The 1,153,433-nt window shown below is 44.7% G+C and overlaps 1 protein-coding gene across 10 annotated transcripts; it reads right to left on the reverse strand.

Annotated features, from left to right (window-relative positions):
* Window positions 1-15,676: 15,676 nt before the first annotated feature.
* Window positions 15,677-682,381, reverse strand: SCAF8 (SR-related CTD associated factor 8). 10 transcript variants are annotated; one of them, XR_011321960.1, is made up of 24 exons: window positions 682,093-682,174; window positions 580,831-580,914; window positions 575,299-575,343; window positions 573,904-574,065; window positions 572,878-573,031; window positions 560,720-560,850; window positions 550,199-550,375; window positions 524,802-524,866; window positions 522,129-522,246; window positions 502,022-502,150; window positions 500,005-500,114; window positions 499,365-499,558; window positions 499,166-499,266; window positions 482,621-482,734; window positions 475,577-475,733; window positions 463,917-464,071; window positions 463,538-463,682; window positions 463,165-463,233; window positions 460,787-460,987; window positions 454,147-455,791; window positions 222,418-222,508; window positions 150,141-150,225; window positions 148,092-148,153; window positions 15,677-15,797 (listed from the first exon to the last, which is right to left on the reverse strand). XR_011321960.1 is itself a non-coding variant. In XM_069769411.1 (22 exons), the coding sequence occupies exons 1-21, from the start codon at window positions 682,120-682,122 to the stop codon at window positions 454,161-454,163; spliced, it is 4,017 nt and encodes a 1,338-aa protein (XP_069625512.1). In that variant the 5' UTR covers window positions 682,123-682,158; the 3' UTR covers window positions 377,951-380,974; window positions 454,147-454,160. The 10 variants fall into 10 exon arrangements, 7 of the variants coding, with proteins under 7 accessions (XP_069625512.1, XP_069625514.1, XP_069625508.1 ...); XR_011321958.1 differs by lacking the exon at window positions 682,093-682,174 and adding an exon at window positions 581,625-581,747; XR_011321959.1 differs by lacking the exons at window positions 15,677-15,797; window positions 682,093-682,174 and adding an exon at window positions 581,625-581,747 and having other exon boundaries at window positions 148,001-148,153.
* Window positions 682,382-1,153,433: the final 471,052 nt, after the last annotated feature.

The following is a 1,153,433-nucleotide window of genomic DNA, read 5'->3' on the forward strand; positions in this document are numbered from 1 at the left end:
ATGTTTCCCTCCACATGCTTTTGCAGGGCAGGGATCGCTTGCCTGCTGAAATAAAAGCGGCTGGGCACATTGTATTGTGGAACTGCCAATGCCATCAATTTACGGAAGCTGTCAGTCTCCACCAGCCTGAATGACAACATTTCAAGGGACAGTAATTTTGCAATGCCAGCATTCAGAGCCTGTGCTCATGGGTGGTTTGCCGAGAATGGCCGCCTTTTCTCCCATGCCTGTGCTACCGATGGCTGTAGACTGGGCTGGGAGTGTGAGGATGACTGGGAACGTGGTGCTGTGGGTGGAATTACACTGGGTCTCTGGACAACGGTGCCAGAGGTTCTTCCATGGCAATCCTGTGAGGAAGCCGAACAAGCTGTGTGTGAGCTGGAGGAAGAGGCTCCAACACGAGCTGAAGAGGTGGTAGGTGCCGCTGTAGGTTGGCCTAGGTCTTCAGTGTGTTTTTGGAACTCCACCGCGTGCTTGGTCTGCACATGTTTCCACATATTTGTGGTATTGAGGTTGCTGACACTTTTCCCTCATTTGATTTTCTGATGACACAGCTTGCATTTGACTAAGCAAATGTCAGCTGCAACTGTGTCAAAAAAGGACCAGGCACTGCAAGTCTTGGGAGCGTGTTATGATGCGGTGGTTTAGGAGCAACATGGAACGAGCTCTGAAGGAGGTGGTACCTGTACTGACCGCAGTTCCTAAGCTCAACACAACACTAGAAGTAGCCGTGGGATGCTCCTAACTCTCCCTAGGCACCTCGTCACAGCCTAAGAGCTAACTACCCCTAAAGATAGAAGCAGGAAAACTATCTTCGCTCAGAGAAAATCCCAAAAGGATAGATTAGCCCCCCACAAATAATGACTGTGAGTGGAGAGGGAAAAGACATACACAGTATGAAACCAGGATGAGCACAGGAGGCCAGTCTAGCTAGATAGGTAGGACAGGATGGAATACTGTGCGGTCAGTATAAAACACTACAAAAATCCACGCAGAGTTTACAAAAATCTCCACACCTGACTAAAGGTGTGGAGGGTAAATCTGTTTCCCAGAGCCTCCAGCAAGACAGAATTAATTCATACTGATAAGCTGGACAAACATAGAAAGCACAGAACGGATAAGTCCACAATCTGTGGACAGAAAATAGCAAGCAAGAACTCAGCTTTGCTGAACTGGTCAGGATAACAGGGAAATCCAAAGAGATGTGAATCCAACCAGGAACCATTTACAAGTGGCACTGGCTGAAGGAAAAGCCAGGCATAAATAGCCGAGCAGAAAAGACGATCAGTGGAAGCAGCTGATGACAGCTAAATCCAAGGAGCAGCCATACCACTTGAAACCACCAGAGGGAGCCCAAGAGCAGAAGTCACAAAAGTGCCACTTACAACCACCGGAGGGAACCCAAGAGCGGAATTCACAACAGTACCCCCCCCCCCTTGAGGAGGGGTCACCGAACCCTCACCAGAGCCCCCAGGCCGATCAGGACGAGCCAAGTGAAAAGCACGAACAAATCGGCGGCATGGACATCGGAGGCAACAACCCAAGAATTATCCTCCTGGCCATAACCCTTCCACTTGACAAGATACTGAAGCCTCCGCCTCAAAAAACGAGAATCCAAAATCTTCTCAACCTCATATTCCAACTCTCCCTCAACCAACACCGGGGCAGGAGGGTCAACCGAGGGAACAACGGGCACCACATATCGCCGCAACAAAGATCTATGGAAAACATTATGAATGGCAAAAGAGGCTGGAAGAGCCAAACGAAAAGACACCGGATTAATAATTTCAGAAATTTTATAAGGACCAATAAACCGGGGCTTAAAATTAGGGGAATAAACCTTCATAGGAACATGACGAGAAGACAACCAAACCAAATCCCCCACACGAAGCCGGGAACCAACACACCGCCGGCGGTTAGCAAAACGTTGAGCCCTTTCCTGAGACAATGTCAAATTGTCCACCACATGAGTCCAAATCTGCTGCAGCCTGTCCACCACAGAATCAACACCAGAACAATCAGAAGGCTCAACCTGCCAAGAAGAAAAACGAGGATGAAAACCAAAATTACAAAGGAAAGGTGAAACCAAAGTAGCCGAACTAGCCCGATTATTAAGGGCAAACTCGGCCAACGGCAAGAAAGACACCCAATCATCCTGATCAGCAGACACAAAGCATCTCAAATAGGTCTCCAAGGTCTGATTAGTTCGCTCAGTTTGGCCATTAGTCTGAGGATGAAACGCTGAAGAAAAAGACAAATCAATGCCCATCCTAGCACAAAAGGCCCGCCAAAACCTAGAGACAAACTGAGAACCTCTGTCAGACACAATATTCTCTGGAATGCCATGCAAACGAACCACATGCTGAAAAAACAATGGAACCAGATCTGAGGAGGAAGGCAACTTAGGCAAAGGTACCAGATGGACCATTTTAGAGAACCGGTCACAAACAACCCAGATAACAGACATCTTCTGGGAAACAGGAAGATCCGAAATAAAATCCATGGAAATATGCGTCCAGGGCCTCTCAGGGACCGGCAAAGGCAAAAGCAACCCACTAGCGCGGGAACAGCAAGGCTTGGCTCGGGCGCAAGTCCCACAGGACTGCACAAAAGCACGCACATCCCGCGACAAGGAAGGCCACCAAAAGGACCTAGCAACCAAATCTCTGGTACTAAAAATCTCAGGATGACCAGCCAACACTGAACAATGAACCTCAGAAATCACCTTACTTGTCCATCCATCAGGAACAAACAGCTTCCCCACAGGACAGCGGTCAGGCCTATAAGCCTGAAATTCCTGAAGCACCCGCCGCAAATCAGGGGAGATGGCAGAAAGAATCACCCCTTCCTTAAGAATGCCAACCGGCTCAAGGACTCCAGGAGAATCAGGCGAAAAACTCCTAGAGAGGGCATCAGCCTTAACATTCTTAGATCCCGGAAGATACGAGACCACAAAATCAAAACGGGAGAAAAACAGGGACCATCGAGCCTGTAAAACACTACAAAAATCCACGCAGAGTTTACAAAAATCTCCACACCTGACTAAAGGTGTGGAAGGTAAATCTGCTTCCCAGAGCTTCCAGCAAGACAGAATTAATTCATACTGATAAGCTGGACAAACATAGAAAGCACAGAATGGATAAGTCCACAATCTGTGGACAGAAAATAACAAGCAAGAACTTAGCTAGGCTGAACTGCTCAGGATAACAGGGAAATCCAAAGAGATGTGAATCCAACCAGGAACCATTTACAAGTGGCACTGGCTGAAGGAAAAGCCAGGCATAAATAGCCGAGCAGAAAAGACGATCAGTGGAAGCAGCTGATGACAGCTAAATCCAAGTAGCAGCCATACCACTTGAAACCACCAGAGGGAGCCCAAGAGCAGAACTCACAAAAGTGCCACTTACAACCACCGGAGGGAGCCCAAGAGCGGAATTCACAACAGGAGCACCCGCTTTGTCTTTTGGAAGAGGCATGCTCCTAATGGGTGCCAAAGAGGAGGCTACAGGCACCGCAGTCTTCCCCCTCCCTCTCCCGGCCGTTCGGGGAATCTCTTCCTCAGAGCTGCTCCCACTACCTTCCTGTACCTCACGCCATAATGGGTCACGGACCTCATCATCTACGCTACCCTCTTCCACCAACTGCTTCTCCTGGGTTGTCTCGGCAGCACAGTACGCACCAGAAAGTGGCACCTGAGTCTCATCATCAGATGTGTACTGAGGTGTGCTGACCGGAGGCACTGGCCCTCCTGCCTCTTCAGATTCAGAGAGACAAAGCTGTTGGGCATCACTGCATACTACTTCTTCCATTTCTGGAATGCTGCTTGGCTGGCCCCCTATTTCCAAGCCAAGAGATTCAGAGAACAGAAGTAGAGATGGCTCCTGTCCTGGGCTCTCTGACTGCCTGGGCAATTTGGCAGGTGGTTGCACTTCAGTGCTCTGTGCCTGAGAGGATGTGGCACTAATTGAAGTTGATGCGTTAGCTGCCATCCATCCGACAACAGCTTCAATTTGTTCGTCCCGCAGTAGCGGGGTACGGCGAGCTCCTACAAAGCTGCGCATGAAGGTCTGTTCCCTGCTAAAACTGGGGGTTAATGAGTCACCGGTGCCCACAGCAGGCACAGAATCCCCACATCCTCTCCCTGCTCCATGAACACGACCACGTGCCTTACTCCCTGCCTTCTTCATCTTGGTAGACTGATAAAGATAGGCAGAAAAGTAGTAAATAAGGGCTTAGTGTGCTTATTCCTGAACAGCTGCTAACAGGTATAAGAAACACTAATTTTATGAAGTGTGGACTACACTTTAGTATGAGCTAATGTGGCCTACACAACTCTAAAGTGGAGTGTTTGGTGAACTTTATAAACTTTTGGTTTGTTTCGCAGAACAGACACTACAGAGTGAGCTGCAGTCACACAGACAGTGCAGACAGCCGTGAATGGCGCTGCAAGGCCAAGAAAAGCTCCTCTATCTAATCCTATATAGTGTTTTTCCACAATCTAGCAGGATACGGATGGAAAGCCACTAATAGGATAAATTTGAAAAAATGTGCAGCAGGCTGCACTAATTGCAATAAAGCACAATAGATTCAGCAGTATGAGGCAGTGACGCACCCTGAGCTGACTACCACCGGCTGTGGCAGCAGAACAGACTACAGAGTGAGCTGCACTCACACACAGACCATGCAGACAGCCGAGAACGGCGTTGCAAGGCAAAGAAAAGCTCCTCTATCTAATCCGATATAGTGTTTTTCCACAATCTAGCAGGATACGGATGGAAAGCCACTGTTACAGAACCCCCAGCACCAAGAATATGTTATGCAGTATATATTATGTATAATAGGTTCCTTGTGAAATGCATCAGTCCACAGGCTGCGCCCCTGGGCAGAGAGGACAAGATATTCTCCTTCTGACCTCCCCCACCTTTGTAATTTCCCCAGTAAATATCAGCAGGCTCCAGCCCCCTGCGGCTATTGTAATGTATGTCTGGCCTGCTTTTTCTATTGGCCTGCCCTGTGTATCTGTGTTATATATTCTGTGTGCTGTTAATAAAGTGAGTTCTTTTAGACTGTAAATACATGGGGTAGCAGTCAGCTTTTATATGCTCTCACGTAACCAAGGAATTCCAGCCAGCGTCCTGCATTCAGAATCCAGCAAAAGCAGAGTGGACCTCCTGAAACACGGGGTGGTACTGAAAGAGGTACCCCAGCTTGGTAGACCCCGTTACACTGGTGGCAGACAGCGGGATACCCCTTCTACAGGAGGAAAGGAATGAATGGAAGACAACTACCAGAAGTTAAAGAGGACTACATTAAAAGATCTGGTGGAAGCCCGAGGGTTAATCGCCAGCAACAAAACAAAAGCGGATTTGATAGCAGCCATTATGGAACACGACAGTGCAGCGTCCCCCAATGTGAACGTGGAGGAGACTGAATTCCAGAGGGAGGTAAAGAACAGACTGGCGTTCTATGGCCCAAACCCTGCAGTAGAGATCATACGAGAGGTGATGGCTGATGTGCGTACTGATCTGAAGGAAAAGATGCTAGCCAAGATGGAGATAGCAGAGCGGACCAAAGTGGAGCTGGCCAAGATGGAGATGGCAGAGTGGAGAGAGGAGAGTCAGCGAGCAGGCGGAGCTCTGGCTTCCGCCCAGGTACCTTCAACAGTAAGCCACAAAAAGATCCAGTATAATGCCTTCCGACAGTTGGGGGAGGCAGAGGAAGAGATTAATGGCTTTCTGCAGGACTTTGAGTGGCAGTGTGCCCTTCATCAAGTGAAGCCGGAGGAACGGGTTCAGATTCTGGCCAGCAAGCTGGCAGGCCGGGCAGCGGACGCCTATCGCACGGTACCTGATGAGGACTGTATGGACTATGAGCGGATCAAAGAAGTGATCTTGGCCTGGTATGCGCTGACACTAGAGGCATACCGCCAAAAGTTCCACGGACTTATAAAACGAGTAACCGATAGCCATGCTGAATGGGCCTGTAAATTACGGCGGTCACTGCTACAGTGGGTACAAGGGAGCCAAGCAACCACTAAGGAGGACGTCCTCCAGCTCTTCTTGTTAGAACGATTCTTTAACGGACTAAACCCCGAGACACAGGAATGGCTTCGGGACAGGCGGCCAATGACTCTTGAGGAAGCCGCTAGTCTGGCCAATGAACATCATGACGCCAGGAGGCCTCAGTTGTCAGGATCAAAGATGGTCACTAGGGGTCCGCCCATGGACCTGGAGGGCCCCAAACCACTGAAGATTGTAGGGGGACCAGCTAGAAACCCGGCCTACCACAGTTCCCCTGGGGCGCGATGCCACACCTGCCGTCAGCTGGGCCACCTGCAAAGACAATGTCCCAAACGGACTCAGCAAACCCAGTAGCCAAAGGCGGGAACAGCTACCTTCCGCTGGGCCGCTGTACACTGCTACCAAGGCGAAGCTGACCCGGCATTGGGGCTACAACTAACCAAGGGGTGGAAGACATGGAGGAAGTGCTGCATGAAGTAGACCCCGTGCAGGCAGCCCGGGCAGATAATCGACAACAGCATCGACAGGTCGTGTGGGTTAATGGGAAACGCATGCAGGAACTAAGAGATTCCGGAGCAACTTTGACCCTTGTGAAGCCTCATTTCGTCCGGGACCAAGAGAAGACGGACCGGAGAGTGGCAGTCCGTGTAGCAGGGGGAGCCATACATCGACTGCCCACTGCCAGGATTCACCTGAACTGGGGAGTTGGGGATGGCCTTGTTGAGGTCGGCTTGATGGAGGATTTGCCTGCAGACGTTTTGCTGGGAAATGACTTGGGTCCCATGTTGTCTGCCTTCTCGGTTGCCCCTCTGGCTGAGACATATCCTGAGACCACCTGGAGACAAGCTCAAGCTGCGGAGGCGGAATCACACTCAGAGGAGGCCCAGGTAAGACATCCCAGCCCTACACGTATTCCCATAGCCAGACACATTTCTTGGGTCACCCCAGATTAATTTAAGAGGGAGTTACTTGAGGATCCTTCATTGGAGGGATATCGTGGGAAGGCACAGGAGGGGAGAGGGGTACTGGAAGGGGAACAGTTTATATGGAAGCAGGGACTCCTCTACCGGATCACAGAGCAGCACCACACAGGGACGAGCCCCACTATAAAATGACATCTGGTAGTTCCCAAGAAGTATAGGCTGGAGTTACTGCGAATCTCTCATGACATACCCTTGGCCGGGCACTTCGGCGTCAGTCGCACCAGGCATCGTCTGACACAAAACTTCTTTTGGCCGGGGGTAACCTATGATGTTCGTCAATACTGCCAGACCTGTGACAGTTGCCAGCACATTGGCAAGAGGGGAGATCGATGCAAGGCCAAATTACGCCCCCTCCCCATTGTGGAGGAACCATTTAGCCGAGTAGCGGTGGATCTGATAGGGCCGTTAGCCAAACCCAGTCCGTCAGGGAAAAGGTATATACTGACAGTGGTAGATTATGCCATACGGTATCCAGAGGCGGTTGCGTTACCTAACATACTGGCAGAGACAGTGGCGGCTGCCCTGCTCCAGGTTTTCTCACGGGTTGGATTTCCCCGGGAGATTATCTCAGACCAGGGTACCCAGTTTACAGCAGAGGTGACCAACCAACTGTGGAAGCTGTGTGGCGTAAAGTTCATTAGAAGCGCCCCGTACCACCCGCAAACCAATGGGTTGTGTGAACGCTTTAATGGGACGTTAAAACAACTCATTGGGACTTTTACCAGGACCTACAGGGACTGGGAGAAATTCTTGCCTCACCTCCTGTTTGCCTATAGAGAGGTGCCCAATGAATCCACGGGGTTCTCCCCATTCCAACTGGTATACGGGAGATGGGTAAGGGGACCCCTAGACTTAGTGCTAGAACACTGGGAAGGGGAGGGCATCATAGAAGGGGTACCTATTGTACCCTATGTGCTGGAATTCCGGGACCGCCTACAGGAGCTGACCCAGGCTGTACGTGGGAATATGCAGGTGGCCCAGCGGCGCCAGCGCGTATGGTACGATCGGGGGGCCAGAGAGCGCACCTTGGAAATAGGGCAGAAGGTCCTGGTGTTAGAGCCCACTAGGCAGAACAAGTTCCAAGCTGCATGGCAGGGGCCCTACCAGGTAGTGGGGAAAATAGCCGACACCACCTATAATGTCGCTGATTGTGACGACCCCAGGGTTATCCGCATGTTCCACGTGAATATGCTGAAGCCCTATCGGGAGCGCTCTGAAGAGGTAGTGGACATCTGTGCACCTTAAGCAGAGGATTTAGCCGGACTTCCCTTGCCTGATGTCTTAGGGGAGAGGACTCATTCTAAAACATGGGACCAGGTACACTGGGGTGAAGACTTAGGTCCTCGGGAGAGACAGCAGGTGGAGGAGTTGTTGAGGCAGCGACAGAGGATGTTTTCGGGGAAACCCGGGTACACTCACCTGGCACAACACAAGGTTGAGACCCAGGATCAGACCCCCCTGTGACAACCCCCCTTCCGCATCCCTGAGTCTGTACGAGAAGGGATGCGACAATAGATACAAGAGATGTTGCGTTTAGGGGTCATTGAAGAGTCAGATAGTCCCTGGGCATCCCCCGTAGTGTTAGTGCCCAAGAAGGATGGGAGTACACGGTTTTGTGTAGACTATCGTAAGCTCAACGAGAAAACAGTGACGGATGCGTATCCCATGCCGCGTGTGGATGACTTGTTAGACCGACTGGCAGGGGCAAAGTATTTGACCACCATCGATCTATGCAAAGGCTACTGGCAGATTCCCCTTAGTCCTGATGCTATTCCCAAGTCAGCATTTGTCACCCCGTTTGGCTTATTCCAGTTTTGAGTTATGCCATTCGGGATGAAGACTGCACCGGCGACCTTCCAGAGGCTGGCTGACCGGCATCTGGATGGTCTCCAGGACTATGCGTGTGCCTACCTGGATGACATCGCCATCTACAGCGCGACATGGGAAGAGCATCTAAGTCACCTAGAGACAGTATTAGACAGGATCCACAAGGCCGGAATCACCCTGAACCCAAACAAGTGTCACGTGGGCAAAGCAGAGGTTCAGTATTTAGGGCATTGGGTGGGAAGTGGGAAACAGAGACCAGAACCAGCCAAGATTGAGGCCATAGCCAAATGGCCCACCCCACGCACTAAAACCCAGGTCATGGCGTTTCTAGGGACAGCGGGGTATTACAGGAAATTCTTTCCCAATTACAGCAGCATGGCCAAGCCCCTCACTGATCTGACCCGTAAGAACCAACCCCGCCAGGTAACCTGGACCCCAGAGTGTGAGGAAGCCTTCCGCCAGCTAAAGGATGCCCTCACCAATACCCCTGTATTGGTCGCACCCAATCCAACTAAACGTTTCCTTGTTCACAGAGATGCTTCTATGTTTGGATTGGGGGCAGTACTAAGCCAAGTCGGGCAGGACGGCCAAGAGCACCCGGTAGCTTACCTGAGTCGGAAACTACTGCCCTGTGAAATCAGCTATGCGGCCATCGAGAAGGAGTGCCTGGCAATAGTATGGGCACTCAAAAAGTTACAACCATATTTGTATGTTCGACAGTTTTCCCTCCTAACAGACCATAATCCCCTAGTCTGGCTTAATCGGGTCTCCGGAGACAATGCCAGATTACTGCGGTGGAGTTTAGCGCTACAACCTCTGGACTTCACCATCCACTACAGACCCGGCAAACAAAACGGTAATGCCGATGGACTAAGTCGACAAACGGAACTTGTACCAACCCCATAAACTTCGGTCATCCCCAAACCGATCCGTTAAGGATCAGACTGTGTATGCCGATCGCGTCGCTGAAAAGGGGAGCCGTGTTACAGAACCCCCAGCACCAAGAATATGTTATGCAGTATATATTATGTATAATAGGTTCCATGTGAAATGCATCAGTCCACAGGCTGCTCCCCTGGGCAGAGAGGACAAGATATTCTCCTTCTGACCTCCCCCACCTTTGTAATTCCCCCAGTAAATATCAGCAGGCTCCGGCCCCCTGCGGCTATTGTAATGTATGTCTGGCCTGCTTTTTCTATTGGCCTGCCCTGTGTATCTGTGTTATATATTCTGTGTGCTGTAAATAAAGTGAGTTCTTTTAGACTGTAAATACGTGGGGTAGCAGTCAGCTTTTATATGCTCTCACGTAACTCACGTAACCAAGCAGTCAGCTTTTATATGCTCTAACGTAACCAAGGAATTCCAGCCAGCGTCCTTCATTCAGAATCCAGCAAAAGCAGAGTGGACCTCCTGAAACACGGGGTGGTACTGAAAGAGGTACCCCAGCTTGGTAGACCCCGTTACAGCCACTAATAGGATAATTTTGAAAAAATGTGCAGCAGGCTGCACTAGTTGCAATAAAGGACAATGGATTGAGCAGTATGAGGCAGGGACGCACCCTGAGCTGACCACAACCGGCTGTGGCTGCGGACAGACTACAGAGTGAGCTTCACTCACACACACAGACCTTGCAGACAGCTGTGAACAGCGCTGCAAGGCAAAAGCAAGGTTCTCACACAGCGGTTGCTAAATTAGCCTGGGTAAAGCACAATGAAGCAAATCGCTATCTCAAAACTGGCCCTCAGTGAGAACACAGCATCCTGTCCCTAACTGAATTCACAGCATAGTGAACCCAAAATGGCGGCGGCGACTTTTATAGGGCATCGTGACATCATTTCAGCAGCCAATCACAGCCATGCCAGTAGTTCAATGCCTACCATGCAGAACAGGATGTGCCCACACTTCTAATCATTCCTCATTGGCTGAATTAAATAAAACCGAGACTTGGCATTATGGGAACTTCCGATTCCGGTATCCAATATACTAAACGTATCGCAAATATCGGCCGATACGCAATACTTGCGGTATCGGAATGCTCAACACTATTGGTCAGTCATTTTTTTTTCCCAAAATACTTTCATAACAGAACACAATCCAACCTCACAGAGAGGGAGACAGGATCCGAATCTGAGGTGGTCATAGACCCAGTTGGGGAAGTAGAAGAGGTGGCTGGCCCATCTTATGATCCGTCATGCTCCATCCCTCCAGGATCCTCGTCATCTGGGCATCCAGCTCCAGCAGCACCTGGCCAAGATGAGGCCCCACCACCAACAGCAGCAGCACAAGCAAGCCAGGATGATCCTGACAACAGCAGCAGCACTACTGTTCCCCTGGAGACCTCATTACAGGCTGCTGTGATGTCACGGCGTGCTCGTCGAAGGAGAGAGCTCCTCCAAAGTAGGAGGAATGTGGATGCTGGGGTCCTGAACTATCTGGCAAGGGTTACTGCGGATGAAGGGGAGGAGAACTATACGAGGAGCCTGGCCCGGTACTTATGACCCCTAGCCAGTGAGGTGAGGCTACGTGTGAGAGGGTGTTTTCAAATCCTTATTGATGCATGCACCCCCCCAAATGACCCATATGAGCTGATGGAGTTTATTGAGAGTTGGCAGCTGTCATCACGTAACGTCCTGCGGCTGCCAAGATCTCAACAGGTGCATGCGCAACAGGGATTTGAAGCACCTCCTCCACGTGAGCCTACTCCTCAACCCCTACCCACACAAAACCCACCATAGCAACCTCAGTACCATATGCCAGACTACCATCAACCTTCCCAATATAGCCACTTGTCCAGACCCAGTGCTGGAGGCTGGTCCCAACCTGGGTTTGGATGACATGGCCATATTGGGGGTGGATATGAGTCAAGCCCATATTTTCCACAACATGAGGGATACAGTCAGATTCCTTATGGCCAATATACAACTGGCCCACATGATCAAAGGCTGAATATTCCTCCGGCCCACACAGCATCCACACAGGGTGAAGGACAATTGGCCCAACAAAGACCACCTGAGCAGGACCCTGAGCTTCCCCCATCACCTCCACCTACTTACAGAAACCTGTAATGTTTTTTGTTTTTTGGGGGGGTTTGTGAGACATAACCATGTGTTATATATGTTTGTGCTGTCATAGCACTTTGTTATGCTGCTCATGTTGTTCAAAAATGTTGCCAAATTGAATTGGCTGAAAAAAACATATTGAAAAAGTATGGATTTGAGTTAAACACAAAAGGCTTTTTCATTAAGTAAAAAATATCATAAAAAGCCAAATTACGTTTGTGGGCCAATCATTCTTACATCACACACATATGTTTTGTTCATAACCATATGTGAATTAATTAAATACAACACACAGAGTTCAGAATATAATTTTTTTGGGGGGTAAACTTTGAATATAGTTAAAAAGTATAAAATCACAAATGAGAAACAGCATAATCTTGCCAGGGAGTCGCACCCTGAGGAGAAACAAAATAATTGGTGAAAACATCCCTAACTTTTATGCCAGAAAGGGGACGGCGCGGAGGAGGGCCATGTGGTGTAGGCCTAATCACATTGCTCAACATGTCTTCAGCAATATCAGCTGAGGAGCAATCATGTATGCAGGTAAAATTGTGCAAAATAACACAGGCTTTTATGACTTCATTGACTGTAGCCTCACTAATCTGAATGGCAGACTGGAGGACATGCCATTTGGCCACCAGAATACCAAAGGCACACTCCACCAGTCTCTGCGCCCTGGAAAGCTACAAATTAAAGACCCTCTGCCGGTGGTCCAGGTTGCGCCGGGGATAAGGCCTCATGACGTGCCTCGTCAGTTGGAACGCCTCATCTCCAACAAGAACAAAAGGCACTGCTTCCGCATTGGAGCCTGGGAGTTATTGTGATGGTGGGAGGTCTAACTGGTTGTCACGTAGCCGCCGACCCATAATGAACAAATTGAAGACCCTAGAGTCTCCAGTTCGGCCATAGGCCCCAATGTCAACAATTATAAACCTGTAGTTACTGTCAACCACAGCTAACAGAACTACAGAGAAAAACTGCTTATAATTGTAGAATTGAGAGCCAGAGTTCGGCGGCTTATGCACCCTGATATGTTTCCCATCCACGGCTCCAATGCAGTTTGGGAAGTCACATGTGTTCTTGAAATCAATGGCTATTTTGAGCCAATCAGCCTCTTTTGGCTCCGGCATCACAAGTTCCTGGAGTTTAGCCCATATTTGACTACAGGTTGACCGCACAATGCCCGAAATTGTCGACCGCCCAATCAGAAACTCCAGGTGTAGTCCCGCATACGACAAGCCAGTGGACAGGAAGCTGAAAGTGAAAAAAAAGGAATATTAGGTAGGCAACAAGAGTTCACACAAAACACGAAGAAGCACAAGTAGATTGCATTTTTTCAAAAACATGATTAACGCTGTAAAATGAAAAATTTACCTAGGGTACTTAACTATAACATTAGACACACTTTTTTGGATCTGCTTGTGCCCTAATGTACCCATATACTTGAAAAAAACTGCTAGAACACAACACATTAAAAAAAGATCATCAACATACAGTATGTGAGGATGTGGAATACATACTGTAAGGTAAGGAGAAGACGTTCCTCTGCGGATATGGCTTTGCACATCCTTGTGTCCTGATAGGTGATACCTGGATGTAATATCTCCAACAATATATCAAAGGTTCTGATGGTCATGCGACAGTACAGATAGAACTTGTCAGGATGTGCCCTCAGAGCTGTATAGAGCCTCTCAAAATGTCCTTTAGTGAGGCGTTGGGTCAAAAGAGGATGCACCCACAATCTTCGTCTCCTCCGCGGATCAACAATCATGGGATATGGCTGCCCAAATCGTCGCGACAAGACCCAATGAAACAACACCCGCTGAGTTGGGGTGAAAGATAGTGGGTCAGACATGGTTTTAAGGTAATACCAACACACCCAAGAGATGCACACCAACTAAATGGCCAGATGGCAGGGTCCCACCTGTTGTAGAGGGCTTAAATAGGGTTGGTGATGATGATTTAAATTAATTTCAGGCCAGAAAACCGTTAAATGTCCATTTTGTGATGTTACGTGTAAAATACGCATTACGGATTACATACGGATCACATACGCAACATTACATGTGCAAAATATGCGGCCACACCTTTGCAACGGATTACCTACGGAACACTATTTCTGGGACATTTCTGCATATTACGTGCGTATTATGGCCGTAAAAAATGGACCGTATTGTCCTACACCTATTGTGACGTCGGCCTGAGTGTAGGACTGCAACTGTTCAGTCCACAACTCCTGAGAAACCAACAGACCTTTTTAGAGCTAATTCTGGTGTCTCCAGATTGCAGTGCTAGGTAGGCAGGGGAGTCTATGTGCGCATATCCACATCAGTGCAAGGCCTGCAGGCACTGTATGTGAGTATATAGCTCTCACTGCATACCTCCAAAAGCTCCATTACTGTCTGCTGCTGCTTATTTAATATATATCTAGCTGCAGTTTTCTTTGGCCTTTTTTTTCTTCACCTGATACCTGCTCCTTTTATTGTAAAGCAATCCATAGCCCCCTTATTTTAACATTTATTTGCTTATTCACGCTGCCTACTACAGCCTAGTTATTGAAATCTAAGAACGTGCAAATCTACCTTTTTTTTCTTTTTGTCCCAGACACCAGATGTGAGTGCGCCAAAAAAAACAAAAAATCTTTTTTTTTTGTGATAGCCAACTTGTTGACACAATTTAGTTATGTTCAAAAAAATCAAGGCCACATTTACATCAGTCTGTTATCTGAGGCTGACGGCTGGTGAATCGGTGGTGGAAAAATCATAGCTTCGCAGGCATAAGTTTCATAGTTCTGTCTGCTAGCCTTGTTCAACTCTTTTTTTATTTTAATTTAAAAAATTCTCCAACCCCCCCCCAAAAAAAAAATAATTATACAGTTTGTTATGTCAGGCTGAGGCCTGGTGTATCTGTGTTTGAAAAATCGTAGCTTTGCAGGCATAAGTTCCATAGTTCTGTCTGCTGGCCTTGTTCCACTTTTTTTTTTTTTATTCTGCAAAACCCCCCAAAAAATGTATACAGTCTGCAGAGGCGTAGCTAGGGTTTTAGTTCAGGGGGGGCGAAGCTTCTGAGTGGCCCCCTAACCAGGTAACCTTGAATACAGCTGGGTGACGCACCCTAAGGCCGGAGTCACACATGCGAGAAACACGTCCGTGTCTCGCATGTGAAATCCAAGCTCTGGCGCCGGCACTCCAGAGCGGAGCGTGCGGCCGCAGAGCAACACATGGAGCCACACGCTCCGCTCCACAGTGCCAGCGCCAGAGCTTGGATTTCACATGCGAGACACGGACGTGTTTCTCGCATGTGTGATCCCGGCCTTATAGTGGATGTAGGAGAACCTCAGCAGATAATCACGCTGTTACTGAAGATAATCTCTACATAAAGACCAACATGGATATTACCGCCATATGGTCAGTGGTAAATACCAGCCCTACAGAACATATAAGAGTTCACAGCAGAGTTACCGATAGTGACTTACCGCTGACGTCCTTTCTGATGGAATCATTCACTTTTCCCGTCTATTCCTGTTGGGTTGAACAATTAATAAAATGTTCACTTCAGTTGCCTATTCCTGGCCTAATGGATATTGATCAGGTGTACACTAAAGAAATAACATATGACACATACAGTCAGATGTAAATTCTCCTAGATCAATCTATGGCTCAGCTCCAAGGGGCTTTATTCAGTCAGGACACAAGGTTATACATCCCCTGTAAGGGGGGCTTGGTTAGCTTTAAAATGGGAGTGATCTGATGCATTCCATTGGTTAGTGGGTTGGGCAATGAGAAAGTCCATGAGAGGATCCATGAGGTCATCAGGGTGGGTTGGTCCATGAGGTCATCAAGGTGGGCATCACTGTGGGTGGATCCATGAGGTCATCAGGGTATCCTCTTGGATACAAGCACATGGCTCTGAAACAGGAAATGGCAGCCATCTTTAGAGTCTTACTTTGATCGAAGAAAGCTTATGTAAGGTTAAACAATACACGTTATGGGTCACTTGTCTCAACCTCTTATGTCTTGAGGTTAATTAAGTATTTGATCTTATGGCTCTCCTCAATATTCCACCTGGCCCAGACCGACATGACAACTCCTCCACCCAGGACTCGGCTGCAGAGAATACAACAAAGACACATTTTACTTCTCATATTCCAGCCATCACCATCTATTCCCAACCTGCACAAACTCGTCATCCTACTGGTACCCCAATACTGAGCCGCTGCTGCCATATGTGTCCCTATTACTGCCCCCGATACCCCAATAATTAGCGGCTGCTGCTGTATGTGTCCCGATTACTCCACCTGATACCCCAATACTGATCCGCTGCTGCCATGTGTCCCTATTACTGCACCTGATACCCCAATACTGAGCCGCTGCTGCAGTATGTGTCCCTACTACTGCCCCTGATACCCCAATACTGAGCCGCTCCTGCCGTATGTGTCCCTATTACTGCCTCTGATACCCCAATACTGAGCCGCTCCTGCTGTATGTATCCCTATTACTGCCCCTGATACCCCAATACTGAGCCGCTGCTGCCGTGTGTGTCCCTATTACTGCACCTGATATCCCAATACTGAGCCGCTGCTGCCGTATGTGTCCCTATTACTGCACCTGATACCCCAATACTGAGCCGCTGCTGCTGTATATGTCCATATTACTGCCCCGATACCCCAATACTGAGCCGCTCCTGCCGTATGTGTCCCTATTACTGCACCTGATACCCCAATACTGAGCCGCTGCTGCCGTATGTGTCCCTATTACTGCACCTGATACCCCAATACTGAGCCCCTGCTGCCATATGTGTCACTATTACTGCACCTGCTGTGTGGTTCTGTGTGCCCTCTAAATTCTAAAGCACCCCTCTATAATATAGTAATGCTGGGCACAAGTGCCCTAGAAAACAGTGCCCATATTTTGTCCCCTAGAAAGTAATATTGCCATGTGTGCTCCTTTGACAGTCACAGTAACCTGAGTTCCCCTATAAGTGCGCACTTTACATTTAATAATATCCCAAGTCTCCCCCTGTACAGATCCCCTATACACAGTATGATGCTCTCTTATACACAGTATAATGCCCCCACACTGTATAGTACCACCCACACAGTATACTGACCCCTTAGTAGCCTCCAAACTGTTTGATGGCTCCAACACTGTGATCCCACACTGTATGGCCCTCTAGATAGCCTCTTTATAGTATAATGCTCAAGATAGTCCTCAATATGGTATAATGCACCAGATAGTCCTCAATATAGTATAATGCACAAGATAGTCCTCAATATAGTATAGTGCACTCCCCATAGGCCTACTGTATATTGTATAATGCACTACCCATAGGCAGACCCTGTAGTATAAGACAGCACCCCTATAGGCAGACCCTGTAGTATAAGGCAGACCCCCCATAGGCAGACCCTGTAGTGTAAGGCAGACCCCCCATAGGCAGGCCCTGTAGCATTAGGCAGACCCCCATAGGCAGACCCTGTAGTATAAAGCAGACCCCCCATAGGCAGACCCTGTAGTATTAGGCAGACCATGTAGTGTTAGGCAGACCCCCATAGGCAGACCCTATAGTATAAGGCAGACCCCCCCACAGGCAGACCCTGTAGTATTAGGCAGACCCCCATAGGCAGACCCTGTAGTATTAGGCAGACCCCCATAGGCAGACCCTGTAGTATTCGGCAGACCCCCCATAGGCAGACCCTGTAGTATTAGGCAGACCCCCCATAGGCAGACCCTGTAGTATTAGGCAGACCCCCTTATAGGCACACCCCTCCATAGGCAGACCCTGTAGTATTAAACAGACCCTGTAGTATTAGGCAGACCCCCCATAGGCAGACCCTGTAGTATAAGGCAGACCTCCCCACAGGCAGACCCTGTAGTATTAGGCAGACTCCCCATAGGCAGACCAGGTAGTATTAGACAGACCCTCATAGGCAGACTCTGTAGTATTCGGCAGACCCTGTAGTATAAGGTAGACCCTGTAGTATTAGGCAGACTCCCCTAGGCAGACCCTGTAGTATTAGGCAGACCCCCCATAGGCAGACCAGGTAGTATTAGGCAGACCCCCCATAGGCAGACCCTGTAGCATTAGGCAAACCCCCCATAGGCAGATTCTGTATTATAAGGCAGCACCCCTTAAAAAAATACTCACCTCTCTTCTTCCTGGTTCCTGCGCTGCTCTGAGCTCCCGCTTGTCTCCTGACAGCAGGCGCCGGGCAGTGACATCATCGTGCCCCCTGTCAGCGTCGCCGACGTCAGACACTGACAGGGGGATGATGGGGGAAGGAGCGCAGCGCTCCTTCCCTCATCATTACAGTCAGCTGTATCAGCTAAATGCCGGTACAACTGACCCTGCGATGACAGGCGGGGGGCCCACTGCTGGCATCGGGCCCCCCCGCCTGCTCAGGGGCCCCACAGCGGCTGGTGGCAGAGCGCCGATACAGTTACCGTAACGTAGCTCCGAGTGGGCCCCCTCTGAGCACTGGGCCCGGGGCGATGGACCCCTCTGCCCCCCGGTAGCTACACTACTGTGGGAAAAATTGGGAGATAAATTCAGAGATATATGTGGGGGACAGATTATGGACAGCCTTGTAGGTCAGTGTTGCTATCTTGAAGTGGATGGATTGTGGAATTGGGAGACAATAAAGAGATTTGCAGAGGAGGGGTAGAGAGGGCAGAAGTGGATTAGTAGGGCAACAGAGTTAAGGGACCATTACACTAAACGACTTACCAATGATCACGACCAGCGATACGACCTGGCCGTGATCATTGGTAAGTCGTTGTGTGGTCGCTGGGGAGCTGTCACACAGACAGCTCTCTCCAGCGACCAACAATCAGGGGAACGACTTCGGCATCGTTTAAACTGTCTTCAACGATGCCAAAGTCCCCGGGTAACCAGGGTAAACATCGGGTTACTAAGTGCAGGGCCGCTTAGTAACCCGATATTTATCCTGGTTACCATTGTAAAAGTAAAAAAAAAAAAACACTACATACTCACATTCCGATGTCTGTCACGTCCCCCGCCGTCAGCTTCCCGCACTGACTGTGTCTGCTTCCCGCACTGACTGTGTCAGCGTCGGCCGTAAAGCAGAGCACAGCGGTGATGTCACCGCTGTGCTCTGCTTTACGGCCGGCGCTGGCAGTCAGTGCAGGGAAGCCGACACCGGGGGACGTGACAGACATCGGAATGTGAGTATGTACTGTTTTTTTTTAACTTTTACAATGGTAACCAGGGTAAATATCGGGTTACTAAGCGCGGCCCTGCGCTTAGTAACCCGATATTTACCCTGGTTACAAGTGAACACATCGCTGGATCGGCGTCACACACGCCGATCCAGCGATGACAGCGGGTGATCAGCGACCAAAAAAAGGTCCTGATCATTCCCCAACGACGAACGATCTCCCAGCAGGGGCCTGATTGTTGGTCGCTGTCACACATAACGAGATCGTTAGCTGGATCGTTGCTACGTCACAAAAAGCATGACGTTGCAACGATATCGTTAACGAAATCGTTATGTGTGAAGGTACCTTTACAGACAGACTGGAGAGGTGTAATGATGTTATGGGTGATGATGAGGTCCTACACCACACATGGAGTAAAGGCCATCTAGGTAACATGGGTAGTTCGGAGGAAGAGGTGTTGGTCACGCTGGGGGTTATGATCCAAGTGAATAAAATGTAACCTTTATTAACCCCTTCCCGACCTTTGACGCCACGTAGGCGTCATGAAAGTCGGTGCCATTCCGACCCATGACGCCTATGCGGCGTCATGGAAAGATCGCGTCCCTGCAGATCGGGTGAAAGGGTTAACTCCCATTTCACCCGATCTGCAGGGACAGGGGGAGTGGTAGTTTAGCCCAGGGGGGGTGGCTTCACCCCCTCGTGGCTACGATCGCTCTGATTGGCTGTTTAAAGTGAAACTGCCAATCAGAGCGATTTGTAATATTTCACCCATTATAACGGGTGAAATATTACAATCCAGCCATGGCCGATGCTGAAATATCATCGGCCATGGCTGGAAATACTAGTGTGCCCCCACCCCACCCCTCCGATCGCCCCCCCAGCCCTCCGATCTGGCCGGTACACTGCTCCGGCTCCCCTCCGTCCAGTGCTCCGCTCCCCCCCGTGCTCTTGTCCGCTCCCCCCGTGCTCCAATCACCCCCCCGTGCTCCAATCACCCCCCCTGCACTCCGATCCACCCCCCCCGGTGCTCCGTTCCACCCCCCCGTGCTCCATTCCAGCCCCCCCGTGCTCCGTTCCACGCCCCCCGTGCTCCGTTCCACCCCTCCCGCACTCCGATTCCCCCCCCCGTGCTCCGATCCCCCCCCCCCCCCGTGGTCCCCCACCACCCCATCATACTTACCGATCCAGCCGGGGTCCCGTCCGTCTTCTCCCTGGGCGCCGCCATCTTCCAAAATGGCGGGCGCATGCGCAGTGCGCCCGCCGAATCTGCCGGCCGGCAGATTCGTTCCAAAGTGCATTTTGATCACTGAGATATAATCTATCTCAGTGATCAAAATAAAAAAAATAATAAATGACCCCCCCCCCTTTGTCACCCCCATAGGTAGGGACAATAAAAAAATAAAGAAATTTTTTTTTTCCACTAATGTTAGAATAGGGTTAGGGTTAGGGTTAGGGGTAGGGTTAGGGGTAGGGTTAGGGTTAGGGCTAGGGGTAGGGTTAGGGTTAGGGGTAGGGTTAGGGTTAGGGCTAGGGGTAGGGTTAGGGCTAGGGGTAGGGGTAGGGTTAGGGGTAGGGGTAGGGTTAGGGCTAGGGTTAGGGTTTCGGTATGTGCACACGTATTCTGGTCCTCTGCGGATTTTTCCGCTGCGGATTTGATAAATCCGCAGTGCTAAACCGCTGCGGATTTATGGCGGATTTACCGCGGTTTTTCTGCGCATTTCACTGCGGTTTTACAACTGCGATTTTCTATTGGAGCAGTTGTAAAACCGCTGCGGAATCCGCACAAAGAAGTGACATGCTGCGGAATGTAAACCGCTGCGTTTCCGTGCAGTTTTTCCGCAGCATGGGCACAGCGATTTTTGTTTCCCATAGGTTTACATTGAACTGTAAACTCATGGGAAACTGCTGCGGATCCGCAGCGTTTTCCGCAGCGTGTGCACATACCTTTAGAATTAGGCTATGTGCACACGGTGCGGATTTGGCTGCGGATTCGCAGCAGTGTTCCATCAGGTTTACAGTACCATGTAAACATATGGAAATCAAATCCGCTGTGCCCATGGTGCAGAAAATACCACGCGGAAACGCTGCGTTGTATTTTCCGCAGCATGTCAATTCTTTGTGCGGATTCCGCAGCGTTTTACACCTGTTCCTCAATAGGAATCCGCAGGTGAAATCCGCACAAAAAACACTGGAAATCCGCGGAAAATCCGCAGGTAAAACGCAGTGCCTTTTACCCGCGGATTTTTCAAAAATGGTGCGAAAATATCTCACACGAATCCGCAACGTGGGCACATAGCCTTAGGGTTAGGGTTGGAATTAGGGTTGTGGTTATGGTTAGGGGTGTGTTGGGGTTAGGGTTGTGGTTAGGGGTGTGTTGCGGTTAGGGTTGTGTTTAGGGTTATGGCTACAGTTGGGATTAGGGTTAGGGGTGTGTTGGGGTTAGTGTTGGAGGTAGAATTGAGGGGTTACCACTGTTTAGGCACATCAGGGGTCTCCAAACGCAACATGGCGCCACCATTGATTCCAGCCAATCTCGTATTCAAAAAGTCAAATGGTGCTCCCTCACTTCCGAGCCCTGACGTGTGCCCAAACAGTGGTTTACCCCCACATATGGGGTACCAGCATACTCAGGACAAACTGCGCAACAATTACTGGGGTCCAATTTCTCCTGTTACCCTTGTGAATCAAAAAAAATGCTTGCTAAAACATAATTTTTGAGGAAAGAAAAATGATTTTTTATTTTCACGGCTCTGCGTTGTAAACGTCTGTGAAGCACTTGGGGGTTCAAAGTGCTCACCACATATCTAGATAAGTTCCTTGGGGGGTCTAGTTTCTAAAATGGGGTCACTTGTGGGGGTTTCTACTGTTTAGGCACACCAGGGGCTCTGCAAACGCAACGTGACACCCGCAGACCATTCCATCAAAGTCTGCATTTCAAAAGTCACTACTTCCCTTCTGAGCCCCGACGTGTGCCCAAACAGTGGTTTACCCCCACTCATGGGGTATCAGCGTACTCAGGAGAAACTGGACAACAACTTTTGGGGTCCAATTTCTCCTGTAACCCTTGGGAAAATAAAAAATTCTGGGCTAAATAATTATTTTTGAGGAAAGAAAACGTATTTATTATTTTCACGGCTCTGCATTATAAACTTCTATGAAGCACTTGGGGGTTCAAAGTGCTCACCACACATCTAGATAAGTTCCTTTGGGGGTCTAGTTTCCAAAATGGGGTCACTTGTGGGGGGTTTCTACTGTTAAGCCACATCAGGGGCTCTGCAAACGCAACGTGACGCCCACAGAGCATTCCATCAAAGTCTGCATTTCAAAACGTCACTACTTCACTTCCGAGCCCCGGCATGTGCCCAAACAGTGATTTACCCCCACATATGGGGTATCAGCGTACTCAGGAGAAACTGGACAACAACTTTTGGGGTCAAATTTCTCCTGTTACCCTTGGGAAAATAAAAAATTGCAGGCTAAAAGATCATTTTTGAGAAAATAATTTTTTATTTTTATTTTCATGGCTCTGCGTTATAAACTTCTGTGAAGCACTTGGGGGTTCAAAGTCCTCACCACACATCTAGATTAGTTCCTTTGGGGGTCTAGTTTCCAAAATGGTGTCATTTCTGGGGGATCTCCAATGTTTAGGCACACAGGGGCTCTCCAAACGTAACATGGTGTCCGCTAATGATTGGAGCTAATTTTCCATTTAAAAAGCCAAATGGCGTGCCATCCCTTCCGAGCCCTGCCGTGCGCCCAAACAGTGGTTTACCCCCACATATTGGGTATCTGCGTACTCAGGACAAACAGGACAACAATATTTGGGGTCCAATTTCTCCTATTATCCTTGGCAAAATAGGAAATTCCAGGCTAAAAAATCATTTTTGAGGAAAGAAAAATTATTTTTTATTTTCATGGCTCTGCGTTATAAACTTCTGTGAAGCACCTGGGGGTTTAAAGTGCTCAATATGCATCTAGATAAGTTCCTTGGGGGGTCTAGTTTCCAAAATGGGGTCACTTGTGGGGGAGCTCCAATGTTTAGGCACACAGGGGCTCTCCAAACGCGACATGGTGTCCGCTAACAATTGGAGCTAATTTTCCATTCAAAAAGTCAAATGGCGCGCCTTCCCTTCCGAGCCCTGCCGAGTGCCCAAACAGTGGTTTACCCCCACATATGAGGTATCGACGTACTCGGGAGAAATTGCCCAACAAATTTTATGATCCATTTTACCCTACTGCCCATGTGAAAATGAAAAAATTGAGGCGAAAAGAATTTTTTTGTGAAAAAAAAGTACTTTTTCATTTTTACAGATCAATTTGTGAAGCACCTGAGGGTTTAAAGTGCTCACTAGGCATCTAAATAAGTTCCTTGGGGGGTCTAGTTTCCAAAATGGGGTCACTTGTGGGGGAGCGCCAATGTTTAGGCACACAGGAGCTCTCCAAACGCGACATGGTGTCCGCTAACGATGGAAATAATTTTTCATTCAAAAAGTCAAATGGCGCTCCTTCCCTTCCGAGCCTTACCATGTGCCCAAACAGTGGTTTACCCCCACATGTGAGGTATTGGTGTACTCAGGAGAAATTGCCCAACACATTTTAGGATCCATTTTATCCTGTTGCCCATGTGAAAATGAAAAAATTGAGGCTAAAAGAATTTTTTTGTGAAAAAAAAGTACTTTTTCATTTTTACGGATTAATTTGTGAAGCACCTGGGGGTTCAAAGTGCTCACTATGCATCTAGATAAGTTCCTTGGGGCGTCTAGTTTCCAAAATGGGGTCACTTGTGGGGGAGCTCCAATTTTTAGGCACACGGGGGCTCTCCAAACGTGACATGGTGTCCGCTAAAGAGTGGAGCCAATTTTTGATTCAAAAAGTCAAATGGCGCTCCTTCCCTTCCAAGCCCTGCCGTGCGCCCAAACAGTGGTTTACCCCCACATATGAGGTATCAGCGTACTCAGGACAATTTGGACAACAACTTTCGTGGTTCAGTTTCTCCTTTTACCATTGGGAAAATAAAAAAATTGTTGCTAAAAGATAATTTTTGTGACTAAAAAGTGAAATGTTCATTTTTTCCTTACATGTTGCTTCTGCTGCTGTGAAGCACCTGAAGGGTTAATAAACTTCTTGAATGTGGTTTTGGGTACCTTGAGGGGTGCAGTTTTTAGAATGGTGTCACTTTTGGGTATTTTCAGCCATATAGACCCCTCAAACTGACTTCAAATGTGAGGTGGTCCCTAAAAAAAATGGTTTTGTAAATTTCGTTGTAAAAATGACAAATCGCTGGTCAAATTTTAACCCTTATAACTTCCTAACAAAAAAACATGTAAAGTAAACATGTGGGAAATGTTATTTATTAACTATTTTGTGTCACATATCTCTCTGGTTTAACAGAATAAAAATTCAAAATGTGAAAATTGCGAAATTTTCGCCAAATTTCCGTTTTTATCACAAATAAACGCAGAATTTATTGACCTAAATTTACGACTAACATGAAGCCCAATATGTCACGAAAAAACAATCTCAGAACCGCTAGGATCCGTTGAAGCGTTCCTGAGTTATTACCTTATAAAGGGACACTGGCCAGAATTGCAAAAAACGGCAAGGTCTTTAAGGTCAAAATAGGCTGGGTCATGAAGGGGTTAATAATTATTTAAAATGGCATTAATTTTTATAAAACTATTATAATTCACGTACACCCAGATGAGGATGTTTTTTGAGTCATTGCTCGATTATATAGTCATACTTGTAAGAGCTGTGACTCACTAAATTCCCGATTGGATCACCTATTAACCCCTTCATGACCCAGCCTATTTTGACCTTAAAGACCTTGCCGTTTTTTGCAATTCTGACCAGTGTCCCTTTATGAGGTAATAACTCAGGAATGCTTCAACGGATCCTAGCGTTTCTGAGATTGTTTTTTCGTGACATATTGGGCTTCATGTTAGTGGTAAATTTAGGTCAATAAATTCTGCGTTTCTTTGTGATAAAAACGGAAATTTGGCAAAAATTTCGCAATTTTCACATTTTGAATTTTTATTCTGTTAAACCAGAGAGTTATGTGACACAAAATAGTTAATAAATAACATTTCCCACATGTATACTTTACATCAGCACAATTTTGGAAACAAAAATTTTTTTTGCTAGGAAGTTATAAGGGTTAAAATTTGACCAGCGATTTCTCATTTTTACAACGAAATTTACAAAACCATTTTTTTTAGGGACCACCTCACATTTGAAGTCAGTTTGAGGGGTCTATATGGCTGAAAATACCAAAAAGTGACACCATTCTAAAAACTGCACCCCTCAAGGTACTCAAAACCACATTCAAGAAGTTTATTAACCCTTCAGGTACTTCACAGCAGCAGAAGCAACATGTAAGGAAAAAATGAACATTTCACTTTTTAGTCACAAAAATTATCTTTTAGCAACAATTTTTTTATTTTCCCAATGGAAAAAGGAGAAACTGAACCACGAAAGTTGTTGTCCAATTTGTCCTGAGTACGCTGATACCTCATATGTGGGGGTAAACCACTGTTTGGGCGCACGACAGGGCTTGGAAGGGAAGGAGCGTCATTTGACTTTTTGAATGAAAAATTGGCTCCACTCTTTAGCGGACACCATGTCACGTTTAGAGAGCCCCCGTGTGCCTAAAAATTGGATCTCCCCCACAAGTGACCCCATTTTGGAAACTAGACGCCCCAAGGAACTTATCTAGATGCATAGTGAGCACTTTGAACCCCCAGGTGCTTCACAAATTGATCCGTAAAAATGAAAAAGTACTTTTTTTTCACAAAAAAATTCTTTTAGCCTCACTTTTTTCATTTTCACATGGGCAACAGGATAAAATGGATCCTAAAATTTGTTGGGCAATTTCTCCTGAGTACACCGATACCCCACATGTGGGGGTAAACCACTTTTTGGGCACATGGTAAGGCTCGGAAGGGAAGGAGCGCCATTTGACTTTTTGAATGAAAAATTATCTCCATCAATAGTGGACACCATGTCACGTTTGGAGAGCCCCTGTGTGCCTAAACATTAGATCTCCCCCACAAGTGACCCCATTTTGGAAACTAGACCCCCCAAGGAACTTATCTAGATGCCTAGTGAGCACTTTAAACCCTCAGGTGCTTCACAAATTGATCTGTAAAAATGAAAAAGTACTTTTTTTTCACAAAAAAATACTTTTCGCCTCAATTTTTTCATATTTACATGGGCAATAGGATAAAATGGATCATAAAATTTGTCGAGCAATTTCTCCCGAGTACGCCGATACCTCATATGTGGGGGTAAACCACTGTTTGGGCACATGGCAGGGCTCGGAAGGGAAGGCGCGCCATTTGACTTTTTGAATGGAAAATTAGCTCCAATTGTTAGCGGACACCATGTCGCGTTTGGAGAGCCCCTGTGTGCCTAAACATTGGAGCTCCCCCACAAGTGACCCCATTTTGGAAACTAGACCCCCAAGGAACTTATCTAGATACATATTGAGCACTTTAAACCCCCAAGTGCTTCACAGAAGTTTATAACGCAGAGCCATGAAAATAAAAAATAATTTTTCTTTCCTCAAAAATGATTTTTTTAGCCTGGAATTTCCTATTTTGCCAAAGGTAATAGGAGAAATTGGAGCCCAAATGTTGTTGTCAAGTTTGTCCTGAGTACGCTGATACCCCATATGTGGGGGTAAACCACTGTTTGGGCGCACGGCAGGGCTCGGAAGGGAAGGCACGCCATTTGGCTTTTTAAATGGAAAATTAGCTCCAATCATTAGCGGACACCATGTCACGTTTGGAGAGCCCCTGTGTGCCTAAACATTGGAGATCCCCCACAAATGACTCCATTTTGGAAACTAGACCTCGAAAGGAACTAATCTAGATGTGTGGTGAGGACTTTGAACCCCCAAGTGCTTAACAGAAGTTTATAACGCAGAGCCATGAAAATAAAAAAAAAAATGATTTTCTCAAAAATGATCTTTTAGCCTGCATTTTTTTATTTTCCCAAGCGTAACAGGAGAAATTTGACCCCAAAAGTTGTTGTCCAGTTTCTCCTGAGTACGTTGATACCTCATATGTAGGGGTAAACCACTGTTTGGGCACATGCCGGGGCTCGGAAGTGAAGTAGTGACGTTTTGAAATGCAGACTTTGATGGAATGCTCTGCGGGCGTCACGTTGCGTTTGCAGAGCCCCTGATGTGGCTAAACAGTAGAAACCCCCCACAAGTGACCCCATTTTAGAAACTAGACCCCCCAAGGAACTTATCTAGATATGTGTTGAGCACTTTGAAGCCCCAAGTGCTTCACAGACGTTTACAACGCAGAGCCGTGAAAATAAAAAATCATTTTTCTTTCCTCAAACATGATGTTTTAGCAAGCATTTTTTTTATTTTCACAAGGGTAACAGGAGAAATTGGACCCCAATAATTGTTGCGCAGTTTGTCCTGAGTACACTGATACACCATATGTGGGGGTAAACCACTGTTTGGGCGCACGTCGGGGCTCGGAAGTGACGGAGCACCATTTGACTTTTTGAATACAAGATTGGCTGGAATCAATGGTGGCGCCATGTTGCGTTTGGAGACCCCTGATGTGCCTAAACAGTGGAAACCCCTCAATTCTACCTCCAATACTAACCACCCCACACCCCTAACCCTAATCCCAACTGTAGCCATAACCCTAATCACAACCCTAACCACAACCCTAATTCCAACCCTAACCCTAAGGCTATGTGCCCACGTTGCGGATTCGTGTGAGATTTTTCAGCATCATTTTTGAAAAATCCGCGGGTAAAAAACACTGCGTTTTACCTGCGGATTTACCGCGGATTTCCACTGTTTTTTGTGCGGATTTCACCTGTTGATTCCTATTGAGGAACATGTGTAAAACGCTGCGGAATCCGCACAAAGAATTGACATGCTGCGGAAAATACAACGTAGCGTTTCCATGCTGTGTTTTCCGCACCATGGCGACAGCGAATTTGGTTTTCCGTAGGTTTACTTGGTACTGTAAACCTGATGGAACTCTGCTGCGAATCCGCAGCGGCCAATCCGCTGCGGATCCGCAGCCAAATCCGCACCGTGTTCACATGGCCTAATTCTAAAGGTATGTGCACACGCTGCGGAAAATGCTGCGGATCCGCAGCAGTTTCCCATGAGTTTACAGTTCAATGTAAACCTATGGGAAACAAAAATCGCTGTACACATGCTGCGGAAAAACTGCACGGAAACGCAGGGGTTTACATTCTGCAGCATGTCACTTCTTTCTGCGGATTCCGCAGCGGTTTTACAACTGCTCCAATAGAAAATCGCAGTTGTAAAACTGCAGTGAAATGCCCAGTGAAAAACCGCGGTAAATTAGTGTTTCCAGCCATGACCGATGATATTGCAGCATCGGCCATGGCTGGATTGTAATATTTCACCAGTTTTAATAGGTGAAATATTACAAATCGCTCTGATTGGCAGTTTTACTTTCAGCAGCCAATCAGAGCGATCGTAGCCACGAGGGGGTGAAGCCACCCCCCCTGGGCTAAACTACCACTCCCCCTGTCCCTGCAGATCGGGTGAAATGGGAGTTAACCCTTCAACCCCATCTGCAGGGACGCAATCTTTCCATGATGCCACATAGGCGTCACAGGTCGGATTGGCACCGACTTTCATGACGCCTACGTGGCGTCAAAGGTCGGGAAGGGGTTAAAAAATATTAAATTAAATATATCCCTGGCCGTTGTCCCTTATGAATTAAAGACCAGGATAAGATATCATCATATTTCATGTACTGAGTCATGAGACTTATCACATACTGTAATGATACAGCATTTTATCTTAATTAACCAGATGTCTATTTTCAACAAGCCATGAGGAAAAAACTGTTATCTATATGTTGACTTTTGAATTTATGTGTTTCTTTCTTGACTCTTCTTGTAGGTTAAAATTGATATTTCTAAATGTATGAATGGCTAATGTTTTGACTCTTACTGTATATCAGCTCCTACAACTTATTGTCTACTATCGTTGCAAGGCAGTTATACAGGGTCATTGAACAATGATGTTTGCTGATGTGTTGATTTCACATTGTCCAGGCGAGCCAGTGTGTTGACTTGCAAAACAGAGGCGGAACAACAATGCAAATAGATTACATAATCAAACAATGCGAGTTGGTACCATGACCAATCTTCCCCTATAACTGTGAATGCTGGCTTGAAGGACATTTGTTAACTATGAAAAGGATAGATATCTCCAAACATCCATACAGCCAAGAGATCCAGCAATCCAAAGAACCAGAGACTCTCTACAGGACAGCAGCCAAGTCATCATGGCTTCATCATGAGCAACACAGATTTGTCATTCTACAGGATGTCAGCTTAGGAGAGCACGCCAGGTTGAAAGAATGAAGATCTGCTCCACATTGACCATCCCTGAACCCTAGATATGTTTGGAGAAAGCCAGGATTGGAACCCACTGGTTGCCTGGCTCCATGGAGATGTTTGGAGAAGCTAGGTTGTGACTCTGCATTCAACTTGCCTCGTACCTCAATGGACGGTCATCTTCCTAACCTTGCCATTACCTCCTCTCTGTGTGCATGCACAGGTGGGGTAGTCAGCCCTGAAAGCTCTGAAGTCACAGCTGCTCTTATCCCTGCAAGTCAGCGGAAGGGTGAGACTCTGTAATTTGCATCATCTTGGGTATTGTACTGGGACAGTTCTATGTGTTATTTGCCTGTTTTGTGGTTCAATAAGGTATTGCCACACTGTTTTACCCTCACCTTGTGTTGTCTGAGTAGCATTATGCCCACAATAATAGGAGAGCGGGAATTCGGTGGGATGATCCCTGGTCCATGCGGTTTTGGCTAGCGGACCAGGGCATTCAGTGAACCGCCATGTCTCCACAGATATATTAATACAGTAAATACCAATAAAAAAAAACCATCAGGGCAAAAGGACAAGAAAAAATTATGATAAAAGAGCCTTTATTGAAGTAAATGGCAATAATATATAAACAAGAATGTCCCCACTAAATAAGATAATGCAAAACCATGACACCATAGAAAAAGAAAAAAATTGGAAAAAATTGGAGGAAAACATAAATAAAATAAATAGGGGTGTCCGCCACAAAATATAATAAAATAAAAAAATAGGAAACAGTGTCCAAATAGGTGCAAAATAATGAATATATATGAATACCTGAATAGTATATATACATAAAGGATATAAATACCACCTATAAACCAGTGCAAATATAAAAAATACCAAATTATAATATCAAGTGTAAAATCAATCCCAATATGCATAATGTGTCATATTAAATACCCCTTTCAGGGGAACATATCAGGCAAAAGCTGTACACTACTCATGTATAGTGTAGTCTGTAAATGAAAAAAGGAAAATGAATGAAGAGTTAATACCTTAATTGTAAAGTGCTGCGGAATATGTTGGCGCTATATAAATAAACATTATTATACCTGATGGTGAATGTGACGGTACCTTTTGGAGCTGCATCCTTCGTTGTTTTTTTTTGGTAGTTACTATTCCGAATGGTTAACCATTCAAAACCTTTAGATGTAGACACTCATATTTTTTGTGTATATTTTTTACATCTCATTTTTATAAATTTTTAATATATTTTTCATTATATTACATGTATTACTTATATTTAATTTATTGTCACATCTTTCTTCTGTGTTATATATTAATATAGTATGTAGAGTGACTCTTTATAATGATCAGCTCTAACTATTTGTTAGTCTCCACTGGGATCTTCTCTGGGGATTTTATTGTACAAAGCATAATCATGTGTCATCAGGCAGAGATAATTGTTAGATAGTATTACAAATTATAATTCACATAAAGTACACTGTGTCAGATACATATAAGGCTGGTATGAAATGTACTGCGGCTATGTAAGTAGTGTAATTCTGCTGTAGCATCAAAACAGAGGCTTTTTAGCACATTACACTCGGAGTCTTTTTGGCACAGTAGAAACAGTCTTTTTGGCCCACAAATGGAAAAGGGATGGCTGCAAAGTAGAAAAACTTTTTAGACACACAACTCATATAGACACAGGGGTAGGATAAAATATTTTTTTCAGTCCACAAATGGGAAAGAGATGGCTGCGAAGTAGAAAAATGTTTCACACACACTACTCACATAAAAACGCTGACTTCAATAATTTTTACACACAGTACTCGTATGCACACAGCAGTACAGTGAAATACCCGTATATACTCGAGTATAAGCCGACCCGAGTATAAGCCGACCCCCCTAAATTTGCCACAAAAAACTGGGAAAACTTAATGACTCGAGTATAAGCCTAGAGTGGAAAATGCAGCAGCTACCGGTAAATTTCAAAAGTAAAAATAGATACCAATAAAAGTAAAATTAATTGAGACATCAGTAGGTTAAGTGTTTATGAATATCTATATTGAATCAGGATCCCCATATAATGCTCCATAAAGTTTGATGGGCCCCATTAGATGCTCCATATTAAAATATGCCCCATATAATGCTGCATAAAGGGTAATAAGGGCCTCATAAGATGCTCCATAGAGATATTTGCCCTATATAGTGCTGCACAAGCGTTATGGCCCCATAAGATGCACCGTACAGTCACTTGCCCCATATAGTGCTGCACAAGCGTTATGGCCCCATACAGATGCTCCGCACAGCCACTTGCCCCATATAGTGCTGCACAAGTGTTATGGCCCCATTATAGTGCTCCGTACAGCCACTTGCCCCATATAATGCTGCACAAGTATGGCCCCATAAGATGCTCTGCACAGTCACTTGCCCCATATAATGCTGCACAAGTATGGCCCAATAAGATGCTCTGCACAGTCACTTGCCCCTTATAGTGCTGCACAAGTATGGCCCCATAAGATGCTCTGCACAGCCACTTGCCCCTTATAATGCTGCACAAGTATGGCCCCATAAGATGCTCTGCACAGCCACTTGCCCCATATAGTGCTGCACAAGTGTTATGGCCCCATACAGATGCTCCGCACAGCCACTTGCCCCATATAGTGCTGCACAAGTGTTATGGCCCCATACAGATGCTCCGCACAGCCACTTGCCCCATTTGCTTTTGCTGCCATAAAAAAAAAATCACATACTCACCTCTCCGTCGCTCAGGACCCCGGCACTTTTACCTGTTCCTCTTGCGGCTCCGTCTTCGGCACTGACGTTCAGCAGAGGGCGCACACTGACTACGTCACCGCGCCCTCTGACCTGAGCATCACTGCTAAAGACAGAGCGACACCCGGACCGAGGAGCAGGTGACTATCGCGCAGCGCAGTGCTCCCCCTCCCCGTATACTTACCTGGTCCTGGCGCTGCGTCCCTGCTTCTTCCCCGGCGCTGCATCTTCTTCCTGTATTGAGTGGGCAGCGTTACCGCTCGTATACAGTAATGAATATGTGGCTCCACCTCTATGGGAGGTGGAGCCGCATATTCATTTCTGTAATGAGCGGTGCCATGTGACCGCTCAATACAGGAAGAGGCTGCAGCGCTGGAAGAAGCAGGGACGTCCAGGGACCACGCCGGGAGCAGGTAAGTATAATTACACAGCCCCCCGCTCCCCCTTTCGTGCCGACCCCCGGGTATGACTTTCAGCCCCAAAAAATGGCCTGAAAATCTCGGCTTATACTTGAGTATATACGGTAATTTCTTTGGTCTACAAATGGCAAAGAGATGGCTGCAGTGGCTTTTGCATAGTATTATCTCAAACATGGTTGCAGTGTACACACAGTGGCTTTTGGCACCGTACTAACACAGACATGGTTGCATAACACTAGAAAAATTTGTTTAGACTCACATCATTTTCACTGACACGGTTGCAGATTCTAAAAACTTTTGGGTACTGAAGTATTTCTCCACTATCTGTGGACTGGGGGTACTCACTTGGCTGGTTGTCGAGTTATAAGCTGGGACACTCGGGGTTAAAAAGTCCATATGGTTTATTTTACACAGCATAAACCTCTCAGGTGCTTGGTAACATGCAGCACCCCGTGCACTGTCCGGTAACCGTTCGGCTTTTCATGGTCCTCGCTGTCACGGTTCCAAGAGTGGATCCACTGGATCGGGGGGGGCCAACCGATCCCGGGTGAGCAGACCAGGTAAAACCACCCCCTATACTGGGAGCATTAGGAGCAGGCCTAGGGGGGGAAGGTATACCGCAATAGCTAGTACCAGGGACCGGCTCATAGAAGACAGAGTAACCAAGACAGCACAGACAGCGCTCAGGGAATTGCACAGGGGTCAGAGAGAAGCAGACCATGCACCAGGTAGTGTGCAGGAGACCACGGCAGAGCAGAGTATGCAGAAGAGCGCCGAGATCTGAGACACAACAGTACAGAGCATGTACCAGAGTGAATCACCAGGCTCTGATGTGAGGGAGAGAGCGCCAGAAATACTGACGCCAGACGCAGAGGAGGAGGGCACTTCCGGGTCAGGACACCTGGAAACAGAACAAAGGAATCCAGCAAGCGTGCGCACGCACGCAGCCTAAGGAGACACACGGCGCAGGCATGGACTGCAGACGCCCTGGGAGGCACACAAGCTCGGGAACACCCGATGCGACCCCATACCACCAGTACAGGAGGACCGAGTAGAGGCTGCAGGATGGCTGGCTGTGGCGGCAGCACTCGCTGAGCCCTGGTGTGCCTAATGCAGCTTAGTGTCCGTTAAGTGTCCATGATGAATGCACATGTTCCCGGATACCTCTTATATCCTAAGAGGCGCCCTCTCCGGAGGTATATCACAGGCCTCTTCATTCTGGCTCACACTAGCCAACACTCAGGCACGGTCTGGAGCCACATACACAGGAAGACTTCTCCCTCTCTGCACCCAGACCATGGAAGTCTCCACATCTCCAGCCACAGTTCCTGTGCCAAACAACAGCCTCCTGTTTTGGAAGTGCATTTGAACAGCAAGACGGATTGCTGTTGAGGGGAGCTAGAGAAAAAAAAAATCTATAAATCTTCAGCATAGAGAGTGTGAGCGAGCTGAATCACAGTGATTCAGTGACTTTGGATTCAGGGAGTTTCCAAGGGAGGAATTGCTGTCTGTTTTTTATTAATACTTTGTATTTATTTTTTATTTATTTTTATTATTTAACTTTTCTGTCTGGTGCAATCCCCATTAGGAAATGTGCTCCACTCTTGTTAATGCCATCCAGTGCACATCTTGCCACATGTATGCAGTCCTTGAGCAGCCGATCGAGGGTGCATACTGCTGTGCGAGATGTGAGCACGTTGTGCATTTGGAAACCCAGATTCTGAATCTAAATGTGCAGCTGGCAACACTGAGATCCATAGACAATATGGAGAGGAGTCTTCTGCTCACTAAGCAGATGCTCAATGGGATAGATGAGGTGGGGGATGGTAGGATGGAGCAGCAGGACGATGAAGTAGCAAGCTGGGTGACAGTTAGAAAGCAGGGTAGAGGGAAGAGTGCCAGGGAGGCTAGTCCTGATCTGGCACACCCCAATAAGTTTGCTAAGTTGGCAGATGAGGGGGGTGCCAGTACAGGGGTAGCACTGCTGCAGCCAGGCATGTCCTCTGAAAGCCGGAGGAGTGACTACTCCAGTAAGTAGGGAAATAGGAGAGCAGGGCAGGCCAGACAGGTGCTGGTAGTGGGGGACTCAATTATTAGGGGAACAGATAGGGCAATCTGTCACAAAGACAGGGATCGTCGAACAGTGTGTTGCCTACCTGGCGCTCGAGTCCGACACATCGCTGATCAGGTGGACAGATTACTGGGAGGGGCTGGTGAGGACCCAGCGGTCATGGTGTACATTGGCACAAATGACAAAGTTAGAGGTAGGTGGAAGGTCCTTAAAGATGATTTCAGGGAATTGGGCTGCAAGCTGAAAGCATGGACCTCCAATGTGGTATTTTCCGAAATACTGCCTGTAGCACGTGCCACGCCAGAGAGGCAACGGGAGATTAGGGAGGTTAATAAGTGGCTCAAGAATTGGTGTAGGAAGGAGGGGTTTGGGTTCCTGCAGAACTGGGCTGACTTCTCAGTTGGCTACAGGCTCTACGCTAGGGATGGGCTGCACCTCAATGGGGAAGATGCAGCTGTGCTGGGGGAGAAAATGGCTAGAAGGTTGGAGGAGTGTTTAAACTAGGGATTGGGGGGAAGGGTAATCAATTTATAGGAGGGGAAGATAGTGCAGACAGAGACCTGGGCACAAATAAGGAAGTTGGGGGTGGCGGTGGCATGGGGGGTGGGGTTAGAACAGTTAATAATTTGAGAAAGAATAGAGGTACAGAGAGGAACATCCAGTGCATGTATACTAATGCCAGAAGCCTCGCCAACAAAATGGACGAATTAGAACTAATGTTGTTGGAGCATAATTATGACATAGTGGGGATATCTGAAACATAGCTGGATGAGAGCCATGACTGGGCTGTTAACTTGCAGGGCTGTAGTCTGTTCAGAAATGACTGAATGGATAGGCGAGGGGTAGGGGTGTGTCTATATGTAAAATAGTCCTTAAAACCCATCTGGCGTGATAATATAGGTGAATTTAATGAAAATGTAGAATCCCTGTGGGTGGAGATAAGGGGAGGGGGAAAAAATAATAAATTACTGATAGGGGTTTGTTATAAATCTCCAAAAATAATGGAAGCAATGAAGAATATCCTCATAAAGCAAATAGATGAAACTGCGACTCAAGGAGAAGTCATTATTATGGGGGACTTCAACTACCCTGAAATAGATTGGGGAACAGAAACCTGCAGTTCCAGCAAAGGTAATTGGTTTTTGACAACTATGAGAGACAATTACCTTTCACAACTGGTTCAGGACCCAACAAGAAGGGGGGCACTGCTAGACCTAATATTAACCAACAGGCCAGACCGCATATCAAATATAAGGGTTGGGGGTCACTTGGGGAATAGCGATCACAAAATAATAAGTTTTCATGTATCCTTTAAAAAGATGTGTAATAGAGGGGTTACAAGGACACTAAACTTCAGGAGGGCAAATTTCCAACGGATGAGAGAGGATCTTGGTACAATTAACTGGGACGATATCCTGAGACACAAAAATAAACAAAGAAAATGGGAGACGTTTATTAGCATCCTGGATAGGACCTGTGCACACTATATACCGTATGGAAGTAAACATACTAGAAATGGGAGGAAACCAATATGGCTAAATAGAACTGTAAGGGGCGCAATAAGTGACAAAAAGAAAGCATTTAGAGAATTAAAGGAAGTAGGTAGTGAGGAGGCATTAAATAAATACAAAAAATTAAATAAATTCTGTAAAAAGCAAATCAAGGCAGCAAAGATTGAGACAGAGAGACTCATTGCCAGAGAGAGTAAAAATAATCCCAAAATATTCTTTAACTGTATAAATAATAAGAAACTAAAAAATGATACCCACGTTCTCCTGTGAGACCTTGCTATACTTTTTATGCCACAATAAAGACTGAACACTACTTTCGGATGGTGAGTGCTCCTTCCTATTTTTCTTTTGTTGCATTGCATATTGGACTCTGTTTTTCATAAGGAGCACCCAAATCCTTAACACTGGCTGAAGAGACGCATGGTATATGGTTTCCACCAAGTATCTCTGATTGAACCGGCTGTGAGTGCGGACTTTTGCTCTTGGTTTTGGTTGTAAAAGATGATAGTGATGGCCCCCTTAAAAATAGTCTGGGTGAAATGGTGGACGAGGATGAGGAAAAAGCCAATATGCTAAATTACTTTTTTTCATCAGTATTTCCAAAAGAAAATCCCATGGCAGACAAAATGACTAGTGATAAAAATTCCCAATTAAATGTCACCTGCTTAACCCAGCAGGAAGTGCGGCGGCGTCTAAAAATCACTAAAATTGACAAATCTCCGGGCCCGGATGGGATACACCCTCAAGTACTGCAGGAATTAAGTACAGTCATTGATAGACCATTATTTTTAATCTTTAAAGACTCCATAATAACAGGGTCTGTACCACAGGACTTGCGTATAGCAAATGTGGTGCCAATATTCAAAAAGGGGACAAAAACTGAACTCAGAAATTATAGGCCAGTAAGCTTAACCTCTACTGTGGGTAAAATCCTGGAGGGCATTCTAAGGGATGCTATACTGTAGTATCTGAAGAGGAATAACCTCATGACCCAGAATCAGCACGGGTTTACTAGGGACCGTTCATGTCAGACTAATTTGATCAGTTTCTATGAAGAGGTAAGTTCCGGATTGGACCCAGGGAACCCAGTGGATGTAGTGTATATGGACTTTTCAAAAGCTTTTGATACGGTGCCACACAAAAGGTTGATACATAAAATGAGAATAATGGGGATAAGGGAAAATATGTATAAGTGGGTTAAGAGCTGGCTCAGGGACAAAGGGTGGTTATTAATGGAGCACACTCGAACTGGGTCGCGGTTAGCAGTGGGGTACCGGTTGTGAATTCTGTTATCGAACTCCCTCCTGTGGTCATGAATGGTACTTCAGCGAGTTCTGTCCATGGACTCCCTCTGGTGGCTGTGAGTGGAGCTGCTGCTTCTGAGGTTCCTTCCACAGGTGACGTAGGTTATTCTTTGACTGGCTGCTCTATTTAACTCCACTCAGATCGTTACTCCATGCCAGCTGTCAATGTTCTTGTACTAGTTCAGTTCGCTCTTGGATCTCTCTGGTGACCTGTCTACTCCAGCAGAAGCTAAGTCCCTGATAGTTATTATTTGTTCATTGTTTCCTTGTCCAGCTTGCTATTATGATTTTGTCGTGCTAGCTGGAAGCTCTGGGATGCAGAGTGGCACCTCTGCACCGTGAGTCGGTGCGGAGGTCTTTTTTGCACACTCTGCGTGGTCTTTTTGTAGTTTTTTGTGCTGACCGCAAAGATACCTTTCCTATTCTCTGCCTGTTTAGTCTGGCCTCCCTTTGCTGAAACCTGTTTCATTTCTGCGTTTGTGACTTTCATCTTTTCTCACAGTCAATATATGTGGGGGGCTGCCTTTTCCTTTGGGGAATTTCTCTGAGGCAAGGTAGGCTTTATTTTCTATCTCTAGGGCTATTTAGCTCTTAGGCTGTGAAGAGGCGTCTAGGGAGAGTCAGGTACGCTCCACGGCTATTTCTAGTTGTTGTGATAGGATTAGGGGTTGCGGTCAGCAGAGTTCCCACTTCCCAGAGCTTGTCCCGTGTGAGGTTAACTATCAGGTCGTTCCGGGTGCTCCTAACCACCAGGTCCATAACAGGTACCACAGGGGTCAGTATTGGGCCCTCTTCTTTTTAACATATTTATTAATGACCTTGTAGGGGGTATTCAGAGTAGAATTTCAATATTTGCAGATGACACTAAACTCTGCAGGGTAATCAATACAGGGGAGGACAATTTTATATTACAGGATGATTTATGTAAACTAGAAGCTTGGGCTGATAAATGGCAAATGAACTTTAATGGGGATAAATGTAAGGTCATGCACTTGGGTAGAAGTAATAAGATGTATAATTATGTGCTTAATTCTAAAACTCTGGGCAAAACCGTCAATGAAAAAGACCTGGGTGTATGGGTGGATGACAAACTCATATTCAGTGGCCAGTGTCAGGCAGCTGCTACAAAGGCAAATAAAATAATGGGATGCATTAAAAGAGGCATAGATGCTCATGAGGAGAACATCATTTTACCTCTATACAAGTCACTAGTTCGACCACACTTAGAATACTGTGCACAGTTCTGGTCTCCGATGTATAAGAAAGACATAGCTGAACTGGAGCGGGTGCAGAGAAGAGCGACCAAGGTTATTAGAGGACTGGGGGGTCTGCAATACCAAGATAGGTTATTACACTTGGGGCTATTTAGTTTGGAAAAAACGAAAACTAAGGGGTGATCTTATTTTAATGTATAAATATATGAGGGGACAGTACAAAGACCTTTCTGATGATCTTTTTAATCATAGACCTGAAACAGGGACAAGGGGGCATCCTCTACGTTTGGAGGAAAAAAGGTTTAAGCATAATAACAGACGCGGATTATTTACTGTAAGAGCAGTGAGACTATGGAACTCTCTGCCGTATGATGTTGTAATGAGTGATTCATTACTTAAATTTAAGAATTGACTGGATACATTTCTGGAAAAGTAAAATGTTACAGGGTATATACACTAGATTTCTTGATAGGGCGTTGATCCAGGGAACTAGTCTGATTGCCGTATGTGGAGTCGGGAAGGAATTTTTTCCCCCAAGGTGGAGCTTACTCTTTGCCACATGGTTTTTTTTTGCCTTCCTCTGGATCAACATGTTAGGGCATGTTAGGTCAGGCTATGGGTTGAACTAGATGGACTTATAGTCTTCCTTCAACCTTAATAACTATGTAACTATGTAACATAAGCTGTAACCACACAATCAGGGGAGGTATATGGGTAGCCAGACCCACCCATCTCTCACAGCTATCCGCAACCCTGACCCTGGTGCACTAAACGATATATTAGTGCTCACGTGCACTAAAGCAAAATACTCCGGAATGCATCGAAGGGTGCAGTCATCTCTGCAGCACACACCTCCCATTGTTGGCGCTTCTTGGCGCTATATAAATAAAAATTATTATTTTTCTTATTGATTATATGGCCATTAGCCTCCTTATTGTACTCACAGTACTATCACAGACATGGGTAGACATAAAGAGTGTTTTTGTAAAATTGTGCACACTCAAAACTTAATACTGTCCCTCACTATAGCTGCATGCTGTTGCTATGTTAAACAGAGCAGAAATAAAAAATAATTGTACCAGAAAGAACAGGTCCAAGTGTAGGAGGAGGAGGTGGATGTGGAGGTTTAGGTGGAAGAGATAAAGGAGGGGTAATCCAAATTTTCTTTTTTGGGGGAGGAGGGGTTCTTCTTCATAATAATAATAATTTTATTGCTAAAGCGCCAACATATTCTGCAGCACTTTACATTTTAGAGGGGACTTGTAGAGACAACATAACAAAGAACACATAGATCAAAACAGATACCAAGAGGATTGAGGGCCCTGATGGCAAGCTTACAATCAATGAGGAAAAAGGGGAGACACGAAAGGTGGATGGTAACAATTGCTTTCCATGTTGGGACCAGCCGTAGATTAAGAATGGGGTGTTCATGTAATGCTGCATGAACCGTTTATTGGCCTGTATATAACACTACAGACACAGAGGGCTATTAAATGCATAAAGCATGTGAGAACATGATGCGAGGAACCTGCTTATGGTAAAAATGTTGAATGGGCAACACAGGGATAGTTAATGATTAATGTGCTGAGGCGGTAGGCCAGTCTGAGCAAACGCATTTTTAGGGCACGCGTAAAACTGCGGATTGGGGATTAATCCTATTAACCTGGGTAATGCATTCCAAAGATTGCTGCAGCACGTGAAAAGTCTTGGAGACGGGAGTGAGAGGTTCTGATTATTGAGGATGTTAACCTCAGGTTATTAGCAGAAATGAGGGCACGGTTCGGGTGGTAGACTGAGATGAGGGAGGAGACACAGGGTGGTGCTGAGCCATGGAGTGCTTTGTGGGTGAGAGTAATAGTTTTGCACTGGATTCTGGAGTGGATGGGTGACCAGTCTAATGACTGGCACAAGGTAGAAGCATCAGTATAACGATTGGTGAGAAATATGATCCTGGCTGCAGCATTCAGGACAGATTGGAGTGGGGAGAGTTTGGTAAGAGGGAGGCTGATTAAGAGAGAGTTACAATAGTCCACACGAGAATGAATAAGAGAAACAGTAAGAGATTTTGCAGAGTCAAAAGTAAGAAAAGATCGAATTCTAGAAATGTTTTTGAGGTGCAGATAACAAGAACGAGCCAGTGATCGGATGTGGGGGGTGAATGAAAGCTCAGAATCAAGTATGACCCCAAGACAGTAGGCATTTTGCTCGGGAGTAACGGTGGAACCACACACGGAAATGGCAATGTCAGGTATAGATAGGTTAGTAGAGGGAGGAAACACAAGGAGTTCAGTTTTTGTCAGGTTCAGTTTCAGATAGAGGGAGGACATGATGATAGAGACAACAGTAAGACAATCACTGGTGTTTTCTTAAAAGGCAGGCGTGATATCAGGAGTAGAGGTGTATAATTGGGTGTCATCAGCATAGAGATGGAACTGGAAACCAAATCTACTGATTGTTTGTCCAATAGGGGCAGTATACAAAGAGAAGAGGGGGGGCCTAGAACCGATCCTTGAGGAACCCCAACAGTAAGGGGAAACAAAGAGGAGGAAGAGCCAGTAAAAGATACAGTGAGGGAGCGGTCACAGAGATAGGAGGAGAACCAGGAGAGAACGGTGTCCTTGAGGCCGATGGAGTGGAGCATAGTGAGGAGGAGTTGGTGATCCACAGTGCTGAATGCTGCAGACAAATCCAAGAGAATTAGCATGGAGTATTGACCATTAGATTTAGTTGTTAGTAGATCATTAGAGACACTAGAAAGGGTACTTTCAGTAGAGTGTGAAGAGCGGAAACCAGATTGTAGAGGGTCGAGAAGAGATAGCGGATAAGATGGGAGTGGACCAGGCGTTCCACTAGTTTAGAGATGAAGGGAAGATTAGAGACATTTCTTGATGTTTTTTTTATATTTTTTAAACAACTAAGAAATAACAAAAATAAAACAAGCAATCTAGAAACAAGAGACAGAGCTCCAATTGGAGGAAGAGACTGACGTGGCGGTATAGATTGAAGATGCAATGGAGGATTATTCCAACACTGTTTTTTGTTGTTTTTTTTGTGCAGTTTGTATTTTTTTTTAAGGTGGGGGGGATTTTTTTAATGGAACTTACTTAAAATAGCATACGATTACCAAACTCAAACTTGCAATCTAAAACCAGGAGGCGTATATCCAAGTGGAGGAAGAGATGGATGTGGCGGTGTAGGTGGAAGAGTCAATGGAAGAGTAATGCAGCACTGCTTTTTTTACTCTTTTTTTACATGGCTTGTATTTTTTTTTTGTCTTTTTTCCAATGTTTTTTTTATTAATAGGGAACTGACTTAAACTCTGAGTGACAGAGCTACTTTTGACCTTAACCCCTTTACAACCATGGAAGTATCCATACGTCCAGGTCGCCTGGTACTTAAAGACTTTGGATATATAGATATGTCAGTGGCTGTGCACGCACGATCAACGCCAGATGTCAGCTGATTCTGAGAGCTGAAACACGGCACTCAGTGCCTGGAGCTGCACTTTAACCACCTAAATGCTGCAAAATCGATAGCAGCATTTAGAGAGCAGGTAGAGAGAGGAAGCTCCTGCATTCCTATGCTTCAAGAGTGATCAGCCAGCAAAAAGTCCCATAGTGGGAAAAGTAAAAAAAAAAAAAAAAAGAGAAAAAATAGTAACAATATAAAAAGATCACAAAATAATATATACGTATATACATTATAGACCAAAAGTTTGGACACTCCTTCTCATTTAAAGATTTTTCTGCATTTTCATGACTATGAAAATTGTACATTCACCTTGAAGGCATCAAAACTATGAATTAACACATGTGAAATTATATACTTAACAGAAAAGTGTGAAACAACTGAAATTATGTCTTATATTCTATGTTCTTCAAAGTAGCCACCTTTTGCTTTGATGACTGCTTTGCACACTCTTGGCATTCTCTTGATGAGCTTCAAGAGGTAGTCACCGGGAATGGTCTTCCAACAATCTTGAAGGAGTTCCCAGAGATGCTTAGCACTTGTTGGCCCTTTTACCTTCACTCTGCGGTCTCGATTGGGTTCAGGAACAAGGGTACCCACAACCAAAATAAAGACTAGTACCAGGTAAAACGCCAGGCAGAGAATAGATATAAAATGCCTTTATTATACTTGATTGGCAATTAAATATATAAATCAAAACATAATTGTGCGCACAAAAGAGACAAAGGGGATTATTTATCAATAAAAAATATATAAAAAGCAATGTTAAATAAAAATGGAATATTGTAACGGACTGACCAAGAAGAATAATATTTGTTTATATAAAGGTAGGAACAACCACAGAAAATAGCCACATAAAAAGATAATTTTATCTCAAAATTCACACATAAGATGACCGAAAAATATATATGAAAAAAATATATATCAAAAAGCCACAATAAAAGTTGAGGAGAATGGTGTGAAAAGAAAATTCCAGAAGTGGTATATGAGAAGCAACTGTCTTGTATATGGTGCTATGTGAAAGAACTGAAAAATTATATATAAAAAATATATCAAGTGTATAAGTGCACGGAGAACAATGTGCAAAATATGCAATATTTAAAAATCATTAAAATAACACGTGGTTATATAAACCATAAAGTGCAAATAAGCAAACAACCGTGTATGCAATGACAGTGCATAAAGCCACAACTACGTCATCTGGCTACAAAGCATATAGAGATGTTAACTTAGCGATCTGCTACAGAGGAAAGTGCAATCACATGTGCAACAATTAGAAAACAACACTGGGCTTTAATCAAGAAACACGTGCTGTGACAGCAGAAATTACACCACAATTGCTCTATGTAAAAGACGCCAACGTGCAGTGTGAAAAATAATATACTAAGAATAAGAAAAGACACACCATGCCTCAAAAAAAGTGGTCACAATGTGTTGTGTGCAGCTACCAATAACAGGCTCCACTGGAGTGGCACACACAGCTATAGACACAATCCAGCAGGTGTCCTACCACAAGGTGCAAATTAATATAGATAATAGAGAGAATGCACCATACCTTATATCCTAAAATACTCAGGGTCAGTCCAGTCCTTTGTAAGAGTGCGCCCCGATGCGCGTTTCGTATCTAAGTCCTTCGTCAGGGGGTGACTCATGAAGCGCCAGAGCGCTGTATATATAGTGTGTCCCCAAACTAGCAACAGCGGCCCGGGTGTGGGCGGCGCATGCGCGGTCCTTTCGCTTCCGGGACCCGCACCATCCGCGTCACGCAGCCGGACGTACGGGGGCAGAGTACCTGACGTCTCCATAGCTACGATGACGCAGCGCGGCCGAATACCCTGACGCCGACCGCGCATGCGCACCACCTAGAGCCGCTTCTAGAATGAGTAGGAGCCAGAACAGGAATGTGACAGCCGCAGCCACTGCAGTACAAAGCGGGTAATAAGCTCTAGACAGGCCAAATATACATCCACCACAGAGCATCCCTATTACACCATACAGGGATGAGTCAGAGGACTCATCTAGTCGCTCATAGTCCAGATCATAATTAACCCTGTCAGTCCACCCTGCATAAAAAAGCAGGTTGTCACACCACAGCACAGTCACATCCAAAAAAAAGGGTTTTTTTTTCCAAAATTACAAAGGGGATTTTATACATAAGAAGACAATGCTAGCAAGAACTGAAATAAACTAGCTAAATGACTATATTATAAAGAATCATATATATAAAGGGGAAGGTTAAAACCAAACCTGCAATAAGTTACAAAAATTGTATATATGTCCATGAGGGAATATGTATCTAAGTATTTATAGGGAGCTAGGTGGCATATATATATATATACCTAGTTTTTATGAAAATTAGTATGTTAAATAAACACACATGGTCTTACAATATATAGGAGAAGAAAAAAGGAGAGAGAAAAAGAACAAAAAACAATCTGTAACATAGGAACAAGCATTATATATTCTACATCCATATGTGGTTATATATATATATAACATGCAATTTTTTCACAGATGAATGGTTTGACTCGAAGTAACGTCCTCTCCTTCAACCGAAGCATTCCCATATAAGCCTTCCAGAACTACACATCCCGTAACAGCAATGGACCAAAAGATGGTACATGCAGGTAAGTAAATCACTAAAAATAAACAAGATATACAGTTAAAATACAATCACATAATCTAGTAAAATTTGGAATGGGGACAACACATAGAATATACAAGATAAAAATAATAAAATACTAAAACAAGTAAAAAAGTAAAAAAGTATAATATAAAACTGATGGTTATTTATATGTAGGGAGCAAAACTCAAGTTTTCATTAAGTCCCTTAGGTGACACTGTGTCCAACAACCAGATCCACTTTGTCTCCATTTTTGCGAGGGGTACACCGATTTCGCCACCACGTTCATTCAATATAATGGTATCTATCCCTGTAAATTTTAGACCAGACGGGTCACAATTATGATGGATCCTGAAATGTTTTGGAAGAGTTTTTACTTCAGATATGTCCTCCGTATCTCTAGCAGCCTGTATACCACGCACGTGTTCACGAATGCGCACCTTAAATTGTCTCGTTGTCATACCCACGTATATTAATGAACATGGGCATACGGCATAATAAATTACAGCTTTGGTACCACTTTTTTTGAGGCATGGTGTGTCTTTTCTTATTCTTAGTATATTATTTTTCACACTGCACGTTGGCGTCTTTTACATAGAGCAATTGTGGTGTAATTTCTGCTGTCACAGCACGTGTTTCTTGATTAAAGCCCAGTGTTGTTTTCTAATTGTTGCACATGTGATTGCACTTTCCTCTGTAGCAGATCGCTAAGTTAACATCTCTATATGCTTTGTAGCCAGATGACGTAGTTGTGGCTTTATGCACTGTCATTGCATACACGGTTGTTTGCTTATTTGCACTTTATGGTTTATATAACCACGTGTTATTTTAATGATTTTTAAATATTGCATATTTTGCACATTGTTCTCCGTGCACTTATACACTTGATATATTTTTTTGTATATAATTTTTCAGTTCTTTCACATAGCACCATATACAAGACAGTTGCTTCTCATATACCACTTCTGGAATTTTCTTTTCACACCATTCTCCTCAACTTTTATTGTGGCTTTTTGATATATATTTTTTTCATATATATTTTTCGGTCATCTTATGTGTGAATTTTGAGATAAAATTATCTTTTTATGTGGCTATTTTCTGTGGTGGTTCCTACCTTTATATAAACAAATATTATTCTTCTTGGTCAGTCCGTTACAATATTCCATTTTTATTTAACAAATAATCCCCTTTGTCTCTTTTGTGCGCACAATTATGTTTTGATTTATATATTTAATTGCCAATCAAGTATAATAAAGGCATTTTATATCTATTCTCTGCCTGGCGTTTTACCTGGTACTAGTCTTTATTTTGGTTGTGGGTACCCTTGTTCTTGAATAGTGGTTTAGTCCACAATTCTTTCTTCCACAGAGCACTGGTCACTTATATTAAATTTCACAGTATATTTCGCCATTATGGCACTGATATAAGTATATAGTGCTGTGGCGTATCTGTGGTTGCGTCTAATTAATTCGATTGGGTTCAGGTCTGGTGACTGTGGAGGCCAGGTCATCTGGCATAGCACCACATCACTCTCCTTCTTGGTCAAATAGCCCTTACACAGCCTGGAGGTGTGTTTGGGGTCATTGTCCTGTTGAAAAATAAATGATGGTCCAACTACACGCAATCCAGATGGAAGAGCATGCCGCTGCAAGATGCTGTGGTAGCCATGCTGGTTCACTACGCCTTCAATTTTGAATAAATCCCCAACAGTGTCACCAGCAAAGCACCCCCACACCATCACAATGATGTAATGATGGCCACTCGTTTTTCTTTACTTAGCTGCTTTTTTCTTGCCATAATACAAATTCTAACAGTCTATTCAGTAGGACTATCAGCTGTGTATCCACCAGACTTCTGCACAACACAACTGATAGTCCCAACCCCATTTATAAGGCAAGAAATCCCACCTATTAAACCTGACAGGGCACAACTGTGAAGTGAAAACCATTCCCGGTGACTACCTCTTGAAGCTCATCAAGAGAATGCCAAGAGTGTGCAAAGCAGTCATCAAAGCAAAAGGTGGCTACTTTGAAGAACCTAGAATACTGTATAAGACATATTTTCAGTTGTTTCACACTTTTTTGTTAAGTATATAATTCCACATGTGTTAATTCATAGTTTTGATGCCTTCAGTGTGAATGTACAATTTCCATAGTCATGAAAATACAGAAAAATCTTTAAATGAGAAGGTGTGTCCAAACTTTTAGTCTATACTGTATAAATATATATATATATATATATATATATATATATATATATATATATATATATATATATATATATATATATATATATATATAGTATGGCTGAAGTGTTCCAGAGGCCAGGAGAGACACTTATGTAGGTAACGTTGACTACAAATTTGGTGGCAGTGGTTTATTTGTTGCATTATGCACTTTATATTTTGACTCAGGTGCAGACCTTATAACCATAGTTATTTGCACATGCAGGTTACTATTGCAATATATAATGCACGATGTACTTTATTTTTACATTGTAGACAATATGTATAGCTGTGCAGAACTTTACAAGGTCTGCCTTTAAAATGTGGTTAGTTGTTTTTCCTCCTACTTTATCATTGTCACTGACCTTTGTTTTCATTCCCAGCCTTTTTTACCTGTTTGAGAAATCCCATTTGTTACAGATTTTAGATATTTTTAAATTTAATTTTGAATAAAAGATTGAATTTTAATTATTTGTCCCTAACACTAATATGGGATGTTGTTTAATATATATATATATTGTAGTGCAGCGGTGTCCACACTGTCCAACTTACAAACAAAAGAAACGATATCCAACGGTCCACAGCCGGGAAACAAGAGAGTCCATAAATGTGTCTGGTTGCCGAGGGCAACCGCACAACCATATTACTTTGCGGGGTGCCAGGAGTTCGCTCCGCTGGCTCTGTGTTCCCTCACACAGGCTGAGCTTTTACAAAGTTGTCTGCTCTACACCCTGCAAACTCCACACTGACACACCCAACCCTCTGCTGCAGGGGTTTTTACCAAAGAAACTGTGGCCGTAGGCAACATGGGAATCCCGGGTCGGGGAGGAAATGGACCGCCCCACTGACTTCCTGTAGTCCATTTAAAAAATAAAAGCCCAAGACCATTACTGACTTTTATTTTGTATTGCAATCACAGCTATGCCTGTGACTGCAATGCACTCCCGCAGCCTCAATATGCTTCTTTGCTCATCCTGTGGGACACATAGCGACACTCGCATATGACCCAGGTCACTGTCTCACAATATATACAGGGTGGGACTGGCCCACCAGAGAACCGGAGAATCCTCCTGTGAGCCCTGGATTCAATTCTGGAGAGTTCATAGTGCAAACATTGCAGTTGCTATGGGGCCCTTCAGTGGGGAGAAAGATGGGCCCTCTGTTAAGTCTCGAGTTCCCGCTTCTGCACAGGGGGAATCTCGAGCCATCTCCGCTGCGGTCTCCCATTCTCATCCAGCTGCAGTGGAGTCTGCTCAGCAAGGACGTCGGTCCCAGCGTCTTGCTCAGTCTCACTCTGTACTGAGAGTTACTGCTGCTTCTTCAGCTTCTGCCATTAAAGCCAGTGCTGGTCAGCAGCGAGCGGACTTCTCTGGGACTAAGTCCTTGTCTGCACACACTGAGCATGCCCAGGGCAAGATCTCCCGTTGGAGATCGAGGGTCATGTGCTCAGGCTCTGCAACACATTCCATTGGTCCTCTTGGCAGGTCTTGGAAGGGCAAAGTTTCTGTGGCCACTTCCTGTGCTGCAACTATATAAACTGCGCATGACCGCACGGTCATGCGCTAGTGTACAATTGTTAATGTGTGTATGTTGTGAGTGCAAGTCGTCCTTGGATACCCCTACCCTATTGAATGTCTGTTCGCGGAAGGTGTATGGTTGCTATCTAGCGCCCGACTTAGCCTACAGCACTAATCACACATTACAGCGTCCAGTTGCTGTGACCGCTAGTACGGCGCCGTGCACTTCCTCTGTGCTTTCCTTACCCAAGCCTGGGTGATTAGTGGCGTTCATCAGTGCGGCACCGCATGCACTCTTGTGCCTTAAAATTGTTATTGAGTTTCCTTACACACCCAGTTGCGGTGTTGTGCCAGCAAGGGTCTAATCGGACTTCAATCCTAGTTGGGATTGAGTTCGCTGACTACTTGCTCGCGCTCTATGTGCGGTACCGCGTTCCTGTGACGCAACAGGATCGCTTCTTTCACGCTGGGTGAAGTTTAACCCACGTGTGTATACTTATGAGTACCGCCATATAGTCCGTCATTACTTGGCAGCAGGTTCCATCTCTGCACGGTGGACCCCGGGCTGCGAACGCACCATACTCTATCTGTCTTATTATTTGGTGCGTTCCGCTAGCCCTAACACCCTCAGAATGAAATCCTCTGGTGGGCCCAATGTTCTTCAGTCTGACACCGAATATATATATTATCCAATAAAGGTACATATATTTGGTATGTATCAACCCGACCTATAAAATTGTTCCACTAGTCACACCAAGGGGTGAACGCCATAAAGAAAAAATGATGCTTTATCATTATACTGCTGAACAAAAAGTGGAATAAAACACGATCAAAAAGTGAATTTAAATAAAATTGGAACCGCTGAAATCATCATCTTGGCCCTCCAAAAAATGAAAAAAGTTATAGCTCTCAGAATAAAGCGATGCAAAAATAATTTTTTCTATAAAAGTTTTTATTGTGTAAAAGCGCCAAAACATAAAAAAAAATATTAAAGGGGTATCACTGTAATCGTACTGACATGAAGAAAAAAGCTGCCTTATCAGTTTTACCACATGCGGAAAGGCATAAAAAATCCAAAAAACAATTCCTGAATTGCTGGTGTTTGTTCCTTCTACCTCCCAAAAATCGGAGTGGAAATAGAAAAAAAGTCATATGTTTGAAAAATGGTACCAATAAAATCATCAATTCGTCCTGCATAAAAAAAAGTCTTCACATGACTCTGTTGGCTGAAGTATGTAAAAAAAATATAGCTTTCAAAATATGGCTATGCTAGTTTTTGCAAAAAAAAGTGTCTTTTAGTGTGTGACAGCTGCCAAACATAAATAAAATAACATAAATCTGGTATTGCTGTAATCGCACCGACCCAAAGAATAAAGTCATCTAATCACTTATACCGCACGAGGAACGGCATCAAAAATTGATAAAACCAATTACTCACCTGCTGTTGATTTGTTCATTCTGTCTTCCAAAGATCACAGTAAGGCTCTGTGCACTATGCTGAGTGCTTTCACTGGGGTTTAAATGTATATCTCTGAAATATGTGATTTAGACGGAACCCTCGGTGGAAGATTCCCTATAATGAGTTAGATGGAGGCACTGTAGATGCTGTCTGACCTGTGACCGATGGTGTCCATCTTTTTAGGCATCCTTAAAGGGACTCTGTCACCTGAATTTGGCGGGACTGGTTTTGGGTCATATGGGCGGAGTTTTCGGGTGTTTGATTCACCCTTTCCTTACCCGCTGGCTGCATGCTGGCTGCAATATTGGATTGAAGTTCATTCTCTTTCCTCCATAGTACATGCCTGCGCAAGGCAATCTTGCCTTATGCAGGCGTGTACTATGGAGGACAGCTAATGAACTTCAAACCAATATTGCAGCCAGCATGCAGCCAGCGGGTAAGGAAAGGGTGAATCAAACACCCGAAAACTCCGCCCATATGACCCAAAACCAGTCCCGCCAAATTCAGGTGACAGGTTCCCTTTAAAAGTGCAATCGGTCACAGTTTGTGCCCTTTCGAAAAGCAGGACACCGCTGAACAGAGGCCAGAAAGAATCCAGAAGTAAGTCTGCTGCCACATTATAAAGACTGGCTCCCTTAGGGGAATCATGTCACTCAGAGATTTAGATGGAAACCCTATAGAAGTGCTCAATGTGGAGCACAGGATAAATGTGATCCCAAACGTTATGTAAAATGTTCCTAGCAAAGGCTTCAAATCAATCAACAACAAAAAGCAAGTCCCCTCTCAGGTCCATCATTTGTCAATGGAAATATAGGGGCTTCCACATTACTGGTAGCACAAAGGCTCTAGAAAACTGCTATGGCTCCTCGACCCATAAAAAGGGAAATCCAGCAAATTTTCTGCTCCCAAATCCAAATGCCCCTTCACTTCTGAGCACTACAATGTGCCTTAACGTCCACAAGTTTGGCATATCTGTAGCGATGAGAGCTCACCTAATGTACAGGTGCACATCTCCAGAAGCACCAACTGGGCACAAAATACTGGTCACTACAACTTACTGGTCACTGCAATGTACTGGTTACCACAATGGCAGTTGGAAATTTTCACTCAGCAACATCCACTGCTGCTTGCTTATGGAAAACACCCATGGAGTCAAAATCATCACTACACCTGTAGATAAATTCCCAAAGGGGTATCATTTAGAAAATGGGGTCACTTGAGGGGGATTCTGCTCTTCTAGCACTTAGGGGCTCTGTACATGGAGTCTGCAATTTATTCTAGGAAAATCTGCCCTCCAGGAGGCAAATAGAGCTCATCTGTCCCTCCCGAGTCTTGCCAATAGGCTAAGGAGTACTGCCCAGCCATATATAAGGTATTTCTATATTCAGCAGAAATTGTAGGACAAATTTACGTGAAAATGTAAACTCTTGGGCTAAAACAAAATTTTGATGGTAAATATGTACCGGTAATTATTTTTTTCTTATCTGCCCAATGGTATAAAATTCACATCTAGATGAATTCATTCAGTGATGTAGATTGTAAAATGGTGTGTATTATGGGGGGTCTGCAGCTCTAGCACCTCAGAGGCTCTGCCACTTCAGGGGCTCTGCCAATGTCACATGACATGGCACCCTCAGACCAGTCCAGCAAAATCTGAACTCCAATATGGCCCTTCATCCCTTCTGAGGTTTGGACTGTACCTTAAAAGCAGTTTTTGACCACATATGGCGTACTCAGAAAAAGTTGCACAAGAAATTTTGGGTTGTGAAAAAAAATTTGGGCTAGAATAACATTTTTATGGGAAAAATCTGAGTTTTTTTTTTATTTTCACAGCTCTCCATTATACACTTCTGTGAAGCACATTTGGGTTCAAGGTGCTCCAGATACATCTAGATAGATTCCTTGAGGGGTCTAGTTTCCAAAATCGAGTTACTTCTGGCTGGTTTCCACTGTATAAGCACGTCAGAAGTTCTCCAAACGCAACAGGACACCTGCAGACCATTCCATCAAAATCTTGTTACTCCTTCCTCTCTGTGCCCTACCGTGTACCCAAATAGTAGTTTTTCACCACATATGGGGCATATGCATACACAGGAGAAATTGCAAAACAAATTTTGGGGTCCATTTTCTCCTGTTACTAGAGATGAGCGAGTAGTGAAATATTCGGACTCGCTATACTCGTACCGAGTATATCTTAATACTCGGATATTCGATACAAGTAGCGAGTCCAATGTTAATCAATGGAAAATGCGAGTAATTGTCTGCTGGACCCTCATTGACACACACACATATATATATAATAATAATCTTTATTTTTATATAGCGCTAACATATTCCGCAGCGCTTTACAGTTTTGCACACATTATCATCACTGTCCCCGATGGGGCTCACAATCTAAATTCCCTATCTGTATGTCTTTGGAATGTATATACAGTATATGTTGTAAGATTGTGGTAGCATCGTACGCAGTGAAGAGGCAGTGACCCACAAAGTTCCAACACTAAAATCTCTTTAATATGTTTCCTCACAGCATTAAAGTCCAATTCACACAACTTCAGTGTATATTATCAGTGTTCAGTTCACACCAGTTCATAGCAATACATATCATATGGCTTTAGATTTGCAGTCCCTAAACAGGCCAGACTTCGCTTGTCAAGTTTCCCTGGGCGACTGCACGCCATATTACAGCCTCCATACACACAGCCTCATATGTTGCAGACATTACACATGCCAGCCTTCCTCTGACTAGTTCTCATGGGTGTCCTGCAGGGCCGGCGTCAGCACCCGGCGTACCGGGGCAAATGCCGGGGCCCTGAACAAATTGGGGGGCCCACTCATGGCCGGGATACCAGAGAGCCCGGGCTGCTCCCCCAGCAGCTTTGCCACTACTTGAGCTCAGCCGTCACTTAAATAAACATGGCCGCGCACAGTGCACTCTGCAGCGATGTCTCTGCTTCTGCTAGTAATGACGCGGCCGGGCGGACACACAAGCAAAGTTAAAGGCACAGTGTCTGCCTGACCGCATCATTAGTAACAGACACAGCTGCAGCGTGCACTGTGGGTGGCCATGTCTGTTTAAGTGACGGCCATCGATCAAGCAGCACTCCCTCCATATCTACATGCCAGAGGAGCCTGATGGGTGAGTGAGGGTTGTGTGTTGTGTCTGTCTGTATGTCTGTGTATGCCTGTATGATGTGCATATCTGTGTATATCAGTGTGTTTGACTGTACATATTTATGTATTTTTGTGAATTTGTCTTCAAATATATGTATGTAAATATCTGCGTATTGTATGTGTATATCTGTGTATTGTATTTGTGTGCATGTCTGCATATTGTATTTGTGTGCATGTCTGCGTATTGCATGTGTATGTCTGCGTATTGTGTGTGTGCATGTCTGCGTATTGTGTGTGTGCGCATGTCTGCGTATTGTGTGTGTGTGCGCATGTCTGCGTATTGTGTGTGTGTGCGCATGTCTGCGTATTGTGTGTGCATGTCTGCGTATTGTGTGTGTGTGTGTGCGCATGTCTGAGTGCTGTGTGTGTGCATGTCTGAGTACTGTATGTGTGTGCAGCATGTCTGCGTACTGTATGTATGTCTGCGTACTGTGTGTGTGTGTGTGTGTGTGTGTGCGCATGTCTGCGTATTGTGTGTGCATGTCTGAGTGCTGCATGTGTGTGTGCATGTCTGAGTACTGTATGTGTGTGCAGCATGTCTGCGTACTGTATGTGTCTGCGTATTGTGTGTGTGTGTATGTCTGCGTATTTGTGTGTGTGTGCGTGTGTGTGTGAGTGCGCATGTCTGCGTACTGTAGATGTGTGTGTATGTCTGCGTATTGTGTGTGTGCATATCTGCCTATGTGAAGGATGAGGGGGAAGGCTAGGCCCTGTGTAATATATCTATATTTCTCCTCCGTATCTGTGCATCATGAATCGTGGTATGTGGGCCCACTGAGACTCTTTTGCCCGGGGCCCACAAAATCCTGGAGCCGGCCCTGGTGTCCTGCATCACTGTATCACAGTCTCTTTACTCACACAGCCGCACACAGCCCAGGATATCCTCCATATAGCAGCTGGGCACCATATCCACCTATTTACAATTGTTACACATGCTAGTCATCTTTCGGGCACAGAACATCCACCTCCAGGCACAGGACTGTCCACATTCGACTCCTTTGGGCACAGGACATCCACCTCCGGGCACAGGACTGTCCATATCCAAGATCAGTACCATGGACAACTTGCATCGCTGTGTACGCTGTGGGTGCCAGGCTATTCAGCTGCCCTTGGTGCTGGTTCCACTGGCCTGTGCCTCCATGCACTTAGCCAGCACTCTGCAGGCCTCTGCTCTGCACACCGTCACACACGACTGACCCTGACATGCACCTCGCACACCTGACACACCCATACCCCTTACTGCAGGGCTGTTAACACATATCTGTGGCCTTCAGCCACATGGAAAACCCGGACTGGAAATCCATGACTCATGCACACCTATGGACTTCATCTGTCTGCATGCACAACCTGGGGGGAACACACAGCGACCCCTACCTGTGACATGAGTCACTGCCTCACATTGAAATCACAGCTACACCTGCAACTGCCATGCACACCTATGGCCTTCATATGCCTCTGTGCGCATTCTGCAGACCACAAACAGCGCCCCTAGCTGTAACAGAGGTCACTGCCTCACAATATATACTGTATATATCTTTATATTTCATAGCGCATTAGGAAGCAGAAAAGCTGGTAATTCAATTTTCGGCTTCTGCATAATCGTTGCAGAACCCGACAGGATATGAGACATTAAACCAGAGCATATTCATTGTATTTTTATATATCCCTCACTAATAATGTTAGTAGTATGTGTGTGTAAAATTTGGGAGCTGTCGGAGTTAAATTAAAGGGTTAATTCATGGGGAAAAAGCTGGCGTGAGCTCCCGCACAATTTTCTCATCCAGAGAGGGAAAACCAGTGACTGAGGGCAGATATTAATAGCCCAGAGAGGGACCATGGTTATTGCCCCTCCCCCCGCCTAAAACCATCTGCCCCCAGCCAGTACATCTTTACTGTATGCTCAATCCAACCGAAGCCCTCGTTTTTCTGTAAAAAAAATCCAAAATAAAAAAGCAAAAATATACCAAACCTGTCCGCTGAACAGTCAAATCCCACGCTGTAAATCCATCTCAAGGGGTTAAATAAATTTACAACCAGGAACACTGCTAATGCGGCAGCTCCCGGCTGTAAAAGACTGGGGAATTAATTAAATGCAGGGAACAGAGATCCGGTGACTAGCAGTGCCGTCACCAAAGCTCCGCCCCCTGGCGGCATAAACTCATATGAACTCTATAGTGTGGGAAAATATTCAGAAACTTTCCCACGCTACAGTATATATATATATATATATATATATATATATATATATATATATATATGTGTGTCAATGACATATATACCGTATATACTCGAGTATAAGCCGAGATTTTCAGCCCAAATTTTGGGGCTGAAAGTGCTCCTCTCGGCTTATACTCGAGTCACGGTAGCGGTGGGGTCGGCGGGTGAGGGCGCTGAGGCATACTTACCTAGTCCCAGCGATCCTCGCGCTGTCCCTGCCGTCCCACGGTCTTCTGTGCTGCAGCTTCTTCCCCTCTTCAGCGGTCACGTGGGACCGCTCATTAGAGAAATGAATAGGCGGCTCCACCTCCCATAGGGGTGGAGCCGCCTATTCATTTCTCTAATCAGCGGTAACGGTGACCGCTGATAGAGAAAGAAGCTGCGGCACCAAAGACAGCTGTGACAGGCAGGGAGCGCCAGGATCGTTGGGACTAGGTAAGTATGTCATATTCACCTGTCCGCGTTCCAGCCGCCGGGCGCCGCTCCATCTTCCCGGCGCCTCCATCTTCCCGGCGTCTCCGCTCTGACTGTGCAGGTCAGAGGGCGCGATGACGCATATAGTGTGCGCGGCGCCCTCTGCCTGATCAGTCAGAGGTGAGTATGTTTTTTTTTTTTACTGCAGCAGCGGCCATGGCACAGATTTATGTGGAGCATCTATGGGGATATATGAACGCTGCAGAGCACTGTATGGGGCACAGCTATGGGGAGATATGAACTCTGCAGAGCACTGTATGGGGCACAGCTATGGGGAGATATGAACGCTGCAGAGCACAATATGGCACAGCCAAGGGGGAATATGAACAGTGCAGAGCACTATATGGGGCACAGCTATGGGGAGATATGAACGGCGCAGAGCACTATATGGCACAGCTATGGGGAAATAATGATCTATTTTTATTTTTGAAATTCACCGGTAGCTGCTGCATTTCCACCCTAGGCTTATACTCGAGTCAATAGGTTTTCCCAGTTTTTTGTGGCAAAATTAGGGGGGTCGGCTTATACTCGGGTCGGCTTATACTCTATATATATATGTATATACCGTATATACTCAACTACTACTTTGGAACCCTCTACCACAACACATCAGACTCTCGCCTACCATCGAACCCTTCAAAAAGAACCTGAAGACCTACCTCTTCCGACAAGCCTACAACCTGCAGTAACCACCGATCGACCAAACCGCTGCATGACCAGCTCTATCCTCACCTACTGTACTCTCACCCATCCCTTGTAGATTGTGAGCCTTCGCAGGCAGGGTCCTCACTCTTCCTGTACCAGTTATGACTTGTATTGTTTAAGATTATTGTACTTGTTTTTATTATGTATACCCCTCCTCACATGTAAAGCGCCATGGAATAAATGGCGCTATAACAATAAATAATAATAATATAGATAAAGAAAAAACTTTTTGTTTCTCCAGTGTTCAGTCCAATGGTAGAGTAAAATATACCTTTTATTTATTCATTAAAAAGTTCCAGATTTCTTCAATTGCAATATTGCATACATTCCAACTGAGTACTGAATCAAGACCGCAATTGTAATATAGGGAAGGAGAGAAAAAAAAAGGGCCCATATGGGTTACTGGGTGTCACAGGTGTGTATAGAAAAGTTTTTTCTTTACATGTGTAGATTTGTCCCAATCCGTTTTCTGTGCGAACTGTAACCACATGTTTGATGTATTCCTGTTTCTTCAAAGCGGTAAGCTGGCTTTGCCAAAAACTCTTTTTTATATATTTTTGTGGGATTTAAAAGCCTTGCTCAAAACCGCTCAAAAACAAATTGCCTTATAATATTTATGTTAAATAACATGGATCTTTCAAACGAGGATCTGGTGGATATTGACAATTACACAGCTAGATTGCATAAATCAGCAGATATTTTTAATGAAGATAATGGAAACACAGCAGAAGGCGAAAATGATCTAAAAACTACTATGAGAAAGCTGGAATCTGCAAAGCATAAGGAGCTCAGGCTCTGGTGGGATCACAACTCTCTTAGGGCAGTCTCACACGTCCAGATAATTCCGGTACCGGAAAAATCGGTACCGGAATTATCCGTGTCTGTGTGCCCGTGCGTTTCTGTGGCACATCGGTGTGGCACACGTGTGCCGCCCGTGTGCCGACTGGGTACCACACGCACCGTGCAGGAGACAGCGCTAGAGATAAGCGCTGTCCGCTGCATCTGGTGCTGAAGCTGCCATTCATATCTTCTCTGCAGCAGCGTTTGCTGTAGAGAAGATATGAATAATCCTTTTTTTTTGTTTCTTGTGTTTAAAATAAAAATCCATGTCCCCACCCCCCTCCCACCCCCTGTGCGCCCACCCGCTGTTATTAAAATACTCACCCGGCTCCCTCACTGGCGCTGCTTCCTGTCCTGGCCGCACCTTCTCCTGTATGAGCGGTCACGTGGGGCCGCTCATTTACAGTAATGAATATGCGGCTCCACCCCTATGGGAGGTGGAGCCGCATATTCATGACTGTAATCGGCGCCCCACGTTACCGCTCATACACGGTCCGGGTCGGGCCACCGTGACATATTCGCTGAGGGAACTGAAGGACCCGGTACCGAGTACCCCATTGCCCTTACGTGGGGGCGATCCAACTTTGGCGTCACGAACAGAATGGACTGAAGCCTGAAAAATCGGGTCATGTGCGCCTAAGAACTGAATTGCTTAAAGACTGTGTATTGCTGGTTACCGCCAAAAATTCCCACCAAAACCGCCGCCATTGCAGCACCATGTGGCGTGCTGGAAGAGTGGGGAGTGTCATCGTGGGCGTAGCATGGAAGAACGGCGCGAAAGTAAAGCCAGCCCCTCACAGATACTACTATGTCCGGGAAATATGCCCATCAACAAAAAAGGTCCGCCTCCTAGCCTGGGATGGTGGAGGACGAAGGAACCGCCCTCCGGAGGAGGAGGAGCAAGAACCGCTGGACGCCAATTGGCAGAACCAGGTTGGCATCATGGCGAGCGGAGGCAGTCCGGAAGAGGGGGAGAACACCCGTCGCTGCTCCAGCCAATGGGAGCCGAGTGGAACCCTGCCAGGATGCGCAAACCAGGAGGCTCTGGGAGCGGAAGTTGACAAGCTGTGCTGGCAGCTCCGGAACCTTTGCCAACGTGCAACCGCCGGCCCTGAGAAGCAACCATGCAGCCAACTGTCCGAGCCCCAGCCTGCGGCTGAGGAGATCGGCACCAGAGACGCCACAGAGGCAGGTAACGACACCGACCCTGCCCCGGTAGCCGAGGGATCCCTGCTAGTGGATGTAGATTCACCCCCACCACCACCACCCAGCCGGGTGTGTAGTCGCTTAGAGTGGGAGAGGCCATGGGAGACTATGAAGACCTCAGACGTTCCGCTGCAGCCCATCAGGCAGAAAGTGGACATCCAGGGAGTGTGGGTGACCTTTAAGTGGACCCGCGCCACCACCAACCTGATCAGGTTCCCTAGGGAGGACCAGCCAGAGGGGGAGAGTATTGCAGTAATCGCCCATGAAGACTACCACCGGCAGCTGTGTCAGCAGGAGGAGTGGGCTAGGAAGAAGGAGCTCTGACGTCAGGCTGATCGTGAGAGGGACCTGCAGGCCAACGCAAAGGCTAGACAGATGGCCGAGGAGGACTGGGGCCCACAGCATTATGGGACTATCGTAACCTTCCACCTGCAGGGAGGTTGGGGCTTTATAAAGGAGCCCGGCCTCGCCCTTGAAGTGTTCGTCAATCGGCGCGATGTGGAGGCGCACCTCATCGAAGGACACCCAGGCCGGGATCTGTACCCGGGTGATCATGTCAGGTACACGCGGCATTGGGGTGACAAGGGGTGGTATGCCCTGCACGTCCGCAAGTACAAACCCGACATCACTGTCTCATCGTACTACTGCTCTTCACCCGAACAGGTGACCCCTGAACCGGTCATCATGTGCTCAGAGTGCACCCAAACTTCAGTAGCATGGAGAACGGTGAGCACACAGACCCCAATCCAGAGTGAGGACACACTCTACATAGTACCCGGTGGTAGCTGATACCCAACAGGACTACCCCCACCGCTACTACCCCCAGAACTCCAATAAACCTCGGAGCCCTGAAAAACTGTACATAGTTTAAAAACAATTCTCTTTTGTTGCTTCAAAACCCGTTCAGGGTTAACATTTAAAGGGATCCCTTTGTTTACCCGGGATCCCTATTGTTTCAAGTTTTGCACAAGTTTTATCATTGTTTCTAAAGAACATTGGAATCATGGACGGTGAATGGTTCACAAACTGTCCTTTGTACGTAGTTTGCACCTTCTTAAAGGTGCTCTCTACTGGTTTTACAAGAAAGAGAAAGACTTTGCGAAGAAACTGTTCCTGATGACGACGTGAAAGTATCTATTGTCTTAAAGTTTATAACTGACTTGTTGATTGTTAGCACTGCCTCAGAAAAGACTTGAGTTTCCCTCTTAAAGGGAATGTTCATGTGTTGCACCTTGCTAAAGGGTAATAACGTCGCCTTAAGAAGCTAGTTAGTATAGAATGTTTTATAGTGTTCAGAATAGGAAATAATTTACATGATGTACTCTAAATAAAAGCGAGGTCTTAGGAAGAAAGATGCAGTAGGCCCGTAGGGGTAGACAGATAGTCCTGCATATGAAGAAGAAAGATAAGGAAAATGTTGATTTGCACTTTAAGGGTTAATGATAGTATACCCTTAGAGGGTAATTGCACTTAGCAGATAGAATACCTGTATGGGTAATTACGTTCCATAGTAAGATAGTAATTGTCTCTTTTCTATCTTGCCTCAAAAGGTAATACGCACAATGTAAATATGTTCTTGTTTGTAACGTTCAAGTGTTCTCACCTCCCATAAAGGGGAAGCACTGTTAAATTAATTTGTTTTAAAGCATTTCAAAAATTTTGCATGTCTTTTGCTAACCTGTAATTGTTGTCTTCTTTTCCCTGCCCCGGAGTGCTGGATTTAACGGGGGGGGAGTGCAGCTCCCCAGAGTCCTGGTCATTGCAGTAATGTCACTCTTCCACCAAAGGTGTTCACCTTACCAGGTATCACAGCCACACACACACTTCACACTCCAGTCCACCAGGGGGAGCTGAGGGTTCTATCCACTAGGCCAATCCTCACACAGGGTAAAACTGGTGGGTTGGTTAAGGAGTTAGGAATAGGAATTAGGAGGGAATACCTGTCAGGCAGACAGAGGGGAAAGGAAGAACATCAGAGGCTCAGTAAGACAGAGAGACACGGAGCTGCGCCTGCAACCCATGCGGCAGCATCCTAAGAATGGACACGAAGAGAATTGTGTTGTAGTGAGTGAGCTACGAAGTCACAGCAAATGGAGAACAAAAACCAGAAGGAGTCCTGTCCTAAGAGAGGCTGCCTCCTTCTGGAGCGCGGGCCGGTGGCTGGAACACCGAGGGAGTAATAGACTCTACGCTTTACTTCAGAGACCGGCAGGGCAGTCAATTCCAAGTTGGCTGTCCGACCTAAACACCTAAGCTGACACGGTGGCAATTGTGGAGGAAGGGCATCTCTAGGGTCCCTATAAAATAGCCTCAGGCCATCACCGTCATACGGGTTTGTCCTATCCATCTGGGGGACAGAGAGAGAGAGAAAGACATAACATCCACAAAAGTTGTGAGGACCTTACCGAGTTGCTCAGCAGGGAGGTACTACAACGCACGAGCGCTAGTAGGAAGGCTACTGATTTCCACCTGGATAAGGGGACTCTGGAATTGCCATCAGACCGGCCGGACTCTGCCTACCCTGTCATCCGGCACTCTGGACTGTGGATGCTGAAGCCTTCAGTAAAGGTAAAGAGACTGCACCCATTGTGTCCTCGTTATTAACCGCGCCTTGCACCATCCACCATCATCATCTACACTTCTGGGAAGCCCTGGAGATATACTTCACCTGTGGGAAGGTATACCATCTAGCTGCCATTCCATCACCCCAGCGGACCCCTAAGCAGCATCAGTCACTCTGACTGAATACCACAGGTGGCGTCACGAACATTACCGTTATATACGAACTCTGCATTTTATTGGGCGCCCCTCATAGGGCCACGGTCCGGGTCGGGCTACCGTGACATCCACGCTGAGGGAACTGAAGGACCCAGTACCTAGTACCCCATTGCCCTTACGTGGGGGCGATCCAATAAGAAATATCCTTTTTCTGCTCAACCAAAAGTAACGTTCTCAACAGTGAGTTCGTCAGATGAAGCTTCAGATACCTCAGTGAGCACAGGTGCTGAAACACGTAATCCTAATGCCAAACCTAATTTGAATAATGGAGATGTGGTCACAATAAGATAAAAAAAATGGAGGAAAAGAGGGGGGCGCAAGCATCGAAGGAGGGGGTTACCAGACATGGGGGAAATATCCCAATTTGGAATCTATCCAGCTATGTGCTTTCCCAAGCCCAGATATCCCTGTTGTCAAAGGGATTTGGCTTCTCCCCTACTAAAGACTTCAGTGTTTACCAAACCATTATGGATATTAACAGGTTTGCATGTAATTTAACTTTAAATGCCACTATATTAAAGATAACAGCATTCTGGAAACTGCAGAGACCAAGCCGAATATGGAACTTTCCTTGGAAGAAGATGAATTACTGATGTTTGAAGAACAGAGGACATTATAAGATTTACATGACTTGGATACGACTGATAAAAAACCTGGGGATCAGTCGGTTAAGTTCCTAACATCGAATATGGATTATTATCCGTTGAAGTCAAGACCAGCAATCCTGGATAAATTTCAAGAGGTTGTTGAATTGGAACTGATTGAACCGAGTAAAAATACAACAACAAAAAAACAAGGATAATTTGAGTAGAAAAGAAAAAATAGCGTTAGATCAATTAGCACAAAATAAAGATCTTCTAATTAAAAATGCGGACAAAGGTGGGGCATTGTGGTGATTAATGCTGACTGTATAAAATCCTAAACCTTAGAGATCTAGGGAATCCGGATGTTTATTTGGAATTAAATGAAAATCCTACTGTGAGATTTAACGGTGAACTTCTAAATTTACTCCAGGAAGGTGTAACAACAGGAGCTTTAAATGAAAATATAACAAAAATATTGCTATTTGGACCACCCTGTCATTCCAGTGTATCATTCCCTACCAAAAATTCATAAAAATATATTTCAATATATTTCCACCTCCTATGAGGCCCATAGTGGCGGGGATTGGTGCACTGGGTGAAAGGCTGGGTGAGTGGTTGGAAGCACATCTCCAGCCACTAGTTTCTTTGACTCCTAGCCATATACGTGGCACGAAGGCAGTGGTTACCATGATGCATGCTTTTAAGTGGGAGGCTGGTTTCACATGGTTTTCGTGTGATGTAATTAGTCTGTATTCCCCACAATGTAGCTCTCAAATGTTTATCCTTCTATCTCAGGAAAATATAGCAGCTATTCGGAGGTTTTATGTGATTTTTTACTTGAAGTAACTAAGGCTACTTTCACAGTAGCGTCTGATTCGGCCCGTCGCATTGCGTCGGGCCGAGATTCCGACGCTAGCGTTTGTTGTGCCGCACAACGGAGGCAGTGGATGCATTTCTCCGGCGCATCCACTGCCCCATTGTGAGGTGCGGGGAGGTAGGGACGGAGTTCCGGCCGCGCATGCGCGGTCGGAAAAAGCGGTCCGTCGGCTGCAAAAAACATTACATTTAACGTTTCTTGCTCCCAGCGGTCCGCCACAACACGGCGCAACCGTCGCAAGACGGTTGCGACATGTGTCAATACGTCGCAATGCGTCAGTAATGTAACTCTATGGGGCAAAAACGCATCCTGCAAACAAGTTTGCAGGATGCGTTTTTCCCCTAAACGACGCATTGCGACGTATTAAAACAAACGCCAGTGTGAAAGTAGCCTAAATTCCTCTTGAGTCATAATTATTGCATGTTTGACAATAGGTATTTTTTGCAGACTAGTGGTGTAAGTATGGGAGCAAAATTCTCCCCTTCACTCTCTAATATTGTAATGGCAACCTGGGAAGAGAATTTTATCTATATATCTTCAAATCTATTCAGAGACAATCTGGTGTGGATGGGAAGATATATAGATGATCTGGAGGATGATGCCCAATCTTTTCTCGAATACCGTATATACTCGAGTACAAGCCGAGATTTTCAGCCCAAATTTTTGGGCTGAAAGTGCCCCTCTCGGCTTATACTCGAGTCAAGGTGGGTGGCAGGGTCGGCGGGTGAGGGCGCTGAGGCATACTTACCTAGTCCCAGCGATCCTGGCGCTCCCCCTGCCGTCCCACGGTCTTCGGTGCTGCAGTTCTTCCTCTATCAGCGGTCACGTGGGACCGCTCATTAGAGAAATGAATAGGCGGCTCCACCTCCCATAGGGGTGGAGCCGCCTATTCATTCCTCTAATCAGCGGTAACGGTGACCGCTGATAGAGGAAGAAGCTGCGGCACCGAAGACAGCTGTGCGGGAGAAGGAGCCGGACGCCGGGACCAGGTAAGTATGTCATTTTACCTGTCCCCGTTCCAGCCGCCGCTCCATCTTCCCGGCGTCTCTGCGCTCTGACTGTTCAGGTCAGAGGGCGCGATGACGCATATAGTGTGCGCGGCGCCCTCTGCCTGATCAGTCAGTGCGGAGAGACGCCGGGACCGGACGCTGTAAGCTGCAAGCAAGAGAGGTGAGTATGTGTTTTTTTTTTTTTTTACTACAGCAGCAGCAGCAATGGCAGAGCTTTCTATGGGGCAATATGAACGGTGCAGAGCACTATATGGGGCACAGCTATGGGGCAATATGAACGGTGCAGAGCACTATATGGGGCACAGCTATGGGGAAATATGAACGGTGCAGAGCACTATATGGGGCACAGCTATAGGGCAATAATGAACGGTGCAGAGCACTATATGGCACAGCTATGAGGAAATATGAACAGTGCAGAGCACTATATGGGGCACAGCTATAAGGCAATAATGAACGGTGCAGAGCACTATATGGCACAGCTATGGGGAAATATGAACGGTGCAGAGCACTATATGGCACAGCTATGGGGAAATATGAACGGTGCAGAGCACTATATGGGGCACAGATATGGGGAAATATGAACGGTGCAGAGCATATATGGCAGAGCTATGGGGAAATATGAACGGTGCAGAGCACTATATGGCAGAGCTATGGGGAAATATGAACGGTGCAGAGCACTATATGGCACAGCTATGGGGAAATATGAACGGTGCAGAGCACTATATGGGGCACAGATATGGGGAAATATGAACGGTGCAGAGCATATATGGCAGAGCTATGGGGAAATATGAACGGTGCAGAGCACTATATGGCAGAGCTATGGGGAAATATGAACGGTGCAGAGCACTATATGGCAGAGCTATGGGGAAATATGAACGGTGCAGAGCACTATATGGGGCACAGCTATGGGGAAATATAAACGGTGCAGAGCAATATATGGGGCACAGCTATAGGGCAATAATGAACGGTGCAGAGCACTATATGGGGCACAGCTATAGGGCAATAATGAACGGTGCAGAGCACTATATGGGGCACAGCTATAGGGCAATAATGAACGGTGCAGAGCACTATATGGGGCACAGCTATGGGGAAATATGAACGGTGCAGAGCACTATATGGCAGAGCTATGGGGAAATATGAACGGCGCAGAGCACTATATGGCAGAGCTATGGGGAAATATGAACGGTACAGAGCACTATATGGCACAGCTATGGGGAAATATGAACGGTGCAGAGCACTATATGGCAGCTATGGGGAAATATGAACAGTGCAGAGCACTATATGGCACAGCTATGGGGAAATATGAACGGTGCAGAGCACTATATGGCAGAGCTATGGGGAAATATGAATGGCGCAGAGCACTATATGGCAGAGCTATGGGGAAATATGAACGGTACAGAGCACTATATGGCACAGCTATGGGGAAATATGAACGGTGCAGAGCACTATATGGCAGCTATGGGGAAATATGAACAGTGCAGAGCACTATATGGCACAGCTATGGGGAAATATGAACGGTGCAGAGCACTATATAGCACAGCTATGGGGCAATAATGAACGGTGCAGAGCACTATATGGCACAGCTATGGGGAAATATGAACAGTGCAGAGCACTATATGGCACAGCTATGGGGAAATAATGAACGGTGCAGAGCACTATATGGCACGGCTATGGGGCAATAATGAACGGTGCAGAGCACTATATGGCACAGCTATGGGGCAATAATGAACGGTGCAGAGCACTATATGGCACAGCTATGGGGAAATAATGAACGGTGCAGCGCACTATATGGCAGAGCTTTCTATGGGGAAATAATGAACGGTGCAGAGCACTATATGGCACAGCTGTGGGGAAATAATGATCTATTTTTATTTTTGAAATTCACCGGTAAATGCTGCATTTCCACCCTAGGCTTATACTCGAGTCAATAAGTTTTCCCAGGTTTTTGTGGCAAAATTAGGGGGGTCGGCTTATACTCGGGTCGGCTTATACTCGAGTATATACGGCATTTAAACAACAATGATTATAATCTCCAATTTACTGGTTTTCCTGAGAAGTCACAGATTGATTTTTTAGATGTCACGTTTGTTGCTAGTATTGAGGAGAACAGGGTATTGGTACTCCCTTACCGAAAGTCAACTGCTTCAAACAGTATACTGGCAGCTACATCTTGCCACCCCCCCAACATGTTATTAGAAAACTACCTGTGGGGGAAACTCATCAGGACTAAACGCAATAGTTCTGATGATTCTATATATACAAGTGAAAATAAAAAAGTTTGCAGCAGATTAGACAACCGTGGTTACCCTAAATGGTGTTTGGAAAGAGCCCATTCAATTGTCAGGAATATTAACAGAGACTCTTTACTTAAACATAAACGTAAGAAAAATAAAACGGATAACAATATTATTACATTCACCACGGGGTACAGTCCACAATTTAACCAGATCACTGATATCATACAGAAGTACATACCTATTTTGCGACAAGATACAATTCTCAGAAACATCTTGGATAATCACATGGTCCGATTTGTGCCAAAAAGAGCAACTACATTAAAAAACCTTTTGTCTCCCAGCTTATTTGTGGATGTAGAACAAGATCAAAGGAAAAACTGGCTTAGTGCTGTTGGAGCAAATGTTGCCAGTAGGGTTGAGCGACTTTTACTTTTATAGGATCGGGTCGGGTTTCACGAAACCCGACTTTTTCAAAAGTCGGTTCGAGTGAAATCGGCCGATCCTATAAAAAAGTCGGGGTCGGCCGAAACACGAAACCCAATGCAGTGCATTGGGTTTCCAATGGTTCCCAGGGTCTGAAGGAGAGGAAACTCTCCTTCAGGCCCTGGGATCCATATTTAAGTGTAAAATAAAGAATTAAAATAAAAAATATTGCTATACTCACCCTCGGATGCGCCCTGGTTCTTACCGGCAGCCTTCCTTCCTAAGAATCAGCGCGTGAAAGACCTTAGATGACGTCGCGGCTTGTGATTGGTCGCGCGACCGCTCGCGCGACCAATCACAAGCCGCGACGTCACCGAAGGTCCTTCAAGCGCTGATTCTTAGGAAGGAAGGCTGCCGGAAAGAAGCAGGGCGCGTCCAAGGGTGAGTATATTCCTATTATGCAAACATATCGGAACTCGGTATCGGAATTCAGAGGATCGCCGACCTCATGGCCGACCCCACACAGGGGTCGGGTTTCATGAAACCCGACTTTGCCAAAAGTCGGCGACTTCTGAAAATGGCCGACCCGTTTCGCTCAACCCTAATTGCCAGTATGCTATAAAGGGTAAAAAATTTGTCTATTTTACAAACAGAAAAGCGTTTCCAATACGCAGTTTTATAAATTGCAATATGGACAATGTTATTTATCTAATTCAGTGCAATATTTGTCAACTTCAATATGTGGGTTGTACCATGAACCCTTTAAAAAAACGCATCCGTAAGCATTTGTCCGATGCGGTTAATTTACCTCCAGCAGGTTTCTCTGCAGTTTCAAGACATTTCACCAATAAGCATAATGGGGATCTAAAATCTTTTTCCTTCAAAGGAATAGAGAAAGTGTCTAAGCCCGCTAAGGGGGGCAATTTACACGAAAAAATCCTAGCAAGGGAAAGTAAGTGGATTTTTATTTACTGGAAACTAGAGTGCCGTGTGGTTTAAATAGCCGCATGGACTTGATAACGCAATATTAAATATAAATTGAGATGCTATAATAGAAGCTCTATAATCACAGTAATTTAATACAAAATAATTCCACTATTATCCCCCTTTTAACATGAATCTTTTTTGTATTCTATAGATATAGTTGATTTTAATTTGCATTTAATGTGGATTTTAAATATTCGTTTTTTCATGTTGCTGAAATCCTTAGGGAAGGATCAATACCGCAAGGGGTTACTGTTGGCTATGGGGTTAACTGGGTTAAATAACATAGTAACATAGTAACATAGTTAGTAAGGCCGAAAAAAGACATTTGTCCATCCAGTTCAGCCTATATTCCATCATAATAAATAAATACCCAGATCTACGTCCTTCTACAGAACCTAATAATTGTATGATACAATATTGTTCTGCTCCAGGAAGACATCCAGGCCTCTCTTGAACACCTCGACTGAGTTCGCCATCACCACCTCCTCAGGCAAGCAATTCCAGATTCTCACTGCCCTAACAGTAAAGAATCCTCTTCTATGTTGGTGGAAAAACCTTCTCTCCTCCAGACGCAAAGAATGCCCCCTTGTGCCCGTCACCTTCCTTGGTATAAACAGATCCTCAGCGAGATATTTGTATTGTCCCCTTATATACTTATACATGGTTATTAGATCGCCCCTCAGTCGTCTTTTTTCTAGACTAAATAATCCTAATTTCGCTAATTTCGCTAAATAAAATCTATTGGAATTTTCTATACACACCTGTGACACCCAGTAACCCATATGGGCCCTTTTTTTTTAAATCTCCCTAAGGCCAGTCTCACACGTCCAGATAATTCCGGTACCGGAAAAATCGGTACCGAAATTATCCGTGTCCGTGTGCTTACGTTGAACATCAGTGTGGCACACGTGCAGCAGCCATGTGCCGCCTGTGTGCCGACTGAGGACCACACGGACCGTGCAGGAGACAGCACTAGAGTTAAGCATCTGGTGCTGAAGCCGCTATTCATTTCTTCTCTCCAGCATTGTTCGCTGGAGAGAAGATATCAAAAATCTTTTTTTTTGTGTTTAAAAAAAAAAGATCCCTGTCCCCAACTCCTCCCACCCCCTGTGTGCCCCCCCGCTGTTAATAAAATACTTACCCGGCTCCCTCGCTGCTTCCTTCTCTCGCTGCAGCTTCTCCTGTATGAGCGGTCACGTGGTGCCGCCTATTACAGTGCTGAATATGCGGCTCCACCTCCCATAGGGGTGGAGCCGCATATTAATCACTGTAATGGGCGGCACCACGTGACCGCTCATACAGGAGAAGCTGCGGCGAGGACAGGAAGCAGCGCCAGAGAGGGAGCCGGGTAAGTATTTTATTAACAGTTTTACAACAACAAAAAAAAGATTTTTCATATCGTCTCTCCAGCGAATGATGCTGGAGATAAGAAATGAATAGCAGCTTCAGCACCACGCTGGGGGGACAGCGCTTACTGTAGCGCTGTCTCCTGCACGGCACATGGACTGTACACGGACAACATCCGTGTGCGGTACGTGTTTTACACGGACACATTGACTTTAATGGGTCCATGTAATACGTGCGCTCCCACGAACACTGACATGTCTCCGTGTTTTCCAAACGGACACACGGTCCGTGAAAACACGCTGACATGTGCAGAGACACATTGATTTTAATGCGTCTACGTGAGTCAGTTTCTCCGGTACGTGAGGAAACTGTCACCTCACGTACCGGAGCCATTGACGTGTGAAACCGGCCTTAGGCCATGTTCACACCATCCTTTTTTCCCTGCTGTTTTTCTGCACTAAAAACCGCAGCTCTTGGCAGAAAACACAGGTGCGTTTTTTGGTGCGTTTTTTGATGCGTTTTTTAGTGCAGTTTCAGTGTGTTTTCTAGGTTTTTTTAGGGTTAAAATGGCTGAAAATACCCTAACCCTACCCCTAACCCTACCCCTAACCATAACCCTACCCCTAACCCTACCCCTACCCCTAACCCTAACCCTACCCCTAACCCTAGTTCTAACTAAGTGGGGGAAAAAAAAAAATTCTTTATTTTATTATTGTGAAAACCTATGGGGGTGATAAAGGGGGGGGGGGCATTTACCTTTTTTTTATTTTGATCACCGTGAGGTTATCACAGTGATCAAAATGTGCCTGGAACGAATCTGCCGGCCGGCAGATTCGGCGGGCGCACTGCGCATGCGCCCGCCATTTTGGAAGATGGCGGCGCCCAGGGAGAAGATGGCCGGACAGACACCGGGAGTCCCGGTAAGTATAAGGGGGGGAGATTAGGGCACGGGGGGGGGGCATCGGAGCACGGGGGGTGGGCATCGGAGCACGGGGGGGCATCGGAGCACGGGGGGGCATCAGAGCATGGGGGAGTGGGATCGGGGCAGCCACACTCCGCCCACGCACTTCCGCCCGCTTCCCCGCACTTCCTGCTGCAGCGGTTCGGCACCACAAACCGCAATAAAACCCGCAGATATATTTTTGATCTGCGGGTTTTACTGCGGGTTTGACCTCACAATGGAGGTCTATGGGTGCAGAACCGCTGCGGCTCCGAAAAAAGAAGTGACATGGTACTTCTTTTTTACCGCAGCTATTCAGCGCGGCTTTTTTTCTGAATTTCAGGATCGTGTGCACAGTGGTTCCTGTTTTCCATAGGGTACATTGTACTGCACCCTGCATGGAAAACAGCTGCAGAACCGCAGCGGAAAAAACGCTGCGGTTCCGCAGAAAAAAACGCACTGTGTGAACATGGCCTAAGGCTGCCGTCAGCAGTATTTGATCAGTATTTTACATCAGTATTTGTAAGCCAAAACCAGGAGTGGGTGATAAATGCAGAAGTGATGCATATGTTTCTATTATACTTTTCTTCTGTTTGGTCCACTCCTGGCATTGGCTTACAAATACTGATGTAAAATACTGACCAAATACTGCTAGTGTGACGGCAGCCTAATACTACATTTGCAGTCTTGATTCAGTACTCATTTGGACCTGGAGGAAGACACATGTGGTGTTGAAACATGTCGTCCATAAGGGATTGAATGTATGCAATATTGTAACTGAAGAAATCTGGAACTTTTTAGTGGATAAATAAAAGATATATTTTTCTCTACCATTGGACTGATCGCTGGAGAAACAAAAAGTTTTTTTCTTTACATGTGTGGATTTGTCCCAATCCATTTTCCGTGCGAACTGTAACCACAGGTTGGATGTATTCCTGTATCTTCAAAGCGGTAAGCTGGCTTTGCCAAAAACTCTTTTTTATATACTGTATTTATTCACCTATATGCTGGGCGGGGGAGATCCAAATATTACGAAGTGAGTAGTGAAATACTCACTATTTTCTGAGTACCGCAAGTACTTCATTACTCGTGGAGTACCGAATACCGATGATAATACTCGATCATCCCTACCTGTTACCCCAATGAAAATAAAAAATTTGGGAATAAAATACAACATTTATGTGAAAAATTTGATTTTTTTAAATTTATTTTCGTGGCTCAATATTATAAACGTCTGTGAAGCACCTGGTGTTTCAAAGTGTTCACAACACATCTAGATAAGTTCCTTGACTGGTCTAGTTTCCAAAATGGTGTCACTTTTGGGGATTCCACTGTTTAGGCCCATCAGGGGAATTCCAAAAACGACATGGCATCCGCTAATTATTCCAACTGATTTTGCATTCAAAAAGTCAAATGGCGCTCCTTCTTTTTCAAGCCCTGCCATGATTTGATTTTTTTTTTCATGCTTCAATATTATAAACTTCTGTGAAGCAACTCACATTCGAAGATGCTTAGCACACATCTAGAAAAGTTCCCTGAGGGGGTCTAGTCTTCAAAATGGTCTCACTTGTGAGGGGTTTCCACTGTTTAGGCACATCAGGGGCTCTACTAATGCGACATGTAATCCCCTAAATATTCCAGCAAATTTTGTAATAAAAAAGTCAACTGGCGCTTATCCCCTTCTGAGGCCTGCCGCGTGCCCAAGCAGTGGCTTTCCCCAATTGCACAACAAATTTTGGGGTCCAGTTTTTCCTATTACCCTTGTAACCCCCCACAAGTAACTGCATTTTGGAAACTACACCCTTCAAGGATTTTATCTAGGGGTATAGTGAGGATTTTAATCCAAAGGTACTACACAGAATTTGATAACATTAGGTCATTACCTTGAATATGCCTTCGTTAGTGTTGGGCGCAAGTTCTCACTTCTAAAGTTGGCATCAAGGTGCTCTGGTATGCACCCAGTATCGCGAGTGCTCGAGTTACCCAATGCAAACTCGAGTAGCAAGCACTTGCACTCAACACAAGTTGTCCTCAGGTGCCATACTGTGCACTTTCTGCAGTGGATGCGAAGTAACTGGAGCCACTCTCTGCCATCCAATCTCACATCTTTTCAACATCTTGTGGCCACACCATTTGTTCACTGGGATTAAGGCCTATGAAAGGATGCATAAAGTACTGTTGCTTGCGTGCACCAGAGGAAGGTGTTGTATTTGGACACATAGCAGGTACAGGACTACCATGTCCTCTCCCTACTGCTGGTACACCACCATCAGCAGCTACATCAGCACCACAATGTCTCCTATTTGATGCTCTCATCATTTTTGGAAGTGGTTTTCTGCACACTACAGGAGACGGTGGAAGAGTAGATTGATTAGAAAACACAAAGCTGTCCTGAAAATGATTTATTTGGCCTACAAATGGCAACAAAATGGCTGATGCCAATTATTTATTTCTCAGACTACTAGAAAACACTCAAAGGTCCTAAAAAATATTTCTTTGGCCTACGAATGGTAACGAGATGACTGATGTCAATTATTATTTGCAACACTAATAGAAAACACGCAGTGGTCCTGAAAAAATATTTATCTGGCCTACAAATGGCCATAAGATAGATTATGCCAATTATTTATTTCTCAGACTGCTAGAAAAAACACAGTAGCCCTAAAAAATGATTATTTCTTTGGCCTTAACATGGCAACGAGATGACTGATGCCAACTATTTATTTGCAACAGTAATAGAAAAAACAGTGGTCCTGTAAAATTATGTCTTCAGCCTACAAACAACAACAAGATGACTGATGCCAATTATTTATTTCGCAAACTTAAAGAAAACACACAGCATTCCTGAAAAAATATTTCTTTGGCCTACAAATGGCAACAAGATGGCTGATGCCAATTATTTTATTGCAACATTAATAGAAAACACACAGTGACCCTGTAAAATTATTTCCTTGGCCAACAAATGGCAATGAGATGGCTGAGGCAAATTATTATTTCTCATACTATTAGAAAACACACAACGGTCCTCAAAAATTATTTCTTTGGCCTACAAATGACAGCGAGATGGCTGGGGCTAATTATTTCCACCTCTAATAGAAAAGACACAACGGTCCTTAAATATTATTTGAGTGGCCTACAAATGGCAAGGAGATGGCTTTTGCAAATTATTTATTTGCAACACTAATAGAAAAACAGGCAGTCCTGAAAATTATTTCTTTGGCCTACAAATGGAAACAAGATGGACGATGCCAATTATTTATTTCCAACACTAGTACAAAAAAAGCAGTCCTGAAAAATTATTTCTTTGGCCTGCAAATGGCAGCAAGATTGCTGATGCTATTAATTTATTTGAAACACTACTAGAAAACACACAGTGGTTTAAAAGGAACACTACTCCCACAGTCGGGGGTGCTTGGCATGGCTGTGATGGCTCTGGAAATATCCACATTCTAAAAGCTTGTTGATTGGGTTTGCCATTACAATAAAGCTTGCTGAAAGATACAGCACAGCAAAACAGAAAACCGGACGTACACTAAAAAGTTTGTGTCGGAGTTTGGTACTGGACACACGTGTTTGGTGCAGGCCTCGAACTTTACTGTTTTGTCTCACTCATTCCTAGAGACAACTAAAAACATTGTAGTCTGTTCTTAAAACCAGACATCAAAATGTCTGAAGATAGCTTTCCCCACATTTAATAAAAAAAAAAAATGTTTAGAATGTGGAAAGTTGTCTGAACTCTCACTGGATGGCAATTATGAGCCTTTTTTAGCAATTTCTTTTTTTTGTAGTTGTATTTAGTGGTAGGTAGAGTTGGTGGAAATCGACCTCCAGGACCTGGTTTTGCAAACACATCAATAACACAGTTCTACAGCCAAATGGGTTCAGAGATGAAAACTGTTGGACAAAGAGTTTGTGATGCTGAAAACGATTATGATGCCTACATTTTCTGATTGGCTTTAATTTTCAAGTTCCAGACGAGGTTGTAATAACTTATGAATAGTGATGGTTGGGATCGGCGGGTTCACCTGAGGTTTTTGTAAAGTTCGAGTACCGCACGAAAACTGCCGGAAAAAGCCCAAGACTGCCGAGTGCAGTGAATAACGCTGGAAGTTAATGAGCGGCCGCGGAAGCAGATGCGGCTGGGAGACAGGCGGACGAGAGGACGTGTCGCTGGACAGGTAAGTATAATTATAATCTTTATTATTCTTAATTTTATGCTTTCTTTTACAGGCCCTGGACCTGAACCGGACCCGAAATGTAACACTGGTTTCCCATGGAAACCCGTGTTCGGGATCTTGTGACTGAACACTATGTGTTCGGTACGGTTCCAGAACCTTACAGTTTGGGTTCGCCCATCCCTATTTATGATACCTTTCTTGCAGGCTTTCTAAAACAGTTGTCTATTATTTCATCATCATTGTTGCATTGTTATTAACTAGCCTATTACATCATCTATTTAGTCTGTTGAGCCTTCAGTATTGTATTGTATCATCTCCGAGTGATTACCATGATCCAGCCCGGGTTTGTTTCTTATTATTTTCTCCTCGGTCTGGTCATGCAGGGGTTAACCTTCTTTGCCTCATTTAGTGTTTTGTGTGGCTATTTCAGTCTGTTGTGGCCTGCAGACCAATGCCAGTGATAGTTCATGCTCCCTAGAGCAGCTGACCCCTTGATACCATGGGTTTTCCTCTGGCCGTGTACTCTGTTCCCATGATTTCTTTTCCTGCCACCTCGCTTTGTCTTAGTGTTCCTTCCCTGTTCTTGGAACTCTTGCTATGTGACCTGGCTTGTCTTCTGACCTGTTTTACTCTCTCTCATCTCTGTTATATCTGCATCCATCTGGCTCTGACTTCTGGCTTGTATTTGGCCATGTGTATTGCTGTATCCTCTGGTACTTCTTGTCCTGATGGTTTCTGAGTCAGCTCATCTGACCACTCTTTCGCCACTTGGTGGCACTTGTACTGCTGCTCAGTGATGTTACGCTGTGTGTGCAACCTCTCTTCCCTCACCAGTATCCCTTGGTGGAGGTTGCGCTATACTGCACTGCAGCAGCTTTACATTATCACTGACCATACATTTAAAGAGGATTTTGCATTTTTTTTCTCTGCTCTGCTTTCTATGGATCCACTCCATACCATGGCGGAACAAATGGACAATTTGATACAAATGATGCAGGATCTGTCTATGGGACAGAGGGCCTTAGATTCGTCTCATAACCACCTACAAAGGGAACTTTCTGACACAGTAAAATCTTTGCAGACTGTCTGTAAGCACTCTAAGGCCGGCTTCACACTTGCGAGTTTTACGGATGTAAGAGCGCAGAAACTACGTCCGTAAAACTCGCAAAAAATACGGCACAATTATTCTCTATGCCCCTGCTCCTATCTGCCGTATTTTACTGATCAGTATTATACGGCTTTCTACGGCCGTACAAAATCGCAGCATGCTGCGTTTGTCACCGCCAATGAAAGTCAATGGAAGCGTGAAAAATACGGATTACACACGGACAAACAGTGTGACTTGCGAGAAATACGCAGCGCTGTTAGAGAGAAAAGCCGGTAATTCAGTGCGGTGTACAGTAAAATCACACTGACAGATTCCAGTCCAATAGGTAGAATAAATGTGTACACATAGAATAGGTATATATATATATATATATATATATATATATATATATATATATATATATATATATATATATATATATATATATATATACAGTGGGGCAAAAAAGTATTTAGTCAGTCAGCAATAGTGCAAGTTCCACCACTTAAAAAGATGAGAGGCGTCTGTAATTTACATCATAGGTAGACCTCAACTATGGGAGACAAACTGTGAAAAAAAAATCCAGAAAATCACATGGTCTGTTTTTTTAACATTTTATTTGCATATTATGGTGGAAAATAAGTATTTGGTCAGAAACAAACAATCAAGATTTCTGGCTCTCACAGACCTGTAACTTCTTCTTTAAGAGTCTCCTCTTTCCTCCACTCATTACCTGTAGTAATGGCACCTGTTTAAACTTGTTATCAGTATAAAAAGACACCTGTGCACACCCTCAAACAGTCTGACTCCAAACTCCACTATGGTGAAGACCAAAGAGCTGTCAAAGGACACCAGAAACAAAATTGTAGCCCTGCACCAGGCTGGGAAGACTGAATTTGCAATAGCCAACCAGCTTGGAGTGAAGAAATCAACAGTGGGAGCAATAATTAGAAAATGGAAGACATACAAGACCACTGATAATCTCCCTCGATCTGGGGCTCCATGCAAAATCCCACCCCGTGGGGTCAGAATGATCACAAGAACGGTGAGCAAAAATCCCAGAACCACGCGGGGGGACCTAGTGAATGAACTGCAGAGAGCTGGGACCAATGTAACAAGGCCTTCCATAAGTAACACACTACGCCACCATGGACTCAGATCCTGCAGTGCCAGACGTGTCCCACTGCTTAAGCCAGTACATGTCCGGGCCCGTCTGAAGTTTGCTAGAGAGCATTTGGATGATCCAGAGGAGTTTTTGGGAGAATGTCCTATGGTCTGATGAAACCAAACTGGAACTGTTTGGTAGAAACACAACTTGTCGTGTTTGGAGGAAAAAGAATACTGAGTTGCATCCATCAAACACCATACCTACTGTAAAGCATGGTGGTGGAAACATCATGCTTTGGGGCTGTTTCTCTGCAAAGGGGCCAGGACGACTGATCCGGGTACATGAAAGAATGAATGGGGCCATGTATCGTGAGATTTTGAATGCAAACCTCCTTCCATCAGCAAGGGCATTGAAGATGAAACGTGGCTGGGTCTTTCAACATGACAATGATCCAAAGCACACCGCCAGGGCAACGAAGGAGTGGCTTCGTAAGAAGCATTTCAAGGTCCTGGAGTGGCCTAGCCAGTCTCCAGATCTCAACCCTATAGAAAACCTTTGGAGGGAGTTGAAAGTCCGTGTTGCCAAGCGAAAAGCCAAAAACATCACTTCTCTAGAGGAGATCTGCATGGAGGAATGGGCCAACATACCAACAACAGTGTGTGGCAACCTTGTGAAGACTTACAGAAAACGTTTGACCTCTGTCATTGCCCACAAAGGATATATTACAAAGTATTGAGATGAAATTTTGTTTCTGACCAAATACTTATTTTCCACCATAATATGCAAATAAAATGTTAAAAAAACAGACAATGTGATTTTCTGGATTTTTTTTTCTCAGTTTGTCTCCCATAGTTGAGGTCTACCTATGATGTAAATTACAGACGCCTCTCATCTTTTTAAGTGGTGGAACTTGCACTATTGCTGACTGACTAAATACTTTTTTGCCCCACTGTATATGTCAGTGAGACACATATATGTATATATATATTAATATTTATTCCAGCGCTATACAGCTTGAAAGCCGGTAATTCAATTACCGGCTTTTTCTTTCTCCTTCCTAAAACCCGACATGATTTGAGACATGGTTTACATACAGTAAACCATGTCTTCTCTCCTTTTTTTTTGCAGATTCCACACTACTAATGTTAGTAGTGTGTATCTGCAAAATTTGGCCGTTCTATCTACTAAATTAAAGGGTTAAATGGCGGAAAAAATTGGCGCACAATTTTCTCCGCCAGAGTAGTAAAGCCAGTGACTGAGGGCAGATATTAATAGCCTGGAGAGGGTCCACGGTTATTGGCCCCCCCTGGCTAAAAACACCTGCCCCCAGCCAACCCAGAAAAGGCACATCTGGAAGATGCGCCTATTCTGGCACTTGGCCACTCTCTTCCCATTCCCGTGTAGCGGTGGGATATGGGGTAATGAAGGGTTAATGCCACCTTGCTATTGTAAGGTGATATTAAGCCTAATTAATAATGGAGAGGCGTCAATTATGACACCTATCCATTATTAATCCAATTGAATGAAAGGGTTAAAAAAAAACACACACACATTATTAAAAATTATTTTTATGAAATAAAAACAAAGGTTGTTGTAATATTTTATTTAACGCCCAATCCAATCACTGAAGACCCTCGTTCTGTAAAAGAAAAAACATAATAAACCAACAATATACTTACCTTCCGCAGATCTGTAAAGTCCAACAATGTAAATCCTTCTGAAGGGGTTAAAACATTTTGCAGCAAGGAGTTCCGCTAATGCAGGCTGCTCCTTGCTGCAAAACCCGGGGAATGAAGCTAAATATAGGTCAATGATCTATATTTAGCTTCATTTGCGGTGAGGCGCCCTCTGCTGGCTGTTCATAGATCGTGGGAACTTACCTAGAAAGCCTGGGAGCTTTCTAAGAAAGTTCCCACGATCTAGGAACAGCCAGCAGAGGGCTCCTCACCGCAAATGAAGCTAAATATAGGTCATTGACCTACTTTACCTTCATTTTCTGGGGTTTTTGCAGCCATGAGCATCATTGCATTAGCAAAGCTCGTGGCTGCAAAATATTTTAACCCCTTCAGATGGATTTACATCGTTGGACGTTACAGATCTGCGGAGGGTAAGGATATTGTTGGTTTATTATGTTTTTTTAACTTACAGAACGAGGGTCTTCAGTGACTGGATTGGGCGTAGAATAAAATACTCCAACAACCATTGTTTTTATTTCATTAAAATAATTTTAAATAATGTGTTTGTGTTTTATTTAACCCTTTACTACAATTGGATTAATAATGGATAGGTGTCATAATTGACGCCTCTCCATTATTAATTAGGCTTAATGTCACCTTACAATAGCAAGGTGGCATTAACCCTTCATTACCCCATATCCCACCGCTACACGGGAATGGGAAGAGAGTGGCCAAGTGCCAGAATAGGCGCATCTTCCAGATGTGCCTTTTCTGGGGTGGCTGGTGGCAGGTGTTTTTAGCCGGGGGGGGGGGCAATAACCATGGACCCTCTCCAGGCTATTAATATCTGCCCTCAGTCACTGGCTTTACTACTCTGGCGGAGAAAATTGTGCGGGAGCCCACGCCAATTTTTTCCGCCATTTAACCCTTTAATTTACTAGCTAGAACGGCCAAATTTTGCAGATACACACTACTGACATTAGTAGTGTGGAATCTGCAAAAAAAAAAGGAGAGAAGACCTGGTTTACTGTATGTAAACCAGGTCTCATATCATGTCGGGTTTTAGGAAGGAGAAAGAAAAAGCCGGTAATTGAATTACCGGCTTTCAAGCTGTATAGCGCTGGAAAAAATATTAATATATATACATATATGTGTCTACTGACATATATATATATATATATATATATATATATATATATATATATATATATATATATATATATATATATATATATAGACAGTATATATATATATATATTTTTCTTTTTGGGACACATGGATCACTTCTATAGCGGTATGTTGGTTTTGCAAGCCTGCGAGAAAACCACGCAGTACGGATGCCATACGGATTACATACGGAGGATGCCATGCGCAAAAAACACTGAAACACCCTGCCTACGGAGGAGCTACGGACCACTATTTTCGGGACTTTTCAGCGTATTACGGCCGTAATATACGGACCGTATTTTCATACGCTGAGTGTGAAGCCGGCCTAATACTGTTGATGTCTCATTGCACTCTCCTGAACCTACGGTCAGACTCCCAGATACCTTCTCTGGGAAAAAGGAGAGGTTCCGTAAGTTTAAAGAGAGTTGCAAGCTGTTGTTTTCTCTTAGACCCCGATCTTCTGGAGATGAGAGTTAGCGCGTGGGGATATTAATTTCCTTATTGCGGGAGGGACCTTAGTCGTGGGCTTTCTCTTTACCTGCTTCTTCCCCTGAATGTGTGCCAGTGGACAGATTCTTTGAGGCCTTAGGACTTATTCTTAATAAGCCTGACTGAGTCAGAGTGGCAGAGCACACAATCATGAGTCTCTTTCAGGGGAAGCTCTCGGCTGAATGGTATTGTTCCAAGTTCTGTCAATGGTCCACTGAGGTATCCTGGGATGACTGCGCTGAGATGTCTGCTCAGGAGTGGATCGTCGGATCACCTGAAGGATGCTCTGGCTCTCCATCCACCACCCAGCTCATTGGAGGAGGCTATGACTCAGACTATCCATATGGGTCGGAGGCTAAGGGGAGAGGTGTTACACAGCTAGAGGTTCCATTACTCCCTGCTAATCCTGTTGTTTTGCCACCGTCTGAACCCATGGAGGTGGGGGCCATCAACCTCAAAGAGAAGAAGAGGAGATGGCGGTGTGAAGGAAAGCTGTGTTTTTACTCTGGAGATCCCAGACATTGGAAAAAGGACTGCCCCACCTGCCCACCAACCTACAAATGGCTGAGTTTGAGTGATTGTCATGGAGGTCACCCAGACTCTCAGGTACCTTTTTCTTCATTTTCAAAAGTACTGTGGAAGTGGAACTTAGTTGTGGGAGTTGCTGCATGCCCACTTCTGCTTTTGTGGACTGCGAGTCGTCCATGAACTTTATTGACTCTAACTTGGTGACCAACTGTAAGTTAGGGACAGTTAGGCTGGAGACTCCTATTCAGATTGTTGCTATTGACAAAACACCACTGGCTAAGAATGTCATCAAGTTTGTCTCAGATGAGTTTCTCCTTAAAGTGGGTTCCTTGCACCAGGAAAGTATTTCATGTTTTGTTCTGGACAATCTGCCTGCGGGACTGGTGTTGGGGTTCTTCTTGTTACAGTTACATAATCGAGTGATAGACTGGGAATCTCGGGACATTGTTAAATGGGGTCCTAATTGTAGTAGAAGTTGCCTTTCTACTGTGTCTGTGTCATCCATCAGTCTGGAGGGTATTCCGGAGTACCTGAAGGACTTTGAGGATGTCTTCTCTGAAAAGGAGGCTGAGGTTCTACCACCACACCGCCCATTCTATTGTGCTGTTGATCTTGTTCCTGTTGCCAAATTTCCCAAGTCCCATCTGTACAATCTCTCCGGCCCCGAGCAGGCTGCTATAAAGGAGTATATCTCTGATAGCCTTCGTAAAGGGCGCATTCGGCCATCTGTTTCCCCCATGGTGGCAGGGTTCTTTTTTGTTAAGAAAAAGGATGGTGGTTTACGCCTTGATTTTAAAGAATTGAACAAAATACTGTAAGCAACACTTATCCCCTCCCACTTATACTTGATTTGTGCAATCAATTGTCAGGAGCCAGGTGGTTCTCTAAGTTGGACCTCAGGGGAGTATATAATCTTATCTGTATGCGGGAGGGGGATGAGTGGAAAACAGCATTTCTCACCTCTAAGGGTTTGTTTGAGAATTTGGTTATTCATAATTTTATTAATCATGTTTTCTCAGATTTTATTGGGCGCTTCATGGCAGTTTATTTGGAAGTTATCCTTATATATTCTTCTGATAAACAGAGTTACATGGATCACCTCCGTGCGGTTCTCCAGTGGCTCAGGGAAAAAGCACTCTTTGCTATAGTGGAGGTGTTCATTCTTTGCTCAAGAATTGTCATTCCTAGGGCTCATTTTGTCTGCTGAGGGGTTCTGTATGGACCCTAGAAAGGTACAGGCTATTTTGGATTGGGTGCATCCCAGTGATCCCAGTGATCTCAAGGTCTTCAGCTTTTTCTGGTTTCTTTAATTACTATTCAAAATTCATCAAGGGGTTTTCTCATTTGGTCAAACCCCTCACTGATTTAACTCGCAAGGGGGCTGATCTCAAAAATTGGTCAGCTCCAGCTTTGGCGGCATTTTCTTTTTTAATAAAACTGTTTCATGTTCGCCCCCGTGCTCATTCAACCTGATTTGTCTAAACCGTTTATTGTGGAGGTGGACGCCTCAGAGGTGGGAGTGGGGGCTGTGTTGTCCAAGGGGCTCACCACATTAACTAATTTAAGACCCTGTGCCTTCTTTTCAAAACATTTGTCCTCTGCTGAAAGGAATTATGATGTGGGTAACCAGGAGTTATTGTCCACTAAATTGGCGTTTGAAGAATGGAGGCATTTTTTGGAGGGGGCTGTCCATCGTATCACTGTCATTACGGATCAGAAGAACCTTACTTGTCCGCCGAACGTTTAACCCTGAGACAGGTGAGGTGGTCACTTTTTTTTTCTCGATTTCAGTTTTCAATCACTTTCAGGCCGGTGTCCAAGAATGTGAAGGCTGATGCTTTATCTCGCAGCCTGTATCCAATATCACCTCCTGAACCTCCTTCCTCCATTCTTCAACATGGAGTCGTGGTGGCTGCAGATTCCTTGGCATTGTAGCGAGAGATTCATGAGGCCCAATCTCTTGCTCCTCTGTCCGTACCTAATAATAAGTTCTTCATGCCTGTCCAGTATTGGTTAAGGGTGTTTCGGGAGTTCCATGACTCGGCTCTGAGTGGGCATCCTGGAATCTCGGACACGCATAAAGCCATCACTAGGCTGTTTTGGTGGCCCTCTTTGGCTTCTGACATCACTGGATTTGTGTCCTCCTGAGAAACTTGTGCCCGCGCAAAAACCTCCGGCCAGGGAATTGGTGCCACTGTCAATTCCAGATAGGCTGTGGACTCATTAAACATGTGGTCCAATTGCTTGGTGTGCCTGTCAGTGTGGTGTCTAATAGAGGGGTGCAATTTGTGTCAAAATTCTGGAGGGCTTTTTGTTAAAGGCTGGGTATCAGTCTGACATTTTCGTCGGCCTATCATCCCGAGACCAATGGTCAGACTGAAAGGACCAATCAGTCCTGGGAACAGATTTTACGGTGTCTTGATATGTCTAGACAGTATGATTGGTGCTCTTCGGTACCCATGGCAGCATTAGCTTTCAATAATCATGTCAATCAATCCACTTGTACTTCCCCGCTCTTTTGCAACTATGGGTTTCACCTCATTTTCGTGAGTTTTCCCAGCTGGAATGGGGGTGCCCAGAGGCTGATTCAGCCTTTCAGCCGTTGGGGGAGGTCTGGAGGGAGGTTCAGAAAAACATTGGGGAGGCTCAGGTCAAGCACAAATTTTTTGTGGATAAACAACGATCGGTGGGGACCGGCTTTCCAGATGGGGGATAAGGTATGGTTATCCACCAAGAATATAAGGTTAAGGATTCCTTCTGCTAAGTTGGGTCCCAAGTTTATTGGTCCTTATGAAATTTTAGAGGTGGTTAATCATGTGACCTTTTGATAGCTCCCGCCTTAGTCGTTGCAGATCCCCAATGTGTTCCATAAGGCGCTTCTGAAGCCATTGGTGTCTTTCTCGGGTGAGTCCCCCTTGCACCCGCCACGTGTTGTCGTGGATGGCGAAACCGAGTATGAGGTGGAACGGGTTGTAAATTCACATATGCTCCACCATTCTCTTCTGTATTTGGTCCATTGGAAGGGTTACGGTCCTGAGGACCGGTCTTGGGTGCCAGCGCATTCGGTCCATGCGGATCGGTTGGTCCGGGCATTTCAATCTCGTTATCCAGGTAAACCTGGGGGTTCGGTGGCCCTCCAATTGAGAGAGGGGTACTGTCATGATCCAGGCCAGGGTTTGTTTCTTGGTATTTTCTCCCCGGTCTTGTCATGTGGGGGTTAACCTTCTTTGCCTCATTTTGGGTTCTGTGTGGCTATTTCAGTCTACTGTGGCCTGCAGATCAATGTCAGCAATAGTTCATGCTCCCAGGCTAGTGCAGCTGACCCCTTGATACCATGTGTTGTCCTCTGCCTGTGCACTCTGTTCCCGTGACTTCCTTTCCTGCCACCACGCTTTGTCTTATTGTTCCCTCCCTGCTCTTGCAACTCATGGTATTTGACCCGGCTTGTCTTCTGACCTCTTTTACTGTCATTCGTCTTGGTTATATCTGCTCCCATCTGACTCTGACTTGTGACTTGTATTTGACCATGTGTATTGCTGTGACCTCTGGTACTTCTTATCCTGACAGTATCTGATTGAGGTGTTACACTGTGTGTGCAACCTCTCTTCCCTCACCAGCATCTCCTGGTGGAGGTTGCACTATACTACACTGCAGCAGCATTAAAGTGACCAATCAAAAAATGCCAACTCAGTTCCGATGATGTAATCCTACATTCCCTACAATTCCTACAATCCTGCATTCCCTACTTTTATAAATGCTCTCTATGTAAGGTGTACAGTTTTAGGATTTCTCAGCTTAGTTTCTTAGCATACTTACATGTTTCTATATGGCTTTTTTCAGCTATGCCTAGTTGTTACATTAACAAAGCACATCATTTTTACTACATTTTTGGAGTCAGGGCTGCCACTAGGAATTTCAGGGCCTCATACCTGCAAAATTTATGGGCCCCGATGAGACTCTGCCCAGGATCCACCCCAGCTCCGCCTACACCCCTCGAACCTTCCACATACCCACCGCCCACTCTTGGAAAAACTGCACTTCTGCACACATTAACAGTTCCATCAAACACCAGATCATAAATTTAGCCTGCAGTTTTTTGTTTTGGCCAAAAGATTCTTTAAGCCACCACCATGACAAGGTAGAATCTTGGTAGAGCTCTAATCTACTTTATCCTACTACAAATTTCTTAAAATATCCTATACTCTTTTTAGGTATATTTGTATTTATTATTCTGTAAGGGAATTAGTCACATATATTTTTTAAAATGACCAATAATATCACATACAAGGGACAAATACATCACACCTTGATCGGACCACATATTACCACCACATAGTGACCGAATACTACCACATGCAAGGGACAAATACTGCCAGACCATGACCACATATTACTTTCACATTGTAATCAAATAATTCCACATGCAAGGAACAAATACCGCCACACCATGACCAGACCACATATTACCAGAATGGATAATGTAACATAAAAAAAACAAATACCATCACACTATGACCAGACCACATATTATCATCATATAGAGACAGAATACTATAATGTTGATCATTAATTTAAAAAAAAAAATACTAAGTGCCATTATACACATAAGCTCTGTATACAGTATACTGTCAGTGTACAGGTAATAAAGTGATCACCAGTGACATTGTATACAGGAGCTCTGTATATACTGTCAGTGTACAGATAATAGAGTGATCACTAGTGACATTATACACAGGAACTCTGTGTATAGTGTCAATGTACAGGTGATACAGTGATTACCAGTGACATAAACAGGAGCAATGTATATAGTGTCAGTGTACAGATATTACAGTGATCACCAATGACCTTATACTGTACATAGGAGCTCTGTATATAGTGTCAGTGTACAGATAATAGAGTGATCACCAGTGATATTATACCCAGGAGCTCTGTATATAGTGTCAGTGTACAGGTAATTCAGTGATCACTAGTGATATTATACACTGGAGCTCTGTATATAGTATACAGTGTATATCATAAGTGTACAGGTAACACACTGACTTACGAATGACATCTCTAGTTGAAGTCCTTCATCTTTCTTTTCTTCTTCATCCTTCTTTTCTTCTTCATCCAGCGCAGACCGCCATCACTTCTTCCAGCCTGTACTTGTCTCTGCGTAAAATAACAGTTATCTTGAGCACCGCTTCCACAGCACATTCCTCACACTTCCCATTCTTCTCCACATCTCAATACAGATGTGCACCCACCATTAATACATAATTAGTTATTATGCAACCCATCATTCCAAATATATATTATAATCCACCACTGTGCAAACACCAACTGTAAATAGCCACTTTCCCCAATTACTAAATATGTAAATTAATTAGCACCAGTACTAGTGATGAGCGAATATACTCATTGCTCACGTTTTCCCGAGCATGCTCGGGTGACCTCCGAGTATTTGTTAGTGTTCGGAGATTAAGTTTTCATCGCCTCAGCTGAATGATTTACAGCTATTGGCCAGGCTAAGTACATGTGGGGGTTGCCTGGTTGCTAGGGAATTCCCACATGTAATCAAGCTGGCTAATAGCTATAAATCATTTAGCTGCCGTGATGAAAACTTAATCTCCGAACACTAACAAATACTCGGAGGTCACCCGAGCAACGAGTACACTCGCTCGTCACTAATCAGTACCCTTTCCCCAATTCAATACCAGTCACTGCATTCTCAACATCCCCCACTATGTACCTTCGGCTCCCCCAATTCATTATATTTACATGCCCCTTCCGCCACAATTAATTATGTCATGTCTTCTCTCACTCCCACCCCCACCCTCTATTCATTATCAACTTCTCTCCTGGATATTCAATACATCATTTACTCTCCCCCACCCTTAATTTATCATTATTTGCTGCCCCACCCCCAATTCATCATCATTTGATGTCCCCCATACCCCAGTCTCAATACATTATTAATTACTCCCCCACCCTCAAATTTCATCATCATTTGCTCTCCCCCAATCCGTAAGTCATCATTTGCTCTCCCTACACTCCACCTTCAATTCATTATTTGCTGTAACTGTCTCACCCTTAATTCATCATTTGCAGACCCTCACCCTCAATTCATCATTTGCAGGAACGCTCGGTCAAGCAGATATTTCCAGTGTACGGGGGTGTCAAAAGAGGCAATTGTCTAATTGCCTTATGCAGAAAGAGACACTGATAACCATGTCCTTTAGTAAGGTCGACTCTCATGTACTAATCATACTACATCAGCCCCTACATTGCGGTGATAGTTGCCCCGTCTCCCCCCTCCCTTCATCATTTGCAGTCCCTCGCCCCCCTCATTTGAACATTTGAAGTCCCCTCCCCCTTCACTTCATCATGTGCAGTCCCCCTCCCTTCATCATTTGCAGTGCCCATCCCCCATCATTTGCAGTGTCCCTCCTCCACTCACTTCATCATTTGCAGTTCCTCTCCCCCTCACTTCATCATGTGCAGTCCCCCTCCCCTAACTTTTTCATTTGCAGTCCCCCTCCCCGTACTCACATCATCATTTGCAGTACTCCTCCTCCCACTAACTTCATCATTTAATAAACCAAAAGAGGGGCCATTGAATACATATGCTCAACCATGAATATAAACAGAAAAACCAAAAGAGAAAGGGCACTACAGCAAATAAAATTCCAATAAAATTCCATAAAGTTTATTAACAAGTAAGAAGCAAAATTATTTAACATATATTTGAAGACTAACAATTTAAAAATGAGAGACGACATCAAAGTGCCACACCAAAGGAGGAGGTATAATAAGAATTGGCATACACATGCAATAGTAGCCTAACCAGTCAAATTGTATACATATATCTTGAAAAAATTCAGTGCAATACTGAGTTGTAATGCATCCAAAGTGTATTAACAATACTAGAGATTATATATGCAAACCATTAAATATACATTCATAGTGAAAAAGTATCATATCTACTGTGATGCAGTGACCCCTGTAACAGGTATGGGGCGCTCATGGTCTCCCCAGTATATGCACGGAGGCGTATTGAGGCTGTGAGAGTGCATGGCAGTTGCATGCATGGAAGTGATTATGTGACAAAGTCCGGCATTGTGGTGAATGGCCGATATATGTGTCGCAGAGGAGGAGACTCTGCGCTGCCAGCCTGAAGCGATGTGGTGTTCTGGGACCTGTAGTCCTATAGTTGCATGTTGTATAATAAGTCATGGGAAGTTTGGCAGGGCTAGTTATGTGAGATGGGTGGGAAAAACTAGCCACACATCCACACTCCCACCCAGGGGAGTGGTTAAGGATATATAATGTGACCAGGGTGTGGGTCATATGATTCCTGTGTGGTTCCACTGGAAGGTCCTGGAGAGCCTGTGTGTTGGGAGGTTCTGGGAGTAGGAGTCCTGAAGAGCACATGGTGGGGCTTTGGACCTGGTGAGCCTGGTTTGTTGGATTTCCTGGGAGGAGTCCTGAATAGCACACTGAAGAACTGTTGGGGAAGCTACCATCCTTCGGTGGGTCTGGACTGACTAGGATATGCCGCACAGGCAAGTTGGTGATCCCTGTGAGGCAGCTTTCCCAGAGGACTGACAAGGAGTCAGCAGGTGGAGCAGGAGCTCCCGTCAGGTACTTAAACAAACTGTTGGTGCTTATGATATGAACTGTGTGGTAACCCACAGCAACTGGTCAAAGGTGGACCAGCGTGTTTAGTTACCGCAGACTAAGGGTCTGAGACGTGATGTGATGTCCCGGTCCAGTGGGTTAAAGAATGGACTACTTGTAAGTCAGTGATATGCAACTTGGCTTACGCTGCGGTTTATGCTGTATAAAATAAACCGGATGGACTGTTTTGTGTTAAAAAAAAACCTGTGCCAGTGTACGTTAATCCCGTGCCAAGCGAGTAATTCCCTACCCGTTAGTAAGTGCAATCTTACATATGGCGTTCGAATGTGGGCAACGTTCCAGGTGGCACGTTCAGAGTTAATTGCTGTGGCACGGCGGGGCCACGAAGATTGCGTCAGGCTGTAACTCGGCGGGGTTACGAAGCTGACAAGCATCTTGCTGTGGATCGGTGGGTCCACGAAGGTGACAAGCGGCTTGCTGTGGATCGGCGGGTCCACGAAGGTGACAAGCGGCTTGCTGTGGATCGGCGGGTCCACGAAGTTTGCGGTGGAGCCCTGCAGAGGCTTGTGGAGCGTAGCTGCAGTTGCAGCAAGAGGAGCCACAGCAGCCGGAGCTGCAGTGGTTTGTCGTTGGCAGCCGGAGGTGCCGGTTATATGTGTCTGCAGCGGGAGCTGTGGCAGTACCAGCAGGAGCTGGTGAAGTGACATAAAAAAGAAAAAAAAAATTTTTTTTCTCTTTCCTCCCAGATCGTGCAGACTCTTAAAGGGCCAGTACAAGCCCAGAGACATAGTGGTGTACTGTGCGAACTGGGGCCTGAGTGCCGTGGGGGAGTCCACGGGGTGTCCCCAGGGAAGGGGTGGTTTCCCTAAAAGAGGAGGTGTCCCTAAAAGTGGGCCGGGACCCAAACGGGGATGGTTGCCAAAAGGGGGTGGAGTCCCAAAAGAGGGGCAGTAACCCAAAGAGGGGTAGGAGCCCAAAAAGAGGTGGAATCTTGGGAAATGGTGGTTTCCCAAAAGGGGGCGGAGCGTCCCAAAGAGGTACCACAGACAAATTAGTACCCAGGGCGAGTAAGTTATATATGTCCGGTATGCGGTGTGAACTATCCACCTGGTGAAAGTTTACGGGGGTGTGCCCTGGGGATGCATGAGATGGAAATGTGCGGACTTATCGATTCTAGGAGCCCCGTGACTCTAGTTAGGGTTGCACCCGAGTGTTTTGAAATGCCTGATAGGAGAGTCAGTGTAACCTGCATCCATGGATACACCAAGGGCTATCCAGTAGCCAGGGTGGTCCTTGAGACGGCCAAGGACAGTGCAATCCATGATGTGGCTATAGTCTCAACCTTACCCTGCCCAGTAATAATTGACCGGGACTCTAGGTTGTTCACAGACTTGTGGGAGAAGGGAGCTTCTTTACAACAGGAGAATGGAGGGCTTTCAGCTAGTGGGGTTGCATACCTTAAAGCATTTATTTCTCCCAAAGTAGTTGGGTCAGACGTCGGGTTGACCAGTGGGGAAGGTGCATCTGCCCAACTTACGGACATGTCACCTGATGAGTACCCCAAGTTGACTTTTGGTGACGTGGTTAATAAAGCCTGTCAAGCTGACACCCGGTTAAAGAGTGACTTGAGGGTTCACCAGGTTGGGGTGTGTGACACAGACTCGAAGGGTGACTGTGACATGACATGGCCAGTAACAAGCGCTACAACTGAGTATGATGTACCGGTATCAGAAATACTGACACAGGGGAACGACAGGGCTCCACAGGGTGAAGACAGGATGGCAGTGACAGCCATGCCAGAAATTGTGACCTGTTTAAGTGGGGACTGTCGGTTCCAGGAAGACCAAATGGGTGGTGGTGACTTCCATTCAGATGATGATGCCAGTGGGATAGAGTGCAGTAAAGCTGACTCAGGTACAAATGGCAAGTCTGCCTCCCGTCGCCGGAGACGTAGAAAAGGCAAAGGGGCTGAACCAGTTGCACCTTGTGAAGATGTGACGGAAGAGGGTGAAGGCTCCAGAAAACCTCGTGCTGAGGACTTGAAGTGTCTGGAGTACTTTAACCCCTTCACCCCGAAGCCTGTTTTCACCTAAGTGACAGGGCCAATTTTTACAATTCTGACCACTGTCACTTTATGAGGTAATAACTCTGAAACGCTTCAACGGATCCTGGTGATTCTGACATTGTTTTCTCGTGACATATTGTACTTCATGATAGTGGTAAAATTTATTTGATATTACCTTCGTTTATTTGTGAAAAAAACGGAAATTTGGCGAAAATTTTGAAAATTTTGCAATTTTCAAACTTTGAATTTTTATACCCTTGCATTAGAGACTCATATCGCACAAATTAGTTAATAAATAACATTTCCCACATGTCTACTTTACATCAGCAACATTTTGGGACCAATTTTTTTTCCCTTAGGGAGTTATAAGGGTTAAAAGTTAAACAGCGATTTCTCATTTTTTCAACAACTTTTATAAAACCATTTTTTGTAGGGACCACATCATATTTGAAGTCACTTTGAGAAGCTTATAGGATTTAAAATACCCAAAAGTGACACCATTCTAAAAACTACACCCCCCGAGGTACTCAAAACCACATTCAAGAAGTTTATTAACCCTTCAGGTGCTTCGCAGGAATTAACGGAATGTGGAAGGAAAAAAACAACATTTAACTTTTTTTTTCCACATAATGATCTTTTAGCAACATTTTTTTTATTTTCACAAGGGTAAAAGAAGAAAATGGACCACGAAAGTTGTTGTGCAATTCCTTCTGAATACACTGATACCCCATATGTGGGAGAAAACCACTGTCTGGGCGCACGGCAGGGCTCGGAAGGGAAGGAGCGCCGTTTGACTATTTCAAACCAAAATTGGCTGGAATTGAGATCGGACACCATGTCCCGTTTGGAGAGCCCCGATGTACCTAAACAGTGGAAAACTGCCACAAGTGACCCCATTTTGGAAACTAGACCCTTCAAGGAACTTATCTTGCTATGTGGTGAGCACTTTGAACCCCCAGGTGCTTCACAGAAGTTTAGAACGTAGAGGCGTGAAAATAAAAATTCACATTTTTTCCCCAAAAATGATCTTTTAACAACAATTTTTTTATCTTCACAAGTGTAAAAGGAGAAAATGGACCACTAAAGTTGTTGACCAATTTATCCTGAATACACTGATACCCCATATGTGGGGGAAAACCACTGTTTGGGCACACGGCAGGACTCGGAAGGGAAGGAGCGCCTTTTGACTTTTACAAACCAAAATTGGCTGGAATTGAGATCGGACACCATGTCCCGTTTGGAGAGCCCCTGATGTGCCTAAACAGTGGAAAACCACCACAAGTGACCCCATTTTGGAAACTAGACCCTTCAAGGAACTTATCTAGCTATGTGGTGAGCACTTTGAACCCCCAGGTGCTTCACAGAAGTTTAGAACGTAGAGGCGTGAAAATAAAAATTCACATTTTTTCCCCAAAAATGATCTTTTAACAACAATTTTTTTATCTTCACAAGTGTAAAAGGAGAAAATGGACCACTAAAGTTGTTGACCAATTTATCCTGAATACACTGATACCCCATATGTGGGGGAAAACCACTGTTTGGGCACACGGCAGGACTCGGAAGGGAAGGAGCGCCTTTTGACTTTTACAAACCAAAATTGGCTGGAATTGAGATCGGACACCATGTCCCGTTTGGAGAGCCCCTGATGTGCCTAAACAGTGGAAAACCGCCACAAGTGACCCCATTTTGGAAACTAGACCCTTCAAGGAACTTATCTAGCTATGTGGTGAGCACTTTGAACCCCCAGGTGCTTCACAGAAGTTTAGAACGTAGAGGCGTGAAAATAAAAATTCACATTTTTTCCCCAAAAATGATCTTTTAACAACAATTTTTTTATCTTCACAAGTGTAAAAGGAGAAAATGGACCACTAAAGTTGTTGACCAATTTATCCTGAATACACTGATACCCCATATGTGGGGGAAAACCACTGTTTGGGCACACGGCAGGACTCGGAAGGGAAGGAGCGCCTTTTGACTTTTACAAACCAAAATTGGCTGGAATTGAGATCGGACACCATGTCCCGTTTGGAGAGCCCCTGATGTGCCTAAACAGTGGAAAACCGCCACAAGTGACCCCATTTTGGAAACTAGACCCTTCAAGGAACTTATCTAGCTATGTGATGAGCACCGTGAACCTCCAAGTGCCTCACCAAAAATTATAAAGATGAGTCGTAAAAAAAAATAGAACACATTTTTTCCACAAAAATGATCTTTAGCAAGGTTTTTTTTGTTTTCCCAAGGGTTATAGGACAAAATAGAAAGAAAAAAATGTTGTGCAATTTTTCACGAGTACGCCGATACCTTATATGTGGGGAAAAACCACTGTTTGTGCGCATGGCAGAGCTCGGAAGGGAAGGAGCACCATTTGGAATGCAGACTTAGATGGATTGGTCTGCAGGCGTCACGTTGCATTTGCAGAGCCTCTGATGTACCTAAACAGTGGAAATCCTCCACAAGTGACCCCATTTTGAAAACTGGACCTCCCAAGGAATTTATTTAGATATGTGGTGAGCACCGTAAACCTCCAAGTGCCTCACTCCACAAGTGACCCCATTTTGAAAACTGGACCTCCCAAGGAATTTATTTAGATATGTGGTGAGCACCGTAAACCTCCAAGTGCCTCACTCCACAAGTGACACCATTTTGAAAACTGGACCTCCCAAGGAATTTATTTAGATATGTGGTGAGCACCGTAAACCTCCAAGTGCCTCACTCCACAAGTGACACCATTTTGAAAACTGGACCTCCCAAGGAATTTATTTAGATATGTGGTGAGCACCGTAAACCTCCAAGTGCCTCACTCCACAAGTGACCCCATTTTGAAAACTGGACCTCCCAAGGAATTTATTTAGATATGTGGTGAGCACCGTAAACCTCCAAGTGCCTCACTCCACAAGTGACACCATTTTGAAAACTGGACCTCCCAAGGAATTTATTTAGATATGTGGTGAGCACCGTAAACCTCCAAGTGCCTCACTCCACAAGTGACCCCATTTTGAAAACTGGACCTCCCAAGGAATTTATTTAGATATGTGGTGAGCACCGTAAACCTCCAAGTGCCTCACTCCACAAGTGACCCCATGTTGGAAACTACACAGTGTGTTGTGTCAACAGGGTATAAACTAATTTTTATTAATTTGTGGACGTGTGGTATGCTTTGAAGCAATCCTTAATGCAAAGGCCAGGTTTCTCAGGGCAGGTTTCACAATGGTAAATTGTGTCCTTTCGGATTCCCCTCTTGGAACATACTCTGCACCGTTTTTGTGATCGTCCTGTCCTCGCTGTTTGGGGAACCTGTCCTGGGAAATGTTGACCTTGGACAATACGGGCACTATCAGATTCAGAAGTACTGGGACCCTCACCTCCCTGAGTGCCAAACATTAGGGCCTTGATGACTACCTCCTGAAACTGAAGGAAGGTCCCCGTATTGCCTGCAGATCGGGACAGCACAAAAGCATTGTACAGTGCCATCTGTACAATGTGCACGGCCAATTTTTTGTACCATACGTAAGCTTTTCGCATGGCACTGTATGGTTGGAGGACCTGATCTGAGAGATCCACACCCCCCATGTACCGATTGTAATCCAGGATACAATCTGGCTTTGGGACTTGTGTTGTGGTCCCACGAACAGTGACAAGGGTGCTGTTGTCACGGTGTATGGTGGTCAGGATAAGGACATCCCCTTTGTCCTTATACTTGACCACCAGCATGTTGTCGCTGCATTTGGCTCTGCTTTCCCCTTTTCTCAGCGTTTGCCCAATTAGCGGCTTAGGGAGGCCTCGCCGATTTTTTTCGCACGGTGCCACATGCAGCTGTACCTCTGGCAGAGAGGGCCTTGAAGAGTGGGATGCTGGTGTAAAAGTTGTCAATATAAAGGTGATAACCCTTATCCAGCAGTGGGTGCAGCAATTCCCACACAATTTTCCCACTCACCCCCAAGATGGGGGGGCATTCAGGGGGGTTAATCTGGGTGTCCTTACCCTCGTAGACCCTAAATCTGTGGGTGTACCCTGAGGTACTCTCGCACAGTTTGTACAGCTTTATTCCATACCTGGACCTCTTACTGGGCAGGTACTGTCGGAATTTTAGCCTCCCTTTGAAATGAACGAGAGATTCATCAATAGCGATGTCCCTCTGGGGTGTGTACGCCTCAGCAAATTTTCTGCTGAAGTGTTCAACCACTGGACGAATTTTATATAGACGATCAAAGTTTGGATCGTCTCGGGGAGGACACTGCGCATTATCACTGAAATGCAAAAATTTTTGGATTGCTTCAAATCGTGTCCTTTTCATGGCCATGCGGAATACCGGTGTACTGTAGAGAATGTCAGTACTCCAGTATTGCCGAAGCTTTGGCTTTTTGATTAGGCCATATGCAGCACAATTCCCCAAAATGTCATCATCTCTGCTGCATTTACGGGGGTCCATCTGGCATAAGATGACGTGGGATTTTGGGTAAAAAATTGTTGGGCATACAGGTTCGTCTGGGCCACCATAATATTTATTATTTCATCACTGAAGAAGAATTTGAAGAAGTCAATTTCAGTGAGGCCAGTCGTGTCAAACTGGATTCCTGTGCTGCTGCTGAAATCCAGAATGACGGGCTGAAAATTTTCCTGGGGTGCAATCCATACGGGATCGATTGCTGCAGGAGTTGCCTGGGTCCTACGGCGCCTTGTTAGGGGTCTTTCCTCACCAGATGAGGAGGAGGAATAGAGGAATGTGGGATCTTCCTCACTGGCTGAATCCGTGTCGGACGCAAGGATGGCGTAAGCCTCCTCTGGTGAATAGCGCCTTGTTGACGAATGGGCCATTTTTTTTTCCCAAACCCTGGGTATGTGTGTGTAAGTGGTGCTTTTACACGTGTAATGTGTGGGGCTTGTGTATAGGGTACTCTTTATTAAAACCAATCAGAGAGAAAAAACAAGTAGTGAGAAAAAATGTAGAAGAAACAAGAAAAAAAGATGAAAAGAAAAATCAATGTAAAAAAATAAGTTTGTATAAAAAAAAAAGTATAAATTTACCCTACGCAACTAAATATTTTTTTTACAAAAGAAAAGCGAACGCAACTAACAGTGTGACGTACGCTCCCCTAATGCACTAGAGATTATCCGGCGATAGCAGATTTTTTTTATGCACAAGACGCTACCTCCCTACCTATAAAACTCAGTACGATTTTTTTTTTTCTAAAAGATGATCGGTCGTCACTAACGCTGTGACGCTGGCTACACCAACACGCTACCACTAAACTACTCTGTACAATTTTTTCTCTAAAAAAAAAAAAGACCGGTCGTCACGAACGCTGTGACACCAGCTAATCTACGTCTAAGACTACACTGTACTAACTACTATTATATTTTTGTAAAAGAAAAAAAAAAAATCGGACGTTGCTTAGACTGCGAAGTCCGTTACACTAACTAGCTAATAAATAAAAGTCCTGTAGCGCAGTCTCTGATCAGCAGCGATACTGATCAAAGAGCTGCGGACACAGGAAGAGCACGAATGCTCTGCGCGGGATGACGCGCACAGGGAAAAAAAGCGCAAAAAAGTGCGCAAAAAATTGAATTGGAGGGGGGTACTTGAACAGGGATGGAGGGACGTCACCAAACACTGACGCCGGCTACGCTACCTTGTTACGTCTAAAACTACACTGTACTAACTACAATTTTTTTTTCAAAAAAAAACAAAAAAACAGACGTCGCTTAGACTGCAATGTCCGCTACACTAACTAAAAAAAAAAAGTCCTGTGGCGCAGTCTCTGATCAGCAGCGATACTGATCAGAGCGCTGCAGACACAGGAAGAGCACGAATGCTCTGCGCGGGACGCCGCGCACAGGAAAAAAAGCGCAAAAAAGTGCGCAAAAAATTTCAATTGGAGGGTGGGGGAGGGAGGGTGTACTGGAACAGGGATGGGGGGATGGGAAAGGGGTGGGAGAGGTGCTGCTGCTGCTGTGATCACAGGAGTCACACAGCAGGCAGATGGCAGCAGAGAGCACACAGCACGGAGCACAAGATGGAGCAGGAGATCAGCAAAGGAGGCAGGAGATGGCAGGGACGATCGCACTGGCCACCAATGGATTCTCTATCTCAGGTGACACAGAGGGGCTTAGACCACCGCTCTGCACGCCAAATCTGAGAGAAAGATGGCGTGCAGGGCGGTGATCGGTATTTTAAATTAACCCCTTTGGCGCTGATTGGCTAGAAGCTATTGTTCAGCCAATCAGCGCCATAGGGGTTAATCAGGTGAGGTGACGTGTGAATCACCCCACCTACTGTGACGGCTGTGATTGGTGCGACGTCACACAGCATCAATCACAGCCTGTCACATGCTTTTTTTTTTTTTTTTAAACTTTATTGTCACATCGCTGTGATTGGCTGGTCAGAATTGACCAGCCAATCACAGCGATCGCTGATGCGGGGGGGGCGGTGCAGGCACCCGGGGCTGCGTGCAGGGATGGTCTGCTGTCAGGGACAGCAGACACCGAAACCCGATCACCGCGCGATGCCGAGCGGTGACCGGAAAATGGCGGCGCCGTACTAGTACTGCGGCTGGCACTAATGCAGTGCCGGCTGCGCAGTACTAGTACGGCGCATGGCGCGAAGGGGTTACAGTCCCAGGGGAACGGGACGAACCTAAGGATGTCACCGCTGAGACCCAGGAGAGGGCTGACGCTGAAAGTGCTGAGTCTGAGGGTGCAGAAGTCGAGGTGGCCACCAAAGGAGTGGGTCCTGAAGTGGATACCCGTTTGAAGCAAGAGGAGCTTAGAGAAAGAGGTGGCGGAGCTCAGAGATCGCCTGGCAGAAAGCCAGTCAATGAATAAAGCAGCCTGGGAGAAGATGGAGCGGCAGGTGTCTATCCTGGCCAAACATCTGAAAGCTGGTGACATTCAGAAGAAGTTAGCTCTGGAAGCGGAACAAGATGGGTGTCTGACAGCAGAAGAGAAAGAGACTTCCTTGCTCAAGTGCATGATAGACGTACCTGAAGACCTGAGAGAGGTATGTGCCAGGGAGTCTATGCATGAAGGGTTTAAGAGAGCTGTGGGGGCCTGTAAGGTGAACTGGACCCCGGAAACAAGTCAGTTAGTGATACTGTCCACAACTGAGGTCACAGCAAAGAGAGTATCCACCCTGAGTGACATGCACTTGAGATATGTGTGCACAAAGTGGATGGCCCAATTGAGGAATGAAGACGCTGCTAGGCGGCTGGAGCTTATGAGGAAAGCTCGGAGTCTTCAGGAAGGGGTAATATAGGTACCAGTCTTTATGGTGAAGAAGGTCATTGGAAGGAGTGGTCAAGCCATGCAAGAGATGGTGGACAAGTCTGGAGTGGTGAGGTTGAGAATACCTGGTGTCCACGAAGACCAGTTACCGTGGGAAAAGGGTATGGTTCCCTTCTTCATGGTAGGAACAGTGGAGAGTCTTAACAAAACGTGGACTCTGCTGGAATATCACATGGTATGGCTGAAGGAAATGGAGCAGTTAAGGGTTGAAGGACGGCGCCTTACAGGACTGCTGCGCCCATTTGATGGAAGATGGCGGCCACTTTCGACCCGAAATGTGGACAAACGAAGGGGTGGGAGTACCCTGTCAGATGAAAGAAGTGGTGTTGCCTCAGCTAACTCAGGACTGAGTGACATAGGTGGGAGACCTTGTAGCCAAAGTGGTGACAAAGGGGCAAACTCTGACCAGACAGCAGCCTCGACTGTAAGTGGGACTCATGACCGCACCAGGCATGGGTGGCAGCCATGGAGAGAAAGGCCAGGCAATGGGGCGCACTTGGAAAGTGTGGTGACTAAAGGTTTGGTAACACAGACAGACTGTGACAAAACGGCCAAAACTCAAGGCCTACGTGTTGACCGCTGGGGGCGGGGTAAACCCAACAAGGGTATGATTATGTGTGATGCTCAAAACCGACTGAGACGGTTCTCTCGACTGGTAGGGCAAGGTAACGTGTGTGACCTGTCTCGAGGCCCCTGGGTTAAGACAAATGTTCAACCCCACAAGTTTGAACAGAGGGGGGGTATGTGATGCAGTGACCCCTGTAACAGGTAGGGGGCGCTGCATGGTCTCCCCAGCATACGCACGGAGGCGTATTGAGGCTGTGAGAGTGCATGGCAGTTGCATGCATGGAAGTGATTATGTGACAAAGTCCGGCATTGTGGTGAATGGCTGATATATGTGTCGCAGAGGAGGAGACTCTGCGCTGCCAGCCTGAAGCGATGTGGTGTTCTGGGACCTGTAGTCCTATAGTTGCATGTTGTATAATAAGTCATGGGAGGTTTGGCAGGGCTAGTTATGTGAGATGGGCGGGACAAACTAGCCACACATCCACACTCCCACCCAGGGGAGTGGTTAAGGATATATAATGTGACCAGGGTGTAGGTCACATGATTCCTGTGTGGTTCCACTGGAAGGTCCTGGAGAGCCTGTGCGTTGGGAGGTTCTGGGAGTAGGACCGGATCCCAGAATAGCACACTGAACCAACTGTGTTGGATTTCCTGGGAGTAGGAGACCTGAAGAGCACATGGTGGGGCTTTGGACCTGGTGAGCCTGGTTTGTTGGATTTCCTGGGAGTAGGAGTCCTGAATAGCACACTGAAGAACTGTTGGGGAAGCTACCATCCTTCGGTGGGTCTGGACTGACTAGGATATGCCGCACAGGCAAGTTGGTGATCCCTGTGAGGCAGCTTTCCCAGAGGACTGACAAGGAGTCAGCAGGTGGAGCAGAAGCTCCTGTCAGGTACTTAAACAAACTGTTGGTGCTTATGATATGGAGTGTGTGGTAACCCACGGCAACTGGTCAAAGGTGGACCAGCGTGTTTAGTTACCGCAGACTAAGGATCTGAGACGTGATGTGATGTCCTGGTCCAGTGGGTTAAAGAATGGACTACTTGTAAGTCAGTGATATGCAACTTGGCTTACGCTGCGGTTTATGCTGTATAAAATAAACCAGATGGACTGTTTTGTGTTCAAAAAACCCATGCGTGTGTACGTTAATCCCGTGCCAAGCGAGTAATCCCCTACCCGTTAGTAAGTGCAATCTTACACTACATATATATCCTTTTAAATGCCAGTAGGAGTCAGCATATATATAATAAAATATAGTAAATGCTCAACTGGCTAGTCCAATCCCAGCGGCGTTACAAGTACATGAAACCGTGCAAAAAAAGTGCATAGTGCAAAAGTAAAGTGCATATTGTGATAATGACAACCACCATATGGCCAAAGTTAGCCAGTATAGTATATAATCCTCCAAGTGGGGGCTACAGGGAGTATACCCATGAGTGAAAGATACCTAATATTAGCCGAGGTCCAGCAAATAAATAGAACAACTCTGAAATTGATGAAAGTTACAAGCCACTAGAACCAACCTGCTACTGGTGTGGAGTGAGGGAGACCCCAACTCCTACTGGCATTTAAAAGGATATATATATAATATATATGCAAATGTGAAGAGAAACAGCCGGGCAGCACTACAGCCGAAGAGTATAGTGGGAACCGCTCACCTGTGTCTTGTAGGCCAATGTATCCGGTCCTGGGTGCAAAGCTCCACTGGAAACAGTCCGCGTATAGGTATCAAGAGGAGAAAGAAATGGAGCGCACTCACTGGATATCCAGTGCAGGTAACTTTATTCAAGCGTAGTAAAAGACATCTTCACGACCGGGGGTGCTGTGCAAAGAGTGCACCTGAAGAGAACCCAGGATGCATTAAAAAGCAGATTAACGGAAAACCAGTGGGTACAATTGAATAAGAAACTGGACACGAGAATGATCCCGATTCAAGCTGACATTAAGTCACGAAAAAGGGATAAATTTATACGGGACAAAAATGATTTCGATAAAGGACAGATCTTTACCTGGAATAAAAACCTAGGTGGGGATAACAAGGGTCTCAACCGCACTGGGCCAAGAAATAGAAACAAAAAATGCAAAACGTTCTCCAAAAGGGACTATTATACCACCGAATCGGACTCCAGTCTTAGTGATGGTGCGGCTGCATCTAATATTTCAGAGATGGACGCGACAACGGAAAGAGATAACATTAGATCTGGTTCCCCTTTAGAAGGAGAACAAGACGAGGAGGAAGGAGGAGGAAGTTACGACCTCCGCCGCAAGAGAAAGAAGGTGTCTTGGAAAGGGAGGAGACAGCATTAATCCTGGAACATAACGTATTAAATTTGACTGAGCACCAGCTGTGTCCCGAACATCTGTCTTTGTTGAACAAGGGCCTATCTTATTGCATTCCTGAGGAATTTAATCTGACTGATTTTAAGATTGATCTTTTTAAGGCCACTCGTAAGATGCATTTATATAAGGCTTTCTCCTCTTATAACCCCGTCCCCGAAGTAAGAATAAGGGAGGGAGAGAGACCAGTGGCAATTGGTCCCCTAGGTTTTCTAGCGGCTACAGAATCACAATCGTTGGCTAACATGAGACAGGATGGAGCCTTACTGTTGAGTTTAACAGAAAATGTATTGGAAGTTCCAAATGTTAGCGCCCCGAAAATAGAACCTTTCATGGGAGGGGTCCCTTCTAAATATATGCCACCCACATCACCAGGCAACGTGGTCGACCTCTTTGAGACACTTGTCATTAAGGATGTAGAGGCCCTGATATATGCAAAAGCTCCTTCCAATTTATCTGACGTTGAACGGCAAGCATTAAGTGAAATCTCTAATTGGTCAGATACAATAATAAGACAGGCCGACAAGGGAGGAAAAATCGTGTTGATTCCCAAAACTATGTATTTGAAAGAGGCTAATAGACAGTTGGCGGATGAGAGTACATATATTAGACTACCGCAAGACCCCACACATAAATATAAGGGGGCATTACAAACTTTCTTAAAACACTCAGTTGAAATAGGTGTCATCTCACAAAATAAAGCGGAGAAGCTCCTGCCGGAGTTCCCCATTAAGCCACATTGGTATTACGTCCCGAAAATACACAAGTCCGAGTCAGACCCCCCCGGACGCCCCATAGTTTCCGGGGTGGGGTCTCTAACTGAACCTTTGTCCAAATATATAGATTGGCTATTACGCCCTATATTGTCTAGCGTGCCATCCTACCTCAAAGATACTGATGCGTTCCTAAAAAGCGTTAAATATTTCCAGTGGCAAACAGGGTTTGCTTTGGCCTCAGTGGACGTAGCTAACCTATACACCAGGATTCCCCACATATTGGGGGTGGACTCTATTAGGTGTATTCTAGAGTCCACGGATCGTACTCAGTCTTTTATTGATTTTGTATGTGATGGCTTACAATTTATTTTGAGTCACAATGCGTTCACGTTTAGGGACTTGTGGTATAAGCAGACAACTGGTACCGCGATGGGGACTCCGGCAGCATGCACTTTCGCTAATTTGTTCTTAGCTCTCTTTGAAGAGAAATACATTTATACCAACCAAAATACATATTCTAAACATATCAAACAATATTGTAGATATGTGGATAATATGTTCTTCATATGGGACGGGACAGAGGAGACCTTCGTCTCCTTTGTAGCGTATTTGAACGACAACACCATGAACATGTCCTTTACATCTGAATATGGGGGAACACGGTTGAACTTTTTGGACGTTACTGTGGAGGCAAAAGATGGGAAGTTGGACACAACACTTTACCGTAAGCCAGTGGCGACGAATTCAGTTCTCCACTATAACAGCTATCATCCGTCACATATTAAACGGTCTTTGCCGTATAGCCAACTCTTACGTGTAGGCAGAGCGAATAGCACACAGGAAGGAACCGATCTCCAGTCTAATGAATTATGTCAGAGATTTGAAAGGACGGGTTATCCAACAAAATTGCTAAATGTGGCCAGAGAAAAGTCTTATACTGAAAAGGTAAAAATAAATACACCAGTGGGAAAACGCTTCAACTTTAGTTTTCAGTTTAGCCCGGTCGATGGGTTTGTACGGAGTGCAATAAGAAGAAATTGGCATATACTTGAAAAAGGCAGGGACCTTACAGATATAGTTAAAAGAGGCCCTTTAAAGGGAACCTGTCACCCCGTTTTTTGAGATTGAGCTATAAATACTGTTAAATAGGGCCTGCGCTGTGTGTTCCTATAGTGTATGTAGTGTACCCCGATTCCCCACCTATGCTGAGATATAACTTACCAAAGTCGCCGTTTTCGCCTGTCAATCAGGCTGGTCAGGTCGGGAGGGCGTGGTGACATCGCTGGTTCTTCCTCAGCTTTACGTTGGTGGCGTAGTGGCGTAATGGTGAACAAGCAGCGCGCGATCTGCGCTGTAATCCCTTGCATCGGTGGGGGCCGCCATCTTCCTGGGGCCGCGCGTGCGCAGATCGAGTGCTCTGCTGCACGGGGCTTCAGGAAAATGGCCGCGGGATGCCGCGCGTGCGCATTAGAGATCGCGGCGGCCATTTTCCCAAAGCCGAGTTTGCATCTCGGCTTTGGGAAAATGGCCGCCGCGATCTCTAATGCGCACGCGCGGCATGCCGCGGCCATTTTCCTGAAGCCCCGTGCAGCAGAGCACTCGATCTGCGCACGCGCGGCCCCAGGAAGATGGCCGCCCCCACCGATGCAAGGGATTACAGCGCAGATCGCGCGCTGCTTGTTCACCATTACGCCACTACGCCACCAACGTAAAGCTGAGGAAGAACCAGCGATGTCACCACGCCCTCCCGACCTGACCAGCCTGATTGACAGGCGAAAACGGCGACTTTGGTAAGTTATATCTCAGCATAGGTGGGGAATCGGGGTACACTACATACACTATAGGAACACACAGCGCAGGCCCTATTTAACAGTATTTATAGCTCAATCTCAAAAAACGGGGTGACAGGTTCCCTTTAATCTCCAACAACGCAGTAAAAATTTAAGAGACATTCTGGTGCATAATAGACTACCCAGCGAGAGAAACAATTGGTTAACTTCGCATGCACCGAAGGGTAACCATCGTTGTGGTCATTGTCCGCACTGTAAATATCACATTACGGGACGTTTTTTGAATATTGGCCCCATTAGACACGAAGTCAGTATGTTCATATCTTGTAAGACAAAATATGTAGTCTACGTGGTATATTGTCCATGCGGACGTTTCTACATCGGAAAAACTATACGATGTTTATATATGCGGTTCCGTGAACACTGCAACACAATCACCACTGGTAAAGGGGTACCACGATTAAGGCCGGCTTCACACTCAGCGTATGAAAATACGGTCCGTATATTACGGCCGTAATACGCTGAAATGTCCCGAAAATAGTGGTCCGTAGCTCCTCCGTAGGCAGGGTGTGTCAGCGTTTTTTGCGCATGGCATCCTCCGTATGTAATCCGTATGGCATCCGTACTGCGTGGTTTTCTCGCAGGCTTGCAAAACCAACATACCGCTATAGAAGTGATCCATGTGTCCCAAAAAGAAAAAAAAATATATATATACTGTGTATATATATATATATATATATATATATATATATATATATATATATATATGTCAGTAGACACATATGTATATATATTAATATTTTTTCCAGCGCTATACAGCTTGAAAGCCGGTAATTCAATTACCGGCTTTTTCCTTCTCCTTCCTAAAACCCGACATGATTTGAGACATGGTTTACATACAGTAAACCATGTCTTCTCTCCATTTTTTTTGCAGATTCCACACTACTAATGTCAGTAGAGTGTATCTGCAAAATTTGGCCGTTCTAGCTCTTAAAATAAAGGGTTAAATGGCGGAAAAAATTGGCGTGGGCTCCCGCGCAATTTTCTCCGCCAGAGTAGTAAAGCCAGTGACTGAGGGCAGATATTAATATAGCCTGGAGAGGGTCCATGGTTATTGGCCCCCCCCCCTGGCTAAAAACATCTGCCCCCAGCCACCCCAGAAAAGGCACATCTGGAAGATGCGCCTATTCTGGCACTTGGCCACTCTCTTCCCATTCCCGTGTAGCGGTGGGATATGGGGTAATGAAGGGTTAATGCCACCTTGCTATTGTAAGGTGACATTAAGCCTAATTAATAATGGAGAGGCGTCAATTATGACACCTATCCATTATTAATCCAATTGTCGTAAAGGGTTAAATAAAACACAAACACATTATTTAAAATTATTTTAATGAAATAAAAACAATGGTTGTTTGAGTATTTTATTCTACGCCCAATCCAGTCACTGAAGACCCTCGTTCTGTGAAAGAAATAACATAATAAACCAACAATATACTTACCCTCCGCAGATCTGTAACGTCCAACGATGTAAATCCTTCTGAAGGGGTTAAAACATTTTGCAGCAAGGAGCTTTGCTAATGCAATGCTACTCCTCGCTGCAAAACCCCGGGGAATGAGTCTAAATATAGATCAATGAGCTATATTTAGCTTCATTTGCGGTGAGGCGCCCTCTGCTGGCTGTTCATAGATCGTGGGAACTTTCCTAGAAAGCCTGGGAGCTTTCTAGGTAATTTCCCACGATCTATGAACATCCAGCAGAGGGCGCCTCACCGCAAATGAAGCTAAATATAGCTCATTGATCTATATTTAGACTCATTCCCCGGGGTTTTGCAGCGAGGAGTAGCATTGCATTAGCAAAGCTCCTTGCTGCAAAATGTTTTAACCCCTTCAGAAGGATTTACATCGTTGGACGTTACAGAACTGCGGAGGGTAAGTATATTGTTGGTTTATTATGTTATTTCTTTCACAGAACGAGGGTCTTCAGTGACTGGATTGGGCGTAGAATAAAATACTCAAACAACCATTGTTTTTATTTCATTAAAATAATTTTAAATAATGTGTTTGTGTTTTATTTAACCCTTTACGACAATTGGATTAATAATGGATAGGTGTCATAATTGACGCCTCTCCATTATTAATTAGGCTTAATGTCACCTTACAATAGCAAGGTGGCATTAACCCTTCATTACCCCATATCCCACCGCTACACGGGAATGGGAAGAGAGTGGCCAAGTGCCAGAATAGGCGCATCTTCCAGATGTGCCTTTTCTGGGGTGGCTGGGGGCAGATGTTTTTAGCCAGGGGGGGCCAATAACCATGGACCCTCTCCAGGCTATTAATATCTGCCCTCAGTCACTGGCTTTACTACTCTGGCGGAGAAAATTGCGCGGGAGCCCACGCCAATTTTTTCCGCCATTTAACCCTTTATTTTAAGAGCTAGAACGGCCAAATTTTGCAGATACACTCTACTGACATTAGTAGTGTGGAATCTGCAAAAAAAATGGAGAGAAGACATGGTTTACTGTATGTAAACCATGTCTCAAATCATGTCGGGTTTTAAGAAGGAGAAAGAAAAAGCCGGTAATTGAATTACCGGCTTTCAAGCTGTATAGCGCTGGAATAAATATTAATATATATACATATATGTGTCTCACTGACATATATATATATATTATATATATATATATATATATATATATATACCTATTCTATGTGTACACATTTATTCTACCTATTCTACTGTAAGCTGTCAGTGTGATTTTACTGTACACCGCACTGAATTGCCGGCTTTTATCTCTAACAGCGCTGCGTATTTCTCGCAAGTCACACTGCTTGTCCGTGTGTAATCCGTATTTTTCACGCTTCCATAGACTTTCATTGGCGTATTTCTTGCGCAATACGGTGACAAACGCAGCATGCTGCGATTTTGTACGGCCGTAGAAAGCCGTATAATACTGATCAGTAAAATACGGCAGATAGGAGCAGGGGCATAGAGAATAATTGTGCCGTATTTTTTGCGAGTTTTACGGACGTAGTTTCTGCGCTCTTACGTCCGTAAAACTCGCAAGTGTGAAGCCGGCCTAATAGATCATGTCCGTGAGGCGCACGGTGGCGACTCAAGTGTGCTTACATTTGCAGGCATAGAAAAGGTTACCCTGCCCATAAGAGGAGGTGACCTGCATAATATGCAATTGAGAAAAGAGGCAAGATGGATCATGCAGACGAATGCCATGGGCCCGTTAGGTTTCAATGATAGGGTCGACATGTCCATTTTCTTATAGTGGTCCCTCCGGTTATTTCCATGTAGCGCAGGTACCTATGTATTAATCTAAACACAATATGTTGCGATTCTATAACTTGTTGCCAGTTAGATGGGTAGGATGGTATTATTTCCTTCTCAAAGTTCGTTATTTCCTGTTAAAGATTTGGTGTGTTTTTTGATGTTTTTAATTTATGTTTTAAGTGACTCGTCACGCAGCGAGGTGTGCTCAGTTTACAATGGGAGGAAGTGGGGGGGGGGGGAGGAGCATGTCTCTTACCTGTCCCTATTTCTCCTGGCGTCTCTGATTACATCCTCACTGACCCGTTGAAGCGCCAGCCAGGCGCGAAACGGCCGTCGTCCAGCATTGCCGCACTCTTTGCACAGCACCCCCGGTCGTGAAGATGTCTTTTACTACGCTTGAATAAAGTTACCTGCACCGGATATCCAGTGAGTGCGCTCCATTTCTTTCTCCTCTTGAGAATATATATATATATATATATATATATATATATATATATATATATATATATATATATATATATATATATATATATATATATATATATATATATATATATATATATATATATATATATATATATAGAGAGAGAGAGAGAGATACTTTTTCACTATGAATGTATATTTAATGGTTTGCATGTATAATCTCTAGTATTTAATACATTTTGGATGCATTACAACTCAATAATGCAATGAATTTGTTCAAGATACCGTATTTTTCGCTTTATATGACGCTCCGGATTATAAGAAGACGCACCCCAAATTTTGAGGAGAAAAATAGGAAAAAACTTTTTTTTTTTTTTTTTTTTTATAAAATGGTGCTCCTTATAATCCATGCGTCTTATCGCTTACCGGGGGGTGGTGGCTGCGGTGAAGCAGGGTTCCAGGGGGTTGGTGCTGGAGGAGGCATGAGTGGAACATTGCTGCAGGACGCAGGCTGGGATGAGGGGGTGTTCTGATGTGCGACATGCTGCTGCGGGTGTCAGATGCTGCCGCTGTGCTCTGTCCCCGGTGTTGCTGTCACCTCGCTCTGTCCCTGGTGCTGCCGGGTGTTGCTGTCACCACGCTCTGTCCCTGGTGCTCCCGAGTGCTGCTGCGGCCGTGCTCTGTCCAAGAAGAATTGTGATGTAATTTCTTGGTCCAACCTCTAACATAACGTACATTGAATAATAATGTTACACACACACGGACACAGACGGATATAGACAGACAGATGATAGATAGATAAATAGATAGATAGATAGATACACCGATCAAAAGTTTAGGGTCACTTAGAAATATAAACTTTAATGCATGTATTAAAAAAATGAAATGCAACACTTAGATATCCCTCAAATACAAAAAATGCCTAAAAATGGGCTACAGACTGATAGAAAAACTCTAGTCTTTTTGATCTAGCTAGTCAATGCCATTCAAACTAATACCCACCTCCACTCAAAAAATGGAGTAGATGCAAATGTGAGCCCATTTTTTTTATGCCTCACAAGGAAAATAGCACCAAAAACAGTTACCCTTATATAAGGTGATGCAATTGTGCTTACGTATAGCAACAGTCTCACTCAGCTGATGTGCAGAAATAAGTGATCTGCCTCATCTTTTGGACACATTCTCCACTGCCATGCTATCATGAACCTCTCCTGATGAACCCGGTTGTGGGGGAAACGCGTCGAGAGTCTGCTTTCTTTATCTGAAGAAAGTAAAGTGAAAGTGAAGGTTTTCCTACAACGGTGTGTACTACTCCCTTCAGAGGAGAGCACAAACAGGCTCTAACCAGAGCAGAAAGAGAAGTGGGAGGCCCCGATGCACAACTGAGCAACAAGACAAGTACATTAGAGTCTGTAGTTTGAGAAATCAATGCCTCCCAGATCCTCAACTGGCAGCTTCATTAAATAGTACACGCAAAACGCCAGTGTCAACATCTACAGAGGAGAGGCGACTCCAGAATTCTGGCCTTCAAGGCAGAATGGCAAAGAAAAAGCCATATATGAGACTGGCTAATAAAAGGAAAAGATTAATATGGGCAAAAGAACACAGACATTGGACAAAGGAAGATTGGAAAAAAGTGTTATGGACAGACAAATCCAAGTTTAGGGTGTTTGGATCACACAGAAGAACATTTGTGAGACATAGAACAACTGAAAATATGCTAGAAGAGTGCCTGGCGCCATCTGTCAAGCATGGTGGAGGTAATGTGATGGTTTGTGTTTGCTTTGGTGCTGGTAAAGTGGGAGATTTCTACAAGGTAAAAGGGATTTTGAATAATGAAGGCTATCACTCCATTTTGCAATGCCATGCCTTGTGGACAGCGCTTGATTGGAACAGGACAATGACCCAAAGCACACCTCCAAATTACGCAAGAAATATTTAGGGAAGAAGCAGGCAGCTGGTATTCTCTCTATAATGAAGTGGCCAGCGCATTCACCAGATCTCAACCCCATTGAGCTGTTTTGGGAGCAGGTTGACCGTATGGTAGGCAAAAAGTGCCCATCAAGCCAAACCAACTTGTGGGAGGGGCTTCTGGAAGCATGGGGTGACATTTCTCCAGATTACCTCAGTAAATTAACTGCTAGAAAGCCAAAGGTCTGCAATGCTGTAATTGCTGCAAAGGGAGCATTCTTTGACAAAAGCAAAGTTTGAAGGAGAAAATTATTATTTCAAATAAAAATCTTTTTTTTGAACCTTGTCAATGTCTGGACTAGATTTTTAATTCATTTGGCAACTCATTTGATTAATAAAAGTATGAGTTTTCATGGAGAACACAAAATTGTCTGGGTGACCCTAAACTTTTGAACGGTAGTGTAGATAGATAGTTAGATAGATAGAAAGATAGATAATAGATTGATAGAAAATAGATAGATGATAGATAGATTGATAGATAATAGATAGATGATAGATAGATAGATGATAGATAGATGATAGATAGATACTGTATATACTCGAGTATAAGCTGAGATTTTCAACCATTTTTTTTTTTTAGGCTGAAAATGCCTCTCTCGGCTTATACTCGAGTCATTGTCCCAGGGGGTCTGCGGGGAAGGGGGAGCGGCAGCTGTCACATCATACTCACCTACTCCCGGTGCGTCTCTGCATGTCCCTGCTTCTCCAGCGCCTGCAGCTCTTCCTCTGTTCAGCGGTCACATGGTACCGCTCATTAAAGTAATATGGACGCGACTCCACTCCCATAAGGGTGGAGTGCATATTCATTACTTTAATGAGCGGTACCAGTGACCGCTGAACATAGGAGCAAGCTGCCGGCGTCAAAGACCATCACATTGGAAAAGCAGGGACCGCGCCGGGAGGGTGAGTATAGCGGGGGAGGGTGAGCATTGCAATAGTCACCTGTCCCCGTTACCACATGCCTTTGTGTCTTCCGCATCCTCTGGCTGTGAAATTGAGGTCAGAGGGCGCGATGACGTGTTTAGTGCGTGCCCTCTGCCTGAACAGTCACTGCAGAGAGCCGGAATACAGAGAGGCACGCGGTGGTGGAAAGGGGACAGGTGAATATCGCAAGTGCCGGAGTCCCTACCTGCTCAGGACAAGATGTGAGTATGTCATTTATTTTATTGCAGCAGCAGCATATGGGGCAAATGTTTCTATAGAGCATCTTATGGGCCATAACCAACCTTTATGCAGGTTTGCATGGGGCAAATGTTTCTATGGAGCATCTTATGGGGCCATACTCAACCTTTGTGCAGCATTATATGTGGCATATTTTTGAATAAAGCATCTTATGGGGCCCATCTTGAATTTTATGGCCCATTATATGGGGCATATTTTATTATGGAGCATCTTATGGGGCCCATCATGAACTTTATGGAGCATTATACGGGGCGTATTTTATATGGAGCATCTTATGGGGCCCATCATGAACTTTATGGAGCATTATATGGGGCTCCTGATTCAATATGGATATTCAAAAACACTTAACCTACTGATGTCTCAATTAATTTTACTTTTATTGGTATCTATTTTTATTTTTGAAATTTACCAGTAGCTGCTGCATTTCCCACCCTAGGCTTATACTCGAGTTTTCCCAGTTTTTTGTGGCAAAATTAAGGGTCTCGGCGTATACTCGGGTCGGCTTATACTCGAGTATATACGGTAGGTAGATAGATAGATGATTGATAGACAGATAACAGGTCGATGATAGATAGATGATACTAAGGCCGATGTTTAGTAATTAACCTAATAAAATGGTACATAAATACAGTAGCTAAATAAAGACACACACACACAAAATCTGCGCGCAATATCTTTATTTAAAAAAAAAAAAGGAAAAAAAAATTACTTGGACTCCCGCGCAATTTTCTTTGCCAGAGAGAGGAACCATTTCATACAATTGGATTAATAATGGATAGGTGTCATAATTGACGCCTCTCCATTATTAATCTGGCTTAGTGTCACCTTACAATAGCAAGGTGGCATTAACCCTTCATTACCCCATATCCCACCGCTGCACGGGAATGGGAAGAGAGTGGCCAAGTGCCAGAATAGGCGCATCTTCCAGATGTGCCTTTTCTGGGGTGGCTGGGGGCAGATGTTTTTAGCCAGGGGGAGGGCAATAACCATGGACCCTCTCCAGGCTATTAATATTTGCCCTCAGTCACTGGCTTTACTCTGGCGGAGAAAATTGCGTGGGAGCCCTCGCCAATTTTTTCAGCCATTTAACCCTTTAATTTAATAGCTAGAGCGCCCAAATTTTGCACATACACACTACTAACATTAGTAGTGTGGAATATGCAAAAAATGGGGATATGAGATAGTTTACTGTATGTAAACCATGTCACATATCATGTCGGGTTTAGGAAGGAGATAGCAAAAGCCGGCAATTGAATTACCGGCTTTAAAGCTATCTCGCGCTGGATGAAATAATATATATACATATATGTGTCTACTGACATATATATATATATATATATATATATATATATATATATATATATATATATATATATATATATATATATATATATATATATATATTGTTACAATTTTTTGAGCACATGGATCCATTGTATGTCCATATGTCGGTTTTGCAAGCCTGTGAGAAAATCTCGCAGTACGGATGCCATACGGATTACATACGGTGGATGCAAAATACGCTGACACACCCTGCCTACGGAGGAGATATGGACCACTATTTTGGGGACTTTTTTGCGTATTTTGGCCATAAATTACGGACCGTATTGTCTTACGCCGAGTGTGACGCCTTCCTTTGACTGACAGGAAACTAATCAGTCTTCCTCCGACAGGATATCGTGAGCTGAGTTGTGTGGCAGCAGACATATAAGCCATTGATAGGTTTTGCCACTCTGTGATCATGTGTGGTGGTGCTGATGGTTTGATACAGGAAGCACACTCCCTGTGTCAAACTCCTTACATGCACGGTCAGTAAGGACCTCCAGCTTGTAAAGAATTAAACATCTGGGATTGCCATAACTGTGATTCTAGCTCTTGCAGTGGTAGCCAGGTTGTATATAATAGCCATTATGCCTGCTCCATCCTTGAGGTGGTGCTGTAAAAAAAATTCACCTTGACGTACATGTGTGTGGGGGATTGGGATGGGAGGAAGTGGGACTTATAATGGACTTAGGAACAGGGGGAGGTGAAGCAAGAAAATAAAGTTTGGGCTATAAACCCTAGCCAGCTCACCAACTCTTGCAGGTAGACGGAACTCTGTTTGGACTTAACGTGGATCAGCAGAAAGGAAAGAAGATGAGTGTTCCAGCTCCTTAAATATTCTTTTAATTTTCAACGATTAAAACATTTAGATAAACAATGTTCGATCAGTGCATATATATCCACTGGGGATTATGTTTATCTACATGTTTTAATCGTTGAAAATTAAAAGAATATTTTAAGGAGGTGGAGGAAGACATTATTGTCGCTTATTATGTCTAAAACAGTCCTTTAGTAGAGTGTACGTACTAATTATGTATAGTGCCACCCTTAGTTACATAGTTTCCTCTTTTATTATGTATTACACCGTCCCTTATTACATACCATCCTATCTAGTTATACATGAGCCAGCCCTTATTATAGAGCTTCCTCTGCTGTTATGTACAGTGCTGTCTCTTACATAGTGCATTCATGTTATTTTTGTTATTCACATTTTTTTTATTACATACAGTTGTGGTCAAAAGTATTGACACCCCTGCAATTCTGTCATATAATACTCAGTTTCTTCCTGAAAATGATTGCAATCACAAATTCTTAGGTATTATTATCTTCATTTAATTTGTCTTCAATGAAAAAACACAAAAAGAATTGTCCTAAAGCCAACTTGGATATAATTCCACACCAAACATAAAAAGGGGGTGGACAAAAGTATTGGTACTGTTAAAAAAAAATCATGTGATGCTTCTCTAATTTGTGTAATTAACAGCACCTGTAACTTACCTGTGGCCCCTAACAGGTGTTGGCAATAAATAAATCACACTTGCAGTCAGTTGACATGGATTAAAGTTGACTCAACCGAAACCCATACTCACCATTTACCCTGACAATGGGACTAATATTATACCATCATGAAAAACCACAGACTCCAGTTCACTTGGACCAGAAACGAAGAAACGACTGCCGCATCGCCCACATTCTCAACATGGCTGATTATTGGGTGTAAACCCTCCTAGATCCTCACTACCGGGACAACTTACAAAGCCTCATAACACCATTGAACCGGGAGCGTATAATGCGGGAGTACCAAGACACACTGGTGCATTCCATCATGTTCTTCATTCCACCCAAGAGTAGTGCTGCTAGTGCTTTACAAAGCAGCTCAGTGTGTTGAGGCAGTGGAGGAAGCTCTGCACAAAGAGGGAGCTGAAGCAGCGCCTCAGCACAAGGCAAGACCAGCATGGCACAAATGTGGCAAAGTTTTGTGTCCCCACCACAAATGTCTACACCATCACAGACGGCTCCAGTCAGCAGGAGGCAACATTTCCGTCAGATGGTGACAGACTACATGTCTTGCCCTCTCAGTGTTCTCCCACATGGCTCTTCCCCCTTCAAGTTTTGGGTCTCTAAGCTGGATACATTGCCAGAGCTTAGCCAGTATGCATTGGAGGTGCTGGCTTGCCCTGCTGCTAGTGTATTATTGGAATGCGTCTTTAGTGCCGCAGGTGATGTACTAACAGACCGTCGCATGCGACTATCCTCCGATAACGTTGACCGGCTTACTTTTCTGAAAATGAACAACCCCGTAATGAAGGACAAAAGGTCCGAAACGCACGTCGGGGTGCGCTATATTGGACGTGGCGATCCTTGAAGGTAATACTCAGCACATATTCCTTTGTTTACAACCCCCCTTTTTTTTGGCACTTTGCAATTTACTTCAATATCGTTATGTGATAGCTTTATTGTGATGTGGCACAAGGCACTTTGGCCCTTATATAAAACACACCTTTTGTGTATACGGTGTTTATATCAGGTTTTTTGCACTGTTGCACATCTTTTTACCTTGCACCTCTGAAGTAATTACCATATGTAAACTGGGTCGTCATTACGTATCAGAGCATATATATTAGCTGGCTCCTAGTCGTATTTTGCGCATGAATTATTGATTAATGGTGTTGCCATCTGTTAAAATAAAAGAATTTTATAATTTCCCCCCTGTATGGTGTTCCTCTGTGGATCTGTTGTCTGGTTGTTTGGGTTGTTTCTCTCTGTTTGGGTAGTACTCACCCATTTTTCACAGAGCACTGATACCACATTTTTATAGTTTTATACTATATATACACACATATTTGTGTGTATGTGTATATATATATATATATATATATATATATATATATACATATATATATATACACACACACACATCTTTTTTATTGTTTTATAATTTTAGGGTGATCTGCATTGTATCTGTGATTTTAATACTTTAAAATGAACAAGGTCTGGATCTCGCAGGAATTTGCCAGTCCTCTTCCAGATTAAATAATTGGTTGGCAACAGTATCCAGGACTCCTGTTGTGTTCATGTTTCTACCACCTGAACTTTAATCCCTGGGCTCCAACACCACCAGTTGCTGCCCAGAAGTGCCGTCTGAACAGTCAACATATGCTCCAGTGTTAATGGGTTTCAGTAACTTCAGCTGATCCCCTGCTGTGTGTCCGGCGATTTCTCCTGCTCCGTCCATATTCACACTACTACAGATATTAAACTTGCTCCAATTAGGCCTCTGGTTACACTCTGTTTTTCCTGTAATCCCTGGGCTCCAACACTGCCAGTTGCTGCTCAGAAGTGCCGTCTGCACAGTCAACCCATGCTCCAGTGTTATTGGGTTTCAGTAACGTCAGCTGATCCCCTGCTGTGTGTCCGGCAATTTCTCCTGCTCCGTCCACATTCACACTACTACAGATATTAAACTTGCTCCAATCAGGCCTCTGGCTACACTGTTCCTCCTGTAATCCCTGGGCTCCAACACCGCTCAGAAGTGCCGCCTGGACAGTCAACACATGCTCCAGTGTTATTGGGTTTCAGTAACGTCAGCTGGTATTGTTAACGTTGTTACTTATGACTGTTGTGTTTGAAACTGTTAAACTGTAAAGCGCTGCGGAATATGTTGGCGCTATATAAATAAAGATTATTATTATTATTATTGCTCCAATTACGTCTCTGCCTCCACTGTTTCTAGTATTTACCCTGGGCTCCAACACGGCCAGTTGCTGCTCAGAAGTGCCGTCTGCACAGTCAACACATGCTACAGTTTTATTGGGGTTCAATAACATCAGCTGATCCCCTGCTGTGTGTCTGGCAATTTCTCCTGCTCCGTCCACATTCACACTACTAAAGATATTAAACTTACTCCAATTAGGCCTCTGGCTACACTCTGTTTCTCCTGTAATCCCTGGGCTCCAACACCGCCAGTTGCTGCTCAGAAGTGCCATCTGCACAGTCAACACATGCTTCAGTGTTATTGGGTTTCAGTAATGTCAGCTGATCCCCTGCTGTGTGTCTGGCAATTTGTCCTGCTCCATTCACATTCACACTACTACAGATTTTTAAACTTGCTCCAATTACGCCTCTGCTTCCACTCTGTTTCTAGTATTTACCCTGGGCTCCAACACCGCAAGTTGCTGCTCAGAAGTTCCGTCTGCACAGTCAACACATGCTCCAGTGTTATTGGGGTTCAGTAACATCAGCTGATCCCCTGCTGTGTGTCTGGCAATTTCTCCTGCTCCGTTTACATTCACACTACTACAGATTTTAAACTTGCTCCAATTACGCCTCTGCCTCCACTTTGTTTCTAGCATTTACCCCGAGCTACAACATCGCCAGTTGCTGCTCAGAAGTGTCTTTGGCACGGGTACTTCCTCCTGCCCAGCCTGATTCCAGCACGCCAGCCGTTTCTGGGTAGTGTCAACGTCACTTTGCCTCCAATACATTGTCCTGTCGGGTTGCGGTCGGGTTAGCCGACTCTATTGTGCCTGCAGTTTAGCTGCTTCCTATGTGGGCTGCGGGATCTGGCAATGAAGGCTGGTTCCGTAGTGCCAGTAGGACAAGTGCCCCCTGTAGGACTGTGGGTTTCGGTAACTCCGGCTGGCTCCCGACTTTGCAACTTTTTTGTCATGTGTACCTTCTGCTGCCTATCTGAGTACCATTAGCTGGTTCTTTGGAAGTCAATCTTGAATAAGTCTCCCTGGGTTCCAGTAACGTCAGCTGGTTCCAGGCAGAGCCTTTGGCTTAGGTGCCTCCTTCTCAGTATCCGAGTTCCACCAACGTCTGCTGGTCCTTGGTAGTGCTTTCTGGCATGGGTACCTCCTGCTTAGTAACCGGGTTCCAGTACCATCAGAAGGTGAAGAGCATGGAAGTAGTGAAACATAAATATCTGACAAAATATAAAAAAGCTTAACATAGTCAATAGCTTTGTAACTCCGAACGTCTTAAAAAAAAAAAATTATTCCTGCTATTCCATTTGATTGGGCTAAACCTCTATGCCTTTAATGTCTCCTCCACCTCCCCCAATACATTCTACATTATTCTTAGTAGTTTTCCTTCATGTAGAATTAACCTAGAAAGAAAGAAAGGGTTTATTTTCATTCCGATATTTGTGTCCCATTGACTTACATTGGTTTTCGGTATCGGAATCGGCGATATCCGATATTTTTAGGGTATCGGTCCGATCCAATCCGATCCAATATTTCCCGATATCGGAAGGTATCGCTCAACACTACACATCACACATTTTTGTAAACCATTTATTATATCTATCTATTTTTTTATTATATGTAGTAGGTGTACATCTTATCTACATAAAGATATCCTAGGCAATAACAAGATTGCAAACACCCTCAAACTGAGCTGCAGCACGGTGGCCAAGACCATACAGCGGTTTAACAAGACAAGTTCGACTCAGAACAGGCCTTGCCATGGCTGACCAAAGAAGTTTAGTGCACATGCTCAGTGTCATATCCAGATGTTATCTTTTCAAAATAGACGTACGAGTGCTGCCAGCATTGCTGCAGAGGTTAAAGGGGTGAGGGGGGTCAGCCTGTCAGTGCTCAGGCCATACGCTGCACACTGCATCAAATGGGTCTACCTGGCTTTCATCCCAGAAGGAAGCTTGTAGTAAGACCGTGGTCACAGTAGTCTATAAAATGGCCAAGTGCTATGCGATAAAACATTGCATAACACTTGGCCCAGTGTTATTCTATAAGGCAGCTCACATTTGCGATTATTTTCTCATGCCAACTCTGCAAGAGAGAGCAATTGCAGCATGCTGCAATTGGCAGCAAGACTCAACTCACACGCACCCATACAAGTCTATGGGTGCATGTGAAACATTGGACTGCTCTCAGATGTCATCCCAGTGTAGTTCGATATACGCTGAGTCAGGTCATGCAGATGACGGAGAAATTACCTTCTCCGTCTCCTATGCACCTGTGCTCTGATTCTCTCCATAGAGAGGATCGAAGCACAGAAGCATGACACTCGGTTCACGCTGGCAGCCAACCAGGAGCCAGGGGTTATTAGTATATCGCATCAGATTCCATATGCTGGTGTGACTCCAGCCTAAAGGTGATGCACAAGAAAGCCCACAAACAGTTTGCTGGAGACAAGCAGACTAAGGACATGGATTACTGGAACCATGTCCTGTGGTCTGATGAGACCAAGATAAACTTATTTGGCTCAATTATGTCTATTGTGTGAGGAGACAACTAGGTGAGGCGTACAAAGACAAATGTGTCTTGCCTACAGTCAAGCATGGTGGTAGGAGTGTCATGGTTTGGGGCTCTATGAGTGCAGATGGCTGTAGAGAGTTACAGCTCATTGAGGGAACCATAAATGCCAATATGAACTCTGGCATACTGAAGCAAAGCATGATCCCCTCCCTTTGTAAACTGGGCTGCAGGGCAGTATTCCACCTTGATAATAACCCCAAACACAACTCCAAGATGACCATTGCCTTTCTAAAGAAACTGAGGGTAAAGGTGCTAGACTGGACAAGTATGTCTCCAGACCTAAACCTTATTAAGCCTCTGAGGGACATCCTCGATGACATCACTGTCAGTCACTGAGTCTGCGCTCACAGCAGTACAGTCACCAGTGGTTCTCAGCCTGGATGGTCGCATCTTGGCACCATCCAGGTTGAAAACTGTATTCCCCTAGACATGGATTACGGCATGATACAGAATGATGGAGAGATGGGGGATGTTACGGAACCCCACCGCACCAAGAATATGTTGTGCAGTTATATGTATGTATAATAGGTTCCAGGTGAGATGCATGTCCCTAATGTATCAGCCCACAGGCTGCGCCCCTGGGCAGAGAGGACAAGATATTCCCCTTTTGACCTTCCCCAACTTTGTAAGTCCCACAGTAAATATCGGCAGGCTCCGGCCACCTGCGGCTATGGTAATGTATGTCTGGCCTGCCGCTTTTCAATTGGCCCGCCCTCTGTATCTGTGTGATATATATTCTGTGTCCTGTGAGTAAAGTGTTGTCATACTGGAAATATCTGGAGACACAGTGATGTTTTATATGCGCCCATGTAACATAGTAACATAGTAACATAGTTAGTAAGGCCGAAAAAAGACATTTGTCCATCCAGTTCAGCCTATATTCCATCATAATAAATCCCCAGATCTACGTCCTTCTACAGAACCTAATAATTGTATGATACAATATTGTTCTGCTCCAGGAAGACATCCAGGCCTCTCTTGAACCCCTCGACTGAGTTCGCCATCACCACCTCCTCAGGCAAGCAATTCCAGATTCTCACTGCCCTAACAGTAAAGAATCCTCTTCTATGTTGGTGGAAAAACCTTCTCTCCTCCAGACGCAAAGAATGCCCCCTTGTGCCCGTCACCTTCCTTGGTATAAACAGATCCTCAGCGAGATATTTGTATTGTCCCCTTATATACTTATACATGGTTATTAGATCGCCCCTCAGTCGTCTTTTTTCTAGACTAAATAATCCTAATTTCGCTAATCTATCTGGGTATTGTAGTTCTCCCATCCCCTTTATTAATTTTGTTGCCCTCCTTTGTACTCTCTCTAGTTCCATTATATCCTTCCTGAGCACCGGTGCCCAAAACTGGACACAGTACTCCATGTGCGGTCTAACTAGGGATTTGTACAGAGGCAGTATAATGCTCTCATCATGTGTATCCAGACCTCTTTTAATGCACCCCATGATCCTGTTTGCCTTGGCAGCTGCTGCCTGGCACTGGCTGCTCCAGGTAAGTTTATCATTAACTAGGATCCCCAAGTCCTTCTCCCTGTCAGATTTACCCAGTGGTTTCCCGTTCAGTGTGTAATGGTGATATTGATTCCCTCTTCCCATGTGTATAACCTTACATTTATCATTGTTAAACCTCATCTGCCACCTTTCAGCCCAAGTTTCCAACTTATCCAGATCCATCTGTAGCAGAATACTATCTTCTCTTGTATTAACTGCTTTACATAGTTTTGTATCATCTGCAAATATCGATATTTTACTGTGTAAACCTTCTACCAGATCATTAATGAATATGTTGAAGAGAACAGGTCCCAATACTGACCCCTGCGGTACCCCAGTAATCAAGGAATTCCAGCCAGCGTCCTTCATTCCGACTCCAGCCAAAGCAGAGTGGACCTCCTGAAACACGGTGTGGTACTGAAAGAGGTAATCCAGCACGGCAGACCCCGTTACACTGGTGGCAGACAGCGGGATGTGATACCCAGTCTACAGGAGGAAAGGAATGAATGGAAAACAACTACCAGAAGTTAAAAAGGACTACATTAAAAGATCTGGTGGAAGCTCGAGGGTTAATCGCCAGCAACAAAACAAAAGCGGATTTGACAGCAGCCATCATGGAACACGACAGTGCATCGTCCCCCAATGTGAACGTGGAGGAGACTGAATTCCAGAGGGAGGTAAAGAACCCTGCAGTAGAGATCATATGAGAGTTGAAGGAAAAGATGGCCGAGCGGACCAGGATAGAGCTAGCCAAGATGGAGTTGGCGGAGCAGACCAAATTGGAGCCGGCCAAGATGGAGAGTCAGGGAGCAGGGGGAGCTCTGGCCTCCACCCAGGTACCTTCAACAGTAAGCCACAAAAAGATCCAGTATAATGCCTTCCGACAGTTGGGGGAGGCAGAGGAAGACATTGATGGCTTTCTGCAAGACTTTGAGCGCCAGTCTGCCCTTCATCAAGTGAAGCTGGAGGAACGGGTTCAGATTCTGGCCAGCAAGCTGACAGGGCGGGCCAATTGAAAAGCGGCAGGCCAGACATACATTACCATAGCCGCAGGTGGCCGAAGCCTGACGATATTTACTGTGGGAATTACAAAGATGGGGAAGGTCAAAAGGGGAATATATTGTCCTCTCTGCCCAGGGGCGCAGCCTGTGGGCTGATGCATTAGGGACATGCATCTGACCTGGAACCTATTATACATACATATAACTGCACAACATGTTCTTGGTGCGGTGGGGTTCCGTAACAGGGGATTTTTTTTTATTTTTGTTTTATTACAGGAGAATGAGGGCTTCGGTGGAATAGGCATTTGGTGAGTATAACTGTGTTTGTTATTTTTAAATAAAAAAGGAAAACTGTGTTTTATTATATTTCTAATAAAGGACTTTATTCTGGCTGTGTCTTTATTTACAATACAACTCATGTTTGCTTCTTGCTTCTCTTTCCCCGGCCTGGTCATGGGGGGTTAAATTTTCCTGCCTCTCTTTGGTTCTTGGATGGCTATCTATTTGTGCCATTTTAGGTAGCCTTTGTCAGTGATAGTTCATGCTTCCAGGCTAGAGCATCTGATCCGTATACCCTTGTGATCCTTCTGCCTCTGACTTCCCGTGTGTGTCTGACCTGTTCCCTATCCCTGACTCAGTGTATGCTTGGCGATTTCCCTACAGTGTATGACTCGGCTTGAACTCTGAACTTCGCCTCCAGTTTTTCTGTCTCTGGTACTGAGTTCCCCGACTGGCTTTCGACCCTCAGGCTTGTACCCCTTGACTCCTCATTCTGTCTCAAGTTTTGGATACCGCACTCCCATCTGGCGCTGACTTTTTGCTCATGTCTGACCTTGTGCTTTGCTGTGATCTCTGGTACTTCATCTCCCTGTTTGTTCCTGACTTCAGCCTGTCTGACTACTCTGCTGCCTCCTGGTGGCGTCCTGCACTTCTGCACCGAAGTGCTACACAGTATGTGCAACCCTTTTTCCTGTAACATCGCACCCTGGTGGTGGCTGAGCGCAACTGCTCCGCAGTTGCATTACATTTTCACTGACCAACTACATTTTAAAGGGGAGTTCGCATTTTTTTTTTCTCTGGTATGGATCCTCTCCATACTTTGGCAAACCAGGTGGCTAATCTTACTCAGATGATGCAGGAATTATATGTGGCGCACAGGGCCTTGATTACTTCCCAGAAGCAGGTGCAGAGAGAGTTGGCTGAAACAGTTAAGTTAACCCAGGGGACTTCCTCTATCAGTAAGTCTGGTGAGGTGATTGACATCTCTCTGCACTCTCCTGAACCTTCGGTGTGACTCAATGACACCTTCTCTAGCGAGTCAGCGGGTGGGGATAATTATATCTTTCTTGAGCGAGGGTCTGCAGTCTTGGGCTTTTTCATTACCCCGACTGCCCCTGAGACAATGTCTGTTAAGTTTTTTGAGGCTCTGGGCCTCATCTATGACAAACCAGACTGAGTCAGATTGGCAGAGGACAGTATTATGGGTCTATCGCAAGGAAAGCTCTCTGCCGAATGGTACTGTTTGGAATTTCGGAGGTGGTTCCCGAAGGTGTCCTGGAACGTCTCAGGTGTCAGTTCCGGAGGGGATTGTTTGATCATTTAAAGGATGCTCTGGCTCTTCATCCTCCTCCCTGCTTTCTGGAAGAGGCCATGACTCATGCCATTCGCATGAATCTGAGGTTGCGGGAGAGAGGAGTCGTACAATGGGACGCTCCTTTCCTTCCGGTTAAACCGGAACGTTCACAACCTGCTGATCCCATGGAAGTAGGGGCCATCACTTTCAAGGAAAGGGATAAGAGACGTCGATGAGAAGGCAAACTTTGTTTATACTGCGGTGCTCCAGGACATTGGAAGAAAGACTGTCCCTCCTGTCCTCCTACTCCCAAGATGTTGGGAAACGCCTTAGTCTAGGTAACTACCGATGAGGTTGCCCAGACATACAGATACCATTTTCCTCATTCCTTAAAGTACTGATAAAAGTGGAACTTGACGTAGAGAACTGCTTTACTCCCACTTTGGCCTTTGTGGATTGTGGGTCATCCATGAACCTGATCGACTCTAAATTGGTGGCCAGCTCTAAGTTAGGGACAGTTAGGTTGGAGACTACTATTAAAATCGTGGCCATTGACTCTACACGACTCACCAAGGGCGGGGTAAATTTCTTATCTAAAGAGTTCACCCTCAAGGTGGGAGCCCTACACCAGGAGCATATTTCATGTTTTGTCTTGGATAATCTCCCTGTTGGCCTGGTGTTGGGGTTTCCTTGGCTGCAACTTCATAACCCGTTGATTGACTGGGGGTCCCGGGATATTGTGAAGTGGGGACCTAATTGTTCTGAAGCTTGTCTTACTACTATGTCTATATCTTCCATCAGTCTGGAGGGTATTCCCGAGTACCTGAAGGACTTTACGAATGTATTTTCTAAAAAAAGAGGCTGAGGTTTTGCCACCACACCCCCCATTTGATTGTACCATTGATCTTGTTCCTGATGTTAAATTGCCCAAGGCCCGTTTGTATAATTTATCTGGCCCCAAGCATACGGCCATGAAGGAATATATCTCTGACAGTCTTCGCAAAGAGCACATTCACCCTTCCATGTCCACTGTGGTGGCTGGGTTCTTTTTCATGAAAAAGAAAGATGGTGGTTTGCACCCATGTCTCGATATCCGAGAGTTGAATAAGATCACTGTGAGAAATACTTACCCTCTCCCATTTATCCCTGATTTATACAACCAACTGTCTGGGGCTAAGTGGTTTTCTAAATTGGATCTTCAGGGGGGATACAATCTGATCCATATACGAGAGGGGGATGAGTGGAAAACTGTGTTTCTCACCTCTGAGGGGCTGTTTGAAAATTTGGTTATGCCTTTTGGGTTGACTAATGCATGAGCTGTTTTTCAAAATTTTATCAACCATGCTTCTTCTGACTTTATTGGGCGCTTTTTGGTAGTGTATATTGATGATATTCTGGTATACTCTGAAGAAACAGGCCCACATAGGTCATCTGTGTGCAGTTCTCCAGAGACTTCGGGATTTTATCACTAATCTTCTTTCTTCTAGTGGTAAAACAGTCATTTGGGTGGTGGTGGACAGATTTAGTAAGCAGGTGCATTTTGTACCTAATGTACCTAATGCAGAGACGTTAGCTAAATGGTTTGTTGAACATGTGGTACAGTTGCATGGTGTGGTTTCTGTCAGGGGAACAGGAGAGTGCAGTTTGTGTCCAAATTCTGGAGGGCCTTTTGTAAAAGGTTGGGTATCTGTTTGACCTTTTCTTCATCATATCATCCTGAGTCTAATGGTCAGACAGAGAGAATCAATCAGTCCTTGGAACAAATCTTGCATTGTTTGACCACTACCCGGCAAGACGATTGGTGTTCCTCTTTGCCTGTGGCTGAACAATCGCATTAATCAGTCCACGGGTACTTCCCCTTTCTTCTGCAATTATGGTTTCATCCTCATTTTGGGGAGTTTTCCAGACTGGATTCAGGGTTCCGTGGGGCTGATCTAGCTGTGCAACGTTTGGGGGAGGTGTGGCAGGAGGTTTAGAGGAATATTGGGGAGGCTCAGCGGAGGTATAAATTCTTTGCTCACAAATAGCGATCTGTGAGGCCAGTATTCCGAGTTGGGGATAAGGCTTGGTTGTCCACCAGGAATATTAAGCTTAAAGTTCCTTCTGCTAAATTGGGGCCCAAGTTCATTGGCCTTCATGAGATTGTGGAGGTGGTCAATCCTGTGGCCTTCCGTTTGCACCATCCCCCATCTTTACGGATTCCCAACGTGTTCCATAAGGCTCTTTTGAAAATCGTTGGGGTCTTCCTCTGGGTAATCTCCATCTCCTCCGCCACCCATTTCGGTGGATGGCCAGAATGAGTATGAGGTAGAAAGGATTGTGAACCTCGCATGGTCCGTCGCTCACTCCAGTATCTGGTCCATTGGAGGAGCTACCGTCTGGAGAACCGGTCCTGGATTCCAGCACGATTGGTCCATGCGGATCGGTTGGTTTGGACCTTTAATGGTCAGTATCCTGGGAAGCCTGGGGGTACGGTGACCCCACCTTGAGAGGAGGGTACTGTCATGATCCAGGTCAGGGTTTGCTTCTTGCTTCTTTCCCCAATCTGGTCATGGAGGGGTTAACTTTTCCTGCCTCTCTTTAGTTTTTGGGTGGCTATTTATTGGTGCTATGTTAGGTAGCTTTTGTCAGAGATAGTTCATGCTTCCAGGCTAGAGCAACTGATCCATATACCCTTGTGATCCGTCAGCCTCTGACTTCCCGTGTGTGTGTCTGACCTTTTCCCTATCCCTTACTCAGTGTACGCTTGGTAATTTCCCTACAGTGTATGACTCGGCTTGAACTCTGAACTCCGCCTCCAGTTTTTGTCTCTGGTGGAGTTTCCCGACTGGCTTGTACCTTGACTCCTCCTTCTGTCCCACATTTTGTCTCTCTGGCTCTGGCTTTTGGCTCGTCTATGACCTCGCGCTTTGCTGTGACCTCTGGTACTTCATCTCTCTGTTTGTTGCTGGCTTCAGCCTGTCTGACTACTCTGCCGCCTCCTGGTGGCATCCTGCACTTCTGCAGCAAAGTGCTACCCAGTAAGTGCAGCCCATTTTCCCGTAATTTCGCCCCCTGGTGTCTGGTGGTGACTGAGAGCAATTGCTTCACAGTTGCATTACAACAATTGTAGGATTAGTAATGGATAGGCGTCTTACAGACATCTCTCCATTACTAAGCCGTGGGCTTGATGTCACCTGACAATACAAAGGTGACATTAATTCCACAAATATTAACCCCACTTGCCACCGCTACAGGGCAAGTGGGAAGAGCCGGGCAAAGCACCAGAATTGGCACATCTAATAGATGTGCCTTTTCTGGGAAGGTGCGGGCTGCTATATTTAGGCTGGGGAGGCCAATATCCATGGCCCCTTACCAGCCTCAGGATACCAGCCCCCAGCTGTCTGCTTTAGCAAGGTTGGTTGTCAAAAATGGGGGGACCCCATGCCGTTTTTTTAAATTATTTATTTTAAAAAACTGAAGCTGACAGCTGGGGGTTGCATCCCCCCAGCTGTGAGTTTTGCCTGGCTGGTTAACAAAAATACAGGGGAACCCTCACCATTTTTTTTTTTTTTAAATATTCATTTACAGCTCAGGAGCTGCTGATGAATACTCCCATCCTTCGCTCCTGCTCTCGCTGTTATTAGCTGCAGCAGGTGTCGGACAATGGGAGCAGTTGTCCCATCAACTGACTCCAGTGACCGGAGGTAAACTATATATCTCCGAACACAGCTGAGCACTCACGCTATCTTTTGACAGCAAGGGAACCGTGGCTCTCTGACCGACGGGGATGATTTCACCTCTAATCAGAAGCGGTGTTTGCCGCGCTGTCATGCACATAACAGTGCAGCAAACACTGGATGTTCAGGCCCCCCATTCAAGTGAGTGGGGTCTGGGTTCGAGTACTGTTCTGGTACCCGAACCCGAACTTTTTGTAACTGTTCGGCCAAACCCGACGGACTCGAACATCTAGGTGTCCGCCCATCTCTAATTACTTTGGTACTGCTGCATGGTATACACTGTCTGATATGAAACTGTTTTGAGCCATCTGAAGAGTGGAAACTAGAGCACCGCAGGACATTTGCGCAGGCAAGACAGTGGCGGCATGGGATGGAACCTGTGACATGACCTCTTGCATCAAACGGACTGGTACTGGCAAGAATGACCTGGAGGTCATGGAGGGAAAGCTACCCACAGTGGCGCACCTATAATGAGACCAGTTGAGCATTTGGCCTCAGGCGGCAGGGAGACAGAGGGTGGCAGCCGCCCAGCAGTCAGATAATGTGAATCCGGCGGCAATACTGTTTGTCAGTGTGAGTCACTGTGTGAGAAGAAGATAACAGAAGAGCTGCTGGGATTCGGGAGGGAGGAGGCTGCCTGACTACTTTCACTTTTAATGTAAACTTCAGTTGGCTCTGTCTCCTCCACCCCCTCCAGCCCCGAAAGTGTGATCGGCAATCTACGGCTCTGAAGCAAGTGACTGCATCTGTATTCATCACATACATGACCTTCAGAAGATAAATGCTCCCTCTCTTCTATTGTCTGTAGTGTTGAGTCCCCATGTTACCTTACACACCATGCCCTCACAGTCTGCACTGGCAGCTTTGTGAAGTGACAGACTGCTCACACAGCACAACACCAGCTCCTGCCCTCAGTGCAACTTCAGGTAACTTTTCAGCTCACATACTGGCTGCTTTATGTAGGGTACAGTGTGGTGTGTGCAGTATACAGTGTATACCATTGATTTGTGTGTGATTACCATATGTCCCTGCAGTGGAATGCCACAGGTCATTTTATCCAAATTTCCGCTATGAATGCATCAGAGAAAGACTGCAGAGACCCGTAGAAACTATTCTCTCACAAAGTGACGCCACACATGGATATTTCACATATAACTCTTTTATTTTTCTTTATAAATAACTTGCTAATATCAACTTCAATTTTTTCTCTTTTGGCTTAATAATTGAGGTCGCAGCTTAAAACCGGCAAAAATTTGCCAACCAATCGGGTGTAGGGAGATTGACTGCCTTCCGGACTCCCGGTGCAGGTATCACCACCACTACCATATCCACCCATTCCGCCGCTGCAACTGAAAAGAAAAACCAAAAACACAAGGGAGGGAGGGAGACAGGTCCGGGTCCAAGTGAGGGGATCCGGAAGGAGCAAGGAGAACGCGCCCACCTCTTTTGAATGGGGCCCCGCCCCACGAGAAAGCCCGGACCCCAGGAGCACAGCGACGTCACCCCGTGGGAGACCAGGTAAGAGCCATGTTAAGGCCCTGCAGTCAGGGGACAGCGGGAATACCACGGTGTCCCACAAAGGCGAGAAGTTTCCAGCAAACCATCTTTATAAACAGATATTGTAAGTGCAGGCTGTGGAGTTATGCACATTTGTACTTTTATAGTAACTTTTCCAACTCATACTTATACCAACATTTTAGATCAAGCAACTAAGGCTGGTTTCACACTTGCATATTTTTTAATCTGTGGGCATGCAGGAAAACCCTGTATGCCCACGGATTCCCATGCACTAAACAAAGTAGATGCTGCAAGCAGTATCAGTTGGCGTATCTTTCATGGATCTGTAGGATCCATAATGTCTGTTCTGTCCGGCTGTTTCCGTGCCCATAGGCACACGTTGTAAATTTTCACATGGTGCTACGGATCCGTGTGGATCCACGGCATTAGGTTACTTTTCACGGAGACCAAAAACGCATCTCGATGCAGATTTGGTCTCCGTGAAAAATACATTTTGCCACAGATCCACACAGATCCAGGACAAAACGGTGACACCTGGATGCCTTGAAAGTCAATGGGGCCGAAAACTGATCCGTGTGCATCAAGTTTGTGACGAAGTCACATGCATAGAAAAATATACAAGTGTGAAACCATATTAAGAGGTAAGAGATTGTGTCTCCAAAAATGTTACCCATAGAAACACCCTTTTTCAGGAGCGGACACAGACAGAAGCGGGCCCTATGCAAAAACAATATAAGGGGTCTTTATAACCTAATAATTCATCATAATGCACAATTCCTCCTGCTTTGGTCATAGACATGGGCCCCTTTGCCTCTTGGGCTGCTGTGCAGCTGCACAGGCAGCATCCATGGTATATCTGCCTCTTTTCATTCCTCTCCATACCTCAATTACACCCTCCTCACACTTCTTCCTCATCAAATCCAGAAGGTTTCAGTGGGATTTGCTAATCTCTAGACATCTGGGAGACCGGGGCGCATCTATCATGAGGCAACCTAAATTGGTTGCCTCAGGCGCCTCCACATGCTGGTAAACAGAGGGCGGCATCCGCAAGGGGCCTACTGGTAGCACGGGCCCCCTGTGGATGCCACTCCCGCTTCTATAGTTTGAATGAATTCTTCCAGATGCTGGACGCCGCTGTCTAACCTCTGTAGCTCAGCACGACGAGGAGCAATAACCTCATCACTGAGCGACCTGTATTGAGCCGTGCAGAGCAGCAGACACACAGAGGAGGCCGGAGCAGCAAGGAGAGAGGCATTTACTTTTTTTTGTAAATCCACGAGTACACTGATGGAAGACTATGGGGATGGGCATGATAATATATGGAGGACTATGGGGTTGCGTTATACTATATGGAGAACTATGGGGGTGCATTATACTATATGTGGCACTATGTGGGTGCATTATACTATATGTGGGACTACAGGGGTGCATTATAGTATATGGAGGGCTATGTGGGTGCATTGTACTATATGGGGGACTATGGGGGTGCATTATGCTATATGGAGAACTATAGGGGTGCAATATACTATATGGGGGACTATGGGTGCATTATACTATGTGGAGGACTATGTGGAGTGCATTATACTATATAGGGGCTATGGGGTGCATTATATTATATGGAGGACTATGAGTCAATGAAAAAAGAATGTAGGGGCTTCAATAGGAGGAGATTTACTTTGTAAGGGTTGCAGAGTTGTGGTTGTGGGATATGTACCTATTTGACCCAGCCAAATATATTTTTTCTTTTGGTGGGGGAACCCAATTAGCACTTCTATTATGGGGCCCCATGATTTCTATGTATACCCCTGTTGCAGGATGCATTGTCCCTTTCACATACACTTCTGCTGCAGGACTGATTGGTCATAACTTGCACAACACATCCAATGCCGCCCCTCGGTACATATGGAGAGCACCCATGGGGCCGTGGGGTACTCGGTACCGTTTCCTGCGGTTCACAGGGGGATGTCATGGTGGCTGACCGGTCCGTGGCCCTCGGGACATCCGTATTAAAGGGAAAGGTCTTTAAGGGGAATGTTCGTGACGCCACCTGTGGTATTCGGTCAGAGTGACCGACGCTGCTTTAAGGGGTCCGCTGGGGTGATGTTATGGCAGCTAGATGGTATACCTTCCCACAGGTGAAGTATGTCCCCAGGGCTTCCCAGTGTGTAGATGGTGGTATGGTGAGAGGCGCAGAGAAGAACGAAGACACAAGGTTGCAGTTTCTTTACCTTTACTGAAGACTTCAAAATCCACAGTCCAGGGCACCAGATCACAGGGCAGGCAGAGTCCGGCCGGTTTGGAGGCAAGTCCAGAGTCCCCTTGCTCACGTGAAAATCAATAGCCTTCCCTTGCGCTGCAGGGTTGTAGTTCCTTACTGCTTAAGGCTTTACATAATGTCCTCACAGATGTAATGCATTTCTCTCTGTCCACCATATAGGATAGGACAAACCCGTATGACTGGTGGCTTGAGGCCGTTTATAGGGACTCTAGCATGCCCCAGTCTCTAAGGGGTGCCACCGTGCCTCCTGGGTGTAGGGCGGACAGGTAACGTGAAATTAGCTGTCTCTGGAGCAAAGCATAAAGGTCCTTACTCCCTCTGTGTTCCGGCTATCGGGCTTCTGTGCCTCAGAAGGAGGCAGCCTGTGTAGGGCTGGTCCCCTTCTGGTATCCTCTCCTTTGCTACAACTTCCTTCACGCTCACTGCCTCACTGCAATACAGTTCTGCCTTCAATGTCTCTTTCTGGGAGCTGCAGCTCTGAAGGCATGCACAGCTCCGTGTCCTTTCTCCTTCGTTCACTGACAGGATCCCACCCCTGTCAGGGACCAACTCACTGAGCTGAGCTCAGCCAGCAACTAACTAACTTTACCTACAGGCGACCAGTTTTACCTATGTGGGAAGTGACCTAATAAATGGGAGCAGGAGCTCCCCCTGGTGGCCTGGAGTGTGAAATGTGTTGCATGTTTGTGATACCTGAATGCAGTTATCCTTCTTTGCCTCCAAACATAGTATCACTCTCCCCGAGAGGAAAGCAATACCACTGCGACAACCAGGACCCTGGGGCTCCGCAAATACAGGCATCCAGCCATGTTTCTCCCGATCAGCGGTTGGTCAGTGGCGCTCGTCTCCTTCCTGCTCCCACATCCCTCGCTCAACCTAATTGGAAGGCCCCTGCTATTAGCTCCGGACAGCCTGTGTGCGGCGCCTGTGATTGGCTAAGAGAATGAGCCGTGGTCTGTTGAGGAAGAAGAGCCATTTTACCAGCTTAGTGCAGTGGCGGCTTGTTGAGGCTCAGACTGCGGGTTGTTGCATGTGGTGTGTGGACGGTGCTGCATGGTGAACATGTCTGACTGGTCAGTGTCAGGCAGCGGCCACATTGGAGCTGCCCAGAATTTTGAAGGTATGTGCCAGAGATAATAGGTTGTCAATCAGTGCTGCCTCCTGTGCTATAAGGATGCAGGACGGTGTCTGCCTACAGGAACACAGCTCTGCAGCCATCATTGTGTGTCTGTATGCTTGTGCCAGGTCTGCCATTGCCATTAATGATCCTTGTTCTGGATTCTTCTGTGTGGTTCTTGTATGTGCAGTGATGGCGCTGACATACTTGTGTTCGGACACCTTTTTTCTATTTCTTTAAATTAAAATGAAAACTATTGTACAAATTTATACAGGATAGATATAAATCTGTATGAATCAGATTAATGTCTACCGATTTTAAAAATTTACTATGGGGGCGCCGCTTTGCAGTTCGCCTCAGGCGGCAGAGAGGCTAGGTTCACCCCTGGCAACCCAAAGCAGGTCTCAAGAAGGGTTTGGCACCAAGGATAGCCCAATGCTTGGCAAGAATTTGTCTTAGGCTGGAGTCACACTAGCGAGTTTTACGAACGTAAGAGCGCAGAAAATACGTCCGGAAAACTCGCCAAACAAACGTCCCAATGCTTCTCTATGTCCCTGCTCCTATCTGCCGTATTTTACTGATCAGTATTATACGGCTTTCTACGGCCGTAGAAAATCGCAGCATGCTGCGTTTGTCACCGTATTGCGCAAATAAAACGTCAATGAAAGCCCCAAAAATACGGATTACACACGGACCAGCAGTGTGACTTGCGAGAAATACGCAGCGCTGTTAGAGAGAAAAGCCGGCAATTCAGTGCGGTGTACAGTAAAATCACACTGACAGCTTACAGAAGAATAGGTAGAATAAATGTGTACACATAGGATAGATATATATATATATATCAGTGAGACACATATGTGTATATATATATTATTACTTCATACAGCGCTAGATAGCTTTAAAGCCGGTAAATCAATTACCGGCTTTTGCTTTCTCCTTCCTAAACCCGACATGATATGAGACATGGTTTACATACAGTAAACCATCTCATATCACCATTTTATTTGCATATTCCACACTACTAATGTTAGTAGTGTGTATGTGCAAAATTTGGCCGTTCTAGCTATTAAATTAAATGGCGGAAAAAATTGGCGTGGGCTCCCGCGCAATTTTCTCCACCAGAGTAGTAAAGCCAGTGACTGAGGGCAGATATTAATAGCCTGGAGAGGGTCCATGGATATTGCCCCCCCCCCCGGCTAAAAACATCTGCCCCCAGCCACCCCAGAAAAGGCACATCTGGAAGATGCGCCTATTCTGGCACTTGGCCACTCTTCCCATTCCTGTGTAGCGGTGGGATATGGGGTAATGAAGGGTTAATGTCACCTTGCTATTGTAAGGTGACATTAAGCCAGATTAATAATGGAGAGGCGTCAATTAGTAACTACCGTATATACTCGAGTATAAGCCGACCCGAGTATAAGCCGACCCCCCTAATTTTGCCACAAAAAAACTGGGAAAACTTATTGACTCGAGTATAAGCCTATGGTGGAAATGCAGCATTTACCGGTGAATTTCAAAAATAAAAATAGATCATTATTTCCCCATAGCTGTGCCATATAGTGCTCTGCACCGTTCATATTGCCCCATATCTGTGCCCCATATATGCTCTGCACCGTTCATATTGCCCCATAGATGCTGCACAGATGCCCCATAGTGCTCTGCACCGTTCATATTGCCCCATAGATGCTGCAGAGATGCCCCATATAGTGCTCTGCAGCGTTCATTGTGCCCCATAGATGCTGCACAGATGCCCCATATAGTGCTCTGCAGCGTTCATTGTGCCCCATAGATGCTGCACAGATGCCCCATATAGTGCTCTGCAGCGTTCATTGTGCCCCATAGATGCTGCACAGATGCCCCATATAGTGCTCTGCAGCGTTCATTGTGCCCCATTGATGCTGCACAGATGCCCCATATAGTGCTCTGCAGCGTTCATTGTGCCCCATAGATGCTGCACAGATGCCCCATATAGTGCTCTGCAGCGTTCATTGTGCCCCATAGATGCTGCACAGATGCCCCATATAGTGCTCTGCAGCGTTCATTGTGCCCCATAGATGCTGCACATAAATCTGTGCCATGGCCGCTGCTGCTGCTGCTGCAATAAAAAAAAAAAAACCACATACTCACCTCTCTTGATTGCAGCTCCCAGCGTCTCGTTCCGGCGTCTCCCCGCTCTGACTGATCAGGCAGAGGGCGCCGCGCACACTATATGCGTCATCGCGCCCTCTGACCTGAACAGTCAGAGCGCAGACGCCGGGAAGATGGAGCGGCGCCCGGCGGCTGGAACGTGGACAGGTAAATATAACATACTCACCTAGTCCCAGCGATCCTCGCGCTGTCCCTGCCTTCCTCCCCGTCTTCTGTGCTGCAGCCTCTTCCTGTCAGCGGTCACCGGCACCGCTGATTAGAGAAATGAATAGGCGGCTCCACCCCTATGGGAGGTGGAGCCGCCTATTCATTTCTGTAATGAGCGGTCCCACGTGACCGCTGAAGAGGGGAAGAAGCTGCAGCACAGAAGACGGGGAGGAAGGCAGGGACAGCGCGAGGATCGCTGGGACTAGGTAAGTATACCTCAGCGCCCTCACCCCCTCACCCGCCGACCCCACCGCTACCGTGACTCAAGTATAAGCCGAGAGGGGCACTTTCAGCCCAAAAATTTGGGCTGAAAATCTCGGCTTATACTCGAGTATATACGGTATGTTACTAATTATGACACCTATCCATTATTAATCCAATACTAGTAAAGGGTTAAAAAAACACACATTATTAAAAATTATTTTAATGAAATAAAAACAAAGCTTGTTGAAATAATTTATTCTTCGCTCAATCCTTCTGAAGACCCTCGCTCTGTAACAAAGTCAAAATAATAAACCAACAATATACATACCTTCCGAAGATCTGTAACGTCCCACGATGTAAATCCATCTGAAGGGGTTAAACTATTTTGCAGCCAGGAGTTCTGCTAATGCAGCGCTGCTCCTTGCTGCAAAACCCCGGAGAATGAAGGTAAAGTAGGTCAATGACCTATATTTACCTTCATTTGCGGTGAGGCGCCCTCTGCTGGCTGTTCCTGGAGCGTGGGAACTTTCCTAGAAAGCTCCCAGGCTCGAGTTCATATGAGGACAACCAGCAGAGGGCGTGCAAATACTGATGAAAAAAAGTCATTTAGCATATTGGCTTTTTCCTCATCCTCATCCACCATTTCACCAAGACTATTTTTAAGGGGGCCAACACTATCATTTTTTAGTTTCTTACTATTTATGTAGTTAAAGAATATTTTGGGATTATTTTTACTCTCTCTGGCAATGAGTCTCTCTGTCTCAATCTTTGCTGCCTTGATTTGCTTTTTACAGAATTTATTTAATTTTTTGTATTTATTTAATGCCTCCTCACTATCTACTTCCTTTAATTCTCTAAATGCTTTCTTTTTGTCACTTATTGCGCCCCTTACAGTTCTATTTAGCCATATTGTTTTCCTCCTATTTCTAGTATGTTTATTGTTATGACCTGGTGGTCAGGACAATAATGGACCTGGTGGATAAGGGCACACGGAATGACCTGATAGTTACTGATAATATAGGACGAGCTTTGGGACGTGGGAACTCTGCTGATCGCAATCCCTAATCATATCAACCACACTAGAAATAGCCGTGGATTGCTCCTAACGCTCCCTATGCAACTCGGCACAGCCTAAGGAACTAGCTAGCCCTAAAGATAGAAAAATAAAGCCTACCTTGCCTCAGAGAAATTCCCCAAAGGAAAAGGCAGCCCCCCACATATAATGACTGTGAGTAAAGATGAAAATACAAACACAGAGATGAAATAGATTAAGCAAAGTGAGGCCCGACTTACTGAACAGACTGAGGATAGTAAAGGTAGCTTTGCGGTCAGCACAAAAACCTACAAAAAGACCACGCAGAGGGCGCAAAAAGACCCTCCGCACCGACTCACGGTGCGGAGGCGCTCCCTCTGCGTCCCAGAGCTTCCAGCAAGCAAGAACAATCAAAATAGCAAGCTGGACAGAAAAATAGCAAAAACATGCAGTCACTTAGCTTCTGCTGGGAAGACAGGTCACAAGAACGATCCAGGAGTGAACTAGACTAATACTGGAACATTGACAGGTGGCATGGAGCAAAGATCTAAGTGGAGTTAAATAGAGAAGCCAGCTAACGAATTAACCTCGTCACCTGTGGAAGGAAACTCAGAAGCAGCAGCTCCACTCACAGCCACCAGAGGAAGCCCATGGACAGAACCAGCCGAAGTACCATTCATGACCACAGGAGGGAGCCCGACAACAGAATTCCCAACAGTTTATTCCCATACGGTATATACTGTGCACAGGTCCTATCCAGGATGCTAATAAATGTCTCCCATTTTCTTTGTGTATTTTTGTGTCTCAGGATATCGTCCCAGTTAAAAGATCCTCTCTCATCCGTTGGAAATTTGCCCTCCTGAAGTTTAGTGTCCTTGTAACCCCTCTATTACACATCTTTTTAAAGGATACATGAAAACTTATTATTTTGTGATCGCTATTTCCCAAGTGACCCCCAACCCTTATATTTGATATGCGATCTGGCCTGTTGGTTAATATTAGATCTAGCAGTGCCCCCCTTGTTGGGTCCTGAACCAGTTGTGAAAGGTAATTGTCTCTCATAGTTGTCAAAAACCGATTACCTTTGCTGGAACAGCAGGTTTCTGTTCCCCAATCTATTTCAGGGTAGTTGAAGTCCCCCATAATAATGACTTCCCCTTGAGTTGCAGCTTCATCTATATGCTTTACGAGGATATTCTCCATTGCTTCCATTATTTTTGGAGATTTATAACAAACCCCTATCAGTAATTTATTATTTTTCCCCCGTCCCCTTATCCCCACCCACAGGGATTCTACATTTTCATTAAATTCACCTATATTATCACGCAGGATGGGTTTTAAGGACGATTTTACATATAGACACACCCCACCCCCTCGCTTATCTGTACGGTAATTTCTGAACAGGCTATAGCCCTGCAAGTTAACAGCCCAGTCATGGCTCTAATCCAGCCATGTTTCAGATATCCCCACCATGTCATAATTATGCTCCAACAACATTAGTTCTAATTCGTCCATTTTGTTGGCGAGGCTTCTGGCATTAGTATACATGCACTTGATGTTCCTCTCTGTACCTCTATTCTTTCTTAAATTATTAACTGTTCTAACCCCACCCCCCATGCCACCGCCACCCCCAACTTCCTTATTTGTGCCCAGGTCTCTGTCTGCACTATCTTCCCCTCCTATAAATTGAATACCCTCCCCCCCAATTCCTAGTTTAAACACTCCTCCAACATTCTAGCCATTTTCTCCCCCAGCACAACTGCACCTTCCCCATTGAGATGCAGCCCGTCCCTAGCATAGAGCCTGTAGCCAACTGAGAAGTCGGCCCAGTTCTGCAGGAACCCAAACCCCTCCTTCCTACACCAATTCTTGAGCCACTTATTAACCTCCCTAATCTCCCGTTGCCTCTCTGGCGTGGCACGTGGTACAGGCAGTATTTCGGAAAATACCACGTTGGAGGTCCTTGGTTTCAGCTTGCAGCCTAAATCCCTGAAATCATCTTTAAGGACAAATTAGCTGGAAACGTCTCTGGTAACCCAGGTCAAGGGCAGAGCCCTTATTATTAGAAGTGCTGCAGGGGTGCGGAGTTCAGGAGGAGTGCAGTGGTGGTGTCAGATCTAGGAGGTTCCTACCGGCAAAGTCATAGAAATGAGGTGCCTTATCCAGGTGCTGGCTGGGGCTCAGGAGAATACGCCAGGAAGGGAAGGTGTGCTGTCACACTCTAGAGAGGATCCCAACCACATTTGTAGAAACCATTAGGGAGTAGTAGGATGGCCGACGATTGCATCGCAATGCTCGGACTGGCAGGCGGCTCTCCTGACCCAAGTGTGACAGCTGCAGAGAAATATATGCTATCACGCTCGGGTCAGGAGGGCTGACGACCAGTATGAGCATTGCAATGCAATTGTCGTCCGTGTTATACGACCACCTGACTGCGTCCTTAAGCTTTTGTATTTCTATTGCTTCCCTAGGAAAATGTAAATATGTTCTCCCTTTAAAAGGATTCTGTCATCAGATTTTTGTAACTAAATCTGACAACAGCATGATGTAGGGGAAGAGACCTTGATTCCAGCGATGTGTCACTGCAGCTGCTTGCTGCAGTTTTAATAAAATCATTGTCTATCTGCTGCAGCTCTACTACCTAGAAATAGAAAAAATAGGAAAAAAATAGTCATATGGATTGGCCATTACATTTTACATTTAACAAACTGTTAAAATGTTTGTGAAATGTAAAACAATTAAAAGAATTAAGCCCATCTGTGAAAGCAGCGCTAACGTGTTATTTTCTTTATATGGACTATTTATAGAGATGCACTTTACAAGAAAACAATGTCAGTTACCATATTGCTTGAATACTCCTAAACAATGGTTTCTAGAATCCAAATTCTGTTGTTTTCCCAAGAAGATGAGGTAAGTAATATGCTTAAATGTTAGTATTTTCTTAGATTTTCAGTTTTAGTGTCTACACTTAGATGTATATTTAATTTCCACACTGAGATGCTTCACAATTTGTTCCTTGTTTTTAGTCCACCTTTATAAGCATGCCATCCACTGCGCAATGTCATCTGCACATGCACCAGAAGCATAATATAAGGGCTTATTCTGATTATATCAAAAGGCCAAAATTACAAAGAGATCTAATATATATAAAGCTGAATGTGTGTATATGTGTGTATGTCCGGGATTGGCATCTGCACCGTCGCAGCTACAGCCACAAAATTTTGCACAGTCACGTCTGGACCCCAAGAGCGTCATAGGCTATGTTGTGAGGCAAAATTTTAACCCCGCGTGTTCCAATTCACCAAACAATTTTGCCCCTATCTACATAATGGGGAAAAATTGAAAGGAAAAGTGTTGGAGGCAAATTGACAGCTGCCAGATGTGAACAAGGGGGACGTAAAGAGTGAGAGCGATGGCGCCAAAGAGTATATACCATACAGTTGCTAAGGTGGGGCCCCGAATACTCACCACACACGGGGATATGAACACACACTACCACGTGCTTGAACACATATCACCCTCAGCACACATTTCACCACACATACACCAACCTCGCCACATAAAAGTCAAAACACAAAAGTCACCGCTCAAAGCTCGCCACGCGCAAAACTCGCCACATGCAAAACTAGGCTCACGCAAAACTTGCACACGCGGAAAAATTGCCACATGCACAAAAGTTGCAACACATGCAAAAGTTGCCTCACACAAAACTTGCACATACTCAAAACGAACCACACAACTCGCCATGCGCAAAACTCGCCATGCGCAAAACTTGCTGCACACAACTTGCTACACTAACCGGCATACACCCACGAGTACTAAGAGAACTAAGTAATGTAATAGATAAACCATTATTTCTTATTTTTAGTGACTCTATAGCGACAGGGTCTGTTCCGCAGGACTGGCGCATAGCAAATGTGGTGCCAATATTCAAAAAGGGCTCTAAAAGTGAACCTGGAAATTATAGGCCAGTAAGTCTAACCTCTATTGTTGGTAAAATATTTGAAGGGTTTCTGAGGGATGTTATTCTGGATTATCTCAATGAGAATAACTGTTTAACTCCATATCAGCATGGGTTTATGAGAAATCGCTCCTGTCAAACCAATCTAATCAGTTTTTATGAAGAGGTAAGCTATAGACTGGACCACGGTGAGTCATTGGACGTGGTATATCTCGATTTTTCCAAAGCGTTTGATACCGTGCCGCACAAGAGGTTGGTACACAAAATGAGAATGCTTGGTCTGGGGGAAAATGTGTGTAAATGGGTTAGTAACTGGCTTAGTGATAGAAAGCAGAGGGTGGTTATAAATGGTATAGTCTCTAACTGGGTCGCTGTGACCAGTGGGGTACCGCAGGGGTCAGTATTGGGACCTGTTCTCTTCAACATATTCATTAATGATCTGGTAGAAGGTTTACACAGTAAAATATCGATATTTGCAGATGATACAAAACTATGTAAAGCAGTTAATACAAGAGAAGATAGTATTCTGCTACAGATGGATCTGGATAAGTTGGAAACTTGGGCTGAAAGGTGGCAGATGAGGTTTAACAATGATAAATGTAAGGTTATACACATGGGAAGAGGGAATCAATATCACCATTACACACTGAACGGGAAACCACTGGGTAAATCTGACAGGGAGAAGGACTTGGGGATCCTAGTTAATGATAAACTTACCTGGAGCAGCCAGTGCCAGGCAGCAGCTGCCAAGGCAAACAGGATCATGGGGTGCATTAAAAGAGGTCTGGATACACATGATGAGAGCATTATACTGCCTCTGTACAAATCCCTAGTTAGACCGCACATGGAGTACTGTGTCCAGTTTTGGGCACCGGTGCTCAGGAAGGATATAATGGAACTAGAGAGAGTACAAAGGAGGGCAACAAAATTAATAAAGGGGATGGGAGAACTACAATACCCAGATTAGCGAAATTAGGATTATTTAGTCTAGAAAAAAGACGACTGAGGGGCGATCTAATAACCATGTATAAGTATATAAGGGGACAATACAAATATCTCGCTGAGGATCTGTTTATACCAAGGAAGGTGACGGGCACAAGGGGGCATTCTTTGCGTCTGGAGGAGAGAAGGTTTTTCCACCAACATAGAAGAGGATTCTTTACTGTTAGGGCAGTGAGAATCTGGAATTGCTTGCCTGAGGAGGTGGTGATGGCGAACTCAGTCGAGGGGTTCAAGAGAGGCCTGGATGTCTTCCTGGAGCAGAACAATATTGTATCATACAATTATTAGGTTCTGTAGAAGGACATAGATCTGGGTATTTATTATGATGGAATACAGGCTGAACTGGATGGACAAATGTCTTTTTTCGGCCTTACTAACTATGTTACTATGTTACTATGTTACTATGTAACCTGTCACATGCAACTCGACACAAAAAGTTGCTACACGCATGTCGCCATACAAAACTCATCTCATAAAACTTGACACATGAAACTCGCCCTAAAACACACACAAGTCTGGTATTATCCTTCAAAAATTAAAATCTGATTAATAAGCAGACAAACTACAAGAGCAACCACTGTACCATATAGGAAATACGTCAGCTGTCAGTCACATGACCTGTCTATTATGTGTATGTGTGAGCTAATATATACTGCCAGGGGGAGGGCTTCCTGTTGGCTGGGGAATTATCAGGCTGCCAATTTAGCTTACAAATACTGAGGTAAAAATACTGAGCAAATAATGTGTGAACGAGGCCTAATACAGGAGGAGATGACACACAGATATATACTATATACAGGAAGAGATGACACAGGTATATACTATATAAAGGGGAGATGACACACACATATATACTATATACAGGGGTGATGACACTGGTATATACTATATACAGGGGAGATGACATACAGGTACATACTATATACAGGGGAGATGACAGACAGGTATATACTATATACAGGAGGAGATGACATACAGGTATATACTATATGCAGGAGGAGAAGACAGGTATATACTATATACAGGGGAGATGACATACAGGTATATACTATATACAGGGGAGATGACACACGTATATACTATATACAAGAGGAGATGACACATATATATACAGGAGAAGATGACACAGGTATATACTATATACAGGAGGAGATGATACACAGGTATATACTATATACAGGAGGAGATGACTTACAGGTATATACTATATAAAAGAGGAGATGACACATAGGTATATAGAGGAGGCGATGACACCAGGTATATACTATATACAGGGGAGATGACATACAGGTATATACTATATACAGGAGATGATATACAGGTATATACTATATATAGGAGGAGATGACATACAGGTATATAGAATATACAGAAGAGATGACATACAGGTATATACTATATACAGGGGAGATGACATACAGGTATATACTGAGGGGAAAATGAGAGGTGTTAGGTGAAAATGAGGGGTGTGAGTGCAAAATGAGAGGAGTGATGGAAAATAGTGGAGTGATCGGAAAATGACAGATGTGAGGTCGAAATGACAAGTGTTAGGGGGGGAATGAGAGGAGTGAGGGGGAAAATGAGAGGAGTGAGGGGGAAAATGAGAGGAGTGAGGGGGAAAATGAGAGGCATGATGGGAAAATAAGAGAAGAGAGGTGCTATAACTAACCACAGATATTTACTATGCCCAGGCAACGCCGGGCTCTTCAGCTAGTTGTAAATAAAAAAGCATATTTGAAATGTACTTGTTATTAAAATACCTTGTATTGTTATTAAAATGTTCATTTTTAATTTATTAAACATTTATTGTTTTCTTCTAGGCAAGACATGCTATGCTTACAAGGTCTTTTGTATAGAGCTTGTAAGCGCTACTCTGAAGTTAGCTGGATGACTGGATCCAAGCAGTTTCAGGGCCACTGAGCTCCTCCAATGAGGCCAAAGCAATGCTGCCTCCGATTACGCACTGAAGAACACACAGTGCTATAATCGTGCTGCCTGTTTACACCTTCAATCGAGAAGGAGCGCACTGACCCCCTGCATGCATGAGGCTGGCAGCGATATACTCATGAAAAAAGATGAAAAGACCTTTATAGCCATTCATAATGTTTATTATGTGTCAGAGGGGCTTCTGGACCACTCAGGCACCAGTGCCTGGATGTCACTGCTGACTTTGCACCCCCTATTGGACTCAAAAACTCTGCATTTGGAACAAACTCACTGATAGGTTCCCATAACAGTGAATCCGTCACCCCCCTCAGGTGTTTGTAACTAAAGGAGCCACCTTATGTCGCACAAATGCTGCATTCTGACAAGGTGGCTCTTTTAGTTATGCTCCCTGCACATGCTGAAATAAACGCTTATAAAATGTGCCCCCTCATACCGTGAAATGGCCCCGGGGGCAGGTCTTTCCCCCCTAATCAGATGCAGCACAGCCGTCACTCCGGGCCTGTGCCCGCCGGGTGCCGCCTCCTTTTCCCTCATTAGTGTCCCTGGCGCCTGCGCTATAAGTTCAAAGGGCAGTGCAACTGCGCATGTCTGGAAAAATACAGCGCAGGCGCCGGGAACGCTAATGAAGCAAGAGGAGGCGGCACCCGGCGCACACAGGCCCTGAGTGACGGCTGTGCTGCGTCTGATTAGGGGGAAAGACCCGCCCCCTGGACAAATTTACGGTATGAGGGGGCACATTTTATAAGCGTTTATTTCAGCATGTGCGGGGAGCATAACTAAAAGAGCCACCTTGTCAGAATGCAGCATTAGTGCTGCACAAGGTGGCTCTTTTAGTTACAAACGCCTGAGGGGGGGGGGGGTGACAGGTTCCCTTTAAGGAGGGTTTCTAGGGCAAGTTTAAAATGATGCAGGAACAGAGTGTAATATACATAATATTACCATTTGCTTTTTGTTAGACTCCCTGCTTCATTTTAAAAATGCATGGAGAACCTCTTTAACTTATTTGGCAGCCAGTTAAGTACTGTGATGCATAAAGGCTGTAGAAGCTAAGCAGATAAAGATTTTTAATGGAACTATACTGCAAAAAAATTGCCAACTAAAATTATATGCAGTTAGGTAAAAGAAAGTAGGCTCCAAAGGAGTCTATCACTCTTTGTTTTTTTGCAACTGAGTATAAACCCAGACAAATGCAATCTGATAAATAAAAATCGAATTGCACTCTGCCTAATGTTATTTTATGAGTCCCTGCTCATTTGTGATTTTTTTTCTCTGCTCAGATCGGACTGAGAAAAAAAAATTGCAGAAAGCTGCAATTGTCCTCATATATCGGATGAGATACACCAATGCAAGTAAATGGGTGCAAGAAAAAAAAAATAAAAAAAATCACACAGCACATGGACCATGCGTGTGCTGTCTGATTCTTAAGCACCTATATCCTAGGAAATCCAACATTTCATCAGACAAACACAGTAAAATCACAGTTTGACAAGTCAGACTAGAATAGAAATAATAGATATATACATAGAATAGAAATATGTGAGTGACATGTAAAATTAACACAGTGCTTGTATAGTTTACTGTACATGTATTTAATTACTAAATCAGTAAATTACAGAAAAAAATTGCATGGGGTCCCCCAAAGAAGCTGACGTGAAACGCGCGTTGTGGTCTTTCACCCTCCAGCACCTGGTAATATCTGCACATATTTATGAGCTTTGCTGCTCTCTGGGACCTTAGTATGCACTTTGACAGGGACCATGGCAGGCTGGCTACACTTTGTATATTGGACTGATGTAGTGCCTTCCATTACTTTGGGAATTTTCCCATTCAGGCTGTAAACTGTGTATTTGTCTATTGTTGTCACTACTAATATCTCTTATTTTATCTCTGTACCTGACCTTTGTCCCTGTATACATAGCACATTTACCTATGGGTGTCCCCTATTACCAGAAGACGATTGATTTGCTATATTCCTACTATTACTATATACCTGTATTTGTGGGGATTACATTATACATATCCCTGGTGCTGTGATAACTCACTGTTACTTCTCTTTGTTTTTATTGATATTTTATGAGTATGCACTTTTGTTAATTCCATCTATCTATATATATAATTGTCTAAGGGTTTTTCCGTCTGTCTGTCTGTCTGTCTGTCCTGGAAATCCCGGCTCTCTGATTGGTCGAGGCCGCCAGGCCTCGACCAATCAGAGACCGGCACAGCATCGACGTAGAAATCCCGCGTCTCTGACCAATCAGCGACGAGCACAGCGACGATGATGTCATAAAGGACGTAGATATCCCGCGTCTCTGGTCGAGGCCTCGACCAATCAGCAACGAGCACAACGACGATGATGTCAAAATGGTTGCCATGGCGACGATGTCATAAAGGTCGCCTCGACCAATCAGCGACGGGCACAATCTGCCGCGAATTCTGGAATCATCATTGTCCATATACTACTGGGACATGCATATTCTAGAATACCCGATGCGTTAGGCCTCAACCAATCAGCGACGGGCACAGCAACGATGATGTCATAAAGGACATGACATCCCGCATTTCTGATTCAGCGACGGGCACAGTATCGACGTAGATGTCATAATGGTTGCCATGGTGACGATGATATTATAAAGGTTGCCTCGACCAATCAGCGACGGGCACAGTCTGCCGCGAATTCTGGAATCTACTACGGAGACATGCATATTCTAGAATACCCGATCCGTCTAAGGGTTTTTCTGCCTGTCTGTCTGTCTGTCCTGGAAATCCCACGTCTGATTGGTCGAAGCCGCCAGGCCTCGACCAATGAGCGACGGGCACAGCATGGCGACGATGATGTCATAAAGGTTGCCTCGACCAATCAGCGACGGGCACAGTCTGCCGCGAATTCGCCTCGACCAAGCAGCGACGGGCACAGTATCGACGTAGATGTCATAATGGTTGCCATGGCGACGATGATGTCATAAAGGTTGCCTCGACCAATCAGCGACGGGCACAGTCTGCCGCGAATTCTGGAATCATCATTGTCCATATACTACGGGGACATGCATATTCTAGAATACCCGATGCGTTAGAATCGGGCCACAATCTAGTAAATCTATAATTCTATAATTTTAACCAGTATAACGGCGCCAACCTGACAGTGTCTGTAGGTTACTCAGTTATTGTTTTGTTCAGTACGGTATCACAATTTTTTAACTCTTTAAAAAAAAAAATGTCAACGCACAAAATAACCAAAACATGATTTTTATAAGTATTTTATTATCAACACAGAAGAATCAGATAAATGAGCAAGATCAAGTGGCTATTACATAGAATACAGGAATACATTATTTGGTGCATTTCTATCCGTGCTATAGTTAGTCTATAATTGAGAGTAAAAGGTCTCGTAACAGTACGAAGTGGTTCTTTTCTTGGTTCTATTACATTGTATAAAAAGCTTGTATTTGCCCGATTCATGATCAACACTAAATAACTCCCCCGAGGAGCTGCAGATTGTGCTCCTATGGATATAACATGTACTAGCTATTGAACCCGTTCTACGCCCGGGTGGCGAGCATTTATATTGGTATATGGTCTCCATCCTGGTATGTGCTGCTCCATCCTGCGTCCCCATCCTGTCATGTGCTGCTGCCATCCTGCGCCCCCGTTCTGTCATGTGCTGCTCCCATCCTGCGCCTCCATTCTGACATGTGCTGCACCCATCCTGCGTCCCCATCCTGTCATGTGCTGCACCCATCCTGTGTCCCCATCCTGTCATTTGCTGCTCCCATCCTGCGCCCCCTGTTGTGAATTCTGTGGCAGAGTTCACTCCTGTGGTCACAAGTGGTACTTCGGCTGATTCTCTCTGGGAGCTTCCGTTTGTGGAGGAAAGTGGTACTGCGGCTTCTGAGTTTCCTCCCTCAGGTGATCTGGTGAGGTCGTTAGGTGCTTCTCTACTTAACTCCACCTAATGCTTTGATCCATGCTTCCTGTCAATGTTCCAGTGTTGGACTTGTTTTTCCCTGGATCATTCCTGTGGCCTGCTGCTCTGCATAGCTAAGTTCTTCTTTGCTATTTGTTTGCTATTTTTTCTGTCCAGCTTGTCTATTTGTTTTGCTGGAAGCTCTGGGACGCAAAGGGTGTACCTCCGTGCCGTTAGTTCGGTACGGAGGGTCTTTTTGCCCCCTTTGCGTGGTTTTCTTTAGGGTTTTGTGTAGACCGCAAAGTTATCTTTCCTATCCTCGCTCTGTTAAGAAAGTCGGGCCTCACTTTGCTGAATCTATTTCATCCCTACGTTTGTCTTTTCATCTTAACTCACAGTCATTATATGTGGGGGGCTGCCTTTTCCTTTGGGGTATTTCTCTGAGGCAAGGTAGGCTTATTTTTCTATCTTCAGGCTAGTTAGTTTCTCAGGCTGTGCCGAGTTGCATAGGCAGAGTTAGGCGCAATCCACGGCTGCCTCTAGTGTTGTTTGGAGAGGATTAGGGATTGCGGTCTGCAGAGTTTCCACGTCTCAGAGCTCGTTCTATTATTTTGGGTTATTGTCAGATCACTGTATGTGCTCTGACCGCTATGTCCATTGTGATACTGAATTGCCTATCATAACAGCCCCCATCCTGTCATGTGTTGCTCCCATCCTGCGCCCCCGTTCTGTAATGTGCTGCTCCCATCCTGCGTCCCCATTCTGTTATGTGCTGCCCTATTCTGTCATGTGCTGCTCCCATCCTGCACCCCCGTTCTGTCATGTGCTGCTCCCATCCTGCGCCACCGTTCTGTCATGTGCTGCTCCCATCCTGCACCCCCGTTCTGTCATGTGCTGCTCCCATCCTGCGCCACCGTTCTGTCATGTGCTGCCCTATTCTGTCATGTGCTGCTCCCATCCTGTGCCCTCGTTCTGTCATGTGCTGCTCCCATCCTGCGCCACCGTTCTTTAATTTGCTGCTCCTATCCATATGCCCCATACGCTGCTCCATAAAGGTTTATGGCCCCCATAAAATGCTCCATAGTATATGCCCCGTACACTGCTCCATAAAGGTTTATGGCCCCATAAGATGCTCCATAGTATATGCCCCCCGTACACTGCTCCATTATGGTTGAGGCCCCCTTAACATGCTCCTTTCTATATGCCCCGTACACTGCTCCATTATGGTTGATGGCCCCCTTAACATGCTCCATTCTATATGCCCCCGTACACTGCTCCATTATGGTTAATGGCCCCCTTAACATGCTCCATTCTATATGCCCCCGTACACTGCTCCATTATGTATGATGGCCCCCTTAACATGCTCCATTCTATATGCCCCCGTATGCTGCTGCTGCTGCAATATAAAAAGAAAAAAAAAAAAAAAAACATACTCACCTATCGTCGCTGGGCGCCGAGTGCTGGGGGGCCTGAGCAGGCGGGGACACCGGCGCGCTGTGGGGGTCAGGTGCCGGTATTGCCGCCAGCTCAGGCCCCCCAGCACTTACTATATTCACCTGTCCTCCGTTCCACCGCTGGGCGCCGCCATCTTCCCGGTCTCCTGGCTGTGACTGTTCAGTCAGAGGGCGGCGCCGGTGCGCATTAAGCGCGTCATCGCTCCCTCTGAACTGAAGGTCACAGGCCGAAGGAAAAAGCCAATATGCTAAATGACTTTTTTTCATCAGTATTTACACAAGAAAATCCCATGGCAGACAAAATGTCTAGTGATAAAAATTCCCAATTAAATGTCACCTGCTTAACCCAGCAGGAAGTGCGGCGGCGTCTAAAAATCACTAAAATTGACAAATCTCCGGGCCCGGATGGGATACACCCTCGAGTACTGCAGGAATTAAGTACAGTCATTGATAGACCATTATTTTTAATCTTTAAAGACTCCATAATAACAGGGTCTGTGCCACAGGACTGGCGTATAGCAAATGTGGTGCCAATATTCAAAAAGGGGACAAAAACTGAACTCGGAAATTATAGGCCAGTAAGCTTAACCTCTACTGTGGGTAAAATACTGGAGGGCATTCTAAGGGATGCTATACTGGAGTATCTGAAGAGGAATAACCTCATGACCCAGTATCAGCACGGGTTTACTAGGGACCGTTCATGTCAGACTAATTTGATCAGTTTCTATGAAGAGGTAAGTTCCAGATTGGACCAAGGGAACCCAGTGGATGTAGTGTATATGGACTTTTCAAAAGCTTTTGATACGGTGCCACACAAAAGGTTGATACATAAAATGAGAATAATGGGGATAGGGGAAAATATGTGCAAGTGGGTTGAGAGCTGGCTCAGGGATAGGAACAAAGGGTGGTTATTAATGGAGCACACTCGGACTGGGTAGCGGTTAGAAGTGGGGTACCACAGGGGTCAGTATTGGGCCCTCTTCTTTTTAACATATTTATTAATGACCTTGTAGGGGGCATTCAGAGTAGAATTTCAATATTTGCAGATGACACTAAACTCTGCAGGGTAATCAATACAGAGGAGGACAATTTTATATTACAGGATGATTTATGTAAACTAGAAGCTTGGGCTGATAAATGGCAAATGAGCTTTAATGGGGATAAATGTAAGGTCATGCACTTGGGTAGAAGTAATAAGATGTATAATTATGTGCTTAATTCTAAAACTCTGGGCAAAACCGTCAATGAAAAAGACCTGGGTGTATGGGTGGATGACAAACTTAAATTCAGTGGCCAGTGTCAGGCAGCTGCTACAAAGGCAAATAAAATAATGGGATGCATTAAAAGAGGCATAGATGCTCATGAGGAGAACATAATTTTACCTCTATACAAGTCACTAGTTCGACCACACTTAGAATACTGTGCACAGTTCTGGTCTCCGGTGTTTAAGAAAGACATAGCTGAACTGGAGCGGGTGCAGAGAAGAGCGACCAAGGTTATTAGAGGACTGGGGGGTCTGCAATACCAAGATAGGTTATTACACTTGGGGCTATTTAGTTTGGAAAAACGAAGACTAAGGGGTGATCTTATTTTAATGTATAAATATATGAGGGGACAGTACAAAGACCTTTCTGATGATCTTTTTAATCATAGACCTGAAACAGGGACAAGGGGGCGTCCTCTGCGGTTGGAGGAAAAAAGGTTTAAGCATAATAACAGACGCGGATTCTTTACTGTAAGAGCAGTGAGACTATGGAACTCTCTGCCGTATGATGTTGTAATGAGTGATTCATTACTTAAATTTAAGAGGGGACTGGATACCTTTCTGGAAAAGTATAATGTTACAGGGTATATACACTAGATTCCTTGATAGGGCGTTGATCCAGGGAACTAGTCTGATTGCCGTATGTGGAGTCGGGAAGGAATTTTTTTTCCCCAATGTGGAGCTTACTCTTTGCACATGGGGTTTTTTTGCCTTCCTCTGGATCAACATGTTAGGTTAGGCTATGGGTTGAACTAGATGGACATATAGTCTTCCTTCAACCTTAATAACTATGTAACTATATGTAACTATGAAGACCGGGAAGATGGCGGCGCTCAGCGGTGGAACGGAGGACAGGTGAATATGGCCGATACTCACCCTCCTGGCGGTCCCTGCTTCTCTGTTGGAGATCGCGGTGTGCGTTCAGTGTGAACGCATACCGCGATCTCCCGGGAGCGTCACTCTGTGAGGCCCAGACTGCGCCGGCGCTGGCGCAGTCTATAAAGGCTTCGGACAGAGTGACGCTCCCAGCGTTATATTATAGATCTCACTCACTGATCAGCATGTCCAGACTGTGTTTAGTGTAAAATTGTGTGAAATTTCAAAATTATTATCCAAAAAGGTGTAATGTTATGTTTTGCACAACAGAATAAAACAAGGCACAGTTTGAAGTAAGCTGCAGTCATTATCTGTATGATCAGGGTAAAATATAGCATAGCATAAAAATGGATTTTTGTAATTTGGCCCTGAAAACAGTACTTGGGTCAATGGCAAAAATTGATTGCCCTGTAGTAAACAGAAACCATATCAACTTGAATGTAAATGTGTGTACATTTATTATAGAAATGATGAAACTAGTGAGGAGGCCTGCAGAATCACAAATGTCTCCGTAGATGTACTTACAATGGGTTCATATCTTCCTGTGGCCTTCTCTGCAATTCACCTTGAAAAAGCAGCAATTGAAACTTTGAAAGCAGATATAAAAATAGAAAAAAAAAATAACAATGTAAAAATAGATCACATACTTCACATTTCTGTATTTCAGAAACTGCATCCCAAAATTTACATTTGGACTATGTTATCTAATATAACTAATACAGAAAACATGCAGCTTATGGTCAGCTCCATTTTATAAAGCCATACTGTAGGGAGCCACTTCACCACAAAAGGAAAGTCAAGAAGTATTCATAACACATGAATTTTTATACTTTTCTCACGCTACACCCACAAACGTAAATTTATTTTACTGAGATTTTATGTGATATTCCATCAAGTAACAAGTATTTGTGAAGTGTAAAGGAAATGATACATGGTTTTCTAATTTTTTTTAAATATAAATCTGAAAATTGTGAAATCTGAAAAATGGCCCGAATTTATTAATTTATTCATAGTATTACTACAGCTGTTCTGTGAAGGCCTCAGAGGTTTCTTTGCGAACATTAGGGATCAAACAGCATCATAAAAAACAAGCAAGAAACCCACCAAGCAGGTCAGGGAATAAGTTACGAAGAAGAGTAAATCAGGGTTAGGTTATTAAAAAAATCCCAGCTCTGAACATCACATGGAGCACTGTTCCATCCATCATCCAAAAATGGAAGGCACAACTGCAAACCTACCAAGACATGGCCACCCACCTAAACTGACATCCATAGCAAGGAGAGCACTAAATAGAGAAACAGCCAAGAGACCCATGGTCACTCTGGAGGAGCAGCAGATATCCTGAGCTCAGGCGGGAGAATTTGTCCACAGGACAACTAGTAGGGTGCAGTTAGACTGCTGTATTACTCGCACAAGGATCGCATTGCAATCCTTGGACTGGCTGTTCGCTCTTCCGACCTGAGTGTTACACCTGTATAGAAATAAATGTTGTCACGCTCAGGAGAGCTGCCAGCCAGTACAAGCATTGCAATGCGATCCTCCAGGGTGTAATGCGGCAGTCTGACTGCACCCTAAGTTGTGCACTCTAAAAATCTGGCCTTTATGGAAGAGCGGCAAGAAGAAAGCCAGTTTTGAAAACAAGTCATAAGAAGTCCCATTTGCAGTTTACAAAAAGCAATGCAGGGGACATAGCTAGCTAGAAGGTGCTCTGGTCAATGAATCCAAAATAAAACTTATTGGGCTAAATGCAAAATGCTATATTTGATGGAAAACTAACATTGCACACCACCTGCTAGGAAGCGCTGCTCTAAAGCGTACTGGATCCCGATCGCTTACGTGCCCCGACACTCTCCAGATGATGCATAGATAAAGGTGCTTCTGCTTGCAGCATCAAAGAGCAGCCTGGGGCAGCAACATGGAACACCGCCCACCATGCATGAAGCCGGGAACATAACAGTGTTGACAAAGGCAAATGTTTGGGGCATATATAGGGTTTCAATTTCCTTAAGACATTAGAAACTTTTTTTTACTACCTTATTAGAGAAATCCAATTTTTTCTTTTTCTGAACTGATCATTGATTCTCAAAATTCTTAATTCACAGATAAAATCTGTCTTCAGTTAAAACAGATTTTCCAATTACTGAGATAGATGACAGTTGGTGCTCATAAGATTCTATGGAAGACTGTAACTGACGTTTCAGGAGAAGCAGAGAATGTCTGCTCCTCCTGCAATAGAACTTACAAGCACTAACTTATCTTAGAAAAGGGAAAATCTGTTTTCACTAATTACAGTTTTTACCCATTAAATTGAGAGTGAAAAAATCAGTCCAGGAGAAGAAAGAAGCAGACTATTTTCATGTGTATTATTGATTTCTAAAATAAAAATGTAAAGAACAGTAATTCTTTAAGTGCATGAAGCATTAGATGTAAAAATGTGCTCTATGAACCCTTTCATACTCAAAGATAATAGTGTTTTTCCCTTTCTGAATGCTGTCTCTATATAACATCTTGTCAAGGGTATCATAGTTTAACAATTAATTACTTTTCTTTCTCCTGAAAAATGGAAATGCCAACCTTTTCAGTCAATGCCCCCTCCGCAGATGTAATCTTCAAGCTTTACATCAGCCATGCCTTGTATGGCCAGTTTCTGTTCAGTTACCTAGTGAAAACAAAAGAATACTTTAACCCATAAGAATGATACACAAAATATTCATACACTTGGCACTTAGGCTGGCTTCACATTTGCGTTTAAAAACGCCGCGTTTAAACGTGGTGTTTTTTAGGCGAATGCGTTTTTGCATGTTTTAACACAAACGTGGCGTTTTGATGCGTTTACATGCATTTTTTCCTGCATTTGCGTTTTTGAAACGCATAATGAGAAGTGTGTGACAGCTGCCAATCATCAAAATCAACTAGAAAACCCACTATAAACAGAAATACCTAGGGTTAGGGTTAGGATCCCTAGTAACCCAAACTCCAACCCAAACTCCAACCCAAACTCCAACCCAAACTCCAACCCTGACCCGAACCCAAAGTCTAACCCTAACCCTAACACAAACCCTAACACAAACCATAACCCTAACCCAAACTCTAACCCTAACCCAAACTCTAACCCTAACCCAAACACAAACCTTAGGGTTAGGGTTAGGATCCCTTAGGGTTAGGGTTGGGGGGTGGCTTATCAGTGTGTATTCTTGTGTTTTTCTATAAAAACGCATGCAAACGCATGTGCTTAAAAACGCATGCGTTTACATAGACATCAATAAGTTTTTTTGCCGCAAAAAAACGCCGCTAGAAATTACTACGTTGCATTTCTGTAACACAATGCATGCAGAGAAAAAACGCATGCGTCGCCAAAACGTGTCAAAACGCATGCAAAAAAAGCATGCGTTTTTAATGTGAAGTATAGAAAAAAAACGCAAAAAAAAACGCAAATGTGAAACCAGCCTTAATCGTCATTCAGACTTTTTTTTAAAGTCACTTTTCTTTTTTGTCTTGTGGTAGTCATTGCCTTCTTCTGTACCAAATTCCTAAAAAAATGGCTCATGCGGTGCAGTTTATGAATTTTGAACAAGGTAAAAAATGCTCTTGTACAGCACAAGTCGGTAGTGGGTATATGGAGCAGGTTTCACGTTGAGCCCACCTCATATAGATAATGGCTGTGACACTCAGCCAGGACATGCCTCCAACAGCGGCAAGTGGAACGCAGCGGAGCCCGCAATTATTAACTTGTTTAATGTCGCTGTCAAATTTGGCGACCCCGTGGTGAAATCATTGGGCGCCTGTCATCCCAGAGCTCCTTTGAAATCCTACATTACATTTTGCAACAATTCTGTGACAATAGCAGGTTTAAGTTCCCTAAGGGGACTAATAAATAACATAAAAAGTAGAAAAAAAGTCTTACAAATCTGAAAAAAAAAAAAAAAAGTTAGAATCATCCTCTTTTCCTCCATTGAAAAAGCGACAATAAAAAACTAAAAAAATACACGTGGTATCGCTGTGTGCAGTAAATTCCAATTTATCAAAATATAAAAATAATGAACCCAATCAGTAAACATTGCAAACAAAAACATAAAAAAATAAACATCGAAAGAAATTATGTAAGACGTGAACAAAATGTCAAGCTACTTCAAAATATTATCAATGAAAATGTTGTCTCACTCTGCAAAAAATAAACCCTCACTAGTGATGAGGGAGTGTGTTTGTTACTTGAGATTTCTGAGAATGCTCAGGTGTTTTCGGAGTATTTTGGGCGTGCTTGTAGATTATGTTTAAATCCCCTCAGCTGCATGATTTGCAGTCGCTAGACAGCCTGAATACATGTGTAGATTCCCTAACAAACAGGCAATCCCTGCATGTGTTCAGGTTGTCTAGCAGCCGCAAATCATGCAGCTGAGGGGATTCAAACATAATCTCTGAGCACACCGAAATACTCAGAGAACACCCGAGCATGCTCAGAAATTTCGAGTAACAAGCACACTCGCTCATCACTAACCTTTCACACAAATCTCTCAACCAAAAAATTGAAGTGTTAGGGGTCAAGGGAAATGGTGCCACAATCAAAAACATTTTTTACCTTTTTGTTTTTCACTACCAAAATAATTTTAAAAAACTGAACAAGTTTGGTATTGCCATAATGAGGAGAATCATATTGTCTGGTCATTTTTACCACACAATGTATGCCGAATTCCCAAAAAACTGTGTCAGAATTGCTTTTTTTTTGTGTGATTTCACTGCACTAGGAATTTTTTTCTCCTTTTCTAGTACACTAAATGGTAAAATGGTGGTAAAATGAATGGTGTCATTCAAAAGAACAGCTCATCCCACAAAAAACAAGCCCTCAAACAGCTATATTGGCAGAAATATATAAAAGTTATGGCTCTTGGAAGAAGGGGAGGAAAAAAACAGAAAATGGTCTTGGCGTGAAGGGGTTAAAGAGCTGTAAAATGTGTTTTTATGTAAACAGAAAAATAAAAAATGCTATGGCTTTGGGAAAAAAAAAATTCTAAAATGGAATTGGCCATGGCGGGAAGGGGCGAACCTTTTGGCTGTTTTTAAAGGGAACCTGTCACCCCCGGGACATAGATGACCGATTAATATAGGCATATAGGTAACAGAAATGTTACACTAGTCCTACCGTTCATACAAATCATACATTACTCTCCTCCAGCTACATATAGAAACCCTGCTAATCTTATTAACATTCAGTGCATGCCTTCTCCTATTGCTTTCCACTGTGCTCTCTGGAATGCATGGTCTGTGTGTAACAAACTACTTACATTCACGATCTTTTCCTCTAATTCCCTTTAACTTTCTGGCTACTACAGAAACCTGGATCCAGCACTCAGACACCACCGCCGCTGCTGCTCTCTCGTTTGGTGGGTTGAAATTTTCACATACCACCAGACCTGAGAACACACAGGGTGGAGGTGTTGGTTTACTCCTTTCACCAAAATGTGCTTTCCAGGTCATACCCCCGATTCCCTCACTTACATTTCCTTCCTTTGAAGTCCACACCGTCAGACTCTAAGCCCTTCTCCTTGCAGGTGGCGGTTGTTTATCGCCCTCCAGGCTCCTCCCGCCTGTTTCTAGACCACTTTGCCACCTGGCTTACTCACTTTCTATCCGGTGACATCCCCACCCTCATCATTGGAGTCTTTAAAGGGAAGGTGCCACCAGTTTTCTTGTATTTTGTTTTTTTGTGAAATTAAGCCTAAAATAGTAATTAAAATGTATTAATGCAATGTTTGCACTGTTTGCAAACATTTCTATATGAAAAATATTATATATTTTTCTACAAATATACATATTTACCACTAGGGGGAGCATTTTCCGTTTTAGACCTCAAGCAGCTATAGTAAGATTTAACAGCTCTGCCCCAGGGATATTAGACCACCCAAAAGGGGAGGGAAATGGTGATGTCAGCAGTTACTGCTCCAACAGTAAGAATAAAGAGTAGCATCACAGGGCAGCAGCATTTTGTGTGTGACTGCCCTGTGACCTGCTATCACCAGCAGTTACTGCATCAGAGTGCATGTAGCATGCATGTATGTAGCATGCATGTATGTAGCATGCATGTATGTAGCATGCATGTATGTAGCATGCATGTATGTAGCATGCATGTATGTAGCATGCATGTATGTAGCATGCATGTAGCATGCATGTATGTAGCATGCATGTATGTAGCATGCATGTATGTAGCATGCATGTATGTAGCATGCATGTATGTAGCATGCATGCATGTAGCATGCATGCATGTAGCATGCATGTAGCATGCATGTATGTAGCATGCATGTAGCATGCATGTAGCATGCATTTAGCATGCATGTACAGTGAGGCAAAAAAGTATTTAGTCAGTCAGCAATAGTGCAAGCTCCACCACTTAAAAAGATGAGAGGCGTCTGTAATTTACATCATAGGTAGACATCAACTATGGGAGACAAACTGAGAAAAAAAAATCCAGAAAATCACATTGTCTGTTTTTTTAACATTTTATTTGCATATTATGGTGGAAAATAAGTATTTGGTCAGAAACAAAATTTCATCTCAATACTTTGTAATATATCCTTTGTTGGCAATGACAGAGGTCAAACGTTTTCTGTAAGTCTTCACAAGGTTGCCACACACTGTTGTTGGTATGTTGGCCCATTCCTCCATGCAGATCTCCTCTAGAGCAGTGATGTTTTTGGCTTTTCGCTTGGCAACACGGACTTTCAACTCCCTCCAAAGGTTTTCTATGGGGTTGAGATCTGGAGACTGGCTAGGCCACTCCAGGACCTTAAAATGCTTCTTACGAAGCCACTCCTTCGTTGCCCTGGCGGTGTGCTTTGGATCATTGTCATGTTGAAAGACCCAGCCACGTTTCATCTTCAATGCCCTTGCTGATGGAAGGAGGTTTGCACTCAAAATCTCACGATACATGGCCCCATTCATTCTTTCATGTACCCGGATCAGTCGTCCTGGCCCCTTTGCAGAGAAACAGCCCCAAAGCATGATGTTTCCACCACCATGCTTTACAGTAGGTATGGTGTTTGATGGATGCAACTCAGTATTCTTTTTCCTCCAAACACGACAAGTTGTGTTTCTACCAAACAGTTCCAGTTTGGTTTCATCAGACCATAGGACATTCTCCCAAAACTCCTCTGGATCATCCAAATGCTCTCTAGCAAACTTCAGACGGGCCCGGACATGTACTGGCTTAAGCAGTGGGACACGTCTGGCACTGCAGGATCTGAGTCCATGGTGGCGTAGTGTGTTACTTATGGTAGGCCTTGTTACATTGGTCCCAGCTCTCTGAAGTTCATTTACTAGGTCCCCCCGCGTGGTTCTGGGATTTTTGCTCACCGTTCTTGTGATCATTCTGACCCCACGGGGTGGGATTTTGCGTGGAGCCCCAGATCGAGGGAGATTATCAGTGGTCTTGTATGTCTTCCATTTTCTAATTATTGCTCCCACTGTTGATTTCTTCACTCCAAGCTGGTTGGCTATTGCAGATTCAGTCTTCCCAGCCTGGTGCAGGGCTACAATTTTGTTTCTGGTGTCCTTTGACAGCTCTTTGGTCTTCACCATAGTGGAGTTTGGAGTCAGACTGTTTGAGGGTGTGCACAGGTCTCTTTTTATGCTGATAACAAGTTTAAACAGGTGCCATTACTACAGGTAATGAGTGGAGGAAAGAGGAGACTCTTAAAGAAGAAGTTACAGGTCTGTGAGAGCCAGAAATCTTGATTGTTTGTTTCTGACCAAATACTTATTTTCCACCATAATATGCAAAAAAAATGATAAAAAAACAGACAATGTGATTTTCTGGATTTTTTTTTCTCAGTTTGTCTCCCATAGTTGAGGTCTACCTATGATGTAAATTACAGACGTCTCTCATCTTTTTAAGTGGTGGAACTTGCACTATTGCTGACTGACTAAATACTTTTTTGCCCCACTGTATGTAGCATGTATGTAGCATGCATGTAGCATGCATGTATGTAGCATGCATGTAGCATGCATGTAGCATGCATGTAGCATGCATGTAGCATGCATGTATGTAGCATGTATGCATGTATGTAGCATGCATGTATGTAGCACGCATGTATGTAGCACGCATGTATGTAGCACGCATGTATGTAGCACGCATGTATATAGCACGCATGTATGTAGCACGCATGTATGTAGCACGTATGTATGGAGTATATATGGAGTATGTATGGAGTATTTTTTATTTTTCATTCAACACATTAGCCGGATGATGGGACTATTACTGTCCCATAATTGGCTAATGTGTCAATCACTGTCATTGTAGCAGGCATCGTCCGATGGGACTTGTAGTCCCATCGGACGATGCTTGCACACACGCATAGAGCCCCCCCCACGCCGCACAGAGCCCCACCCCACGCCGCACAGAGCCCCCCCCACCGCACAGAGACCCCCCACGCCGCACAGGGACCCCCCCCCCCACGCCGCACAGAGACCCCCCCACGCCGCACAGAGAGGGAGAGCGACACAGGGGGAGAGTGCAGTTCACCGGAGATCACTGGGACTGTGCGCAAGTGGGGAGGCGGAGACAGAGCAGGGGGAAGCACACAGGGCAGCGTGTGAGAGCAGAGGATGTCTGCCCAGAACCTGCAGTGCCTGGAGTACAGAGGAGCAGTCAGTGCTTCTGTCCTGCGATAGAGAGTAAGTGGAGCTCAACAAATAGCACTGGACTATAATAAAATGGCAGCTAGTCACACCTACAGCAGTGAGTTGTGCAGCCCACAGAGGCGTGTCCAGCTCAATGCTAATGCTGCTGCAATGTTACAGATAGGGTCCGAGCCGGTCTATTATCTCCTATGTCCATGGGGTGCCGTAATCTGACACTGATAGTGCCCTGCTACTGCTGCAAAACCAAGATGTCAGCCCCCAGTTCCTTCTTTCTACTCATATAACACACGAAATCTGTTTTACATGCATTCAAATCTGGGTTATAACAGCATGTTATGCTACATTACATTGATTAATTAATGATCTACAAACGCGGTACCTTCCCTTTAACATCCCCATCAATGATCCCCTATCCCAATCTGCCCCTCATCTTCTCTAACTTCTTCATTCAACCTCTCACAGTTTACTAATTCTCCTACGCATGAGGATGGGAATACTCTGGACCTGGTTTTCTCACGTCCCGGATCGCTGCACAACTTTACTAACTCCACTCTCCCACTCTCAGACCACAACCTTCTTTCCTTCTCTGTCAAGAATTGTCTCCTCACCCAGGACACCCCCCACTTACCACACTTATCGGAATACAGGTACCATTAACTTTAGCCCCCATCTCCTCCCTCTCCTGTCCAGACTTAGCATTGTCACACTTCAATATTACACTGAAGAATACCCTGGATGAAGAGGCACCTTCTACACGCAGAAAGACCCGACACAGACAACGGCAGCCCTGGCACACTATGCAAACACGCTTTCTTCAGCGTTGCTCAAGGTGTGCAGAGTGGCAGTGGAGAAAATCTCTTAGCAGAAGACTTCATCCACTATAAGTTCATGCTCAAAACCTATAACTCTGCCCTTTCTCTGGCCAAACAATCCTACTTCACCACCCTCGTCACCTTACTATCCAACAACCCAAAATGACTTTTTGAAACCTTAAACTCCCTCCTGAAACCTAAAGTACAAGCCTTCATCTCCAATCTCAGTGGTGAGGATCTGGCCACTTATTTCCTAGAAAAAAACAACCACATCCATCAGGATATCTCAGCCCAATCTCCTCAGCGCCTGGATCTCCTTTCCCTGCCGCACCTCAAGCTCATTAGACATCTTTGAGCCTGTTTCAGAAGAAGAAGTTTCCAAGCTCCTCACTTCTGCTCGGCCTACAACCTGCAACAGTGACCCCATTCCTTCACCTCTCCTGCAGTCTCTCTCACCAGTGGTCACCACTGACCTGACTAAAATATATAACCTCTCTCTTTCTTCAGGTATCTTTCCCTCCTCATTTAAACATGCCATCATTACCCCTTTACTTAAAAAGCCATCCCTGGACCAGAACTGCACAGCTAACTACAGACCTGTCTCTAACCTTTCCTTCATCTCTAAACTCCTGGAACGCTTGGTCCACTCCCGTCTAATCTGCTATCTCTCGGATAACTCTCTACTCGACCCCTTACAATCTGGTTTCCGCTCTGTACACTCCACTGAAACTGCCCTCACTAAAGTCTAATGATCTAATAACAGCTAAATCCAAAGGTCATTGCTCTCTGCTGATTCTCCTGGATCTATCTGCCGCATTTGATACTGTGGATCACCAGCTCCTTCTCACTATGCTCCGCTCCATAGGCCTCAAGGAGACAGGCCTCTCCTGGTTCTCCTCCTACCTCTCTGACCGCTCCTTCACTGTATCTTTTGACGGCTCCTCTTCCTCTCCTCGTCCCCTTACTATCGGGGTTCCGCAGGGCCCAGTCCTGGGGCCCCTCCTTTTCTCTCTATACACTGCCCATATTGGACAATCAGCAGATGTGGGTTCCAGTACCATCTCTATGCTGACGACACCCAATTATACATTTCTTCCCCTGACATCACCCCCACTCTAATTCAAAATACCAAGCATTGTCTGTCTGCTGTCTCTAACATCATGTCCTCCCTCAATATGAAACTAAATCTCTCCAAAACTGAACTACTTGTGTTTCTCCCTTCTACTAACCTCACTCTACCCAACATCGAAATTACCCTGGAGCGTTCCACCATAACTCCCAAGCAGCATGCCCGCTGTCTTGGGGTCATATTCGACACCGAACTTTCCTTTACTCCCTGTACCGATCACTCACTCGCTCCTGTCACCTGCATCTTAAAAACATCTCCAGAATCCGACCTTTTCTCACCTTTGAAACCGCTAAGACTCTTACCGTCGCTCATATTCATTCTCGTCTGGATTACTGCAACTCTCTTCTGATCGGTCTCTCTCTTTCCAAACTTTCTCCTCTCCACTCCATCTTGAATGCGGCAGCCAGGGTCCTATTTCTGTCCAGCCGCTTCACCGATGCCTCCATCATGTGCCAGTCATTACACTGGCTACCCATTCACTACAGGGTCCAGTATAAACTCATCTCTCTCACCCACAAAGCTCTCCACAGTTCTGCACTGCCTTATATCTCCTCTCTCATTTCTGTCTATCGCCCTACGCGTGCCCTCCATTCTACAAATGACCTAAAACTAACAACCCCCGTAATCCGAACCTCGCACCTCCATCTCCAAGACTTCTCTCGTGCTGTGCCAGCTCTCTGGAATGCACTTCCCCAGACCATCAGACGGATACCTAGCCCCGACCTATTCAAGCACGCTTTAAAAACCCATCTCTTCAAACAACTACTCAACTACTCAGTAAATTAACTTTGTCCTGTTCCCTCCTTCCAAATATTATCTGCATGTGAATCTGCACCCTACTATTCATCTGTCTCCATACCCTCCATGCACATGATAACTGCACTTGATACTTGACTATTGCACTTAAACACACGGGCTGATGACCGGATCATGCAGCTTTATATGAAAATCCCTATTTATTAAAATTGCCAGACCTGAAATAACAAGCACTTTTCACCTATTGTGTCCCCCATTTCCCTGTAGATTGTAAGCTTGCGAGCAGGGACCTCACCCTTAATGTCACTGTTTAAATTATCTTAACTTGTTCTGAATTTTTTGTCTGTACATGTCCCCGCTTAATTGTAAAGTGCTGCTGAATATGTTGGCACTATATAAATAAAAATTATTATTATTATTATTATTATTATTACCTGTATTCCTTATATTAGCGGTCTTGATGCTGAGAAATGTTATATTCTGTCTTGTTGCTAATGACTTCTCCAGTCTTCATTGTAATACTTACCCCCTCCCATCAGCAACGACCCTGGAATCCTGCGCCTGCTCCCTGCACTCCCTCAGAAATACGCACCTCATCCATCCTTCTATGGGCGCAGCACTCAGTGATCTTCTGCTCAGGTGCCGTCAATTTCCACTCTAGTTACATCTGATGTGTGCACCTATAAGGTGCTCTCCGCACTCCCTCCCTGCATAGTCATTGCCATGAACACATGGTTCCAAGCGATGACTGCTCAGAGAGGAAGTGGGGAGATCATATTATCGGCGTGCGCACCAGAGGTCACAGTGACTCGCCGATGCCTGCGCAGGAGATCCCTGAATGCAGTGCCCACAGAAGGGAAGGTGAGGTATGTATTTCTGAGGCAGTGCAGGGCGCAAGTGTGAGATTCCGGGGCCATAACTGATGTGCATGGGAGGGGGATTGTTGTGAATTCTGTGGCAGAGCTCCCTCCTGTGGTCACAAGTGGTACTTCGGCTGATTCTCTCTATGAGCTTCCGTTGGTGGAGGAAAGTGGTACTGCGGCTTCTGAGTTTCCTTCCTCAGGTGTTGTGGTGAAGTCGTTAGGTGCTGCTCTATTTAACTCCACCTAGTGCTTTGATCCTGGCCTCCAGTCAATGTTCTAGTATTGGACTTGCTTCCTCCTGGATCGTTCCTGTGGCCTGCTGCTCTGCATAGCCAAGTTGCTCTTTTGTTATTTTTGTTTGCTGTTTTTTCTGTCCAGCTTGTTTATTTGGTTTTTCTTGCTTGCTGGAAGCTCTGGGACGCAGAGGGTGTACCTCCGTGCCATTAGTCGGTACGGAGGGTCTTTTTGCCCCCTTTGCGTGGTTGTTTGTAGGGTTGTGTGTTGACCGCAAAGTTACCTTTCCTATCCTCGCTCTGTTCAGAAAGTCGGGCCTCACTTTGCTAAATCTATTTCATCTCTACGTTTGTCTTTTCATCTTAACTCACAGTCATATGTGGGGGGCTGCCTTTTCCTTTGGGGTATTTCTCTGAGGCAAGGTAGGCTTATTTTCTATCTTTAGGCTAGCTAGTTTCTCAGGCTGTGCCGAGTTGCATAGGGAGCGTTAGGCGCAATCCACGGCTGCCTCTAGTGTGGTTGGAGAGGATTAGGGATTGCGGTCAGCAGAGTTCCCACGTCTCAGAGCTCATCCTATGTTTTTGGGTTATTGTCAGGTCACTGTATGTGCTCTGACTTCTATGTCCATTGTGGTACTGAATTACCTGATCATAACAGTACTGGAGGCCCAAAGTACTAATGATTCTCAATAGAGGGAAAAAAGAAGTTCTGAGACCATTTTTTTTCTCTGCACTGTGTTTTGCCTTTTTTTTTCCCCCTAGACATTTGGGTGGTTCAGGACACAGGTGTAGCGATGGACATTAAAGGTCTGTCTTCATGTGTGGATCAGCTCACGGCAAGAGTACAAAATATTCAAGCATTTGTGGTTCAGAATTCTATGTTAGAACCAAGAATTCCTATCCCTGATTTGTTTTTTGGAGATAGGACTAAATTTCTGAGTTTCAAAAATAATTGTAAACTATTTCTGGCTTTGAAACGTCGCTCCTCTGGTGACCCAGTTCAACAAGTCAGGATCATTATTTCTTTTTTACGTGGCGACCCTCAAGACTGGGCATTTTCCCTTGCGCCAGGAGATCCTGCATTATGTAATATTGATGCGTTTTTCCTGGCTCTCGGATTGCTGTACGATGAACCTAAATCAGTGGATCAGGCAGAAAAATTTTTTACTGGCTCTGTGTCAGGGTCAGGATGAGATAGAGGTATATTGTCAGAAATTTAGAAAGTGGTCCGTGCTCACTCAGTGGAATGAAGGTGCGCTCGCAGCTATTTTCAGAAAGGGTCTCTGTGAAGCCCTTAAGGATTTCATGGTGGAGGGTGATGTCCCATTTCTGTCTATTTCGTCATCCACCCCTTGTGAGGTCCCAGAATTCTTGTCTGATTACCGGGATGTATTTGATGAGCCCAAGTCCGATACCCTACCTCCGCATAGGGATTGTGATTGTGCTATCGATTTGATTCCTGGTAGTAAATTCCCAAAAGGTCGACTGTTTAATTTATCTGTGCCTGAGCACGCCGCTATGCGGAGTTACGTGAAGGAGTCCTTGGAGAAGGGGCATATTCGCCCGTCTTCGTCGCCATTGGGAGCGGGGTTCTTTTTTGTGGCCAAGAAGGATGGTTCGCTGAGACCTTGTATAGATTACCGCCTTCTAAATAAGATCACGGTTAAATTTCAGTACCCCTTGCCGCTGTTATCTGATTTGTTTGCTCGGATTAAGGGGGCTAGATGGTTCACCAAGATAGATCTTCGTGGTGCATATAATCTTGTGCGTATTAAGCGAGGCGATGAATGGAAAACTGCATTTAATACGCCTGAGGGCCATTTTGAGTACCTAGTAATGCCATTCGGACTTGCCAATGCTCCATCAGTGTTTCAGTCCTTTATGCATGACATCTTCCGAGAGTACCTGGATAAATTCCTGATTGTATACTTGGATGATATTTTGGTCTTCTCGGATGATTGGGAGTCTCATGTGAAGCAGGTCAGAACGGTGTTTCAGGTCCTGCGTGCTAATTCTTTGTTTGTGAAGGGATCAAAGTGTCTCTTTGGTGTTCAGAAGGTTTCATTTTTGGGGTTCATTTTTTCCCCTTCTACTATCGAGATGGACCCTGTTAAGGTCCAGGCCATCCATGATTGGACTCAGCCGACATCTCTAAAAAGTCTGCAATAGTTCCTGGGCTTTGCTAATTTTTATCGTCGCTTCATCTGCAATTTTTCTAGTATTGCTAAACCATTGACCGATTTGACCAAGAAGGGTGCTGATGTGGTCAATTGGTCTTCTGCTGCTGTGGAAGCTTTTCAAGAGTTGAAGCGTCGTTTTTCTTCAGCCCCTGTGTTGTGTCAGCCAGATGTTTCGCTTCCGTTCCAGGTCGAGGTTGATGCTTCTGAGATTGGAGCGGGGGCTGTTTTGTCGCAGAGAAGTTCTGATTGCTCGGTGATGAAACCATGCGCCTTCTTTTCCAGGAAGTTTTCGCCTGCTGAGCGAAATTATGATGTTGGCAATCGAGAGTTGCTGGCCATGAAGTGGGCATTCGAGGAGTGGCGTCATTGGCTTGAGGGAGCTAAACATCGCGTGGTGGTCTTGACTGATCATAAGAACTTGACTTATCTCGAGTCTGCCAAGCGGTTGAATCCTAGACAGGCTCGTTGGTCGCTGTTTTTCGCCCGTTTTGACTTTGTGATTTCGTACCTTCCGGGCTCTAAAAATGTGAAGGCGGATGCCCTGTCTAGGAGTTTTGTGCCCGACTCTCCGGGTTTGTCTGAGCCGGCGGGTATTCTCAAATAGGGAGTAATTGTGTCTGCCATCTCCCCTGATTTGCGGCGGGTGCTGCAAAAATTTCAGGCTAATAAACCTGATCGTTGCCCAGCGGAGAAACTGTTTGTCCCTGATAGGTGGACGAATAAAGTTCTCTGAGGTTCATTGTTCGGTGTTGGCTGGTCATCCTGGAATCTTTGGTACCAGAGAGTTAGTGGCTAGATCCTTTTGGTGGCCATCTCTGTCGCGGGATGTGCGTTCTTTTGTGCAGTCCTGTGGGATTTGTGCTCGGGCTAAGCCCTGCTGTTCTCGTGCCAGTGGGTTGCTTTTGCCCTTGCCGGTCCCGAAGAGACCTTGGACACATCTCTATGGATTTTATTTCAGATCTTCCCGTCTCTCAAAAAATGTCAGTCATTTGGGTGGTTTGTGATTGCTTCTCTAAGATGGTCCATTTGGTACCCTTGTCTAAATTACCTTCCTCCTCTGATTTGGTGCCATTGTTCTTCCAGCATGTGGTTCGTTTACATGGCATTCCAGAGAATATCGTTTCTGACAGAGGTTCCCAGTTTGTTTCGAGGTTTTGGCGAGCCTTTTGTGCAAGGATGGGCATTGACTTGTCTTTTTCCTCGGCTTTCCATCCTCAGACTAATGGCCAGACCGAACGAACCAATCAGACCTTGGAAACATATCTGAGATGCTTTGTTTCTGCTGATCAGGATGACTGGGTGTCCTTTTTGCCTTTGGCTGAGTTCGCCCTTAATAATCGGGCCAGCTCGGCTACCTTGGTTTCGCCGTTTTTCTGCAACTCTGGGTTCCATCCTCGTTTCTCTTCAGGGCAGGTTGAGTCTTCGGACAGTCCTGGTGTGGATACTGTGGTGGACAGGTTGCAGCAGATTTGGACTCATGTAGTGGACAATTTGACCTTGTCCCAGGAGAAGGCTCAACGTTTTGCTAATCGCAGACGCTGTGTGGGTCCCCGACTTAGTGTTGGGGATTTGGTTTGGTTGTCTTCTCGTCATATTCCTATGAAGGTTTCCTCTCCTAAGTTTAAACCTCGTTTCATTGGTCCGTATAGGATTTCTGAGGTTCTTAATCCTGTGTCTTTTCGTTTGACCCTTCCAGATTCTTTTTCCATCCATAACATATTCCATAGGTCATTGTTGCGGAGATACGTGGCACCTATGGTTCCATCTGTTGATCCTCCTGCCCCGGTTTTGGTGGAGGGGGAGTTGGAGTATATTGTGGAGAAGATTTTGGATTCTCGCGTTTCAAGACGGAAACTCCAGTATCTGGTTAAGTGGAAGGGTTATGCTCAGGAAGATAATTCCTGGGTCTTTGCCTCTGATGTCCATGCTCCCGATCTCGTTCGTGCCTTTCATGTGGCTCATCCTGGTCGTCCTGGGGGCTCTGGTGAGGGTTCGGTGACCCCTCCTCAAGGGGGGGGTACTGTTGTGAATTCTGTGGCAGAGCTCCCTCCTGTGGTCACAAGTGGTACTTCGGCTGATTCTCTCTATGAGCTTCCGTTGGTGGAGGAAAGTGGTACTGCGGCTTCTGAGTTTCTTTCCTCAGGTGTTGTGGTGAAGTTGTTAGGTGCTGCTCTATTTAACTCCACCTAGTGCTTTGATCCTGGCCTCCAGTCAATGTTCTAGTATTGGACTTGCTTCCTCCTGGATCGTTCCTGTGGCCTGCTGCTCTGCATAGCTAAGTTGCTCTTTTGTTATTTTTGTTTGCGGTTTTCTCTGTCCAGCTGGTTTATTTGGTTTTTCTTGCTTGCTGGAAGCTCTGGGACGCAGAGGGTGTACCTCCGTGCCGTTAGTCAGTACGGAGGGTCTTTTTGCCCCCTTTGCGTGGTTGTTTGTAGGGTTTTGTGTTGACCGCAAAGTTACCTTTCCTATCCTCGCTCTGTTCAGAAAGTCGGGCCTCACTTTGCTAAATCTATTTCATCTCTACGTTTGTCTTTTCATCTTAACTCACAGTCATTATATGTGGGGGGCTGCCTTTTCCTTTGGGGTATTTCTCTGAGGCAAGGTAGGCTTATTTTCTATCTTCAGGCTAGCTAGTTTCTCAGGCTGTGCCGAGTTGCATAGGGAGCGTTAGGCGCAATCCACGGCTGCCTCTAGTGTGGTTGGAGAGGATTAGGGATTGCGGTCAGCAGAGTTCCCACGTCTCAGAGCTCGTCCTATGTTTTTGGGTTATTGTCAGGTCACTGTATGTGCTCTGACTTCTATGTCCATTGTGGTACTGAATTACCTGTTCATAACAGGGGATAGTATTACATTGAAGACAGGAGGCAGGGATTTCCTCCAGGCACCGCACGTCCCGGAGCCTGGAAGAAATTACCATAAAGAAAGAATATAACATTTCTCAGTAACAAGACCATTAATATAAGGCATACAGGTAGGACTAGAGTAACATTTCTACTACCTGTATGCCCATATTAACCCCTTTGAACAGGTGATATGTGCCCGCAATAGGCGCGGGCGGAATCGCGATCCACCCGCGCCTATTAACTAGTTAAATGCGGTTGTCAAACTCTGACAGCGGCATTTAACAAGCAGTGTCGGTCATCCGGATGGAAATGCGCGCACCGGTGACCCCCATCACATGAACGGGAGTCATCGATGCGTTAGCATTACAATCAGAGGTCTCCTGCAGATCTCTATAGTTGGCAAAACAAAACCATAAACGGCCACATCAGTATAAAGGTGCCCCATGTGGTTGTCTTCAAGATACACCTAGTGGACACTCCTGATAACATACATATCAACAGAAAAAAATAGGAGTAGTACATCCAATTGTATAAAAAGGTATAAATTTATTAATACATCCACATTACATTAACATTACAGACTAGGATCAGGTAGTGATGGCTATCAATGTACTAACACTCCAGGTTATACTATGCTGTAAATAAAGTGCTTAGTGCACGAGGAGGCACAATGGGGGAATATGTTAAGGCTAATGTATTCCAAAGATCATTGTAAATGCGCGCAAAAACAGTGTAGCCTGTTCCACCACCACATTATAGTTGCTTACCCATAGTATAAAAGAGTCCAGACACGTGCCACGCCGACACTGACACGCGTTTCGCCTTTCTCTCTCAATGTGCAGTAGTGTGTCATGCATAAGGCCACATATAAAAATACCAATTCCTCCAGATGTCCGTAATGACGGCGCATGTGTCTGGAAGTACGCACCGGGCGCTACATCACTTCAGGCAGAGTGTACCAACGATGCGTGTCAGCCGGGCCCATCGCCATGACGTTGCTGACACACACGTCACCACGTAGCTCCATGAGCGATGTCCCGGATCGCAGTAATCCACAGCCATGCGCACACCGGACTGGTAAAGAAATAGGAGGAAATACATACGCTAACTAACTAATGGAGAAAGCAGTGTGTAACAACTCTGCTGGCATCATGGCATGGCCTCGCATCTTTCACACTACCTTACCCACTGCTCCAGGTCATGATGTGGTTTCTGTTTCATGCCAGCTCCATGTTCTGTGTCTCTGCTCTCTGCATGCTTCATGGCTGTGTGTATAGGGGGGGCGGCGCCTGAACTCTCTGGTTCTTATAGGAATCAGGTGCATCTGTCTAATCTGTTCCTGACCAATTACCAAGAGGCCTCCAGTATATAGTGCAGCTCCACCCTGTGGTCTGGGCCTGTGCAATGTGTTCGCTCAGTTAGTGTTTAGCTGCTGAGTTTGCCTGGCCTTGCTCTGAGTTTCTCCCTCTCTGGAGGCTTTTCTCTGTGCTATTGCCTTGATCTTGTTGTCCGCCCTCCAGGAGGCAGAATATCCTGGTCCCTGTGTCTTTGTCCCTGTGTCTTGTTCCATTGCCTTGTCTGTACTTGGTCTTATCTCGGTCTCCTTGTTTGTGGCTTCCTTCCCTGCTGTGTCTTTCCTTGTGTTCTCAGTCTGCTTTTGCTCCGCACTCTTGCGGCTCTGCCTGCTCTGTAGCTTTGTGGCTTGATCTCTACTCCGCACTCCTGCGGTTCTGCTCCATTCTACTCTGCTCCGCTCCCGTTGCTGCAGTAATCTTTTGCTGCAGCTTCTCTCCGCAATCCTTGCGGTTCCACTCTGCTTAGCTTCAGCAGTATCTCTTGTTGCAGCTCCTCTCCACATTCCTTGTGGCTCCGCTCTGCTTAGCTTTTATTGCTGTGCTATTCTTGCTGCTCTACCATTCCTATCCGCAGCCTTGCGGTTCTCTTCCTGTGTGAACAGATCCCAACCTGTTCCTTCATTCTCCTTTCCTTCTGGCTTGTTTCCGTACCTGCATCTTCTGTGTGTACAGGTCCCTACCTGTTCCTTCATCACACTCACAATAGGACTGCACTCGGGTGTCATCTGAGTGCAGCCTGATTCATACACCACATCAACCAGTCCTGTGTTTCCTGCCGTCCTAGCCAGTCCTGTGTTTCCTGCCATCCTAGCCAGTCCTGTGTTTCCTGCCATCCTAGCCAGTCCTGTGTTTCCTGCCATCCTAGCCAGTCCTTTGTTTCCTGCCGTGTCTCTGCCAGCCCTGTGTTCTTTGCCGTGTTTCTGCCAGCCCTGTGTTCTCTGCCGTGCCAGCCTATTCGTCTGAGTTCCAGCCGTGCTCTTCTGCCAGTCCTGCCTGATGCCCGCACCAATCCTGGTGTTCCTGTCTCCAAAGTGGGATCAGCAGCCACAGCCAGACACCACCCTGGAGTAGCACCTGGCAGCTGCCTGCTGCACAAGCCTGACCTCACCATCAGAGGCTCCAGTGAAAACTCAGGCAGCTGTCATAGTCACGCCCCTTCCAGGGTAATCTGGTTTGTGGCACAGTGGGGCCACAAACCCCTTGAGCTCACGCCTACCAGTCAGGGCGTGAGCGTGACACAGTGTCTATATAAATTACATTAGTGTACTGAGTGTGAATTTTAAAAAAATTACTTCATAATGAAAAAACAGTTATTAAAGCTGATGATATGCAAGTGCAGATTATGTGTATGAAAGTGTTACCATAAAAAATATATAATAGTGTTAAACATACATAGATATAAATATCAAATATAATAACTTATAACTATAAGCATTATCCATAACAAGTTACATAGTTAACGCCATATGATGGGATGTTGAAGATACCAATTTCATATGATTGGCCCAAATAGGTCTCAATTACTTCACACATCAGGATGGTACAGATACTTGATCACTCAAAAAAACTAAAAAAATAATATAAAAGGTAATTAAAACAAAAAAGACACACAATACAAAAACCGAACACAAAATCGGGGATTAAGATTCATAAATATGAACTGAAGCTTGAAGCTTAACTGCTCATTAAGACCTGCAGGCGTCACGGTATTGAGTACCGCAATCCACCTGCATTCCCTCTGAGCAAGCACATGCTTTGTGTCACCCCCCTTATGCCAGCACGAATCTTATCAATCCCCCAAGCCTGGAAGCCAGCTGGATTGCATTTGTGTTTGAGGCGGAAATGCTTAGGAATCGATTTCAAAGTATTTACATCCTCCACATTGCGAGCGGCCTCAATGTCCCTGATGTGTTCACGAATGTAAATCCGTAATTCGCGTGATGTCAATCCAATATATATAAGACCACACGGACAAACTGCATAGTACACCATATATGTGGTATTGCAGGTAGTATGATCTCGGAGGCCGTCAGACGATGTGAAGGATGTAGCACTCCAGGCAATCTCCACATGAAAAAAACCTGCTCTTGGTGTACCAACCTTGAAGGGATTAAGAGTTTTTGTGACATAGTGGCTCTTCACTACCATGTCTTTCAAGTTATTATTCTTTCTTGCTGTCACAAGGGGGCATGGTGGAAGGCACTTTTTCAAAATGGGATCTGTTTTGAGGATAGACCAATGTTGGTTAAATATTGACCTCATTAAATCCCACCTATGATTATAGGTGGATAGAGATATATATATATATATATTTTCTCCCTCCTTTACATCTCTCCTAGAGACACTTTCTCTCCCCCTGTTCACCAGCAGATCATCCCTCAAAGCCTGTTTTGCTCTCACATATCCCTTTTTAATAATTTGTCTACTGCAACCTTTATCAGAAAATCTCTCCCCAAGATCCACAGCCTGCCTCTCAAAAAGTGTCTCAGTCGTACAGATCCTCGTGGCACAAAGAAATTGTCCAACTGGTATGGATCTGATTGTGGAATGCGGATGTGAAGAGGATGCATGTAAGGGCATTCACAGACGTCTCCTTACGATGCAAATCAGTATGTATCAACCCATCACTCTAAACTCTAAGCTTAACATCCAAAAATGAGATTTCATTGTGATGGTAGACATAAGTGAGATGTATCTTGCAGTCATTGCAATTCAATCCCGCCATAAAAACATGCAAATTAGCAATCGGGCCCTACCAAATAAAAAGCACATCATCAATATACCTAAACCATCCAATAATTTGGGGGGCGGCATGTGCGCCATTCAAAAAAATCTCCCGTTCCTAGTACCCCAGAAATAGAATGGCATAAGATGGAGCACATGCCACTCCCATGGCAGTCCCTTGCTTATGTAGAAAAAATCTGTCTCTAAATGTGAAAAAGTTGTGAGTCAGGATGAACTGCAACAACTCCAACACCAACTCACGCATGTCAGGATCAAGATTACTATTTTCAAGGAAGAATCTGGATGCCCTCAAACCCTCCTCATGGCGGATGCTGGTATTTAATCGTCTCAAGATGTCATTAGTGTCCCTGATATAGGAGGGCAGCATCTTGACCTGGGGGTGTAAATAAAACTCACTGAACTTACAGGTCTATCTCGTCTGTTGAGGATACAACTCAAGGCCTTGATAACATCAGATCAGAGTGCCGCTGAGTCACGCTGCAAGTAAGGTCCACAGCCACAATAGGCACCTTATACCATTACAACTGAATTTCTGGGATTTTAGCCCCTGGATACTACAGGGACACCCTTTCCCTTTTCTTGAGTTCTGCTCCCACACTACATCTGGATTCAGCGACCTATGAGTAAGACCCGGGAGGGGTCGAAACATCAGTAATCTGTGTTGCATATTATTTTTCCAGTGTACATATGTTATCTAATTGATTTTGTGCATATTGAATAAATTGTTAATTTCTGAAAAATATTCCACTAAGGGCGTGCGGTGAATCTTAGCCCACTCTTTGTTTCATTAGTTAGTTAGCGTATGTATTTCCTCCTATTTCTTTACCAGTCCGGTGTGCGCATGTCTGTGGATTACTGCGATCCGGGACATCGCTGATGGCGCTGGGTGGTGACGTGTGCGTGTCAGCAACGTCATGGCAACGGGCCTGGCTGACACACATCGTTGGTACACTCTGCCGGAAGTAATGTAGCGCCCGGTGCGTACTTCCGGACACATGCGCCGTCATTACGGACATCTGGAGGAATTGGTATTTATATGTGGCCTTATGCATGACACACTACTGGACCTTGAGAAAGAAAGGCGAAACGCGCATTGGTGTTGGCGTGGCACGTATCCAGACACCTTTATACTATGGGTAAGCAACTATAATGTGGTGGTGGAACAGGCTACACTGTTTTTGCGCGCATTTACAATGATCTTTGGAATACATTAGTCTTAACATATTCCCCCTTGTGCCTCCCCATGCGCTAAGCACTTTATTTACAACATAGTATAAACTGGAGTGTTAGGACATTGATAGCCATCACTACCTGATCCTAGTCTGTAATGTTAATGTAATGTGTATGTATTAATAAATTTATATCTTTTTATACAATTGGACGTACTCCTATTTTTTTTTGTTGATATGTATGTTATCAGGAGTGTCCACTAGGTGTATCTTGAAGACAACCACATGGGGCACCTTTATACTGATGTGGCCCTTTATGGTATTGTTTTACCAACCATAGAAGTCTGCAGGAGACCTCTGGTTGAAACGCTAACGCATCGATGACCCCCGATCATGTGATGGGGGTCACCGGTGCGCGCATTTCCATCCGGATGGCCAACAGCGCTTGTAATTTGTTGCTGTCAGAGTTTGACAGCCACATTTAACTAGTTGATAGGTGCGGGCGGATTGTGATTCTGCCCGCGCCTATTGTGGGCACATATCAGCTGTCCTAAACAGCTGACATGTCCCGGCTTTGATACGGGCTCACTGCCAGAGCCCACTTCAAAGCGGGGGTTCAGCCATCGGCAGTACTATTCCGTCCGATGGCAGAAAGGGGTTAATATGAGCATACAGGTAATAGAAATGTAACAGCTTTACCTGCATGCCTTATATTAAATGGTCTTGTTGCTGGGAAATGTTATATTCTTTTTTTATGGTAATGATTTCTTCCAGGCTCCGGGGCGTGTAGTGGCTTGAGGAAATCTCTGCCTCCTGTCTTCAATGTAATAGTACCCCCTCCCATGCACATCAGTTATGGCCCCGGAATCCCACACTTGCGCCCTGCACTGTGGCCTTATGCATGACACACTACCGCACCTTGAGAGAGAAAGGCGAAATGTGTGTCGGTGTCGCCGTGGTACGTGTCCTGACTCCTTTATACTATGGGTAAGCAACTATAATGTGGTGGTGGATAGCCATCACTACCTGGTCCTAGTCTGTAATGTTAATGTAATGTGTATGTATTAATAAATTTATATATTTTTATACAATTGGACGTACTACTCCTATTTTTTTCTGTTGACATAGATGTTATGAACTGGTGATTTAGAACCACAATGGACCTGGTGGTTAAGAGCACACAAAATGACCTGAAAGTTACTAATAACATAGGACGAGCTCTGAGACGTGGGAACTCTGCTGACCGCAATCCCTAATCCTATCATACCACACTAGAAGTAGCCGTGGAGCGCTCCTGACCAGACCTAGGCGCCTCGGCACAGCCTGAGAAACTAGCTAGCCCTGAAGATAGAAAAATAAGCCTACCTTGCCTCAGAGAAATTCCCCAAAGGAAAAGGCAGCCCCCCACATATGACTGTGAGTAAAGATGAAAATACAAACACAGAGATGAAATAGATTTTAGCAAAGTGAGGCCCGACTTACTGAATAGACCGAGGATAGGAAAGATAGCTTTGCGGTCAGCACAAAAACCTACAAACAACCACGCAGAGGGCGCAAAAAGACCCTCCGCACCGACTAACGGTACGGAGGTGCTCCCTCTGCGTCCCAGAGCTTCCAGCAAGCAAGACAAACCAATATAGCAAGCTGGACAGAAAAAATAGCAAACAAAAGAAACACAAGCAGAACTTAGCTTATGCAGGGAAGACAGGTCACAAGAACGATCCAGGAGAGAGCAAGACCAATACTGGAACATTGACTGGAGGCAAGGAACAAAGAACTAGGTGGAGTTAAATAGAGCAGCACCTAACGACTTAACCTCGTCACCTGAGGAAGGAAACTCAGAAGCCGCAGCCCCACTCACATCCACCAGATGAAGCCCATGGACAGAACCAGCCGAAGTACCACTCATGACCACAGGAGGGAGCTTGACCACAGAATTCACAACACATAGACCTCTATAGTTGTTGATTCCAGATTGCTGTGAGCACCACCCTGTGATCAGCGCTCATAGCAATGCTGTGATTCAGCTACAAAGGGGTGATCTGAGCATCTCTCCTATCTAGCAGAGCTGATCAGGCTATGCCAGTTCTTCTGGAATAGAAGGAACCCCATTTGACTTTTTGAATGCAAAATTTGCTGGAATAATTAGCTTAGCAGATGCCATGTCGCGTTTGGAGAGCCCCTGATGTGCCTAAACTGTGGAAACACCTCACAAGTGATACCATTTTGGAAACTAGACCTCTCAGGGAACGTATCTAGATTTATGCTGAGCACCTTGAACCCCAGGTGCTTTACAGAAGTTATAACGTAGAGCTGTGAAAATAAAAATCCCATTTTTCTCACAAAAGTTTTCTTCTAGTCCTAAATTTTTTATTTTCCCAAGGTATCAAGAGAAAATAGAGTCCAAAATTTGATGTACAATTTCTCCTGAGGACGCAGATACCCCATATGTGGTGAAAAACTACTAGTTGGGTGCCACGGCAGAGTACAGAAAGGAAGGAGTGAGATTGTGGAACGCAGATTTTGATGCAATTGTCTGCAGATGTCATGTCGCGTTCAGAGAGCCTTTGATGTTCCTAAACAGTGAAAATCCGACCATCAAGGAATGTATCTAGATGTGTGGTGAACAGCTTGAACCCCCAAAGTGCTTAACAGAGGTTTATAACGCAGAGCCGTAAAAGCGCAGATTTTCCTAGAATAGTTTGCGGACTCCATATATATAGCACCTAAATGCTAGAAGAACAAAATTCCCAATCAAGTGACCCCACATTGGAAATTATGCTCGTTTGGGAATTTATCTACAGTTGTAGTAACGATTTTGACTCCATGGATGTTTTCCAGAAACAAGCAGCAGTGAAAATTGCTGTTGTAGTGACCAGTACGTTATGCCGTGTGGACACTAAATGTGGTTTAGTCACACTGCGTGGCTTAGAAGGGAGGGGGCATTTGGATTTGAGAGCTCAGAATTTGCTGAATTTCTTTTGTGGGGCTTTTCCAGAAACTTTGTGCTACCAGTCTCCTCTATATTTCCATTGACCAATAACGGACCTGAGTGGGGACTTATTTTATAGATTAAGTTGAAGGTTTTACTGGGAACATTTTACATAGCCTTTGGGATTATATTTATCCAGCACTCTACTCTGAGCACTTCCATTGGGGTTTCCATCTAAATCACTGAGTGATGTGAACCAGATTAAACCCCCGAAGGATCCATTCACTATAATGAGGCAGCAGAGTTACCTCTGTTAATCGATGTCCTTTTTTTCAGAAATGCACAAAACTGTTGCAGACTGTGTTTTTATGCACTAAAAAGACGGACACCTCTGCATCATAGACCAGACAATGTCCACAGTTTCTCCATCTTCCTCATTATAGGGAATCTACCGTCAAGGGTTCCCAGTATTTCAGAGATTTACACCGAAACCCCAGTTTAAGTGCTCAACACAAAGCGCAGGATAAATGCAAGTCAAGCCTTACTGCAATATTTAGGAGTCAGAATGAACAAATCAACAGCAGGTGAAGAATTGGTTTTATTTATTTTTCACGCCATTCCGCATTTAGTATAATTGATTAGGAGACTTTATTCTTCGGGTCAGTGCGATTACAGCAATACCAGATTTATACTGTTTTTTTATGTTTGGCTGCAGTTACACACTAAAACACTTTTTGCAAAAACTTGTTTTTGCATCGCCATATTTTGAAAGCTGAGACAGTCATGTGAGGTTGTTTGTAGGACGAGTTGATGTTTTTATTGGTACCAATTTTAGACACATGAGATTTTTTGATCACTTTCTATTTCAGTTTTTGGGAGGTAGAATGAACAGAAATCTTTGCTATGCTTTACAAACTGTTAGCACTACTCTGAGCATGACAATGATTGTCCCCTCGAGATGACGTCGCCAGATCGCCAAATCACAGAGCAAAGGAAGCTCTCTCCTTCTGCATGCCTGCTAAATGCTGTGATCAATCTTGATTGCAGTATTTAGGGGGTTAAAGGGGTTAAACGAAGAAAAAGGTGAAAATTAAAACGGGCGAAAAACACCAAAAACTAGACAAAAAGTTTCAAATACAAAAATGAATAATGTGTTATGTTTCTTGAATAGGGTATACAACAAGCTTTCATTTACTTAAAGGGAACTTGTAACTTGGGAAAACACTACCTGCAGATATGGGGTTAATCTTCCTGTAAATAGTGTTACAATGCTTTCTGGCCACCTTACTGAAAGTGTGGCTACCAAGAGAAAAAGTCTTAGTTACTCACCGGTTAACGGTGTTTTTCGGAGTCCATGACAGCACTACGGAGAGAGGGGATCCGCCCTTCAGGAACAGGAAACCTACAGATATATAAGGGTGGCACCTCTCCCACGCATCAGTTGGTTTATAGAGCACAAGAGGACCACCAAGGTTAATAGCATACATAATAAACAATAATACAATAACTAACTATTCACTACCCGTGAATTATATATAAATAAAGGAAGAGGTGTACACCCAGAACTTAAGAAGACGGGAGGGTATGTACAGGTGCTGTCATGGACTCCGAAAAACACCGTTAACCGGTGAGTAACTAAGACTTTATTCGGTCGTCCATGACAGCACTATGGAGAGAATTACAGAGAGTAACTAACTAGGGAGGGACTACAGCTTGCAGCACCCTTACACCAAAAGAGAGGTCAGAAGAGGCACCCAGGTTCAATCTATAATGGTTATAGAAAGTGTTTGGAGAAGACCAAGTAGCAGCCTTACAAATCTGGTCGATCGACACCTCCAATCTTTCCGCCCACGAAGCCGCCATAGCTCTAGTGAAATGCGCTTTAAGACCTTCAGGCGCCGGCTTGCCCTTTGAGATGTATGCCAGCGAGATAGCTAGGTGGATTAGGGAGGCTAAGGTAGATTTCGATGTTCTATGCCCTTTCCTACTACCCTGATAGGACACGAATAAGGCATTATCTAACTTCCAGGGATCAGTTACCGCTAGATACTGCAGGATACATCTTCTTACATCTAAAGTGTGTAACTTCCTTTCCTTATCGTTAGTAGGATTGGGGAGGAAAGGTGGAAGAACTATTTCCTGTGTTCTGTGGAAACTGGACACTACTTTAGGGAGATATGCTGGATCAGGGGATAGTATCACTCCATCATCTCTAAGCTGCATGTAAGGGGGAACCCTGGATAATGCTTGTATGTCACCTATCCTACGCACCGATGTTATGGCCACCAGGAAGGCTACTTTAAGAGATAAATTTTTAATAGAGGCTGAAGTAATTGGCTCAAATGGGGCCTCTGTCATGGCTGAGAGGACTAGGTTCAGGTCCCAAGGCATGACTATTCTTCACAATTGGCCTAGACCGTTTTGTTGCCCTGATGAATCTGCTGACCCAGTGATTCTCAGCAATGTTGCAGCCAAAAAGGGCCCCCAAGGCTGATACCTGCACTTTAAGAGTATTTGGGGATAACCCCATATCTAACCCCCTTTGTAAGAATTCCAAGATCTGGACAATCGGTATTGACTGTCCAGCTGTTGCCCCCGAGTTCTGAAGAAATCTCTTCCAGATTCTGACAGATTTTTGTGGTTATCACTTTCCTGCTTTTTAGCAGCGTGTTAATGAGGGCCGGCGAGAACCCCCTATCTTTTAGCAGCGCCCGCTCAAAATCCACGCCGTCAGATGAAGGCCAACCGCTCGAGGATGGTAGACTGGGTCCTGGGATAGGAGATCCGATCCATGGGTCTTGCCAGACATTCCGGACATCGACATCGCCCTCAGGCATGGAAACCACGTCCTTCTGGGCCAGGAGGGGGCAATTAATATTACTGTGGCCTTGTCTTTCCTGATTTTCCTCACGACCAGAGGAAGTAGAGACAGGGGAGGAAAGGCGTAGGCTAGCCTGAAGTCCCAGTTTATGAGGAGGGTGTCTACTGAGTGACAGGGGATTTTCTCTGGGGTTCAGAGAGCAGAATTGTTCCACTTTCCTGTTTCCTTTTGTGGCAAACAGGTCTATCTCTGGTTGTCCCCACCTTTCCACGATAAGGTCGAAGATGGTGCCGTTCAGGGACCACTCTCCCGGCCTCAATGTGTTGCGACTTAAGAAATCCGCCGTAGTGTTTTCTGCCCCTTTTATGTGTAGAGCCGTCAACGAGAGAAGATGTTGCTCTGCTAGATGAAACAGACGATCTGCTACACACATCAGGGATCTGGAACGAGTCCCGCCTTGGTGATTTATGTATGCCACGGTGACCCGATTGTCCGAGAATACCCGCACGTGGTGGCACTGTAGATAGACAAGGAGTGTTTTAACCGCCTGCTCCACAGCCGTTAACTCCTTTAGATTGGAAGACATCTCCATCTGATCACGATCCCAAAGCCCCTGGACCAATGTATCCCCCATGTGAGCCCCCACCCAGAAGGGCTAGCGTCCGAGGTGACAATACGAGTTATATTATATTCCCAGGGGACCCCTGTGGACAGATTCTCTTGATCTAACCACCACCCGAGGGATACAATAGCGTCTTGGGATAGGGTCAGCAGACTTTCTAGACATCCCCCAAACCTTTTTTGATGTAACAGCACCTCGCCCTGAAGTATCTTTGTATGATACTGAGCCCATCGGACCGCTGGAATACAGGACGAGAGAGAGCCTAACAGAGACATGGCTCTTCATAGGGACATGGTGGGGTTTTTTGAGGCATTCAGCACCTGAAGGTGCAGGCGATTAATTTTTTCTTGAGGCAAACGGCATTCCTGAACCTGGGAATCCAGGGTCAGGCCTAAAAATCGCTGCACCGTCATGGGCTGTAACCGTGATTTTTTAACGTTTAGCATCCATCCCAGACGCTCTCGAGCCGACATCACTTTATGTAACTGTTCCAGACAGTGATCCGCCGTTTTACCTATGATAAGGAGATCGAGATCGTCCAGGTAGGGGATAATTAGAATGTTGGACTCATGCAGGTGTGCCATAACTTCCGCCATTACTTTGGTAAATACCCGAGGGGCGACCGAAATCCCAAAGGGAAGGGCCCTATACTGGAAGTCTTTTACTACCCCATCCAACCGTACCACCACCCTCAGGTATCGTTGGTGACCTGCATAAATAGGGATATGGTAATAGGCATCCTTCAAATCCATAAAGCAGTTTTTAAACAGCAGCTTTATTGCGGTGTTAATAGTTTCCATTTTAAATGGTTGAACGGTCAGAAAATTATTCAGCGCTCTAAGGTTAATGATTGTTCTGAAGGAGCCGTCTGGTTTACTTATTAGGAATAGAGGAGAGTAGAATCCACTACCCTGTTCTCCTTCCGGAACCTCAGATAGGACATTTTTATTGAGCAGATCGTGAACTTCCGCTTCCAGGGCCGCCTGTTCCGCTGGAGAGGATCTGAGAGGGGTGATTCTGAAGAAGTTCTGAGGGAGAGAGGAGAATTCTAGCCGCAGACCCGTAGCTATCAACCCCAAAATCCAATCACTACTGGAGATCTTGGACCAGGCCGGGTAGAAGGCAGATAGTCTACCTCCCACCGGGGCGACTAGTCATTGGGGTGGTTTTTTGATTTCACGGGGTGGCTCCTGACGTCCTCCACCAAACATGAACCCAGTACCGCTCTTCTTTTTATCGTCCCATCTGCTCTGATCTCTGGCTGGTCTCTTCCGAAAAAATCTTTTCCCTGCGAAGGGGCGCCTGTAAGAAGTAGTTGGTAGATTAGGAAACTTCTTCTCATCTCCGGCTTTCTCTAGCAGCTCATCTAGGACTGGCCCAAACAGGTATTCCCCTTCGCATGGGATAGAGCACAGACGAGATCTGGATTGAAGGTCACCCGGCCAACATTTCAGCCATAGGGCCCTGCGCGCTGCGTTCGATAATCCTGCCGCTCTAGCCGCCATTCTTGCCGAATCCGCAGAAGCGTCTGCGAGAAAGGCAGCAGCATTTTGGATTGTTGGCAGGAATTTCAACATGGAATCTCTGGAAACACCTTCTTCCAATTTAGATCCTAGCTGATCCAGCCAGACCATCATTGATCTAGCTGCGCATGTCGCAGCTACAGCAGGTCTCAAGGCACCAGCCGACATCTCCCATGTCCCTTTAAGGAATGAGTCAGCCTTTTTATCTAGAGGATCCTTTAGGGAAGCCATGTCATCAAAGGGGATAGATGATCTCTTAGATGCCTTAGACACCGCCGCATCTAATTTTGGCGCCTTATCCCAGGTGTTCACCATGGGGTCCTCAAAGGGGTATCTTCGTTTAAAGGCCGGTGGAAAAGAGCCTTTTTTCTCTGGCTTCTTCCATTCTCTTTTGATGAGGTTCTGCACCTTGTCATTGAGCGGAAAAGACCTACGTTTTTTAGGGTCTAGACCGCCAAACATTAGGTCCTGCGATGAACGTTCTGGCCTTTCGTCCGCCACCCCCATGGTGGATCTAACTGATTTAATTAGTTTGTCCATTTGGTCCAACGGGAAACAGAAACGGTTAGACTCTTCTTCCAAAGAGGACGCTGAGGAGACAGAGGCGTCTGAATCAATCTCCCTACTTGGGCCAGCGGACGAATCTGAATTTGAGGCGCTAGGCTCCCTTCTTCTCTTGGAAGGCTCTCCCCAGGATAGGGATTTCAGGGAATCCTTCACCGCCTTCCTGATAATCTCCCTAAGATTTGAAGTGAAATCGGGAGACTCCTCCGCCACCTATGGGAGCGGAGAAAAGGCTATGTCACTTATCCGGTGCTACCGCTATACAGTATCCCACTCAACTATTTCCTACCGTCTGTCGCACACACGACTGACAAAGTCTTTTAGGGTAGGCGTCTGGCAAAGGGCAAGCGCATAGCGCGCACTCCTTGTTTTTTGATTTACCAGCGCTCTTTTTCCCCTATGGAAATAAACATAGGAAGAGACTGCATCAGGGTACATTCACAAAGATCTCTTACCCAGGCAGTAGCGGTAGGTACCGGATCACTGGGGGGGGGGGGGGGGGGGAAAATCGGTCCAGATCCTTCTGCCTTGATCTGCGACTGGCCTGATTACTGCGTCCGTGGGTCTTCTGCTGGGGTTTTGCAAGGGTCTCCGAGGATCTGTCCTGCTCCTGCTCCAGCAGACCAACGGCAGCTTACGGCACATCCATAGCTGCAGATGACCATAAGCAGCTCTGCAGCAATCTACTCGGCTATATATAGCCTTCCCCCGCCGGAACATGTGCAGGTGTGTATGGTCAGTAATTAATCTCCCCCCTGCACCGGACCCTGCTCCATCCTCCCCCGCCCTTGAACGTTCCCCCCCTGCCGCTCCCATGACATGCAGGACGCGGCATTTCCAGCCGAAGCCGGCGTCCGACTTCCGGTCCTGGCTCCGCCCCCCCGCCGCATCACTTCCGGAAATGGCTAGAGCGGTCAGAGACACGCCCGGAAGCCGGGGACGGCGTCGCTGGATCCTCCAGCCGCAGGCCGCCATACCAACGCTGTACGCGGCCCCAGCACAGCGGTGATCGCGGCGGAAGCCGGCGCCCGACACCCGGACCCGCCCGGATCCCAAAGGAGTGCGGAGGGGCGTTCCAGGAAGCCTGCGCCGCCTGGATAGGACCAGAGGTAGGGAGACAGGGCACGGGAGAGCGAACGGACCCGGGGTGGGGGGGGGGGGGGAGGAGACATACTCACCTCGCTGACCCCAGAGACAGACCTCTTCCGGACGCTGCTCCGCTCTGCACCGCTCACTGCCGTGGAGCCCTACCCGGGCCCACCGTGGCGCTTCCAGGGACCCGCACTGCCCGAGGTAGGAGACCCCCTCGCTACCTGGGTCGGACAGCCGGCCTGGGTGCTTGATAGGTGACTGAAGACCAATCTGTAGGGAATCCTGTCCTCAAGGAACAGGAAACCAACTGATGCGTGGGAGAGGTGCCGCCCTTATATATCTGTAGGTTTCCTGTTCCTGAAGGGCGGATCCCCTCTCTCCGTAGTGCTGTCATGGGCGACCGAATAAATTAATTTATCTCCTCTCAGGAGCCTCTGCCTTTCAGGCACGGGGAGAGCGTGGAGCAAATACAGTTATCACTCACACCATTGATTGCTACACTGTAAGCGGCGTCTGTAAGCATATCACAGAACTTTGACTGACAGCCAACTCTGCTGTGCATGTGTGCAGAATGGCTGTGAAATGCTGGGATGGGCTTACAGTCACTAATCACAGTATAGTGAAGTATGCTGTGAGCGATGATTGTAGCCGGTCCACATCTGCTGTATCCGCATGACCCTATGACTGAAAGTCGGCAGCTCTCGGAAAGAATTAATTTAGTTCTCACAGTGAATGCAGTTTCAAAAGGGGGTCTGGCAGCATTGTTACTCTATCTGCAGATTGACCCTATAACTGCAGGTAAATCGCATTTTCCAAGATTACAGGTTCCCTTAAATAGTCAGGTGTCCACATACTTTTTTTGCTTGCAGTTGGAGATTCTCGCACAAGTACCACTACTGGTATCACTTGTATCAGTCTTCATGAAAGTTCCATAATAATTGTATCACTTCCACACATGGCATCTTTTTTCTACACCATGCCTGCCAGATCTCACAGACTGTGGTAATTCTTGTGAGAAAACACTGAAACAAAGGCATTCAGTTCTGAATTCTGCCATTTGCCTAAATATAAACATGGTATGCCTATATTCCCAAAGGTATAAATAAACGAGCACTTCAGAACTTTTGGAGAGTCTTGGAGATCGCATGCCTGTTCTGCTACTTTGTTCTCACTGGTGCCAACTGAATCCAGAAACTTTGGAGAGAGACAAAAATGTAAAATTCCATTTTAGGTTCTCCTTGGAATCACCATATTTCCAGTCACCTGTGACAGGTTGTTCTGTGTATAACCCATTTTTGTGACTTAATAATAATAATCTATATTTATATAGCGCCAGCATACTCCGCAGCGCTTTACAAGTCAACAGTTCCTACACAACAGTCATAGATAGCAAAGCTAAAGGTGATACAATAATGAACGCAAAGACAATGACGACCCTGCTCTTCAGAGCTTAGAATCTATAATGAGGTGGGGGTGACCCAAGGTACAGGCGCTTATTTACTCTGATGGAATGGGGAGCAGATAAAGGCTGCATGAGTAAGTCGCCAGCCAGTATTTGTGGTGCTTTTGGGTGCGGTGGAGTTTAATGATGAATTATATTCAGAGAAGTAGAGCATGGACTATCTATAAAAAGAGTTAGATTAGGGAACGTGCTAGGCCACCCTAAACAGACGTGTTTTTAGGGAGCACCTAAAACTGTGTAAGTTGTGCTTAGTCCTAATTTCTTGGGGTAGAGCATTCCAGAGGATTGATGGGAAGTCTTGGAGCTGGGACTTGATTATATTTGATCTTCCTTGCTTGCTTGCACTGCAGCACCTGAAACTATAGCTCTGTAAAAATGCCACTCCATCAATAAAAAGAGCAAGAAAAATAACCTGGATTGGGACCCTCGTCTCCGTGGGTCCCTGGGCTCTGTGCTATGTGCACCTATGACAGATATGCATTTTTGTTTTATTGAATAACAAAGGAAGATTTTTTTGTATGTCTAATTTTGGAATACACAGTACTTATTACAGCTACAACTGCTGAAGTTAGGGAGCATATTTATAGATGTTTCATATTGCATATTACTGTAACTTTACATGTATTTTAGGTTATGTTTTGCAAAAAAGAAAAAAAAGAGCATGAACCGCACATCCCAAAATCATACGTTGATCTAAAGCTGCTAGGCAAAAATTAATATAACTGAATATGAGGTTTTCAGTTTAACATTCTGATCAGACTGTATGAAGCCCACTGCCCCGTCACGGCAAACCTCGTAGTGGGTCCTAACGCCCTAACGGAGCGGAGCCGTGCGGCGCCCACCGCCACAGCGGCCATGCACCAGCAGGGCGGACGGCCTGTTGCCCCACAGCACCCATGCTGCAAGACTGAGTCCCCACGACTCCAGACCGCGCCGCCCCACCAGCATAAAGCCACAGCAACAATGGCCGCCACACAGCACCAACACCAAAATGAAAGGAGCACTTAAACTCACCTTCCTCCAGCTCTTCAGTGAGAGCCAAAATGGGCTAGACCCCTTACTTTGCAGTCTCCTGCTAATTAAAATCACCTGAGCCAAATGGGAGGAGTGCTGGTCCAAGAAGAAGACTAGAACATGCTTTGCAAAAAACAGCCATTGTTGCTGTGGCTTTGTGCTGGTGGGGCGGCGCGGTCTGGAGTCGTGGGGACTCAGTCTTGCAGCATGGTGCTGTGGGGCAACAGGCCGTCCGCCCTGCTGGTGCATGGCCGCTGTGGCGGTGGGCGCCGCACGGCTCCGCTCCGTTAGGGCGTTAGGACCCACTACGAGGTTTGCCGTGACGGGGCAGTGGGCTTCATACAGTCTGATCAGAATGTTAAACTGAAAACCTCATATTCAGTTATATTAATTTTTGCCTAGCAGCTTTAGATCAACGTATGATTTTGGGATGTGCGGTTCATGCTTTTTTTTTTTCATTTTAGGTTATGTGCCTGCTGATAGATGGCTAAAAGTCACTTAAGGGGAATGTCTCATCAGAAAATGACCTATTTTTAAAATCAGGTTTTACTGTCACATGTATTTTTTTTTAATCTTAGCAATTTTTTTTTTAATATCACGATCTGTCATAAAAAGCAAAATGAGAAATCTTGCAATTTTTACATTGGCCACTGGGGATCTAGAACAGTTTGCAGCCGGTTCCTCATTATCAGAGTCAGCAATGACAGGTAACACCTCTATACACAGCTGATAACACAGGATCCACCAGGCACAATGTCATATCGGACCCTGCTCTACCTCCCTACACAACGTCAATTGCTTCAATACAAAAGATAGGCCTGAGTCAGTGTAATGCTACTAATGTACAAGAACCCTATTGGCCAGCCGGAAAATTGTAAGACTTCTCTTTTTTTTTCAATACAGATTGTGATTTTTTTAAAAAGCCAAATAAAAGAAAAAATACATTTAGCACAAAATCTTAGGTTAAACAATAGGTCATTTAATAGGTCATGAAACCAGGGATTCAAGCTTGAGGAGGCTAATTTGCATATTCCAGGTGCCTTCTGGGAAAAGCGAAGAGTCTCCCTAAGCTAGAAGATCGTTGGGTACAGCCGGGACCAGCTGCTTGGAAAGAATCAACAAACCAGGGATTCAAGCTTGAGGAGGCTAATTTGCATATTCCAGGTGCCTTCTGGGAAAAGCGAAGAGTCTCCCTAAGCTAGAAGATCGTTGGGTACAGCCGGGACCAGCTGCTTGGAAAGAATCAACAAACCAGGGATTCAAGCTTGAGGAGGCTAATTTGCATATTCCAGGTGCCTTCTGGGAAAAGCGAAGAGTCTCCCTAAGCTAGAAGATCGTTGGGTACAGCCGGGACCAGCTGCTTGGAAAGAATCACCAAACCAGGGATTCAAGCTTGAGGAGGCTAATTTGCATATTCCAGGTGCCTTCTGGGAAAAGCGAAGAGTCTCCCTAAGCTAGAAGATCGTTGGGTACCGCCGGGACCAGCTGCTTGGAAAGAATCACCAAACCGAATTTTTGCCTGTAGGACATTATTGCAAGAGAGCTTGGCTGAGTAGATTACACAAGAAGGAAAACACACAGCAAGTCAGCAGGATCTAGGAGCAACATGGCAGATGTGACAACCTACATGGTGAGCTGCAGCATGTGCTACATGTTCACAGATCGACCAGAAGAAGAATTAAATTTCACCTGTCAGAAGTGTAGACTAGTGGCCCTTTTAGAAGAAAAGGTGCGGGGTCTGGAAGAAAGAATAGCAACTTTGAAACTCATCAAAGAGAATGAAGACTTTCTAGACAGAACAGAAGCATCTCTACTGGTCACAGAAGGTGAAAAAAGTGTCAGAGAACCTCCAAAAGCAGATGAGTGGAAGCATGTGACCAAAAGAAGCAAGAAGACCATGGAGAAATCACCAACCACACAACTGAAGAACCGATATCAAATCTTTGTAGAGGATGAAGATGGCAAACCTAAGGATGAAGCAATACCAGCAAGCAAAAAAAGAAAAGGGCACACAGCAACAAGCGACAGCAAAAAGTACAGCCAAGAAGCATCGAAGAGTGGTGGTGGTGGGAGACTCACTACTGAGAGGCACAGAAGCAGCCATCTGCAGACCGGACATAACTGCAAGAGAAGTATGCTGCCTTCCAGGTGCGATGATCAAGGATGTGACCGATAGGATACCAAAGCTCTTCAACTCCAAGGACGTCCACCCATTTCTTCTGATACATGTTGGCACCAATGACACGGCAAGGAAGGACCTACCGACAATCTGCAAAGACTTTGAAGAGTTGGGGAAGAAAGTAAAGGAACTGGATGCACAGGTAGTTTTTTCTTCTATCCTTCCAGTAGACGGGCATGGCACCAGGAGATGGAACAGGATCCTTGATGCAAACAACTGGCTAAGACGATGGTGCAGACAACAAGGATTCGGATTCCTGGACCACGGTGTGAATTACTTGTACGATGGACTCCTCGCCAGAGACGGACTACACCTCAACAAACCTGGGAAACACACATTCGCCAGAAGACTCGCTACACTCATCAGGAGGGCGTTAAACTAGAAAAAGAGGGGACGGGAAGAAAAACATTAGACTTGAACAAAGAAGATCCAGGAAAACATACTCAGAAGGGAGGTAAGAACATTTCTAAAACAATCCACAGCGAGGAGATTGGAACAAAACAAAATCCTCTAAACTGCATGCTCGCAAACGCCAGAAGCCTGACAAACAAGATGGAAGAACTAGAAGCAGAAATATCTACAGGTAACTTTGACATAGTGGGAATAACCGAGACATGGTTAGATGAAAGCTATGACTGGGCAGTTAACTTACAGGGTTACAGTCTGTTTAGAAAGGATCGTAAAAATCGGAGAGGAGGAGGGGTTTGTCTCTATGTAAAGTCTTGTCTAAAGTCCACTTTAAGGGAGGATATTAGCGAAGGAAATGAGGATGTCGAGTCCATATGGGTCGAAATTCATGGAGGGAAAAATGGTAACAAAATTCTCATTGGGGTCTGTTACAAACCCCCAAATATAACAGAAACCATGGAAAGTCTACTTCTAAAGCAGATAGATGAAGCTGCAACCCATAATGAGGTCCTGGTTATGGGGGACTTTAACTACCCGGATATTAACTGGGAAACAGAAACCTGTGAAACCCATAAAGGCAACAGGTTTCTGCTAATAACCAAGAAAAATTATCTTTCACAATTGGTGCAGAATCCAACCAGAGGAGCAGCACTTTTAGACCTAATACTATCTAATAGACCTGACAGAATAACAAATCTGCAGGTGGTCGGGCATCTAGGAAATAGCGACCACAATATTGTACAGTTTCACCTGTCTTTCACTAGGGGGACTTGTCAGGGAGTCACAAAAACACTGAACTTTAGGAAGGCAAAGTTTGACCAGCTCAGAGATGCCCTTAATCTGGTAGACTGGGACAATATCCTCAGAAATAAGAATACAGATAATAAATGGGAAATGTTTAAGAACATCCTAAATAGGCAGTGTAAGTGGTTTATACCTTGTGGGAATAAAAGGACTAGAAATAGGAAAAACCCAATGTGGCTAAACAAAGAAGTAAGACAGGCAATTAACAGTAAAAAGAAAGCATTTGCACTACTAAAGCAGGATGGCACCATTGAAGCAAAATACTTTATCTAAAAAACTAATTAAAGCTGCCAAAAAGGAAACAGAGAAGCACATTGCTAAGGAGAGTAAAACTAATCCCAAACTGTTCTTCAACTATATCAATAGTAAAAGAATAAAAACTGAAAATGTAGGCCCCTTAAAATATAGTGAGGAAAGAATGGTTGTAGATGACGAGGAAAAGCTAACATATTAAACACCTTCTTCTCCACGGTATTCACGGTGGAAAATGAAATGCTAGGTGAAATCCCAAGAAACAATGAAAACCCTATATTAAGGGTCACCAATCTAACCCAAGAAGAGGTGCGAAACCGGCTAAATAAGATTAAAATAGATAAATCTCCGGGTCCGGATGGCATACACCCACGAGTACTAAGAGAACTAAGTAATGTAATAGATAAACCATTATTTCTTATTTTTAGGGACTCTATAGCGACAGGGTCTGTTCCGCAGGATTGGCGCATAGCAAATGTGGTGCCAATATTCAAAAAGGGCTCTAAAAGTGAACCTGGAAATTATAGGCCAGTAAGTCTAACCTCTATTGTTGGTAAAATATTTGAAGGGTTTCTGAGGGATGTTATTCTGGATTATCTCAATGAGAATAACTGTTTAACTCCATATCAGCATGGGTTTATGAGAAATCGCTCCTGTCAAACCAATCTAATCAGTTTTTATGAAGAGGTAAGCTATAGGCTGGACCACGGTGAGTCATTGGACGTGGTATATCTCGATTTTTCCAAAGCGTTTGATACCGTGCCGCACAAGAGGTTGGTACACAAAATGAGAATGCTTGGTCTGGGGGAAATTGTGTGTAAATGGGTTAGTAACTGGCTTAGTGATAGAAAGCAGAGGGTGGTTATAAATGGTATAGTCTCTAACTGGGTCGCTGTGACCAGTGGGGTACCGCAGGGGTCAGTATTGGGACCTGTTCTCTTCAACATATTCATTAATGATCTGGTAGAAGGTTTACACAGTAAAATATCGATATTTGCAGATGATACAAAACTATGTAAAGCAGTTAATACAAGAGAAGATAGTATACTGCTACAGATGGATCTGGATAAGTTGGAAACTTGGGCTGAAAGGTGGCAGATGAGGTTTAACAATGATAAATGTAAGGTTATACACATGGGAAGAAGGAATCAATGTCACCATTACACACTGAATGGGAAACCACTGGGTAAATCTGACAGGGAGAAGGACTTGGGGATCCTAGTTAATGATAAACTTACCTGGAGCAGCCAGTGCCAGGCAGCAGCTGCCAAGGCAAACAGGATCATGGGGTGCATTAAAAGAGGTCTGGATACACATGATGAGAGCATTATACTGCCTCTGTACAAATCCCTAGTTAGACCGCACATGGAGTACTGTGTCCAGTTTTGGGCACCGGTGCTCAGGAAGGATATAATGGAACTAGAGAGAGTACAAAGGAGGGCAACAAAATTAATAAAGGGGATGGGAGAACTACAATACCCAGATAGATTAGCGAAATTAGGATTATTTAATCTAGAAAAAAGACGACTGAGGGGCGATCTAATAACCATGTATAAGTATATAAGGGGACAATACAAATATCTCGCTGAGGATCTGTTTATACCAAGGAAGGTGACGGGCACAAGGGGGCATTCTTTGCGTCTGGAGGAGAGAAGGTTTTTCCACCAACATAGAAGAGGATTCTTTACTGTTAGGGCAGTGAGAATCTGGAATTGCTTGCCTGAGGAGGTGGTGATGGCGAACTCAGTCGAGGGGTTCAAGAGAGGCCTGGATGTCTTCCTGGAGCAGAACAATATTGTATCATACAATTAGGTTCTGTAGAAGGACGTAGATCTGGGGATTTATTATGATGGAATATAGGCTGAACTGGATGGACAAATGTCTTTTTTCGGCCTTACTAACTATGTTACTATGTATATTAAAGACATTTAATACAGTATACTCAGGCTTAAGGTTATAATAATAATAATTTTAGAGATGGCAGTTACGTTTATCAGAAAATAACCAAATAACAGCTTGATGAGGGAAGCTGTCTCCTTTGTCACACTGCCATATTGGGACAGAGGATATTTTCAAACTAGTCATTTAGAGGTAAGTGATTATACAGTAAATTGTCAAGGAAAGAAAATGGAGATTGCGTCGTACATGAGTCAGAGCATAGTGCGGAGTGTGGTGCCCACGCATGTGCCAGGAGAAGCAAATGATTCTTTTCAGTCTCGCCTCTCATAGGCACCGGCCCTGTGCTGACTGGCTGCAGCTATTCCACCGTTCCCGGGATTTCAGAATATTCCCCCCCGCTGTGTCTGTAGAGGGTATTTGTGCTGTGTAAGTGGTTCTGAGCTCAGGATCGAGTCCTTGTCCCTTGTGTCGGCCTCCAGGTTCCATCCCATTTCTGATTTACTATCTCACTGAATGAAGCTATTGCTATTTTGCATGATGTTCTGCCATGCATGGCACTGCCGCCCTATAACGAAGGGCAGATAATATTGCAGAGCGATTCAGTGCGCCACAAACATTAGATGGTCAATATAATATTGCTTTCTTTACCCTCTTAGCTTTGCTCTGAGAAGCACGAATACCAGTAATCATGGGATTCAGGTCAGCCATATCATTCTTTCCTGCCCATTATCCTACACATCACACCAAGGAGTTTATTTTTCCATCTGTGACATGGCACTATAAGTGTAATAAACTATATTTGTGATTTAGAAATTATTAATAGTGTTAGTTTTATAAAACGTGCAGTGTACAGATTTTTGCACAGAACTATACGTGGGTGTGAATGTGTGTATGGAAGAATTGGCTCAATTAGCCATTGCTTTACAGCATTACAAATAGCGACATCTAATGGCCAAAAGCTAGTACTGCTGCAAAAAACATGACCCCCCCACCCATGCATTTTTTAAATTCTAGGCTTCATTATTACATTGTCATTACTAATTTCAAAGAGATTACACAAGAATATGTTATTGGTAGTGACACATACTATAATTATTTATTCTTTCCATTTGATTTAAATGATTTTCTTGTTGATCGCAAAAAAATGTGGGACTTGATTGTGCAAAAATAGAAAAAGAATCGTAGGCGTAAATTTATAAGAACATCTTTAAATAGCAAGTTTCTAGCACCTATTAAATCCGATGTTGTTGTAACAAGCCAAGTGATTGTCTGCAGTGGTCACGTACTGTATGCTTGACATCACCTCTGCAGACTGTCAACAACGAGCGTGGGCAGAGGCAGAGAGGCAGCGCTGGACGTGAGGTGGGTGTGTAAAGCGCATTTTATTATTTTTACACTAGGGAAGTCTGGACAGTAAAAAAATAAGTCCTGGAAAATCCCTATAACCCTTTAATTACCAGGACATTTTTCATTCTTGTGATTCCATTTTTTCTTTCCCTTGTTTAAAAAGGAATAGCATTTGTTATTTTTCTGCTGACCTGTCCCACAAAAAACAAGCCCTCCTCTGTACAAGTTGCTGCTTTGAACGAAGAAAAAATCCAATTGCAGTGAAATTGTGCCAAAAAAATGCAATTCCGACATTATTTTTTCAATTTTATTTTACGCCATTCATTATGTGACAGTAATAACTTGGCAACATGATTCTTCACATCCGTATGATAAAGGTGATAGCAAACTTGCACATTTTTTTAATATATTTTCAGGTTGTCGTTTTTTTCATATTGAGCAAAAAAAATATATATTTTCACTCATTTTTATTTATTTGAATTTGGGGTACATTGCTTTTCACTGCATTTTTTGTGAAGTACAGAGGCCAAAACAATGTATTTATGGGAATAATTTTGTTTTTGTTTTTTTGATTTAGGAATATATATATATGTATATATATATATATAATTTTTTTTTTTTTTTTTTTTTTTTTTTTACACATTTGGAAATTTTTTAAAAAACTTTTTTACTTTGTCCCAGGGGGGGGACATCACAGATCAGTGATCTGACAGTTTGCATAGCACTCTGTCAGATCACTGATCTGACATGCAGCACTGCAGGCTTCACAGTGCCTGCTCTGAGCAACATGATTCTTCACATCCGTATGATAAAGGTGATAGCAAACTTGCACATTTTTTTAATATATTTTCAGGTTGTCGTTTTTTTCATATTGAGCAAAAAATATATATATTTTCACTCATTTTTATTTATTTGAATTTGGGGTACATTGCTTTTCACTGCATTTTTTTGTGAAGTACAGAGGCCAAAACAGCAATTCTGGAGTTCCACGGACTGTAGAGTTCTTTATTTTAAATGAGGTAAAAAGGGTGATTATAATTTTCAGATTTTTTTTTCTTTTCCTTTATTCTTAAGTCCCCATAGTAGACTTGGGCTGGCTCTGTGCTCCAAAATTGTGAAGGTGGCCTAGGAGGTAGTCTACATGAACACGCCGCAAAATCAGGCTAGGTTACACAGGTGACGTGTCTTTAAGGCGAGGTACATTGATGGATACATACGCTGTGGAGGTATGTGCCCAATAGTGGTCTCTGTCAGGATGAATGCCGCGGTATCCATCCACTATAGGCACCAATTGTAAAGAAACGTATACAGCAAGGCCCTAGGTATGGTTCTGTACGGCCTACAGCACTGTCCTATGCAGGAAACAGACAGTTCCCAGCGCAGACCGGCCTTACAGAGGCCCAAGAACACCCTTTTGGCCTTTGTCTGGTGAATGGTAACATTACAGTACATTACTGTTAACCTCTAGCAGCCCTCCATGAAGTATATCAATAAGTTACCATGGCAGATGGGAACCATCTACTCTTCTGACCTATGTCCCTTCAGCACATTCACACGTATCACTTGTTTTTCTTGAATTCATCACATCCACTGTCTTTTGTACTATTACCTCTTTTGAAGCATGTTCCCTTTTTCCACAGGGTCTCGTTACTTTCTACGGGATGGGAGAGGTGTGTTCTTCCCTTTTATTACTTACACCAGATTTTTTTCTATTAGGCTGGGATCACACATGCGAGAAATACGTCCGAGTCTCGCATGGTAATACCTGGCATTGCCGCCATCACTCAGGAGCGGAGCATGAGGCTGCATAGCAATACATGGGACCGCACGCTCCGCTCCAGAGAGACGGCGGCAATGCCGGGTATTACCATGCAAGACTCGGATGTATTTCTTGCATGTGTGATCCCGGCCTTACTTACCTTTTTCATTTCTTTTTCACCCTTCTTTCTTTGTCTATTCTTTTTATATTATACAGTTTTGGCCAAAAATATTGACACCCCTGCAATTCTGTCAGATAATACTCAGTTTCTTCCTGAAAATGATTGCAATCACAAATTATTTGGTATTATTATCTTCATTTAATTTGTCTTAACCCTTTTACCCCCAAGGGTGGTTTGCACGTCAATGACCAGGCCAATTTTTACAATTCTGACCACTGTCCCTTTATGAGGTTATAACTCTGGAACGCTTCAACGGATCCTGGTGATTCTGACATTGTTTTCTCCTGACATATTGTACTTCATGATAGTGGTAAAATTTATTTGATAGTACCTGCGTTTATTTGTGAAAAAAACAGAAATTTGGCGAAAATTTAGAAAATTTCGCAATTTTCAAACTTTGAATTTTTATGCAATTAAATCAGAGATCAGAGATATGTCACACAAAATACTTAATAAGTAACATTTCCCACATGTCTACTTTACATCAGCACAATTTTGGAACCAAAATTTTTTTTTGTTAGGGAGTTATAAGGGTTAAAAGTTGACCAGCAATTTCTCATTTTTACAACACCATTTTTTTTTAGGGACCACATCTCATTTGAAGTCATTTTGAGGGGTCTATATGATAGAAAATACCCAAGTGTGACACCATTCTAAAAACTGCACCCCTCACGGTGCTCAAAACCACATTCAAGAAGATTATTAACCCTTCAGGTGTTTCATAGGAATTTTTGGAATATTTAAATAAAAATGAACATTTAACTTTTTTTTTTCACAAAAAATTTACTTCAGCTCCAATTTGTTTTATTTTACCAAGGGTAACAGGAGAAAATGGTCCCTAAAAGTTGTACAATTTGTCCCGAGTACGCCGATACCCCATATGTGGGGGTAAACCACTGTTTGGGCGCATGACAGAGCTTGGAAGCAAAGGAGGGCAATTTGACTATTCAATGCAAAATTGACAGGAATTGAGATGGGACGCCATGTTGCGTTTGGAGAGCCACTGATGTGCCTAAACATTGAAACTCCCCCACAAGTGACACCATTTTGGAAAGTAGACTCCCTAAGGAACTTATCTAGAGGTGTGGTGAGCACTTTGACCCACCAAGTGCTTCACAGAAGTTTATAATGCAGAACATTTTTTCACAAAAATTATATTTTTGCCCCCAATTTTTTATTTTTCCAAGGGTAAGAGAAGAAATTGGACCTCAAAAGTTGTTGTACAATTTGTCCTGAGTACGCTGATACCCCATATGTGGGGGGGGGGAACCACCGTTTGGGCACATGGGAGGGCTCGGAAGGGAAGGAGCGCCATTTGGAATGCAGACTTAGATGGAATGGTCTGCAGGTGTCACATTGCGTTTGCAGAGCCCCTAATGTACCTAAACAGTAGAAACCCCCCACCAGTGACACCATTTGGAAAGTAGACCACCTAAGGAACTCATCTAGATGTGTTGTGAGAGCTTTGAACCCCCAAGTATTTCACTACAGTTTATAACGCACAGCCGTGAAAATAAAAAATCTTTGTTTTCCCACAAAAATTATTTTTTAGCCCCCAGTTTTGTATTTTCCCAAGGGTAACAGGAGAAATTGGAACCCAAAAGTTGTTGTCCTATTTGTCCTGAGTACGCTGATACCCCATATGTTGGGGTAAACCCCTGTTTGGGCACACGGGAGAGCTCGGAAGGGAAGGAGCACTGTTTTACTTTTTCAACGCAGAATTGGCTGGAATTGAGATCGGACGCCATGTTGTGTTTGGAGAGCCCCTGATGTGCCTAAACAGTGGAAACCCCCCAATTATAACTGAAACCCTAATCCAAACACACCCCTAACCCTAATTCCAACGGTAACCCTAACCACACCTCTAACCCTGACACACCCCTAACCCTAATCCCAACCCTATTCCCAACTGTTAATGTAATCTAAACCCTAACCCTAACTTTAGCCCCAACCCTAACTGTAGCCCCAACCCTAGCCCTAACCCTAACCCTAGCCCTAATGGGAAAATGGAAATAAATACATTTTTTTTAGTTTTCCCTTACTAAGGGGGTGATAATAATAATAATAATAATAATCTTTATTTTTATATAGCGCTAACATATTCCGCAGCGCTTTACAGTTTTGCACACATTATCATTACTGTCCCCGATGGGGCTCACAATCTAGAATCCCTATCAGTATGTCTTTGGAATGTGGGAAGAAACCGGAGTGCCCGGAGGAAACCCACGCAAACACGGAGAGAACATACAAACTCTTTGCAGATGTTGTCCTGGGTGGGATTAGAACCCAGGACCCCAGCGCTGCAAGGCTGCTGTGCTAACCACTGCACCACCGTGCTGCCCATATGAAGGGTGATGGGTGATGAAGGGGGGTTTGATTTACTTTTATAGCGAGTTTTTTAGCGGATTTTTATGATTGGCAGCCGTCACACACTGAAAGACGCTTTATATTGCAAAAAATATTTTTTGCATTACCACATTTTGAGAGCTATAATTTTTCCATATTTTGGTCCACAGAGTCATGTGAGGTCTTGTTTTTTGCGGGACGAGTTGACGTTTTTATTGGTAATATTATCGGGCACATGACATTTTTTGATCGCTTTTTATTCTGATTTTTGTGAGGAAGAATGACCAAAAACCAGCTATTCATGAATTTCTTTTGGGGGAGGCGTTTATACCGTTCCGCGTTTGGTAAAATTGATAAAGCAGTTTTATTCTTCGTCGATTACAGCGACACCTCATTTATATCATTTTTTTATGTTTTGGCACTTTTATACGATAAAAACTTTTACAGAAAAAAATAATTATTTTTGCATCGCTTTATTCTCAGGACTATAACTTTTTTATTTTTTTGCTGATGATGCTGTATGGCGTTTCGTTTTTTGCGGGACAAGATGACGTTTTCAGCGGTACCATGGTTATTTATATCTGTCTTTTTGATCGCGTGTTATTCCACTTTTTGTTCGGCGGTATGATAATAAAGCGTTGTTTTTTGCCTCTTTTTTTTTTTTTTTTTTTATTACGGTGTTTACTGAAGGGGTTAACTAGTGGGCTAGTTTTATAGGTTGGGTCGTTACGGACGCGGCGATACTAAATATGTGCACTTTTATTGTTTTTTTTTTTTTTTAGATGAAGAAATGTATTTATGGGAATAATTTTGTTTTTGTTTTTTTTGATTTAGGAATATATATATATGTATATATATATATATATAATTTTTTTTTTTTTTTTTTTACACATTTGGAAATTTTTTAAAAAACTTTTTTACTTTGTCCCAGGGGGGGGACATCACAGATCAGTGATCTGACAGTTTGCATAGCACTCTGTCAGATCACTGATCTGACATGCAGCACTGCAGGCTTCACAGTGCCTGCTCTGAGCAGGCTCTGTGAAGCCACCTCCCTCCCTGCAGGACCCGGATCCGTGGCCATCTTGGATCCGGGCCTGGAGCAGGGAGAGAAGGAGGTAAGACCCTCGCAGCAACGCGATCACATCGCGTTGCTGCGGGGGGCTCAGGGAAACCCGCAGGGAGCCCCCTCCCTGCGCGATGCTTCCCTGTACCGCCGGCACATCGCGATCATCTTTGATCGCGGTGTGCCGGGGGTTAATGTGCCGGGGGCGGTCCGTGACCGCTCCTGGCACATAGTGCCGGATGTCAGCTGCGATAAGGAGCTGACACCCGGCCGCGATCGGCGGCGCTCCCCCCGTGAGCGCTGCCGATCGCTATTACGTACTATATTAAGAAAAAAGGAGCGCACTCAGCTATCTTAGGTTGGTGCTGGCTGTACTTGGGAAAAACCCAACAACAAGTCCAATATAGAAAAATCAGCCGCACTCTTATGGTATATCTTTGCAAAAATGTGATGTATTTATTCACATGTGTTGAGACAAAATTTTCATATATATACACACACAGCAGGGAGTATAAACGAAGTAGTAACGTTTCGACCCTGCCTCGGGTCTTTCTCAAACTGCGTTTTCTAGATAGTGTGAAAAATAAGAAGTGTGGTCCCTTTAAGGGCTCCTATTGTTGTGGTGTCAGGTCTTCCTGCTTCTGTGGGCGTGACACATAAGAGTGCGGCTGATGCTATTACGTACTATCCCGTCCAGGGTCAGATAGGCCCAGGGCACCTCGACGGGATAGTACGTCTAAGGTCACAGAGGGGTTAAAACACAAAAGATAATGAAGCAAAACATTGATCATTTCACACAAAACTCCAAAAATGGGCCAGACAAAAGTATTGGCACCCTCAGCCTAATACTTGGTTGCACAACCTTTAGCCAAAATAACTGCGACCAACCGCTTTCGGTAACCATCAATGAGTTTCTTACAATGCTCTGCTGGAATTTTAGACCATTCTTCTTTGGCAAACTGCTCCAGGTCCCTGATATTTGAAGGGTGCCTTCTCCAAACTGCCATTTTTAGATCTCTCCACAGGTGTTCTATGGGATTCAGGTCTGGACTCATTGCTGGCCACCTTAGAAGTCTCCAGTGCTTACTCTCAAACCATTTTCTAGTGCTTTTTGAAGTTTGTTTTGGGTCATTGTCCTGCTGGAAGACCCATGACCTCTGAGGGAGACCCAGCTTTCTCACACTGGGCCCTACATTATGCTGCAAAATTTGTTGGTAGTCTTCAGACTTCATAATGCCATGCACACGGTCAAGCAGTCCAGTGCCAGAGGCAGCAAAGCAACCCCAAAACATCAGGGAACCTCCACCATGTTTGACTGTAGGGACCGTGTTCTTTTCTTTGAATGCCTCTTTTTTTCTCCTGTAAACTCTATGTTGATGCCTTTGCTCAAAAAGCTCTACTTTTGTGTCATTCGACCAGAGAACATTCTTCAACAACGTTTTAGGCTTTTTCAGGTAAGTTTTGGCAAACTCCAGCCTGGCTTTTTTATGTCTTGGGGTAAGAAGTGGGGTCTTCCTGGGTCTCCTACCATACAGTCCCTTTTCATTCAGATGCTGACGGATAGTACAGGTTGACACTGTTGTACCCTCGGACTGCAGGGCAGCTTGAACTTGTTTGGATGTTAGTCGAGGTTCTTTATCCAACATCTGCACAATCTTGCATTGAAATCTCTCTTCAATTTTTCTTTTCCGTTCACATCTAGGGAGGTTAGCCACAGTGCCATGGCCTTTAAACTTCTTGATGACACTGCACACGGTAGACACAGGAACATTCAGGTCTTTGGAGATGGACTTGTAGCCTTGAGATTGCTCATGCTTCCTCACAATTTGGTTTCTCAAGTCCTCAGACAGTTCTTTGGTCTTCTTTCTTTTCTACATGCTCAATGTGGTACATACAAGCACACAGGACAGAGGTTGAGTCAACTTTAATCCATGTCAGCTGGCTCCAAGTGTGATTTAGTTATTGCCAACACCTGTTAGGTGCCACAGGTAAGTTACAGGTGCTGTTAATTACACAAATTAGAGAAGCATCACATGATTTTTCGAACAGTGCCAATACTTTTGTCTCCCCCCCCCTTTTATGTTTGGTGTAGAATTATATCCAATTTGGCTTTAGGACAAGTCTTTTTGTGTTTTTTTTCATTTAAGACAAATTAACCCCTTTGCGCCATGCGCCGTACTAGTACTGCGCTGCCGGCACTGCATTAGTGCCAGCAGCAGTACTAGTACGGCGCACCGATCACCGCGGTCTCGCGCTGAGCGCCGCGGTGATCGGGTGCGGGTGTCAGCTGTATATGACAGCTGACACCCCGCAGCAATGCCCACGATCGGCGCTATCGCCGATCGCGGGCATTTAACCCCTCTGATGCCGCTGTCAGTAGTGACAGCGGCATAGAGGGGGATCGCGCAGGGACGGGGGCTCCCTGCGCTCTCCCACCGGAGCAACGCAATGAGATCGCGTTGCTCCGGTGACCCGGAAGGAGTCCCCGGATCCAAGATGGCCGCCGGACTCCTTCCGGGTCATGAAGTGACCTGGCTAGCCGGCGCCTGCTGAGAGCAGGCGCTGGAGAGCCAGCTAAGCTGCCTGTCAGATCGTTGATCTGACAGTGTGCTATGCACAGTGTCAGATCAACGATCTGATCTAATACAGAGATGTCCCACCCTGGGACAATGTTAGAAAGTAAAAAAAAAAAAAATAGAATGTGTAAAAAAAAATAAAAAAAAATCCCCAAATAAAAAAAAAAAAAAAAATTTCCCAATAAATCCATTTATTTATGTAAAAAAAAAAAAAAAACAATAAATGTACACATATTTGGTATCGCCGCGTCCGTAACGACCCGCTCTATAAAACTATCCCACTAGTTAACCCCTTCAGTGAACACCGCAAAAAAAAAAAAAAAACAAGGCAAAAAACAACGCTTTATTATCTTACAGGCGAACAAAAAGTGGAATAACACGCGATCAAAACGACGGATATAAATAACCATGGTACCGCTGAAAACGTCATCTTGTCCCGCAAAAAAAAAGCCGCCATACAGCATCATCAGCAGAAAAATAAAAAAGTTATAGCTCTCAGAATAATGCGATGCAAAAAACAATTATTTTTTTATATAAAATAGTTTTTATTGTGTAAAAGCGCCAAAACATAAAAAAAATTACATAAATGAGGTATCGCTGTAATCGTACTGACCCGAAGAATAAAACTGCTTTATCCATTTTACCACACGTGGAACGGTATAAACGCCCCCCCTAAAAGAAATTCAGGAATTGCTGGTTTTTGTTCATTCCGCCTCCCAAAAATCGGAATAAAAAGCGATCAAAAAAGGTCATCTGCCTGAAAATGTTACCAATAAAAACGTCAACTCATCCCGCAAAAAACAAGATCTCACATGACTCTGTGGGCCAAAATATGGATAAATTATAGCTCTCAAAATGTGGTGATGCAAAAACTATTTTTTGCAATAAAAAGCGTCTTTTAGTGTGTGACGGCTGCCAATCATAAAAATCCGCCAAAAAAACGCTATAAAAGTAAATCAAACCCCCCTTCATCACCCCCTTAGTTAGGGAAAAATAATAAAATGTAAAAAAATGTATTTATTTCCATTTTCCCATTAGTGCTAGGGTTAGTGCTAGGGTTAGTGCTAGGGTTAGGGCTAGGGTTAGGGCTAGGGTTAGGGCTAGGGTTAGGGCTAGGGCTAGGGTTAGGGTTGGGGTTAGGGTTTCAGTTATAATTGGGGGTTTCCACTGTTTAGGCACATCAGGGGCTCTCCAAACGCGACATGGCGTCCGATCTCAATTCCAGCCAATTCTGCTTTGAAAAAGTAAAACAGGGCTCCTTCCCTTCCGAGTTCTCCTGTGTGCCCAAACAGTGGTTCCCCCCAACATATGGGGTATCAGCGTTCTCAGGACAAGTTGGACAACAACTTTTGGGGTCCAATTTGTCCTGTTACCCTTGGGAAAATAAAAACATAGGGGATAAAATATCATTTTCGTGGAAAAAAAAATATTTTTTATTTTCACGGCTCTGCGTTATAAACTGTAGTGAAGCACTTGTTGGTTCAAAGCTCTCACAACACATCTAGATAAGTTCCTTGGGGGGTCTAGTTTCCAATATGGGGTTACTTGTGGTGGGTTTCTACTGTTTAGGTACATCAGGGGCTCTGCAAATGCAACATGACACCTGCAGTCCATTCCATCTAAGTCTGCATTTCAAACGGTGCTCCTTCCCTTCCGAGCTCTGCCATGCACTCAAACGGTGGTTCCCCCCCACATGTGGGGTATCATCGTACTCAGGACAAATTGGACAATAACATTTGTGGTCCAATTTCTCCTGTTACCCTTGGGAAAAAAAAAATTGCGGGCTAAAACATCATTTTGTGGAAAGAAAAAATGATTTTTTAATTTTCACAATGCTACATTCTAAACTTTAGTGAAACAATTGGGGGTTAAAAGTGCTCACCACACATCTAGATAAGTTCATTAGGGGGTCTTCTTTCCAAAATGGGGTCACTTGTGGGGGGTTTCCACTGTTAAGGCACGTCAGGGGCTCTCCAAATGCGACATGGCGTCCGATCTCAATTCCAGCCAATTTTGCATTGAAAAGTCAAATGGCACTCCTTCCCTTCTGAGCTCTGCCATGCGCTCAAACAGTGGTTTATCCCCATATATGAAGTATCGACGTACTCAGGACAAATTGCACAACAACTTTTGGGGTACGATTTATCCTTTTACCCTTGGGAAAATAAAAAATTTGGGGCAAAAAGATCATTTTTTGTGAAAATTAATAAAAAATTTTGTTTTACGGCTCTACATTATAAACTTCTGTGAAGCACTTGGAGGTTCAAAGTGCTCACCACACATCTAGATTAGTTCCTTAGGGGGTCTACTTTCCAAAATGGTGTCACCTGTGGGGGTTTCCACTGTTTAGGCACATCAGGGGCTCTCCAATCGTGACATGGGCTCCGATCTCAATTCCAGCAAATCTTGCATTGAAAAGTCAAATAGCGCTCCTTCCCTTCCGAGCTCTGCCATGTGCCCAGACAGTGGTTTACCCCCACATATGGGGTATCGGCGTACTCAGGACAAATTGTACAACGACTTTTGTGGTCCAATTTCTCCTGTTACCCTTGGTAAAATGAAACAAATTGGACCTGAAGTAAAAATTTTGTGAAAAAAAAGTTAAATGTTCAATTTTTTTAAACATTCAAAAAATTCCTGTGAAGCACCTGAAGGGTTAATAAACTTTTTGAATGTGGTTTTGAGTACCTTGAGGGGTGCAGTTTTTAGAATGGTGTCACTTTTGGGCATTTTCTGTCATATAGACCCCTCAAAGTCACTTCAAGTGTGAGGTGGTCCGTATAAAAATGGTTTTGCAAATTTTGTTGCAAAAATGAGAAATCGCTGGTCAACTTTTAACCCTTATAACGTCCTAACAAAAAAAAATTATGTTTCCAAAATTGTGCTGATGTAAAGCAGACATGTGGGAAATGTTGTTTATTAACTATATTATGTGATATAACTCTCTAATTTAAGGGCATAAAAACTAAGAGTTTGAAAATTGCTAAATTTTCATAATTTCCGACAAATTTTTCTTTTTTTCACAAATAAATGCAAGTCATATCGAAGAAGTTTTACCACTATCATGAAGTACAATATGTCACGAGAAAACAATGTCAGAATCACCAGGATCCGTTGAAGCGTTTCAGAGTTATAACCTCATAAAGTGACAGTGGTCAGAATTGTAAAAATTGGCCCTGTCACTTAGGTGAAAACAGGCTTTGGGGTGAAGGGGTTAAATGAAGATAATAATAACAAAGAATTTGTGCTTGCAATCATTTTCAGGAAGAAACGGAGTATTATCTGACAGAATTGCATTGTCAATACTTTTGGCCACATCTGTACCTGCCTTTCTTATCCCAAACAGTTGGTTATAAACAAATGTTCATTGGATATATTATGCATACACAATTGCTTGTAAAACAAATAGACAATTGTGTATAAAGATATACACTACACAGTATATGCAACTTTCATACTTTAGGTAGGTTTATTTATTGTACACTTACTGGATATTTCTAATTTATAGCAGCACTATTTACTATAGTGTAGTAAGGTACAGTGGCCCTATTATTTAGCTTTGATCTTTATTACATAGTAACATAGTTAGTAAGGCCGAAAAAAGACATTTGTCCATCCAGTTCAGCCTATATTCCATCATAATAAATACCCAGATCTACGTCCTTCTACAGAACCTAATAATTGTATGATACAATATTGTTCTGCTCCAGGAAGACATCCAGGCCTCTCTTGAACCCCTCGACTGAGTTCGCCATCACCACCTCCTCAGGCAAGCAATTCCAGATTCTCACTGCCCTAACAGTAAAGAATCCTCTTCTATGTTGGTGGAAAAACCTTCTCTCCTCCAGACGCAAAGAATGCCCCCTTGTGCCAGTCACCTTCCTTGGTATAAACAGATCCTCAGCGAGATATTTGTATTGTCCCCTTATATACTTATACATGGTTATTAGATCGCCCCTCAGTCGTCTTTTTTCTAGACTAAATAATCCTAATTTCGCTAATCTATCTGGGTATTGTAGTTCTCCCATCCTCTTTATTAATTTTGTTGCCCTCCTTTGTACTCTCTCTAGTTCCATTATATCCTTCCTGAGCACCGGTGCCCAAAACTGGACACAGTACTCCATGTGCGGTCTAACTAGGGATTTGTACAGAGGCAGTATAATGCTCTCATCATGTGTATCCAGACCTCTTTTAATGCACCCCATGATCCTGTTTGCCTTGGCAGCTGCTGCCTGGCACTGGCTGCTCCAGGTAAGTTTATCATTAACATTAACATTAACATTACGACACATCTTTTCAGTGCCACATGATCGGGTCCTTTATCGAACATGTTGTAAATTGTCCTGAAGCACAAGCTACATTCTCACATTGGGGCTTTCATATATTTAGCCTCTTCCCTTATCCCGTAGGTTTTGTCACCATTTGCCTGTGAGTATCTCCAGGGAGATAGGAGAAGATTCACATTTAAAGAGTAGCTGAGAACCCAGAGATTTTCATACGTTGGGGGCTCTATATATACCTTACTCCGGATTGCCGTTTTAAAACGTCAATGAGGTATTAAGGTGTTATAATACGTATTTGCGGTCATTAAGGTGTCCCCCAAGGCTCTGTTCTAGGACCCCTACTCTTCTCCATCTATACACTTGGCTTGGGACAACTCATAAAGTCCCATGGATTCCAGTACCACCTCTATGCTGATGACACTCAGATCTACCTCTCTGGCCCAGACGTCACTGCTCTGCTGTCCAGAATCCCAGAGTGCCTATCGGCCATATCCTCCTTTTTCTCCTCTCGCTTCCTCAAACTCAATGTGGACAAATCTGAACTCATAATCTTTCCTCCATCCCATAGATCTTCCTTACCTGACCTATCTATCGCAATCAACGACATCATGCTTTCCCCCGGAAGTCCGCTGCCTCGGAGTAACCTTCGACTCTGCCCTATCCTTCAAACCGCACATCCAAGCTCTTTCCACCTCCTGTCGCCTCCAGCTCAAACATATCTCCAGAATCCATCCTTTCCTCAACCGTCAATCTACTAAAATGCTTGTGCACGCCCTCATCATCTCCCGCCTTGACTACTGCAACATCCTTTTCTGCGGCCTCCCTGCTAACACCCTTGCACCTCTCCAGTCCATTCTTAACTCTTCTGGCCGATTAATTCATCTCTCTCCTCGCTACTCCTCCACTTCCCCCTCTGCAAATCTCTTCACTGGCTCCCATTCCCTCAGTGTATCCAGTTCAAATTACTAATACTGACCTACAAAGCCATCCATAACCTGTCTCCTCCATATATCTCTGAACTAATCTCCCGATATCTTCCCTCATGTGATCTCCAGTCCTCCCAAGACCTCCTTCTCTCCTCCACACTTATTCACTCCTCACCCAACCGCCTCCAAGACTTCTACCGAATATACCCCATCCTCTGGAATGCTTTACCCCAAAACGTCCGACTATCAACCACATTCGGATCCTTCAGACGGAACCTGAAAACCCATCTCTTCAGGAAAGCCTACAGCCTGCACTGACCCCGCTGCCGCCTCATCGCTACCGAAGCTACCGCCTCACCATCACCGGAGCTCCTGCAACCCTCAACCTACTGTCTCCTTCCCCATAATCCTGTAGAATGTAAGCCCGCAAGGGCAGGGTCCTCGCCCTTCTGTATCAGTCTGTTATTGTTAGTTTGTTTACTGTGATATCTGTAACTTGTATGTAACCCCTTCTCATGCAAAGCACCATGGAATCAATGGTGCTATATAAAATAATAATAATAATAATTAAAAAAAATAATAATAATTAAGGTGTCAAATGCAAAACTTTATTGAACATTAAACATGGATTCCATGTCCCAAAATAAAGGAAATTTTCATTTGAAGATTAGTTTACTATGATTTAGAGCTAATATATTTGATACCTATCATTTGCATTTGTGTCAATGTGGCTCTGGTTCTTACTGATAACATATTATGCGGTTTGATGCTTATTTTTGCATAGCTCCAATATGGACTGTATAACCTCAAGCACTTGCAATTTTTTTATGCAACTTCTATGGTTATTTGATTGGATTATGCTTAGCTGTAAAATAAGACTGTTTCCTTCCTGCAACACCCATCAGATGTTTTTCAAATTTCTTTTATCATGTTGATTTTTAATACAATAAAAATTATATGAAATTTTAAATAGTTTTCCTGTAATATATGATTACGCTTATTTTTGGAGTCACTATTAACAGTTAGGTCCCGAAATTTTTGGACAGTGACACAAGTTTAGGCATTTTAGCTGTTTGCCAAAACATATTCAAGATACAGTTACAAGTGCTTCTCGCTAAATGAGAATATCAATAAAAATTTAATTTAGTTCAGTTCATCAATACAAAAAGTGAAACTCATATTATGCAGAGTCATTATAAGCAGAGTGATCCATTTCAAGTGTTTATTTCTGTTAATGTTGATGATTATGGCTTACAGCCAATGAAAACCCAAAAGTCATTATCTCAGTATATTAGAATATTTTATAACACCAGCTTGAAAAATTATTTTAAAATCCGAAATGTTGGCCTACTGAAATGTATGTTCAGTAAATGCTCTCAATAGTGGGGCTCCTTTTGCATTAATTACTGCATCAATGCGGCATGGCATGGAGGTGATCAGTCTGTGGCACTGCTGAGATGTTATAGGAGCCCAGGTTGCTTTGATAGCAGCCTTCAGCTCCTCAGCATTGTTGGTTCTGGTGTCTCATCTTCCTCTTGACAATATCCCATAGATTCTCTATGGGGTTAAGGTCAGGTGAGTTTGCTGGCCAATCAAGCACAGTGATACTGTTGTTTTTAAACCAGATATTGGTATTTTTGGAAGTGTGGACAGTTGCCAAGCCCTGCTGGAGAATGAAATTTCCATCTCCATAAAGCTTGTCAGCAGAGGGAAGCATGAAGTACTCTAAAATTATCTGGTAGACGGCTACGCTGACTTTGGTCTTGATAAAACACAGTGGACCTACACCAGCAGATGACATGGCTCTCCAAACCATTACTGATTGTGGAAACCTCACACTAGACCTCAACTAGCTTAGGCTACATTCACATTTGCGTTGTGCGCCTCTGCGTCGGCGACGCAACGCACAACGCAAATAAAAACGCACCAAAACGCACGCAAAAACGCTGCGTTTTGCGACGCATGCGTCATTTTTTGACGAAATTTGGACGCAAGAAAAATGCAACTTGTTGCGTTTTCTTTGTCCGACGCTTGCGGCAAAAAAGACGCATGCGTCGCACAACGCAACAAACAAAAACGCATGCGTCCCCCATGTTAAATATAGGGGCGCATGACGCATGCGTCACCCGACGCAAACCCGACGCAAACTAGCATAACGCTAGTGTGAACGTAGCCTTAGATTGTGTGCCTCTACACTCTTCCTCCAGACTCTGGGACCTTGATTTCCAAATGAAATGCAAAATTTACTTTCATCTGAAAACAACACCTTGGACCACTGAGCAACAGTCCAGGTTTTTTCTCCTTGGCCCAGGTAAAACACTCCTGGCGTTGTCTATTGGTCATGAGTGGCTTGACACGTAATGCGACACTTGTAACCCATGTCCTGCAAACCTCTGTGTGTGATGGCTCTTGAAGCAATGACTCCAGCAGCAGTCCACTTCTTGTGAATCTCCCAATATTTTTTGATGGCCTTTTCTTAAAGGGAATCTGTCACCCCATTTTAGGCCTATAAGCTAAGGCCACCACCATCAGGTGCTTATCTTCAGCATTCTATAATGCCAGGAAAGGTCAGAGAAGCCCAGCGCCTGCGCACTACAGTACTTTGCACTGCCCTCAACAGGGCAGATAAAGTACGCCTGCGCAGGAGTAGCGACAGGAGGCAAAGAAGAGAAAGACATCGTATGATGATGGAAGGCGCCGGACCCGGACCACGACGCCCATCAGACCGGACCGCATCGGGACTGCCTCTGGGTGAGTATGATCTAACTTGTTTTTCTTATCTTTCAGGTTATATCGGGTACTTATCTGCAGCATTACAGAATGCTGTAGATAAGCCCCTGATGGCGGTGGCCTTAGTTTATAAGCCAAAAATGGGGTGACAGATTCCCTTTAACAATCTTTCAAAGCTGCAGTTATCCCGGTTGCTTGTGCACCTTTTTCTACCACACTTTTTACTTCCACTCAACTTTCTATTAATATGCTTGGATACAGCACTCTGTGAGCAGCCAACATCTTTAGCAATTACCTTTTGTGGCTTACCCTCCTTGTGGAGTGTGTCAATGACTGCCTTCTGGACATTTGTCACGTCAGCAGTCTTCCCCATGATTGTGGAGCCTACTGAAACAGAAAGCAACCTTTTTAAACACTTAGGAAGCCTTTGCAGGTGTTTGCTAATTATTCTAATTTACTAAGATAATGACTTTTGGGTTTTCATTGGCTGTAAGCCATAATCATCAACATTAACCGAATAAACACTTGAAATAGATCTGTTTGTAATGACTATATAATATATGAGTTTCACTTTTTGTATTGAAGAACTGAAATAAATTAAATTTTTGATAATATTCTAATATAGTGAGAAGCACTTGTATATAATCAATGTTGGCTTGAAGTGCAGATTATCAGTTTTAATTTGACAGTATTCACATCCTAATTGAAGTAAGGGTGTGCGCAGACGATTCGGAACTAGCAGTGCTTTGGACACAGCACATGTTCGCTGCATCCAAACCACTGCTGACTATTGAATGCAGGTGAGTCCGATTGTGTTCACTGAACCGTGCAGATGCACCGTGCTAATAGATTGTACGGGTGAAATTTCTCTTGCGGAGACTAGTGCCTCTGCACGAGAAATTGTCATGCTGCAATCTGGAAATATGCACCGCTTGTACGTCTGAGCGTGATCCGATGGCGTCTCTGGACACAAAGAGGACATGGGATTTCTTGATATCAGATCCACTATGCTGTAACATCTGGATGCTGTCGGTTGGACCCTTCAGAAGTACGCATTGTACAACCTGCAGCGTTTACTGTCCGTATGCACATGCCCTCAGGGTTAAGGAATTACAGCTGTTTTTAACCGCTTCATGACCTTTGACATACCCATCTAAAATGGTCGAGCAGAGATTCCCCACTTTTGACATATGGGTACATTATGGCGATCATACACAGCAGAGGAGCTGTGACTGTGCAATTTCCGCCAGTAGTTTGGCTTATGCAATAGCTGAGACCCGGCTCTAACAGCCAGGAGCGGTGCCTGCAGCGCTCACAGCTGTGTAACCCCCTAAATGCCACGACTGATACCGATCGCAACATGTAGGATGTGGGACAGGGAGGGGCCTCCCTCTCTCTTCCAATTGGCGACCTCACAATAACGACCTCAGCAACAGCCAACTACAGCAAGCCTGTTTAGATCATGCCGGGAACATGGTCTAAGACAGGGGTGTCAAACTGCATTCCTCGAGGGCCGCAAACCATGCGTGTTTTCAAGATTTCCTTAGCATTGCACAAGGTGCTGCAATCATTATGTGTGTAAGTGAGTAAATTATCACCTGTGCAGTACAAGGAAATCCTGAAAACATGACCTGTTTGCAGCCCTCGAGGAATGCAGTTTGACACCCCTGGTCTAAGAGGCTTCTGCTAGTGCAGCACTGACAGTTATAATGCATTGCAAAGCTGGTGAATTGCAATGTATTATATTTGCAATCAGACAATAAAAGTTAAAGTTCCATAGAGGGACTAAGTAAAAAAAAACATCAAAATTTTATCAATAAACAGGTATTTTTATGTTAAAATAAAAATATGAAAAAAATACATGTATTTGGTATTGCTGCATTCGGAACAACCCGACTTATAAAACTGTCACACTAGATAACCCTTTCAGTAAACACCGTAAACAATAAAAAAAAGTGCCAAAAAATGTATGCAAAAAAACTCATCATACCTCAGAACAAAAAGTGAAATCAAATGTAATTAAAAAAATGAATGCTGCTGCAGCCAGGCATGTCCTCTGAAAGCCGGAGGAGTGACTGCTCCAGTAAGGAGGGAAATAGGAGAGCAGGGCAGGCCAGACAGGTGCTGGTAGTGGGCGACTCAATTATTAGGGGAACAGATAGGGCAATCTGTCACAAAGACAGGGATCGTCGAACGGTGTGCTGCCTACCTGGCGCTCGAGTCCGACACATCGCTGATCGGGTGGACAGATTATTGGGAGGGGCTGGTGAGGACCCAGCGGTCATGGTGCACATTGGCACTAATGACAAAGTTAGAGGTAGGTGGAAGGTCCTTAAAGATGATTTCAGGGAATTAGGCTGCAAGCTGAAAGCAAGGACCTCCAACGTGGTATTTTCCGAAATACTGCCGGTACCACGTGCCACGCCAGAGAGGCAACGGGAGATTAGGGAGGTTAATAAGTGGCTCAAGAATTGGTGTAGGAAAGAGGGGTTTGGGTTCCTGCAGAACTGGGCCGACTTCTCAGTTGGCTACAGGCTCTACGCTAGGGACGGGCTGCACCTCAATGGGGAGGGTGCAGCTGTGCTGGGGGAGAGAATGGCTAGAAGGTTGGAGGAGTGTTTAAACTAGGAATTGGGGGGGAGGGTATTCATTTTATAGGAGGGGAAGATAGTGCAGACAGAGTCCTGGGCACAAATAAGGAAGTTGGGGGTGGCGGTGGCATGGGGGGTGGGGTCAGAACAGTTAATAATTTAAGAAATAGAAGTACAGAGAGGAACATAAAGTGCATGTATACTAATGCCAGAAGCCTCGCCAACAAAATGGACGAATTAGAACTAATGTTGTTGGAGCATAATTATGACATGGTGGGGATATCAGAAACGTGGCTGGATGAGAGCCATGACTGGGCTGTTAACTTGCAGGGCTATAGCCTGTTCAGAAATGACCGTACAGATAAGCGAGGGGGAGGGGTGTGTCTGTATGTAAAATCATCCTTAAAACCCATCCTGCGCGATAATATAGGTGAATTTAATGAAAATGTAGAATCCCTGTGGGTGGAGATAAGGGGAGGGGGAAAAAATAATAAATTACTGATAGGGGTTTGTTATAAATCTCCAAAAATAATGGAAGCAATGGAGAATATCCTCGTAAAGCAAATAGATGAAGCTGCGACTCAAGGAGAAGTCATTATTATGGGGGACTTCAACTACCCTGAAATAGATTGGGGAACAGAAACCTGCAGTTCCAGCAAAGGTAATCGGTTTTTGACAATTATGAGAGACAATTACCTTTCACAACTGGTTCAGGACCCAACAAGAAGGGGGGCACTGCTAGACCTAATATTAACCAACAGGCCAGACCGCATATCAAATATAAGGGTTGGGGGTTACTTGGGAAATAGCGATCACAAAATAATAAGTTTTCATGTATCCTTTAAAAAGATGTGTAGTAGAGGGGTTACAAGGACACTAAACTTCAGGAGGGCAAATTTCCAAAGGATGAGAGAGGATCTTGGTGCAATTAACTGGGACGATATCCTGAGACACAAAAATACACAGAGAAAATGGGAGACGTTTATTAGCATCCTGGATAGGACCTGTGCACAGTATATACCGTATGGGAATAAACATACTAGAAATAGGAGGAAACCAATATGGCTAAATAGAGCTGTAAGGGGCGCAATAAGGGACAAAAAGAAAGCATTTAGAGAATTAAAGGAAGTAGGTAGTGAGGAGGCATTAAATAAATACAGAAAATTAAATAAATTCTGTAAAAAGCAAATCAAGGCAGCAAAGATTGAGACAGAGAGACTCATTGCCAGAGAGAGTAAAAATAATCCTAAAATATTCTTTAACTACATAAATAGTAAGAAACTAAAAAATGATAGTGTTGGCCCCCTTAAAAATAGTCTGGGTGAGATGGTGGATGAGGATGAGGAAAAAGCCAATATGCTAAATGACTTTTTTTCATCAGTATTTACACAAGAAAATCCCATGGCAGACAAAATGTCTAGTGATAAAAATTCCCAATTAAATGTCACCTGCTTAACCCAGCAGGAAGTGCGGCGTCGTCTAAAAATCACTAAAATTGACAAATCTCCGGGCCCGGATGGGATACACCCTCGAGTACTGCAGGAATTAAGTACAGTCATTGATAGACCATTATTTTTAATATTTAAAGACTCCATAATAACAGGGTCTGTGCCACAGGACTGGCGTATAGCAAATGTGGTGCCAATATTCAAAAAGGGAACAAAAACTGAACTCGGAAACTATAGGCCAGTAAGCTTAACCTCTACTGTGGGTAAAATCCTGGAGGGCATTCTAAGGGACGCTATACTGGAGTATCTGAAGAGGAATAACCTCATGACCCAGTATCAGCACGGGTTTACTAGGGACCGTTCATGTCAGACTAATTTGATCAGTTTCTATGAAGAGGTAAGTTCCGGATTGGACCAAGGGAACCCAGTGGATGTAGTGTATATGGACTTTTCAAAAGCTTTTGATACGGTGCCACACAAAAGGTTGATACATAAAATGAGAATAATGGGGATAGGGGAAAATATGTGCAAGTGGGTTGAGAGCTGGCTCAGGGATAGGAAACAAAGGGTGGTTATTAATGGAGCACACTCAGACAGGGTAGCGGTTAGCAGTGGGGTACCACAGGGGTCAGTATTGGGCCCTCTTCTTTTTAACATATTTATTAATGACCTTGTAGGGGGCCTTCAGAGTAGAATTTCAATATTTGCAGATGACACTAAACTCTGCAGGGTAATCAATACAGAGGAGGACAATTTTATATTACAGGATGATTTATGTAAACTAGAAGCTTGGGCTGATAAATGGCAAATGAGCTTTAATGGGGATAAATGTAAGGTCATGCACTTGGGTAGAAGTAATAAGATGTATACTTATGTGCTTAATTCTAAAACTCTGGGCAAAACCGTCAATGAAAAAGACCTGGGTGTATGGGTGGATGACAAACTTAAATTCAGTGGCCAGTGTCAGGCAGCTGCTACAAAGGCAAATAAAATAATGGGATGCATTAAAAGAGGCATAGATGCTCATGAGGAGAATATAATTTTACCTCTATACAAGTCACTAGTTCGACCACACTTAGAATACTGTGCACAGTTCTGGTCTCCGGTGTATAAGAAAGACATAGCTGAACTGGAGCGGGTGCAGAGAAGAGCGACCAAGGTTATTAGAGGACTGGGGGGTCTGCAATACCAAGATAGGTTATTACACTTGGGGCTATTTAGTTTGGAAAAACGAAGACTAAGGGGTGATCTCATTTTAATGTATAAATATATGAGGGGACAGTACAAAGACCTTTCTGATGATCTTTTTAATCATAGACCTGAAACAGGGACAAGGGGGCATCCTCTGCGGTTGGAGGAAAAAAGGTTTAAGCATAATAACAGACACGGATTCTTTACTGTAAGAGCAGTGAGACTATGGAACTCTCTGCCGTATGATGTTGTAATGAGTGATTCATTACTTAAATTTAAGAGGGGACTGGATACCTTTCTGGAAAAGTATAATGTTACAGGGTATATACACTAGATTCCTTGATAGGGCGTTGATCCAGGGAACTAGTCTGATTGCCGTATGTGGAGTCGGGAAGGAATTTTTTTCCCCAATGTGGAGCTTACTCTTTGCACATGGGGTTTTTTTGCCTTCCTCTGGATCAACATGTTAGGGCATGTTAGGTTAGGCTATGGGTTGAACTAGATGGACATATAGTCTTCCTTCAACCTTAATAACTATGTAACTATGAATGGAAATAAAAACAGAATTGCTGAAAATGTCATCTTGCCCTGCAAAGAATAAGCCGCTATACAGCTCCACCTGCGGAGAAATAAAAAAGCTACAGCTCTCAGAATATATAGTCCTAGCCAGAACAATTTTTTTCAATAAAATTGTTTTTATTGTGTAAAAGCGGCAAAATATTAAAATAATTATATAAATATGCAATCGCTGTAATCATACTGACCCGAAGAATAAAGCTGCCTTATCTATTTATCATATGGTGAACAGCATAAAAAAACAATTCTTGAATTGCTTGTTTTTGCTCATTCTGCCTCCCAAAATTTTGAATAGAAAGCAATCAAACAATGTCATGCGCCCAAAAATGGTACCAACATAAACTCATCCCACAAAAAACAAGCCCACACATGACTCTTGCCAGAAATATTGAAAATTTATACCTCTCAAAATGTGGTTTTGCAAAAACTTGGTTTTGCAAAAAAGCATCTTTTAGTGTGTGACAGCAGCCAAACATTATTATTATACATTTTTTTTACAGCGCCATTTATTTATTTATTTTTACATGTGAAAAAGGGGACAAATATAGACAAATACAAAAAACATGAGCAAAAAACAAGGCACTAAGGCCGGGATCACACATACGTGAGATACGGCCGAGCCTCGCAGGTGAAAACCCAGCTCTGGCGCCAGCACTCCAGAGCGGAGCGTGCGGCCGCACTGCAAAACATGGAGCTGCACGCTCCGCTCCGGAGTGTCGGCACCAGAGCTGGGTTTTCACCTGCGAGACTCGGCCGTATCTCGCTTATGTGTAATCCCGGCCTAATAGGTACAGAAGGAGGGAGGACCCTGCCCGCGAGGGCTCACTGTCTGCAGGTGATGGGTGAGGATACACTAGGAGAGGGTAGAGCTAGTTGTGCAGCGGTTCAGTAGGTTGAGGATCACTGCAGGCTGTAGGCTTGTCGGAAAAGGTGAGTGTTCAGGTTCTTTTGGAAGGTTTCTATGGTAGGCGAGAGTGTAATGTGTTGGGGTAGAGAGTTCCAGAGTATGGGGGAAGCACGGGAGAAGTCTTGGAAGCGGTTGTGGGAAGAAGAGATGAGAGGGGAGTAGAGAATGAGATCTTGTGAGGATAGAAGGTTGCGTGTGGGTAAGTAGCGGGAGACCATGTCACAGATGTATGGAGGAGACAGGTTGTGGATGGCTTTATATGTCATAGTAAGGGCTTTGAACTGGAGTCTCTGGATGATAGGAAGCCAGTAAAGGGCTTGGCATAGAGTAGAGCCTGGGGAATAACGGGGAGACAGGTAGATTAGTTGGGCAGCAAAGTGTAGGATGGATTGGAGCCAGAGTGCTGGAGGGGAGACCAGAGAGTAGGAGGTTACAGTAGTCAAGGCAGGAGATAAGGGCGTGCACTAGTGCTTTTGTGGTTTTGTGGTCAAGGAATGCTCGGATCCGGGAAATATTTTTGAGATTGAGAAGGCAGGAGGAGGCAAGGGCTTGGATATGTGGCTTGAAAGAGAGGGCGGAGTCAAGGATCACCCCGAGGCACCGAGCATGCGGGACTGGGGAAAGTGAGCAGCCATAAAAAACAATATAAATCTGATATCGCTGTAATCGCACTGACCCGGAGAAGAAGTCATCTAATCACTTATACCACATGAGGACTGGCATAAAAAGTAAATAAAATCAATTCTTCACCTGCTGTTGATTTACCGTATATACTCGTGTACAAGCCTAAATTTTCAGCACATTTTTTTGGACTGAAAACATCCCCCTCGGCTTATACACGAGTCATTGTCCAGAAAGCCGTCGGGGGGAGGGGGAAGGACCGGCGGAGCAGCAGCAGTAGCCAGCGGCTGTTGCACATTGACAGCTGCAGCCACTGGCTTTCAGAAAACGTCATACTCACCTACCTCGCTCCGTCGCTGCATCTCCGTTCCTGCTTCTCCATTGTCCCGGCGCTGGCAGCTCATCCTGTGCTGAGCAGTCACGTGGTATCGCTCATTAAGGTAATGAATATGCACGCGTATCCACTCCCATAGGCATGGAGCGCATATTCATTACCTTAATGAGCGGTACCACATGACTGCTCCACACAGGTAAGCTGCCACGTCGGGACAATGGAGATGCAGCGACGGCGCGAGGAGAAGGAGTAGGACAGGGGGAGGCTGAGCCACAACAATGGGATGGGGAGGTAAGCGTGATGCCCCAGGGTCCTGGTTGTCACAGTGGCATTGCTTTCCTCACAGGGAAAGTGATGTCACGCATTGAAGCGATTTAAGATTTCTCTTAACAGGTAATTAGCACATACAACACCGTTCTGACTCCAGGCCAGAGGAGGGAGCTCTACACCCGACTTAAGGGGAGCTGCTCTCTCTGGTCGGGAGGAGTAGTTAGTTGCTAGGTAGTTAGGAAGATTTAGACAGTTGGTGCCAGACAGCAGGCTGGAGCAGTCTGAGGCAGAAGGACAGGTGAGGGGCCGTACAGCCTAAGGTGCTGTAGCTCCTAGATAGCGAGATACAGAAGGAAGAACAGCCTTTAGCTAACGTGCTGAAGAGCAAAGCACAGAGAGTGACAACAAGGGAGAATAGCTGTGACAGGGCTTCCTCCCTGATAAAGCGCAGATACTGGTAACTAGAAGACCGAGGTGGTGTCGTACTCTAGGAGGCACAGCAGAAACCGGTAGGACAGCTAAACTACACGTAACCTGTCTGCCCTAACACCCAAGAGACACAGTGACACATAGAGCCCGGGTCATGATAGAGACACTGTAAAAAGGTTCGAGTCACCTGTCATATGGGTTTGTGTCCCACTTCAATAAAGGACAGAAATAACTGAGAGGACCTTGCTAAGAAGCCATAGGCAGTAAGGAACTACACCACAGTACTAGAAGGAAGGCTTTTAACTCCACCTGGTAAAGCAGAACTCTGAACTCGCTTCCAAGGCGGCCAGACCGTGCCTGTACCTGTGATTTGGTGCCCTGGACTGTGGCTGCCTGCTACCATCAGTAAACCAGGTAAAAAGACTGCACAACTGCGTCCTTCGTTCTTTACTGCATCAACATTAGACTTGAACAAAGAAGACCCAGGAAAACATACTCAGATGGGAGGTAAGAACATTTCTAAAACAATCCACAGCGAGGAGATTGGAACAAAACAAAAATCCTCTAAACTGCATGCTCGCAAACGCCAGAAGCCTGACAAACAAGATGGAAGAACTAGAAGCAGAAATATCTACAGGTAACTTTGACATAGTGGGAATAACCGAGACATGGTTAGATGAAAGCTATGACTGGGCAGTTAACTTACAGGGTTACAGTCTGTTTAGAAAGGATCATAAAAATCGGAGAGGAGGAGGGGTTTGTCTCTATGTAAAATCTTGTCTAAAGTCCACTTCAAGGGAGGATATTAGCGAAGGAAATGAGGATGTCGAGTCCATATGGGTTGAAATTCATGGAGGGAAAAATGGTAACAAAATTCTCATTGGGGTCTGTTACAAACCCCCAAATATAACAGAAACCATGGAAAGTCTACTTCTAAAGCAGATAGATGAAGCTGCAACCCATAATGAGGTCCTGGTTATGGGGGACTTTAACTACCCGGATATTAACTGGGAAACAGAAACCTGTGAAACCCATAAAGGCAACAGGTTTCTGCTAATAACCAAGAAAAATTATCTTTCACAATTGGTGCAGAATCCAACCAGAGGAGCAGCACTTTTAGACCTAATACTATCTAATAGACCTGACAGAATAACAAATCTGCAGGTGGTTGGGCATCTAGGAAATAGCGACCACAATATTGTACAGTTTCACCTGTCTTTCACTAGGGGGACTTGTCAGGGAGTCACAAAAACACTGAACTTTAGGAAGGCAAAGTTTGACCAGCTTAGAGATGCCCTTAATCTGGTAGACTGGGACAATATCCTCAGAAATAAGAATACAGATAATAAATGGGAAATGTTTAAGAACATCCTAAATAGGCAGTGTAAGCGGTTTATACCTTGTGGGAATAAAAGGACTAGAAATAGGAAAAACCCAATGTGGCTAAACAAAGAAGTAAGACAGGCAATTAACAGTAAAAAGAAAGCATTTGCACTACTAAAGCAGGATGGCACCATTGAAGCTCTAAAAAACTATAGGGAGAAAAATACTTTATCTAAAAAACTAATTAAAGCTGCCAAAAAGGAAACAGAAGCACATTGCTAAGGAGAGTAAAACTAATCCCAAACTGTTCTTCAACTATATCAATAGTAAAAGAATAAAAACTGAAAATGTAGGCCCCTTAAAAAATAGTGAGGAAAGAATGGTTGTAGATGACGAGGAAAAAGCTAACATATTAAACACCTTCTTCTCCACGGTATTCACGGTGGAAAATGAAATGCTAGGTGAAATCCCAAGAAACAATGAAAACCCTATATTAAGGGTCACAAATCTAACCCAAGAAGAGGTGCGAAACCGGCTAAATAAGATTAAAATAGATAAATCTCCGGGTCCGGATGGCATACACCCACGAGTACTAAGAGAACTAAGTACTGTAATAGATAAACCATTATTTCTTATTTTTAGGGACTCTATAGCGACAGGGTCTGTTCCGCAGGACTGGCGCATAGCAAATGTGGTGCCAATATTCAAAAAGGGCTCTAAAAGTGAACCTGGAAATTATAGGCCAGTAAGTCTAACCTCTATTGTTGGTAAAATATTTGAAGGGTTTCTGAGGGATGTTAGTCTGGATTATCTCAATGAGAATAACTGTTTAACTCCATATCAGCATGGGTTTATGAGAAATCGCTCCTGTCAAACCAATCTAATCAGTTTTTATGAAGAGGAAAGCTATAGGCTGGACCACGGTGAGTCATTGGACGTGGTATATCTTGATTTTTCCAAAGCGTTTGATACCGTGCCGCACAAGAGGTTGGTACACAAAATTAGAATGCTTGGTCTGGGGGAAAATGTGTGTAAATGGGTTAGTAACTGGCTTAGTGATAGAAAGCAGAGGGTGGTTATAAATGGTATAGTCTCTAACTGGGTCGCTGTGACCAGTGGGGTACCGCAGGGGTCAGTATTGGGACCTGTTCTCTTCAACATATTCATTAATGATCTGGTAGAAGGTTTACACAGTAAAATATCGATATTTGCAGATGATACAAAACTATGTAAAGCAGTTAATACAAGAGAAGATAGTATTCTGCTACAGATGGATCTGGATAAGTTGGAAACTTGGGCTGAAAGGTGGCAGATGAGGTTTAACAATGATAAATGTAAGGTTATACACATGGGAAGAAGGAATGAATGTCACCATTACACACTGAATGGGAAACCACTGGGTAAATCTGACAGGGAGAAGGACTTGGGGATCCTAGTTAATGATAAACTTACCTGGAGCAGCCAGTGCCAGGCAGCAGCTGCCAAGGCAAACAGGATCATGGGGTGCATTAAAAGAGGTCTGGATACACATGATGAGAGCATTATACTGCCTCTGTACAAATCCCTAGTTAGACCGCACATGGAGTACTGTGTCCAGTTTTGGGCACCGGTGCTCAGGAAGGATATAATGGAACTAGAGAGAGAGTACAAAGGAGAGCAACAAAATTAATAAAGGGGATGGGAGAACTACAATACCCAGATAGATTAGCGAAATTAGGATTATTTAGTCTAGAAAAAAGACGACTGAGGGGCGATCTAATAACCATGTATAAGTATATAAGGGGACAATACAAATATCTCGCTGAGGATCTGTTTATACCAAGGAAGGTGACGGGCACAAGGGGGCATTCTTTGCGTCTGGAGGAGAGAAGGTTTTTCCACCAACATAGAAGAGGATTCTTTACTGTTAGGGCAGTGAGAATCTGGAATTGCTTGCCTGAGGAGGTGGTGATGGCGAACTCAGTCGAGGGGTTCAAGAGAGGCCTGGATGTCTTCCTGGAGCAGAACAATATTGTATCATACAATTATTAGGTTCTGTAGAAGGACGTAGATCTGGGGATTTATTATTATGGAATATAAGCTGAACTGGATGGACAAATGTCTTTTTTCGGCCTTACTAACTATGTTACTATGTTACTCACCATCTTCCATCTATTCACCGGGAGCACTGGAGACCTACTTCATCTGTGGGAAGTTATACCATCTGGCTGCCATAACATCACCCCAGAGGACCCCTTTAAGCAGCGTTTGTCACATCTGACTGAATGCCACAGGTGGCGTCACAAACTTTCTTTATTTAAAAAAAAAACCTTTAACCCGTTTCTGACCTTAGACGTACTATCCCGTCGAGGTGCCCTGGGCTTATCTGACCCTCGACGGGATAGTACGTCATATGCGATCGGCAGCGCTCACGGGGGGAGCGCCGCCGATCGCGGCCGGGTGTCAGCTGCTTATCGCAGCTGACATCCGGCACTATGATCGCGATGTGCCGGCGGTGCAGGGAAGCATCGCGCAGGGAGGGGGCTCCCTGCGGGCTTCCCTGAGCCCCCAGCAGCAACGCGATGTGATCGCATTGCTGCAAGGGTCTTACCTCCCTCCCTGCTTGCTCCAGGCCCGGATCCAAGATGGCCGCGGATCCGGGTCCTGCAGGGAGGGAGGTGGCTTCACAGAGCCTGCTCAGAGCAGGCACTGTGAAGCCTGCAGCACTGTAAGTCAGATCAGTGATCTGACAGAGTGCTATGCAAACTGTCAGATCATTAATCTGTGATGTCCCCCCCGGGACAAAAGAAAAAAGAAAAAAATCTCCAAATGTGTAAAAAAAAAAAATTAAAAAAAAAAAATATTACTCCCCATAAATAAATTTCTTCATCTAAAAAAAACAAAAAAACAATAAAAGTACACATATTTAGTATCGCCGCGTCCGTAACGACCCGACCTATAAAACTGACCCACTAGTTAACCCCTTCAGTAAACACCGTAAGAAAAAAAAAAAAAAAAAAAACGAGGCAAAAAACAACGCTTTATTATCATACCGCCGAACAAAAAGTGGAATAACACGCGATCAAAAAGACAGATATAATTAACCATGGTACCGCTGAAAACGTCATCTTGTCCCGCAAAAAATGAGCCACCATACAGCATCATCAGCAAAAAAATAAAAAAGTTATAGTCCTGAGAATAAAGCGATGCAAAAATAATTATTTTTTCTGTAAAATAGTTTTTATCGTATAAAAGCGCCAAAACATAAAAAAATGATATAAATGAGGTGTCGCTGTAATCGTACTGACCCGAAGAATAAAACTGCTTTATCAATTTTACCAAACGCGGAACGGTATAAACGCCTCCCCCAAAAGAAATTCATGAATAGCTGGTTTTTTGTCATTCTTCCTCACAAAAATCGGAATAAAATGCGATCAAAAAATGTCACGTGCCCGAAAATGTTACCAATAAAAACGTCAACTCGTCCCGCAAAAAACAAGACCTCACATGACTGTGGACCAAAATATGGAAAAATTATAGCTCTCAAAATGTTGTAACGCAAAAAATATTTTTTGCAATAAAAAGCGTCTGCCAATCATAAAAATCCGCTAAAAAACTCGCTATAAAAGTAAATCAAACCCCCCTTCATCACCCCCTTAGTTAGGGAAAAATTAAAAAAATGTATTTATTTCCATTTTCCCATTAGGGCTAGGGTTAGGGCTAGGATTAGGGATAGGGATAGGGTTAGGGCTAGGGTTGGGGCTACAGTTAGGGTTAGGGTTTAGATTACATTTACAGTTGGGAATAGGGTTGGGATTAGGGTCAGGGGTGTGTCAGGGTTAGAGGTGTGGTTAGGGTTACCGTTGGAATTAGGGTTAGGGGTGTGTTTGGATTAGGGTTTCAGTTATAATTGGGGGGTTTCCACTGTTTAGGCACATTAGGGGCTCTCCAAACACGACATGGCATCCGATCTCAATTCCAGCCAATTCTGCGTTGAAAAAGTAAAACAGTGCTCCTTCCCTTCCGAGCTCTCCCGTGTGCCCAAACAGGGGTTTACCCCAACATATGGGGTATCATCATACTCAGGACAAATTGGACAACAACTTTTGGGGTCCAATTTCTCCTATTACCCTTGGGAAAATACAAAACTGGGGGCTAAAAAATAATTTTTTGGGGAAAGATTTTTATTTTTATTTTCACGGCTCTGCGTTACAAACTGTAGTGAAACACTTGGGGGTTCAAAGCTCTAACACCACATCTAGATGAGTTCCTTAGGGTGTCTAGTTTCCAAAATGGTGTCACTTGTGGGGGGGTTTCTACTGTTTAGGTACATTAGGGGCTCTGCAAATGCAATGTGACACCTGCAGACCATTCCATCTAAGTCTGCATTCCAAATGGAGCGCCTTCCCTTCCGAGCCCTGCCATGCGCCCAAACAGGGGTTTACCCCAACATATGGGGTATCAGCGTACTCAGGACAAATTGTACAACAACTTTTGGGGTCCATTTTCTCCTGTTACCCTTAGTAAAATAAAACAAATTGGAGCTGAAGTAAATTTTTTGTGAAAAAAAGTTAAATGTTCATTTTTATTTAAACATTCCAAAAATTCCTGTGAAGCACCAGAAGGGTTAAAAAACTTCTTCAATATGGTTTTGAGCACCATGAGGGGTGCATTTTTTAGAATGTTGTCACACTTGGGTATTTTCTATCATATAGACCCCTCAAAATGACTTCAAATGAGATGTGGTCCCTAAAAAAAAAAAAAAAAAAAAAAAAAAATGGTGTTGTGAAAATGAGAAATTGCTGGTCAACTTTTAACCCTTATAACTCCCTAACAAAACAAAATTTTGGTTCCAAAATTGTGCTGATGTAAAGTAGACATGTGAGAAATGTTACTTTAAGTATTTTGTGTGACATATCTCTGATTTAATTGCATAAAAATTCAAAGTTGGTAAATTGCGAAATGTTCATAATTTTCGCCAAATTTCCGTTTTTTTCACAAATAAACGCAGGTACTATCAAAGAAATTTTACCACTATCATGAAGTACAATATGTCACGAGAAAACAATGTCAGAATCACTGGGATCCGTTGAAGCGTTCCAGAGTTATAACCTCATAAAGGGACAGTGGTCAGAATTGTAAAAATTGGCCCGGTCATTAACGTGCAAACCACCCTTGGGGGTAAAGGGGTTAAAGACATTTTCTTTAACATGGGCGCCCAGGGCCACGGGCCGGGTTGCCGCCGTGACACTACCCATTAAGTACCGGACCCAGTACCGAGTACTCCACGGCTCTGGCAGGCGTTCCATTTGCCATGCATACAACGGCCGGGGGAGCCGAGCCATGCATACAACAGGGGGAACCACACATACCAAGTCAGGATGGGAGATCCACACATACCAGGACAGGATGGGGGAGCCACGCATAGCAGGACAGGATGGGGTAGCCACACACCAGGACAGGCCGGGGGAGCTACACATACCAGGACAGGGATGAGGGGACAATGAATACCCAGCTTATGCTCAAGTCAATAAGCTTACCCAGTTTTCTGTGGTAAAATTAGGTGCCTCGGCTTATACTCGGGTCGGCTTATACTCGAGTATATACAGTATTAATTTTGTCTCCCAAAAGTCGCAGTAAGGCTTGGCTCACATTTATCCTGCGCTCTACACAAAGAGCTTGCACTGGGTTTCCATGTAAATTTCAGAAATACATGTTTCAGATGGAACCTCTTTCAGAAGATTCCCCTATAATGAGGCAGATGGATCAACTGTGGATGCCATCTGACCTGTGATCCAGTGCGGTCCGCCTTTTAAGTGTGCACAAAAGCGAGGTCAGGACACAGTTTTATGCACCTTTGAAAAGAAGGACAAAGCTGAAAAGAGGCCAGACAGAGTACAGAGTAAGGCTGCCGTCACACTATCAGTATTTGGTAAGTATTTTACATCAGTATTTGTAGCCAAAATCAGGAGTGGATGATAAATGCAGAAGTGGTGACGTGTTTCTATTAAACTTTTCCTCTAATCGTTCCACTCCTGGTTTTGGCTTACAAATACTGATGTAAAATACTGACCAAATACTGATAGTGTGACGGAAGCCTAATTCTGCTGTCTCATTTTAGTGAATGGATCCCTCAGGGGTTTCATCTGAATCACGTAATTCAGAGATTTAGATGGCAACCCCGATATAAGTAATCAGTGTAGAGCGAAAGATAAATGTGATCCAAAATGTTATGTAAGGCTACGTTCACATTTGCGTTGTTGGGCGACGCAACGCAACCAACAACGCAAAGACACAACACAGCATTTTGCGACGCATGCGTTCTCATAAGACCCTACGGATCAAGACTTTTGGCGCAGGGAAAACGCTACAAGTAGTGTCCTCTGCGCCCTGTCTTGTGCATCTATATGACGCATGCGTCGTAAAACGCAGTACAACGCATACCGGCGCATGTCCATGCGCCCCCCATGTTAAAGATATGTGAATATAGCCTAATATGTTCCCAACAAAAGCTTCAACTCAATCCATAAATAAGCAAGGCCCTGTTCAGGTCAGTCATCTTTCAAGGGAAATATAGTAGATAGATGGAAACTTGGATATTGACTGCGCCACTGTAGAAACCACAATCCCAGTATATGGATAAAGAAATTGGTATTTTCTTCACTATTCTCTCAACGCGTTTCAAAGTTCACATACCACATTTTGATAGCTTCTTATTACCGTATATTATTTTAAGGAGGTGTGGTGCCTGAGTTTTTTCTCTTTACAGCGATTAATGTATGGGTAATTTCAACTTTTAATTTGAGACGGCAGCACTCATCGATCTTCAGTGCAGGTAAAACTTTATTGCAGTAAAATCTTCACGGCTCGGGGGAGCATATACAGCAGAGTGTACAGGTCAAACGACGGCCGTTTCGCGCTGCTCAAGTGCTTCAACAGGTTTTTACTGCAATAAAGTTTTACCTGCACTGAAGATGGGTAAGTGCTGCCGTCTCCTTCCTTACTCGCAGCTGCATTGTGATGTTTTCTCGGTTCAGCACCCGAGATCTAGTGGCCGGCTCATGCTGACAGCCTGTGGGTTCATGAGTTCAGCGTCTTGGTGGTGCGGTCAGCTGTCTCTTGATTGACTGATGCTTGTGTCTCCATGCTGATACCAGCTCCCAATGGCCTCTCTGGAGAAATGTAGATTTTCCTTCTACTGCACTTAAAAGTGGATTTTTGATCTATGGACTTGCAGTTTATGGTAAAAAAAGTGTCTACTGGTGTCGTAATCTGAATATGTACACAAAGGCTTAGGCCGGAGTCACACATGCGAGAAACACGTCCGTGTCTCGCATGTGAACAGCAAGCTCTGGGGCCGCCACTGTGGAGCGGAGAGTGCGGCCGCATAGGAACACATGGAGCCGCACGCTCCGCTCCGAAGTGCCGGCGCCAGAGCTTGGATTTCACATGCGAGACACGGAAGTGTTTCTCGCATGTGTGACTCCGGCCTTAGAATTTTTGACAAATTAGGAAACATTTTGCATCAAATATAATGAAATAAATGTTCTTTGTTTTTGCTGAACGTCCTTGTCTTCTGTAATCATTTTTGTATTTCTGCACTGCGGCTGTAATGTTTCTAATATTATAAGTATTATAAGTTATGACATCGATAAAAGAAGGACGTTATTCCAGACTTACATCAGCCGTGTGATCATGTGTCATCCCTGCCATGTGGACGTCCATTCTCATTCCAGAATTTCCCTTATTTCTTCCCAGAAACAGATATCACCTAATATGGAGGAAGAACACAGTCCTTATTAAGAACGCATCATGTGGCATGACATATGTAAGAATACATATCTAACATCAGGCATAAAATGATTGGTTTTATTATTTTGTTTAAAACAACGTTCCAGCAAGAACATCGCATGGAAAACTGGGAAAACGATCACATCCAACCAAGCACTATTATTCTCTACCTGCTATATTTTCTTTTTGACTATAATAATAAGTACTCCTGTATCGGAGCAGGCAAGTGCTATATGACTGGGCAGTGTGTCACAGCTACATCACAGGAGAATTACAAGGATCACAATGTGACCCCATTCACTTTGCATATGAACTCGAGCGTGGGAATTTTTCTGAATATTTTCTCACGCTCGAGTTTATATGAGGTTATGCCAGCAGTGGGCGCAGCACCGCAAGTCTAGGTAGCTACGTTCCCCTGCTTTCCATTCATTCCCCAGTTTTTACAGTCAGGGGTGGCTGCATTAGCAGGCTCCTGCTTGTAAAATTATTTAACCCCTTCAGATGGATTTACAGTGTGGGACACGACTAACGGCGGAAAGGTATGGGATATTGTTGTTTTTTTAAAGAACGAGGGTCGCCATTTGGATTGAGAGTATAATAAACTATTACAACACCCTGTGTATTTATTTCAACGAAATATTTTTTCCCAAATGTGTGTGTTTTATTAACCATTTACTACTATTGGATTGATAATGGATAGGTGTCTTATTGACACCTCTCCATTATTAACTAGGCTTAATGTCACCTTACAATAGCAAGGTGGCATTAACCCTTTATTACACCATATCCCACCGCACCGTAAATTTCCCATAGATAATCATTAGATGCGGTAAAATCGCATCTAATGATTAGTCACATGCATGGTATTCTGCATGTGTGTGTGTGTGTGTGTGTGTGTTTTATTAACCCTTTCACAAGTATAGGATTAGTAATGGTATCTGATTGACGCCTCTCCATTACTACGCCAGCTAAATGTCACCTTACAAAGGTGACATTGACCCCTTATTATCCCATATCCCACCACTACAGGGGAGTGGGAAGAGAGAGGCTAAGTGCCAGAATTGGCGCATCTTTACAGATGTGCCTTTTCTGGGGTGGCTGGGGGCAGATGTTTTTAGCCGGCGGTGGGGGGGGGGCAATAACCATGGCCACTCTCTAGGCTATTAATATCTGCCCTCAGTCACTGGCTTTCCCACTCTGGCGGAGAAAATTGCGCGGGAGCCCACATCAGATTTCTACGTGATTTAACTCTTTATTTTAACAGCTAGAGCCCCCAAATTTTGCACACACACTCTACTAACATTTTTAGTAAGGAATGTGCAAAAAAAAAAAAAAAAAAAAGATACAAAATGGTTTACTGTATGTAAACCATGTCTTATATCCTGTCGGGCTTGATAAGGAGATAGCAAAAGCCGGCAATTGAATTACCGGCTTTTATGCTAACTAGCGCTGTATGAAATATATATATATATATATATATATATATATATATATATATATTTTTTTCCCCTGTACTATGTGTAGACATTTATTTTATCTATTCTAACCTGTCAGTGTGATTTTACTGTACACCGCGCTGAGTTACCGGCTTTTCTCTAGAACACCGGTGCATATTTCTCGTAAGTCACACTGATGGTCTGTGTGCAATCCGTATTTTTCTCGCCCCCCCATAGACTTGCATTGGTGGATTTTTTTGCGCAATACGCAGACAAACGCATCATGCTGCAATTTTCTACGTCCGTAAAAAACGGCCGAGAAATATACGGCAGATAAGAGCTGCCCCATAGAGAATCATTGGTCCGTGTGCAATGTGTAGTTTTTGCGCTTCTCATACGTCCGTAAAACTCTCTAGTGTGACGCCAGCCTAATAGTGGTAACATTTCTTTGATATAACTTAGGTTTACATTGAAAAAAATGAAAATTTGGCAAAAATTTTGAAAAATTTCACAATTTTCAAAATTTTATTTTTATGTCCCAAAATCAGTTATATTGCACAAAATAGTTAATAAATAACGTTTCCCACATGCCTACATTACATCAGCAGAATTTTTGAAACATAAAAAAAATTAGGAAATTATAAGGGTTAAAATATGACCAGCAATTTCTCATTTTTAGGGTAGGTTTCCACGGTCAGGATTGCATCAGGATTTGAGGCAGGTAAAATCTGTACCAAATCTGCACCTGAGGTCACTGGCAGGTCACCTACGTTTTTGATGCATTTTTACGTGCGTTTTTCATGCGGATTTGTGTGTGTTTTTGTAAGTTAAATAAAGTTATAAAAAAAAAAAAAATTGTGATGTAATTTCTTGTCCAGCCTCTTCATTTACATACTCCATTGAAGAATAATGTTTAGACAGACAGATAGATAGAGCTATAGATAGATACGATAGAGAGATCTATCTATCTATTATCTATCTATCTTTTCTATTATCTATCTATTGTATCCATCTATTGTATCCATCTATTGTATCCATCTATTGTATCCATCTATTGTATCTATTATCTATTTATTGTATTTATCTATCTATCTATTGTATCCATCTATTGTATCCATCTATTGTATCCATCTATTGTATCCATCTATTGTATCTATCTATCTATTGTATCCATCTATCTATTGTATCCATCTATTGTATCCATCTATTGTATCCATCTATTGTATCCATCTATTGTATCCATCTATTGTATCCATCTATCTATTGTATCCATCCATCTATTGTATCCATCTATTGTATCCATCTATTGTATCCATCTATTGTATCCATCTATTGTATCCATCTATTGTATCCATCTATTGTATCCATCTATTGTATCCATCTATTGTATCCATCTATCTATTGTATCCATCTATCTATTGTATCTATTGTATCTATCTATCTATTGTATCTATCTATCTATTGTATCTATCTATCTATTGTATCTATCTATCTATTGTATCCATCTATTGTATCCATCTATTGTATCCATCTATTGTATCCATCTATTGTATCTATCTATTGTATCTATCTATTTTATCTATCTATTGTATCTATTATCTATTTATTGTATTTATCTATCTATCTATTGTATCTATCTATCGTATCTATCTATTGTATCTATCTATCTATTGTATCTATCGTATCTATCTATTGTATCTATTATCTATTTATTGTATTTATCTATCTATCTATTGTATCTATCTATTGTATCTATCTATTGTATCCATCTATTGTATCCATCTATTGTATCCATCTATTGTATCTATTATCTATTTATTGTATCCATCTATTGTATCCATCTATTGTATCCATCTATTGTATCTATCTATCTATTGTATCCATCTATTGTATCTATCTATCTATTGTATCCATCTATTGTATCTATCTATTGTATCTATTATCTATTTATTGTATCTATTATCTATTTATTGTATTTATCTATCTATCTATTGTATCTATCTATCTATCTATTGTATCTATCTATCTATTGTATCCATCTATTGTATCCATCTATTGTATCCATCTATTGTATCCATCTATTGTATCCATCTATTGTATCCATCTATCTATTGTATCTATCTATCTATTGTATCTATTGTATCTATCTATCTATTGTATCTATCTATCTATTGTATCTATCTATCTATTGTATCTATCTATCTATTGTATCTATCTATCTATTGTATCCATCTATTGTATCCATCTATTGTATCCATCTATTGTATCCATCTATTGTATCTATCTATTTTATCTATCTATTGTATCTATTATCTATTTATTGTATTTATCTATCTATCTATTGTATCTATTGTATATATCTATCTATTGTATCTATCTATTGTATCTATTGTATCCATCTATTGTATCCATCTATTGTATCCATCTATTGTATCCATCTATTGTATCCATCTATTGTATCCATCTATTGTATCCATCTATCTATTGTATCCATCTATCTATTGTATCTATTGTATCTATCTATCTATTGTATCTATCTATCTATTGTATCCATCTATTGTATCCATCTATTGTATCCATCTATTGTATCCATCTATTGTATCCATCTATTGTATCCATCTATTGTATCTATCTATTGTATCTATTATCTATTTATTGTATTTATCTATCTATCTATTGTATCTATCTATCGTATCTATCTATTGTATCTATCTATCTATTGTATCTATCTATTGTATCTATCTATTGTATCTATTATCTATTTATTGTATTTATCTATCTATCTATTGTATCTATCTATTGTATCTATCTATTGTATCTATCTATTGTATCTATCTATTGTATCCATCTATTGTATCCATCTATTGTATCCATCTATTGTATCCATCTATTGTATCCATCTATTGTATCCATCTATTGTATCTATTATCTATTTATTGTATTTATCTATCTATCTATTGTATCCATCTATTATATCTATCTATTGTATCTATCTATCTATTGTATCCATATATTGTATCTATCTATTGTATCTATTATCTATTTATTGTATCTATTATCTATTTATTGTATTTATCTATCTATCTATTGTATCTATCTATCTATCTATTGTATCCATCTATTGTATCCATCTATTGTATCCATCTATTGTATCCATCTATTGTATCTATCTATTGTATCCAACTATTGTATCCATCTATTGTATCCATCTATTGTATCCATATATTGTATCTATCTATTGTATCTATTATCTATTTATTGTATTTATCTATCTATTGTATCTATCTATCTATCTATTGTATCTATTGTATCTATCTATTGTATCTATCTATTGTATCCATCTATTGTATCCATCTATTGTATCCATCTATTGTATCCATCTATTGTATCCATCTATTGTATCCATCTATTGTATCCATCTATTGTATCAAATTCAAATTCAAATTCAAATGAGCTTTATTGGCAGGACTAAGTACATGTTAGCATTGCCAAAGCATATGGTAAAAATACGGGGGTGGGGGAGGGGGGGCATATAGAGGTCCAGGGAATATCAAATTCCTTTTAGAGGATAGGGGATGTTTCCAGGGTGGGGTATAGGAGTCCATGACATATCGGGCTCTTTAGTCGGGGGATAGGGATATGTCCAGTGTTGGGGTACGGGAGTCCATGACATATCAGGCTCCTCTTAGTCTGTGGCAGGCACTGACATATTCCGCTGCTACGGCCACTGCACTTTCCTCTTCCCCCAGTATTATCGGCAGTTTCTCTTCCTCCTCCTTGGAGGTGAAATCTGGGAGGAGATCAGACAGCCTCTTGAAGTGAGTGTCCCTCACTGCGGAGTATTTGGGGCACCTCAGCAGGAAGTGGGCCTCATCCTCCACGGCCTCCTGGGGGCACTGCTGGCAGAGTCTGTTCTTTCGAGGCTTGTAGTTCTGTCGGTGCCGCCCGGATTCGATGAGTAGGCTGTGGGCGCTCAGTCTGTACCGGCTCAGGATCTGTCAATCTTTGGGGTTTTCTAGTTTCTCTAGATATGGGGCCAGTTTGTACTCCCTCTGTAGATTCCGGTATATTGTCAGTTTCTGGGATTTGTTTATGTCGTTCCTCCAGATGCTGAGATATTCCTCTTTGACTTTGTGTACCATTTTCTGGATTTCACCTTTTGTCAGGCCATGGAGGTTGATGGCTTGGTCAGACTGGCTTTGGGTACTTTTCCTTGGGAGGCTTCCTGAGGCTTCCTGGTGTAGGAAGGCTTTGTGATGGTAGGAGCTGGGACTGCTACTTTGTAGATGAGCCTTGAATGACAGCGCCTTCTTCTTTATTGCGATGTGTAGTGGGAATCTGCCCAGCTCTGCTCGGCAGGCGCTATTTGATGTGCTCCGATGGACTTGGAGAAGATGCTTGCAGAACTCTAGGTGGAATATTTCTGTCGGCCCAGCGTCCCACTTTGACCAGTTTGGGTATGAGACTGGGCCCCAGACCTCACTACCGTATAGAAGAATTGGGGCAATGATGGAGTCAAAAATTTTTAGCCATACGGTTACTGGTGCCTTGAGGTGGTACAGACGCCTTCTGATGGCATAGAAGGCTTTGGATGCCTTGTCTTTTAGTGACTCTATGGCTTGCTTGAAGCTCCCTGACTGGCTGAGTTCTAGGCCCAGGTAGGTGTACCTGTTGGTTTCAGTAAGTGGACGGTTGTCTATCATAAAGGTAGGATTGCCAGTGGGTTTCTGCTTTCTTTTCTGGAACACCATGATATTAGTTTTGTTTGTTTTTTAGTATCCATCTATCGTATCCATCTATTGTATCCATCTATTGTATCTATCTATTGTATCTATCTATTGTATCTATTATCTATTTATTGTATTTATCTATCTATCTATTGTATCTATCTATTGTATCTATCTATCGTATCCATCTATCGTATCCATCTATCGTATCCATCTATCGTATCCATCTATCGTATCCATCTATCGTATCCATCTATCGTATCCATCTATCGTATCCATCTATCGTATCCATCTATCGTATCCATCTATCGTATCCATCTATCGTATCCATCTATCGTATCCATCTATCGTATCCATCTATCGTATCCATCTATCGTATCCATCTATCGTATCCATCTATCGTATCCATCTATCGTATCCATCTATCGTATCCATCTATCGTATCCATCTATCGTATCCATCTATCGTATCCATCTATCGTATCCATCTATCGTATCCATCTATTGTATCCATCTATTGTATCTATTATCTATTTATTGTATTTATCTATCTATCTATTGTATCCATCTATTGTATCCATCTATTGTATCCATCTATTGTATCCATCTATTGTATCTATTATCTATTTATTGTATTTATCTATCCATCTATTGTATCCATCTATTGTATCCATCTATTGTATCCATCTATTGTATCCATCTATTGTATCTATTATCTATTTATTGTATTTATCTATCTATCTATTGTATCCATCTATTGTATCCATCTATTGTATCCATCTATTGTATCCATCTATTGTATCCATCTATTGTATCCATCTATTGTATCCATCTATTGTATCCATCTATTGTATCCATCTATTGTATCCATCTATTGTATCCATCTATTGTATCTATTATCTATTTATTGTATTTATCTATCTATCTATTGTATCCATCTATTGTATCCATCTATTGTATCCATCTATTGTATCCATCTATTGTATCCATCTATTGTATCCATCTATTGTATCCATCTATTGTATCCATCTATTGTATCCATCTATTGTATCCATCTATTGTATCCATCTATTGTATCCATCTATTGTATCTATTATCTATTTATTGTATTTATCTATCTATCTATTGTATCCATCTATTGTATCCATCTATTGTATCCATTATCTATTTATTGTATTTATCTATCTATCTATTGTATCTATCTATTGTATCTATCTATCTATCGTATCTATCTATCTATCGTATCCATCTATTGTATCCATCTATTGTATCCATCTATTGTATCCATCTATTGTATCCAACTATTGTATCCATCTATTGTATCTATTATCTATTTATTGTATTTATCTATCTATCTATTGTATCTATCTATCTATCTATCTATTGTATCTATCTATCTATCTATTGTATCTATCTATTGTATCCATCTATTGAATCTATTGTATCCATCTATTGTATCCATCTATTGTATCCATCTATTGTATCCATCTATTGTATCCATCTATTGTATCCATCTATTGTATCTATCTATTGTATCTATTATCTATTTATTGTATTTATCTATCTATCTATCTATTGTATCTATCTATCTATTGTATCCATCTATTGTATCCAACTATTGTATCCATCTATTGTATCCATCTATTGTATCCATCCATTGTATCCATCCATTGTATCTATTATCTATTTATTGTATTTATCTATCTATCTATTGTATCTATCTATCTATCGTATCTATCTATCTATTGTATCCATCTATTGTATCCATCTATTGTATCCATCTATTGTATCCATCTATTGTATCCATCTATTGTATCCATCTATTGTATCCATCTATTGTATCCATCTATTGTATCCATCTATTGTATCCATCTATTGTATCCATCTATTGTATCCATCTATTGTATCCATCTATTGTATCCATCTATTGTATCCATCTATTGTATCCATCTATTGTATCTATTATCTATTTATTGTATCTATCTATCTATCTATTGTATCTATCTATCTATCTATTGTATCTATCTATCTATTGTATCTATCTATCTATCTATTGTATCTATCTATCTATTGTATCTATCTATCTATTGTATCCATCTATTGTATCCATCTATTGTATCCATCTATTGTATCCATCTATTGTATCCATCTATTGTATCCATCTATTGTATCCATCTATTGTATCTATTTATTGTATTTATCTATCTATCTATTGTATCTATCTATCTATCTATTGTATCTATCTATCGTATCTATCTATCTATTGTATCCAACTATTGTATCCAACTATTGTATCCAACTATTGTATCCAACTATTGTATCCATCTATTGTATCCATCTATTGTATCCATCTATTGTATCCATCTATTGTATCCATCTATTGTATCCATCTATTGTATCCACCTATTGTATCCATCTATTGTATCCATCTATTGTATCCATCTATTGTATCCATCTATTGTATCCAACTATTGTATCCAACTATTGTATCCAACTATTGTATCCATCTATTGTATCTATTATCTATCTATTGTATCTATCTATCTATTGTATCTATCTATCTATCTATTGTATCTATCTATCTATTGTATCTATCTATCTATCTATTGTATCTATCTATCTATTGTATCCATCTATTGTATCCATCTATTGTATCCATCTATTGTATCCATCTATTGTATCCATCTATTGTATCCATCTATTGTATCCATTATCTATTTATTGTATCTATCTATCTATCTATTGTATCTATCTATTGTATCTATCTATCTATCTATTGTATCTATCTATCTATCTATTGTATCTATCTATCTATCTATTGTATCTATCTATCTATCTATTGTATCTATCTATCTATTGTATCTATCTATCTATCTATCTATTGTATCTATCTATCTATCTATTGTATCTATCTATCTATCTATCGTATCTATCTATCTATTGTATCCATCTATTGTATCCATCTATTGTATCCATCTATTGTATCCATCTATTGTATCCATCTATTGTATCCATCTATTGTATCCATCTATTGTATCCATCTATTGTATCCATCTATTGTATCCATCTATTGTATCCATCTATTGTATCCATCTATTGTATCCATCTATTGTATCCATCTATTGTATCCAACTATTGTATCCATCTATTGTATTCAACTATTGTATCCATCTATTGTATCCATCTATTGTATCCATCTATTGTATCTATCTATTGTATCTATTATCTATTTATTGTATTTATCTATCTATCTATTGTATCTATCTATCTATTGTATCTATCTATCTATTGTATCTATCTATCCATCTATTGTATCCATCTATTGTATCCATCTATTGTATCCAACTATTGTATCCAACTATTGTATCCATCTATTGTATCCATCTATTGTATCCATCTATTGTATCCATCTATTGTATCCATCTATTGTATCCATCTATTGTATCCATCTATTGTATCTATTATCTATTTATTGTATTTATCTATCTATCTATTGTATCTATCTATCTATCTATTGTATCTATCTATCTATCTATTGTATCTATCTATCCATCTATTGTATCCATCTATTGTATCCATCTATTGTATCCAACTATTGTATCCAACTATTGTATCCATCTATTGTATTCAACTATTGTATCCATCTATTGTATCCATCTATTGTATCCATCTATTGTATCCATCTATTGTATCCATCTATTGTATCCATCTATTGTATCCAACTATTGTATCCAACTATTGTATCCAACTATTGTATCCATCTATTGTATCCATCTATTGTATCTATTATCTATCTATTGTATCTATCTATCTATCTATTGTATCTATCTATCTATCTATCTATTGTATCTATCTATCTATTGTATCTATCTATCTATTGTATCTATCTATCTATTGTATCCATCTATTGTATCCATCTATTGTATCCATCTATTGTATCCATCTATTGTATCCATCTATTGTATCCATCTATTGTATCCATCTATTGTATCTATCTATCTATCTATTGTATCTATCTATCTATCTATTGTATCTATCTATCTATCTATCGTATCTATCTATCTATTGTATCCATCTATTGTATCCATCTATTGTATCCATCTATTGTATCCATCTATTGTATCCATCTATTGTATCCATCTATTGTATCCATCTATTGTATCTATCTATTGTATCTATTATCTATTTATTGTATTTATCTATCTATTGTATCTATCTATCTATCTATTGTATCTATCTATCTATCTATTGTATCTATCTATCTATCTATCGTATCTATCTATCTATTGTATCTATCTATCTATCTATTGTATCTATCTATCTATCTATTGTATCTATCTATCCATCTATTGTATCCATCTATTGTATCCATCTATTGTATCCAACTATTGTATCCAACTATTGTATCCATCTATTGTATTCAACTATTGTATCCATCTATTGTATCCATCTATTGTATCCATCTATTGTATCCATCTATTGTATCCATCTATTGTATCCAACTATTGTATCCATCTATTGTATCCATCTATTGTATCCATCTATTGTATCCATCTATTGTATCTATCTATTGTATCTATTATCTATTTATTGTATTTATCTATCTATCTATTGTATCTATCTATCTATTGTATCTATCTATCTATCTATTGTATCTATCTATCTATCTATTGTATCTATCTATCTATTGTATCCATCTATTGTATCCATCTATTGTATCCATCTATTGTATCCATCTATTGTATCCATCTATTGTATCCATCTATTGTATCCATCTATTGTATCCATCTATTGTATCCATCTATTGTATCCATCTATTGTATCCATCTATTGTATCCATCTATTGTATCCATCTATTGTATCCATCTATTGTATCCAACTATTGTATCCATCTATTGTATCCATCTATTGTATCCATCTATTGTATCTATTATCTATCTATTGTATCTATCTATCTATCTATCTATTGTATCTATCTATCTATTGTATCTATCTATCTATTGTATCTATCTATCTATCTATTGTATCTATCTATCTATTGTATCTATCTATCTATTGTATCTATCTATCTATTGTATCTATCTATCTATTGTATCTATCTATCTATTGTATCTATCTATCTATCTATCGTATCTATCTATCTATTGTATCCATCTATTGTATCCATCTATTGTATCCATCTATTGTATCCATCTATTGTATCCATCTATTGTATCCATCTATTGTATCCATCTATTGTATCCATCTATTGTATCCATCTATTGTATCCATCTATTGTATCCATCTATTGTATCCATCTATTGTATCCATCTATTGTATCCATCTATCTATCTATTGTATCTATCTATCTATCTATCTATTGTATCTATCTATCTATCTATTGTATCTATCTATCGTATCTATCTATCTATTGTATCCATCTATTGTATCCATCTATTGTATCCATCTATTGTATCCATCTATTGTATCCATCTATTGTATCCATCTATTGTATCCATCTATTGTATCCATCTATTGTATCTATTATCTATCTATTGTATCTATCTATCTATCTATCTATCTATTGTATCTATCTATCTATTGTATCTATCTATCTATTGTATCTATCTATCTATCTATTGTATCTATCTATCTATTGTATCTATCTATCTATTGTATCTATCTATCTATTGTATCTATCTATCTATTGTATCTATCTATCTATTGTATCTATCTATCTATTGTATCCATCTATTGTATCCATCTATTGTATCCATCTATTGTATCCATCTATTGTATCCATCTATTGTATCCATCTATTGTATCCATCTATTGTATCCATCTATTGTATCCAACTATTGTATCCAACTATTGTATCCAACTATTGTATCCAACTATTGTATCCAACTATTGTATCCATCTATTGTATCTATTATCTATCTATTGTATCTATCTATCTATCTATTGTATCTATCTATTGTATCTATCTATCTATTGTATCTATCTATCTATTGTATCTATCTATCTATTGTATCTATCTATCTATTGTATCCATCTATCTATTGTATCCATCTATTGTATCCATCTATTGTATCCATCTATTGTATCCATCTATTGTATCTATCTATCTATCTATTGTATCTATCTATCTATCTATCTATTGTATCTATCTATCTATCTATTGTATCTATCTATCTATCTATCGTATCTATCTATCTATTGTATCCATCTATTGTATCCATCTATTGTATCCATCTATTGTATCCATCTATTGTATCCATCTATTGTATCCATCTATTGTATCCATCTATTGTATCCATCTATTGTATCCATCTATTGTATCCATCTATCTATCTATTGTATCTATCTATCTATCTATCTATCTATTGTATCTATCTATCTATCTATTGTATCTATCTATCGTATCTATCTATCTATTGTATCCATCTATTGTATCCATCTATTGTATCCATCTATTGTATCCATCTATTGTATCCATCTATTGTATCCATCTATTGTATCCATCTATTGTATCCATCTATTGTATCCATCTATTGTATCCATCTATTGTATCCATCTATTGTATCCATCTATTGTATCCATCTATTGTATCCATCTATTGTATCTATTATCTATTTATTGTATTTATCTATCTATCTATTGTATCTATCTATCTATCTATCGTATCTATCTATCTATTGTATCCATCTATTGTATCTATTATCTATTTATTGTATTCATCTATCTATCTATTGTATCTATCTATCTATCGTATCTATCTATCTATTGTATCCATCTATTGTATCCATCTATTGTATCCATCTATTGTATCCATCTATTGTATCCATCTATTGTATCTATTATCTATTTATTGTATTTATCTATCTATCTATTGTATCTATCTATCTATCTATTGTATCTATCTATCTATCTATTGTATCTATCTATCTATTGTATCTATCTATCTATTGTATCCATCTATTGTATCCATCTATTGTATCCATCTATTGTATCCATCTATTGTATCCATCTATCTATTGTATCTATCTATTGTATCCATCTATTGTATCCATCTATTGTATCCATCTATTGTATCCATCTATTGTATCCATCTATTGTATCCATCTATTGTATCTATTATCTATTTATTGTATTTATCTATCTATCTATTGTATCTATCTATCTATCTATTGTATCTATCTATCTATTGTATCTATCTATCTATCTATTGTATCCATCTATCTATCTATTGTATCCATCTATTGTATCCATCTATTGTATCCATCTATTGTATCCATCTATTGTATCCATCTATTGTATCCATCTATTGTATCCATCTATTGTATCCATCTATTGTATCCATCTATTGTATCCATCTATTGTATCCATCTATTGTATCCATCTATTGTATCTATTATCTATTTATTGTATTTATCTATCTATCTATTGTATCTATCTATCTATTGTATCTATCTATCTATTGTATCTATCTATTGTATCTATCTATCTATCTATTGTATCCATCTATTGTATCCATCTATTGTATCCATCTATTGTATCCATCTATTGTATCCAACTATTGTATCCAACTATTGTATCCATCTATTGTATCCATCTATTGTATCCAACTATTGTATCCATCTATTGTATCCAACTATTGTATCCATCTATTGTATCCATCTATTGTATCCATCTATTGTATCCATCTATTGTATCTATTATCTATTTATTGTATTTATCTATCTATCTATTGTATCTATCTATCTATCTATTGTATCTATCTATCTATCAATTGTATCTATCTATCTATCGTATCTATCTATCTATTGTATCCATCTATTGTATCTATTATCTATTTATTGTATTTATCTATCTATCTATTGTATCTATCTATCTATTGTATCTATCTATCTATCTATTGTATCTATCTATCTATCTATTGTATCTATCTATCTATCGTATCTATCTATCTATTGTATCCATCTATTGTATCCATCTATTGTATCCATCTATTGTATCCATCTATTGTATCCATCTATTGTATCCATCTATTGTATCCATCTATTGTATCCATCTATTGTATCCATCTATTGTATCTATCTATTGTATCTATTATCTATTTATTGTATTTATCTATCTATCTATCTATTGTATCTATCTATCTATCTATCTATTGTATCTATCTATCTATCTATCTATTGTATCTATCTATCTATCGTATCTATCTATCTATTGTATCCATCTATTGTATCCATCTATTGTATCCATCTATTGTATCTATTATCTATTTATTGTATTTATCTATCTATCTATCTATTGTATCTATCTATCTATCTATCTATTGTATCTATCTATCTATCTATTGTATCTATCTATCTATCTATCTATCTATTGTATCTATCTATCTATCTATTGTATCTATCTATCTATCTATTGTATCTATCTATCTATCTATTGTATCTATCTATCTATTGTATCTATCTATCTATTGTATCTATCTATCTATTGTATCCATCTATTGTATCCATCTATTGTATCCATCTATTGTATCTATCTATCTATTGTATCTATCTATTGTATCCATCTATTGTATCCATCTATTGTATCCATCTATTGTATCCATCTATTGTATCCATCTATTGTATCCATCTATTGTATCCATCTATTGTATCCATCTATTGTATCCATCTATTGTATCTATCTATTGTATCTATTATCTATTTATTGTATTTATCTATCTATCTATCTATCTATTGTATCTATCTATCTATCTATTGTATCTATCTATCTATCTATCTATTGTATCTATCTATCGTATCTATCTATCTATTGTATCCATCTATTGTATCCATCTATTGTATCTATCTATTGTATCTATTATCTATTTATTGTATTTATCTATCTATCTATCTATCTATTGTATCTATCTATCTATCTATTGTATCTATCTATCTATTGTATCTATCTATCTATCTATTGTATCTATCTATCTATTGTATCTATCTATCTATCTATTGTATCTATCTATCTATTGTATCTATCTATCTATTGTATCTATCTATCTATTGTATCTATCTATCTATTGTATCCATCTATTGTATCCATCTATTGTATCCATCTATTGTATCCATCTATTGTATCCATCTATTGTATCCATCTATTGTATCCATCTATTGTATCCATCTATTGTATCCATCTATTGTATCCATCTATTGTATCCATCTATTGTATCTATCTATTGTATCCATCTATTGTATCCATCTATTGTATCCATCTATTGTATCCATCTATTGTATCCATCTATTGTATCTATTACCTATTTATTGTATTTATCTATCTATCTATTGTATCTATCTATCTATCTATCTATTGTATCTATCTATCTATTGTATCTATCTATCTATCTATCTATTGTATCCATCTATTGTATCCATCTATTGTATCCATCTATTGTATCCATCTATTGTATCCATCTATTGTATCCATCTATTGTATCCATCTATTGTATCCATCTATTGTATCCATCTATTGTATCCATCTATTGTATCCATCTATTGTATCCATCTATTGTATCCATCTATTGTATCCATCTATTGTATCTATTATCTATTTATTGTATTTATCTATCTATCTATTGTATCTATCTATCTATCTATTGTATCTATCTATCTATTGTATCTATCTATCTATTGTATCTATCTATCTATCTATTGTATCCATCTATTGTATCCATCTATTGTATCCATCTATTGTATCCATCTATTGTATCCATCTATTGTATCCATCTATTGTATCCATCTATTGTATCCATCTATTGTATCCATCTATTGTATCCATCTATTGTATCCATCTATTGTATCCATCTATTGTTTCCAACTATTGTATCCAACTATTGTATCCATCTATTGTATCCATCTATTGTATCCATCTATTGTATCCAACTATTGTATCCAACTATTGTATCCATCTATTGTATCTATTATCTATCTATTGTATCTATCTATCTATCTATTGCATCTATCTATCTATCTATTGTATCTATCTATCTATCTATTGTATCTATCTATCTATCGTATCTATCTATCTATTGTATCCATCTATTGTATCCATCTATTGTATCCATCTATTGTATCCATCTATTGTATCCATCTATTGTATCCATCTATTGTATCCAACTATTGTATCCAACTATTGTATCCATCTATTGTATCCATCTATTGTATCTATCTATTGTATCTATTATCTATTTATTGTATTTATCTATCTATCTATTGTATCTATCTATCTATCTATTGTATCTATCTATCTATCTATTGTATCTATCTATCTATTGTATCTATCTATCTATCTATTGTATCTATCTATCTATTGTATCTATCTATCTATTGTATCTATCTATCTATTGTATCCATCTATTGTATCCATCTATTGTATCCATCTATTGTATCCATCTATTGTATCCATCTATTGTATCCATCTATTGTATCCATCTATTGTATCCATCTATTGTATCTATTATCTATTTATTGTATTTATCTATCTATCTATTGTATCTATCTATCTATCTATCTATTGTATCTATCTATCTATCGTATCCATCTATCGTATCCATCTATCGTATCCATCTATCGTATCCATCTATCGTATCCATCTATCTATTGTATCTATCTATCTATTGTATCTATCTATCTATTGTATCTATCTATCTATTGTATCTATCTATCTATTGTATCTATCTATCTATTGTATCTATCTATCTATTGTATCTATCTATTGTATCCATCTATTGTATCCATCTATTGTATCCATCTATTGTATCCATCTATTGTATCCATCTATTATCTATTTATTGTATTTATCTATCTATCTATTGTATCTATCTATCTATTGTATCTATCTATCGTATCTATCTATCTATTGTATCTATCTATTGTATCCATCTATTGTATCCATCTATTGTATCCATCTATTATCTATTTATTGTATTTATCTATCTATCTATTGTATCTATCTATCTATTGTATCTATCTATCGTATCTATCTATCTATTGTATCTATCTATCTATTGTATCTATCTATTGTATCCATCTATTGTATCCATCTATTGTATCCATCTATTGTATCCATCTATTGTATCCATCTATTGTATCCATCTATTATCTATTTATTGTATTTATCTATCTATCTATTGTATCTATCTATCTATTGTATCTATCTATCTATTGTATCCATCTATTGTATCCATCTATTGTATCCATCTATTGTATCCATCTATTGTATCCATCTATTGTATCCATCTATTGTATCCATCTATTGTATCCATCTATTGTATCCATCTATTGTATCCATCTATTGTATCCATCTATTATCTATTTATTGTATTTATCTATCTATCTATTGTATCTATCTATCTATTGTATCTATCTATCTATTGTATCTATCTATCTATTGTATCTATCTATCTATTGTATCTATCTATCTATTGTATCTATCTATTGTATCCATCTATTGTATCCATCTATTGTATCCATCTATTGTATCCATCTATTGTATCCATCTATTATCTATTTATTGTATTTATCTATCTATCTATTGTATCTATCTATCTATTGTATCTATCTATCTATTGTATCTATCTATCTATTGTATCCATCCATCTATTGTATCCATCTATTGTATCCATCTATTGTATCCATCTATTATCTATTTATTGTATTTATCTATCTATCTATTGTATCTATCTATCTATTGTATCTATCTATCTATTGTATCCATCTATTGTATCCATCTATTGTATCCATCTATTGTATCCATCTATTGTATCCATCTATTGTATCCATCTATTGTATCCATCTATTGTATCCATCTATTGTATCCATCTATTATCTATTTATTGTATTTATCTATCTATCTATTGTATCTATCTATCTATTGTATCTATCTATCTATTGTATCTATCTATCTATTGTATCCATCCATCTATTGTATCCATCTATTGTATCCATCTATTGTATCCATCTATTATCTATTTATTGTATTTATCTATCTATCTATTGTATCTATCTATCTATTGTATCTATCTATCTATTGTATCCATCTATTGTATCCATCTATTGTATCCATCTATTGTATCCATCTATTGTATCCATCTATTGTATCCATCTATTGTATCCATCTATTGTATCCATCTATTGTATCCATCTATTATCTATTTATTGTATTTATCTATCTATCTATTGTATCTATCTATCTATTGTATCTATCTATCTATTGTATCTATCTATCTATTGTATCCATCCATCTATTGTATCCATCTATTGTATCCATCTATTGTATCCATCTATTATCTATTTATTGTATTTATCTATCTATCTATTGTATCTATCTATCTATTGTATCTATCTATCTATTGTATCCATCTATTGTATCCATCTATTGTATCCATCTATTGTATCCATCTATTGTATCCATCTATTGTATCCATCTATTGTATCCATCTATTGTATCCATCTATTGTATCCATCTATTGTATCCATCTATTATCTATTTATTGTATTTATCTATCTATCTATTGTATCTATCTATCTATTGTATCTATCTATCTATTGTATCTATCTATCTATTGTATCCATCCATCTATTGTATCCATCTATTGTATCCATCTATTGTATCCATCTATTATCTATTTATTGTATTTATCTATCTATCTATTGTATCTATCTATCTATTGTATCTATCTATCTATCTATTGTATCCATCTATTGTATCCATCTATTGTATCCATCTATTGTATCCATCTATTGTATCCATCTATTGTATCCATCTATTGTATCCATCTATTGTATCCATCTATTGTATCCATCTATTATCTATTTATTGTATTTATCTATCTATCTATTGTATCTATCTATCTATTGTATCTATCTATCTATTGTATCTATCTATCTATTGTATCCATCCATCTATTGTATCCATCTATTGTATCCATCTATTGTATCCATCTATTATCTATTTATTGTATTTATCTATCTATCTATTGTATCTATCTATCTATTGTATCTATCTATCTATTGTATCCATCTATTGTATCCATCTATTGTATCCATCTATTGTATCCATCTATTGTATCCATCTATTGTATCCATCTATTGTATCCATCTATTGTATCCATCTATTGTATCCATCTATTATCTATTTATTGTATTTATCTATCTATCTATTGTATCTATCTATCTATTGTATCTATCTATCTATTGTATCTATCTATCTATTGTATCCATCCATCTATTGTATCCATCTATTGTATCCATCTATTGTATCCATCTATTATCTATTTATTGTATTTATCTATCTATCTATTGTATCTATCTATCTATTGTATCTATCTATCTATTGTATCCATCTATTGTATCCATCTATTGTATCCATCTATTGTATCCATCTATTGTATCCATCTATTGTATCCATCTATTGTATCCATCTATTGTATCCATCTATTGTATCCATCTATTATCTATTTATTGTATTTATCTATCTATCTATTGTATCTATCTATCTATTGTATCTATCTATCTATTGTATCTATCTATCTATTGTATCCATCCATCTATTGTATCCATCTATTGTATCCATCTATTGTATCCATCTATTATCTATTTATTGTATTTATCTATCTATCTATTGTATCTATCTATCTATTGTATCTATCTATCTATTGTATCCATCTATTGTATCCATCTATTGTATCCATCTATTGTATCCATCTATTGTATCCATCTATTGTATCCATCTATTGTATCCATCCATCTATTGTATCCATCTATTGTATCCATCTATTGTATCCATCTATTATCTATTTATTGTATTTATCTATCTATCTATTGTATCTATCTATCTATTGTATCTATCTATCTATTGTATCCATCTATTGTATCCATCTATTGTATCCATCTATTGTATCCATCTATTGTATCCATCTATTGTATCCATCTATTATCTATTTATTGTATTTATCTATCTATCTATTGTATCTATCTATCTATTGTATCTATCTATCTATTGTATCTATCTATCTATTGTATCCATCCATCTATTGTATCCATCTATTGTATCCATCTATTGTATCCATCTATTATCTATTTATTGTATTTATCTATCTATCTATTGTATCTATCTATCTATTGTATCTATCTATCTATTGTATCCATCCATCTATTGTATCCATCTATTGTATCCATCTATTGTATCCATCTATTATCTATTTATTGTATTTATCTATCTATCTATTGTATCTATCTATCTATCTATTGTATCTATCTATCTATTGTATCCATCTATTGTATCCATCTATTGTATCCATCTATTGTATCCATCTATTGTATCCATCTATTATCTATTTATTGTATTTATCTATCTATCTATTGTATCTATCTATCTATTGTATCTATCTATCTATTGTATCCATCCATCTATTGTATCCATCTATTGTATCCATCTATTGTATCCATCTATTATCTATTTATTGTATTTATCTATCTATCTATTGTATCTATCTATCTATTGTATCTATCTATCTATTGTATCCATCTATTGTATCCATCTATTGTATCCATCTATTGTATCCATCTATTGTATCCATCTATTGTATCCATCTATTGTATCCATCTATTGTATCCATCTATTGTATCCATCTATTATCTATTTATTGTATTTATCTATCTATCTATTGTATCTATCTATCTATTGTATCTATCCATCTATTGTATCCATCCATCTATTGTATCCATCTATTGTATCCATCTATTGTATCCATCTATTGTATCCATCTATTGTATCCATCTATTGTATCCATCTATTGTATCCATCTATTGTATCCATCTATTGTATCCATCTATTGTATCCATCTATTGTATCCATCTATTATCTATTTATTGTATTTATCTATCTATCTATTGTATCTATCTATCTATTGTATCTATCTATCTATTGTATCCATCCATCTATTGTATCCATCTATTGTATCCATCTATTGTATCCATCTATTATCTATTTATTGTATTTATCTATCTATCTATTGTATCTATCTATCTATTGTATCTATCTATCTATTGTATCCATCCATCTATTGTATCCATCTATTGTATCCATCTATTGTATCCATCTATTATCTATTTATTGTATTTATCTATCTATCTATTGTATCTATCTATCTATTGTATCTATCTATCTATTGTATCCATCTATTGTATCCATCTATTATCTATTTATTGTATTTATCTATCTATCTATTGTATCTATCTATCTATTGTATCTATCTATCTATTGTATCCATCCATCTATTGTATCCATCTATTGTATCCATCTATTGTATCCATCTATTATCTATTTATTGTATTTATCTATCTATCTATTGTATCTATCTATCTATTGTATCTATCTATCTATTGTATCCATCCATCTATTGTATCCATCTATTGTATCCATCTATTGTATCCATCTATTATCTATTTATTGTATTTATCTATCTATCTATTGTATCTATCTATCTATTGTATCTATCTATCTATTGTATCCATCCATCTATTGTATCCATCTATTGTATCCATCTATTGTATCCATCTATTATCTATTTATTGTATTTATCTATCTATCTATTGTATCTATCTATCTATTGTATCTATCTATCTATTGTATCTATCTATCTATTGTATCCATCTATTGTATCCATCTATTGTATCCATCTATTGTATCCATCTATTGTATCCATCTATTGTATCCATCTATTGTATCCATCTATTATCTATTTATTGTATTTATCTATCTATCTATTGTATCTATCTATCTATTGTATCTATCTATCTATTGTATCCATCCATCTATTGTATCCATCTATTGTATCCATCTATTGTATCCATCTATTATCTATTTATTGTATTTATCTATCTATCTATTGTATCTATCTATCTATTGTATCTATCTATCGTATCCATCTATTGTATCCATCTATTGTATCCATCTATTGTATCCATCTATTGTATCCATCTATTGTATCCATCTATTGTATCCATCTATTGTATCCATCTATTGTATCCATCTATTGTATCCATCTATTGTATCCATCTATTGTATCCATCTATTGTATCCATCTATTGTATCCATCTATTATCTATTTATTGTATCTATCTATCTATTGTATCTATCTATCTATTGTATCCATCCATCTATTGTATCCATCTATTGTATCCATCTATTGTATCCATCTATTATCTATTTATTGTATTTATCTATCTATCTATTGTATCTATCTATCTATTGTATCTATCTATCGTATCCATCTATTGTATCCATCTATTGTATCCATCTATTGTATCCATCTATTGTATCCATCTATTGTATCCATCTATTGTATCCATCTATTGTATCCATCTATTGTATCCATCTATTATCTATTTATTGTATTTATCTATCTATCTATTGTATCTATCTATCTATTGTATCTATCCATCTATTGTATCCATCCATCTATTGTATCCATCTATTGTATCCATCTATTGTATCCATCTATTGTATCCATCTATTGTATCCATCTATTGTATCCATCTATTGTATCCATCTATTGTATCCATCTATTGTATCCATCTATTGTATCTATCCATCTATTGTATCCATCCATCTATTGTATCCATCCATCTATTGTATCCATCTATTGTATCCATCTATTGTATCCATCTATTGTATCCATCTATTGTATCCATCTATTGTATCCATCTATTATCTATTTATTGTATTTATCTATCTATTGTATCTATCTATCTATCTATTGTATCTATCTATCTATTGTATCTATCTATCTATTGTATCCATCTATTGTATCCATCTATTGTATCCATCTATTGTATCCATCTATTGTATCCATCTATTGTATCCATCTATTGTATCCATCTATTGTATCCATCTATTGTATCCATCTATTGTATCCATCTATTATCTATTTATTGTATCTATCTATCTATTGTATCTATCTATCTATTGTATCTATCTATTGTATCTATCTATCTATCTATTGTATCCATCTATTGTATCCATCTATAGTATCCATCTATTGTATCCATCTATTGTATCCATCTATTGTATCCATCTATTGTATCCATCTATTGTATCCATCTATTGTATCTATCCATCTATTGTATCCATCCATCTATTGTATCTATCCATCTATTGTATCCATCCATCTATTGTATCCATCTATTGTATCCATCTATTGTATCCATCTATTGTATCCATCTATTGTATCCATCTATTGTATCCATCTATTGTATCCATCTATTGTATCCATCTATTATCTATTTATTGTATTTATCTATCTATTGTATCTATCTATCTATCTATTGTATCTATCTATCTATTGTATCTATCTATCTATTGTATCTATCTATCTATTGTATCCATCTATTGTATCCATCTATTGTATCCATCTATTGTATCCATCTATTGTATCCATCTATTGTATCCATCTATTGTATCCATCTATTGTATCCATCTATTGTATCCATCTATTGTATCCATCTATTGTATCCATCCATCTATTGTATCCATCCATCTATTGTATCCATCCATCTATTGTATCCATCCATCTATTGTATCTATCCATCTATTGTATCCATCCATCTATTGTATCCATCTATTGTATCCATCTATTGTATCCATCTATTGTATCCATCTATTGTATCCATCTATTGTATCCATCTATTGTATCCATCTATTGTATCCATCTATTGTATCCATCTATTATCTATTTATTGTATCTATCTATCTATTGTATCTATCTATCTATTGTATCTATCTATCTATTGTATATATCTATCTATTGTATCTATCTATTGTATCTATCTATCTATTGTATCCATCTATTGTATCCATCTATTGTATCCATCTATTGTATCCATCTATTGTATCCATCTATTGTATCCATCTATTGTATCCATCTATTGTATCCATCTATTGTATCCATCTATTGTATCCATCTATTGTATCCATCTATTGTATCCATCTATTGTATCCATCTATTATCTATTTATTGTATCTATCTATCTATTGTATCTATCTATCTATTGTATCCATCTATTGTATCCATCTATTGTATCCATCTATTGTATCCATCTATTGTATCCATCTATTGTATCCATCTATTATCTATTTATTGTATCTATCTATCTATTGTATCTATCTATCTATTGTATCCATCTATTGTATCCATCTATTGTATCCATCTATTATCTATTTATTGTATCTATCTATCTATTGTATCTATCTATCTATTGTATCCATCTATTGTATCCATCTATTGTATCCATCTATTATCTATTTATTGTATCTATCTATCTATCTATTGTATCCATCTATTGTATCCATCTATTGTATCCATCTATTGTATCCATCTATTGTATCCATCTATTGTATCCATCTATTGTATCCATCTATTGTATCCATCTATTGTATCCATCTATTGTATCCATCTATTGTATCCATCTATTGTATCCATCTATTGTATCCATCTATTGTATCCATCTATTGTATCCATCTATTATCTATTTATTGTATCTATCTATCTATTGTATCTATCTATCTATTGTATCTATCTATCTATTGTATCTATCTATCTATTGTATCTATCTATCTATTGTATCTATCTATCTATTGTATCTATCTATCTATTGTATCTATCTATTGTATCTATCTATCTATCTATTGTATCCATCTATTGTATCCATCTATTGTATCCATCTATTGTATCCATCTATTGTATCCATCTATTGTATCCATCTATTGTATCCATCTATTGTATCCATCTATTGTATCCATCTATTGTATCCATCTATTGTATCCATCTATTATCTATTTATTGTATCTATCTATCTATTGTATCTATCTATCTATTGTATCCATCTATTGTATCCATCTATTGTATCCATCTATTGTATCCATCTATTGTATCCATCTATTGTATCCATCTATTGTATCCATCTATTGTATCCATCTATTGTATCCATCTATTGTATCCATCTATTGTATCCATCTTCTATCTATCTATTGTATCTATCTATCTATTGTATCCATCTATTGTATCCATCTATTGTATCCATCTATTGTATCCATCTATTGTATCCATCTATTGTATCCATCTATTGTATCCATCTATTGTATCCATCTATTGTATCCATCTATTATCTATTTATTGTATCTATCTATTTATTGTATCTATCTATCTATTGTATCTATCTATCTATTGTATCTATCTATCTATCTATTGTATCCATCTATTGTATCCATCTATTGTATCCATCTATTGTATCCATCTATTGTATCCATCTATTGTATCCATCTATTGTATCCATCTATTGTATCCATCTATTGTATCCATCTATTATCTATTTATTGTATCTATCTATCTATTGTATCTATCTATCGTATCCATCTATTGTATCCATCTATTGTATCCATCTATTGTATCCATCTATTGTATCCATCTATTGTATCCATCTATTGTATCCATCTATTGTATCCATCTATTGTATCCATCTATTGTATCCATCTATTGTATCCATCTATTGTATCCATCTATTATCTATTTATTGTATCTATCTATCTATTGTATCTATCTATTGTATCTATCTATCTATTGTATCCATCCATCTATTGTATCCATCCATCTATTGTATCCATCCATCTATTGTATCCATCCATCTATTGTATCCATCCATCTATTGTATCCATCCATCTATTGTATCCATCTATTGTATCCATCTATTGTATCCATCTATTGTATCCATCTATTGTATCCATCTATTGTATCCATCTATTGTATCCATCTATTATCTATTTATTGTATCTATCTATCTATTGTATCTATCTATTGTATCCATCTATTGTATCCATCTATTGTATCCATCTATTGTATCCATCTATTGTATCCATCTATTGTATCCATCTATTGTATCCATCTATTGTATCCATCTATTGTATCCATCTATTGTATCAAATTCAAATTCAAATTCAAATGAGCTTTATTGGCAGGACTAAGTACATGTTAGCATTGCCAAAGCATATGGTAAAAATACGGGGGTGGGGGAGGGGGGGCATATAGAGGTCCAGGGAATATCAAATTCCTTTTAGAGGATAGGGGATGTTTCCAGGGTGGGGTATAGGAGTCCATGACATATCGGGCTCTTTAGTCGGGGGATAGGGATATGTCCAGTGTTGGGGTACGGGAGTCCATGACATATCAGGCTCCTCTTAGTCTGTGGCAGGCACTGACATATTCCGCTGCTACGGCCACTGCACTTTCCTCTTCCCCCAGTATTATCGGCAGTTTCTCTTCCTCCTCCTTGGAGGTGAAATCTGGGAGGAGATCAGACAGCCTCTTGAAGTGAGTGTCCCTCACTGCGGAGTATTTGGGGCACCTCAGCAGGAAGTGGGCCTCATCCTCCACGGCCTCCTGGGGGCACTGCTGGCAGAGTCTGTTCTTTCGAGGCTTGTAGTTCTGTCGGTGCCGCCCGGATTCGATGAGTAGGCTGTGGGCGCTCAGTCTGTACCGGCTCAGGATCTGTCAATCTTTGGGGTTTTCTAGTTTCTCTAGATATGGGGCCAGTTTGTACTCCCTCTGTAGATTCCGGTATATTGTCAGTTTCTGGGATTTGTTTATGTCGTTCCTCCAGATGCTGAGATATTCCTCTTTGACTTTGTGTACCATTTTCTGGATTTCACCTTTTGTCAGGCCATGGAGGTTGATGGCTTGGTCAGACTGGCTTTGGGTACTTTTCCTTGGGAGGCTTCCTGAGGCTTCCTGGTGTAGGAAGGCTTTGTGATGGTAGGAGCTGGGACTGCTACTTTGTAGATGAGCCTTGAATGACAGCGCCTTCTTCTTTATTGCGATGTGTAGTGGGAATCTGCCCAGCTCTGCTCGGCAGGCGCTATTTGATGTGCTCCGATGGACTTGGAGAAGATGCTTGCAGAACTCTAGGTGGAATATTTCTGTCGGCCCAGCGTCCCACTTTGACCAGTTTGGGTATGAGACTGGGCCCCAGACCTCACTACCGTATAGAAGAATTGGGGCAATGATGGAGTCAAAAATTTTTAGCCATACGGTTACTGGTGCCTTGAGGTGGTACAGACGCCTTCTGATGGCATAGAAGGCTTTGGATGCCTTGTCTTTTAGTGACTCTATGGCTTGCTTGAAGCTCCCTGACTGGCTGAGTTCTAGGCCCAGGTAGGTGTACCTGTTGGTTTCAGTAAGTGGACGGTTGTCTATCATAAAGGTAGGATTGCCAGTGGGTTTCTGCTTTCTTTTCTGGAACACCATGATATTAGTTTTTTTCTCGTTGATTGGCAGTGCCCATGTGCTGCTGAAGGTCTCTAGGATTTTCAGATGATCTTGGAGGCCTTTCACAGTTGGTGATAACAGCACGAGGTCATCTGCATACAGCAGAAATTTCACCTGGGTGTCATGGAGGGTGAGTCCTGGTGCTGAGGAGGACTCTAGGGCCACTGCCAGCTCGTTGATGTAGATGTTAAAGAGCGTTGGACTGAGGCTGCAGCCCTGTCTCACTCCTCGACTTTGTTGGAAATAGGCTCTCCTCCTTCCGTTGACCTTCACACTGCAACTGTTCTCTGTGTAGGAGCTTCGGATGACATCATATGTTTTGCCTCCTATTCCGCTCCCCAGCAATTTTAGGAATAGTCCTTAGTGCCACACTGAGTCGAAGGCCTTCTTGAAGTCCACAAAACAAGCGTATATCTTCCCGTTCTTTGTATTGTGGACGTGGCTCTTGTTGAGGCTGTGCAGAGTGTAGATGTGGTCAGTGGTGCGGTGGTTTGGCATGAACCCTGCTTGGCTCTTGCTGAGGACGTTGTGCTCGGTGAGGAAGGTGAGGATCCTCTTGTTCAGGATGCAGTTGAAGAGTTTACCCAGGTTGCTGCTGACACATATCCCTCGGTAGTTTGCTGGGTCGTACTTGTCCCCATTTTTGTGTATAGGGGTTATGAGGCCTTGGTTCCAGTTTTTGGGGAAGCAGCCGGCCTGCAGTACAATATTAAATAGTTTTGTTATCGCAGCCTGGATGTCTGGAGGGCTGTATTTCAGCATTTCTGGGAGGATCCCATCTGGACCACTGGCTTTTTTACCTTTTATCTGTGTGATCCTTTCTGTTATTTCTGTCAGTGTGATTGGTGTATCCAGAGGATTTTGGAAATCTTTGAACTTTTCCTCCATATCTTTCAGTTTTTTCACAAGCTCTTTTTGTGCCAGGTTCAGGTCTTCACTTGGGATGTCATTGTAGAGGTCCTTGAAGTACTGGAGCCAGATGTTGCCGCTCTGGATGTGGAGGCTGTTGCTTTTCTGGTTGGATCCAAGGTGATTCCACAGTTCCCAAAATTTGTTGTCTTCAAGGGCATCTTGGAGTTGGAGGAGTTTGGTAGAGATGTCGTTTTGCTTTTTCTTTCTGAGGATGGCTTTGTAATTTCGTTGTACGGTGTGGTAGGCTTCTCTCAGAGTGGGGTTATTGGGGTCTCTGTGTTTTTTATTTGAGGCCATTCTTAGGGCCTTCCGTATGGTCTTGCATTCTTTGTCAAACCAGTTGTTGGGATTTTGTTTACTCGGTCTCTTGTTGATGATTCTTTTCAGGTCAGACATTTCTGCCATGGCATATAGAATGTCGTTAAGGTCTCTTACCGCTAGGTGTACTCCTTCTGGGTTGAGTTCATACACGTTATTATGGAAACATTGGAGCTTCTCCTTGATCTCTGGTCTGTTGATGGCATCTTTGTATTTTGGGGCCGACATCTTGGACCATTTGAAGGATGGTGGCAGGCTAAAGAGGCCGGTCTTTTGCGGGGTTTGTGAGGGTGATTTCTTTGTGGATTTGATGTATAGGAGCAGTTGGTTATGGTCTGACAGATGTGTTTGTGGGGTGACTATAAGGGCGCCAATATTTGTAGGGTCCATATCTGTGATGGCATAGTCTATCACACTGCTGCCCACATGGGAGTTTAGGGTATGTCTTCCCAGTGAGTCTCCCTTGGTGCGGCCATTGAGGATACGAAGTCCAAGGCTTCGGCATAGGTTCAACAGCGTTCTGCCACTTTTATTAACTGTGCAATCATAGCTGTTCCTGTCGGTGTGCACTGGGTTGTCACAGTCGGTATCTGCTCCAAGTATATAGATGTTTCCATCAGTGGTCAGGTAGTCTCTTTCTCTTCCCGTTCTTGCGTTGAGGTCTCCGTAGATGAGAACGTTCCCAAGAGTCTGGAAATGGGCAGCTTCAGTCTTTAGGGTCTCAAAGCTGTCTGGGTTGAAGTATGGAGACTCTGGAGGAGCTACGTACACTGCACAGAGGTCTATCTATCTATTGTATCCATCTATTGTATCCATCTATTGTATCCATCTATTGTATCCATCTATTAATTGTATTTATCTATCTATCTATTGTATCTATCTATTGTATCTATCTATTGTATCTATCTATTGTATCTATCTATCCATCCATCTATAGATAGATATATCGGTAGAGAATAGATAGATAATAGATACGATAGATGACAGATAGATAATAGATACAATAGATAGGTAGATACAATAGATAGATAAATACAATAGATAGATAATAGATGGATAGATAATACCAAGCCCAATGTTTAGTAATCTACTATATAAAGGTGTGTGTGTGTGTGTGTGTGTGTGTGTGTGTGTGTGTGTGTGTGTGTGTGTGTGTGTGTGTGTGTGTGTGTGTGTGTGTGTGTGTGTGTGTGTGTGTGTGTGTGTGTGTGTGTGTGTGTGTGTGTCTCCGGGATTGGCATCTGCACCGTCGCAGCTACAGCCATAAAATTTTGCACAGTCACACGTCTGGACCCTGAGAGCGTCATAGGCTATGTTGTGAGGTGAAATTTTAACTCCGCGCTTTCCAATTCACCAAACTATTTTTCCCCCATCTACATAATGGGGAAAAGTGAAAGGAAAAGTGTTGGAGGCAAATTGACAGCTGCCAGATGTGAACAAGTGGGACTTAAAGAGTGAGAGCGATGGCGCCAAAGAGTATATACCGTACAGTTGCTAAGGTAGGACCCCGACATGGGATACTCACCACACGGGGATATGAACACACACACACAAAATGCGCCACACACTACCACGTGCTTGAACACATATATCACCCTCAGCACACATTTCACCACACATACGCCAACCTCGCCACATAAAAGTCGAAACACAAAAGTCGCCGCTCAAAACTCACCACGCGAAAAACTCGCCACATGCAAAAAATAGGCTCACGCAAAACTCGCCACAAGTGCAAAACTCACCTCATGGAAAACTCGCCACACGCAAAACTTGCATATGCGGAAAAATTGCCATATGCACAAAATTTGCAACACATGCAAAAGTTGCCTCACACAAAACTTGCACATACTCAAAAGGCACCAGACATAAAACTCACCACGCGCAAAACTCGCCATGCGCAAAACTTGCTGCACAGAACTTGCTACACTAACCTGTCACATGCAACTCGACACACAAAAAGTTGCTACACGCATGTTGCCACACAAAACTCACACACAACTTGACAAACGAAACTCGCCCTAAAACACACACAAGTCTGGTATTAGCCTTCAAAAATAAAATTCTGATTAATAAGCAGACAAACTACAAGAGCAACAAATGTACCATATAGGAAATACGGCAGCTGTCAGTCACATGACCTGTCTATTATGTGTATGTGTGAGCTAATATATACTGCCAGGGGGAGGGCTTCCTGTTGGCTAGGGATTTATCAGGCTGCCAATTTATCTTACAAATACTGAGGTAAAAATACTGAGCAAATAACGTGTTAACGAGGTCTAATACAGGAGATCACACAGGTATATACTATATACAGGGGAGATGACACACAGATATATACTATATACAGGAGAGATGACACACAGGTATATACTATATAAAGGAGGAGATGACATACAGGTACATACTATATACAGGAGGAGATGACATACAGGTATATACTATATACAGGAGGAGATGACACACAGGTATATACTATATACAGGAGCAGATTACCTACAGGTATATACTATATACAGGAGGAGATGACATACAGGTATATACTATATATAGGAGGAGATGACATACAGGTATATACTATATATAGGAGGAGATGACATACAGGTATATACAATATACAGGGGAGATGACACAGCAGGTATATACTATATACAGGGGAGATGACATACAGGTATATACTATATACAGGAGGAGATGACATACAGGTATATACTATATATAGGAGGAGATGACATACAGGTATATACTATATATAGGAGGAGATGACATACAGGTATATACTATATACAGGGGAGATGACATACAGGTATATACTATATACAGGAGATGACATACAGGTGTATACTATATATAAGGGAGATTACAAACATGTATATACTGAGGTGAAAATGAGAGGTGTGAGGTGAAAATGAAAAGGTGTGAGTGCAAAATGAGAGGAGTGAGGGAAAATAGTGTAGTGATAGGAAAATGACAGATGTGAGGTCGAAATGACAAGTGTTAGGGGGGAATGAGAGGAGTGAGGGCGAAAATGAGAGATGTGAGGGGAAATATGAGAGGCGTGATGGGAAAATAAGGGAAGTGACGTGCTATAACTAACCACAGATATTTACTTTGCCCAGGCAACGCCGGGCTCTTCAGCTAGTAAACATAATAAAATGTTAAAGAGTTAGGCCGGGATCACACATGCGAGAACCTCGCACGAGTCTCGCCTCAATACCCGGCACTGCCGTCGGCACTCGGGACCAGAGTATGCGACTGCATGTACTTCTATGGAGCTGAATGCTCTGGTCCGAGTGCCGGCAACAGTGTCGAGTAATGAGGCGAGAGACTCGTGTGAGTATCTCGCAAGTATGACCCTGGCCTTAAAACCAATATCTGTTTAATTTAAAAAAAAAAAAAAAATGGTGTGGGCTCCCGCACAAATTTCTGCGCCAGAGAGGGAAAGCCAACGACTGGGGGACTGATGTTAGTAGCCTGGGAAGGGGTTAATACCCATGGATCTTCCCAGGCTATGAATATCAGCCCACAGCTGTATATCTAGCCTTTACTGGCTATAAAAATAGGGGGACCCCCCCCCCCCCCGCAAAAATTATGTGGAGTCCCCCTATAATTTATAGCCAGAAAGGATATGCAGACAGCTGCGGGCTAATATTCATAGCCTAGAGGGGCCATGGATATTGCCCCCTCCCCCGGCTACAAATTCCAGCCCCCAGCCTCCCCAGAAATGGCGCATCTGTAAGATGCGCCAATTCCGGCGCTTAGCCTCTCTCTTCCCACTCCTCTGTAGCAGTGGGATATGGGATAATAAGGGGTTAATGTCACCTTTGTAAGGTGGCATTTAGCTGGCTTAGAAATGGAGAGGCGTCAATCAGATATCTACCATTACTAATCCTATACTTGTGAAAGGGTTAATAAAACACACACACATGCAGAATACTATGCATGTGACTAATCATTAGATGCGCCGCCCGGTGGAGGGGGTGAGGCGGCTCGCTCCAGCCTGGTCTAGAAAAAAGTAAATGAAAACCCTGATATAACTAAGTAAAAAAAGCAAAAATGCATTTAAATAACAGAGTTTTTAGTAATACTGTTTTTTGATTAAAAAAAATAGCACAAAAGCCATCCCACCGTTACCGTGACGAGGTGGGATGGCTTTTGTGCTATTTTTTTGATCAAAAAACAGTATTACTAAAAACTCTGTTATTTAAATGCATTTTTGCTTTTTTTACTTAGTTATATCAGGGTTTTCATTTACTTTTTTCTCTTGTAGGTTTTATGTTTTGTGGCCATTTTTAACATGCGTTTTACCTCTGCATGTATACCAACTTAAGTTAAGCTCAATTTTGTGGGGTTTTTTTGGTCTAGAAACAAGCAGCAATGGATGCTGCTGAGTGAAAATTGCAAACTGCCGTTGTAGTGACCAGTATGCTGTAGTGACGAGTACATTATGCCCAGTTCATGCTTCTGGAGACACGCACCTGTAAATTAGGCGGGCTCTCATCACTACAGAAATGCCAAACATGTGGGCACTAAGTGTTGTTTAGGCACACTGGGGCTCAGAAGGGAGGGGGGCATTTGGATTTGGGAGCTGAGAATTTGCTGAATTTCTTTTGGCAGGTGAGGAGCCATTTCGCTTTTCCAGAGCCTTTGAGCTACCAGTGACGTGGAAGACCCCTATATTTCTGACAGATGACAAATCTGAGTGGGGGCTTTTTTTGTGGATTAAGTGGAAGCTTTTATTGGGAACATTTTACATAACGTTTGTAATCACAGTTATCGGGCTTTCTATGCTGACCACTTACTTTGGGTTTCCATCTAAGGGCTCATCTCCACTTGTGAGGAAAACGGACGAGTGCAATCCGATAAAAAAAAAAAAAAAAAAAATCGGATTGCACTCGGACCAATGTAAATCAATATGTGACACTCCATTTGCGATTTTTTTCCCAGCCGAAATCGGACTGAGAAAAATCTGTCGGCTGAGAAAAAAAAAAAAAAAAAAAAAAAAAAAAAATCGCAGCATGCTGCGTATTGCTGAGATTCTCGGACGAGACTCGCCAATGCAAGTCAATGGGTGCGAGAAAAAAAAACGCACAGCACTCGCACCATGCGAGTGCTGTCCGATTTTTACGCACCCGTGTCCTTAGAAAAGCCGGCAATTCAGCGCAGAGTACAGTAAAATCACACTGACAGGTTAGATGAGAGTAGATATATACACATATATATATATATATATATATATATATATATATATATATATATATATATATATATATATGTCAGGGAGACACATTATATATATATATATATATATATATATATATATATATTTAATGCAGCGCGAGATTGAATTACCAGCTTTAAAGCTATTACCGGCTTTTGCTTTCTCCTTCCTAAACCCGACATGATATGAGATGGTTTACTGTATGTAAACCAGGTCTCATATCACCATTTTTTTTGCATATTCCACACTACTAATGTTAGTAGTGTGTATATGCAAAATTTGGGCGTTCTAGCTATTATATTTAAGGGTTAAATGGCGGAAAAAATTGGCGTGGGCTCCCGCACAATTTTCTCCGCCAGAGTAGTAAAGCCAGTGACTGAGGGCAGATATTAATAGCCTGGAGAGGGTCCATGGTTATTGGCCCCCCCCTGGCTAAAAACACCTGCCCCCAGCCACCCCAGAAAAGGCACATCTGGAAGATGCGCCCATTCTGGCACTTGGCCACTCTCTTCCCATTCCCGTGTAGCGGTGGGATATGGGGTAATGTAGGGTTAATGCCACCTTGCAATTGTAAGGTGACATTAAGCCTAATTAATAATGGAGAGGCGTCAATTATGACACCTATCCATTATTAATCCAATTGAAAGAAAGGGTTAAAAAATACACACATTATTAAAAATTATTTTAATGAAATAAAAACAAAGGCTGTTGTAATTTTTTATTTAACGCCCAATCCACTCAGTGAAGACCCTCGTTCTGTGACAAAAAAATAAATAATAAACCAACAAGATACTTACCTTCCACAGATCTGTAAAGTCCAACGATGTAAATCCTTCTGAAGGGGTTAAAACATTTTGCAGCCAGGAGCTTTGCTAATGCAATGCTACTCCTCGCTGCAAAACCCCGGGGAATGAGTCTAAATATAGATCAATGAGCTATATTTAGCTTCATTTGCGGTGAGGCGCCCTCTGCTGGCTGTTCATAGATCGTGGGAAGTTTCCTTGAAAGCTTTCAAGGTGAGGCGCCCTCTGCTGGCTGTTCATAGATCGTGGGAACTTTCCTTGAAAGCTTTCAAGGAAAGTTCCCACGATCTATGAACAGCCAGCAGAGGGCGCCTCACCGCAAATGAAGCTAAATATAGCTCATTGATCTATATTTAGACTCATTCCCCGGGGTTTTGCAGCGAGGAGTAGCATCGCATTAGCAAAGCTCCTGGCTGCAAAATGTTTTAACCCCTTCAGAAGGATTTACATCGTTGGACTTTACAGATCTGTGGAAGGTAAGTATCTTGTTGGTTTATTATTTTTTTTTTGTCACAGAACGAGGGTCTTCACTGAGTGGATTGGGCGTTAAATAAAAAATTACAACAACCTTTGTTTTTATTTCATTAAAATAATTTTTAATAATGTGTGTGTGTGTATTTTTTAACCCTTTCTTTCAATTGGATTAATAATGGATAGGTGTCATAATTGACGCCTCTCCATTATTAATTAGGCTTAATGTCACCTTACAATTGCAAGGTGGCATTAACCCTTCATTACCCCATATCACACCGCTACACGGGAATGGGAAGAGAGTGGCCAAGTGCCAGAATAGGCGCATCTTCCAGATGTGCCTTTTCTGGGGTGGCTGGGGGCAGGTGTTTTTAGCCAGGGGGGGGGGGGCAATAACCATGGACCCTCTCCAGGCTATTAATATCTGCCCTCAGTCACTGGCTTTACTACTCTGGCGGAGAAAATTGTGCGGGAGCCCACGCCAATTTTTTCCGCCATTTAACCCTTAAATATAATAGCTAGAAAGCCCAAATTTTGCATATACACACACTACTAACATTAGTAGTGTGGAATATGCAAAAAAAAGGGTGATATGAGATGGTTTACTGTATGTAAACCAGGTCTCATATCATGTCGGGTTTGTGAAGGAGAAAGCAAAAGCCGGTAATTGAATTACCAGCTTTAAAGCTATCTCGCGCTGCATTAAATATAAATATATATATATATATATATATATATATATATATATATATACCTATTCTATGTGTATATATCTACTCTAATCTAACCTGTCACTGTGATTTTACTGTACTCTGCGCTGAATTACTGGCTTTTCAAAGGAGACTCGTGCGTAAAAATCGGACAGCAATACGGATGTCATACGGATGTTGCGATAAAAAAAAAAAAAAAAAATTCGCATGACACTCGCATGGCACTCGCAGACGTTACATCAGTTTTTTCTGTCCGTAAATCGGACCGTTTTTTTCTCACACAAGTGGAGATGAGCCCTAAATCTCACAGTGATGTGATTCACATGAGACCCCCGGTGGATCTATTCACTATAGTGAGGCAGCAGAGTTACTCTGGCCTCTGTTCCACAGTTTCCTTCTTTTCAGAAGTGCACAAAACTGGCCAACGGCACTTTTATGCAATTCTAAAAAAAGATGGACACTATCAGATCACAGGTCAGACGACGCCCACAATGCCTCCATCTGCCTCATTATAGTGAACTATATGGTGGCCCGATTCTAACGCATTGGGTATTCTAGAATATGCATGTCCACATAGTATATTGCCCAGCCACGTAGTATATTGCCCAGCCACGTAGTATATTGCCCAGCCACGTAGTATATTGCCCAGCCACGTAGTATACAGCACAGCCACGTAGTATACAGCACAGAGCCACGTAGTATATTGCACAGCCACATAGTATATTGCCCAGTTACGTAGTATATTGCCCAGCCACGTAGTATACAGCACAGAGCCACGTAGTATATTGCACAGCCACGTAGTATATTGCCCAGTTACGTAGTATATTGCCCAGTTACGTAGTATACAGCACAGAGCCACGTAGTATATTGCCCAGCCACGTAGTATATTGGCCAGTCACGTAGTATATTGCCCAGCCACGAATGTCACAGGTTAAAAAATAAACATATACTCACCTTCCGAGGGCCCCTTGTAGTTCGGTCACATGACCATGATGTCATGGCAGGTCCTTCTCGCGCAGGCGCGTAGGACCTGTGATGACGTCGCGGTCACATGACATCACGGCAGGTCGTTCTCGCGCAGGCCCTGTGATGACGTCATGGTCACATGACCGTGACGTCATGGCAGGTCCTTCTTGCGTAGGCGTGCAGGGCCTGTGATGACGTTGCGGTCACATGACCGTGACGTCATGGCAGGTCCTTCTCCCATACCATTCTTGGCACCGGAACCTGCCGGAGGTCGCCGGAGCATCGCGAAAGGTGAGTATATAATGATTTGTTATTTTTTAAATTATTTTTAACATTAGATGTTTTTACTATTGACGCTGCATAGGCAGCATCAATAGTAAAAAGTTGGTGATACAGGGTTTATAGCGGTGGTAACGGAGTGAGTTACCCGCAGCATAACGCGGTCCGTTACCGCTGGCATTAACCCTGTGTGAGCGGTGACTGCGGGGAGTATGGAGTATGGAGCGGGCGCCGACTGCAGGGGAGTAGGGAGGGACTAATCGGACTGTGGTCGTTGCTGATTGGTAGCGGCAGCCATGACAGGTAGCTGGCGAGACCAATCAGCGACTTGGATTCCATGACAGACAGAGGCCGCGACCAATGAATATCCGTGACAGACAGAAAAACAGAAAGACGGAAGTGACCCTTTGACAATTATATAGTAAATGTTCAGCCAGAGGTTCTGTCTGAATCACGTATTTCAGAGATTTACAAAAAACTCCGGTGTAAGGCTATGTGCACCCATTGTGGATTGTGCAATGAGCAAAACAAGGCACACACAAATACAGAGGGATAGAGGACCCTGCCCGCTAGGGCTCACAGTCTACAGGGGATCGGTGAGGATACAGTAGGAGTGTTCCTTGTGCGGAATTGGGGATTAGGCGACTTTATTCTTCGGGTCAATGTGATTACAGCAATACCAGATTTATATGTGGTTTTTATGTTTGGCTGCTGTCACACACTAAAAGACGCTTTTTATTGTAAAAACTACTTTTTGCATCACTACATTTTGAGGGCTATAACTTTTTCTTGTTTCGGCCGACAGTCATGTGAGGGCTTGTTTTTTTTCGGGATTACTTGACGTTTCTATTGGTACCATTTTCAGGCATATGACATTTTTTGATCTCTTTCTATTCCTATTTTTGAGAGACAGAATGAACAAAAACCAGCAATTCAGGAATTGATTTTTTTAATTTTTTTTTTTTAGACCATTCCACATGTGGTAAAATTGGTAAGACAGCTTTATTCTTCGGGTCAGTACGATTACAGCTATACCTCATTTATATTTTTTTTATGTTTTGGCGTGTTTACACAATAAAAACTATTTTATAGAAAAAATAAGTAAGCTGTATGGCGGCTTGTTTTTTGCGGGACAAGATGACATTTTCAGCGGCACCATTTTTATTTATATCCGTCTTTTTGATCATGTTTCATTGCACTTTTTGTTTGCTCTGATGATAAAGCATTGTTTTTTGTCTAATTTTTTTTTCACAGTGTCCACTGAAGAGGTTAACTAGTGGGACAGTTTTATAGAGCGAGTCGTTACGGACGTGGCGATACCAAATATGAGTACTTGTATTGTTTTTTATTTACATAAATAAATGTATTTATTGGTAAAAAAAAAGTTTATTTTTTTCTTAGGGGATTTAAAAAAAAATATTTTTACACATTATATTTTTTAAACTCCATATGGGATATTACTATTTCACAGCAAACCGCTGATCTGACACTCTGCACTGCAGAGTATCAGATCAAGATCTGTCAGGCTCTGAGCAGGCACTCACAAGCCACCTTCCCTGCAGGACCCACGGCCATCTTGTTGTCGGGGGTCTCGCATTGTTCTGATGGAAGCATCCAGGGATCCCCATCCCTGCCCGATGTTTCTCTATGTCGCTGTCACTACTGACAAGCGGCATTAGAGGGGTTAAATGCCCACGATCGGTGATAGCACCTATCATGGGCATAGTTGCAGGATGTCAGCTGTCACATACAGCTGACACCCGCACGCGACCGCCGCGGTTCTCAGCGTGAGGCCGCGCGATTACGGCATCGTACTAGTACTGCGCTAGGTGTGAATGTACCTCCCGCACAGCAGTTAGACTAGTATGGCACATGTTGTGAAGGGGTTAAAGGAATAATCATTCAAAGTTTGAAAATTGCAAACATTTTTTGCATTTTTTCTTCAAATTTCTGATATTTTTTATAAATAAACACAAAACATATCGACCTAAATTTACCATTATCATAAATTCTAATGTGCCACGAAAAAACAAACTAAAAATCACTGGGATTTCTTGAAGCATTCCAGAGGTATTACCAAGTAAAGTGACACTGCTCAGTATTCAAAAATTCGGCCCGGTCACTAAGAGGTTTAATAATACCCAAAAAACAGGGTTGTCATGGGTATATAATATTGATGACCTATTTCTTTGATAGGTCATCAATATCAGAACGGTGGCAGTCTAACATCCAGCAACACCATCAATTTACTTTCAGCAACTGCTGTCAAGAACTGCATACCAGTCATTATTCTTGGCAGAAGCTGCCACAACATTGAATGGAGTGGTCCAGTTGTCATAGGTGTGTCAGGTGTGACAGACAGTCATCCGGGATCCGGCTGTAGAAGGTCTTTGTGATTAGCTCAAGCACCTTTTTGATTTTTGTATCTCTGTTGTGGAGCGATATCTGTTATGACCTGGTGGTCAGGACAATAATGGACCTGGTGGTTAAGAGCACACGGAAAGACCTGATAGTTACTGATAATAAGGACGAGCTCTGGGACGTGGGAACTCTGCTGACCGCAATCCCTAATCCTATGAAACACACTAGAAATAGCCGTGGATTGCGCCTAACGCTCCCTATGCAACTCGGCACAGCCTAAGAAACTAGCTAGCCCTGAAGGAAGAAAAATAAAGCCTACCTTGCCTCAGAGAAATTCCCCAAAGGAAAAGGCAGCCCCCCACATATAATGACTGTGAGAAAAGATGAAAATACAAACACAGAGATGAAATAGATTTAGCAAAGTGAGGCCCGACTTACTGAACAGACCGAGGATAGGAAAGGTTACTTTGTGGTCAGCACAAAAACCTACAAAAAGACCACGCAGAGGGCGCAAAAGACCCTCCGCACCGACTCACGGTGTGGAGGCACTCCCTCTGCGTCCCAGAGCTTCCAGCAAGCAAGACAACAATAGAAATAGCAAGCTGGACAGAAAAATAGCAAACCAAAGAAATACAAGCTGGAACTTAGCTTCTGATGGGAAGACAGGTCACAAGAACGATCCAGGAGTGAACTAGACCAATACTGGAACATTGACAGGTGGCATGGAGCAAAGATCTAAGTGGAGTTAAATAGAGCAGCAGCTAACGAATTAACCTAGTCGCCTGTGAAACTCAGAAACACCCACCAGAGGAAGTCCATGGACAGAACCAGCCAAAGTACCATTCATGACCACAGGAGGGAGCCCGACAACAGAATTCACAACAGATATCCCTCTCCCTTTAGGATCCAACAGTTACCTCCACCTTCTGCTGCTAATTAGATACCCATGCTGAAGGTTTTTATTCATTCCGTGTCTGAAGCATGTTGCTGGTGTTAGCTCTTACATGTCTCTGTCTAGTTGGAAGTACTAACAGTAGGTTAGTTCCCTCTCAGAGGACTCTTGGAGGATTGCTGATGTGACATTTCGGTTGTCTTCTCAAGCTAAGTGTCCCATTGTTTGTCTACCATCTTTGTCTTTAGTTGTAGTGGGGACCGACTAGTTTCTTTTTCAAAAAATTTATTGAATTTCGGGACTGACTAGTTTTAACACAATCCTCTCCTTAACCAGGGCCTATTGCCAGGGTCAGACAGGAATTAGGTTCCTGCTTGGTGATAGGTGCAGAACCTATATAGGGACGGTTAGGGCAGTCAGGGTGATTTTAGTTCTGTCTAGTGATCTCCACTTCCACTTCCCTAGTGTTTTGGCCCCTCTCCCTTTCCCCTTTGTTGTGCACTTAGCCGTCACCCAGCGTGACAACAGTTCCATACAATGTATGCATCAGGCTGCTGGAAGTACCATTAGCCAATCAGGGAGAATGCTGGCCCTACACTGATCTGATATTAATGGCCTATCAATATCATATGACAGTTCAATCAAAACAGAATGCAGCTTATTCTGGATAAACAGAATTTATAGGAGTCAACATTAGCTTGTCGGCAATTCATACAGTTAGGCCATGGTCACACTTGCTAGTGTGATGTGAGAAACTCGCGTGAGTCTCACATCAATACCCGGTACTGCTGCCGGCACTTGGACCGGAGCATGTGGCTGCACAGAAATACATGCAGCCACAAACTCCGGTCCTGAGTGCCGGTGGCAGTGCCGGGACTTGATGCGAGAGACTCACGCGAGTTTCTCACATCACGCTCGCAAGTGTGACCCGGCCTTATATGCATTTTCCTCCGCTCTCGAGTCTTGCCACTCACAGTCATGCAATGATTTATTTAGTCAAGGGGCCCCACAGAAGGAAATCCATGTAAGTAAATATATCCATCCTGGGCAGCTTGTGGTCTCAGCCTCATTCTGTCCACTTATGCCTCACACAACCAAGATATGAAGACAAGCTGTTGTAGATCTGCCACAGGTTTCAGATTTTACATAATAAAGGTTAGCTATACTAATATACCCAATTTATCTAATCTAATATTATACATTCATTTTACCACCTGGGCGTTATAGCCATGCCTGTGCAAATAGATTTACGAAGTTATTGATCAGTCTAATAAAATAGAAATATTGGATTACGGTAAGTAAAAACTTATATAGGCAATCAACCCTTCCACTTAGCATTTAGCTATGCAGATTCATTCATAATGAAAAATGTCCATATGTCCTAGAATGAGTCACACTGAACAAATGGAGATAGGAAAACAAAATGATATTGGACAGCATGTGATAATACCGAGTATAACATAATATGTTCAGAGCAAACGGAAGGTTGCATGGCACAATGTGATGTGTGTATGTGGGAGGATATGTAGGATGCAGTGCTACATTTAAAGAAGGGCAAGACTATGGAAAAAAGGCTCCAATTGTGTATGTGTGGGAGAAGGGAAAGCTACAGGAGAAACTGTAAGGAATGAATAGAAATTAGACAGGATTGAAAGAGTCAGGGTTCAGTAATAAGCTTGCAAACATAATACATATATTTTGTCACTGACACACTTAGGTAAAAAAAAAGGATTATTTTTCGCTCTCTATTCTGCATATACTGGAAATGTACACTATATGTGTGAGCACTCAGGCAAATGCATTCCTCAACACTGAAACTGCAGAACTAAATAGTAAAAATGAGGAAATAACAGGATGGATAGACATGTTAAAGGAGTTGTCTGGTGTAGAATGACTTGTGAATCCTCACATGCGTGGACTGCGCGCTGTGAGGATTCTCTGGTGTCAGCGGCGGGAATGGCAGTCACATCACCACTAGTATGCTATTTGAAAAATCCCAGCTAAAATCCGACTAGACTGTTTCTTGCAGTCTCAATGTAAGTGTATTGTGCGAGCCTGGAAACTGTCTTGTTGGATTCTGGCGAGAAGTATGCAAATTGCATACTTGCAGTCACATGACCGCTGTTCCTGGAGCTAACACAGGGGAATCCTCACAGTCCGCAGTGTGTGCACTGTGTGGAATCTCAAATCTGCAGACACAGAGTGACTGCAGACTTGTTGTATTAGACCAGACAACCCCTATAATAAAATGAAAAAGATGAAAAAAATGGAAACATAATTTTCAAAACATCTCGATTTATTCAGTATTGAGTATGAGTGTCATGTGCAAAAAAATATATATTGTTGGTTTTCCGAGGAATTTTCTGCTGTGCTGAATGCATTTGGGCACAAATCACGAGGAAATGGCCAACCGTTGGTTATGCAACCAAATCAATGTAATGCAGAGCTGTTAGTGTAACTAATAAAAAATTAGAGGTGTATGGGTACTGTACATCATGTCACCCTAAACCATAATCCCAGAATAAAACCAGTGTTTCATTCTTTCATTTTGGCCTCCTCATGGCGTTGCCCACATGGTTTTGTCAAATTTGAAGAATGGGGCATAGTGATCCATTCTTTACTGCAAGTGAAACTAGATGTCACATACGAAGCCTAAGGCATCAATATCTACACAAAACATCAGAAGGTGTTTGCATAACACAGGGCTCTGAGCTAGACTTAAGGTACCGTCACATTTAGCGACGCTGCAGCGATCTAGACAACGATCCCAATCGCTGCAGCGTCGCTGTGTTGTCGCTGGAGAGCTGTCACACAGACAGCTCTCCAGCGACCAACTATGCGAAGTCCCCTGGTAACCAGGGTAAACATCGGGTTACTAAGCGCAGGGCCGCGCTTAGTAACCCGATGTTTACCCTGGTTACCAGTGCTAATGTAAAAAAACAAACAAACACTACATGCTTACATTCCGGTGTCTGTCCCCTGTCGCTGTGCTTTCCTGCACTGACTGAGCGCCGGCCGTAAAGCACAGCGGTGACGTCACCGCTGTAATCTGCTTTACAGCTGGCCGGCGCTGACAGTGCAGGGAAGCAGAACGCCGAGGGATGCGACAGACACCGGAATGTAAGTATGAAGTGTTTTTTTTTTTTTTACATTTACACTGGTAACCAGGGTAAACATCGGGTTACTAAGCGCGGCCTTGCGCTTAGTAACCCAATGTTTACACTGGTTACCAGTGAAGACAGCGCTGAATCAGCGTCACAGACGCCGATTCAGCGATGTCTGCGGGAGATCCAGTGACGAAATAAAGTTCTGGACTTTCTGCTCCGACCAACGATGTCACAGCAGGATCCAGATCGCTGCTGCCTGTCAAACACAACGATATCGCTATCCAGGACGCTGCAACGTCACGGATCACTAGCGATATCGTTGTGAAGTTGGTCAGTGTGAAGGTACCTTTAAAGCTACAGTACTTCCATTTACCTTATGTCACCACTCTCCAAAGCTATCATGGTGCAGAGCAAGACAGCAATGGAGGTCTATCCGGCTTTTGTCTTGGATGCAGTGATAGCCAGAAATTAGTCTGGAAACCAGATCCGCAAACACTGTGAAGAAGCTTTCATAAAGCTATGTGAAAGTGTCCCAAGAGCCCTTTTTTCAAATCAAAAACACGAGGCTGCATGTTGCTCATGCTTTGAGCAACTTGTGAGGCCTAAAGATGTTAGTATGGATTGCAGTATCTCCAGACTTGTCCTCCATCGAGCACAGTTAGGATGATAACTGGAAAAGGAGCTGCCAGCAGCGGGTCTTGATGATTTGCCCAAGTGCATTCAGTGTAGCAGAACATTCCTCAGGCAGCCATTAATAACCTCATTGATAATATGCCAAGGAGTGCAAGTCATTGTATTTCTGCACGTGGTCGCTCATACTCGATATTGAATGAATTGAGATATGGTGAAAATTTAATAATTAACATGTCTATCGATCCTGTGCTTTCTATCGTTTCCTTTTTGGTATTGCAATGTCCATGTTGAGGATTATATAATGATGCTGCATCAATTTAGAACAAACACCCGCAGAAGCAATCCAATTCAACAGAAAAAAAATGGTTATTGCAAAATGAAGTCCCCTTCCTCAGTAAAATCAGTAATGACAGCATATAGCAGAGGTGTCAAACTGCATTCCTCGAGGGCTGCAAACAGGTCATGTTTTCAGGATTTCCTTAGTATTGCACAGGTGATGGAATCATTCTGTGCAGGTGATTAAATTATCACCTGTGCAACACAAGGAAATCCTGAAAACATGACCTGTTTGCAGCCCTCGAGGAATGCAGTTTCACGCCTCTGGCATATAGTACATTTTAGAGCAGCTAGCCTATGGAACACAGCTTATAGACTGACAAACCTTCAGATATTCCCAGGAGCCTTTTTCTCCATTTACAGATCCCCATGCCATTTTAAGGTACAAATATGAGTTATAAATAAGATTAAGCTAGGACCAATAAGTATTTCATTCATTTGCCCGAGTGTCAGGAGATTGTTTGCAGCAGAGACTGTATGACACAGGAGTAAGGACTAGTAAGTAGCTACAGGGACTTATCTGAGGTCTACAGTTATACTGGGGTGTGGTCTGGGGTCTGAAGTTACTTTGAGGTCTGGTGTCGGTGTTCGTTTTGGGGTCTGGTCTGGGGCCTACAATTTCTGTCTGGGCTTGAGTTCATTTTGTGTGATGAAAAGATCACTTGTGCTAATTGTGAATGAGGGGAATTAGGGGAGTTTTTGGACATGACCTCTGCAACTAAGGGGGGCACTAGTTGATTTCACTCTCCAAGCATAGTTACATACCTCCCAACTTTTGAAGTTGGGAAAGAGGGACAAAGTTTGCGGCGCACCGCGGCAAATTTTAGGCCACACCTCTGACCACACCCATTCACTAGTCACACCCATATCCATGTCTCAACCACACCCATTTAGCACTGCTGATCACACTGTTCATAAAGAATAATTATAAAAAAAAAAAATATGGCCACACAGTGCTCCATACTGTATAATGGCCACACAGTGCTCCATACTGTATAATGGCCACACATGATGCTCAATACTGTATAATGACCCCACATGATGCTCAATACTGTATAATGGCCCCACATGATGCTCAATACTGTATAATGACCCCACATGATGCTCCATACTGTATAATGGCCACACATGATGCTCCATACTGTATAATGGCCCCAAGTGATGCTCAATACTGTATAATGGCCCCACATGATGCTCAATACTGTATAATGACCCCACATGATGCTCAATACTGTATAATGGCCCCACATGATGCTCAATACTGTATAATGACCCCACATGATGCTCAATACTGTATAATGGCCCCACATGATGCTCAATACTGTATAATGACCCCACATGATGCTCAATAATGTATAATGGCCACACATGATGCTCCATACTGTATAGTGACCGCACATGATGCTCCATACTGTACAATGACCCCACATGATGCTCCATACTGTATAATGACCGCACATGATGCTCTATACTGTATAATGACCACACATGATGCTCCATACTGTATAATAGCCACACATGATACTCCATACTGTATAATGACTGCACATGATGCTCCATACTGTATAATGGCCACACATGATTCTCCATACTGTATAATGACAGAACATGAGGCTCAATAATACTGTATAATGAGTGTTATGAAAGGCAATTCAGTACCACAATGGACATAGCGGTCAGAGCACATACAGTGATCTGACAATAACCCAAAATCATAGAATGAGCTCTGAGACGTGGGAACTCTGCAGACCGCAATCCCTAATCCTCTCCAAACAACACTAGAGGCAGCCGTCGATTGCGCCTAACTCTGCCTATGCAACTCTGCACAGCCTGAGAAACTAACTAGCCTGAAGATAGAAAATAAGCCTACCTTGCCTCAGAGAAATACCCCAAAGGAAAAGGCAGCCCCCCACATATAATGACTGTGAGTTAAGATGAAAAGACAAACGTAGAGATGAAAGATTCAGCAAAGTGAGGCCCGACTTTCTTAACAGAGCGAGGATAGAAAAGGTAACTTTGCGGTCTACACAAAACCCTAAAGAAAACCACGCAAAGGGGGCAAAAAGACCCTCCGTACCGAACTAACGGCACGGAGGTACACCCTTTGCGTCCCAGAGCTTCCAGCAACAAATTAGACAAGCTGGACAGAAAAAATAGCAAACAAATAGCAAAGAAGAACTTAGCTATGCAGAGCAGCAGGCCACAGGAATGATCCAGGGAAAAGCAAGTCCAACACTGGAACATTGACAGGAAGCCAGGATCAAAGCATTAGGTGGAGTTAAGTAGAGAAGCACCTAACGACCTCACCAGATCACCTGAGGGAGGAAACTCAGAAGCCGCAGTACCACTTCCCTCCACCAACAGAAGCTCACAGAGAGAATCAGCCGAAGTACCACTTGTGACCACAGGAGGGAGCTCTGCCACAGAATTCACAACAAATGACCGCACATGATGCTCCATACTGTGTAATGACCGCACATGATGCTCCATACTGTATAATGGCCACACATGATGCTCCATACAGTATATTGGCCGCACATGATAATGGCCACACATAGCTACTCCTACACACGCGGCTGCGCTCCGTAAACTTTGCATACACGGCTCCGCTCCGTACACACGGCTCCACTCCATACATCTCATACACACACGGCTCCGCTCCGTACACATTCAGCTCCGCTCCATACACCTCATACACGGCTCTTCTCCATACACCTCATATACGGCTCCGCTCCATACACCTCATACACACACGGCTCCGCTCCATACATCTCGTACACACACGGCTCTACTCCGTACACCTCATACACACGCGGCTGTGCTCCGTACACCTCATACACACGCGGCTGTGCTCCGTACACACACGGCAGTGCTCCGTACACCTCGTACACACGCGGCTGCGCTCCGTACACCTCGTACACACGCGGCTGCGCTCCGTACACCTCGTACACACGACTCCACTCCGTACACCTCGTACACACAACTCCGCTACGTACACCTTTCACATGCTGCTCCGCTCACCTCATACACACGACTCCGCTCCGTACACCTTTCACATGCTGCTCCGCTCCGTACACCTCGTACACACGCGGCTGTGCTCCGTACACCTCGTACACACGTGGCTGTGCTCCGTACACCTTGTACACACGCTGCTCTGCTCCGTACACACGCGGCTGCGCTCCGTACACCTCATGCACACGGCTCCGTACACATCGTACACACACGACTCCGCTCCATAGACCTTTCACACGCTGCTCTGATCCATACACCTCGTACACACACGGCTCTGCTACATCCACCCTGTAAACACCTCCTGACCTCACACATACGCTGCCTTACCCTCCTCCGGCGCCATGGCAACCAGCAAAGTCCTGTACACGGAGGTCCTCCTCCCGATCATGTGACCCCTGACTCCTCCCATCCTGTGACCTCATCACAGGTCCTGTGCACAGAGCAGCCATTATGTGGTGTGCTGCTGTGCAGGCCTGGTGCAGGGACTCAGGGAGCTCTCAGCTGACCGGCTGATACACGCACCTCCCAACCAGTGCGGGGCAATTGATGTCCCGCCCGGGATCGCGGGGCTGACTGTCAAAATCAGGACAGTCCCGCTAGATCCGGGACGGTTGGGAGGTATGTAGTTAGGCCAGTCTCACACATCCATATTTTTCCAGTACGTGAAGAAACGGTCCTGGAGCTATCCGTGTCAGTGTGTGCACCTAGGCCATCCGTGTGTCATCCATGTGCTGTCCGTGTTTTGAAACAATTTGTTTCAATTTTAGCCCTATGACTTTAAAGGGACACTGTCACCTGAATTTGGAGGGAACAATCTTCAGCCATGGAGGCGGGGTTTTGGGGTTTTTGATTCACCCTTTCCTTACCCGCTGGCTGCAATATTGGATTGAAGTTCATTCTCTGTCCTCCATAGTACATGCCTGCACAGTGCAATCTTGCCTTGCACAGGCGTGTACTATGGAGGACAGAGAATGAACTTCAATCCAATATTGCAGCCAGCATGCAGCCAGAGGGTAAGGAAAGGGTGAATCAAACACCCGAAAACCCCGCCTCCATGGCTGAAGATTGTTCCCTCCAAATTCAGGTGACAGTGTCCCTTTAAGGCTATGTGCACACGTTGCAGATTATTTGCGGTTTTCTAGCGTTTTTGCGCTATAAAAACCGCAAATAATCTGCATACATTAAGCATCCTATCATTTTTAATGAAATCCGCAATTTCTGTGCATATGATGTGCGTTTTTCCGCATGAAAAACGCATTGCGGAAAAATAATGAACCTGCTCATTAATTTTGCGGGTTTTTTCGCGGTGTTCCCACTGTCTAATGCATTGGGAAATGTCCGTAAAAAAAACGTGTCAATACCGCGCAAAAAAACGCATGCGGATTTCATGCGGAAATCTGCCAGAAATGTCCGGATTTTCACAGGAATTTTCTGCATGAATTCCTGAACGTGTGCACATAGCCTAAAAAAGCACATGGACAGCACACAGACGACATCCGTGTGCGATACGCGTTTACACGCACCCATTGACTATAATGGGTCCGTGTGATCCATGCGTTCCCACGAACACTGACATGTTTTTGCACACGGACTCACGGTCCGTGAAAACACACTGACATCTGCAGAGACACATTCATTTTAATGTGTCTAAGTGTGTCATGAGGAAACTGTCACCCCACGTACCTGAGCCACTGACGTGTGAAACTGGCCTTAAAGGATTAGTCCCCCAAAAAATAAAAAGTACCCTCAGTGATTAGCAAATCATAGTAACATAGTTAGTAAGGCCGAAAAAAAGACATTTGTCCATCCAGTTCAGCCTATATTCCATCATAATAAATCCCCAGATCTACGTCCTTCTACAGAACCTAATAATTGTATGATACAATATTGTTCTGCTCCAGGAAGACATCCAGGCCTCTCTTGAACCCCTCGACTGAGTTCGCCATCACCACCTCCTCAGGCAAGCAATTCCAGATTCTCACTGCCCTAACAGTAAAGAATCCTCTTCTATGTTGGTGGAAAAACCTTCTCTCCTCCAGACGCAAAGAATGCCCCCTTGTGCCCGTCACCTTCCTTGGTATAAACAGATCCTCAGCGAGATATTTGTATTGTCCCCTTATATACTTATACATGGTTATTAGATCGCCCCTCAGTCGTCTTTTTTCTAGACTAAATAATCCTAATTTCGCTAATCTATCTGGGTATTGTAGTTCTCCCATCCCCTTTATTAATTTTGTTGCCCTCCTTTGTACTCTCTCTAGTTCCATTATATCCTTCCTGAGCACCGGTGCCCAAAACTGGACACAGTACTCCATGTGCGGTCTAACTAGGGATTTGTACAGAGGCAGTATAATGCTCTCATCATGTGTATCCAGACCTCTTTTAATGCACCCCATGATCCTGTTTGCCTTGGCAGCTGCTGCCTGGCACTGGCTGCTCCAGGTAAGTTTATCATTAACTAGGATCCCCAAGTCCTTCTCCCTGTCAGATTTACCCAGTGGTTTCCCGTTCAGTGTGTAATGGTGATATTGATTCCCTCTTCCCATGTGTATAACCTTACATTTATCATTGTTAAACCTCATCTGCCACCTTTCAGCCCAAGTTTCCAACTTATCCAGATCCATCTGTAGCAGAATACTATCTTCTCTTGTATTAACTGCTTTACATAGTTTTGTATCATCTGCAAATATCGATATTTTACTGTGTAAACCTTCTACCAGATCATTAATGAATATGTTGAAGAGAACAGGTCCCAATACTGACCCCTGCGGTACCCCACTGGTCACAGCGACCCAGTTAGAGACTATACCATTTATAACCACCCTCTGCTTTCTATCACTAAGCCAGTTACTAACCCATTTACACACATTTTCCCCCAGACCAAGCATTCTCATTTTGTGTACCAACCTCTTGTGCGGCACGGTATCAAACGCTTTGGAAAAATCGAGATATACCACGTCCAATGACTCACCGTGGTCCAGTCTATAGCTTACCTCTTCATAAAAACTGATTAGATTGGTTTGACAGGAGCGATTTCTCATAAACCCATGCTGATATGGAGTTAAACAGTTATTCTCATTGAGATAATCCAGAATAACATCCCTCAGAAACCCTTCAAATATTTTACCAACAATAGAGGTTAGACTTACTGGCCTATAATTTCCAGGTTCACTTTTAGAGCCCTTTTTGAATATTGGCACCACATTTGCTATGCGCCAGTCCTGCGGAACAGACCCTGTCGCTATAGAGTCACTAAAAATAAGAAATAATGGTTTATCTATTACATTACTTAGTTCTCTTAGTACTCGTGGGTGTATGCCATCCGGACCCGGAGATTTATCTATTTTAATCTTATTTAGCCGGTTTCGCACCTCTTCTTGGGTTAGATTGGTGACCCTTAATATAGGGTTTTCATTGTTTCTTGGGATTTCACCTAGCATTTCATTTTCCACCGTGAATACCGTGGAGAAGAAGGTGTTTAATATGTTAGCTTTTTCCTCGTCATCTACAACCATTCTTTCCTCACTATTTTTTAAGGGGCCTACATTTTCAGTTTTTATTCTTTTACTATTGATATAGTTGAAGAACAGTTTGGGATTAGTTTTACTCTCCTTAGCAATGTGCTTCTCTGTTTCCTTTTTGGCAGCTTTAATTAGTTTTTTAGATAAAGTATTTTTCTCCCTATAGTTTTTTAGAGCTTCAATGGTGCCATCCTGCTTTAGTAGTGCAAATGCTTTCTTTTTACTGTTAATTGCCTGTCTTACTTCTTTGTTTAGCCACATTGGGTTTTTCCTATTTCTAGTCCTTTTATTCCCACAAGGTATAAACCGCTTACACTGCCTATTTAGGATGTTCTTAAACATTTCCCATTTATTATCTGTATTCTCATTTCTGAGGATATTGTCCCAGTCTACCAGATTAAGGGCATCTCTAAGCTGTTCAAACTTTGCCTTCCTAAAGTTCAATGTTTTTGTGACTCCCTGACAAGTCCCCCTAGTGAAAGACAGGTGAAACTGCACAATATTGTGGTCGCTATTTCCTAAATGCCCAACCACCTGCAGATTTGTTATTCTGTCAGGTCTATTAGATAGTATTAGGTCTAAAAGTGCTGCTCCTCTGGTTGGATTCTGCACCAATTGTGAAAGATAATTTTTCTTGGTTATTAGCAGAAACCTGTTGCCTTTATGGGTTTCACAGGTTTCTGTTTCCCAGTTAATATCCGGGTAGTTAAAGTCCCCCATAACCAGGACCTCATTATGGGTTGCAGCTTCATCTATCTGCTTTAGAAGTAGAGTTTCCATGCTTTCTGTTATATTTGGGGGTTTGTAACAGACCCCAATGAGAATTTTGTTACCATTTTTCCCTCCATGAATTTCAACCCATATGGACTCGACATCCTCATTCCCTTCGCTAATATCCTCCCTTAAAGTGGACTTTAGACAAGACTTTACATAGAGACAAACCCCTCCTCCTCTCCGATTTTTACGATCCGTTCTAAACAGACTGTAACCCTGTAAGTTAACTGCCCAGTCATAGCTTTCATCTAACCATGTCTCGGTTATTCCCACTATGTCAAAGTTACCTGTAGATATTTCTGCTTCTAGTTCTTCCATCTTGTTTGTCAGGCTTCTGGCGTTTGCGAGCATGCAGTTTAGAGGATTTTGTTTTGTTCCAATCTCCTCACTGTGGATTGTTTTAGAAATGTTCTTACCTCCCTTCTGAGTATGTTTTCCTGGGTCGTCTTTGTTCGAGTCTAATGTTTTTCTTCCCGTCCCCTCTTCTTCTAGTTTAACGCCCTCCTGATGAGTGTAGCGAGTCTTCTGGCGAATGTGTGTTTCCCAGGTTTGTTGAGGTGTAGTCCGTCTCTGGCGAGGAGTCCATCATACCAGTAATTCACACCGTGGTCCAGGAATCCAAATCCTTGTTGTCTGCACCATCGTCTTAGCCAGTTGTTTGCATCAAGGATCCTGTTCCATCTCCTGGTGCCATGCCCGTCTACTGGAAGGATAGAAGAAAAAACTACCTGTGCATCCAGTTCCTTTACTTTCTTCCCCAACTCTTCAAAGTCCTTGCAGATTGTCGGTAGGTCCTTCCTTGCCGTGTCATTGGTGCCAACATGTATCAGAAGAAATGGGTGGATGTCCTTGGAGCTGAAGAGCTTTGGTATCCTATCGGTCACATCCTTAATCATCGCACCTGGAAGGCAGCATACTTCTCTTGCAGTTATGTCCGGTCTGCAGATGGCTGCTTCGGTGCCTCTCAGTAGTGAGTCTCCCACCACCACCACTCTTCGTTGCTTCTTGGCTGTACTTTTTGCTGTCACTTGTTGCTGTGTGCCCTTTTCTTTTTTGCTTGCTGGTATTGCTTCATTCTTAGGTGTGCCATCTTCATCCTCTACAAAGATTTGATATCGGTTCTTCAGTTGTGTGGTTGGTGATTTCTCCATGGTCTTCTTGCTTCTTTTGGTCACATGCTTCCACTCATCTGCTTTTGGAGGTTCTCTGACACTTTTTGCACCTTCTGTGACCAGTAGAGATGCTTCTGTTCTGTCTAGAAAGTCTTCATTCTCTTTGATGAGTTTCAAAGTTGCTATTCTTTCTTCCAGACCCCGCACCTTTTCTTCTAAAAGGGCCACTAGTCTACACTTCTGACAGGTGAAATTGGATTCTTCTTCTGGTCGATCTGTGAACATGTAGCACATGCTGCAGCTCACCATGTAGGTTGTCACATCTGCCATGTTGCTCCTAGATCCTGCTGACTTGCTGTGTGTTTTCCTTCTTGTGTAATCTACTCAGCCAAGCTCTCTTGCAATAATGTCCTACAGGCAAAAATTACGGCGCGCGGTTTGGTGATGCTTTCGAAGCAGCTGGTCCCGGCTGTACCCAACGATCTTCTAGCTTAGGGAGACTTCGCTTCTCCCAGAAGGCACCTGGAATATGCAAATTAGCCTCCTGAAGCTTGAATCCCTGGTTTGGTGATGCTTTCGAAGCAGCTGGTCCCGGCTGTACCCAACGATCTTCTAGCTTAGGGAGACTTCGCTTCTCCCAGAAGGCACCTGGAATATGCAAATTAGCCTCCTGAAGCTTGAATCCCTGGTTTGGTGATGCTTTCGAAGCAGCTGGTCCCGGCTGTACCCAACGATCTTCTAGCTTAGGGAGACTTCGCTTCTCCCAGAAGGCACCTGGAATATGCAAATTAGCCTCCTGAAGCTTGAATCCCTGGTTTACCCTACGCTACTGATAGAGAACTACTTTTTGTGAATAACCCTGTAAGTATGGGTAGCAGTGTTAGAGCCCCTTTTATCCTTATAAAGTAATTGAAGACGATTGCACAGGAACCCTTGCAATCCTTTCTCAGTCTAGCTCCATGTAGAACATTAAATAAGAGGGGTTGTTCAGCTAAGAAAAGGGAAAGTTTTTAACCCCTTAGTGACGGAGCCACAAGTTTGAAATCTAACCAGTGTCACTTTATGTGGTAATAACTCTGGAATGCTTCAACAAATCCCAGTGAATTAAGGTTATGTTTCCACGGGCCAGATTACATCCAGATTAGCTGCGGATTGAACGCTGCATACAGCCGCAGCATTCAAATGTTACAGCGTAGTGGAGGGGATTTTATGAAATCCCGTCTCCACTATGCGTGCGAACTCGCACCCAGCGGCCCTGCATTTACGGACATGTGGTGCGACTTTTTAGAACTCAGCATGTCTGTTTACCTTGCGGCGACGCTCCGTCACCGCAAGGTAAATAACAGGGCCCTATGTATGGGGTGTGGAGATTCCGGATGTGTGCAATGAACGCATCCGGAATCACCACACGTACAGGAGGGGGCGGCGCTTTGGGCGGAGCGGGTTTTCCGCTCAGTCCAAAGCGCCGTCATTACGGACCATGGACACGCACCCTAAGGCTACTTTCACACTTGCGTCGTTTGGCCTCCGTCGCAATGCGTCGTTTTGGAGAAAAAAAACGCATCCTGCAAAGTTGCCCGCAGAATGCGTTTTTTCTCCATAGACTTGTATTACCGACGTATCGCGGCATATGGACACACGTTCCATACGACGTGCACTGGATGCGTCGGTATTTGGCGGACCGTCGTAGCGAAAAAACGTTCAAGGGAACATTTTTTCTTACGTCGGATCCTGCATTTTGATCTGCGCAGGCGCGGCTGGAACTCCACCCCTCCTCCCTGGGACATCATAATGGGCAGCGGATGCGTTGAAACACTGCGTCCGCTGCCCACGTGCAAAAAAACACCACTGTCCGTCGGTACATTGCGCCGACGCTTTGTGACGGCCCCGTGCCAACGGAAGTGTGAAAGAAGCCTATGATTGTTTTTTCGTGACACATTAAAATTTATGATAATGGTAAATTTAGGTTGATATCTTGTGTTTATTAAAAAAAATGTTAGAAATTTGAATGTTTATCCCTTTAAGGCCGGGATCACACATGCGAGAAACACGTCCGTGTCTCGCGTGTGAAATCCAAGCTCTGGCGCCGACACTCCAGAGCGGAGCGTGCGGCCGCATAGCAACACATGGAGCCTCACGCTCCGCTCTGGAGTGACGGCGCCAGAGCTTGGATTTCACATGCGAGACACGGACGTGTTTTTCGCATGTGTGATCCTGGCCTTATCCAGATAGTCACAACACAGCAAAACATTAATAAATAACGTTTCCCTCATGTCTGCTTCACATCAGCACCATTTGTAATATATTATTATCTTAGCATTTTAGGAGGTTTAAAAATGTAGCAGTAATTTTTCATTTTTTCAAGGAAATTTACAAAATTTATTTTTTTAGGGACCTATCCATGTTTGAAGTGACTTTGGGGGTCCTATATATTGGAAAAACCCCAAACGTGATACCATTTTAAAAACAGCACCCACTGATATATTGAAAACTGCTGTCAGGTAGTTTATTAACCTTTCAGATGCTTTTCAGGAATTAATGCAAAGTGGCATGACAGAAATGAAAATGTGTATTTTAACCACCTAAATGTCGCTGACTTCTGAATAGGTTACAACAGCAGTCAGACTCTAAGGCCACTATTTGGTCATGAACTACAATCGCAAACATCAGGACCACACAATCATGATCTGAGGGCACCAATTGGGATAAAGAGGAAGCCCCCACACTCTGTTAACCATTTATATTGATGTAGTCACTATAGACAGCAGTATCTAAGGGGTTAAACAGATATGGACGGTGCCAGTGCAGCGCCCGAGAGTCCTGGTCGTTGCAGTAATGTCGCTCTGCCACTAAAGGGAGTGATGTTATGTCTGATTGCACTAAAGGAGTTCACCTGACCAGGTATCACAGTCACATATTACACTTCACACTCCGGTCACCAGGGGGAGCAAAAGGCACTATGTATTAGGCCACTCCTCACACTGGTAAAACTAGGGGTCGGATAGGAAGTTAGGACAGAATGTAGCCTGGGAGAGCTCCAGGGAGGACCTGCCAGGGGTGGGATCCTGGCAGGGACTTAGCAGAAAGGACAGAATGCTACGGAGTCGCGCCTGCACTACCTTGCGGCGACATCCTAAGAAAGGACAAGAAGAGAAGGATATTGTGGAGAAGTGAGAAACGAGAGCACAAAAGGGATAGAGCCAGTAGAAGTCGTGCCCCGAGAACGGCAACATCCTACTGAGGCGCGTAGCCAGTGGCCGGAACAACGAAGAAGTAACTGACTCAAAACATTACGTCAAATAATGGCAGGACAGTTGATTATAGGTTGGCTGTCTACCATACATCACCTAAGCAGACATAGGGGGCAAGCGTGCAGAGGGGCGTCTCTAGGGTCCCAGAATAGCTCCGAGCCTTCCCATCAAACGCGTCCTATCCAGATAAACTTGGGGGACGGAGAGAGAGAGAGAGAGAACGAGAAAGAACAAGAACAGAAGTTGTGAGGACTATCCCGAATGCTCCGCAGGGAATAACTACAACACACAGGCGCTAGTGGTAGGCACTGATTTCCACCTGCAAAGGGAACTCTGGATGTGCCTTCGGACCGGCCGGTCTCAGACAGCCCTGTTAGCAGTGCTCTGGATTGAGCATCCCGAAGTCTTCAGTAAAAGGTAAAGAGACTGCAACCCTGTGTCCTCGTTATTAACTGCGCCTCACATCATCGCCACCTACACTACTGGGAAGCCCTGGGGACATACTTCACCTGTGGGAAGATATACCATCTAGCTGCCATCACATCACCCCAGTGGACCCCGAGCAGCGTCGGTCACCCTGACCGAATACCACAGGTGGCGTCACGAAACCTTAGCCGACTTTCATCACCCTTTCATTGGACGCCCCTTAACAGGGTCACGTACCGGGTCCAGCCACCGTGACAAGCCTAGAACTGAGACAGAGAGGACCGGTACCGAGTAACCCGAGGCCCTGCGTCTGGGGGCGCTCCACCAACACTGATCGTGGCTGATGCAGCAAGTTGTCAGCTATAGTGCACAGCCGACGGCTGCTGGATTGTCACCTGTATGGGGAGGCTATTCTCTTATATCTGAGGTCAGTTAAAAGACACATTGGTGGTCATTAATTAAATATGCACAGATTACTAACCTATGGAACGGACTGATATAGTTTGTGTCTGGCAGGTGGCAGCCAGATCTACAGGTTCAGGCTCTGGAGACATCGGCGTCCCATTTTCGCAACAGACCAGAGGTGTGTGTTAAGAGGACCGGCTTACTACTCACTTTAAAGAGAATCTGTCAGGGTGATTTGACAAATTAAACTAACAAAATAGCTGTGTAGGTAATAGAACAACAATAAAAAAAATACCTGTTTTGCATTAATGGAGTGTAACAGGGCTGAGAAATCAAGCTTTGAAGCCACATGCAAATGAGTGTGGAAGTGCAATGGAGGCGTGTCAGTGCATTCTGAGCACATCACCAAGCTTACAGTGCACTTCCAGGCCAATTGGCAGGATGCCTCAAAGCTTGATTTCTCTGTGCTGACACATTAGGTTCCTGCAAAACAGGTACCAGAACCTATGCAGTCATAACACAAGTTTCATAAGCAAAGGCATTCTGGCAGTTTCCCTATATTTGACAAACCAGCCCCTTTCTCTGTCAAAGTCAATCTATAGACAGAGAATGGGACTTGCAGAGTTACTGAATTAAGCAGTTAAGTAGCCCAATATACATCCCTGAGGACAGGACTTGTAATGATCCTCCAGCAAAGACAGCATGACTTTAAGGCTATGTGCACACATTGCAGATTATTTGCGGTTTTTTAGTGTTTTGCGCTATAAAACCGCAAATAATCTGCATACATTAAGCATCCCATCATTTATAATGGAATCTGCAATTTCTGTGCACATGAGGTGCGTTTTTTCGCATGAAAAACGCATTGCGGAAAAATAATGAACCTGTTCATTAATTTTGCTTTTTTTTTTGCGGATTTCCCACTGTCTAATGCATTGGGAAAAAACGCGCCAAAAAACGCATGCGGATTTCATGCGGAAATCTGGCAGAAATGTCCGGATTTCCACAGGAATTTTCTGCATGAATTCCTGAACGTGTGCACATAGCCTAAAGGGAGTCTGTCAGCAGGTTTCTGCTACCTCATCTAAGGGTAGCATAATGTAGGCAAAGAGAAGCTGAATCCAAATATGTATCACTGAGTTTACTGGGTGCTGCTGTTCTGACACAAAGAGGGGGTAGGAGTACCAAAAAGGACCGAAAAGTCCATTGCAGGTAAAAAACATAACTTTATTAGAAGTAGTTGACCGGGTCATGTCGATCATGTAAATTTTTATTTTGTATGCACTATATTTTCTTTTGAACAATAAAAAGAAAAGGAAAATCCAGTCCTGTTGAGCCGGACTCCAATTTTTTATATTTTAGTTGATGTGAGGCCAGTGTCTGAGCCCCAGGGGGATGAGCATAGAGCTACTGGGTGAGCTGGAATCAAGTTTCTAGAACACCTTTATTGATACCTTTGGTTAAATACCCTTTACTAATGATTGATGCAATTATGTCTACATTGTGGGATTCATTGGCTTACCTGCCTATGCGCGCCCTTCTGCGTCTGTGCGCCAGGTTCCATGTGTAATTGTCCTACTGTTTTCCCACACATGTTATTTGCACTATTTCTTATAAAGTTGCTAAGTTTTTTACCTGCAATGGACTTTACGGTCGTTTTTGGTCTTCCTACCCGCTCTTTCTCTATATGTTTGACAACTAGTCCGCATTTATGTCCATTATCTATGTTAGCAGAACCTGAGCTATATCCTAGGCATAAACATATATATTGATATTCCTAACATTCTGCAATCATTCAGGAGTTCCTTCTATTAGTGTTCTGACACATAGTTTTTAGATGTAGCATATAGCAGAGCTGAGGAAGCTGCCCCCTCCCACACCAGGCTTTCTACGTACATGGTTTATAGACCGTGAGCTGCCTATCACAGAAGCAGGCGGAGTTGGGTTAGCAAGCACAAGCAATGATAATGTCATAGTGATAAAACCTTTGTTGTAAGAACGCAGCACACAGCTTTAAAAGTGACATATTGATGAATTCTGTGTTTTAACCCCATACCTTATGCTGTCTTCAGATTGCATAGCAGAAACCAGCTGACATATTCTCTTTAATCAGTAGTCTCTCTTGAATGGATACAACTCATTTGTAAATGACATTCGAAGGCATTAAAGGGGTTTTCTGGTCCAAATCGATGAGACCTATGAATCCCCCAGCGTACGCACTATGCGCTATGGGGATCTGCTGGTTTCTGACCCTGAACCAGAGGGTATGTATGCGTTATACACACTCCCGGCAAGGGCTTGTCTAGTGGACGTGGTCTCGCTCCACACATTTGTTTTAAGGGAGGCCATGCCCTGTCTAGTGATGAGCCCATCCAGTGGGTGTGTCCAACTAGAAGGCGTGTCTGACTAGGGGTGTGGCCTCACTCCATACAAGTGTATGAAAGCGAGGCCGCGCCCACTGGTTGGGAGTATAAACACAGAAGAAAAAAAACCCCATTGCATATTTAATATGCCAAAAGTGGGGATACTAAGTAGTATCATCCCACATTCACAATATTTTATTGACTCCGTAATGTAACTATATAAATAGGAGAAAAACTGGAGTAACCAATAAATAAGTAAGAAAGTACAAAATTTATTTAAAAAAAAAAAAAAAAAAAAAAAAAATCAAAGAAAAACACATATAATAAAATTGTCAATCAGGATAAGGACACGGAAGTACATACAGTAGTATACATACAGTAGTACATACAGCACATGGGAGTTCAGAGGTAGTACATCTATCTGATTTACATTTGAATGCTTGTCCATGTGCTAGGTAAGTAGAGCCAAAAATAAGGCACAATAAATAAAGTCCAAGTATTGTATAACAATGCGGGGATCCACAGAAGCAGCGGGAGCTCTATAGCAAGGTTTAAAGCCAAAAAAAAAAAAAAAAAAGGGTCAGGATAAATCAACCTAGATCAATCCCAGCTGAAGATCCGCAGAGTAAAGAGACTGTATCATAAATTAAGGGCAAAACTTACCAGGCCCAGTGCACAACACTACTCAGATGGTAATGAGCCCCAAATGATGGCGGGTGACCCCGACGTACGTTTCGTGTCTATACCAGACACTTCCTCAGGGGGTGTGATGTAAGTGTGAATAGAAGGACCTTATATTGCCATGACAATGGGTCACAGGGAGTATCACATGGTTGTGATCACCCTATGAGAAGCGGTGCTGTCGGCGCGTGTGCAGTGCGTCCCCGCAGGTCCTAGCATCCAGATAAAGCGTCAGGTAAAGACGCCCGACTAAATGCCGGAAGCGGGGGACAACATATAAACAAAGGGAAGGTATCTGAACTTACAAAATGTGCCAGAATATCAAATCATGTTGGTACACAAGGCGGGGTTTTCGGTTGTTTGATTCACCCTTTCCTTACCCGCTGGCTGCATGCTGGCTGCAATATTGGATTGAAGTTCATTCTCTGTCCTCTGTAGTACATGCCTGCACAAAGCAATCTTGCCTTGCGCAGGCGTGTACTATGGAGGACAGAGAATGAACTTCAATCCAATATTGCAGCCAGCATGCATCCAGCGGGTAAGGAAAGGGTGAATCAAACACCCCAAAACCCCGCCTCCATGGCTGAAGATTGTTCCCTCCAAATTCAGGTGACAGTGTCCCTTTAAGTTGGATACTGTGGCCCCCAAGGGCCTTAATGAGTCTTTGAGCTTTGCTTCATTTCTATAAATAATTAGTCTCTTTTCTTTTCCTGATTTATGCTCATATATTCACCCATTGATGGTTCTTTTGTGTGTGGTTTTATTTCTATTGTTTTAACTCTTTCTATGTATTCTCTTTATTTTTAGTTATATTTTTATGTGGTTATTCGTCTCTTTTTTGGACCCTATTATGAACATTCTGCCGTGCAACCCATCACTGAAAAACAAGCGGAGAAATATATTGTGCCATCATTTTATTATATTTATATAGTATACTGTTCTCTCTTTATATCAGAATTTGTATGCCACCTTATTATATTGATATGTATGGATTTTATGTGTACCAACATGATTTGATATTCTGGCACATTTTGTAAGTTCAGATACCTCCCCTTTGTTTATATGCGGCCGTGCGCGCTGTTGTCCCCCGCTTCCGGCATTCAGTCGGGCATCTTTACCTGACGCTTTATCTGGATGCTAGGACCTGCGGGGACGCACTGCACACGCGCCGACAGCACCGCTTCTCATAGGGTGATACAACCATGTGATACACCCTGTGACCCATTGTCATGGCAATATAAGGTCCTTCTATTCACACTTACATCACACCCCCTGAGGAAGTGTCTGGTATAGACACGAAACGTACATCGGGGTCACCCGCCATCATTTGGGGCTCATTACCATCTGAGTAGTGTTGTGCACTGGGCCTGGTAAGTTTTGCCCTTAATTTATGATACAGTCTCTTTACTCTGCGGATCTCCAGCTGGGCTTGATCTATGTTGATTTATCCTGACCCTTTTTTTTTTTTTGCCTTACTTTTGGCTTTAAACCTTGCTATAGAGCTCCCGCTGCTTCTGTGGATCCCCGCATTGTTATACAATACTTGGACTTTATTTATTGTGCCTTATTTTTGGCTCTACTTACCTAGCACATGGACAAGCATTCAAATGTAAATCAGATAGATGTACTACCTCTGAACTCCCATGTACACCGCACTACTGTATGTACTTCCGTGTCCTTGTCCTGATTGACAATTTTATTATATGTGTTTTTCTTTGATTTTTTTTTTTTTTTTTTTTTTTTTAAATAAATTTTGTACTTTCTAACTTATTTATTGGTTACTCCAGTTTTTCTCCTATTTATATGGTTGGGAGTATGTATAACGCATATGTATCCTCCGGTCCAAGGTCAGAAACCGGCGAATCCCTGCAGCGCACAGAGTTACTGCACTACTTATTACATTGGACCGGACAACCCCTTTAAATTAATTTGATACAAAATAACACCTGAAATTGGGCTAATGTGGATACCTTGAAGACTGCAGGAACTGAACTGTCAAGCTCAAGGGGAAAGAAAGACCCAACAGCTCCCCTTTGAGATAACTGTATAATAAAAGAGCATATAAACATTATTGCTTAGGCTAGGTTCGCATTTGCTTTGCAGCCTCCAACGCAGATCTGTCACATTTACCAGAAAACATAATGCAGCACGCTGTGCTAATGTTCTCAGTGAAATAATAGATGCCATGGCGAAATCTTGATGGATACCATTAGAATCAATTATTATTATTTGAATCAATGGGGTGTGTTGGTGGTCACTAGAGACCACCGCGTGACAAGTCCGCAAATGCTAATAGTTATGTGTTTCTGTATCTGGCACATAACAAATGATGCAGATCTGAACCTAGATATATTTCCAAATGTTCACGGTGTCAGTCGTGCAGCGTATGTTATCTATAACGCCCATCCGGCTTCTTTAGGATCTACTCTCTCTTCAGTCCAGGATCGATAACTCCGAGCTTTGCTTCACTTTGCAGCTTCAATTTTCTCGTACTCTATCTAGTTATGACACAATATATTCTTAGCCTGCCACATGTATGTATAGGAAGGATGGCATGTGACAAGATGAAGATAATGTTACCGCATATCCAATGTGAAAATCCTCTTCTGACACGCGCAGGGACAGCCAAAGCCATTAATGATGCACATTTCATTTTAATTGGCACATAAGAATGGAGAAGGACTTGGTGCCGTTCCATCTGTGGTTACAGAAAACTGAAACACAGATGCAATGTGATGTAATGTAGTAAAAAAATCTCCGAACACTTGTTTATTACAGATTAATTCGTTTACAATAGGCTTTTTACACTTCTGCCCGGGTCCTTTTTTGACCATTTGGTGTTTTGCTAAGATGAGCTAGTTTACCAAAACCAGGAAACTTAGCAAAATGATGCTGCATTAACGGCGGATCATCCTATTAACTGTGTGCCTGAGGCCAGTTTCACACGTCAGTGGCTCCGGTACGTGAGGTGTCAGTTTCCTCACGTACTGAAGCCACTGACACACGTAAACACTTAAAAATCAATGCATCTTTTCAGATGTCATTTTTTTTGTGGACCGTGTCTCCATGTGCCAAACACGGAGACATGTCAGTGTTCGTGGGAGCGCACGGATTACACGGACCCATTAAAGTCAATGGGTCCGTGTAAAACACGTACCGCACACGGACATTGTCCGTGTGCAGTCCGTTTTCCGTGCAGGAGACAGCGCTACATTAATCGTGGTCCCCCCCACTGGTGCTGAAGCCGCGATTCATATTTTCCCTGCAGCAGCGTTTGCTGCAGGGAAAATATGAATAATAGTGTTTAAAATGCAGATCCAGGTCCCCCCACCCCCTGTGCGCCCCCCCGCTGTGATTAAAATACTCACCTAGCTTCTGGATCCCTCGCCGCAGCGTCCTCTTCTGGCTGCATCGTCTCCTGTATGCGGTCACGTGGGGCCGCCGATTACAATCATGAATATGCAGCTCCACCTCCTAAAGGGGTGGAGCCGCATATTCAGTACTGTAAATGATCGGCCCCACGTGACCGCATACTGGTGAAGCTGCGGCCAAAAGAGGACGCTGCGGCGAGGGATCCGGAAGATAGGTGAGTATTTTAATCACAGCGGGGGAAGGGGGGGGAGGCAAACGCTGCTGCAGGGAACATATGAATGGGGATTCAGCACGATAAAGTTTAGCGCTGTCTCTGGCACGCTCCGTCTGGTACCCAGTGGGCACACGAGCGGCACACGTGTGCCACACTGATGTACCACGTGGACACACGGACACGGATAACTCCAGTACCGTTTTTGTACGGTACTGGAATTATCTGGACGTGTGAAACCGGCCTTAGACTGGGTTCATATCGTGTTTGCCATTTACCACCTGTAAATAACATGGGAAAACACCTTGTTAAAATGTAACTTTTACTAAATAATTCAATAAAATAGTGGGACAATTGGCAACCAACCCAGACAGGTCATATACTGACCAAAGCATACCAAGCTCATACAGTGAAAACCATGGGTGATTGACTACGCCCTCGGAAGTGAGGTAGGACGCCCAATATGGGAGAGGGCCATTGATGTGCACAGCAGGATGGTGCATCATGGATCTCTCCCCATTTTTCTATAAGATGTAGCGCTTTGCACTGTTTTCAGGAGACACTTATCACTGTAAGATACTCCTGTGGAGGATACACATATTTCTTTTTGTCCCTCAGCACTTTTGCTAGGATGGAGGCAATCTTTCTTGTAGGAATTATATGCCTCCATTTACTCTGGCTTCCCCTATACAAGTAACACTCCCCTAATGACTGTCACGACTCCTTTTTGGAGATCTGATACTGTAGCTCTGTTTCTGCTTTAATTTAAACATGGTTTTTACTTTTGGATCAGCAAGGGTTAATGTCAGTTTCCTTTCTGGCAGCTGCTGTGTTGCTGGTTAGCTGATGTGGTTGGTGACCACTCCCACCATCCTTTAAATAGTCACATGACACATCAGCTGACTGTTGGTAATAGAGTTTTTCTATGAAGACTACCTTAGGAGTGTGGAGCTCTCTGGTGCCAGCAGTTCATCTGCTATGTCTGTGGAGTTCAGTTTCCTGAATCTGTGTCTTCTGCTGTGTGAAGCTTTGCAGCGGTGGCTGGAGCTAAATGTTTTGTTTCCTGTTATGACCTGGTGGTTAAAACGCAACATGGAACGAGCTCTGAGAAGGTGGTATCTCTACTGACCACAGTCCCTAATCCTAACAACACAACTAGAAATAGCCGTGGGATGTTCCTGACACTCCCTAGACACCTCGTCACAGCCTAAGATATAACTACCCCTAAAGAAGGAAATACAAAGCTATCTTGCCTCAGAGAAACCCCCAAAAGGAAAGATAGCTCCCCCACAAATATTGACTGTGAAAGGAGAGAGAAATGACGAACACAGAGATGAAATTAGAATTCAGCAAAGGGGAGGCCAATACTAAACTAGATAGACAGAGAGCAAAGGATACTGTGCGGTCAGTATTAAAAACTACAAAATCCACTCAGAGTTTACAAAAATGAATTGAGTCGGTGTGGAGGGGCAAATCTGCTTTCCCAGAGCTTCCAGCTAGCCTAAATAAGACATAGTGACAAGCTGGACAAAATGCAAAGCAATAGAGTCCAAACAAATGGACAAACAAACTAGCAAAACTTATCTTTTGCAGACAAGGACTGGCCATATGAGAAATCCAAGGGAAGAATCAAATCCAACCAAGAACATTGACAGCAGGCATGGACAAAAGCCCAGGGCAGGTTTTAATAACAAACTCAGGCAAGGCGATTAGTGAAGGCAGCTGCTACAGCTACCTAACGGAGCAGCAGTTCCACTCGAAACCACCAGAGGGAGCCCAAGGGCAGAACTCGCAAACAAACCATTAGCAACCACAGAAGGGAGCTCCAGAACGGAACTCACAACAGTTTCCCTTTTCTTGCCTATCTCGTACCTGTCAATACCCACCTGTGTTTACACCATCTGTAGTGGTGAGGCAAGCGTCTTTGCCAGCCAGTGCACTAGCCAGGATATAATGAGGTGACAGCTAGGGACTAGGCATGTGATGGCAGCAGGGGAAAGGACACGTATAGGGCATTAGGGAAGCTTAGGGATAGGCTTAGTCTGTGTTTAGGAGGTGCCCCATCCCTCGCTCCCTACTGTTAGGGCCTTCCTCTCCCTTTTTCCATCCCGTTGTTGGTGTTTGTTGTGTGGTCCGCTAGACTTACCTGTGTCGCATATGACATTATTACCAACCTGTACTATTTTCCGGTGAACCCATGGCTCAAGCCGAGGCTTTTGCTCACCTGATCGAGACCATCACGGATGAGGTTACCAAGTTGTGTACTCAGGTGGTGCAGCAGTTTCAGCAGGTGTCTGGGTTCTTGGTATCGGCTCATGTCCACGCTCAACCGGAACCCAAAATATCTCTCCCTGACAGGTTCTCTGGAGGGAGAGATACATTTTTGGTCTTTAAAGAAACCTGTAAGTTGCATTTCAGGCTTCGCCCTCATTCCTCAGGGAGTGAGGAACGGCATGTGGGGATTATAGTCTAACTTCTCCTTGGTGATCCCCAATCCTGGGCTTTCTCCCTGCTGAGCGATTCACCATCTTTGCGGTCGGTGGCTGAATTTTTCGAAGCATTGGTGCTGGTATATGGGGATCCTGATGGCATCTCCCTGACTGAGTCTCGACTCTGCAAGATCAAGCAGGGGGGGCTGGCCGGCTGAGGAGTACTGCTCAGAGTTTTGGAGATGGGCCACTGACACTCAGTGGAATGACCCTGCTCGTAGGAGTAATTTCTATCAGGGTCTGTCAGCTAGGCTACAGGATACTCTGATGCAGTATGCTACTCCTTGGTCGTTGGAGGCCGCCATGGCCCTTGCTATCCAAGTGGATAGACGCCTCATGGAGAGACATTCACCCAATCTGCCTCTTGTTCTTCTCTCTAGGGAGGACAACATAGGTCCAGACAGACAAACCCATGCAGGTGGGAGGAGCCTCCTCTCAAACTAGGTTGCCTGCAGTTCACTGCCTGTACAACATCACAACAGCCACATTTCCCCGGTCGTGTGGAGGGAGACGTCAAGGGTGTGCACATTTCCTCCACCTTTTACTTCTCAGTTTATCATTACAGCTAAAGTGGTGGTTGGTGGGAAAGCTGAGATTATGGATGGTGGAGCTGGAGTCAATTTGGTGGAGTCTCACTTTGTTCAGACACATGGTCTGATTAGTAGGACGCTGGCGAGACCCATTTCCATTCATGCGATTGACTCTGTCCCTCTCAGTCAGAGGAGTTTGTCCCATGTCATAGACAATATTAACCTGCGCATATGGACTCTTCATGAAGAGTCCCTGTCGTGCTACGTCTTGGAGGGAATGCAACTCCCATTGTCCTAGGTCTTCCCTGGCTGAAGAGACACAATCCAGTCATACATTGGCGGCTCAGGGAAGTAGTGAGTTGGGACCAGTCTTGTAAAGACTGTTGCCTGGGAGCTAAGGTCTCTGCCTTCCTTCTTGCATCTACCCATCTCTTGCATCTCTGGTGGAGGCAGATAAGGTGCTGCTAGTAGTGATGAGCGAGTATGCTCATTACTCGAGTTTCTCCGAGCAGGTTCGGGTGGTCTCTGAGTATTTTGGCCGGCTCGGAAATTTAGTTTGTCGACGCAGCTGCATGATTTGCGATTGCTAGCAGCTTGAGTACATGTGGGGATTGCCTAACAAACAGCTGTCTAGCAGCTGCAAATCATGCAGCTGTGTCGACAAACTAAATCTCCGAGCATGCCAAAATACTATGAGACCACCCGAGCATGCTCAGAGAAACTCGAGTGACGAGCACACTCGCTCATCACAAGCTATCAGGGAATAGGGGCAGGATTCAACCCTCACCACAAGTAAACCCTGAGTCTCGGGGTCCTCTCAGGAGGAGGGGGTCAGGGGAGGGTGGTGGCTCCCCTGAACGTAGCAAGGATATGAGTTTGGTGACATGGGGGGACACCTCTCTTGTCTGCTCCTCAAGGAAATTATCATCTGTTGGCAAACGTACACATGGAAATAAATGGTTCAGGTCTGGACCTCTGTGAGAATGAGTACATGTGGCCATAGGACCTTCCAGTTGGAGTTACCTCCAGAAATGCAGGTACACAACATATTCCACAGGTCGTTGCTCTGAAGATTTGTTGTGCCTCCGGAGACCACATTATTTCCGTCAATGGGCTGCGTTTGCCTTAAACCTGAGGATCAGGTTATTGCGGTGGTGAAGCCTAGTGTGTTGAGGCATCCTCACCATACGTCATTTCCTGTGTAGTCTGGGGTTAAAGGGCTCTCATTGAAAGGGGGTTACTGTCACGACTCATTTTGAGTCCTGACGGTTCTGGTTCTGCTTTAATTTAAATGTGGCTTTTACTTTTGGGCCAGCAAGGGTTAATGTCAGTTTTCTTGCTGGAAGCTGCTGGTCAGCTGATGTGGATGGTGACCACTCCCACTATCCTTTAACCCCTTCCCGACCCATGACGCCACGTGGGCGTCATGAAAGTCGGTGCCAATCCGACCCATGACGCCTATGTGGCGTCATGGAAAGATCGCGTCCCTGCAGATCGGGTGAAAGGGTTAACTCCCATTTCACCCGATCTGCAGGGACAGGGGGAGTGGTAGTACAGCCCAGGGGGGGGTGGCTTCACCCCCCCATGGCTACGATCGCTCTGATTGGCAGTTTCACTTTCAACAGCCAATCAGAGCGATTTGTAATATTTCACCTATTATAACGGGTGAAATATTACAATCCAGCCATGGCCGATGCTGCAATATCATCGGCCATGGCTGGAAACACTAATGTGCCCTCACCCCACCCCACCGATCGCCCCCCCCCCCCCCAGCCCTCCGATCTGTCCGGTACACTGCCCCGCTCCCCTCCGCCCTGTGCTCCGCTCCCCCCCCGTGCTCCGTTCCACCCCCCCCTGTGCTCCGTTCCACCCCTCCCGCGTTCCGATCCACCCCCCCATGCTCAGATCCCCCCCCCCCCCCCCGTGCTCCTCCCCCCACCCCATCATACTTACTGATCCTGCCGGGGTCCGTCCGTCTTCTCCCTGGGCGCCGCCATCTTCCAAAATGGCGGGCGCATGCGCAGTGCGCCCGCCGAATCTGCCGGCCGGCAGATTCGTTCAAAGTGCATTTTGATCACTGAGATATAACACAGTGATCAAAATAAAAAAAAAATAGTAAATGACCCCCCCCCCCTTTGTCACCCCCATAGGTAGGGACAATAAAAAAATAATAAAATTTTTTTTTCCACTAATGTTAGAATAGGGTTAGGGTTAGAGCTAGGGTTAGGGCTAGGGTTAGGGTTTTGGTATGTGCACACGTATTCTGGTCCTCTGCGGATTTTTCCGCTGCGGATTTGATAAATCCGCAGTGCTAAACCGCTGCGGATTTATGGCGGATTTACCATGTTTTTTTCTGCGCATTTCACTGCGGTTTTACAACTGCGGTTTTCTATTGGAGCAGTTGTAAAACCGCTGCGGAATCCACAGAAAGAAGTGACATGCTGCGGAATGTAAACCGCTGCGTTTCCGTGCAGTTTTTCTGCAGCATGGGTACAGCGATTTTTGTTTCCCATAGGTTTACATTGAACTGTAAACTCATGGGAAACTGCTGCGGATCCGCAGCGTTTTCCGCAGCGTGTGCACATACCTTTAGAATTAGTCTATGTGCACACGGTGCGGATTTGGCTGCGGATCCGCAGCGGATTGGCCGCTGCGGATTCGCAGCAGTGTTCCATCAGGTTTACAGTACCAAGTAAACCTATGGAAAACCAAATCCGCTGTGCCCATGGTGCGGAAAATCCGCAGATGAAATCCGCACAAAAAACACTGGAAATCCGCGGAAAATCCGCAGGTAAAACGCAGTGCCTTTTTACCCGCGGATTTTTCAAAAATGATGCTGAAAAATCTCACACGAATCCGCAACATGGGCACATAGCCTTAGGGTTAGGGTTGGAATTAGGGTTGTGGTTAGGGTTGTGATTAGGGTTATGGCTACAGTTGGGATAAGGGTTAGGGGTGTGGGGGGGTTAGTGTTGGAGGCAGAATTGAGGGGTTTCCACTGTTTAGGCACATCAGGGGTCTCCAAACGCAACATGGCGCCACCATTGATTCCAGCCAATCTTGTATTCAAAAAGTCAAATGGTGCTCCCTCAATTCCGAGCCCTGACGTGTGCCCAAACAGTGGTTTACCCCCACATATGGGGTACCAGCATACTCAGGACAAACTGTGCAACAATTACTGGGGTCTAATTTCTCCTGTTACCCTTGTGAAAATAAAAAAATGCTTGCTAAAACATCATTTTTGAGGAAAGAAAACGTATTTATTATTTTCACGGCTCTGCATTATAAACTTCTATGAAGCACTTGGGGGTTCAAAGTGCTCACCACACATCTAGATAAGTTCCTTTCGGGGTCTAGTTTCCAAAATGGGGTCACTTGTGGGGGGTTTCTACTGTTAAGCCACATCAGGGGCTCTGCAAACGCAACGTGACGCCCGCAGAGCATTCCATCAAAGTCTGCATTTCAAAACGTCACTACTTCACTTCCGAACCCCGGCGTGTGCCCAAACAGTGGTTTAACCCCACATATGGGGTATCAGCGTACTCAGGAGAAACTGGACAACAACTTTTGGGGTGAAATTTCTCCTGTTACCCTTGGGAAAATAAAAAATTGCAGGCTAAAAGATCATTTTTGAGAAAATATTTTTTATTTTCATGGCTCTGCGTTATAAACTTCTGTGAAGCACTTGGGGGTTCAAAGTCCTCACCACACATCTAGATTAGTTCCTTTAGGGGTCTAGTTTCCAAAATGGGGTCATTTGTGGGGGATCTCCAATGTTTAGGCATACAGGGGCTCTCCAAACGTGACATGGTGTCCGCTAATGATTGGAGCTAATTTTCCATTCAAAAAGTCAAATGGCGCACCTTCCCTTCCGAGCCCTGCCGTGTGCCCAAACAGTGGTTTACCCCCACATGTGAGGTATTGGTGTACTCAGGAGAAATTGCCCAACAAATTTTAGGATCCATTTTATCCTGTTGCCCATGTGAAAATGAGAAAATTGAGGCTAAAAGAATTTTTTGGTGAAAAAAAAAAAGTACTTTTTCATTTTTACGGATCAATTTGTGAAGCACCTGGGGGTTTAAAGTGCTCACTATGCATCTAGATAAGTTCCATGGGGGGTCTAGTTTCCAAAATGGGGTCACTTATGGGGGAGCTCCAATTTTTAGGCACACGGGGGCTCTCCAAACGTGACATGGTGTCCGCTAAAGAGTGGAGCCAATTTTTCATTCAAAAAGTCAAATGGCGCTCCTTCCCTTCCAAGCCCTGCCGTGCGCCCAAACAGTGGTTTACCCCAACATATGAGGTATCCGTGTACTCAGGACAAATTGTACAACAACTTTCGTGGTTCAGTTTCTCCTTTTACCATTGGGAAAATAAAAAATTGTTGCTAAAAGATAATTTTTGTGACTAAAAAGTTAAATGTTCATTTTTTTCCTTCCATGTTGCTTCTGCTGCTGTGAAGCACCTGAAGGGTTAATAAACTTCTTGAATGTGGTTTTGAGTACCTTGAGGGGTGCAGTTTTTAGAATGGTGTCACTTTTGGGTATTTTCAGCCATATAGACCCCTCAAACTGACTTCAAATGTGAGGTGGTCCCTAAAAAAAATGGTTTTGTAAATTTCGTTGTAAAAATGAGAAATCGCTGGTCAAATTTTAACCCTTATAACTTCCTAGCAAAAAAAAATTGTTTCCAAAATTGTGCTGATGTAAAGTATACATGTGGGAAATGTTATTTATTAACTATTTTGTGTCACATAACTCTCTGGTTTAAAAGAATAAAAATTCAAAATGTGAAATTTTCAAAATTTTCGCCAAATTTCCGTTTTTATCACAAATAAACGCAGAATTTATTGACCTAAATTTACCACTAACATGAAGCCCAATATGTCACGAAAAAACAATCTCAGAACCGCTAGGATCCGTTGAAGCGTTCCTGAGTTACCTCATAAAGGGACACTGGTCAGAATTGCAAAAAACGGCAAGGTCTTTAAGGTCAAAATAGGCTGGGTCATGAAGGGGTTAAATAGTCACATGATGCTTTAGCTGACTATTGGTAATAGAGTTTTTCTATGAAGACCAGCCTAGGAGTGTGGAGTTCTCTGGTGCCAGCGGTTCATCTGCTATGTCTGTGGAGCTTGGTTTCATAAGTCCATGTCCTCTGCTGTGTGGAGCTTGGCAGCGGTGGAAGGAGCTAAGTTTCTTGTTGCTCTTTTCTTGTCTGTCTCATGCTTGTCACTATCCCCCTGTGTTTACACAATCTGCACTGGTGAGGCTAGTGTCCTTGCCGTCCAGTGCACTAGCCAGGGTGTAGTGAGTTGACAGCTAGGGACTAGGCACGTGACGCAGCAGGGGGAAGGACTCGCATAGGGTGTTAGGGAAGCTTAGGGATAGGCTCAGTCTGTGTTTAGTGGGTGCCCCGTCCCTCACTCCCTACTGTTAGGGCCCTTCTCTCCCTTTTCCTATCCCATTGTTGGTGTTTGTTGTCTCATCCGCTGGATTTTCCTGTGTTGCACATGACAATGACATCTCATTATTGAGAAATAAACGAGATATATTTTTTTCTGGGGTTTACTGTAAGAGCAGAGTTGGGTACTGCTCTAGTTACAGCAGGAGCAAATACTTGGGGCACCACAGGGTAGACAACAAGGAACACTAAATCTGACTACCCCTGAAGTTCCACAGAACTGGACCCCCCTGGGCTCAAATGAGTGAGATCCAAACATTGTACATGCACTAGCATTTATTCATTTTGGTATGTTTCTACTATACGTGGTTAAAGGCATCCTATGCTTTGGTGAGTATATAGATTACACGTGTGAACCTGTCTGGGTTAATTGCCAAATGACCCACTATTTTATTGAATTATTTAGTAAAAGTTAAGTTTTAACAAGGTGTTTTTCCATGCTACTTACAATATGATCCTGAAAAACTAAACACTGTGGGATCTCCTGAGTGCCCCCTCATACAGCTTTATTAAGTTACTAGATGGTGGTCCGATTCTAACGTATCAGGTATTCTAGAATATGTATGTCCATGTAGTATATTGCCCAGCCACGTAGTATATTGCCCAGCCACGTAGTATATTGCCCAGTGACGTAGTATATTGCCCTGTCACGTAGTATATTGCCCAGTCACTTAGTATATTGCACAGCGACATAGTATACAGCACAGAACCACGTAGTATATTGCCCAGCCACGTAGTATATTGGCCAGTCACGTAGTATATTGCCCAGCTACATAGTATATTGCCCAGCCACGTATGTCACAGATTAAAAAATAAAAAATAAACATATACTTACCTTCCGAGGGAGCCCTTGTAGTCATGTCGCCTGTGTGCGGTGCACTCGGCAGCTTCCGGTCCCAGGGTTGGTAGCGCAGGACCCGTGATGACGTCGCAGTCACATGACCGTGACGTCATGGCAGATCCTTCTCGCGCAAGACCTGTGATGAGATCGCAGTTACATGACCGTGACGTCATGGCAGGTCCTTGCCGCATATCATCTTTGCCACCGGAACCTGCCGCTTGCATGGAGCGGTTACCGGAGCGGAGTGTCACGAGGAGCGGGAAAGGCGGCAGAAGGTGAGTATATAATTTTTTATTTTTTCATTATTTTTAACATTAGATCCTTTTACTATTGATGCTGCATAGGCAGCATGAATAGTAAAAACTTGGTCACACAGGGTTAATAGCGGCGGTAACGGAGTGAGTTACCCACGGCATAACGCGGTCCGTTACCGCTGGCATTAACCCTGTGTGAGCGGTGACTGCGGGGAGTATGGAGCGGGCGCCGGGCACTGACTGCAGGGGAGTAGGGAGGGACTAATCGGACTGTGGCCGTCGCTGATTGGTCGCGGCAGCCATGACAGGCAGCTGGCGAGATCAATCAGCTACTTGGATTTCATGACAGACAGAGGCCACGACCAGTGACAGAAGGACAGACAGAAAGACGGAAGTGACCCTTAGACAATTATATAGTAGATAAGCACTGCACACAGTGTCATTTGTGCCTCATTGCCTGTCAGCTAGTCACAGACTTTGATTATAAGCACATCTGTGATTGGCTGTCAGGGGATGATAGTCAAGTGTTATCTGCGCCCCCGAGTCACAGCTTGGAGCAGGAAACTTCAGCAAAAGACGACTGTGGATCAGACTGACAGGATGGTAAGACACAGGGGTGGACATACCGCTGGAGCAGTTGCATCGGGGCCCGAATGTGGGGCCTTTGTAGGCCCCGGGGCCTATTTGTTGGCCTTTACCCGTGCTTTAATCTGAAATACTTACCTCTCCCTGTTCCTCCACAGCTCCAGTGTCCATGACTCTCTGACGTCTCAGGCAGAACGCGCGATAATGTCATTACAATGCACCCTCTGTGCTGAACACTGCAGAGAGTCATAAGGCGCTGAGGAGCAACGGAGCCTGGAGCAGTGGGGGAAAGAGATAAGTATTTCATTATTTTGTTTTTTATATATGGAGCATAATATTGGGTCCATTATACTGTATGGAGCAGTATATGGGGCCCATTACTCTGTATGGAGTCCATTATTCTGTATGGATCATTATATGGGGTCCATTATTCTGTAAGGAGCATTATGGGGTCCATTATTCTGTAAGGAGCATTATATCGGGTCCATTATTATGTGTAGAACATTATATTATATATATTATGAGGCCCATTATTTTGCATGGATGATTATATGGAGGTCATTCTGCACAGAGCAATAAATGGGACCCGTTATTCTGTATGAAGCATTATATGGGACCCATTATTCTGTATGGAGCATTATATGGGGTCCATTACTATGTATGGAGTATGTTATGGGGCCTATTATTCTGTGTGGACCATTATATGGAGCCCATTATTCTTTATAGAGCAATATATGGGGTCTATTATTGTGTATGGTGCAATGTAAGGGTCTCATTATACTGTATTGAGTACTATATGGGGCTCATTATACTGTATGGAACACTATATGGGGCCCATTATACTTTATGGAGCAATATATGGGGCTCATTATATTGTATTAATCACTATATGGTGCACATTATACTGTATGGAGCAATATATGGGGTCCATTATACAGAATGGAGCATTGTATGGGGCCCATAATACTGTACGGAGCACTATATGGTGCCCATAATACTGTACGGAGCACTATATGGTGCCCATAATACTGTATGGCACACTATGTGGTGCCCATAATGCTGTATTCAGCAATATATGGGGCCCATTATACTGTACGGAGCACTATGTGGTGCCCATAATACTGTATGGAGCAATATATAGGGCTCATTATACTGTATGGAGCAATATATATGGGGCCCATTATACTGTATATAGCACTATGTGATGCCCATAATACTGTATGGAGCAATATATGGGGCCCATTATACTGTATGGAGTGCTATGTGGTGCCCATAATTCTGCATGGAGCAATATTTGGGGCCAATTATACTGTATGTAGCACTGTGGTGCCCATGATACTGTATGGAGGACTATATAGGAGTAAATTGACTTTTGTAAAGGGAACACTGCTGAGGACAGTTTCTACTGGAAGGGTACATTTATCAATATCCTGTTTACCTCTAATACTACAGGTACTAAAACCTGAATCCCTTCTGCTGTATGGTATTGTAGAAATTACAATAGATATCACTCATGTAATGTAAGAAGTGAAATCTGGCATTGTACTATACCTATATTTCTCTGCCGTATCTGTGCATCATGAATCATGGTAAGTGTTAAAGGGGCCCACTGAGACTTTCATCTGGGGCCCACGAAAACCTGGAGCCAGTCCTGTGTGTCTCTGCATGTGTGAGTGTGTTTATACATATGTGCATGTGTTTACTCATGTGAGTGTCTGTGTGTATATTTGTGTTTATGTATGTGTGTATGCATTTGTGTGTCTCTGTGTGTAAGGCTAGGTTCAGATTGCGTTAGTGCAATCCGTTTAGCGCCTAGCGCTAGAGGATTGCGCTAACGCAATGTGTTTAAAAGGGGTTGCGTTAAACGTCCCCGCTCTCGCAGATCTCCGATCTGTGAGAGCGGGGAACGGACCTCGGGCGCGCCGCGGACGCTGCAAGCAGCGTCCGCAGCGCGCCACAAAACACCGGCGCATCACTAGCGCGTGCCGAACATGGCACGCGCTAGTGATGCGCGTTCCCATTGCTGTGAATGGGCGCGCTAACGGACGCGTTGCACGGCGTTAATTTCGCCATGCAACGCTGTCCGTTAGCACGGTCCCATTAACGCAATGGGAACCTAGCCTAAGAATGTTTATGCATATGTGTGTGTGTGTTTATGAATGTATGTTTATGTATGTGTGTATATACAAGTGCTTCTCACAAAAATAGATTATAATCAAAAAGTTAATTTATTTCAGTTTTTCAATACAAAAAGGCAGTCATTGACACACTCCACAAGGAGGGTAAGCCACAAAAGGCCATTGCTAAAGAAGCTGGCTGTTCACAGAGTGCAATATCCAAGCATATTAATGGGAAGTTGAGTGGAAGGAAAGTGTGGTAGAAAAAGGTGTTTTCATGTGTTTATGCATGTATACACTGTATGTATGTATATGTATGTATATGTGTGTATATATATATATATATATATATATATATATATATATAATGTGTGTGTGTGTGTGAACATATTTGTTTATGGTTCATGTATGATACTATAATTGTAAAGAATAGGAAAGTCAACCAGGCTCTTTAATAGGAACCAACCACTGGGCTCCCACCCTCCAAAATTTTGATAACGAGGCTTTACAGTCTCATAAAAAATGGAGCAGAGTTGTGCATGCTTAGCCTCTGTCTCTTCATTATCTAAATAGCTGCTGAGCTCTGTGCTCAGCCATTTCCATCAGTTCCATAGACAATGAATAGAGCAAAAATCAAGCATGCGCCCCCCAATGCATTCACGGCTGAGTCCTGTTCTCAGGATTGCTGGGGGTCCCAGTGGTCAGTCCCCCAAAAGTTAGTAAGTTACCCCTTATTATCGGGATTGGGGATGACTTAATTTATTTGGGGAATAACCCTTTATCAGATACCAGATACTACAGATACCAGACATAAAATATAATATATACATGGCTGGGCTCAGCAGAACCAAATCTTAACTCAGTAAAAACATAAAATATATATCTTAGACTAGATGGAGGCCCGATGCTATCACATCGGGAGGGCGGTAATGTCACGATGGGGGCAGGCTTTGCAGCATTGCGAATTTCTCCCCCCATGTGCTCACCCACCTATCCAATCTTTCCCCATGTGCTGAGTTCTCCTGTCTGTGCTCTCTTCTTTGACCTGTCTACCCCATGTGCTATCACCCTGTCTGCAGTCTCTCTCCTTCCTGTGCTGTGTTCTCTCCTCATGTGCTGTCCTGTTTGAGCTGTCTCCCCTGTTGTGAATTCTGTTGTCGGGCTCCCTCCTGTGGTCATGAATGGTACTTCGGCTGGTTCTGTCCATGGACTTCCTCTGGTGGGTGTTTCTGAGTTTCACAGGTGACGAGGTTAATTCATTAGCTGCTGCTCTATTTAACTCCACTTAGATCTTTGCTCCATGCCACCTGTCAATGTTCCAGTATTGGTCTGTTCACTCCTGGATCGTTCTTGTGACCTGTCTTCCCATCAGAAGCTAAGTTCCAGCTTGTATTTCTTTGGTTTGCTATTTTTCTGTCCAGCTTGCTAGTTAATTTGTTGTCTTGCTTGCTGGAAGCTCTGGGACGCAGAGGGAGCGCCTCCGCACCGTGAGTCGGTGCGGAGGGTCTTTTTGCGCCCTCTGCGTGGTCTTTTTGTAGGTTTTTGTGCTGACCGCAAAGTAACCTTTCCTATCCTCGGTCTGTTCAGTAAGTCGGGCCTCACTTTGCTTAATCTATTTCATCTCTGTGTTTGTATTTTCATCTTTACTCAGTAATTATATGTGGGGGGCTGCCTTTTCCTTTGGGGAATTTCTCTGAGGCAAGGTAGGTTTTATTTTTCTATCTTCAGGGCTAGCTAGTTTCTTAGGCTGTGCCGAGTTGCATAGGGAGCGTTAGGCGCAATCCACGGCTATTTCTAGTGTTTGATAGGTTTAGGGATTGCGGTCAGCAGAGTTCCCACGTCCCAGAGCTCGTCCTTATTATCAGTAACTATCAGGTCATTCCGTGTGCTCTTAACCACCAGGTCCATTATTGTCCTGACCACCAGGTCATAACACTCCCCCCTTTGCTGTCTCTCTCACCCCTTTGTGCTTTCTCTCTCCATCTGCTGTCTTTTCCTCTCATGTCATCTCTTCTTTGACCTGTGTACCCCATGTGCTCACCCTCATGTCTGCTCTCTCTCTTCACCACTGTGCTGTCTGTTGTGAATTCTGTGGCAGAGCTCCCTCCTGTGGTCACAAGTGGTACTTCGGCTGATTCTGTCTATGAGCTTCCGTTGGTGGATGTGAGTGGTACTGCGGCTTCTGAGTTTCCTTCCTCAGGTGATGAGGTTAAGTCGTTAGGTGCTGCTCTATTTAACTCCACCTAGTGCTTTGCTCCTGGCCTCCAGTCAATGTTCTAGTATTGGTCTTGCTTCCTCCTGGATCGTTCCTGTGGCCTGTCTGCTCTGCAAAAGCTAAGTTTTGCTTGTGTTATTTTTGTTTGCTATTTTTTCTGTCCAGCTTGCATTATTGGTTTTTCTTGCTTGCTGGAAGCTCTGGGACGCAGAGGGAGCACCTCCGTACCGTTAGTCGGTGCGGAGGGTCTTTTTGCCCCCTCTGCGTGGTTGTTTGTAGGGTTTTGTGTTGACCGCAAACCAATCTTTCCTATCCTCAGTCTGTTCAGTAAGTCGGGCCTCACTTTGCTAAATCTATTTCATCTCTGCGTTTGTATTTTCATCTCAACTCACAGTCATTATATGTGGGGGGCTGCCTTTTCCTTTGTGGTATCTCTCTGAGGCAAGATAGGCTTATTTTTCTATCTTCAGGGCTAGCTAGTTTCTCAGGCTGTGCTCGAGGCGCATAGGTCTGGTCAGGAGCGCTCCACGGCTACCTCTAGTGTGGTTGGATAGGATTAGGGATTGCGGTCAGCAGAGTTCCCACGTCTCAGAGCTCGTCCTATGTTTTTTGGTAATTGTCAGGTCACTTTGTGTGCTCTGAACTTCAATGTCCATTGTGGTTCTGAATTACCTGTTCATAACAGCTGTCTTCTTCCCTCATGTGTTCTTACGTTTGAGCTGTCTCTCCCTTGCGCTCTTCCTGTACAAAGATGGCAGCAGTCAGTGAATCATTCGGCTGATCCTGGCAGCGGCGTGTTCTCGACGGTGTTCCACTGGCGGTACTAAGCAAGAGGCTGCGTACGGCATATACAGTGAGTGTGTGTGTGTTTGTGTGTGTGTGTGTGGTGCGTACGGCGTATACAGTGTTTGTGTGGTGCATATACAGTGTGTGTGGTGCGTTGGTGTTCCGCTGGTGGTACCACGCACTTGGGTGTCCCAATATGGAGGTCGGTGAACTTCCACCGCTTGGAATTCTGGGATCCGTGGACACATCTGGACGGAACAGGATGTGAAGACATTACAAGGTAAGTATATAAATAGATGTATGGGGGCCCAAATAGAACTTTTGCTATGGTGCCCTGTGAACTCTATGTACACCCATGCTTGCAGGGCAGTGATATTGAGGACAATCTGGCCTGTTGCTCAGAGCAAGAGGTTCGGGGGTCCCATGGCCAGATTGTCCCCATAATAAGAGGCATGCTGGGCAAGGAGGGGGGCCCAGATATATTTCTTGCACAAGGACCCCAAGCTGTCAGTGTCCGCCCTGAAGCTCACTATAATGCTCATTAGATAAAATGCTTGATGGGTGTACATTCCAAAATGGGGTCACTTGTGGGAGTTTCCACTGTTTAGGCACAGCAGGGGCTCTGCAAACGCAACATGGCAACAACTCTCAATTCTAGCCAAATTGCATCGTCAATAGTAAAAGGATCTAATTTTAAAAATAATTAAAAAAAATTATATACTCACCTTTCGCCACCTTTCCCGCTCCTCGCGACGCTCCGGTAACCGCTCCATGCAAGCGGCAGGTTCGGTATGTGACATGGACCTGCCATGACGTCACGGTCATGTGACTGCAACGTCATCACGGGTCCTGCGCTACCAACCCTGGGACCGGAAGCTGCCGAGTGCACCGCACACAGGCGACATGACTACAAGGGCTCCCTCGGAAGGTGAGTATATGTTTATTTTTTATTTTTTAACCTGTGACATACGTGGATGGGCAATATACTACGTGACTGGCCAATATACTATGTGGCTCTGTGCTATATACTACGTGGCTGGGCAATATACTACGTGGCTGGGCAATATACTACGTGGCTGGGCAATATACTACGTGGGCATGCATATTCTAGAATACGCGATTAGAATCGGGCCACCATCTAGTACACATATAAGGAACGTTAATGAGGATGTGAAAGAGATTTATTCTAAACTAGCTGAAGAGCCCGGCGTTGCCTGGGCATAGTAAATATCTGTGGTTAGTTATAGCACGTCACTTCTCTTATTTTCCCATCACGCCTCTCATTTTCCCAATCACATCTTTCATTTTCCCCCTCACATCTCTCATTTTCTCCCTCACACCTCTCATTTTCTCCCTCACTCCTCTCATTCCCCCCTAACACTTGTCATTTCAACCTCACATCTGTCATTTTCTGATCACTCCACTATTTTCCCTCACGCCTCTCATTTTCCCAATCACATCTTTAATTTTCCCCCTCACATCTCTCATTTTCTCCCTCACTCCTCTCATTCCCGCCTAACACTTGTCATTTCGACCTCACATCTGTCATTTTCCGATCACTACACTATTTTCCCTCACGCCTCTCATTTTGCACTCACACCTTTTCATTTTCACCTCAGTATATACATGTTTGTCATCTCCCTTATATATAGTATACACCTGTATATCATCTCCTATATATAGTATATACCTGTATGTCATCTCCTCCTGTATATAGTATATACCTGTAGGTAATCTGCTCCTGTATATAGTATGTACCTGTATGTCATATCCTCCTTTATATTGTATATACCTGTGTCATCTCTCCTGTATATAGTATATATCTGTGTGATCTCCTGTATTAGACCTCGTTAACACGTTATTTGCTCAGTATTTTTACCTCAGTATTTGTAAGCTAAATTGGCAGCCTGATAAATCCCCAGCCAACAGGAAGCCCTCCCCCTGGCAGTATATATTAGCTCACACATACACATAATAGACAGGTCATGTGACTGACAGCTGCCGTATTTCCTATATGGTAAATTTGTTGCTCTTGTAGTTTGTCTGCTTATTAATCAGAATTTTATTTTTGAAGGCTAATACCAGACTTGTGTGTGTTTTTAGGGCGAGTTTCGTTTGTCAAGTTGTGTGTGTTGAGTTGTGTGTGGCGACATGCATGTAGCGACTTTTGTGAGATGAGTTGTGTGTGGCAACATGCGTGTAGCAACTTTTTGTGTGTCGAGTTGCATGTGACAGGTTAGTGTAGCAAGTTGTGTGCAGCAAGTTTTGCGCATGGCGAGTTTTGCGCTTGGTGAGTTTTATGTCTGGTGCCTTTTGAGTATGTACAAGTTTTGTGTGAGGCAACTTTTGCATGTGTTGCAAATTTTGTGCACATCGCAATTTTTCCGCATGTGCAAGTTTTGCGTGTGGCGAGTTTTCCATGAGGTGAGTTTTGCACTTGTGGCGAGTTTTGCGTGAGCCTATTTTTTGCATGTGGCGAGTTTTGCGCGTGGTGAGTTTTGAGCGGCGACTTTTGTGTTTCGACTTTTATGTGGTGAGGTTGGCGTATGTGTGGTGAAATGTGTGCTGAGGGTGGTATATGTGTTCAAGCACGTGGTAGTGTGTGGCGCATTTTGTGTGTGTGTGTTCATATCACCGTGTGGTGAGTATCCCATGTCGGGGCCCCACCTTAGCAACTCTACGGTATATACTCTTTGGCGCCATCGCTCTCACTCTTTAAGTTCCCCTTGTTCACATCTGGCAGCTGTCAATTTGCCTCCAACACTTTTCCTTTCACTTTTCCCCATTATGTAGATAGGGGCAAAATTGTTTGGTGAATTGGAACGCACAGGGTTAAAATTTCACCTCACAACGTAGCCTATGACGCTCTCGGGATCCAGACGTGTGACTGTGCAAAACTTTGTGGCTGTAGCTGCGACGATGCAGATGCCAATCCCAGACACACACACACACACACACACACACACACACACACACACACACACACACACACACACACACACACACACACACACACACACACACACACACACACACACACACACACACACACACACACACACACACACACACACATTCAGCTTTATATTGTAGATTGTTGATAGGATACCATTCCTTGAACTGCCACCTGATGGCAGTGTAATAAAAATGCGGATAATCATTTAGGCTATGTTCACACGTTCCTGATTTCCCTCCTTTTTTTTTTCAGGACTAAAAACCGCAGCTCTTGGCAGAAAACGCAGGTCCTTTTTTTTATGCGTTTAGTGCGTTTTTTAATGCAGTTTTCTATGCAGAGTCTGTGTGTTTTCTAGGAAGTTTTTAGGGTTAAAATGGCTGAAAATACCCTAACCCTACCCCTAACCCTAACCCTACCCCTATTCTAACCTTAGTGGAAAAAAAAAAAAATTCTTTATTTTTTTTATTGTCCCTACCTATGGGGGTGACAAAGGGGGGGGGGGGAGAGGGGGGTCATTTACTATTTTTTTTTATTTTGATCACTGAGATAGATTATATCTCGGTGATCAAAATGCACTTTGGAACGAATCTGCCGGCGGGCGCACTGCGCATGCGCCCGCCATTTTGGAAGATGGCGGCGCCCAGGGAGAAGACGGACGGACGGACACCGGGAGGCCGGGTAAGTATAAGGGGGGGAGATGAGGGCACGGGGGGGGGGGGCGTCGGAGCACGGGGGGTGGCATTGGAGCATGGGGGGGTGGGATTGGGGCACGGGGGGGCAGCCACACTGCAGCGGTTCTGCACCACAAACCGCAGAAAACCCGCAGATATTTTTTTCATCTGCGGGTTTTACTGCGGGTTTGACCTCACAATGGAGGTCTATGGGTGCAGAACCGCTGCAGTTCCGCAAAAAGAAGTGACATGGTACTTCTTTTTTACCGCAGCTATTCAGCGCGGCTTTTTTCGGGATTTCCCGCAATGTGGGCACAGCAGTTCCTGTTTTCCATAGGGTACATTGTAATGTACCCTGTATGGAAAACAGCAGCGGACCTGCAGCGGGCAAAATCGCGGCGATTCCACATGAAAAAAAGGATGGTGTGAACATGGCCTAACTGTAGTTCTGAGCAGATTTTGTATAAACTAACAGATAACAGAGGCATATACAGTGGGGCAAAAAAGTATTTAGTCAGTCAGCAATAGTGCAAGTTCCACCACTTAAAAAGATGAGGCATCTGTAATTTACATCATAGGTAGACCTCAACTATGGGAGGCAAACTGAGAAAAAAAAATCCAGAAAATCATATTGTCTGTTTTTTTTAACATTTTTTTTGCATATTATGGTGGAAAATAAGTATTTGGTCAGAAACAAACAATCAAGATTTCTGGCTCTCACAGACCTGTAACTTCTTCTTTAAAAGTCTCCTCTTTCCTCCACTCATTACCTGTAGTAATGGCACCTGTTTAAACTTGTTATCAATATAAAAAGACACCTGTGCACACCCTCAAACAGTCTGACTCAAAACTCCACTATGGTGAAGACCAAAGAGCTGTCAAAGGACACCAGAAACAAAATTGTAGCCCTGCACCAGGCTGGGAAGACTGAATCTGCAATAGCCAACCAGCTTGGAGTGAAGAAATCAACAGTGGGAGCAATAATTAGAAAATGGAAGACATACAAGACCACTGATAATCTCCCTCGATCTGGGGCTCCACGCAAAATCCCACCCCGTGGGGTCAGAATGATCACAAGAACGGTGAGCAAAAATCCCAGAACCACGCGGGGGGACCTAGTGAATGAACTGCAGAGAGCTGGGACCAATGTAACAAGGCCTACCATAAGTAACACACTACGCCACCATGGACTCAGATCCTGCAGTGCCAGACGTGTCCCACTGCTTAAGCCAGTACATGTCCGGGCCCGTCTGAAGTTTGCTAGAGAGCATTTGGATGATCCAGAGGAGTTTTGGGAGAATGTCCTATGGTCTGATGAAAACAAACTGGAACTGTTTGGTAGAAACACAACTTGTCGTGTTTGGAGGAAAAAGAATACTGAGTTGCATCCATCAAACACCATACCTACTGTAAAGCATGGTGGTGGAAACATCATGCTTTGGGGCTGTTTCTCTGCAAAGGGGCCAGGACGACTGATCCGGGTACATGAAAGAATGAATGGGGCCATGTATCGTGAGATTTTGAGTGCAAACCTCCTTCCTTCAGCAAGGGCATTGAAGATGAAACGTGGCTGGGTCTTTCAACATGACCATGATCCAAAGCACACACACACAGGGCAACGAAGGAGTGGCTTCGTAAGAAGCATTTCAAGGTCCTGGAGTGGCCTAGCCAGTCTCCAGATCTCAACCCTATAGAAAACCTTTGGAGGGAGTTGAAAGTCCGTGTTGCCAAGCGAAAAGCCAAAAACATCACTGCTCTAGAGGAGATCTGCATAGAGGAATGGGCCAACATACCAACAACAGTGTGTGGCAACCTTGTGAAGACTTACAGAAAACGTTTGACCTCTGTCATTGCCAACAAAGGATATATTACAAAGTATTGAGATGAAATTTTGTTTCTGACCAAATACTTATTTTCCACCATAATATGCAAATAAAATGTGAAAAAAACAGACAATGTGATTTTCTGGATTTTTTTTTTTCTCAGTTTCTCTCCCATAGTTGAGGTCTACCTATGATGTAAATTACAGACGCCTCTCATCTTTTTAAGTGGTGGAACTTGCACTATTGCTGACTGACTAAATACTTTTTTGCCCCACTGTATATATTTCTTTCCCTCTTCCGTTTATTAAAATAAATGAGTCCACTTGGGTAGATATTTTGTAACGTTCCATCTTTATATACGTAAAATGGCTTTTATGAGAATAATTATATTTTTAAAAAATATATATATATATATAATATATATTATTGATGCCACCTTTGACTGTATTGTACCACGTGTTGTCCGATCATGTACTACCTTATAATTTTTGTGTTTTAATGAATGTTTACTGTGTATAATAAAGACTTGCCTGACTATTTTTAAATGAGGTCTCTAGTTTTTTGATAGGATGATTTAAATAGTGAAGTGGTAGCGTTTTCATAAGCTGTCCAAAAATTACCGCTTTATTTAGTGAGACAAAAGAGGTGTACTGTAGTGTTGGAATGTAAAGGTATAATGTCAAGTATACAGAAGTGAGAAAAACAATCGTTTTTGGGGTTCACAACCGGTTTGCTAATCACAAAATGATGAGGGTAGAAAAACATTTCCCAGCATCAGTAGTACTATCCAGCAAAATCAAACAGTAGGCAGGTGAGTGACTGGCATGGCTGAGCAGTAGCCATGCACCATGGTAGAGAATTAGGATGGGGCAGACAAGGAGATGCTTGGCAGTTTACAGCCAGCAATGGCAGCAGCAGAACAATCTAGCGTTATGAAGCACAATGGGTACCCAGGAGGTGTGTGGTGGGTGTTGTTGTGCAGTAGTTGTGGCAGGAGCAGCACGACAGAGAGTAAAGGCAGAACAGGCAAAGAGATGCTTAGCAGATTGAGGCCAGCAATGGCAGCAGTGTAATATAGTGACACACAGATGGCAGCCAGGAGGTGTGTGGCTGTTGTGGCTCCACTCCAGCAGAATGGTATCAAATTACCGTAAGATGGGGCAAGCAAGGAAATTCGGGCAGTTTACTGCCAGCAAGGCAGTCCTAAGAGAGGATTCACATAAGGCGAGTCCTAGCAATGAGAATTGTCTTATCGTGGTTGCCGGGCACACATGAATTGGCCAATTTATTCTGAGTATTCTCAATTTTTCAGATTTTCTAGTGCTGTAATGCATTCAAATTTCATATATTTCATGTTTGCATGCTACAGAGTGCTACTTTGTTGTCAGTCCTAATAGCAGCAGTACTACAGCATAAATGGGCATGGCCTGACTGAGCAGGAGAACAGACGTGCATCTGAAGAGCTCCTGCCAGAGGAGAAAGAAAAGTCTCCTTTTTACCTCTTTGGAAAAGAGATTTAAACACCTGGAGGTCCCTAACACCACAAAGGACTTTGTGAGAACCCCAGATTCTGAAAATTGAATAATATACTGCCCAGAAACAGGGTACTGGCCTTAGTGGTGAAAACGGCGGGAAGCCCGCCCGCCATATTGTTCTCTGCCTGGAGTGAAGATCTTGGGACCAGGACACAGAGGTATAGTTCGCTCATAGAGTCTACCTCCATAACCCCTGGAGATCACTCACATTGCCCCTGCTGAGCCACGGTAGCGGTGACACCCACTCCGGCGATCGCTGAGCTGCAAGGCGAAGGAGTGCAGCGCGAGAAGAGAGGCGGAGGGATATCATCTGCAGGCGCCGGAGTCTGGGGAGTTTCTGCAGGTGTGCCGCTGATCCGGTGCACAAAGGTACCTGAGACTACTCACCCGGCCCCGGGGAATCCCTCTATCGGCGTCCCAAGTGGCACAGGTTGGGGCTGGTCGCGGCACTACGGAGACCCGGCCGCAGCACTCGGGCGGAGGAACACTCTCACAGGGACCGCGTCACATTATATAGCTCCGGAGACACGGAGAGACACACTGTGGTGCTGGGGAGCGCTGTTTGCTGCGGGGGCCCCCTGGGTCTTGTGATAAGAGGCCGTGCTGCTGGGGTAGAGGTACTCCCCCCGGAAGGATCTCCCCGCAGATAAGAAAAGTGAGACGTGACAGAGTTCTCCTGGAGGGGGGTTGCTAAGGCTCCAGACCTGAGTGCTGGGAAGCCATATATATAACAGTGCTGGTGGGGATTTCTAACTATCTGTCGGTGAGCATCCCACCCCCTTCACTACTAGTTAATACCTGAGGAGTACCCAAAGTCCAAGCGGTCTGTAGATTCCAATCAGCTCCGCTCACACTTAGGGTACCGTCACACAGTGAAATTTTGATCGCTACGACGGCACGATTCGTGACGTTCGAGCGATATATCCGTGACGTTCGAGCGATATCGCAATGTCTGACACGCTCCTGCGATCAGGGACCCCGCTGAGAATCGTGCGTCGTAGCAGATCGTTTGAAACTTTCTTTCGTCGTCTAGTGTCCCGCTGTGGCGGCATGATCGCATGGTGTAACATATATCGTGTACGATGTGCGCATAGTAACCAACGGCTTCTACATCGCACATACGTCATGAAATTATCGCTCCAGCGTCGTACATTGCAAAGTGTGACAGCAGTCTACGACGCTGGAGCGATATTGTTACGACGCTGGAGCGTCACAGATCGTACCGTTGTAGCGATCAAAATTTCACTGTGTGACGGTACCCTTAGAGACCCAAACAATTTAGTGATATTAAAGACTTTTTGTGAATAGAGAAAAATTACAAACTACTCTATCTGGATATGTGGTCTTATGCTGACATCCAGTGGCCGATTCAAGGAACTGCCATCATTTATCAGAATATCTCAAATATCCTTTGAAATCTATAGCTACGATCATAGTATTATATACACAAGATAGAAGTTATGTTTAAAATAACCTAAACCTACCTGAACGGGCGGCGATTTCAGAAGCTAACACCTTTGACACAGAACAATTATAATGGTGAAGACAAGCAAAGAACGCTCTAAAAGTTTAACTCCAGCTCTCTATCAAGAAAAACAAGGAGAGATGGAAAAGTTTCTCAAACACAAAGCATCAACCAAAGTTACTCCTAAGAAGCCCAATCCGAACACTGGCACTGATGACCTGGTTGAGGACTCTGACTCCAGCGAGGAATTGTCCGAAAGTGACTTCCCTCAATCTGACTCAGGAAAGCTCTCCAGATCATTTCTTAAAAAGTCCCTATCTCAGGCCATGAAGCCCTTAATAGCAGAAATTGCAGGTATGAGAGCAGATTTATCACATATAGGGAACAGAGTAGATTCGCTGGAAAATGCTCAACCCACCATCGTTGGCCAGACAAACCTGATGAAGAACCACTTCGAATACCACAGACCTCAAATGAACAATACAGCCTTAGCGCTTGCGGACCAAGAAAATCGAAGCAGGAGAAAGAACATTAGAATTAAAGGCTTGCCCGAGAGTGTATCCCAAGAGATACTAGAGAAAGCTACGAAGGAGATTTTTGCTCTGCTGTTGCCACAGGAAAAATGTGACCAAATCATCATCGAAAGGGTCCACAGGGCGCTGAGACCAAAGCCGAAGTCCACAGACCTACCGAGAGATATCTGTGGATTACTAAGCTATTTAGATACTAACGCCTTAATGATGGCTTCCAGGGATAAAAAATCGCTCTGCTGCGAGGGCTCTTCCATACAGATTTTCCAAGATTTGGCTCCGTCTACTCTGAAGCGCAGAATCCTAAAGCCATTATTAGACATCCTGCGCTCCAAAAAGATCCTCTACAGATGGCTTTTCCCCTTTGGTTTGGCGATTAACGGAGGTGGGAAACAGATTATTGTCAGAAGCCCAAATGATCTCCCCGGTGTTTGGGAGACCCTGGATCTTACCCCTGTAGAGATCCCCTCCTGGCTTCCAATGGATATGGATCCATACTCGCCTCCGCCTTTGAGAGCTATTTCAGGGGAACATGGGGACTGGACTCCAGTCAAGAGAGGGGCCTCCCCTAGGCAGATGAAAGCGGGAAATAAGAAGCCCCCCCCCCCCCCCCATGAACCTTTTACTCTTTACAATGTTGCTTCGTTCTTTATGCAAAATGCATGTGTCTTCGACCGTTATGATTATCTTCAGTAACAGTTTTATAATGTTTTAGGATGTTGCTTAATTATTTTCTATTTTTGGCAGATCGCCACTCGTCCATGAGATGGCACCTACCCTGTCTGCTATGGGAGCACTCCCTAGCCCCCGCCTCTGCAGCAGATGGGCAACTCAGTTGTATATTGATGTTCCCTCTCCTTTTCCCCAGTTGCTATATGTTTTCTTGTTCCTTTGGAATTGGTACAGTTACAGTAATTTTTTAGAATGTTCCGAGCTGTTCCATATACCCAGTCATGGCTAATGGTAATCCCCCGGCCAACATAATTGTGGCCTCATATAATGTTGATCCCCAAATAAAAGAAATCAAATCTTGAGATTTCTACACTCCAAAAAGACAAATATTGCCTTCCTACAAGAAACGCATTTTAAACACAACAGAACCCCGGATATGACTAGATCTTACTTCCCTCATTGGTTTCACAGCACAGGAACATCTGCCTCTAGAGGCGTCAGCATAATTATAGGTAAAAATGTACCCTTCACGTTGAAAGATTCCCTATCCGATCCAGACGGCAGATTTATTATCCTCAAAGGCCTTATTGCTAACACAAAAGTAACTTTTTGCAACCTCTATGCCCCTAATCGGGATCAGGTGGGCTGGTTGTGTAGGACATTGCAAACCCTGAAACTGTTCTCGGAGGGAGTGTTAGTTGTTGGAGGAGACTTTAATCTACCCTTTAATCCGTTTTTAGACACATCGTCTGGGAAATCCCACTTAGCTCAAAAAGCCCTTAAAAAACTACATGTTTCTCTACAATCGTTAAATTTAATTGATACATGGAGGACTCTACATCCCTCTGTTAGGGACTATACATTTTACTCTTCTCCCCACAACACTTATCATAGAATTGATTATCTATTAGCCCCATCGAACTGCCTTCAACTCATTAAATCAGCTAAAATTGACAATATTACTTTGTTTGACCATGCGCCTATTTTCCTAGAAATGACCATCAATTCCCTGCCCAGACGGTCATTAACCTGGTCCCTAAATGAAACCTTGTTAGACTCAGACAAACATATAACCAAATTAGCGAATACCCTTATTTATTTCAGGAAAACTCTGATTCAGGGCCCCCAACCGCTATTTGGGAAACGCACAAGGCGGTTATTAGAGGCGAACTCATAGCTCTGGGCTCATTCGCCAAAAGAGAAAGGTCAAAACAAATAGTCTCTGTTCTACAACAAATAAATACACTTGAGAAAATTCATAAAAAATCCAAAAGTAAAACAATGCAAAACGAACTATTACACTTGCGAGATGAGCTAAAAAACTTGCTAAATATACAGTCTGCAAAAATCTACATGAGAAGCCAACACAAATTCTATTTACATGGCAATAGAGGCAGTAAATTAATGACTTCATTACTTAAAAAACGCAAGGACCAGAGATTTATAAACCGCATCCGATCAGCTGATCAGTCATTTAAACATAAGACCTCCGATATTGCAGAAGAGTTTCGCACTTTTTATGAAGACCTCTATAATCTACCCTCTTTACCGCAAGTTGGGGATCCATCTGAAACTCTCACCAAAATTAAGGATTTTCTTACACCTTTAAAACTACCAAAAATCTCAATAGAAGGACATCATTCATTATTGGCGCCTATTTCTACTAAGGAGATACTAGATACGCTAACATTGATTCCCAATGGGAAGGCCCCAGGCCCTGATGGTTTACCTATTATTTATTATAAAAAATTTAGTAAACAACTCCTACCTCATTTAGTTTCTCTGTTTAATTCACTCTTGGAAGGCCAACCACTACCGAGACAATCATTAGAAGCCTTTATCTCCGTTATCCCTAAAGAGGGCAAGGACCCAGCAGCATGTTCTAACTACAGACCTATTTCCCTTCTTAATTCAGATATTACGCTCTGGGCCAAAATTTTAGCAAATAGGCTGAGTTCTTTTTTTACCTAAGCTTATTCATACAGACCAGGTGGGATTCGTCAGGGGGAGGGAAGGCAAAGATAATTCAACCAAAATTATCCAGTCTATAACTTTTGCTAAGAATAGAGGGATCCCTTTGGTCCTCCTCTCAACAGATGCGGAGAAAGCATTTGACAGGGTGAGCTGGTGCTTTATGGAACAAGCCTTGTTGAAGTTTGGCTTTCCATCGCAATTTATTGACGCGATCTTCTCCCTTTATTCGCAACCTACAGCTAAGGTACGAGTAAATGGCACCCTGTCGGATAGCTCTAGTATTCACAATGGTACGAGGCAGGGATGCCCACTGTCCCCGTCCCTTTTTATTCTGGTTATAGAAACTTTAATTCAAAAAATAAGACAGGACACATCAGTTAGAGGTCTAAAAATTGGCTCAATAGAACTAAAAACTTTGGCTTTTGCCGATTTGCTTTTTTTGATCACTAATCCTTCCCAGGCCTTCCCAGCAATTTTAGACATATTACTACAATTTGGGCATTTATCCAACTTTAAAATTAATACTACAAAATCCGTAGCTCTAAATATTTCTTTCCCCCATACATGTCTGACTGAGTTATACTCACTTTGCCCCTTCTCTTGGGCCACAAATTCCATAAAATATCTTGGTATTGAGATTACAAAGAACCCTAGCCACCTTTTTCAAGCTAACTACTCTGCCCTAATTAAAAAAGTGCAGGACCTGTTAAAATTATATAATTTGCCCACATTATCTTGGATGGGATGTATTAACATTTTCAAGACGTACGTCATGCCAGTTATTTTGTATACATTAAGCATGGTCCCGATTAACATTCCACAAACTTACTTTAGAAACTTAAAATCGTTAGTTTCCAAATTTATCTGGAAACAGAAACCAGCCAGAATCACATATAAATTTCTATCTCGCTCAACTCTTACTGGTGGTTTGAGATTACCTGACCCTGCCCTATATTTCCGAGCAGTCCACATAAATAGATGGCTTAAAATAATAGCTAGCTTTGAGGGAAATAGCAATGACAGTATAGACTTAGTTTTGCTAGGACAGAAAGGAATACCTTGCCTCTGGTCGCTGGCTAAAGCCATCCAGTGAGCTCAGATTGGATGATGTGTCCCTAACAACACTCAAAGTTAGACGCTCCTTAAACAAAGATCTTCCGTCGGAATCCTTCCCCTCTGTTTGCTCCGATTTGCTCCATACCATACTTACTAGACCCAAACTATAGAGACCCTTACGGATTGTGGTCCTCCCTTCCTAAAGAACCCCTGAAAAATTTCTATAATAACAGAATCTTATATAAAGGAACCTGGCCCCCTGATTCCTTGACTCACTCCAAAAACTTTCTACAAATCCAACATTTTAGACGTACGCTTCTTAACTTAAAAAAAAAAAGTTTCCCCATGGTTCCACTTGGTCATGGCTCGACATAATGGCTAAAATACCTCACCCTGAAATGAAGAGCATCTCTCGCGTCTACGCACAACTCAGCTCCGTTAATAACCAAACTAAGCCTACATTTATTCACTCCTGGGAGCTAGAGATGGGAACTGTTTTTACAGAGACGCAAACGTCAAAAATATTAGCTTTTGCACGGGGATTTTCCAGATGCATTTTACTCCAAGAAAATTCATACAAAATTTTGACCAGGTGGCACCTAACTCCAGCCAAATTATTTCATTTGGGTCTGTTAGATGACAGCTCCTATTGGCGATGCCATGACCCATTGGGCCATCACACCCATATTTTCTGGAAATGCCCTAAACTAAAAACGCTTTGGGTAGGGATAGGTAGAACTCTTAAGAAACTTAACTTGATTAAAACCAACCTTTGGGCTTCTGAAGTCCTGCTTTCCTGCCCATCTAATAATTTCTAACCCAAGAAACAGACTTTTACCATTGCTAGTAAGTGCTGCAAAGCACTTAATCACTTTACATTGGAAAGATGCTTCCCCTCCAACCATGTCTGAGTGGTTTTCCAAGGTGGACCAAGTCTCTAGGCTTGAAGAGTTATCCAGTTGGGAAATGAACAATCACGACTTGTATGTGAAAATTCTGGCACCTTGGAAAGAGCTAAAAGCGAGCGGATACACTTAATATAATTTTGCTGCTTAATGTATGCCCCTGGGATTAAGAGTTATGACTGAATGTATTATCATAAACTGTATTTGTTTTCTCGGCTAAGACTTAATGTGGAGTACCAATTCATGTTAAAATTGTTCAATCCCCCCTCCTATTCCCTCTCCCCCACCCTCCCCTCCATTATCCCCCACCCTATACCTACCTGACCCCCTTTCCCACCCAACTTTCTCCCCTACTCTTATGGTTTTCTTGTACCTTTATAATAAGATATTTGTAATGGCTTTCATGTTTATTACTAAATAAAGAATTTATAAAAAGTATTACAGCATAAATTACATGATGACAGGGAGTACATGCCTGGCAGAGTGTGGTCCATCGTGATGGTGGCAGCAGAACAGTGTAGACGTCAGTCAACAGACTGTCAGGCAGGCAGATGGTATGGCCAATATAATCACTGGCTTCAGCTGTTGGTGCTAGAAAGCCTGCACTGATTTGTCTGCCTGATTCATTTTTTTAAATGTTGGATTTTCCACACATGTGACAAACAAACTGGTCTGCTTTGGCGTGACAAATTCACTGATGATAGCATTTAATTTTTCTCTCTAACATGACACTGGTGGCTGGACATTTAAAAAAAACTCCCACAGCAAACTGGGTCACTTCTTGCCACTGGTTCAATTTGTTAACCCACAAATCTAAGGGATCGGTCTGAGAAAGGAAACAGCCTAGGTATGGCTGAATCTGGTTATTCAGACAGTGTCTGTTTTTGCTGCATTGCGCAAAGTTCTTGCAATGGAAGAAAAATACATCTGGTCCATCATGTCAAATATATTATAGGTGTTGCTGCTGCTGTTTCGGCTACTTGTTGCAGCTTTAACGTTAGCAAAGTCGGGGTTTATGTCTGTGCTGCAATGGGGGTCTGCTGGTCAGACGTGCAGCTGTCAGGCGTTTGCTTGGCGAAAGCTATGCAGAGCAGGAAACAAAGCTTTTCCAGGAAAAAAAATCCAATTTGGACTCCTTTTCCAAAGCTGGAAAAAAATCCCTGATTTTACTTTTATAGCAAGTGTCTAAAAGAGTAGCTATCTAATAGACATCACGTTGCTTCAAGTTAAAGTACCATTACAGCTATAATATTTTTTATTGCTGCACTGGAATGGTATCACTAATCCATGTTCCCTGCCTCTAGTTATATACTTTCTAACCACTATCTTTAGCTGTTCCTGGCTCTGCTGTGGTCCTCATCCGCCATTTTGTGATGCAGCTTCCGACTGACCAGAAGTCGGAGCTAATGGTCATAAACTCTGAATGTAGGTCTGTGAGAACCTTCCCTCCGCTCAGACACGTTATTGCCAGCGCTCCCACCTCGCCACCAACGTCTACCTGTACTCCTGCCTATCCTGTGGCTTCGTCGGACCAATATGCGCATGTTTCCCTGACTACATTGCGGCCTCAGCACCGCCTCCATTTTCAAGTGCCATATACGATACCTTAGGAACATTCCTGTGAATCCAGTGCATTTCTATCCAGACAAACCCACCATATTCACCTTTTCCCAAACGGGATGTATAAGTACGACTTATTGAAGTAACATTACACCGCAACATTGTGATCAAATTACCTGTCGCTTATCACCTGCTAAATAATAATATTCACTTGAAGCACAAATTCCCTGTTCTGAGTGCAGTGATTATAGACTTGACTTATCTATGGGATTATTGATTCCGTTCACTGGCACCTTACTCATAAACTCCAGTCGAGTGCTAGCCATTTATTCCTTCCACTATTGAGAGCCTTGCTCTGGACACCCACAGCAGCGCTGATAACAACAAAAGAAAATGATGACTGGTAAGTTTATTATTAGGGCAGGGTGCTTACATTCGTGATACCACTCCAGCAGTAAAATAAAAATGCCGGCGGTGCTTTAACAATATGCCTGTTTTTCTTTTTCTGATGTGGCATGTTCCATAGCCCCCAGGCTGGTGTGGCTTGGGAGACTTTGGGTCAGAATAGAAACAGGTTGCATTGTACAACATTAATTGTACGGAGGAGGTGAAGTGAGCTGAATGCTGACTCCAGCTGATGGTGTCGCTGTCAGAGGCTACATCATCTGGCTGTGATAGTCAATTACACCTTCCGCTTCCTCACTGCTAATGCACTTGCTGGAAATTGCAAAGCAGGCAAAATGTGACTTGTGTTTGGTAATACTACAACTAGTAGATTTGCTGTCAGCATTACCGATGCTGTTATAGCTGCTACTAGGGAGAACCACAATTTTTTTATCAGAGATATTAGTTTCTTTTCTATCACCCTGACAAATCCGTTGGCCATAGCATGTTTAAATTTAGCATATACTTTAGTAGAAAGTGTAAGGTTAAATTTATTTATAAATTTTGTCAACAAAATTCATCAATTTTTAGTTTAACACCTTCACGACATGAGCCACATATATATGGTGCATGTCGTGTCTCCCCCTTTGATGTGGGCTCCAGCTCTGAGCTTGCATCTTTTCTGCCATATGACAGCTGATTTGATTAGCTGTCATGTGCCCCTAACAGCTGCGGGTGGAACTGCGATCCACCCGCGGCTGTTAGCATGTACGTGCTGGAAATGCGTCACAAACCATGGCCATCGGTTCACAAACGCCCAATCTATCAAAATATAAAAATAATTAATAAGATTGGTAAACCGCGTAAACATAAAAAATCCAGAATTACGTTTTTTTGGTCACCACAACATTGCAATAAAATGCAGTAACAGGCGATCGAAACATTGCATCTATCCCAAAATGGTATAGATAATAACATCAGCTCAGCATGCAAAAACTTAACCCTTCACCCAGATCCCAAAAAATGGAGATGCTACGGGTCTTGGAAAATGGCACCTTTTTTTAAAAAAACAAATTTGGGATTTTTTTTCACCACTTAAATGAGCAAGAACCTAGACATGTTTGGTGTCTACAAACTCGTAATGACCTGGAGAATCATAATGGTCAGTTTTAGCATTTGGTGAACATGGTAAAGAAAAAAAAACAATTGTGGAATTGCACTTTTTTGCAATTTCACTGCACTTGGAATTTTTTTCCTGTTTTCCAGTACATTATAAGGTAAAATCAATTGTGTTGTTCAAAAGTACAACTCATCCCGCAAAAAAAACAAGCCCTCACTTTACCATATTGACAAAAAATAAAAAAGCTATGGCTTTGGGAAGAAGGTAAGCAAAAAACAAATGCAAAAACAAAAAAATGGCCTGGTGCTGTATGGGTTAAAATACTCCAACCTTAACCATAAATAAAAAGGTCACTACATAAGTACGCGCAAAAGTAATTTGCGGCAACAACCAGCAGTATCGCTGTTAAATGTGACTAGCCAAGCAATTGCAAAACTTAAAAAAAAATGTAACTAATGAAGTTCAACCAAACTAAAAAGTAAGTTAATGAAATCTAAAATGTTAAGTTGCGAAGTTGCTGCAACAATGACAATATGGTCCTAGAGTGTACAGTATCTAGAGTAAACACTTTAACCAGGTATTCCAAAAATAAAAAGTAACTTTTTTTTAAAAAGGTGAATAAAGTCCACATCCTTTAGAAAAAAGGATGGGACCAGAATCTCATTCGAATCATGTCCGAATAACAAGTACATGCAACAGGTCAATGCACTCAGGTGATGTGTGAACGCATCTAATATTTGACTATTGGAACAACGAAGTGGACTCAACTAATTATTTTAACAATATGCACAGTAACTCACACTAAGGCCGGCATCACACTAAAAATACGGTCTGTAATTTACGGCCGTAATACGCAGAAAAGTCCCCAAAATAGTGGTCCGTATCTCATCCGTAGGCAGGGTGTGTCAGCGTATTTTGTGCATGGCATCCTCCATATGTAATCCGTATGGCATCCGTACTGCGAGATTTTCTCGCAGGCTTGCAAAACTGACATACGGACATACAATGGATCCATGTGCTCCCAAAAACATATGTACTGTGTGTGTATGTATGTATGTATGTATGTACAGTGGGGCAAAAAAGTATTTAGTCAGTCAGCAATAGTGCAAGTTCCACCACTTAAAAAGATGAGAGGCGTCTGTAATTTACATCATAGGTAGACCTCAACTATGGGAGACAAACTGAGAAAAAAAAATCCAGAAAATCACATTGTCTGTTTTTTTAACATTTTATTTGCATATTATGGTGGAAAATAAGTATTTGGTCAGAAACAAAATTTCATCTCAATACTTTGTAATATATCCTTTGTTGGCAATGACAGAGGTCAAACGTTTTCTGTAAGTCTTCACAAGGTTGCCACACACTGTTGTTGGTATGTTGGCCCATTCCTCCATGCAGTTCTCCTCTAGAGCAGTGATGTTTTTGGCTTTTTGCTCAGCAACACGGACTTTCAACTCCCTCCAAAGGTTTTCTATAGGGTTGAGATCTGGAGACTGGCTAGGCCACTCCAGGACCTTGAAATGCTTCTTACGAAGCCACTCCTTCGTTGCCCTGGCGGTGTGCTTTGGATCATTGTCATGTTGAAAGACCCAGCCACGTTTCATCTTCAATGCCCTTGCTGATGGAAGGAGGTTTGCACTCAAAATCTCACGATACATGGCCCCATTCATTCTTTCATTCATGAGCGGTCAGGTGACCGGTCACCTGACCGCTCAGGTGACCGCGACGTCACTGAAAGTCCTTCACTCACCGCATTCTAAGGATCAGAGAGAGACGCTAGCAGCGCTGTGATCCAGGGCCCGTCCGAGGGTGAGTATATCCATGTTTTTTATTTTTATTCTTTATTTTTTACATGAATATGGATCCCAGGGCCTGAAGGAGAGTCTCCTCTCCTCCAGACCCTGGGAACCATCCAGGATTGCTCCCTGCACACGCTGTACCCGGCGTATAAGACGACCCCCGACTTTTGGGACAATTTTTAGGATTTAAAAAGTCATCTTATACGCCGGAAAATACGGTATATATATATATATATATATCTATCATCCAGCGCGAGATAGCTTAAAAGCCGGTAATTCAATTGCCGCCGGCTTTTGCTATCTCCTTCCTAAACCCGACATGATATGAGACATAGTTTACATACAGTAAACCATCTCATATCCCCATTTTTTTTGTATAATCCACACTACTATTAGTAGTGTGTATGTGCAAAATTTGGGCGCTCTAGCTATTAAATTAAAGGGTTAAATGGCGGAAAAATTGGCGTGGGCTCCCGCGCCATTTTCTCCGCCAGAGTGGTAAAGCCAGTGACTGAGGGCAGATATTAATATCCTGGAGAGGGTCCATGGTTATTGCCCCCCCCCCGGCTAAAAACATCTGCCCCCAGCCACCCCAGAAAAGGCACATCTGGAAGATGCGCCTATTCTGGCACTTGGCCACTCTCTTCCCATTCTTGTGTAGCGGTGGGATATGGGGTAATGAAGGGTTAATGTCACCTTGCTATTGTAAGGTGGCATTAAGCCAGATTAATAATGGAGAGGCGTCAATTATGACACCTATCCATTATTAATCCAATAGCATGAAATGGTTAAAAAAACACACAATATTGCAAAGTATTTTAATGAAATAAACACAGGTTGTTGTAATATTTTATTCCACTCTCAATCCACCTGAAGACCCTCGACCTGTAACAAATTAAAAATAATAAACCAGCAATATCTCATACCTTCCGTCGATGTCCCACGATGTAAATCCATCTGAAGGGGTTAAATTTTACAGGCAGGAGCTCAGCTGTAATGCAGCTGTGCTCGTGCCTGTAAAACCCCAGCGAATGAATGGAAAGTAGGTCAATGACCTGTAGTTACCTTCATTCGCGGTGATGCGCCCTCTGCTGGATGTCCTCATATGACCTCGAGCGTGGGAACTTTTCTGAATATTTTCCCAGCCTCAAGGTCATGTGAGGACATCCACCAGAGGGCGCCTCACCGCAACTGAAGGTAACTACAGGTCATTGACCTACTTTCCATTCATTCGCTGGGGTTTTACAGGCACGAGCACAGCTGCATTATAGCAGAGCTCCTGCCTGTAAAATAATTTAACCCCTTCAGATGGATTTACATCGTGGGACATATCGACGGAAGGTATGAGATATTGTTGGTTTATTATTTTTAATTTGTTACAGGTCGAGGGTCTTCAGGTGGATTGAGAGTGGAATAAAATATTACAACAACCTGTGTGTTTATTTCATTAAAAAATTTTGCAATATTGTGTTTTTTTTTTTTTTAACCATTTCATGCTATTGGATTAATAATGGATAGGTGTCATAATTGACGCCTCTCCATTATTAATCTGGCTTAATGTCACCTTACAATAGCAAGGTGACATTAACCCTTCATTACCCCATATCCCACCGCTACACGGGAATGGGAAGAGAGTGGCCAAGTGCCAGAATAGGCGCATCTTCCAGATGTGCCTTTTCTGGGGTGGCTGGGGCAGATGTTTTTAGCCTTGGGGGGTGGAGGCAATAACCATGGACCCTCTCCAGGCTATCAATATCTGCCCTCAGTCACTGGCTTTATTAATCTGGTGGAGAAAATGGCACGGGAGCCCACGCCAATTTTTTCCGCCATTTAACCCTTTAATTTAATAGCTAGACAGCCCAAATTTTGCACATACACACTACTAACATTAGTAGTGTGGAATATGCAAAAAAAAATGGGGATATGAGATGGTTTACTGTATGTAAACCATGTCTCCTATCATGTCGGGTTTAGGAAGGAGATGGCAAAAGCCGGCAATTGAATTACCGAATTACCGTCTTTTAAGCTATCTCGCACTGGATGAAATATTAATATTAAAATATATATATATAATGTGTATATACACACACACACACACACACACACACACACACACACACACACACACACACACACACACACACACACATATATATATATATATATATATATATATATATATATATATATATATATATATATATATATATATATATATAGTCTCACTGATATATACCTATTCTATGTGTACACATTTATTCTACCTATTCTGTTGTAAGCTGTCAGTGTGATTTTACTGTACACCGCACTGAATTGCCGGCTTTTCTCGCTAACACGGCTGCGTATTTCTCGCAAGTCACACTGCTGGTCCGTGTGTAATCCGTATTTTTTGCGCCCCCATAGACTTTCACTGGCGTATTTTTGCGCAATACGGTGACAAACGCAGCATGCTGCGATTTTCTACGGCCGTAGAAGACCGTATAATACGGATCAGTAAAATACGGCTGATAGGAGCTGGGGCATAGAGAAGCATTGTACAGTATGCAATCCGTATTTTCAGCACCTCTCTTACGTCCGTAAAACACGGTAGTGTGACGCCGGCCTCAGGCTGGAGTCACACACAACGTATAACAATATGGTCTGTTTTACACGGACGAGAATAGCAGAAATGTTCCCTGAACAGTGATCCGTATGTCATCCGTGTGCAGGGCGAGGATGCGATTTTCTCGCATGTAAGCATCCATGTGACATCCGTATGGCGAGATTTTCTCGCCGACTTGCAAAATGGACATATAATGGATCCATGGGCTCAAATATTCGTGAAAACATATATACACACACACACACACACACACACACACACACACACACACACACACACACACACACACACACACTATATCTTTATATTTCATACAGAGCTAGATAGCAGAGTAGCCGGTGATTCATTTATCGGCTTTTGCTACATCATTACAGAACCCGACAGGATACGAGACATGGTTTACATACAGTAAACCATTGCATATCCATTAAATTTTTATATGTCCGTCACTAATAATGTTAGTAGTGTGTGTGTGTGTAAAATTTTGGAGCTGTAGGTGTTAGATTAAAGGATTAATTCATGTAAAAAGTAGCGTGGGCTCCCGTGCAATTTTCTCCGCCACAGAGGGAAAGCCAGTGACTGAGGACAGATATAAATAGCCTAGAGAGGGACCATGCCCACCACGGCTAAAAAAAAATCTGCCTCCAGCCACCTCAGAAAAGGTGCACTGAGGCTGCACAGACTCCGGACAAATGTCAGGTCTGGTGACTGTGGCGGCCAGGTCATCTGGCGTAGCACCCCATAACTCTCCTTCTTGGTCAAATAGCCCTTACACAGCCTGGAGGTGTGTTTGGGGTCATTGTCCTGATGAGAAATAAATGATGGTCCAACTAAACGCAAACCGGATGGAATAGCATGCCGCTGCAAGATGCTGTGGTAGCCATGCTGGTTCAGTATGCCTTGAATTTTGAATAAATCCCCAACAGTGTCACCAGCAAAGCACCCCCACACCATCACACCTCCTCCTCCACGCTTCACGGTGGGAAGCAGGCATGTAGAGTCAATGCGTTCACCTTTTCTGAGTTGCACAAAGACACGGTGGTTGGAACCAAAGATCTCAAATGTGGACTCATCAGACCAAAGCACAGATTTCCACTGGTCTAATGTCCATTCCTTGTGTTCTTTAGCCCAAACAAGTCTCTTCTGCTTGTTGCCTGTCCTTAGCAGTGGTTTCCTAGCAGCTATTTTCCCATGAAGGCCTGCTGCACAAAGTCTCCCCTTAACAGTTGTTGTAGAGATGTGTCTGCTGCTAGAACTCTGTGTGGCATTGACCTGGTCTCTAATCTGAGCTGCTATTAACCTGCAATTTCTGAGGCTGGTGACTCGGATAAACTTATCCTCAGAAGCAGAGGTGACTCTTGGTCTTCCTTTTCTGGGGCGGTCCTGATGTGAGCCAGTTTCTTTGTAGCACTTGATGGTTTTTGCCACTGCACTTGGGGACACTTTCAAAGTTTTCCCAATTTTTCGGACTGACTGACCTTCATTTCTTAAAGTAATGATGGCCACTCGTTTTTCTTTCCTTAGCTGCTTTTTTCTTGCCATAATACAAATTCTAACAGTCTATTCAGTAGGACTATCAGCTGTGTATCCACCAGACTTCTGCACAACACAACTGATGGTCCCAACCCCATTTATAAGGCAAGAAATCCCACTTATTAAACCTGACAGGGCACACCTGTGAAGTGAAAACCATTCCCGGTGACTACCTCTTGAAGCTCATCAAGAGAATGCCAAGAGTGTGCAAAGCAGTCATGAAAGCAAAAGGTGGCTACTTTGAAGAACCTAGAATATAAGACCTTTTCAGTTGTTTCACACGTTTTTGTTAAGTATATAATTCCACATGTGTTAATTCATAGTTTTGATGCCTTCAGTGTGAATGTACAATTTTCATAGTCTTTTGGTCTGTACTGTATATACCTATACTGTGTAGACATTTATTTTATCTATTCTATTCTAACCTCAGTGATTTTACATTACACCGCACTGAATTTCCAGCTTTTCTAAAGGACAGCGGTGTGTATTTCTTACAAGTCACACTGATGGTCCATTTGGTGTGCGAGTTTTTCTCGCACCCATAGACTTTCATTGGAGAGTCTCGGCCATAATACGGTGCAAATCATAGAATGCTGTGATTTCTCTCGCACGTATAATACGTCCGAGAAAACAACAGATGATAGGGGCTGCCCTATAGATTAACATTGGTCCGAGTGCTATGTGATTTTTTTTTTTTTTTTTTTTTTTTTTATCGCATAAAGGTACCTTCACACATAACGATATTGTTAACAATATCGTTGCTATTTGTGACGTAGCAACGATATAGTTAATGAAATCGTTATGTGTGACAGCGACCAACGATCAGGCCCCTGCTGGGAAATCGTTGGTTGCTGAAGAAAGTCCAGAACTTTATTTCGTCGCTGGACTCCTGCTGACATCGCTGGATCGGCGTGTGTGACACCGATCCAGCGATGTCTTCACTGGTAACCAGGGTAAACATCGGGTAACTAAGCGCAGGGCTGCGCTTAGTAACCCGATGTTTACCCTGGTTACCATGCTAAAAGTAAAAAAAAACAAACACTAGATACTTACCTACCGCTGTCTGTCCTCCAGCGCTGTGCTCTGCACTCCTCCTATACTGGCTGTGAGTCGGAAAGCAGAGCGGTGACGTCACCTTTCTGCTTTCCGGCTCACAGACAGTACAGGAGGAGAGCAGAGAAGCAGAGCGCAGCGCTGGAGGACAGACAGCGGTAGGTAAGTATCTAGTGTTTTTTTTTTTTTTTACTTTTAGCATGGTAACCAGGGTAAACATCGGGTTACTAAGCGCGGCCCTGCGCTTAGTTACCCGATGTTTACCCTGGTTACCGGCATCGTTGGTCGCTGGAGAGCGGTCTGTGTGACAGCTCTCCAGCGACCAAACAGCGACGCTGCAGCGATTCGGATCGTTGTCGGTATCGCTGCAGCGTCGCTTAATGTGAAGGGGCCTTAACACTCATCCGTATTACGCTCTAGTGTGACTCCAGCCTAAGGCTATGTGCACATTGAGTATTTGCTTGTAGAAATTTCTGCAAAGTTTCTGCATCTCTTGGAAAAACGCTGTGGAAAAAATGCACACTTTTTTTTTGCGTTTTTGCATCTGTTTTTGTACAGCAATGTAAGTTGTTTTTTTTTAGCTAAATAAAGATATTACAAAAAAGTTTTGTGATGTAATTTCTTGGTTGAACAACACCTTTTTCATGCTGATGCAGTGTGACATCAGGGTAATGGGGTTAGGGCTTGGTGTCAGCAGCTGTCATTGACACCTAGCTCTAGGCTTAGTAATGAAAAGGTGTCAGTCCAACACCTTCATCACTAAGCCGATAAGTAAACACAAACACACACATGGTCACCAGCCTGTATAGCCGGTGCGTTAACAGAAGGTACATAGGCTGTAACCAGACAGCTAACAGATGTTTGCTTAGTCTTTACTGGCAAGTTTACAGGGAGACCCCAGAAAACTGTGAGCACAGGCTTTGGCAGATGATACTAGGTCTCCTGTCAGCGGCTCCTGCTATCACTGTTATCAGTGTCAGCAGACGTAGCCTGATGGGAGCCGTAGTCTCACCAGCCCACGCCTGCTGACTTGCGGTAAGCTTTTTACCACAGGTCACCGCTGCAGGTGACAGTCACAGCTGTGGGGTCATGCTGACATCTGACAGCATGATTCCGCAGCGCTCTGACCGATGATCTTAAAGGCCATTGCGTTACCGCCAATAAGAACCACTTTCCCACATTGTCACACAGATGACAGCGTGGGAAACACCATAGGAAGCTGGTAATAATAATAATAATAATCTTTATTTATATAGCGCCAACATATTCCGCAGCGCTTTACAGTTTAACAGTTTCAAACACAAAAGTCATAAGTAACAACGTTAACAATACAACAATTAAAGCAAAATAAGACGACCCTGCTCGTGAGAGCTTACAATCTACAATGAGGAGGGGGAGATGCAAAGTACAGGTGTGTATTTACAATTATGTATTTACAATGATGGTCCAGCCATCTTCAGGGGTTGGGGAATAGATGGGGATAGTGAATGGGCAACACACACACAAACATAACATAACTTTGATTAGTGAACGTGATAGGCCGCTCTGAACAAATGTGTTTTGAGCGAGCGCCTAAAACTATGCAAATTATGGATGGTCCTAATATCTTGGGGTAGAGCATTCTAGAGGATTGGCGCAGCACGGTAGAAGTCTTGGAGTCGGGAGTGGGAGGTACGGATTAGTGCAGAGGTTAATCGAAAGTCATTTGCAGAGCGCAGTGGTCTGTTAGGCTGATAGACAGAAATGAGGGAGGAGATGTAAGGGGGTGCCGCACTGTGGAGAGCTTTGGGGGTGAGAACAAGTACTTTGAATTGTATCCTGTAATGAATGGGTAGCCAGTGTAACGACTGGCGAAGAGCGGACGTGTCCGGGTAACGATTAGCCAGATGGACGACCCTGGCTGCTGCATTAAGGATGGACTGGAGAGGGGAAAGTCGAGTGAGGGGGAGGCCAATTAATAGAGCGTTACAGTAGTCCAGGCGGGAGTGGATCAGGGCGACAGTGAGGGTTTTAGCTGTCTCCATGGTGAGAAAAGGGCGGATTCTAGAGATGTTCTTTAAGTGTAAGCACGAGCGGGCAATAGATTGTATATGGGAGGTGAAGGAGAGATCGGAGTCAAACATAACACCCAGACAGCGCGCCTGCTGCCGGGGTGTTATTATGGTGCCACCCACGGAGAGGGAAATGTCAGATTTAGGGAGGTTAGTAGATGGTGGGAGCAGAAGAAGTTCAGTTTTGGAGAGGTTGAGTTTCAGATAGAGAGCGGACATGATGTTGGAGACTGCGGACAGACAGTCAGTGGCGTTCTGTAGTACAGCGGGGGTAAGGTCAAAACAAAAATACAGCAAATCTGCAAACATTTTTATACCCGCGTTTTTGCTACGAATTTCACTGACACAATTGAAGTCAATGGGTGAAAAACACTGCAGAAACGCACAAAGAACTGACATGCTGCAGAAAAAAATGCACTGCAAATACTTAAGGAAATTTACTGATCACGTGAACAACACTTCAGGATTGTCATTGAATTAGTTTGCATAAGGCTTCCATAACATTTTTGGCCCATTTCTATGCAGAAAAAAATGCTGAAAAAATGCACTGTGTGCATATAGACTGATACAACCAGGGTCGGACTGGCCTGACAGGGTATTGGGGAAATCCCCGGTGGACCCTTGCTGAGGAGAAAGGGGAAAAAATATTTTTTGGACGATAAGACGGCTTTTTTTTTCCTCCAAAAATTTGGAGGGAAATGGGGGGTGCATCTTACAGTCCAGATGTACCTGCTGTGGATGGGGAGGTGGGGGAGCGGCAGAGCAGCGGTTCACAGAAAGCAGAAGCCAGCTGCTGTGGCTAACACCTGTACCTGCTGTTAAAGAGAAATGAATATGCACTGCTCTCCACACCCATGGGAGTGGAGAGCAGTGAATATTCATTTCTCTTTAATAGTGGACACACTTTTAGCCGCAGCGGCTGGGTGATCACGCATGCCCTATACTTAAGGGAATTAATATTAACTGCTCTCCACTCCAATGGAACTGGAGAGCAGTGAATATTCATTCCCTTTAGTAGAAGACACTCATGATCGCCCAGTTGCAGGAAGGCTGTGGCTGAGGTTACTGTGCCCGCTATTAAAGTGAAATGAATATTCACTGCTCCAAATGCCAAGAGTCCCAGGAGCAGTGAGTATTCAGGCAGCTGTCCTCTGCTTGTAAGCAGCGCATGATGTCACTGCCATGTGCTGCTTACAAGCATAAATCAGCTACTGGCATCAGAATAGGATTCTGCGAGGAGCGCAGGGAAGGTAAGTAGAATAGTTTGTTTTTCTGATGGGTGTCATGCATACCAGGATAGTGATGAGTGGGCCACTCATACCAGGAAGGGGATGAGGAGTACCAAAAATCCCAGGATGACCAGCCAACACAGAACAATGGACCTCAGAAATTACCTTACTTGTCCATCTATCAGGAACAAACCGCTTCCCCACAGGACAGCGGTCAGGTTTATCAGCCTGAAACTCCCGAAGCGCCCGCCGCAAATCAGGGGAGATGGCAGACAGAATCACCCCTTCCTTGAGAATGCCAACCGGCTCAAGGACTCCAGGAGAATCCGGCAAAAAACTCCTAGAGAGGGCATCCGCTTTAACATTCTTAGATCCTGGAAGATACGAGACCACAAAATCAAAACGGAAGAAAAACAGGGACCACCGAGCTAGGGTTCAGCCGCTTGGCCGACTCAAGGTAAATCAGATTCTTATGATCGGTCAAGACCACAATGCGGCGCTTGGCTCCCTCAAGCCAATGTCGCCACTCCTCAAATGCCCACTTCATAGCCAACAACTCCCGATTGCCGACATCATAATTGCGTTCCGCAGGCGAAAACTTTCGGGAAAAGAAGGCACATGGCTTCATCAAGGAACCATCAGAATTCCTCTGTGACAAAATGGCCCCTGCCCCAATCTCAGAAGCGTCAACCTCAACCTGAAAGGGAAGAGAAACATCCGGCTGACGCAAGACAGGGGCAGAAGTAAATCGGCGTTTAAGCTCCTGAAAGGCCTCAACAGCCTCAGAGGACCAATTAATCACATCAGCGCCTTTCTTCGTCAAATCGGTCAGGGGTTTAACCACACTAGAGAAGTTGGCAATTAAACGGTGATAAAAAATTAGCAAAGCCCAAAAATTTCTGAAGGCTCTTCACAGATGTGGGTTGAATCCAGTCATGAATGGCTTGGACCTTAACTGGATCTATTTCTATAGACGAAGGAGAAACAATAAACCCCCAAAAAGAGACCTTCTGAACTCCAAAGAGGCACTTAGACCCCTTCACAAATAGAGCATTATCACGAAGGATCTGGAATACCATCCTGACCTGCTTCACATGAGACTCCCAATCATTGGAAAAAATCAAAATATCATCTAAATACACAATCAAGAATTTGTCAAGATAATTGCGGAAAATATCATGCATAAAGGACTGAAATACAGAAGGGGCATTAGAAAGCCCGAAAGGCATCACCAGGTATTCAAAATGGCCTTCGGGCGTATTAAATGCAGTTTTCCATTCGTCACCCTGTTTAATACGAACAAGATTATATGCCCCTCGAAGGTCAATCTTGGTAAACCAACTAGCCCCCTTAATCCGAGCAAACAAATCAGAGAGCAAAGGTAAAGGGTATTGGAATTTGACCGTGATCTTCTTAAGAATAATCAATACAGGGTCTTAAGGAGCCATCCTTCTTGGCAATAAAAAAGAATCCCGCTCCCAATGGTGACGAAGACGGACGAATATGCCCCTTCTCTAAAGAATCCTTAACATAGCTCCGCATGGCGGCATGCTCTGGCACAGACAGATTGAAAAGTCGGCCCTTAGGGAACCTACAGCCAGGAATCAAGTCAATAGCACAATCACAGTCCCTATGTGGAGGAAGGGAACTGGACTTGGGCTCATCGAATACATCCTGGAAATCTGACAAAAAAACAGGAACATCAGAAGAGGGGGAAGAGGAAATTGACATTAAAGGAATGTCACTATGTACCCCTTGACAACGCCAACTAGTCACAGACATTTTTTTCCAATCCAGCACTGGATTGTGTACTTGTAACCATGGAAAACCCAGTACAACAACATCATGTAAATTATGCAACACCAGAAAACGGCAATCTTCCTGATGTGCAGGAGCCATGCACATAGTCAGCTGAGTCCAATACTGAGGTTTATTCTTGGCCAATGGTGTAGCATCAATACCCCTCAAGGGTATGGGACTCTGCCATGGCTGCAAAGAAAAATCACAGCGCCTAGCGAATTCTAAGTCCATTAAGTTCAGAGCAGCGCCTGAATCCACAAATGCCATGACAGAAAAGGATGACAATGAGCAAATCAGGGTCACAGACAGGAGAAACTAAAGGTACCGTCACACTAGACGATATCGCTAGCGGTCCGTGACGTTGCAGCGTCCTCGCTAGCGATATCGTCCAGTGTGACAGGCAGCAGCGATCAGGCCCCTGCTGTGCTGTCGCTGGTCGGGGAAGAAAGTCCAGAACTTTATTTGGTCGCTGGACTCCCCGTAGACATCGCTGAATCGGCGTGTGTGACACCGATTCAGCGATGTCTTCACTGGTAACCAGGGTAAACATCGGGTAACTAAGCGCAGGGCCGCGCTTAGTAACCTGATGTTTACCCTGGTTACCATCCTAAAAGTAAAAAAAAACAAACACTACATACTTACCTACAGCCGTCTGTCCTCCAGCGCTGTGCTCTGCACTCCTCCTGTACTGGCTGTGAGCGTCGGTCAGCCGGAAAGCAGAGCGGTGACATCACCGCTCTGCTTTCCGGCCGCTGTGCTCACACAGACAGTACAGGAGGAGTGCAGAGCACAGCGCTGGAGGACAGACGGCTGTAGGTAAGTATGTAGTGTTTGTTTTTTTTTACTTTTAGGATGGTAACCAGGGTAAACATCGGGTTACTAAGCGCGGCCCTGCGCTTAGTTACCCAATGTTTACCCTGGTTACCGGCATCGTTGGTCGCTGGAGAGCGGTCTGTGTGACAGCTCTCCAGCGACCAAACAGCGACGCTGCAGCGATCCGGATCATTGTCTGTATCGCTGCAGCGTCGCTAAGTGTGACGGTACCTTTAGGCTGCACAGTACTAATGGTAACAGATATAGCGACCCTCTTAATACGCTTAGGGCAATCAGAAATAGCATGAGCAGAATCACCACAGTAAAAACACAGCCCATTCTGATGTCTGTATCCCCTATGTTCCACTCTAGTCAAAATCCTATCACATTGCATGGGCTCAGGACACTGCTCAGAGGACACTGCCATATGGTGCACCACTTTGCGTTCGCACAGGCGCCGATCAATCTGAATGGCCAGAGACATAGATTCGCTCAAACCAACAGGCGTGGGAAACCCCACCATAACATCTTTAAGGGCTTCAGAAAGACCCTTTCTGAAAATTGCTGCCAGAGCGTCCTCATTCCATTTAGTGAGCACAGACCATTTTCTAAATTTCTGGCAGTATAATTCTGCCGCTTCCTGACCCTGACACAGGGCCAATAGTGTTTTCTCAGCATGCTCTACAGAGTTAGGTTCGTCATACAATAATCCGAGCGATTGAAAGAATGCATCTATATTGAGCAATGCCGGATCCCCTGACTCAAGAGAGAATGCCCAGTCCTGAGGGTCGCCACGCAGCAGAGAAATAACTATCTTTACTTGCTGAATGGGGTCACCAGAGGAACGGGGTTTCAGAGCAAAAAACAATTTGCAGTTATTTTTAAAGTTCAAAAACTTAGATCTATCCCCGTAAAACAAATCCGGAGTAGGAATCCTAGGCTCTAAGGCCGGAGTCTGAACAACATAATCTTGAATACTCTGTACTCTTGCAGCAAGCTGATCCACACGAGAAAACAACCCCTGAACATCCATGCCTGCATCCAAATCCTGAATCACCCAGAGATTAAGAGGAAGGAAAAAGACAAAACAAACTAAAGAAAAAAAAATGGCTCAGAACTCTTTTTCTTTTCCTTCTTTTGAGATGCATTCAGCTTATTTTTGGGCCAGTTGTACTGTTATGGTCTGGTGATTAAGGAGCGACATGCGACTAGCTCTGAGCAGGTGGTAACTATACTGACCGCAGTCCCTAAGCTCAACACAACACTAGAAGTAGCCGTGGGATGCTCCTAAGAGCTAACTACCCCTAAAGAAAGAAGCAGGAAAACTATCTTGCCTCAGAGAAAATCCCCAAAGGATAGATTAGCCCCCCAAAAATAATGACTGTGAGAGGAGAAGGAAATGACATACATAGTATGAAACAAGATTTAGCACAGGAGGCCACTTCTAGCTAGATAGAAATAGTACAGGACAGAACGCTGTGCGGTCAGTAAAAAAAAAACTAGAAAAAGTCCACCGCAGAGAAATGCAAAAATCTCCACACCTGACTAAAGGTGTGGAGGGCAAACTCTGCTGCCCAGAGCTTCCAGCTTAGCTGAATAGATCCATACTGATAAGCTGGACAAATAAGCAAAACATAGAAAGTGCTGAACAACAAAGTCCACAACAAGTGAACTGCAAAAGGACAAGCAAGGACTCAGCTTTGCTGAACTGGTCAGAGTGTCAGGAAAATCCTAAGAGCAATGACTCCAGGCTGGAACAATTGACAACTGGAATTGAATGAGGGATAAGGCCAGACTAATATAGCCGAGCCAGAAGACGATCAGTGAAAACAGCTGCTGAAGCTAAATCCAAGAAGCAGCCATACCACTCAAAAAGCACAGGAGGGAGCCCAAGAGCAGAACTCACAAAAATGCTACTTACAACCACCGGAGGGAGCCCAAGAGCGGAATTCACAACAATTTACATTGATTTCTTTTTGCAACCTCTAGTTCTAAAATTACCATCATACATCAGGGATTCTTCACATTTCATTAGTAGTTATGGGGGTAACCCTATCTCCAGGAGAATTTATGGTCACGTGTGATGTAGAATCATTATATTCGAATATCAACCATGACAATGGCATGCAATCCATCCTGTTCTTTCTTGATCAACAATCCAATTCGGACAGAATGCATGCTTTCATTCTTTCATCATAGATTTACTCAATTTTGTGTTGAGACATAATTTCTTTTTATTCGATAGGACTTTCTTCCTCCAAATATCAGGAGTGGCCATGGGGGCGCGATGTGCCCCGGTGCTCGCAAACCTTTTTTTTAGGATGGTGGGAGTCCACAGTCGTGTATGTCTTCAGCTGTTTCCAATATAAGGTACGGCATTGGTCGCGATTAATAGACGACATTTTCTTTATCTGGTCTGGTTCCCCGGTAGAGTGTTTTGCATTTTTGGATCTTCTCAATAATAAACCCTTCAACATCTTTTTGACTCATACCTTCTCATCTGTTTCAGTGAATTTTCTGGATCTCAATGTGAAGTGCCAGGATGGCACATTGTCAACATGTCTATATCGAAAGCCTACAGCCATTAATAGTCTGCTGGAATATCGAAGCTTTCACCCTGGACACAATAAGGGTGTGCCGACTGGCTAATTTCTGAGGGTCAGACGCAATTGTACGGACGACCAGGACTTCCGGAGGGAAGGATGAGATCTAACCTTAAGGTTCAGAAGGAGAAATTATTCCAAAAGATGCATCTCTCGAGCCTTTCAAAGGGCAAATATGCAAACACAAGACTCCTTGTTGATCCCGACTAAGAGAAATTCTGACAACCATACTCGTTTCATCACAAACTATCATACTCAGTGGACACAGGTAAGGAACATCCTGCAGGATCATTGGAGAATTTTAACCACTGATCTGCAGACTTCTCAAGTTGTTAGTGCACGGCCGCTCATCACTGCTAGGAGAGCTCCCACTTTAGGGACATGTTAATGAGGAGCCATTACACGAGGCCTAACATTAGATTGAATCATGGTATTGTTTTGAAAGGCTCATTTCCATGTGGGGATGGCAATATTTGTCAGTATATGCTCCCTACGCGGGACACTTTTTGCAACCCCACTGATCAGACACGGCATAAACTAAGATCTTACATCAATTGTAAAACATCAAATGTCATATATTCCATCATCTGCCCATGTTCTCGTATCTATTTAGGTCAACCCTCACAAGAGCTACGCCATAGGATTCAAGGACACTTTTCCACAATCAACACAGCTGCTGTGGATAGCTGAAAAGGCTACTTACTTACCACGGTGGCATCCCATTATTTGATGGATCATGCAGGGAGCTGTTCCAACACTAGCATTATTGGATTGGAACAGGTCAGGGGATCCCTCAGAGGGGGCTCCTTACATAAGAAATTGTTACAAGCAGAATCCTGTTGGATCTTCTTGAAATCTACAGTTCCAAATGGAATTAATTAAGATTTCCTCTTCACAGGTTTTTTGGGATGAAGTTCACGTTAACGGATCTCCAAAATTTGGTCTGTTATAAGACCACCATGATGACCCGGTACAAGATGGGAGCCACTTTTGGAGTTCTCATGCTCGTAAGAGAAAGCGAGTCTTTTGAGCGATGGACCTGTTTGTATTTATTGGTTTCTCTTGGCACTTTGAACACCTATCACCTGTGAGATGACATCAGATCCTTTGTAGGTTTTCTTTTAAGCCTTGCTCTCTTTAATGAATACAATCTTTCTTATAGTATATTTTCTTTTTTCAAAAATGTGCTTTATTTTTTATCATAATATCCATTTTGTCTATATCACAGTGGTCTATCTGTTCTTATATTATTCATACTCTCTCTAAATAGCTCTTCATGAACCTAATATTTTCATTACAGACCTTACTCACCATAGGCCTGGTCTTTCTAACTATCTGTTTGTCTCCCAGGAGCTGTGCATGCGCGTTGACTACTTTATTCTCTGTCGAATGCGGCCCGCTGATCTTTTGATCGGCGCGTGCGCATTGGACAAGTACTGGCAGAGACATCTGCCCACATCAGATAACAAACCTCAGGTGCTTCCGCTTCCTGTCCTGCTTCAGCCACACACCGGACAACACTCACTACTTATCGGTCAGGTATTTATAGACCTTGTTGATAACTGAGCGCTACTTCCCCTGATGAAGCTGTCTTAGCAACAGCGATACGCATTGGGCTCTCCCTCTACCTAGTCCTGTCTCCCTCACTGGCTTCCCATGATGCATGTTAATCTATTTCAAGAGATGTCTGGCTATCTTTGAACAAATATTGACCTCCTCCTTTTCCGCTGAGCATATTTCTTAAGCTCTAGGTGTGTTTTCCACATAGGTTAATTCTTAAGTGTCATTGGAAGCTTAATTTTTTGGAATCCTTCACATTGGGGGTGTCTTTCAGCATTGTCTGTGCCTGGGTATGTTCTTTATGCACCTTATTGTTTCATTGTTACATTCTGTACTATTTCATGTGATTTCCTGGATGTTCATGCATTTTGTGTAGTGGTATTTTCCGCAGTATTTAGTTGTATGGGAGCAGGATGCATGAGGGAGAATTTATGCATTTGCATTGTTTTTATTGTGGTTTTATTACTGTTATCAATAAAGTTTGCCTGTTTTTGATAATTTCATGGGTGGTGTGCAGATTTTATAGTAACATTTATATTTATGGCCGCGAGCCCTATCAAAGTGTAGGGGAATGAGCCACGCTCAGGACAGTGGCAGGCTGGGCCAGGGAAGCCGGGGAGTTGGGGTCATGTGCACAGCTGGGGACTCTTTTGAAGTGCCTGTTTCTGTGTGTGTGCACATGTGTGTCAGCACGTCTGTGTGTATCTGCACACACGTTTGTGTGCTTACGTTTATGCATGCTTCTGCATGTTTGCGTGTGTCTTTCTGCATGTCTGCGTGCTCTTCCGAAGAGTTATGATTAATTGGGGAAAGATGGGGGAGAAATTTTAGAAGACAGTGTGGAGAGAATGTGTGGACAAGCAGTATAGTGAATGGGGGCGGGAACATAATGGGGAAGTGGAAGGTATGAGGTGAAAGTGTGGAGTGTGCTGCGGATGTGTGAGACTATTGAGGGGAATAATGTGACGAGACAGCATGGGGGAATAAAAGTGTGAGGGGACACAGAACAGAAACTAGGTAGTGTGGGGGGAGGTATAGAGAGGGGTAGTATGGGGGGACAGTGGCACGGCAAGAAAAAACAGTATGCTAAGGAGGGATAGTGTGATAAAGCGGCACAGTATAGAGACTGGGCACTGGGCACATAGAGATTGGGAGAATAGAAAATGTTCTGAATTTTAGAACTCGCCAGGTGTACTAAACGTGTCCAGTTTTCCATCTTTTTGGCACCTTCCACACCAGTCTCCGACTATATATTTCATTATGTCACAATTGCCTTCATCTTAAATGACTCCAATAAAGACTTCATGATTTTATACTGTCGAAGCTGGATCTTTTCTACCCATACGCATATAGAAAAGAGAGGACAGTGTTGACGACAAGTACCATAAGAGGGTTAGAGAGTGGATCAAATTTTTTGCAGGGAGCATTGTGAGAGTAATAGTTTATATAGGGGCTCAATGTAGGGCAGATATTTTTATTTAGGAACATTATAATGACACTGCTATTTTTAAGGGCATCGTGTGGGGATGTGCTGACCTGAGAAGGTGCAGTCTACAGAGACGAACTGTGGGTGAGAAAGGTTATGGCATCTGCACAGTATGGAGACTAAAAGAAATAGAACAACTCTAATCAGAAAAGATGCAAGATACCTAGATATAAATGCTTATTTGTGATACTGCCTGCGTCTTATCAGTATTGTGGTTCCTGTATAGTCTGCAGATTGATGGTGACTGGTAACAACAACTCCCAGTATCTCCGTTTTTATGGACATACCGAGAATTGTAGGTTCATGGTATACAAAGGTATATGGGGTAGACTTGGCATGAAAATTGTTGTACCATGTACTGATGGTGGTTCAGGTGATGCATTTATGTACTGATGTGTGCGTGTCTGCAGATATTTCTGTGTATCTGTAATTATATGTATTTTTGTAAGATGCGTGTATGTAACGACCACAAAGTGTAGGCAGGCACCGCCGCTTGGGATCACCTAACGCATGCTACAGATACATAGAACAAACAACAAGAAAAAAGGATAGCATGCACAAAAAAGGGATCACCATGCCAATAATAACAAAATATCACAGTTTTATTGATACACCACACAAGAACACTACAAAAAAGAGATATAAAAACAATTAAAATTGCACTACACAGTACAAAACAAATAGAACAAAGACCTAAAATAAGGTCTAACCACAGTGTCCCCCAATATGTGTAAGCTGCCTAGTCCATGTATACAAAAGGTATATTAAAGGGGCAACAATACCCTAATACCAAAAGACCCCTATAGAACCCTACAGGGGATAACTTCGGACAAAGTAGAGAATCCTATACTACCTGAGAAAGTGAATCAGGTTTCCAGAAGCAGCGTTTCCTGGCAAAAATGGCAGGATAAAATAACAGATGGCAATGGTAGGGGGTAGACACCGGGCACTAACGCCCAACGCGTGTCGCCAGTAAACTGGCTTCTTCAGGGGCAGTCATGCTAGTGTTAGCGTAGTGTGGTTAAATACCTTAGTGTTGATAAACCGAATGGGATCAGCTGGAGACAGGAGGTGTGCGGGGGATCCACATGTGCCGTATACCCGGAAGTGGCCAGAGACGCCGGCGGCTGCGCAGAGCGGGGACCTCTACAGCAATGCGCCCGCACTGAAGCAGACGCGCACGCGTCGAAACGGCGCGCGCGCAGTCAAAACCAGGCGGGCCCAGTACTGCGGAAGCCACCAAGACCAGAGCCCAGCACACCGGCGCATGCGCAGTAAGCGCAATGAAGTAAAGGTCCACCCGTCCCAAGATGTCCGCCAGTGGCCCAACGCGCATGCACAAACAAACGCCATGGGCCAGAGGCGGACCCCAAAGAGACAGGGCAGGCAAACCTAAGCGATGCGCATAAAGAGGGTGCTGGGAACACCAGGCATAAGGAAACACGAAAAGGGACCATATTAGGATGGCACTCAATAGGGCAACTGGGTAGATGACAACGACATACAGGAAAGCCATAAACAAGCAAAGATTTACATATGTCAAAAGATGTTATCCTAGAAAAAAGGGGGGTAAGATTGAATATAACAGTCATAAAGTGGTGGACATAGTAATGTCCAAATTCCACACACGTGAATTACACTTAATCAGATATCAGCCATGATGTAAGTACATGACTCAAATTATAGAACAATCATAGATACAGGAATATGAATGCATACATGGCCAATAGTTGGTATGGCGTACAGTCGACATGGAACAATCAAATTAAACAGAACTGATCAGATTCCAAAACCTCATTCAATCCCCTTCTTTTTCTAATAATTGTTAGTTATAAACCTATAGTTATGGCTATGTAAAGAAAAACCATGGTTTTTCACGGATAGAAACTAGTTCATCCGTATACTACATTTTAGAACCACAAGGTGTTTCTGGACCTAAACGGAAGGAAAAGTCACGTAAACAAAAATGCACATGACAGGTTATTATATGCTTATAGATCACTACCACAATTATTAAAGTTGTTTGTAATATCCAGTGAAGAGTAGTTCCTCATTTAGTCCATGTGGGGTTAAAGAGTTCAAATTGTGGATCCACTTCGACTCGCATCTCAGACTCCTGACCACATTACCGCCCCGAATGTTTTGTGGGATGGCCTCCAGTCCCATGACCCTCAGTCCCCTTGTCCGTCCACCACGGTACTCCAAAAAATGGGTGGCCACCGATGAGATTCCCATATCTCTCTCACGGTCCCTTGCTGCCGTGGCAATGTTAGATAGGTGTTGCTGCGTTCTTCTTCGCAGCATCTGCGTAGTCTGTCCCACATAGATCTTCTGACACTCGCAAATTAAGGCGTAAACGAGTGAATGGGTCTTGCAATTGAAGAAGGCTTTTTTTGGCGTAATCTGAAAAGGAGGAACAGTTAACGAAAGGCCATCCTGAGCCACCATGAACTGGCACACATTGCAGCCACCACACGGAAAAGTTCCAAAAACTCTCGTTCCTCTATTTAATCTGGATGTAGGGCATGTGTAATGGCTGTGGCAAAGCAGATCTTTAAGATTTTTTGCTCGTCGGGCTATCAATTTGGGAGTGGCCGAAATAAACGGTACCAATTTGGGTTCACTCAGAAGGGTACCCCAGCTACGGTGTAGAAACTTATAAATGTCCTGCCACTGGTTATTAAAGGTGGTCACAATACCCAACGGTGCATTCGACTCACGTGTCTGTCTTTGAAGTAAGTCCGGACCCATTCACTCGTTTACGCCTTAATTTGCGAGTGTCAGAAGATCTATGTGGGACAGACTACGCAGATGCTGCGAAGAACGCAGCAACACCTATCTAACATTGCCACGGCAGCAAGGGACCGTGAGAGAGATAAGGGAATCTCATCGGTGGCCACCCATTTTTTGGAGTACCATGGTGGACGGACAAGGGGACTGAGGGTCATGGGACTGGAGGCCATCCCACAAAACATTCGGGGCGGTAATGTGGTCAGGAGTCTGAGATGCGAGTCGAAGTGGATCCACAATTTGAACTCTTTAACCCCACATGGACTAAATGAGGAACTACTCTTCACTGGATATTACAAACAACTTTAATAATTGTGGTAGTGATCTATAAGCATATAATAACCTGTCATGTGCATTTTTGTTTACGTGACTTTTCCTTCCGTTTAGGTCCAGAAACACCTTGTGGTTCTAAAATGTAGTATACGGATGAACTAGTTTCTATCCGTGAAAAACCATGGTTTTTCTTTACATAGCCATAACTATAGGTTTATAACTAACAATTATTAGAAAAAGAAGGGGATTGAATGAGGTTTTGGAATCTGATCAGTTCTGTTTAATTTGATTGTTCCATGTCGACTGTACGCCATACCAACTATTGGCCATGTATGCATTCATATTCCTGTATCTATGATTGTTCTATAATTTGAGTCATGTACTTACATCATGGCTGATATCTGATTAAGTGTAATTCACGTGTGTGGAATTTGGACATTACTATGTCCACCACTTTATGACTGTTATATTCAATCTTACCCCCCTTTTTTCTAGGATAACATCTTATGACATATGTAAATCTTTGCTTGTTTATGGCTTTCCTGTATGTCGTTGTCATCTACCCAGTTGCCCTATTGAGTGCCATCCTAATATGGTCCCTTTTCGTGTTTTCTTATGCCTGGTGTTCCCAGCACCCTCTTTATGCGTATCGCTTATGTTTGCCTGCCCTGTCTCTTTGGGGTCCGCCTCTGGCCCATGGCGTTTGTTTGTGCATGCGCGTTGGGCCACTGGCGGACATCTTGGGACGGGTGGACCTTTACTTCATTGCGCTTACTGCGCATGCGCCGGTGTGCTGGGCTCTGGTCTTGGTGGCTTCCGCAGTACTGGGCCCGCCTGGTTTTGACCGCGCGCCGTTTTGACGCGTGCGCGTCTGCTTCAGTGCGGGCGCATTGCTGTAGAGGTCCCCGCTCTGCGCAGCCGCCGGCGTCTCTGGCCACTTCCGGGTATACGGCACATGTGGATCCCCCGCACACCTCCTGTCTCCAGCTGATCCCATTCGGTTTATCAACACTAAGGTATTTAACCACACTACGCTAACACTAGCATGACTGCCCCTGAAGAAGCCAGTTTACTGGCGACACGCGTTGGGCGTTAGTGCCCGGTGTCTACCCCCTACCATTGCCATCTGTTATTTTATCCTGCCATTTTTGCCAGGAAACGCTGCTTCTGGAAACCTGATTCACTTTCTCAGGTAGTATAGGATTCTCTACTTTGTCCGAAGTTATCCCCTGTAGGGTTCTATAGGGGTCTTTTGGTATTAGGGTATTGTTGCCCCTTTAATATACCTTTTGTATACATGGACTAGGCAGCTTACACATATTGGGGGACACTGTGGTTAGACCTTATTTTAGGTCTTTGTTCTATTTGTTTTGTACTGTGTAGTGCAATTTTAATTGTTTTTATATCTCTTTTTTGTAGTGTTCTTGTGTGGTGTATCAATAAAACTGTGATATTTTGTTATTATTGGCATGGTGATCCCTTTTTTGTGCATGCTATCCTTTTTTCTTGTTGTTTGTTTTATGCGTGTATGTAACAGTGCATGGTGGTGTGCAAAAACATTCATATGTTTGGGCATATTTGCTAAATCTATAAGGGCTCTTTCACATGTGTTAGGGAATTCCTTTTGCCTTTCCATGTTTAGGAACCGACAAGTGAAATTTGCGCACCTTGACATAGCTGTCGCCTTAGGGATGCAGGAAAGATATATATCCTGGTACCTTGTTAGCCAGTAGATAGAAAAATATTTAGAATTGAGAGTCTTCAGTGGTTGATAGCCATTAAAAAAAAAGGTAACTGAAAAGAGGACAATAAAACATTCACACTCCTTATCTATGAACTGTTCTAATATTTATGTCATGACATATTGTACTTTATGATAGTGGTAACATTTCTTTGATTTGACTTGATTTATTTGGGAAAAAAATGGAATTTTGCCAATTTTTGAACTTTGAATTTTTATGCCCTTAAATCAGAGAGATATGTCACAAAAATTAGTTCATAAATAACATTTCCCACATGTGTACTATACAATTTTGGAACCAAAATATTTTTTGGTCAGGAAGTTATAAGGTTTAAAAGTTGACCTGCGATTTTTCATTTTTTCAATAAAATTTAGGAAACCATTTTTTTTAGGAACCACCTCACACTTGAAGTCACTTTGAGGGGTCTTTATAACAGAAAATACCCAAAAGTGACACCATTCCAAAAATTGCACCCCTCAAGGTACTCAAAACCACATTCAAGAAGTTTATTAACCCTTCGGGTGCTTCACAGGAGCTGAAGCAATGTGGAAGGAAAAAATGAACATTTAACTTTTTAGTCACAAAAATGATCATTCGGCTACAATTTTTTTTATTTTCACAAGTGTAAAAGGAGAAAATGGTCCACAAAAATTGTTGAGCAATTTCTCCTGAATACGCCGATACCCCATATGTGGGGGAAAACCACTGTTTGGGCGCACAGCAGGGCTCGGAAGGGAAGGAGCACCTTTTGACTTTTTGAACGCAAAAAATCGGCTGGAATTGAGAGTGGATGCCATGTTGCGTTTGAAGAGCCCCTGATGTGCCTAAACATTGGAAAACCCCCACAAGTGACCCCATTTTGGAAACTAGACCCTTTATCGAACTTATGTAGCTGTGTGGTGAGCATTTTGAAACCCCCCAGGTGCTTCACAGAAGTTTATAACGTAGAGCAATGAAAAAAAAATCAATTTTTTTCCACAAAAATGATCTTTTAGCCTTAATGTTTTTATTTTCACAAAGGTAACAGGAAAAAATAAACCACTAAAGTTGTTGCACATTTTCTCCTGAATGCGCCGATACCCCATATGTGGGGGAAAACCACTGTTTGTGCGCACGGCAGGGCTCAGAATGGAAGGAGTGCCGTTTTGGATTGCAGACTTTGATGGAATGGTCTGCGGGCGTCCTGTTGCATTTGCAGAGCCCCTGATGTGCATAAACAGTGGAAATCTCCCAAAAGTGACCTCATTTTGGAAACCAGACCTCCCAAGGAATTTATTTAGATATGTGGTAAGCACCGTAAACCTCCAAATGCCTCACAGAAAATTATAACGTTGAGTCATGAAAATAAAAAAATCACATTTTTTCCACAAAAATGATCTTTTAGCCCCAATTTTTTTATTTTCACAAAGGTCACAGGAGAAAATAGACCACTAAAGTTGTTGCACATTTTCTCCTGAGTACGCCGATACCCCATATGTTGGGGAAATCCACTGTGCCCACGGCAGGGCTCAGAATGGAAGGAGTGACATTTTGGATTGCAGACTTTGATGGAATGGTCTGCGGACATCATGTTGCATTTGCAGAGCCCCTGATGTGCCTTAACAGTGGAAATCCTCCACAATTGACCCCATTTTGAAAACAACATCTCTGAAGGAATTTATCTAGAGGCATAGTTTTATAGTAATAACTATAATGCTTTTGGCTTAGTGTATGAATTTATAATGTGGCAGCATGTGTAAGATGTGCTCGGTACATCAGATTATAGATGTGTTGTGTCAAAAGGGTATAAACTAATTTTATTAATTTGCGGACGTGCGGTATGCTTTGAAGCAATCCTTAATGCAAAGGCCAGGATTCTCAGGGCAGGTTTCATAATGGTAAGTTGTGTCCTTTGGAATTCCCCTCATTGTCCTGATTCTGCTCTGAAGCATTACAATGAAACCCTGCAAAGTGCTCTGGATGAAGCTGCTCCTCCTATACATAAAACAACTCAGCACAGATGGCAACAACCGTGGCACACGCTGCAAACACGTTTCCTGCAGCGGTGCTCCAGGTGCGCAGAACGTCTGTGGAGAAAATCTAATCTACCCGAAGATTTCATCCATTATAAGTTCATGCTAAAGACATACAATTCTGCCCTTCACCACTCCAAACAAACCTACTTCAACACCCTCATCACCTCCCTGTCCAATAACCCTAAACGTCTCTTTGACACGTTCCAGTCCCTACTCAACCCAAGAGAGCAGGCCCCAACCACGGATCTCCGTGCTGACGATCTGGCCAATTACTTCAAAGAAAAAATTGACCACATTCGACAGGAAATCATCTCCCAATCTCTTCATACCATGCACTGTCCTCCCTCCCCCACTGCATCTAGTTCACTCTCTGACTTTGAAGCAGTTACAGAAGAAGAAGTAAGCAGGCTCCTTGCATCTTCTCGCCCAACCACTTGCACCAGTGACCCCATTCCGTCACATCTCCTCCAGTCCCTTTCCCCGGCTGTCACCTCTCACCTAACAAAAATATTCAACCTTTCCCTCACTTCCGGTATTTTTCCCTCCTCATTTAAGCATGCCATCATACATCCATTACTTAAAAAACCATCCCTCGATCAAAACTGTGCCACTAATTTATAGACCTGTCTCTAATCTTCCCTTCATCTCTAAACTCCTCGAGCGCCTGGTCCACTCCCGTCTTACCCGCTATCTCTCAGATAACCCTCTTCTCGACCCTCTTCAATCTGGCTTCCGCTCTTTACACTCTACTGAAACTGCCCTCACTAAAGTCTCTAATGACCTACTAACAGCTAAATCTAATGGTCACTACTCCATGCTAATTCTCTTGGATCTCTCTGCAGCATTCGATACTGTGGATCATCAGCTCCTCCTCACTATGCTCCGCTCCATCGGCCTCAAAGACACCGTTCTCTCCTGGTTCTCCTCCTATCTCTCTGACCGATCCTTCACTGTATGTTTTGCTGGTTCCTCCTCCTCTCACCTTCCCCTTACTGTTGGGGTTCCTCAAGGATCAGTCCTAGGCCCCCTCCTCTTCTCGTTGTATACTGCCCCTATTGGACAAACAATCAGTAGATTTGGTTTCCAGTACCATCTCTATGACACCCAATTATGACACCCAATTATACAGCTCTTCTCCTGTTGTCACGCCAATCTTTTTAGAAAACACCAGTGATTGTCTTACCGCTGTCTCTAACATCATGTCCTCCCTCTATCTGAAACTAAACCTGTCAAAAACTGAACTCCTCGTGTTCTCTCCCTCTACTAACCTACCTTTGCCTGACATTGCCATCTCCGTGTGCGGTTCCACCATTACTCCAAAGCAACATGCCCGCTGCCTTGGGGTCATCCTTGATTCTGACCTTTCATTCACCCCCCACATTCGATCACTGGCTCGCTCTTCTTACCTGCATCTCAAAAACATTTCTAGAATTCGCCCTTTTCTTACTTTCGACTCTGCAAAAACTCTTACTGTTTCACTTATTCATTCTCGTCTGGACTATTGTAACTCTCTACTAATCGGCCTCCCTCTTACCAAACTTTCCCCACTCCAATCTGTCCTGAATGCTGCTGCCGGGATCATATTCCTCACCAACCGTTACACCGATGCCTCTACCTTGTGCCAGTCATTACACTGGCTACCCATCCACTCCAGAATCCAGTACAAAACTACTACCCACATCCACAAAGCGCTCCATGGCTCAGCACCACCCTACATCTCCTCTCTGGTCTCAGTCTACCACCCTTCCCGTGCTCTCCGCTCCGCTAATGACCTCAGGTTAGCATCCTCAATAATCAGAACCTCCCACTCCCGTCTCCAAGACTTTACACGTGCTGCGCCGATTCTTTGGAATGAACTACCTAGGTTAATACGATTAATCCCCAATCCCCACAGTTTTAAGCGTACCCTAAAAACTCACTTGTTCAGACTGGCCTACCGCCTCAACTCATTAACCTAACTATCCCTGTGTAGCGCATATATATATATATATATATATATATATATGTTTTTTTTTATATATACATAATCAGGTTCCTCGCATCATGTTCTCATTCACTTATGCAGTTAATAGCCCTCTATGTCTGCACTGCTACATACTTAGGCAGTTAACTGGTTCATGCAGCTTTACATGAACACCCGAGCCTTACACTATGGCCGGTCCGAATAACTAAAGCAATTGTTACCATCCACCTCTCGTGTCTCCCCTTTTCCTCAGTCTGTAAGCTTGCGAGCAGGGCCCTCATTCCTCCTGGTATCTGTTTTGAACTGTATTTCTGTTATGCTGTAATGTCTATTGTCTGTACAAGTCCCCTCTATAATTTGTAAAGCTCTGCAGAATATGTTGGCGCTATATAAATAAAAATTATTATTATTATTGCGCATACTCTGCACCGTTTTTGTGATCGCCCTGTCCTCGCTGCTTGGGGAACCTGTCCTGGGAAATGTTGACCTGGGACAATACAGGCACTATCAGATTCAGAAGTACTGGGGCCCTCACCTCCCCGAGTGCCAAATATTAGGGCCTTGATGACTTCCTCTTGAAATTGAAGGAAGGTCCCCGTATTGCCTGCAGATCGGGACAGCACAAAAGCATTGTACAGTGCCATCTGTACAATGTGCACGGCCAATTTTTTGTACCATACTTTGGCTTTTCGCATGGCACTGTATGGTTGGAGGACCTGATCTGAAAGATCTACACCCCCATGTACCGATTGTAATCCGAGATACAATCTGGCTTTGGGACTTGTGTTGTGGTCCCACGAACAGTGACAAGGGTGCTGTTGTCATGGTATATGGTGGTCAGGATAAGGACATCCCTTTTGTCCTTATACTTGACCACCAGCATGTTGTCGCTGCACTGGGCCCTGCTTTTCCCTTTTCTCAGCATTTGCCCAATTAGCGGCTTAGGCAGGCCTCACTGATTTTTTTCACACGGTGCCACATGCAGCTGTACCTCTGGCAGAGAGGGCATTGAAGAGTGGGATGCTGGTGTAAAAGTTATCAATGTAGAGTTGGTAATCCTTATCCAGCAGTGGGTGCAGCAGTTCACACACAATTTTCCCACTCACCCCCAGGACGGGGAGGCATTCAGGGGGGTTAACTTGGGTGTCCTTCCCCTCGTAGACACTAAATCTGTGGGTGTACCCTGAGGTACTCTCGCACAGTTTGTACAGCTTTATTCTGTACCTGGACCTCTCACTGGGCAGGTATTGTAGGCAATTTTAGCCTCCCTTTGAAATGAACGAGATTCATCAATAGCGATGTCCCTCTGGGGTAAGTACGCCTGAGCAAATTTTCTGCTGAAGTGTTCAACCACTGGCCGAATTTTATATAGACAATCAATGTTCGGATCGTCTTGGGGAGGACACTGCGCATTATCACTATAATGCAAAAATCTTTGGATCCCTTCAAATCGTGTCCTTTTCATGGCCATGCGGAATACCGTTGTACTGTAGAGAATATCAGTACTCCAGTACTGACGAATCTCTGGTTTTTTTATTATGCCCATATGCAGCACAATTCCCCAAAATGTCATCATCTCTGCTGCATTTACGGGGGTCCATCTGGCGTATGATGACGTGGGAATTCGGGTGAAAAATTGTTGGGCATACAGGTTCATCTGGGCCACCATAAGATTTATTATTTCCTCACTGAAAAAGAAATTGAAGAAGTCAATTTCAGTGAGGCCAGTGCAATCCATACGGGATCGATTTGTGCAGGAGTTGCCTGGGTCCTAGGGCGCCTTGTTGGGGGTCCTTCCTCACCAGATGAGGAGGAGGAATAGAGGAATGTGGGATCTTCCTCACTGGCTGAATCCGTGTCGGATGCAAGGATGGTGTAAGCGTCCTCTGGTGAATAGCGCCTTGTTGACAAATGGGCCATTTTTTTTTTTCCCCAAACCCCGGGCATGTGTATGTAAGTGGTGCTTTTACACGTGTAAAGTGTGGGGCTTGCGTATAGGGTACTCTTTATTATAACAAAACAGAGAAAAAAAGAAGTAGAGAAGTAAAATGTAGAAGAAAAAATGTAAAGAAAAATCAGATTTTAAATAAAAGTTTGTATAAAAAAAAAAACAGACGTTCACTACACTAATGCCCTCCCTATAAATTTATCTGACGCAATTTATTTTTTACAAAAGAAAAACGGACGTCACCAACAATGTGACGTACGCTCCCCTAATGCACTGGCTAAAAAGTTAATCGACACAACTAATTCTTTTTTTTACAAAAGAAAAACGGACGTCACCAACAATGTGACGTACGCTCCCCTAATGCACTTTTGATGCAAGAAAAAAAAAAGTTACCTCCCTACCTATAAAACTACTCTGTACTTTTTTTTTCTAAAACCAGATCGGTCGTCACTAATGCTCTGACGCCGGCTGTACTAACACGCTACCACTAAAACTACGCTGTACAATTTTTTTTTTTCTCTAAAAGAAGATCGGTCGTCACTAACGATTTGACGCCGGCTACGCTACCTTGCTATGTCTAAAACTATGCTGTACTAACTATTATTTTTTTCTAAAAAAAAATCGAACGTCCGCTACACTAACTAGCTAAAAAAGAAAAATTCCCGTGGCGCAGTCTCTGATCAGCAGTGATACTGATCAAAGCGCTGCTGACGCAGGAAGAGCACGAATGCTCTGCGCAGGGCGCCACGCACAGGAAAAAAAGTGCAAAAAAATCAATTGGAGGGAGGTGGTGTACTGGAACAGGAAGGGGGGATGGGAAAGGGGACGTCAAACACTGACGCTGGCTACGGTACTTTAATGAGCCTGAAACTATATTGTACTAACTACGATAATTTATTTTTTTTAAATCGGACATCACTTACTGTAGACTGCGAAGTCCGCTACACTAACTAGCTAAAAAATAAAAATTCCCGTGGCGCAGTCTCTGATCAGCAGCGATACTGATCAAAGCGCTGCTGACGCAGGAAGAGCACGAATGCTCTGCGCAGGGCGCCACACACAGGAAAAAAAGTGCAAAAAAGTGCGCAAAAAAATCAATTGGAGGGAGGTGGTGTACTGGAACAGGAAGGGGGGATGGGAAAGGGGACGTCAAACACTGACGCTGGCTACGGTGCTTTAATGAGCCTGAAACTATTGTACTAACTACGATTATTTATTTATTTTTTTTAAATCGGACATCACTTACTGTAGACTGCGAAGTCCGCTACACTAACTAGCTAAAAAATAAAAATTCCCGTGGCGCAGTCTCTGATCAGCAGCGATACTGATCAAAGCGCTGCGCAGAGCGCCGCGCACAGGAAAAAAGGAGCAAAAAAGTGCGCAAAAAAATCAATTGGAGGGAGGAGAGGGAGGGGGTGTACTGGCACAGGGAGGGGGGATGGGAAAAGGGACGTCAAACACTGACACTGGCTACGGTACTTTGCTGAGCCTGAAACTATACTTTATTATTTTTTTCAAAAAAAAAAATCGGACTTCGCTCAGACTGCGAAGTCCGCTACACTAACTAGCTAAAAAAAAAAAAAAATCCTGTGTCGCAGTATCTGATCAGCAGCAATACTGATCAAATCGCTGCGGACACAGGAAGAGCACGAATGCTCTGCGCGGGACGCCGCGAACAGGAAAAAGGTGCAAAAAAGTGCGCAAAAAAATCAATTGGAGGAGAGGGAGGGAAAGGGGTGGGGGAGGTGCTGCTGCCGTGATCACAGGAGTCACACAGCAGGCAGATGGCAGCACAGCACAGATCGCAGATCAGCACTGGAGGGCAGGAGATCGCAGGGACGATCGCACTGGCCACCAATTGAATCTTTTCTCAGGTGACACAGAGGGGCTTAGACCACCGCTCTGCACGCCAAATCTGAGGTAAAGATGGCGTTCAGGGTGGTGATCGCTATTTTAAATTAACCCTTTTGGCGCTGATTGGCTAGAAGCTATTATTCAGGCAATCAGCGCCATAGGGGTTATTCAGGTGAGGTGATGTGGCGATCACCCTACCTACTGTGACAGCTGTGATTGGTGCTATGTCACACAGCACCAATCACAGCCTGTCACATACTTTTTTTTTTTTTACAACTTTATTGGCAGCTTTGCTGTGATTGGCTGGTGAGAGTTCAGCGGATCAGCCCCTCGTGGTGACGTGCCAGGATGGTCTGCTGTTAGAAACAGCTGCCATCCTCACCCGGTCACCGCGTGATGCAGCTTATTGACCAGAAATAGCAGCGCCGTACTAGTACTGCGGTTTGCGGGGTTCCCGCAAAGCGGTACTAGTACGGTGCATGTCAGGAAGGGGTTAAAGAGGAGTCCAGTACACCTGAAGGATTTCACCCTGACTCATAACATTGTATATAATGCACCCGGCATTATACAGTGGGGGAAATAAGTATTTGATACACTGCCGGTTTAGCAATTTTTATTGTAGGTACACTTCACCTGTGAGAGACAGAATCTTAAAAAAATCACTTTGCATGATTTTTACATAATTAATTTGCATTTTATTGCATTAAATAAGTATTTGATACATAGAAAAACAGATCTTAACATTTGGTACAGAAATTTTTGTTTGCTATTGCAGAAGTCAGACGTTTCCTATAGTTCTTGACCAAGTTTGCACACACTGCAGCAGGGATTTTGGCCCATTCCTCCATATAGATGTTGTCCTGATCTTTTAGGTTTCAGCGCTGTTGTTGGGCAACATTGAGTTTCAGCTCCCTCCAAATATTTTCTATTCGGTTTAGGTCTGGAGACTGGCTAGGCCACTCCAGGACCTTGAAATGCTTCTTATGGAGCCATTTCTTAGTGCCCTGGCGGTGTTGCGGGTCATTGTCATGCTGGAAGCCCCAATCACAACCCTTTTACAATGCTCTTACTGACCGAATGAGGTTGTTGCCCAAAATTTTTTAGAAAAATGACTCCATCGATCATCCCTTCAATACGGTGAAGTCATCCAGTCCCCTTTGCAAAAAAGCACCCCCAAAGTATGATTTTTTTTTTCCCCCCAGCCTGCTTCAGGGTTGGAAGTGTGTTATTGGGGCTGTACTTATCACTCTTCTTCCTCCAAACATGGCGAGTGGAGTTAATACGAAAAAGTTCTATTTTGGTCTCATCTGACCACATGAACTTCTCCCATGGCTCCACTGGATCATCCAGATGGTCAATGTCGTTCTTCAAACGGGTCTGGACATGTGCTAGCATGAACTGGGGGACCTTGCATGCCCTGCAGGATTTTAATCCATGACCGCGTAGTGTGTTATGGTAATGTTTGAGACTGTGGTCCTAGCTATCTTCAGGTCATTCTGGGCTGATTTCTGAAATTTCTCAGAATCCTCCTTACCCCAGAAGGTGAGACCTTGCGTATAGCGACAGACAGAGAAAGATTGACAGTCATCTCGTGTTTCTTGCATTTTAACAAAAAAAAAACACTGATATAGTGAAGTGCACATTACAGTTCTTATGCACACTGTATAGTTTGCTAAAAGGCACATGGTTAAGTGAGAGTGGCCAAAAACATGTAATAAAAACCATTTATGGTAGCTGTAGTGTGGGTCCCTAGAGTCAATTCCCCTGGTGGGCCCTAGGCACCTCAGTCCGACCCTGGATACAACAGTTCACTGTATATCACGTGAAACTTTGATTTCAATTCACAGACTGAGACTGTCACTCCTGCTTTCAATCTTGTACATCAGTTCTGAAGTAGTACACCATGGTCACATTAGGCCTTTTTCTATCCCTATCTCGTGAGTGCTCCTACGCCTACACAATCCAGGCATAAAATGGTGTTCCTTGGCCCTATGTTTTAGACTGCTTGTGATAGCCCCCTATTGGCTGTGCTACATTATGTGATCAGATTGCTGCAGGGCATTATGGGAAAGCCCGTGTTACCGTGCATGACGCCTTTAACTGCAGCACGTATCCAATGACCCTGGGAATTTTTTTCTACCATCTTCATAAATTGAGTTGCAGATTGTCTGAATTCACTGGAACCATTGATTTCATGAAATTTTACACTCCTTTGTGGATTGATCTGCTCATCTCTAGCAGCTACCTGGTACTAGCATGATAATTTTCTATCTTTCTGAGAGAGAGCTAACTTGCATGTTTTTTTTCTAATGGAGCATTGCCCATCAGACTCCTTATTCAATTAGTCTCCATAAGAAGAACCAGCTCATCCTCCAAAAGCTCTTATGGTCATCTCACTCTCCCTGTGAAAGCTTGCTCTGCACAGATAAAGGGCAAATATCCCAAAACAGCTAGCTGTTGATTGTTGTCTGACTTGGCAAATACAGCGGGTGGTAAGTATTGAACATGTTACCAATATTCTAAGTAAACGTATTTCTAAAGATGGTATTGACATGAAATTCTCACCAGATATTAGTAAGAACCCATCAAATCAATAAAGGCAAAGAAATCAATCCATAATGTCCATAAATTATGTGTAACAATGAGAAATGACATAGGAAAAAAGTATTAACCCCTTCCCGACCGGTGACACAGCGTATGCGTCATGAAAGTCGGTGTCAATCCGACCTGTAACGCATATGCTGCGTCACAGAATGATTGCGTTCCGGCAGATCGGGTGAAAGGGTTAACTCAAATTTCACCCGACCTGCAGGGACCGGGGGAGTGGTACTTCAGCCCAGGGGAGGTGGCTTTGCCCACACGTGGCTACGATCGCTCTGATTGGCTGTTGAAAGTGAAACAGCCAATCAGAGCAATTTGTAATATTTCACCTATGAAACTTGGTGAAATATTACAATCCAGCCATGGCTGATGCTGCAATATCAGCCATGGCTGGAGACCCCGACCTGCCCCCGCCACCGACTGACAGCGGCGATTTGCCGCCCCTGTCAGTCTATCCTCCCCTCCGTCCTGTCCTCCGCTGCCCTCCTCCCCCCCATCCTTCGCTCCGCCCCCCCACTGTCCGATCCCACCCCCATACTTACCGAGTCCCTGTGTCCCTCCGTCTTCTCCTGTGGATGCAGCCATCTTCCAAAATGGCAGGCGCATGCGCAGTGCGTCCATCGAATCTGCCGGCCGGCAAATTCATTCTAGGTACATTTTGATCACTATGATTCTATCACATTGATCAAAATAAAAAAAAGGAAATAAACCTCCCCTTTATCACCCAGATAGGTAAGGAACATAATAAAATAAAGAATCTATTTATTTTTATTTTTCCACTAGGGTTAGGGTTAGAATTGGGGTTGCAATTAGGGTTAGGGTTGCAATTAAGGTTAGGGTTAAAATTAGGGTTAGGGTTAGTATTAGGGTTAGAATTAGGGTTGGAATCAGGGTTAGGGTTGAAATTAGGGTTAGAATTAAGCTATGTGCACACAGTGCAGATTTGGCATAGGATCCGCAGCAGATTGGCCGCTGTGGATTCATAGCAGTTTTCCATCACGTTTACAGTTCCATGTAAACCTATGGAAAACCAAATCCGCTGTGCTCATGGTGCGGAAAATACCGCTCGGTATTTTTCGCAGCATGTCAATTCTTTGTGTGGATTCCGCAGCACTTTACACCTGTTCCTGTATAGGAATCCGCAGGTGAAATCCACACAAAACACTGGAAATCCGCAGAAAATCCGCAGGTAAAACACAGTGCGTTTTACGTGCGGATTTTTCAAAAACGGTGTGGAAAAATCCACACACAAATCCGCAACATGGGCACATAGCCTTAGGGTTAGGGTTGGAATTAGGGTTGAAATTAGCGTTAAGATTAGGGGTGTGTTGGGGTTAGGGTTGTGATTAGGGTCATGGGTAAAGTTGGGATTAGGGTTAGGGGTGTGTTGGGGTTAGTATTGGAGTTAGAATTGAGGGGATTCCACTGTTTAGGGGGTCTCCAAACGCAACATGGCACCACCATTGATTCCAGCCAATCTTGCATTCAAAAAGTCAAATGGTGCTCCCTCCCTTCCGAGCCCCGACGTGTGCCCAAACAGTGGTTTACCCCTAAATATGGGGTACCAGCATACTCAGGACAAACTGGACAACAACTATTGGGGTCCAATTTCTCCTGTTACCCTTGTAAAAATAAAAAATTGTAGGCTAAAAAATTTTGAGGAAAGAAAAATGATTTTTTTATTTTCACGGCTCTGCTTTATAAACTTCTGTGAAGCACTTGGGGGTTCAAAGTGCTCACCACACATCTAAATAAGTTCCTTGGGGGTCTAGTTTCCAAAATGAGGTCACTTGTGGGGGGTTTCTACTGTTTAGGCACATCAGAGGCTCTGCAAACGCAACGTGATGACCGCAGACCATTCCATCAAAGTCTGCATTTCAAAACATCACTACTTCCCTTCTGAGCCCCGACGTGTGCCCAAACAGTGGTTTACTCCCACATATGGGGTATTAGCGTACTCAGGACAAACTGGACAACAACGTTTGGGGTCCAATTTCTCCTGTTACCCTTGTGAAAATAAAAAATTGCGGGCTAAAAAATAATTTTTGAGGAAAGAAAAATATTTTTTTATTTTCACGGCTCTGAGTTATAAACTTCTGTGAAGCACTTGGAGGTTCAAAGTGCTCACCACACATCTACATTAGTTCCTTTGGAGGTCTAGTTTCCAAAATGGGGTCACTTATGGGGGAGCTCCAATGTTTAGGCACACATGAGCTCTCCAAATGCGACATGGTGTTCGCTAACGATTGGAGCTAATTTTCCATTCAAAAAGTCAAATGGCGCTCCTTCCCTTCCGAGCTCTGCCGTGCGCCCAAACAGTGGTTTGCCCCCACATGTGAGGTATCGGTTTACTAAGGAGAAATTGCCAAACAAATTTTAGGATCCATTTTATCCTGTTGCCCATATGAAAATGAAAAAATTGAGGCTAAAATAAAATTTTTGCGAAAAAAAAGTACTTTTTCATTTTTACGGATCAATTTGTGAAGCACCTGGGGGTTGAAAGTGCTCACTATGCATCTAGATAAGTTCCTTGGGGGGTCTAGTTTCCAAAATGGGGTCACTTATGGGGAGCTCCAATGTTTAGGCACACAGGGGTTCTCCAAACGCGACATGGTGTCCGCTAAAGATTGGAGCTAATTTTTCATTGAAAGTCAAATGGCGCTCCTTCCCTTCCGAGCCCTGTCGTGCGCCCAAACAGTGGTTCCCCTCCCTCCCACATATCGGGTATCGGCGTACTCAGGACAAATTGGACAACAACTATCGGGGTACAGTTTCTCCTTTTACCCTTGGGACTAAAAAGTTAAATGTTCATTTTTTCCTTTCTTGTTGCTTCTTCTGCTGTGAAACACCTGAAGGGTTAATAAACTTCTTGAATGTGTTTTTGAGCACCTTGAGGGGTGTAGTTTTTAGAATGATGTCACTTTTGGGTATTTTCAGCCGTATAGACCCCTCAAACTGACTTCAAATGTGAGGTGGTCCCTAAAAAATGGTTTGTAAATTTTGTTGTAAAAATGAGAAATCGCTGGTCAAATTTTAACCCTTATAAATTCCTAGCAAAAAAAATTTTGTTTCCAAAATAGTGCTGATGTAAAGTAGACAAGTGGGAATTGTTTATTAATTATTTTGTGTCAAATAATTCTCTGGTTTAACAGAATAAAAATCAAAATTTGAAATTTTCAAAATTTTCGCCAAATTTCCGTTTTTTTCACAAATAAATGCAAAAATTATCGACCTAAATTTACCACTAACTTTAAGCCCAATATGTCACGAAAAAATAATCTCAGAATCGCTAGGATCCGATGAAGCGTTCCTGAGTTATATATATATATATATATATATATATTTGTCTAAGGGGTACTTCCGTCTGTTTGTCTCTCTGTCTGCAACTTCCGTAACGGAAATCCCGCGTTGCTGATTGGTCTCGCCAGCTACCTGTCATGGCTGTCGCGACCAATCAGCGACGGGCACAGTCTGATAAGTCCCTCCCTACTCCCCTGCAGTCAGTGTCCGGCGCCCGAATACTCCCCTCCGGTCACCGCACACACAGGGTTAATGCCAGCTGTGACAGACCGCGTTATGCTGCGGGTAATGCACTCCGCTACCGCTGCTATTAACCCTGTGTGTCCCCAATTTTTTACTATTGCTGCTGCCTATGCAGCATCAAGAGTAAAAATATGTAATGTTACAAATAATAAAAAAACAAAAAACCTGCTATACTCACCCTCCGTAGTATGCCGAGCCGCGCACGGCCTCCGCCATCTTCCGTTCCCAGAGATGCATTGCGAAATTACCCAGAAGACTTAGCGGTCTCAGTCATGCCACACTGGAGTGTGATAGAATCATAGAATCTTAGAGCTGCAAGGGACCTCAAGGTCCAACCCCTGAGTACCCGCTGTTTGAAGACTTCCATTGAAGGAGGACCACTTTTCATGGCAGTGTATTCCACTCATTGATGACTCACCCTCACTGTCAAAAGGTTTTTTCTAATATCTAATCTGTATCTTCTCCCTTTCAGTTTCATTCCATTGCTTCTCGTGTTTCCATGTGCAAATGAGAATAATAATCACTCCACACTGTGACGTCATTCAGATATTTGTAGACCGCCATTAAGTCTCCTCTTAGCCTTCTTTTTTGCAAGCTAAACTGTTATGTTTGCTAATGACAGGTGTTATGAAGGATATCCAGAAACACAGTGTGCTTAGCGATCAGAGCGCACACAGTGATCTGACAAATACCCAAAAATACAAGAACGAGCTCTGAGACGTGGAAACTCTGTAGACTGCACACCTGATCCTATCCTAAACACAACTAAAAGCGGCTGTGGATTGCGCCTAACAACTACCTAGGCAACTCGGCACAGCCTAAGAAACTAGCTAGCCTGAAGATAGAAAAATAGGCCTGACTTGCCCCAGAGAAATTCCCCAAAGGAAAAGGCAGCCCCCCACATATAATGACTGTGAGTAAGATGAAAAGACAAAACGTAGGGATGAAATAGATTCAGCAAAGTGGGGCCCGATATTCTAGGACAGAGCGAGGACAGTAAAGCGAACTTTGCAGTCTACAAAAAACCCTAAAGCAAAACCACGCAAAGGGGGCAAAAAAAAACCCACCGTGCCGAACTAACGGCACGGCGGTACACCCTTTGCGTCTCAGAGCTTCCAGCAAAACAAAAGACAAGCTGGACAGAAAAAAAGCAACAAAAAAGCAAAAAGCACTTAGCTATACAGAGCAGCAGGTCACAGGAACAATCAGGAGAAGCTCAGATCCAACACTGAAACATTGACAAGGAGCAAGGATAGCAGCATCAGGCGGAGTTAAGTAATGAAGCAGTTAACGAGCTCACCAGAACACCTGAGGGAGGAAGCTCAGAAGCTGCAGTACCACTTGTGACCACAGGAGTGAATTCAGCCACAGAATTCACAACAGTACCCCCCCCCTGAGGAGGGGTCACCGAACCCTCACCAGAGCCCCCAGGCCGACCAGGATGAGCCGCATGAAAGGCACGAACAAGATCGGAAGCATGAACATCAGAGGCAAAAACCCAGGAATTATCTTCCTGAGCATAACCCTTCCATTTAACCAGATACTGGAGTTTCCGTCTAGAAACACGAGAATCCAAAATCTTCTCCACAATATACTCCAATTCCCCCTCCACCAAAACCGGGGCAGGAGGCTCAACAGATGGAACCATAGGTGCCACGTATCTCCGCAACAACGACCTATGGAATACATGATGTATGGAAAAGGAGTCTGGGAGGGTCAAACGAAAAGACACAGGAGTGAGAACCTCAGAAATCCTATACGGACCAATAAAACGAGGTTTAAATTTAGGAGAGGAAACCTTCATAGGAATATGACGAGAAGATAACCAAACCAGATCCCCAACACGAAGTCGGGGACCCACACGGCGTCTGCGATTAGCGAAAAGTTGAGCTTTCTCCTGGGACAAGATCAAATTGTCCACTACCTGAGTCCAGATCTGCTGCAACCTATCCACCACAGAATCCACACCAGGATAGTCCGAAGACTCAACCTGTCCTGAAGAGAAACGAGGATGGAACCCAGAATTGCAAAAAAAATGGAGAAACCAAGGTAGCCGAGCTGGCCCGATTATTAAGGGCGAACTCAGCCAACGGCAAAAAGGACACCCAATCATCCTGGTCTGCAGAAACAAAACATCTCAGATATGTTTCCAAGGTCTGATTGGTTCGTTCGGTCTGGCCATTAGTCTGAGGATGGAAAGCCGAGGAAAAGGATAGGTCAATGCCCATCCTACCACAAAAGGCTCGCCAAAACCTTGAAACAAACTGGGAACCTCTGTCAGAAACAATATTCTCAGGAATGCCATGCAACCGAACCACATGCTGAAAGAACAAAGGTACCAAATCAGAGGAGGAAGGCAATTTAGCCAAGGGCACCAGATGGACCATTTTAGAAAAGCGATCACAGACCACCCAAATGACTGACATCTTTTGAGAAACGGGAAGGTCAGAAATGAAATCCATCGAAATATGTGTCCAAGGCCTCTTTGGGACCGGCAAGGGCAAAAGCAACCCACTGGCACGAGAACAGCAGGGCTTAGCCCTAGCACAAATCCCACAGGACTGCACAAAAGTACGTACATCCCGTGACAGAGATGGCCACCAGAAGGATCTAGCCACTAACTCTCTGGTACCAAAGATTCCAGGATGACCAGCCAACACCGAACAATGAAGTTCAGAGATAAGTTTATTAGCCCACCTATCAGGGACGAACAGTTTCTCTGCTGGACAACGATCAGGTTTATTCGCCTGAAATTTTTGCAGCACCCGCCGCAAATCAGGGGAGATGGCAGACACAATGACTCCTTCCTTGAGGATACCCGCTGGCTCAGATAAACCTGGAGAGTCGGGCACAAAACTCCTAGACAGAGCATCCGCCTTCACATTTTTAGAGCCCGGAAGGTACGAAATCACAAAGTCGAAGCGGGCAAAAAATAACGACCAACGGGCCTGTCTAGGATTCAAGCGCTTGGCAGACTCGAGATAAGTCAAGTTCTTATGATCAGTCAATACCACCACGCGATGCTTAGCTCCTTCAAGCCAATGACGCCACTCCTCGAATGCCCACTTCATGGCCAGCAACTCTCGATTGCCCACATCATAATTACGCTCAGCGGGCGAAAACTTCCTGGAAAAGAAAGCACATGGTTTCATCACTGAGCAATCAGAACCTCTCTGTGACAAAACCGCCCCTGCTCCAATCTCAGAAGCATCAACCTCGACCTGGAACGGAAGAGAAACATCTGGCTGACACAACACAGGGGCAGAACAAAAACGACGCTTCAACTCCTGAAAAGCTTCCACAGCAGCAGAAGACCAATTAACCAAATCAGCACCCTTCTTGGTCAAATCGGTCAATGGTTTGGCAATGCTAAAAAAATTACAGATGAAGCGACGATAAAAATTAGCAAAGCCCAGGAACTTTTGCAGACTTTTCAGAGATGTCGGCTGAATCCAATCCTGGATGGCTTGGACCTTAACTGGATCCATCTCGATAGTAGAAGGGGTAAAGATGAACCCCAAAAATGAAACTTTCTGCACACCGAAGAGACACTTTGATCCCTTCACAAACAAAGAGTTAGCACGCAGGACCTGAAAAACCATTCTGACCTGCTTCACATGAGACTCCCAATCGTCTGAGAAGATCAAAATGTCATCCAAGTAAGCAATCAGGAATTTATCCAGATACTCACGGAAGATGTCATGCATAAAAGACTGAAACACAGATGGAGCATTGGCAAGTCCGAACGGCATCACTAGATACTCAAAATGACCCTCGGGCGTATTGAATGCAGTTTTCCATTCATCTCCTTGCCTGATTCTCACCAGATTATACGCACCACGAAGATCTATCTTAGTGAACCAACTAGCCCCCTTAATCCGAGCAAACAAGTCAGATAACAATGGCAAGGGATACTGAAATTTAACAGTGATCTTATTAAGAAGGCGGTAATCAATACACGGTCTCAGCGAACCATCCTTCTTGGCTACAAAGAAGAACCCTGCTCCCAGTGGTGATGACGATGGGCGAATATGTCCCTTCTCCAGGGATTCCTTCACATAACTGCGCATAGCGGCGTGTTCGGGCACGGATAAATTAAATAATCGACCTTTAGGGAATTTACTACCAGGAATCAAATTGATAGCACAATCACAATCCCTATGCGGAGGTAGAGCATCGGACTTGGGCTCTTCAAATACATCCTGATAATCAGACAAGAACTCTGGGACCTCAGAAGGGGTGGATGACGAAATCGACAAAAATGGAACATCACCATGTACCCCCTGACAACCCCAGCTGGATACCGACATGGAATTCCAATCCAATACTGGATTATGGGTTTGTAGCCATGGCAACCCCAACACGACCACATCATGCAGATTATGCAACACCAGAAAGCGAATAACTTCCTGATGTGCAGGAGCCATGCACATGGTCAGCCGGGCCCAGTATTGAGGTTTATTCCTGGCCAAAGGTGTAGCATCAATTCCTCTCAATGGAATAGGACACCGCAAAGGCTCCAAGAAAAACCCACAACGTTTAGCATAATCCAAATCCATCAGATTCAGGGCAGCGCCCGAATCCACAAACGCCATGACAGAAAACGACGACAAAGAGCATATCAAGGTAATGGACAGAAGGAATTTGGACTGTACAGCACCAATGACGGCAGACCTAGCGGACAGCTTAGTGCGCTTAGGACAATCAGAAATAGCATGAGTGGAATCACCACAGTAGAAACACAGACCATTCAGACGTCTGTATTCCTGCCGTTCAACTCTAGTCATAGTCCTATCGCACTGCATAGGCTCAGGTTTAACCTCAGGCAGTACCGCCAAATGGTGCACAGATTTACGCTCGCGCAAGCGTCGACCGATCTGAATGGCCAAAGACAAAGACTCATTCAAACCAGCAGGCATAGGAAATCCCACCATGACATCCTTAAGAGCCTCAGAGAGACCCTTTCTGAACAAAGCTGCCAGCGCAGATTCATTCCACTGAGTGAGTACTGACCATTTCCTAAATTTCTGACAATATACTTCTATATCATCCTGACCCTGGCACAAAGCCAGCAAATTTTTCTTAGCCTGATCCACTGAATTAGGCTCATCGTACAGCAATCCGAGCGCCAGGAAAAACTCATCGACACTACTCAATGCAGGGTCTCCTGGCGCAAGAGAAAATGCCCAGTCTTGAGGGTCGCCGCGCAAAAAAGAAATAATAATCAAAACCTGTTGAATAGGATTACCAGAAGAATGAGGTTTCAAGGCCAGAAATAGCTTACAATTATTTTTGAAACGTAGAAACTTAGTTCTATCTCCAAAAAACAAATCAGGAATAGGAATTCTTGGTTCTAACATAGATTTCTGATCAATAGTATCTTGAATTTTTTGTACATTTATAACGAGATTATCCATTGAAGAGCACAGACCCTGAATATCCATGTCCACACCTGTGTCCAGAATCACCCAAATGTCTAGGGGGAAAAAAAAGTGAACACAGAGCAGAAAAAAAAAAAAATGATGTCAGAACTTTTTCTTTCCCTCTATTGAGAATCAATAGTTGGCTCCTTGTACTGTTATGTTTGCTAATGACAGGTGTTATGAAGGCAATCCAGAAACACAGTGTGCTTAGCGATCAGAGCGCACACAGTGATCTGACAAATACCCAAAAATACAAGAACGAGCTCTGAGACGTGGAAACTCTGTAGACTGCACACCTGATCCTATCCTAAACACAACTAAAAGCGGCTGTGGATTGCGCCTAACAACTACCTAGGCAACTCGGCACAGCCTAAGAAACTAGCTAGCCTGAAGATAGAAAAATAGGCCTGACTTGCCCCAGAGAAATTCCCCAAAGGAAAAGGCAGCCCCCCACATATGACTGTGAGTAAGATGAAAAGACAAAACGTAGGGATGAAATAGATTCAGCAAAGTGGGGCCCGATATTCTAGGACAGAGCGAGGACCGTAATGCGAACTTTGCAGTCTACAAAAAACCCTAAAGCAAAACCACGCAAAGGGGGCAAAAAAAACCCACCGTGCCGAACTAGCGGCACGGCGGTACACCCTTTGCGTCTCAGAGCTTCCAGCAAAACAAAAGACAAGCTGGACAGAAAAAAAAGCAACAAAAAAGCAAAAAGCACTTAGCTATACAGAGCAGCAGGTCACAGGAAAAATCAGGAGAAGCTCAGATCCAACACTGAAACATTGACAAGGAGCAAGGATAGCAGCATCAGGCGGAGTTAAGTAATGAAGCAGTTAACGAGCTCACCAGAACACCTGAGGGAGGAAGCTCAGAAGCTGCAGTACCACTTGTGACCACAGGAGTGAATTCAGCCACAGAATTCACAACACTAAACATTTCCAGATCCTTTAACTGTTCTTTGTAGTCCGCTTACCATCCTGGTAGCTCTTATCTGAACTTGCTCCAGTTTTAAAATGTCTTTTTTAAAATGTGGTGCCCAGAACTGGACACATTATTCCAGATGAGGCCTAACTAAGGAGGAGTAGAGGGATGGATAATTATTTCACGTGATCTAGACTTTCTGCTTCTCTTAATATATGCTAGAACTGTGTTTGCCTTTTTTGCTGCTGCATCACACTGTTGACTCATGTGCAGTCTGTGATCTATTAGCATACCCAAGTCTTTTTCACATGTGATGTTGCTTAGTTCTATTTCTCCCATTCTGTAGATGTAATTTTCAGTTTTCTTGCCGAAATGTAGAATCTTGCACTTCTCTGTTAAATACTATTCTTGCCCATTATTTAAGCTAATTATCTAGATACTTCAGAATCCCTTCTCTGTATTCTCTAGTGTTAGCTAGCCTTGTGGTATCCCACTTGAAACACGTTTCCAATTGGATGTTCTTTTCTTTTCAATGTTCTTTTTATTGATTTAAACAGGTTTAAACGTACAATAACAAAGTGTAACAAGATATAACAGGGCAAAGGCCTTGAGTCATACTATACAGACAGGTGGTTAATCATAAATCGTGTATATATAGACTTGAGAGTGGTTAATAATAACGATGGGGAATTACATTCCAGACAGCAACCTCTCAGTGATCAATGTTATCGTAATTCAAAAATTTCGTTAGAAAACATATGGTCTGTAGTTAAGACAATGGTTATAACTTGTCCTAGATGCAGACAAGGAGTATTCCTAAAAGAATACCTAACAATAGAAAAGTAGAGATGACAGGAAAAAGGGGGGGTTAGCGGGTGAAAAGAGAAGAAGGTGGTATAGATTAGGAAGGAAAGGGGGGGGGACACTCCACATCAATCTCGGATGGTCCTCAATTTGAGTCTTCAGATTCTATATATCGGTTAGCTTTATATAGGGTCCATGGACGCCACTGTTCTATAAATTTTGCCCGTGAGTGGTGAACTGAAGCAACTAGTTCAGCCATGCGATATAGTTGATCTATTTTCGCTAATAACTGGGAATGTGAGGGTACGTTCGGTGACTTCCAGTATAACGGAATCAGTAGTTTAGCAGCAGCTATGATATTGCCGATGAGAGTGGATAAGCAGGTATACTCGGACCCTATAGGGAGATTCAGCAGTGCAGTTTCGGGTGTCAGCTTCAGTGTTTTCGTCGCAACTTCCTGAATTGTCTTCTCCACTGATGACCAAAAGATTTTTATCATTGGACATGACCACCACAGATGCATGTAGTCTCCGATCCCCTTCTCACATCTCCAGCACGTGGTTGGGGTATCTGCCCTCCAGGCCCGAATTTGCGTCTGCGATATATACCATCTTGAAATTATTTTGTAGGAGTTTTCCTGAGTTTTCACACATCTTGTAGGACCATGTGAATGTTTATAAATGTGTTGCACTTGAGCCGTGGAAAGCAGATAGCCCAGATCCTTTTCCCAGTTTGTTATGTAAGCTCTTTTTAAACATAGGTTTTCGGTTAAGAGTGAGTGGTATATTGTGGAGAGTATTTTTGAAGGTCTAGATGTTCTAATGCATAAGGTTTCAAAAGGAGTAAGATTTTGCGTGGAGTCTGGGTTATAATGCAGTTGTCTCAGTGAATTTCCAATTGGATGTTCAACCATTTATTACTACTTTTTGAGTACAATCACTAAGCAAATTATGAATCCATCTAACCGTAGACTTGTCAATCCCATATTTGGTCATTTTTTCAATAAGAATATTATGAGATACTTTACAGTATCTAATGTTTTGATGAAGTCTAGATCTACTATACCTACCACATTTCCCAAATTGACCCAGTCAGTGATTCCATCATAGAAGGAGATTAGATTATTCTGGCATGACTTGTTTGCTGCAAACTCATGTTGGCTCTGGTTAATTACAGTATTCTTATACAAGTACTTACATGCTGTTTAATAATTTGATCGAATATCTTTACTGGTATAGAAGTAAGGCTCACTGACCTGTAATTTCCTGACTCCAACTCCTTTCCTTTTTTGATGATAGGGAGAATATTTGCCCTTGTCCAATCTTCTGGGACTTCTCCTGTTTTCCACAGGATTTTTCAAACATTCTGGCTAGTAGTTCTGCAATTTCCTCTGCTAACTCTTTCAGTACCCTAGGATGCTAATTGTGCAAATTGCCACCTATTGGAAGGTAGCAATCCTACAAGTCAATGTTGACCCTTTAACGAGCCTTGTCACATGACTTAGGATAATAGCCAAACCAGAATCTCAATTTGCAGACACTGTGTTTCGAAGTACTGGCCCTCGTCAGTGCAAAGCGGAGATCTGGCTTGGCTGTGTGAGAGGCGACAGACCGTTATCCAAGAAGTATCGTTTCTCCTTGTGGAGATCGACATGCTAAGCATGCCGAGATGAGACTTAAAGCCGCAATGCTCCTCTGGGTAATATGACAAGGCTCGTGAAAGGGTCAACATTGACTTGTAGGATTGCTACCTTCCAGTGGGTGGCACTAGAGTTCTAGCTCTTTTCTCTCTGAAGAGACAATTTGCATAATTAGCATATTACCCAGAGGAGCATTGCCTCCCTGTTGGTAAGAATTAGGTCCAAGATTGCAGATCTTGTTCTCCTATCTTTTGAAAGATAAAGTTGTCAGCAAGAGAAGAATTTTCTAGACCCATTACTTTTGCCTGAGAGAGATTCCTAACAATTATCTGGATGGTTAAAATCTTCCATGATCACTATGTCATTTTTTTTTTAAGAATAGAGACATCTTATGTAAAAAGAGTTCATCCATATCTTCAGTCTTTCCAGGTGGCTTATAGCAAACACCTACAATAGTGTCCTTTCTGTTCTTCTCTTTGAATTCTTACCCAAACAGTTTCTACAGAGCTACAAGTCTTTGAAGCTTGGATGTCTGTGAAAATAGATGTTTTCCTAACATACAATGCAACACCTCCTCCCTTCTTGTTTTGTTTCTAATAAATACGTTGTAGCCTTCAAGGTTTGTATTCCAAGCATGTGTATCATCCCACCAATCTCCAAATCTCTCTTCCAGCTCCAATTCTCCTTGTTTGCTTCCCATGATCTGTGCATTTGTATAGACACATTTTACTTTGTAGCCAGCTTTTCTTGCTCCTCTATTTTCATTCAGTTTGTTGTTTTTGTTTTCCCGTTCCACTTCTAATAGCAGGGTTCTCAAAAGAATTCATTAGTTGCATATTTCTTCCTGGCCGTGTATTTCCCTTAACATACTGCTCAAGTGTAAAGCTCTCCTAAACAGCACAATCGACATAGCCAGTTGTTCACCTGCAGAATCCTGTTCAATCTCCTTGGTCCATGTCCATCCACTGGATGGATGAGAATGGATATGAAGATTACCTTCGCTCCCAGTTCCTTCACTTTCCAGCCTAGGTCTTCAAAGTTTCTGCCTATAGTTTTCAAGTCCTTTCTGGCTGTGTCATTTGTTCCTATGTGTATTAATAGACAGGGCTAATCGTCTTTAGCACTGAGGAATCTTGATACCCTATCAGACACATCTTTGATTTGGACGCACACTTCTCGTGAAGTAATGTCCGGACGGCAGAAAGTGGATTCTATGTAGTGAATCCCCCAAGACCACCACTCTCCTTTCTTCTTTACCACAGCGCTTCTTTTTTTCCCTTTCAAGAGGCTTCTGATTTCTCACTGGGGTGTTCTTTATGGGCAAAGCACTTTTTGGATGTACATTCTCATAGTTGTCCTGCGTGAGAGCCTGGTAGCGGTTCTTCAGCGGTACGGATACTGACTGCCTCCTCATCCTCCTACTTCTTTTGGTCACATGCTTTCAAGTTTTTTTTGTAAGTACATTGAAAGTATCTTCTCTTTGAACATTTTTAATAGATTTTTCTACTCTATCATTATCTTCTGCAGGAACACTGAAAAGTTCTTCTCTTGGAACATTCTGAAGAGATTCTTCTGCTCTGTCAAGGAAATCCTCATCTTTTATGAGCTTCAGTGTAGCTATTCTCTTCTGAAGACTTTGCACCTTTTCTTCTAACAGAGTCACAAGCTTGCATTTTTGGCATGTAAAGTTTGTCTTTTCCTCCGAGAAGTCTGTAAACATATAGGACACATTGCAGCACACCATATGGGTAACCTCCTTCTCCATATAGAACCAAACAAATTTCTGTGGAATCACCATAAAGATTCATGTGTAGTTAGGCGATCCAGCTACATCCAAATATCCTCACACTAGCGGTGATTCCACTCTTCTCAGAATGCACCAGGAATATGCAAATTATCTCCCACAGCTTTCAATTCTTGGTTTGACGATTTCCTTAGGCAGCTCGACCAAGGTATATCCAAATATCCTCAGACTCGCAGCATGTGAACTTGCTCAAGCCATGGCGAGATCAGGAATCACTTGAAGCTACTTGCTTGGGAGCCTGTCCCAAAGCCAAAGTGCAGGAGGTCACAATTGCAGAGACTCTAACGCCAGCCAAGAAGCAACAGTGTTGGGAACTGCTGCACCAGAACCATGACCTATTCTCGGAGTTGCTGAAGCATACATAGGTGGTGGAGCATGACTTGCTAATAGAGCCGCATGTAAAGGCAAACCTCAAGCCCTATAGAATTCCTGAAGCACACCAGGAGATCATTTCAAATCAGGTTAAGAGAATGCTAGGTTTCGGTGTGATAGAGTCAAAAAGTGGATGGTTGAGTCCCATTGTTCTCGAGCCAAAGCTCAATGGTGAGTGTCGGTATTGTAATGACTACCACAGGTTGAACGAGGTATTCAGTTTTGATACGTATCTGAGGCCCTGCGTGGGCAAACTCATTGAGAGACTTGGACTCGTGAGGTACATTATAACCCTCGACCGGACGAAGGGCTATTGGTAGATCCCCATGTCACAGAGTGCCAAGGAGACTGCCTTCTCGAAGCCTGATGGGTGTTTCTAGTACACCAGAATTCCATTCTGACTGCAGGGACCCCCAGCTACCTCCCAGAGGGCTATGGATTGGATCTTGGCTCCACGTAAGTATGCCACAGCCTACCTTGATGACAACAAAAGGTACATGTGATCGTGGATGAGAAAAGCTGGGTTCACCATAAATCTGAAAAAGTGTGCCATAGAAAAGGAAGAGGCCAAGAACTTACACTACGTCATCAGGAGAGGCGAAATCAAGCCACAGTTAAACAAGATCAAGGCAATTCAGAAGTGGCCGCAACCACTTTTCAAGAAGCAAGTGAGGGCGTTTCTTGGAATTTTTGGATATTACAAGTGGTTTATCCCAAGTTTCTGCATAATTTCCATGCCATTAACGGATCTCCTTAAAGGCACAAAGTTGATGATGGTTAAACGAACTACTGACACAGAGATGGCATTTCAAGACCTGAAGCAGGCGCTATGTAAACATCCGGATCTGGTTGCACCAGACTTTACCAAAGAATTTTTGGTCCAGACAGATGCTTCAGTAGTCGGGTTGGGAGACATGCTGTAATAGGAAATAAATGGGGAAGAGCACCCTGTCCTGTATCTGAGCCAACTCTCTGCCTGCTAGAAAAATTATGCCATTGCTGAGGAGTGCTTAGACATAAAATTGGCCGTGGATACACTAAATTATTACCTACTAGACCATATGTATAAGCTAGTGTCAGATCATGCCCCTCTGAGATGGTTAAGAGAAAAAAGGGTAAGAATTAGGCTGCCGTCAAATTAGCAGTATTTGGTCAGTATTGTACATCAGTATTTGTAAGCCAAAACCAGGAGTGGGTGATAAATGCAGAAGTGGTGCATATGTTTCTATTATACTTTTCCTCTAATTTTTCCACTCTGGTTTTGGCTTACAAATACTGATGTGAAATACTGAACAAATACTGCTAGTATGATGGCAGCCTTAGTGATGAGCGAGTATACACGTTGCTCGGGCAGAGGTGGGGGGGGGATATGTGATAGGGTCACTGGCACTGTTAGTGAGGGAAGATATGTGTCATGAAGATTGCTTTCTTCCGTGATCTGAAACCCATACATTTCTCTCTAGCATGCTATGTGCTGAAGGGGTTTACCAGCCATTATAAGGGACTGTAAGTAGGTGAGAGATGGGCGGGATGCCTACTTACCATATCTCCACCTCAAGGGTGTGGCTGGGGCGTTAAATGTTCAGCAACTGCTTTTATTTCTCTGTGCTGTTTTTGGAGAGGGGAGTCTCCAGACGTGGCTCCAGGAAGAGCTGAAGATATAAGGTCCTCTGAGCTGGCAAACCCCTCAGAGATACAAACTTTGCTGTGACTTATCTTTTGTTTTGCCATTATACCAGAAAGACCATGTTTATTTTGTTAAACCCTGTCATGGTTTATGCTGTCCTATAATAAACCAGCAGGTGTCTTATCTAACAAACATTCCTGCGTCTACGTTTGAAAGCAGCTGAGCAAACCCCTTACACTTGCTATGGCTCCTCTCTACCCAGCACACAAAAATCTCCAAGCTCATTATAATACACTCACTCAAAATCTGGGACTCCTTGAAATATTCCTCAAACCTAGTTTCACCCTTATTACTAGTGATGAGTGAGTGTACTCGTTGCTCGGGTGATCTCCGAGTATTTGCTAGTGTTCGGAGATTAAGTTTTCATCACCTCAGCTGAATGATTTACAGCTACAACCCAGGCTGAGTACATGTGGGGGGTTGCCTGGTTGCAAGGGAATCCTCACATGTAATCAAGCTGTCTAGTAGCTGTAAATCATTCAGCTAAGGGTGATGAAAACTTAATCTCCGAACTCTAACAAATACTCGGAGATCACCCGAGCGTGCTCGGGAAAACCAAAGCAACGAGTACACTCGCTCATCACTACTTATTACCCCTCGGCCCACTATAAGGTATCTCATAGTTTTCCCCAGGTAATGAGTCCCTCTTATCTTTTCATTCTTGGGTTGCTGCAGTGATCACTAGATTCCACCACATATTTAACCCCTTCCCGACCTGTGACACAGCGTATGCGTCATGAAAGTCGGTGCCAATCCGACCTGTGACGCATATGCTGTGTCACAGAAAGATCGCGTCCCTGCAGATCGGGTGAAAGGGTTAACTCCCATTTCACCCGATCTGCAGGGACAGGGGGAGTGGTAGTTTAGCCCAGGGGGGGTGGCTTCACCCCCCCGTGGCTACGATCGCTCTGATTGGCTGTTGAAAGTGAAACTGCCAATCAGAGCGATTTGTAATATTTCACCTAAAAAACTGGTGAAATATTACAATCCAGCCATGGCCGATGCTGCAATATCATCGGCCATGGCTGGAAATACTAATGTGCCCCCACCCCACCGATCGCCCCCCGATCTGTGCAGCGCTCCCCTCAGTCCTGTGCTCCGCTCCCCCGTCCTCCTGTCCGCTCCCCCCGTGCTCCAGTCAACCCCCCCGCACTCCGATCACCCCCCCCGCACAGCGATCCCCCCCGTGCTCCGATCACCCCCCCTGCACAGCGATCCCCCACCCCGTGCTCCAATCCACCCGCACGCACACCGATCCTCATCCGTGCTCCGACGCCCCCCATCCCGTGCTCCCACGCCTCCCCCCCGTGCTCCGACGCCCCCCCCCGTGCTCCGACGCCCCCCCGTGCCCTGATCTCCCCCCCCCCCCCCCTTATACTTACCGAGCCTGCCGGTGTCCGTCTTCTTTCCTGGGCGCCGCCATCTTCCAAAATGGCGGGCGCATGTGCAGTGCGCCCGCCGAATCTGCCGGCCGGCAGATTCGTTCCAGAGTGAATTTTGATCACTGAGATAGGTTATATCTCAGTGATCAAAATAAAAAAATAGTAAATGACCCCCCCCCCCCTTTGTCACCCATAGGTAGGGACAATAAAAAAAAATAAAGAATTTTTTTTTTTCACTAAGGTTGGAGTTAGAACTAGGGTTAGGGTTAGGGTTAGGGGTAGGGTTAGGGTTCGGGATGTGCACACGTATTCTGGTCCTCTGCGGATTTTTCCGCAGAGGATTTGATAAATCCGCAGTGCTAAACCGCTGTGGATTTACCGCGGTTTTTCTGCGCATTTCACTGCAGTTTTACAACTGCGATTTTCTATTGGAGCAGTTGTAAAACCGCTGCGGAATCCGCAGAAAGAAGAGACATGCTGCAGAATGTAAACCGCTGCGTTTCCGTGCTGTTTTTCTGCAGCATGTGTACAGCGATTTTTGTTTCCCATAGGTTTACATTGAATTGTAAACTCATGGGAAACTGCTGCGGATCCGCAGCGTTTTCCGCAGCGTGTGCACATACCTTTAGAATTAGACTATGTGCACACGGTGCGGATTTGGCTGCGGATTGGCCGCTGCGGATCCGCAGCAGTGTTCCATCAGGTTTACAGTACCATGTAAACATATGGAAAACCAAATCCGCTGTGCCCATGGTGCGGAAAATACCGCGCGGAAACGCTGTGTTGTATTTTCCGCAGCATGTCAATTCTTTGTGCGGATTCCGCAGCGTTTTACACCTGTTCCTCAATAGGAATCCACAGGTGAAATCCGCACAAAAAACACTGGCAATCCACGGTAAATCCGCAGGTAAAACGCAGTGCCTTTTACCTGCGCATTTTTCAAAAATGGTGCTGAAAAATCTCATACGAATCCGCAACGTTGGCACATAGCCTTAGGGTTAGGGTTGGGTTGGAATTAGGGTTGTGGTTAGGGGTGTGTTGGGGTTAGGGTTGTGATTAGGGTTACGGCTACAGTTGGGATAAGGTTTAGGGGTGTGTTGGAGTTAGAATTGAGGGGTTTCCACTGTTTAGGCACATCAGGGGGTCTCCAAACGCAACATGGCGCCACCATTAATTCCAGCCAATCTTGTATTCAAAAAGTCAAATGGTGCTCCCTCACTTCCGAGCCCCGACGTGTGCCCAAACAGTGGTTTACCCCCACATATAGGGTACCAGCATACTCAGGACAAACAGCGCAACAATTACTGGGGTCCAATTTCTCCTGTTACCCTTGAGAAAATAAAAAATTGCTTGCTAAAACATAATTTTTGAGGAAAGAAAAATGATTTTTTATTTTCACGGCTCTGCGTTGTAAACGTCTGTGAAGCACTTGGGGGTTCAAAGTGCTCAGCACATATCTAGATAAGTTCCTTGGGGGGTCTAGTTTCCAAAATGGGGTCACTTGTGGGGGGTTTCTACTGTTTAGGCACACCAGGGGCTCTGCAAACGCAACGTGACGTCCGCAGACAATTCCATCAAAGTCTGCATTTCAAAAGTCACTACTTCCCTTCTGAGCCCCGACGTGCACCCAAACAGTGGTTTACCCCCACACAAGGGGTATCGGCGTACTCAGGAGAAACTGGACAACAACTTTTGGGGTCCAATTTCTTCTGTAACCCTTGGGAAAATAAAAAATTCTGGGCTAAAAAATTATTTTTGAGGAAAAAAAACGTATTTATTATTTTCACGGCTCTGCGTTATAAGCTTCTGTGAAGCACTTGGGGGTTGAAAGTGCTCACCACATATCTAGATAATTTCATTTCGGGGTCTAGTTTCCGAAATGGGGTGACTTGTGGGGGGTTTCTACTGTTTAGTCACATCAGGGGCTCTGCAAACGCAACGTGACGCCCGTAGAGCATTCCATCAAAGTCTGTATTTCAAAACGTCACTACTTCACTTCCGAGCCCCGGCAAGTGCCCAAATAGTAGTTTACCCCCACATGTGGGGTATCACCGTACTCAGGAGAAACTGGACAACAAATATTGGGGTCAAATTTCTCCTGTTACCCTTGGGAAAATTAAAAAATTCTGGGCTAAAAAATTATTTTTGAGGAAATAAAACGTATTTATTATTTTCACTGCTCTGTGTTATGAACTTCTGTGAAGCACTTGGGGGTTCAAAGTGCTCACCTCACATCTAGATAAGTTCCTTTCGGGGTCTAGTTTCCAAAATGGGGTCACTTGTGGGGGGTTTCTACTGTTTAGCCACATCAGGGGCTCTGCAAACGCAACGTGACGCCTGCAGAGCATTCCATCAAAGTCTGCATTTCAAAACGTCACTACTTCACTTCCGAGCCCCAGCATGTGCCTAAACAGTGGTTTACCCCCACATATGGGGTATCAGCGTACTCAGGAGAAACTGGACAACAACTTTTGGGGTCAAATTTCTCCTGTTACCCTTGGGAAAATAAAAAATTGCGGGCTAAAAAATCATTTTTGAGAAAAGAAATTTTTTATTTTATTTTCATGGCTCTGCGTTATAAACTTCTGTGAAGCACTTGAGGGTTCAAAGTGCTCACCACACATCTAGATTAGTTCCTTTGGGGGTCTAGTATCCAAAATGGGGTCATTTGTGGGGGATCTCCAATGTTTAGGCACATAGGGGCTCTCCAAACGCGACATGGTGTCCGCTAATGATTGGAGCTAATTTTCCATTTAAAAAGCCAAATGGCGTGCCTTCCCTTCTGAGCCCTGCTGTGCGCCCAAACAGTGGTTTACCCCCACATATGGGGTATCTGCGTACTCAGGACAAACTGGACAACAACATTTGTGGTCCAATTTCTCCTATTACCATTGGCAAAATAGGAAATTCCAGGCTAAAAAATCATTTTTGAGAAAAGAAAAATTATTTTTTATTTTCATGGCTCTGCATTATAAACTTCTGTGAAGCACCTGGGGGTTTAAAGTACTCAGTATGCATCTAGATAAGTTCCTTGGGGGGTCTAGTTTCCAAAATGGGGTCACTTGTGGGGGAGCTTCAATGCATAGGCACACAGGGGCTCTCCAAATGCGACATGGTGTCCGCTAACAATTGGAGCTAATTTTCCATTCAAAAAGTCAAAAGGCGCGCCTTCCCTTCCGAGCCCTGCCGTGTGCCCAAACAGTGGTTTACCCCCACATATGAGGTATTGGCGTACTCGGGAGAAATTGCTCAACAAATTTTAGGATCCATTTTATCCTATTGCCCATGTGAAAATAAAAAAATTGAGGCGAAAAGAAATTTTTTGTGAAAAAAAAGTACTTTTTCATTTTACAGATCAATTTGTGAAGCACCTGGGGGTTTAAAGGGCTCACTATGCATCTAGATAAGTTCCTTGGGGCGTCTAGTTTCCAAAATGGGGTCACTTGTGGGGGAGCTCCAATTTTTAGGCACACGGGGGCTCTCCAAACGTGACATGGTGTCCGCTAAAGAGAGCAGCCAATTTTTCATTCAAAAAGTCAAATGGCGCTCCTTCCCTTCCAAGCCCTGCCGTGCGCCCAAACAGTGGTTTACCCCCACATATGAGGTATCAGCGTACTCAGGACAAATTGGACAACAACTTTCGTTGTTCAGTTTCTCCTTTTACCATTGGGAAAATAAAAAAATTGTTGCTGAAAAATCATTTTTGTGACTAAAAAGTTAAATGTTAATTTTTTCCTTCCATGTTGCTTCTGCTGCTGTGAAGCACCTGAAGGGTTAATAAACTTCTTGAATGTGGTTTTGTGCACCTTGAGGGGTGCAGTTTTTAGAATGGTGTCACTTTTGGGTATTTTCAGCCATATAGACCCCTCAAACTGACTTCAAATGTGAGGTGGTCCCTAAAAAAAATGGTTTTGTAAATTTCGTTGTAAAAATGAGAAATCGCTGGTCAAATTTTAACCCTTCCTAGCAAAAAAAAATTTTGTTTCCAAAATTGTGCTGATGTAAAGTAGACGTGTGGGAAATGTTATTTGTTAACTATTTTGTGTCACATAACTCTCTGGTTTAACAGAATAAAATTTCAAAATGTGAAAATTGCGAATTTTCAAAATTTTCGCCAAATTTCCGTTTTTATCACAAATAAACGCAGAATTTATTGACCTAAATTTACCACTAACATGAAGCCCAATATGTCACGAAAAAACAATCTCAGAACCGCTAGGATCCATTGAAGCGTTCCTGAGTTATTACCTCATAAAGGGACACTGGTCAGAATTGCAAAAAACGGCAAGGTCTTTAAGGTCAAAATAGGCTGGGTCATGAAGGGGTTAATTTTGATGATCTTATCCCATTAACAACTTTCCAAGAGAAATTAACCTCCCTTCTAGAGAAATATTCAATCACCTACAACTCAAACATTTCATCTCCACTATACCAAGGAACTCAGCCAGACCTTATACGTTTATGGCATTTGAGCAAAGATGCCATCAGAACCCTGACACTTCTGGCACCATCTCACTGTTCTATTCCCATATAAACTACCCTATGCATAGGAGAAATTTAAAGGGAATTTGTCACCCCCCGGGATGTATGTGACCTATTAATATGGGCATATCAGTAATATAAATGTTACACTAGTCCTACATGTATGCCTTATATTAATGGTCTTGTTGTTGAAAAATGTTATATTCTTTCTTTATGGTAATGATTTCTCCCAGGCTCCGGAGCGTGGAATAAATCTCTGCCTCCTGTCTTCAATGTAATACTACCCCCCCCCCCTCCCATGTACATTTCTTATGGCGAAGGAATCCCATGACTGCACCCTGTACTCCCTCAAAAATCCATACCTCTTCCTCTCTTCTATGGGCACTGCATCCAGGGATCTTTTGCGCAGGCGCCGTTGAGTCATTGGGACCTCAGGCATACGCAACGATAAAGTGCTTTACCCACTCCCTGCCTGCATAGTCACTGTTAGGAGCCATGTGTACATAGTGATGACTATGCAGGGAGGAATTGGGGAGAGTACCTTATCGTTGTGCACGCCGGGGGTCACTGAAGCGAAAGTCGCTAGCGCCGGAGCAGAAGATCCCTGAATGCAGTGCCCATAGAAGGGAGGAAGAGATATGAATTTTTGAGGGAGTGCAGGGTAGGGGATTCTGGGGCCACAACCGACGTGCATGGTAGGGGGTAGTATTACAATGAAGACAGGAGGCAGGGATTTCTTCCAGGCACCGCACGCCCCGGAGCCTGGAAGAAATCATTAGCATACAGAAAGAATATAACATTTCTCAACAACAAGACCACTAATATGAGGCATACAAGTAGGACTAGTTTACCATTTCAATAAACTCTATGCCCAGATTAATAGGTCATATACATCCCGGCGGGTGACAGATGCCCTTAAATATATACTTCCCTTTGAGAAACGAACATTGGACTAACTCTAAGGCTGATTAAACCCCTCCCACTGCTGCTCCTCTTCCTTCAGCTCCGCCTACATCTGCATGCATCCCGCGTACCCTATCTTTAACATTGGGTAAGCAGGTCATGCGGATGTATACGGATGTCTCCGCATCATTTTGATGCTGCGCCAACCTGCGTTCAGACAACATGTTGCAGTCGGTGCAGCATCAAAACGACGCATGCAGACGCATCCGCATACATCTGCATGGCCTACGTACCCAATGTTAAAGATAGGGTACGCAAGACGCATGCCGATGTAGGCGGAGCTGAAGGAAGAGGCGTGGCAGTGGACAGGGCTTAACGGAGGGTCTACGTTGCCCTCCGCAAAGCCCTCGTCTGCAAATGTGAAACTAGCCTTACTGAACCGAAATGGTCCCAAATCTGGACTTGCTCTAGCGGTTGAATTCAAAACATTTTAATGTTTGAAATAAACAACAAGGTGCTGACCAGATTCTACCTGGGGAAGTAGCCAGAGTGGCCCAAGCAATCTCTGGCTACTTCCCCAATTGATTTACAGGCTGCAATTCTATTGTAGACATGTACCACATGTGGTGGTTATGCCCCATAGTCTGTAGACTCTCAATCAGAGTATAATTTCTAATTCTCACAGTTACCAATATTATTCTCAAAAACAATCTTGGGAAGCTCTACTGAATAAGCAAATCCCTAGTATCCTCAAGTATTCCCAGACCATCACCTCTTTTATATTTTTAGTGGCTAAACAAACCATAGCTTTGGCCTCGAAAAAACCAAACCTTGACCTTTTGGAAGTCAAAAGATGACTATCATGGCACGATTAATGAACAATTGACAGCCTTACTCACAAAGTAAACAGGTTTGGCACAGTTTGGCTTCCCTAGGTAGACTACACTAACCATAGCCCTTAAGCCATGCCTCTATTCTGTCTAAACAGCTTGGCCACACCAAACTCTCCAGCTGGAACCTAGTAATCGTAAACCTAAAAGATATCCCTACTCTTTCCTTGTCTCCTTCTCTTATATGCCTGTCTTAGGTCTTTAGGTTTTGTATTAATATTTTGACTTGCATTATAAATGTAATATGGTAAAAATTCTTAATAAAAATGTATTGCTCAAAAATGATCATTTCACTTCAGGATTATATCCCCCAACAGTGCTCACTAAAACCTTTAGTAGTTTAGAAATTCTTTTGTAGCCAATGCCATCAGAAGGGCAACAGTAAGGTCTTGATACAGCACACTTGTTTTACCCACCCATCTTGAGAAGTTTCTTGCTTGACCACTTGGTAATGAGACACCTTTAGGACATCAGTTGAACCAGCTTTTTTACTAAATGGTAGGATTGTTTTCTAATTACTGATAGATTTCAGTTGGTTTCATGTGTTCAATACTTGTTCCCTTTTGTCATTTCTAATGATTATACATAACTTAATTTATGGACATCTATGGTTTTATTTCTTTGCCTGTGTTAATTGGATGGGTTGTTATCGACATCTGGTGAGAATTTCATGTCAATATCACCTTTAGAAATGTATTTACTTAAAAATTGGTGATGTATTCAATACTTATTTCACCTGCTGTATCTCTAGTCATACTTCAAGGTATATTAGATAGTCAAACATAGACTTACAGTGTAGCCATTGAAGTATATGTACCGTTTTACTGTGCTTTTTATTGTGCTCTTTGTAATATATCAATTTGTAGTTTATCAATTATAGTAGTCTGAGAAGTTGATTGTTAAAATGAACGAAAAGCTAAATTTTGTTTAATTAGTTAAAACTAAATATTAATCTGATGTGAAATGAGTATTGGTGTGATATTCATTTAATAATAAATTTCCTTTAAGCCCTGGCAACAACTAATTAAAATTAGTGCTCCTTATAATAGAAAAGCTAGTTGAGATAATTTAATATATCCAAATATAGAGTATTAATAGTGGTTTAGCGAAGAACCCAGAAAAAAAGATGAAAAGTGATAAATTAGTTTGCTTTTTTTCCTTTAAAAAGCCCCATATCTGTGTAGTAGCTGCATATCTTACCAATATAAGCATTTTTAACAACATTTTTGACTGAAAACCCCTTACATTTAAAAAGACAGAGCAGTTGTTGGCACAATCTGTAAAGATTTGACCTTAACAAAAATATAAATTTGTTGATGTATCCAAGTATATGGAGAATAGGGACAGATTCATGTAGGCTCATATTGTGCTTTGCACTTATGTCTGAGGCTCATACGGGGCTTAGGTCTGAGGCCCTGGACACTGAGATTTCGTTGTATGCGCTGACGGGGCCACTGGCTGTAATTATACGGACGGAGTCACTGTGCGCTGAGTTGGTCATAATTTTCAGTCGTATGCGACTATTTGAAGTAGGCAGCTGCACACAGTAGCTCCAACTCCAACATTACAATCACCCCCTCAAAACATATAACTGTTAGGGTAAAATGTTACATGAACATAGCCTAAGCCTGCCGCTGTGCACGTCAGTCTTCAGAAGGGGCTTGCTGGAGGAGGATTCGCCTAATTCATTAAGAGTTGCACACAGCTAATGAATTAGATGCATTTCTCTACTGCTAGTAATGACTGGAGGACATGTCTGGAGTAAGCTACAACACTAAAGTGGTATGACTTTCCATGACTGTCAGGCAGTCCTAGTCATGCCCCATTGCACCCATTCTGCGTCCATATTAGTGTAGCTGGCCGAGACTGGTGCAGTAAGACCAGATGTCACAAAAATGTTGCAAATTATTGAAATGTAAAATACACACATATCTTAATTATCAGGGCCACTGTGTCAGTTGGAGATAGAGCTCTGCAGCAGCATCCTTGGCAGTCATACTGCTACTTTTGCAGGAGACTAGATCTGTTTAGATCTGCATTTCCTGAGCTGGCTAGTTGTGGCTAGTCGTTAATGACAGAGGTACATTTTCTAAAGTTTTCTGTCCAGTTCAGGAAAGCCCATTTAATTGAAGAGAAAAGACAGTTGTAATATATATATTTAAATATATAAATATACCATATATGGGGAATATATACAGGTGTAACTGTAATGTGTCAAGAGCCATACTAACACAAAGAATTCATATTAGCAGTAATGAGATCACAAAGATATAACCAGGCTGTTTATTCAGTAATACATACACAGAAAATGCATTACATGGATTATATACACTGAAGGCTTATAAAAGCAGGATTCATTTCAACAATCTTACAGCAAATATTTACAGGTCAAATGTCAACAAGACTCTTTAGAAATTAAATTTGCTAAATGACATTTTAGTTTTTGAATATTTCTTATATTTAGTCACAACAGACTATTTTACCCAGGAGCATATGCCTGTGCAGGAGGGGAAGGAACGACCGAGCTGACTGAGCAGAGCACATTTCTTTCTCTATACATATTAGTACTAATATTATGATTACCGTGTAAAGTGAATGTCTGCACTCAAACATCCTTTTGCTTTCTTTTTTTTTATTGAAATAGGATTTTTTTTGAGAACCAAAATTAGGGGTTCATTAACTCCTTAATACATAAGTCAAAGCTCTTTTTACGCATTGAGCTTCAAATACATTTTCTAGACGTTAAAGGAAACCTGTCAGGTCAGATAACTCTATTAACGTGCAGTTATAGTTTTAATCAGAGGGTTAATGGCGTTGTGAAGGTGCTTGGCCTCTATTCTGGAAGTGCTGCTCCCTTCAGAAAATAAAGTTTATTTCTCACTGGAGCTGCCGGCTTTCAGTCATTAAGTTGTGCTGGTGCGGCTTCAGTCTTCTCTCACTATACTGTGATCATACCCCGACACATTGACTGATAGCCAGCTCCGTACTTACGTACTGACTGCTGTCACTCACAGTCCAGCGGCATGCTTGCATCCATCGCTGACAGTATGGTGAGCGAGGACTGAAGCGCATTATCAATAAAGCAGCCAGGCACTGTCATAACTCTATTAACCAGCATGTTAATCTACAGTTTAGCAGCGTTACCTGACCTGTCAAATTCCTTAAGTGTCAAATTATGTCTATTTGCAGCTACCACTAAATGGAGTTCTGCCAGTAACTGCACTTGATTTATACATTTAAAGGGTTATTCGAAAAATTGCACTATTTTTAACAAAGCACAGTAAATGCATACTTAATGTTCATATATAGATTAAGCTCAACATATAGTTTCTTGTGACTTTTTTCATCTGTATCTGCCCTTCGGTGCATCCAGTTTCACATAGGACAATGAACAGTCCTATCCTTAGCTGCTAAAACTATATTTTCCAGCGTTACTTGCTTCTCCTCAGTGCTGCACAGTCCTCCCCCCTCTCTTGTGTGGTCATTGAGATAGTCGAATTTCTCTGAGTTATCATCTAGCCAATTTAAGTGTATTAAATAAATTCACCTAGTGCCTCTGTGAACTTTTTGATTTAGTACAGTCCGATGCCCAACCAATTTTATCTTCTGCCATTTACATTCATAAATACATCATTTTCTAGTTTTAGCAAAGCTCAATTCTCCTGCACTCCTCAACAAGGGTAGTGCATAGTTGTCACCTGTTGCTGACATGTTAGTAATGCAAAACTGCAACTGCTGCACTGTTGATGCAAATAGCAGAAGATAATTCTTTGCGATAAGCATCAATAGGGCAGCAGTTGTAATTTAACATAAGTAAACTCTCAGTACAAGAAACAAACAGCTCATCTAATCTCTGCCCCTCTCTACAGAGCCCCATAATGCATTATATCTCACTTCTCATTTCCCAGTATACAGCTCATTCTGCAGCATCTTTACCCTTTCTGTCCCTTCTATATACAACCCATCCTGCAGTATTTGCCTACTTTCTATACCCTTTTTATGCAGGCCATCCTGCAGTACATCACTATTTTTAGCTACCAGCACATAGGTACCCCTTTCCTTCACAGTAGAAGCTAGAACTATATGACAGTTCTCATGGCAACTGGAGAGTAAATGGAGGGGCATTTTTAAGGAGTAGATATGTGGAAAACGGGGCAGATTTAAAATCGGTTATATTGGCACAAATATGTGTACATTATTATAAGACCACATGGTGATTTTGGGAATACACCCTTAAAGGATTATTCTCAGTTTAGCAAGTTATCACAAATCCACTGGATGAGTGATAACTTGCTCATTGCTAGAGGTCAAACTATTGAATCCCCTATGATCCCAAAAAAGAGGATGAGACAAATCTCTTTTAAATGTGATAATGACCACACATGCATTCATTGTTTATGGGACTGCTGTATACAGTCAAGTACAGCACTCCGCTATCTCTGTCAGTCCCATGCTTCTGGCCCATTCCTATCAGTCACTTGCTATCAATTGAAATGTTCCTCTACAGTAGTGCATCTGATACTGTTGCCCCATGGGACCTGAGAGTGCTCTTATCAGACAAAGAGGAAGATGCTTTACACAGGACACTTGTCCTTCAGAAAAGTATCAGACTTAGTAGAATGGATATAAATAGGTACATGAACAGATTATAACAAATAGGTCAGTTTACATTCTTTAGTTTGTACATTTAGAAAAAAACTTCCTAAAGAGTAATCGTTGTTTCAATTTTTTTATTCCTTAAATCAATGGTAAACATGAAAATAAGCAACTTTGTAATATATGTTATCAGAGAAATCTGCTTCTCTTGGATTGTTATTTCACTCTTAATTCATGAGTAGAATCTGTACAATCTGTATTGAGGGAAGACAGATCCTCAATTACAGAGATAAGAGATGACAATTCTATGTAGAGAGAAGCAGATATTGTAATGCAAGTTCTCCATAGAACTTTATCAGCACCATTTGGCATCTATCTAGTAATGAGAAAGTCTGTATTCATTGGAATGAGAATATTGAGAATGCTTTATCAGTCATGGAGGTGAAAAAAGTACATTTCTCTGATACCATGTATTACAATGTATCTTATGATTACATGTACAAGTGTTCTACACAACAGTTACTATTTAAATAATCCTATAAAATGACAAAACAGGCTAATATTCTTATTACACATAGTCCATAATCTTGAAGGAATCACGAGTTTCAAAAAGAAAAAAAAAACAATAATCCTTTGGTATTTGGAGATTTCCAGAAATCAGGCACATTTAGAGAATCCACCGAGATGTCAGATCCTCCTGTATGATGAAATAACATGGACAGGTTCACAAAGATTCTTCAAAGTCCTGGTCACAAATGTTAAAACAGGTGAATGCATTTTATCCTCACTTCAAATGATACTCTTGTAGCTTAGTTAGTAGGATATTTGGATACAAATAATCACATTGTCCTCCAAGTGACTCAGATTTCTCATGACTGGTAACATAAAGGAAGAGAAAGGAGGAAAAAAAATCTAAAAATCAAGAGGGTGTCTGATCGGATGCAGAGAAATGGTTCAGCTGCCGTGAGTAAAAAATATAATTTCAGCGTATGGAGAACAATCATGGAGGGCGGTTCAATGGAAAGCCGTGTTTCTGAAGAACTGCTTCTTTACCATGTGTTAGCATAGTCAAAGGGATTGTCAAGTGTCAGGGGTTATGTAAGGATTCTCCTTGTGGAGAGTGACATAGCGGCCCTGGCATGCCAATGTAAGGAGGCTCATTTGCCATGCCATGCTCCTCTGGGAAATTAAATATGCTAATTGCCTCTTCAGAGAGGAGCAGGACTAGAACTCTACAGCGCCACGGACATGTGAAGAGGCATTTAAACTATATTAGTAGGAATAGAACTTGTGCAAGAGAAACTAATGTCAGAATGAGCCCTATATGTGACTTGATTATGGCCACCCAAGCAATAAAACATGAGTTTCATCTGGCCATCGAACGTGAAAATGTTCAAATCACTTTGATTGTAGCAATTAGTGGCTTGCTGCTGATCCAAAAACTGCATACAATTTGTAATGTTCAAACACTGATAATATATGTCTAGAATTATGTAATCCATTTTGGGATTTATCTTCTCAATTTGCTGTTTCATGTAATATGCCCATTTCATACCCTGTGAACATAATTGTCTTCCCTGAAAAAGATTCTCTATTCTTCAAATTTGAAAAATAAAAATAGAATATCATATCACTTTTTCATCCATAACATAATGGTGACCCGATGCTTAGGCTGACACATTTTGATATTACTACTTCCAAATTAACTGGAGATCGGCATGGAGAATCACATTGTAAATATTCATGTCAATGGAAAACATGCATTTATCCAGACAAACGGAGTACAAGGCTTTGAAAGGAAAATCCCCTTATGGATCTGCCATGTATAATTACCAAGAGATTCTCCTATTTTTATTTTAGCCCAGATGGGATCTATCCTTTTTGTGAGCCAGGCATAGAATAATAATGAACCATGTCAGGCATTTAGCTAACCTTTTATTATATTTAGAGAATATGAGAAGATCTTTAATTTTAACCCAATATGCAGTCATTATGTATGGGAAATATGCTTGATCTAATCAGGACTACACTGGATGCTACAATCCACAATATTGCTTTGGCTGAACGTATTGAGGGGCTTATATGGATTCAAGAAGAATGTGACAAAATGAAGAATCATAACCATGTATGTGCTGCATATAGTTATGTACATTCTATTAGTACATAAATAAGGGGGGTATATTTATATATGTGCATATACCACATCAGATATGACACCACTTTATTACTGATTCAACCGCTGATATCCCCTACTGATTCTAAGATTGAAGGGGATGCAGTGCTGGACTCCTTTAAGGGAGCCTGACACCAGGTTTTTCCATATATAATCTAAATACACCACCATTAAGTTGTCTCCAGCAACCTGCTCATAAGTGCCAGAGAAGGATTACTCACAGTTCATGAATATGGAGGCCTAGTTAGCAGCAGGTTTACTAGTCCTCCAGCAATAAATTACTGCAACTAAAATTGTGATTTTATAAAAAAAATAAACTACAACAAGAAGCCCAGTAACTGACACACCAGAGAAAACAGGGTCTCTATCTGTACATTATACTACCCTCAGATTAGGCAGCAAAAACCTAGTGACAGATTCCCTTTAACCCCTTTCTGACATTAAACGTACTATCCCGTCGAGGTGGGGTGGGCCCGTATGACCACCGACTGGATAGTACGTCATTTGCGATCGGCCGCGCTCACGGGGAGCACGGCCGATTGCGGCCGGGTGTCAGCTGACTATCACAGCTGACATCCGGCACTATGTGCCTGAGCGGTCACGGCCCGCCCCTGGCACATTAACCCCGGAACATTGCAATCAAACAAGATCACAGCGTTCCGGCGGCATAGGGAAGCATCACGCAGGGAGGGGGCTCCCTGCGTGCTTCCCTGAAACCCTCGGAGAATCACGATGTGATCGTGTTTCTCCGAGGATCTCCTACCTCCTTATCCCTGTAGGCCCCGGATGCAAAATGGCCGCGGGGCTGCTTCCGGGTCCTGCAGGGAGGTGGCTTACAAGCACCTGCGCAGAGCGCTCAGACAACTTTTGGGGTCCAATTTATTCTGTTACCCTTGGGAAAATAAAAAATTGGGGGCAAAAATCATTATTGTGAAAAAATATGATTTTTTATTTCTACGGCTCTGCACTATAAATTTCTGTGAAGCACTTGGTGGGTCAAAGTGCTCACCAAACATCTAGATAAGTTCCTTAGGGGGTTTACTTTCCAAAATGGTTTCACTTGGGGGGTTTCAGGCTGTGTGCACACGTTGCGGTTTTTTCGCGGTTTTTCCCGATAAAAACGCTATAAAACCGCATACAATAAGCAACCCATCATTTAGAATGAATTCCGCATGTTTTGTGCACATGATGCGATTTTTTTCCACGAAAAAAAACGCATCGCGGTAAAAACCACAGCATGTTCATTAATTTTGCGTTTTTTTCTTTTTGTGGATTTCCCACTACAAAATGCATTGGGAAGTGTCTGGAAAAACCGCGGCAAAAACGCGTCAAAACCGCGGCAAAAACGCTTCAAAATCGCGGCAAAAACGCATGCGGTTTTCTTGCTGATTTCTTGCAGAAAATGTCCAGTTTTTCTCAGGAATTTTCTGCGAGAAATCCTGAACGTGTGCACATAGCATCAATGTTTAGGGACATCAAGGGCTCTCCAAGTGCGACATGGCGTCCTATCTCAATGCCAGTCAATTTTGCATTGAAAAGTCAAATGGCGCTCCTTCCCTTCCGAGCTCTGCTGTGTGCAACTTTTGGGGTCCAAATTCTCCTGTTACCCTTGGTAAAATAAAACAAATTGGAGCTGAAGTAAATTTTTTGTGAAAAAAAATTAAATGTTCATTTTTTTTAAAACATTCCAAAAATTCCTGTGAAACACCTGAACGGTTACTAATCTTCTTGAATGTGATTTTGAGCTCCTTGACGGGTGCAGTTTTTAGAATGGTGTCACACTTGGGTATGTTCTATCATATAGACCCCTCAAATAGACTTCAAATGTGATGTATTCCCTAAAAAAAATGGTGTTGTAAAAATGAGAAATTGCTGGTCAACTTTTAACCCTTCTAGCTCCCTAACAAAAAAAAATGTTGGTTCCAAAATTGTGCTGATGTAAAGTAGACATGGGGGAAATGTTACTTATTAAGTATTTTGTGTGACATATCTCTGTGATTTAAGGGCATAAAAATTCAAAATTGAAAAATTGCAAAATTTTCGCCAAATTTCCATTTTTTTTTTTTTTTACAAACAAACGCAGGTAATATCAAAAAAATGTTACCACTATCATGAAGTACAATATGTCACAAGGAAACAATGTCAGAATCATCAGGATCCGTTGAAGAGTTCCAGAGTTATAACCTCATAAAGGGACTGTGGTCAGAATTGTAAAAATTGGCCCGGTCATTAACGTGCAAACCACCCTTGGGGGTAAAGGGGTTAATGCGCATCTGTCAGCAGGATTTTGCTAAGTAAGCTACATTATCTTGTTGCCACTGGTATACTGATTAAAATGATACCTGGAGTGAAGAAATCCATCTTGGGGTTCTTGTGTAGTCAGTGTTAGAAGTTTTCAGTTAATGAGATGTCCATGCTCTGGAGCGTGACCGTAGGCAGAGTCTTATCTTCCTGCTCTAAAGGTACCTTCACACATAACGATTTCGTTAACGATATCGTTGCAACGTCACGCTTTTTGTGACGTAGCAACGATCCCGCTAACGATCTCCTTATGTGTGACAGCGACCAACGATCAGGCCCCTGCTGGGAGATCGTTGGTCGTTGGGGAATGATCAGGACATTTTTTTGGTCGCTGATCACCCGCTGTCATTGCTGGATCGGCGTGTGTGACGCCGGTCCAGCGATGTGTTCACTTGTAACCAGGGTAAATATCGGGTTACTAAGTGCAGGGCCGCGCTTAGTAACCCGATATTTACCCTGGTTACTATTGTAAAAGTAAAAAGAAAAACCCCAACATACTCACATTCCGATGTCAGTCACGTACCCCCGTCAGCTTCCCAGCACTGACTGTCAGCGCCGGCCGTAAAGCAGAGCACAGTGGTGACGTCACCGCTGTGCTCTGCTTTACGGCCGGCGCTGACAGTCAGTGCAGGGAAGCCGACGACGGGGGACGTGACAGACATCAGAATGTGAGTATGTAGTGGTTTTTTTTTTTTTTACTTTTACAATGGTAACCAGGATAAATATCGGGTTACTAAGCGCGGCCCTGCACTTAGTAACCCGATGTTTACCCTGGTTACCCGGGGACTTCGGCATCGTTGAAGACAGTTTCAACGATGCCGAAGTCGTTCCCCTGATCGTTGGTCGCTGGAGAGAGCTGTCTGTGTGACAGCTCCCCAGCGACCACACAACGACTTACCAACGATCACGGCCAGGTCGTATCGCTGGTCGTGATCGTTGGTAAGTCGTTTAGTGTAACGGTACCCTAAGCCAGAAATACCAAGGAAAGACCTGACCACAGGTCGCCCCAAGGCACAAACATGTTTCTCATCATAGAGACAGATCGAGAGAGACTGTTTGTGCTAAAGGGTGGCCTGTGGGCAGGTCTTTTCTTGGATTTTCTGGCTTAGAGCAGGAAGATAAGACTCTGCCTACAGTCCTGCCCCAGAGCACGGGTATATCATTAGTTGAAAACTTCTAACACTGATTACACAAGACGGATTTCTTCATCCCAGGTGTCATTTAGAGTCAGTATAACAGCAGCAACATAACAGTGCCTGCGGTTTACATCACAAAATCCTGTGACAGGTTCCCTTTAAGGAAAGATCAACACAAGATTCGAGAGGCCAATATTACTTTCGATTAAATCAGCACAGATAATGGAAATATGGCCTGAGGTAGTTAGTTAGCCTTGATAGGCTTCTGATAAAAATGTTCAATAAATATAAAGAACCAGTTTGTTCCTCATTTACATAATGTTTTTCAGTACGCTATACCTACTCCCATTTTGGCATCTACATTTTATAATGTTACCATAGTGATTTTGCTTAAAACAGGAAAAGACCCATCAGAGTGTGGCTCATAGCAGCCCATTTTGTTAGTTAATGAGGATCGTAACACTTTGACTAAAAATACTTGCCACACAATTAACAGCTTCCAGACTGCCAGGAGACCTTAAACCCTTAACGACCGTCGATACGCCTTTTAACGGCGGCAGTTAAGGGTACTTAAACCACAGCACCGATAATTAACGGCACTGTGGAAAAAATGAATAGCACCCCCCAGAGTCTGTTGCCGGGGGTAGCCGAGACCCCAGAGAACATGATTCGAGGTTTTTTTTTACCGACCCCCGGGTTGCGATCGCCTGTAATTAACAGTTTACCAGCGGTCACAAAAAAAAACCAAAAAACGCGATTTCCCATTTAATTTCTCTGTCCTCCGATGTGATCGCACATCAGAGGGCAGAGAAATGGAGTCCCCGATCGCCCCCCGATACTCACCTGTCTCCCCTGGTGCTCCTCGTGGCTCTCGATGGGCACCGCCATCTTGTTCCGGCCAAAAAATGGCGGGCGCATGCGCAGTACGCCCGCCGGCCGGTACCCCCGGTAGCCGAGACCCCAAAGAATATGATCGGGGTCGGTTTTTATTGACCCCTGTTTTGCGATCGTCGGTAATTAACTGTTTACCGGCAGCCACAAAAAAAAGCGGTGTGTTATTCTCTGTCCTCTGATGTGATCGCACATCAGAGGACAGAGAAATAGGGGGATTCGGGGACCCTGTTATACTTACAGGTGTCCCTGGGTCCTCCTGCGTCCCCTCCTGACCGATGGCTTCTTCATCCGGTAAGAAAATGGCGGGCGCATGCGCAGTGCGACCGCCGTGATCTGCTGGCTGGCAGCTAGAGGAGTTGGGCTAAAGCTAGGGTTAGGGTTAAAGTTAGGGTTAGGGCTAGGGTTAAAGTTAGGGCTAGGGTTTGGGCTAGGGTTAGGGTTGGGGCTAAAGTTAGGGCTAGGGTTGCGGTTAAAGTTAGGGTTAGAGTTGGGATTAGGGTTAGGATTACGGTTGGCATTAGGATTAGGTTTGGGATTAGGGTTAAGGTTAGGGGTTAGGGTTAAGGTTAGGGGTGTATTTCAATTAGGGTTAGGTTTGAGGTTAGGGTTGAGATTAGGATTAGGGATGTGTTGGATTTAGGGTTGTGATTAGGATTATGGATCGGGTTGGGATTAGGGGTGTGTTGGGGTTAGGGTTGGAGTTAGAATTGGGGGATTCCACTTTTAGGGTACATCAGGGGGTCTCCAAATGCCACAGCCAATTTTGCGCTCAAAAAGTCAAATGGTGCTCCCTCCATTCTGAGCTCTGCCGTGCACCCAAACAGTGGTTTACCCCCACATATGGGGCATCAGCGTACTCGGGATAAATTGGACAACAACTTTTGGAGTCCAATTTCTCCAGTTACACTTGTGAAAATAAAACCTTGGGGGCTAAAAACATTTTTTTTGTGGGAAAAAAAATATTTTTTATTTTCACGACTCTATATTATAAATTTCTGTTTCGCACTTGGGCATTTAAAGTTCTCACCACACATCAAAAGTTCCTTGGGGGGTTTAGTTTCCAAAATGGGGTCGTTTAGGTACATTAGGAGCTCTGCAAATGCAACATGACGCCCGCAGACCATCCCATCAAAGTCTGCATTCCAAAATGGCGCTCCTTCTCTTCCAAGCTCTGCCGTGCGCCCAAACAGTGGTCCCCCCCACACATGGGGTATCAGTGTACTCAGGACAAATTGGACAACAACTTTTGGGGTCCAATTTCTCTTGTTACCATTGTGAAAATAAAAATTTGGGGGCTGAAAAATCTTTTTTGTGGAAAAAAAAAATATTTTTTATTTTCACGACTCTGCATTATAAACTTCTTTGAAGCACTTGGGCATTCAAAATTCTCACAACACATCTAGATAAGTTCCTTGGGGGGGTCTAGTTTCCAAAATGGGGTCACTTGTGGGGGGTTTCTACTGTTTAGGTACATCAGGAGCTCTGCAAATGCAACATGACGCCCGCAGACCATCCCATCAAGGTCTGCATTACAAGTGGCGCTTGGATGTGTGCCCGAACAGTCCCCACCCCCCCCCACATATGAGTATCAGCATACTCAGGACAAACTGGTCAACAAATTTTGGGGTCCAATGTCTCCTGTTACCCTTGAGAAAATAAAAAAAATAGCAGGCTGAAAAATCATTTTTGAGGAAAAAAAAGGATTTTTATTTTCATGGCTCTACTTTACAAATTTCTGTGAAGCACTTGGGGGTTCAAAGTGCTCACCACACATCTAGATAAGTTCCTTAATGGGTCTAGTTTCCAAATTGGTGTCACTTGTGGGGGGTTTCCACTGTTTAGGCACTCAGGGGCTCTCCAAACGCGACATGACGTCCGATCTCAATTCCAGCCAATTCTGCATTGAAAAAGTCAAATGACACTCCTTCTCTTCCAAGCTCTAAAGTGCGCCCAAACAGTGGTTTACCCCCACATATGGGGTATCGACGTACTCAGGACAAATTGCACAACAACTTTTTTGGTCTAATTTCTCCTGTTACCCTTGAGAAAATAAAAATTTTGGGGCAAAAAATCATTTTTGTAGAAAAAATGTGATTTTTTATTTTATTTTCACGGCTCTACCTTATAAACTTCTGTGAAGCACTTGGGGGTTCAAAGTGCTTACCACTCAACTAGATAAGTTCCTTAAGGGGTCTAGTTTCCAAAATGGTGTCACTTGTGGAGCGTTTCCACTGTTAAGGCACATCAAGGGCTCTCTAAACGTGACATGGCGTCCGATCTCAATTCCAGCCACTGCATTGAAAAAGTCAAACGGTGGTCCTTCTCTTCCAAGCTCTGCGGTGCGTCCAAACAGTGGTTTTTGGGGTATCGGCGTATTCAGGAGAAATTGCACAACAAAATTTATGGTTAAATTTCTGTTTTTACACTTGTGAAAATAAAAAAAATGGTTCTGAAGTAAAATGTTTGCAAAAAAAGTTAAATGTTCATTTTTTCCTTCCACATTGTTTCAGTTCCCTGTGAAGCACGTAAAGGTTAATAAAATTATTGAATGTGGTTTTGAGCACCTTGAGGGGTGTAGTTTTTAGAATGGTGTCACACTTGGTTATTTTCTATCATATAGACCCCTCAAAATGACTTCAAATGTGATGTGGTCCCTAAAAAAAATGTTGTTGTAAAAATGAGAAATTGCTGGTCAACTTTTAACCCTTAACTCCCTAACAAAAAAAAATTTGTTTCCAAAATTGTGCTGATGTAAAGTAGACATATGGGAAATGTTATTTATTAACTATTTTTTGTGACATATCTCTCTCATTTAAGGGCATAAAAATACAAAGTTTGAAAATTGCAAAATTTAAAAAATTTTCACCATATTTCCGTTTTTTTCATAAATAATCACAAGTAATATTGAAGAAATGTTACCACTAAGATGAAGTACAATATGTCACGAAAAAACAATCTCTGAATCAGCGGGATCTGTCAAAGCGTTCCAGAGTTATAATCTCATAAAGTGACAGTGGTCAGAATTGTAAAAATTGGCCCGGTCATTAAGTACCAAATTGGCTCTGTCACTAAGGGGTTAAACATCCTCCTCTGCAATATTTTCTAAAACATCACTGAGAAGGCACAGACAGTTTATTACCAGTTCTGCCTTCTCAATCGCTGTATATACAGAAGCTAAAGAAGTGCTGTATATGCAGTAAACAGAACAGTTGATGCCAATAAGATGAAAATTAAAATATTACAATATTTAAATGCCTCCCTAAGATCTTCTATGATCATATGGGGGCACAATGTAAAAAAAATAGAAGTAAATAAATTAATAAAATTAACAAGTAAAAAAATAGAGAAAAATGCCACAGGAAATCCAAATTACTATTGCTAACCCACCCCTGTAAAAAAAAAGGTTTCAGATAAATAGATATATTTGTTACAGAATGAGGTACACATTTTTAAAGTGTATTTTAGTTATTCTTCGTGGTCATAAAAAATTGGGAAAATAGACACTAATTACCTTTTATAGTTCCACCAATGTCATCCCCTAAAGAAAATGGAATGAGTTTGTCATAAAAAATGGAACTCTACATATCCTGAAAAAAACCCTCAAAACCTGACCTGAATAGCTGAAAAATAACACATTTTACAGCTCTTTTCCCCATTTACGCCATGGCCATTTTTTCCACCACATTTTCAAAAGTCATAACTCTGATATTTTTCGGTCAATATAGTTGTATGAGGGCGTTTTTTTTTTTTTTTTGTGGAACGCGTGGGGCTTTTGAAATTTCATTTGCAGTGGGCAAAGATTTTAATTCTGGCATTTTTTATCTTATTTTATTTTTGTTGCGTCGTTTACCGATAAGATTTATTCATTTTATATTTTGATAGATCGGACTTTTATAAACACAGCCATACAAAAAATGTGTATTTTTTATTGTTTTTATTTTTGATGGTGCAAAAAGGGGATGATTTTAACTCTTTTTCTTCACCTTTTTCTCGATTTAATCCAGAAAAGGAGACGCCCTCATACAACTATATTGACCGAAAAATATCAGAGTTATGACTTTTGAAAATGTGGTGGAAAAAATGGCCATGGCGTAAATGGGGAAAAGAGCTGTAAAATGTGTTATTTTTCAGCTATTCAGGTCAGGTTTTGAGGGTTTTTTTCAGGATATGTAGAGTTCCATTTTTTATGACAAACTCATTCCATTTTCTTTAGGGGATGACATTGGTGGAACTATAAAAGGTAATTAGTGTCTATTTTCCCAATTTTTTATGACCACGAAGAGATTGTCCGATTGCTTGTGCTATACATAAAAGTGCATCAGGATCGTAATGACAGGCACGGGGGTCATCAGAAGACCCTCAGCTGTCATGACAATCCATCAGCAGGTTCAGCGTGTGAGCCCGCATCAAAGGCTGGAGCAAAAAAAAATCAGTCCAATGGTGATCCAGAAAAGTAGGACGAGTGTCATGCGAGTACAATGCGATTTTTTTTTTTTTTTTTTTTTTTTTTTTTTTTTTTTTTTTTTTTTTTTTTTTTTTTTCACCTAGTATCCGTATGACATGCGTATGCAATGCGTTTTTAACATCAGCTTTTACATACAGTAATCTGTCATTTAAAGCTAGTTTAGAAACGAATTAGGCAATCTTATATAGAGATAGGTAGGATAGATATCCTGTAGATATTTCATGTCACAAGCCCTCTACAAACAATAAGCTAGCATCATTTTAGTGCCTTTCATGTGGCACTAAAGGGTGTATAGCTTTAGTAAACTTATTAAATAATTAAATGAAAAAAAAATGGTGTGGGATCCTAACTAGCTAAGTGAAAGCAGACAGCTGGGGGGAGGGACTGGTGTTATTATTCTGGGAAGGGGTCACTATCCATGGATCTTCCCAGCCTATTTATAACAGCTCAGAGCTGTTTGCTTAGCCTTTACTTGTTGTTAAAAAGGGGGGACACCCCCAAAAAATGGCACGGGGTCCCCCTATTTTGAATAGCCAGTAATGGCTAAGCAGACAGTTGAGAGCTGATATTAATAGGCTGGTAAGGGGCTATGAATATTGGCCCCTTCCTAAACTAATAACACTAGCATTAGATGTGAAAATTCTGGCACTTAGCCTCGGCTCTTCCCGATAGCCTTGGTGTGTTGGTTATAAGGGGTAAAGGTTTTGGGGTTGATGTCTGCTGATATCAAGCTCAGGGGTTAGTAATGGAGAGGAGTCTATAAGACACCCCCATTACTAACCAAGAAGTGAAAAGAAATAAAGTCCTTTAATTGTAAAACGCACTCCCCGATCCTCTTGCACCTATATAGTACCATTAAAAAATAAAATAATCTAAAGCGATCCACCGTAACTCCATAACAAGGAGGTCCCACAACGATCCCCGACTTTGCTACATCTGGAGGATGACCAGTAACCAGTAGAAGCGCCACTACAGCACAAAATGGCTGTCGTCCATCGAACGCCGATGTTTTAAAGTATTGGAATAAAGTTTTTCTAACCGGTGAGTGCGATCTGTTCCTTTCAATTTTTGTATCTATTGTGGCTATTTTCTTTGGAGCGGCACCCCGGCTCACTTACGGCTGTATTTATGCTTGCAGCATCAGTTCATGCAATTACCTGTGCACTGCGTGGACTTCCCCGTTGTGCGGATTACTACTTTGCTGGAGCCATCCGGGGGGATGTGCTGAGCGGTGACATCAGTAATGTGATCACTCAGCATGGCTGCCAGAACACACTGAGAATAGTATGTGAATCCGGCTGCTGTGACGAGCGCTGATGTCATTAAGATTATCGCAGTTCACAGCCGATAAACTGCGGTAACCTTACTGACTTTACCGCTCGCAGCGTGTGAACTTACTGACGGTCAGACCATCGACTGTGAACTGCAATAATCTTACTGACGTCAGCACTCGTCACAGCAGCTGGATTCACAAGTTACACTCAGTGTATTCCAGCGGCCGTGCTGAGCAGTCACGTTACTGCTCAACACAGCCTCCGATGTAGCAGAGTTGGGAATCATCATAGGACCTCTTTATTATGGATTTAAGGCAGACCCCTTTGAATTAGTTTACTTTTTAATGGCATTAAATGGGTAAAAGAATGAGAGAGAATTTTCCCACGCAGCTGTTCCACAAGTGACAGTATGAACTCTGCACTCACAGTGGCGGAAGGATACAGTGTGGAAGGATACCTTCCGTCATTGTATCGTCGGTGCTCCTGGAGAGCGGTCTCATCTGCCGATGTGACAGCACTCTACGGGAGATCGTCATGTGACACTCGTTATTGCATGGATTACTGCGGATCAGGGAGCATATTATTGGTTTATTCTTTTATTTACAGGTGATCGATGGCTTTGGGGATTAGCTGGGTGGTGAGTATGTACTGTATGTTGTATGTTCTTTATGTCTGTATGTTTTTTTTTTTCTTTACACTTGAACACAGTAATCGGATGATGGGACTACTGCTGTCCCATCATCTGGCTACCTGTCACTGTAGCAGGCAATGCCTGCCTACACACAGACCCACACACACACAGATACACACAGTCCCTCAGACACACACAAATACACACAAACACGCGCACACAGCCCCGCACATCTTATCCGCTCAGTCTCCGCCCACACACTCTTCCCCCTCCCGATCTGCAGCGTTTCTCGCAGGCACATCCGCAGCAAATCCACAGATTTTTTTACACCTGCGGATTGGCCTGACACAATGGAAGTTAATGGGTGCAGAAACGCTGCAGATCTGCAAAAAGAATTGACATGTTGGGGAAAAAAAGCTGCGATTCCGTGCGTTTTTTTCCCGCAGCATGTGCACAACAAATGTCAATTTCACATTGACTAACATTGCTTGTGCACTACATTGCGGATTTGATGCAATTCCGCATGTCCAAAAACGCAGCAGAAATACATCAAAATCCGCAACGTGTGTACATAGCCTAAACATATGGAAAATCGGTCTCCCTGTCGAGAGTCGCACAACTGTTCTCCGTATGGTCATCCGTGTGTAATGCATTTGCAATGCGATTTTCTCAAACCTATGTATCCGTATGACATGCATATGGCTTTACATTTCTCACTGCTTTTCCCCACTGAATTTAATGGCTCAATGGGCTGAAATGAGAAAAATGTGTGCGTATTTCTTGCAAATCACACCGATGGTCCGTGTGGTGTCCGAGTTTTTCTGGCACGCATAAACTTGCATTGGCGAGACTAGGGCGATATACGCGTACAATCGCAGCATGCTGCGATTTCACTCGCACGCTGAATATGCCCGAGAGAAAAAATGGTGCTGTGAGCTGCCCCATAGATTAACAGTGGTCCGAGTGCTATGCGATCTTTTCTCGCATAGCACTCTTCCATATTCTATGCTAGTGTGACCCCGGCCTAAGTGTGATTACTGGCCAGTTTGGCTTAAAACCTGGATTATTTATTAAAGAGAACCTGACATGATACATGCTGCCCAATTCACGGGCAGCATATATCAGACTATGGCTGTATGACCTCAGCCAGGTATGTTTCACTCTGAAACACTGTGGTATTTTAGGGAAAAACATACCGTATATACTTGAGTATAAGCCGCCCCAAGTATAAGCCGAGGCACCTAAATTTGCCACGTAAAACTGGGTAAGCTTATTGACTCGAGTATAAGCTGGGTATGCATTGTCCCCTCATCCCTGTCCTGCTATGCGTGGCTCCTCCCGTCACTGTCCTGCTTTACGGGACTCCCACGTCCTGTTATGCATGGCTTCCCCCATTGCTGTCCTGCTATGTGTGGCCCCCCGTCCTGTCCTGGTATGCGTGGCTCAGGGCCGGCGTCAGCACCTGGCGCACCGGGCAAATGCCGGGGCCCTAGAGAGAGAGGGGGGCCCACTCACGCTGTCATAGATACAGCTGGGAGAGCAGAGCAGGAGATAACATGCTCTCTCCGCCCACAAAGTCACTGCTGGCTGCGTTTTCTTAACCCCTATGTGCCAGCTCTGACACAAGCATCTTCTCACTCAGTCAGTGCAGCCAGGCAGGCACACATAGGGGTTAAGAGAAGGCAGCCAGTGTGACATTGTTTGTGGGCGGAAAGAGCACGTTCTATGCTCTGATCTCCGCCCCTGGCTGGCTGCCGTGCTGCTGAAGTTATGAGGCAGATTCAGGAGGAGCTCCTAGTCCTACCAGTGCCTGAGTGAGTGGCACTGCTATATACTACGTGGGCTGCGCTGCTGAATACTACGTGGGTTGCGCTGCTATATACTACGTGGGCTGCTATATACTACGTGGGCTGCGCTGCTATATACTACGTGGGCTGCTATATACTACGTGGGCTGAGCTGCTATATACTACGTGGGCTGTGCTATATACTACATGGGCTGCTATATACTACATGGGCTGCTATATACTACGTGGGCAGTGTTATATACTACATGTCTGTGTTTATATGCGATCATGAATCGGGGTATGTGTTAAAGGGGGGGCCCACTGAGACTCTTTCGCCCGGGGCCCTCAAAAACCTGGAGCCGGCCCTGGCGTGGCTCCCACCCGTCCTGTCTTGGTATGTGTGGCTCCCCCCCCCATCCTGTCCTGGTATGTGTGGCTCCACCCTGTCCTGTCCTGGTATGCATGGCTTCCCCTCCTCCTGTCCTGGTATGCTTGGCTCACCCCAGTCCCATTGTTGTATGCATGGCTTCCCCAGTCCCGTCGTATGCATGGCTCCCTCAGTCCTGTTGTATGCATGGCTCCCGTCGTATGCATGGCTCCCCTTGGTCCCTTCGATGTATACATGGCTCCCCCCCCGTCCCGTTGTTGTATGCGTGGCACCCCTATTGTATGCGTGGCAGCCCTATCGCAGCATCTCGTTCCAGCTTCCAGCAGCTCTTCCTGTGCTAAGCGATCATGTGGCACCGCTCATTAAGGTAATGAATATATGTGCTCCACGCCTATGGGAGTGGAGACGCGTGCATATTCATTACCTTAATGAGCGGTGCCACGTGAACGCTCAGCAAAGAAAGAGCTGCCAACGCCAACGAGATGTTGCGATGGCGTGGAGGGTGAGTATGATGTCTTCTGGAAGCCGGTGGCTGCAACTGTCACTGTGTACTATAAGATAAATTTTCATTTCTCTTTAGCAGCTGCACAGTTACAGCCACAGCCGCCGACTCCTGCCGCTGCTCCCTCACCGGCTTTCTGGACAATGACTCATGTATAAGCCGAGGGGGCTTTTCAGCACAAAAAATGTGCTGAAAAACTCGGCTTATACATGAGTATATATGGTACTCTAAAAGCTGCTGGGGACAGAGCCGTGCTATAGACAATTGAAATAGGTAGGTCCCAAGCAGCTCTGCCCTGTTTGCTGAGCTGGATTGACAGGCCTCTGCCAAGGGCTCATATAGCTAGAGAACTGTCAATCCAGAGCAGCGGAAGGTGAGAAATGACCAGGGACCCGCCTGTCCGAGTAGTCTACATCACGGCTCGGTTCCCAGCCACTTTGAAAGTATGTTTTTCTCTGGGAAAAGAAGTACACTACCTCAATGAAAATTATCTGATTGCACCCACTTGGACTTTAAAAAATGAACTCACTTGGTGCCAAATATTTTGATTGCAAATATCTCTGCAATGGAGAGGTAAAATTAAAAAATAACAAAAATGTTGTGTTCCGCTCTGTAGTCACTATCACTTCAGATCAACATGAAAATTTTGGTGAAAGGTCCTCTCTAACATGAGTTTAAATGTGATTTATCAATTCTTAACACAACCACATCTCCAATTATAAGAGAGTGTTCACACTTATGCAATCACATAATAATAATAATAATAATAATAATAATCACATTATTGTAGTTTGGTTATTTTCATTTTCCCACTCAAATTGATTTCAGTTGCCTCTTCACGGATCTGTACAGATTAGATGTGACATTAAAAGGTGGAAGAAGTGCTGAAATGATTCTTGGAATGATTTTTTTTGACATGACAAAATCGTTGCATGTGTAGGGGTATGTAGACTTTTTACATTGGTTTCTGGCAAAACTGGGCAATGTGATACACAAATACTGTGCAAAGTTGTTACAATTCACTAAGGGTAGGTATTTCATGCTTTTTTTTTGCTAACACGATCATAATTCAGTACGTGGTATTTATCCATACATACTCCTCTTCAGTACACAAAAACATTTAAAATGTATTGGTTGATGGGCCAATTTCATCTGAGATAAGATTGTCTTCAGACATCAGAATCAAATGTTCAAATTTTCTATTCGACAAGACTTGGGTATGTCTAGTTTGACTGTTCAAGGAGTATTGGTCCTAGATTGATTATCAGATAATTGTGATTAACAGAGGCTCACTTAAACATGTACACACCTTACGGACTGTTGCCATTAAAGGATGTTCATGCTGTTGCATGTTACTGTATCTTACGAATGTGGCAACCTAGTAAGGAGCCTGGTGCAGAACCTATTGTTGGTGGCCCTCACAGTTCTGTTTGAAGGAAATGTGAAAGCTACAGCCTATGAGCGGCTGCTAATTGGTTTCAGAGGTCACTTGGCAAGACAATGTCACGGGACAACTGAGAGAAACAGAGGCGACATCGCTAGATCGGTTGTGGTCCAGGAAAAAAGTTTTTGATATTTTATCTGTGACACTGAAGTATTTAAATGTCCAGAAGCTGACAATCCCATTAACAGTCAGAATATTGTCAGTGAAAGTAATTCTAGAATTCTTTACTCGGATTATTCTATATGCAGCTTACATTCCAAAAAAATACACAATGCCTCACAAACAGAAAATGCTAAGGAATAAATCACAAACTTAAAAGTAGTGTTTGGTCAGAAGAGACTGATGAACTATCCCTAGGAAGGTCATCAATATCAGATTGGTGGGGGTCCGACAGCCGTCACCCTAACTGATCAGTTATTTTAACTCTGCTGATGGCCAGATGTAAACACACTGAATGGAGCTGCAACCTGCAGGTTTACTCACTGTATACTAAGTACTGCAGAACAAATCCTAATCTTGGTTGTCCCATCAGAAGAGATTGATGATATCTTTGACATTAGGTCATCCATATCCAATCGAGCTGTTATGTTTCTGTGGCATCTGGATCTAAAATCATTAAAAGTTGATATCTGCAGCTCCATTTAATGGAAAGAGGATGACTCCAATCAGAGATGTCATCACCTATAAGGTATCTGGATGTAAATATTTACCTGTTGCTACTGAATACATTTAATCAGTACTGCGGTTCCTGTATGTTCAGCAATCTGATAATAACTGATAAACTCACAGCATCTCCTTACCATTATTAAGTACATACTGGGAGTTGTAGGTTAATGTGATACAAATCTATATGGCCTTGACATTAATTAAAATTGATTGCTGTACTAAGCTTGGTGATGTAGTCATGTATGCATAGTGGTTCTGATGTATTCCTGTACTGATGGTAGTTTTGGTGATGAATTTATGTACGGATAGTGGTCCTGCTGCTTTACATACTGACGGTGGTTCTAGTACTATTTTATGACTGATGGTGGTTCTAATGAAGTTTTCACATACGGATGATATTCTAGTGCCGTATTCATGTACTATTGATGACTCTGGTGTTCTACAGTTATGTGAAAAAGTTTGGGCACCCCTATTAATCTTAAGCTTACTGTTTTATGAAAATTGTTTTTTTTGCAACAGCTATCTCAGTTTCATTTATCTAATAACTGTTGGACACAGTAATGTTTCTGCCTTGAAATGAGGTTTATTGTACTAACAGAAAATGTGCAATCTGCATTCAAGCAAAATTTGACAGGTGCATAAGTATGGGCACCCCACCAGAAAAGTGACATTAATATTTAGTAGATCCTCCTTTTGCAAAAATAACAGCCTCTAGTCGCTTCCTGTAACTTTTAATGAGTTCCTGGATCTTGGATGAAGGTATTTTTGACCATTCCTCTTTACAAAACAATTCCAGTTCAGTTAAGTTTGATGGTCGCCGAGCATGGACAGCCCTCTTCAAATGATCCCACAGATGTTCAATGATATTCAGGTCTGGGGACTGGGATGGCCATTCCAGAACAGTGTAATTGTTCCTCTGCATGAATGCCTGAGTAGATTTGGAGCGGTGTTTTGGATCATTGTCTTGCTGAAAGATCCATCCCCTGCGTAACTTCAACTTTGTCACTGATTTATGAACATTATTGTCAAGAATCTGCTGATACTGAGAGGAATCCATGCGTCCCTCCACTTTAACAAGATTCCCGGTGCCGGCATTGGCCACACAGCCCCAAAGCATGATGGAACCTCCACCAAATTTTCCAGTGGGTAGCAAGTGTTTTTTCTTGGAATGCTGTGTTTTTTAGCCGCCATGCATAACGCCTTTTTGCATGACCAAAACTCAATCTTGGTTTCATGAGTTCACAGGACCTTCTTCCAAAAAGAAATTGGCTTCTCCAAATGTGCTTTTGCATACCTCAGCCGACTTTGTTTGTGGCGCGTTTGCAGAAATGGCTTCTTTCGCATCACTCTCCCATACAGCTTCTCCTTGTGCAAAGTGCGTTGTATAGTTGACCGATGCACAGTGACACCATCTGCAGCAAGTTGATGCTGCAGCTCTCTGGAGGTGGTCTGAGGATTGTCCTTGACTGATCTCACCATGTTGAATAATCTTGCCAACCATGAGTTTTGTTGCAAACTGTATTTGTCACATGACGGACGCAAAACCATCATAAGTATCCCTTTATGGAAAATGAGGTCTGTGTAGTATCCATTAAGGTACATCTGCAAAATGCTGGACACCTTAAGTGAAACCAAACAGCCCATATTATAGTTAAAGGGAACCTGTCACCCCGTTTTTTGAGATTGAGATATAAATACTGTTAAATAGGGCCTGTGCTGTGCGTTACTATAGTGTATGTAGTGTACCCTGATTCCCCATGTATGCTGAGAAATACATTACCAAAGTCGCCGTTTTCGCCTGTCAATCAGGCTGGTCAGGTCGGATGGGCGTGTTCACAGCGCTCTTTTCTTCCCCAGCTTTCCGTTGGTGGCGTAGTGGTGTGCGCATGTCCAAGGTCCGGATTCCCTGCGCCCACGTGAAGACAGCGCGCGATCTGCGCTGTCATCCCTTTCATCGGTGGGGGCGGCCATCTTCCAGGGGCCGCGCGTGCGCAGATGTAGTGCTCTGCTGCACGGGGCTTCAGGAAAATGGCCGCGGGATGCCGCGTGTGCGCAGAAGAGATCGCGGCGGCCATTTTCCCAAAGCCGAGATGCAAACTCGGCTTTGGGAAAATGGCCGCCGCGATCTCTTCTGCGCACGCGCGGCATCCCGCGGCCATTTTCCTGAAGCCCCGTGCAGCAGAGCACTACATCTGCGCACGCGCGGCCCCAGGAAGATGGCCGCCCCCACCGATGAAAGGGATGACAGCGCAGATCGCGCGCTGTCTTCACGTGGGCGCAGGGAATCCGGACCTTGGACATGCGCACACCACTACGCCACCAACGGAAAGCTGGGGAAGAAAAGAGCGCTGTGAACACGCCCATCCGACCTGACCAGCCTAATTGACAGGCGAAAATGGCGACTTTGGTAATGTATTTCTCAGCATACATGGGGAATCAGGGTACACTACATACACTATAGTAACGCACAGCACAGGCCCTATTTAACAGTATTTATATCTCAATCTCAAAAAACGGGGTGACAGGTTCCCTTTAAGCTATATTAGTATCCATTACTATCTTTGGGTCTGACATTTAAAATATAGGACAGGGATGTTTTTTGTATTTTGAAAATGATCCACAAAAACTGAATGATTATATATATAACTTAACACTGGAGTTCTAGTCCTCTTCCTCTGTGAAGAGACAATTTGCATATATCTAACTTTGAAATTGCACTCCCTGTTGAGCCTTAAAATGCACAAACTTTTCCTTTGCTGGTAATTTTTGGTGAAAAAGGTAACAATTCTAGTGGAAGTAATCGTCAAAGCTTGCTACATGATTGATTGGAAAAAGGGGTGCATTGGGGGTCTTGTTACCTTAGTTTCTGATCAATTCCATTGCTTGGGGGCTGTGGTTGGTTTCATCGGGGGATGCCATCGGCTTCAGATGCCTAGGACACCAAAATACGTTGCACTGGTTCCTATTCTCTTAAAGGCGTAACTCCATTCAATCTATTTACACCTGGCTGCCACCAGAGTTTAAAACAGCTGATTGGTGGTAGTGCCAGGTTCTGGATTTACACTAATCTGATACTGATGTCCTATCTTTCCTATAGATTATCAATATCTTGTGACAACTCCTTTAAGGCCCCCATATACATTAGAGCTGTCCAAACAGTGACCACCTGTGGTTTATGGCAACCTCTCTACTTTGCCTCTGGGAAAGAATGATAGGGCACCTTTTTTTTCCTCAGAGAGGCGGTAAAATGCCTCTAAAGGTGTCGCTCCCCATGGAAAACGTATGAAAGTTCATGTGTATGGGAAGTCAGTGGAGAAAAATGTTGTCTGTCAGGTATCTCATGTGTTAACAAAATGAAAATGTGTGTTGCCTAATCAGCATTACACTGTAAAAACTGCATTAGAGTGACACCTGAAGGCTACTCTGCTTTACAATGCTATTTGAAGGGCTGTAGATGGAGAACATCTAAAAGCCAGGGGGAATATATGCAGTTGAAAGGAAAATGAGTTTGACACCAGTTAGGCCATGCCAGTTCCATAGCCGATTTTTCTAAAAATAAAAAATAATTTTAGGTGGAGACCTTCTGTATAGTCTGCCACCTATACCCACACCTCTATAAGTAGGAACTATTGGATGATGACTAGGAAACTATGGGTACAATGCTTTGGGGGATACCTTACTGCCAATTTACGGCGCATCCCTGAGAAATATTTGCAGAGCGCAGGCATCGATGATGGCACAAATGAGAGGAGGCGGCGCCCGGTGGGATGATGGATGGCTGCGAGGTGCTTGAGTCCTTGACGCAATACAGGTATGGCACGAAATTTATAAAAGTGATTATTTCAGCATTCCAAGGATACTAAACATAAGAGCCACCTTCACAGAATGCAGCCTTAGTGCTGCTGAAGGTGGCTCTTTTACATTAATAGGCCCTTGGGGGGTGACAGGTTCCCTTTGTTTTTACATACTTAAATGATAAAAACCTTGAATAATACACATAATAAAGTATGATGCTAACATAAGTGCCCCGAACACAGTAAGATACCCCCCACAATGAATTCCTTCAGAGTAACCTTCATACACGGTATAACCCTACTGCACCCCCCACCCTCAATCCATCCATCACAGTATGAATCTCCAACTGCAATCCTCACACAGCCCTCCATACAGAACAATGGCCACAAAAAAAGCTAAATACAGCATAATTGGCCCAATATAATACTCCATACAGTATAACGGCCACACAATGTGCTTTATACAGTATAATAAACCCCACATAGTGCTCCATACAGTATAATGGGGCCCTGCATTGCCTTCCATACAGTATAATGGCCCCACATAGTGTTGCATATAGTATAATGGTCCCACATAGTGCCCCATAGTATTTAAAGGGCCCCATATAGTATAATGGCCCCACATAGTGCTCCATACAATATAATGGCCTCCTATAGTTTTTCATGTGGTATATACACGTGGTCAAAATTGTTGGTACCCCTCGTTTAATGACAGAAAAACCCACAATGGTCACAGAAATAAGTTGAATCTGACAAAACTAATAATAAATAAAAAATCTATGACAATGAACAAATGAATGTCAGACATTGATTTTCAATCATGCTTCCACAGTATTAAAAAAAATAAAACTCATGAAATAGGCCTGGACAGAAATCAAGGTAGCCTTAACTTAATATTTTGTTGCACAACCTTTGAGGCAATCCCTGCAATAAAACGATTCCTGTAACTGTCAATGAGACTTCTGCACCTCTTGACAGATATTTTGGCCCACTCAAGAGCAAACTGCTCCAGTTGTCTCGTGGTTGAAGGTTGCCTTTTCCAGACGCCATGTTTCAGCTCTTTCCAAAGATGCTCAATAGCAGAGGTGTCAAACTGCATTCCTCAAGGGCCGCAAACAGGTCATGTTTTCAGGATTTCCTTGTATTGCACAAGGTGCTGGAATCATTCTGTGCAGGTGATTAAATTATCACCTGTGCAATACAAGGAAATCCTGAAAACATGACCTGTTTGCAGCCCTTGAGGAATGCAGTTTGACACCTCTGCTCAATAGGATTTAGATTAGGGCTCATAGAAGGCCACTTCGGAATAGTCCAATGTTTTCCTCTTAGCCATTCTTGGGTGTTTTTAGCTGTATGTTTTGGGTCATTATGCTGTTGCAAGACTCATGACCTGCAACTGAGACCAAGCTTTCTGACACTGGGCAGCACATTTCTCTCCAGAATCCCTTGATAGTCGAGATTTCATTGTACCCTGCACAGATTCTACAACCCCTGGCAAAAATTATGGAATTAACGGCCTTGGAGGATGTTCATTCATTTGTTTAATTTTGTAGAAAAAAGCAGATCACAGACATGGCACAAAATAAAGTCATTTCAAATGGAAACTTTCTGGCTTTAAGAAACACTAAAAGAAATCAAGAACACTTTTTTGTGGTAGTCAGTAATGGTTACCTTTTGTAACCAAGCATAGGGGAAAATGATGGAATCACTCAATTCTGAGTAAAAAATTATGGAATCATGAAAAACAAACAAAAAACACTCCAAAACATCACTAGTAGTTTGTTGCACCACCTCTGGCTTTTATAACAGCTTGCAGTCTCTGAGGCATGGACTTAATGAGTGTCAAACAGTACTCTTCATCAATCTGCCTCCAACTTTCTCTGATTGCGGTTGCCAGATCAGCTTTGCAGGTTGGAGCCTTATCATGGACCATTTTCTTCAACTTCCACCAAAGATTTTCAATTGGATTGAGATCCGGACTATTTACAGGCCATGACATTGACCTTGTGTCTTTTTTCAAGGAATCTTTTCACAATTTTTGCTCTATGGCAGGATGCATTATCATCTTGAAAAATGATTTTATCATCCCCAAACATCCTTTCAATTGATATGAAAAGTGTCCAAAATATCAACATAAACTTGTGCATTTATTGAAGATGTCATGACAGCTATCTCCCCAGTGCCTTTATCTGACATGCAGCCCCATATAACCAATGACTGTGGAAATTTGCATGTTCTCTTCAGGCAGTCATCTTTATAAATCTCATTGGAACGGCACCAAACAAAAGTTCCAGCATCATCACTTTGCCCAATGCAGATGTGTGATTCATCACTGAATATGACTGTCATCCAGTCATCCACAGTCCACGATTGCTTTTCCTTAGCCCATTGTAACCTTGTTTTTTTCTCTTTAGGTGTAAATGATGGCTTTCGTTTAGCTTTTCTGTATGTAAATCCCGTTTCCATAAGGCGGTTTCTTACAGTTCGGTCACAGACGTTGACTCCAGTCTCCACCCATTCGTTCCTCATTTGCTTCGTTGTGCATTTCTTGTTTTGGAGACATATTGCTTGAAGTTTCCAGTCTTGACGCTTTGATGTCTACCAGTATGTTTTTGTTTAACAACCTTCCCATGTTTGTATTTGGTCCAGATTTTAGACACAGCTGACTGTGAACATCTTTTGCAACATTGTGTGATAATTTACCCTCTTTTAAGAGTTTGATAATCCTCTCCTTTTTTCAATTGACATCTCTCGTGTTGGAGCCATGATTCTTGTCAGTCCACTTGATGCAACAGCTCTCCAAGGTGTGATCACTTCTTTTTAGATGCAGGCTAACGAGCAGATCTACGGTAATTTGATGCAGGTCTTATTATTGGGTATGAAAATTTACAGGGTGATTCCATAATTTTTTCCTCAGAAATAAGTGATTCCATCCTTTTTGCCCTATGCCTGGTTAAAAAAAAGTAACCACTACTGACTACCACATTTTTTGTTCTTGATTTCTTTTAGTGTTTCTTAAAGCCAGAAAGTTTGCTATTTGAAAGGACTTTAGTTTTGTGCCATGTCCAAGGCCGTTGATCCCATACTTTTTGCCAGGGGTTGTAGACACCCTGTGCCAGATGCAGCAAAGCAGTCCCAGAACATAACAGAGCTTCCTCCACGTTTCACAGTAGGGACTATATTCTTTTCTTGATATGTTTCGTTTTGCCCTCTGTGAGCAGAAAGCTGATGTGCCTTGCCAAGAAGTTCAATTTTTGTCTAATCTGTCCATAGGACATTCTCCCAGAAGCTTTGTGGCTTGTCTACATGTAGTTTGGGAAATTCCAGTCTGGCTTTTTTATTTTTTTCAACAATGGTGTCCTCATTGGTCGTCTTCCATGAAGTCCATTTTGGCTCAGACAACGAAGGATACTGCAGTCTGACACTGATGTTCTTTGAGAAAAAGTTCACCTTTAATCTGTTTAGAAGATTTTCTGGGCTCTTTTGTTGCCATTCGTATTATCCGTCTCTTTGATTTCTCATCAATTTTCCTCCTGCGGTCACATTCAGGGAGGTTGGCTACAGTCCCATGGATCTTAAATTTCTGAATAATATGTGCAACTGTAGTTACAGGAACATCAAGCTGCTTGGAGATGGTCTTATAACTTTTACCTTTAACATGTTTGTCTATTATTTTCTATCTAATCTCCTGAGACAACTCTTGACTTCGCTTTCTCTGGTCCATGTTGAGTGTGATACACACCATGCCACCAAACAGCACATTGAGTATCTGTAGCCCTATATACAGACCCACTCACTGATTCCAAGATTGTAGACACATGTGATGCTAATTAGTGGACACACCTTGATTTAACATGTCCCTTTTGTCACATTATTTTCAGGTATACCATCATTTCTGTCCAGGCCTATTTCTTGAGTTTTTTTTTTCTTTTTAATTCTGTGCAAGCATGGTTGAAAAGCAATAATAATAATAATAATAATTTTTATTTATATAGCGCCAACATATTCCGCAGCGCTTTACAAATTATAGAGGGGACTTGTACAGACAATAGACATTACAGCATAACAGAAATCACAGTTCAAAATAGATACCAGGAGGAATGAGGGCCCTGCTCGCAAGCTTACAAACTATGAGGAAAAGGGGAGACACGAGAGGTGGATGGTAACAATTGCTTTAGTTATTCGGACCAGCCATAGTGTAAGGCTCGGGTGTTCATGTAAAGCTGCATGAACCAGTTACCGTATATACTCGAGTATAAGCCGACCCGAGTATAAGCCGACCCCCCTAATTTTGCCACAAAAAACTGGGAAAACTTATTGACTCGAGTATAAGCCTAGGGTGGAAATGCAGCATTTACCGGTGAATTTCAAAAATAAAAATAGATCATTATTTCCCCATAGCTGTGCCATATAGTGCTCTGCACCGTTCATATTTCCCCATAGGTGTGAACCATATAGTGCTCTGCACCGTTCATTATGCCCCCTAGCTGTGCCATATACGGTGCTCTGCACCGTTCATTGTGCCCCATAGATGTGCCATATACGGTGCTCTGCACCGTTCACTGTGCCCCATAGCTGTGCCATATACGGTGCTCTGCACCGTTCACTGTGCCCCATAGCTGTGCTGTGCCATATACGGTGCTCTGCACCGTTCACTGTGCCCCATACATAGCTGTGCTGTGCCATATACGGTGCTCTGCACCGTTCACTGTGCCCTATAGCTGTGCTGTGCCATATACGGTGCTCTGCACCGTTCACTGTGCCCCATAGCTGTGCTGTGCCATATACGGTGCTCTGCACCGTTCACTGTGCCCCATAGCTGTGCTGTGCCATATACGGTGCTCTGCACCGTTCACTGTGCCCCATAGCTGTGCTGTGCCATATACGGTGCTCTGCACCGTTCACTGTGCCCCATAGCTGTGCTGTGCCATATACGGTGCTCTGCACCGTTCACTGTGCCCCATAGCTGTGCTGTGCCATATACGGTGCTCTGCACCGTTCACTGTGCCCCATAGCTGTGCTGTGCCATATACGGTGCTCTGCACCGTTCACTGTGCCCCCCCTAGCTGTGCCATATACGGTGCTCTGCACCGTTCACTGTGCCCCCCCTAGCTGTGCCATATACGGTGCTCTGCACCGTTCACTGTGCCCCATAGCTGTGCTGTGCCATATACGGTGCTCTGCACCGTTCACTGTGCCCCATAGCTGTGCTGTGCCATATACAGTGCCCTGCACCGTTCACTGTGCCCCATAGCTGTGCTGTGCCATATACGGTGCTCTGCACCGTTCACTGTGCCCCATAGCTGTGCTGTGCCATATACGGTGCTCTGCACCGTTCACTGTGCCCCATAGCTGTGCTGTGCCATATACGGTGCTCTGCACCGTTCACTGTGCCCCATAGCTGTGCTGTGCCATATACGGTGCCCTGCACCGTTCACTGTGCCCCATAGATGTGCCATATACGGTGCTCTGCACCGTTCACTGTGCCCCATAGCTGTGCTGTGCCATATACGGTGCTCTGCACCGTTCACTGTGCCCCATAGATGTTCCACATAAATCTCTGCCGCCGCCGCTGCTGCTGCCGCTGCCGCAATAAAGAAAAAAAAACACATACTCACCTCCCTTGATTGCAGCTCCCGGCGTCTCGTTCCGGCGCCTCCATCTTCCCGGCGTCTCTGCTCTGACTGATCAGGCAGAGGGCGCCGCGCACACTGTATGCGTCATCGCGCCCTCTGCCTGAACAGTCAGAGAGCAGAGACGCCGGGAAGATGGAGGCGCCGGCCGGGAAGATGGATCGGCGCTCGGCGGCTGGAACGAGGACAGGTGAATATAACATACTCACCTAGTCCTGGCGATCCTCGCGCTGTCCCCTCCTGTCTTCGGTGCTGCAGCTTCTTTCTCTATCAGCGGTCACCGGCACCGCTGATTAGAGAAATGAATAAGCGGCTCCGCCCCTATGGGAGGTGGAGCCGCTTATTCATTTCTGTAATGAGCGGTCCCACGTGACCGCTGAAGAGAGGAAGAAGCTGCAGCGCCGAAGCCCGTGGGACGGCAGGGACAGCGCGAGGATCGCTGGGACTAGGTAAGTATGCCTCAGCGCCCTCACCCCCTCACCCGCCGACCCCACCGCTACCGTGACTCGAGTATAAGCCGAGGGGGGCACTTTCAGCCCAAAAATTTGGGCTGAAAATCTCGGCTTATACTCGAGTATATACGGTAACTAAGTATGTAGCAGTACAGACACAGAGGGCTAATAACTGCATAAAGTGTATGAGAACATGATGCGAGGAACCTGATTGTTTTTTTTTTTTTTTTAAATAGGCCACACAGGGATCTTTAGGTTAATGCATTGAGGCGGTAGGCCAGTCTGAACAAATGAGTTTTTAGGGTACGCTTAAAACTGTGGGGATTGGGGATTAATCGTATTAACCTAGGTAGTGCATTCCAAAGAATCGGCGCAGCACGTGTAAAGTCTTGGAGACGGGAGTGGGAGGTTCTGATTATTGAGGATGCTAACCTGAGGTCATTAGCGGAGCGGAGGGCACGGGTAGGGTGGTAGACTGAGACCAGAGAGGAGATGTAGGGTGGTGCTGAGCCATGGAGTGCTTTGTGGATGAGGGTAGTAGTTTTGTACTGGATTTTGGAGTGGATGGGTAGCCAGTGTAATGACTGGCACAAGGTAGAGGCATCGGTGTAACGGTTGGTGAGGAATATGATCCTGGCAGCAGCATTCAGGACAGATTGGAGCGGGGAAAGTTTGGTAAGAGGGAGGCCGATTAGTAGAGAGTTACAATAGTCCAGACGAGAATGAATAAGTGAAACAGTAAGAGTTTTTGCAGAGTCGAGAGTAAGAAAAGGGCGAATTCTAGAAATGTTTTTGAGATGCAGGTAAGAAGAGCGAGCCAGTGATCGGATGTGGGGGGTGAATGAAAGGTCAGAATCAAGGATGACCCCAAGGCAGCGGGCATGTTGCTTTGGAGTAATGGTGGAACCGCACACGGAGATGGCAATGTCAGGCAAAGGTAGGTTAGTAGAGGGAGAGAACACGAGGAGTTCAGTTTTTGACAGGTTCAGTTTCAAATAGAGGGAGGACATGATGTTAGAGACAGCGGTAAGACAATCACTGGTGTTTTCTAAAAAGGTTGGCGTGATAACAGGAGAAGAAGTGTATAATTGGGTGTCGTCAGCATAGAGATGGTACTGGAACCCAAATCTACTGATTGTTTGTCCAATAGGGGCAGTATACAAAGAGAAGAGGAGGGGGCCTAGGACTGATCCTTGAGAAACCCCAACAGTAAGGGGAAGGTGAGAGGAGGAGGAACCAGCAAAACATACAGTGAAGGATCGGTCAGAGAGATAAGAGGAGAACCAGGAGAGAACGGTGTCCTTGAGGCCGATGGAGCGGAGCATAGGGAGGAGGAGCTGATGATCCACAGTATCGAATGCTGCAGAGAGACTTCATTTGTTCACTGTCATAGATTTTTTATATATTATTACTTTTGTCAGATTAAAGTTATTACTGTGACCATTGTGAGTTTTTCAGTCATTAAATGAGGGGTACCGTATATATTCGAGCATAAGCTGACCCGAGTATAAGCCGAGACCCCCTAATTTTGTCACAAAAAACTGGGAAAACGTAATGACTCGAATGTAAGCCTAAGGTGGAAAATGCAGCAGCTACCGGTAAATGTCAAAAGTAAAAATAGTTGCCAATAAAAGTAAAATTAATTGGGACATCAGCAGGTTAAGTGTTTTTGAATATCCATTTTGAATCAGGAGCCCCATATAATGCTCGATAAAGTTTATGATGGCCCCATAAGATGCTCCATATTAAAATATGCCCCATATAATCCTGCATAAAGGTTAATAATGGCCCCATAAGATGCTCCATAGACACATTTGCCCAATACAATGCTGCACAAATGTTGATTATGGCCCCATAAGATGCTCCATACAGACACTTGCCCCATATAGTGCTGCACAAACGTTGATTATGGCCCCATAAGATGCTCTATACAGACATTTGCCCCATTTGCTGTTGCTGCGATAAAAAAAATCACATACTCACCTCTCCGTCGCTCAGGCCCCCGGCACATTCAATATTCACCTAACTACGTTCCGGCGCCGCTCCATCTTCAGCGTCTTCTGCACTGATGTTCAGGCAGAGGGCACGCACTAACCACATCATCGCGCCCTCTGATCTGAGTGTCACTGCAGAAGACGGAGCGGCGTCGGAACGAGGAGCAGGTGAATATCGTGCAGCGCTGCGCTCCCCCTCCGCGTTATACTCACCTGCTCCTGACGCGGTGCAGTCCCTGCTTCCCCGGCACCGCAGCTTCTTCCTGTATTGAGAGGTCACCGTTACCGCTCATTACAGTAATGAATATGCGGCTCCATCCCTATGGGAGGTGGAACCGCATATTCATTACGGTAATGAGCGGTACCATGTGACCGGCTCAGTACAGGAAGAAGCTGAGGCACCGGGAGAACCAGGGACCTGCAGGGACCGCGCCAGGAGCAGGTGGGTATTATTGGACAGCCCCCGCTCCCCCTCCCCTGCTGACCCCTGGGTTTGACTCTTGTATAAGCCGAGAGGGGGACTTTCAGCCCCCCAAAAATGGGCTGAAAATCTCGGCTTATACTCGAGTATATACGGTGCTAACAATTCTGACCACGTGTGTAAATGTCCCCGCAGTGCTCCATACAGTATAATGGCCTCACATACTGCTTCACACAGTATAATGGCCCCACATAGTGCTCCATACAGTTTAAAGGTCTCCATACAGTATAATGGCCTGACATAGTGCTCTATACAGTATAAAGGGCATCACACAGTGCTCCATACAATATAATGGCCTCATGTAGTGCTCCATACAGTATAATGACCTCACATTAAAAAAATGCTGTATCTTCATGGTGTCTTCAGGTCCTCTGAAGACCTCGGTACAGCGGGCGCGTTGGTATATCATCGCACCCACTGCGCTGAGACATCAGTGGCAGAGAGGGAATGATGGGAGACGGAGCGTCATTGCATTGAACTGTATAGGCATCCAGGATGCCGATATAGTTGAATGTATGATGCTGGGAGAAAAGTCCGTTGTCAGGTAGGCCAAATGTACTCACCCTGCGGGCCAGATTCTGACATATGTGCCCTAGACCATCTGTTGGGGATGTGTCAGGAGTCCTCAATATACACACACAAAAAAGTTGAGAATTATTAATGTTTTTAATTCAATTTAATCTGATCTAAAAGTTCACTAAAGACATGAACAAAACCTGCATACCTATGGCTCATCTAGGCAGACCGATCCAGGCTGTTATAAGATATACAAGCCAATCAACAGCCATAAGCCATCGAAATGCTGATGGAGACTGAACAATCACTGATACAAACATTCTGACTTCTGTGGTATCATTTTATCGGCATCTATAAGTGGCTATGTACTAACAATAATGATTATTTTCCTGCATGCATAAAAATCATCAAACCGAACAAACAAGCATTTTGCTTGTTTGTTGAGTGACTGCTGGTTTAGACAAATCGACTATTGGTTGTCTAAATAGGCCAACAGTCTGCAAAAAGTGATATGGTTCAGCCTCTGACTCAGGCAGTGAGGTGCTGAGGTAGACATATACCTTTAGTTTAATCATATTTTATTGGTTATACATAACAAAACAAACATTTTCATTTTTGGCCACGCAGGGCCTCATTGCATTCAATAACCAGAGAATTATAATACCGCTCTTGTATATCCAAGTTGATCACAGATGCATTAAAGATAATTTATACACTATACTCTTTTCTCTGTATTATGTTAAAGATATATCAAGTAGAAAAAGAGACAAACAACATTAATGAATATCGCTACCTGAGAAGGATATATAAATTCTATTAGATATAAAAGTAGGAAGAGGGAGGAGAAGATCATACAAGAGATAAGACAACCAAAGGGAGGACAGGGTGAAGAGGAGTAAAGGTACCTTCACACATAACGATATTGTTAACGATATCGTTGCTATTTGTGACGTAGCAACAATATCGTTAATGAAATCGTTATGCGTGACAGCGACCAACGATCAGGCCCCTGCTGGGAGATCGTTGGTCGCTGAATAAAGTCCAGAACTTTATTTCGTCGCTGGACTCCTGCTGACATCGCTGGATCGGCGTGTGTGACACCGATCCAGCGATGTCTTCACTGGTAACCAGGGTAAACATCGGGTAACTAAGCGCAGGGCCGCGCTTAGTAACCCGATGTTTACCCTGGATACCATGCTAAAAGTAAAAAAAAAAAAACACTACATACTTACCTAACGCTGTCTGTCCTCCAGCGCTGTGCTCTGCACTCCTCCTGCTCTGGCTGTGAGCCGGAAAGCAGAGCGGTGACGTCACCGCTCTGCTTTCCGGCTCACAGCCAGTACAGGAGGAGAGCAGAGAAGCAGAGCGCAGCGCTGGAGGACAGACAGCGTTAGGTAAGTATCTAGTGGTTTTTTTTTTTTAACTTTTAGCATGGTAACCAGGGTAAACATTGGGTTACTAAGCGCGGCCCTGCGCTTAGTTACCCGATGTTTACCCTGGTTACCGGGGACCTCGGGATAGTTGGTCGCTGGAGAGCTGTCTGTGTGACAGCTCTCCAGCGACCAAACAGCGACGCTGCAGCGATCCAGATCGTTGTCGGTATCGCTGCAGCGTCGCTTAATGTGAAGGGGCCTTAAGGGGGGTGTGTGGAAATTTTTAGTCCATACTTTCCCTATTCGGAAGGATAAATTAAACAAGTGTCTAGGAGGGGTGACCTAAATCAATTATTTCCCAGTATTGTGAAGTCTTTTCTCTTCAGGAAAATAAGGAAAAGAATTTGGGTGAGTTCCAAAAGCGAATTCAGGGTTGCCACAACCGAACAAACTTTATATTGTTCCTCGTTGCTTCTGCTGATAGATCTTCCATATGACAAATATGAAATTTTGTCCTGCCATTCTGACATAGATGGAGTGACTGATGTCCGCCAGTGTCTGGGTATTATTGTACGTGCTGCCGCCAAGCAGAATCTCAAAAGACTACGTTTCTGTGTACCTACAGGGTCAGGGAGCATAGCTTAAGGTACCGTCACACTTGACGATATCGCTAGCGATCCGTGACGTTGCAGCGTCCTCGCTAGCGATATCGTCCAGTGTGACAGGCAGCAGCGATCAGGCCCCTGCTGGGAGATCGCTGGTCGGGGAAGAAAGTCCAGAACTTTATTTCGTCGCTGGACTCCCCGTAGACATCGCTGAATCGGCGTGTGTGACACCGATTCAGCGATGTCTTTGCTGGTAACCAGGGTAAACATCGGGTAACTAAGCGCAGGGCCGCGCTTAGTAACCCGATGTTTACCCTGGTTACCATCCTAAAAGTAAAAAAACAAACAGTACATACTTACCTACAGCCGTCTGTCCTCCAGCGCTGTGCTCTGCTCTCCTCCTGCTCTGGCTGTGAGCGTCGGTCAGCCGGAAAGCAGAGCGGTGACGTCACCGCTCTGCTTTCTGGCTGCCCGGCGCTCACAGCCAGACCAGAGAAGCAGAGCGCCGAGGACAGACAGCGGTAGGTAAGTATGTAGCGTTTGTTTTTTTACTTTTTAGGATGGTAACCAGGGTAAACATCGGGTTACTAAGCGCGGCCCTGCGCTTAGTTACCCGATGTTTACCCTGGTTACCGGGGACCTCGGGATCGTTGGTCGCTGGAGAGCTGTCTGTGTGACAGCTCTCCAGCGACCAAACAGCGACGCTGCAGCGATCCGGATCGTTGTCGGTATCGCTGCAGCGTCGCTATGTGTGACGGTACCTTAAGAGGGCAATCTGGGGGGAGGGAGTGATTCTTTCCTCTGAGATCTTACAATATGCGTTAAATACCCCATCCCAAAAAGGTCTGATTTGGTCACAATCCCACCAAATGTGCAACATCGTGCCCCTCTCTGTTCCACATTGCCAACACACATCCGGCACCGAAGGGAAGATCACATGTAGCTTTGTTGGGACCCGATACCATCTTGTCAAGATCTTGTAATTCCTCTCCTGAACATACTCGGCCCCCGACATCTTGTGCGTAAACAAAAATGCTTTCTGTATATCCCCCTCCGAAAAGGTAGTATCCAGTTCGGTTTGCATGCACTAATCCAGGATCCACTGAACAGAGTGAATGGCTTAATAGTCGACATACAAAGGAAATCAAATGGGAGGAAGGAGAGCTCTGAAGGAATAGGTTCTCAAATGGTGTTGGTGACACTGGTAAGGAGTGTCGTCCCCCCTTCTTCAAGATTTATAAACGATTTCAACTGTTTCTATTCTAGCTAAGAGAGTTTTTCAGTAGGAAAATTATTTTGAAGTTCTGAGAAGGGAGGAACATCAGGTCCCTTCAAAATATGACTAATGCGAATATCGTCATAACTACTCCAACAGAGGAATTTTTCCTTCATACAACCCGGCGGAAATTCAGAATTTAAAGGGAACCTGTCACCCTTAAAATCGAAGTTTAGCTAAGCCCACCGGCATCAGGGGCTTGTATACAGCATTCTGTAATGCTGTAGATAAGCCCCCGATGTATCCTGAAAGATGAGAAAAAAGTTAGATTATACTCACCTGGGCGGGCGGTCCGATGGGCGTCGCGGTCCGGGGCCTCCCATCTTCATAGGATGACGTCTTCTTGTCTTCACGCTGCGGCTCCGGCGTAGACGTACCTTGTCTGCCCTGTTGAGGGCAAAGCAAAGTACTGCAGTGCGCAGGCGTCAAGCCTCTCTGACCTTTCCGGCGCCTACGCACTGCAGTACTTTGCTCTGCCCTCAACAGGGCAAACAAGGTACGTCTGCACCGGAGCTGCAGCGTGAAGACAAGAAGAGGACGTCATCCTATGAAGATGGGAGGCCCCGGACCGGGACGCCCATCGGACCGGACCGCAGCGGGACCGCCCCTGGGTGAGTATAATCTAACCTCTTTTTCTCATCTTTTAGGATACATCGGGGGCTTATCTACAGCATTCCAGAATGCTGGAATGGATCAATACCGGTTTTTACGTACCGGTAATAGGATTTTACAGAGTCCATGACAGCACCCCTACGAGAGAGGGGATGCGCCCACCTTCCGGACAGGAACCTACAGGATTTAAAGGGGCGGTCCCCCTCATCACTCCAGTTTGTGTTTCAGAGCATAAGGGACACCGCCATTGAGTTAGTACATAAACATATATACTTAAACATTACTAAATACCATCAGCTTCTAAAGAGTGATTTTTAAAAAGCACACTTTCCCAAAAGGGTGCAGAAACCAGTGAATAACTGCAGAAGGGAATGTGCGGGTGCTGTCGTGGACTCTGTAAAATCCTATTACCGGTACGTAAAAACCGGTTTTCCTATCACCACGACAGCACCCCTACGAGAGATTTTCAAAGATCAATCACCTGGGAGGGACTACAGCACAAAGTACTGTACGGCCAAAAACTAAATTGGCCTCTGAGGATAAGTCAAGCCGATAATGTCTAAAAAAGGTGGAAGGAGATGACCACGTTGCCGCCTTACATATTACGTCTATGGAGACGTCCGCTCTTTCCGACCAGGATGAGGCCATGGCTCGAGTGGATCAAGAAGACCAAATAAGAAGATTCTGTAACCAATATCCCCACCATGCTCACACCCCAAGTGGGGGAGCCACCCAGGGAGATATTAAATACCAATCACAAAACGGACACTCCTCAAATTAGCAGCAAAAAGGAAACAATGGAGTTAAAGTCCATGAATAAATATTTATTATTTACAAAAATGGCAACCATAACCAAAGACATACAAAAATCATAATTCAAATAGACATTACATATAAATGAAAAGGAGGGGGAATAGTAGCATAAGATGGAACTAGACACAGTGTGGGTAATCCTGATACCAAGTTCTATACTCATAAGGTGCGTAGTGCAACAAAGTAAAAGGGCAAAGGACCAAATAATGTAAAGCTTCCCTACATATCTATACTGCTGGCTGTATATAAATCTAACTAGCCCTGCGCACAGGCTAAATGACCATTAAATCCGGTCAGTATACCAAAGCCAAAGAGGGGAAAAACCGCCAATAATAGGCCCATATTGATCCTTACCCAAGTACTGGTAACCAGGATACCCCACACGGTGGCCCCAACGCGCGTTTCGCGTCAGCTTCATCAGGGGGCAGTGTTGCTACTGTCCGAAGTGTGCCTTATAAATGTGCTCAAATCTGATGTGATCTGTTCCACCTGGTGTGGCGCATGTCGCCGCTCGTCCGACCGGGAATTACATCCCGGGCGGCATCCAAGATGGCGCCGCGGCCAGTTCCGTCGCACTGACGTCACTGAGCCGCACACGTCATCAAACGGCGCCGCCCACAATGCCCCGGACCACAGACGTCAGTCGACATGCGCACAGTGGAGCTGTGCTGCTGCATAGAAGGTGATGTAGTTACATGGGGGCGGAATTAGCAACCAGATGAAGAGCAGGAGCCGAAAATGCCTCCGTTAAAGAAGGAAGAAAGAATTAACCCTTGAGCAATAATACCCACTCCTACGTGCCCAATGACAGTGATCGATATAATACTATTATTGTTAAAAAATACAAAATACAAAGATCCCTTAGTAGAATCATGGGCCTATGAAAAGCGCTTAATTAAAAAAGTGAAAATTAACCCCTTCATGACCCAGCCTATTTTGACCTTAAAGACCTTGCCGTTTTTTGCAATTCTGACCAGTGTCCCTTTATGAGGTAATAACTCAGGAACGCTTCAACGGATCCTAGCGGTTCTGAGATTGTTTTTTCGTGACATATTGGGCTTCATGTTAGTGGTAAATTTAAGTCAATAAATTCTGCGTTTATTTGTGATAAAAACGGAAATTTGGCGAAAATTTTGAAAATTTCGCAATTTTCACATTTTGAATTGTTATTCTGTTAAACCAGAGAGATATGTGACACAAAATAGTTAATAAATAACATTTCCCACATGTTTACTTTACATCAGCACAATTTTTGAAACAAAATTTTTTTTTGTTAGGAAGTTATAAGGGTTAAAATTTGACCAGCGATTTGTCATTTTTACAACGAAATTTACAAAACCATTTTTTTTAGGGACCACCTCACATTTGAAGTCAGTTTGAGGGGTCTATATGGCTGAAAATACCCAAAAGTGACCCCATTCTAAAAACTGCACCCCTCAAGGTACTCAAAACCACATTCAAGAAGTTTATTAACCCTTCAGGTGCTTCACAGCAGCAGAAGCAACATGGAAGGAAAAAATGAACATTTAACTTTTTAGTCACAAAAATTATCTTTTAGAAACAATATTTTTATTTTCCCAATGGTAAAAGGAGAAACTGAACCACGAAAGTTGTTGTCCAATTTGTCCTGAGTACGCTGATACCTCATATGTGGGGGTAAACCACTGTTTGGGCGCACGGCAGGGCTTGGAAGGTAAGGAGCGCCATTTGAGTTTTTGAATCAAAAATTGGCTCCACTCTTTAGCGGACACCATGTCACGTTTGGAGAGCCCCCGTGTGCCTAAAAATTGGAGCTCCCCCACAAGTGACCCCATTTTGGAAACTAGACGCCCCAAGGAACTTATCTAGATGCATAGTGAGCACTTAGAACCCCCAGGTGCTTCACAAATTGATCCGTAAAAACGAAAAAGTACTTTTTTTCACAAAAAAATTATTTTAGCCTCAATTTTTTCATTTTTACATGGGCAACAGGATAAAATGGATCCTAAAATGTGTTGGGCAATTTCTCCTGAGAACACCAATACCTCACATGTGGGGGTAAACCACTGTTTGGGCACATGGTAAGGCTCGGAAGGGAAGGAGCGCCATTTGACTTTTTGAATGAAAAATTATTTCCATCGTTAGCGGACACCATGTCGCGTTTGGATAGCTCCTGTGTGCCTAAACATTGGCGCTCCCCCACAAGTGACCCCATTTTGGAAACTAGACCCCCCAAGGAACTTATTTAGATGCCTAGTGAGCACTTTAAACCCTCAGGTGCTTCACAAATTGATCTGTAAAAATGAAAAAGTACTTTTTTTTCACAAAAAAAATTCTTTTTGCCTCAATTTTTTCATTTTCACATGGGCAGTAGGATAAAATGGATCATAAAATTTGTTGGGCAATTTCTCCCGAGTACGCCAATACCTCATATGTGGGGGTAAACCACTGTTTGGGCACTCGGCAGGGCTCGGAAGGGAAGGCGCGCCATTTGACTTTTTGAATGGAAAATTAGCTCCAATTGTTAGCGGACACTATGTCGCGTTTGGAGAGCCCCTGTGTGCCTAAACATTGGAGCTCCCCCACAAGTGACCCCATTTTGGAAACTAGACCCCCCAAGGAACTTATCTAGATGCATATTGAGCACTTTAAACCCCCAGGTGCTTCACAGAAGTTTATAACGCAGAGCCATGAAAATAAAAAATAATTTTTCTTTCCTCAAAAATGATTTTTTAGCCTGGAATTTCCTATTTTGCCAAGGATAATAGGAGAAATTGGACCCCAAATATTGTTGTCCAGTTTGTCCTGAGTACGCTGATACCCCATATGTGGGGGTAAACCACTGTTTGGGCGCATGGCAGGGCTCGGAAGGGATGGCACGCCATTTGGCTTTTTAAATGGAAAATTAGCTCCAATCATTAGCGGACACCACGTCACGTTTGGAGAGCCCCTGTGTGCCTAAACATTGGAGATCCCCCAGAAATGACCCAATTTTGGAAACTAGACCCCCAAAGGAACTAATCTAGATGTGTGGTGAGGACTTTGAACCCCCAAGTGCTTCACAGAAGTTTGTAACGCAGAGCCATGAAAATAAAAAAAAAAAATTATTTTCTCAAAAATGATCTTTTAGCCTGCAATTTTTTATTTTCCCAAGGGTAACAGGAGAAATTTGACCCCAAAAGTTGTTGTCCAGTTTCTCCTGAGTACGCTGATACCCCATATGTGGGGGTAAATCACTGTTTGGGCACATGCCGGGGCTCGGAAGTGAAGTAGTGACGTTTTGAAATGCAGACTTTGATGGAATGCTCTGTGGGCGTCACGTTGCGTTTGCAGAGTCCCTGATGTGGCTTAACAGTAGAAACCCCCCACAAGTGACCCCATTTTGGAAACTAGACCCCCAAAGGAACTTATCTAGATGTGTGGTGAGCACTTTGAACTCCCAAGTGCTTCATAGAAGTTTATAATGCAGAGCCGTGAAAATAATAAATACGTTTTCTTTCCTCAAAAATAATTATTTAGCCCAGAATTTTTTACTTTCCCAAGGGTTACAGGAGAAATTGGACCCCAATAGTTGTTGTCCAGTTTCTCCTGAGTACGCTGATACCCCATATGTGGGGGTAAACCACTGTTTGGGCACATGCCGAGGCTCGGAAGTGAAGTAGTGACGTTTTGAAATGCAGACTTTGATGGAATGCTCTGCGGGCGTCACGTTGCGTTTGCAGAGCCCCTGATGTGGCTTAACAGTAGAAACCCCCCACAAGTGACCCCATTTTGGAAACTAGACCCCGAAAGGAACTTATCTAGATGTGTGGTGAGCACTTTGAACCCCCAAGTGCTTCATAGAAGTTTATAATGCAGAGCCGTGAAAATAATAAATACGTTTTCTTTCCTCAAAAATAATTATTTAGCCCAGAATTTTTTAATTTTCCCAAGGGTAACAGGAGAAATTTGACCCCAATATTTGTTGTCCAGTTTCTCCTGAGTACGGTGATACCCCATATGTGGGGGTAAACTACTGTTTGGGCACACGTCGGGGCTCAGAAGGGAAGTAGTGACTTTTGAAATGCAGACTTTGATGGAATGGTCTGCGGGCGTCACATTGCGTTTGCAGAGCCCCTGGTGTGCCTAAACAGTAGAAACCCCCCACAAGTGACCCCATTTTAGAAACTAGACCCCCCAAGGAACTTATCTAGATATGTGGTGAGCACTTTAAACCCCCAAGTGCTTCACAGACGTTTACAACGCAGAGCCGTGAAAATAAAAAATCATTTTTCTTTCCTCAAAAATTATATTTTAGCAAGCATTTTTTTAGATTCACATGGGTAACAGGAGAAATTGGACCCTAGTAATTGTTGCGCAGTTTGTCCTGAGTATGCTGGTACCCCATATGTGGGGGTAAACCACTGTTTGGGCACACGTCAGGGCTCGGAAGTGAGGGAGCACCATTTGACTTTTTGAATACGAGATTGGCTGGAATCAATGGTGGCGCCATGTTGCGTTTGGAGACCCCTGATGTGCCTAAACAGTGGTAACCCCTCAATTCTAACTCCAACACACCCCTAACCCTAATCCCAACTGTAGCCATAACCCTAATCACAACCCAAACCCCAACACACCCCTAACCCTACCCACAACCCTAATTCCAACCCTAACCCTAAGGATATGTGCCCACGTTGCGGATTCGTGTGAGATTTTTCAGCACCATTTTTGAAAAATCCGCGGGTAAAAGGCACTGCGTTTTACCTGCGGATTTTCCGCGGATTTCCAGTGTTTTTTTGTGCGGATTTCACCTGCGGATTCCTATTGAGGAACAGGTGTAAAACGCTGCGGAATCCGCACATAGAATTGACATGCTGCGGAAAATACAACGCAGCGTTTCCGCGCTGTATTTTCTGCACCATGGGCACAGCGGATTTGGTTTTTCATATGTTTACATGGTACTGTAAACCTGATGGAACACTGCTGCGAATCCGCAGCGGCCAATCCGCAGCCAAATCCGCACCGTGTGCACATAGCCTAATTCTAGGTATGTGCACACGCTGCAGAAAACGCTGCGGATCCGCAGCAGTTTCCCATGAGCTTACAGTTCAATGTAAACCTACGGGAAACAAAAATCGCTGTACACATGCTGCGGAAAAACTGCACGGAAACGCAGCGGTTTACATTCCGCAGCATGTCACTTCTTTGTGCGGATTCCCCAGCGGTTTTACAACTGCTCCAATAGAAAATCGCAATTGTAAAAACGCAGTGAAATGCGCAGAAAAAAACGCGGTAAATTCGCCATAAATCCGCAGCGGTTTAGCACTGCGGATTTATCAAATCCGCAGCGGAAAAATCCGCAGAGGACCAGAATACGTGTGCACATACCGAAACCCTAACCCTAGCCCTAATCCTACCCCTACCCCTAACCCTAGCCCTAACCCTACCCCTATTCTAACATTAGTGGAAAAAAAATTTCTTAATTTTTTTATTGTCCCTACCTATGGGGGTGACAAAGGGGGGGGGGGGGTCATTTATTATTTTTTTTATTTTGATCACTGAGATATAATCTATCTCAGTGATCAAAATGCACTTTGGAATGAATCTGCCGGCCGGCAGATTCGGCGGGCGCACTGCGCATGCGCCCGCCATTTTGGAAGATGGCAGCGCCCAGGGAGAAGACGGACGGGACCCTGGCAGGATCGGTAAGTATGATGGGGTGGGGGGGAACACGGGGGGGGGGGGAACACGGGGGGGGGGGGATCGGAGCACGGGGGGGAATCGGAGCGCGGCAGGCGTGGAACGGAGCACGGGGGGCGTGGAACGGAGCACGGGGGGGTGGAATGGAGCACGGGGGGGTGGATCGGAGTGCAGGGGGGGTGATTGGAGCACGGGGGGTGATTGGAGAACGGGGGGAGCGGACAAGAGCACGGGGGGTAGCGGAGCACTGGACGGAGGGGAGCCGGAGCAGTGTACCGGCCAGATCGGGGGGCTGGGGGGGCGATCGGTGGGGTGGGGGCACATTAGTATTTCCAGCCATGGCCGATGATATTGCAGCATCGGCCATGGCTGGATTGTAATATTTCACCAGTTATAATAGGTGAAATATTACAAATCGCTCTGATTGGCAGTTTCACTTTCAACAGCCAATCAGAGCGATCGTAGCCACGAGGGGGTGAAGCCACCCCCCCTGGGCTAAACTACCACTCCCCCTGTCCCTGCAGATCGGGTGAAATGGGAGTTAACCCTTTCACCCGATCTGCAGGGACGCGATCTTTCCATGACGCCACATAGGCGTCATGGGTCGGATTGGCACCGACTTTCATGACGCCTACGTGGCGTCATGGGTCGGGAAGGGGTTAAAAGTGCTGTGAATGATGAATAAAAATATTAGGTGACATGAAAAAATACAATATGTGACATGTAATTCATACCATATATAATACTTCACACAATATTGAAGACATCCAGCATAATAATGTTTACAATATGATAAATAGTAATGAAAAAACAGAAAATACATTGGAAGTGAACATGAAAATGAGAAAATACATATAATGATCCATTATTCCATAGGTGCCGTGAGTTCAAGGGCATCAGGGGAGACAGGTTCGAAATGTCCAAGGACGAACCAAGATAACTTCGTTGAGGCAACAAGAGCTCCACTTAATGGCACACCAAATTGTATGGTAAGTATGAATAAATGAAAACTAAAAGAGGTCAGAAGAAAAAATTAAAAAATTAACCAAAGACAAAACACAACACCAAATAATTAGAAACGTATAACAAACCGGAGACAAATGTTATAAAAAGGAACTAAAGCTAAGCTGTTCATTGAGGCCCGCTGGAGCAAGTGTGTGCAGCACTGCAATCCAGCGGCATTCTCGTTGAGCCAGTTTTTGTTTGGCATCGCCACCTCTTATGCCTGTATGAATCTTCTCAATTCCCCAAACTTTGAGATCCCTGGGATTACAATTATGGTATCTCCGAAAGTGTTTCGGAATTGGTTTCAAGTTCTCAATGTCCTCCACCTCTCTGGCTGCCTTAATATCGCGTACGTGTTCACGTACACAAACACATAACTCCCTTGATGTTAATCCGATATATGAGTTTACATGTGCAGATCGCATAATAAACGACAAAAGTCGTGCTGCATGTGATATGTTCTTTGATCCTAAACTCACGTATACCATCAGATGAGGTGAAGGTGGTGGATCTAACCATATTCCTACAAGCCAGGCACTCCCCACACGGGAAGAAACCATTTTTTTGTTTCCCTGCTCTAAAAGGATCGTGGGTTTTTGCCACGTAGTGACTATGTACTAGTATGTCTTTGATATTATTGCTTCTACGTGCTGTCATGAGAGGTCGTGCCGATAGGCAATTTCTGAGTAAAGGATCGGTTGTTAGGATGGTCCAGTGTTTATCAAATACTCGCCTCATCTCTTCCCATCTGTGGTTGAAAGTGGATATAAACCTAGGTTGATTCTCCCATGCCATTACCTTGGTCTTATCTCTTTCCACCAAAAGATCATTTCTGCGTGTGTGTTTAGCTCGTACATACCCCCTCTTTATTGTTCGTCTGCTGTATCAACATTGACAAAAACGCTCCCCAAGGTCCACGGCCTGCCTCTCAAATGAAGTCAGAGGCACAGATCCTTCGAGCCCGAAGGAACTGTCCAATGGGAATGGCTCTTATCGTGGAAGGATGATGGGACGAGGAAGAGTGAAGAAGTGCGAGTGGAGTGGGCCCTGATGCCATCTGGTGGTGTCTGGCCTTTAGCAGTATAAGCAAGATATATGGCATCTCTTATCCATCTGGCGATAGACGCTTTAGTTACACTCGCCCCTTTCCTTGGATTCTGAAAGGAAACAAACAGAGCCCTACTCTGCCTCCATGGTTCTGTCTTGTGTAGGTACTCCAATAGAGTTCTTCTAACATCTAACATGTGATATTTCTGCTCGTCAGCTGAATTCGGATTGTCACAGAAAGATGGTAAAATTATTTCTTGACTTCTATGAAATTTTGAAGCTACTTTTGGTAGGTATGCTGGATCTGGTTTTAATACTACCCTATCCTGAAAGACCATTAACCCCTTCATGACCCAGCCTATTTTGACCTTAAAGACCTTGCCGTTTTTTGCAATTCTGACCAGTGTCCCTTTATGAGGTAATAACTCAGGAACGCTTCAACGGATCCTAGCGGTTCTGAGATTGTTTTTTCGTGACATATTGGGCTTCATGTTGGTGGTAAACTTAGGTGAATAAATTCTGCGTTTATTTGTGATAAAAACGGAAATTTGGCGAAAATTTTGAAAATTTCGCAATTTTCACATTTTGAATTGTTATTCTGTTAAACCAGAGAGATATGTGACACAAAATAGTTAATAAATAACATTTCCCACATGTTTACTTTACATCAGCACAATTTTGGAAACAAAATTTTTTTTTGTTAGGAAGTTATAAGGGTTAAAATTTGACCAGCGATTTCTCATTTTTACAACGAAATTTACAAAACCATTTTTTTTAGGGACCACCTCACATTTGAAGTCAGTTTGAGGGGTCTATATGGCTGAAAATACCCAAAAGTGACACCATTCTAAAAACTGCACCCCTCAAGGTACTCAAAACCACATTCAAGAAGTTTATTAACCCTTCAGGTGCTTCACAGCAGCAGAAGCAACAAGGAAGGAAAAAATGAACATTTAACTTTTTAGTCACAAAAATTATCTTTTAGCAACAATTTTTTTATTTTCCCAATGGTAAAAGGAGAAACTGAACCACGAAAGTTGTTGTCCAATTTGTCCTGAGTACGCTGATACCTCATATGTGGGGGTAAACCACTGTTTGGGCGCACGGCAGGGCTTGGAAGGGAAGGAACGCCATTTGACTTTTTGAATCAAAAATTGGCTCCACTCTTTAGCGGACACCATGTCACGTTTGGAGAGCACCCGTGTGTTTAAAAATTGGAGCTCCCCCACAAGTGACCCCATTTTGGAAACTAGACGCCCCAAGGAACTTATCTAGATGCATAGTGAGCACTTTGAACCCCCAGGTGCTTCACAAATTGATCCGTAAAAATGAAAAAGTACTTTTTTTTCACAAAAAAATTCTTTTAGCCTCAATTTTTTCATTTTCACATGGGCAACAGGATAAAATGGATCCTAAAATGTGTTGGGCAATTTCTCCTGAGTACACCAATACCTCACATGTGGGGGTAAACCACTGTTTGGGCACATGGTAAGGCTCGGAAGGGAAGGAGCGCCATTTGACTTTTTGAATGAAAAATTATTTCCATCGTTAGCGGACACCATGTCGCGTTTGGATAGCTCCTGTGTGCCTAAACATTGGCGCTCCCCCACAAGTGACCCCATTTTGGAAACTAGACCCCCCAAGGAACTTATTTAGATGCCTAGTGAGCACTTTAAACCCTCAGATGCTTCACAAATTGATCTGTAAAAATGAAAAAGTACTTTTTTTTCACAAAAAAAATTCTTTTCGCCTCAATTTTTTCATTTTCACATGGGCAGTAGGATAAAATGGATCATAAAATTTGTTGGGCAATTTCTCCCGAGTACGCCGATACCTCATATGTGGGGGTAAACCACTGTTTGGGCACTCGGCAGGGCTCGGAAGGGAAGGCGCGCCATTTGACTTTTTGAATGGAAAATTAGCTCCAATTGTTAGCGGACACCATGTCGCGTTTGGAGAGCCCCTGTGTGCCTAAACATTGGAGCTCCCCCACAAGTGACCCCATTTTGGAAACTAGACCCCCCAAGGAACTTATCTAGATGCATATTGAGCACTTTAAACCCCCAGGTGCTTCACAGAAGTTTATAACGCAGAGCCATGAAAATAAAAAATAATTTTTCTTTCCTCAAAAATGATTTTTTAGCCTGGAATTTCCTATTTTGCCAAGGATAATAGGAGAAATTGGACCCCAAATATTGTTGTCCAGTTTGTCCTGAGTACGCTGATACCCCATATGTGGGGGTAAACCACTGTTTGGGCGCACGGCAGGGCTCGGAAGGGATGGCATGCCATTTGGCTTTTTAAATGGAAAATTAGCTCCAATCATTAGCGGACACCATGTCACGTTTGGAGAGCCCCTGTGTGCCTAAACATTGGAGATCCCCCACAAATGACCCAATTTTGGAAACTAGACCCCCAAAGGAACTAATCTAGATGTGTGGTGAGGACTTTGAACCCCCAAGTGCTTCACAGAAGTTTATAACGCAGAGCCATGAAAATAAAAAAAAATTATTTTCTCAAAAATGATCTTTTAGCCTGCAATTTTTTATTTTCCCAAGGGTAACAGGAGAAATTTGACCCCAAAAGTTGTTGTCCAGTTTCTCCTGAGTACGCTGATACCCCATGTGTGGGGGTAAATCACTGTTTGGGCACATGCCGGGGCTCGGAAGTGAAGTAGTGACGTTTTGAAATGCAGACTTTGATGGAATGCTCTGTGGGCGTCACGTTGCGTTTGCAGAGCCCCTGATGTGGCTTAACAGTAGAAACCCCCCACAAGTGACCCCATTTTGGAAACTAGACCCCCAAAGGAACTTATCTAGATGTGTGGTGAGCACTTTGAACCCCCAAGTGCTTCATAGAAGTTTATAATGCAGAGCCGTGAAAATAATAAATACGTTTTCTTTCCTCAAAAATAATTATTTAGCCCAGAATTTTTTATTTTCCCAAGGGTAACAGGAGAAATTGGACCCCAATAGTTGTTGTCCAGTTTCTCCTGAGTACGCTGATACCCCATGTGTGGGGGTAAACCACTGTTTGGGCACACGTCGGGGCTCAGAAGGGAAGTAGTGACTTTTGAAATGCAGACTTTGATGGAATGGTCTGCGGGCGTCACATTGCGTTTGCAGAGCCCCTGGTGTGCCTAAACAGTAGAAACCCCCCACAAGTGACCCCATTTTAGAAACTAGACCCCCCAAGGAACTTATCTAGATATGTGGTGAGCACTTTGAACCCCCAAGTGCTTCACAGACGTTTACAACGCAGAGCCGTGAAAATAATAAATCATTTTTCTTTCCTCAAAAATGATGTTTTAGCAAGCATTTTTTTAGATTCACAAGGTAAACAGGAGAAATTGGACCCCAGTAATTGTTGCGCAGTTTATCCTGAGTACACTGATACCCCATATGTGGGGGTAAACCACTGTTTGGGCACACTTCAGGGCTCGGAAGTGAGGGAGCACCATTTGACTTTTTGAATACGAGATTGGCTGGAATCAATGGTGGCGCCATGTTGCGTTTGGAGACCCCCTGATGTGCCTAAACAGTGGTAACCCCTCAATTCTAACTCCAAAACTAACCCCCCCACACCCCTAACCCTAATCCCAACTGTAGCCATAACCCTAATCCTACAACCCTAACCACAACCCTAATTCCAACCCTAACCCTAAGGCTATGTGCCCACGTTGCGGATTCGTGTGAGATATTTCCGCACCATTTTTGAAAAATCCGCGGGTAAAAGGCACTGCGTTTTACCTGCGGATTTTCCGCGGATTTCCAGTGTTTTTTGTGCGGATTTCACCTGCGGATTCCTATTGAGGAACAGGTGTAAAAAGCCGCGGAATCCGCACAAAGAATTGACATGCTGCGGAAAATACAACGCAGCGTTTCCGCGCGGTATTTTCCGCACCATGGGCACAGCGGATTTGGTTTTTCATATGTTTACATGGTACTGTAAACCTGATGGAATACTGCTGCGAATCCGCAGCGGCCAATCCGCAGCCAAATCCGCACCGTGTGAACATAGCCTAATTCTAAAGGTATGTGCACACGCTGCGGAAAACGCTGCAGATCCGCAGCAGTTTCCCATGAGTTTACAGTTCAATGTAAACCTACGGGAAAAACAAAAATCGCTGTACACATGCTGCGGAAAAACTGCACGGAAACGCAGCGGTTTACATTCCGCAGCATGTCACTTCTTTGTGCGGATTCCGCAGCGGTTTTACAACTGCTCAAATAGAAAATCGCAATTGTAAAACCGCAGTGAAATGCGCAGAAAAAAACGCGGTAAATCCGCCATAAATCCGCAGCGGTTTAGCACTGCGGATTTATCAAATCCGCAGCGGAAAAATCCGCAGAGGACCAGAATACGTGTGCACATACCGAAACCCTAACCCTACCCCTAACCCTACCCCTAACCCTAGCCCTAGCCCTAACCCTACCCCTAACCCTACCCCTATTCTAACATTAGTGGAAAAAAAAATTTTTCTTTATTTTTTTATTGTCCCTACCTATGGGGGTGACAAAGGGGGGGGGTCATGTATTATTTTTTTTTATTTTGATCACTGAGATAGATTATATCTCAGTGATCAAAATGCACTTTGGAACGAATCTGCCGGCCGGCAGATTCGGCGGGCGCACTGCGCATGCGCCCACCATTTTGGAAGATGGCGGCGCCCAGGGAGAAGACGGACGGGACCCCGGCTGGATCGGTAAGTATGATGGGGTGGGGGGGGGGACCACAGGGGGGGGGGGATCGGAGCACGGGGGGGGTGGGGATCGGAGCACAGGGGGGGATCGGAGCGCGGCAGGCGTGGAACGGAGCACGGGGGGTGTGGAACGGAGCACGGGGGGGCTGGAACGGAGCATGGGGGGGTGGAACGGAGCACGGGGGGGTGGATCTGAATGCAGGGGGGGGTGATTGGAGCACGGGGGGGTGATTGGAGCACGGGGGGAGCGGACAAGAGCACGGGGGGGAGCGGAGCACTGGATGGAGAGGAGCCGGAGCAGTGTACCGGCCAGATCGGGGGGCTGGGGGGGCGATCGGTGGGGTGGGGTGGGGGCACACTAGTATTTCCAGCCATGGCCGATGATATTGCAGCATCAGCCATGGCTGGATTGTAATATTTCACCCGTTATAATGGGTGAAATATTACAAATCGCTCTGATTGGCAGTTTCACTTTCAACAGCCAATCAGAGCGATCGTAGCCACGAGGGGGTGAAGCCACCCCCCCCTGGGCTAAACTACCACTCCCCCTGTCCCTGCAGATCGGGTGAAATGGGAGTTAACCCTTTCACCCGATCTGCAGGGACGCGATCTTTCTGTGACACAGCAATATGCGTCACAGGTCGGATTGGCACCGACTTTCATGACGCATACGCTGTGTCACAGGTCGGGAAGGGGTTAAATAAGGAGGATCTATCGATAATGCTTGTAAATCACTCACTCTCCTAGCAGAGGTCAGGGCTACTAGGAAGGCTGTTTTTAAAGTTAAATTTTTAATGGAGACAATCTAATGGCTCACAAGGGGGGTTCTGTTAAGGCGTCTAAAACCAAATTTAAATCCCATGGAGGTAATCTAGGAATATACACTGGGTTACTACGTTCAGTGGCCCTAATAAATCGGGAAACCCATCTATTTCCCGCCACATCGCTGTTATATAATGCCCCCAAAGCTGATACTTGGACTCTAAGGGTATTTACCGCCAAGCCCAATTCTCGGCCCTTCTGTAACAACTCCAGAATAGCCGGAATTGGAACCCTGCCTGAAAAGGGATTTTGGTAGAAGGCAAGGAACTTTTTCCAAGTTTTAGCATAAATCTTAGTAGTAACCTCTTTTCGGCTATTTAAAATGGTAGCTATCAGAGCCTCTGAAAACCCTCTTCTCCTCAATAATTCCCTCTCAAATTCTACGCCGTCAGATGCAGGGATTCCACATTGGGGTGACTGAACGGACCCTGAGAAAGAAGCTCCGGACTGACCGGCAGTACTAAGGGGTCGGTCACAGACATTGCCCTGAGTAACGAGAACCATGCCCTCCTGGGCCAAAAGGGGGCAATCAGGATCACTCTCGACCTCTCCTCCCTGATCTTCCTGAGGACTATAGGAATCAGACACATTGGAGGGAGCGCATATGCCAGAGGGAAATCCCAGTGTATTTGAAGGGAGTCTATTACACAGGGCTTGTCCGCCACCCGAAGAGAAGCAAACTTCCTGGTTTGCCTGTTCTCTCTCGTTGCAAATAGGTCTATAACGGGCAACCCCCATAGGTCTACTATCTGTTTGAACACCCGTCGATTTAGAACTCATTCTCCCTGACATAGAGAATGACGACTGAGGTAATCTGCCTCTGTGTAGAGCTCTCCCCGAATGTGAACGGCTGACAGAGAGCGAAAGTGAGCTTCGGCTATGCTGAGTATGTCCGTGGTGGTGTTCATTAGAGATCTTGACCTTGTACCTCCTTGATGGTTGAGATACGCCACTACTGTTGTGTTGTCTGACTGGACTCTTACATGTGAATCCTGCAGAGATGGTAGCAACCTGAGTAGGGCCTTTTTTACTGCCGTAAGCTCCTTCCAATTCGAGGACTCTTGAGCCTCTAAGAGAGACCATTGCCCTTGAGCCCAAACATCTCCTATATGAGCTCCCCATCCTATCGGACTGGCATCGGTTGTAACCGTGTTGTCTGGTACTATACTCCAGCGTACTCCTTTTTCTAAATGTCCCCTGTTTAACCACCATCTCAGACTGCGTAGAGTGGCGGTGGACAGCCTGAGTCTTCTGCCTAATTGCACTTGAAGACTCCTCTCTGTATCCAAGACCTGGGCCTGCAAAACTCGAGTGTGGAATTGAGCCCACTGGACGGCTGGAATGCAAGATGTTAGGGATCCCAGAAAGGACATAGCATCTCTCAAAGTCAGATCTGGCCTTTTTGTTACCGTACTGACTTTGTGCACAATCCTCTGCTTTTTCTCTTCCGGAAGGAAACATAGTTGCTCTACCGAATCTAGCAGAATACCCAGGAAAGTCTGAGTCGTTGATGGTTCCAATCTTGATTTTTCCATATTGACTATCCAACCCAAGTCCTGTAAGGAAGATATTACATGATTTAGGCGACTCCTACACTGAAAAAACGAATTTCCCACTACCAGGAAGTCATCCAAGTAGGGTATAATTAACGTATCATGTTCTCTGACATAGGCCATTACTTCCGCAATGACCTTAGTAAACACCCTCGGCGCCATAGATAGACCAAATGGCATTGCAGTAAACTGAAAGTGTCTGACCTGTTCGTTTAAGCGCACCGCCATTCTGAGGAATTGTTGATGATCCTGGTGAATGGGCAGATGGTAATACGCATCTTTTAAATCCACGACTGTCATATAACATCTGGGAAAAAGAAGTTTAGTCGCCGTTGTAATAGATTCCATTTTAAAGGCATGGTATTTTAGATGTTTGTTCAATCTCCGTAAATTTATGATGGTTCGAAAGGATCCATCTGGTTTGGAGATTAAAAATAAAGGGGAATAGAACCCTTTCCCCTGCTGATGTTTTGGAACCTCCACTATAAGTTCCTTCCATCTTCACATTTGAACCTCTTTTTCAAGGGCCTTTTGTTGGTCTAAGGAATCGGGGGCAGTCAAGATATAGAAATCAGAAGGTTTTTCCCGGAATTCTAATTTTAACCCTGAATTAATTATACCTAGAACCCAATTGCTCGAAGTTATTTTAGCCCACTGAGCATAGAAATATTTTAACCTGCCCCCTACTGGAAGATCTTTATTAACGATAATTTCTTCTTCTTCTTGAGGAAGATGATGAGGCATTAAAGTCCGAACCTTTCTTTTTCAGGTCTGTTGGTTCCCAGTCTCGGTTGTGGTAAGGTCTTCAGTATTGGAAGCGTCTCCTGAAGGTATTAACAAAAACAATGTAGAAAATAGAAGTGCGCACAATCAGCCTGTTACACCAATTTCACCTCCCTATAGCTGTAAAGCGTGCTTCAGCCACTCCGGACTATGGGTGCTCATTCAGAGGAAAAAAAACTGTCTCAAATTTTAAAAGGCATGAAGGAAAAGAAGAGCACTTCTTGGGTCCTTCTCCATTGTTTCTCCCTGCCATGTCCTGGTATTTTACTGTCTCCTGAAGGTATTCCTAAAGGTAGGAGTGAATACTTTAGGAAAACCCTTTTTCCTATCCTCAGCCTTAGCTAGGATGTCATCCAATACCGGGTCAAACAGGTACTCACCCCTACACGGTATTGTCACAGTTTAGCTCTCGCCTGGGTATCCCCTTTCCAGGTCTTAAGCCATAGGGCTCGGCGAGCAGCGTTTGAGAGACCTGCTGATCTTGCTGCTAATTTTAAAGAATCCACCGATGCATCCGCTAAATACGCCACCCCTTCCCGTATTTGCGATAGGGAGTTCAGCATCTTGTCTCTGGGCACCTTGGATTTCAGCTGTTCCTCCAGCTGGGATATCCACACCATGACGGATCTAGCCATACACATACTAGAGATCGCCGGTTTGAATGCCCCCGCAGATGATTCCCACACCTTCTTCAAAAACATGTCCGCTTTCCTATCCGACGGATCTTTCAGAAGGCCTACGTCCTCCAGTGGCAAAGCACCGGCTTTAGATGTAGAAGCCACCGCTGCGTCCACTTTTGGGACTTTCATCCATTCTGCCAGATCATTGTCGTCAAAGGGATATCTTCTTTTGGCTGATGACGGCAGGAAACCTTTATCCTGTTTATCCTATTCCCGTTTTATAAGGGTCTTAACTGTATCCACAACCGGGAATGCCTTATGACTCCTCTGGCACAAGCCCGCAAACATTATGTCCTGTGCGGTTCCTTGTTCTCTGCAACACCCATGCTTGCTCGGACTCCTTTAACTAATATATCCATGTTGTCCACCGAGAAACAAGGCCTTCCCTCTTCATCTGAGGAGGATGGAGATGAGGAGCGGGAACATTCACCTTCTTGCAGGGACAGACTAGATCCTGGAGATATGTCCCTGCCCGACCTTTCCTGGCGGCTGCCTCTAAGGGAATAGCTTATTTCTTCCCTGATGACCGCTCTAAAGGTACCGTCACACATAGCGACGCTGCAGCGATACCGACAACGATCCGGATCGCTGCAGCGTCGCTGTTTGGTCGCTGGAGAGCTGTCACACAGACAGCTCTCCAGCGACCAACGATCCCGAGGTCCCCGGTAACCAGGGTAAACATCGGGTAACTAAGCGCAGGGCCGCGCTTAGTAACCCGATGTTTACCCTGGTTACCATCCTAAAAAGTAAAAAAAACAAACGCTACATACTTACCTACAGCCGTCTGTCCTCGGCGCTCTGCTTCTCTGGTCTGGCTGTGACGTCACCGCTCTGCATTCCGGCTGACCGACGCTCACAGCCAGTACAGGAGGAGAGCAGAGCGCAGCGCTGGAGGACAGACGGCTGTAGGTAAGTATGTAGTGTTTGTTTTTTTACTTTTAGGATGGTAACCAGGGTAAACATCGGGTTACTAAGCGCGGCCCTGCGCTTAGTTACCCGATGTTTACCCTGGTTACCAGCGAAGACATCGCTGAATCGGTGTCACACACGCCGATTCAGCGATGTCTACGGGGAGTCCAGCGACGAAATAAAGTTCTGGACTTTCTTCCCCGACCAGCGATCTCCCAGCAGGGGCCTGATCGCTGCTGCCTGTCACACTGGATGATATCGCTAGCGAGGACGCTGCAACGTCACGGATCGCTAGCGATATCGTCTAGTGTGACAGTACCTTTAGGTCTGATGACCTAAGGGGAGCTTCCTCTTCTAAGGTCTGACAGATGCAAGCCTGACAAAGCCTTTTAGTATAACTGTCAGGCAAAGGAGTCATGCATAATGCACATTGCTTGTACTTAGATTTAGCTGTTTTTTCCCCTAAAACAAAGCACAAAACAAAAGACCATATCAGCACCAGGTGTATAGTTAACACTCACCATAAGGCTGATTCTGTGAATACCAGTTCTGGAAGAGTAGGATCCAATTGTGACGCTGGGGAGCTCGCACGCTGCTGCCCCCGTACCACGCTGCTGCTGCTTCTTGAGCGGCCGCTACCACTCTTGCTGCGCTGCTCCGTTCCCTCTCCATGATTGTGCTCGGCGTCCCCTACTGAGGACATTGCTGCATGGTTCATTCCATAGCCGCCACTCTTTTTACAACGTTGCAGCGCTCCTCCCCCGGCTTACCCCGGAAGTGTAAGAACTACTTCCGGGTTCACCAGCGCCGGTGAGAACGCTGCACCGCGCTTAACTGCGGACCAGGACGGCACTGCCCGACTCCTGGGACGCGCTCCGCATGGCCAGACGAGGGGGGGTCTGCATGCAGGACACCCCCGACGCTGCTTCCGAGCCCCCGATTCTGCCGTTCTTAAAAGACACCGCGCAGAGGCATGGAGGACCCGGGTGAGATTGATGATCCTGGTAATCATTCCTGCAGGCTCTTGCCGTCCGGACAGGAACCCAAACTGGAGTGATGAGGGGGACCGCCCCTTTAAATCCTGTAGGTTCCTGTCCGGAAGGTGGGCGGATCCCCTCTCTCGTAGGGGTGCTTTCGTGGCGATAGGAAAAAAGGACTTTTAATCGGAAAGGAGCTGGAATAATCTTCACATTTCTTACGTCTTCAGCTGTTGCTACGTCTGGGTCAGGACGGGTTTACGTGCTCCTGTGGTCTGTTGCTGAGCTGACTGGGCCTTTGGCCCCCGTATTTTTCTATTGATATATAATAAAAGATCCTCTGCATATAGGGAAGTTTTATACTAAATGTGGCCCATGGATATATCGTCCACACTGGGATTGTTCCTAATTGCGATTGCCAAGTGCTCCATCACTATTACATATATTAAACGGGACAGAAGGCATCCTTGCCTTGTCCCGTTGTGAATTGCAAATGGATTAGAAAGAGTGTCATTAGCTCTTACACGGGCAGATGGACGTGTGTATAAAGCCATTATTTTATCAAGGAAACCCTGTCCGAGGCCTTATCTGTTTAAGAACAGCATTCATAAAACCCTAGTGTACATGGTCGAATGCCTTCTCCTCATCCACAGACAGCAAACCCAGTGATTTTGATGAAGACAAGGCATTTTCTGCAAGTCATAGTTTTATTTACATTATCTCGGACTTCTCTTCCCTGTACAAATCCCAATTGATTAGTGTGAATTATTGGAGGGAGAAGGGGTGTTAACCTGTAGGCCAGCAATTTAGAGACAAGTTTGATGTCAATATTTAATAGGGATATTGGCCGGTAGTTGGAGACCTTCCCTGGTTTTGGGATCACTGTTATGTGTGCTTCTAGGGTTTGTGGGTCAAAGAGGGGTGTTGACAGAGACAGCATTATACACTTTAGTGAGGATTGGAGTAATTTGCTCTCTGAATGATTTATAGAACAGTGGGGTAAAACCGTCCGGTCCAGGACTTTACCTGGGGGGATGTTTTTAATAGCGGAGTTGATTTCACTGTGTCACCTATATATTTATCATTGCAGTCCTGCAGAATCTCAGGGTCTAAGTCTGAGATATTCTCCTGAATGTTGTGAAGTTTAGCATAGTATGATTCCATTATTCCCAGAAATTCCACAGGATTACATGTTTCCCTTCCTCCCTGCTGCTGTAATCTGGGGATATAAGAAGTTTGGTTGCGCGGATGAAGGAGACGCGATAAAGTGCTACTATATTTATCAGCATGATTATATAAGACCCTCTTAAAACGATTTTTGTATTTCAGATATTTTTCATCCACTATGGATCTAAGTTCCTCTCTACATTTAGTCAATTCTACCAAGGTGGTTGGAGACAGATTATATTTATGTCTCATTTCCAGTGTACATACCATATTTTTCGCTTTGTGAGACGCACTTTTTCCCCCCAAAATTGGGAAAATAGGGGTGCGTCTTACAATGTGGATATACTTTATCTGTGCTGCCGTTGCGGGTGTCCGGTGCTTGCCGCCGCACTCTGTCCCTGGGGCTGCCGGGTGCTCCCACCGCGCTCTGTCCCCCGATGCTTGCCCCGTCGCGCTCTGTCTCCTGAGATTTCAGTGCCGAGATCTCCATCTGAGCATGTGCTGCCTCCCGGCGGTCATTTTTCCAGAAGGAATCCACCGCCCACGCACAGGAAAGCATGGATGGAACGGCAGAGCCCCACACGCAGCACGGGACAAAGCGTGGCGGCGGCAACCATTGGGCGATAGAGCACGGCGGCAGCACCCTGGACAGAGCACGGTGGCAGCAGCACCAGGGACAGAGCGCGGTGACAGCAACACCCGGCAGCACCAGGGACAGAGCGCGGCAGCACCAGCACCAGGGACAGAGCGAGGTGACAGCAACACCAGGGGCAGAGCACAGCGGCAGCATCGGACAACCGCAGCGGCATGCCGCACATCAGAACACCACCTCATCCCAGCCTGCGTCCTGCAGCAACGTTCCACTCCTGCCTCCTCCAGCAGCAACTCTGGGACCCCGTTTTACCGCAGCCACCAGCCCCTGGTAAGCGATAAGATGTATGGATTATAAGAAGCACCATTTTAATTAAAAAAAAAAAAGTTTTTTTCCTATTTTTCTCCTCAAAATTTGGGGTGAGTCTTATAATCTGGAGTGTGTTATACAGCGAAAAATAAGGTATCTGTTGAGATTTTAAGAGCTTTTTCTTTTTTGAGACGAGCGCAAGGACACACTTGAGAGCTTCCCACTGTAAGGGTAAAGATGTGGGATCGGAAGAATGTGTTTATAAAAAAAGCCCAATTGACTCCTTAAGATTAGAGGTACAGACAGAATCCCTGAGTAAATTATCGTTGAGCCTCCATGTCCAAGTACAGTTTGGGCTATCTGGAGGATGAATGGTTAACTTAACAGGCGCATGATCCGACCATATAATGTTGCCTATGGCAAGTCGAGGTTGCCAAGCGAGTGCTCGATGACTAATTAAGAAGAAATCAATTCGACTATAAGATTTGTGAGGATTTTAATAAAAAGTATAATCTCTACCTTGTGGATTTATCATACGCCAGACGTCTGCTAATTGCATGTAGTATAGCCTTTTTTTCACAGCTGATCTTTGTCTGGAGGGAACGTCACTCTGCAACCACATACCTTTAACCGCTGTTGGACTAAAATTCTTTAAGCCAAAAACTATTTTGCCCAACCTCTTCAAACATCCCCATGATTGGTTTGGTGGAGGATACATATACAATTTCATTTTTTTCCCCCAAAACATTTGCATACCAAATAGTGCCATTAAAAAAGACAACTTATTCTTCCAAAATAAAACCCTCATACAGCTACATTGACGTAAATATATATTTAGCAGTATATATATAGCACAAGGCATGTATGCAAACTTGTTGGCCCAAATTGAGCCAGTTGACAATTTATAGATCTCCATAAGAAATCAAAAAGAAAATGTAAAAAATAATTTTAAGAAAAGATTCTCCAAAATTATTATGCTGAGAATATTAAAACAGATATAACAAGAGGGCTGACAGGTCCTAATAAAATGTGTAATTTACAGATTGCACACTCCCTTTAACCCCTTTCTGACATATGACGTACTATCCCGTCAAGGTGGGGTGGGCCCGTATGACCACCGACGGGATAGTACGACATCCGGCACTATGTGCCAGGACCGGTCACGTACCGCCCCCGGCACATTAACCCCCGGCACACCGCGATCAAACATGATCGCGGTGTGCCGGCGGTATAGGGAAGCATCGCGCAGGGAGGGGGCTCCCTGCGGGCTTCCCTGGGACCCCAGCAGCAACGCGATGTGATCGCGTTGCTCCGAGGGTCTCCAACCTCGCTGCAGGCCCCGGATCCAAGATGGCCGCGGCATCCGGGTCCTGCAGGGAGGGAGGTGGCTCACCAAGTGCCTGCTCAGAGCAGGCGCTTGGTAAGCCTACAGTGCTCTAAGTCAGATCGCTGATATGACACGAGTGCTGTGTAAACTGTCAGATTAGCGATCTGTGATGTCCCCCCTGGGACAAAGAAAAAAAAAATTTCCAAATGTGTAAAAAAAAAAAAAAAAAATCCTAAATAATGAAAAAAATAAAAATATTATTCCCATAAATACATTTCTTTATCTAAATAAAAAAAAAACAATAAAAGTACACATATTTAGTATCGCCGCGTCCGTAACGACCCAACCTATAAAACTGTCCCACTAGTTAACCCCTTCAGTAAACACCGTAAGAAAAAAAAAAAGCGAGGCAAAAAACAACGCTGTATTATCATACCGCCGAAGAAAAAGTGGAATAACACGCGATGAAAAAGACAGATATAAATAACCATGGTACCGCTGAAAACGTCATCTTGTCCCGCAAAAAACGAGCCACAATACAGCATCATCAGCAAAAAAATAAAAAAGTTATAGTCCTCAGAATAAAAATAATTATTTTTTCTATAATAGTTTTTATCGTATAAAAGCGCCAAAACATAAAAAAAGGTATAAATGAGGTATCGCTGTAATCGTACTGACCCGAAGAATAAAACTGCTTTATCAATTTTACCAAACGTGGAACGGTATAAACGCCTCCCCAAAAGAAATTCATGAATAGCTGGTTTTTGGTCATTCTGCCTCACAAAAATAGGAATAAAAAGTGATCAAAAAATGTCACATGCCCGAAAATGTTACCAATAAAAACTTCAACTCGTCCCGCAAAAAACAAGACCTCACATGACTCTGTGGACTCAAATATAGAAAAATTATAGCTCTCAAAATATGGTAATGCAAAAATTTTTTTGCAATAAAAAGCGTCTTTCAGTGTGTGACGGCTGCCAATCATAAAAATCCGCTATAAAAGTCAATCAAACCCCCCTTCATCACCCCCTTAGTTAGGGAAAATTTAAAAAAATGTATTTATTTCCATTTTCCCATTAGGACTGGGTTAGGGCTGGGGTTAAGGCTACAGTTAGGGTTGGGGCTAAAGTTACGGTTAGGGTTTAGATTACATTTACGGTTGGGAATAGGGTTGGGATTAGGGTTAGGGGTGTGTCTGGGTTAGAGGTGTGGTTAGGGTTACTGTTGGGATTAGGGTTAGGGGTGTGTTTGGATTAGGGTTTCAGTTATAATTGGGGGGTTTCCACTGTTTAGGCACATCAGGGACTCTCCAAACGCGACATGGCGTCCAATCTCAGTTCCAGCCAATTCTGCGTTGAAAAAGTAAAACAGTGCTCCTTCCCTTCCGAGTTCTCCCGTGTGCCCAAACAGGGGTTTACCCCAACATATAGGTTATCAGCGTACTCAAGACAAATTGGACAACAACTTTTGGCGTCCAATTTCTCCTGTTACCCTTGGTAAAATACAAAACTGGGGGCTAAAAAATAATTTTTGGGGAAAGTTTTTATTTTTTATTTTCACGCTATGCGTTATAAACTGTAGTGAAACACTTGGGGGCTCAAAGTTCTCACAACACATCTAGATAAGCTCCTTGGGGGGGGTCTAGTTTCCAATATGGAGTCACTTGTGGGGGGTTTCTACTGTTTAGGTACATTAGGGGCTCTGCAATGTGACGCCTGCAGACCAATCCATCTAAGTCTGCATTCCAAATGATGCTCCTTCCCTTCCAAGCTCTGCCATGCTTCCAACCACGGGAAGGGCAGCATCCCAAAAGGGAAAACCACCTATGCCAAAACATGGTATCCATCCACAGACAGCTGTTTCAGGGTATTTGCCCCTCATCATAGTCAGTTTCCTACTCCACACTGATGAGGGGCAAATACCCACAGCATATGCTGTGTCACAGAATGATCACGTCCTTGCAGGCCGGGTGAAAGGGTTAACTCCAACTTCACCCGACCTACAGGGACAGGGGGAGTGGTACTTCAGCCCAGGGGTTGTGGCTTCACCCCCCCCGTGGCTACGATCGCTCTGATTGGCTGTTGAAAGTGAAACTGCCAATCAGAGTGATCTGTAATATTTCACCTATGAAAACTGGTGAAATATTACAATCCAGCCATGGCCGATGCTGCAATAGCATCGGCCATGGCTGGAGACCCCAATCTGGCCCCCCCACGACTAATGGCGGCGATCTGCAGCCGATATCAGTGTCCCCTACCCCTCCGTCCTGTCCTAAGTGCCTTCCTCTCCCCTCCGCCCCTCCCCCGTCCTCCCCTCTGCCCCCCCGCTGTCCGATCGCACCCCCCCATACTTACCTAGTCCCGGTGTCCCCGGTCTTCTCGCATGGGCGCCGCCATCTTGGAAAATGGCGGGCGCATGCGCAGTACGCCTGCCGAATCTGCCGGCCGGCAGATTCGTTCGCTGTACATTTTGATCGCTGTGATAGGTTCTATCACAGCGATTAAAATAAAAAAAATAGTAAATAAACCCCCTCCCCTTTATCCCCCCATAGGTAGGGAAAAATAATAAAATACAGAAAATATATTTATTTTTGTTTTTCCGTTAGGGTTAGGGATTGGGTTAGGGGTAGGGATTGGGTTGCACTTAGGGATTGGGTTGCACTTAAGGATTGGGTTGCACTTAGGGATTGGGTTGCACTTAGGGATTGGGTTGGAATTAGGCTATGTGCACATTGTGCGGATTTGGCTGCGGATCCGCAGCGGATTGGTCGCCGCGGATTCGTAGCAATTTTCCATTACGTTTACAGTACCACGTAAACCTATGGAAAACCAAATCCGCTGTGCCCATGGTGCGGAAAGTACAGCGCGGAAACGCTGCAATGTATTTTCTGCAGCATGTCAATTCTTTGTGCGGATTCCGCAGCGTTTTACAACTGCTCCATAATAGCAATCCGCAGGTGAAATCCACACAAAAAACACTGGAAATCCGCGGTAAATCCGCAGGTAAAGCGCAGTGAGTTTTACCTGCAGATTTTTCAAAAACGGTGCGGAAAAATCCCTACACAAATCCGCAACGTGGGCACATAGCCTTAGGGTTAGGGTTGGAATTAGAGTTAGGGTTGGAATTAGGGTTAAGACTGGGGTTAGGGTTGGGATTAGGGTTAGAAGTGTGTTGGGGTTAGTGTTGGAGTTAGAATTGAGGGGTTTCCACTGTTTAGGCACATCAGGGGGTCTCCAAACGCGACATGGCGCCACCATTGATTCCAGCCAATCTTGCGTTGAAAAAGTCAAATGGTGCTCCCTCCCTTCCGAACCCCGACGTGTGCCCAAACAGTGGTTTACCCCCACATATGGGGTACTAGCGTACTCAGGAGAAACTGGACAACAACTTTTGGGGTCCAATTTCTCCTGTAACCCTTGGGAAAATAAAAAAAAATTGCGGGCTAAAAAATTATTTTTGAGGAAAGAACAATTATTTTTTATTTTCACGGCTCTGCGTTATACATTTCTGTGAAGCACTTAGTGCTCACCACACATCTAGATAAGTTCCTTTGGGGGTCTAGTTTTCAAAATGGGGTCACTTCTGGGGGGTTTCTACTGTTTAGGCACAACAGGGGCTCTGCAAACGCAACGTGACGTCCGCAGAGCATTCCAACAAAGTCTGCATTTCAAAACGTCACTACTTCACTTCCGAGCCACGGCATGTGCCCAAACAGTGGTTTACCCCCACATATGGGGTACCAGCGGACTCAGGAGAAACTGGACAACAACTCTTTGGGTCAAATTTCTCCTGTTACCCTTGGGAAAATAAAAAATTGCGGGCTAAAAAATCATTTTTGAGAAAAGAAAAATTATTTTTTATTTTCATGGCTCTGCGTTATAAACTTCTGTGAAGCACTTGGGGTTCAAAGTGCTCACCACACATCTAGATAAGTTCCTTGGGGGGTCTAGTTTCCAAAATAGGGTCACTTATGGGGGAGCTCCAATGTTTAGGCACACAGGGGCTCTCCAAACGCGACATGGTGTCCGCTAACGATTGGAGCTAATTTTCCATTCAAAAAGTAAAATGGCGCGCCTTCCCTTCCGAGCCTTGCCGTGTGCCCAAACAGTGGTTTACCCCCACATATGAGGTATCAGCTGTTGTGAATTCTGCCTTTGGGCTCCCTCCGGTGGTTGTAGGTGGTAATGCAGTTGTCCCTGGGTTGCAGTCCTGGTCAGGTGTATCTGCTGATTGCAGTTCTGACTGGGGTATTTAGTTGTGCAGGATTCATTAGTCCTTGCCCGTTGTCCATGGTTGTTGGGAGGTGTTGGACCTCTGTCTGGTTCCTCCTGCCTTGCTGCCAAATCAGCAAGATAAGTGTCTGGTTTTGTTTCTGTGGCACACATGCTGTGTGCTTTATAATTCAGTGCTATTCATTTGTTTTTTCTTGTCCAGCTTAGATTGTGTCAGTATTTAGTCAGTCTAGTTGGATTCTCAGGAGTTGCAGATATACGTTCCACGTCTTTAGTTAGATGGTGGAATTTTTGTATTATCTGCTGTGGATATTTTTGGAAGGGTTTTAATACTGACCGCTTAGTATTCTGTCCTATCCTTTCCTATTTAGCTAGAGTGGCCTCTTTTGCTAAATCCTGTTTTCTGCCTGCGTGTCTTTGCTCTCCTACTCACAGTCAATATTCGTGGGGGGCTGCCTATCCTTTGGGGTTCTGCTCTGAGGCAAGGTAGAATTCCTATTTCCATCTATAGGGGTATTTAGTCCTCCGGCTGTGTCGAGGTGTCTAGGGTTTGTTAGGCACACCCCACGGCTACTTCTAGTTGCGGTGTTAGTTCAGGATTTGCGGTCAGTACAGTTACCACCTACTCCAGAGAAAGTTTCATGCGGCTCCAAGGTCACCGGATCATAACAATCAGCGTACTCAGGACAAATTGGACAACAACTTTCGTGGTTCAGTTTCTCCTTTTACCATTGGGAACATAAAAAAATTGTTGCTAAAATATCATTTTTGTGACTAAAAAGTTAAATGTTCATTTTTTCCTTACATGTTGCTTCTGCTGCTGTGAAGCACCTGAAGCGTTAATAAACTTCTTGAATGTGGTTTTGAGTACCTTGAGGGGTGCAGTTTTTAGAATGGTGTCACTTTTGGGTATTTTCAGCCATATAGACCCCTCAAACTGACTTCAAATGTGAGGTGGTTCCTAAAAAAAATGGTTTTGTAAATTTCGTTGTAAAAATGAGAAATCACTGGTCAAATTTTAACCCTTATAACTTCCTAGCAAAAAAAATGTTGTTTCCAAAATTGCGCTGATGTAAAGTAGACATGTGGGTAAGGTTATTTATTAACTATTTTGTGTCACATAACTCTCTGGTTTAACAGAATAAAAATTCAAAATGTGAAAATTGCAAAATTTATTGACCTAAATTTACCACTAACATGAAGCCCAATATACGAAAAAACAATCTCAGAACCGCTAGGATCCGTTGAAGCGTTCCTCGAATTATTACCTCATAAAGGGACACTGGTCAGATTTGCAAAAAACGGCCAGGTCATTAAGGCCAAAATATGCTGGGTCATGAAGGGGTTAAATATATTTATTACTTCTATGGTCCCAATTAAAATGTAAACAGTTGAAAAGTTGATAGATGTATACGCAATGCCAAATTGCTCAGACATTTTTTGTGACTTTTCACGATTTCATACTAGTCCTGACCAGCTCCCCCAAAGTGGGACAAGCTGGCTATGGGTTGAGGCGTCACCGACTTATATAATTCAAGACAAGTAGTGGCATACTTCGTACCACAAATCTTACTTCAATCTTAGACTGGAGTAACATTATTAGTGAGGCAAACACACGCATGCCAATTTTCAGACTAATCTGATTCATAAAACGGGGTGCATTTCTTAATAAATCATGCATCTTTAACTGCAAAAACACCCCCTCATCAAGACGGGTGTAAATAACGCCAATCTTGATGAACTGGAGCCTTTGTTCTCAGTATGTTTTCTTTGCAGTTAAGAAAAAAATCTTTTGACATCTAGGTAACTACTAAAAGCGGACCAATGTTAATGAAAAATGTTGACTTGATAGATTTTTTTCACCTCTTAACTAAAAAAGAACATAGACATGTTTGGTACCTACGAACTTGTAATGATCTGGAGAATCATAATGCAGGTTACTTTTAGTATTTAGTGAACATGGTAAAAATAAACTAAAAAAAAACAACTGTGGAATTGCACTTTTTTTGCAATTTCACTGCAGTTTAATTTTTTTTCTACCCGTTTTCCTGTACACGATATGGTAAAATCAATGGTGTCAAAGTACAACTTGTGCCGTAAAAAACAAGCCCTCACATGGCCATATTGACAGAAAAATAAAGAAGTTATGGCTCTGGGAAAGCAGGGAGCAAAAACCAGAAACGCAGAACCCCAAGGTTGTGAAGGGTTAACCTCTGTTTGTTTTTTGCTCCTCCTCTTCTCAGAGCCATAACATTTTTACTTTTCTGTCAATATGGCCTTGTGAGGGCTTGTTTTTTACGGGACAAGTTGTACTTTTGAACAACACCATTGTTTTACCATAAAGTGTACTGGAAAAGAGTAAACAAATTCTAAGTGCGGTGAAATTGCAAAAAAACAACAACAAAAAAAAACAAATCCACAGTATTTTTTGTTTTTTGCAGCGACCAAGAAAAAGTAATTCTGGTGTCTTGATTTTTCTTGCTACACCATTTACCAATCAGATTAATTTAGTTACCGTAATATTTTTATAGATCAGGCGTTTCTGGAAGCAGCGATACTAAATACGTATTTTTTTGTGTTTTATTTTCAATGGGGCAAAAGGGGGGTGATTTATACTTTTATATTTTTTTAAATATTTTTTTTTACTTTTTTCTACTTTTTTACTTGCTTCAATATACCCCTTAGGAGACTTGAAGCTGCGCTTGTGCTACACAAAGCAAGGCTATGTGTAGCAAAACCAAAAATAATCATCTATGAACAGCATCCATAGGATATTTGCAATGACTAAAACCAGGGATCTTTTGCAGACCCCAGGTTGTCATCTCATCCCATCGGCGCCTCGTGATCATGTGACAGGGGCACTGATGGGCGGGGTTTGTGACGCACTTCCTGTAAGCGCAAGTTAAATGCAGCTTTTAGAGATTGACAGCATGTTTTTAACAGCTGCAGACTGTTCGCGATTCCACCTGTGGCTGTTAGGGTAACTTGACAGCTAATCAAATCAAGATGTGGACTCAGTGCCAGAGTCGGCATCAAAGGGAGGGACACAACATATGACGTATCTATACCTCATAGGTTGTGAAGGGGTTAAGATATCTCTACAAGTGTTCAATGGGATTTACATCCGGACACTTTGCTGGCCACTTCAGAACTCTCCAGCGCTTTTGTCACAACTCTGCTGTCCCAGGACCAAGGGCTCCTCCTTCCCTGTCCCTAACACTAGGGGCGCCCTATCTCGGCCTGTTCATCGGTTTACTTCTGATGGTAAAAACACCAAGGTCGCGTAATTTGCCTTAGCTCCTGAATCCGCTCTCAGTCTGTTCCCTTCCCCCACTCTGGGAAGAGGGGAGCAGTAGTGTACTGTAAAAAAACAACAAGACTAACAAGGTAATACAGTCCAACAAACAAGCCAGCACACTGTAGCGCCAAAACATGCAAACATAAAATATGAAAGTTAGACTGCATTACTGCACTAGAAATATGAAAAAATGAGAGCGTTTAGAGCATAAACTGGCCAATTTACATGTACCTGGTAGCCACTTTACAGCATCTCTCGTATACCAGGTCCTGCGTGGGCCGTCGTACCCTGGCCTGTGTCCTTGCTTCTGTGCTTTGTCCCGTTCCTGACCCTGTCTTAACCTAGTCCTATTCCAATGTCCGTTTGTATCCCAGTCTTGAGCATACCCGATATCTGTGATTCCTTGTGTTCACCCCTTCTGCTCTCAGCCCCGCCTCCTGTGGTTCTGCTCCGCCTCCTCTGACTTTGCTCTGCTTCTGGCTCTGCACTCTGTGGCTGTGCTCTGCTCCACACTGTGCAGCTTTGCTCTGCTCTCGGCTCCGCACTCTGCGGCTTTGCTCTTGGCTCTGCACTCTGTGGCTTTGCTCTGCTCTCGGCTCTGTAGCTTTGCTCTGCTCTAGGCTCTGCACTCTGTGGCTTTGCTCTGCTTTCGGCTCTGTACTCGGTGGCTTTGCTCTGCCCTCGGCTATGCACTGTGGCTTTGCTCTGCTCTCGGCTATGCACTCTGCCTGCGGCTCCCCTCAGTTCTCGCTTTGCGGTTCTGCTCTCGCTCTGTAGCTCCACTCCATGCGGTTCTGCCTTGCTCTGCTCCTTGTGGTTCTGCCTTGCTCCGATCCTTGCGATTTAGCCTTGCTCCGCTCCTTGCGATTCAGCCTTGCTCCGTTCCTTGCGATTCGGCCTTGCTCCGCTCCTTGCGGTTGTCCTTACTGTCTGAACAGGTCCCAACCTGTTCCCATATATCACTCACACCTGCTCGTGTTCCTGTGCCTTCAGAGTCAGTTCCTGTCCCTTCTGTCTCAGCCGTGCCTGCCAGTGTGTCAGCTGTGCCCACTTGCCTGTGTCTCAGCCATGCCCGCCTGTCTGTCTCAGCAGTGCCCGCCTGCCTGCCAGTGTTCCGCCCCCCAGTGGGAGCAGCAGCCTAAGCCAGACACCACCCTGGAGTGGTACCTGGTAGCGACCTGCCGCACAAGCCTGACCTCATCATCAGAAGCTCCAGTGAACACCAAGGTAGCTACTTAGTCATGCCTCTTCCAGGGTAGTCAGGTTTGTTTTACAGTGGGACCACACACCCTCGCTCACGCCAACAAGTCAGGGAGTGAATGTGACACCTGTCAAATCAGAGATAGGATCAATAATGATTTAAAAAACGGTTTCGGAAAGAGCTAATGTCACGTCTCTGTTGTCGGGTGTCCCGGGACTAAGGGCTACTTCCCTCTCCCTAATGCTAGGGGCACCCTAGCTTACCCTGTTTCCGGGAAAACTTCTGAAAGTGATGACGCCGGGGCCACGTACCTTCCCTTAGGTCCTGAATCTGTCTTCAGTCTGAACCCTTTCCCAACCCAGGGAAGAAAGGAGTAGTAGTGTACCGTAACACACAAACCAGACTAACAAGGTAATACAAACAGGGATAAAGGAAAATACCAATCATAAAAATATACTCACACAAACAACACAAGTAAATACTGGTGAGTGGAGGATGGGGTAAAACCAAGGTAGGAGAAGTAGGGGAATTAGTACACACCCAAAACCTAGTAACAGTCTCAGATAAATCCACCAAACGCCTTCTCAAACAACAGCAAACCAACATCTCCTAAACAATGCAGCATAAGCAAGTTTGGCAATGAGTGCTAGCCAGGGCCCAGAACACAGTTGTGGCCAAAAGTATTGACACCCCTGCAATTCTGTCAGATAATACTCAGTTTCTTCCTGAAAATGATTGCAAACACAAATTCTTTGGTATCATTATCTTCATTTAATTTGTCTTAAATGAAAAAACACAAAAGAGAATGAAGCAAAAAGCAAAACATTGATCATTTCACACAAAACTCCAAAAATGGGCCAGACAAAAGTATTGGCATCCTCAGCCTAATACTTGGTTGCACAACCTTTGGCCAAAATAACTGCGACCAACCGCTTCCGGTAACCATCAATGAGTTTCTTACAATGCTCTGCTGGAATTTTAGTCCATTCTTCTTTGGCAAACTGCTCCAGGTCCCTGAAATTTGAAGGGTGCCTTCTCCAAATTGCCATTTTTAGATCTCTCCACAGGTGTTCTATGAGATTCAGGTCTGGACTCATTGCTGGCCACCTTAGAAGTCTCCAGTGCTTTCTCTCAAACCATTTTCTAGTGCTTTTTGAAGTGTGTTTTGGGTCATTGTCCTGATGAAAGACCCATGACCTCTAAGGGAGACCCAGCTTTCTCACACTGGGCCCTATATTATGCTGCAAAATTTGGTGGTAGTCTTCAGACTTCATAATGCCATGCACACGGTCAAGCAGTCCAGTGCCAGAGGCAGCAAAGCAACCCCAAAACATCAGGGAACCTCCGCCATGTTTGACTGTAGGGACTTTTCTTTGAATGCCTCTTTTTTTCTCCTGTAAACTCTATGGTGATGCCTTTGCCTAAAAAGCTCTACTTTTGTCTCATCTAACCAGAGAACATTCTTCCTAAACATTTTAGGCTTTGTTAGGTAAGTTTTGGCAATTTCCAGCTTGGCTTTTTATTTCTCGGGGTAAGAAGTGGGATCTTCCTAGGTCTCCTACCATACAGTCCCTTTTCATTCAGACCCCGACGGATAGTTCGAGTTGACACCGTTGTACCCTCGGACTGCAGGGCAGCTTGAACTTGTTTGGATGTTAGTCGAGGTTCTTTATCCAACTTCCGCACAATTTTGTATTGAAATCTCTTGTCATTTTTTCTTTTCTGTCCACATCTAGGGAAGTTAGCCACAGTGCCATGGGCTTTAAACTTCTTGATGACACTGTGCACAGTAGACACAGGAACATTCAGGTCTTTGGAGATGGACTTGTAGCCTTGATATTGTTCATGCTTCCTCACAATTTGGTTTCTCAAGTCCTCAGACAGTTCTTTGGTCTTCTTTCTTTTCTCCATGCTCAATGTGGTACACGCAAGGACACAGGACAGAGGTTGAGTCAACTTTAATCCATGTCAACTGGCTGCAAGTGTGATTTAGTTATTGCCAACACCTGTTAGGTGCCACAGGTAAGTTACAGGTGCTGTTAATTACACACATTAGAGAACCATCACATGATTTTTCGAACAGTGCCAATACTTTTGTCCACCCCCTTTTTATGTTTGGTGTAGAATTACAGTGGGGCAAAAAAGTATTTAGTCAGTCAGCAATAGTGCAGGTTCCACCACTTAAAAAGATGAGAGGCGTCTGTAATTTACATCATAGGTAGACCTCAACCATGGGAGACAAACTGAGAAAAAAAAATCCAGAAAATCACATTGTCTGTTTTTTTAACATTTTATTTGCATATTATGGTGGAAAATAAGTATTTGGTCAGAAACAAAATTTCATCTCAATACTTTGTAATATATCCTTTGTTGGCAATGACAGAGGTCAAACGTTTTCTGTAAGTCTTCACAAGGTTGCCACACACTGTTGTTGGTATGTTGGCCCATTCCTCCATGCAGATCTCCTCTAGAGCAGTGATGTTTTTGGCTTTTCGCTTGGCAACACGGACTTTCAACTCCCTCCAAAGGTTTTCTATAGGGTTGCGATCTGGAGACTGGCTAGGCCACTCCAGGACCTTGAAATGCTTCTTACGAAGCCACTCCTTCGTTGCCCTGGTGGTGTGCTTTGGATCATTGTCATGTTGAAAGACCCAGCCACGTTTCATCTTCAATGCCCTTGCTGATGGAAGGAGGTTTGCACTCAAAATCTCACGATACATGGCCCCATTCATTCTTTCATGTACCCGGATCAGTCGTCCTGGCCCCTTTGCAGAGAAACAGCCCCAAAGCATTATGTTTCCACCACCATGCTTTACAGTAGGTATGGTGTTTGATGGATGCAACTCAGTATTCTTTTTCCTCCAAACACGACAAGTTGTGTTTCTACCAAACAGTTCCAGTTTGGTTTCATCAGACCATAGGACATTCTCCCAAAACTCCTCTGGATCATCCAAATGCTCTCTAGCAAACTTCAAACGGGCCCGGACATGTACTGGCTTAAGCAGTGGGACACGTCTGGCACTGCAGGATCTGAGTCCATGGTGGCGTAGTGTGTTACTTATGGTAGGCCTTGTTACATTGGTCCCAGCTCTCTGCAGTTCATTCACTAGGTCCCCCCGCGTGGTTCTGGGATTTTTGCTCACCGTTCTTGTGATCATTCTGACCCCACGGGGTGGGATTTTGCGTGGAGCCCCAGATCGAGGGAGATTATGAGTGGTCTTGTATGTCTTCCATTTTCTAATTATTGCTCCCACTGTTGATTTCTTCACTCCAAGCTGGTTAGCTGTTGCAGATTCAGTCTTCCCAGCCTGGTGCAGGGCTACAATTTTGTTTCTGGTGTCCTTTGACAGCTCTTTGGTCTTCACCATAGTGGCGTTTGGAGTCAGACTGTTTGAGGGTGTGCACAGGTGTCTTTTTATACTGATAACAAGTTTAAACAGGTGCCATTACTACAGGTAATGAGTGGAAGAAAGAGGAGACTCTTAAAGAAGAAGTTACAGGTCTGTGAGAGCCAGAAATCTTGATTGTTTGTTTCTGACCAAATACTTATTTTCCACCATAATATGCAAATAAATTGTTAAAAAAACAGACAATGTGATTTTCTGGATTTTTATTTCTCAGTTTGTCTCCCATAGTTGAGGTCTACCTATGATGTAAATTACAGACGCCTCTCATCTTTTTAAGTGGTGGAACTTGCACTATTGCTGACTGACTAAATACTTTTTTGCCCCACTGTATATCCAATTTGGCTTTAGGACAATTCTTTTTCTGGTTTTTTTTTTTTTTTCATTTAAGACAAATTAAATGAAGATAATACCAAAGAATTGGTGATTGCAATCATTTTCAGGAAGAAACTGAGTATTATCTGACAGAATTGCAGGGGTGTCAATACTTTTGGCCACAACTGTATATGTGAGGGGAGTGGCCAACAGTGAACAGCTGAGAACCTTAATGCAGGAAAGCTTTTAAGATCTCTCAACTGAGATTAACCTCTGCACTGCTAAAAGAAACCTGCAATGTTTAATATGAAGGTGAAGTGACTCTAAACAATGCAGGGGTAGAAAAAAATAAGACGCTGCAATCTTCTGGCTCCTCTCTGTCGCAGTAAACCCATGACAGCATTGTTTCCATCCATTTCTGGGTGTTTCTTGAAGTATGTTTGGGGTCACTGTCCTGCTGTAAGATCCATGACCTAGGAAGCAAACCCAGCTTTCTGACACTGGGCACTACATTGCGACCCAACATTCTCTGGTAATCTTCAGATTTCATGATGCTTTGCACACAGTCAAGGCACCCAGTGCCAGAGGCAGAAAAACAACCTAAAAACATTTTTGACCCTCCACTATGTTTGACTGTAGGCAATGTGTACTTTCATTCTCTCAATCTGTTTTCTGTAAACAGTACAACTATGTGCTTTGCCAAGAAGCTCTATCTATGCAAAAATTGAGTCAATTTCTCCCCTTTTTATTCAGGAGTGATTTTCATATTCTCACACCTGTTAGGGTATGCTCTGGTCCTGAGTGACCGCGGCAGTGCCAGGTATTGACCCCGGCCTTAAACGCAATGTTTAATTTAAAAAAAAAATTTAAAAAAAAAATGACGCCTTGCTAAATCACCTACAACTGTAATATTATCATACTCCCTATTCTAGCTTCCCAAATGCAGTTACAAGTTACAAAACTTAGGACCCAATAAGGTCTTAACCCTGATTACAAGTGTAAATATGCTTCTTTATGTGCATGTCTTGGGCTATGTGCACATGTCCGGAATTGCCACGGGAATTTCCGCGGTAATTCCGCAACTGTGCAGCGGGTAAAACGCATGCAAAATTGTCATGCGTTTTCCTGCTAAACACTAGCGTTTTGCAAGCGTAATTAGCTTGCAGAATGCTAGCGTTTTCCAAGCGATCTGTAGCATCGTTTGGAAAACAGATTGACAGGTTGGTCACACTTGTCAAACATAAAGCTTGACAAGTGTGACCAACTTTTTACTATAGTAAAAAGATAGAATGTTAAAAATAATTTAAAAAAATAATAAATCGTGATAGCCTCACCTTCCGGCGTCCCCCGCAGCATTCCCACTCCTCGCAATGCTCCCGTTCCCAATAATCCCTAGTGGCATAGACCTCAGATGACGTAGCATCTCGCGAGACCACTATGTCATCACAGGTCATTGCCGCAAAGCATCATTGGGAACGGAAGCATCGCGAGGAGCGGGAAGGCTGCGAGGGACGCCGGAAGGTGAGACCATCACGATTTATTATTTTAATTATATTTTTTTTACAATTATATGGTTCCCAGGGCCTGGAGGAGAGTCTCCTCCACCCTGGGTACCAACCGCACATGATCTGCTTACTTCCCGCATGGTGGGCATAGCCACATGTGGGAAGTAAGCAGATCTCAATGCATTCCTATGTGTGCAGAATCCCCGTGAACATGCTGTGCTTTTTTCCGGAATGCGATTCCGCTGCGGAAAAAAACGCAACATGTGCACAAAAATTGCAGATTGCATTCCAATAATAGGATACTTAATGTATGCGTTTTTTTCTGCGGTTTTATTACGTTTTTATAGCGAAAAAACTGCGAAAAACCCTGAACGTGTGCACATAGCCTTACATCTATGAGTATACTTTCTATTTATAGTGGTTTATTGTGACAACTTTACCCTATACTTTATCTAGAGATAATATGGAATTATCCTAAAAGAAAAAATTGTTAGAAAGGAGGACTCACACTAGTAATAAGGTAATGTAAAAAATTATATTAAAGACTCCTTATACTAAAGTGTAGCCACTTGTTATTCTTTAAAGGATTGGTCCACAATTACATACTACATCCGCTGTATAGAATGTAAATATGAAAAATATTTGCAATTTATAGGATTGTAAAGGTAATCTAGCGAAGAATCTCACATATTTACACAGGATGACGCCACCTGGATTTGCATGTAGACTGCAATTAGTATTCATTTTTTTGAGATCACAGTGGATGTGATACATAACATTGGGTACACCCCTTACTATCAAATTGTAGTAGACTACATCACTGCTAAGTATTATTGTATATATGTTATGTTTTCAGATATTCAACCACATCGTCTCTGATACCTGGACTTAGAAAGTTATCTAAATATAAATTTTTATGCATCGTCTTTTATTCTCAACAAGAATTACAAACAACAAAGTATGAAATATGACATCAACATCCTCCTGGTGCAATCTTCTAGAAACCACCACATACTACATGAAAGGATGACTTCATCTGGACAAACCATTAAGTCCTGAATTTGTAGCCGAATAGCACTTTGTTGCAATACACGACACAGATCTCATCACAAAAGGCGCTACTTCAGGCAGAAACTGCATGGAGCATGGCTCCACTAATTGTGGGATAAATGAAGGCTCCAGAAGTAGGACCTCCAGTGATCAGAAATGATGGCATATTTATTCCATATACCATCAATGTTCTTCACCGGTAAAACCTTTTAATATTAGTCATCTGGTGCTTTAAAATTGATCAGCTATCCTAAGGTCAGACTACCAATACTGGATTTGGGTCCAGTTTTCACCTCCCCTGCTATCAGCTGTTTGGGAGGTCTGCGCTTCTGAATATAAGCCAAAGCTTTATAATTTTTGTAGTATTTGTGTATGGCACTATAGCTTCAGATCACTGACAAAGCTGCAATATAAGGCACAGACACAGATAGAAGTCGTGAGATGTGCATGATAACCAATAATGGGCTGATTGCTGAGGATGAGACTCACACAGATCTAAGCCTGGTAAACAAATCATTAGCATAAGCCATTTAATTAAAAAAAAAAAAAGAATAATCCATTAGCTTCACAATAAAAGGCTCTGTAACAACTTTTTCCATTGTACCAATGATTAAAAAAATGAAGAAAATAGGACAAGTTGATTTTAATAAAAACTATGTACAGATCAAACTAAATTTATGTTAATGTAGCTAATGTAGTCATACTCCCTTAAAAATAATCATAGGAAGCAAACTGTATACTCCAGATCAAAGAAGCACTCCAATGAATATTTTTATTCATAATTATGTGTATATGGGCATGTAATGCAGTGACGTCACAGTCCGTGGCTTATACAATGTAAGCCTATGGAGAGTCTGAACAAGGCTCCATAGACTTACATTGTAAGAGAAACTTCCGGCTCACACATAGAACGTAGTGGGAGTATATTGATACACTCACACAAGATTACTTGCCAGGGTTGAATTAGATTAGATTGTTACTACAGAAGACTTCATCTGCATAACACACCATAAACAGTACAACATTTCTAATGAAGACTATGTACCATGGTTTCCGATAACTGCGGTAAAACGATAACCGATGTACAAGAGTTGTAACCACAGCTGTCGCTTTATGCCCCAGATGTAAAACGTCCACTTACTAGGTTCTTCACTTATGACCCCCCTCAAAAAAAAAAGATGAAGTTGGCAAGCCAATTTCTTTGGTGTGCGACAGGTCTTTCTAAAAAATGCTATTTTAGAAAAGACAAGCAGCATTAAAATTCTGCAGTAGCATTGTTTATCCATTATGATGCTCTAAAAATAAAAGGCCAAGGTAAAAAGGTTTGTCACTGTAGAATATTTCCAAACAATACTGCATACTTTTCAGCCGCTGTTAGTCAAATACATCTGAATGATGGACTGGAAATGAACGAGACCACTTTCCGCAATAGCAGCATGGAAAGGATTACATCAATATTTATGCCTCTGTGTCAGATAGCAAGTTAAAAAAATACAATACCTGGAACACTGTTATCAAACAAAGGTTTTATTAGGGTCTAAAAACAAAATGCACCCAACATTGAAACATTTCATTTTTTTACTCACTGCAGTACAAGAAACATATCACAGACACGTAACTTTGGGTTATTACATGGATTGTGGTGTTCTTTACAAACCTTATCATGTTTTCCTTGCCTTTTGCATCTTAGTACTGTGATCTGCCAAAAACTAATTTGAAACCAACTTGCGGGAACATAAAAAGAATCACAGCTTTATCTAGACTGTAAAAATCAGCAGCAGCCTGAAATGCAGCCAGTCCCAACATTCAACCCACCAAAAGCTGTAAAATCAGGAACCTCTTCCATAGGAAGTCTTTTTGCTGGACATTTCACAAATACTTCAAATGATGATAAAAGCACGTGGGCAATGCTTGTGATTCCTAGCATAAAAATAAAAAATTCTCTACCTACCAAGTTCGGATTAAGATCAGTCTATACAAGTCAGTCGTACAGTTATTTAAGTGACACGTGAACAATTATATTAGATTAAACTTAAGTCAGGCTGACAAAAGGCAAACTAGTAAGGTCCAGTCAGCCATTTATCTATCACTTAGAGATGACAACTTTACAAAAGGTATCTTTACCTACTGAGTGATGATTATGTCCCCTCAGTTTCTGTGCTTTCAACCACTGGTTGACTCTTTACTTCAGCCTCCATGGCCTCCTTCTTTTCATTCATTTTGTCAGGGGTTTCCTTTTCACACAGTTTAGGATCATTTGCACTTTTAACAGTTTGTTGTTGACTACCAGTCTCTGGCATTTCACCGTTCACTGGAGACACCTCATCAGCTTTTTCCTTGGTGACAGTAGCCTCTGGGAAATATTCAAAATTGTGTGGCTGATGTGGCATCCAGTTGCTCGATTGTCTCTCTCTCCCAAAACGGTTGCCATTCATTTCTCTGCGGAAACCAAATTCTCGATCATCCCTATCCCTATGTCTTTCCCAAGAGCGACGACGGTCGTCAAAATCCCTGGGTGCATCAGATTCAAATCCTCTGTTCCAACCTGGTGCATTCCTGTGCTCATGCCGGAAATTTCCACGACGAGGTCTGTCGTCTGGGAACTGTTTCGGGCCACCAAAACTAGGAAAAGAATGATGGGGTCTTTCATCAAAATCACCCCTATGGCCCCATGGTTTATCTGGAGGAAACTGCTCCCTTCTACCAATATCTGATGGCATCTGTCTTCCATAATGATCTCTTGAGTCTAAAGGAGGCCTTCCAAACATTTCTCTACCATCCATTGGTAAACGTCCAAAGGAGTTTCTACCCTCTAGAATTGGGCGTCCATAATGATCTCTGCCATCCATAGGAGGTCTACCAGGGTGATCTCTTCCCTCTAGGTGTTGCCTCCCAAAATGATCTCTACCCTCTACTGGGGGTCTACCAAAAGATTCTCTAATCTCAAGCGGTTGTCTACCAAAGGGCAGTAATAAATCTGCTGGAGGGCCAATGAAATTATGTCTGGGATCTAACTTTGGTCTTGTTGGAACATCATGATGATCAGGAGCATTTTTTAGCTTTCTTTCATAAGAATGAAGCTCAGGACCTCTCAAGTTTTCAAAAGAATGCATTTCAGCTTCCCTTTCACCTTTATGGGCTCCTTCTGGAGATAAAGGTCCTGCATTAGATCCTGTAACAATTTTGTCCTGACCCTCACATGGGTCAACAACAGCCATGTCCTGTGGTTCATGGTCATCCTCTACATGTCTAACATTAATATCAATGTCCTCTCCAGAGCTTACAACTTCATTTGACTGGCTAGCAACTAATGGCATGCCCTCTTTCTTCTGTTCACTGCCTGAGGGTTGACCAACAGTCTCACGGCTCTCTACAGGGGGAAAGCGGTAGTCCTGATCTCGTTCTTGTTGAATGTTACTGCTTTGCAGTGCGACACCTTCTTCTTGAGAAGGAGCATTATCATTATTTATTCTAGATGGAATAGTGGGACGGGGAAAAATCTCTCCATGTGTGAAAGGAAGAGAATGTAGAGTAGGATCAATAAGAGCTGGATGAAGCATGCTTCTTGGTGGTGGAGGTGGGGGCATTGCTTGAGTTATTAAAGCAAATCTTGCTGTTGCTGGTTGGTGAAGTAACCCAGGACGAATATCCAAAAAGGGCATAGCTGCTATTCTTCCGCTCATTGTTAAAGGTGGAACAGCTGCTGTAATAGGAGATTGTGGCTGCACTCCTAGGATCCCAGCACTGCTTACCACTGTACTTAGTGTTGCTGAAAAAAAAAAAAAAAAAGTTTAGTATAATGAAGAAAAAATGTCCACTTTTATATCATTTAAGTTTCGTGTGTAGCATTCTGTGCTGAATGTATGGTGTAGGGGCAGAGACCCCGATTCCTATTATTATTATTATTATTATTATTATTATAACATGTCACTTCCTGGGTTCTGCAGTTTTTATAAAATCACAATTTTATGTGCTGCAGATCTACCAGTTCTCTGAATGCTGAGCTCTGTATAACACCAGACATAACATGGCCAGCTTTCTGTGTATACTACATAGGCAGAAATCTGGCAATCATTGGTTGGGTTATGCACAGCACATGGATACATGACAGTAAGTTTACTTGTAAGCCTGTGATAATCTCTGCATTATAAAACATTGATTTAATAAAAATAATCACAAGTAGCCCAGTAAATGACACATTGCTGGAATCAGGGCGTCTGCCTATAAATAATGCTCTCAGATGGCCAAAACCTGGCGACAGATCACCTTTAAATATGAATGCAAAAAAATAATTGAACCACAACTTTATGTTTTCCTCTGCTGCTTAAAAAAGTCAAATGTGATCTTGGCAGCACTGCAAACAACCCAACTTCACTGGGTGTTTGTCAAAGGATAAAAAGTGATTATGAAGGGAATACGGAATAGTGAATCTGTCACCAGTTTTTGCCACCTAATCTGAGAGCAGCATAGTGTAGAGATATAGAGACTCTGATTCCAGTGATGAGTCCATTCCTGGGCTGCTTGCGGTAGATTTCATAAAATGGCTGTTTTATCAGCAGGAGGACTAGTAAAGCTACTTCCATGTAGTCCTCTATATTCATGAACTCTTAATGCACCATCAGCTCAGTAAGTGACACATATCTACCTTACATCATACTACTCTCATATGAGGCAGCAAAAACCTGGTCACACATTCCCTTTAAAAGGGTATTCCCATCTCCAAAATCCTATTCCAATGTATAGTAGGTGCAATAATAATATTAGCAAATACCTCCAATTAGAAATGCAGTATTATTTTCTCATGTGCAGGCATTGCAGGACCCTGAGTATCCATGACTATGATCATTAGTAACTAGCTAACTGTCACTGTATAAGCGGTCATATCCATGGATGCCTAAAGTCCTGCAATGCCTGCACAAGATGGGCATACCCCTTTAAAGCAAAGAAATAAAAAAAATGTGTCCAAATTAACCAAGGCTGTCTTCACACTAATGTTTTTGCATTTCTTTTAATTCTTCAGTTTCAGAAATATTAAAAGTAACTGATCAGATCACTGACTGATTGATTTCAATGAGTGGCTAAAGTCTGTAGCAATATACCGTTTATACTCGAGCATAACCCGAGAATTTCAGCCCATTTTTTTAGGCTGAAATTGACCCTCTCGGCTTATATTCAAGTCATACCCAGGGCTCGGCAGGGGAGGTGGAGTGGCAGCTGTCTAAGCATACTCACCTGCTCCTGGCGCGGTCCCTGGTTCCCCGGCAGCTTCTTCCTGTAGTGAGCGGTCACATGGTAAAGCTCATTACAGCAATGGATATGGACCCGACTCCACTCCCATAGGGGTGGAGCCGCATATCCATTACTGTAATGAGCGGTACCATGTGACCGCTCACTACAGGAAGAAGCTGCCGGCGCCAGGGAAGCAGGGACCGCGCCAGGAGCAGGTGAGCAGTGCGCGATATTAACCTGCTCCGCTTTCCACCGTCGGCGCCGCTGCGTCTTCTGCATCCTCTGCACTGACGCTCAGGTCAGAGGGCGCGATGACGCGATTAGTGCGCACCGCCCCCTGCCTAAACAGTCAGTGCAGATGATGGGGAAGACACAGCAGCTGTCGGCGCTGGAACGTGGAGCAGGTGAATATAGCAAGTGTCGGGGACCTGAGCGACGAGAGGTGAGTATGTGATTTTTTTTTTTTTTATCGCAGCAACAGCATATGGGGGCAAATGACTGTATGGAGCATCTTATGGGGCATAATCAGCATTTATAGAGCATTACATGGGGCAAATGACTGTATGGAGCTTCTTATGGGGCCATAATCAGCATTTATGGAGCATTACATGGGGCAAATGACTGTATGGAGCATCTTATGGGGCCATAATCAGCATTTGTGCAGCATTATATGGGGCAAATGTCTGTATGGAGCATGTTATGGGGTCATAATCCGCATTTGTAGAGCATTATATGGGGCAAATGGCTGCATGGAGCATCTTATGGGGCCAGCATTATATGGGGTGTATTTTGTATGGAGCATTATACAGGGCCCATCATGAACTGTATGGAGCATTATATGGGGCTCCTGATTCAATATGGATATTCAAAAACACTTAACCTACTGATTTCTCTGTTAATTTTACTTTTATTGGCATCTATTTTTATTTTTGATATTTACCGGTAGATGCTGCATTTTCCACCCTAGGCTTATACTCGAGTCATTAAGTTTTCCCAGTTTTATTTGTGGCAAAATTAGGGGTCTCGGCTTATACTCAGGTCGGCTTATACTCGAGTATATACGGTAGTTCTCTTATTTTGCTATATTATTTTTTTTCCAGTTTTTAAAAAAAACAAACAAACAAAACACACAGTCCAAAACCAGAAAAACAGAAGGCTTGACATCCACAAAATACCAAAATAAAAAAAGACTTGCTTTATTAAGTTAATAATAAGGTTTAAAATGGATCACACAATAATTCCAAGATGAAGGCTAATACCGAAATGCGTGTCAGGGTCTGTGTCATCCACACAGGAGAGGAGATATGGTAATGTATTCACTATCAACTCAGGAGATGTGCTCTATGTTAGTAGCTTAAAAAGTAACTAAACTTTTACATATTACAGTATATACTTGTGTATAAGCTGAGTTTTTCAGCACAGGAGCGGCGGGTGACAGGGGGCACTTGCCTACTGCTGCGGCTAAAGCCTGCGTACGCTGCTAAAAAGAAATGAATATTCACTTAACTTGCAGGGAACATTCATTTCTCTTATAGCGCATGCAGTGTGTCAGCAGCAGTTTACAGCTTTAAAGCAGCTGCCGGGCTATCACGGGTGCCTGCTCAGTAAGGTAATGAATATTCACCTCTCTCCACTCTCATAGGCATGGAGAGAGGTGAATATTCATTACCTTAATGAGCGGGGACACGTGATCACTCGGCCGCAGGAGCTGCTGGTACTGGAACGAGCTGCTGCGAGGGCGCACAGGGAAGGTAAGTAGGATCCTTGTTTTTTTATGCTTTGCTCATGCGGGTCATACATACAAGGATAGGGATGAGGAACCATTCAGACAAGGATGGGAATAAAGAGCTATGCATACAAGGATGGGAATAAGGAGTCATGCATACAAGGATGGGGATAAGGAGACATGCAGACAAGGATGGGAATAAACAGCCCATGCATACAAGGATGGGAATAAGGTGCCATGAATACAAGGATGGGAATAAGGAGTCATGCAGACAAGGATGGGAATAAGAAACCATGCAGACAAGGATGGGAATAAAAAGCCATGCAGACAAAGATGGGGATAAGGAGACATGCAGACAAGGATGGGAATAAACAGCCATGCATACAAGGATGGGAATAAGGTGCCATGCATACAAGGATGGGAATAAGGAACCATGCAGAAAAGGGTGGGGATAAGGAGCCATGCATACAAGGATGGGAATAAGGAACCATGCAGACAAGGATGGGGATAAGGAGCCATGGGTACAATGATGGGGATAAGGAGTCATGCAGACAAGGATGGGAATAACGAGCCATGTAGACAAGGATGGGAATAAGGAGCCATGCAGACAAAGATGGGCATAAGGAGACATGCATACCAGAATAGGGATTAGGGGACAATGCATACCTGGCTTATACTCGAGTCAATAAGTTTTCCCAGTTTTTCGAGGTAAAATTAGGTACCTCGGCTTATACTCGGGTCGGCTTATACACGAGTATATACGGTATTTAAAACTTTAAATTGAAATTGTAGTTTGGAAACATTTTGTAACAGACTGATTTATCCTAGTTTGCATCCTTCATGCAGAAAATAGACGGTGAAGTGTGTTTTACCAAGGGCATAGATCTAAGGCCTCCAAACAATGAATGAGGGGGAAGTGGAGTCTCCATAGCATGTATGCTCTCTCCTCGTATATAGCTTCAGTGAGGAGTGCAGCAGATAAGTTTGCTCTGGACCGAAGTAAAAAAAGGGGTCTCTGAGCACTTGTGAAGAAAGCTGACAGTCAGTGTGCCGCTTTGGTGTCAAATCCGAACCTAAGGCTATGTGAACACATTGCGGATTTACTGCGGATCCGCAGCGTTTTTTTCCGTGCAGAAACGCTGCAGATCCGCAAGTGATTTACAGTACAATCTAAATCAATGGGGAAAAAAAATTGCTGTGCTAATGGTGTGGAAAACACTGTGGATCAAAAGAAGGAGCATGTACCTATTCCATTATAGAAATCTGCAGGGGTACAAACGCATGAAATCTGCACAAAAAACGCATCAAATCTGCACCTGCATTTTCTGCCAAGAGATGCAGAATCCGCACAAAAAATTACAGAGGCAAATCCGCAACATGTGCACATAGCCTTAGTGTGTTCTCTTTTATACAAGGGAATATACAGAAGAAAAACAAGCTGCAGTCACGGTGTGGTCGCTGTTCAGACACAGCTACTGCACTTCTCTCATCAAAGAGAGCGTGCACACTGGAGATTCTGCTTTCCCACACAAGATGTGGTGCACACATCCAATCACTAGGTACAGGACACTTCGGCATACATTTTCTTCTTGAAGGCAGCAAAATACCTCTAAGTCCCAAGAACAAAACCCCACAAAACTGAATGGAACAAATGGATCTGTTTTTCAATCACTGAAGACATTGCAAAATTTTCTGTTTTCCTTTTTTGTTAAAAAAAATGGATCAATTTAAAATGGAAACAAAGGCTAGTGTGACCTTGGCCTAAGCAGTATAGTACAATAGAAAGCAAAGTATTTCTGCAGAACGTACCACTCGTAGCCGTTCTTTCATTAACAATGTCCTTAGGAGGTTGTCTTCTTTCTTCTTGGTCGGCTTGAGTACTTAAAGAAGGATTAAAGACAGATGGTGCAGGTACTGAAGTGGTTACAACCGATGGTAGAGGCAGCATCAAACTGCTATAAGACATGTCTTTAATGCTGTCTGTCGAGTTGGCCAGTCGAGGAACCAGGGCTGTACAAAAAAATAAACAAAATGCTAAAGTTTACTTTTTTCCTTCTTAAATTTTGTTACTCTACTGTACGGTAGTGTTAGAACAGATAAGTGTAGTCTCCCTGCCAACATTGGACATTTGTAAAAATAAACTATCAGCTTTAAAGGGACACTGTCACCTGAATTTGGAGGGAACAATCTTCAGCCATGGAGGCGGGGTTTTGGGGTTTTTGATTCACCCTTTCCTTACCCGCTGGCTGCATGCTGGCTGCAATATTGGATTGAAGTTCATTCTCTGTCCTCCGTAGTACACGCCTGCACAGTGCAATCTTGCCTTGCGCAGGCGTGTACTATGGAGGACAGAGAATGAACTTCAATCCAATATTGCAGCCAGCATGCAGCCAGCGGGTAAGGAAAGGGTGAATCAAACACCCAAAAACCCCGCCTCCATGGCTGAAGATTGTTCCCTCCAAATTCAGGTGACAGTGTCCCTTTAAATCTTGTGAATGACACTAAACAAATACATTTTCATATCTGGGCCAGTCAAGAATGGTGACAGTTGTTCTGAAGCCACTCCTTTGTTATTTTAGCTGTGTGCTTAGGGTCATTGTGGTTTTCTCCACACATACCGCTTAGAATTATCACCCAAAAGGTCTATCTTCATCTCATCAGACCAGAGAATCTTATTTGTCATAGTCTGTGAGTCCTTCATGTGTTTTTTTTTTTTTTTTTTTAGCAAACTCTAGGCGGGCTTTCATATGTCTTGCACTGAGGAGAGGCTTCCGTGAAGGCCCAAATGATGTAGGGCTGCAGTAATAGTTGACTTTGTGTAACTTTCTCCCATCTCCCTACTACATCTCTTGAGCTCAGCCACAGTGATCTTGGGGTTCTTCTTTACCTTTCTCACCAAGGCTCTTCTCCCACTATTGCATAGTTTGGCTGGACGGCCAGATCTAGGAAGACTTCTGGTGGTCCCAAAATTCTTCCATTTAAGGATTATGGCCCAGCCAGAGCCCTAACCTAAACCCAATTGAGCATCTCTGGAGAGACCTGAAAATGGCGGTCCACCAACTTTCAACATCCAAACTGATGGAACTGGAGATGATCTGCCAGGAAGAATGGCAGAGGATCCCCAAATCCAAGTGTGAAAAACTTGTTGCATCATTCCCAAGACTTATGGCTGTACTAGCTCAAAAGGGTGCAATACTGAGCAAAGGGTCTGAATACTTATGACCATGTGATATTTCAGTTTTTCTTTTTTAATGCATTTTCAAACTTTACATTTCTGTTTTTTTTCAATCAAGATGGGGTGCAGAGTATACATTAATGAGAAAAAAAATTAACTTTTTTGAATTTACCAAATGGGTGCAATGAAACAAAGAGTGAAAAATTTAAAGGGGTCTGAATATTTTCCGTACCCACTGTATGGGTACAATATGTATATTTTTTATTATTTTTTTAATACACTTTTTTTACTTTGTCCTAGTATGGAACTTTAACTTTTTGCAGTCTGATCGCTTGTAAAGCACAGCTAAGTAGGAGCTTTGCAATCCGTTACAAACTGTCAGAGCTGCACTGACAGACAAACTTGCTTCCCCATGCTCTGAGCATAGTGTAAGCAGGTTTGCTAGCTATGGTGACCCGGATGTCGTCAAGACATCGGGGCACCACGGCAACTATCAGCCCTTCACAATGACATCGCGGGGAACACTGATCGGAGAGCAGAGGGGGCTCTCTCCCTCTGCTTGCCTGTTAAATACTGTGATCGATTTCAATCACAGTATTTAGGGAGGGTTTAAGTGCTGAGAGTGATGCGGGCACCCCTCCTGCACTTCGTGCCGGGTATCAGCGATCAGAATCAGTTGACTCATGGCAGCAATCACACGCGCACAGCCTCTGTGAGCACAAAATCGCCGTGAAGCATCCATATGTCCAAGGTCGGTAAGTACCAGGCGACCTCGACGTATGGATACATCTAAGGTTGTAAAGGAGTTAAACTATGTTTTTAAACGCTTCAGTTTTTCAGAGTTAAACATACCTGCCTGTAAACATGTCGCCATAGTCTGATTCATGCTGCTCGTCGATTGAGCAACAAGCATCAGCTGTCAAGTTCCCTTTAATGTCCAGACTTTTTTTAAGGACTTTTTTTTTTAAGAAATGTATTTTCATCTCCTGTACAATTTACAATGCAGCCTTACCTGTGGGAATAGCTGAGCTCATAGAAGGTGGTGGAATAGTGGGTGGTAGAAGAGGTGGTGGTATGAAGCCTGTAATGACAATATGAACTTGTCAAAAAAGGTTTTTTTCATAGGTGATTTAGTAGATTGCGGACATATGATTACCTGTTTGTTACATTATTTCTGGCCAAAACTGTGCAAACAATAAACATAGTGATAGAGTAGTGCATTGCATGCAAATAATTCAAAAGGCCAATGTATACAAAATTTGAAAATAAATTATAATTAAATTTGAAATGTACATTAAATGAAGCCCGGAATTAAGACTTCATACCTACAGCTTTCAAGATGCTTCAATACAAACATATAATTTAAGCCTTTACTTTATGCTTACCTGGAGGTGGCTGAGAAGGGTTAAAGCCTGCACGCATAAATGGAGGAGGGGGAAGAGCAGTATAGCCTGGTGGTGGCATGGACATTGACACAGGAAACGTTGGTGGTACCAAACTTACAGCTGGCACAGTTGGTGTTACAGGAATCTGTTTACAATATATTTAAAAGGGAGAAAAAAATTATGTTCTGTAAAAGCATGCTAATGTGAATTAGTGCCAGAAGTGAGCAATATTATTATAGGCTATTTTGTACGTATGGATGAACAGAATAATGGCAGAAGCAGGCAATACAGAAGAAACACGGACATTGTTATACAATGCAAGTGTGTCAAGCAGACATAACGCAGAAGTAGTAAATGACTAGTGTATTATATGTTCTACCTGAAGCATTGCAACGGGTGGGTTATACACCTCAGTCTGTGTTGTTATTATTGATGTTTTGGGGACAATCGGACTCTGCACGGTGGTAGTAGGTACAGGAGCGGGTGCAGGTTCTTTTAATGCCATTGGCTCTGGGTTTCTCTGTGTCTGCCAATCTACAATGGACATAGAGTATGAGGTTAGCAAAGATTCCCTTTACCACATTCACATATACTTTATTCCAAACCAGAGCAATCTGTTAGAAAAAAAACGTTGATTCCCTTTCATTTGCCTCCTAATCACAATCTTGTGTCTTTTGTCTTGAAAAAGCAGGGAAGAGAATCGGGGCCAAAGGAACTCCTGATGCCTTGATAGTGCTCAAAGTGGGTAACGTACCAAGAGGGTTAGTAGAGGGCACGTATACAGTAGGGTTTGGACTTGAGACTAGAGATGAGCGGTGTTCGAGTCGAACTGTTCGCCAATTTCAAATTCGAGCTGTTTTGGGCGGTGTTCGAGTCGTTCGACGAACTCGAACAATTTGCTTAAAATTCGGCTGTTCGAGTTTCTGTTCGATAACTGTTCGTTCACCAAAAGCCTAACTTGATTTGCACATTAAAACTGTTTATCATTGTTAATAGACTGTTTCAGTGTATAGTGGGCGGGGGATAGATTTGTGCTGAAATATTGCCGATCTCCATTTTTTTTTCTTCCCCGCATTTACAGTGGGGCAATGCAGTCTCTCAGCCTATCAGCAGTGCACACACACACAGCAATGTGCATGTGATGCACACAAGCAAGAGCATGTGTCATTGGCTGTGTATGTCACATGTCCTTGCCCTATAAGAACCAGCCATTTGCCCTGTCGCCACCATTTCCTCACTGCTGCAGCTTAGTGTTAGACTAGGTTCACACTGAATTAGTGCAGTCCATTTAGCGCATACGCTAACGGACTGCGTTAACGCAATGTCCAAAAAGGGATCGTGTTTAGTGATCGCGCAAGGGCAGATGCCCGATCTGTGCTAGCGAGAACGGATGCAAAAACGCTGCAGACAGCGTTCGAGGTCCGTCACAAAATAACGGAACATCGCTAACGCATGCCAAAAATGGCATGCGTTAGGGATGCATTACATACATTGCGGTCAATGGGTGCGCGAACAGATCCGTTACATTGCGTTAGCGGTGCTATGTAACGGATTCCTTCAGCGGATACCCACTAACGCAATGTGAACCTAGCCTTAGACGGCACCGCTGCTGCTGTGGGCGCTATACAGTCTAAGAGTGTTTTTTTGGAGCAAATTTTCAGAGAGATAGGTTTAGGGAGTCTGGAGGAGTCGGGACTAGTTGTAATATCATCCCTTTTCAGGGTAGGTTACAGCAGTTCATAGCACTGTTTGCCAGGCAGGTCTGTGCCAGTGCTGTGCAAGTGTTTGTCACAGCATTTGGTGTAATCTAGCTCAGCCAATCCTTTTGGGCTAGTAGCATTGTCTGATAGTCATCTGAGTAGCCCGCCTGTGAAGCTAGCTACACCACCTGTGTATCTAAATTTTTACTGCATCTAACCCAGTAAATCTTTTTGGTCTTAGTAGCAGTGTCTGAACGTCAGCAGAGTAGCCCGCCTGTGAAACTAACTATACCGCCTGTATATCTCAATTTTTACTGCATCTAACCCAGTTAATAGTTATGGGCCTAGGAGCAGTGTCTGCACGACAGCAGAGTAGCCCCGCCTGTGAAACTAACTATACCGCCTGTGTATCTAAATTTTTACTGCATTTAACCCAGTTAATAGTTTTGGGCCTAGTACCACAGTTTGGCCACTCAGTTCAGCTTGGTTTTCATCCATCGGTTGTTGTGCCAACAACTACAGATACAGAGTTGCCAATTAGTTAAGCACTAAAATGAGTGGCAAAAGGTCTGCGGCTGGTGGAATGGGGAATAGGCGTGTTGGAAAGGGAAAAAAAGGTTGTGTCCGTGGGGTAGGTGGTAAAGCAACAGTAACATCTGCAGAAGAAAGACCATCTTCCAGCCAAAGTAAGATGTCTACTTCTTTTCGTGGACAATCTGATATGATCCCTTTCTTACGACCATCGCTACAAGCATTGCCAAAAATTCCAGATGAGGCACAAAAACAGCAGGTGCTTGAACGGATATCAAGTGCTCGTTCAAGTGGGCTCTCCTCCATGTCAACTTCAACATCACAACTACTCCAGTCCTCAGAGTTGTCACCCCAATCGCACTTGCTTCCTCACAGCTCCCAAGTCTCCAGCCGCCCGTCTGAGCATGGGGTAACACACATGGTTGAGTCTGTAGAGCTGTTTACGCATACTATAGCCTGGGAATCAGAGGTCTGCTCTCCAGAGCTTCTGTGAATCCAGACGAGGAAATGATCTGCACTGATGCCCAGAATCTTTGAGTCGGATCCAGGCCCAGATGAAGAAGGTTCTGAGCATAGTGTAGACCCTCGTTCCCAAACTAACTCCTGTTGGTGGAGACAATGCGGAAGATGATGATGAGACTGAGATACCTGATTGGAACGAAAGCCCGGAAGGTATGAAATCACAAAGTCAAAACGGGCAAAAAACAACGACCAACGAGCTTGTCTAGGATTCAACCGCTTGGCGGACTCGAGATAAGTCAAGTTCTTATGATCAGTCAAGACCACCACGCGAAGCTTAGCTCCTTCAAGCCAATGACGCCACTCCTCGAATGCCCACTTCATGGCCAGCAACTCTCGATTGCCCACATCATAATTTCGCTCAGCAGGCGAAAACTTCCTGGAAAAGAAGGCGCATGGTTTCATCACCAAGCAATCAGAACTTCTCTGCGACAAAACAGCCCCTGCTCCAATCTCAGACGCATCAACCTCGACCTGGAACGGAAGCGAAACATCTGGTTGACACAACACAGGGGCAGAAGAAAAACGACGCTTCAACTCTTGAAAAGCTTCCACCGCAGCAGAAGACCAATTGACCAAATCAGCACCTTTCTTGGTCAAATCGGTCAATGGTTTAATACTAGAAAAATTGCAGATGAAGCGACGATAAAAATTAGCAAAGCCCAGGAACTTTTGCAGACTTTTCAGAGATGTCGACTGAGTCCAATTATGGATGGCTTGGACCTTAACAGGGTCCATCTCGATAGTAGAAGGGGAAAAGATGAAACCCAAAAATGAAACCTTCTGAACACCAAAGAGACACTTTGATCCCTTCACAAACAAAGAATTAGCACGCAGGACCTGAAACACCGTTCTGACCTGCTTCACATGAGACTCCCAATCATCCGAGAAGATCAAAATGTCATCTAAGTACACAATTAGGAATTTATCCAGGTACTCTCGGAAGATGTCATGCATAAAGGACTGAAACACTGATGGAGCATTGGCAAGTCCGAATGGCATTACTAGATACTCAAAATGGCCCTCGGGTGTATTAAATGCAGTTTTCCACTCATCGCCTCGCTTAATACGCACAAGATTATACGCACCACATAAGATCTATCTTGGTGAACCAACTAGCCCCCTTAATCCGAGCAAACAAATCAAATAACAATGGCAAGGGGTACTGAAATTTAACCGTGATCTTATTTAGAAGGCGGTAATCTATACAAGGTCTCAGTGAACCATCCTTCTTGGCTACAAAAAAGAACCCTGCTCCTAATGGTGACGATGACGGGCGACTATGCCCCTTCTCCAAAGACTCCTTCACATAACTCCGCATAGCGGCGTGCTCAGGCACAGATAAATTAAGTCGACCTTTTGGGAATTTACTACCAGGAATCAAATCGATAGCACAGTCACAATCCCTATGCGGAGGTAGGGTATCGGACTTGGGTTCATCAAATAAATCCCGGTAATCAGATAAGAACTCAGGAACCTCAGAAGGGGTGGATGACGAAATAGTCAGAAATGGGACATCACCATGTACCCCCTGACAACCCCAGCTGGACACAGACATGGATTTCCAATCTAATACTGGATTATGGACTTGTAGCCATGGCAACCCCAACACGACCACATCATGCAGATTATGCAACACCAGAAAGCGAATAACCTCCTGATGTGCAGGAGCCATGCACATGGTCAACTGGGTCCAGTACTGAGGCTTATTCTTGGCCAAAGGCGTAGCATCAATTCCTCTCAATGGAATAGGACACTGCAAGGGCTCCAAGAAAAACCCACAACGCCTAGCATACTCCAAGTCCATCAAATTCAGAGCAGCGCCTGAGTCCACAAATGCCATGACAGAATACGATGACAAAGAGCAGATCAAGGTAACAGACAGAAGAAATTTTGACTGTACCATACCAATGGTGGCAGACCTAGCGAACCGCTTAGTGCGCTTAGGACAATCAGAGATAGCATGAGTGGAATCACCACAGTAGAAACACAGCCCATTCAGACGTCTGTGTTCTTGCCGTTCAACTCTGGTCAAAGTCCTATCGCACTGCATAGACTCAGGTTTAAGCTCAGGTAATACCGCCAAATGGTGCACAGATTTACGCTCGCGCAAGCGTCGACCGATCTGAATGGCCAAAGACATAGACTCATTCAGACCAGCAGGCATAGGAAATCCCACCATGACATCCTTAAGGGCTTCAGAGAGACCTTTTCTGAAAATAGCTGCGAGCGCACCTTCATTCCACTGAGTGAGTACGGACCACTTTCTAAATTTCTGACAATATACCTCTATTTCATCCTGACCCTGACACAGAGCCAGCAAATTCTTCTCTGCCTGATCCACAGAATTAGGCTCATCGTACAGCAATCCGAGCGCCAGGAAAAATGCATCGATATTACTTAATGCAGGATCTCCTGACGCAAGAGAAAATGCCCAGTCCTGAGGGTCACCACGCAAAAAAGAAATAACGATCCTAACTTGTTGAACTGGGTCACCAGAGGAGCGAGGTTTCAAAGCCAGAAATAGTTTACAATTATTTTTGAAACTCAGAAATTTAGTTCTATCTCCAAAGAACAAATCAGGAATAGGAATTCTCGGTTCTAACATAGAATTCTGAACCACAAAGTCTTGAATACTTTGTACTCTTGCCGTGAGCTGATCCACACATGAAGACAGACCTTTAATGTCCATTGCTACACCTGTGTCCTGAACCACCCAAATGTCTAGGGGAAAAAAAAGGCAAAACACTGTGCAGAGAAAAAAAAATGGTCTCAGAACTTTTTTTCCCTCTATTGAGAATCATTAGTACTTTTGGCCTCCAGTACTGTTATGAAAGGTAATTCAGTACCACAATGGACATAGAGGTCAGCGCACATACAGTGACCTGGCAATAACCCAAAAAACAAGAACGAGCTCTGAGACGTGGAAACTCTGTTGACCGCAATCCCTAATCCTCTCCAACCACACTAAAGGCAGCCGTGGATTGCGCCTAACGCTCCCTATGCAACTCGGCACGGCCTGAGAAACTAGCTAGCCTGAAGATAGAAAATAAGCCTACCTTGCCTCAGAGAAATACCCCAAAGGAAAAGGCAGCCCCCACATATAATGACTGTGAGTTAAGATGAAAAGACAAACGTAGGGATGAAATAGATTTAGCAAAGTGAGGCCCAACTTTCTGAACAGAGCGAGGATAGGAAAGGTAACTTTGCGGTCAACACAAAACCCTACAAAAACCACGCAAAGGGGGCAAAAAGACCCTCCGTACCGAACTAACGGCACGGAGGTACACCCTCTGCATCCCAGAGCTTCCAGCAAGCAGTAAAAAACAAATTGACAAGCTGGACAGAAAAAAAACAGCAAACAAATAGCAAAGAGGAACTTAGCTATGCAGAGCAGCAGGCCGCAGGAACGATCCAGGAGGAAACAGGTCCAATACTAGAACATTGACTGGAGGCCAGGATCAAAGCACCAGGTGGAGCTAAATAGAGCAGCACCTAACGACTTCACCACATCACCTGAGGAAGGAAACTCAGAAGCCGCAGTACCACTTTCCTCCACCAACGGAAGCTCACAGAGAGAACCAGCCGAAGTACCACTTGTGACCACAGGAGGGAGCTCTGCCACAGAATTCACAACACAACCCCCAGTCCATGAGGTTAGCAGAGGAGGTGGAGGAGGATGCTAGTGACGAGTCTGACGACGAGTTAATGTTGCGCCTTCCTGGACAGAGAGAGTGCTGGAAGCACGTCAACAACTGCATCCTCAACCCCAACTGTGCCTCAGACCAGAAGTTGTGGTGGCTCTTCAGGTCGCACGGGCTCTAAGCCTTGCATAGCCAGGGCATTTTTTGACATTGCAAAGGATGACCCAACTCATGTTGTCTGTAAGATTTGTCAACAAAATCTCAGTAGAGGACAAAAAACGACTAGCTTGAGTACTTCATGCATGAACTGTCACATGGATATGAGGCATAAGTTGCAGTGGAAAGCTCACTGTGCTACAATGCGGCCCAGTGGGCCTAGGTCAACCACCGTCTGCCCCATCAAGTGCATCCGCGTCCTCTTCATCCTCTGTGACTGTGGGGACAGCAGTCGCACATGGTTTTGGAAACAGACCTTACACCTTTTTACCCGCAACAGCCAGTGTGATTGCCAGGTCGTCAGGACATTTGCAAGTGGAAACACCTGTTGTTGTTGAGCGCTCTCCGACATCGACACAACATTTTGATCAAGGCAACATAACAGCTCCACCTGCACCTTCCTCACAAACCAGAAGTTTGCCGGGGACACCCTACTCAACTCCGTCTAAGCACGGCAGCCAGCCCTCAGTCCCTCAGATGTGGACACGTAAAAGACCATTTCCTCCTAGCCATGACAAGGCTAAGAGGTTGAATTTCTCCATCTGCAAGCTGTTGGCTACAGAAATGCTGCCTTTCCGCCTGGTGGACACAGAGGATTTTCGAGACCTTATATCCGTCGCAGTGCCCCAGTACAAGATGCCCAGTCGCCACTACTTCTCAAAGAAAGCTGTGCCTGCGCTACACCAGCATGTCGCACACAACATCACCGCTTCCTTGAGAAACTCTGTGTGTGACAGGGTGCATTTCACCACAGACACTTGGACGAGTAGACATGGACAGGGGCCTTACATGTCGGTGACTGGGCACTGGGTAACTGCGGCGACATCAGGAGAAGGGGCTCCTGTCCAAGTCTTGCCGTTCCCACGAGTTGCTCGTCGATCCTCTGTATCTAGAAGTTCCTCCACTGCTTCTGCCTCCTCAACCACCTCTCGGTCCTCCACCTGCACCCAAAGCCTGTCTGGTGATAGCACCCGCGTTGTAACTGCGCAGAAGGAATCCTGCACACCTCCTCACTATGCTGTCACCAGGGCTCAACGGCATCAGGCAGTGTTTACATTGAAATGTCTGGGAAATGTGAGTCACACAGCTGAGGAGTTGTGGTCAGCTCTGGAGACCGAGTTCCATCAATGGTTGTCTCCACTCAACCTGCAGCCAGGGAAGACTGTGTGCGACAATGCTGCAAACCTGGGTGCGGCCCTTCACCGGGTTGTCCAGCAATTTTTATCCCACTATCCCGGACTAGATGGGCTTCTGCAGCGGGCACGGTCTCTGTATGCTCACTTCTGCCGTTCGCTTCCCGCAGCTCAGCGACTTACATCTCTACAGAATTCGTTGGACCTACCAGTTCACCGGCTCAAATGCGATGTGCCCACACGGTGGAATTCAACTCTGCAGATGTTGCAGCGACTGTGGCAGCACCGACGAGCCCTAGTGCAATTCGTTATGACGTATAGCCTGGGCCAACGAGATCAAGAGGTTGGGCAAATCACGCTGCAGGAGTGGTCTCAGATAAGGGACCTATGCACCCTTATGCACAGTTTTGAAATAGCAACTAAGATGTTTAGTGCTGACGATGCCATTATCAGCATGACCATTCCGGTGATTTACATGCTGGAGCACACCTTACACAGTGTTCAGAGTCAGGTGGTGGAACAAGAGGAGGAGGAGGAACAGGAGTCGTCGTATGCGGAAGGGATAATATCTCCAAGGTCCAGACGGTCAGCAGCACCAAGGCGGCTGGCATTGGAGGCTGGGGGAGAGGGATTAATGAGGGCGCATGGTAGCAGCCAAACTGTTGAGGAAGGTGCAGGAGAAGAGGAAGAAGTGGAGGACAAACTGGCGCTGGGCATGGAAGACTCATCAGATGAGGGAGACCTTGATCAAATTTCTGTTGTGCGAAGTTGGGTGTAGGGCAGACGAAAGAAGCATGATTCTCACCTCGCCACCACCAAGACAACAAGGACTTGGTCCTCCTGGATGCGCAAGACACATGAGTGCCTTCTTGCTGCACTACCTGCAACATGACCCTCGGATTGTCAGAATCCGAAGTAATGCTGACTACTGGGTTGCCACACTCTTAGATCCCCGGTACAAAAGCAAATTTGGTGAAATAATTCCTGCCATAGAAAGGGATTCACACATGCAGGAGTATCAGCAGAGACTGTTACAGATTATCTAACATCTGCTTTTCCACAAAACACCAGTGGTGCACGTAGTATATCTCTGAGTTCTAACTTGCCAACCGTGGGACTATTGAGTCATCACTCAAACCGTAACATCGTATCTGGTGGTAACAGCAATTTTTTCCAATCGTTTCAAGATTTTTTTTAGACAAGAAGTCTGACGCACAGCCAACGCCTAGAGAGAATGGTACAAGAGTATCTCCAAGTTAACATCGATGCCATGACTGTGGAACTGGACCCTTGCTCATTTTGGGCTTCCAATCTTGAAAAATGGCCTGAGCTCGCCTTGGAGATCTTGTCGTGCCCCGCAGTCAGCGTTCTCTCTGAACGTGTGTTCAGCGCTGCTGGTGGTGTGCTGACAGATAAGCGCACGCGGCTGTCCAGTGACAATGTAGACAGACTAACGTTCATCAAGATGAACAAATCCTTGATCCGCAAGGACTTTTCTACCCGTGTCATCTTGGGGAGACTAAAAGCTTGATGATTTTTGAAAATCACCTCACCAACCGTTTTAAAAAAAAACTCTGGCAAAATTGATGCCACTTAAGTGGTGTCTGTGGCCGAATTTTTGGAAAAAAATGGAGACTATTTAGTCCCCTTGATGAGTTTTACATGATGTTGCCATCATCAATTCCAGGTGGGTGGGGTTGTCTGCAGAGTTGTTTACTCATATTTTGGCCTGGGATTCAGAGGTCTGCTCCAAAGCTTCAGTGTCTGCTAGTCAGCAGAGTAGCCCAGCCACCCACCGCCTGTTTACCTAAGTACTATTTTTTAACGGCATCTGGCCCAGGAAATCCTTTTGGGCCTAGTAGAATTTGGTTCTACTCAGCAGCGTACTTCACCCATGAAGCAAGCTACACCACCTGTTTACCTAACTACTATTTTGTAACGGCATCTAGCCCAGGAAATCCTTTTGGGCCTAGTAGAATTTAGTGCTACTCAGCAGCGTACCCCACCTATGAAGCAAGCTAAACCGCCTGACCGCCTGTTTACCTAAATACTATTTTGTAATGGCATCTAGCCCAGGAAATCCTTTTGGGCCTAGTAGAATTTGGTTCTACTTAGCAGTGTACCCCACCCAAGAAGCAAGCTACACCGCCTGTTTACCTAACTACTATTTTGTAACGGCATCTAGCCCAGGAAATCCTTTTGGGCCTAGTAGAATTTAGTGCTACTCAGCAGCGTACCCCACCCGTGAAGCAAGCTACACCGCCTGTTTACCTAACTACTATTTTGTAACGGCATCTAGCCCAGAAAATCCTTTTGGGCCTAGTAGAATTTAGTGCTACTCAGCAGCGTACCCCACCCATGAAGCAAGCTACACCGCCTGTTTACCTAACTACTATTTTAGAACGGAATCTAGCCCAGGAAATCCTTTTGGGCCTAGTAGAATTTAGTGCTACTCAGCAGCGTACCCCACCCATGAAGAAAGCTACACCGCCTGTTTACTTAAGTACTATTTTGTAACGGCATCTAGCTCAGGAAATCATTTTGGGTCTAGTAGAATTTGGTGCTACTCAGCAGCGTACTTCACCCATGAAGCAAGCTACACCGCCTGTTTACCTAACTACTATTTTGTAACGGTATCTAGCCCAGGAAATCCTTTTGGGCCTAGTAGAATTTAGTGCTACTCAGCAGCGTACTCCACCCATGATGCAAGCTACACCGCCTTCTTTCTTTCTCAATCTAACCCCTCGGCTCTGGGGTGTCCACTCTTCCTCCAGCTCTCTCCTTCTCACAGGTGGACTACCGCGTGTTTTCACACTGTGGCGAATCTTTTGGGCCCAGGCATAAGAAGTCGTCGAGGTAATGGATAATATGTGCCGCCTTACAAACGTTCATGACAACACATTCGAGGAAGCATCTAAACGCCTCAAATAGTGAGCAGGATATGGAGCACCCCATGGGCAAACAGCGATCTATGTAGTATGCTCCTTCACAGGAGCAGCCCAATGGGAGGACACTATTTGGAGGCACAGGTAGTAACCGGAACGCCCACTCAATGTCTGTTTTGGCCATTAGGGTGCCCCTTCCCAACTTCTTGACCCGCCTGATTGCCTCGTCAAAGGAGGTACAGTACATAGTACTGTACTTGGTTCTGCGTCGATGTTGTCATTTACTGACCTGCCCCTTGGATATGACAAATGGTGGATTAGTCTGAATGTATTGGGTTCCTTTTTCGGCACAACTCCCAACGGGGGTACCACTACGTCTTATAAGGAAAGTGTTCTGAATGGACCCGCCGCCATTCTACCTAAAGATATTTCTTTTTTTATTTTTTTTGTCAAGACGTCTGAGTGTTGGTAGAGTGATTTTAGATTTTTACTCCAGCCTTTCTTGATTTTAGAAGGGCATGACATGCCTATATCTGTGATTCCTCCTCCTTTTACTCCTCCACCTCTTTTCTTTTCGCATGACTATATGTAGTTGTGACTTTTCCATGTGTTTGTTGTGTCTTCAGAGCAGTTTGTCAGCTTTTGGACACCTTTTAAAGGTGTTTTCTATGTGTTTTCCATGTGTTTGCCTGCCATTTGTTTCAATGGGGTTTGGCGGTGTTCGTCGAACACGTCCCTGTTCGACGAACCGAACCCGAACACTAGGGATGTGGCTCAACACTACTTGAGACCTCAGAAAATGTTAGTTATGCTGCAGTGGGCACTGGTCAGTAATTCTCACTAAAATACGTACAGGTGTGGCATAGATTACAATAACATATAACAAGTTATGATAACAATATGCCGAAACTGTTAAGGTGACATTTTCAATGGTCAGTGTTTTGCTAACTGTCAAGTTAATGTTTGCTGCATCACGGAAGGCACAATGTCCATTGTCAAATTAACCTTTGCACCATCTGTAGAACCAAGACCATAATCTTATGAATTCTATTAGGTTCATATATCAAAGGGTTCCACCCATCTCGGCCTGTCATGGCTGAGGAAGATTCTAGTAGCCAGCCATGAAAACATTCAAGTACAGCTACACCTGTTTCCATAACTCCCTTACAATTGAATAGAAGTTACAGAAATAGCGCAGGAAAACAGGTTACTCTGTTGGCTTGATGCCTGAGTTGCGGATACAGCACAGGTTTCTGTGCTACGTTACTTCTGTAACTGCATTTGGAGCCCCACTTCTTATGATCAGAACAAAGACCCAGTTATTTGAGTGGTAGCTATAAAAGAAGATGGGAATAACCCTTTACTAATTCAGTATACAAAAAAAGAAACAATTTTAAACACTTTGTTTTACCATTATTCACAGTCTCCTGATCAATCATTCCTCCTTCTGCAAAGTCATCTAAGTCATCCAACTTGACTTTTTCCCAAGGTATATATGTGACACCAAGATCCACATCCCAGAACTGCTTGTACTCTGTTTTCACACCTTTATTTAAAGCCCAGGCAATCTAGGGTAATGACACAATTAATCATGTAAAAAAAACCTACACATTTCAAAACATTCATAAACAATTATTTAACCCCTTATTGACGCAGATATTTTTCATTTTTGCACTTTCATTTTTTCTTTCCATGTTCCAAGAGCCATTACTTTTGTTATTTTTCCTTCTGCATAACCTTGAGGGCTTATTTTTTGCAGGACAAGTTGTAGATTTGAATGACACCATTGATTTTGCTATATAATTTACTGAAAAACATGAGAAAAAACTTCCCATCAGGGTGAAATCGTGATAAAACAAAACTGTTTTTTTTACATTTTTATTATTTTACACGGTGTTTAATCTGTGGTACACATGAAAAAATAACCTTGCAATATAATTCTCCAGCTCAGAAAGATTAAAGTGATTACAAACTTGTAACTTTTTTTATATTTATAGTTTAAAAAAATTCTAAATCTTCTGAAAAAAAAAGGTTTGCGTCTCCATTCTCTGAGACCTATAACTTTTTAATATTTCTGTCAATGTCGCTGGGTGAGGGCTTGTACTTTTGATGGCGGAGCTCTAGTTTTTTTTTTTTTTTACACAATTTTGGGGTACATATGAAATGTTGATTGCTTTTTATTGTATTTTTTGAGAAATCTGGTATTTTTCTTTTCAACATTTCACTTATGGTGTACATCTAATATATAAAGTTGAATGTGTGTGTGTATGTGTGTATGTCCGGGATTGGCATCTGCACCGTCGCAGCTACAGCCACAAAATTTTGCACAGTCACACGACTGGACCCCGAGAGCGTCATATGCTATGTTGTGAGGCAAAATTTTAACCCCGCGCGTTCCAATTCAACAAACAATTTTGCCCCTATCTACATAATGGGGAAAAAGTGAAAGGAAAAGTGTTGGAGGCAAATTGATAGCTGCCAGATGTGAACAAGGGGAAGGGGAGTGAGAGCGATGGCGCCAAAGAGTATATACCGTACAGTTGCTAAGGTGGGGCCCCGACATGGGATACTCACCACACACGGGAATATAAACACACACACAAAATGCGCCACACACTACCACGTGCTTGAACACATATACCACCCTGAGCACACATTTCACCACACATACACCAACCTCGCCACATAAAAGTCGAAACACAAAAGTCGCCGCTCAAAACTCGCCACATGCAAAACTAGGCTTACGCAAAGCTCGCCACACGTGTAAAACTCACCTCATGGAAAACTCGCAACACGCAAAACTTGCAAACGCGGAAAAATTGCCACATGCACAAAAGTTGCAACACATGCAAAAGTTGCCTCGTACAAAACTTGCACATACTCAAAACGCACCACAAATAAAACTCGCCACGCGCAAAACTCGCCATGCCCAAAACTTGCTGCACACAACTTGCTACACTAACCTGTCAAATGCAACTCGACACACAAAAAGTTGCTACATGCATGTCGCCACACAAAACTCATCCCACAAAAGTTGCTACATGCATGTCGCCACGTGCAACTCAACACACACAACTTGACACATGAAACTCGCCCTAAAACACACACAAGTCTGGTATTATCCTTCAAAAATAAAACTCTGATTAATAAGCAGACAAACCACAAGAGCAACAAATGTACCATATAGGAAATACGGCAGCTGTCAGTCACATGACCTGTCTATTTGGGGAAGTGTGAGATAATATATACTGCCAGGGGGGAGGGCTTCCTGTTGGCTGGGGATTTATCAGGCTGCCAATTTAGGTTACAAATACTGAGGTAAAAATACTGACCAAATAACGTGTGAACGCGGTCTAATACAGGAGGAGATGACATACAGATATATACTATTATACAGGGGAGATTACACACAGATATATACTATATACAGGAGAGGATGACACACAGGTATATACTATATACAGGAGGAGATGACACACACATTTATACTATATACAGGGTACATGACACACAGGTATATACTATATACAGGAGGAGATTACATACAGGTATATACTATATACAGGAGGAGATGACACACTAGTGTATACTATATACAGGGGAGATGACGTACAGGTACATACTATATACAGGGGAGATGACACAGGTATATATTATATACAGGGGAGATGACACACAGGTATATACTATATACAGGAGGAGATGACACAGGTATATAATATATACAGGGGAGATGACACACAGGCATATACTATATAGAGGGGAGATGGCACACGAATATACTATATAAAGGAGATGACACACAGATATATACTATATACAGGAGCAGATGACACAGGTATATACTATATACAGGAGGAGATGACATACAGGTATATACTATATACAGGAGGAGATGACATGCAGGTACATACTATATACAGGAGGAGATGACACATAGGTATATAGAGGAGGAGATGACATACAGCACGTATATACTATATACAGGGGAGATGACATACAGGTATATACTATATATAGGAGGAGATGACATACAGGTATATAGTATATACAGAAGAGATGACATACAGGTATATACTATATACAGGAGGAGATGACACATCGGTATATACAATATACAGGAAGAGATGACATACAGCAGGTATATACTATTTACAGGGGAGATGACGTACAGGTATATACTATATACAGGAGATGACATACTGGTGTATACTATATATAAGGGAGATGACAAACATGTATATACTGTGGGGAAAATGAGAGGTGTGAGGTGAAAATAAGGGGTGTGAGGTGAAAATGAAAAGGCGTGAGTGCAAAATGAGAGGAGTGAGGGAAAATAGTGGAGGGATCGGAAAATGACAGATGTGAGGTCGAAATGACAAGTGGTACTGGGGAATGAGAGGAGTGAGGGGGAAAATAAGAGGAGTGAGGGGGAAAATGAGAGATGTAAGGGAGAAAATGAGAGATGTGAGGGGAGAAAATGAGAGATGTGAGGGGGGAAAATAAGAGAAGTGAGGTGCTGTAACTAACCACAGATATTTACTATGCCCAGGCAACGCCAGGCTCTTCAGCTAGTACTTTTATATATAGATTGGACATGATATCAAGTACGGTATGTTTATTTAACTTTTTTAATTTCTTCATTTCTGGAGAAGTGAAAAAAGTACCGTATATACTCGAGTATAAGCCGAGATTTTCAGCCCATTTTTTTGGGCTGAAAGTCCCCCTCTCGGCTTATACTCGAGTCATATACCCGGGTGTCAGCAGGGGAGGGGGAGCGGGGGCTATAATTACCTGCTCCTCGCTCCGGCTCCGTCTGCAGCGTCCTCTAGCAATGACGCTCAGGTTAGAGGGCGCTGTGACGTAGTCAGTGCGCGCCCTCTGCTGAGCGTCAGTGCTGGAGACGGAGCCGCAGAGGAGCAGGTAATTATTGAAAGCGCCGGCGTCCTGAGAAGAGAGGTGAGTATGTGATTTTTTTTTTTTTTTTTTTATGGCAGCACCAGCAGCATTCTAAGGAGCACCTATGGGGCCATAAAGGTGCAGAGCATATAAGGGGCACAACATTATAAGGAGCACCTATGGGGCCATAAAGGTGCAGAGCATATATGGGGCACAGCATTATAAGGAGCACCTATGGGGCCATAAAGGTGCAGAGCATATATGGGGCACAGCATTATAAGGAGCACCTATGGGGCCATAAAGGTGCAGAGCATATATGGGGCACAGCATTATAAGGAGCACCTATGGGGCCATAAAGGTGCAGAGCATATATGGGGCACAGCATTATAAGGAGCACCTATGGGGCCATAAAGGTGCAGAGCATATATGGGGCACAGCATTATAAGGAGCACCTATGGGGCCATAAAGGTGCAGAGCATATAAGGGGCACAGCATTATAAGGAGCACCTATGGGGCCATAAAGGTGCAGAGCATATATGGGGCACAGCATTATAAGGAGCACCTATGGGGCCATAAAGGTGCAGAGCATATATGGGGCACAGCATTATAAGGAGCACCTATGGGGCCATAAAGGTGCAGAGCATATAAGGGGCACAGCATTATAAGGAGCACCTATGGGGCCATAAAGGTGCAGAGCATATATGGGGCACAGCATTATAAGGAGCACCTATGGGGCCATAAAGGTGCAGAGCATATATGGGGCACAGCATTATAAGGAGCACCTATGGGGCCATAAAGGTGCAGAGCATATAAGGGGCACAGCATTATAAGGAGCACCTATGGGGCCATAATCAAAGGTGCAGAGCATATATGGCACAGCATTATAAGGAGCATCTATGGGGCCATAATCAACGGTATAGAGCATTCTATATAGCACAGTTGTATATGGAGCATCTATGGGGCAATAATGAACGGTATGGAGCATCTATTTTTATTTTTGAAATTCACCGGTAAATGCTGCATTTTCTACCCTAGGCTTATACTCGAGTCAATAAGTTTTCCCAGTTTTTTGTGGCAAAATTAGGGGGGTCGGCTTATACTCGGGTCGGCTTATACTCGAGTATATACGGTAAGTGATTAAACTTTTTTTTTTTACTTTAGTTTATAGTTCCACTAGGAAACTTGAACCAGTGATAATTTAATTGCTTGTACTATATACAGTACAGACCAAAAGTTTGGACACACCTTCTCATTTAAAGATTTTTCTGTATTTTCTTGACTATGAAAATTGTACATTCACACTGAAGGCATCAAATCTATGAATTAACACATGTAGAATTATATACTTAACAAAAAAGTGTGAAACAACTGAAGCTATGTCTTATATTCTAGGTTCTTCAAAGTAGCCACCTTTTGCTTTGATGACTGCTTTGCACACTCTTGGCATTCTCTTGATGAGCTTCAAGAGGTAGTCACCTGGAATTGTCTCCCAACAATCTTGAAGGATTTCCCAGAGATGCTTAGCACTTGTTGGCCCTTTTGCCTTCACTCTGCGGTCCAGCTCACCCAAAACCATCTCGATTGGGTTCAGGTCTGGTGACTGTGGAGGCCAGGTCATCTGGCATAGCACCCCATCACTCTCCTTCTTGGTCAAGTAGCCCTTACACAGCCTGGAGGTCTGTTTGGGGTCATTGTCCTCTTGAAAAATAAATGATGGTCTAACTAAAGGCAAACCAGATGGAATAGCATGCCGCTGCAAGATGCTTTGGTAGCCATGCTGATTGAGTATGCCTTCAATTTTGAATAAATCCCCAACAGTGTCACCAGCAAAGCACCCCTACACCATCACACCTCCTCCTCCATGCTTCACGGTGGGAACCAGGCATGTAGAGTCCATCCGTTCACCTTTTCTGCGTTGCACAAAGACACGGTGGTTGCCCAACAGTGTCACCAGCAAAGCACCCCTACACCATCACACCTCCTCCTCCATGCTTCACGGTGGGAACCAGGCATGTAGAGTCCATCCGTTCACCTTTTCTGCGTTGCACAAAGACACGGTGGTTGCCCAACAGTGTCACCAGCAAAGCACCCCTACACCATCACACCTCCTCCTCCATGCTTCACGGTGGGAACCAGGCATGTAGAGTCCATCCGTTCACCTTTTCTGCGTTGCACAAAGACACGGTGGTTGGAACCAAAGATCTCAAATTTGGACTCATCAGACAAAAGCACAGATTTTTACTGGTCTTATGTCCATTCCTTGTGTTCTTTAGCCCAAATAAGTCTCTTCTGCTTGTTGCCTGTCCGTAGCAGTGGTTTCCTACCAGCTATTTTGCCATGAAGGCCTGCTGCACAAAGTCTCCTCTTAACAGTTGTTGTAGAGATGTGTCTGCTGCTAGAACTCTGGGTGGCATTGACCTGGTCTCTAATCTGAGCTGCTGTTAACCTGCGATTTTTGAGGCTGGTTACTCGGATAAACTTAAGTTTTCCCAATTTTTCAGACCGACTGAACTTCATTTCTTAAAGTAATGATGGCCACTCGTTTTTCTTTACTTAGCTGCTTTTTTCTTGCCATAATACAAATTCTAACAGTCTATTCAGTAGGACTATCAGCTGTGTATCCACCAGACTTCTGCTCAACACAACTGATGGTCCCAACCCCATTTATAAAGCAAGAAATCCCACTTATTAAACCTGACAGGGCACACCTGTGAAGTGAAAACCATTTCCGGTGACTACCTCTTGAAGCTCATCAAGAGAATGCCAAGAGTGTGCAAAGCAGTCATCAAAGCAAAAGGTGGCTACTTTGAAGAACCTAGAATATAAGACATATTTTCAGTAGTTTCACACTTTTTTGTTAAGTATATTATCCCACATGTGTTAATTCATAGTTCTGATGCCTTCAGTGTGAATTTACAATTTTCATAGTCGTGAAAATACAGAAAAATCTTTAAATGAGGTGTGTCCAAACTTTATCTACCTATTTATCTATCTATATATATATACATACATATACACACACTGCAAAACTTTGGTAGTGTAGAATATAGTGAAACTGTGGTGGCACAGCTTCACAAGAGGACTAGGATGGCAGTTATAGGGGCCTCCAGCAGGCCCATCAGTTTCCTGTGATGGTGCAGCAGGAGAACGATGCACACATGTACAGGCAATGGTGTCATATAGATCAGAGTAATAACGAGCTGTAACACAGCTGCCATCAGCTTAGTATGAACAGGCTCAGACCCTGAGACAACTTCATACAGCCCTTAGAAACCTATGACAAAAATATACAACATAGGCAGTAAAGGAGTTAAAAAGCTTTCAGCAGTTTGCATGAATCTTAAAGTAATTTCACATGGATGACAACTTCTCTATTATACAGGGCAATAAGGAGGAGCATATTTAAAATTGATTGGGGTCCATTATTTCAGAATCCCACTGTATAACTTTTGACATTCAATTGACAGTTAAATTAAAAACCTATGTTGTATATTGGGAAAACTATGACTGTATATCATAAAAGTTTGATAGGATGATACCAATGCTTAATACCTACCTTGATAGTTTTGGATCCAATCTTACAAGAACCTGAACTTAGCTTCTGAAGGGCTCGATAAGCATCTTGCCTGTGAACCATGCAAACGTATGCACAACCACGGGGAGGAATCATCTGTTGAGGTAAATTAAAGGTTAAATGTACAGTATATACTCGAGTATAAGCAGAGATTTTCAGACCATTTTTTAGGCTGAAAGTGCCCCTCTCGGCTTATACTCGAGTCATTGTCCCAGGGAAGTAGGATGGGGGAGGGAGAGCGGCGGCTGTGACATACTCACCTGCTCCTGGCACGGTCCGTGGCAGCTTCCCTGCATCTCCAGTCGCTGACAGCTTCTTCCAGCTTTGAGGGGGAGGGGGAGCGCTGCGCGATAGTCACTTGTCCCACGTTCCGGCGCCGTTCCGTCTTCCGCGTCCTCTGCAGTGACATGGTTAGTCCACTCCCTCTGCCTGAACGTTATTGCAGAGGACGCAGAAGACACTGCGGCGCCGGAACGAGGATAGGTGACTATAGCAAGTGCCGGAGGCTTGAGCGACGAGAGGCGAGTATGTCATTTTTTTTTTTTAATCGCAGCAACAGCATATGAGGCAAATATCTCTATGGAGCATCTTATGGGCCATATTCAACATTTGTGCAGCATTGTACGGGGCAAATATCTTTATGGAGCATCTTATGGGGCCATAATCAATGTTTGTGCAGCAATATATGGGACAAATATCTCTATGGGGCATCTTATGGGGCCATAATAAGCATTTGTGGAGCATTATATGGGGGCAAATATCTTTATGGAGCATCATATAGGGCCATAATCAGCATTTGTGGAGCATGATATGGGGCAAATACAGTTATATGAAAATGTTTGGGCACCCCTATTAATCTTAAGCTTAAAGGGAACCTGTCACCCCGTTTTTTCAGATTGAGATATAAATACTGTGAAATAGGGCCTGCGCTGTGCGTTACTATAGTGTATGTAGTGTACCCTGATTCCCCACCTATGCTGAGAAATACATTACCAAAGTTGCCGTTTTCGCCTGTCAATCAGGCTGGTCAGGTCGGGTGGGCGTGTTCACAGCGCTGTTTCTTCCTCAGCTTTACGTTGGTGGCGTAGTGGTGTGCGCATGTTGAAGTGACTAATCCACTGTGGGCACGTGAACAAGCAGCACGCGATCTGCGCTGTCATCCCTTTCATGGGTGGGGGCGGCCATCTTCCTGGGGCCGCGCGTGCGCGGATAGAGTGCTCTGCTGCACGGGGCTTCAGGAAAATGGCCGCGGGATGCCGCGCGTGCGCAGAAGAGATCGCGGCGGCCATTTTCCCAAAGCCGAGATGCAAACTCGGCTTTGGGAAAATGGCCGCCGCGATCTCTTGTGCGCACGCGCGGCATCCCACGGCCATTTTCCTGAAGCCCCGTGCAGCAGAGCACTCCATCTGCGCACGCGCGGCCCCAGGAAGATGGCCGCCCCCACCCATGAAAGGGATGACAGCGCAGATCGCGTGCTGCTTGTTCACGTGCCCACAGTGGATTAGTCACTTCAACATGCGCACACCACTACGCCACCAACGTAAAGCTGAGTAAGAAACAGCGCTGTGAACACGCCCACCCGACATGACCAGCCTGATTGACAGGCGAAAACGGCGACTTTGGTAATGTATTTCGCAGCATAGGTGGGGAATCAGGGTACACTACATACACTATAGTAACGCACAGCGCAGGCCCTATTTAACAGTATTTATATCTCAAGGCAGCAAAGATTGAGACAGAGAGACTCATTGCCAGACAGAGTAAAAATAATCCTAAAATATTCTTTAACTACATAAATAGTAAGAAACTAAAAAATGATAGTGTTCGCCCCCTTAAAAATAGTCTGGGTGAGATGGTGGATGAGGATGAGGAAAAAGCCAATATGCTAAATGACTTTTTTTCATCAGTATTTACACAAGAAAATCCCATGGCAGACAAAATGTCTAGTGATAAAAATTCCCAATTAAATGTCACCTGCTTAACCCAGCAGGAAGTGCGGCGGCGTCTAAAAATCACTAAAATTGACAAATCTCCGGGCCCGGATGGGATACACCCTCGAGTACTGCAGGAATTAAGTACAGTCATTGATAGACCATTATTTTTAATCTTTAAAGACTCCATAATAACAGGGTCTGTGCCACAGGACTGGCGTATAGCAAATGTGGTGCCAATATTCAAAAAGGGAACAAAAACTGAACTCGGAAATTATAGGCCAGTAAGCTTAACCTCTACTGTGGGTAAAATCCTGGAGGGCATTCTAAGGGACGCTATACTGGAGTATCTGAAGAGGAATAACCTCATGACCCAGTATCAGCACGGGTTTACTAGGGACCGTTCATGTCAGACTAATTTGATCAGTTTCTATGAAGAGGTAAGTTCCGGATTGGACCAAGGGAACCCAGTGGATGTAGTGTATATGGACTTTTCAAAAGCTTTTGATACGGTGCCACACAAAAGGTTGATACATAAAATGAGAATAATGGGGATAGGGGAAAATTTGTGCAAGTGGGTTGAGAGCTGGCTCAGGGATAGGAAACAAAGGGTGGTTATTAATGGAGCACACTCGGACTGGGTAGCGGTTAGCAGTGGGGTACCACAGGGGTCAGTATTGGGCCCTCTTCTTTTTAACATATTTATTAATGACCTTGTAGGGGGCATTCAGAGTAGAATTTCAATATTTGCAGATGACACTAAACTCTGCAGGGTAATCAATACAGAGGAGGACAATTTTATATTACAGGATGATTTATGTAAACTAGAAGCTTGGGCTAATAAATGGCAAATGAGCTTTAATGATGATAAATGTAAGGTCATGCACTTGGGTAGAAGTAATAAGATGTATAATTATGTGCTTAATTCTAAAACTCTGGGCAAAACCGTCAATGAAAAAGACCTGGGTGTATGGGTGGATGACAAACTCATATTTCAGGGGCCAGTGTCAGGCAGCTGCTACAAAGGCAAATAAAATAATGGGATGCATTAAAAGAGGCATAGATGCTCATGAGGAGAATATAATTTTACCTCTATACAAGTCACTAGTTCGACCACACTTAGAATACTGTGCACAGTTCAGGTCTCCGGTGTATAAGAAAGACATAGCTGAACTGGAGCAGGTACAGAGAAGAGCGACCAAGGTTATTAGAGGACTGGGGGGTCTGCAATACCAAGATAGGTTATTACACTTGGGGCTATTTAGTTTGGAAAAACGAAGACTAAGGGGTGATCTTATTTTAATGTATAAATATATGAGGGGACAGTACAAAGACCTTTCTGATGATCTTTTTAATCATAGACCTGAAACAGGGACAAGGGGGCATCCTCTGCGTTTGGAGGAAAAAAGGTTTAAGCATAATAACAGACGCGGATTCTTTACTGTAAGAGCAGTGAGACTATGGAACTCTCTGCCGTATGATGTTGTAATGAGTGATTCATTACTTAAATTTAAGAGGGGACTGGATACCTTTCTGGAAAAGTATAATGTTACAGGGTATATACACTAGACTCCTTGATAGGGCGTTGATCCAGGGAACTAGTCTGATTGCCGTATGTGGAGTCGGGAAGGAATTTTTTTCCCCAATGTGGAGCTTACTCTTTGCCACATGGGTTTTTTTTGCCTTCCTCTGGATCAACATGTTAGGGCATGTTAGGTTAGGCTATGGGTTGAACTAGATGGACATATAGTCTTCCTTCAACCTTAATAACTATGTAACTATGTATCTGAAAAAACGGGGTGACAGGTTCCCTTTAATGTTTTATAAAAATTGTTTTTTTTGCAACAGCTATTTCAGTTTCATATATCTAATAACTGTTGGACACAGTAATGTTTCTGCCTTGAAATGAGGTTTATTGTACTAAAGGAAAATGTGCAATCTGCATTCAAACAAAATTTGACAGGTGCATAAGTATGGGCACCCCACCAGAAAAGTGACATTAATATTTAGTAGATCCTCCTTTTGCAAAAATAACAGCCTCTAGTCGCTTCCTGTAGCTTTTAATGAGTTCCTGGAAGAAGGTATTTTTGACCATTCCTCTTTACAAAACAATTCCAGTTCAGTTAAGTTTGATGGTCGCCGAGCATGGACAGCCCTCTTCAAATGATCCCACAGATGTTCAATGATATTCAGGTCTGGGGACTGGGATGGCCATTCCAGAACAGTGTAATTGTTCCTCTGCATGAATGCCTGAGTAGATTTGGAGCGGTGTTTTGGATCATTGTCATGCTGAAAGATCCATCCCCTGCGTAACTTCAACTTTGTCACTGATTCATGAACATTATTGTCAAGAATCTGCTGATACTGAGAGGAATCCATGCGTCCCTCCACTTTAACAAGATTCCCGATGCCGGCATTGGCCACACAGCCCCAAAGCATGATGGAATCTCCACCAAATTTTACTGTGGGTAGCAAGTGTTTTTCTTGGAATGCTGTGTTTTTTGGCCACCATGCAAAACGCCTTTTTGTATGACCAAACAACTCAATCTTGGTTTCATCAGTCCACAGGACGTTCTTCCAAAAAGAAATTGGCTTCTCCAAATGTGTTTTTGCATACCTTAGCTGACTCTGTTTGTGGCGTGCTTGCAGAAACGGCTTCTTTCGCATCACTCTCCCATACAGCTTCTCCTTGTGCAAAGTGCGTTGTATAGTTGACCGATGCACAGTGACACCATCTGCAGCAAGTTGATGCTGCAGCTCTCTGGAGGTGGTCTGAGGATTGTCCTTGACTGATCTCACCATTCTTCTTCTCTGCCTTTCTGATGTTTTTCTTGGCCTGCCACTTCTGGCCTTAACAAGAACTGTACCTGTGTTCTTCCATTTCCTTACTATGTTCCTCACAGTGGAAATTGACAAGTTAAATCTCTGAGATAGCTTTTTGTATCCTTCCCCTGAACAACTATGTTGAATAATCTTTGTTTTCAGATCATTAGACAGTTGTTTTGAGGAGCCCATGATGCCACTCTTCAGAGGAGATTCAAACAGGAGAACAACTTGCAAGTGGCCACTTTAAGTAGCTTTTCTCATGATTGCATACACCTGGCTATGAAGGTCAAAGCTCAATGAGGTTAGAAAACCAAAAAAAGTGCTTTAGTAAGTCAGTAAAAAGTAGGTAGCAGTATTTAAAACAAGAAAATGCTAAGGGTGCCCATACTTATGCACCGGTCAAATTTTGTTTGAATGCAGATTGCACATTTTCTGTTAGTACAATAAACCTCATTTCAAGGCAGAAACATTACTGTGTCCAACAGTTATTAGATATATGAAACTTAAATAGCTGTTGCAAAAAAAAAAAAAATTTTTTATAAAACATTAAACTTAACCCCTTTCTGCCATTAGACGTACTATTGCGTCCATGTGGGGTGGGCTTTACTTCCCAAGGACGCAATAGTACGTCATATGCGATCGGCAGCGCTCACGGGGGGAGCGCCGCCGATCGCGGCCGGGTGTCAGCTGTTTATCGCAGCTGACATACGGCACTATGTGCCAGGAGCGGTCACGGACCGCCCCCGGCACATTAACCCCTGGCACACCGCGATCAAAGATGATCGCGATGTGCCGGCGGTACAGGGAAGCACCGCGCAGGGAGGGGGCTCCCTGCGGGCTTCCCTGAGCCCTCCGCAGCAACGCGATGTGATCGCGTTGCTGCGAGGGTCTCACCTCCCTCCCTGCTCCCTCCAGCCCCGGATCCAAGATGGCCGCGGATCCGGGTCCTGCAGGGAGGGAGGTGGCTTCACAGAGCCTGCTCAGAGCAGGCACTGTGAAGGCTGCAGCGCTGCATGTCAGATCAGTGATCTGACAGAGTGCTCTGCAAACTGTCAGATCACTGATCTGTGATGTCCCCCCCTGGGACAAAGTAAAAAAGTAAAAAAAAAAAATTTCAAATGTGTAAAAAAAAAAATAAAAAAAAATATTCCAAAATAATGAAAAAAAAAAAAAATATTATTCCCATAAATACATTTCTTTATCTAAATAAAAAAAAAAAAACAATAAAAGTACACATATTTAGTATCGCCGCGTCCGTAACGGCCCGACCTATAAAACTGGCCCACTAGTTAACCCCTTCAGTAAACACCGTAAGGAAAAAAAAAAAAAAAAAACGAGGCAAAAAACAACGCTTTATTATCATACCGCCGAACAAAAAGTGGAATAACACGCGATCAAAAAGACAGTTATAAATAACCATGGTACCGCTGAAAACGTCATCTTGTCCCGCAAAAAACGAGCCGCCATACAGCATCATCAGCAAAAAAATAAAAAAGTTATAGTCCTGAGAATAAAGCGATGCAAAAATAATTATTTTTTCTATAAAATAGTTTTTATCGTATAAAAGCGCCAAAACATAAAAAAATGATATAAATGAGGTGTCGCTGTAATCGTACTGACCCGAAGAATAAAACTGCTTCATCAATTTTACCAAACGCGGAACGGTATAAACGCCTCCCCCAAAAGAAATTCATGAATAGCTGGTTTTTGGTCATTCTGCCTCACAAAAATCGGAATAAAAAGCGATCAAAAAATGTCACGTGCCCGAAAATGTTACCAATAAAAACATCAACTCGTCCCGCAAAAAACAAGACCTCACATGACTCTGTGGACCAAAATATAGAAAAATTATAGCTCTCAAAATGTGGTAACGCAAAAAATATTTTTTGCAATAAAAAGCGTCTTTCAGTGTGTGACGGCTGCCAATCATAAAAATCCGCTAAAAAACCCGCTATAAAAGTAAATCAAACCCCCCTTCATCACCCCCTTAGTTAGGGAAAAATTAAAAAAATGTATTTATTTCCATTTTCCCATTAGGGCTAGGGTTAGAGTTAGGGCTAGGGTTAGGGTTAGGGCTAGGGTTAGGGCTAGGGTTAGGGCTAGGGTTAGGGTTAGGGTTAGGGCTAGGGTTAGGGCTAGGGTTAGGGCTAGGGCTAGGGTTAGGGCTAGGGTTAGGGTTAGGGCTAGGGTTAGGGCTAGGGCTACAGTTTGGGTTGGGGCTAAAGTTACAGTTAGGGTTTAGATTACATTTACGGTTGGGAATAGGGTTGGGATTAGGGTTAGGGGTGTGTCAGGGTTAGAGGTGTGGTTAGGGTTACTGTTGGGATTAGGGTTAGGGATGTGTTTGGATTAGGGTTTCAGTTATAATTGGGGGGTTTCCACTGTTTAGGCACATCAGGGGCTCTCCAAACGCGACATGGCGTCCGATCTCAATTCCAGCCAATTCTGCGTTGAAAAAGTAAAACAGTGCTTCTTCCCTTCCGAGCTCTCCCGTGTGCCCAAACAGGGGTTTACCCCAACATATGGGGTATCAGCGTACTCAGGACAAATAGGACAACAACTTTTGGGGTCCAATTTCTCCTGCTACCCTTGGGAAAATACAAAACACGGGGCTAAAACATATTTTTTGTGGGGGAAAAAAAGATTTTTTATTTTCACGGCTCTGCGTTATAAACTGTAGTGAAACACTTGGGGGTTCAAAGTTCTCACAACACATCTAGATTAGTTCCCTGGGGGGTCTAGTTTCCAATATGGGGTCACTTGTGGGGGGTTTCTACTGTTTAGGTACATTAGGGGTTCTGCAAACGCAATGTGACGTCTGCAGACCATTCCATCTAAGTCTGCATTCCAAATGGCGCTCCTTCCCTTCCGAGCTCTGCCATGCGCTCAAACGTTGGTTTCCCCCAACATACGGGGTATCAGCGTACTCAGGACAAATTGGACAACAACTTTTGGGGTCGAATTTCTCCTCTTACCCTCGGGAAAATACAAAACTGGGGGCTAAAAAATAATTTTGGGGGGAAAGATTTTTTTTTTTAATTTTCACGGCTCTGCGTTACAAACTGTAGTGAAACACTTGGGGGTTCAAAGCTATCACAACACATCTAGATGAGTTCCTTAGGGGGTCGAGTTTCCAAAATGGTGTCACTTGTGGGAGGTTTCTACTGTTTAGGTACATTAGGGGCTCTGCAAATGCAATGTGACACCTGCAGACCATTCCATCTAAGTCCTCATTCCAAATGGAGCTCCTTCCCTTCCGAGCCCTCCCATGCGCCCAAACAGTGGTTCCCCCCACATATGGGGTATCAGCGCACTCAGGACAAATTGGACAACAAATTGTGGGGTCGAATTTCTCCTGTTACCCTCGGGAAAATACAAAACTGGGGGCTAAAAAATAATTTTTGTGGGAAAAAATTTTTGTTTTATTTTTACGGCTCTCCATTATAAACTTCTGTGAAGCCCTTGGTGGGTCAAAGCACTCAGCACACATCTAGATAAGTTCCTAAGGGGGTCTACTTTCCAAAATGGTGTCACTTGTGGGGGGTTTCTACTGTTTAGGTACATTAGGGGCTCTGCAAACGCAATGTGACACCTGCAGACCATTCCATCTAAGTCTGCATTCAAATGGCACTCCTTCCCTTCTGAGCCCTCCCATGTGCCCAAACAGTGGTTCCCCCCACATATGGTGTATCATCGCACTCAGGACAAATTGGGCAACAAATTTTGGGGTCCAATTTCTCCTGTTACCCTCAGGAAAATACAAAACTGGGGGCTAAAAAAATAATTTTTGTGGGAAAAAAATTTTGTTTTATTTTTACGGCTCTGCATTATAAACTTCTGTGAAGCACTTGGTGGGTCAAAGTGCTCACCACACCTCTAGATAAGTTCCTTAGGGGGTCTACTTTCCAAAATGGTGTCATTTGTGGGGGGTTTCAATGTTTAGGCACATCAGTGGCTCTTCAAACGCAACATGGCGTCCCATCTCAATTCCTGTCAATTTTGCTTTGAAAAGTCAAACGGCGCTCCTTCCCTTCCGAGCTCTCCCATCCACCCAAACAGTGGTTTACCCCCACATATGGGGTATCAGCGTACTCAGGACAAATTGTACAACAACTTTTGGCGTCCAATTTCTTCTCTTACCCTTGGGAAAATAAAAAATTGGGGGCAAAAACATAATTTTTGTGAAAAAATATGATTTTTTATTTTTACGGTTCTACACTATAAACTTCTGTGAAGCACTTGGTGGGTCAAAGTGCTCACCACACCTCTAGATAAGTTCCTTAGGGGGTCTACTTTCCAAAATGGTGTCACTTGTGGGGGGTTTCAATGTTTAGCCACATCAGGGGCTCTCCAAACGAAACATGGCGTCCCATCTCAATTCCAGTCAATTTTGCATTGAAAAGTCAAATGACACTCCTTCGCTTCCGAGCTCTGCCATGCGCCCAAACAGTGGTTTACCCCCACATGTGGGGTATTGGCATACTCAGGACAAATTGTACAACAATGTTTGGGGTCCATTTTCTCCTGTTACCCTTGGTAAAATAAAACAAATTGGAGCTGAATTAAATTTTTTGTGAAAAAAAGTTAAATGTTCATTTTTATTTAAACATTCAAAAAATTCCTGTGAAGCACCAGAAGGGTTAATAAACTTCTTGAATATGGTTTTGAGCACCTTGAGGGGTGTAGTTTTTAGAATGGTGTCACACTTGGGTATTTTCTATCATATAGACCCCTCAAAATGACTTCAAATGAGATGTGGTCCCTAAAATAAAATGGTGTTGTAGAAATGAGAAATTGCTGGTCAACTTTTAACCCTTATAACTCCCTAACAAAAAAAAATTTTGGTTCCAAAATTGTGCTGATGTAAAGTAGACATGTGGGAAATGTTACTTATTAAGTATTTTGTGTGACATATCTCTGTGATTTAATTGCATAGAAATTCAAAGTTGGAAAATTGCGAAATTTTCATAATTTTCGCCAAATTTCCGTTTTTTTCACAAATAAACGCAGGTACTATCAAATAATTTTTACCATTGTCATGAAGTACAATATGTCACGAGAAAACAATGTCAGAATCACCAGGATCCATTGAAGCGTTCCAGAGTTATAACCTCATAAAGGGACAGTGGTCAGAATTGTAAAAATTGGCCCGGTCATTAACGTGCAAACCACCCTTGGGGGTAAAGGGGTTAAAGGGACTCTGTTACCTGAATTTGGAGGGAACAATCTTCAGCCATAGGGGCGGGGTTTTCGGGTGTTTGATTCACCCTTTCCTTAGCCGCCGGCTGCATGCTGGCTGCAATATTGGATTGAAGTTCATTCTCTGTCCTCCGTAGTACACGCCTGCGCATTGCATTGTGCAGGCATGTACTACGGAGGACAGAGAATGAACTTCAATCCAATATTGCAGCCAACATGCAGCCGGCGGGTAAGGAAAGGGTGAATCAAACACCCGAAAACCCCGCCCTTATGGCTGAAGATTGTTCCCACCAAATTCAGGTGACAGAGTCCCTTTAATAGGGGTGCCCAAACTATTTCATATAACTGTATCTTTATGGAGCATCTTATGGGGCCATAATCAACGCTTGTGCAGCATTATATGGGGCAAATATCTCTATGGAGCATCTTATGGGGCCATAATCAACATTTGTGCAGAATTATATGGAGAAAATATCTCTATGGAGCATCTTATGGGGCCCTTATTAACCTTTATGCAGTACTGTATGGGGCAAATGTGTCTATGGAACATCTTATGGGGCCATTATTAACCTTTGTGAGGCATTATATGGGGCATATTTTAATATGGAGCATCTTAAGGGGCCCATCATGAACTGTATGGGGCATTATATGGGGCTTCGGATTCAAAATGGAAATTCAAAAACACTTAACCTACTGATATCTCAGTTAATATTACTTTTATTGGTATTGATTTTTATGTTTGAAATTTACCGGTAGCTGCTGCATTTTCCACCGTAGGCTTATACTCGAGTCATTAAGTTTTCCCAGATTTTGTGGCAAAATTAGGGGGGTCTGGACTAGAAAGGGCATGCACAACCACATAAGTAAAAAAATCCATAACCTTTACTATTATCACCTCAAAGGACATACATAAAAGCAATTAAAATCATGCAATATACAAAAACCGCACCCCCACTCTTGAAAAATACATGTGCCATCACAATATATAAATAGCAACAACACTCTCCTCCCCTTGTAAATATATGACCAGCCTGTACCAGGAGAGTTGTAAATAAACCTCTTGTACGATAAATAATTTAAGGCCCCATAAGGTTGGTTCCATACATACAACCTGATAGTCGATCCCAGAGTCAAGCACTTCAGTCCTGTATAGTCAGATTAGCTAGATGAGTCACAAGACCCCAGAGGTACAAGTAATGTCATCATGTGGTAGGTTCAGAGGGAAAAGAGAACAAGAAGGCTTCTGAAAAAATATTATGATGAAGTAGGCATAATCGCCATAAATAGCCAAAGGAAGCCAGAGTGGGGGGTGGAAGGAAACCCCACGCGTATCGCTGCCGCAGGAGCTTCGTCAGGGGAACTGTGTTTGGGGTGAGTATAACCAGTTTAAATCTGCTCAGCAATCAAGTAAAGAACATACCGCTGTGTTGGAGCATAACCAGGGGGTGTGTGTCAGGGAGCACGCCGGCCGCATGAAGGAGTCTGGATAATGAGGCGGAAGTGTATGCGATCTCCATGGAGAGGGCTGCGCGTGCGCACCCACGACTCACATCTGAGTCGTGTTGCACATTTGCCACTGAACATGGAAAGGAAGGAGACAAAGGAATAGGAGGGAGGGAAGAAAAAAAAAACGCAAGCGCTAGTGACGTCATGGCAGGTCCTTCTCGCATAGCATCCTTAGCACCGGAACCTGCCGATTGCACTGCTGAGGACAGGCCGACACGTCGGAGGGTGAGAATAACGTTGTTTTTTTTTATTATTATTATTATTTGTAACAGTAGATCTTTTTACTATTGATGCTGCATACGCATCATCAATAGTAAAAATGTGGTCACGCAGGGTTAATAGCTGCGTAACCGGAGTGCGTTACACCGTGATCCAGTAATGCTGGCATTAACCCTGTGTGAGGGCTGACTGGAGGGGAGTACGGAGCGGCCATGTTGCCGCCGGACTGCGCCCGTCGCTGATTGGTCGTGGGCAATGGTCGCGGGCGTTTTGCCACGACCAATCAGCGACTTGGATTCCATGACAGACAGAGGCCGTGACCAATGAATATCCGTGACAGAAAGACAGACAGAAGGACAGACAGAAAGACGGAAGTGACCCTTAGGCAATTATATAGTAGATAAATAAACAATATAAATAACCAAACAATTCATAAGTTACTGAATTAATAAATTAATTCCTAACGCATATAAGCAAAAATAAAATAAACAATAATGCAAAAAAATAGAACCGTGTACTGCCAAAATTTCCATATAAAAATAAATCCTTGAAAACACCTTCGTTTTCTTTGGTGGACCATCGAATCTTAATTGAACGATGTGCTCTCTTTGATCTACAAAACAACAAGGGGTTCATTATTAAAGAGGCGGACAAAGGGGGCAACGTGGTGTTGTGGTCTACTCAGCTTTATGTAGCCGAGGCGAAGATACAGCTCAGCAAGGTACAGTTCTATCAGAAACTCCCATCAGATCCCACGCAGATATTTCTTTCAAAATTTGAATCATTGCTTTGCAGGGCTTTACAGTTGGGCATCATTATCTCTCAGGAAAAAAAGTACCTGTGGGTGGAACATCCGGTCATTGCAACATTCTACATGTTGCCAAAGATCCACAAGGATAACAAGAGACCTCCTGGCAGGCCCATTGTCTCCAGTGTCGGCAGTATGTGCGAGAAAGCAAGTGAGTACTTGGACTTCTTTTTTCAACCGTTTGCTTCCTCTCTTCCTTCCTTTGTGAGGGACTCGGCCCATTTTATCGAGATTTGTGGACGGACTGTACTACCAACAGAATTTTTCTTAGTCACTTGTGACGTTGAGTCACTGTACTCTAATATCAACCACAAGGGTGGTGTCGAGGCAGTGACTCATTTTTTGAACAAAAATAGATTGCCCAATTGCGGACATGACTCATTCCTTTTGGATCTACTGGGGTTTGTTCTCCACCATAATTTTTTCGTATTTGACAGAACTTTCTTTTTACAAACGTCAGGAGTGGCGCTGGGCACGAAATGCGCACCGGCCTATGCTAACATCTTCTTAGGCTGGTGGGAAGAGAAATACGTGTATCCATCCCCGATTTTTCAAAATCAGGTCCGTTTTTGGCATCGTTTTATAGCCGATATATTCTTTTTATGGACAGGCATAAGGGGAGATTGCATTGAATTTCTTGATGGACTTAACATTAATCCCCACAATATCTTCCTTACGTATTCCATCTCTAATAGTGTGGTCATCTTTCTGGACTTGAATCGTTTGGCCATGGACCTCTTCCGCAAACCCACCGCAAAGAATGCACTTCTGGACTTAACTAGTTTCCACCCCTGGCACACTAATGTGGGTGTATCCACGGGACAATTTTTACTTGTCAGACGCAATTGTACCCTTGACCAGGATTTTTCACTACAGGCCCGGGACCTTACGTGTCGCTTTAGACAAAAGGGTTATCTCAAATGTGTGATCTCCAGAGCCTTCCAACTTGCAGGACAATATGATCAGGTATCACTCCTGTCATCTAAGGGCAGCTGCCAAAAGGCACAAACAAGATTCATCACGGACTAGAACAGTAATTGGAAGCACGTGAGAGATATCTTGTTCAGACACTGGCAGATACTTCGAGCGGATGCTCAAACGGTGGAGGTGATAGGCCGCTACTAACAGCGAGGAGAGCACCAAACTTAAGGGATCTATTAACTAGGAGTCACTTTTCTAGACCCACCACGAGGTTAAACAGAGGTATCATTTTAAAGGGGTCATTTCCATGTGGGGACTGCAATCTCTGTCCCTACTCAAGATGTATTTGAGCATCCAGTCAGACACAGTAGGCATCCTTTGAAGGCTTACATTAATTGTAAGTCCAGGGATGTCATCTATGCCCTTATCTGTCCTTGTGACATGATATATGTAGGACAAACCTCTAAAGAACTGAGGAAGAGGGCTCAGAAACATGTATCCACCATACATCTGGCTACCTCGGACCAAAGAAAGGGAAAAACCCTTACCCCAGTGGCCGCTCATTTTTTAACGGCACATAGAGGCTCTCCCTCCAATCTGAGGATTGTGGGACTACAGAAAATAGTCTCTAATGATAGGGGCGGTAATATGCGTAGACATCTTCTACAAATTGAATCCAGATGGATTTTTGAGCTCCAGTCGGTGGCACCCTTAGGGTTGAATGAGGAGCTCCTTTTCACGGGCTTTTTGGGTTGATCCAGAATGGGATGATATATGCGATTTCATGCTAATATATTCTTGTATTTATACATTTATTAGGCCTGTGGTGGAACACGTTCCATTGCGTTAACATCTTTGGACATGGATACAATCTGGACACCTATGAAGGACACAAGATGGTTGTTTGTATCAAAGAACGTGGTGCACTGGAAATTTGATGGACTAATGCATGGATCAAGGGAATGGAAAATCCACATGGACTACAACAGCAAAGGACACTGGTGGCTATTGGGGAGATACCATTTTTCACCATAGGGTATTTATGAACTGTGAATTATGGACTTACATCAAGAACATGGACCCATAATTGGCGATGGATGAAATTTTTTTTAACTTATATGGTTTTGGTATCTGTACCACATTTCCTTATGTGTCCCCTCACATTTATGCCCTCTATATATTAGAATAAAATCACTTGGCAGTATACGGTTCTACTTTTTTTTTTTTTTGCATTATTAATTGTTTATGTTTATGTTATTTTTGCTTATATGCGTTAGGAATTAATTTATTAATTCAGTAACTTATGAATTGTTTGGTTATTTATATTGTTTATCTATTTATATTATATATTCATTGATGCGTTAACAATTTATATATATTTATATGTATTTCTTTGGATTTAATTTATTAATTTTTTCATTATCAATTATTGTTCATATGCATAAACTATTTAACCATGTTGACCCTTTGTTTAGGTATTATACCGTTGATCCTTGTGATTAGTTTCTTCTTATAGAGGCGACTTGCGGGATTACTCCTTACCGCTTTACATTTAATACCTCTGCCATCTACCTTTGATCACACTAGCGCTTGCGTTTTTTTTTTCTTCCCTCCCTCCTATTCCTTTGTCTCCTTCCTTTCCATGTTCAGTGGCGAATGCGCAACATGACTCAGATGTGAGTCGTGGGTGCACATGTGCAGCCCTCTCCATGGAGATCGCATACACTTCCGCCTCATTATCCAGACTCCTTCATGCGGCCGGCGTGCTCCCTGACACACACACCCTGGTTATGCTCCAACACAGCGGTATGTTCTTTACTTGATTGCTGAACAGATTTAAACCGGTTCTCACCCCAAGCACACTTCCCCTGACGAAGCTGCTGCGGCAGCGATATGCGTGGGGTTTCCTTCCATTCCCCACTCTGGCTTCCTTTGGCTACTTATGGCGATTATGCCTATTTTTTCAGAAGCCTTCTTGTTCTCTTTTCCCTCTGAACCTACCACATGATGACATTACTTGTACCTCTGGGGTCTTGTGACTCATCTAGCTATTCCGACTATACAGGACTGAAGTGCTAGACTCTGGGATCGACTATCAGGTTGTATGAATGGAACCAACCTTATGGGGCCTTAAATTATTTATCGTACAAGAGGTTTATTTACAACTCTCCAGGCGGGTCATATATTTACAAGGGGAGGAGAGTGTTGTTGCCATTTATATATTGTGATGGCACATGTATTTTTCAAGAGTGGGGGTGCGGTTTTTGTATATTGCATGATTTTAATTGCTTTTATGTATGTCCTTTGAGGTGATAATAATAAAGGTTTTGGATTTTTTACTTATATGTGGTTGTGCATGCCCTTTCTAGTCCAGTCTTTCTTCTTCTTGCGGTTACTTATGGGTATGGACTAAGCATTGCACCCCTCTTACTGTGAATTGTTTACGATTAACCATAGTGCACCCTTTCTTGCTGATTTAAAATTAGGGGGTCGGCTTATACTCGAGTATATACGGTAATTTAATAAAATCTGTAAATTTGATTTACATGCAGTATCAGACACACAATTGGTCTTATTCCACAATGTTGCACATATGTTAAAGTTATATAATAACAATATTCTATATTATCTATATGGCTCACAGCCTTATCATTGCTTTCAGCGCATAGTATTTTGCGGTAAGCTTTCTCTACTGGATACTGCAGGGAGTGTGCACATATTTTAAATCTTAAGGAGGCTATTCACAACTTAATATCAATGAAATAGTTCTGCCACATCAAATCCATGGTGACACCTTCATTGATCAGCTGTTATCAGTGGCCAGATCTAAAGTAACACAGCACAGCTCTGTATCCTGTTTAGTGGCCAATGACAAAAACTGCAGCTCAGGTCCTATTCAATTGTTAGTTCATCATCTTTAAATCAATCTACACTTTTGAACCTATTTAGATAAAAAAAATTTCAATAAAATGCTATTTAAGTGCGTAAGGTTTAAAATGCTAAGATTCCATTTCGTACTGTATGTGCTACATTGCCAGTGTGCTTAGTTAACCATAAACTGCCGGATTTTCAATTGCTCAAAAAATGTAGCACCCAGATAAAATACTGTCCACTTACATTGATAGATTCAATCTGTCCAAACTCTTCAAATACGTTGGTCAGATCTTGCTGAGTCGCTTTTTTGTCAACTTGTCCCACCCATAATGTTGTGCTGCATACTGAAATCAAGAAATAAAAAATAAGAAGTTTTGAAGACTTTCAAATACTGATTTTGCTAAGTTCCTGCGTAGATTCTAAAATTAACTTTCAGACATACCACTCAACGTCTTGGATTGAATAGGAGGCAGGCCTTTTTTCAGTCTTTCTTTCTCTCGATCTCGTGCTCGTCTCTCACTTGAGTATGACCGTGAAGTCTTATGTTTTCTTTCCCTTGACCTTGAACGAGAACGTTTTCTATGTTTGCGCTTTCTTGATCCGGAACGAGATCTAGAACGCCTTTTTCTGGGTGATCTTGGCAAATATAAAAATTAAAACACGTTTATAATAAATGAAAAAATTATTTCACTGCTGTGCAAGATGGTATACACTGTAGAAGCTTTGCTTTCCAATTTCTGAATGGATGCTGGAGCATTTCACACAATAGTAGAGAAACTTCTGCCCTAAGATTCAGTGTTATGTGAGTTACTAATAAAGAGTATTCACAATTTGTAATCCCCTTGGTAAATCTGTATCATCCGCTGGGAGATTGGAAAGCTTGTAAAGAAATGTGGTGATGAAGAGGCGGTCACGGGACACGTGCTATTACTTGTTTAGCACTTGTATATGTATACAGCGCATATTCCGGATGCCTGTCGGCGATACATTATATGGCTGTAGTCTCATTCACTCTTTAACCATTACAGAATGCTAAATTAATAAACTAAAAGTCTTGTAAAGAAAGAAACATTATAATTCACCTAGATCGTGATTTGGAACGGGCCCTCGCTTTGTCATCTTTAATCATTTTCTTCTCTTCCTTTTCAAACATCTCTTCTATTACATCTTGCATTTCTTCAATATCCATATCCTTACAACAGAACAGAAACAACAGAAAAGTCTCAAATTAACAATTCCTTACAGCAACCCAAGAAATCACTGATTAAAATGTGAGGTATTTGGTAATGAAGATTAAGAGGTAGCCCATCAAGACTGGCTTGTAATACAACAGTCCTGAATGCCCACGGTAGTAAGATGCCCCAAAGGTATTTTTTTGATAAATTTGGCACATCTTTCGGCTGTTTATGTGCCAGACACTGAAATCTGAGCCAGCTAGAAGTTAGCGTAAATTTCCACTCCAATTTGAGTTAATATTTGGCAAAAATCATAGTGAGTCTATTTGGCTGCTAATGGCCACATTCCTTCACGTGATGTCGTGCCTACTTTTAGGAAACATGGCACAGCCGACATAAAAACTCAAGTCAGTTTGAAAGGAGCAGCATAAAATAGTGACAATTTTGCTGATTTCAGAGATCTAACATCATTAGATGTTAAGAGCTAGTGTAATACTTTTCAAAAACGTACATATTAAAGGGAATCGTCACCCCACCTGAGCGTTTTTAGCCAATAATACGAGTATACGGTTTGTATAAAGCTGAAACTAGCCATACTTGTATGACTCCTTGATAATGCCAGTTTTGATGTTCCAGGCTGACTCATTTTTCATTATGCTGGACTTCTCATCCCCCCTTCCCCGCTTGTCATTGACGTCAGATGAACGGCCAGAAATCCTATGCCTAAGCATTCTGCCTACCTGTGCACTATTTCACCTTTCTCAGGGCAGTGACTTCACTTTTTTTTGTGCAGACACCGGAGAGTCACTGTCACTTCCAGTCCAGTGTTCTCCAGTGCTCTGAAAAGTTGCAAGTCAGGTGTGAGACTTTTCAGAATGCAGGAGAACACTGGGACTGCCCATATTATTTGGGATGCCCATATTATTAGCTAACAATGCTAAAATTGGGTGACAGATTCCTCTTAAAAGCATCTCTAAAAGAATGTATTTCCGGTTAGCTTGCTGTTCGTATGAACAACGGACTGCACACAAGCAAAGAAACGTCTATGTGCTAGTGCACAAGTGATTTTCTGTTATGTGAGGATGTGATGCTTCAAAAATTGCTAGGTTTCTGTTAATATAGCCAAGTGTTAACACTGCTTGGCCGAAGAGGAGTCTGTTCAAAAGGCAGGAGTGCTAGGTAATCATAATATGCACATTCCCATTGCTCTCCAGCCACTGACTGACAGCTTTTCATGGCATAAATAGAGGAACCTAGAGGCAGAGATTTGAACACAATGATTGCTGTGATTTTGGACAGTTCTCTCCCAAATAATCTAATCTTATAAACAGGTTACAATGTATAAGTAGGTGGTATTTCCTACAGTGTTAGGGTATGTTCACACAGGGCGTTTTTGCTGCTTTTTTTCTGCAGCAAAACCTGATCTTCTTGGCAGGAAAAAAGCTGCGTCAAAAACTGAGGTTTAGGTGAGTTTTTTGTTGCGTATTTGGTGCATTTTTTTCTCTTTGACCATGCTAATGTCCTTGGATTTTCAGCAGCAAAAACGCAGTAAATAATGATAATTGCGTTTTTGCTGCGTTTTTTTCAACACCCATTCAATTAAATGGGTGAAAAAAACGCAGCAAAAACGCTGAAATAAGTGACATGCTCTATGTCCAAAAAAAAACGCAGCAAAGCACAAAACACTGATCAAACAAAAAACCAATGTGTGTGCATGAGATTTCTGAAATCTCATAGGCTTTGCTGGTATTATAAAAAGCAGCTGAAAATTAGCATAAAAAAGCAGCAAAAAAACGCCCTGTGTGAACTTATCCTAACAGTACTGCCCTCTTCCCCTCATCGTGCTGTGAAGCAGATTGTTCCTCTCACCCTGCAGAGAAACATTCTTCTTCCCCAAAAATCATAGAAGTGATGCAGCCCTTACCTCTTGTTGTAATGATAAAGAACTATGGAGCTGTGCCTCTTTCTCCATAAAGGCCTGACTGTCATCTTGTGATGGAGTAGCAGAGTTTTCGGACTCAGACATCATATCCTGGCTCTCCTGAGCTGTCATCTAGATATGCATGAGGAGATTTGTTATGACCAAACATTACTTTTCAGCACACAAATTGCTGGCGTAGAACATTTTACTCCCTCACTATACAAACCAAGAATTTAAGAGTCAGGTATTACCAAATGTGCTTGTGCAATAATATATTAACCCCTACATGAACGCTGAGGTAAATAAATGCTGTTGCTTGATGGGCTTTGTGCAGCGCCAATGTTTCTACATGATCAGCGGTGTTGCAGCGCTCAGGACCACCAGAATACGGCAACCGCTGGGATTCCTGTGCTGGGTGATAGCTCTGATTGGCGACATCATCGGGACCTGAATGGCTCAGAATCTGATGTTATTAACTCTCTGTTATTTTCTAGATGCTGTGATCAATAGGCATTTAGAAGTTTGGGAGAGGGCTCCTTCTATCACCCCCACTGCAATGTGATCACGGGGGAGACAAGGGTTGTCATGGCAGTCAGATGTCAATGGATGACCTCCGGGTCTGCCTGTAAAAAAAAATTATATATATATATATATATATATATATATATATATATATATATATATATATATATATATATATATATATATATATATATATATATACACTAGCTGAAGAGCCTGGCGTTGCCTGGGCATAGTAAATATCTGTCTTCAGTTATAGCACCTCACTTCTCTTATTTTCCCATTACGCCTCATTTTCCCAATCACATCTTTCATTTTCCCCCTCACATCTCTCATTTTCTCCCTCACACCTCTCATTTTCTCCCTCACTCCTCTCATTCCCCCCTAACACTTGTCATTTCGACCTCACATCTGTCATTTTCCGATCACTCCTCTCATTTTGCACTCACACCTTTTCATTTTAACCTCAGTATATACATGTTTGTCATCTCCCTTATATATAGTATACACCTGTATGTCATCTCCTGTATATAGTATATACCTGTATGTCATCTCTCCTGTATATAGTATATACCTGTATGTCATCTCCTCCTATATATAGTATATACCTGTGTGTAATCTCCCCTGCATATAGTATATATCTGTGTGTAATCTCCTCCTGTATATAGTATATACCTGTATGTCATCTCTCCTGTATATAGTATACACCTGTATGTCATCTCCTGTATATAGTATATACCTGTATGTCATCTCCTCCTGTATATATTATATACCTGTATGTCATCTCCTCCTGTAGATAGTATGTACCTGTATGTCATCTCCTCCTCTATATAGTATATACCTGTGTGTCATCTCCCCTGTATATAGTATATACCTGTGTGTCATCTCCTCCTGTATTAGACCTCGTTCACACGTTATTTGCTCAGTATTTTTACCTCAGTATTTGTAAGCTAAATTGGCAGCCTGATAAATCCCCAGCCAACAGGAAGCCCTCCCCCTGGCAGTATATATTAGCTCACACATACAGTACACATAATAGACAGGTCATGTGACTGACAGCTGCCGTATTTCCTATATGGTACATTTGTTGCTCTTGTAGTTTGTCTGCTTATTAATCAGATTTTTATTTTTGAAGGATAATACCAGACTTGTGTGTGTTTTAGGGCGAGTTTCGTTTGTCAAGTTGTGTGTGTTGAGTTGCGTGTGGCGACATGCATGTAGCGACTTTTGTGAGATGAGTTTTGTGTGGCAACATGCGTATAGCAACTTTTTGTGTGTCGAGTTGCATGTGACAGGTTAGTGTAGCAAGTTGTGTGCAGCAAGTTTTGCGCATGGCGAGTTTTGCACGTGGCGAGTTTTGTGTGGTGCCTTCTGAGTATGTGCAAGTTTTGTGTGAGACAACTTTTGCATGTGTTGCAACTTTTGTGCATGTGGCAATTTTTGCGCGTGTGCAAGTTTTGCGTGTGGCGAGTTTTCCATGAGGTGAGTTTTGCACTTGTGGCGATTTTTGCGTGAGCCTAGTTTTTGCATGTGGCGAGTTTTGCGCGTGGCGAGTTTTGAGCGGCGACTTTTGTGTTTCGAATTTTATGTGGTGAGGTTGGTGTATGTGTGGTGAAATGTGTGCTGAGGGTGGTATATGTGTTCAAGCACGTGGTAGTGTGTGGCGCATTTTGCGTGTGTGTTCATATCCCCATGTGTGGTGAGTATCTCATGTCGGGGCCCCACCTTAGCAACTGTACGGTATATACTCTTTGGCGCCATCGCTCTCATTCTTTAAGTCCCCCTTATTCACATCTGGCAGCTGTCAATTTGCCTCCAACACTTTTCCTTTCACTTTTTCCCCATTATGTAGATAGGGGCAAAATTGTTTGGTGAATTGGAAAGCACGGGTTAAAATTTCACCTCACAGCATAGCCTATGACGCTCTCGGGGTCCAGACGTGTGACTGTGCAAAATTTTGTAGCTGTAGCTGCGACGCCTCCAACACTTTTCCTTTCACTTTTTTCCCCATTATGTAGATAGGGGCAAAATTGTTTGGTGAATTGGAACACGCGGGGTTAAAATTTCGCCTCACAACATAGCCTATGACGCTCTCAGGGTCCAGACGTGTGACTGTGCAAAATTTTGTAGCTGTAGCTGCGACGCCTCCAACACTTTTCCTTTCACTTTTTTCCCCATTATGTAGATAGGGGCAAAATTGTTTGGTGAATTGGAACGCGCGGGGTTAAAATTTCGCCTCACAATATAGCCTATGACGCTCTCGGGGTCCAGACGTGTGACTGTGCAAAATTTTGTGGCTGTAGCTGCGACGGTGCAGATGCCAATCCCGGACATACATACACACACACATACACACATTCAGCTTTATATATTAGATATATATATATATATATATATATATATATATATATATATATATATATATATATATATATATATATATATATATACACACACACTAGCTGAAGAGCCCGGCGTTGCCTAGGCATAGTAAATATCTGTTGGTAGTTATAGCACCTCACTTCTCTTTTTCTCCCTTACACCTCTCATTTTCCCCCTCACTCCCCGCATTCCCCCCTCACACTTGTCATTTCGACCTCACATCTGTCATTTTCCGATCACTCCACTATTTTCCCTCACTCCTCTCATTTTGCATTCACATCTTTTCATTTTCACCTCACACCCCTCATTTTCACCTCACACCTCTCATTTTCCCCTCAGTATATACATGTTTGTCATCTCCCTTATATATAGTATACACCTGTATGTCATCTCCTGTATATAGTATATACCTGTACGTCATCTCCCCTGTAAATAGTATACACCTGCTTTATGTCATCTCCTCCTGTACATTGTATATACCTATGTGTCATCTCCTCCTGTATATAGTATATACCTGTATGTCATCTCTTCCGTATATACTATATACCTGTATGTCATCTCCTCCTGTATATAGTATATACCTGTGTGTCATGTCCTCCTGTATGTTGTATATACCTGTATGTCATCTCCTCCTGTGTATAGTATATACCTGTGTGTCATCTCCCCTGTATATAGTATATATGTGTGTGTCATCTCCTCTTGTATATAGTATATATATCTGTGTTTCATCTCTCCTGTATAGTATATTCCTGTGTGTCATTTCCTCCTGTATATAGTATATACCTGTGTGACATCTCCCCTGTATATAGTATATATCTGTATATCTGTGTGTCATCTCCCCTGTATATAGTATATATCTGTATGTCATCTCCTCTTGTATTAGACCACGTTCACACGTTGTTTGGTCAGTATTTTTACCTCAGTATTTTTAAGCTAGATTGGCAGCCTGATAAATCCCCAGCCAACAGGAAGCCCTCCCCTCTGGCAGTATATATTAGCTCACACATACACATAATAGACAGGTCATGTGACTGACAGCTGCCGTATTTCCTATATGGTACATTTGCTGCTCTTGTAGTTTGTCTGCTTATTAATCAGATTTTTATTTTTGAAGGATAATACCAGACTTGTGTGTGTTTTAGGGTGAGTTTCATGTGTCAAGTTGTGTGTGTTGAGTTGCATGTGGTGACATGCATGTAGTGACTTTTGTGAGATGAGTTTTGTGTGGCGACATGTGTGTAGCAACTTTTTGTGTTTCGAGTTGCATGTGACAAGTTAGTGTAGCAAGTTGTGTGCAGCAAGTTTTGCGCATGGCGAGTTTTGCGCGTGGTGAGTTTTATGTGTGGTGCGTTTTGAGTATGTGCAAGTTTTGTGAGAGGCAACTTTTGCGCATGTGGCAATTTTTTGGCGTGTGCAAGTTTTGCGTGTGGCGAGTTTTCCACGAGGTGAGTTTTGCACGTGTGGCGAGTTTTGCATGTGGCGAGTTTTGCGCGTGGTGAGTTTTGAGCGGCGACTTTTATGTGGCGAGGTTGGTGTATGTGTGGTGAAATGTGTGCTGAGGGTGGTATATGTGTTCAAGCACGTGGTAGTGTGTGGCGCATTTTGTGTGTGTGTTCATATCCCCGTGTGTGGTGAGTATCCCATGTCGGGGCCCCACCTTAGCAACTGTACGGTACATACTCTTTGGCGCCATCGCTCTCACTTTTTAAGTCCCCCCTGTTCACATCTGGCAGCTGTCAATTTGCCTCCAACACTTTTCCTTTCACTTTTTCCCCATTATGTATATAGGGGTAAAATTGTTTGGTGAATTGGAACGCACTGTGTTAAACTTTCGCCTCACAACATAGCCTATGACGCTCTCGGGGTCCAGACGTGTGACTGTGCAAAATTTTGTGGCTGTAGCTGCGAAGGTGCAGATGCCAATCCCGGACATACACACACACATTCAGCTTTATATGTACACTGCTCAAAAAAATAAATGGAACACTTAAGCAACAGAATATAAATCCAAATAAATCAAAGTTCTGTGAAATCAAACTGTCCACTTAGGAAGCAACACTGTTTGACAATCAATTTTACATGCTGTTGTGCAAATGGAATAGACAACAGATGGAAATTATTGGCAATTATCAAGACACACTCAAATAAGGAGTGGTTCTGCAGATGGGGACCACAGGCCACATCTCAGTACCAATGATTTTTGGCTGATGTTTTTTGTGCACTTTTGAATGTTGGTTGTGCTTTCACACTCGTGGTAGCATGAGACGGACTCTACAACCCACAATAGTGGCTCAGGTAGTCAAGCTCATCCAGGATGGCACATCAATGCGAGCTGTGGCAAGGTTTGCTGTGTCTACCAGCGTAGTGTCGAGGCGGGAGACGCTACCAGGAGACAGGCCAGTAAACTAGGAGATGTGGAGGGGGCCATAGGAGGGCAACAAACCAGCAGCAGGACCGCTATCTCAGCCTTTGTGTAAGGAGGAACAGAAGAGGAACTCTCAGAGCCCTGCAAAATGACCTCCCCTGCAAAATCACCTCCAGCTGGCCACACATGTGGAAAAGGTTAGAAACCGACTCCATGAGAATGGTCTGAGTGCCTGACGTCCACAGATGGGGGTTGTGCTCACAGCCCAACACCGTGCAGGACACCTGGCATTTGCCACAGAACACCAGGATTGACAAATTCGCAACTGGAGCCCTGTGCTCTTCACAGATGAAAGCAGGTTCACACTGAGCATGTGACAGACGTGACAGAGTCTGGAGACGCCGTGGAGAGTGATCTGCTGCCTGCAACATCCTTCAGCATAACCTGTTTGCAGTGGGTCAGTAATGGTGTGGGGTGGCATTTCTTTGGACGGCCGCACAGCCCTCCATGTGCTCGCCAGAAGTAGCCTGACTGCCATTAGGTACCGTGATGTGTTCCTCAGACCCCTTGTGAGACAATATGGTGGTGCGGTTGGCCCTGGGTTCCTCCTAATGCAGGACAATGCCAGACCTCATGGGGTTTGTGTGTGTCAGCAGTTCCTGCAAGATGAAGGCATTGAAGCTATGGACTTGCCTGCCCATTCCCCAGACTTGAATCCAATTGAACACATCTGGGACATCATGTCTCGCACCATCCACCAACGTCACGTTGCACCACAGACTGTCCAGGAGTTGGTGGATGCTTTAGTCCAGGTCTGGGAGAAGATCCCTCAGGAGACCATCCGCCGCCTCATCAGGAGCATGCCCAGGCATTCTAGGGAGGTCATACAGGCACGTGGAGGCCACATACACTACTGAGCATCATTTCCTTGTCTTGAAGCATTTCCACTGAAGTTTGATCAGCCTGTAACTTCATTTTCCACTTTGATTTTGAGCATCATTCCAACTCCAGACCTCCGTGGGATATTAGTTGGGATTTACGTTGATAATTTTTAGGTTTTATTGTTCTCAACACATTCCACTATGTCATGAATAAAGTTTTACAACTGGAATATTTCATTCAGTGATATCTAGGATGTGGGATTTTAGTGTTCCCTTTATTTTTTTGAGCTGTGTATATATATATATATGTGTGTGTGTGTGTGTGTGTGTGTGTGTGTGTGTGTGTGTGTAAAAACAAAAATTAACAAAAAAAAGTGCACATATATGGTATCACCACTTCCGGAACAACCCAATCTATAAAACTGTCACACTAGTTAAACCCTTCAGTGAACAATGTAACAAAAAAAAAAAACAACTATGACTTTTAATCATACTGCTGAACAAAAAGTGGAATAAAATGTGACAATAAGACAAATGTAAACAAAACTAGTACTGTTGAAAACGTTTTGTCATGCAAAAAACAGGCCACCATACAGCTCAGTCAGGGGAGAAATAAGAAAGTGATAGCTCTCAGAATAATGCGATGCAAAAATAATTTTTTTTCTATAAAATAGTTTCTATTTTGTAAAAGCGGCAAAACATAAAAAAAAGATATACTACAAATGTGATATTACTGTGATGGTACTGACCTAAAGAATAAAGCAATCTTATCAATTGTATCACACTGTGAACGACATTGAAAAAAACACTCAAAAATGCAAATCCTGAATTTCTGATTGCTGTTAATTCGGCCTCCCAAAAATCTGAATAAAAAGTGATCAGAAAATATCATGTGACTGAAAATGGTATTCATTAAAACGTCAACTTGCCCCGCAAAAAACAAGTCCTCGCATGACTCTGGCGGAAAAAATATAGACAAATTATAGTGCTCAAAATATGGTGACGCAAAACCTTTTTTCATTTGTAAAAAAAATTGTCTTTTACTGTGTGACAGTAGCCAAATATAAAAAATATATAAATCTAGTATTTCTTTAATAGCACCGACCTAAAGCATAAAGTCGTCCAATCACATATACCGCACGAGAAACGGCGTTAAAAATTAAATGCAACCAATTCTTCTCCTGTTGATTTTTTTCATTCTGCCTCCCAAAGATCGCAGTAAGACTCAGCTCACATTTATCCTGCACTCTGCGCGCTTACACTGGGGTTTCAGTGTAAATCTCTGAAACACGTTATTCAGACGAAAGCTCTAGTGGAAGATTATCTATAATGATGCAGATGGAGACACTGTGGACACCATCTAGCCTATGACCCGGAGGTGTCCGTCTTTTTAGGTGTGCATAAAAGCGCGGTCGGACACAGTTTTGTGCAGCTCTGAAAAGAAGGACACCGCTAAACAGAGGCCAGACGGAGTCCAGAGTAACTCTGCTGCCTCATTATAGTAAATGGATCCCTCAAGTCAAGTCCCGACTCAGGTCTGTCAATGAAAATATAGAGGGCTTCCTTGTTACTGGTAGCACAAAGGCTCTGGAAAAGCGCTATTGCTCACCCCCAACTGTCTCCCAAATCCAAGTGCCCCCCACCCCTTTGAGCCCAACAGTGTGTCAAAACCACATATACACTGGGGGAAAATAAACATTTGATACGCAGCTGATTTTGCAGGTATTCCCACCTACAAAGAATGGAGAGACCTGTAATTTTTATTGAAGGTACACTTCAACTGTGAGAGACAGAAACCAAAAATTTAAAAAACTGAAAATCACATTGTATGATTTTTAAATAAATTGCATTTTATTGTGTGAAATAAGTATTTGATCACCTAACAACCTTGGGGTTTTTCTTTAACCCCTTAACCTCCAAGGGTGGTTTGCATGCTAATGAGCGGGCCAATTTATACAATTCTGACCACTGTCCCTTTATGAGTTTATAACTCTGGAACGCTTCAACGGATCCCGATGATTCTGAGACCGTTTTCTCGTGACATATTGTACTTCATGTGAGTGGTAAAATTTATTTTTACATTACTTGCCTTTATTTGTGAAAAAATGGAAATTTTGAGAAAATTTTGAAAATTTTGCAATTTTCCAACTTTGAATTTTCATGCCCTTAAATCATAGAGATATGTGACACAAAATACTTAATAAGAAAGATTTTCCACATGTCTACTTTACATCAGCACAATTTTGGAACCAAAATTTTTTTTGTTAGGGAGTTATAAGGGTTAAAAGTTGACCAGCAATTTCTCATTTTTACAACACCATTTTTAGGGACCACATCACATTTGAAATCACTTTGAGGGGTCTATATGACAGAAAATACCCAAGTGTGACATCATTCTAAAAACTGCCCCCCTCAAGGAGCTCAAAATCACATTCAAGAAGTTTATTAACTCTTCAGGTGTTTCACAGGAATTTTTGGAATGTTTAAAAAAAATGAACATTTAACTTTCTTTCACAAAAAATTTACTTCAGATCCAATTTGTTTTATTTTACCAAGGGTAACAGGGGAAATTGGACCCCAAACGTTGTTGCGCAATTTGTCCCGAGTATGCAGATACTCCATATGTGGGGGGGGAACCACTGTTTGGGCGCATGGCAGAGCTCAGAAGGGAAGAAGAGCCCTTGATGTGCCTAAACAGTGAAACCCCCCCACAAGTGACAGCATTTGGGAAAGTAGACCCCCTAAGCACCTCATCTAGATGTGTGGGGAGCACTTTGACCCACCAAGTACTTCACAGAAGTTTATAATGTAGAGCCGTAAAAATAAAAAATAGGGATTTTTGTGTGCTCACCGTAAAATCCTTTTCTCCGAGCCATTCTTTGGGGGAAACAGACCGTGGGACACAGACCGTGGGTGTATGCTGCTGCCACTAGGAGGCTGACACTAAGTGATACAAAGAAAGTTAGCTCCTCCCCTGCAGTATACACCCTCCTGCTGGCTCTCAACTAACCAGTTCGGTGCAAAAGCAGTAGGAGATCAATAACAACATATGAGCGTATAGCATGTCATATTATATATGAGAGTATAGCATGTCAAATTATAAAGCAAGCATGAGCTAATAACAGGGTGGGAGCTGTGTCCCCCAATGAATGGCTCGGAGAAAAGGATTTTACGGTGAGTACACAAAAATCCCTATTTCTCCTTCGCCTCATTGGGGGACACAGACCGTGGGACGTCCCAAAGCAGTCCCTGGGTAGGGACAACATCAGATCAGGCCCCGTGTAACCGTTACTTACAAGTGCGCCACCGCGGCCTGCAGAATCCGCCTGCCCAAACTCACATCTGTGGAAGTGTGGGAATTATAGTGCTTCAAGAATGCATGCGGACTGGACGAATCCGCAATCTTGCAGCCGTGCTTGCAGACGTCTGGTGCCTAGAGCCCTCAGACAGGGAGATAGGCTGACATCTAGCACGGAAGGACTCCTGGATGGTGAAACGAATCCACTGGGCTAACATGGCCGATGAAACGGCTAAACCCTTCCTGTGACCGTCAGGAAACCTTCTTCTTACCGTCAGGAAGCCCAAATAAAGTGTCCAACCTTCGGAAGGATGCCATCCTTGATACGTACCTACTTGGAGCACTCACTTCGTCCAGATTATGGAGAACCCATTCCGTTTTGTGGACTGGAGCCGAAAGAGATGAGGGAAGGACGATGCCCCTGTAACAGTGGGAAAACAATACCACCTTGGTAACAAGGGAAGGGGATGGCCTGGGGACAACCTTGCCTTGATGGTAATAAGTAAAAAAATCTGAAAGAACAGAGCGGCAAGCTCTGATGACTCATCAGGATGACAAGATCGCAGAGAAAAAAGGGGGCGACCTTCCCTGATAGTAAAGTCTGTTTGGATCAAAAAAGGAGTCTATTGTAAGACCCCCAGGACCATTAAGGTCCCAAAGATCTAACGGTATGTGATAGGGAAGAACCACAGGTGAAGACTCCCTGCGAGGAAGTCCATATTTGCAGTCTTGTTGCAATAAGACGGAAAAATACTAGTACCGCAAAGGAGAAATCCTGACATGGTCAGTGCGGATTCCCCAGGATCACTGGGGCCCTTCCTGCTGCCAAAAAGATCTCGGAAGTAGTGGAAGAGGGGTTATGGAAATTGGTACCATGGAAGAACAGAGCATGCACTGCGATGGCTCTTGGATCTCGAGGCCGAACCATGAACTCAAGTACATTGGCATTCAGTCTGGACGCCATCCGACCTACATCTGGAGTACTCGAGTGAAGGCAGATCTGATGAAAGACTTCCAGGTGAAGTTCCCACTCACTTGAGGAGAAACCCTCATGGCTGAATATGTCTGCCGCCCAGTGTTCTACTCCAGGGATATGTACTGCTGAGATCACCGAATGATAGATCTCGGCCCATCAGAGAATGTGAGGTACCTCGGCCATGGCGCTTGACTGTGGGTACCTGCTAGATGATTGACGTATGGCACAGCCGTGGCATTGTCCAATTGAAGTCGGATGGGATGACCCGCCTGAAGGCAGTGGGCCTGCTGTAGGATTGGCCGTACCGTTCGGATCCCCAGAGCAATAATCGGGAGAAGAAGACTGGCATTGGTAGTCATTAATAACCATTGGACCAGGAGAAGGCCTTGGGTGAGAAAGGAGCTCAGAGACTACCCCCTGAAAACCTGATTGACTTGCTGAAAACGAGCGGAGCAAAGGAAACGGTTTCCATTGTCGTCACCATTTTTGCTCAGAACCCTCTGTGGGAATCAAATGAAATGAGGGGATGAGTGATCATGTGCGCAAGCTCCCTGTTGAAGGGCCACGACCTTGACTCGAGAGAGAATTACCATCCTTCTGGAAGTGTGCAGGATCATCAACAAAAAGGATCTGCTGGGCTGGAAATGAGGAAAACTTGTCTAAGTTTAGCTGCCACATCAGGTGGGAGGGTATCGCAAGTGATATAGACGACTCAGCGTAGTCCTGGAAGAGCGGCTAGAAAGTCGACCAAATAGGGCAGGACGACCACACTACTATGGTGCCAGAGGAACATGAAAACTGCCATGACCCTTGAGAACAGTCTGGGTGCGGTAGCCAGGCCGAAGGGCAAGGTCGTGAATTGAAAATGCTGTACGCGAATGGAAAGGCAAAGGAATTTTTGAAGAGGGGAAAAATAGGAATGTGAGAGTAAGAATCCCGAATGTCGATGGATGCCAGAAACTCCACCTTTTTCTGTTGAAGTAATGGCTGAGCGGAGGAACTCCATCCGAAAAAGGAGGACCTTGTCAAAGGTTGTTAGAAGTTTGAGGTCCAGGATCGGTCTTACTTTTCATTCCCCCTTTGTGGAACCAAGATCCCTTAAATCTAGCCTGTCCTGGACAACCCTTCCACTGCTGGTTGGATCTGTAGAAAAAATATGATCCCTTGTTAGTCTCCCGCTTATAAGATTTGATTGGCCAGCTGTACTGTCTTCGGGGAAGTGTTACTTGTGTGAATCAAAGTAGTTAAGGTCTCCGACCAGGAGACCATTGCTCAAGCAACCCATGTGGCGGCTAAGGAAGGGTAGAGTGCTGAACCCGAAGCCGCAAGACGGAACAAACCAGATTTGCTATCTGACAGTCCCTGGTATTTTTAATTGATGATACATCGGGCAGGGACCCTGGTAGGTATACCACAAGAGATTCTACCCGGTTAGTCTGCCAAATGGTAAAATGCGGGGCTGCATCCAGCAGGTCAGGAAAAAGCCGTCTCTTGCCATCATCGCTCTCTTTTGATGGTGCAGAGTAGAAAATTAGGAACCCTCGATCCAACATCCTCTTAACAGGGAAGTGGAGAGGAATCGTCCGCCTTCTTGCATCATCCGCTAAATAGTGGTGATGCAAAGGGGGGTGCTCGGACGCCAAAGAGGGTGCCTCTGAACATCCCCAGAGTTCAGGTCCCCGGGTGGACAGGGCAGGTTGTCTGGTGTTAGGTCTGGATGCAGTAGAGGATACATGGAGGCGGCACACCATGTGCTCGTCTGTTGATGGTGTGGGGAGATCGGTGCCCTTTAAAAGACCTGTCATCCTTAAAAATCAGACCAGGCATGGCATCCCACGTAGAGGCTTCTGTCCAGTGAATCGCTTACCGAACTGAATGGCATATGCTCTATGAGGGAGTTTAGTCTCCTTATGAGGGACACTGCGTAGTCTAGAGCAGAACCGGAGTCCTCGTCAATGTACCGAGATTGGTTGATGGTATAAATAGGCGAGTCCATCCTTTTCTGAAGCTCTTGCAAGTCCAGGTCCTAGGCAATATCCGATCCCTATTCCTAGCCTTGTTGTCATCAAATCACTGGGGCGAGAGATCAGGAAATGAAAACTTCCGTTTTCTAGATGCCAGTACGTTTCTAAATGCCTGTATATTTCTAGAATACTTGTGGCGCTTGCTAGCCGACGGCTACCATGTAGGATAGCGACCATGTATATCGGTCCTGCGAGCACTCCGAGCCACAGAGAGTACACGGAGGGATTCAATCTATTGGTCAGAGAACCATGGATTGCGGTCAGTGACGAAGTCCACTGAGGGGAACTAGGTACTGTGGGATAAACTGGGATCAGCGGCGGAGGGCGCCTGAGCTCATTTAGTTGACCGGCTTCAGATTGATCATGTGCCCTTAAGACGAGGGAATACTGATCATGCGCCTTTACGATCAGGAAATATCGGTTATGTGCCTTTAAGACCAGGGAATACTGGTCATGCGCCTTTAAGACCAGGGAATATTGGTTGTGCGCCTTTAAAACCAGGGAATGCTGGTCGTGTGCATTTAATACCTGGGAATACTGGTCGTGTGCATTTAAGACCAGGGAATACTGGTCGTGTGGCTTTAAGACCAGGGAATACTGGTCGTGTGGCTTTAAGACCAGGGAATACTGGTCGGGTGTCTTTAAGACCAGGGAATACTGGTCGTGTCCCCTTAAGACCAGGGAATACTGGTCGTGTGCCTTTAAGACTAGGGAATACTGGTCATGTGCCTTTAAGACCAGGTAATACTGGTCTTGTGTTTTGATGTAGAGTCGTTGTGCCCCTTCAATCAAAAACCGTCGCCCCTGTGTGAGCCGGCCGGGTGGACCAAGATGGCCACCGGGAGTTGCAGAGTTGATAAATTCTCACAGAGAGAAAAGGGCCAATTTGGGGGCGGAGCCATGGACACAATGTGGGCGGAGCCTCGAGACTTCCATGAATAGGCCCAAGCCGGGGCCTAAATTTCTGCAGCCGGCGTGCAACACCAGCGGTAGTAGTGAGGGGCGTTGTAGTTGAGCGTTCCCGTGCTGGGTGAGAAGCGCCAGAAAAGCGGGCGGAGCCGCCTTAGCGCCATAGTGCAGGTGCGGCTTCCGGGATGCGGCCTACACATCGGCCGAAGTCGGGGGCTACATTTTTGCAGCCGGCCAGAGCGTTACCTCAGGGAGGTGGGCCACAAGGAAGTGGCTGAGGCTGCCTGTCACCATGTGGATATCTCGCTTCAGATGGATCCACTCACCATCGGTGCGCGTCTCGACATGGAGCCGCCGCAGATGTGGGTTTCAGCGCTGTTCTACGGCAGGTCAGGTATTGCAGCGTGGATGGTGCAGGGATAAAGGGGTAAACCTCAATCCACCATCCCTTTGTTAGGGAGGTGGAGAGGAACCGTCCGCCTCCTTGTGCCATCCGCTTTCACAGTGGTGGGACAGTGGGGGCTGCTCGAACGCCATAGAGAGGGGCTTCTGCACATCCACGGAGTTCAAGCCCCATGGTGGACAGGGCCAGTTGACCAGCATTAGGCCTGGCTGGGGAAGAGGGTACGTGGAGGCGACACTCCATGTGCTCGTCTGTTCAGGGTGCGGGGAGATCGGTCCCCTTGAAGGGGCCCGTCGTTCCTAAGAATCAGCCCAGGCTTAGCATCCCACGTCGCAGGAGAGGATATGGACAGGCAACACTCTCCGTATTCGCCTGCTGATGGTTCAGGGAGATCAGAACCTTGAAAGGATCCGTCACCCCATTCATCCATGAAAAAATAAAATCAAAAATCTAAAATTAAAATGTAAAAATAAAATAATAAAGAGCTTTGGGTCTGAATAGCAGAACCGTCAGTGTGCCTCCTACGGACACCAAGCAAGAACTGGTTAGCTGAGAGCCAGCAGGAGGGTGTATGCTGCAGATGAGGAGCTAACTTTCTTTGCATCACTTAGGCTATGTGCACACGTTGCAGATTAGACTTAGGAATTTCTGGTGCGGATACTGATTCTTCTGGCAGAAAACGCACCTGCGGATTTGTTGCGTTTTTTGTGCGGTTCCGCAGCATTTTTTGTGCGTTTTTGCTGCGGTTTTCTTGCGGATTTGCTGCGTTTTTTTACCCCTGCGGTTTTCTATAATGGAATGGGTACAAAAACGCTGCAGATTCACAAAAAAATAAGTGACATGCTACTTCTTTTAAACCGCAGCGTTTCCGCAGCAGATTTTCCGCAAAGTGTGCACAGCATTTTTTTTTCTCATTGATTTACATTGTACTGTAAATCAATTGCGGATCTGCAGCGTTTCTGCACCTCAAAAAACGCTGCGCATCCGCAGAGAATCCGCAACGTGTGCACATACCCTTAGTGTCAGCCTCCTAGTGGCAGTAGCATACACCCACTGTCTGTGTCCCAAGGTCTGTGTCCCCCAATGAGGCGAAGGAGAAATCATATTTTTTCACAAAAATGATATTTTCACCCCCAATTTTTTATTTTCCTAAAGGTAATAGAAGAAATTGGACCCCAAAAGTTGTTGTGCAATTTGTCCAGACTACGCAGATACCCCATATATGGGGTTAAATCACTGTTTGGGCGCATGGCAGAGCTCGGAAGGGATTTTTTTCAATGCAAAATTGACTGGAATTGAGATATAACGCCATGTCACGTTTGGAGAGCCCCTGATGTCCCTAAACAGTGGAAACCCCCCACAAGTGACAACATTTTGGAAAGTAGACCCCCTACGTAACTTATCTAGATGTGTTGTGAGAACTTTGAACCCCCAAGTGTTTCACTACAGTTTATAACGCAGAGCCGTGAAAATAATTTTTTTTTTCCACAAAAATGATATTTTAGCCCCCAAAATTTTATTTACCCAAGGGTAACAAGAGAAATTGGACCCCAAAAGTTGTTGTCCAATTTGTCCTGAGTACGCTGATACCCCATATATGAAGGGGGAAACCACCGTTTGGGCGCATGGCAGAGCTCAGAAGGGAAGGATCGCCGTTTGGAATGCAGACTTAAGATGGAATGGGCATCACGTTGCGTTTGCAGAGCCCCTGATGTACCTAAACAGTAGAAACTCCCCCACAAGTGACTCCATATGGGAAACTAGACCCCCCAAGGAACGTATCTAGATGTGTTGTGAGAACTTTGAACCCCCAAGTGTTTCACTACAGTTTATAACGCGGAGCCGTGAAAATAAAAAAATTTTTCCCACAAAAATGATATTTTAGCCCCCAAAATTTTATTTACCCAAGGGTAACAAGAGAAATTGGACCCCAAACGTTGTTGTCCAATTTGTCCTGAGTACGCTGATACCTCATATGTTGGGGTACACCCCTGTTTGGGCGTACAGGAGAGCTCGGAACGGAAGGAGCAATGTTTTACTTTTTCAACGCAGAATTGTCTGGAATTGAGATCGGACGCCATGTCGCATTTGGAGAGCCCCTGATATGCCTTAACAGTGGAAACCTCCCAATTCTAACTCCAACCCTAACCCCAACACACCCCTAACCCTAACTCTAACCACACCCCAACCCAAACACGCCCCTAATCCCAACCACACCCCTAACCCCAACACACCCATAACCCTAATCCCAACCCTAACCACACCCCTAACTCCAACACACCCCTAACCCTAATCCCTACCATAACCCTAACCACACCACTAACTCTAATCCCAACCGTAAATGTAATCCAAACCCTAACTTTAACTCCAACCCTAACCTTAACTGTAGCCCTAACTTTAGCCCTAACCCTAATGGGAAAATAGAAATAAATACTTTTTTTTTTATTTTATTATTTTTCCCTAACTAAGGCGGTGATGAAGGGGGGTTTGATTTACCATTTATAGCGGGTTTTTATGTTTGGTAGCTGTCACACACTAAAAGACGCTTTTTATTGCAAAAAAAGTTTTTGCGTTACCACATTTTGAGAGCTATAATTTTTCCATATTTTGGTCCACAGAGTCATGTGAGGTCTTGTTTTTTGCGAGACGAGTTGACGTTTCTATTGGTAACATTTTTGGCAACATGACATTTTTTGATAGCTTTTTATTCAGATTTTTGTTGGGCAGAATGAACAGAAGCCAGCAATTCATGAATTTCTTTTGGGGGGGCGTTTATACCGTTCCATGTTTGGTAAAATTGATAAAGCAGTTTTATTCTTCGGGTCAGTACGATTACAGCGATACCTCATTTATATCTTTTTTTTGTTTTGGCGCTTTTATACAATAAAAAACTATTTAATAGAAAAAATAATTATTTTTGCATCGCTTTATTCTGAGGGAGCACTTTATTTTTTTCGCTGATGATGCTGTATGGCAGCTCGATTTTTGCGGGACAAGATGACGTTTTTAGCGGTACCATGTTTATTTATATCTGTCTTTTTGATTGCGTGTTATTGCACTTTTTGTTCAGCGGTATGATGATAAATCATTGTTTTTTGCATAGTTTTTAATATTTTTTTTTACGGTGTTCACTGAAGGGGTTAACTAGTGGGACAGTTTTATAGGCCGGGTCGTTACAGACGTTACGATACTAAATGTGTACTTTTATTCTTTTTTTTTTATTATTATTTACATAAAGAAATGTATTTATTGGAACAATATTTTATTTTATTTTTCATTTAGGATTTTTTTTTTTTTTTACACGTCTTATTATTATTTTTTTACTTTATAACATTGCCCCAGGGGGGAATATGACTATATAGTGTCAGATCGCTGATCTGACACTTTGCAAAGCACTGTGTCAGATCAGAGATCTGACAGGCAGTTCAGGCGGCTTGCCGGCGCCTGCTCTCAGCAGGGAGGAGGACGGAGGAGACGCTCGGAACAACGCAATCACATCACGTTGTTCTGAGGGTCTCAGGAAAGCATGCAGGGAGCACTCTCCCTGTGCGATGCTTCCCAATGCCGCCGGAACACTGCGATCATGTTTGATCGCATTGTTTCGGGGGTTAATGTGCCGGGAGCGGTCCGTGACCGTTCCTGGCACATAGTGCCGGATGTCAGCTGTTATAATCAGCTGACACCCGGCCACGATCAGCTGCGCTCACCCCGTGAGCGCGGCTAATCGCCTATGACGTACTATTCTGTCCCTGGGAATTAAGTCCAAGGTCACCTCGACGGGATAGTAGGTCAGATGGCAGAAAGGGGTTAAGAAGCCCCCCTACTCTGCACTCATTACCTGTATTAATTGTACCTGTTTGAACTTGTTACCTGTATAAAAGACACCTGTCTACACAATCACACTCTAACCTCTCCACCATGAACAAGCTTCCCCAGTCTGGGGCTCCTTGCAAGATGCCATTGGGTAAAGATGATTCTGAGAAATGTAAGGAATCTGCCCAGAGCTACACGAGAGGACCTGGTCAATAACCTGAAGAGTGCTGGGACCAGTCTCAAACATTACTGTTATTAACACACTACACCGTCATGCATTAAAATTCTGCAGAGAACACAAGGTCCCCTTGCTCATGCCAGCATATGTCCAGGCCCATTTGAACTTCGCCAATGACCATCTGGATAATCAAGAGGAGGCATGGGAGAAGGTCATGTGGTTAGATGAGACCAAAATAAAACTTTATGGTATCAATTCCACCCATTGTGTTTGGAAGAAGAAGGATAAGTACAACCCAAAGAACACTGTCCCAACAGTGAAGCACGGTGGGGCAAACATCATAATTTGGGGGTGCTTTTATGCCATGTATCGCAAGATTTTATCCAACATTAGCCTTCTCTCAGTAAGAGCATTGATGATAGGCCGTGGCTTGGTCATCCATCATGACAATGATCCCAAACACACATCACAGCTAAAGAGTGGCTCTGCAAGAAGAATTTCAAGGTCCTGGAGTGGCCTAGCAAGTCTCCCGACCTGAACCTAATAGAAAATCTTTAGAGGGAGTTGAAACTCAATGTTGCCCAACGACAGCCCCAAAACCTGAATGATCTGTATGGAGGAGTTGGCCAAAATCCCTACTGCAGTGTGTGCAAGCTTGGTCAAGAACCACAGGAAACGTCTGACCTCTGTAATTGCAAACAAAAGTTTCTGTAGCAAATATTACGTTCTGTTTTTCTACTGTAATCAAATACTTAATTTCATGCAATGAAATGTAAATGAATTTCCATATGTAAAAATCATACAATCGGCAGTGTATCAAATACTTATTTTCCCCACTGTAAGGTCCACATGTTTGGAATTTCTGTAGCAATGAGAGCCCGCCTCATTTACAGGGTGCGTGCCTCCAGCAGCACAAGCTTGACACAATTTATGGGCACTAAAAAGGCAGATTTTCAATTTTCACTCAGCAACATCCACTGATGCTTGTTTCTGCGAAACATCCAAGAAGTCAAATCATCACTACACTCGTAGATAAATTTCCAGAGGGGTGTAATTTCCAAAATAAGGTCACTTGAGGGTGAATTCTGTTCTTCTAGCATTTAGAGGCTCTGAATATGGAGTCCGCAAACTATTCTAGGAAAATAAAGATGAAGAAACAACCACAAGAAGGATTTCATGAACCAAGGTATCATTGTAATCAGTACAACGGCGCCGACCTGACACTGTCTGTAGGTTGCTGTGCACAATCCTCCTGACAGGTTCCCTTTAAGGCTGCTGTCACACTCGCAGTATTCGGTCAGTATTTTACATCAGTATTTGTAAGCCAAAACCAGGAGTGGAACAAATAGAGGAAAAGTATAATAGAAACATATGCACCACTTCTGCATTTATCACTCACTCCTGGTTTTGGCTACAAATACTGAGGTAAAATACTGACCAAATACTGATAGTGTGACGGCAGCCTAATGGTGTAAAAATTAAAAGTCTAAAAATTGAAACATTTTCGCCAAAATTATGATATTTTCAAAATTAAATGCAAAAAATATTGACATAAATTTACCACATGAAATACAATTTGTCACGAAAAACAATCTCAGAATCAGTGGGATAAATTGAAGCTTTCCAGAGTTATTACCATATAAAGTGACATTGGTCAGAATTGACAAAATCAGTCTGGTCTGGAATGTGAAAACAGACAGTGGGTTGAAGGGGTTTAATGTGTTAAAGGATTAAAGGGGTATTCCCATCTTCAAGTTCCTATCCCAATATGTAGAAGGTGTAATAATATTAGCAAATACCTCCTGTATTTGTAGTATAGTTTTTCTGATTTGCTATGTCTCTTTCCTCATGTGCAGGTGTTGGAGGACCTACAGTATCCATGGTTAGAACCATATTAGTTAGTTAGTTAGCAAATTGCAAGTGGTTGTAGCCATGGATACCCAAGATCATGCAATGCCTGCACATGAGGAAATATTCATAGCCAGTCAGAAGCTGCGCTCATAAGTGACGCGGGACCGGAGCGGTGCCGAAAAACAATGAAGATGCCGGAGGGTGAGTATATGACCAGGGGCAGGGGACTTACATTTAAAGCACCACTCCAGCTCTGCAATAATAAAAAAATGCTGGAGTGATGCTTTCAATTTACAGTAAAGACTAGACAATGGAGACATAACTAAACTGAACAAAATAACATTGATTAAGAAGCTGAAATGGGCTGATTTGCTCGGTTCATCTTTTTCATAAAAGTATTCTTTTCCCGTTGAGTTTTTATAACTGGAAGTTAGGAAACATTCATGGAAGACCACATTTTACATGTTTTTGTTTCTAGTGAATGTATTATACTGTAAAGACAATGTACCTTGGGAGTATGCTGCTGCTCCATGAACTGATGACGTAGATGCTCTAGATTTTGCTGCTGTAAATGCTCCGCAAGCTGATGGAAAAGTGAATTGTTCATAGAATCTGGAACAAGGGGGCTGAAAAAGACAATAAATGTAGTCGGCTAGTCGAGAAGCAATATCTTGTAGTGTTAGGGCAAGCTAACAAGCAGAACAAAACAAAGGCTGCTCTAAATACAAGCTTATTCCTGGTCCTCCATGGTTACTTTGGGTCACATGTGAGCCCAGGACTGTGGAGTTGGAGTCGTGGGTCCGTTGTCCATTCTGACGCAGTCCGAATAAAATCGATAGACTCCAAAATTTTCTAATAAATCGGGTACAGTTGTTCGGTGAAGTATGTGTTGTAAATGTTTTCATAAGAATTTGGGAAAGTTATGAAATGTCCTATAAATGTCTGTTCTGTCCCTGATCTAAAGATCTCAGCTTGTAGCTGAGATGAATCTGTGCTGCACTTTATGTACATGCTCAGTAGTGACCGATGCTGTGGAGTCAGGAGTCAGGGAAATTGAGGAGTCAGAGGTTTGGCTTATCAACACCTAATTTTGCCATGAAATACTGGGTAAGCTTATTGAATCGAGTATAAGCCAGGTATGCATTGTCCCCTCATCCCTGTCCTGGTATGAATGGCGCCCCCTATCGATGTCCTGGAATACGTGGCTCCCCCCGTCCTGTCCTGGTATGCATGCTTCCTATTACAAAAAAAAACAAAAAAAACATCCTACTCACCCTCCAAGTGTGCTCTCGCAGCACCTCATTCTGGCACCAGCAGCTCTTCCTATGCTTAGCGATCATGTGGCACCGCTCATTAAGGTAATGAATATTCCCTCCACACATATGGGAGTGGAGACGCATGCATATTCATTACCTTAATGAGCGGTAACACGTGATCGCTCAGCACAGGAAGAGCAGCTGGATGCTGGAACCAACGAGATACTGCGAGGGTGCCGGGACCAACGAGATGCTGCGAGGGCACGCTGGCTGGAGGGTGAGTAGGATGTCTTCTGGAAGCCGTAAATGTGCTGAAAAACTCAGCTTATACACGAGTATATACGGTATATCCGAATGGGAATTCGATAAAGTCCAGTAGCGTAGCTACTGGGGGGACAGAGGGGGCCATCGCCCCGGGCCCCATGCTCTGAGGGGGCCCACCGGGAGCTACGCTACTGTAACTACATCGGCGCTCTGATGCAGTTACATTCTGCGGCAGAGCAGGGAGAATCGATCTCCCTGCTCTGCCGCCATGGGGCCCCTGAGCAGGCAGGGGGGACCCGGTGCCAGCAGTGGGCCCCCCGCCCGTCATCGCAGTGATGAAGGAGGGAGTGCTGCCTTATTTACAGGATCTGCCTATGGGGGGAGTGCTGCCTTATATACAGGATCAGCCTATAGGGGGGGAGTGCTGCCTTATATACAGGATCTGCCTATAAGGGAGGGAGTGCTGCCTTATGTACAGGATCTCCTATAGGGGAGGGAGTGCTGCCTTATATACAGGATCTGCCTATAGGGGAGGGAGTAATGTAAAGTGGGCACTTATTGTAATAGGGGAACTCGGTTACTGTAACTATCAAAGGGGCACACAGAGGGCATTATTACTTTCTAGGGGGCAAAATGTGGGCTCTGTTTTCTAGGGCACTTGCACCCGGCATTACTATATTATAGAGGGTTGCTTTAGAATTTAGAGGGTACAGAGAACCACAGAGTAGGTGCAGTAATAGGGTCACATACGGCAGCAGAGGCTCAGTATCGGGGTATCAGGTGGAGTAATAGGGATACATACGGCAGCAGCAGCTCAGTATTGGGGTATCAGATGCAGTAATAGGGACACAAACGGCAGCAGCGGCTTAGTATCGGGGTATCAGGTGCAGTAATAGGGACACATACGTCAGCAGCAGCTCAGTATTGGGGTATCAGGGGCAGTAATAGGGACACATACGGCAGCAGCGGCTCAGTATTGGGGTACCAGCAGGAGGAGGAGTTTGTGCAGCTTGGGAATAGATGGTGATGGCTGGAATGTGAGAAGTGAAACGTGTCTTTGGTGTTTTCTCTGCAGACGAGATGTAGCTGGAAGTTGTCATGTCGGTCTGGGTCAGATGGAAAAGACGGGAAAAGTGACGATTCCATCATAAAGAACAATGGTAAGTCATTATCTATAACTGTGCTGTGATCTCTTATATGCTCTGTAGAGCTGGTATCTACCACTGACCATATGGCGGTAATATCCATGTTGGTCGTTATATAGAGATTATCTTCAGTAACAGCGCGGTCATCTGCTGAGGTTCTCCTCCACTATTAGGGGGCTTCATCGAGTTGTAATCAAGGTTACCTGGTTAGGGGCCCACTCAGAAGCTTGGCCCCCCTGGACCAAAACCTTAGCTATGCCTCTGATGAAGTCGGAGACGGACACCCACCGAAAAAGAACATATTAGGTTGTGTTACTCCGAAGACTTCACAGTGATCTGTGTACAACCAAGTGTCACCATGCAGCACCAGCCTACATGTCATTTCAGAGATTTGTTTTAATAAAATCTGTTTTCTTTTTTTAATTGTAAAGCCACATTTGTTCTTCTATTTTCAGATACCATTATAAATGTGTATGTATAAAAAGAAAAACATTTTATAATAGCAAAATTCCTTACATTTGTGATGCATCCTTTTTTGAGTCTTCATTCTCATCCCCAAAATCAAACCGATCCATAAGTTTCTGGCAATATAAAAATGCAAAGCAGAAGTGAGAATTCATAATCAAACATCTTATACAGGTTGTGAACAGCAAGACAGACTAAGGCTACTTTCACACTAGCGTTAACTGCAATACGTTAAAATGCGTCGTTTTGCCGAAAAAAACGCATCCAGCAAAATATTTTGCTGGATGCGTTTTTTCCCCATAGACTTGTATTGGCGACGCATTGCAACGGATTTGCATACGTCGGTATACGTCTTTCGACGGATGCGTCGAAATTAGGCAACACGTCGTCTGGAAAAACGTAGATAGTAACGTTTTTTGGCTCCGACAAAAAATCGTGTCGCGACGCATCCAGCAGCATGCGTCTTTGGCTACAATGAAAGTCTATGAGCGACGGATGCGTTGAGACACGTCGTACGACGCAATGCAGCGCTGCAATACGTTTTTTTCTACTGAGCATGCTCAGAAACAGGATTTTTTAGCTAATTGGCCAGACATCCCAAAATCTATATAAACTTGGTCTGGGCCTTCAACCCCACATATGCCAGCAAGACCCAGAGAGAAAAGAAGAAGAAGCCTCCAGCCAGCCGGACACCAAGACCCCAGCCGGACACCAAGACCCCAGCCTGGCAGCAAGACCCCAGCCTGGCAGCAAGACCCCAGCCTGGCAGCAAGACCCCAGCCTGGCAGCAAGACCCCAGCCTGGCAGCAAGACCCCAGCCGGACACCAAGACCCCAGCCGGACACCAAGACCCCAGCCTGGCAGCAAGGACCTTACAGACACACTCCAACAGTGTGAGTATATTGCCATTTTTGTGTGTGTGTGTGTGTGTGTGCGAATTTGTGTATGACGTACTGACTACAGCAAGAGCTTTTAAAACCTGAATCCAACCTGAGGCCTGCCGTTGTCCTGCAACAGCCAGTGCCCTGCTACAGTCCAGATCTACCCCGAGGCCTGCCACTGTGAAGACATCAAGCTCCAGCCGGAGGACTGATGGCCGTGTGTGTGTGTGTGTGTGTGTGTGTGTGTGTGTGTGTGTGTGTGTGTGTGTGTGTGTGTGTGTGTGTGTGTGTGTGTGTGTATTTTTGTACTGCTGTGTGCTTTTGTATGTATGTGTTCACGTGCCTGCACCTTATTATGCCTTCGTCAATATTACGCCTGTTCATGTGTTATGCTTGCGTTATGACTCTGCTTGCAGGTATGTTTGTGTGCGCTTTGTTGGTTGCATGTGCATATGTCAATGTCATATTGGTTAATGTACTTTTTTGATGTATTTACTAGTATAGTGGTTTGTGCAGCCTGTGGGTTTTTTTTTTTAATCTGATGTATTATTGCAAAGTCCAGTGGTCTGCAGCTTGTGGTTAGAATGTTTGTTTTTTTTTTTTGTTTTTTTTTACAAAGTGTTTATTTTTTTACTGTTGAAACCATTCCCAGGTGATGTACTTGTATTTAAAATAAAGAGCATTTCTGCTCCATTGTGATTATTAAAAAAAAATATTAATAAACTTTATTAAAAAAATTGTCCGTAGTATAATTTCATAAAGGTAAATTTAAAACTGGTGTATGTACCAATGGTTACACATGCAATACACAGTTGGTTGAGGGCTCATTTTTTACTAAAGGTTATCCTTTGAAGGTTTTTTGGGGAGGTTATTTTTAAAAACAAAAAATGTGTTAAAATTATTTTTCCGTGTTGTCTCACATTTTAATTTATTTTTTTTTGGGACATGGAAATCAATGGTATAACGTGCACCTGTTTTTGGGTTTTGGTGTTCACCTATTTCTCACATTTTAACAGGGTGTTTATTGTTAAACATTACCTATTTCTGCGGTGGTCTAACTATAAATCCATTATACTTATTATATTGCAGATAGAGTAGGGACCACAGCGACCGGCCGTAGCCACCAGGACCACAGCCACTGGCCGTAGCCACCAGGATCGCATACTCAAATTCTGAAAAGTAAGTTTTGAAGACCCCAAATCTGCTACTTCAATGTGTAGAGCAGATTGCAAGTGTCTTTTAACTTACAGACCCACCAGGACCACAGCCACCAGGACCGTAGCCACCAGGACCACAGCCACTGGCCGTAGCCACCAGGACCGCATCCTCAAATTCTGAAAAGTAAGTTTTGAAGACCCCAAATCTGCTACTTCAATGTGTAGAGCAGATTGCAAGTGTCTTTTAACTTACAGACCCACCAGGACCACAGCCACCAGGACCGTAGCCACCAGGACCGTAGCCACCAGGACCACAGCCACTGGCCGTAGCCACCAGGACCGCATCCTCAAATTCTGAAAAGTAAGTTTTGAAGACCCCAAATCTGCTACTTCAATGTGTAGAGCAGATTGCAAGTGTCTTTTAACTTACAGACCCACCAGGAACACAGACACCAGGACCGTAGCCACCAGTACCACAGCCACCAGGACCGTAGCCACCAGGACCACAGCCACCGGCCTGAACATCAGTAACACAATGTCCTCTTCTGACAGCCCTCCTCCACAGCAACAGCGGGTATCGGTAAGTAAACAATTTTATTTTTTTTTTAAATTTACATCATTTTTATTCACTACATGCATTTATTATGTTTAAACAGGAATCAGAATCCGATGAGGAGCTGTCAGAAGGGACCGAGACGGGTGGAGACATACAAGTGGAGGAGGAACCAAGTGTAAGTAGTGGCGAAACACTTGCTTCACACATCACACTGCACCATACACAAAACAGAATTTCATATATAACGTAACACAGAAAACATATACATACATTAAAGCTAATTTTTTTCTCCTTTATTTCAGTCTCCTGCTGCTGCTGCTGAACTTCCAGCACAGCGTGAAGGTTCTCCCAGGCGCTCCCAGAGTCGGCGGAATCGACGCCGCGGTCGGCCATCAGTGAGTTGGTTTTTTGGGGGGCTTCGATTGGTCATTTTGTTTTTCAGTCTACTAATTTTTATTTGTTTATTTTTTTTTTCTCACAGGCTTCACAGTGTGCTCCCGCAGAAGATTTTGATATTGAAATTGAAGCCCTCATCGAGGAGGTTCGCGAGCGGGAGCCGCTGTGGAACATGGCTGACCGCAGGCATGCTGATACCAGTGTCACCCGTCGGCTCTGGTTGGAAGTATGCCATAACATCTTTCCAAGGTGGGAGAACCTTCTTCCACAACAGCAGAGCAAACTATGTAAGTATTCACTTTTCAGTTTTAGAGCGGAATGTAATGTCTTGCATTTACCTTTTTTTTTTTCTTCATTCCTGTCTTCACAGGTGGCAAGGTTAGGAATCGGTGGCGGTCACTGAGGGATCGCTTTAAGAGGGAATTCAACGAGGAGATGCAGGCCCCGAGTGGCTCAGCAGGAAGGAAGAAGAAATCCTACAGATACGCCCCTTCCCTCTCCTTCCTGAGGCGAACCATGCTGAGTAGAGTGTAAGTATTCAACATCCCAGTAATAACCATGTTAACCTGTCTAATCACAAAACTTTTGTTTCAGTCCAGGCTTTTTCATATCAATATATTAATTTTTTTTTTTTCTGTCACAGCACCTTCTCCAGCCACCGTGCGCCTGCATCTTCCTCTGCGCCCTCTGGAGCGATCCCTCCTGAGTCCGCCACCGGGGACCACGTCGGTAGGCCCCACACCTCTGACCCCTCCACTTCATCCACCTCAGGCACTGGAGCGCAGCCTTCGTTACTCGCATCTGATGCTCAACAGATAGCGTTCACTTTACCCCACCCCTCTGACCCTGCCACCTCTACACCACCGTTAGGTTCGTGGCGGCAGCGTCAGAGGGGTCAGGAAAGGAGCTATGCTCCTGCGTTCTTACATCTAAATGTATCCTTCCAAAATTCTTTTAAAATTTTGGGAGAACAAGTGACTGCTGGTTTCAACATGGTGCAATCACCACCAGGAAACCAGCAGTCGCTTGGATAGGCTGCATTTAGATGTAAGTCAAGCTCCGGCAAATCTTTTTTTTCAATCCATGCTCAGGAGCATGGAAAAGCTTTCTTTTCATCAGCAGATGCGGGTAATGAATAGCTGCCATAATGCTCTGCTCAAGGTCCTCCACGAACCCCAATCTACCCCCACACCTCCCCATACATCCCAGTCACCATTTCAACACCATGCCCCCCTATATCAACGTCAGTCCCAATACCAAACCAGGCCCCCAACCCAAATGTATTCCCCAGTGTTTTCTTCTTCCTTTCCCAGCTTTCCTTCCCCATTCAGTTATACAACTACTTCAACACAACCCCCCTCTGGTCAGCCTCCTGCTTTTCACTGCTTTTCCACTGCAGACCAAACAAGTAGGGTTTCCTCAATCCCACCTACCGACGTGGTCCAACATTCCAGCCCCTCCTCCCAAAGTTACTCCACCCGACACTACCAGGACTTGTAGTTCAAAAATTATAAGTTTGTAAATGTTAAAAAAAAAAATTATTTTGAAAATAAAACCAAAATGTTTTTTTAAAATAGTAAAAAAAAACATCAAGGTTTTAAATAAAAATCTTTCTGGTTTAAAATCTACTCTGTGTGTTGATTCAATAAGGTAATATGGTAACTATTAAAGGTTAAGTGAAAAGAAACACCAGACGTTTTAAAGGTATAACAAAATGGTTTTATATTACCAAGCAAACCACACTTTGGGATTTTTTTTTTTGTTTGTTTTGTTGCTACAAACACAATTTTGACATAAACAATAAAAGCCATGAAAAACATGTCACACAATGATGTCTTGCCATGGAATCCGCCCAACAGGTGACAAAAAATAATCCGCAAACTGGTCCCTCATCCTAGTAACAGAACCGGTGGAGCGAACAGAGGCACTGCGGTAATCCCACAAGGTTGTCTCCAATTCTTCGTCATCCAAGGTAAGGGGCTCCTTTGAAATGACAAAATTATGGAGCACCACACATGCCTTGACAACATCGTCTACAGTTTTGGTTTCCAGTTTTATTGCCGTCAGCAGAACTCTCCACTTTGCCATCAATATACCGAAAGAGCACTCTACTACTCTTCTTGCTCTAGTAAGACGGTAATTAAATACCCACTTGGTACGGTGTAATTCACGGCTGCTGTATGGTTTCAGTAGGTGCGGCGACAGTTGAAAGGCTTCATCACCTACACACACATAGGGCATGGCTGGTTCACTTGTTCCCGGGAGCGGTCTTGCTGGCGGGAAATTGTATGTATCTCCATACAGGCAGCGACCCATTGGAGAGTTTTTAAAAACTTGGGAGTCGTTGGACCGGCCATAGGCTCCTATGTCCACAGCAAGGAATCGGCAGTTGGCGTCTGCAATAGCCATGAGTACAATGGAGAAGTATTTCTTATAGTTGTAGTACTCAGATCCTGTTCCTGCCGGTTTAGCAATCCTTATGTGTTTACCGTCCACGGCACCAACACAATTTGGGAAATTGCAAATTCTCTCAAATTGTTCGGAACTTCTTAACCAGATTTCCATTGATGGTTGTGGGATATACTCCGTCTGTAAAGTGTCCCAAATCGCCCGACATGTGTCCTTCACTATTCCGCCAATAGTGGAAATCCCCAGCCTGAATTGGAAATGGAGTGAAGTCAGAGACTCACCCGTAGCTAGGAAGCTGCAGAAAAAAAAAAAATGTAAAAAAAAATTGCACAGACCATCAACAAAAAAAACCAGTGGAATGGCCTCAAACAACCAAAAAAATTACATGCTGCAGAAAATGCAGCGCAATGTGTCAGCGCAGTTTGGTCTGCAGCATGTAATAACAGTCAATATGACCAATGACATAAGAAAAAAAAACAGTGGAATGGCCTCAAACAACCCAAAAAATTACATGCTGCAGAAAATGCAGCGCAATGTGTCAGCGCAGTTTTGTCTGCAGCATGTAATAACATTCAATATGACCAATGACCTAAGAAAAAAAACAGTGGAATGGCCTCAAACAACCCAAAAAATTACATGCTGCAGAAAATGCTGCGCAATGTGTCAGCGCAGTATAGTCTGCAGCATGTAATAACATTCAATATGACCAATCACATAAAAAAAAGATGCTTACCGCAGTGTCACCAGGAGCCGCTCCGCCGGTGTGATGGCAAGCCTCATCCTTGTGTCCTGCCTTTGGATGACATCCTCTAGTTTTCCAACCAAATAATCGAAATGTTCCATCCTCATCCGTACATAATTAAAGAATTTCTGTGGGTTGCACCGCAACTCCAGATAGAGAGTGGACTGGACACCCCTGGTCATCCGCAGTTCATTGATCGGATGTATCCAGAATCGTCGCACTCTCCGTTGCATCCTCCGTCTTTCTGCTGCCGCCTCCTTCTCCTGCACTATGATATCCAGGCGATTCGTCTCAAATATAACGTCAGTAACCAAACTCGCAATCCTACCAAGTACACCATCCATCCTTGCCATTAAACCCTCAAAGATGGGCTGTAAATACAGTCAGTATATAGATTTTCCTTATTTTCCAGTAGCCAATCAAATTTTGGTGCCTCCCATTTTAACAACGGATCCGTCGTAAAAACGGATGCAACGGATGGTAAAAACGGATGCAACGGATGCAACGCATCCAGCATTTCAACGCAACCGTTTATCGGATTTGCGACGGATCCGTCGAAATGCTGTATGCGTTGCATACGTTTTCCACTTTTTTGGCGCATCCGTTTTTTTGGAAAAAAGACGTTTTTGTGACGGTTTGCAGTTAACGCTAGTGTGAAAGTAGCCTAAGCCTAAACAATGAATAGCTATATAGAAATATGTAAGTAAACCTGTGCATACAAGCTCATGAGTCCTCAGATTTATGAACCCTTTATAGTTAAATGGATATTCACATTTTCACAAGTGGGTATTGTCTGATAATGCTAGTAAAAACAAGCACGTTCCAACATTCTGCTTATTAACCCCTAACCGAATTTAAAAGCACGAAGCAAGATGGCAGGCATGAAGAGTATTATTTTTTCAACGGCATTTAGCCTAGTCAATGTCATAACCTGTGTGAAATGTAAAAAACAATATGTTAGATACACCACTAAAGCACTGCGAAAACGCATATCTGAACATATGCTTGATGCACAGAACAAAACAACCCGTAGCTTGTCTGGTGCCTCCTGACATTTTCTCAATAATGATGGTGATCTCAGCACATTGAGGGTTATTGACGCTAAGAAAATTCGTCCACCCAAAAGGGGAGGTGATAGATCATGTATCTTAAAACAAAGGAAGCATCATGGATCCTGAAATGAAATACTAGAATTCCAAATGGCATGAATATTAGAACGGATTTAATGCACATTTATTAAAATAATTAACTTGGTAAACATTAAATTCAAGATATAACTAATTAATATTTTTGTTAGTGAATGGCGATCTATTAATGTAATTTCCTGCACTACTTTGAAATGCGGCAGTTTGTGCATATCCCAGGGAACTGTGGGGTGCTCATACTGTATAATGGAGGCTATGAGGGACACATGCTGTATATAAGAGGCTATGTGGGGCACATGCTGTATATAAGAGGATTTGTGGAGCACATGAAGCATATAAGATGTTACGGGAGGCACATGCTGTATATAAGAGGCTATGTGGGGCATGTGCTGTATACAAGAGGCTATGAGGGGTACATGCTGTATATAAGAGGCTATGTGGGGTACATGCTGTATGGCTATGTAGAGCACATCTACTATATAATTGCCTAAGGGTCACTTCCGTCTGTCCTTCCGTCTGTCTGTCTGTCACTCATTCGCTGATTGGTCTCGCCAGCTGCCTGTCATGGCTGCCGGGACCAATCAGCGATGGGCACAGTCCGGAAAAAAATGGCCGCCCCCTACTCCCCGCAGTCAGTTCCTGTCGCCCGCATACTCCCCTCCGGTCACCGCTAACACAGGGTTAATGCCCGTGGTAACGGACCACGTTATGCAGCGGGTAACGCACTCAGTTACCGCCGCTATTAACCCTGTGTGTCCCCAACTTTTTACTATTGACACTGCCTATGCGGCATCAATAGTAAAAAATGAAACGTTAAAAATAATAAAAAAAAATAAACCTGCTATACTCACCCTCTGTAGTCCGCTGAGCCGCTCCCGCCGGCCGCCATCTTCCGCTGCAGTTTACGGTGGCAAAGATGGTATGGCAGAAAGACCTGCCATGACGTCATGGTCATGTGACCGCGACGTCATCACAGGCCCTGCACGCCTGCGCTAGAAAGACCTGCCATAGCGTCACGGTCATACCAACGCTGGGACCGGAAGCTGCCATGGACTACAAGGGGCCTTCGGAAAGGTGAGTATATGTTTATTTTTTATTTTTTCACCTGTGACAAACCTGGCTGGGCAATATACTACGTAGCTGGGCAATATACTACGTGGCTCTGTGCTGTATACTACTTCGCTGTGCAATATGCTACGTGGCTCTGTGCTGTATACTACGTCACTCGGTAATATACTACGTCACTGGGCAATAAACTATGTGGCTCTGTGCTGTATACTACTTCGCTGTGCGATATACTACGTCACTGGGCAACATACTACGTAACTGGGCAATATATTACGTGGCTGGGCAATATACTATGTAACTGGGCAATATACTACGTGACTGGGCAATATACTACGTGGCTGCGCAATATACTATGTGACTGGGCAATATACTACGTAACTGGCCAATATACTACGAGGCTGCGCAATATACTACGTCACTGGCCAATATACTACGTGGCTGGGCAATATACTACGTGGCTGGACAATATACTACGTGGCTGGGCAATATACTACGCGGCTGGGCAATATACTACGTGGCTGGGCAATATACTACGTGGCTGGGCAATATACTACGTGGCTGGGTAATATGCTACGTGGGCTGTGCAATATACTACGTGGACATGCATAATCTAGAATACCCGATGCGTTAGAATCGGGCCACCATCTAGTGCTGTATATAAAAGGCTATGTGGGACACATGCTGTGCTGTACATGGGAGGATATGTGGGGGCTCATACTGAATGTCGGAGGCTATGTGAGGGCTCATAGTATACATAGGGGGCTCAAACTGTGTATAGAGAGGCTATGTGGGGGCTCACAGTGTATATATGAGGCTATGTTGGAGCTCATTTTGATAAGAGATTACGTGGTGGCTAATACTGAATACAAAGGGCTGTGTGTTGGCTCCTCCGATACATAGGGGTTGTGTGTGTTGGCTCATGCAGTATATAGAGGGCTGTATGCAGGCTCATACGGTATATATGGTGATGTCAGCATATTTTTTTCTGCTCAATATTAACTCCTTCATGACCTTGTGATTTTCCATTTTTGCACTTTGGTTTTTTACACAAGAGATTGGATTTGAACTTACAGTATTTGTAGGATACTGAGACGGAGGTATACGTAGTAATGTCTGAGAGTTGTGTGATAGACTCTTTTTCATAATATACGCTTGTAAGTAGAACTATATTAACCTCCTTGTCAGCCTGTCGCACTACCACATCCTTCCAATTTTTATTTTTTTCAAAGCGCATAATTCTCCCTCATTCAAATTGGATGGCATTTCTGGCTAAATTAGAGCTTCAATATCACGTACTACTAGATCATGTGAAATAAATTAATGGCATTGCCAGATACTATAGGTGGCATATAAGGGACTCTTCCCAGAAAAGGTTTGGGCAAGTCATTCTCATTATTAGCCCCTGTCGTGCTAATCCTATATTATTGATTCTCAATAATAATTCCACATCCTCTGCAACTACATTGCTGCTAGAATCATGTGTTCTGAAGCCTAAGAGTAAGTTCACACCAGGTGTTTTTTTCTGCAGCAAACCTGATCTCTTGACAGGAAAGAAGCAGGTTTTCCTTGATTTTTCTTGTGTTTTTTGCTGTGGTTTTAAGATGCAAGATTTGTCTCTTGTGCATGAAGATAAAGTTTAGTGTTGAAAAAAAAGTCCTATTCTATAGAATCAGGTTTTGGCACAAAACACACAGCAAAATCTGATACCTGTGTTTTGGTGCATTTTTTTCACCACCTATTCATTCATTTCAATGGGTGAAAAACGCTGATAAAACGCTGAAAGAAGTGACATGCTGTATTGCATAAAAAACCATGCAAAGCACAAAATCGTGATGCCAAAAAACCAAGGTGTATGCATGAGTTTTTGAAATCTCATAGACTTTTCTGGTACTGTAAAACAGCTGAAAATTTGCAAAAAAAAACCTTGCAAAAACGCCTAGCGTACACTTAGCCTAAAGGTTCTATTTCAAATGGGATTTTCCCAGGATAGGGTTATAGACAACTTCCCGAAGTTACCGTATTTTAATAAATGGACCTTTCTAATAGCTTTAAAGAGATCAATTTTAAACTGGACTGAATCAAACTTGTCAGATACAGAAATTTAAACCCTAAATTTTAACAAGATAGATATAACTCTGTTTTTATAAAAAAAAATATTTCTGTGACATTTTTTTTATTACAGTGAAGGTCTAACCTAGAGGCGTATCTTTCAATATAAGGTACTGCCCACCCACATCGAGGCTTTTTTTTTACCACGATGCTTTTTTTTCGCGGAAAAAAACTCATCATGTGCATTCTAAATGATAGGATGCATAATGTATGCGTTTTTAATTTGTTTTTATTGCGTTTTTACCACGAAAAAACCTAAACGTGTGCACATAGCCTTAAAGTTGCGTGATTGCTGATAAAGTCAGCCACCAAGTGCAGGGAATGATGTGGGCTCAAAGAGACACGACCTCTAACCCTTTCGCGGCATGCGCCGAACTGCTGCTTCATCTGCATGCTATAGAAGCGATCAGCCTGCAAAAAATGATTGTCACATAGTAGGACAAAGAGTAAAAGTCAGAATAATGTAAAAAAAATGTTTTAAAATAATTGTAAAAATATTTTAAAAAAAAATCAATATTTATTCTATCACTAAATAAATATTTGAAAGAAAAAAAAGCTAAACAATAAAAATACACATATTTGGTATTGCCGCGTCCGTAATGACCCGACCTATAAAACTGTCCCACTAGTTAAGCCCCATAGTAAACACCATAAACAAAAAGAAAAAAAAAGGCAAAAAACAATGCTTTATCATCATACTGCTGAACAAAAAGTGGAGTAGCACACAATCAAAAAGACGGATATAAATAATCATGGTACCGCTAAAAACGTCATCTTGTTCCGGAAAAAAACAAGCTGCCATACAGCTCCATCAGTGGAAAAATAAAAAAGTTACAGCTCTTAGAATAAAGGGATGCAAAAATAATTATTTTTTATATAAAATTGTATCAAAGCGCCAAAACATTAAAAAAATTATATAAAGGAGGTATATGTAATCGTACTGACCCGAAGAATAAAACTGTCTTATCAATTTTACCACATATGGATGGTATAAACGCCCCCAGCCAAAAAAAAAAAATTCACGAATTGCTGTTTTTTTGCCATAAAAGCAGTCATTTAGTGTGTGACAGCAGCCAAACATAAACAACCCGCTAAAATGCCTCTGTTACACGTCCTGATATTTCCGATACCAGAGATGTCAGTGTCCATGTGTGTAATACTTGTGGCACACGTGTGGCATGCGTGTGCCACATCAGTACCACACGGAAGGGCTCCAGGGAAGAAGCGTTACAGTAAGCGCTGTTCCCCGAGGCTGAACACGGCTCTCATCATTCTCCCCTGCTCTGCTGGCGATCGGCATGAGCAGGGGAGAATGATCAGTTACATTTAAGTAATAAAAGAGACAGCAGGTGGCAGCTGATGGGACTATTACTCCCATCAGCCTATCCCTGCTGCTAATAACAGTGACACAGCAGGAGCAGCGGATGGGAGTATTCATCTGCCAATTCTGGGCTGTAAATAAATACGGTAATTAAAAAAAAAACGGCATGGGTCCCTCCTATTTTTGATAACCAGACAGACGAAACTCACAGCTGGGGGCTGCAACGCTCAGCTGTTAGCTTTAGCAAGGTTGGATATCAAGAATAGAGGGGTCCCCATGCCATATTTTTTAATTATTTAAATAAACAATAAAAAAAAAACGGTGTGGGGTCTCCCCCATTTTTGACAACCAGCCTTGCTAAAGCTCATGGCTGGGGGCTGGTATTCTCAGGCTGGTAAGGGGCCATGGATATTGACCCCCCTTCCCCGCCTAAAAATAGCAGCCCACAACTGCCCAGAAATGGCACATCTATTAGATGCGCCAATTCTGGCGCTTTGCCTGCCTCTTCCCACTTGCCCCGTAGAGGTGGCAAGCTGGGTTGATGTCACTGGTGAAATCAAGCCCACGGCTCAGTAATGGAGAAGCGTCTATAAGACAAGTATCCATTACTAATCCTATAGTTGTAATGTTAAATAAAGACACAACCAGAATAACTTATTTGAAAAAAAAAAATGAGACTCTTTTTATTATTCTTAATGAAACCATACTTACTGCAACCCATAATCCAAGCGAAGCTCTCGATCTCCTGTAATAACAGTAAAATTAAACAGCAACATACCTGTCCATCGTTCCGTCCCACGCCGTAATCCCTATTTGGGGGATATACAGTTTTCAACCTGGACGAGGTGCTAAGATGCGACTGTCCCGGACGAAAACCACTGGTGAATGAGCTGCTTGGGAACCGGGGGTGACGTCACGTTACCAGAGGTAACTTCGTAACTTCTATGACGTCACCCCCAGTCACTGAAGTTCTGCTCCCAAGCAGCTCATTCACTCAACAACATTAAATGCTGCCTGTTTCTGGAAAACACCCATGAAGTCAAAATTGTCAGTGGATCTGTAGATTAAAACCATTTGGGAATTTATTTCTAAAATGGGGTCACTTGAAGGGATTCTGCTTTTCTAGCACTTAGGGGCTCTTTATATGGAATCCACAAACTAGTCTAGGAAAATATGCTTCCAGGAGGCAAATAGCGCTCTTTCCCTCACGAGTCACTCTGTATGGAAAAGTAGTACTGTACATCCACATATTGGGTATTTCTACATTCAGCAGAAATTGTGGGACAAATTCTGGTGCCATTCTTACCCATTTACCAGTTTGAACTTGTAAAACTTTTTTACAAATTGTAAAAATTTGTCTTCTCTGCCCAATGGTATAAAAGTTTGTGACACACCTGTGGTGTCAATAGAATCACTGCACCCCTAGATGAATTCATTGAGAGGTTTAATTGGTAAAATTGGGTCACTTATGGGGGAGTTTTGCTGTTCTGACAGCTCAAGGGCTCTGTAAATGTAACATGGCACCCTCAAACAAGTGCAGCAAAATCTGCATTGTAATATGGCGCTACTTCTCTTCTGAGCTTTGCACTGTGCCTCAAAAGTAGTTTTTTACCACATATGGGGTATCCGTGAACTCGTGAGAAATTGCACAACAAACTTTGTGGTCCATTTTCTCATTTTGCCCTTGTGAAAATACAAAATCTGGAGCTAAAAAGATTTATTTGGAAAATGTGATTTTTTTTTTATTTCCACGGCTCTATGTTATAAACTTTTGTGAAGCACCTGGGGGTTCAAGGTGCTCAGTACACATCTAGATAAGTTCCATAAGGAGTCTGGTTTCCAAAATGTTGTCACTTGTTGGGGTTTCCTCTGTTTAGGCATATCAGGGGCTCTCCAAACGCGACATAGCAACCAGTAATTATTCCAGCATATTTTACATTTAAAAAGTGAAATGGTGCTCCTTCCCTTCCGACCCATGCTGTGTGCCCAAACAGTAGATTTCCCACACATATGGGGTATCGGCATGCTCAGGAGAAATTGCGCAACAAAATGTGTCGTCCATTTTCTCCTGTTACTCTTGCGAAAGTTAAAAAAATTAGGTCTGAAGGAAAACTTTTGTGAAAGAAAAGTGAATGTTTATTTTTTCCTTCCACATTCCAAAAATTCGTGTGAAGCACCTGAAGGGTTAATAAACTTTTTGAATGTGGTTTTGAGTACCTTGCGGGGCACAGTTTTTAAAATGGTGTCATTTTTGGATATTTTATGTCATATAGGCCCCTCAGTCACTTTAAGTGTGAGGTGGTCCCTAAAAAAATGGTTTTGCAAATTTTGTTGTTAAAACAGGGATTTTTGTGTACTCACCGTAAAATCCTTTTCTCCTAGACACTCATTGGGGGACACAGGACCATCGGTATATGCTGCTGCCGCAAGGAGGCTGACACTAAGCGAATACGAAAAAAGGTTAGCTCTTCCTCCTGTAGAATATACCCTCATGCTGGCTCCACAAGAACCAGTTCCGTGCAAAAGCAGCAGGAGAACAAAATATTTAATACAAGGTACAACATGTGTAAAAGGAGATCCAAAATGTCAACCAGAGCCATCAGGCCAAAGGGTGGGAGCTGTGTCCCCCAATGAGTGTCTAGGAGAAAAAGGATTTTACGGTGAGAACACAAAAATCCCCGTTTTTCCTTCACCTCATTGGGGGACACAAGACGTCCAAAAGCAGTCCCTAGGTGGGAAAATTGACCCAACGGAATAAGCCCCAAATATCAACTGTTTACAGGTGTGCTACCGCCTCCTGCAGATTTTTCTGCCCAGACTCAGCTGAGGCCTGAGTGTGGACATTGTAATGTTTTGAAAATGTATGTAGACTAAACCAGGTTGCAGCCTTGCAAACCTGTTCTGCCAACGCCTGGTGCCAAAGGGCCCAAGAGGCGCCCACAGAACGCGTGGAGTGCGCTCTGATCCCTGCTGAAATAGGCTTGTCTCTGATGCGATAGGATTCCTGAATCGCTGACCGAATCCACCTGGCTTTCGTTGACTTTGAAGCCGCACATCCCTTCTTTTGGCCTTCATGGAGTACGAACAGCGCATCTGTCTGGCGGAAAGGTGCTGTCTTTGACACATACCGGAGAGCTCTCACTAGATCCAAAGTATGAAGGGCCTTTTCCACCCGATGTACTGGCGCCGGATAAAATGAGGGCAAGACAATGTCCTCGTTAATGTGGAAGGAGGAAACGACCTTTGGGAGAAATGGAGGGGCTGGCCTCAGAACCACCTTGTCCTGGTGAAAAGTCAGATACTGAGCTCAGCAGGAAAGAGCAGCCAACTCTGAAACCCATCTAATAGACGTTATCGCGACAAGAAAAACTACCTTCCATGAAAGGTAAGTTAACGAGACATCCTGTATTGGTTCGAAGGGGATTCCTGTGGAACACCTAGGACCAGGTTAAGGTCCCAGCTGCCCAGGGGCGCTCTATAAGGCGGTACCACGTGGGAGACCCCCTGAAAGTCTTCACCTGCAGATTGGAAGCAATCCTGCACTGAAAAAGAACAGACAAGGCTGAGATCTGTCCCTTGAGGGAACGTGGCGCTAGACCAGAGTCCAGGCCAGCCTCAAGAAACTCCAAAATGTTAGGAATGGAAAAAATGAGTGGGGGACGGTCGTGGTCTCTGCACTATGTAAAAAAGACTTTCCAGGTGCGGTGATAGATACGTGCTGAAGCGGGCTTTTGAGCGCTAATCATCCTGGTAACTAAGTCCCGGGAAAACCCAGCACGAGTCAGGACCTAGGATTTAACGGCCAAGCCGTTAAACACAGAGTCCCTGAGTTCGGGTGGTAAATCGGACCCCGGCAAAGTAGATCCGGACGATCCGGCAGCCAGAAGGGGACATCGGCAACTAGTTGCATTAGCTCTGCGTACTGTGCCCGACGAGGCCAGTCCGGGGTGACCAGGATTACTGAGACCCCTTCTGCTTTGACCTTCCGGATGATTTTCGGAAGCAGCGGCAACGGGGGAAACACGTACGGTAGCCAGAACTGATCTCACGGAAGGACCAAGGCGACCATGCCAATGGCCTTTAGGTCTCGGGATCGAGCGACAAACTCGGGGACCTTGGTGTTCAACCTGGAGGCCATCAGATCCACATCTGGGGTTCCCAAGCGTTGACAAATCTGCTGAAAAGGCTCTGGATGGAGAGACCATTCCTCCGATGCGACACCCTGTCGGCTGAAAAAATCCGCTGCCCAGTTCTCTATGCCTGGCATGTGAACTGCTGAGATCACTGAGCAGTTTTTCTCTGTCCAGCGAAGAATAGGTTCTACTTTGCGCATGGTTGCTCTGCTGCGGGTGCCCCCTTGGTGATTTATATAAGGCACGGCCGTGGCATTGTCCGACTGAATACAGACTGGGTGCCTGGTCAGAAGATGATTGAAGTGTCGCAAAGCCCTCTGAATTGCCCATATTTCTAGGAGATTGATAGGAAGGGCGTGACTCCCGAGGCGACCAACGCCCGAGCCGTGTGGTGATGGAAAACAGCTCCCCAGCCGAGGAGACTGGCATCGGTAGTTACCACCAGCCAATGGTCTGGGGAGGGAAGGGTTTCCCCTAAAGAAGGGAGGAGCTCAGTGTCCACCACCTGAGTGCCTGCCTGACCTGGGTGGACAGACAGCATGGGCGGTCGAGAAAAAACGGACTCTTGCTCCCGGTTGCCAACAGCGCATGCTGCAAGGGGCGGAGATGAAACTGGGCAAACGGAACAGCTTCCATTGATGCCACCATTTTTCCTAGGACCCTCATGCCAAAACAAATGAAATGAGGAATAGGCCGACGGAGTTCCTGAACTCCCAGACGAATGGCTAGGACCTTGTCTTGAGGGAGAGTCACCAACCCTTGGGAGGTGTCCAAGATCATTCCAAGAAGGAAATTTTCTGACCTGGAATAGGAGAAGACTTCTGCAAATTTATGAGCCCACCAGGCGAGACAGTGTATCCAAAGTGATGTGACGAAAAGGTCGCCTAACCATCTGTTGAGGAAGGAAGTTCGTTTTTCCGCCGGTGGAGTCTGAGATAAGCTGGTCTAGCTTCTCACCGAATAGCCGGCTGCCTTGACAGGGCAGAGAAGGGACTTTTTTTATATAGAGTCTGCTCGCCATGTCCTGAGCCACAGAGCTCCCCTAATAGAAATAGCGTTTACGGCCGCAAGCGCCGTGCAGTTAGCCTCATCCATATGTGTTAATCAAATAATACCCAGCCAAGGATATCTGGTTAGCAAGATCAGCGACCTCTGGTGGGAGGTCAGTTCCCTGCAGGGCTCTGTTTAGAGAGTCTGCCCAGGATACCATGGCTTTAGCCACCCATGTTGCAGCGAAGGAGGGGCTGAGCCCGACACCGCAAATAGCGAGCGAGTAAGGCTCTCTATCAGGCGATCTTTGGGATCCTTGATGGAGGATCTATTAGGTAATGGCAGCAGGGTTTTGGACGCCAAACATGATACAGGCGGATCCACTGGGGGGGAATTCCACCCAGTTTTTTGCTAAGATGCGAAGCAAAAGGATAAGCGCCTTCTGGCCTGTAAACCACTTGTCTGGTGGCTCCCTATGCCGCTGCACTATGTCCTCGAACTCAGGATGACCTCTGAACGTCCTATGGGGGCGTTTGGCTCAGTTAAACGACACCTTGTGGCATGTAGTAAGCGTAGGTTCCTCATCAATCTCCAGGGTTTGTTTGACAGCCTCAATGAGATTATCGACTGTCTCCTGAGAACTACACTGTGTTCCAAATTATTATGCAAATGATATTTTTCTCGGATTTTCCTAAATGGACGGTGCAAATGACAGTCAGTCTAATAAAAGTCGTCACCCGTTAGATTATACATCGAATTTTATTGAAGAAACCTCTCAATGATAACAGTACGATCTCCAAAATGAATAAAAACTCAAAATGCACTGTTCCAAATTACCGTATATACTCGAGTATAAGCCGAGATTTTCAGCCCAAATTTTTGGGCTGAAAGTGCCCCCCTCGGCTTATACTCGAGTCACGGTAGCGGTGGGGTCGGCGGGTGAGGGGGTGAGGGCGCTGAGGCATACTTACCTAGTCCCAGCGATCCTCGCGCTGTCCCTGCCTGTCCCACGGGCTTCGGCGCTGCAGTTTCTTCCTCTCTTCAGCGGTCACGTGGGACCGCTCATTACAGAAATGAATAAGCGGCTCCACCTCCCATAGGGGCGGAGCCGCTTATTCATTTCTCTAATCAGCGGTGCCGGTGACCGCTGATAGAAAAAGAAGCTGCGGCACCGAAGACAGGAGGGGACAGCGCGAGGATCGCCAGGACTAGGTGAGTATAGCATATTCACCTGTCCTCGTTCCAGCCGCCGGGCGCCGATCCATCTTCCCGGCCGGCGCCTCCATCTTCCCGGCGTCTCTGCTCTCTGACTGTTCAGGCAGGGGGCGCGATGACGCATATAGTGTGCGCGGCGCCCTCTGCCTGATCAGTCAGAGCAGAGACGCCGGGAAGATGGAGGCGCCGGAACGAGACGCTGGGAGCTGCAATCAAGGGAGGTGAGTATGTGTTTTTTTTTCTTTATTGCGGCAGCGGCGGCACAAATTTATGTGGAACATCTATGGGGCACAGTGAACGGTGCAGAGCACCGTATAAGGCACAGCTAGGGGGCACAATGAACGGTGCAGAGCACCGTATATGGCACAGCACAGCTATGGGGCACAGTGAACGGTGCAGGGCACCGTATATGGCACAGCACAGCTATGGGGCACAGTGAACGGTGCAGAGCACCGTATATGGCACAGCACAGCTATGGGGCACAGTGAACGGTGCAGAGCACCATATATGGCACAGCACAGCTATGTATGGGGCACAGTGAACGGTGCAGAGCACCGTATATGGCACAGCACAGCTATGGGGCACAGTGAACGGTGCAGAGCACCGTATATGGCACAGCTATGGGGCACAGTGAACGGTGCAGAGCACCGTATATGGCACAGCACAGCTATGGGGCACAGTGAACGGTGCAGAGCACCGTATATGGCACAGCTATGGGGCACAGTGAACGGTGCAGAGCACCGTATATGGCACAGCACAGCTATGGGGCACAGTGAACGGTGCAGAGCACCGTATATGGCACAGCTATGGGGCACAGTGAACGGTGCAGAGCACCGTATATGGCACAGCACAGCTATGGGGCACAGTGAACGGTGCAGAGCACCGTATATGGCACAGCACAGCTATGTATGGGGCACAGTGAACGGTGCAGAGCACTGTATATGGCACAGCTATGGGGCACAGTGAACGGTGCAGAGCACCGTATATGGCACATCTATGGGGCACAATGAACGGTGCAGAGCACCGTATATGGCACAGCTAGGGGGCACAATGAACGGTGCAGAGCACTATATGGTTCACACCTATGGGGAAATATGAACGGTGCAGAGCACTATATGGCACAGCTATGGGGAAATAATGATCTATTTTTATTTTTGAAATTCACCGGTAAATGCTGCATTTCCACCCTAGGCTTATACTCGAGTCAATAAGTTTTCCCAGTTTTTTGTGGCAAAATTAGGGGGGTCGGCTTATACTCGGGTCGGCTTATACTCGAGTATATACGGTATTAGGCACAGTAGAATTTCTATACATTTGATATGTTTTAAAGAACTTAAAATGCTCATTTGTGGAATTTGCAACAATAGGAGGTCACATTCACTGAACAAAAAAAGCTACTTAACTCCAAAACATCCTAACAGGCCAAGTTACATGTTAACATATGACCCATTCTTTGATATCACCTTTACAATTCTTGCATCCATCGAACTTGAGGGTTTTTGGAGAGTTTCTACTTGTATTTCTTTGCATGAAGTCAGAATCGCCTCCCAGAGCTGCTGTTTTGATGTGAATGGCCTCCCACCCTCATAGATCTTTTGCTTGATGATACTCCAAAGGTTCTCTGCACGGTTGAGGTCAGGTGAAGATGGTGGCCACACCATGAGTTTATCTCATTTTATGCCCATAGCAGCCAATGACTCAGATATTCTTTGCAGCATGAGATGGTGCATTGTCATGCATGAAGATGATTTTGCTCCTGAAGGCACGTTTCTGCTTTTTAGACCATGGAAGAAAGTGGTCAGTCAGAAACTCTAAATACTTTGCAGAGGTCATTTTCACACCTTCAGGAACCTTAAAGCGTCCTACTAGCTGTTTCCCGTAATTCTGGCCCAAAATGTGACTCCTCCACCTCCTTGCTGACGTTGCAGCCTTATTGGGACATGGTGGCAATCCACCAACTATCCACTACTCCATCCATCTGGACCATCCAAGGTTGCTTGACACTCATCAGTAAACAAGACTATTTGGAAATTAGTGTTCATGTATTTCTGGGCCCACTTTAACCATTTCTGCTTGTGAACACCGTTTAAGGGTGGCTGAATATTAGGTTTATGCACCACAGCAAGCCTTTGAAGGATCCTACACCTTGAGGTTCGAGGGACTCCAGAGGCACCAGCAGCTTCAAGTAACTGTTTACTGCTTTGTAATGGTATTTTGGCAGCTGCTCTCTTAATTCCATGAATTTGTCTGGCAGAAACCTTCCTCATTATGCCTTTATCTGCATGAACTCTGTCTGTGCTCTGTTTCAGTCACAAATCTCTTCACAGAATGATGACCACTCTTAAGTTTTCTTGGAATATCTAATGTTTTCATACCTTGTCTAAGGCATTGCACTATTTAATGCTTTTCAGCAGCAGAGAGATCCTTTTTAGTTCCCATATTAGTTGAAACCTGTGGCCTGCTTAATAATGTGGAACATAATCTTTTAGTAGTTTTCCTTTAATTAGAATCACCTGGAAAACTAATTATCACATGTGTTTAAGATTGATTTCAGTGATCCATTGAGACACAATACCATCCATGAGTTTATTTGAAAAACAAAACAATTAAATCTTTATGACACTTAAATCCAATTTGCATAATAATTTGGAACACAGTGTATGTGCATCTATACTAAAAAGAATCAAAGTCTGAATTTTGTTCACTGCCAACCTCTAGTGAGGAGGAGCAAGAGACGGATCTCATAGGTGCCGAGGCGCCAAAAGGTCCAGGAGACGCAGTATGGGATCGTTTTCTGGCAGCCGATGTATGCTTTGAGTGAGAGCGGCCTCTGCAAGCCGACGAATCCTGTGGAACGCAGGATCTCTTTGAACCAGGTGAGCTGTCCCTACCCCTGCAAGCGGCCTAAAGGGACTCAATTGCTTTAGTCAGAGATGCCATGGACTGTGACAGAGACGAGACCAATTCAGGAAGGCCAGGTACACTGGGATCAGTCGCAGCGGAGGGCTCCTGAGCGCGTTCGGGAATTATTTATTCTGCGCTTGCGGGAAAGCAGTGTGACAGGAGGTACATGAAGCGAATAATACCGCATGGGCCTTGTTGGTCCTTCTAGACATGCTGTACCCCTGGCTAATATGAGCTTTATACTGCTGGGAGGCTGCTATAGCCTGAGAAATAAGTGTCAGATATAGGACTGCAGCGCTTACCCCAGGTCCTGTGCCCGTGAATGTCCTAGATCGAGAGTGACCTGCGGCTTGTCGGTGGTGCCCCTGTGTCCTGGATCTGTGCAGATTCAAAGAGAGGCGCCTCTCTGAGAAGCGCCACCGGGAGGATGGAGCCGCCGGATATACGAGAACTTGGGGGCGGGTCCACCGGAATTACAAGCGCTAGGGGGCGGAGCCACTGACCTGCGACCTAATAGAGGCCACAGCCGGGCAGTAAATTTTACAATGTTGGCTCGAAGCGCGCGTGCATGCGAAGCCCTGGATAGGAACACTGCAAGAGCCTTCCCAGCCCCCTTTCTTCGTATACTCACGCATGAAGATCCAGGTCAGAGGGGAGGAGGGGGGCACTGTAATATGGACGGTGTGGGCACCCTCAATCCATCCTCCCTTGTAAGGGATGAGGAGAGGGCCCGTCTGCCTCCATCCATCACCGCAGTACACAACATGGGTGATGCAGTGGGGGCCGTACGGACCAAATGTGTGCCTCTGTGCAGCCTAGGGTTTCACTATCTTAGGGTGGGCATGGCTGTGTCCAGCAAAAAAATGTTCCACGTCATTCCATACACCCATGGTCCTGTGTCCCCCAACGAGGTGAAGGAGAAATGACAAATCGCTGGTCAACTTTTAACCCTTATAACTTCTTAACAAAAAAAAAAACTATGTTTCCAAAATTGTGGTGATGTAAAGTAGACATGTGGGATATGGTATAAGCCGAGAATTTTAGCCCATTTTTTTAGGCTGAAATTGCCCCTTTCGGCTTATACTCAAGTCACACCCAGGGGTCGGCTGGGGAGGGGGAGCGGCAGCTGTGTAATAATACTCACCTGCTCCTGGCGCGGTCCCTGCACGTCCCTGGCTCCCCGACACCTTCTTCCTGTAGTGAGCGGTCACATGGTACCGCTCATTACAGCAATGAATATGCACCCGAGTCCACTCCCATAAGGGTGGAGCCGCATATTCATTACTGTAATGAGCGGTACCATGTGACCGCTCACTACACTACAGGAAGAAGCTGCCGGCGCCGGGGAACAGACGTGAAGGGACAGCGCCAGGAGCAGGTGAGTATGATGGGGCAGTGCGTGATATTCACCTGCTCCCCGTTCCACCGTCGGCGCCGCTGCATCTTCCCCGTCCTCTGCAGTGACGCTCAGGTCAGAGGGCACGATGACGCAATTAGTGCGCGCTGCCCTCTGCCTGAACAGTCAGTGCAGAGGACGGGGAAGACACAGCGGCGGTCGGCGCTGGAACGGGGAGGAGGTGAATATAGCAAGTGCCGGGGGCCTGATAGGTGAGTATGTAATTTTTAATTTTTTTAATCGCAGCAACAGCATATGGGGCAAATATCTGTATGGAGCATCTTATGGGGCAATGTGCAGCATTATATGGGGCAAATATCTGTATGAAGCATCTTATGGAGCCATGTGCAGCATTATATGGGGCAAATATCTGTATGGGGCCATGTGCAGCATTATATGGGCCAAATATATCTGTATGGGGCCATGTGCAGCATTATATGGGCCAAATATCTGTATGGAGCATCTTATGGGGCCATGTGCAGCATTATATAGGGCAAATATCTGTATGAGGCCAAGTGCAGCATTATATGGGGCAAATATCGATGGAGCATCTTATGGGGCCATGTGCAGCATTATATGGGGCAAATATCTGTATGAGGCCAAGTGCAGCATTATATTGGGCAAATATCGATTGAGCATCTTATGGGGCCATGTGCAGCATTATATGGGGCAAATATATGTATGAGGCCAAGTGCAGCATTATATGGGGCAAATATCGATGGAGCATCTTATGGGGCCATGTGCAGCATTATATGGGGCAAATATCTGTATGGAGCATCTTATGGGGCCATGTGCAGCATTATATGGGGGCAAATATCTGTATGGAGCATCTTATGGGGCCATGTGCAGCATTATATGGGGCAAATATCTGTATGGGGCCATGTGCAGCATTATATGGGACAAATATCTGTATGGGGCCATGTGCAGCATTATATGGGGCAAATATCTGTATGGGGCCATGTGCAGCATTATATGGGGCAAATATCTGTATGGGCCCATGTGCAGCATTATATAGGGCAAATATCTGTATGGAGCATCTTATAGGGCCATGTGCAGCATTATATGGGGCAAATATCTGTATGGGGCCATGTGCAGCATTATATGGGGCAAATATCTGTATGGGCCCATGTGCAGCATTATATAGGGCAAATATCCCCTGGTATCAGTCTACCACCCTACCCGTGCCCTCCGCTCCGCTAATGACCTCAGGTTAGCATCCTCAATAATCAGAACCTCCCACTCCCGTCTCCAAGACTTTACACGTGCTGCGCCGATTCTTTGGAATGCACTACCTAGGTTAATACGATTAATCCCCAATCCCCACAGTTTTAAGCGTACCCTAAAAACTCATTTGTTCAGACTGGCCTACCGCCTCAATGCATTAACCTAACGATCCCTGTGTGGCCTATTTATAATAAAAAAATAAAATAAAAAAAATAAAAAAGTTCCTCGCATCATGTTCTCATACACTTTATGCAGTATTAGCCCTCTGTGTCTGTACTGCTACATACTGGTTCATGCAGCTTTACATGAACACCTGAGCCTTACACTATAGCTGGTCCGAATAACTAAAGCAATTGTTACCATCCACCTCTCGTGTCTCCGTGTTTGTAAGCTTGCGAGCAGGGCCCTCACTCCTCCTGGTATCTGTTTTGAACTGTATTTCTGTTATGCTGTAATGTCTATTGTCTGTACAAGTCCCCTCTATAATTTGTAAAGCGCTGCGGAATATGTTGGCGCTATATAAATAAAAATTATTATTATTATTATTATTATAATATCTGTATGGAGCATCTTATGGGGCCATATGCAGCATTATATGGGGCAAATATCTGTGGGGCCAGGTGCAGCATTATATGGGGCAACTATCTCTATGGAGCATCTTATGGGGCCATGTGCAGCATTATATAGGGCAAATATATCTATGGAGCATCTTATGGGACCATAATCCGCATTTGTGGAGCATTATACGGGGCAAATGTGTCTATGGAGCATCTTATGGGGCCATAATTAGCATTTGTGCAGCATTGTATGGGGCAAATGTCTGTATGGAGCATCTTACGGGGTCATAATCAACATTTGTGCAGCATTATATGGGGCATATTTTAATATGGAGCATCTTATGGAGTCCATCATAAACTGTTTGGAGCATTATATGGGGCGCATTTTGTATGGAACATCTTATGGGGCCATCATGAACTGTATGGAGCATTACATGGGGCTCCTGATTCAATATGGATATTCAAAAACACTTAAACTACTGATGTCTCAATTAATTTTACTTTTATTGGTATCTATTTTTATTTTTGAAATTTACCAGTAGCTGCTGCATTTTCCACCCTAGGCTTATACTCGAGTCATTAAGTTTTCCCAGTTTTTTGTCGCTTATACTCGAGTATATATGGTAACTATTTTGTGCGATATCACTCTCTGATTTAAGGGCATAAAAATTAAAAGTTTGAAAATAGAAAAAATTACACCAAATTTCAATTTTTTCCCAAAAATAAATGCAAGTCTTATCAAAGAAATTATAACACTATCTTAAAGTACAATATGTCACAAGAAAACAGTCTCCAAATCACCAGAATCCTTTAAAGCGTTCCAGAGTTTTGATCTACTAAAGTGACAGTGGTCAGAATTGTAAAAATTTGCCTGTTCATTAAGGTGAAAACAGGCTTTGTCTCAAAGGGGTTAATGTAAATATACGTCAAAGATCGTGAAGGGGTTAAGTGATGCACTTAATAACAAATATTTTATGGTGTGCTCTAGGATCAAGATTAAAATGGGTCTAAAGTAGCCATTCCGTGTATACCAAGCCAATATTTACTTACAGTAATTCGGTCACTGCAAAGATGCCCCTTTTTTTTTTTTGCAAGATCAGCAAAAATAAAATTGGTAAAGTGACAAGACAAATCCATTTAGGTTAGGTATACCACCATATCAAGTACAGGATGACAAACCTTACTTTGTTTTGTACATACACTGACCAATCAATAGGAAACGTGCAGCACTGGCACACAACATACCTTACTGAAAGATACACTTTGCTCCAAGGGGTTGAGAGCGTTTGAGGCAGCAGCTGCTGCTGTGAGCTGAGCAGTGAGAGCCTGCAATTGAACCACTAAGCCGGCATCGAGAGCCTGCAGTAGTGAGGGCTGTGGTTTCTGTTGCTGAACATGCAAAGACTGAACCAACTGCTGAAGCTGAAAAAAAAGAAGAATTACATTAAAATGGTTTATTTTGTCCCGGAGTTGATATTTATATCAATACTAGCTGTACTACCCGGCTTCGCACGGGTTAATAACGGCTGTTAGCAAAATAGAATGTGTTAACAAAAATGGATTCTGCACACAAAAACCACAAAACAAATAGATAGAAATGTAATAATAAAAAGGCAAAACTAAGCTAATAGAAGCATTTCACAACATATATTTTAACACCAGAGATATTCCACACAGATTTAACTAAATTGGCCAAGTAATGTGAAGTAATCTTCTACTACTTATTCGAAAGCCTTTTAATAAACAACATTCTTAGGCTACTTTCACACTAGCGTTTTTTTCAATACGTCGCAATGCGTCGTTTAGGGGAAAAAACGCATCCTGCAAAATTGTCTGCAGGATGCGTTTTTGCCCCATAGACTAACATTAGCGAAGCATTGACAAACGTCGCAACCGTCGTGCGAGGGTTGCGCCGTGTTGTGGCGGACCGCCGGGAGCAAAAAACGTTACATGCTGACGGTCCGCCATTTCCGACCGTGCATGCGTGGCCGGAACTCCGCCCCCTCCTCCCCGCACCTTACAATGGGGCAGCGGATGCGCTGGAAAAATGCATCCACTGCCCCCGTTGTGCGGCGCATTCACTGCTAGCGTCCGACGCTAGTGTGAAAGCGGCCTTAGTTTTTCCTTCAGGTGCAAAGACGAACAGATTTTTGGCTGTTCCAGCTCTTGAACAGGCCACAAAGTTGACCATGAGAAAAGCATGGAGATTGTAAATCGATTCCAACTACTTTCAAGGACTGTCCCTGAGCCTTGTTGATGGACATAGCAAATGCCAGTCGAACAGGAAACTGGAGGCGTTTAAAATCAAAAGGCAAATCAGATGGAATTGTTGGAATGAAAACATATTCTCCTGTGGCACCTCCTGTCAAAAATGATTGCCTTAATTACATGTGGAAACCGGTTCTTAATCAAGAGTCTAGTTCCATTACCCAGCTTTGGTGGATCCAAATTTCTCAATAGCAGAATCGGTGCTCCAGGTTTTAAAAAGAGGTTGTGAGGAGGAAGTCCTTGTGGCTCCAAGGAATTGAGGAACTCAGTTGGATAAAATAATGCTTGAGCAGGGTCTATTACTGTATCCACTGACTTGTAGGTTGTAGACATATCTGGAAGGAGATTTAGAATTTGAAGATTGATCTGGTTGACGCTGTCATTTTTGGGAGCTAGAATAATAGCCCTTTCACACAGCCAGCCAGAATTTTTGAAGTGGAGTTGAATGTTTGGAAAAACCTTTGCTTTCAACTCCTCAATGCAAGTCACAATGCAACAAAAGTTGCTTGGGAAGGTGATCTATCCAGTGGTTGAGTTTACTGGTGCCTTGCCATCTCCACTAGTCAACAGCTGGCTCAAAAACAGTCCAGCAGAAACGTTGCCTGTCATGTAGACCCTCATGTTTGTGTTCAGTGACATTTTCTTTACTTTTCTCCAAAGGTACGATGCTTTGAGACAGGTATTGAGTTCGTCTGCAGGGGTTGATCTTGGACTAACAGGTAGTGTTTGGCGGAAGTCACCTGCCAAAACAACAACTACTCCTCCCATGATATATTTGTTGCTACGCAGGTCTTGCAGCAGTCTGTCCACTGCTTCCGGAGCCCTTTTGTGTGACATAGTGCATTCATCCCAAATGATGGCACTGTATTTTTGAAGCAATTTGGCCAGTCATTATCCCTTGGCAATATTACACACAGGGCTGTCACTATGAGACAGGTTAAGTGGTAGTTTGAATGTCGAATGTGCTGTCCTGCCACCCTTTAAAAAGCGTAGCTGCAATTCCAGAAGATGCCACTGCAAGTGCAATCTTTTTTGTTGTCGAAATTTTGCCAGGAGCAAGTTGATTACAAATGTCTTTCCTGTTCCACCTGGAGCTTCAAGGAAGACAATCTCACCTTTGTTGGTTTCACTGAAACTTAAACTGTAGTTACAGGCGTCCCTTTAATCTGATACCAATATTGGCTCATTCTGAGAGACAAATGCTGTCAGTTCATCAATATTGTAGTTTGCTTCTCTGAAAATCTCCCTACACATTTGGATGCCTTCAGGATTTCTTATTGGAGCAGGCAAACCAAGCAACTGTAAGGCTATGTGCACACGTTCAGGATTTCTTGCAGAATTTCCTGAGCAAAACCGGACATTTTCTGCAAGAAAACCGCATGCGTTTTTTGCACGTTTTTTGTGCTTTTTTTCCGGAGCTTCCCAATGCATTAAATAGCGGGAAAAACGCAAAAAAACCTCAAAATTAATGAACGTACTGCGTTTTTTACCATGATGCTTTTTTTGGCGGAAAAAAAACGCATCATGTGCACAAAAATTGCGGAATGCATTCTAAATGATGGGATGCATAATGTTTGCGTTTTTATAGCGAAAAAATGTGAAAAAAAGGCGAAAAATCTGCAACGTGTGCACATAGCCTAAGGCTTTTCCTGACATTGCTATGCACTGATCTTCAAGGAGCATTAAAGTTTCATTGAACATTTCCTCAGTGAAGTTGATGAGTTGCTGAGGATTTTCCCTTCTAATCTGCATGAGGATGTCCTCACTGAGATCAGTTTTGTACTTTGTGCAATTCTCAAGAGGATTTGAAATGCTACAGGTTGTTAGAATAATTGCGGATTACTGCAACATTTTTTCAAACTGAGTGTTTTTGGTTTTACTATTCTCTTTTGTGTCTTCAGGTTTCTTGGTGGTGTGTGAACATGATCATACAGACTTGTTCACTGTGCAAGTAGCCCATGTGTTCCTGTTTCCATAATTGTTCTCTTGTGTCTACAAGACTGGGGAGTTCCACCACTCCTCTTGGGCTATCTGCACAAAAGCTGTTCTACCCTGTATGCACACATGGATTTTTCCTCTCTGAACCCTGTTCACACAGGTTATATACAGATGATCAGGTTTTTAAATACATCAGATAGGGATTGCATACATTAGTTAGGACTGCTCTGATAAGGGTATACCGTGAAGATTGGTAGAGCAGCTTAGTATACATTTTTTGCAAAAAACGTATCAACCAAATACCCTGTTTTTTACATCTTTTACTAGCACTTGCGGATTACTGCAACATTTTTTCAAACTGAGTGTTTTTGGTTTTACTATTCTCTTTTGTGTCTTCAGGTTTCTTGGTGGTGTGTGAACATGATCATACAGACTTGTTCACTGTGCAAGTAGCCCATGTGTTCCTGTTTCCAAGGTTGTTAGAATAATAGCAAAGAGGTGTCTTAGTCGCTTTGGGGTTTGTGTGGCTGCTGCTTCACTGAGGATCTTGTCCCAGTGTCCATCATTTTCCAGAAGTCCTTTTCTTTGGCAAGCTTCCCTGAATGTTTCACACACATGGCCTCCGACGGTCTTCTGGTCAGAAAATGATGTAGGGCCTTTGACAACATGAAGTAACATGCGCAGGTAGAAGCACTCTGCATTTGACGGATGAACAGTGTAGACGCGACCAAAAGTATCAGTTGCTTTCACCCCTGGCTAGCCTTCAATATCAAGCCCCCGTTTCCTCCGTTCCAGTGTTTTTCTGGAGGCATTCCAAGTGTAGTACTTAGGTAAATCACAGTAGAGAATTGTTTTTGCAAAAAAGTCTTGTTGACACAGCTCAAAAAATGCAAGAGGGTGGTCTTAGGTGGTGTTAGCATCTGCTGCTACAAGTTTGCTGGGTTAAAGTAAATTCTCTGTCCATTTTCCAAGTGCACACTCAGATGCACAACTGGTGGGTAGTGCTCATGAATGGAGAATCCTAGTAGTCTCCAAACAGCTTCATTGCTATGTACCTGCCCATCTGGAATGCCTCCACTTCATCAATAGTAAGTCCATTGTTCTGGAGTTCAAAAACTGCTTGATCACTTCCTTTGTGGACATATTTGCAGATATACTTGATTGATTTCACAGAGTGGCAATATTCAACATTTATGTGGGCCTGGAAGATTTTTGAGAGTAAAGGGTTGTAACGCACTACCCACCTGTTGTCAATTTCTATCTCTTGGAGTGATGATCCAACACACATTTTGACCTTTGCTGTGAAACCACCATCCCCTGGCTTTCTTCTTCAGTAGACTGGATATCCAACTTGTCCTGTTTGGGTTTCTAGGACCAGAGATCATGGGTAATGCTTTGAACACCAGCTATCAATCATACAGGGAGAATTTTTGTTGAGACTCCCACACGGACCATGGATCATGTTTTTTGTGATGGTGTCAAACAGCAATGGGTCAATCTGAATGTCTGGCAATTTGGCACTGATGATATTGTCAATTTCGGTAGGCTGAATTTTTTGCTTCAGCCAGATCAAGATGTGGGCGTGAGGAAGGCCTCTTTTTGACACTCAACTGAATACATCCAGCACTGAGTCTCACCATAAATATGTGATTTTGTAATGAGATTAGTCGTTCTTGAAAGTTTCTGTTTGAAAACCTGAGTAATAAGGTCATGGCGATGCACTGTTTTTTGACCCGGCAACAGGTGCCCTCCAATTTCCTCCAAGGCAGGACTGCAAGTAAAGGTGATGAAAAGATCTGGATGGCCATACTTTCTCACATAAGTCATTGCATCCTGTGTGTATTCATGCATGTGTCGTGGGCTTCCAGTGACAATTGATGGAAGAATAACCATTTTCCCCAACTATTTTGGATCAGCATCATTTGCAACAACATCTCTAAGGTGAATATACTCCTCTGCCCTGAGCTTCTTTCGATTTAGTCAGATATATAAAAGACGTTCACTCTCAATCTTTGCATACATGTCAACAATAAATTGGTGGAAGAGGTGTTTGCATTTCAAGATGTGAATTTCTCTGCAAATCTTGTCATGATCCTATATGCATAGAAGTCCATGGCAGACACTTTTTTCCTGAAGGGTTGCCTGTTGTAGGATCTGTCTGAGGTATTCCAAAGTGATAGCCATCCTGTCCCTGCCAAAAGATGATTGGATATTGCAGACCATCATAGGACCTGTGAGTTTCTGCTACTCGTTGCAAACTATTGTTCCTTTTTTAAAGCACAATGAAACTTTGAAAATCATTACCTACAATCAAAATGGCTACCTCATCAAATGTGGGAGCATTGAAACGTCGCTGATGTTCACCTTGTGGTGTTTTGTCAGCTCAAATGACAACCTTGTAATCGTCATTTGGCATGCAATAAAGTGCAGTCTTGAAAAGTTGAACATATGGATTGTTGGAGTGAAGGAACTGCTGCAAAATAGTGACAATATCAAGGCGAGTGTAAGGAATTTAAAGGGAAGGTACCGCGTTTGTAGATCATTAATTAATCAATGTAATGTAGCATAACATGCTGTTATAACCCAGATTTGAATGCATGTAAAACAGATTTTGTGTGATATATGAGTAGAAAGAAGGAACTGGGGGCTGACATCTTGGTTTTGCAGCAGTAGCACGTCACTATCAGTGTCAGATTACGGCACCCCATGGACATAGGAGATAATAGACCGGCTCGGACCCTATCTGTAACATTGCAGCAGCATTAGCAGTGAGCTGGGCACGCCTCTGTGGGCTGCACAACTCACTGCTGTAGGTGTGACTAGCTGCCATTTTATTATAGTCCAGTGCTATCTGTTCAGCTCCACTTGCTCTCTATCGCAGGACAGAAGCCCTCACTGCTCCTCTGTACTGCAGGTTCTGGGCAGACATCCTCTGCTCTAACACTCTGCCGTGTGCTTCCCTCTGCTCTGTCTCCGCCTCCGCACAATCCCAGTGATCTCCGGTAAACTGCACTCTCCCCCTGTGTCGCTCTCCCTCTCTGTGCGGTGTGGGGGGGTCTCTGTGAGGCGTGGGGGGGTCTCTGTGCGGCGTGGGGGGGTCTCTGTGCGGCGTGGGGGGGTCTCTGTGCGGCGTGGGGGGGTCTCTGTGCGGCGTGGGGGGGTCTCTGTGTGGCAAGGGGGGTCTCTGTGCGGCATGGGGGGTCTCTGTGTGGCGCAGGGGGTCTCTGTGCGGCGTGGGGGGGTCTCTGGCGTGGGGGGTCTCTGTGCGGCGTGGGGGGTCTCTGTGTGGCAAGGGGGGTCTCTGTGCGGCATGGGGGGTCTCTGTGTGGCGCAGGGGGTCTCTGTGCGGCGTGGGGGGGTCTCTGTGTGGCGTGGGGGGGTCTCTGTGCGGCATGGGGGGTCTCTGTGTGGCATGGGGGGTCTCTGTGCGGCGTGGGGGGGTCTCTGTGGTGTGGGGGCTCTCTGCGGCATGGGGGGTCTCTGTGCGGCGTGGGGGGGGTCTCTGTGCGGCATGGGGGGTCTCTGTGCGGCATGGGGGGGTCTCTGTGCGGCATGGGGGGTCTCTGTGTGGCGTAGGGGGTCTTTGTGCGGCGTGGGGGGGTCTCTGTGCGGTGTGGGGGGGTCTCTGTGCGGCATGGGGGGTCTCTGTGTGGCGTAGGGGGTCTCTGTGCGGCATGGGGGGTCTCTGTGCGGCGTGGGGGGGTCTCTGTGCGGCATGGGGGGGTCTCTGTGCGGTGTGGGGGGGTCTCTGTGCGGCGTAGGGGGTCTCTGTGCGGCATGGGGGGTCTCTGTGCGGTGTGGGGGGGTCTCTGTGCGGTGTGGGGGGGTCTCTGTGCGGCATGGGGGGTCTCTGTGTGGCGTAGGGGGTCTCTGTGCGGCATGGGGGGGGGTCTCTGTGCGGCGTGGGGGGGGTCTCTGTGCGGCGTGGGGGGTCTCTGTGCGGCGTGGGGGGTCTCTGTGTGGCGTGGGGGGGTCTGTGTGGCGTGGGGGGGGTCTCTATGCGTGTATGCAAGCATCGTCCGATGGGACTACAAGTCCCATCGGACAATGCCTGCTACAATGACAGTGATTGACACATTAGCCAATTATGGGACAGTAATAGTCCTATCATCCGGCTAATGTGTTGAATGAAAAAAAAAAAAATACTCCATACATACTCCATATATACTCCATACATACATGCTACATACAATACATTACATACATACAGACATACAGTACATTAAAGATAGATTTCATACTCAGATCCTTTTTTTCCCGCCTGATCCGTTTTTTCCCGCCGGATCCGTTTTTTTTCCACAATTTCCTTTTTTTTCTGCCAGATCAGTTTTTTCCATGCTGATCCGTTTTTTCCCGCCGGATCCGGTTTTTCCCGCCGGATCCTTTTTTTTTCCAATTTCCTTTTTTTTCTGCCAGATCAGTTTTTTTTCCATCGGATCCTTTTTTTCCCGCCTGATCAATTTTTTCCCGCCGGATACGTTGTTTTCCACAATTTCCTTTTTTTTCTGCCAGATCAGATCAGGAAATCCGCATGCATTTTTTTTGCGTTTTTCTCCCCTTTTTTTTTTTTTCACGGATTTTTCACACTTTTTTTCTGGAGGTTCCCAATGCAATAAGATAGTGGGAAATCCGCAAAATTACCCCCTTCACTCAGCAGCCCTTTTTCGTTTTTGCGTTTTTGTTTTTTGCTTCCCTCCTTCCCAGAGCCATAACCTTTTATTTTTTCGTTAATTTGGCCATGTGAGGGCTTATTTTTTGCGGGACGAGTTGTACTTTTGAACGATATCATTGGTTTTACCATGTCTTATACTAGAAAACGGTAAAAAAAATTCTAAGTGTGGAGAAATTGCAAAAAAAGTGCTATCCCACACTTGGTTTTTGATTGACTTTTTTGCTAGGTTCACTAAATGCTGAAACTGACCTGATATTATGATTCTCCAGGTCATTAAGAGTTCATAGACACCTAAGATGACTAGGTTATTTTTTATCTAAGTGGTGAAAGAAAATTCCAAACTTTGCAAAAAAAAAAAAAAACTGAGCCATTTTCTGATACCCGTAGCGTCTCCATTTTTCGTGATCTGGGGTCGGGCGAGGGCGTATTTTTTGCGTGCCAAGATGACGTTTTTAATGATACCACTTTTCTGCAGATACGTCCTTTTGATCGCCCGTTATTGCATTTTAATGCACTGTCATGGCGACCAAGAAAATGTAATTTTGGCGTTTCAAATTTTTTTGTCGCTACGCTGTTTAGCGATCAGGTTAATGCTTTTTTTTTATTGACAGATCGGGCGATTCTGAACGCGGCGATACCAAATATGTGTAGTTTTGATTTTTTTATTGTTTTATTTTTGATGGGGCAAAAGGGGGGTGATTTAAACTTTAATTTTTTGGTTTTTTTTTTTTCATATTTTTAAAAACATTTTTTTTTACATTTGCCATGCTTCAATAGCCTCCATGGGAAGCTAGAAGCTGGCACAACTCGATCGGCTCTGCTACATAGCAGCGATCATCAGATTGCTGCTCCGTAGCTGAATTACAGGCTTGCTATGAGTGCCGACCACAGGGTGGCACTCGCAACAGGCCGGCATCAGTCCTTGAGACCTCTATGGTTACCATCCTGACGCATCGCCAACCCTTGATCATGTGACGGGGGTGGACGATGCGCTCATTTCTGTCCGCGTGGCTGGAAGCGGTAGTTAAATGCCGCTGTCAGCATTTGACAGCGGCATTTAACAGGTTAATAGCGGCGGGTGAATTGCGATTTCACCTGCCGCTATTGCGCGCACATGTCAGCTGTACAAAACAGCCGACATGTCGTGACTTTGATGTGGGCTCAGCGCCGGAGCCCACATCAAAGGGGGAGACACGACATGCGCAGAACATGTTGCGTTTTTTACTGCGATGCGTTTTTCCCCCAGAAAAAACGCAACATATGCACAAAAATTATAAATGATGGGATGCATATGTATGCATTTTTAAATTGTTTTTATTGCATTTTTATAGCAAACAAACGCAAAAAAAGCGAAAAATCCTGAACGTGTGCACACAGCCTCAATGTGTATCTCCCCATCACACTCCATATGTGTCTCACTCATCATACTTCACGCCTGTTTCTCTCCCATCAGTCTCTCTTAGCCATAAAATGTATCTCTTCCCTCCCTCCATAATGCCTGGCCATTCACTGTAGACCTGGAGCTCCTTCTTATCTTCTTGAGGGATGAGTCAGACAGCTCCTAATGCTGCTCCATGCACACCACATGTCTTCACTCTTCTTGGGTCCAGATGCTGCTGAGCCCACTGTGTTCTGCTCCTCTGTAAACAAGCTCTGACTATGATGAAGTAACTGCTGGTGCTAGCAGGTCACAGGGCAGTCACACACAAAATGGCTCTGCCCTGTGATGCTGCTCTTCATTCTGCCCCAGGGATATTAGACCACTCAAAAGGGGAGGGAAATGGTGATGTCAGCAGTTACTGCCCCAATTTTGCTGCTGGTGAATCTTACCATAGCTGCTTGAGGTCTAAAACGGAAAATGCTCCCCCTAGTGGTAAATATGTATATTTGTAGAAAAATATATAATATTTTTCATATAGAAATGTTTGCAAACAGTGCAAACATTGCATTAATACATTTTAATTACTATTTTAAGCTTAATTTCACAAAAAAACAAAATACAAGAAAACTGGTGGCACCTTCCCTTTAAGAGCATCTCCGCTGAGCCTCTGTTTCTGCATTTCCCATGAAGAAGAGTTGAAGAAATTGAGGTTCTTCTCCTTGTAATGGAAGCAGTGAGCCAATTGAGTGGTAAACCTGTCCTTGAATTTTAAATGTCGGCATAAATCCTGTTGTAAACATTTCTTTTGTTGCACCAAATGATGTCATTTGGAAGCAGGAGTTGTACTTCCTGATGCTGTCCAAGAAATGCTTTGCTATTGTACTGGTACCTATCAGACTTTTGTGTTTCGACTTTTATGTGGCGAGGTTGGTGTATGTGTGGTGAAATGTGTGCTGAGGGTGATATGTGTTCAAGCACGTGGTAGTGTGTGGCGCATTTTGTGTGTGTTCATATCCCCGTGTGTGGTGAGTATCCCATGTCGGGGCCCCACCTTAGCAACTGTACGGTATATACTCTTTGGCACCATCGCTCTCACTCTTTTTAAGTCCCCCTTGTTCACATCTGGCAGCTGTCAATTTGCCTCCAACACTTTTCCTTTCACTTTTTCCCTATTATGTAGATAGGGACAAAAAATTTTGGTGAATTGGAACGTGCGGGGTTAAAATTTCGCCTCACAACATAGCCTGTGATGCTCTCCGGGTCCAGTCGTGTGACTGTAGCTGCGACGGTGCAGATGCCAATCCCGGACATACACACAGTTACACACACACACTTTCAGCTTTATATATTAGATATAATGGTGGATAACTGCTTCAATTTATCATGTGATGTACAGTATGATCACCACTATGATCACCACTAGAGGGCAGACAAAAGCTGCCAGAAACTAATAAAACATTATACGATTCCTTTACGCATACTGATATGATGGCTAAAACATCATTACCTGCTGCCCTTGAGGACTTTGTAAAATCTGTGCCACTGCTGCAAGAGTATCTGTACTTGTTATCTGAGCAATCCATGGATCAGGAATGCCTGGAACTAGATTTGCTGGGGTAACAGGGGTTGCCGGAGTGCCTAATAACAAAAGCAAGATTACGAATAAAAATAAATCATGGCGTGCATATATTTTATATTGTGCTTCAACACAATACATTCTCTCCTAGCAAACAAGCAGTACTTCTCCATTAAAGTGGTTGTGCCACCATAAAGAATACATTTAACCAAGCAGAAAAAGTGAAAATAAATGGTTTTGTTATTTACAGTTACTGAAGTGTCAGCATTTACCACTGTTAATCACAGAATGGAGCGCACCACCACAAATATATCAATAAAGCTAAGTCCCGGATCTACCAAAACATGAAAAACCACAAACCCGAATGCATAGAAAAAGACATGTTATAGTGGAGATCAACAGGACAATAATTAAATATAGTGTATAAATCTTATTTTATTGAAGTAAACAGAGCAAGATTAAACATTAAAAACAATTAAAAAGCTGAAAATGCCCACAATGACCAAGGGAAGAAAAACAACCCCACGGACAATGATATTTTTGGCACCTGATAAGGAGAGAAAAAAATTTCCGAAGCAATAAATCAAACAGCAATTCTTAGCAAGCTAGTAGAAAGTCAAATGCCATATTGCTTTGAAGGCACAAGAAAGTGACCTCCAACAAATATAAAAGAATACTCTATATTTAATTATTGCCATGTTGATCTCCACTATAACATGTCTTTTTCTATGCATTCGAGCATCTACCACTGTGCCACCAACGGATAGCGACAGCTCCACACCAGAAACTACTGTGTGGAATCTTCTTTTGTCAGCACCTGTGAAAAGATCCCTGATACACCATATCACATTGTATGAAATACTACGCCACAGGGATAATTATCTTTGACCTAAGATGCTTAATTAAATGGGCGACTATGTGATCAAGGCTATTAACTGGCCGAAACGTCATTTTACCTGTCGCTTCAGCAATCAAATTCTCACTTGAAGCATAATTTTCAACTCGTACGTGTGCAGTGATTTTTTTTGAACTACAGACATGACAGAGTCTGGAGATGCCATGGAGAGCGAGCTGCTGCCTGCAACATCCTTCAGCATGACCGGTTCGGCTGTGGGTCAGTACTGGTGTGGGGTGGCATTTCTTTGGAGGGCCGCACAGCCCTCCATGTGCTCGCCAGAAGTAGCCTGACTGCCATTAGGTACCGAGATGAGATCCTCAGACCCCTTGTGAGACCATATGCTGGTGCGGTTGGCCCTGGGTTCCTCCTAATGCAGGACAATGCCATGTGGCTGGAGTGCGTCAGCAGTTCCTGCAAGATGAAGGCATTGAAGCTATGGACTGGCCCGCGCACTCCCCAGACCTGAATCCGATTAAACACATCTGGGACATCATGTCTTGCACCATCCACCAACGTCACGTTGCACCACAGACTGTCTAGGAGTTGGCAGATGCTTTAGTCCAGGTCTGGGGGGAGATCCCTCAGGAGAACATCCGCCGCCTCCTCAGGAGCATGCCCAGGCGTTGTAGGTAGGTCATACAGGCACGTGGAGGCGACACACACACTACTGAGCCTCATCTCCTTGTCTTGAGGGAGGCATTTCCACTGAAGTTGGATCAGCCTGTAAATTCATTTTCCACTATGATTTTGAACATCACTCCAACTCCAGACCTTCGTGGGATATTAGTTGTGATTTACGTTGATAATGTTTAAGTTTTATTGTTCTCAACACATTCCACTATGTAATGAATAAAGATTTACAACTGGAATATTTCATTCAGTGATATCTAGGATGAGGGATTTTAGTGTTCCCTTTATTTTTTTCAGCAGTGTATATATCTTTATATATATATATATATATATATATATATATATATATATATATATATATATATATATATATATATATATATATATACATATATATATATAATTGTCTAAGGGGTACTTCCATTTGTCTGTCTGTAATGTAAATCCCGCGTCGCTGATTGGTCACGACCAATCAGCAACGGGCACAGTCCGGCCGAGAATTAGTCCCTCCCTACTTCCGTCCAGTCAGTGCCCGGCGCTCGCTCCATACTCCCCTCCAGTCAGCGCTGACATAGGGTTAATGGCAGCGTTAACGGACCGTGTTATGCCGCGGGTAACGCACTCCGTTAACGCTGCTATTAACCCTGTGTGACCAACTTTTTACTATTGATGCTGCCTATGCAGCATCAATAGTAAAAAGATCTAATGTTAAAAATAAAAAAACAAAAAACCTGCTATTCTCACCTTCTGTAGTCCGCCGATGCACGCACAGCTGCCGCCAGCTTCCGTTCATTCTGATGCATTGCGAAATTACCCAGAAGACTTAGCGGTCTCGCAAGACTGCTAAGTCATCTGGGTAATTTTGCAATGCATCTCTGGGAACGGAAGCTGGCGGCAGCAGCGCTCGCATCGGGACAGCTTCGCTGGACGCCGAAGGGTGAGTATATAACCATTTTGTATTTTAATTATTTTATTAACAGGGATATGGTGCCACACTGCTATATACTGTGTGGGATGTTATATACTGCGTGTGCTGTGTTATATGCTATGTGGGCTGTGTTATATACTACGTGGCTGCTATATACTTAGTGGGCAGTGGTATATACTACGTGGGCAGTGTTATATACTGCGTGGCCTGTGTTATATACTGCGTGGCCTGTGTTATATACTGCGTGGCCTGTGTTATATACTGCGTGGCCTGTGTTATATACTGCGTGGCCTGAGTTATATACTGCATGTACTGTGTTATATACTGCGTGGCCACTGTTCTATACTGTGTGGCCACTGTTATATACTGCGTGGCCACTGTTATATACTGCGTGGCCACTGTTATACACTGCGTGGCCACTGTTATACACTGCGTGGCCACTGTTATATACTGCGTGGCCACTGTTATATACTGTGTGGCCTGTGTTATATACTGCGTGGATTGTTTTATATACTGTGTGGGCTGTGTTATATACTGTGTGGGCTGTGTTATACACTGCGTGGCCTATATTATATACTGCGTGGGCTGTGTAATATACTGCGTGGGCTGTGCTATATATTACATGGGCTGTGTTATATACTACGTGGCTGTGTTATATACTGCGGTCCGATGCATTGCGAAATTACCCAGAAGACTTAGCGGTCTCGCAAGACTGCTAAGTCATCTGGGTAATTTCGCAATGCATCTCTGGGAACGGAAGCTGGCGGCAGCAGCGCACGCATCGGGACAGCTTCGCTGGACGCCGAAGGGTGAGTATATAACTATTTTTTATTTTCATTATTTTATTAACAGGGATATGGTGCCCACACTGCTATATACTATGTGGGCTGTGTTAAATACTGCGTGGCTGCTATATATTACGTAGCCAGTGTTATATACTGCGTGGGCTGTGTTATATACTGTGTGGGATGTTATATACTGCGTGTGCTGTGTTATATACTATGTGGGCTGTGTTATATACTGCGTGGCTGCTATATACTAAGTGGGCAGCGGTATATACTACGTGGGCAGTGTTATATACTGCGTGGGCTGTTATATACTGCGTGGGCTGTGTTATATACTGTTGTGAATTCTGTTGTCGAACTCCCTCCTGTGGTCGTGAATGGTACTTCGGCGAGTTCTGTCTATGGGCTCCCTCTGGTGGCTTTGAGTGAAGCTGCTGCTTCTGAGGTACCTTACACAGGTGACGTGGGTTATCCTTTGGTTGGCTGCTCTATTTAATTCCTCTCAGATCGTTACTCCATGCCAGCTGTCAATGTTTTTGCATTCGTTCAGTTCGCTCCTGGATCTCTCTGGTGACCTGCCTTCTCCTGCAGAAGCTAAGTTCCTTATTGTCTTATTTTGTTCTCTGTTTTCTTGTCCAGCTGGTTTTCATGATTTTGTCTTGCTAGCTGGAAGCTCTGGGATGCAGAGTGGCCCCTCCGCACCGTGAGTCGGTGCGGAGGTCTTTTTTGCACACTCTGCGTGGTCTTTTGTAGGTTTTTGTGGTGATCGCAAAGTTACCTTTCCTATCCTCTGTCTATTTAGTAAGTCTGGCCTCCCTTTGCTGAAACCTGTTTCATCTCTGCGTTTGTGACTTTCATCTTACTCACAGTCAATAAATGTGGGGGGCTTCCTTTACCTTTGGGGAATTTCTCTGAGGCAAGGTAGGCTTTATTTTCTATCTCTAGGGCTAGATAGTTCTTAGGCTATGACGAGGCGCCTACGTCTGGTCAGGAGCGCTCCACGGCTATTTCTAGTGTGTGTGATAGGATTAGGGCTTGCGGTCAGCAGAGCTCCCATATCCCAGAGCTCGTCCTGTATGAGGTTTAATTATCGGGTCATTCCGGGTGCTCCTAACCACCAGGTCATAACAATACAGCTGGCCCAAAGTATTAATGCATCTCAATAGAGGGATAAGAGAACTTCTGAGACCATTTTTTTTTCTTTGCACTGTGTTTTGTCTTTCTTTTCCCCTAGACCTTTGGGTGGTTCAGGACACAGGTGTAGATATGGACATTCAAGGTCTGTCCTCTTGTGTGGACCATCTCACTGCAAGGGTACAAAACATTCAAGATTTTGTAGTTCAGAATCCGATGTTAGAGCCTAGAATTCCTATTCCTGACTTATTTTCTGGGGATAGATCTAGGTTCTGGAATTTCAAAAATAATTGTAAACTGTTTCTAGCTTTGAAACCCCGCTCCTCTGGTGACCCCGTTCAACAGGTAAAAATCATTATTTCTTTGTTACGTGGTGACCCTCAAGACTGGGCATTTTCCCTTGCGCCAGAAGATCCTGCATTGCGTGATGTTGATGCGTTTTTTCTGGCACTTGGATTGCTTTATGATGAACCAAATTCAGTGGATCAGGCAGAGAAAATCTTGCTGGCTTTGTGTCAGGGACAGGATGAAGCGGAGGTGTACTGTCAGAAGTTTAGAAAGTGGTCTGTGCTTACTCATTGGAATGAATGTGCCCTGGCGGCAATTTTCAGAAAGGGTCTTTCTGAAGCCCTTAAGGATGTCATGGTGGGATTTCCCACGCCTGCTGGTCTGAATGAGTCTATGTCTTTGGCCATTCAGATCGATCGGCGCATGCGTGAGCGCAAAGCTGTGCACCATATGGCGGTATTCTCTGAGCATAGGCCTGAGCCTATGCAGTGTGATAGGACTTTGACCAGAGCTGAACGGCAAGAACACAGACGTCGGAATGGGCTGTGTTTTTACTGTGGTGAATCCACTCATGCTATCTCCGATTGTCCTAAGCGCACTAAGCGGTTCGTTAGGTCTGCCACCATTGGTACGGTACAGTCTAAATTTCTTTTGTCCGTTACTCTGATTTGCTCTCTGTCGTCCTATTCTGTAATGGCATTTGTGGATTCAGGCGCTGCCCTGAATTTGATGGACTTGGAGTTTGCCAGGCGCTGTGGTTTTTTCTTGGAGCCCTTGCACTATCCTATTCCATTGAGAGGAATTGATGCTACGCCTTTGGCCAAGAATAAGCCTCAGTACTGGACTCAATTGACCATGTGCATGGCTCCTGCACATCAGGAGGATACTCGCTTTTTGGTGTTGCATAATCTGCATGATGTGGTCGTTTTGGGGTTGCCATGGCTACAGGTCCATAATCCAGTGTTGGATTGGAAATCTATGTCTGTGTCCAGCTGGGGTTGTCAGAGGGTACATGGTGATGTTCCATTGCTGTCAATTTCGCCATCTACTCCTTCTGAAGTCCCTGAGTTTTTATCAGATTACCGGGATGTATTTCAAGAGCCCAAATCTGGTGCCCTACCTCCTTATAGGGATTGCGACTGTGCTATTAATTTGATTCCTGGTAGTAAGTTTGCTAAGGGCCGTCTGTTTAATTTATCTGTGCCAGAGCACGCCGCTATGCGGAGTTATATAAAGGAATCCTTGGAGAAGGGTCATATTCGTCCGTCGTCGTCACCATTGGGAGCAGGGTTCTTTTTTGTGGCCAAGAAGGATGGTTCTTTGAGACCTTGTATTGATTACCGCCTTCTTAATAAGATCACAGTCAAATTTCAGTATCCTTTGCCGCTGCTGTCTGTTTTATTTGCTCGGATTAAGGGGGCTAGTTGGTTCACCAAGATAGATCTTCGTGGTGCGTATAATCTTGTGCGAATTAAACAGGGTGATGAATGGAAAACGGCATTTGATACGCCCGAGGGCCATTTTGAGTACCTGGTTATGCCATTCGGGCTTTCTAATGCTCCATCTGTGTTTCAGTCCTTTATGCATGACATCTTCCGAGAGTACCTGGATAGATTCATGATTGTATATTTGGATGACATTTTGGTCTTTTCGGATGATTGGGAGTCTCATGTGAAGCAGGTCAGAATGGTGTTCCAGGTCCTTCGTGCGAATTCCTTGTTTGTGAAGGGGTCAAAGTGTCTCTTTGGAGTTCAGAAGGTTTCATTTTTGGGTTTCATTTTTCCCCTTCTACTATCGAGATGGACCCTGTTAAAGTTCAGGCCATTTACGAATGGACTCAGCCGACATCTGTGAAGAGCTTACAGAAGTTCCTGGGCTTTGCTAATTTTTATCGGCGCTTCATCGCTAATTTTTCCAGTATTGCTAAACCGTTGACAGATTTGACCAAGAAAGGTGCTGATGTGGTCAATTGGTCCTCTGCGGCTGTAGAGGCTTTTCAGGAGTTGAAGCGTCGTTTTGCTTCTGCCCCTGTGTTGTGCCAGCCAGATGTTTCACTCCCTTTTCAGGTTGAGGTTGATGCTTCTGAAATTGGAGCAGGGGCTGTTTGTCGCAAAGAAGTTCTGATGGCTCGGTGATGAAACCCTGTGCCTGCTTTTCTAGAAAATTCTGGCCTGCTGAGCGCAATTATGAGGTGGGCAATCGGGAGTTGTTGGCCATGAAGTGGGCATTCGAGGAGTGGCGACATTGGCTTGAAGGAGCTAAACATCGTGTGGTGATCTTGACGGATCACAAGAATTTGACTTATCTCGAGTCTGCCAAACGGTTGAATCCTAGACAGGCTCGATGGTCGCTCTTTTTCTCCCGTTTTGATTTTGTGGTTTCATACCTTCCGAGATCTAAGAATGTGAAGGCTGACGCCGTGTCAAGGAGTTTTGTGCCTGACTCTCTGGGTGTTCCGGAGCCGGCGGGTATTCTTAAAGAAGGGGTAATTTTGTCTGCCATTTCCCCTGATTTGCGGTGTGTGCTGCAAAAGTTTCAGGCTGATAGACCTGACCGTTGTCCTACGGAGAAACTGTTTGTCCCTGATAGATGGACTAGTAGAGTTATCTCTGAGATTCATTGTTCAGTGTTGGCTGGTCATCCTGGAATCTTTGGTACCAGAGATTTGGTGGCTAGATCCATTTGGTGGCCTTCTTTGTCACGGGATGTGCGTTCTTTTGTGCAGTCCTGTGGGACTTGTGCTCGGGCTAAGCCCTGCTGTTCTCGTGCCAGTGGGTTGCTTTTGCCCTTGCCGATCCCGAAGAGGCCCTGGACGCATATTTCCATGGATTTTATTTCTGATCTCCCTGTTTCTCAAAAGATTTCGGTCATTTGGGTGGTTTGTGATCGCTTCTCTAAGATGGTCCATTTGGTACCCTTGTCTAAATTGCCTTCCTCCTCTGATTTGGTGCCATTGTTTTTCCAGCATGTGGTTCGTTTGCATGGCATTCCAGAGAGCATCGTCTCGGACAGAGGTTCCCAGTTTGTTTCGAGGTTTTGGCGGTCCTTTTGCGCTAAGATGGGCATTGATTTGTCTTTTTCTTCGGCTTTCCATCCTCAGACTAATGGCCAAACCGAACGAACTAATCAGACTTTGGAGACATATCTGAGATGCTTTGTTTCTGCTGATCAGGATGATTGGGTGTCCTTCTTGCCTTTGGCTGAGTTCGCCCTTAATAATCGGGCCAGCTCGGCTACTTTAGTTTCTCCTTTTTTCTGTAATTCTGGTTTCCATCCTCGTTTCTCTTCAGGGCAGGTTGAGCCTTCGGACTGTCCTGGTGTGGATGCGGTGGTGGACAGGTTGCAGCAGATTTGGACTCATGTGGTGGACAATTTGACATTGTCCCAGGAGAAGTCTCAACGTTTCGCTAACCGCCGGCGTTGTGTTGGTCCCCGACTTCGTGTTGGGGATTTGGTTTGGTTGTCATCTCGTCACGTTCCTATGAAGGTTTCCTCTCCTAAGTTTAAGCCTCGTTTCATTGGGCCATACAAGATTTCTGAAGTTCTTAATCCTGTGTCATTTCGTTTGGACCTTCCAGCTTCTTTTGCCATCCATAATGTGTTCCATAGGTCGTTATTGCGGAGACACGTGGCGCCTATGGTTCCCTCCGTTGATCCTCCTGCCCCGGTGTTGGTCGAGGGGGAGTTGGAGTATGTGGTGGAGAAGATTTTGGATTCTCGTGTTTCGAGACGGAAACTCCAGTACCTGGTCAAGTGGAAGGGTTATGGTCAGGAAGATAATTCCTGGGTTTTTGCCTCTGATGTTCATGCTGCCGATCTGGTTCGTGCCTTTCATTTGGCTCATCCTGATCGGCCTGGGGGCTCTGGTGAGGGTTCGGTGACCCCTCCTCAAGGGGGGGGTACTGTTGTGAATTCTGTTGTCGAACTCCCTCCTGTGGTCGTGAATGGTACTTCGGCGAATTCTGTCTATGGGCTCTCTCTGGTGGCTTTGAGTGAAGCTGCTGCTTTTGAGGTTCCTTACACAGGTGACGTGGGTTATCCTTTGGTTGGCTGCTCTATTTAACTCCTCTCAGATCGTTACTCCATGCCAGCTGTCAATGTTTTTGCATTCGTTCAGTTCGCTCCTGGATCTCTCTGGTGACCTGCCTTCTCCTGCAGAAGCTAAGTTCCTTATTGTCTTATTTTGTTCTCTATTTTCTTGTCCAGCTGGTTTTCATGATTTTGTCTTGCTAGCTGGAAGCTCTGGGATGCAGAGTGGCCCCTCCGCACCGTGAGTCGGTGCGGAGGTCTTTTTTGCACACTCTGCGTGGTCTTTTGTAGGTTTTTGTGCTGATCGCAAAGTTACCGTTCCTATCCTCTGTCTATTTAGTAAGTCTGGCCTCCCTTTGCTGAAACCTGTTTCATCTCTGCGTTTGTGACTTTCATCTTACTCACAGTCAATATATGTGGGGGGCTTCCTTTACCTTTGGGGAATTTCTCTGAGGCAAGGTAGGCTTTATTTTCTATCTCTAGGGCTAGATAGTTCTTAGGCTGTGACGAGGCGCCTAGGTCTGGTCAGGAGCGCTCCACGGCTATTTCTAGTGTGTGTGATAGGATTAGGGCTTGCGGTCAGCAGAGCTCCCACATCCCAGAGCTCGTCCTGTATGAGGTTTAATTATCGGGTCATTCCGGGTGCTCCTAACCACCAGGTTATAACATATACTGTGTGGCCACTGTTATATACTGCGTGGCCACTATTATATACTGCGTGGCCTGTGTTATATACTGTGTGGGCTGTGTTATATACTGCATGGCCTGTATTATATACTGCGTGGCCTGTGTTATATACTGCGTGGGCTGTGTTATATACTGCGTGGGCTGTGTTATATACTGCGTGGGCTATGCTATATATTACGTGGGCTGTGTTATATACAGTGTGGCTGCTATATACTAAGTGGGCAGTGTTATATACTACATGGGCAGCGTTATATACTGCGTGGGCTGTGTTATGTACTGCGTGGGCTGTGTTATATACTGCGTGGGCTGTGTTATATACTGCGTGGACTGTGTTATATACTGCGTGGGCTGTGTTATATACTGCGTGGCCACTGTTATATACTGCGTGGCCACTGTTATATACTGCATGGCCACTGTTATATACTGCGTGGCTTGTTTTATATACTGTGTGGGCTGTGTTATATACTGTGTGGGCTGTGTTATACACTACATGGCCTATATTATATACTGCGTGGGCTGTTATATACTGCATGGGCTGTGTAATATACTGCGTGGGCTGTGCTATATATTACGTGGGCTGTGTTATATACTATGTGGCTGTGTTATATACTGCATGTCTGCTATATACTACATGGCTTCTATATACTGCGTGGCCTATGCTATATACTATGTGGCTGCTATATACAAACATACATACATACATACATACATATTCTACAACACCCGATGCGTATATATATATATATATATATATATATATATATATATACAGTGGGGCAAAAAAGTATTTAGTCAGTCAGCAGTAGTGCAAGTTCCACCATTTAAAAAGATGAGAGGCGTCTGTAATTTACATCATAGGTAGACCTCAACTATGGGAGACAAACTGAGAAAAAAAAATCCAGAAAATCACATTGTCTGTTTTTTTATCATTTTTTTGGCATATTATGGTGGAAAATAAGTATTTGGTCAGAAACAAACAATGAAGATTTCTGGCTCTCACAGACCTGTAACTTCTTCTTTAAGAGTCTCCTCTTTCCTCCACTCATTACCTGTAGTAATGGCACCTGTTTAAACTTGTTATCAGTATAAAAAGACACCTGTGCACACCCTCAAACAGTCTGACTCCAAACTCCACTATGGTGAAGACCAAAGAGCTGTCAAAGGACACCAGAAACAAAATTGTAGCCCTGCTCCAGGCTGGGAAGACTGAATCTGCAATAGCCAACCAGCTTGGAGTGAAGAAATCAACAGTGGGAGCAATAATTAGAAAATGGAAGACATACAAGACCACTGATAATCTCCCTCGATCTGGGGCTCCACGCAAAATCCCACCCCGTGGGGTCAGAATGATCACAAGAACGGTGAGCAAAAATCGCAGAACCACGCGGGGGGACCTAGTGAATGAACTGCAGAGAGCTGGGACCAATGTAACAAGGCCTACCATAAGTAACACACTACGACACCATGGACTCAGATCCTGCAGTGCCAGACGTGTCCCACTGCTTAAGCCAGTACATGTCCGGGCCCATCTGAAGTTTGCTAGAGAGCATTTGGATGATCCAGAGGAGTTTTGGGAGAATGTCCTATGGTCTGATGAAACCAAACTGGAACTGTTTGGTAGAAGCACAACTTGTCGTGTTTGGAGGAAAAAGAATACTGAGTTGCATCCATCAAACACCATACCTACTGTAAAGCTTGGTGGTGGAAACATCATGCTTTGGAGCTGTTTCTCTGCAAAGGGGCCAGGACGACTGATCCGGGTACATGAAAGAATGAATGGGGCCATGTATCGTGAGATTTTGAGTGCAAACCTCCTTCCATCAGCAAGGGCATTGAAGATGAAACGTGGCTGGGTCTTTCAACATGACAATGATCCAAAGCACACCGCCAGGGCAACGAAGGAGTGGCTTCGTAAGAAGCATTTCAAGGTCCTGGAGTGGCCTAGCCAGTCTCCAGATCTCAACCCTATAGAAAACCTTTGGAGGGAGTTGAAAGTCCGTGTTGCCAAGCGAAAAGCCAAAAACATCACTGCTCTAAAGGAGATCTGCATGGAGGAATGGGCCAACATACCAACAACAGTGTGTGGCAACCTTGTGAAGACTTACAGAAAACGTTTGACCTCTGTCATTGCCAACAAAGGATATATTACAAAGTATTGAGATGAAATTTTGTTTCTGACCAAATACTTATTTTCCACCATAATATGCAAATAAAATGTTAAAAAAAACAGACAATGTGATTTTCTGGATTTGTTTTTTCAGTTTGTCTCCCATAGTTGAGGTCTACCTATGATGTAAATTACAGACGCCTCTCATCTTTTTAAGTGGTGGAACTTGCACTATTGCTGACTGACTAAATACTTTTTTGCCCCACTGTATATATATATAATGCTATATGGACCACTGGTAAGTAAGTACTATATAAGGTCTTTAAAATAACCCACTAAAAGGGGATGTAATAAACCACCAAAGTAGCCCTGGATCCATAATTTGATATGTTAAAAAATTTTCAAGCATGTAACACATACGTGTAATGATAATTAGTACTCACATCCAAAAAATGGAAAAAACAATGGTATACAATAGACCTTCTAGACCCAATAATAATAGGACCCACGTGTATCGCTGCTATATAGCAGCTTCATCAGGAGTAGTGTCAACCTAGCACCAGGACGTTGTGTACTGGAACAAAACACTAATGAACACCTTACCTGGCGTGTTGCCAACAATTGTGGCAGTACTAGGCAAGACAGGGGTGACTGCAGGAGGAGGAATACCAGCGGCCATATCAAGCAGTGGTTGGATAATCTCACTCTTGAACACATTATTCTTCTGCCACAGATTCAGGACTCGTACAATCTTGCTCTGCATGCAGACATAACAACACATACATATTACAAGGACTTGTCAAAGAAACTTATTAGTCAGTATGAATCATAACGTGCATACTAATTCTCAATTCTAAATGCTGTCCTATGTGCCTAGTATATGTTAACTGACCCTTAATATTTATTACAAGTGAACCATTAAGAAAAGTTTCCATCACAAAACAAATTTAACTTCCATCAGTGAATAATGTAATGTTCTACAGGCGTGTAATACCCCTTTCAGAACATATTATGCCGGATTTCATCCCTCATAGCATGTACATTCATAGGCAGCAAGCACAGGTTGTTTTCTCCGTCTGGCGCCACAAGTGCACAGACAGGACATAAAACTGTTCCCAGAAGATCCAATCGGTTTGTCATGAGTGTGCCTCCAGTGTTTCTGAAGTACACCAGAGGGAACCATGACGGAGGCAAAGTTACAGTCAAGGGGGACCAACACTAGGTGCACACTGTATGAGTATACACTAATGACGTATGCCCCCACTTGTGGCCACAGTCTTTGCATCCATCCACCTTATGGAGCAACTGCAAAACCATATAACAAATAGTATACTATTTTGTGATGGTCCTCCATAGCAGAAAGTGCAGTCTGGTGAATATAGGAGCCCGCTGGCTACAGGGACACAATTATACCTCCATCTATTGAACCTGGTACTATATTATATAACATTATATGAATATAATACACATATTTTCCACTGAAAGCAGTATGCCAACTATAAAAATTACATTTGCTGAAAGGCGTTAGATTTTTTTCTCTACATGACAATAAAAAACATTTTAAGCCATTCACACCGTTAAAGAAAGTAAAATGCCTTTAAATCCATACAGTATCAAACACATATATACCTTGTCATCTGCTGGGCAGCGATACAAATTCTGGAAAGTGCTAATTATGTTGTTGCTGAATCGAGGAGCAAAAACATCCTTATCCTGACCAAACTGATGCCTGGACTGCCGAACAATGGAGTCGATCACATAGAGACCTGGAACTTTGTATTCAGGTTTACACTACAATTACACAAAAGCAGAGAGATCAGAAGAGGAAGGGAAACCTACAGGTCACAGTTCATTTATGTACAAGTTCTCAGCCGCACAAAACAACTCTTTATATCGTGTTATTAAACGTTTAACTATGTGGAGACAGACCTCAGCCCAACTTTTGAAGCACGTGGCTCTCCTGCCAGGAGTTTGATGGCTCGCTCACACGAGTCTATACACTGGACGAGTGCCATCTGATGCTTTATCGAATAGCACTCGGACGAATGTTATCCTATGAGACCGTGCAGATCAGCATTTTTTTCTCATGTCGACTTGGAATGAGAAAAAAAATTGTAGCGTGCTGCGATTTGCAGCGGATGCCACTCACCCATTGAAGTCTACAGGTGTGTAGAAATCACTGGACTGCACACGCATGACATCCGAGTGCAGTCTGATTTCCATGGACTCACACTAAACAGATCAGCTTGATCGAAGTTTCATTAACAATTAATTTGATTCTCTCGGTGGAGAGGGTTGTGTGACCCCAAAACTGACAGCAAGATACTATGAAAGACAACAAGGTGAACCAGATGATAAGTTGTCCCTGGACCCCAAGCCTTCCCTGCAGCCTTCTATTGGAACCACAAGTCCAGTTTTGTGATGCAAAACTAGAAGGGGATTGAAAAAAAGAGGAAAATAAAGAGATTCCTGCTGGATACATTTCTGGTTGTGGATGAAAATAAATATCAAAAACTGAAGCTATATCTTGAGTTTCCTTATCTTGATTCATATTATAAAAATAAAGGGCTCGTCATTTATAGCATATTGCGCCCAATACCTTGTTGTTCCTTACAGCGCGCAGGGGTGGATCACATTAATGTGCCATAATTGTCCCAGATGGGCAACCCCATTGAAGTTAAGAAATACACAAATGCTTCAATATTTATTCCAATAGATCAGGTAATTTCCCTCCTCATCTTGTTATCCTGCCTATGTCTAACTGTAAGAAATCTTTCAAGAGGAGGCTGTGTTAGGGTACATTCCTATGGATTTTGGAAGTGGATTTTTAAGCAAATTCACTTCAAAACCCACATTAAAAAAGTCTGTGTGAACATACCCTTAGGCCCCCATCTTGGCTAGGCTCCATGCTTCATACATAAACCATCCAAAATCAAAGGATTGGCAGGACATTTCCCCTGTGTTCTCCACAAGACTTCTACAGGACTGTTTGTTTCAGCAAAATGAAATCAAAGCTACAATTACCTTCTGGATAAATTTCTCAACACCCTGGACCACGTGCTTGTAGAACTAAAAATAAAAACATAGCAGGAAACAGTTAAGCATAAATCTTGCAGGATATTTTTAAATGGCCAGAGAGATTCTTTTTCAACAGATTTTATAGGATGCTATTTGCATTATAGCCTGAAAATGGACGTTGGGATCATTTCGTTCTGCAGCAGCCGTACCCCATAGTACTGTGACATACTGCTGGCACCCTGCTACAATGGCTGACTCAGATCTCGGCAGGTTAACCACTCACATGGCATGGTACATCATGGCACCTTACTGGCTTTAGAGGGACACCTGTACTACAAATAAAAACATTGCTTATCCCAACAGGTAATTAACTGTCTGCTTTTTCTTCATCCTGCCAGAAAGCAAACTTGTGTGTAACCCAAAATAAACTCTATAAGGCCATGTTCACACGTTCCTGATTTCCCTGCTGTTTTTTCTGCACTAAAAACCGCAGCTCTTGGCAGAAAACGCAGGTCCTTTTTTTGGTGCGTTTTTTGAAGCGTTTTTTAGTGCGTTTTTTTATGCAGTTTTCTATGCAGAGTCTGTGTGTTTTCTAGGAAGTTTTTTAGGGTTAAAATGGCTGAAAATACCCTAACCCTACCCCTACCCCTACCCCTAACCCTACCCCTAACCCTATTCTAACCTTAGTGGGGGAAAAAAAAAAAATTCTTTATTTTTTTATTGTCCCTACCTATGGGGGTGACAAGGGGGGGGGGGGTCATTTACTATTTTTTTTATTTTGATCACTGAGATAGGTTATATCTCAGTGATCAAAATGCACTTTGGAACGAATCTGCCGGTAGGCAGATTCGGCGGGCGCACTGCGCATGCGCCCGCCATTTTGCAAGATGGCGGCGCCCAGGGAGAAGACGGACGGACGGACACCGGGAGGCCGGGTAAGTATAAGGGGGGGAGATGAGGGCACGGGGGGGGGGGGGCGTCGGAGCACGTGGGGGTGGCATCGGAGCATGGGGGGTGGGAATGGGGCACGGGGGGGCAGCCACACTGCAGCGGTTCTGCACCACAAACCGCAGAAAACCAGCAGATATTTTTTTCATCTGCGGGTTTTACTGCGGGTTTGACCTCACAATGGAGGTCTATGGGTGCAGAACCGCTGCAGTTCCGCAAAAAGAAGTGACATGGTACTTCTTTTTTACCGCGGCTATTCAGCACGGCTTTTTTCGCGATTTTCCGCAATGTGGGCACAGCAGTTCCTGTTTTCCATAGGGTACATTGTAATGTACCCTGCATGGAAAACAGCTGCGGACCCGCAGCGGGAAAATCGCGGCGGTTCCGCATTAAAAAAAGGATGGTGTGAACATGGCCTAAAAGGTCCCTCAAGAAAACAAGCGCTGATAATACCCAGTAGATAAAAATGTTTTGCATCTTAGGTCATGTTCACGCACACAGTTTTTTCAGAGGTTTTTGGAGTGGAAACTCTCCTCCAAAATGCTCCTAGAAAACTACTTTGAAAACTCTTGAACAACTCTTCCAATTCATCTCTTGGGAAATCCACTTTACTGTTCATTTAGGCTATGTGCACACGTAGAAAAAGTGGTGCAAAATTTTCTGCACAAAATCCACATCTCCAGGCAAAATTCGCAGCTGCGGATTTTCTGCGTTTTTTATGCGGATTTTGTGCGGTTTTTATGCAGATTTGCTGTGGATTTTGTGCGGATTTTCTGCGGTTTTTGCCACTGAGGATTTTTATCATGGAGGGGTGCAGAAACGCTGCAGATCCGCACAAAAGAAGTGACATGCACTTCTTTGAAATCTGCAGCAATTCCGCACAGCTTTTTTTTAATCCCATTGATTTACATTGTACTGTACATCACAGTGCGGATCTGCAGCGTTTCTGAATGGAAAAATCCGCCGCGGATCCGCAGGCAAATCCGCATCGTGTGCACATGGCCTTAAGGAGGTTTTAGAGCTTTTTTACTCTGTTCAAAGTGGTTTTGAAAAACGTCTGGAGGGAAAAAAAGAAAGTGCCTGTAACTTCTTTTAAGAGAATCCTTAAGAGAATATCTCCGCTTGCAGACACTGTCTAATTGAAAGACTGCAAAAAAAACTCTTCAGGATAATCTATTCCAAAATGTTCAAACCAGTTTCAGGAAAAGAAAAACTATTCTGGAGACTCCCCCAAAAAGGGAGTTTGCTTACTAAAGTGGTTTCTGCATGAAAACTTGTGGTTTTTGAACTCCTGTCAAAAACTCAGCGTGAATATAGTTTTAGAATGCAGTACCACAAAAATTGTTTTGTAGATGCAAAAAGCATTATAAAACATTACTGAAATAGTGGAGAGCTACAGAATATTTATGACATATTATTTATTCTTCATGTTGAATGCTGAAAAAGTAAATCTTAGATAATGTCAGATTTTTTTTTCCCTTATATATTATATGTACCACAATAGGGTGTCATTAAATTACTACATTTCTTCAAAAAAAACTACGAAACTAAAAGAAACAAAAAAATACACATTTAGATAATGAAAAGCTGTACATCAAAAACAATTAAAAGGCATCTGTGACTGTAAAATTTAGCCATGGATTGAATAAAAATAATGAACGGAGGCATTTTTCTCTTCCAGCGCACCCGCAGATCCAGAGCGGTGTTCTCCAGTAACGGGATCTTAGGGTATGTGCACACGATTAGGAACTGCTGCAGGTTTGACGCTGTGTATTTATGCCGCGTCAAAGCCGCAGTGGCCAGCTGTGACAGCACATAGTCACTCAGGAAAACAGACATTACATCAATAGAATGTAGTGACTGTGGTAAATCCGCACGGCTCAGTGAATACATGCGGATTTACCAGCGTTCAATAGACGGCAGCGCTTTGGACGCAGCGAACATGCACTGCCTCCAAAGCGCTGCTTGTTCCGGTTTTGGGCACACCACCTAATAGTGCTGGAACAATGGCAAACACTGTTTAGGAGCCAGCGAAGACCTCAGAATCAGGGTGCACCAAATCTTCAGGGAAATGGAATGTGAGTAAAACCTCCATTTATTATTTTTAATCATTGCAAGAAAAATAAAAAAAGAATTACGGTCAGAGAAGCCTTTTAAATAATACCTAATCACCCTTTCACAGCTTTCCGTTCCATTACCACGTCCCTGATACCTCGGGGACGAGACACTGGACAGGCAGGGATTGACTTGCCGCTTGTGTGAAGTTTCTCTTTGGATGACCCCAGTAAGGCCCCTATCACACATCAGTTTTTTTCCATCAGTCGCAATCCGTCGAATTTTGAAGAAAAAAAAAAAAGGATCAGGCGACTCAGACTTGTACTAGCGACGGATGGCCTCACGTTTCACCCGTCATTCGGTGGATCCATTGTTTGTCTGGCGGCCGGAGACAACGGACAAAGTAACAATTTTTGTGTACGTCGAAAAAATGGATAGCGACGGATACATTGCTGGCTAGAATGGCAGCCTATCGCGCCGGATCCGTCAAATAACGGAATCCGGTGACAGATTCCGTTTCTTTTAACTGAGCATGCTCTGATCCAATTAGCCAGATCCGCTAGTCGGATCCGTCCAAAAAACGGATCAGTCGCATCAGTTTTTTCACAATCTGCGATAGATCTGTCGAGCCAACGGATTGTTAATGACGGCAAAAAACTGATGTGTGAAAGGAGCCTTAGGTTAATAAACTGAAAGAGAAGTCAAATGCTAGCGTACATGCACATGACTCTTGAGGTGGTATACCAGTGCCTAGTGTCTATGTTGCAATGTACAGTCATGGCCAAAAGTTTTGAGAATGAGACAAATATTAATTTTTCCAAAGTCTACTGCTTCATTTTTTCTAATGGCAGTTTGCATATACTCCTAAATGTCAGAGTGATCAGCTTAACAGCAATTACTGTACTTGCAAAGTCAATATTTGCCCAGAAAATGAACTTTAACCCCCATAACACATTTCAACATCATTGCAGTCCTGCCTTAAAAGGAGCAGCTAACATCGTTTTAGTGATTGATCCATTAACACAGGTGTGGGTGTTGATGAGGACAGGGCTGGCGATCAATCAGTCATGATTAAGTAAGAATGACATCAATGGACACTTTAAAAGGAGGCTGGTGCTTGGTATCATTGTTTCTCTTCAGTTAACCATGGTTATCTCTAAAGAAACACGTGCAGCCATCATTGCACTGCACAAAAATGGCCTAACAGGGAAGAGTATCGCAGCAACAAAGATTGCACCTCAGTCAACAATCTATCGCATCATCAAGAACTTCAAGGAGAGAGCTTCCATTGTTGTCAAAAAGGCTCCAGGGCGCCCAAGAAAGACCAGCAAGCGCCAGGACCGTATCTTAAAACTGTTTCATCTGCGGGATCAGACTACCAGCAGTGCCGAGCTTGCTCAGGAATGGCAGCAGACTGGTGTGAGTGCTTCTGCACGCACTGTGAGACTGCGGAGACTCTTTGAGCAAGGCCTGGTTTCAAGGAGGGCAGCAAAGAAGCCACTTCTCTCCAGAAAAAACATCAGGGACCGACTCATATTCTGCAAAAGGTACAAGGAGTGGACTGCTGAGGACTGGGGCAAAGTCATTTTCTCTGATGAATCCCCTTTTCGATTGTTTGAGACATCTGGAAAACAGCTTATTCGGAGAAGAAGAGGTGAGCGCTACCACCAATCTTGTCTCATGCCAACTGTAAAGCAACCTGAAACCATTCATCTGTGGGGTTGCTTCTCAGCCAAGGGAATCGGCTCACTCACAGTCTTGCCTAAAAACACAGCCATGAATAAAGAATGGTACCAGAATGTCCTCCAAGAGCAACTTCTCCCAACCGTCCAAGAGCAGTTTGGCGCCCAACAATGCCTTTTCCAGCATGATGGAGCACCTTGCCATAAATCAAAGGTGATAACTAAATGGCTCATGGAACAAAACATAGAGATTTTGGGTCCATGGCCTGGAAACTCCCCAGATCTTAATCCCTTTGAGAACTTGTGGTCAATCACCAAGAGACGGATGGACAAACAAAAACCAACAAATTCTGGCAAAATGCAAGCATTGATTATGCAAGAATGGACTGCTATCAGTCAGGATTTGGTCCAGAAGTTGATTGAGAGCATATGCCAGGGAGAATTGCAGAGGTCTTGAAGAAGAAGGGTCAACACTGCAAATATTGACTTGCTGCATTAACTCATTCTATCTGTCAATATAACCTATTGGTACTCATAATATGATTGCAATTATATTTCTGTATGTGATATAAACATCAGACAAACACTAATAAAAACCAGAGGGCAGCAGATCATGTGAAAATATAATTTTGGTGTCATTCTCAAAACTTTTGGCCATGACTGTATTAAAAAGTGTGTAAAATGATGAAAAATATTTATAAAGAGTAAAATGATGATACATTTTAAACCTATTAATGAAACGTAAAGCAGTTCCTTCAGAAATGTGGCTCCTATAACACAAATGATTAATGCACCCACTGAATCTGATCTAGGCGGGAAGAGGCCACAGAGTTACAGAAATACAGTTTCTTACCTTTAAGGCTTTAATTGCAGACTTTGTGATCTGAGTCATTTTAGCCTTGGAAATCGGAGGCTTGTAATCATTTAGCGAGTATAACTGTGAAGACATCAAATAAATCACAAGAATCACTAAGTGCTAAAGGAATTGTATTACTAAAAACAGATGTGAGTCTTAGGCCGGGGTCACACTAAACGTATGGTAAATCGGTCCGAGTCTCCCTGCCGAGAATTGCAAAAGTGTTCTCCGTACGGTTATCCATGTGTGATGTGTTTGCAATGCGATGATGCGATTCTCTCACACCTATGTATCCATATGACATCTGTATGACATGTGTATGGCTTAGGCTATGTGCACACGTTCAGGTTTTTTTCACGGTAAAAACGCTATAAAAACTCATTAAAAACGCATACATTATGCATCCTATCACTTAGAATGCATTCTGCGTGTTTTGTGCACATGATGCGTTTTTTTACGCGAAAAAAACGCATCGCAGTAAAAGAAAAAAGCAGCATGTTCATTAATTTTGCAGATTTTCTGCGTTTTTCCTGCTATTCTATGCATTTGGGAAAAACGCACAAAAAACGCGTCTAACACGCATGAAAAAAAAAATGCCAAAAAAAAACGCATGCGGATTTCTGGCAGAAATGTCCGGTTTTTGTCAGGAAAATTTCTGCAAGAAATCCTGAGGTGCGCACATACCCCTAATATTTATCACTGATTTTCCCCATTGAATTTTTTTCTTAAACTGTTTTTACTATTTTAACATGAAACAACATATTGGTATTTGTCAAGATTTACATAATAACCTTAAATTGGTGCATTTCCACCAATGCTTTGTAGTAAGTACCAATTGGAGCTCTCGAACTGCTTTTTGAGTCCATGTCCAGAGCCGGAATATAGAAGAGCATCTAGTAAAGAATTTCTCCGTCAGTTTTTCTTTGTTGGTCAGTCTCCAGCCAGTCCATTTTAAACAGGAAATTATTTTTGTTAATATCAGTGATTTTGACAGAACATTTGTATTTAACCACTGATGCAAAATACTTTTCCAGACCGCTAAGGCCCAAATCACCAACATGGCCTTCACATGCTAAGGCTACGTTCACATTTGCGTTGTGCGATATTGCGTCGGAGATGCAATGCACAACGCAAACAAAAACGCAACAAAACGCACGCTAAAACGCAGCGTTTTGCGACGCATGCGTCCTTTTTTGCCGAATTTTGGACGCAAAAAAAAATGCAACTTGCTGCGTCCTCTGCGCCCTACGCTTGCAGCAAAAAAAACGCATGCGTCGCAAAACGCAGCACAACGCATGTCCATGCGCCCCCCATGTTAAATATAGGGACGCATGACGCATGTGTCGCCGCGGTTGCGCCCGACGCAACGCAAATGTGAACGTAGCCTTAGGTAACGCTCTCTGGGTATTTTCCAAGACATTCAAAATTGCCCACTGTGGGGTAAGAGGAAACTGAGCCCCACTTAATTGTTGCAGTTCAGAGTGAATATCATGCCATAACTTTTGAATCTTAGTACAACTCCACATATGATTAAAAATGTCAGTATTGTGTAAACCACACTTTGCACATGAATAAAAGTTTGTGGGACACGTTTTGAACTTGACAAAAGGGGTGATATCAACCCTATGCAAAAGCAGTAAAGCCGTATCAGTATAGCCACTATATGGAATAACCTTTCTTTGTGCCATAGTTGCTTCCAAAAGGTCCTGAACCTCCAATCCCCCAATGTCTTTTGTCCATCTTGCCAGGTCTGTGTTTTTAGGGTATGTGCACACGTTGCAGATTTCCTGCGGATCTGCAGCGTTTTTTCCGCGCAGAAACGCTGCAGATCCACAAGTGATTTACAGTACAATGTAAATCAATGGGGGGAAAAAATGCTGTGCTAATGGTGCAGAAAATTCCGCACTGAAAACGCAGCAGATTCAAAAAAGGACCATGTCAATTCTTTTTGCGGATCTGCAGCGTTTCTGCATCCGTTGACTTCCATTGATTCAGTCAAATATGCAGCAAAATCGCAGGATCTGCGGATTTGCTGCAGAGTTGCGTACGAGAAACGCTGCAGATTGGGAGGGGGAAGAGTGTGTGGGCGGAGACTGTGTGTGCGGAAAAGGAATGTCCATGTGGACACGCTGGAGATTCCTTTTCTGAATCCTGCTCATACAGGTATTGTACATATAACCAGGTTTTAAATACATCCGATAGGGATTACATACATTAGTTAGGACTGCTCTGATACGGGTATACCTTGACGTTTGGTAGAGCGGCTTAATATACATTTTTTGCAACAAAAAAAAACAACCAAATACCCTGTTTTTTCCATCTTTTTACTAGCACTTGCTGTCCACTGTTATTTTTTTGCAACAGAGTGTATTTGGTTTTTGCTGTGCTTTTTTGTGTTTTCAAGTCTCTTGGTGGTGTGAACATGTCTCTACGGGCTTGTTCACTGTGCGCGCAGCTCATGTGTTCTGGTTGCTACAATGACAGCTAGCCGGATGATGGGACAGTATAGTCCCATCATCCGGCTACTGTGTTCAAGTGTAAAAAGAAAAAAAAAACACATACACACATACAGTACAGACAGTACATACAACATAGAGTATGTATTCACCACACAGCTAATCCCCAAAGCCATCGATCACCTGTAAGAAATATTAAAATAATAAACCAAAAGTATACTCCCTGATCCGCAGTAATCCATGTAATAATGAGTGTCCCACGACGATCTCCCATGGAGAGCCGTCACATCAGCAGATGTGACCACTCTCCAGCGGCTCCTGGATACAATGACGGAAGGTATCCTTCCGCACTGTATCCCTCCGCCGCTGTGAGTACAGTACAGTTCATACTGTCATTTGTGGCACAGCTGCATGGGAAAATTCTCACGCAGCAGTGCCATAAAGTGAGAGCAATGAACTCATTGAACCCTCAGTGATAACACTGCAGGAGCCATTGTCTCCTGTCAGTGTGTCACTGAAGGCCTATAAAGCGTTCACATCACCCGATGTCACTGTTCTATGGAGGAGATCGTCGTTGGACACTCGTTATTAATTGGATTACGTCGGAACAGGGAGTATACTGTTGGTTTATTATTTTTTCTTTTTTGCAGGTGATCGATGGCTTCTGGGAATTAGGAGTGGTTTTAAGTATGGTGAAATTAAGAATATTAAAATACTTTTTTCTGGCTGTCTTTTTAACTCTTTCACTACTATATGATTAGTAATGGATAGGTGTCTTAATGACGCCTCTCCATTACTAACCGGGCTTAATTTCACCTTACAATACAAAGGTGACATTAACCCTTTAACTATCTACTGTATCTGTGTGTGTAATGGAGTGTGGGTTGGACAAATGTTACAGGTTTTTTTTTATTGTTCAATAATAAATCTTTATTTAGCTTTCAAAAACACATACAAAAAAACGGATCAAAAATGCATTAAAAAAAAGCATCAAAAACGCATCACAATCCGCACCCGCGTTTTTTTTGGCAAGAAAGGATAGCATCTGCACAGAAAATTCCACAGGCAAATCTGCAATGTGTGCATATAGCCTTAGCATCCCAAGACCATTCCCTACGTAGGACAGAATGGTACTCGTTGACACCAGCTGGGTTCTGCCTGTTCTAAGGAGTATGTCCAATCTATCACCCATACCCCTCCCCTGTTTACTATTTACATATTTGAGGGCCAGACTGCATGTCTGAAGAAACAGGAACGGTCTTCCTCCAATCAAGGGAAAACGACATGCTGCCTCATGAAAAGTGATCATAGACAAATATTAGTCTAACAGATCTAACATTGAGACACAAAAACCTACAGACCTTAGGAGGATCACCCTTTAGAAATAGCGGGTTGTCTAGAAAAGGCTGCAAGGGTGACAGTCTACCCCTCAAATTGCACAATTTCCTTCCTCGTCTCCAAGGCAAAATAGTTTGCCATAGTATCGGATGTTCTTTAATATCTCTGGGGAGCAGGGCCGGTTCCAGGTTTTCATGGCCCTGGGCGAAATAGTCCCAGTGGGCCCCTTTAACACATACCACAATTCATAATGCACCGATACGGCAGAGAAATAAAGGTATAGTACAATGCCAAAGATTTCACTTACTTCTTACATTACATGAGTGATATCTATTGTACATTCTACATTAGCTCAGAAATCGGACAGTATAGTCCTCTATACAGAATAATGAGCCCCATATATTGCTCTAAACAGAATAATGAGCCCCATATATTGCCCATGCAGTATAATGGCCCCATATAGTGCTCCATACAGTATACTTTGCACCACATAGTTCTCTATACAGAATAATGAGCCCCATATATTGCTCCAAACCGAATAATGAGCCTCATATAATGCTCCATACAGTATAATTGGTACCACAGAGTGCTCCACACAGAATGAGCCGCATATATCGCTCCATACGGAATTGACCCCATATAATGCTCCATACAGTATAGTGAGCCACATATAATTCTCCATACAGTATATTGCTCCATATATAATGGGCCTCATATAATGCTCCATACAGTATATGATCGGCCCCATACAGTATACTGAGTCCCATATATTGCTCCATACAGAATGGGCCCATATAATACTCCTTACAGAATGGGTCCCATATAATGCTCCAAAAATAATTGGCCCCATGTAATGCTCCATATATAATTGGCCATATAAAATGCTCCATATATAATTAGTTCCTTAAGATGCTTCATATATTATTGGCCCATATACTGCTCCATATGTAATTGGCCCCATATACTGCTCCATATTGAATTGGCCCCATAAGATGCTCCATATTAAATTGGCCCCATATAATGCTCCCTATAGAATTGGCAACATAAGATGCTCCCTATATTATTGGCCCCATAAGATGCTCCATATAGAATTAGCCCCATATAATACTCCATATATGGACCCCTTCTGATGGTCCCCATATATTGCTCCAAATATAAAAAAAAAATTGAAATACTCACCTCTCGTTGCTTGACGCTGCTCTGCTCTGGACTCCTCACCGTCAGAGTCTTCCTGCTCTCTGTGCTGCGACTGCTCAGGCAGAGGGCGCACACTGGTGACGTCATCGCGCCCTCTGACCTGAACGTCACAGTCAGAGGATGGAAGACGCTGCAGCGCTAGAACCGAGATAGGTAAGTATTGCAAGTGCCGGGGCCCGGAGCAGGCGGGGGGTCCACTCGCGGGGGCCGGCACTATAGCACGCCAGTGTCCCCGACGGCGAGTGGGCCCTCTGCCTGCTCAGGGCCACGGCACTTGCCCAGTGCTGATGCCGGCCCTGCTGGGGAGCTCCTCATTAGTCAAATGTACCAAGGCCATTAAAGATATATGAGGATAGATCTGCCTCTCTAAGTAAACATTAGCAAAGTGGGATGACCCTCGCAACCAATCTTTAACATATCTAAAGTTTGCCGCTATGTGGTATCAGCCAATGTCAGGGAAATTAATACCCGCCCTTCCCCCTCCCTCCCCCTCCGATCTTGGCAGTTGTAGCTCGCATAGCCCTATGCGTGAACGACCTCTAATTCCCCAAATAAATTGTCGAAAGATCAATAGATTGATGTCTGATTGGGATAACAAAAGCGGTAAAGTTTGAAACAAATATAATATTTTTGGGAAAACTATCATTTTAAGTAGATGGCACCTCCCTGAGAAGGACAAAGTAAAGTGCTTCTATGAACTAAGGAAATTAGTCACTTTAAGAATAATGGGTCTATAATTAAGTTATATATAAGTTAAGGCCCCGTCACACTTAGCGACGCTAAAGCGATCCCGACAACGATACGACCTGTCAGGGATCGTTGCTGCGTCACTATGTGGTCGCTGGTGAGATGTCAAACAGTGCGATCTTCCCAACGACGCAGCAGCGATGCGGCGACCTGTAGAACGATGTCGTTGGTCGTTGTGACCCTGTCACATGGCAGCTATTATGACGATTCAGACCTCGATGAGGGACGTCCTGTGTGACGTTGTAGTCACACAGGCGTGCATTTGCGTTGCCTTTTCCGCGCCCATTGAGTTCTGCTTGGTGGTTTGCAGATTAAGGAAAAATGAAAACGCATTTGAGACCCCAAACGCTACCTACCGTGCACAAAATATAGGTGTCAGAAGAACCGTTGAAGAATGGATAAATCGAAGAGGAGTCGCAGGCCGGAGAACTCTACATTGATCTGCAAACCACCACGCGGTCAGGAACAAAGGATGGAAGCGCTACTATGTCGCCTTCTGTTGAAGGCATGACCGCCAATCAGAACGCAGTAGCAACCACCAATCGGAGCGGAGGGGTGGGGAAAAGGCAACGCAAATGCACGCCTATGTGTCGGTGTCTGAGTCGTCAACGAGGTCGTTGGTAAGGTGTCAAACACAGCGATGTGTGCTACCCAGCGGGACCTCAACAATCAAAAAAAGGTCCAGGCCATTCCGACACGACCAGCGATCTCACAGCAGGGGCCTGGTCGCTGCTACGTGTCAAACATAGCGAGATCACTACTGAGGTCGCTGTTGTGTCACAAAACTTCTCGCTAGCGATCTCGCTTAGTGTGAAGTACCCCTTATGTGGATCTGCTGAAAGCCGAATGCACATTCCCCATTGAATTTAATGGCTCAATGGGCTGAAATTAGGAAAATGTGTGCATATTTGTCGCAAGCTAGAAGAATGGTCCGTGTGGTGTCCGAGTTTTTCTCGCACCCATAGACTTGCCTTGGTGAGTGTCGGACGATATACGCGTACAATCACAGCATGCTGCGATTTCACTCGCACATAGAATACACCTGATGTATTGGTGATGGGAGCTGCCCCATAGGTTAACAGTGATCCGTCGTCCGTATTCTACGCTAGTGTGACCCCGGCCTTAAAAGGAAGCGATCATCAGAAAATGGCAAAAACTTTACATCTGCTTTGTGTGTTATATCCAGGGCTTTTTTTTATTCCATATCATAATCTGCATTAAAAACAAAACAATAGAAATTTTACAATTCTCACACTGGCCACTGGGGCTTCTTTAGACTAAGGGGTGGGCGATTTAATTTCCTGAGGGGCCACATGAGAGACTGTGACTGATATGGAGAGCTGAACCAATAGGCTGAAACTACCGGTAATTCTGCTCAATATTAATAATAACATATTAGTTATAATTATGTTATATTACTATTAATTGTATCACTAACTATTGAGAAGAAATACGGTATGTATATTGGCATCCCATATATACCGTATAAGCCTGCACACAGACCCTATACACAGTATGAGACCCCACATAGCTTCCTATAAACAGTATGAGCCCCCACAAAATTACATAGTATACATAGTTACAGAGGTTGAAAAAGACCGGGAACCATCAAGTTCAACCTTTCTCCAATTGTACATTTTATTACTAAATTAATGAAGAAATCATCCAGCCATTTTCTAAAAGCGGTTATAGTGTCTGCCATTACTACCTCTTGTGGTTAGGGCAATCCACAGTCTGACTGCTCTAACTGTAAAGAACCCTTTCCTATTTACAGTTCATTTCCTATTATACGTAGCTAAAATTGCCAGACCCTATATTTTGTATTAAAGTGTCTAATGAGCATGTGCAAAGGTCATTGTGAAGGGGAGCAGGATCAGCTGTGATATCGCCTATTGTATGAGTCTAAAAAGGTCCCAGCGGCCAGGTTGAAAATGGCAAGATTAACCCCTTCGCGACATGCGCCGTACTAGTACTGCGCTGCCGGCACTGCATTAGTGCCAGCAGCAGTACTAGTACGGCGCACCGATCACCACGGTCTCGCGCTGAGCGCCGCGGTGATCGGGTGCGGGTGTCAGCTGTATACGACAGCTGAAACTCCGCAGCAATGCCCACGATCGGCGCTATCGCCGATCACGGGCATTTAACCCCTCTGATGCCGCTGTCAGTAGTGACAGCGGCATAGAGGGGGATCGCGCAGGGACGGGGGCTCCCTGCGCTCTCCCACCGGAGCAACGCAATAAGATCGCGTTGCTCCGGTGACCCGGAAGGAGTCCCCGGATCCAAGATGGCCGCCGGACCCCTTCCGGGTCATGAAGTGACCTGGCTAGCCGGCGCCTGCTGAGAGCAGGCGCTGGAAGCCAGCTAAGCTGCCTGTCAGATCGTTGATCTGACAGTGTGCTATGCACAGTGTCAGATCAACGATCTGATCTAATACAGAGATGTCCCACCCTGGGACAATGTTAGAAAGTAAAAAAAAAAAAAAAATAGAATGTGTAAAAAAAAATAAAAAAAAATCCCCAAATAAAAAAAAAAAAAACTTTTCCCAATAAATCCATTTATTTATGTAAAAAAAAAACAAAAACAATAAATGTACACATATTTGGTATCGCCGCGTCCGTAACGGCCTGCTCTATAACACTATCCCACTAGTTAACCCCTTCAGTGAACACTGCAAAAAAAAAAAAAAAACAACGCTTTATTATCATACAGGCGAACAAAAAGTGGAATAACACGCGATCAAAACGACGGATATAAATAACCATGGTACCGCTGAAAACGTCATCTTGTCCCGCAAAAAAAAGCCGCCATACAGCATCATCAGCAGAAAAATAAAAAAGTTATAGCTCTCAGAATAATGCGATGCAAAAACAATTATTTTTTTATATAACATAGTAGCATAGTAACATAGTTAGTAAGGCCGAAAAAAGACATTTGTCCATCCAGTTCAGCCTATATTCCATCATAATAAATACCCAGATCTACGTCCTTCTACAGAACCTAATAATTGTATGATACAATATTGTTCTGCTCCAGGAAGACATCCAGGCCTCTCTTGAACCCCTCGACTGAGTTCGCCATCACCACCTCCTCAGGCAAGCAATTCCAGATTCTCACTGCCCTAACAGTAAAGAATCCTCTTCTATGTTGGTGGAAAAACCTTCTCTCCTCCAGACGCAAAGAATGCCCCCTTGTGCCCGTCACCTTCCTTGGTATAAACAGATCCTCAGCGAGATATTTGTATTGTCCCCTTATATACTTATACATGGTTATTAGATCGCCCCTCAGTCGTCTTTTTTCTAGACTAAATAATCCTAATTTCGCTAATCTATCTGGGTATTGTAGTTCTCCCATCCCCTTTATTAATTTTGTTGCCCTCCTTTGTACTCTCTCTAGTTCCATTATATCCTTCCTGAGCACCGGTGCCCAAAACTGGACACAGTACTCCATGTGCGGTCTAACTAGGGATTTGTACAGAGGCAGTATAATGCTCTCATCATGTGTATCCAGACCTCTTTTAATGCACCCCATGATCCTGTTTGCCTTGGCAGCTGCTGCCTGGCACTGGCTGCTCCAGGTAAGTTTATCATTAACTAGGATCCCCAAGTCCTTCTCCCTGTCAGATTTACCCAGTGGTTTCCCGTTCAGTGTGTAATGGTGATATTGATTCCCTCTTCCCATGTGTATAACCTTACATTTATCATTGTTAAACCTCATCTGCCACTATAAAATAGTTTTTATTGTGTAAAAGCGGCAAAAAAAAAATTACATAAATGAGGTATCGCTGTAATCGTACTGACCCGAAGAATAAAACTGCTTTATCCATTTTACCACACGTGGAACGGTATAAACGCCCCCCCTAAAAGAAATTCAGGAATTGCTGGTTTTTTTCATTCCGCCTCCCAAAAATCGGAATAAAAAGCGATCAAAAAATGTCATCTGCCCGAAAATGTTACCAATAAAAACGTCAACTCGTCCCGCAAAAAACAAGACCTCATATGACTCTGTGGGCCAAAATATGGATAAATTATAGCTCTCAAAATGTGGTGATGCAAAAACTATTTTTTGCAATAAAAAGCGTCTTTTAGTGTGTGACAGCTGCCAATCATAAAAATCCACCAAAAAAACGCTATAAAAGTAAATCAAACCCCCCTTCATCACCCCCTTAGTTAGGGAAAAATAATAAAATGTAAAAAAATGTATTTATTTCCATTTTCCCATTAGTGCTAGGGTTAGGGCTAGGGTTAGGGCTAGGGTTAGGGCTAGGGTTAGGGCTAGGGTTAGGGCTAGGGTTAGGGTTAGGGCTAGGGTTAGGGTTGGGGTTAGGGTTTCAGTTATAATTGGGGGTTTCCACTGTTTAGGCACATCAGGGGCTCTCCAAACGCGACATGGCGTCCGATCTCAATTCCAGCCAATTCTGCTTTGAAAAAGTAAAACAGGGCTCCTTCCCTTCCGAGTTCTCCTGTGTGCCCAAACAGTGGTTCCCCCCAACATATGGGGTATCAGCGTTCTCAGGACAAGTTGGACAACAACTTTTGGGGTCCAATTTGTCCTGTTACCCTTGGGAAAATAAAAACATAGGGGATAAAATATCATTTTCGTGGAAAAAAAAAATATTTTTTATTTTCACGGCTCTGCGTTATAAACTGTAGTGAAACACTTGTTGGTTCAAAGCTCTTACAACACATCTAGATAAGTTCCTTGGGGGGTCTAGTTTCCAATATGGGGTCACTTGTGGTGGGTTTCTACTGTTTAGGTACATCAGGGGCTCTGCAAATGCAACATGACACCTGCAGTCCATTCCATCTAAGTCTGCATTTCAAACGGTGCTCCTTCCCTTCCGAGCTCTGCCATGCACTCAAACGGTGGTTCCCCCCCACATGTGGGGTATCAGCGTACTCAGGACAAATTGGACAATAACATTTGTGGTCCAATTTCTCCTGTTACCCTTGGGAAAAAAAATTGCGGGCTAAAACATCATTTTGTGGAAAGAAAAAATGATTTTTTAATTTTCACAATGCTACATTCTAAACTTTAGTGAAACAATTGGGGGTTAAAAGTGCTCACCACACATCTAGATAAGTTCCTTAGGGGGTCTTCTTTCCAAAATGGGGTCACTTGTGGGGGGTTTCCACTGTTAAGGCACGTCAGGGGCTCTCCAAATGCGACATGGCGTCCGATCTCAATTCCAGCCAATTTTGCATTGAAAAGTCAAATGGCACTCCTTCCCTTCCGAGCTCTGCCATGCGCTCAAACAGTGGTTTATCCCCATATATGAAGTATCGACGTACTCAGGACAAATTGCACAACAACTTTTGGGGTCCAATTTATCCTTTTACCCTTGGGAAAATAAAAAATTTGGGGCAAAAAGATCATTTTTTGTGAAAATTAATAAAAAAAATTTTTTTACGGCTCTACATTATAAACTTCTGTGAAGCACTTGGAGGTTCAAAGTGCTCACCACACATCTAGATTAGTTCCTTAGGGGGTTTACTTTCCAAAATGGTGTCACTTGTGGGGGTTTCCACTGTTTAGGCACATCAGGGGCTCTCCAATCGTGACATGGGCTCCGATCTCAATTCCAGCAAATCTTGCATTGAAAAGTCAAATGGCGCTCCTTCCCTTCCGAGCTCTGCCATGTGCCCAAACAGTGGTTTACCCCCACATATGGGGTATCGGCGTACTCAGGACAAATTGTACAACGACTTTTGTGGTCCAATTTCTCCTGTTACCCTTGGTAAAATTAAACAAATTGGACCTGAAGTAAAAATTTTGTGAAAAAAAAGTTAAATGTTCAATTTTTTTAAACATTCAAAAAATTCCTGTGAAGCACCTGAAGGGTTAATAAACTTTTTGAATGTGGTTTTGAGTACCTTGAGGGGTGCAGTTTTTAGAATGGTGTCACTTTTGGGCATTTTCTGTCATATAGACCCCTCAAACTCACTTCAAGTGTGAGGTGGTCCGTAAAAAAATGGTTTTGCAAATTTTGTTGCAAAAATGAGAAATCGCTGGTCAACTTTTAACCCTTATAACGTCCTAACAAAAAAAAATTATGTTTCCAAAATTGTGCTGATGTAAAGCAGACATGTGGGAAATGTTGTTTATTAACTATATTATGTGATATAACTCTCTAATTTAAGGGCATAAAAACTAAGAGTTTGAAAATTGCTAAATTTTCATAATTTCCGACAAATTTTTGTTTTTTTCACAAATAAATGCAAGTCATATCGAAGAAGTTTTACCACTATCATGAAGTACAATATGTCACGAGAAAACAGTGTCAGAATCACCAGGATCCGTTGAAGCGTTTCAGAGTTATGACCTCATAAAGTGACAGTGGTCAGAATTGTAAAAATTGGCCCTGTCACTTAGGTGAAAACAGGCTTTGGGGTGAAGGGGTTAATATATATATATTTTTTTTTTATAAAGATCGGGACATTTGAAAAAAAAATATAAAAATAAATGTAACACAAAAGCATGATTTAAACAATAGGTCCTAAATACCCAAGATGGCAAATGCTGGGAGAAAATGGGAATTAGGCAAATTTGATTTCCTTTATTCCCCTCACACAAGTGAATAATCATGAATGTGATTTGACAATGCGATTTGCTTCAACATTATTTCATAAATAGGGCTACGTACGAGTATATGTGCAGTTAGGAGGAGTAGCTGTTTGTCAGCAGCAATCTCGTGTATGGCTGAAAATACCCAGTACCTTTGATTATACAGGCAGAATAGGTTATGTTTCTTCTTATTCTTAAAGGGAACCTGTCACCCCTCCCCCAGGCGTTTGATTTATTCACACTGTGGGGCTGGGATTCCTGGGCATGCGCACTGCGACCTGGGTGAGTGGCTTAGACTCGCAGTGCGCATGCCCAGGAATCCCAGCCCTAGTGTGAATAAATCATAAGACACTGCGGGGCTGGAATTCACAAGCAGGGTGGCCGCACAGGCGCAGTCAGCGGGACTGCATATGAGGACAGACGGGCAGCGCTCACTGCGCCTGCCCCAGACAAGACAAAAGAGCGCAGGCGCTGGCAGATTTCAAAACAGCGCTGAGGAGGCGGCGCCCGGCACCAAGAAGACTTGAGTGACGGCTGTGAGGCGTCTGCAGCAGGGGGGGGAAAGACCTGCCTCCAGGACTGAAGAAAGGTATTTCAGACAAATTACAAAACGGATTATTTTAGCATTTACAGCACCACTAACTAAAAGAGCCACCTTGTCAGAATGCAGCATTACTGCTGCACAAGGTGGCTCTTTTAGTTTCTAACGCCTGGGGGGTGACAGGTTCCCTTTAAAGGGGTTGTCCAGCACAAATTGGTAAGTCAGAAGTCAATTCGTGTGACTGCAGACTTATAAATCCCCCCATCGAGCACACCGGCCACTGCGAAGATTCGCCGGTTTCGGACCCAGGTCCCTAGGGTATGTATGAGTTATACATACTCCTGGCTAGGGTCCGTACACTCGGCACAGCCTCGATCCATACACTTGTATTGTGTGACCAGTGACGTGGCTGTCCAGTGAGCATGACGGTGTAGAGTGTGCGGCCTTGCGCAATATAAGTGTATGGAGCAAGGCCATGCCCACTGGACAGGCTGTAGCCGTGGAAAGTAGAACTCATACATACCCTCTGGTCCAGGCCCCTGAAACTGGTGAATCCCCGCACTGAACAGTGTGTGTGCTGGGGGATTCAAAAGCTTGGAGTCACACAGACTGACTGCCGACATCGATTTGGACCAGACAACCCATAGAATAGAACCCATTTTTTCATCACCTAGAATTCAGTCTTTCCATAATGACACATCATAATAGCAAATGTCATGAAATTGAAATGCACACGAATAATAGCATGCGGGAAAACTATAAACAATAAATTTAAAAAGTGGTGGCGTCCACCCTCAAAAAAAATCATAGAGCCATTAATTAAACAAGAGAGAAAAATAATAGCGGGCAATATGGAGGCACAGAAGTAAGAGAAATATACCGTACTTAAGCTTTATTATACGTGTCCCAGACAACATACAGCATTAAAAACTTCACAAGATAACAGCAGCATTATTAACTGGATACCCCTCTTCCGCATACAATTAGTGAGCAATAAATAAAAAGTATAGGGCGAGACCAAAACGATTCAAAAGCCAATATTATGTTACTAGATGGATCGCATCGGGAGGGCGGTAATGTCACGATGGGGGCAGGCTTTGCAGCATTGCGAATCTCTCCCCTCATGTGCTCACCCACCTATCCACTCTTTCCCCATGTGCTGAGTTCTCCTGTCTGTGCTCTATTCTTTGACCCGTCTACCCCATGTGCTATCACCCTGTCTGCTGTCTTGCAAAACACAATACTGACATTACAGCAGGAGATCACAGAGGATATTTTGTGAGGCAAAATTTTGTTTAACCCCTTACCGGCATCGGACGTACTATACCGTCCAATGCCGGCTCCCCTGCTTTGATGCAGGGCTCCGCGGTGAGCCCGCACCAAAGCCGGGACATGTCAGCTGTTTTGAACAGCTGACATGTGCCCGTAATAGGCGCGGGCAGAATCGCGATCTGCCCGCACCTATTAACTAGTTAAATGCCGCTGTCAAACGCAGACAGCGGCATTTAACTACCGCTTCCGGCCGGGCGGCCGGAAATGACGTCATCGCCGACCCCCGTCACATGTCCGTGGGTCGGCGATGCGTCTCCATTGTAGCCATAGAGGTCCTTGAGACCTCTATGGTTACTGATTGCCCGTCGCTGTGAGCGCCACCCTGTGGTCGGCGCTCACAGCACACGTGCAATTCTGCTACATAGCAGCGATCAGTAGATCGCTGCTATGTAGCAGAGCCGATCGTGCTGTGCCTGCTTCTAGCCTCCCATGGAGGCTATTGAAGCATGGCAAAAGTAAAAAAAAAAAGTTTAAAAAAATGTGAAAAAAATAAAAAAAACATAAAAGTTTAAATCACCCCCCTTTCGCCCCAATCAAAATAAATCAATAAAAAAAATATCAAATCTACGCATATTTGGTATCGCCGCGCTCAGAATTGCCCGATCCATCAAATAAAAAAAAGTATTAACCTGATCGCTAAACAGCGTAGCGGGAAAAAAACTCGAAACGCCAGAATTATGTTTTTTTGGTCGCCGCGACATTCCATTAAAATGCAATAACGGGCGATCAAAAGAACGTATCTGCACCGAAATGCTATCATTAAAAACGCCAGCATCAAAGCCGAGACATGTCAGCTGTTTTGAACAGCTGACATGTGCCCGTAATAGGCGCGGGCAGAATCGCGATCTGCCCGCACCTATTAACTAGTTAAATGCCGCTGTCAATCGCAGACAGCGGCATTTAACGACCGCTTCCGGCCGGGCGGCCGGAAATGACGTCATGATGGTGACCATAGAGACCTCTATGGTTACTGATGACCGGTGGCTGTGAGCGCCATCCTGTAGTCGGCGCTCACAGCACACCTCCATTTCTGCTACATAGCAGCGAACAGCAGATCGCTGCTATGTAGCAGAGCCGATCGCGTTGTGCCTGCTTCAAGGCTCCCACGGAGGCTATTGAAGCATGGCAAAAGTTAAAAAAAAAGTTTAAAAAAATGTGAAAAAAATAAAAAAAATATAAAAGTTTAAATCACCCCCCCTTTCGCCCCAATCAAAATAAAAAAAATTAAAAAAAAATCAAACCTACACATATTTGGTATCGCTGCGCTCAGAATCGCCCGATCTATCAATTAAAAAAAAGCATTAACCTGATCGCTAAACGGCGTAGCGAGAAAAAAATTCGAAATGGCAGAATTACGTTTTTTAGGTCGCCGCGACATTGCATTAAAATGCAATAACGGGCGATCAAAAGAACGTATCTGCACCAAAATGCTATCATTAAAAACGCCAGCTCGGCATGCAAAAAATAAGCCCTCAACCGACCCCATATCACAAAAAATGGAGACGCTACGAGTATCGGAAAATGGCGCAATTTTTTTTTTTTTTTTTAGCAAAGTTTGGAATTTTTTGTTCACCACTTAGATAAAAATAACCTAGTCATGTTAGGTGTCTATGAACTCGTACTGACCTGGAGAATCATAATGGCAGGCCAGTTTTAGCATTTAGTGAACCTAGCAAAAAAGCCAAACAAAAAACATGTGTGGGATTGCACTTTTTTTTGCAATTTCACCGCACTTGGAATTTTTTTCCCGTTTTCTAGTACACGACATGCTAAAACCAATTATGTCGTTCAAAAGTACAACTCGTCCCGCAAAAAATAAGCCCTCACATGGCCAAATTGACGGAAAAATAAAAAAGTTATGGCTCTGGGAAGGAGGGGAGTGAAAAACGAACACGGAAAAACGAAAAATCCCAAGGTCATGAAGGGGTTAACAAATCACAGCCATCATCAACCCCAACTACCATTACTGTGAATGCCACCCTACCAGGGCAATTGGGAAGAGTTGGGCAAAGCACCAGAATTGGAGCATCTCATGTGATGCGCAAATTCTGGAATGGCTGCAGGCTGGTATTTTTAGGCTGGGAAGGGCCCAATGACCAGGGACCTTCCGAGGATAAAATAAGCTCACAGCTGTCTGCTTTACCTTGTAACAAAAATAAGAGGGACCCCACCTTTTTTAAATTATTTACTATGTTAAAGTTAAACATCCTTTAGTGCCACATGAAAGGCACTAAATGATGCAAATGTATTATATTTAGGGGGCTTGTGACATTAAATAGCTACAGTACTACTATCTATTCTATTCTGACAGTTCGGGTTTCCATTAAGATGTGTGTGGAAAAATCGTATGGCATATGCATGATCCGTGTGTCGTCCAATCTTTTTCTCGCACCCAAAGACTTGCATAGGCGAGTCCCATTTGATATAAGCAGTCAAATAGCAACATGCTGCAATTTTTTGCTCAGTCCGATTAGTGCTTAGGAAAAACTAACAGATGAGTACTGACTTATTTAATAACATTAGTGCAATGCAATGTTTCTTGCATTGCAGTCACCGATTTTATTCGCGAGTGGCAGCTGCTACTTCAAGTAGGTGTTCAATTTACATATTTGAATTTACATATTTAATTTCCCAGAAAAGCACTGCATAGCCTGTAGGTGTCCTTACACTGGAATGTGACTCTCCAAAAGAAGGTACGTTACCCACTAGACCCTAGGAAAAAATGGACACCATAATTTGATATACAATTTCTCCCAAATGTAGCAATACCACAAATGAGGTTGGCAACTACTGTTTGGACACACGGAAAGGCACACAGAAGGGGAGGTGCACTATTTGTTTTTAAAGTGAAATTTTTGCTGCAACAGATTTTGGGCACCATAATGCATTAAAAGAGGCTATGAGGTGCCGAAACAGCAGACAACAACCACAAGTGACCCCTTTATGGGTGCGGTCTCGCTAAATACAAGTGTGTAGGTAACGCATACATACCTGCCAGTCCTGGCTCAGAAATAGATGAATCCTTGCAGCACCCTGGGGAATTCAGAAGTCTCAGTCACACAGAGTGACTGCAAACTTATCGATTTAGATCGGACGACCCCTTTTAACACTAGAAGTCCCAGAGAGGGGTCATTTAACATTTCTACCTTTGGAACCTTTGGAGCTCAAAATTTCTGGGACTTCTAGTATTAAAGCTCGTACATTTGTACATTTACATATCCTGTGTTCTACACTGAGCGCTTACATCAGGGTTCTTGTATAAATCACCAAAAATTATGGATTCAAGCAGAACCCCAGATGGATCCAATTCACTATAAGTAGATGCATTCATTCTGAACTCCTTCTGGCCTCTGATCTGGTGGGTCTCTGATCTGGCTGTGTCCGTCTTTTCAGAGGTGCACAAAAGCATGGTTGATTGAGCTTTTGAGAATTTTTTTGAGCTTTTGAGAACACCACTGAGAAAGAGGCCAAATGGAAACTAAAATGACTTCATCTGCCTCATTACAGTGAATGGTTTCATCAGAGGTTTTGTATAAATCACATTTTTTTGGAAAAGGAGACTGAAAACAAAAGAGAGCAGGATAAATGTGAGTTGAGCCTTACTGCGATCTTTGGGAGGAAGAATGAACAAATCAACAGCAGGTCAAGAGTTGCTTTTCCTTTTTTTAAACACCATTTATATTTTTATAAATGAGTAGACAACTTTATTTCTCAGGTCAGAAAAATTACAGTAATAGCACATTCATAAAAAAATGTTTTGCTACTTTTACACACTTAAAAACTGTAAAATAAATACATTTTTTGCATCACCATATTTTGAGAGCTATAACTATTCTATTTTCTGAAAATATAGGTGCAGGACGGCTTGTTTTCTGCAGGATGAGAAGTTTTTAACGTATAATTTTGGTGTAGCATTTTTGCTATAGTTTCTCTATTCCAATTTTTGTGAGGCAGAATTATTAAAAAACACAGCAATTCATGATTTTTTTTTAATGTTTGGCACACAAAGAACATAATATGTTTTTGCATTGCATCTGAGAGCTAGATCAATTTTATTTTCCTGCCTGAGGACTTATTTTTTACTGTTTTATTCTACTTTTTGTGCGCTGATTAAAGAACAAAAATACTTTTGATGCTTTTTGCATACTACATATATTTTTTTTTTAAATAGAAAAATGTTTTCTTATTGTCAAAACATTTTTCAGTGATTTTTTTCGTTCTTTGTATTGATAGATTTACTAGATGGTGGCCCAATTGTAATGCATCGGGTATTCTAGAATATGTATGTAGTTTATATATGAAATTTTCAGAATAATGCAATTTATACACAGGATTCGGCCGGCCGGGCGCGACCAAATAGCGAAGCGTGGTTCAAATTCCACGCCAATTCGCGGCCGGACTGCACCTGTTGCTGATTGGTCACGCCCGGCTGGCCGCGAACAATCAGTGAAGCCAGGGCCTGCTCCAGGTTTTGAGGGCTCCGGGCGAAAGAGTCTCAGTGGGCCCCCATCTTTAACACATACTACATTCCATGATGCACAGATACAGCAGAGAAATATAGCACAGCCACGTAGCATATAACATAGTCCACGTAGCATATAGCACAGGCCACGTAGTATATAACAGACCACGTAGCATATAGCACAGCCACGTAGCATATAACACAGCCACGTAGTATAGAACAGCCCACGTAGCATATAACACAGCCCAGGTAGTATATCGCACAACCAATTAGTATATAGCACAGCCACGTAGTATATAGCACAGCTATATAGTATATAGCACAGCCACGTATATAGCACAGTGTAGCGTGGCAAAAGGTTGTGTAGTCGACGGGAGGTATGTGTCATATAGGTGGCTTGTCGCTGTGATGTAACCCGGAGTGTTTTCTTTGATGCACATAACCATGCCTATCTAGATGTGTTTCAGGACCTATGGTGATGTCATAACCACATGTCTAATCATGTTATGGGTTTCTGGGTGTGGTTAGATCCATAAAAGACAGGCTAATGCTTAACACAGTGGGGGTGTGTGTGGAGGTGAAAGACTCCAGAGTGTGTTAAGGCTCCAGGACTGAGCCTGAAGAACTGGACACTTGTATTTTCTTTTCCTGAGCTAAAGGCTATTTGTTTCCTGTTATTTACTATGTGGCTTATGAAGCAATAAACCCTTGAACATTTAATGGAACGTGCCTCCTGAGTGTCAGCCGTCGCACCTGAGCGAGTACAACCCCTACAACAGCCACGTAGTATATTGCCCATCCACGTAGTTTATAGCACATCCACGTAGTTTATAGCACAGCCCACGTAGTATATAACACATCCACGTACTATACAGCACAGTCCATGTAGTATATAGCACAGCCCACACAGTATATAGCACAGCCCAAGCAGTGTATAACACAGCCCACGTAGTATATAGCACAGCCCACGCAGTATATAACACAGGCCACGTAGTATATAACACAGCCCATGTAGTATATAACACAGCCACGTAGTATATTGCCCAGCCACGTATATTGCAGCTACGTAGTATATAGCACAGCCCATAGTATATAACACAGCCACGTAGTATATAACACAGCCACGTAGTATATAACACAGCCCATGTACTATATAACACAGCCGACGTAGTATATAACACAGTCACGTAGTATATAGCACAGGCCACGTAGTATATAGCACAGCGCACGCAGAATATAACACAGCCACGTAGTATATTTCCCAGCCATGTAATATATTGCACAGCCACGTAGTATATAGCACAGCCCACGTAGTATACAGCACAGAGACATAGTACATAACACAGCCCACGCAGTATATAGCACAGCCCAAGCAGTGTATAACACAGCCCACATAGTATATAGCACAGCCCACGCAGTATATAACACAGGCCACGTAGTATATAACACAGCCCATTTAGTATAACACAGCCACGTAGTATATTGCCCAGCCACGTATATTGCACAGCTACGTAGTATATAGCACAGCCCATAGTATATAACACAGCCACGTAGTATATAACACAGCCACGTAGTATATAACACAGCCCATGTAGTATATAACACAGCCGACGTAGTATATAACACAGTCACGTAGTATATAAAGCAGCCACGTAGTAAATAGCACAGGCCACGTAGTATATAGCACAGCTCACGCAGAATATAACACAGCCACGTAGTATATTTCCCAGCCATGTAATATATTGCACAGCCACGTAGTATATAACACAGCCCACGCAGTATATAACACAGCCCAAGTAGTATCTAACACAGCCCACGTAGTATCTAACACAGCCCACGTAGTACATAGCAATGTGGGCACTATATTCCTGTTAAAAAAAGAATTCAAATAAAAAATAGTTATATACTCACCTTCCCCCGGATACAGCCCAGGTGTATAGCGATGCTCCTCGTGACGCTACGGTCCCAAGAATGCATTGAGATGATCATCTCGCAAGACGGCAATGCATTCTTCGGACCGAAGTGTTGTGAGGAGCGGGAAAGGTGCCGGAAGGTGAGAATATAATGATGCATAGGCATATTTATAATGCATAGGCAGCATCAATAGTAAAAAGTTGGTCACACAGGGTTAATAGCAACGTTAACAAACTGCATTACACCGCGGCATAACGCCGTGTAATGCAGCCATTAACCCTGTGTGAGCGCTGACTGGAGGGGAGTATGGAGGGGGCACTGACGGAGAGTAGGAAGGGGCGAATTCGCGGCCGGACTGTGCCCGTCACAGCCTGTCGGCCGTGACCAATCAGCGACGCTAGATTTCCGTTACAGACAAACAGACAGAAAGACAGACAAACAGACGGAAGTACCCCTTAAACGATTATATATATAGATAAGGGTTTTTTTTTTACTTATTCCCATGATGAGCAATACATACATTACTCACACATTACAGCATATTAGTCCTATCAGATTTAGATCGAGTGCCCACGATCCGGAACTAGAAGCACTTTGGAAGCAGCGTACGCTTGCTGCATCCATAGCTTTGCCTTCTACTGAACGCAGTTAAATCTGCAAGTGTTCACTGAACCTTGTGGATTTACTGCATCCAATACTTTTCTATTGATGTAATTTCTCGGAGATACAATTGACATTCTGAGGTCTGGAAAGACGCGCAGCATGTCAGTGTCCACTGGTAATCCGCAGGCGTCTGTGGACGCATAGTGGACATCGGATTTCTAGAAATGCTGTAACATCTAGCAGCTGTGGGTGTGACGCTGCATAAATACGCGTCAAACCCGCAGCAGTACCCAATCGTGGGCACATACCCTTATACTGAAAGAGACCTCTCAGACATTGCTTATGACAGACAACCGTAACTGGCAGACCCAGAGGTCATTATTTGACCTTGGGTTCCCATGACAACTATTGGCACCTAGTAATCCAGTTGCAGGGGAACGTAGCCCTCTCCCTCTCACAAATATCTAAATGCGACTTTCGCTATGAATCGTGACATCTAGAGGATTGGTATACACAAAACTACCAGTAAGTGAAAAAAAACAGTAGCTTATTTTATTATTATTATTTATTTATATAGCACCATTAATTCCATAGTGCTGTACACTAGACGGGGTTACATCAAAATAAAAATATCACTTACAGTAAACAAAACTAACAATGACAGACTGATACAGAGGGAAGAGGACCCTGTCCTTGCGGGCTTACATTCTACAGGATTATGGGAAAGGAGACAGGAGTAGCTTCTGAAAACATGATAATTAGATTCTCAACAGACTTCTTGTACTGTTATTTAGATGTATGGTTGGTCAGTTTTGTATTCATGTAACTAGAATATTTACCACTGCTAGAGCTCCTCGCCATGAAATAAGACACTGGAAGTGTAGCGAGAGCACACTACAAAGTCCATTGCATGGATTTCTTCCATGTCACAGTCACCAACACACTTCATAGAGAGGAGCCTTAAAAGTCTGTTACTGCAACAAATACAACCATATTTCCCAATTGACTTCAAAATGACATCCAGTCCAAACCATTGTTTTTGCTTCAAAACAATGTCAAACAATGAGACCCCTCCTTCCCTGCCTGTCAGACGCTGCTCCGATGCTCAGCAGTGCAGAAGCATTGTAGAGTATCACATCAGCGATCCGTCTGTATAAGGACGATGTCCGAAATTTAAAAAAAAGTTACTGAAAAGTTTAAAAATGTATAAAAACATCCCCAAAAAAGGAACTATATATATACACATACATATATATATATATATATATATATATATATATATATATATATATATATATATATATATATATATATATATATATATATATATATATATATATATATATATATATATATATATATATACATACATACATACTAGATTGTGGCCCGATTCTAACGCATCGGGTATTCTAGAATATGCATGTACCCGTAGTATATGGACAATGATGATTCCAGAATTCGCGGCAGACTGTGCCCGTCGTTGATTGATCGAGGCACCCTTTATGACATCATCGTCGCCATGGCAACCATTATGACATCTACGTCGATACTGTGCCCGTCGCTGAATCAGAAACGTGGGATTTCTACGTCCTTTATGACATCATCGTCGCTGTGCCCGTGCCTGGCGGCCTCGACCAATCAGAGACGCGGGATGTCTACGTCCTTTATGACATCATCGTCGCTGTGCCCGTCGCCAATTGGTCGAGGCCTGGCGGCCTCGACCAATCAGAGACGCAAGATTTCCTGGACAGACAGACAGACAGACGGAAAAACCCTTAGACAATTATATATATAGATACACATATATATCCTTGATATCACTGAATTAAGTGTTCCAGTTGTAGATCTTTATTCATTACATAGCGATAGCGGAATGTGTTGAGAGCAATAAAACCTAAAAATTATCATTGTAAATCACAACTGATATCCCGTGGAGATCTGGTGTTGGAATGATGCTCAAAATCAAAATGGAAAATGAAATTACAGGCTGATCCAACTTCAGTGGAAATGCTTCAAGACAAGGAAATGATGCTCAGTAGTGTGTGCAGCCTCCACGTCCCTGTATGACCTCCCTACAACGCCTGGGCACGCTCCCGATGAGGCAGCGGATGGACTCTTGAGGGATCTCCTCCCAGACTAAAGCATCCACCAACTCCTGGACAGTCTGTGGTGCAACGTGACATTGGTGGATGGTGCGAGACATGATGTCCCAGATGTGTTCAATCGGATTCAGGTCTTGGGAATGGGCGGGTCAGTCCATAGCTGCAATGCCTTCATCTTGCAGGAACTGCTGACGCACTCCAGCCACATGAGTTCTGGCATTGTCCTGCATTAGGAGGAACCCAGGGCCAACCGCACCAGCAAATGGACAAGGGGTCTGAGGATCTCATCTCGGTACATACTGGCAGACTACCTCTGGCGACCACATGGAGGGCTGTGCGACCCTCCAAAGAAATGCCACCCCACACCATTACTGACCCCCTGCCAAACCGGTCATGCTGAAGGATGTTGCAGGCAGCAGATCCCTCTCCACGGCGTCTCCAGACTCTGTCACATGTGCTCAGTGTGAACCTGCTTTAATCTGTAAAGAGCACAGGGCGCCAGTGGTGAATTTGCCAATCCTGGTTTTCTATGGCAAATGCCAAGCGTCCTGCAAAGTGTTGGGCTGTGAGCACAACCCCATCTGTGGATGTCGGGCACTCAGACCATCCTCATGGAGTCGGTTTCTAACCGTTCGTGCAGACACATGCACATTTGTGGCCTGCTGGAGATCATTTTGCAGGGCTCTGGCAGTGCTCCTCCTGTTCCTCCTTGCACAAAAGCTGAGGTAGCGATCCTGCTGCTGGGTTGTTGCCCTCCTACGGCCCCCTCCACATCTCCTGGTGTACTGGCCTCTCTCCTGGTAGCTCCTCCAGCCTCTGGGCACTACACTGACAGACACAGCAAACCTTCTTGCCACAGCTCGCATTGATGTGCCATCCTGGATGAGCTGCACTACATGAGCCACTTGTGTGGGTTGTAGAGTCCGTCTCATGCTACCACGAATGTGAAAGCACAACCAACATTCAAAAGTGACCAAAACATCAGCCAGAAAGCATTGGTACTGAGATGTGGCCTGTGGTCCCCACCTGCAGAACCACTCCTTTATTGAATGTCTTGATAATTGCCAATAATTTCCATCTGTTGTTTATTTCATTTGCACAACAGCATGTGAAATTGATTGTCAAACAGTGTTGCTTCCTAAGTGGACAGTTTGATTTCACAGAAGTTTGATTTACTTGGAGTTATATTCTATTGTATAAGTGTTCCCTTTATTTTTTGAGCCGTGTATTAATCCAATAAATACATTTATTTAAATAAAAAAATAAAAAAGTACACACATTTGGTATCGCCGTGTCCGGAACAACCAGCTCTATAAAACTGTCCCACTAGTTAAACCCTTCAGTGAACACTGTAAAAAAAAAAATGAAAAACGAGGCAAAAAACTATGCTTTATCATCATAGCGCCGAACAAAGTGCAATAAAACGCTATAAAAAAGACAAATTGAAAAAAAATGGTGCCGCTGAAAACGTCATCTTGTCCCGCAAAAAAGAAGCCACTATAAAGCACCGTCGGCAGAAAACTAAAAAAGTTATAGGTCTCAGAATAAAGTGATGCAAAAATAATTATTTTTTTCTATAAAGTAATTTTTACTGTGTAAAAGCGCCAAAACATAAAACACAATATAATGAAGAATCACTGTAATCGTATGGACCCAAAGAATGAAGCTGCCTTATCAATTTTAACACTCGCGGAATGGTATATACCGTATATACTCGAGTATAAGCTGACCCGGGTATAAGCCGTCCCCCCTAATTTTGCCACAAAAAAACTGGGAAAACTTATTGACTCGAGTATAAGCCTAGGGTGGAAAATGCAGCAGCTACCGGTGAATTTCAAAAATAAAAATAGATGCTCCATACCGTTCATTATGGCCCCATAGATGCTCCATATAAAAATGTGCCATATAGAATGCTCCATACATTTCATTATTGCCCCATAGATGCTCCATATAAAGCTGTGCCATATATAATGCTCTGCACCGTTCATTATGGTCCCATAGATGCTCCACATAAAGCTGTGCCATATATAATGCTCTGCACCGTTCATTATGGCCCATAGATGCTCCATATAAAGCTGTGCCATATATAATGCTCTGCACCGTTCATTATGGCCCCATAGATGCTCCATATAAATCTGTGCAATATATAATGCTGCTGCTGCAATAAAAAAAAAAATTACACTCACCTCTCTTGCTGCCCGCAGCTCCTCAGCGTCCCGTCTCGGCATCTCTCCACACTGACTGTTCAGGCAGAGGGCAGCGCGCAGATTAGTACGTCATTGCGCCCTCTGACCAGCACAGTCACTGCAAGAGGACGCGGAAGACGGAGCGGCGCCCGGCGGGTGGAACGTGGACAGGTAAATATGTAATACTCACCTGCTCCCGGCATCCCTGGCTCCTTATCCCGGACAGATGGTCTTCGGGTGCCGCAGCTCTTCCTCTGTCAGCGGTCACTGGCACCGCTCATTACAGAAATGAATATGCGGCTCCACCCCTATGGGAGTGGAGTCCATATTCATAACTTTAATGAGCGGTACCATGTGACCGCTGAACAGAGGAAGAGCTACGGCACCCGAAGACCATGGGACAGACAGGGTGTTATGTTTGCTAATGACAGGTGTTATGAAGGCAATCCAGAAACACAGTGTGCTTAGCGATCAGAGCGCACACAGTGATCTGACAAATACCCAAAAATACAAGAACGAGCTCTGAGACGTGGAAACTCTGTAGACTGCACACCTGATCCTATCCTAAACACAACTAAAAGCGGCTGTGGATTGCGCCTAACAACTACCTAGGCAACTCGGCACAGCCTAAGAAACTAGCTAGCCTGAAGATAGAAAAATAGGCCTGACTTGCCCAAGAGAAATTCCCCAAAGGAAAATGCAGCCCCCCACATATAATGACTGTGAGTAAGATGAAAAGACAAAACGTAGGGATGAAATAGATTCAGCAAAGTGGGGCCCGATATTCTAGGACAGAGCGAGGACAGTAAAGCGAACTTTGCAGTCTACAAAAAACCCTAAAGCAAAACCACGCAAAGGGGGCAAAAAAAACCCACCGTGCCGAACTAACGGCACGGCGGTACACCCTTTGCGTCTCAGAGCTTCCAGCAAAACAAAAGACAAGCTGGACAGAAAAAAAAGCAACAAAAAAGCAAAAAGCACTTAGCTATACAGAGCAGCAGGTCACAGGAACAATCAGGAGAAGCTCAGATCCAACACTGAAACATTGACAAGGAGCAAGGATAGCAGAATCAGGCGGAGTTAAGTAATGAAGCAGTTAACGAGCTCACCAGAACACCTGAGGGAGGAAGCTCAGAAGCTGCAGTACCACTTGTGACCACAGGAGTGAATTCAGCCACAGAATTCACAACAGTACCCCCCCCTTGAGGAGGGGTCACCGAACCCTCACCAGAGCCCCCAGGCCGACCAGGATGAGCCGCATGAAAGGCACGAACAAGATCGGAAGCATGAACATCAGAGGCAAAAACCCAGGAATTATCTTCCTGAGCATAACCCTTCCATTTAACCAGATACTGGAGTTTCCGTCTAGAAACACGAGAATCCAAAATCTTCTCCACAATATACTCCAATTCCCCCTCCACCAAAACCGGGGCAGGAGGCTCAACAGATGGAACCATAGGTGCCACGTATCTCCGCAACAACGACCTATGGAATACATTATGTATGGAAAAGGAGTCTGGGAGGGTCAAACGAAAAGACACAGGATTGAGAACCTCAGAAAACCTATACGGACCAATAAAACGAGGTTTAAATTTAGGAGAGGAAACCTTCATAGGAATATGACGAGAAGATAACCAAACCAGATCCCCAACACGAAGTCGGGGACCCACACGGAGTCTGCGATTAGCGAAAAGTTAAGCTTTCTCCTGGGACAAGATCAAATTGTCCACTACCTGAGTCCAGATCTGCTGCAACCTATCCACCACAGAATCCACACCAGGACAGTCCGAAGACTCAACCTGTCCTGAAGAGAAACGAGGATGGAACCCAGAATTACAAAAAAATGGAGAAACCAAGGTAGCCGAGCTGGCCCGATTATTAAGGGCGAACTCAGCCAACGGCAAAAAGGACACCCAATCATCCTGGTCTGCAGAAACAAAACATCTCAGATATGTTTCCAAGGTCTGATTGGTTCGTTCGGTCTGGCCATTAGTCTGAGGATGGAAAGCCGAGGAAAAGGATAGGTCAATGCCCATCCTACCACAAAAGGCTCGCCAAAACCTTGAAACAAACTGGGAACCTCTGTCAGAAACAATATTCTCAGGAATGCCATGCAACCGAACCACATGCTGAAAGAACAAAGGTACCAAATCAGAGGAGGAAGGCAATTTAGCCAAGGGCACCAGATGGACCATTTTAGAAAAGCGATCACAGACCACCCAAATGACTGACATCTTTTGAGAAACGGGAAGGTCAGAAATGAAATCCATCGAAATATGTGTCCAAGGCCTCTTTGGGACCGGCAAGGGCAAAAGCAACCCACTGGCACGAGAACAGCAGGGCTTAGCCCTAGCACAAATCCCACAGGACTGCACAAAAGTACGTACATCCCGTGACAGAGATGGCCACCAGAAGGATCTAGCCACTAACTCTCTGGTACCAAAGATTCCAGGATGACCAGCCAACACCGAACAATGAAGTTCAGAGATAAGTTTATTAGTCCACCTATCAGGGACGAACAGTTTCTCTGCTGGACAACGATCAGGTTTATTCGCCTGAAATTTTTGCAGCACCCGCCGCAAATCAGGGGAGATGGCAGACACGATGACTCCTTCCTTGAGGATACCTGCTGGCTCAGATAAACCCGGAGAGTCGGGCACAAAACTCCTAGACAGAGCATCCGCCTTCACATTTTTAGAGCCCGGAAGGTACGAAATCACAAAGTCGAAGCGGGCAAAAAATAACGACCAACGGGCCTGTCTAGGATTCAAGCGCTTTGCAGACTCGAGATAAGTCAAGTTCTTATGATCAGTCAATACCACCACGCGATGCTTAGCTCCTTCAAGCCAATGACGCCACTCCTCGAATGCCCACTTCATGGCCAGCAACTCTCGATTGCCCACATCATAATTACGCTCAGCGGGCGAAAACTTCCTGGAAAAGAAAGCACATGGTTTCATCACTGAGCAATCAGAACCTCTCTGTGACAAAACCGCCCCTGCTCCAATCTCAGAAGCATCAACCTCGACCTGGAACGGAAGAGAAACATCTGGCTGACAACACAGGGGCAGAACAAAAACGACGCTTCAACTCCTGAAAAGCTTCCACAGCAGCAGAAGACCAATTAACCAAATCAGCACCCTTCTTGGTCAAATCGGTCAATGGTTTGGCAATGCTAGAAAAATTACAGATGAAGCGACGATAAAAATTAGCAAAGCCCAGGAACTTTTGCAGACTTTTCAGAGATGTCGGCTGAATCCAATCCTGGATGGCTTGGACCTTAACTGGATCCATCTCGATAGTAGAAGGGGTAAAGATGAACCCCAAAAATGAAACTTTCTGCACACCGAAGAGACACTTTGATCCCTTCACAAACAAAGAGTTAGCACGCAGGACCTGAAAAACCATTCTGACCTGCTTCACATGAGACTCCCAATCATCTGAGAAGATCAAAATGTCATCCAAGTAAACAATCAGGAATTTATCCAGATACTCACGGAAGATGTCATGCATAAAAGACTGAAACACAGATGGAGCATTGGCAAGTCCGAACGGCATCACTAGATACTCAAAATGACCCTCGGGCGTATTGAATGCAGTTTTCCATTCATCTCCTTGCCTGATTCTCACCAGATTATACGCACCACGAAGATCTATCTTAGTGAACCAACTAGCCCCCTTAATCCGAGCAAACAAGTCAGATAACAATGGCAAGGGATACTGAAATTTAACAGTGATCTTATTAAGAAGGCGGTAATCAATACACGGTCTCAGCGAACCATCCTTCTTGGCTACAAAGAAGAACCCTGCTCCCAGTGGTGATGACGATGGGCGAATATGTCCCTTCTCCAGGGATTCCTTCACATAACTGCGCATAGCGGCGTGTTCGGGCACGGATAAATTAAATAATCGACCTTTAGGGAATTTACTACCAGGAATCAAATTGATAGCACAATCACAATCCCTATGCGGAGGTAGAGCATCGGACTTGGGCTCTTCAAATACATCCTGATAATCAGACAAGAACTCTGGGACCTCAGAAGGGGTGGATGACGAAATCGACAAAAATGGAACATCACCATGTACCCCCTGACAACCCCAGCTGGATACCGACATGGAATTCCAATCCAATACTGGATTATGGGTTTGTAGCCATGGCAACCCCAACACGACCACATCATGCAGATTATGCAACACCAGAAAGCGAATAACTTCCTGATGTGCAGGAGCCATGCACATGGTCAGCCGGGCCCAGTATTGAGGTTTATTCCTGGCCAAAGGTGTAGCATCAATTCCTCTCAATGGAATAGGACACCGCAAAGGCTCCAAGAAAAACCCACAACGTTTAGCATAATCCAAATCCATCAGATTCAGGGCAGCGCCCGAATCCACAAACGCCATGACAGAAAACGACGACAAAGAGCATATCAAGGTAATGGACAGAAGGAATTTGGACTGTACAGTACCAATGACGGCAGACCTAGCGGACCGCTTAGTGCGCTTAGGACAATCAGAAATAGCATGAGTGGAATCACCACAGTAGAAACACAGACCATTCAGACGTCTGTATTCCTGCCGTTCAACTCTAGTCATAGTCCTATCGCACCGCATAGGCTCAGGTTTAACCTCAGGCAGTACCGCCAAATGGTGCACAGATTTACGCTCGCGCAAGCGACGACCGATCTGAATGGCCAAAGACAAAGACTCATTCAAACCAGCAGGCATAGGAAATCCCACCATGACATCCTTAAGAACCTCAGAGAGACCCTTTCTGAACAAAGCTGCCAGCGCAGATTCATTCCACTGAGTGAGTACTGACCATTTCCTAAATTTCTGACAATATACTTCTATATCATCCTGACCCTGGCACAAAGCCAGCAAATTTTTCTCAACCTGATCCACTGAATTAGACTCATCGTACAGCAATCCGAGCGCCAGGAAAAACGCATCGACACTACTCAATGCAGGGTCTCCTGGCGCAAGAGAAAATGCCCAGTCTTGAGGGTCGCCGCGCAAAAAAGAAATAATAATCAAAACCTGTTGAATAGGATTACCAGAAGAATGAGGTTTCAAGGCCAGAAATAGCTTACAATTATTTTTGAAACGTAGAAACTTAGTTCTATCTCCAAAAAACAAATCAGGAATAGGAATTCTTGGTTCTAACATAGATTTCTGATCAATAGTATCTTGAATTTTTTGTACATTTATAACGAGATTATCCATTGAAGAGCACAGACCCTGAATATCCATGTCCACACCTGTGTCCAGAATCACCCAAATGTCTAGGGGAAAAAAAAAAAAAAAGTGAACACAGAGCAGAAAAAAAAAAAAAAATGATGTCAGAACTTTTTCTTTCCCTCTATTGAGAATCATTAGTTGGGCTCCTTGTACTGTTATGTTTGCTAATGACAGGTGTTATGAAGGCAATCCAGAAACACAGTGTGCTTAGCGATCAGAGCGCACACAGTGATCTGACAAATACCCAAAAATACAAGAACGAGCTCTGAGACGTGGAAACTCTGTAGACTGCACACCTGATCCTATCCTAAACACAACTAAAAGCGGCTGTGGATTGCGCCTAACAACTACCTAGGCAACTCGGCACAGCCTAAGAAACTAGCTAGCCTGAAGATAGAAAAATAGGCCTGACTTGCCCCAGAGAAATTCCCCAAAGGAAAATGCAGCCCCCCACATATAATGACTGTGAGTAAGATGAAAAGACAAAACGTAGGGATGAAATAGATTCAGCAAAGTGGGGCCCGATATTCTAGGACAGAGCGAGGACAGTAAAGCGAACTTTGCAGTCTACAAAAAACCCTAAAGCAAAACCACGCAAAGGGGGCAAAAAAAACCCACCGTGCCGAACTAACGGCACGGCGGTACACCCTTTGCGTCTCAGAGCTTCCAGCAAAACAAAAGACAAGCTGGACAGAAAAAAAAGCAACAAAAAAGCAAAAAGCACTTAGCTATACAGAGCAGCAGGTCACAGGAACAATCAGGAGAAGCTCAGATCCAACACTGAAACATTGACAAGGAGCAAGGATAGCAGAATCAGGCGGAGTTAAGTAATGAAGCAGTTAACGAGCTCACCAGAACACCTGAGGGAGGAAGCTCAGAAGCTGCAGTACCACTTGTGACCACAGGAGTGAATTCAGCCACAGAATTCACAACAGCAGGGACAGCGACAGGAGCGCCGGGACTAGGTGAGTATAAGACAGTCCTCTCTCCCCCTCACCCGCCCACCCCACCGCCGATCATGACTCGAGTATAAACCAAGAGGGGCACTTTCAGCCCAAAAATTTGGGCTGAAAATCTCGGCTTATACTCGACTATATATGGTATATAAATTTGCTGTTTTTTGTTCATTCTACCTCCCAAAAATCGGAATAGAATGCAATAAAAAGAAATGCCTTGTGCCCGAAAATGGTACCAATAAAAACGTCAACTCGTCCCGCAAAAAAACAAGCCATCACATGACTGTTGGACAAAATATGGAAAAATTATAGCTGTCTAAATATGGGAAACTACTTTTTCCAATAAAAAGTCTTTTAGTGTGTGACAGCATCCAAACATTACACCAGATTTATATTAGGTTTTTATCACACCGACCCAAAGAATAAAGTCATCTAATCACTAATACCGCACGAGGAACGGCGTAAAAAGTAAATAAAACCAATTCTTCACCTACTGTTGATTTTTTCCTTCTGCCTCCCAAAGATCACAGTAAGGCTCGGCGCACATTTATCCTGCACTCTGCACTTAGCGCTTACACTCAAGTTTCTGTGTAAATCTCTGAAAATACGTGTTTCAGCCAGATTCCCCAGCAGAAGATTCCCTACAATGAAGCAGATGGAAGCACTGTGGACACCATAGGACCTGTGATCCAGCAGTGTCCATCTTTTTAGGCGAGTATTAAAGCACGGTCAACCACAGTTTTGTGCATTTCTGAAAAAGACTGAAGAAAATAGGCCAGACGCAGCAGAGTAATTCTGCTGCATCATTATAGTGAATGGATCACTTGGGGGTCTCATCTGAATCAATTCACTTGGAGATTTAGCTAGAAACCCCAAATTAAGTGCTCAGCATTAGAGCGCCGGATAAATGTGATCCTAAATGTTATGTAAAATGTTCCAAATAAAAGCTTCAATTCAATCCACAAAAAAATCAAGTCCCCACTCAGGTCCATCATCTGTTAACGGAACTATATTCCACGTTACTGGTAGTACAAAGGCTCTGGAAAATCGTGACCCTTACCCCTCAAAAGAAATTCAGCAAATTCTGTACTCCCAAATTCAAAAGCCCCACTGCCTTCTGAGCCCGTGTATCTAAACCACATTTAGCACCCACATGTTTGGCATTTCTGTAGTGATGAGAGCCCTCCTAATTTATGGGTCCATGTCTCCAGAACCATGAACTGAGCACAATGTACTGGTCACTACAACGTACTAGTCACTTCAACATACTGGTCACTACTACAGCAGTTTGCAATTTTCACTCAGCTACATCCACTGCTTCTTGTTTTTAGAAAACACCCATGGAGTCAAAATCGTCACTATTCCTGTAGATAAATTCCCAAAGGGGTATCATTTCCAAAATGGGGTCACTTGATGGGGGATTCTGCTTTTCGAGCACTTAGGGGCTCTTTATATGGAGTCCGCAAACTAATCTTGTTAAATCTACACTCTAGGAGGCAAATAGCCCTCCATCCTTATAGAGTCTCACAGTATGGCTAAGCAGTACTGTACAGCTTTATATATTCAGCAGAAATTGTGGGACAAATTTTGGTGCGATTTTTTCCCATTTTCCAGTATGAAAATGTAAAATTTAGAGCCAACAAAATCTTGGTGGTGAAAATATAAATTATTTTTTCTTCACTGCTCAATGGTATAAAATTCTGTGACACATATGTGCTGTCAATGTGATCACTGCACCCCTAGATGAATTCATTGAGAGGTTTAGTTTGTAAAATGGGGTTTCTGCTGTTCTGGCAACTCTGCCAATGTGACATGGTACCCTCAAACCAGTGCAGCAAAATCTGCTTCTTCCCTTCTGAGCTTTGCACTGTGCCTCAAAAGTAGTTTTCGACCACATACCGTAATTGGGTATCGGTGAACTCAGGAGAAATTGCACAACAAATTTTGGGTTCCATTTTCTCCTGATACCATTGTGAAAATACAAAATTTTGGGCTTAAAAAAATATAGTTTCCACTGCTTAGGCACATCCAAACGTGACATGGTATCCAGTAAATATTCCAGCAAATTTTACATTCAAAAAGTCAAATGGCGCTCTTTCACATCCGAGCCCTGCCGTGAGCCCAAAAGTGGTATTCCCCCACATATGGGGTATCAGCATGCTCAGAAGAAATTGCACAACAAGTTGTATGGTGCAATTTCTCCTGTTACCCTTATGAAAATGAAAGTTTGGATCTAAAGAACAGTTTAGTTGGAAAAACGTGATTTATTTTCACAGCTCAACGTGATAAACTTCTGTGGCACTTTTTTTCTTTGCCTAAAATAAAATTCTACAGATGGTTGCAAATCATTCAATTAGAGTGTGCGGTGAATTTTTGCTATTTATTTCAGGGACCACCACGGTCCGTTCTACCAGCACCTTGCTTCTACAGTGACCTTGAGTGCACACCAATACCTACTGTACATAAACGTCTGTGAAGCACCTGGGGATTTTTTAGTCCAAGTGCAGTCCGTTTCCTTCAGACAATACCAACACCAAAAATATGGTCATGTGAACGAGCCCTTAACTGCTTAGTGACTACCAATAAGTCTTTTTACTGTCCTCACATATCAGACAATAGCATCCCTCTACTAGTGAAAATGCAGCAGCTGTTGATTATACACTATAGCTAACATCTTGTTGTATCAACCAAGATTGGTTTTGACACCAACCACGGCTTTTTATCCCCATTTATGCTGCTGTCAATAGTGACTATGGCATCAAAATGGTTAATAAGAGTGGGGGGGGGCTCCCTCTTTAACCCCATCAGCACCTTTAGATCATGATTGTGTGGTCCTCATGTTTGCCATGGCAATTCATGGCCAAATAGCGGCCTTAGAGTCTGCCGGCTATTGTGACCTTTTCAAGAGCAATATTGAGATGGTAAAAACAACATTTTTCCTTCCTGTCATGCCAATATGTATTATTTCCTGAAAAGCACCCTAATGGTTAATAAACTACCTGACAGCAGGTAATTTAACCAATTACTGACATTGGACGTACTAATATGCCGATGTCAGTGTCCCCAGCTTTGATGTGGGTTCTGGTGGTGAGCCCACCTCAAAGGCGGGACATGTCAGCTGTTTCAGCTGACATGTGCCCGCAATAGGTGCGGTCAAACTCCGACAGCGGCATTTAACAAGCGCTTCCGGCCATCAAGCCGGAAATACACGCACCGTCACCCGTCACGTGATCGGGGGTTATCGGTTCATCGGCATTGACAACAAGAGGTCTCCTTGAGAAAAACAAGTCAAAACGCCCAAATTAGTTTTTTTTGGTCGCCGCGACATTGCATTAAAATGCAAAAACAGGCGATCAAAAGAACGTATCTGCACCAAAATTGTATCATTTTTGTTTTTTTCCAAAATTGTATCATTAAAAACATCAGCACGCAAAAAATAAGCCCATACCCAACCCAAGATCACGAAAAATGGAGACGCTACGGGTATTGGAAAATTGCGCAATGTTTTATTTCTATTTTTAGCAAAGTTTGGATCTTTTTTCACCTCTTAGATAAATAATGACCTAGACATGTTTGGTGTCTATGAACTCGTAATGACCTGGAGAATCATAATGGCAGGTCAGTTTTAGAATTTAGTGAACTTAGCAAAAAAAAAAAAAAAAACAAGTGTGGGATTGCACTTTTCTTTCACTGCACTTGGAATTTTTGTTCCCGTTTTCTAGTACATGACATGCTAAAACCAATTATGTCGTTCAAAAGTACAACTTGTCCCGCAAAAAAATAAGCCCTCACATGGCCATATTGACAGAAAAAGTTAAGGATCTGGGAAGGAGGGGAGCGGAAAAAAAAAAAAACTACGAAAATACCCCTGTTCATGAAGAGGTTAATGACTATTTTATGTGGTACGACTGTCTGGATAAGGGCTTGTTTCCATTTGCGAGAAACACGTCCGTGTCTCGCATGTGGAAACGAAGCTCTGGTGCCGGCACTCCAGAGCGGAGCGTGCAGCTCCATGTGTTGCTATGCAGCTGCACGCTCCGCTCTGGAGTGCCGGCACCAGAGCTTCGTTTCCACATGCGAGACACGGACGTGTTTCTCGCAAATGGAAACAAGCCCTTAAAGAGATAATCATTCACAGTTTGAAAATTGCAAATTTTTAGTATTTTTGGTGAAAATTTCTGATATTTTTAAAAAGAGGCGCAGAAAATATTGAAATAAATTTGCCATTAACATAAAGTATATGAAAAAAAACAATCTTAAAATAAATTAAATCTGTTGAAGTGTTCCAGAATTATTACCACACAAAGTGATGCTGGTCAGATTTGAAAAATTTGGCCCGGTCACTAAAAGGTTAAGCTGGTTAAAAACCATCCTAAAGTTATGTGCACAGGGCATCTTTTAGATACCACCATACTTACCAAGTTTTACAAACCAAAGAGGCTTCAGGAAAATTTCGGCAGAGTTTTCCCTGTAGTGTCTTCACTGACACTTTGCCGTTTTTGCAGCGGCTCCGTCACCAGCTTTAAGCAGCAAGCAGAAGCTGTCAGAAGAACAGACTGGTCACTTCTTTTAACAGAGTCCCAGCTTTCGCAGCCTGAAGTGGCTAAGAGAAGTGACAAAGATGTGCACAGCAAGTGGTTTAAAATTGTTGTGCAGATGTTTATTCTTTGAAGCATTTTTTTTTTTTAGGTTTTCCAGGTGGAATCCCCCTGAAAAAGACGTTGTGTGCAAATATGTCCACATACCGTATATATCATGTTTTTGCTAAGTTTTTTAAGTGAAAACTCCATGTTTTTGAGGAGTACTGAGTTTTAAGGGAGAAGGATGGCGCCGTGTAACACGAATACTCAGACTGGCAGGCGGCTCTCCTGACACAAGCATGGCAGCTGTATATGAATACATGCTATCACGCTCGCTCAGGAGAGCTGCAGGCTAGTTTGAGCATTGCGATGCGATCCTCGTCCGTGTTATATGTTAAGGAGGATTCTAGAGTGTTTTGATTCCAAAAACTCAGCAGAACGTCTGTGTGAACACATCCCTAGGCAAATCTTGCCCAAATCAAGAAGTCATACATTAGGAGCCAGGCTGAAAACCAGTTTTCACAAGCAGTTCTGCAGCAGTAAATTACTGCAAAGTTTCTTAAGCCCACTTACCCTCCTAGTATTTAAAAGAATGTTAGCCCACTGCACCCCGCATACTGTAATAGTAAGGTCACATTCACATGTTCAGTATTTTATGCGTTTTTACCTCAGTATTTATAAGCCAAACCAGGAATGGGTGATAAATACAGACGTGGTGACATATTTCTATTATATGTTTCCTCTGATTGTTACACTCCTGGTTTTGGTTTGCACACACTGAGGTAACAAATTCACCAAATACTGAACGTGTGAACATGGCCTTAGACTAGACTCTAGAGCTTACTTTGTGCGATAAATGTCTGACAAATCACAGGACTAAATCGACTAAATCATAGGCATATTACATGACTCCTTGACATTGAAACCACTAGTGCACGAGCTTATCATCTCCCGCCTCGACTACTGCAACCTCCTACTCCCTGGCCTCCCCCTCTAGTACTCTGGCACCTCTCCAATCCATCCTACACTCTGCTGCCCGACTAATCTACCTGTCTCCATGCTATTCCCCAGCCTCTCCTCACTGACTTCCTATTGTCCAGAAGCTCCAGTTCAAAACTCTAACTATGACATACAAAGCCATCCACAACCTGTCTCCTTCATACATCTGTGACATGGTCTCCCGCTACTTACCTACACGCAACCTTCTATCCTCTCAAGATATCCTTCTCTACTCCCCTCTCATCTCTTCTTCCCACAACCGCATAGGCTACGTTCACATTAGCGTTATGCATGTTTGCGTCGGGTTTGCGTCGGGCAATGCAGCGGCGACGCATGCGTCCCTATATTTAACATGGGGGACGCATGCGTTTTTGTGTGCTGCGTTGTGCGACGAATGCGTTTTTTTTGCCGCAAGCGTCGGGCTAAGAAAACGCAACAAGTTGCATTTTTCTTGCGTCCAAATTTCGGCAAAACGTCACCGTTTTTGCGTGCGTTTTGATGCGTTATTTGCGTTGTGCGTTGCGTCGCCGACACAGTGGCGCACAACGCAAATGTGAACGTAGCCATACAAGACTTCTTCCGTGCTTCCCCCATACTCTGGAATTCTCAGTGCAGAAAATGCAGGTATCAGGTTTTGCTGCATTTTATGTGCCAAAACTTTGTGAAGTTGAATCAGATTTTTTATGCACTAAGCTTTATCAGCACGCACAAGAGACAAATGGACCCTGACAAAAAAGCAGTAAAATAAAAGCACCAAAAATGCTGCAAAGCTAAGCAAAAAGAGTAGCAAAAACTAAGCAAAACCTACTTTTTATAAGTAGCTTAAACTTGGCATAAAAAAACCCTACTGAAAAACGCAATGTGTGAACATAGCCCAAGACTCATTTTACCAATTTTACCTGGCAACTATGTCTATAGGCAAAGAGCTATGGTGGATCCTATGTGAATTGCCATAAGAAGGCAATGGGCACACACTGAGTATTTGGTGAGTTTTTTACTTCAGTATTTGTAAGGCTACTTTCACACTAGCGTCAGAATCTCCCCGTCGCAATGCGTCGGGGAGAGAATCCGACGCTAGCGTTTAACGCTTTGCACAACGGAGGCAGCGGATGCATGTCTCCGGCGCATCCGCTGCCCCATTGTAAGGTGCGGGGAGGTGTGGGCGGAGTTCCGGCCGCGCATGCGCGGTCGGAAAAAGCGGTCCGTCAGGAGCAAAAAACGTTACATGTAGCGTTTTTTGCTCCCGACGGTCCGCAGAAGCACGACGCATCCGTCGCACGACGGATGCGAAGTGTGGCAATCCGTCGCAAATGCGTCGTCAATACAAGTCTATGGGGAAAAAACGCATCCTGCAAGCACTTTTGCAGGATGCGTTTTTTCTGCAAAACGACGCATTGTGACGGATTAAAAAAACCGCTAGTGTGAAAGTACCCTAAGCCAAAATCAGAAAAGGAACAATCAGAGGAAAAGTATAATAGAAACCACTTCTGGATTTCTCATCCACTCCTGGTTTTGGCTTACAAATAGTGAGGTAAAATACTGACCAAGTGCTCAAAATGTGCAAATGGTTTAACCCCTTTACCCCCATGGGTGGTTTGCACGTTATGGACCGGGCCAATTTTTACAATTCTGACCACTGTCCCTTTATGAGGTTATAACTCTGGAACGCTTCAACGGATCCCGGTGATTCTGACATTGTTTTCTCCTGACATATTGTACTTCATGATAGTGGTAAAATTTCTTTGATATTACCTGCGTTTATTTGTGAAAAAAAATGGAAATTTGGCGAAAATTTTGAAAATTTCGCAATTTTCCAACTTTGAATTTTTATGCAATTAAATCACAGAGATATGTCACACAAAATACTTAATAAGTAACATTTCCCACATGTCTACTTTACATCAGCACAATTTTTGAACCAAAATTTTTTTTTCGTTAGGGAGTTATAAGGGTTAAAAGTTGACCAGCAATTTCTCATTTTTACAACACCATTTTATTTTAGGGACCACATCTCATTTGAAGTCATTTTGAGGTGTCTATATGATATAAAATACCCAAGTGTGACACCATTCTAAAAATTGCACCCCTCAAGGTGCTCAAAACCACATTCAAGAAGTTTATTAACCCTTCAGGTGTTTCACAGGAATTTTTGGAATATTTAAATAAAAATTAACATTTAACTTTTTTTCACAAAAAATTTACTTCAGCTCCAATTTGTTTTATTTTACCAAGGGTTACAGGAGAAAATGGACCCCAAGCGTTGTTGTACAATTTGTCCGATACCCCATAAGTGGAGGTAAACCACTGTTTGGGCGCATGACAGAGCTTGGAAGCGAAGGAGCGCCATTTGACTTTTCAATGCAAAATTGACTGGAATTGAGATGGGACGCCATGTTGCATTTGGAGAGCCACTGATCTGCCTAAACATTGAAACCCCCCACAAGTGACACCATTTTGGAAAGTAGACCCCCTATCAGGGTGGATAAAAATCAATGTTTTTTTTAAAAAAAATAAAAAAAATCGGATTTTTTTTATTTAAATCGGATTTTTTTCATTTAAATCGGATTTTTTTTTATTTAAATCGGATTTTTTTCAATAAACTGCTTTTTGAGGAAAATATTTTACCATCCAAAGGTTCTTCCATCATGAGATAAAGCTGAGTTTTTTAACTCAGTAGAATAAAGGCTGTATATGTGTAACATTCACAATGCCATGCTCTTCCAGAGGTTTCTGTAGGATTAGTGGGCAGTTTCTCTCCTATATTATCACAGACGCTCGCTTTACTTATGCAGTTCTCAAAACTGAATTTGACTCCGCAGAGGTCCCAGCCTCTTCTTCACGGCAAAAATGTTACAACATTAACAGAGTTGAGAAAAAGACCTTAATCCTATTGTTCTACAAACCTATGAATACAGAATCAACCCCTTCAGTGCCAAGTCCAAGAAGTTAGACAATATGTTTCTGATTGTTTGGAGTGGAATAGATCTGCACAACACAAGAAGAATGTGAATCTAAGTGTGAGGAGGAGGAAGGGCAAGCAGACAAGAAAATGAAAGTGAAACTTTGAGCACAATACTGCAGCATAGCCACAGACAGACAAGTCTGGATCTGTTTGTGTGTACGATCTGAGGTTTATTACATTCTTTCCTTATAATGGCAGCAGGCCGTAAAAGAGACCCAGTTTGGGAATATTTTAATGAAGCTCCTTCGCCTATCGGTAAGGCAGGCATGCGTGCAAAATGTAAACGATGCAACAAAGAGATGCAAGGCCTGGTGGCGCGAATGAGGCAACATCATGAGAAGTGCGGTGATGAAGATGACTCATCCCCCTCCGTGACGCCTTCATCTTCATCACCGCACTTCTTTCTTCAGTTTTGTATTTTCCCGAGGGTAACAGGAGAAATTGGACCCCAAAAGTTGTTGTGCAATTTGTCCTGAGTGCGCTGATACCCCATATGTGGGGGGAACCACCGTTTGGGCGCATGGGAGGGCTCGGAAGGGAAGGAGCGCCATTTGGAATGCAGACTTAGATGGAATGGTCTGCAGGCATCACATTGCGTTTGCAGAGCCCCTAATGTACCTAAACAGTAGAAATCCCCTCCAAGTGACCCCATATTGGAAACTAGACCCCACAAGGAACTTATCTAGATGTGTTGTGAGAACTTTGAGCCCCCAAGTGTTTCACTACAGTTTATAACGCAGAGCCGTGAAAATAAAAAATCTTTTTTTTTTTTCCCACAAAAATTATTTTTTAGCCCCCAGTTTTGTATTTTCCCAAGGGTAACAGGAGAAATTGGACCCCAAAAGTTGTTGTGCAATTTGTCCTGAGTATGCTGATACCCTATATGTTGGGGTAAACTCCTGTTTGGGCACATGGGAGAGCTCGGAAGGGAAGGAGCACTGTTTTACTTTTTCAACGCAGAATTGGCTGGAATTGAGATCGGACGCCATGTCGCGTTTGGAGAGCCCCTGATGTGCCTAAACAGTGGAAACCCCCCAATTATAACTGAAACCCTAATCAAAACACACCCCTAACCCTAATTCCAACGGTAACCCTAACCACACCTCCAACCCAGACACACCCCTAACCCTAATCCCAATCCTATTCCCAACCGTAAATGTAATCCAAACCCTAACCCTAACTGTAGCCTTAACCCTAACTGTAGCCTTAACCCTAACTGTAGCCATAACTCTAGCCTTAACCCTAACCATAACCCTAGCTTCAACCCTAACCCTAACCCTAGCCCTAACCCTAATGGGAAAATGGAAATAAATACATTTTTTAAATTTTTTAATTTTTCCCTAACTAAGGGGGTGATGAAGGGGGGTTTGATTTACTTTTATAGCGGGTTTTTTAGCGGATTTTTATGATTAGCAGCCGTCACACACTGAAAGACGCTTTTTATTGCAAAAAATATTTTTTGCGTTACCACATTTTGAGAGCTATAATTTTTCCACATTTGAGTCCACAGAGTCATGTGAGGTCTTGTTTTTTGCGGGACGAGTTGACGTTTTTATTGGTAACATTTTCGGGCATGTGACATTTTTTGATCGCTTTTTATTCCGATTTTTGTGAGGCAGAATGACCAAAAACCAGCTATTCATGAATTTCTTTTGGGGGAGACGTTTATACCGTTCCGCGTTTGGTAAAATTGATAAAGCAGTTTTATTCTTCGGGTCAGTACGATTACAGCGATACCTCATTTATATCATTTTTTTATGTTTTGGCGCTTTTATACGATAAAAACTATTTTATAGAAAAAATAATTATTTTTGCATCGCTTTATTCTCAAGACTATAACTTTTTGATTTTTTTGCTGATGATGCTGTATAGCAGCTCATTTTTTGCGGGACAAGATGACGCTTTCAGCGGTACCACGGTTATTTATATCCATCTTTTTGATCGCGTGTTATTCCACTTTTTGTTTGGCGGTATGATAATAAAGCGTTGTTTTTTGCCTTTTTTTTTTTTTTTTTTTTTTCCTTACGGTGTTTACTGAAGGGGTTTTATAGGTCGGGTCATTACGGACGCGGCGATACTAAATATGTGTACTTTTATTGTTTTTGTTTTTTTATTTAGATAAAGAAATGTATTTATGGGAATAATATTTTTTTTTTTTTCATTATTTAGGATTTTTTTTTTTTTTTTTACACATTTGGAAAAAAAAATGTTTTAACTTTTTTACTTTGTCCCAGGGGGGGACATCACAGATCGATGATCTGACATTTTGCACAGCACTCTGTCAGATCACCGATCTGTCAAAGAGCGCTGCAGCGTTACCAAGTGCCTGCTCTGAGCAGGCACTTGGTAAGCCACCTCCCTCCCTGCAGGACCCGGATGCCGTGGCCATTTTGGATCCGGGGCCTGCAGGGAGAGGAAGGTAGGAGACCCTCGCAGCAAGGCGATCACATCGCTTTGCTGCGGGGGTCTCAGGGAAGCACGCAGGGAGCCCCCTCCCTGCGCGATGCTTCCCTGCACCGCCGGCACATCGCGATCATGTTTGATTGCGGTGTGCCGGGGGTTAATGTGCCGGGGGCGGTCCGTGACCGCTCCTGGCACATAGTGTCGGATGTCAGCTGCGATAAGCAGCTGACACCCGGCCGCGATCGGCCGCACTCCCCCCGTGAGCGCGGCCGATCGCGCTGGACGTACTATTCCGTCCTTGGGAAGTAGGGCCCACCCCACATGGACGGAATAGTACGTCTAATGGCAGAAAGGGGTTAATAGGTCAGATAGATGCTAATTCCTCTTGCAGAACAAATATGGCCAGAATGAGAGAGGATCTGGTCACCTTCCTCCAGTATGGTGTTCCTATACTGGCTATTTTAGGCACAAAGAACACATGTACCTGTGAAAAATTACGGTACTTGCATTTAACAATGGCTTTATAGAGAGGCAATCATTTTTGTACTACGGTATATTTATTACAGAAATACTACTCAGATGCCAGTTACTTCTCTTGTATATATAAAACAGACCAATTTCTGCATTTTGGATCCCATTTTCATCAGTGTCAAAATATCAGCTTTTTTTTCCATTATTTCTTTTTCCATCAGCTTCCCATATCAATTATGAAAATCAGACACCACATGGATGGCATCTGATTGCTATTTAAACTCGCCAGTGTACGTTTTTGGAGCTGCAGCTTAGATATTAGAAAAAACGTTTTGACAGTGAGGGTGATCAATGAGTGGAACAGGCTGTCACATGTATCTTCGGAGCGGAAAACACCACAAGAATGGTCACATTCTTCCTTTTAGCCACTTGGCGTCTTTTAAAACCTAAAGCAGTTAAAGGGACACTGTCACCTGAATTTGGAGGGAACAATCTTCAGCGATGGAGGCGGGGTTTTGGGGTTTTTGATTCACCCTTTCCTTACCCGCTGGCTGCATGCTGGCTGTAATAATGGATTGAAGTTCATTCTCTGTCCTCCGTAGTACATGCCTGCACAAGGTGCAATCTTGCCTTGCGCAGGCGTGTACTATGGAGGACAGAGAATGAACTTCAATTCAATATTGCAGCCAGCATGCAGCCAGCGGGTAAGGAAAGGGTGAATCAAAAACCCCAAAACCCCGCCTCCATGGCTGAAGATTGTTCCCTCCAAATCCAGGTGACAGTGTCCCTTTAAAAGACACTCAAAAGCCTAATTTGAGCGTTTTCTAAGCGCTTTCCAGACATGGTTTCAGAGTGGACCAGCCTTAAAAAGACGTTCTGTGCATATACCCTTAAGGTATCCAACCAGATCTCATGCCTATTTTGCACATGGTGCTTTGTTTTCCACATTTTTTTCAGTGTGCCATAAGAAGCAACATGTCAGTTCTTTAATAGTTTCTTCCTTAGGCTGGGTTGACATTATGTCCAGGCAGTTCGTTAGACGGACTGCGTTACACCGCACCATAACGTGGGCGTTAGCGATGTGCCGCCATTGAGTGACGGACCCTGGGACGCGGGATGCAGCGATCCGGGTCCGTCACCGCTATCGCAGATAGAGCATCTGCTAGCTCTATCTGTGCTAGCGCAATGGCATGTCGGCACTTGCGTTAACGCAGCCCGTTTAACGCATGTGTTGAACGGGCTGCATTAACGCAATGTGAACTTAGCCTTACAAACCACTCTAAAAGTGAGGGCTGAGTCTATATATCAATTCCAGAACTACAGCTGCTGGTAACATAAACTAGACAGAATGTAGGCAGCTTCTATTTCTACATCATCTTATACACTACCTTGTTAAGGTTCTGTGTAGTATGGAGCCGTACCTACTTACCTACATACATACATATCTACCGCAAAAGGTTTCAGATTTTTTTTAGTTTTTTTTTTGTCATTCTTTATGAATGAATGTATGAATAGTTCATTTTTGTATAGCAAAACAAGCAAACATGGTTTAAAGTATAGAACCAAAAACACATGGGCTACTTGCACAGTAAACAAGTCTGTAGAAACCTGTTCACACCACCAAAGAACTTGAAGACACAAAAGCGCACAGAGAGGTCAAAAAATACTCACAGTAAATAAGCAAGTGCTAGTCAAAAAATGAAAAAATACAGGGTATTTAGTTAATACGTTTTTTTGCAAAAAAAAAGTATATTACGCTGCTCCACCAAACGCCAAGGTATACCCATAATAGAGCAGTCCTATCTAATGTATATAATCCCTATCTGATGCATTTAAAAACCTGATCACCTGTATAGTACCTCTATGAGCAGGGTTCAGAGAGAAAATATCCATGTGGAACTTGCAGGATGGAACAGCTACAATGCAAATGACCCACAGAGGAGTGGTGGACTCCCCAGTCTTGAAGAAACAAGAGAACAATTATAGAACCAAAAACACATGGGCTACTTGCACAGTGAACAAGTCTGTAGAAATCTGTTCACACCACCAAAGAACTTGAAGACACAAAAGCGCACAGAGAGGTAAAAAAATACTCTGTTGTAAAAAAAAGTCACATTAAATAAGCAAGTGCTAGTCAAAAAATGTCCGTCGCCGCAAGATATACGGACATGCTGCGATCTGAAAAGACGCATGTCCGGAGTCGCAGGGCCGCCGCGTGCATGTTACCACACATAGTGGAGATGGGATTTCATTAAATCCCCTCCACTATGCTGTAACATCTGGACGCTGCGTGTTTGACACTGCGTCTCTATGCCTTAAGGTACCGTCACATTTAGCGACGCTGCAGCGATATAGACAACGATGCCGATCGCTGCAGCGTCGCTGTTTAGGTCGCTAGGAGATGTCAAACACCGGCAACGCAGAACGATGCAGGAGCGATCCAGTGACGTACTTTTCATTCTCGCTGGTTGTTCGCTCCATGAAGGAACATTGCAGGCATCGTTGCTTTTGCTGTCAAACATGACGAATCACGCCGACCTGACGACCAAATAAAGTTCCGGCCTTTCAGTAACGACCAGCGATGTCACAGCGGGATCCTGATCGCTGCTGCGTGTCAAACACAACGAGATCCCTATCCAGGACGCTGCAACGTCACGGATCACTGTCGTTCTCGTTGGTAAGTTGCTTAATGTGACGGTACCTTTAGGCACCGGATGATGAGACTATTCTCCCATCATCGGCTCATGTTGTTATATGTGAGACCAGACATAGCCGGATGGGAGTAGTAGTCCCATCAGACGACGCCTAAGTACAATCACTATGGGCTGTTTGTCACATGGGTACACACACCCGCAGACACCTGCACACACACACAAGACACCCACTCACACAGACACCCGCGCACAGCCACAGACACCCGCGCACAGCCGCGCAGGCAAACGAGCACAGCCGCGCAGGCACACGAGCACAGCCGCAGACACACAAGCACCAATTCTCCCCCCACACACTCTTTCTCCTTCTGACATTTTCTTGGACAATTCTGCAGCGTTTTTGGCAGCAAACCTTTTTACACCTGCGTTTTTGCTGCAGATTTGACTGACTCAATGGAAGTCAATGGGTGAAAAACGTTGCAGATACGCAAAAAGAAATTACATGTTGCGGAAAATAAAACGTTGCAGATAAGGATGGAAATTTCTGCAGCATGTGCACAACAATTCAGGAATGCCATTGATCAACATTGCTTAAGTAATTCATTGCATTTTTGGAGCATTTCCGTGCGGAAAAAACACTGCGGAAACGCAACAAATCCGCAACCTGTGCACATAGCCTACTAGTTTAAGAGGACAGGGCCGTCACCCTATACTGTATCCTAACCTCGTCCCTACCTGTCAGTGAAGATTGGCAGATTTGTGCCCTCAATCCATCTAAAGGTCCCTATATGAAAGGTTATATAATACAAAGTGTCTAAGCCCTATCCTTTGGACAATAGTTTCTACAAACAATACTTCAGCATAAGGATGATTAAATTTCATATACATTCTGTAAAAAAGATGGTGTCAGAGAGATTGCAGATACAAATATATCATATGCAATTAATATATCTCTCAACAAAAGGACACATGTATAGATTTTCTCATGTATCCATATATACAATTTATCTTCACAAGATACCATAACATAAAAAAGTGCTAAATAAACAGCAAAGCAACATGCATCAACAGTGACAGCTCAAAATTGGAAACAGCAACCACTGTTGCCCCTAAAGGTACCATTACACTAAGCGACGCTGCAGCGATATAGACAACGATCCGACCTAAGCTAGATCGCTGGAGCGTCGCAGTTTAGGTCGTTGTAGAGATGTCAAACACAGCAACTCCAGAACGATGCAGGAGCGATCCAGTGACATAACAGCGACTCACTTATCGTTCTCGCTCCATGTAAAAACGTTGCTGGCGTCGTTGCTTTTGATGTCAAACATGACTATACACGCCGATCTAACGACCAAATAAAGTTCTGGACTTCTAGCTCCGACCAGCGATATAACAGCGGGATCCAGATCGCTGCTGCATGTCAAACACAACGAGATCGCTATCCAGGACGCTGCAACGTCACAGATTGTTGTCGTTCTCATTGCAAAGTTGCTGAGTGTGACGGTACCTTAAGGGTGTAATGGATGCACCATATATGGGTTTGCTGAGGGCTGGTCTTATTAGGTTGGGAAGGGGCCAATATTCATGGCCCCATATCAGCCTATTAACCCCTTTCTGACATCAGAGATAATAATCTGTACATGCGCCCTGGGCCTATTTATTGACCAGGGACAGATTATGAGAGATCGCCCACACACACAGGGAGGGTGCAGGAAATCGCTGCTGGGTGTCAGCTAATTCTGACAGCTGACACCCGGCACTAAGTAACTCTGCTGCCTCATTATAGTTAATGGCTTCCTCAAGGGTTTCATCTGAATCACGTCACTCAGAGATTTAGATGGAAACCACAAAGTAAGTGCTCAGCGTAGAGCGCCGGATAAATGTGATCCCAAACATTATGTATAATGTTCCCAATAAAAGCTTCAACTCAATCCACAAAAAAAGCAAGTCCCCACTCAGATCCGTCATCTGTTAACGGAAATATAGGGGTCTTCCATGTTACTGGTAGCAAAAAGACTCTGGAAAAGTGAAATGGCTCCTCACCTGCCAAGAGAAATTCAGCAAATTCCCCGTTCCCAAATCCAAATGCCACCCTCCCTTCTGAGCCCCACAATGTACCTAAACCACATATATCATCCACGTTTGGCATTTCTGAAGTGACGAAAGCCTCCCTAACCTACGGGCGTATGTATCCAGAAGCACGAGCTGGGCATAACGTACTGGTGACTGCAGCATACTGGTCACTACAACGGCAGTTTGCAATTTTTACTCGACAACATTCATTGCTGCTTGTTTTGGGAAAGCACCCATGGAGTCAAAATCGTCACTACGTCTGTAGACAAATTTCCCAAGGGGCATAGTTTCCCAAGTGGGGTCACTTGAGGGGGGATTCTGCTCTTCTAGCAATTAGGGGCTCTGTATATGGAGTCTGTAAACTGTTCTAGGAAAATCTGCGCTCCAGGAGACAAATAGCGCTCAGTTTCTCCCGAATCTCTCCATATGGCTAAGTACAGTAGCACAGTACAGCCACATATGGGGTATTCCCACGTTCAGTAGAAATAGTGGGACAAATTTTGGTGTCATTTTTACCCACTTTTGTGAAAATGTAAAATCTGGGGCTAAAACTAAATTTTGGTGGTAAAAATGTAGTTATGTTGTCTTCACTGGATAACACACGTCAATATGATCACTGCACCAATGGAAGAATATATTAAGAGGTGTAGTGTGGAAAATGGGGTCACTTAGGCTGCTTTCACATATCAGGTTTTTGGTTTCAGGCACAATCTGGCAAATTTGCTAAAAAACGGATCCGGTGTAAATAGTGAAAAAACGGATGCAAAATGATGCACCGGATCCGTTTTTTAGCTTGATCCGGCTCTATGTACTGCGCATGGTTTTTTGAGGAGAGAGAGAGTTTGAGGAGAGAGAGAGAGTTTGAGGAGAGAGGGAGAGAGTTTGAGGAGAGAGGGAGAGAGTTTGAGGAGAGAGAGTTTGAGGAGAGAAAGAGAGTTTGAGGAGAGAAAGAGAGTTTGAGGAGAGAGAGAGAGTTTGAGGAGAGAGAGAGTATGAGGAGAGAGAGAGTTTGAGGAAAGTTTGAGGAAAGAGAGAGAGAGAGTTTGAGGAGAGAGCGAGTTTGAGGAGAGAGAGAGTTTGAGGAAAGTTTGAGGAAAGAGAGAGAGAGAGTTTGAGGAGAGAGCGAGTTTGAGGAGAGAGAGAGAGAGTTTGAGGAGAGAGTTTGAGGAGAGAGAGAGAGAGTTTGAGGAGAGAGAGAGAGAGAGTTTGAGGAGAGAGAGAGAGTTTGAGGAGAGAGAGAGTTTGAGGAGAGAGAGAGTTTGAGGAAAGTTTGAGGAAAGAGAGAGAGAGAGTTTGAGGAGAGAGCGAGTTTGAGGAGAGAGAGAGAGAGAGTTTGAGGAGAGAGAGAGAGTTTGAGGAGAGAGAGAGTTTGAGGAGAGAGCGAGTTTGAGGAGAGAGAGAGTTTGAGGAAAGTTTGAGGAAAGAGAGAGAGAGAGTTTGAGGAGAGAGCGAGTTTGAGGAGAGAGAGAGAGAGTTTGAGGAGAGAGTTTGAGGAGAGAGAGAGAGAGTTTGAGGAGAGAGAGAGAGAGAGTTTGAGGAGAGAGAGAGAGTTTGAGGAGAGAGAGAGTTTGAGGAGAGAGAGAGTTTGAGGAGTGAGGAGAAAGAGAGAGAGTTTGAGGAGAGAGTTTGAGGAGAGAGAGAGAGTTTGAGGAGAGAGAGAGAGAGTTTGAGGAGAGAGGGAGAGAGTTTGAGGAGAGAGAGAGAGTTTGAGGAGAGAGAGTTTGAGGAGAGAGAGTTTGAGGAGAGAGAGTTTGAGGAGAGAGAGTTTGAGGAGAGAGAGTTTGAGGAGAGAAAGAGAGTTTGAAAAGAGAAAGAGAGTTTGAGGAGAGAAAGAGAGTTTGAGGAGAGAGAGAGTATGAGGAGAGAGTTTGAGGAGAGAGAGAGTTTGAGGAGAGAGTTTGAGGAGAGAGAGTTTGAGGAGAGAGAGAGTTTGAGGAGAGAGAGAGAGTTTGAGGAGAGAAAGTTTGAGGAGAGAGAGAGAGTTTGAGGAGAGACAGAGAGTTTGAGGAGAGAAAGAGAGTTTGAGGAGAGAGAGAGAGTTTGAGGAGAGAGAGAGTTTGAGGAAAGTTTGAGGAAAGAGAGAGAGAGAGAGTTTGAGGAGAGAGCGAGTTTGAGGAGAGAGAGAGAGAGAGAGAGTTTGAGGAGAGAGTTTGAGGAGAGAGAGAGAGTTTGAGGAGAGAGAGAGAGAGTTTGAGGAGAGAGAGAGAGTTTGAGGAGAGAGAGAGTTTGAGGAGAGAGAGAGAAAGTTTGAGGAGTGAGGAGAAAGAGAGAGAGAGTTTGAGGAGAGAGTTTGAGGAGAGAGAGAGAGTTTGAGGAGAGAGTTTGAGGAGAGAGAGTTTGAGGAGAGAGGAGAGAGTTTGAGGGGAGAGAGAGAGTTTGAGGAGAGAGAGAGTTTGAGGAGAGAGACAGTTTGAGGAGAGAGAGTTGAGGAGAGAGAGAGTTTGAGGAGAGAGAGAGTTTGAGGAGAGAGAGAGAGAGAGAGTTTGAGGAGAGAGAGTTTGAGGAGAGAGAGAGTTTGAGGAGAGAGTTTGAGGAGAGAGAGAGTTTGAGGAGAGAGAGAGAGAGAGTTTGAGGAGAGAGAGTTTGAGGAGAGAGAGAGAAAGTTTGAGGAGAGAGAGAGAGAGTTTGAGGAGAGAGAGAGAGTTTGAGGAGAGAGAGAGAGTTTGAGGAGAGAGAGTTTGAGGAGAGAGAGAGAGTTTGAGGAGAGAGTTTGAGGAGAGAGAGTTTGAGGAGAGAGAGAGTTTGAGGAGAGAGAGAGTTTGAGGAGAGAGAGAGTTTGAGGAGAGAGAGAGTTTGAGGAGAGAGAGAGTTTGAGGAGAGAGAGTTTGAGGAGAGAGAGAGAGTTTGAGGAGAGAGTTTGAGGATAGAGAGAGTTTGAGGATAGAGAGAGTTTGAGGATAGAGAGAGAGTTTGAGGATAGAGAGAGAGTTTGAGGAGAGAGAGTTTGAGGAGAGAGAGAGTTTGAGGAGAGAGAGATAGTGAGAGTTTGAGGAGAGTTGGAGGAGAGAGAGAGTTTGAGGAGAGAGAGTTTGAGGAGAGAGAGTTTGAGGAGAGTTTGAGGAGAGAGAGATAGTTTGAGGAGAGAGTTTGAGGAGAGAGAGTTTGAGGAGAGAGAGAGTATGAGGAGAGAGTTTGAGGAAAGAGAGAGTTTGATGAGAGAGTTTGAGGAGAGAGAGAGAGTTTGAGGAGAGAGATTGAGGAGAGAGAGAGTTTGAGGAGAGAGAGAGTTTGAGGAGAAAGTTTGAGGAGAGAGAGTTTGAGGAGAGAGAGAGAGAGTTTGAGGAGAGAGTTTGAGGAGAGAGAGCGTTTGAGGAGAGAGAGTTTGAGGAGAGAGAGTTTGAGGAGAGAGAGTTTGAGGAGAGAGAGAGTTTGAGGAGAGAGAGAGTTTGAGGAGAGAGAGAGAGTTTGAGGAGAGAGAGTTTGAGGAGAGAGTTTGAGGGGAGAGAGAGAGTTTGAGGAGAGAGAGAGTGAGGAGAGAGAGAGTTTGAGGAGAGAGTTTGAGGAGAGAGTTTGAGGAGAGAGTTTGAGGAGAGAGTTTGAGGAGAGAGTTTGAGGAGAGAGAGAGAATTTGAGGAGAGAGAGTATGAGGAGAGAGTTTGAGGAGAGAGAGTTTGAGGAGAGAGAGTTTGAGGAGAGAGAGTTTGAGGAGAGAGAGTTTGAGGAGAGAGTTTGAGGAGAGAGTTTGAGGAGAGAGAGAGTTTGAGGAGAGTTTGAGGAGAGAGAGAGAGTTTGAGGAGAGAGAGAGAGAGAGAGAGTTTGAGGAAAGAGAGAGTTTGAGGAGAGAGTTTGAGGAGAGAGAGAGTTTGAGGAGAGAGTTTGAGGAGAGAGAGAGTTTGAGGAGAGAGAGAGTTTGAGGAGAGAGAGAGAGAGTTTGAGGAGAGAGAGAGAGAGTTTGAGGAGAGAGAGAGAGTTTGAGGAGAGAGAGAGAGTTTGAGGAGAGAGAGAGAGTTTGAGGAGAGAGAGTTTGAGGAGAGAGAGAGAGTTTGAGGAGAGAGAGTTTGAGGAGAGAGAGTTTGAGGAGAGAGAGAGTTTGAGGAGAGAGAGAGAGTTTGAGGAGAGAGAGAGTTTGACGAGAGAGAGTTTGAGGAGAGAGAGAGTTTGACGAGAGAGAGTTTGAGGAGAGAGTTTGAGGAGAGAGAGTTTGAGGAGAGAGAGAGAGTTTCAGGAGGGAGAGAGAGTTTGAGGAGAGAGTTTGAGGAGAGAGAGAGAGTTTGAGCAGAGAGTTTGAGGAGAGAGAGTTTGAGGAGAGAGAGACTTTGAGGAGAGAGAGAGTTTGAGGAGAGAGAGAGAGAGTTTGAGGAGAGAGAGAGTTTGAGGAGAGAGAGTTTGAGGAGAGAGAGTTTGAGGAGAGTTTGAGGAGAGAGAGAGTTTGAGGAGAGAGAGAGTTTGAGCAGAGAGTTTGAGGAGAGAGTGAGGAGAGAGAGAGAGTTTGAGGAGAGAGAGAGTTTCAGGAGAGAGTTTGAGGAGAGAGAGTTTGAGGAGAGAGAGAGAGTTTCAGGAGGGAGAGAGAGTTTGAGGAGAGAGTTTGAGGAGAGAGAGAGTTTGAGCAGAGAGTTTGAGGAGAGAGAGTTTGAGGAGAGAGAGACTTTGAGGAGAGAGAGAGTTTGAGGAGAGAGAGAGAGAGTTTGAGGAGAGAGAGAGTTTGAGGAGAGAGAGTTTGAGGAGAGAGAGTTTGAGGAGAGAGAGAGTTTGAGGAGAGAGAGAGAGAGTTTGAGCAGAGAGTTTGAGGAGAGAGTGAGGAGAGAGAGAGTTTGAGGAGAGAGTTTGAGGAGAGAGAGAGTTTGAGGAGAGAGTTTGAGGAGAGAGAGAGAGAGAGAGTTTGAGGAGAGAGAGTTTGAGGAGAGTTTGAGGAGAGAGAGTCTGAGGAGAAAGAGTTTGAGGAGAGAGAGAGAGTTTGAGGAGAGAGAGTTTGAGGAGAGAGAGAGAGTTTGAGGAGAGAGTTTGAGGAGAGAGAGAGTTTGAGGAGAGAGAGAGAGTTTGAGGAAAGAGTGAGGAGAGAGAGAGTTTGAGGAGAGAGTTTGAGGAGAGAGTTTGAGGAGAGAGAGAGTTTGAGGAGAGAGAGTTTGAGGAGAGAGAGCGTTTGAGGAGAGAGAGCGTTTGAGGAGAGAGTTTGAGGAGAGAGAGAGTTTGAGGAGAGAGTTTGAGGAGAGAGAGTTTGAGGAGAGAGGGAGAGCGTTTGAGGAGAGAGAGAGAGAGTTTGAGGAGAGCGAGAGAGAGTTTGAGGAGAGAGAGAGAGTTTGAGGAGAGAGTTTGAGGAGAGAGAGTTTGAGGAGAGAGTTTGAGGAGAGAGAAAGTTTAAGGAGAGAGAGAGAGAGTTTGAGGAGAGAGTTTGAGGAGAGAGAGAGAATTTGAGGAGAGAGTTTGAGGAGAGAGAGTTTGAGGGGAGAGAGAGAGAGTTTGAGGAGAGAGAGAGTTTGAGGAGAGAGAGAGTTTGATGAGAGAGAGTTTGAGGAGAGAGAGTTTGAGGAGAGAGAGTTTGAGGAGAGAGAGTTTGAGAGAGTTTGAGGAGAGAGAAAGTTTAAGGAGAGAGAGAGAGAGTTTGAGGAGAGAGAGTTTAAGGAGAGAGAGAGAGTTTGAGGAGAGAGAGAGAGTTTGAGGAGAGAGAGCGAGTTTGAGGAGAGAGAGTTTGAGGAGAGAGTTTGAGGAGAGAGAGAGAGTTTGAAGAGAGAGAGAGTTTGAGGAGAGAGAGAGTTTGAGGAGAGAGAGAGAGTTTGAGGAGGGAGAGAGAGTTTGAGGAGGGAGAGAGAGAGTTTGAGGAGAGAGTTTGAGGAGAGAGAGAGAGAGAGAGAGAGAGTTTGAGCAGAGAGTTTGAGGAGAGAGAGTTTGAGGAGAGAGTGAGGAGAGAGAGTTTGAGGAGAGAGATTGAGGAGAAAGAGAGTTTGAGGAGAGAGAGAGTTTGAGGAGAGAGAGCGTTTGAGGAGAGAGAATTTGAGGAGAGTTTGAGGAGAGAGTGAGGAGAGAGAGTTTGAGGAGAGAGAGTTTGAGGAGAGAGAGAGAGTTTGAGGAGAGAGAGAGTTTGACGAGAGAGAGTTTGAGGAGAGAGAGAGTTTGACGAGAGAGAGTTTGAGGAGAGAGTTTGAGGAGAGAGAGAGAGAGTTTGAGCAGAGAGTTTGAGGAGAGAGAGTTTGAGGAGAGAGAGACTTTGAGGAGAGAGAGAGTTTGAGGAGAGAGAGAGAGAGTTTGAGGAGAGAGAGAGTTTGAGGAGAGAGAGAGTTTGAGGAGAGAGAGTTTGAGGAGAGAGAGAGTTTGAGGAGAGAGAGAGAGAGTTTGAGCAGAGAGTTTGAGGAGAGAGTGAGGAGAGAGAGAGAGTTTGAGGAGAGAGTTTGAGGAGAGAGAGAGTTTGAGGAGAGAGTTTGAGGAGAGAGAGAGAGAGTTTGAGGAGAGAGAGTTTGAGGAGAGTTTGAGGAGAGAGAGTTTGAGGAGAAAGAGTTTGAGGAGAGAGAGAGAGTTTGAGGAGAGAGAGTTTGAGGAGAGAGAGAGAGTTTGAGGAGAGAGTTTGAGGAGAGAGAGAGTTTGAGGAAAGAGTGAGGAGAGAGAGAGTTTGAGGAGAGAGTTTGAGGAGAGAGAGAGTTTGAGGAGAGAGAGTTTGAGGAGAGAGAGCGTTTGAGGAGAGAGTTTGAGGAGAGAGAGAGTTTGAGGAGAGAGCGTTTGAGGAGAGAGGGAGAGCGTTTGAGGAGAGAGAGAGAGTTTGAGGAGAGCGAGAGAGAGTTTGAGGAGAGAGAGAGAGAGAGAGTTTGAGGAGAGAGAGTTTGAGGAGAGAGAGTTTGAGGAGAGAGAGTTTGAGGAGAGAGAGTTTGAGGAGAGAGTTTGAGGAGAGAGAAAGTTTAAGGAGAGAGAGAGAGTTTGAGGAGAGAGTTTGAGGAGAGAGAGAGAATTTGAGGAGAGAGTTTGAGGAGAGAGAGTTTGAGGGGAGAGAGAGAGAGTTTGAGGAGAGAGAGAGTTTGAGGAGAGAGAGAGTTTGAGGAGAGAGAGAGTTTGAGGAGAGAGTTTGAGGAGAGAGAGAGTTTGAGGAGAGAGAGTTTGAGGAGAGAGAGCGAGTTTGAGGAGAGAGAGATTGAGGAGAGTTTGAGGAGAGAGAGAGAGTTTGAGGAGAGAGAGAGTTTGAGGAGAGAGAGTTTGAGGAGAGAGAGAGTTTGAGGAGAGAGAGAGATTTTGAGGAGGGAGAGAGAGAGTTTGAGGAGAGAGTTTGAGGAGAGAGAGAGAGAGTTTGAGCAGAGAGTTTGAGGAGAGAGAGTTTGAGGAGAGAGTGAGGAGAGAGAGTTTGAGGAGAGAGTTTGAGGAGAAAGAGAGTTTGAGGAGAGAGAGAGTTTGAGGAGAGAGAGCGTTTGAGGAGAGAGAGTTTGAGGAGAGTTTGAGGAGAGAGTGAGGAGAGAGAGTTTGAGGAGAGAGTTTGAGGAGAGAGAGTTTGAGGAGAGAGGGAGAGAGTTTGAGGAGAGAGAGTTTGAGGAGAGAGAGAGTTTGAGGAGAGAGAGAGTTTGAGGAGAGAGAGAGTTTGAGGAGAGAGAGAGAGTTTGAGGAGAGAGTTTGAGGAGAGAGTGAGGAGAGAGAGTTTGAGGAGAGAGTTTGAGGAGAGAGTTTGAGGAGAGAGAGCGGTTGAGGAGAGAGAGAGAGTTTGAGGAGAGAGAGAGAGTTTGAGGAGAGAGAGAGTTTGAGGAGAGAGAGAGTTTGAGGAGAGAGAGTTTGAGGAGAGAGTTTGAGGAGAGAGAGAGTTTGAGGAGAGAGTTTGAGGAGAGAGAGAGAGAGAAAGTTTGAGGAGAGAGAGAGAGTTTGAGGAGAGAGTGAGGAGAGAGAGAGAGAGTTTGAGGAGAGAGAGAGAGTTTGAGGAGAGAGAGAGTTTGAGGAGAGAGAGAGTTTGAGGAGAGAGAGAGTTTGAGGAGAGAGAGAGTTTGAAGAGAGAGTTTGAGGAGAGAGAGAGTTTGAGGAGAGAGTTTGAGGAGAGAGAGAGAGTTTGAGGAGAGTTTGAGGAGAGAGAGCGTTTGAGGAGAGAGTTTGAGGAGAGAGAGAGTTTGAGGAGAGAGAGAGTTTGAGGAGAGAGTTTGAGGAGAGAGAGTTTGAGGAGAGAGAGTTTGAGGAGAGAGGGAGAGCGTTTGAGGAGAGAGAGAGTTTGAGGAGAGAGAGAGAGTTTGAGGAGAGCGAGAGAGAGTTTGAGGAGAGAGTTTGAGGAGAGAGAGAGTTTGAGGAGAGAGTTTGAGGAGAGAGAGAGAGTTTGAGGAGAGTTTGAGGAGAGAGAGCGTTTGAGGAGAGAGTTTGAGGAGAGAGAGAGTTTGAGGAGAGAGAGAGTTTGAGGAGAGAGTTTGAGGAGAGAGAGTTTGAGGAGAGAGAGTTTGAGGAGAGAGAGTTTGAGGAGAGAGGGAGAGCGTTTGAGGAGAGAGAGAGTTTGAGGAGAGAGAGAGAGTTTGAGGAGAGCGAGAGAGAGTTTGAGGAGAGAGAGAGAGAGTTTGAGGAGAGAGTTTGAGGAGAGAGAGTTTGAGGAGAGAGAGAGAATTTGAGGAGAGAGTTTGAGGAGAGAGAGAGAGAGTTTGAGGAGAGAGAGAGTTTGAGGAGAGAGAGAGAGTTTGAGGAGAGTTTGAGGAGAGAGAGAGAATTTGAGGAGAGAGTTTGAGGAGAGAGAGTTTGAGGAGAGAGAGAGTTTGAGGAGAGAGAGAGAGTTTGAGGAGAGTATGAGGAGAGAGTGAGGAGAGAGAGAGAGTTTGAGGAGAGAGAGTTTGAGGAGAGAGTTTGAGGAGAGAGAGCGGTTGAGGAGAGAGAGAGAGAGTTTGAGGAGAGAGAGAGAGTTTGAGGAGAGACAGTTTGAGGAGAGAGAGAGAGAGTTTGAGGAGAGAGTTTGAGGAGAGAGAGTTTGAGGAGAGAGTTTGAGAGAGAGAGTTTAAGGAGAGAGAGAGAGTTTGAGGAGAGAGTTTGAGGAGAGAGAGAGAACTTGAGGAGAGAGTTTGAGGAGAGAGAGTTTGAGGAGAGAGAGAGAGTTTGAGGAGAGAGAGAGTTTGAGGAGAGAGTTTGAGGAGAGAGAGTGAGAGTTTGAGGAGAGAGAGTTTGAGGAGAGAGAGAGAGTTTGAGGAGAGAGAGAGAGTTTGAGGAGAGAGAGAGAGTTTGAGGAGAGAGAGAGAGTTTGAGGAGAGAGAGAGAGTTTGAGGAGAGAGAGAGAGTTTGAGGAGAGAGAGAGAGTTTGAGGAGAGAGTTTGAGGAGAGAGTGAGGAGAGAGTTTGAGGAGAGAGTTTGAGGAGAGAGTTTGAGGAGAGAGTTTGAGGAGAGAGTTTGAGGAGAGAGTTTGAGGAGAGAGTTTGAGGAGAGAGTTTGAGGAGAGAGTTTGAGGAGAGAGTTTGAGGAGAGAGTTTGAGGAGAGAGAGCGTTTGAGGAAAGAGTTTGAGGAGAGAGAGAGATTGAGGAGAGAGAGAGAGAGTTTGAGGAGAGAGAGTTTGAGGAGAGTTTGAGGAGAGAGAGTTTGAGGAGAGAGAGTTTGAGGAGAGAGAGTTTGAGGAGAGAGAGTTTGAGGAGAGAGAGTTTGAGGAGAGAGGGAGAGAGTTTGAGGAGAGAGAGAGAGTTTGAGGAGAGAGAGTTTGAGGAGAGAAAGAGTTTGAGGAGAGAAAGAGAGTTTGAGGAGAGAGAGCATGAGGAGAGAGTTTGAGGAGAGAGTATGAGGAGAGAGTTTGAGGAGAGAGAGAGAGAGTTTGAGGAGAGAGAGAGTTTGAGGAGGGAGAGAGAGAGTTTGAGGAGAGAGAGAGAGTTTGAGGAGAGAGAGAGTTTGAGGAGAGAGAGAGTTTGAGGAGGGAGAGAGAGAGTTTGAGGAGAGAGAGTTTGAGCAGAGAGTTTGAGGAGAGAGAGTTTGAGGAGAAAGTGAAGAGAGAGAGTTTCAGGAGAGAGTTTGAGGAGAGAGGGAGTTTGAGGAGAGAGATTGAGGTGAGAGAGAGAGAGTTTGAGGAGAGTTTGAGGAGAGAGAGAGCGTGAGGAGAGAGAGTTTGAGGAGAGAGGGAGAGAGTTTGAGGAGAGAGTTTGAGGAGAGAGAGAGAGTATGAGGAGAGAGTTTGAGGAGAGAGAGAGAGAGTTTGAGGAGAGAGTTTGAGGAGAGAGAGAGAGTTTGAGGAGAGAGTTTGAGGAGAGAGAGAGTTTGAGGAGAGAGTGAGGAGAGAGAGAGTTTGAGGAGAGTGAGAGTTTGAGGAGAGAGAGAGAGTTTGAGGAGAGAGAGAGAGTTTGAGGAGAGAGAGAGAGAGTTTGAGGAGAGAGAGTTTGAGGAGAGAGAGAGTTTGAGGAGAGAGAGTTTGAGGAGAGAGAGAGAGAGTTTGAGGAGAGAGAGAGAGAGAGTTTGAGGAGAGAGAGAGTTTGAGGAGAGAGAGAGTTTGAGGAGAGAGAGAGAGTTTGAGGAGAGAGAGACTTTGAGGAGAGAGTTTGAGGAGAGAGAGAGTTTGAATTGAATTGAATTGAAATTGTTTGAGGAGAGAGAGAGAGTTTGAGGAGAGAGAGAGTTTGAGGAGAGAGAGAGTTTGAGGAGAGAGAGAGTTTGAGGAGAGAGAGAGTTTGAGGAGAGAGAGTTTGAGGAGAGAGAGTTTGAGGAGAGAGAGTTTGAGGAGAGAGTTTGAGGAGAGAGTTTGAGGAGAGAGAGTTTGAGGAGAGAGAGTTTGAGGAGAGAGAGTTTGAGGAGAGAGAGTTTGAGGAGAGAGAGAGAGAGTTTGAGGAGAGAGAGAGAGTTTGAGGAAAGAGTTTGAGGAGAGCGAGAGAGAGTTTGAGGAGAGTGAGAGTGTTTGAGGAGAGAGAGAGTTTGAGGAGAGAGAGAGTTTGAGGAGAGAGTTTGAGGAGAGAGAGAGAGAGAGTTTGAGGAGAGAGAGTTTGAGGAGGGAGAGAGAGTTTGAGGAGAGAGTTTGAGGAGAGAGAGAGAGAGTTTGAGGAGAGAGAGTTTGAGGAGGGAGAGAGAGTTTGAGGAGAGAGTTTGAGGAGAGAGAGAGAGAGAGTTTGAGGAGAGAGAGTTTGAGGAGAGAGTGAGGAGAGAGAGAGTTTGAGGAGGGAGTTTGAGGAGAGAGAGAGTTTGAGGAGAGAGTTTGAGGAGAGAGAGAGAGAAGCACGACGCATCCGTCGCACGACGGATGCAAAGTGTGGCAATCCGTCGCAAATGCGTCGTCAATACAAGTCTATGGGGGAAAAACGCATCCTGCAAGCACTTTTGCAGGATGCGTTTTTTCTGCAAAACGACGCATTGTGACGGATTAAAAAAAACGCTAGTCTGAAAGTACCCTAAGCCAAAATCAGAAAAGGAACAATCAGAGGAAAAGTATAATAGAAACCACTTCTGGATTTCTCATCCACTCCTGGTTTTGGCTTACAAATAGTGAGGTAAAATACTGACCAAGTGCTCAAAATGTGCAAATGGTTTAACCCCTTTACCCCCAAGGGTGGTTTGCACGTTATGGACCGGGCCAATTTTTACAATTCTGACCACTGTCCCTTTATGAGGTTATAACTCTGGAACGCTTCAACGGATGCCGGTGATTCTGACATTGTTTTCTCCTGACATATTGTACTTCATGATAGTGGTAAAATTTCTTTGATATTACCTGCGTTTATTTGTGAAAAAAATGGAAATTTGGCGAAAATTTTGAAAATTTCGCAATTTTCCAACTTTGAATTTTTATGCAATTAAATCACAGAGATATGTCACACAAAATACTTAATACGTATCATTTCCCACATGTCTACTTTACATCAGCACAATTTTTGAACCAAAATTTTTTTTGGTTAGGGAGTTATAAGGGTTAAAAGTTGACCAGCAATTTCTCATTTTTACAACACCATTTTATTTTAGGGACCACATCTCATTTGAAGTCATTTTGAGGGGTCTATATGATAGAGAGAGAGTTTGAGGAGAGAGTTTGAGTAGAGAGAGAGAGTTTGAGGAGAGAGAGAGTTTGAGGAGAGAGTTTGAGGAGAGAGAGAGAGTTTGAGGAGAGAGAGAGTTTGAGGAGAGAGAGAAAGTTTGAGGAGAGAGAGAGTTTGAGGAGAGAGAGAGAGAGTTTCAGGAGAGAGAGAGAGTTTGAGGAGAGAGAGAGTTTGAGGAGAGAGAGAGTTTGAGGAGAGAGAGAGTTTGAGGAGAGAGAGTTTGAGCAGAGAGTTTGAGGAGAGAGAGAGAGTTTGAGGAGAGAGAGAGAGTTTGAGGAGAGAGAGAGAGTTTGAGGAGAGAGAGAAAGTTTGAGGAGAGAGTTTGAGGAGAGAAAGTTTGAGGAGAGAGAGAGTTTGAGGAAAGAGAGAGAGTTTGAGGAGAGAGAGAGTTTGAGGAGAGAGCTTGAGGAGAGAGAGCGTTTGAGGAGAGTTTGAGGATAGAGAGAGAGAGTTTGAGGAGAGAGTTTGAGGAGAGAGTTTGAGAAGAGAGAGTTTGAGGAGAGAGAGTTTGAGGAGAGAGAGAGAGAGTTTGAGGAGAGAGTTTGAGGAGAGAGAGAGAGTTTGAGGAGAGTTTGAGGAGAGAGAGAGAGAGAGTTTGAGGAGAGAATTTGAGGAGAGAGAGAGTTTGAGGAGAGAGAGTTTGAGGAGAGTTTGAGGAGAGAGAGAGAGAGAGAGTTTGAGGAGAGAGAGAGTTTGAGGAGAGAGTGAGGAAAGAGTGAGGAGAGAGACAGAGAGTTTTAGGAGAGAGTTTTAGGAGAGAGCGCTTGAGGAGAGAGTTTGAGGAGAGAGAGAGAGTTTGAGGAGAGAAAGTTTGAGAGAGAGAGTTTGAGGAGAGAGTTTGAGGAGAGAGAGAGAGAGAGTTTGAGGAGAGAGAGCTTGAGGAGAGTTTGAGGAGAGAGAGAGTTTGAGGAGAGAGAGTTTGAGGAGAGAGAGAGAGTTTGAGGAGAGAGTTTGAGGAGAGAGAGAGAGAGAGTTTGGGGAGAGAGTTTGAGGAGAGAGAGAGTTTGAGGAGAGAGAGAGAGAGAGAGAGTTTGAGGAAAGAAAGAGAGAGAGTTTGAGGAGAGAGAGAGAGTTTGAGGAGAGAGAGAGAGAGAGTTTGAGGAGAGAGAGAGATTAAAAACTTGGGGCTAAAACAACATTTTAGTGGTAAAATTTAAATTTATTATTTCTTCTCTGCTCAGTGGCATAAAATTCTGAAAGGCACATATGGTGTCAATATGATCACTGAACCCCTAGATGAATTCATTAGGGAGTTTAGTTTGCAAAATGAGTTTACATATAGGGGGTTTCTGTTTTTCTGGCACCTCAGGGGCTCTGCCAATGTGACATGGCCCCCTCACACCAGACAAGCAAAATCTGAACTCCAATATGGCGCCTCTTCCATTCTGAGCTTTGCACTGTGCCTTAAAAGTAGTATTCCCCACAATTTCTCCTGTTACCCTTATGAAAATGCAGTATTTTGTGCTAAAAACATATTTGTGGGGAAAAAATTTTTTTTTTTTCTTTTACGGCTCAATGTTATCTGTGAAGCACCTGAGGGTTCAATGTGCTCACCATACATCTAGATCAGATCAGTTTCCTGAGGGGTCTAGTTTCCAAAATGGTGGTACATAAGTAATCAGAGCAGTGTTTGCTCCGTCCACCAGTAGATACGGTTATTCTCCCAGTAACTATGGCATTCGGCTTTCCCAGTAGTCACAACACTACTTCTTTCCTTCCCACAGTAAGGCCATGTTCACACTTTGCGGTTTTTACCGCGGAACCGTGGCGATTTTGCCGCTGCGGGTCCGCTGCAGTTTCCATTGCGTTTACAGTAACATGTAAACCCTATGGAAACCGCAAACCGCTGTGCACATGCTGTGGGAAAAACCGCGCGGGAACGCAGCGGTTTACAATCCGCAGCATGTCACTTCTTTGTGCAGAATCGCAGCGATTCTGCACCCATAGGAATGCATTGATCCGCTTACTTCCCGCATGGGGCTGTGCCCACCATGCGGGAAGTAATGCGGATAATGTGCAGATGGTACCCGGTGTGGAGGAGAGGAGACTCTCCTCCAGGCCCTGGGAACCATATTTGTGTAAAAAAAAAAATTTAAATTAAAAATAATGATATACTCACCATATTTGTGTAAAAAAAAAAATTTAAATTAAAAATAATGATATACTCACCTCTCAGCGCTGCACGCGGCCGTCTGGTCTCAGGTTGCTATGCGAGCAGGACCTGCGGTGACGTCGCAGTCACATGACCGTGACGTCACGAAGGTCCTTCTCGCACAGCATCTATGGAACCGGACCGCCGCGTGCAGCGCCGAGGAGATCAGGACGTCAGAGGGTGAGTATATCATTATTTTTAACATTACTATTGATGCTGCACATGCCTTGTGCAGGCGTGTACTACGGAGGACAGAGAATGAACTTCAATCCAATATTGCAGCCAGCGTGCAGCCAGCGGGTAAGGAAAGGGTGAATCAAACACCCGAAAACCCCGCCCCTATGGCTGAAGATTGTTCCAAATTCAGGTGACAGAGTCCCTTTAAAGGGAACCTGTCAGCAGGATTGTGCCCAGTAATCAACAGACAGTGTCAGGTTGGTGCCGTTATACAGAATAAAATGATACCTGGGTGATGAAATCCGTCTTTTGGTTGTTTAATCTTTACTTTCTGCTTTCAGTTAATGATATGCTTAAGTAAAAGTTCAAAGTTTGGATGAGAATTTTAATCAAATTAGTGAAAATGAATTAAAAATATCAAACATACACATATTTGGTATCGCTGCGTACAGAATTGCCCGACCTATCAAAAAAAAAAAAGGATTAATCTGATCGCTAAACGACGTAGTGAGAAAAAACTCAAAATGCCAGAATTACATTTTTTTCGCAATAGAATGCAATAAAAGGAGATCAAAAGAAGGTATCTCCACCAAAATGGTATCATTAAAAACGTCAGCTCCACATGCAGAAAATAAGTCCTCACCCGACCCCAGATCAGGAAAAATGGAGACGCTACGGGTATCGGAAACTTGTGTTTTTTGGTTTTTTTAAGCAAAGTTAGGAATTTTTTTCACCAGTTAGATTAAAAAAACCTAGACATGTTTGGTGTCTATGAACTCGCAATGACCTGGAGAATCATAATGGCAGGTCAGTTTTAGCATTTAGAGAACCTAGCAAAAAAGCCAAACAAAAAACAAATGTGGGATTGCATTTTTTTTGCAATTTCACCGCAGTTGGAATTCTTTCCCCATTTTCTAGTACACGACATGGCAAAACCAATTATGTCATTCAAAAGTACATCTCGTCCCTCAAAAAATAAGCCCTCACATGACCATATTGACTGAAAAATAAAAAAGTTATGGCTCTGGGAAGAAGGGGAGCGAAAAACAAAAACGGAAAACCCAAAAAAGCTCTGGGGGTTAAAGGGAACCTGTCACCCCGTTTTTTGAGATTGAGCTATAAATACTGTTAAATAGGGCCTGCGCTGTGTGTTCCTATAGTGTATGTAGTGTACCCCGATTCCCCATGTATGCTGAGAAATAACTTACCAAAGTCGCCGTTTTCGCCTGTCAATCAGGCTGGTCAGGTCGGGAGGGCGTGGTGACATCGCTGGTTCTTCCTCAGCTTTACGTTGGTGGCGTAGTGGCGTAGTGGTGAACAAGCAGCGCGCGATCTGCGCTGTCATCCCTTTCGTCGGTGGGGGCGGCCATCTTCCTGGGGCCGCGCGTGCGCAGATCGAGTGCTCTGCTGCACGGGGCTTCAGGAAAATGGCCGCGGGATGCCGCACGTGCGCATTAGAGATCGCGGCGGCCATTTTCCCAAAGCCGAGATGCAAACTGACAGTGAGCGCCAGCCGGAAAGCACAGCGGTGACGTCACCGCTGTGCTCTGCTTTCCGGCCGGCGCTTACACAGTGCAGAGAAGCACAGCGCCGGGGGACAGACACCGGAATGTAAGTATGTAGTGTTTGTTTTTTTTTACGTTTACGCTGGTAACCGGGGTAAACATCGGGTTACTAAGCGCGGCCCTGCGCTTCGTAACCCGATGTTTACCCTGGTTACCAGTGAAGACATCGCTGAATCGGCGTCACACACGCCGATTCAGCGATGTCTGAGGGAGTCCAGCGACGAAATAAAGTTCTGGACTTTCTGCGCCGACCAACGATGGCACAGCAGGATCCAAATCGCTGCTGCGTGTCAAACAAAATGATATCGCTAGCCAGGACGCTGCAACGTCACGGATTGCTAGCGATATCGTTCAGTGTGAAGGTACCTTAAGAGTCACTTCCGTCTCTCTGTCTGTCTGTCTTTCTTTCTGTCACAGTTATTCATTCGCTGATTGGTCTCGGCAGCTGCCTGTCATAGCTGCCGCGACCAATCAGCGATGGGCACAGTCCGGAAGAAAATGGCCGCTCCTTCCTCCCTGTAGTCAGTGCCCGGCGTCCGCATACTCCCCTCCGGTCAGCGCTCACACAGGGTTAATGGCAGCGTTGACCGCGGTGTAACGCACTCGGTTAACGCTGCTATTAACCCTGTGTGACCACCTTTTTACTATTCATGCTGCCTATGCAGCATGAATAGTAAAAATATCTAATGTTAAAAATAATAAAAAAAATAAAAAATAGTTAAATACTCACCCTCCGGTGGCCCCCCCGGATCAGGAACCGGCTTTCCCACTCCGCGCGACGCCCGCTGCATGCATTGCGGTCTCGCGATATGATGACGTACGGTCTCGCGAGACCGCTACGTCATCATCTCGCGAGACCGCAATGCAATCTTCAGACCGGAGCGCGCGACACGCATCGGTAATCGGCCGCTTCGATCCGGAGGCTCCAGGAGGGGAGTATGTAACTACTTTTTATTTTAATTCTTTGTTTTTTAAACAGGGATATGGTGCATACTACGAGACTGGCCAATATACTACGTGACTGGGCAGTATACTACGTGGCTGGGCAATATACTACGTGGCTCTATGCTGTATACTACGTGGCTCTGTACTGTATACTACGTGGCTGGACAATATACTACATGACTGGGCAGTATACTACGTGGCTGGGCAATATACTACGTGGCTCTGTACTGTATACTACGAGGCTGGGCAATATACTACGTGGCTCTGTGCTGTATACTACGTGGCTCTGTGCTGTATACTACGTGGCTCTGTGCTGTATACCACGTGGCTCTGTGCTGTATACCACGTGGCTCTGTGCTGTATACCACGTGGCTCTGTGCTGTATACCACGTGGCTCTGTGCTGTATACCACGTGGCTCTGTGCTGTATACCACGTGGCTCTGTGCTGTATACTACGTGACTCTGTGCTCTATACTACGTGGCTCTGTGCTGTATACTACGTGACTGGGCAAGCTGGGCAATATACTATGTGGCTGGGCGATATACTATGTGGCTGGGCAATATACTATGTGGCTGGGCAATATACTATGTGACTGGGCAATATACTATGTGGCTGGGCAATATACTATGTGGCTGGGCAATATACTATGTGGCTGGGCAATATACTACGTGGCTGGACAATATATTACGTGGACATGCATATTCTAGAATACCCGATGCGTTAGAATCGGGCCACCATCTGGTCGCATATATGACTCCACAAGAGGCGCACTGGGACAGAATGATCACTGCTGACACTTTTGATAAAGAGATCATTGAGTAACCGCAGACACGATACACTAAATTTACACCACATTTTGGTGTCTTATTTGCAGTGAAATTTGCTTGATATATTACACTAATGCATCTATAGATTTTACGGACCAAATGTATGCCAAAGAGGTGCACCAAATCAGGACCCTGCAGCAAAACTGTGCTGAAACGCGTGCATGCCAGAAAGGTAGCTGGAGAAGCAGACATGAAAACGTCAATCTCTATGAGAAAACCCAAATGTGAATTTAGCCTCACACCATAAGTGTCTAACGGAGGCCGCTATCATGCAGTAAGTTTTCTGGCACGTGTGCTATGTGACATTTTGCAGATGGATCACACACCCGTCACAATGAATGTCGCTTTTCACATGTTCTTAAGGAAAGAAAAGGAGGCAGGTCCTACTGTGATTGGTGGATCAAACTCGTGAATGAACAACGCAACGGATGGCACCATCATTTCCATGTACAGCGGCTAAAAGAACTTAGAATTCTTTCTTCATGTGAGAAAAATGGGTGTCACCGATATGGGAAAAAAATGGACCCAGCAGACTGAAAAATGGTCAATTTTTCATGTACAAAAATTAAGGGTGCCACAGACCTGCTTTTTTCAATGTTCACATTTCTTTGATAGTAAAATCTTGGGAGCCATTCTTGCACACAAAAAAATAAAAAAAATCACTGCCACAGATAAAAAGCCGTCTTTTTTTGCATACAAGAGACATCACTGATATCTTAGGGTAGGTGCACACGGTCAGTAAACGCTGAGGGTTGGAGGCTGCGTACATCTGTAATGTCCAATCCCCAGCAGCTGGATGTTACAGCATAGTGGAGATGGGATTTCAGGAAATCCCATCTCCACTATGCATGCACAGATGCCTGCAGCTTCCCTGTGGAGACGGACATGTGTCGCGTCTTTCCAGACCGCAGCATGTCTATTTATCTTGCGGAGACGCTCAGCCTCCACAAGATAAAAGTCCCGTACACAATGTATTGGACGTGGTGATTCTGCACGGTTCAGTGAACACATGCGGAGTCACCTGCGTTCAATAGCCGTCAGCACCTTGGACGCAGTGTACATGTGCTGCATCCAAAGCGCTGCCAATTCCTGAACGTCTGCACATACCCTAAGGCTATGTGCACACGATGCGGATTTGCTGCGGATCCGCAGTGGATTTTTAAGTGCAGAAACGCTGCAGATCCGCACTGTGATGTACAGTACAATGTAAATCAATGGGGTAAAAAAATAGCTGTGCAGATGGTATGGTGCGGAAAAATCAGTGCGGAATTGCTGCGGATTTCAAAGAAGTGCATGTCACTTCTTTTGTGCGGATCTGCAGCGTTTCTGCACCCCTCCATGTTAAAAATCCGCAGTGGCAAAAACAGCACAAAATCCGCATCAATTCCGCATAAGAACCGCACAAAATCCGCATAAAAACTGCAGCTGCGGATTCTGCCAGGAGATGCGGATTTTGTGCAGAAAATTCTGCACCTCTTTTCTTACGTGTGCACATAGCCTAAATGAGGCCTTACATGTGATCCAGTGCCAGGAAGGACCTATGGCATCTGAACCCCCCTTTTTTAACTTTGTGCTTTATGTCTACAAACTAGGGTAGACAAAATGAAGTTTGGCAGCGAGATCATTCTCATAGCTACATGCAACACTCACACTTGAAAATACAATTTAGGCCAAGGCTACACAGCCACTTGTCACCGGACATAGAAACTGCAGTGACACGTTGGATGTAATGACTTCCTATGGGGTCGCATTGCCACACCACACACTCAAAAAGTGTTGGATTCTTTGTCACTTGTCACACACAACACATTTGCCATTGACTTTAATGCAAGAGACTTGTGTGCAACTTGGCTTAATATTTACTGCATAATCAGAGCTCTAATATAGTTTATCCATGACAAGTTGCAAGTACTGCCGTCACACATCATGCCGCCCCAGACATAAAGGAAGTTTGTTACCATGTTCTGGCTACCTAATCTGAGAGAGGCATAATCAGGGGTGTAACTACAACAGGTGGAGGGGTTGCAATCACATCCGGGCCCTGGAGCCTAGGGGGCCCTAAAAGTCCCTTTGGCCTATAGAAAAAGACTATTGCTATTAAAGATTTAAAATATTTGGGGGCCCCCATTGGAGCTTTCGCATCAGAGCCCATGAGTTTCAAGTTACGCCACTGGGCATAATATACACACAGGAACCCTGATATGTCACTTACTGGGCTGCACGCTGCAGTTTTGATAAAATCCCTGTTTTGTCAGCAGGAGATTATCACTATAGGACTAGTAAAGTCCTCCTTAATTATGAGCGCTGTATTGCCCCGTCCCCACCACTGATTGGCAGCTTCCTGCCTATGTATAGAATACAAAGAAAGCTGCCAATCTGTGGTGTGCGGGGTTATACAGAGCTCAGCATTCAAAGAATTGGTAGATTTGCAGCAGATAAAACAATGATTATATCAAAATGACAGCACGCAGCCTAGTAATTGATACATTGCTGGAATCGGGGTCTCTGTCTCTACATTATGCAGCTCTCAAATGGGGTAACAAAAAACCCGGTGACAGATTCCCTTTAATGTTTTGGACAAGTATCTTGTGACCTGGGCTTGCTAAAATATCCTTAGTAAAAAAATATCTAGCGTTACACCCTAATCACTTTTGTATTTTGCTTTATTACACAATACCCTACAGATCTCTCTAACTAATCCCTAAATATGTTTTTATTCAATGTATTTCCTGCCTCAGCGATGTGCCCTGATGATGTCCTTCAATGAGGGTAACAGGCGCTGTGGGAGTGAGTGCCGCCCCAGCCTCCTGTGCCATCCAGGTTGAGACTCCGCACCAACAAAACTTCACCGGAAGTAAAGTAAAAAACACATATAGGGATTAGTTATAAAGGGAGAAGTGTACGGCATTGTATGATGAAGCAAATTACAAAGGTTGTTAGGGTGTAAAAACTGATATTTAGAAAGGACATATTAGCTGCTGGACCAACCCTTTAAATGTCGCTTTCAATCTCTGACAGTGGCACTTACAGGGTGTGGACGAAGGAAGCGCGTGCCACTTCAAGCAGCCATTGAACCCCCCCCATGACACGAACCCACACATACAGTTCCAACAACTGAAAAATGAAAAAATTATTATGAAAAAAATAAAAAAAAATCGGGTTACAAGCAAATTTTCTTTTTTTATGAATTTACAACTTTATATCTTTATTTTTTTTTTTTTACCACTTAAATAAATATAAGTTAGGTTAATCCTGGAATCTTTCTGACCTGGAGAATCAAGTTGCCAGGTCATTTTTACAGTTCAATAAACGACGCAAAAACAAAACTCAAAACAATTGCGCATTTACATTTCTTTTCACAACTTCAGTGCATTTGGCTTACTTTTCCCCATTTCCAATACATTAAGTGGCACAATTAATAGTGTCACTCAAAAATGCAACTTGGCACACAAAAAACAAGTCTTCAAACAGCTAGGTGGGTGGTAAAGAAAAAAAAACCTTAAGGCTCTAGGGAAAAGCGGAAGGAAAAAACAAAAGCAAAACAAAAATTTGTAACTCAGCCAGTCAGGAAGCGTTTAAAAAGGTGAAAAGCCAAAAACCAGTTAAAGGGAACCTGTCACCCCCAAAATCGAAGATGAGGTAAGCCCACCGGCATCAGGGGCTTATCTACAGCATTCTGTAATGCTGTAGATAAGCCCTCGATGTAACCTGAAAGATGAGAAAAAGAGGTTAGATTATACTCACCCATGGGCGGTCCCACTCCAATCTGATGGGCGTCGCGGTCCGGTCCGGTCCGGGGCCTCCCATCTTCTTACGATGATGTCCTCTTCTTGTCTTCCTGACACGGCGCAGGTGCAGGCGTACTTTGTCTGCCCTGTTGAGGGCAGAGCAAAGTACTGCAGTGCGCAGGCGCTGAGCCTCTCTGACGTTTCCCGATGCCTGCGCACTGCAGTACTTTGCTCTGCCCTCAACAGGGCAGACAAAGTACGCCTGCGCCAGAGCCGCAGCGTGAAGACAAGAAGAGGACGTCATCGTTAGAAGATGGGAGGCCCCGGACCGGACCGCGACGCCCATCGCAGCGGGAACGCCCCTGGGTGAGTATAATCTAACCTCTTTTTCTCATCTTTCAGGTTACATCGGGGGCTTATCTACAGCATTACAGAATGCTGTAGATAAGCCCCCGATGCCGGTGGGTTTAGCTCACCTTCGATTTTGGGGGCGATAGGTTCCCTTTAAGGTCCCCTATACACACAAGTGCTTCTCACAAAATTAGAATATCATCAAAAAGTTAATCTATTTCAGATCTTCAATACAAAAAGTGAATCTCATATATTATAGTCATTACAAACAGAGTGATCTTTTTCAAGTGTTTATTTCTGTTAATGTTGATGATTATTGGTTACAGCCAATAAGAACCCAAAAGTCATTATCTCACTAAATTAGAATACTTTATAACACCAGCTTGAAAAATAATTTTAAAATCTGAAATGTTGGCCTACTGAAATGTATGTTCAGTAAATGCACTCAATACTTGAGGCTCCTTTTGCATCAATTACTGCATCAATGTGGCGTGGCATGGAGGCGATCAGCCTGTGGCACTGCTGAGGTGTTATGGAAGCCGGGGTGCTTTGATAGCAGCCTTCAGCTCGTCTGCATTGTTGGGTCTGGTGTCTCATCTCCCTCTTGACAAGGTCAGGCGAGTTTGCTGGCCAATCAAGCACAGTGATACTGTTGTTTTTAAATCCGGTATTGCAAATTGTCTCTTCAGAGAGGAAGAGGACTAGAACTCTAGTAGTAGAGTTCTAGTCCTCTTCCTCTCTGAAGAGACAATTTGCATATTTCCCAGAGGAGCATTGCGGCTTTAAGTCTCCTCACCTCGACATGCTTATCATGTCACTCTCCGCAAGGAGAAACGATACTTCTTGGATCCCGGTCAGACGCCTCTCAATCAGCCAAACCATATCTCCACTTTGCACTGACGAGGGGCAGTACCCCGAAACACAGTGTCTGCAAAGTGAGATTCTGATTTGGCTATTACCCTTAGTCATGTGACAAGGCTCGTTAAAGGGTCGACATTGACTGTTAGGATTTCTACTTCCAATAGGTGGCACTAGAGTTCTAGTCCTCTTCCTCTCTGAATAGACAATTTGCATATTTCCCAGAGGAGCATTGCGGATTTAAGTCTCCTCACCTCGACATGCTTATCATGTCACTCTCCGCAAGGAGAAAAGATACTTCTTGGATCTAAATCAGGTATTGTCACTTTTGGCAGTGTGGACAGGTGCCAAGTCCTGCTGGAGAATTAAATTTGCATCTCCAAAAAGCTTGTTGCAGAGGGAAGCATGAAGTGCTCTAAAATTTCCTGGTAGACGGCTGCACTGACTTTGGTCTTGATAAAACACAGTGGACCTACACCAGCAGATGACATGGCTCTCTAAACCATCACGGATTGTGGAAACTTCACACTAGACCTCAAGCAGCTTGGATTGCGGCCTCTCCACTCTTCCTCCAGACTCTGGGACCTTGATTTCCAAATGAAATGCAAAATTTACTTTCATCTGAAACAACACCATGGACCACAGAGCAATAATCCAGTTCTTTTTCTCCTTGGCCAGGTAAGATGCTGGCGTTGTCTATTGGTCATGAGTGGCTTGACACAAGGAATGTGACACTTGTAGCCCATGTCCTGGATACTTCTGTGTGGTGGCTCTTGAAGCAATGACTCCAGCAGCAGTCCACTCCTTGTGAATCTCCCCCAAATTTTTGAATGGCCTTTTCTTAATCTTTCAAGGCTGCAGTTATCCCGGTTGCTTGTGCACCTTTTTCTAAAACACTTCCACTCAACGTTCCATTAACATGCAATGACCTTTTGTGGCTTACCCTCCTTGTGGAGTGTGTCAATGACTGTCTTCTGGACATCTGTCAAGTCAGCAGTCTTCCCCATGATTATGGAGCCTACTGAAACCAACTAAGGTACCTTTTTAATTGATTAGGAAGCATGCAGATGTTTTTTGTTAATTATTCTAATTTACTGAGATAATGACTTTTGTGTTTTCACCATAGCCATAATCATCAACATTAACAGAAATAAACACTTGAAATAGATCGCTCTGTAATGACTCTATATAATATGAGTTTCACTTTTTGTGTTGAAGAACTGAAATAAATTAACTTTTTGATGATATTCTAATTTTGTGAGAAGTACTTGTATTAGATAGAAGTGGGATGACCCTGTGATTTTGGTCGATTCTGATAGGGGGCCTCCCGGCTCACCTCCAAAAGAAGACATTGGGTAGGAAGGGGGGGGGGTCGAAGGATCCAGCCATTGGAATTTCAATCAGGAGATACGTGTGTCCAACGAGGAAATAGCGCTCTCACAGAGAACAAAGGATGGCGGAGCTGATGGTTCCTGTGTATGGGGAAGTCTGGAGAGAGAGCTGTCTCACCTGCCATTAGTAACCTCAGGACACACAACTGCTAGAGAACTACAGTACATCAGACACATTAATAAATCTACCCCAGTTTTGCACCTTTTTCACTGTACCACAATAGTATAAAATAGCCAAAGAACGTTTAAGCCATCATTCTAATTTGATGATGCAAAAGTCATCCTACAAACAGTAAGTAGTTACACACCGCAGATATACAAGATCCAATGATGCACAACTGACAAGTGTGAATTCTAGGGCTTTCACGTTGATCACCTCACTGACAGCTCATAGTTATACCCCCAAGGGTACGGCACACTGATCTGCCTCCAGAGCCACACAACAACATAGGATGGAGCAATGTACAAGAAAGTCTACACAGAACATGACATGCAAAAATCATTTAAGTTACAGGTTTCTCAGAAAATATTCAAACCTGACTAGAACGATATAGGGGCACTTCTATACCCTGATGTCGGCCCTGAAAAAAATGACAAATTTTATTAGCCACAGTAACTTTTGGAAATTATGTTTACCTTGTTCCACCAAAATAAATAGATAAAACTATGTTCATATCTGCCTCATGGCTTACATTCAGAATGGGATGTCATATACTGACTTATCGCAGGGGTCCATTGGGGTTATGTTATGGGGTGTGACCACACATCTGATCGAAGTTCTGAGCCAAGTCTCCCATGGCAGCGTGAAGAGAGCCCTTGCCTAGCGTTATTCCATAATAAAAAATAAAGGATTTTTTCCATCCTTTTGTTTTTAATATACATATGGCCGTGTGTTGTAAAATATATTACTAGCACATACTTACCTATGGAATTCCTGCCATTCCTTCCTCCCGCTGACTATGTCCTATGCCAAGTCATTTCTCCATCTCCTCCGCTGCCGGCATCGGCGTACATCTCACCGCACTCGGATGATAGAGTGCTGTGCGTTGTGTCACTCGCACCCATAGACTTATATGGGTGCGAGTGAGCCGAGTCTCGGCGCCAATCTCAGCATGCTGCAATTGTTCTCGCATGCTGATTTGGCATGAGAAAATAATAACAAATGTGATCTGCTCCATAGAGTAACACTGGGCCGAGTGCTAAGCGATGTTTTATCTCATAGCACTCAGCCGTATTGTACGGTAGTGTGACTCCAGCCCTAGGGTGTGACTACTGCAGTCAATCAGTGGCTGTAGCCACAGCTTGTCAGGCGCCAACAACAGAAGAGAAGGTTAGGAGTCTAGCAGAGGACCTTGTAAACGGTACAAACAGATATCATGTTGCATACATCTACATGACCACTGTGAGGAAAAGTGTAATTTCAGCACAGCTCTCAATTATTTTCAACTCCTTCTCACACTAGTATTGTGGGTATGAGGAAACAAAAGGGCTCACTCTGGTAGGCCCAGAGTCATCAAACATTTAAAGGGTTTTACCATCTCCAAAATCCTATCCAAATATATAGTACGGTAATAATAATAATATTAGCAAATACCTCCAATTAAAAATGTTGTATAGTTCTTCTGATTCGCTATGTCACTTACCCACTGTGCATGGCACTAGTGCAGTAGGTTTCCACTAACAGCTGTCACTTTATGAGTGGTCATAGCTATGGGTACCTAAGCTGCTGCAATGCCCTGCACAATAAAGTAGCAAATCAGAAGAACTATACTACATTTCTAATAGGAGGCATTTGCTAATATTATTATTACATCTTAGGCCTCTTTCACACTTCCGTCGGGCCGACATACTGATGGACGTTGTGAATTTACTGCACGACGTGGGCAGCGGATGCAGTTTTTCTACGCATCTGCTGCCCATTCTGCAGTCCGGGGAGGAGGAGGCGGAGTTTTTTTTGTGACGACGGTCCGTCAAAACACAACGCATCCGTCGCACGACTGACGCAATGTGTGGCAATCCGTCGCTAATACAAGTCTATGGGCAAAAAACACATCCTGTGAGCACATTTGCACGATCCGTTTTTTGCCCAAAACAACAGATTTCAACGGATTGCAAAAAACGGAAGTGTGAAAGAAGCCTAATACACATTGGGATAGGATCTTGGAGATGAGAATACCCCATTAACTCTTACCCTGTAAACAGGCGATAAATGTAATTGGTGGGAAACTGCTTTACTATGCAAACAATTACTGATGTAAACTACTGACCAAATACTGACCGTGTGAACGTGGTGTAAAGGTACGGTCACGCATAACGATATCGTTAACGATATCGTTGCTTTTTGTGACGTAGCAACGATATCGTTAACGAAATCGTTATGCGTGACAGCGACCAACGATCAGGCCCCTGCTGGGAGATTGTTGGTTGCTGGGGAATGATCAGGACTTTATTTCGTCGCTGGATCACCAGCTGACATCGCTGAATCGGCGTGTGTGATGCCGATTCAGCGATGTCTTCACTGGTAACCAGGGTAAACATCGGGTTACTAAGCGCAAGGCCGCGCTTAGTAACCCGATGTTTACCCTGGTTACCATTGTAAAAGTAAAAAAAAACCAAACACTACATACTTACATTCCTGTCACGTTCCTCAGCGTCAGCTTCCCTGAGTCCCCCAGTGTCAGGACCGGTCGGCCGCAAAGCAGAGCATAGCGGTGATGTCACCGCTCTGCTTTCCGTCCGGCGCTTACACAGTGCAGGGAAGCTGACGCTGGGGGACGCGACAGGAATGTAAGTATGTAGTGTTTTTTTTTTTTACTTTTACAATGGTAACCAGGGTTAACATCGGGTTACTAAGCGCGGCCCTGTGCTTAGTAATCCGATGTTTACCCTGGTTACCCAGGGACTTCGGCATCGTTGGTCGCTGGAGAGCTGTCTGTGTGACAGCTCTCCAGCGACCACACAACGACTTACCAACGATCACGGCCAGGTCGTATCGCTGGTCATGATCGTTGGTAAATCGTAACGGTACCTTTAGTTACTTCAGGTCCCAGATTAGGCAAAACAAAAATTCAGACTCTATACAAGACAAAATACTTGCCCCCTGCTGGAGATAAGCAGCTGTCTGAGTCGTCGAGTGTGCAATCATTTAGCATTCACAGTCCTGTACTGATGGGTATTTGCCATTTAGGGGCCCAAGAAATATATAGGGGAAAACAGCCTTTTGCATTTATACACAGACGCTTCAGGCTGAGACACCAGAGTAGGATAAGCTACTGACTGCCTTAGCAATAAGTAACCTATCACACAAGTCAGAAGGCAGTATGTTTTTGCAGTACCCCTTAAAAAAGTGCAGCCCTGCCCCCCCTCTATTCAGGAGAAAATTAATAATAAATTGTGGGGTCCACTTTCTCCTTTAAAACTTGTGAAAATTAAAAATGTGGGACTGAATTAACATTTTAGTAAAAAAAAAAATTATTTTCTTCTAGTTTGCATTCATTTCTGTAAAACATCTGAAAGGTTAAACTTTCTGAATGCAGTTCATGTAAGCGATGCCGTTTTTATATGAGGTCTTGTTTGCAGGTTTTCTGACGAGTCACTTCTAAAGTTAAGTGTTCCCTAAAAATATACGGTAGGTTTGTGACTTATCTGAACAAAATAAATAATGCTGATGAACTTTTAACCCTTCTAAACATCCTAACAACAAAAAAAATTAAAAATGATGCAGATGTAAAATAGACATGTGGATAATGTTATTTATTAATTATTGTGTGTGGTATCTATTTTTAAAGTCATACAAATACAACGTTTGTAAACTTTACATTTAAAAAAAAATTCAAATTAGATATTTTCATAATGAAATGAAAATTATATTGACTTAAATTTACTACTAAAAGTACAATGTGTCACAAAATAAACAGTCTAAGAATCACTAAAGTATGTGGAAGAATTACAGAGTAAGGCTGTCGTCACACTATCAGTATTTAGGCCAGTCTCACACGTCCAGATAATTCCGATACCGGAAAAATCGGTACCGGAATTATCCGTGTCCGTGTGCTCACGTGGCACATCAGTGTGGCACACGTGCGGCATCCGTGTGCCGCCCATGTGCCGACTGGATACCACACGTACCATGCAGGAGACAGCGCTACAGTTAAAGGGAACCTGTCACCTGAATTTGGCGGGACTGGTTTTGGGTCATTTGGGTGGAGTTTTTGGGTGTTTGATTCACCCTTTCCTTACCCGCTGGCTGCATGCTGGCCACAATATTGGATTGAAATTAATTCTCTGTCCTCCGTAGTACATGCCTGCGCAAGGCAAGATTGCCTTGCGCAGGTGTGTACTACGGAAGACAGAGAATGAACTTCAATCTAATATTGCGGCCAGCATGCAGCCAGCAGGTAAGGAAAGGGTGAATCAAACATCCAAAAACTCCGCCCATATGACCCAAAACCAGTCCCGCCAAATTCAGGTGACAGGTTCCCTTTAAGCGCTGTCCCCTGCATCTGGTGCTGAAGCCCCATTCATTTCTTCTCTCCAGCAGCGTTCGCTGGAAAGAAGGAATTAATTTTTTTTTTTATTTATTTTTGTTTTAAAAATAAAGTTGCCGGTAATCTGCCCCCTCCCACCCCCTGTGCGCCCGCCCGCTGGCATTAAAATACTTACCCAGCTCACTCGGCGCTTGCATCCTCTCAGCGTCGCAGCTCTTCCTGTATGAGCGGTCACGTGGTGCCGCTTATTACAGTAATGAATATGCGGCTCCACCCCTTAATGGGACATCCTTGCCGATATCATGCTGATTGACAGAAGGCTCCCCACTGTCTAACTACAGGGAGTTGATTGTCAATCAGTGTGACGTCAGCAGTGACACCATATCAACAGAGCAGACCAGAATAGGAAAAGCAGCTCTGTTGATGAAGGTCAAGTGAAGTAGAATTGCTGCCAGTAGCCATCCATGACGACTCTGAGCCAACAGATATTGGCACAAGGCGGAAGAGGCAGGTAGTCAGCAACTACTTGTCTGTAAACTTTTAGGCCAATAATAATTAATTAAAAAAAAGATAAATAAGTCTTGCAGACTTATGGGGATTCTCTACTTTCATAGCTGGTACCGGAGGGTATGTATGAGTTATAAATACTCCCGGCCAGGGCTGTCCTGTGGGCACGGCCTCACTCCATACACTTCTATGGAGCCAGGCCAGGTCGTCAAGTTGGCTACGTCACTACACTGGACGGGCACTGCAGACATATTGTTGTGGACTAGACAACCCCTTTACACTTTACCTCCTACAGTTGTCACACAGTGACTTCCTTCTCCCACTGTACAAAAAAAAAGTACCGTAAATGCACATGTCTTTCACAGAATACCATAGTATGCAACAGTTCAGTCTTCTAGAATATTGTATACTTTTATCTGTGGTATTTGATCAGATACCAGACAGGGCGAGTACACATTTGGGATCGTTCTGACAGCCATACTTGAGTTTCAGTCTGGTAAACGGATAGCACACTGATCCAATAGTAACCTGTGCTTGCCAATGATGTGAATCACACTGCAGCATGCATGGGTCAGACCGGTTAATGGACCAGACTGGTACAGGTCAGTAACAGGAAGCTCCTACTTCTGGGTGCCTATTACAATACAAGCAATGGAGGAGATTTTTTACATCTTAACCAGATGCTATGGAGAAAATCTGTAGCAGAAACTAGACTGTGTATTTCCACCATGGATTTCACTGTGTCTAATGCAGAGTTAAATCAGTGTTACAGTATTTCTGCAGCAGGGCCGCTAAACAGAAAGTGGCTGCTAAAATTGCAGAAGAGGAAGCACAGTGTGCTTGTATGGGACTATACGGAGCTGCCGCTAACACTGCAGGACACGAGAGGTGGACGGTGGCCAGTACCATTGGGAGTCCCTAGAAGCCGTTACTACCACTGTAGTACTTTTGTCACACGGACATTCTGTATTTCTTTGACAATAATGAGTGGGGCTTCCTGCACTGAAACTGTAGAGTTAGCGCTGCTTTAGACCGTATGAGATGAAAACTCATTGCTGTATCCATCTCATTCGTAAAAGCAATCTTTCAGCACAAAATGACTGTTTAAACCAATTACAGCACCTTCTAGGGGACCAGAGGTCGCAATAACGTCTGTGCAAGCGTCATTAACGCCTCTGCAGGCTAATATACGCTTTTAGAAAAGTCACACGTGTATTACCATGCATGAGACTATTGCACACTGATGCGGCCGCACGTAGAGGAACTACTTTGCCCACTACAGCGAGTAGTGATACCTCAAGCCCCCCCAGCTTCTGCTCTCCTGGGCGTTTCAGCTACAAATTGATGAAAATGAATGGTGCTGCAAATTCTGCAATGTGCATATTGGATCATCACCCCATCCACACGGGGCTCTTCAGTTCTCAGATCAATGAGATTCCCTGCAGTAGGACCCCCAGCGTTCGGGAAGTTATGTCCTATCCTATGGATAGAGTATTAGGTTGAAACTTGGTACTACCCCTTTAAAGGATTTCCCAATCTGTGGCCGCTTAATTCTATAGTCAAGTGGAGTCTGACAGCCGAGAGCATGATGGCAGTGATATTCCATTGTGACAGAAAGAATACAAGAACTGTATAACAGTAGAATATGGAGATGCTTGATAGAATACAGCAGCCCCAGGGTTATGAGAACGCTACGCCGGCTTCTGTACCACTGTATTAGATTGTATACAGCGGCGATCGTCACTACATGGGACCCTGACCGTCATGAACATCGGCTCTGGTTTCTTTAATTATTAGTGTACGATCTAATATTGGTTAAGAATCAGGTCTGTTCCTTGTTATAAGGTATATTAATGTTTTCATGTATAAATAGCGAGCTCTTAAGATTACATTGACCTACAATTTCTATTACAATTTGGGCTACTGCAAGTTACATACTCCTCCTCAGCTAAAATATTTCTCAAAAATACTAAAAGAAGCATTTTTTTCTTCTATAAAAAATGAAGTGGATAAGATCTATAAAAACACTAGTGCATGCCCTCATCATCTTCCGCCTCGACTACTGCAACAACCTCCTGCTTTGTGGCCTCCGTCCAACACTCTCGCACCCCTCCAATCTATCCTAAACTTTGCTGACCGACTAATCCACCTATTTCCCCAGCTATTCCCCCTGCCTCTCTGCACTGTTAAATCCCTGCACTGATTCCCCATTGCCCAGAGACTCCAGTTCAAAATCCTAACCATCTACTATATAATTGTATAAGGGTCACTTCCTTCTGTCTGTCTGTCTGTCACGGATATTCATTGGTCGCGGCCTCTGTCTGTCATGGAAATCCAAGTCGCTGATTGGTTGCGGCAAAACAGCCACGACCAATCAGCAACGGGCACAGTCCGGAAGAAAATGGCCGCTCCTTACTCCCCGCAGTCAGTGCCCGGCGCCCGCATACTCCCCTCCAGTCACCGCTCACACAGGGTTAATGCCAGCGGTAACGGACCGCGTTATGCCGTGGGTAACGCACTCCGTAACCGCTGCTATTAACCCTGTGTGTCCCCAACCTTTTACTATTGATGCTGCCTATGCGGCATCAATAGTAAAAAGATCTAATGTTAAAAATAATAATAATTAAAAAAAAACTGTTATTCTCACGCTCCGTTGTCCGACGATCCGCTCGCGCCGGCTGCCATCTTACGTTCCCAGCGATGCATTGCGAAATTACCCAGATGACTTAGCGGTCTCGCGAGACCACTAAGTCATCTGAGTAATTTCGCAATGCATCCTGGGAACGGAAGATGGCGGCAGCCGCGCGCATATCGCCGGAACTTCAGTGGATCCCGCCAGGTGAGTATAGAACTATTTTTTATTTTAATTAAGGGATATGGTGCCCACACTGCTGTATACTACGTGGGCTGTTAGATACCGCGTGGCTGCTATATACTACATAAGCAGTTATATACTGCGTGGGCTGTGCGATATATTATGTGGCCACTGTTATACACTGCGTGGGCAGTGTTATATACTATGTGGCTGCTATATAATGCGTGGCCTGTGTTATATATATGTGGCCAGTGTTATATACTGTCTGGCCTGTGTTATATACTACGTTGCCTGTGTTATATACTGCGTGGCTGCTATATACAGCGTGGGCTATGTTATATAGTACGTGGCTGTGTTATATACTGCGTGACCCCTGTTATATATTGCGTGGCCTGTATTAACGCATCGGGTATTCTACAATATATATGTATATAGCAGCCACATAGTATATAGCACAGGCCACGTAGTATTTGTCTGCTATATATTACATGGCTCCTATATACTACGCGGCCTGTGCTATATACTATGTGGCTGCTATATACATACATAAATACATATTCTAGAATAACTGATGCGTTAGAATCGGGCCACCATCTAGTGACATATAAAGCCATCCACAACCTCCTCCATACATCTGTGACACCCCGCTTATGTTCTCTTCCCACAGTCGCACACTAGATTTCCCCCGGGCATCCCCCCTACTCTGGAACTCTCTACCCCAACATACCAGACGCTTACCGTGGAAACCTTCAAAGGGAACCTGAAGACCCACCTCTTCTGACAAGCCTACAGCCTGCAATGACCCATGTTCCACCATACCGCTGCATGACCAGCTCTACCCTCTCCTACTGTATCCTCATCCATCCCTTGTAGACTGTGAGCCCCCGCACGCAGAGTCCTCTCTTCTCCTGGACCAGTTGGTGACTTGTTTTGTTCAAGATTATTGTACTTGTTTTTTTGCTATGTACACCCCATTTTCACATGTAAAGCGCCATGGACTAAATGGCACTATAACAAGAAATAGTAAAGCGTGACCTCTATCTGCTGGCTTTAGGCTTGTGCCATGCAAGCAAGCATCGCCTGAGGCCAATGAATTTCTGCACCTATCATGTATAGATGGACAAGTCACAAAAAGGTCAAGACTCCTGGAGCACTGAGGATGCCAAAGATAAATTGTAGTAAACAAAAAAGGGACACCAAGTGCAAGAGGGTCTTATCAAAGGGAGAGGTGTTCGATGATTTGAGGAACTGCTCACCTGTCAGGGTTGTGTATCTTCCCGATACCACAAAATAGGTATCGGGATGAATTGGCTACTGCAGCACCCTCAGAACCAGATTCCAATCATTGCAATCAAGGAGTAGGAAAACGAGGATGATAAGTGTCATGATCCCAATGGCGGGGATCACAAAAGGACAAGCACAAAAACAAAACAAGCTCTAGGGTGATGGAACCTGAGCTGACCGCGATCCTGAACCTAAACACACAACTAGCAGTAGCCGGGGAACGTGCCTACGATGATTCCTAGACGTCTCGCGCCAGCCGAAGGATTAACTTCCCCTATTAGAAGAAACACAGACCTCACTTGCCTCCAGAGAAACACCCCACAGAAACAGCAGCCCCCCACATGTAATAACGGTGAAATGAGAGGAAAGCACATACGTAGTTATGAATATAGAATCAGCAAAAATGAGGCCCGCTAAAGCTAGATAGCAGAGGATACAAAAGTGAACTGCGCGGTCAGCGAAAAACCCTTCAAAAAAACCATCCTGAAATTACTTGAACTCATGTGCCAACTCATGGAACATGAGGAGTAATTTCAGCCCACTAGAGCAACCAGCAGCAAGGAATCACATATCTGCAAGCTGGACTAAGACAAAAATTAAGCAAAACGTGGAACAGGAAAATCAAAACTTAGCTTGTCCTGAAGATAACAGACGCAGGGAGCAGAGGTAAAAAGACACGCTGATTACATTGATAGCCGGCGAGGAAATGACAAAAAAGCCAGGTTAAATAGGAAACTCCCATAACCTGATGGAACAGGTGGACACCAGAGACCGCAGAGAACACAAGTCACCCAGTACCATCAGTAACCACCAGAGGGAGCCCAAAAACAGAACTCACAACAGATAAGACTGCACAGCTGAGGTAGATAAAAGAAACTGGGGAACAATGATGGTAAGATCAAGCCATTTATTCTCTCTGTGTTTTGAAGTTAAACTAACAATATTAGGAGGAAGATCTACAATTGTGGTTCTCCTGAGCAAGAAGTTGGTGCAACGTCGAAACTTGTGGAAAATAAACCGCTTGATCTTACCTTTTTGTTCCCCGGTTTCCTGTATCTACATCAACAGTGCGGACTATCACCCTCATTTTTCTACCCCTTGATAAATAGTAGACTATTTTAAAATTTTATTTGCTGCTGTTAGGAATGTTTTAAAATTCTAAACCACCGCTTTAGTGTACGCCGACATGAGATGGATTTGTAGCAAATTTTATATATGGTACTACCTCGATGGATAAATCTTCAATAAATCACTACCAAGTCATGCCGCGGTCATTCATTGCAAATTTCCCCTTGGCGCCCATAGCGACAACACCCAACAACAATAACCCTTAACACTTGCATTGTTCGCAACTTGCGTCAGCCTGTATGAATGGGTCATTAATCGAACACTGATTACGTTTTATATATTTGACCTGAACCCGTTTTTAGGCGGAATCCTGCCTGTGTATTTGGGCCATTAATCTAACGTGCTTGTCCAGCATTAGTAAGGCCGGCGTCACACTCGGCGTAAGACAATACGGTCCGTATATTACGTCCGTAATACGCTGAAAAGTCCCCAAAATAGTGGTCCGTAGCTCATCCGTAGGCAGGGTGTGTCAGCGTATTTTGCGCATGGCATCCTCCGTATGTAATCCGTATGGCATCCGTACTGCGTGTTTTTCTCGCAGGCTTGCAAAACCGACATACGGCTATACAAGGGATCCATGTGTAAAAAAAACCATAAAAACATATATACTGTATATATATATATATATATATATATATATATATATATATATATATATATATATATATATATATATATATATATATATATATATGTCAGTAGACACATATATGTATATATATTAATATTTCATACAGCGCGAGATAGCAAAAGCCGGCAATTGAATTACCGGCTTTAAAGCTATCTCCTTCCTAAACCCGACATGATATGAGACATGGTTTACATACAGTAAACCATCTCATATCCCCATTCTTTTTGCATATTCCACACTACTAATGTTAGTAGTGTGTATATGCAAAATTTGGCCGTTCTAGCTATGAAATTAAAGGGTTAAATGGCGGGAAAAATTGGCGTGGGCTCCCGCGCAATTTTCTCCGCCAGAGTAGTAAAGCCAGTGACTGAGGGCAGATATTAATAGCCTGGAGAGGGTCCATGGTTATTGGCCTCCCCCCTGGCTAAAAACATCTGCCCCCAGCCACCACAGAAAAGGCACATCTGGAAGATGCGCCTATTCTGGCACTTGGCCACTCTCTTCCCATTCCCGTGTAGCGGTGGGATATGGGGTAATGAAGGGTTAATGCCACCTTGCTATTGTAAGGTGACAGTAAGCCAAATAATAATGGAGAGGCGTCAATTATGACACCTATCCATTATTAATCCAAAAGTAGTAAAGGGTTAAAAAAAAACACAAACACATTATTAAAAAGTATTTTAATGAAATAAAAACAAAGGTTGTTGTAATCATTTATTCTACGCTCAATCCATCTGAAGACCCTCGCTCTGTAACAAAGAAAAAATAATAAACCAACAATATACATACCTTCCGAAGATCTGTAACGTCCCACGATGTAAATCCATCTGAAGGGGTTAAAATATTTTGCAGCCAGGAGCTCTGCTATAATGCAGCGGTGCTCGTGGCTGCAAAACCCCGGGGAATGAAGATAAAGTAGGTCAATGACCTATATTTACCTTCATTCGCGGTGAGGCGCCCTCGGCTGGTTGTCCTCATATGAACTCGAGCCTGGGAGCTTTCTAGGAAAGTTCCCACGCTCGAGAACAACCAGCAGTGGGCGCCTCACCGCAAATGAAGGTAAATATAGGTCATTGACCTACTTTACCTTCATTCCCCGGGGTTTTGCAGCCACGAGCACCGCTGCATTAGCAGAGCTCCTGGCTGCAAAATATTTTAACCCCTTCAGATGGATTTACATCGTGGGACGTTACAGATCTTCGGAAGGTATGTATATTGTTGGTTTATTATTTTTTTTTTGTTACAGAGCGAGGGTCTTCAGATGGATTGAGCATAGAATAAATTATTACAACAACCTTTGTTTTTATTTCATTAAAATAATTTTTAATAATGCGTTTGTGTATTTTTTTAACCCTTTACTACTTTTGGATTAATAATGGATAGGTGTCATAATTGACGCCTCTCCATTATTAATTTGGCTTAATGTCACCTTACAATAGCAAGGTGGCATTAACCCTTCATTACCCCATATCCCACCGCTACACGGGAATATAAAGAGAGTGGCCAAGTGCCAGAATAGGCGCATCTTCCAGATGTGCCTTTTCTGGAGTGACTGGGGGCAGATGTTTTTAGCCGGGGGGGGGCAATAACCATGGACCCTCTCCAGGCTATTAATATCTGCCCTCAGTCACTGGCTTTACTACTCTGGCGGAGAAAATTGCAGCAGTCACACTGAAGATGTACATTTACTGGTTCCCAGCACAATCACCAACCTGGAAAGCAGGACCAGGCAGACGATTATAATCATGATGATCACCTGCACAGTCTTATGTAAAACAGATATTTTCCTGCAAGATTACATCATACAGGGAACCAGTAAAGTCTGCAGCGGCATATGGCTGCTATGGTTATGAGTTGCAACATGACCACTGTGCGTGAACGCGGCCTTAAAGGGACTGTCCATTCTAAAAAATCATTTATTCATTGGATGTGTTCAGTGGAGGTACGACAGTGGGACGCACCAATCGGCAGAATGGGGAACTTTTATACCAGTACGGATGGTCAATCAGTGCTCCATCCACTTCCTAAATGGCTGCGCTCAACTCCCCAGAGGGAAGGAATGGAGTGGCGGTCTGATCTGCTGCTCCATATAGTAAGGGTATGTGCACACGTTACGGATTCCATTGCGGATATTTCCACGTGGATTCTGCAGAATCCGCAGCTAAAACCCAGGGCATTTTACCTGTGGATTTCACTTGTGTTTTTACACCTGCGGATTCCTATTAAGGAATAAGGAAAAGGTGTAAACTGCTGTGGAATCCGTACAAAGAATTGACATGCTGCAAAAAGTAAACCGTGGAATTTTCCGCAGCATGTGCACTGCGGAGTTGGTTTTCTGTAGGTTTACATGGTACTGTACAATGCATGGAAAACTGCTGGGTATCCGCAGGGCCAAATCCGCAATGTGTGCACATACTCTACTAACAGGGATAGAAGTTCCCCACTCTGCCGATAGCTGCGAGTCCCTGTGGGCCGAATGCCTCACCGAGCAGAGTTATCATCTGATCTGTGGACAGCTCATACCTTCCATTATGAAACTCTTTAAGTGCTGGTAACGTAATTTTGTAGCTCCAGCTCAGTGACCTGGTTCCTGTACAACCCACTCCTCTGTACACAGACTAGGGTATGTTCCCACGGTCAGTAAACTCTGCGGGTTGGACGCTGAGTCCATCCGCAATGTCCAACCGTCAGCGGCCAGATGTTACAGCATAGTGAATGGGATTCCAAGAAATCCCATCTCCACTATGCGTGAACGGACGCCTCCGGCTTCCCTGCGGAGACTGACATGCGTCGTGTCTTTACAGACAGCAGCATGTCTATTTATCTGGCAGAGACACTCAGTTTCCACAAGATAAATATCACCCGTCCAATGTATAGGATGCGATGATTCCACACGGTTCAATGAACACATGCGGAAACACCTGCATTCTAAAGCCGGCAGCGCTTTGGACGGAGCGGACATGTGCTGCGTCCAAAGCGCTGCCTAATACTGACCGTGAGGATGTAGCCTTAGACATTCAAGCTATCAAGTTCAAAGTGATCAGAAAAGTTTTTCAATTCAGCACAGTGAGGTAAAACAAATACTTTACTGCGACTTCATGAAGCTAGTTGCATAGATAGAAATTCCACTTTTCATCACTTTAAGCTGGGGCTGCATGGCGACTTTAACCAAAGATTGCTGTATTTTGAGATTCGGGAGTAGCAGTATGTTGCTGTTATCTTAGATTTAGGGGTATTATGTTATTTGTTTAAATATTGATATCCCTATTTTAATTTTTTAGGTGCATTGCTGACCTTTAGTATGAAATACGTACCTTGGGAGATCACACCAACATGGAGGACGGAGAATTTTTTCAAATTTTTCAAGAAATTGTTCCATGAAAGAAATGCATGACAAATATAGTACCGTAATTATTTTTATGTTATTGAGTTAATTTTGATATTTTTGTGAATGGATTATAGGCCAAGATCTTAATAAACCAAAATATTGGAATACTGAGCAAAAGGAACCATCTGTGTTTGCTATTTTGACAGCATGCGATGAACTGGGACAATGATGCAACTACCTTTAGTTGCCACAATTGAGGCATTTTTGACCCCACGGGGTTCAGGCAGGATTATGCACCATAAGGAGTCCTTGCAGTATGCAGCGCATGGTCAAACAAGAATAGTGGATGGTTTTATGTGGGATTATATCCCAAGAGATATGATGGCATAGAGCGCCACAGTAGGGGCACCGTAGAAGCGCTTTAAATATTGAAAAATTAGAGGTAATTTAATATGCCACAACAAACATGGCGGTATACAGCACTTATGCGCATGCACTATCCAAAAAATTCCACACAGTAGATGATTGGCCTGTAACCCATTTCACAGTGATGACGCGCTTGGACATGCGCAGTAAGCCTGATAGAACGCTATATAGCGTACATGACGTCCTCCATGAACAACGTATATCCAAAGGGTAAGCGGAAGCACATTATGAATATTATGATCAATTGGACAGTGGAATGTGCAATAGATTAAGTGATAAAGAGTATAATATGTATGCGAACACATGAGCACACTTTTGTTGGCACAGATGCACTTTATGTGCACCTTAGCAGTTGGCAATAAGCTGTAATGCACTTTATGTAATGTATAATATGATTGGCTGTAATTGAGGATTGTAGAAATGCCTACATATATGCACTTTGGGGATACACCCACTGCTTGAGAAAGGCTCATTCAGAGCTGAAACGTTGCCCAGACATGTGGGTTTCATAAATCCTGCACATTTTTTCAAAAGATATGGAGTGCTGCCTACTTTTTTGAATTTTGTATACTTTGGAAAATCAATGGACAGGTTGCCTGGGGGCCTTGCACCCGAAGATAAGTAAAAATTATTGTGCTGCTCCTATTTTTTTAATAGTTGCATAGGTAGAAATTTCACTTTTCATCACTTTAAAGGGAAGGTACCGCGTTTGTAGTCATTAATAAATCACTGTAATGTAGCATAACATGCTGCTATAAGCAAGTTTGAAATACATGTGAAACAGATTTCATGTGTTATATGAGTTTAAAGAAGGCACTGGGGGCTGACATCTTGGTTTTGCAGCAGTAGCAGGGCACTATCAGTGTCAGATTACGGCACCCCATGGACAGAGGGCGCCCTCTGCTGGTTGTCCTCATATGAACTCGAGCCAGGGAGCTTTCTAGGAAAGTTCCCACGATCTAGGAACAGCCAGCAGAGGGCGCCTCACCGCAAATGCAGGTAAATATAGGTCAATGACCTACTTTACCTACATTCTCCGGGGTTTTGCAGACATGAGCAATGTTGCATTAGCAAAGCTCGTGGCTGCAAAATATTTTAACCCCTTCAGATGGATTTACATCGTTGGACTGTACAGATCTGCGGAAGGTAAGGATATTGTTGGTTTATTATGTTTTTTTTGTTACACAACGAGGGTCTTCAGTGATTGGATTGGGCGTTCAATAAAATATTAAAACAACCTTTGTTTTTATTTCATTAAAATAATTTTTAATAATGTGTTTGTGTATTTTTTTAACCCTTTACTACTTTTGGATTAATAATGGATAGGTGTCATAATTGACGCCTCTCCATTATTAATCTGGCTTAATGTCACCTTACAATAGCAAGGTGGCATTAACCCTTCATTACCCCCATATCCCACCGCTACACGGGAATGGTAAGAGAGTGGCCAAGTGCTAGAATAGGCGTATCTTCCAGATGTGCCTTTTCTGGGGTGGCTGGGGGCAGGTGTTTCTAGCCGGGGGGGGGGGGGGGGGGGGGGCAATAACCGTGGACCCTCTCCAGGCTATTAATATCTGCCCTCAGTCACTGGCTTTACTACTCTGGCGGAGAAAATTGTGCGGGAGCCCACGCCAATTTTTTTCGCCATTTAACCCTTTAATTTACTAGCTAGAACGGCCAAATTTTGCATAGACACACTACTGACATTAGTAGTGTGGAATATGCAAAAAAAAAATGGGGATATGAGATGGTTTACTGTATGTAAACCATGTCTCATATCATGTCGGGTTTAGGAAGGAGAAAGCAAAAGCCGGTAATTGAATTACCGGCTTTAAAGCTGTCTAGCGCTGGAAGAAATATTAATATATATATATATGTGTCTCACTGACATAGAATAGGTATATATATATATATATATACATTTATTCTACCTATTCTACTGTAAGCTGTCAGTGTGATTTTACTGTACACCGCACTGAATTGCCGGCTTTTCTCTCTAACACCGCTGCGTATTCCTCGCAAGTCACACTGCTGGTCCGTGTGTAATCCGTATTTTTGGGGCTTCCATAGACTTTCATTGACGTTTTATTTGCGCAATACGGTGACAAACGCAGCATGCTGCGATTTTCTACGGCCGTAGAAAGCCGTATAATACTGAACAGGAAAATACGGCAGATAGGAGCAGGGGCATAGAGAATAATTGTGCCGTATTTTATGCGAGTTTTACGGACGTAGTTTCTGCGCTCTTACGTCCGTAAAACTCGCTAGTGTGAGGCCAGCCTAAGGGTATGTGCACACGTATAGAGCTCCTCTGCGGATTTTTCCGCAACAGATTTGATAAATCCGCAGTGCAAAACCGCTACGGTTTTTACTGCGGATTTATCGCGTTTTCTATTGCGGATTCCACTGCGGATTTACATCTGCAGTTTTCTATTGGAGCAGATGTAAAAACGCTGCGGATTCCGCACAAAGAATTGACATGCTGCACATTTTTTTCTGCAGCATGGGCACAGCGGTTTTGGTTTCCCAAAGGTTTACATTGTACTGTAAACTCATGGGAAACTGCTGCGGATCCGCAGCAAAATCCGCATTGTGTGCACATACCCTTATACTTCTCTGTGCTGGTGTATGAAACCATGGGGACAGGAGTACAGTAAACAGACATGCACCTCTTCGGAATACAAGCAGCCTTAAAGGGGTTGTCCACCACTAGGATACCCTGTTCTTAAAGGGCACTCGTCAGCTCATACATACCCAGCCGGGTATGTTTGACTCTGAAATGTTTCAGGGAAAAGCACACTTAATAGCTGCTGGGAACCCAAGCCACGTGGGTGGCTACTTCCCGCCCACTGACAAGCCTCTGCCTGCATGCACATATACGCAGAACAATATGGTGTGAGCATTGATAAGGGGGAGCTGTTGGAACTGGAAGACCCAATTAGTAGACGGCAGAGAATCAACCGCACTCACACGAAGAATTCCAGATTAATGCTAGCTTTTATTAAACACAGTATTTCACCACAGTGCCTGGTAAGGGGGCAAAAAGCGAGAGGTAGTGCTTTAATGATTGACTTTTTAACCCGGCCTGGTCTTTTTCTAATTGTCGCTGTTTCCTGTACTGTACGGGGACCAATGATCAACGCTGGAGCACGTGTAACGCTCCAGTAGATTCTCTAGTCTACTACGTGTGCGTATAGGCTGAGGTTTGTCACTGTCAGCAGGTGGAGAGAAGCCGCGAGGGACCCTCCTGTATGACTAATCACTGTGCAGCTCATGTTATGGCTGGCAATCAGGCAACACAGCGTGCAGTAATCAGCGCACATACAGAGATCTGGCAAAAACCCAAAACAATAGGACGAGCTCTGAGACGTGGAATCTCTGTAGACTGCAGTACCTGAACTGTCCTCACACAACTGGAAGCAGCAGTGGATTGCGCCTATCACTACCTATGCAACTCGGCACTGCCTGAGGAGCTGACTAGCCTGAAGATAGAAATACAAGCCTGACTTACCTCAGAGAAATACCCCAAAGGAATAGGCAGCCCCCACATATAATGACTGTTAGCAAGATGAAAAGACAAACGTAGGAATGAAATAGATTCAGCAAAGTGAGGCCCGATATTCTAGACAGAGCGAGGATAGCAAAGAGAACTATGCAGTCTACAAAAAACCCTAAAACGAAAACCACGCAAAGGGGCAAAAAAGACCCACCGTGCCGAACTAACAGCACGGCGGTGCACCCCTTTGCTTCTCAGAGCTTCCAGCAAAAGATAATAACAAGCTGGACAGAAAAAACAGAAAACAAACTAGAAGCACTTATCTAGCAGAGCAGCAGGCCCAAGGAAAGATGCAGTAGCTCAGATCCAACACTGGAACATTGACAAGGAGCAAGGAAGACAGACTCAGGTGGAGCTAAATAGCAAGGCAGCCAACGAGCACACCAAAACACCTGAGGGAGGACGCCCAGAGACTGCAATACCACTTGTGACCACAGAATTCACAACAGTACCCCCCCCTTGAGGAGGGGTCACCGAACCCTCACCAGAACCCCCAGGCCGACCAGGATGAGCCACATGAAAGGCACGAACAAGATCTGGGGCATGGACATCAGAGGCAAAAACCCAGGAATTATCTTCCTGAGCATAACCCTTCCATTTGACCAGATACTGGAGTTTCCGTCTAGAGACACGAGAATCCAAAATCTTCTCCACAATATACTCCAATTCCCCCTCCACCAAAACAGGGGCAGGAGGCTCCACAGATGGAACCATAGGTGCCACGTATCTCCTCAACAACGACCTATGGAATACATTATGTATGGAAAAGGAGTCTGGGAGGGTCAGACGAAAAGACACCGGATTGAGAATCTCAAAAATCCTATACGGACCAATAAAACGAGGTTTAAATTTAGGAGAGGAAACCTTCATAGGTATATGACGAGAAGATAACCAAACCAGATCCCCAACACGAAGTCGGGGTCCCACACGGCGTCTGCGATTAGCGAAAAGCTGAGCCTTCTCCTGGGACAAGGTCAAATTGTCCACTACCTGAGTCCAGATCTGCTGCAACCTGTCCACCACATAATCCACACCAGGACAGTCCGAAGACTCAACCTGTCCTGAAGAGAAACGAGGATGGAACCCAGAATTGCAGAAAAATGGAGAGACCAAGGTAGCCGAGCTGGCCCGATTATTAAGGGCGAACTCAGCCAACGGCAAAAATGACACCCAATCATCCTGGTCAGCGGAAACAAAACATCTCAGATAAGTTTCCAAGGTCTGATTGGTTCGTTCGGTCTGGCCATTAGTCTGAGGATGGAAGGCCGAGGAAAAAGATAGGTCAATGCCCATCCTACCACAAAAGGCTCGCCAGAACCTTGAGACAAACTGGGAACCTCTGTCAGAAACAATATTCTCAGGAATGCCATGTAAACGAACCACATGCTGGAAGAACAAAGGCACCAAATCAGAGGAGGAAGGCAATTTAACCAAGGGCACCAGATGGACCATTTTAGAAAAGCGATCACAGACCACCCAAATGACAGACATCTTTTGAGAAACGGGAAGGTCAGAAATGAAATCCATCGAAATATGTGTCCAAGGCCTCTTCGGGACCGGCAAGGGCAAAAGCAACCCACTGGCACGTGAACAGCAGGGCTTAGCCCTAGCACAAATTCCACAGGACTGCACAAAAGCACGCACATCCCGCGACAGAGACGGCCACCAAAAGGATCTAGCAACCAACTCCCTGGTACCAAAGATTCCTGGATGACCGGCCAGCACCGAACAATGAAGTTCAGAGATAACTTTACTAGTCCACCTATCAGGGACGAACAGTTTCTCGGCCGGACAACGATCAGGTTTATTAGCCTGAAATTTCTGCAACACTCTCCGCAAATCAGGGGAGATGGCAGACACAATGACTCCTTCCTTGAGGATACTCGCCGGCTCAGATAACCCCGGAGAGTCGGGCACAAAACTCCGAGACAGAGCATCCGCCTTCACATTTTTAGAGCCCGGAAGGTATGAAATCACAAAATCAAAACGAGCAAAAAATAACGACCAACGGGCCTGTCTAGGATTCAAGCGCTTGGCAGACTCAAGATAAGTAAGGTTCTTATGATCAGTCAAAACCACCACGCGATGCTTAGCACCCTCAAGCCAATGACGCCACTCCTCGAATGCCCACTTCATGGCCAGCAACTCTCGGTTGCCCACATCATAATTACGCTCAACAGCAGAAAATTTCCTGGAAAAGAAAGCACATGGTTTGAACACTGAGCAACCAGAACCTCTCTGTGACAAAACCGCCCCTGCACCAATCTCAGAAGCATCAACCTCGACCTGGAACGGAAGAGAAACATCAGGTTGACACAACACAGGGGCACAGCAAAAACGACGCTTCAACTCCTGAAAAGCTTCCACGGCAGCAGAAGACCAATTAACCAAATCAGCACCCTTCTTGGTCAAATCGGTCAATGGTCTGGCAATGCTAGAAAAATTACAGATGAAGCGACGATAAAAATTAGCAAAGCCCAGGAATTTCTGCAAACTTTTTAGAGATGTCGGCTGAGTCCAATCCTGGATGGCCTGAACCTTAACCGGATCCATCTCGATAGTAGAAGGGGAAAAGATGAACCCCAAAAATGAAACTTTCTGCACACCGAAGAGACACTTTGATCCCTTCACAAACAAGGAATTAGCACGCAGTACCTGGAAAACCATTCTGACTTGCTTTACATGAGACTCCCAATCATCTGAGAAGATCAAAATGTCATCCAAGTAAACAATCAAGAATTTATCCAGATACTCACGAAAAATGTCATGCATAAAAGACTGAAAAACAGATGGAGCATTGGCAAGTCCGAACGGCATCACCAGATACTCAAAATGACCCTCGGGCGTATTAAATGCCGTTTTCCATTCATCTCCCTGCCTGATTCTCACCAGATTATACGCACCACGAAGATCAATCTTAGTAAACCAACTAGCCCCCTTAATCCGAGCAAACAAGTCAGAAATCAATGGCAAGGGATACTGAAACTTAACAGTGATCTTATTAAGAAGGCGGTAATCAATACACGGTCTTAGCGAACCATCCTTCTTGGCTACAAAAAAGAACCCTGCTCCCAATGGTGACGACGATGGGCGAATATGTCCCTTCTCCAGGGACTCCTTCACATAACTGCGCATAGCGGTGTGTTCAGGTACGGACAAATTAAATAAACGACCCTTAGGGAATTTACTACCAGGAATCAAATCGATAGCACAATCACAATTCCTATGCGGAGGAAGGGCATCAGACTTGGACTCTTCAAATACATCCTGAAAGTCCGACAAGAACTCTGGGATGTCAGAAGGAATGGATGACGAAATAGACAAAAATGGAACATCACCATGTACTCCCTGACAACCCCAGCTGGTTACCGACATAGAGTTCCAATCCAATACTGGATTATGGGTTTGTAGCCATGGCAACCCCAACACGACCACATCATGCAAATTATGCAGTACCAAAAAGCGAATAACTTCCTGATGTGCAGGAGCCATGCACATGGTCAGCTGGGCCCAGTACTGAGGCTTATTCTTGGCCAGAGGTGTAGCATCAATTCCTCTCAACGGAATAGGACACCGCAAAGGCTCCAAGAAAAATCCACAACGTTTAGCATAATCCAAATCCATCAGATTCAGGGCAGCGCCTGAATCCACAAACGCCATGACAGAATATGATGACAAAGAGCACATTAAGGTAATGGACAAAAGGAATTTGGACTGTACAGTACCAATAACGGCAGAGCTATCGAACCGCCTAGTGCGTTTAGGACAATTAGAAATAGCATGAGTAGAATCACCACAATAGAAACACAGTCTGTTCAGACGTCTGTGTTCGTGCCGTTCTACTTTAGTCATAGTCCTGTTGCACTGCATAGGCTCAGGCTTACTCTCAGACAATACCGCCAGATGGTGCACAGATTTACGCTCGCGCAAGCGACGACCGATCTGAATGGCCAAGGACATAGACTCATTCAAACCAGCAGGCATAGGAAATCCCACCATTACATCCTTAAGAGCTTCAGAGAGACCCTTTCTGAACAAAGCCGCTAGTGCAGATTCATTCCACAGAGTGAGTACTGACCATTTTCTAAATTTCTGACAATATAGTTCTACATCATCCTGACCCTGGCATAAAGCCAGCAGATTTTTCTCAGCTTGATCCACTGAATTAGGCTCATCGTAAAGCAATCCCAGCGCCTGGAAAAATGCATCAATATTACTCAATGCAGAATCTCCTGGTGCAAGAGAAAACGCCCAGTCCTGTGGGTCGCCGCGCAAAAAAGAAATAATAATCAAAACCTGTTGAATAGGATTACCAGAAGAATGAGGTTTCAAGGCCAAAAATAGCTTACAATTATTTCTGAAGCTCAGGAACTTAGTTCTGTCACCAAAAAACAAATCAGGAATCGGAATTCTTGGTTCTAGCATCGATTTCTGATCAATAGTATCTTGAATCTTTTGTACATTTACAACGAGATTATCCATTGAGGAGCACAGAGCCTGAATATCCATGTCCACAGCTGTGTCCTGAAGCACTCTAATGTCTAGGGGAAAAAAAAGACTGAAGACAGAGCTAAGAAAAAAAAATGATGTCAGGATTTCTTTTTTCCCTCTATTGGAAATCATTGAATTGGCTCCTTGTACTGTTATGGCTGGCAATCAGGCAACACAGCGTGCAGTAATCAGCGCACATACAGAGATCTGGCAAAAACCCAAAACAATAGGACGAGCTCTGAGACGTGGAATCTCTGTAGACTGCAGTACCTGAACTGTCCTCACACAACTGGAAGCAGCAGTGGATTGCGCCTATCACTACCTATGCAACTCGGCACTGCCTGAGGAGCTGACTAGCCTGAAGATAGAAATACAAGCCTGACTTACCTCAGAGAAATACCCCAAAGGAATAGGCAGCCCCCACATATAATGACTGTTAGCAAGATGAAAAGACAAACGTAGGAATGAAATAGATTCAGCAAAGTGAGGCCCGATATTCTAGACAGAGCGAGGATAGCAAAGAGAACTATGCAGTCTACAAAAAACCCTAAAACGAAAACCACGCAAAGGGGCAAAAAAGACCCACCGTGCCGAACTAACAGCACGGCGGTGCACCCCTTTGCTTCTCAGAGCTTCCAGCAAAAGATAATAACAAGCTGGACAGAAAAAACAGAAAACAAACTAGAAGCACTTATCTAGCAGAGCAGCAGGCCCAAGGAAAGATGCAGTAGCTCAGATCCAACACTGGAACATTGACAAGGAGCAAGGAAGACAGACTCAGGTGGAGCTAAATAGCAAGGCAGCCAACGAGCACACCAAAACACCTGAGGGAGGACGCCCAGAGACTGCAATACCACTTGTGACCACAGAATTCACAACAAGCTCAGTCCCCAGCGTCTTTTAAAATGACAGCATTTCAGAGACATACATACCTGGCTGTGATCATACCTCCAGTGGCTGATGGTTCGCAAAGTTTGGGCAGCATGTATCAGGTGACAGGTTCCCTTTAAATACTATATTGCCGCTTGTAAAATAAAAACACTTTATACTCGCCTTCCATATCAACGTCTGTCCAGAGATGTTGGCGCCAAGTCTCCTGTCAACAGCAGCTAATGCCAAGGCAAACCGCACGTCGGGCACGTGGAGGTCCGAGCAGGGGTTTGCATATACTGGTTAGCACTATGTCACTTTCTTAAGCATCAGCACTTTTTATGCACTAGCACCTTGTATGACATAGCACTTTACCATGCTGGCTATTCTTACTATATGTGATTTGAAGTTCACCTGATTCTTTGCTCTAACCCTGTGTTCTATACCAGCAGTACCTACTTAGGTTTGATAATGGGCTATGAAGACACAAAAAAAGAGCACAGCGAGGTCAAAAATACTCTGTTGTAAAGAAGTCACAGTGAATAAGCAAGTGCTAGTCAAAAAATGAAAAAATACAGGGTATTTAGTTAACACGTTTTTTGCACACAAAAAAAATGTATATCAAGCTGCTCCACCAATCGTCAAGGTACACCCATAATAGAGCAGTCCTATCTAATGTATATAACCCCTATCTGATGTATTTAAAAATCTGATCTGTATAGTACCTGTATAAGCAGGGTTCAGAGAGAAAATATCCATGTGGACATGCAGGATGGAACAGCTTTAGTGCAAATGGCCCACAGAGGAGTAGTGGACTCCCCAGTCTTGTAGAAACAAGAGAACAATTATAGAACCAAAAACACATGGGCTACTTGCATGGTGAACAAGTCTGTAGGAACCTGTTCTCACCACCAAGAAACTTGAAGACACAAAAAGAGCACAGCGAGCTCAAAAATACTCTGTTATAAAGAAGTCACAATAAATAAGCAAGTGCTAGTCAAAAAATGAAAAAAATTGTGTCTTCCAAGTTTCTTGGTGGTGTGAACAGGTTTCTACAGACTTGTTCACAGTGCAAGTAGCCCATGTGTTTTTGGTTCCATAATTGTTCTCGTTTCTACAAGACTGGGGAGTCCACAACTCCTCTGAGGGCCACTTGCACTAAGGGCAGTCCCACACGTCCAGATAATTCCGGTACCGGAAAAATCAGTACCGGAATTATCCGTGTCCGTGTGCTGGTGCGTTTCTGTGGCACATCAGTGTGGCACACGTGTGCCGCACGTGTGCCCACTGGGTATCACACGCACCGTGCCGGAGACAGCGCTAAAGTTTAGCGCTGTCCCCGGCATCGTGCTGAAGCCCCATTCATATCTTCCCTGCAGCAGCATTTGCTGTAGAGAAGATATGAATATTAGTGTTTAAAATGCAGATCCAGGTCATCACCCCCCTCCCCCCGCTGTGATTAAAATACTCACCTAGCTTCCGGATCCCTCGCCGCAGCGTCCTCTCCTGGCCGCAACCTGTATGCGGTCACGTGTGGGTGCTCATTTACAGTACTGAATATGCGGCTCCGCCCCTTTGGGAGGTGGAGCCGCATATTCATGATTGTAATCGGCGGCCCCACGTGACCGCATACAGGAGAAGCTGCGACCAGGAGAGGACGCTGCGAGGGATCCGGAAGCTAGGTGAGTATTTTAATCACAGCGGGGGGGAGGGGGGAAGGGCGCACAGGGGGTGGGAGGGGGACCTGGATCTGCATTTTTAACACTATTATTCATATCTTCCCTGCAGCAAACGCTGCTGGAGAGAAAATATGAATCGCGGCTTCAGCACTGGTGGGGGGACAGCGCTTAATGTAGCGCTGTCTCCTGCAAGGCACATGGACTGCACACGGACAATGTCCGTGTGCGGTACGTGTTTTACACGGACCCATTGACTTTAATGAGTCCGTGTAATCTGTGCGCTCCCACGAACACTGACATGTCTCCGTGTTTGGCACACGGAGACACGGTCCGCAAAAAATCAATGACATCTGAAAAGATGCATTGATTTTTATGTGTCTACGTGTGTCAGTGGCTCCGGTACGTGAGGAAACTGTCACCTCACGTAACCGGAGACACTGACGTGTGAAACCGGCCTAAAGCTGTTCCATCCTGCATGTCCACATGGATATTTTCTCTCTGAACCCTGCTTATACAGGTACTATACAGATGATCAGGTTTTTAAATACATCAGATAGGGATTATATACATTAGATAGGACTGCTCTATTATGGGTGTACCTTGACGATTGGTGGAGCAGCTTGATATACATTTTTTTGCAAAAAAAGTATTAACTAAATACCCTGTATTTAGTTTCATTTTTGACTAGCACTTGCTTATTAAGGCTACGTTCACACTAGCGTTGTGCGCCACTGCGTCGGCGACGCGACGCACAACGCACCGAAAAACGCATGCAAACGCACGCAAAAACGCTGCATTTTTCGACGCGTGCGTCGTTTTTTGACGAAAATCGGACGCAAGAAAAATGCAACTTGTTGCGTTTTCTTGGTCCGATGCTAGCGTCAAAAAAGACGCACGTGTCGGAAAACGCAACAAGTAAAAACGCATGCGTCCCCCATGTTAAACATAGGGGCGCATGACGCGTGCGTCGCCGCTGCGTCGCCCGACGCTAGCGCGACGCACACTAGCCGAACGCTAGTGCTAGTGTGAACGTAGCCTTACTGTGACTTCTTTACAACAGAGTATTTTTTGACCTCGCTGTGCTCTTTTTTTTTGTGTCAAGTTTCTTGGTGGTGTGAACAGGTTTCTACAGACTTGTTCACTGTGCAAGTAGCCCATGTGTTTTTGGTTCTATTGATAATGGGCTATACCTATGTAATACTAATCAGTGGTGTTTTAGCCTATGTTAACGCAGTAGCTGACCATGTCATTATTACCATCATTATTTTAATATATCTTATGTTACACTCCATTTGGGATACACTTACGGTAAATTTTTACATCAGGGCACAGTATTGTTTGGTCTTATTAATATATTATTATTATTATACATTTTTATAGCGCCATTTATTCCATGGCGCTTTACATGTGAATACGGGGCAAATATAGACAAATACATTAAACATGAGCAGATAACAAGGCACACGAGTACATAATATATCCGATTTTTTTTCTACAATAATGCCCAATGACACCAGTATGGTATTCCTCTGCGCACAATGTATGCCTTTGATTGATATAGTGTTGTGTGCTGCAAACTTTCAATAATATTTATACTGTCTGTATACAAATACCCTGCTTGTTATTCTGCACTTTCTTGCAACCTGGTGGTTTGCTCAATAATACCACAACTGTTGATTATATTATTTGTTAAATAAAAATGTTTCAGTCCTTATGATTTGGATGTTTTATATTTGTGGGTTGCTCAGTTCAGAGGATACACAACATTTGCATCTATTTATGAGATTATGCTCACACCTCCCAGAAGGTCAGAGGCTCATCTGAAGGAAGCGAATAGTGCCCGCTGATTGCTATGCCCTGTGAGGTCCGCAGGCAATGTCCCTGGCATAGACATCCCTAGACCGATGCCAGTATGGGAGGCATGTATCGGGTATTTTTATTTGTATGAAGTGAATTTTTTAATTTAAAAGGAGTATTCTAGTGTAAAAGTTATCCCCCGTCTCCGGGATGATTGATAACTTCCCAGTAGTTGGGGGTCCGACCGCTGAGGCCCTCACTAATACTGAGAACCAGGGCTCTGAACAGCCCACTGTGAATAGCTAGACAAGCGCACAACCGCACCAATCATTCCTAATGGGGGTGGCGAGCGCTGCGACCTGCAATCTCCAGCACTCCTGGAAGAATGAAAGGGACAGATGTGCGCCCAATCGGCCACTGCTCCATTCACAGAGCTCTTCAGATTGGCAGGGTCGCAGCATACGGATGTTACCCCATAGCCTAAGGGTAGGAAGGGTGTAACCCCAAACTGGAGAACTCCCCTGGAAGGAAATCAAAGATTCTGAGGTGTGGTGCCCAACTATCTGGGGGCTGTAGGTGCAGTGCGAGCCCTTCGCAGCCCAGCGACCTGTGCAGAGGCAGACAGCACCTCCTGACTGCCTCACAGGGCACCTCCTGACGGCCTCCCGGGGCAGATCCTGACGGCCTCCCGGGGCACCTCCTGACGGCCTCCCGGGGCACCTCCTGACGGCCTCCCGGGGCACCTCCTGACGGCCTCCCGGGGCACCTCCTGACGGCCTCCCGGGGCACCTCCTGACTGCCTCCCGGGGCACCTCCTGACTGCCTCCCGGGGCAACTCCTGACTGCCTCCCGGGGCACCTCCTGACTGCCTCCCGGGGCAACTCCTGACTGCCTCCCGGGGCACCTCCTGACTGCCTCCCGGGGCACCTCCTGACGGCCTCCCGGGGCACCTCCTGACGGCCTCCCGGGGCAGATCCTGACGGCCTCCCGGGGCAGGTCCTGACGGCCTCCCGGGGCAGATCCTGACGGCCTCCCGGGGCACCTCCTGACGGCCTCCCGGGGCACCTCCTGACGGCCTCCCGGGGCACCTCCTGACTGCCTCCCGGGGCACCTCCTGACTGCCTCCCGGGGCACCTCCTGACTGCCTCCCGGGGCAGATCCTGACTGCCTCCCGGGGCACCTCCTGACTGCCTCCCGGGGCACCTCCTGACTGCCTCCCGGGGCAACTCCTGACTGCCTCCCGGGGCACCTCCTGACTGCCTCCCGGGGCACCTCCTGACTGCCTCCCGGGGCACCTCCTGACGGCCTCCCGGGGCACCTCCTGACGGCCTCCCGGGGCAGATCCTGACGGCCTCCCGGGGCAGATCCTGACGGCCTCCCGGGGCACCTCCTGACGGCCTCCCGGGGCACCTCCTGACGGCCTCCCGGGGCACCTCCTGACGGCCTCCCGGGCACCTCCTGACGGCCTCCCGGGGCACCTCCTGACGGCCTCCCGGGGCAACTCCTGACTGCCTCCCGGGGCACCTCCTGACTGCCTCCCGGGGCACCTCCTGACTGCCTCCCGGGGCACCTCCTGACGGCCTCCCGGGGCACCTCCTGACGGCCTCCCGGGGCAGATCCTGACGGCCTCCCGGGGCAGATCCTGACGGCCTCCCGGGGCAGATCCTGACGGCCTCCCGGGGCACCTCCTGACGGCCTCCCGGGGCACCTCCTGACGGCCTCCCGGGCACCTCCTGACGGTCTCCCGGGGCACCTCCTGACGGCCTCCCGGGGCAGATCCTGACGGCCTCCCGGGGCAGATCCTGACGGCCTCCCGGGGCACCTCCTGACGGCCTCCCGGGGCACCTCCTGACTGCCTCCCGGGGCACCTCCTGACTGCCTCCCGGGGCACCTCCTGACTGCCTCCCGGGGCACCTCCTGACTGCCTCCCGGGGCAGATCCTGACTGCCTCCCGGGGCACCTCCTGACTGCCTCCCGGGGCACCTCCTGACTGCCTCCCGGGGCAACTCCTGACGGCCTCCCGGGGCAACTCCTGACTGCCTCCCGGGGCACCTCCTGACTGCCTCCCGGGGCACCTCCTGACGGCCTCCCGGGGCAACTCCTGACTGCCTCCCGGGGCAACTCCTGACTGCCTCCCGGGGCACCTCCTGACGGCCTCCCGGGGCACCTCCTGACGGCCTCCCGGGGCACCTCCTGACTGCCTCCCGGGGCACCTCCTGACGGCCTCCCGGGGCACCTCCTGACTGCCTCCCGGGGCACCTCCTGACGGCCTCCCGGGGCAACTCCTGACTGCCTCCCGGGGCAACTCCTGACTGCCTCCCAGGGCAGATCCTGACGGCCTCCGTGCCATACACTGCATGGAGCGCGGCTGGGCCTGTGCACTGCACCCACTGCACGCGGGGCCAGCCACTGCACCACACAATCCCGCTCCCGGGATTCGGCATTACGGACACAATAATGTGGTGCAGGAGCCCGGCCTGAGCGCGGGCACGGAGGAAGTGGGCGCCCCCGCACCAGGCCTCGTGTGCACTGCCGCAATAGGCGCGATTCCGACACCCCGTTATATGCCTGGCACTGGGGGGCGGACAGGGAGGAAGCACTGATAGGAAGGGGACGATGGCTACAAACCTCGCTGTTAAAGGTTTTGACGGCCTCCATGTTGTCTGCTGATGTAGGTTCGCCGTGTTGTTTGGAGGCGGCGTCGGGGAGAGACGAGGAGGAGGAGGAGGAGAGGAAGTGCCCGGCAGGGGGCGCTCGCAGTGCAGCCTAGGCATTGTGTGAGGAAGCTGGTGTGTGTGTACAGCCGGTGTGAGTGCCTCGGCGGGATGTGCACTGTGCGTAACATAGGCTGGGAATGGCGAGTACAGCACAACATGGCGCGGTGCAGGCTGTCCGGGCGGCATGGGCGCGCTACTGCGCTTGGGGCACACCACAGGGACGTTATCAGAAACCGGGCAAGTGTTGCCGGCCAAGAACAGCACTTCCCTCGTCTGTCCAGAGGACGGGGCGCCGTCTAGTGGCTGCTAGGTGAAGTGTATTTATTGCAGGGGCGGACACTGACAGCCCCGGGCCCCATTTCGTTCCCGGCATGCCGCTTATGATGAGGGCAATCTGGCCAGTGGACCCCAGGTTCTAGGCAACAGGTCAAATTCCCCTTACAGGGCACCATAGCAAAATGTCTATTTTGGGCCCCACACCTCTAAAATATATATCTTTATATTTTGTTTACAAAGATGGCTATATTTATATCTCTGGTATCTGGTGAAGGGTTACTCGCCAAATAAACCAAGTTATCCCCAATGCAGCTGGTAAGGGATAGCTTCCTTTTTTGGGACTCACCACTGGGTCCCCCGCAATCCTGAGAAGGGGACTCTAGCTCAGCCATGATAGATTGGGGGCACATGCTTGGCTTCTGCTCGGTTCATTGTTTTGGAACTGCTGGAAATAGCGCAGAGCTCAGCAGCTCTGTTCAGGTGCTTCTCACAAAATTAGTTAATTTATTTCAGTTCTTCAATGCAAAAAGTGAATCTCATTATATTGAGTTATTATTTATATAGCACCATTAATTCCATTGTGCTGTACATGAGAAGAGGGGTTACGTACAGTGTTATGGCTGGCAATCAGGCAACACAGCGTGCAGTAATCAGCGCACATACAGAGATCTGGCAATAACCAAAAACAATAGGACGAGCTCTGAGACGTGGAATCTCTGTAGACTGCAGTACCTGATCTATCCTCACACAACTATAAGCAGCAGTGGATTGCGCCTATCAACTACCTATGCAACTCGGCACTGCCTGAGGAGCTGACTAGCCTGAAGATAGAAATACAAGCCTGACTTACCTCAGAGAAATACCCCAAAGGAATAGGCAGCCCCCCACATATAATGACTGTTAGCAAGATGAAAAGACAAACGTAGGAATGAAATAGATTCAGCAAAGTGAGGCCCGATATTCTAGACAGAGCGAGGATAGCAAAGAGAACTATGCAGTCTACAAAAAACCCTAAAACGAAAACCACGCAAAGGGGCAAAAAGACCCACCGTGCCGAACTAACAGCACGGCGGTGCACCCCTTTGCTTCTCAGAGCTTCCAGCAAAAGTTAATAGCAAGCTGGACAGAAAAAACAGAAAACAAACTAGAAGCACTTATCTAGCAGAGCAGCAGGCCCAAGGAAAGATGCAGTAGCTCAGATCCAACACTGGAACATTGACAAGGAGCAAGGAAGACAGACTCAGGTGGAGCTAAATAGCAAGGCAGCCAACGAGCTCACCAAAACACCTGAGGGAGGAAGCCCAGAGACTGCAATACCACTTGTGACCACAGAAGTGAACTCAGCCACAGAATTCACAACAGTACCCCCCCCTTGAGGAGGGGTCACCGAACCCTCACCAGAACCCCCAGGCCGACCAGGATGAGCCACATGAAAGGCACGAACAAGATCTGGGGCATGGACATCAGAGGCAAAAACCCAGGAATTATCTTCCTGAGCATAACCCTTCCATTTGACCAGATACTGGAGTTTCCGTCTAGAGACACGAGAATCCAAAATCTTCTCCACAATATACTCCAATTCCCCCTCCACCAAAACAGGGGCAGGAGGCTCCACAGATGGAACCATAGGTGCCACGTATCTCCTCAACAACGACCTATGGAATACATTATGTATGGAAAAGGAGTCTGGGAGGGTCAGACGAAAAGACACCGGATTGAGAATCTCAGAAATCCTATACGGACCAATAAAACGAGGTTTAAATTTAGGAGAGGAAACCTTCATAGGAATATGACGAGAAGATAACCAAACCAGATCCCCAACACGAAGTCGGGGTCCCACACGGCGTCTGCGATTAGCGAAAAGCTGAGCCTTCTCCTGGGACAAGGTCAAATTGTCCACTACCTGAGTCCAGATCTGCTGCAACCTGTCCACCACATAATCCACACCAGGACAGTCCGAAGACTCAACCTGTCCTGAAGAGAAACGAGGATGGAACCCAGAATTGCAGAAAAATGGAGAGACCAAGGTAGCCGAGCTGGCCCGATTATTAAGGGCGAACTCAGCCAACGGCAAAAATGACACCCAATCATCCTGGTCAGCGGAAACAAAACATCTCAGATATGTTTCCAAGGTCTGATTGGTTCGTTCGGTCTGGCCATTAGTCTGAGGATGGAAGGCCGAGGAAAAAGATAGGTCAATGCCCATCCTACCACAAAAGGCTCGCCAGAACCTCGAGACAAACTGGGAACCTCTGTCAGAAACAATATTCTCAGGAATGCCATGTAAACGAACCACATGCTGGAAGAACAAAGGCACCAAATCAGAGGAGGAAGGCAATTTAACCAAGGGCACCAGATGGACCATTTTAGAAAAGCGATCACAGACCACCCAAATGACCGACATTTTTTGAGAAACGGGAAGGTCAGAAATGAAATCCATCGAAATATGTGTCCAAGGCCTCTTCGGGACCGGCAAGGGCAAAAGCAACCCACTGGCACGTGAACAGCAGGGCTTAGCCCTAGCACAAATTCCACAGGACTGCACAAAAGCACGCACATCCCGTGACAGAGATGGCCACCAGAAGGATCTAGCAACCAACTCCCTGGTACCAAAGATTCCTGGATGACCGGCCAGCACCGAACAATGAAGTTCAGAGATAACTTTACTAGTCCACCTATCAGGGACGAACAGTTTCTCGGCCGGACAACGATCAGGTTTATTAGCCTGAAATTTCTGCAACACTCTCCGCAAATCAGGGGAGATGGCAGACACAATGACTCCTTCCTTGAGGATACTCGCCGGCTCAGATAACCCCGGAGAGTCGGGCACAAAACTCCTAGACAGAGCATCCGCCTTCACATTTTTAGAGCCCGGAAGGTATGAAATCACAAAATCAAAACGAGCAAAAAATAACGACCAACGGGCCTGTCTAGGATTCAAGCGCTTGGCAGACTCAAGATAAGTAAGGTTCTTATGATCAGTCAAAACCACCACGCGATGCTTAGCACCCTCAAGCCAATGACGCCACTCCTCGAATGCCCACTTCATGGCCAGCAACTCTCGGTTGCCCACATCATAATTACGCTCAGCAGCAGAAAACTTCCTGGAAAAGAAAGCACATGGTTTGAACACCGAGCAACCAGAACCTCTCTGTGACAAAACCGCCCCTGCACCAATCTCAGAAGCATCAACCTCGACCTGGAACGGAAGAGAAACATCAGGTTGACACAACACAGGGGCACAGCAAAAACGACGTTTCAACTCCTGAAAAGCTTCCACGGCAGCAGAAGACCAATTAACCAAATCAGCACCCTTCTTGGTCAAATCGGTCAATGGTCTGGCAATGCTAGAAAAATTACAGATGAAGCGACGATAAAAATTAGCAAAGCCCAGGAATTTCTGCAGACTTTTTAGAGATGTCGGCTGAGTCCAATCCTGGATGGCCTGAACCTTAACCGGATCCATCTCGATAGTAGAAGGGGAAAAGATGAACCCCAAAAATGAAACTTTCTGCACACCGAAGAGACACTTTGATCCCTTCACGAACAAGGAATTAGCACGCAGTACCTGGAAAACCATTCTGACTTGCTTCACATGAGACTCCCAATCATCTGAGAAGATCAAAATGTCATCCAAGTAAACAATCAAGAATTTATCCAGATACTCACGGAAAATGTCATGCATAAAAGACTGAAAAACAGATGGAGCATTGGCAAGTCCGAACGGCATCACCAGATACTCAAAATGACCCTCGGGCGTATTAAATGCCGTTTTCCATTCATCTCCCTGCCTGATTCTCACCAGATTATACGCACCACGAAGATCAATCTTAGTAAACCAACTAGCCCCCTTAATCCGAGCAAACAAGTCAGAAATCAATGGCAAGGGATACTGAAACTTAACAGCGATCTTATTAAGAAGGCGGTAATCAATACACGGTCTTAGCGAACCATCCTTCTTGGCTACAAAAAAGAACCCTGCTCCCAATGGTGACGACGATGGGCGAATATGTCCCTTCTCCAGGGACTCCTTCACATAACTGCGCATAGCGGTGTGTTCAGGTACGGACAAATTAAATAAACGACCCTTAGGGAATTTACTACCAGGAATCAAATCGATAGCACAATCACAATTCCTATGCGGAGGTAGGGCATCAGACTTGGACTCTTCAAATACATCCTGAAAGTCCGACAAGAACTCTGGGATGTCAGAAGGAATGGATGACGAAATAGACAAAAATGGAACATCACCATGTACTCCCTGACAACCCCAGCTGGTTACCGACATAGAGTTCCAATCCAATACTGGATTATGGGTTTGTAGCCATGGCAACCCCAACACGACCACATCATGCAAATTATGCAGTACCAAAAAGCGAATAACTTCCTGATGTGCAGGAGCCATGCACATGGTCAGCTGGGCCCAGTACTGAGGCTTATTCTTGGCCAAAGGTGTAGCATCAATTCCTCTCAACGGAATAGGACACCGCAAAGGCTCCAAGAAAAATCCACAACGTTTAGCATAATCCAAATCCATCAGATTCAGGGCAGCGCCTGAATCCACAAACGCCATGACAGAATATGATGACAAAGAGCACATTAAGGTAATGGACAAAAGGAATTTGGACTGTACAGTACCAATAACGGCAGAGCTATCGAACCGCCTAGTGCGTTTAGGACAATTAGAAATAGCATGAGTAGAATCACCACAATAGAAACACAGTCTGTTCAGACGTCTGTGTTCGTGCCGTTCTACTTTAGTCATAGTCCTGTCGCACTGCATAGGCTCAGGCTTACTCTCAGACAATACCGCCAGATGGTGCACAGATTTACGCTCGCGCAAGCGACGACCGATCTGAATGGCCAAGGACATAGACTCATTCAAACCAGCAGGCATAGGAAATCCCACCATTACATCCTTAAGAGCTTCAGAGAGACCCTTTCTGAACAAAGCCGCTAGTGCAGATTCATTCCACAGAGTGAGTACTGACCATTTCCTAAATTTCTGACAATATACTTCTACATCATCCTGACCCTGGCATAAAGCCAGCAGATTTTTCTCAGCTTGATCCACTGAATTAGGCTCATCGTAAAGCAATCCCAGCGCCTGGAAAAATGCATCAACATTACTCAATGCAGAATCTCCTGGTGCAAGAGAAAACGCCCAGTCCTGTGGGTCGCCGCGCAAAAAAGAAATAATAATCAAAACCTGTTGAATAGGATTACCAGAAGAATGAGGTTTCAAGGCCAAAAATAGCTTACAATTATTTCTGAAGCTCAGGAACTTAGTTCTGTCACCAAAAAACAAATCAGGAATCGGAATTCTTGGTTCTAGCATCGATTTCTGATCAATAGTATCTTAAATCTTTTGTACATTTACAACGAGATTATCCATTGAGGAGCACAGAGCCTGAATATCCATGTCCACAGCTGTGTCCTGAAGCACTCTAATGTCTAGGGGAAAAAAAAGACTGAAGACAGAGCTAAGAAAAAAAAATGATGTCAGGATTTCTTTTTTCCCTCTATTGGAAATCATTGGAGGGCTCCTTGTACTGTTATGGCTGGCAATCAGGCAACACAGCGTGCAGTAATCAGCGCACATACAGAGATCTGGCAATAACCAAAAACAATAGGACGAGCTCTGAGACGTGGAATCTCTGTAGACTGCAGTACCTGATCTATCCTCACACAACTATAAGCAGCAGTGGATTGCGCCTATCAACTACCTATGCAACTCGGCACTGCCTGAGGAGCTGACTAGCCTGAAGATAGAAATACAAGCCTGACTTACCTCAGAGAAATACCCCAAAGGAATAGGCAGCCCCCCACATATAATGACTGTTAGCAAGATGAAAAGACAAACGTAGGAATGAAATAGATTCAGCAAAGTGAGGCCCGATATTCTAGACAGAGCGAGGATAGCAAAGAGAACTATGCAGTCTACAAAAAACCCTAAAACGAAAACCACGCAAAGGGGCAAAAAGACCCACCGTGCCGAACTAACAGCACGGCGGTGCACCCCTTTGCTTCTCAGAGCTTCCAGCAAAAGTTAATAGCAAGCTGGACAGAAAAAACAGAAAACAAACTAGAAGCACTTATCTAGCAGAGCAGCAGGCCCAAGGAAAGATGCAGTAGCTCAGATCCAACACTGGAACATTGACAAGGAGCAAGGAAGACAGACTCAGGTGGAGCTAAATAGCAAGGCAGCCAACGAGCTCACCAAAACACCTGAGGGAGGAAGCCCAGAGACTGCAATACCACTTGTGACCACAGAAGTGAACTCAGCCACAGAATTCACAACAGTACAGGGTGATAGATATCGTTTACAGTAAACAAATTTACAGTGACAGACTGGTACAGAGGGGAGAGGACCCTGTCCTTGGGGACTTACATTCTATGGGATAATGGGAAGGAGACAGAAGGTAGGGGCGAGGCGGCAGCTCTGGTGGTTGGTGCGGTGGCAGAATGGTTATTGCAGGCTGTAGGCTTTCTTGAAGAGATGGGTTTTCAGGTTCTGTCTGAAGGATCCGGGGGTGGTGGATAATCGGACGTGTTGAGGCATGGAATTCCAGAGGAAGGGGGATATTCGGAAGAAATCTTGGATGCGGTTGTGTGAGGAGCGAATAAGTGTGGAGGAGAGAAGGAGGTCTTGCGAGAATCGAAGATTACGTGAGGGAAGATATTGGGAGATTAGTTCTGAGATATAGGGAGAAGAAAGGTTGTGGATGGCGTTGTAGATCAGAGTTAGTAGTTTGAACTGGATTCGTTGGGGAATGGGGAGAGGTGGATTTGCCGGGCAGCAGAGTTGAGGACAGACTGGAGCGGTGCAAGAGAGTTAGCGGGGAGGCCACAGAGGAGGGCTGAGGAAGGGACGGATTCTGGCAATATTTTTGAGTTGGAGGCGACAGGACGTGGCAAGAGTTTGCTTGAAGGACAGGGCAGAGTCGAGAGTTAAGGTACCGTCACACTAAGCGACGCTGCAGCGATACCGACAACGATGTCGATCGCTGCAGCGTCGCTGTTTGGTCGCTGGAGAGCTGTCACACAGACAACTTTCCAGCGACCAACGATCCCGAAGTCCCCGGGTAAACATCGGGTTACTAAGCGCAGGGCAGCGCTTAGTAACCCGATGTTTACCCTGGTTACCGTTGTAAATGTAAAAAAACAAACACTACATACTTACATTCCCGGTGTCTGGTCATGTCCCTCGCCTTCAGCTTCCCGCACTGACTGAGCGCCGGCCGTAAAGTACAGCGGTGACGTCACCGCTGTGCTCTGCTTTACAGCTGGCCGGCGCTCACTAGTCAGTGCGGGAAGCTGACGGCGGGAGACATGACCAGACACCGGAATGTAAGTATGTAGTGGTTTTTTTTTACATTTACAACGGTAACCAGGGTAAACATCGGGTTACTAAGCGCGGCCCTGCGCTCAGTAACCCGATATTTACCCTGGTTACCAGTGAAGACATCGCTAAATCGGCGTCACACACGCCGATTCAGCGATGTCAGCGGGAGATCCAGCGACAAAATTAAGTGCTGGACTTTCCCCAGCGACCAACGATCTCCCAGCAGGAGCCTGATCGTTGCTCGCTGTCACACATAACGATTTCGTTAACGATATCGTTGCTACGTCACAAAAAGCAACGATATTGTTAACGATATCGTTATGTGTGACGGTACCTTTACCCCTAGGCAGCGGATTTCAGGTGCAGGAGAGAGCGTGATGCCGTTTACCATAATAGATACAGTCATGGCCAAAAGTATTAACACCCCTGCAATTCTGTCAGATAATACTCATTTTCTTCCTGAAAATGATTGCAAACACAAATTATTTGGTATTATTATCTTCATTTAATTTGTCTTAAATGAAAAAAACACAAAAGAGAATGAAGCAAAATGCAAAACATTGATCATTTCACACAAAACTCCAAAAATGGGCCAGACAAAAGTATTGGCATCCTCAGCCTAATACTTGGTTGCACAACCTTTAGCCAAAATAACTGTGACCAACCACTTCCGGTAACTATCAATGAGTTTCTTACAATGCTCTGCTGGAATTTTAGACCATTCTTCTTTGGCAAACTGCTCCAGGTCCCTGATATTTGAATGGTGCATTCTCAAAACTGCCATTTTTAGATCTCTCCACATGTGTTCTATGGGATTCAGGTCTGGACTCATTGCTGGCCACCTTAGAAGTCTCCAGTGCTTTCTCTCAAACCATTTTCTAGTGATTTTTGAAGTGTGTTTTGGGTCATTGTCCTGCTGGAAGACCCATGACCTCTGAGGGAGACCCAGCTTTTTCACATTGGGCCCTACATCATGCTGCAAAATTTGTTGGTAGTCTTCAGACTTCATAATGCCATGCACTCGGTCAAGCAGTCCAGTGCCAGAGGCAGCAAAGCAACCCAAAAACATCAGGGAACCTCCGCCATGTTTGGCTGTGTTCTTTTCTTTGAATGCCTCTTTTTTTCTCCTGTAAACTCTATGTTGATGCCTTTGCCCAAAAAGCTCTACTTTTGTGTCATCTGACCAGAGAACATTCTTCCAAAACGTTTTAGGCTTTTTCAGGTAAGTTTTGGCAAACTCCAGCCTGGCTTTTTTATGTCTCGGGGTAACAAGTGGGGTCTTCCTGGGTCTCCTACCATACAGCCCCTTTTCATTCAGATGCCGATAGATAGTACGGGTTGACACTGTTGTACCCTCGGACTGCAGGGCAGCTTGAACTTGTTTGGATGTTAGTCGAGGTTCTTTATCCAACATCCGCACAATCTTGCATTGAAATCTCTTGTCAATTTTTCTTTTCCGCCCACATCTAGGGAGGTTAGCCACAGTGCCACGGGCTTTAAACTTCTTGATGACACTGCGCACGGTAGACACAGGAACATTCAGGTCTTTGGAGATGGACTTGTAGCCTTGAGATTGCTCATTCTTCCTCACAATTTGGTTTCTCGAGTCCTCAGACCGTTCTTTGGACTTCTTTCTTTTCTCCATGCTCAATGTGGTACACACAAGGACATAGGACAGAGGTTGAGTCAACTTTAATCCATGTCAACTGGCTGCAAGTGTGATTTAGTTATTGCCAACACCTGTTAGGTGCCACAGGTAAGTTACAGGTGCTGTTAATTACACAAATTGGTGAAGCATCACATGATTTTTCGAACAGTGCCAATACTTTTGTCCACCCCATTTTTTATGTTTGGTGTGGAATTATATCCAAATTGGCTTTAGGACAATTCTTTTTGTGTTTTTTCATTTAAGACAAATTCAATGAAGATAATAATACCAAATAATTTGTGTTTGCCATCATTTTCAGGAAGAAGATGAGTATTATCTGACAGAATTGCAGGGGTGTCAATACTTTTGGCCATGACTGTAGATCAGGTAGGGGGGATAAGCAAGATGGGGGAAAGATGATGAGTTTGGCTTTGTGTACATTGAGTTTTAGGAAGTGAGAGTTGAGGAAGGAGGATATGGCTGATAGACACTCCGGGATTCTGGACAGCAGAGTGGTGACATCTGGGCCATAGAGGTAGATCTGAGTGTCATCTGCATACAGGTGGCACTGGAAGCCATTGGACTTTATAAGTTGTCCTAGGCCAAGAGTTATAGATGGAAAAATGTAGGGGTCCTAGGACAGAGCCTTGAGGGACTCCAACAGAGAGAGAGGGCGGGATGAGGAAGTAGTGTGAGAGTGGGAAACGCTAAATGTGCGGTTGGAAAGGTATGAAGCAATCTAGGACAGGGCAAGGCCTTTGATGCCAAAGGAAGAAAATATCTGTAGCAGTAGGCAGTGGTAGACTGTGTCGAAAGCAGAGGATAGGTCGAGAAGGAGGAGGATGGAGAACTGTCTGTTAGCTTTGGCTCTGAGTAAGTCATTAGTAATTTTGGTCAGAGCAGTTTCGGTGGAGTGGTGGTGGCTGAAGCCAGATTGGAGGTTGTCAAGAAGAGAGTTAGATGAGAGGTGGGAGGAAAGTTGAGCATGGTCATACTACTCAAGACGTTTGGAAGCAAACGGGAGCAGTGATATGGGGCGATAGCTGGGCATAGCAGTTGGGTCAAGGTTAGCTTTTTTGAGGATGGATGTGATGGTGGTATGTTTGAAAGCAGAGGGGATGGTACCAATAGATAGCGATAGGTTGAAGAGATGGCTTAGGGCTGGAATAAGCATGTTGGTGAGGTTGGGGAGCAGGTGGGAAGGGATGAGGTCACGTGCACAGGTGGTAAGGTGTGATTTGGAAAGGAGGTAAGTTCTCCTTCAGTGATGTTGGAGAGGGAAGCTAGTAGGGAAGGGCAGAGGTCTGGTATATGGGGTGGTGGAACAGTAAAGGTTTGCCTTGTTGGAGGTGGCAGTGGTGGGCGGAGGAGAGAGTTAAATGTGCAGAACAGTTGTTTTGGGTTGTAGGATACTGAAGATACAAGGTTAGTGAAATAGGTCTGTTTAGCAGAAGTGAGGGCTAGTTTGAAGGCAATTGTAGCTTGTTTGAAAGCAGTGAAGTCAATCTCTTCAAATCAAACTGGATTTGTGAAAGGGAGAGAGGGGAAAGATAAAACATATAAGATTCTGCATCTCATGCAAGATGCAAAAATGAGAAACATCCCGCTAGCACTAATGAGTATGGACGCTGAGAAAGCATTCGACAGGGTGGACTGGCTCTTTCTGCAAGAAACCTTATTAAAATTCGGCTTTCCCCCATCATCAGTTTCTGCAATCGTGGGCATGTACACAGTTCCCACGGCAAGAATCAGGCTAAATGGCTCCCTTATGGACTCGTTCCAAATATTTAACTGAACGAGACAGGGCTGCCCCTTGTCTCCACTACTTTTTGTCATGTCTCTCGAACCCCTTTTACAGGCTATTCAACAATGTGCTGAAATTGAAGGCCTACAAATCCAGGACACTCATTACAAAACAGCGGGGTTTGCAGATGACCTTTTGTTAGTAATAACTAAACCCCTAAGTAGCATCCCTGCCATGATGAAAATCCTGGAGAGTTACAGTAAATTAGTCAACTTTAAAATCAATTAAACCAAATCAGAAATGCTGAATTTGGGCCTGCCTAATGACTTAGTGGGGAAGCTCAAATCCACATTCCCCTTTCCCTGGCAATCTAAAAGGTTAACATACCTAGTGTTAGGGGTCAAGTTCCCGCCTATGCACAGGGGGAATCTCGGGCCATCTCCGCTGCGGTCTCCCATTCTTTTGCCGCAGTGGAGCCTGCTCAGCGGAGACGGCGGTCCCAGCGTCTCGCTCAGTCTGACTCTGTGCAAAGGGTTACTGCTGCTTTTCCAGCTTTTGCCATTGAAGGCAGTGTTGGGCAGCGGCGAGCAGATGCTTTTGGGACTAAGTCCTGCTTTTTCCCTTCCGAGCATGCCCAGGGTAAGATCTCTCATTGGAGATCGAGGGTCACATGCTTAGATGATGCAGGTAGACCCATTGGTTCTCCAGGAAGGTCCTGTAGTTCCTCTGGCTCTGTGGCAGCCTCTCATTGGTCCTTCTAGGAAGGTCCTGTACGTGCTGCAGCTATATAAGGTTTGCATGGCCGCACGGCCATGCGCTAGTATCAATGCATGACATGAGTTTTGCGCCCGTGTGGTCACGCTTGTGTGTATTCAGGGACCCGGCTGAAATAAGCCACTAGAATACCGGCACCTCCAGTGAGGAAATTGTGTGTTTGGTTTCAGGGCCCCGGCTGAAATAAGCCACTAGAATACCGGCTCCTCCGGTGAGGAGATTGTATGTTTGCCTCCTGGACTGCGTGACCACAAGCTGCTATCTGCTCAGCAGTTACTGTGTATTCCTGTGGAGTTTAACAGGACACAGTCCTTTCTTTATAGCGACTGTGAAGCAACAGAGTTCGCTTCTACCGCCATATTGTGCCGCCGTTTGCCAGCAGCAGGTTCTTTTCCTGCACGGTGGACCCCGGGCTGCGAACGCACCAAATAACATCTCTATATTTATTCGGTGCGTTCCGCCAGCCCTAATCACAAGATTTTTCTCGCGTATCACCCCTACTCTGGAACCCTCTACCACAACACATCAGACTCTCGCCTACCATCGAAACCTTCAAAAAGAACCTGAAGACCCACCTCTTCCGACAAGCCTACAACCTGCAGTAATCATCGATCGACCAAACCGCTGCATAACCAGCTCTATCCTCACCTATTGTATTCTCACCCATCCCTTGTAGATTGTGAGCCTTCGCGGGCAGGATCCTCACTCCTCCTGTACCAGTTATGACTTGTATTGTTTAAGATTATTGTACTTGTTTTTATTATGTATACCCCTCCTCACATGTAAAGCGCCATGGAATAAATGGCGCTATAACAATAAATAATAATTCAGATAAATGCTTCTCACAAAGATCTTTTTGCACTCAATTTTAATCAGCTATTTCAAACTACATCCGCTAGCCTTCGATCTTGGAAGGATACTTTTCTATCCTGGATAGGAAGGAAGAACATTCTAAAGAGTCTAATACAGTACTTCCAAAATTTATCTACGTTTTTAATTTTGCTTCCAATTCAAATACCCATCTCCTTCCTAACTAAAGTTCACTCCCTTCAAATACATTTGGCAAAAATGTAAACCATGTATTAACTCTAAATCCCTTACCCTACCAAAAGACATGAGCGGAATGGGTGGCCCAGACATTGTTAAATACTACCAGGTTGCTCATTTAACTAGAACAAGCTATTGGATCAGGAACACACAGAATAAACAATGGCTAAACATAGAAGGAGCAATGTCCCCACTACCCCTGCGTTCTATAGTACTAGGACACAATAAAGTACAGAATCCAACCGAAAACAAAAATATTCACACATTAGCCACAATCAAAATCTGGAAGAAATTGGGCAGTGCCTTAGCTCCCCCTTTTTCTCCATTAAGTAAAGTCACTGACCTAATAGATTTCCTCCCTCTCCGCGCCACACATATTCCGATTGAACAATTATTTGAGGATGGAACGCTTCTCTCACTACACGAACTACACAAAATCCCTGGGTTATCGGGTCTCACCTTCAACATGGAAAACTTTCCCGCTTTTTTGCCAACTGAACCATCCGGTCGATTTAAATAAACCTTTAACCCCCTATGAGGTTTTATGTGCTGGGTCGAAGCCCCCTACCAAAATCCTCTCAACAATCTACCAATGCCTACTCAAAATAGATACACCTCTGAAACTGGCATACTTAGCCCGTTGGGAAAGAGATATAGGTGTCCCCTTTTCTGAACTACAGATTAAGCATATTTATAAAAACTCTCATGGCCCTTCGAACTGTGTTCATATCCAGGAAAACTCTTACAAAATTATTTCCAGGTGGTACATCACGCCTAAGCGGATTCATAGATGGCACCAGACCTCAAATACTGACTGTTGGAAATGCGGAGCTAACGAGGGCAAGTATTTACACATATGGTGGTCTTGCCCGATGCTATGTCTGTATTGGAAGGAGGTGTAAATAAGTTGTTGGGTAAGAGTGTCACTCTGAAACCGGAAAATACTTTCCTAAATCTGCCAATTTGGCCTAATGATGGACGTGCCACTAAACTAACTCAGTTCACTCTGGCGGCTGTGAAATCATTGATCCCGTCCAACTGGAATTCAACTACAATACCCACCACCCAACAACTGTACTCGAAAATCGATCAGTTGTATCATGTAGAAGAGCTAGCGTCAAGGGTCAACCACACCTTTGCTACTTTCCTTAATGTCTGGTCGCCATGGATCCAATTTAGGTCACATACAACCTTTTTTGTCGCAATTTCAGCATAATTACTATTCATCCCAAGGTGCTTCCACAATACCCCCACCTATCCTTTCCCCTCCCCCTCTCTATTTCCCTGTTCTCTCTATCTCACTCACTTTTACCTTCATCATTTTTACCTCTTTCTCCTACTCTGATGTTAAAGATATTTTATAACAATTTGAGGGTAACTGTAAATCATAAATGTATGGTAACCTAGTTTATATATGCAATCCAAGCAGAAAAAAGGAAGCATATGCCTGTAGTAAAATTTAGATCACTTTATTTACGATTAACCAAATAATAAAATAATTTTTTTTATAAACAATGAAGATACAAATGCAAAAATACAACCGCCCGATTAGGTTGTGCACCCCAATGTATTGCATCAATGCCTCCATAAATAACCTATCATACCACTCAGAATCCATATACACAATAGTTACATGTGTGAACCTTATTGTGTGGGAATAAGTAACCTCTCCCTGTCCAACAAGTGGTCCATAACAGCCTACACTCCTCCTATAAACGTATTCCCAAAGGGTCACACAAATATGTCACCCAGATATCACAGGTGTTTAAAGTTTTGTACAATCATTGTAATGCAAATATGTAACCATATGAGGGTGTATATATCTCCTTGAAACAAAAACAAACAGCTTCCCTATACCAGTGGTTATTGCCATATACAGGTTAAAGCAATGTGCAAATATATGAAATCAAGAAGGTTTTTGTAAATACAATAATCAAATAAAGTGCATAGTGCTCATACGGGGGCTACCATAACGTACATATTGCACATTTATGCCAGAAAAAACACATAGGGTAAAACACCTCTAATATAACATTAATAGTGGCCTCCACAGGCAAACGCAGGAGGTCAGTTTAAATTAGCATAAGTATGAAAAGAGTATACGACCTAGTCAGGCAGTGTGGGTCCCCGACGCGCGTTTCGTGTGCAGCTTCTTCCTGAGGGGTTTTCCATGTGTGTGGGTGTGCTGTGCATGCTTTTATATTCCCATGAGTCAATGGTGGCAGCGGTTAGATGCGGCGCTTCCACCGACGAGCCGGGCATGACGTCCGCTCCCAGTCAGCGTCACGTGCCGCCAGCTAGCACACCCCCATCCGAAGCGTCAGGATGAGGGGGTGGAGCCGACCGCAGTACAGACGCGTCTCCAGGGCGACCCAGACCCGGAAGTCTGCAGAGGTGCTCCCCGCCAGAAAATGCTGGAGTGAGATGTTAATGTGCTGTACTGCGCAGATGGTCCAGTCTCTTCACTCCCCGCTCCCTCACCTACTCCTGTCAAAGCCGAAGAATGTTATTTTTCACTTAAGTGTTAAATAAAGGACACGTTTCTAGCTGAAGAAATCGGGTGAGTGCCACATTTCTTTTCTCCGTTTTGTATGCTATATGGATTGTAGATTTCCTATGTGGAGCACCACCCTTTTCAGCAGTGAGCCCAGAGTGTCTGATCCGTAGAAGATCAAATTGCTATAGACGGGGGAATCTTACAGCATTCAGTGCCGGTAATACCCGCTATTCTTTGGAAAGTGTACTAATAAAGAAGGCTTATGTGGCTTTAACAGCAAGTACTATGTGAGTGTGATTAACAATAAACGTAGGTTAATATACTCTTGTACTGGTGATAAAATTGTCAATACAGTGTTAAAGAAACTGTGCTAGCCATGTAGGTGAATAGCTACTAGATAAATCAAAAGTGCCATGTGCATAAATCAAGAGTGCTTACTGTTATGAACAGGTAATTCAGAACCACAATGGACCTTGAAGTTCAGAGCACACAAAGTGACCTGACAATTACCCAAAAACATAGGACGAGCTCTGAGACGTGGTAACTCTGCTGACCGCAATCCCTAATCCTATCCAACCACACTAGAGGTAGCCGTGGAGCGCTCCTGACCAGACCTATGCGCCTCGAGCACAGCCTGAGAAACTAGCTAGCCCTAAGAAAGAAAAATAAGCCTAGCTTGCCTCAGAGAAATACCCCAAAGGAAAAGGCAGCCCCCCACATATAATGACTGTGAGTTGAGATGAAAATACAAACGCAGAGATGAAATAGATTTAGCAAAGTGAGGCCCAACTTACTGAACAGACCGAAGATAGGAAAGATTGCTTTGCGGTCAACACAAAACCCTACAAACAACCACGCAGAGGGGGCAAAAAGACCCTCCGCACCGACTAACGGTACGGAGGTGTTCCCTCTGCGTCCCAGAGCTTCCAGCAAGCAAGAAAAACCAATATAGCAAGCTGGACAGAAAAAATAGCAAACAAAAAATAACACAAGCAAAACTTATGCAGCTATGCAGGATAGACAGGCCACAGGAACGATCCAGGAGAAAGCAAGACCAATACTAGAACATTGACTGGAGGCCAGGATCAAAGCACTAGGTGGAGTTAAATAGAGCAGCACCTAACGACTTAACCTCATCACCTGAGGAAGGAAACTCAGAAGCTGCAGTACCACTCTCATCCACCAAAGGAAGCTCATACACAGAACCAGCCGAAATACCACTCACGACCACAGGAGGGAGCTTGGCCACAGAATTCACAACAGTACCCCCCCTTGAGGGGGGGTCACCGAACCCTCACCAGAGCCCCCAGGCCGACCAGGATGAGCCACATGAAAGGCACGAACCAGATCGGCAGCATGGACATCAGAGGCAAAGACCCAGGAATTATCTTCCTGACCATAACCTTTCCACTTAACCAGATACTGGAGTTTCCGTCTCGAAACACGAGAATCCAAAATCTTCACTATATACTCCAACTCGCCTTCAACCAAAACCGGAGCAGGAGGATCAATAGATGGAACCACAGGTGCCACGTATCTCCGCAACAATGACTTATGGAACACGTTATGAATGGAAAAAGAAGCAGGAAGAGTCAAACGAAAAGACACAGGATTAAGAACCTCAGAAATCCTATACGGACCAATGAAACGAGGCTTAAACGTAGGAGAGGAAACCTTCATAGGAATATAACGAGATGACAACCAAACTAAATCCCCAACACGAAGTCGGGGACCCACACAGCGCCTGCGGTTAGCGAAACGTTGAGCCTTCTCCTGGGACAAAGTCAAATTGTCCACTACATGAGTCCAAATCTGCTGCAACCTATCCACCACAGTATCCACACCAGGACAGTCCGAAGACTCAACCTGCCCTGAAGAGAAACGAGGGTGGAACCCAGAATTGCAGAAAAACGGCGAAACCAAAGTAGCCGAGCTGGCCCGATTATTAAGGGCGAACTCAGCCAAAGGCAAAAAGGACACCCAATCATCCTGATCAGCAGAAACAAAACATCTCAGATATGTTTCCAAGGTCTGATTGGTTCGTTCAGTCTGGCCATTTGTCTGAGGATGGAAAGCCGAGGAAAAAGACAAATCAATGTCCATCCTAGCACAAAAGGCTCGCCAAAACCTCGCAACAAACTGGGAACCTCTGTCAGAAACGATGTTCTCTGGAATGCCATGTAAACGAACCACATGCTGGAAAAACAATGGCACCAAATCAGAGAAGGAAGGCAATTTAGACAAGGGCACCAAATGGACCATCTTAGAGAAGCGATCACAAACCACCCAAATGACCGACATTCTTTGAGAGACGGGGAGATCCGAAATAAAATCCATAGAGATATGTGTCCAAGGCCTCTTCGGGACCAGCAAGGGCAAAAGCAACCCACTGGCACGAGAACAGCAGGGCTTAGCCCGAGCACAAATCCCACAGGACTGCACAAAAGAACGCACATCCCGCGACAGAGACGGCCACCAAAAGGATCTAGCCACCAAATCTCTAGTACCAAAGATTTCAGGATGACCAGCCAACACCGAACAATGAACCTCAGAGATAACTTTATTCGTCCACCTATCAGGGACAAACAGTTTCTCCGCTGGGCAACGGTCAGGTCTATTAGCCTGAAATTTTTGCAGCACCCGCCGCAAATCAGGGGAGATGGCAGACAATATTACCCCCTCTTTGAGAATACCTGCCGGCCCAGGCAAACCCGGAGAATCGGGCACAAAACTCCTAGACAGGGCATCCGCCTTCACATTTTTAGAGCCCGGAAGGTACGAAACCACAAAGTCAAAACGGGAGAAAAACAGCGACCAACGAGCCTGTCTAGGATTCAACCGTTTGGCAGACTCGAGATAAGTCAAGTTCTTGTGATCAGTCAAGACCACCACGCGATGCTTAGCTCCTTCAAGCCAATGACGCCACTCCTCGAATGCCCACTTCATGGCTAGCAACTCTCGATTGCCAACATCATAATTTCGCTCAGCAGGCGAAAACTTCCTGGAAAAGAAGGCGCATGGTTTCATCACCGAGCAATCAGAACTTCTCTGCGACAAAACCGCCCCTGCTCCAATTTCAGAAGCATCAACCTCGACCTGGAATGGAATGGAAGCAAAACATCTGGTTGGCACAACACAGGGGCAGAAGAAAAACGATGCTTCAACTCCTGAAAAGCTTCCACAGCAGCAGAAGACCAATTGACCACATCAGCACCATTCTTGGTTAAATCAGTCAACGGTTTAGCAATACTAGAAAAATTATTGATGAAGCGACGATAAAAATTAGCAAAGCCCAGGAACTTCTGCAGACTCTTCAGAGATGTTGGCTGAGTCCAATCATAAATGGCCTGAACTTTAACAGGGTCCATCTCGATAGTAGAAGGAGAAAAAATGAACCCCAAACATGAAACCTTCTGAACACCAAAGAGACACTTTGACCCCTTCACAAACAAAGAATTAGCACGCAGGACCTGGAACACCATTCTGACCTGCTTCACATGAGACTCCCAATCATCCGAGAAGACCAAAATATCATCCAAGTATACAATCAGGAATTTATCCAGGTATTCTCGGAAGATGTCATGCATAAAGGACTGAAACACTGATGGAGCATTAGAAAGCCCGAATGGCATAACCAGGTACTCAAAATGGCCTTCGGGCGTATTAAATGCTGTTTTCCATTCATCGCTCCGTTTAATACGCACAAGATTATATGCACCACGAAGATCTATCTTGGTGAACCAACTAGCCCCCTTAATCCGAGCAAACAAATCAGACAGCAGCGGCAAGGGGTACTGAAATTTGACCGTAATTTTATTTAGAAGGCGGTAATCAATACAAGGTCTCAGTGAACCATCCTTCTTGGCCACAAAAAAGAACCCCGCTCCCAATGGCGACGATGACGGGCGAATATGACCCTTCTCCAAGGACTCCTTCACGTAACTCTGCATAGCGGCGTGCTCAGGTACAGATAAATTAAACAGTCGACCCTTAGGAAACTTACTACCAGGAATCAAATCGATAGCACAATCACAATCCCTATGCGGAGGTAGGGCATTGGACTTGGGCTCATCGAATACATCCCGGTAATCAGACAAGAACTCTGGGACCTCAGAAGGGGTGGATGATGAGATAGACAGAAATGGAACATCACCATGTACCCCCTGACAACCCCAGCTGGACACAGACATTGATTTCCTATCTAATACTGGGTTATGGACTTGTAGCCATGGCAACCCCAACACGACCACATCATGCAGATTATGCAACCCCAGAAAGCGAATATCCTCCTGGTGCGCAGGAGCCATGCACATGGTCAGCTGGGTCCAATACTGAGACTTATTCTTGGCCAAAGGCGTAGCATCAATTCCTCTCAATGGAATAGGACACTGCAAGGGCTCCAAGACAAACCCACAGCGCCTAGCATACTCCAAGTCCATCAAATTCAGGGCAGCGCCTGAATCCACAAATGCCATGACAGAATAGGAAGACAAAGAGCAGATCAAAGTAACGGACAAAACAAAATTTCGACTGTACCGTACCAATGGTGGTAGACCTAGCGAACCGCTTAGTGCGCTTAGGACAATCGGAGATAGCATAAGTGGAATCACCACAGTAGAAACACAGCCCATTCTGACGTCTGTGTTCTTGCCTTTCAGCTCTGGTCAAAGTCCTATCGCAGTGCATATGCTCAGGTTTATGCTCAGATAATACCGCCAAATGGTCAACAGATTTACGCTCACGCAAGCGTCGACCGATCTGAATGGCCAAAGACATAGACTCATTCAGACCAGCAGGCATAGGAAATCCCACCATGACATCCTTAAGGGCTTCAGAGAGACCCTTTCTGAAAATAGCTGCCAGCGCACATTCATTCCATTGAGTGAGCACGAACCACTTTCTAAACTTCTGACAATAAATCTCTATCTCATCCTGACCCTGACACAGAGCCAGCAAATTTTTCTCTGCCTGATCCACTGAATTAGGTTCTTCATACAGCAATCCGAGCGCCAGAAAAAACGCATCAATATTACATAATGCAGGATCTCCTGGCGCAAGGGAAAATGCCCAGTCTTGAGGGTCGCCACGTAATAAAAAAATAATGATCTTAACTTGTTGAACTGGGTCACCAGAGGAGCGGGGTTTCAAAGCCAGAAATAGTTTACAATTATTTTTAAAATTCAAAAACTTAGCTCTATCTCCAGATAATGACTCAGGAATAGGAATTTTAGGTTCTAACATAGGATTCTGAACCACTAAATCTTGAATGTTCTGTACATTTATAGCGAGATTATCCATCAAAGAGAACAGACCCTGAATGTCCATGTCCACACCTGTGTTCTGAACCACCCTGATGTAAAGGTGAAAAGAAAGACAGAACACAGTGCAAAGAAAAAAAAATGGTCTCAGAACTTCTCTTTTCCCTCTATTGAGAAGCATTAGTACTTTGGGCCTCCAGTACTGTTATGAACAGGTAATTCAGAACCACAATGGACCTTGAAGTTCAGAGCTCACAAAGTGACCTGACAATTACCCAAAAACATAGGACGAGCTCTGAGACGTGGGAACTCTGCTGACCGCAATCCCTAATCCTATCCAACCACACTAGAGGTAGCCGTGGAGCGCTCCTGACCAGACCTATGCGCCTCGAGCACAGCCTGAGAAACTAGCTAGCCCTAAGAAAGAAAAATAAGCCTAGCTTGCCTCAGAGAAATACCCCAAAGGAAAAGGCAGCTCCCCACATATAATGACTGTGAGTTGAGATGAAAATACAAACGCAGAGATGAAATAGATTTATCAAAGTGAGGCCCAACTTACTGAACAGACCGAAGATAGGAAAGATTGCTTTGCGGTCAACACAAAACCCTACAAACAACCACGCAGAGGGGGCAAAAAGACCCTCCGCACCAACTAACGGTACGGAGGTGCTCCCTCTGCGTCCCAGAGCTTCAAGCAAGCAAGAAAAACCAATATAGCAAGCTGGACAGAAAAAATAGCAAACAAAAAATAACACAAGCAAAACTTAGCTTATGCAGGATAGACAGGCCACAGGAACGATCCAGGAGAAAGCAAGACCAATACTACAACATTGACTGGAGGCCAGGATCAAAGCACTAGGTGGAGTTTAATAGAGCAGCACCTAACGACTTAACCTCATCACCTGAGGAAGGAAACTCAGAAGCCGCAGTACCACTCTCATCCACCAAAGGAAGCTCATAGACAGAACCAGCCGAAGTACCACTCACGACCACAGGAGGGAGCTTGGCCACAGAATTCACAACAGCATACATGATGAATTAGTGACAGTTATCTAATTCTAATCCAAACTGATCTCCATAGATTACATAGTATCACATGTGGCATCGCTCACACAGGGGAAATAAAATTGAGCGACATCACATATACACAGCAAGAAATTCTGATACAGAAAGAATTATAATAGAGTAATAAATATCACACAATGTCATAAGAGCAGTGTCATGGTACATTTAAATATCAAAATAACACTAGTATGATAGGTTATTTATGGAGGCATTGATGTAATACATTGGGGTACGCAACCTAATCGGGTGGTTGTATTTTTGCATTTGTATCTTCATTGTTTATAAAAAATTATTTTATTATTTGGTTAATCGTAAATAAAGAGATCTAAATTTTACTACAGGCATATGCTTCTTTTTTTTCTGCTTGGATTGAGTATTGGTATGGGAAGCGCCATTGTTTAAGCCTTGTGCATATAGGTGTATCTAGTTTATATATGACAGACACTAGATGTTCACTTTACCTGTATTGCATTTAATTGACTGTGGTTCTTTCATGGAAATATATGTAATATGTTATTTCTCTTAATAATAAGAACATTGAAAGAAAGCAGTGAAGTCACCTGGCAGGAGTGTTTTTTCCAATGCCACTCCGCGACCCTGGATGCTTGTCGGAGTTTTTTGGTGAGATTGTTATGCCAGGGTTGCCTATGGATTCGTTGCACTTTGCCATGCATGAGAGGGGCGACTGAGTCTATGGCTGATGTTAGGGTGCAGTGTCATGATCCCAATGGCAGGGGATCACAAAAATGACAAGCACAGATACAAACAAGCTCTAGGGCGATGGAACCTGAGCTGACCGCGACCCTAAACCTAACACACAAATAAAAGTAGCCGGGGAACGTGCCTACGATGATCCTAGACGTCTCGCTCCAACCGAAGATCTAACTTCCCCTATCAGAAGAAACACAGACCTCTCTTGCCTCCAGAGAAATACCCCACAGCATATAGCAGCCCCCCACATATAATGACGGTGAAATGAGAGGAAAGCACATACGTAGTATGAAAACAGTTTCAGCAAAATGAGGCCCGCTAAAGCTAGATAGCAGAGGATACAAAAGTGAACTGCGCGGTCAGCGAAAAACCCTTCAAAAAACCATCCTGAAATTACTTGAACTCATGTGCCAACTCATGGTACATGAAAAACAATTTCAGCCCACTAGAGCAACCAGCAGCAGAGAATCACATATCTGCAGGCTGGACTAAAAACCAAATTAAGCAAAACACAAAACAGGAAAATCCAAACTTAGCTTGTCCAGAAGGTTCTAGGAGCAGGGAGCAGAGGTAACAAGACACACTGGATACATTGATAACCGGCGAGGAAATGCCAGCAAAGCCAGGTTAAATAGGAAACTCCCATATGCTGATGGAACAGGTGGAACCCAGAAACCCAGGAAAGACAAGTCACCCAGTACCATCAGTAACCACCAGAGGGAGCCCAAAAACAGAACTCACAACAGTACCCCCCCCTTGAGGAGGGGTCACCGAACCCTCACGAGAACCACCAGGGCGACCAGGATGAGCCCTATGAAAAGCGCGAACCAAATCATCAGCATGAACATCCGAGGCAACCACCCAAGAATTATCCTCCTGACCATAACCCTTCCACTTGACCAAATACTGGAGTTTCCGTCTGGAAACACGAGAATCCAAGATCTTCTCCACAACATACTCCAATTCTCCCTCCACCAGCACAGGAGCAGGAGGCACAAGCGAAGGAACAACAGGTACCTCATACTTCCGCAACAACGACCGATGGAACACATTATGAATAGCAAACGATGCCGGGAGATCCAAACGAAACGACACAGGGTTAAGAATTTCCAAGATCCTATAGGGACCGATGAACCGAGGCTTGAACTTAGGAGAAGAGACCTTCATAGGAACAAAACGAGAAGACAACCACACCAAGTCACCAACAAGAAGTCGAGGACCCACGCGGCGACGGCGATTAGCAAACTGCTGAGCCTTCTCCTGGGACAACTTCAAATTGTCCACCACATGACTCCAAATCCGATGCAACCTATCCACCACCATGTCCACTCCAGGACAATCAGAAGGTTCCACCTGACCAGAGGAAAAACGAGGATGAAACCCCGAATTACAAAAGAAAGGAGTAACCAAGGTAGCAGAACTAGCCCGATTATTAAGGGCAAACTCGGCCAGCGGCAAAAAGGTAACCCAGTCATCCTGATCAGCAGAAACAAAACACCTTAAATAAGTTTCCAAGGTCTGATTAGTTCGTTCAGTCTGGCCATTCGTCTGAGGATGGAATGCAGACGAAAAGGACAAATCAATGCCCATCTTAGCACAGAACGTCCGCCAAAATCTAGACACAAACTGGGATCCCCTGTCAGAAACGATGTTCTCAGGAATCCCATGCAAACGAACCACATTCTGAAAAAACAGAGGGACCAACTCAGAGGAGGAAGGCAACTTAGGCAAGGGTACCAGATGAACCATTTTAGAAAAGCGATCACACACAACCCAGATGACGGACATTTTTTGAGAGACAGGGAGATCCGAAATAAAGTCCATGGAAATGTGCGTCCAAGGCCTCTTCGGGATAGGCAAAGGTGACAACAATCCACTGGCCCGAGAACAGCAAGGCTTAGCCCGAGCGCAAACCTCACAAGACTGCACAAAAGAACGCACATCCCTCGACAAGGAAGGCCACCAAAAAGACCTGGCCACCAAGTCTCTAGTACCAAATATTCCAGGATGACCTGCCAACGCAGAAGAATGGACCTCGGAGATGACTCTACTGGTCCAATTATCCGGAACAAACAGTCTCTCAGGCGGACAACGATCAGGTTTACCCGCCTGAAACTCCTGCAAAGCACGTCGCAAGTCTGGGGAGACAGCCGACAAAATCACCCCATCCCTAAGGATACCAGTGGGCTCAGAATTTCCAGGGGAGTCAGGCACAAAACTCCTAGAAAGAGCATCCGCCTTCACATTCTTTGAACCTGGCAGGTATGAAACCACAAAATTGAAACGGGAGAAAAACAGTGACCAACGAGCCTGTCTAGGATTCAGACGCTTGGCAGACTCAAGGTACATCAGATTTTTGTGATCAGTCAAGACCACCACACGATGTCTAGCACCCTCAAGCCAATGACGCCACTCCTCAAATGCCCACTTCATGGCCAAAAGCTCCCGATTACCAACATCATAATTCCGTTCAGCGGGCGAAAATTTTCTAGAAAAGAACGCACATGGCTTCATCACTAAGCCATCGGAGCTTCTCTGTGACAAAACCGCCCCCGCCCCAATCTCGGAAGCATCAACCTCAACCTGAAAAGGGAGCGAAACATCTGGCTGACGCAACACAGGAGCAGAAGAAAACCGGCGCTTAAGTTCCTGAAAGGCCTCCACAGCCGCAGGAGACCAATTAGCAACATCAGCACCCTTCTTAGTCAAATCCGTCAAAGGCTTAACAACACTAGAAAAATTAGTTATAAAACGACGATAGAAATTAGCAAAGCCCAAGAACTTCTGTAGACTCTTAAGAGATGTAGGCTGCGTCCAGTCACAAATAGCCTGAACCTTGACGGGATCCATCTCAATAGTAGAAGAGGAAAAAATATACCCCAAGAAAGAAATCTTCTGGACTCCAAAGAGACACTTTGAGCCCTTTACAAACAAGGAATTGGCCCGCAGGACCTGAAACACCTTCCTGACCTGCTGAACATGAGACTCCCAGTCATCAGAAAAAAACAAAATATCATCCAAATACACAATCATAAATTTATCCAGATATTCACGGAAAATATCGTGCATAAAGGACTGGAAGACTGAAGGAGCATTAGAAAGTCCAAAAGGCATTACCAAATACTCAAAATGGCCCTCAGGCGTATTAAATGCGGTTTTCCACTCATCACCTTGCTTTATTCGTATAAGATTATACGCACCCCGAAGATCAATCTTAGTGAACCATTTAGCCCCCTTAATGCGAGCAAACAAATCAGTCAACAATGGCAAAGGATACTGATATTTTACGGTAATCTTATTCAAAAGACGATAATCTATACAAGGCCTCAAGGAACCATCTTTTTTGGCCACGAAAAAAAAACCTGCTCCCAAAGGGGACAAAGATGGACGGATATGTCCCTTTTCCAAGGACTCCTTAACATAATCCCGCATAGCAGTATGCTCTGGCACTGACAGATTGAACAAACGACCTTTAGGAAATTTACTGCCTGGAATTAAATTTATAGCACAATCGCAATCCCTGTGAGGAGGAAGCGAACTGAGCTTAGGCTCCTCAAAAACATCCCGATAGTCAGACAAAAACACAGGAATCTCAGAAGGAGTAGATGAAGCGTTAGAAATCGGAGGTGCATCATCATGAACCCCCTGACAACCCCAGCTTAACACAGATATTGATTTCCAGTCAAGGACTGGATTATGAGTTTGTAACCATGGCAGACCAAGTACTAGAACATCATGCAAATTATACAGTACCAGGAAGCGAATCACCTCCTGATGAACGGGAGTCATACGCATGGTCACTTGTGTCCAGTACTGAGGTTTATTCATAGCCAAAGGTGTAGAGTCAATTCCCTTCAAAGGAATAGGGACTTCCAGAGGCTCCAGACTAAACCCACAGCGATTGGCAAATGACCAATCCATAAGACTCAGGGCAGCGCCTGAATCCACATAGGCATCGACGGAAATGGATGATAATGAACAAATCAGAGTCACAGACAGAATGAACTTAGACTGTAAAGTACTAATGGCAACAGACTTATCAACCTTTTTTGTGCGTTTAGAGCATGCTGATATAACATGAGCTGAATCACCACAATAAAAGCACAACCCTTTTTTCCGCCTATACTTTTGCCGTTCACTTCTGGACTGAATTCTATCACATTGCATTATCTCAGGTGACGGTTCAGACGACACCGCCAAATGATGCACAGGTTTGCGCTCCCGTAAACGCCGATCAATCTGAACAGCCATAGTCATAGACTCATTCAGACCAGCAGGCGCAGGGAACCCCACCATAACATCTTTAATGGCCTCAGAAAGGCCATCTCTAAACTTTGCAGCCAGAGCGCACTCATTCCACTGAGTAAGTACCGACCACTTCCGAAATTTTTGACAATAAATTTCTGCTTCATCTTGCCCCTGAGAGAGGGCCAACAAAGCTTTTTCAGCCTGAATCCCTTGGTTAGGTTCCTCATAGAGCAAACCCAATGCCAGAAAAAACGCATCCGCATTAAGCAACGCAGGGTCCCCTGGTGCCAATGCAAATGCCCAATCCTGAGGGTCACCCCGCAGGAAAGATATAATTATCTTGACTTGCTGAGCAGGGTCTCCAGAGGAGCGAGATTTCAAAGAAAGAAACAACTTGCAATTGTTCCTAAAATTCAGAAAACGAGATCTATCTCCAGAAAAAAACTCTGGGACAGGAATTCTAGGTTCAGACATAGGAGCATGTACAACAAAATCCTGTATATCTTGAACCTTAGCGGCAAGATTATTCAGGCTGGAAGCCAAACTCTGGACGTCCATGATAAACAGCTGAGATCAGAGCCATTCAAAGATTAAGAGGAGGAGGAAGTAGCCAGGCTGCAATAAGGCTCGGCAGCAAACTCTGAGGGAAAGGGGAAAAAAAAAAAAAAAACTTCCTCAGACTACTTATCCTCCTACTTCAGCCAATACAATTAACACTTTGTCGTCCGGTTATACTGTCATGATCCCAATGGCAGGGGATCACAAAAATGACAAGCACAGATACAAACAAGCTCTAGGGCGATGGAACCTGAGCTGACCGCGACCCTAAACCTAACACACAAATAAAAGTAGCCGGGGAACGTGCCTACGATGATCCTAGACGTCTCGCTCCAGCCGAAGATCTAACTTCCCCTATCAGAAGAAACACAGACCTCTCTTGCCTCCAGAGAAATACCCCACAGCAAATAGCAGCCCCCCACATATAATGACGGTGAAATGAGAGGAAAGCACATACGTAGTATGAAAACAGTTTCAGCAAAATGAGGCCCGCTAAAGCTAGATAGCAGAGGATACAAAAGTGAACTGCGCGGTCAGCGAAAAACCCTTCAAAAAACCATCCTGAAATTACTTGAACTCATGTGCCAACTCATGGTACATGAAAAGCAATTTCAGCCCACTAGAGCAACCAGCAGCAGAGAATCACATATCTGCAGGCTGGACTAAAAACCAAATTAAGCAAAACACAAAACAGGAAAATCCAAACTTAGCTTGTCCAGAAGGTTCTAGGAGCAGGGAGCAGAGGTAACAAGACACACTGGATACATTGATAACCGGCGAGGAAATGCCAGCAAAGCCAGGTTAAATAGGAAACTCCCATATGCTGATGGAACAGGTGGAACCCAGAAACCCAGGAAAGACAAGTCACCCAGTACCATCAGTAACCACCAGAGGGAGCCCAAAAACAGAACTCACAACAGTGCAGTTATAGAAAGCGGTGGCGCTGTCCTTGTCGTGGAGTGAAAATATGGAGGACAGTGGTAGAAGAGAGTCTGTGAATGTCTAGGTGTGCAAGGTTTCTGCGAAGATGTGGTAGTGGCTGGACATAGGGGGCAGATGAGGAGGACAAGGATGAGAAGGTGAGTAGTGGTCAGATAGGGGGAAGGGAGAGGTTGTGAGATTAGATAAGGAACAGAGGCGGGTGAAGATGAGGTCTAGTGTACATACGTCTGCGTGGGTGGCTGTGGAGGACCACTGTGTAAGTCCAAAGGATGAAGTAAGGGCCAGGAGCTTGGAGGCTCCTGGCTGGCGGGTGTCAGTAGGGATATTAACCCCTTTCTGACATCAGACGTACTATCCCGTCGAGGTGGGGTGGGCCTGTATGACCACCAACGGGCTAGTACGTCATATGCGATCGGCCGCGTTCACAGGGGGAGCGCGGCTGATCGCGGCCGGGTGTCAGCTGACTATCGCAGCTGACATCCGGCCCTATGTGCCAGGAGCGGTCTCGGACTGCCCCCGGCACATTAATCAAACATGATCGCAGTGTTCTGGCGGTATAGGGAAGCATCGCGCAGGAAGGGGGCTCCCTGCGTGCTTCCCTGAGACCCCCGGAGCAACGCGATGTGATCGCGTTGCTCCGAGGGTTTCCTACCTCCTTTCTTCCTGCAGCAGGCCTGGATCCTGCTCAGAGCAGGCGCCGGGAAGCCTCCCTGCTGTGCACGTCAGAACGCTGATCTGACACAGTGCACGGCAAAGTGCATTGCCCCTGGGGCAATGTTATAGTGTAAAAAAAGTATATTCACATGTTTAAAGAAAAATTAAAAAAATTCCTAAAAAAAATAATATATATATATATATATATATATATGTGTATATATATATATATGTATATATATTGTTCCTATAAATACATTTCTTTATCTAAATAAAAAAAACAATAAAAGTACACATATTTAGTATCGCCGCGTCCGTAACGACTCGACCTATAAAACTGTCCCGCTAGTTTAGTTAACCCCTTCAGTGAACACCGTAAACAAAAACAAAAACTGAGGCAAAAACAACGCTTTATTATCATACCGCCAAACAAAAAGTGGAATAACACGTGATTAAAAATATGGATATAAATAACCATGGTACCGCTGAAAACGTCATCTGGTCTCGCAAAGAACGAGCTGCCACACAGCATCATCAGCAAAAAAATCAAAAAGTTATAGTCCTCAGAATAAGGTGATGCAAAAATAATTATTTTTTCTATAAAATAGTTTTTATCGTATAAAAGCGCCAAAACATAAAAAAATTATATAAATGAGGTAACGCTGTAATCGTACTGACCTGAAGAATAAAACTGCTTTATCCATTTTACCAAATGCGGAACGGTATAAACGCCTCCCCCAAAAGAAATTCATAAATATCTGGTTTTTGGTCATTCTGCCTCACAAAAATTGGAATAAAAAGCGATCAAAAAATGTCACATGCCCGAAAATGTTACCAATAAAAACGTCAACTCGTCCCACAAAAAACAAGACCTCACATGACTCTGTGGACCAAAATATGGAAAAATTATAGCTCTCAAAATGTGGTAACGCAAACAATATTTTTTGCAATAAAAAGCGTCTTTCAGTGTGTAACGGCTGCCAATCATGAAAATCCGCTAAAAAACCCGCTATAAAAGTAAATCAAACCCCCCTTCATTACCCTCTTAGTTAGGGAAAAATTAAAAAATTTAAAAAATTGTATGTTTAAAAAATGTATTTATTTCCATTTTCCCGTTAGGGCTAGGGTTAGGGTTACCAATCATAAAAATCCGCTAAAAAACCTGCTATAAAAGTAAATCAAACCCCCCTTCAAAATTAAAAAAATGTATTTATTTTCTTTTTCCCATTAGGGTTAGGGCTAGGGTTAGGGCTAGGGTTAAGGCTACAGTTAGGGTTAGGGTTTGGATTACATTTACGGTTGGGATTAGGGTTAGGGGTGTGTCAAGGTTAGGGGTGTGGTTAGGGTTACCGTAGGGATTAGGGTTTCAGTTATAATTGTGGGGTTTCCACTGTTTAGGCACATCAGGGGCTCTCCAAACGCGACATGGCTTCTGATCTCAATTCCAGCCAATTCTGCGTTGAAAAAGTAAAACAGTGCTCCTTCCCTTCCGAGCTCTCCCGTGTGCCCAAACAGGGGTTTACCCCAACATAGGGGGTATCAGCGTACTCAGGACACATTGGAAAACAACTTTTGGGGTCCAATTTCACCTGTTACCCTAGAGAAAATACAAAACTCGGGGCTAAAAAATAATTTTTGTGAAAAAAAAATATTTTTTATTTTGACGGCTCTGCGTTATAAACTGTATTGAAACACTTGAGGGTTCAAAGTTCTCACAACACATCTAGATACCGTAAGTTCCTTTGGGGGTCTAGTTTCCAATTCACTTGTGGGGGGTTTGTACTGTTTAGGTACATTAGGGGCTCTGCAAAAGCAATGTGACGCCTTCAGACTAATCCATCTAAGTCTGCATTCCAAATGACCCTCCTTCCCTTCCGAGCTCAAACGGTGGTTCCCCCCGACATGTGGGGTATCAGCGTACTCAGGACAAATTGGACAACAACTTTTGGGGTCCAATTTCTCCTGTTACCCTTGAGAAAATACAAAACTGGGGGCTAAAAAATAAATTTTTGTGGAAAAAAAATATTTTTTATTTTCATGGCTCTGTGTTATAAACTGTAGTGAAACACTTGGGGGTTCAAAGTTCTCACAACACATCGAGATAAGTTACTTGGGGGGTCTAGTTTCCAATATGGGGTCACTTGTGAGGGGTTTCTACTGTTTAGGTACATTAGGGGCTCTGCAAACGCAATGTGACGCCTGCAGACTAATCCATCTAAGTCTGCATTCCAAATGACCCTCCTTCACTTCCGAGCTCTGCCATGCGCTCAAATGGTGGTTCCCCCCAAATATGGGGTATCAGCGTACTCAGGACAAATTGGACAACAACTTTTGGGGTCCAATTTCTTCTGTTACCTCTAGAAAAATTCAAAGCTGGGGGCTAAACAATAATTTTTGTGGAAAAAAAATATTTTTTATTTTCACAGTTCTACGTTATAAACTGTACTGAAACACTTGGGGGTTCAAAGCTCTCACAACACATCTAGATGAGTTCCTTAAAGGGTCTACTTTCCAAAATGGTGTCACTTGTGGGGGATGTCAGTTTTTAGGCACATCAGTGGCTCTCCAAACGCAACATGGCGTCCCAGCTCAATTCCTGTCAATTTTGCATTGAAAAGTCAAACGGTGCTCCTTCCCTTCCGAGCTCTCCCGTGCGCCCAAACAGTGGTTTACCCCCACATATGGGGTATCAGCGTACTCAGGACAAATTGTACAACAACTTTTGCGGTCCAATTTCTTCTCTTACCCTTGGGAAAATAAAAAATTGGGGGCAAAAGATCATTTTTGTGAAAAAATATGATTTATTTTTTTTACGGCTCTGCATTATAAACTTCTGTGAATCACTTAATGGGTCAAAGTGCTCACCACACATCTAGATAAGTTCCTTAGGGGGTCTAATTTCCAAAATGGTGTCACTTGTGGGGGGTTTCAATGTTTAGGCACATCAGGGGCTCTCCAAACGCAACATGGCGTCCCTTCTCAATTCCAGTCAATTTTGCATTGAAAAGTCAAATGGTGCTCCTTCGCTTCCGAGCTCTGCCATGTGCCCAAACAGTGGTTTACCCCTCAGGACAAATTGTGCAACAACTTTTGGGGTCCATTTTCTCCTGTTACCCTTGGAAAAATAAAACAAATTGGAGCTGAAGTAAATTTTTTGTGAAAAAAAGTTAAATGTTCATTTTTATTTAAACATTCCAAAAATTCCTGTGAAACACCTGAAGGGTTAATAAACTTCTTGAATGTGGTTTTGAGCACCTTGAGGGGTGCAGATTTTAGAATGGTGCAACACTTGGTTATTTTCTATCATATAGACCTCTCAAAATGACTTCAAATGAGATGTGGTCCCTAAAAAAAAGTGGTGTTGTAAAAATGATAAATTGCTGATCAACTTTTAACCCTTATAACTCCCTAACAAAAAAAAATTTTGGTTCCAAAATTGTGCTGATGTAAAGTAGACATGTGGGAAATGTTACTTATTTAGTATTTTGTGTGACATATCTCTGTGATTTAATTGCATAAAAATTCAAAGTTCTAAAATTGCAAAATTTTAAATTTTTTTGCCAAATTTCCATTTTTTCCCAAATAAATGCAGGTAATATCAAATAAATTTTACCACTATCATGAAGTACAATATTTCTTGAGAAAACAGAATCACCGGGATCCGTTGAAGCATTCCAGAGTTATAACCTCATAAATGGACAGTGGTCAGAATTGTAAAAATTGGCCCGGTCATTAACGTGCAAACCACCCTTGGGGGTAAAGGGGTTAAAGTCACCCATTATGATGGTGGGGATGTCAGCATAGAGAAAGGGAAGAAGCCAGGTGGAGAATTGGTCAATGAAGGCAGTGGTTGAGCCCGGTGGTTGGTATATGACAGCCATTTGGAGATTAGAGGGAGAGTAGATACGGACAGAGTGAACCTCGACAGAAGGGAGGGTGGGGGTTGGATAAGATTGAAGTAGCAGTTTTTAGAAAGAAGGAAACCCACTCCTCCGCCATGTCTGTTGCCAGAGCGAGGAGCGTGGGTAAAGTGGAGGCCACTGTAACTCAGTGCTGGAGGGGAGGCTGTGTCAGGGGCGATCAGCCAGGTCTCAGTGAGGGCCAGGAAGGAAATGTTGCGGGAAGTAAAGAGATCGTGGATCACGTGGAGCTTGTTGAAGTCAGAGTGGGCATTCCAAAGTGCCCCGAGAGAGGAAGCAGGGTGGTGGGGGTCAGTGGGACAGATTTTAAGTGTGAAGGGTTGCGGTAGTTTCTCATAATGTGAGAAGGATAGGGGTGAGGATTAGTGGGATGTAGGGGGTTGGGGGGGCAGGATTGGGGGATATGTCGCCAGCAGTGGGAATGAAAAGACAAAGGGAAAGCAGGTGGGGGAAGGAGAGTGATCGGCTTATATTATATTTTGGTAGATGAGATCTGAAGTTAAAGAGCAGGTTTGCGGATGAAGCAAGGTGGGGGTGGGAGAGATGGGGGAGATAGTTATTTGGTTTGAGGATGCTGGGGTTTGGGGTTAGTGGAGCAAAAGCAGTGAGGGCAAATGTGAGCATGGTTGAAGAGCAGGGGAAGAAAAGAGAGGCAAGTGAAATTAGAAGACTGGGATTAGTCTTACCGTCTGGCCAATTTCTGGACTATTTCTGGTATATTTCTGATGATACATGTTACGCCTCCTAATATTTACCTTTCCGGCTGGCGCGCTCCCGACGCTCCTCCTCGCTCCTCTCCGTCTGGATTCCCTGGTGCTCGTCCCTTCGGCGGTCCGCGCATGCGCAGACGTGCTCGTGCTCCTCTCACCGCTGGGGCTTCTGAGAGGTCATGACCCGCTGGCTCCACCCCCAATATGGCGGCGCCCGTCAGTTATTTCTCTCCTGCATCCGTCCAGCTAAGACGCCTTTGCATCTATTGTGTTTGCCGGCTTCTGGCTGGCGTCTCTTTAGCTTCTTAGGCTCCAGTAGCGTTTACCATGTCTAGGCTCATGTCTCATTCTCGTCTCCTGCCTTCCTTGCCAGTCCTGTGTGCCAGTCCTGTGTGCCAGTCATCCCTGCCAGTCCTGTGTTCCTGCCGTCTTAGCCAGTCCTGTGTTCCTGCCATCTTAGCCAGTCCTGTGTTCCTGCTGTCCTTGCCAGTCCTGTGTGCCACTCATCCCCGCCAGTCCTGTGTTTCTGCCGTCTCAGCCAGTCCTGTGTTCCTGCCGTCCTTGCCAGTCCTGTCTTCCAGTCATTCCTGCCAGTCCTGTGTTCCTGCCATCTCAGCCAGTCCTGTGTTCCTGCCGTCTCAGCCAGTCATGTGTTCCTGCCATCTCAGCCAGTCCTGTGTTCCAGTCATCCCTGCCAGTCCAGTGTGCCAGTCTTCGCTGCCTATCCTGTGTTCCTGTCATCCCTGCCGGTCCTGTGTTCCTATCGTTCCCCATTTATCGTGTGTCTCCTCCATACCGGTCAGTACATAGTTTCAGGAGTCTCTGCCCGTCCAGTGTCTCTTGCCTTCTGTTTGCCTCAGTGACTCCATCTCTTTCATGTCCTCTGACCCATCTTTGGTCCTATCTTCAGTCGTCCCTTTGGCTCCGGCAGTTGCGGCTTTACCCTCCTTGGGCCTGTCCCAAACACTCCCTGTACAGGGGGTGGCCCCATCTGGTCCGCTCGCCTTTGGGGGCTCTGAAGCCACGACCCAGAGGGTCCAGTTCTCGGGTTCTAATAGTACGCAAAGGCCATGGATCCCGCTGGTGCTGCAGCCGCTCAGAAGGAACTAGTTTTCCTGTGGGAGAATCAGAGTCGGATGTCCTTCATAAAATCCATGGACTCCCGACTTTCTGCCCTACAGACCTCTGACCCGGGGAATGCCTCCCAGTTGGCCAGTTTGCAACAAGAGCTGATACAGCAGCGGGACACCCAGTCCCATATTCTGGGTTATATGGCATCTGTTGATACACAACTTCTTTCTTTACAGACTGTGGCGTCTGTTCCTGCACCTATTCCTGCTCCTCATCCCTCTCCCCGTTTGGCTAAATCCCGTTTCAATGGAGATCCCAGACTATGCCGTGGATTTTTGAATCAGTGCCGTCTTCATTTCGAGCTCCTTTCCCTGCAATACCCAACAGATCGGGCCAAGATAGCCTTTATTATTTCACATTTGGAGGGTGATGCTCTAGTATGGGTTAACCCTCTTTGGGAGCAGGATGATCCTGTGGTCAATCAGTTGACTCAATTTTTGGAGATGTTTCATCGAGTGTTCGATGAACCAGGTCGCTTGGCTTCAACCACTGAGGCCCTGTTTAATTTACAGCAGGGGTCTCTAACTGTTGGGAAATACGCAATTCAGTTTCGGACTTTATCTTCCGACTTGGGTTGGAATAATGAAGAGTTGGTCGGGGCTTTCTGACGGGCACTATTCAGTCGTATCAAGGATGAATTAGCTGGCCGTGATACTCCAACTATTTTGGAGGATTTGATTGCCTTGGCAACGCGAATAGATCTTCGCTTTCAGGAACGAGTTCGGGAGAGAAAATTTCCTCGTTCTTCTATGACTTCCCGTAGGCCTCCCAGTCCACGTCCCAGGGTCTCAGCTTCAGTTTCTGCTCCTGAGCCAATGCAAGTTGATCGTGTTAAACTCTCCGAACAATGTCGCAAGGAAGAGGCGCACCCAGGGTCTCTTTTTAGTGTGGATGTTCCTCACATCTCTGACGAGCCTGCCCAGATCGTCCTGAAAACTCCTCCGCCTAGGTCAGGTAAGAGAGGCCTCCCTAGGTGCATGTGAAACCTCTTAACCCCTCACTCTGCCCGTTTTGTTGCATATTCATGATAAACGTTTCTCTCTTGAGGCTTATCTGGACTCAGGTGCAGCGGGAAAATTTATTAGGTTAGAGGAGGTAATTAAATTCTCAGTCCCTGTTAGGTCTTTAGGGTATTCTCTTCTTCTTGCTTCCGTTGACGGGAGACCCCTGAAAGAAATCATAACTCGAGTCACACACTTGGTAGAGCTTCAGGTAAGGGCTCTTCATAGGGAGAGAATTTCGTTCTTTGTTTTAGCCAACATCTCTCATCCTATTCTCCTCGGCCTTCCATTGTTGCGACTCCACAAACCTTTCTTAGATTGGCATAAGGGCGACATTCTTTGTTGGGGAGATTCCTGTCGATCTCGTTGTCTGCTGCCGGTGCATCATGTTGGTGTTCCTTGTTCCTTCCCCATTCCCTCCGGGTTGCCTTCTGCTTATTCTTCTTTTTCGGATGTTTTTGACAAAAAGGAGGCAGAGTCTCTTCCACCACATCGACCCTACGACTGTCCTATTGACCTCGTTCCTGGTACCACTCCTAATAGGGGAAGAATCTATCCTCTCTCGCCTGCAGAAACACAAGCTATGTCGGACTATGTTCTGGAAAACCTCACTAGAGGCTTTATTCAGAAATCTTCTCAGGCTGGGGCAGGTTTCTTTTTCGTGAAAAAGAAGGATGGTACCCTTCACCCGTGTATTGATTACAGAGGATTAAATAACATCACTGTGAAGAACAAATACCCTTTACTTATCTCTGAACTTTTTGACCATCTGGGAGGAGCACAAATTTTTACCAAGCTTGATCTTCGGGGAGCCTACAACTTGGGTCGTATCCATTCGGGAGACGAGTGGAAGACCGCATTCAACACTCGGGCCGGTCACTACGAGTATTTGGCAATGCCTTTTGGGCTTTATAATGCTCCTGCGGTGTTCCAAGAGTTTGTCAATGACATCTTTCGAGACTGCCTCTATACCAGTGTTGCAGTCTACTTGGATGACATCCTCGTCTTCTCTCCTGATCTATCTACCCATCGACGAGACGTTTGCTGGGTCTTATTTCATCTATGGGAGAATCATCTCTTCGCGAAGATTGAAAAATGCGTCTTTGAACAGTCTTCTGTGCCTTTCCTGGGTTATATCGTTTCTGAGGATGGCCTGAAGATGGATACTGAGAAGGTGTCTGCCGTTCTGAATTGGCCGCGTCCATCGGTAGTAAAAGCTATTCAGCGATTTCTTGGCTTTGCCAATTACTACAGACAATTTATTCCTCACTTCTCCTCTTTCTCTAAACCAATCTCTGCTCTGGTTCGCAAGGGGGTCGCTCCTAATCTTAGGCCTCCGGAGGCTGAAACAGCCTTCCAAACTCTAAAGCGAGAATTTGCTTCTGCATCGGTGCTTCATCCACCAGATTCCAATAGGCCATTTATTCTTGAAGTGGATGCGTCTTCTATCGGAGCCGGAGCTGTACTTTTACAGAGGTCTAACACAGTTCAATTAGTCTCCTGTGGCTTTTTCTCCAAAGCATTTTCTCCTCTGGAACGAAATTATTCCATCGATGACAAAGAATTGTTAGCCATCAAATTGGCCTTGGAGGAGTGGCGGTATCTTCTTGAAGGGGCTGTTCATCCTTACGTCATTTTTACGGATCACAAGAATCTAGCCTATCCCCAGTCTGCCCAAAGGCTGAATCCTCGACAAGCCAGATGGTCCTTGTTCTTCGGACGTTTCGATTTCGAATTACATTTCCGACCTGGAAATAAAAACATCAAAGCTGATGCCCTATCACGGTCTTTTCAACCGTTGGATGAAGATGAGAGACCTACGCATATTCTTGATCCAGCTAAGATTGTTTCCTTGGCTCCTCTAGATTTGATCACTACTCCTCCGGGAAAAACCTTCGTATCAAATCGTGACATGTTGAATGTCTTACATTTGGGTCATTCCTCCCAGTTCGCTGGACATGTTGGAGGAAAGAAGACTCTCTCCCTGATTTCTCGGCATTATTGGTGGCCTTTTCTTCGCCAGGATGTGTTGGATTTCGTTGCTTCCTGTTCCTCGTGTGCTTGGAACAAAGTTCCTCGACAGCTTCCTTCAGGTTTTCTGCTTCCACTTCCTGTGCCATCTGTTCCCTGGAGTCATATTGCTATGGACTTTGTCACCCACTTACCGAAGTCTTCTAATTGCACTGCAATTTTCGTGGTGGTAGATAGATTTTCCAAGATGGCCCACTTCATCTCTCTGCCTGGTTTACCATCTGCTCCGGACCTAGCAAAGATCTTTTTACTTCAAGTTTTTTTACTCTACGGATTCCCTCAGCATATCGTGTCCGACCGAGGAGTCCAGTTTACCTCCCGTTTTTGGAGAGCCCTTTGTGGTCTTATGAATGTATCGCTAGATTTTTCTTCTGCTTACCATCCCCAGACCAACGGTCAGGTGGAGCATGTAAATCAAATCCTCATATCTTATCTTCATCATTTTACCAATGCTCACCATAATGAGTGGGTGTCTCTTTTTCCCTGGGCAGAATTCGCCTACAATAACCACACTAGCGAATCTTCATCTAAGTCTCCCATTTTTATTGTTTTTGGGCAACATCCCGGCATTCCTCTCCCTGTTCTCCCCACCTCATGTGTACCGGCGGTGGATTCCTTGTCCCAGGAGTTTTGCAAGATTTGGCAGGAGACTAAGGAGGCGCTTGAAAAGGCTAGTAGCAGAATGAAAAGGTATGCTGACAAAAGGCGTTTGGATGTCCCTCCTTATCGACCTGGCGATAAGGTCTGGCTTTCCTCTCGCTACATCAGACTGAAGATTCCCTCTCAGAAGTTAGGTCCTCGTTACATCGGTCCCTTTGAGGTTTCTAGTCGAATTAATAACGTTGTGTACAAGTTGAAGTTGCCCGCTTCCCTATGCATTCCTAACTCTTTTCATGTATCACTCCTCAAACCCGCAATTTTTAATAATTTTCATTCTGTTTCATCACGTTTTCACCAACCTATTTCTTCCGATGCCTCTTTTGAAGTTAAGAATAATCTCGCTAAGAAATCTGTCAAAGGCAGGACGTTTTATTTGATTGATTGGAAGGGGTTTGGACCCGAGGAAGGGTCTTGGGAGCCTCTGGAGAATATCAATGCTCCTCTAGTCTTGAAGAGGTTCCTTTCCAGTTCTAAAGGGAGGGGGGTAAGAGAGGGGGTACTGTTACGCCGCCTAATACTTACCTCTCCGGCCGGCGTGCTCTCGACGCTCCTCGCTCCTCTCGTCTGGATTCCCTGGTGCTCGTCCCTTCGGCTGTCCGCGCATGCGCAGACGTGCTCCTCTCACCGCAGGGGCTTCTGGGAGGTCGTGACCCGCTGGCTCCGCGCCCAATATGGCGGCGCCCGTCGGGTATTTCTCTCCTGCATCCATCCAAGTAAGACACCTTTGCTTCTATTGTGTTTGCCGGCTTCTGGCCGGCGTCTCTTTAGCTTCTTAGGCTCCATTAGCGTCTAGGCTTGTGTCTCATTCTCATCTCCTGCCTTCCTTGCCAGTCCTGTGTGCCAGTCCTGTGTGCCAGTCATCCCTGCCAGTCCTGTGTTCCTGCCGTCTTAACCAGTCCTGTGTTCCTGCTGTCTTAGCCAGTCCTGTGTTCCTGCTGTCCTTGCCAGTCCTGTGTGCCAGTCATCCCCGCCAGTCCTGTGTTCCTGCCGTCCTTGCCACTCCTGTCTGCCAGTCATTCCTGCCAATCCTGTGTTCCTGCCGTCTCAGTCCTGTGTTCCTGCCGTCTCAGCCAGTCCTGTGTTCTGGTCATCCCTGCCAGTCCAGTGTGCCAGTCTTCCCTGCCTATCCTGTTTTTCTGCCGTCCCTTCCGGTCCTGTGTTCCTGTCGTTCCCCATTTATCGTGTGTCTCCTCCATACCAGTCAGTACATAGTTTCAGCAGTCTCTTCCCGTCCGGTGTCTCTTCCGTTCTGTTTGCCTCAGTGACTCCATCTCTTTCCTGTCCTCTGACCCATCTTTGGTCCTATCTTCAGTCGTCCCTTTGGCTCCGGCAGTTGCGGCTTCACCCTCCTTGGGCCTGTCCCAAACACTCCCTGTACAGGGGGTGGCCCCATCTGGTCCGCTCGCCTTCGGGGGCTCTGAAGCCGCGACCCAGAGGGTCCGCTTCTCGGGTTCTAATAATACACTTGTCACAGATGTCATTTTAAATGATGTCACATCTGACTAAAGTCAGATCTGACCAGCTCCATGCAACTTATACCATTCAAGTGTCCATGAAATGAAAGCTCATTACAAACAGAGTGATCTATTTCAAGTGTTTATTTCTGTTAATGTTGAGTAAGGTTGAGCGACTTTTCTTCTTATAGGATCGGGTCGGGTTTCACGAAACCCGACTTTTTCAAAAGTCGGGTCGAGTGAAATCGGCCGATCCTATAGAAAAGTCGGGGTCGGCCGAAACACGAAACCCAATGCAGTGCATTGGGTTTCTAATGGTTCCCAGGGTCTGAAGGAGAGGAAACTCTCCTTCAGGCCCTGGGATCCATATTGAAGTGTAAAATGAAGAATCAAAATAAAAAATATTGCTATACTCACCCTCGGACGCGCCCTGGTTCTCACCGGCAGCCTTCCTTCGTAAGAATCAGCGCCTGAAGGGCCTTCGATGACGTCGCGGCTTGTGATTGGTCGCGTGAGCGGTCACATGGGCGTCACGCGACCAATCACAAGCCGCGACATCATCTAAGGTCCTTCAGGCGCTGATTGTTAGGAAGGAAGGCTGCAGGTTAGAACCAGGGCGCGACGGAGGGTGAGTATATACTTATTAGGAATATACTCACCCTCGGACGCGCCCTCGGACGCTTCCTTCCTAAGAATTAGCACCTAAAGGACCTTCGATGACGTCGCGGCTTGTGATTGGTCGCGTGACGCCCATGTGACCGCTCACGTGACCAATCACAAGCCGCGACGTCATCGAAGGCCCTTCAGGCGCTGATTCTTAGGAAGGAAGGCTGCCGGTGAGAACCAGGGAGCGTCCGAGGGTGAGTATAGCAATATTTTTTATTTTTATTCTTTATTTTACACTTAAATATGAATTCCGATACCGATTCCCGATATCTTAAACATATCGGGAATCAGTATCGGAATTCCGATTCCAGTTCAGAAGATCGCCGACCTCATGGCCGACCCCACACAGGGGTCGGGTCGGGTTTCATGAAACCCGACTTTGCCAAAAGTCGGCGACTTCTGAATCTGGCCGACCCGTTTCGCTCAACCCTAATGTTGAGGATTATGGCTTACAGCCAATGAAAACCCAAAAGTCATTATCTCAGTAAATTAGAATACTTTATAACGCCAGCTTGAAAAATGATTTTAAAATCCGAAATGTTGGCCTACTGAAATGTACAGGTGCTAACACCTATTAAATGTAAAATTTAGGGCTAACACACAATTTTGTTGGTAAAAATGTAGTTATTTTTTCTTCACTGCCCAATGGCATAAAATTCTGTGACGCACCTGGAGTGTCAATATGATCACTGCACCCCTAGACGAATTCATTGAGAGGTGAAGTTTGTAAAATGGGGTCACTTATGGGAGGTCCTGCTGTTCTGGCATAACAGGTGCTCTGCCAATGTGACATGGCACCCTCAAGCCAGTGCAGCAAAATCTGCAGTGTAATATGGCGCTACTTCCCATCTGAGCGTTGACCTGTGCTTCAAAAGTAGTTTTCAACCACGTATGGGGTATCGAAGAACTCTGGAGAAATAGCACAACAAATTTTGGGGTCCATTTTCTCTTGTTAACCTTGAGAAAGTACGACATTTTGGGCTAAAAATAATTTTTGTGGGAAAAATTTAACTTTTATTTTCATGGCTCAACGTTATAAACTTCTGTAAAGGACCTGGGGTTTCAAGGTGCTCAATACACATCTAGATAAGTTCCCTGAGGAGTCTAGTTTCCAAAATTGTCACGTGAGGGGGGGGTTTACTGTTAAGGCACATCAGGGGCTCTCCAAACACGACATGGCGTCCGCTAATTATTCCAGCAAACTTCAAAAAGTCAAATGGCACTCCTTCCTTCCCAAGCCTTGCCGTGCGCCCAAACAGTGTTTTTTTCCCCCACATATAGGGTATCGACATGCTGAAATTGCACAACAAAATTGTATGGTGCAATTTCTCTTTTTTAAAATGTGGTTTATTTTTTCCTTCCACATTCCAATAATTTATTGGAAGCACCTGAAGGGTTAATAAACTTCTTGAATGTGGTTTGACTGTACCTTAAAGGGTGCAGTTTTTAAAATGTCACTTTTTGATATTTTCTGGCATATAGGCCATTCAAAGTCACTTCAAATGTAATGTGGTCCCTAAAGAATTTTTTTTGTTGGAAAAATGAGAAATTGCTGGTCAACTTTTAACCCTTATAACTTCCTAACAAAAAATATGTTTCAAAAGTTGTGCGAATGTAAAGTAGACATGTGGGAAATGTTATTTTTTAAATATTTTGTGCGCTATGACTCTGATTTAAGTGCATAAAAATAAAAAATTGGAAAGTTGCTGAATTTTTGCCAAATTTCCGATTTTTTTTCCCAAATAAATAACGTGTTATTGAAGAAATTTTACCACTATCATGAAGTATAATATGTCACATAAAACAATCTCCTAATCAGTGGGATCGATTGAAGCATTATGAGTTATGACCTCATAAAGTGACAGTGGTCAGAATTGAAAAAAATGGCCTGGTCAGGCTTTGGGGTGAAGTGATTAAAGAGCCTGGTTGATTTTCCTATTCTTTACAATTACAGTATCATACATGAACCAAAAACAAATATGTTCACATATACTTTGTAGTACAACAGGGTTAGTTCAGTGTGACAGACATTGACCACAGGAAAAGTTCACAGCCAATGTGTTTTAATGTCCACACTCACACAGTGTACACAGCATATGGTTCCTCCGGACCGCAGACGGGGAACAAAACAGTCCTTGGGAGTCCAGTTACTGAGAGTGACGGCACCAACATATCACGCTGCGGGGTGCCAGGAGTTCGCTCTGCTAGCTCTCTGTTAACCCACACGATGGAGCTTTTCCAAAGCCGACTGCGCCGCAAGTTGCAAATTCCAAACTGACACACCCAAACCCTTGCTGCAGGTTTTTTTTAACCCCTTTGCGCCATGCGCCGTACTAGTACTGCGCTGCCGGCACTGCATTTGTGCCAGCAGCAGTACTAGTACGGCGCACCGATCACCGCGGTCTCGCGCTGAGCGCCGCGGTGATCGGGTCCGGGTGTCAGCTGTATATGACAGCTGACACCCGGCAGCAATGCCCACGATCGGCGCTATCGCCGATCGCGGGCATTTAACCCCTCTGATGCCGCTGTCAGTAGTGACAGCGGCATAGAGGGGGATCGCGCAGGGACGGGGGCTCCCTGCGCTCTCCCACCGGAGCAACGCAATGAGATCGCGTTGCTCCGGTGACCCGGAAGGAGTCCCTGGATCCAAGATGGCCGCCGGACTCCTTCCGGGTCATGAAATGACCTGGCTAGCCGGTGCCTGCTAAGAGTTGCTGAGAGCAGGTGCCAGAAAGCCACCTAAGCTTGTCTGTCAGATCGTTGATCTGACAGTGTGCTATGCACAATGTCAGATCAACGATCTGATCTAATACAGTGATGTCCCACCCTGGGACAATGGTAGAAAGTAAAAAAAAAAAATAGAATGTATAAAAAAATAAATAAAAAAATCCCCAAATAAAAAAAAAAAAAAAACATTTCCCAGTAAATCCATTTATTTATGTAAATTAAAAAAATACAATAAAAGTACACATATCTGTAACGACCCGCTCTATAAAACTATTCCACTAGTTAACCCCTTCAGTGAACACCGCAAAAAAAAAAAAAAAAAAAAAACAAGGCAAAAAACATTGCTTTATTATCATACAGGCGAACAAAAAGTGGAATAACACGCGATCAAAACGACCGATATAAATAACCATGGTACCGCTGAAAACGTCATCTTGTCCTGCAAAAAAAAAAAGCCGCCAAACAGCATCATCAGCAGAAAAATAAAAAAGTTATAGCTCTCAGAATAAAGCGATGCAAAAACAATTATTTTTTTATATAAAATAGTTTTTATTGTGTAAAAGCGCCAAAACATTAAAAAAATTACATAAATGAGGTATCGCTGTAATCGTACTGACCTGAAGAATAAAACTGCTTTATCAATTTTACCACACGTGGAACGGTATAAACACCCCCCTAAAAGAAATTCAGGAATTGCTGGTTTTTGTTCATTCCTGCCTCCCACAAAATCGGAATAAAAAGCGATCAAAAAATGTCATCTGCCCGAAAATGGTACCAATAAAAACGTCAACTCGTCCTGCAAAAAACAAGATCTCACATGACTCTAAGGGCCAAAATGTGGATAAATTATAGCTCTCAAAATGTGGTGATGCAAAAAATATTTTTTGCAATAAAAAGCGTCTTTTAGTGTGTGACGGCTGCCAATCATAAAAATCCGCTAAAAAACCCACTATAAAAGTAAATCAAACCCCCCTTCATCACCCCCTTAGTTAGGGAAAAATAATAAAATGTAAAAAAATGTATTTATTTCCATTTTCCCATTAGGGCTAGGGTTAGGGCTAGGGTTAGGGCTAGGGTTGGGGTTGGGGCTAGGGTTAGGGTTGGGGTTAGGGTTTCAGTTATAATTGGGGAGTTTCCACTGTTCAGGCACATCAGGGGCTCTCCAAACGCGACATGGCGTCCGATCTCAATTCCAGCCAATTCTGCTTTGAAAAAGTAAAACACTGCTCCTTCCCTTCCGAGTTCTCCTGTGCGCCCAAACAGTGGTTCCCCCCAACATATGGGATATCAGCGTTCTCAGGACAAGTTGGACAACAACTTTTGGGGTCCAATTTGTCCTGTTACCCTTGGGAAAATAAAAACATAGGGGATAAAATATCATTTTTGTGAAAAAAAATATTTTTTATTTTCACGGCTCTGCGTTATAAACTGTAGTGAAACACTTGTTGGTTCAAAGCTCTCAAAACACATCTAGATAAGTTCCATGGTGGGTCTAGTTTCCAATATGGGGTCACTTGTGGTGGGTTTCTACTGTTTAGGTACATCAGGGGCTCTGCAAATGCAACATGACACCTGCAGACCATTCCATCTATGTCTGCATTTCAAACGGTGCTCCTTCCCTTCCGAGCTCTGCCATGCACTCAAACGGTGGTTCCCCCCCACATATGGGGTATCAGCGTTCTCAGGACAAGTTGGACAACAACTTTTGGGGTCTAATTTGTCCTGTTACCCTTGGGAAAATAAAAACGTGGGGGCTAAAATATCATTTTCGCGGAAAAAAAATATTTTTTATTTTCACGGCTCTGCGTTATAAACTGTAGTGAAACACTTGTTGGTTCAAAGCTTTCACAACACATCTAGATAAGTTCCTTGGGAGGTCTAGTTTCCAATATGGGGTCACTTGTGGTGGGTTTCTACTGTTTAGATACATCAGGGGCTCTGCAAATGCAACATGACACCTGCAGACCATTCCATCTATGTCTGCATTTCAAACGGTGCTCCTTCCCTTCCGAGCTCTGCCATGCACTCAAACGGTGGTTCCCCCCCACATATGGGGTATCAGCGTACTCAGGACAAATTGGACAATAACATTTGTGGTCCAATTTCTCCTGTTACCCTTGGGAAAACAAATTGCGGGCTAAAACATCATTTTGTGGAAAGAAAAAATGATTTTTTAATTTTCACAATGCTACATTCTAAACTTTAGTGAAACAATTGGGGGTTAAAAGTGCTCACCACACATCTAGATAAGTTCCTTAGGGGGTCTTCTTTCCAAAATGGGGTCACTTGTGGGGGGTTTCCACTATTAAGGCACGTCAGGGGCTCTCCAAATGCGACATGGCGTCCGATCTCAATTCCAGCCAATTTTGCATTGAAAAGTCAAATGGCGCTCCTTCCCTTCCGAGCTCTGCCATGCGCTCAAACAGTGGTTTATCCCCATATATGAAGTATCAGCGTACTCAGGACAAATTGTACAACGACTTTTGTGGTCCAATTTCTCCTGTTACCCTTGGCAAAATGAAACAAATTGGACCTGAAGTAAAAATTTTGTGAAAAAAAAGTTAAATGTTCAATTTTTTTAAACATTCAAAAAATTCCTGTGAAGCACCTGAAGGGTTAATAAACTTTTTGAATGTGGTTTTGAGTACCTTGAGGGGTGCAGTTTTTAGAATGGTGTCACTTTTGGGCATTTTCTGTCATATAGACCCCTCAAAGTCACTTCATGTGTGAGGTGGTCCGTAAAAAAAATGGTTTTGCAAATTTTGTTGCAAAAATGAGAAATCGCTGGTCAAATTTTAACCCTTATAACTCCCTAACAAAAAAAATTATGTTTCCAAAATTGTGCTGATGTAAAGCAGACATGTGGGAAATGTTGTTTATTAACTATATTATGTGATATAACTCTCTAATTTAAGGGCATAAAAACTAAGAGTTTGAAAATTGCTAAATTTTCATAATTTCCGACAAATTTTTGTTTTTTTTCACAAATAAATGCAAGTCTTATCGAAGAAGTTTTACCAGTATCATGAAGTACAATATGTCATGAGAAAACAATGTCAGAATCACCAGGATCCGTTGAAGCGTTTCAGAGTTATGACCTCATAAAGTGACAGTGGTCAGAATTGTAAAAATTGGCCCTGTCACTTAGGTGAAAACAGGCTTTGGGGTGAAGGGGTTAAACTGGAATCTTTTGGCCACTTGCAAGACCCGGCCTGGAGGAAACAGACCACCACCTTCCTGTAGTCCGTTTAAAAAATAAAAGCTCATAATGGGTTTTCCTGAACAATGCCTTGGCCGAATACCTTGACCAGGTCCAGCTTACTTTTGTTTTGCTTTGTGACTCACAGACATTCTGCTGTGACCAGAAGGAACTCCAGTGAGTCTAATAGGACTCCATTTGCATCCTGGAGGATACATATCAACCTTCGCATATGTTCCCACTACCTGCCTCACGACATACACAAACACACTCACCCATACATACATGTATAAAAACACAGACACACACATATGTATAAACACTCACACGTGCACAGACACACAGGTTATGGCTCCAGGTTTTCATGGCCCCTGGCCGAAAAAGTCTCAGTGGGCCCCTTAAACACATAACACAATTCATGATGCACAGTTACGGCAGAGAAATATAGGTATAGTACAATGTGTAACAACTCTGCTAACATCACGGCATGGCCTCTCATCTCTCACACTATCTTACCCCCTGCTCCAGGTCATGATGTGGTTTATGTTTCTTGCCAGCTCCATATTCGGTGCCTCTGCTCTCTGCATGCTTCCTGGCTGTGTGTATAGGGGCAGCGCCTAAACTCTCTGGTTCTTTTAGGAATCAAGTGCACCTGTCTGATCTGTTCCTGACCCATTACCAAGAGGCCTCCAGTATTTAATGCAGCTCCACCCTGTGGACTGAGCCTGTGCAATGGGTTAGCGCAGTTTGTGTTTAGCTTTTGAGTTTGCCAGGCCTTGCTCTGTGTTAGGCCAGCGTCACACTAGCGAGTTTTACGGACGTATGAGCACAGAAAATACGTCCAGAAAATACGCATTGCACAGAGCTCAATGATTCTCTATGGCCCAGCTCCTATCTGCCGTATTTTACTGATCCGTATTATACGGTCTTGTATGGCCGTAGAAAATTGCAGCATGCTGCGTTTGTCACTGTATTGCGCAAAAAAAAGCCAATGAAAGTCTATGGGGGCGAGAAGAATACGGATTACACACGGACCAGCAGGATGACTTGCGAGAAATACGCAGCGGTGTTCTCTAGAAAAGCCGGCAATTCAGTGCGGTGTACAGTAAAATCACACTGACAGAATAGAATAGGTAGAATAAATGTGTACATATAGAATAGGTATACTTATATATATATACCTACAGTCATGGCCAAAAGTATTGACACCCCTGCAATTCTGTCAGATAATACTCATTTTCTTCCTGAAAATGATTGCAAACACAAATTATTTGGTATTATTATCTTCATTGAATTTGTCTTAAATGAAAAAAACACAAAAAGAATTGTCCTAAAGCCAAGTTGGATATAATTCCACACAAAACATAAAAAAAGGGGGTGGACAAAAGTATTAGCACTGTTCGAAAAATCATGTGATGCTTCTCTAATTTGTGTAATTAACAGCACCTGTAACTTACTTGTGGCACGTAACAGGTGTTGGCAATAACTAAATCACATTTGCAGCCAGTTGACATGGATTAAAGTTGACTCAACCTCTGTCCTGTGTCCTTGTGTGTATCACATTGAGCATGGAGAAAAGAAAGAAGACCAAAGAACTGTCTGAGGACTTGAGAAACCAAATTGTGAGGAAGCATGAGCAATCTGAAGGCTACAAGTCCATCTCCAAAGACCTGAATGTTCCTGTGTCTACCGTGCGCAGTGTCATCAAGAAGTTTAAAGCCCATGGCACTGTGGCTAACCTCCCTAGATGTGGACGGAAAAGAAAAATTGAAGAGAGATTTCAATGCAAGATTGTGCGGATGTTGGATAAAGAACCTCGACTAACATCCAAACAAGTTCAAGCTGCCCTGCAGTCCGAGGGTACAACAGTGTCAACCCGTACTATCTGTCGGCATCTGAATGAAAAGGGGCTGTATGGTAGGAGACCCAGGAAGACCCCACTTCTTACCCCGAGACATAAAATAGCCAGGCTGGAGTTGCCAAAACTTACCTGAAAAAGCCTAAAACGTTTTGGAAGAATGTTCTCTGGTCAGATGAGACAAAAGTAGAGCTTTTTGGGCAAAGGCATCAACATAGAGTTTACAGGAGAAAAAAGACGCATTCAAAGAAAAGAACATGGTCCCTACAGTCAAACATGGCGGAGGTTCCCTGATGTTTTGGGGTTGCTTTGCTGCCTCTGGCACTGGACTGCTTGACCGTGTGCATGACATTATGAAATCTGAAGACTACCAACAAATTTTGCAGCATAATGTAGGGCCCAGTATCAGAAAGCTGGGTCTCCCTCAGAGGTCATGGGTCTTCCAGCAGGACAATGACCCAAAACACACTTCAAAAAGCACTAGAAAATGGTTTGAGAGAAAGCACTGGAGACTTCTAAGGTGGCCAGCAATGAGTCCAGACCTGAATCCCATAGAACACCTAGAACACCTGTGGAGAGATCTAAAAATGGCAGTTTGGAGAAGGCACCCTTCAAATATCAGGGACCTGGAGCAGTTTGCCAAAGAAGAATGGTCTAAAATTCCAGCAGAGCATTGTAAGAAACTCATTGATGGTTACCGGAAGCAGTTGGTCGCAGTTATTTTGGCTAAAGGTTGCGCAACCAAGTATTAGGCTGAGGGTGCCAATACTTTTGTCTGGCCCATTTTTGGAGTTTTGTGTGAAATGATCAATGTTTTTCTTTTTGCTTCATTCTCTTTTGTGTTTTTTCATTTAAGACAAATTAAATGAAGATAATAATACCAAATATGTTGTGTTTACAATCATTTTCAGGAAGAAAATTATTATTATTATTATTATTATTTATTTATATAGCACCATTGATTCCATGGTGCTGTACATGAGAAGGGGTTACATACAAGTTACAAATATCACATACAGTAAACAAACTAACAATGACGGACTGATACAGAGGGGCGAGGACCCTGCACTTGCGGGCTTACATTCTACAGTATTATCTGACAGAATTGCAGGGGTGTCAATACTTTTGGCCATGACTATATATATATATATATACTAGATTGTGGCCCGATTCTAACGCATCGGGTATTCTAGAATATGCATGTCCCCGTAGTATATGGACAATGATGATTCCAGAATTCGCGGCAGACTGTGCCCGTCGCTGATTGGTCGAGGCAACCTTTATGACATCGTCGCCATGGCAACCATTATGACATCTACGTCGATAATGTGCCCATCGCTGAATCAGAAACGTGAGATGTCTACGTCCTTTATGACATCATCGTCGCTGTGCCCGTTGCTGATTGGTTGAGGCCTGGCGGCCTCGACCAATCAAAGAGCCGGGATTTCCAGGACAGACAGACAGAAAGACAGACAGACAGACAGACGGAAAAACCCTTAGACAATTATATATGTAGACTAGATTGTGGCCCGATTCTAACGCATCGGGTATTCTAGAATATGCATGTCCCCGTAGTATATGGACAATGATGATTCCAGAATTCGCGGCACACTGTGCCCGTCGCTGATTGGTCGAGGCAACCTTTATGACATCATCGTCGCCATGGCAACCATTATGACATCATCGTCACTGTGCCCGTTGCTGATTGGTCGAGGCCTGGCGGCCTCGACCAATCAGACGCGGGATGTCTACGTCCTTTATGACATCATCGTCGCTGTGCCCGTTGCTGATTAGTCGAGGCCTGGCAGCCTCGACCAATCAGACGTGGGATGTCTACGTCCTTTATGACATCATCGTCGCTGTGCCCGTTGCTGATTGGTCGAGCTTGGCGGCCTCGACCAATCAGACGCGGGATGTCTACGTCCTTTATGACATCATCGTCGCTGTGCCCGTTGCTGATTGGTCTAGGCCTGGCGGCCTCGACCAATCAGAGACGCGGGATTTCTACGTCGATGCTGTGCCGGTCTCTGATTGGTCGAGGCCAATCAGAGAGCCAGGATTTCCAGGACAGACAGACAGACAGACGGAAAAACCCTTAGACAATTATATATATAGATATTTAATTCAGCGCTAGATAGCAGAAAAGTAATTCAATTGCCGGCTTTTCCTATCTCTTTTACAAACCCGACAGGATATGAGACATGGTTTACATACAGTAAACCATCTCATATCCCTTCTTTTATTACATATTCCTCTTTACTAATGTAACAAGTGTCTGTGTGTAAAGTTTGGGGTCTCTAGCTATTAAATTAAAGGGTTATATCCCGGAAAAAAATTTGTGTGGGCTCCCGCGCAATTTTTTCCGCCAGAGTGGTAATGCCAGTGACTGAGGGCAGATATTAATAGCTTAGAGAGGGACCATGGTTATTTCGCCCCCCCCCCCCCCGGCTAAAAACATCTGCCCCCAGCCACCCCAGAAAAGGCACATCTGGAAGACGCGCCTAATCTGGCACTTGGCCACTCTCTTCCCACTCCCGTGTAGTGGTGGGATATGAGGTAATGAAGGGTTAATGCCACCTTGCTATTGTAAGGTGACATTAAGCCATGTTAATAATGGAGAGGCGTCAATTATGACACCCATCCATTATTAATCCAATAGTACGAAATGGTTAATAAAACACACACACATTATAAAAAAGTATTTTAATGAAATAAAGACACATGGTGTTTTAATATTTTATTATACTCTTAATCCACCTGAAGATCCTTGTCACCTGAAACAAAGTTAAAAAAAACAAACAACAATATTCCATACCTTCCGTTGTTCAGTCTTGTCCCACGCTGTAAATCCATCTGAAGGGGTTAAATCATTTTACACCCAGGAGCTCTGCTAATGCAGCTGTGCTCCTGTCTGTAAAACTTGGTGAATTAATGGAATGCAGGGTAATGTACTGTAGTTACCTCGAGTCCACTTTGTGGAAAAATCACTTACTGAAAAAGAGCTTCGGATTCGTATCATTGACACGATACCTGCCCAAAGAAGAGGGGGTGATCGTGTTCAGCTACTTAAAAGAAGGGAGATGGAGTGGATAATGAGACTTAAGACCCTTAAGCCACATGGTCTCAATGTAGACTTTAACTATAATCAAATTATGTGAAATTGTGTGAAATACAGTGATGTTTTTATTCTTTCCCTGACTTTATTGGTTTTTAAGAATGTGTTATTACTAATGGGTTATTAACATTCGTTCTTTTTCTGTTTCAGGTGTCCCATCCTGTGCTGTGATCATAGGAAAAAATTTTTTGTATTTTTTGCCCATAGGGATGTTGGTATAAAATAAAAAAAATGTTCTTAAAATAATTTTTCTCTTAAAAAATAGTTTTGGAAAATTATTAATTATTTTTTGTTTTTTATTTTTCTTTAAAAAATTGATGTGGTTATGGCATTTAGCGGACTCATTTGATATTGAGATTTATGTAATGTATAAAATAATAAATGATAATCATTGGGAGCTACCACGATGTGCTTGTGCGTCTGTTTTGTTTATTCTTAAAGGGATGTGTATAACGTGGCCATAAGATACAGACCGCGTCATGTCACAGTTAATGGGTTGAAGGAATTCGGCGGGTTGTCCGCCCCCAAAGACCTCCATGTCCAGGTTTAGGAATGGGATGCCACATTTGAATGTAAGGGCTTCCCAAACCTTGTGACACAAAGGTGGGCTTATGCCCTGGTCCTTTAAATCTACGGCACATTTAAGTCCTCCCCGGAATAAGAATGAAGCCTATGCTTGTTTGATCTGTGTGGTGGTGCTCCGGATTAATCTCAGAGTAACTATGAGTCCGGTATGGCCATACGATACTTGGCTTTGAATTAATTATGAGTCCGCTGTGGCCAGACAATATTAAATTTCTATTAAATTTATGTTATATACGTTTTTTATACATAGAGAGTTGATATCTCCTATGGGCGAAGTTTTCCCTTAATAAACATGGCGCCTCGGTCTTCGGGGTGGCTCTGCGTGGCTGCGAGCTGTGGCATTGTGGGCCTTTTGGCTCTGATGTCATGGACATGCGCGGTTGTGCGGGTGGACGCCGAGAACCGAGGTGTGCAGATTAAGGAGTATATTTGTAAGTTTCCTATGATCATAATGTATGGGAGTGGAACACCTGATTTTTACTTGATTGATAATTGATTATTGAGGATATTTTAAGAAAAATCACGCGACACGTTATATTTAATGTTCACTGATAATAAATTTTATGGAGGTATCCCATTTCACATGGATTCACTTATTCTATGGATTGTTGTCTATTGTAGTTTATTTATATTTATAACTAGCTAAAGAGCCCGGCGTTGCCGGGGCATAGTAAATATATGTGGTTAGTTATAGCACCTCACTTCTCTTATTTTCCCATCACGCCTCTCATTTTCCCAATCACATCTTTCATTTTCCCCCTCACATCTCTTTTTCTCCCTCACACCTCTCATTTTCTCCCTCACTCCTCATTCCCCCCTAACACTTGTCATTTCGACCTCACATCTGTCATTTTCCGATCACTCCACTATTTTCCCTCACTCCTCTCATTTTGCACTCACACCTTTTCATTTTCACCTCACACCTCTCATTTTCACCTCAGTATATACATGTTTGTCATCTCCCTTATATATAGTATACACCTGTATGTCATCTCCTGTATATAGTATATACCTGTATGTCATCTCCCCTGTATATAGTATATACCTGCTGTGTGTTATCTCCCCTGTATATAGTATATACCTGTATGTCATCTCCTTCTATATATAGTATACCTATATGTCATCTCCTCCTGTATATAGTATATACCTGTGTGTCATCTCCCCTGTATATAGTATATATCTGTGTGTCATCTCCTCCTGTATATAGTATATACCTGTTATGACCTGGTGGTCAGGACAATAATGGACCTGGTGGTTAAGAGCACACGGAATGACCTGATAGTTACTGAAAATAAGGACGAGCTCTGGGACGTGGGAACTCTGCTGGCCGCAATCCCTAATCCTATCAAACACACTAGAAATAGCCGTGGATTGCACCTAACGCTCCCTATGCAACTCGGCACAGCCTAAGAAACTAGCTAGCCCTGAAGATAGAAAAATAAAGCCTACCTTGCCTCAGAGAAATTCCCCAAAGGAAAAGGCAACATATAATGACTGTGAGTAAAGATGAAAATACAAACACAGAGATGAAATAGATTTAGCAAAGTGAGGCCCGGCTTACTGAACAGACCGAGGATAGGAAAGGTTACTTTGCGGTCAGCACAAAAACCTACAAAAAGACCACGCAGAGGGCGCAAAAAGACCCTCCGCACCGACTCACGGTGCGGAGGCGCTCCCTCTGCGTCCCACAGCTTCCAGCAAGCAAGACAACAAATTAAATAGCAAGCTGGACAGAAAAATAGCAAACCAAAGAAATACAAGCTGGAACTTAGCTTCTGATGGGAAGACAGGTCACAAGAACGATCCAGGAGTGAACAGACCAATACTGGAACATTGACAGGTGGCATGGAGCAAAGATCTAAGTGGAGTTAAATAGAGCAGCAGCTAACGAATTAACCTCGTCACCTGTGAAACTCAGAAACACCCACCGGAGGAAGTCCATGGATAGAACCAGCCGAAGTACCATTCATGACCACAGGAGGGAGCCCGACAACAGAATTCACAACAGTACCCCCCCCCCCTGTTATGATCAGGCAATTCAGCACCACAATGGACATAGAAGTCAGAGCACATACAGTGACCTGACAATAACCCAAAAATATAGAACGAGCTCTAAAACGTGGGAACTCTGCTGACCGCAATCCCTAATCCTCTCCAACCACACTAGAGGCAGCCGTGGATTGCGCCTAACGCTCCCTATGCAACTCGGCACAGCCTGAGAAACTAGCTAGCCTGAAGATAGAAAATAAGCCTACCTTGCCTCAGAGAAATACCCCAAAGGAAAAGGCAGCCCCCCACATATAATGACTGTGAGTTAAGATGAAAAGACAAACGTAGAGATGAAATAGATTTAGCAAAGTGAGGCCCGACTTTCTGAACAGAGCGAGGATAGGAAAGGTGACTTTGCGGTCAACACAAAACCCTACAAACAACCACGCAAAGGGGGCAAAAAGACCCTCCGTACCGACTAACGGCACGGAGGTACACCCTCTGCGTCCCAGAGCTTCCAGCAAGCAAGAAAAACCAAATAAACAAGCTGGACAGAAAAAAACAGCAAACAAAAATAACACAAGAGCAACTTAGCTATGCAGAGCAGCAGGCCACAGGAATGATCCAGGAGGAAGCAAGTTCAATACTAGAACATTGACTGGAGGCCAGGATCAAAGCACCAGGTGGAGTTAAATAGAGCAGCACCTAACGACTTCACCACTCACCTGAAGAAGGAAACTCAGAAGCCGCAGTACCACTTTCCTCCACCAACGGAAGCTCATAGAGAGAATCAGCCGCAGTACCACTCGTGACCACAGGAGGGAGCTCTGCCACAGAATTCACAACAGTACCCCCCCCTTGAGGAGGGGTCACCGAACCCTCACCAGAGCCCCCAGGACGACCAGGATGAGCCATATGAAAGGCACGAACAAGATCGGGAGCATGGACATCAGAGGCAAAGACCCAGGAATTATCTTCCTGAGCATAACCCTTCCACTTAACCAGATACTGGAGTTTCCGTCTTGAAACACGAGAATCCAAAATCTTCTCCACAATATACTCCAACTCCCCCTCCACCAAAACCGGGGCAGGAGGATCAACAGATGGAACCATAGGTGCCACGTATCTCCGCAACAATGACCTATGGAATACGTTATGTATGGAAAAAGAATCTGGAAGGGTCAAACGAAAAGACACAGGATTAAGAACCTCAGAAATCCTATACGGACCAATGAAACGAGGTTTAAACTTAGGAGAGGAAACCTTCATAGGAATATGACGAGAAGACAACCAAACCAAATCCCCAACACGAAGTCGGGGACCCACACAGCATCTGCGATTAGCAAAACGTTGAGCCTTCTCGTGGGACAAGGTCAAATTGTCCACTACATGAGTCCAAATCTGCTGCAACCTGTCCACCACAGTATCCACACCAGGACAGTCCGAAGACTCAACCTGCCCTGAAGAGAAACGAGGATGGAACCCAGAGTTGCAGAAAAACGGCGAAACCAAGGTAGCCGAGCTGGCCCGATTATTAAGGGCGAACTCAGCCAAAGGCAAAAAGGACACCCAGTCATCCTGATCAGCAGAAACAAAGCATCTCAGATATGTTTCCAAGGTCTGATTGGTTCGGTCGGTCTGGCCATTAGTCTGAGGATGGAAAGCCGAGGATAAAGACAAGTCAATGCCCATCCTTGCACAAAAGGGTCGCCAAAACTTCGAAACAAACTGGGAACCTCTGTCAGAAACGATATTCTCTGGAATGCCATGTAAACGAACCACATGCTGGAAGAACAATGGCACCAAATCAGAGGAGGAAGGTAATTTAGACAAGGGTACCAAATGGACCATCTTAGAAAAGCGATCACAAACTACCCAAATGACTGACATTTTTTGAGAGACAGGAAGATCCGAAATAAAATCCATAGAGATATGTGTCCAAGGCCTCTTCGGGACCGGCAAGGGCAAAAGCAACCCACTGGGACGAGAACAGCAGGGCTTAGCCCGAGCACAAATCCCACAGGACTGCACAAAAGAACGCACATCCCGCGACAGAGATGGCCACCAAAAGGATCTAGCCACTAACTCTCTGGTACCAAAGATTCCAGGATGACCAGCCAACACCGAACAATGAACCTCAGAGATAACTTTATTCGTCCACCTATCAGGGACAAACAGTTTCTCCGCTGGGCAACGATCAGGTTTATTAGCCTGAAATTTTTGCAGCACCCGCCGCAAATCAGGGAAGATGGCAGACACAATTACTCCCTATTTGAGAATACCCGCCGGCTCAGACAAACCCGGAGAGTCGGGCACAAAACTCCTAGACAGGGCATCCGCCTTCACATTTTTAGAGCCTGGAAGGTACGAAATCACAAAGTCAAAACGGGCGAAAAACAGCGACCAACGAGCCTGTCTAGAATTCAACCGCTTGGCAGACTCGAGATAAGTCAAGTTCTTATGATCAGTCAAGACCACCACGCGATGCTTAGCTCCCTCAAGCCAATGACGCCACTCCTCGAATGCCCATTTCATGGCCAGCAACTCTCGATTGCCAACATCATAATTTCGCTCAGCAGGCGAAAACTTCCTGGAAAAGAAGGCGCATGGTTTCATCACCGAGCAATCAGAACTTCTCTGCGACAAAACAGCCCCCGCTCCAATCTCCGAAGCATCAACCTCGACCTGGAACGGAAGTGAAACATCTGGCTGACACAACACAGGGGCAGAAGAAAAACGACGCTTCAACTCTTGAAAAGCTTCCACAGCAGCAGAAGACCAATTTACCACATCAGCACCCTTCTTGGTCAAATCGGTCAACGGTTTAGCAATACTAGAAAAATTGCAGATGAAGCGACGATAAAAATTAGCAAAGCCCAGGAACTTTTGCAGACTTTTCAGAGATGTCGGCTGAGTCCAATCATGGATGGCCTGGACTTTAACAGGGTCCATCTCGATAGTAGAAGGGGAAAAAATGAACCCCAAAAATGAAACCTTCTGAACACCAAAGAGACACTTTGATCCCTTCACAAACAATGAATAAGCACGCAGGACCTGAAACACCGTTCTGACCTGCTTCACATGAGACTCCCAATCATCCGAGAAGACTAAAATATCATCCAAGTATACAATCAGGAATTTATCCAGGTACTCTCGGAAGATGTCATGCATAAAGGACTGAAACACTGATGGAGCATTGGCAAGTCCGAATGGCATTACTAGGTACTCAAAATGGCCCTCGGGCGTATTAAATGCAGTTTTCCATTCATCGCCTCGCTTAATACGCACAAGATTATATGCACCACGAAGATCTATCTTGGTGAACCAACTAGCCCCCTTAATCCGAGCAAACAAATCAGATAACAGAGGCAAGGGGTACTGAAATTTAACCGTGATCTTATTTAGAAGGCGGTAATCTATACAAGGTCTCAGCGAACCATCCTTCTTGGCCACAAAAAAGAACCCCGCTCCCAATGGCGACGATGACGGGCGAATATGCCCCTTCTCCAAGGACTCCTTCACGTAACTTCGCATAGCGGCGTGCTCAGGCACAGATAAATTAAACAGTCGACCTTTTGGGAATTTACTACCAGGAATCAAATCGATAGCACAATCACAATCCCTATGCGGAGGTAGGGTATCGGACTTGGGCTCATCAAATACATCCCGGTAATCAGACAAGAATTCTGGGACCTCAGAAGGGGTGGATGACGAAATAGACAGAAATGGGACATCACCATGTACCCCCTGACAACCCCAGCTGGACACAGACATGGATTTCCAATCTAATACTGGATTATGGACTTGTAGCAATGGCAACCTCAACACGACCACATCATGCAGATTATGCAACACCAGAAAGCGAATAACCTCCTGATGTGCAGGAGCCATGCACAGGGTCAGCTGGGTCCAATACTGAGGCTTATTCTTGGCCAAAGGCATAGCATCAATTCCTCTCAGTGGAATAGGACACTGCAAGGGCTCCAAGAAAAACCCACAACGCCTAGCATACTCCAAGTCCATCAAATTCAGGGCAGCGCCTGAATCCACAAATGCCATGACAGAATAAGATGACAAAGAGCAGATCAAGGTAACGGACAAAAGAAATTTTGACTGTACCGTACCAATGGTGGCAGACCTAGCGAACTGCTTAGTGCACTTAGGACAATCAGAGATAGCATGAGTGGAATCACCAAAGTAGAAACACAGCCCATTCTGACGTCTGTGTTCTTTCCGTTCAACTCTGGTCAAAGTCCTATCACACTGCATAGGCTCAGGTTTATGCTCAGATAATACCGCCAAATGGTGCACAGATTTACGCTCACGCAAGCGTCGACCGATCTGAATGGCCAAAGACATAGACTCATTCAGACCAGCAGGCATAGGAAATCCCACCATGACATCCTTAAGGGCTTCAGAGAGACCCTTTCTGAAAATAGTTGCGAGCGCACCTTCATTCCATTGAGTGAGCACGGACCACTTTCTAAATTTCTGACAATATACCTCTATCTCATCCTGACCCTGACACAGAGTCAGTAAATTTTTCTCTGCCTGATCCACTGACTTAGGTTCATCGTACAGCAATCCGAGCGCCAGGAAAAACGCATCAATATTACATAATGCAGAATCTCCTGGCGCAAGAGAAAATGCCCAGTCCTGAGGGTCGCCACGTAAAAAAGAAATAACGATCCTGACTTGTTGAACTGGGTCACCAGAGGAGCGAGGTTTCACAGCCAGAAATAGTTTACAATTATTTTTGAAACTCAGAAATTTAGTTCTATCTCCAAAAAACAAATCAGGAATAGGAATTCTTGGTTCTAACATAGAATTCTGAACCACAAAGTCTTGAATATTTTGTACTCTTGCCGTGAGCTGATCCACACATGAAGACAGACCTTTAATGTCCATCGCTACACCTGTGTCCTGAACCACCCAAATGTCTAGGGGAAAAAAAAGGCAAAACACAGTGCAGAGAAAAAAAAACGGTCTCAGAACTTCTTTTTTCCCTCTATTGAGAATCATTAGTACTTAGGCCTCCAGTACTGTTATGATCAGGCAATTCAGCACCACAATGGACATAGAAGTCAGAGCACATACAGTGACCTGACAATAACCCAAAAATATAGAACGAGCTCTGAGACGTGGGAACTCTGATGACCGCAATCCCTAATCCTCTCCAACCACACTAGAGGCAGCCGTGGATTGCGCCTAACGCTCCCTATGCAACTCGGCACAGCCTGAGAAACTAGCTAGCCTGAAGATAGAAAATAAGCCTACCTTGCCTCAGAGAAATACCCCAAAGGAAAAGGCAGCCCCCCACATATAATGACTGTGAGTTAAGATGAAAAGACAAACTTAGAGATGAAATAGATTTAGCAAAGTGAGGCCCGACTTTCTGAACAGAGCGAGGATAGGAAAGGTGACTTTGCAGTCAACACAAAACCCTACAAACAACCACGCAAAGGGGGCAAAAAGACCCTCCGTACCGACTAACGGCACGGAGGTACACCCTCTGCGTCCCAGAGCTTCCAGCAAGCAAGAAAAACCAAATAAACAAGCTGGACAGAAAAAAACAGCAAACAAAAATAACACAAGAGCAACTTAGCTATGCAGAGCAGCAGGCCACAGGAACGATCCAGGAGGAAGCAAGTTCAATACTAGAACATTGACTGGAGGCCAGGATCAAAGCACCAGGTGGAGTTAAATAGAGCAGCACCTAACGACTTCACCACATCACCTGAGGAAGGAAACTCAGAAGCCGCAGTACCACTTTCCTCCACCAACGGAAGCTCATAGAGAGAATCAGCCGAAGTACCACTCGTGACCACAGGAGGGAGCTTTGCCACAGAATTCACAACACCCCCCCTTGAGGAGGGGTCACCGAACCCTCACCAGAGCCCCCAGGCCGACCAGGATGAGCCAAATGAAAGGCACGAACCAGATCGGCAGCATGAATATCAGCATCAGAGGCAATTATCTTCCTGACCATAACCCTTCCACTTGACCAGGTACTGGAGTTTCCGTCTCGAAACACGAGAATCCCAAATTTTCTCCACCACATACTCCAACTCCCCCTCAACTAACACCGGGGCAGGAGGATCAACGGATGGAACCACAGGCGCCACGTATCTCCGCAATAACGACCTATGGAACACATTATGGATGGCAAAAGAAGCAGGAAGGGCCAAACGAAATGACACAGGATTGATAACCTCAGAAATCTTATACGGACCAATGAAACGAGGCTTAAACTTAGGAGAGGAAACCTTCATGGGAACATAACGAGACGACAACCAAACCAAATCCCCAACACGAAGTCGGGGACCCACACAGCGCCAGCGGTTAGCGAAACGTTGAGACTTCTCCTGGGACAATGTCAAATTGTCCACCACATGAGTCCAAATCTGCTGCAACCTATCCACCACAGTATCTACACCAGGACAGTCTGAAGACTCAACCTGCCCTGAAGAGAAACGAGGATGGAAACCAGAATTGCAGAAAAACGGCGAAACCAAAGTAGCCGAGCTGGCCCGATTATTAAGGGCGAACTCAGCCAACGGCAAAAAGGACACCCAATCATCCTGATCAGCAGAAACAAAGCATCTCAGATATATTTCCAAAGTTTGATTAGTTCGTTCGGTTTGGCCATTTGTCTGAGGATGCAAAGCCGAGGAAAAAGACAAATCAATGCCCATCCTAGCACAAAAGGATCGCCAAAACCTTGAAACAAACTGGGAACCTCTGTCCGAAACGATGTTCTCCGGAATGCCATGTAAACGAACCACATGCTGGAAAAACAATGGCACCAAATCAGAGGAGGAAGGCAATTTAGACAAAGGTACCAAATGGACGATCTTAGGAAAGCGATCACAAACCACCCAAATGACCGACATCTTTTGAGAGACGGGGAGATCCGAAATAAAATCCATAGAAATATGCGTCCAGGGCCTCTTCGGGACCGGCAAGGGCAAAAGCAACCCACTGGCACGAGAACAGCAGGGCTTAGCCCGAGCACAAGTCCCACAGGACTGCACAAAAGAACGCACATCCCGCGACAAAGATGGCCACCAGAAGGATCTAGCCACCAAATCTCTGGTACCAAAGATTCCAGGATACCCAGCCAACACTGAACAATGAATCTCAGAGATAACTCTACTAGTCCATCTATCAGGGACAAACAGTTTCTCCGCTTGGCAACGGTCAGGTCTATCAGCCTGAAATTTTTGCAGCACCCGCCGCAAATCAGGGGAGTTGGCAGACAAAATTACCCCCTCTTTGAGAATACCCGCCGGCTCAGGAACACCCAGAGAGTCAGGCACAAAACTCCTTGACAGGGCATCAGCCTTCACATTCTTAGAGCCCGGAAGGTACGAAACCACAAAATCAAAATGGGAGAAAAATAATGACCATCGAGCCTGTCTCGGATTCAACCGTTTGGCAGACTCAAGATAAGTCAAATTCTTGTGATCTGTCAAGACCACCACGCGATGCTTGGCTCCTTCAAGCCAATGACGCCACTCCTCGAATGCCCACTTCATGGCCAACAACTCTCGATTACCAACATCATAATTACGCTCAGCAGGCGAAAACTTTCTAGAAAAGAAAGCACACGGCTTCATCACCGAGCCATCAGAACTTCTTTGCGACAAAACAGCCCCTGCTCCAATCTCAGAAGCATCAACCTCAACCTGAAACGGAAGCGAAACATCTGTCTGGCACAACACAGGGGCAGAAGAAAAACGTTGCTTCAACTCCTGAAAAGCCTCTACAGCCACAGGAGACCAATTGACCACATCAGCACCCTTCTTGGTCAAATCAGTCAACGGTTTAGCAACAGTAGAAAAATTAGCGATGAAGCGCCGATAAAAATTAGCAATGCCCAGGAACTTTTGCAGGCTCTTCACAGATGTCGGCTGAGTCCAATCGTAAATGGCCTGGACTTTAACAGGGTCCATCTCGATAGTAGAAGGGGAAAAAATGAACCCCCAAAATGAAACCTTCTGAACTCCAAAGAGACACTTTGACCCCTTCACAAACAAGGAATTCGCACGAAGGACCTGGAACACCATTCTGACCTGCTTCACATGAGACTCCCAATCATCCGAAAAGACCAAAATATCATCCAAATACACAATCAGGAATTTATCCAGGTACTCTCGGAAGATGTCATGCATAAAGGACTGAAATACTGATGGAGCAATGGAAAGCCCGAATGGCATAACCAGGTACTCAAAATTGCCCTCGGGCGTATTAAATGCTGTTTTCCATTCATCGCCTTGTTTAATACGCACAAGATTATACGCCCCTCGAAGATCTATCTTGGTGAACCAACTAGCCCCTTTAATACGAGCAAACAAATCAGACAGCAACGGCAAAGGATACTGAAATTTGACTGTAATTTTATTAAGAAGGCGGTAATCAATACAAGGTCTCAAAGAACCATCCTTCTTGGCCACAAAAAAGAACCCTGCTCCTAACGGTGATGACGACGGGCGAATATGGCCTTTCTCCAAGGATTACTTTATATAACTCCGCATAGTGGCGTGTTCTGGCACAGATAAATTGAACAATTGGCCCTTAGGAAACTTACTACCAGGAATCAAATTAATTGCACAATCGCAATCCCTATGAGGAGGTAGGGCACTGGCTTTGGGCTCATCAAATACATCCCGATAATCCGACAAAAACTCTGGAACTTCAGAAGGAGTGGAAGACAAAATAGACAAAAATGGAACATCACCATGTACCCCCTGGCAACCCCAGCTGGACACAGACAAAGATTTCTGTTGTGAATTCTGTGGCAGAGCTCCCTCCTGTGGTCACAAGTGGTACTTCGGCTGATTCTCTCTGTGAGCTTCCGTTGGTGGAGGAAAGTGGTACTGCGGCTTCTGAGTTTCCTTCCTCAGGTGATGTGGTGAAGTCGTTAGGTGCTGCTCTATTTAACTCCACCTAGTGCTTTGATCCTGGCCTCCAGTCAATGTTCTAGTATTGGACCTGTTTCCTCCTGGATCGTTCCTGTGGCCTGCTGCTCTGCATAGCTAAGTTCCTCTTTGCTATTTGTTTGCTGTTTTTTTCTGTCCAGCTTGTCAATTTGTTTTTTCCTGCTTGCTGGAAGCTCTGGGACACAGAGGGTGTACCTCCGTGCCGTTAGTTCGGTACGGAGGGTCTTTTTGCCCCCTTTGCGTGGTTTTTGTAGGGTTTTGTGTTGACCGCAAAGTTACCTTTCCTATCCTCGCTCTGTTCAGAAAGTTGGGCCTCACTTTGCTAAATCTATTTCATCTCTACATTTGTCTTTTCATCTTAACTCACAGTCATTATATGTGGGGGCTGCCTTTTCCTTTGGGGGTATTTCTCTGAGGCAAGGTAGGCTTATTTTCTATCTTCAGGCTAGCTAGATTCTCAGGCCGTGCCGAGTTGCATAGGGAGCGTTATGCGCAATCCACGGCTGCCTTTAGTGTGGTTGGAGAGGATTAGGGATTGCGGTCAACAGAGTTCCCACGTCTCAGAGCTCGTTCTTGTTTTTTGGGTTATTGCCAGGTCACTGTATGTGCGCTGACTTCTATGTCCATTGTGGTACTGAATTACCTTTCATAACAGTACTGGAGGCCAAAAGTACTAATGTTTCTCAATAGAGGGAAAAAAGAAGTTCTGAGACCATTTTTTTTCCTCTGCACTGTGTTTTGCCTTTTTTTTTCCCCTAGACATTTGGGTGGTTCAGGACACAGGTGTAGCAATGGACATTAAAGGTCTGTCTTCATGTGTGGATCAGCTCACAGCAAGAGTACAAAGTATTCAAGACTTTGTGGTTCAGAATTCTATGTTAGAACCGAGAATTCCTATTCCTGATTTGTTTTTTGGAGATAGAACTAAATTTCTGAGTTTCAAAAATAATTGTAAACTATTTCTGGCTTTGAAACCTCGCTCCTCTGGTGACCCAGTTCAACAAGTTAGGATCGTTATTTCTTTTTTGCGTGGCGACCCTCAGGACTGGGCATTTTCTCTTGCGTCAGGAGATCCTGCATTAAGTAATATCGATGTGTTTTTCCTGGCGCTCGGATTGCTGTACGATGAGCCTAATTCTGTGGATCAGGCAGAGAAGAATTTGCTGGCTCTGTGTCAGGGTCAGGATGAAATAGAGGTATATTGTCAGAAATTTAGAAAGTGGTCCGTACTCACTCAGTGGAATGAAGGTGCGCTCGCAGCTATTTTCAGAAAAGGTCTCTCTGAAGCCCTTAAGGATGTCATGGTGGGATTTCCTATGCCTGTTGGTCTGAATGAGTCTATGTCTTTGGCCATTCAGATCGGTCGACGCTTGCGCGAGCGTAAATCTGTGCACCATTTGGCGGTATTACCTGAGCTTAAACCTGAGCCTATGCAGTGCGATAGGACTTTGACCAGACTTGAACGGCAAGAACACAGACGTCTGAATGGGCTGTGTTTCTACTGTGGTGATTCCACTCATGCTATCTCTGATTGTCCTAAGCGCACTAAGCGGTTCGCTAGGTCTGCCACCATTGGTACGGTACAGTCAAAATTTCTTCTGTCTGTTACCTTGATCTGCTCTTTGTCATCGTATTCTGTCATGGCATTTGTGGACTCAGGCGCTGCTCTGAATTTGATGGACTTGGAGTATGCTAGGCGTTGTGGGTTTTTCTTGGAGCCCTTGCAGTGTCCTATTCCATTGAGAGGAATTGATGCTACGCCTTTGGCCAAGAATAAGCCTCAGTACTGGACCCAGCTGACCATGTGCATGGCTCCTGCACATCAGGAGGTTATTCGCTTTCTGGTGTTGCATAATCTGCATGATGTGGTCGTGTTGGGGTTGCCATGGCTACAAGTCCATAATCCAGTATTAGATTGGAAATCCATGTCTGTGTCCAGCTGGGGTTGTCAGGGGGTACATGGTGATGTCCCATTTCTGACTATTTCGTCATCCACCCCTTCTGAGGTTCCTGAGTTCTTGTCTGATTACCGGGATTTATTTGATGAGCCCAAGTCCGATACCCTACCTCCGCATAGGGATTGTGATTGTGCTATCGATTTGATTCCTGGTAGTAAATTCCCAAAAGGTCGACTGTTTAATTTATCTGTGCCTGAGCACGCCGCTATGCGGAGTTATGTGAAGGAGTCTTTGGAGAAGGGGCATATTCGCCAGTCATCGTCGCCATTAGGAGCAGGGTTCTTTTTTGTAGCCAAGAAGGATGGTTCACTGAGACCTTGTATAGATTACCGCCTTCTAAATAAGATCACGGTTAAATTTCAGTACCCCTTGCCATTGTTATCTGATTTGTTTGCTCGGATTAAGGGGGCTAGTTGGTTCACCAAGATAGATCTTCGTGGTGCGTATAATATTGTGCGTATTAAGCAAGGCGATGAGTGGAAAACAGCATTTAATACGCCCGAGGGCCATTTTGAGTATCTAGTAATGCCATTCGGACTTGCCAATGCTCCATCAGTGTTTCAGTCCTTTATGCATGACATCTTCCGAGAGTACCTGGATAAATTCCTGATTGTGTACTTAGATGACATTTTGATCTTCTCGGATGATTGGGAGTCTCATGTGAAGCAGGTCAGAACGGTGTTTCAGGTCCTGCGTGCTAATTCTTTGTTTGTGAAGGGATCAAAGTGTCTCTTTGGTGTTCAGAAGGTTTCATTTTTGGGGTTCATCTTTTCCCCTTCTACTATCGCGATGGACCCAGTTAAGGTCCAAGCCATCCATAATTGGACTCAGCCGACATCTCTGAAAAGTCTGCAAAAGTTCCTGGGCTTTGCTCATTTTTATCGTCGCTTCATCTGCAATTTTTCTAGTATTGCTAAACCATTGACCGATTTGACCAAGAAAGGTGCTGATGTGGTCAATTGGTCTTCTCCTGCTGTGGAAGCTTTTCAAGAGTTGAAGCGTCGTTTTTCTTCTGCCCCTGTGTTGTGTCAACCAGATGTTTCGCTTCCGTTCCAGGTCGAGGTTGATGCTTCTGAGATTGGAGCAGGGGCTGTTTTGTCGCAGAGAAGTTCTGATTGATCGGTGATGAAACCATGCGCCTTCTTTTCCAGGAAGTTTTCGCCCGCTGAGCGAAATTATGATGTGGGCAATCGAGAGTTGCTGGCCATGAAGTGGGCTTTCGAGGAGTGGCGTCATTGGCTTGAAGGAGCTAAGCATCGCATGGTGGTCTTGACTGATCATAAGAACTTGACTTATCTCGAGTCCGCCAAGCGGTTGAATCCTAGACAAGCTCGTTGGTCGTTGTTTTTTGCCCGTTTTGACTTTGTGATTTCATACCTTCCGGGCTCTAAAAATGTGAAGGCGGATGCTCTGTCTAGGAGTTTTGTGCCCGACTCTCCGGATGTATCTGAGCCGGCGGGTATCCTCAAAGAGGGAGTAATTGTGTCTGCCATCTCCCCTGATTTGCGGCGGGTGCTGCAAAAATTTCAGGCTAATAAACCTGATCGTTGCCCAGCGGAGAAACTGTTTGTCCCTGATAGGTGGACGAATAAAGTTATCTCTGAGGTTCATTGTTCGGTGTTGGCTGGTCATCCTGGAATCTTTGGTACCAGAGAGTTGGTGGCTAGATCCTTTTGGTGGCCGTCTCTGTCGCGGGATGTGCGTACTTTTGTGCAGTCCTGTGGGATTTGTGCTCGGGCTAAGCCCTGCTGTTCTCGTGCCAGTTGGTTGCTTTTGCCCTTGCCGGTCCCGAAGAGGCCTTGGACACATATCTCTATGGATTTTATTTCGGATCTTCCCGTCTCTCAAAAGATGTCAGTCATTTGGGTGGTCTGTGATCGCTTCTCTAAGATGGTCCATTTGGTACCCTTGTCTAAATTGCATTCCTCCTCTGATTTGGTGCCATTGTTTTTCCAGCATGTGGTTCGTTTACATGGCATTCCAGAAAATATCGTGTCTGACAGAGGTTCCCAGTTTGTTTCGAGGTTTTGGCGAGCCTTTTGTGGTAGGATGGGCATTTACTTGTCTTTTTCCTCGGCTTTCCATCCTCAGACTAATGGCCAGACCGAACGAACCAATCAGACCTTGGAAATATATCTGAGATGCTTTGTTTCTGCTGATCAGGATGACTGGGTGTCCTTTTTGCCTTTGGCTGAGTTTGCCCTTAATAATCGGGCCAGCTCGGCTACCTTGGTTTCACCATTTTTCTGCAACTCTGGGTTCCATCCTCGTTTCTCTTCAGGGCAGGTTGAGACTTTGGACTGTCCTGTTGTGGATACTGTGGTGGACAGGTTGCAGCAGATTTGGACTCGTGTAGTGGACAATTTGACTTTGTCCCAGGAGAAGGCTCAACGTTTTGCTAATCGCAGACGCTGTGTGGGTACCCGACTTCGGGTTGGGGACTTGGTTTGGTTATCTTCTCGTCATATTCCTATGAAGGTTTCCTCTCCTAAGTTTAAACCTCGTTTTATTGGTCCGTATAGGATTTCTGAGGTTCTTAATCCTGTGTCTTTTCGTCTGACCCTTCCAGATTCTTTTTCCATACATAACGTATTCCATAGGTCATTGTTGCGGAGATACGTGGCACCTATGGTTCCATCTGTTGATCCTCCTGCCCCGGTTTTGGTGGAGGGGAGTTGGAGTCTATTGTGGAGAAGATTTTGGATTCTCGTGTTTCAAGGCGGAAACTCCAGTATCTGGTTAAGTGGAAGGGTTATGCTCAGGAAGATAATTCCTGGGTCTTTGCCTCTGATGTCCATGCTCCCGATCTTGTTCGTGCCTTTCATATGGCTCATCCTGGTCGTCCTGGGAGCTCTGGTGAGGGTTCGGTGACCCCTCCTCAAAGGGGGGGTACTGTTGTAAATTCTGTGGCAGAGCTCCCTCCTGTGGTCACAAGTGGTACTTCGGCTGATTCTCTCTGTGAGCTTCCGTTGGTGGAGGAAAGTGGTACTGCGGCTTCTGAGTTTCCTTCCTCAGGTGATGTGGTGAAGTCGTTAGGTGCTGCTCTATTTAACTCCACCTAGTGCTTTGATCCTGGCCTCCAGTCAATGTTCTAGTATTGGACCTGTTTCCTCCTGGATCGTTCCCGTGGCCTGCTGCTCTGCATAGCTAAGTTCCTCTTTGCTATTTGTTTGCTGTTTTTTTCTGTCCAGCTTGTCAATTTGTTTTTTCCTGCTTGCTGGAAGCTCTGGGACACAGAGGGTGTACCTCCGTGCTGTTAGTTCGGTACGGAGGGTCTTTTTGCCCCCTTTGCGTGGTTTTTGTAGGGTTTTGTGTTGACCGCAAAGTTACCTTTCCTATCCTCGCTCTGTTCAGAAAGTTGGGCCTCACTTTGCTAAATCTATTTCATCTCTACGTTTGTCTTTTCATCTTAACTCACAGTCATTATATGTGGGGGCTGCCTTTTCCTTTGGGGTATTTCTCTGAGGCAAGGTAGGCTTATTTTCTATCTTCAGGCTAGCTAGTTTCTCAGGCCGTGCCGAGTTGCATAGGGAGCGTTAGGGGCGATCCACGGCTGCCTTTAGTGTGGTTGGAGAGGATTAGGGATTGCGGTCAGCAGAGTTCCCACGTCTCAGAGCTCGTTCTTGTTTTTTGGGTTATTGCCAGGTCACTGTATGTGCGCTGACCTCTATGTCCATCGTGGTACTGAATTACCTTTCATAACAGATTTCCAGTCCAATACTGGATTATGAACCTGTAGCCATGGCAACCCCAAAACGACCACATCATGCAGATTATGCAACACCAGAAAGCGGATATCCTCCTGATGTGCAGGAGCCATGCACATGGTCAATTGGGTCCAATACTGAGGCTTATTCTTGGCCAAAGGCGTAGCATCAATTCCTCTCAATGGAATAGGATACTGCAAGGGCTCCAAGAAAAAACCACAGCGCCTAGCATACTCCAAGTCCATAAAATTCAGGGCAGCGCCTGAATCCACAAATGCCATAACAGAATAGGATGACAAAGAGCAAATCAGAGTAACCGACAATAGAAATTTAGACTGTACCGTACCAATGGTGGCAAACCTAGCGAACTGCTTAGTGCGCTTAGGACAATCGGAGATAGCATGAGTGGAATCACCACAGTAAAAACATAGCCCATTCCGACGTCTGTGTTCTTGCCGTTCAGCTCTGGTCAAAGTCCTATCACATTGCATAGGCTCAGGCCCATGCTCAGATAGTACCGCCAAATGGTGCACAGCTTTACGCTCACGCAAGCGTCGATCGATCTGAATGGCCAAGGACATAGACTCATTCAGACCAGCAGGCATGGGAAACCTCACCATGACATCCTTAAGGGCTTCAGAGAGACCCTTTCTGAAGATTGCTGCCAGGGCACATTCATTCCACTGAGTGAGTACAGACCACTTCCTAAACTTCTGACAATATATCTCTACCTCATCCTGACCCTGACACAGAGCCAGCAAGATTTTCTCTGCCTGATCCACTGAATTAGGTTCGTCATAAAGCAATTCAAGCGCCAGGAAAAACGCATCAACATCACGCAATGCCGGATCTCCTGGTGCAAGGGAAAATGCCCAGTCTTGAGGGTCACCACGTAACAAAGAAATAATGATCTTTACTTGTTGAACAGGGTCACCTGAGGAGCGAGGTTTCAAAGCAAGAAACAATTTACAATTATTTTTGAAATTCAAGAACTTAGATCTATCACCAAAAAACAAATCAGGAATTGGAATCCTAGGCTCTGACATCGGATTCTGAACCACAAAATCTTGAATGTTTTGTATCCTTGTAGTGAGATTATCCATCCAAGAGGACAGACCTTGAATATCCATGTTTACACCAGTGTCCTGAACCACCCAGAGGTAAAGGGGAAAATAGAGACAAAACACACTGCAAAGAAAAAAAAATGGTCTCAGAACTTCTCTTATCCCTCTATTGAGATGCATTAGTACTTTGGGCCACCTGTACTGTTATGACCTGGTGGTCAGGACAATAATGGACCTGGTGGTTAAGAGCACACGGAATGACCTGATAGTTACTGATAATAAGGACGAGCTCTGGGACGTGGGAACTCTGCTGACTGCAATCCCTAATCCTATCAAACACACTAGAAATAGCCGTGGATTGCGTCTAACGCTCCCTATGCAACTCGGCACAGCCTAACAAACTAGCTAGCCCTGAAGATAGAAAAATAAAGCCTACCTTGCCTCAGAGAAATTCCCCAAAGGAAAAGGCAGCCCCCCACATGTAATGACTGTGATTAAAGATGAAAATACAAACACAGAGATGAAATAGATTTAGTAAAGTGAGGCCCGACTTACTGAACAGACCGAGGATAGGAAAGGTTACTTTGCGGTCAGCACAAAAACCTACAAAAAGACCATGCAGAGGCGCTCCCTCTGCGTCCCAGAGCTTCCAGCAAGCAAGACAACAAATTAAATAGCAAGCTGGACAGAAAAATAGCAAACCAAAGAAATACAAGCTGGAACTTAGCTTCTGATGGGAAGACAGGTCACAAGAACGATACAGGAGTGAACAGACCAATACTGGAACATTGACAGGTGGCATGGAGCAAAGATCTAAGTGGAGTTAAATAGAGCAGCAGCTAACGAATTAACCTCGTCACCTGTGAAACTCAGAAACACCCACCAGAGGAAGTCCATGGACAGAACCAGCCGAAGTACCATTCATGACCACAGGAGGGAGCCCGACAACAGAATTCACAACATATACCTGTATGTCATCTTCTATGTATAGCATATACCTGTATGTCATCTCCTCCTGTATATAGTATATACCTGTAGGTCATCTGCTCCTGTATATAGTATATACCTGTGTGTCATCTCCTTCTGTATATAGTATATACCTGTATGTCATCTCCTCCTGTATATAGTATATACCTGTATGTCATCTCCTCCTGTATATAGTATGTATCTGTATGTCATCTCCTCCTCTATATAGTATATACAGTTAGAGCCAGAAATATTTGGACAGTGACACAAGTTTTGTTATTTTAGCTGTTTACAAAAACATGTTCAGAAATACAATTATATATATAATATGGGCTGAAAGTGCACACTCCCAGCTGCAATATGATAGTTTCCACATCCAAATTGGAGAAAGGGTTTAGGAATCATAGCTCTGTAATGCATAGCGTCCTCTTTTTCAAGGGACCAAAAGTAATTGGACAATGGACTCTAAGGGCTGCAATTAACTCTGAAGGCGTCTCCCTCGTTAACCTGTAATCAATGAAGTAGTTTAAAGGTCAGAGGTGGATTCCAGGTGTGTGGTTTTGCATTTTGAAGCTGTTGCTGTGAGCAGACAACATGCTGTCAAAGGAACTCTCAATTGAGGTGAAGCAGAACATCCTGAGGCTGAAATAAAAGAAAAAATCCATCAGAGAGATAGCAGACATGCTTGGAGTAGCAAAATCAACAGTTGGGTACATTCTGAGAAAAAAGGAATTGACTGGTGAGCTTGGGAACTCAAAAAGGCCTGGGCGTCCACGGATGACAACAGTGGTGGATGATCGCCGCATACTTAATTTGGTGAAGAAGAACCCGTTCACAACATCAACTGAAGTCCAGAACACTCTCAGTGAAGTAGGTGTATCTGTCTCTAAGTCAACAGTAAAGAGAAGACTCCATGACAGTAAATACAAAGGGTTCACATCTAGATGCAAACCATTCATCAATACCAAAAATAGACAGGCCAGAGTTAAATTTGCAGAAAAACACCTCAAGAAGCCAGCTCAGTTCTGGAAAAGTATTCTATGGACAGATGAGACAAAGATCAACCTGTACCAGAATGATGGGAAGAAAAAAGTTTGGAGAAGAAAGGGAACGGCACATGATCCAAGGCACACCACATCCTCTGTAAAACATGGTGGAGGCAACGTGATGGCATGGGCATGCATGGCTTTCAATGGCACTGGGTCACTTGTGTTTATTGATGACATAAGAGCAGACAAGAGTAGCCGGATGAATTCTGAAGTGTACCGGGATATACTTTCAGCCCAGATTCAGCCAAATGCTGCAAAGTTGATTGGACGGCGCTTCATAGTACAGATGGACAATGACCCCAAGCATACAGCCAAAGCTACCCAGGAGTTCATGAGTGCCAAAAAGTGGAACATTCTGCAATGGCCAAGTCAATCTCCAGATCTAAACCGAATTGAGCATGCATTTCACTTGCTCAAATCCAGACTTAAGACGGAAAGACCCACAAACAAGCAAGACCTGAAGGCTGCGGCTGTAAAGGCCTGGCAAAGCATTAAGAAGGAGGAAACCCAGCGTTTGGTGATGTCCGTGGGTTCCAGACTTAAGGCAGTGATTGCCTCCAAAGGATTTGCAACAAAATATTGAAAATAAAAATATTTTGTTTGGGTTATGTTTATTTGTCCAATTACTTTTGACCTCCTAAAATGTGGAGTGTTTGTAAAGAAATGTGTACAATTCCTACATTTTCTATCAGATATTTTTGTTCAACCCTTCAAATTAAACGTTACAATCTGCACTTGAATTCTGTTGTAGAGGTTTCATTTCAAATCCAATGTGGTGGCATGCAGAGCCCAACTTGCGAAAATTGTATCACTGTCCAAATATTTCTGGCCCTAACTGTACCTGTGTGTCATCTCTCCTGTATATAGGTATATAGTATATATCTGTGTGTCATCTCCCCTGTATATAGTATATATCTGTATGTCATCTCCTCCTGTATTAGACCTCGTTCACACGTTATTTGCTCAGTATTTTTACCTCAGTATTTGTAAGCTAAATTGGCAGCCTGATAAATCCCCAGCCAACAGAAAGCCCTCCCCCTGGCAGTATATATTAGCTCACACATACACATAATAGACAGGTCATGTGACTGACAGCTGCCGTATTTCCTATATGGTACATTTGTTGCTCTTGTAGTTTATCTGCTTATTAATCTGATTTTTATTTTTGAAGGATAATACCAGACTTGTGTGTGTTTTAGGGCGAGTTTCGTATGTCAAGTTGTGTGTGTTGAGTTGCGTGTGGCGACAATCATGTAGCGACTTTTGTGAGATGAGTTTTGTGTGACAACATGCGTGTAGCAACTTTTTGTGTCGAGTTGCATGTGACAGGTTAGTGTAGCAAGTTGTGTGCAGCAAGTTTTGCGCATGGCGAGTTTTATGTATGGTGCCTTTTGAGTGTGTGCAAGTTTTGTGTGAGGCAACTTTTGCATGTGCTGCAACTTTTGTGCATGTGGCAATTTTTCCGCGTGTGCAAGTTTTGTGTGTGGTGAGTTTTCCATGAGGTGAGTTTTGCACTTGTGGCGAGTTTTGCGTGAGCCTAGTTTTTGCATGTGGCGAGTTTTGCGCGTGGCGAGTTTTGAGAGGCGACTTTTGTGTTTCGACTTTTATGTGGCGAGGTTGGTGTATGTGTGGTGAAATGTGTGCTGAGGGTGGTATATGCGTTCAAGCACATGGTAGTTTGTGGCGCATTTTGTGTGTGTGTTCATATCCCCGTGTGTGGTGAGTATCCCATGTCGGGGCCCCACCTTAGCAACTGTACGGTATATACTCTTTGGCGCCATCACTCTCATTCTTTAAGTCCCCCTTGTTTACATCTGGCATCTGTAAATTTGCCTCCAACACTTTTCCTTTCACTTTTCCCCATTATGTAGATAGTGGCAAAATTGTTTGGTGAATTGGAAAGCGTGGGGTTAAAATTTCACCTCACAACATAGCCTATGACGCTCTTGGGGTCCAGACGTGTGACTGCAAAATTTTGTGGCTGTAGCTGCGACGCTTTCAATACTTTTCCTTTCACTTTTTCCCCATTATGTAGATAGGGGCAAAATTGTTTGGTGAATTGGAAAGCGCGGGGTTAAAATTTCACCTCACAACATAGCCTATGATGCTCTCAGGGTCCAGACGTGTTACTGTGCAAAATTTTGTGGCTGTAGCTGCCACGCCTCCAACACTTTTCCTTTCACTTTTTTCCCCATTATGTAGATAGGGGCAAAATTGTTTGGTGAATTGGAACGTGCGGGGTTAAAATTTTATATATATAATATATAAATCATCCCAAGAATAAAGTGCAAAAAAAGACGGTATTAAAATTTATTTTATTAGAATTATTTAAAAATTATACAACTAGATATATACGATTAAAGCTGATAAATATGGGCACAATGTAATAGTATAGAAAAGACGTCAACCAATATTAGCAAAATTTATAATCATCAGATTTTAAAACCTCCAAAATATAATATATTGCAAAATTGTTTAGAATTAGTTGGTTATATGGCAATCATAAAAAAGTGCATAGTGCATCAATATGTGCAAAAAAATGCATAAAATATGTGCAAAAAATTATTTATAAAGAAAAACAATGTGCAAAAAAGCAAAGATATTTGTATAACACAGTGCTAAACTGTAAAGTGCTGAAATAAGGTGCCACAAATTATTGCAAAACCAGGACAATATTGCACAATACATAGATTGCACATAAGCCTATGTGAGCATAATATTACAAAAAATACAATGAAAGTGCTACATGAAACAAAACCTACCAACAAGGCTCATATTGCACAGCTAAAAAACAATTGCACATAAGCCCATATTGATGGAATGCCACTATAACTATGATGGAAAGTGCTACTGGGAACATTAAGGTGCATAAATTGCACACTGGCTAAACAGACTACATAAACCTATGGAGGATAAAATCAATAAAATATACGATAATAGTGGAAGCTCACAATACCTACATGTGCCCAGGACCCTACGCGCGTTTCGGCGCTAGCCTTCTTCCGGGGGGTGTATGCATTGGCCGCAAAAACAGCGGGTATATATAGAGGGCTTAATTAGTGTGTCCGGCACCAGATGGTTCAAACGGCGCATGCGCGGCCGCCCAGCCAATGGCCGCATCCATCCACGTCACCCCGGCAACGCGAGCCCCACAAACCCAGCCCATGTGGATCACATGACAGGGAAGGCGGAGACAGCGCTACCAAGGATACAGACGCCGGAATGAATGAGACCAGAGAGCTGAGAGAACCGCGCACGCGCACAACCATCAGGTCGGAACTCAGAAAAACATCAAGGAGATATCTATACTGAAAACCTATACAAAATAAAAAAGAACGGGAACAGCTCACAAGAAAAAATAATGGGACATAACATATTGCACAGTGCTTACAAGACATAATATGAAATAAAATATATAAATATATAATGTGTAATGAATTTAATTATTAATAAATATATAAAGAATATATGTATATAGCAATGCTTGTGCAGAAATTATAATAAATTCATGATTACAGATGAATGATAAAAAACAATGAAAAAATTAAAAAAAGTTATGAAAAATAATGAAACAATCATGAAAAAATATGAAAAAAAGAAAAAAATAATAATGAAAAAATAAAAATATTAATATTTATATTTATATTTAAAGATGTAATAATAAATCAAAAAAATAAATAAAAAAATTATAAACATATATAGCTACTACCAAATCAACAAATTTATATGTTAGTCCACATAAATAGAAAGAAAAAAAGAAAAATATATGAAACAAGTAAAGAAGTCCTTGAAGGGTCTTTCATCCAGCAATATTCAAAATCTTGATTCTAGAAATCCAAAGTACGTGAAGGGTAAATCCCATAATCCAATTTCATGTAGAAAGGACCATAAACTAGAAATAAATATACAACAATTAGATTGAGCATATAAAATCCAAACAAATATATAAAATCCATATAAAATGATGTTAAAATGAGATAAAAATGCAAAATTTTTTTATATATACAAATTCACATGATCAGAGGAATGACGAGTAACTCAGAGCCTCATTGAGACCCAGAGGTTGAAGTGTACGGAGAGTCCATATCCATCTACTTTCTTTCTGAGCAAGTCTACGGCTAACATTACCACCACGCAAATCCGTGATGATCCTATCTATGCCAATAACACGAAGGCCAGTTGGGTCACAACCATGATGCATCTTAAAATGTTGTGGTAACATTTTTAAATGTTCCATGGGTATTTCCTTCTCTGCTGCTTTGATCTCCCTTACGTGTTCTCGCACACGTATTTTCAATGGTCTGGTCGTTAGTCCGATGTAGATCTTAGAGCACGGACATGTCGCATGGTATATTACTGCTTTCGTATTGCATGTAATTGTCTGCGTAATCTTATATATTTTATTATCCGATCCGACAAAATTAGTGGCACAGTCAATATTAGAACATGCAATACAATTCCCACATGGAGCACAACCCCATTTTTCAACTGGTTTAGAAATAAGTGAAGGGAATAGCAGCGATTGATTATTAATTGGATAAAAACTTTTTGTGAGATGATCCTTCTAAATAGGTGCTCGACGTGCTGTCACACATGGTTGTTCAGGCACATAATGTTTTAAAATGGGGTCGCTTGTGAGTATAGACCAATGTTTTGAAAGGATGTCACGCATCAATTCCCAATGGGAATGATACTCTGTAATTAGTCTAGTTTTGACATCCTTCTGGGGCTTATATGTAGAGAATATTAAATTCTCCCGTTCAGATCTTAAAGCCCGATAATATGCCTTTTTAACACATCTATGGCTATACCCACGATCCATGAATCTTTGTTTCATTTCTCCTGCCCTAATTTTAAAATCTTCTAGGGAAGAGCACACACGTCGCTACCTCAAAAACTGCCCCACAGGTATAGCGTTAATGACAGGTTTGGGGTGTGATGAAGAAGCATGCAACACTGAATTTACGGCTGTTTTCTTGCGGAAGAGATCAGTTTGTAAAACACCAAAGTTATCACGCTTAATAGTCACAACTAAAAAATCAACTGCTTTTACGTCAAAATGGCATGTTAATTTAATGTTGAGTTGATTGGTATTTAAAAATTCAACAAATTTTAAAAGATCAACCGAAGTGCCACGCCAAATGAAAAAAATATCATCAATAAAACGGGTCCAAAAAACGACTTGATCCATGGCATCGGTAGAAAAAAGCTCCCTCTCCCACAGCCCCAGGAACAGATTTGCGTAAGAGGGCGCACAAGCTGCACCCATTGCTGTTCCCTGGAGCTGTAGGAAGAAGGAGCCATTAAAAGTAAAAAAAATTATGTGTTAAAACAAACTTTAAAAGCAGAATAATAAAATCAATCTCCTCAACTTTAAAATTTAACATGCTTAAAAAATATTTTGATGCCTTTAGACCATCTTCATGTTTTATACTGGTATATAATGCTTCAACGTCACACGTGACGAGTAGCATATCATCTTCAATCACCATGGATTAAATTTTACGAAGAAGATCTGTAGTGTCACACAAGTATGACGGTAGGGTTTCAACAAGAGGTTTTAAATGTGAGTCGATATATCGACAAACATTATCAGTTAGGGCTCCAACTCCAGATATGATGGGCCTACCTGGGGGGCATACGGGATCTTTATGAATCTTCGGTAGTAAATATATGGTAGATATAGATGGCTCTTTAATGTTAAGTAGATCCTGAATTTCTTTAGTAATGAGATTAGAATCTCTTGCATTTTGTAAGAGCGCCCCAAGTTGTGATCTATAGGATAAAAGGGGATTAAAAGTTAATTTTTTATAACATTGCCGATCTCTTAACAGTCGATTCATCTCATGCTCATACATTGCACATGGCCACACTACAATATTACCCCCTTTATCAGCAGGCTTAAATACTATATTTTTCTTTTTTTTAAGACAATTAAGAGCTCTACGTTCCTCTTTTGTCAAGTTATCCAAATGAATATTAGATGGAATTCTGGTGAGTTCTTCAGATACTGTACGTACGAAAACCTCGACACTGGGGCATAAAGAAAGTGCAGGAAATCTCTGGGACTTCTGTTTCAGTGTAGCAGGAACCTTACCCAATGGCGTTGACTCATGTTCCTCTTGTAGCTGTTCGAGTATCTCAAGTATTTCATGATCATCAATCCTAGGTAGATCTTGCTGTTTATCTTTATTATGAAACCATTTCTTGAAGATCAAAGATCTAGCAAATATATTGAGATCTTTTACAACTGTAAAGTGATCAAAACGAGAGGCAGGTGAAAAAGACAGACCTTTAGATAGTAACGAAATCTCGTCATCAGAAAAGGTTTCCTCAGACAGATTAATCACCTTTGGTGTATTTGTTTTCTCATCCACAGTAGCCTGCCGTTTGTTATTTCCTGGTCTCCTATCCCATTTTCTCTTCTTTTTGCCGAATCTAGTAGTCATCATAGATGAATCAGATAATTCACCAGAAGAGGACATAGACGATACTGAAATCGATCTCTCCCCATGTTGGTTCATATTAGGCCGTTTCCATCTATACACTTTCTTTTGCTTATAATCATAAGTATCTCTGGATAACTTTCTTGAATGTGTGTCCCGTATTTGTGCTTCCCATTCATCAAAATGTTTATTCATTTTCAGTGAGAATGAATTAAGTTCATCACTGGAGCATACTGATTTTAAATTAGTCTGTGCTATATCTATCTGAGAATCTAAGATTGTTAAAGATTTAGTATTGAGCCCAATCAAGAGCTCCATGAATTTAAAGGAGCTCTGGGAGCATACATCCTCCCACTCAGATACAAAAGTCAAATCCTCAACTGGAAAGGATGGAAAGACATTAATCCGTAAACCTCTAGGTATCAATTTGAGTCTAATGTAATTTTCTAAAAACGCTTTATTCCAATAAATTTTCATTCTTTTATGTAATAATTGTTTAATACTATTTTGAAGTTCAAAAGATTTCCTCTGATCATCAGAATCACCAATACCCTGTTTGCCATTGAATACACCAATCAGCTGGTTTTGCCAAGAAGCTTCCCTGGCTGTTCCTGGGGCTGTGGGATAGGGAGCTTTTTTCTACCGATGCCATGGATCGAGTCGTTTTTTGGACCCGTTTTATTGATGATATTTTTTTCATTTGGCGTGGCACTTCGGTTGATCTTTTAAAATTTGTTGAATTTTTAAATACCAATCAACTCAACATTAAATTAACATGCCATTTTGACGTAAAAGCAGTTGATTTTTTAGATGTGACTATTAAGCGTGATAACTTTGGTGTTTTACAAACTGATCTCTTCCGCAAGAAAACAGCCGTAAATTCAGTGTTGCATGCTTCTTCATCACACCCCAAACATGTCATTAACGCTATACCTGTGGGGCAGTTTTTGAGGTTGCGACGTCTGTGCTCTTCCCTAGAAGATTTTAAAATTAGGGCAGGAGAAATGAAACAAAGATTCATGGATCGTGGGTATAGCCATAGATGTGTTAAAAAGGCATATTATCGGGCTTTAAGATCTGAACGGGAGAATTTAATATTCTCTACATATAAGCCCCAGAAGGATGTCAAAACTAGACTAATTACAGAGTATCATTCCCATTGGGAATTGATGCGTGACATCCTTTCAAAACATTGGTCTATACTCACAAGCGACCCCATTTTAAAACATTATGTGCCTGAACAACCATGTGTGACAGCACGTCGTGCACCTAATTTGAAGGATCATCTCACAAAAAGTTTTTATCCAATTAATAATCAATCGCTGCTATTCCCTTCACTTATTTCTAAACCAGTTGAAAAATGGGGTTGTGCGCCATGTGGGAATTGTATTGCATGTTCTAATATTGACTGTGCCACTAATTTTGTCGGATCGGATAATAAAATATATAAGATTACGCAGACAATTACATGCAATACGAAAGCAGTAATATACCATGCGACATGTCCGTGCTCTAAGATCTACATCGGACTAACGACCAGACCATTGAAAATACGTGTGCGAGAACACGTAAGGGAGATCAAAGCAGCAGAGAAGGAAATACCCGTGGAACATTTAAAAACGTTACCACGACATTTTAAGATGCATCATGGTTGTGACCCAACTGGCCTTCGTGTTATTGGCATAGATAGGATCATCACGGATTTGCGTGGTGGTAATGTTAGCCGTAGACTTGCTCAGAAAGAAAGTAGATGGATATGGACTCTCCGTACACTTCAACCTCTGGGTCTCAATGAGGCTCTGAGTTACTCGTCATTCCTCTGATCATGTGAATTTGTATATATAAAAACATTTTGCATTTTTATCTCATTTTAACATCATTTTATATGGATTTTATATATTTGTTTGGATTTTATATGCTCAATCTAATTGTTGTATATTTATTTCTAGTTTATGGTCCTTTCTACATGAAATTGGATTATGGGATTTACCCTTCACGTACTTTGGATTTCTAGAATCAAGATTTTGAATATTGCTGGATGAAAGACCCTTCAAGGACTTCTTTACTTGTTTCATATATTTTTCTTTTTTTCTTTCTATTTATGTGGACTAACATATAAATTTGTTGATTTGGTAGTAGCTATATATGTTTATAATTTTTTTATTTATTTTTTTGATTTATTATTACATCTTTAAATATAAATATAAATATTAATATTTTTATTTTTTCATTATTATTTTTTTCTTTTTTTCATATTTTTTCATGATTGTTTCATTATTTTTCATAACTTTTTTTAATTTTTTCATTGTTTTTTATCATTCATCTGTAATCATGAATTTATTATAATTTCTGCACAAGCATTGCTATATACATATATTCTTTATATATTTATTAATAATTAAATTCATTACACATTATATATTTATATATTTTATTTCATATTATGTCTTGTAAGCACTGTGCAATAATATGTTATGTCCCATTATTTTCTCTTGTGAGCTGTTCCCGTTCTTTTTTATTTTGTATAGGTTTTCAGTATAGATATCTCCTTGATGTTTTTCTGAGTTCCGACCTGATGGTTGTGCGCGTGCGCGGTTCTCTCAGCTCTCTGGTCTCATTCATTCCGGCGTTTGTATCCTTGGTAGCGCTGTCTCCGCCTTCCCTGTCATGTGATCCACATGGGCTGGGTTTGTGGGGCTCGCGTTGCCGGGGTGACGTGGATGGATGCGGCCATTGGCTGGGCGGCCGCGCATGCGCCGTTTGAACCATCTGGTGCCGGACACACTAATTAAGCCCTCTATATATACCCGCTGTTTTTGCAGCCAATGCATACACCCCCCGGAAGAAGGCTAGCGCCGAAACGCGCGTAGGGTCCTGGGCACATGTAGGTATTGTGAGCTTCCACTATTATCGTATATTTTATTGATTTTATCATCCATAGGTTTATGTAGTCTGTTTAGCCAGTGTGCAATTTATGCACCTTAATGTTCCCAGTAACACTTTCCATCATAGTTATAGTGGCATTCCATCTATATGGGCTTATGTGCAATTGTTTTTTAGCTGTGCAATATGAGCCTTGTTGGTAGGTTTTGTTTCACGTAGCACTTTCATTGTATTTTTTGTAATATTATGCTCACATAGGCTTATGTGCAATCTAAGTATTGTGCAATATTGTCCTGGTTTTGCAATAATTTGTGGCACCTTATTTCAGCACTTTACAGTTTAGCACTGTGTTATACAAATATCTTTGCTTTTTTGCACATTGTTTTTCTTTATAAATAATTTTTTGCACATATTTTATGCATTTTTTTGCACATATTGATGCACTATGCACTTTTTTATGATTGCCATATAACCAACTAATTCTAAACAATTTTGCAATATATTATATTTTGGAGGTTTTAAAATCTGATGATTATAAATTTTGCTAATATTGGTTGACGTCTTTTCTATACTATTACATTGTGCCCATATTTATCAGCTTTAATCGTATATATCTAGTTATATAATTTTTAAATAATTCTAATAAAATAAATTTTAATACCGTCTTTTTTTGCACTTTATTCTTGGGATGATTTATGTTTCATTTGGTGCATGACATTTTTTGTTGTACATATAAATGGTTACATGTTTGATTAATTGGGGTTAAAATTTTGCCTCACAACATAGCCTATGACGCTCTCGGGGTCCAGATGTGTGACTGTGCAAAATTTTGTGGCTGTAGCTGCGACGGTGCAGATGCCAATCCCGGACATACATACACACACACACACACATTCAGCTTTATATATTAGACTAGCTGAAGAGCCCGGCGTTGCCTGGGCATAGTAAATATCTGTGGTTAGTTATAGCACCTCAGTTCTCTTATTTTCCCATCACGCCTCTCATTTTCCCAATCACATCTTTCATTTTCCCCCTCATATCTCTCATTTTCTCCCTCACACCTCTCATTTTCTCCCTCAATCCTCTCATTCCCCCCTAACACTTGTCATTTCGACCTCACATCTGTCATTTTCCGATCACTCCACTATTTTCCCTCACTCCTCTCATTTTGCACCACCTTTTCATTTTCACCTCAGTATATACATGTTTGTAATCTCCCTTATATATAGTATACACCTGTATGTCATCTCCTGTATATAGTATATATACCTGTATGTCATCTCCCCTGTATATATAATATACCTGTTTTGTGTCATCTCCCCTGTATATAGTATATACCTGTATGTCATCTCCTTCTATATATTGTATATACCTGTATGTCATCTCCTCCTGTATATAATATATACCTGTGTGTCATCTTCTATATATAGCATATACCTGTATGTCATCTCCTCCTGTATATAGTATATACCTGTAGGTCATCTGCTCCTGTATATAGTATATACCTGTGTGTCACCTCCTCCTGTATATAGTATGTACCTGTATGTCATCTCCTCTATATAGTATATACCTGTGTGTCATCTCTCCTGTATATAGTATATATCTGTGTGTCATCTGTATATAGTATATACCTGTGTGTCATCTCCTCCTGTATTAGACCTCGTTCACACGTTATTTGCTCAGTTATTTCCTATATGGTACATTTGTTGCTCTTGTAGTTTGTCTGCTTATTAATCAGATTTTTATTTTTGAAGGATAATACCAGACTTGTGTGTGTTTTAGGGCGAGTTTCGTTTGTCAAGTTGTGTGTGTTGAGTTGCGTGTGGCGACATGCATGTAGCGACTTTTGTGAGATGAGTTTTGTGTGGCAACATGCGTGTAGCAACTTTTTGTGTCGAGTTGCATGTGACAGGTTAGTGTAGCAAGTTGTGTGCAGCAAGTTTTGCGCATGGCGAGTTTTGCGCGTGGCGAGTTTTATGTGTGGTGCCTTTTGAGTATGTGCAAGTTGTGTGTGAGGCAACTTTTACATGTGCTGCAACTTTTGTGCATGTGGCAATTTTTCCACGTGTGCAAGTTTTGCGTATGGCGAATTTTCCATGAGGTGAGTTTTTCACTTGTGGCGAGTTTTGCGTGAGCCTAGTTTTTGCATGTGGCGAGTTTTGCGCGTGGCGAGTTTTGCGCGGCGACTTTTATGTTTCGACTTTTATGTGGCGAGGTTGGTGTATGTGTGGTGAAATGTGTGCTGAGGGTGGTATATGTGTTCAAGCACGTGGTAGTGTGTGGCGCATTTTGTGTGTGTGTTCATATCCCCGTGTGTGGTGAGTATCCCATGTCGGGGCCCACCTTAGCAACTGTACGGTATATACTCTTTGGCGCCATCGCTCTCATTCTTTAAGTCCCCTTTGTTCACATCTGGCAGCTGTCAATTTGCCTCCAACATTTTTCCTTTTACTTTTCCCCATTATGTAGATAGGGGCAAAATTGTTTGGTGAATTGGAACGCGCGGGGTTAAAATTTCGCCTCACAACATAGCCTATGACGCTCTCGGGGTCCAGACGTGTGACTGTGCAAAATTTTGTGGCTGTAGCTGCGACGGTGCAGATGCCAATCCCGGACATACATACATACATACATACACACACACACACACACACATTCAGCTTTATATAGTAGACTAGCTGAAGAGCCTGGCGTTGCCTGGGCATAGTAAATATCTGTGGTTAGTTATAGCACCTCACTTCTCTTATTTTCCCATCACGCCTCTCATTTTCCCAATCACATCTTTCATTTTCCCCCTCACATCTCTCATTTTCTCCCTCACACCTCTCATTTTCTCCCTCACTCCTCTCATTCCCCCCTAACACTTGTCATTTCAACCTCACATCTGTCATTTTCTGATCACTCCACTATTTTTCCTCACTCCTCTCATTTTGCACTCATACCTTTTCATTTTCACCTCACACCTCTCATTTTCACCTCATCACCTCAGTATATACATGTTTGTCATCTCCCTTATATATAGTATACATCTGTATGTCATCTCCTGTATATAGTATATACCTGTATGTCATCTCCCCTGTATATAGTATATACCTGCTGTGTGTCATCTCCCCTATATATAGTATATACCTGAATGTCATCTCCTTCTATATATAGTATATACCTGTATGTCATCTCCTCCTGTATATAGTATATACCTGTGTGTCATCTCCCCTGTATATAGTATATATCTGAGTGTCATCTCCTCCTGCATATAGAATATACCTGCATGTCATCTTCTATATATAGCATATACCTGTATGTCATCTCCTCCTGTATATAGTATATACCTGTGTGTCATCTCCTCCTGCATATAGTATATACCTGCATGTCATCTTCTATATATAGCATATACCTGTATGTCATCTCCTCCTGTATATAGTATATACCTGTATGTCATCTCCTCCTGTATATATATGTACCTATATGTCATCTCCTCCTCTATATAGTATATACCTGTGTGTCATCTCTCCTGTATATAGTATATATCTGTGTGTCATCTCCCCTGTATATAGTATATACCTGTGTGTCATCTCCTCCTGTATTAGACCTCGTTCACACGTTATTTGTTCAGTATTTTTACCTCAGTATTTGTAAGCTAAATTGGCAGCCTGATAAATCCCCAGCCAACAGGAAGCCCTCCCCCTGGCAGTATATATTAGCTCACACATACACATAATAGACAGGTCATGTGACTGACAGCTGCCGTATTTCCTATATGGTGCAATTGTTGTAGTTTGTCTGCTTATTAATCAGATTTTTATTTTTGAAGGATAATAGCAGACTTGTGTGTGTTTTAGGGCGAGTTTCGTTTGTCAAGTTGTGTGTGTTGAGTTGCGTGTGGCGACATGCATGTAGCGACTTTTATGAGATGAGTTTTGTGTAGCAACATGCGTGTAGCAACTTTTTGTGTGTCGAGTTGCATGTGACAGGTTAGTGTAGCAAGTTGTGTGCAGCAAGTTTTGCGCATGGCGAGTTTTGCGCGTTGCGAGTATTATGTGTGGTGCCTTTTGAGTATGTGCAAGTTTTGTGTGAGGCAACTTTTGCATGTGTTACAACTTTTGTGCATGTGGCAATTTTTCCGCGTGTGCAAGTTTTGCGTGTGGCGAGTTTTTCATGAGGAGAATTTTGCACTTGTGGCGAGTTTTGCAAGAGCCTAGTTTTTGCATGTGGCGAGTTCTGCGCGTGGCGAGTTTTGAGTGGCGACTTTTGTGTTTTGACTTTTATGTGGCGAGGTTGGTGTATTTGTGGTGAAATGTGTGCTGAGGGTAATATGTGTTCAAGCACGTGGTAGTGTGTGGCGCATTTTGTGTGTGTTCATATCCCCGTGTGTGGTGAGTATCCCATGTCGAGGCCCCACCTTAGCAACTGTACGGTATATACTCTTTGGCGCCATCGCTCTCATTCTTTAATTCCCCCTTGTTCACATCTGGCAGCTGTCAATTTGCCTCCTACACTTTTCCTTTCATTTTTCCCCATTATGTAGATAGGGGCAAAATTGTTTGGTGAATTGGAAAGCGCGGGGTTAAAATTTCACCTCACAACATAGCCTATGACGCTCTCAGGGTCCAGACGTGTGACTGTGCAAAATTTTGTTGCTGTAGCTGCGACGCTTCCAACACTTTTCCTTTCACATTTTCCCCATTATGTAGATAGGGGCAAAATTGTTTGGTGAATTGGAACGCGCGGGGTTAAAATTTCACCTCACAACGAAGCCTATGACGCTCTCAGGGTCCCGACGTGTGACTATGCAAAATTTTGTTTCTGTAGCTGCGACGCCTCCAACACTTTTCCTTTAACTTTTTTCCCCATTATGTAGATAGGGGCAAAATTGTTTGGTGAATTGGAACGCGCGGGGTTAAAATTTCGCCTCACAATATAGCCTATGACGCTCTCGGGGTCCAGACATGTGACTGTGCAAAATTTTGTGGCTGTAGCTGCGACGCCTCCAACACTTTTCCTTTCACTTTTTCCCCATTATGTAGATAGGGGCAAAATTGTTTGGTGAATTGGAACGCGCGGGGTTAAAATTTCACCTCACAACGTAGCCTATGACGCTCTCAGGGTCCAGACGTGTGACTGTGCAAAATTTTGTTTCTGTAGCTGCGACGCCTCCAACACTTTTCCTTTCACTTTTTTCCCAATTATGTAGATAGGGGCAAAATTGTTTGGTGAATTGGAACGCGCGGGGTTAAAATTTCACCTCACAACGAAGCCTATGACGCTCTCAGGGTCCAGACGTGTGACTGTGCAAAATTTTGTTTCTGTAGCTGCGACGCCTCCAACACTTTTCCTTTCACTTTTTTCCCCATTATGTAGATAGGGGCAAAATTGTTTGGTGAATTGGAAAGCGCGGGGTTAATATTTCACCTCACAACATAGCCTATGACGCTCTCGGGGTCCAGACGTGTGACTGTGCAAAATTTTGTTGCTGTAGCTGCGACGCTTCCAACACTTTTCCTTTCACTTTTTTCCCCATTATGTAGATAGGGGCAAAATTGTTTGGTGAATTGGAACGCGCGGGGTTAAAATTTCACCTCACAACGTAGCCTATGACGCTCTCAGGGTCCAGACGTGTGACTGTCCAAAATTTTGTTTCTGTAGCTGCGACGCCTCCAACACTTTTCCTTTAACTTTTTTCCCCATTATGTAGATAGGGGCAAAATTGTTTGGTGAATTGGAAAGCGCGGGGTTAATATTTCACCTCACAACATAGCCTATGACGCTCTCAGGGTCCAGACGTGTGACTGTGCAAAATTTTGTGGCTGTAGCTGCGACGCTTCCAACACTTTTCCTTTCACTTTTTTCCCCATTATGTAGATAGGGGTAAAATTGTTTGGTGAATTGGAACGCGCGGGGTTAAAATTTCACCTCACAACATAGCCTATGACGCTCTCAGGGTCCAGACGTGTGACTGTCCAAAATTTTGTTTCTGTAGCTGCGACGCCTCCAACACTTTTCCTTTAACTTTTTTCCCCATTATGTAGATAGGGGCAAAATTGTTTGGTGAATTGGAAAGTGCGGGGTTAATATTTCACCTCACAACATAGCCTATGACGCTCTCAGGGTCCAGACGTGTGACTGTGCAAAATTTTGTGGCTGTAGCTGCGACGGTGCAGATGCCAATCCCGGACACACACACACACACACACACACACACACACACACACACACACACACACACACACACACACACACACACACACACACACACACACACACACACACACACACACACACACACACACACACACACACACACACACACACACACATTCAGCTTTATATAGTAGATATTACACATAATGAACTCTGTAATGAGATTGGTATGAGTCTCATATAAATGACTGTCTCACCTATGTGTTCACTGCTTGAAAAAGGATTTTGTATCCGAAACGTTGCCACGCTGTTCAGGCAATAAAGTCCACTTTTTTTCTATTTTTTTGTGCTGCTTTTCTTATTTTGCTCATATTGTTGGAAGCCATTGGACTACTGGTTGGGAGAGCTTTGCACTACGGTTAAGGTATTTTTGGATGCTGTTCCAATTTCGTTCTTATTATTTACTCTGTGGAAATTTGCATCATTTTTTATTTTTTCAATTTTTTCTGATCTTCTCTGCATTTTTTTGCATCTATTTATCTTGTGTTAACGTGGACTATGGAGCACAATGTGCCTGAACCAGGCTTATTTGCATACACTAGTGAGGATGGAGAAAGAATTATTGGAGGGGTGGAAACTGATGCCACCTTTCTATGTACATCATCCCTGTATGACCTGAAGTTCAAATATGAGAATATTTTGAAAAAGTCTACAACTTTACAATTGCACCTTACTACACTCAGTGAGTACTACAAGGCTAAAAAAATCCCAAGGGGTCTCCGCTCAAATATCCGCCCTAATTTAATGATGAATGACTCTTTTTTTCTGTGGGAAATTCAGTATGATATCAAATACCTTAAGTATGGTCTTGATATAATTTTGCTAAATATTGAATTTTTGCAACAAGAACTAAGGAAAATTAATTTGGAAATACCTGGATTGGAATCTGGGATAAAGTGCTTTATGAAAGATGATGAATGGAATAATCTGAAGGAAAATCTAAAAATTAAGTTTGATAAACTGCATCTGGAGCTAGAGGATGTAAAACGGAGGAAGTGGAATTGTGATATGGACGATTATAAAGAAGGCGAACATCTATAACTGGCAGAAGGATAATGCAGGAAATAATGTTCTTTTTTACAAAGGGATTTTTTCAATGCATGTGTTTGTTAGGGGTCGAGTTCCTGCCTCTGCACAGGGGGAATCTCGGGCCATCTCCGCTGCAATCTCCCATTCTTCTCCTGCCGCGGTGATGTCTGCTCAGCGGAGACATCAGTCCCAGCGTCTTGCTCAGTCTGACTCTGTACAAAGAGTTACTAATGCTTTTCCTGCTTCTGCCATTTAAGCCAGTGCTGGGCAGTGGCGAGCAGACGCTTCTAGGACTAAGTCCTGCTTTTTTCATTCTGAGCATGCCCAGAGTAAGATCTCTCAGTGGAGATCGAGGGTCACATGATCAGATACTGCAGCTAAATCCATTGGTCCTTCAGGAAGGTCCTGTAGATGCTCAGGCTCTGTGGCAGCCTCTCATTGGTCCTTCTAGGAAAGTCATGTACTTGCTGCAACTATTTAAAGCTCGCATGGCCGCACGGCCATGTGCTAGAATCTTTCTAAGTTATGTGCTTTGCGCCAATGTGGTCATGTAAGATTGTGTTCACAGACCCGGCTGAAATAAGCCCCTAGAATGCTGGCACCTCCGGCGAGGAGTTTTGAGTGCATGCATGACCACTGACTGCTCTCAGTTGGGTAGTTAGCCTGTGCCTCTGTGAAGTCTAACAGGGCGCAGTGCTTTGCTTTCACAGCTACTCTGTGAAATAACAGAGCCAGTTCATACCGTCATATAGTGCCACCGTTTGCTAGCAGCAGGTTCTCCTGCACGGTGGACCCCGGGCTGCGAACGCATCTATAACAATAAAACATCTAGATTTACTTGGTGCGTTCCGCTAGCCCTAACAGAATACTAGCGCCAGGGTTTGGCTAGTAAATGGCGGACATTCAGAAATCCTTGCGGTATATCCAGCAGCTGAAGGGTAGGTTGACGGCTCTCGAGAGCACAACCTCAGCTGTGGATGTTACCGCAGTTGCTGTACATGCTACTAGCGTGGCTGCAGCAACCTTGTCCATTGCCACCCCTGTTCCGACATTATCTTGCCTACCGCTGCCAGAAATATTTTCTGGAGATAGTAAATCTTGTAGGGGATTCATGAGTCAGTGCTCTATTTACCTCGAGCTCCTGGCTGCACGTTTTCCCACAGAGAGGGCAAAGGTGGGATTTATTGTCTCTCTCTTGTCGGACAGGGCGCTGAAATGGGCTACGCCGCTGTGGGAGCGTAGCGATCATGTGGTTCCGAGTGCTCCGTTGTTCCAGAGCACTCTGAAACAGGTCTTTTTAGAACCTAGAGTCACCAATGACACGGCGCTCCAACTGCTGGCATTGGCTCAGGGTTTGTCTTTGGTCAGCCATTTTGCCGTCCACTTCCGTACCCTAGCATCTGAGCTGGAGTGGTCGGATAAATCCCTTATCCCCATATTTTGGAGGGGGCTGGCTGACCATGTGAAGGACGCTCTGGCCTCTAGGGAGATTCCTGCCACACTGGAGGAGTTAATAGCTGTCGCCACTCGTATTGACCACCGTGTTAACGAGCGGAGGTTAGAGCGAGCCCAGTGTAGGCAGAGGTTTCGGCTGGCTCCCACCTTCGCCAAACTTCTGGAATGCCCGATCCTGGTCCCTGAGTCACATGAGGCCATGGAAGTGTCACGAGCGGGATCTAAGTCCCGGACCGCTTGTGCACTCAAGGTCTGTCATGTTTGCCAGCAGTTAGGGCATCTTACCACCAGATGTCCCCAGCGGTTGATGAAATGTCAGCATCTAGTGGTAGTAGGTGGAGGTACACTAGACACGGCGACGTTTGCCTCCAAATTGTCCTTTAAAGGGACAATTACTATAGGCTCATCCTCCCACTCGGTAGAGCTCTGCGTGGATTCTGGGGCGGAGGGCAATTTTTGTCTTCTGCCTACGCCCAACGTCACGCAATACCCCTGGTAATGCTAGCTCAACCAGTAACGGTACGAGTGGTGAATGGGTCAACACTGCCCTCACAGATCACACACCAGACCATCCCTTTTACTCTGTCCATGTCGCCATCCCATCAGAAGATTATATCTCTGCACGTCATTCCTGAAGGAATTGATGAGGTCCTGTTGGGGATACCTTCTCTACGGTACTACTCTCCTCATATCGAGTGGTCCTCAGGCAGAATTTTGGGATGGGGTGAATCTTGTGGGGGTAGGTGTCAGAGGGAGTGCGTTCAGGTTGCTACTACAGACGTACCCGCAGATCTAACCTCTCTCCCCAAGCAATATTGGTCCTATGCGGACGTGTTCTCCAAAAAGGCGGCGGAGACCCTTCTGCCCCATCGCCCCTATGACTGTCCTATTGATCTCTTGCCTGTGCTGAGCCTCCCCGAGGTCGAGTCTATCCGTCATCTCTCCCAGAGACGGAGGCAATGTCTCAGTACATTCAAGAGAATCTGGCAAGAGGGTTAATCAGGAAGTCAGTGTCACCTGCTGGGGCAGGATTGTTTTTCGTGCAGAAGAAGAATGGGGAACTACGCCCATGCATAAATTATAGGGGTCTTAACGCCATCACCGTTAAGAATAAGTATCCTTTGCCCCTGATATCTGAGCTTTTTGATAGGCTTCGGGGAGCAAGGGTGTTTACTAAATTATATCTGCAGGGTGCTTACAACCTGATTCGCATCCATGAGGGGGACGAATGGAAGACGGCTTTTAACACCAGGGATGGGCACTATGAATATCTGGTGATGCCCTTCGGGCTCTGTAATGCCCCAGCCGTTTTCCAAGACTTTGTGGACGACATCTTCCGGGAAATGCTCTCCACCTCGGTCGTAATCTATCTGGATGATATTCTCATCTACTCTCCAGATATTGACTCCCACCGGAGAGATGTTTGCAAAGTCTTCGACCTCCTACGGGCAAACTCCCTCTATGCCAAGTTGGAGAAGTGTGCGTTCGAGCAGGAGTCCTTACCTTTCCTGGGCTGTATCATTTCCGCCCAGGGATTGGCTATGGATCCTGCCAAACTTCAGGCTGTGATGGACTGGCAGGGACCCCATTCTCTTAAAGTGGTGCAGTGCTTTATGGGGTTCATTAACTACTATCGCCAGTTCATTCCACACTTCTCAACTTTGGTAGCTCCCTTGGTTGCCTTCACCAAGAAGGGAGCAAATCCCAAATTGTAGTCTGAGGAGGTCTCCAAGGCCTTTATCTCCATTAAGTGACACTTTGCTAGCGCTCCCATCCTACATCGCCCCGATGTAGATAAGCCATTTATAATGGAGGTGGATGCCTCATCTGTTGGTGCTGGAGCAGCCTTTTTCCAAAAGGATGCTCAATGTCGGAAGCATCCTTGCTTCTTCTTCTCTAAGACCTTCTCACCAGCAGAGAGGAATTATTCCATTGGGGACAGGGAGTTGCTAGCCATGAAGTTGGCTTTCTCAGAATGGAGACATCTCTTGGAGGGAGCTTATTTTCCCTTCCAAGTCTTCACAGATCACAAGAATTTGGTTTAGCTGCAGACAGCCCAGCGGTTAAATTCTCGCCAGGCCAGATGGCCCTTGTTTTTCTCCCGCTTTCATTTTACCCTTCATTTTCTTTCTGGGGAGAAGAACATTCGTGCCGACGCTCTCTCTTGCTCCGTTGTATCATCTGTGGAGGAGGAAGAGGAGCCTCGGCTTACTGTCCCCACCGAGAGTCTGAGAACTGTGGCCCCGGTTTCGCTAGAGTCTGTGCCTCCGGGCAAGACTTTTGTACCATCAAGTTTGCGACCGGAGGTTCTCTCTTGGGCTCACTCGTCCAGAGTGGGTGGACATTTTGGTTCCAAAAGGACATCTGAGTTACTGGCGAGGACATACTGGTAGCCGCATATGGCTCGTGATGTCACAGACTATGTTCGGGCGTGTGTCTCTTGCGTCAAGAACAAGTCTCCTCGGCAATGGCCAGCTGGGTTGCTTTATCCTCTTCCGGTGGTGGACAGGCCCTGGGAGATGGTCGGGATGGACTTTGTGGTAGGCATACCCAAGTCTCGTAGCTGCACCATTATCTGGGTGATCACCGACCATTTTTCCAAAATGGTTCATTTGGTGCCTCTTCCACGGCTACCTTCTGCGCAGGCTCTGGCAGCGTTGTTCATCAAGCATATCTTTTGCATACACGGTATGCGGGACAAGATTGTCAGTGACCGGGGTCCCCAGTTTGCGTCTCGGTTCTGGAGAGAGCTTTGTCGTCTGCTCAGTATTGAGTTGAATCTCTCCTCGGCTTATCATCCCGAGACGAATGGGTTGGTTGAGAGGGCCAATCAGACTCTGGTCACATATTTACGACATTTTGTTTCTGCCAGGCAGGATGACTGGGCATCCTTGTTACCGTGGGCAGAGTTTGCCCTTAACAACTGTCGGGATCACACTCAGTCGGAGCAGCCTTTGGAAGTGTGGAATCACCAGAAATAATACACAAGACACGTCTTGTATAGTGTATCACTGGGAAGTCTCTGAAGCACGCCTGCCTTCAATGTGCTATCCCTTCTTTATATAGCTGTTTCAGTAGGTTTAGTGGTTATACAAGTTTTGCATGTTTAAACAAAGAGACAAAACAGGAAAGAAAGAAAAGAAAAGAAAACAGTTTCGTGGGCGGCAGTTTCACAAAAAACAGTACAAAGGCAATTCCACAGACAGGAAAAACAGGATTTCATACTATAGCTAAAATGTCCTTGAATGGACAGGTCAATATTTATCACAAATTCTTTTTTTTTTATTTTTGTTCATTGAGGTAATCATTTTTGTTCTGCTCTTCACAATCCCCCCTTTGACATATTCCATTCAAAACCTTGTCGATCATTTTAGTCATTCTTTTTGTGATATTACAAAAAAAAACTTTATATTCTCGCATCCATTACACAAAATTTATTTGTGCATACCGAGATACCCTTGAGTACAACCTTGAACAATACATATATAATTACAATAACCATAACTGTATGTATTAGGCTTTGCATAATCCCGGTAACCCACCCACCGATCCCTCTGAACCAATTGGCCGGGTTAAGAAAAGAAAAGGTATCTGACCACCAGCTATCCTTATTTTGGTCATTGTCTTTGTCATACTGATCCCTGAGTCGTTGTACGTCTTTTAATTTAAATCTCATACTCATAGTACTATTCTGGTCTATATAATGACAGCAGGTGGGTCCGATGATTTGACACATACCCCCTTGTGAGGCAGTTAGGTAATCCAATACCAGGGTATGTTGGTTAGTGACTATTATAAGCTGATTCTGTACAGCTATACTAGTATTTAATATGTCCAATATATCCCAAATCTGATCATCTAGATAATCCGTGGCTCTAACTAATTTATCCCACATTTGTGTTAACATAGGATAAATAAAAATGGTACTAGCAATTTTGTTGGGAATTCCCATTTGTACTATATGCGGCCTCCCCGAGGGACGTGGTGAGTTATCTGCAGCTCTTTTATACAGTGTGTGCTTGGGCACGGCTTGCATATTCACTTGTTTATTTGAAATTATGAAAGTAGCCGGGGTTAGGCGTCCTAATGTACAAGTACCCTTTATACCTACGGGAAGCCATTTATATGCTCCTTCTCCGCATATCCAAAATGTACCCTCAGGCAGATCCCACAAAGCTGAGTGCTGCAATACCAATCTGTGAGCCAAATCCACAAAACTAGATACATTCTGAAGCATACACCAAGAGGGTTTTTGTCCCAAGGGGCTACAGTACCCGGCTGCGGGATTACCACATACATGCATTCCGTTGACATACTCATTGGATTCATTACAAACCAGGTTCCCCGGCTTACTTGTACAACTGTTTGCATCACCTTGGGGGAACAACTCAGAATGTTCCCATTTTCTATTATGTATGTATCTTTCCAATACTGTAGGTTTGAAAGCATCAGAGGAAGGGGTGGTTGTACTGAAACTGAGCTGTAGATTTTCAGTGGGGACCTGTCCTAAATCAGTTAATCCAGTCTTATTCCTAGGTACCCATTTTCCTCCCTTGAATGCTAAATATTGTAAGTTGTCTATTTTTCCTGTAAGATTGCCCTGCCACCAAGGAAATTCTACCCATCCCACAATTGGTATGGCGATTGTAGTATTCCATAGTCTAGTATTGCCAGGTTGGTTGTTGGCCAGGTTGTCTGAACAATTAGGCCAAGCGAATATTTCTTCAGCTGACACGGGAACTGCTAGAAAAGGTATACTTGTGGCTGATACTGGTGAATGGGTACAGATCCAACAATCTGCCAGGGGTTGCGTATTATTTAACAAGTCATGCACTAATTTTCTATGATGTTGTACGAATCTATTGTTCAAAGGGGCTAGAGAATTCAGTCTTTCCCATGCCTCCGTTGAGGTTAACATTATTAACATCAATATCATGAGTCTTATACTGCTTTTTTGCAATGGCTTGCATGTATCCATGATGCCTTTCCTTCAAGCTTGACTGCTGTTGGAGTTGTTAACAGGACTTGGAAAGGTCCGTCAAATCTCAGTTCCAGAGTCTTTCTGGTGTGTCTTTTCACGTAGACTTGATCACCAGGTTCCAACTTGTGGCCTCCTTCGAGATTTTCTGGATCTGGAAGGGAAGCAAAAACTTGCGAATGCACTTTAGTTAAACGTTTTTGTAATTCTTGTACATAAGCAGTTAAAGTCTCAGTATTCAACATCAGTTGTTGTGAAAAATAACAACCCAAATTTGCTGCTCTACCAAAAAGAATCTCATGTGGTGACAGCTTAGCCTTCCCCCTTGGGGTGTTTCGGATGGAATACAGGGCAAGTGGTAGACACTCGGTCCAAGGCTTTCCTGTTTCTGCCATGGCCTTCTGGATTTTTAATTTTATTGTCCCATTTAATCTTTCCACTTTACCTGAACTCTGTGGATGATATGGAGTGTGAAACTGGTTTTCTACTCCCAACATTTTCATAACATTCTGGAATATTTCCCCAGTAAAATGGGTACCCCTATCTGACTCGATCACCTCAGGCATGCCGTAACGGGGTGTCAGTTCATGTGCTATTTTAATGGCAGTAGTTTTTGCTGAGGCTTTACGAACTGGATAAGCCTCTGGCCACCCTGAGAACATGTCCACACACACAAGCACATATTCGTATCTATTGTACCTAGGAAGTTGGATGTAGTCGATCTGGAGTCTTTGAAAGGGATACAGTGGTCTTACATGATGCTTGGTTGGGGTTTTAATGGCCTGACCTGGATTGTGTGCCAGGCATATAGCGCATGCAGCACACATGTTCCGAGCAAAATTACCAAAGCCTGGAGCCAACCACCTTTCTTTTACCTTGAGCGTCATACCATTTGCCGACACATGCGTGGGTAGGTGGAGGTCACTTGCCACTGCGGGGTACCAGGCTCTGGGTAAACACAACAAAGTTCCTTTTTTCCATAATCCTTGCTGATCTTCTGCCCCTTTTTTCTGCCACTGCCCTCGTTCTTCGTCGTCTACCTGTTTCTGAGCTTCCTTCAATCTTTCCTCATCATCTTCAGAGCTATCTAGTGTGTGGGCATGATGTAAGGGTTTACGTGCTGCCTGTTTTGCTGCCTTATCGGCTTTATCGTTACCCCTGGCTTCCTCGGTGTCGAGTCTCACATGTGCAGCTACCTTTATCACCGCTATTTCTTTAGTTTCTTGTGCTGCCTCCAGAATCTGTCTAATGAGGGAGGCATGTTTAACAGGTTGGCCTGAAGCAGTCATATAACCTCTGGCTCTCCATATTACGCCAAAATCGAAAATAATGCCATGTGCATATCTAGAATCAGTGTATATGTTTGCTGTCTGATCTTTGGCTATTTTTAGAGCTTCAACTAATGCCGTAAGTTCTGCTTCTTGTGCAGACTGATTAGCAGGGAGAGGTTCTGCTTTCAGCACTTCATGCTGAGTTACTACCGCATAACCTGTATGAAATTGTCCGTTCATATCTGCATATCTACTGCCATCTATGAAAAGTTCAAATGTAGCATTACAGAGTGGCTTGTCACGTACATTACATAAGCCCTGAGTCTCTTGTTCCATTAATTGTACACAATCATGCATTGACTTTGATGGGTCAAAGGAGTTGGAGAGTGCAGTTGCAGTTTCCTCAGGTATGGTACCCCCCTCAGACTCTAAAGGGAGCAAAGACGCGAGATTAAGAGTCTGAATCCTGGCAAAGGAAATGTTGGGCGGCAGTAGTAGGGAACATTGGAGACGGAGGTGTCTGGCCATTGAAATATGTTTAGGTTGGACCTGGTTAAGAATGCCATGTACATCATGAGTGGTCTGAACTAGAAGTGGGGGATCAAGAACAATCTCAGAAGCTTTATCTAGTAACAGTGAAATTGCGGCTACTACTCTTACACAAGAAGGTGCGGCTCTAGCTACAGGGTCCAGATGAGCTGATATGTATGCCACAGGTCTCTGTTTGTTTCCATGTTTTTGTGTGAGCACCCCTGTAGCATGTGAGGATATCTCAGCTGCCATCAATTGAAAAGGTTTAGTGTAGTCTGGGAGTCCCAAAGCCGGAGCTGATACCAGTGCTGTTTTTAAAGAGGAAAATGACTGTTTAGCCTCTTCACTGAGTGAATATGGTGTGTTGGCAATACAGTCATATAAAGGCTGCATGAGTTGACTTGCATGTATGATCCACTGTCTACAGTGTGAAACAATACCTAGGAAAGCACGCAGCTGTTTGTGATTCCTGGGTTCAAGCATGTTACGTATGGCTTCCGTACGTTGAGGTGTGAGGTGTCTGATGCCCTGTGATATGCAGTGACCTAAAAACACGACTGTTTGTTGACAAGCCTGGAGTTTCTGTCTATTTACTTTACAGCCTTCTTGCGCTAGGAAAATTAAGAAATTAACAGTTGAGGTAACTGCCGTCTGCTCATCAGGGCAACAAATAAGTAAGTCATCTACATACTGTAGAATGACTACTCCTGGTTCTGGGATGAAATTTTTTAGCACGGTCTGCATTGCTTCAGAGTACAAAGTTGGTGAGTGTACCATACCTTGTGGCAATCTTGTCCATGCTAATTGTTTACCCTTGAATGTAAAGGCAAACAAATGCCAACAGTTCTTATGTAGTGGCACAGAAAAAAATGCGTTTGATAAGTCAATTACCGTAAAATATGCAGCAGTGCTGGGAATTTGAGACAGTAAGGTATGAGGATTCGGTACCACAGGGGTGACCGGTGCCAAAACCTTATTGATTTCCTGTAAGTCGTGCACCATGCGATATTTCACCATAGTTTCTTTGGAGGACACTTTCTTTTTAACAGGATATAAGGGTGTATTGGCGGGTGACCTGATTTCTACCAAAACACCTTGTAACACATAATCCTGAATTTGTTGAGAAATCGCCTGTTCTTGCTGGGCGCTGATGGGGTATTGCCTAAGCTGAGGTAATATGGTTCCCGGGGCAGTTTCTAACAGTATAGGAGCTACTGATAAAAATCCTACATCAGTGTCTCCTTTTGCCCATAGTCTGTCAGGAACCCGAGACAAGTCAATTTTTGCTTGTTGAGTGTAAATTTCGGGAAAATCCTCCATTGCCTGTATTCTAACATATGGTTCCAGAGTTTCTGCATCTTCAGGGATGGTCAGCATAACTGTGCCATCTTCTCTAAAATGGATGTTTGCATGCATTTTACTTAAGACATCAGTACCCAACAAGCAGGTAGGTGCACCTTTAGCAAATAAAAATTTGGATACAAAAGTTTTAGGGCCAAAGCTCACATTTAAAGGTTTTGTAAAGGGCAACGCCTGAATTTTACCATCATACCCTTCTGCATATGTAACCTTTGAGGGTATATTGTCAGGATATGGTAAAAAGTCCTGATTTAAAATGGAGGATGTTGCTCCCGTATCTATCAGAAAAGGTACATTTTTACCCTCAACTTCAACTTGTATTATTGGTCTTCTAGAAGGAAGAGAGACCTGCATAACTTTCAGTCATTCTGAGCTGTCTGTTTGATCAGGCACTGGGTTATTTATCCTATTTTTGGGTACAAAGGTTCCTGAATCTATATCTGCTTTTCTCTTCCTACATTCCCTTTGGAAATGTCCTGGCTTCTTACAGTAATGACAAGTAAACTTTTGATTAGCAGAGCCAGTATTAGCCTGTGCAATTCTTACTGGCTTAGAATTTTCTCTTAAGTCCATTTCTATCCCTACAGCTTTCTGTCTAGCCAGGTGTGGGTCTTCCAAGGTTCTCCAATCAGGGGTTGCGGCCTTAAGCTTTTCCTTCACTTTTGGAGACAATCCATCTATAAAGGTTTTTGTAACTAACCTCATCATTCCTGGAGCGGTTAGATCCATGCCTTCATCTCTGAAATTATTTTCTACACTTAGATAATATTCGTCTACTGATTGTCCAGATTTCTGAGCCACCACTCCCGTTGTTCCTCTCTGCCTCTGTCTCTCCCTCATGAAAACCATTAAGTGATCTACAAATTGTGTACCTGATTCTATCGTTTGTAAGGCACCATCTCCTGCTTGGGGCCTATGTACCTGTAGATTTGCTAATAGCTCCTGGAAGAGTCCAGGAGTCATTTTCATTCTACATAATTCTTCTCCATCTGCCCAAACTCCAGCGTGAGTCTGCATAATTTGCTGTATATATTGTGCAAATCTAACTGGACACTGGGTGGGATCTGGTGCGTTATGCAAGAGAGACATGCCTTCAGCGGGGGACCAAGGGAAATATTGTCGAGTTTGGTGATATCTAGTTCCCATTACTCCGTCAGCACCAGGTTCCCTAAAGGGTCTTGGTACTACCCTAACAGGGGCAAGTACAGCGCCATGTCTAGGTGTACCACAGGCTAGGCAATCATTTCTCCAGTCTGGATTTTGTTGTCCACAGTGCGGACATACCCATCCTCCTGGTCCGGCTAAACTTTGAGGTGGTGTTTGGAGAAAAGATGGGGCATGTGGGTTAAGGTATGGGGGTGGGGTATTTTTAGATTCCACATTTTGTTTTTCTCCACAGCCTGTGGGTCTAATACACCACTTTTTACTCTGTTCATTATATGTCCATCCCTCATTTTCTGCTACCCTAGAGACATCAATCAATGCTTGGATCTGATCTATCCATTTCTTGTCTCTGATTATGCCTTTTTTCCTTTCCTGAATTCCTTCCCATAGTTTTCTACTAAAAGCTTCTGCCCTAGTAACTCCAAACTTACTAAAAATCTTTTTCAGCCCCTTAGTGGCATCTTCACCACTTCTCTCCTTTATGATAGTATAGATATCTAATTCTTCTCGTTCCGACTTTGTTTGCTTATTCCCCATTTTCTTATCCTGAGCTTTCTTGCCCTAGGTGGCGTTTGGGTATGAGAATACCTCGTTACCTTCTTCCTAAGGAGCTAGGATGTCTTTTTCTTGCCCTAGGTGGCGTTTGGGTATGAGAATACCTCGTTACCTTCTTCCTAAGGAGCTAGGATGTTTAAACTGTGTTGATGTAAGAAAATCCTGATTCCTACACCTATAGCAAACAACACAAATGCAACCAGACAGAAAAAGAACATACAACGTATCTTGTCCCAGGCTAATTTATCTGTCCTGGGCTTATACTATCACATACAACGTATTCTTGTCCCAGGCTAATTTATCTGTCCTGGGCTCATACTATCATACACTTATCCGTCACCAGGTTTTTGTCAAAGACAGGATCAGAGATTGAACATAGGCGCGGAGGTCTCCCCGAAAGGTCGCAACCACGTTGCCCAGTGGGACAGTCACTTCTTCTGTTTCAACCCCCTGGGCGGCTTATAGGGCTATTCCCAACTTCCACACACCTTCTATTCACATTCACTCTCATTCAATGCCGTACTCCGTGAGGTGATCAATTCCTAAATAGTTCAAGAACCCGAGCTATAGGTATCCTCCTCTACTAGAACTACCCGCTAAAGAACACGACACAGAAAATCTTACGGACAGTGCAGGGCAGATATAAGAGATCTAACAGTGTCTCTTACCTGGCCAGGTTTTTGTTCATCTGCCGTCCATTATCCCAGATTCTCTTTTCGTTCGTATTCTGCCGGTGTTCTTGAAGGAATACACAGACCTCGGGTCCCTGTTCAGGCGCCAGGAAATGTCGGGATCACACTCAGTCGGAGCAGCCTTTGGAAGTGTGGAATCACCAGAAATAATACACAAGACACGTCTTGTATAGTGTATCACTGGGAAGTCTCTGAAGCACGCCTGCCTTCAATGTGCTATCCCTTCTTTATATAGCTGTTTCAGTAGGTTTAGTGGTTATACAAGTTTTGCATGTTTAAACAAAGAGACAAAACAGGAAAGAAAGAAAAGAAAAGAAAACAGTTTCGTGGGCGGCAGTTTCACAACAAACAGTACAAAGGCAATTCCACAGACAGGAAAAACAGGATTTCATACTATAGCTAAAATGTCCTTGAATGGACAGGTCAATATTTATCACAAATTCTTTTTTTTTTATTTTTGTTCATTGAGGTAATCATTTTTGTTCTGCTCTTCACTAGTGTTGAGCATTCCGATACCGCAAGTATCGGGTATCGGCCGATATTTGCGGTATCGGAATTCCGATACTGAATTCCGATACTTCCCGCGTATCGGATACCGGAATCGGAAGTTCCCAGAATTCAAATTGAACGCAGCAGCCAATGAGGAATGAATGAAAGTGTGGGCACATCCTGTTTAGCATGGTGGGCATGTAAGTACTGGCAAGGCTTGGATTGGCTGCTGAAATGATGTCACTCTGCACTATAAAAAAGCGCTGCCGCCATTTTGCGCTCACTCTGCTGTGATTTCAGTTAGGGACAGGACGCTGTGTTCTAACTGAGGGCCAGTTGAGCTTGCTAATTGCTTTATTTTCCTTTCCAAAGGCTAATTTAGCAAAACGCTGTGTGTTCTTCACTGTTCACCTTGCTCTTGCCTTGCAGCGCTGTTTTAACAGCGTTCTGCAAGGTCTCTGTGTGTGTGTGTGTGCAGCTCACTCTGTAGTCTGTGTGCAGCCATATACCCGGTTGTATTCAGCTCAGGGGGGGTTCACACTGCCTCACACAGTTGTTCTTTTTTGCTCTTAGTGCAGCCTGCTGCACATTTTTTCTCAAATTTCCTATTAGTGTTTTTCCACCAGTCTCCAGCTCTATTGTGGAAAAACACTACATAGGATAACCTAGAGGGGGTTTTTTGGGCCTTGCAGCGCCGTTTACGGCTGTCTGCACGGTCTCCGTGTGAGCCAAGCTCGCCCTGTAGTCTGTGTGCAGCCATAGCTGGTTGGATTCAGCTCAGGGTTCGTTACTGGCTCATACCTTGAGAAATATTTTCCTTTTTTTCAAATAGTGCAGCCTGTTTAAAATTTGAAAAAAAAAATTCCTATTAGTGTCTTTCCACTCGTATCCAGCTAAATAGTGGAAAAACACTATATAGGATAACCTAGAGGAGGGTTTTTTGGCCTTGCAGCGCCGTTTACGGCTGTCTGCACGGTCTCCGTGTGAGCCCAGCTCGCCCTGTAGTCTGTGTGCAGCCATAGCCGGTTGGATTCAGCTCAGGGTTCGTTACTGGCTCATACCTTGCGAAAAATTTTCCTTTTTTTTCAAATAGTGCAGCCTGTTTAAAATTTGACAAAAAAAAATCCTATAAGTGTCTTTCCACTCGTATCCAGCTAAATAGTGGAAAAACACTATATAGGATAACCTAGAGGAGGGTTTTTTGGCCTTGCAGCGCCGTTTACGGCTGTCTGCACGGTCTCCGTGTGAGCCCAGCTCGCCCTGTAGTCTGTGTGCAGCCATAGCCGGTTGGATTCAGCTCAGGGTTCGTTACTGGCTCATACCTTGAGAAAAATTTTCCTTTTTTTCAAATAGTGCAGCCTGTTTAAAATTTGAAAAAAAAAAAATTCCTATTAGTGTCTTTCCACCAGTCTCCAGCTCAATTGTGGAAAAACACTACATAGGATAACCTAGAGGGTTTTTTTGGGGCCTTGCAGCGCCGTTTACGGCTGTCTGCACGGTATCTGTGTGAGCGCAGCTCGCCCTGTAGTCTGTGTGCAGCCATAGCCGGTTGGATTCAGCTCAGGGTGCGTTACTGCCTCATACCTTGAAAAACAATTTCCTTTTTTTCAAATAGTGCAGCCAGTTTAAAATTTGAAAAAAAAAATTCCTATTAGTGTCTTTCCACTTGTATCCAGCTAAATAGTGGAAAAACACTATATAGGATAACCTAGAGGAGGGTTTTTTGGCCTTGCAGCGCCGTTTACGGCTGTCTGCACGGTCTCCGTGTGATTTAAACTAGCTCTGTAGCCCGATCTGCACCAAAAAAAGAGTTAAGTTCACCAAACACAACTTAACACTTGTGTAGGCCACATTTGAAAAATAATAAAGTTTAGTCCACAATTTACAACATTAGTGTTTCTTACACCTGTTAGGAGGAGCATTACAGGAATAAGCACACTAAGGCCTTAGTACTTTTCTGCTTATCTTTATCTGTCAACCAAGATGAAGAGGGCAGGGAGTAAGGCACGTGGGCGTGGGCGCGGAGCAGGGAGAGGAGCAGGGAGAGGACGTGGTGATTCTGTGCCTGCTGCGGGCGCCGGTGACTCGTCGTCACTCAGTTTCAGCAGGGAACAGTCCTTCATGCGCAGCTTTGTCGGAGAGCGCCGTGCACCGCTGCTGCGTGAAGACCAAATTGAAGCCGTTGTCGGGTGGATGGCAGCTAACGCCTCGGCATCGACTTCAGTTAGTGCCACATCCTCTCAGGCACAGAGCACTGGAGAGCAGCCATCTGTCTCTTCACCACCTGCCAAATTGGCCAGGCAGTCAGAGAGCCCAGGACAGGAGCCGTCTCTACTTCTGTTCTCTGAATCTCTTGGCTTGGAAACAGGGGGCCAGCCAAGCAGCATTGGAGAAATGGAAGAAGAGGCAGTGTGCAGTGATGCCCAACACCTTTTTCTCTCTGACTCTGAAGAGGCAGGTGGGCCAGTGCCTCCGGTGACCACAGCACAGTACGCATCTGATGATGAAACTCAGGTGCCGCTTTCTCGTGCGTACTGTGCTGCTGAGACTACCCAGGAGGAGCAGTTGGTGGCAGAGGGTAGTGGAGATGATGAGGTCCTTGACCCATCGTGGCGTGAGGAACAGGAAGGTGGTGGGAGCAGCTCAGAGGAAGAGCTTCCTCTTACGGGCCAAAGAGGGAGAGGGAGGGGGAAGACTGCGGAGCCTGTAGCCTCCACTTTGGCACCCGTTAGGAGCCTGTCTCTTTCCAAAGCCAAAAAGGGCGCTCCCAAGACTTGCAGTGCCTGGTCCTTTTTTGACACAGTTGCAGATGACATTTGTTTTGTCAAATGCAAGCTGTGTCATCATAAAGTAAAAAGAGGGAAAAATGTCAGCAACCTCAATACCACAAATATGTGGAAACATGTGCGGACCAGGCACGCGGTGGAGTTACAGAAACACACTGAAGATGTAGGCCAACCAACAGCGGCAGCTACCACCTCTTCAGCTCGTGTTGCCTCTTCCTCCAGCTCACGCACAGCTGGTTTGGCTTCCTCCCAGAGACCTTGTGTAATTCCACCCACAGCACCACCTTCCCAGTCATCCTCACACTCCCAGTCTACTCTACAGCCATCGGTAGTACAGGCATGGGAGAAAAGGCGGGCATTCTCGGCCAACCACCCCCGAGCACAGGCTCTGAATGCAGGCATTGCCAAACTGTTGTCCCTGGAAATGCTCTCGTTCAGGCTGGTGGAGACTGACAGCTTCCGTGACTTGATGGCATTGGCAGTCCCACAGTACAAGGTGCCCAGCCGCTTTTACTTCAGCAGGCAGGCTGTCCCTGCCCTGCACAGGCATGTTGAGGCAAACATAAAACATGCGCTACTGAACGCCGTCAGTAGCAAGGTCCACCTCACCACCGATGCGTGGACCAGTCAGCATGGACAGGGGCGATATGTTTCCCTCACTGCCCATTGGGTTAATGTTGTTGAGCCAGGTACAGATCGTGCGAGTGGCGCAGGACGTGTCCTGCCCACTCCAAGGATTGCAGGAATCCAGTCTGTACGCATCGACTCCTCCTCTTACACCAGTTCCTCTGATTCCTCTCTGCAGGATCCGTCACAGTCCACCCCCACATGGACCCGTGAACGTTTACCTATGACCGACATGAGCACAGCCGTGGCCAAACGTCAGCAGGCCGTCTTGAAACTAGTTTCATTGGGGCATCGAAGCCACACAGCGCAGGAGCTCTGGAATGCCATAAAGCAGGAGAGCGATGTGTGGTTACTGCCAGCGAATCTCCAGCCAGGCATGGTAGTGTGTGACAATGGCCGAAATCTGGTGGCAGCTTTGGCCCTTGGCAACCTCACTCACATCCCATGTCTGGCACATGTGCTCAATTTGGTTGTGCAGAGTTTTCTGAGGGACTATCCGGATCTTGATGCCCTGCTGCACAAGGTCCGCCTAGAGTGTGCTCACTTGCGGCGTTCCAGCTTGGCCAGATCCCGCATTGCTGCTCTGCAGCGCCGATTCCGCCTTCCGGAACACCGCATCATATGTGACCTACCTACCCGGTGGAATTCCACGTTACATATGTTGGAGCGGTTGTGTGAGCAGCAGCAAGCAGTTATGGAGTACCAGCTGCATCAGGCGCAAAGAAGTCGCAGTCAGCGCCGATCAGACTTCACAACCACAGAGTGGGCCACTATGAAGGACGTCTGCCAGGTTTTGCGTCCTTTTGATTATTCCACGCGGATGGCAAGTGCAGATGATGCACTAGTCAGCATGACTGTCCCCCTTATCTGCCTGCTTCAGCAAACTTTGCAAGGGTTAAGGGATGATGTGGTGGAAGAGGTGGAGGATGAGGAGTCACCTTTTCCATCAGCTTCTGGAGAGTCAGCGCCACGTGGTTCCTCACAAAGGGGTACGCAGGGGCCAATTTGTGAGGAGGATGAGGAGGGGTCAATGGAGGAGGAAGAGCTCCGTCCAGAGGAGGGAGCGACACAATTGTCCAGTGGTCAGTGTGTACAGCGAGGGTGGGGTGATGACGAGCGGGCAGAGATCATGTCTCAAGCAGGGGACAGCGTTTCTGGGCCAGTTGGCACTCTGCAGCACATGGTGGATTTCATGCTGCAGGGCCTGAGAAACGACCGCCGCATCGACCACATTCTCAACATGCCTGATTATTGGGTGTTCACCCTCCTCGATCCTCGCTACCGGGACAACGTCCAAAACCTCATCCCTGCGTTGACCCGGGAGCGTAAATTGCGGGAGTACCACGACACACTGGTGAATTCCATCATCTTCTCCTGTCCAACTGAGAGGAGTGCTGCTAGTGCTTTACAAAGCAGCTCAGTGCGTCGAGGCAGTGGGGGAGGCTCTGCCCAAAGAGGGAGCAGAAGCAGTGCCTCTGCCCAAGGCAAGCCCAGTATGGCACAACTCTGGCACACTTTTGTGTGCCCGCCCCAAATGTCTACACCATCACCGGCGGCTCCAGTCAGCAGGAGGCAACGGTTCCGTCAGATGGTGACAGACTACATGGCTTGCCCTCTTACTGTACTCCCAGACGGCTCTTCCCCGTTCAAGTTTTGGGTCTCTAAGCTGGATACATGGCCAGAGCTAAGCCAGTATGCATTGGAGGTGCTGGCTTGCCCTGCGGCTAGTGTCTTATCGGAACGTGTCTTTAGTGCCGCAGGTGGTGTACTAACAGACCGTCGCATGCGACTATCCTCCGATAACGTTGACCGGCTTACTTTCCTGAAAATGAACCAGGCCTGGATCTCGCAGGAATTTGCCACTCCTCTGCCTGATTAAGTAATTGGGTGTCATCCAGGTCTCCTGCTGTGTTCATCTTTCTACCACCTGAACTGCTATTCCTGGGCTCCAACACAGCCAGTTGCGGCTCAGAAGTGCAGGCTGCACAGTAAAAACATACGACCCAGTGTTATTGCGTTTCAGTAACGTCAGCTGATCCCCAGCTGTGTAGCCGGCAATGTGTCCTGCGACCGCCACGCTGGCACAACAACCTAAATGTAAGGGAACCTGTCCCCCCCCCCCCCCGTCGTTTGTTACTGAAAGAGCCATCTTGTGCAGCAGTAATGCTGCACAAGGAAAAGGTAGCTTTTTTTTTTTAGCTCTTTGCACACGCAGAACTTAACACTTATAAAATGTGTTCACTGATACCGTTATACCGTCCCGGAGCTGGGACTTTCCTTCGTAATGTGACGCAGCACAGCCGTCATTCCTACCCCCTTGGTGCCATGCGCTGCCTCCTCTGCGTTGTTTTAAGCTGTCACGGAGCCTGCGCTGTTCTGTTATCCCTTGGGCATGCCCTATTTGCGCTGCCTGTCTTCTGACATAATTTGGTGTCAGGCTGGCTGCGCCTGTGCGGCCGCGGTGCCCGAGATCCCGCCTCGCAGTGTCTTCTGATTGAGTCACACTGCGGGCCTGGGATCCATGGGCATGCGCAGTGCATATCTTCCCCTCGGGCTCTCGCTCATTTCCCTCCGCCTTCTTTAGACTGTGCGCCGTCAGCTGATCCCTAGCATGCCACGGCCGTGACACCGCACAGTCTGAAGAAGAGGGAAGGAGGGGAGTGAGAGTCGAGGTTATGCACTGTGCATGCCCATGGTTCCAAGGCCTGCAGTGGGATTACGTTAGATGAGACTGCGAGGTGGGATCTGGAGCAGCGTGGACGCACAGGCACTGACAGCCTGACACCAAATTATGTCAGAAGACAGGCAGCGCTAATTGGGCATGGCCAAGGGCTAACAGAACAACGCTGAGGAGGCAGCGCACGGCATCAAGGGGATAGGAATGACAGCTGTGCTGTGTCCCATTACGAAGGAAATTCGCACCTCCGGAACGGTTTAACGGTATAAAGGGACACATTTTTAGTGTTTACTTCGGTGTTTGCAAGGAGCATAATTAAAAGAGCAACCTTTTCCTTTTGCATCCTTAGTGCTGCACAACATGGCTCTTTCAGCTACAAACGTCTTGGGGGGGGGGTTAAAGGTTTCCTTTCAACTTGCTCCAATCAGGCTTCGGCCTACACTCTGTTCCTCTGCTCCTCCTGCTGTCCCTGGGCTCTAACACCGCCAGTTGGTGCCTGGAAGTGCTGTGTGCACAGTCAACAGTCGCTCCTCTGTTATTGGGGTTCAGTAACGTCAGCTGATCCCCAGCTGTGTGTGCGGCAATACCTCCAATCTGCTCCTCCTGCTGTCCCTGGGCTCTAACACCGCCAGTTGGTGCCTGGAAGTGCTGTGTGCACAGTCAACAGTCGCTCCTCTGTTATTGGGGTTCAGTAACGTCAGCTGATCCCCAGCTGTGTGTGCGGCAATACCTCCAATCTGCTCCTCCTGCTGTCCCTGGGCTCTAACACCGCCAGTTGGTGCCTGGAAGTGCTGTGTGCACAGTCAACAGTCGCTCCTCTGTTATTGGGGTTCAGTAACGTCAGCTGATCCCCAGCTGTGTATCCGGCAACGTGTCATGCGACCGCCACGCTGGCACAACTAAAATGTAAGGGGACCTGTCCCCCCCCCCCCCCTAGGCGTTTGTTACTGAAAGAGCCACCATGTGCAGCACTAGTACTGCACAAGGGAAAGGTCGCTCTTGAAATTATGCTCCTTGCAAACGCTGAACTACACACTCATGTAATGTGTCCCCTCACACCGTCCAACCGTCACGGAGGTGGGACTTTCCTTTGTAATGTGACGCAGCACAGCCGTCATTGCTACCCCCTTGGCACCGTGCGCTGCCTCCTTAGCGTTGTTTGATTCCGTCATGGACCCTGCGCTGTTATGTTATCCCTTGGCCATGCACAGTTTGCGCTGCCCGTCCTCTGACATCATTTGTTGTCGTCCTGGCTGCGCCTGTGCGTCCACGCTGCCCGAAATCACACCTCGCAGTGTCGTCTAATGTGATCCCACAGTGGGCCTGGTATCCATGGCCATGCGCAGTGCATATACTAGCCTCTCACTCCCCTTCTTCACGCTTCTTCAGACTAGGCGGCGTCAGCTGATCCCTAATAGCATGCCACGGCCGTGACGCCGCACAGTCTGAAGAAGCAGGAAGGAGGTGAGTGAGAGGCGATGATATGCACTGCGCATGCCCATGGATCCCTGGCCCGCAGTGGGACTACATTAGATGACACTGCAAGGTTGGATCTCGGGCAGCTTGGACGCACAGGCACTGCCAGCCTGACACCTACATGATGTCAGAAGACGGGCACCGCTAACTGTGCATGGCCAAGGGATAACATTACAGCGCGGGCTCCGTGACAGAACCAAACAACGTTGAGGAGGTGGCGCCCGGCACCAAGGGGGTTGGAATGACGGCTGTGCTGTGTCACATTACAAAGGAAAGTCCCACTTCCGGGATGGTTTGACGGTGTGAGGGGACACATTATATGAGTGTGTACTTCAGCGTTTGCAAGGAGCATAATTTTCGGAGCCACCATTTTCCATGTGCAGTATTACTGCTGTACAAGATGGCTCTTTCAGCAACAAATGCCTGGGGGGGGGGGGGGGTTAAAGGTTCCCTTTCAACTTGCTCCACTGCAGGCTTCGGCCTACACTCTGCTCCTCTTTGATTCCCTGGGTTTCAACACTGTCAGTTGCCACCTGGAAGTGTTGTCTACACAGAAAAAACACTAGGTGATGTGTCAGTGGGGTTCAGCACCGCCAGCTGTTCCCCTGCTGTGTAGTCGGCAACGTGTCCAGCACAAGCCACGCTGGCACAACAGAACAAAAGCTGCCACCAGTGCAGGCTTCGGCCTACACTCTGCTCCTCTCCTCCTCCTGCTGACCCTGGGCTCAAACACCGCTAGTTTTTGCCCGGAAGTGCTAGCTGCACAGAGAAAAACACCAGCCAATGTGTTAGTGGGGTTCAGCAACGCCAGCTGTTCCCCTGCTGTGTAGCCGGCAACGTGACCTGCAAACGCCATGCAGGCACAGGAACTGAAATTAAAAGGGAACCTGGCCCCACCCCCCCAGGTGTTTCTATGTATAACAGCCACCTAGTACAGCAGTACTGCTGCATTTGTACAAGGTGGCTGACTTTTTCTCCTTGCCCACGTGGAACTCAACACGTACAAAATGTGTCTCATTGAGACCATTCCACTGTCCCTGAGGTGTGACTTTCCTTTGTAATGATACGCAGCACCCCCATTGGTAGCGTTTCCCGTCTTTTGTCATCATGGTTAGCTGGCTGCGCCTGTGCATCCGCCCTGCTAGAAACAACGCCCCTCGTTGTCATATTTATTTTGTCAGCGAGGGTGTGGTTTATGGGCACGAGCAGTGCATATGTTCGCCTGTCTTAACTCATCTCCTTCCGCCTTCTTCAGACTGTGCGGCCTCCTGGCCGTGGTAGGCGATAAGGGATCAGCTGAGGCCGCCCAGTCTGGAGCAGGTGTAAGGACATGTGTAAGCGGCAAACCTATTTACTGCACAAGGCCACGAATCCCAGCCACGCAGTGTGATTTTTTGAAAACACACTGTGGGTCTGGGATTCATGCCCATCGCTAACCGCAACGGCCGACATGAAATGAGGTCAGAAGACAGGAAGCGCTCACAGCGCATGGCCAAGGGATCACAATAGCGCAGACTCCTGTACAGCAAATAACAACGCTCAGGAATCTGCGCCCAGTACCTAGGTGCAAATTTTGACACCTGTGCTGCGTCTCGTTAAAAAGACAAGTCACGCCTCCACAACTGTTTGACAGTATAATGGGCTAAATAGTGTACGTGTTTTAGTCAGCGTGTGCAAGGAGCAAAACAAATAGAGCAACCTTTTACTTGTGCATCATTAATGCTGCACAAGGTGTGGCTCTTGTACCTTGCAACACCTGAGGGGGGTTAAAGGTAACCTTTGAAATTGGTTCAACTAGGCTTCGGCCTACACTCTGCTCCTCTACTCCTCCTGCTGACCCTGGGCTCAAACACCGCTAGTTTTTGCCCGGAACTGCTAGCTGCACAGAGAAAAACACCAGCCAATGTGTTAGTGGGGTTCAGCACCACCAGCTGTTCCCCTGCTGTGTAGTCGGCAACGTGTCCAGCACAAGCCACGCTGGCACAACAGAACAAAAGCTGCCACCAGTGCAGGCTTCGGCCTACACTTTGCTCCTCTCCTCCTCCTGCTGACCCTGGGCTCAAACAACGCCAGTTTCTGCCCGGACATGCTAGCTGCACAGAGAAAAACACCAGCCAATGTGTTAGTGGGGTTCAGCACCGCCAGCTGTTCCCCTGCTGTGTAGCTGGCAACGTTTCCTGCAAACGCCACGCAGGAACATGAACTGAAATTGAAGGGAGCCTGCCCCCCACCCCCCCAGGTGTTTCTATGTATAACAGCCACCTTCTACAGCAGTACTGCTGCATTTGTACAAGGTGGCTGACTTTTTCTCCTTGCACACGTGGAACTCAACAAGTACAAAATGTGTCTCATTACAGACCATTACAATGTCCCTGAGGTGTGACTTTCCTTTTTAATGACACGCAGCACCCCCATTGTTAGCGCTGCCCGTCTCCTGACATCATTGGTTGGCTGGCTGTGCCTGTGCGTCCCCCCTGCCCGACACAACGCCCCCCGTTGTCTCATATATTTTGACTGCGAGGGTGTGATTGATGGGCACGAGTAGTGCATATGTTCCCCTGTTTTCACTCCCCTCCTTCCGCCTTCTTCTGACTGTGCGGCATCATGGCCGCGGCATGCGATAAGGGATCAGCTGAGGCCGCCCAGTCTGAAGCAGGTGTAAGGACATGTGTGAGCGGCGAACATATTTACTGCACAAGGCCACGAATCCCAGCACCGCAGTGTGACTTTAGGAAAAGCCACTGTGGGTCTGGGATTTATGGCCATCGTTAACCGCACCGGCCAACATGAAATGAGGTCATGAGACGGCCTGCACTAACAGGGTATTGCCAAGGGATAACACAAGAGCGCAGTTTCCTGTACTGCAAATAACAACGGTAAGGAATCTGCGCACAGCACCTAGGTGTAAATTTGTACACCTGTGCTGCGTCTCCTTAAAAAGACTAGTAGTCACGCCTCCACTACTGTTTGACAGTATAATGGGCTAAATAGTGTACGTGTTTAATTCAGCGTGTGCAAGGAGCAAAATTAAATAGAGCAACCTTTGACTTGTGCATCATTAATGCTGTTCAAGGTGTGGCTCTTGTACCTTGCAACACCTGAGGGGGGGTTAAAGGTAACCTTTGAAATTGGTTCAACTAGGCTTCGGCCTACACTCTGCTCCTCTACTCCTCCTGCTGACCCTGGGCTCAAACACCGCTAGTTTTTGCCCGGAAATGCTAGCTGCACAGAGAAAAACACCAGCCAATGTGTTAGTGGGGTTCAGCAACGCCAGCTGTTCCCCTGCTGTGTAGTCGGCAACGTGTCCAGCACAAGCCACGCTGGCACAACAGAACAAAAGCTGCCACCAGTGCAGGCTTCGGCCTACACTTTGCTCCTCTCCTCCTCCTGCTGACCCTGGGCTCAAACAACGCCAGTTTCTGCCCGGACATGCTAGCTGCACAGAGAAAAACACCAGCCAATGTGTTAGTGGGGTTCAGCACCGCCAGCTGTTCCTCTGCTGTGTAGTCGGCATCGTGTCCAGCACAAGCCACGCTGGCACAACTGACCAAAAGCTGCCACCAGTGCAGGCTTCGGCCTACACTTTGCTCCTCTCCTCCTCCTGCTGACCCTGGGCTCAAACAACGCCAGTTTCTGCCCGGACATGCTAGCTGCACAGAGATAAAAAAAACAGCCAATGTGTTAGTGGGGTTCAGCACCGCCAGCTGTTCCCCTGCTGTGTAGCTGGCAACATGTCCTGCAAACGCCACGTAGGCACATGAACTGAAATTGAAGGGAGCCTGCCCCCCACCCCCCCAGGTGTTTCTATGTATAACAGCCACCTTGTACAGCAGTACTGCTGCATTTGTACAAGGTGGCTGACTTTTTCTCCTTGCACACGTGGAACTCAACAAGTACAAAATGTGTCTCATTACAGACCATTACAATGTCCCTGAGGTGTGACTTTCCTTTTTAATGACACGCAGCACCCCCATTGTTAGCGCTGCCCGTCTCCTGACATCATTGGTTGGCTGGCTGTGCCTGTGCGTCCCCCCTGCCCGACACAACGCCCCCGTTGTCTCATATATTTTGACTGCGAGGGTGTGATTGATGGGCACGAGCAGTGCATATGTTCCCCTGTTTTCACTCCCCTCCTTCCGCCTTCTTCTGACTGTGCGGCCTCATGGCCGCGGCATGCGATAAGGGATCAGCTGAGGCCGCCTAGTCTGAAGCAGGTGTAAGGACATGTGTGAGCGGCGAACATATTTACTGCACAAGGCCACGAATCCCAGCACCGCAGTGTGACTTTAGGAAAAGCCACTGTGGGTCTGGGATTTATGGCCATCGATAACCGCACCGGCCAACATGAAATGAGGTCATGAGACGGCCTGCACTAACAGGGTATTGCCAAGGGATAACACAAGAGCGCAGTTTCCTGTACTGCAAATAACAACGGTAAGGAATCTGCGCACAGCACCTAGGTGTAAATTTGTACACCTGTGCTGCGTCACCTTAAAAAGACTAGTAGTCACGCCTCCACTACTGTTTGACAGTATAATGGGCTAAATAGTGTACGTGTTTAATTCAGCGTGTGCAAGGAGCAAAATTAAATAGAGCAACCTTTGACTTGTGCATCATTAATGCTGTTCAAGGTGTGGCTCTTGTACCTTGCAACACCTGAGGGGGGGGTTAAAGGTAACCTTTGAAATTGGTTCAACTAGGCTTCGGCCTACACTCTGCTCCTCTACTCCTCCTGCTGACCCTGGGCTCAAACACCGCTAGTTTTTGCCCGGAAATGCTAGCTGCACAGAGAAAAACACCAGCCAATGTGTTAGTGGGGTTCAGCACCGCCAGCTGTTCCCCCGCTGTGTAGCCGGCATCGTGTCCAGCACAAGCCACGCTGGCACAACCGACCAAAAGCTGCCACCAGTGCAGGCTTCGGCCTACACTTTGCTCCTCTCCTCCTCCTCCTGCTGACCCTGGGCTCAAACACCGCTAGTTTTTGCCCGGAAATGCTAGCTGCACAGAGAAAAACACCAGCCAATGTGTTAGTGGGGTTCAGCACCGCCAGCTGTTCCCCCGCTGTGTAGCCGGCATCGTGTCCAGCACAAGCCACGCTGGCACAACCGACCAAAAGCTGCCACCAGTGCAGGCTTCGGCCTACACTTTGCTCCTCTCCTCCTCCTCCTGCTGACCCTGGGCTCTAACACCGCTAGTTTTTGCCCGGACATGCAATCTGCACAGAGAAAAACACCAGTCAATGTGTCAGTGGGGTTCAGCAACGCCAGCTGTTCCCCTGCTGTGTAGCTTGCAACGTGACCTGCAAACGCCACGCAGGCACATGAACTGAAATTGAAGGGAGCCTGCCCCCCACCCACAGGTGTTTCTATGTATAACAGCCACCTTGTACAGCAGTACTGCTGCATTTGTACAAGGTGGCTGACTTTTTCTCCTTGCCCACGTGGAACTCAACACGTACAAAATGTGTCTCATTAGAGACCATTACAATGTCCCTGAGGTGTGACTTTCCTTTGTAATGACACGCAGCACCACCCTTGTTAGCGCTGCCCGTCTTTTGACATCATTGGTTAGCTGGCTGCGCCTGTGCATCTCCCCTGCTCGAAACAACGCCCCTCGGTGTCTTATTTTTTTGGACAGCGAGGGTGTGATTGATGGGCATGTGCAGTGCATATGTTTGCCTGTGTTCACTCATCTCCTTCCGCCTTCTTCAGACTGGGTGTCCTCATGGCCGCGGCAGGCGATAAGGGATCAGATGAGGCCGCCCAGTCTGAAGCAGGTGTAAGGACATGTGTGAGCGGCAAACATATTTAGTGCACCAGGGCACGAATCCCAGCACCGCAGTGTGATTTTTTAAAAACACACTGTGGGTCTGGGATTCATGTCCATCGCTAACCGCAACGGCCAACATGAAATGAGGTCATAAGACAGGAAGCGCTCACAGCGCATGGCCAAAGGATCACAAGAGCGCAGACTCCTGTACAGCAACTAACAAGGCTCAGGAAGCTTCGCCCATGCAAAAAGGTGTTGTTTTCGACACCTGTGCTGCTTTTCTTTAAAAAGACAAGTCACGCCTCCACTACTGTTTAACAGTATAATGGGCTAAATAGTGTACGTGTTGCATTCAGCTTGTGCAAGTAGACAAATTAATAGAGCAACCTTTTACTTGTGCAGCATTAATGCTGCAGAAGGAGTGGCTCTTGTACTTTGTAACACCTGAGGGGGGGTTAAAGGTAACCTTTGAAATTGGTTCAACTAGGCTTCGGCCTACACTCTGCTCCTCTCCTCCTCCTGCTGACCCTGGGCTCTAACAACGCTAGTTTTTGCCCGGAAATGCTAGCTGCACAGAGAAAAACACCAGCCAATGTGTTAGTGGGGTTCAGCACCGCCAGCTGTTCCCCCGCTGTGTAGCCGGCATCGTGTCCAGCACAAGCCACGCTGGCACAACCGACCAAAAGCTGCCACCAGTGCAGGCTTCGGCCTACACTTTGCTCCTCTCCTCCTCCTCCTGCTGACCCTGGGCTCTAACACCGCTAGTTTTTGCCCGGACATGCAATCTGCACAGAGAAAAACACCAGTCAATGTGTCAGTGGGGTTCAGCAACGCCAGCTGTTCCCCTGCTGTGTAGCTTGCAACGTGACCTGCAAACGCCACGCAGGCACATGAACTGAAATTGAAGGGAGCCTGCCCCCCACCCACAGGTGTTTCTATGTATAACAGCCACCTTGTACAGCAGTACTGCTGCATTTGTACAAGGTGGCTGACTTTTTCTCCTTGCCCACGTGGAACTCAACACGTACAAAATGTGTCTCATTAGAGACCATTACAATGTCCCTGAGGTGTGACTTTCCTTTGTAATGACACGCAGCACCACCCTTGTTAGCGCTGCCCGTCTTTTGACATCATTGGTTAGCTGGCTGCGCCTGTGCATCTCCCCTGCTCGAAACAACGCCCCTCGGTGTCTTATTTTTTTGGACAGCGAGGGTGTGATTGATGGGCATGTGCAGTGCATATGTTTGCCTGTGTTCACTCATCTCCTTCCGCCTTCTTCAGACTGGGTGTCCTCATGGCCGCGGCAGGCGATAAGGGATCAGATGAGGCCGCCCAGTCTGAAGCAGGTGTAAGGACATGTGTGAGCGGCAAACATATTTAGTGCACCAGGGCACGAATCCCAGCACCGCAGTGTGATTTTTTAAAAACACACTGTGGGTCTGGGATTCATGTCCATCGCTAACCGCAACGGCCAACATGAAATGAGGTCATAAGACAGGAAGCGCTCACAGCACATGGCCAAAGGATCACAAGAGCGCAGACTCCTGTACAGCAACTAACAACGCTCAGGAAGCTGCGCCCATGCAAAAAGGTGTTGTTTTCGACACCTGTGCTGCTTTTCTTTAAAAAGACAAGTCACGCCTCCACTACTGATTAACAGTATAATGGGCTAAATAGTGTACGTGTTGCATTCAGCTTGTGCAAGTAGAAAAATTAATAGAGCAACCTTTTACTTGTGCAGCATTAATGCTGCAGAAGGAGTGGCTCTTGTACTTTGTAACACCTGAGGGGGGGTTAAAGGTAACCTTTGAAATTGGTTCAACTAGGCTTCGGCCTACACTCTGCTCCTCTCCTCCTCCTGCTGACCCTGGGCTCTAACAACGCTAGTTTTTGCCCGGAAATGCTAGCTGCACAGAGAAAAACACCAGCCAATGTGTTGGTGGGGTTCAGCACCGCCAGCTGTTCCCCCGCTGTGTAGCCGGCATCGTGTCCAGCACAAGCCACGCTGGCACAAACGACCAAAAGCTGCCACCAGTGCAGGCTTCGGCCTACACTTTGCTCCTCTCCTCCTCCTCCTGCTGACCCTGGGCTCAAACACCGCTAGTTTTTGCCCGGAAATGCTAGCTGCACAGAGAAAAACACCAGCCAATGTGTTAGTGGGGTTCAGCACCGCCAGCTGTTCCCCCGCTGTGTAGCCGGCATCGTGTCCAGCACAAGCCACGCTGGCACAACCGACCAAAAGCTGCCACCAGTGCAGGCTTCGGCCTACACTTTGCTCCTCTCCTCCTCCTCCTGCTGACCCTGGGCTCAAACACCGCTAGTTTTTGCCCGGAAATGCTAGCTGCACAGAGAAAAACACCAGCCAATGTGTTAGTGGGGTTCAGCACCGCCAGCTGTTCCCCCGCTGTGTAGCCGGCATCGTGTCCAGCACAAGCCACGCTGGCACAACCGACCAAAAGCTGCCACCAGTGCAGGCTTCGGCCTACACTTTGCTCCTCTCCTCCTCCTCCTGCTGACCCTGGGCTCTAACACCGCTAGTTTTTGCCCGGAAATGCTAGCTGCACAGAGAAAAACACCAGCCAATGTGTTAGTGGGGTTCAGCACCGCCAGCTGTTCCCCTGCTGTGCAGCTTGCAACGTGACCTGCAAACGCCACGCAGGCACATGAACTGAAATTGAAGGGAGCCTGGCCCCCACCCCCAGGTGTTTCTATGTATAACAGCCACCTTGTACAGCAGTACTGCTGCATTTGTACAAGGTGGCTGATGTTATCTCCTTGCCCACGTGGAACTCAACACGTACAAAATGTGTCTCTTTGAGACCATTCCACTGTCCCTGAGGTGTGACTTTCCTTTCTAATGATACGCAGCACCCCCCTTGGTAGCGCTTCCCGTCTTCTGACATCATTGGTTGGCTACTTGCGCCTGTTCGTCCGCCCTGCCTGAATAAAATGCTCCTCGTTGTCTTAATTATTTTGACTGCGAGGGTGTGATTGATGGGCACGAGCAGTGCATATCTTCGCCTGTCTTAACTCATCTCCTTCCGCCTTCTTCAGACTGTGCAGCCTCATGGCCGCGGCATGCGAGAAGGGATCAGCAGAGGCCGCCCAGTCTGAAGCAGGTGTAAGGACGTGTGTGAGCGGCCAAAATATTTACTGCTCAAGGCCACGAATCCCAGCACCGCAGTGTGGCTTTATGAAAAGACACTGTGGGTCTGGGATTTATGGCCATCGTTAACCGCACCGGCCAACATGAAATGATGTCATAAGATGGGCAGCGCTAACAGGGCATTGCCAAGGGATAACACAAGAGCGCAGACTCCTGTACAGCAAATAACAACGCTCAGGAAGCTGCGCCAAGCACCAAGGCGTTATTTTGGACACCTGTGCTGCGTCTCATCAAAAAACCAAGTCACGCATCCACTACAGTTTGACTGTAGAATGGGGTAAATTGTGTATGTCTTTCATTCAGCGTGTGCAAGTAGACAAATTAATAGAGCAACCTTTCACTTGTGCAGCATTAATACTGCACAAGGTGTGTCTCTTGTACTTTGTAACACCTGAGGGGGGGGTTAAAGGTTTCCTTTGAAATTGGTTCAACTAGGCTTCGGCCTACACTCTGCTCCTCTCCTCCTCCTCCTGCTTCAACACGGGCTCTAACATCGCTAGTTTTTGCCCGCAAGTGCTAGCTGCACAGAGAAAAACACACGCCATTGTGTTAGTGGGGTTCAGCAACGCCAGCTGTTCCCCCAGTGTGTAGCCGGCAAAGTGTCCTGCAAACGCAACGCAGACACAAAGCTGCCTCCAGTGCAGGCTTCGGCCTACACTCATCTCCCCCTGCTTACCCTTTGCTCCAACACCGCTAGTTGGGGCTCTAGGAAGACAATCTTTAATAGGCAAGGCAACGCATCTGGGTTCCAGCACCGCCAGCTGGTTCTCGGCAGTGTTCTTGTCACAGGTACTCCCTCGTGCCAAGCCTGGTTTCAGCACCGTCAGCTGTTTCCGGGTTGTGTCAACTTCACTGAGATGCCTATGCTTGCCCCGTCGTGGTGCGGTCGAGTTAGCCAACTCCAGGGTGCCTCCAGTTTAGGAGCTTCCTATGTGGGCTGCGTGAACTGGTAGTCAAGGCTGGTTCTGTAGTGCCAGTAGGCCCAGCTCCCCCTGTAGGACTGTTGGGGTTCGGTAACTGCGGCTGCCTCGCGGCCTAGCTGTTCTCTCCTCTCCTGTGGGCCTTGGGGTCCACCAGCTGGTTCCAGCACCGTCAGCTGGTTCCGGGCCGAGCCTTTGGCTTAGGTGCCTCCTCCTGGGTATCCGAGTTCCGCCAACGCCAGGCGGTCCTTGGTAGTGCTTTTAAGCGCGGGCACCTACAGCTTAGTAACCGGGTTCCAGCACCGTCAGCTAGTCCTCGGTCGTGCCATTGGCTCTTGCACACTGGGGCAACGCATCCGGGTTCCAGCACCGCCAGCTGGTTCTCGGCAGTGTTCTTGTCACAGGTACTCCCTCGTGCCAAGCCTGGTTTCAGCACCGTCAGCTGTTTCCGGGTTGTGTCAAGCTCACTGAGACACCTATGCTTGCCTCGTCGTGGTGCGGTCGGGTTAGCCAACTCCAGGGTGCCTCCAGTTTAGGAGCTTCCTATGTGGGCTGCGTGAACTGGTAGTCAAGGCTGGTTCTGTAGTGCCAGTAGGCCCAGCTCCCCCTGTAGGACTGTTGGGGTTCGGTAACTGCGGCTGCCTCGCGGCCTAGCTGTTCTCTCCTCTCCTGTGGGCCTTGGGGTCCACCACCTGGTTCCAGCACCGTCAGCTGGTTCCGGGCCGAGCCTTTGGCTTAGGTGCCTCCTCCTGGGTATCCGAGTTCCGCCAACGCCAGGCGGTCCTTGGTAGTGCTTTTAAGCGCGGGCACCTACAGCTTAGTAACCGGGTTCCAGCACCGTCAGCTAGTCCTCGGTCGTGCCATTGGCTCTTGCACACTGGGGCAACGCATCCGGGTTCCAGCACCGCCAGCTGGTTCTCGGCAGTGTTCTTGTCACAGGTACTCCCTCGTGCCAAGCCTGGTTTCAGCACCGTCAGCTGTTTCCGGGTTGTGTCAAGCTCACTGAGACACCTATGCTTGCCTCGTCGTGGTGCGGTTGGGTTAGCCAACTCCAGGGTGCCTCCAGTTTAGGAGCTTCCTATGTGGGCTGCGTGAACTGGTAGTCAAGGCTGGTTCTGTAGTGCCAGTAGGCCCAGCTCCCCCTGTAGGACTGTTGGGGTTCGGTAACTGCGGCTGCCTCGCGGCCTAGCTGTTCTCTCCTCTCCTGTGGGCCTTGGGGTCCACCACCTGGTTCCAGCACCGTCAGCTGGTTCCGGGCCGAGCCTTTGGCTTAGGTGCCTCCTCCTGGGTATCCGAGTTCCGCCAACGCCAGGCGGTCCTTGGTAGTGCTTTTAAGCGCGGGCACCTACAGCTTAGTAACCGGGTTCCAGCACCGTCAGCTAGTCCTCGGTCGTGCCATTGGCTCTTGCACACTGGGGCAACGCATCCGGGTTCCAGCACCGCCAGCTGGTTCTCGGCAGTGTTCTTGTCACAGGTACTCCCTCGTGCCAAGCCTGGTTTCAGCACCGTCAGCTGTTTCCGGGTTGTGTCAACTTCACTGAGACGCCTATGCTTGCCCCGTCGTGGTGCGGTCGAGTTAGCCAACTCCAGGGTGCCTCCAGTTTAGGAGCTTCCTATGTGGGCTGCGTGAACTGGTAGTCAAGGCTGGTTCTGTAGTGCCAGTAGGCCCAGCTCCCCCTGTAGGACTGTTGGGGTTCGGTAACTGCGGCTGCCTCGCGGCCTAGCTGTTCTCTCCTCTCCTGTGGGCCTTCAGGTCCACCACCTGGTTCCAGCACCGTCAGCTGGTTCTCGGCAGTGTCTTTTGCTCTTGTACCTTCTGCTCCCCATCCTGGTTCCAGTACCGTCAGCTGGTTCCGGGCAGAGCCTTTGGCTTAGGTGCCTCCCTCTGGGTATCCAAGTTCCACCAACGTCAGGTGGTCCTTGGTAGTGCTTTCAGGCACGGGTACCTCCTGCTTAGTAACCGGGTTCCAGTAACGTCAGCTGGTCCTTGGTAGTTCCATTGGCTCTTGGACCTTCGGCTACCCATCCGGGTTCCAGTACCGTCAGCTGGTTCTCGGCAGTGTCTTTTGCTCTTGTACCTTCTGCTCCCCATCCTTGTTCCAGTAACGTCAGCTGGTTCCGGGCAGAGCCTTTGGCTTAGGTGCCTCCTTCTGGGTATCCGAGTTCCGCCAACGTCAGACGGTCCTTGGTAGTGCTTTTTAGCACGGGTACCTCCTGCTTAGTAACCGGGTTCCAGTAACATCAGCTGGTCCTCGGTAGTTCCATAGGCTCTTGAACCTTCGGGTAGCCATCCGAGTTCCAGTTCCATCAGCTGGTTCTTGGCATTTTCTCAGCCTTCTTGTACCTTCTGCTACATTTCCAAGTTGAAGACCCTAACGTCGACGACCCGGAAGACCACCCCGATGACGACGACCCGGAAGACCACCCCGATGACGACGACGACGACGGCGGAGACGACGACGGCGGAGACGACGACGGCTGAGACGACGACGGCGGAGATGACGACACTGGAGACGACGACCCTGGAGACGACAACATGGAAGACCGAGAAGCAGAAGAACAAGAGGCTGCAGAACAAAGAGCAGAAGAACATTAAGCATAAGACTTAATATCAGAGCAAAAGATATTATCTAAATTATATGCAGAAGAAGACTAAGCAGTGTATGGGGGTGAGTCCGTTCCTCCTCGTGGTGCCCCTGGATAAAGCCTGATGCTGCAGGCCAAACTGAACGCGGACAAATGTAACTTTTGTGACTGGCAGAACGGAAGGTGTAATCTTCCAACTTTTATAGATAACAACTACGGGAATGCCTGTCACAAATGAGAATATGATGAAGAAGTAGAATAGGAAGAATAATAACAGTGGAATAAAAAGAATATGTAGAATAGGAAGAATAATAATAGTTGAAGAAAATGAATATGAAGAATGTAATAAAAAAAAAAATATAGGTAGAAGATGAAGAAGAAGATGAATAAGGTGAAGAAGTTGATGTCAAAGATGCTGATGATGATGAAGATGAAAGTGTGGGAAAAGGAAAAAAAAGAAGGGGAAGGTCGTGGAATAGTGAAACATCAATATCTGACAAAATAAAAAAAATTTACATAGTCAATATCTTTTTCAATCCGAACGTCTTTAAAAAAAAAAAAAATCATGCTATTCTATTTGATTGGACTAATCCTCATTGCCTTTAATGTCTCCGCCACCTCCCCCATACATCCTACATTATTCTTAGTTGTTTTCCTTCATGTAGAATGAACCTACAAGGAAAGAAAGGGTTTATTTTAATTCCGATATTTTGGTCCCATTGACTTGCATTGGGATCGGGTATCGGTATCGGCGATATCCGATATTTTTTGAATATCGGCCGATCCAAACCGATACCGATACTTTCCGATATCGGAAGGTATCGCTCAACACTACTCTTCACACAACGCTGTAGCCGACTCCACCGGTCAGACTCCTTTCCTCCTTAATTACGGCCAGCATCCGTGGGTTCCTGTGCCTATGCCCATGTCCTCTGCTGACTCCAGGGTGGCAGACTGGGCAGTGGAGGCACGGGACATTTGGGACTGCACTCTGGATGCCATCCGGGCCTCCAAGGAGAGAATGAGGTCCCCTGCCCTGACCTTTTCTCCTGGCAACTTAGTGTGACTCTCCGCCCGTAACATCAGGCTGCGTGTTGAGTCCGCTAAGTTTGCACCTCGCTACTTGGGTCCCTTCAAGGTCCTCGAACAGGTTAATCCTGTTATCTACCGTCTAGCCCTTCTTCCATGCCTTGGTATCACGACACCTTTCATGTGTCCCTCCTTAAGCCCGTATACATGTCCCGGTTTTCTGAGTCATCTGCCGGGACATCGGGTTCGTCTACGGACGATTACGAGGTGATTGCTATTTTGGGGTGCAAGGTGGTACGTGGCAAAAAATTTTATTTGGTGGACTGGAAGGGTTACGGTCCTGAGGATAGGTCCTGGGAGCCTGCTGAGCACATTCAGGCTCCACAGCTCATTGCCGCCTTTGAGTGTAGCGAGGCCCAAGGGGGGGGGAAGGGGGGAGGGCCCCAGGAGGGGGGGTGATGTTAGTGGTCGAGTTCCCGCCACTGCACAGGGGAAATCTCGGGCAATCTCCTTTGCAGTCTCCCATTCTTCTCCTGCTGCAGTGGAGCCTGCTCAGCGGAGACATCAGTCCCAGCGTCGTGCTCAGTCTGACTCTGTACAAAGAGTTACTGCTGCTTTTCTTGCTTCTGCCATTGAAGCCAGTGCTGGGCAGCAGCGAGCAGACACTTCTAAGACTAAGTCCTGCTTTTTTCGTTCTAAGCATGCCCAGAGTAAGATCTCTCAGTGGAGATCGAGGGTCACATGTTCAGACACTGCCGCTAAATCCATTGGTCCTTCAGGAAGGCCCTGTAGGTGCTCAGGCTCTGTGGCAGCCTCTCATTGGTCCTTCTAGGAAGGTCATGTACTTGCTGCAACTATTTAAAGCTTGCATGGCCGCACGGCCATGCGCTAATATCTTTCTAAGTTATGTGCTTTGCGCCAATGTGGTCATGTAAGATTGTGTTCAGGGACCCGGCTGAAATAAGCCCCTAGAATGCTGGCACCTCCGGCGAGGAGATTGTGTTTGTGTGTATTCAGGGACCTGGCTGAAATAAGCCCCTAGAATGCTGGCACCTCCGGCGAGGAGTTTTGTGTGCATGCATGACTACTGACTGCTCTCAGTTGGGTAGTTAGCCTGTGCCTCTGTGAAGTCTAACAGGGCGCAGTGCTTTGCTTTCACGGCTACTCTGTGAAATAACAGAGCTAGTTCATACCGTCATATAGTGCCGCCGTTTGCTAGCAGCAGGTTCTCCTGCACGGTGGACCCCGGGCTGCGAACGCATCTATAACAATAAAACATCTATATTTACTCGGTGCGTTCCGCTAGCCCTAACAGTGTTCATAAACCTCTGTCTTTTAATTATGATTTTTCCAGGTTTAGATCCTACAAAGGAAAAATTGAAAACAGTAGGAAGAGAGGAGGAAAAAAGCATCGGAGACAACAAAAAAGAGAAAAAAGGGAAAAACAAATCACCAGTGGAAAAGCAGATGGCGACGAGGAGCAAGGATCATGCTTGATTGTTAACATCTCGGACAAAATACCTTCTAATGATCAGGTATCAGTACTGAATAAGGGTTTGTCCTTTGGACTCAGTACACATGTCAACTGGTTCCAGTTAAATTTGGATTTACAATATTTTTTTAGGTTGATAAAATTAAAGGAGTGGTTTAGTCTTAGTTCAAGTACTGAAAAAAATCCTACAGGTGAACTTAATTTAAAACAACTAGCTCTTAAGAAAAAAAGTAATTTTACCCCATCTGAGAATTCTTCAGTTATTGATGCATTTATATCTGCTGTGAACAGAGATATTGAGAAATTAAAAAGTGATTGTCCAAGGGAATTTAAATATCCAAATATGACGGGGGGAAATCAAGGCCCTACACGATTTGGTAAAGGATGATGAAATTATTATAAAAAAAGCCGACAAGGGTGGTGCGGTGGTTATACTTAATAAAAATGAATATGTTGATGAAATTAAGGGACAGCTGGCGGACCCGGGGGTGTACGAGAGACTAACGTGTGATCTGAAATTTGCCATTGCTAGGGAAATTAAGATTGTTTTGGATAATGCTCTGGATAGTAAAATTATTGACCAAGATCTATATGATTTCTTGACTATTAAATTTCCAGTTACTCCAGTGCTGTATACATTCCCGAAGATCCATAAGTTTCTTGTGCACCCGCCGGGCAGGCCAATTGTTTCTGGCTGTAATTCTATTTTGTCAAATACTGGAATCCTTTTGGACAAAGTTCTCAATCCGATCGCAAGCTGTGCAGAATCCTTTATTAGGGATACAGCTGATTTCTTGGAGAAGGTAAACGGTATAGAGGTAATAGGTGAAGTGATGTTGGCATCTTTTGATGTCACATAACTTTACACATCTATTGACCACAGTTGAGGGCTAGATGCAATACGTAAAAAGCTGTTGTCTACACAGTATTCTCCTGAACAAGAGAATTTATATTACAGCTATTAAAACTAGTGTTGACTAAAAATTATTTTTTATTTGGAGATTTTTTTTATTTGCAATTACGCGGGACCGCCATGGGCGCGAACATAGCGCCTGCGTATGCAAATATTGTCATGAGTGTCTTTGAGGAAGACCTCGTCTATGTGTCCCACCACTTTAGCTATGTAGCGGCGTGGTGGAGATACATAGACGATGTCTTCCGCATTTGGACTGGGACCAAGGACTCATTACTTGAATTTCATGAATATTTAAATACGATTGATGAAACAATCAAGTTCACCCTTGTATACTCTGATACTAGTATACAATTTCTGGGCGTGAATGTCCAAATGGAAAATGGTAAATTAGTCACTCAATTGTACACTAAAGCCACAGATAAAAATGATTTGTTGCTTTTTAGTAGCCAACATCCGAGAAAGATGAAAGAGTCCATTCCATATAGCCAATTAATACGAGTAAAAAGAATTGAAAGTAATGGAGGGGACTCTTAAGAAATTTTCGGAAAGAGGCTACTCAAAAAATATGTTGCCACGACAAAAAAATAAAGTTGATGCATTGCATAGAGAAAATTTACTCCAAAAAAAACCAAGTTCAAATGAATTCAATCGCATTCCTTTTGTAACCACTTATTGCGAGGAAAGTAATATGGTTGCTGGTGTTATACGCAAACACTGGGGAATGTTGTATAAGTGTTTACCCCAGGTGAGAGAATTTTCTAAACCTCCAATTTTTTCCTACAAACGGAATCGTATTATTGCCTCTACTGTAATTAAATCAGACATAGGTACTTTTAAAAAACAGGGCCAAACTACACTTACTGGTGCTGGTAGGAGGGGATGTTACCCATGTTTATCATGTGTTAATTGTAGTTTGATGTTAAAGTGCCAAAGTTTTTTTCATCCCAATACCAATAAGGAGTTCAAAATCCGGCATTATCTGATATGCGACTCAGATTTTGTAGTTTATTTACTGCAATGTCCTTGTTCATTGTGGTATGTCGGTGAGACTAGGTGTGAATTCAAAACAAGAATTAATCAATACCGACATACCATAAGGAAGAAGCACATGGACTTACCTGTTTCCAAACACTTTGTGGAAAAATCACATACTGAAAAAGAGCTTTGGTTTCGTATCATTGACACGATACCTGCCCAAAGAAGAGGGGGTGATCGTGTTCAGCTACTTAAAAGAAGGGAGATGGAGTGGATAATGAGACTTAAGACCCTTAAGCCACATGGTCTCAATGTAGACTTTAAATATAATCAAATTATGTGAAATTGTGTGAAATACAGTGATGTTTTTATTCTTTCCCTGACTTTATTGGTTTTAAAGAATGTGTTATTACTAACGGGTTATTAACATTCGTTCTTTTTCTGTTTCAGGTGTCCCATCTTGTGCTGTTATCATAGGAAAAAATGTTTTGTATTTTTTTGTATTTAATTTATTCTTAAAATAATTTTTTCTCTTAAAAATAGTTTTGGAAAATTATTATTTTTTGTTTTTTTTATTTTTCTTTAAAAATTTGATGTAGTTATGGCATTAGTGGACTCATTTGATATTGAGATTTATATAATGTATAAAATAATAAATGATAATCATTGGGAGCTACCACGATGTGCGTCTGTTTTGTTTATTCTTAAAGGGATGTGTATAATGTGGCCATAAGATACGGACCGTGTCATGTCACAGTTAATGGATTGGAGGAATGCAGGGGGTTGTCCGCCCCCAAAGACATCCGTGTCCAGGTTTAGGAATGGGATGCCACATTTGAATGTAAGGGCTTCCCAAACCTTGTGACACGAAGGTGGGCTTATGCCCTGGTCCTTTAAATCTACGGCACATTTAAGTCCTCCCCGGAATAAGAATGAAGCCTATGCTTGTTTGATCTGTGTGGTGGTGCTCCGGATTAATCTCAGTAACTATGAGTCTGGTATGGCCATACGATACTTGGCTTTGAATTAATTATGAGTCCGCTGTGGCTAGACAATATTAAACTTCTATAAAATTTATGTTATATACGCTTTTTTATACATAGAGAGTTGATATCTCCTATGGGCGAAGTTTTCCCTTAATAAACATGGCGCCTTGGTCTTCGAGTGGCTCTGCGTGGCTGCGAGCTGTGGCATTGTGGGCCTTTTGGCTCTGATGTCAAGGACATGCGCGGTTGTGCAGGTGGACGCCGAGAAGTGAGGCGTGCAGATTAAGGGGTATATTTGTAAGTTTCCTATGATCATAATGTATGGGAGTGGAACACCTGATTTTTACTTGATTGAATTGATTATTGAGGATATTTTAAGAAAAATCACACGACACGTTATATTTAATGTTCACTGATAATGAATTTTATGGAGGTATCCCATTTCACATGGATTCATATACAGTGGGGCAAAAAAGTATTTAGTAAGTCAGCAAAAGTGCAAGTTCCACCACTTATGGGAGACAAACTGAGAAAAAAAATCCAGAAAATCACATTGTCTGTTTTTTTAACATTTTATTTGCATATTATGGTGGAAAATAAGTATTTGGTCAGAAACAAAATTTCATCTCAATACTTTGTAATATATCCTTTGTTGGCAATGACAGAGGTCAAACGTTTTCTGTAAGTCTTCACAAGGTTGCCACACACTGTTGTTGGTATGTTGGCCCATTCCTCCATGCAGATCTCCTCTAGAGCAGTGATGTTTTTGGCTTTTCGCTTGGCAACACGGACTTTCAACTTCCTCCAAAGGTTTTCTATAGGGTTGAGATCTGGAGACTGGCTAGGCCACTCCAGGACCTTGAAATGCTTCTTACGAAGCCACTCCTTCGTTGCCCTGGCGGTGTGCTTTGGATCATTGTCATGTTGAAAGACCCAGCCAAGTTTCATCTTCAATGCCCTTGCTGATGGAAGGAGGTTTGCACTCAAAATCTCACGATACATGGCCCCATTCACTCTTTCATGTACCCGGATCAGTCGTCCTGGCCCCTTTGCAGAGAAACAGCCCCAAAGCATGATGTTTCCACCACCATGCTTTACAGTAGGTATGGTGTTTGATGGATGCAACTCAGTATTCTTTTTCCTCCAAACACGACAAGTTGTGTTTCTACCAAACAGTTCCAGTTTGATTTCATCAGACCATAGGATATTCTCCCAAAACTCCTCTGGATCATCCAAATGCTCTCTAGCAAACTTCAGACGGGCCCGGACATGTACTGGCTTAAGCAGTGGGACACGTCTGGCACTGCAGGATCTGAGTCCATGGTGGCGTAGTGTGTTACTTATGGTAGGCCTTGTTACATTGGTCCCAGCTCTCTGCAGTTCATTCACTAGGTCCCGCCGCGTGGTTCTGGGATTTTTGCTCACCGTTCTTGTGATCATTCTGACCCCACGGGGTGGGATTTTGCGTGGAGCCCCAGATCGAGGGAGATTATCAGTGGTCTTGTATGTCTTCCATTTTCTAATTATTGCTCCCACTGTTGATTTCTTCACTCCAAGCTGGTTGGCTATTGCAGATTCAGTCTTCCCAGCCTGGTGCAGGGCTACAATTTTGCTTCTGGTGTCCTTTGACAGCTCTTTGGGCTTCCCATATTGGAGTTTGGAGTCAGACTGTTTGAGGGTGTGCACGGGTTTCTTTTTATACTGATAACAAGTTTAAACAGGTGCCATTACTACAGGTAATGAGTGGAGGAAAGAGGAGACTCTTAAAGAAGAAGTTACAGGTCTGTGAGAGCCAGAAATCTTGATTGTTTGTTTCTGACCAAATAATTATTTTCCACCATAATATGCAAATAAAATGATAAAAAAACAGACAATGTGATTTTCTGGATTTTTTTTTCTCAGTTTGTCTCCCATAGTTGAGGTCTACCTATGATGTAAATTACAGACGCCTCTCATCTTTTTAAGTGGTGGAACTTGCACTATTGCTGACTGACTAAATACTTTTTTGCCCCACTGTATATAAGAGGCATCGTGATTACTCGCTAATCCCGCCCCCTGCACAGAAGCTCTGCCTCCCACCACATCACCACACACAATCCCGCCCCCCACCACATCACCACACACAATCCCGCCCCCCACCACATCACCACACATAATCCCGCCCCCTACCCCATCACCACCCATAATTACGCCCCCCCACCCCATCACCACCCATAAGCCCGCCCCCCACCCCATCACCACCCATAATCCCGCCCCCACCCCATCACCACCCATAATCCGTCCCCCCCACCCCATCAACACCCATAATCCTGTCCCCCCCACCCCATCACCACCCATAATCCCGCCCCCCACCCCATCACCACCCATAATATTACACATAATGAACTCTGTAATGAGATTGTTATAAGTCTCATATAAATGACTGTCTCACCTATGTGTTCACTGCTTGAAAAAGGATTTTGTATCCGAAACGTTGCCACGCCGTTCAGGCAATAAAGTCCACTTTTTTTCTATGTTTTTTGTGCTGCTTTTCTTATTTTGCTCATATATATATATATATCTAATATATAAAGCTGAATGTGTGTGTGTGTGTATGTATGTCCGGGATTGGCATCTGCACCGTCGCAGTTACAGCCACAAAATTTTGCACAGTCACACATCTGGACCCCAAGAGCGTCATAGGCTATGTTGTGAGGCGAAATTTTAACCCCGCGCGTTCCAATTCACCAAACAATTTTGCCCCTATCTACATAATGGGGAAAAAAGTGAAAGGAAAAGTGTTGGAGGCGTGGCAGCTACAGCCACAAAACTTGGCACAGTCACACGTCTGGACCCTGAGAGCATCATAGGCTATGTTGTGAGGTGAAATTTTAACCCCACACTTTCCGAATCACCAAACAATTTTGCCCCTATCTACATAATGGGGAAAAGTGAAAGGAAAAGTGTTGGAGGCAAATTGACAGCTGCCAGATGTGAACAAGGGGGACTTAAAGAATGAGAGCGATGGCACCAAAGAGTATATACGGTACAGTTGCTAAGGTGGGGCCCCGACATGGGATACTCACCACACACGGGGATATGAACACACACACAAAATGCGCCACAAACTACCATGTGCTTGAACGCATATACCACCCTCAGCACACATTTCACCACACATACACCAACCTCGCCACATAAAAGTCGAAACACAAAAGTCGCCGCTCAAAACTCGCCACGCGCAAAACTCGCCACATGCAAAAACTAGGCTCACGCAAAACTCGCCACAAGGCCAAAACTCACCTCATGGAAAACTCGCCACACGCAAAACTTGCACACGTGGAAAAATTGCCTCAAGCACAAAAGTTGCAGCACATGCAAAAGTTGCCTCACACAAAACTTGCACATACTCAAAAGGCACCACACGTAAAACTCGTCATGCGCAAAACTTGCTGCACACAACTTGCTACACTAACCTGTCACATGCAACTCGACACACAAAAAGTTGCTACACGCATGTTGCCACACAAAACTCATCTTGCAAAAGTCGCTACATGCATGTTGCCACACGCAACTCAACACACACAACTTGACCAATGAAACTCGCCCTAAAACACACACAAGTCTGGTATTATCCTTCAAAAATAAAAATCAGATTAATAAGCAGACAAACTACAAGAGCAACAAATGTACCATATAGGAAATACGGCAGCTGTCAGTCACATGACCTGTCTATTATGTGTATGTGTGAGCTAATATATACTGCCAGGGGGAGGGCTTCCTGTTGGCTGGGGATTTATCAGGCTGCCAATTTAGCTTACAAATACTGAGGTAAAAATACTGAGCAAATAACGTGTGAACGAGGTCTAATATAGGAGGAGATGACACACAGGTATATACTATATACAGGAGAGATGACACACAGGTGTATACTATATAGAGGAGGAGATGACATACAGGTACATATATATACAGGAGGAGATGACATACAGGTATATACTATATACAGGAGGAGATGACATACAGGTATATACTATATACAGGAGGAGATGACACACAGGTATATACTATATACAGGAGCAGATGACCTACAGGTATATACTATATACAGGAGGAGATGACATACAGGTATATGCTATATATAGAAGATGACATACAGGTATATACTATATACAGGAGGAGATGACACACAGATATATACTATATACAGGGGAGATGACACACAGGTATATACTATATACAGGAGGAGATGACATACAGGTATACTATATATAGAAGGAGATGACATACAGGTATCTATAATATAACGCTGGGAGCGTCACTCTGTCCGAAGCCTTTATAGACTGCGCAGTGACGCTCCCGGGAGATCGCGGTGTGCGTTCAGTGTGAACACTGAACGCACACCGCGATCTCCAACAGAGAAGCAGGGACCGCCAGGAGGGTGAGTATCGCCTATATTCACCTGTCCTGCGTTCCACCGCTGAGCGCCGCCATCTTCCCGGTCTTCGGCCTGTGACCTTCAGTTCAGAGGGCGCGATGACGCGCTTAATGCGCGCCGGCGCCGCCCTCTGACTGAACAGTCACAGCCAGGAGACCGTGAAGATGGCGGCGCACAGCGGTGGAACGCAGGACAGGTGAATATAGTAAGTGCTGGGGGGCCTGAGCTGGCGGCGATACTGGCACCTGACCCCCACAGCGCGCCAGTGTCCCCGCCTACTCAGGCCCCCGGATGGGTGCAGCACATGACAGGATGGGGACGCAGGATGGGTGCAGCACATGACAGAATGGGGACGCAGGATGGGTGCAGCACATACCAGGATGGGGATGCAGGATGGGTGCAGCACATGACAGGATGGAGGCGCAGGATGGGTGCAGCACATGACAGGATGGGGATGCAGGATGGGGACGCAGGATGGGTGCAGCACATACCAGGATGGGGACGCAGGATGGGTGCAGCACATGACAGGATGGAGGCGCAGGATGGGTGCAGCACATGACAGGATGGGGACGCAGGATGGGTGCAGCACATGACAGGATGGGGATGCAGGATGGGTGCAGCACATGACAGGATGGGGACGCAGGATGGGGACCCAGGATGGGTGCAGCACATACCAGGATGGGGACGCAGGATGGGTGCAGCACATGACAGGATGGGGGCGTAGGATGGGTGCAGCACATGACAGGATGGGGACGCAGGATGGGTGCAGCACATACCAGGATGGGGACGCAGGATGGGTGCAGCACATGACAGGATGGGGACGCAGGATGGGTGCAGCACATGACAGGATGGGGATGCAGGATGGGTGCAGCACATGACAGGATGGGGATGCAGGATGGGGACGCAGGATGGGTGCAGCACATACCAGGATGGGGACCCAGGATGGGTGCAGCACATGACAGGATGGAGGCGCAGGATGGGTGCAGCACATGACAGGATGGGGACGCAGGATGGGTGCAGCACATGACAGGATGGGGATGCAGGATGGGTGCAGCACATGACAGGATGGGGACGCAGGATGGGGACCCAGGATGGGTGCAGCACATACCAGGATGGGGACGCAGGATGGGTGCAGTACATGATAGGATGGGGACGCAGGATGGGTGCAGCACATGACACGATGGGGACGCAGGATGGGGACGCAGGATGGGTGCAGCACATGACAGGATGGGGACGCAGGATGGGTGCAGCACATACCAGGATGGGGACGCAAGATGGGTGCAGCACATGACAGGATGGGGACACAGGATGGGGACGCAGGATGGGTGCAGCACATACCAGGATGGGGACGCAGAATGGGTGCAGCACATGACAGGATGGGGGCGCAGGGTGGGTGCAGCACATGACAGGATGGGGACGCAGGATGGGTGCAGCACATGACAGGATGGGGACGCAGGATGGGTGCAGCACATGACAGGATGGGGACGCAGGATGGGGACGCAGGATGGGTGCAGCACATACCAGGATGGGGACGCAGGATGGGTGCAGCACATGACAAGATGGGGGCGCAGGATGGGTGCAGCACATGACAGGATGGGGACGCAGGATGGGTGCAGCACATGACAGGATGGGGACACAGGATGGGTGCAGCACATGACAGGATGGGGACGCAGGATGGGTGCAGCACATGACAGGATGGGGATGCAGGATGGGTGCAGCACATGACAGGATGGGGACGCAGGATGGGGACCCAGGATGGGTGCAGCACATACCAGGATGGGGACGCAGGATGGGTGCAGCACATGACAGGATGGGGGCGTAGGATGGGTGCAGCACATGACAGAATGGGGACGCAGGATGTGTGCAGCACATGACAGGATGGAGACGCAGGATGGGTGCAGCACATGACAGAATGGGGACGCAGGATGTGTGCAGCACATGACAGGATGGGGACTGTTATGACCTGGTGGTTAGGAGCACCCGGAATGACCTGATAGTTAAAACTCACACAGGACAAGCTCTGAGATGTGGGAGCTCTGCTGACCGCAATCCCTAATCCTATCACACACACTAGAAATAGCCGTGGATCGCTCCTGACGCTCCCTAGGCGCCTCGTCACAGCCTAAGAGCTAGCTAGCCCTAGAGATAGAAAATAAAGCCTACCTTGCCTCAGAGAAATTCCCCAAAGGAAAAGGCAGCCCCCACATATATTGACTGTGAGTAAAGATGAAAGTCACAAACAGAGAAATGAAACAGGTTTAAGCAAAGGGAGGCCAGACTTACTAAATAGACAGAGGATAGGAAAGGTAGCTTTGCGATCAGCACAAAAAACTACAAAAGACCACGCAGAGTGTGCAAAAAAGACCTCCGCACTGACTAATGGTGCGGAGATGCCACTCTGCATCCCAGAGCTTCCAGCTAGCAAGACAAAATCATGATATCCAGCTGGACAAGAAAACAATGAACGAATTGGATACTATCAGGAACTTAGCTTCTGCTGGAGGTTTGCAGTTGGGCCACACTCCTTCCATTTTTGGAAGATGAATTGAAGAATGCAATGTGAGATATTTAGAACTAGGACTTTTTGTTTTATAGCCCAGCCCTGCTTTATTCTTCTTCACAACTTTATCCTTGACCTGTCTGTGTGTTAGGTTTCTTGGTGCTGTTTGATCCCTAATGTTCTCATATTAACCTCTGAGGCATTCAGAGACTGCAACAAAGACATATTTGACTTTTCCAGCAGAAAGATCCAAGAGCGAACTGAACCAATGCAGAAACATTGACAGCTGGCATGGAGTAACGATCTAAGTGGAGTTAAATAGAGCAGCTAACCAAAGGATAAACCACGTCACCTGTGTAAGGAACCTCAGAAGCAGCAGCTCCACTCACAGCCACCAGAGGGAGCCAACGGACAGAACTCACCGAAGTACCATTCACGACCACAGGAGGGAGCTCGACAACAGAATTCACAACAGTACCCCCCCCTTGAGGAGGGGTCACCGAACCCTCACCAGAGCCCCCAGGCCGATCAGGATTAGCCAAATGAAAGGCACGAACTAAATCGTCAGCATGAACATCAGAGGCAAAAACCCAGAAATTATCTTCCTGACCATAACCCTTCCACTTGACCAGGTACTGGAGTTTCCGTCTTGAAACACGAGAATCCAAAATCTTTTCCACCACATACTCCAACTCCCCCTCGACCAACACCGGGGCAGGAGGATCAACGGAGGGAACCATAGGCGCCACGTATCTCCGCAACAACGACCTATGGAACACATTATGGATGGCAAAAGAAGCTGGAAGGTCCAAACGAAATGACACAGAATTAAAAACTTCAGAAATCTTATATGGCCCAATGAAACGAGGCTTAAACTTAGGAGAGGAAACCTTCATAGGAACATGACGAAATGACAACCAAACCAAATCCCCAACCCGAAGTCGGGGACCAACACAGCGCCGGCGGTTAGCGAAACGTTGAGCCTTCTCCTGGGACAATGTCAAATTGTCCACCACATGAGTCCAAATCTGCTGCAACCTGTCCACCACAGTATCCACACCAGGACAGTCCGAAGGCTCAACCTGCCCTGAAGAGAAACGAGGATGGAAACCAGAATTGCAGAAAAAAGGAGAAACCAAAGTAGCCGAGCTGGCCCGATTATTAAGGGCGAACTCAGCCAAAGGCTGAGGACACCCAATCATCCTGATCAGCGGAAACAAAGCATCTCAGATATGTTTCCAAAGTCTGATTAGTTCGTTCGGTTTGGCCATTAGTCTGAGGATGGAAAGCCAAAGAAAAAGACAAATCTATGCCCATCTTAGCACAAAAGGACCGCCAAAACCTTGAAACAGACTGGGAACCTCTGTCCGAGACGATGTTCTCCGGAATGCCATGCAAACGAACCACATGCTGGATAAACAATGTCACCAAATCAGAGGAGGAAGGCAATTTAGACAAGGGTACCAAATGGACTATCTTAGAGAAGCGATCACAAACCACCCAAATGACCGACATCCTTTGAGAAACAGGGAGATCAGAAATAAAATCCATGGAAATATGCGTCCAGGGCCTCTTCGGGACCGGCAAGGGCAAAAGCAACCCACTGGCACGAGAACAGCAGGGCTTAGCCCGAGCACAAGTCCCACAGGACTGCACAAAAGAACGCACATCCCGTGACAAAGAAGGCCACCAAAAGGATCTAGCCACCAAATCTCTGATACCAAAGATTCCAGGATGACCAGCCAACACCGAACAATGAACCTCAGAGATAACTCTACTAGTCCATCTATCAGGGACAAACAGTTTCTCCATTGGACAACGGTCAGGTCCATCAGCCTGAAACTTCTGCAGCACGCGCCGCAAATCAGGGGAGATGGCAGACAAAATTACCCCCTCTTTAAGAATACCCGCCGACTCCGGAACACCCGGAGAGTCAGGCACAAAACTCCTTGACAGGGCATCAGACTTCACATTCTTAGATCCCGGAAGGTATGAAACCACAAAATCAAAACGGGAGAAAAAGAGCGACCATCGAGCCTGTCTAGGATTCAACCGTTTGGCAGACTCGAGATAAATCAAATTCTTGTGATCCGTCAAGACCACCACGCGATGTTTAGCTCCTTCAAGCAAATGTCGCCACTCCTCGAATGCCCACTTCATGGCCAACAACTCTCGATTGCCAACATCATAATTGCGCTCAGCAGGCGAGAATTTTCTAGAAAAGAAGGCACATGGTTTCATCACCGAGCCATCAGAACTTCTTTGCGACAAAACAGCCCCTGCTCCAATCTCAGAAGCATCAACCTCGACCTGAAACAGGAGCGAAACATCTGGCTGGCACAGCACAGGGGCAGAAGAAAAACGACGCTTCAACTCCTGAAAAGCCTCTACAGCTCTACAGCCGCAGAGGACCAATTGACCACATCAGCACCTTTCTTGGTCAAATCAGTCAACGGTTTAGCAATACTAGAAAAATTAGCGATGAAGCGACGGTAAAAATTAGCAAAGCCCAGGAACTTCTGTAGGCTCTTCACAGATGTCGGCTAAGTCCAATCATAAATGGCCTGAGCTTTAACAGGGTCCATCTCGATAGTAGAAGGGGAAAAAATGAAACCCAAAAATGAAACCTTCTGAACTCCAAAGAGACACTTAGACCCTTTCACAAACAACAAATTTGCACGAAGGACCTGGAACACCATTCTGACCTGCTTCACATGAGACTCCCAATCATCCGAAAAGACCACAATGTCATCCAAATATACAATCAGGAATCTATCCAGGTACTCTCGGAAGATGTCATGCATAAAGGACTGAGACACAGATGGAGCATTAGAAAGCCCGAATGGCATAACCAGGTACTCAAAATGGCCCTCGGGCGTATTAAATGCTGTTTTCCATTCATCGCCCTGTTTAATTCGCACAAGATTATACGCCCCTCGAAGATCTATCTTGGTGAACCAACTAGCCCCCTTAATCCGAGCAAACAAATCAGACATCAGCGGCAAAGGATACTGAAATTTGACTGTGATCTTATTAAGAAGGCGGTAATCAATACAAGGTCTTAAAGAGCCATCCTTCTTGGCCACAAAAAAGAACCCTGCTCCCAATGGTGACGACGACGGGCGAATATGACCCTTTTCCAAGGATTCCTTTATATAACTCCGCATAGCAGCGTGCTCTGGCACAGATAAATTAAACAGTCGGCCCTTAGGAAACTTACTACCGGGAATCAAATTAATAGCACAATCGCAATCCCTATGAGGAGGTAGGGCACCGGATTTAGGCTCCTCAAATACATCCTGGTAATCTGATAAAAACTCAGGGACTTCAGAAGGAGTGGAAGGCAAAATTGACAACAATGGAACATCACCATGTACTCCTTGACAACCCCAGCCAGACACAGACATAGATTTCCAATCCAATACTGTATTATGGACCTGTAGACATGGCAACCCCAAAACGACCACATCATGCAGATTATGCAACACCAAAAAGCGAATATCCTCCTGATGTGCAGGAGCCATGCACATGGTCAATTGCATCCAGTATTGAGGTTTATTCTTAGCCAAAGGCGTAGCATCAATTCCTCTCAATGGAATAGGATACTGCAAGGGCTCCAAGGAAAAACCACAGCGCCTGGCAAACTCCAAGTCCATCAAATTCAGGGCAGCGCCTGAATCCACAAATGCCATAACAGAATAGGACGACAGAGAGCAAATCAGAGTAACGGACAAAAGAAATTTAGACTGTACCGTACCAATGGTGGCAGACCTAGCGAACGTCTTAGTGCGCTTAGGACAATCGGAGATAGCATGAGTGGATTCACCACAGTAAAAACACAGTCCATTCCGACGTCTGTGTTCTTGCCGTTCAGCTCTGGTCAAAGTCCTATCACACTGCATAGGCTCAGGCCTATTCTCAGAGAACATCGCCAAATGGTGCACAGCTTTGCGCTCACGCAAGCGCCGATCGATCTGATTGGCCAAGGACATAGACTCATTCAGACCAGCAGGCGTGGGAAATCCCACCATGACATCCTTAAGGGCTTCAGAAAGACCCCTTCTGAAAATTGCCGCCAGGGCACATTCATTCCACTGAGTAAGCACAGACCACTTTCTAAACTTCTGACAGTACACCTCCGCTTCATCCTGACCCTGACACAATGCCAGCAAGATTTTCTCTGCCTGATCCACGGAATTTGGTTCATCATAAAGCAATCCAAGTGCCAGAAAAAACGCATCAACATCACGCAATGCAGGATCTCCTGGCGCAAGGAAAAATGCCCAGTCTTGAGGGTCACCACGCAACAAAGAAATAATGATTTTTACTTGTTGAGCGGGGTCACCAGAGGAGCGGGGTTTCAAAGCTAGAAACAGTTTACAATTATTTTAGAAATTCAGAAACTTAGATCTATTCCCAGAAAATAAATCAGGAGTAGGAATTCTAGGCCCTAACATTGGATTCTGAACCACAAAATCTTGAATGTTTTGTACCCTTGCAGTGAGATGATCCACACAAGAGGACAGACCTTGAATGTCCATATCTACACCTGTGTCCTGAACCACCCAAAGGTTTAGGGGAAAAGAAAGACAAAACACAGTGCAAAGAAAAAAAAAATGGTCTCAGAACTTCTCTTATCCCTCTATTGAGATGCATTAATACTTTGGGCCAGCTGTACTGTTATGACTGACTGTTATGTGTGCAGCACATGACAGGATGGGGACTGTTATGACCTGGTGGTTAGGAGCACCCGGAATGACCTGATAGTTAAAACTCACACAGGACAAGCTCTGGGATGTGGGAGCTCTGCTGACCGCAATCCCTAATCCTATCACACACACTAGAAATAGCCGTGGAGCGCTCCTGACGCTCCCTAGGCGCCTCGTCACAGCCTAAGAGCTAGCTAGCCCTAGAGATAGAAAATAAAGCCTACCTTGCCTCAGAGAAATTCCCCAAAGGAAAAGGCAGCCCCCACATATATTGACTGTGAGTAAAGATGAAAGTCACAAACAGAGAAATGAAACAGGTTTAAGCAAAGGGAGGCCAGACTTACTAAATAGACAGAGGATAGGAAAGGTAGCTTTGCGATCAGCACAAAAAACTACAAAAGACCACGCAGAGTGTGCAAAAAAGACCTACGCACCGACTAACGGTGCGGAGATGCCACTCTGCATCCCAGAGCTTCCAGCTAGCAAGACAAAATCATGATATCCAGCTGGACAAGAAAATAATGATCGAATTAGATACTATCAGGAACTTAGCTTCTGCTGGAGTAGACAGGTCACCAGAAAGATCCAAGAGCGAACTGAACCAATGCAGAAACATTGACAGCTGGCATGGAGTAACGATCTAAGTGGAGTTAAATAGAGCAGCCAACCAAAGGATAAACCACGTCACCTGTGTAAGGAACCTCAGAAGCAGCAGCTCCACTCACAGCCACCAGAGGGAGCCCACGGACAGAACTCACTGAAGTACCATTCACGACCACAGGAGGGAGCTCGACAACAGAATTCACAACAGGGGACGCAGGATGGGTGCAGCACATGACAGGATGGGGACGCAGGATGGGGATGCAGGATGGGTGCAGCACATACCAGGATGGGGACGCAGGATGGGTGCAGCACATGACAGGATGGGGGCGCAGGATGGGTGCAGCACATGACAGGATGGGGATGCAGGATGGGTGCAGCACATGACAGGATGGGGACGCAGGATGGGTGCAGCACATGACAGGATGGGGACGCAGGATGGAGCAGCACATGACAGGATGGGGACGCAGGATGGGTGCAGCACATGACAGGATGGGGACGCAGAATGGGTGCAGCACATGACAGGATGGGGACGCAGGATGGAGCAGCACATACCAGGATCGAGACCATATACCAATATAAATGCTCGCCACCCGGGCGTAGAACGGGTTCAATAGCTAGTATACTATATATAGGAGGAGATTACATATAGGTATATACTATATACAGGGAGATGACACACAGCAAGTACATACTATATACAGGGGTGATGACATACAGGTATATACTATATACAGGAGATGACATACAGGTGTATACTATATATAAGGGAGATTACAAACATCTATATACTGAGGTGAAAATGAGAGGTGTGAGGTGAAAATGAAAAGGTGTGAGTGCAAAATGAGAGGAGTGAGGGAAAATAGTGGAGTGATCGGAAAATGACAGATGTGAGGTCGAAATGACAAGTGTTAGGGGGGAATGAGGAGTGAGGGAGAAAATGAGAGGTGTGAGGGAGAAAAAGAGATGTGAGGGGGAAAATGAAAGATGTGATTGGGAAAATGAGAGGTGTGATGGGAAAATAAGAGAAGTGAGGTGCTATAACTAACCACATATATTTACTATGCCCAGGCAACGCCGGGCTCTTCAGCTAGTATATATACCGTGGGGCAAAAAAGTATTTAGTCAGTCAGCAATAGTGCAAGTTCCACCACTTAAAAAGATGAGAGGCGTCTGTAATTTACATCATAGATAGACCTCAACTATGGGAGACAAACTGAGAAAAAAAAATCTGGAAAATCACATTGTCTGTTTTTTTAACATTTTATTTGCATATTATGGTGGAAAATAAGTATTTGGTCAGAAACAAAATTTCATCTCAATACTTTGTAATATATCCTTTGTTGGCAATGACAGAGGCCAAACGTTTTCTGTAAGTCTTCACAAGGTTGCCACACACTGTTGTTGGTATGTTGGCCCATTCCTCCATGCAGATCCCCTCTAGAGTAGTGATGTTTTTGGCTTTTCGCTTGGCAACACGGACTTTCAACTCCCTCCAAAGGTTTTCTATAGGGTTAAGATCTGGAGACTGGCTAGGCCACTCCAGGACCTTGAAATGCTTCTTACGAAGCCACTCCTTCGTTGCCCTGGCGGTGTGCTGTGGATCATTGTCATGTTGAAGGACCCAGCCACATTTCATCTTCAATGCCCTTGCTGATGGAAGGAGGTTTGCACTAAAAATCTCTCGATACATGGCCCCATTCATTCTTTCATGTACCCGGATCAGTCGTCCTGGCCCCTTTGCAGAGAATCATCCTCAAAGCATGATGTTTCCACCACCATGCTTTACAGTAGGTATGGTGTTTGATGGATGCAACTCAGTATACTTTTTGCTCCAAACACGACAAGTTGTGTTTCTACCAAACAGTTCCAGTTTGGTTTCATCAGACCATAGGACATTCTCCCAAAACTCCTCTGGATCATCCAAATGCTCTCTAGCAAACTTCAGACGGGCCCGGACATGTACTGGCTTAAGCAGTGGGACACGTCTGGCACTGCAGGATCTGAGTCCATGGTGGCATAGTGTGTTACTTATGGTAGGCCTTGTTACATTGGTCCCAGCTCTCTGCAGTTCATTCACTAGGTCCCCCCGCGTGGTTCTGGGATTTTTGCTCACCATTCTTGTGATCATTCTGACCCCACGGGGTGGGATTTTGCGTGGAGCCCCAGATCGAGGGAGATTATCAGTGGTCTTGTATGTCTTCCATTTTCTAATTATTGCTCTCACTGTTGATTTCTTCACTCCAAGCTGGTTGGCTATTGCAGATTCAGTCTTCCCAGCCTGGTGCAGGGCTACAATTTTGTTTCTGGTGTCCTTTGACAGCTCTTTGGTCTTCACCATAGTGGAGTTTGGAGTCAGACTGTTTGAGGGTGTGCACAGGTGTCTTTTTATACTGATAACAAGTTTAAACAGGTGCCATTACTACAGGTAATGAGTGGAGGAAAGAGGAGACTCTTAAAGAAGAAGTTACAGGTCTGTGAGAGCCAGAAATCTTGATTGTTTGTTTCTGACCAAATACTTATTTTCCACCATTATATGCAAATAAAATGTTAAAAAAAACAGACAATGTGATTTTCTGGATTTTTTTTTCTCAGTTTGTCTCCCATAGTTGAGGTCTACCTATGATGTAAATTACAGACACCTCCCATCTTTTTAAGTGGTGGAACTTGCACTATTGCTGACTGACTAAATACTTTTTTGCCCCACTGTATATAGATATAGATATAGACTGTATATATGTTTTTAATAATATTTGAGCCGATGGATCCATGATATGTCGATTTTGCAAGCTTGCGAGAAAAAAATCGTCGTACGGAAGCCATACGGATGCCATACGGATGACACACAGATAAATTTGTGCGTAAAAACCGCATCCTCGCATTCAATACGGAACAGTGTTTTGGGACAATTACTGCGTATTACGACTGAAAAAAATGGACCGTATTTTCATACGCTGAGTGTGACGCCGGCCTTACTCTGAGGCTTTTCTCAGTGTTCTTGCCTTGATCTTGTTGTCCGCCCTCCATGAGGCAGAATATCCTGGTCCCTGTGTCTTTGTTCTTGTGCCTTGTCTTGTTCCACTGCCTTGTCTGAACTTTGTCCTACCTCTGTCTCCTTGTCAGTGGCTTCTCTCCCTGCTGTGTCTTTTCTTGTGTCCTCTCTGTTTGCTTGTGCACCGCACTCTTGCGGCTCTTGTGGCTTTGCATATGCTCCGCTCTTTTGCAGCTTTGCCTCTGCTCTGTACTTCTGCGGTTCTGCTCCGTTCTACTCTGCTCTGCTCCTGCTGTTGCAGATATCTCTTGCTGCAGCTCCTCTCCGCATTCCTTGCGGTTCCGCTCTGCTTAGCTTCTGCTGCTGTAGAGATCTCTTGCTGCAGCTCCTCTCCGCATTCCTTGTGGTTCCGCTCTGCTTAGCTTCTGCTGCTGCAGTAATCTCTTGCTGCAGCTCCTCTCCGCATTCCTTGCGGTTCCGCTCTGCTTAGCTTCTGCTGCTGCAGTAATCTCTTGCTGCAGCTCCTCACCGCATTCCTTGCGGTTCCGCTCTGCTTAGCTTCTGCTGCTGCAGAGATCTCTTGCTGCAGCTCCTCTCCGCATTCCTTGTGGTTCCACTCTGCTTAGCTTCTGCTGCAGTAATCTCTTGCTGCAGCTCCTCTCCGCATTCCTTGTGGTTCCGCTCTGCTTAGCTTCTGCTGCTGCAGCGATCTCTTAAGCTCCTCTCCGCATTCCTTGTGGTTCTGCTCTTAGCTTCTGCTGCTGCAGTAATCTCTTGCTGCAGCTCCTCTCCGCATTCCTTGCGGTTCCGCTCTGCTTAGCTTCTGCTGCAGTAATCTCTTGCTGCAGCTCCTCTCGGAATTCCTTGCAGTTCAGCTCTGCTTAGCTTTTGTTGCTGCGCTATCTCTTGCTGCTCTACCGCTCGTATCCGCAGCCTTGCGGTTCTCTTCCTGTGTGAGCAGGTCCCAACCTGTTCCTTCATTCTCCTTTCCTTCTGGCTTTTTCCGTATCTGCATCTCCTGTGTGAACAGGTCCCAACCTGTTCCTTCATACTTCATTTTTTTCTGCTTGTTTTCTTACCTGCACCTCCTGTGTGAACAGGTCCCTACCTGTTCCTTCATACACCACACCAACCAGCCCCGTGTCTCTGCAGTTCCTGCCAGCCCTATGTCTCTGCCGTACCTGCCAGCCCTGTGTTTCTGACGTACATGCCAGCCCTGTGTCTCTGTCGTTCATGCCAGTCCTGTGTCTCTGCCAGCTCTGTGTCTCTGCCATGCCAGCCTACTCATCTGAGTTTCATCCATGCTCATCTGCTTGTTCTGCCTGATGCCGGCACCAATCCTGGTGTTCCTGTTTCCCAAGTGGGATCAGCAGCCACCACCCTGGAGTAGCACCTGGCAGCTGCCTGCAGCACAAGCCTGACCTCACCATCAGAGGCTCCAGTGAAAACCCAGGCAGCTGTCATAGTCACGCCCCTTCCAGGGTAGTCTGGTTTGTGGCACAGTGGGGCCACAAACCCCCCGAGCTCACGCCCACCAGTCAGGGCGTGAGCGTGACACAATGCCAAAGATTTCCCTTCTTACATTACATGAGTGTTATCTATTGTAAATTCTACAATTCATAAAGCAAAGGGGATTCAGGTGATCGAGGATTCCCTTTTTTAAGGGTTTCAATACCTGTAGTATTAGAGGTAAACAAGATATTGATAAATATACTCTACCAGTAGAAACTGTCCTCATCAATGTACCCTTTACAAAAGTCAATTTCCTCCTATATAGTCCTCCATACAATATAAACGACCCCATATAGTGCCCCATACAGTAATATTTACCACATAGTGCTCCATACAGTATTATGGGCACTACATTGTCTTTCAAACATTACTGTGGGCCACATATTTTGCTCCATACAGTACTATGGGCACCACAAAGTGCTCAGTACAGTATTATTGGCACCACATAGTCCTCCATACAGTATAATGGGCACCACATAGTCTTCCATACAATCTAATGGGCCCCATATATTGCTTCATTGAGTATAATAGACCCCATATATTGTTCCATAAAGTATTAGTATTATGGGCGCCAAATAGTCCTCTATATACCATTATGGGCCCCATATATATTGCTCCATACAATATTATGGGTACCACATATTGCTCCATACAGTACTATGGGCACCACAAAGTGCTCAGTACAGTATTATGGGCATCACATTGTCCTCCATACAGTATAACAGGCACCACATAGTGCTCTATACAATATAATGGACCCTATATATTGCTCCATTCAGTATAATGGACCCCATATAACCCTCCATTCAGTATAATGAGCACCATATATTGCTCCATACAGTAAAACAAGCCTCATATAGTGCTCCATACAGTATAATTATCCCCATATAGTGCCCCATTCAGAATAGTGGGCCTTATGTAGTGCTCCATACAGAATAATGGACTCCATGCAGAATAATGTACCCCATATATTGCTCTATACCAGTGACGGCAAACCAATGGCACAATGTAATGTAAGGCCCAATTCCCCAATGTGGGGTCTTTTTTTTACTAAATAAAATAGTGCCATCACAGCCCCCTTGCCCAAAATTCACCGTACAGAGGACGTTCACCCTGGTCATGTAGTGGCAGTTAAAGGACACATTGCAGGAGACAGAGTTAAGAAGTAGGCCCAATGTAATGTAGTGCCATATTCCCCAATGTGGGGTCCTTTTTTTCTAAATAAAATACTGCCATCACATCCCCCTTGCCCAAAACTCACCGTACAGAGCACGTTCACCCTGGTCATGTAGTGGCAGTTAAAGGACACATTGCAGGAGAAAGAGTTAAGAAGTAGGCCCAATGTAATGTAATGCCCAATTCCCCATTGTGGGTCCTTTTTTACTAAATAAAATACTGCCATCACAGCCCCCTTGCCCAAAATTTACCGTACAGAGCACGTTCACCCTGGTCATCTAGTGGCAGTTAAAGGACACATTGCAGGAGACAGAGTTAAGAAGTAGGCCCAATGTAATGTAATGCCCAATGTAATGTAATGCCCAATTCCCCAATGTGGGGTCCTTTTTTTACTAATTAAAATAGTGCCATCACAGCTGCCTTGCCCAAAGTTCACCGTACAGAGCACGTTCACCCTGGTGATCTAGTGGCAGGTAAAGAAGAGACATTGCAGGAGACAGAGTTAAGAAGTAGGCCGCTTACAAACAATTCCCCAATAAGGGTCCTTTTTTTAATAAATAAATTAGTGCCATCACAGCTCCCTTGCCCAAAATTCACCGGCCCATAACAGTACAGAGCACATTCACCATGGTCATCTAGTGGTTCTGGATGATGAGGATGAGGATAAGGAGGATAAGAACAAACAGACCAAATCTGGAAGCATATACCCATGTGTGGTTGTGAAGAGGTGCATGAGAATACACCTCCCCAAAACAGAGAATGTATTTGAGGTTATGTTTCGCTGTTTTCACTTAGTGGTGTACAGAAGTCTTTCCCAATCCAGCCTTGTTCATTTTTATAAGAGTCAGCCTGTCATCATTTTGAGTTGACAGGCGGATGCGCTTATCTTTTATAATTCAACCAGCGGCACTAAAAATCCGCTCTGACAGAACGCTAGCAGCAGGGCAGACCAGGATCTCCAAGGTGTAGAGAGCCAGTTCATGCCACGTGTCCAGCTTGGATACCCAATAATTAAAAGGCACAGAGCAATCACGGAGGACGTTTGTACGATCTGCAAGGTACACCCTCACCATCTTCTCAAACATTGCACTTCTTGTGACAGCACCACTTGCCTCTGTGCCGTCACGATGGGAGGGTCTTAGAAAACTGTCCCAGAACTTTCCCATTGTTCCCCTGCCTGAGCTGGATTGTACTTCTGTCTCTCTTGTTTGGACTCCTTGGTTGTACAACAAACTCTGACGTCTGCTGCCAGCGTTCTCACATGGGAATTTTCTAAGTAATTCCGCTACAAGGGCCCTCTGGTACTGCAACATTTTAGTACACCTCTCTGCCTCTGGCAGAAGAAAATTAAAAGTTCTCCTTGTAGCGTGGGTCTTGAAGTGTCACCAACCAGTAATGATTGTCACCCAAAAATTTTATAACGCGAGGGTCACGTGAAACGCAGCGCAACATAGATTCAGCCATGCATGCCAGACTGCTAACAGACTTCCATGTCCTCACCAACAGGACAGCTGGCCATGCTGTCCTCCTCATTCTCCACCTCCCTGTCCTCAGGCAATCCTCACTGAACAGACGGTGTGACAGCTGTGCTTGTAGTACCGCCTATAGCACATGAAAGTAGCTCCTGTTCTTTCTCCTCATTGCCTACCAATCCACATTGAGAAAACATGAGGCTGGGCTGAGTGTAATCCCCCTGTAAGGTTCCTTGCTCCATGTCCTCGTGCTCTGCCTGCAATGCATCCTCTTTAATTGTGAGCAGAGAGATTTTCAGAATGCTGAGAAGTGTGATGTTAATTATGGCATCATCGCCGCTCACCTTCTTGATGCAGTCCCCAAAGTTTTGGAGGATGGTACATATGTCTGACATCCATGTCCACTCCTGAGGTCTTATGTGTGGAGTCTGAACTGAAATTCGACAACCTTGTTGATGTTGGTGGTCAACAACTGCCCTCTTCTGCTCACAAATCCTTTCCAACATATGCAGCGTAGAGTTCCAGCACGTGGGGACATCACACACCAGTTGGTAAGCTGTAAGCTGCAAACGCTGCTGAAGCACGGCAAAGGCGGCTGAAGCTGTAGCTGACTTTCTAAAATGGGCAGACAGACGGCGTACTTTCACTAGCAGATCCGGCAGCTCCGGGTAACTTTTCAGAAAACGTTGAACCACGAGGTTAAGCACGTGGGCCAAGCAAGGTACGTGTGCCTTAGAGCCGCCACCAAAATGCAAAACAGTGCTGTATATAATTAGAGTAACAGACAGCAAAAACAGTGGCAAAATGGCCTAAAATGCAAAAACTTTGAGCACGCAGATATAGGAGGCCTGTCACGTAAAAATCACACTGCCAAATATGTGGCCTGTATTTTCTGATTGCAAAATAGTGCTGTATATTAGTAGAGTAACAGACAGGAAAAAAAGTGGGAAACCGGCCTACAATTTCCAAACTTGGAGCACGCAGATATACGAGGCCTGTCACGGAAATACCACAGTGCCAAATATGTGGCCTGTATTTTTATTTTAATGCAAAATAGTGCTGTATATCAGTTGAGTAACAGACAGGAAAAAAGTGGGAAACCGGCCTACAATGCCCAAACTTGGAGCACGCAGATATATGAGGCCTGTCACGGAAATATCACACTGCCAACTATATGGGCTGTTTTTAAAAAAATGCAAAATAGTGCTGTATATAATTAGATTAACAGACAGGAAAAAAAGTGGGAAAACGGCCTACAATGGCCAACTTGTAGCACACAGATATATGAGGCTTGTCACGGAAATACCACACTGCCAAATAGGTGGCCTGTATTTTCTGAATGCAAAATAGTGCTGTATATAAGTAGAGTAAACAGACAGCAAAAAAGTGGTAAACTGGCCTGCAATGCCCAAACTTTGAGCACGCAGATATGAGGCCTGTCACGGAAATACCACACTGCCAAATATGTGGCCCATTTTTTTAAAAATCCAAAATTTTGCTGTATATACTTAGAGTAACAGACAGGAAAAAAAGTGGGAAATCGGCCTACAATGCCCAAACTTGGAGCATGCAGATATATCAGGCCTGTCACCGAAATATCACACTGCGAAATATGTGGCCTGTATTTTCTGAATGCAAAAAAGTGGTGTATATAATTAGAGTAACAGACAGAAAAAAAAGTGGGAAATCGGCCTACAATGCCAAAACTTGGAGCACACAGATATATGAGACCTTTTACGGAAATACCACACTGCCAAATATGTGGCCTGTTTTTTTTAAATGCAAAATAGTGCTGTATATAATTAGAGTAACAGACAGGAAAAAAAGTGGGAAATCGGCCTACAATGCCCAAACTTGGAGTACCCAGATATATGAGGAATTTTTTTGGTGAATTTAAAACACACCAAAAAAACAGTGGCACAAGGCTAGCACACACAACTAGAGTTGAACGACTTTTACTTTTTTAGGATCGAGTCGGGTTTTGCGAAACCTGACTTTGTCAAAGTCAGGTCGGGTGAAATCGGCCGATTATTTCAAAAAGTCGGGGGCTGACCGAAACACAAAACCCAATGCAAGTCGATGGGGAATCAAAGTTGGCAGTGAGTGGAGGACAGGAAAACACCTACAGTGCCCATTTTAATGCCAAAAACATCAATTCTTATTTGCTAAGCTTGTCAATCTTAATTTACTTTATAATAATAGTTAGGCATTGAAAACAGGAGGTCATTTGGCTAAAGTTGTGGGGGGGTAGAGCTGGCTCAAGATTTTCGTGGGACCAGAAAACGCGGAATACGTCACGGCGGTGGAGCAGGGAGAGGTAAGTATTTCAACTTTACAAGTGCTGTCATACTGAGCAAGTAGGGGGGGCCCACTCGTTGGCCCTTGGCACTGGCACAGGGCCCCTCATAGTACGGCGGTGTGTTTGACGGCAGGTGGCGCCTCCCACTGCCAGAGACACTTTTGCGTACTATGGGGGTCCCTGTGCCAGTAACGTCACCAACGAGTATGCCCCCCCACCTGATGAAGGAACCTACACTTTTATCTGCACCTTCCTCTTTGTCCCCGTGTAAGGTGGTATAGTATGTGGGAAGGGGAACCTGACAGCAGGGTCAGATTCAGGCTGTGTAGAGTGCAAGGGGAATGTAGTGGTCAATGTACCAGCAGACTCATCTAGCAGTGGCTGGGCAGTGGGCAGGATGAGGAGGAAACACAGATATAGGCCCAAATAATAAAGTAGACTAAATGCAGTTCAAAATTGGTAACAGGACTAAACAGGCGGCATAGCTTTGTTCAGTGGAGGACAATTGTAATGAGTGGCGCAGACACGGTTAGTAGGCCCAAATACAAAAGTAGGCTAAAAGCAGTTCAAAATTGGTAGCAGGACTAAACAGGCGGAATAGCTTTGTTCAGTGGAGGACAACTGTAATGAGTGGCGCAGACACAGTTTGTAGGCCCAAAATAAAAAAGTAGGCTAAAATGCAGTTCAAAATTGGTAACAGGACTAAACAGGTGGCATAGCTTTGTTCAGTGGCGGACAACTGTAATGAGTGGCGCAGAGACAGTTAGCAGGCCCACAATAAAAAAGTAGGCTAAATCCAGTTAAAAATTGGTAACAGGACTAAACAGGCGGCATTGCTTTGTTCAGTGGAGGGCAACTATAATGAGTGGTGCAGACACAGTTAGTAGGCCCAAAATAAAAAAGTAGGCTAAATGCAGTTCAAAATTGGTAACAGGACTAAACAGGCGGCATAGCTAGGTATTGGGGTGGGCTCCTCTGCTGAGTAGCAGACAGTGGTAGTAGGCGCAAAGTATTAACTGGTCTAAATGGAGGCCAGGGCTCCTGTATATTTTAACTATCATCTATCATTTCAACAAATTTGTATTGGCAGTGCCATTGAAGGATTTAACAGCACAGACTACACAGTGGTGGAGCAGGGAGAGGTAGGTATTGCAAGTGGTAGAGCACTGTTCGAGCTGGGTGGGAACACTCTCTCGTGGGCGGCGGTACTGGCACAGGGCCCCTCATATTACGACGGTGTGTCTGATGTTGGTTATGCACCACCACCGTCAGAGACACTTCATTGTACTATGAGGGACCCTGTGCCAGTGCCATCACCCAAGAGTGGGCGCACCCACCTGTCCAGGCAAACGGCATTCGCACGGGTGCTTGTGCCAGGTGGTGACCACGGCCCTGTGGGGGGAGTCAGCCCATTTAGGGAGGTATAAAAATGGCCTATGGTGGACATTCAGCAGCTGCAAATGGCGGAATTGGAGAAGTCAGTAAGAGGAGGCCAAAAGCCAGACATTTTTCAGGCAAGTTTCGTGTCAGCAGGAGAAGGTGGGGCAAAATAATTTGAAATCCATGTTTTGTTCATGTTAATGAAGGTTAGATCATCAACATTCTGGATAGCCAGACGTGTCCTTTTTTCGGTCAGTATTGAACCAGCAGCACTGAAGACTCTTTCTGATAGCACACTAGAAGCAGGGCAAGCGAGCTCCTGTAATGCATATTCTGCCAATTCAGGTCAGGTGTCTATTTTAGATGCCCAGTAATCAAAGGGGAATGACCTGTGAGGGAGAACATCGATAAGGGAGGAAAAGTAGTTCGTAACCATACTGGACAAATGCTGTCTCCTGTCACTTTGAATCGATGCAGCACTACCTGTCGTGTCAGCCGTCATTGTGAAATCACTCCACAACCTGGTCATAAAACCCCTCTGTCCAACGTCACTTCGGATTTTTGCACCGCTAACACCTCTGCCATGTTGCTCGCTACGGCTCGTGTGAGAACCATCACCGCCGCTGTGTGCTGGGAATGTGCTGTGTGCCTGAACCAAACGGTCTACAAGAGTTGCTTGTTTGGTAGCCAATATTTGCTCAAGGTTCTCATGTGGCATGATATTTTGTAATTTTCCTTTATATCGTGGATCCAGGAGGCAGGCCAACCAGTAATCGTCATCGGTCATCATTTTGATAATGCGGGGGTCCCTTTTTAGGATACGCAAGGCATACTCAGCCATGTGGGCCAATGTTCCATGTGTTAATTCACTGCTTGTGCTGGGTTGAGGAGCACTTTCTTGCAAATCAACATCACTTGTGTCCCGCAAAAACCCTGTACCTGACCTTGCAACTCCACCAGTTTCTATTGCCCCCTGTGAAGCATTCTCCTTCCATAAATATTCATCCCCATCATCCTCCTCCTCCTCCTCCTCGTCCGCCACCTCGTCCAGGAGAGTTCCCTGAGCAGACAATGGCTGACTGTCATCAAGGCTTCCCTCCTCCTCGGCTGCAGATGGTTGTGTTGGACAGTGGAAATCGCTACAGTACAAGCAGTGTTGGGGCTTAATCTTCCCTCCCTAACTATATCCCTTCTTCTGATGAAGCTGCGGCAACCTCTCCCTATGCTACGATCGGCAGAAGTAAGATGGCAGTCGGCGTGCACGCCCCTTTATAGCCCCTGTGACGCCGCAGAAAGCAAGCCAATCACTGTCATGCCCTTCTCTAAGATGGTGGGGACCGAGACCTATGTCATCATGCTGCCCACACTCTGCATCCTCCTTCATTGGCTGAAAAATGGCGCTGAAAGCGTCATACGAAACGCGACTTTGGCGCGAAGATCGCCGACCTCATGGCCGATCCCACACTAGGATCGGGTCGGGTTTCATGAAACCCGACTTTGCCGAAAGTCGGCGATTTTTGAATTTGTCCGATCTGTTTCACTCAACCCTACACACAACTATGCTATGTATGCCTGACAAACTATTATTTTTAAACAGGCCTCAGTCTGACAGAACGCACTGTATTTTTTTTTTTTTTTGGGGGGGGAGGTTAATTTTGGGGGAAATAAATGCAACTAAGTATATAGTTAATAAGCAGCAGCAGACAGTTATGGAGCTTTGGGAGGGATGCAGTGGGAGCAATGTACGCACATACAGTGCCTGCAGGCCTTGCACTGATGTGGATATGCTGTGCCCTGCCTACCTAGCGCTGCAATATCGGGACCCACAAATTAGCCCTAAAAAGGACTGTTGTTTTCTCAGGAGTTGTGGATTTAACAGTTGTAGACCTACACTAACTATAAAAACCACGATTCTGATCCTATCTCGGCACCAGCTCTCCCTACTCTCGCTGAATCCGGAGCAGAATGCGGCGAGCAGGGCGGCGCCACGTCTCTTATACTTGGGATGATGCTGTGCGGTAAAGCCAATCACTGCAGGACCGCGACAAAAATGGCTGCGGCGTTTCATGGCCTGGCAGACAATCCCTGTAGCGTGATTGGGTCTCTGAAGTCAGCCAAAAATGCTGAGTGAAGACACCAGTTACAGCCGAATAATCCCAGAAATGCTCCGTTCTCGGCAAGTACACCGAGTACACTGATACTCGGGCGAGTAACGAGTAGTGGCGAGCATGTTCGCTCATCACTATCTGGGAGACATCAAGCAGGTGTTCACATTAAGTAAATGCCTCCCAGCTGTCAGTTAGGGGCATTTTACCATGTGTGGGCTGCCCCTTTAAAATCAGGGGAATGCTAAGCCTGCCACTGAGAATGGTGATACGCACACAGCCCAGAAAGCCATGGCTGGGGCTGAGTAAGTCGGCGTCCCCTCATGGCGGGAGGAGATGAACCATGTGGAGGCGCTGGCAGACAACACAGTATGTGTGTAGAAAAAAGGACATAGAATTTCAGGAAAAGAACATCCCGCCAAGCATTAAGCATGGGAGTAGATCAATCTTGCTTTGAGGTTGTGTTGCAGCCAATGGCACTGGGAACATTTCACAGATAGAGGGAAAAATGGATTTAATGAAATTTCAACAAGTTCTTGATGCAAATATAACAAACATCTGTGAAGAATGTGAAAATGAAAAGAGGATGGCTTCTACAAATGGCTAATGATCCTAAACACAAGTCAAAATCCACAATGGACTACCTCAAAAGGCGCACGTGGAAGGTTTTGCAATCGCTCTCACAGTCCCCTGATCTGAACATTATTGAAAATCTGTGTCTAGACCTCAATATAGCAATGTGTGAAAGACAACCCAGGAATCTCACAGATATATATATTGGCCTAAAATACAAAGTAAATGTGTAATCTTTAACTTTAGGCCTTTTAGAAATCATATCTGTAATTTTCACAAGGGGTGCCCAAACTTTTACATGCCACTGTATTTATTAGGCCGGCGTCACACTGGCGTATCACATCCGATGCGAGAGCGTCGGATGCGATATGCTAATGATCTCGGCTCCTGCTCGCAGCAGAGCAGGAGTCGAGTGTCATGCGTCTGTGCTCCGATTCTCTCGCACAGGGAGGATCGGAGCACAGCTGCGGAAGAGGCGGAGAAATGAATTTCTCCATCTCCTCCATTGCTGGGGTCTGCTTATAGCGCTCATCACTCGGATGATATCCGAGTGGTGTGCGCTGTCTCACTCGCACCCATAGGCTTATATGGGTGCGAGTGAGCCGCGAGTTTTCCTCGGTCCGAGACAATCGCAGCATGCTGCGATTGTCTCGGACCGAGGAAAACGGCCGACAAAAAGTCGGCTGCTGGGAGCGGCCCCATAACTTAATATTGGTCCGAGTGCAATGCGATTTTTTTATCGCATTGCACTCGGCCGTTTTAAACGCCAGTGTGACGCTGGCCTTAGTAGAGATATCATCACATGCTGCACAGCACTTCTGTCCATGAAATGGCATTTGATGGATGAACATGTGACCAGACCAGTCCTTTAGCATCTTCAAGTTTTAACTCCTTAACCACCACGGGTGGTTTGCACGTTAATGACAGGGCCAATATTTACAATTCTGACCACTGTCCCTTTATGAGGTTATAACTCTGGAACACTTCAACGGATCCTGATGGTTCTAACATTGTTTTCTCATGACGTATTGTACTTCATGAAAGTGGCAAAAGTTCTTTGATATTACCTGTGTTTATTTGTGAAAAAAATGGAAATTTTCCAACTTTGAATTTTTATGCCCTTAAATCACAGAGATATGTCACACAAAATACTTAATAAGTAACATTTCCCACATGTCTACTTTACATCAGCACAATTTTGAAACCAAAATTTTTTTTTTGTTAAGGAGTTATAAGGATGACCAGCAATTTCTCATTTTTACAACACCATTTTTTTAGGGACCACATCACATTTGAAGTCACTTTGAGGGATCTATATGATAGAAAATACCCAAGTGTGACACCATTCTAAAAACTGCACCACTCAAGGTGCTCAAAACCACATTCAAAAAGTTTATTAACCCTTCAGGTGTTTCACAGGAATTTTTGGAATGTTTAAAAAAAAATGAATATTTAACTTTTCTTCACAAAAAATTTAGTTCAGCTCCAATTTGGTTTATTTTACCAAGGGTAAAAGGAGAAATTGGACCCCAAACGTTGTTGTGCAATTTGTGCTGAGTACGCTGATACCCCATATGTGGGGGTAAACCATTGTTTGGGTGCATGGCAGAGCTCGGAAGGGAAAGAGCGCCGTTTGACTTTTCAATGCAAAATTGACTGGAATTGAGATAGGACGCCATGTTGCGTTTGGAGAGCCCCTGATGTGCCTAAACATTGAAACCCCCCACAAGTGGCACCATTTTGGAAAGTAGACCCCTAAGGAACTTTTCTAGATGTGTAGTTAGCACTTTGACCCACCAAGTGCTTCACAGAAGTTTATAATGTAAAGCCGTAAAAATAAAAAATCATATTTTTTAACAAAAATGATGTTTTCGCCCCCAATTTTTTATTTTCCCAATGATAACAGAAGAAATTGGACCACAAAAGTTGTTGAGCAATTTGTCCTGAGTACGTTGATACCCCATATGTCAGGGTAAACCACTGTTTGGGTGAATGGCAGAGCTCGGAAGGGAAAGAGCAACTTTTGACTTTTCAATGCAAAATTTACTGGAATTGAGATAGGACGCCATGTCGCGTTCGGAGAGACCCGGATGTGCCTAAACAGTGGAAAACCCCCACAAGTGACACCATTTTGGAAAGTAGACTACCTAAGGAACTTATCAAGATGTGTTGTGAGAACTTTGATCCCCCAAGTGTTTCGCTACAGTTTATAACGCAGAGCCGTGAAAATAAAAAAAAAATTTTTCCACAAAAATTATTTTTTAGCCCCATTTTGTATTTTCTCAAGGGTAACAGGAGAAATTGGACCCCTAAAGTTGTTGTCCAATTTGTCCTAAGTACGCTGATACCCCATATGTTGGGGGAACCACCGTTTGGGCGCATGGCAGAGCTCGGAAGTGCAGGAGCGCCGTTTGGAATACAGACTTAGATTAAATGGTCTGCAGGTGTCACATTACGTTTGCAGTCAAGTAAATAAGGCAGCGCTAAAACATGCAAATATGAAACACGAAAATTGAACTGCATTACTGCACTAGAAATATGAAAAATGAGAGTGTTTACCGCATAAAAATGGCCAATTTTATGTGTACCTGGTAGCCACTTTACGGCATCTCTCTTATACCAGGTCCTAGACTTGCCTTTCCTCGCTGAGAATAAACGTCTCCATCTGAATGGGTACCTATGAAACCTCTTCTTAGACTAAAATTCTCTTTCTCTATGAAGTTGTATTGGACCTGCTGTAATTAAAACACCTGTGACTAGGAGGCGGGAGTGCTCAAACAGAAGGCTAAAGAATACATTTCAAAATAGACTGACCGTCACATCCAAATATGGACTAAGTGTGAACAGGTGCTGAACCTAGAATTATTTTAGCTCCACCAAAGCAGGAAGACTGGCTAGCTATAGCAGCGGACTTCCAAAAAAACGCACAGTTTCCACACTGTATTGGTGCGCTGGATGGGAAGCATATCCGGGTCAAAAAAACGGCCTTCTCTGGCTCCAAATTTTTCAATTATAAACATTATTTTTCAATTGTACTAATGGCTATTGCTCACACCAATTACAATTTTGTTATGCATTGGGGCTTATGGGAGCACATCTGATGCAAGGATCTGGAGTTGCTCTCGCATTGAATACCATTTGAAGAACAACCAATTAAATGTCCCGAACCTGCTGCATTACTGGACTACACCAACCACCAATTTCCATATGTCCTGGTTGCTGATAAGGGTTTTGGACTCTCCCCAAATGTAATGCGGCCATTTCCCTGACGATCTTTAGATTTACGGAAGTGGATCTTTAATTATAGACTTACTAGAGGACGAAGGTACGTTGAGTGTGCCTTTGGGATCCTGTCGGGAAACCCCTAGAGGTCCTCAAAATACCAAAGGCAAATAAGCTAGGAGAACAACTAATATCTGTATATAAATCTAAAACGTAACTTTTAATAGACGACGTTTAAAATATCAAATGGATAATCGCACAACATGTGATAAAGTGAAATTTTGTTTGGGGTGCACAGGCAACTGCAGCAAAGGTGTGTATACGTTGCCTAGAAACCGGGCTATGTCATATCCGGTGTCACGGAGATCTGCACTTCGGACTGACTGTCATGGTTCCGTATGTCTATAACATTAGCGTCCATTCATGGGGTGCCGCATGGCAGAGCTCGGAAGTGCAGGAGCGCCGTTTGGAATACAGACTTAGATTAAATGGTCTGCAGGTGTCACATTACGTTTGCAGTCAAGTAAATAAGGCAGCGCTAAAACATGCAAATATGAAACACGAAAATTGAACTGCATTACTGCACTAGAAATACGAAAAATGAGAGTGTTTACCGCATAAAAATGGCCAATTTTATGTGTACCTGGTAGCCACTTTACGGCATCTCTCTTATACCAGGTCCTAGACTTGCCTTTCCTCGCTGAGAATAAACGTCTCCATCTGAATGGGTACCTATGAAACCTCTTCTTAGACTAAAATTCTCTTTCTCTATGAAGTGGTATTGGACCTGCTGTAATTAAAACACCTGTGACTAGGAGGCGGGAGTGCTCAATCAGAAGGCTAAAGAATACATTTCAAAATAGACTGACCGTCACATCCAAATATGGACTAAGTGTGAACAGGTGCTGAACCTAGAATTATTTTAGCTCCACCAAAGCAGGAAGACTGGCTAGCTATAGCAGCGGACTTCCAAAAAAACGCACAGTTTCCACACTGTATTGGTGCGCTGGATGGGAAGCATATCCGGGTCAAAAAAACGGCCTTCTCTTGCTCCAAATTTTTCAATTATAAACATTATTTTTCAATTGTACTAATGGCTATTGCTCACACCAATTACAATTTTGTTATGCATTGGGGCTTATGGGAGCACATCTGATGCAAGGATCTGGAGTTGCTCTCGCATTGAATACCATTTGAAGAACAACCAATTAAATGTCCCGAACCTGCTGCATTACTGGACTACACCAACCACCAATTTCCATATGTCCTGGTTGCTGATAAGGGTTTTGGACTCTCCCCAAATGTAATGCGGCCATTTCCCTGACGATCTTTAGATTTACGGAAGTGGATCTTTAATTATAGACTTACTAGAGGACGAAGGTACGTTGAGTGTGCCTTTGGGATCCTGTCGGGAAACCCCTAGAGGTCCTCAAAATACCATAGGCAAATAAGCTAGGAGAACAACTAATATCTGTATATAAATCTAAAACGTAACTTTTAATAGACGACGTTTAAAATATCAAATGGATAATCGCACAACATGTGATAAAGTGAAATTTTGTTTGGGGTGCACAGGCAACTGCAGCAAAGGTGTGTATACGTTGCCTAGAAACCGGGCTATGTCATATCCGGTGTCACGGAGATCTGCACTTCGGACTGACTGTCATGGTTCCGTATGTCTATAACATTAGCGTCCATTCATGGGGTGCCGCATGCACACTCGATCAATGCGAGCCGGAAATACTTGCTTTTACCGGCGCCATAATAGGGACGCACTATGAGAGGGGCCGCATGCGCAATGGAACGCACTCTGATATCGGTTACTGGGGGAAGTATATTTACAGCACACCGCCATCATCGCCGCGAACATTAGCGGCTTTGCAGAGCACATGTAAAGGCGGAAGTGAGGTAGGACTCTGTGTTTACCTAGTAAACTATATAAGTGGTAGTTTTTGTCCCGCATCTCACCTTACCAGAGGTCTGTGCCCATAACTGGGAGCACCGGACACGGGGGTTAGCTCCCGACACAGGGATTCCCCTCTTCTTAAAGGAATATCCCACATACATATTTCAGTTAGTTCCCCTGATGATTCTCCCCTATGGGAGAGGAAACGCGTAGGGAAGGTTACATAATCTTGGTGGGTACAATTTACTAGACTGACTTGGGGACTGCCCTTGTCAGGGCGGGAGCTATACAGGGGCACGACTGGGGTAGTATAGAATCTCTCTCCCCCTCCCCCTTAGAATACAATTGGAAGCTCCCGCAAAGAAAAGGACTATTTGGTGAGATAAAACCATTTTTTTAATAGAGCACTGGTTACATGAGCACGCTTTTTCACTTTATCACATGTTGCGCGATTATCCATTTGATATTTTAAACGTCGTCTATTAAAAGTTACGTTTTAGATTTATATACAGATATTAGTTGTTTTCCTAGCTTATTTGCCCATCCTGTCGGGAAAGTAACGTGTACTCATGAGCTGCATGGAAGTAGATAACATACCGCTGCTGCCGCCTCCTCCGCCCTGTCATACTTACCTGTCTTCAGCGTCCCGGCGCACCTCTTCCTCTGCAGCTTCTTCCCCTCTGCGCTCGCTCCCGGCCGCTGCTTCTCGTGCGCGCGCATACCAGGTTCAGAGCTGCGCGCACTTCTAATCTTCTGTTGGCGCTCCTTTTCGTCCTCTCTGTGGTCCTGGAGGACTAGTACCCGGAAGTCGGCGCTCCTCATCATCCTCTCTATGGTTCTGGAGCACTGGTACCCGGAAGTGCCCCGCTGCCTTAAGGTATTTAAACTGCTTCCTGCCATCCCTCTGTGCCTGGTGATCATTTGTTCATTTAAGTGCTCCTGGCCGCCCTTGGTCTCTGTGAGTTCGTTCCCTCTGACCTTGGGTTAATCTGGTCTTCCCTGTATCCTGCCAGTCTCTGCTTTCCTGCAATACCTCCGTCAGTCCCTGTACCACTGCAGTTCCTCTGTCAGTCCCTGTGGCACTGCAATAACTCCGTCAGTCCCTGTACCGCTGCAGTACCTCCGTCAGTCACTGTCTCACTGCTGTACCTCTGTCAGTCCCGGTACGGTTGCAGTACCTCCGTCAGTCCCTGTGCCTCTGCAGTGCTTCGGCAGTGTCTGTTTTGCTTCAGTGTTCCCGCTATCCTTTTGTCCCTGTCATACCCGCCAGTTCTGTGTCCCTGCAGTACTCTCCTATCCTGTTGTCCTACCGTCTACACCTCTTCTTGGTCTTCTCCCATCCCGGTCCTCCAGCTTCCGTGGCGATAGTCCCTCACGGGCCTGCCCCTAACTCTCCCTGTATAGGGGCGGTCTATCTGGTCAGCTCGTCTGTGGGGCATCCGCTCCACAGCCTTTGCCCCGTCTAGCCAGGCCACCTCGGTATGGTGGGAGCCTAAATTATGTCGCGGGTTTCTCAATCAGTGTCAACTACACTTTGAATTATCCCCGCTACTGTACCCTACTGACCGAGCGAAGGTGGCTTTTGTGGTGTCCCATTTGGAGGGCGAAGCTTTGGCTTGGGTGAACCCTCTCTGGGAGCGAGATGATCCTGTGGTTTCTCAACTTGCTCTCTTTTTAGACACTTTTGCATGGTGTTTGATGAACCTGGTCACGTGCTGTCGACTACTGAGTCCCTTTACAACCTTAATCAGGGGACCGTTTCTGTAGCTCAATATGCCATCCGTTTCCGGACTCTGTCCTCTGATCTAGGTTGGAATCATGAGGCTTTGGTAGGAGCTTTTTGGCGAGGACTGTCTTCTCGTATTAAGGATGAGCTGGCAGGGCGGGATACTCCTTCTGCTTTGGATGACCTTATCTCTTTGGCGACTCGCATTGATTTGCGCTTCCAGGAGCATTCTCGTGAGGTTGTCAGAGAGAGGAGACCTCCTTGTTTATCCTCTGTTACTCGAGGTACTTCTTTTTCCCAAACCACTTCAGCTTCTTCCTCTTCTTTCCCTGAGCCTATGCAGGTAGATCACCTTAAGCCTGCTGAACAACGCCGAAAGGAGAGACTCACACAGGGTTTATGCTTCTATTGTGGCAGCGCTTCTCATCTTCTGCGTTCCTGTCCCCAGAAGCCGGGAAACGCCTCCACCTAGGTCAGGTAAGAGAGGCCTCCCTAGGTAGTCATGATTCCGCTCCACCTTTGGTTTTGTCTGTCATTCTTCACATGGGTTCCAGTCGCTTCTATTTTGAGGCTCATGTAGATTCTGGTGCGGCTGGGAATTTTGTTCAACTTGAGCTGGTTGAGAAGCTTGGGATTCCTGTCAGATCCTTTGAGGTTCCTAGGCAAATAGCTTCTGTCGATGGTCAGCCTTTGCGGGAGGTCGTTACTTTCGTCACCGAGGAGATTGGGATTAATAATAATAATCTTTATTTTTATATAGCGCTAACATATTCCGCAGCGCTTTACAGGTTGCACACATTATCGTCGCTGTCCCCGTTGGGGCTCACAATCTAAATTCCCTATCAGTATGTCTTTGGAATGTGGGAGGAAACCGGAGTGCCCACACAAACACAGAGAGAACATACAAACTCTTTGCAGATGTTGTCCTTAGTGGGGCTTGAACCCAGGACTCCAGCGCTGCAAGGCTGCTGTGCTATCCACTGCGCCACCGTGCTGCCCAGGGATTCAAATTGGAGCTCTACATCGAGAAAAGTTGGCATTTTATGTTTTACCGTCTTTATCCCATGCGTTTCTTTTAGGACTCCCCTGGCTAAGAAATCATGAACCTGCTCTGAACTGGCGTACTGGAGACATCCTATCCTGGGGACAGTTTTGTCAAAACAGATGCCTACTTCCCGTCAAGCCGGCTAGTTTCTCTTCCTTGGCTCCGGAACTAGCTAATCTACCCATGGCTTATCACTCTTTTTCGGACGTTTTCAACAAAAAGGAAGCAGAGGTCTTACCTCCGCATTGCCCATACAACTGTCCAATAGATATTGCATCCGGCTCTACTGGTCGTCTTGTGCCTTGTCCTCTTGTCCAAGAGTTTCTCGTCTTCTGAAAGAAATTATTCCATTGGTGACAGAGAACTTTTGGCGATAAAATTGGTATTGGAGGAGTGGAGGTATCTGTTGGAAGGAGCCTTACATCCCTTTGTCATCTTTACGGGTCATAAGAATTTGGCATACATCTGTTCTGCGCACGGACTGAATCCACGACAGGCCAGGTGGACCTTGTTCTTTGCCCGATATGACTTTGAACTCCGCTTCCTGCCTGGAGAAATGAACTTCAAAGCTGACACTCTATCCAGGTCCTTCTTGTCGGTGGACGCTGAGAAGGAATCCACGCACATCATTGACCCCGCTAGAATCATCACACTTGCTCCGGTCTCTATGACCTCTTTACCTCCGGGTAAGACTTTCGTTTCTGAGAGGAACAGGAGACATGTGTTACTCTGGGGACATGCCTCCAAGCTTGCGGGCCATGTCGGTTTCAAGAAAACTCTTGATCTAATAACTCGCTACTACTGGTGGCCGACTCCTTTGAAGGATGTCCGAGCTTTTGTCGTCTCTTGTCCTTCCTGTGCCAAGAACAAATTACCCAGGTGGCTACCTTCAGGGTTTCTTCTTCCTCTTCTGATGCCTACTGCTCCATGGCAACATATTGCAATGGATTTCTTAACTGATCTGCCTCATTCCTGTGGTTGTACCGTTATCCTCGTGGTTGTGGATCGTTTTTCTAAAATGACACATTTCATTGCTCTCCCTAGTCTGACTTCGGCTCCTGAATTGGGGAAGATTTTTGTTCAGCATATTTTTCGCATTCATGGTCTTCCACAGCACATTGTTTCTGACCATGGAGTTCAGTTCACCGCTCGATTCTGGAGATCGCTCTGTAAGTCATTGAACATTTCGCTTGATTTTTCTTCGGCCTATCATCCACAGTCCAATGGCCAAGTGGAGCATACCAATCAGATCCTGGTTACTAATCTCCGGCATTTCTCCAACGCTCATCAGAATGATTGGTCTGACTTGCAACCATGGGCTGAGGTTTCTTATAATAATCACACCAGCGAAGCTTCTACCAAATCTCCATTTTTTGTCAACTATGGACAACATCCTGGTCTTCCTCTACCTAGTTCCTCCTGCCTCTACTGTGTCGACAGCAGATCTTCTGTCTAGAGAATTCTCCAGGGTCTGGCAGGAGACCAAGTCTGCTCTCGAACTAGCTCAGCATAGGATGAAGAGGCATGTAGATAAAAGGCGTCTCGATTCTCATGTATTCCTTCCTGGGGACAAGGTCTGGCTTTCTTTTAGATTTATTCGCCTTAAAATCCCTTCACATAAACTGGGTCCCCGTTATATTGGTCCTTTCGAGGTTTTGGCACGTATAAACAGCGTTTCTTACAAACTTAAGTTACCTGCCTCTCTTAGTATCCCTAATTCCTTTCATGTATCTCTCCTTAAGCCTGTAGTTTTTAATTAGTTTCATACCTCAACTCTTTCCTCACCCTCGCCTGTTTCCGCAGACAATGTTTTTGAGGTTAGGGACATTTTGGCCATGTAAAAAATTAGAGGTAGAACTTTGTTTTTGGCCGACTGGAAGGGTTTCGTTCCTGAGGAGAGATCCTGGGAGCCTTGTGAGAATATTCAGGCTCCTCGAATTTTAGCTAAGTTCCATTCTGGCCTAAAGAGGAGGGAGGGATGTAAAGACGGGGGTACTATCATACTGCTGCTGCTGCCTCCTCCGCCCTGTCATACTTACCTGTCTTCAGGGTCCCGGTGCGCATCTCCCTCTGCAGCTTCTTCCCCTCTGTGCTTGCTCCCGGCCGCTGCTTCTCGTGCGCGTGCGCATATCAGGTTCAGAGCTGCGCGCGCACTTCTAATCTTCTGTTGGCGCTCCTTTTCGTCCTCTCTGTGGTCCTGGAGGACTAGTACCCGGAAGTCGGCGCTCCTTATCGTCCTCTCTATGGTTCTGGGGGACTGGTAACCGAAAGTGCCCCGCTGCCTTAAGGTATTTACACTGCTTCCTGCCGTCCCTCTGCGCCTGGTGATCATTTGTTCCTTCAAGTGCTCCTGGCCGCCCTTGGTCTCTGTGAGTTCGTTCTTTCCGACCTTGGGTTAATCCGGTCTTCCCTGTATCCTGCCAGTCTCTGCGTTCCTGCAATACCTCTGTCAGTCTCTGTACCGCTGCAGTTCCTCCGTCAGTCCCTGTGGCACTGCAATACCTCCATCAGTCCCTGTACCACTGCAGTACCTCCGTCAGTCCCTGGCTCACTGCTATACCTCCATCAGTCCCCGTACGGCTGCAGTACCTCCGTCAGTCCCCGTGCCTCTGCAGTGCTTCGGAAGTGTCTGTTTTGCTTTAGTGTTCCCGCTATCCTTTTGTCCCTGTCATACCCGCCAGTTCTGTGTTCCTGCAGTACTCTCCTATCCTGTGGTCCTACCGTCTCCATCTCTTCTTGGTCTTCTCCCGTCCCGGTACTCCAGCTTCCAGGGGGTTAGTCCCTCACGGGTCTGCCCCTAACTCTCCCTGTGTAGGGGGCAGTCTATCTGGTCAGCTCGTCCGTGGGGGGTTCGTCGTCACGGTCTAGAGGGTCCACTTTCCGTTTTCCCTCTTAGAACCATCACATCAGAGAGTGCAACAAATATTGTAAAGGCGTGTGTGTTGTTACACAATTTTGTTCGGAAACATGAAGTTAACCAAGAACACTTGCGGCACTCACCCAAATGTAGCTGTGTAATTCGTGTACTTTATTGGAAGAAATAATTAATACATCCGTCAGGACATCAGGTATGCAGGAGGGTGCGGTAATGGAGTACGGACAACGGCCGTTTCGCACGATAAGTGCTTCGACGGGTCCAGATGATAGATTACGATACGTCATTTGACGTTAGTCTTAAACACCCTTTGCCTGTTGTAATCGAGTTATAGTGTTCTTTAAATCTCGTTATTAACGGTCTTATTGTTTTTCCGATATAAAAATATCGGCAGGGACAGAAAAGAAAATACACCACAAATTTACTCTTACAAAAAATAAAATCTTTTATATTATGTATAATGGAGCCAATTTGAATGGGATTTTTCATTATGTGGAGATGGCAAAACCTACAATTACCGCATCTGTAATTACCGACCGGTGTGTTACTAGTTAGCCAAGTGTTTCTAGGTACTAGCATTCTATTGTGTACCAAGAGATCTGATAAGTTATTAGCATGTTTATATGTAAATTTCGGTACGCTAGTATATATAGATGTAAGACCTTTATCGGTTTGTAATACGTGCCAATTTTTTCGTATAGAGGCATGAATAGCATTTTCTAAATTACTATGCTTAAAACAGAAAGAAAAGCTTTCTATATTGCCTTTCGATTTAGTAAGGGGTTCTTTTGCTCTTTGTCTTTTTAGAAAATCTTTTTGTGAGAATTTCTTAATCTGATTTTCAGCTTCCTTCAATATTTGTGGTGGATAGCCTCTTTTTACAAAGCGTGATTTTAACTCACTTATTTGTTCATCAAATATTTTGTTGTTGCTATTAATTTTGCGTAATCTAACCATTTGGCTATAAGGAAGCCCTCTTTTAGGTGGTGGGCACTCTCAAAATGTAATAAATTATTTGTTGCAGTTTGTTTTCTGAAGACCTTTGTCATTATATCACCATCAACGACTTCTATTTTTACGTCCAGATATTCAAGGCTATTAGCTCCATAACATGATGTAAACTTCATATTATCTATGTTAGAGACATTCAAGTATTTCACAAAATCATTAAATTCAGCCTCATTACCATCCCAAATTATCATAATGTCAACCACAAATCTTGTGAAAAAACGGATATGTTTCAAAAATGGGTTATTAATATTGTTAATATATGTGTCCTCGAAGGCTGCCAAAAAAAGATTAGCATAAGTACAAGAAGTGGGCGTACCCATTGCAGTCCCGATTAATTGTTTATACCATCTGTCCATAAATTTGAAGGAGTTATGAGATAAATTGAAATCCAAACTTTCTAAAATAAATGAAATTATTTCTTGGTCTAAATCCCTATTTTGTAAGATACTCTGAATTGCCTGTATACCTTTATCTTTGGGAATGCGGGTATATAATTTTATCACATCGATAGATGTTAATGCAAATGTGGGTTGCCAGTCAATCTCCTTTAGGGCTGAAACTAAATAGTTTGTAACAACGGTTTTAATAACCAATCGATATACTGGGATAAAAATTAGGTGACTGAATTAATCCCGGAGATTATAGGTCGCCCTGGTGGTTCCTTCATATTCTTATGGACCTTAGGTATACTATACCAATATGGGTATTGCGGGTAATCGGGTAATAGACTTTCTGCGCGTCTTTTTGGCAATACTCCCTTTGTCGGGGTCGTCACGACAATACCCTTCATCCACCAGTCATTCAAAATCAGATTAAAAGCATGTTGGTACCGGATAAGAATGAGTCAGACACAATGCTGGTTCAAACTCATTGCATGCTCGTGTGTAACGTCACAGCAACAACTGAACTTTATTTCCTGATACACAACATTACATGATCTATTGGGGGAAGGTGTGCAGAGGGCGGGGATAGGCGGGGTTTAAGCAATGTATCTAGTATTCAGTCCTTCTGGTTGGCTCTGACATCATATGATGGATCCTCCTTCTTCCACGTCACTTTAAGTTTCCATTTCTCCAGAAACGATACTTTAGCTTCAGAAACGAAAGTAGATTCTTGGCAAGAACAAAAAGTAGGGCAAAGGTGAATACTGGCAGCCATCTTAAATACAGTTAAATTTGCATTAGCAAGCAAAGAGGAAAAACTTATTGTTTCACAGCATAAGAATATATAAAAGTACAAAGAGTATAAAGATAATATATTTTTACCTTGACAATCCCCCCTAAACACTAAGTTTTTCCCTAAAAAGAAAGTTCCTTCGAGACTGTCCATGTGATGGGGAAAGGGGAGGTGGATTGCTTCATCCAGACACCTCAGAAGCTCTCCCCTTGTGAGAGGCCTCCAGGCAGCTGAACCCTTCACTAGCTTCACATGGAGTTCTCCTACTGTCCCTAAACTAAATCTTTTAGCATCATCTGAGAATAAGGGGTTTTGTCTAATATCTTGGGGGGGACGTACTTAGGGATCTCCCCTGGATCAGTGCCATCGCACTCTAGTGGGTCTACTTCTTGGTTGAGGAAGGTGCCAGTCGGAGTTGCTTCAGCAATAACCTTTTTTATACAGGGGAATAACACAACAGAGGATTATCGATCTAACTACAAGAAGGGCAATCAGTACTAGACAAGCTTGTTGAAGGAATCCTTTGAGCCCACCCAACCAACCGGAAAAGAAAGATGTGTCTACTCCAACATTAGATTTTAATTCTGCTGCTAACCCATTTATCTTTTAAGGGCTATCATGGTCTTTCCATTTATCCCAGAGTTCTGAGGGATATAGGTACAACATTCCTCTCCCACCATCCCACAGACTCCTCCTTTCTCAGCTAAGATCATATCAAGGGCAAGTCGGTTTTGGAGGGTCATTCTAGTGTTAGGGCTCAATTCCTCAACTATACCCTGGAAAGCATCACAGATAAAATTGACAAACCTTTGTTCACTGTAATATATGTAATTGATCCCATCAACATTTTATTAATCTGCACTTGTGGATTAAAGAAACAAAGCTAGCATAGATCTGGTTCTGGGCTTTAAATTGGTCAGGCACCCCCCTTGGCACTCCAATGCCATCGACATATACCAATAGATCTTCTTCATAACTCATGTGGAGCTGATCGAGACTTCTCCTCTTTCTGGTATATTCATCAGGTATCTCTGGATCCCAAGGTAAAATCTTGAACTGCATAGCTAGTTTAACAAGGGTACATTGACCTATCCAGGCATTAGGCAACCTAGGATGGAGCTTACCATCTCCACATAACCAATAAATATCGTACATATACTGTGTATGATTAGCTAGCAAATCAGTATCTAGGGAACTGTTCTCTTTGCAGAAATCTGTCTCGAAGACCCCTACTGGTGTACCTGTAGTGTCGTGGGAATTATAGCAGGTATAATTATCAGCTAATACGGTTATCCCTCCTGGGACCTTTAATTTAGGTGCTTCATGAATTAGTGGGACATAATCTGAGCAATCAGTGGGCTTTAGACCCTTCAACAGATTCATAACACAGGCAGTGGTATTGTCATCAGGAAAAAACAATGCATGTGTGTATAGATGTGTATTTGCTGCAGCACAAGCAATACATCCTACAGAGATATTTTGAACTCTTACATTGTATCTTACCCATTCTAACCATAAATTTGTCCTTGGGGCTGTTTGTGTTTCTATGGAGAAGACTTCTTGCCAACTAAGACCTGGAATGGGGATTACCTCGTTAACTATATTTTGCAAACGTTCACCTGGGCCTGCTTTAGCTGTACTGGTAACGGGGGCCTTGGTTGGTCTGAAGCTAATATCCAGCTGTATATGGCCTAAATTCCCATAGTATCCACCATTAAACACATTATGAAAATATCTTCCCAGCACAATTGTTATCTCTGGTAACACATATATAATATTGGATAATTCTTTCTACCACCCGCTGAGTCTCGGGGCACTTGACTACATTGCAGAAATCAAATCTCCAGATATTTACCGGGGCCGTTAGATTTACCCAGAGAATAGTGGCACCGGAATTCTTATTTACAATAGGGGCCGGAAAGGTAGGGACGAAGATGGCCCCCAGCCTCAGGACCAAAAACAACAGCAACATTTTCCTTCGATCATCACTGTGACTAAGCGCTGGTTCGGTCTCTTTTGCAGTGTGCAGCGTAGATTCAGGTGCTCTTTCCTTCAAGTTTTACTGACATAGCTTTTCACGACCATAAGACCACCAGGCTTCAAATTATGACCAATATCGGTTTCTGCTGAATCTGGAAGGGAAGAAAAAACTAAAACATGGGTGTTAGCAACATTTCTACTAAACTGAATAACATATTGAACAGCACAGTCAGTTTCTTCTGACAACTACTGAGACTGAAAATTTTCAACTGAGAACCTAGCACCAAACAATATCTCCTATGGGGACAGGCTATCTTTTGCAATAGGGGTAGTACAAATGTGTAAGAGCCCTGGCCATGGAGCCGTAGTCTCCTGCATCATTTTGGTCAATTGTCCCCTCAGTGTGCCATTCAGCCTCTTAACTTTCCCACTAGATTGTGGATGGTACGGAGTATGGAGGGCTACAGTGGATCCAAGCATTGTCAGAACCTCCTGATACACATGAGAAGAAAAGTCCGGGCCTTGGTCACTTTCAGCAACTTCTGGAACACCATATCTGCATATAACTTCCATCACCAGTTTCTTTGCTGTGGTCTTTGTAGTCACGTTGGTAACGGGGAATGCTTCTGGCCAACTGGAGAACATGTCGACAACCACCAGACAATATTCATACCTTCCAGACTTAGGCAACGTGATGAGGTCCACCTGGAGCCTTTGGAAAGGATAGTCGGGCTTAGCAAGATACTTCGGGGTTACACGTTGAAGTTGACTGGGATTGCAGGTCTGACAGATACCTCGATGTGTGGGCCAATGCGCCCACGTGGCATTAGCAGGGTACATCCGCTTAGGGAGACACACAAGTTGGTCCTTTCTCCAGCGACCATTGTCCATACGTGCTCCATCAGCTTCCACTACTTCACTTCTTCCTTTGGAGACATTCTCTGCATCGTCATTAAGCGGTCTTGCGGGGTCCGACAGAAAACCTCAGTCTGGCATAGATCATCAGGTTCCTGTAGAGTCAGTGTTTCTTGTAACTGTTTACGCAGAGAGCGTGTGGTCACCATAGCTGGTATGGTCAGTTCAACGGGTAGGAGAGCAGCGGCTTTTGCTTGCATATCTGCAAAGGTGTTACCAACAGTCTGTTTACTGTTCCATAGCACCGTGCTCCTTATCTTTGATAATGGCCACCTGGGTAGGTAATTTGATTGAGTCCATGAGGGTTTTAACAGCTTCAACATTCTTCACTGGAGTCCCGGAGGTAGTAATAAGTCCTCGATTAGCCCATAGGGCTCCGAAATCATGAGCAATACCAAATGCATACTGTGAGTCCGTGTATATATCAGCCCGCCTGTCTTTGGCCAGAACACATGCAGTAGACAGATCCCGAAATTCTGCTTCTTGTGCTGACAGGGAGGGAGGGAGTGCAGCTGCGTGCGCTACAGTATCTTCCGTAGTAACAGCGTATCCAGTGTGAAATCTGCCAAAATCATCAGCATATCTTCAACAGTCTTTCAGGGCTTTGTAGAGAGGTAGCATTATGCGGGATGCGTCCGGTATCCACTAACAACAATAAGTACATAGTCCAAGGAAACGCTGGAGCTCAGTCACATCTTTTGTAGCTGACGGCTATTTTCCTTTCTTCTGTGAGGTGTCTGGCACCCTGAAGGAGACAGTGACCCAAAAATATCACTTGACCAAGGCAGAAGTTTCGAGGCCGAAACCTGACAGTTCAGATCTGCCAGATACTTGCGAAAACTAACAGTGGCAACAATGGCTTCCTGCTCTGTCTGTGCACACAACAAAAGATTATCCACATACTGAAGTAACGTGACATAGGCATATTCTAACTGACAGGGTTAAACACACTATCCCCCCCCCCTTTTTTTTTTTTTTTTACAAACTGATCGGGAAAGGGCGTGTAAGATACACATCTCATTATGCTCATCTACATAGGGGTTATATAACGTAAGGACCATCTGACCATCATCTTGGCTCACCAACTCTCTAGGTCTGCTCAGGTGCACTTATACATCCATCATATTGTCTTTGTCTGTCTAATGGGAAAGGTTTGTTCTCAGGGTCAACCAATTATTTTAGCATAGCTAGCTAGTCAGAGGGCTTCCAGGGATAATACTCCTGTATCTGTCTTACACCACCTGATGTGGTTGGTTCTCTGGTGGTGGGGGTGACTAGATGACCGGTTGGATGTGACATGACATGCTGGTCTACAGCTCCTTCCCAAAAGGATTACTGTCAGCCTACTCCCAAAAGTTAATGTCCCCACTACCCACAATCCTGTGTCAGCTTCTTATATCACTACATGTGATCTTATCTGGACAGGAATCAGTGTAATTCACTTAGGTTGGGTTGCAGCACAGTTTATACAAGTATTTCTCCAGTCTGGGTTTGTCTGACCGCAATATTTACAAGTCCATCTGTCTTGTCTTGGTCTGAGAATTAACATGGCGAGAGAGATTTCCAGACACAGGGTTAAAATAAATATTGGAGTATGAGACTGGATTCGTGTAAGGGAGGGGGAGCTGGAGCTGAAGTCTTCTGCTTCTTGGGCCACTGATAAGGAAGCGAGCTGCGAGCTGTGTCCTTGAAGCTGCACGCTGCGGTGGTGGGGGCTGAGAGCAATGGTGCTAGAGAGCGAGTGAAGATCGCTGCAGCTGCTGATACAGAATGGGTTAAGTTCTTCTGAAAACTTTGGCTCCCCTTTCTCTGGCCCGCAGCACAAAGAGGAAAAAATCACAAACAATTTGCGCAGGGGTTCACCCCTCCCATCAGCTACGAACACATAAATAAGAATTTACAGCATTCCTCAACACAAAAGAAGAAAAACAACAACGCAGCTATTTGACTCCCCCCTCCCATCGGGTGTTTTGGAAAACCACAGTAACGGAATACAGCAATTCTCAGACTCAATTAATTTCTACAAAACCTTCACACAATTCATATACCAAAACACCTTAGAAAAACCAATGATTGAGATATTTTATAACCAAACACGGGCTCTGCATCCTCTGATTCTCCCTCTCCATCAACCTCTTTCCATTCCTCGTTCTTTAAACCTCGCGCAACTCGCAGATGAGCTTGCGCTTGTTCTAACAGTCCTTCATCTTTCAACATTCTTGACTGCCTTCTTGCCCTCCCGTGACTCTACTATTGTCTTGACTTCCACAGCATCCTCACTTAACTCGTGGGGCACGGACTTCTGCTTCAAGAGACGCAACATGACTCACAGAATACTATGCCCTGCTGCAGCCCAGGATCACTGACAGCGGTAACAACACTGGTTTCCCATCGAAAAAAACACGGAGCCTCTAGTTTGACGTGCTGTCCCTAACCTCTGAACACCAGTGATTAACAGTCTACCCTGTCACGATATTCTAACCAGTCGGGAGGCGGTCTCCTAGTGAGAGCCCTCCACAGAAAAACAGGTGGTCCCCACTCGGGACGTCTTAATTACCTAGTTGGTACAATATCACAGAGGCTGCATCTCCTGTCCCTTTCTCAAAGCCGCCCCCAATCCACAAACTTCTCAATCTTTCACTCTATCACTACTAGGCAATAGTCACGGGTAGGGTGGTTGAATGGAGTACAATGACCGGTGGAGGAGGTGTGGTGTACACGAGGACGCGCAGAGTGCGACGTCTCTCAGTTGCTGGTTCGAAGCGTGGCACGGGATCGCGCTCGGTCTCACCACTCGACCGGTCACTCCCCAGACCCAAGGAGACCACAGACTAACCAATAATGGCTAAAACACTAGCAAGTGTGACACATACATAGTATGCGTTCTCCACTTACCGTGTTTAGAGGGTGATCAGTCCTTGAGGTCAGCCACTACGGGTGTCGTCCACGGACGTCCAGGCATGGGTCCAGGGGGTCTCGGATCGCGGGCCACGCCCCACGTTGGTTGCGCCAAATTGTCGGGGTCGTCACGACAATACCCTTCATCCACCAGTCATTCCAAATCAGATTAAAAGCATGTTGGTACCGGATAAGAATGAGTCAGACACAATGCTGGTTCAAACTCATTGCATGCTCGTGTGTAACGTCACAGCAACAACTGAACTTTATTTCCTGATACACAACATTACATGATCTATTGGGGGAAGGTGTGCAGAGGGCGGGGATAGGCGGGGTTTAAGCAATGTATCTAGTATTCAGTCCTTCTGGTTGGCTCTGACATCATATGATGGATCCTCCTTCCTCCACGTCACTTTAAGTTTCCATTTCTCCAGAAACGATACTTTAGCTTCAGAAACGAAAGTAGATTCTTGGCAAGAACAAAAAGTAGGGCAAAGGTGAATACTGGCAGCCATCTTAAATACAGTTAAATTTGCATTAGCAAGCAAAGGGGAAAAACTTATTGTTTCACAGCATAAGAATATATAAAAGTACAAAGAGCATAAAGATAATATATTTTTACATTGACACCTTCACCACATATTTTCTCAGTAAAGATCTTAATTTTATTATATATTTATGGGTAGGATTATTTGGTAATATACAATAAGTAGATTGATCATTTAACTGTGTAAGGGCTTGTTTTATATAATACTCCCTGTCCAAAACAACAATATTGCCGCCTTTATCTGCTCTCCTGATAACGACATCGTCCCACCTTTGCAATTCTTTTAGTGCCAGTAATTCTTTATTACTTAAATTATTAGTAGGAGTTTGATAAAGGATCGCCTCTACGTCCTTTATCACCAAATCTTGAAAAAGGTCGATGACATTACCAGGAGAAACAGGGGGCATAAAGCGAGACTGGATGCCACCTCTAAATGTTTTTTTTCTGCAGAATAGGTATACTTTCGGCATCAGTGGACTGTGACGTGGAAGGGTCACTTATACTAAGTAACAATGCTGTTTCATCTCTATCCACACTGTCCTGGGGTGGATATATCATAAAACCCAAAGAACCTATATTATTCTCTAACATCACAGGAATGTCTGGTTCTATTTGAGAACTACAAATATTGAGAGTATGCTTTTTATCTTTATGAAAATATTTGTGAAGATGCAGCTTTCTCACACTTTTAAAAAGATCTATCTTAAAGCTGGTTAGATCAAACATTTCTGGGAGACAATAATTCAGTCCTTTGGATAACAAAGAGATGTGGTCGGTAGGGTTGAGCGACCTTGACTTTTTTAGGGTCGAGTCGGGTTTCGCGAAACCCGACTATCTCAAAAGTCGAGTCGAGTGGAATCGGCCGATTATCGCGAAAAGTCGGGGATCGACCGAAACACGAAACCCAATGCAAGTCAATGGGGGAGCATAGTCGGCAGTGAGTGGAGGCCAGGAAAACATGTACAGTGCCCATTTTAATGGCAAAAACATACATTCTTGTTACTGAAGCTTGTCAATCTTAATTTACCTTATAATAATAGTAAGGCATTGGAAATTGGGGGTCATTTCGCTAAAGTTGTGGGGGGTAGGGTTGGTTCAAGTATTTAGTGGGCCCAGGAAATCTGGACCACGTCACGGCAGTGGAGCAGGGAGAGGTAAGTATTTCAACTTTGCAAGTGCTGTGATCCTGAGCAAGCAGGGGGTGCCCACTTGTTGGCATTGGCTCTGGCACAGGGCCCCTCAAAGTACGGCGGTGTGTTTGCACGGCGGGGGCGCCTCCCACCGGCAGCGACACTTTTGCGTACTATGAGGGGCCCTGTGCCAGTGACGTCGCCAACGAGTATTCCTCCCCCCACCTGATGAAGGAACCTGCACCTTCATCGCCACCTTCCTCTTTGTCCCCGTGTAAGGTGGTATGGTATGGTATGCGGGAAGGGGAACCTGACTTTCAGCAGGGTCACAATCTTGCAGTGTAGCGTGCACGGGGAATGTTGCGTTATGGGTCAATGTACCAGCAGACGCATCTATCACTGGCTCGGCAATGGGCAGGATGAGGGGGAAACAGATATGGGCCCAAAGAATAAAGTGGGCTAAATGCAGTTCAAAATTGGTAACAGGACTAACCAGGGGGCATTGCTTTGTTCAGTGGAGGACAACTGGAATGAGAGGCTGACATAGAGAGTAGGCCCAAATCAGTAAATAGTCTAAATGCAGTTCAAAATTGGCAACAGTAGTAAACAGGCGGCACAGCTTTCTTCACTGGAGGAGAACAGCAAGGAGCGGCAGACACCGATAGAAGGCCCCAACCCAACTAGTTGGCCCACTGCAGTTTTAAAATTCCGATAGGCTGAAAACCAGATAATTGTAGGTCATTTTTTGTAAAGAGGACAGCTGTATTGAGTGGCGCAGCCAGACACTACAAGTAGGCCTTACACCACAAAGTTGGCTTGACGCAGGTTTAAAAAAGGTTACATGGGTACACGGTCTGCATTGGTGTGCTCAGTGGAGGACAATTGGAAGGAGGGACCGCAGAAAGACTTAGTAGGCGTAAAATAACAAAATAGGCTGTATGCAGCTTCGATTATGTGGCAACCTGGAGAACACCTTGGAGCGGCAGACACCCTCTCTACAACCCAGACCGAACTTGTAGGCCTAATGCAGTGTTGTTTCAACAACTACTGAACGAGAGCTAGAAGATCGAAGCAATGGTGAGGCAACCTGGAGAACACCTTGGAGCGGCAGACACCGTCTCTACAACCCAGACCCAACTTGTAGGCCAAATGCAGTGTTGTTTCAACAACTACTGAAAGAGAGCTAGAAGATCGAAGCAATGCAGAGGCAACCTGGAGAACACCTTGGAGCGGCAGACACCGTTAGTAGGCCCTTCCGAAGTAGTAGCCCCAATGCAGTTTTCAAATTCCTATAGGCTGAAAACCAGACAATTGACGCTCAGGTTTTTTCAGAGGAGGACAGCTGTATTGAGTGGCGCAGACAGACACAGGTAGTAGGCCTTAAACACAAAATTTGGCTCAATGCAGTTTAAAAAAGGTTACAGGGGTACACAGGCAGCATTGGTCTGGTCAGTGGAGGACAATTTCAATTGTGGACTGCAGACAGACTTAGTACGCCTACAATTAAAAAAAGGTTGCTCTATGCAATTTAAATTAGGTTCCAGGGGTACACGGACAGCATTGGTCTGGTCAGTGGAGGACTATTGGAAGAAGGGACCGCAGACAGGCTTAGTAGGCCTAACATAACAAAAGTAGGCTGTAGGCACTTTAAAATAGGTTCAAGGGGTACACGGGCAGCAGTGGTCTGGTCAGTGGAGGACTAGTGGAAGGAGGGACCGCAGGCAGGCTTAGTAGGCCTAACATAACAAAAGTGGGCTGTAGGCACTTAAAAATAGGTTCCAGGGTTACACGGGCAGCAGTGGTCTGGTCAGTGGAGGACTATTGGAAGGAGGGACCGCAGACAGGCTTAGTAGGCCTAACATAACAAAAGTAGGCTGTAGGCACTTTAAAATAGGTTCAAGGGGTACACGGGCAGCAGTGGTCTGGTCAGTGGAGGGCTAGTGGAAGGAGGGACCGCAGAAAGGCTTAGTAGGCCTAACATAACAAAAGTGGGCTGTAGGCACTTTAAAATAGGTTCCAGGGGTACACGGGCAGCAGTGGTCTGGTCAGTGGAGGACTAGTGGAAGGAGGGACCGCAGACAGGCTTAGTAGGCCTAACATAACAAAAGTAGGCTGTAGGCACTTTAAAATAGGTTCAAGGGGTACACGGGCAGCAGTGGTCTGGTCAGTGGAGGACTAGTGGAAGGAGGGACCGCAGACAGGCTTAGTAGGCCTAACATAACAAAAGTGGGCTGTAGGCACTTAAAAATAGGTTCCAGGGGTACACGGGCAGCAGTGGTCTGGTCAGTGGAGGACTATTGGAAGGAGGGACCGCAGACAGGCTTAGTAGGTCTAACATAACAAAAGTAGGCTGTAGGCACTTTAAAATAGGTTCAAAGGGTACACGGGCAGCAGTGGTCTGGACAGTGGAGGATTAGTGGAAGGAGGGACCGCAGACAGGCTTAGTAGGCCTAACATAACAAAAGTGGGCTGTAGGCACTTAAAAATAGGTTCTAGGGGTACATGGGCAGCAGTGGTCTGGTCAGTGGAGGACTATTGGAAGGAGGGACCGCAGACAGGCTTAGTAGGCCTAACATAACAAAAGTAGGCTGTAGGCACTTTAAAATAGGTTCAAGGGGTACACGGGCAGCAGTGGTCTGGTCAGTGGACGACCAGTGGAAGGAGGGACCGCAGACAGGCTTAGTAGGCCTAACATAACAAAAGTGGGCTGTAGACACTTGGAATTATCTTGCAGGGGTACACAGGCAGCATTGGTGTTGTCAGTGGAGGCCGATTGTAATGAGTGTCTGACAGTTAGTACTCACAAAAAATAAATAGATGTTAATGTCTCGCAATACAACAAAACCAAAACACAAAAGGGTGGCATACTTAGGTAGAGGGGTGGGCTCCTCTGCTGAGTTTCAGACCTAGTAATTTGGCGCTAAGTATTTACTGGTGTAAATATAGGACACTGCCCCTGACTATTTTAAGTAGCATCATACATTTCAACAAATTGGTATTGTCAGTGCCAGGCATTGAAGGATGTCAGCGCATAGACTAAACATTGGTGGAGCTGTGAGAGATAATTTTGCAAGTGGTAGAGCACTGTTTGAGCTGGGGGGGGGTGACTCTCTTGTGGCCGGCGGTACAGGCCCAGGGCCCCTCATGTTACAACGGTGTGTCTGATGTTGGGTGCGCACCACCACCGCCAGAGACACTTTATTGTACTATGAGGGACCCAGTGGCAGTGTCGTCGACCAAAAGCGTGCACACCCACCTCTTCAGACAAACGGCACTCTCACGGGTGCTTGCGCCAAGTGGCGAGACCACGGCCCTGTGGGGGGAGTTTGGCTATTTAGGGAGGTGTAAACATGTTGTATGCTGGACAAACAGCTGCTGCAAATTACGAGATTGGAAAAGTCAGTCAGAGCAGTCCACAAGCAAGACCTTTTCTTAGGAAAGCTAGGTGTCAGCCGGGAAAGGTGGGGCAAAAGAATTCGAAATCCAGTTGTGGTTCATTTTAATGAAGGTTAGATCATCAACATTTTGGGTAGCCAGACGAGTCCTTTTTTCGGTTAATATTGAACCGGCAGCACTGAATAATGAATTTCTGATAGCACACTAGCTGCTGGGCAAGCAAGCTCCTGCAATGCATATTCTGCCAATTCTGGCCAGGTGTCTAATTTGGATGCCCAGTAATCAAATGGGAATGACGGTTGAGGGAGAACGTCGATAAGGGATGAAAATATTTAGTAACCATACTGGACAAATGTTGTCTCCTGTCACTTTGAATTGATGCTGCAGTACCTGTCCTGTCTGCGGTCATAGCAAAATCACTCCACAACCTGGTCAGAAAACCCCTCTGTCCAACGCCACTTCTGATTTGTGCACCTCTAACACCTCTGGCCTGCTGCCCCCTGCAGCTCGTGTGATAACGATCACCGGTGCTGTGTGCTGGGAATGCCTGAATCAAATGGTCAACAAGAGTTGATTGTTTGGTTGCTAATATTTGTTCCAGGTTCTCATGTGGCATAATATTTTGCAATTTGCCTTTATAGCGAGGATCAAGGAGGCAGGCCAACCAGTAATCGTCATCGGCCATCATTTTACAAATGCATGTGTCCCTTTTGAGGATACGTAAGGCATAATCCGCCATGTGGGCCAAAGTTCCAGTTGTCAAATCTGCGGTTGTGCTGGGTTGAGGGGCAGTTTCAGGCAAATCTACGTCACTTGTCTCCCTAAAAAAAACCTGACCCCGGCCTTGCAACGCCACCAGTTGCTATTGGCCCCGGAGAAGCTTCCTCATTAAAAAAATAATCATCCCCATCATCCTCCTCGTCCTCCTCCTCCTCCTGTTCGCCCGCTACCTCGTCCTGTACACTGCCCTGACCAGACAATGGCTGACTGTCATCAAGGCTTTCCTCTTCCTCTGCTGCAGACGCCTGCTCCTTTATGTGCGTCAAACTTTACATCAGCAGACGAATTAGGGGGATGCTCATGCTTATTATGGCGTTGTCTGCACTAACCAGCCGTGTGCATTCCTCAAAACACTGAAGGACTTGACACATGTCTTGTACCTTCGACCACTGCACACCTGACAACTCCATGTCTGCCATCCTACTGCCTGCCCGTGTATGTGTATCCTCCCACAAATACATAACAGCATGCCTCTATTCGCACAGTCTCTGAAGCATGTGCAGTGTTGAGTTCCACCTTGTTGCAACGTCGATGATTAGGCGATGCTGGGGAAGGTTCAAAGACCGCTGATACGTCTGCATATGGCTGGAGTGTACGGGCGAACGGCGGATATGCGAGCAAAGTCCGCGCACTTTGAGGAGCAGGTCGGATAACCCCGGATAACTTTTCAGGAAGCACTGCACCACCAGGTTTAAGGTGTGAGCCAGGCAAGGAATGTGTTTCAGTTGGGAAAGGGAGATGGCAGCCATGAAATTTCTTCCGTTATCACTCACTACCTTGCCTGCCTCAAGATCTACAGTGCCCAGCCACAACTGCGTTTCTTTCTGCAAGAACTCGGACAGAACTTCCGCGGTGTGTCTGTTGTCGCCCAAACACTTCATAGCCAATACAGCCTGCTGACGCTTGCCAGTAGCTGCCCCATAATGGGACACCTGGTGTGCAACAGTGGCAGCTGCGGATGGAGTGGTTGTGCGACTGCGGTCTGTGGACGAGTTCTCGCTTCTGCAGGAGGACGAGGAGGAGGAGGGGGTGTGAACGGCTACAGCCAACTGTTTCCTAGACCGTGGGCTAGGCAGAACTGTCCCAAAATTGCTGTCCCCTGTGGACCCTGCATCCACCACATTCACCCAGTGTGCCGTGATGGACACGTAACGTCCCTGGCCATGCCTACTGGTCCATGCATCTGTTGTCAGGTGCACCTTTGTACTCACAGATTGCCTGAGTGCATGGACGATGCGCTCTTTAACATGCTGGTGGAAGGCTGGGATGGCTTTTCTCGAAAAGAAGTGTCGACTGGGTAGCTCGTAGCGTGGTGCAGCGTAGTCCATCAGGGCTTTGAAATCTTCGCTTTCAACTAACTGGTAGGGCATCATCTCTAACGAGATTAGTCTAGCAATGTGGGCGTTCAAACCCTGTGTACGCGGATGCGAGGCTAAGTACTTCCTTTTTCTAACGAGAGTCTCGTGTAGGGTGAGCTGGACTGGAGAGCTGGAGATCGTGGAACTAGCGGGGGTGCCGGTGGACATGGCAGACTGAGAGACGGTTGGAGACGGTATTCTTGCCGGTGCCCTAGCTGCAGTGTTTCCTACTACGAAACTGGTGATTCCCTGACCCTGCTTTGGCCTGGCAACAAAACCTGCACAGATACTGCAGGTGGTGCGGAAAATGGTGGCCTTACAGTGACGGAAGGGATGTAGCGTTGCTGACTAGCTTCATTGGCCGAGGGTGCTACAACCTTAAGGGACGTTTGGTAGTTAGTCCAGGCTTGCAAATGCATGGTGGTTAAATGTCTATGCATGCAACTTGTATTTAGACTTTTCAGATTCTGACCTCTGCTTAAGGTAGTTGAACATTTTTGACAGATGACTTTGCGCTGAACAATTGGATGTTGTTTAAAAAAATGCCAGACTGCACTCTTTCTAGCATCGGATACCTTTTCAGGCATTGCAGACTGAGCTTTAACCGGATGGCCACGCTGTCCTCCAACAGGTTTTAGCTTTGCCACGCGTTTTGGGCCAGATACGGGCCCGGCAGATGGAACCTGTTGCGATGTTGATGCCTGCTGCGGCCCCTCCTCCTCTGCTTCAGAACTACTGCCGCCTGCAGCCTGTTCCCCCAATGGCTGCCAATCGGGGTCAACAACTGGGTCATCTATAATCTCCTCTTCTATCTCGTGTGCAACTTCGTCTGTGTCACCGTGTAAGTCGGTGGTATAGCGTTCGTGACGGGGTACCATAGTCTCATCAGGGTCTGATTCTGGATCAGTACACTGCGAGGGCAATGTTGTGGTCTGAGTCAAAGGAACAGCATAGTAATCTGGCTGTGGCTGTGCATCAGTGCACTCCATGTCCGATTCAACTTGTAATGAGCATGGCCTGTTAACTGTTTCACTTTCTATCCCAGGGACGGTATGTGTAAAGAGCTCCATGGAGTAACCCGTTGTGTCGCCTGACGCATCCTTCTCTGTTGTTGTTTTTGCTGAAGAGGACAAGGAAGCGACTTGTCCCTGACCGTGAACATCCACTAACGACGCGCTGCTTTTACATTTACCAGTTTCAGAAGAGGAGGCAAAAGAGCTAGAGGCTGAGTCAGCAAGGTAAGCCAAAACTTGCTCTTGCTGCTCCGTTTTTAAAAGCGGTTTTCCTACTCCCAGAAAAGGGAGCGTTCGAGGCTCCAACCTCGAACCTGTCTCCACAGCTCGAGACTTAGGTGCTATATTGTTTTTCCCACGACCACCTGATGCTCCACCACCACTACCATCATTACCAGCTGGCAATGAACGCCCACGGCCACGACCTCTTCCACCAGACTTCCTCATTGTTTTAAAAACGTAACCAAAGTAACGGTATTTGTTACTGTAAAACAACTTACAAGGTGAACTCAAACTTCTGTAGGATTTTGATATCCCTTTATAGGTGGGTGAGACTGCAAGGAAAATCAGGCACAATGTTACACACTCGGTTTTCTGTGGCACCAAATGAGAAAGATGCCACACACGCAGGACTGTCACTCAAGCACAAATGCCAATATTAATCTCCCACTGTTTATTTTTTTAAGGGAGAATTTAAAAACCAAAATAAAAAAAATAAAAAAATAGGCTTTCTGTGGCCCACAATTTGAGAGAGATGGCACACACGACTGGCACAGAAGCACAAAGGCCAATATTAATCTCCCACTATTTATTTTTTTTTAAGGGAAAATTTAAAAACCAAAAACAGACACTAGGCTTTCTGTGGCCCACTATTTGAGAGAGATGGCACACACGACTGGCACAGATGCACAAAGGCCAATATTAATCTCCCACTGTTTATTTTTTTTTCAGGGACAATTTAAAAACCAAAATAAAAAAAAACAGACACTAGGCTTTCTGTGGCCCACAATTTGAGAGAGATGGCACACACGACTGGCACAGAAGCACAAAGGCCAATATTAATCTCCCACTATTTATTTTTTTTGAAGGGAGAATTTAAAAACCAAAATAAAAAAAAAAATATTAGGCTTTCTGTGGCCCACAATTTGAGAGAGATGGCACACACGAATGGCACTGAAGCACAAAGACCAATATTAATCTCCCACTGTTTATTTTTTTTTCAGGGAGAATTTAAAAACCAAAATAAAAAAAACAGACACTAGGCTTTCTGTGGCCCACAATTTGAGAGAGATGGCACACACGACTGGCACAGAAGCACAAAGGCCAATATTAATCTCCCACTATTTATTTTTTTTGAAGGGAGAATTTAAAAACCAAAATAAAAAAAATAAAAAATAGGCTTTCTGTGGCCCACAATTTGAGAGAGATGGCACACACGACTGGCACTGAAGCACAAAGGCCAATATTAATCTCCCACTATTTTTTTTTTTTTAAGGGAGAATTTAAAAACCAAAATAACCAAAAACAGACACTAGGCTTTCTGTGGCCCACTATTTGAGAGAGATGGCACACACGACTGGCACAGAAGCACAAAGGCCAATATTAATCTCCCACTATTCATTTTTTTTAAGGGAGAATTTAAAAACCAAAATAACCAAAAACAGACACTAGGCTTTCTGTGGCCCACTATTTGAGAGAGATGGCACACACAGGACTGGCACAGAAGCACAAAGGCCAATATTAATCTCCCACTATTTTTTTTTTAAGGGAGAATTGAAAAACCAAAAACAGACACTAGGCTTTCTGTGGCCCACTATTTGAGAGAGATGGCACACACAGGACAGGCACAGAAGCACAAAGGCCAATATTAATCTCCCACTATTTATTTTTTTTAAGGGAGAATTTAAAAACCAAAATAACCAAAAACAGACACTAGGCTTTCTGTGGCCCACTATTTGAGAGAGATGGCACACACAGGACTGGCACAAAAGCACAAAGGCCAATATTAATCTCCCACTATTTTTTTTTTTTAAGGGAGAATTTAAAAACCAAAAACAGACACTAGGCTTTCTGTGGCCCACTATTTGAGAGAGATGACACACACAGGACTGACACAGAAGCACAAAGGCCAATATTAATCTCCCACTATTTTTTTTTTTTTAAGGGAGAATTTATAAACCAAAATAAAAAAAACAACAACTAGGCTTTCTGAGGCCCACAATTTGAGAGAGATGGCACACATAGGACTGGCACTCTAGCAGAAATGCCAATCTTAATCTCCCACTACTTTTTTGGGTTAGGGAGAATTGCCAAGAAATCAGGGCCAGTATTACACACTAGGCTTTCTGTGCCCCAAAATTGGAGAGAGATGGCACACACAGGACTGGCACTCTAGCAGAAATGCCAATCTTAATCTCCCACTACTTTTTTGGGTTAGGGAGAATTGCCAAGAAATCAGGGCCAGTATTACACACTAGGCTTTCTGTGCCCCAAAATTGGAGAGAGATGGCACACAAAGGACTGGCACTCTAGCAGAAATGCCAATCTTAATCTCCCACTACTTTTTTGGGTTAGGGAGAATTGCCAAGAAATCAGGGCCAGTATTACACACTAGGCTTTCTGTGCCCCAAAATTGGAGAGAGATGGCACACACAGGACTGGCACTCTAGCAGAAATGCCAATCTTAATCTCCCACTATTTTTATTTTAGGGAGAATAAAAAAAATAAAAAAAAATGATTATAGACACTAGGCTTTCTGTGCCCCAAAATTGGAGAGAGATGGCACACACAGGACTGGCACTCTAGCAGAAATGCCAATCTTAATCTCCCACTACTTTTTTGGGTTAGGGAGAATTGCCAAGAAATCAGGGCCAGTATTACACAATAGGCTTTCTGTGCCCCAAAATTGGAGAGAGATGGCACACAAAGGACTGGCACTCTAGCAGAATTGCCAATCTTAATCTCCCACTACTTTTTTGGGTTAGGGAGAATTGCCAAGAAGTCAGGGCCAGTATTACACACTAGGCTTTCTGTGCCCCAAAATTGGAGAGAGATTGCACACAAAGGACTGGCACTCTAGCAGAAATGCCAATCTTAATCTCCCACTACTTTTTTGGGTTAGGGAGAATTGCCAAGAAATCAGGGCCAGTATTACACACTAGGCTTTCTGTGCCCCAAAATTGGATAGAGATGGCACACACAGGACTGGCACTCTAGCAGAAATGCCAATCTTAATCTCCCACCAATTTTTTTTAGGGAGAATTAAAAAAAAAAAAAAAAAAAAAAAGGAATATAGACCCTAGGCTTTCTGTGCCCCACAATTGGAGAGAGATGGCACACACGACTGGCACTGAAGCACAAATGCCAAGATTAATCTCCCACTATTTATTTTTTTTTTCAGGGAGAATTTAAAAAAAAAAAAAAAAAACAGGGACTGTCCTACAATTACTATCTCCCTGCAGTAATCTCAGCCAGGTATGGCAGGCAGCAATAACAAGGAGTGGACTGCTGCACAAATTACATCAAAAGTGTGGACAAACAAACAAGATAGCTGTGCAGAAAGGAAGGAACAACAGGATTTGTGCTTTGAAAAAAGCAGTTGGTTTGCACAGCGGCGTACACACAGCAATGTAGCTATCAGGGAGCCTTCTAGGGCAGCCCAATGAGCTACAGCGCTGAGGAAAAAAAATGTAGCTTCCACTGTCCCTGCAAACAAAAGGTGGTGTTGGACAGTGGAAATCTCTACAGCACAAGCGGTTTGGGGGTTAATGGACCCTGCCTAACGCTATCCCTGCTTCTGACGAAGCGGCAGCAACCTCTCCCTATGCTCAGATCAGCAGCAGTAAGATGGCAGTCGGCGGGAACGCCCCTTTATAGCCCCTGTGACGCCGCAGAAAGCAAGCCAATCACTGCAATGCCCTTCTCTAAGATGGTGGGGACCAGGACCTATGTCATCACGCTGCCCACACCCTGCGTCCACCTTCATTGGCTGAGAAATGGCGCTTTTAGCGTCATTGAAACGCGACTTTGGCGCGAAAGTCACGTACTGCATGGCCGACCCCACACAGGGATCGGGTCGGGTTTCATGAAACCCGACTTTGCCAAAAGTCGGCGACTTTTGAAAATGAACGATCCGTTTCGCTCAACCCTAGTGGTCGGCGCTTAAAGTTCTTTTAGATAAATTCAGTATTTGCAATTCATCTTTTACTGTTTCACTTTCTGTATTTATTTCTTCCATGAGACTTGCTTGCGCTTTCTCTTGGTAGTTGCGCTTTCTTCTCCCTCGTCTGATCTTCCTTCTAAAGGGGATGATAGACCAGCTTTAGACAAAGTGGTGGAATTAGCTTCACCTAATTCTTCTGCGGCGCTAGATTCAGAATCGGTGATCCAGCCGTCTTGTTTCTTTTTCCTATAGTTCTTATTTCCTTTTTGGCTACGATTTTTATTAAAGAATATAGATTGCCTTTTATTTTTATTCCACTTAAAAACTAAACCCATATCATAATCGGTTTTATCTCTTAAGAATTTTTCTTTCTTTTGTTGTTTAATTTCTATTTGTAGCAAAGTTAATTGTCTATCCAGTTTATTAGCAAAGCTTTTGTTCTCACTTTCCGTTAGTCGTGATGATAATTCTGTCTTTGCTTTATCTAATTCTTGGCATAACTGGGTATATTCTTTCTCATTTTGGGTAGTCACTAGGAGCAACAGGCTACGAGAACATTGTAGGTGTATTTTTTCCCATTCTTCTTGGAAAGAGGTATCATGTTGAAATTGGGAAATTTCTTTAAAAACACGTAAGCCTCAGAATAAACTATTACTACAAAAAGAAGCCAGATGGATTCTAAATACAAATGCGCAAGGGCCAATTGGCCTAAACGACAGGCTTGATATGTCGGCATTTTTATAGTGAATACAGTTAGGGCCAGAAATATTTGGACAGTGACACAATTTTCGCGAGTTGGGCTCTGCATGCCACCACATTGGATTTGAAATGAAACCTCTACAACAGAATTCAAGTGCAGATTGTAACGTTTAATTTGAAGGGTTGAACAAAAATATCTGATAGAAATTGTAGGAATTGTACACATTTCTTTACAAACACTCCACATTTTAGGAGGTCAAAAGTAATTGGACAAATAAACATAACCCAAACAAAATATTTTTATTTTCAATATTTTGTTGCAAATCCTTTGGAGGCAATCACTGCCTTAAGTCTGGAACCCATGGACATCACCAAACGCTGGGTTTCCTCCTTAATGCTTTGCCAGGCCTTTACAGCCGCAGCCTTCAGGTCTTGCTTGTTTGTGGGTCTTTCCGTCTTAAGTCTGGATTTGAGCAAGTGAAATGCATGCTCAATTGGGTTTAGATCTGGAGATTGACTTGGCCATTGCAGAATGTTCCACTTTTTGGCACTCATGAACTCCTGGGTAGCTTTGGCTGTATGCTTGGGGTCATTGTCCATCTGTACTATGAAGCGCCGTCCAATCAACTTTGCAGCATTTGGCTACTCTTGTCTGCTCTTATGTCATCAATAAACACAAGTGACCCTGTGCCATTGAAAGCCATGCATGCCCATGCCATCACGTTGCCTCCACCATGTTTTACAGAGGATGTGGTGTGCCTTGGATCATGTGCCGTTCCCTTTCTTCTCCAAACTTTTTTCTTCCCATCATTCTGGTACAGGTTGATCTTTGTCTCATCTGTCCATAGAATACTTTTCCAGAACTGATAAATACATCCGAAAAGAGAACAAGAGAAAGCTATAGCCTTAAAATAGTAAGCATCCTTTATTACAATCAATAATTACATAAGAATAAAACAATATGGCAAAATTAGAGTTTAAAAAGATATATGTGGATCCAAAGTGCAACAGATATAATCGATCCAGACTCAAAAATCAGGCAATATCAGGGGTCATAGCATATATGATGTGCAAAATGCAGCCTAAGGTATAGAAATATTTCTGATGATGCAGGATAAAGTGCTAGTGTGCTTTGTGCAATAAAATCTAAGCAGCAAATGCAAGCTAGGAAAATAGGAACTGAAAGACTACACCTATACGAAAGTGCTGTTAGTATACTATGCGGCCTAAGGCTCTTAGAAAGGTGCACAGGTCCTATTTAAGCAACCATCAAGAGTGACCCTGGAAAATGAATAAGGCACAGTGGCAGAAATGAATTACCTGTGAGCCGTGGAGCGATTCTTATGTAATTATTGATTGTAATAAAGGATGTTTACTATTTTAAGGCTATAGCTTTCTCTTGTTCTCTTTTCGGATGTATTTATCTATTGCAAAAGCTGCCTCCCCTAGGCATATATTTTTTCTGAGGTTATTTTTCCAGAACTGAGCTGGCTTCTTGAGATGTTTTTCTGCAAATTTATCTCTGGCCTGTCTATTTTTGGTATTGATGAATGGTTTGCATCTAGATGTGAACCCTTTGTATTTACTGTCATGGAGTCTTCTCTTTACTGTTGACTTAGAGACAGATACACCTACTTCACTGAGAGTGTTCTGGACTTCAGTTGATGTTGTGAACGGGTTCTTCTTCACCAAATTAAGTATGCGGCGATCATCCACCACTGTTGTCATCCGTGGACGCCCAGGCCTTTTTGAGTTCCCAAGCTCACCAGTCAATTCCTTTTTTCTCAGAATGTACCCAACTGTTGATTTTGCTACTCCAAGCATGTCTGCTATCTCTCTGATGGATGTTTTCTTTTTTTTCAGCCTCAGGATGTTCTGCTTCACCTCAATTGAGAGTTCCTTTGACCGCATGTTGTCTGCTCACAGCAACAGCTTCCAAATGCAAAACCACACACCTGGACTCCACCCCTGACCTTTTAACTACTTCATTGATTACAGGTTAACGAGGGAGACGCCTTCAGAGTTAATTGCAGCCCTTAGAGTCCATTGTCCAATTACTTTTGGTCCCTTGAAAAAGAGGACGCTATGCATTACAGAGCTATGATTCCTAAACCCTTTCTCCGATTTGGATGTGGAAACTATCATATTGCAGCTGGGAGTGTGCACTTTCAGCCCATATTATATATATAATTGTATTTCTGAACATGTTTTTGTAAACAGCTAAAATAACAAAACTTGTGTCACTGTCCAAATATTTCTGGCCCTAACTGTATAAGCGGTTAAAGTATTAATAAAATGTAATATTAAAAAAATAATGTTATTTATACATATTATATATATATATATATATATATAAAAAATCAAGAAAAACTATAGTAACCTTTAGAGTTATAAGTCTGTATATGGATTACTTGTTAATAAGACACATTCACTTATGATTCACTAATTTTGTTTCTGTAAGATTCATGTCTTTAATTATGTTTATGCACGTCGGAAACCCTTTAAAAGGAAATGACGTATCGTAATCTATCATCTGGACCCGTCGAAGCACTTATCGTGTGGAATGGCCGTCGTCCGTACTCCATTACCGCACCCTCCTGCATACCTGATGTCCTGACGGATGTATTAATTATTTCTTCCAATAAAGTACACGAATTACACAGCTACATTTGCGTGAGTGCCGCATATATTCTTTTTCTCCGACTGCATTGTGGATCGTACTTGATACTTTTATGCAGAGCACCATATACCCACAGCTTTCGTGACACCTGCTACTCGGCTGTTCTTAATAAGTCCTGCTCAGTGGAGCTCGTATTTCTCTAGTGCCGTCCTGCTCTTCATATCTTTTGTCAGAACCAAGAACACTTGCGTTCTGTGGAACCTCCATCCGACAACACCATCAACACCTCGGTTCAACAAGTTAATTTTGGACGCCCTGCTGCAGCTATAATTGCAATTCGAGAGGTTTTTGCAGATTATTTTGTGTCTTCCCAGGGATCCATCTCCTGGCAGCAGGTGGCCATTTCATCAAATGATTATTAGGACCCAAAGTGTGTAAAAACACTAAAAAATAGTTATTTTATGGCATTTACCTTCTGTATTAAGTAGTTTAGTTAGGGACCCACAACACAATGAGGAGCCTTGACGCTGGCTTGTGGGCTAAATGAAGTTAATATGGTTGGTAGTTATTCTTTACTGATCATACATCAATGTATAATCAATAAAGAGGCTATGCAGCCTTTAACATTCTTTGTAATGCCTCATGAAGAACAGTCACATGATTTCTGTCCCTAAAGTTTGTGTAAAAGCATATGAAAATCAGCAGCTTTGGAAGAGGTAATAGTGTACGTTCACATGTGGCGGGATTGTGGCTGCTGATTTCCCTGCACATTTTGGAAAACACACAAGGAAATCAGTGTTTTTACCATCTGCAAATTTTGTTGTTTTTTTTTGCTACGGATATTTTTGCTTCCAGCCTGTATGTAGCTACGTGCTTACAGACTTGGAAACTGATGTCACTCAGTTCACATGTCAGTAATCCAATTTGATCTACTTACTACAATTATCGTTAGTTACGATCTTGTGTGGCACACTGAAACTATAGTATTAATCAAGTCTCAGTCTGCTACACAAGATCTCAACTGCTGCACTTATTGATCACAATACAAAAACATTCTCACAAAGTTTGTTTGATAAATTTTATTTAACAAAATACAGATTTTTGTCAAAAAAAAGTTTGTACAGAAAGTTTTTGGAAATCCCCAAAAAACCCATTTCCTACATGGCCTTAAAAAAATTAATAAATAAAAAAAAGTGAATTTGGCATTTGTAATAAAAACAGGTTATGTTCAAAATTCACATGTTAAGAAAGTTGGGGATGTCGTGGCCAAGCATCCCCGTCTGTGAATGCTCAGAATATTGAGGAGTGCTAAAAAGACTAGATGAGCCCTGAAACTGCAATGTGCCCCCGGAAGACTGTGGCTGATTTGCACAAGCCTGACACTGCATAAAAGAATTGCGTACTGTATGCCTTGTTGACTGCTTAAACCGTACCTAACATACATAACTTTTGAAGAAGGGAAAGAGGGTCAAAGTCCATGGCGTGAACTGCGCGCCGCGGCACATTTTAGGCCACGTCACTGACCATACCCATTTCACAACTAGTCACACCCATATCCAGGCCCCAACCACACATTTAGCACTGCTGATCTCACTGGGTCTTCCAGCAGGACAGTGACCAAAACATACAGCCAAGGCAACAAGGAAGTGGCTCAAAAAGAAGCACATTAAGGTCATTGAGTGGCTTAGCCAGTCTCCAGGCCTTAATCCCATAGAACAGGGGTCCCCAACTCCAGTCCTCAAGGCCCACCAACATGTCATGTTTTCAGGATTTCCTTAGTCTTGCCCAGGTAATAATTGCATCACCTGTGCAATGCAAAGGAAATCCTGAAAACATGACCTGTTGGTGGGCCTTGAGGACTGGAGTTGGGGACGCCTGCCATAGAAAACTTATGAAGGGAGTTGAAGCTCCGAGTTTCCAAGCGCCAGCCTCAAAGTCTTTATGATTTAGAGATGATCTGCAAAGAGGAGTGGACCAAAATTCCTCCTGACATGTGTGCAAAACTCATCATCATCTGCAAAAAACGGCTGACTGCTGTGCTTGCCAACAAGGGTTTTGTCACCAAGTATTAAGTATTGCTTGCCAGAGAGATTATATACTTATTTCTCTCTTCAAAAGTACCGTTTCCTCATACATGCCCCCTATTCCTCGTACTGTTTCCTCATACATGTCCCCCATTCCCGATACTGTTTCCTTGCACATGCCCCCTATTCCCATATACTGTTTCCTCCTACATGCCCCCATTCCTCCATACTGATTCCTCCTACATGCCCCCCATTCCCTGTAATGTTTCCTCGTACATGCCCCCATTCCCCCGTACTGTTTTCTCATATATACCCCCTGTCACAGTTCGCACCGTGCTGCTAACAATATGTCACGGATCCCACCAGCTGCCACCAGCTCCGATTCCACCAAAGGTTATCGGGTCCAGAGCCAACCCAAATCAGTAGTGTGATTCACTTCAGAGGAAGCGACAGTTTGTATAGAGCAGAGAGAGACAGCTAGTAAATTATATATTTTACTACATAAAAAGATAGGCAATGTTTACAAAGTATAAAAGATATTATAAAGAATAGAAAATCATGTGTACATTGCAGACTGCAAAAAAATAGTATTAACATTGAAAAGAGAACACTTACAGGTCATTTAGATAATTTCGTATCAGCAAGGGCTTCCATATATTCATATGCCTTATACATCTGCACAGCAGCAAGACCCTGGGCAGAAGACACTCCCAGAATGCTGATCTTACCAAGTTATTCTAGCCCAATTCCCAGGCACTCCCCCTGTGGTGACATCACTTAGAAGCTGAAACCTCCTCTTTACTTACAATATGAAAACTATTTTTATGCATATCTCTCTATGTGAACCTCACATAAGTACGACACAATGCTCATGGTGTTAACCACGTCAGGGGCATTCTTTTAAGTGTAAATATGGAGCAATTACCTGAACTGATTATTGAGAAATCCGCACTTTGCACTCATTGCGTTTAGCTGCTTGCGCTTTCAGTGGGTTATAGGTTTACCAATGGACATCCAGAATATGTAATTCTTAGTGGTCTAGCACAAATCGGTGCCGTGATATATAACTTTAATCGAGCAAAGAAACTCCGGGCTTTCACACCAGTTCCAACTAGTACTAGATGAAAGGAGGGATTAGCAGCCTGCACAGAGCCTGGTATTTGCAGGGAAAAGCAATAAAAATTCTTCTTCACACACACAAAGGCAGCGTGAGAAGAGGGGGGTCGGAATGGCCCGCAGCGTGTGTTATAGAATTAGGTAGAGACTCAAACATGGCATATTCACATAATCGTGACACCCCCATTCTACTGTAGTACTTCCTCATACATGCCCCATCTCCCAATTTGCTCCTCATTTTGTGCCCTCAAATCTCCCCCCACACATTATATCCCCATCCCCACTCCAAATCTACCCCCCATGCACTTAATCCTTGGTATCTTCAGCTCACTGGAGCACTTACCACCCATCCAGCATCTCTGGCGAGTGACGTCAGCAGCGTGATCACATGATCTGATCACACTGCGGGCGTCATTCTGACCCGGCGGTCAGAGCTTCAATTATACTCACGTCTCTAAGACGTGAGTACAATTTATCCCTTGCTTCCGGCGCGCTACAGCGAACGGCCAACTCCCAGTCCATGGGTGGCAGAATGCAGCCCCCGGTGGAGACACTGTGGACTGCTGCATTAGGTGGACTGACTGTGCTCCCCTGCTGGCTGCACCTGGGGCACATGCCCCGGCTGCTCTCCCTGCCGGGAAAACTAAGATCCTGGCCAGGACAGAGTCTGAAATTTGGGACTGTCCCGCTGGATCACAAGTACCCACTTTGCTGCTTTGTACAACACTACAGACCACACCAGTGCCATATTAACCCTATAGTGACTGCAATCCTCTAGCAAAGCCTGACGTCCAGAACAATACACCATATAATCACCCAGGATATGGCAGCAAAGACCCCCATTGTGAGTGCTGCTCCCCAAACCTGCTCCCAGCCTGCTCTGTTGTCACACCCAGCACCAGCCCCTGCTGTGCACCCACTGCCCAGTCCTTAGCTGCACTGCTCCATGCCTCACATTGCAGTAGGCTCCAGGTGAAATCATCCTCCTCCCTCGGTGTGATAGGATGACACAATTGTGACTCTCTCTGTGCCTGTGCTCATGGGCAGCTGATAATACGTACAGGATTCTGGAGGTGTAGTTCCAGGTGGCTGTTCTCTGCTTCCAAAAAAGCGTTACTGAATTACAGCCCCCACAATAGATCCGGCTGTGCGAAGACTGAGGTGGGTGGGTGGTCCGACCCCTGGACTAAAAAAAAAACACTTGCAACCACTGAGGAAGAAACTGCGGACTGCCGCATTAGTCAGCCTGATTGTGCTCCACTGCTGGGAAAAGTAAGGTCCCGACCTGGACAGCGGGACAGAATCTCAAAATCAGGACTGTCCTGCTGGATCTGGGACGGTTGGGAGGCATGCTTAAACCCATCAATAGCCTTCTCCAAATCAATCGGATGGTGTTCGTGAGAACATATATAAATTACACTATTGATCATACTAATGCAGCTCTGCTTATTTTCCAGGAGCACATCGCGAAAATATGGGCTAAAGTTTCTTAATAACTCCTCGCCTGGGCCTTCTGAGTTTTTTTCCCCAGAAAAATCAAGGATTTCCTGTGATGTCTCAGACGGAGGCATTATTTCAAGCGCAGCAGCAGCTCTCCGCTTCCCTCAGCTACCTCCACTAGTACTTGGCTGCGACATAATGTCTTCAGTGACCACCCTTTCTGCAGTACATTCCGAGCTCTCTTCTACCATGATGCTTGGTTCGCTGGAATCAAAAGAAGTACTTGCACCACTGCTGTTTGACTGCTGTGATTGTGTAGACTCCGCAGGAATACTTTCTTCAGTTCTGCAAATGAGAACAGACAATTTAAGTAGCTAGACAACAAAAATCAACATGGAGGATACATATATATGTATGTATACTTACTCGCGCATGCCAAGGACAGAAGGAGAACTTGAAGCCGTTTAGTGAATCTATAGGGCTTCTTTTCTTTTCCACCAACCTCTCCAGATCTCTCTCTCTTGGCTTTGGCCTTTATTTCTCATTTTAATTGATCCCTTGCAGATCCCAACTTAGTCTTAATGGATTTCACTGTAGTGGAAGAAAAAACATAACTCAATTTCACACTTTTTAAATTGTAAACAACAAGTATATCATTTCATGTGCTGAATACTTACATATCAAGTCTTGCTCCTTGAAATCTGCACGCTGCCAGCGGTTTGGGATGAGGGATTGGGCCACATCCTCCCAGGCCCGCTCTTTCATATCACAGTCGTGATAACTCTCCCGTCTGGAATCCCAAATGCAGGATGATCCTGAAGCAAAAACAGGGGGGTGATCAGTAATAGCATATTTTGGAAAAGCAAATCGCACTGAAATAAAATGACTAAGCTGCCACACCTCTTTTGCACTCTATGCAACCCTTTTTTGCACTCTATGCAACCCCTCTTTTGCACTCTATGCAACCCCTCTTTTGCACTCTCTGCCACCCCTATTTTTCTATCTTTTAACACCCCCCTCCCATCTCTGTATGGCCTTCATCACATCAAAAAACAGCAGTACCAGGAGCCGGTAAGGTCTTTTCACCCATGGTCCCCCATAATAACCTGGAGCCTCCCCTACACTCCTCTACACCGAAGGGGGGTGTGAGCTTTTCAGCATCCCGACATATCTGAACGAGAACGATGATTCTCTCCAGGTCCATCTTGTGTCTCTGCAGGCATAGAGTGATAAACTTCAAATTGATAAACAGGAAGTACATGGGAGTGTCCTAGTAAAAATACGGCTTTCCGCAAATACGGTCTTCACGGTGTACCGCAAAATCAGCACACTGTTTTTGCGGGCCCATTGATTTTCAATGGGGGCCGTGTCCGTAAGTCATGAAAAATATCGAGGAAGCTCGATATTTTTTCATGGCTGTAAATACGGCCCTCACAGCCATACAGCGTACAGCGTTTTGCTAATTTTTGCAACTCATTTTTTGCGGCCCCATAAAAATCTATTGGGGATGCAAAATCAGGCGGCAAAACCACGCCAAGTGAAAAAGAAGCCTTAGGTATACATTGTGGCAGTGTGCATTTGCCTGTTGCTCAAGAGTGATGAAATACAGTGTGATGAGGTAGTATTTGCAATGTAAAACAATGAATAATAACACATGGGTTGTAATATGCGGCCTATATTGCTATAGCGGCAGTTTGTGTTTCAAAGGTATGAAGCATTTTTTGCCTTTTTTACCAGTTTAATACAAGAAAACAGCTAAAACTGCTAAAACTTAAAATACCAGTAGAGGGCATAATTGTATAATTGTGTGCATTCTGTACTGTTAGCTTGCACAGTTTTCATTATTTCATCTTTGTGTTCTCTGACTTTGAGTGAGACATAATTTTTCATTTTTTTTAATTTTTAATATCTTTTTACTATATAATTACCCCTGAGGGTGGTTTGCGTGTAATTTACCAGGCCAATTTTTACAATTCTGACCACTATCCCTTTATGGGGTAATAACTCTGGAACGTTTAAAGAGATCCTGGTGATTTTGAGACTGATTTTTTCGTGAGTGGAGTATTGAGTGGTGATCGAAATGCAAAATATCAGGCTGAATGGTAAAGTCTGCTGTTAGATTTGGTGGAATGCAATATCATGTAGGCTAAAGAAAAAGAATATGTGCGGATATGCAGCGCCCCAGGGTCCTGGTCGTTGCAGTAATGTCATTCTTCCACCAGGGGAAGTGATGTTACGTCTGATGGCAATAAAGAAGATCTCTTTACCAGGTATCACAAACCACACAACACACTTCACACTCCAGGCCGCCAGGGGGAGCCATGCTTCTATTTATTAGAGCACTCCTCACAATTAGGTAAAACTGGTGGTTTGGACAGGAAGTTAGGGAGAAGAGAGCTGGGATTCACCCAGGCAGCACCACTCTGGCTGACACTGGCTGGGCTACACTCAGTAAGCTGCTATCTGAGCTCCACTCAGGTAGTGGGTCCCTGACAGGTGGGATCCTGTCAGAGGCCTAGACAGAAGGACACATGTTGTGAGTTCCGTTCTGGAGCTCCCTCCTGTGGTTGCTAATGGTATTTTTGCGAGTTCTGCCCTTGGGCTCCCTCTGGTGGTTTCAAGTGGAACTGCTGCTCCATTAGGTAGCTGTGGCAGCTGCCTTCACTAATCGCCTTGCCTGGGTTTGTTATTTAAACCTGCTCTGGGCTTTAGTCCATGCCTGCTGTCAATGTTCTTGGTTGGATTTGATTCTTCCCTTGGATTTCTCATATGGCCAGTCCTTGTCTGCAAAAGATAAGTTTTGCTAGTTTTGTTTGTCCATTTGCTTGGACTCTATTGCTTTGCATTTTGTCTCTTTTGTCCAGCTTGTCGCTATGTCTTATTCAGGCTAGCTGGAAGCTCTGGGAAAGCAGATTTGCCCCTCCACACCGTGAGTCGGTGTGGAGTTCATTTTTGTAAACTCTGCGTGGATTTTGTAGTTTTTAATACTGACCGCACAGTATCCTTTGCTCTCTGTCTATCTAGTTTAGTTTTGGCCTCCCTTTGCTGAAATCTAATTTCATTTCTGTGTTCGTCATTTCCCTCTCCTTTCACAGTCAATATTTGTGGGGGGCTGTCTTTCCTTTTGGGGGTTTCTCTGAGGCAAGATAGCTTTCTATTTCCTTCTTTAGGGGTAGTTATATCTGAGGCTGTGACGAGGTGTCTAGGGAGTGTCAGGAACATCCCACGGCTATTTCTAGTTGTGTTGTTAGAATTAGGGACTGCGGTCAGTAGAGATACCACCTTCTCAGAGTTCGTTCCATGTTGCGTTTTAGCCACCAGGTCATTTCAGTGTGGCCTCTTAACCACCAGGTCATAACAGTACAGCAGGCCAAGAATGAATTGAATGCATCTCAAAAGAAGGAAAAAAGAAGAGTTCTGAACCATTTTTTTTTCTGTGCTCTGTTCTGTCTTCTTTTTCCTCTTGATATCTGGGTGGTGCTGGATATATGCTCTGGTATGGAGGTTCAGGGTTTGTTTTCTCGTGTGGATCAACTTGCTGCAAGAGTCCAGAGTATCCAAGATTATATTGTTCAGACTCCGGCTCTAGAGCCAAGAATTCCTACTCCTGATTTGTTTTTTGGGGACAGATCCAAGTTTTTGAACTTTAAAAATGGCTGCAAATTGTTTTTTGCTTTGAAACCCCGTTCTTCTGGTGATCCCATTCAGCAAGTGAAAATCATCATATCCTTACTGCGTGGTGATCCTCAAGACTGGGCATTTGCTCTTGAAACAGGAAATCCGGCATTATTGAATGTAGATGCATTCTTTCAGGCGCTCGGATTGTTGTATGACGAACCTAACTCTGTAGAGCATGCTGAGAAAACACTGTTGGCCCTGTGTCAGGGTCAGGAAGCGGCAGAGTTATATTGCCAGAAATTTAGAAAATGGTCTGTGCTCACTAAATGGAATGAAGAGGCGCTGGCTGCTATTTTCAGAAAAGGTCTTTCTGAAACCCTTAAAGATGTTATGGTGGGCTTTCCTACGCCTACCGGTTTGAGCGAATCTATGTCTCTAGCTATTCAGATTGATCGGCGCTTGCGTGAGCGCAAGGCGGTGCACCATATGGCAGTGTCCCCTGAGCAAAGTCCTGAGCCTATGCAATGTGATAGGATTTTGACTAGAGCAGAAAGGCAGAAATTCAGACGTCAGAATGGCCTGTGTTTTTACTGTGGTGATTCAGCTCATGCTATTTCTGACTGCCCTAAGCGTACTAGGAGGGTCCCTAGGTCTGTTACCATTAGTACTGTGCAGCCTAAATTTCTCTTGTCTGTAACCCTGATTTGCTCATTGTCGTCCTTTTCTGTTATGGCATTTGTGGATTCTGGCGCTGCCCTGAACTTAATGGACTTAGAATTTGTCAAGCGCTGTGGTTTTTCCTTGGAACCTTTGCAGAGTCCTATTCCCTTAAGGGGGATTGATGCTACGCCATTGGCCAAGAATAAACCTCAGTACTGGACACAGTTAACCATGTGCATGGCTCCAGCACATCAGGAAAATATTCGTTTTTTGGTGTTGCATAATTTGCATGATGTTGTTGTGCTGGGTTTTCCATGGTTACAGGTACATAATCCAGTGCTGGATTGGAGATCTATGTCTGTGACTGGTTGGGGTTGTCAGGGGATACATAGTGATATTCCTTTGATGTCCATTTCCTCGTCCCCTTCTTCTGAAGTTCCTGAGTTTTTGTCGGATTTCCAGGATGTATTTGATGAGCCCAAGTCCAGTTCCCTGCCTCCTCATAGGGACTGTGATTGTGCCATTAATTTGATTCCTGGCTGTAAGTTCCCTAAGGGCCGACTTTTCAATCTGTCTGTGCCAGAGCATGCCGCTATGCGGAGTTATGTAAAGGAGTCCTTGGAGAAAGGGCATATTCGCCCGTCTTCGTCACCGTTGGGAGCGGGATTTTTTTTTGTTGCCAAGAAGGATGGCTCCTTGAGACCCTGTATAGATTATCGCCTTCTCAATAAGATCACTGTCAAATTCCAGTATCCGTTACCTTTGCTTTCTGATTTGTTTGCTCGGATTAAGGGTGCTAGTTGGTTTACTAAAATCGACCTCCGAGGGGCGTATAATCTTGTGCGTATTAAACAAGGTGATGAATGGAAAACAGCATTTAATACGCCTGAAGGCCATTTTGAATATCTTGTAATGCCATTCGGGCTCTCTAATGCTCCATCGGTATTTCAGTCCTTTATGCATGATATCTTCCGGAATTATCTGGATAAATTTATGATTGTGTATTTGTATGATATTTTGGTTTTCTCCGATGATTGGGAGTCTCATGTGAAGCAGGTTAGGATGGTGTTTCAGGTCCTTCGTACTAATGCGTTGTTTGTGAAGGGGTCTAAGTGCCTCTTTGGAGTTCAGAGGGTTTATTTTTTGGGTTTCATTTTTTCTCCCTCGGCTATTGAAATGGACCCTGTTAAAGTCCAATCCATTCATGATTGGACTCAACCTACATCTGTAAAGAGCCTTCAGAAATTTTTGGGCTTTGCCAATTTTTATCGTCGCTTTATTGCTAATTTTTCTAGTGTGGTGAAGCCTCTGACCGATTTGACGAGGAAGGGCGCTGATGTGGTGAATTGGTCCTCTGCGGCTGTTGAGGCCTTTCAGGAGCTTAAACGTTGTTTTACTTCTGCCCCTGTGTTGCGTCAGCCAGATGTTTCTCTCCCTTTTCAGGTTGAGGTTGATGCTTCTGAGATTGGGGCAGGGGCCGTTTTGTCTCAGAGAAATTCTGATGGCTCTTTGATGAAACCTTGTGCCTTCTTCTCCAGAAAATTTTCGTCTTCTGAGCGTAATTATGATGTCGGCAATCGGGAGTTGTTGGCTATGAAGTGGGCATTTGAGGAGTGGCGACATTGGCTTGAGGGAGCCAAGCATCGCGTGGTGGTCTTGACTGATCACAAGAATCTGATTTACCTCGAGTCTGCTAAGCAGTTGAATCCTAGACAGGCTCGGTGGTCTTTGTTTTTCTCACGTTTTGATTTTGTGGTCTCGTATATTCCTGGATCTAAGAATGTGAAGGCTGATGCCCTTTCTAGGAGTTTTTTGCCTGATTCTCCGGGAGTTCTTGAGTTGGCTGGGATCCTCAAGGAGGGGGTGATTCTTTCTGCCATCTCCCCTGATTTACGGCGGGTACTTCAGGAGTTTCAGGCTGATAAACCTGACCGCTGTCCTGTAGGGAAATTGTTTGTTCCTGATAGATGGACTAGTAGGGTAATTTCTGAGGTTCATTGTTCAGTGTTGGCTGGTCACCCTGGGATTTTCGGTACCAGAGATTTGGTGGCTAGGTCCTTTTGGTGGCCTTCCTTGTCGCGGGATGTGCGTTCGTTTGTGCAGTCCTGTGGGACCTGTGCTCGGGCTAAGCCTTGCTGTTCCCGTGCCAGCGGGTTGCTTTTGCCTTTGCCCATTCCTGAGAGGCCCTGGATGCATATTTCCATGGATTTTATTTCTGATCTTCCTGTTTCTCAGAAGATGTCTGTCATCTGGGTGGTTTGTGACTGGTTTTCTAAGATGGTCCATTTGGTGCCGTTGCCTAAGTTGCCTTCCTCTTCTGATTTGGTTCCATTATTTTTTCAGCATGTGGTTCGTTTGCATGGTATTCCGGAGAATATTGTGTCTGACAGAGGTTCCCAGTTCGTTTCTAGGTTTTGGCGGTCCTTTTGTGCTAGAATGGGCATTGATTTGTCTTTTTCTTCTGCATTCCGTCCTCAGACAAATGGCCAAACGGAGCGAACCAATCAGACCTTGGAAACCTATTTGAGATGCTTCGTGTCTGCTGATCAGGATGATTGGGTGACCTTTTTGCCGTTGGCCAAGTTTGCCCTTAATAATCGGGCTAGTTCGGCTACCTTGGTTTCGCCTTTTTTTTGTAACTTTGGTTTTCATCCTCGTTTTTCTTCAGGGCAGCTTGAGCCTTCTGACTGTCCTGGTGTGGATTCCGTGGTGGACAGGTTGCAGCAAATTTGGACTCATGTGGTGGACAATTTGACGTTGTCTCAGGAGAAGGCTCAGCGTTTTGCTAACCGTCGTCGGTGTGTTGGTCCCCGGCTTCGTGTTGGGGATTTGGTCTGGTTGTCTTCTCGTCATGTTCCTATGAAGGTTTCTTCCCCTAAGTTCAAGCCTCGCTTTATTGGGCCTTATAAGATTTCTGAAATTATCAATCCAGTGTCTTTTCGTTTGGCCCTTCCAGCTTCCTTTTCCATTCATAATGTCTTCCATAGATCCTTGTTGCGGAGATATGTGGTACCTATGGTTCCCTCCGTTGATCCTTCTGCTCCGGTGTTGGTTGAGGGGGAATTGGAATATGTGGTAGAGAAGATTTTGGATTCTCATTTTTCGAGGCGGAAGCTTCAGTATCTTGTCAAGTGGAAGGGTTATGGCCAGGAGGATAATTCTTGGGTTGTTGCCTCCGATGTTCATGCTCCCGATTTGGTTCATGCTTTCCATTTGGCTCGTCCTGATCGGCCTGGGAGCTCTGGTGAGGGTTCGGTGACCCCTCCTCAAGGGGGGGGGGGTACTGTTGTGAGTTCCATTCTGGAGCTCCCTCCTGTGGTTGCTAATGGTATTTTTGCGAGTTCTGCCCTTGGGCTCCCTCTGGTGGTTTCAAGTGGAACTGCTGCTCCATTAGGTAGCTGTGGCTGCTGCCTTCACTAATCGCCTTGCCTGGGTTTGTTATTTAAACCTGCTCTGGGCTTTAGTCCATGCCTGCTGTCAATGTTCTTGGTTGGATTTGATTCTTCCCTTGGATTTCTCATATGGCCAGTCTTTGTCTGCAAAAGATAAGTTGTGCTAGTTTTGTTTGTCCATTTGCTTGGACTCTATTGCTTTGCATTTTGTCTCTTTTGTCCAGCTTGTCGCTATGTCTTATTCAGGCTAGCTGGAAGCTCTGGGAAAGCAGATTTGCCCCTCCACACCGTGAGTCGGTGTGGAGTTCATTTTTGTAAACTCTGCGTGGATTTTGTAGTTTTTAATACTGACCGCACAGTATCCTTTGCTCTCTGTCTATCTAGTTTAGTTTTGGCCTCCCTTTGCTGAAATCTAATTTCATTTCTGTGTTCGTCATTTCCCTCTCCTTTCACAGTCAATATTTGTGGGGGGCTGTCTTTCCTTTTGGGGGTTTCTCTGAGGCAAGATAGCTTTCTATTTCCTTCTTTAGGGGTAGTTATATCTGAGGCTGTGACGAGGTGTCTAGGGAGTGTCAGGAACATCCCACGGCTATTTCTAGTTGTGTTGTTAGGATTAAGGACTGCGGTCAGTAGAGATACCACTTTCTCAGAGCTCGTTCCATGTTGCGTTTTAGCCATCAGGTCATTTCAGTGTGGCCTCTTAACCACCAGGTCATAACAGACACGGAGCTGTGCCTGCTTACCAATGCATCCGAAGAAAGAGACATTGAAGGGAATTGCGTTGCTGAGAGTGAGAAACGAAGTCATAGCAAATAGAGAGGAAACCAGATGGAGTTCTGCCCTGTAAAAGGCTGCCTCCTTTCTGAGGCGCAGAAGCCGGTAGCCGGGACACTGAGGGAGTCATCGTCTCCAAGCCTGGCTCCAGAGACCGGCAGGACAGCTAGTTCTATATTAGTTGCCCAAACTTATACCCAGGAGGCACGGCTGGGGCGTGGTAGTGTGCCTGTAAAAAGCCTCAGGCCATCAGTCATACGGGTTTGTCCTATCCTTACCATCAGGGGGACAGAGAGAAAGAGACTTAACATCTACAATAGTTGTGAGGACCTCACCGAGAAGTTCAGCAGGGAGGGACTACAACACTCAGGCGCTAGAGGAAGGCTACTGATTTCCACCTGGATAAGGGGAGTCTGGATTTGCATTCAGACCGGCCGGACTCTGCCTGCCCTGTGATCTGGATGCTGAACCTTCAGTAAAAAGGTAAAGAGGCTGCAACCTTGTGTCCTCGTTCTTCACTGCGCCTCACATCATCCACTATCCACCATCTACACTCTGGGAAGCCCTGGGGACATACTTCACCTGTGGGAACGTATACCATCTAGCTGCCATAACATCACCCCAGCGGACCCCTAAGCAGCGTCGGTCACCCTGACCGAATACCACAGGTGGCGACACGAACATTATCCCTTTAAAGAGCTTTCCCCCATTTATAAACGGACGTCCCTAGGGCCACGGACCGGGTCAGCCACCGTGACATCCCCCTTGAGAACCGATACAGATACATGATCCTAAAATACCAATATTTCATTGTAACACATAAAGAAACATTTCCCCCAAAACTACGCCCTATAACATCTGGCATTGGATCTTTTTCTGAGTGATTATCCTCCTTGGGAAGATCGCTTTATTCATCCCTTGGTATCGCATACCCCCACATACATCAAAGATACAAAAGCGTTTTTGAATATTATTAAATAATTAAAATGGAAACAAGAATACGGAGGGGTTACCAGCGATGTCATTTCGCTTTATTCATCTATGCCGCATCAGGAAACATTATCGGCTGTATTCAGGGTGATGAAAATGTACACTATGGTGCCAGAGTGGATCATAGTTAAGATTGCGAATGTTGTTTTCTTTTTTACTATGCCATAGTTATTTTTTATTCAATAAAAAGTACTATAAACAGATTAAAGGTTGCCCAATGGGGGGCAAATGCTCATCTTCTTTGGCAAATATGTACATGATATTCTGGGAATATGATTATTTGTTTTCAAAATCTAATCCATACTATGACAGGATTGTATGGACAGAAAGCTACATTGATGATTTGATTTTTATTATCAGAAAAGAAATGGCAGGAGATCACCAAGTGTTTTTTTAATTTTTGAATTGTAATGATCAGAATTTGCAGTTTGTTTCAGAATACAAGGGCCAAAGTTCTTCTTTTCTAGATGTATTTGTTGAAGGACAAGTGGACAGTGGTAAAATCTGTAGCAGATTATATCGTAAGCCAACTATGGGTAATGGAGTTTTGCATGCGTCCAGCGCACATCCTGTTCACACAAGAAAGAATTTGCCCATAGGATAATTTTTTAGGGTAAGGCGCGCTTGTTCTAATGATGTTAAATTCAATCAGGAGTGCAAAGTAATTGCAAGGAGATTCAAGCACAAGGTTATTCGCAGGCATGTGTGAACAGGGCCAGAAATATAGCATGCAGTAGAAACAGAGAACAATATTTAATGCAGAGGTCCTCAATGTTTCTGACCTTGAGGCTGCCGTCACACTAGCAGTATTTGGTCAGGAAAGGCCGTACTGGGCCCAAGGCACCTAAGGGGAGGTGTTGTGAATTTGCTTTTTGGCTCCCTCTAGTGGTTACTAGTTTTTTGACTCTGGTTTTTCTGTCTTTCCTTTTATCCGCACCTGGGTCGTTAGTTAGGGGCGTTGCTTTATAAGCTCCCTGGACACTCAGTTCTATGCCTGGCAACGTAGTTATCAGAGCTAATCTGCTGTGCTCTTGTCTACTGATCCTGGTCCGGTTATTCAGCTAAGTCATTTACTTTGCTTTTTGCTATTTGTTTTTGGTTTTGTATTTTTGTCCAGCTTGTTCCTAATCTGTATCCTGACTTTTGCTGGAAGCTCTAGGGCGCTGGTGTTCTCCCCCCGGACCGTTAGACGGTTCGGGGGTTCTTGAATTTCCAGTGTGGATTTTTGATAGGGTTTTTTGTTGACCATATAAGTTACCTTTCTATATTCTGCTATTAGTTAGCGGGCCTCTCTGTGCTAAACCTGGTTCATTTCTGTGTTTGTCATTTCCTCTTACCTCACCGTTATTATTTGTGGGGGGCTTCTATCCTGCTTTGGGGTCCCTTTCTCTGGAGGCAAGAGAGGTCTTTGTTTTCCTCTACTAGGGGTATTTAGATTCTCCGGCTGGCGCGAGTCATCTAGGATCAACGTAGGTATGACCCCCGGCTACTTCTAGTGTTGGCGTTAGGAGTAGATATATGGTCAACCCAGTTACCACTGCCCTATGAGCTGGATTTTTGTATCTTGCAGACTTCCACGTTCCTCTGAGACCCTCGCCATTGGGGTCATAACAGTTTGCCAGGCCTATATTAAATGTTTAATGCATTGCAAAAGAGGGATTATAAGAAAGAAGATTCTGAGTTTTTTTTTTTTCTCCTCTCTCATTTTTTTTTTTTTTTTTTTCTTCATCCCCTTTACCTCAGAGTGGCTTATGCTTGCTGCAGACATGAATGTCCAGACCTTGATTACAAGTGTGGACCAGCTGGCTACTCGTGTGCAGGGCTTACAAGATTATGTTATCAGAAGTCCTGGGTCAGAACCTAAGATACCGATTCCTGAACTGTTTTCCGGAGACAGGTTTAAGTTTAGGAATTTCAAGAATAATTGTAAATTGTTTTTGTCCCTGAGACCCTGTTCATCTGGAGACTCCGCTCAGCAAGTAAAAATTGTTATTTCGTTCTTACGGGGTGACCCTCAAGATTGGGCTTTTTCGCTGGCGCCAGGAGATCCGGCATTGGCTGATATTGATGCGTTTTTTCTGGCGCTCGGTTTACTTTATGAGGAACCCAATCTTGAGATTCAGGCAGAAAAGGCCCTGCTGGCTATGTCTCAGGGGCAGGACGAGGCTGAAGTGTATTGCCAAAAATTTCGGAAATGGTCCGTGCTGACACATTGGAACGACTGTGCACTGGCCGCTAATTTTAGAAATGGTCTTTCTGATGCCATTAAAGATGTTATGGTGGGTTTTCCCATTCCCACAGGTCTGAATGATGCTATGGCACTGGCTATTCAAATTGACCGGCGATTGCGGGAGCGCAAGACCGCAAATTCCCTCATGGTGTTGTCTGAACAGACACCTAATTCGGTGCAATGTGATAGAAAAACCGCAAATTCCCTCATGGTGTTGTCTGAACAGACACCTGATTTAATGCAATGTGATAGAATCCTGACCAGAAATGAGCGGAAAATTCATAGACGCCGGAATGGCTTGTGCTACTACTGTGGTGATTCTACACATGTTATCTCAGCATGCTCTAAACGTATAGCTAAGGTTGTTGGTCCGGTCACCGCTGGAAATTTGCAACCTAAATTTATTCTGTCTGTAACTTTGATTTGCTCACTGTCGTCTTATCCTGTCATGGCGTTTGTAGATTCAGGTGCTGCCCTGAGTCTTATGGATCTGTCATTTGCTAAGCGCTGTGGTTTTACTCTTGAACCATTAGAAAATCCTATTCCTCTTAGGGGTATTGATGCTACGCCATTGGCAGCAAATAAACCGCAGTATTGGACACAGGTTACCATGTGCATGACTCCTGAACACCGCGAGGTGATACGTTTTCTTGTTTTACATAAAATGCATGATTTGGTTGTTTTAGGGCTGCCATGGTTACAGACCCATAATCCCGTCCTGGACTGGAAGGCTATGTCAGTTTCTAGTTGGGGCTGTCGTGGTATTCATGGGGATATCCTGCCTGTGTCTATTGCTTCTTCTACGCCTTCGGAAGTTCCGGAGTATTTGTCTGATTATCAGGATGTCTTTAGCGAGTCCAGGTCCAGTGCATTGCCTCCTCATAGGGACTGTGACTGTGCTATAGATTTGATTCCAGGCAGTAAATTTCCTAAGGGAAGACTCTTTAATCTGTCGGTACCTGAACATACCGCTATGCGTTCGTATATCAAGGAGTCTTTGGAGAAAGGACATATTCGTCCGTCTTCTTCCCCTCTTGGTGCAGGATTCTTTTTTGTGGCTAAAAAGGACGGATCTTTGAGGCCTTGTATTGATTATCGGCTTTTAAATAAGATCACTGTCAAATTTCAGTATCCTCTGCCGCTGTTGTCTGACTTGTTTGCCCGAATTAAAGGTGCCAAGTGGTTCACCAAGATAGACCTTCGTGGTGCGTACAACCTTGTGCGCATTAAGCAAGGTGATGAATGGAAAACCGCATTCAATACGCCCGAAGGTCATTTTGAGTACTTGGTGATGCCTTTTGGGCTCTCCAATGCGCCTTCAGTTTTTCAGTCCTTTATGCATGACATTTTCCGGAAGTATCTGGATAAATTTTTGATCGTTTATCTGGATGATATTTTGGTTTTTTCTGATGATTGGGACTCGCATGTGGAGCAGGTCAGGTTGGTCTTTAAAATTTTGCGTGAAAATTCTTTGTTTGTCAAAGGCTCAAAGTGTCTCTTTGGTGTACAGAAGGTTCCCTTTTTGGGGTTTATTTTTTCCCCTTCTGCTGTGGAGATGGACCCGGTCAAGGTCCGAGCTATTCTTGATTGGACTCAGCCCTCGTCAGTTAAGAGTCTTCAGAAGTTCTTGGGTTTCGCTAACTTCTACCGTCGTTTTATCGCTAATTTTTCTAGCGTTGTGAAACCTTTGACGGATATGACCAAGAAGGGCTCCGATGTGGCTAACTGGGCTCCTGCTGCCGTGGAGGCTTTCCAGGAGTTGAAACGCCGGTTTACTTCGGCGCCTGTTTTGTGCCAGCCCGATGTCTCACTTCCCTTTCAGGTTGAGGTGGATGCTTCGGAGATTGGAGCAGGGGCCGTTTTGTCGCAGAGAGGCCCTGGTTGCTCTGTTATGAAACCTTGTGCCTTTTTCTCTAGGAAGTTTTCGCCTGCCGAGCGAAATTATGATGTGGGCAATCGGGAGTTGTTGGCCATGAAGTGGGCATTTGAGGAGTGGCGTCATTGGCTCGAGGGTGCTAAGCATCGTGTGGTGGTCTTGACTGATCACAAAAATCTGATGTATCTCGAGTCTGCTAAACGCCTTAATCCGAGACAGGCCCGCTGGTCATTGTTTTTCTCCCGCTTTGATTTTGTTGTCTCGTATTTACCAGGTTCAAAGAATGTGAAGGCCGATGCTCTTTCTAGGAGCTTTGTGCCTGATGCTCCTGGAGTCGCTGATCCTGTTGGTATTCTTAAGGATGGAGTTATCTTATCAGCTATTTCTCCGGATCTGCGACGTGTGTTGCAGAGATTTCAAGCTGATAGGCCTGAGTCTTGTCCACCTGACAGACTGTTTGTTCCGGATAAGTGGACCAGCAGAGTCATTTCCGAGGTTCATTCCTCGGTGTTGGCAGGTCACCCGGGAATTTTTGGCACCAGAGATCTGGTGGCCAGGTCCTTTTGGTGGCCTTCTTTGTCAAGGGATGTGCGGTCATTTGTGCAGTCCTGTGGGACTTGTGCTAGAGCTAAGCCTTGCTGTTCTCGTGCCAGCGGGTTGCTCTTGCCCTTGCCTGTCCCGAAGAGACCTTGGACACATATCTCCATGGATTTCATTTCTGATCTTCCGCTATCTCAGGGCATGTCTGTTATCTGGGTGATATGTGATCGCTTCTCCAAGATGGTCCATTTGGTTCCTTTGCCTAAGCTGCCTTCCTCTTCCGATCTGGTTCCTGTGTTTTTCCAGAACGTGGTTCGTTTGCACGGCATCCCTGAGAATATTGTGTCAGATAGAGGATCCCAGTTCGTTTCCAGGTTCTGGCGATCCTTTTGTAGTAGGATGGGCATTGATTTGTCGTTTTCCTCTGCTTTCCATCCTCAGACTAATGGACAGACGGAGCGAACCAATCAGACTTTGGAGGCTTATTTGAGGTGTTTTGTCTCTGCTGATCAGGACGATTGGGTGACATTCTTGCCGTTGGCTGAGTTTGCCCTTAATAATCGGGCTAGTTCCGCCACCTTGGTTTCGCCTTTTTTCTGCAACACTGGTTTCCATCCTCGCTTTTCTTCAGGTCATGTGGAGTCTTCTGACTGTCCTGGGGTGGATTCTGTGGTGGATAGGTTGCAGCGGATCTGGAATCATGTGGTGGACAACTTGAAGTTGTCACAGGAGAGGGCTCAGCGCTTTGCCAACCGCCGCCGCGGTGTGGGTCCCCGACTACGCGTTGGGGATTTGGTATGGCTTTCTTCCCGCTTTGTTCCTATGAAGGTCTCCTCTCCCAAATTTAAACCTCGTTTTATTGGTCCTTACAAGATATTGGAAATCCTTAATCCTGTATCTTTTCGTCTGGATCTTCCTGTGTCGTTTGCTATTCACAATGTATTTCATAGGTCCTTGTTGCGGCGGTACGTTGTGCCTGTAGTTCCTTCTGCTGAGCCTCCTGCTCCGGTGTTGGTTGAGGGCGAGTTGGAGTACGTGGTGGAGAAGATCTTGGATTCTCGCCTCTCCAGGCGAAGACTTCAGTACCTGGTCAAGTGGAAGGGCTATGGTCAGGAGGATAATTCCTGGGTGGTCGCCTCTGATGTTCATGCGGCCGATTTAGTTCGTGCCTTTCATGCCGCTCATCCTGATCGCCCTGGTGGTCGTGGTGAGGGTTCGGTGACCCCTCACTAAGGGGGGGGTACTGTTGTGAATTTGCTTTTTGGCTCCCTCTAGTGGTTACTAGTTTTTTGACTCTGGTTTTTCTGTCTTTCCTTTTATCCGCACCTGGGTCGTTAGTTAGGGGCGTTGCTTTATAAGCTCCCTGGACACTCAGTTCTATGCCTGGCAACGTAGTTATCAGAGCTAATCTGCTGTGCTCTTGTCTACTGATCCTGGTCCGGTTATTCAGCTAAGTCATTTACTTTGCTTTTTGCTATTTGTTTTTGGTTTTGTATTTTTGTCCAGCTTGTTCCTAATCTGTATCCTGACTTTTGCTGGAAGCTCTAGGGCGCTGGTGTTCTCCCCCCGGACCGTTAGACGGTTCGGGGGTTCTTGAATTTCCAGTGTGGATTTTTGATAGGGTTTTTTGTTGACCATATAAGTTACCTTTCTATATTCTGCTATTAGTTAGCGGGCCTCTCTGTGCTAAACCTGGTTCATTTCTGTGTTTGTCATTTCCTCTTACCTCACCGTTATTATTTGTGGGGGGCTTCTATCCTGCTTTGGGGTCCCTTTCTCTGGAGGCAAGAGAGGTCTTTGTTTTCCTCTACTAGGGGTATTTAGATTCTCCGGCTGGCGCGAGTCATCTAGGATCAACGTAGGTATGACCCCCGGCTACTTCTAGTGTTGGCGTTAGGAGTAGATATATGGTCAACCCAGTTACCACTGCCCTATGAGCTGGATTTTTGTATCTTGCAGACTTCCACGTTCCTCTGAGACCCTCGCCATTGGGGTCATAACAGGGAGGCCGCCATGACCTGGTGAGCTGGAGCAGTGTTTAGTTAGTTTTTGGGCGGTAAGAGTTAAGTTTATTGTGAGGGGAGGGTTAATGGCTACAAACTAAACTGGGAAGGAGGTGGGGCTAAGGGACTGAGGGGAGGGGGAGCATAAAAGGGGCCACGCACCTCACGCAGGCATCCATTTTAGGTACCTGCGTGACGAGTGTGGAATCTGCAGGTCCTGCTTCAATGGAGGTGGAAGCCATACTTCAGCGTCTCAGGGCGGCAGCCAGCACCACCACCACCACATTCCTGTCTCCACACTCCCAATGTCGAAGTGTTCCAATCTGACAGCCCCTCCAGTATTATCTCCACCCCACACTATCTATATTTATAAAGATTTTGTTTGTTAAAAATTTGTTAATAAAAAAAACTTTTTTGGTTTAAAGATGTTGTCTTTCATTTATTAAATTATAAAGTGAAATACTTTGGTTAAAACAAGGTACAATACTGTGGGTAAAACAAAGTCAAATACTTTGGGTACAGAAGGTAAAATACTTTGAGAAAAACCCAACCAGTTACACTGCTTTAGTTAAAACAAGGTACAATACTTAGGGTAAAACAAGGTCAAATATTTTGGGTAAAACCCAACCAGGTACACTACTTTGGCTAAAAAAGGTAATCATGCAAGGTGGTTTCTTCAGAGTGGTCATCAATGGATATCTGTTCCTTGCATATAACAAAATTGTGCAGGACCACACAAGCTTTCATGACCTCGTCCACAGTGTCAGTCTTCAGGTTGATAGCGGTAAATAGAACTCGCCATTTGGCTGTTAGAATCCCAAAAGCACACTCCACCATTCTTCGTGCTCGTGTGAGATGGTAATAAAAAATATTTTTACTTGGCGTCAATCCACTACTGGAGTATGGTTTCAGCAGGTGTTCCGAGAGTTGGAAGGCTTCATCTCCAACACATACAAATCGCATTGGTAGCCCAGATGTTTCAGGCAGCGATCTTGGGGGTGGAAATTGGAAGGTGTTTCCAAAGAGATAACGCCCCATTGCAGACAATTTAAAAACTTGTGAATCATTGGAGTGGCTATAGGCCCCAATATCGACCGATAAAAATTTGCATTCAGCATCAGCGGTGGCCATGAGCACAATGGAGAAATATTATTTATAGTTAAAATATTCCAGCAGGTTTGACAATGTGGATATGTTTCCCGTCCACTGCACCCAATTGGGAAACTGACAGATTTGTTGGAATTTTTCAGCTATTTCCAGGCAACTCTCCGTTGAGGGATGTGGAATAAACTCGCAATGTAGAGTCCCACAATGCACGGCAGGTGTGCTTCACATTCCAGATATGGTGGAAATCCCAAGTCTGAACTGGAAATGTAGTGACGAAAGGGATTCTCCAGTTGCAAGGAATCTGTGAAGAAAAAGGGAAAAATTAGTACAAAATACCAGCAATAACATTACAGTTATAAGTCAGCTTTAACAGTAGGAGATACAATAAAAATAAATATTAAAAACTACCACCAACAACATTACAGTTATAAGTGTGCTTTAACAGGAGGAGATACAATAAAAGTGGCTTACCTAAGAGTAACAACTTACTCAACTAATAAATACACTAATGGGAAAATGACAATGTATTACAAAAGAAAAAAAACCCCATAAAAAGTTAGATACTTTATTAGATAACAATAATTAAGGACATAAAGGTAAAAACCTCAAAAAACCCTATCTACTCCATCCGTTAGTCCTACAAGGAAGAGGAAATAATCCCCTACAATACACCCTAATATATACTGGTAGAATACCCCTATTAAGCCAAATATAAATATATATGTGTGATTCGTGATACCAAATAGCAGCTATAAGGGTGTATTGATGTAAGTGAAAATATCCCTCACAGCTACAAAAAATAAACCTAAAAGCTGATGCTACCTAGATGCGGAGGTTGGCACCCTAAAAGAAATAGCGAGAATGGCGCCCCCGCTCGTACGATGACTATCCCTGGTCTCCTAACTACTCCCTATAAGAGATAGGTACAGAAACAGAAGGCCAGATGGCTGAGAATAACTTGTACAAGTATGTGATACCAATAATCCAGCACAACTGGCCCTCCCCCACAATGTGATGTGAGACCCAAGGATAGATATATATACCAACTATAGCATCACTATATATATTATAAATAGCATATAGCAACTAATAGGACAAACAAAACAGACCAGTACTTATGTTGGCTCATAGGTCATACAAAGCCAACACTAATAAGGACTAACTAATAATATACAGAACATATACACCACATCGATACATAACACGGCGTCACCACATCCATCTGGATACAAAATAAATCAATACATATAGCAGTGTGGATAATACAGTGAATACACCATGAAATCAGAATAGTAATGATATACTCATCCACTGCATTCAACCGTCCACAGCTGATAATAAATCCAGATGTCGCGGCTCAAGCCATGATGACTGGGCAAATAACACCTCCAGACAACCTCTCGACGCGTTTCCCCCACAAGGTTGGGTTCATCAGGAGAGACTAGATGACGGCATGGCAGTAGCAAGTTGCAAAGATAGGGCTGCCCTATCTTTGCAACTTGCTACTGCCATGCCGTCATCTAGTCTCTCCTGATGAACCCAACCTTGTGGGGGAAACGCGTCGAGAGGTTGTCTGGAGGTGTTATTTGCCCAGTCATCATGGCTTGAGCCGCGACATCTGGATTTATTATCAGCTGTGGACGAGCTGTAGTCATTGTACGAGCGGGGGCGCCATTCTCGCTATTTCTTTTAGGGTGCCAACCTCCGCATCTAGGTAGCATCAGCTTTTAGGTTTATTTTTTGTAGCTGTGAGGGATATTTTCACTTACATCAATACACCCTTATAGCTGCTATTTGGTATCACGAATCACACATATATATTTATATTTGGCTTAATAGGGGTATTCTACCAGTATATATTAGGGTGTATTGTAGGGGATTATTTCCTCTTCCTTGTAGGACTAACGGATGGAGTAGATAGGGTTTTTTGAGGTTTTTACCTTTATGTCCTTAATTATTGTTATCTAATAAAGTATCTAACTTTTTATGGGGGTTTTTTTCTTTTGTAATACATTACCTAAGAGTAACCATCAGATTCTCCGCCGGTGAAATGGAGAAGCGGCAATATGTGTCACTTCTTCTGATGAGGGGTCCAGCTCATTCCACCAATAAATCAAAGTTCTCCATTTGCATCCGAACATATGAGAAAAATTTCTCAGGGTTTCCTCATAGCACCATGTATAGTGTAGAATACACCCCACGGGTCATTCTCTGTGCGGTGATGGGGTGGATCCACAAACGTCGTCGGCGCAGACGCATGATGCGCCGTCTCTCTCGCTCCTTCCCCAGAACGATCGCTTTCAAGCGATTCGCCTCCAAAGTGAAATCCACTGAAATCTTCAGAATGTTTGCCATCATACCTTCTATCTTCGCAATTTGCTCCTCTACAACCTGTCAAAGATGGGCTGTAGGAACACTGTATATATAAGTTTTCAGTAGCCGATCACGTTTGGGAGCCCCCATAGGTGTTTTTTTAAAACCGGATCCGTCGTAAAAAACGGATGAAAAACTTCTTTTGCCGGTTCCACTATTCTGACCCGGCAGAAAAAAGGATCCTTTTCATCAGGTTTTCACAACGACGTCGGATACAGCCTGACGGAAAAAACCTGATGTGTGAAAGTAGCCTAATGGTTTAAAGAAACATGTATACAAAATTCTAAAAACATCTAGCTTATTACTCATATTTCCCTATTTTACAACAATCTTCTTGCTGCCCTATTCTGAACATGCTATTGAGTCTCTGACATGGAGCTCACTAGATAACAAAGGAATGAATGAATCAGCAGTAACAGGAAAGCCTCCCTGAATTCCACAGCTGCCATTGCTTCCACTTTATGAACCTGTTTCTTTGGATGTGGAGGGGGATTTTCTATTGTTTTCTTTCTGATTACGTTTCTTTCCATTAAATGTCACTGATTTTGCATTTGGTCTGTGCATCCCAGAGAGGACAGAAGGAATCTAGTGTAACTGGCCACTGGCATGTAAAGCTTAGAACTTGGGATAGAAAAGACCACATCACTCGCAGCACATTATGAATGCTTGTCAGAAGCTTTTAGTGTTTGAGTTCTAAGTATTTTTTTACAGATTCCTCTGCTAAAGAGATGATAATGACAACAGACAATGGGTGACAGGTATTGAATCACTGTGCATAGGCTATGCGGATCTGGCTATATGAATCACACTTCTATATGATTTCATTTTACTTGTAATTATTATTATATCAAAGGTCCTATGAAGGCATTGTTGTGCCTTATGCTTCATGACATAAATTTGCATATAAATAAATGTGTCAAAGGCAAAAAATAAAAATGACATATAACTGAACACTCATTGAAAGCATCGTTAAAGTGAATCTGCCATGGGTTGTGCCAATTTTGGAAGTGATCCCCTAACCACAGGGTATAGTCAGCAGTGTAGCTACTGGTAAGGGGGGGGGGGGGGGGGCGGTGCAGAGGGTGCGGTTGCCAAGGGCTCCACACTCAGTGGAACTACATCAGTGTGCAAAGCTTGCTGATATAGTAGCTGTGCAGTAGTGCAGGGAGACACAATCCCCATGCACTACCGCTCTCCATTGGTTAAACCGTGGCAGGGTCACCCACGTATGCACAGGACTTCAGAGTCTCTGAGCAGTGTCGTTATCGAGACTCTGACGTTCTGTGTATGAGTCCACCCTATAATAGAGCATTGGTCCACCTGAGCCTCTGGACACATGAGGATACTGAATTATGTAAGTATATGTTTTTTTTAATTTTTATTAAAACTTGTGCTTTGACTGTGGGGGCATCAAAACAATGGGGTACTCTGAACTAGTGTGTAGAGGGGACCCTCATAAAGTGTGGAGGCCATTATTCAGCATTGGAGTCAATGTGTGGGGCCATTATACAGTTTGAGAGCTAATGTAGAGTCATAATATAGTTTGGGGGCTAATGCGCGAACCTTTATATAGTTTGGGGGCTAATGTGGGGGCCACTATCTAGTTTAGTGGCTAATGCAGGGGCCATTATATAATATGAAGTATAATGATAGGCAATGGAAAAACTGAGCTTTTGGTCTGTCGTCTAGGAGGCAGTGAAAATGTTCAACTGGATGGCAAAAGTGCTGACTGGAAGGAGAACAGCATGGGGAAGATTCGTGGAAGCATCTCTGACTCCAGATCGCTGCTGAGAACAATAGTGTCACACTTTTACTCCACTTTAAAGAGGGACAATAAAACATTCCAAAGATGAGAAATTTCATTTTACAGGAAAAAAAATGTTAAGAATATTTTTTCCTGTATAATTACTTGCATATAAGTCTAAATTTAAAAAGGATTTAGAAAATATAAATATAAAAGGGATATATAGCATCAAAATGCACTCAAGAAGATGTGATACCCTAGGGATGAGCAATATAGTACTGATAAATTTTGAAACAACTTTTCTGAAGGTTATATAACAAAGAAATATATCCCAGTAGACGGAATAGTGTATGGATGAGAAATTTAACACTGACTGCAAAAAAAAATTAACGCTTTTTGGGAGTGTTATATATCATAAAAAATGTACCCCCAAACATGGAATAGTGCTTTGGACGGGAAATGTACCCAGGAAAACGTTAACGCTTTTTTAGAGTGTTTTCTATGACAAAAATGTACCCCAGGCCGCAGAATAGTGTATGAGCAAGAAATGTAACATGGCAACATTTTTAAATGCTTTTTTGGATTATTACAGGTCCTTCTCAAAAAATTAGCATATAGTGTTAAATTTCATTATTTACCATAATGTAATGATTACAATTAAACTTTCATATATTATAGATTCATTATCCACCAACTGAAATTTGTCACGTCTTTTATTGTTTTAATACTGATGATTTTGGCATACAGCTCCTGATAACCCAAAAAACCTGTCTCAATAAATTAGCATATCAAGAAAAGGTTCTCTAAACGACCTATTACCCTAATCTTCTGAATCAACTAATTAACTCTAAACACATGCAAAAGATACCTGAGGCTTTTATAAACTCCCTGCCTGGTTCATTACTCAAAACCCCCATCATGGGTAAGACTAGCGACCTGACAGATGTCAAGAAGGCCATCATTGACACCCTCAAGCAAGAGGGTAAGACCCAGAAAGAAATTTCTCAACAAATAGGCTGTTCCCAGAGTGCTGTATCAAGGCACCTCAATGGTAAGTCTGTTGGAAGGAAACAATGTGGCAGAAAACGCTGTACAACGAGAAGAGGAGACCGGACCCTGAGGAAGATTGTGGAGAAGGACCGATTCCAGACCTTGGGGAACCTGAGGAAGCAGTGGACTGAGTCTGGTGTGGAAACATCCAGAGCCACCGTGCACAGGCGTGTGCAGGAAATGGGCTACAGGTGCCGAAATGGGCTACAGAGAAGCAGCACTGGACTGTTGCTAAGTGGTCCCAAGTACTTTTTTCTGATGAAAGCAAATTTTGCATGTCATTCGGAAATCAAGGTGCCAGAGTCTGGAGGAAGACTGGGGAGAAGGAAATGCCAAAATGCCTGAAGTCCAGTGTCAAGTACCCACAGTCAGTGATGGTGTGGGGTGCCATGTCAGCTGCTGGTGTTGGTCCACTGTTTCATCAAGGGCAGGGTCAATGCAGCTAGCTATCAGGAGATTTTGGAGCACTTCATGCTTCCATCGGCTGAAATGCTTTATGGAGATGAAGATTTCATTTTTCAGCACGACCTGGCACCTGCTCACAGTGCCAAAACCACTGGTAAATGGTTTACTGACCATGGTATTACTGTGCTCAATTGGCCTGCCAACTCTCCTGACCTGAACCCCATAGAGAATCTGTGGGATATTGTGAAGAGAAAGTTGAGAGACGCAAGACCCAACACTCTGGATGAGCTTAAGGCCGCTATTGAAGCATCCTGGGCCTCCATAACATCTCAGCAGTGTCACAGGCTGATTGCCTCCATGCCACGCCGCATTGAAGCAGTCATTTCTGCCAAAGGATTCCCGACCAAGTATTGAGTGCATAACTGAACATTATTATTTGATGGTTTTTTTGTTTGTTATTAAAAAACACTTTTATTTGATTGGATGGGTGAAATATGCTAATTTATTGAGACAGGTTTTTTGGGTTATCAGGAGTTGTATGCCAAAATCATCAGTATTAAAACAATAAAAGACCTGACAAATTTCAGTTGGTGGATAATGAATCTATAATATATGAAAGTTTAATTGTAATCATTACATTATGGTAAATAATGAAATTTAACACTATATGCTAATTTTTTGAGAAGGACCTGTATATATCTAAGAGATGCAACCCAGACCACAGAATAGTGTATAGGTAAGATATAACCAAGCTAAACTTTAAACTTTGAGGGCAGCACGGTGGCACAGTGGTTAGCACAGCAGCCTTGCAGCGCTGGAGTCCTGGGTTCTAATCCCACTCAGGACAACATCTGCAAAGAGTTTGTATGTTCTCTCCGTGTTTGCGTGGGTTTCCTCCGGGCACTCCGGTTTCCTCCCACATTCCAAAGACATACTGATATGGCTTCTAGATTGTGAGCCCCATTGGGGACAGTGATGATAATGTGTGCAAACTGTAAAGCGCTGTGGAATATGTTAGCGCTATATAAAAATAAAGATTATTATTATTATTATTAAGGCTACGGTCACACTATCAGTATTTAGTCAGTATTTCACATCAGTATTTGTAGCCAAAACCAGGAGTGGGTCAAAAATACAGACTTGGTGACGTGTTTCTATTATAGCTTTCCCTTCTGTTTATTCCACTCCTGGTTTTGGCTTACAAATACTGATGTAAAATACTGACCACATACTGATAGTGTGACCGTAGCCTCAAAGGTGTTAATGAACTGTTACATACCATCAAAATGTGACAGAAAGCACATAATTGTTTAATGTTGTATTTGTCTATATTTGCCCACTTTTAACATGTAAAGCGCCATGGAATAAATGGCGCTATAAATATGTATAATAATAATAATAATAACAACATAATAATCTGTGGATGGGTAATCTAATCCAGAAATATTTTTCAACCCTTTTTGTGAGTTTTACAAACCACCATAATGCAATAACTGTGTTAAACTGTAGAGATGACTCATAAAAATGTTAGAAAATAAATAATTTAAAAGTATAGTTGATGTAATTTTACAGTCCTAAAGGTTTTACAGAAAGTGCAAGGCTGGACAAAAATTATAAGGAGGGTCATCTATAAACCCTTGAAAGGCAGCAATTGGCAGGCCTTACAGAACTATTTAATATTACAAATACTTTATGTGCTGCTGTCTTCTGGTGGTGTGGAAAAGTTTGGGTTAATCCAGGCATTGTTCATTTTTAAAAGAATGAGCCTGTCTCCATTTTCAGGTAAAAGTGCCTGTCTGTTATTACAGCACTAAAACCCGCTCAGGCAAGACGTTAGCAGCAGGGCAGCAAAACACTCTCATTGTCAAAAATCCCCAGTCATCAGGCCCAGGGCCACCATCAGGGCATTACTGCCCTTACTGGCGTATAGAGCCCGGTGAGCAGAGAGGGCCAGCAGCGGGCCCCCTCTCTTCTGCTCAGTGGGCCCCAGTGGCAGGATTCTGCTGCATCAGTAACTGATTGTGCGTCTTCAGATGCACGATCAGTTAAAATCTGTTTCTGTGCAGAAGATCCCCCCAGCAGGGCAACAGTTTACAGCCGCCAGTCAATCACAGGCCGGCAGCTGACGTCAGCGCGCACATAGCCGACGTATGACATCACTGTCATATGCCGAAACGATGGCGCCTCAGCTTAATCATAGCGGAGGACACAGCTGGACCTCAGCCGGGTAAGGAGAAAGGATTTTTTTGTAAAGCCATGTTATGGGGCTGCATTATACAATACAATAGAATTATACTATTGTAGGGTGCATTATACTACTATGGGGGTGCATTATACCAATATGAGGCTGCATTATACCACTGTGAATGTGCATTATTCTACTATACCACCATGGAGGTGCATTATACCACTGTTGTGCTGCATTATACTACTCTGGGGCTGCATTATACCACTATGGGGCTGCATTATACTACTATAGATGTGCATTATACTACTCGGGCTGCATTATACCACTATGGGGCTGCATTATACCACTATGGGGCAGCATTATGCTACTATAGGGGTGCAGTATACCACTACAATGGTGCATTATACTACTATGGGGCTGCATTATGCTACTCTGGGGCTGCATTATATTTCTATAGCGGTGCATTATTCTATTATGGGGCTGCATTATACCACTATGGGGCTGCATTATACTACTCTGGGGCTGCATTATACCACTATGGGGCTGCATTATACCACTATGGGGCTGCATTATACTACTATAGATGTGCATTATACTACTCGGGGCTGCATTATACCACTATGGGGCTGCATTATACCACTATGGGGCTGCATTATGCTACTATAGGGGTGCATTATATTTCTATAGTGGTGCATTATACTATTATGGGGCTGCATTATACCACTATGGGGCTGCATAATATACTATAGGGTTCCAATATACTACTATGTGGCTGCATTATACTACTATAAGGGTACATTATACCACTATGTGGCTGCATTATACCACCATGGGGGTGCAATATACTACTATGGGGCTGCATTAGACTACTGTGAGGCTGCATTATACCATTATAGGGCTGCATTATATACTATAGGATGAGGATGACACTCGCCACAGGAGTGCGGACAGGTAAGATTCTTTTTTATGTGTTGCAGAAGATCGGCAGGATGGGAGATATATGTGCCAGAATTGGGGACATTATTGCATGAAATGTCCCTTTATGGGAGACATTACAGCATGGGCCACGCATCAGTGATATTATTAAAGAAAGAAACCCAGGATGGAGGTCAATTTAACTGGAAAGGTTCTAGGATGGGAGACATTATTACAGGAAAGGCCAAGGATAGGGAACATTAAGAAAGAAAGTGGCCCGGAAGGCGTAGTACTATAAGAAGGGACCCATGATCTTGGACATTATTAAATAAAAAGAGCCCAGGATGGAGGAAATTATTAAATAAGGGTATTATTACAGGAAGGGGCCAGGATGGGGGTGCTATTACAGTAAGGAGCTAGGATGGAGGACATTAATTCAGTAAGGTCCCCAGAATGGGGGACATTATTAAATAAAGGAGCTAGAATTGAGGACTTTATTACAGGAATGGGCCAGGATTGGGAACATTATTACAGTAAGAGGCCAGGATGGAGGACTTGTTAATTGAGTTGTGTGTAGCAAAAGCAGAAGGAGATCTTGTGGGGTTGACATATCTCAATACTGCTAGAGGTGTGAAGCCCATAGTTCAAAAACTCCCATATAACCTGCAAGACAAGTGGGTTATACATGGTTCTAAGTATAAACAGACTTACAATGTACCTTTTCCTCCATTCAATGTGTTTGTAGATTTTGTCTCAGAACAAGGAAAATTAGAAATGATCCTAGCTTTGATTTTACGCTGTCATGTGCCAATAACTCTGTTAGTAAACCTCGCAGAACAACTGTAGAGGTCCACAAAACTAACGTTTCCTCCACAGGTTCAGTTCACAAAGAGTTCAGCACCCGTCAAGGAGAAGATAAATCCGAGGACCCAATCAGACAGTGTCCCTTGCAGAAGAAGCCACATTCTTTACTTAAGGGCAGAGATTTCAGAGAAAAGTCATTGGAAGAAAGGAAGGCCTTACTTAAGGAGAACCACATCTGCTACAATTGCTGCTCTTCAACATCCCACTTCACCAAGGACTGTGAGGTTAGTGCAAAGTGTGCCGAATGTGACAGCACCGAACATAACTCAGCTCTACACCCTGGACCACCATTAGATACTTTGCCCCAAGTTCAAGAGCATAGCGGGGAGCTGAATGACTCAAATACTGACACTCCAGCAATTACTTCTAAGTGTACAGAAGTTTCTGAAAATCTCATAGGAGGCAAGTCCTGCTCTCAAATTTCCCTAGTGAGAGTCTACTCAGTGGACGAAAATGACAAAGCCATGAAAGTATACGCGATTTTTGATGATCAGAGTAACAAGTCATTAGCCAAGTCTGCCTTCTTTGATAGCTTTAAAGTCAGAGGACCCAGTGCCCCCTACTCTCTGAAAACTTGTGCCGGTATAGTAGAGACAGCTGGTAGAAGAGCAACAGGCTACGTAGTCAAGTCTATAGATGGCCAAATGCGTCTGCCCTTACCAACCATGTTGGAATGTAACCAGATTCCTGACAACAGGTCAGAGATACCTACACCTGAAGTGGCATCCCATCATCCTCATCTGAAGCGTATAGAACACCTGATTCCTAACCTTGACCCAGAGGCTCAAATAGTCTTGCTCCTTGGGAGAGATATTCTACGAGTCCACAAGGTTAGGCAGCATATCAATGGCTCTCACAATGCTCCATATGCCGAGAGTCGACCTTGGGTGGGTCATTGTAGGAGAGGACTGTTTAGGAGAAGCACACAAACCGACGGTGGTTAACAACATGCTGACCAGTACGCTCGAGAATGGACGTCCATCTCTCCTTCAACCATGTGAAAATCACTAATTCATAAAGGAATTGCTACACTGCACTTCAACTGTTACGATCCGGTGACCTTGGAGCCGCATGGAACTTTCTCTGGAGTAGGTGGTAACTGTACTGACCGCAAATCCTGAACTAACATCGCAACTAGAAGTAGCCGTGGGGTGTGCCTAACAAACCCTAGACACCTCGACACAGCCGGAGGACTAAATACCCCTATAGATGGAAATAGGAATTCTACCTTGCCTCAGAGCAGAACCCCAAAGGATAGGCAGCCCCCCACGAATATTGACTGTGAGTAGGAGAGAAAAGACACACGCAGGCAGAAAACAGGATTTAGCAAAAGAGGCACTCTAGCTAAATAGGAAAGGATAGGACAGAATACGAAGTGGTCAGTATTAAAACCCTTCCAAAAATATCCACAGCAGATAATACAAAAAATTCCACCATCTAACTAAAGACGAGGAACATATATCTGCAACTCCTGAGAATCCAACTAGACTGAGAAAATACTGACACAATCTAAGCTGGACAAGAAAAAAACAAATGAAAAGCACTGAATTATAAACCCCCTGAGGAAGGTGTACCCGCACCGAAACGTGCGTTGGGGACCTTGGACCGGCTCTGCCTGCCTCTGCACATATGGGTAACTATTTACCGTCACCTCTCTGTTACTGCGGTTTATTTGAGGGATATGTGTCACTGTTCTTAGACTGACTCTTCTGTGCTTTGGGGGTTTCACACATATGGGTGTGATTTGGATCGATTGGAGTTATGGAGGACACATTATTTGTGCTGCTTTGGGATCATTATAAAGCACCACTCCTCTTCATTAACACCCCCATTATACTCTTTGCCCATACTTATGGATATATCATGTAGTTAGGTCTATGCAAGTATTATATGATATCCCCCGTTTAATATATAATTTTTTTTTTTTTTTTTTTTATGCCGCTGTGATGGATGTTATTTGACATAGTATACTTCTACCCATTGTAGACAATTAGGCTTGGCAAACCGTTCATTGTTTTTTTATTGGAATCTTGCTTTACACCTGTTGTTTGTACAGCTATACATTGTATTGGTTGCTCATTAGAACTGTTTGACACTTTGTATAAACAGTTCTGTTTCTTTGTTGGTTTTATTTCACATTAATAAAGCTTTTTCACATTTGCTTATACTGGCATTTCTTTTTGACTCATTGTTCTCCTGTTGTATAGAATACTAAGTGGTCAGTATTAAAACCCTTCCAAAAATATCCACAGCAGATAATACAAAAAATTCCACCATCTAACTAAAGACGAGGAACATATATCTGCAACTCCTGAGAATCCAACTAGACTGAGAAAATACTGACACAATCTAAGCTGGACAAGAAAAAACAAATGAAAAGCACTGAATTATAAAGCACACAGCATGTGTGCCACAGAAACAAAACCAGACACTTATCTTTGCTGATTTGGCAGCAAGGCAGGAGGAACCAGACAGAGGTCCAACACCTCCCAAAAACCATGGACAACTGGCAAGGACTAATGAATCCTGCACACCTAAATACCCCAGTCAGAACTGCAATCAGCAGATACACCTGACCAGGACTGCAACCCTGAGACAACTGCATTACCACCTACAACCACCGGAGGGAGCCCAAAGGCAGAATTCACAACATTCAACACCAAGTATCTTAGGCTGGTTTCACATTTGCGTTTAGTGATGCTGCGTTTGTACCGCATATAAACGCATGCGTCATGTTTTCCTATATTTAACACTAAAAACGCATGCTTTTTTTTGTACGCGTTTGGCCGCGTTTGACGATGCATGTGTCTTTTCGATGCTTGCGTCCTGCCGCGGAAATGCAACATGTAGTAATTTCCAGAGGCGTCTATTTGCCGCATGGAAACGCATGCATTAGTTTGCGTTTGGTTTGCGTCCAAAAAATACATTGCTGTCTATGTAAACGCTTGAGTTTTTACGCACATGCATTTGGTTGCGTTTTGAACGCATGCGTTTCAATTGAGATAACCATGTCTAGACACTGATAAGCCACCCCTTACCATCAAGGTGATAAAAGGGAGGGTGTGGACAGTTTCAGGACACTTCTCACCAGACTCTGAAGAAGACGAGACACGGACAAGCAGCATCTTGGAGGACAAGCCCCTGATCAATGTGAGTATATCCTAGCTAATGCCTTTATTTTCTATTTTTTGGTTCTACATGTCCTAATTTCTTCCATTTCTTTCTTTCTACATGCATCAGAATGTCTTCTTTGGAGTCTTCATCTGATGAGGAATTTCAGCCACGTCAGTCGGAAGTGGAGCATGTCAGTGAGGTATTTGCCTCGTCAGCTTGGTAAGTATTCACTGTCACATCGACACATGTGGCAATTTGATTTTTCCTTTTTTTTAGAGCACTTCTACTGAGGCACAGACCGGGCAGGAGCAGCGGAGTCAAGGTCTGGTGGGAAGACGGAAGCGGGTACGTATACAAGGCTGACTGTCCTCAGTGTAATATTCTTGAATCTTCCTTTCTTTCCACTCGTATTTCTTAAATTTTTTCTTCTGGAATCCTTTTGTATGTTGACTTTCCTATTCATGCCATTTCTCAGCATCTTTTTTCTTTCTTTTCCTTATGTAATTGAGCAAACTTTAATGACTTTCTTTAATTTTTAGGTTTCACAACAGGATGATGACCTGATCGACAATGATCTCCTAATCACCCTTGTCCAGGAGCGAGTCCCGTTGTGGGACAGCCGGGATCCACTGCATTCGATCAACACCACGCTCCGGCGTTTATGAAATAAGGTGGCCCAAGCGATGTGGGATGGCTGGGACAATGCCCCGCAACGGGTCTGTAGTGCATTTGGTAAGTATTGCACTGCAGTGTGAAGAAGCAGAGACCTTGGCCGTGCTCACTCAACTGTGTGTGATGAAAGAAACTCTCCGGAGTTTCTCTCATCACACACAGTTGTCTGTGCACGGCAAAAAGTCCATTTCCTGACCATAATGTGTTTTTTTTAACAGTGGACAAAGTAAAAACACGTTGGCGTTCGATGAAGGACCGCTTCAACAAGGACCTGCGTCAAGAGAATCGTGTTGCCAGTGGTTCAGGAGCAAGGATCCGAACGTACAAGTACCATCGCGTTCTGTCATTTTTATGACCGGTCCTTGCCCAGAGAACGTAAGTATTTATCACATGCTTTAGGTTGTATTGTAATTTTTGGTATTAATTTTCTTTTTCCTTTTTTCACAGCACATACAGCACGACTGTCGGCCCAGGTTCTGGAGCGGGCCTTCATCCGACAGCCACGGACCCGTCCCAGCCATCCAGCAGCGCAGCAGCAGGTGGGCCTTCCACACTAACTGGAGACCAGGGAGCTGGTCCATCAGGTCTTCCCCTTTCGCAGTACTCTTCCACTGCCCCCTTTTTTTGGGGCTCATCCCGGCAGCGGCAGAGGGCTTCGGACAGGTCACTCATGCCCGAGTTTTTGCACTTGAGCTCGGTTTTACACGAAGCAATCAAGGCTTTAGGTGACCGAATGGATGTTTCACATAACCTCTTGAATGCCCATATCCAGGAGGTCACCAAAAGCCTTGATCAAGTGAAAGCCGACCTCCAGAGGCCAGCTCATCATTTTTTTAACCAAATTGAGCAGGGCATGTCGGAACACCTTACTCCTGATCTCCAGCTCAGTGTGATGCAGGCCTGCAATGCTGCTTACGTGCAGGCTATGCAGCAGAGTCGGTAATTCCAGCAGACAGTGGCGGCATATCCAACTGTGCCGTCACTGTCACGATTAACCTCAATGCCGACCTCTGCTGCATACCACTGCACGGCCACCTCAATTCCTTCCACAGGCGGACTCCACTACAGCGCCAGCACCATGACGAGTGCAGTTGGATATCCGACCGCCGCCACCATGGCAACCGCTGCTCCTGCTTGGACCTCCTCCACTGACACCACGATGCAGCAGGACCCTGGCATGGCTTTCCGGAACGGCCCCACCACGATGCAGCAGGACCCTGGCAGGGCTTTCTGGACTGCCCCCACCACGATGCAGCAGGACCCTGGCATGGCTTTACGGACCGGCCCCACCACGATGCAGCAGGACCCTGGCATGGCTTTCTGGACCGCCCCCACCACGATGCAGCAGGACCCTGGCATGCTTTTACGGACTGGCCCCACCACGATGCAGCAGGACCCTGGCAGGGCTTTCCGGACCGCCCCCACCACGATGCAGCAGGACCCTGGCATGATTTTCTGGATCGCCACCACCACGATGCAGCAGGACCCTGGCATGGCTTTATGTACCGCCCCCACCACGGCGCTATGGACTGTGAGACAGTGCAGCCGGACCCTGACAGGTCACCCGCCCGCACGCCACAGCATATGAGCCCACCAAGACGTCCCCCAACCAGGCAAACCCCCCCAAAAAACAGGAAAAAAAACAGAGATCTCTTAGTATTCCTCCCCCTTCACCTACCGATGTGTCTGTAATGTCAGTTTTGTCTCACCCTTCCAGTGCGTCTCAAGCCTCTCATGTGTCAAGCCCCATCCCCGAACTTCCAGACCCTTCTAGTTTCATTGCCCCTTCTCCTGCCACCTCTGCGTTGTCCACGGTTAGCCAGGCCTCAGTTCTTCACACCCCCCGTTTACATCACTCTACCCCAAGCCGGCGCAGTAAAAAATAATTTTTTTACTTTGTTAACAAAATAAAACAAGTTTGATTTGCCACAATTATGTTTGGTTTATTGTGTCTATCACCGCCGGCAACACACACCGTGCGCCAAGAAACGTCGCCACACACTTATTTTTTGGGCCACACCATATCTCCAGTAGTTAAAAATAAAAGACTGCAGCTATATGTGTGTCTTTAGTATACAGATTTGAGGTGGGCCAAAAAAATATAACGTATCTCCATAATCTCTTTTTGTCTATGCCTAGTGTGGCAGTATGAAGAGAAAATGGTGGAAATACAGTGCAGTCCTCTACTGAACAGGTCAGGTGTCAAAAAACTCATTAGTTATGACACCTGACCTGTTGAGTAGATAACTGCCTTGTATAACCACCATTTTCTCTTCTTTATACATAATCGATTACACACAAATTGAGGGGACAATGGTTGTCACACGCTACATATCTATGCTCACCTGCCCAGGTGTCAGAAATAGTGAATTCATGAGCCTGTATATGTTTATCATGAATTCATTATTTCTGACACCTGACTTGATGATAGCGTGACAGTGATTGTCTCTCCATTTTGTGACCAATGGATACATGAGAAGACAATCATGACGCAATGACGTCAACAAGCTTACCAATAAAGCAACATGGCTGCCATTACTAGCAGTATGTGGCCAGTGTTTTATATCAGTATTTGTAAACCAAAACAAGGAGTGGAACAATTAGAGGTAAATTATGATATTAACATAATAACTAGCACCTCTGCCTTTATCACCCACTCCTGGTTTTGGATTACAAAAAATGATATTAAATACAGATCAAATACTGCCAGTTTTAGGACAACCTTGGTTTGGAGAGGAAAAAGATAGAAGACATGGTCAACACAACCAACACTAAAGTTTATTAATGTGAAATATTATTATCATTGTAGAAAATTACTGGTACAGATATAGTTACAACAGGACATTTACACAACATTGTCCTGCCATGACACCCGGCCAATATCTGAATGAAAAAAGGCAGCAAATTGGTCCCGCATGTGACCAACGGCTGCAGTTGACCGCAGCGGGTGATGCTGGAAATCAGGAAGTGGGTGTGCAACTGGTTCATCCAGTTCAATGTTGGGTCGCTCCTTAGTCATTATGTAATTGTGGAGAACCACACAGGCTTTGACCACCTCGTCGACTGTTTCCACTTTTAGATTTATGGCTGATGCAAGAATGCGCCATTTAGTAACCAGAATGCCAAAGGTACACTCTACTGTTCTTCGGGCCCTGGTCAGTCTGTAGTTAAAGATCCTTCTAGTGTGGTTCAAGTCCCGACTGGAATAGGGCTTCAGTAGGTTTTCACACATCTGGAAGGCCTCATCCACAACCATAACAAATGGCAGCGGTGGACCTTGAGTGTTGGGGAGAGGCTGTGGCGGCGGAAAATTGAATTTTTTGCCATACACACGCCGGCCCATATCCGAGCTCTTGAAAGTCTGGGAATCGTTGCCACGGCCAAAAGCTCCAATGTCCACGGCGATGAAGCGACAGTCCGAATCAGCTATTGCCATGAGCACTACAGAAAAATATTTCTTATAGTTAAAAAACTCCGATCCTGTTCTGGCAGGTTTGATAATGCGGATGTGCTTTCCATCCACCGCTCCTAAACATTTGGGGAAATCACACACATTCCAGAACTTTTCTGCAATTTCACGCCACATGTCCGCGGTGGGTAGGGGTATAAACTCATTCGGAGTACATTCCACAAAGCCCGACAGGTGTTCACAACTATTCCTGACAGGGTGGATATTCCAAGCTGGTATTGGAAGTGGAGGGATGATAAACTCTCTCCTGTGGCCAGAAATCTGGAAGAAAAACACACACACACAAAAAAAAATTACAATCTATTCTTTTTATGGTGTGGTTGCAATAAAAAAAAAAGGAAAATACACAAAAAATACATGTCACAAAAACCTAAATTTGGACTGTCATTGGTTTCGATTTTGAACGTACCTTAATGTCACCAGCAGACGTTCCTCGGGTGGAATCGCTCTACGGAGCTGGGTGTCCTGTCGCCGTATGGCTCCTTGGACACGAGAAAGCAAATCCCGGAACGAGTCTTGCGACATTCGCGTGTACTCCTGGAATTTCTCCGGGTTGGCATTCAGCTCGGCATAGAGCGTGTGATAGGCTCCACGGCTCTCACGTAGTTCAATAATGGGGTGCCTTCAAAAACGCCTACGTTGTCTCCTTCTCCATCTTTCGCGATTTCTGTCTTGCTCCCAAGCAAAAGCACAGGCAAGAAACAGCTTGAAGCTGAAATCCAGGCTGAAATAAAAGCTCTCCATGCGAAGATCCATCATGACACAGGATACAGTAGCAAACTGTTAAAATTTCAGTAGCCCTAGGGTCTATATATAGAGATCCCATCATATACGCCTTCTCTAGTCCCATTGGCGGTGTCTGGTTATCTTGATTTTTCTCTTGTGAAATTTCTCTTCTTGCGCACCAAAAATGCAAACGCAGGAAAAAACGCATGTAAACACGTACAAACGTGGCGTTCTTTTAGCCGCATGCGTCAACGCATGCATCTAAAAAACGCTGCGTTTGTACGCGTTTACATGCGTTTTTTCCACCACTTGCGGATGCATTTAAAACGCTGCAGATTTAAACGCAAATGTGAAACCAGCCTTAGAGAGTCGTGCAAATGATGATTGCATTCAGAATTGCGACCAAGATCACCTTGGGTGTACGGTATTCCACAAGACGAAAGATGATAAACGTACAGCAATACTATGTGAAGATAGACCGTTCCTACAGATGATGGAGCAAGGAATGGTGCAGGACAAAATGAAGAGCTGGATTGCACCTCTACCCTTCAAGCCTCAAAGACAACGATTGCCTAACAGAGAACAAGTTTACAAATAAGGCACAGCTTCCATAGTAGACCAGAGATGAAAGACCAATTCTTTACCTTCATGGAGAAGATATGTAAGAACAGTCATGCAGAATTAGCACCTACACTTCAAGACTTTGAGGACCATTGGCACCATGGTAAACACATCCACACAGCTCTACAGCTAGAGCAGTCGAAGAATGTAATTATCTGAGCTGTACAGTGGGAAAACTACGCCAAAGAAATTGGCTGTGTAGCCAACCAACGACCAATACCAAAAGATAGTGTTCTGAGGAAACTCAAACCAGCAAGAGAACTGCAACTCTCTCCCAACTTGGATATTAAGGACATAGAAAAATACCTATGTGTACATGAGTATACTTGGACATTTAATCTACCACATGCTTCACACATGGGAAGTGTATGGGAGAGAATGATAGGTGCCACAAAGAGAATCCTCAATTCAATCTTCTTACAGGAAGGATCTGCAAGACTGACACACGAAAGCTTGACAACATTCATGGCCGAAGTGTCAGCCATCATAAACGCCAGACCATTGACTCCAATTTCCAGTAACATAGTAACATAGTAACATAGTTAGTAAGGCCGAAAAAAGACATTTGTCCATCCAGTTCAGCCTATATTCGTAATCCTGATGACCCAACTGTTCTCACCCCTGCCCTGCTGCTTACGCAGAACACCGACCCTAATTGTTCTCCACCTGGAGAATTTAATGTTAAAGACCATTACAGGAGTCAATGGAGACAAGTACAGAGTCTCTCCAATACCTTTTGGGACAAGTGGAAAAAACAGTACCTGCCTACTCTGCAACAGAGGAGAAAGTGGCAAACCAGCAAGTCTACCCTCCAGCCTGGCGATATAGTACTAATGAAAGACTGTCAGTCTCGGAGAAATGAATGGCCATTAGGTCTCATTACCCAGACATTCCCAAGTAAGGATGGAAACGTACGTAAGGTGGAAGTAAAAATAGGAAAACAAGGCAAGACCAAATTGTTCCTCAGGCCAGTAGGGGAACTCGTTCTGCTGTTCATGTCCAATAAACACAATAGTGACGCCGGCTGACGTCAAGCGGGGAGTGTTCTGCCAAGCCATACATGGGTGGATATACCGCCGGTTCAACCGGTGCAGCTGCACCGGGGCCCGGAGGCTCTGGGGGGCCCCTGCAGGGCAGCCAGGGACGCTGCTACCATTAGGCGATTTGACTATCAGGCGGCAGAAGAGAGGGCGGCAGACTCTATAGTAACTGAATTTGCGCTGCTAGTTTTTTTTTTTTTTTTATAAAACTCCGGGGTCACGTGCCCGCCCCCCCTCCTCCCTCCCAGCCCAGCACGCAGGGGAGAAGGATGGGGGAGCCGTGCACGCAGGGGAGAAGGATGGGGGAGCCGTGCACACAGGGGAGAAGGATGGGGGAGCCCAGCACGCAGGGGAGAAGGATGGAGGAGCCGTGAACGCAGGGGAGAAGGATGGGGGAGCCCAGCACGCAGGGGAGAAGGATGGGGGAGCCGTGAACACAGGGGAGAAGGATGGGGGAGCCCAGCACACAGGGGAGAAGGATGGGGGAGCTGTGAACGCAGGGGAGAAGGATGGGGGAGCCATGAACGCAGGGGAGAAGGATGGCGGAGCCGTGAACGCAGGGGAGAAGGATGGGGGAGCCATGCACACAGGGTGGGAGGATGGAGTATAAATATGGAGTATAAATACTAGGCCCTATAGGGGGGACACAGTGTGAGTGGACAGTGTGAAGAGGGGGCCAGTATAGAAAGGAGAGGTCAGTGTGAAGAGCATGTACCATAAGAGGGACAGTGTGGGGGTCATATTTTGTGCAGAGAATATAGTGAGGGGCAATTTTTTATTCCGGAGCATTATAATGACACTTGTATCTTTAAGGGCATCTTGTGGAGACTTTCTGCAAAAGAGCGGAAAAGATGGAAGTCTGCAGAGATGGCTGTGGATGAGAAAACTCATCATGGGATCTGGACAAGATGAAGAAAAGAAGAACAGCTCCAGAGACGACGTCATCTATAAGGTACCTGGATGTAAATGTTATTTGTGATACTAACTAATTCTCATGTTTTTATTTATGTTAGGAGCCATTTTTCCGTTCGCCTCAGGCAGCAGAGAGGCTAGGTTCACCCCTGAGGGCGGCTAATATAGAGGGCAATCTGGCCAGTCTATCCGGCACCGAGGCTCCGGGGGCCCCCTGGCCAGATTGCCCTCATGTGCGGCAGGCATGGAGCAATCCCTGCAGCTCCGCTGCCTGCAAGAGAAAATGGCAACGGATCTGCAGGGAATGGATGCTTCCTGCTTCCTTTCTCACAGACAGCAGCGGCTCAGCTGAATGACATCATCATTCCGCGCTGCGGCTGTGCGAGACAGGAAGCTGCTGCACACTGGCTTCTGCACACTCATGCCTGGAAGGAAGCTGCAGCTGTGCAGGACCTCAATCACCCCCTGAACAGGAGGTAAAGAACGGTCTGAATGTGACGGATTGTTTGCAGAGTAAAGAGGGGAGACAGGGGCTGCAGTCAGAGACTAGAAGCAGTGATTTACTGACTGTGACCCCCGGAGCTTTGTGTTCTCTGGTCAGTGCAGGATTTTCATCCACACACAGCAGGGACCAGAGAGTTCAGAGCTCAGGAACACAGTCACTAAATCACTGGGTCTATTCTCTGACGGGACTCCAGTCATCACTGCAGTATCAGATCCAGGCTGGGACTAACCCCTGAGCCCATCCCCCAGTGAAGACTTTTTCACATATACTGTATCTGTTGCATTAAACACACATATAAGGGTATGTTTCCACTGTCAGTAAACTCTGCGGATTGGACGCTGTGTACATCCGCAGCATCCAGTCCGCAGCTCCTGATGTTACAGCATAGTGCATGAGATTTCAAGGAATCCAATGTCCACTATGTATGCAGCGGCACCCGCAGCTTCCCTGCAGAGACGGACATGCGGCACATCTTTCTAGACCGTAGCATGTCTATTTATCTTGCGGAGACGCTCAGTCTCCACAAGATAAATATCACAGTCCAATGTATAGGATGCGGTGATTCCGCATGTGTTCAATGAACACATGCGGAAGCATCACTCGTACAAAAGCCGGCAGCGCTTTGGACCGAGCGGACATGTGCTGCATCCAAAGCGCTGCCGATTCCTGACCGTGGAACCATACCCTTATACATTAATGTATACTATGTCACATATGCAGTAGACACAGGTGTTTATTATACATGGGCATATTCTACAGTATATATATATATATATATATATATATATATATAATTATATATAATGTAGCTTTGTTGCCTTTAAAGAAGGGGGGGCCCAAACACATTTCCTGCACAGGGGCCCCAAGCTGTCTGTGTCCGCCCCTGAAGCCATATAATTGCTGTCTAGAAAGTTTAGTCACTCTTTTTTATGTCTCCGTTATTACAGACATTGTATTTTTGTGTGTATTAATCCTTCATATATTTCATATTGTAAGGTAACAGCACCACCTGCTGGCCGTTTAATGCATAGATTCTAGTTTAATTTGCAATGTCTTGTGGGAAGTTCTTAGGGCATTGTGGGATTGTTCCTGTTGCATTATGGTCTTATTATGACACTGTGAAGGAAACAGCAGCCATTATTCCTCCATGTGTCTTAGGAGAAACTACATCATTCGTGTTCTTCATGCTCCTTAACCCCTTTACCCCCAAGGGTGGTTTGCATGTCAATGACTGTTCTGTTTGATGAATCCTGTCATAAATCACACTCTGTGAGTATCTCCAGGCTCTTTATTCACATCATGTCTCAACCTCCATTACATGAATTCCGAGTACAACAACATCCAACAAGTTCCAAACAAAGAATATAGAACACACATAAAAGTAGTGAGACCCCTAGAGGCCACATTAACATATAACATATTGCTACATCCTTTCTCTTTTAACTAGAGGAACAATAAAAGATACTAAACTAATGTATACTATGACAAAGTTAGAAATTAACCTAGTACGTCCAGTTAGATATAATCTTTGAGGTGCGCCGGCTTTTTGCTAATTCTGCCAGCTCTGGTAATATAAGATGTGTCACTTTCTACATCTGGTACATCTGGTAGTTCTGATATTGTCTGTCTCTGGCCAGAGTCCTCAGCCTGATGGTCAGCTGTCACTGTTGTTGCCTGACTTGTACTTGCTGCCTCGTTGTCTTGGGTGTCTGGATACTGTTCAAAAGGCCATGAATCATCTCTTTCTTGCGTTTTCCTCAAATATCTTCGATTCCTCCTTAGTCTTCTTCCGTCGTCTGTTAGAATTTCGTAAGACCGAGGTCCCAGTTTCTGGACAACCTTTGCCTTTTGCCAGTGTTTGTCAAATGTGGTGCTTGGCTGCAGCCGAATGTTGTCATTTCTCTGGAGCTCAGGCAGATCCTTTGCAGATTTATTGTAATAGAAAGCTTGCCTAGCTTGATTCTTCTGTAATTTAGCTTCAATGTTTTCCAGCAGCTTTGGCTCTAACAGATGACACGCAGTTGGTACTAGTGTCTTTGTACGCCTACTCATGAGCCTCTGTGCCAGACTGCTGTCTAGGCCTTGGGTGGGTGTGTTTCTATGATCCAGTATAGACAGATATACATTAGCACCCGCCTGGTTTGCTTTCTGCATGAGTCTTTTGGCCGTTTTTACTGCTGATTCTGCTTTCCCATTACTCTGAGGATATCTTGGAGAAGACGTCTGGTGTTCAAATTCCCATTTCTTACTGAAAGTTTTGAATTCTTCCGACGTAAACTGTGCTGCATTGTCAGAGAAAATGATATCTGGAATGCCATACCTGGCAAAATGGGCCTTGAGTTTTTTAATCACTGTTCTCGCCCTTGTGTCCCGCACCAAATCAACCTCCCAGAAGTTAGAGAAATAGTCCACTGTAATCAGGGATTCTTTGTCATTCCATGTGAACAAGTCTGTTCCTATTTTTGACCAAGGCCTATGTGGAATTTCATGAGGTTGCAATGTCTCCTTTGGTTGCTTATCATTGCAGGATGCACATATTTCACATTGTGCTATGTAATTTTTTATGTGGTCATTCATTCCTGGCCAATAAACTGATTCTCGTGCACGACGTAGGCATCCTTCCATGCCTAAGTGAGAAGAGTGCAATGTCTTCAATATGCCTCTTCTGAGAACTTCAGGTATAACAGCCCTGTCTCCTTTAAAGATGATTCCTTGCTGCACTGACAATTCATCTCTTATGTGGAAGAATGGTGAGACTTCCCTCGGAGCATGCTGCTTGTATTTTGGCCAGCCCTGCAAGATGACAGTCTTTAAACTCTGGAGACTTTTATCCTTCTCTGTAAACGTCTGGATTTGCTTGACCTTTTCTTTTGACACTGCAAGGTAGTTACACATATTGATGGTTTCAATGTCTTCCTCCTCATCATTTGTGATAGGAAGGTAAGCTCTGCTTAGCGTATCTGCAATCAGTAAGTCTCTTCCTGGACAGTACCCGATGTCAACATCATATTTCTGAAGTCACAACAGCATGCGCTGTAGTCTCTTTGGGGCATTTAGTAATGGTTTCTTTGTAATGCTCTCCAATGGTTTGTGATCCGACTGCACTGTTACCCGTCGACCATAGGTGTACTGGTGAAACTTCTCCATCCCAAATACCACAGCCAGTAGTTCCTTCTCAATCTGCGCATATCCCTGCTCTGTTGTTGTAAGGGCTCTGCATGCAAATGTAATTGCCTGTTTGTTCTGCTTTAATGTGGCTCCAAGGCCTTTTTCCGAAGCATCACATTGTACCACCACTTCTCGATCTGGATCGAAATACTTTAGGGTTGCTGTATCTGCAATGGCATTCTTTACTGCTCGGAAAGCAGACTCCTGGCTTTCTGTCCATTCCCAGCGCACATCTCTGTGGGTTAGCTGTCTCAGTGGCTCACACATGTCTGATAGATGTCTGCAAAATTTTGAGAGATAATTCACCATGCCCAAAAATCGTTGTACTCCAGAAACATCAGTAGGGGTAGGCAAATCTTGTATTGCTCTCACCTTTTCAGGATCCACTTTGACCCCAGTTGAAGTCAGTCGATGACCAATATAGGCCACTTCTGTCATTTTCAATTTGAATTTGTCCAAATTCAGCTTTGTTTTTTTCTCTGCATCTGTCCAAAAATTGTATCATCTTCTGATCGTGATCCTTGATTGCAGATTCCATATTTTCACCTTCTCCCACTACTAGGATATCATCCGCAATTGTCTTCACTCCAGTAAGTCCTTCCAAAGCCTGCATCAATTTCTGCTGGAATATCTCTGGAGCAGGTTTTAGTCCCATGGGCATTTTCAGCCATTTAAAGCGTCCAAATGGTGAAGAAAATGTTGTCAATAAACTTGAATCTTCAGTCAGGGCCACATGCCAGAATCCATTTTTTACATCACATACAGAAAATATTTTAGCCTTTGATAAATCTGGTAGAACATCATCTAATGTTGGCATTGGGTAATGATTTTGTTTCAGCGCCTTGTTGAGTGGCTTAGGATCAATACATATTCTTAACTTGCCCGATGGTTTCTGCACTATGACCAAACTGCTGACCCAATCTGTGCTCTTATAGACTGGTGCTATCATGCCTCTTCTCTGTAGATCTTGCAGTTCTACTTTCAGCGGTTGCATTAAAGCTACAGGCACTCTTCTTGTAGGTAATCTGGTGGGCTGCACTGTGTTGTCAATTTCTAGCCTATATTTACCTTCAAAGCATCCATCACCTTCAAATACATCAGCATACTCTGCTTTTATTTTCTGCATGTCCAAGTTGTGCTCTGCATTTAGTTTTGGATTTTGTATATCCTGGGCAACTTCAACAGACATAATGTTCTGAGACTGTACTTTTATTAAGTCCATTGCCTGAACTGCTTTTACTCCCAGTAATGGTACATGGTTACCACCCCGTAACACGGTAAATTCAACTCTATAACTCTTTCTGTTACATGGGTTTCGTATTTTTAGCTTACATGTCCCCATTGGTTTCAAAACACTTTTGTTGTACATCACCGGTACCTTGTCAGTTGGCTCAATAGAAACCTGTTTGTTTAGCAGATCAAATGAAATTACATTGCAGCTTGCTCCACAATCCAGCTGAAATCTAATGGGCTTCTCATCCAACAAGAATGTTGCATAAAGCTGCTTGGCATCCTTCACTACTGACTGCCCGACTACATTGACTTTCTCTGTTGTAGACTGCATTTGTAGCCATGTAATGTCCTCTGCACTGTCAGTGTCTGGTGTCACAGTGTGGAGCTGTCTGTACTGTTTGCCTCTTCCTTGCCTGCAGACAGCAGAGGAATGATTCTTCTTGCCACATGACCTGCAGGTTTCCCCATATGCTGGACACTTGGTTTTGTCTCTCTCATGTCTTTTCCCACAATACTTGCAGTGGACAGTGTTTATAGGGTAGTCTGGTCCTGTCTTTCTTTTCATAGATACTGCATGTACCTTGTCATCATCATTCTCACTGGTGCCTGCCATCATCTTCAGGCTGTGCTTTGTGAGCTCAGCAGCCCTGCAGATTTGCATACATTTCTCTAAAGTCATGCCTTCCTCTCTGTAATCTTTCTTTGAGATGACTGTCCTTTATGCCACGCACCATTCTGTCCTTGATTAGACTGTCCCTGATCTCTCCAAAGCCACATGTTTCTGCAAGTCTCCTCAGCTCTGTCAGATATCTGTCCACATTTTCATCAGCCTCCTGATGTCTTGTGAAAAACTTATATCTTTCCACTGTCTCATTCTTCTTTGGGTCACAGTGTTTATCAAATGCCTGCACAATGTCTGCTAGGAGGAGGTTGTCTGTGTCTGGGAGCAAGGTGTGGGCTAATTCTCTGCCATTTTCCCCAATTAGGTAATAAAACAGCTTTACTTTCCGTTTGTCATCAGTGGGGCCCACAGTCAGATCCACATACAGTGTAAACTCTTTCTTCCAATGTCTCCAAGTCTGGGACAGATTACATGAAGTGACATCCAGTCTCTGAGGGGGCTTCAGACCAGTCTCCATTTTTCTGTACTGTCAGGGAATCTGTACTTACAGTTGCAGTGATCTGTGCAGTTCCAGCCTCATATAAGCTCTAAGAATTTGCAGGTTCTGTGCCCGGCTGCCACCATGTTCTGTTTGTTGAATCCTGTCATAAATCACACTCTGTGAGTATCTCCAGGCTCTTTATTCACATCATGTCTCAACCTCCATTACATGAATTCCGAGTACAACAACATCCAACAAGTTCCAAACAAAGAATATACAACACACATAAAAGTAGTGAGACCCCTAGAGGCCACATGAACATATAACATATTGCTACAATGACCAGGCCAATTTTTACAATTCTGACCACTGTCCCTTTATGAGGTTATAACTCTGGAACGCTTCAACGGATCCCAGTGATTCTGACATTGTTTTCTCATGACATATTGTACTTCATGATAGTGGTAAAATTTCTTTGATATTACCTGCGTTTATTTGTGAAAAAAACAGAAATTTGGCAAAAATTTGGCAATTTTCCAACTTTGAATTTTTATGCAATAAAATCACAGAGATATGTCACACAAAATACTTAATAAGTAACATTTCCCACATGTCAACTTTACATCAGCACAATTTTGGAATCAAAATTTTTTTTTGTTAGGGAGTTATAAGGGTTAAAAGTTGACCAGCAATTTCTCATTTTTACAACACCATTTTTTCTTAGGGGCCACATTTCATTTGAAGTCACTTTGAGGGATCTATATGATAGAAAATACCCAAGTGTGACACCATTCTAAAAACTGCACCCCTCAAGGTGATCAAAACCACATTCAAGAAGTTTACTTCAGCTCCAATTTGTTTTATTTTACCAAGGGTAACAGGAGAAAATGGACCCCAAAAGTTGTTGTATAGTTTGTCCTGAGTACACCGATACCCCATAAGTGGGGGTAAACCACTGTTTGGGCGCATGACAGAGCTCGGAAGCGAAGGAGGGCAATTTGACTTTTCAATGCAAAATCTACAGGAATTGAGATGGGACGCCATGTTGCGTTTGGAGAGCCACTGATGTGCCTAAACATTGAAACCCCCCAGAAGTGACACCATTTTAGAAAGTAGACCCCCTAAGGAACTTATCTAGAGGTGTGGTGAGCACTTTGACTCATCAAATGCTTCACAGAAGTTTATAATGCAGAACCGTAAAAATAAAAAATCATATTTTTTCACAAAAATTATCTTTTTGCCCCCAATTTTTTATTTTTCCAAGGGTAAGAGAAGAAATTGGACCTCAAAAGTTGTTGTACAATTTGTCCTGAGTACGCTGATACCCGATATGTGTGGGTAAACCACTGTTTGGGCGCATGGTAGAGCTCGGAAAGGAAGGAGCGCCGTTTGACTTTTCAATGCAAAATTGACAGGAATTGAGATGGGACGCCATGTTGCGTTTGGAGAGCCACTGATGTGCCTAAACATTGAAACCCCCACAAGTAACACCATTTTGGAAAGTGGACCCTCTAAGGAACTTATCTAGAAGTGTGGTGAGCACTTTGACCCACCAAGGGCTTCACAGAAGTTTATAATGCAGAACCGTAAAAATAAAAAATCATATTTTTTACAAAAATTATTTTTTGCCCCCAATTTTTTATTTTCCCAAGGGTAAGAGAAGAAATTGGACACCAAAAGTTGTTGTACAATTTGTCTTGAGTACGCCGATACCCCATATGTGGGGGTAAACCGCTGTTTGGGTGCATGGGAGAGCTCGGAAGGGAAGGAGCGCCGTTTGACTTTTCAATGCAAAATTGACAGGAATTGAGATGGGACGCCATGTTGCATTTGGAGAGCCACTGATGTGCCTAAACATTGAAACCCCCCACAAGTGACACCATTTTGGAAAGTAGACCACCTAAGGAACTTATCTGGATGTGTGGTGAGCACTTTGACCCACCAAGGGCTTCACAGAAGTTTATAATGCAGAGCCTTAAAAATAAAACAAACATTTTTTCCCGCAAAAAATTATTTTTTAGCCCTCAGTTTTGTATTTTCCCGAGGGTAACAGGAGAAATTGGATGCCAAAAGTTGTTGTACAGTTTGTCCTGAGTATGCTGATACTCCATATGTGGGGGGAACCACCGTTTGGGCTCATGGGAGGGTTCGGAAGGGAAGGAGCGCCATTTGGAATGCATACTTAAATGGAATGGTCTGCAGGCGTCACATTGCGTTTGCAGAGCCCCTAATGTACCTAAACAGTAGAAACCGCCCACAAGTGACACCATTTTGGAAAGTAGACCCCCTACGGAACTCATCTAGATGTGTTGTGAGAGCGTTGAACCCCTAAGTGTTTCACTACAGTTTATAATGCAGAGCCCTGCAAATAAAAAATATTTTTTTTCCATAAAAATTATATTTTAGCCCCCAGTTTTGTATTTTTCCAAGGGTAACAGGAAAAATTAGACCCTAAATGTTGTTGTCCAATTTGTCCTGAGTACGCTGATACCCGATATGTGGGGAGGAACCACTGTTTGAGCGCATGGCAGAGCTCGGAAGGGAAGGAGCATCATTTGGAATGCAGACTTAGATGGATTAGTCTGCAGGTGTCACATTGCGTTTGCAGAGCCCCTAATGTACCTAAACAGTAGAAACCCCGCACAAGTGACCCCATATTGAAAACTAGACCCCCCAAGGAACTTATCTAGATGTGTTGTGAGAACTTTGAATCCCCAAGTGTTTCACTACAGTTTATAACGCAGAGCCGTAAAAATAGAAAATCTTTTTTTCCCCACAAAAACTATATTTTAGCCCCCAGTTTTGTATTTTCCCAAGGGTAACAGGAGAAATTGAAACCCAAAAGTTGTTGTCCAACTTGTCCTGAGTACGCTGATACCCTATATGTTGGGGTAAACCCTTGTTTGGTCACACGGGAGAGCTCGGAAGGGAAGGAGCACTGTTTTACTTTTTCAACGCCGAATTGGCTGGAATTGAGATCAGACGCCATGTCGCGTTTAGAGAGCCCCTGATGTGCCTAAACAGTGGAAACCCCCCAATTATAACTGAAACCCTAATCCAAAGACACCCCTAAACCTAATCCCAACGGTAACCCTAACCACACCTCTAACCCAGACACACCCCTAACCCCAACCCTATTCCCAACCGTAAATGTAATCCAAACCCTAACTTTAGCCCCAACCCTAACCCTAACTTTAGCCCCAACCCTAACTGTAGCCTTAACCCTAACCCTAGCCCTAACCCTAGCCCCAACCCTAACCCTAGCCCTAACCCTAACCCTAGCCCTAACCCTAGCCCTAACCCTAGCCCTAACCCTAACCCTAGCCCTAACCTTAGCCCTAATGGGAAAATGGGAATAAATAAATTTTTTAATTTTTAAAATTTTTCCCTAACTAAGGGGGTGATGAAGGGGGTTTTGATTTACTTTTATAGCGGGTTTTTAGTGGATTTTTATGATTGGCAGCCGTCACGCACCGAAAGACGCTTTTTATTGCAAAAAATATATTTTGCATTACCACACTTTGAGAGCTATACATTTACAAATCCATATTTGAGTCAGGTGAGGTCTTGTTTTTTGCGGAACGAGTTGATGTTTTTATTGGTAACATTTTCGGGCACGTGACATTTTTTGATCGCTTTTTATTCCGATTTTTGTGAGGCAGAATGACCAAAAACCAGCTATTCATGAATTTCTTTTGGGGGAGGGGTTTATACCATTCCGCGTTTGGTAAAATTGATAAAGCAGTTTTATTCTTTGAGTCAGTACAATTACAGTGATACCTCAGTTATATCATTTTTTTATGTTTTGGCGCTTTTACACGATAAAAATTATTTTATAGAAAAAATAATTATTTTGGCATCGCTTTATTCTCAGGACTATAACTTTTTTATTTTTTTGCTGATGATGCTGAATGGCAGCTTCTTTTTTTGCAGGACAAGATGACGTTTTAAGCGGTACCATGGTTATTTATATCTGTGTTTTTGATCGTGTGTTATTCCACTTTTTGTTCGGCGGTATGATAATAAAGCGTTGTTTTTTGCTTAGTTTTTTTTTTTTCTTACGGTCTTTACTGAAGGGGTTAACTAGTGGGACAGTTTTATAGGTTGGGTCATTACGGACGTGGCGATACTATATATGTGTACTCTTATTGTTTGTTTTATTTTATTTAGATAAAGAAATGTATTTATGGGAATAATATTTATATTTTTTTATTTAGGTATTACCGTATATACTCGAGTATAAGCCGACCCGAGTATAAGCCGACCCCCCTAATTTTGCCACAAAAAACTGGGAAAACTTATTGACTCGAGTATAAGCCTAGGGTGGAAAATGCAGCAGCTACCGGTTAATGTCAAAAATAAAAATAGATACCAATAAAAGTAAAATTAATTGAGACATCAGTAGGTTAAGTGTTTTTGAATATCCATATTGAATCAGGAGCCCCATATAATGCTCCATACAGTTCATGATGGGCCCATAAGATGCTCTATATAAAAATGTGCCACATACAGGGGTGGATTAAGGGTACCCAGGGCGCCGGGCTGTTCACACACTGTGGGCCCCCCCGGTCATGTGACGGGGGTCATGTGACGGGGGTCACGATATGCCCGAACCAGATTATTCCAGAAAAATGGCCGGGCCCTACTCTACTGTAACCTATTAAATATTTGTTAAAATCTGCAATACAATTTAGGTATATCTTGACCAATAATATCACATACAAGGAACAAATACCACCGCACCATGACCAGACCACAAATTACAACCACAGTGACCGAATAATATCACATACAAGGAACAAATACCACCGCACCATGACCAGACCACATATTACCACTTGGTGACCAAATAGCACATACAAGGGACAAATACCACAACACCATTTCCAGAACACATATTACCACCACATAGTGACTGAATACTACAATACTGATCAGTAATTAAAAAAAATCAAAAAACACAATACTATCACCATAAGTGCCAGTATTTACAGGAGATCTGTACTTAGTATGCAGTGTGTTAGGGGTCGAGTTCCTGCCTCTGCACAGGGGGAATCTAGGGCCATCTCCGCTGCGGTCTCCCATTCTTCTCCTGCCGCAGTGGAGCCTGCTCGGCGGAGATGTCGATCCCAGCGTCTCGCTCAGTCTGACTCTGTGCTAAGAGTTACTGCTGTGTTTCCTGCTTCTGCCATTGAAGTCAGTGCTGGGCAGCGGCGAGTGGACGCTTCTGGGGCTAAGTCCTGCTTTTCACATTCTGAGCATGCCCAGAGTAAGATCTCTCAGTGGAGATCGAGGGTCACATGATCAGATACTGCAGCTAAGGTCCTTGTAGGTGCTAGGACTAAATCCTGCTTTGCACTCTGAGCATGCCCAGGGCGAGATCTCTCACTGGAGATCTAGGGTCACATGCTCAGGTGCTGCAGCACTCCATTGGTCCTTCTTTGAAAGGTCCTAAACGTGCTGCAACTATTTAAGGCTCGCATGGCCGCACGGCCATGCGCTAGTATCAAGTCTTATGTGCTTTGCGCCAGTGTGGTTATGCATAAGTGTGTTCAGGGACCCGGCTGAAATAAGCCCCTGGAATACCGGCACCTCCGGTGAAGAGATTGTATGAGAGTGTTCAGGGACCCGGCTGAAATAGGCCCCTAGAATACCGGCTTCTCCGGTGAGGAGATTGCATGTTGCATAACCACAGACTGCTATCAGCTTGGCAGTAAGCTTGTGCTCCTGTGAGGCTAACAGGGCGCAGTGCTTTCCTCTCGCGGCTGCTCTGTGAGGTAACAGAGCTAGTCTATACCGCCAAACAGTGCCACCATTCACTAGCAGCAGGTTCTTCCTGCACGGTGGACCCCAGGCTGCGAACGCACCATCTAATATATAAAGCTGAATGTGTGTATGTGTGTATGTATGTCCGGGATTGGCATCTGCACCGTCGCAGCTACAGCCACAAAATTTTGCACAGTTACACGTCTGGACCCCGAGAGCATCATAGGCTATGTTGTAAGGTGAAATTTTAACCCCGCGCGTTCCAATTCACCAAACAATTTTGCCCCTATCTACATAATGGGGAAAAAAGTGAAAAAAAAGTGTTGGAGGCGTCAAAGCTACAGCCACAAAATTTTGCACAGTCACACGTCTGGACCCTGAGAGCGTCATAGGCTATGTTGTAAGGCGAAATTTTAACCCCGCGCTTTCCAATTCACCAAACAATTTTGCCCCTATCTACATAATGGGGAAAAAAGTGAAAGGAAAAGTGTTGGAAGCGTCGCAGCTACAGCCACAAAATTTTGCAGTCACACGTCTGGACCCCGAGAGCGTCATAGGCTATGTTGTGAGGTGAAATTTTAACCCCGCGCTTTCCAATTCACCAAACAATTTTGCCCCTATCTACATAATGGGAAAAAATGAAAGGAAAAGTGTAGGAGGCAAATTGACAGCTGCCAGATGTGAACAAGGGGGACTTAAAGAATGAGAGCGATGGCACCAAAGAGTATATACCGTACAGTTGCTGAGGTGGGGCCCCGACATGGGATACTCACCACACACGGGGATATGAACACACACAAAATGCGCCACACACTACCATGTGCTTGAACACATATTACCCTCAGCACACATTTCACCACAAATACACCAACCTCGCAACATAAAAGTTGAAACACAAAAGTCGCCACTCAAAACTCGCCACGCGCAGAACTCGCCACATGCAAAAACTAGGCTCTTGCAAAACTCGCCACAAGTGCAAAACTCACCTCATGGAAAACTCGCCACACGCAAAACTTGCACACGCGGAAAAATTGCCACATGCACAAAAGTTGCAACACATGCAAAAGTTGCCTCACACAAAACTTGCACATACTCAAAAGGCACCACACATAAAACTCACCACGCGCAAAACTCGCCATGCGCAAAACTTGCTGCACACAACGTGCTACACTAACCTGTCACATGCAACTCGACACACAAAAAGTTGCTACACGCATGTTGCCACACAAAACTCATCTCACAAAAGTCGCTACATGCATGTCGCCACACGCAACTCAACACACACAACTTGACAAACGAAACTCGCCCTAAAACACACACAAGTCTGGTATTATCCTTCAAAAATAAAAATCTGATTAATAAGCAGACAAACTACAACAAATGTACCATATAGGAAATACGGCAGCTGTCAGTCACATGACCTGTCTATTATGTGTATGTGTGAGCTAATATATACTGCCAGGGGGAGGGCTTCCTGTTGGCTGGGGATTTATCAGGCTGCCAATTTAGCTTACAAATACTGAGGTAAAAATACTGAGCAAATAACGTGTGAACGAGGTCTAATACAGGAGGAGATGACACACAGGTATATACTATATACAGGGGAGATGACACACAGATATATACTATATACAGGAGAGATGACACACAGGTATATACTATATATAGGAGGAGATGACATACAGGTACATATATATAAAGGAGATGACATACAGGTATATACTATATACAGGAGGAGATGACATACAGGTATATGCTATATATAGAAGATGACATGCAGGTATATACTATATACAGGAGGAGATGACACACAGATATATACTATATACAGGGGAGATGACAAACAGGTATATACTATATACAGGAGGAGATGACATACAGGTATATACGATATATAGAAAGAGATGACATTCAGGTATATACTAAATATAGGGGAGATGACACACAGCAGGTATATACTATATACAGGGGAGATGACATACAGGTATATACTATATACAGGAGATGACATACAGATGTATACTATATATAAGGGAGATGACAAACATGTATATACTGAGGTAATGAGGTGAAAATGAGAGGTGTGAGGTGAAAATAAAAAGGTGTGAGTGCAAAATGAGAGGAGTGAGGAAAAATAGTGGAGTGATCAGAAAATGACAGATGTGAGGTTGAAATGACAAGTGTTAGGGGGGAATGAGAGGAGTGAGGGAGAAAATGAGAGATGTGAGGGGGAAAATGAGAGGCGTGATGGGAAAATAAGAGAAGTGAGGTGCTATAACTAACCACAGATATTTACTATGCCCAGGCAACGCCGGGCTCTTCAGCTAGTTTATAATAAATATCTATTTCTACTCGGTGCGTTCCGCCAGCCCTAACATAATACTAGCGCCAGGGTCTGGCTAGTAAATGGCGGACGATCAGCATCTACAGCGGTACATCCAGCAGCTGGAGGGTAGGTTGGCGGCTCTAGAGCGTGCAACCTCAGCTGTGGACGTTACTGCTGTCGCTGTTCAGGCTGCAAGTGTAGCTGCAGCCAGTTTGTCCGCTGCCACCCCTGCTCCGACTTTATCCCGTCTCCCGCTTCCAGACAAGTTTGCTGGTGACAGTAAGCTATGTCGGGGATTCGTGAGCCAGTGCTCCATACATCTCGAGCTGCTGGCTGCATGTTTTCCTACGGAACGGGCGAAAGTTGGAGTGGGCAACGCAGCTTTGGGAACGTGATGATCGTGTGGTACAGAGTGCTCCTATCTTCCTGGACGCTCTGAGGCAGGTCTTTTTGGGACCCCGTGTCACCCACGATACCGCGCTCCAATTGTTGGCAACTACTCAGGGTTCGTCCATGGTCAGCCAGTTCGCCATCCAATTCCGGACTCTAGCTTCTGAGCTGGAATGGCCGGATAAAGTCCTTATTCCGGTGTTCTGGAGAGGACTGGCAGATCATGTAAAGGACGCCTTGGCCACCAGGGAGATTCCCGCCACACTGGAGGAGCTCATTACTTTATCTACCCGCATCGATCTCCGTTTTAACGAGCGGAGGTTGGAGCGGACCCAGTGTAGGCAGAGGTTTCGGCTGGCTCCCACCTTTGCCAAACCTCTAGAATCTCCTGTTATGGCGTCCGACTCCCATGAGGCCATGGAGGTTTCTCGAGCGGGACCTAGGTCTCAGACCGCTCGAGTACCTGTGGTGTGTAAAAATTGCCAGCAACTTGGACATTACGCTAATAAATGTCCACGGCAGTCGGGAAACGATCGCATCTAGTGACCATTGGAGGAGGTTCACTGGACACAGCGGCATTTTCCTCCAAATTGTCCTTTAAAGGGACAATCCTGTTAGGCACATCCACTCTTACAGTAGAGCTTTGTGTGGATTCAGGAGCAGAGGGAAATTTTATGTCTTCTGCTTTTGATCTGCGCCACGCAATACCTCTGGTTATGCTTGCCAAACCAGTAACCGTTAGAGTGGTGAATGGGTCGACACTTCCGTTACAGATCACACATCAGACTGTCCCTTTCACGTTAGCCATGTCCCCATCCCACCAGAAGATTATTTCCCTTCTTGTCCTTCCCGAGGGAATGGATGAGATTCTGCTGGGAATACCCTGGCTCCGTTTCCACTCCCCACATATTGAGTGGACCTCTGGGAGGATATTGGGTTGGAGTGAATCCTGTAAGGGCAGATGTGTGAAAGAGTGCGTTCAGGTTTCCACCACTGAGATACCCGCAGATCTCTCTACTCTCCCCAAATACTATTGGTCCTATGCAGACGTCTTCTCCAAAAAGGCCGCGGAGACCCTTCCGCCTCACCGTCCCTATGACTGTCCTATAGATCTCTTGCCTGGAGCAGAACCTCCTCGGGGACGTGTCTATCCCCTCTCTCTCCCGGAAATGGAGGCTATATCCCAATACATCCAGGAGAATTTGGCAAGAGGGTTTATTAGGAAGTCAGTGTCACCAGCAGGGGCAGGGTTCTTTTTCGTACAGAAGAAGAATGGAGAATTGCGTCCTTGCATAGATTACAGGGGTCATAACGCCATCACCGTTAAGAATAAGTACCCGCTGCCCCTGATTTCTGAGCCTTTTGATAGGCTACGGGGAGCTAAGGTATTTGCCAAATTAGACCTGCGGGGAGCTTATAACCTGATTCGCATCCGTGAGGGGGACGAATGGAAAATGGCGTTTAACACAAGAGATGGGCACTATGAGAATCTGGTGATGCCCTTCGGGCTCTGTAATGCCCCAGCCGTTTTCCAAGACTTTGTCAACGACATCTTCCGGGATATGCTTTCCACCTCGGTCGTAGTCTATCTGGATGATATTCTCATCTTCTCTCCAGATATTGACTCCCACCGGAGAGATGTTGGCAGAGTCTTCGACCTCTTACGGCCAAACTCTCTTTACGCAAAGTTGGAGAAGTGTGTGTTTGAGCAGGAGTCTTTACCTTTCCTGGGCTATATCATCTCTGCCCAGGGATTGGCTATGGATCCTGCCAAACTACAGGCTGTGATGGACTGGCAAGAACCCCATTCTCTTAAAGCGGTGCAGCGCTTTATGGGGTTCATTAATTATTACCGCCAGTTCATTCCCCATTTCTCAACTTTGGTAGCTCCCTTGGTAGCCTTCACCAAGAAGGGAGCAAATCCCAAAGTGTGGTCTGAAGAGGTCTCCAGGGCCTTTTCTTCTACTAAGTCTCATTTTGCTATCGCTCCCATCCTACATCGTCCCGATGTCGATAAGCCGTTTATAATGGAGGTGGATGCCTCTTCCGTTGGTGCTGGAGCAGTCCTCTTCCAAAAGGATGCTCAAGGTCGGAAGCATATGTGCTTCTTCTTCTCCAAGACCTTCACACCAGCGGAGAGGAATTATTCCATCGGGGACAGGGAGTTGCTAGCGATGAAATTGGCTTTCTCAGAGTGGAGACATCTCTTGGAGGGGGCTCGCTTTCCCTTTCAAGTTTTTACAGACCACAAAAATTTGCTATATTTGCAAACAGCCCAGCGGCTAAATTCTCGCCAGCCCAGATGGTCCTTATTCTTCTCCCGATTCCACTTCACCCTCCATTATCTCGCTGGGGAGAAGAACATTCGAGCTGATGCACTTTCTCGCTCTGTTGTGTCATCTGAGGAGGAGGAAGGAGAGCGTCGGCTTATTGTTCCTTCTGAGAGCTTGAGAACCGTGGCTCCGGTGTCGCTTGAGTCTGTGCCTCCGGGCAAGACTTTTGTGCCCATAAATTTGCGACCGGAGGTTCTCTCTTGGGCTCATTCCTCCAGGGTGGGTGGACACTTTGGGACAAAAGGACATCTGAGCTGCTGGCGAGGACGTACTGGTGGCCGCATATGCTCCGAGATGTCAGAGATTACGTTCTGGCGTGAGTTTCATGCGCCAAAAATAAGTCTCCTCGACAACGGCCGTCTGGGTTACTCTATCGCTTGCCGGTGGCAGACAGGCCCTGGGAGATGGTCGGGATGGACTTTGTAGTGGGTTTGCCCAAGTCTCGCGGCTGTACCGTCATTTGGGTTATTACCGATCATTTCTCGAAAATGGTGCATTTGGTGCCGCTCCCACGGTTACCTTCTGCACGGGCCTTGGCAGCGTTGTCCATAAGACACATCTTCTGCCTACACGACATGCCAGACAAAATTGTCAGTGACCGGGGTCCCCAGTTTGCGTCTCGGTTCTGGAGAGAGCTTTGTCGTCTTCTCAGCATTGAGTTAAATCTCTCTTCCGCATATCATCCCGAGACGAATGGGTTGGTAGAGAGGGCCAATCAGACTCTGGTCACATATCTATGACATTTTGTTTCTGCCAGGCAGGATGACTGGGCATCTTTATTACCATGGGCAGAGTTCGCCCTTAATAACGCTGTAGCCGACTCCACCGGTCAGACTCCTTTCCTCCTTAATTACGGCCAGCATCCGCGGGTTCCTGTGCCTATGCCCGTGTCCTCTGCTGACTCCAGGGTGGCAGACTGGGCAGTGGAGGCACGGGACATTTGGGACCGCACTCAGGATGCCATTCCAGCCTCGAAGGAGAGAATGAGGTCCTCCGCCGATGCACATCGGCGCCCTGCCCCGACCTTTGCTCCTGGCGATTTAGTGTGGCTCTCCGCCCATAACATCAGGCTTCGTGTAGAGTCCACTAAGTTTGCACCTCGCTACGTGGGTCCCTTCAAGGTCCTCGAACAGGTTAATCCTGTGGTCTACCGTCTGGCCCTTCCTCCACGCCTTGGTATCACTGACACCTTACATGTGTCCCTCCTTACATGCAGGGGCGGACTGGGCCGGGTGGCAGGAATGCATGTGCCCCCCGGGCCGGTGCCTGAGCAGCTGCACAGGGCCGCTGGAAGACCAGCAGCCATTTTACTGCATAGCGCACCGGCCCTTTAAATGGTCCTGCATGCGCGCGTTCAGTTGCCCGCACTGACAAGGGCTGTGGCGGCCGGCGTCAGTGCGGGTCGCGGCGGCGGCCGGTGTCAGTGCGGGTCGCGGCGGCAGCCGGCGTCAGTGCGGGTCGCGGCGGCCGCCGGCGTCAGTGCGGGTCGCGGCGGCCGCCGGCGTCAGTGTGGGTCGCGGAAGCAATGAGCAGTGCACGGCTGCGGTCCTTGTTCCTGCCGCGGTCCTTGTTCCACTTCCTGCCGCCTGCCTGCGTGTGCTGAGTGTGCTCGTCTGCTGCTGCTGCCCTTGCCAGAGCGGGCAAGCAGGAGACCCCACGTGCACACGGAGATATTTGAAAAGGCTGGCGCGCAATTGGGCGCCTCCACTTGTGTCTGACGCTGGCCGGCCTGAACCAGCGTCAGAGAAAGACTGCTCTCCGAGTCCTCACCAATGCTGCCTGGGATCCTCTACCACCGACGCTGGGACCCGAGCCACCTCAGCCCTTTATCCTACCAACCCCCCCATCTCAGGGACCTGGGTAAGTCCCAAGATGATTTTTTTAAATGTGGATATACAGCAGTTGAACCCATATAATGTGTAAAGACTGCTATATATACATAATATAGGTGATGCTGCTGTATATAATCACTGTATCACCTATATAATGTATGTATAGCAGTCTATATGCATTATATAGTGAATACTGCTACTGATGTATATAGATTATATAGGTGACACTGCGGTGTGTGTATATATTTATATACACACACCCGTACATATATACACAGCAGTATCACCTATATAACGTATATATACATCGGTAGCAGTATTCACTATATAATGTATATAGACTGCTATACATACATTATAAAGGTGATACAGTGATTATATACAGCAGTATCACCTATATAATGTGTATATATAGCAGTCTATACACATTATATAGGGAATACTGGCATTGATGTGTATACTTGTTATATAGGCAATACTGGTGTGTGTGTGTGTGTGTATATATATATATATATATGTATATATATATATATATACACACAGCAGTATCACCTATATATAACATACATACACATCAGTAGTAGTATTGCCTAAAGAATGTATATAGACTGCTGTATATACAATATATGTGATACTGGCTGCTTCTGTATATAATGATAGTATCACCTATATAATGTATATACAGCAGTCTATATACATTCTATAGGCAATACTGCTACTGATGTGTATATTCGTTGTAGGTGACACTGCGGACGGTGTATGTATATATACATACATACACATATAACCAGCAATATCACCTATATATAACGTATATACAGTAGCAGTATCTCCTATAGAATATGTATAGACTGCTGTATATACATTATGTAGGTGATACTATCATTATATACAGCTGTAGCAGTATACATAACGTGTATCCAACATTTGAAGTATCATCTGTATAATGTATAGACTACTTCATATTCAATATATAGGTGATACTGCTGTGTATAGTCGCAGTATCTATCTATCTATCTAATTGTCACTTACGTCTGTTTGTTTGTCACAGAAATCCCGACCGGCCACGACCAATCATCGACGGGCACAGTCGGGCCACGAATTGGCCACCTCCCTACTCCCCTCCAGTCAGTGCCCCCATAGCGGTTTAGCAGTCCATTAAACGGACTGCGTTACACCGCGGCATAACACGGTGTAATGCAGTCTGTTACCGCTGCTATTAACCCTGTGTGACCAACTTTTTACTATGCAGCATCAATAGTAAAAAGATCTAATGTTAAAAATAATTTAAAAAAAAAAAAAATCGTGCTATTCTCACCTTCCGGTACCTTTCCTGCTGCTCCTCGCGACGCTCCGGTTCCAAGAATGCATTGCGGCAATGACCGGAGATGACGTAGCGGTCTCGCAAGACCGCTACATCATCACGTGTTATTGCCGCAATGCATTCTTGGGACCGGAGCGTCGCGAGGAGCATAGGTAAAGGCCTGGGCTGGATCTGGGGGCCGCCGAAAGGTGAGTATATAACTATTTTTTATTTTAATTCTTTTTTTTAACAGGAATATGGTGCCCACTTTGCTATATACTACGTGGGCTGTTATATACTACGTCTCTGTGCTATATACTATGTCGGCTGTGCTATATACTACGTGGCTCTGCAATATACTACATGGCTGTGCTATATACTACGTGGCTCTGCAATATACTACATGGCTGTGCTATATACTACGTGGGCTGTGCTATATACTACGTGGGCTGTGCTATATACTACGTGGCTGTGCTATCTACTACGTGGCTGTGCTATATACTACATGGCCTGTGTTATATACCACGTGGCCTGTGTTATATACCACGAGGGCTGTGCTATATACTACTATACTTTTTCTAGCATACCCGATGCGTTAGAATCGGGCCACCATCGTGTGTGTGTGTGCGTATATATATATATATATATATATATATATATTGTAGCGTGGCTAAAGGATGTCTAATCGATGGGAGATATGTGTCTTATAGATGGCTTGCTGCTGTGATGTAACCATAGCTACCTATATGTGTTTCAGGACCTGTGGTGATGTCACAACCACATGTCTGGTCATGTGATGGGTTCTGGGTGTGGTTAGACATATAAAAGAAAGCCTAATGCTTAAAACAGATAGATATGTGAGGAGGTGAAACTCTCCTGTGTGTGTCAAGGCTCCAGGACTGAGCCGGAAGGACTGGACATTTGTTTTTCTTTTCCTGAGCCAAAGGCTATTTGTTTTCTGTTATTTCGCCACGTGGTTTATGATGCAATAAACCCTATGAACTTTTCAAGAAACGTGCCTCCTGAGTCTCAGACGTCACACCCGAGTGAGTGAAATCCCTACAATTGGCGGTAGACGTGCGGGCAGCGTTCCCAGCGGAGACGAAGAGTCTGTTATTGGATGTCCTGGGTCAAGTCTGTGGTAAGCCAGCAAGCTTTGCCGGAGAAAATGGAGGACCTGCTGAAACACTTGCTCCAGTCGCAGCAAGAGAGCAACAGGCTGTTGATGCAGCAGATTCAACAGAACCAGCAGCAGATACAACAGAGCCAGCAGGAGCAACGGCAGCAGATACAACAGAGCCAGCAGGAGCAACGGCAGCAGATGCAGCTTCTGGCAACCGCCATCCAGGGCAAGACGAGCGCCCCAACCCCAGGTCTGGCTGATGACACCCACGTTCGGAAGACGGTAAGACGCGCGTTGCAAAAAATGACTCCCGGGGATGATGTTGAGGCCTTCCTGACGGTGTTTGAGAGGGTTGCTGAGCGGGAAAAACTTCCGCCAGAGCAGTGGGCAGAGGTACTGGCGCCATACCTGACGGGAGAACCCCAGAAGGCGTACTATGATTTGACCTTGCAGGATGCCAAGGAGTATCACAAATTGAAAGCCGAGATTCTCGCACGTTTGGGGGTGACACTGACTGTCAGGGCAAAGCGAGTTCACTGCTGGGCCTATCACTGGGACAAACCACCTCGTTCCCAAATGTTTGATCTGTTGCACCTGGTCCAGAAATGGCTGCAGCCAGAGTCATCTACACCTGCACAGATGGTAGAACGGGTGATGATGGATCGGTTTGTCCATTCCCTCCCAAGGCCTATACAGTCTTGGGTTGCCCAGGGTGATCCCCAGAATGCCGACGAGCTGATCGGACTGGTTGAGAGATACCAAGGGTTGGAAGGCTCCTTCGGGAGGCAGCCCATGCCGTACTGGGGGTTCCAGAAGGGAGCTGAGTCCCAAAAAGGGGTGGTGCGTCCAAGGTCACAAAGGGCAGGGGAGGTGGTGCCCAAGGTCCCTACGGGTGATATTTGTTGGAGGTGCCACGGGCCGGGACATATAGCTGCCCGTTGTTCCCAGACCACTGAGCAGATGGACTGCAGCATGGGACGCCGTTGTTCATACTATGCGTATCCAGCCTGTAGTGTGAACTCTCCATCCAACGAGGGACCTCAAGCGTGTCCCGTAAAGGTGAACGGTCGAGCAGTAACGGCACTGTTAGACTCGGGGAGCCTAGTGACCCTGGTGAGGGCCACTTTTCCTCTCCACCTGCTCCCAGGAAAGAAGGTCGGAGTGCGATGCATACATGGTGATGCAAAGGACTACCCTATGGCCAGGGTCGACATTGAAACGGCATGTGGCACTGAGTCCCACATAGTCGGCGTCGTTCAGGACTTGTTGCACCCTATAATTATTGGCCGGGATTTCTGTTTGTTTTGGGATTTGTGGGGGAAAGGTTCTGGGCTGCCTAGCAAGAGTAGGGAACCAATGAACCCTGGAAAGGTGTCGCCACACCCAGAGTCAGACAGGTTTCCTTTTTGTGTCCTGGTTGGAGATGAGGAGGAAGTGTCCCCTGCATCTGACATTCTGGAGTTAGAGGTATCCGGTGAAAATTTTGGGACTGCCCAACATAGGGACCCCACTCTGAGGGAAGCCTTTAATAATGTCACAGTTATTGACGGGGTGGTACAGGAGCCGGGGGCAGACACAAGATTTCCCCATTTTCTGATGAGTGGGGAGTTGTTGTACCGAGTCACGAAAATAAGGGAGGAGTTGGTAGAGCAGTTGGTAGTGCCGGGTCCGTATAGACGGAAGGTGTTGGACATGGCCCATTCACACATCTTGGGTGGACACCTGGGGGTGGAAAAAACGCAGGAACGGGTTGTGCAGAGGTTCTATTGGCCTGGGTGTCACCTGGAAATAGTGAACTATTGCAGGTCCTGCCCTACATGTCAGCTAACTGCTCCCACTCCTCATTTCCGGAACCCCCTTGTGCCACTGCCCATTATTGAGGTACCGTTCGAGAGAATTGCCATGGACTTGGTCGGTCCCTTAGTTAAATCAGCTCGGGGCCATCAGTATATATTAGTCATCCTGGACTATGCCACACGCTATCCTGAGGCAATTCCCTTGAGAAATTCTTCCTCAAAGAGCATAGCCCGCGAGTTGGTCCATGTCTTTTCCCGGACAGGTCTGCCGAAGGAGATCCTGACTGACCAGGGTACACCTTTCATGAGCAAGGTGATGAGGGAGTTATGCAAAGCCCTGAAAATCTCCCAGTTGAGGACCTCGGTGTACCATCCCCAGTCAGATGGCCTTGTTGAGAGATTTAACAAGACTCTGAAGAGCATGCTGAGAAAAGCTATTGAGAAAGACGGTAGAGACTGGGATTGTCTCTTACCTTATCTGATGTTTTCCATTCGTGAAGTTCCACAGGCCTCCACAGGGTTCTCACCATTTGAGCTTCTATATGGCCGACATCCGCGAGGACTCCTGGATATAGCCAAGGAAACCTGGGAAGCCGAAGTCACGCCCCACAGAAGCGTCATTGAGCATGTGGCCCTGATGCAGCAGAGGATTGCAAAGGTGATGCCTATCGTGAAAGAGCACCTCCTCCAGGCACAAGAAGCTCAGGCCAGGGTCTACAACCGGTCTGCAAGAGTGAGGCAGTTCAATCCAGGAGACCGAGTTCTTGTGTTGGTTCCGACGGTGGAAAGTAAGTTCTTGGCCAAATGGCAAGGGCCATATGAGGTCATCGAGAAACTTGGTGAAGTAAACTATAAAATTCACCAACCAGGAAGACGGAAACCATTCCAAGTATACCATGTCAACCTTATCAAGCCGTGGCAAGATAGAGAGCCGACAGTAACTCCATCGTTGTTAAGCAACCCAGAAGATGAGGTTGGAGCGGTTACTATAGCGGATACGCTATCGGAGTCCCAGAAACAGCAATGCCGGGAGTTACTCCAGAAAAACAGGGACCTGTTTTCCGAGTTGCCTGGGTACACGAAGGTCATAGAGCATGAGGTCCTGACAGAGCCCCATGTGCGCGTGAACGTGAAGCCCTATAGAATTCCTGAGGCCCGTCGAGAAATAGTCTCCAAGGAAGTGGAGCGTATGTTGAAGCTTGGAGTCATTGAGGAATCCAAGAGCGGTTGGTCGAGCCCAATTGTCCTGGTCCCAAAACCTGATGGGGAGTGGAGATTTTGCAACGACTATCGGAAGTTGAATGAGGTCTCCAAGTTCGACGCATATCCCATGCCCCGCGTTGATGAGCTCATCGAAAGGCTTGGGCCCGCCAGGTACATAACCACCTTGGATTTGACGAAGGGGTATTGGCAGATCCCCATGGCACAGGAAGCCAAGGAGAAGACGGCGTTTTCTACACCAGATGGATGCTTCCAGTATGTCCGGATGCCATTTGGCCTACAGGGAGCTCCGGACACTTTCCAAAGGGCTATGGATAGAGTCCTTGCACCCCACAAGGCATATGCTGCTGCGTACCTAGATGATATCGTCATCTTTAGCCCGGACTGGGAGAGTCATCTGGAGAAAGTCCAAGCGGTGTTTGATGCTATAAGAGAGGCCGGATTTACAATAAACCCGAAGAAGTGTGCATTGGGTAAAGAAGAGGCTAAGTACCTTGGATACATAGTGGGTCATGGAGAAATAAAACCCCAAATCAGTAAAGTGGAGGCAATTCAAACATGGCCAAAACCAGTTTCCAAGAAGCAAGTTAAAGCCTTCCTGGGAATCGTGGGATATTACAGGAGGTTCATCCCAAACTTCGCCACAATGGCGGCGCCTCTGACTGACCTGCTAAAAGGGACAAAATCAGTAATGGTTAAGTGGTCCGAAGAAACAGATTCAGCCTTCCAAGAAATGAAAGAGGCTTTATGTAAGCAACCCGTTCTGATGGCCCCAAACTTCAAGAAAGAGTTTATTCTTCAGACAGATGCCTCAGATGTTGGGGTGGGAGCAGTCCTTTCCCAAGAACTACATGGAGAGGAGCATCCTGTTCTCTATCTGAGTAGGAAGCTGTCCTCGTCTGAAAAGAACTACTCAGTCGTTGAAAAGGAGTGCTTGGCCATAAAATGGGCAGTCGACACATTACGGTACTATTTGCTGGTACGTAAATTTAGACTGATATCCGACCATGCCCCACTTAGGTGGATGAGGGAAACGAAGGCTAGAAATGCTAGGGTCACCCGTTGGTTCTTAGCCCTGCAGGACTTCTGTTTCCATGTGGAACATAGGGCCGGAAAGCTGCACGGTAATGCTATTGCCCTGTCAAGAATCCCTTGTCTAGTGGGGGAAAGTGCCAAGCCCCACGGCTTTAGGCAGAGGGGGGAGGTATGTAGCGTGGCTAAAGGATGTCTAATCGATGGGAGATATGTGTCTTATAGATGGCTTGCTGCTGTGATGTAACCATAGCTACCTATATGTGTTTCAGGACCTGTGGTGATGTCACAACCACATGTCTGGTCATGTGATGGGTTCTGGGTGTGGTTAGACATATAAAAGAAAGCCTAATGCTTAACACAGATAGATATGTGAGGAGGTGAAACCCTCCTGTGTGTGTCAAGGCTCCAGGACTGAGCCGGAAGGACTGGACATTTGTTTTTCTTTTCCTGAGCCAAAGGCTATTTGTTTTCTGTTATTTCGCCACGTGGTTTATGATGCAATAAACCCTATGAACTTTTCAAGAAACGTGCCTCCTGAGTCTCAGACGTCGCACCCGAGTGAGTGAAATCCCTACAATATATAATGTATTTTTATAGTCTAGAGATGTTTATATTGTATGGCGCTATGTATATAGTGTAGAATTCACACTATATACACTGCCACATCTCTACACTGTATAATATTTACACCGCTCTATATTCCTTAACACGGTATATAATATGCAGCTGTGTATATAGTAGAATGTAGTATACCGTATATACTCGTGTATAAAGCCGAGTTTTTCAGCATATTTTTTTGTGTGCTTAAAAACGCCCCCCTCGGCTTATACACGAGTCATTGTCTCAGAAAGATGGAGGGGGAGCAGTGGGTCATAGAGGCAGGAGCCGGTGGCTGTGGCTAAAGCCTGTGCCGCTGCTAAAGAGAAATAAATATTCACTGCACTGGCAATGAATATTCATTTCTCTTATAGCGTGCACAGCTGCCTGCTTCCAGCACACATCCTACTTACCTTCCTTGCGCGCCCTCGCTGCATCTCGTTCCTGCGCCAGCAGCTCTTCAGGCCGAGCGATCATGTGCCCTCCGCTCATTAAGGTAATGAGTATTTACCCCTCTCCACTCCCATAGGCGTGGAGTAAATATTCATTACCTTAATGAGCGGGGGACACGTGATCACCCGGCCACAGGAGCTGTTGGCACCGGAACGAGATGCTGCGAAGGCATGCAGTGAAGGTAAGTAGGATGTTTTTTTTTTATAGGAACCATGCATACAAGAACAGGGATAAGGAGCCATGCAGACAAGAACGGGGATAAGGAGCCATGCAGGCAAGGACGGGGATAAGGAGCCATGCAGGCAAGGACGGGGATAAGGAGCCATGCAGGCAAGGACGGGGATTAGGAGCCATGCATACAAGGATGGGGATAAGGAGCCATGCAGACAAGGACGGGGATAAGGAGCCATGCAGGCAAGGACGGGGATAAGGAGCCATGCAGGCAAGGACGGGGATTAGGAGCCATGCATACAAGGATGGGGATAAGGAGCCATGCAGACAAGGACGGGGATAAGGAGCCATGCAGACAAGGACGGGGATAAGGAGCCATACAGACAAGGACAGGGATAAGGAGCCATGCAGATGAGGACGGGGATAAGGGGTCATGCAGACAAGGACCGGGATGAGGAGCCATACAGACAAGGACGGGGATAAGGAGCCATGCAGACAAGGACGGAGATAAGGAGCCATGCAGACAAGGACGGGGATAAGGAACCATGCAGACAAGGATGGGGATAAGAAGCCATGCAGACAAGGATGGGGATAAGGAGCCATGCAGACAAAAATGGGGATAAGGAACCAAGCAGACAAGGACGGGGATAAGAAGCCATGCAGACAAGGACCGGGATGAGAAGCCATGCAGACAAGGACGGGGATAAGAAGCCATGCAGACAAGGATGGGGATAAGGAGCCATGCATACAAAAATGGGGATAAGGAACCATGCATTCAAGGATGAGGATAAGGAGCCATGGATACAGGAACGAGGGAGCCTGATTAAGTTCAGACTCTTTATTGGCCCATGTGGCAATGTTTAGGATCCATAACTGAACATTTCTCTGATATGGAAGTGAAATGTTGCCACATGGGCTAATAAAGAGTATAAAAAAAATTGGTTCCATTTTCTTCCACAAAAGTGGTACAATTTTCTTCCCACTTGCTGTCAGTGTGCAGTCTTTTTTTTCTCAGCAGATGTTGCAGTCCGATACACGGCGAGTCAGACCATTGAGGAGATGGAGAAATTAATTTCTCCTTCTCCTCCACATCTATGCTGCAAGAGCATTGGAGCACTGACACTTGGCTTACGCTCGCAGCAGAGCAAGAGCCGGGTATCGTTGGCATATCACATCCGATTCCATATTCTACTGTGATTCCACCCTAATGAGTACCTGTATTAAGCCCACATTCACACATTCAGTATTTGTTCAGTATTTTAATCAGTACGGTATTTGTAAGCCAAAGCCAGGAGTGGGACAATCCAGAGGAAAAGTATAATAGAAACATATGCACCACTTCTGCATTTATCACCCACTCCTGGTTTTGGCTACAAATACTGAGGTGAAATACTGACCAAATACTGAGCGTGTGAATGTGGCTTTTTCTGTATTGTACTGTATATCTGCACAGTACCACTCCTCCTGTCCTGTATATATACACTGCACAGTACCGCTCCTCCTGTCCTGTATATACACACTGCACAGTACCACTCCTCCTGTATATATACACTGCACAGTACCTCTCCTCCTGTCCTGTATATATACACTGCACAGTACCGCTCCTCCTGTCCTGTATATATACACTGCACAGTACCGCTCCTCCTGTCCTGTATATATACACTGCACAGTACCACTCCTCCTGTCCTGTATATATACACTGCACAGTACCTCTCCTCCTGTCCTGTATATATACACTGCACAGTACCTCTCCTCCTGTCCTGTATATATACACTGCACAGTACCGCTCCTCCTGTCCTGTATATATACACTGCACAGTACCGCTCCTCCTGTCCTGTATATATACACTGCACAGTACCACTCCTCCTGTCTTGTATATATACACTGCACAGTACCTCTCCTCCTGTCCTGTATATATACACTGCACAGTACCGCTCCTCCTGTCCTGTATATATACACTGCACAGTACCTCTCCTCCTGTCCTGTATATATACACTGCACAGTACCACTCCTCCAGTCCTGTATATATACACCGCACAGTACCACTCCTCCTGTCCTGTATATATACACTGCACAGTACCACTCGTCCTGTATATATACACTGCACAGTACCACTCCTCCTGTATATATACACTGCACAGTACCACTCCTCCTGTCCTGTATATATACACTGCACAGTACCTCTCCTCCTGTCCTGTATATATACACTGCACAGTACCACTCCTCCTGTCCTGTATATACACACTGCACAGTACCACTCCTCCTGTCCTGTATATATACACTGCACAGTATCACTTCTGTCCTGTATATATACACTGCACAGTACCACTCCTCCTGTCCTGTATATATACACTGCACAGTACCGCTCCTCCTGTCCTGTATATATACACTGCACAGTACCACTCCTCCTGTCCTGTATATATACACTGCACAGTACCACTCCTCCTGTCCTGTATATATACACTGCACAGTATCACTTCTGTCCTGTATATATACACTGCACAGTACCACTCCTCCTGTCCTGTATATATACACTGCACAGTACCACTCCTCCTGTCCTGTATATATACACTGCACAGTACCGCTCCTCCTGTCCTGTATATATACACTGCACAGTACCACTCCTCCTGTCCTGTATATATACACTGCACAGTACCACTCCTCCTGTCCTGTATATATACACTGCACAGTATCACTTCTGTCCTGTATATATACACTGCACAGTACCACTCCTCCTGTCCTGTATATATACACTGCACAGTACCACTCCTCCTGTTCTATTGTCCGAGAGGTGACTTTGGACTTTGGGAAGGTCAATACTGGTTTATTATTTTCAGGGTTTTTTTAATGGGAAAGTTAAAAAAAAAATATTGGAAAACCCATTTAAATGGATATGGGTTTGTGTGGCAGGCAGGGCTGCTTTTTTGTCCCAGTCCGGCCTTGTGTTTGTCTCATTATACAGTGGGACTGTGCGTGTGTGTGTCAAAATATATATATTATATATTCACATGCTTGCAGTAACAAGACCACCTGTTCCCGGCGCCGGCACCAGAGAATCATCACAGTGCTCACGATATGAGGATTTACACATAGTGTCTGTAGACATGTAGCTTAAAGGGACACTGTCACCTGAATTTGGAGGGAACAATCATCAGCCATGGAGGCGGGGTTTTGGGGTTTTTGATTCACCCTTTCCTTGCCCGCTGGCTGCATGCTGGCTGCAATATTGGCTTGAAGTTCATTCTCTGTCCTCCGTAGTACATGCCTGCGCAAGGTAATCTTGCCTTGCACAGGCGTGCACTATGGAGGACAGAGAATGAACTTCAATCCAATATTGCAGCCAGCGGGCAAGGAAAGGGTGAATCAAAAACCCGCCTCCATGGCTGATGATTGTTCCCTCCAAATTCAGGTGACAGTGTCCCTTTAAGATCCGAAAACCCCTTTAAGGATGGGTCGCTACTCATGGGCCACTGCTGTGCGCTTGCCCCCAGGCTAAAATTTGCCAGCCAGCCCCTGCTTACATGTCCCGGTTTTCTGAGTCATCTGCCGAGACATCGGGTTCGTCTACGGACGATTTCGAGGTGAACGCTATTTTGGGGTGCAAGGTGGTACGTGGCAAAAAATTTTATGTGGTGGACTGGAAGGGTTACGGCCCTGAGGATAGGTCCTGGGAGCCTGTTGAGCACATTCGGGCTCCGCAGCTTATTGCTGCCTTCGAACGTAGCGAGGCCCAAGGAGGGGGGGGGGGGGCCCTAGGAGGGGGGGTAATGTTAGGGGTCGAGTTCCTGCCTCTGCACAGGGGGAATCTCGGGCCATCTCCGCTGCGGTCTCCCATTCTTCTCCTGCCGCAGTGGAGCCTGCTCGGCGGAGACGTCGATCCCAGCGTCTCGCTCAGTCTGACTCTGTGCTAAGAGTTACTGCTGCGTTTCCTGCTTCTGCCATTGAAGTCAGTGCTGGGCAGCGGCGAGCGGACGCTTCTGGGGCTAAGTCCTGCTTTTCACATTCTGAGCATGCCCAGAGTAAGATCTCTCAGTGGAGTAGTGATGGGTAGTTCGTGAGTGAGTTGTTCAAAATGAACTAATCTTCAGAGTGAACTAGTTCATCTAGTTCACCATCCTGACAGAGATTAGTTCATTATGAACTAAACAGCAAGTGGGAGGAGGCAGAGAGTGATCCCTCACACAGCTCCTCACACTGAAGATCCCTGGTCTCACACTTGCTCTTTATAGCTCCTGATGCTGGAAAAGAAGGTAGTAAAACACTATACCACACATCAAATAGTAAATACAAATATAATAGTAATAATAAAAACTGAAATTGTACAGTAGACAGACACAGCTCATGTGTGTATGAGAGAGAGTGTTTCTGTGCTGTGGATCATGCCCCTCACCAGTGTTTGTGATAAGATCGGCCTCCTGTAGAGGATCAGCCTCAATACAGAACATCTAGTTCAGCAGTTCACATAGTTCATTTAGTTCACAGGTCACATGACATGATGCATTTCCTATCAGCTCCTCCCAGGATAGGGTGGAGATTGGAGAATTATCAGGCTGTCTAATAGAAAGATTTTCTTTGCCCCATAGCAACCAATCACAGGTCAGCTTTCTGATACTGCAGTAGTGCAGTGCTCTGCCAAGTGAAATCTGAGCTGTGATTGGTTGCTATGGGCAGCTTGGTAAATCTGTAGTTCTGTGTAGTTTCACCACATCTCTTCCTTTTGCAGTGGTGTGAAATGAATCCTGTCTGACTGCTCAGTGCTCAATACCAGAGACTGCAAGTGACCATAATGTGTGCAGATAATACACTGAAGAGACAGGAGCCAGGTATGGAATCATTTCACACTTAGGCTACGTTCACATTTGCGTTGTGCGCCGCTGTGTCGGCGACGCAACGCACATAAAAACGCACCAAAACGCACGCAAAAACGCTGCATTTTGCGACGCATGCGTCCTTTTTTGCCGAAATTTGGACACAAGAAAAATGCAACTTGTTGCGTTTCCTGCGCCCGACGCGAAAAAAAAAACGCATGCGTCGCACAACGCATGTCCATGCGTCCCCCATGTTAAATATAGGGGCGCATGACGCATGTGTCGCCGCTGCGTCGCCCGACGCAAACACGCAAAACACTAATGTGAACGTAGCCTTAGTGGAGATCAGAAGAAAGCAAAATGTTCCTACTGCTCAAATGTGAGAAGTGTAGCTTTCGGTTCCGTGGGCAATCTGTCACGCCATTTAAATAATATTAATAATAATAAATATTTCACAAAGAAAAAAAAAAATTACTAACTTGAATAAATAACTTTTGAATTTTTTTTCTCCAGACTGAGTACCCCTTTAACAAGAGTTTGTTATGTAATGATCAGATGTATTAACTATTTCTGATCATTTTAACAAAACTATAACTCATCCTAGGAGCCAGAGCTTCTGTGTAACGAACTAGAACTGATCCATCTCTTCTCAGCAGAATCCAGAGAATGACTGAACTAAATGAACTAAATGAACTAATCTTTTGAACTAATCTTTTCAGTGAACTAGTTCATGGTGAACTAATCACCAAAATGAACTAGATTTCCCATCACTACAGTGGAGATCGAGGGTCACATGATCAGATACTGCAGCTAAGGTCCTTGTAGGTGCTAGGACTAAATCCTGCTTTGCACTCTGAGCATGCCCAGGGCGAGATCTCTCACTGGAGATCTAAGGTCACATGCTCAGGTGCTGCAGCACTCCATTGGTCCTTCTTTGAAAGGTCCTAAACGTGCTGCAACTATTTAAGGCTCGCATGGCCGCACGACCATGCGCTAGTATCAAGTCTTATGTGCTTTGCGCCAGTGTGGTTATGCATAAGTGTGTTCAGGGACCCGGCTGAAATAAGCCCCTAGAATACCAGCACCTCCGGTGAGGAGATTGTATGAGAGTGTTCAGGGACCCGGCTGAAATAAGCCCCTAGAATACCGGTGTTACCTCGGCTCCTGTTCCTGGTACTCCCCCTGCTGCCGCCGAGTCCAGGTCAGCTGATGTCCTTGCTGCGTCCTCCTCACTCCGGGGCTCGGTGCTTGCATCCCGGCGCGTCCTCCCTGCACTCAGCTGCGCGCTCCTGTGGGTTGCGCAGGCGCAGTAGGCTCTGACCGCGCGCGCTCCTTCTGCTCTTCTATCCCTCCATGACCTGACCTGGAAGTACTTGCTGCCAATCAAAGTCTGGCCTCAGGTATTTCTGGCCCTCCTCCCTTTGTGGAGGCGCCTGATTATTGTGTTTTCCTGCTTTAGTTAGGCCACATAGTTTTCTGTGCTTTACCAGTCCTGTGCATTCCCAGTCTTGTGCCTTTCCAGCCCTGTGTTGTTTAACCTCTTGTTCTCCTGTTTTCTCTTTCAGTTCCTGCTCCTGTGTTCCGCAGTTCCTGTGTTTTCCCTTTCCTCAGTCCGTTCCTCAGCTCCTTTACTTCTCACCCAGGTTTTCCTCCGTCACCTTCTTCCCTTTCTGTTTTTTCCCCGTTTTTCTCCCTGTTTCCTTTTCCTGGAGCCGATCCCTGGTCCTGGCCTCCGTGGTACTAGTTTTCCCTGTGCTTGCCTTCTAACAGTCCCTGTATAGGGGTTGGTTCCACTCTGGAGTGCTCGCTCAGGGGAGGTTTGGTGCCACGGTCCAGTGGGTCCACTCTTTGTTCTCGTCGCCTTCGGCGTAACAGACTGCACTCGGACGACATCTGAGTGCAGCCTGATTCTAACAGTCCACTCTTTGTTCCCGTCGCCTTCAGCGTTACAGACTGCACTCGGACGACATCTGAGTGCAGCCTGATTCTAACAGTATAATCAGGCCATGGACCCCGCTGGGACCTCTGCCCAGAAGGAGTTGGTTTTCTTGCGTGAAAACCAGACTCGCATCATGTCTTTTATGAAGACAATGGATTCCCGCTTGTCTGCTTTACAAGCCGCGGATCCTGGGAACAGCGTCGGACTGGAGTAGCTTGGGCCCACCAGAGAACATCATTCTAAGGGCCCACCATGCTTAAGGGGTACTAGCTGCAGAGTCTTCCCTTAGCTTCCATCTAGTCAAGCACCCTTATCTGCAGCAGATAATTATGGGTACACAAGACAAGTGCTGCCAAACACAATGATATTCTATAAGAACAAAGATTTTATTATTTAGACATGTGCCACATACACACACAAGTCACACCCTAGACACAGGATACATACACGTGACACACACCAGTCACACACTAAACACAGGATGCATACACGTGACACACACCAGTCACACACTAGACACAGGATACATACACGTGACATACACCAGTCACACACTAGACACAGGATACATACACGTGACATACACCAGTCACACACTAAACACAGGATACATACACGTGATACACACCAGTCACACACTAGACACAGGATACTAACACGTGACACACACCAGTCACATGCTAGACACATGACACACTTACAAAGCATACAAACACCAGTCACACACTAGACACAGGATTAGAGATGAGCAGACCCTTGGATGTTCGGGTCCAGCCGAACAGTTAAAAAAAAGTCCAGGTTCGGGTACAGAACAGTACCCAGACCCCATTCATTTGAATGGGGGGCCCGAACTTCCAGTGTTTACCACTCTGTGAGTTGCAAGACAGAGTGGCAAACACTGCTTCTGATCGGCGGTAAAATCATCCTCGCCAGTCAGACAGCTGAGGTCCACACGCTGTCAAATGATCTGAACCCGCAGCTGTTATCGGAGGTATAGTTTACCTCCGGTTAGTGGCGTCGGCTAACCTCATCGAGGTTACGGCAGGTCACTGAGGCTGTGTTCCCAGCTGGGCCCCTGAACTGCAGTAGCCCTCATCATCCGTCCTTCTCCACACAGCCTCATCATCCGCCCTTCTCCACATGGCCTCATCATCCCTCCTTCTCCACGCGGCCTCATCATCCCTCCTTCTCCACGCGGCCTCATCATCCCTCCTTCTCCACGCGGCCTCATCATCCTTCCTTCTCCACACGGCCTCATCATCCCTCCTTCTCCACACAGCCTCATCATCCCTCCTTCTCCACACGGCCTCATCATCCGCCCTTCTCCACACAGCCCCTCGTCATCCCTCCTTCTCCACACAGCTCCTCATCACCCTCCTTCTCCACACGGCCTCATCATCCCTCCTTCTCCACACGGCCTCATCATCCGCCCTTCTCCACACAGCCCCTCGTCATCCCTCCTTCTCCACACAGCTCCTCATCACCCTCCTTCTCCACACGGCCTCATCATCCGCCCTTCTCCACACAGCCCCTCATTACCCCCCCTTTTCCACACAGACCCTCATCATCCCTCCTTCTCCACACAGCCCCTCATCATCCCTCCTTCTCCACACAGCCCCTCATCATCCCTCCTTCTCCACACAGCCCCTCATCATCCCTCCTTCTCCACACAGCCTCATCATCCGCCCTTCTCCACAGCCTCATCATCCCTCCTTCTCCACACAGTCCCTCATCATCCCTCCTTCTCCACACAGCCCCTCATCATCCGCCCTTCTCCACAGCCTCATCATCCCTCCTTCTCCACACAGCCCCTCATCATCCCTCCTTCTCCACACAGCCCCTCATCATCCCTCCTTCTCCACACAGCCCCTCATCATCCCTCCTTCTCCACACAGCCCCTCATCATCCCTCCTTCTCCACACAGCCCCTCATCATCCCTCCTTCTCCACACAGCCTCTCATCATCTTCCCTATACAAGCCCCACTCTAGTTACATCAACCCTTTCCAAAACACATCCTCTCACCACTCACTGAATCCTGGGTCTTCATTCCTATTTGTTAAGGGGTTCATTGCGCAGCCCCTTAGTCCTCTCCTCATGGGGCTCCATGTGCAGCCTCTCATTTCATTCCTCTCCAGCAGCCTGAGCCTCAGAACAACGCTGCTTCCTGGTCACTGGTCTGATGGAGGCCCCGCCCCTTCCAGTGACATCATGCCATTGCCCTCAGGCTCTAAAAATCAACTCCGCTCTAGAGGCTGTGTGCAGTCTCACAGCCTGTGGCTCTGTGCTGTGCGTGGTGTGTTATTCCACACCCAGTGCCGGCCGTCTGCACTGCTCAGTAACAAGTGATGTGAGGTGAGCGCTTTCTCATCACCTGCTGCTGCTGCTTCTATTGATCTCATTCAGCACACCACAGCTGATAGAGCGGTGAGTGCCACTAGATCAGCAGAAGCCGCAGCAAATGATGACAAAGCGCTCACATCACTTGTTACTGAGCAGTGCAGATGGCTGGCACTGGGTATAGAATAAAGAACTCACCGCTGGGTGCAGGCACTAATAATGAATTGAATGAGGCAGGAGTCTGCTGCTGGTGAGGGGGAGGGCCCACTGGGAGGCGGGCCCACCGGAGGATTCTCCGATCTCCCGGTGGGCCAGTCCGAGCCTGCCTGGGAATGCTACTCAGTTGGCCAGCCTCCAGCAAGAGCTGGTACAGCAGCGTGATACCCAGGCGCACATCCTGTCTTATATGGCGTCCGTGGATGATCGCTTACATTCCTTGCAATCGGCTTCTTCGCAAAGTTCTTCCCGACCTCCTGATACTGCCACAGCGCCTACTCCTCGTTTGGGTAAACCACCTCGCTACAGCGGCGATCCCAAACTGTGTCGGGGTTTCCTCAACCAGTGTCGTTTACACTTCGAGTTGTTGCCCCAACAGTACCCTACCGACCGGGCTAAGGTCGCCTTTATCGTGTCTCATTTGGAGGGTGAGGCCCTTTCCTGGGTGAATCCCCTCTGGGAACGAGACGACCCTATTGTGAGCAGTATAGTCACCTTTTTGGACACTTTCAGAAGGGTTTTTGATGAGCCCGGAAGGCTCGCTTCCACGACTGAGGCTCTTTTTAATCTTCATCAGGGTACCCTCTCTGTGGGGCAGTATGCCATACGCTTTCGTACCCTATCTTCTGAACTAGGGTGGAACAACGAGGCGTTTGTAGGTACCTTTTGGCGTGGTTTGTCGGGAAGGATTAAAGATGAGCTCGCAGGACGGGATACTCCTACTTCCTTGGAGGAGCTCATTTCACTTGCTACACGCATTGATTTGCGCTTCCAAGAGCGCTCTAGAGAGGCTGCTAAGGAGAGGAGGCCTATGCGCCCTTTCTCTTTATCTGTTCAGTGTCCTCTCACTCTTCGGCCTTCGGTTTCTTCCGGTAGTGCTGCTCCTGAACCCATGCAGGTTGATCGGGTCAAGATGGCGGACCAACGCAGAAGAGAGAGGCTGGCACAAGGTCTTTGCTTGTACTGTGGTGGAGCATCTCATTTCCTGCATTCATGTCCTGAGAGGCCGGGAAACGCCTCCACTTAGGACAGGTAAGAGAGGCCTCCCTAAGTGTGTTTGAACCCTCTCCACCTCTTACCCTTTCTGTTCTTATAATTCAGGGTCAGAGACGTGGCTCGGAACTAGCATATTTGGATTCGGGTGCGGCAGGTAACTTTATCCGGCTTAAGGAGGTGAAGAAATACCAGATTCCGGTGGTCGCCCTGAGATGTCCACGAATGATTGCTTCCGTTGATGGCAAGCCTCTGCAGGAGATCATCTCTATGGTTACCGAGGAGGTAACTCTGCAAGTGGGAGCTCTGCACCAAGAGAAGATTGCTCTCTATGTCTCAATTTGTCTCATCCCCTTTTGCTCGGTCTTCCTTGGCTTCGGACTCACGAACCCGTTCTGGATTGGCGTTCTGGTGAGATTCTTCGGTGGGGACATCCGTGTCAAGAGAGGTGCTTGGCTTCTGTCCGACCAGTTACGGTCTCTCAATCCTCGTCTGGCCCCGTGGGCTTGCCTCCTGCCTATTGGTCCTTTTCTCACATTTTCGACAAGAAAGAAGCCGAGACTCTTCCGCCTAATCTGCCCTATGATTGTCCTGTCGAGTTACGTCCGGAACCACACCGCCCAGAGGTCGGATCTATCCTTTATCTCCTGCTGAGACGTCTGCCATGTCTGAGTACATCCAAGAAAATCTCGCTAAGGGTTTTATAAGGAAATCCTCCTCACCTGCTGGTGCCGGCTTTTTCTTTGTGAAAAAGAAGGACGGCTCTTTACGTCCCTGCATTGACTATCGAGGTTTGAATGACATCACAGTAAAAAATAAATACCCTTTGCCGTTAATTCCAGAGCTCTTTGATCGCTTGAGAGGGGCACGGATCTTCTCGAAGTTGGACCTACGTGGAGCCTACAATCTCGTTCGTATTCGCCCAGGGGATGAGTGGAAGACTGCCTTCAACACCCGGGATGGACATTACGAGTATCTTGTCATGCCCTTTGGTTTGTGTAACGCTCCCGCAGTCTTTCAAGAATTTGTAAACGACATCTTTCGGGATCTGCTTTACTCCTGCGTTGTGGTCTACCTTGATGATATCCTCATCTTCTCACTGGATCTGTCTTCCCACAGAAGAATCGTTCGTCTAGTCCTGCAGCGCCTCCGGGAGAATCGCCTTTATGCTAATATGGAAAAGTGTCTCTTCGAACGATCTTCTTTACCCTTTTTGGGGTATATTGTCTCTGAGAATGGATTGGAGATGGATCCAGAGAAGTTGTCCGCTATCCTACAGTGGCCTCGTCCAGTTGGGGTGAAAGCTATCCAACGCTTCCTCGGTTTTGCTAACTACTACCGACAATTTATTCCGCATTTCTCGTCCATCATCAAGCCTATCTCCAACCTCACTCGGAAGGGATCCAGTTCTATTGTTTGGTCTTCAGAGGCCGAAGAGGCTTTCTCTAGTCTTAAACAGGCTTTCTCTACTGCACCAGTATTGCATCGGCCTGAGGCTAATAAGCCGTTCATCCTGGAAGTGGACGCCTCTTCCACTGGAGCTGGCGCAGTGTTATCCCAAAAGTCTTCTTCCGGTCGATTGGTTTCCTGCGGATTCTTTTCTAAAGCCTTCTATCCTGCGGAGTGCAACTATTCTATTGGGGATAGAGAGTTGCTGGCCATCAAGATGGCCCTTGAGGAGTGGCGCCATTTGCTGGAGGGAGCTGTTCATCCGTTTATCATCTTCACTGACCACAAGAATCTGGCCTACATCCAGTCTGCCCGGAGGCTCAATCCTTGACAGGCCAGGTGGTCCTTGTTCTTCGCTCGCTTTGATTTCGAATTGCATTTTCGTCCTGGTCTGAAGAATGTCAAAGCAGATGCCTTATCCCGGTCTTTTCAACCTCAAGATGTGGAGGAGGATCTCTCTCACATCATTGATCCTCTCAAGGTCATCTCTGTGGCTCCCGTGAGGTTGATTACTCCACCGCCTGGCAAGACCTTTGTTCCTGAGACCAAGAGAACTCAAGTGTTGCGATGGGGCCACTCCTCCAAAATCTCTGGTCATGTCGGGGTTAAAAAGACTTTGGAGCTCATCTCTCGGTTTTACTGGTGGCCCTCTCTCCGCTAAGATGTGATTGACTTCTCTGCTTCTTGCTCCTCTTGCGCCAAGGTTAAAGTTCCCAGAAGATTACCTTCTGGATTTTTGCTTCCGTTACCTGTTCCTTCTACTCCTTGGCAACACATTGCCTTGGATTTCATCACGGATCTACCCTGCTCTTCCGGTTTCACTACCATCCTGGTAGTAGTAGACCGCTTCTCCAAGATGGCACACTTTGTTCCGTTACAGCAACTACCTTCAGCTCATGAACTGGCAAAAGTTTTTGTCCAGCATGTTTTCTGACTTCATGGTTTCCCGTCACACATGGTGTCAGATCGAGGTGTGCAGTTTACTTCTCGATTTTGGAGGGCTCTCTGCGGTCTCCTGGAGGTCAAATTGGATTTCTCTTCCGCGTATCACCCTCAAACCAACGGGCAAGTGGAACGTGTCAATCAGGTGTTGGCGACCTATCTTCGCCATTTCTCTAATGCACATCACGATAATTGGTCAAGTCTTCTTCCATGGGCTGAGTTTGCCTACAATAACCACCCTGGTGAGTCTTCAGGCAAGTCTCCTTTCTTTGTGGTCTATGGCATGCATCCCAGGGTTCCATTGCCCATCTCTGCCTCCGCCGGGGTTCCAGCAGCTGACTCCGTGACTGTGGATTTCTCCAAGATCTGGCTGGAGGCTAAGGAAGCCCTGAAGAGGTCAGGTGAACGCACGAAGAGACATGCTGACAAGAGGCGTCTGGAGGCTCCATCTTTTCTTCCTGGCGAAAAGGTTTGGCTGTCTTCAAAATATATTAGATTGAAGATTCCTTCTTACAAGCTTGGACCTCGTTATATCGGTCCTTTTGAAGTCCTCCGGCGCATTAACAATGTTGCTTACAAGCTCAGGTTACCTGTCTCACTCCGTATTCCTAATGTCTTCCACGTCTCTCTCCTAAAACCTGTCATTCTTAATCGTTTTCATTCCGTTCCGAGTCCTTCTCCTCCTCCAATCTCTGCAGATAACGTTTTTGAGGTGGAGGATATCTTAGCATCCAAAAGAGTCAGGGGCAAGACATTCTTTTTGGTTGATTGGAAGGGTTTTGGTCCTGAGGAGAGGTCTTGGGAACCTAGGGAGAGAACATTAATGCTCCTTGCATTCTTAAGAAGTTTTTGTCAAAGAGTAGTAGGAGGGGGTGTAAGAGAGGGGGTACTGTTATCTCGGCTCCTGTTCCTGGTACTCCCCCTGCTGCCGCCGAGTCCAGGTCAGCTGATGTCCTTGCTGCGTCCTCCTCACTCCGGGGCTCGGTGCTTGCATCCCGGCGCGCGTCCTCCCTGCACTCACCTGCGCGCTCCTGTGGGTTGCGCAGGCGCAGTAGGCTCTGACCGCGCGCGCTCCTTCTGCTCTTCTATCCCTCCATGACCTGACCTGGAAGTACTTCCTGCCAATCAAAGTCTGGCCTCAGGTATTTCTGGCCCTCCTCCCTTTGTGGAGGCGCCTGATTATTGTGTTTTCCTGCTTTAGTTAGGCCGCATAGTTTTCTGTGCTTTACCAGTCCTGTGCATTCCCAGTCTTGTGCCTTTCCAGCCCTGTGTTGTTTAACCTCTTGTTCTCCTGTTTTCTCTTTCAGTTCCTGCTCCTGTGTTCCGCAGTTCCTGTGTATTCCCTTTCCTCAGTCCGTTCCTCAGCTCCTTTACTTCTCACCCAGGTTTTCCTCCGTCACCTTCTTCCCTTTCTGTTTTTTCCCCGTTTTTCTCCCTGTTTCCTTTTCCTGGAGCCGATCCCTGGTCCTGGCCTCCGTGGTACTAGTTTTCCCTGTGCTTGCCTTCTAACAGTCCCTGTATAGGGGTTGGTTCCACTCTGGAGTGCTCGCTCAGGGGAGGTTCGGTGCCACGGTCCAGTGGGTCCACTCTTTGTTCTCGTCGCCTTCGGCATAACAGACTGCACTCGGACGACATCTGAGTGCAGCCTGATTCTAACAGTCCACTCTTTGTTCCCGTCGCCTTCGGCGTTACAGACTGCACTCGGACGACATCTGAGTGCAGCCTGATTCTAACAACCGGCTTCTCCGGTGAGGAGATTGCATGTTGCATAACCACAGACTGCTATCAGCTTGGCAGTAAGCTTGTGCTCCTGTGAGGCTAACAGGGCACAGTGCTTTCCTCTCGCGGCTGCTCTGTGAGGTAACAGAGCTAGTCTATACCGCCAAACAGTGCCACCATTCACTAGCAGCAGGTTCTTCCTGCACGGTGGACCCCAGGCTGCGAACGCACCATTTATAATAAATATCTATTTCTACTCAGTACAAAGGAGGGCAACAAAATTAATAAAGGGGATGGGAGAACTACAATACCCAGATAGATTAGCGAAATTAGGATTATTTAGTCTAGAAAAAAGACGACTGAGGGGCGATCTAATAACCATCTATAAGTATATAAGGGGACAATACAAATATCTCGCTGAGGATCTGTTTATACCAAGGAAGGTGACGGGCACAAGGGGGCATTCTTTGCGTCTGGAGGAGAGAAGGTTTTTCCACCAACATAGAAGAGGATTCTTTACTGTTAGGGCAGTGAGAATCTGGAATTGCTTGCCTGAGGAGGTGGTGATGGCGAACTCAGTCGAGGGGTTCAAGAGAGGCCTGGATGTCTTCCTGGAGCAGAACAATATTGTATCATACAATTATTAGGTTCTGTAGAAGGACGTAGATCTGGGGATTTATTATGATGGAATATAGGCTGAACTGGATGGACAAATGTCTTTTTTCGGCCTTACTAACTGTTACTATGTTACTATGTTACTCGGTGCGTTTCGCCAGCCCTAACACCGTGTCTGTGTAGAGGTAATACAGTGATCACTGGTGACATTGTACACAGGACCTCTGTATATAGTATACAGTGTATAGGTAACACTGACTCACCAGTGATGTCTCTAGGTGAAGTCCTTCACCTTTCATCCAGCACAGACCGCCATCATTTCTTCCAGCCAGGACTCGGTTCTGCAGGAAATAACACAGTTATCTCGAGCTCCGCTTTCAGAACACATTACTTAATTTTTCACAACTTCTACATTACACTACATGAAGAAAAAAAGGCGATATAGTGTCACTGCACAGTAACAGGACCGCCCCCCATTTAAAACAGTATACTCAAAAAATAAAATAAATACATCACTGCAGTAATAATATCCCTTAATTAGCCCCTATGGTAATAATATTCCCCATCCTGGCCCCGTGTGTCTCATTCCTGGCTCCAGCCATATGTTCTCCCATCCTGCACTCATGAGTATCCATTCTACACCATATGATCTCCCCATCCTGCCCCATCTGTCTCCATCGTATCCATCCTGCCCCATGATCCAATCCTGCCCCATGTCTTTCATTCTACCCCGTGTCTCCAATCATGCCCCGTGTCTACATTCTGCCTATTCCTCCAGTCCTGCCCCCAGTGTGTCCAGCAATCTGCCCCAGTGTGTCCAGCATATTACCCCCAGTGTGTCCAGCATATTACCCCCAGTGTGTCCAGCATATTACCCCCAGTGTGTCCAGCAATCTGCCCCAGTATGTCCAGCATAATGCCCCCAGACAGTGTGTCCAGCAATCTGCCCCAGTGTGTCCAGCATATTACCCCCAGTGTGTCCAGCAATCTGCCCCAGTGTCTCCAGCAATCTGCCCCAGTGTCTCCAGCAATCTGCCCCAGTGTCTCCAGCAATCTGCCCCAGTGTCTCCAGCAATCTGCTCCAGTGTCTCCAGCATTGCCCCAGTGTCTCCAGCAATCTGCCCCAGTGTCTCCAGCAATCTGCCCCAGTGTCTCCAGCATTGCCCCCAGTGTGTCCTCCAGCAATCTGCCCCAGAGTCTCCAGCATTGCCCCACTGTCTCCAGCATTGCCCCACTGTCTCCAGCAATCTGCCCCACTGTCTCCAGCAATCTGCCCCACTGTCTCCAGCATTGCCCCCAGTGTGTCCTCCAATTTGCCCCAGTGTCTCCAGCATTGCCCCCCAGTGTGTCCTCCAGCAATCTCCCCCAGTGTCTTCAGCATTGCCCCCAGTGTGTCCTCCAGCAATCTGCTCCAGTGTCTCCAGCATTGCCCCACTGTCTCCAGCATTGCCCCACTGTCTCCAGCAATCTGCCCCAGTGTCTCCAGCATTATCCCCAGTGTGTCCTCCAGCAATCTGCCCCACTGTCTCCAGCATTGCCCCACTGTCTCCAGCATTGCCCCACTGTCTCCAGCAATCTGCCCCACTGTCTCCAGCAATCTGCCCCACTGTCTCCAGCATTGCCCCCAGTGTGTCCTCCAGCAATCTGCCCCAGTGTCTCCAGCATTGCCCCCAGTGTGTCCTCCAGAAATCTGCCCCAGTGTCTCCAGCATTGCCCCACTGTCTCCAGCATTGCCCCACTGTCTCCAGCATTGCCCCACTGTCTCCAGCATTGCCCCACTGTCTCCAGCAATCTGCCCCACTGTCTCCAGCAATCTGCCCCACTGTCTCCAGCATTGGCCCCAGTGTGTCCTCCAGCAATCTGCCCCAGTGTCTCCAGCATTGCCCCCAGTGTGTCCTCCAGCAATCTGCCCCAGTGTCTCCAGCATTGCCCCACTGTCTCCAGCAATCTGCCCCACTGTCTCCAGCATTGCCCCCAGTGTGTCCTCCAGCAATCTGCCCCAGTGTCTCCAGCATTGCCCCAGTGTGTCCTCCAGCATTGCCCCCAGTGTGTCCTCCAGCAATCTGCCCCAGTGTCTCCTGCATTGCCCCACTGTCTCCAGCAATCTGCCCCACTGTCTCCAGCATTGCCCCCAGTGTGTCCTCCAGCAATCTGCCCCAGTGTCTCCAGCATTGCCCCAGTGTGTCCTCCAGCATTGCCCCCAGTGTGTCCTCCAGCAATCTGCCCCAGTGTCTCCAGCATTGCTCTAGTGTGTCCTCCAGCATTGCCCCCCAGTGTGTCCTCCAGCATTACCCCCCAGTGTGTCCACCGTTAACTGATAAAAAAAAAACAAACAAAAAAAAAAAACAGTCTCATCACCTGTCCGCGCTCCAGGCGGCGAGCTCCCTTCTGCAGCGCACACTCGCCGGCGACTGACAATGACGTCAGACGCCGGCGACGTGTGCGCTGCGGCTGACTTCAGCTGCCAGCCTCCAATTGGCTGGCGGCTGTTGTTAACTATTGACGTGCGGCCCGGGCGCGCGCCCGCATGTCAATAGGAAACCGCCGCAGCGCTGGAAAGGGCCCGGTGAGCAGATGAGAAGGGGCCCAATACGGGCCCCCTCTCTCTGCCCACCGGGTACGGGGGCACATAAATGCCGGCGGGCATTCCCAGACGATTAGCGGAGGTTCAATCTGTGCGGTAGCCCAGGGCCCCCCCACACCACTGGGCCCTGGGCTACCGCCCATATTGACCCTCTGATAATCCGCCCCTGGCCACATATAATGCTCCATACAGTTCATTATTGCCCCATAGATGCTCCATATAAAGCTTTGCCCCATATACAATGCTCTTCACCGTTCATTATTGCCCCATAGATGCTACATATAAAGCTGTGCCTCATATACAATGCTCTGCACCGTTCATTATTGCCCCATAAGCTGTGCCATATAGTGCTCTGCACCGTTCATTTTTGCCCCATAGCTGTGCCATATAGTGCTCTGCACCGTTCATTTTTGTCCCATAGCTCTGCCATATAGTGCTCTGCACCGTTCATTTTTGCCCCATAGCTGTGCCATATAGTGCTCTGCACCATTCATTTTTGTCCCATAGCTGTGCCATATAGTGCTCTGCACCGTTCATTTTTGCCCCATAGCTGTGCCATATAGTGCTCTGCACCGTTCATTTTTGCCCCATAGCTGTGCCATATAGTGCTCTGCACCGTTCATTTTTGTCCCATAGCTCTGCCATATAGTGCTCTGCACCGTTTATTTTTGTCCCATAGCTATGCCATATAGTGCTCTGCACCGTTCATTTTTGTCCCATAGCTCTGCCATATAGTGCTCTGCACCGTTCATTTTTGTCCCATAGCTCTGCCATATAGTGCTCTGCACCGTTCATTTTTGTCCCATAGCTCTGCCATATAGTGCTCTGCACCATTCATTTTTGTCCTATTGATGTACCATAGAAAGCTCTGCCATTGCTGCTGCTGCTGCAATAAAAAAAAACCACATACTCACCTCTCTTGCTTGCAGCTCCCAGCGTCCGGTCCTGGCGTCTCTCTGCACTGACTGACCAGGCAGAGGGCGCCGCGCACACTATATGCGTCATCGCGCCTTCTGACCTGCACAGTCAGAGCGGAGAGACGCCGGGAAGATGGAGCGGCGCCGGGAAGATGGAGCGACGCCCGGCGTGTGGAACGGGGATAGACATACTTACCTGCTCCCGGCGTCCCACTCCTTCTCCCGCACAGCTGGTCTTCGGTGCCGCAGCCTCTTCCTCTATCAGCGGTCACCGTTACCGCTGATTAGAGAAATGAATATGCGGCTCCACCCCTATGGCAGTGGAGTCCATATTCATTTTTCTAGTGAGCGGTCCCACGTGACCGCTGAAGAGGGGAAGAGCTGCAGCACCCGAAGACCGTGGGACGGCAGGGGGAGCGCCAGGATCGCCGGGACTAGGTAAGAATGCCTCAGCACCCTCTCCCCCTCACCCGCCGACCCTGCCACCCACCGTGACTCGAGTTTAAGCCGAGAGGGGCACTTTGAGCCCAAAAATTTGGGCTGAAAATCTCGGCTTATACTCGAGTATATACGGTATTATTATTATTTTTTTTTTTTTTTACACATGTGGAAATTTTTTTTTTAACTTTTTTACTTTGTCCCAGGGGGGGACATCACAGATCGCTGATCTGACAGTTTGCACAGCACTCTGTCAGATCAGCGATCTGACTTACAGAACTGCAGGCTTACCAAGCGCCTGCTCTGAGCAGGCACTTGGTAAGCTACCTCCCTCCCTGCAGGACTTGGATGCCGCGGCCATTTTGGATCCGGGGCTGCTGCAGGGAGGAAGGTAAGAGACCCTCGCAGCAACGCGATCACATCGCGTTGCTGCGGGGGTCTCAGGGAAGCCCGCAGGGAGCCCCCTCCCTGCGCGATGCTTCCCTATACCGCCGGCACACCGCGATCATGTTTGATCGCGGTGTGCCGGGGGTTAATTTGCCGGGGGCGGTCCGTGACCGCTCCTGGCACATAGTGCCGGATGTCAGCTGCGATAGGCAGCTGACACTCGGCTGCGATCGGCAGCGCTCCCCCCGTGAGCGCGGCCGATCGCTATGACATACTATCCCATCGAGGGTCAGAGAGGCCCAGGTCACCTCGACGGGATAGTACGTCAAAGGTCAGAAAGGGGTTAAACAGCCTGCTCTAAGCATAGTTGGTAAGCACTATGTCTTATAATTCTGTGTTTATCAATACGTTTGCTGTACTAAGTAGGTAATCATCAGTTAGTATTGCAGACTATTTGTGTTTCATGCTCTGTGCAGTTATATATTCTGAAATGCTCCTGTTATTGCATCCTATAGTTTCACCCTTTTCTGTCACATCTGCAATCAATAAAAGAAGGTTACAATTTTACAGCCTCTTTTCTTAAAGGGACACTGTCACCTGAATTTGGAGGGAACCATCTTCAGCCATGGAGGCGGGGTTTTTGGGTTTTTGATTCACCCTTTCCTTACCCGCTGGCTGCATGCTGGCTGCAATATTAGATTGAAGTTCATTCTCTGTCCTCCGTAGTACACGCCTGCACAAGGCAATCTTGCCTTGCGCAGGCGTGTACTATGGAAGACAGAGAATGAACTTCAATCCAATATTGCAGCCAGCATGCAGCCAGCGGGTAAGGAAAGGGTGAATCAAACACCCAAAAACCCCGCCTCCATGGCTGAAGATTGTTCCCTCCAAATTCAGGTGACAGTGTCCCTTTAAAGAAGACAGGGGGTTTAGCTACATGTCTCATTGCACACCCTGCTAACGTTTATGAGGACAGCATACTATTCCTTACTCGAACAAATAGTACGCTATTTGGGCTTTTCGTTACTCAGCAAGTAATTTGGTATTCGACAAATTATATTGTATTTGAGTGACCCGCCCAGCATGTTTGGCGCTTTATTTGCAGCCAATGAACATGCTGGTCTGGCTTGCCAATCAAAGTAATGATCTCTTGTAAGAGCTACTGAAAGTGAAGATTAGTTCTTGTTAGGTGGAGATAGCATAGGTAAAGATTTAATATGAGGAAGAGTGAAAGGCAGGCACCTGGGTGTTATCAGTTCACATCATCATTGCAAGTACTTGCTGCGGATCTCTACTATTTTGCATTGTATTTTGTATAGTTTAGGATGAGCAACAGACTATTGGATTAGGGAGAGATAGGCAAGCTTTCATCCACTACCATAATATACAAATCAGCTCTTTTTAGAGGCAAATAATATTAGGTAGTAGCAGCATACAGTAGGGGAAATAAGTATTTGATCCCTTGCAGATTGTGTAAGTTTGCCCATTGACAAAGACATGAACTGAACAGTCTATAATTTTAAGGGTAGGTGAATTTTAACATTGAGAGACAGAATATCAAAAATAAAATCCAGAAAATCACATTGTATAAATTATATAAATTTATTTGCATTTTACAGTGAGAAAGAAGTATTTGATCTCTACCAACCATTAAAAGTTCTGGCTCCTACAGACTAGTTTGACGCTCCTAATCAACTCACTACCTGCATTAAAGATAGCTCTCCTACATAGTCACCTTTATAAAAGACTACTGTCCACAGACTCAATTAATCAGTCAATCTGAAAACTTACAAAAATGTCCCCGAGGCCAAAGGGGGACATACCCCCTAAGCCATAACCATGAACACCAACAAAAGGAGAAGAATGTATAAATGTGTAGCATGCAGCCAAAGTAATAATTAGCTCACAGTATTACCATATAAAGAATCCATACAAGATATAATTAATCAGTAAGACTTTAATCTCTACAACATGGGCAAGACCAAAGAGCTTTATAAGGATGTTATGGACAAGATCATAGACCTGCACTGTCACAGGGCTGCCAAGAGAGACTAAGGCTGGTTACCCGGGCCCCTGCGTTATCCCTCAGACTAAGAGAAACCCTGTCTGTCCCTCTCCCAGAATTTACACTGATGATGTGCTTGTCTGGGCCGCCAGGCCTGGCCCTAACTCCTGTTTCAGCCCTATGCTGAAACCACCACCCACCACCCAGTGAAGAGACCACACACCAATCCCCCACAGATAGCACAGACAGGGAAAACCAAAAACGCACCACGCCGCAAGCACACAGGAAAATACGATAATGTGCACAGGGCAAAACAAATACAAATATAGGAAGGAGAAATATAACAACGGATCATACACCACCAGATACGATATCACTTTTCCAAGACCACCACTCCAGACCGGAATCACTAGGCATGAGGCACAAGCTATAATCGGCGACGCCCAAAGTCCAGCAAGACTATTTAAAGGCCATGGGCGTAACCCAACCTCCAACCCGATTACCAACTAAATTAACCCCGAGAAACCTAGATAAAGTCTAGCCGGCGCCACTGAGCGTATAGTGGTCGTAAATGGAATTACTGCTGTCTGTCGGACGCCCTAGTGTGAATAGCGTCCGACATGACAGTACCCTGCCTTCTACGAGGGACCCCAGGGCCCTCACGACTTATAGGACCCGGCTTGTCCGGATGACGGCGGTGAAACATACTGACCAGCCGGTCCGCATGTATGTCCGAGGCTGGTACCCAGGACCTCTCCTCCGGCCCATAACCACCCCAGTGTACCAGATACTGTAATGTGCGACGCACTACTCGAGAGTCAACCACCTTGGAGACTTCAAATTCCAAATTTCCATCCACCAAGACTGGAGATGGCATCGGCGCCGTGTCCACGGAACCCACCACCTTTTTTAAATAAAGATCTGTGAAACACGTTGTGTATCTTATATACCGAAGGAAGCTCCAATCGGTAGGCTACCGGGTTGATGATGGCGGCGGCCCTAAGTGGACCAATAAACCTTGGACCCAATTTCAAAGATGGTATTTTAAGTTTAATGTTTTTTGTGGACAACCACACCCAGTCACCCACACTCAGGTCCGGACCTGGCACACGTCTGTTGTCAGCCACACGTTTGTACCTTGCACTCATGCTTAGCAAGCGCTGTTTCACTCTCCTCCAGATGGATGACAGTTGTGCTCCTAGCTGGTCCTCCTCCGGAACGCCAGCAGAGCCACCCCGACGTAAAGTACAAAATTGAGGATGGTGCCCGTAAACACAAAAGAACGGGGACATCCCAGACGATTCCTGGCGGTGATTATTTATGGCAAACTCAGCCAAAGGAAGGAACGTCGATCACTCCTCCTGGTTGTCAGAAACAAAGCAGCGTAAATACTGCTCCAAATTTTGGTTCATACACTCAGTCTGACCATTTGACTGAGGATGAAACGCCGAAGAATGCGACAACTTGATCCCCAACCGTAAGCAAAATGCCTTCCAAAATTTTGCCACAAACTGAGTACCTCTATCAGACACGATGTCAGACAGGACCCCGTGAAGTCTGACCACCTCCTACACAAATACCTGAGCCACAGTCTTAGCATTAAGCAACGAAGGCAAGGACACAAAGTGCGACATCTTTGAGAACCGATCAACAACCACCAAAATGACCGTGTTCCCAGCTGAGGAGGGCAAATCTGTGATAAAATCCATGGAGATCTCCGTCCATGGTCAACTGGGTACCCCGAGAGAATGGAGTGTGCCAGCAGGACGGGAACGGGGCGTCTTCGCCCTAGCGCACGTGGTGCATGCTGACACATACGAGACCACGTCCTGTCGGATTTTAGGCCACCAAAACCGATGCGACACCAACTCCAAGGTACCCCTCACCCCCGGATGGCCGGCCAGAACAGCATCATGATGCTCACCCAACACCTTTAGGCGAAGATGGAGCGGTACAAATGATTTGTTAATGGGAAGCCCTGGTGGTACCTCCTCCTGAGCCTCGGCAATCTCAGCCTCAACTTCGGTCGTGAGAACCGAGACCACTACACCCTTTTGGAGGATAGGTACCGGATCTTCACGAGGTTCTCCCCCTGGAAAACACCTGGATAAGGCGTCCGCCTTTGTGTTTTTAGACCCAGGACGGTAAGTAACAACAAAACAAAGTTGAAACGTGTGAGAAACAATGCCCAACGAGCCTGCCTGGGGGACAGACGCTTGGCTGACTCCAAATAAAGTAGATTTTTATGGTCAGTGAAAACTGTAACCTGGTGGACCGATCCCTCCAAGAAGTGACGCCATTCCTCAAAAGCTAACTTGATAGCCAACAACTCCCTGTTTCCGATATCGTAATTACGTTCGGCGGACGACAGCTTCTTGGAGAAGTAGGCGCATGGACGCAACTCGCCCAATGATGAGCCTTGTGATAACACTGCCCCCACTCCAACCTCAGACGCATCGACTTCCACGATAAACGGTTTCGATACGTCCGGTTGCACCAGAATGGGGGCTGAAGCAAAACTGTTCTTCAGAAATTCGAATGCGCGCACAGCAGCCTCCGGCCAGGTGGAGAAATTGGTACCCTTTTTCGTCATGTCAGTAAGCGGTTTAGCAATGGTAGAAAAACCTTTGATAAATTTTCTATAATAGTTAGAAAATCCAAGGAACCGCTGGAGTGCTTTTAGGTTTTCAGGCCGTTCCCAATGCAGCACCGCTTGCACCTTTGCGGCATCCATTTTAAACCCTGAAGCAGACACAATATATCCCAAGAAAGGCAACTCCTGAACCGAAAAAAAACATTTCTCAAGTTTTGCATAGAGCTTATTTTCTCTGAGTAGCTGTAACACCTGCCTCACATGCTCTAAATGAGCATCACGGTCGCATGAATAAATGAGAATGTCATCTAGGTACACAATAACGAATTTCCCCAGTACATGCGAGAACACATCATTTATGAAATGTTGGAATACAGCAGGCGCGTTTGTCAACCCAAATGGCATCACCAAATTTTCAAAATGACCCTCAGGAGTATTAAAAGCCGTCTTCCACTCATCAACTTGAAGGACTCTTATGAGGTTGTACGCCCCCCTGAGGTCAAGCTTGGAAAACCACTTAGCACCAGCCACCTGGTTGAACAAATCAGGTATCAGTGGCATAGGGTATGGATCACGAACCGTAATTTGGTTTAACTCCCTGAATTTCAGACACGGGCGTAGTCCGCCATCTTTCTTCTTAACGAAGAAAAACCCCGCTGCCACTGGCGAGGATGAAGGCCTGATGTGCCCTTTGCTCAGACTCTCAGCAATGTAGTCCTTTAGGGCTTGCCTCTCAGGACCAGAAATGTTAAACATCCTAGCTTTCGGCAATGTGGCCCCTGGTTTAAACCTAATAGTACAGTCGTAGGGTCGATGTGGTGGCAATTCAGAGCAACCCTTCTCAGAGAACACATCTGCGAAATCCGGCAGTGACTCAAGAATGCTAGGAAACACAGCGGACACACATGTGGCCAGGCAATTCTCCTGGCAGATTCCGCTCCGCTGAATAATATCCTGAGTTTTCCAGTCAATCACCAGGTTGTGCATAGACAACCATGGAAAACCCAGAACCATTTGTGCAGGAAGATTACTGAGCACCCTACATGTAACTTGCTCAGAATGTAGGACCCCAATGTGGAGTTTAACCTCAGCCACAAACTCAGTAGAGTAGCATTGATGGTGACCACCCGGATAGGATGAGGCAGTTTATCGACCGTGAACCCGGCTGTGCGCGCAAACTCCGCATCAATGAGATTAGTGGCCGACCCACTATCCACAAAAATAGTGATTGGCAGCTCTCTGCCAGCGACCATAACTCTGGCAGGGAGCATACACTGAGAGACCCCCATGGAGGATATGCATAAGCTCAGATTGGCCTCCTCCACACCTTCTGAGCTTAGAAGTTTTCCGCCGTTGCACTTTTCTTAGAAAACAGAGGACAAGCATTTACATAATGCCCTTTTTTACTACAGCAAAAACAGGCTCCCTGCTTCCTGAGTGAGGAGGCAAGATGATGTGACACCTTTGCAATTTGCATAGGCTCCGTGGGCTCACCTGCCGCAACCACACGTGCACCTACGCCTGCCCCCATAGGCGGCGTCTCTTGCGCCCCCTGAGGCAAACGGCGATCAATGCGGACAACAAGACTCATGGCAGACTCTAGAAAAGCAGGAGTGTCAAACATAAGAAGGGCTTGTTTAACCCTTCTCGAAACCCCATGTACAAATTGACTCCGCAGCGCAGGGTCATTCCATTGAGTGTCCACCACCCAGCGGCAAAATTCAGAATAGTAATCCTCCGCCATTCGCTCCCCCTGGCGGAGAGCGCGTATTTTAGACTCTGCTAGAGCCAGTCTGTCAGGATCATCATAAATGAGTCCAAGAGCAGAAAAAAAAAATCTCCACTGAGTTAAATGCAGCTGAATCAGATAGTAGTGAAAACGCCCATGCTTGGGGGTCTCCGTTCAGTAATGACAATACCAGGACCACACGCTGAGCCTCATTACCTGAGGAAACCGGGTGCATACGAAAATACAATTTGCAAGCTTCACGAAAAACAACAAATTTACTGCGTTGCCCAGCAAACCTCTCAGGTAAAGGGATCTTTGGCTCTGCGACTTTACCTGCAGTTTCAGCTTGCACATTAGATACTACAAGACCTTGTTGCTGAACTGCCCCCTTCAACTCAGTGACCTGTAAGGACAGCGCCTCCAACTGGCGGGTTATGGAAGTCATGGGATCCATGGCATTCAAAATTTATTTTGGCCGATAATAATGTCACGGGGCTGCCAAGAGAGACTAAGGCTGGTTACCCGGGCCCCTGCGTTATCCCTCAGACTAGGGGAAACCCTGCCTGTCCCTCTCCCAGAATTTACACTGATGGTGTGCTTGTCTGGGCCGCCAGGCCTGGCCCTAACTCCTGTTTCAGCCCTATGCTGAAACCACCACCCGCCACCCAGTGAAGAGACCACACACCAATCCCCCACAGAGAGCACAGACAGGGAAAACCAAAAACGCACCACGCCGCAAGCACACAGGAAAATACGATAATGTGTACAGAGCAAAACAAATACAAATATAGGAAGGAGAAATGTAACAACGGATCATACACCACCAGATACGATATCACTTCTCCAAGACCACCACTCCAGAACGGAATCAAATAAAAAAAATAATTCCGCAAAAAATTATTTTTTAGCCCGCAGTTTTGTATTTTCCCAAGGGTAACAGGAGAAATTGGACCCCAACAGTTGTTGTCCAATTTGTCCTGAGTACGCTGATACCCATTAAGTGGGGGGGGAACCACCGTTTGGGCGCATGGGAGGGCTCGGAAGGGAAGGAGCGCCATTTGGAATGCAGACTTAGATGGAATGGTCTGCAGGCATCACATTGCGTTTGCAGAGCCCCTAATGTACCTAAACAGTAGAAACCCCCCACAAGTGACCCCATATTGGAAACTAGACCCCCCAAGGAACGTATCTAGATGTAATGTGAGAACTTTGAGCCCCCAAGTGTTTCACTACAGTTTATAACACAGAGCCATGAAAATAAAAAATCTTTTTTTTCCCACAAAAATTATTTTTTAGCCCCGAGTTTTGTAGTTTCCCAAATGATACCCCATATGTTGGGGTAAACCCTTGGTTAGGCACACGGGAAAGCTCGGAAGGGAAGGAGCACTGTTTTACTTTTTCAACGCAGAATTGTGTTGTGAATTCCGCTCTTGGGCTCCCTCCGGTGGTTGTAAGTGGCACTTTTGTGAGTTCTGCTCTTGGGCTCCCTCTTGTGGTTTTAAGTGGAATGGCTGCTACTTGGATTTAGCAGTCTGCAGCTGCTTCCACTAATTGTCTTTCTGCTCGGCTTTTATGCCTGGCTCTTCCCTTCAGCCAGTGCCACTTGTCAATGGTTCCTGGTTGGATTCACATCTCTGCTTGGATTTCCCTGATATCCTGACCAGTTCAGCAAAGATAAGTCCTTGCTTTGCTCTTTTCTGTCCACATGTTGTGGACTTAATTGTTCTGTGAATTCTATGTTTTGTCCAGCTTGTCAGTATGGATTAATTCAGTTAGCTGGAAGCTCTGGGAAGCAGATTTACCCTCCACACCTTTAGTCAGGTGTGGAGATTTTTGTAAACTCTGTGTGGATTTTTTGTAGTTTTTATACTGACCGCACAGTATCCTGTCCTGTCCTAACTATCTAGCTAGACTGGCCTCCTTTGCTACATCCTGGTTTCATTCTATGTATGTCTTTTCCTTCTCCACTCACAGTCATAACTTGTGGGGGGCTATCTATCCTTTGGGGATTTTCTCTGAGGCAAGATAGCTTTCCTGTTTCTATCTTTAGGGGTAGTTAGTTCTCAGGCTGTGACGAGGTGTCTAGGGAGTGACAGGAACATCCCACGGCTACTTCTAGTGTTGTGTTGAGCTTAGGAACTGCGGTCAGTACAGGTACCACCTCCTTCTGAGCTCGTCCCATGTTGCTCCTAAACCACCAGTTCATAACAGAATTGGCTGGAATTGAGATCGGATGCCATGTCGCGTTTGGAGAGCCGCTGATGTGCCTAAACAGTGGAAACTACCCAATTATAACTGAAACCCTAATCCAAACACGCCCCTAACCCTAATCCCAACGGTAACCCTAACCACACCTCTAACCCAGACACACACCTAACCCTAATCCCAACCCTATTCCCAACCGTAAATGTAATCCAAACCCTAACCCTAACTTTAGCCCCAACCCTAACTTTAGCCCCAACCCTAACTGTAGCCTTAACCCAAGCTCCAACCCTAACCCTAGCCCTAACCCTAGCCCCAACCCTAACCCTAACCCTAACCCTAGCTTTAACCCTAGCCCTAACCCTAACCCTAGCCCTAACCCTAATGGGAAAATGGAAATAAATACATTTTTTTAATTTTTTAATTTTTCCCCAACTAAGGGGGTGATGAAGGGGGGTTTAATTTACTTTTATAGCGGGTTTTTTAGAAGAATTTTATGATTGGCAGCCGTCACACACTGAAAGACGCTTTTTATTGCAAAAAATATTTTTTGCATTACCACATTTTGAGAGCTATAATTTTTCCATATTAGAGTCCACAGAGTCATGTCAGGTCTTGTTTTTTGCGGGACAAGTTGATGTTTTTATTGGTAACATTTTCGGGCACGTGACATTTTTTGATCGCTTTTTATCCCGATTTTTGTGAGGCAGAATGACCAAAAACCAGCTATTCATGAATTTCTTTTGGGGAAGGCGTTTTTACCGTTCCGCGTTTGGTAAAATTGATAAAGCAGTTTTATTCTTCGGGTCAGTACGATTACAGGGATACCACATTTATATCAATTTTTTATGTTTTGGCGCTTTTACACGATAAAAACTATTTTATAGAAAAAATAACTATTTTGGCATCGCTTTATTCTGAGGACTATAACTTTTTTATTTTTTCGCTGATAATGCTGTATGGCGGCTTGTTTTTTGCGGGACAAGATGTTGATTTCAGTGGTACCATGGTTATTGATATCTGTCTTTTTGATCGCGTGTTATTCCACTTTTTGTTCGGCGGTATGATAATAAAGCGTTGTTTTTTGCCTCTTTTTTTTCTTACGGTGTTTACTGAAGGGGTTAACTAGTGGGACAGTTTTATAGGTTGAGTCGTTACGGACGCAGCGATACTAAATATGTGTACTTTTATTGTTTGTTTTTTTATTTAGATAAAGAAATGTATTTATGGGAACAATATTTTTTGTTCTTCTTTATTTAGGAATTTTTTGTTTTGTTTACACATGTGGAAATATTTTTTTTACTTTTTAGTTTGCACAGCACTCTGTCAGATCAGCGATCTGACTTACAGCGCTGCAGGCTTACCAAGCGCCTGCTCTGAGCAGGCACTTGGTAAGCCACCTCCCTCCTGCAGGACCCGGATGCCGTGGCCATTTTGGATCTGGGGCTGCTGCAGGGAGGAAGGTAAGAGACCCTCGCAGCAAGGCGATCACATCGCGTTGCTGCGGGGGTCTCAGGGAAGCCCGCAGGGAGCCCCCTCCCTGCGCGATGCTTCCCTGTACCGCCGGCACACCGCGATCATGTTTGATTGCGGTGTGCCGGGGGTTAATGTGCCGGTGGGGTCTGTGACCACTCCTGGCACATAGTGCCGGATGTCAGCTGCGATAGGCAGCTGACACCCGGCCGCGATCGGCCGCGCTCCCCCCGTGAACGCGGCTGATCGAGCTGGACGTACTATTCCGTCCTTTGGAATTAGGGCCCACCCCACACGGACGGAATAGTACGTCCAATGGCAGAAAAGGGGTTAAAGAATCAGAGGCTGTAAAGTTGTAAAGTTGTAACCTGCAGATGTGACAGAAAAGGGTGAAACTATAGGATGCAATAACAGGAGAATTTCAGAATATATACCTGCACAGAGCATGAAACACAAATAGTCTGCAATACACAGTAACATGAGGTAATACACAGGTAACATGAGATAATACAAACTGATGATTACCTACTTAGTACATCAAACGTATTGATAAATAAAGGATTGTAACACATAGATAGTGCTAACCAACTATGCTTAGAGCAGGCTGTTTAAGGAGCATGAAGAAAACAAATGGTGTGGTTTCTTCCCTTATCAATAAGACCACAATGCAACAGGAACAATCCCACAATGTCCTAGGAACTTCCTATAACACATTGCAAATTAATCTAGAATCTATGCATTAAACGGCCAGCAGATAGTGCTGTTACCTTACAATATGAAATATAGGAAGGATTAATATACACAAAAATACAATGTCTGTAATAACGGAGACATGAAAAAATATGACTAAACTTTCTAGACAGCAATTATATTGCTGGACAGAACAAGAAATCTGTGGCCTCACTCAATGAAAATGAACTGAGCGAGGTCAGACACGCCTAGTTGGAACGTGGTCAGAAGTAAATAAATCGCATGCTTGTGCTGACATGACTGTCCACCGGCAAGGGAGAATCCTAAAAGTGTGCAGTGCAATCGTTGTGAGAATGCAGAAGCCTGTGATGCTAGGATTCAGCTCTGCAGGTTCCAGTAGTCATCGCATGGACACTTCACTCAAATGCGACTTTCATATATATGGTCCTGTGACAACGAGCTTCTCTTCCTTCTTCTCTCAGTTTTTCACTTAACATTGAGAGCATTAGGGAGAGGAGCTCATGGGTACATGAAGTGCAAATCGCATATGTCCTTGGTGGGGGGGGGGAAAGGGGGGGGGAACTGAATTCTTGTCCCGGGTGCCAGAAACCCTACATACTGTACATCTCTTTACAGATAGATAGATATATCTATAGAAAGATAGATAATAGATAGGTATATAGATAGATAATAGATAGGGAGATATATCTATAGAAAGATCAATAGATAGATAGATCTATAAATCTATCTATCTATCTATCTATCTATCTAACTATATGATTAGTAATAAACATATGAAAATAGTACATAAAGAGTTATATAAAGACACACACACACACATAAAACCTGCGTTAGGCCAGGGTCACACTCGCACGAGTCTCGCACCTCAATGCCCGACACTGCCGCCAGCACTCGGGCATAACGCCCAACTGTCCCGAATCCAGCGGGACACTCCCAATTTTGAGACACTATCCCGACCTGGATCCTCCTTTTTCCGCATGGCCTCTGACCAAATGTACAGCTGCTTCTTTAAACTGCGAGCGCGATACCTACTGTGTCGAATCGGAGCAGATATTGCTCCTCGCTCTGACACTGACTGGCACAGGAGACACGGAGAGGCGTCTTTATCAGTGGCGTACTGGAGCTGCAGCAATGTGAGCAGTCAGCGGCGCGGCTGGATGACATCATTCAGCGGGAGAGGAAGCTGCCGGCTGCTGCGAGGGAGCGCGGTGAAAGGGGTGTGTGTGTCTGTAGGTGTGTACATTTGTGTCTGTAGGTGTGTGTGTGGTGATGGAGAAGGCAATGATGGGTTGGGGTAGAAGGCAATGATGGGGTGTGAGGGCAATGATGGGGGTGGGGCAACTATGTGTGGCCATTATACTGTACCCAGCATCATGTGGGGCCATTATACAGTATGCTGCATCATGTGGGGCCATTATAGTGTACACAGCATCATGTGTAGCCATTATACTGTACCCAGCATCATGTAGGGCTATTATACAGTATGCAGCATCATGTAGGCCCATTATACTGTACAAAGCATCATGTGAGGCCATTATACAGTATGCAGCATCATGTGGGCCCATTATACTGTATGTAGCATCATGTGAGGCCATTATACAGTACACAGCATCATGTGGGGCTATTATACTGTACTCAGCATCATGTAGGGCCATTATACTGTAGCAGCATTATGTGGGTCCATTATACAGTACGGAGCATCATGTGGAGCCATTATACAGTACACAGCATCATGTGGGGCCATTATACTGTATGAAGCATCATGTGAGGCCATTATAAAGTACGCAGCATCATTTGGGGCCATTATACTGTACGCAGAACCATGTAGGGCTGTTATACTGTACACAGCATCATGTGGGGCCATTATACAGTATGGAGCACTGTGTGGCCATTATACAGTATTGAGCATCCTGTGTGACCATTATAGAGTATGGAGCACTGTGTGGCCATATTTTTTGTTTATAATTATTGTTTATGTAACAGTGTGATCAGCAGTGCTAAATGGGTATCATTGGGATGTAGAAATGGGTGTGACTAGTTGTGAAATGGGTGTGGTCAGGGGTATGTCCTAAAATTTGCCGCTCCACGCGAAAAAAATTCCTTCCCGACTCCACATACGGCAATCAGACTAGTTCCCTGGATCAACGCCCTATCAAGGAATCTAGTGTATATACCCTGTAACATTATACTTTTCCAGAAATGTATCCAGTCCCCTCTTAAATTTAAGTAATGAATCACTCATTACAACATCATACGGCAGAGAGTTCCATAGTCTCACTGCTCTTACAGTAAAGAATCCACGTCTGTTATTATGCTTAAACCTTTTTTCCTCCAGACGTAGAGGATGCCCCCTTGTCCCTGTTTCAGGTCTATGATTAAAAAGATCATCAGAAAGGTCTTTGTACTGTCCCCTCATATATTTATACATTAAAATAAGATCACCCCTGTTAGGGCTAGCGGAATGCACCAAGAAAATAGAGATGTTTATTATAAATGGTGCGTTCGCAGCCCGGGGTCCACCGTGCAGGAGGAACCTGCTGCTAGCAAATGGCGGCACTGTTTGGCGGTATAGACTAGCTCTGTTACTCCACAGAGTAGCCGTGAAAGGGAAGCACTGCACCCTGTTAGCCTCACAGGAGCACAAGCTTACTGCCAAGCTGATAGCAGTCAGTGGTTATGCAACATGCAATCTCCTCACCGGAGAAGCCGGTATTCAAGGGGCTTATTTCAGCCAGGCCCCTGAACACACTCATACAATCTCCTCACCGGAGGTGCCGGTATTCTAGGGGCTTATTTCAGCTGGGTCCCTGAACACACTCATGCATAACCACACTGGCGCAAAGCACATATATGAATTGACACTAGCGCATGGCAGTGCGGCCATGCGAGCCTTATATAGCTGCAGCAAGTAAAAGACCTTCCTAGAAGGACCAATGAGAGACTGCCATACCTGAGCATGTGACCCTAAATCTCAACTGAGAGATCTTGCCCTGGGCATGCTCAGTGTGTGCAAAGCAGGATTTAGTCCTAGCACTAAAAGGATCTTCCTGAAAGGACCAATGGACTTAGCTGCAGTATCTGACCATGTGACCCTCGATCTCCACTGAGAGATCTTACTCGGGGCATGCTCAGAACGAGAAAAGCAGGACTTAGTCCCAGAAGCGTCTGCTCGGCGCTGCCAAGCACTGACTTCAATGGCAGAAGCCGGAAAAGCAGCAGTAACTCTTTGTACAGAGTGGGACTGAGAAAGATGCTGGGACTGACGTCTCCGCTGAGCAGGCTCCACTGCGGCAGGAGAAGAATGGGAGACCGCAGCGGAGATGGCCCAAGATTCCCACTGTGCAGAGGTGGGAACTCAACCCCTTAGTCTTCATTTTTCCAAACTAAATAGCCCCAAGTGTAATAACCTATCTTGGTATTGCAGACCCCCCAGTCCTCTAATAACCTTGGTCGCTCTTCTCTGCACCCGCTCCAGTTCAGCTATGTCTTTCTTATACACCGGAGACCAGAACTGTGCACAGTATTCTAAGTGTGGTCGAACTAGTGACTTGTATAGAGGTAAAATTATGTTCTCCTCATGAGCATCTATGCCTCTTTTAAAGCATCCCATTATTTTATTTGCCTTTGTAGCAGCTGCCTGACACTGGCCACTGAATATGAGTTTGTCATCCACCCATACACCCAGGTCTTTTTCATTGATGGCTTTGCCCAGAGTTTTAGAATTAAGCACATAATTATACATCTTATTACTTCTACACAAGTGCATGACCTTACATTTATCCCCATTAAAGCTCATTTGCCATTTATCAGCCCAAGCTTCTAGTTTACATAAATCATCCTGTAATATAAAATTGTCCTCCCCTGTATTGATTACCCTGCAGAGTTTAGTGTCATCTGCAAATATTGAAACTCTAGTCTGAATGCCCCCTACAAGGTCATTAATAAATATGTTAAAAAGAATAGGGCCCAATACTGACCCCTGTGCTACCCCACTGCTAACCGCTACCCAGTCAGAGTGTGCTCCATTAATAACCACCCTTTGTTTCCTATCCCTGAGCCAGCTCTCAACCCACTTACACATATTTTCCCCTATCGCCATTATTCTCATTTTATGTATCAACCTTTTGTGTGGCACCGTATCAAAAGCTTTTGAAAAGTCCATATACACTACATCCACAGGGTTCCCTTGGTCCAGTCCGGAACTTACCTCTTCATAGAAACTGATCAAATTAGTCTGACATGAACGGTCCCTAGTAAACCCGTGCTGATACTGGGTCATGAGGATATTCCTCTTCAGATACTCCAGTATAGCATCCCTTAGAATGCCCTCCAGGATTTTACCCACAGTAGAGGTTAAGCTTACTGGCCTATAATTTCCGAGTTGAGTTTTTGTCCCCTTTTTGAATATTGGCAACTACATAGAAATACATGTAACTGCACGCTCTGGTCCCGAGTGCCGGCGGCAGTGTCGAGTATTCATGTGCGAGACTCGTGCGAGTTTCTCGCAAGTGTGACCCTGACCTAACGCAGATTTTGTGTGTTTGTCTTTATTTAATTTAATTCTTAGGCTACGTTCACATTAGCGTTGCGCCGCTGTTGCGTCGGCGACGCAGCGGCGACGCAGCGGCGACGCGCCCCTATGTTTAACATAGGGGACGCGTGCGTTTTTTGGGTGGCGTTTTTCGCCACGTGCGTCGTTTCCGACGCTAGCGTCGGACGCAAGAAAATGCAACAAGTTGCATTTTCTGTGCGTCCGATTTTCGTCAAAAACGACGCACGCGTCGCAAAACGCGCGCGTTTTTGCGCGCGTTTGCGCGCGTTTTTCCGTGCGTCGCGCGTTGCGTCGCCGACGCAGGGCGGCGCAACGCTAATGTGAACGTAGCCTTATGTACCATTTTACTATGTTTGTTGCTAAACATCGGGCTTGCTGTTATCTATAGATATAGCTATCTATCATAGACGTAAGAAAAAATGCAGGTAGCACTCAATAGCTTAAAGGTGAAAAAAATGTGGTTTTATTCAAACCCACAAGCTGTGGCAATGTTTCGACTCAAATGAGCCTTTTTCAAGCAGTGATTAACACACATGGGTAGGTTTATATACATAGTTCTTAATAATACTTATTAAGATACATTTCATCAAAAACGTGTTAAAATACATATTCCACGATAATTATGTCCAAGTGCAATAACATTAGTACAAAAATCTTTTCATATAAAGTGACTCGTGTAATAAAGTGATTCATTTATCAGATATAGTGCTAAAAAACATTTAATTGAGTCTAATTATACAGTGCATACATATGTGCAAAATAGGACTTACATTACACCCAGTTAGGTTTTCTCATTAACACAAGGAGGACGCTAGAAAACACCATATTCAGCTTCTCTAAACACTTAAAGGGACACTGTCACCTGAATTTGGAGGGAACAATCTTCAGCCATGGAGGCGGGGTTTTGGGGTTTTTGATTCACCCTTGTGCAGATTGCACCTTGTGCAGGCGTGTACTATGGAGGACAGAGAATGAACTTCAATCCAATATTACAGCCAGCATGCAGCCAGCGGGTAAGGAAAGGGTGAATCAAAAACCCCAAAACCCCGCCTCCATGGCTGAAGATGGTTCCCTCCAAATTCAGGTGACAGTGTCCCTTTAACTGCGCATGTGAGAGCGCATAATTGCTTCCACATGGGCTGCTGGCCAATCAACAGGCTTGTGTGGCAAAATCCGGGTTTGCATATGTGCAGTACCACTTTCCGGACATGTAGACGCCATCTAGGATGTGAAACCACATTCTTTCATAAAGAGCCGATCTGTTCACATTATAATTCCTAGAAAAACTCTCCAAGTGTCCACCATTCGTATGGAAATCACTTTCCTTCACTCCAGTAGGTCAGCATATATGTAAACTTATATTTAGAGATGAATTAACATCGACAACATCCCTTTGCATATTAGAATGCAATCCTCCATTTCTTAAGGGCGCATCATCTTGTCATAAACCAGCTATGTAATCTTCAACAAGGGTACATTTTTCAAAGTGAACATAAGGAAAATATGTGCTTAAAGGGATACCTAAACCAATGTATGCCCTGACGTCATAGGAATACCACCTATCTCTAGGCGGCATCCTATTGTCTGTGCCACTGGTGGGATGTATACACCCCTATAAGTGTGGGTCCCTCAACCCTCCAGTAATCACTTAGGCAAAAGTATTGATCCCAGCACTATCCTTATCATTTCATTATCATCCAGCTCATTATTTCCTATAGCATTCCAAACCCTTAGGGTATGTGCACACGTTCCGGAATTTTTGCTTTATTTCCCGGTTTTTGCGTGGTTTTCCGTGATTAAAACCCTATTAGAATGCATAAAAAATGGATGCATATGCATCCTATCATTTAGAAGGCATTCCGCAATTTTTGTGCACATGTTTTGCCGAAAAAAAAACGCATTCCGGAAAAAGAAGCAACATGTTCATTATTTTTGCGGATTTTTTGCGGATTTCCCATTAAATTCATTGTCTGGGGAAAACCGCAAAAAAATCCGCATAAAATCTGCAAAAAACGCGCAAAATCTGCATGCAGAATTCCTGTGGAAAACCTCAGATTTATCTTAGGAAAATTCTGCATGCATTCCGGACGTGTGCACATAGCCTTAAGGTCAATATTTATTATCAACTTTTATAGTTTTTCTATATTAATAAAATTGGCCAGCATTACATTTAAAAAAAAAAAAAAATTGTTGAAAAAAAATCTCTAAATATATTAATTCATTTCACAAATTTTTTTTTAGAAAAATACTAAAAATATTAATCTCTCGCCCTCCATACAGCCGTTTGTCCACCTTGGGTGAGTTGCCATGCATCTGTAACAAAAAATATACATAAAAAGATTTTAAAATAATTAGTTATACATTAAAGTCATATGCGAATTCTGAGCCTCAACCCATACTGTAGCAAATTTTCTTTAGATATATCTTATATTATTTTTACTTAATCATAGAATGCACCTTGAAATCGACATTCAATCCCTTTGGTTTTAGAGTATCCAGTTCAAAAATCCATTCTAATTCCCTCTCCTTCAGCAAACATGCTCTATTACCCCCTCGCCTTTGTACTGGGATTGTGTCTATAATTCTGAAACACAACTGGTTTTCCGTGTGATTAAACTCCGTAACATTTTTGGAGACTGGGAGATCTAAACATTTTTTTTCTTATAGTGTATCTATGATGGTTGATTCATGTCTTAAATTCACAGGTAGTGTCACCTATTGTTAAGTATCGAGTTCCCACCGCTGCACAGGGGGAATCCCGAACCATGTCCGCTGCAGTTTCCCATTCTCCTTCAGCCGCAGTTGCGCCTGCTCAGCAGAGACATCAGTCCCAGCATCTGGCTCAAGCAGATACTGTGCGTTTGGTTACAGCTGCCATTCCAGGCTCAGCATTTGTAACCAGCATTGATCAGCGGCGAGCAGAGGTTCCAGGGACTAAGTCCTGCTTTTCTTCTACTAAGCATGCCCACAAGACGACCTCTCATTGGTGGCCGGGGGTCACATGCTCAGGTCCTGTAGCAGCTCCGAAGGTTCGCATGGCGGCTTGTTCATGCGCTAGTATAAATCATAAATAATGTGTGTGTGGATGTGTGACTGAATCTGGTGAAAGCTCCTTAGGCTAGGGTCACATTGCGTTATGTGACCGCGTTTAACGGACAACGTTACACCGCGGCATAACGTGGTGTAACGTAGTCCGTTAACGCCGCCATTGCCTGTAATGGCGAACGCATCGCTAGCGCACGCGATCCCTTTTGGGACATTGCAATGTGCAATGTGACCCTAGCCTTAATCATACCCATCCCTAGTGTTGTTGAATGTACTTGGGTGATTGAGCTACCTAGTGCCAGACTGTGCCATCCAGCACTAGGCACGAGTACACAGTGTCAATTAGCAGCAACCACCAGTGCGGCGCTTTCCTGGCCCTAGTAAGGGTGGTTAGTGGCGTCCGCCAGAGCAGCGCTGTATGCACTCAGTGGGGTAAATCATTATTTAGGTTTTTCCCTGGCACCGCAGTCGCGGCGCTGAGTGCTAGTGGTCTAGAGGGACTCTAACCCTGTATCCTTGGGGCAGAGTCCTGTGACCCAATACTGGCATTCACTCTGCAGTATTGCGGCCCTGTGACGCAACAGGGTTTTCTTCCTTACATACCGGGTGAAGCTAACCCGTGTGTGTTCACATTATACCGCCATATACTGTCCGCCATTACCGAGCAGCAGGTGTCATCTCTGCATGGAGGACCCCAGGCATTGAACGCACCTTATACCATCCTTATAATTATTTGGTGCGTTCCGCCAGCCCTAACACCTATATAAAGCAAATTGCATGGGCATTGTAGCATATACATCATATGATCCGAGTTACACATCAAAAAGTGGTCAATATCATATACTTTAGAGTTGCGAGGATGTTGAAAACTCGCACCCTCATCATAAGAGAACAATTTATACAAGACAGACAGGGAAAACAACCCTTTCTGACCTTGCCTGTTAAGGAAGTTTGTTGAGACTTTTTAAATGACCTGATATCCGACCTAATAATGCAATCCCTAATGTTCTTACTCCTTCTATCTGAAAGAAGTGGTGGCTCCCTATAGCTTTCAATATGTGGGAGACATTTTCCCATTTTTCCCAACATCCCCCAGTGTCTTCTTATTACTTTTGTCACCTCAATGCTTTCTTCCAAAAATGTGGTCACAAATGGTATTCTATTCAAACCTTTCTTCTCCCTCCTTGTTTTAAAGCAGATCTTTACATTCCAAGAACCTTTTCTTATTGTATTAACAGCAAGCCCTCAGGATACCCCCTGTAAAGAAATTTCTTAACTAGGTTATCCAATGACCCATTGACCTCCTCCTTCTCACTTACTATACGACGCACCCTCAATAGTTTGCTCATTGGTATGGATTTAACCATACTACGTGGATGCTGACTATTGTAGAGCAATAAATAATTTCGATCAGTTTCTTTAACAAACAAGCTAGTAATCAACTTACCATCTACTTGTTTGACTAATACATTCAAGAATTGAATACTTGTTTGTGAAGAGATCAATGTAAATTTAATTGTACTGTCAATCTGATTCAAGAATTTGTGGAATGCAATTAATTCCTCCTGGGTACCAGTCCAGGAGGAAGACATCATCTATGTATCTCCACCATTGCGGTCCCCAGCCATTGCAGGTAATACTTGTCACCAAACAGGAAGTAGTTACGCCTCAAAATTATGTTGCCTTGGTTCCACTGTCATGCTGTTTAGATGTGTATAATAATACTACATCGAACAATGCCAATATGACTTCACCCTTCAACTGTAATATATGTAGTTTGATCAGAAAATCGGTGGTGTCCTGAATATATGACTTTTAAGAATTTAAGAAATTTATCTAGAACTGTACCCAGGTTTTGCAAAGCATTGAATGCTGGCCAATTATATTAATATAGAAATACTATAAAAGTTGATAATAAATATTGACCTTAAGGATTTGGAACACTATAGGAAATAATGAGTTGGATGACAATGAAAAGATAAGGTTGAGGGACCCACCTTTATAGGGTTGTATACCTCCCACCAGTGGCACAGACAATAGGATGCTGCCTAGAGATAGGTGGTATTCCTATGACGTCAGGGCATACATTGGCATAGGTATCCCTTTAAGCACATATTTTCTTTATGTTCACTTCGAAAAATGTACCCATGTTGCAGATTACATAGCTGGTTTATGACAAGATGATGCGCCCTTAAGAAATGGAGGATTGCATTCTAATATGTTAATTCATCTCTAAATATAAGTTTACATACAGGTCCTTCTCAAAAAATTAGCATATAGTGTTAAATTTCATTATTTACCATAATGCAATGATTACAATTAAACTTTCATATATTATAGATTCATTATCCACCAACTGAAATTTGTCAGGTCTTTTATTGTTTTAATACTGATGATTTTGGCATACAACTCCTGATAACCCAAAAAACCTGTCTCAATAAATTAGCATATCAAGAAAAGGTTCTCTAAACGACCTATTACCCTAATCTTCTGAATCAACTAATTAACTCTAAACACATGCAAAAGATACCTGAGGCTTATATAAACTCCCTGCCTGGTTCATTACTCAAAACCCCCATCATGGGTAAGACTAGCGACCTGACAGATGTCAAGAAGGCCATCATTGACACCCTCAAGCAAGAGGGTAAGACCCAGAAAGAAATTTCTCAACAAATAGGCTGTTCCCAGAGTGCTGTATCAAGGCACCTCAATGGTAAGTCTGTTGGAAGGAAACAATGTGGCAGAAAACGCTGTACAATGAGAAGAGGAGACCGGACCCTGAGGAAGATTGTGGAGAAGGACCGATTCCAGACCTTGGGGAACCTGAGGAAGCAGTGGACTGAGTCTGGTGTGGAAACATCCAGAGCCACCGTGCACAGGCGTGTGCAGGAAATGGGCTATAGGTGCCGCATTCCCCAGGTAAAGCCACTTTTGAACCATAAACAGCGGCAGAAGCGCCTGACCTGGGCTACAGAGAAGCAGCACTGGACTGTTGCTAAGTGGTCCCAAGTACTTTTTTCTGATGAAAGCAAATTTTGCATGTCATTCGGAAATCAAGGTGCCAGAGTCTGGAGGAAGACTGGGGAGAAGGAAATGCCAAAATGCCTGAAGTCCAGTGTCAAGTACCCACAGTCAGTGATGGTGTGGGGTGCCATGTCAGCTGCTGGTGTTGGTCCACTGTGTTTCATCAAGGGCAGGGTCAATGCTTTATGGTGATGAAGATTTCATTTTTTCAGCACGACCTGGCACCTGCTCACAGTGCCAAAACCACTGGTAAATAGTTTACTGACCATGGTATTACTGTGCTCAATTGGCCTGCCAACTCTCCTGACCTGAACCCCATAGAGAATCTGTGGGATATTGTGAAGAGAAAGTTGAGAGACGCAAGACCCAACACTCTGGATGAGCTTAAGGCCGCTATTGAAGCATCCTGGGCCTCCATAACATCTCAGCAGTGTCACAGGCTGATTGCCTCCATGCCACGCCGCATTGAAGCAGTCATTTCTGCCAAAGGATTCCCGACCAAGTATTGAGTGCATAACTGAACATTATTATTTGATGGTTTTTTTGTTTGTTATTAAAAAACACTTTTATTTGATTGGATGGGTGAAATATGCTAATTTATTGAGACAGGTTTTTTGGGTTATCAGGAGTTGTATGCCAAAATCATCAGTATTAAAACAATAAAAGACCTGACAAATTTCAGTTGGTGGATAATGAATCTATAATATATGAAAGTTTAATTGTAATCATTACATTATGGTAAATAATGAAATTTAACACTATATGCTAATTTTTTGAGAAGGACCTGTATATGCTGACCTACTGGAGTGATTTAAAGTGATTTCCATATGAATGGTGGACACTTGGAGAGTTTTTCTAGGAATTATAATGTGAACAGATCGGCTCTTTATGAAAGAATGTGGTTCCACATCCAAGATGGCGTCTACATGTCCGGAAAGTGGTATTGCACGTGTGCAAACCCAGATTTTGCCACACAAGCCTGTTGATTTGCCAGCAGCCCATGTGGAAGCAATTATGCGCTCTCACATGCGCAGTTAAGTGTTTAGAGAAGCTGAATATGGTGTTTTCTAGCGTCCTCCATGTGCTAATGAGAAAACCTAACTGGGTGTAATGTAAGTCCTATTTTGCACATATGTATGCACTGTATAATTAGACTCAATTAAATGTTTTAGCACTATATCTGATATATGAATCACTTTATTGCACGAGTCACTTTATATGAAAAGATTTTTGTACTGATGTTATTGCACTTAGACATAATTATCTTGGAATATGTATTTTAACATGTTTTTGATTAAATGTAACTTAATAAGTATTATTAAGAACTATGTATATAAACCTTCCCATGTGTGTTAATCACTGCTTGAAAAAGGCTCATTTGAGCCGAAACGTTGCCACAGCTTGTGGGTTTGAAATAAAACCACATTTTTTTCACCCTTAAGCTATTGAGTGCTACCTGCATTTTTTCCTATGTCTGGATTGAGGCAAGTTTTGTATATTTTGTCTGACAGGCGTGCACCCACCTGTTGGTAAAGTGCTGTTCCAATTTTCTGTGTTTATCTATAGATAGATATATCTATAGATGGATGGATAGTAAGATACGCCAATTCTGGCACTTAGCCTCTCTTCCCACTGCCCTGTAGTGGTGGCATATTGGGTAAAAGGGGGTTAATGGCAGGAGATGCGACAGCACTATAGACCTCCAGTGACACACTGACAGGAGACAATGGCTCCTGCAGTGTTATCACTGAGGGTTCAATGGCCTCTCACTTCACGTCACTGCTGCGTGAGACTTTTCCCATGCAGCGGTGCTGCAAGTGACAGTATGAACTATACTGTACTCACAACGGCGGAGGGATACAGCAGAACTCCCAGCGGGACACTCCTGTTGTGAATTCTGTTGTCGAACTCCCTCCTGTGGTCGTGAATGGTACTTCGGCAAGTTCTGTCTATGGGCTCCCTCTGGTGGCTATGAGTGAAGCTGCTGCTTCTGAGGTTCCTTACACAGGTGACGTGGTTTATCCTTTGGTTGGCTGCTCTATTTAACTCCTCTCAGATCGTTACTCCATGCCAGCTGTCAATGTTTTTGCATTGGTTCAGTTCGCTCCTGGATCTCTCTGGTGACCTGCCTTCTCCTGCAGAAGCTAAGTTCCTGATAGTCATTATTTGTTCACTGTTTTCTTGTCCAGCTGGTTATCATGATTTTGTCTTGCTAGCTGGAAGCTCTGGGATGCAGAGTGGCCCCTCCGCACCGTGAGTCGGTACGGAGGTCCTTTTTGCACACTCTGCGTGGTCTTTTGTAGGTTTTTGTGCTGATCGCAAAGTTACCTTTCCTATCCTCTGTCTATTTAGTAAGTCTGGCCTCCCTTTGCTGAAACCTGTTTCATTTCTGCGTTTGTGACTTTCATCTTTACTCACAGTCAATATATGTGGGGGGCTTCCTTTACCTTTGGGGAATTTCTTTGAGGCAAGGTAGGCTTTATTTTCTATCTCTAGGGCTAGATAGTTCTTAGGCTGTGACGAGGCGCCTAGGTCTGGTCAGGAGTGCTCCACGGCTATTTCTAGTGTGTGTGATAGGATTAGGGCTTGCGGTCAGCAGAACTCCCACATCCCAGAGCTTGTCCTGTATGAGGTTTAACTATCAGGTCATTCCGGGTGCTCCTAATCACCAGGTCATAACAGTACAGCTGGCCCAAAGTATTAATGCATCTCAATAGAGGGATAAGAGAACTTCTGAGACCATTTTTTTTCTTTGCACTGTGTTTTGTCTTTCTTTTCCCCTAGACCTTTGGGTGGTTCAGGACACAGGTGTAGATATGGACATTCAAGGTCTGTCCTCTTGTGTGGATCATCTCACTGCAAGGGTACAAAACATTCAAGATTTTGTGGTTCAGAATCCTATGTTAGAGCCTAGAATTCCTATTCCTGACTTATTTTCTGGGGATAGATCTAGGTTCTTGAATTTCAAAAATAATTGTAAACTGTTTCTAGCTTTGAAACCCGCTCCTCTGGTGACCCCGTTCAACAGGTAAAAATCATTATTTCTTTGTTGCGTGGTGACCCTCAAGACTGGGCATTTTCCCTTGCGCCAGGAGATCCTGCATTGCGTGATGTTGATGCGTTTTTTCTGGCGCTTGGATTGCTTTATGATGAACCAAATACAGTGGATCAGGCAGAGAAAATCTTGCTGGCTTTGTGTCAGGGTCAGGATGAAGCGGAGGTGTACTGTCAGAAGTTTAGAAAGTGGTCTGTGCTTACTCAGTGGAATGAATGTGCCCTGGCAGCAATTTTCAGAAAGGGTCTTTCTGAAGCCCTTAAGGATGTCATGGTGGGATTTCCCACGCCTGTTGGTCTGAATGAGTCTATGTCTTTGGCCATTCAGATCGATCGGCGCATGCGTGAGCGCAAAGCTGTGCACCATCTGGCGGTATTCTCTGAGCATAGGCCTGAGCCTATGCAGTGTGATAGGACTTTGACCAGAGCTGAACGGCAAGAACACAGACGTCGGAATGGGCTGTGTTTTTACTGTGGTGAATCCACTCATGCTATCTCCGATTGTCCTAAGCGCACTAAGCGGTTCGCTAGGTCTGCCATCATTGGTACGGTACAGTCTAAATTTCTTTTGTCCGTTACTCTGATTTGCTCTCTGTCGTCCTATTCTGTAATGGCATTTGTGGATTCAGGCGCTGCCCTGAATTTGATGGATTTGGAGTTTGCCAGGCGCTGTGGTTTTTTCTTGGAGCCCTTGCAGTATCCTATTCCATTGAGAGGAATTGATGCTACACCTTTGGCCAAGAATAAGCCTCAGTACTGGACTCAATTGACCATGTGCATGGCTCCTGCACATCAGGAGGATATTCGCTTTTTGGTTTTGCATAATCTGCATGATGTGGTCGTTTTGGGGTTGCCATGGCTACAGGTCCATAATCCAGTGTTGGATTGGAAATCTATGTCTGTGTCCAGCTGGGGTTGTCAGGGGGTACATGGTGATGTTCCATTGCTGTCAATTTCGCCTTCCACTCCTTCTGAAGTCCCTGAGTTTTTATCAGATTACCGAGATGTATTTGAAGAGCCCAAATCTGGTGCCCTACCTCCTCATAGGGATTGCGACTGTGCTATTAATTTGATTACTGGTAGTAAGTTTCCTAAGGGCCGTCTGTTTAATTTATCTGTGCCAGAGCACGCCGCTGTGCGGAGTTATATAAAGGAATCCTTGGAGAAGGGTCATATTCAGGGCCGTATTTAGAGTTTCTGCTGCCCTAGGCACTTTTAGTGCTGCCTCCCCCTTTGGTGAGTATGACACTATCGGCAGTGACTTTGGCAAAAATCGCTGATGTGAAAGTCGCCTTTTGCAGCAGATCCGACAGTTTTTCCGCATCTGCCGCGTAATGGATCACTTAGGGCAACACTGCGTTCGGCCTCATTCATTCCCTATGGGACTTACAGACATGTGCGGCTCTTGCGGTTTTGCCGCCATCCGGCAAATGCGGTACTTGCAGCAATGAGAAAAAACACTACTAGCAGTGTTTTATGTATCATCGTAAGTGCAAAACCGCAATTGCCGCACATGTTCGCAAGTAGCCATCATTACCTGTCCCTGCACCTTGCTAGCTCATCCCTATCCAACCCTCCCTGACCTAAAACTACACTATAAAGCTTCAGAAAAGCAATTTATTAACTGCCATATTCCTATGATAATGAGGGCTCTAGGCTACGGCGTAGACTGGGACGGGCAGTCTCCGGGTCTCCATCCTCTCTGTGCACACCCTCAGTCCCTGCCTCACTGCCTGTGCACAGACCACCCTCCACCGCACCCGGTAATCACCGCTCGCAGTAGCATACCAGCAGAGGTGTATCTAGGGTTTCTGGCACCCGGGGAAAGAATTCATTTTGGTGCCCCCCCTCCGCCAAGGACATATGTGATTTGCACACTCAGTCATGTGCCCACGAGCTCCTCTCCCTAATGCTCTCAATGTTCAGTGAAAAACTAAGAGAAGCAGAAGAGAAGCTCGATGTCGCAGGACCATAAGAGTATGTGTCCACGTTCAGGATTGCATCAGGATTTGGTCATGATTTTTCATCAGTATTTGTAGCCAAAACCAGGAGTGGAACAATTAGAGGAAAACTATAATAGAACCATATGCTCCACTTCTGTATTTATCACCCACTCCTGGTTTTGGCTACAAATACTGATGTAAAATACTGACCAAATCCTGATGCAATCCTGAACGTGGACACACACCCTAAGTCTGAAAAATCGCATATGAGTGACGTGTCCATGTGACGACTACTGGAACTTGCAGAGCTGAATCCTGACATCGCAGCTTCTGAATTCTCACAACGCATGCACTGCACTTTTAGGATTCTCCCTTGCCGGTGGACAGTCATGTCAGCACAAGTATGTGATTTGTAGACTTCTGACCACATTCTGACTAGATGTGCCCGGCCTCGCTCAGTTCATTTTCATTGACGGAGGTCACGCATGTCTAGTCAGCACGTGATCGCATTAATGTAAATCCCCAGCATGAGAGAATCCTGACAGCGTGCAGTGTGCACTGTGAGAATTCAGAAGTCTGCAGTCACAAAGAATGACTGCAGACTCATCACAAGCCTGGACATCCCCTTTAAAAGGGACTCTGTCACCTGAATTTGGAGGGAACAATTTTCAGCCATAGGGGTGGGGTTTTCGGGTGTTTGATTCACCCTTTCCTTACCCGCTGGCTGCATGCTGGCTGCAATATTGGATTGAAGCTCATTCTCTGTCCTCCATAGTACACGCCTGCGCAAGGCAAGATTGCAGATTGTGCAGGTACAGTATGTACTACGGAGGACAGAGAATGAGCTTCAATCCAATATTGCAGCCAGCATGCAGCCAGCGGGTAAGGAAAGGGTGAATCAAACACCCGAAAACCCCACCCCTATGGCTGAAAATTGTTCCCTCCAAATTCAGGTGACAGTGTCCCTTTAAATCTCCTAACATATATAAAAACATGAGAGTTAGCATCACAAATAACATTTACATCCAGGTACCTGATAGATGACGTCGCCTCTGGAGCCGTTCTCCTTTTCTTCATCTTGTCCAGATCCCATGATGAGTTTTCTCATCCACAGCCGTCTCTGCAGACTTCCATCTTCGCCGCTCTTTTGCAGAAAGTCTCCACATGACGCCCTTAAAGATACAAGTGTCATTATAATGCTCCCAAATAAAAAATTGCCCCTCACTATATTGTCTGCACAAAGTATGACCCCCACACTGTCCCTCTTATGGTACATGCTCTTCACACTGTCCTCTCCTTTCTATACCAGTCCCCTCTTCACACTGTCCTCTCACACTGTGTCCCCCTTATAGGGCCCAGTATTTATACTCCATATTTATACTCCATCCTCCCACACTGCGTTCATTCCTCCCCCATCCTCCCACCCTGCGTTCATGGCTCCCCCATCCTTCTCCCCTGCAAGCATGGCTCCCCCATCCTCCCACTCTGCGTTCATGGCTCCCCATCCTTCTCCCCTGCGTTCATGGCTCCCCCATCCTTCTCCCCTGCGTTCATGGCTCCCCCATCCTCCCACTCTGCGTTCATGGCTCCCCCATCCTCCCACTCTGCGTTCATGGCTCCCCCATCCTCCCACTCTGCGTTCATGGCTCCCCATCCTTCTCCCCTGCGTTCATGGCTCCCCATCCTTCTCCCCTGTATGCACGGCTCCCCATCCTTCTCCCCTGTATGCACGGCTCCCCATCCTTCTCCCCTGTGTGCACGGCTCCCCATCCTTCTCCCCTGTGTGCACGGCTCCCCATCCTTCTCCCCTGTGTACATGGCTCCCCATCCTTCTCCCCTGTGTGCACGGCTCCCCATCCTTCTCCCCTGTGTGCACGGCTCCCCATCCTTCTCCCCTGTGTGCACGGCTCCCCATCCTTCTCCCCTGTATGCACGGCTCCCCATCCTTCTCCCCTGTGTACATGGCTCCCCATCCTTCTCCCCTGTGTGCACGGCTCCCCATCCTTCTCCCCTGTGTGCACGGCTCCCCATCCTTCTCCCCTGTGTGCACGGCTCCCCATCCTTCTCCCCTGTGTACATGGCTCCCCATCCTTCTCCCCTGTGTGCACGGCTCCCCATCCTTCTCCCCTGTATGCACGACTCCCCATCCTTCTCCCCTGTATGCACGGCTCCCCATCCTTCTCCCCTGTATGCACGGCTCCCCATCCTTCTCCCCTGTGTGCACGGCTCCCCATCCTTCTCCCCTGTATGCACGACTCCCCATCCTTCTCCCCTGTATGCACGGCTCCCCATCCTTCTCCCCTGTATGCATGGCTCCCCATCCTCCTCCCCTGTGTGCACGGCACCCCACTTTTTTCCCTGTCATACTTACCTCTCACCGGCGCGCAGCACAGAACTTCCTGGCATCTCAGCGTCTTCCTTCCTGTCTTCAGCGGTCACATGGTAGCGCTAATTAAGGGTGATGAATATGCGCATATTCATCACCCTTAATGATCGGTACCATGTGACCGCTGAAGACAGGACGGCGCTGAGACGCAGTTGCAGCCACCGCTGGAGGAAGGTGAGTATTACGTCTTCAGGGAGGGAGGGAAGGGGGCGGGAAGGAGGGAGGAGGGGGGGGCGGAAAGGGGGGAGGGAGGAGGGGGGGCGGAAACTTGACCCCGGAGTTTTATAAAATAAAAAAAAAAAAAAAAAGGAAAAAACCTAGCTCAAGGGCGCCCCCCCGCATCCCGCCGCCCTAGGCACGTGCCCTCAAGTGCCTAGTGGCAAATACGGCCCTGGTCATATTCGTCCGTCGTCGTCACCATTGGGAGCAGGGTTCTTTTTTGTGGCCAAGAAGGATGGTTCTTTGAGACCTTGTATTGATTACCGCCTTCTTAATAAGATCACAGTCAAATTTCAGTATCCTTTGCTGCTGCTGTCTGATTTATTTGCTCGGATTAAGGGGGCTAGTTGGTTCACCAAGATAGATCTTCGTGGTGCGTATAATCTTATGCGAATTAAACAGGGTGATGAATGGAAAACGGCATTTAATACGCCCGAGGGCCATTTTGAGTACCTGGTTATGCCATTCGGGCTTTCTAATGCTCCATCTGTGTTTCAGTCCTTTATGCATGACATCTTCCGAGAGTACCTGGATAGATTCATGATTGTATATTTGAATGACATTTTGGTCTTTTCGGATGATTGGGAGTTTCATGTGAAGCAGGTCAGAATGGTGTTCCAGGTCCTTCCTGCAAATTCCTTGTTTGTGAAGGGGTCAAAGTGTCTCTTTGGAGTTCAGAAGGTTTCATTTTTGGGTTTCATTTTTTCCCCTTCTACTATCGAGATGGGCCCTGTTAAAGTTCAGGCCATTTACGATTGGACTCAGCCGACATCTGTGAAGAGCTTGCAGAAATTCCTGGGCTTTGCTAATTTTTATCGTCGCTTCATCGCTAATTTTTCCAGTATTGCTAAACCGTTGACTGATTTGACCAAGAAAGGTGCTGATGTGGTCAATTGGTCCTCTGCGGCTGTAGAGGCTTTTCAGGAGTTGAAGCGTCGTTTTGCTTCTGCCCCTGTGTTGTGCCAGCCAGATGTTTCGCTCCCTTTTCAGGTTGAGGTTGATGCTTCTGAAATTGGAGCAGGGGCTGTTTTGTCGCAAAGAAGTTCTGATGGCTCGGTGATGAAACCCTGTGCCTTCTTTTCTAGAAAATTCTCGCCTGCTGAGCGCAATTATGATGTGGGCAATCAGGAGTTGTTGGCCATGAAATGGGCATTTGAGGAGTGGCGACATTGGCTTGAAGGAGCTAAACATCGCGTGGTGGTCTTGATGGATCACAAGAATTTGACTTATCTCGAGTCTGCCAAACGGTTGAATCCTAGACAGGCTCGATGGTCGCTCTTTTTCTCCCGTTTTGATTTTGTGGTTTCATACCTTCCGGGATCTAAGAATGTGAAGGCTGACGCCCTGTCGAGGAGTTTTGTGCCTGGCTCTCCGGGTGTTCCGGAGCTGGCGGGTATTCTTAAAGAAGGGGTAATTTTGTCTGCCATTTCCCCTGATTTGCGGCGTGTGCTGCAAAAGTTTCAGGCTGATAGACCTGACCGTTGTCCTACGGAGAAACTGTTTGTCCCTGATAGATGGACTAGTAGAGTTATCTCTGAGATTCATTGTTCAGTGTTGGCTGGTCATCCTGGAATCTTTGGTACCAGAGATTTGGTGGCTAGATCCTTTTGGTGGCCTTCTTTGTCACGGGATGTGCGTTCTTTTGTGCAGTCCTGTGGGACTTGTGCTCGGGCTAAGCCCTGCTGTTCTCGTGCCAGTGGGTTGCTTTTGCCCTTGCCGATCCCGAAGAGGCCCTGGACGCATATTTCCATGGATTTTATTTCTGATCTCCCTGTTTCTCAAAAGATGTCGGTCATTTGGGTAGTTTGTGATCGCTTCTCTAAGATGGTCCATTTGGTACCCTTATCTAAATTGCCTTCCTCCTCTGATTTGGTGCCTTTGTTTTTCCAGCATGTGGTTCGTTTGCATGGCATTCCAGAGAACATCGTCTCGGACAGAGGTTCCCAGTTTGTTTCGAGGTTTTGGCGGTCCTTTTGCGCTAAGATGGGCATTGATTTGTCTTTTTCTTCGGCTTTCCATCCTCAGACTAATGACCAAAACGAACGAACTAATCAGACTTTGGAGACATATCTGAGATGCTTTGTTTCTGCTGATCAGGATGATTGGGTGTCCTTCTTGCCTTTGGCTGAGTTCGCCCTTAATAATCGGGCCAGCTCGGCTACTTTAGTTTCTCCTTTTTTCTGTAATTCTGGTTTCCATCCTCGTTTTTCTTCAGGGCAGGTTGAGCCTTCGGACTGTCCTGGTGTGGATGCGGTGGTGGACAGGTTGCAGCAGATTTGGACTCATGTGGTGGACAATTTGACATTGTCCCAGGAGAAGGCTCAACGTTTCGCTAACCGCCGGCGTTGTGTTGGTCCCCGACTTCGTGTTGGGGATTTGGTTTGGTTGTCATCTCGTCACGTTCCTATGAAGGTTTCCTCTCCTAAGTTTAAGCCTCGTTTCATTGGGCCATATAAGATTTCTGAAGTTCTTAATCCTGTGTCATTTCGTTTGGACCTTCCAGCTTCTTTTGCCATCCATAATGTGTTCCATAGGTCGTTATTGCGGAGATACGTGGCGCCTATGGTTCCCTCCGTTGATCCTCCTGCCCCGGTGTTGGTCGAGGGGGAGTTGGAGTATGTGGTGGAGAAGATTTTGGATTCTCGTGTTTCAAGACGGAAACTCCAGTACCTGGTCAAGTGGAAGGGTTATGGTCAGGAAGATAATTCCTGGGTTTTTGTCTCTGATGTTCATGCTGCCGATCTTGTTCATGCCTTTCATTTGGCTCATCCTGATCAGCCTGGGGGCTCTGGTGAGGGTTCGGTGACCCCTCCTCAAGGGGGGGGGTACTGTTGTGAATTCTGTTGTCGAACTCCCTCCTGTGGTCGTGAATGGTACTTCGGCGAGTTCTGTCTATGGGCTCCCTCTGGTGGCTATGAGTGAAGCTGCTGCTTCTGAGGTTCCTTACACAGGTGACGTGGTTTATCCTTTGGTTTGCTGCTCTATTTAACTCCCCTCAGATCGTTACTCCATGCCAGCTGTCAATGTTTTTGCATTGGTTCAGTTCGCTCCTGGATCTCTCTGGTGACCTGCCTTCTCCTGCAGAAGCTAAGTTCCTGATAGTCATTATTTGTTCACTGTTTTCTTGTCCAGCTGGTTATCATGATTTTGTCTTGCTAGCTGGAAGCTCTGGGATGCAGAGTGGCCCCTCCGCACCGTGAGTCGGTGCAGAGGTCCTTTTTGCACACTCTGCGTGGTCTTTTGTAGGTTTTTGTGCTGATCGCAAAGTTACCTTTCCTATACTCTGTCTATTTAGTAAGTCTGGCCTCCCTTTGCTGAAACCTGTTTCATTTCTGCGTTTGTGACTTTCATCTTTACTCACAGTCAATATATGTGGGGGGCTTCCTTTACCTTTGGGGAATTTCTCTGAGGCAAGGTAGGCTTTATTTTCTATCTCTAGGGCTAGATAGTTCTTAGGCTGTGACGAGGCGCCTAGGTCTGGTCAGGAGCGCTCCACGGCTATTTCTAGTGTGTGTGATAGGATTAGGGCTTGCGGTCAGCAGAGCTCCCACATCCCAGAGCTTGTCCTGTATGAGGTTTAACTATCAGGTCATTCCGGGTGCTCCTAACTACCAGGTCATAACACACTCCCAATTTTGAGACTCTGTCCCCCTGTACCGACCAGGATCCTCCTTTTCCCGCATGGCATCTGACCAAATGTACAGCTGCTTCTTTAAACTGCTAGCGCAATCCCTACTGTGTCAAATCAGAGCAGATATTGCTCCTCGCTCTGACACTGACTGGCACAGGAGACACGGAGAGGCGTCTTTAACAGTGGCGTACTGGAGCTGCAGCAATGTGAGCAGTGAGCGGCGTGGCTGGATGACATCATTCAGCACAACGGGAGAGGGAGCGTCTGTGTCTGTCGGTTTTTAGGTGTGTGCACGTTTGTGTCTGTAGGTGTGTGTGTGTGTGTAGGTGTGTGTGGTGATGAAGAAGGCAATGATGGAGGTGGGGTTGAAGACAGTGATGGGGGTGTGAGGGCAATGATAGGGGTGGGGCAACTGTGTGGCCATTATTCTGTACCCAGCATCATGTGGGGCCTGTTATGATCTGGTGGCCTAGGAGCAGCATGAGACGGACTCTGGAGAAGGTGGTCCCTGTACTGACCGCAAACCCTGAACCTAGCAGTGCAACTAAAAGTAGCTGTGGGGGGTACCTGACACTCCCTAGACCCCTCGGCACAGCCTAAGATCTAACTTCCCCTAAAGACAGAAACAGGAAACCTATCTTGCCTCAGAGAATATCCCCAAAGGATAGATAGCCCCCCACAAATATTGACAGTGAGAGGAGAGGGAAATAACATACGCAGAAATGAAATCAGATTTTAGCATAGGAGGCCATACTAGCTAAAAAGAAAGAATAGAACAGAATACTATGCGGTCAGTATAAAAGCACTAGAAAATATCCACCACAGAAAATACGAATCACCACATCTGACTAAAGACATGGGGGGTATATCTGCATCTCCAGAGACACAGCTTAGCAGCAAAAATCCTTCACAGACAAAGCAGAACAAGACAAAAACATGAATATGCACAAAACTTTAAGGTCCACAGCAGGTGGACAGCAAAAACAAAACCAGGACTTATCTTTGTAGAAAAGCACAGCAAACTGGAGAGACCAGCAGGGAAGTGAATCCTTCAAAAACAATGGACAACTGGCAGGGACTAAAGAGTCCAGCAAGGCTATATACCCCAGTCAGTTTTGCAATTAGTAGAAACACCTGTCCAATCCTGCAGTCCAGTCACAACTGCATTACCCTCTACAACCACCGGAGGGAGCCCAAAAGCTGAATTCACAACAGTACCCCCTTCTTGAGGAGGGGTCACCGAACCCTCACCAGAGCCTCCAGGCCGATCAGGATGAGCCCGATGAAAGGTACGAACCAAATCAGCGGCATGGACATCAGAGGCAGAAACCCAAGAATTATCCTCCTGGCCATAACACTTCCATTTGACAAGGTACTGAAGCTTCCACCTTGAAAAACGAGAATCCAAAATCTTGTCAACCACATATTCCAACTCCCCATCGACCAACACAGGGGCCGGAGGATCAACAGAGGGAACAACGGGCTCCACATACTTCCGCAACAAAGATCTATGGAAGACATTATGAATAGCAAAAGAGGCCGGAAGCGCCAGGCGAAAGGACACCAGATTAATAATCTCAGAAATCCTATAAGGACCAATAAGTCGAGGCTTAAACTTAGGGGAAGAAACCTTCATAGGCACATGACGGGAAGATAACCAAACCAGATCCCCAACCCGAAGCCGGGAACCAACACACCGACGACGGTTAGCAAAATGTTGAGCCTCCTCCTGAGACAACACCAAATTGTCCACCACATGAGCCCAAATCTGCTGCAACCTGTCGACCACAGAATCCACACCAGGAAGGTCAGAAGGCTCAACCTGCCCAGAAGAAAAACGAGGATGAAAACCAAAATTACAAAAAAAAGGCGAAACTAAAGTAGCCGAACTAGCCCGATTATTAAAGGCAAACTCGGCCAATGGCAAAATAACCACCCAATCATCCTGATCAGCAGACACAAAGCATCTCAAATAGGTCCCCAAGGTCTGATTAGTTCGCTCAGTCTGGCCATTTGTCTGAGGATGAAATGCAGAAGAAAAAGACAAATCAATGCCCAGCTTGGCACAAAAGGCCCGCCAAAACCTAGAGACAAACTGGGAACCTCTGTCGGACACAATATTCTCCGGAATACCATGCAAACGTACCACATGCTGAAAAAACAATGGAACCAAATCAGAAGAAGAAGGCAATTTAGGCAAAGGCACCAAATGAACCATCTTAGAAAATCGGTCACAGACAACCCAGATAACCGACATTCTTTGGGAAACCGGAAGATCGGAAATTAAATCCATAGAAATATGTGTCCAGGGCCTCTCAGGGACCGGTAATGGCAAAAGCAACCCACTAGTGCGGGAACAGCAAGGCTTAGCCCGAGCACAAATCCCACAGGACTGCACAAAAGAACGCACATCCCGCGACAAAGAAGGCCACCAAAAGGACCTACCAACCAAATCTCTGGTACCAAAAATCCCAGGATGGCCAGCCAACACAGAACAATGAACCTCAGAAATCACTTTACTAGTCCATCTATCAGGAACAAACAGTTTCCCCACAGGACAGCGGTCAGGTTTATTAGCCTGAAATTCCTGAAGAACACGTCATAAATCAGGGGAGATGGCAGAAAGAATCACCACTTCCTTCAAAATGCCGACCGGCTCAAGAACCCCAGGGGAATCAGGAAAAAAACTCCTAGAGAGGGCATCCGCCTTAACATTCTTAGTACCAGGAATGTACGAGACCACAAAATCAAAACGGGAGAAAAACAGGGACTATCGAGCCTGTCTAGGATTCAGCCTTTGGCAGACTCGAGGTAAATCAGATTCTTATGATCGGTCAGGACCACAATACGGTGCTTGGCCCCCCTCAAGCCAATGTCGCCACTCTTCAAATGCCCACTTCATAGCCAACAACTCCCGATTGCCGACATCATAATTGCGTTCCGCAGGCGAAAACATCCGAGAAAAGAAGGCACATGGTTTCATCAAGGAACCATCAGAATTCCTCTGAGACAAAACGGCCCCTGCCCCAATCTCAGACGCGTCAACCTCAACCTGAAATGGAAGAGAAATATCTGGCTGACGCAACACAGGGGCAGAAGTAAATCGGCGTTTAAGCTCCTGAAAGGCAGAGACAGCCGCGGAGGACCAATTCGTCACATCAGTGCCTTTCTTGGTCAAATCGGTCAGAGGTTTAACCACACTGGAGAAGTTGGCAATGAAACGACAATAAAAATTAGCAAAGCCCAAGAATTTCTGAAGGCTCTTCACAGATGTGGGCTGAATCCAATCATGAATGGCCTGAACCTTATCCTTAATCCATTTCTATAGATGAGGGAGAAAAAATGAAACCCAAAAAAGAAACCTTCTGCACTCCAAAGAGGCACTTTGACCCCTTCACAAATAAAGCATTATTACGGAGGATCTGAAATACCATCCTGACCTGTTTCACATGAGACTCCCAATCATTGAAAAAAATCAAAATATCATCCAAATAAACAACCATGAATTTATCAAGATAACTCCGAAAGATATCATGCATGAAGGATTGGAACACAGATGGGCCATTAGAGAGTCCGAATGGCATCACAAGGTATTCAAAATGGCCTTCGGGCGTATTAAATGCAGTTTTCCATTCGTCACCCTGCTTAATACGAATAACATTATATGCCCCTCGAAGGTCAGTCTTAAGGTACCGTCACACATAACGATATAGTTAACGATATCGTTGCTTTTTGTGACGTAGCAATGATATCGTTAAGTAAATCGTTATGTGTGACAGCGACCAACGATCAGGCCCCTGCTGGGAGATCGTTGGTCGCTGAGGAAAGTCCAGAACTTTATTTCGTCGCTGGATCTCCCACTGACATCGCTGGATCGGCGTTTGTGACGCCGATCCAGCAATGTCTTCACTGGTAACCAGGGTAAACATCGGGTTACTAAGCACAGGGCCGCGCTTAGTAACCCAATGTTTACCCTGGTTACCAGCGTAAACGTTAAAAAAACAAACACTACATACTTACCTTCAGCTGTCTGTCCCCGGCGCTGTGCTTCTTTGCACTCCTCCTGCATCCTGTGTCGGCGCCGGCCAGCTGGAAAGCACAGCGGTGACGTCACCGCTCTGCTTTCCGGCTGACCGGCGCTGACAGTGCAGAGGAAAGCAGAGCGCCAGAGGACAGACAGCTGAAGGTAAGTATGTAGTGTTTGTTTTTTTAACATTTACGCTGGTAACCATGGTAAACATCGGGTTACTAAGCGCGGCCCTGCGCTTAGTAACCCGATGCTTACCCTGGTTACCGGGGACCTCGGGATCGTTGGTCGCTGGAGAGCTGTCTGTGTGACAGCTCTCCAGCGACCAAACAGCGACACTGCAGCGATCGGCATCGTTGTCGGTATCGCTGCAGCGTCGCTGAGCTAGCCCCCTTAATCCTAGCAAACAAATCAGTAAGCAAAGGCAAAGGATATTGAAATTTGACCGTGATCTTATTCAAGAGGCGATAATCAATACAGGGTCTCAAGGAGCCATCCTTCTTAGCAACAAAAAAAAAATCCCGCTCCCAACGGTGAAGAAGATGGCCGAATATGCCCTTTCTCCAAAGACTCCTTAATATAGCTCAGCATGGCGGCATGTTCAGGCACAGACAGGTTGAAAAGTCGGCCCTTAGGGAATTTACAACCTGGAATCAAGTCAATAGCACAATCACAGTCCCTATGCGGTGAAAGGGAACTGGATTTGGGCTCATCAAATACATCCTGGAAGTCTGACAAAAACTCAGGAATTTCAGAAGAGTGGGAAGAGGAAATTGACATCAAAGGAACCTGATCATGAACCCCCTGACAACCCCAACTAGTCACAGACATGGATTTCCAATCTAATACCGGATTATGTAGCTGCAACCATGGAAAACCCAGCACAATATCATCATGCAAATTATGCAACACCAGAAAACGACAATCTTCCTGATGGTCTGGCGCCCTGCGCATGGTCAGCTGTGTCCAAAACTGGGGCTTATTTTTAGCCAACGGTGTAGCATCAATGCCCCTCAAAGGAATAGGGTTCTGCAAAGGCTCCAAGGGAAAACCACAACGTCTGGCAAATTCTAAGTCCATTAAGTTCAGAGCGGCGCCTGAATCCACATATGCCATGACAGAAAATGATGACAGTGAGCAGATTAAGGTCACAGATAACAGAAATTTAGGTTGTATAGTACTGATGGTAACAGAACTAGTGATTCTCTTTATACGCTTAGAGCAATCAGAACTAACATGAGCAGAATCGCCGCAGTAAAAACACAACCTATTCTGACGCCTAAATGTTTGACGTTCAGCTCTAGACAAAGTCCTATCACACTGCATAGGCTCAGGGCTCCGCTCAGAGGACAACGCCATAGAGTGCACAACTCTGCGCTCGCGCAAGCGCCGATCAATCTGAATGGCCAGAGACATAGAATCACTCTGACCAGTAGGCGTGGGGAACCCCACCATAACATCTTTAACGGATTCAGAAAGACCCTTTCTGAAAATTGCCGCCAAGGCATCCTCATTCCATTTAGTCAGTACAGACCATTTTCTAATTTTCTGGCAATACGATTCTGCCGATTCTTGACCCTGACACAGGGCCAACAAGATTTTCTCAGCCTGATCCACAGAATTAGGCTCATCATACAACAACCCCAATGCCTGAAAGAACGAATCAACATTAAGCAAAGCAGGATTGCCAGTTTCCAGGGAAAATGCCCAATCCTGTGGGTCACCACGCAGCAGAGATATGATGATTTTAACCTGCTGAATAGGATCACCAGAAGACCGGGGTCTCAATGCAAAAAACAGTTTACAGTTATTTTTGAAACTCAAAAATTTGGATCTGTCACCAAAGAATAAATCAGGAGTAGGAATCTTAGGTTCTAAGGCAGGAGTCTGAACAATATATTCTGAAATACCCTGTACCCTAGCAGCAAGCTGATCCACACGAGAAACTTACTCCTGAACACTCATGTTATTACTAGGTTCCGCAGCCACCCAGAGGTAAAGAGGGAGGAACAGGCTAAGGAAAAAAAAATGTCTCAAAAGCTTCTCTCCCTTCTTCTGAGATGCAATTAACTCATTGTTGGCCAGTTGTACTGTTATGATCTGGTGGCCTAGGAGCAGCATGAGACGGACTCTGGAGAAGGTGGTCCCTGTACTGACCGCAAACCCTGAACCTAGCAGCGCAACTAAAAGTAGCCGTGGGGGGTACCTGACACTCCCTAGACCCCTCGGCACAGCCTAAGATCTAACTTCCCCTAAAGACAGAAACAGGAAACCTATCTTGCCTCAGAGAAAATCCCCAAAGGATTGGTAGCCCCCTACAAATATTGACGGTGAGAGGAGAGGGAAATAACATACGCAGAAATGAAATCAGATTTTAGCATAGGAGGCCATACTAGCTAAAAAGAAAGAATAGAACAGAATACTATGCGGTCAGTATAAAAGCACTAGAAAATATCCACCACAGAAAATACGAATCACCACATCTGACTAAAGACATGGGAGGTATATCTGCATCTCCAGAGACACAGCTTAGCTGCAAAAAATCCTTCACAGACAAAGCAGAACAAGACAAAAACATGAATATGCACAAAACTTTAAGGTCCACAGCAGGTGGACAGCAAAAACAAAGCCAGGACTTATCTTTGTAGAAAAGCACAGCAAACTGGAGAGACCAGCAGGGAAGTGAATCCTTCAAAAACAATGGACAACTGGCAGGGACTAAAGAGTCCAGCAAGGCTATATACCCCAGTCAGTTTTGCAATTAGTAGAAACACCTGTCCAATCCTGCAGTTCAGTCACAACTGCATTACCCTCTACAACCACCGGAGGGAGCCCAAAAGCTGAATTCACAACAGGGGCCATTATACTGTACCCAGCATTGTGGGGCCATTATGCAGTATGCAGCATCATTTGGGGCCATTATAGTGTACACAGCATCATGTGTTTCCATTATACTGTACCCAGCATCATGTAGGGCCATTATACTGAACGCAGCATCATGTGGGCCATTATACAGTATGCAGCATCATGTGGAGCCATTATACTGTACAAAGCATCATGTGAGGCCATTATACAGTATGCAGCATCATGTGGGCCCATTATACTGTATGGAGCATCATGTGAGGCCATTATACAATGCACAGCATCATGTGGGGCCATTATACCCTACCAGCATCATGTGGGGCCATTATACAGTATGGAGCATCATATGGGGCCATTATACAGTATGCAACATCATGTGGGTCCATTATACTGTATGACGCATCATGTGAGGCCATGATAAAGTACGCAGCATCATTTGAGGCCATTGCACTGTACTCAGAGTCATGTAGGGCTATTATACTGTACGGAGCATCATGTGTGGCCATTATACAGTACGCAGCATCATGTGGGGCCATTATACTGTATGACGCATCACATGAGGCCATTATAAAGAACACAGCATAATTTGGGGCCATTACACTATACGCAGCATCATGTGGGGCCATTATACAGTATGAAGCACTGTGTGGCCATATTTTTGTTTATAATTATTGTTTATGAAACAGTGTGATCAGTAGTGCTAAATGGGTGTCGTTGGGATGTGGAAATGCATGTGGTCAAGGCCATGCCCTAAAATTTGCCGCTCCATGCGCCGCAACCTTTGTCCCTCTTTGCCTTCTTCAAAGTTGGGAGGTATGGATACAGTGTGGGAGGTATGGATACAGTGTGGAAGGATACCTTCCGTCATTGTATCCCAGAGTCCCTGGAGAGTGGTCGCATCTGCCGATGTGACAGCTCTTCGCTGGACATCGTCATGGGACACTCGTTATTAAGTGGATTACATCGGATTAGGGAGTATACTGTTGGTTTATTATTTCTAAAAAAATTTACAGGTGATCAAGGGCTTTGGGGAGTATATACTGTATGTTGTATGTACTGTGTGTATGTGTTTGTTTTTTGTTTTTTTACACTTGAACACAGTAGTCGGATGATGGGACTATTACTGTCCCATCATTCGGCTAGCTGTCACTGTAGCAGGCATAGCCAGATGGGACTAGTAGTCCCATCACATGATGCCTGCCTACACACAGACCCGCACACACAGCCCACACACATACAGCCCCGCACATACACACAGCCTCGCACACCCACTTACACACACACACAGACACACACACATACAGCCCTGCACAGCCTTACACACAGATACACACAAACACCCGCACACAGCCCCGCACATCTTCTCCGGATACACAGTATCCGCCCACGCACTCTTACTCCTCCCGATCTGCAGTGTTTCTCGCAGGCACATCCGCAGAAGATCCGCAAATCTTTTTTAAACCTGCGGTTTTGCTGCGGATTGGCCTGACACAATGGAACTCAATGGGTGCAGAAACACTGCAGATCTGCAAAAAGAATTGGCATGCTGCGGAAAAAAAAAGCTGTGATTCCACGAGTTTTTTTTCCGCAGCATGTGCACATCAAATATTAATTTCACATTGCTTGTGCACTACACTGCAGATTTGATGCAATTCCGCACATCCAAAAACACTGCGGATCCGCATCAAAATCCGCAATGTGTGCACATAGCCTATAAGTCCTGATCTTAATCTGATTGATATGCTGTTGAATTACATTTAAAGTGTGGTTCATGCTCGGAAATCCTCCAATGTGGCTGAATTACAACAATTCTGCAAATATGAGTGGGCCCAAATTCCTCCACAGTTTTGTGAAAGCCTCATTGCCAGTAATCGCAAACTCTTGATTGCAGTTGTTGATGCTAAGGGTGGCCCAACCAGTTATTAGGTTTAGATGGCAAATGGCAATCACTTTTTCACACAGTGCCCTGTAGGTTTGGATTTCTTTTTACCTTAACAATAAAGACCTTCATTTAAAAACTGCAAAAACCTTTTCACCCAATTGCATGCACCGATAAGTGGGTTGGGGACTGATTGAATGGAGGTGGCACAGACACAAGATCTGCTCTTGGGCCCTTCACTACTAGTGTCGGCCCTTGGCTAGTCATTTCTTCTTGTCTTCAATAATGTTCCTCCAAATATTAATAAGGTTATGCATGGTTTACAATATAACAGCACAATGAGGACAAATGAGCCATGTGCTAATTCCGGTCTTGGAATCTGAACTTATATAGCATAAAATACCCCAAAGTTGTAATCATCTCAAGAGACATTGAAAACTTATACATATGGAGCTAAGACTGCACATCTGGTAGATCACTATGTGCTTAGTAGACTATTCTAAGTTTTATTGGTTATTTCTGATAATGCTGAATATGCTAGTACATGGCTGTTATACATTCCAGCACATACATACTGTAGACTTTATTGGCTTCCTTCATCACAAATCGTCTGGTAATTTGAAAATAACAATGGTACAGTTCAAATTCAGAGTTTTAGAAATTATTCCTGTAGATTACTCATTACAACAGCAAACAGCAACTGTGAAGTTACCAGTATTTACAAAATGAAAAAGTACAGTATATATAAAAAATATGTGACAGACACAAGTCCTATCTAAGAATAAAATAGAAACCTATATAAACTTTATCGGAAATAACTGGATTCCTTATTCATCATCGCTGTTTAAAAGCAGCATTGAGAAATAACTAAATAGTACCCCCCAGTGTACGGAAATCGCACAGGTGACAGCTCTATATGACAGCTCACACTCTTGTCATCAACTTTGACTGGTTATGAAACCGATTGGAGCCAATTTAACCCTTTTAATGCAGCTGTTAATTGTGACAGCAGCATGTAAGTAGTTAAAAAAGATTTAAAAACCCCTTCTAACACTATCTGCCCCCGTGATCATAATCGAGGGTGCCAACAGATGCCATGGCATCTTGAGGTCATCTGATGATGTCAGTATACTGTGACCTGTCAGACACAGGTCATAAGTTATAAGCTAGAAACAGGGGCTAACAAAGTAAAAAATATTCATGTCCCACAGTGGGAACAAGTAAAAAAATATATAATATATACTGTGTACAGCTCAAAAAAGAGACCACTGCAAAATTTTCAGTTTGTCTGATTTTTCTCTTTATAGGTATATTTTTAAGTAAAAATGTAAATTTTTCATTTATTCGATAATCTACTGACAACATGTCTTCGAATTTCCAAGCAATAAATTTTGTATTTTTTTTCTGAAAAGTGGTCAAAATTACAAAAAAAACCCCACTGCTTTCAGACCTCAAATAATGCAAAGGAAACAAGTTCATAATCATTTAGAAACAACAATACCAATGTTTTAACTCAGGAACAGTTCAGAAATCAATATTTCCAGGTCACCACCTGACAGCACCATAGAGGACGTCCGTATTATCCAGTGGGACAGGAAACCACGAGAGTTTAAAAGGATCCTCCCCCCTACCACCTTTCAATGTTTTTCCTGTCCCACTGCAGATAGGATCGGCGAGAGAATATGGATCCGACCGTTCTGAGCGGAGAGTGTGGATCGGGGTCTCGGCCTCTCCCTTCCCACCTCAAGACCTCTGCAAGCTGACACCCACCCTGAGGGTTCCTCAGCATACCCAGTGTGGCACTGCTCCTTGAGTGTGGGTCGATTCCTCCTGATGGGGGCTCTCGACCCTAGGCAATGCCCCAGATGTACCGGAGTCCGGGCCGACTCTGTAGATACCGCCGCTTCTTCACGCGGTCCCCGGAGGGAAAACGTTTACAACAGGACATCTCAGCATAACAACCGCTGCAAGTTCCGGCCGCCTCACGCGTCACTTCCGGGTCACGGGGCAGCGTCTCCTCCTCAGGATTGGAGAGAGGCAGGAATACTTCCGGGACAGGTCGGAGGGTGCGGCACGGCGCGGCGCTCCAGCTTCCAGGATCCCTGCATATACAGTAAGGAAGGTAATGGGGGCTAGTGGGGCCCGCTACCTTGATACAATCCTCAAGGTGGCAGGAGAGCACTAAGTCAGAGATAGGGCAAGAGAGCCAGGGGCATGTAAGTAGGCAGGGTAAGGGTCTCCTCTGAGCCCCAGCAAGGTACAGTCCCACAAAGCAGTTACACTTATGTTTTGTAGGGGACTTCCAATGCGGCAGAAAAGAAAGAGGCTAAGAAGTCGGGAAGATATAGGAAGTGCCCTATTTGCGCCTTAAGGCTGAAAGATTCCTGGCAGAAACCCCTCTGTGAGGCATGCACCAACCGGATTGTGGGGGAGGAGCAGGCATCACTCATGTCCAACATGAGAGCTATTATCAGAGAGGAAGTGCAGGCCTCAGTATCAGGTCTGGTATTCCCTCAGTCCACGCAGTCAGACCTCCAGGGATCCAGGAAGAGACCGAGGGAATCGGTTTCCTCTTCTGAAGTAACCTTTTCTGAATCAAAGCTGGAGGAAGACCAAGTAAACAGAGATCCTCCAGAGAAAGGAAAGAGATATTTGTTTTCATCTGGGGACACAGACGAGCTCCTGGGGCAGTAAGACAAACTATGCAGATTGAGGAGCCCCCAGCGATTTGCTCTATACAGGATGAGATGTTTGGGGGGCTACGTTCTCAGATCTCAAAAGTCTTCCCAGTGAAATCCCATATTCAGTCTATGATCTTAGAGGAATGGGAGGAGGCAGAGAGGAGACTAACGATTCCCAGGGACTTTAGGCTTCGCCCACCGTTCGACCCTGAGGAAGTCAAAGACTGGGAAGATATTCCCAAAATAGACATTCCGTTAGCCAAAGTTTCCAAGAGAACGGCCATCCCCTTTGAGGACTCATCTAATCTAAAGGAGCCTATGGACTCCAGCGGCCATCATACGAACAAATATAGCAGCAATGTTGTTAGCGCGTTCTATGCATTTGTGGGTAGATGATCTACAGGAGCAGCTATCAGCCAAAACTCCTAGGGAGACTTTACTGAAATCCCTTCCCCTATTAAAGCTGGCAACCAGCTTCCTAGCAGACGCTTCTGCCGAGTCGGTCAGATTCGCGGCCAGGAGTGAGTCCTTGTCCAATGCTGCCTGAAGGGCCATCTGGCTAAAAAACTTGTCAGGGGATGTGCATTCAAAGAATAAGCTTTGCTCTATCCCTCTTCAGGGGGAAGGGTCTTTGGGCCTGTCCTCGAAGATATTTTAGAGAAAGCCTCAGATAAAAAGAAGGAGTTTCCGGAGGAAAAACGCAAAAGATATCAGCCATTTCATAGACCCCGTTATAGTCAGAAAACAGACTACAGGGGGAAAGGGAAGCAGGGAAGATGGAGCTATCCCAAAGGGGGAGAGAGCAGAGACAGGAATTAAGATTCCTGCTTCTCAGGTTCAGCATCAGGTTTCCAAAAGAAATGATGGCACCAGAGTAGGGGACCATCTGGTTTGGTTCCTGGAGAGATGGTGGGAGATTCCCACAAGATTCCTTGTATCCATCTCCCATCTCGTTTCAGCCTCCCCTATGTGGTGAGACATTCAGGACTGTTGTGAATTCTGCTTTTGGGCTCCCTCCGGTGGTTGTAGGTGGTAATGCAGTTGTCCCTGGGCTGCAGTCCTGCTGAGGTGTATCTGCTGATTGCAATTCTGACTGGGGTATTTAGGTTTGCAGGATTCATTAGTCCTTGCCAGTTGCCAATGGTTCTTGGGAGGTATTGGACCTCTGTCTGGTTTCTCCTGCTTAGCTGCCATTTCAGCAAAGATAAGTGTCTGTTTTTTTTTCTTTGGCACACATGCTGTGTGCTGGATTTTTCATTGTTTTTCTGCTCTGTGTGTAGGATTCTCTGGAGTTGCAGATATACGTTCCACATCTTTAGTTAGATGGAGGAATTTTTTGTATAATCTGCTGTGGATATTTTTGGAAGGGTTTTAACCCTAACAAGGGTGGTTTGCACGTCAATGACCAGGCCAATTTTTACAATTCTGACCACTGTCCCTTTATGAGGTTATAACTCTGGAACGCTTCAACGGATCCTGGTGATTCTGACAATGTTTTCTCGTGACATATTGTACTTCATGATAGTGGTAAAAAATTTTTGATAGTACCTGCGTTTATTTGTGAAAAAAACAGAAATTTGGCGAAAATTTTGAAAATTTCGCAATTTTCAAACTTTGAATTTTTATGCAATTAAGTCACAGAGATATGTCACACAAAATACTTAATAAGTAACATTTCCCACATGTCTACTTGACATCAGCATAATTTTGGAACCCCAATTTTTTTTTGTTAGGGAGTTATAAGGGTTAAAAGTTGACCAGCAATTTCTCATTTTTACAACACCATTTTTTTTTAGGGACCACATCTCATTTGAAGTCATTTTGAGGGGTCTATATGATAGAAAATACCCAAGTGTGACACCATTCTAAAAACTGCACCCCTCAAGGTGCTCAAAACCACATTCAAGAAGTTTATTAACCCTTCAGGTGTTTCATAGGAATTTTTGGAATGTTTAAATAAAAATGAACATTTAACTTTTTTTCACAAAAAAATTATTTCAGCTCCAATTTGTTTTATTTTACCAAGGGTAACAGGACAAAATGGACCCCAAAAGTTGTTGTACAATTTGTCCTGAGTACGCCGATACCCCATATGTGGGGGTAAACCACTGTTTGGGCGCATGACAGAGCTTGGAAGCGAAGGAGGGCAATTTGACTTTTCAATGCAAAATTTACAGGAATTGAGATGGGACGCCATGTTGCGTTTGGAGAGCCACTGATGTGCCTAAACATTGAAACCCCCCTCAAGTGACACCATTTTGGAAAGTAGACCCCCTAAGGAACTTATCTAGAGGTGTGGTGAGCACTTTGACCCACCAAGTGCTTCACAGAAGTTTATAATGCAGAACCGTAAAAATAAAAAATCATATTTTTTCACAAAAATTATCTTTTCGCCCCCAATTTTTTATTTTCCGAACGGTAAGAGAAGAAATTGGAACCCATAAGTTGTTGTCCAATTTGTCCTGAGTACGCTGTTACCCCATATGTGGCAGTAAACCACTGTTTGGGCGCATGGGAGATCCCGGAAGGGAAGGAGCACCGTTTGACTTTTCATGCCAAAATTGACAGGAATTGAGATGGGACGCCATGTTGCATTTGGAGAGCCACTGATGTGCCTAAACATTGAAACCCCCCCAAGTGACACCATTTTGGAAAGTAGACCCCCTAAGGAACTTATCTGGATGTGTGGTGAGCACTTTGACCCACCAAGGGCTTCACAGAAGTTTATAATGCAGAGCCATAAAAATAAAACAAAATTTTTTTCCCACAAAAATTATTTTTTAGCCCCAGTTTTGTATTTTCCATAGGGTAACAGGAGAAATTGGACCCCAAAAGATGTTGTCCAATTTGTCCTGAGTACGCTGATACCCCATATGTGGGGATGGGGGGGGGGAACCACCGTTTGGGCGCATGGGAGGGCTCGAAAGGGAAGGAGCGCCATTTGGAATGCAGACTTAGATGGAATGGTCTGCAGGCGTCACATTGCGTTTGCAGAGCCCCTAATGTACCTAAACAGTAGAAACCCCCCACAAGTGACACCATTTTGGAAAGTAGACCCCCTAAGGAATTCATCTAGATGTGTTGTGAGAGCTTTGAACCCCCAAGTATTTCACTACAGTTTATAACGCAGAGCCGTGCAAATAAAAAATATTTTCTTTCCACAAAAATTATATTTTAGCCCCCAGTTTTGTATTTTTCCAAGGGTAGCAGGAGAAATTGGACCCTAAATGTTGTTGTCCAATTTGTCCTGAGTACGCTGATACCCGATATGTGGGGGGGAACCACCGTTTGGGTGCATGGGAGGGCTCGGAAGGGAAGGAGCATCATTTGGAATGCAGACTTAGATGGATTGGTCTGCAAGCGTCACATTGCGTTAGCAGAGCCCCTAATGTACCTAAACAGTAGAAACCCAACACAAGTGACACCATATTGGAAACTAGACCCCACAATGAACTTATCTAGATGTGTTGTGAGAACTTTGAACCCCCAAGTGTTTCACTACAGTTTATAACGCAGAGCCGTGAAAATAAAAAATCTTTTTGTTTTCCCACAAAAATTATTTTTTAGCCCCCAGTTTTGTATTTTCCCAAGGGTAACAGGATAAATTGGACCCCAAACGTTGTTGTCCTATTTGTCCTGAGTACGCTGATACCCCATATGTTGGGGTAAACCCCTGTTTGGGCACACGGGAGAGCTCGGAAGGGAAGGAGCACTGTTTTACTTTTTCAACGCAGAATTGGCTGGAATTGAGATCGGACGCCATGTCGTGTTTGGAGAGCCCCTGATGTGCCTAAACAGTGGAAACCCCCCAATTATAACTGAAACCCTAATCCAAACACACCCCTAACCCTAATTCCAACGGTAACCCTAACCACACCTCTAACCCTGACACACCCCTAACCCTAATCCCAACCCTATTCTCAACTGTAAATGTAATCTAAACCCTAACCCTAACTTTAGCCCCAACCCTAACTGTAGCCCCAACCCTAGCCCTAACCCTAACCCTAGCCCTAACCCTAGCCCTAACCCTAACCCTAGCCCTAACCCTAACCCTAGCCCTAACCCTAACCCTAACCCTAGCCCTAATCCTAGCCCTAGGCCTAACCCTAGCCCTAGCCCTAACCCTAACCCTAGCCCTAACCCTAGCCCTAACCCTAGCCCTAACCCTAGCCCTAATGGAAATAAATACATTTTTTTATTTTTCCCTAACTAAGGGGGTGATGAAGGGGGGTTTGATTTACTTTTATAGCGAGTTTTTTAGCGGGTTTTTATGATTGGCAGCCGTCACACACTGAAAGACGCTTTTTATTGAAAAAATATTTTTTGCTTTACCACATTTTGAGAGCTATAATTTTTCCATATTTTGGTCCACAGAGTCATGTGAGGTCTTGTTTTTTGCGGGACGAGTTGACGTTTTTATTGGTAACATTTTCGGGCACGTGACATTTTTTGATCGCTTTTTATTCCGATTTTTGTGAGGAAGAATGACCAAAAACCAGCTATTCATGAATTTCTTTTGGGGGAGGCGTTTATACCGTTCCGCGTTTGGTAAAATTGATAAAGCAGTTTTATTCTTCGGTTCAGTACGATTACAGCGACACCTCATTTATATCATTTTTTTATGTTTTGGCGCTTTTATACGATAAAAACTATTTTACAGAAAAAATAATTATTTTTGCATCGCTTTATTCTCAGGACTATAACTTTTTTATTTTTTTGCTGATGATGCTGTCTGGCGGTTCGTTTTTTTGCGTGACAAGATGACGTTTTCAGTGGTATCATGATTATTTATATCTGTCTTTTTGATCGCGTGTTATTCCACTTTTTGTTTGGCGGTATGATAATAAAGCGTTGTTTTTTGCCTCGTTTTTTTTTTTTTCTTACGGTGTTTACTGAAGGGGTTAACTAGTGGGCCAGTTTTATAGGTCGGGTCGTTACGGACGCGGCGATACTAAATATGTGAACTTTTATTTATTTTTTTTTTATTTAGATGAAGAAATGTATTTATGGGAATAATATTTTTTTTTTTCATTATTTAGGAATTTTTTTAAAAATTTTTTTTACACATTTGGAAAATTTTTTTTTAACGTTTTTACTTTGTCCCAGGGGGGGACATCACAGATCAGTGATCTGACAGTTTGCACAGCACTTTGTCAGATCACTGATCTGACATGCAGCACAGCAGGCTTCACAGTGCCTGCTCTGAGCAGGCTCTGTGAAGCCACCTCCCTCCCTGCAGGACCCGGATCCGCGGCCATCTTGGATCCGGGCCTGTAGCAAGCAGGGAGAGAGGTAAGACCCTCACAACAATGCGATCACATCGCGTTGCTGCGGGGGGCTCAGGGAAGCCCGCAGGGAGCCCCCTCCCTGCGCGATGCTTCCCTGTACCGCCGGCACATCGCGATCATCTTTGATCACGGTGTGCCGGGGGTTAATGTGCCGGGGGCGGTCCGTGACCGCTCCTGGCACATAGTGCCGGATGTCAGCTGCTATAAGCAGCTGACACCCGGCCGCGATCGGCGGCGCTCCCCCCGTGAGCGCTGCCGATCGCTATGACGTACTATCCCGTCCAGGGTCAGATAGGCCCAGGGCACCTCAACGGGATAGTACGTCTAAGGTCACAGAGGGGTTAATACTGACCGCACAGTATTCTGTCCTATCCTTTCCTATTTTAGCTAGAGTGGCCTCTTTTGCTAAATCCTGTTTTCTGCCTGTGTGTGTCTTTCCTCTCCTACTCACAGTCAATATTCGTGGGGGGCTGCCTATCCTTTGGGGTTCTGTTCTGAGGCAAGATAGTATTCCTATTTCCATCTATAGGGGTATTTAGTCCTCCGGCTGTGACGAGGTGTCTAGAGTTTGTTAGGCACACCCCACGGCTACTTCTAGTTGCGGTGTTAGATCAGGATTTGTGGTCAGTACAGTTACCACCTACTCCAGTGAAAGTTATTCATGCGGCTCCAAGGTCACCGGATCATAACAGTACAACTGGCCTATAATGAGTTAAATGCATCTCAGAAGAAGGGAAGAAAGGTGTTGAGCCATTTTTTTTTTGTAGTCTGCTTTGCCTTCTCTTCCCTCTTTATCTCTGGGTGGCTGAAGAGTCTTGTGCTAGCATGGATGTTCAGGAATTAGCTTCTCGTGTAGACCAGCTTGCTGCTAGGGTACAGGGTATTTCTGATTATATTGTTCAGACTCCTGTTTTAGAACCGAAGATTCCTACTCCTGATTTGTTTTTTGGTGATAGGTCCAAATTTTTGAGTTTTAAAAACAACTGTAAACTGTTTTTTGCTCTGAGACCTCAATCCTCCGGTGATTCCATTCAGCAGGTTAAAATCGTCATCTCCGTGCTGCGTGGCGATCCGCAGGATTGGGCGTTTTCCCTGGAATCTGGGAATCCGGCTTTGCTTAATGTAGACTCCTTTTTTCAGGCTTTAGGATTATTATATGATGAACCTAATTCTGTGGATCAAGCTGAGAAGACCTTGTTGGCCCTGTCTCAGGGTCAAGAGGCGGCAGAATTGTATTGTCAGAAATTCAGAAAATGGTCTGTGTTGACTAAATGGAATAATGATGCTTTGGCGGCAATTTTCAGAAAGGGTCTTTCTGAATCCGTTAAAGATGTTATGGTGGGGTTTCCCACGCATTCCGGTCTGAGTGATTCTATGTCTCTGGCCATTCAGATTGACCGGCGCTTGCGGGAGCGCAGAACTGTGCGCGCTGTGGCGTTGTCCTCAGAGCAGATTCCTGAGCCAATGCAGTGTGATAATATTCTGTCTAGAACGGAACAACCAGGATTCAGACGTCAGAATAGGTTGTGTTATTATTGTGGCGATGCTTCTCATGTCATTTCAGTCTGCCCTAAGCCGACAAAGAGGATCGCTAGTTCATTTACCATCAGCACTGTACAACCTAAATTTCGGTTATCTGTGTCCTTGATCTGCTCATTGTCATCATTTTCTTTCATGGCGTTTGTGGATTCAGGCGCCGCCTTGAACCTAATGGACTTTGAGTTTGCCAGGCGTTGTGGTTTTCCCTTGCAGCCTTTCCAGAACCCTATTCCTTTAAGGGGCATTGATGCTACACCCTTGGCTAAAAATAAGCCCCAGTTTTGGACACAGGTCACCATGCGCATGGCGCCAGCCCATCAGGAAGATTGTCGATTTCTGGTGTTGCATAATTTGCATGATGCTATCGTGCTGGGTTTTCCGTGGTTGCAGGTACATAATCCTGTGTTGGATTGGAAGTCCATGTCTGTGACTAGTTGGGGTTGTCAGGGGGTTCATAATGATGTTCCTTTGATGTCAATCTCCTCTTCTTCCTCTTCTGAAATTCCAGAGTTTTTGTCTGATTTTCAGGATGTATTCGATGAGCCCAAGTCCAGCTTCCTTCCACCGCACAGGAACTGCGATTGTGCGATTGACTTGATTCCAGGCTGTAAGTTTCCTAAGGGTCGACTTTTCAACCTGTCTGTGCCTGAACATGCCGCCATGCGGAGCTATATTAAGGAGTCTTTGGAGAAAGGGCATATTCGCCCATCTTCTTCACCGTTGGGAGCGGGATTCTTTTTTGTTGCTAAAAAAGATGGCTCCTTGAGACCGTGTATTGATTATCGCCTCTTGAATAAGATCACGGTCAAGTTTCAATACCCTTTACCTTTGCTTACCGATTTATTTGCTAGGATTAAGGGAGCTAGTTGGTTTACGAAGATTGACCTTCGGGGGGCATATAATCTTGTTCGTATTAAGCAGGGTGATGAATGGAAAACTGCGTTTAATATGCCCCAAGGCCATTTTGAATACCTTGTGATGCCATTCGGGCTCACTAATGCTCCATCTGTTTTTCAGTCCTTCATGCATGATATCTTCCGGACTTATATTGATAAGTTTTTGATTGTATATTTGGACGATATTTTGATTTTTTCCGATGATTGGGAGTCTCTTGTGGAACAGGTCAGGATGGTATTTCAGATGCTTCGTGACAATGCCCTGTTTGTGAAAGGGTCTAAGTGTCTCTTTGGGGTGCAGAACGTTTCTTTTTTGGGCTTCATTTTTTCTCCCTCGTCTATAGAGATGGATCCGGTTAAGGTTCAGGCCATTCATGATTGGATTCAGCCCACATCCGTGAAGAGCCTTCAGAAATTCTTGGGTTTTGCAAATTTTTATCGCCGTTTCATTGCTAATTTTTCCAGCGTGGTTAAACCCTTGACCGATTTGACGAAGAAAGGCGCTGATGTGGCGAATTGGTCCTCTGCGGCTGTCCCTGCTGTTGTGAGTTCTGTTTTTGGGCTCCCTCTGGTGGTTACTGATGGTACTGGGTGACTTGTCTTTCCTGGGTCTCTGGGTTCCACCTGTTCCATCAGGATATGGGAGTTTCCTATTTAACCTGGCTTTGCTGGCATTTCCTCGCCGGTTATCAATGTATCCAGTGTGTCTTGTTACCTCTGCTCCCTGCTCCTAGAACCTTCTGGTCAAGCTAAGTTTGGATTTTCCTGTTTTGGTGTTTTGCTTTATTTGTTTTTTTAGTCCAGCCTGCAGATATGTGATTCTTTGCTGCTGGTTGCTCTAGTGGGCTGAAATTGCTCCTCATGTACCATGAGTTGGCACATGAGTTCAAGTAATTTCAGGATGGTTTTTTGAAGGGTTTTTCGCTGACCGCGCAGTTCACTTTTGTATCCTCTGCTATCTAGCTTTAGCGGGCCTCATTTTGCTGAAACTGTTTTCATACTGCGTATGTGCTTTCCTCTCATTTCACCGTCATTATATGTGGGGGGCTGCTATTTCTGTGGGGTATTTCTCTGGAGGCAAGAGAGGTCTGTGTTTCTTCTAATAGGGGAAGTTAGATCTTCGGCTGGAGCGAGACGTCTAGGATCATCGTAGGCACGTTCCCCGGCTACTTTTATTTGTGTGTTAGGTTCAGGGTCGCGGTCAGCTCAGGTTCCATCGCCCTAGAGCTTGTTTGTATCTGTGCTTGTCCTTTAGTGATCCCCTGCCATTGGGATCATGACACCCTGCCTTTCAGGAGCTTAAACGTCTATTTACTTCTGCTCCGGTGTTGCGCCAACCGGATGTTTCTCTTCCGTTTCAGGTTGAGGTTGACGCTTCTGAGATTGGGGCAGGGGCCGTTTTGTCTCAGAGGGATCCTGTTGGTTCCTTAATGAAACCGTGTGCCTTCTTTTCCCGTAAGTTTTCGCCTGCGGAACGCAATTATGATGTCGGCAATCGGGAGTTGTTGGCTATGAAGTGGGCGTTTGAGGAGTGGTGGCATTGACTTGAGGGAGCTAAGCATCGTATTGTGGTCTTGACCGATCATAAGAATTTGATTTACCTCGAGTCTGCCAAACGGCTGAATCCTAGACAGGCTCGATGGTCCTTGTTTTTTTCCCGTTTTGATTTCGTGGTCTCGTACCTTCCGGGTTCTAAGAACATTAAGGCTCATGCCCTCTCTAGGAGTTTTTTGCCTGATTCTCCTGAGGTCTTGGAACCGGTCGGTATTCTGAAAGAAGGGGTGGTCCTTTCTGCCATTTCCCCTGATTTACGATGGGTTCTTCAGGAATTTCAGGCTGACAGACCAGACCGCTGTCCTGTGGGGAAACTGTTTGTTCCTGACAGATGGACTAGTAGAGTGATTTCTGAGGTTCACTGTTCCGTGTTGGCTGGTCATCCTGGCATTTTTGGTACCAGAGACTTGGTTGGTAGGTCATTTTGGTGGCCTTCTTTGTCGTGTGATGTGCGTTCTTTTGTGCAGTCCTGTGGGACTTGTGCGCGGGCCAAGCCTTGTTGTTCCCGTAATAGTGGGTTGCTTTTGCCATTGCCGGTCCCTGAGAGGCCCTGGACGCATATTTCTATGGATTTTATTTCTGATCTTCCGGTTTCCCAGAGGATGTCGGTTATCTGGGTTGTTTGTGACCGGTTCTGGTGCCTTTGCCTAAATTGTCTTCCTCTTCGGATTTGGTTCCGTTGTTTTTCCAGCATGTGGTTCGTTTGCATGGTATTCCGGAGAATATTGTGTCTGACAGAGGTTCCCAGTTTGTTTCTAGGTTTTGGCGGGCCTTTTGTGCTAGGCTGGGCATTGATTTGTCTTTTTCTTCTGCGTTTCTTCCTCAGACAAATGGTCAGACCGAGCGAACTAATCAGACTTTGGAGACTTATTTGATATGCTTTGTGTCTGCTGATCAAGATGATTGGGTGGCTTTCTTGCCATTGGCCGAGTTTGTCCTTAATAATCGGGCTAGTTCGGCTACTTTGGTTTCGCCTTTCTTTTGTAATTTTGGTTTTCATCCTCGTTTTTCTTCTGGGCAGGTTGAGCCTTCTGACTGTCCTGGTGTGGATTCTGTGGTTGACAGGTTGCACCAGATTTGGGCTCATGTGGTGGACAATTTGGTGTTGTCTCAGGAGGAGGCTCAACGTTTTGCTAACCGTCGTCGGTGTGTTGGTTCCCAGCTTCGGGTTGGGGATCTGGTCTGGTTGTCTTCCCGTCATGTTCCTATGAAGGTTTCTTCTCCTAAGTTTAAGCCTCGGTTTATTGGTCTTTACAGGATTTCTGAGATTATTAATCCGGTGTCTTTTCGACTGGCGTTTCCGGCCTCTTTTGCGATCCATGATGTCTTCCATAGATCTTTATTGCGGAAATATGTGGAGCCCGTTGTTCCCTCTGTTGATCCTCCGGCCCTTGTGTTGGTTGATGGGGGGTTGGAATATGTTGTTGAGAAGATTCTCGATTCCCGTTTTTCGAGGCGGAGGCTTCAGTACCTTGTCAAATGGAAGGGTTATGGCCAGGAGGATAATTCTTGGGTTTTTGCCTCTGATGTCCATGCCGCTGATTTGGTTCGTGCCTTTCATCTGGCTCGTCCTGATCGGCCTGGGGGCTCTGGTGAGGGTTCGGTGACCCCTCCTCAAGGGGGGGGGTGGTACTGTTGTGAATTCTGCTTTTGGGCTCCCTCCGGTGGTTGTAGGTGGTAATGCAGTTGTCCCTGGGCTGCAGTCCTGCTCAGGTGTATCTGCTGATTGCAATTCTGACTGGGGTATTTAGGTTTGCAGGATTCATTAGTCCTTGCCAGTTGCCAATGGTTCTTGGGAGGTGTTGGACCTCTGTCTGGTTTCTCCTGCTTAGCTGCCATTTCAGCAAAGATAAGTGTCTGTTTTTTTTTCTTTGGCACACATGCTGTGTGCTGAATTTTTGATTGTTTTTCTGCTCTGTGTGTAGGATTCTCTGGATTTGCAGATATACATTCCACATCTTTAGTTAGATGGAGGAATTTTTTGTATAATCTGCTGTGGATATTTTTGGAAGGGTTTTAATACTGACCGCATAGTATTCTGTCCTATCCTTTCCTATTTTAGCTAGAGTGGCCTCTTTTGCTAAATCCTGTTTTCTGCCTGTGTGTGTCTTTCCTCTCCTACTCACAGTCAATATTCGTGGGGGGCTGCCTATCCTTTGGGGTTCTGCTCTGAGGCAAGATAGTATTCCTATTTCCATCTATAGGGGTATTTAGTCCTCCGGCTGTGACTAGGGTTTGTTAGGCACACCCCACGGCTACTTCTAGTTGCGGTGTTAGATCAGGATTTGCGGTCAGTACAGTTACCACCTACTCCAGTGAAAGTTATTCATGCGGCTCCAAGGTCACCGGATCATAACACAGGACCTCCTAGAGGTAGCAGCAATTATTCCGGTACCCCCTCGAGAAGAAGGCAAGGGGCATTACTCAGGCCTCTTCTCGATAAAAATACTATCTGGGGAATCCAGAACGATAATAAATCTCAAATATTTAAACAGATGGTTAAAATACAAGAGGTTCAAAATGGAGTCTATAAGATCCACGGTTCCCCTCTTAGGAAAAGGCTGATAATGTGCACTTTAGACATAAAGAGAGCATATTACCACATGCCAATTTACTCAGACCACCAAAAGTACCTCAGATTTGCAGTGGAAATGGAGGGCAGGATAAACCACTATCAGTTTCGCTGCCTCCTCTTTGGCCTAGCATCAGCCCCCAGAGTTTTTACAAAGCTAATGGAAGAAGTAGTTGCCTATCTGAGAAATCAGAGCATCACAGTTGTCCCTTACCTAGACGATTTTTTTGGTAGTGGCAGACTCTGTAGGTCAGCTCAGGATTGACTGTCAGTCTTTGATCTCCACACTGCAGAAATTGGGTTGGATCGTGATCTGGTCAAAGTCAGATCTAGTACCCAAACCAAGAATAAAATTTTTGGGAGTTATGCTAGACTCGGAGGTAAGAATGTCCTTTTTACCAGATGAGAAACTAACTGGCATGGTGAAGAGGATTCACCATTTTACAAGGAGCCGGGTCTCCATCAGGGATGCAATGAAGATCCTGGGACTAATGATAGCCTGCATTCCCTGTGTGAACTCGAGCCAGTTTCATTCTCGACGGTTACAGCAGCGATCGTCACATCCTGGCTCAGGAAGCAGAGCTCGCTGGACAGAGAAATATGGCTATCTTCTCGAGTCAAGAGATCCATGTACAGTGGGGCAAAAAAGTATTTAGTCAGTCAGCAATAGTGCAAGTTCCACCACTTAAAAAGATGAGAGCCGTCTGTAATTTACATCATAGTTAGACCTCAACTATGGGAGACAAACTGAGAAAAAAAAATCCAGAAAATCACATTGTCTGTTTTTTTATCATTTTATTTGCATATTATGGTGGAAAATAAGTATTTGGTCAGAAACAAACAATCAAGATTTCAGGCTCTCACAGACCTGTAACTTCTTCTTTAAGAGTCTCCTCTTTCCTCCACTCATTACCTGTAGTAATGGCACCTGTTTAAACTTGTTATCAGTATAAAAAGACACCTGTGCACACCCTCAAACAGTCTGACTCCAAACTCCACTATGGTGAAGACCAAAGAGCTGTCAAAGGACACCAGAAACAAAATTGTAGCCCTGCACCAGGCTGGGAAGACTGAATCTGCAATAGCCAACCAGCTTGGAGTGAAGAAATCAACAGTGGGAGCAATAATTAGAAAATGGAAGACATACAAGACCACTGATAATCTCCCTCGATCTGGGGCTCTACGCAAAATCCCACCCCGTGGGGTCAGAATGATCACAAGAACGGTGAGCAAAAATCCCAGAACCACGCGGGGGGACCTAGTGAATGAACTGCAGAGAGCTGGGACCAATGTAACAAGGCCTACCATAAGTAACACACTACGCCACCATGGACTCAGGTCCTGCAGTGCCAGACGTGTCCCACTGCTTAAGCCAGTACATGTCCGGGCCCGTCTGAAGTTTGCTATAGAGCATTTGGATGATCCAGAGGAGTTTTGGGAGAATGTCCTATGGTCTGATGAAACCAAACTGGAACTGTTTGGTAGAAACACAACTTGTCGGGTTTGGAGGAAAAAGAATACTGAGTTGCATCCATCAAACACCATACCTACTGTAAAGCATGGTGGTGGAAACATCATGCTTTGGGGCTGTTTCTCTGCAAAGGGGCCAGGACGACTGATCCGGGTACATGAAAGAATGAATGGGGCCATGTATCGTGAGATTTTGAGTGCAAACCTCCTTCCATCAGCAAGGGCATTGAAGATGAAACGTGGCTGGGTCTTTCAAAGTGACAATGATCCAAAGCACACCGCCAGGGCAACGAAGGAGTGGCTTCATAAGAAGCATTTCAAGGTCCTGGAGTGGCCTAGCCAGTCTCCAGATCTCAACCCTATAGAAAACCTTTAGAGGGAGTTGAAAGTCCGTGTTGCCAAGCGAAAAGCCAAAAACATCACTGCTCTAGAAGAGATCTGCATGGAGGAATGGGCCAACATACCAACAACAGTGTGTGGCAACCTTGTGAAGACTTACAGAAAACGTTTGACCTCTGTCATTGCCAACGAAGGATATATTACAAAGTACTGAGATGAAATTTTGTTTCTGACCAAATACTTATTTTCCACCATAATATGCAAATAAAATGTTAAAAAAACAGACAATGTGATTTTCTGGATTTTTTTTTCTCAGTTTGTCTCCCATAGTTGAGGTCTACCTATGATGTAAATTACAGACGCCTCTCATCTTTTTAAGTGGTGGAACTTGCACTATTGCTGACTGACTAAATACTTTTTTGCCCCACTGTATTTGGTGGACGATTCCCAGGAATCTCTGGGCCGGTGTTTCGTGGGTTCAATCTCTGGAGGTTTCAGTCACGACGGACGCAAGTCAGCAAGGATGGGGAGGACATGTCCAAGGAAGATACTAGCAGGGACAGTGGAGTCCGAAAAACAGCAGGGAATCCTCAAACTACAGAGAACTTCATGCAGTTTGGAAGGTCCTATCTTCCGCCCAGTCCTTAGTGAAAAATAAGCATGTGAACTTACTGTCAGACAATACGACGGTAGCCTTCCTTCGTCATCAGGACGGTCCAAGACATTCAGCACTACAATGTCTAGCAGAACGGATCTTCAGGTGGGCTGAGAAGTCAGTTCTCTCGATCTCGGCTGTACTCCTGGAGGGTACCAGAAACCAGGTTGCAGACTTCCTGAGCAGGAAGAAGGTGATCGCAACAGAATGGGAATTGAACAACGAGGTGTTCAACGAGTTATGCCTGTGCTGGGGAAGACCAGATGTAGACCTCTTTGTGGTCAGACAGAATACAAAAGTTAGAATCTTCTACTCCCTGAATCCTCTGGGAGGCCCAGCGGGGATTGATGCCCATTCACAGTCATGGAGCAGGGGTCTGTTGTATGCATTCCCTCCTCTCGCACTGATACCAAGGACTCTCATAAAGATATACGAAGACAGAGCCAGGGTCATTCTCGTGGTACCCTTCTGGCTGAAGAGGAGTTGCTTCCCCTTAATAAAGAAGTTGTCAGAAGGGGAAACCATTCTTCTATCAAGAAGAAGAGACCTGTTCCACCAGAACCCAGAAACCCTCCAGTTATCAGCCTGGATCCTGAGCGTCAGGTCCTAAAAGCTAAGGGTCTGTCAGATGATGTTATCTCTACTCTACAAGCAAGTAAGAAGCCAGTGACTTCTGCAATTTATAAGAAAATATGGCAAAGATTCTGCAGTTACTGTGAAGAGGCGACAGTTGATACTGACCACCCTGATATTCCCAAGATCCTTGACTTTTTACAATCAGGGTTTAGGAAAGGTCTTAGGCCTAGTACTCTAAGGGTACAGGTGGCAGCCCTTAGTGTATTCTATGACTCTCCCCTGTCATCACACCCTTGGATAAGCTGATTCTCCAGGGCGGTTCAGAGGTTAAAACCCTTAATAAGGAAAACTGTCCCACCTTGGGACCTTAATCTAGTCCTTAACGAGCTATGCAGGCACCCGTATGATCTAGCGGAGGGCGTGGAAATTAGTAGGCTTTCATTCAAAACTTCACTTTTAGTGGCCATTACATCAGCAAAGAGGCTAGGAGAGCTTGAAGCCCTATCCATTCAAGACCTATATTTTCAGGTGTTCGACTCCAGGCTGGTCTTGAGACTTGATCCAGCTTTTCTCCAAAAAGTTGTCTCGGATTCAAATATCAATCAGAAGGTGGTACTTCCCTCATTTTGCCAACTCCCTAAGAACCAGAAGGAAAGTTTGTACCATAACCTGGATGTTAGGGAAACAGAATTCAGATACTTAGGTTATTATCCTGTCTCCAGGCCCTAGTTAACTCTATTTGTTCAGTACAGGTGTTAGGGCTAGCGGAACGCACCGAGTAATAAGTAGATAGCTACAAGGTGCGTTCGCAGCCCGGGATCCACCGTGCAGAGGTATCTGCTGCTAAGTAAAGGCGGATGGGCTCTGAGCTCACGCGTGGGTTAGGCTTTACCCCGTGTGAACTGGTAGCAAACTCTGTTGCCTCACAGAGTCGCGCTGTACACGGAGCTAATGCCCTAACTAGGCTAATTGCCCCCACCTGATGCCAGCTGCCTGCCTGAGTGTACAGTCCCAATGCTAACAGCTTCACCACATAGAATTGAGTGGTATAGTATCCACTGGTATAAGCCAAAACACATATGATATTAGCGCATGGCCGTGCGGCCATGCAAGCCTTAAATAGCTGCAGCAGGTACAGGACCCTTCAAAGAAGGACTAATGGAATTGCTGCAGTACCTGAGCATGTGACCCTAGATCTCCACTGAGAGATCTTGCCCTGGGAATGCTCAGAGAAAAGCAGAACTTAAGGTACCGTCACACTAAACGATATCGCTAGCGATCCGTGACGTTGCAGCGTCCTGGCTAGCGATATCGTTCAGTTTGACACACAGCAGCGATCAGAATCCTGCTGTGATGTCGTTGGCCGGGGCTAGAAGGCCAGAACTTTATTTCGTCGCTGGCTCTCCCGCTGACATCGCTGAATCGGCGTGTGTGACACCGATTCAGCGATGTCTTCGCTGGTAATCAGGGTAAACATCGGGTTACTAAGCGCAGGGCCGCGGTTAGTAACCCGATGTTTACCCTGGTTACCATCCTAAAAGTAAAAAAAACAAACGCTTCATACTTACCTTCCGCTGTCTGTCCCCGGCGCTGTGCTTTCCTGCACTGACTGTGAGCACAGCGGCCGGAAAGCACAGCGGTGACATCACCGCTCTGCTTTCCGGCTGCTGTGCTTACACAGGGCAGAGAAGCAGAGCGCCAAGGGACAGACAGCGGAAGGTAAGTATGTAGTGTTTTTTTTTTTTTTTACTTTTACGCTGGTAACCAGGGTAAACATCGGGTTACTGAGCGTGGCCCTGCGCTTAGTAACCCGATGTTTACCCTGGTTACCGGCATAGTTGGTCGCTGGAGAGCTGTCTGTGTGACAGCTCTCCAGCGACCAAACAGCGACGCTGCAGCGATCCGGATCGTTGTCGGTATCGCTGCAGCGTCACTTAGTGTGACGGTACTTTTAGTCCTAGCACCTGCAGGACCTTCCGTGAGAAGGACCAATGGAAGTCGCTGCAGTACCTGAGCATGTGACCCTAGATCTCCACTGAGAGATCTTGCCCTGGGCATGCTCAGTGTGTGCAAAGCAGGACTTAGAACCAGAAAAGCCTGCTCGCCGCAGATCAGTGCAGGGTACAACAGCAGAGCCTGGAGAGGCAGCAGTAATCCTATGCACAGCATCAGTCCCATTGAGACTCTGGAAGCGACGTCTCCGCTGAGCAGGCTGCACTGCGGCCGATGCAGAATGAGAGACCGCAGCAGACACGGATCGAGATTCCCCCTGTGCAGCAGAGGAAACTCGACTCCTAACATTACCCCACCCCTAGGGCCCCCCCCTCCTTGAGCCTCGCTACGCTCAAAAGCTGCAATGAGCAGCGGAGCCCGAATGTGCTCCACAGGCTCCCAGGTTCTATCCTCTGGACCGTGGCCCTTCCAGTCCACCAGATAAAATTTCTTGCCACGTACCACCTTGCACCCCATGATAGCATTCACCTCAAACTCATCTGTGGATGAACCCGATGTCCCGGCAGATGACTCAGAAAAGCGGGATAAATGAACGGGCTTTAAGAGGGAAACGTGAAAAGTATCTGTGATAACAAGGCGTGGAGGAATTGCCAAACGGTAGACCTGTTCCAGAACCTTGAACGGGCCAATGTAGCGAGGCGCAAACTTAGTGGACTCAACTCGCAGCCTGATGTTAAGGGCGGAGAGCCACACCAAGTCGCCAAGAGCAAAAGTCGGAGCGGGGCGCCGGTGTGTATCAGCCGAAACCCTCATTCTCTCCTTGGAGGCCTGGATGGCATCCTGTGTGCGGTCCCAGATGTCACGTGCCTCCACCGCCCAGTCTGCCACCCTAGAATCGGTGGATGACACGGGCATGGGCACAGAGACACGCGGATGTTGGCCGTAATTAAGGAGAAAAGGAGTCTGACCAGTGGAATCGGCTACGGCGTTGTTCAATGCAAATTCCGCCCAAGGTAGCAAAGATGCCCAGTCATCCTGCCTAGCAGAGACAAAATGTCGCAAGTATGTCACCAGAGTCTGGTTGGTTCTCTCTACCAACCCATTCGTCTCGGGATGATATACAGAGGAGAGATTCAGCTCTATGCTGAGTAAATGGCAGAATTCTCTCCAAAACCGAGACGCAAACTGGGGACCCCGGTCGCTGACAATTTTATCAGGCATTCCATGTGAGCGGAAGGCCCGTGCAGAAGGTAACCGTGGAAGCGGCACCAAATGCACCATCTTGGAAAAATGATCAGTGACTACCCAGATAATGGTGCAGCTACGAGACTTGGGTAAGCCCACCACGAAGTCCATCCCGACCATCTCCCAGGGCCTGTCTGCCACCGGCATGGGGTAAAGTAACCCAGCAGGCCGTTGTCGCGAAGACCGATTCTGGGTGCAGGAGACACATGCCCGAATATAGTCCCCGACGTCACGAGCCATATGCGGCCACCAGTACGTCCTCGCCAAAAGCTCAAATGTCCTCTTGGTCCCAAAATGTCCACCCACTCTGGACGAGCGAGCCCAAGAGAGAACCTCCGGTCGCAAATTCGCTGGTACGAAAGTCTTGCCCGGGGGCACGGACTCTAGCGAAACCAGAGCCACAGTTCTCAGCCTGTCAGGAGGGACAATAAGCCGGGGCTCCTCCTCCTCAGATGACACTATGGAGCGGGAGAGAGTGTCGGCACGAATGTTCTTCTCCCCAGAGAGAAAATGGAGAGTAAAATGGAACCGGGAGAAGAACAGGGACCATCTAGCCTGGCGAGAATTCAGCCGCTAGGCCATCTGAATATATACCAAGTTCTTGTGGTCAGTGAACACTTGGAAGGGAAAGCGAGCCTCCTCCAAGAGGTGCCTCCACTCTTAAAAAGCCAACTTCATGGCTAGCAACTCCCTGTCCCCGATGGAATAATTCCTCTCCGCTGGTGTGAAGGTCTTGGAGAAGAAGAAGCAAAGATGCTTCCGACCTTGAGCATCCTTTTGGAAAAGGACTGCTCCAGCACCAACGGATGAGGCATCCACCTCCATGACAAATGGCTTATCTACATCGGGGCGATGTAGGATGGGAGCGCTAGCGAAGTGTGACTTAATCGAGAGAAAGGCCTTGGAGACCTCCTCTGACCACAACTTGGGATTTGCTCCCTTCTTGGCGAGGGCAACCAAGGGAGCTACCAAAGTTGAGAAGTGTGGGATGAACTGACGATAGTAGTTAATGAACCCCATAAAGCGCTGCACCGCTTTAAGTGAATGGGGTTCCTGCCAGTCCATCACAGCCTGTAGCTTGGCAGGATCCATAGCCAAACCCTGGGCAGAGATGATATAACCACGGAAAGGCAAGGACTCCTGCTCAAACACACACTTCTCCAACTTGGCGTAGAGGGAGTTTGCCCGTAAGAGGTCGAAGACTTTGCGAACATCTCTCCGATGGGAGTCAATATCTGGAGAGTAGATGAGAATATCATCCAGATGGACTACGACCGAGGTGGTGAGCATATCCCGGAAAATGTCGTTCACAAAGTCTTGGAAAACGGCTGGAGCATTACAGAGCCCGAAGGGCATCACCAGGTATTCATAGTGTCCATCCCTGGTGTTAAAAGCCGTCTTCCATTCGTCCCCCTCACGGATGCGAATCAGGTTGTAAGCACCCCGCAGATCTAATTTTGGAAATACTATTGCTCCCTGTAGCCTATCAAAAAGCTCAGATATCAGGGGTAATGGGTACTTGTTCTTAACGGTGATGGCGTTAAGACCCCTGTAGTCTATGCATGGACGTAAGTCTCCAGTCTTCTTCTGTACAAAGAAGAACCCAGCCCCTGCAGGTGACACTGACTTCCTAATGAATCCTCTTGCGAGATTCTCTTGGATGTACTGAGACATTGCCTCCGTCTCCGGGAGAGACAACGGATAGACTCGACCCCGGGGAGGCTCAGCACCAGGCAAGAAGTCAATAGGACAGTCATAGGGGCGGTGAGGCAGAAGGGTCTCCACAGCCCTTTTGGAGAACACGTCTGCATAGGGCCAATAGTGCTTGGGGAGAGAGGAAAGATCTGCGGGTACCTGTGTTGTAGCAACCTGAACGCACTCCCTCTGACATCTACCCTCGCAGGATTTACTCCATCCCAAAATTCTCCCAGAGGACCACTCTATATGAGGAGAATGATAGTGTAGCCATGGTATCCCCAACAGGACCTCATCAATTCCCTCAGGAATGATTAATAGGGAGATAATCTCCTGATGTGATGGAGACACAGAAAGCGTAATAGGAATGGTTTGGTGGGTAATCTGTGAGGGTAGTGTCGACCCATTTACCACTCGAACAGTTACTGGCTTGGCTAGCATCACCAGGGGTATTGCGTGACGCTGGGCGAAAGCGGATGACATAAAATTACCCTCCGCCCCAGAGTCCACGCATAGCTCTACCATAAGAGTGGATGGACCGATGGTAATTGTCCCCTTGAAGGACAACTTTGAGGCAAACATCGCCGTGTCTAGTGTACCTCCTGCAACTGCCACTAGACGCTGACGTTTCCCCGACCGCTGAGGACACTTGGAGGCAAGATGTCCTGACTGCCGGCAAACATGACAGACCTTATGTGCACGAGCGAACTGGGACTTGGATCCCGCTCGTGTCACCTCTGTGGCCTCATGTGACTCAGACGCCTGGACTATTCCAAAGGTCTGGCGAAGGTGGGAGCCAGCCGAAACCTCTGCCTACACTGGGCTCGCTCCAACCTTCACTCGTGAAAACAAAGGTCTATGCGAGTTGATACAGCTATGAGCTCCTCCAGTGTGGCGGGAATCTCGCTAGTAGCCAAAACGTCCTTCACATGGTCAGCCAGCCCCCTCCAAAATACGGGAATTGGGGTTTTATCTGGCCATTCCAACTCAGACGCTAAAGTCCGGAAGTGAACAGCAAAATGACTGACCATGGTTGAACCCTGAGTCAAAGCCAGCAGTTGGAGCGCTGTATCATGGGTGACTTGAGGTCCTAAAAAGACCTGTTTCAGAGTGTCCAGAAACCGAGGAACACTCCGCACCACATGATCGTTACGCTCCCACAGCGGCGTAGCCCACTCCAACACTCTGTCCGACAAGAGAGAGATTATGAATCCCACCTTTGCCCGCTCAGTGGGAAAACGTGCAGCCAGAAGCTCGAGGTGTATACCACACTGGCTCACGAAACCCCTACAGGACTTACTGTCCCCTGAGTATCTCTCAGGTAAAGGGAGGTGAGATAGGGTCAGAACAGAGGTGGCAGTGGGTAAGGCTGCTGCAGCCACGCTAGCAGCCTGAACAGCTATTGCGGTAACATCCACTGCCGAGGTTGCACGCTCAAGAGACGCCAACCGGTCCTCCAGCAGCTGGATGTACCCCTGCAATCGCTGTTCAGCCGCCATTACTTAGCCAGATCCTGGCACTAATATACTGTTAGGGCTAGCGGAACGCACCGAGTAATAGGTAGATAGCTACAAGGTGTGTTCACAGCCCGGGATCCACCATGCAGAGATATCTGCTGCTAAGTAAAGGCGGATGGACTCTGAGCTCACACATGGGTTAGGCTTTACCCCGTGTGAACTGGTAGCGAACTCTGTTGCCTCACAGAGTCGCGCTGTACACGGAGCTAATGCCCTAACTAGGCTAATTGCCCCCACTGACGCTAGCTGCCTGCCTGAGTGTACAGCCCCAATGCTAACAGCTTCACCACATAGAACTGAGTGGTATAGTATCCACTGGCATAAGCCAAAACACATATGATATTAGCGCATGGCCGTGCGGCCATGCAAGCCTTAAATAGCTGCAGCAGGTACAGGACCCTTCAAAGAAGGACCAATGGAATTGCTGCAGTACCTGAGCATGTGACCCTAGATCTCCACTGAGAGATCTTGCCCTGGGCATGCTCAGTGTGTGCAAAGCAGGACTTAGAACCAGAAAAGCCTGCTCACTGCAGATCAGTGCAGGGTACAACAGCAGAGCCTGGAGAGGCAGCAGTAACCCTATGCACAGCATCAGTCCCAGTGAGACGCTGGGAGCGACATCTCCGCTGAGCAGGCTGCACTGCGGCCGATGCAGAATGGGAGACCGCAGCAGACACGGATCGAGATTCCCCCTGTGCAGCAGAGGAAACTCGACTCCTAACAACAGGGGTCCAAATAAAGGAAAAAAAGCATCAAAGTCAACTATTGCGAGATGGATCAGATCCACAATTAGCTTAGCCCACGAGGCACATGGAAAGAGTCAGTGTCTTAAAGCGCATTAATCTTGAGCCATGGCCGCTTCATGGGCAGGGAAAGGGAGGCTTCAGCAGAACAGATCTGCAGGGCCGCATCCTGGTCCAGTCTTAGTACCTTCTCTAGGCATTATAACCTGGATGTGGTATCAATGCAATTAGCGTTCGGCAGGAAGATTCATCAAGCAGTAGTCCCACCCTAGGACCAATTTCCTTTGGTACTTCTCCATGGTGCTGTCAGGTGGTGACCTGGAAAACGGTAATTAAACATACTGGTAATTGTATTTCCAGAAATCCATCCTGACAGCACTATCAGTTTCCCTCCCTACTGTAATCACTCCATACTAATGTGATGTAACATTTGTATGATGAATTCTTGTTTGAATAAAATTCTCTTTTTTGCATCCATCCAGATGTGTTACTTTGGAAAATCACTGAAGGGTGGTAGGGGGAAGGTCCTTTTAAACTCTCATGGTTTCCTTTCCCACTGTGGATAAGAAGGACTTCCTCCATGGTGCTGTCAGGATGGATTCCTGGAAATACAATTACCGGTAGGTCTAATTACTGTTTTTTTGGAATAACAATGATTTTTAATCACAGCTTTCATGCATTTTGGCATGCTTTCCACCAGTCTTTCACACTGCTCCTGGTGCAAAAATTTAAGCAGTTCTTTGTTTGAAGGCTTGTGACTATCTATCATCCTCTTGTTTACATTCCAGAGGTTTTCAATGGGGTTCAGGTCTGGAGTTGGGATGCCCATGACAGGGTTTTGATGTGGTGGTCTCTCTCTCTCTCTCTCTCTGTATATATATATATATATATATATATATATATATGTATATATATACAGGACTTGGCACCTGTCCAAACTGCTAAAAGTACCAATACCTGGTTTAAAAACAACAGTATCACTGTGCTTGATTGGCCAGCAAACTCGCCTGACCTTAACTCCAAAGAGAATCTACGAGGTATGGTCAAGAGGAAGATGAGAGACACCAGACACAACAATGCAGATGAGCTGAAGGCTGCTATCAAAGCAACCTGGGCTTCCATAACACCTCAGCAATACCACAGACTGATTGACTCCATGCTACACTGCATTAATGCAGTAATTGAAGCAAAAAGAGCCCTACCAAGTATTGAGTGCATTTACTGAACATACGTTTCAGTAGGCCAAAATTTTGGATGTTAAAATAATTTTTTCAAGATGGTGTTAAAGTATTCTAATTTGCTGAGATAATGACATTTGGTTTTTCATTCCCTGTAAGCCATAATCATCAACATTAACATAAATAAACACTTAAAATACATCACTCTATTTGTAATGGCTCTATATAATATACGAGATTTACTTTTTGCATTGAAGAACTGAAATAAATTAACTTTTTGATGATATTCTAATTTTGTGAGATACACTTGCATATATATATATAGTACATTTTTTTGCACCATGTATTTAGCCTCTGTTATCGGATGTGTTGTACTGTGATATACTGTACCATTCGAAGAGACATTAACCTCTTTTTCATTAGGTATGATTTCTCTTTGCTATCTTACCCTCTAGATAGAATATAACTCTGTTCATACATGATACTTTGTCAGAAAATCATTTATCGAGAGAACAATTCATGTTTATACAGTCTGTGCTAATATTGTCTATCACAGTGCAATCATATTTGCATAGGGATCTATACTATTATTCATACATTTTTATATGCAAATTGTCTCTTCAGAGAGGAAGAACACTAGAAATCTAGTGCCACCTATTGAAAGTAGCAATCCTAAAAATCAATATCGACCATTTAACAAGCCTTGTCACATAACTTTGGATAAAAAACAAACCAGAATCTCAGTTTGCTGACACTGCGTTCGGGGTACTTCCCCTCATCAATGCAAAGTGGTTTGGCTAGGTGAGAGGAGTCTAACTGGGATCTTTTAGGATAAAAATGAAACCAAAATCTCAATTTGTAGACACGGCTCATTGAAGGGCCGATATTGACTTTAGGATTGCTACTTCCAGTGAAGAGACAATTTGAATATTTCATTTCCCAGAGGAGCATTGCAAGGCTTAAAAGTCTCCTCCACTTGGCATACCAGGCTTGACGTGTCACTCTCCGCAAGAAGAAACATTACATTTTTATAATCACTCATCTTCAGTGGTCAATAGGATGCGGTTCATGGTGTTTTATGGTGTTATTTAATCTTTATGCTTGCCACATGTAACTGATTTCTATATATATGTATTCCATCTCTTGCTTGCCGCATTTAGATACTTTGGTGTTGGATAATCTTACATATTACCACCAGTGTTCTATCTCTACATCACATAATTATCCCATTTTTTTATGATGTTTCTATGAACTAATATTTTTTTTTATCTTTGACAATAATACTGCTAAGGGTCTGGTTCTTTTTCAGCTTTATGACCTTTAATCACTGCAAGATCGAATCTGTCTGTCAATTCCCTATGGGGTATACTTTGCCAAATGGGGTCACTTGTGGGTGTTTCTGCCTTTTCGGCGCTACAAGTGCAACTGCATACATATTCCAAAAATTAAATAGTGCTCTTTACTTTCAAATTTTGCCATGTGGCCAAACATTAGTTTAGAAGAAATTGCATATCAAATTATGGGGTCCATTTTGCCCTATTACCCCTTTGGTAAATTATAAATTAGTGCTATAATAGTATCTTAGTGGAAAAGTGATACATTTTCTTTTTTCATTTCATTTCTCATTAATTCCTGTGTAGCTCCTGAAGGATTAACCCCTTTAGCCCCAAGAGTGGTTTGCACGTTAATGACCAGTCCAATTTTTACAATTCTGACCACTGTCCCTTTATGAGGTAATAACTCTGGAACGCTTCAACAGATCTTGGCGATTCTAAGATTGTTTTTTTCGTGACGTACTGTACTGTACAGTGGTAAAATTTATTTGATATAACTTGTGTTTATTTGTGTAAAAAATGGAAATTTGGCAAAAATTTAGAAAATTTTGCAATTTTCAAACTTTGAATTTTTATGCCCTTAACACAGAAAAATATGTCACATAAAATTGTTAATAAGTAACATTTCCCACATGTCTACTTTACATCAGCACAATTTTGGAAACAATTTTTTTTGTTAGGATGTTATAAGGGTTAAAAGTTGACCAGTGATTTCTCATTTTTACAACAAAATTTACAAAACCATTTTTTTAGGGACCACCTCACTTTTGAAGTCACTTTGAGGGGTCTATATGGCAGAAAATACCCAAAAGTGACACCATTCTAAAACCTGCCCCCTCAAGCTGATCAAAACCACATTCAAGAAGTTTATTAACCCTTCAAGTGCCTCACAGGAGCAGAAGCAATGTGGAAGGAAAAAATGAACATTTAACCTTTTAGTCACAAAAATGGTCTTTTAGAAAAAAAATTTTATTTTCTCAAGGGTAAAAGGAGAAATTGGACCCTACAAGTTGTTGCCAATGTGTCCTGAGTATGCTGATACCCCATATATGGGGAGGGACCACTGTTTGGGCACACGGCAGGGCTTGGAAGTGAAGGAGTGCCGTTTGACTTTTTCAACGCAGAATTGGCTGGAATTGAGACCGAACGCCATGTCGCGTTTGGCGAGCCCCTGATGTGCCTAAACAGTGGATACCCCCCACAAGTGACCCCATTTTGGGAACTAAAGCCCCTAAGAGACTTATCTAGATGTGTGGTGAGCACTTTGAACCCTAAAGTGCCTCACAGAAATTTATAACGCCCGGGTGTGAAAATAAAAAAAATCATATTTTTTCCACAAACATGATCATTTAGTCCTCAGTTTTTTATTTTCCCAAGGGTAACAGGATAAATTGGACCCCAATAGTTGTTGTCCAATTTGTCCTGAGTACACTGATACCCCGTATGTGGGGGGCCACTGTTTGGGTGCACTGCATGGCTTGGAAGGGAAGGAGCGCCGTTTGACTTTTTCAACGCAGAATTGGCTGGAATTGATATTGGATGCCATGTAGCGTTTAGTGAGCCCCTGATGTGCCTAAACAGTGGAAACTCCCCACAAGTGACCCTGTTTTGGAAACTAGACCCCCTAAGGAACTTATCTAGATGTGCGGTGAGCACTTTGAACCCCCAAGTGCCTCACAGAAGTTTACAATGCCCGGGCGTGAAAATAAAAAATATGATTTTATGATGACGATACTCGATCTTAGCCTGTGACCTCATTGTTTCAGCCGCTCCGAATGGCTGAAACAATGAGAATGGCGGTGAATTGAACAGCCAATCACAGTGATCGGGAGGCTCGGTGGGCGGGGACAGTGCCCTGGATGTCAGAAAAAGAGCCGTAAGCACTACCCTGTGAGGGTGCCCGGGTAGGATCCCACACCATATAACAATATAAAATAAACCCGGCACTCAACTTACGGTGAATCTCTTGGGATTTATTAGCAAGAGAGAAGATAAACGTTTCGGCCTATGTTGGCCTTCTTCAGTAACGTGCTGCCTACTGGAGCAGTGGATGGTGAGGCAGTGAAAATCTGCCAGTGCTGTTAATTCAGGAAGTAAATGGATGCAGGCTCACAGGATCCGACTGAGCCAGGGTCTGGAATAACGTGGGTGGCCTGAGAGGAGCTGTGATTCAAGTTTGTCCTGGCGACGCGGTGTCCACTGATTGTGTCCTGGATGTCGACACCATCTTCCCTAAAGTAAGATGGCGTCGGAATTTGAATGCGATCACTGCGACTTAAGTCGCGGTATAGCATTAAAAGGCATGACGTACTATCCTTTCGAGGGTCAGATAGGCCCAGGTCACCTCAACGGGATAGTATGTCTAAGGTCAGGGAGGGGTTAACTAATTTCCTGTCAGCAGTTTTGAAATATTTGATGATTGCTTTTTTAAAAATTATATAACTTTTGGAGAACTTCCAATATATACTGTAGGTCCCTCAAAGACCAAACAAATCTGAGTAGGTCTGTAAAGAAAAAAGTTTTGGAAAAAAAATTAAATGAATAATTGCAGCTAAACTTTTAACAATTGTAACAAAACTAACAAAATAAAATGATGTTTGAAATATGTTTGAAACGTTTGAAATTTTATTTATAAATTATTTTGGACAGCATAGCTAAGGCTAGTTTCACATTTGCGTTAGAGTCCGCAGCATTTACTCCACAACCACAAGTGCTGGAAAAACGCATATAAATGCGTACAAACGCGGTGTTTTTTTACACGCATGCAGGAACGCATGCGGTTTAAAAAACGCTGCGTTTGTACGCGTTTATATGCGTTTTTTTCTGTGTTTGCGTTTTTGGTCCGCATGGTGACAAATTTTACAGGAGAAAAATCTAGATAACCAGACACCGCCAATGTGACTATAGAGGGCGTGTATTTTGGGATCTCTATATATAGATCCTTGAACAGCTGAAATCTTCAGACTTTGCTCCTGTATGCTGTGTCATAATGGATCTTTGCATGGAGAGCTTTTATTTCAACCTGGATTTAAGCATCAAGCTGTTTCTTGCCTGTGCGTTTGCTTGGGAGCAAGACAGAAATCGCGAAAGATGGAGAAGGAGACATCGTAGGCGTTTTTGGAGACACCCCAATATCGAACTACGTGAGATCCATGGAGCCTATCACACGGTGTATAGCGAGCTTAATACCAACCCGGAGAAATTCCATGAATATACAAGGATGCCACAAGACTCGTTCCGGGATTTGCTTGCTCGTGTCCAAGGAGCCATATGGAGACAGACACCCAGCTCCGTAGAGCGATACCACCCGAGGAACATCTGCTGGTTACATTAAGGTACGTTCCAAATCTAAACCAATGACAGTCCAAATTTGGGGTTTTCTGACATGTATTTTTTGTGTATTTTCCTTTGTGTTTTTAACGTAACCACACCATAAATAGAATAGATTGTAATTTATTTTTTTTATTATTTTCTTCCAGATTTCTGGCAACCGGAGAGAGTTTATCATCCCTCCACTTCCAATACCGGCTTGGAATATCCTCCCTGTCTGGAATAGTTGCGGATACCTGCCGGGCTTTATGGAATGTACTTTGGGATGAGTTTATACCCCTACCCACCTTGGACATGTGGCTTGAAATTGCGGAAATATTCTGGAGTGTGTGTGATTTCCCAAACTGTTTGGGAGCAGTTGATGGAAAGCACATTCGCATTATCAAACCAGCCAAAACAGGATCAGAGTACTTCAATTACCAAAAATATTTTTCTGTTGTGCTCATGGCAATTGCCGATGCGGACTGTCGCTTCATCGCCGTGGACATTGGAGCTCTTGGCCATGGCAACGATTCACAGACTATTAAGAACTCTGATATGGGCCGCCGTGCTGAAATTGGTCACATGCGGGACCAATTTGCCGCCTTTTTTGATTCTGATATTGGACGTGTGTCATGGCAGGGCAATGTTGTGTAAATGTCCTGTTGTAATTTTATCTGTACCAGTAATTTTCTTAAATGTTAATAATGTTTCTCATTAATAAACTTTATTTTTGGTTGTGTTGACCGTGTCTCTGATGTATTTCCTCTACAAACCAAGGCTGTCCTCAAACTAGCAGTATTTGGTCTGTATTTAATATCAGTATTTGTAATCCAAAACCAGAAGTGGGTGATAAAGACAGAGGTGCTAGTTATTATGTTAATATCAAAATTTACCTCTAATTGTTCCACTCCTTGTTTTGGCTTACAAATACCGATATAAAACACTGACCACATACTGCTAGTGTGACGGCAGCCATGTTGCTTTAAGCTTGGTGACGTCATTGCGTCCTGATTCTGTTCTGCAGTATCCATTGGACACAGACTGAAGAGACAATGACTGTCACATTAACGAGATCTATACTCATCAAGTCAGGTGTCAGAAATAATGAATTCATGATGCACATATAGCAGCCTCATGAATTCACTATTTCTGACACCTGTGCAGGTGAGCATAGATATGCCGTGAGTGACCACCATCGTCCCTTCACTTTGTGTGGAATAGATTACGTACACAGAAGAGAAAATGGAGGTTCATACAAGGCAGTTCTCTACTCACCAGGTCAGGTGTCCTAACTAATGAGTTTTTTGACACCTGACCTGTTGAGTTTAGTTCTGCATTGTATTTCCGCCATTTTCTTTTCAGACTGCAACACTAGTCACAGACTAAGCAGAATGAAGAGATTATGGAGATAATACATGAATTAACTTTTTGGCCCACCTCATCTCTCTATAATAAAGACACACAAAGCTGTAGTCTTTTATTTGCTAACTACTGGAGATATGATGTGGCCAAAAATAAAGTGTGTGGCGAAGTTTATTATTTGGCGCACGGTGTGTGTTGCCGGCGGCGAAAGACACAATAAACCAAACATAATTACGGCAAAAAAAATTGTATTTATTTTTTAACAACAAAAATATTTCTTTAACTGCGCCGGTTTGGGGTAGAGTGATGTAAACGGGGGTGTGAAGAACTGAGGCCTGGCTTACTGTGGACGACAGAGGTGGCAGGAAAAGGGGCAATGAAACTAGTGGGGTCTGGTAGTTCGGGGATGGGGCTTGACACATGAGAGGCTTGACACACACTGGAAGGGTGAGACAAACCTGACATTACAGACACACTGGGAGGTGATGGGGGAGGAATACTAAGAGTCCGCTGTTTTTTGTTGTTTTTTTTTGTGATTGCCAGGTTCTGGGAAGCCTCGGTGGGCTCACATATCTTTGCATGGTCATGGTGGGTGACCTGTCAGGGTCCGGCTGCACTGTGTCAGAGTCCATAGTGCTCGTAGAGCGTGCAGCCATGCCAGAGTCCATAGTGCTCGTAGAGCGTGCAGCCATGCCAGAGTCCATAGCGCTCGTAGAGCGGAAGGCCATGCCAGGGTCCTGCTGCATCGTGGTGGTGGCGGTACGGAAGGCCATGCCAGGGTCCTGCTGCATCGTGGTGTCAGTGGAGGAGATCCAAGCAGAAGCAGCGGTTGTCATGGTGGTGGCAGTGGGCTGTCCAACAGCTCTCGGCATGGTGGTGGTGCTGTACTGGTGTCCGGCAGTGCTAGGAATAGAGGTGGCCGTGCAGTGGTATGCAGCAGAGGTCGGCATTCAGGTTAGTCGTGACAGTGAAGGCACAGGTGGATATTCCGCCACTGTCTGCTGAAAATACCGACTCTGCTGCATAGCCTGCACGTAAGCAGCATTGCAGGCCTGCATGACACTCAGCTGGAGATCAGGAGTAAGGTGTTCCGACATGCCCTGCTCAATTTGGTTAAAAAAATTATGTGCTGGCCTCTGGAGGTCGGATTTTACTTGGTCAAGGCTTTTGGTGATCACATGGATACGTGTATTCATGTGGCTAAGTGAAATATCCATTCGGTCACCCAAAGCCTTGAGTCCTTCGTGAAAAACCGTGCTCAAGTGCAAAATCTCGGGCATGAGGGACCTGGCCAGGGGGAGCCCCCCAAAAAAGGGGCAGTGGCAGAGGACTGGGAAAGGGGAACACCTGATGGACCAGCTTCCTGGTCTCCAGTTAGTGTGGCAGGCCCACTTGCTGCAGCGCTGCTGGATGGCTGGGACGGGTCCGTGGCTGTCTGATGAAGGACCGCTCCAGAACCTGGGCCAGCAGTAGTGCTCCATGTGCTGTGAAAAAAAGTAAAAATAAAATTAATACCAAAAAATAACCAGACGCAAAATCCTGTGGAATTGAAACATACAGATTATGGCAATACAATACAACCTAATGCAAGGGGAAAATACTTACGTTCTCTGGGCAAGGATTGGTCTTAAAAATACCAGAACACGATGGTATTTATATCTTTGGATCCTTGCTCCTGAACCACTGGGAACACGGCTCTCTTGACGCAGGTCCTTGTTGAAGCGGTCCTTCATCGAACGCCAACTTGTTTTGACTTTGGGCACTGTTAAAAAAACAAAACATTATGGTCAGAAAATGAACTTTTGACCGTGCTCACACAACTGTGTGTGATGAGAGAAACTCCTGAGAGTTTCTTTCATCACACACAGTTGTCTGAGCACGGCCAAGGTCTCTGCTGCTTCACACTGCATTGCAATACTTACCAAATGCAATTCGGACCCGAGTCGGGGCGTTGTCCCAGCCATCGCACATCTCTTTGGCCACCTCATTCCATAGGCGCTGGATCTTTACATTGTTTGAGTGCAGTGGATCCCGAGTGTCCCACAACGGGACTCGCTCCTGGACCAGTGAGATGAGGAGGTCATTCTCTATTATGTCTTCATCCCATTCTAGAACCTAAAAATGAAATAAAGACATTAATGTTGGGTCAATTAAGGAAAAGAAAGAAAACAGAGGCTGAGAAATGGCATGAATAGGAAAGTCAAGATACAAAAGGATTCCAGAAGGAAAATGTAAAGAAATAGGAATGTAAAGAAAGGAAGATTCAAGAATACTAAAGTGAGGATACAGTAAACAGTCAGCCTTGTATACGTAAACGCTGCCGCCTTGCCACCCGACCTTGATTCCGCTGCTCCTGCCCATTCTCTGCCGCAGTAAGAGAAGAGCTCTAAAAAAATGAAAAAAAAAATTGTCATATGTGTTGATGTGACAGTGAATACTTACCAATCTGAGGAGGCAAGTACTCACCTCACTGACTTGTTCTACTTCAGAAGGCCCAGGACGTTGCTCCTCATCAGAAGAAGAAGACATTCTGATGCATGCAGAAAGAAAGAAATAGCAGAAATAAGGACATGTAGAGACAGAAAATAGAAAATAAAGGCATTGGCTAGGATATACTCACATTGTTCAGTGTCTTGTTTTCCTCCAAGATGTAGCCTGTGTCTCGTCTGCTTCAGTGTCTGCTGAGTAGTGACCTGCAAATGTCCACTCCCTCCCTTTATCACCTACTATGTGGGGGGTGGCTTATCAGTGTCTAGACATGTTTTTCTCTTGTGGAACGCATGCGTTCACGAACGCAAGCAAACGCATGTGCTTGTGAACGCATGCGTTCATATAGACATCAATGCGTTTTTTTGGCGCTTTCCTTGCGCAATCGACCGCATACATTTCCAGGCGACAAATTGTTGCCTCTAAAAAATTACTACATGTTGCATTTCCGTGACAAGCCGCAGACGACTAAATGACGCAGGCGTCGTCAAACGCGGCAAAATGCGAACGATCGCAGACGCATGCGTCCCTAATGTTAAAGATAGGAATACACAATGCATGCGGATATTTGCGGAAGAAACGTTGCGGACACAACCGCAAATGTGAAACCGGCCTAATGGAGATGAGCGTCGTTCGAGTCGAACTGTTCGCCAATTTCTAATTCGAGCTGTTTTGGGCAGTGTTCGAGTCATTCGACGAACTCGAACAATTTGCTTAAAATTTGGCGGTTCGAGTTTCTGTTCGATAACTGTTCGTTCACCAAAAGCCTAACTTGATTTTCACATTAAAACTGTTTATCAATGTTAATAGACTCTTTCAGTGTGTAGTGTGCTGAAATAATGCCGATCTCCATTTTTTTTTCTTTCCTGCATTTACAGTGGGGCGGTGCAGTCTCTCAGCCCATCAGCAGTGCCCACACAGCAAAGTGCATGTGATACACACAAGCAAGGGCATGTGTCATTGGCTGTGTATGTCACATTTCCTTGCCCTATAAGAACCAGCCATTTTCCCCGTCACCACCATTTCCTCACTGCTGCAGCTTAGTGTTAGACAGCACCGCTGCTGCTGTGGGCGCTATACAGTGTATTAGGGCTCCTTCTCACTTGCGAAAAATACGTCCGAATCTCGCAGGTTAAAACCCTGCTCTGGCGCCGTCACTCCAGAGCGGAGCATGCGGCCGCATAGCAATACATGGAGCGGACGTATTTCTCGCAAGTGAGAAAGAGCCCTAAGAGTGTGAATTGCGAGCGAATTTGCAGATAGAAAGAGAGAGATAGATTTAGGGAGTCGGGACTAGTAATATCAGCCCTTTTCAGGGTAGGTTACAGCAGTTCATAGCACTTTTTGCCGGGCAGGTCTCTGCCAGTGCTGTGCAAGTGTTTGTCACAGCATTTGGTGTAATCTAGCTCTGCCAATCCTTTTGGGCTAGTAGGATTGTCTGGTAGTCATCTGAGTAGCCCGCCAGTGAAGCTAGCTACAATGCCTGTGTATCTAATAATTTGTTACTGCATCTAACCCAGTAAATCCTTTTGGGCTTAGTAGCAGTGTCTGCACATCAGCGGTGTAGCCCGCCTGTGAAGCAAGCTACACCGCCTGTGTATCTGATAATTTTTTACTGCATCTAACCCAGTAAATTATTTTGGGCCTAGTAGCATTGTCTGGTAGTCATCTGAGTAGCCCGCCTGTGAAGCTAGCTACACCACCTGTGTATCTAATAATGTTTTACTGCATCTAACCCAGTAAATCGTTTTGGGCTTAGTAGCAGTGTCTGCACGTCAGCGGAGTAGCCCGCCTGTGAAGCTAGCTACACCGCCTGTGTATCCAATAATTTTTTATGCATCTAACCCAGTAAATCGTTTTGGGCGTAGTAGCATTGTCTGGTAGTCATCTGAGTAGTAGTAGTTTTTTTTGGCGGATCCGCTATTTTCCCATAGACTTGCATTAGCGACGGATTGTGGCGGATGGTCGTCCGTTCCATCCTCCATGTAACGGATCCGTCGAGATGTGGCGGACGTCGCCTAGACATTAACGGACATTGCAACGTTTTTTGTCTGCGACGAAATGGCGGTTCGCAATGGATCCATCGCGTCCGCCATTTCCTAGAATGGCTGCCTATGGGAGACGGATCCGTTGCGAGCGTCATTTGGCGGATCCATCACCCCAATCCGCTTTTTCAATTGAGCATGCTCCAAAAAGTAGATGCTTTTCCCAGATACACGGATGCGTCAAAAAAATGGATCCGTTAGAACCGTTTTCTCAACAATTTTGACGGATCCGTCAAGATGTCGGAGCAGACTGACGCCAAACAACTGAAGTGTGAAAGAAGCCTTAGTAGCAGTGTCTGCACATCAGCGGAGTACCCTGCCTGTGAAGCTAGCTACACCGCCTGTGTACCTAATAATTTTTTACTGCATCTAACACGGTAAATAGTTTTGGGCCTATTAGCAGTGTCTGCACGTCAGCGGAGTAGCCCGCCTGTGAAGCTAGCTACACCGCCTGTGTATCTAATAATTTTTTACTGCATCTAACCCAGTAAATCCTTTTGGGCCTAGTAGCATTGTCTGGTAGTCATCTGAGTAGCCCGCCTGTGTGTCTAATAATTTTTTACTGCATCTAACCCAGTAAATCGTTTTGGACCTAGTAGCAGTGTCTGCACGTCAGCGGAGTAGCCCACCTGTGAAGCTAGCTACACTGCCTGTGTATCTAATAATTTTTTACTGCATCTAAGCCAATAAATCCTTTTGGGCTTAGTACCAGTGTCTGCACGTCAGCGGTGTAGCCCGCCTGTGAAGCTAGTTATACTGCCTGTGTACCTAAATTTTTACTGCATCTAACCCAGTAAATCGTTTTGGGCTTAGTAGCAGTGTCTGCACATCAGCTGAGTAGCCCACCTCTGAAGCAAGCTACACCGCCTGTGTATCTAATAATTTTTGACTGCATCTAACCCAGTAAGTCATTTTGGGCCTAATAGCAGTGTCTGCACATTAGCGGAGTAGCTACACCGCCCGTGTATCTAAATTTTTAATACATCTAACCCAGTAAATCGTTGTTGCTTCAAGTGGGCTATCCTTCACCTCAACTTCAACATCACAAATACTCCAGTCCTCAGAGGTGTCACCCAAATCGCATTTGCTTCCTCAGAGCTCCCAAGTCTCCAGCCGCGCATCTGAGTATGGGGTAACACAGATGGTGGAGTCTGCAGAGCTGTTTACTCATACCATAGCCGGGAATCAGAGGTCGGCTCCAGAGCTTCTGTGAATCTAGACAAGGAAATGATCTGCACTGATGCCCAGAATCTTTGTGAGTCAGATCCAGGCCCAGATGAAGGTTCTGAGCATAATGTAGACCCTCATTCCCAAACTGTAACTCCTGTTGGTGGAGATAATGAGGAAAATGATGATGAGACTGAGATACCTGATTGGAACGAAAACTTGACTTTTCGGTCAGGGCAGGAAGAGGTTGGCTCTGAGGACGATGGGTGTGAGAACACACAGGGTGATGATGACAAGGTTGGAGACCCCACTTACTGTCAACCCACAGTCCTCCAATCCATGAGGTCAGCCGAGGAGGTGGAGGAGGATGCTAGTGACGACAAGGTTAAGTTGCACCTTCCTAGACAGATACAGAGTACTTAGTAAACCCATAGTCCAAAGTATTACTTATAGTCACTTCGACACGAATAAATACATATCCTGGTGTGGAGTCCCATTCCAGGAAAGAAGTGAAAGAGAAGAAAGTTGTTTTGAAATAAAAGAATAAATTTTATTACATAAATTTGTACATAACACAATAAAAGTAATGAAAAAGAAACGGTGGGGTGGAGGGGGGGAGTGATTGAAAAACACCAGACTACCACGGGATCAATAACACCAATATCAGGCAAACTCCAAGAATGAATGAGAGCAAAAAATAAAGAAATGTAGCAATATAGGTTATAACAAGCATAATAACGGCACAGCCACAAAAGGTATATATAGGTATTGATATACCGTTATTCAAATATTAATAAGTGCGGTCTCATATATATATACCTATAGCAGGTAATTGGTATAAATTCCCCAAAAGAATAGACCAACTACCAGGGAAGGCCACTAGCTGGATAATAGGGCAAAAAGAGGAAGGCGATAGACCAGGGAATACAACATGAGTTGTTAGTACACCTGGTATGTGCATAGCACTAACAGACGCCTAAAAATGTGTGTGCCCGGTATAAAAAGGTTTTTTAGGGGGTTAATATTACCTGCAGTGTTGCTGTTTGGTCAGAAGAGGGGGCTGTGCCGACTTGAAGGTGCCAGGTGCTATGGTCCCGAGCCCGGGATACGGAGTACTGGAAGCACGTCAACAACTGCTTCCTCAACCGCAACTGTGCCTCTGAGCACAAGTCGTGGTGGCTCTTCAGGTCGCATGGGCTCTAAGCCTTGCATAGCCTGGGCATTTTTTGAGATCGCAAAGGATGAACAAACTCATGTTGTCTGTAAGATTTGTCACCAAAATCTCAGTAGAGGCCAAAAAATGAATAGTTTGAGTACTTCATGCATGAACCGTCACATGGATATGAGGCATAAGTTGCAGTGGGAAGCTCACAGTGCTACAATGCAGCCTAGTGGGCCGGGTCAACCACCGTCTGCCCCATCAAGTGCATCCCCGGCCTCTTCATCCTCTGTGACTATGGGGACAGCAGTCGCACATGGTTTTGGACGCAGACCTTCCACCTCTTTACCCGCAACAGCCAGTGTGATTGGTAGGTTGTTAGTACATTTGCAAGTAGAAACACCTGCTGGTGTTGAGCACTCTCCGTCATCGAGACCACCACATTTTTATCAAGGCAACATAATATCTGCAAGCTGTTGGCTACAGAAATGCTGCTTTTCCACCTGGTGCACACAGAGGATTTTCGAGACCTTATGTCTGCCACAGTGTCCCAGTACCAGATGCCCAGTCGCCACTACTTCTCAAAGAAAGCTGTGCCTGCGCTACTCCAGCATGTCGAACACAACATCACCTCTTCCTTGAGAAACTCTGTGTGTGACAGGGTGCATTTCACCACAGACACTGAGACAAATAGACATGGACAGGGGCGTTACAGGGGCACTGGATAACTATGGTGACAGCATGAGAAGGGGCTGCTGTTCAAGTATTGCCGTCCCCACGATTTGCACGTCGATCCTCTGTATCTCTATGTTCCTCCACTGCTTATGCCTCCTCAACCTCCTCTTGGTCCTCCACCTGCACCCAAAGCCTGTCTGGTAGTGCCACCCGCATTCTAACTGTGCAGAAGGAATCCTGCACACCTCCTTACTATGCTGTCACCAGGGCTCAACGGCATCAGGCGGCATTTACCTTGAAATGTCTGGGAAATGTGAGTAACACAGCTGAGGAGTTGTGGTCAGCTCTAAAGACCGAGTTCCATCAATGGTTGTCTCCACTGAACCTACAGCCCGGGAAGGCCGTGTTCGACAATGCTGCAAACCTGGGTGCAGCCGGTCAATGTCACACACGTGCCTTGTATGGTTCATGTTTTGAACCTGGTTGTCCAGCAAATTTTACCCCACTATCCTGGGCTAGATGGGCTTCTGCAGAGGGCACTGTTGCTGTGTGCTCACTTTCGCCATTCACATCCTGCAGCTCAATGACTTACATCTCTACAGAAGTCGTTGGGCCTGCCTGTTCACTGGCTGAAATGCGATGTGCCCACATGGTGGAATTCAACTCTGCACATGTTGCAGGGACTGTGGCAGCACCGTCAAGCGCTGGTGCAATACGTTATAACGTATAGCCTGGGCCAACGAGATCCAGAGGTGGGGCAAATCACGCTGCAGGAGTGGTCTCAGATCAGGGACCTATGCACCCCTCTGCACAGTTTTGAAATAGCGACAAAGATGTTTAGTGCTGATGATGCCATTATCAGCATGACTATTCCGGTCATTTACATGCTGGAGCACACCTTAAACAGTATTCGGAGTCAGGTGGTGGGACAAGAGGAGGAGGAACAGGAGGAGTCGTATATGGAAGGGATATCATCTCCAAGGTCCAGGTGGTCGGCAGCACCAAGGCATCTGGCATTGGAGGGTGGGGGAGAGGGATTACCGAGGGCGCATGGTAGCAGCCAAACTGTTGAGGAAGGTGCAGGAGCCGAGGAAGAAGTGGAGGACGAACTGGCGCTGGACATGGAAGACTCATCAGATGAGGGAGACCTTGATCAAGTTTCTGTTGTGCGAGGTTGGGGGAAGGAGCAGAGGAAGGAAGCATGATTCTCACCTCGTCGCCACCGAGACAACAAGGACTTTTTCCTCCTGGATGCGCAAGACACATGAGTGCCTTCTTGCTGCACTACCTGCAACATGATCCTCAGATTGTCAGAATCCGAAGTAATGCCGACTACTGGGTTGCTAGGTCCCTGGTACAAAAGTAAATTTGGCGAAATAATTCCTGCTATAGAAAGGGATTCACGCATGCAGGAGTTTCAGCAGAGACTGTTTACAGAATCTTACATCTGCTTTTCCACAAAACACCAGTGGTGCATGTAGTGAATCTCTGAGTTTTAACTTGGCAACCGTGGGACTGTCGAGTCATCACTCAAACCGTAACAGTAACATTGTATCTGGTGGTAACAGCAATTTTTTCCAATCGTTTCAACAATTTTTTAGACCATCCTTTGCAAGGCCACAGGAGACAAGAAGTCTGACTCATAGCCAACGCCTAGAGAGGATGGTACAGGAGTATCTCCAAGTTAACATCGATGCCATGACTGTGGAACTGGACCAGTGGCGGATTATAATGAGGTCAATCTGGGCGGTAGCCCAGGGCTCAGTGGTGTGTGGGGGGGGGGGGCCTGGGCAACCACTGGCGTATGGGTCCGGTGGGCAGAGGAGGCCCTCATTGGGCCCCATCTCATCTACTCACCGGGCCCCTACCGGCGCTGCGGCAGTTTTATGCTATTGACGTGCGGGCATGCGCCCGCACATCAATAGTTGACAGCCGCCAGCCAATTGGAGGCTGGCAGCTGAATTCAGCCGCAGCACGCACGTCGCCGGCGTCTGATGGCATTATCAGTCGCCGGAGAGTGCGCACTACTGGAGAAAGCATCGTCGAAGGAGTGCGGACAGGTGAGGAGAACTAGGTTTGTTTGCTTTTTTATTGCGAACAGCAATCCGGGGGGGCCCGGGCCAAAATGCTGGAGACACTGGGGCGGATTGCTGGACACACTGGGAGCAATATGCTGGACACACTGGGGGTAGAGATGCGGGACACACTGGGGCAGGATGCTAGACACACTGTCTGGGGGCAATATGCTGGAAACACGGTGCAGGATGCTGGACACACTGGGGGCAGGATGCTGGACACACTAGAGGCAGGATGCTGACACACTGGGGCAGAATGCTGGACACACTGGGAGCAGAATGCTGGACACACTGGGGGCAGGATGCTGGACACACTGGGGCAGGATGCTGGACACACTGGGGGCAGAATGCTGGACAAACTGGGGGCAATATGCTGGACACACTGGGGGAACGATCCTGGACACACTGGGGGCACGATGCTGGACACACTGGGGGCAGGATGCTGGACACACTAGGGGCAGGATGCTGGACACACTGGGGCAGGATGCTGGACACACTGGGGGCAGGATGCTGGACACACTGGGGGCAGGATGCTGGACACACTGGGGGCAGGATGCTGGACACACTAGGGGCAGGATTCTGGACACACTGGGGGAAATATGCTGGACACACTGGGGGCAGAGATGCTGGACACACTGGGGGCAATATGCTGGACACACTGGGGCAGATTTGCTGGACACACTGGGGACAATATGCTGGACACACTGGGGCAATATGCTAAACACACTGGGGGAACGATCCTGGGCACACGGGGGGCAGGATGCTGGACACACTGGGGGCAGGATGCTGGACACACTAGGGGCAGGATGCTGGACACACTGGGGCAGGATGCAGGACACACTGGGGGCAGGATGCTGGACACACTGGGGGCAGGATGCTGGACACACTGGGGGCAGGATGCTGGACACACTAGTGGCAGGATTCTGGACACACTGGGGGCAATATGCTGGACACACTGGGGCAAGTTGCTGGACACACTGGGGGCAGTTTGCTGGAGATACTGGGGCAGATTGCTGGACACACTGGGGGCAGTATGCTGGAGACACTGGGGCAGATTGCTGGACACACTGGGGGCAATATGCTGGACACACTGGGGGCAATATGCTGGACACACTGGGGGCAGAGATGCTGGACACACTGTCTGGGGGCAATATGATGGACACACGGGGAAATATGCAGGACACACTGGGGGCAATATGCTGGACACACTGGGGGCAATATGCTGGACACTGGGGCAGAGATGCTGGACACTGGGGGCAGAAATGCTGGACACACTGGGGGCAGGACTTGAGACAGATGGGGCAGGATTGGAGACACGGGGCAGAATGAAAGACATGGGGCAGGATTGGAGACAGATCATGCAGGATCATGGGGCAGGATGGATACGATGGAGACTGATGGGGCAGGATGGGGAGATCATATGGGGCAGAATGGATATTCATGAGGGCAGGATGGGAGAACATATGGCTGAAGCCAGGAATGAGATACACGTGGCCAGGATGGGGGATATTATTATTACCATAGGGGCTAATTAAGGGATTTTATTACTGCAGTGATGTATTTATTTTGTTTTTTGAGGACACTGTTTTAAATGGGTGGGCGATCCTGTTACTGTGTAGAGTGATACTATGTCGCCTCTTCTTCTTCATGTGGTGTAATGTAGAAGTTGGGAAAAATTAAGTAATGTGTTCTGCAAGCGGAGCTCGAGATAACTGTGTTATTTCCTGCAGAGACGAGTCCTGGCTGGATGAAGTGATGGCGGTCTGTGCTAGATGAAAGATGAAGGACTTCACCTAGAGACGTCACTGGTGAGTCAGTGTTACCGGTCCTATACAATGACACTATACACTGTATACTATATACAGAGGTCCTGTGTATAATGTCACCGGTGATCACTGTATTACCGCTACACAGACACTACATATTAAGTAAAGCTCTCCTGTGAATACTGGCACTTATGCTGATAATATTGTGTGTTTTTTTCTTCCTAACTGAAGGGAAAATTGACTAAATCAATGGATGTTTGACAGGTTATAGTTTCACACAGCAACTATTTTTCTGGAATAATCTGGTTCAGGTATATGATGACCCCATCGCATGACCCCATCGTATGACCCCATCGCATTACCCCGTCACATGACCCCATCACATGACCGGGGGGCTCACAGTGTCTGAACAGCCCGGGGCCCTGGCTCCCCTTAATCCACCCCTGAACTGGACCCTTGCTCATTTTGGGCTTCCAATCTGGAAAAATGGCCTGAGCTCGCCACTCAGGCCTTGGAGATCTTGTCGTGCCCCGCAGCCAGCGTTCCCTCTGAACGTGTGTTCAGCGCTGCTGGTGGTGTGCTGACAGATAAGCGCACGTGGCTGTCCAGTGAGAATGTAGACAGACTAACGTTCATCAAGATGAACAAATCCTGGATCTGCAAGGACTTTTCTACCCCTGTGTCATCCTGGGGAGACTAAAAGCTTGATGATTTTTGAAAATCACCTCACCAACCATTTTAAGAAACTCTGGGGAAATTGATGCCATTTAAGTGGTCTCTTTGGCCCAATTTTTGGAAAAATGGATACTCTTTTTGGAGTCCCTTTGCTGTGTTTTACATGACATTGGCATTGTCAATTCCAGGTGGGTGGGGTCGCTCCTCCCCCCCTTTTAACCTTTAGAAACTACATACACTATGGCTTGGGGTAACACAGATGGTTGAGTCTGCAGAGCTGTTTACTCATACTATGGCCTGGGATTCAGAGGTCTGCTCCAAAGCTTCAGTGTCTGCTAGTCAGCAGAGTCAGAGTAGCCCACCCATGAAGCAAGCTACACCGCCTGTTTATCTAATTACTAATTTTTAACTGCATCTAGCCAAGGCAATACTTTGGGCCTAGTAGCAGTGTCTGCTACTCAGCAGAGTACCCCACCCTTGAAGCAAGCTACCCCCCCTGTTTATGTAATTACTAATTCTTAACTGCATCTAGCCCAGGAAATCCTTTTGGGCCTAGTAGCAGTGTCTGCTATTCAGCAGCGTACCCCTACCCATGAAGAAAGCTACACCGTCTGAAGACCTAATTACAAATTTTTAACTGCATCTAGCCAAGGAAATCCTTTTGAGCCTAGTAGCAGTTTCTGCTAGTCAGCAGAGTAGCCCACCCATGAAGCAAGCTACACCGCCTGTTTATATAATTACTAATTTTTAACTGCTTCTAGCCCAGGAAATCCTTTTGGGCCTAGTAGCAGTGTTTGCAACTCAGCAGAGTACCCCACCCATGAAGCAAGCTACACCGCCTTCTTCTTTTGTCAATCTAACCCCTCAGTTCTGGGGTGTCCGCTCTCCCTCCAGCTCTCTCCTTCTCACAGGTGGACTACCGCGTGTATTCACAGTGTGGCGAATCTTTTGGGCCTAGGCATAAGAAGTCGTCGATGGAATTGAATGATATGTGCCCCCTTAGAAACGTTCATGATGACCCATTTGAGGAAGCAACTAAAGGCCTCAAATAGTGAGCAGGATATGGAGCACACCATGGGCAAACAGTGATCTATGTAGTATGCTCCTTCACAGAAGCAGCCCAATAGGCGGACACTATTTGAAGGCACATGTAGTAACCAGAATGCCCCCTCAATGTCTGTTTTGGCCATTTGGGTGCCCCTTCCCAACTTCTTGACCCACCTGATTGCCTTGTCAAAGGAGGTACAGTATATAGTACTGTGTTCGTCGAGCGTTCGACGAACATTCGTCCATCATGCCCCAATTTGACGAACCGAAGTCGAACTCTAGGGGGGTGGCTCAACAATAAGGCCATGTTCACACGTAGGGTCGGGTCCCTGCGGGTTCTCCCGCAGCGGATTTGATAAATCTGCAGGGCAAAACCGCTGCGGTTATCCCTGCAGATTTATCACGTTTTGTCCTGCGGTTTCCGCTGCGGAATTTACTCCTACAATTGATGCTGCATATGCAGCAATATGCAGCATCAATAGTAATGTTAAAAAAAAAAAAATGGTTATACTCACCCTCTGACGTCCCGATGTCCTCGGCGCTGCACGCGGCGGTCCAGATCCAAAGATGCTGTGCGAGAAGGACCTTCGTGACGTCACGGTCATGTGACCGTGACGTCACCGCAGGCCCTGCTCGCATAGCAACCTGAGACCGGACGGCCGCGTGCAGCACTGAGAGATGAGTATATCATTATTTTTTATTTTAAAGAGAACCTGTCACCCCGTTTTTTCAGATTGAGCTATAAATACTGTTAAATAGGGCCTGCGCTGTGCGTTACTATAGTGTATGTAGTGTACCCTGATTCCCCATGTATGCTGAGAAATACATTACCAAAGTCGCCGTTTTCGCCTGTCAATCAGGCTGGTCTGGTCAGGTGGGCGTGTTCACAGCGCTCTTTTCTTCCCCAGCTTTCCGTTGGTGGCGTAGTGGTGTGCGCATGTCCAAGGTCCGAATTCCCTGCGCCCACGTGAAGACACAGCGCGCGATCTGCGCTGTAATCCCTTGCATCGGTGGGGGCAGCCATCTTCCTGGGGCCGCGCGTGCGCAGATGGAGTGCTCTGCTGCACGGGGCTTCAGGAAAATGGCCGCGGGATGCCGCACGTGCGCACAAGAGATCGCGGCGGCCATTTTCCCAAAGCCGAGTTTGCATCTCGGCTTTGGGAAAATGGCCGCCGCGATCTCTAATGCGCACGCGCGGCATCCCGCCGCCATTTTCCTGAAGCCCCATGCAGCAGAGCACTCCATCTGCGCACACGCGGCCCCAGGAAGATGGCCGCCCCCACCGATGCAAGGGATTACAGCGCAGATCGCGCGCTGTGTCTTCACGTGGGCGCAGGGAATTCGGACCTTGGACATGCGCACACCACTACGCCACCAACGGAAAGCTGGGGAAGAAAAGAGCGCTGTGAACACGCCCACCTGACCAGACCAGCCTGATTGACAGGCGAAAACGGCGACTTTGGTAATGTATTTCTCAGCATACATGGGGAATCAGGGTACACTACATACACTATAGTAACGCACAGCGCAGGCCCTATATAACAGTATTTATAGCTCAATCTGAAAAAACGGGGTGACAGGTTCCCTTTAATTCTTTTTTTTACCACAAATATGGTTCCCGGGGCCTGGAGGAGAGTCTCCTCTCCCCCACCCAGGGTACCACCCGCACATTATCCGCTTATTTCCTGCATGGTGGGCACAGCCCCATGCAGGAAGTAAGCGGATCAATGCATTTCTATGTGTGCAGAATCACTGTGATTCTGCACAAAGAAGTGACATGATGCGGGTTGTAAACCGCTGCGTTTCTGCGCGGTTTTTCCCGCAGCATGTGCACAGTGGTTTGCGGTTTCCCATTGGTTTACATGTTTACTGTAAATGCAGTGGAAACTGCTGCGGACCCGCAGCATCAAAATCGCCGCGGTTAAAACCGCAACGTGTGCACATAGCCTAATAGCTAATTGGTTTACCGCTGCTGCTTCTGAAAGTGAACTTGTCAGTTAGCTAGATAGGATCCTGTCCTGTGTGAACTTGATCTTCAAGCATCTAATTAGATTGTGCAAAAACTATATGGCAGTCTCAGGAGGCCCAGTTTGCTAATCCAAAACATTTGTGATAAAGCCGTTTTTCAGTGACAAATCAGAAGGCCAGATTTCCACTTAAAAATCATTAGGCCTAATATTGGGGTGCAGCCAGGAGGCCAAGTTAGCTCATCCAAATAGTTTGCGATAAAACTGTGTTTCAGTGACAAAACACTTTCTACTAAGGCCATGTTCACACCATCCTTTTTTTCATGCGGAATCGCCGCGATTTTCCCGCTGCGGGTCCGCAGCTGTTTTCCATTACAATGTACCCTATGGAAAACAGGAACTGCTGTGCCCACATTGCGGAAAATCGCGAAAAAAGCCGCACTGAATAGCCGCGGTAAAAAAGAAGTACCATGTCACTTCTTTTTGCAGAACTGCAGCGGTTCTGCACCCATAGACCTCCATTGTGAGGTCAAACCCGCAGTAAAACCCGCAGATGAAAAAAATATCTGCGGGTTTTCTGCGGTTTGTGGTGCAGAACCGCTGCAGTGTGGCTGCCCCCCCCGTGCCCCAATCCCACCCCCCATGCTCCGATGCCACCCCCCGTGCTCCGACGCCCCCCCCCGTGCCCTCATCTCCCCCCCTTATACTTACCCAGCCTCCCGGTGTCCGTCCGGCCGTCTTCTCCCTGACGGCCGCCATCTTGCAAAATGGCGGGCGCATGCGCAGTGCGCCCGCCGAATCTGCCGGCCGGCAGATTCGTTACAAAGTGCATTTTGATCACTGAGATATAATCTATCTCAGTGATCAAAATAAAAAAATGGTAAATGACCCCCCCCCTTTGTCACCCCCATAGGTAGGGACAATAAAAAAATTAAGAATTTTTTTTTCCCCACTAAGGTTAGAATAGGGGTAGGGTTAGGGGTAGGGTTAGGGTTAGGGGTAGGGTTAGGGGTAGGGTTAGGGGTAGGGGTAGGGTTAGGGCTAGGGGTAGGGTTAGGGGTAGGGTTAGGGTATTTTCAGCCATTTTAACCCTAAAAAACTTCCTAGAAAACACACAGACTCTGCATAGAAAACTGCATTAAAAAACGCATCAAAAAACGCACCAAAAAAGCACCAAAAAAAGGACCTGCGTTTTCTGCCAAGAGCTGCGGTTTTTAGTCCTGAAAAAAAGGAGGGAAATCAGGAACGTGTGAACATAACCTTAAAAATCGTTAGGTATAACAGTGTTGTTCAGGTACACTATCTCAAAAAATACATAGCGATTGTTCATTTGGTGAGAGGTGACTGACAACTGTGGGCCTAAATGTGTGAAACAGCAGGTTGCAAGAAGGTAAGACTCATGAGTGGGAAAAAGCAAGATCGTGGTGGAATGGGGAATAGGCATAGTGTGTGACATGTACTGTATGTGGGTCAGGTGTTAATGTTAATGAAAGCTCAACTGAACAAACACAGTCTCATCCTATCCCAACTCCACTGACAACTTCTGTTACTATATGGGCTGCTCAATTTCCTTTCTTTGGCAGCCACTCAGTAGAACGCCTTGTAGGATGAGGCTCAGAAAGAGCACGTGCTCCAGTGGATGGCAAGCGCTAAATCAAGTGGCCTCTCATACTCTTCCTCCACCTTACTATCCCCCAACTGACTGTGGGGAACCACAGATGGGCCATTCTGCAGAGCTGTTCATGCATTCTATTCCATGGAAATCAGAGTTCTGCGCCAAAGAATCACAGAATCAAGAGGAGGAAAGCATCTGCTCCGATGCCCAAAATGTTTTCATCTTTGATCCAGGGCTGGACGAAGTAGGGGCCAAGAAGAATTCAGACCCTCACCACCAGACGTTAGCCACCAAGGGTGGAGGTGATCCTGATGAGACTCAGATACCAGAGGCGCACACGGACCGTACTGTGGTGTCAGGGAAGGAAGAGAAGGAGGGTGACTCTAAAGGTGAGGAGTGTGAGAACAGAGAGGATGACTATGAGGTTTAAGATCACACTTGGTGTGAACCAAGAGGTACGCAGATGAGTAGCTCAGCAGAGGAGGAAGAACACAAGGAGGTTTTTGGAAGTGCATTTGAACAGCAAGGTGGATTGCTGTTGAGGGGAACTAGAGAAAAAAAATCTATAAATCTTCAGTATAGCGAGTGTGAGCGAGCTGAGTGTGAGCTGAGCGTAAGTGTGAACGGCGGTAAGTGTGACTTGTGATTCAGGGACTTTGGATTCAGGGAGTTTCCAAGGGAGGAATTACTGTCTGTTTTTTATTAATACTTTGTATTTATTTTTTATTTTTTTTATTTAACTTTTCTGTCTGGTGCAATCCCCATTAGGAAATGTGCTCCACAATTGTAAATTCCATCCAGTGCACGTCTTGCCACATGTATGCCATCCTTGATCAGCCGGTCGAGGGTGCATACTGCTGTGCGAGATGTGAGCACATTGTGCATTTGGAAACACAGATTCTGAATCTAAATGTGCAGCTATATGTAAAATTGTCCTTAAAATCCATCCTGCGTGATAATATAGGTGAATTTAATGAAAATGTAAAATCCCTGTGGGTTGAGATAAGGGGAGGGGGAAAAAATAATAAATTACTGATAGGGGTTTGTTATAATCTCTAAAAATAATGGAAGCAATGGAGAATATCCTCGTAAAGCAAATAGATGAAGCTGTGACTCAAGGGGAAGTCATTATTATGGAGGACATCAACTACCCTGAAATAGATTGGGGAACAGAAACCTGCAGTTTCAGCAAAGGTAATCAGGACCCAACAAGAAGGGGGGCACTGCTAGACCTAATATTAACCAACAGGCCAGACCGCATATCAAATATAAGGGTTGGGGGTCACTTGGGGAATAGTGATCACAAAATAATAAGTTTTCATCTATCCTTTAAAAAGATGTGTAATAGAGGGGTTACAAGGACACTAAACTTCAGGAGGGCAAATTTCCAAAGGATGAGAGAGGATCTTGGTGCAATTAACTGGGACGATATCCTGAGACACAAAAATACACAAAGAAAATGGGAGACATTTATAAGCATCCTGGATAGGACCTGTGCACAGTATATACCGTATAGGAATAAACATACTAGAAATAGGAGGAAACCAATATGGCTAAATAGAGCTGTAAGGGGCGCAATAAGTGACAAAAAGAAAGCATTTCGAGAATTAAAGGAAGTTGGTAGTGAGGAGGCATTCAATAAATACAAAAAATGAAATAAATTCTGTAAAAAGCAAATCAAGGCAGCAAAGATTGAGACAGAGAGACTCATTGCCAGAGAGAGTAAAAATAATCCCCAAATATTCTTTAACTATATAAATAGTAAGAAACTAAAAAATGATAGTGTTGGCCCCCTTAAAAATAGTCTGGGTGAAATGGTGGATGAGGATGAGGAAAAAGCCAATATGCTAAATGACTTTTTTTCATCAGTATTTACAAAAGAAAATCCCATGGCAGACAAAATGACTAGTGATAAAAATTCTCAATTAAATGTCACCTGCTTTACCCAGCAGGAAGTGCGGCGGCGTCTAAAAATCACTAAAATTTACAAATCTCCGGGCCCGGATGGGATACACCCTCAAGTACTGCAGGAATTAAGTACAGTCATTGATAGACCATTATTTTTAATCTTTAAAGACTCCATAATAACAGGGTCTGTACCACAGGACTGGCGTATAGCAAATGTGGTGCCAATATTCAAAAAGGGGACAAAAACTGAACTCAGAAATTATAGGCCAGTAACCTCTACTGTGGGTAAAATCCTGGAGGGCATTCTAAGGGATGCTATACTGGAGTATCTGAAGAGGAATAACCTCATGACCCAGTATCAGCACAGGTTTACTAGGGACCGTTCATATCAGACTAATTTGATCAATTTCTATGAAGAGGTAAGTTCCGGACTGGACCAAGGGAACCCAGTGGATGTAGTGTATATGGACTTTTCAAAAGCTTTTGATACGGTGCCACACAAAAGGTTGATACATAAAATGAGAATAATGGGGATAGGGGAAAATATATGTAAGTGGGTTGAGAGCTGGCTCAGGGATAGGAAACAAAGGGTGGTTATTAATGGAGCACACTCGGACTGGGTAGCGGTTAGCAGTAGGGTACCACAGGGGTCAGTGTTGGGCCCTCTTCTTTTTAACATATTTATTAATGACCTTGTAGGGGGCATTCAGAGTAGAATTTCAATATTTGCAGATGACACTAAACTCTGCAGGGTAATCAATACAGGGGAGGACAATTTTATATTACAGGATGATTTATGTAAACTAGAAGCTTGGGCTGATAAATGGCAAATGAGCTTTAATGGGGATAAATGTAAGGTCATGCACTTGGGTAGAAGTAATAAGATGTATAATTATGTGCTTAATTCTAAAACTCTGGGCAAAGCCGTCAATGAAAAAGACCTGGGTTTATGGGTGGATAACAAACTCATATTCAGTGGCCAGTGTCAGGCAGCTGCTACAAAGGCAAATAAAATAATGGGATGCATTAAAAGAGGCATAGATGCTCATGAGGAGAACTGTTGTGAATTGCGCTCTTGGGCTCCCTCCGGTGGTTGTAAGTGGCACTTTTGTGAGTTCTGCTCTTGGGCTCCCTCCAGTGGTTTTAAGAGGAATGGCTGCTCCTTGGATTTAGCAGTCTGCAGCTGCTTCCACTGATTGTCTTTCTGCTCGGCTTTTATTCCTGGCCCTTCCCTTCAGCCAGTGCCACTTGTCAATTGTTCTTGGTTGGATTCACATCTCTGCTTGGATTTCCCTGATATCCTGACCAGTTCAGCAAAGATAAGTCCTTGCTTTGCTCTTTTCTGTCCACATGTTGTGGACTTAATTGTCCTGTGCATTCTATGTTTTGTCCAGCTTGTCACTATGGATTTATTCTGTTAGCTGGAAGCTTTGGGAAGCAGATTTACCCTCCACACCTTTAGTTAGGTGTGGAGATTTTTGTAAACTCTGTGTGGATTTTTGTAGTTTTTATACTGACCGCACAGTATCCTGTCCTGTCCTATCTACCTAGCTAGTATGGCCTCCTATGCTAAGATCTGATTTCATTTCTGCGTATGTTATTTCCCTCTCCTCTCACCGTCAATATTTGTGGGGGGCTATCTTTCCTTTGGGGATTTTCTCTGAGGCAAGATAGGTTTCCTGTTTCTGTCTTTAGGGGAAGTTAGATCTGAGGCTGTGCCGAGGGGTCTAGGGAGTGTCAGGTACCCCCCATGGCTATTTCTAGTTGTGCTGCTAGGTTCAGGGTTGCGGTCAGTACAGATACCACCTCCTTCAGAGCTCGTCCCATGTTGCTCCTTAACCACCAGATCATAACAGTACAAGTGGCCAAAAATAAATTAAATGTATCTCAAAAGAAGGAAAAAAAAATTCTGAGCCATTTTTTTTTCTGTGCTCTGTTTTGTCTTTTTTTTCCTCTTAATCTCTGGGTGGTTCAGGATTTTGGCTCTGGCATGGATGTTCAGGGTTTATTTTCTCGTGTGGATCAACTTGCTGCAAGAGTACAGAGTATCCAAGATTATGTTGTCCAGACTCCGGCTTTAGAGCCTAGAATTCCTACTCCTGATTTAATTTTTGGGGACAGATCCAAGTTTTTGAACTTTAAAAATAACTGCAAATTGTTTTTTGCTTTGAAACCCCGTTCTTCTGGTGATCCCATTCAGCAAGTTAAAATCATCATATTCTTGCTGCGTGGTGACCCTCAGGACTGGGCATTCTCCCTTGAATCAGGGGATCCGGCATTGCTGAATGTAGACGCGTTCTTTCAAGCGCTCGGATTATTGTATGACGAACCTAATTCTGTGGATCACGCAGAAAAAACCCTGTTGGCCCTGTGTCAAGGTCAGGAAGCGGCAGAATTATACTGCCAGAAATTTAGAAAATGGTCTGTGCTCACTAAATGGAATGAGGATGCTCTGGCTGCTATTTTCAGAAAAGGTCTTTCTGAAGCCCTTAAAGATGTTATGGTGGGTTTCCCTACGCCTGCTGGTTTGAGCGAATCTATGTCTCTAGCTCTTCAGATTGATCGGCGTCTGTGCGAGCGCAAAGCTGTGCACCATATGGCAGTGTCCTCTGAGCAGAGTCCTGAGCCTATGCAATGTGATAGGATTTTGACTAGAACAGAACGGCAGGAATTCAGACGTCAGAATAAGCTGTGTTTTTACTGTGGTGATTCTGCTCATGTTATTTCTGATTGCCCTAAGCGTACTAAGAGGGTCGCTAGGTCTGTTACCATCAGTACTGTACAGCCTAAATTTCTCTTATCTGTGACCCTGATTTGCTCATTGTCGTCCTTTTCTGTCATGGCATTTGTGGATTCAGGCGCTGCCCTGAACTTAATGGACTTAGAATTCGCCAGGCGCTGTGGTTTTTCCTTGCAGCCTTTGCAGAGCCCTATTCCTTTGAGGGGCATTGATGCTACACCATTGGCCAAGGATAAACCTCAGTACTGGACGCAGATGACCATGTACATGGCTCCAGCACATCAGGAAGATTGCCATTTTCTGGTGTTGCATAACCTGCATGATGTTGTTGTACTGGGTTTTCCATGGTTACAGGAACATAATCCGGTGCTGGATTGGAAAACTATGTCTGTGACTAGTTGGGGTTGTCAAGGGGTACATAGTGACATTCCTTTGATGTCAATCTCCTCTTCCCCCTCTTCTGAGGTTCCTGAGTTTTTGTCGGATTTCCAGGATGTATTTGATGAGCCCAAGTCCAGTTCCCTTCCACTGCACAGGGACTGTGATTGTGCTATTGACTTGATTCCTGGCTGCAAGTTCCCTAAGGGCCGACATTTTCAATCTGTCTGTGCCAGAGCATGCCGCCATGCGGAGTTATGTTAAGGAGTCTTTGGAGAAGGGGCATATTCGGCCGTCTTCGTCACCATTGGGAGCGGGTTTCTTTTTTGTTGCTAAGAAGGATGGCTCCTTGAGACCCTGTATAGATTATCGTCTTCTTAATAAGATCACTGTCAAATTCCAATACCCCTTGCCTTTGCTTTCTGATTTGTTTGCTCGGATTAAGGGGGCTAGTTGGTTTACTAAGATTGACCTTCGAGGGGCATATGTTATGAACAGGTAATTCAGAACCACAATGGACCATGAAGTTCAGAGCACATAAAGTGACCTGACAATTACCAAAAACATAGGACGAGCTCTGAGACGTGGGAACTCTGCTGACCGCAATCCCTAATCCTATCCAACCACACTAGAGGTAGCCGTGGAGCGCTCCTGACCAGTCCTATGCGCCTCGAGCACAGCCTGAGAAACTAGCTAGCCCTAAGAAAGAAAAATAAGCCTAGCTTGCCTCAGAGAAATACCCCAAAGGAAAAGGCAGCCCCCCACATATAATGACTGTGAGTTGAGATGAAAATACAAACGCAGAGATGAAATAGATTTAGCAAAGTGAGGCCCAACTTACTGAACAGACCGAAAATAGGAAAGATTGCTTTGCGGTCAACACAAAACCCTACAAACAACCACGCAGAGGGGGCAAAAAGACCCTCCGCACCGACTAATGGTACGGAGGTGCTCCCTCTGCGTCCCAGAGCTTCCAGCAAGCCAGAAAAACCAATATAGCAAGCTGGACAGAAAAAATAGCAAACAAAAATAACACAAGCAAAACTTAGCTTATGCAGGATAGACAGGCCACAGGAACGATCCAGGAGAAAGCAAGACCAATACTAGAACATTGACTGGAGGCCAGGATCAAAGCACTAGGTGGAGTTAAATAAAGCAGCACCTAACGACTTAACCTCATCACCTGAGGAAGGAAACTCAGAAGCCGCAGTACCCCTCTCATCCACCAAAGGAAGCTCATAGACAGAACCAGCCGAAGTACCACTCACGACCACAGGAGGGAGCTTGGCCACAGAATTCACAACAGTACCCCCCCCTTGAGGAGGGGTCACCGAACCCTCACCAGAGCCCCCAGGCCGACCAGGATGAGCCACATGAAAGGCACGAACCAGATCGGCCGCATGGACATCAGAGGCAAAGACCCAGGAATTATCTTCCTGACCATAACCTTTCCACTTAACCAGATACTGGAGTTTCCGTCTCGAAACACGAGAATCCAAAATCTTCTCCACTATATACTCCAACTCCCCTTCAACCAAAACCGGAGCAGGAGGATCAACAGATGGAACCACGTTATGGATGGAAAAAGAAGCTGGAAGAGTCAAACGAAAAGACACAGGATTAAGAACCTCAGAAATCCTATACGGACCAATGAAACGAGGCTTAAACTTAGGAGAGGAAAGCTTCATAGGAAAATAACGAGATGACAACCAAACCAAATCCCCAACACGAAGTCGGGGACCCACACAGCGCCTGCGGTTATCGAAACATTGAGCCTTCTCCTGGGACAAAGTCAAATTGTCCACTACATGAGTCCAAATCTGCTGCAACCTATCCACCACAGTATCCACACCAGGACAGTCCGAAGACTCAACCTGCCCTGAAGAGAAACGAGGGTGGAGCCCAGAATTGCAGAAAAACGGCGAAACCAAAGTAGCCGAGCTGGCCCGATTATTAAGGGCGAACTCAGCCAAAGGCAAAAAGGACACCCAATCATCCTGATCAGCAGAAACAAAACATCTCAGATATGTTTCCAAGGTCTAATTGGTTTGTTCAGTCTGGCCATTTGTCTGAGGATGGAAAGCCGAGGAAAAAGACAAATCAATGCCCATCCTAGCACAAAAGGCTCGCCAAAACCTCGAAACAAACTGGGAACCTCTGTCAGAAACGATATTCTCTGGAATGCCATGTAAACGAACCACATGCTGGAAAAACAATGCCACCAAATCAGAGGAGGAAGGCAATTTAGACAAGGGCACCAAATGGACCATCTTAGAGAAGCGATCACAAACCACCCAAATGACCGACATTCTTTGAGAGACGGGGAGATCCGAAATAAAATCCATAGAGATATGTGTCCAAGGCCTCTTCGGGACCGGCAAGGGCAAAAGCAACCCACTGGCACGAGAACAGCAGGGCTTAGCCCGAGCACAAATCCCACAGGACTGCACAAAAGAACGCACATCCCGCGACAGAGACGGCCACCAAAAGGATCTAGCCACCAAATCTCTGGTACCAAAGATTCCAGGATGACCAGCCAACACCGAACAATGAACCTCAGAGATAACGTTATTCGTCCACCTATCAGGGACAAACAGTTTCTCCGCTGGGCAACGGTCAGGTCTATTAGCCTGAAATTTTTGCAGCGCCCGCCGCAAATCAGGGGAGATGGCAGACAAAATTACCCCCTCTTTGAGAATGCCCGCCGGCTCAGGCAAACCCGGAGAATCGGGCACAAAACTCCTAGACAGGGCATCCGCCTTCACATTTTTAGAGCCCGGAAGGTACGAAACCACAAAGTCAAAACGGGAAAAAAAACAGCGACCAACGAGCCTGTCTAGGATTCAACCGTTTGGCAGACTCGAGATAAGTCAAGTTCTTGTGATCAGTCAAGACCACCACGCGATGCTTAGCTCCTTCAAGGCAATGACGCCACTCTTCGAATGCCCACTTCATGGCTAGCAACTCTCGATTGCCAACATCATAATTTCGCTCAGCAGGCGAAAATTTCCAGGAAAAGAAGGTGCATGGTTTCATCACCGAGCAATCAGAACTTCTCTGCGACAAAACAGCCCCTGCTCCAATTTAAGAAGCATCAACCTCGACCTGGAACGGAAGCGAAACATCTGGTTGGCACAACACAGGGGCAGAAGAAAAACGACGCTTCAACTCCTGAAAAGCTTCCACAGCAGCAGAAGACCAATTGACCACATCAGCACCCTTCTTGGTTAAATCAGTCAACGGTTTAGCAATGCTAGAAAAATTATTGATGAAGCGACGATAAAAATTAGCAAAGCCCAGGAACTTCTGCAGACTCTTCAGAGACGTTGGCTGAGTCCAATCATAAATGGCCTGAACTTTAACAGGGTCCATCTCGATAGTAGAAGGAGAAAAAATGAACCCCAAAAATTAAACCTTCTGAACACCAAAGAGACACTTTGACCCCTTCACAAACAAAGAATTAGCACGCAGGACCTGGAAAACCATTCTGACCTGCTTCACATGAGACTCCCAATCATCCGAGAAGACCAAAATATCATCCAAGTATACAATCAGGAATTTTTCCAGGTACTCTCGGAAGATGTCATGCATAAAGGACTGAAACACTGATGGAGCATTAGAAAGCCCGAATGGCATAACCAGGTACTCAAAATGGCCTTCGGGCGTATTAAATGCTGTTTTCCATTCATCGCCCCGTTTAATACGCACAAGATTATATGCACCACGAAGATCTATCTTGGTGAACCAACTAGCCCCCTTAATCCGAGCAAACAAATCAGACAGCAGTGGCAAGGGGTACTGAAATTTGACCGTAATTTTATTTAGAAGGCGGTAATCAATACAAGGTCTCAGCGAACCATCCTTCTTGGCCACAAAAAAGAACCCCGCTCCCAATGGCGACGATGACGGGCGAATATGACCCTTCTCCAAAGACTCCTTCACGTAACTCCGCATAGCGGCGTGCTCAGGTACAGATAAATTAAACAGTCGACCCTTAGGAAACTTACTACCAGGAATCAAATCGATAGCACAATCACAATCCCTATGCGGAGGTAGGGTATCGGACTTGGGCTCATCAAATAAATCCCGGTAATCAGACAAGAACTCTGGGACCTCAGAAGGGGTGGATGATGAGATAGACAGAAATGGAACATCACCATGTACCCCCTGACAACCCCAGCTGGACACAGACATTGATTTCCAATCTAATACTGGGTTATGGACTTGTAGCCATGGCAACCCCAACACGACCACATCATGCAGATTATGCAACCCCAGAAAGCGAATATCCTCCTGGTGCGCAGGAGCCATGCACATGGTCAGCTGGGTCCAATACTGAGGCTTATTCTTGGCCAAAGGCGTAGCATCAATTCCTCTCAATGGAATAGGACACTGCACGGGCTCCAAGAATAACCCACAGCGCCTAGCAAACTCCAAATCCATCAAATTCAGGGCAGCGCCTGAATCCACAAATGCCATGACAGAATAGGAAGACAAAGAGCAGATCAAAGTAGCGGACCAAAGAAATTTCGACTGTACCGTACCAATGGTGGCAGACCTAGCGAACCGCTTAGTGCGCTTAGGACAATCGGAAATAGCATGAGTGGAATCACCACAGTAGAAACACAGCCCATTCTGACGTCTGTGTTCTTGCCTTTCAGCTCTGGTCAAAGTCCTATCGCACTGCATAGGCTCAGGTTTATGCTCAGATAATACCGCCAAATGGTGCACAGATTTACGCTCACGCAAGCGTCGACCGATCTGAATGGCCAAAGACATAGACTCATTCAGACCAGCAGGCATAGGAAATCCCACCATGACATCCTTAAGGGCTTCAGAGAGACCCTTTCTGAAAATAGCTGCCAGCGCACATTCATTCCATTGAGTGAGCACGGACCACTTTCTAAACTTCTGACAATAAATCTCTATCTCATCCTGACCCTGACACAGAGCCAGCAAATTTTTCTCTGCCTGATCCACTGAATTAGGTTCATCGTACAGCAATCCGAGCGCCAGAAAAAACGCATCAATATTACATAATGCAGGATCTCCTGGCGCAAGGGAAAATGCCCAGTCTTGAGGGTCGCCACGTAATAAAGAAATAATGATCTTAACTTGTTGAACTGGGTCACCAGCGGAGCGGGGTTTCAAAGCCAGAAATAGTTTACAATTATTTTTAAAATTCAAAAACTTAGCTCTGTCTCCAGAAAATAACTCAGGAATAGGAATTTTAGGTTCTAACATAGGATTCTGAACCACTAAATCTTGAATATTCTGTACATTTATAGCGAGATTATCCATCAAAGAGAATAGACCTTGAATGTCCATGTCCACACCTGTGTTCTGAACCACCCTGATGTAAAGGGGAAAAGAAAGACAGAACACAGTGCAAAGAAAAAACAATGGTCTCAGAACTTCTCTTTTCCCTCTAATGAGAAGCATTAGTACTTTTGGCCTCCAGTACTGTTTTGAACAGGTAATTCAGAACCACAATGGACCATGAAGTTCAGAGCACACAAAGTGACCTGACAATTACCAAAAACATAGGACGAGCTCTGAGACGTGGGAACTCTGCTGACCGCAATCCCTAATCCTATCCAACCACACTAGAGGTAGCCGTGGAGCGCTCCTGACCAGTCCTATGCGCCTCGAGCACAGCCTGAGAAACTAGCTAGCCCTAAGAAAGAAAAATAAGCCTAGCTTGCCTCAGAGAAATACCCCAAAGGAAAAGGCAGCCCCCCACATATAATGACTGTGAGTTGAGATGAAAATACAAACGCAGAGATGAAATAGATTTAGCAAAGTGAGGCCCAACTTACTGAACAGACCGAAGATAGGAAAGATTGCTTTGCGGTCAACACAAAACCCTACAAACAACCACGCAGAGGGGGCAAAAAGACCCTCCGCACCGACTAACGGTACGGAGGTGCTCCCTCTGCGTCCCAGAGCTTCCAGCAAGCCAGAAAAACCAATATAGCAAGCTGGACAGAAAAAATAGCAAACAAAAATAACACAAGCAAAACTTAGCTTATGCAGGATAGACAGGCCACAGGAACGATCCAGGAGAAAGCAAGACCAATACTAGAACATTGACTGGAGGCCAGGATCAAAGCACTAGGTGGAGTTAAATAGAGCAGCACCTAACGACTTAACCTCATCACCTGAGGAAGGAAACTCAGAAGCCGCAGTACCACTCTCATCCACCAAAGGAAGCTCATAGACAGAACCAGCCGAAGTACCACTCACGACCACAGGAGGGAGCTTGGCCACAGAATTCACAACAGGCATATAATCTTGTTCGTATTAAACAGGGTGACAAATGGAAAACTGCATTTAATACGCCCGAAGGCCATTTTGAATACCTTGTGATGCCATTCGGGCTCTCTAATGCTCCATCTGTGTTCCAATCTTTCATGCATGATATTTTCCGCAATTATCTTGATAAATTCATGGTTGTATATTTGGATGATATTTTGATTTTTTCCGATGATTGGGAGTCTCATGTGAAGCAGGTCAGGATGGTATTCCAGATCCTTCGTGATAATGCTTTATTTGTGAAGGGGTCTAAGTGTCTATTCGGAGTTCAGAAGGTCTCTTTTTGGGGTTTTATTTTTTCTCCCTCGTCTATGGAAATGGATCCTGTTAAGGTCCAAGCCATTCATGACTGGATTCAACCCACATCTGTGAAGAGCCTTCAGAAATTTTTGGGCTTTGCTAATTTCTATCGCCGTTTCATTGCCAACTTTTCCAGTGTGGTTAAGCCCCTTACTGATTTGACGAAGAAAGGCGCTGATGTGACGAATTGGTCCTCTGCGGCTGTTGAGGCCTTTCGGGAGCTTAAACGCTGATTTACTTCTGCCCCTGTGTTGCGTCAGCCGGATGTTTCTCTTCCTTTTCAGGTTGAGGTTGACGCTTCTGAGATTGGGGCAGGGGCCGTTTTGTCTCAGAGGAATTCTGATGGTTCTTTGATGAAACCGTGTGCTTTTTTTTCCAGAAAGTTTTCGCCTGTGGAGCGCAATTATGACGTCGGCAATCGTGAGTTGTTGGCTATGAAGTGGGCTTTTGAGGAGTGGCGACATTGGCTTGAGGGAGCCAAGCACCGTATTGTGGTCTTGACTGATCATAAGAATCTGATTTTCCTCGAGTCGGCCAAGCGGCTGAACCCTAGACAGGCTCGATGGTCCCTGTTTTTCTCCCGTTTTGATTTTGTGGTCTCGTATCTTCCGGGATCTAAGAATGTTAAGGCTGATGCCCTCTCTAGGAGTTTTTTGCCTGATTCTCCTGGAGTCCTTTAGCCGGTTGGCATTCTTATGGAAGGGGTGATTCTTTCTGCCATCTCTCCTGATTTGCGGCGGGTGCTTCAGGAATTTCAGGCTGATAAGCCTGACCGCTGTCCAGTGGGGAAGCTGTTTGTTCCTGATAGATGGACAAGTAGGGTAATTTCTGAGGTTCATTGTTCAGGGTTGGCTGGTCATCCTGGGATTTTTGGTACCAGAGATTTGGTTGCTAGGTCCTTTTGGTGGCCTTCCTTGTCACGGGATGTGTGTGCTTTTGTGCAGTCCTGTGGGACTTGCACCCGGGCCAAGCCTTGCTGTTCTCGCGCTAGTGGGTTGCTTTTGCCTTTGCCGGTCCCTGAGAGGCACTGGACGCATATTTCTATGGATTTTATTTCGGATCTTCCTGTTTCCCAGAAGATGTCTGTTATCTGGGTGGATAGGTGACCGATTCTCTAAAATGGTCCATCTGGTACCTTTGCCTAAATTGCCTTCATCCTCAGATTTGGTTCCATTGTGTTTTCAGCATGTGGTTCATTTGCATGGCATTCCGGAGAATATTGTGTCTGACAGAGGTTCTCAGTTTGTCTCTAGGTTTTGGCGGGCCTTTTGTGCTAGGATGGGCATCGATTTGTCTTTTTCTTCGGCGTTTCATCCTCAGACAAATGGCCAAACTGAGCGAACTAATCAGACCTTGGAAACCTGATTGGGTGGCTTTCTTGCCGTTGGGCGAGTTTGCCCTTAATAATAGGGCTAGTTCGGCTACTTTGGTTTCGCCTTTCTTTTGTAATTTTGGTTTTCATCCTCGTTTTTCTTCGGGGCAGGTTGAGCCTTCTGATTGTCCTGGTGTGGATTCTGTGGTGGACAGGCTGCAGCAGATTTGGACTCATGTGGTGGACAATTTGACGTTGTCTCAGGAAAAGGCTCAACGTTTTGCTAACCGCCGTCGGTGTGTTGGTCCCCGGCTTCGTGTGGGGAATTTGGTTTGGTTGTCTTCTCGTCATGTTCCTATGAGGGTTTCTTCCCCTAAGTTTAAGCCTCAGTTTATTGGTCCTTATAAGATTTCTGAAATTATCAATCCGGTGTCTTTTCATTTGGCTCTTCCAGCATCTTTTGCCATTCATAATGTTTTCCATAGATCTTTGTTGCGGAGATATGTGGTGCCCGTTGTTCCCTCGGTTGATCCTCCTGCCCCGGTGTTGGTTGAGGGAGAGTTGGAATATGAGGTTGAGAAAATTTTGGATTCTCGTTTTTCGAGGCGGAGGCTTCAGTATTTTGTCACGTGGAAGGGATATTAAATATATAACACAGTACACCCAAGATTATAAAAATAAAAATAAATTGTTATAGTCTAAAATAAAATAAACGGATATCCAAAACCAACAGGGTGCGCTGTGCAAGAGTACAGTGAAAGCCCACTGTGAAGGAGAACTAACAACCAACGTAATGCAACACGGGACAAAGTCTCAAAAGATTCAACCAAGGCTGGGATAAGGGAAAATATGGCTTTATTGATAGGATGCCTATGATTACATATAAATCAAATTTAGTATGTTAAATATATAAAAAAAGACTCAAACAAAAATAAGTGTAAATCAATAATAACTTGCGCACACTGACAAAATGTATAAAAAAAGGCTATATATATATATATATATATATATATCTCTTTATAGCAATAAAACCTACCAACAGGATATAGTCTATATCTATATATAATTATATGGCTGCACCAAAAAGTAAAAAGAATAAAAATAAACAATATTATATATTGTTCTAAAATTCTGTGAAAAAAGCAGTTTAATATGTACAACTGAATTATACTGTGCTAAATAAAGTGACCAGTGCAAAAAGGAGGCAGGAGGAGGGAAACAAATTTCCTGACTTACATCAATCTCTCTATTGTACCACCCAGATAATAAAACAATAAAGTGTATAAGTAAACAACGGTGTAATTATAAAATTAATAAAAATTGATTGGAGAAACAATCCTCTGCATATGCCACAAAATCCAATGTGCAAATGTGTCAACTAAAGTGACAAAGTGCAAAGCAAAAAAAGGGGGGAGAGAGGGAGCCAAATGAGAGAGAAATAAATAACCTATCCTGCTATTATATACCCATGTCCATTCCAAGGACTAAACTATAAAGTGAATTTATATAGGTTGAAAAAGGCTTCCAAATACACAGTGACTATCGGTAATGATTTAGATAAGGTGCACTAGTGCAAATAATAATTAGCCTAAATGGTACCCATGATTCAAAAGTTTTAACAAATTGGTGCCACGAATATAATCAATATGTACCTGCGGTGGTTATGCCGGTGTGCGCGCTCACCCGACGTGCGTTTCGGAACGATTATTCTTTCCTTCGTCAGGGGTGGCTGAAGTGTGCGCTGAGTGTTGTGAATTCTGTTGTCAAGCTCCCTCCTGTGGTCATGAATGGTACTTCGGCTGGTTCTGTCCATGGGCTTCCTCTGGTAGTTGTGAGTGGGGCTGCGGCTTCTGAGGTTCCTTCCACAGGTGACGAGGTTAATTCGTTAGCTGGCTGCTCTATTTAACTCCACCTAGATCATTGCTCCATGCCACCTGTCAATGTTCCAGTATTGGTCTAGTTCACTCCTGGATCGTTCTTGTGACCTGTCTTCCCAGCAGAAGCTAAGTTCCTGCTTGTTTTTCTTTAGTTTGCTATTTTTCTGTCCAGCTTGCTATTTTGATTGTTGTCTTGCTTGCTGGAAGCTCTGGGACGCAGAGGGAGCGCCTCCGCACCGTGAGTCGGTGCGGAGGGTCTTTTTGCGCCCTCTGCGTGGTCTTTTTGTAGTTTTTTGTGCTGACCGCAAAGTTACCTTTCCTATCCTCTGTCTGTTCAGTAAGTCGGGCCTCACTTTGCTAAATCTATTTCATCTCTGTGTTTGTAATTTTCATCTTTACTCACAGTCATTATATGTGGGGGGCTGCCTTTTCCTTTGGGGAATTTCTCTGAGGCAAGGTAGGCTTTATTTTTCTATCTTTAGGGCTAGCTAGTTCCTTAGGCTGTGTCGAGTTGCATAGGGAGCGTTAGGAGCAATCCACGGCTATTTCTAGTGTGTGTGATAGGATTAGGGATTGCGGTCCGCAGAGTTCCCACGTCTCAGAGCTCGTCCTATATTATCAGTAACTATCAGGTCATTCCGTGTGCTCTTAACCATCAGGTCCATTATTGTCCTGACCACCAGGTCATAACAGCTGAGACGCTTTATATAGCGTCTTAATCCGAGCGCTGCGGCCCGGGTATGTCCGGCGCATGCGCAGTCGGGAGGTCCAGGACTTCCGGTCCCCGCGTCACATGACCGGCCGCATGGGGACGGAGTTCCCAGCGTAACCACGGCAACATGGATGCGGGGAACCGGAACCCCAGGACACAGACCACGCACGCGCACAGCCAGGGGCGCAGTGTGGGAAAGTAAATGAACTGGATTCAGTAAGGAGCATTTGGGGATGAGGGGACAGGGGAAGGAGAGGATAATTACAAAACTGTTACCGCAATTCAATGATCAATGGGGCCATGACTATATATATAATTATAATGTGCTACAAGATCCTGCTGCTATATTACATTGTGTGCTTATAAAGAGACAAGTAGCTCACTAAAACTACCATATTGATCGAGCCCCAAAGAAAAATAATACTAAGAAAAGAAAAATAAATGAAAGGGAGAAAAATATATAAAATAAAAAGGAAAATTATATTTTGTATATCAATCAGGAATATATATATGATGCTAATATATGATATACCAAAAATCAAATATAACAAAAAATAAGAAAAATAAATAAAAAATAAAAATTAAATAATAATAAATAAGGAAGTAGATAAATCAAAAAGTACTGTAAGACTCATGCTGGTGTGGTAGATGGAGGCAGGTATATCTCGCCCAGGTGTTTGTCCTATGTGAATTAGGCCACTCAGTATCTTCAGGGTGCTAATGGGTTAATGATTGCAGGAATAAAAGATGACCAGCTGGGTGTTTCCAGTGTCTGCCTGGGGCACACAGATTGCCTGCCTGTGTGAGACAAACGTGAGTGAAGAGCTCTGCTCAAGATCTGTATGATGTTAGCTGGGTGGGAGAAGCCCCCCCAGTTGTTGAGATAGCAACGTATTTGTTTAGTTAGTGCCGGACAGGCTAGGGTTTATTTTTATGTTTTGTTTTTTGTGTTGCTTTCACGTTAATAAATCTGACCTGAGGTCAGCCTGCTCAGAAACCTGCTGTACGCCTCAGATTCAATGCACAAACCACGTGTCCTTTGACCCCAGCAAAGGCGATCCCAGAGTGTTTTGTCACATTGTGGTGGAGAATGCGGGCATACCGTGGCACAGGCGACAGCATGGAAGACGTGGTGAAAGCCTTAGTACAGTCCACTGCCGTACAGCAGCAGGCCACTGCTGCACAGCACGAAGCTAATCGCTTGATGGCCGCACAGCTGAAGGAGTTACTGGACATGACGGTTGCAGACCGCCAACTTCTCCAACAGGTGGCGCAGCGCCTGGTGAGCATGCCTGACGCTGACCCGGAAGCAGAGTCCAGAAGGATCCATGTGAGTCGATACTGGCAAAAGCTGACTGCAGAAGATGACGTCGAGGCATATCTGACAACTTTTGAGCGGACGGCATTAAGAGAGAAGTGGCCGAAGGCACGATGGGCCGATTTGATTGCCCCGTTTCTCTCCGGCGAGGCCCAAAAAGCTTACCATGATTTGGACCCGGAGGTCGCTCAGGACTTTGAGAAGCTGAAAGCTGAGATCCTGGCCCGGCTGGGTGTGACGACGGCTGTCCGTGCACAGAGGGTACATCAGTGGACATACCAGCAAGATAAACCAGCGCGGTCTCAGATGTTCGACCTGATCTACTTGACAAAGAAATGGCTGCAACCCGAGGTACTGACAATACCCGAAATAATCCAGCGGGTTGTCCTGGACAAGTACCTGAGAGTACTACCCCCAGCGCTGAAAAGGTGGGTAAGCCAAGGAAATCCCACGACAGCGGATCAACTTGTGGAGTTGGTCGAGCGTTATTCCGTGGCAGAAGGACTTCCCGACGACACCGCCAAACCCCGGACTGTGCCTCCTCCTCGTGGAACCGGTAAGACTGTTCCAGGGACCACGGGTGAAGGAAAATCGCTTAAAACTGTGGGGGAGGAGTCCGGGACTGCTCGCACTCCGAGACCAAGAGTATTGGACGGTGGTCTCAGTAGGGGACCTGTTAGGTGTTTCCGCTGCCATGAGAAGGGTCATGTTTCTGCGAACTGTCCTGTTACCGCTGAACCCATGCAGTGCGACGTTATAGACTCTAGAAAACGCATGTCTTTGGTTACACAGCTAGTGAGTGTGAATGCGGGTCAAAATGATACAGTGAAACACCTGTGTGAATTATCTGTTGATGGGAAAAATGTTGTGGCATTACTAGACTCTGGAAGTGTGGTGACTCTGGTGAAAGCTAGTCTGGTGGCACTTCCGTCTGGTCCGTCTGACAAGTTTTCTGTGACATGTGTGCATGGTGACACCCGCTCGTACTTAACAGCGGTCATATGGATTTCTACTCCCTATGGGTCAGTGCAGCACAAAGTGGGACTCGTTCCCGCATTGTTACATGATGTAATCCTGGGCAGGGATTTTCCCTATTTCTGGCAGTTGTGGGAGAATCAGTTACTCCTTCACGGTAGCTGTACCCGTGAATCTTCTCCCATGCCATCTGGAGGTCCCGAGTCCCTAGAGGAGACCCCACAGGAAGATGTTGCTGGGGAGGTTAGTGAATCTAACCTTCAGTACCCCTTCTCCGTCATGGCGGGGGAAACAGAGGAAACTGAGGAACCTCAGCGAGAGGCGGAGGCAGACAGCCATCCGGCACCCTGCCTGCCAGATTTGGGAGTCCAGGTGGATGACTTCCACAGCGAGCAAATGAAAGATCCTACCCTGACTCCGGCTAGGAAAAATGTAAAAATGATAGATGGGGTACCCGTAGAACCTGACACTAGGCTAGCGTACCCGTATATGGTTCTTGAAAATGATTGAAAACTATAAAGTGTACCAGCCGGGTAAGAGAAAACCGGAACAGATTTATCATGTGAATCTGATAAAATCCTGGAAAGACCGCTCTGCCCTAACAGCGGATCTGCCCCGTCCGGTTTGTTCACCTACTGTACCAGAGGTGCAGGTTGCTGAGACTCTCTCAGAACGACAAAAATCTGAGGTTAAGCAATTTTTGTTACAGAACCGACAGTTTTTCTCCGAAAAACCTGGCCGGACGAAGTTGGTGAAACATGAGATTGTCACAGAGCCTGGGGTTTATTTTTATGTTTTGTTTTTTGTGTTGCTTTCACGTTAATAAATCTGACCTGAGGTCAGCGTGCTCAGAAACCTGCTCTACGCCTCAGATTCAATGCACAAACCACGTGTCCTTTGACCCCAGCAAAGGCGATCCCAGAGTGTTTTGTCACAGTACATAAATCAATAATAATAAATAAAAATAAATAAATATAAAAATAATAATAAAAAAAATAATTAAAGAATAAATCATAAAAAAATAATAAAAAATAAAAAACAAAAAAATAAAAAAATATAAAAATAAAATTGGAAAATTAATGAAATAAAGAAAATTATAAAAAAACAAATCATCCAATAAATACGATAACAGAAAATAAAAATTAATAAAGAAAAAACATTTTTTTAAAGAAAAAAATATAAAAAATTTTTTTACAATGTCCAAGAAAAATTTTTTGAGAACCCAATCCAAATGTCCATGGATTGTAACAACATATAATGTCCTCTTGTGTCGAATCCAATGTCTTTAGTGTCCTTTACTCAATTGATATATGCGACGCGTCTCCTCCAACGCCGCTGAACCAAGGCACATCCGTAGTCGGACAAGCATCAGAACACGGTCGAGCCCACAACCCGCACAAGGTAAGTAGACTAAAATATCAAGAATATATTAATTAGTCGCACTATAAACAAATTATACATACAGCGCATACAACAGCCGGAATACGCTAAGAATGTTTATATAAAAAAACTTTTACTTAAAAAGAACCTATTTGTTAAAATATCCCATTAAAATTTCTATAAAAAAGGGGGGATATTAAACTGCTTTTTTCACAGAATTTTAGAACAATATATAATATTGTTTATTTTTATTCTTTTTACTTTTTGGTGCAGCCATATAATTATATATAGATATAGACTATATCCTGTTGGTAGGTTTTATTGCTATAAAGAGATATATATATATATATATATATATATAGCCTTTTTTTATACATTTTGTCAGTGTGCGCAAGTTATTATTGATTTATACTTATTTTTGTTTGAGTCTTTTTTTATATATTTAACATACTAAATTTGATTTATATGTAATCATAGGCATCCTATCAATAAAGCCATATTTTCCCTTATCCCAGCCTTGGTTGAATCTTTTGGGACTTTGTCCCGTGTTGCATTACGTTGGTTGTTAGTTCAAGTGGAAGGGTTACGGCCAGGAGGATAATTCTTGGGTTGTTGCCTCCGATGTCCATGTCGCCGATTCGGTTCGTGCTTTTCACTTGGCTCGTCCTGATCGGCCTGGGGGCTCTGGTGAGGGTTCGGTGACCCCTCCTCAAGGGGGGGTACTGTTGTGAATTCCGCTCTTGGGCTCCTTCCGGTGGTTGTAAGTGGCACTTTTGTGAGTTCTGCTCTTGGACTCCCTCCAGTGGTTTTAAGTGGAATGGCTGCTCCTTGGATTTAGCAGCCTGCAGCTGCTTCCACTGATTGTCTTTCTGCTCGGTGTTATGATCTGGTGATTAAGGAGCGACATGGGACTAGCTCTGAGCAGGTGGCAGCTATACTGACCGCAGTCCCTAAGCTCAACACATCACTAGAAGCAGCCGTGGAATGCTCCTAACTCTTCATGTTTCTAGTGCAGTAATGCAGTTCAAATTTCGTATTTCAAGTTTGTATGTTCTAGCGCTGCAGTGTGCTGCCTTATTTATTTAACTATATACGAGTTGGCGACTCTAGGTTCAGCACCTGTTCACACTTAGTCTATGTTTGGATGTGCAGGTCAGGTTTTTGAAATGTATTCTCTAGCCTTCTGATCGTGCACTCCGCCTTCTAGCCACAGGTGTTTTAATTACAGCAGGTCCAATACCCCTCCATAGAGAGAGAGAATTTTAGTCTAGGAAGAGGTTTCACATGTACCCATTCAGATGGAGACGGTTATTCTCAGCGAGGTAAGGCAAGCGTTGGACCTGGTATAAGAGAGATGCCGTAAAGTGGCTACCAGGTACACATAAAATTGGCCATTTTTATGCGCTAAACGCTCTCATTTTTCATGTTTCTAGTGCAGTAATGCAGTTCAAATTTCGTATTTCAAGTTTGTATGTTCTAGCGCTGCAGTGTGCTGCCTTATTTATTTAATTAATTACCTAACTCTACCTAGGCATCTCGTCACAGCCTAAGAGCTAACTACCCCTAAAGACAGAAGCAGGAAAAACTATCTTGCCTCAGAGAAAATCCCCAAAGGATAGATTAGCCCCCCACATATAATGACTGTGAGAGGAGAAGGAAATGACATACGTAGTATGAAACAAGATTTAGCACAGGAGGCCACTTCTAGATAGATAGGAAATAGTACAGGAAAGAGCACTGTGCGGTCAGTAAAAAAACCTAGAAAAAGTCCACCGCAGAGAAATGCAAAAAAAACTCCACACCTAACTAAAGGTGTGGAGGGCAAACTCTGCTGCCCAGAGCTTCCAGCTTAGCTGAATAGATCCATACTGATAAACTGGACAAATGAGCAAAAACAAAGACAGTACTGAACAATAAAGTCCACAATAAGTGAACTGCAAAGGACAAGCAAGAACTTAGCTTAGCAGAACTGGTCAGAGTGTCAGGAAAATCCAAAGAGCAATGACTCCAGGCTGGAACAATTGACAACTGGATTGAATGAGGGCTAAGGCCAGACTAATATAGCCGAGCCCATAAGACGATCAGTGAAAACAGCTGCAGAAGCTAAATCCAAGAAGCAGCCATACCACTCAAAACCACAGGAGGGAGCCCAAGAGCAGAACTCACAAAAATACTACTTACAACCACCGGAGGGAGCCCAAGAGCGGAATTCACAACAGCTCGGCTTTTATTCCTGGCCCTTCCCTTCAGCCAGTGCCACTTGTCAATTGTTCTTGGTTGGATTCACATCTCTGCTTGGATTTCCCTGATATCCTGACCAGTTCAGCAAAGATAAGTCCTTGCTTTGCTCTTTTCTGTCCACATGTTGTGGACTTAATTGTCCTGTGCATTCTATGTTTTGTCCAGCTTGTCAGTATGGATGTATTCTGTTAGCTGGAAGCTCTGGGAAGCAGATTTACCCTCCTGTTGTGAATTCTGTTGTCAAGCTCCCTCCTGTGGTCATGAATGGTACTTCGGCTGGTTCTGTCCATGGGCTTCCTCTGGTGGTTGTGAGTGGGGCTGCGGCTTCTGAGTTTCCTTCCACAGGTGACGAGGTTAATTCGTTAGCTGGCTGCTCTATTTAACTCCACTTAGATCATTGCTCCATGCCACCTGTCAATGTTCCAGTATTGGTCTAGTTCACTCCTGGATCGTTCTTGTGACCTGTCTTCCCAGAAGAAGCTAAGTTCCTGCTTGTTTTTCTTTTGTTTGCTATTTTTCTGTCCAGCTTGCTATTTTGATTGTTGTCTTGCTTGCTGGAAGCTCTGGGACGCAGAGGGAGCACCTCCGCACCGTGAGTCGGTGCGGAGGGTCTTTTTGCGCCCCCTGCATGGTCTTTTTGTAGTTTTTTGTGCTGACTGCAAAGTTACCTTTCCTATCCTCAGTAAACCCAAAAGAAAAGAACAACGGCCTTTCTGTATGACGCTCCCAAAACAAGCCACAGAAATCCAACATATACCAAATACGGAAGCACTAGTCATAAATATAATCCAAAAAATTGCTTTATTAAGGATAACAAGTTTATCCACAAGTGATAAAAATAGTACATAAAAAATGGAGATGCACATGCAACATCACAGCAGGTACAGAAACAGTATCACATCTATTGGTGAATCTCAATACAGGCATACATAGAGAATATAGAGCTATTGCACATACCATCCAAAATAAATACAGGAAGTTGAACTGAATGATATATACAGGCTATATCAACATCTACATCTGCCAATGAGGCCAGAACAATGCTGTGCCTTACTACATTATATGCCAGTGCACACAGATGAAGTTCTCATAAAGCCCTATCAGGCCTTTCTCTCAAGTGTTAGCCCAATGCTGGTAATCAAACAGTGCTGCCGCACACATAATACACATTTAAGCCCATCTCTATGTTGTATATAAATAAAATAAGGGTGATACGTGACCTGCACACGCTGTGAAGAGCCCCAACGCGCGTTTCGCGTTAGCTTCGTCCGGGGATTGCAACGTCTTCAACTTGATGGTACAGCAATTTTTCCGACACTATCCTGGCCTGGATGTGCTGCTGTAGAAATCACTGTCGCTGTATGCTGATCGCATCCCACAGGTCATCGACTTCCATCACTACAGAGGTCTTTCAACCTACCAGTTAACCGTTTGATTTGTGATGTTCCACTCTGCACATGTTGCAGCGACTGTCTTGGCCCTGGCGCTTTTGCATAGCCTGGGCCCACACAGTACAGATGTGGTGCAAATCATGCTTGCAGAGTAGGCCCAGATGAAGGACCTCTGCACTCATCTGCACAGTTTTGAAATAGCTACTAAGATGGTTAGTGCTGACAATGTCATCATCAACATCGCTATTCCTGTCATATACATGATGGAGCACACTTTGAATAGTTGCCTGAGGAGGTGGTGGTCCTAAAGCAAGAGGTGGAAGCAGAGGAGGATGCGGAAGGGAAAACAATATCTCAAATTTCTGGACTGTCGCCGCACAGGCAAGTGCCATGGGAGGGAGGCTTACAGTGATTGAGGGGGGCTCATGGTACCAGGCGAACTGTTAGTGAAGGTGTAAAAGCCGGGGAACAAATGGAGGACGAGATGATTGACGTGCAGCAGTCAGAAGATGAAGAGGATAATGATTCCCTCTCTGTTGTCCGTGGTTGGCGGGAGGAAATGGAGGGAGAAACCTTGAGTGTTACCCCACCACCAGCACACAATGGATCTGGACCTTATGGAAGCGTCCGGCAATGCAACAAGAAGTCTCATGTGCTCATATATCTTCAGCATGATGCCCGTATTCTTAGGATTAGAAAAACTTCTGACTACTGGGTTGCCACTCAGAAAGAACCACTCTACAAGAGTAAATTTTGCCAGATGCTTAGACCTCCTGGAAAGGGACGCGCACATGCTGGAGTATCGAAACACACTTGTAGACAATCTTAAGAGTGGTTTTCCCCAAGACAGCAGCGAGGCACACAGGGTGCATCCCAGTTCTAGACGTCCAACCCGAGAACGTCAAGGGGTCATCTCAAAAAAATTAGCAGCAGTGTAAGTGGTATAAAAAATTTCTGTGAGTCATTTCACACATTTTTTAGACCAGCCCATGCACCAGCACAACCAGGGCCGCCATCAGGGCATTACAGTCGTGACTGGCGTATGGGGCCCGGTGAGCAGAGGGGGCCCACATTGGGCCCCGTCTCATCTGCTCACCGGGCCCCCCCTGCAGTGCTGCGGCACGCTATTGACGTGCGGGCCCGCGCGTTAACAACCGCCAGCCAGTCTGAGGCTGGCAGCTGAATAGGGCCGCAGTGCGCACTCGCCGGCGTCGCCGGCATCTGACGTCATTGTTAGCTGCCGGGCCCGGCGAGTGCGTCTGCGTGGAGCCTGGAGGGAGATTCGCCCAGTGCAGGAGCACGGCCAGGTAAGAACTCGTGTTTTTTTTTCTTTGAGAGCGGCGATCCAGGGGGGCCCGGGGGGTAGGATGCTGGACACACACTGGGGCAGAATACTGGACCCAGTGGGGCAGAATGCTGGACACAGTGGGGCAGAATGCTAGACACACAGTGGGGCAGAATGCTAGACACACAGTGGGGCAGAATGCTGGACACACAGTGGGGCAGAATGCTGGACACACAGTGGGGCAGAATGCTGGACACACAGTGGGGCAGAATGCTGGACACACAGTGGGGCAGAATGCTGGACACACAGAGGGGCAGAATGCTGGACACACAGAGGGGCAGAATGCTGGACACACAGTGGGGCAGAATGCTGGAAACACAGTGGGGCAGAATGCTGGAGACACAGTGGGGCAGAATGCTGGAGACACAGTGGGGCAGAATGCTGAAGACACAGTGGGGCAGAATGCTGGAGACACAGTGGGGCAGAATGCTGGACACACAGTGGGGCAGAATGCTGGACACACAGTGGGGCAGAATGCTGGAGACACAGTGGGGCAGAATGCTGGAGACACAGTGGGGCAGAATGCTGGACACACAGTGGGGCAGAATGCTGAACACACAGTGGGGCAGAATGCTGGAAACACAGTGGGGCAGAATGCTGGACACACAGTGGGGCAGAATGCTGGACACACAGTGGGGCAGAATGCTGGACACACAGTGGGGCAGAATGCTGGACACACAGTGGGGCAGAATGCTGGAGACACAGTGGGGCAGAATGCTGGACACACAGTGGGGCAGAATGCTGGACACACAGTGGGGCAGAATGCTGGACACACAGTGGGGCAGAATGCTGGACACACAGTGGGGCAGAATGCTGGACACACAGTGGGGCAGAATGCTCGAGACACAGTGGGGCAGAATGCTGGAGACACAGTGGGGCAGAATGCTGGACACACAGTGGGGCAGAATGCTGAACACACAGTGGGGCAGAATGCTGGAGACACAGTGGGGCAGAATGCTGGAGACACAGTGGGGCAGAATGCTGGACACACAGTGGGGCAGAATGCTGGACACACAGTGGGGCAGAATGCTGGACACACAGTGGGGCAGAATGCTGGACACACAGTGGGGCAGAATGCTGGAGACACAGTGGGGCAGAATGCTGGAGACACAGTGGGGCAGAATGCTGGAGACACAGTGGGACAGAATGCTGGAGACACAGTGGGGCAGAATGCTGGAGACACAGTGGGGCAGAATGCTGGAGACACAGTGGGGCAGAATGCTGGAGACACAGTGGGACAGAATGCTGGAGACACAGTGGGACAGAATGCTGGAGACACAGTGGGGCAGAATGCTGGAAACACAGTGACAGGGGCAGAATGCTGGAGACACAGTGACAGGGGCAGAATGCTGGAGACACAGTGACAGGGGCAGAATGCTGGAGACACAGTGACAGGGGCAGAATGCTGGAGACACAGTGACAGGGGCAGAATGCTGGAGACACAGTGACAGGGGCAGAATGCTGGAGACACAGTGACAGGGGCAGAATGCTGGAGACACAGTGACAGGGGCAGAATGCTAGAGACACAGTGACAGGGGCAGAATGCTGGAGACACAGTGACAGGGGCAGAATGCTGGAGACACAGTGACAGGGGCAGAATGCTGGAGACACAGTGACAGGGGCAGAATGCTGGACACAGTGACAGAGGCAGAATGCTGGACACAGAGACAGGGGCAGAATGCTGGACACAGTGACAGGGGCAGAATGCTGGACACAGTGACAGGGGCAGAATGCTGGACACAGTGGGGCAGAATGCTGGACACAGTGGGGCAGAATGCTGGACACAGTGACAGGAGCAGAATGCTGGACACAGTGACAGGGGCAGAATGCTGGACACAGTGACAGGGGCAGTATGCTGGACACAGGGGCAGACTGTGAGACCTGGGGGCAGAATGCTGGACATTGGGGCAGAATGCTGGACACAGTGACCGGGGCAGAATGCTGGACACAGTGGGGCAGAATGCTGGACACAGTGACAGGGGCAGAATGCTGGACACAGTGACTGGGGCAGAATGCTGGACACGGGGGCAGACTGTGAGACCCGGGGGCAGAATGCTGGACATTGGGGCAGAATGCTGGACATTGGGGCAGAATGCTGGACATTGGGGCAGAATGTGAGACACGGGGCAGAATGGAGATACGGGGCATGATTGGAGACATGGGGCAGGATGAAAGACATGGGGGCATGACTGGAGACAGATGGGGGAGGATTGGAGACAGATGGGGCAGAATGGAGACACAGGGGGCATGATTGGAGACAAGTGGCAGGATTGCAGACACGGGGGCATGGTTGGAGACGTAGGGGGCAGAATGGAGACATGGGGCCTAATTTAGGGATATTATTACTGCAGTGATGTATTTATTTTATTCTTTGAGGACACAGTTTTAAATGGGGGGGCAGTCCTGTTACTGTGTAGAGTGACACTATGTCGCCTCTTTTTCTTCATGTGGTGTAATGTAGAAGTTGGGAAAAATTAAGTAATGTATTCTACAAGCGGAGCTCGAGATAACTGTGTTATTTCCTGCAGAGAGAAGTCCTGGCTGGATGAAATGATGGCGGTCTGTGCTGGATGAAAGATGAAGGACTTCACCTAGAGACGTCACTGGTGAGTCAGTGTGTCACCTATACACTGACACTATACACTGTATACTGTATACAGAGCTCCTGTGTATAATTTCACTAGTGATCACTGTATTATCTGTACACAGACACTGCATACTAAATACAGATCTCCTGTGTATAATGGCACTTATGGTGATAGTATGGTGCTTTTTTTTTAATTACTGATCAGTATTGTAGTATTCAGTCACTATGTGGTGGTAATATGTGGTCTGGACATGGTGTTGCGGTATTTTTTCCTTGTATGTGATATTATTCGATCACTGTGGTGGTAATATGCGGTCTGGTCATGGTGTAGCGGTATTTGTTCTTTCTATGTGATATTATTCGATCACTGTGGTGGTAATATGTCATCTGGTCATGGTGTAGCGGTATTTGTTCCTTGTATGTGATATTATTGGTCATTTTAAAAATTGAAAAATAAATAAAAATATACCTAAATTGTATTGCATATTTTAACAAATATTTAATAGGTTACAGTAGAGTAGGGCCCGGCCAAAAGTGTGTACCGTGTTATGGTGGCGGCTTAAAAAATCTTTTGGCCAAAACAAAAGCTGCCAGCTATGTATGTGATCTGGTGATGGGAACTGTTAATGTGTGATAGGTGAGAAGTGGAGTTTTTCCAAGAGAGAGCGGTGGGACTGTGGACAGTTCGAGGGGTGGAGCCTGGAGGCGGGGCTGGGGTGGAGCCTGGGCGGAGTCTCAAGGGGGCCCCGAAAATTTTGCCAGTATGGGGCCCCGAAATTTCTAGTGGCAGCCCTGAGCACAACAGAGTACAAGTCTGACACATTGTGACTGTAGAGGATGGTGCAGGAGTAGCTGGAGCTCAATATCGATTACATCAGGGAGGGTTTAGTCACTTTTACATTATCATCTTCAAAAATGGAAGAGTGGCCTGAGCTCGCCTTTCATGCCTTGGTTGTTTTGTCATACCATGCAGCCAGCGTTCTCTCAGGATGGGTCTTCTGCTCTGCTGGTGGTGTCCTGACAGATAAGCGCATCCACCTGTCCCCTGAAAGTGTAGACCACCTGACTTTCATCAAAATGAACAAGTCATGGATCTCCAAACACTTTTGTACCCAAATTGCAAACTGGGCAGACTAGGCGATGGTGTAGTTTTTAGTGTCATGCATTGATCTCGATTCATTGCAGTCTGTGCCTGCTGTTGATACTGCCACTGATGTTTAAATTTTTTTTTGAAATATGGAGTTCGGTCTCTATCTGGTGGGTTACCTGTGGTGGAAGGTGTGTCAGAGTCCTATTATACTGTTTCTACTCTGTGGAAAATGATGCCACTTTAGTGGTGTGTATCAATAATTTTTAGAAATGTATGCACTACATGTTGGGTCTCCTTCATGCTTGTTGCCTGTAGCAGTGGGGCCCCAGACCAGTAGGACTGCACTTACTTTAGGTCAACTTCCTGTGTTACTATCCTTACATTTTTCTATTATTAGTGCTCTACCAAGCTAATATTTGTGCCACCTGAGTGTGGCTGGTGAAAAAAAACAGTTTGAGCTGTTACAAGAGCTATCAGGGCTTCCAGAAAGAAGTCTTACGCTTAGGGATGTTCGAAGAGCTTCAGTTCAGAGCTTGTCTGAATAGCTATAGTGCTTACCAAACAGTTGCATCAGTAACCTGGATACCTGGAGCGCACACTGTTTGTTGAGCTCTCCATGCATGTGTTGTGACTGTCACACAGTGGCAACACATGCAGCTGCGGCACCGAACAGCTGATTATTGGGAGCGTTCCAGGTATTCAGGTTATCGATGCAGCTATTTGGTAAGTGCTATTATTCAGATAAACTCTAATCTGAAGCTATTCAATCATCCCTGCTTACACTGCTTCCTCAGCCACATTGTCTTAATTGAAACTTAAGTTCAAAGCTCTAAATGCTGGCTCAGACCTTGTTACCACATGCATGGCCCATGGCTGACTGCTGCTGTGCCATTATCAAATTTCTACTGTGGATCGATTGATGTCACTTTTACTGGTGTCTGCCCATAATTTTTGTAAATGTTTGGACGCCAAGTTGGGTCTCCTTCATGTGTGTTGCCTGAATTTGGCAGACTTCTCAGAGCACCAGGCCTACAATTTGTACTCTTGGACAATTGATGCTACTTTTCCTGGTGTCTGCCCTTAATTTGAGCTGTTTAGGAATCTTTTTGTCCCCCCTTAAGGTGTTGTCTATGCATTTGGTTTTGCCGCCCATTGAATTCAATGGGGTCCGGCTGATGTCCGATGAACTGTTTGGCAAATATAGAAACGTTCGGCGAACTGAACCTTGATAGGTTTGGTCATCACTACAAGTTACACCATTTTGGAAACTCGACCCTTTAAGAAATTTATCTAAATGTCCGGTGAGCACATTGAACCCTCAGGTGCTTCACACAAGTTTATAACGTTGAGGCGTAAAAATAAAAAAAATAAAATGACAGTGCACTTTCCCATGGTCCAGAGTTCACCGCAGTTCAGGCTGTGAGGTTGCGCAGCTTCACTGACATCACTGCTAGTCACTGAAGCTGCTCTCAGCAGCTCATTCACCAGTGGTTTGCAGCCAGGACGGTCGCATATTGGCACCGTCCAGGTTGAAAACTGTATATTCCCCAAATATGGATTACTGAGTGGGAAACGTCGACAGACAGGTATGGGTATATTGTTGGTTTCTTATCTTACTTTTATTACAGGTGATCGATGGCTTCGCAGGAATTAGGTGCGGTTGTAAGTATGGTTTAATTAAGAATAATAAAGGATTCTGCGTGTTTGTTTCAAATAAAGCCACAGGATATATTTCTCCCAACAATGGCCCCGCATGTTATAGCAAGTCAAACCCCCCAACTGCTACACTGAGAAACCCCTCTAACCAGTGTCGGACTGGGGTGACAAGGGACCACCAGTAACATTCACTTAGGGGGGGCCCATTTTTCACCTGCATGCAAATATTATACTACCTTCGTTCACAAATTTACCTATATCTCTATATAATAACTAGCTATTGAACCCGTTCTACGCCCGGGTGGTGAGCATTTATATTGGTATATGGTCTCCATCCTGTCATGTGCTGCTCCATCCTGCGTCCCCATCCTGTCATGTGCTGAACCCATCCTGCGCCCCCATTCTGTCATGTGCTGCTCCCATCCTGCGCCCCCATTCTGACATGTGCTGCACCCATCCTGCGCCTCCATTCTGACATGTGCTACACCCATCCTGCGCCTCTAGTCTGACGTGCTGCACCCATCCTGCACCTCCATTCTGTCATTTGCTGCTCCCATCCTGCGCCCCCATCCAGTCATGTGCTGCTCCCATCCTGCGCCCCCGTTCTGTCATGTGCTGCTTCCATCCTGCACCCCCGTTCTGTCATGTGCTGCTCCCATCCTGCACCCCCGTTCTGTCATGTGCTGCTGCCATCCTGCGCCCCCGTTCTGTCATGTGCTGCCCTATTCTATCATGTGCTGCTCCCATCCTGCGCCCCCGTTCTGTCATATGCTGCTCCCATCCTGTGCCACTGTTCTGTAATTTGCTGCTCCCATCCATATGCCCCATACGCTGCTCCATAAAGGTTTATGGCCCCCATAAGATGCTCCATAGTATATGCCCCATACACTGCTCCATAAAGGTTTATGGGCCCCATAAGATGCCCCATAGTATATGCCTCGTACACTGCTCCATAAAGGTTTATGGCCCCATAAGATGCTCCATAGTATATGCCCCGTACACTACTCCATTATGGTTGATGGCCCCATAAGATGCTCCATAGTATATGCCCCCGTACACTGCTCCATTATGGTTGATGGCCCCCATAAGATGCTCCATAGTATATGCCCCCGTACACTGCTCCATTATGGTTGATGGCCCCCATAAGATGCTCCATAGTATATGCCCCCGTACACTGCTCCATTATGGTTGATGGTCCCCATAAGATGCTCCATATTATATGCCCCCGTACACTGCTCCATTATGGTTTATGGCCCCCATAAGATGCTCCATTGTATATGCCCCCATACACTGCTCCATTATGGTTGGTGGCCCCCATAAGATGCTCCATTGTATATGCCCCCGTACACTGCTCCATTATGGTTGATGGTCCCCATAAGATGCTCCATATTATATGCCCCCGTACACTGCTCCATTATGGTTTATGGCCCCCATAAGATGCTCCATAGTATATGCCCCCGTACACTGCTCCATTATGGTTGGTGGCCCCCATAAGATGCTCCATTGTATATGCCCCCGTACACTGCTCCATTATGGTTGATGGCCCCCATAAGATGCTCCATTGTATATGCCCCCGTACACTGCTCCATTATGGTTTATGGCCCCCATAAGATGCCCCATTGTATATGACCCCGTACACTGCTCCATTATGGTTTATGGCCCCCATAAGATGCTCCATTGTATATGCCCCCGTACACTGCCCATTATGGTTGATGGCCCCCATAAGATGCTCCATTGTATATGCCCCCGTACACTGCTCCATTATGGTTGATGGCCTCCATAAGATGCTCCATTGTATATACCCCGTATGCTGCTGCGATATATAAAAAAAAAACCATACTCACCTATCGTCGCTGGGCGCTGAGTGCTGGGGGCCTGAGCAGGCGGGGACACCTGCGCGCTGTGGGGGTCAGGTGCCGGTATCGCCGCTAGCTCAGGCCCCCGACACTTGCTATATTCACCTGGCCGTGATCCAGCGCTGCACGCCGCTCCGTGTTCCGGCTCCTCTGGCTGTGATTGTTCAGTCAGAGGGCAGCGCGCATTAAGCGCGTCATCGCGCCCTCTGAACTGTGAACGTCACAGGCAGAGGACCCGGAACACGGAGACGCACACAGCGCTGGTGACAGGTGAATATAGCTTATACTTACCCTCCTGGCGCGTCCACGGTCCCTGCCTCTCCATTGGAGATCACGGTGTGCGTTCAGTGTTTACGCATACCGCAATCTCCTGGGAGCGTCACTGTGTGGGGTCCAGACTGCGCCGGCGCTTGCGCAGTCTATAAAGGCTTCGGACAGAGTGACGCTCCCAGCGTTATAGATAAACTGGGTAGCGTCGTTAGTGAATGATGAGATGCTGTTTTTTCTGTACAGAGTGAATCAAGTGAATTATGCCAGGTACTGCCCATACAGTGGGGTTGGGGGCCCAGATCTACACAGGGACCCACCGGGGGGATTCCCCTGTTACCCTGTGGGCCAGTCCGAGCCTGCCTCTAACCTTACTAATATTCCCTGCATGCCTTCTGTCTCTTTCAATTGTGCCCTTTGGAATTCTCGCTCAGTGTGTAATAAAGCCTCCTTCATCCATGACTTCTTCCTTTCTTATTCTCTTAACCTCCTGGTTCTTACTGAAACCTGGATCCAACAGTCAGACACCACCGCTGCTGCTGCTGGTCTCTCATATGGTGGACTACACTTCTCTCTTACCCCAAGATCGGACAACAGAGCAGGTGGAGGCGTTGGTCTGCTCCTATCACCCAAATGTACCTTCCAGGTTATCCCTCAAGTACCCTCACTTGTTTTCCTTTCTTTTGAGGTCCATGCTGTCAGACTCTACATCCCCTTCTCCATGCGAGTGATGGTGGTGTACTGCCCTCCGGGCCCCCCCCATCAGATCCTGGATCACTTTGCCATCTGACTTCCACACTTTCTCTCCTGCGATATCCCCACCCTCATCATGGGTGATTTCAACATCCCCATTGCTTTTCCCCTCTCCCCATCTGCTACTCACCTTTTATCTCTAACCTCCTCCTTCATCCTTTTGCAGCTTACTCGCTCTCCAACGCATGAAGACAGAAACTCCCTCAACTTAGTCTTCTCTCGGCTTTGCTCAGTGGATGATTTCACAAACTCCCCTCTCCCACTCTCTAACCACAACCTTCTTTCATTCTCCATCAAGAACTAACATCCCGCTCAGGTCACCCCTACTTTCCACACATATAGAAATATACAAGCTTCAGGAAGAAGCAGTGTGAAACGTCAGGGGCAGAGGGACGCCGAGGCTTAACCCCATGTGGCTGACCATCAGGTACATTTTTCATACATTTATATATATGCCATTTTAGGAGGGTGGACTGATTGCCATACCATAAGGAGAATCAGAGATAAGCTACGTTCATGTGTATGTATTCTGGCAGACATGTTCTTCCCTCTGGGGAAGGGACTTGAAGCTTAATATTAGGGATTTGCTTAAAAAGCGCACAAAGTTGTGGTGGAATAAGGCGGCCTTGGAAAACTATCTCCAAAAGGATATCATCCCAAGGGGATTGAGGATCCAAATTCACCCTACATTGGATGTTAGTGACTCTTCTTTCACCAATAAATGGGAGGAAACACTAACTAAATGCTCACCCACTTTGGTGGAATTGCTTATTGGTTCTGACCGCAAGAGACTAGAAGGTGTGGAAAGTGAGATTGACACTTTGAAAAATAAGATCCAAACTACATTAACAACTGAGGAATGTGCCAAATTTGATAAGGAATTGGAGGGTGATCTTGCTAAATGGGAGAAGGAGATACAAGCTACTAAAATCCGAAAATTCCAACGGGACATACAAGATTACTCGTCCAATAGGGTCTATAGGTGGCAGTATACAAAGGCACACCCAAGATCGACCTCACGTTCCTCTTCAATCACATCATCAGAAGACCAATGTGCAGATCATTTTTTAGGGAAAAGGAGTGGTGTTGGAGAAGGAAACAGGGTGGACTCTATCCCGCATACACCCGCAACCCCACTCCCTCCAATATGCACACGCACGTACCACAAAAGACAGAACAGGAGGGGGCGGTAAATATGCAGGTGATTAATTTATCTGATATATCCCTATCCCCTGCACAAATTCGGGTGTTGGAGAAAGGTTTGACCTTTGCACCATCGGCGAGATTTGATTATTTCACTATGGGTGAAGGACCTGGAGCTATTCGCTAGGAAACTGGCTTTCAAAAAAAAAATTTTTTATTAATCAATCTAAAAATGTTCTTCCCGTTGATAAAGAGCAATAGGCCCTGGCTGACTTGGAGGCGTTACTTGCTGAGCAGACTGTGTCTGGTGATATGCGGGTTCCTGTGCATCTACATCCCCGGTCACAACATTTCCCCCTCCAGGTATTTGCTCTAATGTGGATATTTTTTTGAAATTGGTTAAGAGGGATCTTGAGCGGATTCCAGAGGATAGATCATCCTATAATCTTACCTCTCAGGAAAATAGGGCCATTCAAGAATTACGTAATCTCAAACAGGTGGTTATCAAGCCTGCTGATAAGGGGGGAAATGTTGTGATCTGGCCATGTATGATGTATGAGCGGGAGGCTTTCCGACAGCTCCACAATAGGCAATGCTACAGAAAATTAGATGCGAATCCGCTAGCTCCGTTTAAGATGGAGCTGGATGACCTATTACAGCAAGCTCACCAGAATGGAATCATCACAGGTAGAATGTTGGAGGGGTTGGTTACACATGTGCCGATTGTTCCAACATTCTACCTATTGCCCAAGATACATAAAGATAAGAACAACCCTCCGGGTCGCCCTATAGTCTCGGGGATTGGGGGCATGAATGAGGCCATTTGCCGCTTTGTTGATTTCTATCTACAGCATTGTGTAGAAACCCTGCCTTCTTTCATCAAAGACACCACAGACATTATCATACGTCTTAATAATATACAACTGGAACATGATATGTTCCTAGTGGTTTGTGATGTGGAGTCTTTGTACACATCGATATTTCACGACCATGGGATCACGGCATCAAGGTCCTTCTTGGAGATGACCAGTTTGGATGACCGTTTAGTCCATTTTGTTTTGGATCTCCTCAAATTTGTTTTGACCCATAATTTTTTTACTTTTAAGGATAGGTTTTTCCTGCAGCTCCAGGGAACAGCGATGGGGGCGACTTGTGCGCCCTCATACGCTAATCTGTTCCTGGGGCTGTGGGAGAAAGAGGTGGTCTACGAAATGGGGGACTTCTCTGCCATGGTCTCATGGTCCAGATATATCGATAATATACTGTTTATATGGCAGGGTTCAGAGACATCATTGTTTTCCTTTATGGCAAATTTGAACGATAATGCGTATAATATCAAACTCACGTATAAGTACAGTAAAAGTGAGGTGGAGTTTTTAGATGTTCTCATACAGAAGGACAGTGAGGGGTACCTCACAACTGATGTATATCGCAAGAGCACAGCGGTAAACGCCCTCCTTCATGCCTCCTCTGCACATCATCCCCAGACGACTAGGGCGATACCGGTGGGACAATTCCTCTGTATGAAACGTGTTATGACCTGGTGGTTAGGACAATAATGGACCTGGTGGTTAAGAGCACACGGAATGACCTGATAGTTACTAATAATACAGAACGAGCTCTGAGACGTGGGAACTCTGCTGAACGCAATCCCTAATCTTATCACACACACTAGAAATAGCCGTGGATTGCTCCTAACGCTCCCTATGCAACTCGTCACAGCCTAAGGAACTAGCTAGCCCTAAAGATAGAAAAATGAAGCCTACCTTGCCTCAGAGAAATTCCCCAAAGGAATAGGCAGCCCCCCACATATAATGACTGTAAGTAAAGATGAAAATTTCACGGTGCGGAGGCGCTCCCTCTGCGTCCCAGAGCTTCCAGCAAGCAAGACAAAAATCAAAATAGCAAGCTGGACAGAAAAATAGCAAACAAGAGAAAAACAAGCAGGAACTTAGCTTCTGCTGGGAAGACAGGTCACAAGAACGATCCAGGAGCGAACTAGACCAATACTGGAACATTGACAGGTGGAATGGAGCAATGATCTAAGTGGATCTAAGAGCAGCCAGCTAACGAATTAACCTCGACACCTGTGGAAGGAAACTCAGAAGCCGCAGCCCCACTCACAACCACCAGAGGAAGCCCATGGACAGAACCAGCCGAAGTACCATTCATGACCACAAGAGGGAGCTTGACAACAGAATTCACAACAGTACCCCCCCTTGAGGAGGGGTCACCGAACCCTCACCAGAGCCCCCAGGCCGACCAGGACGAGCCAAATGAAAGGCACGAACCAGATCGGCAGCATGAACATCAGAGGCAAAGACCCAGGAATTATCTTCCTGACCATAACCCTTCCACTTGACCAGGTACTGGAGTTTCCGTCTCGAAATACGAGAATCCAAAATCTTCTCCACCACATACTCCAACTCCCCCTCAACCAACACCGGGGCAGGAGGATCAACGGATGGAACCACAGGCGCCACGTATCTCCGCAACAACGACCTATGGAATACATTATGGATGGCAAAAGAAGCAGGAAGGGTCAAACGAAATGACACAGGATTGAGAACCTCAGAAATCTTATACGGACCAATGAAACAAGGCTTAAACTTAGGAGAGGAAACCTTCATAGGAACATAACGAGACGACAACCAAACCAAATCCCCAACACGAAGTCGGGGACCCACACAGCGCCGGCGGTTAGCAAAACGTTGAGCCTTCTCCTGGGACAATGTCAAATTGTCCACCACATGAGTCCAAATCTGCTGCAACCTATCCACCACAGTATCTACACCAGGACAGTCCGAAGACTCAACCTGCCCTGAAGAGAAACGAGGATGGAAACCAGAATTGCAGAAAAAACGGCGAAACCAAAGTAGCCGAGCTGGCCCGATTATTAAGGGCGAACTCAGCCAAAGGCAAAAAGGACACCCAATCATCCTGATCAGCAGAAACAAAGCATCTCAGATATGTTTCCAAAGTCTGATTAGTTCGTTCGGTTTGGCCATTTGTCTGAGGATGGAAAGCCGAGGAAAAAGACAAATCAATGCCCATCCTAGCACAAAAGGATCGCCAAAACCTCTAAACAAACTGGGAACCTCTGTCCGAAACGATGTTCTCCGGAATGCCATGTAAACGAACCACATGCTGGAAAAACAATGGCACCAAATCAGAGGAGGAAGGCAATTTAGACAAGGGTACCAAATGGACCATCTTAGAGAAGCGATCACAAACCACCCAAATGACCGAAATCTTTTGAGAGAGAGGGAGATCCGAAATAAAATCCATAGAAATATGCGTCCAGGGCCTCTTCGGGACCGGCAAGGGCAAAAGCAACCCACTGGCACGAGAACAGAAGGACTTAGCCCGAGCACAAGTCCCACAGGACTGCACAAATGAACGCACATCCCGCGACAAAGACAGCCACCAAAAGGATCTAGCCACCAAATCTCTGGTACCAAAGATTCCAGGATGACCAGCCAACACCGAACAATGAACCTCAGAGATAACTCTACTAGTCCATTTATCAGGGACAAACAGTTTCTCTGCTGGGCAACGGTCAGGTCTATCAGCCTGAAATTTTTGCAGCACCCGCCGCAAATCAGGGGAGATGGCAGACAAAATTACCCCCTCTTTGAGAATACCCGCCGGCTCAGGAACACCCGGAGAGTCAGGCACAAAACTCCTTGACAGGGCATCAGCCTTCACATTCTTAGAGCCCGGAAGGTACGAAACCACAAAATCAAAACTGGAGAAAAATAGCGACCAACGAGCCTATCTAGGATTCAACCGTTTGGCAGACTCGAGATAAGTCAAATTCTTGTGATCCGTCAAGACCACCACGCGATGCTTGGCTCCTTCAAGCCAATGATGCCACTCCTCGAATGCCCACTTCATGGCCAACAACTCTCGATTGCCAACATCATAATTGCGCTCAGCAGGCGAAAACTTTCTACAAAAGAAGGCACATGTTTTCATCACCGAGCCATCAGAACTTCTTTGCGACAAAACAGCCCCTGCTCCAATCTCAGAAGCATCAACCTCGACCTGAAACGGGAGCGAAACATCTGGCTGGCACAACACAGGGGCAGAAGAAAAACGACGCTTCAACTCCTGAAAAGCTTCCACAGCCGCAGAAGACCAATTGACCACATCAGCACCCTTCTTGGTCAAATCAGTCAATGGTTTAGCAACACTAGAAAAATTACTGATGAAGCGACGATAAAAATTAGCAAAGCCCAGGAACTTTTGCAGACTCTTCACCGATGTCGGCTGAGTCCAATCATAAATGGCCTGGACTTTAACAGGGTCCATCTCGATAGTAGAAGGGGAAAAAATGAACCCCAAAAATGAAACCTTCTGAACTCCAAAGAGACACTTTGACCCCTTCACAAACAAAGAATTCGCACGAAGGACCTGGAACACCATTCTGACCTGCTTCACGTGAGACTCCCAATCATCCGAGAAGACCAAAATATCATCCAAATATACAATCAGGAATTTATCCAGGTACTCTCTGAAGATGTCATGCATAAAGGACTGAAATACTGATGGAGCATTGGAAAGCCCGAGTGGCATAACCAGGTACTCAAAATGGCCCTCGGGCGTATTAAATGCTGTTTTCCATTCATCGCCCTGTTTAATACGCACAAGATTATACGCACCACGAAGATCTATCTTGGTGAACCAACTAGCCCCCTTAATCCGAGCAAATAAATCAGACAGCAGCGGCAAAGGGTACTGAAATTTGACTGTGATCTTATTAAGAAGGCGGTAATCAATACAAGGTGTCAAAGAACCATCCTTCTTGGCCACAAAAAAGAACCCTGCTCCCAATGGTGACGACGACGGGCGAATATGACCCTTCTCCAAGGATTCCTTTATATAACTCCGCATAGCGGCATGTTCTGGCACAGATAAATTGAACAGTCGGCCCTTAGAAAACTTACTACCAGGAATCAAATTGATAGCACAATCGCAATCCCTATGAGGAGGTAGGGCACTGGATTTGGGCTCATCAAATACATCCCGGTAATCCGACAAAAACTCCGGGACTTCAGAAGGGGTGGATGATGAAATAGACAAAAATGGAACATCACCATGTACCCCCTGACAACCCCAGCTGGACACAGACATAGATTTCCAATCCAATACTGGATTATGGACCTGTAGCCATGGCAACCCCAAAACGACCACATCATGCAGATTATGCAACACCAAAAAGCGAATATCCTCCTGATGTGCAGGAGCCATGCACATGGTCAATTGGGTCCAGTACTGAGGCTTATTCTTGGCCAAAGGCGTAGCATCAATTCCTCTCAATGGAATAGGATACTGCAAGGGCTCCAAGGAAAAACCACAGCGCCTAGCAAACTCCAAGTCCATCAAATTCAGGGCAGCGCCTGAATCCACAAATGCCATAACAGAATAGGATGACAAAGAGCAAATCAGAGTAACGGACAAAAGAAATTTCGACTGTACCGTACCAATGGTGGCAGACCTAGCGAAACGCTTAGTGCGCTTAGGACAATCGGAGATAGCATGAGTGGAATCATCACAGTAAAAACACAGCCCATTCCGACGTCTGTGTTCTTGCCGTTCAGCTCTGGTCAAAGTCCTATCACATTGCATAGGCTCAGGTCTATGCTCAGATAATACCGCCAAATGGTGCACAGCTTTACGCTCACGCAAGCGTCGATCGATCTGAATGGCCAAAGACATAGACTCATTCAGACCAGCAGGCATGGGAAATCCCACCATGACATCCTTAAGGGCTTCAGAGAGACTCTTTCTGAAAATTGCTGCCAGGGCACATTCATTCCACTGAGTGAGTACAGACCACTTCCTAAACTTCTGACAATATATCTCTACCTCATCCTGACCCTGACACAGAGCCAGCAAGATTTTCTCTGCCTGATCCACTGAATTTGGTTCATCATAAAGCAATCCAAGCGCCAGAAAAAACGCATCAACATCACGCAATGCCGGATCTCCTGGCGCAAGGGAAAATGCCCAGTCTTGAGGGTCGCCACGTAACAAAGAAATAATGATTTTCACTTGTTGAACAGGGTCACCTGAGGAGCGAGGTTTCAAAGCAAGAAACAATTTACAATTATTTTTGAAATTCAGAAACTTAGATCTATCCCCAAAAAACAAATCAGGAATTGGAATCCTAGGCTCTGACATCGGATTCTGAACCACAAAATCTTGAATGTTTTGTACCCTTGCAGTGAGATTATCCATACAAGAGGACAGACCTTGAATGTCCATATCTACACCTGTATCCTGAACCACCCAGAGGTAAAGGGGAAAAGAGAGACAAAACACACTGCAAAGAAAAAAAAATGGTCTCAGAACTTCTCTTATCCCTCTATTGAGATGCATTAATACTTTGGGCCACCTGTACTGTTATGACCTGGTGGTTAGGACAATAATGGACCTGGTGGTTAAGAGAACACGGAATGACCTGATAGTTACTAATAATACAGGACGAGCTCTGAGACGTGGGAACTCTGCGGACCGCAATCCCTAATCCTATCACACACACTAGAAATAGCCGTGGATTGCTCCTAACGCTCCCTATGCAACTCGTCACAGCCTAAGGAACTAGCTAGCCCTGAAGATAGAAAAATAAAGCCTACCTTGCCTCAGAGAAATTCCCCAATGGAAAAGGCAGCCCCCCACATATAATGACTGTGAGTAAAGATGAAAATTACAAACACAGAGATTAAATAGATTTAGCAAAGTGAGGCCCGACTTACTGAACAGACAGAGGATAGGAAAGGTAACTTTGCGGTCAGCACAAAAACTACAAAAAGACCATGCAGAGGGCGCAAAAAGGCGCTCCCTCTGCGTCCCAGAGCTTCCAGCAAGCAAGACAAAAACCAAAATAGCAAGCTGGACAGAAAAATAGCAAACAAGAGAAAAACAAGCAGGAACTTAGCTTCTGCTGGGAAGACAGGTCACAAGAACGATCCAGGAGCGAACTAGAGCAATACTAGAACATTGACAGGTGGCATGGAGCAATGATCTAAGTGGAGTTAAATAGAGCAGCCAGCTAACGAATTAACCTCGTCACCTGTGGAAGGAAACTCAGAAGCCGCAGCCCCACTCACAACCACCAGAGGAAGCCCATGGACAGAACCAGCCGAAGTACCATTCATGACCACAGGAGGGAGCTTGACAACAGAATTCACAACAAAAAAGCATCTGCTCCGACGAGGATACATTCCAAAAACAGGCAGGGATACTCACTTGGCAGCTACAATGAGGGTACAACCATAAATGTATACGGAAGGGGTATAGGAGAGCTAACAATACCCAAAGAGATGAGCTGCTAATGAAAAAGAAGATGGTTCAGCAGCAGGACGAACCAATTAGATTGATTACTACTTTCAATTCCAGGTGGATCAGTATTATGGATATTTTGAGTAAACATTGGTCCATTCTGAGAGCTTATGATGATCTGAGTAGGCACCTGCCCAAAAATCCGTCGGTGACCTGGAGACGTTCTGAAAATCTGAAAGATTTGCTGACACGCAGCCACTATGTGGCGCCGCAAAAGTCTTGTTTTTCAACACAGGTGGGTCCAGCTTGGGGGTCCTACCAATGTGGCGATTGTTCCGCTTGTCAGTATATGGAGAGATCGTTTACATTTGATAGTAGTGATGCAACCAAGACGTACAAAATTACGCATCACATATCCTGCACTACGGATAACGTAACATATTATGCCTACTGTCCATGTAAACTAATTTATGTCGGTATGACGACTAGACAGTTGAGGATTAGAACCCTGAAACATGCCAGGGATATAAGAAACGCTGCAACGGCCCATGACCTTTCTATCCTCAAAACCATACCCAAACATTTTCGCACCCACCACAATAGCAACCCTAAAGCGTTGAAGGTCAGGGGCATTGATAGGGTTCAATTAGGTATTCGAGGAGGAAATTATAAAAAGGAACTCTTAAAAAGGGAAACAAAATGGATGGTCTGCCTCGATACTGTTGCCCCTAAGGCCTTAACGAGGCGTTAAGCTTCAAGTCCTTTATCTAATTGGCTAGCGGGAATTTTATCTATGTCTCTGTTATGTGTGTTGTTTTTAACTTATTGTTTTTTATTTTCAGTCACATAGTTTAGCTCCCTTATAGTGCCGTATGCATCTTTTTGGACCATCTGGCTGGACATCTTGGCACGGATGAGGAGTATGTTTTAGACTACCATAGGTTAGGGTTGGCGGAACGCACCAAATATATAGTTTATTAAATGGAATTGGTGCGTTCGCAACCCGGGATCCACCGTGCAGGAAAGTACCTGCTGCTAAGTAAGACGGACTATATGGCGGTACTATAAGTATACATACAAGGGTTAACTTCACCCTGCGTGAAGGAAGCGATCCTGTTGCGTCACAGGACCGCGGTACCGCACATAGAGCGCGAGCAATAAGTCAGCGAACACAACCCCAACTAGGATTGAAGTCCGATTAGACCACTGCTGGCACAACACCGCAACTGGGTGTGTAAGGACACTATTGAAATAGTAAATAAAGGCACGAGAGTGCGTGCGGTGCCGCATGGACGGACGCCACTAACCACCCAGGCATGGGTAAGGAAAGCGCAGAGGAAGCGCACAGCGCCTGTTGTGAATTCTGTGGCAGAGCTCCCTCCTGTGGTCACAAGTGGTACTTCGGCTGGTTCTCTCTGTGAGCTTCCGTTGGTGGAGGAAAGTGGTACTGCGGCTTCTAAGTTTCCTTCCTCAGGTGATGTGGGGAAGTCGTTAGGTGCTGCTCTATTTAACTCCACCTAGTGCTTTGATCCTGGCCTCCAGTCAATGTTCTAGTATTGGACCTGTTTCCTCCTGGATCATTCCTGTGGCCTGCTGCTCTGCATAGCTAAGTTCCTCTTTGCTATTTGTTTGCTGTTTTTTTCTGTCCAGCTTGTCAATTTGTTTTTTACTGCTTGCTGGAAGCTCTGGGACGCAGAGGGTGTACCTCGGTGCCGTTAGTTCAGTACGGAGGGTCTTTTTGCCCCCTTTGCGTGGTTTTTGTAGGGTTTTGTGTTGACCGCAAAGTTACCTTTCCTATCCTTGCTCTGTTCAGAAAGTTGGGCCTCACTTTGCTAAATCTATTTCATCTCTACGTTTGTCTTTTCATCTTAACTCACAGTCATTATATGTGGGGGGCTGCCTTTTCCTTTGGGGTATTTCTCTGAGGCAAGGTAGGCTTATTTTCTATCTTCAGGCTAGCTAGTTTCTCAGGCCGTGCCAAGTTGCATAGGCAGCGTTAGGCGCAATCCACGGCTGCCTTTAGTGTGGTTTGAGAGGATTAGGGATTGCGGTCAACAGAGTTCCCACGTCTCAGAGCTCGTTCTTGTTTTTTGGGTGTTTGCCAGGTCACTGTATGTGCGCTGACCTCTATGTCCATTGTGGTACTGAATTACCTTTCATAACAGTACTGGAGGCCTAAAGTACTAATGATTCTCAATAGAGGGAAAAAAGAAGTTCTGAGACCATTTTTTTTCTTTGCACTGTGTTTTGCCTTTTTTTTCCCCTAGACATTTGGGTGGTTCAGGACACAGGTGTAGCAATGGACATTAAAGGTCTGTCTTCATGTGTGGATCAGCTCACGGCAAGAGTACAAAGTATTCAAGACTTTGTGGTTCAGAATTCTATGTTAGAACCGAGAATCCCTATTCCTGATTTGTTTTTTGGAGATAGAACTAAATTTCTGAGTTTCAAAAATAATTGTAAACTATTTCTGGCTTTGAAACCTCGTTCCTCTGGTGACCCAGTTCAACAAGTTAGGATCGTTATTTCTTTTTTGCGTGGCGATCCTCAGGACTGGGCATTTTCCCTTGCGCCAGGGGATCCTGCATTAAGTAATATCGATGCGTTTTTCCTGGCGCTCGGATTGCTGTACGATGAGCCTAATTCTGTGAATCAGGCAGAGAAGAATTTGCTGGCTCTGTGTCAGGGTCAGGATGAAATTGAGGTATATTGTCAGAAATTTAGAAAGTGGTCCGTACTCACTCAGTGGAATGAAGGTGCGCTCGCAGCTATTTTCAGAAAAGGTCTCTCTGAAGCCCTTAAGGATGTCATGGTGGGATTTCCTATGCCTGCTGGTCTGAATGAGTCTATGTCTTTGGCCATTCAGATCGGTCGACGCTTGCGCGAGCGTAAATCTGTGCACCCTTTGGCGGTATTACCTGAGCTTAAACCTGAGCCTATGCAGTGCGATAGGACTTTGACCAGAGTTGAACGGCAAGAACACAGACGTCTGAATGGGCTATGTTTCTACTGTGGTGATTCCACTCATGCTATCTCTGATTGTCCTAAGCGCACTAAGCGTTTCGCTAGGTCTGCCACAATTGGTATGGTACAGTCAAAATTTCTTCTGTCTGTTACCGTGATCTGCTCTTTGTCATCATATTCTGTCATGGCATTTGTGGACTCAGGCACTGCTCTGAATTTGATGGACTTGGAGTATGCTAGGCGTTGTGGGTTTTTCTTGGAGCCCTTGCAGTGTCCTATTCCATTGAGAGGAATTGATGCTACGCCTTTGGCCAAGAATAAGCCTCAGTACTGGACCCAGCTGACCATGTGCATGGCTCCTGCACATCAGGAGGTTATTCGCTTTCTGGTGTTGCATAATCTGCATGATGTGGTCGTGTTGGGGTTGCCATGGCTACAAGTCCATAATCCAGTTTTAGATTGGAAATCCATGTCTGTGTCCAGCTGGGGTTGTCAGGGGGTACATGGTGTTGTCCCATTTCTGACTATTTCATCATCCACCCCTTCTGAGGTTCCTGAGTTCTTGTCTGATTACCGGGATTTATTTGATGAGCCCAAGTCCGATACCCTACCTCCGCATAGGGATTGTGATTGTGCTATCGATTTGATTCCTGGTAGTAAATTCCCAAAAGGTCGACTGTTTAATTTATCTGTGCCTGAGCACGCCGCTATGCGGAGTTATGTGAAGGAGTCTTTGGAGAAGGGGCATATTCGCCCGTCATCGTCTCCATTGGGAGCAGGGTTCTTTTTTGTAGCCAAGAAGGATGGTTCACTGAGACCTTGTATAGATTATCGCCTTCTAAATAAGATCACGGTTAAATTTCAGTACCCCTTGCCATTGGTATCTGATTTGTTTGCTCGGATTAAGGGGGCTAGTTGGTTCACCAAGATAGATCTTCGTGGTGCGTATAATCTTGTGCGTATTAAGCGAGGCGATGAGTGGAAAACTGTATTTAATACGCCCGAGGGCCATTTTGAGTATCTAGTAATGCCATTCGGACTTGCCAATGCTCCATCAGTGTTTCAGTCCTTTATGCATGACATCTTCCGAGAGTACCTGGATAAATTCCTGATTGTGTACTTAGATGACATTTTGATCTTCTCGGATGATTGGGAGTCTCATGTGAAGCAGGTCAGAACGGTGTTTCAGGTCCTGCGTGCTAATTCTTTGTTTGTGAAGGGATCAAAGTGTCTCTTTGGTGTTCAGAAGGTTTCATTTTTGGGGTTCATCTTTTCCCCTTCTACTATCGAGATGGATCCTGTTAAGGTCCAAGCCATCCATAATTGGACTCAGCCGACATCTCTGAAAAGTCTGCAAAAGTTCCTGGGCTTTGCTAATTTTTATCGTTGCTTCATCTGCAATTTTTCTAGTATTGCTAAACCATTGACCGATTTGACCAAGAAAGGTGCTGATTTGGTCAATTGGTCTTCTGCTGCGGTGGAAGCTTTTCAAGAGTTGAAGCGTCGTTTTTCTTCTGCCCCTGTGTTGTGTCAACCAGATGTTTCGCTTCCGTTCCAGGTGGAGGTTGATGCTTCTGAGATTGGAGCAGGGGCTGTTTTGTCGCAGAGAAGTTCTGATTGCTCGGTGATGAAACCATGCGCCTTCTTTTCCAGGAAGTTTTCGCCTGCTGAGCGAAATTATGATGTGGGCAATCGAGAGTTGCTGGCCATGAAGTGGGCATTCGAGGAGTGGCGTCATTGGCTTGAAGGAGCTAAGCATCGCGTGGTGGTCTTGACTGATCATAAGAACTTGACTTATCTCGAGTCCGCCAAGCGGTTGAATCCTAGACAAGCTCGTTGGTCGTTGTTTTTTGCCCGTTTTGACTTTGTGATTTCATACCTTCTGGGCTCAAAAAATGTGAAGGCGGATGCTCTGTCTAGGAGTTTTGTGCCCGACTCTCCGGGTGTATCTGAGCCGGCGGGTATCCTCAAAGAGGGAGTAATTGTGTCTGCCATCTCCCCTGATTTGCGGCGGGTGCTGCAAAAATTTCAGCCTAATAAACCTGATCGTTGCCCAGCGGAGAAACTGTTTGTCCCTGATAGGTGGACGAATAAAGTTATCTCTGAGGTTCATTGTTCGGTGTTGGCTGGTCATCCTGGAATCTTTGGTACCAGAGAGTTAGTGGCTAGATCCTTTTGGTGGCCATCTCTGTCGCGGGATGTGCGTACTTTTGTGCAGTCCTGTGGGATTTGTGCTCGGGCTAAGCCCTGCTGTTCTCGTGCCAGTGGGTTGCTTTGGCCCTTGCCGGTCCCGAAGAGGCCTTGGACACATATCTCTATGGATTTTATTTCAGATCTTCCCGTCTCTCAAAAGATGTCAGTCATTTGGGTGGTCTGTGATCGCTTCTCTAAGATGGTCCATTTGGTACCCTTGTCTAAATTGCCTTCCTCCTCTGATTTGGTGCCATTGTTTTTCCAGCATGTGGTTCGTTTACATGGCATTCCAGAGAATATCGTTTCTGACAGAGGTTCCCAGTTTGTTTCGAGGTTTTGGCGAGCCTTTTGTGGTAGGATGGGCATTGACTTGTCTTTTTCCTCGGCTTTCCATCCTCAGACTAATGGTCAGACCGAACGAACCAATCAGACCTTGGAAACATATCTGAGATGCTTTGTTTCTGCTGATCAGGATGACTGGGTGTCCTTTTTGCCTTTGGCTGAGTTCACCCTTAATAATCGGGCCAGCTCGGCTACCTTGGTTTCACCGTTTTTCTGCAACTCTGGGTTCCATCCTCGTTTCTCTTCAGGGCAGGTTGAGTCTTCGGACTGTCCTGGTGTGGATACTGTGGTGGACAGGTTGCAGCAGATTTGGACTCATGTAGTGGACAGTTTGACTTTGTCCCAGGAGAAGGCTCAACGTTTCGCTAATCGCAGACGCTGTGTGGGTCCCCGACTTCGGGTTGGGGACTTGGTTTGGTTATCTTCTCGTCATATTCCTATGAAGGTTTCCTCTCCTAAGTTTAAACCTCGTTTTATTGGTCCGTATAGGATTTCTGAGGTTCTTAATCCTGTGTCTTTTTGTCTGACCCTTCCAGATTCTTTTTCCATACATAAAGTATTCCATAGGTCATTGTTGCGGAGATACGTGGCACCTATGGTTCCATCTGTTGATCCTCCTGCCCCGGTTTTGGTGGAGGGGGAGTTGGAGTATATTGTGGAGAAGATTTTGGATTCTCGTGTTTCAAGGCGGAAACTCCAGTATCTGGTTAAGTGGAAGGGTTATGCTCAGGAAGATAATTCCTGGGTCTTTGCCTCTGATGTCCATGCTCCCGATCTTGTTCGTGCCTTTCATATGGCTCATCCTGGTCGTCCTGGGAGCTCTGGTGAGGGTTCGGTGACCCCTCCTCAAGGGGGGGTACTGTTGTGAATTCTGTGGCAGAGCTCCCTCCTGTGGTCACAAGTGGTACTTCGGCTGGTTCTCTCTGTGAGCTTCCGTTGGTGGAGGAAAGTGGTACTGCGGCTTCTGAGTTTCCTTCCTCAGGTGATGTGGTGAAGTCGTTAGGTGCTGCTCTATTTAACTCCACCTAGTGCTTTGCTCCTGGCCTCCAGTCAATGTTCTAGTATTGGACCTGTTTCCTCCTGGATCGTTCCTGTGGCCTGCTGCTCTGCATAGCTAAGTTCCTCTTTGCTATTTGTTTGCTGTTTTTTTCTGTCCAGCTTGTCAATTTGTTTTTTACTGCTTGCTGGAAGCTCTGGGACGCAGAGGGTGTACCTCCGTGCCGTTAGTTCGGTACGGAGGGTCTTTTTGCCCCCTTTGCGTGGTTTTTGTAGGGTTTTGTGTTGACCGCAAAGTTACCTTTCCTATCCTCGCTCTGTTCAGAAAGTTGGGCCTCACTTTGCTAAATCTATTTCATCTCTACGTTTGTCTTTTCATCTTAACTCACAGTCATTATATTTGGGGGGCTGCCTTTTCCTTTGGGGTATTTCTCTGAGGCAAGGTAGGCTTATTTTCTATCTTCAGGCTAGCTAGTTTCTCAGGCCGTGCCAAGTTGCATAGGCAGCGTTAGGCGCAATCCACGGCTGCCTTTAGTGTTGTTGGAGAGGATTAGGGATTGCGGTCAACAGAGTTCCCACGTCTCAGAGCTCGTTCTTGTTTTTTGGGTGTTTGCCAGGTCACTGTATGTGCGCTGACCTCTATGTCCATTGTGGTACTCAATTACCTTTCATAACAGGCGCTGTACTGGCGGACACAGCAACTGGACGCTGTGATGTGTGTTACGTGCTGTTGGATAAGTCGGGCGCTAGATAGCAAACATACACCTTCCGCGAACAGACATTCAATAGGGAGGGTTGTTTAAAGAGCGACTTTCACTCACAACACACACACATATTACAAGACAATACTAGCGCATGGCCGTGCGGTCATGCGCAGTTTATATAGTTGCAGCACAGGAAGCTGCTACCGAAGTTTTGCCCTTTCAGGACCTTCCTGGAGGACCAATGGAATGTGCTGCAGTACCTGAGCATGTGACCCTTGATCTCCAACAGGAGATCTTGCCCTGGGCATGCTCAGTGTGTGAAAATAAGGACTTAGTCCCAGAGAAGCCTGCTCGCCGCAGATCAGTGCAGGGTACAACAGGAGAGCCAGAAAAGGCAGTAGTAACCCTCTGCACAGAATCAGTTCCAGCAAGACGCTGGGAGCGACGCCTCCGCTGAGCAGACCCCACTGCGGCCGATGCAGAATGGGAGACCGCAGCAAACACGGATCGAGATTCCTCCTGTGCAGCAGAGGAAACTTGACTCCTAATACCATATGGACGCTATGGCCTTGCATAAGAAAATCTCGGACCTAGTTGCCATTTATGCTATATTTCATTATGTGACTTCTATGTTTTATATTGTATGATAAAACTATATGCCCAACATTGGCGCGGTATATTTGTAGGTATTTAGTTCGTGGGATAAAAAGGTGGACTTTATCTGTCCATTATCCGTTACCATTATTCTTCTTTTGTGGGTCTGGGTTTGCTATATATGATTTGATTGTAGTAGTGGCTGGTATAATGGGATATATATTCTTGCGGGTTTCATTTGCCATTCTACTGTCCCCCTTCCCTTAGCGTTCCAGGTCCTTACATCCCACCTTATTCTTCTACCGGGTCTGGGAGGCATTACCTGAGCTGAGGTATTCTGATTGCCAGGTATAATAATATGCCTCCGACTCGGCGCAGTTTCTGGTGGGCTCTCCCTCTCTCCAGTGCTCGGCCAGGACGCGCGCCGCGCATGCGCTGCTGCGCGCTGTGGCGGGCGGCGCTCTATTGTGGATGGGGCGTTGCCATGGTCGCGGACCCGGTCATGTGACCGGGTCTCGTGACGTGGTGACGTCCATCTGGAGCGCCGCTCGCCTCGGCGCGCTGTATCATGACGGGAGCGCGCCGCATACGGCTGCAGTACATCACCCCATTAGTTTGGGATATTTAAGGGGGATATGCATGCTAGCTAGACACCTCCTGACGAAGCCACTGGCGTGGTGAAACGCGCATTGAGGCGTTTTTTCCACGGAGCTTGCACACCGGTGCTACCATGACGGCAGGTATTATGCGATACCATTGTAGCTATAGCCCACTGTAATTGCTATATGTTATTCTTAGGCTCTATGGGTACTGTGCAATAAGTATGGGGTTATCCTATTAGTAAGGCAGTATTTTTTTCTCTCCATCTCTTAGCCATTATCCCTGGGGCAGGGTGGGCATGCATTTTTTCCGCTCTGGTATGTTAGGCATCCTGTGCACCTTTTGGGTCATGGTCGTACCTAGTGTGCTCTATCCGTAGTACAATTCTCTTTTCTGCTGCTACTATTATATGGATGGTTTTACCATCTCATATGTACTCTCTTGACTGATATTTCTTTTTTTGATATGTTTGTATATTATTATTCTATTAATAAAATTTTGCTATATTGGATATTGCCCCTTCAGTTTCTCTTTTTGGTATATGTATTGACATGAAGGATTAATCCTTTTTTGGACTGGTATTCTCTTATAAGTATATGAGGCGTTCTCTTTAAGTGCATGTTCTTCCCTCTGATATTATAACATTTACGGATTTACAAGGCTATATATTGATAAGCAATATGCATACATGTATGTCAGTCCAATGTTTGCGATAAGCCTATGGCAGATTTGTACCTCATTTGTGGTTCCAGTATCCTTTCTTGCAAAAGTAGACATATGATGTTTTTAGGATAAAAAATCTTTTCTAATAAAATATTGGTTTTATATTGTACCATGGTCAAAGTTGAGAAGTGTGGAATGAACTGGCGATAGTAGTTAATGAACCCCATAAAGCGCTGCACCGCTTTAAGAGAATGGGGTTCCTGCCAGTCCATCACAACCTGTAGTTTGGCAGGATCCATGGCCAATCCCTGGGCGGAGATGATATAGCCCTGGAAAGGTAAGGACTCCTGCTCGAACACACACTTCTCCAACTTGGCATAGAGGGAATTTGCCCGTAGGAGGTCGAAGACTTTGCAAACATCTCTCCGGTGGGAGTCAATATCTGGAGAGTAGATGAGAATATCATCCAGATAGACTACGACCGAGGTGGAGAGCATATCCCGGAAGATGTCGTTCACAAAGTCTTGGAAAATGGCTGGGGCATTACAGAGCCCGAAGGGCATCACCAGATATACATAGTGCCCATCCCTGGTGTTAAAAGCCATCTTCCATTCGTCCCCCTCACGGATGCGAATCAGGTTGTAAGCACCCCGCAGATCTAATTTAGTAAATACCCTTGCTCCCTGAAGCCTATCAAAAAGCTCAGATATCAGGGGCAAAGGATACTTATTCTTAACGGTGATGGTGTTAAGACCCCTATAATCTATGCATGGACGTAGTTCCCCATTCTTCTTCTGCACGAAAAAGAACCCTGCCCCAGCAGGTGACACTGACTTCCTGATGAACCCTCTTGCCAGATTCTCTTGAATGTACTGAGACATTGCCTTCGTCTCCGGGAGAGATAACGGATAGACTCGACCCCGGGGAGGCTCAGCACCAGGCAAGAGATCAATAGGACAGTCATAGGGGCGGAAGGGTCTCTGCCGCCTTTTTGGAGAACACATCTGCATAGGACCAATATTGCTTGGGGAGAGAGGATATTGCTTGGGGGGGGTACCTCTGTAGTAGCAACCTGAACGCACTCCCTCTGACACCTACCCCCACAAGATTCACCCCATCCCAGAATTCTGCCTGAGGACCACTCGATATGAGGAGAGTGGTACCGTAGCCAAGGTATCCCCAACAGGACCTCATCAATTCCCTCAGGAATGACAAGCAGAGATATAATCTCCTGATGGAATGGCGACATGGACAGAGTAAAAGGGATGGTCTGGTGTGTTATCTGTGAGGGCAGTGTCGACCCATTCACCACTCGTACCGTTACTGGTTGAGCTAGCATAACCAGGGGTATTGCGTGACGTTGGGCGAAGGCAGAAGACATAAAATTGCCCTTCGTCCCAGAATCCACGCAGAGCTCTACTGAGTGGGAGGAGGATCCTATAGTAATTGTCCCCTTAAAGGACAATTTGGAGGAAAACGTCGCCGTGTCTAGTGTACCTCCACCTACTACCACTAGACGCTGACGTTTCCTCGACTGCTGGACACATCTGGTGGCAAGATGTCCTGACTGCTGGCAAACATGACAGACCTTGAGTGCACAAGCGGTCCGGGACTTAGATCCCGCTCGTGACACTTCCATGGCCTCAGAGGTTTGGCAAAGGTGGGAGCCAGCCGAAACCTCTGTCTACACTGGGCTCGCTCTAACCTCCGCTCCTTAAAACGGAGGTCAATACGAGTGGAGACAGCTATTAACTCCTCCAGTGTGGCAGGAATCTCCCTAGTGGCCAGAGCATCCTTCACGTGATTAGCCAGCCCCCTCCAAAATATGGGGATAAGGGCTTTATCCGACCACTCCAGCTCAGATGCTAAGGTACGGAAGTGGATGGCAAAATGGCTGACCAAGGACAAACCCTGAGTTAATGCCAGCAGTTGGAGCGCCGTGTCATGGGTGACTCGAGGTCCTAAAAAGACCTGTTTCAGAGTGCTCAGGAACAGCGGAGCACTCTGCACCACATGATCGCCATGCTCCCACAGCGGCGTAGCCCATTCCAACGCCCTGTCCGACAAGAGAGACACAATAAATCCCACCTTTGCCCGCTCTGTGGGAAAACGTGCAGCCAGGAGCTCGAGGTAAAAAGAGCACTGACTCACGAATCCCATACAAGATTTACTATCTCCAGAAAATGTTTCTGGCAGCAGGAGGCGAGATAATATCGGAACAGGGGTGGCAGTGGACAAGGTTGCTGCAGCCACGCTAGCAGCCTGTACAGCAACTGTGGTAACATCCACAGCTGAGGTTGTGCTCTCGAGAGCCGCCAACCTACCCTCCTGTTATGAAAGGTAATTCAGTACCACAATGGACATAGAGGTCAGCGCACATACGGTGACCTGGCAATAACCCAAAAAACAAGAACGAGCTCTGAGACGTGGGAACTCTGTTGACCGCAATCCCTAATCCTCTCCAACAACACTAAAGGCAGCCGTGGATTGCGCCTAACGCTCCCTATGCAACTCGGCACGGCCTGAGAAACTAGCTAGCCTGAAGATAGAAAATAAGCCTACCTTGCCTCAGAGAAATACCCCAAAGGAAAAGGCAGCCCCCACATAAAATGACTGTGAGTTAAGATGAAAAGACAAACGTAGAGATGAAATAGATTTAGCAAAGTGAGGCCCAACTTTCTGAACAGAGCGAGGATAGGAAAGGTAACTTTGCGGTCAACACAAAACCCTACAAAAACCACGCAAAGGGGGCAAAAAGACCCTCCGTACCGAACTAACGGCACGGAGGTACACCCTCTGCGTCCCAGAGCTTCCAGCAAGCAGGAAAAAACAAATAGACAAGCTGGACAGAAAAAAACAGCAAACAAAATAGCAAAAGTGGAACTTAGCTATGCAGAGCAGCAGGCCACAGGAACGATCCAGGAGGAAACAGGTCCAATACTAGAACATTGACTGGAGGCCAGGATCAAAGCACTAGGTGGAGTTAAATAGAGCAGCACCTAACGACTTCCCCACATCACCTGAGGAAGGAAACTCAGAAGCCGCAGTACCACTTTTCTCCACCAACGGAAGCTCACAGAGAGAATCAGCCGAAGTACCACTTGTGACCACAGGAGGGAGCTCTGCCACAGAATTCACAACAGTACCCCCCCCTTGAGGAGGGGTCACCGAACCCTCACCAGAGCTCCCAGGACGACCAGGATGAGCCATATGAAAGGCACGAACAAGATCGGGAGCATGGACATCAGAGGCAAAGACCCAGGAATTATCTTCCTGAGCATAACCCTTCCACTTAACCAGATACTGGAGTTTCCGCCTTGAAACACGAGAATCCAAAATCTTCTCCACAATATACTCCAACTCCCCCTCCACCAAAACCGGGGCAGGAGGATCAACAGATGGAACCATAGGTGCCACGTATCTCCGCAACAATGACCTATGGAATACTTTATGTATGGAAAAAGAATCTGGAAGGGTCAGACGAAAAGACACAGAATTAAGACCCTCAGATATCCTATAAGGACCAATAAAACGAGGTTTAAACTTAGGAGAGGAAACCTTCATAGGAATATGACGAGAAGATAACCAAACCAAGTCCCCAACCCGAAGTCGGGGACCCACACAGCGTCTGCGATTAGCGAAACGTTGAGCCTTCTCCTGGGACAAAGTCAAATTGTCCACTACATGAGTCCAAATCTGCTGCAACCTGTCCACCACAGTATCCACACCAGGACAGTCCGAAGACCTAACCTGCCCTGAAGAGAAACGAGGATGGAACCCAGAGTTGCAGAAAAATGGTGAAACCAAGGTAGCCGAGCTGGCCCGATTATTAAGGGCGAACTCAGCCAAAGGCAAAAAGGACACCCAGTCATCCTGATCAGCAGAAACAAAGCATCTCAGATATGTTTCCAAGGTCTGATTGGTTCGTTCGGTCTGGCTATTAGTCTGAGGATGGAAAGCCGAGGAAAAAGACAAGTCAATGCCCATCCTACCACAAAAGGCTCGCCAAAACTTCGAAACAAACTGGGAACCTCTGTCAGAAACGATATTTTCTGGAATGCCATGTAAACGAACCACATGCTGGAAAAACAATGGCACCAAATCAGAGGAGGAAGGCAATTTAGACAAGGGTACCAAATGAACCATCTTAGAGAAGCGATCACAGACCACCCAAATGACTGACATCTTTTGAGAGACGGGAAGATCTGAAATAAAATCCATAGAGATATGTGTCCAAGGCCTCTTCGGGATCGGCAAGGGCAAAAGCAACCCACTGGCACGAGAACAGCAGGGCTTAGCCCGAGCACAAATCCCACAGGACTGCACAAAAGTACGCACATCCCGCGACAGAGATGGCCACCAAAAGGATCTAGCCACCAAATCTCTGGTACCAAAGATTCCAGGATGACCAGCCAACACCGAACAATGAACCTCAGAGATGACTTTATTCGTCCACCTATCAGGGACAAACAGCTTCTCCGCTGGGCAACGATCAGGTTTATTAGCTTGAAATTTCTGCAGCACCCGCCGCAAATCAGGGGAGATGGCAGACACAATTACTCCCTCTTTGAGGATACCCGCCGGCTCAGATACACCCGGAGAGTCGGGCACAAAACTCCTAGACAGAGCATCCGCCTTCACATTTTTAGAGCCCGGAAGGTATGAAATCACAAAGTCAAAACGGGCAAAAAACAACGACCAACGAGCTTGTCTGGGATTCAACCGCTTGGCGGACTCGAGATAAGTCAAGTTCTTATGATCAGTCAAGACCACCACGCGATGCCTAGCTCCTTCAAGCCAATGACGCCACTCCTCGAATGCCCACTTCATGGCCAACAACTCTCGATTGCCCACATCATAATTTCACTCAGCAGGCGAAAACTTCCTGGAAAAGAAGGCGCATGGTTTCATCACCGAGCAATCAGAACTTCTCTGCGACAAAACAGCCCCTGCTCCAATCTCAGAAGCATCAACCTCGACCTGGAACGGAAGCAAAACATCTGGTTGACACAACACAGGGGCAGAAGAAAAACGACGCTTCAACTCTTGAAAAGCTTCCACAGCAGCAGAAGACCAATTGACCACATCAGCACCTTTCTTGGTCAAATCGGTCAATGGTTTAGCAATACTAGAAAAATTGCAGATGAAGCGACGATAAAAATTAGCAAAGCCCAGGAACTTTTGCAGACTTTTCAGAGATGTCGGCTGAGTCCAATTATGGATGGCTTGGACCTTAACAGGGTCCATCTCGATAGTAGAAGGGGAAAAGATGAACCCCAAAAATGAAACCTTCTGAACACCAAAGAGACACTTTGATCCCTTCACAAACAAAGAATTAGCACGCAGGACCTGAAACACCGTTCTGACCTGCTTCACATGAGACTCCCAATCATCCGAGAAGATCAAAATGTCATCTAAGTACACAATCAGGAATTTATCCAGGTACTCTCGGAAGATGTCATGCATAAAGGACTGAAACACTGATGGAGCATTGGCAAGTCCAAATGGCATTACTAGATACTCAAAATGGCCCTCGGGCGTATTAAATGCAGTTTTCAACTCATCGCCTCGCTTAATACGCACAAGATTATACGCACCACGAAGATCTATCTTGGTGAACCAACTAGCCCCCTTAATCCGAGCAAACAAATCAGATAACAATGGCAAGGGGTACTGAAATTTAACCATGATCTTATTTAGAAGGTGATAATCTATACAACGTCTCAGTGAACCATCCTTCTTGGCTACAAAAAAGAACCCTGCTCCTAATGGCGACGATGACGGGCGAATATGCCCTTTCTCCAAAAACTCCTTCACATAACTCCGCATAGCGGCGTGCTCAGGCACAGATAAATTAAACAGTCGACCTTTTGGGAATTTACTACCAGGAATCAAATCGATAGCACAATCACAATCCCTATGCGGAGGTAGGGTATCGGACTTGGGCTCATCAAATAAATCCCGGTAATCAGACAAGAACTCAGGAACCTCAGAAGGGGTGGATGACGAAATAGTCAGAAATGGAACATCACCATGTACCCTCTGACAACCCCAGCTGGACACAGACATGGATTTCCAATCTAATACTGGATTATGGACTTGTAGCCATGGCAACCCCAAAACGACCACATCATGCAGATTATGCAACACCAGAAAGCGAATAACCTCCTGATGTGCAGGAGCCATGCACATGGTCAGCTGGGTCCAGTACTGAGGCTTATTCTTGGCCAAAGGTGTAGCATCAATTCCTCTCAATGGAATAGGACACTGCAAGGGCTCCAAGAAAAACCCACAACGCCTAGCATACTCCAAGTCCATCAAATTCAGAGCAGCGCCTGAGTCCACAAATGCCATGACAGAATACGATGACAAAGAGCAGATCAAGGTAACGGACAGAAGAAATTTTGACTGTACCGTACCAATGGTGGCAGACCTAGCGAACCGCTTAGTGCGCTTAGGACAATCAGAGATAGCATGAGTGGAATCACCACAGTAGAAACACAGCCCATTCAGACGTCTGTGTTCTTGCCGTTCAAGTCTGGTCAAAGTCCTATCGCACTGCATAGGCTCAGGTTTAAGCTCAGGTAATACCGCCAAATGGTGCACAGATTTACGCTCGCGCAAGCGTCGACCGATCTGAATGGCCAAAGACATAGACTCATTCAGACCAGCAGGCATAGGAAATCCCACCATGACATCATTAAGGGCTTCAGAGAGACCTTTTCTGAAAATAGCTGCGAGCGCACCTTCATTCCACTGAGTGAGTACGGACCACTTTCTAAATTTCTGACAATACACCTCTATTTCATCCTGACCCTGACACAGAGCCAGCAAATTCTTCTCCGCCTGATCCACAGAATTAGGCTCATCATACAGCAATCCGAGCGCCAGGAAAAACGCATCAATATTACTTAATGCAGGATCTCCTGACGCAAGAGAAAATGCCCAGTCCTGAGGGTCGCCACGCAAAAAAGAAATAACGATCCTAACTTGTTGAACTGGGTCACCAGAGGAACGAGGTTTCAAAGCCAGAAATAGTTTACAATTATTTTTGAAACTCAGAAATTTAGTTCTATCTCCAAAAAACAAATCAGGAATAGGAATTCTCGGTTCTAACATAGATTTCTGAACCACAAAGTCTTGAATACTTTGTACTCTTGCCGTGAGCTGATCCACACATGAAGACAGACCTTTAATGTCCATTGCTACACCTGTGTCCTGAACCACCCAAATGTCTAGGGGAAAAAAAAGGCAAAACACAGTGCAGAGAAAAAAAAATGGTCTCAGAACTTCTTTTTTCCCTCTATTGAGAATCATTAGTACTTTTGGCCTCCAGTACTGTTATGAAAGGTAATTCGGTACCACAATGGACATAGAGGTCAGCGCACATACAGTGACCTGGCAATAAGCCAAAAAACAAGAACGAGCTCTGAGACGTGGGAACTCTGTTGACCGCAATCCCTAATCCTCTCCAACAACACTAAAGGCAGCCGTGGATTGCGCCTAACGCTCCCTATGCAACTCGGCACGGCCTGAGAAACTAGCTAGCCTGAAGATAGAAAATAAGCCTACCTTGCCTCAGAGAAATACCCCAAAGGAAAAGGCAGCCCCCACATATAATGACTGTGAGTTAAGATGAAAAGACAAACGTAGAGATGAAATAGATTTAGCAAAGTGAGGCCCAACTTTCTGAACAGAGCGAGGATAGGAAAGGTAACTTTGCGGTCAACACAAAACCCTACAAAAACCACGCAAAGGGGGCAAAAAGACCCTCCGTACCGAACTAACGGCACGGAGGTACACCCTCTGCGTCCCAGAGCTTCCAGCAAGCAGGAAAAAACAAATAGACAAGCTGGACAGAAATAAACAGCAAACAAAATAGCAAAAGTGGAACTTAGCTATGCAGAGCAGCAGGCCACAGGAACGATCCAGGAGGAAACAGGTCCAATACTAGAACATTGACTGGAGGCCAGGATCAAAGCACTAGGTGGAGTTAAATAGAGCAGCACCTAACGACTTCCCCACATCACCTGAGGAAGGAAACTCAGAAGCCGCAGTACCACTTTCCTCCACCAACGGAAGCTCACAGAGAGAATCAGCCGAAGTACCACTTGTGACCACAGGAGGGAGCTCTGCCACAGAATTCACAACACCCTCCAGCTGCTGGATATCCTGCAAGGATTGCTGAATGTCCGCCATTTACTAGCCATACCCTGGCGCTAGTATTCTGTTAGGGCTAGCGGAATGCACCGAGTAAATATAGATATTTTATTGAAATTGATGCGATCGCAGCCCGGGGTCCACCGTGCAGGAGAACCTGCTGCTAGCAAATGGCGGAACTATATGGCGGTATGAACTAACTCTGTTATTTCACAGAGTAGCTGTGAAAGCAAAGCACTGCTCCCTGTTAGACTTCACAGAGGCACAAGCTAACTACCCAACTGAGAGCAGTCAGTGGTCATGCATGCACACAAAACTCCTCACCGGAGGTGCCAGCATTCTAGGGGCTTATTTCAGTCAGGTCCCTGAATACATACACACACAATCTCCTCGCCGGAGGTGCCAGCATTCTAGGGGCTTATTTCAGCCGGGTCCCTGAACACAAACTTACATGAACACACTGTCGCAAAGTACATAACATAGAAAGATACTAGCGCATGGCCGTGCAGCCATGAGAGCCTTAAATAGTTGCAGCACATACAGGACCTTCCTAGAAGGACCAATGAGAGGCTGCCACAGAGCCTGAGCACCTACAGAACCTTCCTGAAGGACCAATGGCTTTAGCTGCAGTATCTGAACATGTGACCCTCGATCTCCACTGAGAGATCTTACTCTGGGCATGCTCAGAACGAGAAAAGCAGGACTTTGTCCCAGAAGCATCTGCTTGCCGCTGCCCAGCACTGACTTCAATGGCAGAAGCAGGAAAAGCAGCAGTAACTCTTTGTACAGAGTCAGACTGAGCGAGACGCTGGGACTGACGTCTCTGCTGAGCAGGCTCCACTGTGGCAGGAGAAGAATGGGAGACCGCAGCGGAGATGGCTCGAGATTCCCCCTGTGCAGAGTTGGGAACTCGACCCCTAACATGCTATCTCTCATATAATTCTCTACTTGACCCTTTACAATCTAGTTTCCGCTCTTTACACTCTACCGAAACTGCCCTTACTAAAGTCTCTAATGATCTACTAATAGCTAAATCTAATGGTCACTGCTCCCTGCTAATTCTCTTAGATCTCTCTGCAGCATTCAGCACTATGGATCATCAGCTCCTCCTCACTATGCTCCGCTCCATCGGCCTCAAGGACACCGTTCTCCTCCTCTCTGACTGCTCCTTCACCTTCACTGTATCTTTTGCTGACTCCTCCTCTTCTCCTCTTTCCCTTACTGTTGGGGTTCCTCAAGGAACGGTTCTAGGCCCGCTCCTCTTCTCTTTGTATACTGCCCCTATTGGTCAAAAAAATCAGTAGATTTGGTTTCCAGTACCATCTCTATGCTGATGACACCCAGTTATACTGTACACTTCTTCTCCTGATATCACGCCTGCCTTTCTAGAAAACACCAGTAATTGTCTTACCGCTGTCTCTAATATCATGTCCTCCCTCCATCTGAAACTGATAGTCTAAAACAACTTGGCACTCAAAATTCAAAGAAAAAAGTGGTTCATTTATTATGCATCCAGACAATAATAGTTGAACGTTTTTGGTCCTTACTTGGACCTTCTTCAGAAAAAACTATTTCAGCGGTGTGGATATCTCCTTAATTATATTGTCTCGGTGGGAGATAATAAGTGTCTGTTGCCTGGGTTTGATGTATATGGGAACTGAGTGTCCACGTAGTATGCTAGCTCGGGTTCTGTACTGTGTGTCCGGTAAGAGGAGTCAGCGCTTTTGTTTGCTGCGAGCTGCATCGCTGTGGGTCTGCGGTCTGAGAGCAGCATGGGCACAAAAATGGCAAAATGCATTAAATTGATGAGATGCTTAATTTAAGCGTTTAAGCGGAAAACCGCTGAAAAAAAGCAAAAAAATCCGGAACGTGTGCACATAGCCTAAGTGTTCTACATGTGACTTATGTATATGTTTAATTGCATCCATGGTTACCTATGTTTCCCCCCCTCCCCCACCTTTTTATACCAATTTATAACCTCTTTTTCCTCTCTTAGGCCGGTTTCACATTTGCGGTTGTGTCCGCAGCGTTTCTTCCGCAATTATCCGCATGCGTTGTGTATTCCTATATTTAACATTAGAGATCCATGAGCTAGTCCCGTTGTGGGACACTCGGGTTCCCCAGCACTCAGACAACGTGACGATCCGGCGGCTATAGAATGAGGTGGCCAAAGCGATGTGGGATGGCTGGGACAACGCCCCAACTCGGGTCCGAAATGCATTTTGTAAGTATTGCAATGTAGTATGATGCAGCAGAGACCTTGGCCGTGCTCACAAAACTGTGTGTGATGACAGAAACTCTCAGGAGTTTCTCTCATTACACACAGTTGGGTGAGCACGGCCAAAAGTCCATTGTCTAACCATTATTTTTTTTTTTCAACAGTGCTCAAAGTCAAAACACGTTGGCATTCGATGAAGGACCGCTTCAACAAGAACCTGCGTCAAGAGAGCCGTGTTCCCAGTGGTTCTGGAGCAAGGATCCGAAAATATAAATACCACCGCATTCTGGCATTTTTAAGACAGGTCCTTGCCCAGAGAACGTAAGTATTTTTTCGGTGTATTAGGTTGTGTTGTATTGCCATAACCTGTATGTTTCTATTCAACAGGAGTTGGCGTTTAGTAAATGTTTGGTATTATTTTTTTTTTCTTTTTTCACAGCACATGGAGCAGCACTGTTGACCCAGGTTCTGGAGCGGTCCTTCATCAGACAGCTACGGACCCGTCCCAGCCATCAAGCAGCGCTGCATCAAGTGGGCCTGCCACACTAATTGGAGACCAGGAAGCTGGTCCATCAGGTGTTCCCCTTTCCCAGTCCTCTGCCTCTTTATTTTTGGGCTCCTCCAGGCAGCGGCAGAGGGCATTGGACAAGTCCCTCATGCCCGAGTTTTTGCACTTGAGCTCGGTTTTTCATGATGGACTCAAGGCTTTGGGTGAACGCCTGGATACTGCCATTAGCCATATGAATACACGTATCCAGGATGTCACCAAAAGCCTTAACCAAGTAAAAGCCAACCTCCAGAGGCCAGCACATCATTTTTTTAATCAAATTGAACAGGGCATGTCGGAACACCTTACTCCTGATCTCCAACTTAGTGTCATGCAGGCCTGCAATGCTGCTTAAATGCAGGCTATGCAGCAGAGTCGGTATTTTCAGTGGAAATTGGCGGCATATCCACCTGTGCCTACACTGTCACGCTTGACCTCAATGCCGACTTCTGCTGCATACCACTGCACGGCCACCTCCATTCCAAGCACTGCCGGATACCACTACAGCACCACCACCATGCCGAGTGCTGTAGGACAGCCCACCGCTACCACCATGACAACTGCTGCTTCTGCTTGGACCTCCTCCACTGACACCTCCATGCAGCAGCAGGACCCTGGCATGGCCTTCCGCTCCGCTAACACGATGCAGCAGGACCTTGGCATTCCCGTCCGCTCCGCCACCACGATGCAGCAGGACCCTGGCATTCCCTTCCGCTCCATCACCACAATGCAGCAGGACCCTGGCATTCCCTTCCGCTCTACCACCACGATGCAGCAGGACCCTGGCATGGCCTCCCGCTCTACCACCACGATGCAACAGGACCCTGGCATTCCCTTCCGCTCCGCCACCACGTCGCAGCAGGACCTTGGCATGGCCTTCCAAACTCCTACCGCAACCATGCATCAGCAGCAGTAGCGGGACAAAGACAGTGACAGTTTTGCCACTATGACCAGGCTGCAAGAAATGAGCCTGCCGAGGCTCCCCAGACCGCAGCGCTCATCCCAAAAAGGGAAAAAAAAAGTGGACTATTTCTTTTCCTCCCCCCTCACCTCCAAATGTGTCTGTTATGTCAGGTTAGTCTCACCCTTCCAGTGTGTCTCAGCCCTTTGAAGCATCGAGACCCTTCCCCGATCTGCCAGACCCCAGTAATTTAATTGCCCCTTCTCCTGCCACCCCTGCGTCGTCCACAGTGAGTCAGGCTTCACAGCTACATACCCCCGTTTCCAGCACACTACCCCAAGCAGGCGCAGTTAATTTTTTTTCTAATAAAAATAAATAATAATGTTTTTTGCCCCCCAAAATGTTTGGTTAATTGTGTATTTCGCCGCTGGCAACACACACCATGCTCCAAATAAAAAACTGCGCCGCACACTTTATTTTTTGCCCACATCATAGTTCCAGTAGTTAGCAAGTACAACACTGCAGTATATATCTTTAGTATAGAGATATGAGGTGGGCCAAAAAATTTATACTTGTATTTTATCCATAATCTCTTCCTTCAGCTTAGGCTGTGACTAGTGTTGCAGACTGAAGAGAAAATGGCGGCAACACAGTGCAGAACTATACTCCACAGGTCATGTATCCAAAAACTCTGTAGTTAGGACAACTGACCTGGTGAGTAGAGAACTGCCTTGTATAACCTCCATTTTCTCTTATGTGTACGTAATCTATTTCACACAAAGTGAAGGGACGATGGCGGTCATACAAGGCATATCTATGCTCACCTGGACATGTGTCGGAAATAGTGAATTCATAAGGCTGTTATATGTGCATCATGAATTCATTATTTCTGACACCTGACTTGATGAGTATAGATCTGTTTTGTATTAAACAGCCATTGTCTCTTCAGTCTGCGTCCAAAATACAGCAGAACAGAATACGGACGCAATGACGTCAACAACCTTACCACTAACAACATAAGTGGTTTGTAGAGGAAATACATAGGAGACACGGTCAAGATACCAAAAAAATTAAGTTTATTAACAACAAATATTAGTAACATTTAAAACATAACTCGTACAGACCCAAACCCAACAGGACATTTTACACAATATTGTCCTGCCATGCCACACGTCCAATATCAGAATCAAAAAAGGCAGCAAATTGGTCCCGCTTGTGGCCAACTTCAGCAGTTGACTGCAGCGGGTGATGCTGGTAATCTGGCAAAGGGTTTGCAACTGGTTCATCCAGTTCAATGGTGGGTCACTCCTTAGCCATTATGTAATTGGGGAGAACCACACAGGCTTTGACCACCTCATCGACTGTCTCCATTTTTAGATTAATGGCAGTTTCAAGAATGCGCCATTTTGAGACTAGAATCCCAAAGGTACACTCTACTGTTCTTCGGGCACTGGTCAATCTGTAGTTAAAGATCCTTTTAGTGTGGTTCAAGTCCCAACTGGAATATGGCTTCAGTAGGTTTTCACACATCTGAAAGGCCTCATCCCCATCCATAACAAATGGCATCAGTGGACCTTGAGTGTTGGGGAGAGGTAGTGGCCATGGAAAATTAAAATTTTTGCCATACACACGGCGGACAATATCCGAGTTCTTGAAAGTCTGGGAATCGTTGCCACGGCCAAAAGCTCCAATGTCCATGGCGATGAAGCGACAGTCCGCATCTGCTATTGCCATGAGCACAACAGAAAAATATTTTTTATAGTTGAAGTACTCCGATCCTGTTCTGGCTGGTTTGATAATGCGGATGTGCTTTCCATCCACCGCTCCCAAACAGTTGGGGAAATCACACACAGTCCAGAATTTTTCAGCAATTTCAATCCACATGTCCGCGGTGGGTAGGGGTATAAACTCATCCCGGAGAACATTCCACAAAGCCCGACAGGTGTCCGCAACTATTCCGGACAAGGTAGAAATTCCAAGCCGGTATTGGAAGTGGAGGGATGATAAACTCTCTCTGGTTGCCAGAAATCTGTTATAAAATAAATAAAAAATAATTTACAATCAAATCTATTTATGGTGTTGTTCTGCTAAAGACATAAAGGAAAATACAAAGAATACATGTCAGACCAACCAAAATAAGGACTGGCATTTGTTTAGAATTGTTATGTACCTTAATGTAACCAGCAGACGTTCCTCTAGTGGAACACTCTACGGAGCTGGGTGTCCTGTCTCCGGATTGCTCCTTGGAGACAACCAAGCAAATCCCGAAAAGAGTCTTGCGACATCCTGGTATATTCCGGGAATTTGTCCGGGTTGGCATTAAGCTCGCCATATAGCGTGTGATAGGCTCCACGGCTCTCACGTAGTTCGATAATGGGGTGTCGCCAAAAACGCCTACGCCGTGTCCTTCTCCATCTTTCTCGATTTCTGTGTTGCTCCCGAGCAAGCGCACAGGCAAGAAACAGCTTGATGCTTAAATCCAGGTTGAAATAAAAGCTCTCCATGCGAAGATCCATCATGACACAGGATACAGTAGCACACTGTTAAGATTTCAGCAGTCCTAGGGTCTATATATAGATATCCCATAATACACGCCCTGTGTAGTCCCATTGGCAGTGTCTGGTCATATAGATTATTCTCCTGTAAAATATTCCACCATGCGCGCAAAAACCGCAAACGCATGACAAAACGCATGGTAAAGCGTGAAAACGCAGTGTTTTATTAACCGCATGCGTTCCTGTATGCGTCTAAAAAATGCTGCGTTTGTATATGTTTCTATGCATTTTTTCCTGCACTTGCGGATGCGGATTAAACGCTGCGGATTCGAACGTAAATGTGAAACTAGCCTAATCTATACACTTGTGTTCACTTTAGTCTGCTCTAATCACTTGTCCACGGATTCTTATAAAGATCTTTCTATTTTACCTTTACATTCATTCTTATTTTAATATTTAATCTTTTCACTTTATTTGTATGTTGCTTTGTACAGTATTCATTATTGCCCTCTATATCGCGATTTAATATCGCTGTATGAATCTATGTTTCGCAATAAGCATGATTTTTCAGCTGCTATCATTTGTTTCTGTTTTTTTTTTTTTTTTTATTTAGTTTATCTATTTAGTTAGTACAATTGATTCCTGATCACCTGTTACGCTGTGTTTCCAGGGCATTACATGTACTTAACCATTTTTTATTCCTTATTATTTTATTATACCTTAAAACTGGTTTCACATATCCGTGTTTAGCGATGTATAGATTATCGGCGAGTCTTCTGACTAGTAGTTGACAGCCAAAACCAGATTTGTAAGGCTTAAAGCGATCATGCAGTAAATTATTATAATTTTGTACAGAGACAGTGTACTGCTACTTTCACACATCACTCTCTCTCTTTCTCTCTCTCTCTCTCTCATCAGGAAGTCACAAAAAAAATCCATGCGCATTGAAGATGACCTGATCCGGCGCATCAGTTTTTCGCAATTTATGTTGGATCTGTTTTTTTAAACATTAAAGGGACTCTGTCACCTGAATTTGGCGGGACTGGTTTTGGGTCATATGGGCGGAGTTTTCAGGTGTTTGATTCACCCTTTCCTTACCTGCTGGCTGCATGCTGGCCGAAATATTGGATTGAAGTTCATTCTCTGTCCTCCGTAGTACACGCCTGCGCAAAGTAATCTTTCCTTGCGCAGGCGTGTACTATGGAAGACAGAGAATGAACTTCAATCCAATATTTCGGCCAGCATGCAGCCAGCAGGTAAGGAAAGGGTGAATCAAACACCCGAAAACTCCGCCCATATGACCCAAAACCAGTCCCGCCAAATTCAGGTGACAGGTTCCCTTTAAGGTACGTGTCCACGTTCAGGATGGCCAGCGCTTTGGATGCCCATGTTCAGGATGGCCTCCCAAAGCTCCGCCCCCTTCAGGGGACACGATGATGCCAGATGTGTTCATTGCACACATCCGGAATTATCGCACCCCACCATAGGGCCCTGTTTTTCCGCAAGGAAAACGGACATGCTGCGATCTAATGCTGCGATGTCTTGCGCCACATGTCCGGAATCGCAGGGCCGCCGGATGCGTGTTACCACGCATAGTGGAGACGGGATTTCATAAAATCCCCTCCACTATGCTGTAACATCTGGACGCTGCCTGTTTGACGCTGCATAGAGACGCAGCGTCAAACAGGCAGCGTTTCCTGAACGTGGAAACATACCCTTAGCCGAATTTAGCCTGAAACAAAAAGCCTGATGTGTGAAAGTAGCCTACGACTGGTGGACTATAATGTCACGTTCCTGCCCCTGAAGACAACAATCACATTATGTGAATAATATCATGCATTTTATATATACAGTATATTGCGTTGTGTGAAGTGTGAACTGTGCATTGGGTTTTAGATGCATACCTTATTATGGTAATGCATAATGCATTGAGTGCGATAAGCATTGTTAGTATAACATTATTAATACTGTAAATGTGCAGTAATGTCTAGTGTACAGTGTAGGATGGGCATAGGTTAGGATTTCGGATATAAGATAAGTAGTAAGATGGTGAATATGGGGTAGGACAGACTTTGGGAAGCATTATAACAGGGCCATATTTGCCACTAGGCACTTGAGGCATGTGCCTAGGGCGGGGCGATGTGAGGGGGCGGCACCTGAGCAAGTTTAAAAAAATCCCACATTTTTTTTAAGTAAGGGGTCACCCCGAAGCCAACCAACCCACCTCAGCCCCGACTGCTGCGGGGGGAGGGGGTCTCGGGCGCAGGGCCGCCTGCTATAAGGGCATTACTTGTTAGTGCATCTGGCGTCCAGAAATGGGTGCTGTACCTTTAAGCAGCAGCAGGCAGGCCCAAGTGCATCACGGTCCTGACGCCGGTCATGTAACACGCTGCGCGCTCTTCTTAATGTTGGGGCAGACTGCAGAGCTGAGCAGCATGTCATGTTTGTGGGAGAAGATACTGAAGTCGGCGGTGAGCAGGGAGAGGAGGCGGGCAGTGTGTGAGGACTCAGAGGAAGCTGCAGAGAGGAGTGAGGTGAGAGAGGAGGCGGGAGTCTGCTGATGTGAGTGAGGAGAGGGGAGGTTGCTAAGGGGAGAATATGAGAGGCTGGAAAGGAAATGAGAGGGGAGGCTGCTGAGGAGAGGAAAGGCTGGTGAGGGGAGGCTGCTAAGGGGAGGATATGAGAGGCTGCTGAGGAGAGGAGATGAGAGGCTGGTGAGGGGAGGCTGCTGAGGAGATGAGAGGGGAGGCTGCTGAGGAGAGAGGCTGGTGAGGAGAGGAGATGAGGCTGGTGAGGGGAGGCTGCTGAGGAGTTGAGAGGCTGGTGAGGAGAGGGGAGGCTGCTGAGGAGATGAGAGGCTGCTGAGGAGATGAGAGGCTGGTGAGGAGAGGGGAGGCTGCTGAGGAGATGAGAGGCTGGTGAGGAGAGGGGAGGCTGCTGAGGAGAGGAGAGGCTGGTGAGGGGAGGCTGCTGAGGAGATGAGAGGCTGGTGAGGAGAGGGAAGGCTGCTGAGGAGAGGAGATGAGAGGCTGGTGAGGGGAGGCTGCTGAGGAGAGGATAGGCTGGTGAGGAGAGGCTGGTGAGGAGAGGCTGGTGAGGAGAGGCTGCTGAGGAGAGAAGAGGCTGCTGAGGAGAGGAGAGGCTGCTGAGGGGAGGCTGCTGAGGAGAGGAGATGAGAGGCTGCTGATGTGAGGCTGGTGAGATGGGAGGCTGGTGAGGAGAGGAGAGGTTAGTGAGGAGAGGAGAGGCTGGTGAGGAGAGGGGAGGCTTGTGAGGAGAGGAGATGAGAGGCTGGTGAGGAGAGGGGAGGAGAGGAGATGAGAGGCTGGTGAGGAGAGGGGATGCTGGTGAGGAGATGAGAGGCTGATGAGGAGAGGAGAGGCTGGTGAGGAGAGGGGAGGCTGCTGAGGAGATGAGAGGCTGGTGAGGAGAGGGGAGGCTGCTGAGGAGATGAGAAGCTGGTGAGGAGAGGGGAGGCTGCTGAGGAGAGGAGATGAGAGGCTGGTGAGGGGAGGCTGCTGAGGAGAGGAGATGACAGGCTGGTGAGGAGAGGGGAGGCTGCTGAGGAGAGGAGAGGCTTGTGAGGAGAGGAGAGGAGATGAGAGGCTGCTGATGAGAAGCTGGTGAGATGGGAGGCTGGTGAGGAGAGGAGAGGCTAGTGAGGAGAGGAGAGGCTGGTGAGGAGAGGGGAGGCTGGTGAGGAGAGGAGATGAGAGGCTGGTGAGGAGATGAGAGGCTGATGAGGAGAGGGGAGGCTGCTGAGGAGAGGGGAGGCATTTTATATATACAGTATATTGCGTTGTGTGAAGTGTGAACTGTGCATTGGGTTTTAGATGCATACCTTATTATGGTAATGCATAATGCATTGAGTGCGATAAGCATTGTTAGTATAACATTATTAATACTGTAAATGTGCAGTAATGTCTAGTGTACAGTGTAGGATGGGCATAGGTTAGGATTTCGGATATAAGATAAGTAGTAAGATGGTGAATATGGGGTAGGACAGACTTTGGGAAGCATTATAACAGGGCCATATTTGCCACTAGGCACTTGAGGCATGTGCCTAGGGCGGGGCGATGTGAGGGGGCGGCACCTGAGCAAGTTTAAAAAAATCCCACATTTTTTTTAAGTAAGGGGTCACCCCGAAGCCAACCAACCCACCTCAGCCCCGACTGCTGCGGGGGGAGGGGGTCTCGGGCGCAGGGCCGCCTGCTATAAGGGCATTACTTGTTAGTGCATCTGGCGTCCAGAAATGGGTGCTGTACCTTTAAGCAGCAGCAGGCAGGCCCAAGTGCATCACGGTCCTGACGCCGGTCATGTAACACGCTGCGCGCTCTTCTTAATGTTGGGGCAGACTGCAGAGCTGAGCAGCATGTCATGTTTGTGGGAGAAGATACTGAAGTCGGCGGTGAGCAGGGAGAGGAGGCGGGCAGTGTGTGAGGACTCAGAGGAAGCTGCAGAGAGGAGTGAGGTGAGAGAGGAGGCGGGAGTCTGCTGATGTGAGTGAGGAGAGGGGAGGTTGCTAAGGGGAGAATATGAGAGGCTGGAAAGGAAATGAGAGGGGAGGCTGCTGAGGAGAGGAAAGGCTGGTGAGGGGAGGCTGCTAAGGGGAGGATATGAGAGGCTGCTGAGGAGAGGAGATGAGAGGCTGGTGAGGGGAGGCTGCTGAGGAGATGAGAGGGGAGGCTGCTGAGGAGAGAGGCTGGTGAGGAGAGGAGATGAGGCTGGTGAGGGGAGGCTGCTGAGGAGTTGAGAGGCTGGTGAGGAGAGGGGAGGCTGCTGAGGAGATGAGAGGCTGCTGAGGAGATGAGAGGCTGGTGAGGAGAGGGGAGGCTGCTGAGGAGATGAGAGGCTGGTGAGGAGAGGGGAGGCTGCTGAGGAGAGGAGAGGCTGGTGAGGGGAGGCTGCTGAGGAGATGAGAGGCTGGTGAGGAGAGGGAAGGCTGCTGAGGAGAGGAGATGAGAGGCTGGTGAGGGGAGGCTGCTGAGGAGAGGATAGGCTGGTGAGGAGAGGCTGGTGAGGAGAGGCTGGTGAGGAGAGGCTGCTGAGGAGAGAAGAGGCTGCTGAGGAGAGGAGAGGCTGCTGAGGGGAGGCTGCTGAGGAGAGGAGATGAGAGGCTGCTGATGTGAGGCTGGTGAGATGGGAGGCTGGTGAGGAGAGGAGAGGTTAGTGAGGAGAGGAGAGGCTGGTGAGGAGAGGGGAGGCTTGTGAGGAGAGGAGATGAGAGGCTGGTGAGGAGAGGGGAGGAGAGGAGATGAGAGGCTGGTGAGGAGAGGGGATGCTGGTGAGGAGATGAGAGGCTGATGAGGAGAGGAGAGGCTGGTGAGGAGAGGGGAGGCTGCTGAGGAGATGAGAGGCTGGTGAGGAGAGGGGAGGCTGCTGAGGAGATGAGAAGCTGGTGAGGAGAGGGGAGGCTGCTGAGGAGAGGAGATGAGAGGCTGGTGAGGGGAGGCTGCTGAGGAGAGGAGATGACAGGCTGGTGAGGAGAGGGGAGGCTGCTGAGGAGAGGAGAGGCTTGTGAGGAGAGGAGAGGAGATGAGAGGCTGCTGATGAGAAGCTGGTGAGATGGGAGGCTGGTGAGGAGAGGAGAGGCTAGTGAGGAGAGGAGAGGCTGGTGAGGAGAGGGGAGGCTGGTGAGGAGAGGAGATGAGAGGCTGGTGAGGAGATGAGAGGCTGATGAGGAGAGGGGAGGCTGCTGAGGAGAGGGGAGGCTGGTGAGGAGAGGGGAGGCTGCTGAGGAGAGGAGATGAGAGGCTGGTGAGGAGAGGGGAGGCTGGTGAGGAGAGGAGATGAGAGGCTGGTGAGGAGAGGGGAGGCTGGTGAGGAGAGGAGACGAGAGGTTGGTGAGGAGAGGCTACTGAGGAGAGGAGATGAGAGGGGAGGCTGCTGAGGATATGAGAGGCTGGTGAGGGGAGGAGATGAGAGGCTGGTGAGGGGAGGCTGGTGAGGAAAGGGGAGGCTGGTGAGGAGATGAGAGGCTGGTGAGGAGGAGAGAGGCTGGTGAGGAGGAGAGGCTGGTGAGGAGGAGAGGAGATGAGAGACTGGTGAGGAGATGAGAGGCTGGTTATGAGGAGAGGAGATGAGAGGCTGGTGAGGCGATGAGAGGCTGGTGAGGAGGAGAGGCTGGTGAGGAGGAGAGGAGATGAGAGACTGGTGAGGAGATGAGAGGCTGGTGAGGAGGAGAGGAGATGAGAGGCTGGTGAAGAGATGAGAGGCTGGTGAGGAGGAGAGGCTGGTGAGGAGGAGAGGAGATGAGAGGCTGGTGAGGAGGAGAGGAGATGAGAGGCTGGTGAGGCGATGAGAGGCTGGTGAGGAGGAGAGGCTGGTGAGGAGGAGAGGAGATTAGAGACTGGTGAGGAGATGAGAGGCTGGTGAGGAGGAGAGGAGATGAGAGACTGGTGAGGAGGAGAGGCTGGTGAGGAGGAGAGGAGATGAGAGACTGGTGAGGAGATGAGAGGCTGGTGAGGAGGAGATGAGAGGCTGGTGAGGTGATGAGAGGCTGGTGAGGAGGAGAGGCTGGTGAGGAGGAGAGGAGATGAGAGACTGGTGAGGAGATGAGAGGCTGGTGAGGAGGAGAGGAGATCAGAGGCTGGTGAAGAGATGAGAGGCTGCTGAGGAGATGGGAAGCTGCTGAGGTGGCTGCATCTGGCAGGGGGAGGCTAGTGGAGGCTGCATTCGGCAGGTGGAGGCTGCATCTGGCAGGTGGAGGCTGCTTACGGGAGTGAGGAGAGGCTGCTGAGGTAAGTCTGCGTCCTGCATCCAAAAGGGTGAGGCTGAAGAGGGGGTTCCCTTTAGAAATCTGTCACCCAAACCTTGCAACCATGGCAGAATCAACTGACCATGTAATGTGTATGAGATTCACCAGATTCTCACATGACAACTGGAAAGGTTTGTTATGGCTACTTTCACATCAGCGATTTTCTCAGTTCGCGGCAGATACTGCAGTTTTTCCGCATCTGCCGCGTAACGTATCAGTTACGGCCGGTAACTCTGCGTTCGGCCTCATTCATTCCCTATGGGACTTGCGGACATGTGCAGCACTTGAGGTTTTGCACTTGAGGTGAGACAAAAAAACACTGCTATCAGCATTTTTTTTTCCTGTTGTTGTAAGTACCGCATTTGCCGGATCGCGGCAAAACCGCAAGTGCCGCACATGTCCGCAAGTCCCATAGGGAATGAATGAGGTCGAACGCACTGTTGCCGTAAGTGATCCATTACGAATGCGGAAAAACTGCCGCAAATGTCAAAAATCGCTGATGTTAAAGTAGCCTAAGTCACTGCTGATAGTGTCATACTCACCAATGGGGGAGGCAGCACGAAAAGTGCCTAGGGCTGCATAAACTCTAAATACGGCCCTGCATTATAAGTATAATGTGTTTTGACAAGAAGTGAATGTAATGCACAGCGTATAGTGCAAGATACCGTAAGTGACGTAATATATGCTCTTGTGAGGAGTTACATATTATAGGGACAGACATGATTAAAGTTGGGATGTGTCATGGTCAGCTGAGTTTCTGGGATTAGGTGGTATTAGGGTTAACCTGATGAACTTGAACTGTCCATTAGGCCTGTCCCACACGTCCAGATAATTCCGGTACCGGAATTATCCGTGTCCGTGTGCTCACGTGGCACATCAGTGTGGCACACGCGCGGCATCCGTGTGCCGCCCATGTGCCGACTGAGTACCACATGCACCATGCAGGAGACAGCGCTACAGTTAAGCGCTGCCCCCTGCATCTGGTGCTGAAGCCGCCATTCATTTATTCTCTCCGGCAGCGTTCGCTGGAGAGAAGATATGAAAAATCTTTTTTTTTTTTGGTGTTTAAAAAAAAACATCCCTGTACCGCTCATTACGATGATGAATATGCGGCTCCACCCCTATGAGAGTTGGAGCCGCATATTCATCATTGTAATGGGCGGCACCATGTGATTTTTCATATCTTCTCTCCAGCAAACGCTGCTAGAGAGAAGAAATGAATGGCGGCTTCAGCACCATGCTGGGGGGACAGCGCTTACTGTAGCGCTGTCTCCTGCACGGAACACGGACTGCACACAGACAGCATCCGTGTGCGGTACGTGTTTTACACGGACCCATTGACTTTAATGGGTCCGTGTAATACGTGCACTCCCACGAACACTGACATGTCTCCGTGTTTTTCAAACAGACACACGGTCCGTGAAAACACACTGACATGTGCAGAGACACATTGATTTTAATGTGTCTACGTGAGTCAGTGTCTCCGGTACGTGAGGAAACTGTCACCTCACGTACCGGAGCCACTGAAGTGTGAAACCGGCCTTAACCCCTTAGCGACCGCCGATACGCCTTTTAACGGCGGCCGCTAAGGGTACTTAAACCACAGCGCCGTTAATTAATGGCGCTGTGGAAAAAGTGAATAGCGCCCCCCAGAGTCGGATTTTCTCCGGGGTCTCGGCTGCCGGGGGTAGCCGAGACCCCAGAGAACATGATTCAGGGTTTCTTTTACCGACCCCGCATTTGCGATTGCCAGTAATTAACCGTTTACCGGCGATCGCAAAAAAAAAACAACGCAATCTCTTTTTAATTTCTCTGTCCTCCGATGTGATCGCACATCAGAGGACAGAGAAAGGGGGTCCCAGATAGCCCCCCGATACTCACCTATCTCCCCCGGTGCTCCTTGTGTCTCCCGGTGGGCGACGCCATCTTCAAAATGGCGGGCGCATGTGCAGTGCGCTCGCCGGCCGACACCGGGAGACTCTTTGGGGTCTCGGCTGCTGGGGGTAGCCGAGACCCCAAAGAACATGATCCGGGTCGGTAAATTAACTGATTACCGGCGACCGCAAAAAAAAAAAAAAGTGTAGTTCTCTGTCCTCTGATGTGATCGCACATCAGAGGACAGAGAAATAAGGGGATTCGGGGACCCTGCCATACTCACCTGTGTCCCTGGATCCTCCTGCTGCTCCTCCTGGCTGCCGGGGAAAAGAAAATGGCGGGCGCATGCGCAGTGCGCCCGCCACCTATCGCCATCTACCGGCAGACAGGAGAAGAGCAGTTAGGGCTATGGTTAGGGTTACAGCTAGGGTTAGGGCTAGGGTTAGGGCTAGGGTTAGGGCTAGGGTTAGGGCTAGGGTTAGGGTTAGGGCTAGGGTTAGGGCAAGGGATAGGGCTAGGGTTAGGGCTAGAGCTAGGGTTAGGGCTAGGGTTAGGGCTAGGGTTAGGGCTAGGGTTAGGGTTGGGGCTAAATTTAGGGTTAGGGTTGGGGCTAAATTCAGGGTTAGGGTTTTTTCACACTTACGTCGGTACAGGGCCGTCGCAATGCGTCGGCCCGACATACCGACGCACGTTGTGAAAATTGTGCACAACGTGGGCAGCGGATGTCGTTTTTCAACGCATCCGCTGCCCAATCTATGTCCTGGGGAGGAGGGGGCGGAGTTATGGCCACGCATGCGCGGTCAGAAATGGCGGACGCGACGTACAAAGAAACGTTACATTGAACGTTTTTTGTGCCGACGGTCCGCCAAAACACAACTGATCCAGTGCACGACGGACGCGACGTGTGGCCATCCGTCACGATCCGTCGGCAATACAAGTCTATGGGCAAAAAAACGCATCCTCTGGGCACATTTGGAGGATCCGTTTTTTGTCCAAAACGACGGATTGCGACGGATGCCAAATGACGCAAGTGTGAAAGTAGCCTGAGGGCTAGGGTTAGGGTTGGGGCTAAAGTTAGGGCTAGCGTTGGGGCTAAAGTTAGGGATAGATTTGGGGTTAGGGTTTGGATTAGAGTTGGTATTAGGGTTAGGGTTGGCATTAGGGTTACGCTTGTGATTAGGGTTAGGTTTGGGATTAGGGTTAAGGTTAGGGTTGTGATTAGGGGTGTATTGGGATTAGGGTTAGGTTTGAGGTTAGGGTTGAGATTAGGATTAGGGGTGTGTTGGATTTAGGGTTTTGATTAGGGTTATGGTTAGGGTTGACATTAGGGTTGTTTTGGGGTAAGGGTTGTGATTATCGTTAGGGTTAGTGATTAGGATTATGGATCGGGTTGGGATTAGGGTTAGGGGTGTGTTGGGGTTAGGGTTGGAGCTAGAATTGGGGGGTTTCCACTGTATAGTTACATCGGGGGGTTTCCAAACACAACAGCCAATTTTGCGCTCAAAAAGTCAAATGGTGCTCCCTCCCTTCTGAGCTCTGCCGTGCGCCCAAACAGTGGGTTACCCCCACATATGGGGCATCAGCGTACTCGGGATAAATTGGACAACAACTTTTGGGGTCCAATTTCTCCTGTTACCCTTGTGAAAATAAAAACTTGGGGGCTACAAAATCTTTTTTGTGTAAAAAAAAAAATATTTTTTTATTTTCACGACTCTGCATTCTAAACTTCTGTGAAGCACTTGGGCATTCAAAGTTCTCACCACACATCTAGATAAGTTCCATGGGGGGTCCAGTTTCCAAAATGTGGTCACTTGTGGGGGGTTACTACTGTTTAGGTACACCAGGGGCTCTGCAAACGCAACATAACGCCCACAGACCATTCTATCTAAGTCTGCATTCCAAAACAGCGCTCCTTCCCTTCCGAGCTCTGCCGTGCGCCCAAACAGTGGTTTACCCCCACATATGGGGCATCAGCATACTCGGGATAAATTGGAAAACAACTTTTGGGGTCCAATTTCTCCTGTTATCCTTGTGAAAATAAAAACTTGGGGGCTACAATATCTTTTTTGTGGAAAAAAAATTTTTTTTATTTTCACGACTCTGCATTCTAAACTTCCGTGAAGCACTTGGGCATTCAAAGTTTTCTCCACACATCTAGATAAGTTCCTTGGGGGGTCTAGTTTCCAAAATGGGGTCACTTGTGGAGGGTTTCTACTGTTTAGGTACATCAGGGGCTCTGCAAACGCAACATAACACCCGCAGACCATTCTATCAAAGTCTGCATTCCAAAACGGCACTCCTTCCTTCCGAGCTCTGCCGTGTGCCCAAACAGTGGTTTACCCCCACATATGGGGTACCAGCATACTCAGGACAAATTGGACAACAACATTTGGGGTCCAATATCTCTTGTTACCCTTGTGAAAATAAAAACTTGGGGGCTACAATATCTTTTTTGTGGAAAAAAATATTTTTTATTTTCACGACTGCATCCTAAACTTCTGTGAAGCACTTGGGCATTCAAAGTTCTCACCACACATCTAGATAAGTTTCATGGGGGGTCTAGTTTCCAAAATGGGGTCACTTGTGGGGGGTTTCCACTGTTTAGGCACATCAGGGGCTCTCCAAATGCGACATGGCGTCCAATCTCAATTCCAGACAATTCTACATTGAAAAAGTAAAACGGCGCTCCTTCACTTCCAAGTTCTGCGGTGCGCCCAAACAGTGGTTTACCCTCACATATGGGGTATCGACGTATTCAGGAGAAATCGCTCAACAACTTTTGTGGTCTAATTTCTCCTGTTACCCTTGTGAAAATAAGAATTTGTGGGCGAAAAATCATTTTTGTGTAAACAAATGCGATTTTTTATTTTCACCGCTCTACGTTATAAACTTCTGTGAAGCTCTTGGGGGTTCAAAGTGCTCACCACACATCTAGATAAGTTCCTTAAGGGGTCTAGTTTACAAAATGGTGTCACTTGTGGGGGGTTTCCACTGTTTAGGCACATCAGGGGCTCTCTAAACGTGACATGGCGTCCGATCTCAATTCCAGCCAATTCTGCATTGAGAAAGTCAAACGGCGCTCCTTCACTTCCAAGTTCTGCGGTGCGCCCAAACAGTGGTTTACCCCCACATATGGGGTATTGGCGTATTCAGGAGAAATTGCATAACAAAATTTATGGTTACATTTCTGTTTTTACACTTGTGAAAATAAAAAAAATGGTTCTGAATTAAAATGTTTGCAAAAAAAAGTTAAATGTTCATTTTTTCCTTCCACATTGTTTCAGTTCCTGTGAAGCACGTAAAGGTTTAATAAACTTCTTGAATGTGGTTTTGAGAACCTTGAGGGGTGTAGTTTTTAGAATGGTGTCACACTTCATTATTTTCTATCATATAGACCCCTCAAAATGACTTCAAATGTGATGTGGTCCCTAAAAAAAAAGGTGTTGTAAAAATGAGAAATTGCTGGTCAACTTTTAACCCTTATAACTCCCTAACAAAAAAAAATTTTGTTTCCAAAATTGTGCTGATGTAAAGTAGACATGTGGGAAATGATATTTATTAACTATTTTTTGTGACATATCTCTCTGATTTAAGGGCATAAAAATACAAAGTTTGAAAATTGCAAAATTTTAAAATTTTTTGCCATATTTCCGTTTTTTTCATAAATAATCGCAAGTAATATCGAAGAAATGTTACCACTAACATGAAGAACAATATGTCACGAAAAAACAATCTCAGAATCAGCGGGATCCGTTGAAGCGTTCCAGAGTTATAACCTCATAAAGTGACCGTGGTCAGAATTGCAAAAATTGGCCTGGTCATTAAGTACCAAATTGGCTCTGTCACTAAGGGGTTAAACTGGTGTTATTTGAAATGACCTGCTTCTCCCCTGAGTTATGTGAGGTGTCTCCTGAAGATGGAAGCCTGGAGACAGCAGAGGCCTGCAGCCTACAAGTCAGTGTGATGCACCACATACCTGGTAGCACATTATGACTGGGACATGAATTTCCTGTAAAGTGTCGGGGTGTTATGGAGCAGCAGTTCAACAATGGCTACTGCCCTTGGTCACTTTATAGCAGCATTTTTTTCCTGTTTTGTTTTCTAAATGCAGCGTGCTCAAGCTATGATGTTCTGTTCTGTTTATTTTTTATCATGGGCTTCACCTTTAAACAAAAAAAGAAAAACAGTAGGAAAAGCACCTGCACAAAATGTAAAAAAAATAAAAATGCATGTTAAAATGGATGTTAAATCCCTTGAAATGCATGGTCTTTTTAATACCATTTAAAATGCAGAAAACAATTGTGTGAAGGCACACTTAGGATTTGTGCACATATTGATTTTTTATACAGCATGTGAATGAGCTTTTGTTCAAATATTTGCTTGCTTACAGTCATGGCCAAAATTTTTGAGAATGACACCAAAATTATATTTTCACATGATCTGCTGCCCTCTGGTTTTTATTAGTGTTTGTCTGATGTTTATATCACATACAGAATTATAATTGCAATCATATTATGAGTGCCAATAGGTCATATTGACAGTTAGAATGAGTTAATGCAGCAAGTCAATATTTGCAGTGTTGACCCTTCTTCTTCAAGACCTCTGCAATTCTCCCTGGCATGTTCTCAATCAACTTCTGGACCAAATCCTAACTGATAGCAGTCAATTCTTGCATAATTAATGCTTGCATTTTGCCAGAATTTGTTGGTTTTTGTTTGTCCACCCGTCTCTTGATGATTGACCACAAGTTCTCAATGGGATTAAGATCTGGGGAGTTTCCAGGCCATGGACCCAAAATCTCTATGTTTTGTTCCATGAGTCATTTAGTTATCAGTCACCTTTGCTTTATGGCAAGGTGCTCCATCATGCTGGAAAAGGCATTGTTGGGCGCCAAACTGCTCTTGGACGGTTGGGAGAAATTGCTCTTGGAGGACATTCTGGTACCATTCTTTATTCATGGCTGTGTTTTTAGGCAAGACTGTGAGTGAGCCGATTCCCTTGGCTGAGAAGCAACCCCACACATGAATGGTTTCAGGATGCTTTACAGTTGGCATGAGACAATACTGGTGGTAGCGCTCACCTCTTCTTCTCTGAATAAGCTGTTTTCCAGATGTCCCAAACAATCGAAAAGGGGATTCATCAGAGAAAATTACTTTGCCCCAGTCCTCAGCAGTCCACTCCCTGTACCTTTTGCAGAATATCAGTCGGTCCCTGATGTTTTTTCTGGAGAGAAGTGGCTTCTTTGCTGCCCTCCTTGAAACCAGGCCTTGCTCAAAGATTCTCCGCCTCACAGTGCCTGCAGAAGCACTCACACCAGCCTGCTGCCATTCCTGAGCAAGCTCGGCACTGCTGGTAGTACGATCCCGCAGCTGAAACAGTTTTAAGATACGGTCCTGGCGCTTGCTGGTATTTCTTGGGCGCCCTGGAGCCTTTTTGACAACAATGGAAGCTCTCTCCTTGAAGTTCTTGATGATGCGATAGATTGTTGACTGAGGTGCAATCTTTGTAGCTGCGATACTCTTCCCTGTTAGGCCATTTTTGTGCAGTGCAATGATGGCTGCACATGTTTCTTTAGAGATAACCATGGTTAACTGAAGAGAAACAATTATACCAAGCACCAGCCTCCTTTTAAAGTGTCCAGTGATGTCATTCTTACTTAATCATGACTGATTGATCGCCAGCCCTGTCCTCATCAACACCCACACCCAATCACTAAAACGATGTTAGCTGCTCCTTTTAAGACAGGACTGCAATGATGTTGAAATGTGTTTTGGGGGTTAAAGTTCATTTTCTGGGCAAATATTGACTTTACAAGTACAGTAATTGCTGTTAAGCTGATCACTCTGACATTCAGGAGTATATGCAAATTGCCATTAGAAAAAATGAAGCAGTAGACTTTGGAAAAATTAATATTTGTCTCATTCTCAAAATTTTTGTCCATGACTGTATATAGCACGAATATATTCTACAGCACTTTATAGACATTGTCAACAATCACGACGATGTCTGGCTCTCAGTCTAAATTCCCTATCAGTATGTCCTTTAGAGCAGTCCCACACGTCCAGATAATTCCGGTACCGGAAAAAAATCGGTACCGGAATTATCCGTGTCCGTGTGCCCTACGTTTCTGTGGTACATCAGTGTGGCACACGTGCGGCACACGTGTGCCGCCCGTGTGCCCACTGGGTACCACACGACACGCACGGTGCTGGGTACCACACGTACCAGCATCTGGTGCTGAAGCTGCGATTCATATGTTCCCTGCAGCAGCGTTTGCTGCAGGGAACATATGAATATTAGTGTTTAAAATGCAGATCCAGGTCCCCCCCCTCCCACCCTTTGTGCGCCCCCCCGCTGTGATTAAAATACTCACCTAGCTTCCGGATCCCTCGCTGTAGCGTCCTCTCCTGGCCGCAGCATCTCCTGTATGCGGTCACGTGGGGCCGCCGATTACAGTACTGACTATGCGGCTCCGCCCCTTTGGGAGGCGGAGCCGCACATTCATGATTGTAATGGAAGGCCCCACGTGTTTGGCACATGGAGACACGGTCCGCAAAAAATCAATGACATCTGAAAAGATGCATTGATTTTTTTGTGTCTACGTGTGTCAGTGTCTCCGGTACGTGAGGAAACTGACACCTCACATACCGGAGACACTGACGTGTGAGACTGGCCTTAGGTCTCATTCACCCTTCAGTATTTTTGTTAGGCCAGTCTCACACGTCCAGATATTTCCGGTACCGGAGAAAATGGTACCGGAGTTATCCGTGTCCGTGTGCTCACGTAGGCCATCCGTGTGAGATCCGTGTGATGTCCGTGAGTACGTTTTTAGGGTCCGTGTGCTGTCAGTGTGCTGTCAGTGTGCTGTCAGTGTGCTGTCCGTGTGTCCGTGTCCGTGTATTGCAACAATTTTAACCTTATGGCAGGAAAAACGCACACGGACAGCACACGGATGGCACACGGACAGCATCCGTGTGCGGTACGTGTTTACACGGACCCATTGACTTTAATGGGTCCGTGTAATCCATGCGCTCCCACGAACACTGACGTGTCTCTGTGTTTGGCACACGGAAACACGGTCCGCAAAAAATCAATGACATCTGCACAGATGCATTGATTTCAATGTGTCTACGTGTGTCAGTGGCTCCGGTATGTGAGGAAACTGTCACCTCACGTACCGGAGCCACTGACGTGTGAAACTGGTCTTAGGGCTCATACTCACTTGCGAGAAACTCGGATGAGTCTCGCACTACACCTGGCACAGAGGAGCGGCGAGCGTGCGGCTGCATGTATTGCTAAGCGGCCGCACGCTCTGATCTAAGTGCCAGCAGCAGCGCCGGGTATTAACATGCGAGACTCCTCCGAGTTTCGCGCAAGTGAGTATGAGCCCTTACAGTGTTTGTATGCCAAAGCCAGGAGAGGAACTTACAGAGAAAAACTATAGTTGAAAGATACATTGGTGTTCTGTGTTTTGGAGACACTCCTGGTTTTGCCATACAAATACTGATGCAAAAATTCTGACATGTGAATGAGGCCTAAGCCTATGTGCACACTTTGAATATTTGATGGCAGAAATTTCTGCAATGTTTCTACAGCTCTAAGAATTTGTTAGCAACAAAAACCCAATGGAAAAAGTGCGTTTTTGATGCGTTTTTTGCACTCGTTCTTTATGCGCTTTTGTACAGCAATGAATACTTTTTGGAGCTAAATAAAAATGTTTGAAATAGGAAAAATAAGTTTTATGGTGTAATTTCCTTGTTCAACACCTTTTTCATGCTTATTTGCCCCATTCCAAGCTAAAAATACCAGCGCTCCACTGTCCCGGCAATAGCATTTCACATATGAAGTGCCAATTCTGGCACTTAGCCCAGGCTTTTCCAGATGTCCTGGTGCCATTAGATCAGGGTAATGGAATTAGTGGTTGGTGTCAGCAGCTGTCGCTGACACCAAGCCCTTAAGTTTACTAACATAGAGGTGTCAGACAGACATCCTCATTACTAAACCTATAAAGAGTTAATTAAACACACATCGAGAATAAAACACATTACTTGAAATAAATCAGACACATTCTTTAACCCCTTCATGACCTTGAGATTTTTCGTTTTTCCGTGTTCGTTTTTCACTCCCCTCCTTCCCAGAGCCATAACTTTTTTATTTTTCCGTCAATTTGGCCATGTGAGGGCTTATTTTTTGCGGGACGAGTTGTACTTTTGAACGACATCATTGGTTTTAGCATGTCATGTACTAGAAAATGAGAAAAAAATTCCAAGTGCGGTGAAATTGCAAAAAAAGTGCACACACTTGTTTTTTGTTTGGCTTTTTTGCTAGGTTCACTAAATACTAAAACTGACCTGACATTATGATTCTCCAGGTCAGTACGAGTTCATAGACACCTAACATGTCTAGGTTATTTTTTAACTAAGTGGTGAAAAAAAATTCCAAACTTTGCTAAAAAAAAAAATTGCGCCATTTTCTGATACTCGTAGCGTCTCCATTTTTCATGACCTAGGGTCAGTTGAGGGCTTATTTTTTGCGTGCCGAGATGACGTTTTTAATGATAGCATTTTGGTGCAGATACATTCTTTTGATCGCCCGATATTGCATTTTAATGCAATGTCGCGGCAACCAAAAAAACGTAATTCTGGTGTTTCGAATTTTTTTCTCGCTACGCTGTTTAGCGATCAGGTTAATGCTTTTTTTTACTTGATAGATCGGGTGATTCTGAGCGCGGCGATACCAAATATGTGTAGATTTGATTTTTTTTTAATTGATTTATTTTGATTAGGGCGAAAGGGGGGTGATTTAAACTTTTATAATTTTTTTTATTTTTTTCACATTTTTTTTAACTTGTTTCTTTTACTTTTGCCATGCTTCAATAGCCTCCATGGGAGGCTAGAAGCATGCACAGCACGATCGCCTCTGCTACATAGCAGCGATCTGCTGTTCGCTGCTATGTAGCAGAATTGCAGGTGTGCTGTGAGCGCCGGCCACAGGGTGGCGCTCACAGCTACCGGCGATCAGTAACCATAGAGGTCTCAAGGACCTCTATGGTTACAATGGAGAAGCATTGCCGACCCTCGATCATGTGACGGGGGTCGGCGATGACGTCATTTCTGGCCGCCCGGCCGGATGCGGTAGTTAAATGCCGCTGTCTGCGTTTGTCAGCGGCATTTAACTAGTTAATAGGCGCGGGCAGATCGCGGTTCTGCTCGCGCCTATTACGGGCACATGTCAGCTGTTCAAAACAGCTGACATGTCCCGGCTTTGGTGCGGGCTCACCGCCGGAGCCCGCATCAAAGCAGGGGATCTGACCTCGGACGTACTATCCCGTCCGAGGTCTGAAAGGGGTTAATCATTTAAATTAACCCAGTATACTCACCCCTGGTCTGACAGTATTCCAAGGGTTAAAGCAATGTCCCACGTTGTCACCAGCATATGTAGGATAGTTTACAGAATGAATCTACATAGGCTGTAACCAAACAGCAACTGGCAGAACTTGGCGCTCACCGCAAAACCTGGTGGCGGTGACACGCGTGGGTTTATTAGGGCTCATACTCATCTGCAAGAAAAATGGACTCGTGCAGTCCACTATTTATTATTATTTATTATTATAGCACCATTTATTCCATGGCACTTTACATGTGAACAGGGGTATACATAATAAAAACAAGTACGATAATCTTGAACAATACAAGTCACAGCTGGCACAGGAGGAGAGAGGACCCTGCCCGCGAGGGCTCACATTCTACAAGGGATGTTAATCTATGATTCCCTGCTTATCTATAATTTTTTTTCTGAGCTTAATTCAGACTGAGAAAAAAATTCACAGCATGCTGCAATTCTCCCCGTATCTCGGATGAGAATCGTTGTTGCCAGTCAACGGGTATGAGAAAAAAAACTGACAGCACACAGACCATGAGAGTGTCATCCTATTTTCACACACCCATGTCTTTGAAAACCCAACATTTTATCTGCTGCTTACAGTAAAATCACAGTGTGACCCAACAGAATAGAATAGATGCATACACATAGCTATAAAGATGTCAGCCACTTTTATACGGTAATTAGTATAGTGCTTGTGTAGCTTATTGTACATGTATTTTATTAATAAATAAATTATTTTTGGGAAAAAATGGCGTGGGGTCCCCCAAAATGTTATCAACCAGCAGAGGGAAAACGGACAGCGGGGGACAGATGTTTATAGCCTGGGAATGGGATAATACCCCTGGAGCTTCCCAGGCTATTAATATCAGCAAAGTAAGCAACTGTATAGTTAGCCTTTGCTGGTTATTAAATTGGGGGCCCCAATTTATTTATTAGGGTCCCCCTATAATTAATATCCAGCAAAGGCTAGGCAGACATCTGTGGGCTGATAGTAATAGGCTGGGAAGGGGCCGTGGATATTGTCCCCCTCCCAGACTAAAAACATCAGTTCTCAGCTGTTCCAGAAATGGAGTACTCATAAGATGCGCCAATTCTGGTACTTGGCTGTGTTCTGTTATCAGCGTTAGCAGGCGTTGGCAGATGGGAGTAGTCTCTCATCAGCCGACACTGTGACCTGTGGTAAGCTTTTAATAGCGGGTTACAGTAACAGCTGCGGAAAAAATGAATCAAAAAGGTACTAAAAAAATGCACCGTGTGCACACAGCCTATAACCGAGAAAAAGAATAAACAAATAAAAATGATCTTCTGAGAGTTGCACTTTCAGTTCAGCGTCTGGGCATCTTCATAACACCATTAATCTGCAGATTTACCCTACACCTGAAAGTTAATAGCGTTATCTGATATGACACTTTGCCTTTAAGTGTTAAATCTTGTTGCCAACCAGTATAATGTACATGTATGTATACAACTTTATTGATGCCTCCAGCTTAATTCTGCAAACGTACAGAAGGTTAAATGACCCATGAGTTACAGACTCTTTAGGGATGCATTGGTGTAGAACTTTTCCAGGACATACGGCCTAACTGCATACTGTCTGTGTGCTGCGCGTTGTGTACCAAGAACATATTTGTGTGACTGACTGTGCTCACAGCCCTTCCCTTTTCTAAAGTTTCACTCAACCCCCACTGTGTGCTTTCGACAGAGCTGTAATCTGATCTGTAAAATGTCTCCCTTCAGTCCCTTCCTACCTACTATGCATTTATTAACATAAACGAGACTACAGAAAAACATAACAAGGAAGTTATAAGAATATGCTTGTGACGTTAAAGTATAAGTAGACTTCTGTAATATTCAGGAGATTCTTTTCACATTTTAATTGTATACTTTTATATGTATCATACTTTTTCTCATGGCTAGCAGCACTATAAAGTCTAAATATCTCATTGAAATTGAAATATGAGATTTAAAATTTCCTGCAAAGGATTTGTAGTCTGAGATTTGGAGGTATGTCATTCCTATGAGAACAACTGGAAAAAGGCTCCTGTTTGCACATGACCATCATGATTTACAATAACAAATTGTATTGTGGTACAGTGTTAGCTAGAAAAATGGATGTGAATACTTTTCTGCCCAATGATGACAGAAGTATTCCAGGAGTGATACCTTTATTGGCTAACCAGAAAATATGTTTGCAAGCTTTCAGAGCACAGTGGCTCCTTCTTCAGGCAAGATTACAAATAGATTAAAAAGAAAAAAGCACAATATTTAAAGAATACTACAGTAGGACATGTGTTAGGGGTGGGAAGTGTGATGAGTCCATAGATAAGTCCATCTTGCCTGAAGAAGGAGCCACTGTGCTCTGAAAGCTTGCAAACATATTATTTTCTGGATAGCCAATAAAGGTATCACTCCTAGAATACTTCTGTCATCATTGGGCAGAAAAGTATTCACATCCACATGACCATCACAAACAAACAAACACAAACACAAAGGCTCTCTAAGTGCGCTAAGGTACCGCACATAACGTAGTAACATAGTTATTAAGTTTGAAGGAAGACTTTAAGTCCATCTAGTTCAACCCATAGCCTAAACTAACATGCCCTAACATGTTGATCCAGAGGAAGGCAAAAAAAAACCATCTGGCAAAGAGTAAGCTCCACACTGGGGGAAAAAAAATTCCTTCCCGACTCCACACACGGCAATCAGACTAGTTCCCTGGATCAACGCCCTATCAAGGAATCTAGTGTATATACCCTGCAACATTATACTTTTCCAGAAAGGTATCCAGTCCCCTCTTAAATTTTAAGTAATGAATCACTCATTACAACATCATACGGCAGAGAGTTCCATAGTCTCACTGCTCTTACAGTAAAGAATCCGCGTCTGTTATTATGCTTAAACCTTCGTTCCTCCAGATGTAGAGGATGCCCCCTTGTCCCTGTCTCAGGTCTATGATTAAAAAGATCATCAGAAAGGTCTTAGTACTGTCCCCTCATATATTTATACATTAACATAAGATCACCCTTTAGCTTTCGTTTTTCCAAACTAAATAGCCCCAAGTGTAATAACCTATCTTGGTATTGCAGACCCCCCAGTCCTCTAATAACCTTGGTCGCTCTTCTCTGCACCCGCTCTAGTTCAGCTATGTCTTTCTTATACACCGTAGACCAGAACTGTGCACAGCATTCTAAGTGTGGTCGAACTAATGACTTGTATAGAGGTAAAATTATGTTCTCCTCATGAGCATCTATGCCTCTTTTAATGCATCCCATTATTTTATTTGCTTTTGTAGCAGCTGCCTGACACTGGCCACTGAATATGAGTTTGTCATCCACCCATACTCCCAGGTCTTTTTCGTTGACGGTTTTGCCCAGAGTTTTAGAATTAAGCACATAGTTATACATCTTATTACTTCTACCCATGCATGACGTTACATTTATCCCCATTAAAGCTCATTTGCCATTTATCAGCCCAAGCTTCTAGTTTACATAAATCATCCTGTAATATAAAATTGTCCTCCTCTGTATTGATTACCCTGCAGAGTTTAGTGTCATCTGCAAATTTTGAAATTCCACTCTGTATGCCCCCTACAAGATCATTAATAAATATGTTAAAAATAAGAGGGCCCAATACTGACCCCTGTGGTACCCCACTGCTAACTGCTACCCAGTCCGAGTGTGCTCCATTAATAACCACCCTTTGTTTCCTATCCCTGAGCCACCTCTTAACCCACTTACACATATTTTCCTCTATCCCCATTATTCTCATTTTCTGTGTTAACCTTTTGTGTGGCGCCGTATCAAAAGCTTTTGAAAAGTCCATATACACTGCGTCCACTGGATTCCCTTGGTCTAGTCCGAAACTTACCTCTTCATAGAAATTGATCAGATTAGTCTGACAGGAACGGTCCCTAGTAAATCCATGCTGATATTGGGTCATGAGGTTATTCCTCTTCATATACTCCAGAATAGCATCTCTTAGAATGCCCTCCAGGATTTTACCCACACTAGAGGTTAAGCTTTATGGCCTATAATTACCGAGTTCAGTATTTGTCCCCTTTTTGAATATTGGCACCACATTTGCTATACGCCAGTCCTGTGGTACAGACCCTGTTATTATGGACTCTTTAACCCTTATCCGGCTGAATAGGTACAATTGTAACTATTCCGTTTTAAAATTGCAATAACTTTTTTTTGAAAAGACGTAGAGGGCTGAAATTTCGTGACATCTCTACATTTTTGGTCCAGAATATATTGGCCAAATTTCAATAAAATATCTCCACCCGCTTCCGAGATAAGGGGTCGAGATCTTTTTGCATCCATAACAAGCTGCATAGGTACAAATGTACCTCATATATTTTGAATGAAGATAATGCAAGGGAAAAAGCATAATTTTTTTTTTAATGATAATGCTATTTAACTATTATAAACAAGTAAAAAACTGTTCATTTACATTATAAAAGAAAATGTAAGAAACTTTTTTTTATTGATTTTCTTTGCAAGTAATGCATGTTGGCTTTGCTACAGAGTGTTCATCGCAAATGGGTTTCACACAAACCACACAAGACTTTCTAGTCTTGCGTTGTTTTCGCCTCAGGTCTCTGCAGACATAGCAACTACCAACAACAGGGGAGGGTCCACGACTACCATGAGGTATTTTGGGGCCAGCTGCTGGCTGCGATGCTACCACAATGCATCGTCCAAGCACCATTTCTACTGCACCTCGAAGAAAATGGTTTCTCATTATCATTTTGTTTGTACTACGATCTTCAATTGCAATCATACACAGCTGATTTGCGAGATCTTTCAGGAACTTCTTCGTTGATCCTTTGCCCTGAAGCTTGGATTGTGTTCTCTGTAGATGATGTAGGATGCTAACCCACTGACATCAATCATATTGTAGAAAAATGCCAAAGTCCAACGTGATGTTCGTCGTTTCACAGTGTACTCTCCCAACATTTTATCCATAACATCAACGCCACCTTTTGTTATGTTGTAGTATTTTATTATCTCTGGCTTGGCTGCTAGTGTCTCTTCAACTTCTCCCGTCATGTGCATAGATGATAGAAGCACGACTGATTTGTTCTTCTTTGGTACATATGAACAGACTGTTGCATCATGATTGTAGGCAAAATTTGTCGAGTATACAGGCCTTTCTTTGGCAGGCTGCATGTTGTTAGGTAGGAACCTTTTGTTTTTTCTCACTGTACCAACTAGTGTCATGTTCCAGGAGTTCAATACCTTAGCTAGTTCCATGGTTGTAAAGAAGTTATCGGTGGTGACATTTCTTCCAGAGCCTTTATACGAGCTCACTAGGTCCAATACTGTTCGTTCTCCAATGTTTACTTGTCGAGGACCATCAGTTGGTTTCCCAGTGTAGAGCTGACCTTGTAAAGGGTAGGCATTTGATGAGTCACAAGCCCAGAAAATCTTTATGCCATATTTAGCTGGTTTTGAAGGTATATACTGGGTAAATTTAGTATGACCTCTAAATGGAAATAATTGCTCGTCGACGGTGATACAATGATATGGCTTGTAGGCTCTCTCCAGATTACTGTTCAGCATTGTCCAGATGTCCCGTATTGGTGCAGCTTTATCTGTTTGCACACGTTCTGCACGTGTATTTTCGTTGTCAAACCTGATAAATCTGAGTATCATCTTGAAGCGGTCACGAGACATGGCTGCACGTATAAGAGGCAGAGCAGCAACATTCCACATTTCCTCCAGATTCTCTTTGTTGGCTCTGTGCACACCAGCAGCAATCAGTATGCCCAAAAATGCATGAAGTTCAGTTTCAGTAAATTGCTTGAATGTTTTTTGTGGTGGCCGTTTGGAAGAATCAGGAAAACGTTGTACCAGTTCGTTGTTGTAAGCATCACAAACTCTCTTGGCCTTTCGATTCGTTTCCCGTAATATGATGTCACACATCTCGGGAGTCATGATGGACTTGAATAGCTCTTTTGCTGTATATAGGTTGCTGATTGCTGCAGGGCCACCTCTTTGTCGTAGGACATTACGAGATTTTGTTTGTGCATTTGGCAGTGGATTACTGCACCATTGAGTTTCATCCTTAGCAGTCCAAATGTCGCCTGCACTTTGAGGCACAGAATCATCCTCAACACTTTCGTCTGATTCGTATTCATTTTCATGCTCTATGACCATTTCTTGTTCAATGTCTGAATCTTCTTCAGTAACATCCACTTGTGGTACATAGTTTTCATCATCAGATGGAACATATGGTTCATCCTCATGCTCAGAATCAGATTCTTCTAGCATTCGCATTATTTCGTCAGACGTAAATCTGTAAATATGAAAAAATGTAAAATAAATAATTTTCCGAAATACTACATTATTGGCTTTTCACAAAATTATACTAACCTGCAAACACGTTTTCTTGGATTATGGCGGAAACTAGATCCAGCATTACTATCACTCATGATGACTTGCTAGATGAATTTTGGCTTCGTATTTTGTGCTGAATATAAATAAAACATCGTAAAACAATATGTAGATACTAATTATTATCCATTTTTCGTATAAAAATTATACCTATAGTGATAAGTTTCATACAAAATATATGTAAGCCAAGTCCAGGCTGAAAGACAATTTGACTGTTCTGTCCCCACATAATGAGAATAAAGGTATAACTGGCTGTTAGATGCTGTGAGACTTTCCTACCTTCGTTTCCAAGAAATTGAAGACTTCACAAGCCTAGAAATGTGTGCTCACAGCAATGAGATGAACAGCAAAATGGCTAATGAGAGGAGGGAGGCAGGAAGACAAGTAGAAGCCACTCCCAGTTTGAATTAACTTAATTGACAGCAACATAAGTGACCAGTAACAACACTGAACAATAGATATCAGCATAACATTTGTAGCTGAATGAACTTTAGTTTCTGAAACCAAGTAAAGTCTTCCCACAGTGGAGGTATATGTGAAGGTACAATTGTACCTATGCAGCCTGTTAAGGTTGTAAAATTATGCAGCCTGACAAGGGTTAAAGATTAAAAATTATGGTCTATCAATGACTGTACTTAATTCCTGCAGTACTCGGGTGTGTATCCCATCCGGGTCTGGAGATTTGTCAATTTTAGTGATTTTTAAACGCCTACATACTTCCTGCTGGGTTAAGCAGGTGACACTTAATGGGGAATTTTTGTTATCACTGATCACATTGTCTGCCATGGACTTTTCTTGTGTAAATACTGATGAAAAAAAGTCATTTAGCATATTGGCTTTTTCCTCATCCTCATCCACCATTTCACCCAGACTATTTTTAAGGGGGCCAACACTATCATTTTTAGTTTCTTACTATTTATGTAGGTAAAGAATATTTGGGGATTATTTTTACTCTCTCTGGCAATGAGTCTCTCTGTCTCAATCCTTGCTGCCTTGATTTGCTTTTTACAGAATTTATTTAATTTTCTGTATTTATTTAATGCCTCATCACTACCTACTTCCTTTAATTCTCTAAATGCTTTCTTTTTGTCACTTATTGCACCCCTTACAGCTATATTTAGCTATATTGGTTTCCTCCTATTTCTAGTATGTTTATTCTCATACGATATATACTGTGCACAGGTCCTATCTAGGATGCTAATAAACATCTCCCATTTTCTTTGTGTATTTTTATGTCTCAGGTAATTGCACTAAGATCATCTCTCATCCGTTGGAAATTTGCCCTCCTGAAGTTTAGTGTCCTTGTAACCCCTCTACTACACATCTTATTAAAGGACACATGAAAACTTATTATTTTGTGATCACTATTCGCCAAGTGACCCACAACCCTTATATTTAATATGCGCTCTGCCCTGTTGGTTAATATTAGGTCTAGCAGTGCCCCCCTTCTTGTTGGGTCCCAAACCAATTATGAAAGGTAATTGTCTCTCATAGTTGTCAAAAACTGATTACCTTTGCTGGAACTGAAAATTTCCGTTCCCCAATCTATTTCAGTGCGGGAAGCTGAAGGCGGGGGACGTGACAGACATCGGAATGTGAGTATGTACAGTTTTTTTTTTTTTTAACTTTTACAATGGTAACCAGGGTAAATATCGGGTTACAAAGCGCGGCCCTGCGCTTAGTAACTCGATGTTTTCCCTGGTTACCCGGGGACTTCGGCATCGTTGAAGACAGTTTCAACGATGCCGAAGTTGTTCCCCTGATCGTTGGTCGCTGGAGAGAGCTGTCTGTGTGACAGCTCCCTAGCGACCACACAACGACTTACCAACGTTCACGGCCAGGTCGTATCGCTGGTCGTGATCGTTGGTAAGTCGTTTAGTGTAACGGTACCTTAACCCTAGCCCCAACCCTAACCCTAACCCTAGCCCTAAGCCTAACCCTAGCCCAAGCCCTAACCCTAGCCCTAACCCTAGCCGTAATGGAAAAATGGAAATAAATACATTTTTTTTAATTTTTCCCTAACTAAGGAGTTGATGAAGGGGGTTTGATTTCTATTTATAGGGGGTTTTCTAGTAGATTTTTATGATTGGCAGCTGTCACACACTAAAAGACGCTTTTTATTCCAAAAAATATTTTTTGCGTTACCACATTTTGAGAGCTACAATTTTTCCATATTTTGGTCCACAGAGTCATGTGAGGTCTTCTTTTTTGCGGGACCAGTTGACATTTTTATTGGTAACATTTTCGGGCACGTGACATTTTTGATCGCTTTTTATTCCGATTTTTGTGAAGCAGAATGAACAAAAACCAGCTATTCATGAATTTCTTTTGGGGGGCCATTTATACTGTTCCGCGTTTCGTCATAATACACGCCCTCTGTAGTCCCATTGGCGGTGTCTGGATCTTGATTTTTCTCTTGTGAAATTTCTCATCATGAGTACCAAAAGAAAAAGGAAAAAACTCATGTAAACGCGTACAAAAGCGGCTTTTTTTTAACCGCATGCGACAACGCATGCATCTAAAAAACGCAGCGTTTGTACGCGTTTACATGCGTTTTTTTCACCACTTGCGGATGCGTTTTAAACGCTGCGGATTTAAACGCAAATGTGAAACTAGCCTAAGTCAGACTAAGGTATTTTTTTTTTACAGCGGTGGAGGAATACCTTCCTCCCGTCATTGTGTTTCTGGAGCCCCTGTAGAGCGGTCGCAACAGCTGTTGCTGCCGTTCTCCACAGGAGATCGTCGTGGGACACTCGTGGATTTCTGCGGACAGTGAGTATACTGGTTGTTATTTTAATCTTTTTAACAGGTTGACACTGGCTTCGGGGATCAAAATGACAAGTAATGGTGAGTATGAAATCTATGTTTAATGTACTGTATGTCTATATGTATGTACTGTATGGAGTATGTATGGAGTATGTATGGAGTTTTTTTTTTTTTTTTAATTCAACACTACTACTGTCCCATCATTGGCTAATGTGTTAATCACTGTCAGTGTAGCAGGCATCGTCCGATGGGACTTGTAGTTCCATCGGACGATGCCTGCACACACGCACGCACGCACAGAGCCCCGGCACACACGCACAGAGCCACGGCAGCCCACACAGAGCCACGGCAGCCCGCACAGAGCCATGGCAGCCCGCACAGAGCCCCGGTAGGCCCGCACAGAGCCCCGGTAGGCCCGCACAGGGCCACGGCAGCCCGCACAGAGCCCCGGTAGGCCCACACAGACCCCGCCCGCACACACAGACACTCAGTATTCGTCCACGCACCGCCCACACTCTTCCCCCCTCCGGAACAGGATATAGAAGGACAGAAAGGGCTTATTTACGTTCCGATATTTGTGTCCCATTGACTTGCATTGGTATCGGGTATCGGTATCGGCGATATCCGATATTTTTTGGATATCGGCCGATACAATCCTATACCAATACTTCTGGATATCGGAAGGTATCGCTCAACACTAGCTCCAACACCATTAATTCTAATTCGTCCATTTTGTTGGCAAGGCTTCTGGCATTAGTATACATACATTTTATGTATCTCTCTGCACCTCTATTCTTTCTTAAATTATTAATTGATCTAACCCCACCCCCATGCCACCGCCACCCCCAACTTCCTTATTTGTGCTCAGGTGTCTATCTGCACTATCTTCCCCTCCTAGAAAATGAATACTCTTCCCCCCATTCCCTAGTTTAAATACTCCTCCAACCTGTTAACATGTTAACATTGAATATAAGCCACTGTAAGCCGGCATTTTTCAGCCTGGGGGGCAATCACAAGTCAGTGGGGGCACACCTTTGGCCTACTTATCTCTGGCCGCTGCATTAAAGCAGCAGAGATAAAAGGCTTAAAAACAAGCTGGTACATAGATATGGGAACAGAATGGAGTTCGCTGCATAGATATGGGAGCAGACCCAAGCTTACTGACTACATAGATAATAATCTTTAATAATAATCTTTATTTTTATATAGCGCTAACTGTTATGAACTGGTGATTCAGAACCACAATGGACCTGGTGGTTAAGAGCACACAATGTGACCTGATAGTTACTAATAACATAGGACGAGCTCTGAGACGTGGGAACTCTGCTGACCGCAATCCCTAATCCTATCACACCACACTAGAGGTAGCCGTGGAGCGCTCCTGACCAGACCTAGGCGCCTCGGGCACAGCCTGAGAAACTAGCTAGCCCTGAAGATAGAAAAATAAGCTTACCTTGCCTCAGAGAAATTCCCCAAAGGAAAAGGCAGCCCCCCACATATAATGACTGTGAGTAAAGATGAAAATACAAACACAGAGATGAAATAGATTTTAGCAAAGTGAGGCCCGACTTACTGAATAGACCGAGGATAGGAAAGATAGCTTTGCGGTCAACACAAAAACCTACAAACAACCATGCAGAGGGCGCAAAAAGACCCTCCGCACCGACTAACGGTACGGAGGTGCTCCCTCTGCGTCCCAGAGCTTCCAGCAAGCAAGACAAACCAATATAGCAAGCTGGACAGAAAAAATAGCAAACAAAAGTAACACAAGCAGAACTTAGCTTATGCAGGCCACAAGAACGATACAGGAGAGAGCAAGACCAATACTGGAACATTGACTGGAGGCCAGGAACAAAGAACTAGGTGGAGTTAAATAGAGCAGCACCTAACGACTTAACCTCGTCACCTGAGGAAGGAAACTCAGAAGCCGCAGCCCCACTCACATCCACGAGAGGAAGCTCATGGACAGAACCAGCCGAAGTACCACTCATGACCACAGGAGGGAGCTTGACCACAGAATTCACAACAGTACCCCCCCCCCTTGAGGAGGGGTCACCGAACCCTCACCAGAACCCCCAGGCCGACCAGGATGAGCCAAATGAAAGGCACGAACCAGATCGGCAGCATGAACATCAGAGGCAAAGACCCAGGAATTATCTTCCTGACCATAACCCTTCCACTTAACCAGGTACTGGAGTTTCCGTCTCGAAATACGAGAATCCAAAATCTTCTCCACTTTATACTCCAACTCCCCCTCAACCAAAACCGGGGCAGGAGGATCAACGGATGGAACCACAGGTGCCACGTATCTCCGCAACAATGACCTATGGAATACATTATGGATGGAAAAAGAAGCTGGAAGGGTCAAGCGAAAAGACACAGGATTAAGAACCTCAGAAATCCTATACAGACCAATGAAACGAGGCTTAAACTTAGGAGAGGAAACTTTCATAGAAATATAACGAGACGACAACCAAACCAAATCCAGAACACGAAGTCGGGGACCCACACAGCGTCTGCGGTTAGCGAAACGTTGAGCCTTCTCCTGGGACAATGTCAAATTGTCCACTACATGAGTCCAAATCTGCTGCAACCTATCCACCACAGTATCCACACCAGGACAGTCCGAAGACTCAACCTGCCCTGAAGAGAAACGAGGATGGAAACCAGAATTGCAGAAAAACGGCGAAACCAAAGTAGCCGAGCTGGCCCGATTATTAAGGGCGAACTCAGCCAAAGGCAAAAAGGACACCCAAGCATACTGATCAGCAGAAACAAAACATCTCAGATATGTTTCCAAGGTCTGATTGGTTTGTTCAGTTTGGCCATTTGTCTGAGGATGGAAAGCCGAGGAAAAAGACAAATCAATGCCCATCCTAGCACAAAAGGCTCGCCAAAACCTCGAAACAAACTGGGAACCTCTGTCAGAAATGATGTTCTCCGGAATGCCATGTAAACGAACCACATGTTGGAAAAACAATGGCACCAAATCAGAGGAGGAAGGCAATTTAGACAAGGGTACCAAATGGACCATCTTAGAGAAGCGATCACAAACCACCCAAATGACCGACATCTTTTGAGAGACGGGGAGATCCGAAATAAAATCCATAGAGATATGTGTCCAGGGCCTCTTCGGGACCGGCAAGGGCAAAAGCAACCCACTGGCACGAGAACAGCAGGGCTTAGCCCGAGCACAAATCCCACAGGACTGTACAAACGAACGCACATCCCGCGACAGAGACGGCCACCAAAAAGATCTAGCCACCAAATCTCTGGTACCAAAGATTCCAGGATGACCAGCCAACACCGAACAATGAACCTCAGAGATAACTCTACTCGTCCATTTATCAGGGACAAACAGTTTCTCCGCTGGGCAACGGTCAGGTCTATTAGCCTGAAATTTTTGCAGCACCCGCCGCAAATCAGGGGAGATGGCAGACAAAATTACCCCCTCTTTGAGAATACCCGCCGGCTCAGGCAAACCCGGAGAGTCGGGCACAAAACTCCTAGAAAGGGCATCCGCCTTCACATTCTTAGAGCCCGGAAGGTACGAAACCACAAAGTCAAAACGGGAGAAAAACAGCGACCAACGAGCCTGTCTAGGATTCAACCGTTTAGCAGACTCGAGATAAGTCAAGTTCTTGTGATCAGTCAAGACCACCACGCGATGCTTAGCTCCTTCAAGCCAATGACGCCATTCCTCAAATGCCCACTTCATGGCCAGCAACTCTCAATTGCCAACATCATAATTACGCTCAGCAGGCGAAAACTTCCTGGAAAAGAAGGCACATGGTTTCATCACCGAGCCATCAGAAATTCTTTGCGACAAAACAGCCCCTGCTCCAATCTCAGAAGCATCAACCTCGACCTGGAACGGGAGCAAAACATCTGGCTGGCACAACACAGGGGCAGAAGAAAAACGACGCTTCAACTCCTGAAAAGCCTCCACAGCAGCAGAAGACCAATTGACAACATCAGCACCCTTCTTGGTCAAATCAGTCAATGGTTTAGCAATACTAGAAAAATTATTGATGAAGCGACGATAAAAATTAGCAAAGCCCAGGAACTTTTGCAGACTCTTCAGAGATGTTGGCTGAGTCCACTCATAAATGGCCTGAACTTTAACAGGGTCCATCTCGATAGTAGAAGGGGAAAAAATGAAACCCAAAAATGAAACCTTCTGAACACCAAAGAGACACTTTGACCCCTTCACAAACAAAGAATTAGCACACAGGACCTGGAACACCATTCTAACCTGCTTCACGTGAGACTCCCAATCATCCGAGAAGACCAAAATATCATCCAAGTATACAATCAGGAATTTATCCAGGTACTCTCGGAAGATGTCATACATAAAGGACTGAAATACTGATGGAGCATTGGAAAGCCCGAATGGCATAACCAGGTACTCAAAATGGCCCTCGGGCGTATTAAATGCTGTTTTCCATTCATCGCCCTGTTTAATACGCACAAGATTATACGCACCACAAAGATCTATCTTGGTGAACCAACTAGCCCCCTTAATCTGAGCAAACAAATCAGACAGCAGCGGCAAGGGGTACTGAAATTTGACTGTGATTTTATTTAGAAGGCGGTAATCAATACAAGGTCTCAGCGAACCATCCTTCTTGGCCACAAAAAAGAACCCTGCTCCCAATGGTGACGACGACGGGCGAATATGACCCTTCTCCAAGGATTCCTTTACGTAACTCCGCATAGCGGCGTGCTCAGGCACAGACAAATTAAACAGTCGACCTTTAGGAAACTTACTACCAGGAATCAAATTGATAGCACAATCGCAATCCCTATGCGGAGGTAGGGCACTGGACTTGGGCTCATCAAATACATCCCGGTAATCCGACAAGAACTCTGGGACCTCAGAAGGGGTGGATGACGAAACAGACAGAAATGGAACATCACCATGCACCCCTTGACAACCCCAGCTGGACACAGACATAGATTTCCAATCCAATACTGGGTTATGGACTTGTAGCCATGGCAACCCCAACACGACCACATCATGCAGATTATGCAACACCAAAAAGCGAATATCCTCCTGGTGCGCAGGAGCCATGCACATGGTCAGTTGGGTCCAGTACTGAGGCTTATTCTTGGCCAAAGGCGTAGCATCAATTCCTCTCAGTGGAATAGGATACTGCAAGGGCTCCAAGAAAAACCCACAGCGCCTAGCAAACTCCAAGTCCATCAAATTCAGGGCAGCGCCTGAATCCACAAATGCCATGACAGAATAGGACGACAAAGAGCAGATCAAAGTAACGGACAAAAGAAATTTCGACTGTACCGTACCAATGGTGGCAGACCTAGCGAACCGCTTAGTGCGCTTAGGACAATCGGAAATAGCATGAGTGGAATCACCACAGTAAAAACACAGCCCATTCCGACGTCTGTGTTCTTGCCGTTCAGCTCTGGTCAAAGTCCTATCACATTGCATAGGCTCAGGTTTATGTTCAGATAATACCACCAAATGGTGCACAGTTTTACGCTCACGTAAGCGTCGATCGATCTGAATGGCCAAAGACATAGACTCATTCAGACCAGCAGGCATAGGAAATCCCACCATGACATCCTTAAGGGCTTCAGAGAGACCCTTTCTGAAAATTGCTGCCAGCGCACATTCATTCCATTGAGTGAGCACAGACCACTTCCTAAACTTCTGACAATATATCTCTACCTCATCCTGACCCTGACACAGAGCCAGCAAATTTTTCTCTGCCTGATCCACTGAATTAGGTTCATCATAAAGCAATCCGAGCGCCAGAAAAAACGCATCAATATTACATAATGCAGGATCTCCTGGCGCAAGGGAAAATGCCCAGTCTTGAGGGTCGCCACGTAATAAAGAAATAATGATCTTAACTTGTTGAACTGGGTCACCAGAGGAGTGGGGTTTCAAAGCCAGAAATAGTTTACAATTATTTTTAAAACTCAGAAACTTAGTTCTATAAGACATACTGATAGGAATTCTAGATTGTGAGCCCAATCGGGGACAGTGATGGTAATGTGTTCAAACTGTAAAGCGCGGCGGAATTTGTTAGCGCTATATAAAAATAAAGATTATTATTATTATTATTTCTATCTCCAGAAAACAAATCAGGAATAGGAATTCTAGGTTCTAACATAGAATTCCGAACCACAAAGTCTTGAATATTTTGTACTCTTGCAGTGAGATGATCCACACGAGAAGACAGACCTTTAATGTCCATCACTACACCTGTGTCCTGAACCACCCAAATGTCTAGGGGAAAAGAAAGACAAAACACAGTGCAGAGAAAAAAAAATGGTCTCAGAACTTCTCTTTTCCCTCTATTGAGAAGCATTAGTACTTTGGTCCTCCAGTACTGTTATGAACTGGTGATTCAGAACCACAATGGACCTGGTGGTTAAGAGCACACAAAGTGACCTGATAGTTACTAATAACATAGGACGAGCTCTGAGACGTGGGAACTCTGCTGACCGCAATCCCTAATCCTATCACACCACACTAGAGGTAGCCGTGGAGCGCTCCTGACCAGACCTAGGCGCCTCGGGCACAGCCTGAGAAACTAGCTAGCCCTGAATATAGAAAAATAAGCCTACCTTGCCTCAGAGAAATTCCCCAAAGGAAAAGGCAGCCCCCCACATATAATGACTGTGAGTAAAGATGAAAATACAAACACAGAGATGAAATAGATTTTAGCAAAGTGAGGCCCGACTTACTGAATAGACCGAGGATAGGAAAGATAGCTTTGCGGTCAACACAAAAACCTACAAACAACCACGCAGAGGGCGCAAAAAGACCCTCCGTACCGACTAACGGTACGGAGGTGCTCCCTCTGCGTCCCAGAGCTTCCAGCAAGCAAGACAAACCAATATAGCAAGCTGGACAGAAAAAATAGCAAACAAAAGTAACACAAGCAGAACTTAGCTTATGCAGGCCACAAGAACGATCCAGGAGAGAGCAAGACCAATACTGGAACATTGACTGGAGGCCAGGAACAAAGAACTAGGTGGAGTTAAATAGAGCAGCACCTAACGACTTAACCTCGTCACCTGAGGAAGGAAACTCAGAAGCCGCAGCCCCACTCACATCCACCAGAGGAAGCTCATGGACAGAACCAGCCGAAGTACCACTCATGACCACAGGAGGGAGCTTGACCACAGAATTCACAACAGCTAACATATTCCACAGCGCTTTACAGCTTGCACACATTATCATCGCTGTCCCCGATGGGGCTCACAATCTAAATTCCCTATCAGTATGTCTTTGGAATGTCGGAGGAAACCGGAGTACCCGAAGGAAACCCACGCAAACACGGAGACAAACTACAAACTCTTTGCAGATGTTGTCCTTGGTGGGATTTGAACCCAGGACTCCAGTGCTGCAAGGCTGCTGTGCTATCCACTGCGTCACCGTGCTGCCACTGCAACAGAAACAAGCTGACTACATAGACACGAGAAAGGAACCAAGATTATGATGTAGATACATGCAGGGTTGTATTGAACTGTCGGGGTGCCGGCTAAATCCCCGGGGGGTCCCTTGCAGAGGAAAGCAAGAGAGAGAGAGAGGAGAAGAAAGAAGAAAAAGTGGCTGCGGGTCCTTTAAACACGCAAGGGCGCGTGCTCGCATCTCGACCGCCGCGAGTGGCAGTCTGTCCCACGAGAGCAGCCGGGGTCGCATGCACGGCCTCTTGACCGTTACAGCAGACATGGCAGCAGCCGCATTTGCTAAAAGTGACATCACTCAGCGCACCCTGCACTGCTGCTTACCGCCATAGAAGTGCTTCAATAAAACATGTGGGCGAGACTAGAGACAAGCCAATGAAGAGTACTAAAACCCATAAAATTTGTGCATGTTTATATGAATTTTTATGTATATGCCTGCATGTAAATATATATGTTTGTGTATATGCCATCGTGTGCGTGTACGTGTGTGTCTACATGTGCGTGTCTGCCTGGGTGAGCGTGTCTGAGTATGCATTTCTGTGTGTGTGTGTGTGTCTGTGTGCATCTGTTTACATGTGCTTTTCTGTGTGCATATGTCTTTGAGTCTGCATGTGCATGTGTGTGTTTGTCTGTGTGTACGTGTGGGTATGCATGTCTGCATTTCTGTGCATGCACACATCTGTGTTTATGTATCCATTTCTGTGTGTGTATATGTCTTTGAGTATCTGCATGTGAATGTCTGTGTGTGTATGTGTGCGTATCTGCCTGGATGTGCATGTCTAGGTGTGCTTGTCTGCGTATGCATTTCTGTGTGTGCACACGTATGTGTTTACGTATACATTTCTGTGTTTGTATGTCTTTGAGTGTCTAAATGAATAGGGCAGCACACTGCAGCGCCAAAACATGCAAACTTGAAAACACAAAATTTGAACTGCATTACTGCACTGAAAATATGAAAAATGAGAGCTTTTAGCGCATAAAAATGGCCAATTTTATGTGTACCTCGTAGCCACGATAAGGCATCTCTCTTATACGAGGCCCTACGCTTGACCTACCTCTCTGAGAATAAACGTCTCCATCTGAATGGGTACATGTGAAACCTCTCCTTGGACTCAAATTCTCTCTCACTGTGGAGGGGTATTGGACCTATTATAATTAAAACACCTGAAGCTAGGAGGCGGGGAGTGCACGATCAGAAGGCTAGAGAATACATTTCAAAAAACCTGATCTGCACATCCAAACATAGACACAGTGTGAACAGGTGCTGAACCCAGAGTCGCCAACTCGTATATATTTAAGTAAATAGGGCAGCACACTGCAGCGCCAAAACATGCAAACTTGAAAACACAAAATTTGAACTGCATTACTGCACTGAAAATATGAAAAATGAGAGCTTTTAGCGCATAAAAATGGCCAATTTTATGTGTACCTCGTAGCCACGATAAGGCATCTCTCTTATACGAGGCCCTACGCTTGACCTACCTCTGAGAATAAACGTCTCCATCTGAATGGGTACATGTGAAACCTCTCCTTGGACTCAAATTCTCTCTCACTGTGGAGGGGTATTGGACCTATTATAATTAAAACACCTGAAGCTAGGAGGCGGGGAGTGCACGATCAGAAGGCTAGAGAATACATTTCAAAAAACCTGATCTGCACATCCAAACATAGACACAGTGTGAACAGGTGCTGAACCCAGAGTCGCCAACTCGTATATATTTAAGTAAATAGGGCAGCACACTGCAGCGCCAAAACATGCAAACTTGAAAACACAAAATTTGAACTGCATTACTGCACTGAAAATATGAAAAATGAGAGCTTTTAGCGCATAAAAATGGCCAATTTTATGTGTACCTCGTAGCCACGATAAGGCATCTCTCTTATACGAGGCCCTACGCTTGACCTACCTCTCTGAGAATAAACGTCTCCATCTGAATGGGTACATGTGAAACCTCTCCTTGGACTCAAATTCTCTCTCACTGTGGAGGGGTATTGGACCTATTATAATTAAAACACCTGAAGCTAGGAGGCGGGGAGTGCACGATCAGAAGGCTAGAGAATACATTTCAAAAAACCTGATCTGCACATCCAAACATAGACACAGTGTGAACAGGTGCTGAACCCAGAGTCGCCAACTCGTATATATTTAAGTAAATAGGGCAGCACACTGCAGCGCCAAAACATGCAAACTTGAAAACACAAAATTTGAACTGCATTACTGCACTGAAAATATGAAAAATGAGAGCTTTTAGCGCATAAAAATGGCCAATTTTATGTGTACCTCGTAGCCACGATAAGGCATCTCTCTTATACGAGGCCCTACGCTTGACCTACCTCTCTGAGAATAAACGTCTCCATCTGAATGGGTACATGTGAAACCTCTCCTTGGACTCAAATTCTCTCTCACTGTGGAGGGGTATTGGACCTATTATAATTAAAACACCTGAAGCTAGGAGGCGGGGAGTGCACGATCAGAAGGCTAGAGAATACATTTCAAAAAACCTGATCTGCACATCCAAACATAGACACAGTGTGAACAGGTGCTGAACCCAGAGTCGCCAACTCGTATATATTTAAGTAAATAGGGCAGCACACTGCAGCGCCAAAACATGCAAACTTGAAAACACAAAATTTGAACTGCATTACTGCACTGAAAATATGAAAAATGAGAGCTTTTAGCGCATAAAAATGGCCAATTTTATGTGTACCTCGTAGCCACGATAAGGCATCTCTCTTATACGAGGCCCTACGCTTGACCTACCTCTCTGAGAATAAACGTCTCCATCTGAATGGGTACATGTGAAACCTCTCCTTGGACTCAAATTCTCTCTCACTGTGGAGGGGTATTGGACCTATTATAATTAAAACACCTGAAGCTAGGAGGCGGGGAGTGCACGATCAGAAGGCTAGAGAATACATTTCAAAAAACCTGATCTGCACATCCAAACATAGACACAGTGTGAACAGGTGCTGAACCCAGAGTCGCCAACTCGTATATATTTAAGTAAATAGGGCAGCACACTGCAGCGCCAAAACATGCAAACTTGAAAACACAAAATTTGAACTGCATTACTGCACTGAAAATATGAAAAATGAGAGCTTTTAGCGCATAAAAATGGCCAATTTTATGTGTACCTCGTAGCCACGATAAGGCATCTCTCTTATACGAGGCCCTACGCTTTCAGTGCAGTAATGCAGTTCAAATTTTGTGTTTTCAAGTTTGCATGTTTTGGCGCTGCAGTGTGCTGCCCTATTTACTTAAATATATACGAGTTGGCGACTCTGGGTTCAGCACCTGTTCACACTGTGTCTATGTTTGGATGTGCAGATCAGGTTTTTTGAAATGTATTCTCTAGCCTTCTGATCGTGCACTCCCCGCCTCCTAGCTTCAGGTGTTTTAATTATAATAGGTCCAATACCCCTCCACAGTGAGAGAGAATTTGAGTCCAAGGAGAGGTTTCACATGTACCCATTCAGATGGAGACGTTTATTCTCAGAGAGGTAGGTCAAGCGTAGGGCCTCGTATAAGAGAGATGCCTTATCGTGGCTACGAGGTACACATAAAATTGGCCATTTTTATGCGCTAAAAGCTCTCATTTTTCATATTTTCAGTGCAGTAATGCAGTTCAAATTTTGTGTTTTCAAGTTTGCATGTTTTGGCGCTGCAGTGTGCTGCCCTATTTACTTAAATATATACGAGTTGGCGACTCTGGGTTCAGCACCTGTTCACACTGTGTCTATGTTTGGATGTGCAGATCAGGTTTTTTGAAATGTATTCTCTAGCCTTCTGATCGTGCACTCCCCGCCTCCTAGCTTCAGGTGTTTTAATTATAATAGGTCCAATACCCCTCCACAGTGAGAGAGAATTTGAGTCCAAGGAGAGGTTTCACATGTACCCATTCAGATGGAGACGTTTATTCTCAGAGAGGTAGGTCAAGCGTAGGGCCTCGTATAAGAGAGATGCCTTATCGTGGCTACGAGGTACACATAAAATTGGCCATTTTTATGCGCTAAAAGCTCTCATTTTTCATATTTTCAGTGCAGTAATGCAGTTCAAATTTTGTGTTTTCAAGTTTGCATGTTTTGGCGCTGCAGTGTGCTGCCCTATTTACTTAAATATATACGAGTTGGCGACTCTGGGTTCAGCACCTGTTCACACTGTGTCTATGTTTGGATGTGCAGATCAGGTTTTTTGAAATGTATTCTCTAGCCTTCTGATCGTGCACTCCCCGCCTCCTAGCTTCAGGTGTTTTAATTATAATAGGTCCAATACCCCTCCACAGTGAGAGAGAATTTGAGTCCAAGGAGAGGTTTCACATGTACCCATTCAGATGGAGACGTTTATTCTCAGAGAGGTAGGTCAAGCGTAGGGCCTCGTATAAGAGAGATGCCTTATCGTGGCTACGAGGTACACATAAAATTGGCCATTTTTATGCGCTAAAAGCTCTCATTTTTCATATTTTCAGTGCAGTAATGCAGTTCAAATTTTGTGTTTTCAAGTTTGCATGTTTTGGCGCTGCAGTGTGCTGCCCTATTTACTTAAATATATACGAGTTGGCGACTCTGGGTTCAGCACCTGTTCACACTGTGTCTATGTTTGGATGTGCAGATCAGGTTTTTTGAAATGTATTCTCTAGCCTTCTGATCGTGCACTCCCCGCCTCCTAGCTTCAGGTGTTTTAATTATAATAGGTCCAATACCCCTCCACAGTGAGAGAGAATTTGAGTCCAAGGAGAGGTTTCACATGTACCCATTCAGATGGAGACGTTTATTCTCAGAGAGGTAGGTCAAGCGTAGGGCCTCGTATAAGAGAGATGCCTTATCGTGGCTACGAGGTACACATAAAATTGGCCATTTTTATGCGCTAAAAGCTCTCATTTTTCATATTTTCAGTGCAGTAATGCAGTTCAAATTTTGTGTTTTCAAGTTTGCATGTTTTGGCGCTGCAGTGTGCTGCCCTATTTACTTAAATATATACGAGTTGGCGACTCTGGGTTCAGCACCTGTTCACACTGTGTCTATGTTTGGATGTGCAGATCAGGTTTTTTGAAATGTATTCTCTAGCCTTCTGATCGTGCACTCCCCGCCTCCTAGCTTCAGGTGTTTTAATTATAATAGGTCCAATACCCCTCCACAGTGAGAGAGAATTTGAGTCCAAGGAGAGGTTTCACATGTACCCATTCAGATGGAGACGTTTATTCTCAGAGAGGTAGGTCAAGCGTAGGGCCTCGTATAAGAGAGATGCCTTATCGTGGCTACGAGGTACACATAAAATTGGCCATTTTTATGCGCTAAAAGCTCTCATTTTTCATATTTTCAGTGCAGTAATGCAGTTCAAATTTTGTGTTTTCAAGTTTGCATGTTTAGGCGCTGCAGTGTGCTGCCCTATTTACTTAAATATATACGAGTTGGCGACTCTGGGTTCAGCACCTGTTCACACTGTGTCTATGTTTGGATGTGCAGATCAGGTTTTTTGAAATGTATTCTCTAGCCTTCTGATCGTGCACTCCCCGCCTCCTAGCTTCAGGTGTTTTAATTATAATAGGTCCAATACCCCTCCACAGTGAGAGAGAATTTGAGTCCAAGGAGAGGTTTCACATGTACCCATTCAGATGGAGACGTTTATTCTCAGAGAGGTAGGTCAAGCGTAGGGCCTCGTATAAGAGAGATGCCTTATCGTGGCTACGAGGTACACATAAAATTGGCCATTTTTATGCGCTAAAAGCTCTCATTTTTCATATTTTCAGTGCAGTAATGCAGTTCAAATTTTGTGTTTTCAAGTTTGCATGTTTTGGCGCTGCAGTGTGCTGCCCTATTTACTTAAATATATACGAGTTGGCGACTCTGGGTTCAGCACCTGTTCACACTGTGTCTATGTTTGGATGTGCAGATCAGGTTTTTTGAAATGTATTCTCTAGCCTTCTGATCGTGCACTCCCCGCCTCCTAGCTTCAGGTGTTTTAATTATAATAGGTCCAATACCCCTCCACAGTGAGAGAGAATTTGAGTCCAAGGAGAGGTTTCACATGTACCCATTCAGATGGAGACGTTTATTCTCAGAGAGGTAGGTCAAGCGTAGGGCCTCGTATAAGAGAGATGCCTTATCGTGGCTACGAGGTACACATAAAATTGGCCATTTTTATGCGCTAAAAGCTCTCATTTTTCATATTTTCAGTGCAGTAATGCAGTTCAAATTTTGTGTTTTCAAGTTTGCATGTTTTGGCGCTGCAGTGTGCTGCCCTATTTACTTAAATATATACGAGTTGGCGACTCTGGGTTCAGCACCTGTTCACACTGTGTCTATGTTTGGATGTGCAGATCAGGTTTTTTGAAATGTATTCTCTAGCCTTCTGATCGTGCACTCCCCGCCTCCTAGCTTCAGGTGTTTTAATTATAATAGGTCCAATACCCCTCCACAGTGAGAGAGAATTTGAGTCCAAGGAGAGGTTTCACATGTACCCATTCAGATGGAGACGTTTATTCTCAGAGAGGTAGGTCAAGCGTAGGGCCTCGTATAAGAGAGATGCCTTATCGTGGCTACGAGGTACACATAAAATTGGCCATTTTTATGCGCTAAAAGCTCTCATTTTTCATATTTTCAGTGCAGTAATGCAGTTCAAATTTTGTGTTTTCAAGTTTGCATGTTTTTGCGCTGCAGTGTGCTGCCCTATTTACTTAAATATATACGAGTTGGCGACTCTGGGTTCAGCACCTGTTCACACTGTGTCTATGTTTGGATGTGCAGATCAGGTTTTTTGAAATGTATTCTCTAGCCTTCTGATCGTGCACTCCCCGCCTCCTAGCTTCAGGTGTTTTAATTATAATAGGTCCAATACCCCTCCACAGTGAGAGAGAATTTGAGTCCAAGGAGAGGTTTCACATGTACCCATTCAGATGGAGACGTTTATTCTCAGAGAGGTAGGTCAAGCGTAGGGCCTCGTATAAGAGAGATGCCTTATCGTGGCTACGAGGTACACATAAAATTGGCCATTTTTATGCGCTAAAAGCTCTCATTTTTCATATTTTCAGTGCAGTAATGCAGTTCAAATTTTGTGTTTTCAAGTTTGCATGTTTTGGCGCTGCAGTGTGCTGCCCTATTTACTTAAATATATACGAGTTGGCGACTCTGGGTTCAGCACCTGTTCACACTGTGTCTATGTTTGGATGTGCAGATCAGGTTTTTTGAAATGTATTCTCTAGCCTTCTGATCGTGCACTCCCCGCCTCCTAGCTTCAGGTGTTTTAATTATAATAGGTCCAATACCCCTCCACAGTGAGAGAGAATTTGAGTCCAAGGAGAGGTTTCACATGTACCCATTCAGATGGAGACGTTTATTCTCAGAGAGGTAGGTCAAGCGTAGGGCCTCGTATAAGAGAGATGCCTTATCGTGGCTACGAGGTACACATAAAATTGGCCATTTTTATGCCCTAAAAGCTCTCATTTTTCATATTTTCAGTGCAGTAATGCAGTTCAAATTTTGTGTTTTCAAGTTTGCATGTTTTGGCGCTGCAGTGTGCTGCCCTATTTACTTAAATATATACGAGTTGGCGACTCTGGGTTCAGCACCTGTTCACACTGTGTCTATGTTTGGATGTGCAGATCAGGTTTTTTGAAATGAGTGTCTAAATGGGCATGTCTGTGTGCTTGTCTGCATTTGCATTTCTATGTACAGTACAGACCAAAAGTTTGGACACACCTCATTTAAAGATTTTTCTGTATTTTCATGACTATGAAAATTGTAAATTCACACTGAAGGCATCAAAACTATGAATTACTACATGTAGAATTATATACTCACGCCTCCAGAAGAAGCGAACACGAAACGCGCGTCGGGGCAGAGGGACGCCGGGACATTCACCCAGCACATACTACAAGGTAATTAATCCATACCATCCTCTACATATAAGTTATTTAGATCTGAGCCACCAATGTTGGGAGCATAAATACTAATTGGCTATTCCCGCTAGGGTGATTCAATTATCCCACTGAGCATTATTGTATTGCTTCCTTTAGCTTCTAACAATGGGGACTTTTATATTGGCTTAGGCTGATTTGTAGTTGGTTTATCACTATTGTATGTGTCAGTGCATATCTGGGTTTTGAATTTGCCTATGGCAGTTTAGTCCCTCTTTTTGTGGATTTTGCACCTTTCTTAGCTTGTAGTATAATGTATTTTTATATGTTTTATATTTGACTTTAATAAAATTGTTATATTTTTATCAAGTACCATAGTGTGGATCATGTTATTTTTCTGGTCACGCTGTCTGTGAGGGATATTCTGCTAGCTAGTACTTCACCCTCCGTTTGGGAGGAATGAGTGCTATATTTTGTGAGCAATCATTTGTGAATATAAGATACTTTGGTAGCCATGCTGGTTCAGTATGCCTTCAATTTTGAATAAATGTCCAAAAGTCTCACCAGTAAAGCACCCCCACACCATCACACCTCCTCATCCATGCTTCACGGTGGGAACAAGGCATGTAGAGTCCATCCGTTCACCTTTTCTGCGTCGCACAAAGACACGGTGGTTGGAACCAAAGATCTCAAATTTGGACTCATCAGACCATAGTACAGATTTCCACTGGTCTAATGTCCATTCCTTGTGTTCTTTAGCCCAAACAAGTCTCTTCTGCTTGCTGCCTGTCCTTAGCAGTAGTTTGCGAGCAGCTATTTTACCATGAAGGCCTGCTGCACAAAGTCTCCTCTTAACAGTTGTTGTAGAGATGTGTCTGCTGCTAGAACTCTGTGTGACATTGACCTGGTCTCTAATCTGAGCTGCTGTTAACCTG

The sequence above is a fragment of the Ranitomeya imitator genome, chromosome 5, assembly GCF_032444005.1.
Source record: "Ranitomeya imitator isolate aRanImi1 chromosome 5, aRanImi1.pri, whole genome shotgun sequence".
Taxonomy (NCBI): Eukaryota; Metazoa; Chordata; class Amphibia; order Anura; family Dendrobatidae; genus Ranitomeya; species Ranitomeya imitator.

What these genes read in the sequence shown, in the direction of transcription:
- SCAF8 (XM_069769407.1), bottom strand. Translation starts at nt 581,726, where the DNA reads ATGCTCTTCTATATTCCGGCTCTGGACATGGACTCAAAAAGCAGTTCG. An exon ending in AAAGTGTATCTTTCAGTAAG is followed by an intron (nt 524,867 to 550,198) that starts GTATGTTGTGTG and finishes TTATATTGCCAG; the next exon opens with AAACTTATGGATCGGTTTGA. An exon ending in TCAATCCAAGACGTTGAGTG is followed by an intron (nt 499,267 to 499,364) that starts GTATGTCTGAAA and finishes TCTTGATTTCAG; the next exon opens with TATGCAGCACAACATTATGG.